The following is a 926,519-nucleotide window of genomic DNA, read 5'->3' as shown; positions in this document are numbered from 1 at the left end:
TATAGATCTCTATCGTATCACCCCTTAATCATCTCTTTTCTAAGATGAACAGCTCTAATCTTTTTAGTGTCACCTCATATGGAAAGCCCATTCCATATCCTTCTAATCATCTTTATTGTCCTTCGCTGAACCTTATCCAGTTCCACCATATCTTTTTTAAGATGGGGTGACCAGAACTGGACAAAGTGTTCAAGATGTGGGTGCACCATGGATTTATAATAGTGACTTTGATATTTTGTCTTATTTTCTATCCCTTTCTTTAGTTGTTAGCTTTTTTGACTGCTGCTGTGAATTGAGTTGAAGTGTTCAGAGAGAGAACTATTCATGATGACTCCAAGATCTCTTTCTTGAGTGATAACAGCTAATTTAGAATCCAACATTTGTGTGTGTGTGTGTGTGTGTGTGTGTGTGTGCGCGCGTACGTACGTACGTACACACTTGGGATTATTTTTTCCAGTGTACATTATTTTGCATTTATCTATGTTAAATTTCATCTGCCATTTGTTGCTCTGTCACCCAGTTTTCTGAGATCCCTTTATAACTTCACAGTCAGCATTGGACTTAACTATCTTGAATAATTTAGTATCATCTGTAAACTTCACCACTTCACTGTTCACTCACTTTTCCTGGTCATTAATGAATTTATTGAACATCAGATGTCCCAGTACGGATCTTTGGGGGACCCTGTTTTTTTCTGCTCTGCATTGTGAAAACTGACAATTTATTCCTACCTTTTGTTTTCTATATTTTAACCAGTTACTGATCCATGAGAGGATCTTTCATGTTATCCCATGACTATTTGTTTCTTTAAGAGCTTTTTGTGAGAGACCATGGCAGAGATTTTTCTGAAAATCCAAGTACACCATATTGACTGGATCATCCTTATCCACCTTCTTGTTGACACCCTCAAAGCTTTCTAACAGATTGGTGTGAGCCATGACTTCCCTTTATTACAATGGTAGGAGGAAAACTATTCTAACTGGGGCCAACAGCCAAGCATTCTCATAGGTGAACAACCCCAGTATATTTACAAACAATGGGAGGACCCTGGATGATGTTTGGCTACTGAAGAGGTAATATTTTATAGTTGATTTCATAACCTTCTTATCATGAGGGTCCTGTTTATGTGAAGTATTCAGCATTTTTCAGGATCAGTCCTTTAGATATTGTCTCCTGAGATGCCAAGGCAAAGGCTGATGTTCCAGGCTCCAAAAAAGCACAACATTTATACACAAAGAAATAACTTTCCCAAACTGCAAATTTAGTTAATCTTTTATACAGAATGTCTTCATCTGGGACCCTTCCATATGCTTGATCAAATCCTTGAAATGTAGGGCTGGGAGAGATCTCGAAAGATCATCAAGTCCAGCCTCCTGAGTTGAGGCAGAACCAAGTAAACATGGATCGTGCCTTAGAGTCATATGTCCAACTTGTCCTTAAAATCCACCCATGATGGGGATTCCAGAACCTCCCTTGGAAACCTGTTTTAGACTTTAATTATCCTTAAAGTTAGAAAGTTTTTCCTGATATCTAACCTAAATGTCCTTCACTGCAGACATGGAGAACAATTGATCATCAACTTCATAACAGCCATTAATGTATTTGAAAACTGGTATCAGGTCACCCGTCAGTCTTCAGTAGTTAAGAAATTCTTGGTTTCTTGAAATTAACTATGGTAGACTACGTTTCAGACACATTTCAGAAAGTTAATTTTAAAATACACAGCTTACTGGTTAATTTATTTGCATGATTTATTCTAAAGTTTCATTTAACATTTTGTTACCAAAAAAGTGCTGAAGAATGACATAGTATAATACAGAAGAAGTCATTTCCTGTAGTGGGGTGTGTTGTTTAATATAACGGTTAATTTTTTTCTTCTTCTTACTGCTCTGTGATTGCACTAGTGTTGCTACCTTTCCTTCAGCAATGGTGCTTAGTTGCCGCCAGTCTTATTGGAGATGTTTCCTCTGCACAATATTTCCTCTATACTAATAAATGGGTAATCAGGAGTTAGAAACCCAATAGCAAGGTCCATTTCAATCTTGTATTATTGTGGAGATTAAACAATTATTAATTTTTCTAGAACTTACATTTCTGTCCAAAATCGTGGACTAAATAAGATTAATACACGCACATTTTCTGACTCTTTTTCATTAGGATGCCAGAAAAATGAAACTTTAAATGAATTTTAATGAAACATTTTTTGTAATTTATTCTGAAAAGTGTAAAATTAAAAAAAAAAAAAAAGATACCACTTAATTGGTTTTAATTTGTATTGACCTATGTACATCCCCTGGCTTTATTTCACAAGTGATGGTAAGGACATTGTGCATGGAACAAGGGATCATTTTCATTAATAAAGGTTTGATTGAAATGATAGAAGTAATCTTGAATTCTCTATTAAAAGCTTATTTTAGCCATTGGCAATCATAGCTGGTAGAAAGGGTGAGTTAAATATATATCAACTACTTGCCAGTAGTGGGACTTGAACCAGCCATGAAGCAATTGAGTTCCTGTTCCTACTACTCCTTTCTAATCTCTGCTAACAGAACAATGTTTCTTTGCCTTCAATTGATCATCATTACTTTCTGGGGTGCTGCCTGTCCTGGCATTACAAGAATCATTCTGTTTATAAAGGACTGATCCTGTGTCCTGCAAGTACCTTCTACAGGATGTCCCATTGGCCCTACAATTAATATGAGGCTCAATGTACAACACCGTATCATGGTGGTGATTTTATGCAACAACTTCCTGGAAAAGTCATGATGTTATGAAGGCTATTTTTCTGGAAAGACCCAGAACACACAGGTTTTATAAACAGCAGCAGAGCCAACCTGACCTGTTGAAACTCTACAACGGAACTGACAGTATATCAGCAAAGGTGAGGCATCAGAGAAGCATTAAAGGGAAAGATTAGAAGTCACCATATCAGTCTTGAAGAATCACTTAAAGAAAGGAGCAAGACTGGGGATCAGGTCAAGTGACTAAAGGATGAAGTGGAGTGTTTGGGGAAGGAACTGGCTGTGGAGAAAAACAGCAAAAGTTTTGGATAAGTATGTGTTAATGGCTTTTCATACTGCACTGTAATCCATCATTAGTGGAAATGGATGTATTTGTTTAAAAAAAAAATCTCCCTCTGGGGCTATAAGAGTTCTCACTTGACTTTCCTATCTTGTTTTAACACTACTCTTTAAATAAATTCTTTTTCTTCTAAGAGCCATTCACAACCACATCATTTGTTGCCTTGACTTCCTTTTTTTCCTCTCTTTAGGTACTCTTATTCCTCTTATAGGTACTCTTACTTTTCCTGTAGCTCCTTAGGAATGTTTGCATCAGAGCTTGACCGTGACCATCTTATAAGGAAGAGCCTAGACTCCTAGAGCATGTTTGCAGTTCTCAGAAAATAAAATTCCTCACTTGATCCATGCAAGACTCTTGGCTCTTAAAAGAAACATACATCAACTTTGTATCTCCAAGCTTCTTAAGACTCTTGGAGTGGGAATAAGAAATGTCCTTGATAGTTGTGACTGTGCAGAGGCTGTCAGGAGTAAAATAAAATTGAAGAGTTTGCCTCCCTGACTAGCATTCTGGAAAGCCCGCTCCTTTACGATGTACTGTATGTATTACGTTTCTGAGAGAGGAAGGAGAGCGGACAGTAAGGTTCATCCTTTCAAAAACTTCTGAGAGTTGAAGAGGTCTTGCATGTTTTGAAAACAAGTTGCCTAAACTGGAAAATAGGTGTCTGTGACACTTAGCCAGGTTGGGCTATGTATGTATACCCTGATGTCCATCAGCCAACATCTTGGCTACTAAGCCAGCCGTGTTAAACTGCATAGGTTTCATTCTGTTGCACAGTTTCTCTTCTCATTCCCGACTCTGGGTTAATGCCCCACCAGTGGAATTTAGAGGCAGTCCAACGTTGTTGCTGGAGGCACCTCAGGGCAGCTCAGGCCACCAGATTTTCTGCCTCCCGCGGAAGAACAAGTTGGCGGTTAAGTTTTTCTCCCAGCCATTTTGTTGTAAAACATTTATTTTTGTTTTCGTGCAGTAGTGATTTACAAACTTCTTCCTTCTCCCACCCAGATCAGGTGAATAGCAGTGTGGTATCTTTAACCACCGGGATCTTCCGCTGCAGTGCCTTCCTGCCAGACTCCTCTGCCCCCACTGCAAACTGTCCTGCAAACACCGAGCTTCAATCTAAACAGTGTTCCCTATAGGAGGCAGTACTTGCAGGCTCCACAGAGGGTGAATGGTGCTCTCGCACTTCCAGGATATGGGGCTCAGAGTCCAACAGGCAGGTCAGGTCCCCACCACGCCTCGAGGAGCCATGACTCCAACACAGAAAAGCCACCCTTACTTCTGTACTGCTGCCAGAGACTGTCTGGCCTGGCCCGGCCCCAGGAGTGACCCATGCAGGGGAAGAGGAAGTCCCATCCTCTGCAGACCAGCCAGGACTAGCAGCTGGAGCCTGGTTCACAGTAGGAGCCTCCAGCCCTGCCCCTCCCCAGTGCTTGAGGGTTAAAGAGGTCTTGGGGTGTGTGTGTGTGTGTGTGTGTGTGTGTGTGTGTGAGAGAGGGGTGAACACAGCGCCCTCTGATCACAATGCCCTGGGTGGTAACCCACATCACCCACCCGTAAAGCACCCCCCCCTCATACCATGCCACCCTCACTTCTGTGCTGGCCGCCCAGCTCTGAAAGCTGCGCAAACGTAAGTGTGGTAATACCGTGATCCCCCCACAATAGTCAGATTTCACAGGGCAGATGAGATTTCACGGTCTGTGATGCGGTTTTCACATGGTAGGGCCCTATTCGTGATACTCAGGGGTAGGTCCTGCAAATCCCAGAGACTCCCAAAAAGGCTGAAGCAAGTGTGCCCTTTGCACAGCAGCGATTCGTATTGTTACTGAACACGTGGGATGAAAATCAGGGGCTAACCCACCTCTCCTTTGTCCTCTCCCCCTTCAGGAGTGTTTGGTGAGGCTTTTCGCCTGCACCACATCTCTCTCTCAGTGCTCTGTACCATGCTCACTACTCCTCCCCCACTCTGCAACGTATCTGGGCACACAGAGACGCCTGTGCCTCTTGTGCAGCCCTGCCTCAGACTGCAGCAGAATGGCAATTGTGCCTTCTGGTCGTCAGCCATAAAGTCTGCTCTGACAGGGAAAGGTGATCAGACTCCGAAAGGTGGGAAAAGGGTCTCTCTCTCCTTCTCTCCCCCACTCCACAGACTAGCTCCTTAAAGCCTTACAAGCACATCAGGCAGCCTGTGACCAGAGCTAAGGATTCTTCTTCAAGTGCTGTCCCTGTGAGTGCTCCACTCCAGATGCCATCAATTGGAGTGTTTTCACAGCAGTGCCTGCACAGGGGTCATCTCCTGGCACTGTTGGCACCTCATCTATCGTGTGCAACCCAATCCCACCCCCTCAATTCCTTCTCAACCTTCCCTGGCCTGAAACGGGGCTCCATAGTGATGTCACAATGTCTGACAGATTTAGAAAAATAGTTTTAAGTAGTTACAGATAGTACTGTAGTGGTAATAGTTTAATCAAAATAAGTTCGTTTCGTAGTAATTCAATTGCTTAGTTGTTAAAAAAAAATTGTTTACTTCTCCCTACAAGTAGCTTTTTTTCCCCCTGAGCAGGAAAATACAAAACAGTGCTTGGTTCCCCAGTTTTTAAGAGATGTGGTTCCTGTCCAGCTGCAATGCCTGTCTCAGATGGCCATTCTCTCTGTGTAAGGTGCTTCAAAGAATCACACGTTCCACAAAAGGGCACCCACTGCACAAACCTAAAGGCCAGAGCTAGGTGAGATAAAGATGATCCTGATGGAAAAATCCCTCAGACCAGCCTCTGACCTGAGACAACATACTCCAACTACAAGAGATTCCCCAGGGAAACCATTGGGTAAAGACAAGACTCATTCCACTACAAGAGTGAGGAAAACAGCCAGGACCTCACCACAGAGAGATGCACATAAACAGAAGCAGTCTCCTGCCAGGTTGCTGTCCTCGGTTCCGTAGCATTTTTGGTTGCTATTATGTCACTAAGACAAGTAGGTGAAATAGGAGCCCTCATGGCTCACCACTGTTTACCGTATTCTTTAAGGACCAGATCACATTGGGACCCCACCCTAAATTCATACCTAAAGTAACATCATCCTTTCACATAAATCAACCGATTCATCTCCGTACGTTCTACCCCAAGCCACACGGGCGTAAACAGGATGCCATCCTAGATGTCAGATGCGTACTGGCATTCTACCTGGACAGAACTGAACCTTTCTGAAAATCCCCAAGACTATTCATCTCTCTGATGGAATAGTCTAAAGGCTCCACCATATCCACACAGAGACTGTCCAAATGGATCTCCAGCTGTATCCAGCTATGCTACCAACAAAAGAAAATACAATCACCATCAGGGATCAGAACCCACTCCATGAGATCAATGGCGACTTCAGTCGCTTTCCTGAATGATGTACCATTGCCAGACACATGTAGAGCCATGACATGGGCCTCTGAACACACATTTACAAAACATTATGCAATAATGTAGAGCTTAGGCTAGGACACATTGCTAGGTTCAACAGTGTTAGCATCGGTCACGCAAACAACTCCAAAGTCCCTACTGTCCACAACGGGGATACTGCTCTACAGTCACCGGAAGTGGAGCACCCACAGGGATAGCCCTCAGAGAGTTACTCACCTTGTGCAGTAACTGAGGTTCTTTGAAATGTGTGTCCCTGGGGGTGCTCCACTACCCACCCACCTCCTTGCTACTTCAGAGTTTTCACTCTAGATACTCTGCAACAGAGATAGAATTAAGGGAGTCAGGTTCTGTCTTGGTCAAACCCTTGATGTGCTATGTGACTAGCAAGGGATTCCAACTTGATGGCTACAAGGAAGCCATGTAAGGGTAACAGAAAGGATCTGGGGAATTATAGACCAGTCAGCCTAACTTCGATACCTGAAAAGATACTAGAACAAATTAGTAAACAATTGATTTCTAAGCACCTGAAGATAACAGTGTTAAAAGGAATAGCAGAATGGATTTTGTCAACAAATAATGCCAAACCAACCTAAATTCCTGGTTTGACAGGGTTACTGGCCTAATGGATGGCGGGAAGCAGTAGATGTGATATATCTTAATTTTAGTAAGGCTTTTGAAACAGATCCACATGACATTCTCATAAACAAATAGGGAAATATGGTGTCCAGAAAAAATTATCGTCAGGTGGTGCATAACTGGTTGAATAATCGTATTCTGAGTAGTTATCAATGGTTTGCTGTCAAGTGGAGTCCTGTAGGGGTCAGTCCTGGGTTTGGTACTATTCAATCTTTTCATTAATGATATGGATAATGGAGTGAAGATATGTTTATAAAATTTGCAGATGACACCACTTGACACCACTTCCACTTTGGAAGACAGAATTAGAATTCAGAGTCACCGTGACAAATTGAAGAACTTGACTGAAATCAGTAAAGATGAAATTCAGTAAAACAAGTGCAAAGTATTCTGCTAAGCAAGGAGAAGTCAAATGCTCAACTATAAAGCAGGGAATAACTGGCTAGGTGGTAGTAATGCTGAAAAAAGATCTGGGGTATAGCGGTTTACAAACTGAATATGTCAGTATTGTGATGCAGCTGCAAAAAAGGCTAATACCATTCTAGGGTATAATAGGAGCATCATCTGTAAAAAACAAAACGTAAAACACAGAAGGTAATTGTCCTGCTGTACTCATCATTGGTGAGGCCTCAGCAGAAGTACTATGGCCAATTCTAGGTGCCACATTTCAGGAAAGATGTGGACAAATTGGAGAGACTCTAGAAAAGAGTGACAAAAGGTTTAGAGCAAAAACAATGAGAGTCCTGTAGCACTTTAAAGACTAACAAATTTAATTTCTGCAGGCATAAGCTTTCGTGGGCTGTAACCCACTTAAAATCTGACCTATGAGGAAAAGTTTAAAAAAAAATTGGGCATGGTTAGTCTTGAGAAAAGAAGTACAGGATACCTGATAACAGTCTTCAAACATGTTGGGGTGGGGGGGTTATAAAGAGGATAGTAATAAATTATTCTGCATGTCCACTGTAGTAGGACAATAAGTAATGGGCTTGATCTGAGATTTTGGTTAGATATTAGGAAAAACTTTTGAATTATAAGGGTAGATAAGCTTTGGGATAGGCTCCCAAAGGGTGTTTTTAAGAATAGGTTAGACAAACACCTCTCAGAGATGGTATAGGTTTATTTGATTCTGCCACAGTGCAAGAGGTTGGCCTTAATGACTTCTCGAGCTCCCTTTCAGCCCTACGTTTTTATGATTCCATGTTATACCCATGAGTAGCTATCACTCATCCTAAACAGATACTTTGTGTACACAAACTTGAAACTGAGGAGGAAACATTCAAGAAATTAGTAGCTAAGATTGCAGAGAAGCCTCAAACTTTACTATCAAAGCCAGCATAGCAATCTATTGGTTGCTACCAACACCAACTATTAACTGGCAGAGGAAAAAAAATCTAGAGCAGAAGCTTACCAAGGAAACCTGGATTAATTTTCTTCTCAACGAACAGAATCCTCAGCATGACAAAGACAAAAAAGAGCATTGATGTCGACAGCTTACAATTCCTGTGCAAGACTCTTCTTTCTGATCCACCCTCTGCACCCAGAGTCTTAAGTGACTGGTGGTAGACACAGCAAGGGACAGGGTACATGTTGTGCACCTATATTTTTGCATAGACAACATGATAATCAATATGGTGTCCAGACAAACAGACCCATTCATAAATGAACAGCTGCTGGAAAGGATTCATAGCCAGCAGTTCTTCAAAATTAAGGCGCTTTTGATCTCAATGCAGAAAATTGCTCACCAGGGGTCAAGACGGACATTGATCTCGTTCTAATTTTACAATAATGATAAAGACTTGTAAAGATCCAAAACTTCATTGCATCAAACATTTCCTGAGGGATCATCATAATTTTTAATAGCATTTTTGCTACTTTGTCAGCCACCTCATTTCCTGCTGTCCAAACATGCACTGGGAGCCATGCTATTTCAAAGTTTAGTCCTATCTGTGCCAGTAGTTAGCAACAATATTAAATCATTTCTGCTATTGCTGCTGCTAGCCAGTAGGCCTGATAGTGACTCCAGCAAGATGACAACAGAGGTAGGTCACTTATCCAGTATAACACCAACATTATTCCTGCTAGTTGGGCCATCGTAATGGCTACAAAAACTGATAGTTTTATGGATTTCTTTATTCCAAGTGTTGGGATGCAGAATGCTTTCCATCCCCTCCCATTTTTTTCATCTTTAGACCCATATTTGGCAATGTTTGGCCCATTTATCACACACGTAGCAATTTGCTAAATATAATACACTTAGCTTTCCTTTTCCTCTTTTAATTTCATTATATAGTTCCTCATTTACATCAGGGGGTGTGATTTTTCCACCCATAATGCAATTTTCCATGCCTATATATGCTAATTTCTTTTAGGTCTTTCTTTTCTCTTAGTTCCTTTGTTCACAGTTTAATCCTATTGATATGAGGCATTTGGGGTTTCTTTCCTCACCAATTGTCCACTGAATTCCCAGAATTCTTCATATATTCACCAACACCTATATCTATCAGAACCTTAATCTCTTGTTTTACGCAGAGGTTCTATATGTTATATAATTTCAGCGATTCATATTTATTCTGCATTGGAATCTAGATAGTTTTATACTCTATATTCAGTATTACGTTTCTTTGCCTCAACTTCAAGATAATTTAGGGTTTCTTAATGAATGTACAAACTTCTCCTCCCCTTTTTACTTCTCTGTCTTGCCTATAGATGCCATCCTGGGATTCTGAAATCTAGTTTTCCTATTAACCATGTTTTTTGTATGCAAACGGTAACAGGTTTTGTATCCTTATCAAGGATATTTTCTTTAGTTCCTGTTCATGTGCTATTAGGTTATGTACATTCCAAGAGTAAATAATTAGTACTATTCTATTTATCTTTCAGTATTTTATTCATTTAAAAAAAGCATGGAGTCTCTCTACTAATAAATTGCTAATACTTGGGTACTTCTCTGTTGCTTTAAGTATAATTTTCATTCTCTCTTTTTTTTGATTTGCTGTTTTATTACTTCAATTATAAATGAACCTCTCTTTGTCTATACATGGTATGTCTTTTCCTGTTTTCCCTATATCACTCAGTATGTCCTTTGATTTATTCTGTTGTGTATTTATCTCTTTCTTCTTGCTGAGTTTCCTTTTCCTTTAGTCTTAGATGTCTCCTTGTGGCTTCTGCATATGATATTCTAATTGTAATTTTTGTTTTTAGTGTCGTTCCTGCTTACTTTGCTGCTACACAACCTCCAAATGCTACACTGTGCTTTCCTCAACAATTGCTAGACTTTAATTCCGTCCCTTCCACACAGTTGTCACAGGAGTGCTCCCCTCCCCAATTACAGCATCTAATTATATCTTTATATGTATGTGCCACACAGACAAACCTTTGGCATCTGTAGCACCTCACTGGAGGTGAGACATATGGTTTCATCCAGAAAAAAACCCTATTATCCTATTGTTACCCTATCTGTAACGTGTTCTCCTTTAAATGCAACTAACACAGCTGTTGATGGCTTTTTCCCCTTCTCTTTTGCTAAGTAGCCACTTAGCATATAGTACGTTATCATCATGTGTCTTGTCTTTACTTCATTTTCAATCATTTTGTTCAGCATATACCCCATATACAACTCCTCTTGTCCCCATAGACTACTTAAGAAGTTGGTAGCTTACTTTCAGTTTTCCTAACAATATGATCTTTAAGATTTCTCCCTTATTCTTAGCTTTTATGTTCTATTAATAATCTCCTCCATGTAGCTTTCTAGTTCTGTCTCCAGCACTTTTTTAATCCACTTTGCCACTTTCAGAGGGTTTATATCCCCTATCTTCACATCCTTAACAAGTGCTTTTATTATTATTACAGTTAGATTTTTCTTTTTTCCCCCCTGTTTTTCTACCTATTGTGTCTTCATCTCCCTAGGGCATGCCCATCATTTTCTTTTTTCTAACCTATGACAGTCTTCTCCTCTGCTATCTCTTTCATCATTTTCTAGACTGGTTTCAGTATTCTTCACTATATCTTCCATCTGAGCCAAGCCCAGCACACTGCTGCTGCTGTTGGTTTTAAGAGCAGGTCTGCTGATCCCCTCAACCAATCAGGTGGGTTGGCCAAATCCGATGGCTCAACTGGGGCCCAACTGCACTCATTAGCTTGCCTGACGGGTAAGCTAGCAAGTAAGCACACTAATTGCAGGTCCTTACTCCGAACCTTGAGTGGGATTCTCAAAATGTATCTGCTAAATGTCCTGAAGACCTAGAACTATCCTCTTGATGCAATACAAAATTAGGTGTCATTCTCAGATCACATGTAAATGCTTTTCTGTGGGCAAGTAAGTACAAATAACATGCTGAAAGCAAACCCAGCTTCCACTCTATACCCTTGCATACTCTCTATAGAAGCAAGCATACTTGGAAAACGAATTTCCAAAATCACACAATACACACCCTTTTATTTCATATCAACACACCTCTCTCAGCATGTGTCTTAAGAAAAACAAAACCCTGCAAACAAGGTCATAGGGTCAGACCAACTGTGTAGCTAGTTCGTGTCTGACAGTGACCACTACCAGTTGCACCAGTAGAAGATGCAAGACACCAAGTAGTGGGCAATTATGCTGCTTGCAGAGGAAGTCTCCTTCTGCCTCCCATTAGGGGTTAGTTTATGACTGAGGAATGAGTGTGTGTGTTCCTTCCAAAACCTGGGAGTAACCAGAGGTCAAAGCTTTTCCATGGCACTGGATATAATATTCTGGGTAGAGAAGAATCTGCTGCATTTCAAGACAGTTTATATAAAGGATATAGAAAAGACAAAAAGGAAGAGTTGTAGTCCTCCTCCTAGTCCTCCACTGGATCCAGCCAAGGATCCCAGGTTATACCTGAAGAAAACACCAAACCTCTTGAAGCACAGACTCCTTCATCCAGACTGGGAAGACTTACAGATGACAGCCTGGGCATTGGAAGAGAAGTTTAGTTCAGCATGGATTCTCCATTAGCCTCTCATACAGTTCAGTATTCAGACAGAACTCAAACAGGAGTTCATTCATTGATCTGGTAAAATTTATTTCAGGTGTGAGGGGAAACAAAAAATTATTTGAAGTCAGGACTACCTCTTTGTTTGTCTAGTGCCCAGCAAAATGGGGCCATGATCACTAGATGCTATTGTGATATAAATATAATAATCCTAATGTTCTGCTGATTTCACCTATGCTAGAGTTTCTCCAGGAGGTTTGGTTGGGGGTCCTATGACTAAGCAGGGATGCTGGAACAATTTTTATAGTTGGGGGGCTCAGAGCCATTGAACCAAACTGTAAACCCTGTATATAATGGACACCACTTCAAGACAGAGGGTGCAGCACCACCTGCCGCACCCCTAGTTCCAGCACCTATGTAATGAAGCACCTTAGAATGGGTGTCAGCCATAACCACATTTTGTAGACAGGCACATCAGATCCCCCATTTGAGCATTAGCTGCCAAGTTTAATCACAATGACAAATTAGACAATATCGTGACTGGCCTTTCTAGTAGTTGCCATTACTTCCAAAAGGCAAATTTTGGAATTAGTTCCCATATTCATATAAGAACCTCTCCGCCTTTGTCATGCAAAAAAGTTATTCTTATAGCTCCAGAAACCTTTCTGTTCAAAATAAGGTCCTCTTTCCACAATCCCTGGGAAACAGTTCTCCAGTCATTTTGTTCTTTGGAATGTTGTGGCATAAATGGGCATGTTTAGAACTCTAAAGATATATCTCAAGCATATGGAGTACATATGCCAAAACTATCCTGTTCAACTCATTCTATCCAAAATGCCAAGGCCTTATGACTTGAAGATTGCTGCCAGCAAGATGTGAAAATCATGCACCAGTTGACATACTAGGCATTTGGGAAATTATTCGCAGAAGTCCCTAGAGGCACTGGGGCAAAAAATATATGAGCTTCATTGGACAAAGTTTTGTAAAGTAAGTTCTCATTCCTCTGCAAATACATCTTTTGGAAGGAAGGTGCTGCCAGGTTGGTTTCCCACATAACTCCTTAGTTTACAAAGCTCTTGTTTTATATGGGCAGGGGTGCGGGGATACTTCCATTCCAGCCTATTATTCTACTAATTATTCTATTCTAATTAAATTGATTGTCCTTGCCCTCCCTACTTCTGGGATTCACTGCTTGTTTCTTCCCATATATAATGAATGAGGAGTGAAACTGTGCAACAGAATGAGAAATATCTTACCTGATAATTTTCTTTCTGTTAGCACTTCTCTCTGGTTTCAACCCACCCTGGTAAAAGACCAGAATATTAAATTTTTCTTGAAAGGGAGAATTAGATCAAGGTTTCTTAATGCTAATGACTGATTGCTAGAGTGTTTCTTCAGCTATGACAGAGCTCTTCTGGCAGCCTGAGCTGAAGGGAGGAGCTTAGTATGCTCCTACATCCTCCAGCAACAGCAATGGACTGCCTCCAAATTCACCGCTGGAAAGATTAGCCCACAAATAACGAATCTGGGAAAAAGCTGCTAACAAACAAAACTATCAGGTAAGAAATTCCTCACTCCAGTTTAATAAAACACAGATGGGAAAAAGCCAGAAGCCAGCCAAATAGAGAGTTAACAGCTATATTCACTCCTCTCATGAGATTAACTCAGGGTTGGAGGGTACGTTCCTGCTGCTTCTGTTCTGGCCAGTGTCCATGGGGTGAGGGCCAGCAAAAGAACATGTCCTGAGGAAACATATTTGGTCAGTGCTGAAAGCCATTTGTCAGTCTGAGAAAAACCAGCCATCCCTCGAACGGCACCCCGACCTTTGGCTTTCCAGAATTCTCACAAAATCGCTCTAGGTCTGCAGAGTGATACCCACGCTGCAGGAATTCTGCTCACCCTTGGGAACAGGCTTCAAAATTGCTTCCCAGGCCCACGGCTTCATTTCAGCATATTGATCTTTTTAATGTTTTCTGCCCTCTTAAGTTTTGCAATGTCTCTACATTTCATTTTGCCTCAGAAGTAAACGAGCCAGTGAGAGGGCTGTACTGAGCCTCTTTGTTTAGTCTCATTAGCTACCTTACACTATATACAGGAGGTCCAGTAAAAGCAATAGAGACTTTTCTTCATGCTCTCTTTCCAGGATGCACTACCATTTGTAAAGGGAACAGAGGACTGGGGTGGAGGGGCTACAGAAGGAGTGCTTAGCTGAACTGATCCGGAGTTCCAGCTATGCACAGCAGCAGATAACATGTATAACAGACTAGAATTCTTTTTCTTGTTATATCTAGGAAAATATTATACTAACTCTTCCCCAAGAGTTTTATTTGTGTATATCACTGCATAGTCATATATTTTAAAAAGCAAAACACAAAATGTAAAGTCCTACAGCTCACCAAGATGCTGCCTCTTACTCTTTTCCTCACTGTTCATGAGTCAGTCTCTCCCTCAGAGTCCTTACAAAGTCCACTACTCTCTTCCTGAATTTTATTAAGAAGGCAAAGTACTGATCTGGCTTCCCCAAAAGATATTTTCTGCTATGCAACACATGTAGTTTAGCTGTGAAGAAATAAGGAGACTTCTTGAACTACATTTCAAAATTGCATTTTTTGCAGAGGTCTGTGGTCTCAGATCAGGGAAAATTGTTTTCTTTGTCCCCAAAAATTAGGTCCCTAGTTTTGTTTTTAGCCTCGTTTAAGATTTTTTCCATCTCTCATAAGTCAGGTAAAGATATAATTAATGTGCTGTGATTGCTTACTCTCTCATTAGGGTTCCTTGAACGGATCTGGTAGCATTTTCCAGCACAATTTTCCTCTGTGTCTTAGTTTTCACATGCTGTCCTGCAATCTGTTTTTCTTCCTAATGACTTATTTGTCCACTGTGGTAAATTTCCAGGGCAGATTTCATCCTTCTGAAGTGGGAGAGGATGTCTCTTCCTCCTTCTCCCCCTCATCCCGCCAGCTATACTTAAAATCTCTCATAACATATCCTTAGAGGTACGTTTTCTTTCAAAGTAGTCTGAGGCCTGTTCATCTGAGCTTCTGTTATTCAAAACTTGGACTTGGAGGAGAAGCGTTATTTAATCACATTTCTGTGTCTCTACCATGGACAGACCAATAAGACAGGTACCAGGAGACCATTATTTTTTTTTTGATATTGTGAGTGGCCCATGGGGACTTTCAAAGTGGCCTGCTGGTCCCCTCCCACTGGTCACAGAAGGGAGCCACTGCCTAAAGACCCGGAGAGCGTTACCGTAGGGATACAAGACTGGTGCAGCTCCTTGCTGTAGCCAAAGGGATGGGAGATCAGCACCCTCATCCCGCTGGTTGTAGCAGGGAGCATGGCAAAACGCTCTGCCTGGGTCCCTAGGTGCTGGGGTCCCTGCTGGAGCCAGACAGAGGGGAGAACTGATCTCCCATTCCCCTGGCTGCAGAAGGGAGCCGCTGCCTAGGGACCCCGGTGGAGTTCACTGGGCTACAGGACGCATGTGGTTTCCCTGCTACAGCCAGAGGGACAGGAGATCAGCAAGGAGGCAGTCTTCTCGCTGAACTTCTTCTGTCTGGCTGCAGTGGGGTGGGGGGAGGCTGCTGGCAGAGACTGGTGGCCCTTCAGGGTTGAAAAATGATAAAGGTTGGGAACCACTGACCTATGTTGTATCCAATATCTTTGAATGAATGACTTTCCCCTCCCCCCTGAGTGTATCTATTTTGGGAACAGTTGTTTTCATACCTGAGTATTTTCATAGCAAATACAAGAATGTGTTTATATAGTCACAACAATTGGATAAAACTAAACAAAGAACTCAGGTAAACCTATCATGGAAGCTGCTCCTGAAGTGCCATAGAAATTCAGATATCACGAATACTGGCAATGTTGGCTTGTCTCTTTCTCTGCTGAATGAACGATCAAATGACCAGTGCTCATCACCATGATATGCACATGAAACAAAGGTATTCCTGTGGAGAAGTGTTTTTGTGATGTTTATGTTCCTAAACAAAAATTGCAAGCATTACATTTGTATCAGCTACAAGTTGATTTTTTTTCCTAAGGAAAAGATACCTGGCTTGACCAGCAATTAAGATCATTGGACAGAATATAGGATGCAAGATCAGATAAAGTATATATCTGAAGGAACTGTCAGAGACATCTCAAGTTGCCACAAAGGATGAGACAGTTATAGAAGGCAAAGACAGTATACAGAAGTGTGGCAATGAGAAGAGGAGAAACATCTCTGGAGTCTTCTTTCAACCAAAAGCCAACAACAGGTGTTTTGTCTTTGACAAAGAGGCAGACAGAGAGGAGGAAGAGTACTGACGGTTGCTAAACCAATTAACAAGATCAGAGTAGTAAAATGAAGCCTTCAACAAGGAAGAGAAGGAAATTTAACTCTGATCAGTGCATTTGTAGTGGAGAGCCTGGATGCAGGCACTAGAAAAATAAACAGAATGGTATCCTGTCTCCCAAATGGTAGACCTTACGATATACGTAAGGGGTCTGGATATTCTAAGGCATGACAGAGATTTCCATTTATTATAATCTATATGAAAGCAAAGGACATCAGAGTTGATGAGGTCAGGAATCATCTTTGTAACCTAGAAGAGAATTTAAGAAGAGGGCAACCCCAATAATCTTCTCAGGAATCCTTCCAGTGCCAAGGGCAGAAGAAGAAAACTGATACTAGAGATAACCCAGTGAAACCATAGCTTTTGTAGAGAGGAGGGTTTTGGTCTCACTTCTGTGATGAGACCCTGTTCACACTAGATAGGCTCTACTTCAGTAAAAATAATACTGAAATTTTAGATTCAAAATTGAGTGGCCTTGCTAATCAATTTTAAAATAACAAAATTTTAATTTTAATAAAAATTTTAATAAAAACAGACGTAATGAAAGCTGAAGCTTTACTTTGTAGTGAATACACACTATATTTTAAATGAAAGTTTCCATTCTTTGTGTTTCTTATTGTAAAGCTGCACAGCAAAGCCACTCAGTTTTGAATTGGAATGATCAATACACGTTCAACTTAATTGGAATCCATGTAGTACTAGGCAAAGGTGAATAGGGAGAATGTTAAATTAATAAAATGTCTGTACACCAATGCAAGGAACAGGGAAAACAAAAAGAACTGGTAAATTATGATGATGATAATGATAGTGTAGTGGGAATAACTGAAACTTAGTGAAAGGATTCTTATAACTGGAATGCCAACCCAGCATGGTACAATCTTTAAGGAGAATAAAAGGTAGAGGGTTAGCATGGTATCTCAAGTGTGTTTATGGTTTTAGGATAGCTGCTGTACAAGCTGACAATACAGCAAAAGAAATTCTTTACATATGGGAACAAGGAATAAAAGCCAAAAAGAACAACAAATTATGGGTACCCACTACACATTAACAGAAGTGAATGAAAATGAGAATGGGGGAAAGAGGTTCACACTCTACAGAAAGAGGTACACACTCTACAGATTCTTCCAAGCTCCAGCATACTGTCCTCCCAAGGGAATTAACCACCAGGATAGCTGCTGGGCAACAAACGCAGGCAAAGAATTCCAAGTTATGCAGAAGGCAATTTTGTTATGTTTCAGAAAGTAGTGATACATGAGGAGAAGCCATCTTAGTTCAACTTTATATTGATTGATTAAGAATACGGAAAAAATAGGAACACTTGGTAATTAATAGGCTCATTAAATACGGAGTAACAAGGGTATTAGAGTCTAGGGTGCAAATATTAAGGAAGTAAGACGTCTAGGGTCAGATTCACTAGCATACTCAAGCTGCTTTGCACTACTCCAGTGATGCAAAGCAGCTGTGAATGCAACTTAACTTGCCGGAAGCCACAAAAGTCTCTGTGTGCTAGAAATTGAGTTAAAGATTACAATGCATGCAATTGTATGCTAAAGCCTGATGCTGCTCCCCCTGACAAGGGACCCTCAACTGACGATCTTTTTGTTGCTCCACTTTCAGAGAACTAAAGAGTTGGAACATCTTGTACCCCAGACTTGGGGCTACCTAGGATCCCAGGAAAGCAAAAAAGAAAACATGCTTCAACATTTTGTTGGTCCTCTCCAAAGAAGTGACAAGGCTTTTTGGTGTTTCCCTGTGGAATAGGGGCCAAACCAAACTAATAAATAGTAGAGCTACTTTGAGGGGGTGAGGGGAAAGCAGACTCCACTACAGTGAAGTTGCTTATAGTGAGGTCATCTTTTGAAAAATAAATTGAAAAAAAAATGACTTCATTGTGATTCAGTAATAAATAGTAACAGAAAACAGATTGTCCTTGTAACATCATAACTCTCTCTCTAATATATACGTATCAGGGTGGAATATAAGTATTTATTTTTCTGGAAGTGAACTTTTATGCTTTTCGATTTCCCTGAGTAGCTCTGAACAATAGCAAGTAAGATCACAGATTCAAGATAGCCAGGAGTTAGGAGGTTTAACCTAATCCATCCTGACTGTACAACATTTCTGTGTAGAACACACTCTAGATATTGCTGGGTTACAACATAGCTATTTTAGTTATACACACTGAAATGGCTGTGTGCAAATGAAAACCACTAAGTTTAGCCACTTTAATATATCAAAACTGTGTAAAACTTTCTGTAATGAAACCTGAAGACTTGTGTAATGAAACTTGAAACTAGTCTAAATTCTTTCCTGTTTTTGAGGCTTTGCTATAAACTTGCTATAAAGTTTGTCTAGAGTTGCAAACCATTTGATGAACCTGGGATGATTTATGTTTTCAGGTGGAAAACAAAAACAAAACAAATGTTTTTGTGTGGTTTAGACTCAAAAGCAGGCATAACAGAATTTCCATTTAGTTTCGCTTTGGATTTTTAAGCTCCTTGAAACAAAAAACTCTAAGCAAACCTCAGCATATGTGAATTAAAACAAAAACATGTCTAGCACTAGTAACTGTACAATGTAAAATAGTCTCACAGACGTCCACCTCGTCTTACATTTTCTGGAGAAATTTGAACTTAAATTACAGAAATCTGAGGAGTTTGGAGACAGAGAGGAGAAATGAAGAACAAACATAGTAAAAATCTTAAACATAGAGTCAAATATAGTAAAAATGTTAAATTACTAAAACTGTACTATAGAATCTATATGCATAGAAGTTCTGTGCTTGAATAATGAGTATATAGATGTAGGAATATACTACCAAACACCAGGTGACAGTGAGTGTGAACTGATCAGGGAGATTAGATAGGCTACAAAACCAGTAATGGGGTATTTCAACTACCCCATAATGACTAGGTACATGTCACCTCAGGACAGGATGCAGAGATACAATTTCTAGACATCATTAATGATTACTTCTTGGAGCAGTTAGTCCTGGAACCCACAAAGAAGAGGAAATTGTTGATTTAGTCCTAAGTGAAGCACAGGAGCTGGTCCAAGAGGTGACAATAGTTGAACCACTCAGTAATAGCTACCATAATGTAATTAAATTTAACAACCTTGTAGGGGAAGAAATACAAAAGAAACCCACCACAATAGCATTTAACTTCAAAAAGGAAAACTACACAAAAATGAGGAACCTAGTTAACCAGAAATTAAAAGAAACAGTCACAAGAGTGAAATGCCTGCAAGGTGCATGGACACCTTTTAAAAACACCATAATGGAGGCTCAAACTGAATGCGTATACAGATTAAAAAACAAAATAAAACAGTAAGCGGATCAAAAAAAAGTCACCAGCAAAGTAAAAGAAAAATTTTCCTACTAAGTAAAATAGAAAGGAGCATAAACTCTGGCAAGTGTAAAAGTATAATTAGGCAGGCCAAAAAAGAATTTGAAGAACAACTAGCAAAAGACACAAAAACTAACATCAGAAGCAGGAAGCCTGCCAAACAATCAGTGAAGCCAGTGCACAATCAAGATACTATAGGAGCACTCTACGAACATAAGGTCATTGCAGAGAAACTAAATGAATTATTTGCATCCATCTTTACCGCAGAGTTTGTGAGGGAGGCAACAGGTTTTAAAAAAAAAACAAGGAAGTACTTTGTTACACAATGCACAGTCAACCTGTGGAACTCGTTGCCTGTGGGAATGCCAAAAGTATAACTGGGTTAAAAAAAGAATTAGATAAGTTCATGAAGGATAGATCCCTCAATGGCTATTAGCCAAGATGGTCAGAGACACAATCCCATGGGCTGGGCGTCAATAAACTGACTGCCAGAACTGGGACTGGACGACGGGATGGATCACTCAATAAATTATGTTCATGCCCTCTTCTGTTCATGCCCTCTGAAGCCTCTGGCACTGGCCACAATTGAAAGACAGGGTTCTTGGCCGGATGGACCATTTGTCTGACCCAGTATGGCCATTCTTATGTTCTTATTCTCCCCGACGTTCTGAAAAATAAGAACATTATTCTTTGTTAAGAAGATAAAGAAATAAAATCTATTAAGTAGCATTTTATTCATGTTATTCACAAACCTGTTCATTCTCATTTAACTGTTCTTAAAATGGAAATGACAAGCATCCGAAGAGAGCCAAAGGATGAGTAATATTCAGAGAAATCAATACAGAGTTGTAATTGAAGATAAGAGAGTGGCTGAAAATACTGCGTGGAAATGTCAGCTGTTGATTAGAGTAGCAAGGTTTCCTACATTCCCTTTTTCCAGCCACATTTTGGTGTCAGTTTTTAAAACTGGAGATCATGGACACTGGGTGTCATTTCCCACAGAATAATAGTGACTGCAAAGAGTTCTCTACACCATGATTCTGTACACTTGGCTGTTTCAAGGAATGCCTTTTCATTAGTTATAAGGAAACTTAGAGCCTTGTTTTCACCCACCACGCTCCTTCAGAGACCTCCTTATAGTTCTAGGAACTAAAGACCATATCCTAATGCAGATGCACAAGGGAGCAGAAATATCATTTCATCAGCGACCTTAATTTTGCACCTCAGCATGCAGTAAGATGGGGATGTAGGACAGGAGAGAGGATAGGGCTGATGAAGCTGTAGTTACACTGGGTCATTCACAATTCCCAATTCCACAAGAAATACTAGAGTAGTGGCTGTTGAGCAGGTCCGTATGGGATGAGGGTTCCACCACAGAGACCTCCGGTGAGCAGCTTGGACAGTCAAGCTGTGCACTGATTTGAGGATCTGTCCATAAAGAATGATGTAAACCAAATTAGTTTTAATGTAAGGTTTTGTTTTTACTCTCCAATATATGAGAATATACACTGAGACTGCAGTAATTTTTCTGTAGATGAAAGTCTTCCGTATACACAAGTGTGATGTTGGCCTAAAAGCCTGAAAACAATAACTCACACTGATTACTTTTATCAAATTTTAATTAATGGACTAATGGGACTATCTGTACCCCAGTACATGAGTAGTCAAACACTGTAACTGTTTTTTGTGTAGGGAGCATCTTAAACAAGAGATGGGAGCTCATATGCACCAGGAAATGTTTTCTATTTTTGTCAACTGTATATATTGTCAATTTTTAAATAGACGCTGCTCAGGCTAAGCTAGCTAGTCGTGAACACCAACCACAGCCAATAGCAGCTATATCATGCACAAATCAGCTTGAGCTATCTATTTGAATACTCATCAAGCTTCTCATTTCAATCTAGATCAAAATGCTGTTCTCTTCTATCCCTGGGACAAAAGTGTATCTAAGAGGTTCTGAAAAGTGCCTCATAATTATCCTGGTTGGATGTAGAGTTTCTTACTATCTTTGATCTATAATGTAGTAACATGTCAGCCAGACCAAAGTACTTTTATGTGTAGTAAATAAGACAAGCTGAGTAGCTTCATGGTTAATTGATTAAAAGGTTCTAAAGAAGGTGCGAGATCAAAGAGCAACTTAATGGTTTTATGTTACTCCAGAGAACTGTCAGTCCACTTGTCTAACAAGGGTGACCTTGGGCAATGAGGTAACAGGCAATTTAAAAAAAAAAAAACCCAAAACCTCAAATTCTGTTTATTTAGCTTTGGCACCCTTATTCCCTATAGAGGGATTTCAGTGTTTTGTTTTACTGCCCCAATGCTGCGTGACAGGTTGCATTTTATTATCTTCTTAGGCGACGAGATATAAAAATACAATGCACAAAACTGGCTACTTTTCATATGCTCTCCCTGATTAACAGATTCACAAGCTGCCACATCGTTAGCGGAAAACAGTTAAAAAATCCCTAAAAAACTCCCCTTCCCCAACCGAGGGGCAATTCATCACACTGGGCCTGATCCTGTGACTTGCTGAGCTCCCTCAGCTAACGCCACTGATGGCACTGGGAATTGATGTCACTCAGGAGCTTACAGCATCAGGCCCATAATGAAGAGTAATTGGGAAGAAGGTGCCCAAGGGTCATTTGCATGCTGAGCATAAAAATTCAACATGCTTTGATGTCATCATTCTTTGGCTTACACATCTGAATAGTTTAAGGAGGAAATTTTTAAAATAGCTCTTCTCCCCCCCCCCGCCCCCCTCCCCCCCAAAAAATAAGTGTGAGAATAAAATCATCCACAAATGTATCTACCTATGTACTTATATGGCTCCCATCACTATAGACTGAGTACCTCACACCCATTATTGGATTTTGTCCTCACAACACTGTGTGGTAGGGAAGTACTATCCCCGTTACACATACGGGAAACTGAGGCATGGGATAGCTTAAGTGACTTGCTCTTAGTCACAAAGGAAGTCTGGGCTGAGCTGGGAATTTAGCATATGGGCCCAGGCCAGTACCCATTCATTTGACCATCCTATCCTCAGTCAGTTCATACTTTCCCATCATCATAAAGGTAAGTAGATGTATAGTTAAGGCAAAAGGTGGTTTAGATACCAAAACTGGGTTGTACCTAATTTAGTACAGGACCGCACCACTGCTTAGTGTTTCCCATGCTTGGGTTTCTCAGAAACTGCACTTCCATGCTTTCAAGTCAAACGCACATACCCTTCTTTGCCTCTGTGTTATTAAAATATCACAGTCCCAGTATCAACTTAAATAAGAAAATGTCTTTTTCTGACTCTACAGTTTCTCTAGCCACTTGTTGTGGTCAACCTTTCCGTTCCAAAAATCCAGGTGCTGCTGCCGGGCATTTACCCACGTCTTTTTCTCTTAAGGTTCCTGCCTTCACTGCAGGTATCTCCAGCCAGGCCTTCCTGGGCTCTTATCAGGAGATGCTGGTCATCTGACCCAACCACCCACCCACCCAAGCCTAAATCCATCATTTAGACTGGAAAATGAGGCACAAGTGGGACTGACCCCAATTCCCTTAAAGAGCTAATCCACCTTGATACAGGCACCCAGTAAACCTCTCCAGCACTCAGATCCATAGTAATCAGGGATATCTCCCCCTGAGAATAACATGCCACAGCACACTGGGAAGACTGCTCAATTCTCCCCATCAGACATTGCTGATAATAGTGTTACTGTCTCCGTAACATACTTTGACTTGACTCTCTTCTATTTATGTGAAGATAGCTGTCTCAGTTCAACAACTAGACATATCGTCCTGTCACTCTACGTTAAAAAAGGCTAACATCCCACTTCATTGCTGCTCCTCCCACTGAGACTACATGCGGTAGCATGACTAGGGGCACAATGCTTTCTGAGGTGAGAGAAAAACACCTTATTTGAGCTGACCTATTGGCAGCTTTGCTATGTAACTGATCATCTCTCTTTCCTTGTGTCACTATGTACTGGGAACCTTTGAGCAAGGGGAACTGCTATGTTCTGGGATTATCCCTTCTGAGACACTTCCAGGTAGGCCTTTATTTAGAGAGGAAGAGTTTTATTCATAGTCTCAAGTTAAATAAAAACTCTTGGAAAGTCAAATCTGAAAAAAATTACTTTCCTTTGATTTTGTCAAGTCACTTGGGATTTGTCTTACTAGGAACGTTACTGTACAAGGACGGAGAAGTTGATTCTTGCAGAGGCAATCAAATGTGATTTGCACTACATACAGCAAAATGGAGCTAAAACCTTTGCTACTCAAATAAGGACTTTCCTCTGTCAGAAAATCTTTTTACTTCATACAAATCATAAATATATCTGTTGGAAGTGACAAGTCCTTATTTTGCTCTGTAGTTAGACTTTGGGACATCATATTAGTGATTTTATGGTTTTGTAAATACAAAGAGCAAAGAATTGGTGTGATTAAAGGGTATAATAATTTTCAATGCACAAACTCATTTTTATTCAAGTACAAATGGTGCCTAGATGGTCCATAAAATCACTGAATTAGGTCCCACAGAATCTGTCATATTGCATTCTACCTTGCAGACACAATAACTTGCTTTAGTATAAAATTGTCATATTCCATTCTTCAAGGTAATCAAGTGTAGTTTTGTGGACTGCAAGTTAGTTTGTTGCTGAGAATTGTATCCAAATCTCTGTGTTTATCACCTTCCACTTTTTCTTTAATCATTTGGCTCATGTGCAGTTTTCATATTCTAAAGTATTTCTAAAATAATCCACTGGAAATTGTATTTAATTTATCTTTTCAAGTTGGAGTGGTTCCTAATGTATGTCCCATATTCATCTATCAGAATGCACATACTGATTATTTGATTTCCATCTATATTATTTGGCATGAGTCCTTCTACATTTTGTAATGAATCTGTGGCTCTATATTTATCACCCCAGCTGCATGTATTGCATATGACACTGGCAATAGAATGGAGGTCTCTATTACTTTAGTTACAGGAGATTCTGTGAATCCCTTTCAGTTGAGTTGGTGAAGGTGGTGTCTCTATACATCACTTTACAAATTATGCCTATCACCTTAGCCACAAGGTGCCTCATTTAAAGAAACAAAAAATAGAGGTCTAAAAAAGTCTATATAACAATGTTCCCTTCAATGGTGAACAAGAATTTTCTTGACCATGTATGCTTTATGTTGAGTCCTGAAACTCTCTAAACTAGGGCTCTGATGGACAGCCCGAGGTAGCAGATTCAAAGAGCAAAGAGTTAAAAGATATACAAGCAAACATCAAGAAATTCCTATGTATATCACAAAGAAAAAATAAAATAAACACAGGAAGCTTGCAAAATAATTGGTGGTCTGTTCAATACCAGGAACTAAAAGGAGAAGATAAGGACATTGGTGGGAAGACCAAATTATTTCTTTGCATCACTTTCACCATATAATATGCTGGGGAGATACCTGCTCTTTTCTAGTAATAAAAATGAGGTATTATCAGAAACTGAGAGGTTACAAGAAGAGTTGCTGGAGCAAACTGATAAATTAAAAAACAGTAAGTCACCAAACTTAGATAAAATTACAATGAAGAGTCTGAGTATGGACTAGCTGAACTGCTAGCTAAAATAAGCAATCTCATTAAAAACAGCTACTATACTGGTGGACTGATGAGTAACCCAAGTTTCACCTGTGTTTTAAAAATGCTCCAGGGAATTAAAGACTTATAAATCTTACATTAAATTTTACATGTAACTGGCTGAAACAATAATAGAAATAGAATAATAAAATATCTGGAAGATCATAATATGTTAGGGTTTAACCAGCAGCTCCTGCAAAAGAAAATTGTGCCTCACTAATCTATTAGAACTATTTGAATGTGTTATGGAAGTGGACAATGGAGACTCAGTTGTCATTTATTTAAAAACTTTCAAAACTTTGACAAGATCCCTCACAACAGGCTGCTAAAGAAACAGAGTAGTCATGGGTGAAAGACAAGGTATTGTTATGGATCAAAAACTGGCTAAGAGATAGAAAACAACAAATAAGAATAAATGGCCATTTCCTTTTCAACTTAGAAATCTATGTAATAATTGTTTTCCTATCTGGTAATGTGGTGTCATCTCTAACTGCTACAAGCCATCATAAAATTAGTTATGTACAAACTTTCATTCTGTTGGACAGTGATGCTGTGAAGTTATTTTCCTATTCATTTAAATAATAAAAAAGACTCCTATACAAGCCGCTAGACACTCTAATACATAATCAGTAGTAAACAAAATCACAGCAGTCTTAAAATAATCATTCAAACAGGAATTCAGCCATCCATCTACAAAATAATACTTTCTATTCCTTTACCATTTTGGGAGGCATACTCTTACCCCTATTGAACAGCTACTTTTTGCAGAGTGCCTGGAAAATCACCTACGTGTTATACATTTCATATTTAATTTACTACTCAGTTGAATCTTCCTTCACCAGTTGCTTCACTTCACATATTTTAATTATTAATAATTATTTGCTGAATTCCAACTATTTAGCATACAGGACTGTGTACTATTTGCAAGAATGATTTTATCTGGTGACTTACATGATCAGTTCAGAATTCTATCCATTATTTTAAAATTGGTCCAAAATACTAAAAGTTATGTTCCTGTGTTTTAGCTCCTAAGACCTACTTCAATGTAGTTAATGATAAACTGATAAGACATGAATGGAAAAGTACCCAAAGGGTAAGTCCTTACTGCCTTCGAAACAATGTGCTGTTAGTAGTACACATTGCTTAACTAACTGCACTTGTAATTACTATACTATTCTTATTTATGAGGATGTAAATTTACAAATAAAACTGTTGATGTGAGAATATTTGGCAGAAATCCTTGGAAGACACCATTAGGGAGGAAGATCTTCGGAGACATCTTCTGAGTTAGCTAAAATTATTAGTTGCACCAAGAAAAGCCTCCTCGTATAGTACATAGCACTCAAAATCCAGTATATACTAGTCAGGATTGTGTTGCATTAGCCATTTAGGAAAGAAACCACCATAAACAGAATTAAATTGTCAGCAAGATTTATCTAAGTTAATATAAATCAAATTGTGGCAGTAAAGTATGGAAATTTAGGAACAGAAATTCAATGTAAATAGACAAGATATTCCAGTGCAGTCAAGGTCAGAAATGGGATTTTGGAAAAGGCCAACAAGATGTGTCCTCATTGGCCCCCTCACCTGAAAATTAAATTGATTTCTAGTCACTGTGAAGGTAATGCCATTTCAAGAAGATTCTCTGTGCAAATCCTGGGGCTATGGCCCCATAAGGAAAGAGTGCTCCAATCTCATGAATCCTGAGGCTTCCATTCCACCTGGAGGGCTTGCCCCTCAGTTTCACTTCCTGTCCCGTTGGGTGCCCCCACCTCATCCTTGCTATACTCCCTCATTAATGTTCCTAGCAGCATTTACTTTGGCTAGTTCCTAATGTAAAAACACTCCTTGTTAGGCACAGGAGCATGCTATGAAGAGCAACAACTTCCCTGCCCCTAACAGGTTCTCTTCAGACCAAAGAGCCCTCATGGATTGCTCCTGACACTGAGGAGGGGGATGGGCTTTCATGGTGTCCCATGAATGGGAAGAGCATTTATTTCCCTGTTCATTACTTCCATGCAGGGGCCATAAAATTCAGTGAATCTGCCCTTAATCAGTGTTTTATATGTCAGATATGCTGTTTCCTGGTCTGGGATAAAATTAGAAAAAGTTTTCTTAGTAAATCAAACAGTTTCTCTGGCAATTGAGCTATGAAATGCTTCTCCTTCCTATTCAGCAAACTCTTCTATTTTGGCACCTTTAATATGTGAATTAATAGAAGATTTTATTTTTCCTTGTTCAATTCCCCAATCTGACAACAGCCGCAACGGAACAATGAGCAATGGGTAACATTAAACAGAGCTACCACAGGCAAAGTAATGAACAAGTGATAGTAAGTGATCGCCACCAAGTGGACAAAATACAAAACTGAAAAACAAGTACCTCTGTGGACTACTACTTTTTCTGGTGATCTGTTAGACAAAATGTGTCTGACTGTACTCCCGCTATCAGCCTAATTATCAACGGTAAAGAGATTTCAGTTTGCCTAACTAGCATGTAAACTACATTAGCTCTAAATCTAGATTATCCTGTTTAGTTGAATATAAGGGTGAAAATTACAATTAAAACAACCAGTCTGCAGTAATTTGTTAGTTAGAGCTGAACAGATGGATCTTCAAATAACCATAGGAATGTAATTTTGCCCAAATAATAAGTATATAAACTGAATACCTGCCTCTAAAGGATATAGCCACCATCAAAAGCTGTTTGTGCTGCGAGTATGAAATAGTGTACCACAGAAATCTGTGGGAGTAGGATCAAAGGTAAAGTAAGCAGGTTTCTTCCCATGGCATACTAAATTTATAAAGTAATGAACTTCAAATATGAACTAGCAATCAAGCATTTCTGAATGATCCAATAAGAGAAAGGTGTGAGAGAAAATCTAAGCATCTCTGAATGTGCTGACAATATCTCAGATAGTTTGATTAAAATAGCGAATTTGGAGTTGAGAACACTGGATTCCTGTTCTTAACTCTGTCAGTAATTTGTATGACTTTGGGTGTCACATAACCTTTCTTACTGTGATCACAGGCTTAATCTAACACTTGGTGCCTCTGTTTACAAGGATTCTAATAATATTTGTGAACCTGCACAGCTTTGATATAAGGCTGAATTAATGAATGTTTGTAAAGTACTTTGAGGTGTCTGGCTAAAAGGCATAATTACAGTTAAAAATATCTTTGTTATGATTATTATTATCGTATTACTATGTCTTTTTAGCTTGTTTGTCATCAGGTAGCTACTATGTTACATAGGATCATAGTAATACTTAAAATTATAGGGTATTAGGAACATTTGATGATTGCATAACTAAAGCTCACAGAGCTAAAGTATGACAAATGAAATGAATACCCCTCCAAACCTAGCCCGGATGCCTACAATACAGTTTTATAGCCCTGCAGCCCAAGCCTGAATCCACTGCAGTACAAACATACCCTAAGGGATAATTGTCATATCCTGACAAGTTTGCTGTTGTGAGGCTGAGGCAATTATTATAAGTGCATTCAGTTGCTCTTAGAACTGATAGAATAGCACCATGCCATATGAAAATCAGGAGGGACATGCTATTGCTTGTAAAAGCAGACAGGACAGCTCTTGTGCCGCCTGAGCTTCCTGTTTTGGCTGCTAAGCAGGTATCATGCTCCATCTATATCCTCCCTGAAAGGAACACTACTAGTCCCTTTTTTAAGGCTTTGAGCACCTTGTGTAGTCATGTACACCTGGGAAAAGTGAGTGGAAAACACTACTGTTCTGATTTGCCAGTATTGTACACCCTTTTGGAAAAGGTATAAATGGCTACACCAGGTACAAGGCTGTGGAGAATGAAGCCCCCATGAGTCCAATTAATTGTTGCCATGCAATTTGTACAATCTTCTACACCAGTGTAACGTTAGTGTAAAATGCGACCAACCCAAAATGGAAGTGCTTTGATCTGATGTAATGATTGTACAAGCTGGGAAATGATGAATTGGGCCCTCTGAGTCTAGCTATGCTCAACGGCACCTGATTCACTCAGATGCTGATGGGATGTCTGGTTTGCCCTAGTTATTTCAGTTCAGGGAAGCATTCCCAGATGGAAGTAAGAAAGCCTGGTCTGCAGCCCTGAGGGGATTTAACCCTCCACATCCCTTTCTCCAAATGTCCAAGCCACAATCAGGCTTTGCAGGGTCTTCCCATCTTAGGTTAAGAATAATAAACATTATGTCTGCAGAGTACCCCCAATTTGAGGCCAATTGTGGTAGGTGCTGTCCAATCAGTCTCTTCTCCCCTGACAAAAAAATAAAAATAAAAATTAAAAATAAAAAAGTTAACATAATTAAATGCATATACAATTTTTGTAAGCATATATTTAATGGGTGAGAAAATTACAAACCATTTTTCCATTTGCCTTCAGTCTTGACTGTAAAGGGCAAATGGTCAGATAAATTTACTTAACAAATTTGCAATACTATATATTGTGTTACTTTACCCATTGGGAGTAGGTGTGTGTGTGTGTGTGTGTGTGTGTTTATAAACACAATATAATTGTATATAGAGAGGTTTGCAGAATATGTAACTTCAATAATTTTTGGAGGAAAAGTTGTTTAAGGATCTTAAAAGAATGTGTCAAAAATATATTTTTAAAAGAGTATTACAAAATATTATATTGTAAGGCTTGATTCTTGCTGGTGAAATGCAGGCTGTGGTGTCTCCTTCCTCACCAAAATAGTGGTGCTCAAAGAGTGGTGAAATGGCCAAGCTTCCTGTACTCTCTCCTCTGATGAGTGAACTGAAACTGGGCCAGCCTGAAAAGGGACATGGCCAGGGCACCTGAAGGATGCACTGATTCTGTACATCTTCCAGGCAATCTCCATTAGTGGGATTTTTATGGGTCCCTGGCTATAAATGTATGATGTTTTCTCTTTGCAGAAGGTAATTGTGGTTGTGCTTTCCCCTGGAAGAAGGCAATGGAGTGAATTTCCACTCCAGGGCAGTTGCCCTCAGTGGTATACAGGTTGAATGAAGAACAGATTTTATATTTGCAAGTTGTGTCCTTATTGACACAGTTTATTTCTACTGAAGTGAACAATTGTCTACAATTGTACGGTATAGGCTGTTATGTGTAATGTTACCCAATTTTAGCAGCTTTGGGTACCCCTCTGCACTATAAACCCTGGTTGACCTTAAATTTTAGATTGGCATTCCCTTATGCAGGCCTTCATATTGGTAAAGTAGGCCAAGGCAAAGGACATTTGAAACTTAAAAGAGCTGTATGCACAATCCTTAAATGCCACGTGCATAAGTACAGTGCCGGGTGCAGAAATTGTAGTATCGTGCGCACAATATCGTGATACCATGTGCATAGCCAACGTAACGAGTTGAATTTGAATGACTTTTTGTGTTTGAGTGTGCATACGTATGCACAAACATACACATTTTTCCCCAGGAGGAGACTACTTGCAATTATTCACATTCCCATCTTTTTTCTTCTTTTTCTCATTCTCCTTGACTTTGCAGAGATATCTACTAACCTCAGTTAAACATAGTATTACCCACAGTGCATTCACTTAGTCAAATGGGAGCTTATTTAATTTGTATACTTTTCAACCAGAGAGCCAAATTGCAGTTCTTGTATCAGTATCAGTGGTCATATTTTGTAAGTTCTCCAAGGCAAAGATATAGTCCGTTCTGCCCCACCCTTCACACCTCCACTGTTTAAGCGATAGCTTGCAATTTCAACACAGTCCTCAATATACCACAGTAAAGATCATATGTGAAGAAACAAAAGGGTCTGACGGCATGTGTGTCCTCCAGACATTTTTCTGGTTCATGAAAAATCACATAGGTTAGAAAAATATCCATAAAAATATAATGGTTTTGAAATGCAATCATTAAAAAAAAAGAAGGTAAATTTATAAATGATTGTAACCAATTCTAAAATGACTGCAACAAGAATTCCCCCATGACCAGAAAATCGGCATAGCACAATAGTTATCTCATCTCTAGTGTTATGGATGACGAGAGCTGTGTTGTATTTTAGGCAGAGCCTCAGTCATGCTTTGGTTTTCATAAACACAGGATTTTTAATTGAAGTTTGCTTTGCCTTGTAATAAGTAACTTGCCCTTTGCAAGGGAGACTGAATATCTATAGGTGGTGGTGCCATCTCCAGGGCCGCCACATGGGGGCGTTGGGAAGGGTACACTTTACCAGGGCCCAGAGGCCATGGGGGGCTGGGCCTGGGCAGCAACCCCCATTACCATGAGGAAAAAAATTGAGGCTAAATTGTAGATCATGCCTGAGGATATTTATAGAAACTTATTTCCCTGTATCTATGTATTCATTGTCCAGATCTTGTGAGATTTGCTGGAGCCAATCAGAAGCAGTGTTAGAGCAGTCTCAAGCAACATTCTGAACAGTGAATTGCTGGGCCTACTGACATAGCCCAGGCCCTGCTCTAGAATAGAGAGTGTGTGCTTGTGCAGTTAAACTAGGATTTGTAGTTTGAGATTGAGAGACAGGGAGATTTGTGCTCCTCCCTGTGACATGGTCTATCATATCAAGATGAAGAACTACCAGTCCCAGAGTTCCTTGTACATAGGCAAGTTGGAGGGACAGATGGTGGGAGGGGCAAAGCAAAGCGCCATATGACAGTGGGAGCCAGTGCTGCTGCTTCTTCAGGTAGGATTTGCAGGCCCAAAATATATGTAAGTGTCTAATTCACTCACAGTCACAGACACATCCCATACTGCCATGTCTGGTGGTGGCTATAAATACAAATCAGGCAGCCAAAAACATAAGGAGGTAAAAGAAAGGAAACTAAAAGAAGCTAAAGAACACCAATCTATCCTCCAGTTTTTCAAATCAGACAAAGGCTTTCTGCAGTCAGGCAATATGCTTACTAGGGAAGCAGATGAACAAAATCAAGATGAAAATGATTTCAATATAGAGATTGTGTCTGTGGCACTGGCAATTGATGACAAAGAAAAGCTGCTAGAACATGCATCATGTGATTCCAATCTAATGCTTGAAGATAGTCAGGTAGTATCACCATTAGCACCACCACATTCAGAAGGTTTACAAGAAGCAGGAGAGAGTAGTGCTACACTAGCTGATTCTTGTCTTTTCAAATTGGTCTGATTATAAAATGCTTGCAGTCACATTGGTCCATTAGAATAAAAAAATCAAGACATTGATAGATATAATACCTTTATAATGACCAAAAAGTTACAAAATAGTTGCAAACGTGTAGGACTCTCAGGCTGGGTGTTATGTTAAACAAAAATAGCAAAAGGAAGGGAATTCAGAAATGTAGAATATGTAACAGTAATTTCAGAATTCAAACTTTTTTTATGGTTTATGAGATTATATGTATGGGATGAGGGATTGTGGTATGTGTGTGGGAGGGGGCCTGTGTTACAAGTTTGTACTGAGCCCGAAAAAATTATGCTTGGGCCTGGCCATCCCGAACAGCTGTTCGGTACAAAAATACATCACTAACACCAAGCAAAAAAAGAGCAACGGTTCAAGAAAGCAGCACTGGTTACTGCGTACATATTCTAGTAGTGATTCTAGGTGTTCAAGTGGCAGCACTTTAAAGGAGCCTAGTTTTCAAAGGGCAGTTGCTTACTATTTTTGAAAATGTAGGCCTTAACTTAAAATTTCCCTAAATAACGTGGAGCCTATGAAGCAGTTATCTGAAGTTACTGGAATTTCTGATTGGTTCCAGCTAAACATTTAGGCATTGGAAACTTTGAGATGGACCACTTTCTTTTTATTTAGAATTTTTACCATCTTCCTCTTCTGTATCACTAAAAAAAACCTCGCCTCAGCCAGTGTATTTCAAAGGAGTTAAAAGATGTGTCCCAATCTTTTTCTCTCCAGATGTCCTTATTTTACAACAGTCATTGGCAGATATAAATCATTTGCGTTGGCTAAAGCTTATTTTGAAATGCTAGTGCTGACCAAAATCTAGGGCTTGTGTTAGCTGTCAGACAGACAGACCATAACTATGTTTCAGCACTGCCATTGTTTATTCCCATCTATTACTGCAGAAAACTAACTGAATAGGTTGTCTAATGCAATTTCTTTTTAAGTCACAGTCCTTCATTGTGTATTACTGATATTGAAAGGAATGAACACACACCTTGCACAATTTAAGCAACAACAACAAAAAAGTCTCCTATTTGGGGAATTCACTGGCATGCATTCAAAAGAACAAATGTATCTTCTAAAGAGCAGTGAAGATGCCATATGTAATAGGGTCTGCTGGGGAAGAAAAATTGTAATCTTTACTGAAAAGGTTACTCACTACACAGGCCTCTTGGCTTATCAGCAAATATTGTATGAGACTTATAACTGTCAAGTGTTGATACATTATGACACCTGTTATCTGGAAGATGAAACTGGTGGCTCAGCTTATATCTTTATTGGAGTGTTTTTATCCAAAAGAAGTACCTGCAAATGGAATGTGTATCCCAGTCTGCAAACTGCTACTCCGTAACTAAAAAATAAAATTAAACTAAAAATATGTCCCAAATCACTGGTGTTATCTTGTCTTCCTACTGGAGAAAAATGAGAGCTTTGCTTCACCAATCTAATCCAAGTCACAAATGTATAGCATAAGATGAAAGTCTTCCTTTGCCTTTAATATTTCTTCCTATATGTGTGCATTTACAAGCTAGAAGCCACATATTTAGGTTTTGATTTGTTCAAGATGCTTCCTCTGTTCTTTGACACTTAATTTTGCTTTCCAAACAGCGAAGGTAGCTTGACAGAATACAATTAAAGCTGCTCATGCGGCAGGATGACTTCTAAGGAGGCATTGAGCTTTGGACAAGGAACCAAGGCACACAGCAACGGCTAGTTGGTTCAACTTACACCGTATTTCATCCCATTTAAAATTGCTCTTTGGTCTGGTGGAACAAATTGGTGGGAAGAAAAAGAGAAGCCTGGGCCCTGCTTTCCTACATTTTGACTTCACAGTGGGTCTTGTTAGCACAGGAAGGTCCTGGCACTGGCTTTGCATGGGCACAGGGATTCACTCGGTTAGGACCTATGGGGGAATATCCTACAGCCAGTGATTAAGCCTCAGAGCCCAAAGGGAGCCTGCAAGGCTGGCGAGACCAGGCCTGACTCCAAGGAGGTACCATTAGCTGCCCAGGGCAACAATGCTTTAGAGGGGATAATTATGACAGTTGTAACAATCACAGCTGAGGCAGGACCAAACACGGGGGCCCTAAGCCCAGAGCCCGCAACCAGTGCCAGGCTTTGCTAAGCTGGTGAAGACGCTGCCCAGGTAGACACAGAGCAGCGCGTGACCCCACTCCCGCATGCCCCGTCTGTGCGTGGCCGAGGCTCACGCAGCCTGCAGCTGGCCGCTCCCAGCAAGGAGGGGAGGGGCGCCGGGACTCCCCCGCACCGGCCCAGAGTACACGGAAGAGTGAGCGGAGGGGGGGAGGGGCTTATGAACACCGGACACCCCCTTCTCTCCCCCAGCCCCGCGAACGGGCGAGGCTGTCCACCTCTGCGCATGCTCCCCTGGCCCGCTCGCCGCCCGCTGCAGCGTCTTTGCCGGAAATTGGGCCTTCCCGCGGCCAGTAGATGTAGCAGCGGAGCTAGCTTCCTTAGCAACCGGCGGGCCAGGTGGCGTCGCTGTGGGCTGGTGAGTAGCTGTGCTTCCCCGGCGCTTGGCGGACCCGGTAAGGATGGCGGCCTGTAGCCGGGCGAGGATTTAGCCGGGCGGAGCGCGACTCTGTCGGGCTGAGCTGGGGGCTGCGGCCGACGTGTCACTGCTCCTCCTCCTCCAGCAGCCGGGAACGCTCAGAGCTCCCCCACGGTCCTGGACCGAGCCCCGCCTCCCCCTCTCCAGAGCTCCCTCACCCACCTGCGCCCCCCGCAAACGCCCCGTACAGCAGAGCCCCAGCAAACCCCCCCCCCCAGACCCGGAGCTCCGCCAACACCCCAGAGCCAACACTCCCCAGGACCGTGAAATCTTCATCCACCCAGAGCCCTGCAAACACCCGCAAAGCTCCGAGTCCTGCAGAGTCTGTAAACATCCCAATAGCCCCAAATCTCGCATCCCTCCTGAGCCCTGCATACACCCCCATTGACCTGTACCCCAGAGAACCCTGCAAATGCCTCCTAAAGCTCTGTAACCCTGTATATTCCTCTAGAGCCCCACATATACCCCATGGACCCATGCCACACGTGCTCCTCTGTACTCTGCATAGCTCCCCAGAGCCCTGAATATGTTCCCATACGCATGTATCCTGCGTACCCCACCCCTGAGCTGCCTACATACCTCTCCTATGCAGCCCTGTACATAGAGCTATTATTTCCATAAAACCATGCAAACATCTCATAGACCTATTTATCATATATGCCCCCAAAGCCTGCTTACATTCCCCTAGATGGCCTTGTTGTGTTCCTCATATGACACTGTATGTACCTTACTTAGACATAACTATAACACTCAAATACAGCCCTGTGTACTCATTAAGTGTTGCCCTGCATGCACCCTCCATAGACTTTAACCATAGTCCCATAGTACTCTGCTTCTACCCCCATATATGTATAGTCCCTTCTCTGTGCCTCCACGGAACTATAATTCTCAACATGCCCTTATAGTTTGACTTCTCCTCAAGCTTGCTTGTTTTATTACTGTTTAAGGATTTTTAACTAAGGCCTGTTATCTACTATTGGGATTTTTTAATTTCTAGTTTTAATCTTGGACATCACTTCTATGCATCTCACTGTACCTCTCCTAAATGTATGTCATTTATACATTTCTATTGTGCAGCTGATTCCTGGCTGCACAATAACTTCAGACTAAGTAGTCGAAAGACTGAAGTCTTCTTGGGTAAAGTACTTCCCCGCCTCCTCCCCCCCTTTCTCCTTTTAACTCAACTTGATTTGTCCTCAGGTGCTGAAATTTTTGTTATCCATAGCCACATATTTTATTTTGATTCTTGTTCTTTGCTGGTAAGGTCACTACATCTGGAATATTAGAATTTGTTGTTGCCTGCTTTCTTTTCTGATGAAATCTTTATCATGTGGCTTAATTACTTCTCAGAAGAAAAACTGATTTAGAGTGTCTTACTGTGGATGACCATGCTATTTATCAAATTATAGTATTTTTTCTTTTAAAATGTGCTCTTGCAACAATCTGTAAACACATGTTCAAATGTTAAGCTAATTAACAATATTAAACTCAATGATCCTGTGCACTACAGATACTGTGCACTACTGCAGATGCTTTTTTTTTCACCATGCTTGCCACCTGGTGGAATATGCTTCTAATTATGTGAACTTTCTGAATGCTTTGAGGAAAATATGTACAATGTTTCTGTTTTATTGCTAATATTACTTTTTAGCAAGCATCATTATGTCAATGTAGATTTTGAAGTTTGGCACTAACAACAGTACTGAATTGTTTGCCTGATATAGTATAATGATGATTTTACTGGTTTTTTTTGTTTTACTATTTGTAGCTTTTATAACATGGAAAACATTCAGAGACCAATTATTCTGGCACTTGGAGGAATATCTTAAGTGTGATGTAGTAATAAGAAGTTTGGTGATGATAAATTGGCAGTAGTAAGTTATGTACAAAATCACAGAATTTTGTTACATAGGAACGTCATCACTTTTATCTTTAGAATCATTGCCAGCTTTAATATAGTAGATGCATTCATATTTTTAGACATTAATAAATTCCATCAATAATTTAATATTAACTTCATGTAAGATTTTCCTGTGTATCAACAGGACTTTTAGCAGTAGTATATTGAGTCCTCTTTTTAAACTAGACCAGCCGTATAGTCAGGGAAGGCCAATATTCTGAGAAAAAGAGAAAATACATATAGGCAAATCCAAGATGTAAGTCAAGAATAAAATTGTTTTTACAAATATAAAAAAGGCCCTGTGGGTCAAACCAATGGTCCATCTAGCCCAGTATCCTGTCTTCCAACAGTGGCCAATGTCAGGTGCTTCGGAGGGAATGAATAGAACAGGTAATCATCAAGTGATCCACCTCGTCAGCCATTCCTAGCCTCTGGCAAACAGCAATCCCTGCCTGTCCTGGCTAATAGCCATTGATGGACTTATCCTCCATGAACTCACTTAGTTCATTTTTTAATCCCATTATAGTCTTGGCCTTCACAACATCCTCTGGCAAGGAGTTCACAGGTTGACTGTGCATTGTATCACGAAATAATTCCTTTTGTTTGTTTTAAACCTCCGCCTATTAATTTCATTTGGTAAACCCTAGTTTTTGTGTTATGAGAAGGAATAAATAACACTTCCTTATTTACTTTTTCTTCACCAGCATTAGCAGAGTACTAAAGGACAGCAATGCAGGAAACAAAGAGATGTGGAGGCGTGTGTTTGAAAAATGGAGTAATTGGTATGTACCTTGCACTGTTTTGGGTGTTCAGCAATACGTGATTTATATACATTGGTTCATATTTCCAGGATTCCCTGCACACTCAAGAACGTGAGATTTAGGCACAAAAAAAAAAAAAAAAAAAAGAAATCAGGATTAAACCTTTTAATTTGCTATAAAGTGGGAATGAGAAGTCTATTTTTTAGGTTTGTTTCCTTTTTTCATTCTAGGAAGTTATGATAAAAGAATGTCAACAGATTTCCGAATAAAACCAAAGACTGCAATACAGAAAAGCAAGACATCTTCATCTCCTTCATCTAGTTCTCCAGATCTTGCAGTTAAGCCACGACCAAGGCCTAGTGATAAACTTAACCCCAAAACTATTGATCCGGTATGTAGAGATGTTATTACTAAACAAATTCATTTTTCTTGGAAACTGCCAACATTCTGTACCAACATAAATGAGTAGGGCCAAACAGAAAGTGAGAGGCATAAAGCTGATGGCATTAAGCTGGGACAGCAGAAATCTTTGAGCACAGAAGATCTAAGGTTTTCTAGGATTCAGATGTTATTTTATATTTATATATATTTATTTTATATTTTCCTATATATACCAGAATGTAAACTTTTTCACAGTCAAGTTTGAAGGGCATATTGAGTGGCGTCCTGCAGGGATCAGTTCTGGGTTCAGGTCTTTCAATATCTTCATCTGTGATTTAGATAGTAGCGGAGAGAGTACATTTATAAAGTTTGCAAATGATACCAAGATGAGGGGTTGCAAGTGCTTTGGAGGATCAGATTGAAATTCAAAATGATCTGGACAAAATGGTGAAATGATGAAATTCAATAAGGACAAATGCAAAGTACTCCACTTAGAAAGGAACAATCAGTTGCAAACATATAAAATGGGAAATGACTCCCTAGGCAAGAGTACTGCAGAAGGGAATCTGGGGGTCATAGTGGATCACAGGCTAAACATGAGTCATCAGTGTAATACTGCTGCAAAAAAAAAAGCAAACACAATTCTGGGATGTACTAGCAGGAATGTTGTAAGCAAGACACAAGAAGTAATTCTTCCACTCTACTCCATGTTGATAAGGCCTCAGCAGGAGTATTATGTCTATTTCTGGGTGCCACATTTCAGGAAAGACATGGACAAATTGGAGAAGGTCCAGAGAGCAACAAAAATTATTAAAGATCTAGAAAACATGACCTCTGAGGGAAGATTGAAAAAATCGGGTTTATTTAGTCTGGAGAAGAAAAGACTGAGGGGGGACATAACAGTTTTCAAGTACATAAAAGTTTGTTATAATGAGGAGAGAGAAAAATTGTTCTCCTTAACTCCTGAGGATAGGACAAGAAGAAAGGGCTTAAATTGCAGCAAGAGCGGTTTAGGCTGGACATTAAGAAATTTTTCCTAACTGTCAGGGTAGTTAAACACTGGAATAAATTGTCTAGGGAGGGTGTGGAATCTCCATCAATGGACATCTTTAAGAGTAGATTAGACAAACATCCATCACAGATGGTCTAGATAATGTGTGGTCCTGCAACAAGTGCAGGGGACTAGACTAGATGACCTTTCGAGGTCTCTTCCAGTCCTACGATTCCATGAAAAAGAAGCTGCGAGCCTTTCCAACTGCAGAGACAATAGTGGATCTTTTAATGGTATGAAGTTTACTTTGTCTTGTTCAGCCACCCTAAAAAACTGAAACAATAGCACCAAGAGATGTTAGAAATTCCACTATTTTGCATTTTAAGACAGCTAAATATAAATGTATATCTAGGAACAAAGAATGTAGGTCATAGTTACAGGATGGGGGACTCTATCCTGGGAATCAGTAACTCTGAAAAAGATTTGGGTGTTGTGAGGATAATCAGCTGACCATGAACTCCCAGAGCTGTGGCCAAAGGATTAATTCAGTCCTTCTGAAGAAGGTTGATAAATTGGAGCGGATTCAGGAAGAACCATGAGAATGATGAAAGACTAAGAAAACATGTCTGACATTGATAGACTCAAGGAGCTCAATCTGTTCAGTTTAACAAAGAGAAGGTTAAGAGGTGACTTGGAGGTATCTACATGGAAGTTGAAGCTAGACAAATATAGACTAGAAATAAATGGACATTAACAGTGAGAGTAATTAGCCATTGGACAGTTTGCCAAGGTTCATGGTGAATTCTCCATCACTGGCAATTTTTAAATCAAGACTGGATTTTTTTCTGAAGGAAGTGCTCTAGGAATTATTTTGGAAGTTCTATGATCTGTGTTATTCAGGAGGTCAGATTAGATGATCACAACGGTCCCTTCTGGCCTTGGAATGTATGAATCTAAGAGTGCTATCAATTTCTGCTGGTGTCACTGCTGGTAGAGATGGTGAAGTTGGAGGGGAAGGGTTAATATTTCTCAACTGCCTATCCCTAGGGTGTGGTAAGTGGAAGATTCTAGTTGTCCAGAACAGGAAATAGAATCATTACAAATTCTTCCTGATGGTAGCAGAGAATGGCACAGCTGTGGTACAAACATTTATGATTATTTTTCTTACAGTTTTTAATGAAGAAGTCACTACAACAAACAACCCTAATGTTAAATTTACATTTTGAAGGCTATCTTCACACAGAAAAGGGCTAGGGGTTAGATTTTGTTTTCAAAAAGCGTGCTTAGGTCCTACTGGACTCCTAAGGAAATATTCAAATTTGCCAAAATCCCATAACAAGTAACTCCTAAATTTAGTGCCTTGCCTTATTAAAAGAAAAAAAAAAACTTTATGCCTTAGAGCTTATCAGAGGTTATTGAATAAAAATAAACTGAGTTTGTCAAACAAGTCACTTTTTGAGACAGAACTGAACAAAATATTTGTAAAATTTTATTTTAATTTTAAATATGCACTTTAAAGTTACATATCTCAGAAATACCTTCCATGACTGATTTAAACATCCTGTTATCCCTTTCCAAAAATAAAAAAATCTTCTGCAACACACATGTGAAACTTCAGATGACAAAGACATTTTTAGCATATATTTGAGGAGTGAAAATGGATCTTAAAATGGAAACCTCAACTATGGAGACATTAGTGTGACTTCTGATACTATACTTTTTTTCCTCTGTTTATTCCCTCAACATAGCTCTGACATTATTGAGTTTTGTTTTTGTTTTCTTAAAGGTTGAGCTCTGTCTTTATCTTAAGTACTGAAAAAATAACTTTAGTCAGTTTCCTTGAAGTTAGATTAGAGCAGTGGTTCTTAACCTTTCCAAACTACTGTACCCCTGAAGCCTGAGTCCCACCCCCACGGGGCTGAGGCATGTAACTTAGTTTCATGGCGCCCCTGTGGCTACAGCAATTGCCTTTCTTGCCACCCCCAATACCAGCTCTGCACTTGCGACCCCTCTAAAACCCTAGGTTAAGAAACACTGGATTAGAGGTTATTTTTTTTTGTTTGTTTTAAGGCAAAAAACAGTAGTGCCAATACATGTAAAATTCTCGTCTTCACTGATATGTCAGCATCAGACTGACAGAATAAGTGCATAACAGAAGCAATCACAGGTATCTTAAAATCTTCAGCCCTGACTGTTCTGAGGTGGCATGAGCTAGAAAGAGCAGGCAAAGATATTGCGAGCATCAGCATCATTTTCAAGAATATCTCCTTCCTTACTGGATGAATGCTATAGAAAGCACTTTTTTCCCCAATAGGAAATATGTTTTCTGTGCATGGAGACACTTCATCTGATCCATCTGATTTGTGAGTTTAGATTCCTAACTTTTGTAGGTAATCATTGAGTCTCCAAGGTCTGCCAGCCCTAATGCCTGAGGTAAGCAGTATCTAATTCCTTATCCTTTTCGCAAGGGTATTTGACTGCAACCTTTCCATTCTAGAATTGGTTTTGCTATATAGGAATACTTCCGTTTTCTCTTATGTTTTTTCCTTCTAAAAATAATAAACACACACACATACTAAAGGATAAAGGGTTTTCAGTACAAGATAGGTATCGCTCCCTTTAAAAGGATTTTGGCCTATCCCCACCTGTGACTGATCAGCTGCCTTGCCTCCCAGCTGATTCAGGGATCAGGTGATAGCTGGAAGATCATCTAGTCCTCATAAAATCCAGCAAATAGGTCAGTTGCAGGTGACAGCTGTCAGGAATAGGAAGGAGCAGGAGTCCCTGGCTCAAGGGAGAGAACCCAGTTCATGTGAAACTACCAGGTAGAAGTCCTGTAGAGTGTAATACTGCAAGGAGCAGCCTATGAAGGAGAAGATAGTAGAGAGGCTTGCTATGACTTGGTCATAAAGTAGATAGGCCCCTGCAGAAGACCCTTGGTTAGTGAGGAGGGAAGTATTCATAAGAATGATCTGACCCAGTATGGCCAATGGTCCATCTACCTCAGTATCCCATCTTCTGACAGTGATCAATGCCAAGTGCGTCAGAGGGAATGAATAGAACAGGTAATCATCTAGTGATCCATCCTGTCGGCCATTCCCAGCCTCTGGCAAACGGCAATCCCTTCCTCTCCTGGCTAATAGCATTGATGGACATATCTGCCATGAATTTCTCATTTTTTTTTAACCCTGTTATAGTCTTGGCCTTCACAACATCATTTGACAAGGAGTTACACAGGTTGACTGTGCATTGTGTGAAGAAATACTTCCTTTTGTTTGTTTTAAACCTGCTGCCTATCAATTTCATGTCTCCTCCCTGGCTCCTCATCCAGTCTAGTCTTCTCACCCCCCACTGGCTCCCAGTCTCCTTGTCCCAGTATCCTCCCCTGCCCCACCCTGTCCAGCTCATATCCCCTCTTCATTCAAGTCACACTGCATGCTGTCTGTGTACCAGCGGGAGGAGCATGGAGAGCTCAGGAGCCATGCTCCCTACCCAGTTATGTGATGAGAACTCCTCTGCCCATGGGGCCATCATTGATTTAAGTGGGACTACTTGCATGAGAAAGTAGAAAAATGGGATGGGTTCATCCAGGATGAGCATATTTACTCATTTTCAAAATTTCTTAACAAAAGAGTAATAACATACTGCTGTGAGGTTATACTTACTTATTTAATTAAATGTTAGAATTCTTTTTCTATCCAGTCTCTGTGGTGCCCTTTACAATTGTTTTCCGATTATAAGATTGTTTCACATTTCTCTCTAAACTGCAATACTAAAATATGTTTCTAATGGTTATAACTGAAATATTATGATAGTGAGTAAGTCATGTATTTTACTTTTTTGTCCACCAGTTTGGGGATCATTCAAGAGCTCCTTCTGCATTTTCTGCCATTTACTCTAAAGGTGGTATACCTTGCAGGTAATGAATTTTTAAAAATTACTGAACTGAATCTATTCAGACAGTAGTCTTACGTACTGTTAAGTAGGTTAAGACTTATTTCTTCATTACTGATTAGGGTAGGATGAAAACTATACATTGACTTTTATGTTCTCTGGCTGCATGATTTCACTGATCTCTGAAGGTGCTTCTGATATTTAATTCTTATCAAAAGGAAACAATCACTCACACATTTGTTTATATCATAGTAAATAATTAGAGATGTAAATGCTGCACCACTCCAAAAATAGTGAAGTATTTAATTTATTGAGTCTACTTGGCGAAAGCAGTTGATTTCATCATATAGTGATGTTTTCTTCCTCATAGTGGCAGAATAGAATTATATTTGGTGTCATTTTAGTGGGCAGGTGATCACCAGCCTTCTTGTCTGCAGTAAAAGTGCAGGGAATGGAAAATTTCTTTACATGATAATTTCTTTTCCGCAAACAGCATCTTCCACAACTCCGTTTCCACTCTGCAATTTCCAGAGGTGGTTTAGGTTGCAGCGCTGCTCATGATGGCCATGCTCCCTTTTCTTGCTTGCCACCAGATGAGTCATTCCACATCTTGTAAAAAGAGACTAGTAACAATAATGTTCATGTCAACCCGATAACTATGTACTTCAGTGCTCTTCTGACATCTAAGATGTGCAACAGCTTCTCAGTGGGATGCTGTGGCCTGGCACAGAATGAGGGAAGAATAATCTCCTGTGAAGCATCGAAAGGAGAGTTTGCTTTGGGGAGAAATGATTCTGGAGTTCTCCACACCACCTTTGTCATTGTGGAACTTGCAGTAAGGTTCCTGCATAGATAATGCTGCCAGCTCTTAAACTTATCTAGCAGGTGTAATGGTCACCAGAAAACAGGTTTTGAAGGAGTGCTAGAATGTTGAATATTGAAGTCAGAGGTTCAATTGTTGTGAATTGTTATGGCTTTTATCACCAGAGGTAGTCCCATTATGCGAAGATTAGTCTGACTGCTCTGAGAAATCTGGATACCATGGGGGTTATCGGTCATAGATCCTGAGGATCCTGTGAATAGAAGGCTGATGGCAGTGGCTGATACTTGGCATGTTATGATGCTGGGTCAAAGACCGCTATCCATTCCCTGTTGGACAAAGTCCAAAATAGCTAGAAATCCTGGATCTTTTGGGTCTACATTGCTTCAGGCCCTAGATGCTGAATTTGGTCCAGATGGAGAAGTAGGCCTTTAATATAGACACTCTCCTAGATGAGAACCCCATCTTAATGATTTTGAGGACAGACCGAGGGTTGCTAATGCTTCCATTGAAATAGGCAGACTGTTAGTTGAAGCCAGTCTGAGTCTCAATGGAGAAAAGGACCTTGAAAAGGATATCTGGTGGTCTCGGTAGCTGCAGTGATGATTCCAATTGGAAAACAATGGTCTCCTTGGCCAGTAGGGAGTTGGTACTATTACCATTGTTTGTTTTCTCTTTTTCTTTTGGATCACTTTCCTGAGGAGTGGGAAAGGTGGGAATGTGTAGAGCAGGCCTTGCAGCCACCTGTGTACCATGGCATCTGTTTCCAAGGAGTTGGGGTGTGTTTCACTGCTGAAATAATTCAGTCATTTTTCATTCTTGAAGTTTGTGACCCAATCAGCTGAACAGAGATCAAATGTCTGTGAGATCAGGTTGAAGACTTCCTGGTTAAGGCAGCATTCCAAAGAGTTGACTTTGTGTCTGCTAGCCATTCTTCCTTCTGGTTCAGCTCTCCTTTTATGTAAATTACTTTTAGAGAAAGGAAAGACTGGTCTGCCCATCTCATTATTTATATTGCTTCTGCGTGTAGCACTGGGCTTTTTGTCCCTCCTTGGTGGTTTATGTATATGACCGTGGTCCTCTTGACTTGACTGAACCATGACATAATTCCACCCTAGGTGACTTCATGGGGTAGTTTGACCACTCCACATTGGGAGTAATGCCCAAATTCTGCAGCCAGGATGCCCTTCTCATGGTCACTAACAAGGCCATCACTTGGGCTGAAGTGTCCGCAATGTCCAGCGCAGACTGCTACAATATCTGGCCACCAAGCAGCCTTCAGTGATGAATGCTCAAAATTCCTCCCTGTAGGCTGGTCTGCAAACTTAAACATTGCCGTCCAATTCACAAAGTCATATTTGGCCAATACCTGCTGCATCGCAGTCCACATTTACAGTGAAGACGTGGTGTAGATCTTTCTACCCATTAAGTCCATCCTTTTAGAATCCTTGTCCTTACGAGTGAACTTAAATCTGCTCAGCTGGGCTGTGTTGTTCACTGCAGTTATGAGCAGGGAATTTGAAGCCAGAAGGAAGTAAAAGGCCTCAACTCCGAGCACTGGGACAAAATGTTTCTCCAAGCACTTTGTCGTAGGCAAGGGGAAGGCTCACTGGGGCCTGAACCTGCAGTGGATTGACTGACTTGTCTGGTAATCTCACCTAAAGCGAGATAAGGAGTGTGACCTCAACGACCAAGCAGCATCCCACCAATTAATGGAGGCCACTGGGGATAAAGATAGGGCATTGGTGGCCAGTAGGCGCAGGGCCAGGGACTTCTGTTCCAACCACGAAACAAGTGCCCAGTCTTGGTACCCTTGGTGCTCCATGAAGAACCCCCCGATGTAGGCCAGGTGATGGTGAGTGAAAGGAAGAAGATCCCGAGCTTGATGCTGAGGAGTCTCGGTTTTCTGGGGATAAAGGTGGATGCAGCCCTGAGGGGACGAGCAACCAGTCCAACTCATCCATTGCCCAAAACGAGGGAGGGACTGGTGCAGAGGGTGAAAACTACTGCTCTCATCGAGTACGCCTCTGTTCCTGATGCCAGGAGTGATGTTGATTCCGAATTCAGTGTCAGTGCCGAAGTAGCTGATGATGCCAAAGTGGAAGGTGTTGAGAGCCACCATGGTAACATTGGTGATGCAGGATGCAACAGTGCCAAGGAGGTCCCTGGCACTGAACCCAGCACTGGCCCCACTTCCACAGACTGTGTAAGGAAAACATTGGGGTGTGGTGCTGCCAGAAAGGTTCAGCAGCCTGCCCAGCCAATGGAGCTATAAACAATGTAGCCCTGGTAAAGTCTTGGACCAAGAGAGGTCAGGATGGAAAGGCAGAGTAGTTCCTTTGCTGTCTGATACGCTGTCACTGTGGAAACAGCCAGTGTGGCACTCATCGGTACCAGACTCAACAGACACCCTGAGGCCAGAACTGGTGTTGACAGTTCAGGGTCTCTAATCTCCCTGCGCAGTACCAGGGAGCAGTTAGAGGCACCTGTGGCGTCCCGCATGCCCAATTTAACACCGTGCTAGTCCATGCTCTTTCTGGAGGAGGCAGAAGAATCTCCACAAAACCTGAAGTGGTCTCAGTTGGTCTTATGTGACCTTTTCCTCTGTGCACTCAACGGGGAAGGTTCCTCTGTCTCTTCAAAGAGGCCCTGACTCCAGAATACAAAACAGCAGCACTCTGAGAACCTGAGGGCAACCTCTGATCCAAAGTAGGCCTCAGTGCTGAAGCAGGCCACATGGCTTGTTCGAGCAGATGCTGCTTTGTGTAAAGGTCTCTGGCCACCTAAGTCCATTTTGTGAACGATTTACAAATTGGACATCGCTCCTTGATATGGGCCTTGCTCAAGCACAGCAAGCACCGGGTGTGCGGATCATTGTTGGGGATTGCGCCCACATGCAATGGACAATGTTTAAAAACCATGGGGAGGCCATCACCAGGGAAATAATTAATTAAATGAACTAACACTAAATTTAACTAACATTAAGGGTAGTAACTAACTATATACAACCAGATAAAAGTCACTAAGAGAGAGAGAGTGTGAGGTTAAGAATCACACAGAGCTCCCACTCTAGCCACAGAAAGTAAGAAGGAACTGAGATGGGTCGAGATGGTGCTGCCTCATACAGCCAGGGGAGGGGCTATGAACAAGAGCACTTCCTGCAGGTATTGTTAGGCAAAATTCTTCAGCTCCAGTGCCTTGGGTGCACACACATCTAAGTGGAATACATAGCTGCATCTACTCAAAGAAGAACCAATTAGATCTAGCATAAATACAGATATATTTTACTGATTCCTTAGTGTAAAAAAATAAAAAAGTTGATGTTTGATCTTGTAAATATCCATATAAACAGAAAATCTTTGTTTTGATAAATATCACTACATTGTTTGCAGGAAAAACAGTTGGTGTTGAGATATATATAGGAAATAAGATGTAATTATTATTTACAACTATTTTATTTTCAGCCTATATAGGTTGTTGAAGGAAGAATTTAGATGTTGCCTTTTTCAGGAGTTGTCGTAATGATGTTGTGTCAAAACAGCTACAGCGTTCTGCCCAAATAGGGCTGCACATTTCACTAGGGAAGACAGTTCATATTAGATGAATATATGTACCTTTACAGTGATTTTTGCAAAACATTTTGGGATCTTTTGATATGAACAGCATTTTAAAGAAATTTACTGTTATATGTTGTTTAGTTCTCTGTACCATTTATTAACTTTTGTTTCACATGATAGGTTGGTTCATGGCTCAGTAAAACACAAATTACAGTGGGAATGTCTTCCTGGAACTCTTCCATTTGATCCTCTTCTTATTACTTTAGCTGAGGTAAACATGCTTTTCTTGAATAATTATAGAATAATACAATATTTTTTTTGCTATGCAAAGATCAAAAATTGACATGGGCATGCTTTATTCAAAGAGGTAGGTTTTCTGAAGACCCAAGTCAAGTCTTAAACAGATTAAAAGAATAAATAAGATTAAGATGTTGAGCATTTAGAGGCAAATCCAGTTTCCAGTGCCCAGACCAACTATTTCAGCTGAATAATGGGAATCTTCCAGGGAAGGAAGTTGGGGAGGAATAGTCGATCTTCATAGAAGTAGATACTTTGTGCCCCTCCAAACCTCCAAGGAACTTGAACACTTATTTTACCCCTTATTTTACCCATTGTACCTTATCCTTACCTCAGTGTGGATCCAAAAAATAATGTTCCTTAGAGATTGTAGGATACTTCTAGATTACTAGATGAGCTGCCCCTGTTGGGCACTAACTAGTCTCCTTTATCTGGTCCAACCACTAGATCCCCTGAGCTCTTAGGCTGGCTCAGATTGGAGAGAGTCTGGGTGTTGTCTTTGGACTTCTATGCACACACTCAAGGTACATCTTCTCTGGTGTCCCCTCCTGAGAGAGGTTTCTACAGTCTTATTGCCTAGAGCCTGAATCTAGTGCCAGCTCTTCCAAGCCTTCCCCATAGCTGCTAGAGTTATACTGAAGCTGTGGATCCTCTGGATTACTGTTTTCCTCTTCAGGGAACAGAGAACAGTGAAAGCAAGAGACACACAAACTTTGCAACATAATTGCTAAATCGGTTGTACTTTACTCACAAACAAAGCACATGATCGAGATCTGTATAGAAAATATGCAAAACTCTCCTTCCAATGTCTTCACCACTCCAAGAGTCCTTTGCTTTTTGGTAAGTCCTTTCAGGGTCCCAAGACACTCCTTACCATCACCATTATTGTATTCTCCTCTTCCTCTTTCTCCCTCCCTGCACGCACGCACGCACGCACGCACGCACACAAAGTCAGTGAGAGTCTTTTTATAAGGTTGCAGTCCCCCCTTTCAAGTGACTTTCTTCAGTTGCTTTGAGTTCCTCATCAGGTAATACGATGGTTGGTTATGAACTCACCTAGGAGAATTAGTTCCACTGGGTAGCAGCTATCTTATTATTTTAGGGTGTTTCCATTTGAATGGTAGACCATCTAGATTAATGATTCTTGATTTCTCTGCGGTGTTAGCCCTTTGCTAACACTTTTTGGAACCTTACTGCAAGATGGAAGTAAAAGACAACAGTGAAGACATAGTTGTTTACGCTCAAAATGGCATTTATAAAACAAAATGGAGTTTGTAGTTTTGATATAGACATGTATAGACATACATTAATCGTTCAGACCTTCCACAACAAAAGACTGAGGGATAGGTTTTAGTGGCATCAACAGAAGCCCTTTTCTCTCCATCCTTGGGCTTTGGATCAACTTGTTCTGCTTTTCACTTTCCTCCCCGCCGTCCTTTCTTGCACTCTCTCTGATACACTAACTAGGAAAAGCAGAGAGAAAGGAGGATGAGGCACCTAATGGTTGCTGATTAGCAAGTGCAACCACAGACTCTAATGGCTAGAGGGAAAACTGCAAATAAAACCTCCTTCCCAATCCAAGATGAAAGGAGAAGGGAAGAGGAAAAGCTGTTCATTTTTTTTTTCTTCTCTTTTATCTCCTGCAAATATCATAGGAGTAGGACTCAGTCAGAAGGTGAATCAGGAACAGAAAGGACAGTTACAGTACAGCACTTTTTATGCATATATAGAGTGTTGTAGCTTTCCTTCCCATCAATGTAAGAACAAAGAATAAGCATGTTAACTACTGTTCTTTTTCACATAAACATTTAGCTAATAATAGTGGTGTTCAGTTATCATTATGCTTCAGAGGTAACTTCCCGTTGAATCCATTTGTCTTTGTTCTGTCTGTATACAAACTTGGGAAGACATGGATGATTTTCTTCACAATTATAATGGCTAGAGAGTTTAAATGGCATACAATCTTCATCTGTCATGGGCGCTAGAATAATACATGAAATAGGCCAGATGTTGCCTATGTGCTGGGAGTTTAAGTATGATGTAGAGATTAGATTCTGTATTTTATATAATACATCATGCATCACACTGACAATAATGCTGTTCTGTAATCCATTTAAAAACTCCTTTTGACCTTATATAGGCCCAGTAAATACTTGTCCTAATAATGCTTCCTAAGGAACTGGAAAATGTCAGTATAGCTCTTTATGGAGCTCGTGACAATTTATTGTTCTGTTTGAACAGTTTTGTGTCTTGATATTTTAAATTGTTCTTGAAGACATTTTTCCCAGGGAATGAGAACTCTGTGATAAATTTCCAGCAATATTTTAAAAGAATAAATATTTTGAAAGCGAGCAAGATTTTAATAAACCCATAGAGATACTGTAAAATGTCATTGCCAAAAGATATTGCACCCCTAGTGTGATATAGACTTTCAATTGAGGGGAAAAGGTTCAGCCAAAAGAATTGTTTTTCCGTTATTTTATTATGATTAGTCACTGTCAGTTTCTATAGATACTCGTTAGCAGCACTATATTTGTTTTCGAGCCTTTATTAAGACGTTTATCAGCAATTGGGGCAGGGACTTCCAAAAAGCTAATCTAACAAAGTTACATCCCACAGTGATAAACATAGTCTAAAAAAAGGCATTATTTGAAGATGGTCAATCAGTTTGAGCAGTTGAATGTTTTTTAAAATAATTTTTTCCTGTAATTTGGGTTATGGGAGACAGTAATGGAAAGTTGTAGAACAAACAAGAACTAAAAAGATCTGTGGGTTTTGCTGTAGTTCATAATAATACTTATTTTATTGGGAGTGATCACAATAATTAAAGTTGAATAAGCATTTCCAGTCACATTCTGTTTTCAATCCCTTTACAACCTTGCAACACTTTCACTCTAAAGGCCTAACATATTTCAAACTAGTGCTCTGGCCAATGGTAGATTTTTCTAAAATACTGAGCAGAAACACTTCTGCCTTTTTGAAATACAAGGAGAGAGAGGGCAATACTTTCGTCATCTCAAAAAATTCTTGCAATCTTGCTTTATCCAACCCTAGTGTTGAAATAGTTGGAGCTAGAAAGTTGATCATTACCATTGACAAGTGCCCTTTGAGAGTTCTGGTGAAACTTGCTTTTAGTTTGACTTTGAAATATCACACCTGGCCTTTGCACAATACAATGAGTACAGATTTGTTTGCAATTTTTATTAGTGTTTGAGCAAAATTAGGTTGCCCTGTGGCTCACCTCAGTGTGTAGTAAAATTAGTAAACAACTGCAGTGACTGAGGCTCTTGCATCAGTGATTTTGTATCTTGGAAGGTGAGCAGCAAGGGGAATTCCTGTTGTGACACTTTAATTAAGTATGCCATTCTGGTGTGAAGAAGATCTTTGGCATATTGGCCAAAATAGCTCACCCAGAGCTGAGTCTGGGTCTCAGAGCTCCAGTTCCTGTAGGGAATCCTTCATCCTTTTGTGGTTTGACAGGAGAATCTCTGAATCACCTGTTTCCAGGGTATAAATAAATTCAGGTCCCTACTATGCAAAGACAACCTTCTCTTCAGTGAGTTAATCTTATTTACTGGAAGTGAGGCCTTGTAAACCAAAATGAATCACGATCAGTAACCAGTCAGAAAACCTAGTAGAAAACATGCTCAGTTTTATCCTTACTGTCTCCTTTTTTATACTGGTCACTATAAATTACCTAACGTCCAGTCTTATTGTTTCCCCAACATTTGCCAGGGGTTCACCTTCAAAGACATTACGGGAATCTCAATAAAATTAAATTTAGGGCTTATCTACATTTGCAATTCTACAGCAGCACAGCTGCAGCACTTCAGTGTAGACATACCTACACCAGCAGGAGGGGTTCTCCCATCAGCATAGTTAATCCACCTCCCAAGAAGCAGTAGCTAGGTTGATGGATGAATTAGGTCAGTTTAACTACACTGCTCAGGGGTGTGGATTTTTCACACCCTTGAGTGACAAAGCTGAGTGGCCCTAACGTTTTCATGTGGACCAGGCCTTAGAATCCTGTATCAGACATGCAATGTTGAACCTGAGCTGTATTTACATGCTTTTGAAAGAAAAAAAAATCTCTGAATATTTGAAGTGGCTGAAGGACTTTCTCTCTCAAAACAAATGAAAAAATTCAGCCATATAGCTTGTGAGCCGCTGTAAGTCCTGTGATTCAGGATATCATGAGCCTGCAAATTTCTACTGCTTTAAGGTGTTGGCCTTGTACCACATTCTGTTTTCCTTAAGGGTAGGGAAATCTCTTAGAAATATCATCTCTTTTCTCTTCTTGGAGCTATGGAGAAATGACTTTGGGAAGATGGAATGAAGATAAGGAAGTACAACTGTTGATGAAAATGACCATATTAAGAGAGAGTAAGAGCATTCTTTCATATATCAAGGAAAAAACCTGAGTGAGCAGAGGTGTACTCAATGAATCCACATGGTGGAGTAAGCGTGTTTTATGTTTTTGAATGGCTGCAGTAAAACATAAGCAATATATTGCTTTTAGAGGGAACCTTTTGATGTTTTAATGTAGTGTTGTGTTAAAAGATACATATTAAGAAAACATATTTTCCAAATTTATATAACAGGGGCTAAGAGAGACAAAACATCCATATACATTTGTATCAAAGGAAGGCTTTAAGGAATTACTCTTGGTTGAAGGTGCTACTGAAAAAGCAATTCCCTTGTTGCCTCGTCTAGTTCCAGTGTTAAAGGCTGCTCTGGTATGTTTCTCTTATTTTTAATTTACTATAGTAAATTTTTTATATAGTAAATAGTGGATTTTTTTTCTTATAAAGATGAAGTCTAAAGAAAAAAAGTCACAGTTTGAAATAAGTGTTGCAGATAGGAAATAATCTGAGTTCTTGGGTGACAGTAGCAACCCATGCGAAGTGGGGTAGCTCTTGAATGACTCTTAAGGCTCTGAGGGTATGTCTACACTACAGTGAAGTCCCATGCTTGAGCCTGGGCTCAAGGCTAATGGCCCTTGCATCTGCATTGCTACTGCACTAGCGCAGGGGTAGGACCTAGGGTCCCAGGACCTGCAGGGCTTGAGGGTCCAAGCTCGAGTCAAGGTGGGATCCAGGTGCCGAGCCCTATTGCTTTGCAGCGTAGCCACAACCCCACTTGACTCAGGTCCTGGGAGTCCTCCAGAAGTATCCCACAATTCCATGGGACAACTTCCTTAGTCCTCTCCATCCCAACAGTCTGCACTCTACTGAAAATGGAAGCCCTCCCCTCCCCACCTCCTTGGCAAAAGGCAGCAGCTCAGGTCAATATTAACCCATTCTGTTCTGAGCACTGATCTGCAAGCACAATATCGGAGAGCCTCCTGGGTATGCAATGGAGAGCGAACCAAAAAAGCCTTTTGCAAAGCGGGTTGCTTCCTGGTAATGTGAAGGCTGGACAGTACAGTTTTCCCACAGTGCATCACTTTCCTAAGGCTAGAGTGGCCACATTTCAGGTGTTGGGGGGTGCACTATAATTACTTTGACTTGTTTTTGTGCACTGTGTTGTGGATGCCAGAGCAGTAGGTGTGAGCATGGAGTAGAAAATTATTAACCTAGGATTAAAATACAAATACAGTGCTCAAGCCTAAGGTTCCCTAACATGACTGAGCTGCCTTCAGTCCCACTAACCTTAGGCTTACATTGCAGTGTAGATGTACTAAGAATGTGGGAAACTGGCAACAATAGAACTTCAGCATCATTGTTCTTTATGGATAATATGCATATACATACATATACAAAGGTAAAGGGGCACAGGAGGTAAAATGCACAGATTCCAGATCAGATAGATAAGATAGTTTTATGCAAGGCTTGAAAAAAAATTGAGTTCAAAGGATGAAATGGAAATGAGGGATAACATTAGAAAATGGGATTAAGCATGCTTTTTTAAAATGTGTTTTACAGTAATGCATTTGAAGGAATTGAAAGATTAGGGTAAGACAAAAGTCTTAAATTAGAAGGGACCTGTATTGGGACTCTTGGAACCATGACCCAGATCCACAAAGATATGTAGGTGCCTGAACCCCAGATTTAGGCTCCTCTGCAATCCCCAAAATACCTCGCTTGGTTGCTGACCAACCCTCTAGGAACCTAAACTCACTCAGTGCCAGATTTCCATTAAAAGTTCCCTAGGCATGAAAGAATCTGCCTCTGAACATGCACACTGCTGCCTCAACCTCTGGATTCCTCACTCCCACTTAAGCCTTATTGTGATCCATGATCCAGGGGAAGATAGGTGGAGGAGCGCCTGCTTTGTCTGTGGGGCCTGATCTTGTTGGCATGCTCAGAGGCTGAGCATTGCAATGCCTAAGTCACTTTGTGGATCTGAGCCTAGATCTCTTTTCAGGATTCTGTTCCTGGTTTTCCCACTGACTGTGTGAACTGAGACAAGTCATTTAATTTCTCTGTGTCTCAGTTTGTCCAACTATGTAAAAGAATAATAATTGTTATTTACTAAGTGGGTTTTATGAGGATGGATTAATGTTTGAAAATTCTTTGTGATCCTCACATTACGGACACTACAGATGAGTTAAGTAATATTTTTAATCTTTATCAGTTCCCTTGGCCTATTCTGGCAGTTCTAGTTATCCAAACTTTTAAAATGTTTTATTTTTCTCTGAACTTTTTTTTAGTTGTATTTTTTGCTATGTAGTGCTAAAACAAAATGCATTCCCTGTGGCCTAAGAAGTACTTCATATACAGTCAATCCTTCCATTACTACTATAATCCAGTATAACACCCAGTGGATCATTATACAGACCAGTCATTGGAGTGTTCTGTAATACATTTGTTAAAGATCCACAATAGATCCTTGCAGGCACCTCATTCAATATCTTCTCCCAACCTGACACGACCATTAATAGTTACTCTGGGTTTACTGATTTAGTAGCTAAAATATTACTTACTATACTGTAATTTCAGCTAATCCACATTTCTTGAATGCCTTTTAAAATGTTATGGTAATGTATAAAACATCTGACTAAAGCTGAGATTCTGTAGATTAACTTGTCACAGTTTTGAGATAACTGCACCTGTATTCCATTCTTCATGGTTCACTTCAGAAGTACCCAGTCACGTCTCAGGTCTACAGCTATCACCAGTCACTGGATAGGGACCCTAGTCCTACTCCTGTCTGACCAGGAGTTTTAAGGCTACACATATCCCTGACTTACACTGGGATATCCCCTTTAAGCCAGTCTGCCTAATGGCCAGCACTTGTAATATTGATTTCTCTCTCCGAGAGCTATGAACAGTGTATTGCCAGCAGTTACAAGTTACCGCACAGCTCTTTTTTTAAGTAATCACATTTATTCTTAAGGTGAAAGCATTACAGAGAAGACATAATAAAAACAATAAACTGATTTAAACACACACTAGACATACCAGAGTCATGCATCAGTCTAATGGGGATCTAGTAGACCAAAGTATTTTGCATGGGTTGGGGCCCCCTTGTATGGAAGGTCCTGTCCGTTTGCTAGATCAGAAAGAAAGCCCTGAGTCAGTTCACACATAGCCTTTTTAAACCAATAACACTTTATTTTCCTGGTCCAGGGAACTCAATTTGACACTCCACAAGGGGTCTCTGGCGGTTATCAGTGAGTGATTCACCTCCATCACCCCCACTGTTCTAGTTCCAGAAGGAGCCTGGTAACGCTCCCCCATGGAGTAGAACATAATCACAGTCCCTAACCAACAGTGTTACATAAACTTAATAAAATATGTTCCCCCAAAGATATAGCATGCTGTTGCAATATTAATCATGTTACTATATTTCCTTTACGTATCTAGTTTGCTCCTCCAGCAAAGAAATTAATGATTAGTTGTCACAGTACAGAATAAATGGAAGAGTCAGTTTCCTTAAGACTAACTTCTGAACCTTGACAGCAGCAGCAAATATTGGATGCTGTGCTGTGTTGTGATTGTATCCTTATTTTTTTCCTGAAAATACTTTAGCATTTAAATGTTACATGCTTGATATTAACACATGCTGTAATGATGTACTTGTGTTTCTAAATCTCTATATAATCTAAATATTAGTTTGTTTCAGTGCTTTGAAAAGGTAAAGCACTGTGTAAGTGCTAATTATTATATTCAAAAGAGATTGCTGTTTTAGCGAGCTTGCACATTTGATTGAGGATTACTATCTGATAGCAGATTATTAATTTTCCCTCCTTCTAAGGCCCATTCAAATGGTGAAGTATTTGAAAGAGGATTGAATGCTTTGATACAGCTGAGTGCCGTTGTAGGCCCTGCTCTTAATGATCATCTGAAACATCTACTCACAAGTGTAAGTACAAAAATCGACACAGTAACTGCATCTGCATTTCTTATGATACTTTTGTTTAGAGACTTTCTGTTATTTCACACAAAGATGATGGAACTTTCAACTGTTCCATGTAAGGCATTTCTTGATGAGTTTTAGTATAGATCCTTAGTTTTATACCATGTGGTGAATTATATAGATCTAACATTCAGTATGCTGCTACTAGTACAAAAGGACAATTTGTACCACAAAATCCCCTAAAGACTGAGAAAAACTAGTTACTGTGGTTTGAAGACACAGTCTATTTATTATAAAATTACCTTTGAATTTTAAATACTAATATAATCTATGACATTTGCTAAGAAATTAACTAAAACAAACTGGCGCACTTTAAATACACACCAAAAAGCAGTGTGTAAACTCCTCATCCAGATACTATTCCCAACAACTATTTCATGTTCCACTTGCTATCTTTGTTTTTGAATCAAACAAATGTAATGGATTTTATACTGCCAGCTGTCATTGCAATAACTGAGGAATTTCTATAGAGCTGTGTTTTTCATTATGAAAAACTTTGTTTTTCCCCTTTTGGTTTTGACCATGTCTCTTACTTTGGCATCAGTTAACATGAATAAAGTAACGCTTCTTTTTGCTTTCATTTTCCTGAACTAAGATGAAGCAGGATTCTAAAGCAAAAATAAATGTCTGTTTTCATACATTGTATTTAAATCTTTTTTTTTTTTTCCAAGTTATATTTATTTTTCATTTTTCCAATAGCTTTCAAAGAGGTTAATGGACAAGAAATTCAAAGATCAAATCACTGTTGCTTTACAAAAGCTAGAACAGTATGGTGGAAAGGTGAGTTGAACAGATTATTCTCTGCATTTTACATTTTGTTAAAAAAAAAAAAATGTTTGAATGTAAATCATGTCAGGAAAACTTTGATTTCAAGTCTCTGAATTCTTCAGATTAGGGCTTTGATCCTGAAGAGACTTGTACATGTGCTTAACTCTATGTAATGTGACTACTAATGTGTGTAAAGTTAAGCATGTATGTAGGATTTGCAAGTTTAGAGCCTAGTAGTGATATATACTGATTCATAATGAAAAACAACTTTATTTTCCTGTGTGAGATGGTGACGTAGAAAAGAAATAAAATCTACTTCATATAATACATACTACAGTCAGTTATAGCCTTTTATGTTGTTTTTCTGTAGAGAGTACTTTTTTTAAAAAGGTAAATTATTGTCCTAGATCCCCATGCTAATTTTTGTGTTCCTTCATAAGAAGTGTAGCCGCACACCTTAACATGACATTCCAAGGCTCTACACCTACATAGGGATCCACACGGAAGGGCTCTTACTCCCACACTAAGGGTATGTCTACACTGCAGACTAAATCGACTTTCACCCGCCGAATTTTAGAAGTCACAGGAGCGTGATCACACCATGCTCCTTGTGCCGGGCTCTTGCGTCCCCACTCACCACGCTTGGGTCGACCATTCAAAGCAGTGCACTGTGGATAGCTATCCCACAGTGCAACTAGCTGCACAGGCTTTTGGGAAACTTGTCAACCTCCCATGATGCAACGTGCTCCCTCACTCTCCTTTCTTGTCCCAAACAATCTGCAAACACTTTTTCGCACCGTTTTTCCATACCGCACGCACACTTTTTGTGGTGGGACATGGAGCCCGCTCAGCTCTGTACTCTCATTGTGAGCATCACAAATACCTCATGGCTTATCCAGCAGTATTTTCAAAGGTGAGAGAGGAGATGCAGCATGGAAAATAGTGATGTTACTGAGGACACCCTGCTACAAGCCATAGAGCGGAACAATTCCTGTTTGCTGCAGGCTGTCACGCATCATCTTCAGTCTGTGGAGCGCCGTCTGGTCCTGGGAAACAAGCACAGATTCATGGGATCGCATCATTTTGAAGGTGTGGGATGATGAGCAGTGGCTGCAGAACTTTTGTATGTAAGAGGCCAATTTTTTTTAACTTTGCACGGAGCTGTCCCCAGCCCTGAAGCACATGAATACTCGCTGGAGACCAGCTTTGACAGTGGAAAAGCGAGTGGCCGTCGCTCTGTGAAAGCTGGCAACCCCAGACTGCTACCGGTCAGTTGGGATTCAATTCAGAGTCAGTAAATCCACTGTTGGAGCTGCTGTGATGCAAGTGTGCAGGGCCATCAATAGGTTTCTGCTAAGAAGGGTAGTGACTTTGGGAAACGTGCAGGACATAGTGGATGGGTTTGCTGCAATAGGGTTCCCAATTTTTGGGGGGGGGGCAATAGATTGCACACATATCCCTATCCTAGCACCTGACCACCTTGCCACAGAGTACATAAACCAGAAGGGATACTTTTCAATGGTATTGTAGGCCCTTGTGGATCACAGGTGACGTTTCGCCGACATCAGTGTGGGGTGGTCTGGAAAGGTGCACGATGCGTGCATCTTTAGGAACTCAGGTCTGTTAAAGACGATGCAGGAGGGCACTTTCTTCCCTGACCAAAAAATAAACATTGGGGATGTGGAAATGCCAATAGTGATCCTGGGGGATCTTGCCTACCCCTTGCTCCCTTGGCTAATGAAGCCTTACACTGGGCACCTGGACAGCAAGAAGGAGCATTTCAATAACAGGCTCAGCAAGTGCAGAATGGTGGTGAAATGTGCATTTGGCTGTTTAAAAGCCAGATGGAGATGTCCGCTTACTAGGCTTGACATCAGTGAAACAAACATGCCATCAGTTATATCTGCATGCTGTGTGCTCCATACTTGGTGTGAAACAAAGGGGGAAAATTTCCCCCAGGGTTGGGCGGTGGAGGCTGATAGGCTGGCTGCAAATTTTGAGCAGCCAGATTCAAGCGCTATGCTCAGAGCCAACCACGGAGTGCTTCGGCTTCGGGAAGCACTGAAAAACTGGTTTTGCAATGAATTGCAGTAATGTGTGTCTGTGCTGTGCCTTTATTTCCCATCCCCCACCCTCAGCAGCACCTTCCCCTTCTTTCCCCATGCAAACTATGAATGAATAAAGAGAGATTTTTTTTAATCCTTTGAAGTTTTATTTGTGACCTGTTTTAATGGGGGAAAAGGAGGATAACAACATTGTGTCACTGTACAAGCAACTGTGGTTGTGTGCGGTTCTTAAAGGGGCTGTTGTGTCCTTCTGCTCACCTCCACCCGTGTGGAGTGAAGCATGTACTGCACCCTGCTCAGTCTCCTCCTAGACCACTTGGGGGTGGGGGCTGATAAAGCAGTAGGCGGTGGAGTGTTTCGAAGGCGCTGCAGTGGGAGTCTGACCTGCTGCTGTTCTTCCTGAAGCTCTACCAGATGCCTCAGCATGTCGGACTGATCCCTCATAATATGCAACATCTCTTGTTGCATATCGCGCTCCTGCGCAGATCTTCTGTGTTCCATGTCCGTGTCTAGTTTTTCAGACAAGGACATCCTCCAGGCTCTGAGCTCTGTGTCAGTAGCCGGAGAGGCATTCATTAGTTTGCTGAACATGCCATCCCGTGTTTTTGGGGTTTTTTTTTCCCCCCTCTTCCTAAACTGGGAAAGTCTTTCAGCTAGAGTTCAGCAAGGGGGGCTGAAGGCCAAGGTGGCTACTGTAAGATAAGCAAAGCACAAAGTTGCCATTGTTAACTGATGTTACAATGGAAAAGGCACTCCCCTTCATGTTCACAAGGCTCAGCCAGACCCGCATTCTATTCTGTACATCTTGTAAGGGTTGGACTGGCGTTACAGACATGATAAGCAAGGGGCCCTTGGAGAGAGGCTTCATTAGCACTAAAATCCACAATCCATACTTGTGCACGGAGAGGGATCACCAGGCTCCCCTGTAACATGCCAAAGACCAGTTTGAGAGGAGGTAGACAGAACAGATTAGAGGACACAGCGGATGAATTGTAGCGGCAGAAAACATGGGGCAACCAGTGTCATGACCCATAATGCCCATTGCAACAGTATTAGAACTAGGAATAGTCTTGGGGAGGCACCCAGGGACCCCATCCATGGCAGAGGAATAAAACAGAGTGACTGTATTGGTTGGATACTTTAAACTTCCCTAGGCAACCATGTGTGATGAGGGTAATGCAGGTGGAAAGGAAAGATTTGCTGCAAGCATTGAGGTACAGCCCTGGCCCTTGTTCTGCGATGATGCCTGCTCATTTAATAACAGAGTGGCGGAGAAAAGTATCCTACCATGGCAGAAAAAATAAGGCTGACCTCCCCAGAAACCTTCTGCAAAGGTTAACAGATTACCTACATGAAAGTTTCCTTGTGCTATCCATAGAGGATTCTCGGTGCATACCTGAGCACATAAATAGTCTGTTCTGGGAGTAATCCTCCATGGACGTTTGCCATCACCCAGTAAGACCCTCCCCTCAAACTCCTTTTAAGAAGCTGGACTGGGGACATAACCGCAAAAAAAGATTTGCCACACAAACTCACCAAATGTGCCTTCCCCTGCATCTCGATCAGTCCCACTGTCTTGTGTGTGGCTGGACTGCTCTGGGGTAACAAACAGGTCCTGGCTCGTTGGCTGCCCCGCTCTTCTGCACCCTGTTTGCCTCATCCTCATCCACAGAGTCCTCCTTATTCGTCCTGGACTAGGATTCTTTGGAGGTACCACTGCTGCGTGGGGGCACATTGGTGGGGTCCCTGCTGAGAATTGCATGCAGCGCCTCATAAAAGCAGCATGTTTTGGGTAAGGAGCCAGAACGGATGTTGGCTTCCCTAGTTTTCTGATAAGCCTGCCTCATCTCTTTGATCGTAACAGGGCACTTCTGCGCATCTCTCTCTTGTGCCCCCTCTCCAACATGCCACGATATAGCTTCTCATTTAAATTTCTTTTGCTGGCTTGGAGAAGAGCCAAAACAGACTCTTTGCCCCATGAGCTCCAAGACCTCTGGTTGACTCCAAGCTAGAGCACATTTGGGCCATGCAAGCGCCATGAGCAGTTCTGCTACAATGCTGTCTAAACCTGAAATTGAAATTCAAAATTTCCCACGACTTGAGGGGAGGAGCTATTTCCTGTTTACGTGGCCACAGAGCGTGAATGTCCAGAGCAGTCACAATGGGGCATTATGAGATGCCTCCTGGAGGCCAATGGCGTTGATTTACATTGCACTCTGCCTACATTAACGCGAATTCAACCCATGGACTTCGGATTAAGCACTATGCCACTTGCAGAGGTGTTTTATTAGGTTGACGTTTACTGCGGTTTAAATGGACGGAACTTACGATGCATACTTTGGGGGGGTTGACATAAGCGGCGTTACGTCGACCTCCAGCGCCAATGTAGACTAGCCCTGAGTCTCATTCAGAGGACTCCATTGAGACGTAAGTGCCTTTCCGCATGGATACTTTTGCAAGATAACTGTCTAAAACATTAAATTGTTTCTGCTAGGAGGTATGTGCATACTTACTTTTTGGTGAGATGGAACATTCACTGGTCTTTTCCTCCCTAGGCACCTGTATAACACTATAGTTTTATTTCCAGGGCTTGAAATTTTTAAGGAAAAAAGTTTACCTACTGCAGTGACATTTACTGTTTTTTAAATACTGGCTCTGTTAATCTAAAGTATTTTAATGGTCAACAGTAAGCAGCAGTTAGCCCCAAGTTCCAGCTGTATTAAGAAGTTCCGTCTGTATTAACTTTTTTCTAACGCAATAAGAAAATAATTACTAAGAAATAGATTTTTATAAACAAAATTTTAGTCAGAGAGATTTTATATAGTTGATACATTTTTTTTAATATATTCTATGTTCTGCTTTCCACGTTTTCCTTTTCATTCCTTTGTCCTGTTTTCTATCCTCACTTCCTGTCCCCTTTCTTTATGAGAAATTCTCTTTTTCTCAACCAGTAATTCACCTTTCTTTAAGTTCTCTCTCACCCCCTTTGTTTTTCAATTAGCTCCTATCAAGGATTAATTCTGCCTATGTCAAATACACAGCTTCCATTGGTTTGTAAAAAAGGCGTTTGAGTTGGGCACTTGATTTTCTTTTATCCCCCCCTTTCTGTCCCCATCCCCACCCAATACACTTCCCTTCTTGGGTACTCACTTCAAATATTGAAGAGGAAAATAATGCTGCCCTGTAAAGGGTATTGTTTGGAAACAATTTTTCCAGTGGGACACTTGTATGTTTCTTGTGTGTCTGCAAGCCCTCTTTATAAAAAAAAAAAAAAAAAAAAAAAAGATTTGTTAGCGCTAGAGCACCAAAACTTTGGCGGTAGTTAAAAGATAACCTACAAGACAGTGGTGCATAGAGCCTACCCTCCTATAGGTCTCACATCTATTTTATTCGTTCTTTGCATGTTTTTAGGTTATTTGTCGCTGCTGTTTTTCCTGTGAGAGGGATTTGCTCTCTCTCAAAATATTTAATGCTTTTGTCTTCAGTCCTCGTCTTTTGATCGTTTACTTCAGTTTGTTTAGATATGTAGAATTTTCAGGTAATGTTGTAACTCAGCTACTGCTGCAGTTGCCTTCAGAACTAAGTGCTTCATACTGTGTTAAATTTCATTTTTATCATTTTTATCAACAGGAGAGCATAGCTATCATCAAATCTAAAATTCCAACTTATTGTTCCATCTCCTCTTGAACGAGAGAATCATAGTCATTTACACTGTATGCTGGGGTTGTGAGAGTCAGAAGCTGCTTGTGGATGCAGTTGAAATTTCCTTACGGTACAATTTATTCTAGTAAAACTAACCACAAACATTCTGTACTCTGGCTTTGGAGAAAAAAAGATGTGAAATTAAGTGTGTGCGCCCTTAACATCTTGTGAAAAGGTGTAATTATGGCAAACAGTTGTATCATTTTTTGTTATTATATGTCTATTTGTGTAGCCAGTCTTATGTTTACACAGTTACAGTCAATAACTGGTTATCTATCATTCATTGTTTCGGCTGTAAACAAAGTAAATGTAGATTCATTTTTGCTGTATATTCTTATTTCCTCTAGTAATTCTGCCAAACTTACTGTGTTTATCAAATGTTATATAAAAGATAGAATTTGATTGTAATTATTACTTAAGCAGTAACTAACTCACTGATAAAGTGCATATACATATTTATTTTTATATTGGTAAAATTTGCAATGGTTTTTTTCCTATGATAGTGTTTGAGTTTTCTGTTACAGAAAAAATGATTTAAAACTAGTTGGACAGTGTGTCTCTAGTAGTGCAAATCGTATAAACAAAAATCAGGTGTTGATGTTGGAATACTGTTTTTCATATTCCATCCCAGTAACTATTTTGAAAATTGTCATATGTGGAACTTAAATCTTAGCACAGTACTGAATTAACAGTTTAATTCAGGATATATGTATTTAAATAGTAAATCCATTTTGTTAAAGAAGTGCCTGTAGTTTAGTGTTTTTCCAAAAAACAAAACATTCTGGTTGTTTTTCTTTCTTACATTTTATTTTTATAGATATAACTTTTATTTATTTTTTTTTTTTTTACAAAATGTGCACATTTAGTATACGCAAACACACTACAGCAAATTTCAGGTGTACATGTATTGTACTACTCTTACTCCTACACTGGTGCTAACAGAGCAGCCTTCAACATTCCATCTCTACACCAGAATAGATACCTGATTTATTTTTGCAAAATAATGTTTGCAGCATTCTTTCTACACCAGTAGCCCCTTCACATCTTTTGTGCAGAAAAGATTGGCATAGCTGCAGTAGCATTTCACTCATTTTAAAGTATTGGCCTGGAATCATTGAAAACAATACTAATAATGTAATTTTTGTTTCTTAATTGTGATGGGGGAAAGACAATGCATTTTTCTGTGGTGCACTTATGGTCTGTGGACTTACGTTTCTCTAGGTCCAGAATTAAAGTAGTTCTTACTTCAATAAAATTAATGTTTCTCAAAAATGTAATAGTATTACTGCTTATAAATGAGATTGGTGTAAGCTAAAGTGTCTGCTTCTTTTCCACTCTCTCTTCATAGTAAACAGACCACTGAAACAGATATTAGACTGTCTAGATATTACTGCATTCTGAGCATTGAAGTGAGATGGAAGTGTCAAAAGACCATTATCTCCTTTTCCTCATTTAAAACCAGTAACACACGTATTTCTGGAAATAATGGTAGAATCCAGTCTGATTTTCTTTACAAAGAACTTTGAACTCAAAACCTCTTCAGGTCCTTAATTTTGAGTAGAAAACTTTACTGATAGTCCAACCAGAATTATACATATGATATATAGGAGTTTAGGTACTCGTTTCATGAAAAATTCATAAATGCATATTTAAGGATGATAAGTTTAATACCTACCATTGGTACATGTCCATATGAGTCATTACATTTTTTATTTATAAAAAATGTCTTCCTCTTATATAAATTAGCTGGGCTTCAATAAAAGAGGAAAGAAAGCCAAATAAATGTGGATGTTGTTGCAGGAAGACATGTATTGCTCATTAACTGTAGCAATTTTTACTTGAAATATTGTGCAAAAAGGAGGATTACACCATACAAATGTGAAAGAGAAATATAGGGTGATGTCTCTGTATAAATTAAACAGAGGCTAAGACACATTTTAAGGATTTTTAAGACACTTAAAATGCTGGGGCTGAATCCAATACAAACGAGTATTAAAAACCACTATTTTTGATCTTCTCGTGTTAAAGCCTCTTTTATCTAGAGGTTGGAATGGTAATATAGCTGTATGAAGGCAGATGCTATGCTATTTTGGGGAGTTGTGGTGTTAAACCTGATATGTTTAGAATATCCCATTTACTACATAAAGGACAAATTATTATATCCTAACCAATGGGAAATCATTTTTGGGCAGAAGGCTTTATAATAATTTTTTTTTATTTGCATAATACATGTCTCAGTGTAAAGCTGAGCAATCCTACTTATGGTAAATGTGGCAAATCCAGCTTTAAGTAATGTTGCAGAATAGTTCACATTTGTCCATTAATTGCAGAGTAAACCACATTGTTAAATCACATTTTCAAAGAGCTGCATGGAACGCATTATGTTTTCATCCTGTAAGAAGAAAAAAATATATGTCAGATTATTTTAAATGTCGAGCACAGAAGTTTATAGGGGAAAAAGTTGGATGGAAGTCCCATTTTTTGTTTGGTATCTTTTTCTAAATTCAGTGCCAGTTTCAGTATAAAAATGTACTGCACATCTCTCCACTAAATAAAGAGTAGAAAGACTCTCATAAGAAAAGCTATCTCCTAGATAAGGGTAGCTCCTGTTCTGAAATATGAAATGAACAAGTGAATCTGTTCTTAGTCTTCCTATTCCATCAACAATGAGATGCTTTGTACTTGAACCATACCGGTCAACAGTGGCTGTTTGAGCGAATAACAATCAAGTATCTTATTAGACAATTGATATTGCTACCATTAGTGATTAAAGCTAGTATAGGTTTTTAGGCTAATGCTATTAAATCTACTCATGCTCTTGGGCTCCGTTTACCCTCTGTGTAAGACTGCAGACTCTGATATGCTGGAATTGTAATCAATCAATGCTATTGACTTTGGAAGCCACATGGTGGGGTTTTTTTTAAGCTCTAGTGTGATAATTACATTTGTTTCTTCTGTATACAATTATCCAACTAATAACTAGCTCTCTAACTACTTAAAAATCTAACATATGATTTTTAAAATCACAACAGAGTATTACCATTTTTAAGTATAGCAAATACAATTACGGTGCCAACTCCTAAATTACAGAAAAGTATCAGAAAAACTGCATTTCACACTGTATGCATATAATTAACGTGAATCTTGGTAGTATGGGCCAATCTATACACACACTCTCTCACACACAAAAAAACCATTTATAAATAAAACAAGGACCTAAAATTGGCATTGACAGTTGAGGGCTGATTTTTGATTCTGCTATTCGGAAATAATTGCATTTCACGAATCCTCTATGGGAAATGAAGTTACAGAGAATAATTTTGCAGACGAGAATTTCTCTCACTTTTGGTTCATTTATGTATTGTTTTCTCTCTAAAACTGATGAATAAAAGAAATAATAGAAACCTATTGCAAGAAATGGAGTGAGCACCGGGAAGTTCCATTGTATTGGTAATAAAGGTAGATTCTATTAAATTAAGTCTGGCTACAGTACAGAAGCTAGACGTTGTTATATATGGTTGAAAATAAAAAAGGATTTTTTGCCAATAGTGATTAGATGCTTGATGTGTCATCTTCCATGTTGCCACTTGTAATTTTTATTGTTGGCCTAAACAAAGTGTCCATATCTAACCCAACTATCCATCTAATTAAGCTCTCTTAAATGATCTAAAGCTCATCAAATATGGGTTCTTAAGAAAGTCAGGGGAAGAAAAAAACACTGAGAATATCTGCTGATAGTTTTGAAAAGCCGAGTTCCAAGCATTGATGCCTGACACACCCTAACAGGCACAGTAATATGTAGGAGATGAGTCCCAAATTATTGGGTCCCAAAGCATGTAGGTATTTAAAGATTGTCACTCATGCTATGAATTGGACATGGACTATAACTATCCATTGCCAACATATCTGATTACTCAGAAACAGTAAAGGCTATAACAGCCTTCTGAAGCTATGAATCATTCTGGAAAAAGACCACATTGTATCCCTTACTGCACAGTCTTCCTCCATTCCTATAGATGAATTACCCTACCCATTAGCAGTATTGCCATCTTGTCCAGACTCAGTCTGTAATTTTACACCAAACCTTATCCAAACCTCAGTTAGGCCCTGAGGAAGTAGCTGAATTGGGGTTTGATGAAATGAAGACAGATGAATGCCATCTGCATACTGGTGATCTGTCTGCTTAAGTCACCTCCCAGACATTGAAGAAGGAGTGACAAGATAAAATCCTATAGCACCGTACATCAGATCTCTCCAGGAAAGAAAACATACTCAGCACCAGTGCAATCTTAGAAAGAAAGAAGTGGATCTACTTCAGAGAGTACCATTGATTTCTTGGTCAATTCTATCCAAATTTGTCAGCCACCGTGAGAAGTGCTATTGAGAATGGTACATCATTGGCAAGGCCTCTCATTATCTCCTTTCCTTTGATCCAACAGGATTTCCCCATGGAATACTTGCAGATGCAAGTAAAAAACTGACAGTCCATACCATCTTTTATATTTCCTGTGAAGCTTTCTGGATACATACTATTGTTCATGAATAAACATACTTTTCCTAGTCTTGCTTACCTATATCTGTATGCTCAACTCTTGTGTGTTGGCGCCCTTTTCTCATGTTGTTGGTGATCCCTCGGTGGTCGAGGATGATCTCTTTCATGGGTTTTCTTTTACATGAGTCCTTTGGTGACTGAGGAGTCTGATCTTTGAGCCACAGATTCGATAGCAGACGTTGCAGGTGGTGTTGAAATACAGGGTTGGGCCATGATTGCTGCATGACAGTTGTCCTTTCTTTTCTGGCATCGATGTTTTCTTTTACAACATAGACATTGCCTCTCTCAGCGAGACAAGGCATGTTTGTGCCACGATTGCTGCATGACAGTTGTTTGTCCTTTCTTTTCTGGCATCAATGTTTTCTTTTACAACAGTGACATCACCTCTCTCAGTGAGACAAGATGTGCAGATGAAGGCCACTTGAGGGAAGAGGGTGGCGCCTTCACTTTCTTATGGAAAGGGAAACCAGCAAGCGACAGGTGAATACACGGTGTTGACTTTGCAATCAAGGACCTTCTAGTCAACCATGTGACTGAGCTCCCCATCGGCATCAATGAGTGCTTTGACCTTCTGCATCCAATTGGTCAATAAGTCATTTGCCACCATCATCAGATGCCGAAAAATAGAATGAATCCTTCTACAGTGACCTTGACAGAATTCTGTCATCCATTCCAAAAAAAGACAAGATAATCGCCTTAGGGGACTTTAACACAAGAGTTGTTTGAGACTCTAACATATGGAGTGGCATCGTTGGGAACGAAGGAGTGAGCAAGACCAATTCCAATGGCATCCTTCTACTCAGCAAAGGCACAGAGCATGGCCATGTGATCACAAACACGATCTTCAGACAAAGCAACCTTCTTTCATACACCAAAAGGACAATACTCATGGCTGATTATCCTAATCTCCTTTCCCCTATCCAAGGCAATCCAAATGGAGCTGGTATGTCAACTGAAAGCTACTATATTTTTACTTTACTTACTTGACAGTTCTTTTATGAAAAAAATCAATCTGCAAGATCTAGTCAATTGTTGCTAGCCTTTTTCCCAGTTTGGATGTCAACACTTGATCTAACGTAGTTATGACACCCTCTGTATGTACTATGCTCCTCTACTATCTTGTAACCCTGAACAATGTACAAATAATAAGTAGCTTTAATTTTTATTAAATTTTTCATAATAATTGCAGAGCTTATTTTTATAAGGCTATCTTGGCTAACTGTAGACACGTTGTTAAATAATATCACATTCAATTATCCTTCAGTGAATAAATGTGAATTCTGACAGATTGTGGCTATGAATAGATAATTAGCCGTCAGAAGACAGAAATAAATATTCACTATTAAAAAAAAACAATTTATTATCTACCCACTCAGTGTAGTTTTGCATAGGAAGAAAGGATATAAATACTAGTAAATTCACCTAGTAGAATAGGTGAATATTAGTTTTTGAAGAACTATCACCTCTATGAACACAAATATTGTATATGTTTGCATATGTACCTTAGTGTTTTGTGAAACAGTTTGCCAGATGCTTTTTTTATAATGGTGCCTTGGGAAATGTTGTTCCAGGTGTAGTGTAAGCTACATTTTCACACCCAAAGCCCCTGTGACAACCATTTAGCCAGCTGATAGGAGTAACTAAATATCTCACATTTATCACTTACTTTTTGGCAGCTTTCAATGAATTCATCTATGGTAACTACCCCATCTTTATTCTTGTCCATTTTCTGTCCAGAAAGAATAAGAACATTTGCTTAATTATATTAAAATCCTGCTTAAAAAGCAGTCCTTTTTTGTTTATTATGTATTTCAGAGTTTTATTGCGGGTTGGTGGTCAGCTAGGTCAGGCTATCATTTTGCTAGTCACTGTATGTAAATTATGCTCCCTGACTCAGAGAGCTTATGGTCAAAGTGTAAACATCACAGATCAGACAAACAACCAGGGTGGGATGGGGCCATACTGAAGACAGGGTAACAAAAATAATAGGATATGCAAAATTGTTTGCCAATTAGAACATGGGATTTTTCTTGTAGACTATCCTTTTTTGTTGTTTTTGTCCTACCTGGAAAAATGTTTCCACATGTTGTCTAGGGGCGTCCTCTTTGAGAACAGGATAAGTGCATTTTCCCATCATATCATATATAGCTTTCATAATATCGAGCATTTCCTGAAGAGAAAAACAAGTTATGTAAATGTTACTTAAGAACATGCTCAAAAGGTTCTGAGCATTTACTGTTCAGAAGAAATATTTAAGACTGTGCTACAATCAAATTATGATTGAACAACTTCAGGAGTGTAGTGCACATGGATCACTTTGAAATTTAAATTAGCCACTGCAGCTTCCATATGTTCTACAATAGAGAGAAATAGATAAAACATTTTACAAGTAACTGAAAACCCTTAACTAGATGCAGACTTATGCTTCTGAATTTAAATGCTTTGCTGTATCTAAAAGTCCAATGATATTGTGGAAAGGAAGCTCCTATGGCCCAGTAAATAGAAACAAACAGGAAAAAAAATTGTAGCAGAAGGTGATGTGGCAAATCGCCTCCTAGTGCATGAGTTTCCCCAGCTTTTGTAAGATGCTTTGAGATATGTGAATGAAATGTGCTCTATAAGTATGATTACAAATATGTAATTCATCTGCCAGTATGCCGAATAAGACACTTTGTTTTAAAAAAATCCCTTTGTAATCTTCTTGATATGTCTTGCTGAAACTGTTAGTACCAGTAACATTTACAGTATACACATTTAGGAGTCTGATCTTGCAAAAACTTCTGTACATGCTCACTTCACGTGAGTTGTCCCATTGACTTTGATGAGTGACGTTCAGCATGTGCCTAGTCGTTGCAGAATAAGGTCCTTTACGCAATAATTGTATTTTAATATGTTCTGTTTTAACAACAGAGTCTCAGGGACAGGTTTTTTTAAAGTGTTGAGGTCCACTTGCATTTCTGGGTACCCATTTTTACCCTACCTAGTTCTTGCAATCCTATTTGCAGATGTAGGTACTTAAAGGCATGCCCTCTGTGCCCCTGCCTTAAGAAATTTGGCTAGCTATGTCTGCTAATGACTAATAATAAAATATCTAAATTTGTGGCCAGTTCTTAACTATCCTTTAAAAAAAGGTTCTATAAAATGCATTCATTTTTACCATTTTAAAGTTGTTGGGAAGAAAATATGTGTCTAGTTATTCACTTCCAAACTCAGAATTTCGACAACAGTTTCTCTAAAGCCATCTTCCTTTGAAATGACACATACATGCTGTGGTTTCAGTTATTGTGCCTACAAAAGGAATTCTTACCTCTTTAGTTATGTATCCATCCTTATTTATATCATACAAATTAAAAGCCCAGTTGAGTTTTTCTTGTACTGTCCCTCGGAGTAAAATTGAGAGACCCATAATGAAATCCTAGAAAGAAAACAAAAGTCTAAGTTGTTTGAAGCTGAGCTATTTCTGTTTCAAAGACGCAACTTTCAAAGTTTGGACTCCAAAGTGATAAATTCAACACCAGAAGGGAAAGAAGCGTTGTTGTTTCTTCTTGGTTTGGTAATTAGTAGTAAAGACTGGTTTAAAAAGAAAAAAAAATTCTTCCAGACTTACTGCTAATTCATGGTGGATTGCTCTACTACTATAATACAAGTAACAATCAGTTTTGTAGCCTCCTTCTGTTAATGGGTTGAATGTACTGTAGTGTATGGCTTAACCTTATAAAATGCAGCATGTAATCAACTCCTTTTGAAATCAATGTGGGGAAAAAACATATTATTGCTGTGCAGAGGTCCAGAAGAAAGTATGTGGACTTCTTAAACCCTCAACTTAGGACTTAACTGGGACTCATATGATGACTTATTGTAGACTGCTACACGGGAGTGAATTTCCCCCACATGAGAACAATAACAAAGGTAATATTGTCCACTTTTCCATGTCTGCAGTGGTTTTCTTCAGAGGCTGGCTGCTCTATAAATTGGAGAGCAAACAAAAAAAGGCAATGCTGAGAAAATTGTTCTTTAGAAAACTTAACTTATTTCCACCTCTTCTATATGAAATACAGAGTTGATTGTAAATGGAAATATTGTAGAGATTCTACAGAAGTAAAACAAAACAAAAAAAAAGCTGAATTCATGTCTTTTATATTTCATGGTAGATAACTGACAGATCAACATGTAGTCAGCTTTTAAAGAATAAAATTAGTCAGGCTACATTACGTCCCTGTAGGCCAAGAAGTCTAATGATTAATACGCTTGTGTTACAAGAGTGCTAGAACTAGATTTGTGTTTCATAATTAATACTGTTTTATAGCAGCATGAACCTCATTCACATTTTAAAGGAGACTTGGAGAAAAAGTCAAACAAACTTACTTATTGTATCTTTTCCATATTTTTTATTATTTAATTGTCAAAGATATTGGTTAAAACAGGGGCATTATCTTTCCCAGTCCCTTGTCTCCTAGTTGCTCCTGACCTAATTTTGTGACATCACAGTCATTTCCATAGGGATCATAACCAAACAATGTTGTAAAGGCTCAAATTGAAATGGGAATATTTCCAACAGCAACCAAGTCCTACGGTAGCACCAACTCCATGGGCTGCAAAGGCTAAATAGTTCAGTACTGATATTGGCTAGGTTTACATGTTTAGTCAAGAAAGCAGAGTTGAAAAATGGAAAAAAGTCCAACATCTGAGGGAAAACTACCAATGAGCTTTCATCGAGGACAAAGAGGAGGCTGATGCATCATGGTTTTTGTTTTGTTTTGTTTTCTTCTGTAGGTCCGGCACAGTTACCCTTACAAGTATATAGTGAGGTCTGGATCATCTAAAGAGGCACAGCACCATTGAAATCCTGGCCTGTTTGACAATTTGGTTTAGTGTGTCCTATAGCTTTCTGACTTCCTTATAATTTCTGGTATTAATGCATCAGTACACTCACTCCATGATGCATCTTAAAGTTATGAATACGTGAATCCTTAAAAGCATTTTGCAGAACTTACTTATAGCTCCATGTTTTGAGAGTCACAGGGCCAAATTGCTACACGACTCTTTGAAAGCATACTGCCAAATATTAAAACATTATGATTCAGGGAATTCAGAACAGATTTCAGCGTATAATTTTAACAATGAATCTGTCTTGTCATTACCATTTCTCTTTTTTTAAAATCTTGATGTATCTTTTCCTGAACTCTTTTTAAAAGTTCTCTCTTAAGGCTATGTCTACACTGACAGTGGCAAATTTGCTGTCATCAGATCGATTTTTCCGGTTTGATTGAGTGGCAGTGAAGACACGCCCAATTGATCTGGAAGTCGATTCAATAAAATCACCTCCCAAAAAAGCATACCACTGCGTCTCTGAGTACACATTGGCACAATGTAGTGGAAACGGCGCGCAAAAGAGGATTTAGTAAGTCAATGTGAGTTATGCACATTTACGATACGCTTCCTCAGTGGCCAAGCAGAAGCAGGAATGATTACAGAACTAATTAGCCGTTTTGGGAGAGGTACAGAAATGTTCCTCTTGCTTTATCTTCCCATCTTAAAAAGTTAAGCATTCAAGGCTTCACTGCACATTTTGGAGCAACTCCTGCATGCAGTTGAGTGCACACTAAGCCTCACAGATGTTAAGAAGCCTCAGCTCTTAGGATGTGCTCCACATCTTGCAGGATCAGCACCTGACTTGGCCTCATATTTTCAGCTCTAATACCAGTGGGAATAGTAGACATTACTGTGAAAGGAAATTGCTTTTTGTTTGAATGTTCTCCTTTCCCTAAGGTGTAAGTCCATCACTGAAGAGCTAATAAGGACTAACTCTAATAAGTGACATGTTGAATAAGAATCCCCATGCTGAGTTTTTTGCTATGTATATGCTTTAATTTCAGACAGACTTATTAACAACACAGCAATCAAATTCTATGGGGATGGAAAAGCTGATTCAAAGATTGTCTTTTCCATTAAAAAAAGTTACATTTAATACTGTACATTTCTAGCTTGATCGTGCTGACCTTCACTGTGTATATTATTTATTAATGTAGTTTTCTGTCTAAAAACTTACAAATGTAAGGATACCTATTCAAAACTCTGGGTGCCCTGGAGGTACATTTGAAAACATATTATATGAGTTGCAAAATATGTCATCCAAAACAGCAGCATTTCTTCTTCCTGACCTTCCACCCATCATTTGTTCAATCCAGTTTAAAATTACTTCCTATCATTTGTATTTATTTTTAAATTCTCCATGTGTGTCATTGAAGGGGCCAAGTTATGAGCATTGGCTCCTGAAATTCATTATTTGGCCACATACAAGTGAAATACAGGCACCATTGTAGCTCATCTGTGCCCTGGAGAAACTATTTTGGTAAGAAGAAAATCTCTCTCTCTTTCTCCCTACCTCCTTGGGTTTTTCATTAGTGCCCATTGCCATATTATCTAAGACTGGCACCATACTAAGATTATCAGCAAAGGTGCCAACTGTGACTGGTCTTTGTGAGGTGGACCACTGTGCACTGTGAAATGGATGAAAGCAAACTCAATGATTTCATATAGGACACCAAACTAATCCCTTTTGTGTAATGGTTCTCAACCTGTGGCCCGCAGGTGGTGTGCGGCCCAATCAGCCCATGTAACATCCTACATATAGTATTGGATCCGGCCCACACAGCACACATATGCGGCCCACAATGGTAAATAGATTAAGAACCACTTTGTGTATAATCCACAGACAGACCCTTGGAGCCAGTTCTGCAGCTGTTCATGCACGTTACTGTTTTGTAGAGAATGGTTTTTTTTATTAGTATTAAAATGTGCCAATGTTGCATTTGGCCCAGCACAAGACACAAAGGAAGACATGATTAGGCATTTTACTTCTGAGTTCTCCTAATCTTGAGTTTTGTGTTGATAGTCTATTAAGGTTGTTACTTAATGTATTAGTTCTCCACAGGGAATAACTGAGAACTAAAGCAATCAGAGATAATTAATCATCCTTGGAAAAACAAATAAAAGTTATTACCTATAGATCACAACCAAAGGCTTTAAATAGATTTTTATCAGAAGTTAGATGTAAGCAGGTAGGGCTAGATCCACAAAGGAATTTAGGCGTTGCAACACCTAGACCATATAGCGGCAAAGCTGTATTGCTGCAGCTGCTGTAAGGTGTCCCATGTAGCCATTCTATACCAGCAGGAGAGCACTCTCCCACTGGCATAATTGAACCATCCCCAAAGAGCAGTGGTAACTATGTCTGAAGAAGAGCATCTCCCGCCAACATACGGCTGTCCATACCAGCACTTTTGTCCCCAACTCCGGTGCGCAGCCCGACACGCAGACGACACCGGTCGAGATCCCCGGCATGCAGTCCATGCCACCTTCAGGCACCGGCTGCTTCAGCACCAGCTGCCCCACCACCGACTCCTACGCAGCCAATCTTGGCACCAACTGCCGCGGCACCGACTGCTTCGGCACCGCGGAGCCGATCACTTTCGCGGTCGGCATCACGGTGACATCGGCGGCCAGCCCAATGCCTCCACCTCTGAGTCAGCCGGACCAGGGCCGCCCCTCTGATGAGGATTCGGACCCCAAGGAGGGTCCCTCTATGGGGTCCCTCCCGCAGTCCTCCTCCTCATCCCCGGACAATGCGGCTGCCAGGGACCACAGGGCTCCTCTCTATGATTTCTGGGGTCACCAGGACCTTCTTAAAAGGGTGGCGAGCAACCTCAATCTGGAGCTCACAGAGATGTCCAAGGAGGAGGACAAGAGTCGCCCTGACAGTGCATGAGTCATGAAATTAGCCAAGGCCCTCTGGCAGGCCCCCATCCTCGGTGGCCGCCACCTCCAAGGGCGCTGAGCGCAAATACTATGTCCCCAAAGAGGGGGTTGACTTTTTATATACCCACCATTGACTTTGGTGGTCAATGTCGCTAACCAGCGGGATCGGCAGGGCGGCCAGGGCAACACCCCTAAACACAAGGACAGCAAAAGATTAGGTCTCTTTGGCCGCAAAGTTTATTCTACTGCAGCCCTGCAGCTGAGGATCGCAAACCACCAGGAACCTCAGCTTGTGGTTCTCGCTGCAGAGGTTTGCTCCGGTGTTGCCCCCAGACCAGGGTGCAGACTTCGCCACTGTCACCCAGGAGGGCGTTGCAGTGGCGGCAGCGGCCTTGCAGACTGCCGTAATGTGGCATACTCCGCCAGCAGGGCCATGGCTTCGGCCAGCATCATGCGCCGCTGCTTCTGCCTTCAGGCATCGGGGCTGTCCCAAGAGGTCCAGCAAGCCATTCAAGACCTACCATTCGATGGCGCTGGCCTCTTCTCCGACAAGACAGATGAAAAGCTCCATGCCCTGAAGGACTCCCAGGCTACACTGAGGTCCCTAGGGCTCTATACCCTTCAGGCTTCGAGATGCCAGTCTCGGCCTCAGGCCCAGAGGCAGCCTCAACACTCACCCAGCCCAGGAGAGGTCAAGCCCGGTACCGGGCACCCAATCGCCACGACCGCCCGGGGTCCTCGGCGGGGTCCAAGCAAGGCCCAGGCAAGGGCCAGAGTAATAATAAACGTCAGTTTTGATGGTGCACACGAGGGTGGCACTACTCCTTTCCCCCTGGATCTTTCCCGGCCCTTCGCACACAGGCTTCGGCCGTATTTAGTCCTCCGGGGCTATACCCTGCAACTTACGGCCTTCCCCCCGGACTCTCCGCCTACCCCGTCCCTCTTCAGGGACTCCTCTCACGAGCAATTCCTCATACAGGAGGTCAACCCCCCTCCTCCTGCTCAGGGCTGTGGAAGAGGTTCCTCCACAGGAAAGGGAAGGGGATTTTCTATCTTCGAGTGATTGCTCATATGCATTCCAATTAGGGGTGTGCGCACCCCGTGCACAGATTCCCGGAACCTTTTTCCTTAGCACACCCGCAGGGCCGGGTACGGCGCCCCCTGGAGTGCCGCGCTCATGTCGCGGTATATAGGGCACTGCCGGCCCCGTGGGTCCCCAGTTCCTTCTTTCCGCCTCTGACGGTTGCTGGAACTTCTGCCCCTTGCTATTGCAAGCAGCAGTCCTTAGCTTATCGTTCTTGGTCAACAACCATTACTGTTAATTTAGTTTTCTTTTTGTTATTCAAAAAAGTCAATTGGTGACTGTGTTAACTTGTTAAGTGCCCTTAAGGGCTCCTGCAGAGTCATGCCTGGCTCCACAGGCTTGAAGAGTTGTACTCTTTGCTCTAAGCAATTTCCAGTGAGTGACCCTCACGATCGCTGCCTTCGTTGCCTCGCGGAGCAGCACCGAAAAGACAAGTGCCGAATCTGTAAGTCATTTAAGCCTCGCACCCAAAAAGAACGGGATGCGAGACTGAAGGCTTTACTTATGGAGTCCGCGCTGCACCCGGCCTCCGAGCCGGCGAGATCCCCGGCACCGAGCGTCTCTTCGGTGCAGAGTGCGTCTCCGGCACCGGCAGCGGCACCGAAATCCTCGGTGCCGACTAAGAAGAAGAAGCGGTCGGAGATCCCTTCGACGGACTCCTCCCTGCGACCACCTAAGCAGGGAGCTGTCCAGTAGATACCCCAGCCACGTGCCGTGGAGGCTCCTCCGGCACCGGTGTCTTCTCGTAGGGAGCCTCCCCCGACTCATGCGAGTGGGGGAGTGCCTCTACAAGGGCCGTCGACGCCGGAGGCATTCGCCGCGGCAAGGGCCCTCATGGCCTTGCCTACGCCTCCGTCCCCCCCTCGGCCGAGGGACCTGCGTCTCGGGGCAAACCCGCGCTGGGTGGCCCCGTTGGGTGGAGGAAACACCGTTCCCGATCCTCGCCCAGACGGTCAAGGAGGGTGGAGAGCTGCTCCCCTCCGAGCTCTGCCTCTCAGTCATCGAGCGCCTCAGCACCGCGGCACCGGGGGCGGTCAAGAGGCCGCAAGAGCCGACGCAGAAGCTCCAGCGCTGGCTCTGGCACCGATCGCAGCTCGGGCTCGAGCACCCCGGCGCGGGAAACATCTCGGCACCACACCGGCTCGCCTACTGCCAGCCCCGGTCACCATCACAGACTGACGGCACCGGGCAATGAGGTTCTGCTGAGCACCCTTGCTACGGCACAGGACACTGCATTGTCAGCATCAGCACCACCTCCACCTGTTACGGCACCGGCAGCCTCCCTAACGGGAAGAGCACCAATGCCTCTGGTGCCCCTAAGCGCTCCGGCACCGCCATACCCGGTACCGCCATACCCCACGTCGTCGGTACCGATGTTACCGGCACCGACGCACTCTGTGATGACAACCTCGGTACCGTCACAACAGGCACCGATGACTTTGGTACCGACGCACTCAGCACCGGTGGGACCGGCACCGACGCTGATGACACCGGCACCGACCCTCTCGGCACCGATGAGACTGGCACCGATTCCCTCGGCTCCAACGATACTGGCGTACTCTACGCTCAATCCTGGCACAGTACCGACCGGCACGGCGACAGCGGGAAAGCCGCGTTCCTGCTCAGAGTCCCCGGCACATAGCTGCAGACATCGCCGTTCGCACTCCAGAGGTGGCAAGCGGCGTTACAAGAGGTCGTGCCATAGACATAGGAGATCCAGCTCCTCTAGCTGGTCTTCTTCTAGACGGCGCCACAGGCGTAGACACGTCTCGACCTCTTCTTCCTCACGAAGCTGCTCCCCGCCTAAAGGCCGTAAGAGGCGGTCCGCGGGCTCTGGCCACCGTGACAGACATGGGGAGGCCTTTCAGTACCCAATTCTGGGCTGGGCCCAAGGCCCTTGGCAAGGGCCATACTGGGGTCCATGGGGCTCCCATCCATGGGGCCCCACCAGGGGGTGGAGTCGCTCCATTCGGGGGTGATTCAGCCTCCACCACCCCCAATTCAACCAGCTCCGCACGTGCCCTCAGAAGCGGAATCTGACCCCGAGGAGGGCCCCTCTACAGGGCCTACTCCCTTATCCTCCTCGTCGTCTCCTGACGAAGGGACCTCGAGGGATCATAAGTCGCCCCTTTTTGATTTTCGGGCGCATCAAGACCTCCTTAAGAGGGTAGCCAATAATCTGGGTCTAACCCTTAAGGAAATGTCCGAGGAGGACGACCCCCTCTTTGGGCCTTCAGGGTCATCTGGGCCTTCTCGAGTGGCCCTTCCAGTTCATGACAGAGTCATGAAAATAGTTAGGGCGGTTTGGCAGACGCCCTCTTCTGTTCCCCCTACATCTAAGGGAATGGAGAGGAAATACTATGTCCCCAAGGAAAACTTTGAGTTCCTTTATAACCACCCTGCCCTGGGAACTCTAGTAGTGGATGCGGCCAACCAAAGGGACCGCCAGGGGGGTCAGGGAAGTACTCCCAAAGACAAGGAGGGAAAAAAATTAGACCTCTTTGGCCGCAGGGTTTACTCCACTGCCGCCTTACAATTGAGGGTAGCCAAACACCAGGCGCTTCTGGGTAAATACAACCAGAACTTGTGGGCCTCCCTGCACCGCTTAGTTGCAGCGCTTTCCCCGGATCAAGCTGCAGACCACGCCACTGTGGCTCAGGAGGGAGAAGTTGTGGCCGAAGCAGCCTTACAGTCGGCTAGTGATGCCGCAGACACTGCAGGCAGGGCGATGGCTTCGGCCATCGTCATGCGCCGCTGCTCATGGTTGCAGGCTTCTGGGCTGTCTACTGAGGTCCAGCAAGCGATTCAGGACCTGCCATTTGAGGGGTCAGGCCTCTTTTCTGAGAGGACCGATGACAGGTTGCATGCCCTAAAGGATTCTAGGGCCACCCTTAGGTCCCTGGGACTCTACACCCCCCAGACATCGGGACGTCAGTCTCAACCTCAACGCCGCCCGCCCCCCCCGCCCAGGCCACCTCCTAGGGCCCCCCAACCCAGGCGGGGTCGGGAGCGGTTTAGAGGGCCCAATCGCCGGGACCGGCAGGGCTCTTCGGCACAGGCGCAGCAGGATGGCAAGCCTGGATCCGGAAACGGTAATAAACGCTTTTGACAGCAGTTTTGAGGTTGGCACTCTTCCTTTTACCCTGGAAGTTAGCCGACCCTTTGAAAACAGGCTTCGGCCATACTATCACGCCTGGGAGACAATTACTATGGACCGCTGGGTTCTGGGGGTGGTCCTTAACGGATATGCCCTTCAGCTCACAGCCTTTCCCCCGAATTCTCCTCCTGCCACATCCCCCTTAAGGGTCCCAGCTCACAAACACCTGCTTGTGCAAGAGGTTCACTCCCTTTTGCGACTAGGCGCTATAAAGGAAGTTCCGCAAGGAGAAAGGGGAAGGGGTTTTTACTCCAGGTATTTCCTGGTCCCCAAGGCCAAGGGAGGTCTGAGACCTATACTGCACCTCCGTCGCCTGAATAGGTTTATTAGACTAATTAAATTTCGTATGATCTCCTTGGCTTCTATAATCCCTGCCTTAGATCCCGGGGATTGGTATGCTGCCCTGGATTTGAAGGATGCGTACTTTCACATCTCCATTTTGCAAGGACACAGGACAGGAGATTCAGGATCAGGGGAGATCATTATCAATTTACGGCTCTCCCATTTGGCCTGTCTTCGGCTCCTAGGGTTTTTACCAAATGTATGGCGGTGGTGGCGGCTCACCTCCGCCGCAATGGGGTACAGATTTTTCCCCTACCTGGATGACTGGCTCATCAAGGGCAGATCCAGAACCCATGTCCAGAACAGCCTTGAGCTGACTTGCGCCACATGCACCAGACTGGGGTTGCTCATTAATGAGCAGAAGTCCACTCTTACCCCGGTGCAGCGCATAGATTTCATAGGAGCCACCCTAGACGCTAAATGCGCAAGAGCTTTCCTTCCACAGCCCCGATTTCAGGCGATGGGTTCCATTATTGTGGACCTTTGCAGGTCCCCCACGACAACAGCCAGGCATTGCCTACAGCTGTTGGGGCATATGGCAGCTTCCACGTACGTGGTTAAGCTGGCACATCTCAAGTTAAGACCTCTACAGGCTTGGTTGGCTTCGGTCTATGCCCCTTCTAGACATTTACTGACCAAGGTGGTCACGATTCCCCCACAGGTGCTGTCCTCCCTCGAATGGTGGAGGACTCCGAGGGAGGTGCTCAAGGGAGTCCCGTTCACAGACCTGACTCCGTCAGTGGTTCTTATCACGGACGCCTCGGATGTGGGATGGGGAGCCCACATCAGCAGAGACCTATGTACCCAAGGGTTGTGGTCTCCGGCGGAGAGAGCCCTGCATATCAACGTTCAAGAGCTCAGAGCGGTCCGGCTGGCCTGCAAGACCTTCCTCAGATTCCTGAGGGGCAAGGTGGTGCAGGTCCTCACAGACAACACCGCAGCCATGTTCTACATGAACAGGCAGGGGGGGGCGCGTTCCTCGGCCCTGTGCCAGGAAGCTACACGTCTATGGGACTTTGCAGTGAGACACGACTTTCATTTAGTTGCCTCTCACCTCCCTGGGAGCAGGAACGACGAGGCAGATCGCCTCAGCAGATAGTTCTCACCCCGACACGAATGGTCATTGCATCCGGAGGTAGCGGCTTCAATCTTCCGAGAGTGGGGCACTCCCCAACTGGACCTGTTCGCGTCATCTTTGAACAGGAAGTGCCCGAGATACTGCTCGCTTCGAGGTCGCGAGCCGGGCTCCTTCTCCGACACTTTCCTAATACAGTGGGTGGGGGGTCTGATGTACGCATTTCCCCCCATTCCGCTCCCCCCTCAAGTCCTGCTCAAAATCAAGAGGGACAGAGCCAATATCATTCTGGTTGCCCCAGCGTGGCCGAGGCAGTACTGGTACAGTACCCTGATCGACCGCTCCATCGCTACTCCGATCACGCTTCCCAGGCGATACGACCTGCTTTCCCAGGACCAGGGGCGCTTGTTGCACCCGGACCTGGACCCCTCCACCTGATGGCCTGGAGACTCTCTGGCTGACGGAGGGAGAAAGGGCCTGCTCCTTGCAGGTCCAACACATTCTGCTGGGTAGCAGGAAACCCTCCACACAGTTTACATACCGGGCAAAGTGGAGGCACTTTATTAGTTGGGAAGAGGACAAGGGTATCTCCCCAGACAGCTCGCCCATACAGGTGGTCCTGGAATACCTTCTACACCTTAAAACTCAGGGCCTAGCCCTGGCCTCCCTAAAGGTACACCTGATGGCCATCTCGGCCTTCCATCGGCAGATGGAGGGGCGTTCCTTTTTTTCCCACCCCATGTCTGTCAGATTCCTTAAAGGGGTTGAAAGGGTGTTTCCACAGGTTCGAGACCCCATCCCTCCCTGGGATTTAAACCTGGTCCTTTCCATGTTAACAGGATCCCCCTTCGAGCCCATGGCCACATGCTCCCTACTGGTCCTTTCTTGGAAGGTATCCTTCCTGGTGGCCATCACTTCGGCCAGAAGGGTCTCCGAAATAAGGGCATTGACATCGGAGCCCCCATACACTGTCTTCTATAAAGATAAGGTCAGGCTGCGACCCCACCCGGCCTTCCTGCCCAAGGTAGTGTCCCAATTCCACTATAATCAGGACATCTTCCTCCCTGTGTTTTCCCCTAAACCGCATGGGTCAGCAAATGAGCGCAGGTGGCACTCTCTGGATGTCAGACGGGTCCTGGCACACTACTTGGAGAGAACCAGGCCCTTCCGAAAATCCACGCAATTATTTGTAGCGGTAGCAGACCGTATGAAGGGCTCTCCCGTCTCCACCCAGCGAATCTCATCATGGATTGTAGCCTGTATTAAGACATGTTACAAACGGGCAGGAGTGCCCCTGCCCGGCCCTGTGAAGGGGCATTCGACCAGAGCCCAAGCCTCTTCAGCAGCCTTCCTAGAGAGCATGCCTCTGCAAGACATCTGCAGAGCAGCGACCTGGTCATCGGTACATACCTTTACGACCCACTACGCCATTGTTGAACAGGCAAGGGAGGATGCAGCAGTCGGCAGAGCCGTGCTGACTAGAGCTGCTCGCCAGTGACTCCTACCCGCCGCCGAGAGTATGACTACTTAATCACCCAACTGGAATGCATATGAGCAATCACTCGAAGATAGAAAACAGGGTTACTTACCAGTAACTGTTGTTCTTCGAGATGTGTTGCTCATATCCATTCCAAACCCACCCTCCGTCCCCGCTGCCGGAGTTGGCAGAAAGAAGGGACTGGGGACCCACGGGGCCGGCAGTGCCCTATATACCGCGACATGAGCGCGGCACTCCAGGGGGCGCCGCACCCGGCCCTGCGGGTGTGCTAAGGAAAAAGGTTCTGGGAATCTGTGCACGGGGCGCACACACACCTAATTGGAATGGATATGAGCAACACATCTCGAAGAACAACAGTTACTGGTAAGTAACCCTGTTTTATTCACGGTACTTCCTAATCCCCAAGGCCAAGGGGGGCCTGAGGCCAATACTAGACCTCCGCCATCTGAACAAGTTTATCAGACGCCTCAGGTTCCGTATGGTTTCCCTAGCCTCCATCATTCCCGCTCTAGATCCAGGGGACTGGTATGCAGCCCTCGACCTCAAGGATGCTTATTTTCACATTTCTATCCTCCCCAGTCACAGAAGGTTCCTCAGATTTATGGTAGCTGGCTGCCACTACCAGTTCTCGGCCCTCGCCTTTGGCCTCTCGTCTGCCCCCAGGGTCTTTACAAAATGCATGGCGGTCGTGGCGGCCCACCTGCACCACAGAAGGGTCCAGATCTTCCCGTACTGGACGACTGACTGATCCGGGGCAGGTCCAGGCGCATGTGAGGAACAGCCTAGCACTCACCTGCGCGACATGCACCAGACTGGGGCTGCTCATCAACGAGCAGAAGTCCACGCTCACCCCGGTGCAGCCTTCCTCCCACAGCCTCGCTTCGAGGTGGTGGCTGCCAATCTCCACAGGTCCCCCACGACGACAGCCAGGCACTGCCTCCAGCTGTTGGGACACATGGCAGCCTGTACGTATGTGGTGAGGCTGGCTCGCCTCAAACTCAGGCCTCTCCAGGCACGGCTGACCTCGGTGTATGTGCCAGCCAGGCACTCCTTAAACAGAGTAGTCACAGTTCCCACGCAGATACTGACTTCTCTGGTCTGGGGGACGAACCCGGGGGAAGTTCTGAGGGGTGTCCCCTTCAGAGACCTGGCTCCATCAGTAACCCTAATTACGAATGCCTCCTACGTGGGATGGGGGACCCACATCAGCAGCGATCTGAGCACCCAAGGGCTCTGGTCAACAGACAAGAGGTGTCTTCATATCCATGTCAGGGAGCTCAGAGCAGTCCGCTTAGCCTGCAAGGTCTTCCTCAGATTCCTGAGGGTCAGAATGGCGGACAACACGGCGGCCATGTTCTATATGAACAGGCAGGGGGGAGCGCGCTCCTCGGCTCTTTGCCAAGAGGCCATTCATCTTTGGGACTTTGCGGTGAGGCATGACTTCCACATATCTGCCTCTCACCTCCTGGTGTCAGGAACGACGAGGCGGATCGCATCAGCAGGTCGTTCTTACTCCGCCACGACTGGTCACTGCACCCGGAGGTGGTGACTTCCATTTTTCACAAGTGGGGCATTCCCCAACTGGACCTGTTCGCATTGTCCTGGAACAGGAAGTGCCCGAGGGTCTGCTCACTCCGAGGTCGCGAGCTGGGCTCCCTCTCCAACGCGTTCCTTCTAGTCTGGATGGGGACCCTCATGTATGCATTTCCCCCCATTTTGCTGCTGCCCAAAGTCCTCTTGAAAATCAAGATGGACAGGGTGGACATCATACTGATCGCCCCAGCTTGGCCGAGACAGCACTGGTACAGCATGCTGCTCGACCTGTCCATCGCCATGCCGCTCCCACTCCCGAGGCGCTACGACCTGCTCTCACAGGACCAGGGTCGCCTGCTGCACCCAGACCTGGACTCCCTCCACCTGACGGCATGGAGACTCTTTGGCTAACGGAAGGAGAGAGAGCCTGCTCCATACAGGTCCAGCAGGTTCTGCTGGGCAGCAGGAAACCTTCCACTCAGGTGGTGTACCAGGCCAAGTGGAAGCATTTTACCATACAGGCGATTTTGGACTATCTCCTCCATTTGAAGCTCCAAGGTCTAGCACTGGCCTCCCTGAAGGTGCACTGGTGGCCATCTCGGCCTTCCACCAGCCGATGGAAGGGCGGTCTCTATTCTCCCACCCCCATGTCAGTCAGGTTCCTTAAAGGGGTGGAGAAGCTATACCCGCAGGTCCACGATCCAGTGCCTCCCTGGGATCTGAACCTGGTCCTCGCCATGTTGACAGGACCCCCCTTTGAGCCCATGGCTACATGCCCGCTGCTTGTCCTCTCCTGGAAGGTAGCCTTCCTGGTGGCCATTACGTTGGCTAGGAGGGTGTCCGAGATAAGAGCATTGACCTCGGAGCCCCCCCTACACAGTTTTCTATAAAGATAAGGTCCGACTGAGACCCCACCCAGCGTTCCTGCCTAAGGTGGTGTCCCAGTTTCACTATAACCAGGATATCTTTGTCCCCGTGTTCTTTCCTAAACCACACGGTTCGGAGAAGGAGAGGAGATGGCACTCACTGGACGTCAGACGAGCCTTGGCCTTCAACATCGAGAGGACCAGGCCGTTCCGGAAGTCATTGCAACTGTTCGTGGCAGTGGCGGACCGAGTGAAAGGCTCACCCATCTCCACCCAGCACATCTCCACCTGGATCACCGCCTGCATCAGGACCTGCTACGAGCGGGCGAAGGTGCCGCTCCCAGGAGCTGTAACAGCGCACTCAACCAGAGCCCAGGCCTCATCCACGGCCTTCCTGGAACGAGTGCCCCTGCAGGACATCTGCAGAGCAGCGACCTGGTCGTCGGTCCACACCTTCATGTCCCACTACGCCATCATGCAGCAGGTGAGAGAGGACGTGGGCTTCGGCAGGGCCGTGCTGGCGAGAGCGGCTCAACGCTGATTCCTACCCACCTCCAAGGTATGGCTATTTAATCACCTATATGAGCAATCACTCGAAGAGAGAAAACAGGGTTACTTACCAGTAACTGTTGTTCTTTGAGATGTGTTGCTCATATCCATTCCAAACCCACCCTCCGTCCCCGCTGTCGGAGTCGGCAGAAAGAAGGGACTGAGGGCCTGCAGGGTCGGTGGCGCGCTATGTACCGTGGCATGAGCACGGTACTCCAGGGGGCACCTGAGCCGACCCTACGGGGCTTGCTAAGGGGAAAAAAGTTCCAGGAATCTGTGCACAGGGTGCGCACACACCTATATTGGAATGGATATGAGCAACACATCTCGAAGAACAGTTACTGGTAAGTAACCCTGTTTTTTTGTTGATGGGCATGTGCAAAGCTTCTTAAATCCTGCTGGTGCCCTACAGCTATTAAGAGGGTTGGAGTCCCAGTCCAAGCCAGAGACCTGGAGGGCCCGAACTGGGATTCTCAAACTGTGTATCCCCACTTATCTCATCAGTGGGGCCTGATCACAGAGGCATTCTCAAAGCTCACCTAGAAGCACAGATATGGTGTGTGACTGTGTACACCCAGAATACTTAATAGCCAAGTAGTTAGTGCAATAGGCTTGGAAGACTTAGGTTTAAATCCCCATTCTTTCTGATCTGGAGCAGGAACTTGAACTCAGGTCTTTCACCTCCCAGTGAATGCCCTAACCACCAGGCTATTCTGGGATGGGTGTCTCTCAATCTCTCCTGTTGGGGCTGTTCCAATTTGTATTAATAATTAAATACTCTCTGTGCGAGTGAGATTAGCATATTATCCTGTGACACCCAGGTTCCAGTCTCTGCTCCAATAAATATTTTTTTATTTATATAAATTGGAACAGCTTCAACAAGAGATATTAAAAGCTATTTGCTGGGGTGGGTATGTAGGAGGTAGTATATCTCGATTCAAGTCTCTGTTCTACATTAGGCAGCATAGGGATTTGAACCTGGATGAGTGTTGTAACCACTGTGGGATACTGGGGCAGGAGGAGCACCTCCTCCAGTTGTGTTTTCTGCAGGGCCCCATCTGGGAGGCAACCTCTGAGCACTCCAAGCAAATTGGGCTCCACAGGTTAGATAGTTGGGGGGAACGCAGTTAGTGAGTCCCACCTGGGCTTAGGCGTGAGGTGCTGAGATGCTCTTTGGTGGTTGTGCACATATCCTGCAGCAGAAATTCAGATACCCAGGGGACTTTACCATTGGAAACTTAGGTGCCTAGGGTGAATGATGGCAAAGCCTAAATGTTGGACTCAGGCACCTAATTCCCCCTTGTGAATCTAGGCCAAACAGACTAATCTCAATGAAGCAGACAGGGTAGCAACCAATGTTTCTTGCACCTTTTATGAGCCCTACACTCATTTAAAGCTTTGGGTTTTTCAAGGTTTTTTTCCCCCAAATAACTCTACTTCCTCCTTCTGGGCAGAGCTGCAGAAATCCAAACAGAAAGAATTTTAAATGTTTACCACATGCACACTTTTGCTGGACACTTCATACTAGTTTATTTACAGATGCATTGTTCAGGAGATGAAGGCAGGCACACGCTGCTGTTGCTAGACTCGATTTGAGACTTCAGGAAAGGGAGTATATAGCTTGATGCCTCTCCTTTAGGAGCTAAGCTATGGCTGTGAGGCAAACCCACAGCCAGACCAAGGCTGCTCATTCAGCTATGACTCAGACATTTAGGGTCCTAATGCAGCATAAAATTATGCTTGTGCTTAATTTCAAGCATGCAAGTAATCCCACTGAGTTCAAAGTGACAATCCACAGGTTTAAAATTAAACATCTGCATAAATGTTTGTGGACTGGAGCTCAAATGGGGTATAATACATAGTTATGCCATCTCCTCACTGCTACTGCTGGTTGAAAAATGAAGTGAAAATGCCTAGACAAAGTTGGAGCATATGACTGCTTCCTCCCATCCCCGCAATTCCAGCAAATCCATGATCTTTATTATGCTCCTACAATTTAGGTAGGTACAGGGGAACATAGCAGACAGGAAATGTTATTCTTACTTGTAAATTGCACTTCTGGCTTTTCATATACCTGTACAGACAGCCTAATTACATAAAAGAGCTACAGTGTTTTGTCCTTGATATGATGAGGTTATAGATAGTAGCTATAGTAAACTATATTTACTTCTAAAATGCTCTCTGACTAAGGAAACAGCTGGTGACAAACCAGTATTTATGCCCCAACTTTCGAGAGCTTTTCCTGTTTTCCTTTACTGGCTGGAGGACTACCATACCTACAATATGGATCAGTATAGAAAAAAAACTTGGCAGAGTTGCAATTTATAAGTAAGAAAAATTATTCTTTCTAGAATCATTTTTTCCACACTGCCTAATGAACCTACATGCTGCGTATGGTTAACTATGGGGTAATACATTATGTTTAGACATTTTTTTTACACTACTTTAAAGAGAATTACTTTTAGTTATTAATATTCTGCAGTTAGTTTGTAGCTATTATTAAAAATACGTTAGGCCAGTTTCCATTAACTTCAATAAAATTACCCTGGATTTACCATCAGTATAAATGAGATCTGTATCCTTCAACCTACAAAATTAGTATTGTATAAAATTTAACCTGAAAATCCCTCTACTAGAAATGAACAAAACAGAACCTCAGTTTTGGTTTTCTATTTCCTTTTTTTTCAACATCGTTAGTGTACATAGCGCTTCACTTAGATGTCTTCAAATCCCCTAGAAACTATAATAGAATAAAGCCAGACATGCCCTGTCTTTTTTAGGGCTTATTTCACACATGAAGAAAAAAACAACAAAATGGCATGGGAGAGATGAAGGACTTCTTTTTGTGGTGACTTTAACTGACAATAACAGCAGAAATGCAGTTAGAAAATTGGCACAAACAATTCTTTGCCAGGGTTGCCTCTGTTGAATAATATGTGATGGCTAGCATATCATATCATATTAATAATATGTATTATCCACACCATATATATATTAATATACATTAAGCACAAATATTGTAGCAGTTATATTGCCTAAATTGGCCTATGATTTTTTTTTATATAACCCTGCTTACTTATGCTAAGTGTCGCATAACCCAATGCACAGTCAACCTGTGGAGCTCATTGCCAGCGAACGTTGTGAAGGCCAAAAATATAACTGGTTTCAAAAACTAATTCAATAAGTTAATGGAGGATAGATCCATCAATGGCTATTAGCCAAGATGATTCAGGGATGCAACCTTCTGCTCTGGATGCCCCTAAATCTCTGACTGTCAGAAACTGGGAATGGAAAGCTGTCAAGATCAGTACAGATGAGTGCTTTACCATAGCAACAGAAAGGGTGTTATTCTCACAAATCTATACAGGAATATCTCAAAGGAAGAGAACAAGACATCTGATTGTTCTACCCTAGTACAAACCTAGGAGGTGCCTTCATGTCCTTCAGTACCTGAAATACATGTGTTCAGACCAAAGAGATAAGTGGTACACCATGGTACCAGAAAACAAGATAGAAAGCTGATTGGTTAGATCTAGTTTCATGTGATGTACATAGTACTTTACTTGTAAACAGGTAGGGTATAACAAAATGGCTTTAGGGGTGTAACTTGGGGAGCTCATCTTCCGTGTAAGGTAAATGTAACAACACTGCATGAGACAGCTTCCCAGTGATTGGTATATAGAACCTGTTTCTTGTAATATATCATTATTTGCTTATAGCAATAAGCCTGAGTGATGTTGGTTATTTGATCTCGAGTATATTTAATAACGAACCAAAGTGTGGTCAAGCAACTGACTATGCAATTTATCAAAAACTCTTCTGTTGTCAGTGTGAGGAGAAAGGAGGAGCCATCCATCAGTCCATGTATCAGAGATATGGATTAAGGCCCTCATTCTGCTATTGGCACTGCACAGAGCCCCACTGACTTCAACTGACAGACATCCACTCTCATGGAGCCAGCTGCAGAATAAGGACCCATGTGTTTTCTAATAAACCTAAAGCCTAAACAAAATCTTGTTGCTGTTTTCTTTTTAAATATAGCAAAATCCCAATGAATTTGGTCTTTACACACTGTAGTCACAGAACACCTGCTTGGCAAAGGCACCTGCTTCTGTGTTGTTAAGATTATAAGTGTACATCAGTAATAAAAGGGTGAAAATACTTGTAAAATTGTCCTATGTAATCACACATCATTCCCAAATGCTCAAAGAAATTATTCTTGTACAAAGTAGTACATATTAAACATTTCAGACAAATAAAATTGGGCTTATTTTAGCTAGTCACGATCTTAACGGTAAAGAGAATAGCAGTTCTCCATGACAGACGTGACATAAAATAAACATTATTTTAGACGTGAATTGAAAGGTTTTTAAATTTCATTGCCTAAGGTCATGGTTCTTATTCAATATTTGATTACACACATCACTACTGCCTAAAACACACCAGGGAGTTGTACTCTTTACCATGCTGTTGGTGATGTCATCAGCTGTGGCAGGCAAAGTGCAGAACCTTGAAATCATGTCTCGGCTTGTAAGTGGAGGAAGTTTATTTTAAACTCTTAGTTTTAAAGTACATTTCCCTTGAAGCCACACTGTCTAAATGTAAAGTCTGATCCTGGAAAATACTTATGCATGTGAGTAATCCTTATTTATTTGACTAGTCCCATTAACTTCAATTGGATTTGAGAGCACTTGTCATCTCACAGGAGGCACTCAGCAAGATAATATGTTCTTATATGTAACTTGCATATAATTTAGGTTGCCTTTTAAATTAACATTACATCAGCAGTACAGTTTGAGTTACAATGATGAGAGATACAGTTCTAAAATAATAGCGACTATTGCCAATGCACTGGAAAAACTTGGACCACAGCTAAAACAGTTAGCTTGGTGAACAACACAGGCACATATATTCAGTCCTAGAGTAAAAAAGTGTTAAAAGCACTTACCTCAAAACTCACAGATCCATTGTGATCAGTGTCAAATGCATTAAACAGAAAGTGTGCATAAGTTGTAGAATCTAAAATTTAAAAACAGCAAGAGTGTTCCTTAATAAGTGCATTTTAAAACATTACCTATGTATCCTAACGCATATTTTCTTTAATTTTCTTCAATGAAAATTTTTAGACATCAACAGGGCTAAATTTTAACCCCAACCTTAATCAGGTTTCCCTTTTTGCAAGACCAAAATTGAAAGGACAGATAATTACACTATCAAAAATAGAGGCTAGGTTCTAAAAATCTTGCCCAGAATATCCTTATTTACTCTCATCATCATTACTACATGGAAGGCATCAGCCATGATAATATGATTTTACTGTGGCTATTGTAATATGCTCAGTATTATGAAACTGTCTGTATGTGCTGAGGACTTTGGTCATTAGATAAGGGACCATAAATGGAATTCTGTATCCTGAGCTGAAGAAGAAAAACATGTTCATTTGTTCACTTTTAAGGAGGAAATGAAGCACTACCCTCAATGCATTTGGTGGATTATTTTTATATTTAAGGGAAGCATGTTATCCAGTTTTTAACTGAACTTTCCAGCAGGATTCTACACGAATGAGCACTGGAGATGGACACTGATTGCCTGGTGTTATCAGTAAGTTAAAACTTGACAGAACATTCAAACAAGTGATCCAGTCATTAAACTATTTTATTCTCCCCGAATACAGTGGAGACTGGTATATTGACTCACTTTGAAAAATAAATGTAGAACACAATAAAAATGTGCCAAACCTCTAAACATTTACACATGTCTGTCTCCCATTAGGGACTGCATAAGCTAAAAAGTGGAGCATATTTTCTCTGGAGGAGTTTCAGTGGTATTTATCATCATAGTACTGAACCCAAACACTAAGGAATTTGCCCTGACAACACTCTTGTAACATAGGGTAATATCTTCCTCTTTTTATTGATGCAGAACTGAGGAACAAAGAGTTAAGTGGCCTCATTTTCAGAGTGAGAGCTCTGTGGTTCCCATAAGTTGCAATACCTACAAAAAATCAGGTCACAAGGGACCAAGCTTACCTGAGTCCTAGTCTACTGCCTTAACCACAATACCAGCCTTCCTCTCTATGAACTCCCAAGAGTTCTCTGGATTTCTGTTCCTACAAAACCTGTGGTAGGTCACCATTCAAGTTAATACCACTGAGCTATTCTTTTCTTCCCTCTCCACACTTTATATATGGAATCCTTCCCTGCTTTATGTATTTACATTGGCTTTTCTATAGTGCTCATTACCTGAATAACTAAGAAACCGCAACCATAAATTAATTTTAGTCTCAGAAAATCCTTGTGAGGCAAGGAAGTTTTATTATTTTATAGATGAGAAACTGAGGCAAAGAGAGATTCAAGCTAATTGCCCAAGGTCATACAGGGAAAACCAAAGATGAACACATCCTGGGTGTTGCTCAGGGAGAAGGGATGATTCTGCCTTAAGGTTATAAATTTCTGCTGCCTCATTGTGGCAGGTGCAGCTCATTAACTCCAGCCTGGGATAAAGTGAGTGGGGATCTTGTGGGAGAGAAAAAACTAGGGAGTGGAATTTAGGTCCTGGAGGTAACCCTAGGGATACCCACCTCAGGGTGGAAGTTTTATGTTGTTATTGCTCAGGACACATCAACAAGTGAGGATAAACCCAGGGATCAATTTTAAATATCAGCCCACAACTTTATTAAACACAGGGAGGAGCACTCCACCCCCGTCACCCAGACTCTCACACAGCAGGCTTTTTAAGTGGTTCTAGGGTGGGAATTACAGGGCTCCTACCATATAACCCATAACTCGAGAGACTTTCCTCAGCCTACCCCTAGAATTAGCTTTCTCTACTGAAACCTTTAGCCTCCTCCATCACATGAGACAAACAGAGGGAACTAAAAGAGAGGCAGAAAGACCATGGCCTGCCAAAACTATAAGGTCTCTCCTCCCATGAACACAAGGCCCATCAGCCAAATCTCATATCTTTTACTCTGGGGAACTGACCTTTTTTTTAACCACACTAGAAACTGATCCTGATCCTCCTTTGACACTGTTGACCATACTCTTCATGAAATCTTCTCCTCTCTTGACTTCTGTCTCCTCCTATGTCTGTTCTCCTCCTATGTCTCTAATCACTCTTTCAGTGTGTCTTTTGGAGGAACCACCTCATCCATCCCACAGGTTTCTGTGCGGGTTCCACAGGGCTCTGTCCTTGGTCCCTTTCTTTTCTCCCTGTACACCTTATCTCTAGATAATCTCATCCATAAGCACAAATTCAACCATCATCCATATGGTGATGACTCACAGAGCTACCTCTCTACTCCAGACCTGTCTCCTGTGCAAACTAAAATCTTGCTCTCTCTCTCTCTGACATGTCCTTGTAGACATTTAGCTGTCAGCTCAAGCTCAACATGGCTGAAACAGAGCTCTTAATCTTACCCCATCAAGCCATCCCTGCTGCCTGCTTTCTCAATCACTGTGGAATATAGCACCATCTTGTCTGTCACTCAGGCTTGTGACCTTGGTGTCATCTTCAACTCAGACCTCTCCCAGGTCCTCCCATCCAAGCTATGTCTAAATCTTACCAATTCTTTTTGTATAACATCCCTAAAAATGGCCTTTCCTGTCCAGTCACACAACTGACAGTCTCACTATCTTGTGTCTCGATTTCTGCAACATCCTTCACTCTAGCCTTTGCAGATGTACTCTTGATCTGCTCATATCCACTAAGTGTAGGTCTAGACTGCAGCTGGGACCATAGCTCCCAGCCCGGGTAGATAGACTCATACTAGCTCTAATTAAGCTTGTGCACTAAAAATAGCAGTGAGGATGTGTGGCACAGGTGGCATCTCGACCTACCTGCCCAAGTCTAAGACCACACAAAACCCTGGGTCCAAGTTTGGGTGGCTAGTCCAAGTCACCACCCATGCTGTAACATCCACACTAATGTACTAGCTCAAGTGAAGCTAGTGTGAATCTGTCTATCCAAGCCAGGAGAAACGCTCTCAGCTACAGTGTAGACATATGCTGCTGCTAAGATAATTTTTTCAGCCTGTCACTTTAGATGCATGAACCCAGAGACGACACATAACTATTGATACCAGGGGTGGGGGTGGGGTTAGGCACAATTTAAAGGTTCTGGTGGCATGCAGCAGGGTTTAGGGCAAGGCGTATAAAACCTGGCAGAAACTGGAAAGGGGGGGGGGGGGCATTTGATCCCGGGTGCACCCCACACACACATCACCTCTGCATGAACCTTTTCTTTGCATCCCTCCATTGGCTCCCTCTTCAAACATAAGCTACTTGTCTTCACTTTCAAGGCCCTTTATGAGCTATTGCAGCCTATCTACCATGTCTCATTCACTATTGAGAGGTTGACTCCTGCCTCCATCACCAATTTGTTAAATTTCAAACAAACCCCTGTGTGCCTTGTCTTGTGCTGCCCCGATGCTTAGGAGGTGCTCCTCATAAATATCCAAAAAGCTACCTCATTATCCTACTTTAAATCCATCCTTATAACTCTCCTTTGCCACGATGCCTGCGAAGAAGCTGATGATGGTAGGCTGCTGGTGTGCTGAGACCACTGCCTATCATGCTACCCAATACTGTCTCATTGTTTCCTTATACTCCCCCGGGGGTATGCCCACATCCATCTGCTGCTTCTTTTCTTATATTTGGATTGTGGGGCAAGGTTCCTCTTTTCGCTCTGTATTTGTACTAGGGATGTAAAAGCTTAACCATTTAAACCAGTGGCTCCCAACGTGTAGCCCGTGGGCCAAAAGTGGCTCGTCACTCCCCTCCTGCTGGCTGCAGAAGGGAGCCACTGCCTAAGGATCCAGGCAGAGCATGTTGCCGTGGGAGTAAAAGACCGGTGCAGACTCCTTGCTACAGCCAAGGGGATGGAAGATCAGCGCTCCCCTTCTCCTGGTTGTAGCACGGAGCACGGCAAAGTGCTATGCCTTGGTCTCTAGGCACTGGGGTCCCTGCTGGAGCCAGAGGGAGGGGAGTACTGATCTCCCATCCTCCTGGCTGCAAAAGGGAGCCACTGGCTATAGACCCAGGTGGAGCACACAGGGCTACAGGAACATGCGGTTTCCCTGCTGCATCTATTTGCAAACCGGCGCCTGCCCACTGCTAAAGGCCCCTCCCCCAGCCTTAGGGGAGGAGCCATTGAGCCTGGAACGCAACTGATTACTTGGGACAACTAATGAATAAAACAGGAAGGGACGTGAGGGTCACAGGTTTAAACGAAGGGAGCCAGAAGGGGACACCGAGCAGAGAACCCCGGACAGCGCCCACTGCTCCCGGAAGGTGTCAAGGGAGCCAGTGGACGCTGCCCAGAGGAACTCTTCCCGGATGCGTAAATACACAGCCAGGGGGACAGAAGAGCCTCCTCGCTGAACTACTTCTGTCTGGCTGCACGGGGTGGGGTAGGAGGGGGATTGCTGGCGGAAACTGGTGGCCCTTCAGGGTAGTAAAAATTATATAAAAATTAAACGGTAATCAGCTGTTTAAACTGAACCGGGAGGGGAGTGGCAGCTGGTCTTGGCTCCCCGTGAGTGAGAGCAGCTGGGCAGCTCTAGATGGAGAGGATGCGCGGAGCTCAGCGCAGTGGCGGGCAGGGGGGAGATGGCACAGCTGGGCTTGGATGGGCAGCTCTTGCTGGTGGGGAAGCGCAGAGCCCAGTGCAGGGAGTGTGGGGGTGGTAGTTGCAGCTGGGCTTGGCTCAGCTTCCCATGAGTGCGAGCTGACAGCTCTGGCTCTGCATGCACAGAGGGGAGGGGGGGGCGCAGCTAGGCAGCTCTCACTTGGCACTTATTTTTACATCCCTAGTTTCTAGAGCAACGAGCACAACAAGATCAAGATCTATGACTAGGGTTATGGCAATACAAATATTAAACAACAACAAGAACATTTTGGAGTCTGTGTAGTCTTCCAAGGACAGGAGCTCAGCTTTGGCACTGCCTCCCTCCAGGACTTGTTTTTGTTAAGAAGGAATTGTTAAGGACTGGAGTTGTGTACGTAAGCAGATTATAAAACTAAGTGATGGGTAAAGTTGTATCTGGCCAAGTACTGAAAAGTTTGGGTGCTTGTTAGAAGCTTATCCAGCCTCATGCCCAAAGGGACTTGCAAAGATTATCCAATCCTGTGAAATCAGGACCTTCTCTACCTAGTTTGGGTCCAGCCAGTCCAGAAATATGATGAGGAAAGCATTCCTTGCAGTATTTTGGTACTTCTGATCCTGGCTGTATAGTGAGTGCAGAGGCATGCACTTTTTAGCAAAGCTAACCACAGTTTTCCAGCTCCCAAATGGTATCAATTTGGAGGGAATGTTCGTCTGTTCTAGTTTGGTCATTCCTAATTAAAACCATAATAGTGACCCTCTATGCTAGTCTGTTACCCTCTTGTTCCATCACCTTCCACACATATCACATCAGACCTTGTGTTGCATGTCATGCCTTCTGGTGTTAGTGGCAGCACCTCAGTGGCATACTTACAGAACAACACAAGGTCTCATCAGCAATCTTGTCACTGCCTGAAAAGCCATTTTCTGTCTAGTAGGATCTTTCAGGGACTAAACCATTGGCTCCTGTGTACAGTGTTTGTATTTCTGTTTTATCAAAAACATATTAATCTTGAAAAACTGGTCATACTGTGCAAGGCCAAAACAATCTTCTTGTATTAGAACTATCAATATGCTGTATCATGTACTCCTAAAGCAGGCAAAATTCACATTCTGAACTTAAAAAAAAAAAAAACAAAAAAAAACTTACCACTTTTATCTAAGAAAGGACTGCAGATTCAGGTCAGATATTAAGATCACTTGAATAAGTCAAGTCTGAGCCCTTACTATAATATGCTAATTTGGTATTATATACATTAATTGTTCTAAGAACAAACCCTGCACTATTTGAAAATTGTCTGCTAATGCATTTTCACTTAATTCAAAAAAGAAAATACTACTGAGACATAAAAAATCACAATACTGGATGGTTGTCAACCACTAGCCAAATTCCCATTTTTATTTATTATTTTCTGATTATTTCTGGCACTGGACATTTGCAGACTCCAACATACATCAGAAAATTTAATACAGAGAATTTCTGCAATCTACTGAGAGAAGATATGTTGTGCTGTGGAAGGTGCTATGGGAACTGTCTGCAGTAATTTATGTGTATTACAGAATAATAATTAAATGCACACATCATTTAATAACTGTCTCACTATCATGGTAAAGTGTCCCTGTTTATTTACTGTCTGTTTAGAGTGAATATAAATGTGTTAAAGAAATTATTTTTTTATTGTTTGCTGCCATGTTCAGACTACACATTACTGAAGGGATACGATTCCATTTTTAATTGTCATTTATATCATGGTATATGAATAAAAAATAATCCATATTTGCAGAACCTTTTCTTTATAGTTGCCTGTTTGTACATTTAAAAATATCCTTTAGGTCTCTTTACCTGCAGTCCTTGTGCAGGTAAAACACCCACTGACGATGACTGGAATTTTGCCTGAAAAAAGACTGCAGAGTGAGGTATTTTAATGTTTTAAGTAGAGCTACTTAATATGATCTCTTTCCCACTAAATCTTGAATAGTATTCACTGCAGACAGAGCTTGACTTTTAAATGAAATATAGTTTCTCTTCAATGCCCAGAAAACATAACGAGTAGGATACATTAACATTTTGACAGGTTTCAGCTGGGACAGATATAAAGGCATAATTTGTTTGAGATTAAAGCATCTTAAATATATGTTTTATGGAAGACAAACAAAAGTGGTAGCTACTATGCACCCATCAGGATCCATTTGAACTTCAAGGGTAAACAATGGCAATAACTGAGGGGGGCAATTTAATAAAGGCCCAGTGAGTTCACTCTTATCTGTGACCTGAAAGGTTAGGGATCAAGTCCTAAGTTATATCTTTGGTAGTATGTAAACGCATCAGTTGAATTGAACATTGAATGCTGGGAGGCAATGTGCCCCCTTTCTTCACAGATACTACAACAATTTAATGTGTGAGAGAATTTAATGCAGCTAATTAATTGAATTGGGTGCTTTTATAATGTGAAAATCTTTTCTGAAACTTATTTTTGCCTTATAAAACATTCATTTCACTCTAGTTCTTCATCATCCATATGGTATTCAGAACCCAAATCGCTCTCTTTCTCCTTCTCCTTCCCTCTTTTGCTGAACTTTAATGAAATAACTTGCCTGGTAACTTGCCTGTGAAGCTAACATCCTGATGGAATGGAATGGCTGGTGGAAGTTGCTTGATTGCCCTATAGAGGAAATATTACACCACAGTTGGCCTCCTCAAATGGAATGGGAAGATCCAACAAGAAGTTGTCTCATCTTTTGTATTGTTTACACTGTATAGCAGCTGACATACATACCTACATGAGTGATGATTCTAGGTGTATACTACAGCTGTAATTAGCTAATCTATTTATTCTTTTGAATATTCTGCTATGTATAAAAACAATCCAACAAAAGATGTAACTGCAAACTGAAGGTCTCAAATGTGATTGGGGGAGTGAGGTGGGGGAGTAGGGCTTGGGAGCCCTAGGGGAATCCCTTCTGCTTTATGCCTTATGTTCACTAAAATTTCATGCTTCAGGGTTTAGTTGGTCATCTGCAGGAGTCAGGAAAGACCCTTTTCCCCCCAGTGTATTCTCAGATTTGTTTTGTCTTCTTCCTGTGAAGCATCAGAGAGGGCCACAGCTAGAGATGGGACATTGGACAGGAAGGGTTGGTTCTCTGAGATGGCACCCAGCTTTCTTACTCTCAAGTGCTTGTCTGGCTGGTTCTTGCTCACATATAACTGACTGCCATATGTGAGGTGGGAAGGAATTTTCCCCAAGGTCAGATTGACAGTGACTCGGAAGGGTGGGGGGAGGGCAGTTGGCTTCCTCTGCAGCATGGAATGCAGGTCGCTAACTGGGATCATCTGGGAATAGCTCACTTAATCATTTCCCTGCCATTGCAGAGACCTCTGGCATTGATGCACCTCAGTCCCTTCTATTCTCTGCCTGGGACACATAACAGGTTAGTCTCCTGTTGGTCTAATTTTGGTTGCTGGGTTTAGTGTGCTGGTGCTGCATGGTGTTGGTGGCTTGTGATATGCAGGAGGTCAGACAAAATAATCTGCTGTTCCCGTCTTGCATAAACCTCTATGACTCTAAATACATATACTGTTTTGGCAAGACTTTCAAAAGAGCTCAGCACCCAATCTGGCCCTTTGTTTAGGAGCCTACATCTGATAATCTGGACCTATTTAAATAGATGGATGGTGTCTGTAAATTGTTGCTCTCACCAGGTATCTTGAATACCTGAGGGGCAAAGAACTGACTTTAGTCTTAGTCCCACACAGAGAATTGCACAGGTTGGCCCCGTGCATCTGCACTGAGAACAATGATGCTCCATGCAGTGGTCTGCCATTGTGGCTGTCTGTGCAGATTTAGAGGCTTTATTCTAAACTACTGGAAATTCCTAACACCAAGCTGGATGCTGTAATCCTTACCCAAACTAATCTCTCTGGGATTTCTGCCTGAGTAAGGATTACACTATCAAATCCACTATTTTTTTTCTGTATGTTGATCTAATTTACACAGACTGAAAATGTTCTTTCACAACAAAAATGGAAAGTGGGGCATGGATTTGTATTGTACTTTATTTTCCAACAGTGCATTCATATTTTATCTCTGACTAGAAGAATAAAGTTTCAGTAGATAGTCACACACGAATAATTCACTTTTTTAATACCAAACTACTTTTTAAAATAATAATTAGGACATCAAGTCTTCTGAATATGCAAAATGTGAGTATACAGAGAAGCAAAAATGACCTTCTCTAATATGTACCTCTTGCAATGAAAATTATACATCTATAGTACACAAAAATTGAAAAGTTGTAGGCTGTTGCCTGGTACACTTACGTGGAACTCACTGACAATAAAAGTGTTTTTGTAAGTGTTCAAGGAAGCCCAGGATTACATGTTGCTCTCAAATTTGGCTACCCCACAGGCCTCAATTTTGTAAATGGGTGAAGTACTTACGGGATTTTTAAAAGCAACTCTTGTTGGGGTAATGCTAGGCACCTTTCAAAAAAAACATTATACAGCTTACTTGAATCTCACACATGTTAACAATATGGTAGCTGTCATAAAGGATACAATCAAGTGTATTATAACCTGGGATAGTGAATTTAAGGAAATTGTGTATGTGGATATGAATTGTTTATAGCAGAGCTACTATTAACAATGTCCTCAAAGCAGTTTGTGATCTGTGGATTCTCTCATTCATACATTTGCACCTCTGTTCAATGTGAACTGTTCTAAGAAAACAGAAACATCCCAGGACAGATTCTGAGTTTATTGACACTGGTGCAAATCATAACAAATTCCATAGATATCAATAGAGTTACACTGATGTAAAAATGGTCTAACCAAGAGAAGAAACAGGTCTTATATTCTATCTTTATACTGATTGGTATAAAAAAACTAGCCAGATGGATAATCATCAGGCAGTTCTACTCTCCTTAAATGTTACGTTGTTCTTCTTGGATGTTCCTGCTTGCTATGGGTTTCAACAGTGATAACCCACAACGGTTACTACTCTTTTACCTTCTAGTTTTTTATCTAAAATAAAACTAATTGGGAGCTTTTGTTGCTACTAAGTAAGGTTTTAAATACAAGCGAAAAGCAACAGTCATTGCCAGTTAGCTACATGGAAACCTGCCAATACCCACTGCTGTAAGAGGAGATGAAGACGGACAACTGAATAGAAAAAAAGTGGGGAGGGAACAGTAGAAGGAGAAAAGAGGGAGAAAACAATACAGAAAAATCTGAAATTCAAGGGAAAAAAATAGTCATAAGTGATTGTGGTACTTTCATTATACTGAAGGATGGGGAAGATCCAGAAATTACTGAACATCACTGAAAACTACTTCACTGAATAAAGAGAATCAAAAAAGACTTGGTGTAGGCAAAGAAACCCTACCAGGGTCAATGGGATTTCACCCACTTACACGAGATTTGAATTTGGCCCACACATTTAAACTACCTTTTACACAAATTCCTATTGTGTAAAATCTTGTTGGGGGGGCAACAGAGTAGGAAAGACATAGCTGTATGAAAGCTTACAAGGAAATAAGCTGCTGAGAGAATTCTGATTGTCAAAGATACTCAGATTGTGTATCCACAACTAGACATGATACCTGAAATATCTCCTCCTCTTTTCGAATATGGCCATGCATGTCTGTGAATACTTCTATCCATTAAGATACTTACAATTCTCTACAGAACTTTATACAACAAGTTTATTAATATGAACAATAGGGTGATTAATCTGAATTAGAAATTCACAAGCAGAGTTCTCTGTAAATGCTAGCAATGCTAATTACCTCTGCAGAGTACTCACCTCCCTGTGGAAAGAACTGAGAGTAAATCTCTTTGAAGGTCTCTTCATTAACAATCCCACTGGGACACTCCTAAAGAAAGTCGCAGACAAGAAATATGAGTAACCTGTCCATTTACCTGAGTTCAAACATATCAGGTGTTCATGAGATCATACAACCTAGTGATACAGCTGATATAGGTAAATCTGGGATATTAAAATACTGAAAAAACCAATCTGATTCTTGCATTTTAAAGCAAATATTAATAATGTATCACTTTAAAACCGTTTTTTAATGAACTTCCCATGGAATGAATGTTCCTTCTATGCAACACCTAAACTTCAGTATCTTTACAGAGCTGGGTGACTGACACAAGCATCACTAAGCTCCACTGCAGTCCTCCTCTGTGGATCTGTCAAGGTAGCCTTTAGCCATAGGCTACCTCACAGCTAGAGACGGCATTCATGCTGAATGGAAACCAGCTACACAGCACTGAGGCAATATTCCCTTCAGACTCTACCTCAAGGGTGAAGGATGTGGCCATTGAACTCAAAGAAACCCAGCACAGAAGATGAAAATCAATCCCTGAAAATCCTCCTGTCCCATTACTCCTTGTGTGTGGACTAAGTGAAATAGAGAGGAGAAAGTAGGATAAAGGGCAGGCAGATTAGGAGGAAAGAAAACTGGGCAAGGTGAAAAAGATGTCAAGGGAGGAAAAGAAAAATAGAATGTTGATTTTATAAAAATGATCTTTGGAGACGGAATAAATAGAAGGGACATGGTGTTATCTATTATCTAGTGTAGGAAACTGGAGACAAGAGACCTGTGTTCAATTCCTGACTTTGCCACTGATTCAGTTGCTGACCTTGGCAACTCATTTAACTGTTTAATGCCTTAGTTTCCCCATCTATAAAATGGGGATAAGATAACTGACCCACATTGCCACAATCATTAAGATCCTTGAATGGAAAGCATGATACAAATGCAAAGTATTTTTATTAAACAAAAAGGAAAGGAAAGAAAAAAAAATCTTAGTACATTAATTCTTATTTATTTCTAATTTTTATTTATTGCCTACAATTTGGAGTGATGGGAAATTCATAGACATAGACTCAGGAAAGGGGACATGTGAGATATTGGAGGATGATGAAGGGCGTGAACAACGTTATGTTTCCTGTAGGCTCTTAAAAATTAAAAAGGGAAACACTGAATGTGTTCATAGTCTAACAACCTATCCTAGGTAGCAAACAGGAATTCCGGGGTACTGATTATTTCCAGTCTAGTTTGGTTAAGTGTCAAGTGGATCTACTGTCTGTCAAACTGCATCTCAGTTTTATAGACTAGGATTGTTATTATTTGTAATACATTAGCACCTAGAATCTCTAACCAAGGTCAGAACTCCATTGCTTTAGGCTATGTGCAAACATATAGTAAGAGACAGTTCCTGCCCCATAGACTTTACAGTGCGCATAGAGAAGACAGACCAAGGATTGGAGAGTTGAAATGACTTGCTCCTGGTCACACAGCCAATCAGTGGTAGAGGCAGGAATGGAAGCCAGGTCTCCTGACTCCCAGTCCAGTGTCCTATCCATTGGATGGCACTAGCTATCAAGACCATCCTGCCTCGTGGGAGAATGAAGAGAACTCCGAAGAGGGCCTAAGTTCATTTCTCTTCATTCCCTCATCCAACATTTTGATTGGAGAATTTTCCCATTCAAGTGAGTTGCAAATGCAATCCAGCAGTTGGAGGAAGGATCTCCTCTCCAGTAACTTAACATATTTGGGCACAAGGGGATTAGAAAGGTTGACTGAACACAGGTCCTGTCTATCTACTTCCCCAAACCACACATATGGACTTCCATCCTATTCAAGCCTCAAGGCTGTAAGTGCCTCTGAGCTCCATAACAGGTGTTGCTGTGTTGTATGTACTTTTACAAATATTTTGTATATAAACCGGCTTTTTTTTAATTATAACAATGCTTTTCAAAAGAAATCTAAAACCAAGGATCATTATTTTAATATGTAATGACAAGTACACTGCAGTGAAGCATTTAATCAGACTAAGTGAGGAAATGTTAACTATTCTGTAGTTTCAAGAACTTCTCTTTCCATCCTGTTGTGGTATACTTTACAATATTACTATACCTGCTCCAAGCAGAAAAATACTTATATGTTCCCTAATATGAATGAGAAAAAATGAAATGTCAACAGGGTTAGTATTTACTAGATAAGCAAAAGCATCTATGCTACTTGTAATTTTCAAGCAAGAAACAGAGCATTTTGGGTACTGAGAATAGTAACTATATATCTGTACTTAAATGGTTGTCAGATTTTCCATTGTTTGAGGTTAGTAGTATAACACAAAATGGGCGACAATGAGTATATGTAGGTTCATCTAGTTTTAGGGCTCATTGATATGTAAGCTGATTTATCTTCTTTTTCTTTAGCTCATACAGAAAGACATCCAGAGCATGCACATTCAATAAAAAGTGTTATCTCCTCTCTTTTTCATAAGTCACAAGAGGCATAGGAAAATATTAACAACTCCAGTTACATCAGTCCTTAGGTTAGGTTGGACAGTAGTATCAGAAATAAAACTGCCATTTCCTGACAGTATACAACTGAACATGTTAACTGTTACCAATAATGCTGTCACAGAGGAGATGATTCAAATGTACCCTGGAAAAACTTGTCTGAATTATATTTTATGTTAGCCCAATTATAAGTTAGCAACTGCCATGCAATTTGGTTTTTGTGATATGAGTCAATTACAATAGATAACATGAATGCTTTCTCTAAAACTGTGATACTTTGCTCTGACATGTAATGAACTAATGTATTTACACACTGGTTGAAAGAAATACTATTTGAAAAGCAATCCACTCTCATGGCATTGTATAGCAATAGAGCCAGAAATCACCACTTGGGTCACCCACTCTGACCCTCTGAATTTTGCTGGGCTCCTCACTACATCATTTCCATTAATGTCTTATCGCTTCTGTCCTTGAATATCTGCAGTAATGGCACAGAAATACTACTGGCCAATTGCTCTTGTTGAAAACATTCCCTCTAAGGTCAAGCCTAAATATTCCTTTCCTTAGCTCAAGTCCACTTCTCCTTGTTCTAACATTCCCTGAGATTGTGGACAATTCTGTTCTTTCTTTAAGACTTTTATCTTGAAAATATTTATAGACAAAGATTATGTGTCCCTTAGTCCTCTTTTTTTCTAGACTTTTAAATTTAACTCTCTTGTGTTAAGAGGGTGTCTCTGGCCCACCAAGGGATAAAATATTTAGAAGACCCTTGCTTACTGTTACAACATTGACTGTGTCAAGTTATCGCTGGCTTATACCCATTGTAACAACCACGATTAATTATTTTAACCTTTTATTAAATACAGAAAAGGAAGGAAAACAGTTAAAGCATTTAAAACTTAAAAAATTAAATAAGACTTTCATTTGAACAATTTCCTATATTCTATTTCTATTTAGCAGTATGGAGTCTTTTATAGGAGAAAACCTCTGACAGCCTTTTCAAACTGAAATAACGATGCTATTAACTTTCCCTTTTGAGGAAAAAAGACAGAAAGTTCATTTAAATGGTCTTGTACTGTGGTCGTTGAAGTCAAATCCTGTTTCCTTTAAAAGAAAACATGAAACTCACAAAAAGGGAGACAAAAGAACAGTAAAGAAAGAAAATGCAGCTTATGTCGCTGACAATCACTCTCACTTGCAACCTTGGAAAATTACAGGTACAGTTCATGGTCTTATCAGGCACTCCTAAACTTGGCAAACTTTTACCAGTGTCAGCCTTTCTAAGGCATTACTTTCAGCTGGCCTTTCTGGGCACCAGCTCATAGCAGTGTTGCAAAAGGGGAAGTTGTCTTGTCCAGCTAAGCCAAACTCTTTTTAGCCAGGAGGCAAAAAGAGACAGAAACGAGGAGAAATAAGGAGAGGAATGACACATGAGCAAGGGCATAACAGTAGGAACCTCAGGTTCACATTTTAGATGTTCAGGAGCTAGTTAGAGCTGGTGGAGATCCTGATGCCATTAAGCTTCCCTCTCTATGGCTCTATCTGGTTAGGGCCTCTCTCAGGATCAGGATAATAAAGGCCTAGTGATGTCGTCATGGATCCTGGGGCCCCTAGAAGTGGTGAGGACAATAGAAGCCTTAATGATGAATTTATTCCATCCAGTCCACCCATCCCACTGGCTCTTTCAGTGTCCCTCAGATAAATAATGTCAAGAAGGGTTGGCAACCTCAACCCAATAAAATTAACAAATCTAAAATCATTTCAGTGCTTTCTACAATAGACATTACTTCCCATTTCTACAACTTGTTGCTAACCTAAAAACTCTAGTTAGTACCAGTCTATTTATCTCCAACTTTTATAAATAATTTTATATGATTGTCTGAATTGGACTTTGTACCTTGGATAACTTAAAACATAGGGTTCAGAACGACAGCTCTCTCCATCTCTCCTCACGTGCTTTATCTGAGAATCCTTTTATAGTTTTGTTTGCCCTGTTTTGTTGCCGGTACATGCTCATGTCCATTTGCTTGAAAGCTTTGAGTGTTTGGTTTGTTTCATCTTACCCCTCTGTGTATTTTTTCATTTGCACTGAAAACTTCAATTTAGTATATACTATAATCCCAAAATATAATGGAGAAACACCTGTATATGCTTTAATTCTGATTCTTCAAATTAACAAACAAAAAAAAAACTGGTTTCTTAGTGCCCAATCCAATTTCTAATAAACACAATGCATGTTTTCCTAATAACTGTAATGGCAGCTAGATAAAATCTTTAATCTGATCCTTATGGGATGAGAGTTTAACAATGAACTTTCTTCTTATATCACAGTTCAGGCCAAAACTGGATATATAATTCCAGATAAAGGGTTAATAGTCAGCTTTCCAGCACAATTAGCCCAGAAATACTCACTGAAACTCAATCTGTGACCTTATAGACCACACATGGCTCTTAGAGACTTGTAGAGACCACAGACCTGAATGAAGCTCCTCTCAGATGGAACACTGAACACATGCTCTATGTTGCACTGATATAGATGGGGAGTGCTGATAAAATGCACCAGAGATGCTAGGTTCCCTCCCATCTACCTAAGCAGCCAGGGAAAAATGTGCAGTTGGAAGTAGTGAATTGAGAAGAAAAAATCCCTCGTTCTCAAAAGGCAGAAGTAAGGAACAGGAGGGGAGAGAAGAAGAACAGTCCTTCAATACCATCAACCAGGTAGCAGCGGGAAGAAAGGAAGAGTGGGAGAGATAATGGGTAATAGTGTTGAATGGATTATATGAGAGTCACAGATAGGCATATTCTGACATTGGTTTGTGTGATTTGTGAGCAAGCATTATCATGTACGAATGCACGTCAATTATTTTCCAGTTCTCTTTGAATCTATTAGGCTTTACAAATGCTAAAGACCACATGTTGCTGCTCTAACCAGTGGGGGATCAAGAAGAAGCTAATCATTAAACATCTTTCTGTAGAAGATTCTGTGGGTGTTGGTATAAGTAATGAGGAGGAAAAGAAATGAGAATAAAATCTAGGGGGAAAAAAACTAGTGCAAAGCTGATGATGAAACTGCTTTTTGGCCAAATGAAAAAAATTGATTTATATAATTAATTCAGAACTATGTGGAAGAGCGCTATAAGAACTAGTCTCCATAAAGTGCTGAAAGAGCCAAACGAAACTTAAATTAAAAGGGCAAACTATGTTTAACAAAAGTTGATATTGCTCTGTGAATTATGCTCCATGGATCTTCAGTTGGATTATCCTTGTAAGAAAGTCTATTCAGCACATTATCTGACACTTTACAGCAATGAGGGAGAAATGGAACATCATATGCAAAAGCTCTCCCTTTCACATTGGCTTTTTTAGGCATCTTGTTCTGTGTGGGATATAAACACAGTTTATATCAAACGGTTGAAAGAAAAGAAAAGAAAAGAAACTATGAAAGGCTGTGCCAAAAGAAAAATAATTATTCTAATATTTTATTACTTTATCAGAATATTTTATGTCTATTAGAAAATGTCTCACTGAATATTCAGCTAAGTCTCCAGGGTGAGAAGAAAGGACACGTTTTTATAAAGGACATGAGAGGCTATAAAAAAGAACCAAAATACAGAAATAAAACCTGTACCTTTAGAGAGAGATTTTTTTCACAATTCAAGAGTGAATTGCTCTAGAATAGTGAACAGCTCTAGAATATAGTATTTAGGGCTTGATCCTGATCCCATTGAAATGAATAACAGCATTACTACTTACTTCAATGTAAGCAGGACTGGACTCTAAGCAGGTTACCAAAGAATGCTTCACTCTTGTGACCTGTAACCTTCAGAGCAAAAAGCCTAGCATGCCGGTCTCTATTTATTTATTTATTGGTCTATCTCCTCTCACACCTGCTTCAATCCATCCATGAACTGCAATGACTCCCTTCTTTTGTATCAACTTAGAAGTTTGCTCCAATCTCCCCATACCTTGTCTGCATTGCCTTTTGGCCACTGCTACCTCATAGCTCCCTCCAGCTCTCCAAAAACCACTAATGTAGTATTTGCTCATTACTTCCTTTCCATTCTAGCTTTCATCTGCAGGCTGAAGAAAATTAAAGAAACACTTTGTACTTGTAAAGAGCTTTCCATTTGAGGATCTTAATGTGCTTCACAAATGAAGCCCCACAACACCTGTGCACCATATATTATTATTGCAACATGGTTTACCAATGAAGCAACTGAGGTTAGCATCTCACCCCTAGGTGACACAGGAAGTGTGAGATTGAGCTGGGAACAGAACATCTATTACCTGTCTCTAGTGTTGTGCCTTAACCAAAAACTACCCTTCCAGCTGCACAAGTTGAAATAAACTGAAAATAAATGGGTATTGTCACAGAGTAGTAAGGGTGAGTATAGAAGAAAAGGGAAAATCTTTATGATGCTAGAACCTTTCCCTTTAACTATATAATTGGTTCATCTACAGGTAGGACTGGCACCCTAATTAACCGATTTCAGTTAATTGGCTTCAGTGGGAATACTCACATGCATATGACTTTATAATATCTGGTACTTACTTTGTTCAACATTTTGAAACAGTTTGTATGAATGATACTATATGTAATAAAATAAGATTAGATATAATTATATTCAAGATAAAATATAATCTCAAATAGCAATTCAGGCTGATGCTGCACACCTGGCATTCAACTCCCATTGCAGTCACTTATTAGGATCAGGCACTTAGAGTTTTCTACAAAGATTCGATACCCTCTCATTGTATGGGTACAACCAGATTAAAGCATGTAAGCATGCCATAATTAGTGACATAGTTAGATGAATATTTTTTGTATACTCAAACTTCATTTGTAGACAGATCTGTTCATGATGTAACACCTTTTGTCTGTCTTGTCTATTGAGATTGGAAGCTGTTTGGGGCAAGGGCCTATACAGCACTTAGCCCTGATATTGGTTGGGCTAAGTGCTGGCTGTTACTCTAACAACATTACTCAGCCTCTTTCATTTAAGAGTGAGGGATATTTTTTGTTTGCTTGTTTGAAGCACTAACCTCCTCTTGAATGCAATTTCACAAAACTAACAGTTTTTTAACATCTTTAGTAGTAATGTTAATTTCATATAATCTTTCCGAATTAAATTTTATTAGTTTATATTTCTGTGTGATGTATATTGTTATTACCTGCGGAGCCCACAGTTAGCTGAAATTGATATTGAAAATATATCACTATCGAGGTTAAAGGCACAATGGTTTACATGACAAGATAATTAAAGTCAACTTGATTATTATACTGTACACTGTTCATGGTGGTGAAAAGTGCTAGGTTTGCAATATCCCCAGACTGTATTTTTGCTGTGCCCTTACTGGCTTTATCATACACACATCCTTCTAGAAGCTGGCATTAACATAAATTACATTGGAAATATCATAATGGAGTACAAAATGCTGCTTGAATACAAACTTCATACTTGCGAATAGTGAGCTGGAGTTTTAAGTGAAGTTACAGTCACACAGGCTGAAGTGACCAAGATGACTACAGGAATAGCATTATAATTTATTACTGTGACAGGCTAGATTCACACACCTTGATCGATTAATTGTATTTAGAATATCATTTTATCTCAGCTTGGCCAGGAAATCTCTTTCTCACATCCATTTAACTAAAGAGACAGGGTAACACCTTTTAAATGTGCTGTCTATGAAATATTGATGAAGACGAATCAGAAACGGTATTGCTAAAGGTTGCCTCTTGCTAGGATGCTCGTTTTCTATAACAGTGACACATGACAATCAAAAATGTGCAAGTGACAATACTCAAATAGTCAATGGGACTATGCAATCCATCCACCATATAAAGGCCAGTTTCTGCCTTTGTGTGTGCAGGCATAAGCTAACTGGAACCCTCTGGGAGCATATTCAAGGGCAGAATTTGGCCTTCTTTTGTTGTACACTCTGATATCCAATTTACTTTTCCTTATTCTTAGATAGATCCAATACAAATCTAATTCTTCAACTCTCCTAAAACTTGGTTCACATGGATAGAATCTGTTTTAGAAACTTCTACTGGATAAGCAATATAGATTTACTGGAGATAAGTACAAATAATGGTGGGGCAGGTCCAATCTCTGTTTTTTCCTGAGTGTAATCTTTAAATAATAATGCTGAGACTTAAGACAGCAGTAATATGTTTAGTAATGGACTTTTTTTGCAAGAGTGTCTGGTTCTAATTTCCATTATTGTAACAATTTATTACTGCCGCATATACTCTGTAAGGTAATCATGATCTAGTTTCTCTACCTTAGGAAAAGTAGTTTTCCAATATGAACTTTTGTACACTAACTATTTGTGATAAGATAGTATCTCCCCTAAATAGCTATTATATATTCCCTCCTTGATCCCTTGGCAGTGTAACTTTAAAACTCACAATTCTAAATGTTAATGAAAAGCTACAGTAGGGACTGATCCTGCAAGGTGCTGGGTGCCATCTCTAATATGCTGAACACCTTTACCTCCTTGTAGGAGGTATTTATCACACCACAGAATCACAGAAATGTAGGGCTGGAAGGGATCTCGAGAAGTCATCTTGTCCAGTCCCCTGCTATGAGGCATCACCACATACACCTCCTAGACCATCCTTGACAGGCATTTATCTAACCCACTGGTTCCCAATCTTTTTGGCTCAAGGGCCACAAATATAATTTTTACAATGCTGAAGGGCCACCAGTCTCCACCAGCAGCCTCCCACCCCCCTCCACTGCAGCCATAGGGAAGGAGTTCAGAGAGGAGGATCTCCTGTCCCCCTGGCTGCAGCAGGGAAACCATGCAATCCACTTGGGTCCTTAGGCAGTGGCTCCCTTCTGCAGCCAGGGGGATGGAAGATCAGTGTTCCCCTCCCTCTGGCTCCAGCAGGGACCCCAGTGCCTAGGGACCTACATGGAGCATTTTGCTGTGCTTCTTGCTACAGCCATGGGAGGAGAGTGCTGATCTCCCGTTCCCTTGGCTGCAGCAAGGAGCCTGCACCAGTAACACGCTCTGCCTGGGTATTTATGCAGCGGCTCCCTTTTGCAGCCAGCAGGAGGGGATCTGCGGGCCACTCTGAAAGACTTTGCTGGCCACTTTTGGCCTGTGGGCCACAGGTTGGGAACCATTGATCTAACCTGTTCCTTAAAACCTCAAAAGATGGGGATTCTACGTTCTCTGGCAGACTGTTACATTGCTCAACTACTCTTATAGTTTCCTAATGTATATATATAGTTATATTTTTCCTAATATCTAACTAAAATATGCTGCAGAGTAAGCCAATTACTTCTTGTCCTACCTTCAGTGGACATGGAGAACAATCAATCACTGTCCTCTTTATAACAGCTCCTAACACATTTGAAGACTATCATCCACCCCCCCCCCCCCAAGTCTTCTTTTCTTAAGACATGCCATTTTAAAAAGTCTTTTAACATCTCATGATAAGGCTCTTAGGGCCAGCCTTTTAAAGGTATTTAGGCACCTAACTCCTATTGAAATCAATGGGAGTTAGGTGCCTAAAATATCCTTAAAAATGTGGCCCTTTGTGTTCAGTAAGGAATGAGAGATGCATCAACACCACAGGTACACAAGTGCTCAGATATTATTTTTTTCCCCAACAAATAGCTAGGAACAGTAGCATGGTCTCCACTGACGTCTGCAGGCTACATTCTACAAGTTGAACTCTGGACATTCTCTTGTCTTTGATGATTGACCCTTTACTCTGGCCTCATCCCACCCCTCTCTCTCATGACCCTCTACTGCCAGCCTCACTCTCCCCGCCCTTCATGATCCTCTACATCTTTCTTCCTTCCCTCCATCCTATTCCCCCTTTTCCTCCTGTCCTTTTTCCTCCTTCACACTTAATTTCTTCCCTCCCATTTCCTCACTTTCTTTCCTACCCCCATGCTGTTCTCACCAGATTACACAACACATCACATTAGTGCTACCTTTGCTTTCCCTTTCTCCCTCCCTCCTATATGTGTCGCACTTATTGCGTCATTTCTTTAATTAGATTGCAAGCTCTTTGGGATAGGGACCATGAATTTCTATGTGTTTGAATAATGCCTACCACCAGAAGACCTCAATCTTGATTGTGGCCTTTGGTTTCAACTGAAATATAAATAATAATAGATTTAAAGCTAAACCATACCTAGCTTTAATGCTGATATACTATACCAATGGCTAATTTAAAGTTAATACAGGGAGCCAATTTTCAATGACCGTAGGAACGTAAGTATTGCTATACCAGAATGGATCAATGATCTGCCAAGTCCATTATTTCAATTCATCTGGATAATATGGCAAATTGCACAGGAAATTATAATTATAACCTTCATAATTATAACAGTCATTTAAATGGCTCAGCAATAGTTTGTCAACCAAAAAATTTTCCTGCTGAAAAATAAGCTAAATTTTTTGTGGGAAAATATTTTTGGCAACATTTTTCAATGAGAAATTTCTGAATGAAAAACATTTTTTATTTTGAGTTATAATTTTCATTTTGTTTGTTTTTGAAAAAAAAACTTTTTTGAAACATGGTTATTTCAAAAGTTTGGATTTTATTTTTTTCCAACTTTTCCTCACTGACAATGGAAAAAATGACATCTATGGAACTGGGTTTTTTTTTTTTTTTTTTTTTACTTTTTCTCTCTTTATTTTTCCTTTTCCTTTCTCTATTCTGTAACTTTTCAAGACTTTTCCAGTCTAACTTTCGAGTTATAGAGTGGCAAAAGGAAAAATGAAAAACTCTGTAACTTTGCCACTTTTAACTTTTTCAGAAATTGAGGAAATTAAGAAAAGTTTTACCAGCTCTAATTATATTATTAAACCTACAGTGAAGTTTTTGTCTTCACTTCTCCCAGGGGCTGGTTTATCTCCTGATGCATGAGCATTGATAATCCATGTAATATTGTTTTATTTAGTTCATTCTCATATATTCTCACAACAGAAAAGGAAAGCCATACATCCTTTTGATGTTCTTTAAGCTAGATAGTTTGTTGGTTATTAGGAATGACTCCATGACAGGGTATTCTGGAGAAGAACCCTAAGTCAACAGCATCCCCCCACAACCTGGTCTCTACTATCTCTACCTACACAGGGGTTTATTCAGAAGCAGCAGGGCTTGTACTCTATCCTGGTTCTTATGTTGTCCTCATCATCATAGTATCAGAACACTTTCCAATAATGTATTCAGTGACATAACTACCATTTATCATTTGAGGTCAGCCTCTCCCAGAGAGAGAATTATGTGTGCAGTGTAGGATTTTGTTTTAAATAAGGGTTATTTTTTTAAATGTACTACTGTCTAAGGCTACGTCTACACTACACTGGTGTGATTACCAGAACGCGTACACAGTATAAATAGTAATGTAGCCATGGTAGCCTGGGAAGGGGAAGTGGCAGCATAGTTTAGCTCTGTTGAGTACAAACTGGCCTAAACCCCACAGATGAGCTAAGCTATGCCACTGCTGCTGCTGCTTGTGCTACCACACCTACGCTACTAGTTATACTTGTGCTAACTCTCATCGAGCTAGCGTAAGTATGTGTGCATGAGCGGGAAATCACACCCCTAGCTTGTAGTGTAGATGTAGCCTGTGTGTTTATATTGGAGAAGGCAAGGTCAGTAGCAGAGAAGAATGCAGCACGTAAGGGAGCTTTAGTGATATAGACTCACTCTAGTGATGCTCTACAGTCCCACCATGGGCAGCAGGTCAGTCTGTCCAGTCAGCATCTACTGCCTTTGCTAGCCAGAAAGGAGCTGTATAGACTAACTGAGCAGCGTCTCAGACCACTCTACTGAATCCTACACCAGGATCTCTCAAGCAGAGGACGCACTGCCTAGCACTCTTATTCCTTCCTGTGCCAGGGCAGGATTTCACTCTTTATAGATTTCACTCTATACACCCTTCAGTTATGGACACAGCTGGTTTACAGATAACAAGGCATGAAATTATCAATTCACATGAGTAAGTCATTCAACCAGTTTCCAAGCCTCAGGCAGGATAAAATAACTAAATGCAAACTAGTCAGTTAGTAGATTATTGCTAAATTATAGATTTATAGTAGATTATAGCTAGATTATCAGCTAAAGATTATTGCACTTCAGGACAACAGCATTCCTCAATACTGTTGAGGACTTTCCTTGACACTGTAATAATCTAATAGTGAATGCCAGACAGATTCTAAATACTTGATGTATTTCTTAATCCATTACTCTGTTAGTTATACATTATAGCCTTGGCCTCAGTAGTTTTGTCTGGGAACAGATACGTTGCCTGCTCCCCTTTAGGACAGCGATACTGTGTGGGACTAAGGTACTGGGGGAGGGAGAAACAGGGGGGAAATGTTTGAGAAACTTTTAACCTCTGGTTTGCTGAGGATAGTACCACTACACAGCTGCTGATCTGTGGCCATGGAAGCTGAACATAAATTAATCATGATGCAAATGTGCACCCATTAAACTCAGAACAATGTATTTCTAATGGAGTAAAACTAGAGTTGGCTGCTTAATCAGAAAATAAAAAATAATATTGTATCCAAAGTTAATTGTGCCACACTCTTGGGGTAAGGGCTTAGGTCTTGACATGGATATTATCAATAGAAGATTTGAATACAGATCAGAAGATATCTTTATGTATAGGGGAGGAACGATCACATCTGCAGCACTGAGCACAATTTTGAGCAAGATATTAAAGAAAGAAAATCAAAAGATAGGAAAAGAAACACCATAAGGTACAAGACTGATAGCATCTTGGAAATAGTAATTTTGAAAAGATGTTAGCAAAATCATGGTTTATGATTATTAGAGAAGAAGAGATTTTGAAGTGAAGGAAGTATTGAGGAAAAGAACATTCAGTCTGGATACAAGGAAAATTACCTAGAAGGGAGATTCTATATCTCACCTCTGCAATAACCTCTCAAGGGAAGTAATAGAAACCCTATCTCTTGAAATATTTAGTCGAACAAAACACTAAAACATGTCTTCTTCTTCTTCACCTTTGCTTTGTCCCATTAGTCAGGTAAGCAGCTCTTGTGCTTCATCTCCAACCATTCCTGTTGAGTGAGTCGTCCATAAAGCCATCAACCTTCTCCATGTCCTCCTTCAGTGGTTTGAACCTCCTTTTTCAGGTCTTCTTTGTGATCTTTGTCCTGTGACTATTAGATCCTGTATTTTCTGACAAATATATTCTGCATCTCGTTGTCTCACATGATTCAACCATCTCAGCTGATACTCCATCTGTTTTTCCATGAGGGAGGCTACCTGCATCATGGCTCATACCATCTCAATGTGCATCCTATCAGCTCTCAACTTAGCCAGCATCCACCTCAGCATTTTCATTTAATCAGTGTGAAGTTGTGTTCTCTCTTTCTCACTGGTCAGCATTCCAACCCCTATATCATGGCTGGCCTAATCCTCTTTAGTTTCCTAGGCATGTTCTGACCATGGAGGATTGTCTATTTCAAAGCACCATTTCCATAACCATAAAGGTAATACCTTTGACATCTTGACCAGCAGGCCAGTGTGCCAGATGGTATCATATACTGCTGTCAAATCAAGAAGCACAGCCCCTGTCTATTTCCTTCTATTGGAAACCATTTTCTATATATAAGTGATAATGCAAGAACTTGATCACAAGTTCACCTAATAGGTGTCATCACTCAAAACCTGCTCTACTGTGGGGATGATTCTTTGCATGATTAGTCGCTCCAGAAGTTTGTAAGCATAGTTCAGAAGTCATATCAGAGAGTAGCTAGCTGGAAGAGACTGGTCTTTTCTTGGTTTTGTTATAGCTATTATCCTACCTTTCTGCCAGATCTTAGGCATCTGGTTCTCTTGGATGACAGAGAACATTGACAGCCATTTTGTGCTCTTCTTACAAAGGTGTAGTAGCATTTCTGGTGAAATCTTGTCAAGGCAGCCTGCTTTTTCCTGATTTTTCTGTGATTCAGTGCTCTCTCTACTTCCTCAGTGGAGAAAGGCTGGAAACTGTCTTCCTCATGCCAAGGTGGGGCCAGTCTGTATTTGCCATTTCCTCTTTACTGATTCCTCAAAGGGTTTGTCCCTGTTAGCTTCTGCCATGTTAGTTAGGTGTATGGCAGTGCTAATTTGGGGAAATTTTACACTGACATATATGAGGTAGTCTCTGTGCTGTCCCAATCTTCCTTATGAGTGAACACGCTTTCATGCTAGACTTTGTCATATCCATATTGGATCTAACTTCTTTCCAATGTTCCCTGCAATGGGCATTGAGGCTGTCAATGAGATGGTTTGTTGTGCTGTATCTGAGTCACCAGATACTTCATACTGCTTCAAAAGTCTGCACATTCCTCATCTAAGCAGAGTAAAGCCTTTTGATAGCCATGTGGGATGGATTTAGTGGCTGCTTTGAAGATTGCTATGGAGAAGCAAGTATAAGTGTTTTCTACAGAGGTATTATGTGGTATTTACACTATATACTTATCAGTCAACTCTATGTGTTTTTCCAGTCTGCTCTTCTATAATTCCACCGCAATCTAGGGACAATGGTTATTAGATGATCATCACTCCGATCCAAGTAAGTATGGGATAGTGCTGGCTGTGTGGAAAGTTTCCAAGAACTCCACAGGAGACTAGCAGTGGTAGGCTCTCTGCTGAGGTGAGCAGCCCTACTTTCACCATGTGGAGAAAAAAGATGGCTTGCTGCTGAGGGTCATGCAAGATATACTGGCTTTGAGTTATATGCCCATCATTCTCCATCCAAGAAAGTGCTTGTGTGGTTAAGACAGAAGCATGATATATACTGTCTTTAATGCACTAGTCTTATGTTTCCACTTCTTGCAATAGCCACTAATGGATCCCATGTGTTGGTTCAGGATGTCCTCAATCTGTTTGAAGTCTCTGTCTCTTGAAGATGCCCCGTCTATCATATCCAGGCCATTTCTGCCAGATTATCTGTAGCCCCATGAGGTATAGGGATTACTAAAGTTCCCAAAACAGATGGATGGATGTTCATAAAGGTGGAGTATTCCAGGCTTCATCAGGTTTATAAACCGTTGCAACTTCAAGCTGACTATCTATTACAGTGTCACAGTGAGGCGAAGTAGTTGATAAGTTCTCCACATCATCAATAATATATTTCATATAAACAGTTCTGCTATATTTTCCATGAAGTTTGTAGAGATCTGTTCTTCCTCCAACTTTTTTCAACATATTTAGAAATGATGTGTCCCCAACAATTTCAAGGTCATTCAAGTATGTGGATAACATCTGCTTAGCTTCAAGAGACAGAGTCTTCAAACATATTCCTTTTACAATTTGGGCCAGTCTGGCATCCGATCCCCCCACTTATTGTGTTCAGTTCAGATGATGGTGACCAGCACAATCAGGATAGACTGAGCACAGTTCTGCTGCCCTATGCTCATACAATAAAGATAACAACATTTCATTACCCCTGCATTCAAGTGAAATGAATTTGTAAAGTGATTTGTAACCCAAGACCGGTCAAAGTCAATCACTTTGACAACACAGCTCTGTCTGTTGGATAACTATGCAGTGTGGGTGTGCTCATGTAAATATAGTTTGGTCCTGAAGGGTTTACCCCAGTTTGCTCAGCAGAAGGGAGCTCATTCAGACCCGGCTTACATAAGCAAATTTAGCTAGTGGTCCAGTTATTTTGACAATGGTTCAGGAAGTAGCACAGGTATTGTTCAAGCACCTGGTTGATCTGTTCTGATTGGCTGTACGTCTAGGAGTGATATGTGGTGGATGCATGGGGCCAGTCGTCTCAAAGATGGAACACCTTGTTCCAGAACCTGGATATAAACTGTGAGTAAGTTTTCATGTGCAGATGGATTTATCTTTCACTGTGGGCCCACAGTTTGGGATATTACTGCCACAACGGCTAGGTCAGAAGCATTAGCCTCAAGGATAAAGGGTGGTTCAAGATTAGGGTGGATCAGCACTGGGGAAGATGTAAAAGCTATCTTCAGATGTTCCAATGCTTGTCAAGCCTCCGGGACCAATGAAACTATACAGGTGTATGGTGGATGGTTGATAGGGCTTGTAACCTTTGAAAACTTTGGAATAAACCTCCTGTAGAAGTTGGAAAATCCCATGCTCTTTGGATGTTTTGTATACTCCCAAATATGCCCACTCCCAAACTGCCAATACTTTTTGAGAGCCCATCCATAGTCCACCTGCAGACAGAATGAACCCGAAACATTTGACAGATGATTGGTCAAATATGCACTGTTCCAGTTTTGTATATAACCCATGCTGGTGTAGTTGTGTGAAAACTTTACAGACATGGTGGTTGTGACTGATTTGATCACTGGAGCAGATTACAATATCATCTAGGTTCACCACCACAAACTGGTCGTGGCTATCTCAAAATATGTCTTTTGATCAGGTGCTGGAAGGTGAGTCCAAAGGGCATTACCAAGTATTCAAAGTGTCCATACCAAATTTTTAGAGCCCTGAGCAGATACAAAAATGTGGATCCGCATCTGATGGAATTAATTAACATCCAACCCACCATCCACAGTCTTCTAGGTCTTCTGCCCTTCAGGCAGCTGTTTGGAGGCCAGCCCCACTGCAACTGCCATTACCAAACAGCTGTTCAAGGGCCAGCCCCTCCAGGCAGCTGCCAAATAGCTGATCAGTGGCCAGCAGGGGGAGCCCCCACCCCTGGATCTCAAAGATGGGGAAGCAGCATCAAAGGCTATGAACTGCAGAGAGCTGCTTCCCCACCTTTGAGATCTGCATCTGATCCACCACCCACAAAAAAAAGGGTCTGCAGATATAAAATGGATATCTGTGGATTTTCAGGGCTCTACAAATTTTAAAGGCTGACTTCCAATCCTTCTACACCCTGATTCAAACTAGATTATGTACTCCCCTAAGGTCCAGTTTTGTGAATATCTGAGCTGACCATATTCAGTCCAAGAGCTCTGGCATTAACGGTAAGCACTATAAATTGCATAGGGTTATTTGATTCAGTGCCTATAGACTATGCACAGTCTCAGAGAAGGTAAAGCGGCAGGTACAACTTTTATCTAGGTTTTCCTGAAGGTATTCTCTTAATGCTGATAGCTCTGGTTCAGACATAGAATATATATGCTTGAACAGAACTATGACTCTTGCTTGATGGCCAATGGAGCAATCATACACAGCGTTAGCGAGTCTCCATTCTGTTTTTCAATGACACCCTCGTAGTTTTGATACTTCCCAGGAAGACATGGTTCCTTGTGTGGAATTGGCATTTCTGGTTTCAATAGGATGGCCGTCAGCTGGGGGAGCATCTGGTCTAATGGAATGGGATCCTCCGGCATGGTATCTAGGGCTCCAAGTTCTTTAACAAGAAGGCAATTTTCCGTACAGAAGCTCAACAGGAAGGCAATAACATGGGACCACAGAATATAGGGGTCATGACAGACTAACCAGGGTGTCCCTAGAATCCGGGTGAAATGCAGGGAGGAAATAAGGTTAAACCATAAACTTTCCAGAGCTCTCCAATCACCACTTCCAGTGGTGCGGTCTCCTGTGTAACTGGGCCTGATGCCGGAGGTGGCCCATCTACTGTTCTGATTTGGTAGAATTTGCCCTGGAAGACCAAGGATGCAAGCCATGATGGAAAAATCCATAAAATTGTCCCCTGCTCTCAAATTGATCAAGGCACATTCTGTGGGGAAGGCATGTTCAATCTGCTGGATCTGCAGGTGCAAGGGAATCTGTAGGAGATGGATGAGGAACCGCTGATTTAACACAGTCTTGGGGTTTCTTCCTGGGGGTTCCCAGGCTCAGGACCCTGACTGGGTATGGAGGTTGTCTTTTCCCTGTCATTGGGTTAACAGGAGTTTTGAGAGGTTACATGGATATCTCATGCCCTGCTTCTCCACAATAGAAACAGAAACTCTCCTGTTTTCTATACTCATGCTTGCCTGGGAAAAGGTGTGGCCATACTATGTCATTCTGTCTGTGCTCAACTGAGATTGATCTTGCTTGGGTCTGAGGGCTGAGCCTTAGGTAAATACAAGAAATAGTTGAGGGCCTCATGTTCCTATTGTCATTCATGCAGGCTAGAATCAATCCAGATATGCAGGTCCATAAAGACTTCTAAACTGGTGGGAGAGGAGTCCACCCATACCAGCTCATCTTTTAGTTCTTTGCAAAGACATTGTTGAAACCGATGGAGAAGTGTAGCCTCATTCATCTGCCGTCCGGACCGGGAAACTAGAGAAGTGTGCTGCTTGCCTGGAGCTAGGATTCGGGATGTGACGGAGAGACTGCCAAAACTTATCAAGTCCTCAGACCGCTACCCCTTCCTGCTTCTCCACGTGGGCACCAATGACACTGCCAAGAATGATCTTGAGCGGATCACTGCAGACTATGTGGCTCTGGGAAAAGAGATAAAGGAGTTTGAAGCGCAAGTGGTGTTCTCATCCATCCTCCCTGTTCAGGGAAAAGGCCCAGGTAGGGACCGTCGCATTGTGGAAGTAAATGCGTGGTTACGCAGGTGGTGTCGAAGAGAGGGCTTTGGATTCTTCGATCATGGGATGTTGTTTCAGGAAGAAGGACTACTAGGAAGAGACGGGATTCATCTAACGAAGACAGGGAAGAGTATCTTCGCAGACAGGCTGGCTAACCTAGTGAGGAGGGCTTTAAACTAGTTTTGACGGGGGACGGGGACCTAAGCCCGAAGGTTAGTGGGGAAGAGGGACACCGCAAGGAAGCAGAAGGAGGAGGGGGCAGCAGGGGAGGCCCCCCGATTCATACTGTGAAAGTAGGCCAGTCGGCTACTTATCTCAAGTGCCTGTACACAAATGCAAGAAGCCTGGGAAACAAGCAAGAGGAACTGGAAGTCCTGGCACAGTCAAGAAACTACGACATGATTGGAATAACTGAGACTTGGTGGAATAACTCTCACGATTGGAGCGCGGTCATGGATGGGTATAAACTGTTCAGGAAGGACAGGCAGGGGCGAAAGGGGGGAGGAGTTGCACTGTATGTAAGAGAGCACTATGACTGCTCTGAGCTCCAGTATGAAACTGGAGATAAGTCAGTTGAGTGTCTCTGGGTTAAGCTTAGAAGCAAGAACAATAAGCGTGATGTCGTGGTGGGTGTCTGTTACAGACCACCAGACCAGGAGGATGAGGTAGATGAGGCTTTCTTTACTCAACTGGGGAAAGTTTCCAGTTCACAGGGCCTGATTCTCATGGGAGACTTCAATCACCCTGACATCTGCTGGAAGAGCAATACAGCAGAGCACAAACAATCCAGGAAGTTTTTGGAGAGTGTCGCTGACAATTTCCTGGTGCAAGTGCTGGAGCAACCAACTAGGGGCCGTGCTTCTCTTGACCTGCTGCTCACAAACAGGGAAGATTTGGTAGGGGAAGTAGAAGTGGGTGACAACCTAGGCAGCAGTGACCATGAGATGGTCGAGTTCAGGATCCTGATGAAAGGAAGAAAGGGGAACAGCAGGATACGGACCATGGACTTCAGAAAAGCGGACTTTGATTCCCTCAGGGAACTGATGGGCAGGATTCCCTGGGAGGCTAATATGAGGGGGAAAGGAACCCAAGAGAGCTGGCTGTATTTTAAGGAGACCTTATTGAGGGCACAAGAGCAAACCATCCCGATGTGCAGAAAGAATAGCAAATATGGTAGGCGTCCAGCTTGGCTTAACAAAGATGTCCTTGGCGAACTTAAACGCAAAAAAGAAGCTTACAAGAAGTGGAAGCTTGGTCAGATGACTAGGGAGGAGTATATAAACACTGCTCGAACGTGCAGGAATGAAATGAGGAAGGCCAAAGCGCAATTGGAGTTGCAGCTAGCAAGGGACGTGAAGGGGAACAAAAAGGGTTTCTACAGGCATGTTGCCAACAAGAGGAAGATTCGGGAAAGTGTAGGCCCCTTAAAGAAAGAGGGAGGCGACCTAGTGACGGAGGATGTGGAGAAGGCTGAGGTACTCAATGCCTTTTTTGCCTCTGTCTTCACAGACAAGATCAGCTCCCAGACTGCTGTACTGGGTGGCACAGAATGGGAAGGAGGCAAACATCCCGCAGTGCTGAAGGAACAGGTTCAAGGCTATTTAGAAGGATTGGACATTCACAAGTCCATGGGGCCGGATGCAATGCACCCGAGGGTGCTGAGGGAGTTGGCTGAGGTGATTTCAGAGCCATTGGCTATTATCTTTGAAAGCTCGTGGCAACAGGGGGAGGTCCCTGAGGACTGGAAAAAAGCAAATATAGTGCCCATCTTCAAAAAAGGGAGGAAAGAGGATCCGGGGAACTACAGACCGGTCAGCCTCACCTCAATCCCTGGAAAGATCATGGAGCAGGTCCTTAAGGAATCCATTTTAAGGCACTTGGAAGAGAGGAAGGTGATCAGGAACAGTCAACACGGATTCACCAAGGGAAAGTCATGCCTGACCAACCTGATTGCTTTCTATGATGAGGTGACTGGCTCTGTGGATGTGGGGAAGGCGGTGGATGTGATATACCTTGACTTTAGCAAAGCTTTTGATACGGTTTCTCACAGTATTCTTATCAGCAAGTTAAAGAAGTATGGGTTGGATGAATGGACTATAAAATGGATAGTGAACTGGCTAGAGCATAGGGCTCAACGAGTAGTGATCAATGGCTCCATGTCTAGCTGGCAGCCGGTCACAAGCGGAGTTCCCCAGGGGTCGGTCCTGGGGCCGGTTTTGTTCAACATCTTTATTAATGATCTGGAGGATGGGGTAGATTGCACCCTCAGCAAGTTTGCGGACGACACTAAGCTGGGGGGAGTGGTAGATACCCTGCAAGGTAGGGATAGGATACAGAGTGACCTAAACAAACTGGAGGATTGGGCCAAAAGAAATCTAATGAGGTTCAACAAAGAAAAGTGCAGAGTCCTCCACTTAGGAAGAAAGAATCCCATGCACAGCTATAGACTGGGGACCGACGAGCTGGGCAGCAGCTCTGCAGAAAAGGACCTGGGGGTAACGGTGGATAAAAAGCTGGATATGAGTCAGCAGTGTGCCCTGGTTGTCAAGAAGGCCAATGGCATATTGGGCTGCATTAGGAGGGGCATTGCTAGCAGGTCACGGGAAGTGATTATTCCCCTCTATTCGGCATTGGTGAGGCCGCATTTAGAATATTGTGTCCAGTTTTGGGCCCCCCAATACAAAAAGGATGTGGACAAGTTGGAGAGAGTCCAGCGGAGGGCAACAAAATGATTAGGGGGCTGGAGCACAGGACTTATGAGGAGAGGCTGAGGGAACTGGGCTTGTTTAGTCTGCAAAAGAGAAGAGTGAGGGGGATTTGATAGCGGCCTTTAACTACCTGAAAGGGGGTTCTAGGGAGGATGGGGCTAGGCTGTTCTCGGTGGTGGCAGATGACAGAACAAGGAGCAACGGTCTCAAGTTGCAGGGAGGGAGGTCTAGGTTGGACATTAGGAAAAAGTTTTTTACTAGGAGGGTGGTGAAGCACTGGAATGGGTTACCTAGGGAGGTTGTGGAATCTCCATCCTTAGAGGTTTTTAAGCTGCGGCTTGACAAAGCCCTGGTTGGGATGATATAGCAGAGGTTAGTCCTGCTTTGAGCAGGGGGTTGGACTAGATGACCTCCTGAGGTCCCTTCCAACTCTAATATTCTATGATTCTATGATTCTATGATTCAAGGCAGCACCTATGGCCAAGAACCTGAACTGGAAGACATAAAAAGGGGTTAGCCCCAGGGTTTGCCACTGCTTTCATAAGGCAGTCTCTGCCATGCAGGCTTTGTGAGAATAATTGAAAATAGTAGCAAACACTGGTAAGAATGAGTCCCAATTAATGAACACAGGGTGATCCTACTCTAGAAGACGAGAGGTCTTCACCTGAGAGTGCCCAGTAAACAAGCTCAGGACCAGACCCACCTTAGCTTGATCTGTGACATATGCCTGGGGCTGAAGCATAAGCAGGAGTCTGTATTGAGTAAGGAACCCGTGAAACTTACTGTGAGCACCATCATAGCTTTCTAGTAAAGGGAGTCTAGGGCTGGGCAACTCCGTGGTCCTGGGTTCAAGACCCATGGCTCCCGATTTGATTCCACATTGTGGTGAGCAGCATGTGAACGAGCTGCTCCCTCTGCAAAATCACCTTCCTTAGTACTCAGTTTGATGAGATCCTTCCTGGCTTTGAGTTGCAATGCTATCTCTGGTGTAAGATCAACTGCTACTGATGCAGGTGGCGAGGTGTGCAGCAAATGACCACACCTGAGGATTCATAACAGTCCTCTGTGGAGCTGTGATGTAGTTAAGGATGCTCCTGAATGGCTGCTCATCCCATGCTGGTCTAGTAAGAGGACTTTCCAAACTCCACACTGCTGACCTTGAAGGCTACTGAATAGCTAAAATGTGTGATGCCTACCTAAGACCTACTGACATTTTTTTCTTCTTTTTTTATTTATACATCTCTGTTTTACCTCCCTACTTCATATTTTGAACTTTTTCCCATCCTTATTGTACCATTTGTGCCTTCACTAATAATCATAATCACATCGCATAGGATTCCCATCAATTACCTCCTTTTGCACCAACCACTCTTCATGCGAAACCTAACATCCATATCCATATTCCCATCACAGCTCAACACTGAACCAAGATATTTAAACTGTCATATAGACTTTAACTCTGTGTCATCAAGTTTTACTGGCGTCTCTTTGTCCCTCTCAAAGAAACATCACATGCATTCCACCTTTTATCGGCTTATTCATAAACCTATTTTCTTCTAATGCATTTCTTTTTAAAGCACTAACACATATAATTTGTGAAAATTAATTCTCCATTGGCAAGGGGATGAACTAAATGATCCAGTAGATCTTTTCCTCTTCTAATTTATACTACACAAAACCACAAATCCAAACACACACACCCTGATTTACTGAGTGTGTGATGGAAAGGGAGGTAGGTCACATTTGGAGCATGCTGAACTCTGGTTGTATTCTAATGGACCTTCCTAGACACACTGAGGTGTTACAAGAAACTCATACTTTTCTTAGACTCCCATTTTTTGGCCAAGCTCCAAGCCCTAAAGAGGGGAATAGACCTTGAGGGTCAGATCCTGAGTTACTGTAAATCAGCATTGCTTCGTTGACTTGATGGGGCTATGGCAATTTAAACTAGCTGAGGATATAGCACAAACACTTCTTTATCCTCCAGAGAAATAAGATAGGTAAAATATGTAATGTCATATGGTCTTTCCTGAATCTGAAAACAGACAGAAGGTTTGCAGTATAAATATGTATATTAGTCATTCCTTCAGGATTGCTCAGCAATGGTTATGTACAGAAAATACATGTTGTAGGAACAATGATTAATATTATACATAAAAAGATTTAATGTGCAATCATACTAAGATTTCCCTTTCCATTCCCTGCTCTGACTAATTCTAGAAAATGTAGTAAGAGAAAAAGACTTGGGGCCTAGTTTTAATACATGTATAACTCCACTGAAATCAATGGAGTTGCATCTGCGTAAGTGTTAGCAAACTTTTGTCCATCATATCTAGAAGTTAATAAAACTTAAAGAAGTTATTTTTCAGCAGAATCAGAAGTATCTACCCTTTTTCTTCCCTCCAGACAGAATTGTCTCTGAACTGTTTCTTTGAATACAACTTTCCATGTAGCTGAACTGCCAACATTTGATTGCTGATTTTAACATATCTCTTTTTGACGTTAAATGCACAACAGAAATGTTTAATTTCCTTTTTCTTGTAGATCTTTCAACACTTCCATATCAAACGGGAGTTTTGAAGATGATCTGGGAAAATTGGTACATGTGCGAGGTGATTGTAATGACTGTAAAAAAGATTTCTGCTTTGGCTTTTCTTATAAGCCAATTATATTATTTCCCCAGCCCTCTGTTTTTCCTGAACTTTTCTAATTGCAAACTCTATGGGCCTGATCCCTGCTTGTTCCCAAACTTCACTCAGTGTGTGAGTAATATCTAATATCTTTATGACATCTTTACATCTCCCTAACACAGCCTCAGATCTTCCCTAATGGGCATCTATCTGCCTATGGCTCTAAAGAGCCATTGAAGGAACTCATTTTGTTACTCAGGTTACTCCCCTTCTTTCAGTCATGCCCATATACCAGGGACTGGGGACAGCTGAGACATGGAATGATTATGCTAGAAGAATTCTCTAGTAGCTATTTCTGCTTGATTTATGGTCCTCTTGCCCTGGAAAATACAGTATACAGAAGCAGAAATGTTATGGTGAATCAGACCATGTATTCTTTCTCCTGCATCTGTGAAAATAAACTGCCTATAGGAAACTAAATAATTAAACTTTTTTAACATAAACACCAATAGGCGATACTAATATTTTATGCAAACCCTACAAATCCCAAATGCCTGTTCATTCAACCCTAACAACAACTATTAGAGTTCATTAATGATTCCAGGCCTGCTAGAGATTTTGGGCACCGTGTATCTTTTCAATGTAATTTTGATAAAAATGTTTAATATTTGTTTAAAATAAGGGAAAATATATAACTATTGCTAGACCAAACACCAGTGTATATAACAGAGCAAGAATAAGTCACACGACCAGCTAAGAAGTTGCACATCATCTTATATTTATTTGTTACCCTATCTCCCCATCTTATCCCTGTTTGTTCCATCCACTTGTTACACATTTTGCCTCCCAGACTGTGAGATATTTGGGGCAGGGACTATTTCTTAATATATGGCTATACAGTTTCTAGCACAATGGGGTTCAACCTGTTTGTGGCTTTTAGGTGTTACCATCATACAAGTTTAATGATGATGATAACTTCTCCAGTAGAGCTTTCATTTATATAGCCTGGGCAGCATTTGGGAATAAGAGCCTTTAGTAAGTGTCCTAACTTGCAATTTCTATAGAGCCAGAGGCAAGAGGCAGAACTAGAAACAGGACTATCCAGAGCACACATGTTGCCCTGCAGCCCCCAAGTCTCTGGTAGTCCCAGAGTACTAGAGGTTCCAGAAATTTGTTGCCTGGGTAGGGGAAGATGAGGAACAGCCTGCAATAGAAGAAAGAGGAGTTGTTTTATTCCTCAGTATGGTAGTTGAACGTACAATTTCCTTTGGGAAGCCCCTGCACCTCCTGATTGACATTTCACTTATTCAGGGGACCCTGAGGTGAAGGAAGTCCTCATGGCTGTTGAAAAGTGACATCTTCCAGCATGTAGGATAAATGCAAAATTAAAGAATTAGTTAGTTTGAGTTTGGTTAAGAAAATATATATTTGTTGTAAAGAAAGGCCCTGACTAGCAAGTGGAAGGAAGGCCTTGAAGATAAAGAATTATAAAGAAGAAATGAAGCAGGGGGTGGTCTAGTTCAAAGAATAATTAATGAGATAAGGGGAAGTTTCTAAAATGAAGGTCTTTGACTGATAGATGTGACTGCAAATGGTTTTAAATAAAACAAAGAGAATCTGTCTTAAAATGAGCCAACGTGGTCCTTCCCAACCAACATGCCAGGGTTAAAGCCTATGTGAATGTAGGTGCAATGGGAAAACTGTCGGACAGCAAGAAGGACGGGAGAAAAGACCTTGGGAAGAGAGAGGAGGTTGTAAATCTTATCTGGAGTAAAACTGGAAATAAGGGAAAACTGTGTCAAACTGGCTTTTAGCTAGACAGTAACTGGCAGTGACATCACTTGTTTGTTGAAGGGTATAAAAAATAAACTCTTAAAGAGTTCATTACTAATACCTGCCTGACCATGCAGGAGCTGACTAATATGGGTCTAAACAACTGTGGGTTTAGCCCATTTGTAAATATCTTGATCAAATGCTTATAAATGTTTTGTTACTGTATTGGGCATAGTGACTACTTATTTTTAGGCTGTAAGACACATTTAGAGCAATTGTAGAAATACCATTTAGCCTTTGGATTTAATAAAGAAATTTATGGTTAAATTAATGATGTGGCAATATCCTGCATAAATGTTAATAATTTTAATACAGCAGGACTCCTTAGAGCCTATCCAGATCCTCTCCTTCCTCTCCTCCCACTCCTTCCTCACATTTCTGTTCAATTCAGATCTGCTCTCAACCTTGTGTGCCACTAGAACTGCCCTTCCCCACCCAATGAGCTAATCATGAGGCTTCATGCAGAGGTAGCTGATAACTATATTGCTGAGGATGTGAGTGCCATGGGGCACTTAATATTTATTATTGAAGACTGTGCACTTTGAAGTTGTGCTGTGGTCCAATATATGAATTAATAAATCATCCCAAAGTATGCCGCTGCCCGGGGACCTCATTTTCCAAGCATTCCACATAACACATAGCCCTATATAACAGCCAGATCTCACATCTGCAGTCCTGTTTAACTCTGGAGCCAGCTTGCCTTAACTTCCCTTCTCAGCTCTCCATTTGGAAAATTATATCTTGCATCCACTTTTGATTTCCCATGAGAGTCACCAGAGGTCACAGAGCTTCAAATAGATTTGATGTGGTGATGCTGAAGAGGTGCCAGAAATAGAATTAGAATCAGAATCAGAGGCACACAGGAGGTGGTGTTGGTATAGAAGAGAGGTGGAGAAACACTCAGTCAAAGGTGGGGAGAGAGCTAGATGGACCCCTCACAAGATGCATCACTAACAACTGCCAGACCTCCTCGCACTTGATGGGTTCACGTACATCTAAAGTGATCCTAACTCACTGTTGTCAAGCTCCCTCACAAATGCCCCATGGCCAAATACTTTCTCCAGTAGTGCTAGTCCCAACACTTGGCTGTTGAACTCACTCACAACCCACCTGCTTTCACATTTCACTGGTGATGCTGAAAAACTCAGTTCTATTGTCTGCATGGTTTACAAACTTATGCTGAATTTCAACTTAATACAAACCAACTCAATTACTTGCCTCTCTCCTCCAACCCACCCAGAATCTCTCTCATGCTCCCTCCTCTTCCCAGTTGGAACTGTGAAAGGTCTCAAGTATCATTAAGTCCCATTATTGGAAAAGGTAGTCTTTATGATGACTGGCACTGATGTATTTGGAATGGCTGACCTATAGTGTTTTCATATTTTATGCTGGAGTACAATGGCCCACCTCCTGAGAGCAGATAAGAAATGAAACACTAAGAGCTTTTGAATGCTTTGTGTATATTCATAGATCAATGTAAAGTTCTTTGGCACAGGTGTCTAATTATGTCTAATACAATTTTCTAATTATGATTTATTTGAAAAATCCACTGTTCAATGGCCCTCCAACACATAATTCCACCTCGTGCGATAGATTTATTGGATGAATTATGAAGTTTTTCAACAAGTAGACGTCTCACTGTGAATGTGTTATAGTAAAATGCTCTTTCACAGAAGTGAGAATAGATCAAAATAGGAGAGGGAGTTTTTGTGTCGGTTATCACAGTCTTGACATTACAAGTTATGCAACGTTGAAGAAAAGTATGGATATGGGATTCAGCAAAAGGGAAAAAATGGGGCTAAAAGAAAAAAAGTCAAGCACACCAGGTAAAATTAAATGCACATGCAGAAAAATCTCTGGTTATTTCCTCCCCAAACCCAATTTCTACTAGGACTGAGAATTTGATGAGGGTAAGGAATCTGTATTGTTGCAAAAACAAATAAAATTGTGAGGTCTCAATGGTTGTTTTTCTCCCCTTCCAAAAGTTCTGAAATACCCCATAAAATGTCATGCATATTACAATATTTTAAGCCAATATCAAAGAAAGATTTAATAATTTAGTTTCTCACCATAACATCTCCAAGAGAGAAATGGGATGCTCAGAGAAAGGGGTTGCTATTTTCCCCCTCTCCTCCTCATGGGGATGGATTTTAGTGTTAAAGGAAAATCTGATCCCCATCCTCTAAAGAGATGGTGAATAGGTTACTACTACCAGGGACACTTCTTCTCCCATGAGGTGCAGCTGTGTTCCGTCTACTAGAAGGAACTACTGGGAATCCCAGAAACAACTCGTCTGTTTTTGCTGCTCCGATTTATGATTCCCTTCTTATTGAGTACTTATTGCACCAGCTATGGATAAGTGGAACTTCTGGGGAAATTAGTTCCTCCAAGCCAAAAGAGAGAAGGAAGGCAGCACACTCTTTGCTTTTAGCAGAGGAAAAGGAGTTGTGCTGCCCCATGCTCTCCATTATTTTAGCTTTTGCTCTTTTGAAAGTAGGGCCAGATTAACCCTAACTGATACATCCCTAGGGAAGACCAGGTGATGTTTCTGTTACACCTCTCCCTCAGAGTTTCCATGCCAGGAGAACAGTTTTAGTTTCTCTCCACACCCAGCACTACCAATTTTTGAAGCAGCTTTGAACTCTTCTAAAATTTATAATTATAAAACAAGGATTAATATTCTTTTCATCAGTGTGATATTATCCCGGCTTTGTACAAGTATATGCATTATATATGAGCGTGTGTTTATAATGACCTAGCTCTATGTAGATGGATTTTCCCCTAATTTTCTCTATTGAATAATCTGTGTTTGATTCGATTATGTTGCAAACCACTAGTGTTTTTAATTTCAATGATCAATTCTACTCAGAATGTTATCAGGAGCAATAGAGCTATTAATTTAATCTCCTGTTTAAACTGAATTATTTCTAGTTTTCTTCTTTCATGTTGTCTTTTCCAAGACTGGGATCTAAGGAAAGCTTTAACAACATCTTTCCTTTGCCAAACAGTCCTTGTTTTTAATTCTTTTTTAATAAACTCTGTGCAATCATTTGGAAAGATGTTTTATTACTAACATACAAAGCAATGATGAGCGCATGAAATCACAGAAACATGTTTGGTTGTTCAGAGATATACATAAAGTTTGAACCAACACCACTGAAGAGTAAGAACTAAATGCTAGCCCCACCAAAGGTAATGTCCAAATGCCACTTGACTTTAATAGGCCAGGATTTCATCCTATGAGAGCTTTGCCATTGTCCTCATAGGAGCAAACCTGTAATTCAGAGTGCTTTTTAAATATTTTCCAATCATCTAGGTTCCATTTTAAAGTATTATGTGCTCGTGCGTTTTCCCAGAGATGCCCCATATTTATTCAGAACCCCAGTCCTCTGCTATCCCCCAATGCCTAAATGACCATTTTTATCTGATACCAATGCTTATTTCCCACACTATTGTTGCTTGAATACACAGAAACAGACAATTTGCAAGTGAGCTGGCTTGAAACAGCCTAAAATTAATGAAAGTCTATGCCTTCTTATAACCTCACCATCTGCTTATGCTCAGAGGAAGTAATCTGTTCCACTTTTTAAGCACATTGCCATCAAAGAGGGCCTCCAGCATATCATCACTGAGTGCCACAATCAAGGCAGGCCCTTCCTGCCATAGGGCAGTATTAACAGATCTCTTTCAAGCCATCCTTTAAAAGTCTCCTTGCAGAGCTGTGAAGAGCCAGATCAATCTGTGATGGGACCTGCTCTATTCACTTGAACTCACTTTCAATTCGTCACCTAATTGGACTAATTAGCATCCTCTGTCCCACCTTCACACCTCCCCTGGTGTTCCCATTCTCCTTATTGCACTTCTCCCTCCACTTTCCATGTCTGTGCCCACTCAGCCATTTTTCACCCTCATCCCAGCTCTCCAACTCCATCCTCAACCCCTCTGCTCTGGTTCTCATAATCCTCCTTCCCCTACACAAGTCCCACTCAAAGAACCCCACTATTCTATTTACCTAGAAAATACATACCAACAATATATGTCTATACTAAACCTAAGCACAGACATTTCACTGTTTTCCCCTTAGTCCTCTCTTCCTCCACCTCCTTGGTTATGACTTTCTCCCCTCATGTTATACACGATGTCTGAACTGATGCATGAACCCTGACATTGGATCAGCTAAAGCAGTCCTTCAGCTGGGCTCTGCAGAGGCATAAAAGTCACTGGGGCAGATCCTCAGCCATGACAATTTACAGCAGCTGTGATTTGCTCCAGTGTGTCTGCATGGATATACTAGTGGATCCACATGCAGGATTGGGGCCTTAGACTATAAACTCTTCAGGGCAGGGAATTAAATATTTATCTTTGGTCACTAAATTAATAATAAGCAATAACGAGAGATGCCAGCCATGTATTTAAAGAGATGGTAGGATGCTTTGACTTCTGTTTTATCCTCTCTCTCACTTCAGAGAATTGGTAGTATTCTTTTGTGAGGGCTCTTATGTTACTGTAATTGAACCTTCTGCAACAGGCTGTCAGACTCTTCTTAGGAGTTTATTTCTGTTGATTTATCAAAACAAGAATGTACACAGACACAGATGAGAATGACCAACAAAAGAAATATAAAACTGAAGGGAAAGTAGTAAAATGTCTGTTTAATCCAGGGATTAGTTGAAGGGGGTCAGGGTCTGATCACCATTGCCCTACACCTTTTATATCTTTATTTGCATTGGTGGAAAATGAGTACCAAGCATTACAAAATTGAAATAGTACAATTTTATAGACACTTTGTACTACTGTAAGTGAGCTTTCAAGGTGCAGGTCAGTAGGGAAGCAGGGCTGTTAAATTCTCAGCTCTATCATTTACAATTTATGGGATTTTGAGCTCACACAATTATACTATTCAGATAACACTATAAATCAGCAGTAACTTAACTGAAGTCAATGGAGTTACACCGGTAGTCAACCATCCTTCTTCTCTGATCATCATCTGGCTGCAAAGTATTTTTAAGAATTTTGTTCAGGTCCTTTGTCTCCCTGGCTAAGCCTCAAAACTTCTCCGTGCCTCATTTTATCCCTCTGAGTTACAGATATAACAATACGTCCTGGGATATGGTAAAGATGCACTTAATATTATTAAAGGGCTTGAGCCTTCCTATGAAAAACACTATTATACGTACAAACCAGCTCCCACCCACTACTACTGACTACAACAGCCTTCTACAGTCTCAAACCAAAATAAATAGTAACAAAGGAACTGGTTCACATCCATCCTGTATGAACTGATGAACTAAATAACAATTCATAAATTGGCTACTTGCACTGGTGCCCACAATGTTTTAAATCTGTGTGGCTTTTTCTGTAGCAGTGCCAAGCAACTAATGTAATTTTAGTTATCGATTATTAGTGTTGGCACTGAAACAACTGTAACCAATTTGGGCTTACAATTTGAGCTTAAATCAAAAAACCCAAGCCAGCCAAACGTTTTGGGCAAATGTATGGGCTCCAAAAGGTACCTGAAGTTTCTGTGCTTGCTCAGCAATGCAGGAGCGGATTCTATGACACTGACTTTAAGAATAGAAAGATAGGCAGGTGCTATTATTAAGTTTAATGTAGCAAAAGAAAGGCTCCCAATGGATTATGTGAGTGCTACTTCTGTAAACACTTTGGTAGTCACAGGCCACTTTAGCCTCAGGGGGGAATTTGTACTTGATGCTACCAGTGTTTCTGTGGCATTCTGTTCAAACATAGCCCATTGCCCAAATGACTCCTGTTGCTCTTTTATTGGAAAAGTGAGTTGTAGGTTGGGAGCTTAGTTGGTGTTTGTATTGTCATTTGACTAGCTCTATCTCTTGCATCATTTAAAATGAGAGAGGATTACTCACTGGAGAAAAGACTAGGAAACAACACAATGGACAGAGAAATTGTGGAGAGAGGGGCTTCATTCTCTTGAGCTGTCAAATGGGCACTTTCCATTATGAGCACTAAAAATTTATATCCACACTTTAAAAAGACCTTCCCAATTCAGCACAATATATTTGCAAGAATGCCAACTATGATCCACTTATCAATCAGAATGGTGTTTTTTTATAATACAGACAATTGTATATTGGTAATTAGACAGATGCAGTTTTTTTTTTTTTAAGGATTTAAAACAGAAATAAACTGAAAGTGGTGTATATTGCCTAAAATTGTGTTTAGGCTTTTTGTATCTGGCTGACAAACTTATGCTAGTAGTGGAGTAGCAATTCAAATAGTATCATTTCAATCCTGAAATATAACACAATGAATTGGCAATTCAGGTTTAATGGACACATCTATATTTACAAAATATTTGTTTTGAAATTCTGCCTGTGACTGACTCCGGCTGTTATCCTCATGTTATTTCAGAACTACTCAAAGAGTAGTCATTCTCTGTTTCTTCTCTGAATTCAAAGAAATTCATTGGTATAGGAGGAAAAATAAATATTTAGTTAATACTAAACATGAATAAATACAATTAGGAAGTCCAGCTGTTAGAGAATATTGTCAATTTACAGAAATGAAAAGAATAAAAACCAATACCGTTGGGAAGAAATGGGAAACAAACTGAATTAAAACTATGCCATAGGGTTTACAATACTGTACAAATTATTTATGACTGGTAACTATTTATATTTGGGACATTTATCTTTGTATAAAACACTCCTCTTCCTCCTCCACTGAGCTACTAGCAACACTTTCTTTAAAGAGCAAGGGCCTGATCCTGCAAACCCATATAAATGTGCATGAGTTTAAACATGTAAGTAAAGCTACGCACATGCATGAATAGTTCCAGAATTGGGTCTGGAGTTAGCAATTATGGATGTAAACTAGAAGTAACAGAAAAGTATTGAAGTCAGTGGAGTTACACTCATGTAAAATTAATATGAGATGAATCAGGCCCACAGAAGCAAAACCCTTTTCTCTGTGTAATGTGTAAGAGAAAAAAAATTTGCCCCTAGATTGCTTGGCACCCCTTAGACTCCTCTCTATGTGGAGTTTGTGAATTGGCTACTCGATCCACATATTCACGGATCCATTGGCCATGCCCACACAGATCACATCCAAGCTTCCTCTGTTCTATCACCTAGAGAATAATTTTGTGGCATGCAAGTGGTATGTAACTCTGCAACCTGGTTTCACACGCACAATAGAACTATACTGGTTCTGCTGCCATTGGAACCCTATGCTATGCGCTCATAGAAGGGCCACAGTGGATGTTAAGAGCTACTGTGTTAGGTCATAAAGTTCAGCTCCTTTGTGAAGGAGGAATGAATGACCTTAGAAAATTACAGAAGATCTGCTGATACATCCACTCACCTATAAGTGTCAGACATTGTTTCTAGGATTAAATGAAAGACATTAATAAAACATCAGAATGTATTTTTAAGTTATGTCAGAGAAAATATATAGCTACCCTTTTAAACATTTTTATAATCTAAATAAATAAATAAATATATTGCATAAACCAATCTCCCATATCACTGTTTGAAGCCTCCTCTATCCTATACATAGATACTTGGTGTATTAACTTGCCAGTGCTTTTATGCTTTTTAATGATAAGAAGTTACTCTGGAATATCACATCAGTAATAGTTATTGGAACTGAATAATGAAACAGAACTAAATACCTGGTGATACTGACTTTGATATATTTAAGGAAACATGAATAGTGAAAGAGAAAAAAAAATCAGACGGAAGTCTTATTGTGACTAAAACGAATCACAAAGAGTACCAAAAAAATCATGACAAGAGGGAAATCTCACACATCTGAGGAAGAATCACACCATACCAGGTGGCACTGCAGCAAGCAGACTATTTCATTTCCCAGAAATGTGCCAGCCCTCAGGAGGTTCCTTGAAAGATTACATTGTTCAATCACCAGTAAATGCCTAATGAGATCAAAACTTAGTGAAAACTACAAAGCTTCTGTTCCTCAAGGCTTTCCTTTGACCCACAAATAACTGCAGCCTATGACAGATGAACAAAGGGAAAAGATTGACATTTGCTTAGACTTTTAAGGTACAATATTATCATTTATCACTTTGCTAAGCAGGTGGTGGTATTTGGGGCATGGGGTTTTCTTTTTCTTTTTGGAGGAAGAGGGGTTGAGTCTACTAACTAGAGATAAAATGGACTATTTCAGACCAAATTTGGGTATGATTTCTTTGATAGTGTCTCATTGGTGAGGCTGATAAGTCTAGAGAATCTTGCCATTTTGGAGTAAGAAATGGAGGAAAAAAATTAGTAGCTTAGCAAAATCTCCAAGCACACTATGGGAGTGACCTTGAGTAGAGTGGAAGTGCATGCTTGAGGCTTGTAAGTAAATTGCCTAACAAATACAGAAAAAAAATGTTTTGTTTACATTTAGGACACAGGATTGGAAGAGATATCTTGGGTCATCAAGCCCAAACCCCTGCTTTCACAAGCAATATGTTCTTACCATTTTCAAGCTCTACCTTGACTCTAATTAGTTTGATTACCCCCCCTCCCCCCCCATTCCTATTTGGATGGCTACTGCAGCAGAACCTCTCTCCTTTTATGGTTAGAAACTTTGTGCTAATTTTCAGCTTAATTTATTTATAGCAAGTTTATATCTCTTGGTTTTTTTGACAACATTGTCCTTTAGTGTCCTTTAGCTTAAATAGCTCTTCACCCTCACTAGTGTTTGTCATGTACAGCTTGCTACTAGCAGATCAGGCTTCTGTACCAGATATAAACTGACTTCAGAGATTTCCTTCTCAGAGAGATACTTCAGATGTGTTCACTATAAGATACATTAATGCTCTCCCAGCTATGGCTGAAGTCAGCTTAAATAAATTATATTCATAGAGCATCACCTAGTGTTTGAATGGTATAATACAGTTTAGCATTCCATTACATCTCCCCCTTTAAGATCTGTATTCTGAACATTTACAAAATTTACACTTTCACACTATTTTGAAGCTCAATATGGATCAGTCTGTTAAATGTCTCTGAATTTTACTGGTTTTCTAATTACACAAACATCTTGGTCATCTGGCTGTCCATTAGTTGCAACAAATGGCTGTGGTCAGTTGGGAATCCCTGAATTGTCATCACCTTGTTCTACATCCACCCTTCGTAGAGTTTCCTCTGTTGATTGTTTTTCTGAGAAACAAAATTGATGTTGAACTCTCTACTGTTGGCCGTGATTACGTGATTACGTATGATCTAGGTGATGAATTCTTTTTCTTTCTGACAGCTGGAGTTGTTCATCCTTGTTCTCCATCCAATTTGACACATACACAGTTATCTAAACCCAGCAGTTCTCTTAATGTCATCTGTGTAGAAGTGTTCAGAAGTTCTTTTTGTCTTTTCATCTGATTTGGCTACACTCTCTTCATCTGGCCACTTTGGAAATAGAATTACAATTCCAACGTTGGAAAAGAATCTGAGTTGCTTTCTCATCAGGAGTTGTGTCGGACTACAACCAGTAGCTGTTATTAGTGAGATAAGCAAGGAATGGATCTTCCTGCTGCAGGATTTTCTTTGCTTTCCGAACAGCTCTCTCAGCCTCTCCATTTGCCTGCAGATACTGTGGGCTGCTAGTAATATGATCAAAATCATCTTTTGTTCGGCATGACTTAAATTCTATTGCAGTGAATTGTGGTCTGTTGTCCATCACTAGTTGCTCTGGAATACCGAGGTGAGCAAAAGCATACTTCAGTTCCTCGATAACACTGCAACATTTTATGTCTTACAGGTATTATTTCTATATACCTGGGAAAATTGTCCACTATGACCAAGTAATGATGTCCTCTAAATTCACGTGAACCTGCAGCTAGTCTCTTCCAAGGTCTGTCTGATAGAGGTGTTCGTATACTGTATGGTTCAACACTATCTCAAGTTTATTTGTACTGGATCTCCTTTCACAAATCCAATATCATCAAATACTCCAGCAAGTTCTTCTATCTTTCTCACTGGGCCCATTATGGCTGCCATGGTGTAGCTGAGAAAATCATTGGTGTCTCACCCTTTGATCCCATGCATTATGAATGCATAGCTTTTGTCTTTGTAAGCTGTATTTTTACCCATGTTCCGGCCTATGCAGTTCAGAATACCTCCTGGGGTAGCCAGAGCCATGTCAGTTGACTTCACGTGTGGGAAGGATTGAAGGTTATTGTAAGTCCCTTCTGAGATGACTGTGATGTCTCCTGAGTCAACTTTTAAATCTTTCTCTGTGCCATCATGTGACAGATCCCAGAAACAACGGCTCTTGATTGTCTGTAATATCTGTCAACTACTTGACTGCTTTGATGTGGCTGACAGCTGCGAAATGTCCATATTTTGTGCATTTATTACATGTTTCACGTTTGGCAAAACATACATCTGTTGGGCTGTGAATTTTTTCACATCTTGTGAATTTAAGCTGTAAGGCTTTGGTGTTTGACTGGAATTTGTCCCTTTTAGCCTAGGAATTCTGTCTCCATGCCTCAGGGATCTTATGGTAATGACTTCTAGCACTCATGCTGCATCTCTTAGCATCTTGTAAGCCAGGTTCTTGTTTTTAAAGTTTGGCATGTTGCTCTTGGTTTTGCTGTCTCACCATCTCAGACTATTTGAATAGCTGTGTTAGGTTAAATCTGTTTTTAATTGCCATGCCAGTAGGGAGCAGCCATCTCAGAGAAGCTGTATTACCCCTCCCCCACAACTAGAGGGTGGAAGAATACTAAAGGGTTAAGCAGTGCCCTGACCTGCCGCTAGAAGGAAGCGCTGGACCCACCAAGGTAGAGGAAGAGCTTTGTCACACCCAATAAACAGCTCGTCTGATATTTTCATGTTTTGCACTTCTAGAAATCAGTTTTCAGCTGAAGCATGCAGAGCTCTTATAAAACTTTCAACATTTTCCCTCAGTTTTTGAATTTTCTGGTGAAAACGTGCTCTTTCTTATACCACATTTCTTTGAGGTATAAAGTACACATCAAACATAGCCAGAACTCTTTTGTAGTAATTTTTGTGACTGTCTAGAGTAAAATTAAAGGATTTAAAGATATGCTCTGCCTGCTTCCCTATGACATAAATTAAAGAGCATAACTGGATATCTTCAGATCCTTATGGATTTCTGTAGCAATTCAAAATATTGCAAAATACTGTTTCCACACTGTCCATTCTGAAGGTTCGTCAAAGCTAAAGTTCTCTGGGGCATTGAAGAGTGGCATATTGATAAGATCCTACAATGTTTGTTGCTTTTCTTCTGTCTCCAATCTTCGTTGCTTTACAGCAATCATAACCCCTCTCGACCTTCATTTTGCTAGGTTAAACAAGCCATGCTCTTTTCATCTTCTCTCCTAAAATAGGCTCCCCATTCCCAGACTGTCTAGTGTCCTTCTCTGCACCTATACCAATTTTTATTCATTTCACCATCAGCCTGAATGATTACCTATGATCTCTGAGTAAAACAGAGGGAAAAACTTTTTTTAAAATCATAAGCATATTGTAGCAGTTTTGCAGTTTCTCTGCAGTTTATAATTTCAGTTGACTTTAATTCTCAATCATTTTGCAAATTTTAAAGTTTTGTTTGTTTTGAACTATTCCATTTTTGAAATGTGAGCAGGAACTTCTTTTTAGTGGGTGGTCTAGTGATTAGATGTAAATGTAATAATATATAGGTTCTTTACATTTAGGACCCAAGTTCAGTTGTCCTAGTGTCTGGGAGTGCTACAGAAAGCCCAGCAATCTCAAATGGACTGAGGGAGTATCTCTTTGCTTTCTAATGTCACTTGGCTGAATTGTTAAGAAAGGACTGCCAATATGTTAGAGCTATCTAGTATACAACAGTTAGGGATGTATAGTCCTTTCTGTCACAGAGAATTGTTCTAATAAAGCAAAGCAAAACAAAAATAAAAACAAAAAACCTCTTCTATTTAGGGTTCTGGAATCCTCAAGAGTCATCTTTCAGATCAACACAACATTGTGAAAAAAATATTTTCATGATTGTTAGAGTGAAATCCTGGCCCCATTGAAGTCAATTGGTGTTTTGCCAGTGATTTCAATGGAGCCAGGATTTCACTCTTAAAGAATATCACTATGCTTTCATTGACATATTGTTATAGTTTTCCAAACCGGCTGAGTGTACCTGAATATTTGCTGTTTGATGGTGGATAGAATTCTTGACACCCTAAGACCTTATCTGAAATATATTCCCCATCTGCTCTCCACCATCCACTTCTACCCGACAGATTAAATTAAAGTGCTCCGTTATAGAACCCAGATCTTCAGATTCCCAGTCCAACCCTCCCATGCACTAAAGACCACACTTCTTCGTTAACTAAAGCCCATGCTTTCTCCCTTGGCTGCAGCACTCTTCTCCATTGACATCGAACTGTCTAATTGTAGGGATATCTAATACACCCATCACCTTGGTATCTACATGCAATTAATAACAAATAAAATGACAAATGAAAACAATGCTATAGTCAGTTGTTGATTAAAATTATTCTTGATCACTTGCAGAAATGTTTGCCAACACCTATATGTATAATTTGCATAATACCACAAAAGGAGATACGATTACAAAGACGGATAACATTTTCTCCTATTTGATATATGTGGAAACTGAGGTAGAGAAAGGTTAAATAACTTACTTAAGGCCACACAGTCTGTTCATGCTGGTACTTGTGGTCTCATCATTATGGAATCTCCAAAATAGTTAAAGACAGAAATAATAATAATGAACCCTTTCTTTTTTTTTCCGCAGCCTATATGAAAGTAACTGGATTAGTTTATTGTTTTATATATATATATTGTAGTGTGCATGTGTGTGAGAGACAAATTTACTGAGGGAAAGCAAAGGCAAAGACCAGATCTTTCATTTAGTTCTGAGCAATGAAGTTATTGTTCATTCTTTTCTCTTATATGGGTGAACTTCCTGGTGTATGTCCAGCTCCAGATACAGTTCTGTTTACCACGCTCACAAGTTTCTCTCTGTTGCTCAGCAGTGGAATATAACCATTATGGGAGGTTGTATCTCTCAGTTAGCTCAGGCCAGTCTTAAGGAGAACTTTGAATATCAGGACAGAAACATTAAATTGGACTCTGTTGTCAATGGAGAGTCAGTGCAGAAAGTGGAGAACCAGAGTAATGTGCTCATGGCAACTTGTGTTGCTAGACAGATGGGAGGCCTTGTTTATACCACTTGGAGCTTTTAAGGTGTGTGGCAGGCCATAAGTCAGTAGCAGAGCTAATAATACATCCACATCTTCTGACTCCTAGTCCCATATCCTATTTATTTGACCATACCATCTCCAGAGTTCAATATTTGTTACATTATCACCATCATGTTCAGATATCTATAGATTTATTTTATAATGTGATTGTGTAGATTTGGATAAATACATTTTAACTTTAAAATTAGTCACATGCAAAGCAACGGAAAAATACGAGAACTTGAATGTAACAGAAGTTGAGCAAAGGAATAATGAACAGTGGGTCTGTGTCTAACAGAGCTGTGGGGTTTTAGATTTGAACTTGAGTGAATCCAGGTTGGCTCAATACTCTTGAGTGACACAAGTGTAGATCCCTGGCTTTGGAACTTATGACTTGCTTGTTTATTTCACTATTTGTGTTTGTCTGCGTTTATTTTTAACAAAAATGCAGAACAAACAGAAAGATCCTACCTGACACTACTACTGTGGAATTGAAGAAAAGATTTTGTGAGGAGGGCTTACCTGCTTTATGAAAAAGCTTCGGCTTTGATTAAATGAGATCACGCACAAAACTTCTTGGACGAAGACCCCAAAGTTTCTTAGAATTTCCTGTAATACAGAGGCACTGATCCTTAGGTCTAGTGGAGCTGTACTTAGCCCATAACTTCAGGAGGGGGAGAAGGTGATGCTAAGCCACTTTTGCATTCCTCATTTGTCAGGGACAACTTAGGCCACATGCTCTAAGTTATACCAGCCAGGGATCACCACAGCTCTGGCAGTGTCTTAGTGACGAGCAGACTGGTGTCAAGATAACCCTTTATTATGAACAGAAACTATGTACAAAATGAGGTTTAAAAAAAAAACTTTCTGCAACTCTTTGTAGCTGTAGCCTGTGACTGCCCTGTCCTAGGCTTTCTTATTCTGCCCCAGCAAACCAAAGACCTGTATACAGAATACAGGAAGTGTGTTATCTCTGCATTTCCTGGAGGACTTACGTTATAGCACACACAGTACACTCCTACCTAACATTGCCAACTGTCCCATATTACAAGAGACATCCCTTATTTAAATAGAAAATTGCCTGTCCTGTACTAAATTAGTATGGGACACCTTTTATCCCGTATTTCAACATATTAAAATATCATTATGCAAAACCAGTTTTATTATCACCTTCCCTTCCAATGATATAAAGTTTGTAAAATTAGACAATGTAGTAATGCAGAATTGGTCCTATGATGTACTAAACCTATATATATATATATAGCGCAGAAGTCCCCAAAGAAGCAAAGAAGTCCCTGGGGGCGGACACAATAAGGTTATTGTGGGTGCACAAAAACTTGATGGGGCCAGGTTGAAAGGCTGGAGTCATGAGGGGGCTCTGTCTGGCAACTGGTCTCAACTTCTAGGACCAGGGTCCCTGCCCGCCTTGCTCTCCCTCTGCTGCAGCTGCAGCAGCCACCAAGAGAAGGTTATTCACCCTGTGCAGTAACTGAGGGTCTTTGAGATGTGTCCCTCTACCAGTAGAGTCTACTGGTGTGTCAATGCCTGAGCTCTGCATGATTGCATAATGTTTTATAAATGTGTGTTCAGAGGCCCAGGTCATGTCTCTACAAATGTCCAGCAGTGGTACATTATTCAGGAAAGTGACTGAATTCGCCATTGACCTGATGGAATGGATTCTGATCCCCAATGGCGGTTTTATTTTATTTTGCTTGTAGCATAGGTGTATGCAGCTAGAGATCCATTTGGAAAGTCTCTGTGTGGATGTAGTGGAGCCTTTGGACCATTCCTTCATAGAAATGAATAGTCTTGCAGATTTATGGAAAGTTCTATCGAGGTAGAATGCTATTGCTCTTCTGTCAGCTAGTGTCTGCAATATGGCCTTCTGTTTGCTCCCATGTGATTTGGGGTAGAACTTAGGAAGATGGATCAGTTTATTTATGTGAAAAGGACGACGTTACTTTTAGTACAAATTTAGGGTGAGGTCTCAATATGATTTTATCCCTAAAGATGGTATATGGAGGATGAGCCATGAGGGCTCTTATTTCACCTACCCATCTTGCTGAGGTGACAGCAACCAAGAATGCTCTTTTCATTGATAGGTGTATAAATGACCATGTGGCTAATGGTTCGAATGGGGGTTCCATGAGAGTTTTTGGTACCAAGTTTATCTCCCATATTGGTGTGGGATCAAGGACTTATGGGTATATATATTCTATAAACTGGTGAGGAAATGTTTAGTAATGGAATGTGTGCATATTGACATCCCTTCGATCTCGTGGCAGAATGCGTTGATGGCTGCAAGATGTACCCTGATGGAACTCATGGAGAATCCTGAAATATTTAGTTCCAGTATGTAGTTCAGAACTAGCAGGAGCGGTGCTGAAAGTGCATTAATGTGTTTAAATTGGCACTACAGGTAGAATCTCTTCCATTTTTGAAGGTAAATTTTACATGTGGTTGGTTTCCTGCTGTTGAGTAATACCTGCTTAACTTGTTCTGAACAGTTTAATTCATCATGATGCAACCATGCAGGAACCAGGCTTTCAGGTGAAGTCTGTCCAGAGTGGAGTGGAGAGTCCGACCCTCATTTTGTGATAGGAGGTTTCCAAAGAGAAAGTTGTCATGGGGCACAGACCGTCATTATCATCCGGTAAGTATATCTGGGCCATGTTGGGGTTATCAGTATCACTTTGGCCCTGTCATGGCATATCTTGTGTATCACTCTTGACAACAAGGGGATTGGTAGGAACTTATAGTAATATTGTTTCCCATTTGAGGAAGGTGTCCCCTAGCAAATGGGGTCCCAGCCCGGCTCTCGAACAAAAGTGTGGGCATTTCTGATTTTTTGCTGTTGTGAATAGGTCTCTGGATAGGAATCCCCATTGCTGGAATATTGACTGTAGGACTGTGTCACCCATTTCCCATTTGTGGCCATGAAAGAATTGCCTGCTCTGTTTGTCCGCTGTCACGTTCTGACAGCCAGGGAGATATGAGGCTGAGATGCTTATGTTGTGACAGGAATCAGTTCCAGTCTCATGGCTTCCATACACAGGGAATGGGATCGGGTTCCACCCTTGAGATTTATATAGAACATACAGGTAGTGTTGTTGGTCATGGCACACATGGTCTTGTTCATTATCAGTGGAAGAAAGTCTAGGCATGCATTGCGAACTGCCCATAGTTCAAGTAGATTGATGTGTAATTGTGTTTCCGTGGGAGACCACTGTCCCTGAATGGTGTGTTGTTGCATGTGGGCACCCCATCCAATTAGTCATGATCATTACTGATATTGCTCTTGTTGAAAAAGTATTCCTGAACATACGTTTCCTGGTTTCGTCCACCAATGTAGCAACTCCTTGCCTTTGTTGGGTATTGTCAGGCATCTCTTGAGGCTGTGTTTGTTTGGTGTGTGGACTAGCGTAGCCATCCTTGTAGCCAGTGCATGTGCAGTCATACGTGTTTTACCACGAAAGTAGGGGCCACCATATGTCCTAATAACTGTAGGCAGATACGTGATATGATATATGGGCTGTACATTGCTATTAAAATGAGATTTGTCAGTGCGTGAAATCTCTGTGGTGGTAGTGATCCTTTGGCCTCTATGGAAAACAAGGTGTGCTCCTATAATTTCCAGTTGTTTGACTGGAGTTAGGGTTGACTTCTGTTCATTTATCTGTAACCGTAGGTTTTGGAAGAGATTGATGGTCTTCTTAGTATTGTCTGTAGCCTCTAATTGAGTGTAATTTATCAGTAGGCAGTCATTGAGATATGGGATTATTATTATGTGTTGCTGCATAAGTGTGCCGCTACTTCTGCAAGTGTTTTGGAGAAGACACGTGGCACTGTGGAAAGGCTGAACAGTAGTACTCTATATTGGTAATGCTCTTTTCCAACTGTGAAGTGAACGAATCTGTGATCTGGATGTATTGTGATGTGAAAGCATTCATCTTGTGTTTTGACCAACCAAAATCAACATTTTATATTCTGGTGATGGCCACAATGGAAACATACAGTATAGTATAACAATTATAATTAATAATTTCAACCCACCAGACAAAGAGACAAAGTGAGAGGAAGGAGAGTCAGATGGTTCCATTCATTTCATTTTTAAATGATAACATTCCTTTTACTGGTATATTCTCTGAAATTTCTCTTTGAAATTACCGCCTATACAAAAACAAATGGAAAATGCAAACAGGGCATCACTTTACATAACTCATGCACTGAGTACAAGATACATTTGAAGTTACACAAGATACAGTTGAAAAATAATTGCAGTCAGCTGCAACTGAAGGAGATTTTTTGCTGATCTCACTGTAAAACAAACTGTAGACATGGGATAATAGACACTCTTCTGGTATAAGGATTTAATTGATGGTATTTACCGGGGGAAAAATGTTAACTTGAAGTGCCTGATTTCACACATCATCCCATGTTTTATTGGAAATACACTAGAGTATTGTACCATGTAGAAGTGTGTTGCCAGTATCAATTATGGGAGATTGATGGGACACTGTAATGCAATATTATAGCTATATAAACTCATATTTTATATATACACATATATATATATATACACACACATATACATACACACACACACATTTTACACACCAAAAGGGTCTTGATTTTTAGAAGAGCTGATCACTCGTGACTAACGTTGACTTCAAGAGCTTGTGTGCATGTTTAGCACATCAGAAAATCAAGCCATTTTTATATGGGTGCCTCAATATGGACATAGATTAAACGTTTCAAACTTAGATGCCTAAGTACAACAGTCACCACTACAAGGGCAACATTTGTCAACACTGGCATCTCCAACTGCCCAGACTATACTTTCTTCACCTGCATAGATCTCAGAACTCTGCATGATACTGAGTAAGGTGATGGTATCACAAAAGGAGCTGAACTCGTGCATGAATCTGGGAGGACTGACACAAGTCAAGGTGTGTTTGCTCTGTTTTAGTGTATATAGTTCATCATCCCCTTCTGCTTCTATAGATATAGCCAATAGATGTAGACCAGTGGTCAACCAGTATCAACCCATGGTTCGTGAACCTCTGGGGATCCACAGACTATGTCTAAGGTTTCCAAAGGGGTTTGCACTTCCATTCAAAAATTTTTAGGAGTCTGCAAATGGAAAAAGATTGAAACCACTGATATCAACTAAAGAACATACTTATGTTGTATGGCGCTGGCAGGAGAGCTCCTTCCTTCTCCTTTCTCCCCTACCCCCCTTTTTTCCCCTTCTCTGGCACTACTTTGTCCAGCCGTATGGCTACCCCACCAAGGTTCTCATGGACCAAGTCACACCCTTTGAGTCACAGATTTTCAAAGAACTGTGCTCTCTATATGGCAGCCACTAGCTAACTATGACAGCCTAAAACCGAGAAGGCAATGGCCTCTGTGAACAAGCCAACCAGATGCTGCTGGCAGGACTGTCAGATATGTGGCAGAGAGATTAGCCTTCCTACCTACTGGTAGGACAACAATGAACAACAATACAAACAACAAAGTGCACATCTCCACAAAGTACATCTCCTCCTTTCTGATGTTCCTCAGGCATGGCCAGCTGCCAATAGACATGTCCCTGAGCACCTGACAGGGGATTCCAAGGAACCAAAACCCAGCACCCCAGAATGGGTCCATGAGCATCACCAATGTCTCCTTGAGGCAGGCCAGATTATAGTTTCTGCCATGGGCCAAACCTAAGACAGATGGAAATGGAGTTATGACAAACATGCTGGTGCTGGGCCATTGGTGCTGAGGGATCGGGTCCTACTCAAGCAATGGAGGTAATCCAAACTGGATGCAGCCAGGGGGCCTGAGCTGTACATCGTCTGTGGGCTCCTGTACTCCAAATGGCTGGTATACAAGATCCAAGCAAAGACTGCAGCTAGACCAGAGCAGGTGGTCCTCTGGAACATACTCAGGCCTTGCCACTTGGAGCCTGAGCCACAAAACAGTGAGCAGGGGAAGGGGGGAGATCCTAGTCCTACTAGCCAGGAGGCAGAGCTGGAAGGAGTTACTAGGCTCCCACTAGTGGGATGGATCACACTGCGGGGGGATCCCCACCAGAAGCCCCCTACCTGGGTCTTGGGTCTGAGGCAGGGATAAAAACAGAGTAGGGGGAATCAGGGGCACACAGAGGAGGCACCCAAGTCTGGCCCGGGGAGGGAGGAGCAGCAGAGCATGGAGGAGGCATGTGGAGAGGGAGCACACAGCAAAGAGGCAGGGGCACCCCAATGTTTTCAATGGCTGAATGTAAGGCGTTCCCTACCAGACTGATACAGCAATGCTAAGGGTGGCCAAGCCCCGGGGCATTCCCACTACCTGGGGTCAGGTGTGTTTACACGATTGCGGGTGTAGAACGGGTGAGAACTCCTTCTCCTTCCCTCTTCTCCCCCTCCCCACTGCTTTGCACAAACCAGCTTGGCTGAGTGGGACTGCCAATTAAACATGTAGAATTAACTCTGACCTTTGGACAGGTATGAAAGAATGAGCAGATGGGGGTTGGAGGAGGGATGGAGAACCAGGCCAGGAAATTTGGAAAGAAACCAAAACTAGAAGAAAGCCCTGAGCAAGGAGGGAGAGGGAGGGAGAGAGAGAGAAGATGCTTGCAAAAAGGGGCTCTTGTAAACGCTCAACGTGGAGGTGACAGGACAGCTGAGACCACAGAACTGACACACCGTTTTGAGCTCACCGCACACCAGCACCAGACCAGATCACATGGACAGGTTGGCCTGACCTAAAGGATGCAAGGGACTGCATTGGTGTGGGACAGAGACTCTGTGTGTGCTTGGCCAGGCACAGGGTGAGGAAAAGCTGTTTTGGTGTATGCTATCTCAGGAGTGAGGGAGTTTGTTTAACCCCTGCTAGAGATCCTACTGGGGCTCAGCTCCTGGCTTTGACTGGGTTAGATACAAGTGTTGTTCTATTATTAAGCATGGTGCTTGTTTCACAGGTTAACTCTGACCTCCAGTAGGAGGCAGAGTTGGTGTTTGTGCTGAGGCATGTGGCTGGGATTTGAGACTCCTTCCCCAACCATGGGAAACCCCACCAAAAAGTTGTCTTTTCATCTCACTTTGAGGAAGGTTTGTTTGTTGCTGTTTGTATAACAATTGTGTAATGAATACAAATTTAAGAAGGCAAGATAGCAGACGCATCCTCAAAACCTATGCTAGAACATCACAGAAGAATTCAACCCTTCTAGCATCATTCATTTTTATTTTCCCTCGTTACGATCAGCTTTTAGCATTTGACAAATATATTGCAAAGGGACTTGTTCTCTATTTGTACTGCAGTATATAAACTCTACTCAAGAAATTGATGGTTTTGGAGATCACACTTGAAATGGAGAATGAAAATTATTGCCTATTAATCACTGGTCAGAGTGGTTGTACAAACTGAAACTTGCTTTAAGGGTGAAAGTCACCCCTTTGCAGAGGAGCAGAATAAAGCCTATGTACCAGTGAAATCTCACTTATGTCATCAAAATGGCACTCTGCCGTGGGGTGAATTTCACTCTAATGATGTAAAAGAAGAATTGATTGTTCCTAAAATGTAATGGACACAGATCAAATTTACTTATTACCTAAATATATATATATATTAGAGATAAGTCAAACCAATGTGAAAATTAAAAACCTTGCAACTTTTGTAGGGAGGCTGAGGTATCTTTCTGTCTGCAAAAAATATACTGTATACACTGCCACCCGGAAATCAAAATGTTCACACCAGATTCCAAATATTAGGCACAGACCTCCACCCCCAATACAATTTAAAAAAAAAAAAAAAAAAAAAAAAGAGTGGGCGGTGGGACAGAAGAAAGACTTTATACCTGTTAAAAAGGGTATTTTCACCCCTAAAAAACCCATCTTCTTATCTCTATATTGCTACTTTAAGTCCTTCTGTTCATTTTTCCATTTTATTTTCTTTAAAGGAGAAAAGATATTACCTTTTAAAAATATTTTGAAAACTTCCGATGTAAAACAATGGCCCAACTTCAGGTGCAACATCAAAAAATACCAGTTGTTAAGAAAACATGGAGGCCTAAGCTCTGTTCTTGGCAGAATTTCAGGAAGAATTGATTTTCAAATGTTTTGTTTTAAACTGTAATTGTATTCGTAATTTTTGTATCTATGCATATATATTCTGCTAATGGTTAGGCATATTAATTTTTCTTTAAAATTACAAAAGCTTTGCTGGTTACATTTAAGAGGTTATCTTTCAAATTCTGGTACATATTTCATCTCCAGATCACCTCTTCATAAATCAAAAAGGAAACATACTGTGAATCCAGGTATCTAGGTTCTTATAATGCTGCCCATAACTGTGTGTGAACACCATTCATGAGCTATAACCAAAATCACAATAAAGCAATAATCTACGGATAAGGCACAAAAAGACTTGGAAGGGGACATAATAGGGAATAACAAGAGGTTTTAGAAATATCTTAGAAGCAAGAGAAAGACAAAGGAATGTGTAAATCCACTACTTAGCAGGGAAGGAAAGCTAGCAACATATGACATCAAGAAGGCTGAGGTGTTTAATGTCTATTTTGCTTGAATCTTTACTAGAAAGATTAATGGTGACCAGTTTGTAAACAGGTAGAGGATAATAGGATTATAAGGAATAGCCAGCATGGATTTGTCAAGAAAAAAATCATGCCAAACCAACCTAATTTCCTTTTTTGAGAGAAGTTACTGGTTTAGTGGATGGGGGGGAAGGAGTAGACATGATACATCTTGATTTTAGTAAGGCTTTTGACACAGTCCCACCTGACAAATGACACCAAACTGGGAGGGGTTGCAAGCACTTTGGAGGATAGGATTAGAATTCAAAATGACCTTGACAAATTGGAGTATTGGCCTGAAATTAACAAAATGAAATTCAATAAAAACAAGTGCAAAGTAGTTAGGAAGGAACAATTAAACGAGCAACTACAAAATGATGGATAACTAACTATGTGAAAATACTGCTGAAAAGGACCTGGGGGCCATAATATATCACAAATTGAAGATGAGTCAACAACATTCTGAGGTGTATTAACAACAGTGTTGTATGTTAGACACAGAAGGTAATTGTCCCTCTCTACTCAGCACCAGCAAGGCCTCAACTGGAGCACTGAGTCCAATTCTGGGTGCAACCCTTTAGGACAGATGTGGACAAACTGGAGAGATTCCAGATGAGAACAATAAAACTGATAAAAGGTTTAGAAAGTTTAAGGAAATTTAACCTATGATGAAAGGTTAAAAAAACTGGACATGTTTAGTCTTAAGAAAAGATGACTGAGGAAGAACCTGAAAATGGTCTTCAAATATATTAAGGCCTGTTATAAAGAGGACTGTGATCAATTATTCTTCAAGTCCACTGAAGGTAGGACAAGGAGTAATGGGCTTAATCTGCAGCAAGGGAATTTTAGATTAAATATGAGGAAATCTTTCAAATTATAAGTGTTAGTTAAGTTCTGGAATAGGCTTTCAAGGGAGGTTGTGGAATCTCCATCACTGCAGGTTTTTAAGAACAGGTTGGAAAAACACCGGTTTAAGCACTGGAATGGGTTACCTAGGGAGGTGGTGGAATCTCCATCTTTAGAGGCTTTTAAGCTGAGGCTTGAAAAAGCCCTGGCTGGGATGATATAGCTGAGGTTAGTCCTGCTTTGAGCAGGGGGTTGGACTAGATGACCTCCAACTCTAATATTCTATGATTCTAGGTATGGTCTAGGTTTATCTCGTCCTACCTCAACTCAGGGGCTAGATGTGATGACTTTTAAAGGTTCCTTCCAGCACCACATTTATATGATTCTATGTCAAACCGGAAGTCTGAAAGTAGCAACAAAGATGTAGTTGAAGAATTCTTCATTGTCATCTAAGGTTTGAAGTGTCTCTTCCTTTGTTGAGATTGAGAAGAGGAATGTTGCTGCTGCTGGTATTGCTATGTTTTTTGGGTGTGGTAGTGAGAGAGAGGCAAGTACATAGTACTTCCTATGGAATCTAAACATAGGGCCAGGTGACTTCCTTCTGAAAGGTAGTAACAGATCCTCTAGCAGATCTACCAGAGCTGGAATTTGGAGAAGGAATAACAGCAACAAATTGGAGAACCTCTGTTCCTCTGATACATGCCACCTTGGATGCTAGATGATCCTATACCAAATGGGAAAGTATTCTCTAACTGTCGGTTCTGAGTGTTTAGGAACCAATCATCTGTTCATCTGATCTTGGATCATCTTAGATCTGTAGATTTAGATTTTCCTGTGATGTGGAACCAGAGTCTGCTTTTTAAAAGTGGTAAGGATAACTGGGAGTTGGCCAGTACAGCTAAGACGTCCAAGGTGGCATGTATCAATCCTGCCACTTACTCCATTCTGGCATCATAAACTTGATGAACAGATATCTCTAAGTGTCCTTGCTGCAGAGGAAGAAGAAGAAATTCTGAAATCATATCCGAATGTGATTCCGCTCCAGAATGCAGAACCCAGATCTGACAATGAAACAATAGGTGAAATACCAGAGCTGGAATTTGGAGAAGGAATAACAGCAAAAAATTGGAGAAGCAGGTGCAATCTTAGCTAATGGGAATAGTGTATCTCTGGAGACCTATCTTGCACAGTGTCCCATCTCAGTCTTTTGTCAGGAGAACAAGAATGAGAGGGGTGTACCTTCATTTGTCTTTTCATCATTCTAGTTGGGAAAGTAGTTGAATCCAAAACTTGTTGCATACCCATGTGAACCTGCACCATAACTGTACTGGTAAGAACTGCACAAGCTGAAATACTCAGTTCTGTTGACTTCTTTGGATCTGTCACCTTAAAACAATCCAGAGCTTTTATATCCTTAGGTCTCAATGCCACAGAATGATCTCTTAATCATCCAAAATATTTTAATTTAGCCTTTCTTCTCCTTAGAACCAGAATACTTTGTTCTAGCAGGTCACCGTGTGCTTTAGGTTCTTGAGTTGGAACGGTCCTAGACAGAGGCTGTAAATGTCTCAGTGCTGGACTGAGGAGTTAGCTGCTGAAGGCTCAGTTGGCTTGGAGCTGGAACTCAGTGCTGAGGCTGAACCCTTCAACATGGGAGTCTTGGTGGAGCTGATGCGGGTGTCCTATCGTTTCCCCTGGATCCCCTCAAAACTTCTCATCCCAGGGGTTTAGCAGACAGAACCTCCTATAATAGGAGGGCCTGAAGTCTACTTTGTCTCTGTTTATGAGCCCGAGGAGTCAAAGTGCTACAAATAGCACAACGTGAAGGGTAATGTCCTTCCCCATAACACTGAAGGCACCTGGCATGTGCATCCAGTGCCAGAAAGACCTCTGGGCATGATGTACATCTTTTACAGCTATGCTGCTTTGTCTTCCGATCCACCATCAATGCCAGTACCTAGTCTTTGTAAGTATTTTAAAGCTTTTTTAAAACCTAACACACACTAAAATAAAGCACTAACAACTATATAACTAATCTAACAAATAATGTTTGTGTAAGTAAAGCACTTTATTCAAAGCTATGGATCCAAGTGATCCAGAGAGGTCCATGTCTGTCTGACTGCTATGGCTGGAAGGAACTGACGTGGTACCATGACCCATTTTATAGCTATGCCTTCAGCACATGCTCAAATGCCGGGAAGGAGAAGGTGGGGCACAGGAGTACTCTAATGGGCACTGCTATCAGCAAGATTACACTACCAAGCTGCTCCGGGGCAGAGGGTGCGTGCACATGCTTTTTAATCTTTTTTTTTTTTTGGGTGTGTACAAGTTAAATATATTATAGTAGAATTTACACTATGTTGAATTTCAACATATGGTCTGTGTGAGCCTGATTTATATACTTATTAACAGCAATATGAGCATTTTGGATGAAAGATGTCTTAGAAATTTTGTTTTCTCAGAAAATATGAATACATAAGACGACCATTTAAATCTCCCTCATTCATAAAAAGTCCCTATTCACTTCTAAGGAAATGTTTAGTGAGGGATAGTTTCAGATATTAAGGAATAAATTCACACTTTTCATGGTATGAGGCTGGTTGGGTATGTGCCCCTAACCTGCTTATGTTTCAGTCCATCTAAAATCTATCCACATTTCCCTGAATGTCTGGTAGTTTTCTGTTACATTTATTAGTACAACAGAATTTGTGATAAGAACAGTAAATCAAATTAAAGAGTCATTAACGTTTAAGCACAGGAACATCCTTTGTGTAGTGAAGGTGTCATCTAAGGCTATGCCTACACTTACACTGCTACAGCAGCACAGCTGCACCATTATAGCACTTCAGGGCAGACACTCACTACAGCAATAGGAGGTTTCTCCTGTTGCTGTCGGTAATCTACTTCCTAAAGAGGCAGTAGCTAGGTTGATGGAAGAATTCTTCCATTGATGTAGCGCTGTCTACACTGAGGTTTTGGTCAGCGTAGACATCTCTCTCAGGGTTGTGGATTTTTTGCACCCCTGAGAGAAGTAGCTATGCAGATGTAAGTTTCCAGTGTATACCAGCTCTCAGTATTTTTAAAATAAAAATGTGCAGTGACTTAAAGCTGTGAGAGACTTATTAATAGACAAAAGAAAAAGAAAGTCCACATGCTGAGTGCATACTTGATAGTCTGGGCAATTGACTGTGAAGTGCCACTTGTACTAGGCATGCCACAGAGCCATTGGTTTGAAAGGTTAATGATTGCAGCAATCACATTTTCAATTTACAACCAATGGGATGACAGGAAGCCAAATAGAAAATGGAGGAGTCCCACTGTGATGGTAGCTGAGCAACAATTCATCAAGAACACTCAAGGAAGATTGTGACACCAGAATGCTAGGGAAAAATCTTTGGAGCCTGGAGAGGCCTGAGACTTCCATTAAGTCCACTTTTCAATGATAGTGTAAAAGCTTTAAAATGTCTAAATTACTGAACAGAGGCCTAAGTCCTCCCATAATGCATATCCTTCTAACAGCTGTTATCCCATCTGAGGGATCATCTCCCATCCCCTCACATTTCCTTTCATCTCTCTCCTCTCGTTCTTTAAATGTTGCTTTAGTGGTCGTGGCCACTATCCAAACAATCCTTCCCCAGAAAGCTAAATGAGTGTTTCTTGCCCCTTTTCTACAATCATCCTCTACTTCCCTCTTCCCTAACATTACAGAAGAGGTGATGTTCTACTAGAGTAACCCTCTCTAAAGCAGTCCAAGCAGCCATATAAACTCAGAATCATTCCTTGACTTTCTGCTTTCACATGAACTAGTCCATTATGATGGGTGCTGTTATGTGAGAATGTCAACTTGGATGATCTTGTATCGATGAATGTAATTTGCTTGCATAAGGAAATCCAATTGATTGAAATGTCTTTGAAAGCTTACTTAGTTTTTAATTAAACAACAACATAATTGCCCAAACATCTAAAATGTCATGTTACAGAAACACTTGATTTAGATAACATCTCTCTCATCTACACTCAAACAGAACCATGGAAGTAGCTTGCAGGCATACACTGGGCACAATTATACAGGATATCACTTTTTATTTCTATCATGATTGGGACTCAATGACTTATTCCCTCCTGCATCATTTAGATAAACAAACATACACTTTAACATTCTTCATGTTAAAGGAAAATAAGAAATCTCTAGTCTTGCTAGCTGTTAGTCTTGCTAGGGTACATTGTAACGGCTGTGCTATAACAGTTTCTCTTTGGAGTGTCATTCATAAAAAAGAATTTGAAATTATTAATTGTGTGTGTACATAACTGTCTTATGGTAAAGGCTGGTCCTGGATTCCTAAGAAGAGAAAAAGTGAATCCTATTACAATTTCCACTTTTAGTATTTAGGGGGTTCCTACAGAAAAATCAAGCTGTAGTATTGCAAAGATAGGAATTCATGGTCTCTGCAAATACTCAGGTAGAGGAATTTTGTAGCACAGAATTGGTAAGTAAATTGACTTACCTCTCCTCTATGTAAATACTACAAGCAACATAATTAAGTTAAATTGAAAAAGGCACTGTCTTATACCAGAATAAGAGTTTCCACATTTGGGGGTAGGGTTATATTGGTATAATTATGTTTATTTAAATTCGCAGTTTAGCTTATTTATTCCAATATAATTTTCCCATTCAGGCAAATGCTGAGTATACATGACAGACAAAGGATGGGGGAAATGGAAAGAAGCAGAGTGATGGTTTGCAAATGTCATGTCAGTACCACATTTATTTGTGTAAATGTGTCTCTGTGGTTTTGTTAGGAGGGGATTTGCTATACAGAAAGAAAAAGGAAGGCAATGGGAACACTGAAGGGAGTTATGTAAGGGGGGAAGGGGCAGAGGAAAAGAGGGAATCAAGGAAGGAGGGGAGCATGGAGAGCAGGTGGTGTGAGACAAAGACTGTGTGGGGATGTGGTTGGAGAAAACAGCCAATCAGCACAGGGGCAAGAACACCCAGAGTCAAATCTGTAGAAAGCATTCTGATGAAATTAGCAGTGTCCAGTGCTAGCCGAACTCCATTTGATAAAAATTTGCAAAGATGATAGAAAAGGTAGACTAATATTTGTGGATCAGTACATGCTCGAGATCTGTGTAGTAGAGATGCGCTTGACCCACACATGCTCTGAGGAAATTGGGGATCTTTGGCCCCAGCACCAAACTTTGAAGCTAGTATTTATTACTGCAATGGATAAAAATGAAACCTCAGATTCAGCTGTGAACTTTGGAAAGAATCCAGTTCTGAATTCTGTGGCTTGGGCTAGCAGCTGTTGCCTCAGCAGATGTTACTTCCCGAATAGTCTCTAAGCCTGAGACATCCATTGCTGCAGTTTTGGAGACAACTGATAACTTTACCATTATAAACTGAATAAAGAGAAAGTGCAGATCATGCTCATTAACTCCAGATATTCAAAACTTGCATATCTTGGATTATCATGGATGATAAGGGAATGAAACATATGAGGAAAGATGTATTACCATGATAAAACATCTTTGATGCATCTTGGAATGTAAAAGGGGGGATAAAAAGGGTATAAAGAGATGGAATTCCCTGTTTAGGTTATATTGGTAATCCTCATAATACTTCCTTGTAACCCACACTTTCTACATACATAGTTCTACACTGAGGAAAATATTCAGATCCAAAAAGACTCAAAAAGCTAGAAATGTTTCTTTTGGAAACATACAGGAAACCACCATTTGCCCAGCTTACAGTGGTAGCGCTTAAAACTTTTCTAGTTTTGTCTTAGAAAATTAGAAAACATTACCTCAGGATTTGCTGAGGTAATGTGAAAAATACTATGAGAACAAGGGAACAGGAGGTAACGTGAAGTAATACTGTGAAGTCTAAGGGAATGTTCTCTAGTTATCTAAAGAAATTGGAAAGCTTTTAAGAGCAATCACTGTTAATCAATATCATGCCAATGTCAGATACCCACTGGTGTCAGGAATAATATTCTGTCAGGATGGCCTAAGGGTCTGACTGTATTTTATTTGCATTTGGGTTTTTTAGTGAAAACTTAAAATTTCAGCTAGACTTCTTTCATCACACATTATAAGAAAGCTAAGAAATCTGTAAAGTTAATTATTTCTTCCAAGTGCCTGCCATTAAAAACAAAATTTTATACTACATTTTATCATTGTGTTATCAGTATGCTATTAGTGGTACTACACCTAACTTCTTGTATGATTTCATTTTTATACCAAATGCCAAGTGAAGGTCAAAAGAAAAACTGAATCAAAAAGGTCATAAAAAGAAGGTTGTATATATAATTTGCATTCAGCTGAGCACAGGACTCAGATCAGTGACTGGAAATTGCTCACTGATGATTGGTGAGCAACTCCAATTTACATTATTCAAGCCCATTCAAAATTAAGCATTTTGACTCAATGTTAATTGCATATAATGCCATATGAAAGCGTTAACTGAGATGGTGGAATCGAATGGAAATATAAAACAAAAAATAAAATAAAAAAAGCCATCTCTTGATACTTTCAGATGACACTCAAGGGTTTAGATGTCAACCAGACTCAAAAATAGCTTCATTCCACTTTATGGGATAATACCTGCTTTCAGATGCATATGTAACTCCCTCTGATTCAGTTTGTGCAAAATACTACCATTTTGTTTTGATGTTGCTTTATAATCACTTTGCACAAGTTTAAACGATAAAGTGCCAGAAGATAATGGAGAAACAAGCCTCATGTGTTTGATTAAAAATTACTCTAACTTGTGCATGTTAAAATAGCTAGTAGAACAGTTTATGTAATCCAGCAAATGTAAATGAAAACTATTTGAAATTCACAAAGAAAAACAAACAAACAAAAACTGTTCATTAGGGCAATGGCCACTACCTAAGCTTTATGTGCAAGTGCAATTTCCTGAAAAAATCCCATTTACTGCAATTTATTATTTAGGAACAATAATAAAAGTTTGCACTTACATAGTGGCTCATGTAAGATTCTCAAACCGATTCACATAAATTAATTAAGCAAGCCTCACATTGCTGCTGTGAGTATCATGCTGATGAATACACCAAGGCAAAGAGGTTAAATAACTTGCCAAAAATCACACTGCAAATCAACAGCAAAATTGGGAGAACAAGAATATGAGTTCTATGGTCTAACCACACTTAGTTCCTTTTCTCCATTTTTGTCTCTAAAATAGTACATTTATTAAATTTTGAGATGAACCCAAGCTGCACAGTTTAGATCCAAACCCATTTTCAAACTTTCACACATTTGGAAGATGTTCAGATTTAGGTTTGTGATTTAGTGTATTATAGCGATAAGCACCATGATTTGGTGTCTGAGCCAAATTCTGATGTTTTTGATCCAGGGTTTGGGCTTATATCTCATTAAGCAAACTTTTGCATGTGATGTCAGAACACATTTATCAGTACTTAACCACAAACAGTAAAAACCTCCTATAAATTGAATGGTCAATCTTATGCATACCTTGATCATCTTTTCTTGTTTAGGGCACACACAGTATTTTTTGCTTTTGCTAAGTTGACCAGATACACAGAAACTTGTCACTTAAAATCCATGAACAAGTTCATTTTCATTCTGTTCATATACCATTTCTGATTTTGTTGTGAGTTGCATGTTACCTAAGATGAAGATAAAGTCGGAAAGAAAGTGCTTACATTCTTGAATCCTCTATATAGGATCTGAAGTTCCTTCTTTGTGAATTTGCTCTGTGCTTCCAGCAGTTCAAGAGCCTCAGGCCGATGCCGCACGGTGGCCATTTCCATTTCATCTTCTACGCTGTCTACAGGACAAAACAGAAAGAAAGCTCAACAAGAATATACATGACACAGAAATACGTGCTCATTGCATACATAGAAAAATTAAATTAGACTCTTTAGGAAACAGGAGTTTACAACATTCAAGAAAGATCACATTGTGCGCTCACTGGGGCAGGGAATATGTCTACTTCTCTGGTTGGACAGCACCTCATACAATGAGGACCCAATCCCGATTAGCATGTTTGAACACTACCATAATATAAATATTAAATAATAATAATGCACAGCAAGGAAGAATCCTGCAAGGTTATGCATAACCTCCCTAACAGGTCTTTTTCTTTCTTTAATTCTTATGATTTTATGATAGCAAAAATAACTCAAATTTCACAGAATAGCATTGTCTCCAGGATCTAGCTACAGGAATCTTCTGTCTGACCCACTGATTAGTTAATAAATGGCGGTTAGCAATATTGGGCTGGAGCATGTATGGCATATTATTCTAAAGACCAAGATGATATTTGGGATAAGTGGGATTTGCCAACTTGATCACATGTAGGCCTTCAAGGTTTACAGCAGAGCATGAAATTACAAGGAGGAGTGAGAGCTGGCAGATAACTGTTTGATTAACTTGTTTGAAGTTTTACAGATAATAGTTTAATAAGGTTGAGGGCAAAGGCCTTTACACCACAAATACTGTTTTGAGAGTTATATTATTGCATCATGCAGGTGATCCCAGAAATACAGTATACACCTGTTTTAAAAAAAATAATGTTTCACAATATTTTGAAATAGCCACAGCACAGAGTGCAATTTCTGTCGTACTCTAGGGACAAATTTATTAAGTTCACTACCTTGTTCTAGTGTAATAGCTGATCCCTCTATAGATATGTAATCTGAGCCAAAAAACAAACATACATAAAACTTCTTAACTCACACGAAGTACAAAATGCAGAGACAGCATCATTGTTTCAGAAGGCCCAACGCCCACACAATCTTATTGGGAAATTTTATTAAATCTATCTTTCCATGATCAAACATTTTAAAATATATTATTTAAATAGTGTTACACTTTGGGAAGCTCTCACATCCAGGCCAGTTTTTGTTCTGACATTTGCTATGATAGTGACTTCCAGCTGCCAGAGCAAAATCTGGCTTCAGGAGATTGATTTCAACCAAACAATAAAAATGAAACTCCAGTTTAAAAAATAGCCCTCTCCTTCCCCCCATAATATATAGACACATACAAGACTACTGTAAACTCAGCTGTACCTCTTAATGAAATTGCACTGTTTTGCCCTATCTTCTGGCAAAAAGATTTTGCTGCTGGCACTGGAACTGATGATATAAGTTTTGAAGAAGAATTTGAGAGGAGGAAAGGAAGAAAATATACTTTAAAAATGTGAATAGCTTTGGAAGTGTTCAGCAACCACTAGAGGAACTAGAGGAAGGATGGTCCAATGGGTAAAGCATAAGCCTAGCTCTTGGAAAATGAGGATTCAAATCTCTGCTTTACTACAGACCTTCCTATCTGATCTCAGGCAAGTTACTTAGTCCTTCTGCGCCTTAGAAACCCCTCTGCAAAATGTGCCTACTTCACAGAAATATTAAGGGTAAATACATTGAAGATTATGAGCTGCTCAGATGCTATGGCAGCCTTAGAAAGAGCTTGCAGAACATTAATACTGTAACAGAGTGCACAAACATTAGTTCACATTTCAAACAGCTGATCATTTCAAGCTGTGCTCATGCCCACTTTTCTCCACTACTCTGGAACATTTACATGGAAAAACTTGTATTATTACTATAATTAGGGGAATGGTGATTCTTCATATAAGCACCAGTGTTATCATGAAAATAAAAGGCATTTGTGTGCAAAGAAGAATATTCATTCTTCAAATCTGTTCTTCCTCAGCTTGAAAAGTTTCAGCCATCCAGTCATGAAGTAAAAACAATATCATGTGGGTTAGGAGACAATGTCTGAAGTCTTTAGCAAACTACCTACAGGTAAAGCATGAATTCACAGAAATTATAATCCTTTCAAGAACGATAATCCTTTCAAGAATGTTTCATTATATAATGTATATATAATGTATTTGTAAGCAATTGTTTATCCAGCTCTAATGCCCAAGATGTCTCTTTTTTGCATCTGGTTTGTGCTGCCTGGCTTTTGGTGGTGTTTTCAAAATCGCTGTCTCAAAGAGATACTAAAAAAAAGTTTGTAACATCAGACAAATTCATTTGATGATGCCTGGGAGGTCAGACTTATGGCAAGGGTAGCTGAAAGGCAGGTTCCAAGCCCAAATTCAGCCAAAAGATACCGTGGACTATGTGGTCACCAGCATCTGAAATATTGAAGTGAGACACACAGACTAAGGCTTCAGAGATGTAATGAAGATGAACTTTTGTATGCCAGAATCTGTAGCATCTCTGCAAACCACATCTCCATATCAAAGATCAGAACGATTACCATTTGCTGCTCTATTTTAAGCAAATGACTTGTTGTGCTCAGATTCTTTGCAAATTATTGGGTATAGTTTGGATGCCAAAGCAAACTCTGCAGTTTCTGAGGGCTACCTGCTATTGGATCTAGGATTTGGCTCATTGGGTCTGTTCCCTTATAATCATTGGTCTTGCACAGAACTAAATGAAGGATGATTTGGGCCTTTTACATTGTGTGATGCTAGGAGTACACAGATGTGTGCGATATCTAAGGTGCTAATACACCAAGAATAAAAAGTTACTGTCTTGGTAGTTTTTTTTAGGAAGGGACGTGTATTCCAAAATATAACTCCAGTATTGGAGGATCCATTATGATCATGATGGTGACAAAGGCTTTTTCTAGAAATTGTGATTTAATTCAAATAGGATGTCAGTGATGCAGTACAGTGCTATTTGGTTTAGTGAGGACAATGAAAAGTTATCTTATTTTATTCAAAGAATTAAATAATTGCTGCTGTGCTTTCATGCCCTCACAGCACCTCTTTTTGAGGAACAGAGTCATTGCTGGGAGGTAATTTGTACAGTATGTTCCTTCTGACTCCTTTTACTCTTGGTTTCTTGTAAGAAACATATACCATCCCCATATGCCCCCTTGTGCCTAGATGTGGCACTGTAGCTGTGCCCTAGCTCGGTTTCCTAGTTGGGTCACCAGTCAGTTGAGGAAGGCTATCATGTATTGAACAGTACACCTTCTTTATGAATGTTAAGTTCAGCAGAAACACAAGATGACCTTCACCGAGGCTTGCTAGCAAGGAGGCAAATTTCATCTGAGTTTAGCAGCCCTAGCTGCATCTAGCTATTTTGTGTCTAGGCCCTTTACCCGCAAGGCACTCTGGACCTTGATTCCTTCCCTGGAGCCAGGGCCTTCCTGCCAACTGCCATTCTTCGCCTAGCTGCAGGAGGCCCAGTCTGAAAGGAGCACTGTGCTGCTATTTGTGGGGTTCCTCCCTAAGTTCCTTTCCCTATGCTCTCTCTCCTTAGGCACTTCCGATCTCTAGGAATTAAGCTCCAGCTCAGCTGTGGTAGCCTTTTATCAGGTCCAGGTGCTCATTAGCCCGTTAGCTGCCTACCAGCCATGCAGGCAGTTAATTACTTACAAGTTGGCTGATATAGGCTCATTCCCTTTAAATAAGTCTGTCATAGGTAGATTGGACCCTGACCCTGACCCCTCCTTCCCCCTTATAGGGGCCAGATCATGATCTACACCATTACTATGTATGTGCCTCATTTTCTGCTGTTTATGAATCTTCCCAAATTACTTCTCAGGATGTGGGGCATGCACCTCAAGAGCATGAGGTGTGGAACATTTCAGACCCTGTGACTGGTAAATGAATACAGATTTTTTTTTTTTTTAATTAATAGTAATTATTTTTATAGTTGCAGTTATGAGTGAGAGCTAAATGAAATTGGATGGGATGTCAAATATTGATGCTCATAAACAGTTTATATCTTCACTGTAGCTTGCTTCTTTGTGCTTGGTGTTCTCCTGTCTGTATTCTCTACATACACTGACTTTACATATTGAAGATGCCCCTGTCAAAACTTTTCAGCTCTCATTGTATGCAGAAAGACTTATCATGCTAAGAAGCAAAGATCTACTTAGATCATGCTATTTATCATGCTAAGAAGCAAAGATTCTACTTAGATCACATATTTACAGATGCCATTATATCCAATTAATACATTAACATGCTATGCTGGTTTATGACAATGATTATGCATGCACAATGAAGATTAGAATTTTCTGAATTAAAAATTAAAGGCTTTTTCTCCCTGATACAATTCAAATCTTTTAATTTGCTTTTGAAAATTAAATCTCTTCAGTCTGAGGAACTGTCCCAGGTCAGGTGTCATCAGAGGTGGTTTTGGAACAAACTGATAAATTAAACACTAATAACTCACCAGGACCAGATGGAATCCACCCAAGACTTCTGAAGGAACTAAAATGTGAAATTGCAGAAATACTAACTGTAACTTGTAACCTATCATTTAAATCAGCTTCTGAACCAGATGACTGGAGGACAGTAACGTGACACCAATTTTTAAAAAAAGGCTTCAGAGGCGATCCAGGAAATTACAGGCCAGTAAGCCTAACTTCAGTACCAGGCAAACTGCTTGAAACTATAGTAAATAACAGAATTATCAAACACATAGAAGAATACAATTTGTTGGGGAAGAGTCAACATGACTTTTGTAAAAGAATATCATGCCTCACCAATCCACTAGAATTCTTTGAGAGGGTCAACATGCATGTGGACCAGGGTGATCCAGTGAATATAGTGTACTTAGATTTTCATAAAGCCTTTGACATGGCCCCTCAACCAAGGCTCTCAAGCAAAGTAAGCAGTCATGGGATAAGAGGGAAGGACCTCTCTCAGATCAGTAACTGGTTAAAAGATAGGAAACAAAGGATAGGAATAAATGGTGGGTTTCAGAATAGAGAGAGGTACATAGTGGTGTCCCCCAAAGGTCTGTACTGCAACCAGCACTGTTCTACATATTCATAAAAGATCTAGAAAAGGGTGGCAAAATTTGCAGATGACACAAAATTACTCAAGATAGTTAAGTCCAAAGCAGACAGCGAAGAATTACAAAGGGATCTCACAAAACTGGATGACTGGGCAACAAAATGACAGATGAAATTCAATGTTGATAAATGCAAAATAATGCACATGGGAAAACATAATCCCAACTATACATATACAATGATGGTGTCTAAAATAGCTTTTACCACTCAAGAAAAAGATCTTGGAATCATTGTGGATAGTTCTCTGAAAACATTCACTCAATGTGAAGCGGCAGTTAAAAAAAGCTAACAGAATGTTGTGAATCATTAGGAAAGAGATAGATAATAAGACAGAAAATATCATATTGCCTCTTTATAAATCCATGGTATCCCCACATCTTGCATACTGTGCACAGATCTGGTTGTCCCATTTAAAAAAAGATATATTGGAATTGGACAAGGTACAGAAAAGGGCAACTAAAATGATTAGGGGTATGGAAAAGCTTCCATATGTGGAGAGATTAATAAAACTGAAGTTTTTCAGCTTGGAAAAGAGACAACTAAGGGGGATATGATAGAGGTCTGTAAAATCATGACTGGTGTGGAGAAAGTAAATAGGGAAGGTTATTTGCTCCTTCTCATAACACAAACACTAGGGGTCACCAAATGAAATTAGTAGGCAGCACGTTTAAAACAAAACAAAAAGTAGTATTTCTTCACACAACACACAGTCAACCTGTGTAACTCCTTGCCAGAGGATGTTGTGAAAGCCAAGACTATAACAGGGTTCAAAGAAGTACTAGATAAATTAATGGACGATAGGTTCATCAATGGCTATTAGCCAGGATAGGCAGGGATTGCTGTTTGCCAGAGGCTAGGAATAGCCTACAGGATGGATCACTGGATCATTACCTGTTCCATGAATTCCCTCTGAAGCACCCAGAATTGGCCACTCTCAGAAGACAAGATACTGGGCTAGATGGACCATTTGTCTGACCCAGCATGGCAGTTCTTATGATCTTACAATAGAAAAACCAGTTAGCTCCACCATTCAGTATTCAGGAGTTTGTAGACACTTCCATTTCAAACCCCAATTTCCAAATCTTGATAAATGGCCTGTGAAAATTTTCTGGAACTTTTCATGCAAGGTCTCAGCCTCGGTGATACATTTAAAAAAAAAAAATCAAATTTATATTACAATGGTTTGAAGCATAAAGATTGTGCACAGGAATTAATTCAGCAGAGGGACTTCTAAGGCCTCATCCTGCTTGCATGGAAATCAATGTCACTTTGATCATTAAGGATCTGATTGTCAAAGGTGCTGAGCAACCACTGACTTCAATGGAAGTTAAGGGTGCTCAATATGACTCAGGATCACATGATACATTCCACAGAAGCAGGACTTTTGTATTCTTCCAGTGGCTTAATGAAACATGACTATGGAACATAGACTGGATCTGCTATTTGATAGAGGCTCCCACATTTTATAACTGGTCCCTGAGAAGCATGTGTTTGGGTTTCAGGAATCTGTATTTTTGGTTCCTACAAGCCGTTACTTATCGGTGTCAGCATCACTACTATAAGGGTTAATGCAGTCATTCAAACCTAAAAAAGGAATTTTGTTACTCAACAGATAAAAACATCACCCTGTTTAGAATTTAACAAAGATACTCAAGCAAACACCCCTACTACCAAGGAATCTTCAGTGAACACAAGTGAGCAGGGTATGCCTCGATTTTACTTTTCACCTGGAAGATAGAATTTTCAACATGATTCCCCATAGTTCCATTCTGGGGCATTTTACTCACAGGGAAGCTAAAATAATACTTCTTGAAGCAACCCTATGTTTTCCTTAGAGGTTAGTGATGCTACTTATTACTCTTACTGTTTATAAAGTTCTATAAGAAATTCCACTTTACAGCCTATTCTCAGTGTAGCTAACTCATAATTTTATCACAAGTCTGGTGATATGTGGTAATTTTCTTAAAGCCTCAGTACTTGAAGTCATGGGATTGGGTGAGAACTTCAGCTTCTTTTTTCAAAAGAAGTAAATTTTTAGTCCTCATGGTAGCACAGAAAAGCTTGAAAACATGAACCCTAATAGATAGAGCTAGCACACAACCAGCCTAGGAATGGCGAAAGTAAAGGCTACATTTATGCCTCCCCATCCCCAAGCTGCAAGGACTGGGCCATAATATTGAACAAGTATTATAATTTTATGTTGAATTTTACAGAATTTTATAAAACCATACAGAATTTTATGATGAAAATAAATCTTTCCCTTACATGTAAAAATTAGTCTATTCTGTATATGAATGGTATATTCATTAATTATTGCAATGGAACCAGGCCTTAAAGGTCACCTTCATTCAAACTATTGAAATCTTCCACTAACTATATGTCAGATTTAGTGTTTAGATTAAATTGACTAAGGAATCAACCCAAGAACAAGCAACTGTTGAAAATTACCAGTACTTTATATCCTGATGACTATTTGCATGTTTAAATGGGTCAGACCGTAGGAAGTTACAGATTTCCTCTGGAAATACACACTCTAGGCAGCCATTTGTGAACTGTTTGACAGCCTGAAAAGACTCTAGTGGCTTTAATACAAGATAAATAAACCGATACAGTAAATGGTAAGGCAAGAGACAACACAGACACTGAAATGTTGAACATTGTCTGGGTTTATCTTTAACACTAAACGTTTCTTTTGCATTTTAATGGTTCATCAAATTATGTTAGACAACAGTGTGGTGATATCGGCTGTATATTAGTAAGAAATTTAGTCTAATACACTTGTCACATTCTGTGATTCTACATTCTTTTATACTAATAACTTCTCAGTAAACAAGACCATATAAAGAACCAGTTACACTGATTGAAACACTATTGCATTTCAGAAGTATTATTTATCTGGTGTTACTCTTAGTATACAGTATCTTTTTTGCATATATTGGCTACAGAATCACACAAATTGGAGTCTGAAGGCAGTCTACACTCAAAATACTGCAGTGACGCAGCTGCACTAGTGTACCTGAGCCACAGCAGCATTTCAGTGGATAGGCTACTTAATTCACCTCCATGAAAGGCAATGGCTATGTCGACAGGAGAAACCCTCCCTGTGTTAAGTCGGTATAACTGCATCACTCAGAGGTGTGGATTTTTTGCACCTTGAGCAACATAGGTATATTGATGTAAGTTTATAGGGTAGACCTGGCCTGAGGCAGAAAACCTGCTTTCTTAAGTATGCAATGAAACTGTCTGAAAATACATGTATTTATATACAAAGGTATCATAATTTTAGTGGCACTAATGAAAAGTTAAAACCACCTATATCAATTCTCTAGATTCTAGGATGTAAGGTCCTAGAGTAAGGTCTTAAAGTATTTAATTGGTTTTTGTTCAGAAAAGGTCAGAATCATATTATATGACCTAAGAAAGAGAAACTGGCACACTTTACCCCTTAAAGTTTTATGTGAAGACTTCTTACGATTGTAATGCTCTTCTGTTTTAAGTAGTTTTTTTAACACTGATTTCAGAAAGTATTTGCCAGATGAGCTATGTTTTGAAAATTTTTCAGTTCACCAAATGAGGAAAAAGGTTAACAGCAATATAAAAACACAAACGTACTCTTTAAGTAGTGGCATTTAGAGAAACATTTCCAAAAGCTGGACACTAAGTTGTGCCTTTCAAATTACATATGCACACATTTGCATACATAAAATCACAATGTGTATACTGCTATCAAGAAATTGCATGCACAAAAACTATTTACTTTCTGTGTATCATTACTCAATTTGGCCCCAGTTCAGAAAAGCATTCAAGCATGGGCATTCAAGCACTGGCATTCAAACAAAAAAGAATTCAAACACTGGCAGACCAGATGCCAGCTCATGCCAAGACCCTGGGCCTACTGAACACTGACAAATGCATAGCTGGAAACAGGTCTGGCTCATCTCTGTGTTAGTATAATTAAAATAGATATTAGTTTCATAAGAATGTGTTTAGACTTTATGGAATGCTTGTAGGATGCTGCATGTATTAATCCTACTTATAATATCTGTATCCCATGTTATAAAGTAATGTTTAAATGTTTATTTTGTACCTATGAAATGTTTTCTAAGACAGCAAGTTTCCCACAGTAAAGGGAGAAACGTTACCTAGTATGAAATAGAAGTTCACCTCAAGAGGTGTTATCTCTGAGGTCTACAGACATCAGAGAAGCCATTGTGAACAAAAGACTTTATTGATTGCTTCCTCCACAGCCCTGAAGAGGATACGAGCCATAGCCCTTGTCCCATCACAGACTTGAACACTGGGGGAAGGGAATAAAAATGTCTGGTAAGGAGAATTTATCATCCCTATGCTGCTTAAAATTTTAAGGGTGAGGATTCCTAAGCATAAACCAGGAGTTCCCAACTGTGTAGCTTGGGTCACCTAAAAAAACATATAAAATGTGGTTGTTATAGAAGGTCTCTTATCATTTGGAATTTACGATTGTAACTCATTTGTGTGTATATGTTAGCTGCTTTAACCTTGCAAATAACTCATTTATTTTTCCTAATTCATCTGTTACAGGATTGGCTACAAGCATGGTCTTTCATGTGTGATCAAAAATACAAATTGACCTGGGGTAAGTGACTGGTCGCTTGGGACTAGGAGTAATGTGAATAGTTTGTGCTCTCTATGTTACACCAGAGTCAAGCTTGCCTGGGTGGCAAGATACACCGGAATGCCCAGGGGGACTATCTATGACTCCATGTTAGAGGCTGTATAGTGCCTGAGGAGTTTATCCTTGTTACTTGGTAGGTGAAATCTAAGTACAGAACTCACAACCAGTTTGGGGTTTGTTTCCCTGCTTCTCGGCAGTCTGCCTTAAACTGGTATTCTTGCTTGTAAGCTACTCCAGACAGCGTGACATCAGGCACAAAAATTATACATTTTCTGTACGTCATCACTCAATTTGGCCCCAATTCAGCAAAGCATTTAAGCACATACTTAGTATTGCTAACCTCAAGAGGTCAAAAATCATGAGTTAGACCCCAAAAAGTCTTTATTAAAAAGTCTTATGAATATTTTGTACTTATATGGGGGGAGGGATGCCTGTCTTTTGATTTTGAATTCCCCTACCTATCCCCAGTGTGTGACAATTCATGTTGCCCTCTCCCCCAAACATATTGAGTCAGGTGATTTTAGTCCCTGCTACAGAAGCAATCACTCCAACATCTGCCCAGCCCCTACTCAGTCTTCACCTGATCACTTTAGCCCACCCATATTAGTTCTATCCCCTGCACCAATTCAGCTCCCCCAGCCACACTTCTGCTCCTCTCCCATGTCTGAGGATGCTGTAGTGGGATCTCTTCTCCCTCTTCCAGACTGTGGGGGCAGCTCCTCAAGCTCTTCACCCTACTCTGCCCTTTCCCAGGCCAGGTGCTGCTGGGAGGGGGAAGAAGGTGGGAGGGGGCAGAGTGGAAGCGCCTGTTGCTCACAGGAGGAGAAGAGGGAGGAAGGGGAGCACCCTGAGCTGGCTTTTTCTGCTCCCTCCTTCCTGCCCTGCTTCTGGGAGAATGGCTTTGGGTTGCTATAGGGAGGGAGAGAGTTCTGCTTACAGCAGTTATGACTGATTGTTCTGCCCCAAGAGACCAACAAGTGGGTCAGACAGTCCATCAGAGGACTGCAGCTTCTTGGGTCATTGCAAGAATAGTTCCAGCTCTATCCGAAAGCATGTCACTAGTATAAAAATTGTGAGAGTTGGCAAGGATGCTTACTCACCTGTAAGCCTAGGTTCAAGTTGCATTAAAGGCAGTGAGAATTAAGAACATGGCTAAAATTAAGAACACGTTTAAATCTTTTGCTGAACAGGGATGGACTGCTGAATTAGGACCTTTGTGTATACAAGTATCTATCCATTTTCCATGCGATGTTACCCGAGTTGAGCAAAGAAATTAAGATGCATAATTGTGTGCATAACTATTTTTATGGTCATCAAGTACTTGTTTTGAAAATATATCCCTTACAGTCACTTAAGAGTTCACAATGTACAAAACGAATTATGTTTTGGTGATGCTCACTTTCTTTCTAGTAGAGTACTCTGGCTGTCTGGCCAAACCAAAACAGTTGTTAAGTCAAAAGGGTGATGATAAATAGTGATGATGAATGTCGTCCGTTGAATTGAAACTAAAATTAGTGCTGTATTAGGGACTAGAACACAAAAAAATATATTGACTATATGTTCCATTTTTAATATGTGGTTCCCCAAAAACAGTGAATTTTATGTAAGTTTACTTCCACTTGCTTCACTGGATGTACTACATCACTTCTTAGCATGCAAGTGCAAGTCTCATGTTAAAGACTTGTTTTTAATAGTTGTTATTGTTTGTGCAGCAATCTATTTTATTGGGGGAAGGCAGATTACTCTTACTTGTCTATAATTTTAGGTTTTAACTGATAAACATTAAAAAACACCCGGATACACAACCCCCCATCAAAGTTGGTGTTTATCCAATAAACACTAGAAATCGTTACTTGTATTTAAGTGCTTGTCTCCATGGAGCAGTAAATGTGAACTAGGGGTGTGTGATTTCGAAAACATGCTAATATTTTGTTCATTAATTGATTCATGCAGACCCCGCTGGTGTACACTAAAGATTCTCTAGTGAACTTTAACATACTGCTGTTTGAAACAGTACTATGCTAAAATGCACTAGGGAACATTACAAAGAAATTACTCATTACAATATATACAAAGAGAAAGCCCCCTGAATCCCTGATTTTTGGACATCTACATAAAACTCAAAAATTGCTAAAATTAAACCCTGAAAAACAGAAGTTTTATTTATATAGCAGCAAAAGTGTGCGAGGCTCTTTACAGGCACACAGAAAGAAAGGTCCCTGTCCAAAGAGATTAAAATGTAGAGATCAATCCTGCAAACCCTTTGTCATGGCTAATGCTAATGCTTAGTGCTTTTTAGCTTTAGATCACAAAGCATTTTGTAAAGGTGGGCCAGTACCACAGACTCTTTTATAAAGACGAAGAAGGTGACTGAGGCACAGAGGGTAAAAGTCTACCCCTGCCATTGGAGGTGTAATTGCAGCATGTGTAGACATACCTGAGCCAGGTTTGATATAGCTAGCTCAAATGCCAATAGCAGTGAAGCAGCAGCACCATGGCTGAGCCATCTGAGTACGTACCCAGGCTCCCTGGTGGGTTGTAGTCATGCAGCTAGTCCCTGCTCTAGATCAAAACTTGCTCGGCTAGGTCTACACATGCTACAGTCTACACCTTGGATTGCCATGTAGATGCACCCAGAGAGACAGAAGTGAATTGTCCAAGATCACACAGCAAGACTACAGCAGAGCCAAGAATAAAATCCAAGTCTCCTGATATTCAGCTTAGGGCCCCATCCATTGGACCACATCTCCTCCGTTTGACTTAAATGGGATGACTCAAGCGAGTAATGATCTTTAGGATTAGCCTGCATTGAGGCAATTTACAAAGGAACATAATGTAAGAGTCTTTTCATCACACTATGTTCAACTCCACACCTAATTCCCACTTTAAATTGTTCTTAACCGCCACCTATTCTTCATTCTCTTTGTATTAAACCTCCAACTATTTTCTCCTCTTTTTGTTCTGCTTTTTAAATTTATTTATTTATTTATTTACTACCTCTTTGTATTTATTTATTTATATTTTCATCCCTATTCTTTTTTTTTTTTTTTCCCCCTTCTTCTCCTTCTCTTTCTTGGCATTTTTTTACCCATACCGGTCATCTTTTTTTTATGGTTTTTAATCCTTGCTTATTTTCACTAGATTTTATTTTTCCTCTTTCCAGTTGTCTCTTTTCTGTTTCCTCTAATTTGTTTATAATCTTTCTACTCTCGCCAATTATACTATTTAAACTCCAGTTGAGTATCACCCCCTCTGTAATGTTGGTCTTAACCTTTCCTTTCCATGCTGACCCTTAGATTTCTTACCCAAACCCCATACAACAGTCATAGCCTCTAATTTTGTGCTGCATTCCAGAAATGTTGCACCATTTCTATGGCATGAAGGGACAAGAAACCATCTAGCATCCTCCAGATGGGAATTCCACTCACCACAAATGGCTCTGCTAAGTGGGACAGGACTTGCGTAATGGCCTTCCAGCAACACCCCTCAAGCTGCGTGTGGAAGGAAGCATAGAGGGACTGCCCTGTGCTCCAGCTATTCTGAGCTCTGGCTGTGGAAATCCATTACAAATTGAAATATCCCCTGAGGCTGCTTAAAGTTACACTAGGGCCTGTGTAGGTTCTCTGCAGCTCTCCAATTCTGGGCTTGGTTAAAGTGATTCCCAGGTCTACATTTCCTGACCAGCTCAGAATTGGGGCCAAAGAGTTAGTTGCTCTTAAACCATTTATTATGTTGACCAATTTATAGAGGAAGACCACTGTGTTGCTGAAGTGGCTTTACCCCTATTCATTTTAGCCCATGTACTATAACAGGATGAGATATTTCTGCCCAATCTAGACTTTCACCTCAGAGTATTGAAAGGATGTATGTATGTACATCTTTCCTTTTTCACTCTCTTCCTTTTTCTCTTTCTCTCACACTTCACTGTTAAGTAGTTACAAACCGCAGAACAATTGCTTTCTTCCAGCACCAATTATACTGGTATTGTTCTATGGACTGGCTATAAATGGCAGTTTAAAAACCGTAACACCTTTGTTCCACACACACCAAGTATTTCACTTATCCAGTGAACTAATTCTTAATTGAAAACAATGTTGGTGTAGCTGCATTGATCCCAGGATATTAGAGAGACAAGGTGGATAAGGTAATATCTTCTCTTGGAGCAACTTCTGTTGGTGAAAGAGCCAAGCTTTTGATCTTATGAGTTTGAAAGCTTCTCTCTTTCACCAACAGAAGTTGGTCATATAAAAGTTACTACCTCATTCACCTTGTCTCTCTAATTGTTCATTAGCTTGCAGAGGAAAAATCCCAAACCAGCATCTCACACAGCAGTCACCCATGGCAATGAAACTTTGACATCAAGGTGAGCAAGGACAAAAATGCCAGGAATTGACACGCCTCTCTCGAGTTTCTCTCTTAAACATCAGTATATCATGTGAGTAGCTGGATATCTTGTCTCTCAAATGAGCAGTTAATAAAGTCATTTTAAAAGTATAGCTTGTGACACATGCAAACCTAAAAACAAAATCAAATGAAAAATAAAACTTGCTTTGAATATCAGGAGATGTCGTTTTGGCAGCCGAGCAGGGCAAGAGCTTCATAAGTCGCTCTTTAATGCTGCGTTTGGTACTGTTCTGAGCGTAGAGGAAACCTAGAAGATACATTATCAGGACTGTTAACATGGCCTTAAGTACAGATTCTGTGCATGCTGCAAAACTCATCATCATATCAGAATTCTGACGGGTAAAAGGATAGGCAGCAGTGAGACATCCCAGGTTGCAAAAAACAATCAGAAATATTGAGCTGGACAACAAAATTGCTTTGTCTTTGCATATTTTTTATCAGCGGCATTTTCCTGTGTGTGACTCTTTATAATAATGCTATGTCTAGCATAATAAGGGACAAACTGGAGACACTAACTCATGTTTTTAAAAGAAAACAAGAAGCATGGGTGTTTTTAAAGATTTAAATTACAAAATATTTATAAATACTTTACTTATTGTAATTATTTTAATTGCCACGTGATTCAAATATGAAAAAAAAAACAAAAAAAAACGATTTTGTTGTCCATTGTGAAGATTCTCCAGCTCTACAAATGAGTTTGCATTAAATGTTTTGCTTATATCATTCATTTAGCAACTGGGCTCACCAGCTGGCACGTTTGCCTTTCCTGAAAATTACAATGCTACTCAACACACAGCCATTCCTCTGTTCTCTGTCATTTGACATATAAATAATTATAAGAACCCATTACATATTGTTCATATATAAATGGTAAAAAAAAAAATGAGGCTATGGCTATTTAGTCAAAGTAAGTGTTAAGAAATGAGGAAGATTATTACTGGCACGAATGTTAGCCTGCCTTAGTGAAAAAGGAGTGGCCATAGTAGATGCCTGTGACTTCAAACCCTTGTTACACAAAATGTGTGAAACAAACAGGTAATCTCCTGAACTGATGTTTAAAGTAAGAGGCAGAGTTAATCACAGTAAAGCAAATAACTGAAAGATTTATCTTCCTGCGCAATCTGGGTATTATGCAATTCCCAGGCTTCTCATCTCTGTCACATACAGCACTACACAGGGCAGCACTTTTCTCTGAGGGTTCCTGCTCTGGTAGCAGGGGTGAATAATGAGTGGGGGAGGAAGGAGGAGTGGTGGAGCCCATTGATGGCTCTGGCAGGACACCTACTACATCGTAGTGACCTGGATAATTTTGGGTTGTTCCAGGAGGAATCCTGTGCTTGTGCTGAATGCTGGAGTGGAAAACGTTATGAAGAAAAGCCATACAACTTCTTCTCATCTCCTCACACTGAGTTACTAGAACCCAGATCATCCCTCTTACCACCTCTGGCAAGTGGAAATAGTCCATGAAGCCTGCAGTGCTACCTGGGAAAATTAAAGTATTTTTAAATGTTGATTTTTTAAAGATTTTAATTATTGAAAACAAAGTAAAAAGTTGGGAAAATGTTTTTAAAAAGTTGAAAGAAGTGAGGAAAACAGGGAAGGTTCTTTTTGGGAGGAGGGGCATGGCAGAAGATGCAAGTCACGGTCCTGAAGGGGAATAGCTAGGGGAGAAAATTTGAGGCAATGTCAGCCTTTGTGAATGGCTGGAGGGCTCAGTTTCAGCACAGGACAAGGAAATCTGAATTAACTCTGGGGAAATCTGGTTTGGAAACTGCTTAGCAACAACCACCACCACCACCACCACCAAATGCATTATGATGTATATTACTGTAGAACTTACTGGACCCAGACAGGATTGGGACACCGCTGTGCTAGGAACTGCACAAACCCATCGTAAGAGACAGTTCCTGCCTGAGGGAGTGGCTTAAGCTTCAAAGATGATTTTGAATATAAAATTGACGCATGAAACTCAGTTTGTCTTTTGGCAGAGTGGGTAGGTTGTCTACCATCTCCATTGTGAGCTAGATATAGGTCTATATTGCTAAAGAGTCTTGTTTTATCTTTGTGATTTTATTGTGTGTTAGTAATTCTTGAAATAATGTGTTCCAGTGAGACTTAATCCTAATTCAATCCATTTTAATAATATTTAATACCTATATAGCTCTGGAGACATGCACAGTATTTTATAAAACCAATAAAAGATGTATTCCTTCCCCTAAAGAGCTTACAATCCAAGCCTCTGGATTTGCTATCCTTGTACCCATAGAATTTAATGGAGTCCATGTGGCCTTAAAGATAGCGCATCGACTTGCATCATGGAGGCCAAAGATAAGTTGAGAAAAACTGGAAGAGGTGATAACATAAGGAGGGGTAAATGAGAGGTAGGACAATACAATTTTGTTCTCACTTTGAAGACTATTGCAAGTGTCTCGAGGGTTACCAAGAACATTTTTGGTTTAAAGATTTTACACTAAAAATGGATGTCAGGTAAAGGGGTTGGCCTACCTTCTCATAGCACAGTGAATCAGCAGGCAAGCTTATACCTTCTGGTGCTACAATGAATTCATCTTGGGAGCATACAGGCATCTGTCATGCTACAGTCACTCAGTACAACTCACTACATCCAAGGAGTCTCAGCTCACATTCTGTGAATGCTTAATCTGATGGATGGCTTCTCTGGAACATTGAGATGACATACTGGGCAGTTTTCATGAAGTGCAAGTTCCTACCCTCAGAGTGGGGGCAGGGGGAATGGAGTCTGTACATACTGGAAAATGTTGGTGTCCAGCTCCATAACTAGAGGTCTGTGAGAATGATGAATAAAAACGGGGATAAAGTGAGAAGTTATTTGTGACTGTAAAAGCTGTATATGTGTGAGGACTCACCTGCATATAATGATTGTAGGGTATATTATATCATCCTATCTCAGCGCTTGCATTAGTATAGCTAAAGGCTGCATAAGCACATTATAAACTTTTATTTTCAATCAAAATATTCAGCCATATTAAGTGTAAATGATTATTAAAAAACAAACTGCATTTTTACACTCAAATTCTGAAATTACATGAATTTTATGTTGAAGTTCAGTAAGTAATTATAATGGACAACAAGGTAACCATTTTTAGTATTCTAGAGGAAAATGTAAAGTGTCTAAATTAGTGCTGATGAAAGTTGACAGTGGCCATTCTTTAGCCACAGAACAAATACAACACAGATAGCTATAGTACAAATTCCTCACACTGCCTAGCCAACGTGTCTCAACCTGTTCCATAACCTGTTGGAATCTCGACAGGGCCAGTGTAGGGTTGTTCGCTGCCCTATCACGTGGCCCAACTCTGATTTGAAAAGCGCAATAGAATCACTATGGGTCGTATTATCAATCTTACTCATTCACCTTACTTCATGAGTAGCTCTGCTGATTTCAATGGGTCTGTTCATATAATACAGTACTATTCAACACAAGAAAGAAGATCTGGCCATACGCTTGCTCAATTTTTGGTCTCTGCTGAGATAGTTTAAAAAAAAAAAAAAAAAACCCAATTAATGTCAAATGTTGTAGTACTTTCCTGTGAAATACTGTGAAATCTGATCACTATGTAAGAGGCTGGGAAAACTGAAGTGCTATGAGAGAACTACATTTGGTCATTACTAACCTGAGACAGATTAAAACTGGTAACCTACAGGTGAAAGTCTCCATAACTCATTACAAGGCCTCACAGCCAATTCTCAAACTATGGTTTGTAGAATGCTGGTAGTCCAGGAAGCACTATTAAGCAGATAAAAAAGCTTCTTCTGTCACAGTGATACAGCATCATTATAGTAATACTTAGCATATCTATAATGATTTATAGGCCTGATTTTCTCAACTCCTCTTGGTTTGGTTTATTTAAGGGCTTATCTATATTGAAACTTAACTTGGGCTCTTATTCAGATGTTGCCCCGACCTGGCTCCCATGTACACACAAAATCCTGTGGCCTGATCTGCACCCAGCCTAGCTAGCCTTTCCTAGGGTTAGGCTAAAGCTCAAGTGCTGCTTACACTTGGGCTGGTGACGCACCCACTTTGCAGTGAGGATGCAAACTAGCCCACTTGAGTGCTGATAGTTCTCCATTGCCTTCCCACAATTTCTCCTGTGTGCCCAGAAGAACAGACAATTTCTTCCACAATTCACTGGGAAAGAATCATAGAGCAGTTCAGCTTACTGCAACACTAGAGAACCACAGGATATGACCCCAGAAATCCTGATGCCTCACAGCGGTAAGTACAATACCAGTGTGGACTCTAACTTGAATGGCTTTGCTGGGTGGCTGCTCAGACCCGAGCAAGGCTAATCGAGGTGCTGATCACCCAGGTTAACTTTTCTGTAAAGACATATCCTAAGATTAGCTTTTGTTATTTACTATAAATCATATTCTGTTACAATGACATAACTCCACTGAGGTCAATAGAGTTACTCTAGATTTACATTGTGTAAAGAACTCAACCCATTGGTATCAACAATATTTTCTACATTCTTATTTTCTTAACTTTCTTCACCCTTTCCACTCTTTCTGTAGGCTTCATTTACCATCTGAACATTGGCAAAGAGTGCCGTTAAAATCCCAATTACAATCCTGTTCCATTTTTCACTTGGTAGTAGCTGCTGTCACCAGCTGGTGAAGGCAATGTTCGCCACTGTGACCAAATCCATTATATTGGCAGTATAGCTAAGATGCCCTCTATTTCTGTCCTCTTCACAGGTTTTAAGTCACCTAATTGGCAAACAAGTTACCATTACCAATGTATTACCAGCCTAGCTTAAAATACTAATTACTGGTTAAGTAAATAAAGGAAAACAAATACAAAAGCAAATAATGAGAAAACAGTCTCACAAAATAAGATTAAAGTCAACAACTATTGGAAAGTCAGAAAGAAAACACATTGTTTCAAAGCATCAAGAATATATTTCCTCTTTTAAAACCTTGAAATCAACCCTGAAACCTGAATATAAAATCATAGATTCATACATCTGAGCTGCTCCATTTTAGACCCTCCAGAAGAGAATAGTGTTACAAGCATGTGGTCATTTTTCTCTTGTGACACACTCTCTTTCTCATATACCAAGGATGCTATTACACTAACATCAGATTGCAGCAGCAGAAGATGTGACATGAATTATGGATGAAGTGAATATTGATGGTAATTAGGGTTTTTGAACAAGAAAAATATTATATAAATTATAATTATGGATCTTTTCTGCCTTTATTTCTCTCCATTTCAGGGTGGAAAAGCTGAATATAAAGTAATCTTTCTTAGTAGTTTTCCTGGGCAGAGAAGTCAAACAAACAGAGTACTGTTTCATAATTTACAGCCCTGTTGAGTTCACAAGTCACGCTTTTGAACTATAGTTTCTGTTTTTTCTTCCTGGTATGTAAGTCTACAGATGGCAATTGAGTAAAATAGCAAATAATATTTTTCCTTAGACATTATGTCTCCTCTGCATCAATAAATATCACAAAGTCATCAGGGGCAATGAGGCAGTGGAGACAATGAGACTCAGGGAACATCCCCTTTTGTACCAATGACTGGGTAATTTATCTTTGTAAGAAGGGGAAACATATCCATGCTCTACTAGTCCCAAATGTGAATTTTTTAGATGATGGTTAGTACAAGTCCCATAAAACCAAGCAGCTAATGGACCACACCTTGCTGCACAGGTCACGTTCCTAAATCTAATATTTTTTGGTCGATGACACTCTCATACAATAATTAGATGAGTGGTGTCTCATGGAGGCACATTATGGTGTGCCCAGTTTCAATTGTATAACTCATTTTCTCCCAAAGGCAAAACAGCTGGCAGCCCCAATATGGTGTTCAGGGTCAGCTCAGACGGAGACAAAAGGAAGTTTAGGTTCATTTTCACGGTTCATAACTTGTAATGTTATCCTCACAGGGACTATGGATGTAACCAAAATGCAGAGGCAATATAATTGTTTATAACATAATTATTAGGCCCCAGGCAAGTGTCTATGGTAGAGCCAAAAAAGAGCTCCTGGAGCTGTCAGCCAGCAGCTCTTTATGACCATAGGCAGCCTAAGCATTTTGTGCCAGACCTGCATGTTACCACCAGTTATATAGCCCCTGAATTTAAAAAAAAACAACAACTATTTCCTGTCCTCTCCTCCCCTGCCAAAAGAAAACATAACTCCTGTTCATGATGATCACACACCAGTATGTCCCCATCAGCTTCACAGAATGCAGAGTTGTGTAAACCCCAGCAAATCTGTCACCTGAAGGAGCCACTGAGCAGCTGAAATGATTAAACTATGCACATGCATTTTAGGGACCATCGCAGAGATTGGTCATACAACAATGTTGTTGCTCTCCCATCCATGAAACCTTCTGTGTACTCACTTCAAATCAGACCTCTAAAAGAGTCACATTCACGTGGTGTCTAAGACTCTGGGCACTGCTAAAAAAGGCAAGCCTACAAGCAGCACAGCTGTACAATGCTGCTGTTGAACTAGACAAGGGACAAGCACCGACTTTTCTGCTCATCTCCACTGAACTACAGGTGAGAATGAGATGGTGAGAGGGGAGAGCTGGGAAACAAAGATTATATGTGGGTGAGAAAAAGGACTGAGAATTACTAAAAGAGGGGAAGTGGAAGATCTGAGGGTGGGAATTAGGGAGGCAAGAGGAAAAGGGAGCTGGTGGAAGGAGAGAGGATGAAAGAAGACAGGATAAAGTTGAAGAAATGGAAAAAAAACAAAGCATAAAATGTATAATAGGGAGAAATGGCCTTCCTTTCTCCTGTGTCAAACTCCCAGTCCCCCCTAAAACTATATCATAAAGTCACTCCTACCATGGACAAATGTCCAGTTTTTAAACATGAAAATCTAGTCCCCCTATAAACAAACTTTTAATTTTTTTAACATAAACCCCATCTCAAACTATCATAGATGTTTCCAGTCACTTGAACTTAGGGAGCTGAAAGTTTGAGGGATCACTAAGCACATAGCTGAGAAACGTATCAAGGCCCTGATAATATGGGATTCATTTTATCACACACCCAGAACATGTGCATAAAATTAGCTGGCCTATTATGGCAGTGGCAACATTTATTCAAGTCCACCAGCTGAACCTTGAAAGTCTAGTTTGAATTAAATGTAAAGTGGGTGAGCAGGTGGTGAGATTCACACTGGACCAGACTGCATCAAATTAATCTTTTGGACATTGTAGTATCATCTAGTTCCATCATCCTCTCCTCCTGCTATGTATTGGATGAATATAAAGCAAGCTACTTAACCAACTGTAACAGACACAAATCATGACAGACTTGTAAAACATCAAGAAAGTTCTCTCGGGGAGAGAGGGGGAGAAATAGATTTAGGAAGAAGAGAAAGTTGCCAAATTAGAGGAGAAATTGCAATACAAGACAAAAGTAATTCTTGGAGAGCAAAGGATAGCATGCAATTTTAAGAACCGTAAAAGATAGTAACTTATGCCCATATAGCAAAAACAACGAGAGTCCCGTAGCACTTTAAAGACTAACACATTTAATTTCTGCAGGCATAAGCTTTCATGTGCTGCAACCCACTTCGTCAAATGCTGTCAGTTTTTGCTCTATACAGACCAACATGGCTACCTCTCTGGAACTTTATGCCCATATAATAATTTCAGGGCAGCATTAGGAGAATGTGAAGCAAATAATATGAAAGACTAAATAATAATCTTGCTTTTGGTCTTGCTTTAATCCCAAATAGACTAGGAGGCAAACAAGAAAGAATGTGAGTACTCTCTGACTCATTAAAGATAACTAGAATGTTGTAGTTCAATATATAACATCTTTAATAGTGTTTTCACTGATAATCTCTAGTTAGAGAGTTCTTAAGCAATGAGTGGAGGTTATACAGTCAAACATCAGTCCTCCTTTTTCAGAATGGGTAAGGATTACTTATGACCTCTTAGTTTTTAAACTTGCCATGGATTTTGTCCATTTTACTTCACAGAAAATTCTATTTTATTCTCCACTCCATTTACTCACCCCTCCATCCCTCCACACAATCTCATCTTCAATGGTTTGATAGCATTATTACATAGGAGAAGGGTATCTATAACAGCCTTTCTATATTTTTCATCAGCTTTCCCTCTCATTTCCAATATTATTTGAAAATCGCTTTTCTTCTTTGCTTTTGATTGTGCTGATGTGCTAACAGATAAAGTCAAACTAATTACAGAACTAAGAATTAATGGTAGCTTTGGTACACATGATCATAACATGATCACATTTACAAAGCACAAGCAGAATAAAGTCTACAACAGTAATTTATATTGGTGCTTCAATAGCGCCAATTTCACAAAACTGAAAACTTTGATGAGTCAAATCAACTGGGAGGTAGAATTTAAGGAAAAAAAATCTGAATAATAATTGGGAATCATTTAAGAACACCTTAATAAGATGCCCAAAAGCCACAATCTCACAAATTGAGGAAGAAGGCTAGGCTGGTTAAAAAACTAACTTAGTTTAGTGGGCAAGAGAAAAAAATAAATATATAACAAATGGAAGAAAGGGCAAGTCGATAGTAATGAGTATAAATTAAGTTAGGAATTCTGGAAAATTGATAAAGGAAGCCAAGGAACACAAACAGAAATCTATGGCTGGCAGAGTTAAGGAAAATAAGTAAGAGTTTTCAAAATATAGTAGGAATAAAAAAAATCATATTGGTCCATTACTAGATGGAAATGGTAGAATTATAAATAGTAATGTAAAAAATGCAGAGGTGTTCAAAAATATTTCTGTTCTATATCTCGGGAAAAGTGATATAGTGTCATCATATGGTGATAACACTCTTTTCATCCCACTAGTATCCCTGAAAGGTGTTAAACAGAAGCTACTAATGTTAGATATTTTTAAATCAGGAGATCCAGAAAACTGGCATTTAAGAGTTTTTAAAGAGTTGGCCAAGGAGCTCGCTGGACCATTAATGTTGATTTTCAGTAAGTCTGGGAGCACTGGAAAAGTTCCAGAAGACTGTAAAAACCTAATGTTGTGCCAATTTTTTAAGTAGAGTAAACAAGATAACCTGGGTAATCTTAAACTTGTCAATTTGACATCAATCCTGGGAAAGAATGGAACAGCTTATACGGAGAATCGCTTAAGGAAGAACTGAAGAAGGATAATGTAATTAATACAAATCAACATGGGTTTATGGAAAATAGATCATGTGAGACTAATTTGATATATATTTTGATGAGATTACAAGTTTGGTTGATAAAGGTAATGTCATAACATCCTTAGAATTCTGTAAAAGCATTTGACTTGGTACTGCACAATATTTTTATTAAAAAACTAGAATGATATAAAAGTAACATGGCACACATTAAATCGATTAAAAACTGGCTGAGTGATAGGTCTCAAAATTTAAGTGTAAAGAGGGAATCATCAAGTACATCTGTTTCCAGTGGGGTCCCGCAAGGATCAGTTCTTGGCCCTATGTTACTTAACATTTTTATTAAAGACCCTGAAGAAATCATAAAATCATCACTGATAAAGTTTGGAAATGACCAAAAATCATGGGAGAAATAATAAGGAGGAGAACAGGTCACTGATTCAGAGCAATCTGGAGAGCTTGGTAAACTGGACACAAACAAACAATATGTGTTTTAATACAGCTAAATATAAATGTATACATCTGGGAACAAAGAACGTAGGCCATACATATACGGCTGAGAAGGAGATGGCCAAGGACGCTCATGACGGCTCGTTTCCCAGCGTGGGAAGAGGGTGAAAGAAGAGTGGGAGATGGTGTAAGAGGCATCCACCACTACAAATCAGAGTTTAAGGAAAACTTACAAGAATAAGGGAACGGTTAGATGTTAACTGATTTGATTTGGGGTCAAAAGAAGTGACTTGAGCTTATTTGGATTGGAGGTACTAAACTGATATTTTTGATAGGGATGAACTGATTAATGTCTTGATTAGAAGGAAGGGCCGATACCGATTAGAAGAGTGAGTTTGTGATGGAGAAAGTGCATTAGGGGATAGGAAAAGAGGAGAAAAGAAAGCATGGTTGGAGAAAGACAAAAAAGAGTGGCTGTTAAAGTGGCATCAGAATGAGTGGTGATGAGGACACCAATAAGTCTGAATATGGAGAGTGAATGAAAGAGATGGAATTAAGAGAGAGGAGTCAGACTAAATGGAGTGAGAGTGAATGAGGAGAGTGGGATAAAGAAAGAAAGTGAATGACAAAAAAAGAAGTTGGAGAGAGGCAATGTGAGGATTGGGAGGACCACCAAAATAGTGTGAAAGAATGAATGTGGAGAATGGGAGCAAGCGTGAAGGTGTGACAGGATGTGTTTCCTCCAGAGATAGCTTCTCTTTTATTTAATCGTTTGGGTAGGGGCTGGGAGCATGTCTGTTTCTGGACATGAAGATATCCATTACTGGTTTTGGACTTTGGCAAGGAAGTAGTGTCTCCTCAAGAATTTACTACATTTCCTCTGAAAATTGATAGCAATGTTCTTAATCTTACTGTCAGGTACCCACAATTTTACTTGTGGGTACCGATTAATTAATCATATGCAAATGTTGTCAGGTGGAGGAGAGTTCATCCCAATGACCTTCCTTTGATGATCAATACAGCTGCTGCTTTCTGAACAGACTTGCTGATCTCTCAGCTGCATGACCATGAGTCAGCCAATCATGGAGTTAGGAGACTGGACATTCCTAGGCTTTGACAGTCATGCGTAGAGCCCCACGTGGATGCAAAATTGTGGAGCTGCATCCATAAGAATCAATTTATACCGAACCTGCCATCTTTTCCTTCTACATCCACACCTGCATGGCACCCACAGCCATGGGGCCTCCAATCAGTTGTTTGGAGTCCAGTCAGCTCCCCCACTGCTGATCAGCCCTGCCAGGAAGCTGCTGCACAGCTGAGTGGCAGCCCCTTGCCACCCAGCTGATCGGCAGCCCACCGGGGGGATGGGGAGGTTGGCGCTGAATAGCTGATCGCAGGCCACCAAACAGCTGATCGGCAGGCACTCTCTCCACCCCGAATCTCAAAGGTAGGGAAGCAGCATCCAATCCACTATCCACCAAAAATTGTCCACGGATATAAAGTGGATATCTGCAGATTTGCAGGGCTCTAGTCATGTGAGACACAGAAGGCTATGTATCATTTCTGCTGACCCAACCTAATGCTGAGTATTCTTGAGATGTACAGTTAATCAGCTATTTGACTACGAGGCTATCTACAGTAATGTTTTTAATTTAAAAACATAATATACATTTAAGATAATCTAGCACGTTAACTCCCATCATTATTGTACTTTAAAAAAATATATTTTCCATGTTCATTAGAAAATTTAGATAAAACCACAAAGATACAGTTCATGAATAACTTGTGAGGTTTTTCTCACTAGCTTTCAAACTATTACTCAATTATTGTAGATGGAAATAATTAACCTGCAGAGCTCTAGGCTAGGTTAAATGTATTTTTAAATGTTTTGTGCGAATTTAGCTCTCATGAAAGAGCCTTAATTGAGAGCCCTGAAGACTTTCACAGAAGAGGTGCAGTGAAGGCAACATCAGTGCACCCTTCTTCCCAGTGGCCAACTAATACCCCAAGTGACTCAGCCCTGCCTAAGAGTATTCATCAGATGGTAGCTCAGTCTAAATGTTTACTTAGCGCCTTATCTTGCTCTCAATGAAGTCAAAAGCAAAATTCCCTCTGACTTCAGTGGTGCAGGTTTGGAATCATAGAATCACATGGTTAGAAAAGACCGCAAGGGTCATCTAGTCTAACCCCCCGACAAGATCCAGGATTTGTTGTGTCTAAGCCATCCAAGCCACCCAAGATCCAACCTCTTCAGCGCCTCTGGTGGGGCTGCCAACAAGGTTGTTTTTTCTGTGAATCTTGGTGGTGGTGTGTGTAACGCTGATACTGGACCATGTGGAATTTTATCAATGCTAATGACTAATTTTACACAGGTCACCAAAATGGTTTAGAGGAATAATGTTTAAAAAAAAAAAAGAAACTTTTTCCTGTTGTTCACCTAACTCAGAAAACAAGTACAGTGTTGGTAGTGCTTAATTTTCCAGTACATCATTATGGAGAAAAATAGACCGTGTGCCATTCATAATATCATAAAAGCATGGAAAGTGTGCTTCTTTATTCCAATACAATAATATTCTGGTTACATGAAGGAAAATATGATTCTACAAATATACATATAGATTTTTGAAAATCTTACAGTGAATATGTAATGGATTGCAATTTGAACTTTTAACTGTTATACACTACAGTCTTAACAGATATTCTGTTAATAAAAAATGAACTGGAGTTTTAAAGAATACATTTTTGGAGGCTAACTAATGACAGTTTTTCAATTATATCTTGTAAGTACGTCAAACACAGTACGGCATATCCCTCCCTCTGAAAGAACTACAAATGTAATTAAGTAGTCTGATGACGACCCTATGTTATATGTGAAGCTTCCACTTAAGATGTTCTCATCCATCTGGGTTAGCATTGCTGTCTGAGATGAATAAGTAACTACAAACATTTTTAATGAGGTAATACTGTGCCTCATTGTTACTGAGGAAAGTAGATAAGAACAAGAGGGAAATATTGCAGTTTATTTATGGTGTAAATTTGTTGACTTTTCAGCTTTCTATCCGCAAGCCAGCATTAGGGAAGTAATTTTGAAACAAGAAATTCTAAATTCAAGTACACCAATTGGAGATTTCACTCTAAAAGAATGACCTTGAAGAGGCAAGACAATGGGCAGGATGATTCATTGGTATTCAAAAGGTGTTTATCAAGAGAACCAAATCGTTTACAGTTTATAAAGTGATAGATTAAATTAGGATCACTTCTGAACCAGATTTAAAAACTACATTTCTAATCCTTCCTTTTAGGCAAAGAAAAGTGGAAAACTCATCTCTTGCATTTCTCATAAACAAATCCTAAGGTTTCAGGGTTCCTCTTCCACTCTGAAAGTATTTTATTTTTCTAACATTGTAAAAAAATTAATAAAATGATTTCCTGGTAATATAAAGCCAAGGAAAGTAATTAATTTATTCAAACCATTTCCTTAGATTCAGAAATTGCATTAAAAATTGGCATTGTTCACAAAATGTTTTGAAAAGCATGTACTTTATTTCATCTGGTTGGTTATGAATGTATTAAAGAAGCATGAAAATATTCATTAACAGGAATATAAAAAGTATTAAATTATAAACTATAATAAAGGCGAGATTTGATTCACCCAACGTATTCATGAGCGAGGGAAGAAATTCCAATAATTTATTGGTTGCTAATTTCCCTATGCAGTAAAATAATCATAGGCATAGTTAATCCATGGAGCATACTCCTATGCTTCAACTATATACTACTTAAACCTATACTCTTAAAGCAGACAAAACTCCTTTTAAAGTTAATGGAATTATTGCTTGCACAAGGAATGAGATCTGCCTTTAATAGATCTTCAAAACTGAACCAAACAAAGCACCGAAATATTATATATAGGGAACATGCCTGCAATGCCAAAGAAAGATGGGCTAAAATAGAGGATCTCAAGCTCTTGTAGTGCACCGTTTATTAAAATAGGGTTCTTTTATGAACTACCACTCATCTCAGTCCTGATTCCAAGTCTTCCCTGAGCAACTTGGATTGAATGATGACAGTAACAAGGAGATACAACACAAACAAAAAAGCTCAATACAACAGGTAGTACTGCTTGTTTATATCCTCCTGATTTTATAACTAAGCTGTTTGTGTTTTTTCCATGGGTGTAAGACTTTACAGTTTTTAGTACTCAACCTCCCTTCATTGTCTGCAGCTCCATCTTTCATGTCCCATTATTCTTTGATTCTGACTTTGTGAATTTACTGCTCACCAATTTTAGTATAATCCTCATATTTCACCCTTTTCAAATCCATTCAGAATGCTGCTGCTATGATCATCTTCTTGCCTCTTCATTTTGACTAGGTCATCGCCACTCTAAATCCTTCCACTGTCTCCCCATCTTCAAAACACAAACAACTTCTCCTTATTTATGGAGCCCACCACAATTTAGCTCCACACTACTTTCATCAGAAGATCAGCTTCCACCTTCATTCCACCAATGATACCAGCCTTGATCACCTGTTTCTTTGACAAGCACTTTTGAGCTTTTTCCCATTCTGCTGCTCCTCAGGAATGGGAAGAGCTCCCAGTCAAAATCCATTAAGTCACCACCTTGTCCTCCTTACACCTCACCTCCTCAGTAGTTCACACAGTAAAGTACAGCCTGATTATGGCTAGTAAGGTGGAGAGCTGTGATCATGACTACTAACCACTTAAGATTTGTGCACCTGTTATTACATTTATTTGTTACTTTATCTCTGCCACCGTACCAAGCCCATTTGTTTGTCTCATCCCTGGTTACATCTTGTTATTAGACTGAATCTTTTGGGAAGAACTGTCACTTAATATATGTTTGTACAGCACCTAGCACAGTAGGACCCAACCTGGTTATGGCCTTTAGGCACTAATTCCATATAAATATTTAATAATCATTTGATCATAGTCAAACTTACACCAGAAAACTCCCAAAACAACTGCCTGACAAGAAAAACCTGAAGCAGCCCTTGAGCAGGGACAGAGACACTTTTGATATTCCATTTGATCAAAAGAACTCTGGAAAATTTAAAAGAGTGTCCTGGATTGAGCTACATGGACAATCTTCACTGCCTAGAATATAACAGAACTTCACCACTGTGACTGAAAGGGCTCACAGACCTAAAACTTGGGAATCACTGACCCAACAGATCTTTCCAGCACTAATTTCTGCAGGGCAAATCCTGAAGTTTTGAGACCATCTTTACTCAGACTAAACTCCTGATGATGGCAACAAGCCTATTTCTCCTCCCATTTATGCCATTGTAAATCAGGGAATAATTTACTTGAAATTAATGAAGTTACATAGGTATAAAATAGGTATATGAATAGTGAACTGGTCCACAGGGCATAAATATTGATTTTTCATTGTTTTTTACATTCATTACTGAATAATTAATATTTTTTTCCCCTCGCACTTAAGGCCAAAACCCACAAACAAAAACCAAGCATCACCAACAAACATCTCCCCCTTCAACAACATTGCTCTCTCTACAAGATGTATAGGTCAAGTATTTTCTTTTTAAACCATACCTTTTTAAACCAAAAAGAGACACTAGGGGCTAAGTCAATTTTAAAAGGATGTGTGGAGTGGGTTGAGGGAGTGAGGCGCATTGGATACTACGATCCTAAAATGTTAGCAAACATGAAGCAGCAAGAAATGAGTTTACAAGTAGAGAACAACCAACAACAACAAAAAAAAGCCTAAAATGAATAAATACTTTACTTATAAAATAAAACCCTTACAGCCAAGTTCTATGCTGATTTATGTCCTGTGAAAATCTACTGACTTCAATGAAGTTCCACAAGGAGCACATCAGAACAGAACTTGGCCTTTTCACAGCCGGGTATTGTCTCTTAGTGGTTATATTGTTATACCAGAACACCAAATACCATACGAATCTGTTAGTTCCTTTATTTTCCAGAAGACTCATGTAGCTATCTCCTTCCCCCCAAAAAAATAACAGACTATCATCTAGAATTTTATCAAATGTACTTTTAAACATTCCCTATGCTGCTTGAGTAATCCTCTGATAGCCCAGTGACACTAATAATTTTGAGCACTGAGCACATGTGGATAGAAGTTCATCTTTTTTAGTTATATCCATGACTCTTTTGAATCCTTTCTCTCTATATCAAATACAAAGAGACCATGTGGCAAAGAAAGAAGCAATTTCACTTTGTTCTTTTAGAGTCCCATGTAGCAGCCTTCACCATTCTTACACCAGACACACAGTTAACTCCCCTAATGTGTGAAATATCCAGACTTGGCAATAACTCCAAGACAAGGGAAAGGAGACAGACATAATAAAAGTGAACACATAACTACTCATTACTGGTCCCTGGGTCTTACATAAAAACCACAGAGCAGCCCTTACTATTCTTCAGATAGGGGACCTTACTATAAGTGCTATATACAAAGCTAAGTATCTTATGATTTAAAGTTGAGCAATCAGGTGAGCAGACAGACATATACATAGCAAAAACAGTCCTAAAAATATCTAGCTCATAATAAGGAATCTGGATAAGACTTCATTTTTTTGTATATTTTCAAAAGTTTACATCAATTTATGATACTAACCAATAAACATAAAAAGTATACAAAACTATAGATTTTTTTTTTTGATTTTTTTTTTTTTTTTACAGTTATAGCCATCAGCAAATAATAATCCCTAACTATTGATGCCACTAAACTTCTCAATCTTTTCTGGTCTTTCATAAATTCAGACAAAGAAAAAAGTCTCTGCTTGTTATTACACCATGCAGTTGTCATTGCACTTTAGGGAGGACGGGGGAGAAATCTATTTAATGGAAGGCTACTTCCATTACATGCCAAATGCCTATGGACAGAAATGTTTCTTTCCAGTCAGCCTAAAGTCACAGGAATAAGATACTGGTAGTCGTGGAGTTTCCCCATTTCCTACATATAGCTACTGACATTAAAAATGACCCATATATAATTAATAGTTCTCTGTAAATCTTGATTTTACACATTATAATGTTAATTCAACTCAGTGAAGCAGCTATTTAATTTTATGAAATAAAATAATCCACATTCTCGGTGATTTCTCATTTATACATAACTACAGGACATTTTGCTTTGTTGTGCTGTACTGATACATCAATAATCATCATTCATCATCTACCCATTAATACTATTTCAGAGCACACAATATATTAAAACCAATCCCTGCCTGAAGGATCTTACACTCTAAGACCTGGCTCCTGCAACTGGATCCACATGGGGAAATTCTCACGTCCGTGCAACTGAAGTTTCTTTGTAAAAGTGAAGATGTAGAACCTAGTCTAATTAAACTGCTGATGTGCATTATACAGCTCACCAACTAATTCAGACATCCTCAAGCTTTTCCATGTTGTGGACCAAGGGAGAAAGTGAAGACATAAGATAGAACATATTAGCTCGTCGGGTGTGGGCACTATGGAAAAAGTGAGTTTTCAGAAGTTATGGAGGAGGGAGAAGGAAATGGCTTGGCAAACCAGAGTAGGAAGACTTCTTTCATGTAACAAGACATGGAGATGCTTGTAGAAGAAACTGACACAAGGTGCACCAAGGCCTATGTCATTGACAGAGCAGAATAGTGGTGATAATGTAATGAAACCCCCCTTTCCTCCCTGGCTTACTCGGGAGCAGGCAACATTCATCTGTGTGCCTGATGTTATTGACAGTACAGGAAATCTAGAGTATCCCAGTGGTGATTTTAGACAGATGGGAATATCCATCCCTCTGCTACAATCCTTTTACTTATAAAGTAAATTAAAATTGGTGGTGCCTCCACCTGGCTGGGCCCTGTACACACTCAAAGGCATGTCTTGGGAGCCTCCAGGAATAAATCTGAGCATATCAATGTAATGGGTCAAACTCAGAAGTACCAATTATAAACAACACACACCCAATGTACTTTTAGATTAGCGTTAACACACCTTTACTTAACAATTTAGGAAAAAACATGATATAACAGACAGATTAAATGTCATCACTAATTTAAATCAACAAATCAATAAATCAATTAACAAATACAGTTTACAGTACTAAATGGAATTTATCTAATTTGCATTTACACTGCCACCATTTACCCCACCCTTGAGTGTGCACTCCTCTGGATTTCAGAGTTCTAAACACTTGGTTGAGTGGGTGTGCCTGAAGATCTAGAAGCTGGTGACCACAGCTTCAACAGCTTGAAACTGGGGACCAACACTGTTGGTCCAGTGAATCAGTCCAGCCAAGGCAACAAGGGGCAGAACAGGTCTACTTTTGAATCGTTCCAAGATGCACAACACCTCTGAAGATTGGAGATATTTTAACCAGATGTCAGCAACACTGGGTTCTGGTAAGTTGTCAAGAGCACTCCACTTCGTCTCAGATCAACACAGCCCCTTAAACTCTCTTTGCTGGGGGGTTACTCACACTACCTTCGCTGCAAACCCACCTCAGTCAACTCTGGGCACAGCAACAGGCCCTGCCCTGTCTCTACTGAAGCCACCAACACCCTCTCAGGCTCTCTGTTTGGTCAAAATCCCAGCAGACTCTCAGCAGTAGCTTCTGGCTTCCTAGCAGCAGCTCCTGGTTTGGACAGAGCGTCATCCAGCAACCACAGCTCCTCTCCTAAAAATGGAGGCCACCACACTGCACCGCATGCTCTCCCTGCATTCTCTAGAAAAGGAAGTCTCCTTTTCTTCTTCCCAACCTTTTCTCTGCTGCAGCACACCTTGAGCTGCAGAGTCTCTTCTCCCCAACCCCAGCCAGCGGCTGCAGGACGGGAGCGGAGGGGCAGAAGAGCCAAGCCATTGTTCACATAGGAGGGGAGAAGAGATGGAGATTGAACTCTGATTGGTTGCTCCACTCCTGGAGGAGAAGTGGCAGTGAGGCAGATGGCCAATCAGAAGGCGGCTACCCTCCCCTTGTTCTCACATGTACTTTTTCAAAAAATTCCACGGCACACCTGTTTCAGCCTGACAGCACACCAGTGTGCCATGCTACACTGGTTGGGAAACGCTGCCCCAGGCATCATGGGAGTTGTAGTCTCCAATGCTGGATTCAGGCATTCAGGCTCTCCCCCACTGGAACACTCTCAATTAATCTCAGGGGCCCCCTCTAGTAAAGGGTGCCTACAGTAACAAGAGACCATATTGGCAAATTCCTTGCAGGTCAAAGAGCCTCTTATTTACAGTCTGGCACATGACTTGGCCCAATTACATCTCACTACCAAGACATTTAGAAATGTCAATAATGCTTCCTTTATCTATTGTAGGGTGACCAGGTAGCAAGTGTGAAAAATCAGGAAGGGACGAGGAGTAATAGGTACCTATGTAAGAAAAAGCCTTGAATATTGGGACTGTCCCTATAAAATCAGGACATCTGGTCAACCTAATCTACTGGGAAGTGTCAAGGCAAAAGGGATATCATTCTCCTGGAATCAGAGGCCAGCAGCTGGCTGGCTAGCTGATTAGCCCCACTCAATGCACCTGAAAGAGAACTGGAACTTAGTTAGCTGACCTTTATAAAAGATGACAGCAGGCAACAGAGGAGGGAATTGTAACATCCCCCAGAAAGCTGAAAGGCCAGGGGCAGTGTTATCAATGGACTGCTACTGAAGCTACTGCAGAGAGGCATTGCTCCAGAAAACAAAACGGACAGAAGGGAGATTGTGTGGATTCATTATGCTGAGGGTCTGAGGTAAGAGCCAGGAAATTTTGGTTACTGGCATTAAGGATAGACTTGGGGAAGCGACAACTCAGCCTGCACATACTTCTGAGGTGAAAGTCTGCAAGATTTTGTTTGTTAAGAAGGCTTAAATAAAACAACTAACCCCGCTGAAAACGGCTCCCCTGGATTCCTTGAGAAAGGTCAGACAATATTAATCCAGGGAGTGAGCAGACTCAGCAAGATCAAAGCCAGATCTGATAGGAGGAGGATGCTATAAGATAGGGCCTTATCCTTTTACAGGAAGTAAAAAAGAATAGGTGCAAAGCATGTACACAGAGAGCTTGCAGCCAGGCCGGGGTCTCATTTCAAATCCATCTCTTATCTACAGATCATCAAGTATTATTCACAGACAATACAAACTTGAAAGAAAAATACAGAGTTAATTATAATTTATCATCAGTAATATGGAGGAAGGTTCTTGACCTAGTACTTCAATAATTTGCTTCATATCCATGCCATTTATTGTAGCAGTGACAGCTACAGGTATTTTTAGCAGGTTACAAGAAAATGGCCTTCAATTTCAGGTGACTATTGTGACAGATTTATAGTTTTACATTCTCTGGCTTATCAATTTTAATGAAAAGAACACTACTAGGAGGCTTTTTTTAAATAAAAATCTCTTATTTAAAGCAGACATAAAAGACTTCTGATTTTTCTACAGAATATTTAATTCAGGAGGTTTCAAAGGTCTATTAAGAAATTCTTAATGAATAAATCAATGGTACATTAAAGGGACACCATTGTAATGATCATAGAAATTTTGGAACAGGAACCAAAGTTACCCACAGAATTGTAAGGAGGGCATCGTTAGGTAATGAGTCTTATCAGCAGAAGCACATTGATAGCACTTGGGGTGCTAGGCAGACAAGTCAGCAGACACCTGTCAGTACAATTCTCCGCAACAAGTGTTTACAGTTATTTTTAAAAAAGTCTCCAGTATTTTTTCTTATGATGTAATAGTTAGTTGGCAACAGCTATTACGTGGTGTCATAACAAACTAAAAGTAAGAAAAGATTAGAACAAAGCAGGATGAAAAAATGGACCAACTAAACTTTCCAGGAAAATTATTGTTTGAAGGAAATGCTGCAGAAAACTGGAGAAAGTGAAAGCAAGGATTTGAGCTATACAGCAGAAGTGGCACAAAAAAAAATGGCTGAAAACAGCATTATTTCTTCATGTGGCAGGTGAAGAAACAAGAGTATTTAATACTTTTATGTTTGAGGCAAATTTTCACTATGAAGAAATGTCATGTATGAGAGGCACAAATTTTTCACCAGAAGTCAGACAGATGGGGTGGGTATAGACCAATATGTAACCAATTTAAAACTGGCAGCACAATGTTATGAATATGAAGAACTGTGTAAATCCCTCATAGAAGACCTATCGTATGCAGTACTGTGTCCGACTCAGTGTAAGCTAAGTTGTTGAGGAAGACTAACCTTTGAACATATGTCAGGCATATGAGATGACTGCAAGACAATCGAAAGCATTGGATGAACCAGAAAACGATATGCATACATTGCAGCGTAATGCCCTCTTTAGTAAGCACCTAGACATGCAGTCATAGATTATAGGGTGACCTGCTGATAATAAAAACCAGTGATTAAAAGAAGTGAAAAAGAGCAATCTGAGTCAACTAAGGGTTGTTATAAATGTGGCCACAGCCATGCCATAAAGAACTGTCCCAAGTATGGGCAAAAATGCCAAAGTTGCGTGAAACAATCATTTTGCCAAAATGTGCAACTCTCTAAAGGAAAAGTCCCAGGGCAAACAGATATTTACCCTCACAGGAGGAAATGAGCACTCACAAGATCTGTTCCTCAGTATACTGAGCACTAAGCCTCCCAAGGACTAGTGTTATGTAGATTTGCTCTTGAACCATGAGTTTTCAAACTGATAATGGAGCACAGGCCAATGTGATCTCTGTAAAATTATACACTTTAAGGGCCAAGCCACTTCGCAGCTCAAAGATCCAGCTGATAATTTATTCAGTGGAAAGTCTGCAAGTATGCGGTGAATGCAACTTGGACTGAGAGTATCAGGATAACAAACCATTCCTGGGATTTTAGGTGGTAGACTCGCAAACCATAATGGGCTTACAGGCTGTGATAAGCTTACCCTTACTGCAAAGTGTCAATATGGTAAAAGGAAGAAACAAAGTGACTGGGTTATATTTAAAGAATACAATAATGCATATGAAGGTTTAGGGTGCTTGCCATGTAAATACACCATAAAATACACATAAAGATAACTCACAATTATCACCTGTAATTCAAGCACCTCAAAGTTCCTGTGGTATTAAGGGACAAAGTTGAAAAATAATTGTACTGAATGGAACAGTTGCAAATATTAACAAAAGTGCTAGAACCTACAAAATGGGTCAATTCTATAGTAGCTGTAGACAAACCAGGTTGAAATGAAATATGAATATAGTTTCCAGAGATATTAAGCAAGTGATACAAAGGGAAGATTTTCAATTGCCTACATTAGAAAAAAATCACCAGCACGTTAGTGACATTTGTAGCCTTGCTGTCTTAGATGCCAGTATGGATTTTGGCAAAGCTGGATGACAAAAGTTCTAAACACAGTATGTATGTTACATACTATTTGGGAGATACAGGTTCACCAGACTTCCTTTTGGCATCGGTTCACCTCTGGAAGTGTACCAGAAAGAGTAATCCAACAGACATTTGGAGGTCTGAAAGGTGTTGAATGTTAAATAGACGACATACTGATATGGGGAAATACCACATGAGAACATGATGAAAGGCTCAAGAGAGAGTTCTAGATGTGTGTCATGAAAGGAAAAAGAGAAAATGCAAATTGCTTGTGACAGAGAAAATATTTGGGGCCTCACTTCAAGTCTAAAACCTGCCAACTCAAACATTGCTGCAATAACTGAAATGGCCACACAAACCTGTAAGGCAGAATTGCAAAGATTTCTTGGAATAGCTACTTAGCATGAAAAATTTATTCTACATATGTCAAGAGTAGCAACTCTATTAAGACAACTGTTGGGAAAAGATGTCATGTTCTCCTGGATACCAATACATGAGGGAGCATAAGAACACTTGAAAGAATCGCTTACCAGGTGTTAGCTTTGTGTTCTTGGGGAACCAGGGTGCAAAACCCCTACTCTCTCTGGTTCACCTGAATCCCCCCTCCAGCCCCTGCTTGAACCAGAAACCAAAAGCATCTCAATATGAAAAGGCAGTGGAAGAAGATTAGGACAATGCCCCTAGCTTCATCTACATCAAAAGGAGGCATCTCAGTTACAGAAGCCTCATCTACATAGAAGATGGAACAAGAATTAGCATAGCGTATGGAAACCCAACCTCCAAAGCAGGGACCTCACTGAACTCTGGGACTGGCAAAGTGGCGACGCACTGCATGATGGGAAATCTCTGCTCTTGATGTAAATGAACTCACACCTGTCCACATCCAGTTCTGCAGTTATCAGACCATTCTAGTTATTGATATGCAAAACACTGAATGCCTGGTTGCATTGTGAGCTCCCTCAAGGAACACTGCCCATAGCCAGGAGTGATCAGCTCCTATGGTCCAGCATAAAGAAAACCACTCTGGGTTACTCCCTTGAGACATTGTTTACCCATAAACAAACCTGGGGTCTACAAAAACCCCTACCCAAGTCCAAAACTCTGTTCTGATGCCTGGGTCCAAATTCTGCATCAGTTCCACTGGAACTTCCTCTCTTCCTGACTGATCATGTTGAGGGCTCTGCCTGTCTCAAGTGCTCCAGACCCTAAGCTGAACAGTCTGTCTCCTGGGAACCTTTGAGCTACACGGAGTGGTGAGACCACCCCGCCCCTCCTTCTTCCCCAACACTCTCTCTCTCCCTTAATCCAGGTATAACTTTCTACTTTTGTAATCAAACCTGGGTTAGCTGTCTCCAATACCCCAACTGTAATTGTGTAATATTGTAAGTGCTTGATTGTTTTTCTCTCCTTGTATGGTATAACCATTAGTATCATAGTTTTATATACCTAGCAATAAACTAACTATTATAATCAAGCTGGTTGCAAATCTCTCTCTCTCAACTTCCTATCTCGCTCTGCAGCAACGTTTCTTTTACCTAAGCCAAAGATCCCTGGAGTGCCCAAAAATCCTATGGGGTTTGCTCATCAAGGGGGTTACTACTAGAACAATTGTAGAGTGACGGGGTAGGCAGCTGAGAAGTGCTGCTCTGCCTAGCCTATGGAGTCCAGGGGCATATAAGGGTGCAGCTGAAAGTGCTGTTTGAACCAGCCTGCTCAAGAAGTGTGCTCTATTCTGGTGCAAAGGGACATATAAGGGTGGCCGCTGAAAGTGCTGTGTCACCCAGCCTGCTGAGTTCAGGGACATATAAGGGATAAGCTGAGAGTGTTGATAGCCCGGTCCGCTCAGACGCACTTGGTTAATCTGGAATGTGTGTGTGTGTATCTGTGGGAAGTTTATTTGAATCTGGGGCTGGAGGAACCCAGCCCTGAAAACCTTAGGTTCTGCAGGATAGCTCTACTGGGAGGGGACTTGTAGCCATATGAACACACAAGTAACACAAGCAATACATTAATAGAATCACACCCCTAGAATCACACACCCCTTCCAGGAAGGTAATCCTAATAAATGAATATACCTTAAAGTGACGGACAAATCTGGTAACACAGGATACCATGCTGGAGTACTCTAGTGTCAACTAACCAGTTACTGTGTCAATGGATGCAAGTTCCACTGGATTAGGGGCTGTATTGCTGCAAAACGGGGTGCTTGCTGTTTATGACTCTAAAGCTCCGACAACTACACAACAGAACTAAGCCCAAAGAGAAGTAGTAATATTGGGAACAGCATTTGGCTGTATTTGATTCCATCACAGTCTACAGAAAAAGAGCAGTTGTGAAACAGACCACAAGCCCTGAGGTCATTTTCAGAAAACCTGTGTATAGTGCTCCACCAAAGAATCAAAGATGGTTGCTAACGCTCCCCAACTTGAATTTGGATACAGATCCAGGAAAGAGTTAGCAATTGGTGATGCTTTATCCAGAGCATGCATGTTACATGGTGAAGGAGTAGGCTCAGAAGAAGCTGATGTTGCAATACATCTCCTAATGTCATTTGCCTGTTTCAGAACAGATGTTTTTGGAGGAATTTAAAGCAACTTCTACAAATGACATTGTACTGCAAAATCTTAAGACAAACTATTTGGCAAGCAGGGCTGGACAAGAGACCTGTAGTACAAAAGGATAACAGTGTTTACTGGTCAGAGAGAGAGGAACTAAGTGTACTAGAGGGACTTGTCTTTAAAACTGATGGAATCATAGCACCAGAAAGTCTCAGAAAAGAGATCTGGTCTATTATTCTTGAGAGTCATCTGGGAGCAGATGTATGCAAAAGAAGACTTCAAGATGCTGTCTATTGACCAGGCATGTATATTCAATTTGAGGATATTGTATAGTCTTGTATCACGTCAAATCCTCAGAAACAAAAGTCAAAAGGAACCAATGGTACCACATGGAGGTCCCAAATAGACATTGGCAGAAAGTAGACACGGACCTGTCTGAGTTTCAAGGTCCAGATTATCTTATTCTTGTTGATTATTAGTTGAAATACTTAGTCTGCTTACTTCAGGACACCAGAAAGGTGTTTGTCATCAGACACTATAAGGCTATACTTGTAAGGTGTGATATAGTTGCAGAACTCATTCATGACAATTTTACTCCAGAAACTTTAAATTTTTGCAAAACAATGAGACTTTATTCACAAAACATCAATTTTGTTGTTCCCACAATTGAATGCAATGGCTGAGAGAGCAGTTCAAACTGTAAAAAGGATTCTAAAAAGAATCTAGCTTGGATAATGCAGATCGCTATCTTAGCCTGTTGGACTAATACACCGAGGGAGTAAGAGAGATTTAGGATCACCTGCTCAGTTCCTCATGAGGAACATCTAAAGGACCAAACTACCGAATTCATCAAAGTTGCTGCAAACCAAGTTGATAAAAGGAGACGTACGTAAATTATCTTAAAATTGAGATGAGGAAAGCATAAATATTTATTTGACAAAGATGCAAAGCTTTTATCACCACTGAAAAAATGGAGGGACTGTTTGCACTCATCAAAAAAGGAGCATGGGAACCAGCACAGGCGATGGAGCAGTGTGTTGATCAAAGGTCCTATTCTGTTGAGACAGAGGAAAGAGATGTCTATAGAAGAAACAGAAAATATTTGATTGCTAAAATAATTGTGCAAGAGGGGAATTAAAATATAGAACACACACAAACTGGCAACAACTATTACAACCATCAACTAGAAATTAAGTCAATTTAAAAAGGAATATAATGTAGTTTTAGGTATCACTTCTGCCCCCAAGGTCCCCTGCCAATTTGTGTGTCTTACAGCCCACATTTTCCTATTTTATAGTTTTTTTCTCTCTCCTCTGTTGCTGTGTGATATACCCTCTCAAACATCAAGGAAAACCAGTGAAACTGACAATATACAAAAGGTTGTACTTTTAACCACAGTAAGCAGTAATTTTTCAGACATAAGTGTGATCTTTAAATTGATAATGTTGCTTTAACATTAGTGTATCATGCTGGCAGTGTTTGCCTGAAAATCTCATCCTGTTACTTGATAAGGAACCTTCTGGAAAATGCAGCTGATTTGTATTACAGATAGCTGATTACCCAACCCAGATACAAAGGAAATTGTCTGTCTGACTTTCTCTCCAGGGGGCTTACAGCTCAACCTAAAATATCCTTGAGAACCATCCCTCCAAGCTGTCATGTCTGTGGAGCTGTCATATCATCCGTGTGAGCTGTCATGTCTTGGACTAGATTTTTGTATTTCATGTTGAGCTCCTTTTGTGAATAAAACCAAACCCAGTTTTGAGCTGCTACAGACCACAAAGAAATTTTGGACTTAAGCCTCCATCATGTTGTTGGCAACTAGCCTCAAAGGCACATTTTTGGCCCAAATCCAGAAAGGGACTTAGATGCCTAAGCCACACAGATCATGCAATGTATTGCACTTTAATATCAATGGTTTTTATTTGGAAAAATCTTACCTGAACAAGATGCCACAGTGTGGCAGTTAATGTGGCAACAATTTCACCATGCAAGACATACAAATTATAATTAGAAACATTTACATACATTTATTATATGTGCATAGCTCTTGCACAGTGGATCATCGATCCTGATTGAAGTATTTGGGGCACTACCACAACATATATAAATAGCAGTACAATATATATAATTTATCAGGCCATTCCTAGTGAAAAAGGGTTTCTCACTTGTTAAGCTTTCAGACCTTTGGGCTGAGAAAAATGGATGCAAGTATCCTTTAAAATGTGATCTTTGTGGTCCATACATACTATTCAAGGGGCCACTATTGTCTGCTGATGGAAATTTCAAGGTTACATGTAAAAGATTCATACTGATTGTCACAGTTAAAGTTACTTTAAAAAAAAGTGATCTTTTTAACATCACTGATCAGTTATATACAGGAGATTACTTTCTCATAAAGATAATCCATTTTTAGCTCTTAAATTCAGAATCTAATGCTAATGGCAGCCATCTTGTTAAAAAGATTTGTGCTTATAATGCTGGCAGCATGGATGGTCCATGATTAAAGCTATATAAAGGTGGTGGAGTTGTATGACCAAATTATATACTAAGTTTTTGCTTTCATACTTTCTTCAGGAAATATTATGAGCCTGAAATCTCACATTTCTATTGAAGTCCTTCAAAATGGTTCTCCTCACAACAGAAACATGCAAATATGAATTTTCACATCATCCTGTCTGAATCATGGCAGACTTTGACCCATCATTATTCAACCATCTGTGTGTCTTTCAGGCACTACCCAGTTCTGCTTTGCCAACACATGTGACTTGGTCTCTTATGCCCATATCTCTGCTCCTCCAATGATGCTACTCAATAGGAAGAAAGAGCTTCCTTCTCTTAGTCCCATTTACATGCCTTTTTTTATTCTGCTCCATGCAGGGAATGACCTTCCAAATCATGTTTTCAAAGCTACCCTCCTCATTATTCAAAACCCTCCTAAAACTTCATTTATTCCACAGTGCCCCCAAATTTTGAGACCATAACAACCCATAAGTTATTCTCTCCTGAAGATAGTCTAGGGTCTGGTCTTTTTGACTGTAAACTCTTGGGGCCAGTGACTTTCTTTATCTTTGTCTTGTAGGGTGTGGAGCACACGGTCACTAAGGAAATAAAATACTAACAATGATTTTGAGTTAAAAGCACCTTTGCTGGAAATTGTGTGCAAAGCTATAAAAGGACTAACTTATCAGTGGACATGTTTCATTGGAAAACTCTCCCAAATGAGCATAATAGATCTTTCAGAGTCAAAGTATTAAACAGTTCATTTCCCAGACAGTAATAAAAATGAGAGCATTCTAGCCTAGGGGATTGTTCATAGGCCACTGCCAGGAGCACATACTAGTCTTGTGTGAAGTTACAAAAGAATTTAGATCTTTCTTGATATCCTCTCACAAATCTATAAGAATCTGATGCTTTTAGAAATCACAAATACTATAGGGTTTGCAAGGCAGTTCCTAGGAATAACGGCTGAGAGATTTCCTGAAGATAGAACAACAGACATAGGCAAGTGTAAATCTCTACCAGCACACAAACAGATAGTGAGTCTCTGATTTTCTTTCAGAGAACCCTTGTAAAATAAAACAAGAGTAATATAAAAATAACAACAACAAGCTAACACTTCCTACTAATTGAGGTGATCAGAAAAATGTAAAGAGTGCTAAGGTTACTGCCTTGAAGAGTGCAAGACACTGACATGGAGGAGTTAAGGGTTTTTTTCTGGACTTTTCTTTACAAGTAAAATCTTGGACAGCCCATCCAAATAGTCTGAACATTTGGGGCCTGATATACCTCTCACTTATACAACAGTAAATCAGGAGTAATTCCACTAAGTCAGAAGACAGACTGTAAAACGCTGTAAAATCAGAATGAGGCCCCTATATTTAATTTGGACCAAAAATATGCCAAAGAAAGAACTTTTCTAATGAAGCCCTTCATGGAAACAGCTTGAGGTGATTTTGAAGTGCTTTTCAGTTTTAAGTTGAAAATTTCACACAATGCTACCCGCAATGTAAATCGTTTCATAGAGTGGGGTGATTTATACAAGCAAATCTGCTGCAGAATGCATGAAATTAACAAACGAGAGATTTAAAATAGATGGAGATAATGAAGCTGTGTAGGTCAAGAGCAAGGAGGTATTATTAGGCTGATATTTCACACAAAGCTTGTAAAAAAGATTTAGAGGATGAGGGAAATATATGATCATACTTTCTCCCTCGGGTAAATAAACAAGCCGCTGCATTTTGTAAATTCAAGATTACACACAGCAGAAAAAGAATCTAGAATTGTACAGTCCTGCAAAGTATAGCTAAAAGATTGGAAAAGTCAGATTTAAAATGTGGCCAAATTGATAGCTCCATGGTCACTTAACAGTTTATGTGCTCAGTGACGAGTCAGATTTCTTTTGATGAAAGGCATAATATATATTTGTTTGGAACATACACATAGGTCACAATCCATAACTGCTAACAGAAAAAAAATAGCACAAGAGGCCCATCCACTGTATGGGTTTCCTCTCAAACACCTTAGCGGCAGCCACTAATAATACTCTGCTATTTTTCTCTATCAAGTAATACAGGGTATATTGTATAATGTTCTTCATTATCTGCTCAGAAATGTTTGATTTATCTGTGCAACAGTTGTGATAACAGTTTGGTTCCACCTCATCTCTGTCCTTGTCTAGCACCCATCATAAATATGCAGAGTTCTTTGTTAAAATGTCTGATATTTATTTTATTCTTTTCCTTCTTCACATAATGGGCTGCTGCCATAACTGCCTGTTTCTGGCTGCAAGTGTAAGCAAGGGGACATGTTCAAACCAGATAACTGCAATGCAACTTTTAGAGCTGTAAACACTGTAGTTCCCCCTTGGTGACATGCTCATCCCTCCATTGGCCGATTGCCTAAGAACTTGCTAATCTACCTTACACTTTGTTTCCAGTAGGTAGCAGCACTAATACCTTGGAGAAAGAAAGAATCACCTTTGCATTGTTATAGCCTTCACCGCAGACTGGGGTCCACAGACTATATCTAAGCTTTTCAAAGTGGTCCACACTTCCATTCAAAATGTTTTAGGGGTTCGCAAATGAAAAAAGGTTGAAAAATCAGTGGTCTAAAATGTCAGAGGCACATCATGCATGTAAAAGATGATTTAATCATAACAGAGCATATAGTCCCTTGGGACTCTATTTGCCAAATGCTGAGCACTCTGGCCTCAATCCACTAAAGCATGTGCTTAACTGAAGTCAATAGGGCTAGTCATCTGCTGAAGTGTTTGCAAGATCACATCCTTGAGCACAAATATTGTGGAACATACAGGTTGCAGAATCAGGCCTTTACACTTTTCTCCATTTTTAATATCTGTCCCCATCTGTAAAATGTGGATTATAATAATTCTCTCCATCACGGGGGTGCAAGGAAGCTTAAGTGTAAGTGCTTTAAGACAATAGAGGAAAAATGCTATCTATGTGCATAGTGGCAATATTACTAGAAATATATTCTGGGAAACAATCCAGAGTTGGCAAATCAATTGACTTTCCATTTCTAGTTCCTGTTATTCGTGTTTAGATAAACCACCATACCAACTACATTTTTAACTTTCATCTCCCACAAACTGAACAGGGTTCTGGAATAATTTTGAGATATGGGGAGCATTTATGCATAATATGCTTTGTACCATGTATAAAACTTTCCCAGTTCACATCATTCACTGGGTATTTTTCACAATTACTTCATCCCTTTTTGTACTTGGTACTTTAATAAGAATAACAGAATAACGTCTGGAATGAAAATGTGCCATTAGGAAAATTTGATTAAAATGTTCTAATATTGGGAGAAACAACTCATGAGTACTCGTAAATTTACAATATTGATAACAGCTGAAACCATCTTCATCATTGTCCGCCTAGTGAAATCACGACCCAGATTAGGTGAATTTTTATAAGTATATCAAACACTAAATCATATGGAAAAACTATTGGGACGGACATAGGGAACTGAGCTTTGAATCTTGATGATCTGATTAAAAAAGATGATTTTTACTTTGCCAAATTTTAAAAAATTATTTATGTTCTTATGGTGGAAGATGCTGGTGCATTTGTACTGGTGTATATCAGAAGTTATGCCCATTTTGTAGCTACACTGTCACTAAAACTGCTCATGATGTATACCTGTGTACGACAGATCAGGATCACAAACAATGGAATTGTGATGTAGTAACATTTATGTTTACATAAAAGTGAAGGGTGAGATCCTCAGCTGATGTAAACCAATGTAGTGCCACTGAGATCAAACCATTCTGTTTTGCACCAGTTTAGGATCTGGCTCAAATTGTATTTTCCAAAGTTCAATGCTTTGAAAAGGTAGTAGAGAGGTAAACGTCACATTATGAGAGGATTTAACAATGTTATCTTTGCACCCACTTCCCTTTAGCAGTGGCAAGTTTTATATTCACTAAACAAACTATTTTATAACCATTAATGTTACCTACAAAATGATGTAATTTTTTAAAATATAAGTAAATAATGATACAAAGCGTGTAGACCCTGCTGACACACACCAAAAGGTTCCTAGTGTGCATTAACATTGTACAATTTGAAATGGGACTACATTAGTACAAAAGATACCATTTAGAGTCCATTCACTAGATATACAGATGTTGAATAGTTTCTTCTGACACCTGGCTACAGAGTGGTTAAATTGGGATCCTTTAGAGTATAGAGTATTCCAATAAGTCAGACACTATGACACATTCACTGATAGAGTGTTTTCTCAAGTTCAAGCATGAATACCAAGTGATAGTCCTGAAGTTCTAAACAAGAATTCTGTCTCACACACACCCCAGTCCTTGACCATGACAATTTAGGCCCTGAACCTGCAACTGACTCATGTTTGCTCAGGGGTCTGCCCCTCAGCAGAACCAGCTGCAGAATGAGGGTCTCCATTGTCCTCTATGAGAGGGATTCCTATGTAGCTTGACCTTCTCCACAGATGCATGTTTGACAGTAACAAGTATCCACAAGAGGATACAGTTGGGCAGATTTGCAAAAAAACAAAAAACAACCCCTCCCCGCCCACACACACATTAGCCAACACCACAATTCCCCTTAATATGAATTACTGATCATAGAGAAAAATAGCAAAAGCAAAGCTTAGAATTCCAAGCCACCTTCCAGACCAATTAAATCATAGCACATATACTTATGTAAGACTGAGTATATGATGTCAGTTATTAAAATTACATTCCTTTGTGACTTAGGAAAAAATAAATGTTGCTTCCTTCGGAGTAAAGGATGGAAAAGCAGTTATTTACTATCGTGTCTGAGTTTAATGTTTCTCTTTAGCACTCTGAAAATCTAATTTCCTCTAAACAGGATCCGTGTTATCATCCATCACATCCCTTTTGTGCTGGCTCCTTCGTGATATTGCTCATAACAGTTTGGCTTGATAGGACAATTGTGGTGTGATGCTACAGTATCTAAAAACAGATGCTTGCACCCTAATCAGATACACACTAATCAAATAGTATGTGTTAATATATACCAGTAACATACAGCTGTTTTTTTCTGAATCCTCCTCTTCTTACTTTCATGAAAGTACTTTCTTTATCTAATACTAAAAAAATCTTGGAATGTAGCTCCAGCACTGCCACTGTATTACTATCAGCTGGTTAACAGCACCCTGCAAATGGCATGAAGTTTTATAACCACCTCAGAAGCTATAAAATCTTACTTATTCAGCTATTTGGCCTTATGGGGCCAAATGGTTAAAGGGACAGCAACCAGAAGTGCACCATTAGTTCTTTCTGCAGATTCAGTGGAAGGCACAAATATTAGCATTTCAACATCTCCTTACTCTATGAGTTGCAAGACCAAGTCAGGTGGTTAGACATTGAAATTCAAATATTTATGCCATCAAATTATTCTAATTTTACAAGCAAAATTTAGAAATTTGAAAGTTGCAAAAGCACATAATGCATGTGACCCAAACCAATTCAAGTGATCCAAACCAGTTCAAGTTAGCATCAAACAGGCTTGCAAATTCCACAGCAAACTAAATATATAAAAAGGACTTTCAAAAGAAGAAATTTATAATATCACTAAAAATGTATGACACAAACTTGTGGTATAATACGTTGTACCAATTTGCTTCCAGCTAGCAATACATAATATTGAAGGTTAAGATGCTGTCATGGGTATTTTTAGTAAAAGTCAGGGACAAGTCACAGGAAGTAAAAAAAAATTCATGGAAGACCATGACCTGTCCCTGACTTTTACTAAAAATACCATGGGGAAGGGGGGCAAACAGAGCTGCCGGGGCTTGCAGCTGCTCCAGCCCCAGGGGGGCTGACCCAATGCTGGCTGCTGCTCTGGCAGTCCTGAGGCTGACAGCTGCTCCAGCCCTGCCCCAATAGACATCACGGAGGTCCTGGAAAGTCACAGGATCGTATCCATAATAATATATAATGCTTTCTCGTTCTTGTAGTAACCTTCTCCAGGAAACTGCAAAAGTAATAAAAAAAAATGTTGTAGGGCTGACTTGCTGCAAACTCAAACTGGTATTTTTAAAAACTGAACTTTGGGGTCAATGTTAGTGCAGTGACTTGTTCGGAACCTAGGAGCATACTGTAGTTTTTGCAGTTTTTAACAGGACTACGTGAAAAATGTCACTCTGCTGCTGAATCCAGAGAAAAATGTGTATTTTTAGAGAAACATGAATTTTAGTAGCTAAATAAAACTTGAGGAAACCAAAAGGTAGCCCTGGTAGCTGTTGGGAGTTGTAGCCAGCTTTGCCCTAAGTCAGCTACCAGTCAGATGAATGCTACAGGATTCCCCAGTGGATCACCAGGGAGCTGAGGGTCACTGTGGATGGCACCCAGCTCTAGATCTTCCCTGCCTGACAATTTCCCAGAAATTCCATCTGTGCAACCCTAATAGTCTGCACAAATATTCAAAATATGAACATCAACAAAAAGTGTTCAAAGAATAGCACTGTCAAGTTTTAGGGGCACATACTCAAAGTAGTGGAAGGAAAGCTATGCGGACAAATCCCTGTAAAGGAATGTGCTTTTGTACTAAATATTGTATAGAAATATGTTCGATTAAAAGAAGCATTAAAATTGAAAAGTATTTAAATATGAATTAAAAATACTGAGACAGGGCCAGACCTGATGGCTATAGGAGAGTAGTGGAGGGTATATATATTAACCCCAGGATCAACAAATCCTTGTTCAGCTGGGGTTACTCCAGGTCAATTAGGCCATCTGAGGCCAATTAAGGAGCTTGCCCCAGCAGTTAAAAGCCTCCCCGTCAGGCAGATAGGGGCAGCTGAAAGGGAGTTGAGTGGAGGAGTGGAGCAGCCTAGAGCGATTGCTGTTGCTACCCCGACCCCAAAGGTATAGGAGTTAAGGAGAAGCCTGTCTGGGCAGGGCCAAGGGTTATAGGCACAGAGGCCTGAAGGAGGACCCGGCTGCTCAGACAACTGAGCAAAGAAGTTGAGGTGGGGTGACCTCACCTAAACAGGGGAGGATCACAGGGACAGAGACCCATGGTGAGGAAGGGGGAGGAACCTTCGTCCCGGTTCCAGGAAGCAAACTGTGAGCAGTGGGGCCAACGACAGGCGACCCAGAGAAGGTAGTAGCCCTCATGGATTAAGTGGTTTGAGGCTACTCCTTACGGGGTTCCTGGGTTGGGGCCCAGGGTAGAGGGTGGGACTGGGGCCCCCACCTGCTCCCACGCAGCCATACCATCAGCGTAGCTGAAAAGAGTGCAGGACCCGCGGAGGGGCAGAACAGGCCTCCCTGGCCACAATACCTAAGAAATGTTCAAGATTGACTCTGTCTGAGTAAACCACTTTGACCACAAAACATAGAAGCTTCCCTTCTTTACTGGCAGAGAAACTGGTGTTTCTCTCAATCTTTTTTGAGTACTTGGACTCTTCTAGCCAAGACCAAACTGCGCAGCATGTAACCATTTCATAGCTTCTTCTTTCCCATCATTAAACTTCATCCTTAAAGCTTGCATCCTGGCTACCCACCAGCCTGACCCCACCTGTGGCATTCAGCTATCATAATTACAGACACCAGTTAAGAGCAAACAAGCATCTTGCAAAAGCCTACATGGATCTCAGCAAATCTCCAAACCTTCTTCATAGCTCCTCTAATGCCTCCTCGAACCAAGCATCTAAGCTTTCCTTCATAGTGTCTTCAGGTTTCACTTTCTGCAGCTATTTCTGGCAAATATCTAGGTCAGCTACCAGAGCAGTCTTGGATCCCTCTCTCCACTCCCACAAGCTTCCTTTTCTCTTCTTCTCTAAGGTGCCAGATCGCTCTGGCTTTCTGGTGGGGACAAAGAGATGTTTACTGGTGACACTTTAAGGGAAAGCATAGCGTGTTACATGCTGGGAGCATGGGAATGTGATTAGTCGAGGTGGTAAGAAAGAAGAGAGAAAAGCATTTCCTACTGCAGAAAATGGCAGCTTTAACTCTTTGTGTTAACCAGTATTATTGTGAAGATGAAATCCATTGTTTTCATACTGGCAGAGATGAAAAACGTAAAAGCAGAATCTTTCTTTGATTTCAAAGTAACACAAAATGTCCAATTTAAAGCCAACAGAAAGATTAATTTTATCTCTGACAGATGGGAAAGAGAAAAATAGTTTTCTTCCCATACTGTATTTTTAGCTCAAATGGATGCAACTAAAAAGTCACCATGAAAACGTGCCTCAGTTTAATACTACTGTAGCTTAGTCTTATTTTTTACTCCATTAGAAAAAACACAATTCCTCCTTGTTTGAAATTTTTATAGTCACTGCCAGAGTAAAACATGATGTAAAATATCACCCTAGATGAATGAATGATCTAGCATACAGTTGACATTAGAGAATACTCTAGGTATCTTTTTGTTACCGCTCAGTCCCCAACCCTGCACACTGATTCATGTGAGCATCTTAGAATCTTATACTCATCCACAATCCCATTGAAGCCAGTGAGACTCTGGGTAGGTATAAACTTCATCTCCTGGATCACTTTGCAGGATTATGTCCTTAATTAGCTGTTTTCTAAATGTCTTCTCTCCTTATAGCATATTTTAAAGAATCAATGTCCAATGAAATCTGCTAACCATCTGAACAAAGGGAATTATAGCCACAGGAAATGTAGATTAGGAGATGCAAAGTTCAGAATGTATTAAATTTGAATCAGTAAAAATAATTAGTCTATATTCCACCAGGGAATCAAATAATGATCTGAGAACACTTTCAAAACCTTTAATTTATCACACCCAAAGGGCAAATAATTGCTTGTTGATACAATAGATGGAAATTGTCAATTTCAAAACAAAATAAACACATTTAAAGAATACTAGTCTATTATTTTATTAAGAGAACTCTTTAATAAACAGTCAAAATCCATAACAATTGTCTCACAAACAATTTGGGGGAGGACTGTGTGCCTAGCTCACACCCCCACTAGATTTAACTAACACCAATCATTGAGATATCCTGGCTTCTGTAAAAAAAGGGCCTTAAATATAGGGGGTGATTTTCAAAAGCACCTCAGGGATTTAGGAGCATAAATCATTACAAGTCAATGGCATTTCTGCTCCTAAAGTACTTCTGAAAATCTTTCCCCTAACCCTCACCACCTAGAAATTTGACAGATTCAGCTAGGGCTTCCTGTACTTTTCCAGAGGGTTCAAAGTGCAGTTAGCTAAAGATACTTTTTCATTCCCTAATTAAATCCAAAATGTGAGCTAAATAACTCCTCCTTTAAGGAGGAATGGTGAGGGCAACTTAGGGAACCAAATTCTATAACATAGCCTAGAAATTAGAAATAAAAGCTATATCAAAACAACATTAAGGTTGCAAAGTCAAGCGCTCAAAAGTTAGGAAATGTCAGAATTAATTCTGCCCCTTGTGCGTACACATTATGATACAGAGTACATCTTCACTGATGGTGGCAAATTCATTGCCATCAGGTCAATCTTTCTGGATCGATTGAGCAGTCAGTAAAGACCCGCTCAATCGATGAGAAAGTCGACGCAGTAAAACCACCCCCTCAAATGGTGTAGTGCTGCGTCAATGGGAACACATTTCCCGTTGGCATAGCATAGTGAAGATGCCGCACACAACGGAAGTTAAGAAGTTGATGGAAGTTACACAAGCTACTCTGTGTAGCTTGCGTAACTCCCATCGACTGCCGCTGAATTCTGAGGTAAGTGTAGACCAAGCCACAATCTTTAATTACATTATCAAGTACTAATTTTCACAGCAACCTGCCTCATTCAGTGCTCAGGCTGGACCTGTTTTGGCAGCAAAGATGTTGAACAATGACCATAAAAGATTGCATTTCCAATTTACTTCCCTGGGAGTTGCATTTGTTCAACAACTCTGCAAATCATTTTCATAACGTCTCTCAAATTGCTCACCCAAAAATAAGAGGCACTCAACATTAAAGGACACTGAAAATGTTGGCTGTGTCCTCCAAGCCTTATTTACCTATATGTAAAGCAAGAGAATTATATTTGCCAGATTAAATCTGAAAAAACATAGGATTTAAGATCTCGGCAGGCAGCAGTACTTAAAGTATTATTATCCCTCCTATTTTACAAATTTATAAACCGAGGCTCAGAAACCATTAATCTAACTTTAAAACAGGCAAAATTTAACTGAAAAGAGAATGCAACAAATGTTTCACCTAGCTTTTGTGCTCTCAAAGACTGAAATAACTAATAAGCACATTGTTTGGGCATAACAGGCAGAGTGATATTCGGTCATGGGCAGCAGCCAATTTATTTGCCTAAAATATCTAAACATGAACTATCCATGTTTTCCCTCGGAAGTTGGAAAATAGAAATTATTTAAATATAAATGAAACAGCTACAGGAGCCTGGGCTTTGTCAGCCTGCAGCCCTGGGAAAGTTCTGTAGCAAGGATACTCGCTGTAACATCACTAGTGATTATTACTATGGAAACAAGAAAAAGGAAAGAGAAAGGGAAACAAAACTTGGGGATAAAAAGATGAAAACAGATAATGAAAACAGCACATTAACACAGCTATCCCCTTGGTAGTTTGCAGTCAAAATCTACAAGTAAAACAGCAGAACATCAGAGGCCTGACAGATCTTCCGGTGAGCTGTGCATAGAAGGGACCCTCTTCACCCAGTCCGGTCCTTCCCATGCTAAAAGTTTGGATTTTGGGGCAGCTGCCTTTCCAGCACTATCCACCCTTCCCAGGTTCCCATAAAAAGCCCTCCAGGGGAGACCAAATCTGCATGTGGAGTAGAGGAGTGTTGGATAATATACATTCCTCAAAGCTCCATACCATTGGAGTTGGGGGAACCTAATGCTAGCATAGAGATATAAGGTCTCTCCACAGATGACCCAGGGACTTGCCAGGTGTGAGGGTAAAACCACTACCTGCTCCATAAGGTGCAAACCTTGCCATCCTGAGGCAATGATTTGGATGACCTACTGCAAAGGAAACCTCAGACTCTCCCCCCACAAGGGCTCACCCCTGGGTTATTTTTATGGGCTGTGAAATGAGAGTTGTATTAAGATGGTTTATCCATCTCCTGACCATAGATTTTCCCCCACAGTATATTTATGAATACTTTGTCCAACGTAGCTTTAATGTATTCAAGTGACAGGGCTTCCACAACTTTCTCACAAGGTTACTACACAGTTTAATAGTCTATCCTGTTTACTAGCAACATTTATTGATGTTCAGAAGTTGTCTATTCATTAAAATTAATCCAAAACAGGGTTGGGTGTGAATTTAAAGTGGATTAACTATTCTTGATTAACTCCATGTGTGGATGCTCTTATTCCAAAATAAGAGTCTGTTAGATCTCCTTTTCTTATTTCCATACTACTCTGAGCTATAAAAATCCTCTTCTCCACACCCTTGTAGCCCCCAAAATAATCCCATTTATGGCCATTTATCCCCTTCATATACTTTTGCATGATTATGCAGCTGTCATTTAGCCAAACTGTATATTTTTAGTTCTCATATTCTTTCCTCATATGTCACTACCCCTTTTCATCTCTGAATTCCATCCAATTTGTCAGCAAAATACCTTTTCTTTTCCATTTCTTCTCTCCCAGATGTTATCATGAACACTATTAAAATTCTGTCAATTTACAGAATAAAATTGTTTCTGAAAGTGGAAGGAAGCAATGCCATGGGAAAATGGATTGACATCATGATGTTCTATCATCTGGAAGACAGGATTGTGGAGTGATAGAGATGTAGTCTCCACCTCTGCAGTTGAATATGCAAGATGGGGTGCCCAGACTTTATCAGACAAAGATTTAGGAATTATCTTCTATTCTTAAAGTCTTGCCTCCAGGATGGAAGTAAAAATTTTTACTACTTTATCATCACATTGGGTCTTAGTGCAACTTATTAAGGCTACCCTGATTGAAGGATAAAAGCCTCTGGCTGGCACCTAATCTTATAGTCATTGCTGTGAATTTGGGAAAAGCGGCTTGAAGGCACTTGTTTTCTATGTTTTCTGAAGCAATCTTCCCAGGAGACTGCTCTGTGAAGGGTTAGTTTCTTTGGAGACTATTAATGTAAACATAATCCAAAACATAACTTGATTTCATATTTCATTTTGATGCTGTTTGTATTTGATCATTATTGCAACTTAGAAAAAATAAAGTTAATTCAGTTGTGAATGCTGATGAACATTTCTACATTGTATTCAAAAGGGGAATTGGAGCAAATTCTCACCATATGCTTTGAGTATATCTAACACTGGGTCTTCTGTTGAAAAGAAAGGCCCAGAAAGACATCACAGATGGTTTCAAAAACATAAAACTTTTAAAAGGGCATTCTTTATGAGGGGACGTTACCTTTGCAATACTCCTTTCTTGGTCCACTAGTTTAATAACTAACCAGGCACTGCAACTCCATAATTTCATGATTAATGATTCATAAGAGGAGAGGTTAGAGTTTGAAAGAGGGTTTATGATACAGCTGAGTAAAATGCTTTTAGTTTTTGTAAGAGGACTTACTAATTGAAAAAAAAAATTAACTGGGAACTTGATGGATAAAAGTACTGTACTGGAATATTTAAATTTGCTAACTATGTTTTAAATTTGATGAGATACCTGGAGCTCTGGAAAGATACCACAGAAATCAAAACAACATGCAAACAAACTCAGAACTAGACAAGTTTTGTGACTTGTATGTGTGTAGCTTACAGTGTGAAAATACATATTGCATATAAATGTATAGATAGCTTAAAGAAAGCTAGCTATATCATATATATATATAAGCTTTCCTCAAGCCATCTAAATCTTGTTAGGAATAAACTGAAGTGAGCCACATTCATCCCTGGTATAACTGCATTGATTTCACTGACTGATCCTGACAGTAAACTCATGTGCACACCATGGCTACTTCATGTTCAGACTGTGCATGCACCATCTGCAGAATCTTGATTCTTATTCACTTGTACCTGGATTTGTGCTTTATGCTGAAAAACAAAGGAATTACCTGGCTATTTTGTAGAAGAAAACTGTTTTGGAGCTTGAGGATACTAGCTATTATAGATCCAATCTCTGTTTTTCAGTGTCCAGTGAAAGTGCCAAATATCTATCACTTGCTGTTCTTGATAACTCAGACTGGCACCTATAATAATAAATCTGTTGCAAACAGCATTAAGGAAGGATTCTAACCATTTCACACTATATTTAATGGTGTCACTTTTCTTTTTCCAGCTGTATTCAGTGCTGAAAAAATGACTGTGCTTTAAAAAGCATATCAGATAAATGAGTTTTCATTTGGCCAATCAGAATGAGAATACTTTTGATTTACTCTAAACCATATTGTTTCACTTTTTGATAGGTGAACCTCTTAAGAGAATGAGGTCCTCATGAATTATTTTGAGTTTGCAGAGTTCACAAATATAATTCAAGTCCACAAACCTTTTTACCTGCAACTCAAATTCATATTTTGCAGGAATTATACAAATAAAATGAAACAAACCAAAGGTTCTATGTAGGATACAAGAACTCCTTCAAGCTACCCATCCTCATAAAGCTATGCTGGGTGCAGTTGAAGGTCTATACAGTACATGCTCTGTCTTGCACTCAAAGCACATTGTATACGTAGCAAGCTACATCTACATGCGTTAGGGAGTCCATAATTACACATTAGTGACCCAAGAAATATGCAACCCTGGTCCCCAAATGCACTACCTCTCATTGTTCCCTCCCAGTCCAATCAGAATAGTACTCCCTACATTCTTCATTGCGATACTAAACTCAGTGTGTTCTATGCTACCTCCAGTTTTAAAATTGTCCGTGTGCTGCAAGTTTTTGAAGTAAAAGCTCTTTTACACCCAATCCATGTAATTAGGGCAACATTCTGGGGGTAGCCCATGGTCTGTTCCCAGGAGGCAGATTTCCATGGCACACAATCATCCACATTAATATGTTCTGCGCATGGCTATGCTAAGAGGGGTGGAGGAGAGAAGTGTTATCTGTGAAGTGGATAGGAGGAAACTCTTCTAGCTGTGGGCACAAAGATAGGAATAATAATCAGGTATGCCACCTGCGAGCACTCTACCCAGTGCTCGCTGGCTCAGTGGAAACCAGTTAGGCGTAGTCTACTTGATGTGCTCTAGAACTAGCATCCCAAGCCTTGAAAGATATGGCTAAGGTATTCATTTTCTGGCACTGTCAAAGACTTCCTACGTGACCTTGGCAAGTCACTTAATCTCTGTGTCAGTTCCCTATCTGTAAAATGGGAACAACAATACTTGCGTTCACCTAGGCTTTGTCTGTCTTTTCTAGTTAGACTGTAAGCTTTTTGTGTCAAAGACAGCCTCTTTGGCATTTGTACAGTGATTTGTTGCACCGATCCCAGCAGGTGCCTCTAGGTGCTACTGTAATATAAATATTAATCAAACAAGTGAGGATCAATAAAAAGAGAGAGATGAGAAAAGCAGAGGAAAGGAAGGACAGTTCAACTGCAGTTTACTGAGTCAAGCACTTACCTTGGAGATTCTGTTATTAAGCCCAGAATGAGTTAAGTATAGCACATACATAAAAGCAGTAATAAATTAGACTCTATTGCACATCACAGTTATATAAAAGTATTTCCTCTTGCTTCATTTTCAATTTTTTTGTAATATATTTATTAGAGATGGACCCAAACCAAAGGCACGGACCTGAACACCCCAAGCTTTGGGTAAATTTGGATTACTCCAATTTCTCTTTTCCCATTGCAAACTTTGGGAAAACTATGCCCCCGAACTGGATCTGAATAAATACATCTCAGCTACTAAACAATAGGTCTCTGTTTTTAAAGACTAATGTTACTCAAAAGTGTCCAATATTCTAAAACTATGACCACATGTAAGGTGTGATTATATACAAATTCTAAGGTAAAGGAGAGTTTTTTCTTAAACAAAATTAGTTCTAAATTGGAATTGTCCAATATATCAGGCAGGTACTAAACGGAATGATTCCCAGAATTGTTTTTAACTGCCTTTATTATAACATTACAGTATATAGGCATCCATCTGAGAGTTCTAGTATTACAAAGATAATTAGCACATAAGATTTGTGATCAGAGAAGCTTTTGCTTTAGTTTATACCAAATAACAATCAAAAGTGTAAGGCTAACAATAGGAATAATATGACTTAGTCCACATTATTATGTTACATTAATTATATTATGTTATAATTATGTTACAATATAATATATATAATAATGTTATAATATAAATATATTGTTACATTAATTATGAATAATGAATATAATATATTATGAATAATAATGTTTATTTATTCATAATAATGTTATGTTGGAGCAAGCTTGTATTTGATCTATAGGCAATTATATGACTTTGCTGAAAATGATGGACATGCTAGCTACCTTTCATTCAGGCTAAATGAAAGAAGCAAATTAAGCTCCTTTATGGAATAAAACAGCTGAAACAATAGAAGCCAACACCCAAGGACTAGACTCTATCAAAAAGCCTAAGCAAGAACTAATTCAGGGAGAATAAGAGGAATTTCCTTGGACTGATTGCAAATGCAGAGACTGGGGCATTGATGGATAAAGAGAAGAGTGTGTGTTTCAGAAAGTCAATAGAAAGCCAGAGAAGCACTGCTGAATGTGGCTTTGAAGGAACAGAGAGCAAGCACTGTTTTTGGGAAGAGGACTGTCTGGAAAGCAGGCTTGTATTTAGGAGACAGCCTCCCAGGGAAACAGAACATTGTGTGCATTCTTTATAACTCGTATAATCAATTTCTCCTCCTGACAAAAAACAACCCAAAAACATCCCAACACTCAAGTCAAGGGTCAAGAAAAGGTTATTCACTCTGTAGTAACAGGAATTTTTTCAGATGTTTTGTTCCTATGTGTACTGCTCTTTAGGCTCTGCATGTGCCTGGGACTGAATAACTCTTCCTAGCAGCATCTGTTCCATTCATGCATGTACCCTTGCTCTCTTCATGCTCTGTACTGAGGATATAAGGGGGCCATCAAGACTGTCATTTCAGTTCCTTCTCCACTGCAGGTCCCCAGGATGGAAACAGACCTTGTGGAAGACTGTGTAGGGAGAGGGTCATGAGCTCTCCAACCCTCCTGATTGCTGTGATTACCACCAGAAACCCCACCTGCCTGGGCAGATGCAGCAGAAAGCACAATGCTAACAGTTCAAACAGTGCTTCCCTCAGAGATAAGATCAAGTTCAAGTCCCATTCCACAACTGGCCTCGCCATTAGCAGGAATATCCTTACTACACCCTTCAGAAACCGCACCATAATCAGGTGCAAGAATACAGTGTAGCCATCCTCCAGAGGATTAAATGTGCAGATGGCTTTTCCTTCTGCCTCATCTTCCCCAGGACTCTTGGTTACAGAGATTTTGGAAAGAATGCAGGTACACATGAGGAAAGCATGCCTCAGTGATACCAGACTCTGGCCTACCCCTGGAGCAGAACTTGCTGCACTTCTTGTTTTGGCCTGAACCAGACAAGTCTGGAGACTGGGGTTGCCTGGCAACAAATATCTCTCTCAGAGTCAGGCCATGGAGCTCCCAACTGTGGTCTGTAGAGAACTATCTGCTGAGGGAATTGGACAGAACATTCTGAACTCCCAGTAGACAGAACACAGTCAGGGCCAGCTACTGCAATGTACACCAATTCCAGACAGCCATTCCACAAATAGCTGCAAAGACCTTGCTAACTTCCCCCCTCTCTCCAGCATGTTGATGTAGTATACCAATATTATATTGTCCAACAGCACGTGGACTGAGTTGCCTTCAATGCGCTGAAGGAAGCATTCTCAGGCCTGTCGGAATGCTTTCGATTCCAGCATATTGATATGGAGCACTGACTCCTAAAGGGTCCATGTGCCCTGTGCCATCTGGCCTTCCATGTGGGCCTCCCACCCTCCCAGGGAAGCACCCTTGTCAGCAATTAGGGGGTCATACAAGTTGCTTGAACATATCTTCCCCATGTCCTTCCATCAGTCAAGGGAACCTATGACCCTTCAAAGGACAGAGACTAGTGTACTGAGGCTGTGCCTGCCCAGGCTGTACAACTTTCTCACCCATGTCTGCAGACAATAGATGTGGAGCCTTGCAAACAGAGTCACACATGTACCTGCTGCCATGTGCCCTGTCAGGGCTAAACAGGATCTTACTGGCATACTGGGGCACACGCTGACCTGCTGTTTGATCCCAGAGATTGCATGAGAACAGTTGTCTGGTAAGTATGCTCTCACCAACACCGAGTCCAGATGTGCTCCAATAAACTATAACCTCTCTACAGGGGAATTATCCAGGTTCACTCCAAGCCCATCTCGCTGATGGGAGTCAGGGTGACTATTCTTCCTCCTGTGACTCTAGGGAGGACTACCCCTTGAGGTGCCAGTTGTCCAAGTATGGGTACACCTCTGCCCCCTCCATGCACTAGCACTACCAAGCACAGCTTGGTAAAGACCATTTGTGCCACTGATAGGCTGAAAGAGCACCCAATAGTGGCAGTGCTGCTGGCCTATGATGAACCTCAGGAATCTCCGGTGTGAGGGGTGAATGTCAGATTCAGAACTGTGATCTAGTCAGAACTGGATGAACTAGGTGGGGCTCCTGGGCCGAGTGATGGCTATACTGGCACAAAGGGACTAGTAAAACATGCACAAATCCACCCCCTCTTTCCAACCGTCTGTGTCCAGGCACAAGAGGACCACGTATGGGGGAATAGAGCTTGTCCTATGATCTAACCTCCTACCCTGCCAGGCCAGGGTAGCACTTAATACCGGGTGTTCCCCAGCTGCCACAAGGCTACCCCATTCATTTGTGGTGACTCCTCTTATACTTGACTGCCTATAATATAAAGAAATCTGCTTAAAGCGAACAAGGTGTGATCCTGTCTCAGTAGCACAGCAGGGCTTCAGTACTAGTGAAGTTTAACAACAAGCAATTCCCATTTATGTATCCAGGGGAATGGATCCAAATACTGGCAGTTGTTATGGCTCTGCCCACTTATTTTTGATAAAAATGGTTTAAGTAAATTAGGTTTTGCTCTTAAACACCTGGCAAGTTGTAAACATTTGGGTGACCCTGAATGAGGGTAACTCATTTCTCTTTTGATGGATGAGTGTTCCCTGACTCACTGACAACTACAACTAATAGAATTTTATATACATATATATATAGAGAGAGAGAGAGAGAGAGAGAGAGAGAGAGAGAGAGAGAGATGTGTACTTCGCAGTCAAGATAGTTCTACTTCTGCAGCCCTAGCTAGGGTAATCTCCAATCATGAAAAACGTAGTCATGAACTGCTGTAGAGAAAGATTTAATATGCCTTGCCCTCTACGCACTTTGGTGAAGTTTTAGCAGCATTCTGAAAAAACAAAGCAGAATAGACTCCATCGTAGAGTTGATTTCTTGCTGACTCAACCAGACATTTGAACAGCCAGTTTTCTATGGACTTCCTGTTTACGAAGCTATGAAATATTTTGAAGACAGTAGAGCATTACTTTGGAACAAGCTGCCCTGTGTGTTCAAATTATAAGCGGTTGCTCATCAGTTTGTAACTCTTAGGTAATTAATTCAAAGTTTCACATTCTCTTCTGGAAATTATTACAGTTGCATCACATATTATAACCGCATTAATTATTTTACAACCTTATTAGATCACATAGGCACCTATATAATTTTCTTTCTGCAATGAACATTTGTAAATAAATTATACCTTCTTAGAAAGCAATCTGAAGAATTTAAAGATTCCTGCATAGTTCCTCTTGTCAAATTTTATATTCATGTTGGTTTTTCTGCTCTTTTGGCCATAGCATAAGTAGACAGTTGCTGCTGTAACAGAAATTGGCTACTTATACTATGGACATCAATTTTCCATATTCATTTTTCGAAAGAGCAGAAAAACCAACATGAATATAAAATAGAATATTTAGCAATTTAGCAAAAAAAAAAAAAAAAAAAGTAAAATCTTATAAATTAAAAAGGTTTCAGTTTAATAAACATCTACAGCTGGACACAGTATCTCCCTAAATAATAAATGATCCAGTATATTCTTGAAAAGCATATTCATGGAGTTCTCCTACATAATCCATGTACTTAGCAGTCTTTGTGAGACATGAAGCACCACTCTCATATGTAACAGCTATTGCTCCTCCACTTACTTTGGAATTCACTGTAATCAATTCCGGGAGTCTCGAGCTGGCATTAGAGCAAGCATTTTTAAATTCTCCATACATTATATAATATCTGTGTCACCATGTCAGATAAGAGGGAAAAAATGGAAAGTGCACTTTCTTCTGTCATTGTCCTTGGTCCATTACTTTAACTGCTGTGTTATATGTATATATAAAAAATAGAACCTTTTGTAACATTTTCTTCATTTTAGGTGGGTGTGATAGTGTATTATAGATGCTGCCAGACACTTCCCAGTATAAGACCCTGTTTTCGGTTGCTTATAGCTTTTTGCCAAAGTTTAACCCTTTGATCTTTATTTTTGCATGCTGGGTGTTTGCCTTTTTTGGAAAATTTCAGCCAAAATAATTCAATGTTTTGGAAAACAAGTGTAGGGGAAAAACACATTTTGCACATATTAAAAAAATCTGTGGATAGTTAAAACCAAAATCAATTTGTTTAGGCACAGATGGTTGCAAGGACTTTACCAGCAACTAATATAATTCACCAGTTTGAGAGGAATTCTCAGACTTAATTATATCTCTGAGAAATCTAACATCAAAGTCATTCAATTTCCTGAATAATTTGTCATGAATGGCTGGGGTTCATTGTAGTTTTTTTTACAACCATATTGTTCCAAAGGGGTAATTAAGGCATCCTCACCCATCAGAAATGCCTGAAGAACTCCTAAACAACTGCCTCCTGGAAAATATTTTGGATAGGCTTTGATGATGTAGCAAGTATTTCCCTAAACATTTGTGTGGCTGTGATAAAGATTAGCGTTCAATTCTGTGAAATGGCATATACCATAGTGTCTTGCAGTGCTGCATTCAGTAGTACGTGTCTTTCACAACCACTTAAGTTCCATCTTTAATCTTGATTTTTAAGAGCATTAAGTCAATGGTGAAAATGTTAATGCAAATTCAGCTGTATTTTCATAAAATGAGAAACAGAGTGCTGTTAAAACACAAATCTTGTTCGTTTTATTCAGGATGACTAGCAGGTGATCAGAAAATGAGTATAAGACATTAACTGGTCAATGGAGAGTAAAATCCATTGAACAGTTTAAATGTGTAACAAAATCTGATGGAAAAATGAGTTATGTCTTCCACAAAGAAGCAGAGATTGAAATTAGATTACTTATTATTCCTTGTTAGATTAACCTTTTGCTTTCAGGGAATGCATGAGGAGGCAAATCTGGTCTCCTTCCATCTATTGGCCAGGATGTAGAAGAACTATAGTTCCAGTTCAATTCCACTGTGGAAAGGAGAAACACAGGAGAGTCAGGGAGTCAGTGTAAGTGCACAACCCTTGAATGACCCAACCTTGCAGAGGATCCTAATGTACTGAAGCAAAGGGGGTGGAGTGGGTCTGGGAAAGAAACTATGTTGATCTGCTGGCATTGCCCTTCACAAACTTTGTGCTGTCAGGACCATATGCCAAGCTGTGCTTTAGACCCCTTTTAGCCACTCGAGTGTCATCTTCAGGTGACAGATTTGCTTCCTTGACCTCTCTCAAAGGCTGGACTCCCAAGGCTAAATCAGTTTTGGACTGGCTTTCTGGGTGGTAGTCCCACCAGTTTCTCAACAATGTGAATATGACTGGCCTGACTCCATCTGGCACTTCTAAGCCCTTTTGCTCAGGAGCCCATGACCACTGAGCTGCTTCAAGTGACTCAAAACCAGCTTCTTTAAAAAAAAAAAAAAAAAGCATAGGACTTGTTTTTTACCCAATATATACAACAATTAGAGACAAGGGCCTATATGATTATTTCCCCTTACCTAAACCTTAATCTAAGCCCTCAAAAGAAAGAAAAAAGTTTCATTCATCCCAGTTACCTGCATCTCTCGGCTGGAAGAAGCAAACTGCACCGCTGCTGCATGTGTCATTCTGTCAGAGAATCACCTCTAGTTGTTGCTGCTAACTGCTCAACCCCCCGTTTCTGCCTCAGCTAGGGTCTTGCAGGTTTTGTTATCACCTTTAATCCCACATTTGGTCTGGGATGAATAAATCTTGCCAGCATGGCTGAAGCCAGGATAATTGGATAGCTTCCCCATTGTTTCCCTAAGGCTCCTCAGTATTCTCTAAGATATACCTTTTCTTTTCCATTTGTCCATTTCCTGTTGGTTGCTCCCTTACAGCCTTTTTTGATTTATGCGGTCAGGAAGGATAATGTCAAACTGGTAAACTGAGGTGCATATGATAGTTATAAAAAAATAATACTGATCTTTCTCTAATTCTCCACTGATGCACAAGAACCATAGGTACGACTGAAGCCTTTGTCTAAAGAGAAGGAGAAATGCCAATCCATAGCTTAAAGGGTATGTTTCTTCCCCAACCACCACTTGACTTCTTTCCCCGCCCCCCCAAACTGGTCAGGCACAGCAGTTTACGTGGAGAAAGATTTCCTCAAAATAAAGATGATTTCATATTATTAGGTCTACTGGGAAAACAAGCCATTAATAATTACCATGATAAAAAGACTCATTTCCAAAACTTAATTTTGGCAACTGGGAATTTTTCATGTCACTGGACACAATAAGAAGAGTAAAATTGCTACTGACATTTCAGTGTCTCTTCCCCCTCCTTCCTCCTAAGTTTCCTTATCGGAGATTAACCTTAAAAACATAAAAATGGCCATACTGGGTCAGACCAACAGTCCATCTAGCCCAGTATCCTATCTTGTGACAGTAGCCAATGTCAGGTGCTTCAGAGGGAATGAACAGAACAGGTGATCATCAAGTGATCAGTCCCCTGTTGCCCATTCCAAGCGTCTGGCAAACAGAGGCTAGGGACACTTCAGAATATGGTTTCTTGGAGCATTAAATTACTTCTTAGCAGTAAGAGAGCAATTTTACCCTGAAAAAAACCCAGGCAGATAAAAGTAGATCTTTGCAAATGAGTAAAACTGCAATTTGTTCATATATATGAAGAATTCATTATTTCACACACACACACACACACACACACACACACACACACACACACACACACACACACACACACACACACACACACACACACACAAACAACAGAAAAAGCATCTGATTCTTCATTTCTTGCACACCCAAAACTCCCACTAACTTTAAAAATGAAAGTTATTGTCAATGGTACTTCATAGGTAGCTTTGTATAGGAGAGGAATACAGGATGGGCCCCAAATAGCCCTACATAATGAATGCATATCACAACTATCTCAATTATTTTTCCAGTTAAAAATAGCTTTCAAATGAAATAGCTATTCAGTAATAATGGCATAAGGTTCACTGTACTCATTTAAATATGACAGGTAAAATGCCTCAGTGTGTATTAACCTAATTTCAAATAATATTGAGATACAAATTGTATGAGGGAGATTTTTTTTATCTTAGTGTTCACTTCAGTTATAACGTAAATCATATTCTTGTCGTCTGAAATGTTTATGGGTGAAGTTTTCCCCAGTGCAGAGGCTGATGCCCGGCCCTGTACATCATGAAAGCTCTGCATCGAGACTGAACAAGGTGGGATGTCCCATCTCCTGAGTAGTGCACCCTGTGCATGCCATGATCACTATGCCAAAGCCACACAGGCCATTGCAGCAGGTCACACTAGTGGCAGGCCAGGGGAGGAAGCCACCTGTACATGTTTACATATATTCAGTGGCCCCATCATGATATGCAACCTATGAGAAGAGACTGTGACCCCTACTCAAGTCCGCCGGCTGAAAGAGTAAGCCTAGACAGCCTTGCATCCTAGCCCTGGGCTAGATGGTGGTGGATTTCAACTCCCCAGAAACCTTTTCCTCCGGGAAAGCCCAAATACTGATACCAAGATAGTTGGAATGAATTTCACCATAAGGAAACTAAGATATGCAAAAGAAAGGAAAAAGAAAAACGAGAGAGACTAGACCAGACCTAAAACCTCTGGTTATATGGATAGCTTCTGCATGATAATGTACTGTATACTTGGTTCCTAAATGGGTGCAATGGCACTTTGTAGATAAACTAGTGAGAAAGTGTAAGAAGTCAGTGCAACACTGCAATATACGAAGCCTAAAGAACACAGACAAGTGTAATTCAATAAATATTGACAGAAGTTGTTTTTCAATCAGCTTTGACAATGACCTTTATCCTTCAATTAAGTGAGTTTAGTCTTAAAGATAAATAATTAGTCATAGGTTTTGGCATCTTTGTTACATGATGCTTCTTAATTAAGTCTCCAGTGGTGTTGTAAGAATTTGTAGGCAAGTACTGTGCTTGTGATGTATCTTCCTTCAGGCGAACATTTTAATTATTTATAGCATACGTGTTCAGGGTGGCTTTTCCAATTTTTTCTCCTTGTGTTATATTGTACAACAATCAGCATAGCTCACCTGGAAATCTAGTTGGAATAATCCTCTGACCATCCTGAATGAACCTACTCTCGATATACGCTTAACTAGTGATACAGTAGAACCTCAGAGTTACAAACACCTTAGGAATGGAGGTTGTTCATAACTCTGAAATGTAACTCTGAACAAAGTGTTATGATTGTTCTTTCAAAAGTTTACAACTGAACATTGACTTTAATATAGCTTTGAAACTTTTCTATGCAGAAGAAAAATGCTTTTAACTATCTTAATTTAAAAGAAACAAGCACAGAAACCTTCCCTGTCAATTTTATTTTGAACTTTCCCTTTTTTTAAGTAGTTTATGTTTAACACAGTATTGTACTGTATTTGGTTTTTTTGTCTCTGCTGCTGACTGACTGCATGCTTCTGGTACCAAATGAGGCATGTGGTTGACCAGTAAGTTCATAACTGAGCTTCTACTGTACTAATATACCTCTAAAATCATAGGTAATATCTAGATTTTTCCCTTGCTAATACGTTATGCTGCAGTCAGTGTTATGTAGTTGCACAGTGACTTTGATAGATATGCATTTGCTGAGTTTTTACTTCCTATCTTAGGAAGTACCTACTTTTAAGGTTGCTCTCTTTCAAAGTGATTTAAATGTATTCACTGCCATCGGTTCAGAGACGTGGAAGGGCCCATCCTTCATTTAGAAGGGGAAGTGTTTCCACCACTTTGCTTTCTTCCTGGGATTTCACTGAGGAAGTGCAGCTTTAAACTCCTGTATAACCATCACAGTGTCCTTGCTGGCAGAGGTTGAAGTGGAACTGAGCTCAATCAGAGCGTTGCCTGCGTTGTCCCTTTTTCAAAAATCAAAATGAAATCCTACGAAAAGTGGAAGCATGGGTAAATTGCTAAGGGTGAGAACAAAAGAACAGCACAAGCATATAGGGACAAAATCAGAAAGGCTAACACACAAAACGAGTTACACCTAGCAAGGGAAATAAAACGCAGTAAGAAGAGATTCAATAAATACATTAGAAGCAAGAGAAAGACAGAAGAAAGCATAGGTCCATTACTTAGTGGGGAAGGAGCAATAATAAGAGAGATATCAAGAAGGCTCAGATATTAAATGCCTATTTTGCATCAGTCTTCACTAAAAAGATTAATGGTGATCAGATACTCAATACAATTAATATTAACAACAAAGGGGGAGGAATGGAAGTCAAAATAAAGAAAGACCAGATTAAAGAATATTTAATTTAATTATTTACTTATCATAAATTAGTTGTAGTCAAGTCAGCTGGGCCTGATGAAATTCTTCCTAGGATACATAAGGAACTAGCTGAAGCAATCTCAGAACCATTAATGATTATCTTTGAGAACTCATGGAAGATAAGTGAAATCACAGAGGCTGGAGAAGAGCAGACATAGTACCTATCTTTAAAAAGGGAACAAAGAACCGGGCAGCATGTAATTTGCAGTGAAAGAGGTGCCAGGGCTCAAGCAATTTTTTTGCATTCAAAACTGATGCAGGAAGCCTAGAGGTACCAGGGCTCAGCCTGGTAAGCCCTGGAACAAATTAAGCAGTGGAACCAGGGAATTATATACCAGTCAGCCTACTTCAATATCTGGAAAGATACTGGAGCAAATTATTAAATCAATCCGTAAGCACCTAGAGGATAATAAGGAATAGTCAGCGTGGCTTTATCAAGAAGAAATCATGCCAAACCAGCCTAATGTCCTTCTTTGGCAGGTTACTGGCCTAGTGGATGGATGGGGAGGGAGTTTTAGACTGGATATATTTTGATTTTAGTAAGGCTTTTGACACAGTCCCACATGACAACCTCATAGGCAAACTAGGAAAATATGGTTTAGATGAAATTACTGTAAAGGTGTGTGCATAACTGCTTGAAAGCCCGTACTCAAAGAGTAGTTATCAATGGTTCACTGTCAAACTGAAGGCTGTATTTTGTGGTATCCCACAGGGGTTTGTCCTGGGTCTGGAACTAGTCAATATTTTCATTAATGACTGGGAAAATGGCGTGGAAAGTACACTTATAAAACTCTCAAGATGGGAGAGATTGCAAGCACTTTGGAGGACAGGATTAAAATTAAAAATGACCATGACAAATTGAAGAATTGGTCTAAAATCGAGAAGATGAAATTCAATAAAGAAATGCAAAGTATGTCTGATAGGAAGGAAAAATCAAATGCACAAATACAAAATGTGGAATAACTGGCTATGCAACAGTACTGCTGAAAAGGTTCTGGGACATTATAGTGGATCACAAATTGAACAAGAGGAAACAATGTGATACAGTTGCAAAAAAGGGTAATATCGGTCAGGATGTATTAACAAGAGTGCTTGTGTAAGACATAGGAGGTAATTGTCTTACTCTGCTTAGCCCTGGTGAGGCCTCAGCTGCAGTACTGTGTCCAGTTCTGGGTACCATACTTCGGGAAATATGTGGATAAATTGGAGAGAATTCAGAGGAAAGCAACAAAAATGATAAAAGTTTTAGAAAACATGACGTATGAGGAAAGGTTAAAAAGCTGTATGTTTAGTCTTGAGAAAAGAAAACTTGAGGGGGGACCTGATAACAGTCTTCAAATATATTAAGGGCTGTCATAGAACAGGCAGTGATCAATTGTTTTCCATGTCCACTGAAGACAAGACAAGTAGTAATCTTTCACATTTTTTCCATTTTTCACATCTTTCACATTTCACATCTTTCACATTTTTACCATATAATTATAATTATAAAATAAAATCAATCAAGTTTCAGTGTACTGAGCAGCATAAACAATTCATTGTCAGTATAAAATTTTAGTTTAGTTTAGTAATGACTTTGCCTTGCTTTGCAACAAGCACAAGCAAATATCTAGGTGAATTGATGTATCCCTGGAAGACCTCTGCGTACCACTGGTTAAGAACCACTGATCTAGGTGTACGTGATCTTGCCTGAGTGCAGTGGACTTGACTAGATGACATTTCAAGGTCCCTTCCAGGCCTACATTTTATGATTCTACACCTCCTTCCCTACCAATACCACTTACATTTGGTTGGGGTTGGTCCTGCTTTGAGCAGAGGGTTGGACTACGTGACCTGTTAAGGTCCCTTCCAACCCTAATATTCTATGATTGCTTGTAGGTCTTTGGTGGAGGGATGTTTGTGGGTAAGTTATATCCCCAAAATCCCCATGTGAGATGACTTTCTACAGTTGAGGTTCCTCAACTAGGGTGTTGATTGGCTTCCTCTGGCAGACTGTCTAGTGAATATTTCCCTTTAAAATGAACCAGTCATGGGGTGTATATAGCCCATGCTAGCCCAGTGACCAAAGGATTAATACAGTCACTGCTGATTGGAAGCCTCACAGCAGCTGGGAGGACAAAAGGGCTGGGAAGCAGAGAGGTGGGGCAGTTAACAGAGGAGTGAGCAGGCTTGGAGAAAGGAGCTCCTGCCAGCAAGTTACTAAACAGCTGATCAGAGATAACAGCCCAGGAGGGGACGAGCTGATCGATAGGCTGGAGAGCCTGCGGAGTTCAAGGGGAAGGTAGGAAGCAACTCAGGGCACTGCCAGAGTCAAAGAATGCTCATCCTGCCTATCTAGCTCAATGCCTTGAGCTGGAACCCATTGGAGTGGGCAGGCCTGAGTTCCCCAACTAACACCCCCACCCCTGATGGACTTGGAGTGATGAAAGGGTTTTCAGACTCCTGGGCACCAGGAATAGACGGACAGCCCTGCTAGGCTATGTGAGCCCAGGAGCTGCACCACACTTGGCCAGAGGGGGCACTATTGCACTCTGTTGGCCTCACAGTACTGATGGAGAATGTAAACATTGCAAAAGCTGTAGATGAATTCAGTGCTTTATTCTGTAATATCCTAATAATTTAGGAATGGAAGGAAACTGATCTCAGAACATATGTACATCAAAACAGCTATGTTTGTTTGTTAACTAAACATAAATCCTACCTGCTGTCATGCCACCAAAAACTGGAACACACAGAAAAAAAACTTTTTAACAACAGCTTGGCCTTCAGCTTAATATGCTAATTTACACAGTAGAGAACACTAATAAAAGCTAGTGTGATGGTATTCCCCTCCCTCCACCCCATCTCTTGTGATTTTCAGATACTGATTTTCTAAGAATTGTAGAAGAGTGGTTTTCAACCTCTGGGGGTCCACAGACTATGTTTAAGATTTCTTAAGAGGTCTGCACCACCATTTGAAATTTTTTAGGAATCTGCAAATGGAAAAAAATTGAAAACCACTACTGTAGAACATTTGTGATTTTAAATCAAGAAGGATTTTGAGCTTTGCCTCAGACTCTTTAATCATCAATTCAGTTATGTACTTTCTCTGCATGAATCTTGCTGTTAAACAATACACAGCTGATCAACACCAAACACATGCAGAATTGACAGACTTTAGATGGAATACAGTTATTGGGCATTTAGAAGGTATTTCCTCCCACAAGGTAATTCATAACACTTCACTACTAGCTAAAATGGTTATCAAATCTTTGAACCTTTTGAAGTTAAAGAAATTTTACAACTAGAACATTAAAATTGCCAGCACAAATAAATGTTATTTGTTAGATAACAAAGATAGACAACATAGATCCAAAGAGCATAATCACAGAATCAAAAATTCTTCACCATGGTATAAATATGTCCTCTTTATTCTGTTAAAAATGTAAAGTTGCATTGTTCATATTATATACCTGATGGGGATTAATATCTAGAGACTTGCTAATAAGAGGAAGGTTAATGATTTCCCAAAACTGTACCCACCAGGAACTGTTTTAATTGTCTTGAAACTACTTTACATGCAGCTATACAAACGATCAAAGTCGCCCCGTCTGCTGTTATCACACAATGTTGTTTCAGGAGCAGAAGAACTTTCTAATAAGGACAGAAACAACTTTACAATTGAAGGAGTTGTAGATATACCCTGCATTATGCAAGATCTAACTGGGTGAAATTCAGCTCTGCAGAGAAAGCCAGCACGACACCTATGTACCATGTAAACCTTCTTATGAGGTCATAAATGGGATTTACATTGTGCATAGTTCTTTTGCGGACCTTCCCTAGAGGGCTGAATTTTACCCATTGTAAATTTAGAGGTCAGGTTTTCAGAAGACTCACCACCCAGAAGCTTCCATTTAGGCAGCTAAATTAGTGGAGATACATTCAAAGGAGGTCAGCTCCCATCTAAAGTTTCTCCACTGGGAGCTGCCAGGTGGTAAGTTCTTTTAAAAAACTAGTCCCACTTTGGAGTGCTGAACACTTGAAAATCAAGTGAGACATGATAGGAGGTTTATATGGATATAATCCAACTACCTTTCACAATCTATTTAAGGCAAATGCTAATTATTTATGTGGGCTAACAGCATTCACCTAAGTTGTAACAGAGAGGTACTTGGGGAACTGAATTTAAATTCCTTCAGCTGCCCCATTTGTAAATGGAAATACTATTTCTTAGCCATCTTTCAACAGGCTTTGAAATTCTCAGATGGAAAACACTATATACATGCAAAATATTTATTAATTAACAATTTTAAGCTACAGGAAGCTTGTCCATATTTCCTAGACTCATCATTTTTCTTCTACAGATTGCTGAGTTCCATTATTCTTAAATATTTTCCTCCTACCACTTTGGAGTTTTAAATGCAGTCCCTAAGGCAAAGCCTCATTTTATTTTTTTTTAATATATATATTATGTATCTAACCCAGAATGATTTCAGGCAAAAACAATACACATTATGTGAAGCACAAAAGTGCAATATAACCTATTTCACCCCATTGTAAAACAGCTATGACGTGAGAAAGAGCAGCAGTAAATATTATTGCTATTATTTTTGTTTAACAATACACAAATTCTAAAAGGCAGAGACAGCACTTCATTTTCTCCATTTACTTGTAGAATTAGACTCTTAATCACTTTGAAATCATTTTTAAGCAGAGAGTGATGCCCTATTTTATTAATTTAATTATAATGGGAAGAAAGTAATAAAGCCATTATTAGTTCATTTTTCCTCAAAAATGTACAACTGTGTAATCTAGTAGTAGTACAGTATGAATCATTTTGTGTCAAATACAGCCTCTAAGTACCTGCGGGGTAAAGTTTTGGTTTTATTGGAATAAGAGTGAGAAATTATTCAAGAGGCAAGACTATAAAAATTATTTTCTCTATTTGAAGTGACTTAAACAGGGTCCTGAATATCTGAATCTACTTTTCTGCCTCTGAATATCATGGTAGTTGAAATTATCTGAGAAGCCAGATACAACAGCTTCCTATGTTTTAACTGGAGGGACTAGTGGCTAGCTATTCTCAGTGATGGGTCTCTGGCTGTGGAGTTTACTTCCACCACTGGTTTGCCAAAGTTAGGATCAGAAGACTTTCAGAGCATGCTGAAAAGACTCACCTGCTATTCCTGGCTCTTTTTTTTTTTTTTTTTTTTGAATGAATGAATGAATTGTAGAAGCTCAGGGTTGGAAGGGATGTCAGGAGGTCATCTAGTCCAACCCCCGAATGGATATCAAGGAAGAGAGATAGATTTATAACCTTTTCAGGGACTGGGTTAAGTTTAAGGACGTATCTCTCTCTTTTTAAAAAAAAGAAGTTATGTATTTTTAACTCCTGCATTATGCCTAAAAAACATGACCAGCATAACTGGAATAAAATCTAAATAAACATTTAACAAACAGAAAAAGTTTTAATAAAAACATTTTTAAATGAATCAGAAGAGTGATGAAGTTTGTTTCTTGGACAACAGTACAAAGGATAATGAATTTTGACAATTGGGAATACTGCTTGGTAGATATATAAATTCAATAACTAAAGAGAAGCCAACAATATTTACCCCACTTGAACTGGAAGTTTTGAAATGGTAACAAAGAAAAGAAACAAAGGGTATGTCTACGTTGGCGGCAGCAAATTTGCCGCCGTCAGATTGATCTATCCGGATTAATTGAGCGGAAGTGAATACCTGCTCAATCAGTCCGGATAGAAATCGATCTACTAAAACCACCTCCAGAAAAAAGCATAGTACTGCGTCAATGGGTACATTTTTTCTGTTGGCACAGCGTACTGAAGATGATATGCAAAATGGAAGTCACAAAGTCAATGGGAGTTTCGCAAGCTACTCTACATAATTTGCGTATCTCCCGTCAACTGCCACTGAATTCTTGGGTAAGTATAGACCAGGCCTAAGTTCTATTGAGAACAGATATTGCACTCAGAACCATCACTGTATGCATCACATTTTCAAACCTGGATACCTAACTTGGACATCTAAATCAATATTTAGTTACCTAAATCAAAGTGGCCTGGTTTTCAAAACTGCTTTCTGTGTTATAATTGCTCAGCACCTCTGAAAATCAGGTTACTTACTGTGTTCCTGCCACCAGTGATGCCAACCTCAACTACCCATTTGATCATTTTTTTCCCAAAAGCACTGCTGGTGCAGCTTCTTACACATGGAACACCCACCGCCCCCAATTAATCCATTCTCTCAGTCAAATCACTATTCAAGACACTTCTGTTGTGACACCTCTAAGAAATCACCCAACTAATGATGGCTAGATAGAGGATACATTGAACACCCAATACTTATTTAATCTTTTATGCTATATAAAGGGGAAATAGATATAAAGAGAGAGAGTACTCCTTTTTATAAGGATCACATCTGTCCCGGATAATTTGATTCTTATAAGTGGTTGATTCTTACAAGCGGAATGGCAAAGAATGGATTAAATCAACAGTTAATAAAAAAACCAGTTGTTTAAAACATAAGTGCAATAATAAAGTCTCATTTACCGTAACTAAATTCTTTAGACTTAACATATTCAACATGGAAGAAAACCATATCAACATTCTAACTGAGCAACATGCTACTATTATTATTGCCCAATCTTTTAGCAGGTGCTTTTATTCAAGGCAATTATTAGTACTGTACAGCATGTTACACAAACACTAAGGTAAAATTCCAAATCTTAAAAGTCTCTCAAATAAACTGCAATGATAACATTACACTGACTTTTATAGCATAAATATAAATGTAAAACAACAAAATGGACCATTTAACAGTATTGACTCAATAATATTTATTTTGGAGTTATTTCACCGTCACTGGAATGGCATGTCTCACACTGTGAATGTGCAATGCAATAGCGCAGTCACTGTTTGATTACAAACTTGTCCAGTGTTCCCACGATCCACAACACTGTCAAATTTCTTTTACAAGGTGATGTAGGAGGTTAAAATCATTGAAGCCCCTGTACAGTAGGACATTTGTGAAAGTTTTCATCACATCCTTCATTTGGGTCAAGGATGGGATGACTACCTCTTAATCCTCAGAGTCCACCTCTGCAACCTTTTCGGGTTTCACTTCAGATTGATCTGTGTCACGACGACAGACAGATTGCATAAAACAAGCACTGTCATCAATCTCTACTCTACATTTTCAAATTCATGTGCACTGGAGTACTTTTTATGGCTCAACAACAGTTTTTTCCTTCATAGGTGCTATGACCAGGATTGTTGAAGTATTGACATCAGACCAGGTGTTTGCAAGCATTAGAATGGCATCTAGAAGACTGATCTTCCTGGCAATTTCCACAGCAATAGCTTTGTTGTTTTCATCATCATCAATGTGGTGCAACACCAGGTAAGCCATCTGCTTGTGAAAGTACACCTTGACAGTTCTGATAATTCCTTGATCACATGGCTGAAAGATAGATGTGTTCTTTCTTCACATGCAGTTGTCTACGAGTAGCAAAATCTCTCCTTTTCTGGCCCAACTTTTGATCCCAGTCTTTCAGCCACTTACCAAATAGATACCCTGTCATCCAGGCAGATGACACTGGCAGTGTAGTGGACTGAAAGATGTCTCACATTTTTAAAACATCAAAGGATTTGACTTGTCCCAATGATGAAAAGGTCCTTTTTCTTACCAGTCATGAAGCAGATGAACAGAGAAGTAATTCTCTCTTTAGACTTCTTTCCTCCTATTTTGTTGTCTGATTTAAAGCTGAGTGTGCCATCAGGCAGAGCTGAAAAGTAAATTCCACTTTCATCTGCAATCCAAATGTCTTCTTCACTGAAATCAGGTCTCATTTCAATCCACTTGTTTTCTAACTATTCTTCATGTGACCTAACATCTACATCTTCAGCGTCTCCATGCATTTTCTTAAAAACAATCCTCTCATTTTTTAAAGAGAGCTCAAACCAACCAGTGCTGGCTTTGAAGTCAATAACAACCAGGTCCACCACCAGTTCTGCTACTTATTGCATCACTAACAGTCCTCTTAGGGGCATTTCTCTCACTGGCATTCCTGATCCATTTTATGAGTGCTGTGTCGACCTTAGGTCATTGCCTGACCACACTCTTTTTCGGTCCCTGGTCAGGAGGGAGTGAGATGCAGGTCTCAGCCCAAGAGAGATGATGGCTGGGAGTCCTCTCAGCATGGACAACAGCAATTGCACGAAGCCCATAAAAGCAAGGATTTTGGACTGTGGATTTGACTTAGAAATGTTTGGAAAATCATGATCATTTAAACATTTTTCCATGAGATACAAGATTAACTTGATGGAAAAAAATCTGAACAAAAGCTTTAGAATAGTAATCTTAGTAGTTTCATCCTCCTTCAAACTTTAAACAGGATATATATAAATGCCAAAAAGCTAGTAGCCTAATAGTACAAATGGATAATAATGTAAGAGTACATGTAGGAATATCCATTGATTGTTAGTATTCTGGGGTGCTGCTTCTTTGCTAGAAATAAATCTATACTTGTGTATGGTTGATTACTTCACTATGAATACTGTCATCTTGTATACAATATCCTGCTAAGGGATTAAACTGGTCAACATGTATAACCTCTGAAGAAATTAGCTTTGCTTTTGTACAATGTAACTCATTGATCTTATTCATCTGAGAAGTTGAAATTCTATCATTGTACAATATGTGGAAATCAGGGTGGAACCCAAATCCCAAAATGATTACTGTGAATTAATTGACTGTGCTCCATTTAATGGTCTTTAGTCAGGAGGACGAAAGGGAGGAAAAGCTGGGAACAAAAAACTTGTGCTGCAACTTAAGTCAGATGACTATTATTCAAAGGGTGTGAGCACGCATGCATGCACACACAGTGTTCCACGAGAATTAACATACTGTATAAATTTTTTTTTTCCTGAAAATATTTAAAAAATTAAAGACAAAGTACTGATATTTTCCAAAATTAAGAATCATAATTGTCTAAAATATGCATATTTTGCAAATTTATACAAAAGTCTTCCATTGTACTATAATTTGAACGTTTGTTTTTAGTCAGTGTATATGTAAATTAGGTTTTTGTTAGCAAAAATACCCAAACAACAACAAAATAAGAACACACATGATAGCCCTAGAACAGGCTAAGGTATACCAAATGACGAAACAAACAAACAAAGTTAGCTTTGATATCAAAGCCCCAATTCTACAGTTCCAACCAATTAAAGAGTATAAAGAGTTGTTGGATTGCACCCTTTGTATTTTACTCTGCAGTTATTTGTATTTAAATGGGGAACCAATATTTCATAATGGGATCTTCACTCTAGCTGAGAAAGGTATAAATACCACCAAATGGCTGGAAGTAGAAGCTACACGAATTCAGATGGGAAATAAGGTGTACATTTTTAACTATGAAGGTAATTAGCCATTAGAACATATTACCAAGGGTTGTGGTGGATTCTACATCATTGACAACTTTTAAATCAAAACTGGATGTTTTTCTAAAAGATGTGCTCTAGGAATTACTTGGGGGAAACGTTCTATGGCTTAGCTCTATGGGGAAAGGCCAGACTAGATGATCACAAGGGTCCCTTTTTGCCTTGGAGTCTATGAATTCAATAAAAAGATTTTTTTTACAGTAGTTATTATAGTCAGCATTTGGCAATAGTTACCAATATCTGGGATATCACTAGCTTTCCCTATTCTTAAGGGAGGAGATATTTATGGTAATTGTGGAAAGATGGCAAATATTTACTTTTTAGTGACTTCTTCAGTACACTTAAATACTGAGCAAGCCATACAAAACTGAAAGAAGAGTGTGGCAGTGGTGAACTTGTCCATATAACATATGGTCAAATTAAAGGCAGTCTCTGAACATGTGTGCAATAGCAAAAAAAGAGTTCCTTCTCTCAGTTGCATCTGCAGTAGGGCAAACAGTGATTAACAAGTCAGGTTACAGGAATGTTTAAAAGTGTCATGTTTTTCAGGGAAATTAAGGCTCAGATTCTACAAACATGCATATGAATAACTTTATGTGCATGACAGACCTACTGAAATCAACACTACTACTCACATGCGTAAGGGTTTACAGGATTAGGGCCTATGCTATGAGGTATTTTAAAAGGGAATACAGATTGCCTCTGAATTGGCATTTTATTTGCCAACGGTGTGGCTCTGCAACATCTGTCTATCTGCAGAGCACATTGTTCAGAAATAAAAGAACATTCTGTTCCACTAATGACATTTTGTTTTGTTTTGTTTTTTTAAAAAACCTCAAAATAATTAGAAATAGGCAGATTGGTCATAGCAACTATGCAATGAAGAAAACAGGGCATAGATCAAAGTCTAATGAAGGCTTAATACAATGGTTAAATAGAGGGCATCTATGACCAGAAGAAGTACAATGGAAGATGAAGGTCAGGTTACAAAGACAACAAAATTATTAGTATATGATCTACTTGACAGTAGCTTTTTGTTAAAACCTAAGGAAAGCTCTCCACACATACACTTTCTCTACAACAGGAGAAATTCTGCTGGTAAAAATTAAAAACCCTCAGAGGGTGACAATAGTAGTAGATATAATCCATGATGCACCAGCCATAAAAGATATGCAGAATCATAACTTTTACACTGTAAATTACAGTAGTATCAGCTTTTCTTTTTCCTTTTTGCACTACATACACAGCACAAGTGACAATACTCTGGTATTATAACATGTTCATTATATGGATGTTTGAAGCACTGTTAGAAGAACAGCTGACAATATATTATCCCCAATGCCAATTTATTTCTGGGTGCAATTTAATGTGTCTGTGTCTGTGAAGCTCAAAGCAGGTCCTGGATACAGGAGATACATCTCTCTCTCCCTGTTGAGATCTGATGAAATGCTTGAGCTAGTAATCTTCTGGTTTCCATGAAATTTTAAATGGAACTCCATTTAACTTAGGTACTTATATGACCCCATTACCTGATCTCACAATCTTTAATGTGTTTATCCTCACAACAGCTCTCTGAAGTACAGAAGCATTATCATTCCCATTGCACATATGAATGACTGAGACAAAAAGACACTTGCACAAGGTCAGACAGGAAGGGAATCAAACCCAGGTCTTCCAAGTCCCAGGCTACCACCCCAAATACTGGGCCATTTTCGTCATTCTTCCTCCTGCTAAGTGGAGTTATTCCTAATGTATACTTGTGAAACTGAGAGGAGAATAAGGGCCATCATATACAATTAAAACTACAGAGGGAATTTAGGGAAGCTGAATGTAACTATACACAAAAGAACTTGCTACGGATACTAGGGTTACCACTATTTTTATAAGTGCCACAGGACTTTAAGTGGTCATAAGTCATCTGTAGCAGTGTTCTACATCTCATTCTAAAGGTAACATCTCCAACAAAACAGTAGCTTCTAACACCATGCCAACCCTCTTTTCACTACAGATTCAGCGGGAAGATTCCTGACTATTGATTCACAAACACGCTTCCTAGACCCCCATCTAAGTACTGGCCAAGCCCTGCTCAACCTTGCTTAGCTCATGAAACCTCGTGAGATCATAGCCCACGGTGATATGGCTTCAGGATAACCATTTAAAAACCGCAGGACTTCAGTGAAACAGGAATCAACCAACAGAAATACACAAATGTATAATATATGTTTAAGTTAAAAATATATTAGCAGGATTTTTCAAGTTTGTCAATTCTTGTTAGGCCATTGAAAGGCCCATAATCAGCTTTAATGAACCTGCTGTCCCTTGCAGTGTTCTGAATGGCACAGCAGTGTTAACTGTTCCCAGTTAGCTGTAAGGGGTCTCTTTATTGACCATGGAATGCCAAGTTCTTCAGCTACCCCATTCCCAGGAGTGTGTGATCTCATTTAGTCCTAGACAACCAAGCTCATCAGAATTACATAAATAATACTGAGTTTCTGTCATGAGTCCCCTGACTGTCAGGATGGGGTTCCTCCATGGCTTACACTGATGGTTATCCTAGTAACACATTAAAAAAAAAACATTATCATGGCATAAACTAGACATTGTTTACTTCCTGATCCCCAAGCAAGATAATCATATCTAAAATGGTCATGTCACCTCCAGTAGCTCCACTATATATTAACTGAACTGTCAGATTTTTCAGCTAGGCTTGAATTATTCCTATAATGTTCTTTACTGCCAACATTTTAAAGCCATTTTGTATGTACCATTATTTATTTTAGAAGATATCACTTATTCTTTCTTCAAGTGAATAATGCAAGGCTGAAAATAAAATATACATATACAAAATGGGCAGCTATATGCTGTAAATATGCATGATAGATTTATTTATATACTTATTCATAAACAGACAAATATACATATGCAAGAAACCCTTTTAAAACCAAATAAAAATTCAAATATCTATTGAATGGATTGCTGTTATTAAGAAGATATCAGATTCTTATTCAGCAGTTATGTATTTCTGAAACCACCACCAATGGAGTAATAATAATTAAATATTTTATATACTGTAAGTGACTTAGTTAGTACTACAATAATTAAAAATACATCATGGTTTCCATTATACATTCCATTTGCTTGGTTCTTTTATCTCAAACATACATACAGATTCAAACTTGGAACACAAGCTTTAGAAAACACACACACACACACACACACACACGTTATGGTGGGTTCACTGGTTCTCTCTGGCTGCTTTATACCTCTCTGGGGACACAAAGCAGTTGTATACCCACCTTTAACTGCACAGTTAAACCAGCTTTATAGCAGCTTTGCAATGCTTTTTAATCTAATTTTGGAATACATTTAAACATGTACTAAAGGAGCATGTTGGATAATGGAATGATAGAATGAATTTTTTAAATCTGTTATGGTTCTCGTATGGAACGGATTCAATTGTTTTGCAAACCTTGAAATTCTTTATAGATCTGTCTATGACCAATCCAGGTATACATACCCCTACGTAATACCCCACATGCTGAGCAGTGCCCATGTCCTCTTTAATATAATATATCCCAAAGATTCCTATGGACAACTGTGTCAATCACATACTAGATAAAATTAAGACATCACAGACTACAGGTGACTAATAATAAGGAAAAAACTTTTATGATCAGCATCATCATTGTGCAGATTTAATGATCCATAACTCCATTTTAGATAGCGACTAAATATGCTTTTACATAAATGCTGTATGTTACAGCCTTAAGGGTCAAGACCTTCTAGAGGTCCTTGGTGGCCATGATCGGTCCAAAACACAAGACCAAAAATACTTTTTTCACCATCTCCACTTGGCCAGATTGCAACCATTGTTCACATGCACACCTTGCTACTGTGAGCCATGTCACCTCAAGGATAAATTACTTAACATGGGGCTGCAAACTCAGAGCATCCTAAAACTGCAACTGGTGTAGAAAGCAGAAGCCCACTTGGTATGTGCCATATTTCACCAGCAGCCCCTGACACCAATACTGTGTACTGATCTATACTGGCTGGACATGGGTTTTCAGGTGTGATTTAAGATGCTGGTTGTGATTTATGAAGTTCTCAATGGCTTGAGACCTGCCTGCTTGAAAGACTACTCTTTCCTTATGCCAAGATTCCACAACTGTGGCCACTGGTGGCTCTTGAGCTGAATCCACGCCTCTCAACTTCCCAACCAGCCAATGTGTGACACAAGCCATCACCCTGGGTGACAAATGATTGAAGTATATGACACCTGTTTCCTTCCCCCTCCCAGTGTGTCAATCTAACAGATTTTAAAGAACCCGTGTAAGAGCTTTTTTAAATTTATTTTTTGCTGCAATGGCAAACGGAGGGAAAGGGGGTGGAGAAGAACAGCTCCTAATTGGTTGCAAGCAAAACTGGTTGACACAGTGAGAAAATATTCCAAAAACATGCTTTACGCCTAAAAACATTATACTCTGTCAATCAGAAAGCAACGCAAAACAGGAGACACCTATTTTGGCTTTGTAGGTCCCAAAGCCCACCTACCTAGTAACCTTGTAATAAATCCCTCCCCCCCCCCCCACACACACAGAGCTGACAACAGAATAATACAGCTCACAACTCACATACAATGCCACATAGTTTACTCACACACAAACACAGTTAATGCTGCTTTCTCTTTCTACCCCAGCTACAGCTGTCTGGGTCATCCCTGTGTTGTTGGTGCTGTTGCCACTTACAGGGGAGAGTAGAAGAACAGGAGACCCAGAGCAGGCTGGCACCCCGTAGGACTATAGCATATCACCGTAGGATATGGTGCTGCAGCCTAGGCAGGCTGACAAAGTAGGATAGAATACACATTGCAGTACAGCTGAGAGGGCTGGCTGGATCCTCTTCATTTTAACAGAGAGGGGGCAACAGGGAATAGAGCTTTTATCCACAAAGAGCTCTCAGCTATGAAACAGAATCATAGAAGATTAGGGTTGTGAGGGACCTCAAGAGATCATCTAGTCCAATCCCCTGCTCAAAGCAGGACCAACCCCAACTAAATCATCCCAGCCAGGGCTTTGTCCAGCCACACCTTAAAAACTTCTAAGGATGGTGATTCCACCACCTCCATAGGTAACCCATTCCAGTGCTTCACCACCTTCCTAGTGAAAACATTTTTCCTAATATCTAACCTAGACCTCCCGCACTGCAGCATGAGACCACTGCTCCTTGCTCTGTCATCTACTACCACTGAGAACAGCCTAGCTCCATCCTTCATGGTAGTTAAAGGCTGCTATCAAATCCCCCCCTCATTCTTTTCTTCTGCACACTAAACAAGCCTAGTTCCTTCAGCCTCTCCTCATAAATCATGTGCTCCAGGCCCCTAATAATTTTTGTTGCCATCCTCTGGACTCTTTCCAATTTGTTCACATCCTTTCTGTAGTGGGTGGCCCAAAACTGGACACAGTTCTCCAAATGTGGCCTCACCAGTGCCAAATAGATGGGAATAATCACTTCCCTCGATCTACTGGCAATGCTCCTACTAATGCAGCCCAATATGCCATTAGCCTTAGGCAATAAGGGCACACAGTTGACTCATATCCAGCTTCTTGTCCACTGTAACCTCCAGGTACCTTTCTGCAGAATTGCTGCCCAGCCAGTCGGTCCCCAATTTGTAGCAGATCATGCTTTCACGGAGGGGTACTGCCCTTCCGGGCACTCTGAAAAGCTCATCTGCTTTTTGTCTGGGTGGCTGAAAAAGTTGTGGCCTTACGGCAGTGACTGAATGAGGAATAGAGTTTTAATGTGGAAAATGCTGCCTACTCGGTTATGACTGCGAAGAGATACAAAGGGATCTCACATAACTGGGTGACTGGGCAACAATATTGCAGATGAAATTCAGTGTTGATAAATGCAAAGTAATACACATTTGAAAACATAATCCCAAGCAGACATACAAAATGAGGAGGTCTAAATTAGCTGTTACCACTCAACAAAGATCTTGAAGTCGTCATGGATAGTTCTCTGAAAACACTGTGCAGCAGCAGTCAAAAAAGCTAACAGAATGTTAGGAACCATTAGGAAAGAGACGGATACTAAAACAAAAATATCAGTAGCTCAGTGGTTTGAGCGCATGCTTTGCATGTATGAGGCTGTGGGTTCATGAGGTCCCTTCCAACTCTAATATTCTATGATTCAATGCCTCTATATAAATCCATGGTATGCCCACATCTTGAATACTGCATGCAGCATATATATCCCAATACACACACAGGGTATTAGAGTCAAAATGCTAATATAGCAGAAAAGATATATTAGAATTGGATTTCAAGGACAACAAAAAAATGACTGGAGGTATGGAACAGATTCCATATGAGGAGAGATTAAAAGACTGACTTTTCATCTTAGAAAAGAGACAACTAAGGGGGGGGGGTAATGGACGTCTATAAAATCATGAATGGTATGGACAAACTTAACACAAGAACCAGGGGTCACTAAATGAAATTAATACGCAGCAGGTGTAAAAACAAAAACATAAAGAAGTACTTCTTCACACAACTCACAGTCAACCTGTGGAACTCATTGCAGGGGATACTGTGAAGGCCAAAAATATAACTGGGTTCAAAAAAGGATTATATACGTTCTTGGAAGATAGTTCCATCAATGGCTATTAGCAAAGATGACCAGTGATGTAACCCCACATTCTGGTGTCCCTAAGCCAATGACTGCCGAAAGCTGGACCTGGACAACACAGGATGGATCACTCAATAATTGCCCTGTTCTGTTGATTCCCTCTGAAGCATCTGACATGGCCACTACTGGAAGACAGGATACGGTCTAGATAGATGATTGGTCTGACCCAATATGTCCATTCCCATGTTTGTTCTTGGTGGAGTATTATTAGGGGTTTCTTGCAGCTTTGTTTTTGTTGTAAAGTTAGTTTAAATAAGTTGTGCCATAAGTTATGAATGTCCTGCAAAACACTCCTTGTTCATTTTTTACTTGGGCAAAATTCCTATCAACTTTAGTGGGAGTTTTGCTAGAGGAAGAGATAAGTGGAGACCATGGAGCAGGCCTCAATGGAGTAAGAAATCCCGCAAACTACTGCTGCTATTTTAGTCAAACTAGTAATGTTACAATGTTTTTACTGTGTTTTGTAATGTTTTTATTTTTCTTCTGTACAGATCTCTCAGATCCATGTTGCTGGGTGATTTTAAATAAAACTTTTATTTTATATAAGGAAATATCACGGCACTATTGTTTGGAATTAATTACATAATTCTAATCCCTAACTCTGAATAGTTATGCTTTCCATTATATATTACACTGCACTTTTTATTTTACAGGGTTGGTTTGTTACTAGCAGATTTTTAGGAGCATGATTTACTGCATTTGCTGTAGCATACGGAATATTTTCTCAGATAATCACAGTATGATTTTGTGAGGAATTAAAAAAAAGGGGGACACAATTGCTAAACAGACGAATGCCATATTTTATCCTTTTTCTATAAATACTTTATTACCATCAATTATAAAGTTGGAGTTGTCATGCAATTAAGCAAGATGAAAGTTTGAAAACACTGAATGTTTATGTTCAAAAGAAAAAAAAAAGTATTATGTGGTTTAGAACTCTGAAAAAGAATTTCACACTTCCATAAAAGAGTATTTAGTAGCAAGCTTTGCAGCTGCCAGATGTTATAATTTCTCACGTGTGGTTTTAAGGATGATTTATTTAAATAGCTCAGTAACTATAAGAGTGCTAGGTTAATTATTTCACCAGTACGTTAACAATTTTATGAGGTGACTTTGCAAATCTCCATCAGTCAAAGGTCTTTTCTCACTATGAAGAAAAAAATTATGCTTCAGAAAAACTAGTAAGAAAGTAGTCACACTGCCAAAGTTACAATGAATATTTCGTATTTACACAATAACTAAATCAAGCTTTAATCAGAGTAAGGGCTGTTGTCAGTGAATGGTTTTGTTTACTACAGCATTCAGACAGAAATTAGAGTAGATGACAGTATAATTTGATTTTTAGAACTAAATTTAATTAGCAAATGTGAAGTTAACATATTCAGTATCATGCAACAACGCTTAGTGTCTGTGCCATAGTCTGCACTGTGCCACTGAGTTTTAAACAGAACCTGCTATTGAAATTAATGGGAAGTTCTGCTTATTAATAGATGTAATGGTATGATCCTATATACATAGGGACCGGATAGTCTAATCAAATAAGTATGTCATATACACACACACACAAATTATTTTTAGAACATATATCATAAAGCAGAAGAGCACCCAGTTTTATAAAACAAACTAAGATAAATATCTATATATTAAGTTTTTTACTAGTAAGCAGCTTTCAAAAGGTTACTGTGACTGATAGATGCATGCGTACATTGTTTTCAACCTTTCCAACATATTTCAATGCAGACACTGTAAAATGTAATGCACTGTATATAATAAACCCTACGTTAGATTCTACTTTTTTAAATATCAAATAAAGGCAACAGAAACAAAAACAAGATTTCACAGTCCACAGGTTATTCTCACTTTTTCAAGCATTTTCACATTACAGGTTTTATATCAGAGACTATCAGTCTATTTTACGTAGACAGCCTCTTAGCAGACTAGATACTACAAACAGCACAAACCACGATTGACCACTTTACCTTCTGAAAAATCAATCAGTCCCAGCAAATGAAGCAGCTTCAGAGATGCAAATATAATCACAACAATACCCACTGTTTGCAGTCCCTCTGACTCCCACTCTAACGTCAACATTCTTCAAACAAACAAATCATTCCAGTCTTCAAGCCAGTTCGTAATCAGATGGAAATTTAGAGGATTTTACCAATATTTTGTTTTGAAAAAAGTTGCAATGGTGAAAAACAACGTTGTGCTATACTGTGGAAATTAACTGACCACCCTAGTTGAGGCAAAATACTAACTAAAGCCCTGCATCTCATGCTTCTCTAAGCATTTGATTTCATTAGCAGTGAGTCCTCTTAGAACACTGAGGTGGACCACTAACCACTTGATATGACATTGTATCCAACAAGTAATGTTACTTCAGAGCTGCTGGAAGAACATCTGTTTTAGAACTCGACTTTGCTGTGTCAGTTCAAAAAAGAAACACTCCCAGGAAACTTGCACTAGAGAGCACACTGCTACCAGCACTGAGCATTCTAATACTCCTAGACTCATGTTTTCTGATTCTACCCAAGCCTATTTTAACACAGGGTTTTTTGTTTTGTTAAGCTTGACAAATGCTAGTTTACTGAAGACATCTGTTTTCACATGTCAAATGCTGCATGTCAGAAAAATACTGCCCTTTGCATCTCAGTGCATTGTATTTACAGATGCAGTGTCCCTTCTTCTTAAACACCACCAGAGCCTAGTTAAAGTCTCTAATGAAAATTACAATGAAATTAAAGGATAATATTTTGACATGATGATCTAGCTTCCCTGATTAACAAAATGTAATGTTGTAAAATGGACACCCCCCCTCCAGACTCTCAATTTTTGCAACATATGTACAGTATGTCTTTTAGAAACCAGAAGTGCTTCTTTTTTGACTAAGGGCTTGAGTCTGCACTTTCACCGATCTTAATGGAGTTAAAGGATACTCAACTACCAGGAGGAACTCAGCAACTCCCAGGATCAAGCCAGAACTACACATCAAGAAAAAGGCTCTTCTGTGACCTTGGTTGATTTATCTATAGGCTTTATAAAATTAATCTATCCTGTGTTTCAAATGGATAGAAATAAGGTATATAATGTACAGTACATGCTGTAAGAATTGTTTATGCAGAACCAGCCTTTGCATTTTAAGGCTGGGCCTGTGAAACAATTACTCCCACTTCCACTCTGCAAATTTAACTAAGTCTTGTCCACTGGGATACCAGGGAACAGAATAAAGATTAACAGAAGGCCCAGTAAGATGAATCTTGGGCCATACTCAATAATAACTGTCTAATTATATAATAAAGTTATTAGGGTCTGGTAGGGTCTGACCCTCTATATTTAGGTTGTTCAATGATGTTCACTAGAAAAGATTCTTGCTAACTTTGAGAAGTTCTGACACCTCCATTGTTTGCAGGAAGCCTCTGAAAATTTAACAAAAACTATTACCTAACAACTTGAATAGAAGGACAGGGGCAGTTAATCTTCAGGCTACCACCAGCCTCCTTTGCTGCAGGAGAAAGAAGTCCATCAGCTCAGACTTAAATCTATACAGAGTTGCAATTTAAAAAACAAAACAAAATGTTTATTTCTCCATATAAACCAGAAGTTTAGGAGATAAAGAGTTCATTCATTAAAGAATTGTGTGTGTACTCAAGTTAATTTAAAATGATCTTCTCTTGTTTTGTTGGGGATTTTTCCCTCCAACCATTTAATTATAGAATCCAAAGTATTCAACTGTATTCATATAAATACTCGAAACAGCTAACCCTTTCATTCTCCTCCTAACTTAGATATCGGATATCTGCAGAGGAACCACAATAAAATAGCGGATCATAAATAAACTATATTCACTAACATATATGGTGTGTGCATCTCCTTGCTTATTTTAATCTTCCAGATATTTATCCCCTTTATTTCTTATTGTCCGTAGATGACCCATTTTATCCATCTCTGTAATTAATTTTCTATTCTCTCTCATTTCTGTGAGCTGTTTTTATTCTCTACTACTTCTTTCTTTGAAAAGTAGCATCTCATTCCTCCCCACACCTCTCATTTTCCTATTCAACCCCTTTGCTTGCCACCCATTAGCTTTCTCCCATTTTACATGGCTTTCCCTTCTTTTGTCTTGGTCACCGTTGCTCTCCTCATTTTCATATCTCTGGCTCCTTTGCTCTCTCCTGTCTCCCACTGTCTCTTTGGGCTCATCCCCCCTCTTCCTCCCTCTTTCAGATTTTTAAAACTGCTCAGCACCCAACATAGTAAGAGTCCCAAAGAAAGCTGTGCTTGTTTGAAAATATCACCCATAGTGCTTTAAAGACATTAACAAACTAATCCTAACTTTCTGCAGCCCAAGAGAGAAGCATTATTATATCCACTATCTAGTGTCAGACACAAGATTAGAATGAAGGATAATCGCACTCTAAATTCTGGCTTAATTTGCTAGCCCAGGCTACCTCATGTTATTAAGTTCTCCCTCCATGAGACCAGAAGCCCCACTAGTTGCTCAGCAGATGTGCCAGAAGAGAGGGAGTGCAGTTTCCAACAGCTCAGGCAGTACCTTACTCTGTGGTTCCCATGTCACCAAACTGATCTGGAGTCCCTCTAAAAATTTGAGGAACCAAAAACCATGTATTTCATGGGTCCTACTGACCAGCCCTGGCAGCTGTGAGAGAGTGAAAAGTGAACTTTTAAGAAAACAATCAATCACAAAATGGTAAAATATAATTATGAAATGATAGGGTTCATGATTCTAAGGAATGGTAGGAGGGAAAACAGCACAATAAAGACAATGGAGTTCAAGAAGGCAGAATTTAGCAAACTCAGGGAACTGGTAGGTTAGATACCATGGGAAGCAAGTCTAAGAGGAAAAGCAGTTTGAGAGAGGTGGCAATTTTTCAAAGTGATATTAAGGCACAAAACCAAACTAGCCCACTGCGTGGGGAAGATAGAAAGTATGGCAAGAGACCATCCTGGTCTACCCAGGAGATCTTCAATGATCTGACTGACTGACTGACTGACTGGCACCCGAGTCCTACAAAAAATGAAAACTAGGTCAAATTACAAAGGATGATTATAAACAAACACCACAAGCATGTAGGGACAAAATTAGAAAGGCTTAGGCACAAAATGAAATTATACTACTAGATATATAAAAAGTAACAAGAAAACATTCTACAAATACATTCGAAAAAAGAGGAAGACCATGTACAGGGTAGGCCCATTACTCAGTGAGGGGAGTAAGAAATCAACAGAAAATGTGGAAACAGTATAAGTGCTAAATGTTTTTTTTGGTTGTTTCCGTTTTCACTCAAAAGGTTTGTCATAATCAGACATCTAATATAGTGAACGCCAGTGAAAATGAGGTAGGATCTGAGGCTAAAATAGGGAAAGAACAACTTAAAAATTACTTCACTAACTCAGATGCCTTCAAGTCAACAGGACCTGATGAAATACATCCTTAAAAACAAAAGGAGCTGATGGAGATCTGAGCCATTAGTGTTTACCTTCGAAAACTCATGAAAGATAGGAGAGATTACAGAGGACTGGCTGAGGGCAAATATAAGGCGAATCTATAAAGACATAAAGACATCATAATGACAATTCGGGCAATTACAGACCAATCATCTTAACTTCAGTACCCGGAAAGATAATGGAGCAAATAATCAAGCAATCAGTTTTCAAACATCTAGAAGATAAGGTGATAAGTAACTGTCAACATGGATTTGTCATGAACAAATCACTTCAAACCAACAGATTTCTTTGATAGGGTAATAAGCCTTGTGGATGCGGGGCGGGGGCCGAGGGAGGGGAAGAAAATATACCACATCTATCTAGACTTTAGTAAGGCTTTTGATACTGTCTCGCATGACCTCTTCATAAACAAACCAAAGAAATATAGCCTAGATGGAGCTACTATAAGGTGGGTGTATAACTAATTGGAAAACCATTGCCAGAGAGTAGCTATCAGTAGTTCACAGTCAAGCTGGAAGGGCATATCGAGTGGGGTCCTGCACGGATTTGTCCTGGGTATGGTTCTGTTCAATATCTTCATCAGTGATTCAGGTAATGGCATAGAGAATACACTTATAAAGTTTGTAAATGATACCAAGCTGGGAGAGATTGCAAGTGCTTTGAAGGATAGGATTAAAATTCAAAATGATCTGGAGAAATTGTCTGAAGTAAATGGGATGAAATTCAATAAGGACAAATGCTAAGTACTCCATATAGAAAAGGAACAATCAACTGCACACATACAAAATGGGAAATGACTATGTAGGATGGTATACTGCAGAAAGGGATCTGGGGGTCAAAGCGGATCACAAGCTAAATATGAGTCAACAGTGTAACACTGTTGCAAAAAAACCAAACCAAAACAAAAAAACCCAAACACCATAGTGGGATATATTAGCAGGAGTCTTGTAAGCAAGATGAAGTAATTCTTCTCCTCTACTCCGCGCTGATAAGGTCTCAGCTGGAGTGTTGTGTCCAGTTCTGGGCACCATATTTCAGGAAATATGTGAACAAATTGGAGAAAGTCCAGAGGAGAGCAACAAAAATGATTAGTGGTCTAGAAAACATGACCTATGAGGAAAGATTGAAATAAATTAGGTTTGTTTACTCTAGAGAAGAGAAGACTGAGAAGTCTTCTCCTCAAAAAGAGATGACATGATAGCAGTATTCAAGTACATAAAAGTTTGTTACAAGGAGGATGAAATAAAATTGTTCTTTAACTTCTTTGGATAGAACAAGAAGCAATGGGCTTAAATCACATGAAGGGCAGTTTATATTGGACATTAGGAAAAACTTCCTATCTATCAAGGTAGTTAAGCACTGGAACAAATTGCCTAAGGAGGTTGTGGAATCTCCATCACTGGAGGTTTTTAAGAACAGATTAAGCAAACATCTGTCAGGAACAGCCAAGTTATTATGTAGTCCTGCCTTGAGTGCAGGGGACTGGACTAGATCACCTATTGAGGTCCCTTCCAGTCTTACACTTACCATTCCCAAACTGAATCTTCCTTATAGTTTATGAACTCAGCTGCAATAATTCTGTGAGTTTATCTTCAGAAATCACAATGAAAAACCACTAAGAATGTCCTGTTTTAGTGAACAAGTGAATTGTGAAGGTTGGGAAAGACTCACACCTGGATTTGTTTAAAATATGTCAATATAGCTATTCATAGATTCGATCCTAGTAAGACTTAGAAGGTCACTAGTCTGACCTTCAGCCTAACACATGCATAGAACTTCCTCAAAGTAATTCCTGTTTCAAATAGAGCACATCATTCAGAAAAACATCCCATTGTGATTTAAAAATTGGCGGTGATGGGGAATTCACCACAACATTTGGTAAGTTGTTCCAGTACTTAATTACTCTAACTGTTAACACTTTACACCTTATTTCCAATCTGAATAGGACTAGCTTCAACTTCTGTCTATTTTGGATTGTGTTATACCTTTCTCTGCTAGATTGAAACTCATCAAGTCATTCCTTAATCTTCTCTTTGTTAAAATATATAGATTAAGCTCCATGAGTAAAGGCCTATTTTCTAATCCTTTAATCATTCTCCTGGCTCTTTCATTGAACCCTCTGATTTATCAGCATCCTTCTTGAACTGTGGGCATCAGAACTGGGCATAGTATTCCACCAGTGGTTGCACTAGTGCCAAATATAGAGGTAAAATAACCTCTTTACTCTGACTTTAGAGTGCTCTGCTTATAATGCCAAGTGTTTTAAGCAATTAAAATTACTATTAAGCACTGCAAATGCAGGTACGTAATACCAGCCTGATCTGGGTTTCACAAACTGGCATGGGAGGCTTTAAAAGTCCACTCTGCCTGGGAAAACTCCTATTGTCCTTCCAGATTACTCTTAACATAGTTCATGTATACTAAAAGCAGCACAGGGCTAAACGGTTCTTTCCCTTCACAGTTGTGCAAGGGGGGAGAGTAGACAGGCTGCAGGCAGGTGCCAAGCACCAGGGCTGTGTGAAGCTAGTGTTACCAGCAGAGCCAGACATCCCAAAAAGGGTCTTGAGGCGATTGAGTCAATGCCCTGCCCCACCCTCTTTCACTGTAGGCAAGAAGGGTTAGTTGGTCATCAAGGAAACACAAGCTTTTCCCTCTTAATAGGTAGCATGGAGGCACCTATGTGCCAAGGAACTGGAGGTAGCAGCTTCTCTCCTGAGGCACAGTGCCTCCTGGACTTCCCACAAGACTGTTGTGGCTCTGTACCTTCCCCAAGAGAGGCAGTGTCTGTTGGACACAGCCCACACAAACCCATACGTGCAATTTTTTCCACAGGAAAAAAAAAGTTCTTGTTCTGTTTCAATATACTACTTATTCCTCTACATATTAGGAGTATAATCATTTGTGTTATGTGTAAAAAGTGTGTATTAAATATTAAACTGGACTAGGAGCATGCAAACACTTAAGTCTTTGTTGTGTGTGCGCATGTACAGTACTTAGTGCAATGGAGCCTGTACAGTTACCTGGTCTTCTCGGGTATGTTTACAAGCAAAAGATCCCTGGCAGCAAGTCTCAGAGCCCAGGTCAACTGACTCGAGCTTCTGCTATGGGGTTAAAACCACCTTGCTGGTTTCAGAGCCCAGGCAGGACCGTCTAAACTGCTGCTTTTAGCTCCATAGCACGAGGCCAAATCAGTTTACCCAGGCTCCAAGACTCACTGCCGTGGGTTTGGTTTGCTTTTGTAGGTGTGTCCTTAGATGCTACTGCAATACAAACAACAAATGTTAACATGTTAATTAGGCTAGTTTGCGCCTCAAGTGTATTGTCTGTACAGTTTGGAAGTAGAAAATCAATACTGAAAATGGTTTCAATAATTTCATACAAGTGAAATGGAGCAAGAACACAGGAATCACCATGTTGGATCACAGCAGTACTCAAGCTAGTCTGATATCCTATCTGTAACAATGACCAGTGCCAAATGCTCCAAAGGAACCCTGGAAGAGACAATTATGGAATGAACAGCTGATAGGGAAAGTTATTTTCTGACCTCCATCAGTCAGTGGCTGATTTATAGCACCACACCATTTCTTTTTTAAATTGTATCTGATGTAACTGTGGACATTCTTATTATCCATATAAACATCTAAGTCTGTTTTTTAATCCTACTAAGCTCTTGTCTTCAATTTCAGCTTATAGCAGTGTGTTACACATATTACTTATGCATCGTCCAAACATTTTATTCACATTCGTTATTATTACTATTATCACCATCATCGCACCTGAGCCGTAGGTAGACCCGGACCCCATTGTGCTAGACAACACCGGACAAAAAAGGATTGTGTCCCACTAAAGTGTTTATAATCCAAGTTATAAAATTTTCTGCTTTTTAGTTTTCCCTTGTATCTGTGTTATGAGAAAGGATAAATAGGAATGCTCAATTATTCTCCTCTATATCATTACATATTTTATATTTAATATACATTATATATTTTAATCTCTATCATGTCTGTTCAGTGTAGAAAGACAACGAATAAAAGCAGACAGAGTCTTTTCAATCTTTCTGAAATAGAAGCTTTTTCGTGCCTGTGATCATTTTCATTGCTCTTCTCAGGACAACTATTTTTGCTATATCTTTTTTGAGAGGGAGTGACCAAAACTGAACACATTTTTCAAAGTGAGGGCATACTATCACTTTATATAAATGCATTATAACATTTTCCTAAGTGATGCAATCTGCTTAGTGTTATTACTAATTTAAGAAAGAGACTTAATTGACTAGTAAGGAACAATACTTCATTAGAAACTGGCTATTTGATTTTTTTCCCCAAACGTAGTTAAAAAAGGAAATTGCTGATGAGTTAGAAAGAAACAAAATTTGGAGGGATTTAATTAGCTGCCCTTCTTTCTGCACTCCACTTTTCCATAGGGAAATGTCAGTCAGCCAGAAAGGAAAGACATTTTTAAGTAAACAGAAAAAAACCCTTCAGTATAATGTATACTGAACTGCTTCTTGTATTTGTTTTCAGTGCCAGATCAAAATTTATTATAGAAGTTCTGGAGTTGGTAATGAGCTTAGCCTTCCTGTTAGATATCTGGTGAGGATTCCATTCATCAGTAATAATCCACAGTTTTGTGCACATGGGAAACTGACTGGGGATCTTAGACCTGCAGCAGAAAACCTGCTCAGTAGAAAATATGGCTGGAACCTGGGGAAGAGATTCTTAATTTATGCAGGTCCAGATGAGAAATATCCACAGAGGAAATGAATTCATGTTGAATACTATTCATGATGAATACTACATCCCCTGTGTACTCAGCTACTGATAATCATATAATATCATGCATTCATCTCCAAGTCTTACAAAAAACAATAGTCTGATATATAGGATCCTTTTGTTCACCTCAGCAAACACGGCAATGATTTAAACAGCAGAATACTGCATTAGCAGAATAATTTATTCAATCAAAATTGCAGAGTCTTTAGCTAGGTAGAATGCAATTACCTGAGCTGGAAACAAGAAAACATGGTTTGCCCGTTTTCAAACTGTGGTCTTGTTCTTTTAAGTAAATGACATTAAAATATTGTTGTAGCTGTGATTGTCTAGAGGTATTTCTCTGCATTCTGCTTGTTCTGTTTTGAACTCTAGTACCAGAGTTTTTTATTTTTTTCTCTTGTTTCTGATGTGTCTGATTCTTACTTGGTCTTAAATGTTTACTTTTGACCTTCTTTGAACATACATTAAAATCCTACAGCCACCACCAGTCTGACATCATGCGTTAGAACTGCAATAATAGAAGTAATCTACTTCAAATTCAAATAAAAATTCTAATGCCTAAAATAATATAAAGGATAATTATCCATTTGGTTTGCAATATAGATCTGATCATTCACAGTGGCAATAGACTAGTCTTTCACTAGAACTACTGTTGTTGAATGCTCATTCTGACTGTGTCCCTGAATACGTTTTACCTGATCTTCCTTCAGGTCACTCAACGATAGTTTCACAGGGGAAGAAAGCATCTGCTCTGGAGCCATCCATTTGTATTTGCATCCAGTGGGTGTGAGGCATCAATTCTAAGTGTCCCTCTCATTTAAAGGAGGACTACATTCATAAGAAAGCTCCTCAGGATTTCTGCAAATTACAGAAACATTTTTCTGACATAAAGCCTATGGATATTTACCTTTCCATTAATTTTGGAGAGTGTGTATGTCCAAATTTCTCATATTCCTCAGTATATATACTAAGTGCTTTAACTTTCACTTGGCCTGAATCCTGCTGTATTAGTCTATTGATTAAGGCCGATTCAGGGTTTGTTTAATTTTAACCTCCCTGCAAAAAAAAGCCTACCCGAATCGGGTAGTTTAAGGTATTGAAGCCAACTTTTTATTTAATTTTTTAAAGTAATTTGTATTTGTTTTTAATACAATTATGTTTAAAATAGTGCATAAGACACAAAGAGGCCTGCAAATTAAACTGCCTCACTCTGGAAGCAGCAGAGAAGTTTGCACTTTACAAGGCTGTAATGAAGTATTAGAAAAAGGCCACCTCCTTCCTAACATCATATTAAATTATGTTTTGCAGCAAGAGCAGCTAATAATCAAATTGTAGTTTATTTTACTACAAAACCCACTTGGTTGGCAAACTAAACTGTCACTTCTGGAAAAATAAATATTATGTTTGAACTATAGGACAGTGGTTACAGCACACGAAACTTATTCTCCCTCTTGAAATCAAATCAAACCGAGTCTTGCTGTAGCAAAAGCTGCTGTTGCTAAATTTGCAAGAATAAAAAATTTGCCACACAGCCTATTCTAGATTGACTGGAAAACAAAACTGTTCTTTGCCTTTCTAGCAAAGGTATTGCTTTTGAACTACCTGAATGCAGATCAAAAACCCAGGCTCAATTTCCATTCTGTAGATGTCTATTTAGAGCACTAAAGAGAAACATAATACTCCACCTCTGATTCTCTTGCCCCTGTCTCCCACTGCAAGAGCCATTTTGCCAGTTTGTTTTGCAACCCCCAGCCGCTTCCTCCACTTCTCTTCTTGTGTGGAGGAGAGACTCTGGCAGAAATCCTGTGACCAGGCTAACTTCCTCCACTACAAATTATTCTCTCCTCCTTCAGTTCTTCCTTGCTTAAACAACTCTACTTCTCCAACTCATTTGAATCCTAAACCCAACCATCTCAGCCACCTTTTTGCCACATTTGACTCACTCAAACCTTCTAATTCTCCTACCTCCATTTCTTTCTCTGACCTGGATCTCACTGAATTCTTCCTACAGAAAACTGACAAATTACTACATAACCTTCCCTCTCTCCTCAGTTGCCTTCCTTTCTCCCTTACCTTATTTCCTTTAGCAAAGCTTTTGATATGGTCTCCCACAGTATTCTTATCAGCAAATTAATGAATTATGGGTTGGATGAATGGACTATAAGACGGATAGAAAGCTGGCTAGATCAGCAGGCTCAATGGTTGGAGATCAATGGCTCAATGTCTAGTTGGCAGCCGGAAACAAGCAAAGTGCCCCAGGGGTCGGTGCTGGGACCAGTTTTTTTCAACATCTTCATTAATAATCTGGAGGATGGGGTTGATAGCACCCTCAGAATGTACACAGATGACACTGGCTGGAGGGAGCGGTAGATACACTGGAAGGTAGGGATAGGATACAGAGTGACCTAGACAAACTGGAGGATTGGACCAAAAGAAATCTGATGAGGTTCAACAAGGACAAGTACAGAGTCCTGCACTTAGGACGGAAGAAGCCCATACACAGCTACAGACTGGGGACCGACGAGCTAGGCAGCAGTTCTACAGAAAAGGACCTGGGGGTAACAGTGGATAAGAAGCTGGATATGAGTCAGCAGTTTTCCCTGGTTGCGAAGAAGGCTAATAGCATACTGGGCTGCATTAATAGGAGCACTGCCAGCAAATCAAGGGAAGTGATTATTCCCTTCTATTTGGCATTGGTGAGGCCACATTTGGAGTATTGTGTACAGTTTTGGGCCCCCCACTACAAAAAAGATGTGAACAAGTTGGAGAGAGTCCAGCAGAGGGCAATAAAAATGATTAGGGGGCTGGAGCACAAGACTTATGAGGAAAGGCTGAGGGAACTAGGTTTGTTTAGTCTGCAAACGAGAAGAATGAGCGGGGATTCGATAGCAGCCTTTAAGTACCTGAAAGGGGGTTCCAGGGAGGATGGAGCTAGGCTGTTTTCAATGGTATTAGATGACAGAGTAAGCAGCAGTGGTCTCAAGATGCAGTGGGGGAGGTCTAGGTTGGATATTAGGAAAACGTTTTTCACTAGGAGGGTGGTGAAGCACTGGAATGGGTTACCTAGGGAGGTGGTGGGATCTCCATCTTTAGAGGTTTTTAAGCTGCGGTTTGACAAAGCCCTGGCTGGGATGATTTAGCTGAGGTTAGTCCTGCTTTGAGGAGGGGGTTGGACTAGATGACCTCCTGAGTTCCCTTCTTACCCTAATCTTCTATGATTCTATATCACCCACAACTCTTGCCTTCTACCTGTCAGACACAGAAGTTTGTCTGCTCTCCTCCTTTAAGCCCTTCAATTTCTCCCATGACCCCCACCCCACCTCCTGATCTCCCTTGCACTTGTGCTCATATCCTTCTTTACTCTTCTCTTCACCCTCTCCCCCCAGCTTTTTCTCCACAAAATACAAACAATTCCATCCTAGACCCATTCCTATCAAGGTTCCACTTCTTGCACACTGTATCAACAGATTTTTGATAGCCGAGAGTCCAGTAACATTCTTAAACAGTTACCAGCAGCAGGAATACCAATTGTTATGCTTATTGGTGAAAGCAGCTAAAAAGAGGCCTTTCTGAAACCTTAGCATAACTAACAGATCTAGGAAGGATGAAGTGAGTGAGTATGAGGAGTAAACATGACTCTGTGCCTTCCTGACTTAACCTTTTTTGTTGAAGGACACAGTTGTGCAAAATGGAAAGTCTGGCAATAGATAACTATTGCTATATAGCTAGTTAACTGATGGAAAACTACACACTGCAGTCTGGAAAACCCCACATTTAGCTTGTTCCTTAAAAAAAAAAATTGCTGCTGAGCAGAAGCTATGTACTACTAACCAACTGGTTATAAAAAAAGGAAGACATACAAGTTCGTTGGACACTTGAACACCTCTCAAGTTCCCCTGCAGACAGAAAGTTGACTGCTGAACATCTATAGTTATTACTTGAGACCTCCACAAGACCCTGGGTAAATATGAATCTGGGGTGCTCTACTAACCTATTGCAGTCATGCGTAAGCACTGGAGATTAAATAAAGTAGAAGCTTTGAGTGAATGCACTTCTGTTTGCCTGCTTGCATCACCTATCTATTGGTCGGATGGCCATATTCTCATTATCTATTTCCTGCCACTGCCTCGCTAAGTGTAAAGTTACCAAGAACTTTGGGTTCAGCAAAAATTCAGGTAACAACTCAATTGAAACTGCTCTTGCTTAAGTCTTGAATGACCTCTTCCTAGCTAAAGTGCGTATATTCAGTACTCCATTCTCAATCTTCCTTGACCTGTCAAGCTGCCTTTGCCACCATCAATCATGCTCTTCTACCTTGATCTCCCTTGGATTCTTTCCCCACAATCCCTCCCTGTTGCCTCCTTTCTTCATCACTGTGCAAGCTACCACCATCCTCCTGGTCAGTAAAGCCGTAACCACCGATGCAGACTATGTCTAAATCTTGCCAATTCTTTCTGCATAAAGTCTCAGAGATATAGGCTCTCTTATCTATCCACACAGCTAAAACTCATATAGCATCTCGATTGTCAAGGCTAAAGGGAAGGATGTTGTGGTAAATTTAGATTTGTCCTATACAGGATGCTGTCACAAACATAATTCTCATAGCCCATCACTTTGTCCATGTCACCTCTCTCTTTTAATCCCTCCATTGACTCCTCCATCACCTCAAACATAAAGCTGTTTATTTATTTTCAAGGCCCTTCTTGCTCAGTCCCCACTCTACTTATCTCTCATTTGCTCTTGAACTGATGACACTTACCTTCAATCAGACCATGATGTCAATTTCCTTTGCCCACTGGTTAAATATTCAAACTGGCACCTCCATTCTTTCTCTCATGCTGCCCCTCATGCTTTGGAGGCACACACCATAAACATCTGCAAAGCTACCTCATTATCATCCTCCAAATCCTTCATCAAACACTGTCTTTTGCCTAAATCCCAATTAAAAAAACACTTTGGCAATAGTTAGGCTGCTGGTGTGCTGAAACCACTACCCATCATGCTAATTAATATGGTCTTATTGTGTCCTTGTACTCTCCCATTGGTCTATAACCATATGCTGTTTCTGTCTAATAATTAAATTGTAAGCTCTTTGGAACAGGAGCCATCTTTTTGTTCTGTGTTTGTACAGCATTTAGTCAGTAGGGTCCTCGTCCCTGACTAGGGTTCCTAGGCACTATGATAATATAAATAATAAATAAAATACCAAAATTCCAACAGAAGCTCACCTCAGTCTTGTTTAATCCGTACATTTCTATTCCTATCCCTTCTCTCAAGATGATAATTGTATAGCCAGCTAGGCCTATCTTATTAGCGATTCAGCTCTATTGAATGTCTGAGCTGCTCTTCCCACTGGTAGCACAATACTATCTATCTTTCCACTGTCCCTCTCCACCTTTAGGCATTTTGGAATGACCAGGGTACACAACACTGCCTGAGCTCCCAATGCTACTTTGGGTGCTTTTTTTCTAAATATCCTTTTGCGTTTGCTGACATTTATTATCAATTATATTTCTTACATATGCAGGAATTCAAAGGACATCTAAAAAACCAAGTTGGTAGAAGAGGTAAAACACAGAAGCAGAATATTTAACTCCATGTTCAATTGATAGCTGAATAGGAATACGTTCATGGATTCTCTACCACTTATCTTCAGAGCTACCTTTTTATGGACTGTACAGACGCTGAGAACCCCAAATGAGTTCCCAAAGAAAAAATACATGTTGCTTGACATGATGAATTGCAGAACAAATATACTAGCTATTAGCAATAAACAGTAATGCTCTAATAAGCAACTGCAACTTTCCCCATCTTCACTTGCACAGATATCTACCATTTTAAATTTAAACTTTAAATTACCATATATAACCCATCTTTATTTCAAACCCAGTGATGCTGCCTGCCTTCAGGGTTATGTCTAGCAACTAAACTGAGGAGTAATTTGTTATTAAATGTGATACTGAGAGCAACTAATAAGGCACTGCACCAGAATCCCAAACTTATTCAGTGTCTCACATTTAAGATTCCACATATATGTTCTACATTCTCTATTAGCTTTTAGATAAATATAGCATGATTTTGTCTACAGTGAAAGTACTTGTAAACAGAAACCGCTGATGCAGATTATGATCTCAAACATCGATATATTTGTAAAATAGAAATATGTAGATTTTATAAAAATGGGTATAAATGAATTCCCAATATATAGTTGCAAAATGTTCAAGAAACATGGCTACAAAAACTGTGCACCTGAACCCAAATTCTCTTGCTTAGAATAATTAATTACTTTGAATATATTTAACCACCATTTTGATTTGACATCAGAATTGCATTATGAAATAATAATCCATAAGAATGCAATATTCAGAACTGCTCTGTAGCATCTCCTGTATGGTCTAATACTTATTTGATTTATTAACAGCTGCTATAGCATACATCACTGTCTATTTCTTACCCTACAGTGACCAAACATCATTTATATCCTTTTCAGTCGAACAGCATTTTCAAGCCTTTTTTCCCCGCGTATGACATTTTAAGGAAATCTAACTTACATATTGTATAATCAGAAAGCATGCTGCAGAAATGTTAATCTCTTTAGGATAGTTTTGGGGTTAAATCTGATTTCAGCCCTCCTGCATGTAAAATTTGTAGGGCCACATCGTGATCTCAGCCTGCAGAGAAGACACTCTGTATGAAGAGCTTTCTGTTGATCCATGGATTCATGAGTGGAGTGGGCACAAAGAAATTGTTGTAGGACCAGATGGAGGCCAGGAAAGTAGCCAGAGAGATGTACATCTTCCATTTCACTCACAATAGCAAAGAGAACAGAGGCTGTATTAATTTTCATGCAGAGGTTCTTGTACGCTAGTAATCTCAGGGATTTCTTAAAGGGGATCTCAGTGGCAGTCACTGCCTGAAAACTCCCTGGCAATGTTTGGGCAGTGGACAGAGGGCCCAGAGCTAATGCAGAGCACAGGAACTCCATATGGATGTCAAGAGATTCACAGGTTTGTGGGCTGGCCCCTTGGTCCTAATGCAAGGGAGAAAACACCCTTCTTCCATGGAGAGAGTCAAAGAAAACTGAGGATAACCTAATAGAATTTCTTGATCCTTAAAGTATTTCTCCTAGGGTTATGATCAGGCCCTTACTTTCGAATTAAACCTGATTTTTCCTTGAATAATTTATCCTCAACAGATGACATAACACAAAAAGGATAAATGGAATGACACAGGTAATTATAGGCCTGTCAATCTGGCAGCAATTATGGAGCAGCTGATACAGGAGCCAATTAATAAAGAATTAAACAAGGTAATATAATTTAGTGCCAACAAAATGGGTTTATGGAAAATAAATCCTGTCAAACTAACTACATTTTTTTAAATAAGATTAAAAGTTTGGTTATTATAGGTAATGGTGTCAATGTAATGTACTTAGAGAATTACTCTAATAGACTTCTATAAGATATTTGGCTTAGTATCTGTGATGCCGTATAATTGAAATAGGATCATGGATATCACTGATATTGCCACTGTTAGACAATTGCAACAAAACAGGTCCAGGAAAGACAGTTAAGTCTCAGACCCCTGCTCATGGAGTTGACACTTCAGTCCCCAGAGTCCTGGTGAGAACTCTTATTGCAACCTTCTACTTTGAAGGCAGGTGATCCCAAAGAGACAAGCCACTCACTTAAGACCACTAAGAAAAGGTCTGTGAGTCCCTGCAGCAAGCCCCGATGGAGCTGGAATGATTGACACTATCTGTATTTCAAATGGGTTTGCTCCTGGATTAACAACCACAAGATAGTTTATATCCAGTCTAACAAGCCATTGTGAATGGACTCTTCAAGTTTGATGGCCCATGAAAGGCACTTAACTCACAATGGGCCATTTAAAAGAAAAGGAAAACAAAAAACCCCAAAACCTCAATCTGATGAGTCTTCCTGTGGACACTACAGCCATATTATGAGTAATGGCTGCCTCTGTGGGTCAGCAAGCCATGTAAGGGCATGTGACTTGTTCATGTGACACCAGACTCCATCTTGTGCCTGTAGCTTTCTGCAAACTGAGGCTGAGAGCTTTGCTATGTGCCTGAAGATTTTTTTTTCCAAACATAGGATATAAAAGACCCTTGATTCATCTCCATAGTGCCTCTTTCCTTCTTTGATCCTCTAGTCTATACAACTAAAAGGAGCATTCCTATCTATGGACTGAGGACCTTCCAATCTTTTGGGAATTAGCAGAGACTTTTACAAGCCAGCAGTTTATTTCATCACTGCTACAAACCTGGTAAGAACTTTGCAATGATTGTATGGATATGATCTATTAACCATTTGATCTCTCTTCCTCTTATTAATAAACCTTTAGATTTTAGTTGCTAAAGAATTGGCACCCGGAGGGTTACTGGGTAAGATATGAGTTATATATTGACCTCACTATGTGTCTGATCTCTTGAGATCAGAAGAACCCTTTGTTTGAAAAGTTCATCAATAAGCACCCATCATAAAGTCCAGTGTCTGGGTGGTGAAGCAAAGGCTGGAATGCCTAAGCAGACTGCATTTTTTATTTCTTGTTAACCAGTGTGGGGAGACATGTTTACTTTTGTTACTGGCTTGGTATAATCGAAGGATAGAATAACCACCAGTTTGGTTGAGTCTGCCTGTTTCTCAGCAGTTTGTCCTGAATGTGGCATTCTTAGCAGTGACCCACTAAGGCACGGTGACAGCATCGCACAACAACTGGATTAAAAAAAAGAATATAAAATTAACATGGAACGCATTAAATGGATTAAAAGATGGCTGACTGATAGGTCTCTAATTGAAATTATAAATGTGTAATTATCATCGAGCAGGTGTGTATCTAGAGAGGTCTGCCAGGAATCAGTTGTTGGGCCTATACTATTTAAAACATTTATCGGAAAAACATAAAAGCATCAGTGATAAAGTGTGCCAATGACATTAAGGTTGGGGGAGTGGTACATAAGGAAGGGAGCAGGTCACTAACTAAGAGTGATCTGTGCATGGTAAACTGGGCACAAGCAACCAATATGTATTTTAATATGGCTAAGTGTAAACATCTAGGAACATAGACCATACTTACAGCAAGGGGGACAATCCTGGGCAGCAGTGACTCTGATAAGCTTTGAGGGTCACGGTGGATAATCAGCTCAATATGAACTTCCAGTGTGATACTATGGCCAAAAGAGCTAATGCAATTCTTAGATGCATAAACAGGGGACTTTCAAGTACAAGTAGAGAGGTTATTTTGCCTCTGTATTTGGCACTGGTATGACCACTGCTGGAGTCCTGTGTCCAGTTCTGGTGTCCACAGTCCAAGAACGATATTGATAGATTGGAAAGGGTTCAGAGATGAGCTGTGAGAATGATTAAAGGAGTAGAAAACATACCTTATAGTGACCGACTCAAGGAGCTCAATCTATTTATCTTAACAAAGAGAAGGTTAAGGACTTAATTACAGCCTATAAATAGCTACATGGATGTGACAGTTATAGCCCATAGGGCTAGCTTTCCTTTCCTATATTCACTGTTTTCCATTATATTCAGCAGTATTGCAAGGAACCTACAGGCCTGTAAGACATTAGCTTCAGCAAGTTAGCATAAGGCTTGCAGCCTATGAACTTTGAACAGATAAATGGCCCAATGGAAAACCCCATGTATTGGGAAGCTGAAAATAGAATGTTTAAAGAGAATATCTGACCACAGGAACATGACCCAACTACAAGGATGCCATGGCAACAAACTGATGTACGTAACAGGTACATGAGCTACATCCGCAGATACCTAACCATGAGGCGCCATGAGGTGGCCATGGTAACGAACTGACAAATGATAAGAAGTTGAGATCATTGATATACTAACCTATAGGTGGACATTCCAACATTAGTAAGGTGAGGAAACACAAATGAGAAAAATCCCCTACTGAATATGCAATCAAACATAGTGGCATCAGCGTATCATATTATGGGAGTTACATCCCATCTTTGGGGCAGTAGGAGAAGAAGATGTAGTCCTTGGGAGGTGCCAGAATGATGGCCACTGGTGATTAGGGAGAAGGTGATGGTGAGGAGGAAGATGATGACTAACATTTCAGGTTGTTCTACAAGGGATGGTGTGAGTATATGGATGTGCAGATGTACATGCTGTAGTCTCTCCATCTACCTTACTGAGTTGAGGTGCTTGTGACTGTGCTAAATGTATTAATAAACTATTTGTAAATATAGAAGTTACTATAGCGTGAGTGGTACAATTGTGCACCTCAGGGTTCCAAATTATATAATAATTTGAATAATACCGGGCCTGATTTTGGGACAAGAACCTGCCAACCTGCAAAGTGATTACTTAAGAATCCCTAGTTATCAACCGATTTGGCCACACAGTGAGTAGCCTTAGGCTGACTCACCACTATGGGCATTTGCAAAGTGTCCTCACATGGGGCAAATTAGGGAGATCATTGGTCAGTTATCAAAGTGGCTCAGCTCATCAACTGAGGAGAGCTGAGAGGGAGAGGAAGACGACAACAGGCTGGAAGAAATAAAAGAAGGAAGGGCCAGAGAAGCTTAGGATCTTACAGACATGAGATCTCTTCCTCCACTCTCACCCTATGCCTAGGGAAAGTGTAAAAATCTTGAAATGTGGGGAATTTGTTCTGTTACATTCACACTGTAAAATAAAGCAATTGGTGCTGAACTTGCCACCAGTTGTGCATGAGGACTGTTTGCTGTAAGGAATCCAGGATGAAAGAAATCCCATCCTCCAACTATGAGGAACAAATATTTAATAATAAGCTCTTCAAACTAGCAGTGAAAGACGTAACAAGCCAATGACGAAGTTAAACTAGACAAACTCAAACTGGAAATAAGGTGTACATTTTTTAACAGTGAGAATATTTAACAGTGGAACAATTTACAAAAGGTTGTAGTGGATTCTCTGAAAATTTTTAAATCAAGATTGGATGTTTTCCTGAAAGATATTCTAGGTTTTTTGTGTGGGAAATTCTATGACCTGTGTTATATAGGAGGTCAGACTACATGATCATAATGGTTCCTTTTGGCCTTGGAATCAATGAATCTATAAAAAGATGATGTTTATCCTTTTTGACCCAGAGATCCTGCCACTCTGACAATCAGTGAAGATGTGGAATGAGACGTGTATTTCAGGTCACATCCAGACCCCTGAATTATCTAGCTGAACTAACAGGAATGAATAGTACAGGATTGTTCCTGACTGTGCTTTGCCAAGTCTAGTTAAGTAAGCTGAATGACACTTCCCTTGGGAAATTATTTGAGAGTCTAACAGACCAAATCAGCAGTATGCTCTCTTACATGCAGCCTGGGCTCAAGTTGCTTCATGGCTATGGGGGATGTAGATAGAACAGGGAAGTAAAAATCTCTTCCCAACAAATCTCCAAAAAAGTACCAGATTTGTTTGGAGTGGATACTATTTCAATAACCAGCTCTTCTTCCTCTCTCTCACCATAGCACTGCAGAAATTATCATAGCACTAAGGCTACAGTTTCTGTGGATACAGTGCAGGATGCAGTGGGCTGCTTATGTGGAGGTGAGCAGCTCATTTTGATGTGCTCCTTTATATGGAACAGACTCATTGAGAAGACCAGCTTTAGGGGCAGGGTTCTGAGCTTGGGATGCTGTTTTTATGGTTAGCGACAAAAGGGAAAATAGAACGTTTAAAGTAAAATGTTTCAGGTATTCCATATGTGGATTCATTTTTCCACTAACCTCGTAGAATTTTCTGGACCTTTGTAGAATCTCGTGGAACCTTCCAGACTTTGAGAACTACGTTTTCCTTGAACATCCTAGAAAGTTATCAGGTATCAGTTGGTGCAAAGTTCAATTTCTTGATAGTACATTTCAATTATTCTTAAAATTAAAAAGTTTCTATAAGCTTAGAGGAAACAGATTTTTTTTGCTCATATATATATATGGCCTGGATAAAAACACATCACTTTTAAAAGTGGGAGGACTATGCCTTTCAACTTTTTCTTGTTTAAGGGCAAGCAATGGAGGGGAAGGGACAGGGAGGAGCGAGCGGTGGGTGGGGTCTCAGGGGAAGGGGCAGGGTGGGAAGAGGCAGAGTGAGGGAAGGGCCTCAGAGGGAAGAGGCTGAGTACAGGCAAGGTCTTGGGGCATGGTCACAGTCTGTGTGCTAGTGCCCCCCCCCTGCTTCTAGGGGTCTTCAGGCGCTCCTGATCCCAGGGCAGAAAGGCAGCGGGCCAGCAGCACGCCTTCAAATGGAGATGGCTGGCCTCCAGCATGGTCAGCCTTTTTTATTTTAGGGAGGCTTAGCCTCCCCAACCTCTTATACGCACCGCCCATGACTGGAAACACTATACAGTATGCTGAATGTGCACTGAATTTGTGCATTATTTGATTGACTGCACTACTCATGGTGACAGGTACTCAGAGGGCTGCAATCCAGCCCAATTAAGGGGTAGCACATAGCTGTGCTGCTTCAGAATCAGAAAAGGATTATACTATGATTGAGAAGTCAGTCTGATCCTTTCTCTCTCCCATGCTCAGTATGGTATAAGCCTTGCCTACCCCTACTGAAATGTGTCAGTTGGGTTGGCTGGCATATTGACAGGTCAGAGGAAAGGCTTTACTTACTCCCTATCCCCTGCCTACTCATTATCCACATGTGGGAGGGGAGTAGCAGCCCAATGGCAGCTGCTCTCCCTCCCCACACACAGGGGCTCAATATATGCAGCCCATGGAGTAGGAGTAAGTGAGCACCTTATGCCCCATTGTTCCCCTGTGCTGGTAGCAGCAAGGCTTATAACTGAGCCCAAAGAATGTGACTCGTACAGTCAGGATTTTTTTTTAAATGGTTGTGGTAATTGATTTTTATAGAAATCAAGTATTCTAGCATTAGAGAGGTGTCTCTGAATGTACATAGATCATACTCAAGTGAAACATCATCATCAAAAAACATTGCAAATGGTTACTGGGGCACACTTGTGCCTGTATCATGTCCCGTTGAGCTGACTGAGCTCTAACCCAACCTGACAGTTGTATTTATAATCTATTGTGTTATACTAAAAAGCTTAATAAAGCAAAAAAGATGGAGATGACACCTATTCAGAGTCTCAAGCTGGAGGGCTGGGCGAGGAGAAAACTATTTGGTGCTGGATAATGTTTTTCTCTGCAGGAAGAAGGAGACTCAATCATAATTTGTGAATACTGTTGAGCAGTCTTCTTCAGCCGTTTTGAGATTTCCCACATACAGCTAAATGGGAGGCTTGATGCAACTGACAGGAATAAATAAAGATGGCAAGATAGCTTGGTTTATATTGTACTCTACTCTGGGAGTCTCAGAAGCCTTGAAGGTCTACTAACCCTGCACACATACAAAACCCACACCTAAAGATCAAGTCTGGAGGATCTAGCCTAAAGCAAATTTTGACCCAAATTGAATATGCATACAACAGAGCTTTTTTTAAAAAAATGCAGGTTATTAGGGAAAGAGCACGTAAAGTTAGTTTTCTGAAAAAATGAAAATGAGGCAGATGCATTATATTGTTTAAACTGGACTGAATTTGAGGATAATCCCGTGTAATCCTGGGGAAAAAAGTAGGAGGAGGCATGGTGTCTGCCATTAAAAAGCCAGCATTTGTTGCAGAGTTGCAAGAATTTCCACCAGCTCACTTAAGTAGAATGGAAATCCATGTTGTCACGTACCATTGTGTAACAATTGTTGGCAAATGCTGATTTTTTAATGGAGGCCACTATAATCAATAGACCTCCACTGCTAAGAACAATATAGCAGAATTGAAAAGGAAAAAGGTAAGAGTTAGCAAACCAACTAACTATATTAACTTGCCTTCTTTATTGTACTGATACAGACATTGGGTAACATCCTTCTGCTACCAGCTAACAGTCATGAAGCTCACATGGTAGCAGTCTGTACGACAGTGCTGAAGGTTCAGGTTTCAAAACACTGCTGATGAAGCATTCTGGGAGAATTGCTACAGTTTTATAGATTATAATGTGATTTTAGCTTTACACACACACACACACACACACACACACACACACACACACACACACACACAAAGAACAATTTTTAGGTTGCAAAGTAAAACACTCAAGTTAAGAAATGATAAAAATGTCTTTGCAATATTAATTCTGCACCACTGTGTGTATGCGTTATGATACAAATTTTTACTACATTTGCAAAGTTGGCAAACCAGGTGTCTAACAGAAAAGACCCATCCACAGAAGAATAAATATTGTGGAACATCAGAGGACAAACGACTTTGATTGCTCTCTTTTGTCCTCTTCCCCCATGAAGAGGAGATATGCAAGTGAATTCTTCCCATCATCTGAGTTGGCAGCTCAGAGAAGGGAGGAAACAAATAAAAAGCCCAAACAAGGAAATGTATCTCTATGCTGCCTGGACTCTTAAAGGCAAAGTTTTCTAGGCATAAGCAAAAGATCCCCATTGTTTAGCCTAGGTTAGCCCTATGGGACATGTAGAGCTTGTTTATTACAGAAGCTTCTATTACCTTATAAAACTTAAGACTTTAATTCGTGTGTATGTATATCTGGTTTAATCTTGTAAATTAGACTAATTTCCTTTTCCTAGAAATAAATCTTTAGATATCCAATCCTATAATAAACTATAAACGTTGTCTTTGATGGGAGATGTAAGATGCAACTGACCTGGGGCAAGTAACTGGTCATTTGGGACACAGTAACTTGAATATTATTGTGATTTTTGGTATAAGAGACTATCACAAAGGCAAGCTTACTTGGATGGCAAGATAGATCAAAGTAATCAAGAGGACTGTCTGAGACTCCATGTTAAGGCTGCTATAAAGGTTGAGGAGTTTACACCTGATAATTGGTTAGTGAAATCTAAGTACAGAACTCACAGCCGATTTGGGGGTTTGTGCCCTACTTCATGTCAATCTGCCCTGAGGTTGGTACTCACACCCTTGAACTACTTCAGGACAGCTTGACACCACCACCACATACTCCCTCTTCTCCCCCGCCCTCCCAAAGCACTGCTGTCTCATTCAGGATAGAAGCACAAGAGGACAGAATTCAGATGACACAGGGAACCTTAAAATTGGCATTTCTTAACTTTCAAGTGCTTGGTTTTGTAATCTAATTTTTTAAAATGCAATACTACATAAGCCAAGAAAAATTAACTTAGATATTTATAATCAAGAGCTTATTTAATTTAAATTACACTAAGGTTCAGTGAGAGCATATAGTTAAACTGTCTTTATCTAAAGTACTTTCAATTTATCCTGTGAAGATGTGACAAAAATCTTGTGGAGAAGGTCATTCAGACTGCTGCAATCCTGGTAATAAATAAATAATGCTCAAATATTTGTATCCCTATAGTATGTATTACAATGTGGGCAATGTTAATCATGAATTAGAAATAACAAAAAACATGAACTGACAATACTCCAGAGAAATTACATGGAACACAGAAAATATACACAAGGTACTACACAGTGGAATCATTACTTCAGTGGGGACTCCATGTGCTCTGCAGCTCTGAAAAACTCAGGACACAGGGGTCTCAAAAATTGGACACTTAAAAACTCAACGTGCACAAAATTAGTGAAATGTGAAAATAGGCATTACCTATGATTCATGGCTGTACAGTTGACATGCAATAACTTCATTATTTATATAGGAACTATCATGTGATCTCATGACTAGTGTTACAGCAGAATATTTAATAGTTGAGATATTAAATCAAGATTACTAAATCTTTAAGAATACTAAAGATTGCACGTAGAGTGCTGTTAAACATAGCTGAGCAAACAAAAGAAAAGTTTTCTATGATCATCCTTACTGATGCAAGAAAAATTAACACCTACATTTACTGACAAACACTAGCGATCCAATTTACAATGATAGAAAAAAAAATCCATATTAACTCAGGACTTTTTATATGAGATGTAATCAAAGCATCTGTTTAACATCATTGAAGATCCATTTGCATAGGTTACTACGAACCAAACTGTTTTCTAATTCCTGGAATATTGCCCAGTTGAAGAACAAAAAGCCAACCAAGATTTATATTTTAATTGCACTGAAAACATTAGGAATTTAGCTACGTAAGTAATTAATTATAACACTTTCATCATTCATCTTTTATCTGTGGTTTACATTTTCCTTTAGAAATAATAGCAACCTCAATCATCCCAGCTGTAGTAGCTTTTACTGTGCCTGCAGCTGCACGGTACAAGTGTAATTTTTTAAGTTTGCTATGTCTCTATTATGCCTTTTTGCCAATTTGCAAATCCACTTATGAGTGCATTTTGAATCGTAGCTTCTAAAAATTAAAAGAAGTAAAACCTGCATTATATTGACTGGTCAGCAATTTTTCCTTCTATATTTTTGTCTGTTAACTTAATCATCAATCCAATTAAACCTTTCCAGCTAACTGATAAGAGGACCCTTGTTTTCGATTCTGCACAGTTGCAGTATCACCATACTTGTCAGCTGCCACTGCTGATGCAGTCAATAGTTCCGTTTGTTCCTCACCAAGTTTAAAGCAATCATTTGCTTATGCAACATAATAAAGACAAGCTGGTCATGCTTCTTCATAAAACTGATTAATCATGAAAGGGGGAAAAAATAAAAAATAAAACCATATCCAGACAGTTCAGTTATACAAGATCTCAAAGATTAATCCAAACCTGCAGGATAGGACAAATGTGTCACATAATTTATCATAGAATATTAGAGTTGGAAGGAACCTCAGGAGGTCATCTAGTTCAACCCCCTCCTCAAAGCAGGACTAACCTCAGCTAAATCATCCCAGCCAGGGCTTTGTCAAACCGCAGCTTAAAAACCTCTAAAGATGGAGATCCCACCACCTCCCTAGGTAACCCATTCCAGTGCTTCACCACCCTCCTAGTGAAAAACGTTTTCCTAATATCCAACCTAGACCTCCCCCACTGCATCTTGAGATCACTGCTGCTTACTGTGTCATCTACTACCATTGAGAACAGCCTAGCTCCATCCTCCCTGGAACCCCCTTTCAGGTACTTAAAGGCTGCTATCGAATCCCCACTCATTCTTCTCTTTTGCAGACTAAACAAACCTAGTTCCCTCAGCCTCTCCTCATAAGTCTTGTGCTCCAGTCCCCTAATCATTTCTGTTGCCCTCCGCTGGACTCTCTCCAACTAGTGCACATCCTTTTTGTAGTGTGGGGCCCAAAATTGGACACAATACTCTAAATGCGGCCTCACCAATGCCGAATAGAGGGAAATAATCACTTCCCGCGATCTGCTGGCAATGCTCCTACTAACACAGCCCAATGTGCTATTAGCCTTCTTGGCAACCACGGCACACTGCTAACTCATATCCAGCTTTTTATCCACTGTAACCCCCCAGGTCCTTTTTCTGCAGAACTGCTGCCTAGCTCATCAGTCCCCAGTCAGTAGCTGTGCATGGGATTCTTCTGTCCTAAGTGCAGGACTCTGCACTTGTCCTTGTTGAACCTCATCAGATTTCTTTTGGCCCAATCCTCCAGTTTGTCTAGGTCACTCTGTATCCTATCCCTACCTTCCAGGGTATCTATCACTCCCTCAGCTTAGTGTTATCTGCAAACTTGCTGAGGATGCAATCTACCCCATCCTTCAGATTCTTAATGAAGATGGTGAACAAAACTGGTCCCAGGACCAAACCCTGCGACCGGCTGCCAGCTAGACATGGAGACATTGATCACTCATTGAGCCTCATAATCTAGCCAGTTCTCTATCCATTTTATAGTCCATTCATCCAACCCATACTTCTTTAACTTGCTGATAACAATACTATGGGACACATATTGTGGAAGAAACAAAGCTTCACTCTGTGTTTTAGCTGAGGCTCATCAGAGATCTGAGACTCTTATTATTATAAAAGCACAAGCATATGCAAGGAGAGAGCCACTGACAGTCAGTAAGGGTCTCTGCCTAAAAGCAGACATTCACATATATTTATAACCATATTAGAATCACAGAAGTAGATTCACAGGGTCACAGAAAAAACTTCTTATCATTGGTCAAGGTTACAGACATAAGACATAAGCAGACTGCACTTTTAACTACAATAATTGCTGTTTTCTCAGTTTCTCAGTACTGTTTACATTCTTTCTTCTGCACTGTTCTCACTCTCTGTTTCACCCCTCCTTCTACCCGTAAGACATATGTTCTGTAGTGTACCAAAGGTTAAGGCCTATGCAATTTATTTCAACAGTATCAAAAGCTTTGCTAAAGTCAAGGTATATCACGTCCACCGTTTTCCCCACATCCACAGAGCCAGTCACCTCTTCATAAAACGCAATCGGGTTGGTCAGGCATGACTTGCCCTTGGAGAATCCATGTTGGTCATGGATTTTTATTATATATATATATATATATATATATATATAAAAAAATCACTTACCAGTGAATAAGATTTCAATGGTGTTTATCACCTCTATATCGTAGCACCTTACAAGTACTAGTGAATTAAACTTCACAAGAGTTTTAAAGTAGTCAGTTATTACAAATCACTATTTTTGCAGATGAGAAAACTGTGCTACAGAGAGTTTAAGTGAGACTGACCCAAGCTCTCAGAGTCTCTGGTAGATCTGAGAATAAAACCCAAATCTCATGACTCTGAAGCCTGTGCCCTTAATCAATATATCCTGGGGTTAAGGAATGAGTGTCAAATGACAAGTGAATGTGCTACCAACATTCAGATTCACAGGGGGAAGGAGGAGGAGGACACCTAGAAGTGCTTTTTAAAAACATTTATATTGTTATGGCAAAGTGCTAATGGCTTGCTCATGAAGGATCTCTGATGTATAAGCTCTTTAGTGAAAGAGTTAAAGTTTTCATTCAGCAGCTGCCCAGAGAGAGTGATAAAGGTACCATGTGGGTTAGAGAACTTGCCTTTGGATCAGTAGACCTTTCTGAGTTTGCGTGGCAAAGGGGAGTTAGTGTCCAAGCCTCCTTTTCCAGACCATATTATTCATGGGGAGCTTAGGACTAGATGTTTCCCATGAGTAAAACACAGAGGCTGAAGGAGGAAAAGGAGCACAAAGTAGGTTTAAGTGGCTGGATGTTTGTTCAGAAGTGAAAGGGGGACCCAAGGCAGCTAGCTGGGGTTTAAGGGAGATGTCCTGTTTCCTTGAAGAAATGGCACACAGGCGTGTGTGCATTCTGTAAATAAATTACCAACAAAATACCTGACTCCACAACACTGAAGTCTGCTTCAGGACAGGAGAGACTGACTTGCCAGGCCAGAAAATCTGCTACTGCTCAAAAGAGAGGCAATATTAGCTACTTGGGCAGGTGCTGCTCCTAGCTTCACACATGAAATTAAGATTTCATAGTTGTGAATGAGGGCAGAATTTGCATTTTTATGTTTTCATTTATGTGTGTGCACACCTATAAAAGAGATTTAAACAGTGCTGGGAAATGGCTTGCCTTCCTCTTAGTTTTCCAAGAGCAGGCTCACTTACGACCCTCACCCCAACTCTTATATAGTCATCACAACCCATGAATATTGATCTTCCAAATAATTTATTCATAATAGTCAATTCTGAAAGGATATTTCAGTATCAGGCTAACAGTCTTAACAACATTCCCTCCCCCCCCCCCAAATGCCTTAAGTCCCATAAGCCTTTCTGGGAATATTCCCTTAGCCTCATGCAATCAGGCTGTGATCAGAAGGAGGCTTGGAGAGCAGATTGGGCTGATCAATCAAGACTTAAAAATAAGCACCACGTGCCAGATCCCATGCAGAAGGTTCCTGGGTTTGACCTCCCACGGTCATCTTGGTCAACTCTTGACCTAATCCAAACCAACCATGGCAGATGTGAACACAATGCATACATGGAAAAATCAAGTATTCCCCGGCATGTGAGTGTGGCTTCCCATGACAGATCAACAAACATATCACCACTTATTGCCCAATTTACAAATATGAAGCGGCATCACTGCAATAAATTCTGCCACTCCTCGTGTAGCCATCTGGCTCGATCAACTTCATGGTTCTACACCAGCCATATGAAAGTAGTAAAACATTTAATACTGTAAGCTAAGATTTAGACATATCTTCCAATAATTTTGTGTGCGTAAATCCCTTAGAATGCTTTGAAAATTGTAATCATAATATCTAGCCTCAAAAAGGGTCAAAGCTAAGCAAATTTAAGTGCAGCTCCTAATGCACAACAGTGAAAACCACTAAATGGTTGCAAGCCCATGATTATGCTTTACTCATATGACTTTTTTCTTTTCTAATTAAAATACATGCCCTAAAAGTGAGAAGTCCTAAAGAAAGTAATTATTTCAAATTAAAGACAAGTGAAAACATGCAAGTGGCATGGAAGAAAGGCTGTGTCTATATGAACACTTAGTCTGTGGCAAGCTGGGGTATAAATCTACCTGTCACTAGCCTGCTGAATGCTAAGAGCATACCTGTACTGCAATTAAACATCCAAGGCTGGCCCACATCAGCTGACGGACTCACAGGGCTGCTGACATGGACCAGCCACAGGTATTTAACTGTAGTGTACACATATCCTTAATGTCACACCTATAACTGGCAAAGTTATGCCATTAAAACATTAAGTGTAGACCAGCTACAGTTAAGGAAAGTTACTTTTCAATATAACAAACATTAGTACTGAATACTATGCCAAGATGTTTCTGCTCTAAAATAATTAATTTCAGTCAACCAGTTGGGAGAAACTTCATCCTCTTGCATCTCCCTCCCCTCCCCTATCTATCCAAAAATCGCAGGTGAAGCAATATTATTTGCACAATTAAATCACACAAATTATAAAATACAAAGTTACGGCTTACTATTGTGTCAGTAATTTTCAGTAGTAAAAGAGATGAGCACGTGGTAGGAGGGAAGCCAGAGAGAAAGTTGTAAGAGTAAGAGAGGAAGAATAGCAGTGCAGAGAGGAAGAAGCTGGAGTTGTGACGGAGGCATGAATCGAAGAAGAGAAACAGTGGAGACAATGGGAAGGAAGAGAGGACCAGGAGAGGCAGATAGAAGCTTCCATGCTATTATTGGACTACTGTAACCCTTTGCACATTATATATACTCCATTTATCCTCCTTCATGACAATGGAACTGTGTTCACTCTAAGTGGTACTTCTAGAACACAGGGTAATGGCATTCAATATGAATGAACTGAAGACAGTATACAATTATGATTTGTCCACTGTTAGCCTCAACATCCAGTTAAGTATCTGTAGAACATGCAAACAGTGGCAAAAGGCTATGCTTGTTGTGTGGGTGGAATGAAAAGGACACCATTTAATGGACTGCTGGGATCAAAGTCACTCAGATTTATTAAAAAACAAAACAAACCACCACAACTAACCATCGCCCCACATGCCATTTTCTTGTCTATAGATGTACAAAGGAAACTGACATCATCACCTCTGCCCTTCAAAGACCTGGAGCATCATAGGCTGAAAATATGTCTCTGGCAGCCTTATGAAGAATAATCTCCCAATACACTGATTTACAGCAACATAGTTGTGCATTTGCCTATCTGGGTGCAGCCCTCTTCTTTTAGCTGGCAGCAACATGGATTGATTTAAATCAAAGTGACTAAAATCACCCATTTTAAATCAGAATTTAAATCAGTAAGCAGGAAATCTTGCTTTAAATCAATTTTAATCATGCTTTGCAGTTGTACTTTGGTTCTCATTGTTTGGTTGATTCTTATTAAAACATGTTGATTTTCAATTAACTGGAGTCTGCACTAAAATTTAGTATGTTTTACTAACACGTTATAGTGTATCTATACATATTTATTTTAGCAGTTATGTAGCTTACCTTACATTTATTCAGAATCTTAATTTTTACCTTTCTATTAGGTTAGAAAATAGTGATTGAAGATGTAGATTACATGTAGATTACTATGATGATTATGTCGATTTTTTATTTGGGATTTGTGTCAAGCTCTATTCAGTTGGAAAATTGAATTCAATTAATGCACAAAACATTTAAAACATGTATTAGTTAATTAAGACTACCTTAAATGTGTTGGATATCTGCATAGCTGCATCTAGAGTAGGGATTAGGTTGCCAGAGTTAGGTCGGTCAGGGGTTGTGTTTTTTCACACCCCTGACCAACATAGCTATGTCAGTCTAACATTTACATTTAGACCAAGCCTTTGAATGTTTAGTCTCTGAATTAAACTAGTTGAATGTATTTAAAAAGAAGAGAGAGCATTTTCTGTACCTCCAGAAGGAGCTTCTTTGTCAAAAGCTGTTTTAGCCCTTCAGGATCTTAACCAAGGATTTCCACTAGTTCAACTTTCTTTAAAACAAACAAGCAATCAGCAAACAAGTGCAGTATAATTTTTTTAATTTAAATTTGAAATGATTTTAATAGCTTATACAGAGTTTAGGCCTTAACACAGGTTGTCAAAATTTAATTTAAAATACAGGTTTTTTAAAATATAGGTTTATTTAAAAAAAATCCAATTCAAATTTAAAAATAAATAATAAAAACGGATTTTTAATTATAGATTTTTAATCCACCTTTGCTGGCAGCCATAGCAACAGCAGCCATTAACAGTATCTCCTATTCTTATAAGCAGTTCTGGTATTATTCACAAATAAAAGTATGAACAAACAAATAATTCTAGCATGTGATTCACAAAATAAATGAGATGGAAGTATAGTGATGTGGTTGTTAGTACACAAGGAAACAATACAACTATGGCCATTTGTCTTGTGGAGAGATCTAAGGAACATTCCTGGTATTATTGTGAGCATTAATAAAAACAAACTATGTGTTACTGTTGGCCTTTTAGGTAAACTGGAATGACTATTTTCTCATAGGCAGTTCAACATATGCTCCCAGAAGTGATTTAGTGAAAATAATGTAAAACAGGAGAAGACTGAATATATGACAAGCCATTCAAAAAGAATCTTCTTCCAGGGGTAAATTATTCCTTAACGAGTAGCTGCTCAGGACCCAAGAAGTACAAAACTAATATATTTATATAAATGTTAAAAAGAGCACTTACCCATAAACTCTCACTTCCCTTGACAGAATTTAAAAGTACAATTCAAATAATATAAGAGCAGCATTATAGTTTTATATAAACTATCACTGTTACCAGGTAATCAAAATACTGAAATACTCCCTCCCTTTACAACAAGTCCCTTAATTCAAGATGATTGATTGTAAAAGATAATACTCACTTACTCCAGTAAGTAGACATACAGTAAAACAAAAACAAAAAAGCAGTAAACAAAAATGATGTACAATTGCTGGATGAGATGTTAGCTTGTATTTTTCACATACATTATAAACTATTGTTTTGGTTGTTGAATTCAGTGAGCAACATTAGGCATTTGTCCTCATTTTCAGACATCATTTGACAAAATAACTAAACTAACACAATGGTTGCAACACTACATAATATTTATGGTACAGAGATGTCATTTTGGTCTTCATAGCACACTAGTGAGGTCAGTTACCACATACCATGTATGTAGTCTTTGTCCTTAGAGTACATATATAAATACTACATCTGTATTTTCAGGGTACCAGATTTTATAATTTTTATTCAACAGGGATCATGTGAACAGCTCTGATTCAGGATGGTATTTCTATCAAACAAAGTACACGCTCAATACCCACTGAAGTCCATGAGACTTGAACACATGCTTAGAGTTAAGCAGGCACTTAACTGTTGGCCTGAATAGGTCAAAAGGGAATTAATGTTTTGTGCTCATTATTTATTCTTTGCTTCTGTTTGCAAGCTGTAGGTGGCACTGGAGTTATAGAAGTGGAATTAATGGTATGAGTAGGTCTACTTATGTATTGCAGTGTGTTAAATTCAGTTCAACTTCTCTGGAACTAGATTTTTCATGGCAGTTCAAAAGCAGAAATAATATCTAGCCTGTCCATGTTACAAATGACCTTTCAGAGTATTTTTAATCAAACTGTGGCTTTTAGAGTAAATCAAAAGTGGAAGAGTTCCATTCCTATTAGCAATAACAATTGTAAAACAAACACCTAGTTCTCATATTGCACTTTTCATCTATAGATCTCAAAGTCCTATACAAAAGGAAGTCAGTGTTCTTATCCCAGTTTTACAGAAAGGAAACAGGGGTACTGATCAACAAAATGACTTGCCCAAAGTCAGATAGCTAGCCAGTGGCAGATCCAGGAATAGAACCTATGTACTGAGTCCTAATCCAGTGCTCTATCCAACAGGCTAGCCTGCTCACTGAAAGAGAAAGATTCTGCACACAGGGAGAATTTCTCTGGCTGTATTTTGAATGTGCAACATCCATGTTAAAATACAGGACTTGTAAACAATACGCATTAGGAATATCATACTATTTGTACATTTGCATAAAAGTTAAGTGTACAAATGTGCAAGTATTTAAAAAGGCAGACCCTCAATACAATTTAAATAAATACTTTATGGAGTGTATCATTTATTTCTATTTCTTCAGCTGTACAGGATGAGAAGCAAGGAGGATTGTTATGGTATTCCCAGGTCTACCAAAGACTTCCTGACCTTGGGGAAGTTGCCTATTTCTACTTTCCTCAGAGCAAGAAATGGAGGAAAATATTCACTTATTTGACAGAAGAATTGTAAGGCTTAATTCATTAATATTTGTGAAGTGATTTCAAATCCTTTGATAGAAGCTGCTGAAATGTAAACTATTGCTATCTTTTCATCTATATCATCACTTACTAATGTTTATAATTCCAATTCCAATGTCTGAACAACTTTTATTTCTAGTCAACATTTATGATGAGTTATAGTTGGACTCTTTGGTTTTTTAATCTCATCCAGAATTTTCTCTCTATTAAGTCTAATTTTTATGCCTACCCTCAGCAAATTAACCAAAAGAGTCATGCTGATTTTAATACAAATTGTTTGGTTCTATAGGTTTTCTAATACTTAACACATGATCTAATTCACAACAGACTGAATTAAGTGGAAGGCAACTGTATATTATAGTGATTTTGTTCTTGAGTGTTTATTCAGAGCATATATTTTAGCTCATTCTGTTAATTTTATAACTGATCATGTTCTGGTCTACAAAAGAAATTTATATTTTTCATTTGTATATTCATATTACAATTGGTGAATGAAATTAATGTTTCACAAACCATTAAAATGATATTGAACTTTTTTAACAATTAAAATGCGTTCCAAATTTAAATAACTACACGAAATTAAGTCCTTTATCAGAATCCTGAATTTATTGCAACACATTTATCATATTCATTAAATCAACTTTATTCTAATGGATTCGTTAAATTAGTAGCAAAAAAGTATACACCAGCTAGCACAAGGCACAAAATTAACATTCCCTTATTGGATTAATTAATTTTTCCCCACACCGGTTTCATGAATCAAATAGGAGGCTGGTGATTTAATTATAAGTGTTTGATACACAGTATTCATGACTCCATATGATTTTCAGTTTCACATAGGCAAGTAAACCTGAGTACTCTTGAAACAGTTTTTAAAAGATCAATAGAAATTCACTTCTGTAAAAAAGCATTCATTTTTGCCAATTCTAGAAAGAGCAGTTTGAAAAAAAAATCAGTTTAATGAAATAATTCAATCAATCAAATCAATGGAACATTTTAGTATATATACACACACTAAAATCCTGGTCCCATTCAAGTCAATGGCAAACTCCCATCGTCTACAACAGAGTCACTATTTCACCCCTAATGTGGTATAGCCCTGTAGGTATATTGTAGCAAAAATTGTAATAAATTCAGGTGTTGATACACACAATGTATCATAACAGTAGTATTCCTTTAGCTGTGAAAAACATTATGCTTTACAGCAGTAAAAATTGTTAATAAAGAACTGGTGGTTAAAAATTGAAGGAGCAAGACATTACTTGTATGTTTGTGGAAAATCTCAGCCTTATCAGCTGGCACTCACTGAATGTCAAGTTGCCAAATACTGCACTTGGTACCATGATTGCACTTATTGTGTGCAGTTCTATATTTAGACCAAGAGCCATTTACTGTTGTCTTATTTTCAAAATCCATTATATACAATTGTTTCTAATCTTATTTAGAAAGTTGGGAAACTACTGAACTATTGAAATCTGTGAGTAGCCTTTTCATTTGCCACTGATTCAATTACTTATTGTTTAGAATAATAGTTTAAGTTTCCTTCACAGTAGGATGCAACATCAGTGCACTCTGTAGAGAAGACAAAGCATACAGTAGTATCTGCAGTTATTTTCTCTGACTTTTGTTTTATGTAAATTTATGAGGAGTGTTTTCCAGCATGAAGAAATTACTCACTTTGTGCAGTAACAATGGTACTTTGAGATGTGTGTCCAAAGGGGGGCTCCACTGTAGGTGTGCTTGTGTCCCTGCACTGCTGATCAAAGAACTTCAGTAGCAGCATCCGTTATGCCCACACATGCACGGTCTCTCCTAATGCTATGCCACAAGGTTAGCCAGCACGCACAGGCTAACTTTCCTCAGTTCCTTCTCTACCACAGAGTCATTGACAAGAACTCCGAAGTAGAGGAGAGGAGAGTGGATTGTGGAGCACCCATGGGGACACACATCTCAAAGAACCAGCATTACTACACAAGGTGAGTAACAATTTTTTTTTTCAAGTTGTGTCCCTATGAGTCCATTGTAAGTGACTCCCGAGCAGTATCCCTTCCAGAGGGCCAGGACTTTGGAGTTGGGTCAGTTACAGATGACAGCACTGTGGAGCCGAAGATGGCATTGGAAGCAAAGTCCCCAGTGACTGCATAGTATTCTGTGAAAGTATGGACTGACACCCATGTCAGTGCTCTACAGATCTCTGAGATAAGGACATTCTTGAAGGTGACAGATGAGGAGATTGACCTTGTGGAGTGTATTCATATAGAGTCTGGAGGGGTCATATTGCAAACTTAGTAACACTGTCTGATGCAATTTGAGACCAACTTGGACAGCCTTTGTGTTGATATTGCAGAGCCCTTGGATCTTTCTATAATGGAGAGGAAAAGCCTAAGGGACTTTTTGAAGACCTTAGTCCTGTTCAGGTAGAAAGCGAGGCCAGGGCTCCCCTGACAGCTAAGGTATGTAATATAGCCTCCCTGTTGTGTTGGTGAAGCTTGGAGTAAAAGATAGGAAGGTGAATCAACTGATTCATGTGAAATGGTGAGGTTACCCGAGGGATGAATTTTGGATGCGGCTTCAGTATAACCTTGTCTTGAAAGAATACCATGGCGGGGGAGGTGAGGTCGGGGGGAAATGCGCCATCAGAACTGCTCTCTCTCTCTCTCTATTCTTTTGGCCAAGGCAATTGCTGCCAGAAAGGTCATTTTCATTGTTACGTATATCAGTGAACAGGTGGCCATGGGTTTGAAGGGAGTCTTTTCAGTACCAGGTTTAGGTCCGCCTTGGGAGTAGGAAGTCAAGGTTGAGGGAAGATGTTTACTATACTCTTGAGGAACCTTTTAGTAGTTGGGTAAGACAACATTGAGTATCCCTCAACAGATTGGTAGAAAGTTGTTATAGTCACTCAGTGGACCCTGAGAGAGCTTAAAAATTGACCCTGAAGAAATCAGGACTATACATAGTCTAGGACATGTGGAAGAGTCACAGATGCTGGGGAGAACACCTCACTCCGGTGCTGGAACAGGCGTTGGTGATGGTACCAATGTAGACTTGCATACCGGGAGTGCCTTTTTAAGGTAGTGCTTACTCTTGTCCCTTGGTGCTGCTGACTTGGTGCCCATGTCCATCAGGTCCATAGGCACATTAGCACTACCAGCTGCTGTCTCTTTCCATGAGCCATCGGCACCGAGACCATCACAGTTCAGTACCCAAGATACCAAGCAAGATGGGGACCCCTTATGGCTATCTCAGAGAGCACTATGGGGACTTCCTGCTCTCTTAGATGACTTGTGAGGGGTCAGCGGTCTGTTTCTTTGACCCACACCCGTTAGATATAGAGGGGAGTAGGGAAGACTCATCTGCCAGGTGACTCATGGTGCAAGTACTGTGAGGGCCTGAGAACTGCTTCCATGAAGATAAACTTCTGCTGGAGTTCTTGATCCTTACGAGATTGTGGCTCGCTGTGGATTTTGCTGGATGTGTCCTTTCCTGAGGCAGCGAGTGTAGCGGGAGTTGTTGTTTGCAATCAGGATTGCCTTATTGCAAGTGAGGAACTTCTTGAAGCCTGGTGAACCAGGCATACCTGTTTTCTTGGGGGGGTAGGGAGAAGGGTCCCCAATAAGGAAGAAAAGGCAGGAAAAATAAAAGGGTTTTTTTTGCGGGGGGGGGGGGGGGGGGGGATTTGAAAGAATAAAGGGATAAATAAACAAATACTATATTAAAGGCTAACTATATAAAAGTGAACAGGGCAACGATCCTAACGGACTGTGAGTACCTCTGTCTCTAGTCAGGGGAGGTTGAGAAGAAACGGAGGATGGTTAGCTCACATGCGTTGGCTCGCCTCATGGTGCAGCATGAGGACAGAGTGTGCATATGCGGGCCTAATGGACACTGCTACTGAAGTTCTCTGATCAGCACTGCAAGGACGCAAGCACACCTACAGTGGAGCACCCATAAGGACACTACTCAAAGAACCAGCAATTTTCTCTACATATACACCTTTTCCCTAAACAGCTTGTGTTCCAACAATCTTCTCTAGCTGTGGAGGGTTAGACACCAGTCAGACACACACAGACAGTCTTTACAGCCGAGTACAAACCAAAGATTGTCCATAGAAATGATGTTAGGTGTTGCTCTCCTAATTGGGGTCTGGATGTGTTGCTTTCACAATGTTACCACCCCACACAGGCTCTGGAATCAAGATCACCCCCACCCCAGATCTTCTGCAGAGTGTTTTGTGCTGTCAGTAGGTCACCAAACTAGCCTCACTTCTTTGTAATCTTTAAAGTTATTTTCCGTCTATTCAAGCTTTTAAATCATACGTAAATCATAAACCATATGGATACAAAAAAAATAATAAATAGTTAAACCTTCCCACTCTGGTCTCTTCATTTACTGATAAGCTTCTTTAAAAAGTAAGAACAAACACTACAACAGAGATGATATAGCTACTGCATCTGAACACAAGGCTGGCATATTAACATTCTTCTGACTTAAAATTTGGGCCATAAAATAGATGAAAAACCCTAATATTTATTACAACCTGAATCAACTACTGATAGAAGAACACAGTGCAATGTGCTGCTTTATCACTTTGAGACTATTCGGATCTTTTATTGATCGGAGAGAAAAATTTTGCACAAATACAATGAAACAGCATGCAAGTCATTCTGCCTAAAGATCAGTGTATTTCCTGTGGGGAAGGTCAAGTCACAATCTTTTCATAGAATTGAACCAACCTGGATGCAGTGAAGTGGAACATAAGCATTCAGAATAATTGCAGCAGGCTCTCAAGTTCTCTTCCCAATGCCACTTTGATTTTCTCCCCCTTATGAATAGGGTTAAGAGTGGAAGCAACAGAATATTTTTCTAAAGTCAGTCTAGTAATCCTACTAACAACATTTCCACTGGATTTTATCTTATTTGTAATTGTATTTCATCGATATGTACACAGCAGCAAAATGAAGACAAACACATGCATGGAATTAAGCAGCAGGCCACAACTTTTATTTAAAAACTTAACATGGGGTAGGCTCTCCTCAGCTTACCCGCCTCCCCCCACCCCCAGGACTCAGCACTCTCGAGTCCTAGCATCTTTCCCCGCAAGAGGGACAGAGGGTGAAGCAAGGTTGGGACCTCAGTCCGTGACAGCTACATGTCTGACCTCAGCCCACAAAGGCTGACCCTGTCACATGAGCCCAAGTCCCATTACCAAAATCCCAGGTTTTTTACCTCTGGAAACCATTCATTTTATTCTATTAACCTCATTGGAAACCAGCTGCGAGTTGTGATGGGTAAGCAATGCCACCCCAGTATCTTGGTTTGGTACCATGCAAATTCCTACTTAACTTCCTGTGCCTTATAGGTGAGAAAAACAAATTAAAAAGAAAAGATATATATATATGTATATCTTCCTGGTCCTCTGCCAACTGGCCAACGAGAGAAAAAATTCCTTCATGACTCCCCTAAACAGGCGATCAGCTATACTCCACATCATGTCAGGGTGAGTTCCATTCCTAGTTTGGGTGGGGAGGGTAAGCTGCTGGAACAGAACTGAAAGAGCTCCACATGGCCCCTGTGCTGGGCTAAATCCTGGAACCCAATCAGCACTTCTCTCCCTAGCTGGCCAATGGTTGCCAGAGACTCCCATTGGAGGAACCACCTATTGTCCCTTGGCAAGTGCTTCCTTCCCTTGCTGCTAGGGCTTTCACTGCTGGCCTCCCATCACCCCCCCCCCCCCCCCCCACATGTTGATATGGTTGGGTGGCATCTCTTTTTTGTCTATTATTGTACATTCTTTAAAAAAAAAAAAAAAAAAGTTTATTCTCAGTGCTTTTATTTTAGAGTGAAAAAAATCAATCCTAATATGATCCATAAAGAAAGGATATCTTTCCCACACAGTATATTAAATACAGAAATGCATTTAGTATTCTGGCTAAACCACTGTAGTGCCAGTGAACAAAGGAGAAAAAGTGAAGAAAAGACTACGCCTGATTAAGAAATGTTTCCCTTCAGTGTACGTGTACATTGGAGTCTGACCTTGGCATTTTAGGATATGAAACGATTCCTCATCACTGCAAACTTAACCAAATGTCCACCATTACTAAGCCATTAAGAAGAAAAGCAGTGTTAGAATTTTGAAATACTCAACCAATGAAATGATTCTGTGTGCTGTACCCCCAAACCTAATCTATAATAATGGAGAAATCTGTTCATGCACCATCCTCTGCTCCTGAATCACAGGAATCTTGTGGAAGTCTGGGCATAGTTACTGGCATTTACAAACAAATCACCTAGAAACAATTCTGAAATAAACTGGGATTTGGGGTCCATGCACTAGCTATTCCTCCACCCCCATCCAATATAGGATTTTGTGTACATCCAGGGGCATTTTATTAAGATATCATTTTTCTCTTTTCCAGTTATTCAACATAGAATCCAGAGTGATCAATACAACAGAGCAGATTATTTAAAACAATTTCTTGAAGGAGTTTGGTTGGTTTTTTCCCCTCCCCTTTGTAAATAATCAGCAAACCGATTTAGGATGCATCACAGTATCCCTTATGCTACAAGAGCGCATTATGTGAATAAATGCTGTAGTTAGGCATCTGGGACAGAAATCACATCCAACACTTTACAGTGTAGTGAACAGACTTCTAACCGTGCAGTTTCAAGTATCTTTTTCCACTTTTCTGTATCCATGTTGCTATTTTACCTGAGATCATATTAGTATATTAATGATTAATGTACATTAGAGTACATTAATCTCCAATAGCTAATATAACATCTAATTAGATGAGTCCAAATGCAGATTCTCTGCTGCTGCAAAATGTTTAGGATTCTAGTCAATAATACACTTTTTCCGAGTTTTCACTATTTCACTCTCAGAATCTATACACATTTGTTGAAATACATTTGTCCTATACATTCACACTGTATCTTATGTATCAAAGCCCATGTTTGCTAATAAATTGAACATGACTGAAAATATTACATATTGTTTTTTGTTAATAAGAGTGAACTAACAAATTACTTTTCTTAGCCCTTCTGCAGCCCTTTGGCTATAGTGTATTACTAAATTCAGCAGAGCATAGAGAGTTGATTTGTATCTCACATGCACTGACATGTACACATTCATAAAAAATAAATAATTTCCAGCCCTATCTCACACACATCATATCTCTGTGGTTCATGCTTGACAAGAGAAGTCCCATGCTGGGCTGTGGAGTTGGAGAAGAGGAATCACTGTTGGCAGGGCTGTTTTGAAAGCAAGTAAAAGAAATAAATATTGCATGTCTGATGCACTGTTCTAAAGAACAATCACAGCTTTCAGACATGGCTTTTTGCTAAAGGGCTATTGGCATTTTTATTATAGATCCCCAATTTAGAGCTTTATGACTCATCCATTTAGCTTCCTCTAGACTGAAGAATGGCATACAGTTTATAATCAGGGAGCAAAAACTTTCAGTGGAGAAAATTAGGTAGCAAAAGTTAAAGGCTATTTCAACTTCTAGGAGTACAAAATAAAACTGAAGCCATTTGGCTCTGGAAATTTCTGTACCTAAAAGGAAGCAAAAAAAGAAAAAAATGTCTGATTTACAGAACAATAAAGAAATAAAATTTGGTAAGTTAGTCTGATAAGATCTGTTCATCTGAGGTATTCTGTAAAAAATAATTTAAAGAAAATCTCTGGAGATATTGGGTGAAATTCTGGACTCATTGAAATAAATGGCAGTTTTGCCATTGACTTGAATGGGATCAGGATTTCATCCATTGTAGTTTTGGGTCTGACATAAACACAACTTACAAATCTAAAGGTCCTTAATATTGCACCTATACTCCCTATAATATTTATTTTCTCACTGTACTCCCTCTCCCCTCACTACATTTCTTGGTAGTCTTGTCACAGAATGTAGAATTTTAGAGTCCAATCCTGGAAACATTTACCTTACTATAGACAGTAGCCCCATTTTCTCCAGTGGGTGTACACACATGGGTAAAAAAAATTTATGATTAAGCCTTTAGATAGTGAATTCTGAGGTAGAAAATGAAACTTTTCAAATATTTCTCTGAAGCGCTAGCATACTTTGAGGTGCTGTGAAAGAAAATGCTCAGGCTAGGATTTTCAGATGTGTCTACATGAGTAGGTGTCTAATTCCCATTATCTTTCAATAGGAGTTGGGCTCTTGAATCACTTAAATGGTATTCATTTGTTTCTTCAACCCCTAAACCTAATGCATTTTGTGAAGTTTTAAATCCAGGTTTGGACAGTACTAGAATAAATGCTGGTTTTTCTTTTCTTGGTTATTGTATGGCTATATTGCCCACGACTGAAGACTAGATTTTAGTATATTCTGCTATATTTCTGATGCACAGCTGTATTGCTGTTTTATATCTTTCGAATAATCTTTTAATTATTGCAATGATAATCACTTGTTAATGGTTAACTGTTAAAAATGTACCAACTATAATTTGTCAAAAAGTCATCTGCAATATATATACAGTACTGTTTCCTAATTAAAATATTTTCCATAAAGGTATTTGCTGTGCAAACTGTAGCATGCATCCTAAATATGTAATTATATGATTGAACAGAATTGATTCCTTCTGGTCTGTTGAATAATAGATATACTTTTTGAAAACATTTGTAAATAGAAATTTAACTGATTGACCAGAGAGGTTCTGAAGCAGATGGTATGATATACTAGCTATAGAAAATACAAGATTTAGAAAACACAAATAGAATAGAATAGGATGAGACTGTACTGGCAGCTATGTAAAGAAGTGGAAGAAATATGTTGCTGCCTCAAGGAAAAGAGGAAAATTCTAAACATCACATCTTTTTTAGGCCTTTGCTCCTGTCCAGCAGTGATGCATTACATTTAAATTATATTAGCAGATTGTATCTTCAGTAAATATTTTTACATAGATGCAGTGAGGATTGTAAAGTGCACTGCTTTATTCACACAGAAATTTTGCCAAAGTGTGGAATAAACCCCTTAAATATAAGGGATATATATATATATTTTTATATAAACCTCAAGATCATGCAACCTGTTATCTGGATTAGAATAAAGTTAAGACTGAGAGAATACTAAATCACTCCCCATAGAATCCTTATTCCAGTTAACTATTGGGAACACAAAGTATCACACCATGTGTGTTTGATGACAATAGGATAGTCATCTGTAGGTCATCAGACCATAATTGTGTAGTCTCTGCTAATGGCATGGATTTAAATACAGGTTGAAAAGGAAAGCTAACAGAAACTCGCAGACAGCTGTCCAGAAAATGCTTGGGGCAGTGGAGCAACATGTTGTTGTGGATGTCTAAGAGGAAAAAATGGACTCTATCCCTCCCATTTTAGATGGGTCAACAAAATGTTGTTAGTGGTACTGGAAGCTGCTGATGAAACTAAAAGGATCAGCATGGACATGCAAATCTATAATGAGAAGGATAAACCAAACTGACATGTGTAAACACCATAACAAACCCAGGCCTAGAGGTGGAGTAAAAAAGGTTCAAAAAAGAAAACTACGAACTATACCATTGTTGCTTTGCTACAACCATCTCAATAGTTATAAAAAAAAAATGAAACAGTAGAGACACATCATCAGTAGATGACTTCTTGAGCAAGGGCCTATAATTTCTAATCTGAAAGAAGTTGACAACCTCCCCTTCCACAGGAATGCATTAATGCATTAACATTTGCACTAGGCGATGGACCAATGTCTCTCCACTTGATTTTACTACCCTAGAGAGGCATAAATCCAAAGTCAAAGATCCCTGCCAGTGTCCAGGTTTGAACTATGGGAAAAGACAATGCTTCTCACAAACATCTCTCATCTAAATCGACCTAGTTTGTGAAGTAACTGGAAAATTCCACATAATGACAGAGGTCTGAATCTGAGTGGATTAAAAAATGGGAATAAACAAAGCAACGACCCTCCAGAAGAATTTCCATGCACTGGACTTCAAGTGTACAATGATGGAATAGTCGGACAGAAACCATGCCAATGCACTTGAGTATACCAAGGGCATGAACCTGGCTAGAGTAAAGGCTTTAGGCTTGGGATATTTGACCCAAAAGAGAGAGCGGTATTTTTGAGAGGAATGTTACCGTGAATTTTTAAACAAGGAAACAAGTAGTAATTGGGGACAGCTACTGTATTTAAATACATTTCACTTCATCAGCTATTTGATGAAAAAATACAAGAGTAAACAACTTCTTTATTGAAGTACAACTAATGAGAGAGAATGCTGGGTTTGGAAGTATAGTAGTAGTGTGTGGACATAAATACTCCCTAGCAGATTCACATGGAGCTAAGGTGAAGCAGTTTTTGCCAGCCCAGGATGCTTTGTTCTCATCTTTTGCCATGGAAACACTGGGGCCAACAACAAACAAAGGAAGAAGCATGGCCTAGTAGATGGAGCATTCAACTGATACTCAGGAGACCTGGATTCTATTCCCAGCTCTACCACCGGCCTGCTTAGTGAATTTGGGCAAGTCGTTGCACCCTTCTCCCCAGGCATCAATTTCCCCAGCTGTAAAATAAGGATAATGATCATGATCTGTTTCTTAAAGTGCTTCAGGATCTATGGTGAAAAGCAAAAGGTAGGTATTATATTCCTGGTTCTGCTGCTGATCTGCTCTATGGTCTTGCACAAATCACTTTACCTCTGTTTCACCTTCCAATCCCATGGTGTGTCTGGTACAATGGCGTATGGAGGGTCTCTGGCGCACCGGGGGCCAAGCCTTCATTTGTGGCCACTCATGATGTGCGGGGGGAAGGGGTGCAGAAGCAGGAGCAGCTGCCCCTCAGCCTCCTGCTCCCCCCACCAGTTGTGATGGGCCGGCCCGCCCCCCCCCCAGGCCAGGGGATTAGGCTGCCCCATCTGAGCTGGCGCTGTGGCTGGAGTGGTGGGTAAGTGTGCTCCAGGCTAGCCCTTCACGATGGGCAGAGGTCACAGGAGGCTCTGAAGGGCCAGCTGGTGACCAGGGTCTTGGCCCCTCAGTATGCCATCAGTCTGGTATATTGAAGTCAATGAGAAAACTGCCTTCATTCTAAGGTCTGAGTTAAGCATGTATTTGTACAGGGCCTAGCACAATGGGGTTTTAACCTCGGTGCTTCTAGATGCTATTGGGACACAAATAAAAATACTATCAGCAACAGCAAAATAGCAGAGTTTCAACTCCCCCGCATGTCATCTAAAACACAGCATCCCCAAAGGTTTTGTGTGAAAAATGTTTCAGACATCTCTGGCAGGAACTTGAATGATGGCAATAAATAAGTGGAAACATTCTTGGAATGAAAATATCTAGTAAGGGAAGAAAATTACTAAAGATTTTGTTTTTCCATGTTGGCGCAACAATTTCTCAGGTATGATGGGTAAGATCTACAGCAGCCACAAGTAAAACTAATCTTGAAAAGTGCTACATGGGCTGTTTCATGCTAGCTTTTTAAATAAAACATTTGAACAGTAAGATGCAGAGTTCACTGTGATATAGTGTTAGATACAGACCTTTGGAAAAAGTCAATCAATAGAATTTTGCTTTTACTGGATGTCATAGAAGTTAAAAGCTGGATTGGAAGTGATAAAAGTATAGTACAGTACATATACTACTAAGCCTTTCTGAAAGTGTTCATTAACGCAAGTTAATGAACAACAAAACTAGTAGTTGGTGCAGTGTTTGAGATTTCATTTGTCTCACTCTCAGTGATTAAGGAAGTTTGCTATGCTTTTGTCACATTTTCCTTGAGAAAAGCCCAAAGAAAAACACCAATACTTTCAATAACAATAAAATATTCCTTCTGTGTTGGAATGTCTTTAAAATAGAGGTCTGATTCAGCAAACCCTTATTTGTCCAAGTAGTTGATATACACATGAACATTTTGGTCCCTATTCTTCCTTCACAGGAAATGAGTGGCTTCCATTGAAGCCAAGAGTTACTTGACTTTGCAGTGGGAGAAAGACTAATTTATTGGCATTTCTATGGAACTCATTTCCATAGAATCCAAGCATCACAGAGGCATCATGAGCCAAGATTGTGTAACCTTTACTCATGCTGAATATCAGACAGTCACATGTGTATTTCCAATGAAGGCAAAAGGTATTACTCAACAGGTGTGTGCTAGTCAGTGTATGGGTTGCAGAATCTAGTCCTAATTAAAGGCTATTATAAAAATCCACTGAAGCTAATGGAACTGCACCCGCTAAAAGAAGAGAATTTGCCCCCAAGTTGCAAAGTCACTGTGAGGCAGAGAAAAAACATGAAAACAACATAGAAGATGCTAAGTAACAGGTCACATAATGAGTCTACAGACCTCCGACAATGAGACTTCAGCAGGTAAGTCCTTCTGCTGCTCCCCCTTCCTTCAGCCCTCTCCAGTGCTCTAACTCAGTGGTTCTTGACCTTTCCAGACTACTGTACTCCCTTCAGAAGTCTGGTTTGTCTTGCATATCCCCAGGTTTTTCCACCTCACGTAAAAACTACTTGCTTACAAAATCAGACAAAAATACAAAAAAAAAAAAAAAAGTGTCACAGCACACTGTTACTGAAAAATTGCTTACTTTTTATTTTTACCACATGATTATAAAATAAATCAAGTAGAATATAAATGTACTCATTTAATGTGCCAGCCACTACATTACAGCCACACTCAAAAACTCCCATTGTCTTCAGTGGGTGTTCCATGTGCAATATAATTGCAGGACTTACATAGAAATGTAGTAACCATAAAACTAGTGAAAAAATGTTTCCATTTGTGCTAATATTAACTGTAACCCCAACTACAAAACTTGCATTCTGACAGAGAAAAAGAAGCCATTTATTTTGTGGGAAACAATGCTTTTAATAACATTAAATTATGAGTATTTTATCCTTATTTGTATGAACAATATGGAGGAAATTTGGATGTATTAATGTAGGATTGATCTCTTATGGGCACCAAAAACAGAGGTTTTGCACACTAGAGTCTGACTCATTTGCTGTAGCCCAATAAACCTCTAATTTTTTTTCAGATCTCTAAAATCACAGAGATGTGACCCAACTAATTAACAGTAACAATTATTGACAGCTTCTGAAGGCTTTACACTCAACCTGTCAGTCTGTAATGCAGTAACTTTTGAATGCCACATCCAATCAATTCTAAAAGTTTGGGAAACTTTCTAGACATCAATGGCCTGAATCAAGTTGATTTGGGGGGAGGGGAAAATCAGAAAAGAGAGAGAGAGAAAATGAAGGACATATGGAGCCACTCCAATTCTTTAGTACAGCTAGCCTCAAGCACCTCTGCAATTGTCTATAGATAAAACAATTGGTTGTTGGCATTTATTAAAAAAATACATACATACGTACAAACTACCACTTAGCTATTATATGGCTGTTTTCATGCATAGATCTAAAAGCACAGATCAGCTGTTTTACAGAGGGGGGAAACTGAGGCAGAGAAGTAAAATGACTTGCCCAATGTCACCCAGCAAGCCTGTATCAGAGCCAAAAAGAGAACCCTGTTTTACAGTTCAGTACTATAGCCACAAAACCACCTTTATGCCTTTCAGCATAACATAACTCCTTTTTCAGCTCTGCCTATCCTCCCAATGGAGTTTAACATTATGGCACCCTGAATGCATAATCTCCCAGAGAGAAAGAATAATGAGGGGGAAAGGAAGTGTATACAAAGCCCCTGGCATGGAGTGATGGGGAGAAAATGGGAGACAATAGGATGGGGACAAGAGGGAACAGAGTAAAAAGATGGGGAACATAGGCACACAGAGCCCCTGCCAGGGAGAGGGAAATGAGGGACCCTGGAATGGAGGTAGAGGGGCACACAGAGCTCTTGGCAATGAGGGGGATCAAAGGAGACTGGGGTATATAGAATCCCTGCCATGGCGGTGAGGAAGATGTTCCCAGGAATGAAATCACGTAAAGCCCTTCCTGGGACAGAAGGAAGGAAACTGGGGCAACCTGCTGTGAGGAAAGGGGCTCTGAGCCCCTGCCATGGAGGCACAGTGGATTGATTTAAATCAAAGTGATTTAACTCACTGATTTTAATCATGAGTTAAATTGGCAAGCAAGAAATTCTGATTTAAATTGCCAATCTTATTCTGCATTTGTACTTTTTAGGTGTTTGCCTAAAGAAAGAGTTGATCCCCATTGGCTGGTCACCATTAAATTAGCTGAATTGCAACTAAATATAGCCTTTACATTAAATTTAGCTTCTTTCTGCCAACCAGGAGGATACACACTATCTATGCATATTTATCTAAGCAATTATATATCCTAACTTACATTTATTCAAATTGTTAATTTGTTTAATGTTAGAAAATGGTGAATGATGCATTGCTTATTTACTAGTTGATGATTAATGTTAATTGTTATTTGTGTAAAGTTCTAGTTGGATGGATATTCAAATTCAATTTAAATGCACAAAATCAGCATTTTAAAATGTGCTGATGTATAAGCAAAAAAGTTTATCGAACACATTTTGCATTTAAAACGAATTGATTTATTAAACTAAGTAAGTATTATCAGTAGTTAGTGAACTAAACTGATTTATTTCTAGTTAATGTGTCCTTCAAGATTTTAGAACTAGGACATCTCATCTTCTAACAACGAATTTTTTTTCATAGATTGGAAGAGGAAAACATGCTTTCCTGCTTTTTCAAATCCGAATGAATTAGTAATTTAACTAAACTATCTGAATACACTGAAATGAAGACAATATTCTCTCTATACCCTCTACTGCTGTCAAAAGCTGGTTTAGAACATCTCCCATCTCTGGATCTAGGTGTTTAGCCAGTGACTTCTACCAGTTCAGTGGTTTGGCTTTCTTTAGAACTTGTCAAAAATATACTACTTAATATTATTTCTAATTTAAATAATTAATAGATTGTAAGATGTTTGGGCCTTCACACAGGGTATCAACATATCAAAATTAATTTTCAACTTTATTGGTACAATTTCAGACAGAATTATTGTCACAGAGTGTATGGATATATATATATTTATGCCTGACAGATAATAACAGTCAAGACAAAATTGGTAAATGGGTCCAAGTTATGATTCTAGGGCACCAGAAAGTTTTTCCACCTTCCATGAGAGTTGTCATCTTCTTTGATCCCTTGGTCTGTTCCTTCAGGCCCATTCTTCAGTTTCTGGTCTGGTATTTTTCCAGTTTGGGCCTGTGATGGGAGGGACTAGGTCCTGAGGCCCCCTGAAGGCCTCCTGGCTCTGCCACAAAGGGTCCCAGAAAAGGACAATAGAGAAGTCCTCCAAGCTGCCTAGAGTGGCTGTGTTAGGAAAGAGACTGCAGGGAATAACCAATCAGGGCCCAGCAGGCTCATATAAAAGGAGCTGCAGGGCCGACATGAGCTCCATCTGCTGGCAAGGACTGGGGGAGCAAGAGGTGATCCTGCTTGGCTGCAGGACCTGAAAGTAGACTGACCTAGCTAGAGAGCAAGGCCCAGAGGACTAACAGACAGGTGGAGAGTCTCCAAGGAGGAAGCCGAGGCGATGCTGCTACATCCCAAAACAGGAACCTTCACATGTAAACTGGCCAGCTAGGCTACTGAGATACGCCCTGTTGGTCAGACTGAGGATGGAGTTGGGGGAGGGCTACAGAGACATTGCCAACAGAAAGGTATTGTGATGGGCCCAGTTGGACTGTCAAAGAACTGAGCCTGGGGAAAGCTGCAGGACATTACGGAGGGCATTGGGCTAGACCTCATTGAATTGTATACCTCGGAAGGGATTTGTTTGTTTTGCATACAGATTGTGTTTAACTCAACCAGAGGGTTGAATCATTGAAGGCTCCATTGCAAGGCAGACAGAAAACTGCAGACATGCACACACTCAACCAGGGGATGCTCGCAAGAAGTGGAGGCCACGCTATTATAGGGCCCATGTTAACTTAGGTCTTATACATTTCTATATTACATTTTACTTAATCTTTATACAATTGGCTTTTAGCACATCAACCCCTTTGGATTTTAGGTAACCTGTGTATTATGCCTGCACAAGCTTCAATTACCCAACTTCAGTATTTTTCTTTCTGGTAATGGTGTTTTGTGTAACCCTGCCCAAGGTCTTTCCAGAAAAAGGATTATTTTTTTAATCTATCATAACATGTTTGCATATCTCTTCCTTACATCTTCCAACATGACATGTTAACTTTGTTCTGTCAGCAATAACATTTTAAGCAAATAAGCAAGTCTATGTAAAAGAGGAATTGGCAAAAACACACTTATGTCAACAAAGTCTTCATGTTAAGAGTTACCTCATCTGTACTCATTCATTACACATAATTATAAATCATTAAAATATAGCTATCAACACTCTTAATCTGATCATTAACAATTCTTCATTTTATACTTCAATGTTCTAAATCAGTGTATGTTATTCTGTGCTACTCTAAACTATTAGAAAAGAAGGGGGAGGGGTTATAAAAATATGATGATTCTTTAATGTCCACATTTCTTATCTTCTTTAAACATGGGTTTTTCATTCAAAGTTCAGTTTTGTTTGTGAATCATTACAAAGAATCTTAATTAGAAATGTTCTTGTGAATGCACTTCGAGAAGTGTCTATTTTAAGGCCATGAAATTTAGTAGCTTTTAATGGTACCCCAACAGAATATTTAAACATGTAAACACCTTACTGGTGGTTACTCATTTAACAGTGTTTCTATATATTAACAAAGAGCACATTACATAGTGATCACCATTTAAAGAATCAACTTTTGCCAATACAAACTTCAGATATGCAACTAAGATACTACTGTAGGTCCCGGGACCCATGTGGGGGCATATGTAGGTAAGTTGGCAGACTAGTGGGAAAGTATTGTCCCTTCACTGGCCTGAGGAAATACCATTCTCCTCCCTGTCCATCCCCCAAAAGCTAATTCTGCCCTAAATTGAATAATTTTTTCTTGTTCCCTGCCACTGTGTGTGGAAACCTTCCTTAAAGGGAGCCCTGAAGTCAGCCACTGGATGTTGTACTCATGGTGCTAGTGAATAATAGGGATGCAGCATTTTCATGGAGCCTTTGTTAGAATTGGGTATAATCTCTAGACTACTTAGGTTTGTATACTATGACCATAACCATGGTATCTCACCCTTATCCATTTCGTGAGCAGTTGGGAGACAATCAATTCCTATTGTTAACGCTTATTGGTTGATGAATGTTGACTTTTCCATTGCTCTTCCTATATGTAGACAAACTTCTTTAAAATCCATTATTTTATTTTCCTGACATGGAATTAACAACAACATATATTATTATGAGTATGATATTTAACAAATTCTTAATTCGGTATTGGTAAAGCCTCATTGCTGTTTCTTTTGTCAGTCTGTAAGTAACTCCTGACAAGCTAGCTGAAACTGGAAGCAGCCCCTCATTGCTTTTCAGTCTAAGTTATTCTTTTTCTAGTTAAGCACTGTGTGCTTTCTAGACTGACACAATGCCAATATGGATACAAGAGTTTCATCCAAAACATTCTCCACAGAGTTACTGTTTCCTGTGCTACCCACTGAAAAGATTCTAAGAATGTTAATTCACCCCTGAGTGAGCATCCCAATATTCCAGGGAGTCACTGGATGGAATGCATGACTCTCACTGAAAAAATCCATGGAAAGTTTTAAACTATTCCTGATTTTAAATTACTTTTTAATTTTTTAAAATGTATTAAGTAGTACTGGTCAAAAAACTCAGAATTAGTTATCCAAAGCTCATTCATCAAATCAAAAAGAACTCCAGAGAATTCTGAAGAAGCATTACACTACTAGAAAGCTATTATTTTAGCAACCTGAGCCATATTACAAAAAGATAAAACAATATAAGTGAGAAAATCCCATCTATTAGGAATGCCCATGACTAAAATAAAATGGATTGATACTCTAAACTAAACTTACATGCAGATATTTTTGGAATCACAATTGCATCTACTTTCACTAAAACTGGAGTAAGAAGTATTTGTAACACACATTTGTCATCTATTGGATAATGAGAGGTATGCAGTTCAGAAACCTGTAATGTACTTTGTTACATGAAAAGCAGGTAAGAATGGACAGACTAATGAGAGAGAGAGATTTCCTACCTTTCTCCAAAACCCCTCAAAGTCTGAAAGAGCACATCAGTGCGTGAAAGTGGATTTGAGAACCAACCAGAACTTTTCCCATCTCTTCTCCAGCTCAGGCATCTATATTGTATTATGGACCAGTAACCAAGGTCCAAAGATCAAAGTTGTGAACCAGAATTGCTGAAGTTTTGTTTGTGTTTTATAAGGCACTTTTAACGTAAAGGACTTCACAAATGTTTATTAAGACTTAGTACCCCCTGTAAAATAAAGTAGTAAAGAGGGGCAGACAAAGGTACAGAGATGTTAAGTGACTTGTCCAAGGTTGCATAAGAAATCACTGGCTGAGTAAAATATAGAAACCAGGCATCCTGGCTCCTAGTTCCATATTCTAACCAATTGAAAACACCCCGTTAACTAAGATGATGGCAGTATTCTTACTACTTTCACAGCAAATACTCGTAAGTTATATTTTTTAGGAAGTGACACTTGAATAACTGATTTCAGACACTCTCAAATTAGGTCAATTTATTATGAAGTTGATTACTATATTTAATCTATACTTGGCCTCATTATCATATAGTTTCAAATACAAGTATCAAACCTGTCAGTTAATTATTTCCTCATGGGAGAGGTTTATTTTTAAGTAACATAACTAGAAGGGCATATTTATCAAAGATGACTTGTAAATGATCTTGTAAGGAATGCCCAGTAATATTTCAGTCAATACTTCTTACAGTAATAAAGAATTACTGAGCACAGAATTTTCAGAAAATGCTTTTGAGTAAACGTGGCAAACAACTAGTGTTTTGACTGCAGCAAGCAGTTTTGAGAATATAGTTTCAAAGAGATTAGAATGTAAACCTCTCTATCACAGCCTATGACCACTGACCAATTATTTAACATCACAATGTATACAAAAATAGACTATTTTGAAAACTTTCATGGATAAAAGTAAATTATTTTCACAAAGTTCAATAAAATGTTTATAGATAATGGAATAATTGGATTTTCCAAATTTCATGTCTCCCTAACATATACATAAAACAGACTAAGTGAAAAAATAGTTATAAATATTGTACATCTGTTCTCTCAGAACCCATTCAACAGTAGAGGAATATTCCTAAAAGATGAAATACAAGGGTCCTGAGCAGGCAAGTGACCATGCAGGTTCTGTGTGCCTACAGTTAACCAAAAGTTAATAATTGCAGCCAAATACAGAGAAGTAAGTCAGGGTGCCCAGATCATATTTATTGTACAACAAAATGCAAACCTCCTGCATCATATGATACTGAAGCCATCCTCTTGAAAAGCTCTAAGGAAGTAAACAGATCACACTCTATAAATATTACTCACATGACTACTGTTTATCTTAACAAAGCACATTGCTAATTCAGCAACCAATAGCTCCTCTGACATCACTTTACCAAGAGTGCAAAAAAAAAAAATTGAATATGAAGAGTCCTTGAGCATCCACCACAGTTTTTGAAATCATAGGACCGTTAACGATACTGTACCCACATAAAAGCTTTGAAGGGAAATATTTTTTATGGATTACCACTGCAGTAAAAATGCTGCCAGTAGCTTTTTGCATAGAGATGGGATTATTTTTCATTTAAATTTCAATATTAAACTCACCTACTGCTACCAGACAATTATATCACTTTAACATCTGTCACGTATTTAAAGTAGATTATTTGGAGACTATTCAGTTTGTTTTAGCATTTTGATAACGTTTTGGGAGAACCCAGTTTTATAATTCATTTATCCTATTCAGTGCTGGGTCTGGGATTGTGGTTTATCAGAAAATACAGGTAATTTATATTGCCCATTGTTATAATGTAATGAGAAAAAGGATCCTCACCAAACTCTTTTCGATACTCACAGTTTGCTCAGATTTGCCATCTCAGAGATTCCCTTGAATAACTTTCCACGTGAGGGAAGCAGAAAATCTCCCAAAATATATTCCATGGCATTTTATTTGCTAATTTTTTAGAGGATGTTTTGTGCCATTAGTCTGAAATTCAAGGGATTGTCTCCTCCAAAGCAAGAGAGACCAAAAAGCAAGTCTAAATAAAATAAGCAAAATACAGCTCATGGAAACTGTGATGAGGTGTTCACTCCACACCTAATGGAGGCCTCAGGGGCCTGCCCACCCCAGAAAGGGAGATGAGTCCTTCTAGCAGCCTAGGAAGGTGTCACAGAAAGCTGCCAGTTGGAGGGAAGCTGCATGGTGCAGCCAATCAGAGCCCAGTGGGCTAGTACAAAAGGAATTGCAAGATAGCACAGGGTCAGTGGCTGTGAGGACTACTGCAGCAGGGTAGCACCTTAGACAGAGTAGTTGCTGGCAGGGACCAGGAGAGGAAGATGGAGCTGCTCCTGGCTGGCTGCTGGGACTTGCTTGCTGAAAGCCTTGAGAAGAGGGTGAAGAAGGTGCTGGAGCCATGGGGAAGTGGCCCAGAGAACTGAAGCAGCACTGAAGGAAGTTAATGAGATGCAGCTAGAGACTGCTATGTACAGGGTCTCTGGGTCGGGACCTAGAGTGGTGGGCAGTCCTGGTCCTCCCTGCCATTCACCACTGGGGAAGTGGCTTGACTGGTGGATAGTGATACCTAAGAGTGGAAAGGGGAACGCAGTTGGTGACATGTCATGAAAATGATGCCGTGGTACTTGGACTGAGGTGCGTATTCAGGCAGACAAGATGATAGGAGAGGCACCACTTAGAGAGGTGCATTGGCTGGCAGAGCTAATCTGCGTGAAGGCAAGCAGGAGGCAGTGCTGTGATGAGTGGACTGTTACAACCAGGCAGCATGGCATCATCCAGTGATGAGGATGAAGGTCTCAGCTGAGTTACAACTGGCTCTTGCTCTTCCCAGGAAGGAAGGGAGGACTCTGGCAGCTCTGCAGGAAGGAAAACAGCCGATTCCGAGGCTTGCAGCTGATCGAAAGCCACCACTGTTGACCTGGTGAGTGACTTTGGCTTCAAATGGGATGAAGAAAAGGAACTCTGCAAATGAGGAGTGTTGTACTGAGTCCAAGGAGGCCACTGATACAGCTAGTGCATTGGTGGCCAGTAGGTGCCAGGCTAGGGTCCGTCCTGGCCACGGGGCACGTGCCAACCCTGAGAGTCATATTGATCCATTGGCGGTCCCCAGAGTTCATTGGGTGGTCACAGTATTGGCATCTCACTCATTGGTACCAGACTCAGACATGCTGAAGCTGGAACCAAAGTCAATGGTACAGGGTTTCTGTCCTTCTTACTCAATATCAGGGAAGAGGTACCCACATGATCCCGTGACCCAGAACTGGTCCTGGGTCAGCCTGCACTTTTCCTGGGGGAGGCAAGGGCCTCATTCCGTGACCTAGAGTGATCTCAGTTGGTCTTATGAGACTTCTTCCTCCATGCTGAAGACAGAACAGCTTCTCTGCCTCTTTGGAGAGGTGTCTGCCCCAGAACAAAGGGTGGCAGCACTCTCTGAGCCTGATCTTCAGCCCAAGGAGGGTCTTGGTACCAGATCAGGCTGCTTGGCTTGTTCAAGCAGGTGCTTCTTGAGGTGAAGTGCCCACGCCACCTGGATCTACTTCTTGAATGATCTTCAGATTGAACAATGCTCATTAAGATGGGCCTCGCTGAGACAAAGCAAGCACAGCATGTGGGGATCACTGTTTGGGATCACCTCTCCATACAAAGGACCATGTTTAAACGCTGGAGGGCATCACTGGGGACACTAACACAAACAACACTATCTACTGAGTACTAATTAACACTAAATATATACAATAAACTAGGCTAAGACTAAATGTGAGGTTATGAGACTGTAACCACACAGAGTTCTGACTCCAACCAGGAGCCATGAGAAGGAACGGAGCTGGGGTCTGGGCAACGCCACCTCACATAGGCAGGGGAAGGTCCACAGTTGAGAGGCACGAGCGCTGCCCCTCTACAGGTACTGCTAAGTGAAAGGCTCCAGCTCTGGCCCTCTGGGCACGCACACACTGAAGTGGAATCCACATCTGCATCTATTTGAAGAAGAACTCAGTCTTGGTTTAATGATCTCTAGTTGGATAAAGATGGAGCACTGCATATAGGAACTGTGGTTTCCATGGGCTGCACAATTTTTTATTAAGGTGAAGGCTGTTTCATTCCTATCTGTTCTATACAAATTAAAGGCATCTCATAAGCTTCTAGTAAACAGCTAATGAGACTTTTAGCTGGGCATAGTTTGTATCCCTCTCTGGTGTGAAGGTCATTGGTGGGGTTTGTGCCATTATTTTCAGTAGCTATTTCTACTCTTACTAAGCAATGAAAGCCAATGGAGTAACTCTAGAGTTATACCAGCGTGCAAGTGAAATCAGAATGTAGCTGACAACATATAGCAGGAGATACAGAAGTAGCAGCAGAATGGCTGAAAAAAGAAAGACCCATCCAGTCCCATGTGCAGTATTTGGGAAAAACAGGTTGCTTAAATCTGCATAAGAGAAAAGGAGAGATGAGTTCAGGAAACATTAAGTCCTTGGAGGCAGAAGCCAGAGGAGGTGTTGTTTCTCCATCTGATGTGCACCTAGCTGTGAGAAACAATTTTTACTAAGCCTGCCCCCCACGGCACAAATCTCTGAAGCAGCGGAAAAAACGATTCAGTGAAAACATCCGACCTGACCAAGAGGGAACCTCTGGGAGAAGAGAACAGCAGAAGAACTGATCCAACTTATTCTTCTTCATTTGTAAATTCTGTCTTATCTGTGCTTCAAGAACCAAGATACAGACAGTGAAGAAAAGTGGTTAAGAAAAAAACAACTCTGCATACTCAGAAAAATTAGCGGTAAATATCCACCAACATCTAGGAGAATAGTATATCTGAAGTGTCAAAAGATTCAGATAGACATGCATATGGGTGTAAAACACATAATAAATATTATCACTTTGCCATTCTGTACAATGTCTTTCATCCGGGAATCTCAGTGCAACTGTGAATTAATTGAGGTTGACAACATCCCTGTGAGATAGATTATTATCCTCATTTTACAGATGAGGAAACTGAGGTGCAGAGAATAAAGGTGAAATTCAGACAAAGGCCAGCACAAGGGCCCCTGAGCTGATTAACCCTGCACTGAGGCAGAGTGCGGGAGCTGTGAGAGGAGCAGTTCCACATCTGTGCACTGTGGAAGGGAGATCTCTACAGCAGTTTTCTGGAGATCAGCAGTGAAAGCAATGTGGTTATGGGTGAGCCAGTGTAGAGTCCACAGAATCTCTATTTTCATGGATTCACTGGTCCTGATACATAAAGCAAGTGGTTAAGAGGTGCAGTAGCTGCTACTCCCACCTATGCTAATGTAGTAGCTGTGAAAGAACTAGGCTGCTGACCTGGGCCCTGGTGCAGGGTGATTTCATCTCTGCACTTTAAATTCCCACCTTTAGGGCTTATATATTAGTTGCACTACTTAGAGCTCATTAAACCCTGTGCAATGTGCTCATGTAGATGTAAAACAAAGCTTGGTATAGCTTAATTCACTGAACTAAGAACACTTCTGAATGAAAGTGCCCACACAGGGGTTTAATGCACTTTAACTAATGCATTAAGTTCACACCTTTAGTTAATTTGGCTTAGCTTTCCTGAGTATCTCTGTCTAGACAAGCCTTAAGTGCTATAGCGCAGCAACTACTTTTACTATATGTCTGCACACTGCCCAGCACAATGGAGCCCAATACTACTCTAATATTAAAAGTAAATATTAATAACAAGTTAGGACAATAAAATGCTGAGCTTTTGCTTCTGTGAAGTTATTGTGTATTACTATTCAGCATTCCTCCTTGGCAAGATCCTGAAGACATACCCCCTGTGCAGGCCAATGTTATGGTATTCTGGGGCTACATCCCAATAGCAATTTCCCATAGTTCATTTTATTTAATTATGCCCATGGCAGTAAACCAATTGAACAAGAATTCAAACTCTATAACAAGTTATGTGGGGCACCAGACCATGCTGCCCCAATGTGCCCACCCTAACCCACCGCAACAAGAGAGAAAAAATCCCCAGTCACTTAGAAAGTGTTTGTGTGTCTAATGGCAGACATCTGGTGAGCTCTTGGGATCAAGGAAGACCAATAGGGCCTCAACTATCCCAAAATGGGTAGCAGCTCCCTGAAGTATAAATGTAAGTACCTGATGGGTTCAAAAAGGAATCCAGGTTTTCCTAAATAAAACCAGAAATAATGCCATTACTTATTCAAGCTTCACAGGCTGCAATGGAACAGATGAGGATAATGATGAATGGATCAGGTTTTTCCTATCAGTTACACTGGTGTAAACCCAGAATAATTTCACTGAAGTTACACTGGTGCAATGAGATGAAAATCTAATGCAAATAAGTGGGAAGAAAAATGGAAAGAAAACTTCAGAAGGAAGTTAAATACAGAGTACTCTTTTCTAACCATAGTAAATACCTATTTGATCCTTTTGAAAAACACCAAACCAAACCATTGATAATGGAACTCACTAATGCAGAAGTCCAACCAAATTTAAAAGCAAAATTGGACAGCACTATTTTTCTACAAAACAGAAGCAGACCTACACTCTGAATGTAAAGCAGTGAAGTAAGGCAAAATTATTACTTTCATAATGATCCTTGCTATAATAGTTAAGGTTGTCAAAGGAATATATGAGTCCAGATTCCAGAATACTTTGTTCTGCCATGGCAAATTTATTTTGTCTGTGACTGTTAATAAGATGGGGATTTCACTGTTTTGCAACTGATTCACTTGGTGGAACGTAAAAGTCTATGCTAGCCACAGAACTCTGACAGTGATCAAGCTTGTCTACAAAACACATTCTGACTCTGTTCTCTCTTTTGAATAAGATGTTAGAAAATAGACTGTCAGCCTGATTAACTTAAAGAAACTAATGATAGTAAAATTGAAGAGGTGTAGCTCATTTGCTTGTTACATCTCATCCTTTGTTACACTTCACTCTACCTTAAAGATGGCTAGAGAAGACAAATGAAACAGTACTCTTTTCAGAGTACAGTATAAAAGGCAGGAAGGAATACACCACATGCAGCTGACGCTTTGCCAGCATCTCAAAATAATATTTGTCTATGGAAAACAAACATCAGTTCATGGGCTGCTTCCCTCTCCCCTCCCTTATAATTTAAACCCAAGTATGGTTCAGTTAAAAGCTACTGGGAAACTGAATGATTCAGCAGCTAGGGTGACGTGGATGCAGTGGTGGAAATGCTGCCACTATTCAGACTATTCGGGCTGTGCTAAGTAGAAGCAGAGCACCAACAGCTCAGCTGCTGACTTCTGTTGCTATCCTTTCTCCTTCCACTTCTGCCTCCTGCAAGACCAAGGCTTGCTCTCTCTGTGCCCTCAGAAAGCCATTGTCCAGGCATTTATCCAGCTGCTCTCTTTTACCTTCCCGCACCTATGAGTGTAGCTGGGATCCCACAGTGTAGACTGGCTCTGGAGCAGCAGCATCCGTCACTTTCTTGCTTGGCTTCCTATGCACACAGGAGTGCATGAATTCATGTGCCTCTTCAGGGTAAGAGTATGTGCACACAAATGCATGTGGAAGCACATGAAAAATCATGGATGGAAAAAGAAGCAGAAGCAGATGCAGCCTGAGCTGAGAAGAGGAGCAGAGGAAGCCGCCAAGAAGTCCTGGGGAGCAGTATGTGTGTGGGCAGTAGTATGGGGGGGCAGGAATTGCATAATGTGCAGAGAAATATTTTTTTGGTTGGTGCTAATTAATTATTTTTTTCTTTTGCATTTATAACAATACCCCCTAGAGTTAGTCAGTAAGCAAGGTCATGGGAGAGGTAATAAGCTTTTCTACCCCAGACTCATGTCATATGACTTGGACCAAGAAATAGCTGATTAATCCCTTATTAGCACTCTTGTATCACATCCTTATTATAGGGAGTGAGATAGTAGGTTGTTGGAGGTCACAACAGAATTTTATTCAAATTTTACTCTCTTTACTCTCTTCCCCTCCTCCCCCACCCCATTCTGCCCTATTTAAATTCTAGCATAACTTTCAAACCCATGTTGCACATGTTTGGGGAAAAAGACGGATTGCTCTGGTGAAGAATTGTAGACACTATTTCTAACAAATTATGGGCCAAATCCTGAAGTCCAGTACACAATACACACTGAATCCTGCTGAAATCAAAGGATGTTGCACACATGTATCCAGATGCATTTGATCCATATACTCATATTAGTTACGGTACCTCAGAGCAAGAGTACAAATTCTCAGAGATTTTTAATAATAGGAAAGAAAATGGTGGTAGGTGTACAGTTATTGGCCTGGTCCTGCAACTGTCTTTGTGTGGCCAGATCATTAGCTACTACCTAAACCTCAGCAGGGCTCCATATGGGTGCAAAAGTCTGAGTGCATGAGGTGACTCAGTTGCAAGATTAGGAGCATAGTTTAATAACTCAATAGTACTCCTCAAAACACAGTGTGGGCTGGGTAAAGTGTGGAACCTTTGCTTCAACTTGCTTTAGCCAAGTTTTTGTTGCACATGTCTTGCTATCAGTTTGGATAATGAGTTTTGATCTGCATTTTTTTGTTTCATAGTTCATAAGCATCACTGTGCTTTAAAATAGGGTCATCTTTTACTTCCCAGTGGAAGTTTCAAAGGCACAGAGTCCTTATGCTATTTGTTACTTCTATTACAATTCTGGCTCTTTTTTTTCTTACACATATGCAGTCATCTGCAGTTACCCACAGTGCATTTCTAAATTATGGTAGAGTCACAGAAGGGTTGCAGGATCAGATCTATGATCATATTACAGATACTTGTGTGACATCAGAGGAAAAAATCATAATAAAATATAGGAGGCCTGATTTTCAGTTGATATAAATGAGTGTAGCTCCCTTGTAATCAATGGTGTTCTGAAAATTATGCTTAGTATCTAGCCCACTGTTTTTAACTCAATTTAATCATAATTTGAATGCAACTCATTTAGAATGACATATGTTATACATGTACAGTTTTATACTGTAATGTTTTAAGATTTGTTTAATAAAATCTTAAATACCAATGTACTTAGAGACAAATAGTTTGTCCTTCAGTCTTCCTCTTTACATTACACTTTTATTAACACTTTTAATACTATGTTCATATTCAAATGACACAGTATTTAACAGAACATGTTTAATCCATCAAAAATATTTTTAAAAATATATAAAATGAAACTATAAAAATGATTAATTTGAAAAAATATCAGCATATATATGAAAAATAAGCAGAAGACAGAATTATCGAGCAGACTTTTTCCTTTTTACAGTGGCACCTTGAAACAGATGGGCACATGCATGGTTTTTATTCCAGTAAATGGCAAGTAATTTATTAAGTAGCAAATTACATCAGTGGCTGCTCAAGTATATGACAGAAAAAAATGGAGAGTTCCTTCTTCTCAAAGGCTCCAAAAATCAGCATAGATATCCCATGGGGATTTATAAATGTAAATCAAAGAGGGGTACTGACCAGGAACAGATTGCAATCCAAAGCAGATATCATGAAGCAAGACAGTTGTATATTTTCAGTCAAGCTTTGAAGGGTACCAACTAGTCACGTTCTAAAAAAAGTGGCTTAAAAATGAAACACAGAAGGATGGGAGTTACTTTTCATTGTATCTGGAGCTACTAGTTCAAACAATTCCTCCAGCAAGAGAATGTCAAGATTTGATAAAAATGAATCACACCTATGAGAGAACAAACATTAGAAAACAGATCTTTTCATTTGGTTGGTAAGTTCAGAGAAGCGCTATCAAGCAAATTTGACTTATTCAAAATACTGCCAGGGTACCATTAACTGGATATGGAACTTGTTTCCTGTTGCTCTCTTTTTCTAAATGTTACTTTCCTATTCATATATGCTGATCTTCTCTGAGGTATTTACACTAAATACTGCAAGCTTATGTATTATTTCACACTAACTATAAATGGACAACAACAAAAAATCTGGTGAAACAAATCTAACTGAAATCAATAGCATTAAACTAGGAATGAATCTGGGCCAAAGAGAAGTAAACCTTATGGAAAAGTCATATAGAACTTAAAGAATAACCTTTCTGAAGAATTTTAAACCAACCTTTACCAGGGTTAGAATTTGCTGAAAAAACCTTCAAAACTCATTAACTTGTACAGTGTTTTATTGTGATTTAAATGTTCTGGCTTCCATTAAATTAATATTTCTATACAATTTTTTCATAAGGGAAAAAAAGTTGATCTGACTGATTCATTTCAGTCACCTTGTCTGACCAAACTTAGTTACTCCTCTCCCAGGACCTGTTAAACCCTTTCATTGGTTTTAGTGATTTCCACTCACACATTTGGATTATTTTCTTGTCCCTTGTACAGGTTACTACTATAATATGGTTGTAGGCTAATTTGGGATAGTCTATGCACTCACATTATATATTATGTCTGTATACTTTTGTCAAATTATAATATATTATTTGATTAAAAGATACAGATATAACATACGCTCAATGCAGAGCCACTTAGAGCATTTCGACTGCACAAAAAACACAGCTCATTGTTGACCCTGCCAAGAAACCACCAGGAAAGACTGGTGAAGATTGAATCACATCAGGACATCTCATGGGAGATGTGGACAAACCTTCTTTAAATGAAAAATGAGGCAAACACCTGTATGTGTCTGTGGTCACCAGTCACAAATGATGGAGCATATTATATCTGCATGTCACCTTTGTTCTTTTTGCCGGGAGGCTGAAGGATATTCACCAGTTCACTGTGGCAGCAATGTGCTGGCTACCAAACCTAGATATAAATTTATAATCATTACTACCTACCCAAGCCATATGAAAGAAGATGATCAAATAATTATTGTATATTAAAATTTTGTATTAGCAGGACATGGCCAATCACCTCCCATCCATCTTGCTTGTTTGTTGCTCCTACGCTTTATCTGTGTTTTGTTTGTTATTTTAACAGTATAAACTGTGAGGGGCAGGGAATGTGCTTCCTTTGTTTTTGAACATATTGGTGCTATCAGAAAGCAATAAAATAATATGATAACCACACAATCATAGTAATGTAGGCTGGAAGGGACCTTGAGAGGTCATCTTGTCCAATCTCCTGCCTTGAGTGTTTGTCTAACCTGTTCTTACAATCTTATCCTTACTCATTATTTGAGATTATGTCACGGAAGTCACAGAATCAGTGACTTCCTGCATCCTCAGTGACATTTTCTGCTTCAGCTGGGGAGAGCGGGGCAAGAGCTGTCAGCCAGCAGGGAGCCAAATGGTTCCCTTGTCGGGGAGAAAAGGGGATCAGGAGCTTCAAGCCACAGCGAGCAGCAGGGGGTCCCTGGAGCTCCCTGCTGTTGCCTGCAGCCCATGCAGCTCCCAGGTGCCCTGGATGGTGAGGGCGCCAACAGACCCAGAGATCCTAGCGCTGACGCCCAGCTCCCTGCAGGCATCAGGAGGCGGGGACCCTGCTCCACTGCTCTGATTCCACCCCACATCACAGTCAGCCCCATTTTGTCATATATAGTTATTTTTAGTAAAAGTCAAGGAGAGGTCACAGTTTTCGTGAATTTTTGTTTATTGCCCATGACCTCTCCCTGACTTTTGCTAAAATTAACCATGACAAAATCTTAACCTTAATGATGAGGATTCCACAACCTCCCTTGGAAGCCTATTCCAGTGCTTAATTATCCATATAGCTAGAAAGATTTTTCTAATATCTAGCTTAAATCTGAAGATTAAGCCAATTACTTCTTGTCCTGTCTTCAGTGTACCTGACAAATTGATCACCATCTTCTTTATACTAGCTCTTAATATACAAAGACTTATCAGGACCTCCTTTAGTCTTCTTTTCTTAAGACTAAACGGTCAATTTTTTTAATCCTTTCCTCATAGGTCAGGTTTTCTAAAGCTTTTATCATTTCTGTCACGCTCCTCTGGACTCTCTTCAATAAGTTCACAGTATGAACTTACATCATGTTGGTGCCTCAAATTCAATTTGTGGTCCACTCTAACCCCTTTTCAGCAGTACTACCACTTAGACAGTACTCAGCATTTTGTAGTTGCGCATTTGATTTTTCTTTCCTAAGTGTGATACTTTGTACTTGTCTTTACTGAATTTCATCTGGTTGATTTCATACCAATTCTCCAATTTGAATTCTAAATCCCATCCTCCATGATGCAAGCAATCCCATCCTGCTTGGTGTCATCTGCAGATTGTACACTCTCCACTCCATTAACCAAGTAATGAATGAGTATTGACTAGTACCAGACCCAGGACAAAGCCCTGTAGGTTTCCATTAGTTATCTCCCCCCAGTTTGACAGTGAACTACTGATAACTACTTTCTGACTACACTCTTTCAACCAGTTATGCACCCACTTTATAGTAATTTAATATAAGGTCATATTTCCCTAGATTGCTTATGAGAACATCATCTGGGACTGTACCAAAAGTCTTACTAAAATCAAGATATGTGTCTACATCTTTCCTCCTATCCACTGGGCCACTAACTTGTCAAAGGAGGAAATTAGGTTGTCATAATTTGTTCTTGACAAATCTATGTTGGCAATTACTTATTACCATATTATTCTCTAGGTGCTTACAAATTGATTGTTTAATAATTTATTGTGGTATCTCTCCAGGTATTGAAGTTAGACTGACTAGACTGAAGTTAACTGAAGTTAGACTGACTAGTTTATAATTCCACAGGTCCTCTTTATTCCCCTTTTTAACGATAGGGACTATATTTGCACTTCTCCAGCCCTCTGGGAACTCACCAACCTTCATTGAGTTCCCAAAGATAATTTCTAATGGTTCCGAGATTGCATCAGCTAGTTCTTTAAGTACCCTCAACTGAATTTCATCAGGCCCTGCTGACCTGAATATATCTAAACTATCTAAATATTCTTTAACCTCTTTTTTCCCGATTTTGGTTTGTGTTCCTTCCCCCTTGTTGTCAATATTAATTGTATGAAGTATTTGGTTATAATTTTCCATGTTCGTGAAGAAAGTGCTGTCAGCAGCTGCACTGCCCCCATCACTACCCTATGTACCAAGAGAGGTGTGACAACTCAAATTGCTCATGGAATATTTTTCCTCCAACATCTAAATAGAATCCTGCTCAATGTGAAAAACATTATCTCCAGTGTTTGTTTATGGAATGTGCATCATTTTATATCGCAAAACCCAAAGCTAAAGAAAAGGAAAGGATTGTGACAGAATGTCTCTAGGTACAAAGAAAGATAGAATTTTCATTTTACTCTCATAGCTTGTTATAAGAACTATTTCTAAAGCAGTAGCTTTTGCTTATGGCTAAGCGTCAACATTGTCAGAGCTCTGCTACCAGCATCTCATTCGATGGGGCTTATAATTACATTACCACTTCTCAGCCTTTGTATACACACTTGCTGGCTGAAGGTAGAAGTCATGGACGGCATGAAATTCAGTTTCTAACACAAACGTTATTTATGTTTTATATTAAAGCAACAACGTACTTATTGTAATGTTGGCTTTGTTACAATCTTTAGAGCTCTTTATTCTAACCTCTATAAAGATCATTACTGTAAGAATTCTTTAGAAAACCACATTTCAGTTTCCCAGTTTGCGGGATGTACAAGATGACCGGCTTTACTATTTTAAGACTTCAAATTGAAATTCTTCTCTACCGTCTTAAGGCCCAAGCCTACATTAACTTGTTCATACATAATTTTCATTGCATTCACTGATATGCATCACTGCAGGTTTGGATTTGTGATTGCAGCTTTGTTTAATATCTTTTATGCAGGCTGCAAAAAGCTTTCCATAGGGTGACAATTTAAGGAACTCTTATTCACTATTTACTGATCTTTAATATACATTTAAAAGTACATCTGTGTTATTGAAACATCATTTGAACATCTTTCCCCATCAATGTTATTTTTTATTTCCCCCATTACAGGTTAGTTATAGAATATGGTAATAGTTTAAGCTACAGCAATACATATCAGCAACTAGAGTAGGTTCTATGGCCAAAATTCAACATGGTTCTTAAGTACATGCCATACTTTAACCACGTGATTAGTTATATTTACTTCACAAAGTACATATAAGTTTCAAGTTAAAAGGATCTTAAGTACATTTCCAAGTCAGGGCCTATATTACTAGTATCATTCCACTTAATTCATGGGTGGATCAGTTTTCACACCCAGGTGAAAGGCTTAAGTATGGTTTATATCGTGCATAGAGTTGCGAGTGGACCCTCTTTCCTGGGGAGGAATTTCATATTGGATTAAAATAATTAGTATTAGAGTTCAGTTGGCGTCATTTCCACTCCCATGTTTAATCCCATTCCACTTCCATGTTTAATATTAAAATAAATTGTAAAGTAAAAAAGTTCAAAACGCCTTATTTGGATGATTCTTTTTTAATCTTTTGGGTCTAATTCAATAGTCCTTGAAGTAAAACTAATTGAAATAAATGGAATTCTGTGATTCGGGGCAGATCCTAAATTGTATAAATAATTAAAGATAAACGGGTCTCTGTTTACAGAATGCTTTACTAATATTAGGCTCTCTAGATTTCCAGGACTTTGCCAACATAGTAACAAGTGACATTCCAAATCAACAGAGGACGCAAATCAAATTTGAAAGCTAACCTGTTTGCAACTAATATTTACTTGGATTTTATTACAAATATATACAAATGTTCTATTCCAAAAGTTCAAACGCACTTCTGGAACCCACTTAAGATTCAAGACTATCTTAAAAAAAACAACAAAAAAACGAAATGCAACAATTCTTTCAAACAGAGAGAAAAAGCCCCCACTCCAACCACTAACCCCAGCCACACAAAACACCCTCAAAATACACCTCTTCCCTGCTCTCCCCTGTGAGAAGAGAAATATACCCTGAAGATAAACCTATTCAAGCTATTTCAAACAAAAGGGTGAATTCACAAATCTGTATTCTTTAGGTCTCAGTGTAATCCCTATTGGGCTGTAGTACAACGCAGTACAAGTGAAAAGAAGTTTTCACTGAGATTAGAAAATTCTGATGTGACATGAATTAGCTAAATTCATATAGCCTATAACCAAGGTGAAATAAAAATGGACACCATTTTTAAACTGAAACCAAATATACTGGGCCAAATTCCTTGCTGGTATAGCTTCAGTGATTTAAAAAGTTACCCAAAGAGGATTTTAACCCAAAATATGTTATCTATATAATATGTATATAAATGTACTTAATAAATAGCAGAAACATACACACTGAGTACATAGACAAAGAAATTGCAAGTGGAGATTTGCTGTGTCCAGAGGCTTGAAGGATCATGTATGTTCTTTCCAACCTGAAGCCAAAACTCAATTCCTCTCTTACAAGAGATACATGGATCAAATCAATAGGCCCAATATGCCATTTACATGTGAGCATCGCTCATATGGAGAAACACTGTGACCTTAGGCATTATTTAATATTATTTAAACATTATGACCTCAGACTTATTTTCTGTCTGCAAGATATGATAAATCTTACTGATCTGAAAGATTATGTAGACTGTCCTCAAGAAATATAGTAATAATAATCTCCGTACACATACAATAATTCTGTTTGTAACAATGATTGAGCCAAATTTTGATACAAAAATAAAAAAACCCTTTTAGAATGACTACAATACTGACATCATTCAAAACGTTACCTGTATAAAACATGTAAATGGAAACAAAGTTGTTTGCAGTGACTGAAAAGTTAAAAATAATAAAATTTGAGGTTTTTAAACTTTTTTTCTAAGATTTGTTTTAGTCTAGATTTCATTTTAGTTGCTTTAGTTCTCATTTTTTAAAGGTTTTCAAAAGAATCTATTTTTCATTGACATTCTGCATAAGAAAGACAGAAGACTAGTAATGATTAGAAATCAGTGTTTTAGAACATATTGCTGTATATTTTATTGTGATCCACAGGGATTTATCTATAGCATCTCTATTAGAGATTTGTAAAATGACAAGTTCCCAATCACTGTGCTATCAAAGTGTGAAATTCACCCTAATGCAAGGGGCATACACCACTTATGTTTCACATATTAGCCAAAATAGAACTTAAGGGATGAACAGGCTTTGTCCCTGGTCCCTCTGCACATGGCTGTATTTCTCTCTAAGTGCTGAATTCACTTTGCATCTGCTACTAAATATTTAATAATAAGAGAGGTACACTATCCCATTATGTTCATAAAAAGTTGGTCCCAATTTGGCCTGTAAGATGCTAAACTCTCTCGCCATGATCCAGGAAAAGCTCTTATGCATATACTTGACTTTACTTATGTGGGTAGTTCCGAAGTCTATGAGCCTACTAATGTTATTAAAGTTAAGATCAAGCTTAAGTGCTGTGCTGGATTGGGAACAGAATGCTCAGGATCTTGCAGGATAAGGCCCTTAAACACCGAAACTGGCATTTCTGAGCCCAAGTATGTGCTTAAACTGGGTTCTTTAAGTGCCCTCATGTAGAACTGGTTATCCTTAATTAAACACTCACGCATTTGAAAGTTGGTTTTTTTTAATGGATTTTAAGCAAATACATCCAAGTAAGTTCCACATAAAACATTTTTATTCATTTGGCTCTTGAGTCTTTTGGTCAAATGAGTAATGAGAGTTGTTAAATGTGTTAAATTGCTTGTCATTTATTTTGTGTTTTTGTTTGTGTCAGATTACACGAATATGAAGTGAGGATAGTATCACGCACACATTCTGACTATTACTGCCATATGATGGCAGAGTTCAACCACTAAGGTCATATTGTGAAAGTCACAGTAATGCTGTTTCTTTGTGTGAACTTTCGGTGAATTAAATACAATGCTTATTACACTAGAGATGCTTATATGAAAGACCTCAACTGTAATTTTAATCATGTCACATTAGGTCCTTTTTTTTTTTTTTTTTTTTTTTTTAAATTGTTAGTACAATTAATTGTCACATAAATATACTTCAAATGTCAGGTCAGGCTATTCCTGTTACCATAATGAGAATAGACAGAGCTACCTGTGGCTCATCAAACCTATTGCCTAGTGGGTAACCCAGGAGGCCAAAAGGCTAAGGGAACAATCCCTCACAGAAAAACCCCCCTGCCTTGTGGGTGAATTCAGGTGAATATAAAGCTATAAGAGTAAACTCAGACAGAAAATTCAGAGTGGAGCCTCTAAGGCAGTCAGGTACTATCATCTTAGTATCTTTCTGGCAACTCCGGCAGCGGATCAGATGTATTGGTTCTTCCTCTCCTCTGGACTTTACCAGTGATGCCAAGAGGGGGGCCCTGATTTATGGGCAACTCAGGACCTCCATATTATCCGCCAAGGCTTGCGCCCTGGAGAGGTACTCCAGCTTCACCATGTGCATGGACACAAAACAGGAGGCAGCAGTCACCGGTTTTAAGCCCCTACTCAATTGGTGTAGAGTTGAGCACCAGGGGCTGTCTCTGATGGTGGAAGAGTTCCTTGTATCTCACTGGACAACTACCACCTGCCATAAAACTGGGCAGCCTCCAGAAAATAGGGTGTCGTTCCACTAGTCTGCCTGCTTCAATAAGTGCTTGGAGCTTAGAATTTTATAACTTGACAAGTGGACTGTAATCAACGCACCAGGAAAATTAAGTAAGAGAAAGAAAACATCCTTAAAGACAGGGTGCTGGAATGTTTGCACAATGACAGCTGGATTATCTGCGGACCTTCAACAAATCAATGATGCACGTAAAACTGCCATGATCAATGACGAGTTGAAATGACTCAATGTAGATATTGCATCCCTCCAAGAAACACAGCTAGCATCAAGCAGATCTCTTAGGGAAAAAGACTACAAATTTTTCTGGCAGGGGAAAAGCATTGAAGAAACGCAAGAGCACGAATGGGATTTGCCATCAAGAACTCACTTCTGGGGATGATTGAGCCGCCTACAAATGAATCAGAGAATTTTTGCACTGCACTTGTTTACAGCTGAGCACCCAGTCAACCTCATGAGTGTGTATGCCACAACACTCTGATTGTCTTCTAATATTAAGGACCAGTTTTACAACCAGGTGAATACCACCATCAACAGGATTTCGAAACATAAATATGTTTTCCTGCTAGGGGATTTCAATGCAAGGGTGGGAGCTGATCATGATGCATGGATCAATTGTCTTTGTCAATATGGAACTGGTAAGATGAAGATGAATGGAAATGGTCAGGGACTACTAGAATTTTGTTCCTACCACAACCTCTGTGTAACAAACTCAAACTCATTCTTCCAGACAAAGCCACAACACAAAGTATCTTGGAAACATCCTAGATCTGGCCACTGGCACTGCCTGTATCTTATCATCACAAGGCTTATCAACCTTAATAGTGTCCTTATTACCTGAAGTTATCAAATGCTGATTGTGACACAGACCATACTTTGGTATGCAGCAAGGTCAGACTTAAACTAAAGAAAATACACAGATCTAAAGCTAAAGGACATCTTTGTATTAACATCAGTACCACAGTGGACCAAGAAAAGTCACAGGAATACAAGAACATATTACAACAAGCCCTTGACTCCAGTGATGGTGCCAAAAGTGCCCAGCTGAAGTGGGAGCAACTGAAGAACACAATATATGATGCAGCTCTGTCAGTCTTTGGGAAGAAAGAAAACAAGACTAACGCCTGGTTTGATCCATATTTCAGTGAGATGACACCAATCATCGAGGCCAAACGTACAACCAAATCAATTATGAGAAATCCAAATGAAAAAACCTCATAAGCATTGAAAGCAGCAAAAGCCAAGTACAACAAACTGCTCGACGTTGCGCCAATGACTATTGGCTGCACCTATGTGAAAGCATTCAAGTAGCAGCTGACACAGGCAACACCAGAAACATGTATGATGGGATCAAGAAAGCCTTGGGTCCAACTTCAAATAAAACAGCCCCACTGAAATCAACAATAAGGGAACAATGAACCACTGCACCAAGCAGGAGGACCATTAGGTAGAACACTCTTCTGAGCTTTGAAAATATTGTTATGGACACAACCATCAACAGCCTGCTTGCTATCAACCAACTTGACAATGAACCAAATGTCGAGGAGCTTAGCCTTGCTGTAGATGGCCTCCCCAATTGAAAGGCCCCCGAAAAAACTGTACATCGTCAGAGATCATAAAATGGGGGAAACTCATCCTACTGAAACACTTTACAAGTTGTTCTATCTGTACTGGAAAGAAGGCGAAGTGTCACAAGAATTGAGAGATGCCATCATCATCACTCTCTATAAAAACAAGGGCATCAGGAGGGACTGTAACAACTATCGTGGCACTTCCCTTATTAGCATTATGGGAAAAGCCTTTGCCCAAGTCATCTTGAATAGACTTCAAATCCTGGCAGACAGAATTTATCCTGAATCACAGTGCAGCTTCAGAGCTGAAAGGTCTACTATTGACATGATCTTTTTGCTGAGACAACTACAGGAGAATTGCAGAAAACGAAAAAGTCCCTTTACACAAACTTTATCGATCTCACAAAGGCTTTTGACCTTGTCAGTAGAAAATATTTCCACTTCTAAAACAGATTGGATGTCCCCCCAAGCTCTTAAGCATGATTCAGTCCTTCCACAAAAACATGTAAGGCACAGTCCAATAAGATGGCTCAGTCACCAAGGCTTTCAAGATTCGTAGCAGGGTTAAGTAAGGCTGTGTACTTGCCCCAGCTCTGTTTGTGATCTTCTTTTCCTTGCTACTGAAACAAGCTTTTGGTTTCTTAATTGAGGGAATATACTTGCATACAAGATCTGATGGAAAGCTGTTCAGTCTTGCAAGACTAAGATCTCGGGAGGTCCTTATTCAACACCGCCTCATCACTGATGACACAGCAGTGACAACCCACACAGAAGCCCATTTCCAAAATATCATGGGACAGTTTTTCCAAAGCCTGCCAAAACTTCAGGCTTACAGTAAGCTTAAAAACGACTAAAATTTTGTGCCAAGGAGTTGAAGAAGTACCCTCTCTGAACATCAGTAATTATGAACTTGAAGTGGTGAATGAGTTCACATACCTGGGGGTCCACTATCACAGTCAACCTTTCACTTGAAATGGAACTCAACATCTACATTGTAAAAGCTGCCACAAAAGTATCTAGACTGAGCAAAAGAGTATGGCACATAATAATTGGTCACATAATCAGCCTGTATGATTTGGCAAACAAATCAGTACTGTCAATTAACTGTTGAAGAACAGAAAATTTCCTTAAATTCAAGTGTCAATAGCTTGTTTTGGAGATGAAATGACAGTTATTTCAGACATAACTATGCAAGTCAAAGCTTTTACCTCTCTATTCTTAATATACCTTGATTTTTTTATTAGATCATTTGTCTTACAGTATTTCAAGAAGTAGCTGGAAGGAAAGGCAGACTTAAAGTCTCTTGTGAGAGGAAGACAAGGAAAAAAAAAGTACCTATCTTAGAGCAACTAGTTGAGGCAACTCTTAAGAAATGCCTAAGGTTACATTTCCAAATGGAGAATAAGTTCCTGCTCACCTAAGAAGAAGAGAGGGTTTAGCATCAGTCATAGCTGTGCTTACTTGCATGGCCTTAATAACAATATTTCGCACTTGTGACACTGGCAGACCAGGTGCCTGTTCTTGCCAAAGTTGTAGCCATAAGCTGAGCACTGACAAATTCATAGCTGGAAACCAGACCAGCTCTCCTGTATGTTAGTATTGCTCAAGACAGGTGTTAGACTTACAAAAATGTGTTTAGACTCTGGATTGCTTGTAAGTGCTGCATGCTTTAATTTCACTTGTAATGTGTGTATATCCCATGCTATAAGGTGATGTATAAGTTTTGCTTTATAACTGTAAAAATGCTTGCTCTGAACCTGTGAACCCAGTCATGAGGAATGGTTCCCCTGACCATCAAGAAGGATCATCAAAACTAAATGGGCCACTGTGGAACATCATGATACGAAGACTGGGCTAATGTCCCTCTCACACCCATCAAGGTGCTACATGAAAGAAAGCTTGTCCCACCAGCTGGAATTCTGGAAGAAGGCAATAAAGATAGCTGACATGAAAACTTTTCATCTGTTTTGCTCTGTGGACTCTCACAGGGCTGGAGCTAGGAAACAGAAGCAGAGATCCCCAGAGTCAACCAGGGTTAGCCCTAAAAGACATTCAATGCTGATTGATTACTAGATTACTAGAACTCTGCCACCTTTTGTAACCATAGATTGTGACTCATTTGTGTATATATGTTGCATGTTTTAACATGTAAATAACTCATTTCTTTTTCCCAGTTAATAAATTCTGAGTTAGTTTACTACAGAATTGACTACAAGAGTCTTTGTTTGTGAGATTTGAAGTACAAATTGTCTTGGGGTAAGTAACTGATTTCTTGGGACTGGAAGGAACCTGAATCCTTTGTGATCTTTGCTGTATGGCAACTAACACTTGCTAACTCCAGTTTGCCTGGGTGGCATGATAGACTGGAGTGTTCAAGGGGACTGTCTGTGACTCCATGGTTAGACTATTATGGTGCTTCAGGAGTTCACATTTGTTACTGGGTTGGTGAAATCTAATTATAGAACACTCAACCAGTTGGGGTGTCTGCCTTGCTTTTTGACAGTCTGCCCTGAGGTTGGCACTCATGATCATGAACCACTGGAGACAGCATGACAGCACCTACATAGCATCTTTCATCCTAGGAGCTAAAGATACTTTGAAATCAGTATTTAAATAAGGCTATTCATCCCTAACTTATAGATAATGGAACTGAGGCACAAATTAACAGATTTCTTCATTGTTAAATAGCATGAAAATGGCAGAGTTGGGAATAGAACCCACAACTACTAACTCCCAGTCCTCTACTCTAAACAAAAGACAATGTTGGCTCCGATAGAAATACAAACTGTAATTAGATATTACCTAGTCTTTGTTCTTTAATACAAAAATTGCTTTTAAAGGTTACAAACAAACTAAGGAATCCATTCCTCTACATAGCAACAGCTATGTCCTAAGTTTAAAAATGATAAAGCTAGCATGAAAGTCAAAACCCCAATCAAGATTTAGTTACTAGTACCAAATCACTGTGCTATTTTTGGTAATATTAAAACATTAGGGTGCAAGAGTGCCTTCAAGCATCATTGCCTTATTATATTAGCTTTTTGAGAGGAACTAGCTTTCAGTATGCAACCTAGGTGGTTTTGCATGTCTTTGGGCTCCAGAGAAGATATTCATACACAATAGGATAAGAGATGTTAATATCATTATCATTATCAGCAGCATGCTCCTTGAACTCCCTCCAACAGTTAGTTGTGGCCTCAAGGAAGTAGCGTGTGGCATCATTATAGTTATGGATACTAACTTGTCCTGTAGTGTTGTACTTGCCTTTCATCATCTTTGCTAGAAGAATCTTCTTTGCAGACTTATCAGCTATGAAGTCAAGTGTGAAAACAGTATGACACTTACAAAGAAATAACAAAATTGGTTATTAGTTGATTGTGTATGAGGATTTTTTTCCCCTTTAATTAAACACTTTTTGTACATGCAAAGTTGTAATATTTTAAAGAGTGATGATGTCTAAAGATGTCTAAGTAATATATAAAGTGCTAGGTTATCATCATCAGGTGTCCTCTGAAGCATGAAAGAGCAAAGACAAGGGGATGGCAAATATCCCTCCCTGTGTACTAGCTCTTCTCCCTTCCAGAGCTTAGTGGGTAGCTTGGAGAATTTCAGGTTATTTGGCAGAAGAATTTTGTCCAGGGATAGAGGTAGAGATAAAAAGAAAATGAAATAAATGAACAGGAGAAATGGAGTCTTGGATCCTCCATGGGAAGGAATAGCTCAGTGATATAAACATGAAATTTAAAATTTAGTCTTCCCAGAGGAACAGACAAAAAGCTATGTACAGATTGGTTCTGCCTTTCAATCTCTAGGCTGAAAAACTGAGTCCCATGCCATTTACTGGGAAGATTTTTCAGAGGTCACCTCTGTAACTGAGTCATGATATGTTTTGCAGGAGTAAGAGACTGAGCACAGGACCAGAAGCCAGGACTGCTAACTCATAGAACTTACGGCCAAAAAGGGCCATTATGATTATTTAGTCTGACTGCTTGCATAAACTAGCCTTCAGAATTTCACTAAGTGAATCCTGCGTTGACTCCAGTAACTTGTGGTTGAATTATAATACGTGTTTTAGAAAGGCAACTGATCTTGATTTAAAGACTTCAAGTAATGGAGAATCTGCTACATCTCTTGATAAACAGTTCCAATGGTTAATTATCCTCACTTGTTAAAAAATTGCCCCTTGTTTTCATTTTGAATTTTTATCATGTATTGTTCTTCCATATTTTCGATAGGTTTAAGAATTGTCTTGTGCCATATCTCCTGTTTATAAAACTGTCAGTTCTTAAGTTTTCTTTAGTCAGCTAAGTAGACTAAGCTTTGTTATTTTCTTATTATTCTAAGGTGTGTTTTCCAGTACTTGAATTATTCTTGTGCCTCTGTTATAAACCTCCAATTTTTCAACACCCCTTTTCAAGTGTGGATGCCAAAAGTTGATACAGTGTTCCAGTAGTGGTGTCAGTATTACAGAAGTAAAACCCCCTCTCTTGATTCCTAAATTCTAAGGTCCAAAGGGATCAGTGTGATCATCTAGGCTTACCTCCTGAATAGCACAGAGCATAGAACTTTCCTAAAATAATTCCTAGAACGTATCTTTTTAAAAAACTTCGAATTTTCATTTAAAAATCGTCACTGATGGACAATCCACCATAACCCTTAGTAAATTGTAACAATGTTAATTACTCTCCTTTAGGAGTGTACACCTTATTTCCAGTCTGAATTGGTCTAGCTTCAACTTCCACCCATGGGATCATGTTATACCTTTCTCTGCTAGATTGAAGAGCTCATTATTAAATATTTGTTCCTCATGTAAATACTGTAATCAACTCACCCCTTAACCTTCTCTTTGTTAAACTAAATAGATTGAGCTCCTTGAGCATACCACTCTAAGGCATGTTTTCTAATCCTTTAATGGCTCTGAACCCTCTCCAATACACACCTACATCCTTCTTGAACAGTAGGCACCAGAACTGGACACAGTATTCCAGCAACAGTCTCATCAGTGCCAAATACAGAGGAAAAATAATCTGTCAATTCCTATTCAAAATTCCTCTATTTATGCATCCCAGGATAGCATAAACTCTTTTAGCCACAGCGTCACACCGGGAGCTCATGTTCAGCTGATTATCCATCACTACTCCCAAATCTTTTTCAGAGTCATTGCTTCCCAGGATAGAGAGTCCCCCAGCATTGTGTAAATGTGGATTACATTCTTTGTTATTAAATATACATATATTTACATTTAGCTGTATTAAAAGGCCTATTTGCATGCACCAAGCTTACTAAGTGATGCAGATCGCTCTATATCTATCATTGACCTGTTCTCTTCATGACCTGTCCACTCCCACAATTTTTGTCATCTGCAAACTTTATTAGTGATTTTATGTTTCTTCCAATTCATTGATTAAAAAGTGTTCAAAAGTGTAGGTCCAAGAACCAATCCCTGAGTAATCGTCAGCCAGTTCTTTTAAACTCTTCCATGCAAGTTATCTAGACCTGCTGATTTAAAAATGACTAAATTTAGTAGCTTCTGCTTAACAGTTTCCAGAGATACTAGTGGAATGGAGTATTATCATTCCCTATTCATTAATCCCATGCTCATACATCCAGGGATGTTTGCCCTCTGAGCTTTGGAGCTCATCTTTAGTTGGTTATTTAGCATGACTCAAAGTTCTTTCAGAGTCACTGCTGCCAGGATATAGTCCCACATCCTATAAGTATGGCCTATATTTTGTGTTTATAGATGTACAATTTTGCATTTGGCTGTTACCATTTTGTGTGATTATGCTCAGCTTGCCAAGCAATACATATCACGCTGTGTAAGTGTCTGTCCTCTTCGTTATTCACCATTTGACCAATCTAGAAACTATGAGCAATGATTTTAAATTTTCTTCCAAATCAGTAATAAAAATATTGAATGTTATTGGGCTCAGAACTAACTTTTGGAGCATTTCTCTAGAAATATATCCACTCTTGGATGATTGCCCATTACGAATTAACCTTGTGATCTATTAGTTAGCCAGTTTTTAATTTATTTATTAAGTGCATTTTGATTTTGTATAATTCTAATATTTTTATGAGAATGCCACAAGGTCAAATGACTTACAGAAGTCTAAGTCTATTATGTCAGAGTTATATTTACTAACCTAACTTGTGATTTCAAAAGAAGGTATTTCTTCTAAAGCAAATTCTGTCACAGACTGTCTATGTGGCCTTGGGGAATTAGAGGTGACTAGATAATAAAATTTCTATTTTACAACAACTGTCAAGGTTTTTTGTTCCATATTGGAAAGAAAACTGTTTTTATGGTTTTCACAAATTGGAATTGTGTTTAAAAGACCACAATTTTGGTTCAGCTTCTTCTCTCTCTTTCTCTTTCATATCCACCCCGGACCTCAGAAACCCTCCCATCAAAAACTTCATTGATATGGATATATCTGTGTGAAATGTTTTGGCTTGGACAAAACAAACGGTTTTGTTGCAAATGTTCCTAGCAGCTCTAGAAGTCACTTCATTTTTGCATCTCAGTGTGCCAATCTGTAAAATGAAGATAATATATATAATTGTCTACTTCACAGGGGCATTGTGAGGATGAATAAATGTTTGTACGCTCTTTGACTGAGTAAAGTACAAAACCCTGTGACAGATGGACAATTTCCTGAATGAACTTTAAATTCTGTTCAAACTAATTCGAAGTATAACTTTAGAGTTCATTGGAAGAAAAATGCTGTTGTATATGTGTTGTTCTATGCATTTCCCACCTAGTAGCGTCAGTCCCACTCAGTAGCGTCAGCATGTTACACAAGAACATGAAACTTGGCAAATATAGGATGGGAAAGGAAATATCCATAACTAGAACAAAGCTTTTGCCTTTATCAATCCAATCTTCCTATACTTTTAAATGTGATTATAATAAATGTATGCAGTGTTATAATACATGGGATAAGTTTGCAGACTCGCATCTGCAGCATTTCCTATCTACAGTGAGAACAGATGGAGCCTCTCAGGAGTACAAGAACCAGAAATGGACAACATTTCAGCAACAGAAAAAAAACCCCCTCAGTTATTGACAAAAACAACAGGAAAAGCTATGACAAGATTTGGTCCTTCTGTGATAAGTTAATTGGCACTAGAAGAGCCAGTTCACTATTTATTTTTAATGTCCCTTTTGGACTTGCAAACCACTGATGTCTAAAACTAAAAACAGCTGTTTTTAGAACTGTTATATATAAAAAATAGTTATGGGTTTGCATTTATAATCATTGTATTTTTACTTATATGCACTCGTGTCTTTATGTAAATATTTTAATTGTTTTTTGTTATTTGAATTTATCACTATGTTGTATTATTTAAAAGTACATTACCATTTTAACACCTGGTTGATGGAGATGGTAAAAGTCCTCTTTGCTTAGAGCTTGCATCTTTATTTTTGAACAGTACAGGTAATGTTACTCACTGGTAACAGGAGGGCTTGACTTTTTATACCTAAATCTCTTGCAAGGGACAACACATAGCTGCACCAGCTCAGAAACAGCTATGGGAAGGAAGTGTGATGCATAATCAAGTCCTTCCCTGGCTCCCCTCTTGCACTTGGGGAAAATTGCTCTAATGTATGCTTTACAGCAGCGGTTCTCAACTGGTGGTACGCCGAAGAAGGCTGGGTGGTACGCGAGCCGTATCGCGCTGCCGAATCCGCTGCTGGAAGTGCCCTCCCAACCACCCTCGCGAAACCATGCCGCCGAAATGGGGCAAACGGAGGAAGGGTTTCGGTGGAGGGCATTGTTCCCCCCACATAACCCGCCACCGCAAGTCCCCCGCCGCCACGAAACCCCGCCACCGCCACAAGTGCCCCCCCCGCTGCCGCTGCGAAAACCCGCCGCTGCCAAAAGTCTTCCCCGCCCCCCCCCTTTTTTTCCCCCGAGTGGTACTCGGGAAAAAAAGGTTGAGAACCGCTGCTTTACAGGGCTCTTCTAGCAGTGTATTGTGGTAGCCAAACCACCCACTACTCACTCACTCACATAAGAAGTTTGCCGATGGAGGTCCCGCCCTCTACCCCAGGCCCCGACCCAGGAACCCTGTGAGGAGTAGCCTCAAACTGCTTAGTCCATGAGAGCTACCACCTTCCCTGGGTCAACTGTCCTTGGCCCCACTGCGTGCAGCCTGCTTTCTGGAATCGGGGCTAGGGTTTTTCCCCCTTCCTGGCCATGGGTCTCTCTGTTCCTGTGATCCTCCCCTGTTTGCGTGAAGTCACCCCACCTCACCTCCTTTGCTCAGTTGACTGAGCAGCTGGGTCCTCCTTCAGGCCTCTGTACCTATGACCCTCAGCCCTGCCCGGACAGGCTTCTCCTTAACGCCTGTACCTTTGGGGTTGTGGTAGCAACAGAAATTGTTCTAGACTTTGTAGCACAACAGGTCCACTCAACTTCCTTCCACCTGCTTGACAGGGAGGTTTTTAACTGCTGGGGCAAGTTCCTTAATTGGCCTCAGCTGGCCTAATTGACCTGGAGTAACCCCAGCTGAATCACCCAGGAAACAAGGATTTGTTGATCTTGGGGCTAATATATATACCCCCACTACTCTCCTATAGCCATCAGGTCTGGCCCTGACACAGAAGGAAGCAGCACAGAATGGCAATCTAGGCAGCACAAAAAAGGAGGGGGTAGATGCTTCTGCCCCCAAGTCCTCTGTGTGACAATGTTAGGTTATCAGTTATGATCTGACCCAGTAAAAGTAGTATGATTTCCCAAGCAATAGAACCCCACTGTCTGCAGTATGGTATGTAAACACAGAGCTTTACTAAATACATTAGCTTTCTAACAGGACATTATATCAAAACATTATGCTGGACTTATTGACCATGTCTGATTACACATTCCTAAGTGCCTTGTTACAGTCAATAAAATGCATGTGAAGTGAGATGACATTAGGAAAGCAACACTTATTTCCAGAGAAAGGAAGATATAAACTGCAGTCAATGAAATTTCAACCTAACACTTAAGCTTTTCTTTGAGTAATCGAGGATCTAATTTTCCTATATATTCATAACTCTTACCTCTTTTTTGTATATTTAAACAAACTCTGCTCATTTTACTTAGTTTTACATAATTAAAGATTTTAAAAGGTAAGAGAAACCATTCTCAATTTGACATTTTTTTAATTTTAATTTGCATTTCTGGACCTTCTTCTGAAGACATCATCATTTTAGTGTAAGCAACAGATTTAGCCTACTTATGGCAAAGAGGTTATTGAAGTGGCTACTGCCTTATGAACTATGCACTACAGCCTTGACCTGGAGAAGACATGTCACTCTTAGGCAGAGTAACATCAGAGATGAACTTTGTTTTGCATACTGGACTGATTGGTATGTTCCAAGACTGTCAGAGTCTGTGTTCTTTTGAGTTCAGAATTGGAAGGGTAAAAAAGGACTTTCACATTGGCCTGCTACTTTTCCTTGAACTGAAAGAATTTAAGATGCAGGGACATTGAAGGAAGTTGTGTTGTTGGTTTTGTTTTCTTTTCATTGTCTTTCCTTTTCTTTATTTCCACTCCAAGTTTAATGGTTTAAAGTCTATTAGCCTATGAACATGGTGTTTCTTGAATCTAACAAAATATTATACATGGTCCTTGTCTATTCACCTAACACTTGTAAAGAGAAATACTATGTAACCCCCTTCTATTTCTGGGTTACTTGGGAGCCGGCAACACTCATCTATGTGCAAGGGCATCTAAGGTTGTGAACAGCAAAGAAGATCCTGAGTATCCCAGTGATGATGTAGGATAGGTGGGAATCCTCTATCCACCCCTCTGCTGCAGTTCCTTTACTTCTAAAGGAATTTAAAATTGGCGGTGCCTCTACCTGGCTGGCCCCTGCACACGCTCAATAGCGGGCCTTGGGAGTTTCCAGGACTAAACCTAGTCTAATAATTATAATAATCTGAGACATAGGTCTAACTCAACAATTGCAATTATGCAAACTAAACATCCAATATACTTAAATTAGAGTTAACACACCTTTACTTAACAAATTAAAGAAATATGGCATAACAGACTGAAATTAAACATCACTATTATTTTAAATCCACAGGGCAGTTGAATAAATCAATTAATAAAAATATATACAGTAATAAATGAAACTTGTCTAACTGGCATTTACACTGCCACTATTTACCCCACCTCTGGAGTGTGCACTCCCCTAGAGTTCAGAGCCCTAACCCCTTGCTTGCGTGGGCGTGCTTAAAGATCTGAAGAAGGAGACAGCACGCTGTTGGTTCAGTGTACCAGTTCAGCCCAGTTATCAAGCTGGAGATTTGGAGTTGGCCAAACCAAATGTCTGCAGTCCTGGCCCTGCTTGAAGGGACTCTCTCTCTGCCTCTTCTCAGGCCCAGTCAAAGTCTCTCTGCAGTGCCCCTTCCTCTACAAGCCCTGCCCCAAACAACATGCTTTTTTATGACTCCCTGGAAGGGGAAGAGTCTCTCTCCTTTTTCCCCCAAGGCATCATGGGAGTTGTAATCTCCCAGGATCTTTCCAACTGTAAAACTCCCAATTAAGTTCCAAGGCCCCTAAAGTACAGGGTGCCTACAACTACATATCATCTGAGAAGAGATGCACTACCTTGTGCAGTAACTGAAGTTCTTCGAGATGTGTGTCCCTGTGGGTATTCCACTTCAGGTGATTGTGTGCCCCTGCACCTCTACTCAGAGAATTTTGACAGTAATAATTGGTTGGGCCACACATCCGCTCTCCCTGTCTTGCACCTGTAGTGGTGGTTAATTAGCACTGTGCGGCCAACCCCCCCCAGTTCCTTCTCTACTGCAGAGAATCTTGTGAGAAGTCTGAAGCAGAGGGGAGGAGGGTGAATAGTGGAGCACCCATAGGGACACACATCTTAAAGAACCTCAGTTACTGTACAAAGTGAGTAACTCTCTTTTCTTCTTCGAGAGATGTCCCTATGGGTGCTCCACTTCAGGTGACTTTAGAGTAGTGCTCCTCATTGGAAAGGAGGGGCTTCAGAGTTGGATCTGTGATTGATGATAGGACTGTGAGTCCTAATAAAGTGTTGGATGTCGAGTCTTGCTTAATTGCATAATGCTGAATGAATGTGTGGTCTGATGCCCTAATAGCTGCTTTACATATGTCCATAATAGCACATTATTAAGGAAGGCTACCAATATGGAGAGTGACCTTTTAGAATGTGTTCTAACATGCAGTGGGGGTTGCAGTTCATGTTGGCGATAGGAGAGATGAATGTATTCAGAAACCCATTTGGAGAGTCTTTGCATAGATATAGCTTCTCCTTTATATCTCTCAATGGTTGAGAGAAACAGTTTTGGTGCTGTCCTGAATTGTTTAGTCTGTTCAAGATAAAAGGCTAGTGCTCTTCTGATGTCTAGAGTATGGAGTGCTGCTTCTTGCCTGTTCTTATGTGGTTTGGAGAAGAATGTGGGAAGATGGATGGGTTGGTTGAGATGGAACAAAGAGGATACCTTACATAGAAATTTAGGATGTGATTTTAGAGTGTATTGGGGGTATGCCATGAGGGCCTCAAGTTCTCCTACACGTCTTGTGGATGCAATGGTGACAAGGAAGGCCACTTTCACTGATAGATGTAATAGTGAACATGTAGCCAAGGGTTCAAAAGGAGATCTGGTAAGAGAATGAAGTACTAAATTAAGATCTCAATGAGGTGTTGGGTCTCTTAGTTTAGGATAGAGGTTCCAGACACCTTGTAGAAATAGTTTTGTAATTGGATGGGCGAAGACTGAAACCCCATCCACTTTATAGTGGAAGGCTGTGATGGCTGAAAGGTGTACTCTGAGTTAACTCAGTGAAAGATCTGATTTTTTTTTTGTTGGAGTACATACTCCAGTAATAGTGCTAGAGCAGAGGTGGTGGCTCTGATTTGTTTTTTCTGGCACTCTTCCATTTGTGCAGATAGGCCGAGTGTGTAGTTAACTGCCTACTGTTCAGCAAGATATCCTTCACCTCTTCTGAGCAGGTCATCTCCTTGCCCTGGAACCATGGAGGAGCCATCTCTCAGCTGGAGTCTCTCCAGGTTCAGGTGCAAGATCTGGCCTGCATCTTGTGAAAGAAGATGTGGAAGAAGTGGGAGAACATGTGATGAATATGCCAACATCTGCTGCAGGTACAGAAACCAAGTTTCTCTGGTCCATGTGGGTACTATCAGTATGACCCTGCATTGGTTGGTCTTCATCATTTGTATGACATTGGATAATAATGGGATAGAAGGAAAAGTGTAACGGAGAGGTGCAGTCCCATCTGTGGAAGAAGGAATCGCCATGGATCTTGGCCTCAACCCTGCTCTAGAGCAAAATGTTGAGCATTTGCTGTTCTGACTTGTTGCAAATAGATCGATGGTGGGGAATCCCCATTGTCAGAATATGACACTGCGATATTTATTTCCCATTCATGGTCGTGAGAGAACTTTCATCTTAACATGTCCACTGTGGTGTTCTGATATCCCAGTAGATAGGAGGCGGATACGGTGACGTTGTGATGGATACACCAGCTCCACTGTCCTAACACCTTGGTGCAGAGGGAGTGTGACCTCGCTCCTCCATGTTTGTTTATATAGAACATAAAAATGACATTGTACATCAGGATCTATATGGGTTTGTTTCTGATCATTGGCAGAAAGTGTGCACATGTGTTGCGAACTGCTTACTTTCCAGTATGTTCATATGCAGTGCTGATTCCAGAGGAGATGGCCTGCCCTGTATTATGAGGTTGTTTAAATGGGCTCCCCAGCCCATTAAGGAGACATCCATTGTGATTATCATTGTGGGAGAAATTTGTAGAAAGGGGACCCCTGCACACACATTGTGCGAATGGTCCACCACTGTAGCAAGTCCTTGCCCTTTCGAGGTATGTTAAGAAGCTTTCTTAGACTGTGTTTGTGTGGGATGTCCTGAGCCACCCTTGTCAGCAGTGCATGTGTAGTCTGGCATGTTGCATGATGTAGGTCGTTGCCACCACGTGTCCTAATAATTGGACGCAAGTCCTGGCAGATGTTTGTGGACTGTTCACCATAGTATTGATCAGATTCACTAAGGGGGCAAATCTGTGTAGTGGTAGTGAAGCTTTTGCCTCCAATGACTTTAGGTGAGTGCCAGTGAATTCTAGTTCTTGTACTGGTGTCATTGTTGACTTTTGGATGTTTATATGGAGACTGAATGTTGTAAAGAGTGATATTGTCTTTTGTGTGGCTTTGATGGCTTCTTCCCAAGTGGGGGCCTTGAATAGACAGTCGTCTAAATATGGATATATCTTCACCTCTTACTTGGAGAGGTGAGCCACCACCACTGGTGGAATTTTGGAAAAGACTCATGGGGCCATGAAAAGGCCAATGACAGTACTTTGTACTGATAGTGATCTTGTCCTAAAACAAAACAGAGGAACTGCCTGTGTGATGGATGTATAGTGACATGAAAGTATGCGTCTTGCAGATCGAGGGCCAAAAACCAGCCCCCTTATTCCAGTACTGGGATTATAGTTGCTAGAGTAACCATCCTGAACCATTGTGATTTGACAAATTTGTTTAGGTTTCTCAAATAAAGAATGGGCCTCCAACCCCGGATCTTTTTCTGGGTTAAGAATTAATGGGAATAAAAGCCCTTCCCTCTGTGTTGTACTGGTATTGGTTCAACTGCACCAAATTGCAGGAGCTGGTCTACTTCCTGTCCCAGAAGGTGCTCCTGAGAGGGTCTCTGAAGAGGAAAAGGGAGGGAGAAAGGTGGGTGGAAAGAATGGAGGTGAACTGAATGGAATAATCAATAGTGATAATTTCCAGCAGCCATTTGTCAGAAGTAATAGTTCACCATGCTGGGTAGAATAGTGTCTAATGGTCTGGAAAGGGATGGTTGGTAGAAAGTGGTTTCAGCAACTGGAATTGGGGGAGGCATCTCGGGCCCTCGAACAAGCCTTCAAATTTGAGGTTTCAATCCAGGTTGTTGTGATGTAAGAGGTTGAGATGGGAATGACCTATGTCTTATGGGTCTTTGCATCTGCCTCTGAGTATCATACTGCTTCAGTGGCTGTGGGTAAGATGCTGGTCTTGAGCATTGTGATGGATAATGTTGTCTTGTTTTTGTGCAGGTGTGTAGATGCCTAAAGACTGGAGAGTCACTCAAGTCTTTCAGTGTGTGGAGGAACTCATTGGTCTTACCTGCAAATAATTGTGGCCCTTCTAAGGGGAGACCCTTTGTGGAGGATTGCACCTCCTTTGGGAATCCAGACAAATGGAGCCAAGAGGACTGTCGCATCACTGTGGCAGTTGTGATGGATCTTACTGTTGTGTCTAAGGATGCCTGCAGAGCTGTTCTTGCCAGGAGATGGCCTTCAGAGGTGAGTGATCTAAATTGCTCTCTTTTATCTTCAGGGATGAAGTCAATAAATTCAGACAGTTTGGAGTAATTTGTGTGATTGTATTTCTCCATCAAGGATTCGTAGTTGGCTATCCTAAACTGCAATATCACTGACAAATAGAACTTGTGACCGAAAAGATCTAATCTTTTCCACTCTTTATCATATAGGGTGGTCTTTGAATGGTGTTACCTGCCTTGCTTATTGATTGCCTCTACCATCAATGAATTTGGCTGGGAGTGTGAAAATAAAAATTCTATGTCCTGAGATGGGACATAATACTTCTTATCTGCCCATTTACAAGAAGGGGGGATTGTTGCAAGTATCTGCTAGATGGTCTTGACAAGATCCATGAGTGACTCATTTAAGGAAGGGCAATTTTGGAGGACGCTGACGTGTGTAATATGTCCAACAAGCTGTGGTCAGATTTAGTAACCTCTTCCAGGGAGACTTGGAGTGTGTCTTCAATTCTTTTAAACAGCTCCTGAAATTGTTTAAATTCAACTCCTGTTGTAGGTGGCAGAGGCATAATGGTCTTGCCTGAAGAGGAGGAAGTGTTAGTTGCAGAAGTGGCCTCCTAATATAGAGCCTCGTTTCCTCAAAAGCTCCTCAGGGGGTTCATGGGGTCCTGCCTCTGATGTGGAACATCTCATCTCGTCTGTCTTTCCCTGGAGGTACTGGGAGGCTGGGAATAATGTTGCTTATATACCACCCATGGGTCCCAATATGGCCACTGTGGCAGTATCTCTGGATGTCCATACCAGCACTGGTTGCGAGCTTTGGAACAGTGTCCAAGTTGGTCCTTTAGATCTGGTCTGATGGTTCCCTGGATGGATGAAGAGTGGTATGAAGAATAAACACCTCCCTACTCATTGTCCTCCTCCTTGCCATAAAAAGGAGGGGCAGATCTGTTTCTTGGCACGTGTAACGGCGCTGAATGTACCAATACTATATCAGTACTGAGAAGAGGTGATTCTGGTGCTGCAGCAACTACTAAGTCCTTATGTTGGAGAAACTGCTGTGTTCCAAGTGATCTCGGTACTGAAGATGGCATCTGCTATAATTGTTGCAGTACCGGAAATTGCTGTGGTACCGGGAGGATCAGTGCCAAGGGTGTCTGTAGTGAAGGAGGTAAATTAGACTTTGGTACTGCTGTCTCTGTGCTATGTGCCAGGCAGCCAGAAGATGGCACCGTAAGCTGAGGCACTACAGAGGTACTTGGTACTGAGTATTTTGCTTTTGCAGTCAGTGCCAAGGTAGAAGGTATAGTCTTGTCTCTGCCATCCTTCTGAGAGCTAGTCTTTGACTTTAGCGGTACCAGTGGTACCGGAAGATCCTGCCAAGTCATAGGAACTTGGCGCAGTCAGTACCGATGATGTGAAGAGATTTGGAGAATGCTGCTTTTTCGCAGCTCTCTTTATGGGAAAAGTGGCAGATCTCTTCTTTGTCCTTTTCTTGGGAGACAGTTCCCTCCCACGCAGTGTCGTTGAGGGAGGTCTATCAGAAGCCGAGATAGGTGATTGGTGACTGGGAGGAGTTTGTGGTCCTGGATCAGGGGTCAGATGGAAAGATTTCTCCTTGAGAATGAGTTTAAGTTTAATGAGTTTAACCTTAAGGGCCGCTTTCATGGTGCAGCCCGTAAGGTTGTGACAATGGGAGCACTTCTGAGGTAAGTGTGTTTTCCCCAAGCAGTGGACACACTGGGAATGTTATTCTGAAACTGCTTCTCAGCAAGAAAGGCAACACTTAAAGCCCAGAGATCCAGACATTTTTGGGTGAAAACGTCCTTGAGAGGGGTGAACGAAAACATAAAAATAATTTTTTTTTAAATGGGGGGAAAAAAAAGGAAAATGGCTAGGAACAAATTCTAACTAACTATTCCATACACTACACTATACTGCTCATCCTATATTTAAAGGTAAATCATGCAGAGGCACAGGGGCACACAATCATCTAAAGCGGAGCACTCACAGGGACATCATTTGAAGAAAAATTGGGCCTTCTCTCATCATTCAGGCATCTAAAATTCAGGAGGATCAAAAAAGAGATGTACTGCCTACTCAAGAAAGGAGTTCTGTCTCTTTTCATCTTGAGGAAATAACAATAACCACCACTCATCAACTATTTGACCATAAACAAGCATTATTTTCTTCTAATATCCCCTTGCACTTTCCTTATCTGCTCCTTTGTTTAACTGTGTTTGTTTGGTTTTTGGGAAACTGATTTGACAAAAACAGCAATTTGTAAGTGTAGTATTTTTAGGTGATAACCCAATTAATACTTTCCATCTCTTAACAAAAGGGTTAAAACAGATTTTGAAATTTGCAATTTTTCCTGCCTGTTTAAATAAATATATAGAGAAGTTTTTAGCACTAGCCGTGGGGTGCACTAAATAACATCTCATTAACCCATAAACCACGACAGTTCCCTGAAGACTTTGAACATTAACACAGTTTTTCTTCTGGGTGTTAAAGCAGTATCAAAGTAGGATGGAAATGAACTTACAGAAGAGATGCCTGAGCTTTAAAATTTGGTTTTGAGTTCAGATCTAGATCCAAACTTCTCTGAAGTTCAGATGTTATTTGGTTTCATTTTCCAATTTAACCCATTTTAGAGAGAGTGTGGGGAACAAAGTTTGATCTGGATCTAAACTATGTCAAAGTTGGAGAGGGTTCAGACCTAGTGTTCAGAGTCACAGCTATTTCAGTTTCTGGTCTGTAACACTGGGCTCTCCAAAGTAACACAAATGCTTTTTAGCACTGCAGTAAAAGGCACAGAAATATCAGTTGTAATTAAAAACCTTATTTTAAAATATATTTAAACACATACTTTCTCTTACTTCATGGATTTTCAGATAGCTGGGCTGATCCAATAGAGTTAACCTTTATCAGCAATTTTTATCACAATAGATCACTAAAACAATACAAAAATTCCCCAAATTAATGTTTCCATAGCAAGAACATTTTGAACTCTTAATCCAGTCTTTTATGCTGATAAAACCACACGGCATTTTATTTTGCAGAGTACAAGCTTGTTTGGTTACAGTAAGGTACTTGATATGTAATTTTGTTTTAACTTCAGTATAAGCCTAAAATAACTTGCCAATGTCATAATGCTATGATTGCAAATTTTAATATTCTATGGTAGTTAGCCCAGCTCAAGTAGCGATAAAAATTATTACTGTCTGATGGCTGTTCAATGATCTATGTGAAGTTAATTGGTGATCTCAGTCCAGTTTCTAATAGACAGGTGTCTACACTATAAGAAACACTTCTATTGACTATTCTTACCAGCAATCACAGAGGTCAGAGGGAATGAACATGAGCACCAAACTACTTTCTCATTCTGAACCTGATCCAAAACCTAAGAATATATTTTTAATGACCTCAATGGACTTTGGATCAGGCATTCTGAGTTGTTCCTTCAAATCAGAGCTGTTCCTTCAAAATAAGAGCTGAAGAACATTGGTGGGTTAGGGAAGGGAAGGTTAAAATGTCCCTCTCTTTAACTGTTCAGAAGATAGAGGTCTTCAGCTTCAAGGGTGCCATTCTGGAGTTTTAAATATAACATTCATTTTCTTTAAAAAAAAATTTTAAAAAATTTATATTGCAAACTTTGTGGCACCTCAGGGTATAAATTCAGTAAATCTGTTTAGACTATATTTATTACATATATATTTCCCCAGTAGCTTCAAATCATTAAAGTACTCTTCATTTCTTGCCCTCTATCTACTGCTGTGTAAATGTTGCTGTGCACTGTTACACAGCTATCAATTTTCACTTTTGGATAAAAGATGCTACATAAATGTAAAATCATCACCATCTTTGTATTCAAACATTGTTTAAATGTGTAAATCTAACTTTTATATTGAAGTCTTCTTGAGGAAAACGGGAGTTGTGGAAATCAAATGCCTCTAAAACATGAAGCATTTAACATCCTATAAGAAAAGTAAACCCTTTTTCTGCAGACCTCTCCTACACCTCTCATACTTCCTTCATCTATTAATATTCATTCAAAAATCAATGGATATTAAGATTCATAAGTGCAAATGGTGCTTTCTACCTTGATGCACTGGGAATATCCAGCATTCAGGTGGTTAATGGGAGAAAGTTTACTGGGGTTCCAATTTAAAAAAATAATAAAACATTAAAGCGTGTCATTCCCTCCCATACCCAGCAGCATAGATCTGGACATAATTATAATTATAAACACACTTAGGCCAATACAAAACTGAACTTGAATTCCTAAGACTAAATTTGTATAAGAGACTACTGATACTGATGCCCTCAAAAGTTCCAATCATCAGATAATACTGATACCCATCTCTGACAGTTAGGGTCCCTTTAAAACGTGTCTCAAGTTGAGCAGCCAAAAGCTGATGCACCAAAAATCACTAGTCATTTTAAAAACTTTAGACCATAAATCCTGATTTTTCAAATGCAAAGAATACCCAGAAACTCTCAATGAAATTAAAAATAATTAGACTGCTAGGTGTTAAGCACTTCTGAAAACCATGCCAGTTATTCAGATGACTAAATATAGGTTTAGGGCTGAGATTTTTCCAATCCACTAGGATGTTCAGACATACAATTCTCATTAATTTCAGTGGGAGCCATTTGACCTATCCACCTTCAAATCCCTCCTTAAAGATCTCCCTTGCCATGACACCTAACAAAAAAAATTGACAGCAGTTTGGCTGTTGGTGTGCAAAGACCACACCTATCATGCCAACCAGCATTCTCTCACTGTTTCCTTGTACTCCCCTATATCCATCTGTTGTCTGTGGTTTTATCCATAAATTGTAAACTTCTTGGGCAGGGACTATCTTTTCGTTCTGTTTTTGTATAACTCCTAGTACAATGGGTCCCTGGTCCATGACTAGGGCTGCTAAATGCTATGGTAATACAAGTAATTAATAATAAAAATGGCTGTACCTTCCAATCTCCTTTGGAAATCTTACCCTCACTGAGTTATTTTTGGTAATCATTTTTTAATCCTAGCCTCAGCTAATTAGATCTTATTGATATTTTTGGATGAAGCATATAATCAAAAAATGGTGTTGACTCAAATTTTTTTTTTTTTTTATAATAAAAATATCCTATTTGACAAATGTTTTCATTTTTCAAAAAGTTTCAAAATTAAAATTTTCAAGAAAAAACATCACGTCACTAAAAAAATTATTTGAAATAGGGGGAAGTGCATGCCTTTGCTCAGTGTATTCCCCTCCTACCTTTAGGAAAGCAGGAAATGGTTATTTAAAAATGCTAAAATCTAAGTAACACTTCAGTTTTAAAAAGTAACACTTGTTCTCACATATTAAACTCGATTTAAATAGGAGAAAGTAACATAGAGTTATTTTCCAGTTGAAAAGTGTGAGAAAGTGGGCATGGAAAGCACTTTTCAATTGTCAAAGTTTGGAAAACAGTAAGAAAGTAGAAAACTAGATATTTTTCTACACTTCCCTTGTGCTGGAAAATATATTATTTCTTGACAGAAAAATTTTGACCTGGCATTTTTTCCTGTGAAAGTTCCTGCATTTGCTGGCCAGCTCTAGTGCTATTACAATAGCCAGCAATTTATGAATGAAATGAACAATAACCAGCAATATGCAGTTTCAAACACAAAAAAAGGCTTTTGGCAACCCTTCTATGTAAACAGTGAATAGGACTTTAAATTGACTCATTTAGTGTTCCCCAAGCAAATTAACGTCAGATCAACTTTTTAATAAATTGCAATTAATATCCCCCTTGGAATGAACATCCTAATCTAAAATTTATTTGTAACATCAGACATCTGTGATTGTTCTAAGTGTATATTATCTCCTTACTACTATGGAATGAATAAAAATTAATCTTCATTGTTATAGTCAAATGCCATTAACCTAGGCTAGGAGGCTGTGAAAATAGTGTTCAAAAGCAGTCATGAGTTTCAGAAGAATTTTTGGGGGGATAAAAACAACTTTTTAGCAGCAGAGCACAGGTTAATTGCTGAGAGAGTTAAAGATTTCATTTTTTCCAGATTCGTTAACCTTTTAATTTATTGGCTTTAAACAAGGGTGTCATTTAATCCAGTTACTCAACTTTTGCCAGCACTTCCACATTTTAGCATAACATTTGCAATTAATTAAATGCTAATATGAAGCATCACTCATATCACCTGCAGACCAGAATGGGGGCAGCTCATTTACTTCACAATTTACAGCTCACTGGAGTTGTGAAGGGCAAATGGAAACTTTTCTACATTTCTAAATAGCAATTAACACAGAATTAATATCACAGGAAAGTACTGAGCATTCTCTTTTACTCTGAAAATGGTGCATTTCATTAACTAAAGCAACAAAATGGATACCCCATTCTATTTGATGGTAAAAATTAAAACTGACTACTGATTAGGGCTTATCTTTTTTAAACTGTCTATTGCAGCAATTTACTTCACTTAAGAAATGCACTTTAAGGAAAGTACAATGGTTTTTTGTCATACTGCTCCTCTTCTCTGTTCTGATTTTTCATATTTTCATATTTTGAGACACATTTCTTAGAGGATATGTTAGAACAAGGAACTACAATTATATTTTTTCTGGTGCTGATTGTTAAGTATCTATGTTAAACAAACAAACAAAAAGCAAATGCGATAGCTCAAACCATTGAATATGTACACATCCCTCTCGTTGTTTTCAGCTGAATTATGAGTAGGCATAAACAAAGTACTTCTAGTTTTATCATGAGAGCGTCTTTATGGTACTAATGCCAAGGAAGAACGTAGGAAAGAAAAGGCCCCAAGAGAAGTTTTACGTTTCTTTATTTCACCTTTCTTACCCCATTTTCAGACAATCTTTCATACACATAGTGAGATTACCTCTCAGAGTTACACAATTATTAAAAGGCTTCCAGCCCAGTTTCTAATGAATTATGAGCTACAGTGGTGACAGCCACCACCAAAGATTTGATGAAGCAACAATGCTGTACGACTAGTTATTTGTATTGTGGTAGCGCTATGATGTTTAAACTTGAAGACCATATCCCAACTGTCATGGTGGTAAATACAGAGAAAGAGTCTCTCAAATAGCAGGACCCAAGCCAAATAGGGCTTGATGCCACTGCCAAACCTATCCCTCTCCACTGTTTTTGATCTAAGCTCCATTTTGCTAATTAACATACAAAGCATTGTCAGAGCAGACTAGGATAAAAGGCAACACAACAGAATAGGGCTGGCGCTATCTGTGCTCTCAACATTCCTGTTAATAATAGCAGGAGACAGGACAGCTCACTGACAACTGCAAAGCATCCCTATACATATTTTATTAAAAAATACAAGAAGCTTTTTCTTGTGCGTAGTCAGGGATCCCTCTAACATAGGTCACCCCTGGCAATTTTTTGCCATACATTCCCCTGTAGTCCTGCATTTTACCATAAGTCATTCTTTTTGTTGTACAACCATAACCATTACCACTGATGACTAGCAGCTGGATGAGAGAATGTCCTGCTAAAGCAGAATTTCTGATTCAATCCATAAGGCTGCTACCCTCTTCTATTAAAAATCCCTGCTCAAGATCCATTTCTTCTGTGGTACCTGAGGTGGTATTTGTAAGAGAAGAGGGTAGTGGCCTTATGGATGAAATTGGCCAACAAATAATGGGTATGTTGGGGGTTATCAGAGATGCATAACTCCAGAGGGGAGTCAAGTTATCATTATAGAGCTCAATCAACATGAAGTAGTGCATACTCATGCAACGTGGCAGCGAAGCTGAAGCAAACATCACACTGGCATTTCAGTTGGTTTCTGAGGCAATGGAGCTGCAGGTGGCAGCGATGTCTGAACCAGCTCTGACTTGGAATCCCCAAGGCATAAAAATGAAATGGTACAAGACACAGAACAGTACTAAGGTATATATATCCGAGCTCCTAAGTGGGAAACCTTTTAAACAATGGAGACAAAAGCAAATTTACCTAGAAAATAACTGCTTCTTAGAGATATTTGTTAGAATCCTTATTAGCAATAATTCACTTTTACCTCCTACCAAATCTAATAATCAAATAATTAGATAAACCAGAAACAAAGATTCACAGATGGAAAATTTTAAAATATTTTTCTAGAAAACCACAGTTTTACGATCAAAACCAAAAGGTATGTAGTCTACAGCGTTTTAAAAGGAGGCACTGTCACCAAGAAGTTGTATACTATAAATATTCAGCCCAATGGCAGCATAATAGAGCATATTTTAAAAGATGATGCAGGAGGCAGAAGTCAAAAAGATTTCTCAGAAAAAACAAAACACTTCAATGAAGTGTGAATACACAGCTCAGTGAAAAAGGCAAAGCAAATGTAAAAAGTTATAATAAATGCACAAGAAAACTGAAAGACAGAGGAAACAATTAGAATATAGATGTTTTAGGTAGGATCACAGACAACAATATGTGCATTTCACAAAGCAAAATGCAACATATTTTAGAAAATAAAAATATACATTTACAAAGAGCCAGGGTATGTAATAAAGGCTGAACAGAGCAAAAAAGAGGATGTTGGTACTATGGAGCAAATTAAAAGTAATGAGAGATATGGGAACCTGGAGACAAGAAAAAATATAACAAGGTGGCTGCCTCCTGGGTGCTACTTTGTGGTCTGGGGAGGCACTACGGCTCCCTGCCTCAGTTTCTCTTCTTGGATGCCTCAATAATTCACAAAAAGGCTTCTCTCTGTTCAATACTACTCTTCCTCATGGTCTGGCAAAAAATCCAAAACAAACACAAAAAGTCTTCCCTCCAGCCTTAAGCTCCTCCCTGGTGTAATGTCTTAAAACTCCCTTGGTGTCTTGGGGTCTTTCCTGCAGGAGTCTCTCTCACTGTCTACCACAGCTTCCTCTTCCTGTTTTCCCCTGGCTCTTTATAGAGAGACCAGCTGCCTTCTGTGGGTGTTCTCTATGCCTTCTGCCTCAATAAGAGCCTCTCAAGGGGCCTGATAGGGTACATCTACACTGCAAAGCAAACAACAACAACAAAACAAAAGAAACCCATAGCAGTAAGTTTCTCAGGTCACTGACATGGGCTTACACTATAGGGATAAAAGTTCATAGATTCTAAGGCCAGAAGTGACTGTTGTGAAAATACAGTCTGACCTCCTTAACGGCACAGGCAATAGAACTTCCCCAAAATAATTCCTAGAGCAAATCCTTAAGAAAAAACTCCAATCTTAATTTAAATATTGTCAGTGATGGAGAATCTACCATGTCTTGTGAGAAATTATTCCAATGATTAATTAATCCCACCATTAAAAATGTATATCTCATTTCCAGTCTGAATTTGTCTAGCCTCAACTTCCACCCATTGGATCATGTTATTCCTTTCTTTGGTAGACTGAAGAGCCCATTATTAAATATTAGTTTCCCATATAGGTATTTATAAACTGATCAAGTCACCTCTTAATCTTCTCTTTGTTAAACTAAATAGATTGAGCTCCTTGAGTCTATCACACTAAGGCAGTGGTTCTAAAACTATGAAGCACACCTTCCAAAGGAGGCGTGGTAACATAAAAAGGGAGACGCAAGCTATGTGCCTCCGCCTCCCCCCCCTCCCGTTTTTTTTTTTTTTTTTTTTTTTTAAAGAGCTCTGGCTGTCAGCCCCAGGCCGCTGGGGCTCATGCAGAAGCATTGTGCACACATGGGGGAATACACATCAGACAGCCATTGTGTGTTTTTTTCCTGCCAAGAACTTCAAAACATTATCATCAGCACACTTAGAGTGAGAAACAACTTACATGACAAATGGATCACTTTGTGACAAAGGAGAAAAGCATACAACACAAGCTGAAGTGAGGGCAGCAGTGGATGTTCCAGCAAAATGCAGGAGCTGAAAATATGACAAAGCTTATTTGAAACTGGGCTTTACATAGAGTAGGTCCAGTGATGCACCGAGGCCTCAGTGTGTTATTTGCGGCCATGCAAGCTACACCAGCATCTCGAAACGAGACACCCTCTCTTAGTATCTAAACGCATAGAGTTTTTTTTAGAGAGAGTTCAATACGTTAACAGGACAAAAAAAAGTTGTTGAAGTGTACAACGTTATTAACATGAAGGCTACTGAGGCTTCTTACCATGTGGCTTTGCTCATTGCCAAATCTGGCAAGCTGAGCAACATAGGTGAGAAACTACTACTTCCAGCTGCAAAAGTTATGTACACAATGATGAGCAAAAACAGCATCACAGCTAGAGGTGATCCCACTTTCTAATGAGAAAGTTTCACACCGTATTGCGGAGATGGCTGCTGATGTAAAAAAGCAGCTCCTAGAAAGTGTTTGTCAGAGCCCATATTATTCAATTCAGATAGATGACTCTACCGATATATCAAATGCTCCACAGCTACTGGTGTATATTTGTTTTGCTACAGCAACAGAATTGAAAGAAGAATTTCTGTTTTGCCATACACTTCCAACATGAGCAGTTGATGAAGAGCTTTCAGAATGTCTGCTTTCCAAGATAAAGTCCCCCATTCTGTAAATATGGCCTACATTCTTTGTTCCAGATGTATACATTTACATTTAGCTGTATTAAAAAGCATATTGGTTCTTTGCACCCAGTTTTCAGAGCAATCCAGATTGCTCTGAATCAGTTACCTGTCCTCTTCATTACTTACCACTCCCCCAATTTTTGTATTAGCTGCAAACTTTATCAGTGACTATTTTGTTTTCTTCCAAGTCATTGATAAAAATGTTAAACAGTGTAGGACCAAGAACTAATTCTTCCAGGATCCCACTGGAAACAGACCTGCTTGATGAGGATTCCCCATTTTGAGACCTGTCAGTTATCCAGTTTTTAATCCATTTACTCATAGACTTATAGACTTTAAGTCAGAAGGAACCATTATGATTATCTAATCTGACCTCCTGCACACTGCAGGCCACAGAACCTCATCCATCCAGTCCTGTAATAGACCCCAACCTATGACTAAGTTATCAAAGTCCTCAAATCATGGTTTAAACACTTCAAGATACAGAGAATCCCCAGCAATGACCCATACCCCATGCTACAGAGGAAGGCAACCCCCTTCCCCTCAGGGCCTCTGCCAATCTGCCCTCGGGGAAAATTCCTTCCTGATCTCAAATATGGCAATCAGCTTAACCCTGAGCATGTGGGCAAGACTCACCAGCCAGACACCCAGAAAGAATTCTCTGTAGTAACTTAGAACCCACCGCATCTAACATCCCAGCACAGGCCATTGGGCATATTTACCGCTAGTAGTCAAAGATCAGTTAATTGCCAAATTAGGCTGTCCAATCATACCATCACCTCCATAACTTATCAAGCTCAGTCTTGAAGCCAGCTAGGTTTTTTGCCCCCACTGCTCCCCTTGGAAGGTGTTTCAGAACTCCTCTGATGGTTAGAAATCTGCATCTAATTTCAAGTCTAAATTTCCTGATGGCCAGTTTATATCCATTTGTTCTTGTGTCCACATTGGTGCTGAACTTAAATAACTCATCTCCCTCCCTGGTATTTATCCTTCTGATGTATTTATAGAAAGCAATCATATCTCCTCTCAGCCTTCTTTTAGTTAGGTTAAACAAGCCAAGCTCTTTGTGTCTCTCTCATAAGGCAGGTTTTCCATTCTGTGGTTCATCCTAGTAGGCCTTCTCTGCACCTGTTCCAATTTGAATTCATCTTTCTTAAACATGGGAGACCAGAACTACAGACAGTATTCCAGATGAGGTCTCACCAGTGCCTTGTATAATGGTACTAACACCTCCCTATCTCTAATGGAAATATCTCGCCTGATGCATCCTAGGATCACATTGGCTTTTATTTCGGCCACATCACATTGGCGGCTCATAGTCATCCTGTGATCAATCAATACTCCCGGGTCCTTCTCTTCTGTCGCTTCCAAATGATGCATCCCCAGCTTATAGCAAAAATTGTTATTAGTCACTAAATACATGACCTTCTACTTTCCACTATTAAATTTCATCCTATTTCTATTACTCTAATTTACAAAGTCATCCAGATCTTGTATGATATCCCGATCCTTCTCTATATTAGCAATACCTCCCAACTTTGGGTCATCCGCAAATTTTATTAGCACACTCCCACTTTTTGTGCCAAGGTCAGTAAAAAAAAAGTTAAATAAGATCAGTCCCAAGACCGATCCCTGAGGAGCTCCACTAGTAACCTCCCTCCAGCCTGACAGTTCACCTTTCAGTATGAACCGTTGTAGTCTCCCCTTTAATCAGGTCCTTATCAACCTTTCAATTTTCATATTAATCCCAGTCTTTCCCAATTTAACTAATAATTCCCCATGTGGAACCATATCAAATACCTTACTGAAATCTAGGTAAATTAGATCCACTGCATTCCCTTTGTCTAAAAAATCTGTTATCTTCTCAAAAAAGGAGATCAGATTGGTCTGTCACAATCTACCTTTTGTAAAGCCATGTTGTATTTTGTCCCTCCATGTCCTTAACTACTTTCTCTTTCAAATTTTTTTCCAAGATCTTGCATAGTACTGAAGTCAAACTAACAGGCCTGTAGTTACCCGGATCACTTTTTTTCCCTTTCTTAAAAACAGCAACTATGTTAGCAATTTTCCAGTCATATGGTACAGCCTCTGTGTGTCATGCTAATTTTATATCATTCCAGATTTTTTTAATCAAAATATCATGTGGTACAAGAAGTCTGAGTATATTTTGTCAGCACAATTACCCTGATCAACCAAATTTATAATCTCTCTCAAAAAAAAAAAAAATCAAATGAACAAAATGAACATTTAAAACAAAAAAAAGGAAGTATTTCTTCATACAACACACAGTCAATCTGTGAAAATTTTTGCCAGAGAATGTTGTAAGACCAAGACTAGAACAGGGTTCAAAACAAAATTAGATAAGTTCATGGAGAATAGGTCCATTCATGGCTATTAGCCAGGATGGGCACAGATGCAAAAACATGCTCTGAAGTGTCCCTATCCTCTGTTTGCCAGACACTGGGAGTGGGCAACAGGGGATGGATCACTTGATGATTACCTGTTCTATTCATTCCTTCTGAAGCACCTGGCATTGGCCACTGTCAGAAAACTGCATACTGGGCTAGTTGGACCACTGGTCTGAACCAGTTTGGCTGGTCTTATGTTTTTATCAAGTTTATGGAAAATGGATTTTGTCAAACTAACCCCTGTTGATTTTTATTAATTAAATTACCATCTCCTTTAGTTCATTATTAGCCAAGACCTGTATCACCTAATCCACTATCTTGCCTAGGATCCGTCTCAGACTGACAGGCCTCTAATTACCTGGTTCATCCCATTTACCCTTTTAAAAAATTGGCACATTGGCTTTCTTCCAGTCCTCTGGAACTTCCTTAGTGCACCAAGACTTACATCAACATTAATAGTCCAGTAAGCTGCTCAGCCAGCTCTTTTAAAGCTCTTGGATGCAAGTCATCTAGACCTGCTGATTTTAAAATGTCTAACTGTAGTAGCTTCTGTTTAACAGTTTCCAGAAATACTAGTGTCGTATGAGAGTGCATCATCTGTTTTCTCCAAAAAAAAAAAAAGATAAATATTTATTGAACACCTCTGCTTATCTGCATTATTATTGATAATCCTACCATTTCCATTTAGTAATAGCCCAATACCACTGTCAGGATTCTTTTTCTTTTCCTAATATAGTTTTTAAAAAATCCTAATTGTCCTTAGCTCTGCTGGGCATAGATGTCTTCTAGTATACACTGGCTTACCTTATCAATTTTCCACAATTCCTAACTTCTGATTTATATTCATTATCGTCAGCTTTCCCTTTTGAAAACTGAATTGAAAACTCTTCAATTTTATATTTTTTACATCTGCCTTCATTCCCCTCTAAACCAAGTTAGTTTTTTAACCAGCACAGCCTTCTTCCTCAATTGTGGGATCATGGATTTTTGGGCATCCACTAAGTTCATAAATTTCACATCCTCATTCACATTTTTCTGATGAAATTCTCCCTCCCAGCTGATTTGGCTCAGAAAGGTTTTCAGCTTTGTGAAACTGGCCCTATTAAAGCACAAAGTATTTATATTACTAGTGTGGCCTTTAATCATTTTGCACATTATACATGTGATCAAGTCATGATCACTTGTACTTAAGCTACCATTAATTTTTAGTTCTGTGATCAGTATGTGTTAATCTGTTAGCACAAAGTCTAATATAGAATACCCCCATGTTGGATGTAACACATTTTGAGTTAGGAAATTGTCACCTAGAATGTTTAGAAATTCCAAGGATGGTTAGTACTGGCAGCATGAGACCTCCAAAACATGTCACATACATTGTGTGATTTGGTGGCCTATATCAGACAGTAACTACTACCTCATCATGTGCTTTATCTATCAGGACATTGATCCATCTTGATTTTGTGCTCAGTGCTAATATCTTCCTTCTTTTTACCCTCACTTTTGCTATTAGTTTAACCCCCTCCTGACTATTTTAGCCAGCCTGTCACCAAGAAGATTGGTTCCCTTTCTACTAAGTTGGAAACCATCCAAACTATACAGCCCCTCTGCCCATAAAAGTTGGACAAGTGATCCACAAAACCAAAGGCCTCCACCCTACACTACACACCTAGCCAGCGATTTACTTCCAAAATCTTCTTCTGTCTGTCTTACTTTGCTCATGGAACTGTAAGGATCTCATGTAAGATTGTTTAGATATTCTTCTTCACCACATTTTCGAGTTTCCTGAAGTCATCTATCATCTGTGAGATATTCTGTGATGCATATATACCATCACCAATGGATTCTTGCCCATAGACTTCAGAAGCCTATCCAATCTTAGAGAGATGTCTCATGTCTTGGATTTGGGAAGGCAGCACACAGTACTGTTGTCCACCTGTCACTTGCAGAATGTTCTTTTGATTCTTCTGAGTACTGAATCTCCAACAAGATCAGACCTCCTCCTCACTGGGTTTCAGAGCTCAAGCGGGAATGTCTACACTATTATTTTTAGTCCCACAGTGCAAGCCCAAATCAGTTGACCGCAGCTCTAAGGCTCAGTGCCGTAGGTTTCTGGGTTTTTTTCAATGTAGACATATTCTATGAGGCCCACTGAGAGGCTGTTCATGAGGCACAGGGGACTAGGACCAGTTCCATCTTCAAGGACCCAGTCCACTCTGTGACGGGGAGAAATCAAGGGTAAGGAGAGAACACAATGGGGCAATTTTACAGGTATAGAGAAGAAGAACCGAATCTATATAAATGTCTGCATTTGCTCTATGAGAAGCCCATCGTGCTGACTCCGCTCTGTGAGATGCCTACCAAAAATGTCTGCTCTTCACTTGCTTAGCCATTTTCTTCCTTGTTCACATGTGCACACGCACACACAGACACACACAATTCTCTCTTCCACATTCAATCTATCCTCCTTCCTGTGATCTTTTCCAATTCTAAATGAATCCTTCAGCGTCTTCTCAGTCTTCTTCCATGCTCCTTTTTCTTTCTCACACTCTCCCATCTCACTTCTCATTTCGACCAATCAACAGCGCTTGTGTTAGCAGAGTAATCAGATTAACAGCTGATGAGTTGTTGCAATTTGTAGTGCTGCATCAACACTGATGTTTCAGCATCAGCAGAACTTCCGTCTCAACCCAACCCTCCAACAAGCTAGTGAGTTTGAGTTTAAAGTACTACTTAACTGGAGCTAGAGATTCATGGGTGTGCATGCGATTTGGATAAAAGGCAAAACTCGAGTAACAGTTTGAGCTAACAATGCAGTGAAGACAAGCCCTTCCATATTGCCTGCTGTAACTCAGACTCCTGTATATTGGTTTCACTAGAGTCAAGTGTCCACATTTTAAAGGATTTCAGTTTGGCTCAAAGAGCCTCTTGAACTTTGCCATTTAGCTTTAATGGTTTAGTACTTGCCTTTCTGGTTCCTTTTTTAGGTATATCTACACGGCAGCTGGGAGGTATAATTCTCAGTATGAATTGATGTACATGAACTAGCTCTGATTGAGCTAGAACACTAAAAATAGCAGCATGGCCACGAAGGGTCAAAAAGAATTTTGAGGAGCAAATAGCTGAAGCTGGAAAAACAAACAAGAAATTCTTTAAATACACCAGAAGCAGGATGCCTGAAAAAGACTCAGGGGTTAAAAGGGAGCAATTAAGGAAGACAAGGACTCTACTGAGATGCTAAATGATTTCTTAGTATCAGTCTTCACCGCAGAGAATGTGGAGATTATATCTACACTGGACCTGTTCTTTTCTGGTCCAGATGAAATACAATTAGAGATTGAAGTATCCGAAGAAGTGGTTTGCTAGAACAAACTGATCATTTAAAAAGCAATGGTCCCTCTCCCCTGATGAGATATATGCAAGAGTTCTGTAGGCACTGAAGTGGCTGAGCTCCTTACAAAAATATGCAATCTCATTTTAAAAAGCCATTGTTCCAGAGGATTGGAGGGAGCAATGCTGTACCTGTGTTTATAGCAGGCTCTAGGGATGATGTGGTGAATTACAGAGCAGTAAGCCTTACATCTGTACATGGGGAATTAATTATTGTTTCAGTCAAAAATAGAACAACAAAATATGAGATGATCATGATATGATAGGGACTGGCCAGCACAGTTTCTGCAAATAAAAGTCATGCCTCTCTAATTTATTGGAATTCCTTGAACATATCAATAAAGTAGTAGATAAAGGTGAACTAGCTGACATAACATTTATTTAGACTTCCAAAAAGCCTTTGTCAAAGTCCTTCACAACTGGCTATCAAAGAAGCTAAATAATCATGGGATGACAGACAAAATGTTGTCATGAATCAAAAAAATGTCTAAAAGACAGAAAATGAATAGGATTAAAGGGTCAATTTTTATGGCATAAAGTAAAAAGCAGGGTGCCTCAAGGTCCTGTACTATGTTCTGTGTTGTTTAATATAGTTATTAATTACCTGAAAGATGGTGGATATTGGCAGGGAGCCATGAGGAAGCAAGTTCAGACTGGAGATCATTGTGAAGAACTCAAGGGAGACCTAAGCAAGCTAAGTGAATGGGCAACATGATGGGAAATAAGTTCAGTGTCAACAAATGCAAAGTAATACACATTGAAGGAGAAAATTTAAGCTTCTTACATCTTACATGGTTCTAAATTAATTGTACCAGCTCAGGAAGGGACCTGGGAATCATTTTAGACATTTCAGCAAAGACCTATGCTCAATGTGCAGCTGTGGTCAAATAATGCAAACAACAAAATGTTCAGATGTATAGAGAAGGGATGGAGTATAGTAAGGTGCTGTTATATAAATCATGGTGCAACATCTTCTGGAATACTGTGTCCAGTTGTAGTTACCCCATTTTAAAAAACATATTGCAGAACTAGAAGGGGCTCAGAGAAGGGTAATGAGAATGAACAAGACAGGCAAAAAACTCATAAGAATTGGGATTGTTTATATTAGAAAGGAGATGAATAAAAGGAATGTGGAAAAGTCTGTAAAGTAGTGAATGGTATAAAAAAGTTAGATCAGGAGCTTCTGTTCTCTCTATCTCATGAAACAAGAACAAAGTGACATTAAATTAAATTAAAACTGGCAATAGGAAATATATTTTAGACAATGCATAATTAGACCGTGGAACTCACTGCCACAGGAAGTCACTGAGGTCAATAACCCATCAATATTCAGAAAAGTACTGGACTATCATATGGATAATAAGATGTTGAGTTATTACTGATGACAAAAAATTTGGAAAGTACATTAAATCTCATGCATCGGCGTTTAAGTCAATTTCTTACTACTAGAGATCAGGGTGAGACGTTGTGAAGAGCAGATTATCCCACATCTGCCTTCTGCAGGATTCTTGCACCTTCCTTTGAAGTACCTGGGACTAACCATTGTCTGATATAAGAGGCTGGACAAGGCAGACCTGAGGTCTTATCCTGCATGGCAATTCCTAACACTATTTAAACTAAAATTCTCTCTCTAGAAATACAGCTGGGCAAATAATTTGTACAAAATATACATGCAACAAATACAATCTCTCTGTTCATTAAGCACCTGTGAATAAATTATGATTTTCTAACATTTATTCTTATTTTTAATAATTCACCATTTTCTATAAATGATTATTTGTTCATGAGCATTTAGTTGTATATTATATTCAAAATATTAGCTGTGTTGATTGGATACAAAATATCTTTCTATTCCCTGATAGGATGAATATAACTGTTACAATAAGGTTTCCATAAGAATACACATGGTTAAAAATCTATAACATTTTTTACAACAACTCTGCAATATACTTAAAGCTCATTATTCCATAAGTGTTCATAACAGTAAACTTATTTGCTATATTCGTAGAAAGTTACAAGCCATAAAAATACCCATGAAAAATACAATAAAATCAGCTTTGGAAACAACTTTGCAAACATATTTGTGGAAAGTTATTTGCAATCTTTGTCCAAGCTCTGTAACTAGTATATGAACCTGTTTGTACTCTACACTAGAAGATAAGCATTGATCAACCAACAAAAGCTTTTAGATCCAGGTATTACAAATACTGTGCCATGCATACTCCAAAATAGAACTTTGATACTGAAAGATTCTGTATGAAAAAACTTTATGCCAGCTGTGACTGATTTCTAAATCCTGGGTTAATGTAAAAAACTGCAATTGTTCTTTCACCACTGCAACCATTTTACCAGTTTTATTCAAATTCTAAATCTTTCCTCTGGTAGCAGGCCCCAGGGCACCTCTCCACCAATTTCTGAATTTTGGCCTCTGTAAAATGTACTAAACTTTGTCAACTCAGCCTTGAACATTAAGCCTCAATCCATAATACAATGTGCCAAGTATTGATTCTGATGCCAGTGATATCAATTCTATTATTTCACTCTTCTCTCAGACAAGTAGCAGTCATTCTATATCTGACCTCTCAGTCCTCATCCTCAAAGGAAACTTGCAGAACACCTTCAAAAGAAAATCCTGGGAGCTTAAATTTGTATCTTTTCTGGATACTAAAAATCATGGACTGAGCAGAGACACTGGATTTATGGCTTATTCTAACAATCTATAACACACTTAACACCCCCCCCTCCCCCGCTCAGCTTCTGTCCCCAGCTATCCCTCCACTCAGAGGACTGGAGATATGTGAACAGGCCACTTCACCTTGATTGATTCCTTGAAATATATGTGAACTACTGATGCTAAACAATTTGTTCCAACTTTTATTTAGCTGTGACACTCTGAGTACATTCCCCAGACCTGAAGAAGAGCTCTGTGTAATCTCAAAAGTTTGTCTCACTCACCAATAGAAGCTGGTCCAATAAAAGATATTACCTCACTCATCTTGTCTTTCTAATATCCTGGGACCAACATGGCTACAACAACAATCCATACATGTTGTTTTATCTCATCTCACTGTGCTTACAGCTGAGATAATACTTTTTAACATTTATAAAACACTTTTTATCCCAAAGGATCCCCTTAGCTCTTCATAAACTACAGCATAGTTCTAGCGCTAAGGCAAAGCGGCCAGTCCAATAAATTACTGGACACAAGCAAAGCACAACTGAAATAAGCTAAGGATGGACTATCAACTTGAATTTCAACCTATACTGGGAATTCTCTTCTCTCATTGACTTTAAAACTAATCTCTTGATATTTGGTTGTAATTTTGGGGGTTTCATTTCTTTTATCTTTACAACAAGGTTTAAAAATATCAATGTATATTAAAATAAATCATAATTTCTGTAGCCAACAGTAATTTGTATTACAGTAATCCCTACAGGTGGGGAGCAATGGAAATCAGAGACCCATTATGCTAGATCAGTAAACACATATAGTAAGAGAGTCTGTCATCAAGAGCTTATAGGCTAAATAGACAAGACAGACAAACAATCGAGGGAATGGGATACAATGGAAGAGCAGAAATAGGATCAAACTGCTCTGAATAATATCATATAGACTGTACATTTCTCAGGATAGGAATGTTGTGTCTGGCACAGAAAAGAGCATGTCCATGGCTTCTAATGAATAATCATCAGTAAATGTACCTGGCTATAGGGGAATTATGTATTTTGGCAGGATTTTCTTCATCTTCATCATCAAAATTCCCCTTTGTAATGTAATAACGCCCAGGGATTCCAATGTGTCAAGCACTGTATTTACACAAAATGAAACATGATGGATGGCCCAAATACTTACAAAGTGAGGCCTGGTCTATACTTACTGCAAAATTCGGCAGCAGTCTACAGGAGATACACAAGCTACTCTACGTAGAGTAGAGTATGTATCTCCCATTGACTTCCTAAATTCTAATGAGTGTGGCATCCCCACTAGGCTGTGCTGATGGGAAATGCTCTCCTGTCAACGCAGCATTACTCTTTTTCTGGGGGTGGGTTTATTAAGTTGATTTCCAGATCAATTGACCGGGTCTCCACTTCCGCTCAATCAATCTTGAAGAATCAATCTGACAGCAGCAAATTTGCCACTGTCAGTGAAGACATAATCTAAGAAGAGTAAGACAAGAGACAACAGATGGATACAACAATCGATGAGAAGCGCAAAGTAAACATGAGATGATTATGATTAGTACACTACGTCACACCACCACTACTGCCCAGCCACTACCTACTGTTTTTTGGAATCTCAGCAGGGTGAGTTTAAAGGAGAGATCTAAAGGAAAATAACAGAGGAGTTTGGGGGATTTTTTTGTGGCACTCCTGTCACGAATGAAAGGCAGTATGCAAGAAAGTGTCAAAGTACTCAGAGTGAAGAAAATGAGGGGAAAGATGGGAAATAGAAAAATATAAGCATTTCATTCCCATGACAAATGTATTTCTTTTAAAAATGAACACTGATTAAAATAATAAAAAGTATAAATTAAGTAATTACAAATTAATCTGCTACTGTACAGTATGCCTGTGCTTTTTACAATACTTAGTAGGTTGACTGCATTTGTTAGCAAACAGAAAAGCCTAAAGTGTGAATCTCTTTTTGGAGAACACAAAATAAGTACTTTGGACTGAGATTCAGTTTGAAGTATTAACACCAGAAATCTGAGCCTAAGAATTACAGTCATCCAACCATTAAGCAGAAACAATACCATGTAACCTCCATATTCAATCAAAACTAACAAACATTTAAATTCTGAACACTGAATGCTCACAATTAACTGAGAAAACCACAGACCTTCAATTATTTTATTGAAACCATTGGACAAACATGTTTGAGAAAATCATAAACTACCCACAGACAATTCCCCCAAAAAAGAGTACATTTGTCAAGTTACTTGCTACAAGTTATTTTCTCAGCTCTACACAGTTATTACTTGTGACAATTACTTCTTGTAATGAGATAACCATTCCAAGTCCCTATTCAGGCCCAGTCTGATTGTATCAAGTTTGCATATATGAGTTCCAACTCTGCAGTTTCTCGCTGAAGTCTGTTTTTGAAGTTTTTTTGTTGAAATATGGCAACTTTCAAGTCAGCTACAGAGAGTCCTGGGAGATTGAAGTGCTCTCCTACTGGCTTATGGATGTTACTATTTTTTATGTCTGATTTGTGTCTATTTATTCTTTTGCATAGTGACAGTCTGGTTTGGCCAATTTACATGGCAGAGGGGCATTGCTGGCACATGATGGCATATATTACATTAGTAGATGTGCAGGTGAATGAGCTCCTGATGGTATGGCTGATGTGGTTAGGACCTGTGATGGTGTCACTAGAGTAGATGTGCAGGCAGTGTTGGCAACTGGGTTTGTTGCAGGGATAGGTACCTGGGTTAGTGTTCTTGTTGTATGTTGTACGATTGCTGGTGAGTACTTGCTTCAGGTTGGGGGGCTGTCTGTAAGCAAGGATAGGCCTTGCCTCCCACGGCTTGAGCGAGTGAGGGATCATATTCTAGGATAGGTTGTAGATCCTTAAGGATGTGTTGGAGAGATTTTAGCTGGGGGCTGAAGGTGATGGCCAGTGGTTTTCTGTTGTTTTCTTTCTTGGGTCTGTCCTGTAGTAGGTGACTTCTGGATACCCATCTGGCTCTGTCCATTTGTTTCTTCACCTCCCCAGGTGGGTACTGTCTTTTTAAGAATGTTTTATGGAGATCCTGTAGGTGTTTGTCTCATTCTGAGGGATCGGAGCAAATCCGGTTTTATCTTAGGGCTTGGCTGTAGACAATGGATCGTGTAATGTATCCAGGGTGGAAGCTGGAGGCATGAAGGTATATATTGTGGTCAGTTGGTTTTCAGTATAGGGTGGTATTAATGTGACCATCCCTTATTTGTATTGCAGTGCCCAGAAAGTGGATTTCTTGTGTGGACTGGTCCAGGCTGAGGTTGATGGTGGGTGGAAATTATTGAAAACCTGGTGGAATTCTTCGAGGTACTCTTTCCTGTAGGTCCAGATGATGAAAATATCATCAATATAACATAGGTAAAGAAGAGGTGCCTAAGGATGAGTTTTGAGGAAGACATGTTCTAGGTCAGCCATAAAAATGTTGGCATACTGTGGGTCCATGAGGGTGCCCATAGCTGTGCCACTGACTTGAAGGTATAGATTGTCTCCAAATCTGAAGTAGTTGTGGGTCAGAACAAAGTCACAAAATTCAGCTACCAGGTGTGCCATATCATCATCAGGGAAAATGTTCCTGATGGCTTGTAGTTCATCTTTGTGTAAAATGTTGTTGTAAAGAGCTTCTACATCCATAGAGGCTAGGATGGTGTTTTCTGGGAGATCAACGATGGATTTTAGTTTTCTCAGGAAGTCAGTGGTATCAAGAAGATAGCTAGGAGTGCTGGTGGCATAGGGCCTGAGGAGAAAGTCCACATAGCCTGACAATCCTGCTGTGAGAATGCCAATGCCTGAGATGAAGGGGCGTCCAGGATTCCCGTGTTTGTGGATCTTGGGTAGCAGATAGAATAACCCTGGTCGGAGATCAGGGGGTGTGTCTGTGTAGATTTGTTCCTGTGTTTCTTTAGGGAGTTTCTTAAGTAGATGTTATAGTTTCTTTTGGAATTCCTCAGTGGGATCGGATGGTAGTGGCTTGTAGAATGTGGTGTTGGAGAGTTGTCTGGCAGCCTCCTGTTCATAACCAACCTATTCATGATGACTACAGCACCTCCTTTGTCAGCCTCTTTGATTATAATTTCAGAATTGTTATTGAGGCTATGGATGGTGTTGCATTCTGCACAGCTGAGGTTATGGGGCAAGCGATGTTGCTTGTCTACAATCTCAGCTTGTGCACGTCGGCGGAAACACTCTTTCTAAAAGTCTAGTTTATTGTTTCGACCATCAGGAGGAGTCCATGCAGAATTCCTCTTCTTGTAGCATTGGTAGGAAGGTATCTGTGGGTTAGTGTGTTGTTCAGTGGTGTGGTGGAAATATTCCTTGAGTCGGAGATGGCGAAAGTAGGATTCCAGGTCACCGCAGAACTATATCTTATCCTTGGATGTATATACATACCTCCTATCTGTGAGTTCCATTTCATGCATCTGATGAAGTGGGTTGCAGCCCATGAAAGCTTATGCCCGCAGAAATTTGTTAGTCTTTAAGGTACTACAGGACTCTTGTTGTTTTTGCTGTATATAGACTAACAGGGCTACCCCTCTGGAACTTTTCACAAATCTAAGACTTTTTTATAAAACTAAGAGAATTTATCTCTAACACTCAGCATCAGTCAAAAGAGAACATCTCAAATCTACAATATGAACTGAATTTATAAAATGTCAGAATTGTGAGATTTTGCGGACTGTTTCATTGCTTGAATTCATACAGGAGGGCTTATGAAGATACATGGCTCTTAGAGAAGAGTTTTGGAGCATACAGTGAAAAACAAAATTCAGTACAGAAAATGAAACAGAAACCAAGTTCTCTGCCTACTTTCCATATCAGAATCAAAAGCAAATGAGAATGGAACTTACCTATTTATCTTCCTAACCTAATACTCCTGTTGCTGCTGTTTATGGAGAAATGACAGTGACCCCTGAATAAGTCATGGCAGAGCTAAGAGATTCAAGATATATAATTATTTAATTATGGGGCAATTTCTAATCTGTTCACTGGTCCGATTTTTATGGTCTTATTCTTATTTTGTTAGTTGACCCCCTAAATCCACAACACAATGAAACATTTTTGCAAAAGATCTCTAAACACAATTAACTCTTTGGATGTGAAGCATCAGAGCAATCTTACCAAAGAAGGACAGGGTATGGAGTATAACAGTTCTGTATAGAAACGTCCAGAGATACTGTACATTTTTATTTATAATGATAACGGGCATTAGTATGTGTGACAAAAGAAGAATTTTCAGCTATGGATTCAGAGCATAGGACAAAAAACAACTGCAATAATGAATAGAAATAACACTCCTGTGCTTGTGACCAGCTGCCAACCAGACATCGAGCCGTTGATCACTACCTGTTGAGCCCAATGATCTAGCCAGCTTTCTATCCACATTATAGTCCATTCATCCAACTCATACATCTTTAACTTGCTGATAAGAATACTGTGGGAGACTGTATCAAAAGCTTTGCTAAAGTCAAGGTATATCACGTCCACTGCTTTTCCCACATCCACAGAGTCAGTCATCTCATCATAGAAGGGAATCAGGTTGGTCAGACATGACTTTTGAGGTAAAAGATTCATGGAAATGTTGATCGAGATCTCTGCAACCATTACAATTATTCATCCCTTCAACTATTTTCCAGTTGTTTAAAGTATTGTATTGCTGATTTAGACATTAGTTTTTAATGAACAAAGGATGTATATGTATAACCAGAATTTATATCCAAAGAGCAAGATTGTACACAGTCCATCGTAGATGTCCAAGAAGAATAAGTGGACACAAGAAGCCATCTTGCTCCTATGCCTAGACCCTTGTTCAAGGGCCAGGCAGTTGCAGTCCTTTCACTTCCTGGAGCATGGGAAAGAGAAGGATCAGGAGGACTTGTAATGTAGCCCTTCTCCACTCTGCAAGGTGGCCCTGCTTATAGGGAGTGCAACACTGCATGTTCCATCCTGTCAAATTGTGGCACAGTGTCTTTGTTCCCAAAAGCATTATATTCTTATGACTGTTGTTTGAAACACAACATCCAACAGAAGCTCCCACCGGGGTTCTGCCTTAAAAGCACACTTTAGCCCCAAACCTAACAAAAATAAATTGCAATATTATAGCACATTATTTTCCTCAGTGCCCATCTTTGAGAACTCTACATGGAGTTCTGCCTTCCATGAAGGACACAAATAAATAATGACTTCAGGAAGAGAACATGAGGAATGGGAGCACACCTGGGGTACTTTTTTTAAAGGACTGACTGGTAATTTAGCTGCACAATGTCCCTAATGGCAATGGGAGTTCTGCATTTAAATCTCCACATATTTCTGAAAATTCACCAGCTGAAGTTTAAATAGTTGGATATTTTTCTAAGTGAATCTGAAATCCTAGCAACTGGTTTCTTTATACTGACATGTAAGGACAACAACAAAACAAAAGCAGCTATCAGTGTGAAAACAGAGTGACAAATTACATTGTATCCTGTGTTATCTCAAGTTGATTTTTACAGTACTTGTCACACTCTCAAGGCCAGGGCACAACTGATTGGGTTGATACATTACTGCCTTTTCCGTGTATTTGGAATGACAAAGCATTCTTTAAAAAGGAAATAAGTAATTTCAACATGATTTTCAATTAAAGGAAGAAAGCATATTTTAGGCTTTTATTATATGAAATAAAAGTCAATGAAATTCACTCATGATAGACAATGAAGTGGAACAAATTAATACCATGCACTAACAGTCCTTTGATATACTATCCATTAAAAGTAGATATCATCCTTATCTGGTTAGACTGTGAAGACAAATTAAACAAGTTTCATAAAGCTTTCAATAATTTCTATGCAACCATGAGATTCAAAATGGAAAATGTAAGACAAAAGATCAGTTTTCTCAATTCTACAAACACTGTGAACTTGGGGAAAAAATAGCTCATCTACAGACAGCTAATGGATTGTTACAACTATTTGCACTGCATAGGTTACACTAAAACGGGTTGCTACCTTCAGACAAAATCACAGATGTTAGCATGTCTGTTCAGAAATAGAAGGCAAATATATCTATATAACTATTCTATGACAAAGTACATTACCCATCCAATTTGAGAATCTGTTTCTAGCTAGGTAGCTAGATTTGCAATTCCTTCACTTCCAAACAGCTTTTTCCATCTTACCAAGTTATCCGCTTAAGCATCTTGCATCTCATATATCTGCTCTAGATTAGCTAGCTATACATTTTAATAAAAATATATGGTTAAACTGCATTTGCCTTTTCTTTACATCATAATTTCTTTATCTTTTTCATAGATTTTAAGACCATTCTGATCAACTAGTCTGATCTCCTGCATAAAATAGGCCATATAATTTCACCCAATAATTCTTAAATCCAGAATTACTGGTTGAACTAGAAACATCTTTTAAACCTTGCTAAATTGTCCCAATAATTAATTACCCTCAATGTTAAAAAAACTGCATCACTTTTGGACTTTTATTATGGAAAGGAGCAAGAAGTCCTTTTCTATCTGTCCTCACACTGAAAGCTGAATACTGCCAATAATTTCATTTAACCTTCTCTGAAGTTTTTCCATTTCTACTATGAACTCATGGTTTTACTATTTTTACCAGGTATAATCTCGTAACATTCCAGCAAAGCCATATGAAAACTATGCTTCTACTCAAGGGGACAAGTAACTTTAGATTCTCATTATCCTCCCTCAACCAATATTTACCAGAAGAATAAGAAATATCCCAAAATGAAATTCTGTTCCCATTCAGTATCAATCACACTTTATTTGAAGAACCAAAAGTTTACTAAAAATAGCATAGATTTGCCTCTGCTTAAATTTGACCTTCAAGTGCAAGGTTTAATAGGCTGGGGATTAAAGTTTATTACTGTGGCTTGTTCAATCATCCAGGTTAGAAAAAGCTACGAGGAAGAACTAAAATAATATAAAATAAAGCCAGAAGGCAAAAGTAGTTTGTAAGAGAGATAAAGAGCATTATGAAAGAGAAAAGGTTAGAAACTAGGTAAAAGGAAAATGTACCAAAAGATTTTAAGATCTCACTGCTTTTTCTGTTTTGGGTATCAGATGATGCATACAAACTGTTGTCTAAGGGAATTAGGATATATTTGCATACAATGCAAGCAAATGCCACCTCCAAAACTATACAAATTGCAAACTCTTTGCTGATATTAAGCAACTTGTTTCAATAAGAAGATCCAGCCTTACAGATGGAGTAGTATGTTTTGTATCACAGTATATATTAGAGTGCCCCTCAGCCCATAACACACTGACAGAGCTATGATCAGTGGTATTGCTGATGCCAGATTGCCCTTGGTATAATAGAGAGGTGGCAGCTTGCAAAGGCATTCTCTCTAAGGGCCCAGAACTCTAGAGTGCCCTCCCAGCCCTGGTCTGAAATAGCCCAGATTTGCTGACTTTCAGGGCATGCTGAAGAGTCCATTTGTTTCAGTTGGTCTTTGAAGAGAAGTAATGGCAGGTAGGTAGAGGCTGATCCATGGGGCTGTTAGCATTATGTTACATACTACTGCTTGTAGAAGGGCTGATCTGATTCAACTGGATTTAGGTTTTGTAATTTTAAATAATCTGCAATGCTCTCAGATCCTGCAAATGAGCACTTTTTATATCTTCTAAAGCAAAGGAAAAAAACCCTAAACAACGCTGTTGTCTGCTAAATTTACATGAGGACATGGACACAGTCACATTTCCAAAAAAAAAAAGGACACTGACATACATAGTTTCCTTTTCAAATTTGGTCGGGTCAGGTATTTTGTTCAAAAAGTTACTCTTACCATAAACACACTTTGATCGATAACAAGTTTTAAAATTATAGCAGGAATCTCTGAATTGTAATGCCAACAATCTAGCTGTAAAGTGACAATTTTTATAGGAAGTGGATCTGGCATTGCTCACATTGAAATCAATGGCAAAACACAAGATATAGTAGAAATTGAATCAGGTCTTAGGCTGGAAACCTTTTGTAGAAGGCTTTAACTACCTCAGTTTGTGCTCTCATATGATAATTATCTTGACTATGCAGCTATTGCTGCCAGTATATCATCTCTGATTGTCTGCTGCTGGCTTTTATTAATTCCTTGCCATACAATCTGTGTGAGTATTGGCAACCTAGAGATACAAGGTGTGTGAGACTTAATCTTTTATTGGACCAACTTCTATTGGTGAAAGAGACAAGCTTGAAGAACTCTGTGTAGCTGTGTGTCTCATTCACCAGCAGAAATTCATCCAATAAAAGATGTGTTACCTCCCCACCTTGTCTCTGGGATCAATATCCTGGGATCAAAACAGCTACAAGAACATTGCAGTCATCCCACCCATTTCTTTATGGGGGAGATGAGACAGATACTGCAACCACATGCAGCTTTTTGGGGCACCAAATTGTATTTTATGTTTAAACCACAAAAACCTCAAAAAGCCATTATATTGAGATGGGCCAGACAGCATGCTCTGTAAAATATTCAAAGCTTTTATCTATACAGGTAATGTATATTTGTATGTTTCTATCTCACTAGGGGGGTGTTTCCTGCAGAATCTGGAATCACTAGAGCGTGATTAATGCAAGTTCCCAAAGCCAGCTTTGAAGCTTGCCCTCTTGGACAACAGGAGGAGGGACTGGTTTTACAGTACATTTAGTAAGCATGTAGGGCCCTTTATTTAGGTTTTTTTATGTTTTATATGTGATGCTTTTACCCTAAAAAAGCCTCTTCTGAGAAAGAGCTATGTGACAACTGGTAAAAAGACAGTCATTGTCCTCAGAGAGAAAGCACAGCATAGGTGCTGGCTGTAGACAGACTGGCTTGCTGGGGATATCACAAATGTACAGCAGGAGCTGTGGAGCCTTATAACCCACAGTCAGAAGGGAATGGGATATGGGTCCCTGCCCAGAGACAGGTGACAGCTGGAGGCCTGAGACCTGACTAGGCACTCCTGGAGTAGACCATGCAGATGACATACTGGTGCAGTTTATCCTGAAACCATGACACTAGTTTTTTGTTAATTCCTTCCCATAAGATTTGTGAGAGTATATTATGCATGCATGCACACACACACATACCACTGCACAAATATTTTATTGGTCCAAAACAAGATATTACCTCACCTACCTTGTTTCTTTTATATCCAGGGACTGACAGGGCTACAACAAACATAAATGTTAAATTAGCAGGAGCTTAAGATGGCTGTGTTACTATTTGTGTTTGAGTATACATGTAAATATAGAAGATGTTAAAAAAAAAAAGCCAACAGCAATAACTGCAACCCTAACAAGAATCTGCAATACCACCTTCAACTCCCAAAAGAGAGATACGCTATTTTGAAAAATTAAGCACAAATATATTATGCAAAACTGTAGGACTCCAAAAAGTTAAAACTTTCTTGTAGTTTCACTAAGTAACTCATCAACCAAAATCATCCAAAACTGCCTACAAAGGCAACTGTCAAACTATTATTTTTATTAATATTGTCAGTCATCTTAGATAAATGCAGATAGCTATCCTGCCAATTCTTATATGGTAATGTTTGAGAATGGTCACAAATATTTCATAAAGTTTGTTATGAAGTATATTTATGTACGCTTATGATTCTATAATGATATTTGTTTTCCATAGAGTTTCATCTTGCTCATTTCAAGGTCAATAGTATATCACAAACTAATGAAAAGCATGAGCATCTACTGAATACCTTATAGTTTCAATATTTAGTATGATTGTTCTGTAATGAGAAACATGGTGTTTGTTTTGACTGGTTTTGGCAACAGATTACTTGGGGTTGTTTTTAATCTGATAATCATATTAAAAAAACATGTTATTTTCAGGTCAAAGACAAACTAAACTTGTGCTGTAAAATTGGAATAACATGATGGATGAGTGAGGCCAGTCCAGTTCAAACACTATTATTAGACATTCTGTTGGGGGGTTTGCTATATTACAGCATACTAAAAGACCAAAACAAAAATCCAACACAACGGCATTTTATATACATTCTTTGCCATTATCCAGCAAAGAGCATATGGCAGATGTACCATTGATTCTGTATCTTAGATTAGCTGAAGCTTTTCTTATTGTATAGTTTCCAAGGGTTTTTATAATTTAGTTGAGCTCTGTTTTCTTGCTTACTAAGGTTTGCCTCATATTGTACCTTCATTGTGTTAAAGCAGCGTCATTAGGGAAAAAATACAAGTTGGCACCTTGGCTGAATAAAAAGGAAACCAGAAACATTAGTTTTATATATTTTATATATATATTTTATATGGTTTCACTTAACACTTAGTGATGCCATATCAAATGTAATGATCAATATCAAATGGCCAAAACTCAGCTTAGCAGACCTGGAAAAGTGGTGGGTATTGACAGACTAGAATGCCATAATGGATTTTGAAGTAAATTTATATCTAGTTCTGAAACTCTGTAATTAGGAATTAATATAATAATTGATAATCGTTCCTCTTCTAAAGAGGTTACAAAACTAGTGAGCAGTGATGGGTAAACCACTGAAGGTTAGAGTTGGGATTTGGCTCCAATGTGGAAGATAGCAATAATCTTACTCAGTCTAAATCCTCAGATGCTTATCCAGAATACAAGGACCTCTTGGGTCAGCAAAAATGGTATGGAAATCTCATGAGAGATATGAGATTTTTCAGTCTTTTCATAGTATTTCCAGACCAGCAGCAAGCAAAAAAAAAAAAAAAAAAAAAAAAATCCTGTTTGACATTTCCATTTCTGACTAGACCTCAAAAGTGCACAGCTGTGTGAAAAACAAAAACAAACAAACAAACAAGAAGTAAACCAAAATGGGAAAAAGTTAATTTGGTTCAGTTCAGCATGATTTTATCCAAACTGCTTAACCCATGTCTTGCCCTAGATGTGTAGGAATCCTCTGTGAAGTAATGTGACAGAGCCACATTCAGTACCTGCTTGAGCCCCATTAAGTAATTCCTGTCTATGGTCTCTTCACAGTTTGGGCTCTGACACTCCATAACTAAATTAATTAAATTTAAAATGGACCCATTTACTCAACCTAACACATAGGAAGGATCTCCACAGATGCACATAGTGAGTTGCAGGGGTCCATAGAAGAGTGTCTTTTTATCAAGCTGTGATTACATGGTGATGGTGAGGTCTCCATAAAATGCAAGACCTTTTAAAGCATGGACTGTCAACCCTGTTGTTCCTCCTGAGGTCAGTCTGGATGCAGCCATTGTACTAATGAATTTCTAAAGTGTCAGCAATTACTCAGCCTCAGAAGCCTTTAAACAAAGTCAGAACCTAAAGTACAGCAGGCTACAGTATGCAGTAATCATACTGATGTTTAGATCTGCACTGCAGCATATACAATATATACAACCATGCACTGTACACAGTCAGCTGCAAAATGTGGACACGTTACCCTGATTAAAGTATTATCTATCAGCTAACATTTTTATACTCCACTCTAAAATTATTGATGCGATTTTATATCAACATAAGCCACCAGGTCAAGAAATAAAGAAACCCCTGGAAACAGACACAGAAACTCAAACCAATAGAAGATGCAGAGGAACAAGCCAAGAGTGACATTTGGACATGTTGTCTTACTGATTTCTACAGCTTTTACTCTCCCCTGCACTGATTGTCTGCTTGCCTCCTCCCTGCAGTCCCAAAAATGTATCTTTGCATTACTTTACTTGTCCCTCCATGCTTATCTCTTCCATTCTTTTACTTCCCTTACATATTCTACCCTGCCCCCTTCCTTTCCTTTGTCTATGTTTTGCTAAGCTCCTCTGAACAAAACCCCACTTTAACATAAATTTTAAAAAGCCCCTAAATATCCTGGAACCAATATGACATTTTCAGACTACCACACTCTTCTGCCTGCTTGCAAGTTATATCTCCTCTTCCAAACCTTTGGTTTATGTTGCCTATTTAGAATGTAATCTTTTCAGGCCAGGGACTGTTTCCTACCTTATGATTTTTCAGTGCCTACCACAGTAAGGTCCTGATATTGATTGGAGTCCTTAGATGTCACCCTAATACAAATCAGTGAATAATAATTACATAGTTCTGTACCTACTGTTGATACTGGACACTTTGTGATCAGTGTGGACACCAGTGAGACACGGTATGCCTGATTTGCAGATCAATAAGGTTTAATATGCAAGGTTTTCTATAAACATACTAGTTAAATACAATATACTAAAGTTAACTACAATATATCATACTCACTAAGCCTAGAGAGCTAAGCAGTCACTCAGAAGGCTGTATACAGGAACGGCTTTCTTCAGGGGCCCTGCCAGGGAGTCAGTGGCCTCTGGTCCAACCGGCAGCACCTCCCACAGAGTCATGTGTTGATGAAGTCCCCCCTTTGTCTAAGTGGTGACTTCTTATACCCTTCCATAAACAACCTTCACCTAATTATCTCTCTCTCGTTATCATATATGCTAATTACCTACATGGGATTTTCACCCTTAACTACATTCCATTCTCACCATGATAATTGGGGTCGTCAAAACAACATCTGGTGATAACAGGGGTGGAGTAAAAGAATGCCCCTTGGCAATGAAACAGTGTACCCCCAAACATTCAAGGATAACTTGTTGTTCCCATCACTATTATCTATGTGCAGCTGCAAGCATACAGTATCTGTATTTTGTCTTATTATGTGCCGTGGCATACAGAAACTCAGACATCTATAAGGTTACTCAGTAGTCCTATTCATCTCTGCCAACTGGAAGATGTCATTCTACAGGGGTCAAAATAGCCAAGCAAGCAACTGAAGCTATGCTAGGCCTGTAGGACAGTGGTCAAGCAACTCAAATTGTACTGAGCCTCCAACAACTACATTACACATAGAATAACTATGTTTATAAAAACCCATCAAAGTTGCAATATCAAGCACTCAAAAGTTAGGAAATGCCAAACAGTTCTGGCTGAAATTTTTCAAAAAAAATATTCGGCCTGAGGCATCACTCACGGCATGGAAAATTTCAGCCCAGATTGTGAGATCTGGCAGAATTAAGTGACTGAAAACAGAGTCTTATAAAGGGAAATGTTTTTAACCTTAATAATTAACAGTACTAGTAGTCTCACCTATAATTCTGATTTCATCAAAGGTGAAATCCTGGCCCTACTGAAGTCAACTGGGACAAGATTTTATCCTAAAAGCATCTCAAGTATTGATGCTGCCAAACAAAAAGCAGGAAGCCACCACAGGGAATTCTTTTGTTTAGAGTGAATACTACCATCCATCAGAAATGAGGCTGACATAAGAAACACTTTAAATTAAATAGCTAGCTCATCTTCAGCACTTTCACATAGTCAAAGATACTAACAGACAAACAAAATTTTAAAATGAAACAGCAGTACAAATGACTATTTATCAGGACCCAGATTTTGCCAGCCAGTTATTAAATTATAATATAAAGTGTTTTCAGTAAATACATATTCACGGTAATCATACAAGATATTTACACCTGGTTTAGGGACAGATTGCTGAAAAGTTTTGCAAGGGCAGGCTCAGCCTTAAGTCATTATAAAGTATATCATTACTGCTCTCTGCTGGTCAAAAGGATTATTCCTTTCATTTAAGCTTAGTAGAGGATATTCAGATCAGTTGGGGGGGGGGGGGGGGAAGGAGTACAGCATCTCTCACCTATGAATAGGAACAGGAAATATTTTGGCAGTTTTACCCCAGTCTCAGTCATACAATGATTTATCAATCTGATTTTTTACAGTATATTGGTGTCGTTAGACCAACAAAATCAATAATAAATGCAATCAGTGACCTGTGGATACATACAGTCAATATCTAGCTTACTGCCTGTCACATCTGCAAAATTTATCATCAAATAGTAAGTGACGTCAACTCAGGTTCCAAATCTACCTGTCCCAAAATTCAAATTCACACAGGCAAGCTGCATTAGGTCTCTCAAATCAGGTCATTAGCTGTATGATTCCTTGATTTTTGCACATAATTCCAAGTTTTGGAGGGTGCAAAAATGCGGTGTCCAAAATTAGATAAATTTGGTTGCACAAATTTAGACGTGATTACTTGAAGGTAGAGTGGAATATTGGAGCAGAGGTTCAATCTGGAGAACAGAGGACAAAATTTTTCCTATTTTAGGTTGTTAATATTCATTGAAATTAACAGTGTTTTAATAAAATAACTAGTCCCTGATTTGCACACTGTATACTACCATAGAAAATATAGGCTCTGACCTACAAAACCAGATTAACTAGTACAGACTCTTGCAGCACCTGTGTGGTATTGCACCAGAGTCAAATAAATTTGGTTTTGCTTCGTTATAATGTATTTTATTGTTTTTAATATATATATATATATATATATTAGCAAAACCAAATTAATATATATATATTAAAAACAATAAAATATATTATATATATATATGCGATCAGGGCTGAATTTAAAGGCAGGCAACCCAGGCAGCTGGGGTGCCAGGTTTGGGTGGGGAGGCATCAGGCTCGGGATGCTTTGAGCAGGGGGTTGGACTAGATGACCTCCTGAGGTCTCTTTCAACCCTAATCTTCTATGATTCTATGCTGTTTTTGTTAGCAACAAAAGGTAAAATAGAATGTTTGAAGTAAAATGTTTCAGGTATTCTGTATGTGGATTCATTTTTCACTAATACCCTAGAATGTTCTGGACCTTTGTAGAATCTCATGGAACATTTCAGACTTTCTGAGTATTACATTTTCTTTGAACCTCCTAGGATTTTGGCAGCCTGCCCTTGTGGATACATAAGAGGTGCGGCATCACCGGTCAGTCAATGAGATATCAGAATGAATTGAAGTGAAGTGAGAGCCCAGCTGTGATACTGTGAACCTTGTTTTATTGTGTAATTGTGAAGGTGTAATAAGACTTGAAGAGTGTAAGTAGAGATTAATAAAGGACATATTTAATGAGACGCTATCTATGCAACAATATAAAAGAAATACTGTTACTTCTTTTGCTATGCTTAACACATAATATTTGATGATTTTCTAAGGCTGTGGAATACAGACTTTTGCTCTTCCTAATACTTTGTTTTCCCATATAGAAAATAAAAGATGCCCCCAAAGAAGCCTTCAGGCGCTCAAGTATAGGAAGCAAAAATCTTAAGTGCCGATGCAGAGTGATCGGAATGTGTTGGTGTTGTACAACTTATCGGCGCCGAGCTGTGAGTCGGTGCCGCTGTGTGGCCCATTTCCTTAGATGGTACCGTGCCGCTTCTTGGTGCCGAGGTCCGAGTCAGTGCCACTGTCGAGGCAGTTACAGCTGTTGTGTGGACCATTGCTTTAGACGGTGCTGTCTCAGCACAGGGCTGTTTGTTTTTCTCTCTCAGATCCTTAGAGGAGCAATGAGAGTGTCTCCTTGTCGATGAGGTCATAGTATCGGAGGAACCTACTGCCTCTTTGGTACTGAAATCTTTGTCCTTTTCAGGTGACCTCCTTTTCTTGGCTTGCTCCGTTGTGGGTGGAGTAGAATGCCTTTTTCTGATGTTTTCTTGTGGGGAGACATTACTCTGCCTAGAGTCTGAGGCAGATCTTAGTGACCACGCCATGAGAATTAGTTTCAGGAGGAGGTCCCTGTCATGCCTAGCTCTGGGTTTTATGTTTGTGCAGTGGATGCATTTCTGGGCAATGTGTCCTTCACCCAGGCATCTGATGCATCGGAGTGTCCATCTGGAGCAGGCATAGCATCCTTGCATGAGGTGCAGTGTTTGAAGCTGGGGCAACCCAGCATAATGCTATGTATAACTCAAGGGTAAGTCTGAGGGAAATTTTTTCCCCCAATGGGGAAGGATTAAGGTAAGCTACACTAAACTATGGATAAATTAATGGACTTTACAAAACTAGAAAAGAAAAGAATTATCGAAGATTTCTAGCGGGCTATCATGAACTGCTGGGAGCTCTGCCTTGGACCGCGGATGGTTGATAAAGAACTGGGGGGTCCGCGTCGCGCATGCCAATGGTTCCACGAGACAGGGATGGCGCATGCATAACCTGGATGGGCACTGCTGGTGAAATCTCCAATCGAGGACGCGCCAACACCTGGAGTGGAGCACACACAGGGACACTACTCAGAGAAGTCTTATTACTAATGAATTAGAAGATTTACCTGAAGATAAGGAATGAAAATGTGAGGAAAGTGATGGAGAATCATCCAGTTTTCCTGATGGCATAAAGGAGAGTGATGAAGATAAAGAATGTGGCTCACATGAAAAGGAGAGTAATGACAAAGAAGAATCAGCCTTGTATAAGGACAGAAACAGCAGTGAGAAAAATTGCACACCACAAATCAATACATCAGATCTTGCCATATGGACAGCAGTCCTAAACTCTGCCGGTATTGATTGTACAATTTTGAATGGGCTGGGCAAAATCAAGGATATGACATTGTGACATACTGTACCCCATGTACACCATTATGGTGTGGTTTGTGTATCATTCATGTTCATCCTTATAGTGTACCTGTGTATTGTTTAATGCAAAGTGTGTCATGTAAGATGTTTTTAGAATGCTCATAACATACTGAGCATTATTGTTATGATAGTATGCTTCTTGCAATGTCACATACGTAGCTATGAAACTCTATTATGAAATATTCCCAAATGTGTGTCTCACATGGCTCGAATAGATCCAGGCAAATATAAAGCAGAGTGAGGGTTCACACCTTGCAGAGGCATGCATACAGGAACAATGGACTGGCCTGAGCACCTGATAAGGCGACACTCATTTGACTCAAGTGAAGGAAATCATGCCCACTGCCAGACCTGGCCAATCACCTGACCCCAGAGGGTGATGAGGAAACACGTTAAAGGCAGAGGCATTTTTGTCTCTGGAGCTCTCCCTTGGAATCCATCTATGAAGGAACCACAAGCAAACTGACAGGCTGCCCACGGGAGTGGGGGGCGGGGGGCTGGTTGAAAAGGAGTTAGCCAGCCTGTGGTGAGCATTATCTGGGACTATAAGGCTACTAAAGTATTGAGTTTAGTTTAGAATGTGCTTTGTCTTAATTAATTTTGATTAAACTTTGATTCATATTTTTCTGGCTTATAATCAATTTTTCTGGCTTAAAATCCAGCTGTAATCAATAAACATATTTGTTTGTTTTATCTAAAGCAGTACATGTGGGTTGAGTGTGTGTAGAGACCTCACTTAGAATGACAGACCAGGAGAATATTAATTTCTTTGATAAACTGACAGAAAAATGTAAATGAGCTTGTAGGGTGCGGCAAAGAGCACCGAACCCTGCAAGACGGCCATTCCCGGGGTTGCAGCTGGGACTGGGAGTGTTTGCTGGGGGGTCAATCCCATGAATGGCTGGCCAGAAGCGCTCCTTCACCAGGCCAGGGACTGATTACTCACAGAAGACTGTGTGGGTCGACCCAGGAGTGGGTGGTTCACACAGCAAAGCAGAGTAAATCAGGCCCAGGAGTGAGAGATTGGAGTGACACAGCTACACACCATTCCAGATTGCGGAGGAGAACAGACATTTCCAGTAAATAAACAGAAGCGACACTTTTCAAAGTCACACTGTGAAAGAATGCTCAAGAATGGTGAGAAATTGGTGTTAGCTAATTTACTCAAAATCAACTGACAAAGTGTTGTGTTTTGTTGCAAAATATTTGACAAGAATGCCAAATCATTGCTTGTGCTTTTGGGGTACAATTACTGGCAAAATTTAGCTAATGCTCTGAAGCAACATGAAAAGGCACCCAGCCTACACCAAATGGATTGGGGCTGAGTCCAGGCTCAAGCTGAATAAAGCATAGACACAGAACACCAGCTCATTATTAATGTAGAAACCCACCATTGGAGGAATATACTTGAGCATCTGATCTCAATTACCCTCTTCCTTGCAAAGAATAATTTAGCTTTTGGGGATTTGTTGGATAAGTTGTTCACTGAAAATAACGGTAATTTCCTCAGTTTGATAGAGCTCCTTGGGAAATACAATCATATCATGTGTGAGCACCTACATCAAGTAGTTTGTAAAGAAGCTATGGACCATTACTGCAGCAAAACAATTCAAAACAAATTGATTGACCTTATGGCAAGGAAGGTGATTGATAATATATTGACGTGGTTCAGTGAAGCAAAACACTATGCCGTAATAATGGACTGCATGCCTGACATTAGTCTCAGTGAAAAGATGTCATTTACAGTAAGATTTGTTGATGACAAGGATAGCTGTATCCAAGTAAAGGAACACTATCTGTTCCTGGTCTGTGGATGAACCTACTGGAAAAGACCTAACTGAGCGGTTTATGTATGTTTTGAATGAGAATAAAATAAAGCTTTAGGACTGCCGCAGCCAATACTATGACAACAGTGCAAACATGAACAAAAGAAACAGTGGCATCCAGGCAAGGATCCTTGCACCGAATTCAAGAGCTTTCTTTGTGCCTTGTAGATGCCATTGCCTTCACAGGGTTGTGTCAGATGCACCACCATCTTCTTTAGATTCAGTATCTCTCTTCAGAGTAAAGGCTATACATCCTATTTTCAGCATCAACAATCAGGTGGAAGATCCTCATGGACAATGTTACAAATCTGACCATGAAGCCGCTAAATGACACTTGCAGGGAGAGCCACATTAAGGCCAGTGAGGTACCAAGTGATTGAGGTTTACAACTCCCTGATGGAACTGGCACAGTTAAGTAAAGCCGAGGCCGGAATCCGACACAAGGCACAAAACCTGTCAAACCAGATCACAGACTTCAAATTTCTGGTCTGAATTGTGGTTTGGCACAATATCCTGTTCTAAGTAAACATTGTAAGATTACAAACTCAGTCAATGGACATTGCAACTACTACTACTTTGATGAGAAGCTGCCTTGACTTTGCTGTGGCCTACAGAGACAATGGATTTGAAGATGCCATCACTGCTGCCTAAGAAAAGGCAAAAAACTTAGGGATTGAGCCTGTCTTCGAGGAAAATCATATTCACTGGAAGAACAGAGAGTTTGGTTATGAGGGCAAAGATGAGGTGAGGGGAAGCTCGGAAATAAAATTCAAGAGGGAGTTTTTTTGCTTGAGTGTCCATTGAAGAAAAGTTCAGATAAATGAAGCACCAAGAAAAGACCTGTTTTTGAATAACCTTAGTAAGCTGCCAATGAACAGGAAAACACTTCTGAACAATTGTATGAACCCTCACCAGACAGCGGACACTGACACATGGGGAATATTCAGATGTCAATGATAAATGTCAAATTGAACCACAACAACATCAGTCACATTTTGCTACATAGGAAGCACGCTCCACTCCAAGTTCACCAATTCACTCATGATGCAGAGCTGAAGGACACTTTTCCTTATGTGTGGATTGCTTTGAGGATTCTGCTCATGCTGCTGTTCAGTCGTGAGTGGTGAGCACAGCTTTTCAAAGCTTAGGCTCATTAAAACATATCTTCGATCGACGATGACCAATGAGATACTTGACATCGCTTTCTATATTATTGTTTTAAAATGCCATTGGCCATTCTTAAGGCTGTCACCTACTGTAATGTTATTTAATACTCATCCACCCAGTGTTGGTGCACAGTTCAATTTCTTGAGGTTAGTTGTCAGTTATTCTTAAAATAAAAAGTTTCTATAAGCTTAGCGGAAATGAATTTTTTTTGTTTGCTTATATACGACATGAATTAATACTGATTTACAGATCCTAGCATGCAAATTTATCATCTTATATGACAGGGATAAATCATGCACACAAATCATGCAGTCATCAAATGGGCTACAAATGCAATAAAAATAACGTATTCAAAAGTTTAACAAATGTTCAGAAGCCAAATCAAAGTAACCAGCTAAGTATTCCGAACTTGAATAAACACCATCTAATGTATCCAGAGTTTGAGACTGAAAAGCATTGCACACCTACACAATTCAGAAACTGAAGGGGCCCAAGCCTGCTGCCACTGAAGCAAGAGTGGGTTCATTAACTTTAGGACTGCAAAGAGCAGGACATGGAGAATTAAAAGATTTAAGACACATTTATGACAGACTGTAAAGTGAATGGAAGAAACTTTTAAGGAGCTTGGATTTGAAAGAACTTGTGCTGTCTCTCGAGTTGACATCAGGGAATTAAAAGTTGATCATTTTCTAAGCCTCAAAGATTGGTATTGTTGGAAACATGGGAGACAATTATAGATTTACCAGACCTGGCATATGAAAAGGTAAAATATCTTGGCTTGAAAGTTTGTAATTTTAACATTCTTTTTACTTGCAACTCTTTCTCCGTTATTAAAATTCAAGATGCAGCATTCCTAGTGGACATTTACTTCTATTAATAAAAGATGCAGGCAAGTAACCAGAAAATCCTAAATCTAGAGAAAGTAGGTTCCAGGTTTAAGGAAGTCAAATCTTAAAATAGGCTTAAAATTTTGTAAACTGTTCAAACACCAAGACTGTATGTTTGGACAGTGCTTACCATATTGTGGTACTACCAGAAATAGATTATTAGTAACAGCTAGTTATCCATAGCACCAACAGTATGATAGGCACTGTACAAACACAAAACAAGGCACAGTTCCTGCCCCAAAGAGCTTATAAACTTAAAGACAAAATAGACAGACTAAGAGTAGAGGATGGAGGTGCAAAATGCAAATAAAGTGGTCAAGCTGGTCATTGTATATGTTTTGAAGATGTATGATAAAAACAACTTTTGTGTATGTTAAGATGTATAGGATATTTCCAATTATGCCTCAACCTTATCTTTATTAATCCATAGTTTTTTGTTGTTATTTCTGTGGCGGAAGAGCAGCCAGTGGAGGGATTTAAATGATTGGGGGTGGGTTTAACATAGTTGGAGTGACAGACTATACAGAGAAGGAGGGATTTTTTTAAGAAACTAGGACTTGAAACAACATGGCCTGTGTTGTGTCCTGATTTGACTTCAGGGAATTAAGAGTTGATCTTTTCCTAAGGCTCAAAGATTGGTATTATTAAAAATATGGAAGATTATCGTAGTAGCAACATTTTGTATAGGATGAAGCAGGCAAGCTAGGTATAAAGGAGGGTGGAAAGGAACCAGCATAACAAGATTTCTGAGCCCTTAACTCTGTCTCTTGATCACTTCTTTAGGATCAGCCAAAACACAGCCCTATTTATATTGCTGTACCCTAAAAAGCACTCTGGTGTCAAACATGGTACATTTTAAATAATTTTATTCTTAATATATTTTGTTAATATCTGGTCATTCAAAAGCATGAATGAGACCAAAAACCTATTTAATCCTAATTTTGGCCAAATTACTCTTTGTGATAGAAGAGTAAATCTGACTCTTTTGGGAAGTAATGCCCATTTCACCACAGTTCCCATTCCTTTTGGCGATTGAACATCCTGCCCACTTCACATCCATTATGAACTTAATATATATATATCTCCCAGAATCTGTACCACGACTTTCATCACTCTAAAAACCAGAAAGCATCCCATCAGCTAACACGGTCAGAAAACTTTGTACACATACAGAATCTTGATCATTTCCAAATTCAAGCATCTTTAAAACCCAGGTGTATTGTTTGCCTTTTATATAAATCTCCTCTATATAAAAGGCTCAGTTATGAAGCCCTAAATTAGGCAGTCCTTAATCGAATAGTCCTAATAAACAAGTATTACGCAGCATGAGTTAAAGTTGCAAAATCAGGCCGAAAATGAGGCAACGAAATTACCACATTGTGAAAATTATGTCTCTTTCACCAAAGCATGTATCTGCAAAGTGGGGCAATTTTACATTCTGATATCAGCCTCCTCCCCACCAAACAATCAGTATTAAAAAAAAAAATTAAACATGGAGCTCCTTTGATAAGTCGCATCAAATACAAGATCTGTACTTAGCAGGAAACTTAGTTCAATTTTTTAATTAATAAAATCAGTTTATTTAGCAAAGTACAGAAATATAAAAAATTTATTTGTTTTGATCCAAACCTCACATTTTCCTCAATGGCAAATCTCAGCACTTGTAAAGTGACACATCTAGATACAGTCTGGGAGATATAAATTGAACTAGCTTTTCGCATATAGCATTAAAAGAATTGTCAGCTAAAGAATAAATTCCCAAATGGTTTAAGGAGCTTTACTTGAGGTCACAGCAATCCACTTTACGACAATCAAAATAGGTTGCAAAAAAACATTTTGTGATTTCTGTGCCTCTATTTTCTTAAACTCCATGTGAGATTAAGAAGATTATAAAGAGATACTGGAACATCTCAGCTAGTGGCTGATGTATTGTTGCAATGGAAAATGTCCATATTTTATATTATATTATAAAGCAACCTCAGGTTAGCTTGGCTGTACAGATTAATGATTATTAAAAACATACTTGGCTACAGTGAATAAAATATTAACATTTTCTTCTTGCATTCAAGTATTTTGGTGTAGCCTCAAGACATGGAAGCCTGGATTTCAAAACTTGTTTCCTGAAAGCTATCAGTTATTTTTAAATTTAACATTAGCATCAAAACCCAGATCCAGACATTCCTGAACTCTGAGGTATGAAGGATTCAAAGTCTAAACAGGATCAGGGTCCAAATTTTGTGCCCAGCTTCTCAACGTGAAGAACTAAAACTTTGGATCTGAACGCCACAGAAGTTTGAAGCCTTCATAGTCTGGATCAAAAAGTTGCAGCTCAGGCCAGTCTCTTTTAATTAACTGAAGTACCTAAGGTGACTTCCAGTTTCCCCATAAAGGAGCTCTGTTTAGATTTTATACATCTAAACACCTTTGCCATATCTTAACTTAATTTTAATATAACTGTATCATAACTTAAACAAGTTAATTTTAAACCAAGTCAGCAAACAAGTTCATCACTGTCTCCCTGGTCTTTCCATCACCTCTTTTTGCCCTCACACCTAAAATTAAAATTGGAAGCTCTTTGGGCCATGGGCCATACATAGAAACATCTAGCACATTTTAGGGTGCTGAAAAATTAAAAAAAATAAGAACAAATACTTGAAGTTCTACAATATCTTTCACTGAAATATCTGAAAGCACTTTGCTGCTCGACATCTTTGTAAGAAAGGAAAGTATCATTATATCCATTGGAACAACAATGAAATGGAAACAGAAAGAGGTGAAACTCAATTTTCAAAAAATGCATTGATTTTGAATGCCTAAGTTGAGACAACTTGGCCTTGATTTTCAGTGACAATGAACACTCACCACTTTTGCCATCCTCGTTGACTTCAATTGGGAGTTGCGGGTGCTCAAAGCTGAAAATCAGGACCAAGATATATTGCTGGGCATCTAAAAACCTGAAATAACCCAAAATCAATGACCCCTTCTGAAAATTTCATCCAAAGTGATTTACCCATTGCTAGAGAGAGAGCATCGGTGTCAAAGCTAGAATGGAAATGCAATGTTATGAAACTGAATCATTTTCACATGGGCTGTCTGAGGAAACTGATGAACATAAAATGGCAGGATTAGGTTCCAGATACTGAGGTTCTCATACGGGCAGGTATTCGAAGTATCCATATTGTGTTGATGAAATCACAGATGAGATGGGCAGGCCATGTCACCAGAATGTCAGATGAGCAACTGCCAAAGAAGATCTTTCAGAGTGAGCTAAAGGAGGGAACGCCTTTCAGGGAGGCCAAAAGAAACATTTCAAATACTCCCTCAAGTTATCCTTAAGGCTTTTCAATATTGACCCAGAATCTCTATGGGTCAGATCTCTCTCAGGATCTTTCTTCCTGGTGAATTCTCATCCATACTGAAGCCACAGTCTAGGAGCAGAGAACTACTGAGGCAGAGCAGAGGCACCAGCAGTGCAAATTTCATGACAGCAGCATGTTCACTGTTAATTAAGTAAATCCATCCTGGCATCTCTTGTTCAGTGTGCCACAGACAATTTAAAGCTCAAATTGGCATGATCAGCCACTCATGGATTCACAAAAACCAAAACAATCCGTGATGTCATGGTCATCTTCAAACTCGAAGGACAAACAACAACCTGGACCCAGATGCAGCCAAGAACTCAACCAGACTCCTAGGTTGAGAGCACTTGTGTGCTGGGGCAGCAGTGTAAGGCAGAATGACTCTGAGACAGTGCAGAGCTTTATGCTGGAGAGGATGCCAGATGGCTTTAAACAAACTTTCCCCCATCTCAACTTCCGAGTCTTGCACTGTGCACAGTTCAGCCAAATCAAAGAATCCTGCTGGTTATCTGACTTTTGAGTTCTTTTTGTTTTTCCGGTTCTGCTCTCATCAATGCTAGGTTTACATGCATCCTTTAAACTCCACTAATTTGAGCGGAGTTACTCCTGATTTATACCAATGTGAGCAAGATCTGAATCAGGCCCCCTGTGTTCTGCAAAGGGATTATCTCTAGAGCTATGACAAATACTCAAATAGCATTCAAATCTCCATCACACTGCTCATGATTGCCCTTAAACTGTAAAGGGCAGTGTGAAAGGTGCATCTTACATAATCAAACAACAGATTTTAGAAATAAGCATCCAAACATATTATACAGTATATCACTAACTTTTTTCCAAGCTCCATATGTTTGGCTTTAGGCGCTATGAACATTTTCTTATGTTTCAGTTGCCTTTCTGCAATATGGCAAACAGTAACTCATTTGTTTAGTTGAAGCTCCAAGGGACAGATATGACTAAGCTAATTAAACTCATACTTGCAGTTTGTGTGGGGTTTTTTTTTCTATGCTGTCTATACATTTCACTCATATACATAGCATTCGTAGTGCCATATATTAGTGACTTTGCCTTAAACACACACTACTGTACCTGGCCTGCCTTTACACAAGTGGAATGGCAAATCATAGAAAAATTTAAGAAAATCCTGAAAATACACACTGAATGCATAGTTGCGTAGTGGAAAGCAGAAAACTGAGACAATATTGGCTAAAATAATCTCTATCCCCCACAAAAATCACTGAAATAAAATGATAGATTTGCTGTGGAAACAAAGTCAGTAACTGAAGTGGTTGGAGTCAATATCAAGGATACCAAAATAAAGACCAGGGAGCCAAACATATTTCTGCTGTAACTCCATAGGAATCTGTTGACTTATCTTTGAAAAACACCTTACATCTCTCCTTTAATATATTGTGTTACAAGTTCAACATTAAGTGCAAAAAATATGATTTGTTTCAAAAGTGTTTTCATCTCCATTGTGGTCATGAGGCTTTGTGAAAATAGCTAGCGAGTTGATGTCATTCAGTGCTTTCAGAAAGTTCAAATCAGAATAATCCAGCAAGAAAATGTGCGATTAAAAACTCTACAAAGTCAGCATTGGGACTGAAGACAGTATGAGAGCATAAAGGTCTAGTGATTCACATGCAGATTCTTAATCACCAAGGACCAAACCCAGCTGTCCAAATCCATTGAAATCAAGAGAAGTTTTGCCTGAATATTAACTGCAGAATTTAATTTCTGTATTGAGAACAATTGATGTCCTGTTGCACTTTTTTAAAAAGTGAAATGTATGATTTATCATTCTCTCCATGTACTTGCTTTGAGTACTTCTGCAAAAATGATAGCCTAATTCAAATTAGTGATATGAATATTTAACATTTATTATTCTAGTGTTTAGCGGTAGAGCTCAATGTCAGGAAGATAGTCCCCAGAAATAATGGATGCAATCTGGAAGTGCACATTTCATTCTAATACAAAAAAGAAAAGTGTTACCTTTAGAAAAGAGAGACCAGGAATTAATTTGGCTATCTTCAGTCAAATTAAGGATGAATTTGGCCAACTGTATTTCTTTTAAGAAAACAAGTACTATTTCCGGCATTCATTGGTCTTTTCCCAGTATTGTGTTTTGGTTCCATATGTGAAGTTAGCACTATGGAAGCTAAAAAATGTAACATAAGACCAAGATTTTTTTATGTGTAAATCATGTTAATACTATTAAGAAACTGAAAACCCAATGGACTTTAATACAGGAGGCATTTGTTTATATTTTCTTCCACCCGCTCTCTGCTTTGTTTGAAATGTTTTATATAGGATCTATGAATGAAAAAATTATTTGGAAAGCAGTGTTGGGTGTTGTCGGTAGTAATCCTTCCCTAGCCAGAAAACTAGTTCTGTTTTGGATATAAAAGAATCGTGGTTAAAAAGGATGAATGCATTTGCAATAATTCAGTCTTCAAGGTTTTTTGTTTGTTGTTGTTGTTTTTTTTTGTTTCTTTTTAAGTAAGTCATCCCCAGGTTCATTCTATTTCTGTGTTGTTTATTACACTCAGAAACAAAACTCCTCAATAAGGAATCTTCCACAGCAAGGAAAAAAGATATAACATATACAGGGAGAATGTGATATGGTGTGCAAATATTGAAGAGCAACCGCTGATAAGTTACTTATTTTGCAATTTAACTTCAGGGCTTTCCATATCAGTGTCTACAAGAACTCATGTGTCATTAATTTGCAAAGTGAAAAGACAATTATTTTCTTAAATTATAGTTCATTTTACACACACTGAATTCCTGACTATTTTATTCAGTCTTCACTCAAGCACAACTTCCCTTGACTTTGAAGAAAGAAAAGCTTTAGGGCTGGGACCTACGAGTACAGAACATTAACTCTGCAGACAGAAGGGATCAGGATTAATGATTTAAAAAGTAAAATTGGGAAAACTATGCATGTCTGTGTAAACATATTCTGCCAACATAGTGCCTTGTCATCTACTTAAATGGACTCAGAGGGGTTATTTCTCGTTAGCAATCTTATCAGATGTCAATCAAAGGATGGCAGCTCATCGATTAAGAACTTGGCATTTGATTTAGACTATATAGATGGATAAGTGTCAGAACAACAGTTCAGTGTTCCATTATTCGATTTAACTGTCACGCACCTGTGATACTGGAATCAAGTTGCATAAAAAACTTAGATTCAAAAAGGAAGATTGGAGACACATAGTAGCAATGTGCATCTGGCCCTTAGGAACATGTAGAAATGTAATAAAGAATCTAACAATATGCAAAGAACATTGTTTCTGGCCTGTACATGAGCAGATGGTATGTTCACAAATAGAGTTTAATTTCCATTATGTTCATGCTCACTAAGAGCCCAATCAAGAAAGGTATTGAGTACAAGTGAGCAAACATTTTTGGTCAAAATAGTTTTTTCACTGAAATACAAAAACCCAGGTTAACAGAAATAATTTGTGAATTCACGTCAATTTGGGCAACTTGTTTCAGTCAAAGAAAAGGAAATTAGAAGTGACAAAACGGTTCATTTTGACATTTCTGGAACAAAATGTTTTGATTTTTTGGTCTGGATTCCCAAGGAGACTTAGATGCCATTCAGAAAATGGTGATGATACCTCCCCTATATCCACAGCCCACTGGTTTTGTGCACGGGGATGTGGGACACCCATTTCAGAGCAGGGACTTGATCACAGGTCTCCACTATCCCCGGTGAGTGCCCTGACCCCGTTAGGTATTCTGTGATGGGGTTCTCAGTCTCTCCTGTTGAAACTGTTTCACTTTGCATAAGAAATTGAAGATTAATTGGGCCAGAGAAACTCTCTAGAGTGGTGGGTAGGGCATTCCCCTGGGAAGTGGGTGATGTGGGTTCAATTCCCTGCCCCAGAGTGGGGATTCAAACCTGATTCTCCTATGTATCTGGTTAATGTCCTTAACATTAATTGAGCTATATAGATGGCAGCACCACTTCTATTTTGTGAATGATGCCCATTTCCTTTGTTTTTAATTAATAAAACAAAGAAAGATGGCCAAAACTGAAATAAATGTTTCATACAAACCAAACAAAATGTTTTCCAACTTTTTGATTTGCTGAAAATTTAAAAAAAAATAAAAAAAAAATATTGGTTTCAGGTTGAATTTTTTTTTTTCAATTTTTCAAAACTGCCATGAACATAAATATCCATGATTCACTTGACCCTATTAACGAGCATGTCCTTTGAAGTGCAAAGCACCTTCACCTCTTAATGAAATGTATTGACTGTCCCTCGAGTAGCGATCAGTAGTTACCACTTTACTCTTCTTTTAGAACACAAATACAATGGTTCCAGAGAAGACAATCAGTTTAATACATCACTGACTCAAACTCTTCACTCAGATTTCATCTCCTTATCTAACATACTCACTTACTTTAAGACTTTATATTTATGACTACTTTATATATGCTAAAATTTTAACATGTACTTTCATTGCTGTAGCTCACTAGACACAAACTCAAGATTAAATTGTTCCTTTATAGACTGAATTACCATAAGCCTAGGTACTGTATGTTCTTAAAGGATGAAGTAAAGAGAGGGATACTTAAAAACAAACATTTAAGTTAACTTCTCCCCAAACTTTTGCCTCCTCCATTTACCTCTCATTCATCCATCCATTAGTTAACTGCTAGAGTTATAGGGGAAGTTTCACCACACCCTTATGTTAGTGTAACTCCATTAATTCAGAATAAAGCCTGGAGAGACATGAAAACAAAGAAAATCAACATTTTGAAAAGAGTAATACACAAAGTGTGTTGGAAAAAATAATTTTAGTTTCCAGCCTCACTTTTAAAATTCTTCACTGTTTAGACAACTTGTGCTACAACTTACAGAACTTTCACAGTTCTAACTAGGGGCTTCTCTACACTCACGCTTATGCTGGCAAAACTTTTGTCGCTCAGGGGTGTGAAAAAAACACCTGTACAAGGGCATTTTAGCAACTAGACAGGTGTCCAAGCCACTGCCAATTATTGGGATGGACTATCAATGATTCTGCTTGCTGCTCTTTGCCATATTCAGGCCTTTGCAGGAACTGAGCATAACTAGGCAAACAGGGAGGGGGGTAGTGAACAGTGCACATGTGAAGTGAGTCTGGCTCTGTGCATTCTCTCTCTGAATATGTCTGTGAAAAACAGGAAGTTTGCTTTAGGGATGTAACAATTAGTTTAATTAAAAATCCATTTAAACATTCTAAAAATAGACTGGTTAAACGCCTGTGGGGGTTGGGGGAGCTATGCTGGGCTCGGCTCCTCACTGACAACTGAGAACTGTCTAGCTGTGGCTCTCCCCCGCCGCGCATGCAGAGCCACAGCTGGGCAGCTCTCTCCCACAGGGAGCCAAGCCCAGCTGCGGCTACCTCCCCACCAGCCTCTGCGCCTCCCCGCAAGCAAGAGCTGCCCAGCTGCTTTCGCTCACGGGGAGCTGAGCCCAGTTGCCACTCCTCTCCTCCCTCCCACCCGTTTAAATGGCAATCAGCTGTTTAAAACATTTAAAAAGCTGATTACCGTTTAAATGATTAAGCTTTTACATCCTAGTTTGTATATATTTTAGAACTGCAGCTATGGGAAAATTATTGCTAGACTTATAGCTTAAAACTGCTTGCTTAACAATTTTTTTTAGTGACATGTCTCTAACTCCAGCTTCTGCCCAGTGATTGATTTGTTTGGTCAGCTATGTAACATTTTCTTGATTGACATATCTGTAACTTTTGGGGTAAAAGAGGGAAATAGCAAGTCCGAGTCCGGCAGATCGCTTCATAGACACATTTGGAAGGATCTCCTGGCATATACGGAAGGACTGGCCATCTGGAAATCTGTGACTGATTCACCCAAAGACTGCCCGAAGACTGTCTCAGACTTGCGGGGGGTAATTATTAAGTTTTGGGGTACTCTAGTGACCTATGTATTTGATTGTGCTTAAGACTAATAAGTAGAGACTTAGGTAAAAGCTTACAATGGAAATTGCTGGAGACCATTAAGTAAAGCTTTTAAAGTTAAAGCACGTGGTTTGGATTTGTCTTTGTCAGATATATAGCAGGCAGATATGCTGCATTTCCTTTGGTTTATTTCCTGATCCCAACGCATAGACACTAAAGTGAGAGAGAGAGGGGACGATGATACAAGAAACAAAACAGGACTGGGGAGGAAGAGCAGAGGGCAGAGTCACAAAAGCCACGCGAGGAGGAGTTCTAGATCAACAGTGTCAAAATCAGCTAGCGGTCAAGTATAAGAATGCAGTGAAAGCCTTCAGAATATGAGATGAAGGCATTATTAGAGATGCTGGCAGGAGCAGTTTCAGCAGAGTCAAGGGTACTGTAGCCAAATTGTAAAGGGTCTAGAAACAATGTAAACAAGGAAAAAGGCAAGGGTTGCAAACTGAATGTTCAATAAGTTGAAAAGAACAGGGGAGATAGGGTTATAGCTGAAAATCAGATGAGGTCATGGGTAGGTTTCTTTTGAGTGGGGAGGAAATAGTGTACTTCTATTGTGAAGAGAAGGAATCACAGCAAAGTGAGGATGAGGCTGGAAAACCAGGTCCCAGCTCTTGCCAATATTACAGGCATTAGCTAAAAACTAACAAATTCCTAGCTGGAGATCAGACCAGTTCAGTTTTATGTTAATTTTGCTCAAAATAGGTATTAGTCTTAAGAATATATTTAGTATTTAGACTCTCTGGAATGCTTGTAAGTTGCTGCATGCATTAATCTCACTTATAATGTTAGTATTCCATGCTACAAGAAAATATGTAAGTTTTGCTTTATAACTTTGAAAATGGTTGCTTTGAACTTGTGAACCCAGGCACAGGAATCATCCCTCCACCCATCCATAGGTTTCCTAGGAAATATTTGGTCAGGGTAATGCAAATGACCCACTTTCAAATTCATTCTTTTGAAGCTACACCTTGAACAGTTGATTAACTATTCATGGTCTCTTCAAAAGGACCAAACTAGTGACTCTCAAACTCATGAGGATTCTTGTTTTGAGAAAAGAGTGTTATGAACTAGAAACAATATAAAAATCACTGTGTGGAGGTTTGAAGGACTTGCCACAATCCATATTTGAGTTGTGGTGATCTCTGGTAAGCTTATTTGCATATGTGCATGTTCTTTTACTATTTTTATTCTGTTTCTCTCTGTAATGCTTTTGATCTTAAAAATAAATGTAATTCCTTAGAAAGAATGGTGCAGTAACTTGTAACGGTGGAAATTACACTGTTAATCTTCTCTAAATAGAAGGCAAAAGAAGCTTGCTTAGGGAGCTTATCTTTTGCTAGGGATGTCACAGGGTACTCAGGGGACTATGCAGCCTGGAAATACCCCAGTCAGAAGGAAGAGAGAGACACGTGTGTCTCCACCCAAGAGAGGCAATTGCTGGGGAACTCAAACCCTATAATGGGTGCCCTTGCTTGACCACAGAAGGAAAAGAGAAGTGCAGTTGCCCTAAACAGGCTGTATCTGCATTTTTATATCATGCCCATCACAATATTAACCAAACACCTTGGTCCTGACCTCAAATCTGTTAAAATGAACAGGAGTTTTTCTATTAACTTCAATAGGATTTGGATCAGGCCCATACCACTAGATATTTGCAATTATTAACTAAATTTGCTAATCTCATCATTGCAAGGACACCAATGTATGTGCCAATCTGCTGTACTCTAATATTATGTCTGACAATGCTGCATTGTCAATGCTCTGAGAACTGTCTCGAGTTTCAGCATAGCTAGGAGTAGGTATTGCAAATGCAGAGTAGCGGTGGCATAGTTAGCAAAGTACCCTTCCTGCTCAGTAACAAAAGTATCCTTTTTGTTTTTTTATTGTGCCCAGGATCTCTACTTTCCCAACTTCATCTCTATTCAAAACACCTTAGTGTTCTATGAACGGGTTCTAGTTAATTAAATTCTTGTGAATTAACCCTCTTCCAAATCCACCTAGCAAATCACAGTTTGTTTTATGCACTGAATTAGCTATGCTGCCATGTACTGAATTTTGGAGGTCAAACCACTGCATGATTTCCTTCAATTAATGTAACATGGGATCATCACGGAGTGTGCATATTTCTAGTGGAGTATTGCAAAGATCAGGTCTTGGCCCTGTACTATTTAACATTTTTAATCAATGACTTGGAAGGAAACATAATATCAGCAATAATAAAGTTTGCAGATAACAGATTGAGGGAATGGTAAATAATGAAATAACAGGTCACTGATACAGAGTGATCTTGATCACTTGGTAAGCTAGGCATAAGCAAACAATATGCACTTTAATATGGCTAAATGTAAATGTATATTATCTGGAAACAAAGAACGTAGGCCATACTTACAGGATGGGGGGGACCCTATCCTGGGAAGCAGTGACTCTGAAAAAGTTTTGGGAGTCATGCTAGATAATCAGTTGAACATGATCTCCCAGTGTGATGCTGTAGCTAAAAGGGCTAATGCGATCCTTGGATGTGCAAACTAGGGAATCTTGAATGGAGTAGAAAGGTTATTTTACCTCTGTGTTTGGCACTGATGTGACTGCTACTGGAATACTGTGTCCAGTTCTGGTGCCCAAAATTCGAGAAGGAGGTTGATAAATTGGACAGGGTTCAGAGAAGAGCCACAAGAATGATTAAAGGATTAGAAAACATGCCTTGCAGTGATTGAGCTCCTTGAGTCTAGCTATACAGCTAAACAAAAAGAAGGTTAAGGGGTGACTTGATTACATTTAATGAATACCTACCTGAGGAACAAATATTTAATGGGCTTGTCAACCTAGCAGAGAAAGGGATAATATGATCCAATGGCTGGCACTTGAAGCTAGACCAATTCGGACTGGAAATAAGGTGTAAAATTAACAGAGAGTAAAGAACGGTTACTTACCTTGTAACCATTGTTCTTCGAGATGTGTTGCTCACGTCCATTCCCAATGTAGGTGTGTGTGCATGCCACATGCACCGGTGCTGAAAAACTTTTTCCTCTAGTGGTACCCATACAATCCGGCTCTAGCTCTCCCTGCAGTGGCGCGAACATGTGCCCACATATAGGTGCCACCAGCTCCCCCTCCCTCTCAGTTTCTTCTTGCCATAAGTGACAGTGCTGGAATGTCTCTTGCCTTTGCAAGTTTTCTTCATTAAACCTAGTGGTTTATTCATTGTTTTAGTGTATATAGTTACTTGTTCGGTTACAGTTAGTTCTAGTTGTTAGCTGTTGGAATCCCAGGGTTGGGGCATGCCCCGTTCCCCAGGGTTTAGGAGGTTCATGTAAGAAGCCTATGCCGATCAGCGACCCTCATCAAAGTTGTCTAAAGTGTCAGGGGGGGAAAAAGTTTTCCAGCTCCGGTGCATGTGGCGTGCACACACACACCTAAATTGGGAATGGACCTGAGCAAGCATTCACAGAAGAATTAACCATCGGAACGGCTTCCTGAGGATTATTGTGACTTCTCCATCATTGACAGATTTTAAATCAAGATTGGATGTTTTTCTACAAAGATATGCTCTAGGAATTCTTTTGGTAAAGTCATATGGCCTGTGCTATACAAGAAGTCTGAATGGATGATTACAATGGTCCCTTCTGGCTTTGGAGTAACTGCCGCTATAACTAGTCATGACTCAGGATGCTGGAGTGAGAGTTTATCTACTCACTCAGTCATCTACTTAAAAGCAGTGCAAGAGGAGTGATACTGTATAGCAGAAGCAACATGCAGGTAGAACTGAATAGCTGTCAGATAGCAGTGATGAGAAATAAAAACACCAAAGCTTTGGGTAGAAGTTGAAAAGTTCATTCATAAGTAGCAGTGGTATATATGGCAGTTTCCTGCAATATACTGAGCAAACTTTATTAAGTTAACCCTTTCTGAATGTGACTTCTCTAGATGTGAGTAATGAAACCTTGGGAAGTGTTATGAGCTTCAGAGGACTCTCTGAAACAATCTGCTAGACAGACAAAGTTAAATAGGATTCCTAGGAAATACTTGGGAGGAGGGGAAAGCAACTTCACACCTCTTGACCCATTGTTTTGAATTTGTGCTTTTGAGGAGAAACACACTGTCTGCTGATTGCCTATTACATGAGGACCAGACCAGAGGCCCAAACTAGATAAAATAGTGACTCTCAGAATCATGGGTGTGCTGGTTCTGAGCCAATAGCTATTACAAATTTGTGGCCACAGAAAAAAACTCTTAGTGAGATCTGAAGGACTGTTCACTTGCCAAAGTCCTTTCCTGAGTCAGTAGTTGATCTCTGGTAAGCTTATTAGAATGCATGTAGGTTCTTTTATTGTTTTCAGTACATTTTCTCTCTAATGCTTTTATCTTAAGAATGATGGTGCTTGCTTAGAGGGGGCTGTGTGGTAAACTAATTACACCGTTTATAGCCTCTGAGGACCGGCATGCAGAAGCAGTCTGTGTCCGGGGATCCACAGTGTAGTCAGGGAACTATGCAGCCTGGAAAAAATCCATTAAGCAGAGAGTGAGAGGTGAGGGCTGGGGAGTCATAAGTCTGAGAGTGGGTGCCCTTGCTGGACCACAGAGAGGGAACACTGGTGCAGTTGCCCTAAACTGGGACAGTAGCCACTGGAGGCAGCATGTGTGAACTGTGAGGTTGTAAGTAATTAATGGATCTTGGGACAGTGAGTAGCACTGGAGCAGAATGTGGGCAGAGACAAACCTTGGCTGTGAAGAAGCCTGGAAGCTGATCTGGCAGCAGAGCAGACAAGGACAGGAGTTCTGTAGAAGTACCTTACCTACCCAGCTGCAAAGAAGAACTAGGCACCGTAGAGCCAAGCAACAGAACTAGTTTTTACAGATTACACGGTAGATGATTCCCCTAGATGTTTAGGAACACTTTTTGTTGTTTTGTGTAACAGCTAAAAGATTTTGGAAGAGAAGTGGGAACTGATGATGCACTTATTTTTAATCAAAGATGCAAAAGAAATTAAAGAATTTTTTTAACTTTTAAAAAGTCACTTAAATAAGCTTGAGTTTCTTTTTCATGTTTTTGGTTAGTTTTTTCCATTTTTACAGTAGGTGCCTGTTGAATGAACTTTTTGGAACCCTATCAACTGATGACCAACCCCTGTCACTTTGTCTTGCTATGCCTTTGGGAAGATGCAAATATTGAAAGCGCCAAGTCTTAGCAACTGTGTCCCTGAGGCCCACAGTTGACACATATTAAAAAACACTCTAGCAACAGAAAGACAATAGGTGCCAGACAATAGCAGAATAGGAAACAAATGTTAGAGGATTAAAATGTTATTACATGCAGGAAGACTATTCAGGCTCTCTCAAAGACAACTGTACCTGCTGTAGCTTTGGAATTTACATGAATTATACAATTTCAGGGCAGGATGAAACGACAGACAAGATTAGCTCAAGCACTTGCTTCCATTGCTACAATATGTCCTTCTATTTTGAACATTTTAAGCATTGAACATTTTAAGCATTTTCAGTGTTTCAGAGGCCAGGTCGTCAGCCAGTGTAAATCAGTGTAGCTCCACTGACCTCAGTGAAGCTATGACAATTTATGCCTGCTGAGGATCTGACACCAGGACTCGAGTAAAGTGTTTTCAGGACTGCAAGCATGTCAAAAAGTTGTATTACTAGATCTGGTGTGCAGACTAGGTCCTAAAAGAGGAAAAAAATGCCTGGACATGCTGCTTACAGGTCTGAGCGAGAAAGCACGGTACTGATGGTGTGTGATACATAATAGAGCTGCAACCACAGCAGAATAAGATGGATCAGACCCTTTGAGCTTTTCTTTCCATATTCCTGTTACATTTAGTTCCTGTAGGCCAAAATTTTCAATTCAAGTTGAGCAACTGATACTAGGGCAAAATTTCCTTTTGCAGTACATAGATGGAACTCATATTTTGCATTCATTCTATATATGGAACTCCCACAGACACCAATAAATTCCACACACCCCCCCTTTGTTTTTTCTTTCCTGATGCATTACCCTCTGTGTTCACCACATAGTATCTTTCCACTTCACTTCATCAAAGCTACTCTATTGCTAAAGGCTGTGACACAAACACAAGAGGGTAATTTTATTATACATGAACTTCAACTATCAGGTTTCATAGAAATGGAGTTAGTACTGATTCCACTAAACTTAGTGTGAGTTTATCTAATCAGGAAGAAGACTGGATGTAAAATGAGAAGGCTGGCTCCTTAAATACATCCATGGATCATAAATGATCAAAGTTTATAAAGTAAATAGAGATCAGTTTCGGCCATTAGATAAATGCAAAGTATTACTAATATCATGCACCTTTGAAGATGCCTATCCTATTCTGGGAAGAGGGGAAGGAAGGGGGAAACATATGGGACCTAATCCACCCTCACTAACATTGACTTCTGACCAGGTAACCCAGAGCATGGAGCCAGTGATGGTGGAAAGTTCACCTGAAGGGGTGTTGCAGCAGCAACTGCTTCTGTCACCACTGCCCTTAGGGGCCCACAGCTAGCCAGTGCCATTTCAATCAGTGAGTGTTACTGGCCATAGCGAGGGTCATAACCAGACCGCCAGGGAGATCTGATGATTCAATGGATCCTCCAGGCAAAAGAAGCTTCTGACAGAACTACTGGAGAATTCCAGCCACAATTTAAAGCTGCCTTCCTGGTGAAACACTTCCCAACCATCACCACGATCTCCATGTTGCATCTGCTTCTTTAGCACAGGGGTTAACAGTTTGTGAAAATGGAGATGAATAAAATCCTAAATCTGTCAACAATAGCTAGAAAATGCAAACAAGGCAAAACACTTCAGATTTTTGAAAACTCTTCACTTTTTCAATGCTGAACATCAGGGTCTGCACAATATTTTGCCTTGCAAAGGCCTAGGTAGTAGGAAGGAAGGTCCAGGCTCCAATCGACATTAGGTGGGAGTTGAATGGAAACAACTTTCTGCAAATATCAGACCCACCTCAGCTCTGGAACAAATTCAGAGTTACCATAAAAGTTGGGATAGCCCCAAGATGTGTGGAAAGACAGGAAAGCCACAACAGCTATGTCTCCACAAGAGACACCCAAATTTCCTCATTCCTACTTGCTATGCCCCTCCTCTAGTTCCACAGAAGGCAGCAGTTGTGAATTCCCCCACATCATTACAGGGCAGGGACTATCAACATGACCTGCCTCTCCTCATTCCTATTTGCTCTCTTACTTCTCCCTTCCTGACCTTCACAAGAGCAGAGAACCTAAATTAAAATGCTGCTGTGGATGATTGCATGGCAGAGGGTACAAAATATCAGCCCGACTACAACCCCAGTTCTTCAAGATCAAAAGGTATTATTTTTCCATTATATACTAACCTATTTGAAGGGCACATATGACTTCTAGTGACATATATGTCAGAACTGCATAACATTTCCAGCTAGTGAAGCTCTTAACTCATCTGGGGAAAAGCCTCTGTTCTGAAACTGAAGGTCAAGAATTCTGTTCTCGAAACATCACGTGTTGGGGACCCCAATTTCAAAGGTTAGTTTTGGAATTCACACTGCCTTCTTCCAGAAAGTTTTTGTATAAATAAATAAATAAATAAATAAATAAATAAATAAATAGAGTCAGCTGACAGCTGGTAGGTGTAAGGAAAGGATCTGATGAAAACAAGGAATAGTCAATAAAAAAGAAATTTGAAAAGAGGGAAAAAGCTGTTTCAATGGTCTCATTTACAATAGACAAAGAAAAGGAAAAGAACATCTGGTGACTGGAGAACAATCAGGTACAGCCTTGGATAGTTCAGATTGGCAACTGAAATGGGCCCTGAATTCCAGGTACCCACACATTCAGCATCTATCTTAAATTTGAATGTAAATGAAGGGAGTATGTGATGTACTGGCTAGAGGGTTTGGATATTGCTTTTGTGTAGCTGGTATTAGATTCACTCACTCATTTGTTTACTAGACAGGTCATGCTAGCTTAGCATGCATCTATGTTTTAGCAGTTTTATTTCCTAAAACCTGTGTTAATTCAGACATTGCTCCTGACATTACACAATACTATTTCCATAAGAGATAAAGCATAAATAGATGGATGCAGCCCAGGGTCATACTGTAAAGGTACCAGCAAGAGAGGAAATACCACATTTGGCTCATTTAAAGGCTACATCTCTCCATGTGGAGGATTTCCTCATCCTGGTCACATATGAAGACTCAGGCTTTTCTTAGCCTGGTCCAAGAAGGGAGCAAAGTGTCTATAAAAGGTTAACTCGATTCAACCAGGGGAAAAAGGAAAAGAGAAATATATAGCCCTTAACTTAGAGGCTCTGGTGAGCAACAGCATTGCTCTTCTGGGTAAATAAGGCAGTCACTTTCCCAACATCTGCTTGGTCTGGAAGCTTCCTGGGTGGCTTCTTGCCTGGACCAAGAGGAAAGAGTAAGCCCTTCCTCATGGACCCCTCTGTGGTCTGTAGGGCAGAGATGCAAAGAAGAGGGTGTTAAAAGACGCAGGTGGAAGATTCTTGATTTGCAGGCAACAGGATGTGGCAGGCCTCTGCATGGTTTCCTTTTAGACAATTAACCCTTCCTTGCCGACCTTAGTATTTGGTATGTGCACCACATCACAGAAAGGTCCTATATAACCATCCCCAGCCTCCCCCACATACTCATAAGAATGCCAAGATCAGTGTCACACTGCATTTCAGTCAATGTTACATGGATAGGCTTGATCAAAATAAGAAGGCAGCATTGTAAAAACGAGTTTAAGAAAGGAAAAAAAATATTACAGATGGAGGTGGACTGATTTATGCTGCAATAACATCTCTCTAAAGAACATGAAAACTAGTAGTTATCTAAGCTAAAAGCCCAAGAGCCAATAAACTGCAACTGAATGATTGGCAAGTGTGTGATGACAAACCTAAATGAATCCAGGATAGGGTTTAGAGAAAATTTAAGTCTAATCTTTCAACACAATTAATTGCACCAGCTATGAAGATAATACAGGAGGGCACATTAAGTACTATTTAAGAGTCTCTGACTCAGTTTCCCTGTGGGCAAAGTCTGCAGTATCTAGAACTAATTTCAGTTCGAACATTTTAACTACACTCTTCAGAGTATGATGTTGTACTGACATAGGCTAATAAGATACAAAATGAATATAGTGATGACACTACTGCTATTCATTTCTTTAGTGCCTTTCATCTGAGGACTTTCCTCTTCTAAAAACAAATATTTCCATAAGAATCATACTGACAATCTACTCCTAAACCACTACTAACCAACCAAAAATTAGAGGAAATTAATAATAAAATATCCAAACAAAAATGTTAGAGCTTGACAGATACTTGATTTTTTATTGGTAGTTCTAGGGAAAAAAATAAATCAGTTCAAGTTTAATCAAATCTGAAAATTCCAGCAAATTAAAAAAAAGTCAGTTTTGGGTAAATGTTTCACTCCACCTAAAACATTTTTTTTTGGGATGTTTTTCACATAAAGGTCAGAGTAAGAAGGTAATACTAGAGGCAGCACCAACTCCCTTATAAGCTTTAACCAAGTTGTTAAGACACTCAGCTGCAATGCAGGAGACAGATTCAATTCCACCCTCTCCCTAATGTGGAGAAGGGATTTGAAATGGGTTTCCCACATTGCAAGGGAAAGCCCCAACTAATAGATTAAACTTTATAAAGGGACCCATCACTACCTCCTTCTATCCTGTTTTGTGAATCTAGCCCCTTGAAAACACACGGAAACATGGCAACAAAATATGTAGTTTTACCTGAAATGGACTATTTTGATTTGCCATAATTTTTTGGAATTTGTAAACATTAGGCTATGGATAGTCCAATGTTGGTTCTCTCAATCTCACCTGTTGAAGCTGTTCCACTGTATACAAATAAATAATTATTGGAGCCTAGGTGTATACTTGGGCCTCCCAACCCACGTGAATACCCTAACCACTGGGTTATAGAGTCATTCTGTCTTTGGCCAAATGACTATTTAAATATTTATATAAAGGAAAAAAGCTTCAACATGAAAGACTTAGCAATACCCACCCCACCTATAACCTAGATGCACTGTGCTTTAACATGGAATGTCTAAGTTCATGTGTGTTCTCCACATCAAAGGGAAGAACCGAACCCAGGTCTCTCCCCCACAGGTGAGTGCCCCAACCATTGGGCTAAGGATCCTCCTCCACTAGCCCTTTTGTAAATGGTGCCTCAGTAGAAAAAATTGTTTTAGGCCATATCTATTCAGCAAATTGATGTCAAAATCACAAATGTTTGTTTGCTGAAAAATGCATTTTAGGTTAATTTTCTATTCACCAAAAATATTTTCCCTGCTCTAATTTGGTCCCCAAAAAGAGAAAGTGCCAAGACTCCATGAAGTCCATTAAGGACTTTGCTATTGGTTTTATGTGCATGAGGTTGATACTGTAGTGATAGGCAAGGGTGTGTGAGAGGTCTCAAAGCATTCAAATATTATTAATACTATTGCTTTCAGACCTATCTGCTTAATCAAAGGTCTCCTTTTCCCTATTTCACAGAAACACGTACACATCTGGTACCTCTCATGGGATGAATGGGGACATTTTGTTTAAACTCCACAGGAAACAAATATTTACTTTATCACAAAGAAGAGCAAATGAATGTTAACGTTTAATTAAAGCCCACAAAAAAAAATCAGACAAAGCACAGATCAATGTCAGAACAAATGGAGTAGTATCCTTGACTTGACAGTCATGCAGAGACTCATTATTGAAGAGAGCCACTGTGACAAAAAATTTTAATTAACAAGCCTTCACAGGTCAGCCACCTATCTAGTTAATTTTTTAATCAAAAAGTTAATGTAGTTGTAATATCAAAAACGCTTTGAGAAAAAGTTCATCTATTGCAACAGCACTGATCTGGTCAGATGAAAACCCGAATTATACAGAAACTGCTGGGTAAACAGGGAATAAATGGTCATATGGCACTATGATTGTACAAGGCACTGTGCATCTGCTGAACTATGCTGAATCTAAAACAGTTTCTATCACTAAAAAGCAGATAGACATTCAAGAGGTACAGGTGAGTACAAAACAATACAGTCAGAGTAAAGAACAAAGGACCTGGTGACATATGGTCATTATATTGGAATAAGTCATGGTTCGGGTGAGTTTTTTCTTTTGGAATAAAGTAGGGTGGAAGATGATTGGCATTTATGAATTGGAAGAGTAATCCAAGCATAAGGAATGATTTGAAAGAAGAAAGAAAGCAAAGAGGAGAGAGAATGGGAGGTATATACAGAGCAGAATGAGCATACAAGATGTTGAGAGAGCTACAGGTAGGGACAGGGCTAGGGCATGAAATCCTGGTTCCACTGAAGTCAATGGGATTTTGGCCATTGACTTTTGCAGAATCTGGATTTCACCCTTGGAGTGGCTTTGAAAGTGAGGAAGTGAAGCTTGAATTTGATGTGGAGGGGAGAGAAGACAGTGCAAAGATTCAAGAATTGGAGGGGCAACCTGCATAGAGCAGCAAGAAACCAAGATAATTTTGGCACTGGCTGTCCAGTGGAAGAGGAGAGTAGTGGATGATGGAGAGAAGGCTGGTGCCGTAGTCTTCCCCTTCAGCTCTAAGCATCATTGTAGAGTACTAAGATTTATTTTTTTTATTTTTTAAAGTTTGGGGTAAAGTGGGAAAACATGACCATCCACGATGTCTTTACAACCACCTTAAATCCATGGGAAGGTAGGAGTCAAGATAGCACATGGAGATGCTGATTCTCTGCTTTCTTAGTTGTTTCAAGATATGTACAGATTAAGGGGTAGAACCCATCCTGTTCCTGAGAAAGAGGAACAAACCCAACCTCTCCAGTGGAACAACTCAGAAGAAATTGTGTGGAAACTCAGTGCCTACCTGTGCTATCCACATACAAAGATTTGAAACTAGTATTAAAATAAAGAGGGATTGATTCTCCATTGCTTTACATTTTGTATAGCTATTCATATATCAGCAAAAACTAGAACATTTTGAAAATTTTCCCATGTAACATTTTTCCCCATCAGAAAATGCCATTTTCTAGAAATCAAAGCTTTCTGTGAGAACTTTTTTGACTTTTTTTTTTTTTTTTTAAATTTGAAAACAGTATTTTGATAAGGTCCAAATGTTCCATTTTGACATTACTGAAATGGAATGCTTTGATTTTTGTACTGAAGTTTATATTTTAATATATAAAGTTTTAAAAAGTCAAAATTGGAACAAAATGTTTCAGTTGAGTTTAAATGAAATTTTCAAAAATTTCGTTTTGCAGGAAATTTAGAACATTTTGTTGTTGTTTCAATTCAGAATAAAAACAGATTTCAAAATACTGGAATTTCCCAAAGAACAAAAATTTCAAATTTTGCCCACCCCTAGCAAAATACTATCAGATCAGAATGGTTGCATTTTCCATTCACCATGCGCATGTGAAAAACAAACAACTCAACTGTAAAGTTGAATAGGCTAGATGGGACATATATATTTGTTTCTATCCTGATTATCCAAATATCTGAGGGAACTTCCTAGGCCCCATCTCCTGCTTTTGTAAATACTTTTCTTTGGTGCCAACTGTGAGGGACCTAGTGAATGTTACTTCTCTGGTTTCTGAGGAGCACAAAGTAGGACTCAACAATTCTGCTGTTTCTATTCCCACATACGAGCAAGACATACCTGACTAAATTTTGGTGTGAATGGTAATATTGTCAAAGAAGCCCCCTAAAGTGAACCTGCAAATTATTCACATAAGTCAATTAACATGTATAAACAGGTCACTGTGTGTGCAAACAGAGTAGCTGCCCCTGTAAGTGTCCATTTGGGAGCATAAATAGGTATTTGCATGCACAAACATAGGGGTTGCTAGCTCACAAATGATGCAAGCAAAGTTTATCTGGCTCTGGAGTATTTGTAGGACATATTAGAGGTTTTAATACACAATTCTACTGACTCTAAGGTCATATTAGTGTGTATGGATATATTTTTAAAGAGGTAAATTCTTGTTAAAACTTTGCTTAATTAGCCACAGTCAAATATTCAATGGATCTGTGACACAGTTCTAAATACTTCCTGTGTCAGAAACATATGGTTTCAGCAATTCAGTCATTAGTTACTGACCTAATGTGCAACGTTTTTAATAACAGATGTAAAGATTATCCATGAAGCAAATATAACAACAGGTTTTGAGAATTCTTTAGACAGATGGTTAATAGTGAACTGCTAATCGCCACTTGCAATGGCTTGACAGCTGACAGACTGCTTGCGTCTTGCCAATTTGGCAACATCACCTGGACTAGTGCAGAAAGCTTTTACAGCTTTCAAGTTTATTTTTATGTTCCTCAAATGGAAGCTAATTGAAAATCTTTATGCAGATTAAAACGCAACAGCGCAAACGTGAATAGAGACAGTAAAAACCCCAATGCAGAACCACTACATTGTCGACAGCACTGAGCACCTTACAGTGAACTCAATAATCCCTGGATTGTTTTACAGAAAATCAAAGTTATGGGGGAAAAACCCGGGGGAGGGGGGCGGGGGGGGGTGTAGTGTGATGTAGCTTGTAGAGTCTGGCCGGAGTCAAGAATATTTAGCCTTTTTTAAATCAACATAATCTTGTTATTTCTCTCCCCCTTTCTCACCACATTGTTACTACTACTATTTAACCCAGTCATCAATGACACCATAGCAGCAGGAGACATGTACCAATATAACCCTTTAATGAGTATGTTTTCTTGTACAGGATTCAATTTTCTTTTTAACATGGACAAATCTAGTGAGCATTTTAGGTGTGCTGTACAAGAGACGGCTTTTCAGGTAATGTGTGATTCGGGTTTTATTAATAAAAAGCACCAGCACAATGTGATGACAATTATTGTAAAAATCAGGTAAAGTTATTTCAGTCTATCAGCTTCAAAGGAAATTGGGACAGATCCAGATTCAGCTTACAAGAAAGCAAAAGGAAGTCTTATTCATCCATCTAATTTGCAGCTGCTTTATAAACACAATCTCTATACACTTCATTATAAACATATTTAGTTTAATTTTGTCAGATACTGTATCTCAGAGTAAATACTATCATAAATTCTAACACCAGTGAATGTTAGAGGAAGGAAGAATACAAAGGCTGCTGTTTGTTACTAGGAATTGATTCTATTTATAATATTCAGCAAAAAAAATAATCCCACAGAGAGGAAAATATTTTCCAGTTCAGTTTTCTAGCTGCTGAGCTACAGCATTTTAATTCCACCTCAACGTTGACTGACTCAGTCTAAAAATAGTCTTTTTGATGCGTCACAAGACGCTCAAGTTCTGGTTTATTTGAACTGATTAACATACAATCAACCTTTGGCACAAAAGATTGATTAAAACTCACATTCAAAGTTGGATGTGCAGAGCTGGATGCTCACTTTTAAGTTGTTAAAATCCTGGAAACAAACACTACATATTATAAATAAAGAACACATTTTCTCCCTGTTGTTTTTGTAAAATTATCTCACTTGAGTCCCGCTGGTCTGAATGTTGAGTAGCTTTGACTGAAAATTAAACACATCTCAAAAGCAAACAACTTTAACTATTTCAGCTTCACTACTTCTGATGAAATGGAATGAAATAAAAAGATTTTAGAACACACTTATGTCTTCTGTTAGGATCAAATTTAAAATTACTTCCAATTTCTCTTTAAGCCTATTACATCATTTGATTATTTATCAATTCTCTCTCACACACATCTCCATGCAACCACCCCACAAGGGAAAAAAAAAAGGAAAAAAAGGCCAACTATTGATTTTAAAACAGTTTTAACTTCACAACTGTTTCTGAACAACTGTCTACTTTTTAATGCCCTTACTGGTTTTCAAATTATTGAATGGGTCACTTAGTTTGATTTTCAGCAAGTTATGGCTCTAAGTTCGTGCACAAAAATAAATTGTGTATGTTTCTCTTTATATAATGTACTGAACTGGGTTGTGTTACATCATTTGTTACTATATTATATTCAATCAAATCAATACAGCAATAAAGTACTGTACAGAAGCAGATCATTCCATACCATGAAAAAAACCCTGGTCACGAGGCAGTGAGACAAGTCTCCACCCAGGAAAGGTGACACCTGGGAGCCAGAAACCTTTAAGTGGGAACTCTGGAAGGACTACAGAGGAAGTGCAGTTGCCCTGAAAGTGTGACAAAGACAGACCAATTTTAATCAACCAGGCCTTTTATGATATAAAATTAACCATTTAGAGTTAATATTTTTTAGTGCTTTGCTAAAGAAGTTTCTGCTCTGAATGTATTTTCAAAATGGTAGTTTGCATTCTGTGAGAAGTTTTCTTCTGTGAGAAGAAACAATTTCAAGTTGTACAGAAACTATGAATATGTTTTATTACTCTTTTAAACAGAATATATTTCAGATAAGAAACTCAAGATTAAATGCATTATTTCCCCTATATTACTATACTCTATTGCTGTGTATGAATCATATCTTTATATGTGCTTGTTGTTCTAACTCAAATTGTCAGCAATGTTTAATGTAAGTGTTAAATGTCTATAAATCTTTCAGACATTCTGTTTTCTTAATGTAAACAGTAGTAAAGTTTATAAACAAGTTTTCCTTTGCAGAAGATACACAAGATGTCAAATATAATCTGTACTAGTTTTTACTTCTAAAAAGACACGCTATTCCCTAATTCTATATAAAAATCCAATGGACAAGAATTTAATTTAGTCTATGATGATGAAAGAATGTGATCCACATACCCAAGATAAGAAAACAAACTAAAATAGTCTCACTTTTGTCTTCATGCATCCATCCCTTTTCCATTGTGTCTGTTATACCAAAGCCAGTATTGAGGCGGAGAGGAGAGCAAACATCAGCAAAGGTCATATCGCAAAGATGGGCACTTCCTTCATTGACAGCAACAAGCTGTTGTCAGCCATCCATGAAAGAGACAGAGGGGCAGCTGCCTGAAAATATATGGAGCTGGCACCAAAGTAGTGAAGCTTCTAAGGAAATATGAGTCCATCCTACAGCCCAGCCACCCTGACTACACCATCAGATATTCTCAGTATTTAGGGCAATCATTGGCTGGGCTAAACCTGTCTGTCACAGTTGAGATAGCTGCAGTAACTTCAGGTTCGGTCATGCTCCCCGTTATTACTTCCCCATTGTTTGTAATATACAGAGGTTCAATAAAAAAATCATGTCTTTCTGCTATTGTTTTCCTTTTTCTGTTTGACACATCTTGTTCCTGTTTATCTATTTTAATGGCTCAGAAATTATCAGCTCTTTCTGATGACATCATTGTTTGGGCACTACAGCAAAACAAGGATGACACAAGGTCTAGAAGTACGGCTTAACTAAAAAAAGATGGTTAATGTAACTTGAGTATCAAGTATTTGTGCTTTAAAACTGTACTAGCCAAAAATAATTTAAAGGCAATAATGGAAAATAATTTGATCTTAAATAATACTGTTTTTTGAAAGTTACCATTCAAACCTGATCAATGAGACTTTTATTTTAGTTTCACTTTAACATTAACTCAAGCATTGATAGATTTCCTAGATTAAATTTAAGATAAGTTACAGTAGCAGAGTCACATGGGTGCACACTTATCAGAGTCTTGCTTTGTCAGCTCCTGATTGATAATGTATGGATTCAAGTCTTACCCAGTGACAATGATATGCTAATGTACCAATGATGATTGTCTTGGATGACATATTCTATCTATGGTTGCTCCTTGTTTTAGGAGACCTCAGGTATATGAGTGTGCAGATTCTAGTCTATTGTTCATTAGAAATTGTTAGTTTGCCATTTTAATATTTTACATTTCAGGACCCAATTACATATAGTAGTCACCCATCGTTTTCAATACGTGCTAATATTCTTGTAGCTCATGCTTACATATGTCCCTACTTGTAATTTCCTGGGGATCTTCTACATGGTTTGCTGTACTCTTCCTTGTGTTCTTCTCTTCTAACAGAGTACTAGCACTTATGCTAACTAAGTTAGTGCTTTGCTTAGCATGCATTTTGTCATGAATATATGTGATCCCTTGATTTGAAAATACATGACAGTACTTTCACCTTTTACATTCAAAGTGTGAATAGGTGGGCGAATATTGGGGGTATCAGTTTTAATTCAGGACTCTGATGATTTTAATAGGGAACACATTGAAATCAAGATGGTGTATTGCTTAAAAGTGTGGTCATAGCTCCTAATATTAGAATATACATTTATTCACAGCAAATTTAAGGTAATGCGACATATACTGTACTTCACCCCTCATCACCTCTAAATATGCAGAGTAAATGAGGAGGGGAGGAGCAAAAACTGGATCTATTTCCAAAACTCAGGACGCTGCTTCCACTTCTGTTGAGAACATATTGAGTTCTTCCACCACAGCTGAGGCCTTAGTCAGATCACCATTTAATTATATATCATGCATATTACATTCAAAATGCATAGTTTACCTGAATGCTCTAATGCACGTTATTTATTCTCAACACGAGGCCATCTTCTGTCAATAGCTTTTAGAAGGGATCACACAGACATAATACATTTGAGTGGAAAAACTAAACAGAAGGCCAGAGATGACATTCTTATAATTACACTAAGCATGCAAACAGAGGACAAATTAGAACCCGGCTCTACTGTGTAAACTTGGGGAATCTTCATAGAACAGTATACAGGGAGAAACAATTATCTGTTGACTATAGCACTAAATTGCTACAAAATTACATGTGCCCAAGATGGGAAATAAAAAGTCTCCACGAAAGAGAGGATGCTGAAAACAAGAGCTATAAAATACCATATACTTTAATAGTGCTAAAGGAAGGACAGAAAATAAAATGAACAATTAAAAACCAAGTATAGTTGTTTAGTAGGACTAAAACAGTACAGAAAGTGTTTTGTGCTTTTTTATGATTATTTATTTATTCAGAGGGATAGCTGTGTTAGTCTGTTATTAGCAAAACAGTGAGTGTCCTGTGGCACCTTAAAGACTAACAAATGTATTTGAGCATAAGCTTTCATGGGCAGGAAATCCACTTCATCAGATGCATGATGTCTTCAGGACTCTCACTGTTTTATTTATTCAGCTTCTCTAGGAAGACACTGCATTATGAAGTAATTCCTTTAACATGCATCACATGTATTACATACTGGAAAAAAACAAACTTTTTCACATTGATATCACCACCATACTGAGTGGTCATCAAAATACTGTCACAGAGGCATTAATGCAAATAAACTGCTGACTTAGAACATTCCCACCGTTACATATAAGAAATTAAAGTTACCAGGGAATATTGTATTAGCTTTAAATGACTAAGTGGGAAATGGCTAGATTTTAATGGGAACCATTTTATTAAGGAGACAAAAATGCTCTCCTATGGCGATGCTTAGTTACAGCTTTAACATGTTAAGGCTCGCATCTTGTACATCAAGACATATCCTTTATTCCTGAGATTTGTTATATACAGTCACCTGCCAGAGGATCTTTTTTGTTTGTCATTAGGGTGACAAGATAGCAAGTGTAAAAAAATCAGGATGGGGCTTGGGTATAATAGGTGATTGTATAAGAAAAAGCCCAGAATATTGGGACTGTTCATATAAAATCGGGACATCTGGTCACCCTATTTGTCAGACAAGCCATTTTGAACAACCATATGAGATGTTGGAGTGGGTTGCTTTTTTGTATGTTTTTATTTCTTTGTGAAAAGAAAGTTTTTACAACTTTTGGAAAGTTATTTCCTTGGAACACTGCATCTCACAAACATTAAGAGCATGTCGCCGCCGTCAGAGCGACTTATCTGGATCGACTGAGAGGTCAGTGAAGACCCGCTCAGTCGATCCAGAAGTCAACGCAGTAAAACCACCCTGTCACATGGCGGTTCCTGACAGCACAGTGCAGTGAAGACGCCACGCAGAAAGGAAGCACAGCAGTCGATGTCCCGTTGACTGCCGCCAAATTGCCTGGTAAGTGTAGACCAAGGCTAAGTCTAGTAACTCCAATTCTGTTGTATCCATTTATCCTTACCATGAAGTTGTATTTTGGAGTACTCCTGAAAAAGATGGGTGTTTAATTGAAGATTTAAATAAGACAGAGACCAGAAAGACGGTAGAAATGCTACTACTGCTGACAGCTGAGGGGGACTATGCTTTAGCTCAATTAACTTACATACTGCATCTACTGCTTTTGGATCGTTCAAATTGTTTCTGGGACAATTACACTAGCATAGAGAAAATGAAAAGAACCCTTTGGGGAGGGAGTAAGTACTGTCTCCATAATGTTTCCACCCCAGATTATCATGATATAAAAAAACCAGGCTTCTTACATGGCATTGGGAAGCCACTGGACAAACATCCCTCCCTCCGAACTCCTGGATTTTGTTCTGGGGAATAGTTTCCCCATCTGTTAAAAGAGCTTTTGTGTGATTCCAATCAATCTAGACTTCCCTTCTAGTTAATCTCTACAACAAAAATCTGTGTTACTTTACCATGAAGTTGAGCAAGACTACCTAAACCATAGCTTGCTGATTAATGTTACTCACCAAACCTGCTGAAGTACTTTCTAAAATAGTGTGTATTCATGACAGTCTACACTGCTTCTGTGTTTAGCAATATTCATTTAGTGCTTACCCATGACCTTTATAGAATGTAAAGTTCCAGAAGTCTACCATTTGAATTTCTCTACAAAAACTGCCTTTGTCAGAGTTATGAATGGTGGTGATAGAATCTTCTAACCTCAGAGAAAGTTACCACAGTACATAGCACTTGAGAAGGGAAAGTAAAGATAGAAGTAGAGGGAAGTGTGCCCTCCAATTGAATATAAAAAAATAATTTGTTCGTCTATGTTCAAAACTCCCATAAGAGAAGTAATTCTGGAGAAGATTCTCTGAAAGGTAGTTTGAGAATCCAGTCACAAATGGGAGAGTATTTTAAAGCAGCTCTTCTAATTTAATGCTTTATTTTACCTTTCATGGTCTGATATTTAACAGGTTAATTTAAAATCCTTTAAAACAGACAAAAAGCAGAGAAGGTTGAACACCTGTACTAATCATATCAGACATCACTGCAGAAGAAGGTCACACACCTAACACGGTTATGTCAATGGACAAAATTCAATTACCAAAGATTTCCTAATGGGCTTTGCTGAAGAAACAGTAGAATTTGGACTTGTCTACAGCTCTACATAAAAACAGTACATGTATACAAATTTTATATGAACGCACAAAGAAGGCTGACAGTCTTTGGATGCATTAACACAGAACTGAGTAGTAGCAGGGTATTAATATTACCTCTGCATATTGGCACCGATGAAACTAGTGTTAGAACACCATGTGCAGTTTTGGTGTTAACTCTTTACACAACATATTGAAAAACTGAAGAGGATTCAGAAGAGAGCTACAAGAGTGATGAGGTGTTGAAAATGTGCCTTAAAATGAGAGACTACTAGCTCAAATTATTTAGCTTACTGAATAGAAGGTTAAAAGGTGATCATGATCTAAAACAATCTTACATAGGAAAGATAACTGACAGTACAGAGCACTTCAATTTAGCAAAGACATAGTAAAATCCCACGGCTAGAAAACTAAACTAAAAGAATTTAAACTGAAATATAGCTCAGGATGAGCCAAGATATTTTTACAGTCGTGTGTCAGAGCTGAATCATCTCTTTAGCCAGATCCTGCTCCCATTTAAGTCAATGGCAAAACCCGTATTGACTTCCATGGTGCAGGATCAGGCCCTTTGGATGTAAAATATCTAATACTTTAATTTAATCAAAGAACTAGGGATGATGCTGTTGTAGTTCCTTTTGAAATAAATTCTGTATTATAATATAAAAAACAATTTCCGCTCTCTCCTCCCACAGGTCATGAAATGGAGCAAAACAGGCCTTTGACACACCTATTATCCTTGAGGTCTTCGCTAGATTTGCGGTGACAAATATTTTAGAGCACACGTCACACATCTTTCAAAAATAAATCAAGTTTCAGACTTCAAAGGAAGGAATCAACACAAGTGGCAGCCTCAAATTTTTTTAAACATTTAGAAAGTATGCCCTAAGGCTGAGTTATATTCGATACAGCTGTGAAAGGCTATTTAAGATGAAAAATGTCTGTGGACATTAATCATATGAAGGATGGATGGACTGGTCCGATTTAGTCTACTAGAAAACACAAGGAATTAGGAGGAAAAGAGGTTATTTCTGAGCCTAAAAAAGCAGGTTGGCAAGTTGGGAGGCAATGCGACCTTGTGGATACAGCATTGGACAGAGTCAAGAGACCTAGGTTCTACTCCTACCTCTGCCATTGATCTGCCAGGTGACCTTAGGCAAGTCAGTTCACATCTCCCTGCCTCCTTAGGCTTAGACAAATTCAGACTGGAAATAGGGCACTATTATTATTATTATTTTAAAGAATGAGGGTAATTAACCATTGGAACAACTTACCACAGCTCATGGCAAATTTTCCATCACTGGTATTTAAGTCAACATATGATGTTTTTCTAAAAAGATCCACTGTAGTGTAAATAGGAATTAGTTCTTCTGGGAAGTCCAATGTTACACAGAAGGTCAGATTAGACAATCAGAATGGTCCCTTCTGGCCTTAAAAATTATGAAGTTGGTGGGTGAACTTCTGAGCTTAGATGAACAGGAGCAACAGTGAAGTTTAGGAAGCAGTTGGAAAGGGAGTATAGTTCCTTATGTTTTAAGTATGGCTCTGCACTAGGTGGCAGATATGGACAAAGAGTCACAACATCTCTGACTTGTTTTAGATGTGCTATGTTTTCCTTTTTGCCAGAAGGCAGAAGAAATTTCTGGTACATGAAATGCAAGCTGGGGGCCATATTGGAGGAGAAGCTACGTGGCTGCAAAGCACAATTTTCAATATTGCACACCATCAAGAAGAAAAAAAAGTTATTGGACAACCACATTCAGAAAACTTCACCTGAAAAAACATAAGAGGAAGGATTAGTGATAAGAGAATTAGAGAGAGTAGAAATCACACTGGTGATTTGGAACAGAGGCGGAGGTTCAACCTGGCTAGAAGAACTGGATCATTATCAGGTACCCAACGAGTCAGCTACTGAGAAGACCGTCTACAAAAGAATGAAGCAGAAAGTTCTTGGGGACATATCTGATGGATGGTCCTTGCTGTATGATGCAAGCAGCCATTGAAATTCTTTTCAACCATCTTAAGAAGGAAACCAAAGATCGTTGGTGACTCCACATTAAAGAGCATGGACAGAGAATTCAGCAAGGGCCACAAAACCAAGATGGTGCTGTGCTGCATCCCCAGAGCAAAAATGAGATGTAAGCCACAAGTTTAGACAGATTTATGAAGTTGTATGGTAAGTCTCCACTGACGATGACATACATTGGAACCAATGACTTGGCATCACATAGAAATACAAAGATTATAGAAGACTTCAGGAAACTTTTAAGACAACTGAAGAAGAGAGAAGTCCAAGTGCTAGTCTTAGAGATCTTTTTGGACCCATGAGCAAATGAAGGGAGAAGGCAGAAAACACTGGAGGTGAACCGTTGGCTATATGACTGTTGTGAAGCTGAAGGTATTTATTTTGTGTGTCTGGGGCCACATTCCATAAACAGGATAGGCTGCCTCTCAGGTAGGAATGCTGAACCTCTCAGCTGGAGACTAGCTGGAGCAGCCTGAAATTTATTACATAAACAATGGAACAGGAGGGCACTAAAGAAGGCAAATATAGTACAAACTCAAACTCAGCGTGTCGTGAGCAAATTGAAACAGTGTGACAAAGAATGTGAAAAGAGATTTTTCAGTTGCTTTTATACAGCAAAGCTAGGAGTCTGTAACACGCAAGAGTGATCGGAGATTTTTATTAAAAAGAAGAAATTTGATATAATTGTAATAACTGAAACCCGGTGGGATGGTTCAGATGATTGGAATGTGAAAATCCTCAGCTATAACCTGGTCAGGAAGCCCAGAGTGAGTAAAGCAGAAGTGTTCAGGTGGCACTCTGCATTAAAGATACCATGACCAGTTTTAGTTATAGATCTATAAGCATGGGAGGAGACACTGATGAGGGTCTGATACAGATTCCGTGTATAACAGACTCCCACTGGTATGTTCTCTTGGGCTTTGTTAATTAATACATTGATCCATATGCATTAAAAAATTACAGATAATTTTCTAAAACAAGGAGTTACTGAACCCAACATGAGATAGCTATTTTGGACTTCATTTATGATACAGATGAATTAATCTCTGGACTGGAAGATGGTGATTACCTAGAGAACAGTGATCATATCTGATTACATTCTCTATGAGCAAAGAGAGGACAGTCCGAACCAGTAATAGATACACTTGGTGGTCCAAATGGGCTAATTTAACAAACATGAGCAAAATTAAGAGCAAAATTGATTAAGAGGAAAAAAGTAGACAAAGTGAATGAAAATTGGAAGTTCTTTAAGAAGAGTTTGTTAGATAACCAAAAATCTACAATAAAAAAGAGCAAATTTGGCTAAAGACCCATTCTGATTCAGAGGTAAAGTGAAGGCTGCAATTAGAAACAACAAATGTAAAAAGGGGAAATAGATAGAAATCAATATAAATTAGAAGTTATGACGTGCAGAAAATTGATAAGGGAACCTAAAAGAAGAGAAAAATCGATAACTGGCAGGACTAAGGACAATAAGCATTTAAACATACCAGGAACCAAACAAATTATAGCTATAGTCTAGGTTCAGTACTACACTGAAATGGTGACGTTATTAATTATGCAGAAAAGGCAGAAATGTTCAATAAATATCTCCAAATTTAGAACAAAAATAAGTAGGATGATGTACTCATATAATGTGAGAATGATGAAGTACTTTCCCATCCATTAGTAACTAAGGCGGATGTTAGTCAACATATAAAGGTTGATTTTTAAAATCAGCAGGGTTGGATAACTTGCACCTGAGTCTTTATAAAAAAAAAAAGTTGTCTGAAGAGATATTTGGCCCACTGACATTCATTTGCTGTAAGTCTTGGAATACCAAGGAAATTCAAAAGACTGGAGTGCTAATGCTGTATCCTTTTTGAATATTAGTAAGTGGGATGACCTTACTAACAGACATATCAGGCAAAATAATGGAAAAGTGGGCAGGGAATTCAATCAGTCAAGAATTAAAAGGATAGGAATATAATTAATGCCAATCAACATGCTTTTATGGAAAATAGGTCTCGTAAAATACATGTGATTTCATTCTTTGAGATTATCAAAGATTTATCAAAGTAATTGATGTAGTATAATTTAGAGTTTTGTACTGTATTTGTCTTGGTATTGCATGACATTCTGATTTTGAAATTGGCACTACATAGTATCAATAGAGAATATGTTAATAGATAAAAACTGGTTGACATCTCAAAAAGTAGTTGTCAATGGGGACTCATCATCAAATAATGTCAAACTATACGTCATGTGTCATGTAGAGTGTCACTGGAAAACTAACACTAATAATTAATATTTTTGCATGGAATATGTACAGTAAACATCCAAAGGATTATACAAATACGAAGGAAATGTGTAACTAAAATAACACATCAAGTAGCCATTCATTTGCATCACAGAGAGCAGGAACAGATGAATTTGCATTTTACCATCACCACACTGGGGGAAGAAACCAGAATGAGACTTCCTTCACCAGACTCCATGTCTCCCTTTCCCATAGCTTGACTGAACTTTATTTTGGGGGCATAACCATGAGAAGAACCCATTTCAAAGGTTCTAGAAAAAGAGAGGTAAAGAACGCAAGTTATCTTTTACCTTGGAAGACAAGAGGAACCAAATACCCTGCACTTCAGTGGAAAGTCCTGACAGAGAGTCAGTCATGCTGGACATAGTGGCTGGGGAGAGAATCACCTTAATTAGAGATGCTACATTAAGATTTAGACTTGTAAATGCATGTTCTTCACATGTTGCTTGTAACCATCTCTACTGTTATTTCTGTTAGTTGGCATCACATAAGCTGTGTCCAGACCGGTCAGCCTCACCTCAATCCCTGGAAAAATCATGGAGCAGGTCCTTAAGGAATCCATTTTAAGGCACTTGGAAGAGAGGAAGGTGATCAGGAACAGTCAACATGGATTCACCAAGGGAAAGTCATGCCTGACTAACCTGATTGCTTTCTATGATGAGGTGACTGGCTCCATGGATGTGGGGAAAGCAGTGGACGTGATATACCTTGACTTTAGCAAAGCTTTTGATACGGTCTCTCACAGTATTCTTATCAGCAAGTTAAAGTATGGGTGGAATGAATGGACTATAAAATGGATAGAGAACTGGCTAAAGCATAGGGCTCAACGAGTAGTGATCAATGGCTCCATGTCTAGCTGGCAGCTGGTCACAAGCGGAGTGCCCCAGGGGTTGGTGCTGGGGCCGATTTTGTTCAACATCTTCATTAATGATCTAGAGGATGGGGTAGATTGCACCCTCAGCAAGTTTGCAGATGACACTAAGCTAGGGGGAGTGGTAGATATTCTGGAAGGTAGGGATAGGATACAGAAGGACCTAAACAAACTGGAGGATTGGGTCAAAATAAATCTGATGAGGTTCAACAAGGACAAGTGCAGAGTCCTGCACTTTGGACGGAAGAATCCCATACACAGCTAGACTGGGGACCGATGAGCTAGGCAGCAGTTCTGCAGAAAAGGACCTGGGGGTAACAGTGGATAAGAAGCTGGATGAATCAGCAGTGTGCCCTGGTTGCCAAGAAGGCTAATAGCATATTGGGCTGCATTAGCAGGAGCATTGCCAGCAGATCGCGGGAAGTGATTATTCCCCTCTATTCGGCATTGGTGAGGCTGCATTTGGAGTATTGTGTCCGGTTTTGGGCCCCCCACTACAAAAAGGGATGTGGACAAGCTGGAGAGAATCCAGCGTAGGGCAACAAAAATGATTAGGGGACTGGAGCACAAGACTTATGAGGAGAGGCTGAGGGAACTAGGCTTGTTTAGTCTGCAGAAGAGAAAAATGAGGGGAGATTTGATAGCAGCCTTTAACTACCTGAAAGGGGGTTCCAGGGAGGATGGAGCTAAGCTGTTCTCAGTGGTGGCAGATGACAGAACAAGGAGCAACAGTCTCAAATTGCATTCGGGGAGATCTAGGTTGGACATTAGGAAAAAGTTTTTCACTAGGAGGGTAGTGAAGCACTGGAATGGGTTACCTAGAGAGGTGGTGGAATCTCCATCTTTAGAGGTTTTTAAGCTGCGGCTTGACAAAACCCTCGCTGGGATTATTTAGCTGAGGCTAGTCCTGCTTTGAGCAGGGAGTTGGACTAGATGACCTCCTGAGGTCCCTTCCAACTCTATGATTCTATGTCCTGTTAAACTTGTTTTGCTTTAATCTAGTACTGTATTTAACTGGAGTTAACAATCATTTCAAATCAATGTGGCAAGCTGCTGGGTATTGACTCTTTAGAGAAGCAAGTGAACTTATTATTCCTCTGAATGGTCCAGAATGTTGAAGAGCACATGGTTTTTGAAAAATTGAGGACTGGGAGTGTGTCAAAGTCCCTTGACTAGCAGTAAGCAATCCTGGTGAATATCAGAGTGTAGCTGGGGTGTAACAAGCAGGCTGCTGCAACCGAAGTGCTGAGCCAGAGCTGCTTAACACACAGACACTCAGTGCATGCTTGTCTGTTGGCTGTAGGTGTACAGATTGTAAGCCATGGCAGCAGAGCACGTAAGGCATCCAAGGTTACAGGGCAGGTAGTTACAATCTCTCATGGTCCTGAATTGTACCCCAAAACATGTCAGCAATGCATACAGTTCTGACGTCAGTATATTAGAACAAGTGCTGAAAAGTTAGACGGTGCAGAACAGAGCCACAAAAATAATTCGAGGGCTGGAGAAATTGCTTTACAGTGAGAGACTTAAATAGCTCAGTTTATTTAGTTTATTCAAGAAGAGTCACAGGTGGCTTGATTATAGTGTATCAGTACCTTCATAGGGAGAAAATACTGGGTTCTAAAAAAAGCTCTAATCTAGCAGAGAAAGGCATAACTTGACTGGAAGGTGAAGTCAGACAAATTCAAGTGGGAAATTAGGCAGAAGTTTTTAACAATAATTGATTATTCATTGACTCAAACTACCAGGGGAAGTGGTGGATTCTCCATTTCTTGAAGTCTCCAAATCAAGACTCAATGCATTTCTTGAAGATATGGGCTCAATACAGGGACAACTGGTGAGCGTTAGTTGTCTGTGATATACACACAGCAACATCTGACTAGATGTTTCTTTTGTTCTTTAAGTCTATGAATGAATCAATGAAAGTTATTTAGGCTCATTGAAATGCAGGCCTGGAAGGGACCTTGAGATACCAACTACTCAAGCAGGACTAAATATACCTAGACCATCTCCGACTATTGTTTATCCAACCTGTTCTTTCCAACAAGGGGGTTTCCACAACCTCCTGAGAAGCCCATTTGAGAGCTTAACTGCCCTTATAGTTGTTGCAGCAAAATTCCCAGCATGCCCACCCCTCACACACCACCCCCACCCGCTTGGTGCCTACAGTAAAACCGTGACCTGACCTTATTAGGCTGCATCTGTTGTTTACAGCATTTAGTTGTTATGCTGCTATAAGAAAACCGCCTACGCACCCCAGTGCCTATGTTGTTCACAGATATCTTTGTTGCCCACCGATAACAGGCTAATTATCCCGCACCATAACAGCTCTACCCAAGGCCACAGGCCTCGTCATAGTCTGGCACGTACTAATGTATATCCCTCCCCCAATCCAGAGCTACCAAACTTGTGATGCATTCTCTAGTATAAAAAGGGGTACGCCCCACGCCCAAATTCAGAAAGCATCTGCCAGCCTGATCACCTGGACCGCCCCGCCTCTCCCGCTCCTGTACTCTGAGCGCGAAACGTGTAAGCCGGCCTGTACCGAATGACATGCAACTCCTTCTGTGCCTAGTGGTGAGATACAGAAAGTAACTGCTTTGCCTGTTTCTTTGCTTGCTTTATATGATAATCATTTAAGCTACGTATTAAGTATTAAAGCGTGTACTCCATATTCCTTAATAACATTTTGTTGTATCACCCAACTGACTGATTATTAACTCTGGGGGATCCATAACCTGTCGAGACAATAGTTAAGAGGTTTTTCCTAATATCTAACGTAAATCCCCTTGTTGCAGATTAAGCCCATTACTTCTTGCCCTACCTTCAGTGGACAGAGAAAAATCCATCACCATCCTCTTAATAATAGCCCTTAACGTATTTTAAGACTTATCAGATTCCCCTTAAGAAAAAACATGTCCAGTTTTTTCCCTCATGTCAAGTTGTCTAAACCTTTTATCATTTGTCATTCTCCTCTAGACTCCCTCCAATTTGTCCACATTTTTCCTCAAGAGTGCCACCAAGACTCCTGCTAAGGCCTCACCATTGCTGAGTAAAGTGGGACAGCTAACTCCTTTGTCTTACATTCAAACACTCCTGTTAATGCATCCCAGAATATTAGCCTTTTTTCACAACTGCATCACATTTTTGGCTCATATTTGATTTGTGATTCCTTATCATTCCCTGATCCTTTTCAGCAATACTATTGCCTAGCCAATTATTCAGACAGGGCTTACTGGCTCAGCAGATAGGAAGAAAGCTGTAGATATGATACAGCATTTTGTAGTTGTGCATTTGATTTTTCCTTCATAAGTGCAAAGTACTCCACTTGCCTTTACTTAATTTCATCTTGTTGATTTTGTCCAATTCATCAAAGTAATTTTGAATTGTAAAACTGTCCTCCAAAGTGCTCGCAACCCCTCCCTGTTGTCATCCGCAAGTTTTAGAAGAATATTCTCCACTGCATTAGCCCAAGTTATTAATAAAAATATTGGCAGGTACCAGACACAGGTCAGATCCCTGCAGAACCCCATTAGATATGCCCTCCCATTTTGACACAAAACCATTGACAACTATTATTTGACTATGATCATTCAACCAGTTGTGTACACACAGTAATTTAATCTAGACCACATTTCCCTGGTTTGCTTATAAGAATGTCATGTGTGATTGTGTCAAAAAGCCTTACTGAAAGACCAAGATATATCATATCTACTGTTTCCTCCCCCACACTGACTAGGCCAGTGACATGGTCAAGGAAAGACATCATATTGGTTTGGCATGATTTGTTCTTGACATATCCATGCTGACTATACCTTATATCCCTATTATCTCCTAGGTGCTTACTGATTGTTTAATAATTTGTTCCATAATCTTTCCAAGTATCAAGGTTAGGCTGAATGGTTTAATTCCCTGGGTCCTCTTTGTCCTCCTAATTAAAAAGCGGTACTATGTTTACCCTTCTCCAGTCCTCTGGAACATGTTCTCTATGAGGTAATCAGTAAAAGCTCTGAGATTACCTCAGCTAGTTCCTGAAGTACCCTAGGATTAATTTTATCAGGCCCTGCCAACTGCATGTAGTTTATCTAAGAGTTTTTAACCTGTTCTTTCTTGATATTGACCTGCATTCCTTTCCCCTTGATAATATTGTCTGTCACCATTAACCTTTTTATGGAAGACTGAAGCAAAATAGTCATTAAATAACTGAAAACACTGAGGACCCTAAGATATAACTGCTCCTGCTCCATTAAGTAGAGGACATAAACTTGCCTTCATCTTTCTCTTGTTCCTACTGTATATAAAGAACCTCTTATTGCTTTCTATCTCTTGCTAGATGTAACTCATTTTGTGATAGCCTTTCTGATTTTGTCCTTACGTGCTTATGCTTTTTTTTTTTTTAAATATTCTGTGCTTCAGTTTCCTCAACTGTAAAATGGGGATAATGATGTTTACTTCCCTTTGTTAAGCACTGAGATTTGTGGATGAAAAACACAGTACAAACTAGTAGTAGTAACAGATACTCAACACTATTTAGAAATATGACTGGATTTTACTACTTAAATTAATTTTACTCTTTTACTGCAAGGAGAGTTATAGGATTACTTCTCTTCCACCACAACTGTACTCTTACAATATGAAAAAGTTACTGAGCCACTTAACCCACTATACAGTAAACTAAAGAATGACTTCAAGAAAACTTGATTAAAAGTCCTCAACAACTTATTACGCTTTTATTACATCTATAACTAACAAGATACATATTTATATTGTGCCCGTACTACTGGAATTAAAGATCAAAAAGCCCTCCTAAAAACTCGTACAAATCCAACGCATCTTAACCTGTGCCATCCATACTCATTGACAAGATAAGCACCCATTGGCTATAGGCCAAAACTAACGGTATGTCTACACTGCAGAGTGAAGTCGATTTATTTTAAATTGACTTTTACCCGCTGAATTTTAGAAGTCACAGGAGTGTGATCACACCACGCTCCTTGCGTGGGGCTCTTGCATCCCAAATCGCCGTGCTTCGGTTGATGTTCAAAGCAGTGCACCATGCATAGCTATCCCACAGTGCAACTAGCTGCAGAGGCTTTTGGGAAGCTTGTCGTCCTCTCATGATGCAACGTGCTCCCTCCCCCTCCCTTCTTGTCCCAAACTGCAAACACTTTTTCGCGCTTTTTTTCTATGCTGTGTGCATGCTGTTGACGGAGAGGCATGGAGCTCGCTCAGCTCTGCACTATCATTGTGAGCATCACAGATACCTCACAGCTTATCCTGCAGTATTTTCAAAGGTGAGAAAGGAGCCGCAGTACAGAAAATAGCGATGTTACTGTGGCCTCCCTGCTACAAGCCATAAAGTGGAACAATTCCTGTCTGCCGCAGCCTGTCACGCATAATCTTCAGTCCATGGAGCGCCAGTTCTGGTCCCGGGAAACAAGCACAGTTTGGCGGGATCGCATCATTATGAAGGTGTGGGATCATGAGCAGTGGCTGCAGAACTTTCATATGCAAAAGGCCAATTTTTTTTAACTTTGTGTGGAGCTGACCCCTGAAGTGCATGAATACTCGCTTGAGATCAGCTCTGACAGTGGAGAAGCGAGCGGACATGTGGAAGCTGGCAACCCCAGACTGCTACCGGTCACTTGGGAATCAATTCGGAGTCAGTAAATCCACTGTTGGAGCTGCTGTGATGCAAGTGTGCAAGGCCATCAACAGTCTTCTGCTAAGAAGGGTAGTGACTTTGGGAAACATGCAGGACATAGTGGATGGGTTTGCCACAATGGGGTTCCCAAACTGGGGGGAGGGGAGAGGCAATAGACTGCACTCATATCCATATCCTAGTACCTGACCACCTTGCCACAGTACAGAACTGTACAGAAACTGGAAGTGATACTTCTCAATGGTATTGTGGCCCTTGTGGATCACAAGGGACGTTTCACCGACATCAGTGTGGGATGGTCTGGAAAGATACATGATGCGCACATCTTTAGGAACACAGAGAGTGTTCACAGTGCCTCTCGGCAGCGAAAAAGATGGTTACTTACCTTGTAATGATTGTTCTTCGAGATGTGTTGCTCATGTCCATTCCATTGTAGGTGTGTGTGCGCATGCGCGCCTTTGTGCATGGTTACCGGAACTTTTTTCCCTTTAGCAGTACCCATAGGGCCAGCTTCGGCATCCCCTGGAGCCCCGTGCACATGCCGCAGTATATGAGGTGCTACCGGCCTTACGCCCTTCTGTTTCTTCTTGCTGCCAACTCTGGGAGCGAGGACAGGGCATGGGTCATGGAATGGACATGAGCAACACATCTTGAAGAACAACAGTTACAAGGTAAGTAACCATCTTTTCTTCTTCGAATGCTTGCTCATGTCCATTCCATTGTAGGTGACTCACAAGCAATACCTTGGAGGTGGGTCGGAGTTATGGATGAGCTGCCTGCAGCACTGCTCTGCCAAATCCCGCATCATCCCATGTCTGCTGGACGATGGCATAGTAGAACATGAAGGTGTGAACAGATGACCAGGTGGCAGCCCTGCAGACGTCTTGCACAGGGACACTCGCTAGGAAGGCTGTAGATGAAACTTGAGCTCTGGTTGAGTGGGCTGTAATTATTCCTGGAAGCAGCACATTCACCTGCTCAGAGCAGAACTTGATGCAGGAAGTTAACCATGATGAGATGTGCTGAGCGGAAACAGGTAAGCCTTTCATCCTATCAGCACCACAACGAAGAGTTGTGTAGATCTCTGGAACGGCCTCGTGCACTCAATACAGAATGCTAACACCCCTCTAACATTTAGTGTGTGCCATCTCCTCTCCTCCATTTGAACCATGCGATTTGGGGAAAAACACGGGGAGAAAAATGTCTTGGTTATAATGAAATTGGGAAACCACCTTGGGCACACTCCTCAACACTGCCCGAAGGCTCCATCACCAGTCTAGTGTGGCCAAGATCTGGGGAGGAACTGTGACCAGCTGGTCCAGGGAATGTATGCTCGGGGCATAAACCGAGGCCAGCCATGACTGAAGTGGTCTGAGTCTTAGGCGAGCCAGCCTCTCCACATAAGTGCAGACCAACATGTGGCCTAACAACTGCAGACAGTGCCTGGCTGTTGTCATTGGGCAGAGGTGCAGGCAAGCAATGATGGCAGATATCGTCTCAAATCGTGACTGGGGTAGGAAATCTCTGGCTTGGGATGCATACAGGACTGCCCCGATGAACTCTATCCACTGCACCGGGGTTAATGTGGACTTCTGCTCGTTTATTAGCAGGCCCAGCTGGCAGCAGATGGGTGCATGTCACATCTACACTGCTCTGGACCTGGGTCCTGGACCTGTCCCTGATCAACCAGTCTTCCAGACAGGGGAAAATTTGGACCCCTTTGCGCCTCAGGTGTGCCGCCACCACCGCCATATATTTTGTAAACACCCTCAGCGCCGAGGAAAGGCCAAAGGCTAATGCTGCAAATTGGTAGTGGGAGCCAGCTACCACAAAACGGAGGAAAACACCTGTGGCTGGGGAAGATAGAAATGTGGAAGTAAGCGTCCTTTAGGTAGAGGGAAGCATACCAGTCTCCTGGATCTAAATAGGGGATGATGGAGGCAAGGGAGACTATGTGAAATTTCAGCCTCTTGAGAGATTTGTTGAGATGACACAGGTCTAATATAGGTCTTAGACCCCCTTTCACTTTGGGGATGAGGAAGTACCTCAAATAAAACCCCTTTCCCCTCATGTATGGTGGAACCCCTTCTACAGCTTCAGGGCTGAGATGGGTCTCTATCTCTTGCATGAGGAGTTGCTCGTGAGAGGGGTCCCTGAAGAGGGACGGAGAGGAAGTGTTGTTGGGAGGGGTAGAACAAACTGGAGGGCATAGCCTGCTGAAACTATGCCAAGGACCCAGTGATTCAAAGTGACCTTGGGCCATTCAGACAGGAAGGAAGCTAGGCAGTTCAAGAAGGGAGGGGAGAGATCCAGGGAACAGGCTGGAACACCACCCTCGGGCACACCTTCAAAATGACCTCCTTTGATTACTGGATCGCCTAGACGACCCTTGCTAGGGGGCTGAGGAGGACCCTGGCATTGGTTGACGTCTCCTAGACCCCCTATTTCTGTCCCTCTGTCTGTAGGGCATGAACCACTGTAGCTAGTACTTCTGCTGTTGCTGGCTCTGAGGACGGAACTGGTGTCTGGAGGTCTGGACTGTATAAAGACCCAAGGAGCAGAAGATGGCCCTCAAGTCTTTCAGACTTTGCATCCATCTGGTCCGAAAACAAGGCCGACCCAATTGAAGGGGAGGCCCTGGATGGACTGTTGGACCTCCTGGGACAGCCCTGCGCATGCAGACGGTGAAGGCCATGGCTCTGCCCGCCGAGTCTGCTGCGTCCAAAGACGCCTGCAGGGCTGCTCTGGCCACCATGAAATCCTCCTCCAGGATGGTACTGAAGTCCAGTGCCTGATCCTTCGGCAAAGCATCCGCAAAGCGCTTTAATGAGTCCCAGAGATTGAAGTTGTACCTGCCCAGGAGAGCCTGCTGATTGGCAACTCAAAACTGCAGGCTTGCCATCGAATAAACCTTTCCCCGAATAGGTCCAATTTCTTGTTATCTTTGTTTTTTGGCGTGGAACTGGGCTGTCCCTGCCTATCCCACTGGTTGGCTGCATCTACCAGTGCAGGTAGGGTACCAGGACAGGGGTGGGTGAGAAGGTACTCTAATCCTTTGGCGGGGACATAATATTTTTTCTCAGCCCCCATAGAAGTTGGGGCCACTGATGAAGGGCTTTGCCACAGGGTCTTCACTATCTTCAACACCCCCTCACGCATGGGAAAGGGAACCTGGGCTGGGATTGCAGTTGCTAGGACATTAAAGAGACTGTCTGACGCCTCCTTCAGCTCCTCTGTCTCCAATTCCAAGTTGGAAGCCACCCTCTTGAGAAGCTCTTGATGTGCCTAGAAATTATCCAGGGGTGCCAAGTGTCCCTGGGTGACCGCCTCGTCTGAGGAAGAAGAGAAGGAGTGGAGGGCTGTGGTGGTTGGTGGCATCCCTTCCTGCTGACAAGGGGCCCCAACAAAGGTCCCTTCATGGGGGTCCAAATCATCGTCGGAGGCCAAACGATGGCCCTTCTCTGGCACCCGTGGTGCGGATTGCATCCCAGATGACCTGAACGACTTCAGACCTGGCCCGACCGGAAAGCCCCAGGGTCCCCAATACAGCCATTGGGGTTGCCACTGCCCTTGAGAGGCCATCATGGGGCTACCTGAGCTGAAAGGTGCTCCGGCATCTTTTGCTGGTGGTAACGACTTGCCCAGTGGCCATCCTCTCGAGAGGACAGCAACTCACTGTCAGATGACCATGATTGGGCTGCCTCAGAGGCTCCCGCTGTATGGTGCCGAGTGGTGGGGGAGCAATGACCCAATCTGTGGATGCTCCGGCACGCTGGAGAACGTCCTCTTGGTGGTGTCAGTCGTGATATTGATGAGACCCGGTGCCAGTGCTACAACTGGTGCCAATGCGAGGAACCATGCTCTGACTGCGAATTGGAGTGCCTGGAGCAGTGCTTGGGCACTGACAATTTACGGTGCTGCTTCCCTTTCGGTGCCAAGTCAGCCTCTGGCAACTGGGTTCTGCGTCGCATCGGTGCAGGCGAACTTCTCGATGCCAGGGAGTGGGAGCGATGCCAACTTCTCTCTGGGCAGAGGCCTCCTGCAGACAACTCAAATAGGCTCCACCTCCTGGAATGAGCTTTGCCCAGTGCCGGGGATCATGACTGATGCTGAAAGAGTGACCTCACTCCATGCCCCACCAATGTTCTGGTGACCATGACCTGGAGCGACTTCTGGGGGAGCAATGCCATGTCAACCCCTCCACCCAAGGAGATGGGGTTGTTGGAGATCTTCCTCCCCGCTCTGGAGATCGCCTGGGCCAACCCGGGGGTCCCAACGTGGGCTTCACTTGCGACACCAGCCCCTCCTCCCAGAGAGAGGAGGCTGTGGCAGGAGTGGCGTGGGCAAAGCCAACAAGGTCCATGCTGCCTGAAACGCGTCCGGTGTCGATGGCGCCAGCACGTGCAGAGACGCCCTCCCACTCCCAGGAGTCGGGGTGGCTCTTTGGTTGAAGACCTAGGCTCCAGCAAAGTCTCCACTGTCTGGCTTCAGTGTGGTCCTGTGCTCGACCTCGCTTTCTTGGATAGTGCAGGGGAACGTCCCCGCTCTGTGCACTGCTTTCGCTGCTTCTTCCTTGACAGAGAGGAAGAAGTCCGGTGCCGAGGTGGGGCTGGTGCTGACAGCACGCTCTGCACTGATGCCATGCTCGGTACCAAAGTAGAATACGTTGGTTCAGAGGCTGGTCTAAGGCTTTCAAGCGGATCTCTGTCTTTTTGGGTACGAGGTCTGAAAGCTTTACAAATTTTGCATTTGTCCTTACGATGAGCTTTCCCCAGGCACTTCAGGGAACTATTATGGGGGTCGCTCAGTGAAAAGGCTTTCCCACAGGAGGCACACAGTTTGAAACCCAGTGACCGGGGCAAACCCTGCTTCCGGCAAAGTCCCAGCTGGGACTATTCTAAGTGACTAACTACCACTATTAACAACACTTAAAGTGTAATCTACCTAGCTAAGACAAACAACAAACGACTAAGGGACTGAGCACTTGTGATGTAAGCCGAAGCCGTTCCAGCAACCATCACAGGTGGAAAGAAGGAACTGAGGGGGTGTAGGGCCGGTAGCACCTCATATACCGCAGCACGTGCGCGAGACTCCAAGGGGCGCCAAAGCCAGCCCTATTGGTACTGCTAAAGGGAAAAAAGTTTTAGTAATTATGCACAAAGGCGCGCACACACCTATAATGGAATGGACATGAGCAAGCACTCGAAGATCATCATCTAGGATTGTTATTAATGGTTTTCTCTTTTAGATTACAAAATATGTGTGCTATAGTAAGTAGCACAATAGGAAACTGATGGACAAGGGCATAAGCAGCAGCAATGTCTTTGCTGTGACAGTACAAATTCTGCAGAAAGTTGTGCACCTTTTCCCACAACCAAGATAGTCTAATACTTACTCTAAAAGAGATGAGCAATAGGATCCCAGCATAATTCTAGTATGAATAGAAGAGGCTTCTCTCCAGCCTATGAGATCCAGGCTATCCAGAGCTTTACAGAAGAGAACTAATCCCTTCAATTGCACCAGGATGCAGATTGCAACTCAGGTGTTATATGTTCACAGACTTCCTTTGCTTCAGAGGTGGATAGCCACATTCTTCACTTGCTGAAGCTGCCCACTGTATCCCAAAGTAGATCACCTTTCAATATATCAGCTGTAATGTGGTCTGTTTTGGGACATCCTGAAGACCACTTGGAATTGTGGCAATGTCCATATCAGAGGAAAGGTGGCAGTTTGCAGACCAATTAGATATGTTAGAAGGCACTTTGCATATCAGCAGCATGCAGGTGGTCCTACATCCCAAAATGTCTCACTCTTCCCAAGCACACTCCTGTCCAGTGGGACAGGATAGAACCCTGAAGACTCCCTCTCCCCCCACAGGAGATGGAAATCAGAGAAACAGTCATGAGTCAGAACTAACCAGAGGCTTGGGGAGTGGCAGCTGGGAGACGAACAGAAGAGCCATAAGCTTCTACACGGGTCTCTCAATATGATTGGTAAAGCTCTGCTTCCTTCAATTACACCTGCTTGTTACACAACATACTGTTAATCAAACATGGAGAATGGCAATTGTCATTCACAACTCTGAATCCTCCCTGAAAAGAGCCACTAACCCTATTTTAGAAGATACTAAGCAGTAATTTTGACCCTCTCCAACAGGTTTGAGTCTCATATCTAATTTTTAGTAATTTATTATAAACTATATAAAGCTGTGCTCTGTCCCATATATTGTAGGTCAACCTCACAAAATTCCACTTAAGGCAAATGCATTTTTGAAGAACGAATGAAAAAATATCAATTTTAAAATCCTCACAATAGTAAGAGATAGACAGGTGTTAAACTGATTTAGTGTGTGTTTTTGGTAAAGATGGATGAATACAGTTTTCAAGTTGCGAGTACCTCTAAAAACAGAGCTATTTGGAAGCTTTTCAGTAGATCTGGTATTATGGACACCTAGCCATTCTCTGGACAATTGGCCACTTTAAGTGTGCTACTTCTCCAAATGATGGCACACACTGGATACAAAGCAATCTGGATGGCTTGGTAAGCTGGGTGCAAGAAAACAATATGCGTTTCAAATGTAAAGGCAAACATCTAGGAAAAAGAGCATTTGCCATACTTACAGGATGGAGGCCTCTAACCTGGGAAGAGGTGACCCAAAGACTTTGGGGTCACAGTGGATAATCACCTGGACATGAGCTCCCACTGTGACTGAAAGGGCCAATACAATGCTTAGATGTATAATAGGGGATCAGGAGAAGGAATATGGAGGTTATATTTCCTCTGCTTGGCACCAGTGCCATTGCTACTGGAATACAGTTCATAATTCAAGAAGGATGTTGAAAAACTGGAGAGGGTTCAGAGGAAAAAGAGAGCCATGAAAGTCAATAAAGGATTGGAAACCATGTGATAGTGAAAAACGCAGGGACTTCAATCTAGTTAACTTAACAAAGAGAAGATTAAGAGGTGACTTGACAGTTTATAAGTACCTGTATGGAAAGAAAAATTTGACAATGAGCTGTTCAATCTAGCAGACAAAGGTATAACAAGATTCAATGACTGCAAGTTGAAGCTAGATACATTCAAACTGGAAATTAGGCACATATTTTAAAAAATGAGTGTAATTAACCACTGGAATAGTTTACCAGCATTCATGCTAGATTTTCCATCAAAGGGAAGCTAGGTTGGGTTTTAAGAAATGCTATAGTTCAAACAGGAATTAATTCAGGAAAGCCCAATGATCTGTGTTATTCAGGAGGTCTGACTAGAGGATCACAATGGTCCCTTTTGGCCTGAGAATTTATGAATAGTTTGGGTAATGCCAATTGCTTGGCACAATTGTGTCATTTCAAAAGTACTTTTAGAAAAATTCTAATAAGTGATCAAAAAACAACAACAACAAAATTATTTCAGTATCCACATGACTATGTGAAAGGTAAGCAGTTAGTGACAGACTGCATGTCTGCTTGTGTTCAAGTCTGTTTTCTAACGCCTTCCCATTATTTTGGGGGTATTACATTTTGAACATTGAGCATTATGCTGACAGCACTGGAGCTTACCATTCTTTACCTGCCATCAATTATAGGGCAATGGTCGTGTACGTATTCTGATGTTATTCTATCAGTGTACATCATTTCTGACTGGCCAGCCCATTCAATTATGGGTGACCAGGTAGTGCAGTCTCCATATCTATTACATCCTTGGAGTACTTGCTGAACCCATTAACTACAATATTTACCCACATTTGAGATCTATGGATGTAGAGCACTAAATAAACGCAAAGTATCTTCAAAAGTAGCAATTAGTCCCAGGAGTGAAGTTCTTCACTGGGCATTGAACTGAGGCCACTAACACATTTCACAAAGGCAATTGAACAGCTGTCAGAAGGTAATGACTCTCAGACATTATGTTAATCAAAACACTGATCTAGAGGTTAAAGGTATGCATTGTTAATTTCCTGAATTAGGTCACCCCTTTTCTTACACTTGCCTATTTCTAGTTTTCAGGCATCGTACCCAGAACCTTATACTTGTAATGTGATAAATAATATCTGAAATGTACTGATGACCTATCCTTAGTATACGGAAGCAAAGATATTCAATCAAGAAAAATTGTACTATATTTATCTCCATCCACTGCTTGCACTCCATCTACGGAGTATTGTTAAGGGGTTTGCTTTAACAGCTGCTATTTAATTTCTCTTGAAAAATCTGAAGATATAACAAAGCAACTATTTCTAAGCAAATGACCAAAAAGCCCATTTTAAATGACCAAGATTTCCCCCCACCTCTCTTTTCTGACACATTCAGCTAAGTCTATTCACATTTTAATTTAGGACCATATTTAAAACATCCATGCATGCAATACCCTCTGACGTCAAGGAGGAGGAATGTACAGTATCATTCCTAAGAAAGGCAGAATGCCACGCAACAATACAAGTTTGTTACGGGCTAGTGTTCGACATTATGACTTCTTTGATGGGATTATTCCCCCCACCCCACACTTCCTTTCACTGACATCACAATGAAGTGTGATTACTCTGAAGTTCCCAGCAGACTGCAGTTTGGGTCACAAAACAGGTTCAATAGCTGCTGTTTTCAGAGCAGAATGAAAAGAGCAGCCACAAGTAACTAAAGAGAGTGTCATTATCTGTCATACATAGTGCTTGTTAAAAAGAAAGCACCAGGACATCACTCAGCAACTGCCTATATATCCACAGTCATGCACTGTTTTGCACCTGAAAGCAATTAATCAAAATACCCAGCATTAAGATTGGGTTAGAAACTTTGGCATTTTACAACAATCCAATGATCCAGCGGATTTATCTCCATTATAATGATTTCAGCTGTAAAATTCTGTGCAAACTACTGCTGCCCCTCTCAGGGCTCATGAGGAAGTTTTTCAAACTATTATTGATATTATCATGAAATTAACATTTTATAGCCAGGAAAATTATAAGAAACAAACCATGTTTTAGTGCACATTAACTACTCTTTATGACAGCTTTTATTTCCTAGTTGGTTTTATTAGTGGTAACTTACTGCTTTGAACTCTTATCTGTTGCCAGAGTCGCTTCCTAGAATCAAGATGTTTAATTCTGTACCATTATTTATGTGTTCTCATTCCTCATCAACACTCATAGTGTATGTTCTAATACTTACCTGACTGAACAACAGGTCATTTTACCACCTTTTATTATACATTTAGTTTTAGAAATTAGATTCAAATTCTTACAACATGATATTAAGAGAAAACCATTTTAAAAGCTAGATTAGTTTTAATCCTAGTTTTAATAATTCACCCAAAATGACTTAGATGCAGAGGGAAAAATATATTTTAAAATCTTTCTGTATCTGTATCAGGTTAATTTGATGAATTCGTATACAGGTTACCAACTTTCATAAGAAAACTACAAACATTATGAAATATAAACTGATATCCTGACTATTATTATACTTTAAGATTCTAGCATATTTTAGTTTACTTCCTCTGTCTAACAAGTTCCCCTCCCCAAGAGTCATGTACAATTTATCAGGAAGAAACATCTCAAACATCAATTTGTACTGTAGATAAACATTAAAACTTTTTCATTATCAGTGTATCAATGCAGTAATACTCACCTTTTTTAAAAGGTCCATAAGATACACTAAAGCAGGATCGTAGGCATATGTTCAATTCACAAGCAATTAAAGATTTATTACAAGTCCTGTGATCTGTATAATTATACTGTTATTTCTCCCTTTTATATCTGTCATACATTTTTAAAGAACATCTTTCTTTTTGGTTTGGAAATACTCATACTATAATCACAGCAGAATGTTTCAGCAACTTATGATGATTAGAAAGACCAATATATCAAATATCCAGGCAAGTGCAGCAAATTGGAAAACAAACAAAAAAATTCTGTTTCTGTCAGTCAATGTAATACTTCATTTCTGCATACAAAAGATGTCATTATGCATTAAGTGTAACTCAGTATAGAAAGGTATGTATTCAAATTTTGCATAGTAAATACACACCACAATATTGAGAAAGATACTGAATAATGTGCCTATTTATATAGTTATTGAGAGCTAAATCAGGATCCCAATCCAGCAAATAGAATTTTGCTATTGATTTAAATAGGACCAGTATTTTATCCTTCTAATTAATCCTCCTATCTGATTGATTCACAAAATTCAGATCCAAATCTGAGCTTCCCCAAATTTGAGGATGTGTTTAGATCGAAGGGTTTGTTTTGTACCATGTGGAGGGATAACTCTGAAGTTCAGAGCCATATTTGAACTTCAGAGTTAGTGTGTTTGATTTGGTGCCCTAGTTTGGATTTTTAATGATTTATTGAATTTAAAGGTAACTTCCAGACAGATCTACAAACAAACAAACATATATCTGAGGATACAGAACAACTCTCAGTGTTGTGAAAAGAAAACCAACAAATGTCAATCAAAGCAAGCTATTAGCTTTCCATGTAACGTGCAAGGAGATTTTACTAGGAAAGTTGAATCCAGGAGCACAAAAAAGGGAAAGGGATGTCACCTAATGAAAGCTGAATCAACACAATATCACAAAGAATATTTTAAGGAAACTATCAACATTTTTATAAAACCCTATAGAAAACCCTGTTTTCGAAAACAATATAAGCATCAGGAATGGACTTGTAACTGTGTGTGGTTTAATTTTTTTTTTTTTAAAAGGATGTTCTACCTAAGAACTTTTCAACACTTACGCAATATATGTATGTGTGAAAGTGCAGATAAATAGATTTGATCTAAAACTCAGACAATTGTTTAAAATCCCCTCAGTAAAGCTGCCTTAAAAAAACCCAACAACTAATTTTGCTCTTGCTTAAATTCAAAAACTTAATTTTCTGTTTCTGAGAAACATGAAGGCTGCAGTTCAAGAATAAACCCAAGAAAAAGACATCCATTCATCCTTGTATTGTAAGTCCTATTTTTGTGTATTTAATTATATTTATAAATTTAATGTGATTTCAACACAATATATGTTTATTCCATACATATTGTTGACTATAATACTTTTAGTATCATGAAGCAATAGGTTTTACTCCTCCTCCTATGGTTTTATTCAGGTAACATTGTGGAAAGCTGTGTTATAAGGGGTAACAAACAAACTAAGATTGTGTGCACGTGAAAATGGACAGTTCTCCTTGAACATCATAATTTTTTAAACAAATTAAGTAGTCAGCTGTTCTACAAATCTTTCTATCTCTTACAGAATTTTATATACAATGGGAAGTAAGTCTACTACCCCCATGGTCTGTCTCCCAACCACCACCATCCCAATATACACAAAAATATTTAAAAAAAAATTTTTTTTTTTTTAAATATCAAGTAGTAGATTTTACCATAGAACCTCACTGGAGCATGACAGTCAGACCTAAACAGGACATATAGAAATATGCCAACTAAGTAAGAATGTATTTTGTAAGTGACTATCATTGTAGGTAACTTTTTATCATTACACTGAAGTACATTAATATTTTCAGTTTTGTAATTAACAGAAATTTAAGACAGAAAATCAGGTTCTACTAATATATTCAAAAGCATAAGGTCTCAGTTATTCATACCAATAATAATGCATGCACTCTAATGGACCCATAATTCATCCTAAACAATCGTCTTTAACAAGAATGCATCTGATAACATATTTGCAGGAGACACCATCATTTTCAGGAGCTGTAATTAAGTCTACACATTTCTAAATATATATATAGCATGAGAGAAAAAAAAGACAGTTATTCGTGAAGTTTCTCATTTAAAAGAAAAGAATGCATTTATCTAAAGGGTTACACACAGATTACTTTCAGCCTTGTCATAGTGGCAAATTTATATTTTGTTGAGGTTTTTATTTGTTAGCCACAATCTGCTCATAGATAGAGTTCCCAAATGTATGTGTACAAGTACATGCATATTGTCTGAAATGCAGGCTTTAAAGGAATATTTAAGAAATGGATTATTTCAGCCTGGTGCCTTGTAAAACTTTGGGAAACAGTATCTGTATGTTGTCTACTACACTGCAGCCAGCTTCCTGGGTAGACTAACTAGTTACATGAAAAGAATAACAACGCTGTCAGAATAAGATTACAATAATCAAACGTTTTACTAAGTCTCACTCAGAAAAGCTATACTTTAGAAATACAAGCCCCTGATTTTCTATATTAATGTTTTATATATAACCTTCATTGTTAATAATGGTAGGAGACAATTGTCTAAGATAAATAGCAACAAGCAATAAAAATTTGCAAACTCACTTAGCTGCCCCAAGTGAATGTTAGAGTTGTTCAATTGAATCTAAGGATTCCAGTTATTTTCCCCAAACACATTGTTTTACTTTTATAATAAAGGTTACTGGAGACAGATTTGCAAATCTGTCTAAAATATGTATAGCTGGTTACAACACTCCCAGCACAGATGATGTTCTTATAGATACAGATCATATTATAAATCTATTTGGGATTTGGGATCTATTAATATTACTACAGCTACAGAACATAAACATGAATAAGGAGTTAAAATTCTTAACATCTTTGCTAAACATCTTATTTTCCATTTATACAGTAGTTGAAAGGATTTTACGACATTTTTGTTGTAAAAAGAAAAAACAGCACTACAACTTGTAATGTTTAAGCCACAAAGCTCCTGTCATGCTTGTCGGCCTGAGGGTAACTCAGGTAGTATCTTACATCTCGTTTACAGGTGCCCCTTGCATTGTTGCAAGAGATCAATCATAACAGAAAAATTTTAGAAGTCACTAAAATAAACACTCCCTTACCTTCTAAACCAGCTTCAATCAGCCCAAATTGTTCCAACACTTTAACAAAAAGCACAATCACGATCAAAACTGCTATCATTTCAAGCCCTTCCAAGTTCATGGTGAGTTAGGTCATGGTCCGACCACAGCCACTGAGAAGAGTGCTCTTCTGCCTGGCTTTCTTTGTAAAGCCATTAAACTACACTAAGAAGGCTACTGCAAGGGAAAGGGGAGAGAGAGAATGAGAGAGAGAGAGAGAGGGAGAGGGAGAGAATACATCCTGTCTACACTAACAGAGGCCAGAAGTGGCAGACGGATAAACTCAGGCCTGTCAGGATTATCCGTTTGCTCGTTATCACTCTTACACAGAAAGACAGCCATGCATGAAGTAAAGTGCCGATCACCCAAGGACCCAGGAGGTCACCCAGTAAATGTGCCCTGTAAAAATGACGTGCCTGGAGTGATAGCTAGACATCTGGGAATATGCTGCTTCTTGTGCCAGTGCTGCTGGTACTGTATCAATGTTGTGGATATTCAGTTGCCAAGGTAACAGAAGCTAACTAATATGTGGACTCACATTGGACACTGAGGGACAAAAAGGCCTCATATCAAAATAAGAATGGGAACATGAAAATAATCAGGAGGAGGATTTTATTATTACATCTGAGTGGCTTGAAATGTGTGTTTCTAGAAAAATAGTAGCATATAGTCTCCCCTAAACTAATCAAGTTGTAGAAAGAAAAGAGGTTGTAGTTTAGAGTGGTCCAGGGTATGACTTTTCAGCTAGTTTTTCTTGTCAAAAAGAGAGCCTGAGGATTATGAATTCACTGCTGTACCTACCAAGTATATTTATATTTTTTCCCAATAGTGTGGAGAGAATCATTTTTGTACTTTAAAAACAAAGTATGAGCCTGTTCCATTTTGCCCTTTTATCTTTAGGACCTACTTTGTGGGATTAAAGAAATTAAAAAGGAGAAAGAAAAGGGGAGTGTGAAAAAAAGCCTGAGTTCACTAGCAAAGCTTTTATTAAAAAAAAAAAAAAAAAAAGTCTTTCTGCATATTACCTATACAAAGTATTTTCCACATGATCAGCAGCAGTGTAATACCAGTGTGTTAACCATGGGATAGAGTTATCATGCTTCCACAGCAAGAGATATAGTGGTCCATTTTTATTACACCTTACCATACCAGCATTGTCACATACAGCCTACAACTCATGGTCTAGGAGTTACTATAAAGCCCTTGATAGTTAGCTTAAGCATGCATGTATATTAGGAAAAAATTAGGGCTATATTACAGGATCAATAAGCAACAATGCAGCTGCAACAAATCTAAGCCTGCAGGGTAAAATCCTAGCACCTATTGAAGTCAACGGCAAAACACCCACTGACTTCAGTGAGACCAGGATTTCATCCCTAGTTTAGACAGGATCAAAGATTTTTCTTTTTTTAATTTTTTAACATTTTGTTGTGAAAATGGTAATGACTGCTAAGCTCCTGTTAGCAATAGTATAAGTACTAGTATATCACCAGTGCAACTGCATTAGTAGTGGCAAATTATGTGATCTGGGTACTAATTTTCCCTAGTGTAGAAAAAGCCTAATTGTTTGATGAGCACCTCACCCTATGTTTCTGCCTGACCATTACTATCTGCTGGGCAAGGTCTCCGCTCCATCCCCAGAATGGTTAGGAACAAAACAACAACAAATCTGTGGAGAATCCCTAGGTACAGAGCTCCCTCTCAAAAGGGATACAACCAGTGAGATGCCCAGGTGTCTTTCAAAAATGCTGTAAGACTTAATGATTTCACATACCATACTTGACTTTCTTCACGCCACCTTTCCTTGGATTGTTTGAACATCCTTTCCCCATCCCTGAGCCACCCTTTTTCTCATGGCAGGAGTTTTTCTAAAGATGTTCCATTTATGCTTAACTTTTTTTCTTCCAGGGCACTTTAGTAATGGACAAAAGGATCACAGACCTAACACTTGCTGAGTGTGGGACTGCAACTTGCCAATCCACCACCTACAGTAACACAATATTTGCTGCTGTGTGTGTCCTGCATCAAAAAGACAGGTACAAAGTTATTTTGGATGCATATTAAAGAGACCAGGTGTGTGAGGTAATATGATATTCCCATGAGTTATTCTATCTATTTCCATGAATTATGTAATTAAAATGTGGCTGCTTAAAATGTTAAAGATGTATTGAAAAGTGAGAAAATTTTAAATTATTATTTTTTTTATGGATACACCTGAAAGCCCCAACCAAGATTGAGTTCCTATTGTGCTCTCTGTTGTACACACATATTAACAGTGTATTTGGCCTGAAGAGCTTGTCTATTTGGACAGGACAGACAAAAAAGATGGAAGAGAGAAAGGAAGAATTATTATCCCCATTTTACAGATGGGGGATCTGAAGCACAAAGACAGTAAGTGACTTGCCCAAGGTCATCCAGGAAGTTTCCAGGACTGTTGGAAACTGAGCTCAGATCTCCCAAGATCAAATCCAGTGAATTAACAGCAACATCCCCCTTCTTTATTTGTCCTTCACTCTTTTGATGCATTAGTATAACCTATAACAAAATATATTCTGATAGGTTTAAAAAAAAATAAAATAAAAAACTAACTCAGGTCCTCACTTTACTGTCTTATAATAATAGATATTTCTAATGTTAAAAAAGCGAAGGAGACAGAATTCTCTCTCTTCCTTCTATAAGAGATAATCTTTACACATCATAAGGAATGGTGAAGGGGCAAACACACTTCTGGTTAGGCTGTTCACTTTTATGAGACTCTTGCTAATGGAACTACATCTGTTACTTAAATTTACCTATTTGTATAAAAACAGAGCACACACAATACACAGGGTGTAGATTTTCTTTTTTAAAAAGTATAAAACTAATCTGAAATCCAGTAGTTCTTCTACCTTAAAAAAAGTTAAAATCATTACACAGATACAGACGTTTTATCTTTAATCCTTTGTATTTATTTTTCTAAGTAAATAGTTTAAGAATTGCAAAGAAAACATTAAATCCTCTGATGCATTTAATCATCTTGAGATTTAAGATTTACTAAGGGCCAAATCTTGCTGTTTTTACTCCTAGGCACCCACTGCCAGCACACAAAGGCCATTTATGTAGCTGCTATAATGGTGCTACATCACCCAGGGATTTCCTCATCTTCCACTAGCCGTTTCCGCCAGATTTAAAAAGTGACTTTGCATTGCATTTGCATTGCACCTGTTGAGAGAACAGCTTGATCAACTGCCAAACCACAGGCTCAATCCAGTCATATATTGCTTTTTAATGGTTTAACAACTGTCTTTGAAAAATCCTGTGCACCTGTAGTGATGAAGAGCTTATACAGTATGCTATCATTTGAAAATGACACAATTCTGGGTGTACAGAAAGTGGACTGTGCCAGGAGATGGTGTTAAAACAATTGTGTGTGGGGAATTTGTTTTACAACCTGCTTTGGTTTTGTCCAAGTGATATGTAACTTCAAATTGTGCATTGTCAGCACTTTGCATAGTTGGATGTGCTCCAAGCCAGTTGGTTAACCATGTCCATTTGGGCCAATTAGTACACAGTGACCCCTGTTAACTGGAGCCTCTTCCTCATGAAGAAGAGAGCAACCTACACTGCTAGTGCATGGGTGCACTAGGGAAAGCAGCTGAATTTGCCCTATAGCTACACAAAAAAACCAAAAATATGTGAGTTACGATTTGAAGGCCAATTTTCAAAGTGACTGGGAACAAAAGATCTAGTTTTGACTGAATTAAATAAGGTATTTTTAAGAGTTCTGTAGTTGCCTTCACTGCATCTTGATGCTGTATTAAAACATTTGTAAATAATATATCTGCTATTCTTAATCTTGAATAATGCCATAGTCCACACAAGGAGAGCTTTAATAGCCTTTTTAATAATTACACAAGAAACAATAACCATACATTCACAGACTGCTGAGAAGTCATTTACACTTACCATTACAAAGATACAAATGAATAGATCCATACAAATATGATGAAGTTACACATCTAAAAATATTTAGAAATAAGCAGAATGCTTCTGTGAAATATTTCTTTGACACAGAAAACCATCTAAAGCAGTAGGAAACCAAGCTATTATCTATGATTACTAAACAAGATGCCTTAATTTTAAAGCAGCAAAACAGCTATCATATTATGCACTTATCTGACAAGCTTGGGGTTTGATCATGCAAAGGTTTAAGCATGGGGGTAATTTTAGTCACATGATTAGGCCCATTGAACTCAACCCTTTCTAGTCCTCCCTGTCACCCACCCCTGTAATCTGGGTATCATTTTGATTTGGCCCTTTCTAGACCCACACATCTAACTCATGGCTGAATTTTGATGGCACAACACCTAAGATTCATCCTTTTCTCTCAATCCACACAGCTAAAACTTTAGTTGAGACCCTCATTTTCTCCCAACTGTAACCTCTTTCTTTCTATCCTTGGCAAATGCCATCTTGCTCCCCTCTTATAGTCATTCAAAATGGTGCTGTGAAAGTCATCATTCTGGTTTGTCACTCCAGCCATGTCAACCCTCCCTTTACATTCCTCTATATCAAGCATCAAACACTGGTCTTCACTGTCAAGGCTGGTCATGACTTCGACCTGATGCCAGCCTTGTTTGTCCATTAATCCAGCCTTGCCCACAAGAATCTTTGCTTTCTCATGAAGCTCCTTATGCGTGGATAAGAAAAAAAAAAATCTGCAAAACCGCCACTATTGTCTTCCTTCAAATCTCTCCTCTAAAATCTCCTCTGTTGTTGTGCCTATAAATTTCATGTCAATGTGCTGGCAGTTGGGCACTACAACCATTGCTCGTTACACTAATCGTAATTGCAGCACATCTGTTCTCTCATTTTTTACTTAGATTGTAAACTCATTGGAGCAGGTTCCATCTTTTCATTATACATGTGTACAGTGCCAAGAACAATGGGGCACTGATCCATGATGGGGTGAGTGGCTTTAGATGCTACTGGAGAATAAATAGGATTGACCACTAGAATTTTTCTATATTTTAGCTTTACAGTTTATGAAAAACTGATGTTAGGTTATACGAAGTTCAATTCAGTCATTTATATCCCAAAGTGAAAAGTATTTTCACTTTTTATCGCCACCAAATTTATTCCAACCTTAGGGTACTATTATACAATTAGTCATGCACTATGAGACAAAGTGCTGAACATAACAGAAATACATACTATGGTGTTCACAGTTATATCAAATACTAATAAGGCATAATCAGACTAAGGATGAGCATCTCTGAACATTCTTGGTCATGTAGAACAAGGCTGGAATTTTTAAAAGTACTGGAGGGAGTTAGGAGTCCAAGTCCTTGTGTTCCTGACTCCTAACTCCCTCAGGTGCTTTTGAAAATCCTGCTCATGGATAGTAAGTCTATCAAACACCTTTTATTGGATTCACTGTAGGATTTCCCATGCTGCTATAGCAACACAGAGCCATTCTGGAGATTCTATGGTGTGAAGTCTCTCAAAAAGTTGTTTGACTTCTGAATGGAGAGCACAGTACAGGATGTGTCTAAAATGCTGAAGGGTACCCTGGGTCACCTTAAAAAGTATGAAACCTGTAAATCAAGGGCACGTGGCATGAACTCATCTTTACCCCTCTCCCCTTCCCAAAAAAGGTTGCTTTTTTCTGGTTAGTTGTGACTTATTTGACCATCTCTCTCAAACATTCCTAGAATAAGTTCCTGAAGCTTTCACTGATACATGCACTCACTTTAAACATCACTGAAAAGTATCATACTAACACCATCTGGTGTATATTTTCACATAAACTAAGTCTGTGGCAATGCAAAGCTCAATGTCTTGTGGTGGTAAATAAAATAAAGCAAAGTAATCCTCCCCCTCCCCCCAAGATTTTAGGTTTATTTTAGGTTATATTAATGGGATAGATAATAAAAGTGAAAATATAATGCAATTCTTTAGATCATTAAGTATCATCCTCACCTTGAATTTCTGGCCAACCCATTTTTAAAAGAAGGCATGAGGGTCAAGGGAAGGGCAATGAAAATGATTAGAGGTACTAAATTCAGATATTAAAAGGGTTAGGTCTTTTTAGTCCTGGCAGGAGAGGATTACCTGGGAACAGGACAGAAGAATATCAAATAATGAACAGAGTAGAGAAGGTTAATTATGTGCTTCTACATACCCATTTTCCATAATACTAGAAAGATACCAAATGGAATTAAGTGTCAACTAATTTGAAATAAAATGAAATATTCTATTTTGCGCACACAATGCTGAGTCTTTGGAACTCACCTTTCACAAGATGTTGTCAGGGCCAAAATTTAGACAGGATTAACTAAATTAGACATTTATTGAGTAAAAATATCTAGTTACTTTAACGAGAATAAAAATATATAAGCAACAGAAATCCCTGTGCCTCAGATTGTTAGCAAACCCCTAATTGAAAGGCATTAGGATGTCTTATTGGGCATGTTATTACACAATTATGCCGTTTTAGATTTGTTGCTCCTTCCTCTGAAGCATCTGGCTCTAGCTTCTAGGCTAGCTAGATCACTGATCTGACTCAGCATGGCACACTCTATCTCCCACTCTGCTGGCAAACCTGTTGCAGGACAGTGCTGACCTTGTGGCACTTGCAAACATGGCCAAGACAGGAATTAATACCTGGGAAGACTGAGTGAAATCTAACAGACAAAGATCCTGTGGAATCCTGATTACAAGTGAAGACTTGCACTTCCACAGCAGGACCCCCAGGAATGGTGATGGAGCAAGTTGCGTGGGCTAGAATTTACATGGCCATCCCTCTTCCTAGTGCTTAAACACAACTCCTATAGAAAAGCACATGGAGATCCAGAATTCAGTCATTGGGGATTTTCAGCAAGGATTGCAGTGTCAACCTCCCCACAAGTCAAGTCGAAAAAGAACAAAGAGGAATTAATTTAAGTAGAAACTCTATATAATCTTATCACAAACAATAATAGTAATAGCATAATTTCTACTATATAACCAGGCTACTTCATAATCTATACACAATATCTTCACAGTTCTATATAAATATGAAACAAATTCAAATCTAAACAGGTTAGTCCTCACAAACACACAATGAAAAGTAATGCAGAGCTTAAAAAGCTTAGTTGAAGTTCACCTGAGTTTCAGTTAGAGTATTTGTCCACTGATTGTATACAGTCCGCCAAGTCAAAAGCACTGCAAAATAATAATCTTTCTTCCTCTTGCTTGCACTGCAGAAATCTCTATCTGAAACCAAGGCAGACTCTTTTTACTCCTCTGCTAGACTGTGGAATCAGCTAACAAACCAACCAATCATTACTAAGTATATAAAAGAAAAAAAAAAAAGCTGAAAATAGCACAATAAATTACTCTTTGCCCATCATCACATTTAAATAAGAAAAGAGCTGGTGAACCATACAGGTTAAAACCACTTAACCAAAACAGCTTGGCCAAAAACATTTGAGGTATACAATTAACATGAAAAGTTAGAAAAAAGAAATGGGGAGAGAGAACTATAACTAACACAACCTGTGCTTACCTTTGTGGGAAAATTAATAGCACTAACCTGCTGCAAAATGCTTCAGAGGTAGGAGAAAGCCACCTGGTTTCTGTTCCTGTGGCTAAGCTTCTCCCAACCCTTGCAAGTCACATGTCCTTTTGTAAAGCAGCTGCCCTGACTACTGGCCCTCAATGAAGCTATGAGCGCAGCAACAGGGAACCTATTGAGCATGCTCAGAACTACTACACACAATTCCAGAAACTTCTAGGCATGAAATGTTAATTGTGCATCTGCCTAGCTGCCATGACCCAGGAAACTGCCTTCTCCCTAGAGCTCTTGAAAAGATGTCTCTTCATTAGGCATGTGGGTTACATTTGCAGCCCCCATCCCAAGAGGGGTGACTAATCCTCATAGAATTTACTAGAAGTTCAATAAGTATTTTGTGCTCAGCTATAAAGCAATTGAAAGACAGTGATATTTATAATTGAATACTAAAGACTTGCATTGATTAACATTACACACAGTGCCATTTAGGCAGTAAGTAAAGTTAAAGTGAAAGTAAATAACACTTTCATTTTTAAAAGTGAAGCACTGAAAGTATTCAGTGCTTTTTGCACCCCCAAAATTCCCCTGACTCCTTAAGACAACCAGATTTGATCAGCTTTGCTTCTTTACCCTTTATCACGTCTCTTTGTGTGTGTTGCAGGGCTCTTTTTTCTCCAGGAACATCTGTAACATTAGCCCTACAACAGTAATCTTAACAAAAAGAAGAGTAACCAAAACCAGAGAGAAAATGGTCAGAAAAGAAAAATGGCTCTTAACTAGGGATGTAAAAATTCCTTTAATTAATAATGTGTTTAAACATAACAATAGAACATTTAAATGGTGAAATGTGCAGGGGAGGATGGAACTGGGCTTGGCTCCTCCCTGCCAAACCAGGCATAGCTGCCCCCAGGCACCTGCTTACTGTACAGCAGCTGGGCAGCTCTCATGGGGGCCTCGGTTCCACCAGTCCTCCCCACCAAGCGAGGGCTGCCCAGCTGTGGCTCTGAACGCGTGCGGGAAGGGGGAAAGCCACGCTGCCAACTCTCGCTCAGCAGGGAGCCACGCTGGGCTTCGCACCTCCCCCTTTTCCCTAGGGCAACTTTTAAACTAATTAGGACAGCTGCTTACTGTTTAAACATTCGGCGCTTACATCCCTATTCTCAACATACCTAGATTCTAGAAAATAGAGTTTTCAGCTTAATCATAGAGAAAAAGAAAAGTGAATAGCATACATCTTGCACAATTCTCTCCTCTTACACTCTTTTGTCAACCTGCCAGCAACACCTGCTGTCCTGATACCAACTCCTTGCTGTATCCAGTCATCTGCCTTGATCTAGGCCTGCCTCCCTCAGTCTCAAAATCAGTTTTCTCCAGTTTCCTAGATACTCACAATATAATTTTGGGCTCACTGACTTTTCTAAGACATGGCTCATTGAAGATACAAAGATCCTCAATGATGATAAATAGCCAACTTTCAAAGGGTTAGCATCTAGGCTGAGAGACCACATTTTGCAGACCCATTCTGAAAGGGCAATGGATGGGGCAGAGACACACAAATAGGTAGATTGATACTGGGGAAAATGCCAATCCCAACATGCTCATTTTCCAAGTTATGAACTATGAATCAGAGACAAAGGTCCAGACCATTTGTCACAATAAAATTGGCATTTGACTGTGGTGAACATTTATCTTCAGTTTATACTCCACTCCGGTTTTCAAAAGGAAGAAGATACCTCAAAGACAGGAAAATATTTATCTTTTTGTTGTATTTTTATCCCTATATACTGAAAGATTGTAAAAAAAAAAAAGATTGTGGGTTTTATTTGTTGATATCAATTGTAAATTTAGCAACAACAACAAAAAAATCTACATACAAGTAAGACTGATAGAACAGTTCCTTTAGTTCAGCTGATACAGCATGTGAATGATAGCTAGGCATTTTCCCTCTAATCCCTTGTTAGCTCATTTTAATAGCTCACCAAAGATAACATGGGACTTTAATGCCAATCAACAGTAAGAATCCCAAAAAATTCTAGCTCATACTTCCATGGGAACCAGCAAAGGAGAGTGAAACCAGGCAGCATTCCCTAAAGCCCCGCTTAAAAACAACAAGGAAGTCAGGAGTGCAGTATCAGTAGAACAACCTAATAGTTAGATTCAGCTTGTGGTCAGGCAGAGATGACCCATGTCTGCCAATAGAGGGAGAGCAGAGTGAGGGCATCTGCCTTCAGCAGTGTTACTGTGCATGCTCAGTCCATGTGAGCATACTCAGTACAAGACAAGGAGCAAATCGGGGGCAGGGGCACGTGACCCCGCATGGCCCCCCTCACATGCATCACCTCTCTCAGGCTCCAGTTCCAGTTCCCCAGAACACAAGGAAAAGGCATGCTTAAAGGAAATAACTTCTTTTCTCAGAGGGGCTTTAATTATTAGGATCACAACAGAACCAAATATAAAATAAATAACCTAGATTGTAGGACTTGATTCCCATGTTCGCCACTACAGATTCCCTAAGCCTGCCAGAGAAATATGAGGCCCTTCCATTAGTAAGGCTTCACAGCTGTCTTTGTTCTAGTAGGTCAGACTCCCAAAAGACATTCAGTTTCCCTCTCTGATTCCTGAGTCATGCAAAGAAATCATGTAGGTCTCAACCCTGCAATACTTCTGTGCAGGCAGACCTCTTGCCTATTAGGCCCTCATTGCAGTGACAAAACCCTGAGTTCTAGTCTTCCTAGATTTCTCATCTCAATATCTAGGCTGATGCTGCTTCACTATTATGGAAACTGAAACATGGGTGCAACAGAGCCCTCCGCATCCTCAAAGGGACTGTGCCAACCTTCTCATAGTGCAAGGCCATATTATAATTATAATCAACTCCATACATAGTATCTGATAAGTTTTACTATCTGATGACTGTTGGATCCATGCAAAATGATTTGGTAGCTTCAAGATCAGACGGCCACTTTGCATGCACCTCCCTCACATACAGACACCTTTGTTAGCAGCCTCAGCAGAGAGGCCAAAAGATAGGCAGGAAGACTACACCAGCTTCTGAGCTCTAGAAGTAGTCTTTTCCAATTAGCAGCGAGGCACATTGGTGGGGCAGTATGGAAAAGCCTGAGTTGCTGGCATTCGTTATGTGACTGAAGAGAAAAATTCATTCTACAGAACAGTGAGTCCTTCACCTTCCAACAGCACTAAATTCACCAAAGCAAAATTTAAATTAATAGTGAAATTTCTCTGTATATACTTGTTTCTACTCTCTTTCTGTGTGACACAAGTTTCTATTTTATCTACTGATTCTTACACTATTACGCTTGTTGGGATTCTGTCAAAATTAATTCATTCCTTTTATAAACCAGTTCATTTACATTCCAAAAATGAATAATCTGATTAAGATTTACATTCTAATTGGTTCTTTAGTTCTGATCATTCTAAGCCTTTTGAAAGCAGCCTTTATTTAAAATTTAGATTTGTTACACTTGAAAGATTTAGGCTTGATTTATCTCTCCAGTTGGTTCTGGAATGCATGGAACAGAATAAGTACATGTCAGGGTGAGCCTGAAATCTCCCACAAGATCATTTGTAAGTCTCAGATGTTGTTAAGAGAAATACAATAGTGCTGCCTTAGAGTTTTATTTACCTGTAAATCTTAAAATGGTCTCAAAAGTGATTACATGCTTCAGAGAACGGTTTATAACCTGCATGCGGTCTGTGGGCATATGGCAAGGATACCAGCATCCCCATTTGGAGCCATTTCTTTGGCATTATATAAAAGCACCAGTGATGTTTCTTAAAAAAAAAAAAAAATCTATTTTCCAATACGGAACTTTACTGACAATGATACAGCATGTAGGTCAGAAAGGGTCAATCGGACTTACTTTGCTGAAAGACCACAAGCCCAGTGGATTGCCCTATATAGCTTAGGTATTTTATACATACACAAATTGGATGGGAAATTCATACATATAGTGCACTGAAACTAACATCCACATCTTGCCTTCAGTTCAAATCCGAAGGAAATTTTTGTAGTTTTGGTTTAGACATTTTCTAAATCTAGCAAGAAGACTTATCTGGCTGTCCAGAGTGGGCAATAATTGAAATAGCCTAGAAAAAAATCTATTAAGGAACTGGATGTAAGAAAATGAAAATATACAAATAACTTTTAATACAAAATACTAAAGTGGCTCTGCCCCTCTTGAGGATTTCCCTATGCAGGGAGGATTTCTCTATGCCTTTACTACCTGGATTAGTCAGTTTTAGGGTCACTTAGCCATCCTGCAGAAGCTTTACCTGGCAGAGAATCTAGTCCCAAATTTAGTGATCCTTTAACATTGTGAGATAATGAATTTCATTGGCTACTTATTCACCTTGACTCCTGTAACTTTGTTGCTTTCCTCAATGGCCTGTTAACAGATGTGGTCATCAACAGCATATACTGGTCCCATTTCTCAGTTGCATTATGGACCTGATATACTGAAAAAGCCAGTTTGCCACCCCTCCTCCCCCTCTGTTTAGTTACCATTGCCCTTATCAAAATAATCAAGCTAGAAATAAACATTTTCATTTTTTTCTTTCATTTCCATGTTTATTCTAGCTTGAAGGTGAACATCACCTTAGTTTTTGCACTCTTCCATCTATATTAATTGACAGTAAAACTATTCTACTTGCAAACCAAAGCAAGATCCTTCCTGCGAATGTTTACTCTTTTCACTCAAGGTAACAGCTTCACTTATATTCAAAAGCAGATAAACGATTAAGATGAAACACTGCTTCTTTCTCTGACAGGATAACAGATCCATTGATTCAGAGTAAAAGCTCTCATTGCCATCAAAGGGAATTCTATGCATGGAAAATGGCAATATTGGACCCCTGATTTCAGGGGCATACACTGGGGTTACCCTTTAGCTTTTTGTTAATTTGTTCTTATATTGCAGTATATTTTATCTGCACTTTACTAATCTGGGACCAAATTCACTGCTGGCAAAAGTGAGCACAATTCCACTAAAGACAGAGGATTTTAAAATGTATTGTTCCTGCCATCTTGCATCCTCTTTCTGTAACTTGGTTCTCTGTCCAGGTCATAATTTAAATCCATCCCTTCCAGGGTAACAATGTCCCACAAATGGAAGTCCAGTGTCCTTATATGAGGTCTCTAGCCCACATTCTGGGTCCCAGGGTCCTTGCACCCTCTTTGTCCCAGTCCTCCTGCTGTCCTATTCTCTTATATGTTGGGGGAGAGGGGCAGGGAACTTCATGTCAGCTTCCCTGGCAATTGGCTAGTGAACTCGTGTTCTCCCACTATACTGGGTTCCAACCAAGGGACCTTATAACCAACAGCCAAAGTGTACTCCTCACAACTCCCTGCTGCAGCTTCCCTGGGTTTCTTTTTAGGCAGCCTTTCTCAGGTGTTCTCTCCCTGCAGCTTCTCTAGCTTAACCCTTCCCCTCAGAACCCTTCCTGGAATCTCCTAGAGAAATCCCAAACTAAGATTTTAATCTTAATCAATGTACTGCCTCCTTAGACTTACCCTTTTAGGCCTCTTAAAGTCACCTTACTCTATTCCTCAACTGACACCTCCCAGAGCTGTCACTCTGAAAGTCTGGATCCTGCCCTTTTATCAGGATTTACCAGTGGCGCCTGCTCCACTCCCCATAACTGGTTCATCTCTGACCAAGCCATCTGCCAGATTTTTCTATTTCAGAGAGGATCTCAGGACTTATTCTCACCCTAGATTTCCGCTTCAATGCTCCTGGTTTCCCTGTTACCTAATTTCAGAGAGTAGCTGCAGCCTATTTTCTGTTCTGAAAACGCCTTACCTTATAATCATTACCCAGCTGGTCTTCATCCTTAATTAAGACCGGCTTTCCCTGCAGCTGCAGCCTGGTACGTTAATTGGCCTCTCAAACCCACATTAACCTTTTTGCAGCCTATATGGGGTGCATACCCCATCACACTCCCATGCTGAAGTCCCCGTAAACACGATCATATTTCCTTCCACACATTTCAGACAAATGGTTAAGGACTTATAATACAATTTGAGATCCTCTGATAGGCAGGGATTTAGTATTATTAATATAAGAACTTTGCCTGTTATAAAAAAAATAAACTGAAAATTTGTCCTTTCCTTTCACCTTTAATAGATCTGTCAGATGTTCTCCTGTGATTTGGGTAATATAGAGTGTGAAAAATGTTTGTTTTTACATTGCAAAAAATCTACATGATGCCTTCATTTTAATGACAAATACAAAGGTTTTAATGAAAGCAAGAACACATTTGCTGTTATCTTCACTGACTATATGTAACAAATAGGGCTCAGAATTTTTCAGAGACATTAGAAAAACTTATAATAAGAAATGTAACATGCAAAGCACCTCAATTGGCAACATGCATGAAAACAAACATGATCTCTGTAAGACCTTACTAACATTAGTTATTTTCCTTACCTAGTGTTTCCTACTGTTTCCCCTAAGTTCCTCATCTTTTTGACTGATGAAACAGTTACATTCAAGCTGATCTACAATCAAAACGTCACCAGGATCTGTACAATTCTTTGAATTTTAGTTTGGAGAATTTGCACTCATAAGCAGCTACAATTCTATATTTTGTGCAATTTATATAAGAAGAAGGGAGACACTGATCTGGGTAGGATGAGTGTTAGAATGTGGCAAACTGCTCAGGAATGAAAAAGGAGAAATTGGGGAAAAACATAACTGGAATTAAGAATACTTATCAAAGAATAAGGAGGAAGTGCAATCAGAGCAGCACTGATTGGAAGCAAAATGGTCATGTCAGGGCTGCAGCTACCTGTCTCTGCCAAATGTAAGGGCCCGGTCCCCATTAAGACATACTGAGAAAAGGGTTCCTTGAATGGGGCAATTCAACAGTGGGAAGAATCAGTAGTGACCAGGCAATGACAAAGGGGAGTGCTCCAAAGGGAGGAACTGCTTTTGTGTATCACCTCTATATCATGAGTCTTCCTGCTTTTACCCAGTTGAATTTTTAGTAGTGAATATTTACATCTAGCATTAGCTTATCTAGAGTGGAGGAATAAAGGTTATAAAGGAATAAATGATCTGAGAATACACTTTGTTACTAAAAAGATACTTTACAGTAGCTTTGTCTTAAAATTTCATTTACTTAAAAATACCTGGACTTTTGGAGGAATTTTACTTTCTCCTATTTCTATTGTCTAAATATTTTACTGTAAAATTGTAACTCCTCTGGGTAACCCCTCATTCTATATGCGTTACCCTAGCACTATTTTTGCCCTGCAACTAGAAGGCTAGGTTGCCATGAAGCAAAGGGAGTACAATTGACAAACCCTGTTCCACAGAAATGCTACTTACATTGTCATCAGTGTGGCTGATACCAGGGAACAACACAGCCTGAACACATTGGCTTGTGTTGCTTTAGAAACAGAAAAAGGATCATGCTTCTCAAGTGCATGGGTAGAGAAATGGGTTCGTTTCCATATGTTCAGACTATATTAAACACTTCGCAGAGTAGAACAGAAAAAATGCCTGACTATGTTTCTTCACAAGGAAGGTTCCTCTACTTGAGGACCATAAAGTACACTTATGGGGGACATAACAGGGTCCTCCACTTGGGGTCATAAAATATACTTATAGTAGGTTCCATCTGTGCCTTCTGTGAGAAAGGCACTAAATCTAATTCTCAAGATGAGAAGCTTGCATTAAGAGAAAGGTCCTTTCAAATTGATCTCTCTAATTCAGCCCATTTCACATCAGGTCTAAGGTATCACACTGCTGAGGGAACTGTAGGTGAGGGGAGGAAAGTTTTGAGGTGGTGGCTCTAAGCCACTCTTCCCTTCCCCAATCAGGAACCTAGCGGGTGCTGAAATGGTCCCCAGAATAATTTAAAACAGCTTAAGGGCTACTGTAAATTAGTCTCATAGGGATTGCTTCACCAGTGAGTGATCTGCACCCGATATACATCCTGTACTCATAGTGGGAAGCAGTTGGCTGCCTAGAGCTAGCTCTGCTGGTGTTATGGCATTCAAGGATGCTCAGGGAATCCCTGGATGCCCCCCATGGCAGCATCTCTCATTAAAACAAAGCAGCTGGACAGGGGTGATGATCTGGCTCCTGAAAAATATTTAAGAAACAATTAACATAGGAAAAGATAAGAGAGAAAAGAAAGGGCAGGTTTATGTAATTAAGATTAATATATAAAATTCTTGGGGAATTTTGAGTGTCATTTCTGCCTAATAGCCAAAGCTTACAGGGTACTACATTACATTAAAAAGTAAATACAGCAAACTCAATGAAAATTAAGCAACTCAAAAAGAGCCTGCTATGAACTAGTCACCCACTATGATCCATTTCCACAAAGTTGTTAGTTTCATTTTGCTTTTTATACTTTGGCCCTAACAGCTTTGGTTTAAGTTATTGAAGTAAAATATTTCTGCTGCATGTATATTGTTTCTAGTTCTTCCAGGAAAACTCTTTAGCTTGACACCTCCTCTTTCCTCCCCAAATAAAAAGGGCTAAAAAGACAATCTCACATGTAATCATTCTCAATTTCTACTGTAAGGGACATTAATACGTAAAAAAGGTACTGGAGTGATAGCACTGGAAAGTGCCCAAAGTGACAAAAGCGGACTTAGGGTATGTATACACTGACGGCGGCAAAGTCACCGCCGTCAGATCAACCTATCTGAATCGATTGAGCAGTCAGTGAAGACCAGCTCCATTGATCCAGAAGTCGACACAGATAAACCACCCCGTCACCCATTGGTGTTACGCTGCATCAACGGGAATGCGGTTCCCGTCGGCGCAGTGCAGTGAAGACACCGTGCAAAAGGGAAGCACAGCAGTCGACGGGAGTTACGCAAACTACTCTGTGTAGCTTGCGTAACTCCCGTCAACTGCCACCAAATCGCCAGGTCAGTGTAGACTAGGGCCCAGGCATCTGACGAAGTGGGTTGCAGCCCATGAAAAGCTTATGCCTGCAGAAATTAAATTTGTTAGTCTTTAAAGTGCTACAGGACTCTTGTTGTTTAGACTTTGCATAGGTGGCAGCAGTGCTGCATCTGCCCCACACTGTCCCACTACTGTGCTTCAACTTCAGACCTCTGAGGCACTGTCAAGGACTGAGAAAGTGTGAGCACGGATGTAAATTATGAGGTGGTTCTCCGGTCATGTGGCTACCTCTTCATAGAGCACTCCTCTGAAGTCACTAACATTTCACACATAACTAAGCAGCCAGCTGGTAACTACCTATGGCTTCTTATTATATGGGAGAATTTGAGAAATTCATAGACTTTTAGATATTAAGCCCAGATGGAGCCATTGTGATCATTTTATCTGGCAATCTGCATAATCCAGACCATAGAACTTCATTCTTTATCACCTGCAGTGACACCCAGTGGTGGAGAATCCACCACAATCTTAGGTAAATTGTTCTAATGGTTAATTAACCTCACTGTTAAAAATTTGTGCCTTATTTCTGGTCTGAATTTGTTTATGTTTAGTTTCCAGCTATACAATTCAGAGTGATATCAGATCTGTGAGAGAATGCAAAGAAGACAAGTAAAAAATACACTGATTTAAACAATATTTTATTAATCTGTGGTCTGACAGCTGGTAAAAATCAAATATGAGTGTGCAAAATTGAATCAGAGATGCAAAGAGATGGGTTTGAGAGCAGACATATTCACAGCAGCTCTATATCATTTAGCAGAAAATTATGTAGATTGGGAAGTATGTGATGAAATAGATAGGGACAAAATAGTCATGGGACTAAAGGCTCCAAATGGAGCTTAACCTCTAAGAAATGCTAAACACCTGCTGCTCCTAGAGATTAGCCAGGGGAGAGTAGGGTGCTCCAGACCTTTTAGGATTAGGCCAACAATGAGGGCGAAAGATAAGAACTTTGCTTGCTGAACAGAAGAAGTTGCAAAACAGTAAGTGATTAGCAATATAGGCTTGGAAGGCAGAGGCAATGGAAAAACACAAAACAGCCATAGAAGATAAAGAAAGATAATATTGAAATGAAAAGTGCAAGAGGCAAAGATATGAAAAGGGCTCCAAAATAAATAAATACAAATAAAATCACAGAAGGCCGGGCATGTGTGTAACCAGTCATGGAGTTTAAGGCCAGAAGGGACCACTAGATCATCTAGTCTAACCTCCTGTATATCACATCACCACCCAACATCTGCAACTAACCCCATCAACCAAAATTAGACCAAAGTATTACAGCCCCCAGGAGACTAAACCATTATGTGCTATAGGCAGAGTATAGGAGGGACTGAGGAGCATAAATGCCCAAAGCCCACACAATGGCAGGGAAATGATTCAGATATATTCAGATAATCCTGGCAGTAGACCTGCACTCACTCACATGCTACAGAGGAAGGCAAAAAACATTAATCTGAGCCAGGGGAAAATTCCTTCCTGATCCCACATATGATTATCAGTTAGACCCTGAGCATGTGAGCAAGAACTAGCCAGACAAGCATCTGAGAGAGAGAATGATCAGTGTCATCCCAGAGTCTTGGCCCTCCCCAGACTATGTTCCATCTCTAACTGTGGCCATCCCTGATGCTTCAGAGAAAGGAGATGTTTAAAAAAAAAAAAAAAAAAAAAACCAAACAAACCATGCTTGGGGGGAAATCCTTCCTGACCTCTGACAATAGTCAGCTGAAATCCTTCTGCATGAACTTTTCAGAACATAAGAATCAAACTGGAGGTGAGTCCCAGGGCAGCTGATCCGTGCTTCTGCTGCCCCCCTCCTTCCCGCAGCAATCCCATCATACAACTAAACTCATAAATTTGTTCATCGCTCTCTTACAACTAATTAAGTTACTTGTCCCACAACTCCTACTGAGAGGCTGTTCCAGAACCTCACTCCTCTGATGGTTAGAAATCTTCTTCTAATTTTCAGCCTGAATTTATTCATGGTCATTTTATATACATTTGTTCTTCTGCAAACATTGTCCTTTAGCTTAAATAGCTATTCACCCTCTCTAATGTATTTACAAGGAGCAAGTATATCTCCTCTCAGCCTTCTTTTTGCTAGTTAGGCTAAACAAACCAACCTCTTTCACTCTCCTCTCATAAGATAGCCCCTTCATTCCTCTGCTCATCAGAGTAGCTTTTTTCAGCACCTGTTCCAGTTTAAAGACTTATGTTTTTTAACATGGGTGATTAGAATTGTGCACAGTACTCCAAATGGGGTCTTACCAGTGCCTTGTACAATGGCATTAATACTTCTCTAGCTCTACTGAAAATGCCTTGCCTGATACATACTAGGATACTACATATTGGTCTTTTTCACAAATGCATCACATTGGTAGCTCATAGTCATCCTGTGATCTACTCATATACCTGGATCTCTCTCCTCTTCTGTTGCTTTCAACAGATGAGCCTCCAGTTTGTAACAGAAATTCTTATTAGACCTTAAGTGCATGACATTGCACTTCATACTATTGAATTTCATCCTATATCTGTCACTCCAGTCTTCAAGGTAATCCAGATCTTCTTGTACAATGTTCTAATATTCCTCTGTATTGATGATGCCTCTCAACTTTGTATCATCAGCAAATGATCCTTGGAACTGCCCTAGTATTCTCCTTCCTGTCCGAAAATTCACCTTTCAGTACAACCTGTTGCCTTTTCCCCTTTAGTTAGTTTCTTATCCACCTTACAATTCTTGTACTGATCCCCATCTTTCCTAATTTAACTAATATCATCCCATGAGGAACCATGGAATGCTTTACTGATCTACTGCACTTCCCTTACCTTAAAAAAATCAGTTATTTTCTGAAAGAAGGAAATCAGCTTAGGCTAGCATGATCTATGTTCGGTAAACCTATGTTGCATTACATCCCATTTACCTACATGAATTTAATTATTTCCTTCACAATTTGTTCTAAATTGTCTTGCCTTGTCTTGCCTACTACTGAGGTCAAACTAACAGGTATGTAATTTTTCCTTTTCCTAAATATAGATGCTATTTTAGCTATTCTCTAGTCATGTGGTACAATTCCAGAAAGATAGATATATTAAAAATCTTTGCTACCAGGCTAACAATCTTGTGTACCAATTCTTTCAGTATTCTGGGATGGAAATTATCCATTCCCCCTGATTTGAATGCATTAAGCTCATGAAGTTTTTCTTCCACCTCAGATGTGGTAATTTCCATGTCTAAAATACTCATTTCCATCTGCTGTACTACTTTCATGCACAGGTTCCATATTATCATCCTTATTGAAAACTGAGGGAAAGTATTCATTTCAATTTTGGTACATACATAGATTATCTTTAACAGGCAGATTGCAAAAGTACATGCATAAACAAACCACTTTATTGTGCTTTGTAGGACTGCTAAAAGTGTGAACAAAAGGGCAGATCCTGCCCAGGCTTCTGTAGCTGCAGAGATGGCATTGGTAGTAAAACTAGCATCGTTCTGCTATGCAAGAGGAAGGGAGGCTGGTCATGCATGGTCCTGTCTGTGGGCCTGGATCCCTTCTCTGGATCCATGCAAGTTACCATTTCTGACTGATTTTATGTACAGTATTCTGACAGTTGTCTTCTACCTTAAATTCTTAGCTACAGGGTTGTTCTAGTCTTTTGTTTCTTTGTCCTTGTTTTTCATTTTCTTATCTAATATCCAGATATTCCATCACTGTCCTATGTCAGACAGCCGTAGTAATGATCGTTGGAACATTTGTCTAAAATACCTTCTGAATACAAATGACCTCACCGCACATTAAGTGATGGGAGCTGTTGTCTGGATTGTTGGAAAAGGTGAGCCAGGGAGTGACATTCTGCTGCAGCTGCAGACCAGGTCAGCCTGGGGATGCTGATCCATCCCCACCCCAGGTGACCTGAAGAGAGAAGGGACTAAATCGATTCATGCCAGTGCCGGAAAAGTCCTCTTTTACCTAGCCCAGGTGGAGCAGCACCCATCTTCCACCTATGGGAGTGGTGAAATAATAGGTTTTGTCAGTATCCACTATGGGCATAGCACTAGTCATTCCTTTCTCGGGGGGGGGGGGGGGGGCTGGGAAGGCATTTTTCCCTCACTGCCACAGATTGACGAAGGAGAGTTATTTTCACTTTGCCCACAGGGGGTTCAGCGGGGCTTATCTGGGGCAAACATGAAATGGGAGTTTGGCTATAAAGTTGCTACTCAGCATGTAAATTTGGAGAGGATGTCCAGTGCAGGTACACCTTAGGGAAGGTGATCAGATATAATGAATTGATAAAGGATTTAAAGGAGATATTCTTCAAAGGAGTGGAAACAAGGGGGTTTGGAACTCCTATGACTGGTACAGCTGGGAGCTAGTTCCCCTCTTTTTTATAGCCCTTCCTTAACCCTCATTCAAGGGCTGGGAATGGTGAGGTCCTGTCAGTGGGGGACCAAGATGGGTAAGGGGGAGGGATGATGGAAGCTCCCCAGGTATATATTAAAATGATTATGGAATTACCTGCACTGTACACTTTTATCTGTTGGGTACTCCCAGATACTTAAGAATAAAGTTGTGGTTTAATTAAACCACATCCAGTGTCTGCTGTCCTTCTTCCAGCATAGCTAGAAAAAAAGTCAGATGAGCAGTGGAGCAACTGAAAATGTTCTGAATTTCCTATTTTCTTATTTGAACTCGTAGGGGCTTCTGTACACTGAACTCCTAGGGATTTGTGTAGCTCCTAGGGGCTCTGTTGGTGCTGCAGCAATCAATGCAGTGGCAATCAACTGAGTGGGTCTGGTGAAGACCCACTAAGTCTATTGCCAAGCACTCTCCTGTCGATTCTGGTACTCCAGAATGAAAAGAGTAAGCTATATTGACAGAAGAGGCTTCTTCCATGGACATAGCTCAGGCATGACACAGACAGCATGGCTACTCGATACAAGGTACGTCGATGTCAGTTATGTTACTTGCTTACATAACGTAACTTGCGTACCTTGCATCGACGGAGCTGCAGTGTAGACAAGCTCTAGGTGCTTGCACACCATTTCCAGTAGATAATTTTATGCTGGGAAATTGTAGCTGCTAGTGTGGAAAGGTTAACTTCCACTTGGAAGAGAAAAACGCACTAATTTCTTCTGGCTAACATCCATGACATATTCCACATTAAGTTGATAGTTGTTCAAATGTAATCATCTGACCAAATTTCTGCAGAAAAATAGGTTGACTAGTCTCTCAGAAATACATCTATATACCATACAAGTGAGTAGAAGCGAGCAATTGGTATTTGATCCCCCACTTTGTTCTAAAGGCATTTGCTGTTATTTCTGATAAAAGAGGTAGCCTACAACGTAGTTAAATCTAGGACTGGATGAACAGGCTGACCGGAAATCCTAATCTGCTTGCATTGATGGTCTCCATGCTTTTGGGGTGGATTTGCAATAGAGATTTTCAGGCTTCTCCCCTCACCCCTACCTACAACAAAACATAACTGATCCTTGTCTGCAGTGATCACACCACTATATGACTCATTTTATATTTCAACTAAAAAATTTTTTTTTAAATAGCTACAGTGGAATAAGGGCAAAGTCCAGCCACAGAAACCAACAAGGAAAAGACCAGTGAAATGCATCCATCTTATTTACCATGCCTTTATATCCACACACTGTATTTTCATTGACAGACAGCATAACTTCACAAGGATTTTTCTTCCAACTCCAACTGACATATACACACTACACAGAACATGTTATTTTCCCCTCACACTGCAACTTTGACTGTAGTCTCATATTTATATCAAACACATCAGACACTTACGATGTGTCTTTGCAAGGAAAAAACAAGGGTATTCACTTTTTACCTCATGTAAACTAACATGGCATCACTGACATGAGATAAAATCCTAATAAAGACAAGGCAGTTTGTAGTTAGAATTCAAACTAGGATATACTGGTAGTTGAATAGGTTTGACTTATTCTACTTGGGGAACTCCGCACTTTCAGAAAACGAAACACAACACAACACCTGGTCGGAGGGACCACTCGTGACTGTAGAATGACCTGCTGAGTCAGTCTGCCAGACTGTTCTGGGCCCCTGGCAGGTAAGACACTTCCAGGTGTATCATATGGGCTATGCAGAATTCCCACAGCTTGAGGGCTTTGCAGCACAGGGGAGAGGAACACACCCCCTTTATGTTTAAGTAAAACATTGCCGAGGCGTTGTCTGTCATCACCGATATACATTTTCCCTTTCTGCAGTAGCAGAACGTATGACAGGCCAGATGGATTGCCCTGAGCTCCCTGATATTGATGTGGAGGGAGAGCTCTGATTGGGACCAGAGCTCTTGAGTCCTGAGGGTGCCTAGGTGGGCTCCCCAACCCAGTGCTGAGGCATCTGTGACCAGCGTCATCGAAGGTTGTGGTCTGTAAAAGGATACTCCTGCGCAGACTGTAATTGGATCGAGCCACCAGTGGTGAGACTCAATAACCCCCAGCAGGAGTGTGACTATTTTGTCCAGACTGTCTCTGTTTGGGCAATACAATGACGCCAATCAAGCTTGGAGAGGTCTGAGTCAAAGCCTAGCATGTTGCACCACATAGGTGCAGGCGGCCATGTGCCCAAGCAACTTTAGGCAGTTTCATGCTGTCGTGATAGGGAAGTGTTTGAGGTTGTCTATGATGGAGTGCATGTTGTAAAAAACGAGACTCTGATAGGAACGCTCTGGATCCTATAAACTCTATCCTCTGAGTAGGAGATAGGGTTTACTTGGGGACATTCAGCAGAAGCCTCAATTCTCTAAACATTGCCTGAACTAGAAATACACATGGCTCCACCTGGGCCTTGGAGTGTTCCCTGAGCAACCAGGTATCCTGATATAGGAACACCTGAACCCGTTGTCATCTGAGGAACACAGTGACCACCACCATGGATTTTGTGAATACACTGGGAGCTACAGACAACTCAAAGGGAAGAACTGGAAGTTGATAATGAATGTGGTTCATTACAAACCCCAGGAATTCCTGTAGTGAGATATGTGAAAGTATGCATCCTGTAAGTAGAGAGCGGCATAGCAGTTCACCAGATCCAGAGAGGGAATAATTGTGATCAAAGAGACAATGTGGAATTTCAACTTTCTTATGAATTTGTTGAGAGTTTACAGGTCGAGAACAAGTCTGAGACCCCCTTTGGTCTTTGGGATTAGGAAATAGCGGGAGTTGAACCCCTTTCCCCAAAACCTCCAAAGAACTGCCTCCACTGTGCCCTTGCCCTTAGGAGTGCCTGCACCTCTTGTATAAGAAGTTGCTCATGAGAGGGGTCCCTGAAGAGGGATGGGGGTGGAGGGCAGAAGGGGGGGGAGGAAGAGCAGAATTAGAGAGAATCTCCCAGTTCTAGTGTGCGCCGCACCCATCTGTCTGAGGTTATTTGGGCCCATGCATGATAGAACTGGGACAGATGATTTAAAAAATGGGAGTAAGGATCCAGGAACTGGTCTGGTAAATTGTCCTCGGGCGCACCCTAAAAATGATTGTTTAGGGCCAGAGGGCTGTGTTGTTGAACTCCAGCCTTGGTTGGAGGGATGGTAGGGTTTTCTGTTGTTTCTGCCCTTCCTCTTAGAGTTATCCTGCCTGGACTGTGAAGGGTAAAAATGTGACGGCAATTGGGCCTTAAAGTGTTTCCACTGTGGGACGGGTGTAGGACGGCCCAATGATTTTAACGTTGCCCTAGAGTCTTTGAGGCTGTGGAGTTTGGAGTCCATTTGCTCAAAGAATAGTCTAGAGCCCTCAAAGGACAAGTCCTAGACTGTCTATTGAACTCCAGTGGGAGGCCTGACACCTGCAGCCATGAGCTTCTCCTCATGCCAATTGCTGAGGACATTGTCCTTGCAGCTGAGTCAGCCACAACCAGAGCAGTTTGCAGTGTGGTTCTTACCACTGTTTTGTCCTCCTTTATGACATCCTCAAGGATCAAGACCTTAAACTTCATCATGGAGTCCCAAGGGTTGAAGTTGTAATGACTGAGAATCGCATGTTGGTTAGCTATTCGAAGCTGGAGCCCTCCAGTAGAGTAGATCTTTCTACCGAAGAGGACCAGCTTCTTCGAGTCTCTAGATTTTGGAGATGGGCCTTGTTTTCCCTGTCTATTCTTCTCATTAACACCCGACATTATCAGTGAACCCAGCTGTGGGTGTGTGAACAGGTATTCATAGCCTCAAGACAGAGCAAAGTATTTCCTCTCTATCTCCTTGGCTGTAGGTGGGATAGAGGATGGAGTCTGCAACAAAGTTTTTGTGGTGGACTGGATAGTGTTGATGAGAGGGAGCGCCACTCTTGAGGGGCCTTTGGGCATTAGGATGTTGACTATGGGCTCCATCAACTTTATGACCCCTTCCACCTGGAGCCCCATGTTTTGCGCCACCTTTCGCAGCAGCTCTTGATGGGCCCTATTGTCCATATGTGGTGGACCCATTGATGTTCCTGCAACTGCTTTGTTCGCTGGTGAGGATGAATATGTTCCTGGCAGGGCCTGATCTTCCTGCCTGTCAGGTTTGTTTGGCTCACCTTGGGTGATGGTGTTGCAGCCAGTGCCCATGATTGACACAGTGCTGGTCCGCACCTCCCTCTTGGTGCTGGTCTTGGTGCTGGGGGTAATGCCATGCTCAGTGCTGTTCTCAGAGCTGTGAGGTGACCTGCAGTTCCCCGGGTAGCACCTCTCTGAGATGGAGGGTTGAGGTTCCCTGGTAAAGGATCCTTGGGCCTGGTGGGAAGCCTAAAGGTGTCCAGAAGGGCCACTGTAGTAGTAGCTGCCAGTGCCCCCATGAGAGAAACTTGTCAAGGTCCTGATTGCATTGGCTGCTCTTCAAGTGGTATCTTCAACCTCCCTGCAGTGGGAGGTATACAACTTGGCTTCCGAGTCAGAGGAACTTGAATCAGATCATGGGGACCACGGTGGTGCCGACCTGGATAGTGCTCGGGAGCAGCTCCTTGGTGATCAGGAATGTTGCCGCATCATGGCTGGTTTGCCTCTAGATGGCATCATGCTCCTTTACGGTGCTGGAGGCCTTACAATCTCTGCTCTCTCCAATCTGGCAGGAGACTGGTAAGTCATCATGGCAATCAGTTCTCTAGCTGCCTCGAAAGGTGTCCAGTGTGGACAGGAGATTTCAGGTCCCCCATCTGGCTCTCCCTCGTTAGGGAGTCCACAGGCCTGGAGCTGATGGTGCCGCTTCCTATGGGATCAGGGCTTTGGATCCCTGTCCAGTGTGTGCTCAATTAGCGTCTTTCAACCTCACCATGGGGAAGCGCCCTCTGTCTGTTTTCTTGTGCCTCTTGTGAGGCACCAGTGAGTGGGAGCAGTGCTGGGATGACTCCAGTGTCTGAGGGGAGTGGTGCCCAGGCTCCTTGGGTGCTGCAGATTTCTTTGATGCTGTCAGCTCCCTTACTGAGGGTGGTGTGCTCCACACTGAGGAGCTGGGATCTGGCTGGTCTGCTGGCTGCTCTCCATGAGACGGTGCTTTAGCCTCACCCTCCCTTCCTTCTTTGTCCTGGATTTAAAGTCCCTGCAAATTCTGCACCTGTCAGTCAGGTGTGACTCTCCAAGGCCCTTTAAACAGCAGTCATGTGGGTCGCCCTTGGGTATAGATTTATGGCAGGACCCACACGGCTTAAATCCCTGGGATAGGGGCATGCCCTGGTTCCCCAAAGAGGGGTAGGGAAAAAGGGGGGAACCCCCAAAATGAAACGTAGCAACTAACTAATCTAACTGTTTTAACTAATCTGTTTTAACTATTTACAGATGACTGGAATAGAAACACTAGAGGAACGCTTGCCAAAACAAGAGAGAGAAGCTCCAACAACTGTCATGGATGGTAAGAAGGAACTGAAGAGGCAGTGGGTCGACAGGGCCCTAGATATGGCACCATGACTCCAGGGAGTGCCTGGTCTGACCCAATAGTTACTGCTAGGGGAAAAGCCTGCCGATGACTGTGCACACGGCACACGTATGCCTACTTAGAACTGACATAAACAAGCACTCAAAGAAACCTCAGAAATGTGAATCAGGTATAACCTATGCAGAGACGTCTACATGGGTCTGAAGAGATGCAGGCTGCCCATTCTTCTCAGTGAGGTGTCATCATTACTGAGCATCTGAGTTATTTTAAGTGTCAGTGTCAGTTATTTCATTCTTCTTTGTAAAAGGAGTATAACAGAGATGCACAATTTACTGTGAGTGATGTTTCATTTTGATGCCACAAATGGGTGGCATTTGGGAAATACCTCTGCTCCCTCTCTCAAATCAAGAAGATATCATGGCCAAGGAGACTGGCAGAGCCAGTGGGATTATTGCAGCCCCACCAAGAGAGTACCATGCTCAAGGATCCCAGTGGAGCTCAGACAGCAAGATTATTCAGCTATTCAAAATGTGATCAGTGTACTGCAAGCAGTTTCTCATTCTGACGATTCACATGTGCAGAACTTATTTTGTGGGTGAAGCTTGGAAAAATGCCGTCTTTTTTTGCTCCTCCAATCTGACCACTTTAAATATTTTGTGTAGCTATTTTATAATGTGGCAAATGGTAAAGACATTAAGCTAATTATTTAGTTGAAATAATTATCTGAGATGGTAACCTGCAGAAGATGTTAATGATACATGTAGCTCAGATCCTGTTGGAATAGTTATGAGAGAAGCATCATAGAGAACATACTTTCCAAAGAACTCCGTACTAAAGAGGCTAAAGTCAGAAGTTATGGTGGAACTTAGACTGTAAATTCAGAATCCTTTACACTAGGGCTTGATCTACACTTACAAGCGAGGTCAACATAGCTACGTCAGTCTGTGATGTGAGAAAACAACGCCTCTGACCAACATAGGTTATGTTGGCCTAACCCCTAGTGTAGGTGTAGCTATGTCAATAAAAGAATGCTTCTATCAGCATAGCCATCATCATTCAGGGAGGTGGTATTCCTACACCAAAGGAAAAAAAACCCCTCTTGTTGGTATAGGCTTTATCTAGACTATAGGGTTATGCCATCATATCTATGCTGATATAGCTATGCTAGTGTAGTCTCCATAGTGTAGACATACCCTAAGTTAAATTCCTCCCTTAGACTTACTTATACCCATTTACCAATGTATAAGGAACTATAATTCGATCAAATTTAATGTAAATTACATGCCAAAGAACTGAAAAGAAATTGTACATTAAGGTACACAAGGCCATACTGGGTCAGACCAATGGTTCATATAGCACAATATCCTGTCTGACAGTAGCCAGTGCCAAATGCTTCAGAGGGAATGAACAGAATAGGACAATTTTGAGTGATCCATCCCATCATTCAATCCTAGGTTGGAGGTTTAGAGATGTGTCCCTGAGCATCTTAGCTAATAGTCCTTGATCGACCTATCCTCCATGAACTTATCTAATTCTTTTTTGAACCTAGTCATACTTCTCTCCTTCACAACGTCGCCTTGCAAAGAGTTACACAGGCTGACTGCGAATTGTGTGGAGAAGTACTTCTTTTTATTTGTTTTAAACCCGCTGCCTATTTATTTCATCAGGTGGTGACCCCTAGTTCCTGTGTTATGTGAAGGGGTAAATAACACTTCCCTTTTCACTTTCTCCACACCATTCATTATTTTATAGACTTCTATTATATTCCCCCTTAGTTGCCTCTTTTCTAAGATGAATAGTCCCAGTCTTTTTAATCTCTTCTCGTATGGAAGTTGTTCCATACCCTTAATCATTTTTGTTACCCTTCTCTGTACTTTTTCCAATTCTAATATTTCTTTTTTGAGATGGGGTGATCAGAACTGTGCACAGTATTAAAGGTGTGGGCACACCATGGATGTATATAGTGGCATGATGATAGTTTTCTTATTATCTATCCTTTTCCTAATGGTTCCTAGCATTCTGTTAGCTGTTTTTACTGCCACTGTACATCGAGCAGATGATTTCAGAGGAATATCCACAATGACTCAAAGATCTCTTTCTTGAATGGAACAGCTAATTTAGACCCCATCATTGTATATACCTACCTGGGATTGTGTTTTCCAGTGTGCATTACTTTGCACTTCTCAGTTCTGAATTTCATCTGCTATTTTCTTGCCCAGTCACCCAGTTTTGTGAGATCCCTTTGTAACTCTTCTCAGTCAGCTTTGGATTTAACTATCTTGGGTAATATTGTAGCATCTGCAGATTTTGCCACTTCACTGTTCACCCCTTTTTCCAGATAATTTGTAAATATGTTGAACAGTGCAAGTTCCAATATAGTTCCTTGGGGGAACCTTGCTATTTACCTATCTCCATTCTGAAAACTGACCATTTATTCTTATCCTTTGTTTCCTATCTTTTAACCAATTACTGATCCATGAGAGGACCTTCCCTCTTGTTCCATGACTACTTATTTTGCTTAAGAGTCTTGGGTGAAGGGCCTTGTCAAAAGATTTTCTGAAAACCTATGTAGACTATACTGCCTGAACCACCTTTGTCAATGTGCTTGTTGACACACTCAAAGAATTCTAATAGATTGATGAGGCATAATATCCCTTTACAAAAGCCCTGTTGACTCTTCCCTAACATATCATATTTACTTATATGTCTGACAATTCTGTTCTTTACTATAATTTTAACCAATTTGCCTGCTACTGAAGCTAGGCTTACCAGACTGTAATTGCCAGGATCTCCTCTGGAGCCTTTTTACATTACATTAACTACCCTCTGCTCACCTGGTACAGAGGCTGATTTAAGCGATAACCATGGTTAGTAGTTCTGCAATTTCATATTTGAGTTCCTTCAGAACTCTTCATCCATCTGGTTCTGGTGACTTATTACTAGTCAAGTTACTAATTTGTTCTAAAACCTCTTCTATTGACACCTCAATCTGGGACAGTTCCCCAGATTTGCCACCTAACAAGAATGGCTTGGGTGTGGTGACCTCCCCCACATCCTCTGCCGTGAAGACTGATGCAAAGAATTCATTTAGTTTTTCCACAATGGCCTTGTACACCTTGACTGATCCTTTAGCACCTCGATTGTCCAGTGGCCCCACTGACTGTTTGGCAGGCTTCCTGCTTCTGATGTACTTTAAAAAAAATTGCTGTTAGTTTGTGCATCGTTAGCCAGTTGTGATTCAAATTCTTTCTTGGTCTGCCTTATACTTTTACATTGACTTGCCAGAGTTTATGCTCTTTCCTATTTGCCTCACTAGGATCTGACTTCCAATTTTTAAAATATGCCTCTTTGCCTCTTATAGCTTCTTTTACTTTGCTTTTAGTCATGGTAGCATTGTTTTAGTCCAGAATGATTTTTTTCATTGGGGTCTACATTTAAGTAGAACACGTCTTTTTATAAATCAGCACATTCTTATACACTTTTATTAGTTGTTTTTTCTTGCTAGACTCTTTTCTTCTGGTTCATAGACTCTCTTACATTCATTTGCACTCAGTGGCTCAAATTCTAAGGCAATATTTAAAGTGTATATGTGTGTACAATTTACACTGACAAACTGAGGAATTCAGAAGAAAAGTAACTTTGGCTCATCTCTGAATACAGCCCCTGACCATTTTGCATTAATTCAGGTAATAGGTCAAGAGGACCATGAGAGTTCCATTTGTCAAGTGGAAGATGTCAGAACACACCCAACCTGTAGTTCTTTCTGATTTAGGCAAAACAGAGTCAGGATTTCAGGATCAGGCCCAGAGAAAATTAACTTCTGACATTTCACAGTTACAACAGAATCTGTTTAAAACTGCATTACAGTGTAACAATTAGGGCTTGCTGAAAACTTTTCATTGGAAAGCTGGATTTTTAAATTAAACCTAAATTTTCCATGGAAACTCTCTGCTGTCCTTGAAAATTTTTGATATTTCATCAGAAAACTGATCACAAAACTGTTCAGGTTTTTTGTTTTCCAGAAATGTTTGTTTATTTATCCACAAAGTCTAAATTTTCCATAGGGAATAAAAATCAATGTCAAACCTGTTCTGGTAACAATACAAGACTAGTGTCCTTCAGAATATATTTAAAACCAAAAATCCCACAGTTTGGGGAGAAGATAACATTTGGCAATCATCACTTTGACCACTGCTCTTGTATGTTATACTTCATTCCCCCATCCTTTGTCTTTTACATTGAAAAGTCCTCTGGGTAGTGACTACTCTTCTTATGCATTTGGGAAATCATCTAGGTGCTAACACAGTCTAAATAATATGGTTTAATAAAATGGTGAAAGGCATATCTTCCAGGCCATCTTTTCAGCTATGGCATGCCTAGCTTACACCACCTTTAGTCACCTGGGATGTTGAAGAACCAGTTTTAATTCCCCTCTCTGCCTGATATAGAGAAGATATTTGAAGTTGGGTCACCCACTTCCCAGGAGATATTCCAAGCTGTGGGGTGTGTCAGTCTCTCCAGTTAAAGCTTTTCCACTGTGTATAAATAATTAAATACTCATTGGTCCAGACAAAGTTCGAATTACTCCATAGCCCAGTGATTAGGATGCCCAGAGATGGTGCTCGCACACTGGGGGCCATAAATAGGATTATTTTGGGGTCACCCTTACTGCTCACCCACCCCCTAAAAATATGAATTGCATTATGTCCACAAATCAAAAAATATGCTAACACAACATATAATACACTTGTTAAAAGGTCCACATTAAATATGATGAACATTATGTTAGGGTCTTACTAAATCAGGCCCAAGCAATTGCTTAGTCTGCTTATGCCCAATGCCAACACTGAGGGAAACCAAGTTCAAATCCCTGACCCATATCAGGTAGAAGGGGGAACTGAATCTGGGTCTCCCATCTTCCTGAGTAAGTGCTCGAACCACTAACCGAAGGTCATGGGGGGGGAAGGCGAGGGCACCTTGATTTTTCTTAACAAAGGACTGATCTCGATTAGGCACCTAATCACAGGAGAGGATTCAGGGCTATGAATCCTGAGTGGAGATAGGCACCCTCCCTCTGACCCAGAGCTAAGTGCCTAAATCCCTTTGGAGGCAATGATTATGCCACACCCCTCTCTTCAGCATTTCCTTTTGTGAATCCCTTTTTTAGATGCCTAAACTCTCCACACATATAGTATGGGGAGCCTGGGTGCCTAACTCATGGTTGCAAATTCCACTAGGTGCATGGTGCCTTAAAGTTAGATACTGCAAAGCTGAGGATTGCAGAGCCTAAGTCTCCCTTGTGAATCCCACCCACAGCTCCACACTCACTATGGCTCTGAGGGTCCACACGTGCATTATTTTTTCAAACAAAAGTCAGGATTTAGTCACATTAAAGACATTTGTTTTTAACATGCTAGCTTTAGGTGAACAGACATGAATTCATGGTTTAGAACATTCTACTTCTGGTTAAATCAGGTCCCATTTTAGGGAATTTTGAGCACAGGAACATTAAATACAGGTACGTGACCTAACATGTTTTTTTCTGGAGTATGACAGTATCCCAGCTGAGCAAATACTGCCAAATACTCAACACAAATTATTCCACTCTTGGATGTGCAGATCTGAGTGCACACCTGACCCCTACATGAGTATCCCATTGCACGCTGGTAGCTGATGTGGAAGAATTTCAGAGTCATGTAATTTACTGTCCACTGGAGAGATATTACACATTTCAATATAAATTACATGAAAACCAAGCATAATGACTATAAGACATTCATGAACAGAGACTTCAAAAAGATACAATTGAGCAGTGAAATATCTGTTATAGCATCTTAAGGGAGAGATGGGTTCCAGTTCCTATATTATCAGAGAATGAAACCACTTGGTAGGGTTGGGTCTAGCCCTGGTAATGAGGAGAATAAGATGCAGGGAAAGGGGGCCACAACTCTTTCTGGGGCCAGCCACAATGTCATTAATGCATGCTGAGAGTCCAAACGACTGGCAAAGTCTAGCCTGAAACTTGGTACTGGATTCAATAGAGGGGACAGTGGACGCTCTCCTGAGCCAATTTGTGGAGCTCAGCCAGCGTAGTGAATAACACATGCTGCAAAAAGGCTGTAAATAGCAAAAGGCTGGTCAGGCCTGTGCTTCTAGAGGCACTGGGCTTAATTGGCCATCGCCCTGCTTGTATAGCCATTTACACCAGTGTAAAGTGCGAGTAATATGCTACCAAATCAGAATGGTCATATTTTACACCCACTTTGCCCTGGTGTAAATGGCTACACAAAGAGCAGGACAACAATGAATTGCACCTATTGGAACTGCCTCACAAACAGCCACGAGTATGTGACCCCTGTCCTCCCAACATGGACAGTATCTTTTAGCCACCACCTTGTGATTTATGTTACAATTAAATCAGCTGTTAAGGAAAGTGAAAAGATGACGGCAGATACTTAACACAGTGAAAATCTGAGAAATTCAGTTATGAGAATGAAAGCAGCTCCCTCTCTGGGCCCATTGTGGCTGTGATGTGCACACACGTGGCTGCAGAGAGAAAAAGGTCATATGGAACTTCTTTTTCTGGAGCATGTCTAGGTTCCTGGAGCGTAAAGGTTGGGGACTGACCAGTGTTGTCACATCTACTATACACTCCACAAGGTGTGTGGATGGGATTTCTTCTAAATCACCTGGGCAGGGGGAAACCACAATTCTAGACCTTGCAATCTCTAACACGGACAGCAGTAGTCGATCACAGTGCCAGTAGCAGGAGCAGACATCTCAAAATGAGTTTGGTTGGATGCAAGATGGGCAACTTCCCCTGCCTCATTTCTCACCACAGAAGTGTAAATAAAACTCTTCAGGATGCTCCCCCATTAGCAAAGGGGGCATTGTCTCTGCCTGTGTAAGCTACAGACAGGATACGATACCCCTGTTGGTGCTGGGAACCTCTGTTCCCACCTCTATCATGCCTGTGGCCCATGGAACCACAGAAGCGTCCCTTGGGCCAGATTCTCCACTGCTATGCACCCTATGTAGTCCTTTACACTTGTGCAAAGTAGACGTAAAACTCTGCTAACCAGAATGCTCCATTCATACGGGCAATAACTTTCCACCCATTTTGCCCAAGGATAAATGACTAGGGTGCAAGGAAGAGAAAATCAGCTCCTTAATGTTTAGTGACACTGAAACCATGTGCCTTATATTTTGCATGACTATATTCTAAGGATGTATGCATACATGCAGCCAGTTACATACAATACTTCATGTTTTGAGAAGGGCTAGAAGTCTGATCCAATTCTTCAGAGAGCTTGTGCCTGACAGCCAGTGCTACAGCTGGACTGGAATATTTTAATGGGACAGATAATATTAACATAATTAGGAATTCACAACAAGAATTCAACTTTATATTTCTTTACTTCAAAGTGAGCTGATGGAATGCCTCAGAGGGATCTTTAAATTTTCAAAAATAGAAGCAAATGAATGGATACTTACCTCAGATTTCATGAGAAATGAGTCATGTTTCTTTTCATCTCGCTCTCTTTTTTATTAAAAAAAAAAACTAAATCACCCCTGTTTGTACTGGTTCCTGCATCCCTATCAAAGTGGAACAGAGTTAATTTTCCTTCAGCTGAATTGCATACCTACAGTAAAAATAGGTCTGTGGAAAGTAATGGGCCACTTTGTGAAATGGGGTTCATTAGTACCGATGGGAAGGTATGGTATTTTTCATTGAGAAGGATATTCACAACTATCACTTACCTGGGTAAATGCTCTTTTCTGTGAACTAGATATTATTTAAAGAAAAATGCAATTTTGGAAGTAAATTTAACTTCACCAGCATATGCCTAATGTGGTTGTGAAATTGCTGTTTCAATCTGCAGATAGAGTATTTTTATAACAATAATGCCCTTAATACTTTTAGCCACAAATATGACGTGCTCTGAAAAACAGAGAGGTACTTTTGTTCCCATTTTCAGATGGCCTCACTGTGCCTCACTTTTCCTGTGTGAGTTGACCAAGATCACACAATGGTAGAGACAAGAATATAGAACCATAGGGCTGGAAGGAACCTCGAGAGATCAACTAGTCCGGTCCCCTGCACTCATGGCAGGACTAAGTAATATCTAGACCATTCCTGACAGGTGTTTGTTTAACCCGCTCTTAAAAATCTCCAATGATGGAGATTCCACAACCTCCTTAGGCCAGGTCTTCACCCGTCCAGCCCCATATTCAATTCACTAGATCAAAGCTAAGAGGTAGATATAGAGAGACGACTCCAAAGTTGTTTCTTTATAATTTGGAGAATTCTACTGTGTGTTTTACAGTGCATAGTGAAGGATGATGTACAGTACTATTCACCACAAACTAGGGTGACCAGATAGCAAGTGTGAAAAATTGGGATGGGGGTAATAGGTACCTATATAAGAGAAAGCCCCGAATATCAGGACTGTCCCTATAAAACTGGGATATCTGGTCATCCTACCACAAACATGTTGGAAGAAAAAAAGACAGAAGAAATATTGTGAAGTAGGGTCTCCTATCTTTTCATCTCAGCATAAAATAGTCTTATAAATGTAGAGAAGCTGTAAGAAAAGCATGAAGGTTTCCAAGGAATATAAAGGATGAAGCACTAATTCATGAGGAATTTCCATCAGATATTATCCATAAAATGATGAGGCCCACAAGCTCCTTAAAGACAAGGCAATGTTAATGAGCAGTTTGACAGAAGGGGTATTAATTTCCACCTTGCTTAACCTCTAGGATAATATTTCTTATTCAATTAGTCTAATAGCATTTTTTTTCTATAAAAAGACCATACAATTCTGATAAAGGGATTTCTCCACCAGACATTATAGCATAAGATCACAGCGATACTTTGTCTCACCGGGTCTTTGATGCTACTCATGCTCAAACTGGGGTAAGATCTTCACCCCTGCTCTACCCCTTTATGCCAAGAAATAGGCAAGAGCAGTGTGAAGTGGGGTAAGGGGCTTTAAAAGCCCCAGTTTTAACTGGGGGAGGATTTCCCATCTATAGGAACTAAAGAAGACATCCATGAGGCCCCTGGCATAGGTGACGGGGATGAGGACTCAGCATACAGCACTACCGATATTCCAGGCAGTTCTGCCACCAACGGGGCACTTAGGACTGTGTAAATTACACTGGGAACCTCTACAGCCCCCACAGAAGCCCAGGATCTGGAGGCCAGAAAGGCTCGTTAGCCCCCACCGTTAGATCCCACCCTAAAAGATGCAGCACAGAATCTCTCCCAGGCCCCTCCATGACTATCATGAGGCATATAAACCACCTCTCTCATGTCACATCATAGGAGCTGAGATTAGCTGAAACACTAGAAAGGCTCTAGATTTATACATCTGGGGAATGGCAAACAGGAATTCAAGGGCCCAGCGTGCTCCACTGAAAATGTTTATCTCCTCTTGGTACCTCAGAACCCATATTTGTTGACCTTCAGGGCACATAAATGGCTGTCTAGCTCCACAGACTTTTCAGTGAGGAAAGGTAGAATAGGGAGAATCTTAGAGTTTGTAGGCTGAAGAGTTATTAAGTTGATGTTATGACATTGTGTGAGATCTATTTAGAGGATATATTTTTATTTTAAATAGAACGTGTTTATAGGACATTTGTTGACAGAGACATTATGAAATAAAACAACAACAACAACAACAATAATAATACATAAATAATAAAAAGCATGGATTCCCTGAAACTGAACATGCTGAATCAATGAATTATGCTTTAAACTAAAGATGGTCCAAGATTTGTGAAATCCTATTCACAGTGCCAAAGGCAAGGACGATTTTCCAGGTGAAAGGAGAAGTACATATGGCAACAACATACTCATCCCATAGTAGAATGGGGTATGTAAAGGTAGATTTGGTAGTGACACCTATAGTTAAGATTGCCTAACACTTTCCACGATGGGCCCCCGTTTTCAGTGTCTTATAAACTTTACCCATTCAGGCTGAATTTTTCCATGTTTTCTCTCTGCCTCTTGTTGAAGATTCTTTTTTCAAGTGTAAGTGAAAATGGTGCAGTTGTTTCTGAGACTGAAGCTGCTCTTTCCCTGTTCCCCCACTTCCTAGGAAACAGCAGCCAATCAATACTACTACATATACAGGACAGCCCAGTCCCTCAGTATGGGTAGCAGGCAGAGCTACTGGTTCCAGCCATGCCTCCCCAGTGTAAAGAAAAGTCTCAGTGTGCTGCTGAAGTGTGCAACACTGAGCTGAGGTGAAGGGGGGAGCGGTCAGGGAGATGGAGGATCCCGGGTAGCCCAGTACTGGAGGAAAGGGAGTCAGGGAAAGGGAAGGCATAGGGTAGCAAGGTGGGTATTCCAGGGGCCTTGTAAGGTGGTATCAGGCTCTCAACAGAGGGGCAAATCCAACATCTTTGCTCCCTCCCTTGCCTGAGGGTGAGGGGGTGGGAGGCAAGAAGCCCCATAAAGGGGTGGGAAACTTGAAGAGCTGATGATCATGCCAGCTCTGCAGCTTGTACTCTGGTTTTCCCACCACTGTGAGCAGAGCAGAGGAAGTAGACTGCCATCACTTCTCAGTGTCCAGGTTTCTAAACCTGAGGGAAGGATTTAAATGAAATGCTTTGAGGGGAACTGAAAACAAAAAGTGTTGTGTGTGTGTGGAAGGGGGGTGTTAAAATGAATCAATGGGCAAGGAAGAGAGTTCAAAATGCAATATCCAGGGGTGGGAGTATGTGAAGGTTAGTTTATGTAAGATATTGTGCGGTGGTGCCTGGGGGTGAGGTTTGTGTATGTGGGGCAGAGTTAAAATAAAAGTCTTGGGAGTAGTTGAGGGAAATGGTGTATTTGTGTGTGTGGGTGGGGGGGAGCTAAACTGAAATGTCAGAAGAGGAAAAGGGTGTAAATATAATGACATGTTGTGCAGGAGTGTTAAAATAAAATTCTGGGGTGGGGGAGAGGAGAAATGAGATGCTGATGGTAGACAGGGAAGGAAGTGGAAGAGAATTAAATGCTAGGGTCTCACTGTTTGCCATTTTCTCTCTCTCTTCTTTAATTTCCCTCCGTTTTTCTCTCTCTCTGTGCATCTCTTTCTCATGTTCTAGGCAAAATCTACGTACATACATTCAAATTTACACAAAGGATGAAAATTTATTTAAATATGGCATATCTTCTACTTTTTGCTTTGAAAAAATCAGCACTGTATATTTGCATTCTCATTAGATGTTATGAATATACATAGCAATTTAAATCATGTCTGACACCTTCACTTAACACAGGCAGGTAGGTTTCACAGTAGAAAATACACTTCATCCATAACAATTGAAGTGTACTGAGCAAATTAAGTAGACAAGAGAGGAAAAGGTGTTATGAAGTGTTAAAGCTTCCATGGTAACCCGGGCAGTGATGATGCAATTGGCTCATATGGACCCTTCTGTCACGTCTTGATTCCATGCCAACAAACCATGAACTGTCCATCATTTCACACATCTATTTATAGATCATCCTCAGCTGCTACAAAAAAAATGGTAAATGACACACAATCCTGGAGGGCTTTTACCAGTGATCAAAAAAGGGGCTGTTTCTATCTGAAATGTAATCTGCATCTTACAGTGAAACAACATTACTAAGCAGCAGACCTGATAAGTGGTGTGACATACATGGTGTGTTGTCAAAGCACTTTTATTAACAACAGTTTGACTCACAGGTAAGAAGCCTATACCAAACTGGACCAAGAGTAATGTAGCCATTGGTGGAACAGCTGTACTGTTCCACAAGGGTTGGTGCCACTGCTGAGTCCTATCCATGGATTGCATAGCCATGTAGCAGGTATGTTGGCCTCTGCCTACAAGAACCCCACCTCCTATGCGTTATAAATAGTAAAGGCTGCTAAATATGTTTAAGATCCCATCAGCATGCATGCACTGCAAGGAAGGAACACGTGATACAGCTGCCTCCATGGATCATGCATTATTGACGCAGAGTGCCCAGTGAGTACACACAAACAAGTAAAATCAAATCAGGTAAGCCACACCACAAATACATTGCTCAAACCTCAACATCCGCCAATGAAGGCAAAAACACATCCTTAGAGCTTCAGGTGTGGATGGAAAAAGTTAGGAGGAGATTCCTTCCTGCGGCAGTGAGATCTAAATCCAGAAATAATAGGGGAAGCCATATCGACTAGTCATGGAGACGGTGCAACAAGGCACAAAGCCCTCACCAATGTGCCAATAGTGCCACCAGTGAACACACCATACAAAGAGATAGGAGACATCATCTCATTCCCCAGGCCATTCATAGCCTAGCTCTTCTTTACTTATTTGATCTTTTATCACATCATCCCCTCACTCTCAACTCCCATCACCCCCCTCCTGTCCTCATCTCCCAAACTGTTATAAAACATCTCTGCACCTTCCAGACTGCCTTTTATACATGAAACATGTGGCCTAGACTGACCCATAAGGCCACTATCCTCTTCTCCTTCAAATCTCCTCAGAAAACCCACCTCGACCATCGATCCTATAAGAAATCAGCCAGTTAATTAAATTCTTATGGAAAGATATTATACTGATTATTTTTCTTGAACAAGCACTATCTGACTACAAATTTTGTCAAGATTTTTTTTTTCAGATTTTACATTAGATTGTAAACTTTTTGGAACAGAGACTGTATCTTCCTCTGTTCATTCAGTGCCTAGCACAATGAGGCCTGATTCAGACCAGGGCCTTGGCAGTACCACAATAAATAATTAATTTAATTAATTATCAATAATTTTATTTCTGGAGTTAAAATGTTTTTAAAGACATACATACTCATTAAAGTCTTAATACACTATGCATAGTAAATTATAGCCTTTGGTGTGATTGTCCTGATAGGCAATTTGCTCTGAAAATAAACCCAACAACATTATTTAGTTGCTCAATTTTACTTGTTGAGCTGCCTGTAACATGTCACAACACAGTACTCTTTAACAAAATGAGGTGAATTCTTCCACAGTTTAATGCTCGATGCTGGCAACTCTAGGGAAAACAAAGCTGTTTATCAAGGAGTTGTCATTTTTAACGTGTCTGTGCATATAAATTATTTGTTTGATACTAAAAGTGAACATTTGGTGAGAAATGTATAGGTATTATTTTTCAAAGATTTAGGAATTTTAAAAAAAGTAGCTGGAAGTTTACAGGACTGCGTATTTCCCATCTATTAGAGAGAAGCTTAAAATGTCCCTTCAGTCAATTACCCATGCTCCCATACAATGCATTTTAGCATTTAAGAACAGGTTTCTTCTCAAATCCATGCTGCAAGCAAGCGATGTGGCTACAAAATTGACCAGGATAATGCAAGGAAGCAGTTAAATTGCAGCTACCCTAAGAGGATTGTGATGAAGCAGAACAACTGCCAGCCAGCAGAGTAGGGGTTATATTTGCAGCCAATGCCAGGCCTGGAGGGACGAGAAAAGGAGAGAGCCAGGCTCAGTTGGGGGCTGACTGGGGAAGGGGTAGGAGCTATCTGCCTCCCTAATTGAGGGGAAGGAACACTAACCTGCCTGCTAAAGCAGCCACCTAGGAGGAAGCATTGTCTCCCCTCAATCACAGGAGACTTCGGAGGAGACCTAGGAGCCTCCAGCTTTGGAGGCTACTGAGTGGGCGAAGCCCAGAGACATTGTGGGACCATGCCCCAAACCGAATAGACACTGGTAGGAAATAGCCAAAGATAGTGAATTTAGACTCTCTGCCAGGAAGGCTGCCCCTGTTCAGGGGTTGACAAACACAGGGTCCTGGGCTGGGATCCAGTGGAGAGGAAAGTCCTGGTTCCCTGGACTTCCTCCCTGGACTTAAAGACTGGGGTCCTGCAACCAAGCCCGGGGACTGGAGGCCACCTGTTCTAACCATTAGGCCATCCAGCCCCCAAGGCCGCCCATTACAAGGATCTGGCATACACTTGGTCAGTTAAGTAATCCTTCGTTGGGTGATTAAGAGTTTGCAAAATCAAAAACAATTTCATGAAAGGAATGATGAAAGCATCTTTAAATAAATTAACTAATACTTTATAGGACCAGCTTTGTTTCAAAGCTAACTGTAATTATGCTTATTCTGTGTTATACAAGGGGGCAGACTAGATGATCACAATGGTCTCTTCTAAGTTTAAAATCTATGAATTCCACTCCATCCGTATAAATGCTCCATCCTAGTGTAAGGCTTAAACTTGTTTTCAGCTAACAAGTTGTGGGTTGAAACTCATGTAAATGGCTAACGAGCATACCTGACCCTCAAGGACAATGGCTAGAGTAAATACTTGATAACTCAGAAGGCCAGATGCCCAATTACTGATTCTGCCTCACAATGAGAACAGCACATTCCTTACACACACACCCCATGTACTCTCTTATCTGTATGGAGTCTCCTCCTCCACCCATTTCCCCCCCAGCCCAAGTGTAGTCAAAGATCCTTTGATGTAATTTAATTAGAGTGTCTCTGCAGGTATGTTCTGTATCTATCTTTTTATCACTCTTGTTCTTTCTGGGTGGAACAATGTCTGTATTTGTAAGTGAATAGATAAAGAATTTAAAACATACTAGGAAATTGATAAGAAAGGGTATATAAATTGACCACTGTAACACCATGAAGTTGAAGCTGATTTATCAGACTTCCTGGTATCGTGAATAAACCCCTGCAGTATTGTCTGTGCTGCCTGATTCTTGGAGAAAGAATCCTTCGTGCTTTACACTAGCAACTGTACATTAACTTATAAAAGAGTACAATTACTATGTCAAATTACTTTTCTACCACCCCCATTCACATTAATATTGGTATGGTACAACCATGTTATGATTCTTATGGTATAAAAAATACCCCTAACCTTGGGTCCAGCCAAGCCACATTACGCACAAGGCCCTAAGGGGGGCGAAGGTAGGACCTCTGCCATAAAAGTCTGTTGCCTCTGCCTTGCACATACCTCCACAAATACTTAGGATACATTCAGGACATAACAGGTCACACTAGATTCAATTCTGCTGCCAGAAGCCTAATGCACTAACTTACCCCTTGCTGCAATGGCCTTCAAGGGGCGGTTACACCACCTGGGATCACCAGAAAACACAGGCACATCCCTGAGTCACATTACACCCATTTCACATGACCTAGGGAAGGGAATCCCTTGAACTGAGGAATTCTCAGGAACCGAGCTTTATTGCCCATGTGTAGCAAAAGCAGCACAAGGAGGCCCTTGTCAGGGGGTCTGATCTGGCCCATTAAACAGAAAACGTCTGCAGAACTGTATCCAGCCCTTGCTGTATCTGAGATGTGCATGTGTGTACTCTGAATGCACAACTGGTATGTTTCTTGAAATTTCAGTCGTTATTCTCTCCTCTTGAGGCATCCTGGCAAACCTGATAAAATTACAAAGTATAAAAAAGTGAAAGAACTAATCCAACCAAGCCACTTGCCTATTCATTTTCTCTCTTTTTAATTCATTTCTTCCCCTACTCTCCCAAACTTGGACCTCAAGCTGGCCCTCAACAGCTTTCCTTCTGTGAGCAGCCCTCACTCAGCAGATCACTGCTGAGGTCACTGACCCTGTCAGTATAATAGGGATCATATGTGCACAGAAATAAATTTGTTTGGAAGAATTTCTTCAACGTATTAGGCATGAACATGCCTTGCATAGATATCAAACATCCATGCCATCTCTTTCCTTTTATGTTTTCACTTACTTGAGTGTCTTTTGCTTCAGTGGAGTAGGATCAGCCTTAAATATGCAGGATAGATAACTCTAGAGACCAAAGCCCCTCTATTAATCCACAGTACATCTTCAGCAAGGAGAAAGACCTTGCTGGCTTCACTACATTGTCCCACTTAAATTCTAACTCTAGGGAACTCAGTTGCAATTTGGTCTCTGCTTTTCCCTTGCTCATGGAGGAAATAAGCTACTTTAGCTCATTATTTGGTGCAGCTGATTTCCCCATTTGTGTCTGCACAATATTACTGGGAGTTGGCATTTCTTGCCCAGATGGGGGAACAGGGGCCATGCAGCAGCTGCTCTCCTTTCTTCACACAACCACTATCTGCAACATAGATAGCAAGCACAGGGGAATGAGGGGGGTTCCTTATACCTCAGTACTCAGTGCAAGCATGCAGTGAGGATCATAATCTGGTACAGACTTCTCAGCTGGAAAATGTAGATGGCATGCAACTCTCTGAGTTGGTAACTTATTTTAATTAAACATACAAATGTGGCATGGGAGAAGTGGCTGATAGTGAAATAGAACTGGAAGTGCAGAGAATACATATTTAAAAAGTGGGGATGGGAATCCAGAGTAAGTATTATTTCCTTTTTAATGGAATACTGTGTTTCAGGTTGGGATGAATGAAACGGGAGACAAATAAAGTGCAGTGTGGTACTCTCTCTCAAAATGGTAGGGACTTTTTAATTGTGACCAGCGCGGTTAGAATGATTACCCCCTGTTGAAGAGCCCAAGGCCTGAGACATCTGAATCCTATATGAGACATCAAAAGTCCTTGCGCTAATCCCTAAACACATTATCAAATACACATACTAGATAAGTGAAAGACAGGAGTAAAAGACACCAGTCCCTCTGCTTTAACAACTTGTTTTCTAGAACATAAGCTCTGTTGCAGTCTCATAGCTAAGTACGGTCTTAACTTTCTGCACATAGCCTGATTCTCCTGAGGAGGAAACTGGCATAATTACCAAAATATAACCTAATGCTGTTCTTCCCCAACTAGTCGAGTCATATATATTTGATGGAAGGCTATAAGTAATTCTATTAGGCAAGAGGTTCACAGAGAGAGAGAGAGGCCTTCTTTCTTATATTTACAATGCAGTAGAGAGAGGGGGTGGAGGAGGAAGTTAAAATAAGTCTTCAAAATAGGGTTGCACCTGCCCAGGTTTCCCCAGAATCATCCCTTTTTTCAGGTAGCTGTCCCAGGAAATGGCTACAGTTCCTCAGTACACAGTGCCAGATGTCTAGTTTTATGGGCTCAGAATTATTCTGGATATCCCCTTTTTTTGTACCTTCTTTACAACCTGCTTCAAAATGCTTTAATTGATTCTCTTAGCAAAATATTTTCAAGATAGCATTATCTTTACATACCAACTAATTTCAAATTCTTACACCTATCTACAGAACAGTTGAGAAATTTGTAGATTGAAATAAACTCTGGCCAAGATTTTAAGAACAGTAATCTAAAGTTAGGCTCATAAATCCATAGTTGGGCTTCTAATTAAGTGGCCAGATTTTTAAAAGTGCTGAGAAGCCAGGAGCTCTCAAATGATGTCTTTGCAGGCTGTTGGGGGCTCAGACATTTTAAAAATCAGATTACTTATATGCCCAAATATGGATATATGGGCTCATTATTAATTAAGACTGCACAGCTCACTTAAGGCTCCTGTTTTTGAAAATCTAGGCCATTAATATATCATTGTATGCACAGTTTTACATGGTTTTATCATGGCAACTATCAAAATACAAGAACACACTGTACATAAATTTTAAAAAATGGCAATATTTATCAAGTAATTTTTCAGTTCTATAATTGTTACTTAAAGCATGTAAAGGTGATCTGTGCTCTTAACTTTTGAATGCCATGTTGAATATCATATCTATTAAGTCAGACGTGTATAATGCATATGTCTCACTGAACAGTAGTTATCAGGTAATTGTTTTAGTTCTGCAGCCTTAGAATTCCACCTGTAAATCTTGAATATTATTACTGTCAAGATTTAAATCTGATCATTCTTGTAAGTGGACCCACTAAGTCTATATTGTTTGGAAAGAAATGGGTTTTCTTTCCTGCTCTTTGTGTGATTTTCAACTCTGTTATTCAAACTTTGGCCATTTTCTGGAGGACAATGACATTTAGAATCATAGAATTGGAAGGGACCTCAGGAGGTTATCTAGTCCAACACCCTGTTCAAAGCAGGACTAACCTCAGATAAATAATCCCAGCGAGGGTTGTCAAGTCGCAGTTTAGTCTGCAATTTTTAGAGAATTATAAATAAAATATTGTAAAAATAATAATCCACAGTTCTCACAGTAACTCAGTATTTTTCAGTGAAGAAAATTCCCTGTCAAACTAAGAAACTTTTATGGCTCCAGAACTAGAGATACACATTTTTCTACATTTTGGGATATCTTTATAATCAATGACAATAACTTTAAACACACTGTAATATTACTACACTGTAATTAATATAAACTCATAGGGTCAGATTATGATTTAATTCCATCTTAAATTAGAAGTAACTCCACTGAAGATAATGGGTTCAATCTCAAATTACAGGGGTGTGAAAGCAGAATTTGGCCAATCCTGATTTAGGGCTAGATTGTAACTCCTTCCTACATGGTTGTGCAAGGGAGTGTGAAAACATACGGCTCTCTCACTTCCTTATATAGCTTCAGAGAACTTATGCAGCTTTTGAGTCTGGGCATGGGCAGGAAGAGTAGGGTTTTCATGGCCTCCGTTTCCCTCCCACAATGAGCAAGTTGGTGAGGCCAATATAAATCAGGCTGGGGAGTAGGTGGATCCATTCCAGAGCTGGCTGGACACAAATGAGGAAATATGCTGCATCTGGTGATGGGCCAATACAATGTACTACGCCCTTCCCTCACCTTAGAAAAACAGCATCTACAGAGGAAATGTGACTCAGGGTATGTCTTCACTGCAGAGTTAGTCTGGGTGATCAAGACCTGGGGTTAGCCTAGCCTGGGTCTAAGTGGCTACACTGCAAAGCCATATTTAAGATACTGTGTCTGCTGGTGCAACACTCCCCTGTGCATGTCTTCTGGGGGCATGTCTATCCTGTGGTTCTGTGTGTTGCAGTAAACTGAGATTCTTTATGATTTTTTCCCAGAGAACCGTGGGAGAATTTGTCTGTCTTTCTGGGCAGACGAAGAATTGTTTGAAGGCATTAGAAGCCTATCATTACTCAAGTGATTTAGCCTGCATCCTCACTGGAAAATGGGCAGGTTACCTGTCTGAGCGAAAGCAGAACACCGGCTCTAAACCATATCCCCCAACTGTGCTGCCTGCACAATTTGAAAGCACACGTCATAATTCAGGGCAATTGCAAATGTGTTTTCCCTTCGTACTCCAACAAGGGAACCCATTATAGACTCCTGGCTCCTTAGCCATCACTTCTCTTGGGCAGAGACTTGCATGTTTCTCCCTCCTGACTTGAGTTTTTCCAAGCAGCATAGTTCCCTGCCTAAACACTGTGAATTCCCCAGAAAGTCAGACTGCTCAGCAGGCCTGTTTTGCCTTCTCCTCAGAAACTAAAAATAGCATAATTGCCCACAGTTAGAAGTTACCATACAGCCCTCTCTAAGCAAGCACATTTATTCTTAAAGTGAAAGCATTACAGATAAAATATATTGAAAATTTTTTTAAAAACCTATATGCATGCTAATATGCTTACCAGAGACCAACCCCCAACTCCAACAAGGGCTCTGACCAGCGTTCAATCCTCCAAACCCTACAAGGGGTTTTCTATCATTATAAGTACATAACAGCTGACAACAAGCACACCCATGAGTCTGTGAATCCCCCTGAGAGCCCCCTGGGTCTTTGATCATCAGAGAATAGGGAATCAACCAGAGAACAGTTCTCTCCTCAGGGTGTAGCTTCAAAAGGTTAGGTCTGGTGGTGAGAATCTGCATTCTCCTCTCCCCAGTATTATCTAGGAGACCCACATAACTTTGTTCTTCCCGAAAGTGCCCTCTTGTCTGGCATATTGTTTAAAATAGTCCTTTGAAGCTAACATAACACTTCCCAGTGTTTACACTGTCCACATAGGTCCCCTCCCACCACAGAAATTACATACAATTCCACAATAATATATAAACTTTGCATTTATAATACAGTGAACTCCAAAGCTATTTAAACTTAATGCAATAAGATCTCCCAACATACTGCAGGAAACTGCCATCTGTCATAACATTAAACTTGGGTGAGAAGCTTTTGTGCGTGGGTGGGAAGGAGATTAGAGGCAACACTGAGGTAAGAACCTGGGCTAAATCTCCAGGAAAGATATGCCTTTAGAGGAGTGTCTCAGAGTCCTTTCTGGAAATCCCTGTAGACCAACACAACTATAAGCCACTCCTTACACAGAGCTAATAGAAGACTCTCAATCAATCCCTTAGCAAATAGATTTGTTAAATATTTATTGTGTGTTTATATTTCCTTTGGCATTAACTCTGGAATCCCTTTTTATACATCATTAAGAATATAATATTTATAATAGAAGAAAAATTTTATTTATCTCTGGCTATTTAGTTGCAGATTTACTATTTTGTTTTCTGCATTCTGTGTCATTGCAAAATGATCATTGAGTATTCTGAAGAATTGTGTGGCTGGAGAGTTAATTTACATACTTTTAATATAACACATATTATTTAAATTCCCTGTGAGCACAATTCTGTCCTGCTTACTCAAACAGAGCTTTGAAACCAGTGGAGTTATTCACAAAGTAAGGTGCTGCTTCATGTGAGTAAAGATGACAGAATCAGGCCTTAGAAAACATTTCTTGATAACAGCTGATAAATGCGACTCTTTTGAAACTATAGTTAATAACCTGCGATATTTGCATTAATGTGTACTAAGATGGATGATTTTAAACAACTGTCACTAATTAAGAGATTGAAAGAAACAAAAGACTAATAACACTTTATAAACCAAGATAGGCATATTAGCATATTCTACCCCATATCATTGTGCAATGTCACAAAGACAAATATTCCTGATTACACCTGAAGCAATACTATAACTAATGCAATCAATCATAGCAAGGGACTTTAGGTCATGGTGGTAGTTTTTATATACACACTGATTTTTATATTAGCACTGATGCTGAAACAGAAATATGAAATTGAATAAAATTTGTTGTAATATTATGTTGCTTGAAGAATTTCCTTCAACTGAATTGTTAGCTATCATTTCCTAAAAGTAGCTAATCAAAATGCAGACATTCAACCTAAGCCATATTCATTAGAGAAGAATGTATTTTTAAGAAGCCCAACTTGAATAACTGTTTATCTTTTGTGTGGCACTAGCATACAACAAAATCTTCTTTGCCTGCCTGAAGATTTGAGAGATTTTTTTTTTCAATTAACCTAAGATTGAAAAGTCACTCACAAAGAGGGGATAAAAAGTCATTTAATTCCAGTTAACGTAGCTAGCTCACTATTAATTACGACCACACAGCTCATTTTGAGTTACATGCTTAGGGTATACAGAGAACTAAAGGCCAGAGATGTAAAGGTATTTAGGGGCCTAACTAATTTGTACAGGCGTAAATACCTGCCCTTTCCTGGTTACTATGCGGCCAGTCCGCCGTCCAATCTAGTATTCAGTAGCTAAGATAATCTAAAATCAAGATCTAAACTATAAGTAATATTTATTATTCAATTAATTTTAAAATTAAATTAAATTACATGAAAGGACAGTTAAATATAGTCAACAGGTCAATAGTATGAAAACTAAAGCCCATTGATAAAATTTAAAATATGGAGAATAAATATATCTATATCTAAAATATATCTAAAATCCACAGGATACACGAAATGAATGTTCGGGTTCACTGTTTATCGCTAAAAAGAGCCAACATATCCGTCGTAGCATACATAGCAAGTCTGCACACACTTTCTTTAAAACTTTTAAATTTATCAATACCTAAAATTTTAAAAATTTCATCATTTCTTTCACTCCATTTACCTCCCGCCCCAACCACAAATCCAAAGAAGTGGATGATCTTCCCACCAGTGAGCTGCAGCACCTCCTCCTCCAACTCAGAGTAGTATGCCTCCTTCTCAATGTGGGCTGCCTCCACACTGTCAGCGTTGTCTTCCCATCTAACTGTGACATCCACAACGGCTACCACTCCTTCCTTTTCAATAATGAGGTCGGGTTTTCTCAACTTCCCTTCTTTATTATGAAGGTAAGGTTCAATCCAAATTTTACATCCTTTATTTCCTACTTTATCAATTAGTGCTTTAACTATTCTATTATGTCTTTTAATTCTTGCTTCTTTCATTTTTATGCAATGACAAGAGATATGAGGAATTGTCTCTTTGACCTTACCACACCATCTACATAACCCTTCCTCCATCTTCCGTCCTCTTGCTAGAGCTTCCCTGGTGGGAAAAACATTCGCTCTCGTTTGCAATGCCGCAATCAGAGAGGAGGACCTGGCCAAGCAAGGCTATTTTAAAAACGAATTACTAATACAATCATTTTTAAAATATTTAATACCAATTCCCTGACATCTTAAATTACTCCATTTTAAAAACTCTTCATCTCTCCACGTTTTAGAATTAGCCGTTTTAGCACTATATATTAAAATTTTCTCCACTAAATTTTCCCCAGCATATAAAAACGAGAAATCTATCCAATCATCTTTGGAGACAATATGTCTCCTCCATTTACGAATTAACATGTTTAGAATTTGGGTACTAAATTTTGTAACTGCTAAACCCCCATCTCTAGTTCTAGCATAGAATAGTCCGTCAGTTGTACACTGGGGAAGATGTAAAATCTTTTTAAGAGTGTTCCTAACTAAAACATCTAATTCATTTAACATATAAAGTGGCAGCTCGATTAAAAGTAATTCATAAAAAACTCTCATTAAAATGTAAACTTTTAAAATTATCAATTTCTGCGCAGGTTTTAACGGAGCCTTACATAAACTTTCACACCAATCAATTAATTTTTCCTTAGGGGAATTATTAGCCTCTCCCACCCATGGATCTATTCTTGCACCTAGATATCTTTCAGACTCACCAGGTTGAATATAATCAATTAATTCATCACCTAATCCCCATTTATCTTTTGGGTTGATAACATATGTTCCCATGCTTGGGAAAATATGAAAGCCCTTTGTCTTTTTAACATTTACTTTTAAACTTGAATTTTTACAAAACTGATTAAGAATTTTTAAATTCTTAACCATCCCCTTATAGGACCTACTTAATATAGCGATATCGTCGGCAAAGGCCAATGAAGTTATCTTTCTACCCTGCACTATAAAACCATCTTCTTCATCTTCCAATTTATATAAAAGAGGGTCCATGGCTATATTAAATAAAATAGGGGAGAGCGGGTCACCTTGCTTAACTCCACTCTTAATTAAAATAGGTTCTGTCTTATCCTCACCAACACTAATTTCAGTGTAGCAATCTGTATACAAATCCTTTACAATATCAATAAAACTCTCTGATATCCCAAATCTCTTTAACCCCTTTAAAATGTGACCATGGCCAACCGAATCAAATGCCTTAGCAAGATCAATAAAAACAACAGCTATTTCGTCTTTATTTTTCTTGGCCCCTTTAATTAACTTTTCTAAAATCGATATATTTTCCTCACAGCCAGAGGCTGCAATAAAACCTTTTTGTCTGGGGCATAATTTAACAGCACTTGATAATCTTTTAGCTAAAATTTTTGTATACAACCTAATCCAAATCGAACCAATAGTCAATGGCCTCCAAGATGATATTTTCTTCAACTCTTGTGGATCCTTGACTTTAGGAATTAGGATTGTACAATTGCCTTTAAAACACTCTGGAATCTGTCTATTTAAAAACCAAATATTAAAAATCCTTACTAAAATCCTACTGTCTAAATTATAAATATCCCATAAATCCTTAACCTTAATTCCATCTGGTCCAGGAGCACTACTATTATCAATCTCTCTTAAGGCTTCTCTAATTTCATCAATTGATAAAGGCCAATTTAAAATTTCGTTATCTACCACTTCTTTTACTTTTGACCATCCTCTGGTATTCCCATGTCCTTCTCTACCCAAAATTTCTTTATAATAGGTTTCAATCTCCTTAACTGCTATCTTACATGTCGCTTTATCAGGTTCTCCCATAATGATCCTAGACAATCTTTTCTTATCTTTTTCAAAGAGGGTTTGATAGAATCTAAATTTAGCTTTTCTCCCAGCATATTTTCTATTTCTATTATATTTATCAGGAGGCTTACCCACTTTTCTTCCTTGTTTCCCATTATCATTCTGTATATTATTTTCTTTATTATTTTCCAAATTCTCTACATCTTCATGAGGAGAGTTCATCAACAATTTACATAATTCCTCAAATAATCCCCAACCTTCTGCTACAGTGGCAGAAGCATTTAATTGCTGTTCAATAAAATCCAATTTCTCTAAAATACGAGCCCCATTACACCTAACTCCTGTTAAAAACCTATCAATTAAAATTTTATCTTTTAAAGGTTTAATTTTCTCACGTGGAGGAATATCTTCTAAAATATCTCCCATCCCGCCCTCTTCCCATAAAACCATAGAATCTTCATCCTTTTTAACCTTATTCTTGCCCAGGTCCCTCCTCTTATCTGATATTTGCTTATTTGTTTTTTTTTTTAATTCACTTTCTATACACTTATTAATATTTCTAATCCCTGCATATTTTATTTCAAGCTGAATCAATAATTCAATTTCCTCTTCTACCCGAGAGCGACTTGTTTTCCCAACCACTCTAGCTTCCTTTCTTTCCTCATTCCTCACCGCAGGATGCCTATGTCTGATGTGTTGACTCCGCCCCGAGCGAGTGTAGAAGGCAGACCCACAGACCGTGCAGGCATACTTCTTCTCTGAGTTATCCACCTCCTTGGGCCTGCACTTGGGGTAGTGGCAAGCTATGTTATGGAACTGCGAATATTTACCACATTTTTTGCAAATAACTCTTATTGAAGTGCTTTTATGTACATTATTTATATGCTTCGCCCATTTACCGAAACTAGCTAAAATTTGTGAACATATAGGGCAATTAAAACAATCTACGGGATATTCTAAATAAAATATTCCCTCTTTAAATGAACTACTCTCTTTAAAACTAGCTGTATTCATAAAATTTGTATTAAAATTATCTCCTAAAATATTTCTTCTATTTTCCATAGAATCATGTTGTAAATTATTAAAATTGGTATTATTATTATTAAGATTATTAAATTCTATTAAATATGGATCATCAAAAGAATCTAAATATTTGTCATAAAAGCTAGATTTAGAATCGATTATCTTAAGGTCTCTATATAAAACATTCGTAAAAGCCATCGGTAAAAGATTAAAATCTAAAACTTGGCTCTCACTAAAATCCTCTTGTTCCTCCCGAACAACACTCTTCTCTCCAACTCGGAGATTAAAATCATCCATAAAACCAGCTCTTCCATCTTTTACTCTATCTATAGCATAAGGAGATAGCAACAGTCCGGCTATGAATAATACCCCTAATCAATTTAACACTACTAGCCGGGGCGTCGAAACTAGTAGCGGGGGCGTTTTTAACCCGGTCCAGCGCCAATCCGGTATGAAATAAAATTTCTGTTTTCTCCATAGATTTAAAAGATACTACCCTTCACAGGGGGAGGCTTACCCTTACCAGGGGGAGGCTACCCTTTCCAGGGGGAAACTAACCCGTGCCTGGGGGAAGCTAACCCTTACCTTAAATACCTTACCTTAAATATCAGGCCTTAGTCGTAAAGACCTATAGGGCTGCACGATAATATAATCAGTCCAAGTAATGTTTAGGTATTGTAGTCAAATTCATTTTTTTGCTTATTTCTTTTCAAATGAGATCCAAAAAACTATAAGCCTGATCCACTGGTCAAGTACTTCCCATAACTGAGGCTCTGTATCTGCATTTGGCAGAGAAGCTTGTCCCATAAGCAAACTTTGAACTTACAAAGCTATCTCTAGAGTTATTCAGGGGAATAAGAGTTATCAGAGGCTTGGATGAGGTGAGTGTTCCCTTCCCCACCAACTAACCCTGACCCTGAACTTAGTTGACAGCACCATTTTCTATCTCCTCATTCCAGGTACTTAAAATGGAGGATACGTGCTAGTATTATTCCCATTCTACAGACTGAGAAGCCGAGGAACAAATTACTGATGGCCAACATTTTCTGAAGTGGTTACTCGTTCTGGGTTCCTCAGGTTTTTGGTGTCCAACTCAAGACAACATGGAAACACTTTGGGATTTAGGTTTCGGGGGGCGTTGTTTTGTTTTTTGTCTTTTTGTCAGTTTCAGCTCCCTCCTCTCATACAAGCAGAAAGGAGTATGCAGTCCTGGGAATTGGGCTAAGTGTAGTAATTACTGTGGCTTAGGTCCTAGGCTGCATCTGAAAAGCATTAGACAACTTGGAGGGGGAAGATACAGAAGTGGTTTTAATGCCACTTTGCGACCCTTGATCCCAAGGGTGACAAATGCTTGGCCAGTCCCAAGCAGAATTTAGAACAGCCAAATGCACCATTTACCACTGGCCCTGAGTAGTGGCAGCTGTGGACTGGCACCCATAGCATCCTTACATCCTAGGTCCCCTTTTCCATAGAATCGGGGATATGACTAGTGGCCAGGGGAATAGGTCATTAAGGCAGCTTTACATCATGCTATGATTCACCTCACATAAATGTGGAATTCTCAAGTAACTGAATGTGACAGGTTTACTTTGCAGAGGAAAATGGAGTTTACTTTGAGTTTACTTTGCAGGTAGAATGGACTAGCAGCCTTAATGCACTGGAGAATCAATGCCCCCAGTTTTAACTACAAACAAAGTTGATTCTCTAGCAGAACAAATGTAAACTTTCTGTTTTCTGTTTGCTTTCTTATAAACAGATATGCAATCCTGTTTGTGCCATTCTCCTACATCCCACTAGGTAGCTGACTACTGCAGTTGTCCACAACTGCTTTCTATGCTTTGTTAATTGTCCTCTTGTTGGCTTTTCTTGGTCCTATGGCACTGCTATCTGACCTACCTACAAAATGAATGATAAAGTTTCCTAACTGTAACAAATACTCTGCTGCGCTGTGGTAAGTTTCTCAGTATCTGAATTTAAGAAAACAGTAAAAATTCCTGTTGAGAGCTTTCACCAATTTCATGACCTTAGTCACGCCCATTCATGAAAACGAGTTTTTGTATAAATGTTTAAGGACTGGCTGCTGTTTATGAAAGATCCGTAAGGGTTCAGAAGAGATCTGCAAGAATTGTTCTAGATCTGGAAAACATGCCTTACAGCAGAGACTAAAGAAGCTCAATTTATTTAGTGACTCCAGAGAATGGTTAAGGGGTAACTTGATCACAGTCTATAAATACTTGCATGGCAGAAGTTATGGACTCAATGCAGAAATTACTGGATGAGATTCGCTGGCGAAAATTTTGCAAGAGTTTGGGATAAATCACGATGGTTCCTTTCCAGCCTTAAAAATCTATGAATTTTTGTTCATTTGTGAGCAAGGGCATTTGTATGCAAAATCCAATTCGTTATTCTCCTTAGAAAGTTCCAGACATGGAGCAGAAACACTATGATGTGGCTTAGCTGACCAATCAAACAATTGACATGAACAGATCATAAATAGCCAATAGTTTGAAATTTGTTTGCATAAACGGTTTGTGGGACAATTTGGAAAAATTAAAATCTGTTGGTGAATAATTCACAAACAGGAAAAAAAAGCAGAATTCATCATATCAATTATTTATCATGAATGATTTAATCAGCTGTACTGTCAAGGGTGGGAGGCTTGAAGATAGGAGCTGGGGTATGGGCTTTGTCTTAGATCATGGGGCAAGTGTACAGAATATCACTGAATAATTCTGATCTATTGTTCTGAAAGCACAGAGTATTAGCTAAGCAGTACAAAATGTTCTCTCTCTGACAATTTAAGAAATTGTCACAGTTGTTATCCTTAAAAACTGCAAGAAAGCTTTGATTTTTGAACATTTGTCCATGCCTATCTCCATTTCTGCAGGGCTCTAAAACATAAAAAATCCAAGAAGGGGAAAAAAAAGTCTTACAGCAATTACAGTGCATATGTTAGAATTTAATTGGCAAAGCATATGTGTGTGAAGATTGTTATCAGGATTATGGTATTTTGTGTGCCCTATGCTCCTTTCAGGGAAACTATTGATAGTGTATATAATCACTGATAATCACACAGGATTTGGTTTTTGAATGCCCTACAGAAGGGATATTTGGCAAATTTTCCACACCACTGCATAGCCATCAAAAGCTCCACTGCATCAAAAACTCATTAACACAGCAGAGGGGCCAGCAGGGTATGGCACATTAGAGAGGAGTCCAGCAAAAGCTGGCATGTTTCCTTCTCAAAGCATGACTACAAAAAACATCCACATATGTGTTCTATGCACCCTGTCAGAGGGGTCACAGGTATGCATGAGTTGGGGGATGCCAAAAGGAGTATGGCATGGGAGACAGGGATCCCTCTTGTCACTGAGGATATGGCTATGTCCTGCAGAAACAGCAGAAGCTTCCAACCTATGGTATTCAACCTATGGTATTCAAAGGGTATCCCCTGCATGACCGTCTGGGGTCCAGTCACCAGTCTAGGAAGGAGAGGACTTGTAGGGGCACTGTGATCACTCTGTCTAGGGAGTGCCTCCTAGGGGCATACACCAAGGCTAGCCAGGAGTGGAGCGATCTGAGCCACAGGCATGCTTGGCATACCACATACGTGCAGGCCGCGATGACCCATCAGCTGCAAGCAGGTCTGGGCCGTTGTAAGGGGGTAGGCATGGAGGTGGCTGATAAGGCTTGACATTGCTTTGAACTGAGGCTGCAGCAGCAAAGCCCTGGCCTGTGTAGAGTCGAGAATGGCCCCAATGAACTCTATTCACTGCACAAGTGTGGACATTTGCTGCTTCATCACTAGCCCTAGGCACTGACAGGTGGCCCTTGCTAGGCTGAGGCTGGCCTTGACCTGGGATCGGGACCTGCCTTTAATTAGCCAGTCGTCCAGACATGGGTAGATTTGCACAACCTGTCATCTGAGATGCACGGCTACAACCACCATGCTCTTCATGAATACCCCGGGGGGGGGGGGGCGGGAAGATAGGCCAAATGGGAAGGCCATAAACTGGAAATGGGAACGGCCCACAACAAATTGTAGAAACCTTCTGTGGCCAGGAAACAGTGTAATATGAAAATATGCTTCCTTCAGGTCGAGGGTGGCATACCAGTCTCCAGGATTCAGGGAGGGAATGATGGAGGCTAGGGAGACCATGCAGAACTTGAGCCTTCTGAGAAACTTGTTCAACCCTCGCAGGTCTAAAATGGGTCTGAGGAAGTACCGGGAGTAAAACCCATTTCCTCTTCTGTGTGGTGGAACTTCTTCCACTGCCCCCTTTGAGGAGGCTCTCCATCTCTTGCCCGAGAAGTTGCTCATGAGAGGGGTCCCTGAAGAGGGACAGGGATGGGGGCTAAAGAGGAGGGGCTAAAACTGCAGAGTATAGCCCCTTTCAACAATACCAGGGACCCACCGGTCCGATGTAATACAAGCCCACTCAGGAAGGAAGGGGGCAAGTCAATTCATGAACTGCAAGGAGGAAGTTGGTTGGTCATCCTTGGTCGCACCATCAAAATGGCTGGAGCTGCCCACCAGAGCGTTGCGAGGGGCACTGCTGCTGGCCTGACGAGGATGTTGGTCAGCACCTCCTGAAACTTTTGTCTCTGTCCCTCCTCCTATAGGCACCAAAATGAGGGGCCTGATAGCTGGGTTGCTCTGCTGCTGAGGGTGGAACTGCCTCTTGAGGCCTGAGGCATGTAGATACCAAGCGAACAGAGGGTGGCCCTGGAGTCCTTCAGATTGTGCAGCTTCGTGTCCATCTAGTCCAAAAAAAGTGCACTCCCATGGAAAGGCAGGTCCTGGATTGATTACTGCACTTCTTGGGACAGACCAGATGACTGCAGCCGTGAACATTGCCTTATGGCTACTGCTGAAGCCATAGCTTTTGCCGCCAAATCAGCTGCATCTGAGGCTTCCTGCAGGGCCGCCCTGGCCACTGTCCTACCTTCCTCCAGGAGCATTGTTAAGATCCATTGCCTGCTCCTGGGGCAATGCCTCACCAAAGCACTTAAGGGAATCCCAGAGATTGTAATTATATCTCCCTAACAGCACTTGCTGGTTAGCAATTCTAAATTGTAGGCTAGCCATGGAATACATTTTTTTACTGAATAAGTCTACCTTTTTGTAGTCCTTATTCTTTGGCGTGGAGCTGGACACTGGCCCTGATTGTCCCACTAATTTGTGGCTGCCACTACTAAGGAGCCCGGTGATGGGTGCGTGAAGAGATACTCAAACTCTTTTGCAGGGACGTAGTATTTCTTCTCTGCCCTTTTGGAGGTTGGTGGCAGTGATGACGGGGCTTGCCACAGGCCCTTAGCCAGTTTGAGAACCCCTTCATGAACTGGCAGGGCGACCCAGGCTGGCGCCACGTCTGCCAGGACCTCAAAGAGGTTATCTGAGGTCTCTTTGACCTCCTCCACCTTTAGCCCCAGATTAGAGGCCACCCTCTTCAGGATCTCCTGGTAATTAATAACTACAATAGAATATGGGAACTGAAATACTTACGATCGCAAGCGAAGCAAGGTTCCAGAAACCATCAGTGATGGAAAGAAGGAACTAAGGGGGAATAGGGCCGGTGGCACCTCATATACTGTGGCACGTGCGCAAGGCTCCAGAGGGCCCCAGAGCCGGCCCTACGGGTACTGCTAAGGGGAAAAAAATTCCAGTAACCATGCACGGAGGCTCGCACACAACTAGAATGGAATCGACATGAGCAAGCACTCAAAGAACCACCACATTGTTACTTTCAGTATTGAAACCTGACTGTTGCTCTGCTCCTCTGGTAGCACAAGAATACTCTGTTTGTCACTTAGGCCAGACTGCAGGATTACAATCCAACCCTTGATGAGCAAGGGGGAGAGACATAGGAGAAAGATAGAAGGAAGAGCCAGAGTAGGATACTTTCAGAAGACAACTGAAATATTGGCTTAAGTTTGGTCACTCAGTAAAACCTACATATACCTCCCCCTGCCATTGGCATTACCCTCCTCCTCCACCACCACCCAGATTACTCTCTCTCCCTTAGTGGATAGCTTGTTAGACAAAGGGCAACTATGTATTTTAAGTCTACCTCTGATTTCCACATGCCGAGAAATATCATTGCTTGAGCATGATGCAGCAATATCACCACTGCACACAGCCCCTGAACAATTCCATGTAATTTCATGGTGTACTGGTTTAATAAGCGTTGACTGAGATGCTTTCATCCAGAGCAATTTTACTATAGAAAGATGGACCATTATTTTTGGAAAAAGGTCCATTTTTAAAAGCCTGCTTTACCGCCTCAATTTGGGCTACTTGCGATCTTAGACTGAGGTCATTATGTTTCTCTCAACTATGCTGATGTCTGTAATGTATGCACAAACAGCAAAAAGGAAATGACAGCTCTAATAATCAAAGTACTACTGCATCATAGCCTTCCTTTCTTCTGCTGCTATGTGTCTTTCACTAGCCCTCATCCATAAAATATCTAACTAGCCAGCAGGGGTCCTCTTTCTTTATGGCTATCTTGGAATTTCAAGCATTGATTTACATTTCTTTGATGTACATTGGTCTCTGAATCATTAGCTGTTTTACTCTCCCATCACAAGAACAGCACATTTTTTTCAAGACAGGAAATTCAGAACAACGTTAAAAGGAAAAGAGTAAGCTGTACAGCAAAGACTGATGGGAAATGAGAAAGGATGAAATGATGACAAGGCATAAAACTTGAGGCTTTTCTTGTTTTAGCTATACAGCCAGGGACAAAAAATGTACACTATTCTCCCCTTTCAAAAGAAATGCTAAAATGTACAATTTGGTTGTCAAAAATGTAAACTTCTTGCTAATCTTGCTATGGCTATTACATATGTTCAACTGGGCATTAGAAAGATGAAAGCAACATGTGTTTTTTTGGTGATTTATCCTTTTCTGTATCTGTGAGTCTAGGGCTTTATCCCACTTTCACTGAAGTCAATGGAAGACTTCCACTGACTTCACCTGGAGTTAGAACAGGTCCTAAAATGTCTCTAGGAGATGCTTTTGCTGGAATCTGAAAAATATGTTCAACTAATGCTTGGGGTAGTAGAGATACTGTACTGTTCTTCCAGATGTGCTCAAATTCATCAGTGTCACAAGCTATGCTTAGAACTTAATGGGGGAAATGGGGGGCAGGGCAGCATAAAATCTGGCACCAAGATTGTCTGAGAGCACTTAGCAGCTCTTCTAGATGTCTTTACTGAAAGCCAGCAAGATTGTAACGGTCTTTCTATTACTTGAACCAGTAAGTAAGTTGTGCTATGTAAAAGATGTGACTTCTTAGTCATCTTAGTTTTAAGGTAAGCATACCTAAAAAAATATTTTTCTAGAGAAATCTTCTTAACCTACATGATAAGGAACATACAAGGGTTCTACAAATGTAAGAAGAGCAATCAGTATTTTCTCTCACTGAATTATTCAGAAACAATATTTAACACTAGGATCTTAGTATATGGAATGTGTTACAAGATTCAAATGATGCAGGATTCCTGTCATGATGCAGAATGTTTAATTCCTCTATGAGGTAGCCTTTGTACATTCCCACTTGTGGCATCAATGTCTGATCCTCCTTTCACATATTCCTATGGGCAAAGTTGTCTTGAGCCTATACTGCAATCAATACCAAAAGGTGGTGTCCAAATTCTACCTGAATTGGACCATTTGTCTCTCAGTTCACTTCCTAAAACTTCATTCTTGATTGGAGGAAACTAAGCAGCATACGTTACATGTCAAAAGGCTCTGTATGTTTATTTGGATTAGGGCACTTAGGAAGCCAACTAGACATTTTTTAGGTTTTGAGAATCATAGTGAAGGGATAGCCATTTCCATTTTCACCTTTCTAAATGGATTAGGCTATGGACTGAGACATATAAATTAGCTATAGTACCTTAGGGTTTTAAACCCACACTACAAAGGCTAAGGTGGCATCAGTACCATGCCTCTAATATTTCCATCATAAAAATCTGCAGAGTTGCTTATTAGAGTTCTGTAAACACCATCACAGATCACTTCTCTCTCAAATCAGATCTTTAGATCTGATGCTTGCTTTGGGAAGGGAGTTTCAATCCTTGTTAACTGGAACTCCTCAGCCCACATTCCTTGAGATTGTACTACTCAGTAAACTTCCAAAAAACTCTGAAAACTTCCGCTGAAGTAGAAAAACAACTCTTTCTTATCATAGTAACCAGGCTTGATGTATTTCCTGTTCATATTAATTTAGCCACTTTCATCTCTTCATTGGAATTCTACTTTCATAGACTCTTGGTTTTGTCTGAAGAGACTGAGGTGTTTGGGACTATCCACCCTTTTCACAACCTTGGTTTTGAATGTTCAGTATCATAAAAGGGCACTTAGGAGTACTGCTTTCCACCAGAAATGTTCCCGGAGCCTAGCAGGATTGAGGAAGGAGGGTGGTACACAGGCCACAAATTTGAATCTACAGAGGCAACATTCCTAAAGAATCAGTTACTATAGTAAGTCACTTTTTTTTTTTCATTGCTAGGTCTGAGTAATAGCATTACAGTCTTTCTTGCTGGCTTGCGGCCTTTGATTGATAGCTATTAAATTAGGTTTTACCTCCTCGGTTCTGTCCAGATTAAATACATTTATAGCACAGCATGACACAATGAGAAAAAGGAACAAGTGGCAATTTCTCCATCTATTTTAGTCTCCTGCATAGTTAACAATCATTTAAACACTGAAGGAGGGGGGAAAAAACACCTGTGCGAGTTTGAAGAAAAGAAAACAATATGAATTGGATCAGGCATTAATCTGGTTTAATCTACAACCGTTTGCAAATAACACTAGTCAGAAAATGCGGTTTGTAAAATCCTCAGAATGACTTTTAAATAAAGAACCAAAGAAAGAGGCATTAAATATGCAAGACTTTGTCAGCTTAAACATGCTGAAGTCAACAGAGTTACAAAGATGATGAAATGGCCTATTGTATGTGACTTTTTAAATAATTAATATTTTAGTTTTTGTTTTGGGTTTTTTTTTTTTTTTAACATTGGAATGAAGAGGGTGATTTCTCATGGCATCAGAATAGGAAATACACTATATGATTAGTTCCAGAGGGGTAGCCGTGTAAGTCTGTATACAGCAAAAACAACGAGAGTTCTCAGAACTCTCATTGTTTTTGCTATATGATTAGTGCTTCAGATAATTTTTCACGTCATATACTCACCAAGCACAAGAACCATGGCTCTCCTGCCTGTGAATAATTGCATCTCATGCTGGCACTTGTATATATGGCCATATATACATGGTCATGTGACATTTATAGCAGTAGTTCCCTAAGGCAGATAACCTTGGATAAGACAGGCACCTCCCTTTCAGGGGATGCTGACAGGGAAGAGACACATACATTTCAATTCATGCAGTTGGTACGTATATGAAGTAATGTATGGTGGAGTGTATAAATGGAAGAATATACAGTAGTTTCTCCCCCAGACTTCTGGTCAGAATCCTAATACTCAAGCCAGGCAAGGATATATTGCAAACTTTGTAAACAGGACTGTAGACATGCACACACATGCAATTCTTTGGTGTTAGTGTGACAAGAAATATGTGAATGTAAAATCAGCTGGAAAGCCAATAAATCTGGTTTCTGTCTCAATCAGGGAGAGACCCAGCTATTTTCTTTGGGTTAATATATAAAGCCAATTCACCAGATACTTTCAGTGTCCATTCACTACCTCTTCTCCAATGATTCAAAGCCCATTTGTTTGGGCATGCCTCCTGGTCAAATAGCTAACGACAGCAGTTCTTAATAGAAGTGGATGAATTTTTTTCCAGTGAATTGTTTTTTTTGACATGGAACTTCAGCTTTTGAATCTGGCCAATTTTACCACCCCTCCCACATGCCAGGGTGAAAAACACCTGAAATGGCCAAACTGAATAAAAACACACAAAAAATGTTTTGGTTGACTCTAAACCAGTTGAAAAAACACCAAAAAGCAAAACAAAACAAAACAAAAATCAGTTTCACAGCTATTCAAAACATTTCAATCGACCTTAAATGATTTTTTTTTCAAGTTTTCTGATTCAACAAAAAAAATTGAAAACCTTTGTTTTGGTTCAAATTGCATTGAATTCTTTTTCTTATTTTTCAGTGCAGCCCATGTACAAAAAATCCATTATTCACTCAGCTGTAGCTCTTAATACTTTCATCCATAAGCACTTATTGGTGACTTGCCTGTGTAACCGCCCGTGACACCACAACCACACTACTATTTTTATTGCGCTATCTGAAGCAGAGCTAGCATGTGTCTGACTACCTGCTCTGGGAAACGTACTCCCAGCTGCAGTATACATATAACTAAATAGGTCCCAGAGCATATTTCTCGGATCTAAATTCAACAAATTCTGGGTTAGTTGTCTGGAATACACATAGCACTTCAGGTTTGCCTCTGATTTTCTAAAGTCAGCAGAGGTATTCTATTATTGAGCATCTTTCTGTAGCCTGATCATTCTTGGGTGTTAGATTACGGATTAATGATTAATAGGAAATGACTTTAGTAATATGAAAAAGTTGGCTGATAATACGGAGGTTTTATTTTTTGGGTAAAAGGATGGACATTCTTAGTAAAGGACCCATAGTTAGGGAATAGTTTCTGCAGGAGATCAAGCTTAACCCAAATCCCACCATCTTTAGGAGTGCAACAAGATAGCCTTGTTTAAACAAACTATTCCCCAAGCAACCAAGTAATGACACCACTCAGTGTGGAAGGAATTAATCATCAGACAGCTATTCCTGAAAGAAACCAGATGAAAAAGAGTCAGGAAGAGAGCTCTTCCCACTGGAGATAATGTGATGCATCTTTAATGTCACAAAGGACTCAAATTCTACATGGATGAGCACCATGGAAATATCTATAAATAAATAAAGTGTACTGAGAAGTGTGATCCTCTTATCACTTTTCAAGGAAGCATTAATTTTCCTGTGCAATTGCCAGACACAACAAGCCAGGTGATGGCCAAGTTCACAGTCTGACTGGTATGTGCACCAAGAATTTTGGAGTCCACTTAAAAATGAAAAAAGGACTTACTTCAGCCTGGTCTGAAAAACAAAAACTGTGACAGATCTGCAAAGCAGGGGACTACAGCTCCCAAGTCTCCTCCCCACTGTACATCCCAGCAGGGAGATGGAGAGAAGTCCCAGGAACAATGGATGGAGCCACGTGTGGAAGACTGTGACCTGCTGGACATCACAACTGAGTACAAGTCTGTGTGGAACTCCTGGGGGAGTAGCAGCGACTGGGCAGGGAGCCAGTGCAGAGGGGCCCCAATGAAAGTCACTAACTGAACCTGGCTTGGAAATGCGATAATGCTTATTTGCCTAAATGGAGGCTGGATTGGGCAGACACCTCAGGCACTAGGCCTGAAGAGCCCTGACTTTCGACTCTTTGGATTGTCCACGGACCCAAACAAGAACCACTAATGCTCACTTTCATTTCATGTCTTTGATGTGCTGTTGGCAGGAATGCACTCCACTGCATGGATGGCACTTACTAGTTAGCCATTTCACGTAAGTCATCAAGGGAGCTCTCCTATTGGTCCTTTCCAGTATCACACCAAAACATTGGTGGTTTAAATATTTTCATTGACAAGGTTGAATTATCAATATTTTCGATGCAGAGAATATTGCTTCTTTTAAATAACAATTAAAAGGCAAATTTTGAACTGAAACATGTTGTGGATGGCCCTTGGAAAGTATTGAAGCTTGTTATTCTATAATTTATAAACCAAGAAAGAAAGTGTTCGTCATTCTAGCACTTGCATCTAAACAATCACTGTTATCTGTAGGTGATGGCTGTCACAAATTATTGTTAATTACTAATGTAAGCAGCTGCATAGTGGGGATCTGATAGGAAGTGTATAATGAATCACATAACAATTACAACAGGGCATTCAGAAAGACAAACTGGGTTGTTGGCAGGCAGGTGGAAGGGGAAATCATCCCCTCAAAGTTTAAACGAGACTATTATTTTAAGAGACACTCTGATAAAAATATGTAGTCCCTACATTACTGAGCATGTGCGCTTAATTAATCAAAGGAATAACAGAAATGTGTATTTAGTTGTGAATTTTGGCACTGTTATTCATTCTAGCCCAATCCTGGCCCCACTGCACATCCCAAGTACTGAAACTATGCTCTAGGGAATTTTGCCAAGGGGAAATAAGGAATAAATCTTCTACTCTTCCCCAGACCACAGAGTGGACTGGAGTCATTCTGGGCTAGATCCTTTCCTTATGTCTTTTTCTCACTGATGATCAGGGAACCCTACGGAGTTGGGCTCTGTGGCATACCGGTAATGTACGTCCTCTGCATGAGTTCTTCAAATCCTGCTTCTCTCATGCCCCAGGTGCCTGCAGCCCCTGCTCCTTTGTCACTGAAAAAGGAGCCTGTGTGTCTATGGACGAAGGCGCAGGATTTACCCCCCAAAATTGAAAACCAATTTTTAAGGTGTTAATTCCCAAACTTCTCTATTACAGAAAGCTGTCAAATATGTTTTGGTAACAACTGTCCCACCGTGACCACTTCTAATCCTGAATGAGTACATCTTTTGTATTCCAGTCTTAGGTTTTGCAAGGAGCCTTTGGTGTTGAGCACAGATTATCAGTCATGCCAAAATGCATAATGCTTCTATGATGTGTACAAATATAGATGCCAGGACAAGAGCATCAAGTCTGTTTAGACTGCCTTGAATTTGAACTCTGACTATTAGAAACAAAAGGCTAGACATTTATCATACCATCAGTTTCTATATACCCCTAAAGCATCACTTTCAGTAACAGTATTTCTGGTACTTACATGCAGGGAAAATTACATCAGTACCCGCAAGTAGGTTGGATATTTGTGGGATATCGACAAGCAGTCCAGTAGTAAACAAAAAGGACAAGATCTATTGCATACACTGCTTACAAGGTATTCTGATTTAATACTTTATGCTCTAGCCCTTTTTTTCCAGGTAATCTTCACAACAGATATCTGAACACCTAATGCTAAAGCCATGTCAGTATATCAAAAATTGTTAATTGATAGTTAATTCCAATCTTATTTTTCATGTGAAAGTGCTATATACTACTCATGTTTTAAATAACCGTAATCATTTTCTTTGTGCCAGTCTCATGAGGAATTTTAAACAAACCCCACAGTAACTGCTTAGTTATTTCAGGTCTGCCTAGTAGTTTTCCATTGTATGAAAAGGTATCCATTGCTGACAGTGATGGAAAAAATGTATAAATCTGCCTGATGGAGCTTTTACTTATTTTCAGTCAACATAATTACCCTTTATTAGCACAGCTGCTATCTAAATAATAGCCTTCTTTTTGTTTATTTAATTAATAATTTGACAGACTCGTAATTGCCTGACTAATGTCTGTACCATTACAATTGCAGTGAACAAACAAGATGGATTACGTGGGGAAGAACATGATCTGGTGATGATTTTTTTTTTTTTGCAAAATATTTAATCCCAGTCACACACAAAGCAGTATTAACTGTATGGTGTTCCACAAAAGAATAAACATCACATCTGAATTTTAAGTAACGTGTGTAAGTTTAAACCACAACTGATAGGGTGGATTCATAAAGTGGTTTTAGGTGTTGTAACACCTAACTCCTAGCCGCCTTGCACATTATAAGGGGAGAGTTAGGTGCCTTGGAAAAGGAGTCACAGAAGCCACCTAAGCCAGCCAGCAATGAAATGAGGAGGAGAAAGGTGGGGCTTAGAGCTCAGATCCACAAAAGTACTTAGGTGCCTGACTCACAGGCCAGAAAGAGGCACCTACCTCCACTTGGGATTCACAGCCCTGAACCCTCTCTTACGGTTAGGCGACAGTCAACCCTTTTTTGTGAAAGAGCAGAGCTACCTCACCCCAATATTCCAGTGGTCAGAGCACTTAATTGGAATGTAGGAGATCCAAGTTAGAATTGATCCTCTGTCTCACTGGTGCAAAGCCGGTTGAAAATACTCCATTTTGTATGAATAATTAAATATCCATTTGGGTCACTGACTGCATCAGAGTAACTCTATAGTCCAGTGGTTAGATCACACCCCTGCAATGCGGGAGCATTACCTGCTTGTCCCTGCTCCAATTAATATTTAGCTATACAAAGTAGAACAGCTTCAACAGGAGAGACTCACCCCAGAATACCCAGTAGCCTGGCAGTCAAGGCATGCTCCTGGAAGGTGAGAGACTTGCATTCAAATCCCTGTTCTAAATCTGCTACTTGGTAGTGTCTAACAGAAGTTGCCTTCTGTCAATCTAGGTTTGCATGTGTCTTTACTCAAATTTGTCTCCTGCTGATGTAAGCACCCCATTATGGGAATACAATAAACACCAGCTCCATAAGCAGTGATGAGCCATGGTCGAAGTACTGTGGTCAATGCAGTGTGAGTGTGGACACCACATGAGTCATCTAAAAAGCTGTCCCACAGTGGTCACAACTGTGAACTCCACAGCCATGGGGTATTTTTGAAATGGGTTTTCCTGATTGCCCATCTTGGTGAGCACACCTACCAGCTCTCTCGTGTACAATTGCCCAACCAACCATGCCATGCCATGATCTTCACAAACTGGAGAAATGGTCTGAAATAAATAGGATGAAATTCAATAATGCAAAATACTACTCTTAGGAAGGAATAACCAATTGTACAAATATTAAAAAGGAAATGACTGCCTAGGAAGGAGCACTAAAAAAAAGAATCTGGGGGTTATAGTGGATCACAAACTAAATATGAGTCAACAATACAATGCCGTTGCAAAAAAAAAGCAAACCTCATTCTGAGATGTATTAGCATGTGAGTTGTAAGAAAGACAAGAAGTAATTCTTCCACTCTACTCAGCACTGATAAGATCTCAACTGAAGTACTGTGTCCAGTTCTGGGAACCACACATCGGGAAAGATGTGGACAAGCTGGAGAAAGTCCAAAGGAGAGCAACAAAAATGATTAAAGGTCTAGAAAACATGACCTACGAGGAAAGATTGAAAATGTTGGGTCTGTCTAGTCTGGAGAAGACAGAGTGGCCATGATAAGTCTTCAAATAAGTGAAAGCTTGTTATAAAGAGGGGGGTGATAAATTGTTTTCCTTAATCGCTAAAGACAGGACAAGAAGTAACGGGCTTAAGCTGCAACAAGGGAGATCTAAGTTAGATATCAGGAAATACTTCCTAGCTGTGAGGGTAGTTAAGTACTGGAACAAATTGGCTATGATATTGTGAAACCTCCATCTTTGGAGGTCTTTAAGAACAGGTTAGACAAACACCTATCAAGGATGGTCTAGACCAGTAGCTCTCATCTTTTGGGGATCAGGACCAATTCATAAATGTTTATGGGCTGTCATGATCCAGTCAATATTCGGGGGTGGAAGCCTTGCTGTACTTTCAGTCAGATCCTGCCCCCCAGGGGCTTGGGTCCTGCCAAGACTCACCTCACAGTGGCAGCTCCTATGCTGTGAGGCTGGCTGGGCTTGGTTCTTCACTCTGGGCATTGTAATATCTGTGGTTGCAGCACCGCTCAGGTTTGGCACCACTCCCATCTGGACCAAACTGGTGGGAGTGGAGTTGTAACCCGGCTCAAAGGGTTGCAGTGCCACTCACTCAAATTTGGCCCATCTGGATTCCTGTCATTATGACAGCTGGTTGCAGTGCCTGAAGCAGCCAATCTCATGGGACAGGAGCCACAAAAGCTGCCACATGACCCTTTGAAACATTCTGGCGACCACGGATTGAGAAACCCTGGTCTAGATAATACTTAGTCCTACCTCAGAACAGGGGACTGGACTTGATGATCTATTAAGGTCCCTTCCAGTCCTACATTTTTAGGTATCTATGCCGGATACATGCTCTGGATACACTCTTGCCTGTAGGAGAGAGGAAACATTGAATCTCTTGGGCCAGTAAGGAGAAGAGGCTGTGCAGGCACAGCTACAGATCAGTCATAGAAATCTGGACATCTACTAGCAGAATGAATGGGGAGAATGCAGGTAAAGGGGTACAACAGGGATCAGCAGCAGTGCTGTGTGAAAGTGAAGGAACTGGGGCAGCATATCAGAAGGCCAGGGAGACCAACAGTCCTTCTGGTGCCGAGCCGCAGAGTTGCTGCTTTTACAACATGCTGCATGCCATACTTGGAGGACACCCCACTATCACCCTGCACACCACCAAGGATACTCTGAGGAGTCTGACACAAACCTTTGCTATGAGCAGTGAGGAGGAGGAGGATGGGGGGACATTAGGCCAGGGGCCCTAGCTGTGCTGCAAGCCAGGATCTGTTTGAAACTCCGCTGCAGTCTAGTCAGTCCCGGCAGTTGAACATGGGGAAACCAGATGCAGGGGCAGGAACCTCAGATAAGTGTGTGAATGCATTTCCCATTACAATGTTTAAATGTACGGATGATGCCTGACCCCAGCACAACAGGACACAGCTATCAACTTTCCATTAACTTACTCATACTAAAAGAGACAGTGACACAACAAACAGAGTTGTCATCTGCTTTTCATTCCCCTGTAGAGTTGGGGTGGGGAAAGGTCATGCAGAGCAGTCTGTGTTATGTACATTGGGATGTTCCTTGAATCCTCCTGAGAGATCTCAATGACACTCACATAGGGATGGCAGCCTTATTTCTTCTCCAGGATGGGACACTTTCCCACTCCACTCCAGGATGACTTCATCAGGCACCATTGCTAGGGTGGCCAACTTTCTAATTTGTAAAAACCGGACACTGAGTGCCGGAACCTCCTCCACCCATTCTCTGCCCCTTGCCCCAGGACCCCGCCCCTGCTCCGCCTCTTCCTTCTAAGGCCTCACCCCCTGCTCCTCCTCCTCCCTCAAGGCCCTGCCCTCCCCACTCTTCTTCTCCCCCCTCATTGCTCTCTCCACCTCCCTCCCACTCATCAGCTGAGCAGGGCCCTAAGGATGGAGGGGTGATTCAGGCAGGATGTTTGAGGGAGAGTCAAGCTCCATGGGTGAATGACTTGGGAAGGATGGGGGAGGGAAAACAGTGCTGTGGAGGTGGAGGATGGAGACTGGGGCAGGATAAGGGAGAGAGCCACGCTCCTGGGGTGGGAGTGACTGGGGCAGGATGGGGGGCAGCATCTCAGGAGCGGGGCACAAAGGAGACTGAGGACGGGGCCCAGGCGGTGATCCCAGCAACTGACCCCACTCCTTAAACACTCAAAGACATTAAGATCACTCATGTCATGAGAGGAGCGAACTGCTGGTCTGATCATAGACTGGTCAGAAGCCAGATGTTGCTCCATATCTAGCTGTAAAAGCAGTGGTGCAGACATAAACCTCCAAAGAAATTAAACACTGCCAAACTCAAAGATCCATGTTTCCAGGAAGAACGTCAACAGAAATTAGATGCCAAACTCTCAAGCTCCACGTTTATGGACACAAACTGTGAAAAGGCCTGGATTGAATTCAGTGATGGCACATACTCTGTAAGGTCCTTAGTTTCATCAAAAGGAAACATCAAGACTGGTTTGATGAAAATGATACAGAGATAGGTCAAGTTTTGGACAAGATGCACGTTTCGCAGTACATTCATTGCTGATAAGTGATCTGCAGGTCTGAAGGCCCTCTACCTCCAGGCCAAACACCAAGTTCAAACCCAATTACAGCAGATGAAAAACCAATGGTGGGAAGAGAAAGCCAATAAATTACAAGAAGCAGCTGACAAACATAACATAAAACTGTTTTATCAGGGTCTTAGAGCTATATATGGCCCTGTACCAAACGGAAGTACACCTATCTGCTCTGCAGATGGTGGCAAACTCCTGACAGAGAAGAGTGAAATCCTAAACTGCTGGGCAGAACACTTCAACTCTCTTCTAAATCTTCCCTCAAACATGTCTGCAGAGGCTTTGGATGACATCCCGCAGCGAGAAATATTAGTAGCGCTTGATCTACCACTTTCACTGCATGAGGTCATCAAAGCCATCAGACAGGTGACATCAGGGAAACCCCCAGGATCAGATGGCATACCAACTGAGATCTTTAAACAAGGGGCCAATTTCATGCTCAGAAAACTTACACAACTCTTCCAATATATTTGGAAACAGGGCTCAGTCCTTCAGGATTTCAATGATGCATCAATTGTCCACCTGTATAAAAGGAAGAGTGACAGAGCCAGTTGTGACAATTACCATGGGATTTCCCTCCTATCTGTTGCTGGGAAGACAGTGGCAAGAGTAATGCTCAACAGAATGATCAAGCAACTCAGACAATGCATTCCCAGAATCACAGTATGGATTCAGAGCTGGCTGAGGAACTACAGACATGATAGTCACAGCCAGATAGATTCAGGAAAAGTGCCTGGAGCAAAACCAAGATCTCTCTACAGTTTTTATAGACCTGATGAAGGCCTTCGACACAATTAATTGTGATAGTCTGTGGAGACCATGAACTTGGCTGCCCAGAGAAGTTTGTTTCTCTCATCAGATCCGTGAAGGATGATGGACAGAGTGCAGGAATGTGGGAATCCTCTGACCCAGTCCCAGTCTCAAATGGCACAAAACAAGGCTGTGTATTAGCATAAACACTCTTTTTTATTGTTTTCTCTGTGATGCTCCTGAATGCCTTCCATGATATGGACCGTGGCATTTATAGTCAGTCTTGTACAGATGGAGGGCTGTTCAATCTGAGACATCTGCAGGCCCACTAGGTGGTGGAACTTATATAAGGACCTATTGTTCACAGACGATTGCGCACTGGTAGCTCACTCACTAGAGGACATGCAATTTATTACGGATTAGTTTGCACAGGCAGCTAGGTACTTTGGACTCATTATCAGCTTGAAAAAAACAGAGGTCGGGTACCAGCCATCTCCAATCAAGAACCATGCTGAACCTGCTGTTGCTATTGAAGGCACTCAACTTAGAGCAGTCAACCAATTCTGTTATCTTAGAAGTCTACTCTCCAACACTGCCAGTGTTCAAGCGGAGGTCATTCATCGCATTGCCAAGGCAAGCTCCTCCTTCAGGAAACTTTGTCATTGTCTATGGAATGAGAGAGAGGTCAGACTTCTCACAGAATAATCAATACAAAGGTCATTGAAAGGTGCCAAATTTCAAGTATAGAAGGTATGGTGCTGAGAGCCCAGTTTCGGTGGGTTGGACATGTTAGGAGGATGGAGAATCTCTAAAGCTGTGCTTTATAGCCAATTGAAAAATGGACAAAGATTACAGCGAAGGCCACATCTGAGATATAAAGGCACCCTGAAACAACCTTAAGGCCTGTAACATTGATACTACCCTTTGGAAGGATTTGGCCCTGAAAAGGGCCAGCTGGAGGCAGTGCTGTCATTTAGTTATTAATAACTTTGAAATCAAACAAGCAAGTATAAGGGAGGAAAAGAGAGAAAGGAGAAAGGCCATCTCAGTAATTACATCAACTGCAGGTTTTACCTGCAGCATCTGTGGCCTCATCTACAGATCAAGAATTGGCCCTATTTCACACAAATGCACAAATAAATAAACTTAGTCACAAAGGGTTGCTGATACAACTCATTCGTCAACATTGATGGGAGACACCAATCAAAACCAATTACACCAAGCACCACACAATTCTTAATAGCCCCCAAAACTACAGGTCCAGGTAGACCACAGTCCACCACACAACATTACAGTGACTGACTGTTAAAGTGCTCTTTCAAGGCCTCCCTCCGCCTCAGAGCTGCATGTTGAGCTCTACTAATAGCCCTTGTATCCGGTGGCTCAAACTCAGTAAACAGCCTCTCCAGCTCCACAATCTTTGTCTCACAGATATTGCGCAGGATAAAACAGGCAGCTAACGCCGTTGTGATATTTTTCTCACTGAGATCCAAGAATGCATGTGCACAAGTGACATACTAACTGTGGCAGCCGTGTGCTGACTTAACTTACGCTGACCAAAGTTTGTAGTGTAGCCAATGCCTTAGGCAGCTTTGCGTATGCTTACCAGTGGAAACTTGGGCACCTAGGGGACTTCACCAGCAGAAACGTGAGAGTTAGGTGGCAGCTGAGCAGTGGTTTTGTGAATGTCAGTGACACCTAAAAAGACAGTTAGTCACTTAAGTCTCTCTGTGAATCTAGCCCCTTGTGGTTAGAAAAAGGAATATTTTTCATTGCTTAAGTGTTGTAGTTTGTACTCTTGTGACTGAGTTAAGTACACTTTATTACTAATAACATGTCCTATACAGATATTTGAATACTGTTATATTAAACAGCAGGATATAATCTACCCAAAGTTCATCTACATCAGTAAATATTATGCAGTACAATTAATTCCCTATGTCAAACTCTTCCTACATTACTAAGTCCAATAATACAAGGAAAGCTAATGGCACTTCACTACTAATACCATGAGTAAACTTCATCTGGTGTTTTAATTATTCTAATGCTGGGCCCCAGAAGTTCAAATAGCAACCCTGGTACCACCTGCGGCGGGAGGTCAGATTAAAATTAAGGTGGACTCTTCTACTTCTGGCAGCTAAATTCCATCCTTAGCATTATAAAAAATAAAGTATTGTGGTTTGCTCTGAAGCTTGATACATGGGACTTTCGTCACGCAATTCATATTACCATTTACATCAGCTGCATGGCTTTAAAAGCTACTGTATATGTTTACACAATGTGGATATTTCCCAAAAGAATTACATTCCTGATGTTTTGGGGGCTTTTAGCAAAGTTTTTTAGTTTTTTCTTTTTCACACATTTGTGTCTTATTGCACCTCTGCTTCATCTCTGCTTTCATGAACTGTGCTGCAAAGCCTTGTTTACAAAGTGCTCAGTTGAGGCTCTTGTCCATGTTGGGGGCAATGTGCAGTAAAAACCTGCCATAACCTTAAAAAGTGGAGCAGTTGTGCCCCCTGCTGCTGACCAGCTCTGCTATTTGGTGCAAGGAGTTGGAGGTGGGTTTGTGACTGTTTCCTTCTAGCGCTTTTAGACAGCACTAGCCTCACACTGATCTTGAGCTCAGGTTAGTGTAAGGACTTCATCTGTGGTAGATCAACTTCCATGGTTATAAGCTCCACATTCTCCCTCTGCCTTTATGCATTCATACAGCAGCTGGCCACACTCTGGTTCGAAGTTAAGGAACAACCCCCTTTATCTTCCTCTGTCAGCAAATTTGCAATCGCCAAAGCAACACAGGGATAAAAACCCCATTTAATCATCCTTCAGTATTTTATAGAACATTATACCTCCACTTCCGAGACATATTACTTATACAGTAATATTGCAATGTATATTTTCAAATGACAAACTGTACTATCAAAGTATGAACACAGAAACTGGATTCAAATTAATGTCATGATATTCCCATTGCTCGGTAATTTAACTGAACAAGACTACTGATATCCTAACTTTAATGCTTCTTATACTAAAATATTTATCATTTTCTTCATGAATTTCAGATTATAGGGGAATGATATTTAGAACTGACTGTTTTCATCTAACAACATTTTCGGTGGGCTACATTATTAGATATGGGTAAATCTTGTGGAATTTAAGGTTTCATTAACCGCAGCTATTGTTTTGGAGTGGGCGCAAAACAAATTTGAATTCAAATATATCCTTTATATCCCCTCATCATTTATTTATTGATTGATTTGGTCCCAGAATGTGACTTCCGATTTTAGAAGTGCCTTGTATTTCTACTATAAAAATACAGGGAAGTGTGAACTAAGTGTTAGGGATTAAAAAAAATAAATCTCAAGATTATTTTTCATCAGAATGTTCTTCTCTGCTGTTCATCTTTTTTCCTTAGTTTCTCTTTAATACTAACACTGACGAGTTTAAAATCCAACTAGATAAGTGGCATATAAAGTGTGGGTGAATAGGATTACAAATATATTAAAGCATTATCTACATATTAGTATTTTCAACTTTAATAAAAAAATAAAGTGGCAAATATCCACATCTGTCCCTCAGTCTAGCCATCACTAACTGATTGATTTCTTACAGACCTTACAGCAGAGGTTGGTCTTGAGAGTTTTGAAGGAGGAAAAGCTACAGGTTTAGGAATGAGTTCAGGGAGGTGTATCTATACTTTACAAATTTTCATTATTCCTGGGTCACTTTCCAAATTGAATCCTTCTACTGAAAGATGATTTTAGTTTAATTTTCCACGGTAACAAATGCATTTTTCCTCCTGACAGCTTCTTTGCTGCCCTCTAAAGCCTTTTATTAGAACAGCAAAGCTGAATGCAAAATTGAGTTACAAAGGTTATAAAATTCAGCAACAAGGTGACTGGAAAAAGAAAATCTATGTTCTGATAGTAACCATTGTTGATAAAGAAAAATAACTTGTTCTATTATGCAAAATGCAGTCCTGTTTGATAGTTTCAGCAGACCGGTACTACTGTTTGCACAGTACATCTTCTAAACTATTCTATAACCAGATCTGTGGACAAGCCCTTAGAAAAAGAAAGGATTAAATAAAAGAAAATAGGCTGAAGAAGTTCCATGCAAATACTGGTATTTTGTAGTATTCTATTAGAGGGATTATGTGAATGTATATTGTTTTTATTCTTTTTCTTCTGTTCTTGCTCCCTGGAACATATCCCTGCAATAAATCAAATTCCTATCACATTTCTTTGTGTGTCCTTTTAAATTAAAGAAAGAAAGAGTTGACACAAAAAGAATATGTAGCTAGATCATTCATCTGTTGGTTAATTGAAAAATAGTTATTTTGTTATCCTTTGATTACCTGTCCCATGAATATGTATTCATTGTTATGCTATGAGTATTTTACTTAATTTTTTTTAAGTGTGAAATTTTTCCCCTTCCCTCCCCAGTTTGAAAATTTTTCCCAATGGCTTGGTATTTTCTGATTTCTCTCTCAATTAGATATTATCATCAACTTATTAAATACTAAAGTTTTAGAAAGGTAATGTTTCAGGCAAGAGTAGATCTGTCTATTTCAATCTCCTGTTCGTCATCTGCTTCCCCACAGCATTTTAGACAAATACCCCATCTGAGAGAGCAGACTAAAGTTGGAATCTATGAAGAAGCAGGAAAGAAAGAAGAAAGGAAGAATTGTGCTTTACTTTTCACATGTCCCTATCACCTTTGGTAAAGCCTTTGGCAACTGTAGACTCTGCCAACAGGAGTACACTGAAAGGTGGATTTGGTTCTGTTCCAGGGTGAGATCTCTGGAATTCAGGCCACCAACTGTGCTCTTCAGTGTGGACTCAAATGCTCCCCCAACATCAGACAGAGATACGTGTTTTAAAGACTTAACAGGTCTACAGGACTTAACAGATTTGGGATAAACACTGTTTCCTGATGATCCACATATTGCTTTAGACCAGGGCAGCAACTAACTCATTGCAATCTGATTGTCCAGAGTGCTTGACGCTAACTCTCTTCCACATCCTGACTGTTACTCATTACAGGAGGTAGTCACAGTTTAATGAGGATATCCTGAAATTAAAACTTTTGGGATATAATGGCTTAAATAGCTCTTTCAATCTATAGATTTCAAAGCATTTGATAAAGTATACATTATTACCCCATTTTGCAAATAGGGAAACCGAGGCACAGAGCAGTGAACTTATGTGTGCAAGACCACACAACAGAGTGTGAATTCAGAAGAGCCATAAATAGATTCCCAGTTTCTACTATAGGGCTGTGCTCTATTCCCTGGAACATGCTATCAGAGAGGAGAGACTGTTATCTTTCCCCAATCCAATCCAGTTTTATGATCATACACTGGTCAAGTATGTATAATCATATCTCCTTCTAATGGCTGGTCCCAGAAAATTATAAAGCCTACTATCCTATAGCTAAAGGACCTCTCCTTCAGATCCAGTGATAGAAGCCCATGTTTTTTGGTATTGAAGTCATGGATTTGTTCTCTGTTGAAGGCCATTGTGTCTCTGTGCAGGCGGCTATGATTTAACATACTTAGTTACAGGAATGCTACTCTGAAGGTTGAGGAAAGGATGGATCCTTTCAGGTGGTGATGATACTAGATAAAACTTAACTGGTAGGGCTATGAAAAAAATGTCACAATTCTTCCTTCCTCTCTCTTCCTCCTCCTCCTCAGATTGCACTTTTAAGTTGCCATCTCAGATGGGATATTTATCTAAAATGTTGTGCAGGAAGGTGAGGAACAGCCAATTGAAATAGGCATTGAAAGGCACTGAAAATGGATGTCATGAAGAACTGATGTTTCTGTCTGTGAAAGATCTCAAAATACTGGAATATCTTCATTAGCATTTTGCTTAGTGGATTTTTCAACACCTGTTCTTCAGACATCAAATATATCTTGGGCTGGCTCATTAGTTGATGCTCTGCACAAACTTGAGCTGTCTATGGCATCCAGCATCAGATCACCGTCCATTTAACATCCAGGACATTTGAGAATTGGATCCTTGTCCTTTATGTGATGTGGCCCATTGTTAATGGCGAATGCTCTCAATCTTCCACAAGAAAATGCCCTTGCTGCCAGTAGCCGCACTAATTACATACTGATCTCCTTTTGAGGATGGTGACTGACAAGGTGGGCTGGGCATCTCATGGTCTGCAGCATTATGGACCACTTCAAATCGGACTTCAGGTCAACTCACAGTATGCAGATTACAATGCCTTGGGGAGAGGGGGGTGGAGGGATGGTCAATGTTTCTCTTATAACATGGAAGGAACATGCTCCAATACCCATTGCACTTAGTCAGTACATTCCCTCTGTACAGACATTGTACCATGATGTGAGAGGTTTTAGCAAAGATGTCTCATCTTTTAGGAGGAGGCTGTTCCTGGCAAATGAATGGTTCAATTGCATCAGAGACGGGGCAGGATTTGGACTCCAGGGAAGGCCTTCATACATCTGTATCCGATGGAGTTCTGTTCTTCAGCAGCTCCATGAACCTGACAGGCTATGAGTGGACAGGAAGTGGAGCAAGGGTGGGGCTAGTGGATCTAAAACAGTATGACTCCACCAGTCATTCTTTCACTTACAGGACACTCAAATGCTGGAGACACTATTTCAGCAATGAGGCTGCCAAAGAACCCAAAATTAAGGCACCATGGCTGGCCAGGAGCGGGAAAATTCTGTCCCTACCTCCCTTTGTTGGAAACTTTCTCCCCCAAAAAACTATCTATTCAGGCATGGTACAGGGGAGTGTGTACCTCCTGGGATTTTAAAAGATATGCAGACCTCAACCTCTCATAATTCTATGACAGCTCATCCCCAACCATATACAGGACATCACAAATGGAAAAGTTAACTGCTAAGCATGAATAAGAGCTGACATGTGACTCATAAGTCTAAAAGTAGTTCCATTTTCTTTAGGAACATCTGAGCTGCAGATTACAGTATGCAGTAGAGAACATAATGTTAATAAAAGTCTACAACAAGTAGTTTAGTTGCCCTCTGTCACTTACACCCTGGACCAGCTGAAAGCAATGAAGAGACAATGCTCTCAGCCTTATTTAGGAGTACATGCTGCACTAACCATTGGACTCTTCCAGCCTGGCTATGAATATGCCCCACCCTGCTCCCTGGGCTCATCCCTAGCTCCAGGGTCAGGCTGCTCCTCAGAAGCTTGTCCTCAGAAGAATAGCAACTTGTCCTCTCATCTAAGCCTTGTGGCTCCTCTCTCCAGCACTGTGTGCCAACTGATTGGCCCAGAATCAATCAGGTAGCCTGCAGTCGCCTGTCCCCACTTGGGCAGGGCTGATCTCCTGCTCTGGAGTGATTTCTCTTTCATCCAATAGGAGGCGGGTAAGGGCAGTTGAAAGTCTGCAGTAAGATTCCTCTAGACCCTTTTCTCTTTCTTCCTGCACCCAATCAACCAGGGTATATGAGGGTAAAGCTGGGCATTTCACACTGCAGTCTGTACATGGGAAGTAGGTGCTCCCTCACCATTTTACTCTTCCATACTGCCATCTTGACCCTTTAGTAAAATATTTGAAAGCCTAAGGGATATAAGAGCCTATGTCCCATTTTCAAAAGTGACGTAGGCACTTAGAAGCCTAATTTCCATTGCCTTTCCAGGAGACTACTTAGGAGCCTAAGTGTCTAAGCCAAGGTTTTTCAACATTTTCGCTCCCCCCTCACATTCCCCCAAGAGATTTTAAGGCCAGGACAGACTACTGTGATCATCTATACTGACCTCCTGCATAACACACACCATAGCACTTCCCTGAATTAATTTCTTCTTCAAATCTGATACCTGTGGTTAAGCTAAGTCTTTTAGAAAAAGATCCAATCCAAAAATGACCAGTGATGGAGAATCCACCAAATGAATTGGTAAGTTGTTCAAATGGTAAACTACCCTAAACGCTGACAATTTGTACCTTATGTCCTTTCTGAATTTGTCTAGCTTCAACCTCCAGCCACTGGATCTTTGTCTACTAGATTGAAGAATCCTCAATTATCAAATTTTTGTTCATCATGTAGGTACTTATAGACAATGTAGTGAGAGACTCAAGGGGTTCAGTGTAAGGCACGTTTTCCATTCCTTTAATAATTCTTGTGGCTTTTCTCAAAACCATCTCCAATTTTCAACATCCTTCTTGAATTTTGGACACCAGAACTGAACAGAGTATTGTAGCAGTGGTCACATCAGTGCCAAAACAGAGGTAATATACCCTTGCTACTTGAGATTCCTGTTTATACAACCAATGATTGCTTTTGCCCTTTTTGCCACAGTGTCACACTGGGAGTTACCTTCAGCTGATAATCCACCATGACCTCAAGTAAACATGGGAGATCAGACTTGCACACAGTATTCCAGATGAGGTCTCACTAGTGCCTTGTATACTGGTACTAACACTTCCCTTTCTTTACAGGAAATACCTTGCCTGATGTATCCAGGATTGCATTAGCTTTTTTCACAGACGCATTACATTGGTGCTCAGAGTTATCCTCTGATCAACCAATACACCCAGGTCTTTCTCCTCCTCTGTCACTTCCAACTGACAAATCCCTAGTATATAGCAAAAATTTTTGTTGTTAATCCCCAAGTGTATGACCTTACACTTTGCATCATTAAATTTCATCCCATTTCTATACTCCAGTTTTCAAGGTCATCCAGGTCTTCTTGTTTGATATTCTGGTCCTCCTCCATATTGGCAAATACCTCCCAACTCCATGTCATCTGCATATTTTATTAGCGCACACTCACTTTTTGTGACAACATCAGTAATAAAAAGGTTAAATAAGATTGGTCCCAAGACCGATCCCTGAAGAACTCCACTAGTAACCTCCCTCCAGCCTGACAATTCACCTTCCAGTATGAAATACTTTGCGTTTGTCCTTATTGAATTTCATCCAATTTACTTCAGACCATTTCTCCAATTTGTCCAGATCATTTTGAATTTTAAGCCTATCCTCCAAAGTACCTGCAACTCCTCCTAGCTTGATATCAACTGCAAACTTTATAAGTGTACTCTCTATGCTATTATCTAAATCACTGATGAAGCTATTGAACAGAACTGGACCCAGAACTGATCCCTGCGGGACCCCATTTGATATACCCTTCCAGTTTGACTGTGAACGATTGATAATTATACTCTCTGGGAATGGTTTTCCAACCAGTTTTGCACTCATCTAAATTGTGTTTCCCTAGTTTGTTTATGAGAAGGCCATGCAAGAGAGTCTCAAAAGCCTCACTAAAATCAAGATATAAAATCTGGCATTGAGCATCAGGTCTATGCCTATTCTTCGGGGAACTGGGACAGTCTGCATTGAGCTGCCCTGCGAAGGCCCAGTCTGTGTCCCTGTCAGGAAATGCCATGCCCCTAGCACTGATAGAGGGGTCCAGGCTGGGTTGATTTCCCACTGCCCTCACTCCAGTACTGCACTGACATTTGTTTGCTGGTACAATGGCAGAGGCTAATCAGCCCTCAACCACCTCCAACTCCTGCTTCAGCAATAGCACCCTGCACTGTTGGAGGATAACCTGGAAAGCACTGGTAGACTGGCACCTCAAGTAATTTCATGGACTTGGGACTTTGCTCAAGCACATAATAGAGTCCATTTATGGGCCACTCCTGTCTTTGTGCCTGATCACTCACGAGATTACCTCCTCCAAAGTCATTGCGAAATCGTTCAGTCTGGCACCACATTCTCTAGTAAACTTCAGTATTCCCTGACTCATTGCCCATAACCCATTTATCTGGTATGGTGCATTTTAGGTCTTCATACTGCTGGCAATGTTGTCTCCCAAATTCCAACCACAGACCAGAAGTCTTCTGCAGCTCTGCCTACCTCCCAGGAAATTCCAAGACAGAAGGGGTTAGTGCAAAAAGAAACTCAATAACCATTGTGGTCTCCCCAGCATCCTTGGTGGTGCCCACCAAATATTGAAACTTCACCAGCGTATTCAACAAAAATAAAGCTGACATCTTGCCACCCCATCCTACCTATGACTGCCCTATTGACCTCCAACCTGGAACAGAGGTCCTTTTCAGACTTATCTATTCTCTCTTGAAACCTGAGTTACAGGCTCTCTGGAGCTATCTCCAGGAAAATCTGCAAAAGGGTGTTCATCCATTTTTCAACATGCCTAGGGCTCTGATTTTATTTGCAAGTAAGAAGGATGGCTCCTTGGGGCCATGTCTGGGTTATCAGGCGTTAACAAGCGTTACTATCTGGAACCTGTGCTTTTTACCCCTTATCAATGAGCTCTTTGAAAAGCTCGGGTCTGCCAAGGTATTCATTAAGTTGAACCTATTGTGGAGCTTACAGCTTGGTTCAGATCTGAGAAGGAGACAAGTAGAAAACCGCCTTCCACAGCTGACATGGACACTTTAAGTACTTGGTTATGCTGTTTGGCCTGTGCAGCATTCCTGCAACTTTCCAACATTTCATTAATGATATCTTTAGGGACATACTGGACCAATTAGTGGTTATTTACCTCATTTTGTTCAGGTACTTCATGATGAACATGTACACCGTGTCTTAGAGACTCCACGAAAGCCACGTATATTTGAAGCTCGAGAAGTGTAAATTGACCTAGACATAGTTGAATTCTTTGGGTATAGTGTCTCCTACAAGGGACTAACTATGGACCTGCACAAGTTTGTGGCCATAGTCAACTGGGGCCAAAGGACACATGAAGGGTATAGAGATTCATCCTGATGATGGTGTTTCTGTGAAAAGGAACCCGGTTCATTTGGTCCTCTGAAGCCCAATCTGCCTTCAATCAACTAAAAAGAGCATTCACCACAGCATCCATTCTTGTTCATTCAGATCCCACTAAACCATTTATGGTGGAAGTTGACTTTGCCACAGCAGTAGTGTTATCCCAACAAGTGGGTCCCTGGAACCAATTTCACCCCTGTACTTTTTATTCCCATAACCTACCCCACACAGAAAGAAATTGATAGCTAACAACTCCTTGTTCCAGATATCAGGGTGGTCTTTGAGAAATAGTGTCATCTCCTGGAGGGAGCCTGATTTCCAATCCAGACCCTTACAGTCCACAAGAACCTGGGGTAATTTCAGACAGCCAGATATCTCAACCAATCAGATCAGATTTGCTGGTCACAATTTGACTTTTTGATAATGTATTGTCCACAAGAAAAGGAAAGGCGGACACTCTGTCTCACAAGGACAAGTACGTCAAATCTGGTGGATAACCTTCTTTCACAGTTCTTAAGGCATCCAATTTTCAATCTGTCTGTAGTCAGGAGCCTGATGTTCTCCATTTTTTCTATACTGCCCATGATCCATTCACAACCCAGATCCGCCAGACTCTAAGGTGATGCAGGTGTCCCGCCTGACTCAGAGTTTAGGCTGCAGGATGGTGTCCTCTTTCACAGGGATCATATTTGTGCTTCGGAGGGGCAGCCTAGACTTTGGGTCTTGAAATTATGGCATGGCTTGTCACTTGCTGGTCACTTCAGCCAATCCAAGACTAGAAGCTTGGTTTCATAGCGTTTCAAGTGGCCAGGTCCACACACTTTCATCAAAGAACACAAAAAGTCCTGTCTTGAACCAAGAACCTGTGCTTGAAGCACTTAGCTTTCTCCAGCCCTTGAACATCTCACCCTTGATCTACTGTATCTATAGACTTCAACATGGAGTTGCCTTGCTCACATTGTGATCATAGTTGGGTTGATCTCCTAACTAAGATGACACACTGTGTTCCTTTCTGGACCATTCCTACTTCCCTGGAAACAGCACTTCTCTTCCTAGAGAACATCTTCCATTACCACAGACTACCAACTGTTAGCATATTGGACTGGAGTTCTAGTTCATCTCCTGTTTTTGGCAGGAGTTTCTAAGACTTCTTGACATAGATTCCCTTGCACCATTTGCCTATCACCTGCAAGCCAATGGCCAAACAGAGTGAGTCAACCAGATTTTGGAACAGATTAGTTGCTTTTTTAATTACCACCAGGATGACAGGTTTTCCCTTCTTCACCATGTGGAATTTGCCTACAATAATGCAACCCACACCTCCACCCATCAAAGCCCGTTCTTTGCTAACTACAGTGTTCATCCTCATTTTCCTCCAGATATATTCACAAGTTTTCTGGTACTTGCTCCTACAGAATTGACTACCCACCTGCGCCATCTACATCAAAAACTCAAGGAATAATTGAGAACCCCTGCAGACTAGCTAGGGTTACTAGAGGGCAACTAGGAGCTTCTGAGGCCAATTAAGGCCCAGCCAGGTGCCTGATAACAACCCCCCCCCCCCCCCGATCCAGATAGATGGGGCACAAGCTGGAGGCGAAGCAGGAGGAGTGCAGTGTCGCGCGGAGGAGCAGAGAGGAGTTTGGGGGAAGGTACCGGGCCCAGGAGGGGGAAAGCTTGCTCAAGTAGGATTGAGTTACTCCCAGGCTCAAGGGCCTGAGTAAAGAAGCCCTACCCAGGCAGAAATGGGGCAGGGTACGAGGAGTTGAAGTGACAGAGGGGGGAATTTAGGCCAGGGGAAAATATTGCAGCCTTGAATATGGCCAGCAGCACATAGCTGTTATTCATAAGGCCCTGGGCCGGGACCTGGAGGAGCCCGGGTCCCTACCCCTCTCCCCTTCCCACGGGACCATGCTAGAGGAATCCCCCTCCCACCAGGGAGGCGGGATAACTGGTGACGCTTTGGCCCACTATGAGAGGCAAAAGCGGGAGATCCACTAGGGCGGAGCTGGCAGTTTGCTACAAAGCATACAAACACCATACTGACAAGGGCTGACAGGCCTCTCCTGACCCTGTCCTAGGAACAATGTTTGATTATCCTCCTTATATCTTAAATCACTCTCCCATCAGCCAAGTTAAATCACCAGTACATGAGCTTTCAACATCTAGGAACAGGTCAACCCAGTAATATTCAAGTTGCAGCTACCTGAGTCCCTAAAGATCCATTCCATATTTCTCTTGTAAAGCCTTACACAAGAATCTTTTCCTGAACCATTGCAAGCCACTGCCAAAGCCCATAACCATTTCTATAGACCCAAGATTCAGATAGATCAGTCAATTTGAGACAGTCCTTTGAAAATCCTCACAAAAGAATTTTTAACTCAGTGCAGTAATAAATTTAGCCAAACCTCTTAATCTATTTCCAGATCTTGGAAATTTTGCTTTAGATTTTTTTTATATTCAGTATTACTGAAGTACTGTGGCTTTTAAACTGGAATCAAGTATACCTTGGCCAACTATGAAACAATGAACACACATTTTACCTGTTAGGGCTGTTCTTGCAGAATGAAGCCCTCATTCAACACCCACTGAAATCAGGGGGAATTGGTGGCACTTAGCACTAGAGCTTGCTGAAACTCACAGATTTTGGTTCACCAAAACTTTTGGTATTTTTAAATTTGTTTTCACTCTGATTCAGAAATAAATCAAGTTTACTGAAATTGCACTTTTCATAAATCAGAAAATCAGAGAAGTGCAGGGCTGGAAGTCCTCAAGTCAAAGTCATCAAGTCCAGCCCCGTACTGTGGCAGGACCAAGTTAACCTAGACAATCCCTGTCAGGCGTTCGTCCAATCTGTTTTTTGAAACCTCCAGTGATGCGGATTCCACAACCTCCATTGTAAGCCTATTCCAGAGCTTAACTACCCATGTAGTCAGAAAGTTTGTCCTAATATTTAACCTAAACCTCCCTTACTGCAGATTAAACACATTACCTTCAGTGGACATGGAGACAATTGATCACAGTCCTCTATGACAGCCCTTAACATATATGAAGATGTTTTTCAGGTCCCTCCTCAGTTGTCTAGTCTCAGCACTAAGCATGCCCATTTTTTTTTAACCTTTCCTCTTAGGTCAGCTTTTCTAAATCTTTTATCATTTCTGTTCCTCTCTCCAATTTCCCAAAGTGTGGTGTCCACAACTGGACATAGTATTCCAACTGAGGCTTCACCAGTGCTGCGTAGAGTAGGACAATTACCTTCTATGTCTTACATATGACACTATTGTTAATATACCCCAGAATGATATTAGCCTTGTTCACAGCTGTATCACACTGTTGACTCATATTCAATTTGTCATCCACTCTAACCCTCAGATCCTTGTCAGCAGTACTACCACCTACGCAGTTATTCCCCATTTTGTAGTAGTGCATTTGATTTTTTCATTCCTAAGTGAAGTATTCTGCATTTATCTTTATTGAATTTCATCTTGTTGAATTCAGATCAATTCTCCAATTCTTCAAGCTTTTAATTCTCATCCTGTTCTTCAAAGTGCTTACAACCCTCCCATCTTGATGTTATCTACAAATTTTATAAGCATACTCTCCACTCCATTATCCAAGTAATTAATGAATGACTTTGTACAATAACTTACATCTGTATAAAATGAGGGCAGAAATGGGTTTAAAATTGTAAGAGAATTTTGCACTGACTTGGCACAGATGTAAGTGACTACCCAAGGTACAAGGCAACAGAGAAACAGGCCTTCCATAACCATCCAGTTCTCTTGCAACCCAGTTGCACTCTAGGAAGAGAAATTTCATGGCTCACAGATAGTATGATATTTTGAGGAATTTAAAGGGCCAAATTCTGATCACAGTTACATTGATGAAAAACTGGAGTAACTCCATCAACTTCATTGCAGTCACTTATGATTGACTGAGATCAGATTTCGGCACAAAATATTTATTGTATTAATCAGAGAAAAATTCCGTTACAGAAAAGCAAACTTGCAACACTTTTAGCATTATGATAATAAAACAAATGTTCTCAGATTATTATTTCATTCTGAACTGTTTAGTTATGTGTACAGAGCTTTCTAATGGAGCTTTAATGGGTGAAATCCTGGTCCCATTGACTTCAGTGGGGCCATATTTTCACCCAGTATTTGTATTTTCCAATTTAAGCATAAAAGTCTTCAAGCAAATGTAGTAAACATTGATCGACAGTCTTGTATTCCCCAAGTTATGTAATCTGATTCTACCATAAATGAGATCAATTTACTTTACTGTAAGTATTCATGTAAAAACAGGAATTGGCTCTAACAGCACATAACTAAGAGGTAGTAAAACAATGTTCGGTTAGAATGTAAATAAATAGGCATTACATCAACACAAAGATAGTTGTAGTTCCTGGCAGAAAATTAAAAAAATATAAACTATTTGCTTTACAAGAATAGTACAATGTAACTCTTTCTCTCTTGGGTTTCCCAGGAATCCCTTTATCAGTTCTTTAGTTGAAGAAGGATGCCTTGTTGGAGGAAACATTTCTTGTGGTTAAGGCACTGGACTAGGATTCAGGAGATCTGGGTTCAATCCTCAGCTCTCCCACTGATTTCCTGTGAGGTCTGGGACACATCATTTCTCTCTCTGTGCCTCATGCTCCCATGTGTAATACAGAGATATTAAATACCTCCCTACCCCAGAAGAGTGTTGAGAGGATAAATCCATAATTACTTGGAAGTTGCCCAGAAACTACAATGATACGGGTCATGTAAATACTTAGCTAGACAGAGATACATGTTCTTCTTGTTCTTCCTCATTTGCCCAACACAGAAATCATGCACTTTCAGTGATATTGTTTAGGGGGTCAATCTTGTTCCTACTGAAATCAATGGGAGACTGTCGCTGACATCAATGATGGAGGATAAGGCCTCTGGTCATCTGTTTTGTTTACTTGCTTGCTTGTTATACTGCTCTAACTGAAGGAAAGAGCAGAATATTGATTTAATGATAGCTTTTCTATACCTGTAAGGGATTTTCAGTGTCACTGTGTCTTGGATCACATAGCAGGGAGGCAAGCTAGCCTCCTAAATTGAGTTACTAACATGTGCCTGCAAAATTGAAAAATATCCTGGCTACTCACTTGACTATGGACAAGAGGAACCTTTGTCAATATAAGTGACGGTTGACTATCTCAATGGCTGGGTGCATCAAGGATGGATTCAGACTGAACGACAGTTGACAGCAAGTTGGAAAACTTTGGGCTAAGTGACTTGCCCAGGATCCCACACTAAGTTGGTGGCAGAGGTGGGGACTGAAGTCATTCCCATGCTCATATCACCAGACCACTTTGCCAGTTAAAAGGGACTCAACTTTTCCATTCTTGATGTAGCATTTTTCATTACAGTGAAATGTAAAAATTATTTGGATTGGTGAATTGCTGGCATAAAACAATCTAATGAGACAGTAGGAAATACATTTTAACTATTAACTGCTCTGAAATGTTTTCCGTCCCTTTTATTAAATCTGAACCTTAAACCATGCTAACATTTTCCCTTACAAGCATGCTGGGAGTTTTCAGGACCAACTTTAGCCATGGGATGGAAGGCAAGAGGATTTACTGATTCTCCAAATGGATTGTAAGTCCTTCAGATCCCTGTTCCCTAAATCCGACAACACATCCTAATGTTCTTAGGTCTGGGAGTTTTACATGCTTTTCTATCTGGATTATCAATTCTCTTTTTTATTACTCTGAAGCAGTGCTCATTATCTGAGAATGTCACATGATTCCTGTGCCTTACATCCAGCTCTCTTAGATTTACCTCCTGGGGCTGCCTGCCAAGGAATCACCAAGGAAACCCAAGAATTGGTTACCATGGAGACAACTACACTGCACAGGTCAGCTGATTACAGACTGGAACTCTTATTCATTGAACAATTCAAACTCATTGCTTCTCCAAATGCTGCACTCCAGCAATGTCTAGCTCCTGCCTCACTAACGAGGCATGTTCTTTTTAACTTGAAAATTTAAGTAATTCATGTATCTGGGTGTGATGTCTGAGTAGCTGTCAGGAGGTCTTGTGTGATGCTGTAGTAGCAGCTGCTAATACACTACCCTATGTTCTCATTATCTTGAATTTACTTTCTCTTTGGGATTCGCGTTTTCATAAAACTAGTACTAAATTTTGACTGGTCCCTACACAGAGAAAGGGATTCAGACGGACCCTTCTCCACATCCCCCACAACTGTTGCCCAGACATTGGCCTCAGTCCTTGTTGTTTCCTTATACTCCAGTTCTCCAAAAGGGATCCGGGTCTGCCAGTTGCAGAGCAGGGAACACAGGGACACCTGGGGACAGAGCAGCAACTCAACTAGACTTCATGCTGAAGACTCCAGTTCAACATGGATGCTTCAGATCCCTCCAGCATGCCTGTTAGTGCAAGGACAGAATCTACCCCTTAATGTTATCTTCATTTCTCTGAACTGGGAGCTCCCAATTGCATGTCTGGGTCCTTGATGCTCAAATCATCTCATTTTTCCCCTTTATCTTCCCTGTAGGCTTATTGGGGATGAACTTCTCTAATAAATCTAATTTATTTTGTGGACATTGGGTCCTCAGTGCATGTCTCATGTTTTCTCTATCCCATCACTTCTCTTCCCATCTTCCGTTGCCTGTACATCACTTTGGGGTAGATGTTGTGAACTGTCTGGCAGCATGACTTTTCATGTAATATGATCCCCACTACTTATTTCACCCCTTTTCTCCTCTCTTCCTTTCTTCATTTTTCACTCCCTGTGGTTTGTGCATATGTCTGAAGTGGACATCAGGACGACTATTGCACATTGGGCTCTCAATGGTAGAGTTGCACTTTGTCTTAATTCTTTCCCTTTCCCTGATTACTGCAATAATAATAGAGATAGTCCAAGGCTATAAATTCCAGATCCTCATCCAAAGTTTGCTATAGTCCATGAGTATCCTGACCTGGAGTGAGGTATTTGCTTACTTTGGGGATTGTTCCAAGGATCTGTGTGGAGAGATGAACTGCTGTATGTAAATTTCCACCTACCAGTGTATGTGTGCGCATAAACTGTGTTTCTTCTGCCAGGACATTGCAGAGCACTCTCCATGAGAGTGGGAATCAGAATAAGTGTAGAAGGCAGGATGGGAAGGAATAGTAATATATCTGAGAGGGTTAGACAGTAGCTCCCTAGAAACCAATCATAAATCTCTGCCACCTAATGTCATTGAACTTGGATTAATGTCTGCAGGGACCCCCTATGCCATCGTCAACCCTTCTTTAAAAGGTACTGGGGGCTTGCTGGCAAAGGCAGCCCTGATGTAAGTAGGGGCTGAATGAGTTCTCCTTGACATACAGTGATATGTAGAGTGAAAAGACTTCAAGAACAGACCATTCGCATATAGACATGCCTACTCTGCCTAGGTGGGCAGCACGATGGAGCTGCTTTCTCAAAATGGTCATTTGTGGCTGGTTTTTGGTTACAAATCACTCAAGTATTTGAATGCAGGGGCAATGAAATTTTGTTATCCTTATTGTACAAATAAAGGGCAGCACAACTGTGTGTAGTATGCCCTCATTGAACGGGTCACTCTAAACTTAGTCTCACTTGCTAAGTGGGATGTCTGGATGCCAAATCCCAGTGAAGATAAAAGTGATCCCTGATAAGCAAGTCTAGGGACTATGCCTTAGACCTGGTGTAGGGACAGTGGTGAAATTAAAGACAATGCAGAGGCTGTACTGGCTGAAATCACTAAAGAACTGGGTTAAGCAGTGGAACCTCAGAACATGACATTGTAGAAAGGGCAATGAGCATCCAACAGCAGCAGCAGTGAACAGCAGGGGCAGCAGCAAACAGCCACTTGCAGAGGCACACAGCAACCACAGACACATTACTCAACACCCCTTCCTCTCTGGAATCAGAGATGAACCTTTGTGAACACACCTCTGAACTCTGGGTCTTCACTAATCAAGGACAGCCAACTGTAAGTGGGGTGCAGTGGAGAGAGAGGGGAGTGATATGTCAAAGGGACATTCATTGATTGGACTCTCCAGCTGCAAGGCTGGAACTGACACTACCCAACGCACTGTGGTCAGGGTTTTGCTTAGGGTCACATGCTACTGAATGTGATTGTAGTATCTTCCCAAACTAATGCTTGGTTCTCTCTCTCTTTTATTAAAAGCTCCATTTTGGTATACACAGACTCAGTGGTTGCAAGAGAGGAAGCATTGCCCCTTAGAGGAGCCCAAGGCTGGTGTTCAGTTTTCCCAGATTACTGGTTGGGGGCTCAAGCCAGTTCTGTTCTGATTGTTAAGGGACCCCCTAGAAATTGGACCCAGGCCTTGTTGCTGCCAACTCCACCTGGCTGAAGGATTACACTAGTATCATGTGTCCAATGGATTGTGGTACCTTGGAACTAAATGGGATGGGAGTGGGGTTATTTTCCCCCCTCCCCTGCAACAGTAAGAGGGTATGGTGGCAGCCGTGCCTATTGGTATGAGCGTAGGAGCACCTGGGCCCTTCTACTCCATTGGGTTCCAATCCCTATTGGGTAGCATAAGGCAGGAGTCAGCTACCTGCAGTCTGGCTAACACTCTCCTCTGGGTCTCTTCTATTGCTCTGCTCCCATTCAGGGTTTGTCGTGACTGACAGGTATCCCTGGTAATCTGGTCCACAGGTCTCAGAAGGCTAGGGCGTTCTGGGAAGGCTTGCCAGGTGTAGTCCCTCTGCAGCAGTGAGTGCACATCTGCTTCTCTGGCTGGCCCCTTGCTGTGCTGAAGGGACTCCCTCTTGTGTCCCTCCTCCAATGGGAGCATGCCCAGCAGGCTTCTTGGGACAGGGCTTCCCAGTCCAGAGTTGTTCCTTCACTCTTATCTCTCCAGGTATGGGGTTCATCCACCCCATCACAGTGGGGAACAGGGTGCTGGAGTGGAAGCAGAGATCAAGGGTCTGTACACATTTGGTTCTCTGCCTCTACTCAATCCCAGGGAATCTCCCAAACTGCTGTCTGTTGCATAATATAATGACCTTCCTGCCTAAAAGAACAATCTTGGGGAAACTCCAGGATGGAAATCTCATGGAGTTCTCACCCATGCCTTTTTCTACCATATGGGGACATTTCCTTCTGTTAGCGATTACATGCCAGTATGGCATCCTTGCCAGATATCTGTTCACTCCTATTTATATAAACCAATCCTAAAAGGAAATGGGTGGCTTATGTATTTGCTTTTTTTTTTTGTCCAAATTAACTTGATAAATAAGAAGTGACTCGTTTGCTCTCATACACTGAGTCATAGATCCTGAGGGTAGATTTTTTCTTTCTAAAGGCAACATAACCATTAGCAGTATTCTGTTATCCACTTCAGTACATACAAAGCTGATCCCACTCGATTTTTTAAGCAACAGTTCATCACCTGCTGCCCTCTTTTTACTGAATATAGAATCCTCAGAGGAAATTTTAGTTATCTTGCACACTGACAAAACTTAAAACTTTTATTAAATCTGATCTCATTCATATGACTCTAAAGTTAATTTCATTTGCAGATTCCAAAATTCAAATCCAATTCTGGACATTGGAAAACAGCAGGAGCAGTGACTCCTAGACATTGCTGAAGGAATATGAGGCAAAAAAAGACTCAGGTCCATAATCTTACATATCATCATTTGGATAATTTGAGACATTGATTGGGTCAAAATGAGATGAGGTTTAGTGTAAAGCAGAACAGGATTATAGACCAGAGAAAAAATATATGCATAGTATAGGTAAAATATTAGATGAAGATTATCTAGAAAGCAAACCTTAACAGACAGACTTTGTATAATATCAGAAAAATGGAAAATGATTTTAGAATGTGATGCCATTGTGAGAAAGGCTAGTTCAGTTCTGGGATGTACAGTATATGCAGAAAGAACTCTTACAAGATGTAGACATTATGTACTATGGCCGTTCTTATGTTCTTATATGAAAGTGCCTTCTAATCCGAAAGTGGCTATGTAAAATGATCATCTTTTTAATCAACAGAGGTGCTTCTTGTGTAAATGCATAGCAGTATTTGCTTACCTAGGGACAGAAAAACACTACTACCTGTTACTCCTGTTACCACTTAAAGTCAACAAAACTAAGAGAATGTGAGCTGGATTCTATTTTCGCTCAAATATCATCAACAAAACTGTTAACTAAGTCCCATTCTCAGGACAAGATTTTCCCCCTTAGGTACTACTGGCTCAACCCCAGAATTTTGCCTACAAGTGAATCTATTACTGCTCATGAATGATCCACAAGCAAGAAAATCCATAGCTTGAATTTCTGAATCTACACTGAGTTTGAAGGGTGAGAATGAACAAGTCAGAGAAAACTTAGATGGAAAGTTTTCTGCCAGAAAATGCAGTCCTGTCAAAATTGAAACACTTTGTGAAAGTGTGTCAGTTTTGCTGAAATTTTGTTTTGTAGGGGGAAAAAAAGAGGAAATTGTCAAAATATCCTGTTTTCAACTTTTTTGGAACAAAACATTTCAGTTTTCATTTCAAAACCACATTTTGTTTATAATTATTTAAAATTTTATATCAAACATTTTTAAAAGTTGGAATTTAAACAAAACATTTTGATTTTTGAAGAAAGACACATTGATCAAACTGTTGGTTTTTTAAAAAGAATTTTATTTTGGAGAATTTCAAAATCTTAGGATTTAATTTCAAATTGGAACAAAAACAAACTTAAAAATATCTTGAAATCCTCCACAAAACAGAATTTCTGTTCTCTACACAGTTTTAGGTGGGAGTAATGGTTTTTACCATCTCCAGAGGTCTAGTAAACTCCATCCCATCCTGGCAGACTATGACACGCTATCTGTTACTCATGACTTCGTCCTCCGTTAGCTGAACTATAACAATGCAATATTCCTGGCTATGAAGTCTTTAGCACTTAGGAAACTCCAATTACTACAGAACCCGGCAGCAACCCAGGCTACTGTGAGCATGTCTCATCTGTCCTCTGCTCCCTGCACTAGCTTCCCATAAAATATCATATCAAGTTCAATGTTTTAGCCCTTATCTTCAAAGCACGCAGGATAAAAGAATCTAAAGCTATGCACTGAAGACAGTGGTTGACAACTCCACCCGTCTGGCACAATGGAACTTTATATAATAAGATCAACACTTATCTGGGCAGCAGACAGAGATTTCTTGGGGACTGATCTGGGACTATGGAATGAATACCCACACGAACTAAGGACCATCACATACTTTACCACCTTCTTCTTCAAGTGTAAATTGCACTTTTTCAACCTTGTATTCTCTAATATAAAAACATAGCAACTTCTACATAAGGAAAAAAACCTACTAAAATAAAACACTCCAGTAGTCACACAATTCTCCCCCTAGAGAGAGGATAACTGTCAGAATAAACCACACATGATGGGATGTCAGACACATTGCTTAGTTCGCTATTGCTCAGTTCGCTACAGACACATTGCTTAGTTGGCTACAAGGTGCACAAATATTACAGTGAGTGCAGTATAGGAACCTGTAGCACAGGTCCCCAAACTGTGGGGCATGTGGAGAAATGTGGGGGTGGGGGGGAGCACGGTAGGGCCCGAGCCAGTCCCCATGGGGGGGAAGGAAGGGAGCCTCGCTCTGCCCCGAACTCTGTTCCTGTCCCATCCCCCAGCTGTGGCCTCAGCACTCAGCTCTTGGCACATGGGCACAGCCTTGGCTCCCGGTCTCAGTGCCCAGACATGGTCTTGGCACCCGAACCGCACGCACACTGAGCCCGGCCCTGTTCTCAGCGCCCAGCCTCTGGCCACCGCAGCCCCGCTCCCAGCTGTGACCTCCCCCAGCCCTGACCATGGCCCTGCTCCCAACCACAGTTGGGGGGAGGCAGGAGGCCATGGACAAGGGTAAGGAGGTGTGGGGTAAAAAGTTTGGGGACCACTGACCTATAGGGAAGAGAAGTCATTTTACTTGTAAACAGAGAAAATTGGATCTGGAATTATTAAGACACAGTCAATGCCTCCTCTCCCCCCATGCCATTTTAGATTCACTTTTCAGAACATAACCACTATTGAATACTTTACACAGATAAAGGCACCTGGAATATTGTGCACAATTCTGGTCCCTTGAATTTGGCTTATAGGCCAAACTTATATAAATATATAGAGCAACATTTTTATATAGAGTCATAGAATCATAGAGTTGGAAGGGACCTCAGGAGGTCATCTAGTCCAACCCCCTGCTCAAAGCAGGACTAACCTCAGCTAAATCATCCCAGTGAGGGTTTTGTCAAGCCGCAGCTTAAAAGCCTCTAAAGATGGAGATTCCACCACCTCCCTAGGTAATCCATTCCAGTGCTTCACCACCCTCCTAGTGAAAAACTTTTTCCTAATGTCCAACCTAGATCTCCCCCACTGCAATTTCAGACCATTGCTCCTTGTTCTGTCATCTGCCACCACCGAGAACAGCCTAGCTCCATCCTCCCTGGAACCCCCTTTCAGGTAATTAAAGGCTGCTATCAAATCTCCCCTCATTCTTCTCTTTTGCAGACTAAACAAGCCTAGTTCCCTCAGCCTCTCCTCATAAGTCTTGTGCTCCAGCCCCTAATCATTTTTGTTGCCCTCCGCTGGACTCTCTCCAACTTGTCTACATCCTTTTTGTAGTGGGGGGCCCATAACTGGACACAATACTCCAAATGCAGCCTCACCAATGCCGAATAGAGGGGAATAATCACTTCCCGTGATCTGCTGGCAATGCTCCTACTAATGCAGCCCAATATGCTATTAGCCTTCTTGGCAATCAGGGCACACTACTGACTCATATCCAGCTTCTTATCCACTGTAACCCCCAGGTCCTTTTCTGCAGAACTGCTGCCTAGCTCATCAGTCCTCAGTCTGTAGCTGTGTATGGGATTCTTCTGTCCAAAGTGCAGGACTCCGCACTTGCCCATGTTGAACCCCATCAGATTTCTTTTGGCCCAATCCTCCTTATGGCGAGCTACATTTACTTTTCTAAATATATATATATATATATTGGTCATCTAAGTAAAAGTGGTCTGATTTTCAAAGGTGCAGAGCACTAGCATTCTCACATTGACTTCACTGGGTTTCGGTGGATTCTCAATATTTCTGAAAATTAGGCCACAGTTAATTTAGGAATCTAAGTGTAGGCCTCCACGTTTGAAAACGTTGGCCTTAACACACAGTCACATAAGAAATTTTTTTTCCAGCACTTACATTTAATAGAACTGATTCATGTCAATAAAGGTTCAAAACCAGGTCCAGAAGGAAGAAGTAAAAATTAGTTTTGATAGATATAAGGGAAGGAGACAAAGAGTCAGCATGGAGTTCTTCTTGCTTGACACAAAAGTTTGGACTATGTGACTCGGATTGTCTCATCCAACCATTTAATAGTTACTTAAGACACAGGGGTTTTGGAAGGATTATTTAATGTCTGTAAAGTATATGGATGATATAAAGTGTTAAAAACGTAAGTGCTGAGAAATAGTATTATTCTTAATTTGTGTCTTCAGTTGTTTTAGCCAATAATTAGAAAAATCAGCGATTCTCGTATCTTGCAGCTAGATTTGAGTTATCTTGGCTAAAAGCAAAGATCTAATTTCTACACTCACATGATAACATCTATAACAATTTTGCAATTAAATTTTCATGCAAAGTATAGTATTTTTAACCTAAAACTTGAGTTCACTCAGTCTCCTCCCTTATTTACATGATACAAACTAAAAAGTCAAAGTTAGTTTGAAATTCATTTCTTCTGTGGTCATTCCATTGTTAATGAAAACTGGGTTTCCTGTACATTTTGCTTACTGAAACTAAAAACTGTCTGTGTGTGATATATTACTTAGACAGTTAATTTGATACCCCATTCATTTTACTTTGATTTTATGTCATTGTGATGGTTTTCTAAAATAAGCTAACAATACTGCAGGGTTTACTTTGGAAATGCATTGGCCTAAATTGCAGCAATGCTGTTCGCACAGTTGAAGTGAAGGCTGTGTCAGTTTTTCTTCTATTAACCTATATTTTCATGTGTGTAACATTTTGACCAGCACTGAAATTTATCACAAGCTCATTTCCAGCCTGCCTAACCTAACGAGTAGTCACTGGGACTTCTTCCATGAGTAAAAAAAAAGTAGGATTTGGCCCATATAAAAAGCTGCATATTTTCCCTCAACTTTGAAAAGAATTTATTTGCAAGAACCTTATTTGTGCTGTTTCTTACTAAAATAATATAATCCTGTAAAGTAGTGAGGGCTTCTGGCAGATGCTGAATGCTACTGAAATCAATAGGTACTGCTCAGCATCTCCCACAAACACTCAGTATCTTGTAGGATAAGACACTAATAGAGCAAACAAAGTTGGTTTGTGGATTTAGACATTTTTTGCAGGTCCCCATCAAAAAAACACTTAAAACCTAAAATCTTTACAGATTATTCATTCCTATATTTTTTGCTATTTGAGAGAATAAAAAGTTAAAACAAAGAGGATTTTTTTTCAAATATTTTTCTCTGTATACAATGATTCTCTCTTCCGGTTGTGGGTCAATTACTGAACTACTGTGGAGCAGGATGATAGCCAGTATCCTACATTCTCCCTTACATTCTATGTACAGTATGGTTTTCCTTCTATCCTTGCTATAAGAAGATTCCAAAAATTCCTGCTCCTGGCTAGCAATATATATATATTTTTAAAGCTCAGTGGGATACATATGCTATACTTTATGCTATAAGAGTCCAAATTTTTGTTTCTCCTGAAGTGAGCACCGCATGCCAGACTTCATTTCAAATGGGTTAGAAAGATTTGTTTATTTTTGTTTGTTAAATCCCCTCACCTTCCATATTTCTTGGTAGGTTTTTCCTTGCATGATATGACAGTAGTGCTGATTGTGAATTATATAATGCATGGTCCAACCTTAAGCATTTGTTATCAAGCAGTGAACACTCACGAGACCGGGATACATGATTACCTGTAGGTATTTGGGTCATACCTCTGTCTAAATTGACCGGTTATTTACCCTTCCCAGTCCAGCTACTTACAAAGAACTAAACTGTGAAAGTGACTGTCCCAGGCAGATTTGGACTCAGTTACAACAGGCTTCTGATGGAATATAGGCTTTCGAACCTCATGAAGGGCCAAACGTTGAAATCCCTACTAAGACCCAGATCATACACTGCTATGGTAAACCTCCAAGAGGAGGTCTAGAGGTAGGGTTACCAGATAGCAAGTGTAAAAAATTGGGACAAGAGGTGGGGGGTAATAGGCGCCTACATAAGACAAAGCCCCAAATATCGGGACTGTCTCTATAAAATCAGGAAATCTGGTCACCTTACCTAGAGGAAGGCCTTTCCCAAGGAAAAGGGCACAGGGACCACACCCAGCCCTTGCACACTGTGAGAGACAAAGGCCACCCATGTGGAGGCCAGTGTCTCCCGTCTGGCATGTCCCCAACTTACTGGCAGCACAGCTCCATTGGAACTGCATTACAAGGGACTCTCTTTGCCCAAGGCTGCCCACACTGGCATGGACTACTCTTCCTGCTTGATAGGGCTGGAGTTGTTGATGGGAAAAGCAAAGACCATTGACCCGTGGATGGTGCATCCCTTCCATGCTGAAGGTGGGAGATTTGTGGGTAGAGAGTGCCCTGCATGCTCAGATCTTGGGATGGTGGTGGGGTGATTTAGGCCTGTGGGCCAATTCAAGAAGACCTCATATTGATATAAATGGTATGTTTCCAGGACTAAGAACTGAGTCAAATTCAAATAAGTATTTTGAGATTTGCCCCAGATGTTTATCCAATACCTGGCAGTCTGCAAATTTAAGTCTTTCACTCTGCAAAGGAAGGAAGGAAGGAAGAATCCCATGCACAACTATAGACTGGGGACCAACGAGCTAGGCAGCAGTTCTGCAGAAAAGGACCTGGGGGTAACAGTGGATAAAAAGTTGGATATGAGTCAGCAGTGTGCCCTGGTTGTCAAGAAGGCTAATAGCATATTGGGCTGCATTAGGAGGAGCATTGCCAGCAGATCGCGGGAAGTGATTATTCCCCTCTATTCGGCATTGGTAAGGCCGCATTTAGAGTATTGTGTCCAGTTATGGGCCCCTCACTACAAAAAGGATGTAGACAAGTTGGAGAGGGTCCAGCAGAGGGCAACAAAAATGATTAGGGGGCTGGAGCACAGGACTTATGAGGAGAGGCTAAGGAAACTGGGCTTGTTTAGTCTGCAAAAGAGAAGAATGAGGGGGGATTTGATAGCAGCCTTTAATTACCTGAAAGGGGGTTCCAGGGAGGATGGGGCTAGGCGGTTCTCAGTGGTGGCAGATGACAGAACAAGGAGCAACGGTCTCAAGTTGCAGGGCGGGAGGTCTAGGTTGGACATTAGGAAAAAGTTTTTCACTAGGAGGGTGGTGAAGCACTGGAATGGGTTACCTAGGGAGGTGGTGGAATCTCCATCTTTAGAGGTTTTTAAGCTGCGGCTTGACAAAGCCCTGGCTGGGATGATATAGCTGAGGTTAGTCCTGCTTTGAGCAGGGAGTTGGACTAGATGACCTCTGAGGTCCCTTCCAACTCTAATATTCTATGATTCTAAGTTTGTGAGTGGGATTTCAAAGCATCTCCAGAGAGAAATTTGTTTGTCACTATCTGTGTAACAGATTTTACAGAAATGGTATCACATCTTCATAAAAAGTGGTAGCTTCAGCCTTGAAGGATCTACTCTTGATGATCTGTTCTCAATTTTCCTTAATTCTGTAAGAACACACTATTACTGATACATCCAAACAACATAATAAAGCCAAAATATCAGTTAACATGCTTGCCATGTGCCATACAGACATAAATAAAAGTTTCTTTGTTTACATGAATTGGTCCTTAAATAAGCAGGATGTTTATTTCTAGAGTGTTAAGGGCTTCATTTGTGGTACTTAACTCTATAAATACAGCCCAGGGTATAAATAGTTGTTACCATTGTTTTTCCCAGCATACTGTAAAGTCTCGATTTAAAACAATGGAGTGGAACATTGTGAGCTTTATACATTTTGGTACATATTAAACAAGGAAAATATAGAAAGATTTAGGAAATATAGTTACAGTTTTCTCTCAAAAGTAATTATTATATGAAATTTATCTAATAGGGTAAGAAAGCTTTTTAAAAGAAAACCTTGAAAGAAGCAAAAACACTTGGTACGTATTTTACAAACAAGAACTTAATTAATATAGTTATGTTAAAAGCCAGGAGACTGTACAAAAATGGCATCATATATATAGTATTTCCCAGAAGACACTTTTCTCCTCAAAAGTGTCTGTTGTGTCCTATTTGAATTTACACAGTGTGGCTGGCGAATAGTCACATAATACATTGCAAATAAATTCTTTAAAATATTTTTTCACATGTACTACATCTATGTATTCTCATTAGACAACTACAATAGTTATTACTTCATATATCTAATTGTATAGGTGTCATTTTTAACATTTTCCTCACCTTAATTTAAAAACTACACTTAAGAATAGATGAAAGCACACATTTCTTTTTTTCCATACACTTTAGAAGTATGTTATGTAGATCAATTTGGGAGACAACATGATTGCCTACAATTCCACTACAATATTAATAAATCAAGTAAAAATGTTAGAAACTTTAAATGACATGACATTAAAAGACTAAAATTACTCAGTTGTCCTCTACATTAAGAGAACATTAGAAAAATGGATAGTATTTCATTCCATTCTTAACATAGTTTTAGACATCAGCTAAAATAATTAGAAGAAAGTTCAACTTATATTTCAACCCTGATATCTTTTTAGAAGTGTTTATTACTGTGAACTCAAAGGTTCAACACAAAAGACAAACCTTTTCTCAAATAATAAGAGGAGAGGAAAACTAGCAGTTGGAAAGCTGTTCTAATTTTAAACTGACAGATAAATTGCTGTTCAGATTTCCTCATATAATTTAATTTGAAGGAGGGATACCTTGAAGTGAGTTATTCAGGCTTGAAGTTTTAGTTGAATGCCCTCCAGCTGAATTTGTATTAATCTGTGAGATCCAGATGAATGTATGGTACTTGTCATTAAAGCGTCATTATAGTATTACTAGACAAATTTCATATTACCTAATATTATGTTACTTCTGATCTCTAAGTTCATGACAGTTCACTCTGATAGATTCACATTTTTTCCTCAGTCTTGCCATATTTTGCCTGTGACATTATAAATAGTTAATTCAATTATGAAGGTAGCTTTATTACCCAAAATACTTTTCTTGAAATATTTCACACAGGAAACTAATACTACAGGCCAAATGTTTCTAAATTTCTAACACACTATTAAAAAAAAAAACAATCAAACCCATGGGCCAGAACCTCAGCAGGCATAAACTGTCATAGCTCTATTGGCTTAAATGGACTGATGACAATTTAAACCTGTTGAGGATCTAGCCCCATAAGTCTAAATGTTTGCAGTTTAAAAAAGTCGCCAGTGGTCTGTTTGGTACTAGTTCAATTTAGATGCTCAAATAAATTATTTTCTATCCTAAAAAGTCAAGGTATTCTAGCTACTCAAAAGCAATGACCTCATTTGGAAGAGAACAGTTTTCAGTGAATGGCAGTATGTATTCCACAATATTTTAAAGCCTAAATCAATTTAAAAAATCATATATTTATATATTAGCAACCATTTTTTAATGCAAACATTCTATCAGTCTTGCAGAAGTAGCATATAAGGTAAGTTACTGTAACGTTCGGTATTATATCTCGGTGGCGGGATGGAGCAAACGGACAAAATGACTTTCAAAATTAGCTTTTTTATTATGTAAGATAGTGAAGGAAAAAAGTTACTGGAAACCTTCTGCAGTAGTACAACAGAAGTTCCAGCACAAGACCCAATACAAGAAGTAAAATACAGGCACAATCAACCATAAGAGTAAATAGTAGATTATGACACATAGGAGTGGGCATTTTTATCCCTGGGCAGCCTCATCAACATCGCAGCAGTGCCACAAAATCTTTAGCACTATTGCCCATACCAGAAACAGTATGAAGAGGCTACTATCCACATAAAAGGTAAGGAGTAACAATTTACAGGTGGATATATGCATTTTATACCAGGGGAAAGTGCCCACACTCGTTATTATTGTTGTTATTACCGTTGGCTGGGCAGCAGCAGCAACACTTAGTAAACAGTGAGGTGAACCATAAAGCGAAGAAGAAACCCACCAAGAGGATACCCATGGCAATATACTCCTGGGGGCCCATTAGTCTAGAAGAGGTAGACTTATTTAAGCAGGAAGGAGGGCGCTTACCAATACAAGAACGAGGAGACCCATGTTTTGTTCTGGTAAGCGAGTGGCGACCAGGGAACCATCCTGCCCGAGGCATCCGCTAGCGTGTCCACGGATTCACGGAGAGTCTCAGGAGGAGGGGGCTCCTAGGCCTTCTTATACCCTTTTTGCTATCACTGGGGTAGGTGACGTTCATCTCAATCCCTACAGGGATTGGGCCTTATTTTATGTTCCATTAGTCTATTAGTGGTTAATTAGGGACTTCTTGGAATAAGGTGACGTTAGTTGTTTACTTCAGAAGAATTTAATCATAGTGCTGATACTGCTTAATTTATTGCTAAAACGGTGATTATTCTGCTGACCGGGCATCAGCAGGTTTATATTTTCACCTCGGGATTTTCCAGGCCCCATGGCACTTCCTCTTTTGGGCTAAGGCTTGTCAGAAGACAATGTCTGGGTCCTGCTCTCGAGAGGCCTAACTCTTGTTATACTTGCTATAAAAGCTTAGCATTGCCTTCAGGGCCTCACTCTTGTCAAGCTGAGCTGATTTCGCGTTACAAAGTCTTGTGCACCCTAACAGTTACATGTATTTGGAAGTGGATAAAGAGTAACACAACAGAGGGGAAACAGTGGAAGTAGGGGGTGTAAGCATGGAAAAGGTCACCATCATAACCCCCATCTTAAAACTTCTGTTCCAAACCTTCTGTTTTCTTTTGCCAGCCTGATGTATTCACACAGTGCATAGAAAATAAACTGTGACAAAGTAAACATAGAAGGTTGCTCCACCTATTAGTCTTCAGTCCTCTTTAAGTACTTGCATCACATCTGTTTGCAATATACGTTTTTAAGGGCTATGCCCTCCAGATTTCAGCTTGTGATAAACATGCTTTAGAGTTCAGAGATGTACTTCAGTGGGAGAGCCAGAATACAATACAGTGTAGCCCTATTGTCTCTGAGCATCTAGATTAGTTAAGATTTCTGCTGCTCTATGCACTGCTACAGTATTTACAGTGCAATTCTCATACTTCTAAATATTAGATTCAGATTTTCTTTATCTATAAATAGAATGAGCTGCTGATATTGTAATAGTTGGAGTGCAAAATTAAGCAAGCAGAATTAGGTAGTGATGAAATATATAATTAATCCCTTCCTACTATATGTTTATAAAAATATAGCATCTCTAAGCATTAAGCCAAGTAGGAATTATTCTAAAATGCTTGGTACAATTCTTAATGAATAGAGGAGACATATGAAATAAAACCATCAGTAATGTCACTGTACTGGAGACAAGTGCTGTTTGAGACAACAATAATTAGCTGAATAATTACCACTGACCAACAGTGTTTTCAGTCAAAACACAATCTCTCATTCATTTCTATTTTCTCTTGTTGAATTTGAAGCTGTCAGCATAGGAATTAAGAACAACCAAATTACAGTAAATTCTATATTACTCTCATGCACCCTTATTAAATATCGTAAACACAGGATGGCTAATTTCTAAGCATTTTGATTATTATATAATCAACATTTAGCACTCTTTAAATATAATCTATGTGATAAGAATAGAAGGGTTACGATTTTTTTGCACAAAAATATTCCCCCCCTTCGAAATTATAAATATTTCAAGTGAAATATTTAGTGAATGTTAATTGTTTTAGAATAGACAGTCAGAGAACTGCAGCACAAAAGCTCTGTTCAATTAAAAATTAATCAATCAATTCCACAACTTTCATGCTTCATCTTTACTTTGGATGATTTCAATGTTCCTAGTTCAAAAGCAATATGTATGCATTGGGTGTTTGCTCTACAGAGTTTAGATGGGCATACAGGACTATACTTTGCATAAATCCTATTTCCATTAATGGAACTTTGTGTGTGACTCTCCATGCATTGCAGTGATATGAAATGCAAACTGGACCATAAAAAGAACCTGGTTTCCCAATAGCAGCAAATCCTACAAGGAAATTTATGTTGAAGGAGGAAATGGAAGTAGCAGCAGCCATATACATACATCGATAATTATTGCAAAGCAAAATAATATTTTCATGCAACACAAATAAAGGCCACACCAGAACTGACACAAGAGAAAAAAAAAGGATAATGACTAAGACCAAGTGCTGTGAAAAACTATCCTTCTACTTTGCTAGAAAGATCACTTACATTTGGCCCAAGAACTGTGAATGTGACTCCCACCCTTCTTGATTGTCAAAAGAGAAGCCAAGCAACTAGTTAACCAAAACAGTTTCTCTTAATGAAAACAGCCAATGCCTCATTTAGTGAAGGTATCGTCCTTCCTCCTTCAAAGATGCAATAGTCTGAGCAATAATGAAGAATCCTTCTCTCATTGTCCCCCCGCTTTGCCCCCCGACACATCAGATTTTGTTAAAATCTCATATCTGATGCAATCTGGATTCAGGCCAGTATGTGGGATGGAAACAGTATAAGTGACTCTGTTGCATGATCTCCTTCTGTCAGTGGATGGAGGCCACACATCCATTCCCATCCTCCTGTACCTCATTCAACTCAGCTGATCATGAGATGCTATTAAAGGAAAGTGCAGGGAATGCACTAAAACAATGTGAATCTTTTCTGAAGAGAGGCTCTGTGGAGACCTGCTCAATTGATCCCAGAAATGTTCTCTGGTCAATGCGATTAAACCACCACCCCAAAAGGAGTAAGGCCGCATCAACCAGAAGGCGTCTCCGGTCAACGCAGAGCAGTCAAGATGCCGCGATACGGCAACGTAAGTAAGTCGATGGGAGATATGCAAGCTACTTTATGACCACTGGCAGCAGTGTAGACCAGGTCTATGTGCAGCCACTAGGAGAGCTGGTAAGATAGTGCAGACTCAAGTGCCAGAAATATAGAGATGACACACCTCTATCTATCTGTCCTTCACATATTATATCACTACTGTCACCAAACAGACCAAGTACCTGGCTAAGTTTAGTTCATGGTTGAAGTACAGCAGCTGGCTGAAGCTGGACCAAGCAAGATGGAGGTTATAATGGCAGGCAGAGGGAAATACTTTGAAGAGTTTGCAGCCGCAATGCAGTCTCCTTTGATTGAAGGTACACAATCACAAAAGGCTAAGTCAGTCTCCAGTTAGAATTGCATCACAAATTCTCACTTAGGCCTGGTCTACACTGGTGGCTTAATTCGAATTAAAGTCCCTTAATTCGAATTAATTACTCCTGCGTCTACGCTTGCGCATTGTTAATTCGAATTAAGGAGCCTTTAAAATCGAATTAATAAAACGACTTCTGCAAGTGGATTAGCGCCTGAAGCGCATCTGTTAATTCACATTAGTGTGAGTGTGGATGCAATGGGACTTAATTCGAATTAATTGGCCTCCAGACTGTATCCCATGATGCCCCATTTCAGTACCCTCCCCCAAAGCAGCCCCGGGAAGATTTAAATCTTCATTTCCTGAGGTGAATGGGTTTAAAATCCAAGCTGCGATCACCCCCACACACACATATACACAACAAGTCCTTTGCAGTTTGTCCCTTTAAGGGTTTGAAAATGTCACCCCTTTCTCCCCGCGTGGTGAATGCGTTTTAACTGCCCAGCAAGCCCTTTGCAGTTTGTCCCTTTAAGATTTGTCCCTTTGAAAGTTTAGTCCTTTAAAATTTGTCCCTTTGAAAGATTTCACACACCCCCCCCACGTGGTGAATGCATTTTAAATGCCAACAGTGAGAGGAAATTCTTTGCTACATTGGTTCATTGGCCCATCATGGAAATTGATACTTTCTTAAGAGTTTATTCACAGTGCTACATGTGGATACATTATATCATGCTTTCCATCAGTGAAATGGAAACATTTGTATCACTGTATTAATATACTAACTGACTCCCTTGTGATTTATCTTACATTCTACAGACACCTGTAGAATCAAAATCAAAGGCAAGCAATATACAGGCGGTGGTAGGGGGAGCATAAAAGGCAAACAGCATACAGTTCTAAAGTAATCCAGGATAAGCTGTGATGTATTTGTCACAGTCAAAGTGAGAGCATAGTTCAGCTGGCTCCATGTGCCTGCAGCAATGGCGATTGGGGGAGTAAAAAAAACAGCATGAAAATCCTTTTCCTGTTTGTTTGGGGGTGGGGGAAGAGGGTGGGGGAAGCAGTGCTGCATCCTGGAATGATGACACTCATCACAACAGCCTCTATGGTTAGTTGCACTGTGGGATAGCTTCCCACATTGCACTGCTTTCTAATTCAAATTAAGGCTGGCCAGTGTGGACGCAAGAAACCAGCACAAACACTGTAGCGTGGACAGTCTGCAGCACTTTCTATAAATCGCTTTCTGTAATTCGAATTAAGCTAATTCAAATTAGTGCTGCAGTGTAGACATAGCCTTAGTGAATGAATAGCATGTTCTACTATTTCCACTTTGCTAGGAAACTGCACTGCATCCTGGTGGACAATGACCTGGCATCAGTAATTCATGCCAACTGGACTACAGCAATGCCTTCAGAGTTTATGAAACTCCAACCAAAAGAGAATGCAGCAGCATTTTTCCCTCAAGAGCACAGGCTTCTGTGGGTAGATCAGAACTGTCCTCCACTCTCTATGATGGCTTCCCATAGAATATTGAATCATGTTCAAGATCTCTGTCCTTATCTTCCAGATGCTCAATGGACTGGGCCAGGACACTCAAAAGATCACCAAAAACTTCAGAATGAGGACAATGGCCAATGGCTACATTTCTCAGGCACAATGCAGCCATTTACCACAAGAGTAAAGCTTGTCTATGCAGGAGACAGAGCTTTCCTGTGTACCAATCCAAGGCAATGGAACAAACTCACACAGGACCTAAGAACCACTTCAGACCTCACCACTTTCCAATCCAAGTGCAAGACACGCTTTTCTTAAACTTTGATATCTGCCTAGTGTGGAAAATATCAAATGATACATAATTTTTGCCTTGCAGAGAAAACATAGATCTGTTAGAGGTTATGTAACAGGATTATCAGCAATGAGTACACTTCAGAAATTTTGGAGAGGCACTTTGGGATGCAGCCAAAGGTCTGGATGCTTGTCTAACGCGTACTGATTCAGTTCTTTTTCTAAAGTTGGCAGTGCTTGCTCAGCCCCCCAACCACAGCTTCATCAGCACAATGAAGGACCCTAAGGCCATCATGAAATCTAGTCAGTTGACACTCATTGACAACATGCGTCATTGACTAATAGAGGCCACACTGACAAAGTCGTTCATTGCAGAGACTCCATGTGTAGAGGTGGGCTGTGCGTATTCCTTGCCCAGTTTGGAACCTGTTTGACATGGTAGGTCAAATCCAGGTGGTCAAATGGTTGGATCAGCAACAAGGAAACCATTCCCAACATATTTAGTCAACCATTCATCGTGCCATAGGGTTGCCGCAGACAGATTTCGATCTGGCAATTGAGATCATAATGGATGCCTTGACATAAGTCATGCTTTGGGGTGACTGAAAATGTCCATATACAGCGGTAGTCCTGGATTAGCATATAGCTTTTCCACCAATCTGGCTGTAGACTCTCTGCAATGAATGTGTGGAGGACTATGTTGCTCAGAACTGGTAGCCATAGTATAGGGGGCACAGGATGCCTGTGATGAGATACATGGTCGAGTTCAATTCGATGTCAACCTACTTAGTAAGAGGCAAATGACACCACACGGGCACAGCATTCTGCTGAGGAACAGCACAGCACAGTGCCAGAACTGATCTACAACATGTCTGTGCACCTGCGACCCATGTCAAACTGGCTAATTTGTTGATTAGATTATACCTGGTCCTGATTTTGGCAGCAGTCTTTTTTAAATGGTCATGGAAAGTCAAAGATCAATCCAGTGTGACACCAGGTAGACCAGTTTTGCCTTGTGTTTCAATCATTTTCTGTTGGGGAAGATGTCTAATTCACATTTAGTGGTTGCCATGTGGAGGTGGAAGACACTCAAAGCTATCTTAGTCACACTTGGTTGGAGGAGACAACTGCTATAGTAGGCTGCCATCTTGGCCAGATCAGCATTCAAGATATTCTCCAATTCAGTGAAAGAGCATGACTGGGTAACCCTAGCAGATGTCATCTGTGTAGATAAACTTGCATGACTGAGTCCGTGGCAGGTCATTTGTGTACAGATTGAACAGTGTGGGTGCAAGCATGAAACCTTGGGTTAAACCATTGGATTGTCTTCTCCATACACTTATTCTGTCCTCCCTATGTACCTGAAAGTGCCTGTCACGAAGTAGAAGTTCAACAATGTCCACCGCCTATGCTGGGAGAGCTCTTGATAGTTTTACCAGAAGACCAGTGTGCAATACTGTATCATAGGCCACTGTCAGGTCCAAGAAAATAGGTCCTGTCTTCAAGTTCTGTTGAAACCCATTTTCTAGATGTGTAGCAAGGGCTAGGACTTGATCGCATATCCTTTTACCCTTCCAGAAGCCAGCTTGGTCAATGCTGAGAATGGTCTCCACCTCTGGAGTTAGACAATGCAGGATAAGCCACTTCGGGACTTTGAAGAGAACAGATAGAGAGATTAGCTGGTAGCTTGACACATTGTGTGGGTCCTTTCAGGTTTCAGAAGAGTGATCACTTTTGACATCCTCTAGATCCTTGGCAGATTATTCTCATTTTCAACCTGTCAGGAATCTGAATAGCCATTGCAGGGTGTTGGTTCCAGGTGTTTCAGGAAGTCTGGTGAAATACTGTCATAGCCTACCACCGTTCCAGGATTGATGTTGCTCAGTACAGTCTCTAATTCAGTAACTGGACTGGATATCTCAGAACATTGTTTTGTATGATTTCCTGTAGTTCCTCATTCTGGTTTGGTTGAAAACAACTCCAAAAATAATTTATCTGACAGTATTTTTGGTACTTTTATACCTGGCCCAGGAGGAAGCTAGGAAAAACAATTAACAGATTATTGGGAAGGCCCACTGCTAGCTGCTCCAGTCACATCAAGGTTTTCATGTCAGAAAATAAGTGCTCTGCCCCATCATTTCTCACTGTAAGTAGCCACTTGACCTACCACAAAATATATCGCTCCTTAGTTGCATCCACCATTGGGTTCATTGGGATACAAAAGCCCATAAGAATTAATCAAGCTCCTAAATTATTGCTGGTGTAATGTTTTACATAGGAACCTTTTGATGTGCTCCTTCTTTTTGTGTTCTACTTTACATTGCAACTACTGTGAACTTTATAGAACTTAACTAGGGATTCAGCTAACTTTTACCTTCTCCTACATGAATTTTTTTCATAACCCTATGTTTCCTCTGTTTTCTTTTCCTACATTTTAAAATTACTTTGTATCATAAAATTCAGAAATGGAAATTAAATATGAAACCAAAGTAGTTTGCATCTCAAGAAATGTTTGGAAGGAATTTTAGGGTTAGATTAAGGTCAGTATTTATTTTATCCAGACAGAACTGTCCATCCCTAATTATTACTTGTGGAATATGGAAGAGAGTAGTTTGAAATAAAAAGGACAAAAGAAGAATCTATACTGCTGATAGCTATTGCCTAAACTCCATATGCTGCAAATTTTACTTAGAATGTGTGATGATGGTATCAGAACGATACCTATTATCATTATGCAGTTTTACACTCTACTATTTTTACAAAGGCTTTTTACTCCGATCAGTGTTTGTTCTTACTGATAGTAACATTCCTCAGGATTAACTATCTGCCTTTTTCATCATGGATTTCTTAGAGGACAATGCATACATATGATTATGGGATTAAAGTCAGTTGTAATAAGAAGTGAAGATGAAATTCACTGATTTAGGGCCCAGTTCCATGAGTTGCCAGGAACTCCTTTTACCATTAGGAGTTTTTGTGTTTTAATTTCCCTAGGTCAGAGGCAGAAAAGGATACCTGATGAATTCCTGGCCAGGGGCTCAGAATGGGATCAACTGCTTCTCTGGCACCGTGCTCTACTCCCTCCTCAAAGAATTCTCTGAGGGTTTGGGGATCTGTGCACTGGGAGGGGATAAGAAGGGAAGAGAACTGGGAGGAATGCTTGTCTACATGGAGCCTCCCTCCTTCCAAGAAACCTACAGGAAATGTGTAGAAGAGTTAACAATTCTCTATTAACTTAAAAACAGAGTTATTCCACATTGTGGAACCATCTCAAGCACTACAATGTTAACTAACCACTGGATGGTGTAACATGGGAGCAGTCTCCTTGTGACCTCTTTCCTCCTTGTAAATCCATACAGGGGCCAGAGACAACCAGGTCCCCAGTGCCAGAATCAGTATCACAGTTTACTGTGCTTGTATGGAACCAGACTTTTAAAATGTTTTTAACTCAATTGATTTTTATTCTTTATTTCCTCCAGAGACTCTAGCCCTCAGTGAACCCTTCTCAGCATGAACATTCAGCCATGTTTGATTACTGATTGTGTGAGCCAAAATGTTTCTTAAATCCCTCCCCCCCCCCCCAAAAAAAAAAAAACCAACCAAAACCTTGTATGACTAACATGACTTTTGCCACCATCACACTGATCACTCTGCTTGTGTGTTATGTATCACTTTCCCCCAACTTGCAATTATCTTGTCTATTTAGTTTGTAAGTACTACAAAAGGCATGGACCATCTACTACTCTGAACAATGCCTAGCATGATGCAACCTTGATTTTGGTTGATCCCTAGGCACCACTGTAATAAACATGATATTAACGGTAACAGCTACAGCATCAGCTGTTCTGCAAATGATAATAAATGCACTACAGGCTTCAGGATCAAGTGGGATCTTCAAGTCAATGATACTTTTCATCATACTGCCTCTGTTTCTTCCCAGGCTCTGCAGATTTTACTTGCACACTACTTGACATGAATGGTTCTGAATTTGCAATCCTGACTCAGACCAAACGCCTTCCAATCAGAGGGAGTTTTGCCTGCACCAGAAGAGCAGGATTAGATCCCTGGAGTGGGTGAGAAGTGAATCCTTACACAAAAACACAAGCTTTAGTTTTTTAAAAGATTGCAAAACTTTTCTCAGATGTGAATAAATATCTGTTCCCGAGATTCTACCTTCCTGTACAGGCAGACTACAGCCACAACAATGTCAGACAGAGAACAGAGCGTGCTCAGCTCTGCTTGAAATGTATAGTATACTATAAGTTGCTTGAGGGTTTTGATACCTATGAGGTCCTTTGCTCTGTAATGTCTATGTATCCATTTCAGACTGAACAAAAGTACTAGGGAACATGTTTAAACCTCAGGGACTACTTTTGCAAATGTGTTAATATATTTCTTCATGTCATTTAATAAGAGGGAAAGTCAAATTCCAAGCAAGATGATAACAAAGATTAACCATCTGTTGGCGGAAGTTATTCAGCCACTGGCTTCATAGATAGCCATGAACTCACACTATGTCAATGTATCTTTATTGCCAAACACCCTGTTTTATTAAATCAACTTTTATAATTATATTCTATTTAGAACATGTGAAAAGTGCATCTTATTACTTAGTTGTGCTGATACTAAATACCTTTAAAAAGCAAAGAACTTGCCTCTCTCACCAACAGAAACTGGTCCAATAAAAGATATTCTCTCACCCACCTTGTGTTGCTCATACCCTGGGACTGAAACAGCTACAACTATGTTGCATTTAAAAAGTAGACTTGAGTGATTTTTTTCCTAGCATCCTAATTTAGATTCATAGAAGTGCAGGACTGCAAGGGACCTCAAGAGGTCTTCTAATCCAGTCCCCTGAACTAAAGGCAGGAGTAAGTATTATCTAAACCATCGCTGACAGGTGTTTGTCCATCCTTCTCTTTAAAAATATCCTATGACGGAGATTCCACAATCTCCCTAGGTAATTTATTCCAGTGCTTAACTAACCTGACAGTTAGGAAGTTTTTCTTAATGTCCAACCTAAACCACCCTTGCTACAATTTAAATCCATTGTTTCTTGTCCTATCCTGAGAGGTTAAAGGGAACAATGTTTCTCCCTCCTCCTTGTAACAACCTTTTATGTATTTGAAAACTGTTATGTCCCTCCTCAGTCTTTTCTTCTCCAGACTAAAGAAACCCAATTTTTTCAATCTTCCCTCATAGTTCATGTTTTCTAGACCTTTAATCATTTTTGTTTCTCTTCTCTGGACTTTCTCCAATTTCTCCACATCTTTCCTAAAACATGGCACCCTGAACTGGACACAATACTTCAGTTGAGGCCTAATCAGTGTGGAGTAGAGCGAAGATTTACTTCTCATGTCTTGCTCACAACATTCCTGCTAATACAACACAGAATGTTTGCTTTTTTTGGAATAGTGTTACACTGTTGATTCATATATAGCTTGTGATCCACTATGAGCCCAAGATCCCTTTCTGCAGTACTCCTTCCTAGACAGTTATTTCCCAGTTTGTGTGTGAAACTGATTGTTCTTTCCTAAGTGGAGTTCTTTGCATTTGTCCTTATTGAATTTCATCCTATTTACTTCAGACCATTTCTCCAGTTCGTCCAGATCATTTTGAATTTTAAGCCTATCCTCCAAAGCATTTGCAACCCCTCCCAGCTTGGTATCATCTGCAAACTTTATAAGTGCACTCTTTATGCCATTATCTAAATCACTGATGAAGATATTGAACAGAAACAGACCCAGAACTGATCCCTGAGGGACCCCTCTCGATATACCCTTCTTGCTTGACTGTGAACCACTGATAACTGTCTGGGAATGGTTTTCCAACCAACTATATACCTGTCTTATAGTAGCTCACTCTAGGTTGTAGTTCCATAGTCTGTTTATGAGAAGGTCATGCGAGACAGTATCAAAAGCCTTATTAAAGTCAAAATATACCACATCTGCTGCTTCTCCCCTATTCACAAAGCTTGTTACCCTGTCAAAGAAAGCTATTAGTTTGGCATGACATGATTTGTTCTTGACAAATCCATGCTGACTGTTACTTATCACTTTATTATCTTCTAGGTGTTTGCAAATTGATTGCTTAATTATTTGCTCCATTATCTTTCGGGGTACTGAAGTTAAGATGACCAGTCTGTAATTCCCCAGGTAGTCCTTATTTCCCTTTTTATAGATTGATACTATATTTGTCCTTTGCAGTCCTCTGGAAACCCTCCCATCATCCAAGACTTTTTGAAGAGAATCAATAATGGCTCAGATATCTCCAGTCAGCTCCTTGAATGTTCTAGCTTTCTGTATGAGTGATTTCTAGTATTATATATGTGGGTCCCAATATGGCAGAGTAACCTTTTGCTGATTGGTAAAATAGGATTCCCTATATTTACACACGCACACATGCACGTTCATTTCCTCAGTACAATTTTATGAAACAAGTTTATTCCTCAGTGTTCAAAATGTTCAAGAAATAATCATCAAAAGAATATACCATCTGCACCAAACTGCAACAGTGAGATACTTAGCGCCTAATTCTCCTCTCACCAACTTTACATCAGTGTTATACAATTTACTGTAGAGGAATTACTCTGGACTTACAGCAGTAAAAGGAGAGGAGGATCATGCCCTAGAGCAGGGTTAACAAATTCCATTTGTCTTTTTTAAAAAGAAAAATCCTTATTGCCTTGACATGAATGATAAATTGTGACAATAAGTTAACTACGCTGTATAACTGAACATGAATGCACTTTGATCACAGCTGCTGATTAATACCTCCCTCACCAGCCATCAAAATCACTCCAATATTCCCTCAAACCATTCCCTTCCCATTGACAAGGCATCTAGTCATATATCAGATGTCTTACTCCTCCTACTGCGACCACTCAAACACTCCAATTGAACAGTTTCCTCCTCAACCCTGGCTTCCACCCTTACCTACACTCTTTCCACACAGCATCCCAGCTGACACGAATACTCTCTAATATTCCAGACTTACCCTTCTATTCTCCTACCTCACAACAGCCCATTTGTGTGTTGTAATAACTGGACCTATAAATTTACCTTAACTGTGAGCTCCAGTTTGAAAGGTGAGAGAAAGTTCATAAAATGTCACGATAACCTATAACAATAAATGTTGTGGGAAAAAGGCAAAAAAGGGAGACAGACTAAATTAGTCCAGAGAAAAAGGCCGACTGACATAACTCAAGGACTGTTAAGATCATGCCTGGTAAACAAGAGAAGGGTGGAACCGAAAATCAATTAATCAAAATTGGTGTGTCAAAAATTGGGCCTAAGTGGCAGACAAAATAATGAAAGGACAGGCTATTCCACCCATCGCTCCTTTGTGAGGTCCTCAAGAGAGACTTTGGATGGACAGATGCGAATGTTGGTTCACTGAAAGACAAGAGAAGAGGAAGGAGGCAGCTTCACCATCATACCTGCCACCCCCCAAACTCCTAGGAGCCCAGAGTTTCTTTGTCCTAATCCTGTGAGATGTCCTGACCAGATGGGGCCAGAGAGAGGCACCCAGATGACTTAGAACCAGTAAAGGTGGAGGTGGCTATCTAAATCCCAGCCACCATCTAGGATGTGAAATTGAGTCATCCCTCTTCCCTTCATGTGTTCTTTGTCTTCCCTATCCCTCCTTTTGCCTTCTGTCTAATAAGGCTTAGCTGGCCAAGACTACATATTTTGCAACAGTGCTGTAAGCCTGTGACCAGAAAGGCAGACCAGACAGGCAATGCCAAAAGCAGCCCAATGCTGGTATAAGTCTGCCATATCTCAGATCGGCTGATCAGATCATGAGCTGTCCCGTGTTTTTCCAGCAGCAAGGTTGCAAGTGAGAGTCAACACCAGAGACAGAAGCTGCAATTTCTAAATTTGCTGTTCTTTTCTTTCCCCTTTTGTGTGTGTTTGTCTTGTTTTGTCTTCTAAGAAACAAAATGGGACTCAACAACAGCTCCAGCCCATCTCCTCTAAACTTTTCTCCTTCCCCTCAAAAGGCTGTTATCACCAACTTTAATACCACCTAAGAAACCGGCAAAGAAAGAATTTTCTTCAAAAACTCTACACAGCTAAAGGGAAAGGGAACAAGTGAGATGGTTAAAGTGAAAGCCTTACTTAATACTTTTCTGTTCAAGTGCTTTAACCTCCTCCACACCCTTTTCTGTATCTTTAATCAAAGGCTTAAAAGATTTTAACAGTGGGTTTGCCATGGTACTAAGCAGGCTAAGGTCTCTAAACCAAAACCTTGTTTAAAACTGTTTAATATTGGACAGTGAGAGGGTTGTATTGACACCTTTGACTCTTTCAGACCATATATTTTATCTAAATCAATACAACAGTGATCCACTCATCAGCTGAGGAAACGGCAGCTGAAGGGAATGTCAAATGGGACCACATGAATGGAGAGTTGGCCAGTGACAGTTTTCAGCAACAGGAAGGCAGATGAAGGTTGAGGCTCTCTTCAGGAAAAAGCCCTGATTTATCCTGCATCCGAACTGCCAGATACCATCCCCTGACCTTCACATTAGAAATCTAGTTTGTTCCAGGCAGAATTTGAGTCAAAACACAACTGACAAAAAATCCATCTTCTGCAATGCCTCCTATGCAGAAAAATTGCTAAATCAGACCAAGAAATCTGAGATTAATATAGAATCAGTCAAAGAGCTATAACAAGAATGTAGTTTGAACTGCCAACCCTGCAAAATTGTTCTAGTGTGTTGACTGCCTTAAATATTGTGATTTATTTGACAAGTCACTTCCAGTGTTGATGAATTAAGGAAGGAAAGATTGCAAACCTGTTATTAAAATAATGTTAACACTAAGTCTTCATAAAAGAAGTAACATGTTAGGACTGCAGGGGACAGCTTTTATTTTACTTTTTAAATATTCTTATTCATCAGATATTAATTACAGAGCCTCGGGGAGTCATGAACCTGCATATTAAACTACTAACCACGGAGTAAGTTGGATTACTCACAAGGCTGAATGTTGAGTAATCTTCTAACCACTCTATCCCTAATTGGACAATCATTAAAACTGTTGACTTTAGGTAGTTGTGCAGGAATAAAAGTTAAGAAAAAAAATGGTCTATGCTTATGGTTATCAAATAACAAACTAATGGCAAAAAAGGAGATCTATAGCTTGGGGCAGGGAGGATTGCTTCTGAGATAGTATGTGATCTTAAATGGAAAAACAACAAAATTAAAAGCACAAAAAGGATGTGAATACACAATCCACTTACAGAAATAAAAAAAAAAAAAAAAAAAAGTGTTTAAATCTAAAAGAGGACCTGAAGTTCTGGAGCACATATTCCAATAGGTTGCTGGGGTGTCTGAAGGCCTGGAAGGGCATTTTAAGGAGACCTTTTCTCCTTCTCTTTTGTTTTCCCTAAAAGTGCAAGGACCCTGCACCAGACACAGGGTTGAGAGCAAAAGCAGGACCACGAGGCCCAGATCGAAGCCTATTGAGAAGCTACACTTGGTAATAATGAAGGGCCTGTGTTCATTTATCAGAGCAAATTCTGCATGAGGCTAGGAATCAGACAGAAGTTATATGTGCTAATCATCAGATCTTTTTCTATCTGCCCATAACTATGGAAATAATGCCCAAAAGATAATTAATCAAAGTTAATGCATGCAATTAACTTGAAACAAATACATGCTTTTTTTTAAAATAAGCATTAGTCGCATAGTTGGGCATTGAGCTCAGGGGGTGCTACAGCATGGCTCCAAGGCAAGGGTGCCCCTCTTCCCACCACCCTGATCCACTGCTGTTCCCCCTGCCTCCTTTCCCTCCCCCCACATGGAGCTGCCTCTGGCCAAACTGCTTTAGACTGTGAGCCTGCCTCCAGTCTGCTGTGCAGGGCAGGGACAGGAAGGGCTGTTGTCAGGGTATCCCCTCCCCCTACTAAGCTGGAGTCGCGGAGCAGGAGGAGCCTGTCTGCTGCTGCTGCTGGCGGCTCAGGAGTAGTGCCAGCCTTAGGAGTGGGCTGGCTGGGGCACCGTTCACAGTGCTGTGCTCAAGGTGCCTCTGGAGCAGGAGTGCCCTTCCGCCCCCCACTACTCTACTGCTGTCATCAGCACTTGTCACTGCTCCTACTCTCCCCCACCTTGGAGCCACATCTGGCCATGCTGCTCGGGAATAGGAATCTCCTGTCCGCTGTACAAGGAGGGGCCCTGATGTCCAAGTGTCCCTATCCCCTCACCTGTGTACCCAATCTCCCTGTCTGGGGGGACAGAGAGCCTATCTGTGCTGCTACCTCTGGGTCAGGAACAGGAGCTGCCAGTGGCTGCTGCTATCTGAACAAGGGTTCAGACTGGTGAGTGCTCTGCGCAGAGAGGGTGCTGTTACTCACACTGTCTCACACACTCCCAACACACACCATCTCTCTGTTGCTCTCACACACACACACTTCCCCCCCAACAACCAACAATATTTAAATAATTGGTATTCTATTATTGTTTAATTCTGCGATTAAAACTGTGATTAATTTGAACTTTTTTTTAAAATCTCACAATTAATTTTTTTTTAATCGTTTGTCAGCTCTAGGCAGAATATCTCTGAGAGGAACTGAATAAATACAGGCTCCAGCAAACAACAGACTACCCTTAGATAGCAAGATGGACATTCTCTTTTGGTAGAAAGTGCAGTTTCTTCATTGAATCCATGAAGTACATAGGTTTTGGCACCACTATTCATGGAGCTCTGGAAACATGTTTGCTTCCTATATGCCTAGATCTCACCAGAAAGTTATCAGCTAAGGACACATCCAGTCCCCACTTAAAGACTTTTTACCTGCAGTGTCCCTCCACAGAAATCCCCTTCTCTGCAATTTCTTCCTCCCTCTACTATTAGTCAAACCTCCCAAGTGCAAGGACAAAGGTCATGTTGTACATTGACTAACCTCATGGCATTTCCAACTTTTAACTACTTAACAGGCAATCATACCATATAGATTTTTGCATTTAACTGAGCATAGCTCAGCATGCAGGCTCATTGCTGTTAATGCTCTTTTTTGTATTTTTATGTTCTTTGAATATTTTTCCATAAAAAGGTTTTGAAATAAAGCAATGATAGCAGTCTCATGTATCTGAATATAGTGCACACTGCTGATTGCCTGAATTTTTTTAAGGGCTTGGGAGCTATCCTCTACCCCCTTTATCTATCCTCACACTGAATATCTAGATCCTTAATACATTTTTATTACTTCTGGAAAATGGATCGCATTCAAGTTATTTGAGGATTTTTAAAAGTTACTCAGTTAACAGGTCCAATCAATTGTTAGACGCATTTTTGTAGCACTAACATTTCAATTCTACCAAGAGTAGGTTTGGTGCATGTACAAATTCCAATATATATGCTGTCTTGTAGTAGTCTAAAACTAGGGCGATGACTGACTGGGAAACAAGCAGTTTAAGAAGTTTTCCTTTACTTGGTATTAATAAAAAGCCCTCAGTCTCTCGGGTTTTGTAGCAGGAGGATGATTCTTTCCCATGAAATTCCACAAGGTTTCTAGATAAGTATGTTCTTTTTCCCAATAGAACTGACCTGATGGGTCAGCTTTTCTAAAACTAGTATTACCCATACTTCTTGGAATCAGTCAATTGATTTAAGGAATTCACTTCTTTTCCAGCACCTTGAGACTGGGATACTTGCTGCAGCCTTTAAATGGATAATTTGTTCTTTGTATATCCAATACCTTGCAGAATTTTGGAGAAAACAACAAAAACTCCAATGGGTTATCTGATAGTTGCCAATCGATCATTTTCTTAATGGAGTCCCAGTCTCCTTCCAAAATATATTAATTTTTGGACAGTCGATCACATGTAAAGAAATCCATCCATTTTGTTATACTCTCTCCAGCATTTGCCCATTCGTGTACCATAGATATGTTTAACTCCAAGAATGGCAGGGGAGGGGGAAAGGTACCACTGGTAGAGGATTTTAACATGGTTTTCTTTTATGATCATGCACATTGAAGTACTGGGACTGTTGTTGAAAATACTTAACTTTCCCAATCATAAGAACATTAAAATGGCCATACTGGGTCAGACCAATGGTCCATCTAGCCCAGGATCCAGTCTTCTGACTGTGTCTGGTTCCAGATGCTTCAGAGGGAATGAGCAAAACAGGGCAATTTATCGAGTGATCCATCCCATTGTCCAGTCCAGCTTCTAGCAGTCAGAGGTTTAGGGACTTTGTCGTGCACTGGCAGTCATCCCTACCCCATAGACTACTAGGGAGGCCACTCTGACTCACTACAGCACAGCAGTCAAAAGTCAATTACAAGGGTAAAACCAGTCGATAGCCCTGGCCCTTTGGGCTGGGCCTAGCAACAATCTGTCTTTAGCCTAGCCCCCTGCTTAGGACAAACAGCACCCACAGTTTGGTGTTCTGGCCCCCTGGGCGGGGCAGAGAAAAGACCAACAATAGTATTCAGACCAAAGCCGGCGGCTAGGGCAGACAGTAAATGCAGTCCAGCTCAGCCCTCTGGGTGGGGCAGAGCAGAAGCTGTCTATGGCCCAGTCCTCTGGCTGGGGCAGACAGCGAACACACATAGTCAGACTTAGTCCTGTGGGTGGGGCAGAGAAGCAACTGTCTATATCCTAGATCTCTGGCTGGGCAGACAGCAGACAACAAACAGGGCATTCGGCCTAATGTGGGTAGGCTGCCATTGCAGGATGCGGTTGGCAGCAGGGGGTACGAGGACCCTGGCCCACCCTACTACACTGGGTCCCAGCTCAGGATCCCATCAGTAATGGAGGGGTCTGCCACTGCATCAGAGTGGATCCCACCGAAACACTCTGATTTGCACTCTGGCAGCAAAACTGGACTAAAGTCTGGTTTCCCTGGGTGACTTCCTACCACAGACTAGGGATCAGGCTCCATAGTTCAAGGGTCCTCCATTTCCTCAGGATACTCCGTAGCCCGCAGATCCGGCAGCTCCTCAAGGTATTGGTCAGATGGCAGTCCCGGCAGAACCTCGGGTCAGGAGCAGGGGTTGGTCCAGGGGTTGGTCCAGGGGCCAGTGGCAAGGCAGAGATGTCCAACTCCTTCCTTAGCTTTCCCCCAACTGAGCTGGATGCCCCGCCTCTTATACTTCTAGTTTCACCTCTCTGCTTCCTGCATGAAAGGCAGGCCTGGCCTGACTCTACCCCACCCCCAAGGGACAGAAAGTGGTCCCTCCTCCTAAGGCTCAGAGAGGACACTCTGCCTCTCTACAGATACCAAGAGCATGGGATTGTATCCCTGATCATCTTGACTTAGAGTCATTGATGGACCTATCCTCCATGAACTCACCTAATTTTTTTTGAACCCAGTTATACTTCAACATCCCCAGGCAATGAGTTCCACAGGTTGACTGTGCATTATGTGAAGAAGTACTTCTTTATGATTGTTTTAAACCTTCTGCCTATTAAGGGGTAAATAACACTTCCTTATTCACTTTCTCCTAACGATTCATGATTTCACAGACCTCTGTCATATCCCCATCTCAGTCATCTCTTTTCCAAACTTAACAGTCCCACTTTTTAAAATCTTTCCTCATATGGAAGCTGTTCCATGCCCCTAATAATTTTTGTTGCCCTTTTTTATCCTTTTTCCAATTCTAACATATATTTTTTGAGATGGGACAACCAGAACTGCATGCAGTATTCAAGGTGTGGGCATACCATGGATTTATATAGTGGCATTATGATATTTACTGTCTGATTATCTATGCCTTTCCTCATGGTTCCTAATATTCTGTTAGCTTTTTTGACTGTTGCTGCACACTCAGCAGATGTTTTCAGAGAACTAGCCACGAGGACTCCAACATCTCTTTCTTGAGAAGTAACTGCCCTCTCAGTTTAGACCCTCTCAGATTTATCATAGTTTGGGGGATTTATTTTTATTTATTGAAAATCTCCCACTCATGTCTGTTAATGTATTTTGCTCTTCTGAATTCTCATGAACATAACATGGGAGTTCTTGTAAACCCTAAGAAGAACGCAACTGACAATATCCACAGGATTGCAATTAGCCATAGTACCTATTGCTTCACCCTGTGTTTCCTTTTCAGGTGCTCACTAGAGGAGAGCATGCTGGTGGCCAGAGCCTACCCTTGCAATAAGTTTTAGAGCTACTGTTGTAGCTCAAATGTGAGTTCAATTTCCTGCTCCAGAGCTGAGATTCACACCTGAGTTTCCCATATGCCAATCAAGGGCCTTAGCAAGTACGCATAGAGTGAGGAAAACCATTTTTCCCCACCAAAACTAATCAGATCAAATATGCCAATAGTTTTGAGTTGGCCAACAAATTATTTAGTCTGAAAGATTTCACCAGCTCTAAATGTATATCCCTACCATTTATAGATCAATTTTATATGTGACTGGACATTTATTGGCATTGCTTTATCTCTTCGTATGTATGCAGGACACTGCCCCAATCTGTCCTGTATAGTTTACAATTTGTGTTTTCCTCCTATATGCTACCCCTTCCAGTTTTAGAAATCTTATCTGTGGTTTAATTTACACCTTCCTCTAGATACGTAATGAAATATTATACAATATGATACCTATATTGGCTTTTATCTTATTTCTTGCAAACACTTCCCCCTTCCAACTTACCAATCTTCCCTACTGTATAATTATGTAAACCTTGTAAATGAAAGTTTTCCAAACTACAATATTTACCCCCCACTCCATCCCCCCCAAAAAGTAATAGGCTACATCAAATCAGAAATATTATATATAGAATTTATATTTTTTTCCACAGTGTGGCAGCAGAGTCCTTAAAAAAGAAAAGCTTCAAGAAACCATTGCTAGAGTAGATAAGAAACTCTCCTACCCAGTTTAGGGCTGTGTACATTGTAACATAATACATGTTTTCATGAAGTTTTCTTTAATGACATGAGCTTTACATTTGAATCACTCTCTAGTCTGTCATGTTTGGAGTCAGAGGGTGAAATTCATCCTTTTGCAAGGGGCCAATACCAATCTCATGTTCCCTAAGGAAGAGAACTGTTAGAGCAACGTGCTGTAAACCAGTCATGTTGACCCACTAAACAATTTCATGCAGAATTGGCAGATGGAAATTAAGAGTTTCAGTAACAACTGTGTCCTTCCTAGTGTGATTAAATAAGACAAGTTATGACATGAGAGAATTGTAATGTGTTTCAAAATGTTAATTTAGTGTCTACATCAGAGTTAGAAAATAGCCTCAGTAACAAAGTGTGAATGCAGAGCGAAACATCTGGGTTTTGGTTCACTTTATTATATATATGAATTTACTCAAAGTTCATAGTATTTGGAACTTGGTTTTGGCTCAGGCCTATTTTTTATTATAATCAACATGATGTCTTTTTTTTTTTTTTCCTATTATTTAAATACCTTAGTATACCAGTTGTGGTTAATCCTCCCAAGAGGAAATATTTCCATTTCTGCTAAGAAAATCATGTTTTTACTGAATGAATATCTCAAGGTAATCTACTAATTTACTTTAATGTATTTCAAAATAACGCACACAGGAAAAGGTTTGATATATTGATAAAAGTCAACAATAACTCATTTATACCAACACAGACTAAGGAAACCACTCAAAACTTGGTTTATGTTCCCCAAGATAAAATGGAAATACAAATCCTAGGAATTAGTATCTAATATGAACACGATTTATAAACTATTGGCTTCCCTTTTAAAAATCAATAAAAGCTGTGTTTATATTCATATCGGCATGAGTGACATATACTGTATCTGAGTGGTCTGAACATGGACCATAATCTGAAACTGTGACTCAGTAGTAGAGGGATTTTCATGACAGTTTGTGTGCGGCATTAAAGGCAAAGTCATAAAAGTATAGATTACTGGAACATATACAATCCATGTTCTCATTATGTATATTATAATCTTCGATTTATATTTATTTATACCAACTAGAATGGATATCATAGAAGTCATAGAAATCTAGGAATGGAAGGGACCTTGATAGGATTTCTAATCCGGTCCCCTGCACTGAGACAGGACTAAGAATTATGTAGGCCATCCTCGACTAGTTTTAATCTAACCTGTTTTTAAACATCTCCAATGATGGATATTCCACAACCTCCATAGGTATTATTTTCCAGTGTTTAAGTACCCTGACAGTTAGGATGTTTTTCCTAATGTCTAACCTCAATCTCCCTTGCTGCAATTTAAGCCCATTACTTCTTGTACTGTTCTCAGTGGTGAAGGAGAACAATTTGTCACCTTCCCAGTATTTATAACAACGCTTTACATATTTGAAGACTTACCATGTCCCCCCCTCAGTCTTCTCTTCTAGAGACTAAACAGACCCAATTTTTTTTCCCAGTCTTTCCTCATACATCGTGTTTACTAGACCTTTAATCATTTTTGTTATTCTCCTCTGGACTTTCTCCAGTTTGTCCACATCTTTGCTGAAGCATGGTGCCCAGAACTGATCAATACTCCATTGGAGGCCTTATCAGTGCTGAGTAAAATGGAACTTCTCATGTCTGTCTTACAACACTCCTGTTAATACATCCCAGAATGATGTTCGCTTTTTTTTTCTTTTTTGGGGGGGGCAAGAGCTTTTACATTGTTGACTTATTAAGCTTGGGATCCACTATAACTCCTAGTTCATTTTCTGCATTACTCCTTACTAGGCAGTTATTTCCCATTTTGCACATGTGCGATTGTTCCTTCCTAAGTGGAGTACTTTGCATTTGTCCTTAGTAAATGTCATCCTGTTTATTTCAGACTATTTCTCCAGTTTGTCACAATTATTTTGAATTCCAATCCTGTCCTCCAAAGTGCTTGCAACCCCTCTGAGCTTGGTATCATCCAGAAACTTTATACGTGTACTCTCTATGCCATTATCCAAATCATTTACAAAAATATTGAATAGAACTGGATCCATGACAGACTCTTGCAAAACCCCACTTGATATGCCCTTCCAGACTGATTGTGAACCAATGATAACTACTCTCTGAGTATGGTTTTCCAACCAGTTGTGCACTCACTTAATAGTAGGTTTACCTAGGCTATATTTCCCTAGCTGGTTTATGAGTAGATCATGTGAGACAGTATCAAAAGCCTTAATAAAGTAGAGAGATATCACATCTACTGCTTGCCCTCATCCACAAGACTTGTGTGACATTAAATCACAAAGCAGATTCAGTCTTCATCTGGGACTCTGAGTCATGATTTTAAGGTACAATAATGAGAAACTGCTGCTGGGAAACCTTTATAAAGGGTTTAGTTATGTATTTTGGAGACAAGAGAACTTACTCAAAAATAACTCTTAAAACTACAAAAGGATAATAATCATTTGGCAACATTGCATCCAGCCTAGCAAAAGGGGAGAGAGGGGAAAGAGGCCCTTCTATTCAAATTTACCCCTTTCACAGGGGCTGGATACAGTCCTGTTGGAGAACACAGGCACTACTTGCAGCAGGCATGGCAACAGAGAGCAGTAGGATCATTGAAGGCTGCTGGGCCAGTTAAAAGATGAATATATACTTTTAAAGGGTATCAGTTGTTGGTACAGCATGCTTTTACCTGGAGGAATTCTGGCTGACAATGTTTATATCTTCACCCCCTCTTCCCCCAGTTTTGTTTTTGTTGCTTTATATGGTGAAAATATTGCAACAAGCTCTTTGCTCACAGTCAGAGTCTGAGCCCTAATCTTTGTCAAGTACAGCAACAACCTCAGAAGAAAGTATTGTTTTTAACTATTATTAACATAAATACACTACTACACAGATAGGCTTTGTTTCTGTGATCAGGTCTTCCAACATGGAACTCTGGCTATATTTGCAAGGGTCTGTGGTGATGGACTGGGTTGCAGGATCGGGGCCTAACTTCCTAAATATCATCTAATCATGATTTATATCTACCAATGAACAGGACTCTCAACCAAGAGTTTAAAAAAAAGTACAATCAACTAAGAAAATCTCACTTTTATTAGAAAATATTTACCCATGATGGCTACTAGTAACCTCTAACACAACAATAAGTAAAAGAGTAAAGAGAAAAAAATCTCTATTTTTTCCAGCTTACGTTCTTTGACAGTACTTTGTGTAAAGTCATTTTCACTATTTCCTTCTTATACATAGTTAGGTCGTGATCCTGCAAAACCTTTAAATGCATGCTGTACATTAAGCACGCATATAGTACCATTGACTTCAATAGAACTATTCAGATGAATCAAATTAAGCACATGCATCATGTCTGCAGGTTCAGGGCCCTAGCTGGGGGACTTTCCCTTATTGTTTGTGTAGGTGTTTCACACAGCAGCAGGAGACAAAATTTAAATAGAACAATACAATTCTAACATCAGTAGGAGTTGGCAGGGAACTCATTGGCAGCAACTGAAACTACTGGTAACTCAATAAAAAAATTAACTAGATTTCATGTTGACTTCATCCTTTTATTGGAAGTGACTTATAGGACTTTTAAAATTTGGAAAATATGAAGCTACCACATACTACTCATCACTGACTCACAAGTTAGTTCACAACTAAGAATCATGGTATACACATTAAATATAATGAACTGAAAGCTTTTACTTATTTTACCTATTATGAAATAAGCTAGGCAACAATTCAACAATGATTCAATGACTAGGGCCTCAGTCTTGCAAGGCATTCTATGCGGATGCACCGTGGCAACCATGAGGGCCTCCCATGCAGGCACAGCGATTCGACTTTATGGAGCTCCCCCCAGATTAAGGGCTTAATTCCCTATCCACCAATACCAACTCCTTTTCTTTGCCTGGTGGATTACTGGGTATCAGCAAATCATTACCAAACGGAAGAACAGGCAAACACCTCCTTCTGCGGATTACTTCAGTACAATACCATACTAATAATTGAACTAATAATGGAATACCATACAATTGATGGATTTGTATCTCCTGAAACCCAGAGTCTTCAAGCAAAATTCTGTATTCCAAGTCTTTGTGACTGAGGGCTGGATTACTGACCATTCCACAAGCCAATTTATATTGAGTAGCTCGCAACACTAACATCTCACATTTATGATGAACAATAACCATTCTTTTTTAGTATTACTTTTGTAATTTTATGATAAAATAATACTGATTTCTTATCTCATTACCCTTCTTTATCTTCAGTAATGTGATCCAGGCCATTTTTCTAATCTAAATCAGATTTATTCATATTTTTTTGTCCAAACTCTGCTGTGAACCCTACCTTAGGTAGAGTCCATTTGGTATAAAACTACTACCACAAGGTCATACCTAATCAGCACTTGTGTTTAATATATTATTATAAAGTGATACAATTAATTTCATAAATGTTTAATGAAAGTATTTAAATGAATTGAAAATGTCTGCTGCCTCAAGCTATTATATGTCACTGTTCCGACTGACTGTAGATGTTATGTTAAAAGGCTCATTGTTACATTCCCATAGTTCAAATACACTTTCTATACTCCGAGATCGCTATTTGTTATCCAAATATTTTTCTGTTTAGTGAAGGTCAAATGCTGCCTATTGTATACTGCATTAGAGTTTTGGACTTTTCTTATGAAAGTATAAGAAGGAATAATTTACATCCAGTTGCATATAACAAGGAAGTAATACAACTGGAAGATTCCCTTTATACCATAAACAGAGTTTCAATCATTCACATGTCTCACTAGAGCCTCCATATGGAATTAGACTTACAGGTGCATAATAAATGCTTTTTGGTATATGTTGTATGTTAAAAAAAAATATTGGATAGCTACATTTATTTTACAAAAGAATAATCTGACAAATTTCAGCTACTACCTTTACCTTTAGTAACAAATGCCACTTAAAATCTTGTCAGTTCTGATTTCTGTAAAAAATACACTGACAATATATGCTGTGTCTGGAGTTATAGTAGACCTGAATCAAACTTGCCATTAAAGTACATGATGGTGTACTAAATCCCATGGTTTATGTTCTGAAACATAATATACTGTAACTTCAGATATTTCATTATTCATAGAAATGTCTACTTAGTTTGAGATTACTCATCTCTTTGTCTCAATAATACCTTTGACACATTAATTATATGTTATGAGGGGGAGCATATGAAATGGTTACTTACTTCTCTGAGATCCAATGCAGATGTGTATTCCACATAGGTGTGTGCACGCCCAGTGCACCAGAGCCAGAGCCTTTTGCCTAGCAGAAACCGTAGAGGGTCGCACTTGCACCTTGTGGGTATGGCCCCTCCCGAGGCTACATAAGGTGGCACTGCTCGAATCCCCTCCAGTTCCTTCACATCAAAAGCCTGTAAGAGGAGATTTTGATGCAGAGGAGATGGAGGGTGGGTTATGAAATACAAGTCTGCATCACATCTTGAAGAACCACAGTTACAGTAAGTAACCATTTCTTCTAGTAGATGCAGATGTACATTCCACATAGGTGACTTGCAATCAGCACCCCAATCTGGAGGCTGGGGTCGGAGTCTACTGAAATAAGGATTGTATGACTGCTCTTTCAAGGCCTATGTCTGCTTCAGAAGATGAGGTATTAGGTTAGTGGTCCATAAACGTATGTATGGACGACCAGATGGCCCCCCTGCAAATGTCCAGTATGGAAAAGTCACTGAGGAATGCTATTGATGTCACTTGTGCTCTTGTGGAGTGAGCCAGCCTGTCTCCAAAGCAAAGGAGGCGGCAGTGGAATGAATGGACCAGTGCACTGGACTAAACGGGGGGCTGGCCTACACCAAGATAGGGTGCGAGGACTGTCCAAAGCCTGAGCCTGACTGCTTCCTCTTGAGGGATCTATCCCACTTTCTAGGGTAGTCTTGTAGTTCCAGGGGGAAAGGTTGCGTAAAGGAATGCTGCTGGCAATACTGTTGTTGCTGCTGTGCCCCATAGTGGCAAATTTGCATGGATGGCATTTACACTCCCAAGAACCTCAAGGTAGCCCTGGAATCCTTGAAGGAGTGCAAACATGTCATCCATCTTGTCTGAGAACAAGACTCAGCTATCAAAGAACAAGTCCTTGATGGCTTGCTGGATGTCTAGAGTGATCCTAGAGTTTTGCAACCAAGAAGCCCTCCTTCTAATAACCACCAAGCCATAACCCTGATGGCAATGTCTGCAACATCCAGGGTGAACTGCAGGTAGGTTTTGGCCTTCACGCACCCTTCCACAACAAATGACTGGAACTCATCATACAAGGCCTCATGCAAATGCGCCTCGAATTTTGTCATGGCTGACCAATTGAGGAAATCATATTTGGCCAGCAAAGCTTGTTGATTAGTGATCCTGCTCAGGGAGATCTTCCTACCCAGAAGATCCAACCGCTTGGAGTCTCTTTCCTTAGGGGTAGACTTAAAACTACCCTGCTGGGCCCTGAAACCTCTTCCTCAGCATTAACAACAAAAAATGGCTTCTCTGTCTCTTTGGTGAGGTGCATAGCCTGGAATGAGAGGCAGCAGTGCTCTCCTAGCCAGAGGGCTATCTTTGCCCTGAAGAGTGCCTTGGTACTAGATCAGGCCTCATGGCCTGTTCAAACAGGTGCTGCTTGAGGTGAAGTTCCCATGCCAACTGAGTCTGCTTCTTGAACAATTTACAACTGAAACAGAACACTTTAAGGTGGGCCTCGCCAAGACAAAGCAAAACTGCATGTGGGGGTCACTGTTGGGGATCACCCTTCCACATGAAGGACAGTGTTTAAACCCCAGTGAAGGCATCATGAGGGAACACTTAATAATCAACTAACACTGTCTAATTACTAACACTAAGTAACTATACACAATAAACTAGGCTAAGATGAAATGTGAGGTTGTGAGACTACTTATTAAAGTCTCTCTCTCTCTAATGTAGAAAGCCAGAAACTACTCCAGCCATGGGCGGTGAGAAGGAAATGAGCAGTGTTGGGGCAGCACCACCTCATATAACCAGGGGAGGGGCCACATTCGCACTGCCCTTCTACTGGTACTGCTAGCTGAAAGTCACTGGCTGACTTAAGTGGAAAATACGTCTGCATCTACTTGAAGAAGAATTACTTTTATCAGTTTAAATCTTGTTTCTTTGTTCTTGTATTATGAAAAGGGATAAACTGGAGAGCCTGATCAGCTTTCTACATTAGAGAGGGAGAGACTTTAATAAGACTACTCACATGCTTAAAGTTAGGCATGTGTGATGTATCTTGCTGAACCAAGGCCTTATAGAGAGACAATCCCAGTGCTCTAGTCGGCTTCACTCCAGTCAGTCACATGGATGATCTCAGCCAGTGCCAGTGAACTAGGACCTGATTCAAAGCCCACTGAAATCACCAGAAACCACTGAATCAGGCCCACACTGTAATGTGGTTTAACATCTGCTCTTTTGGCACCTCAGTCTCTGATATGGCCCATCTTTATGAACTCTAAAGTACTTACTTCTCCATAGTTCACTGAACTGCACAGATGCTAATTAGCTTATTTATATCTACCTACATGATCTGATGTGTCCTCCATGTTACACTGTTGGAACAGAACCACATTGCTCTGTCCAGCCAGTAAAGAGCGTAACGTCACCTCCACGATCTCTGCTACAACATAACAGAAGGAATCTACCATGCTAAATACGTAGGGGAACAAGGCAGCAGACAAATATATGACATTAATTGCCTTTTTCTTCATCGATTTAAAGTACAGCTCAGTGTTTCTGTAAATCAAGTTGTTCATGCAGAAAATGAACACATGATTAATAGCAACTTGCCAAAATGCTGATTTAAGTGACTTACTCAAAGTCACGCAGGAGCACTGAGAGGCAGTGTTAGAACAGAGTTGTATGCAATATCTTAGTTGACGAGAAAAGACAGCTGTACTTTTACTGGGTATGAGGTACAGCTGAGGAGGGTGTCTACCTCAACCAGCAATATGTTAAAACTACAACTTGCCCTGTCCATGATAGGATTTTAAACATGTGTTAGTGAACAAGTGTTAAAAATACACCTTTAAAATGTACTGGGAACTGACAGACCCTCCAAGAGTTTGGGGGGGGAGAGGAGGGGGGGGGGCAGGTCAGGTGAGACCAGACTCTCCCCAGCTCTTCCTTCCGCCAGACCAAGCTAACACTTCTTACAATACCATTATCCTAGTGAAGACAAGATGGGGAGAAAAGGCTTTGGCCTTAGCACATTCACCCTGCTGAATTTCAAAGGCTTGCTGCAAACAATGGTGGTTTAAAAGCTACTCAAATAAAATAAGTCACAAATTTTATACTGGAAAGTGTTAGGACCTAATTACAGAGGTCACTACAAGTTCCCCCATAATTATCACTAGGAATCAGCCCTCTCAGTAGTGATACAGGTGAAGACATTATTGACAAAAATATGTAAAACAAGCATACATTTTTCTGTTTTATTAAATTTTGTTCCTTCTAGCATGCCTTCTTCAAACTTTATGTACTATCTAATCTATCTGGACAGTTTTTTAAACGTAATGAGACAAAAGCAAATCAACAATATTAACTCACTGCAAGAACTGATATAATCATTTTGCCTTTAGTGTCAAGGCCACGTGCAGCAAGAAATGTTACAGCGCAATGGTTTTTGTTGACTAAACATTTTTTAAACTATATAAATGTACAAAAAACTATAGATGCCTGGATGTTTGTGGGCATGTAATTTGTTATAAATGATGATATATTTAATCAAGATTTTAGATCAACTTTCTTGTATTCTAAAAAGAAGTAACTCAAAACTCACTGGTCAAGAGGAGACTCTCCATTCACTTCAGTGGGGTTATATCAGGTCCTAAATTTTAGCTCAATAACGTTAGCTAGTATCTGACAGTAGAAGACTTTGAAAGACTGAAATATCTACTGTCTCCTTCAGAACATCCATAAGACTATGACTATTGTGGCGGGGTACGCCTGCTCCTCTCTGTGGATCCTGCGCTTCACCGGCTACGCCAGTGGTGTGGCTGGGAGAGGAGTGCAGGGGGGGGGGGGGACCCGGTCCCGCCCTCTGCCCCGGGCCCCCGACCCAGGGACACTGTGAGGAGTGGTCTCACCCTGCTCAGTCCCTAAGACCGACTACCTTCCCTGGGTCGCCTGTCCGGCCTGTAGCCTGCTCCCTGGTACCGGCGTGAGGGGTTGTTCCGCCTTCCCCGACTGGAGCCTTCTCCGCCTCAGTGTGGTAGCCGCAGCGGATGATAGCCCCAAGCCCTGCGGCTGTCGCTGCAGCAGGGCAGGGCAGGGCAGCTCTTCTCCGCTCTGCTTTACTTCGCTTCACTTTGCTCTGTGCCTCCTCTCCTCTGGCTGTTAACTGTTAACTCTGGCAGCCTTCCTGGCCTGCCTGAAGTGGAGGCTTTTATCTGCTGGGGCAGCTTCTTTGATAGGCCCCAGGTGGCCTAATTGGCCCAACTGTCTGAAATTAGCCCCAGCTGGGTTACCCAGGGAAGAGGGCTTTATGGAGCCTGGAGCTAATATACATGCCCTCCAGCACTCTTTCATAGCCGTGCGGTCTGGCCCTGTCACACTATGTACACACTGATGGCAGCAAATTCGCCACCATCAGATTGATCTATCCGATCGATTGAGCAGAAGTGAAGACCCACTCAATCGATCCGGAAGTCAATTCAATTAAACCACCTTCTCAAAAGGCATAGTGCTGTGTCGACAGGAATGCATTTCCCAGTGACGAAGCACAGTGGAGATGATGCGCTAAAGGGAGGTTACAAAGTCAACGGGAGTTATGCAAGCTACTCTGCGTAGCTTGCGTAACTCCCTTCAACTGCTGCCGAATTTCCAGGTAAATGTAGACGAGGCCTATCAGCCATTCTAAATCTTGCTTTCACAACATCAATTCAACAATCCAGCTGTATACAAAATCAAAATGAGTCCAAGCAATAATTCAGATTCCCTGGGTCCTGCCTTCCACTCCCCCTTTTCCCTCACCTTCTCTCTTTTATTTTGGAACACCAATCAATTAAATATTAATAAATACTAGCACGTTTAGCACTTTTCATTGGAGGAACTTGAATTTTATATTTATTAATTCAACCTCATAATATACTGGTCAGCAAGGAGATTATCATATTCCTTTTAAAGATGGTTAAACAAAGGCACGATACTAAATCTAAATTTTCAGAGCTGACTGTTTTGGGCTTAAAAGCAAAAAAAATCAGACTCCCAATCTGGGATACTCAGGGCTTAATTATCAGAGGAGCTGTGTGTGCCAATGGATGTGGAATCTGTCAATTTATATTTAATGGCAAAGAAAAATTGAAAAGAGGAATTTAAATAGTGGCAAATCCATGCTACCTTTGTACCAGCTAAAATAGGAGCTGCATGTATCCAGCATGCAGGCGTGATCCAAACCCCATAGCCAAGAACAACAGGCACACAAATCAAAAGAAATATTACCAACTGCAAAAGTTCAACATCATGAATAAAGAGATTGACCCAAAAATCGTACGATTTTTTTTTAAAAAAAGGTTATATTGCATTTTTTGGTCTGCCGTGATATTTGAACTCCTCCTGCTCTTTCATGTGCGAGCGTGAGAGAATTAGTGTTGCCAACCCTCCCAAATGTATTGGGTGTAGCGATGTTGGTCCCTGCTGCAGGAGCTCTCACTGGCTACCCAGTTTTTCCCTAAGCTCCCACTTCCCAGTTTGGACAAGCCCCAAGCCCAGAAATGTATTACACGCCTCCCCAGCCCCCACATCAGTTCTGCTACACAGTCCCAGATATGTGTATGTATCCACTCCCCAATTCACCTCTGTTCCTTCTGCAGCTCAAAGGGTTGTTCACATGCACACTCTTCCCAGGGTTGGTGTTGCAAGCAGAGAGATGGGAGGAACAAGGAGCAAACTGACCCAATGTTCATGGGGGGAAGGGAGTTACAGCAAGGCCTCCCTGAATTGCTGAGCTCTTTCTGCTCCTTCTTGTCTCAGCCAACCTGGCTGCTTCCTCTTCCCTCCTCCCCACTCAAAAAGTCCTATTGGCACCTGAGGGAAGCTGAGAAAGCACTGCCTGCCTCCTGAAGAGTCCTGATGGGCTGCTCTTCCCCAGATGCTATACAAGTGTGGCTGGCAGGCAATCAAACGGGGGGCGGGGGCGGGGTGTTCTCCTAAGCTGAAATTTACCTATTGGCTGGCATGTGTCTTACAGCAAGACCAGCTCCAGTCCCAGCTAAACTTCTAAACTCAGGAAGAAATCATGAGAGATGGCAACACGGCAAAAAAGTCAGTTACCTTGACTGCTGAGTAGTGCCTACAGAAGTGGAAATCAAAGGGCCTTAAAATGCTAGACTTTGAGGCTGAACAGGGAGAGACCTCCCTTTGTGGAAGAGGGGATAATGACTTTACCTTTCCTTTTTGTGGAAAAGTGTATGCAACTTTACCCTGACATGATACAAGATAAGCAGGCCAGGTGAGAGATAAGCAAGGATTTATCTTGACATAGCTGAGAGAAACGATGTCAGCATTGATCAGAGAGAAAATCTATTGAAGAGATGTAAGATTTTCTTTCCATTTCTCTGTAATTAATTAGGCTAAATGCTTTTTACTAGCATTTTCACTCTATTTTTAATAAATGTTGTTTTTCTAGGATGACCACATTGGTTTTGGGTTATATCACACTGACTATACCAAAAGAGATGAGAAACCCTCAAACTCTAAACCCTCAAAGTGGTGGAGGCCCAGTGCAATTTCAGTTGCCTGACCACTGTCCCATAGGCTTAGCATAGCTTTAGTTGCTTGCTTGGCTATTTTGACCCCCGTAGCATGACATCTTCTGGTTGGCAGAGATGAATAGGACTACTGAGTAACCTTGGAGATGTCTCCGTTTCTGCATACCATGGCACATAAGACGAAATACACAACATGTATGCTTGCACCTGCACATAGATAACGGTGATGGGAACAAGAATTTATTCTTGAACATCTGGGGGTACACTTTTTCACTGCCAAAAGGCATATTTTTACACCACCCTTCCTATCACCAGACCCCAATTACTAGGGTGAGAATGGAATGTAGACAAGGGTGAAAACCCAATGTAGGTAATTAGCATATATGATAATGAGTAGAGAGGTAATTAGGTGAAAGCTGTTTATGGAAGGGTATAAGAAGTTATCACTTAGACAAAGGGGCACGCTCCATCAACACTTGACTCCGCAGGAAGTGCTGTCAGTCAGACCAGAGGATCCACTGACTTCCTGGTGGGGCCCCTGAAGAAAGCCGTTCCTGTATACAGCCTTCTGAGTAACTGCTTAGCTACCAGGCTTAGTGAGTATGATATATTGTAGTCAATTTTAGGCTTTGTATTCAACTAATATATCTATAGAAAACCTTGCACATTAAACTTTATTGATCTGCAAACCGGGTGTACCGTGTCTCACTGGTATTCACACTGATCACTAAGTGTCTAGTAACAACACAAGGGACCCAGGGAGACATCTAAAGACCAAAAAGAGTATGTGAATTGGCAGGTGCCTAGGTTACATTGAGCACCCTTAACTCCAGTTGAATGGGAAAAATCAGACCTAAAGTATCCTAAGCTGGGCACTAGAACAAGAAAAATAAACCAAAAAATTGCAATATTTTTGCAAAAAATATTTTCCATTTTAATTGAAATGTCAAATTTTTCCAAACAGGTCACCAAAAGAGGGAGTCTTCCATAATTAGTGTAGACTTTTGAACATTTAAGCCTAAGTGACTTGCCCAAGGCTATACCGCAAGAGTTCAGTGCCTCTCTTCCACTCCCCTGTTCTAACCAAAACTTGTCTCGTAGTCCTTTCTTTGCTTATAACAAAACGTAAACCTCGATTTTTGAAAGACACATGCACATATTTGATTTTTAATCAATTGAGTTCATGGGTTGTACTTTTGTGGTAAAAGTTAAGAATGTGCAGAAGTGTTTACAGAATTAAGACTTTAGGGGGGAAAACTACCAATGGCACATAGCAAGAAAAACCCCTTGAATTCCAAACACCGGGGCCAGTAAGAACAGAGACTGAACAAAATATAGGAAAAAAATGACCATGCCTATGACTGCTACATCACAGACTTTTAATGGACTATTCATTTTGATAGTATTTATTTCTATTGCTGTAGCACCTAGGGATAGGTCTACACTGCAGCTGGAAACAGCTTCCCAATGCAGGAGAGAGATTCATGCGAGCTCAAGATGAGCTAGTGCTCTGAAAATATCAGTGTGGACATTGTAGCTTCAACGCAACCTTGGGCTAGTTACTTGAGCTTAGACCCAGCTGCTGCCTGAGCAGCTTGAGAGCCTGAGCTGTTGGCTGAGCACCATCTACACTGCGTTAGTCTGTCTAACCTGTGGTGGGAGTTTTGCTCCTAGCTGCAGTGTAGACACACTCTAGGAGCCTAGTCATGACCATAATCCATTGTGCTAGACTGAGCTGTACAAACAGAACAAAAAGACTGCCTCTCAGTGGCATAGTGTGGGTCTCCAGCGCCCGGGGCCCAATGCTTCCATTTGCACACCCTCCTCTTTCTTGCATGGGAGAGGCCTGTGCTGCTGAGGAGGAGGGCATGGCCCAGGGGCCCACACTGCTAGGGGGGAGACACACAGCTGGAGGGACGACATGGCTGGGGGGGCATGCTGCTTGATGGGGGAAATGGATGAGGGGCACACTGCTTGAGGGGAGGCATACACGGATAGGGCGTGCTACTTGGAGCTGGGACAGATGGCCAGGTGGGCACATTGCTGGGGGGGAACAGAACACAGCTGGGGGCGTGGGGGGGATTTGCTGCTTGCAGGAGGTGCGGCCGAGGAGCAGACAGCAGGGGCATTGTCAGTAGGAACATCTGAAGTATTTCTAAGATTGTGTGCATGTGTAGGAATTCATAGTGGAAATATTTGCAAAGGGATGAGGAAAAAAGAGCTACATTTGGCTTCTTATTTTTTGTTATATTTTAAACCTGGCCCAGCTCTATTACAAATGATTCTGATTCTACTATAAACAAATTTTTTGCTTTCCTGTGAAAATTTCACAACTGTGAGATAGTGATTTTTCCCCACTATCACACACTTTCCTACTGTTTCCCAGATTTACCAGTTGGGAAATCGTTCCAAAATTTGGGATAGTGGGGGAAAGCACTTTTCATGTTTAAAACTAACACTTTCAAGGGTTAACATTTAAAAGTGAACTTTCAGAAAGAAAGTGACACCTTAAACACTTGAACCATTTTCCAATTGGCAAAAGTTGGAAAACAGTAAGAAAGGAGGGAAATCCATCCTTTCAAAGCAAAAAGTTTCAAAAGTGCTCCAAAATTTCAGGTTTTCACCAAAAATATTTTGTTTAAAAACAAGTTTAGAAAAAAAATTCCCATAAAAGCTGTGTTTTCTATTAAACCCTATTTTTTTATTTAAAAGCTTTTTTTGGGGAAAATTTTTTATTAACTCTACTTGTGAAAACTCACCATCTCAAATAGCAGCCTCTGTAGACAGGCCAAAGTTTGAACTAATCTGTAGACAAAATTTACCCATTTTTGAGATGTTGTAGAGAAGCTTGCATTGCCACTGTCTGTGGCATTTCTTTGGAAAACTCATGTCCTCTATATACAGTGCTCTCATTGAGACTTTTCACACATACACAAAAGAAAAAGTTTTGACAAATGTTCAATGAAGTGTGGGATTAGCTGCATTGCCACCCTTCCTAGGCTCAGCACAGAGCACTGTAATGTTTTATAGCATTGTTACATAGTACTATTCATTGTAGCACTGTCAAAGTGCTTTATTTATAGCACACTGCTGAATCTCTGAGGCTGACTGAAATCATTTGTATCTTGCAAATTATGCACAGTAAATATGGCTGGTTTTATTATGAGAAAATATGCCTATATAATTGATCGCTGAATATAGAAAGGCCCTATTTTTTTTCTTGTCAAAAAGCAGCAAAGAGGAAAGTACGCTACTTCATTTGTTAGGAAAATAATCAGACATAAAAATTGTCAAAAAATTTGAATCAATTTTCCTTTTCCAATAACCTACAATATATACTGGGCTTTCCACTAAAGGTTCAGAAATTAGTTTTATAATCTGTATTATATTAAGATGCAGGTTAGTTAAAGGATTTATTCAGTATAAAACATTTATTCAATAAAGAAATGCTTGGAAATATGATTCTATACAACAAACACTATAAGATTAAAACGCTTCTAAACCAAAACATTTACTGCAAGTGTCAAATGCACCTTTAAATATTGCTGTTTTCAAACACTTAGAATTTTTCACATATGGAATTTTTTCTCTGTACTAGAATATATCTAGTCACTTATCTTTTTCCTGCTAATACTAGGAAACATCCTTTCTGAATTATTAAACACTTTTTGGATTTGGCTACAGTTCACAGAAATAGGACAGTCTGATGAATCTCAGCACTATGATGACTTACCAAAAAACTAAATGTGTTTGACAGCCTGATAAAAAATGAATTGCTCTTCCTATCATGCAGCAGGATAAAATCTAGCCAAAAATAAAATCTGTTAAAGTATAGCATTTGAAGGTTAGTAGACTTCTTTCTTTTTACAAAAGACATTTTACCAGTAGGCAACTATTAGCAGCCTTTTAAAAAAAAAAAACATACAGCAGAAAATGTTTAGGCTATTTACGAGTTGATTTTTTATTAAAAATCACCTATCTGAATTCTAGGCAATTATACATTCACAGAACTGCTCTGTATCAGAATTCACCCCAACCTATCACTCTTTTCACCTGGACTCCATAGAGAAGCATATAGTGCCTGGAACCCTCAACAATGGGTCTGCCTAGCCATACCTTCCTCCGTAGAACCCTGCAGCAGAACTACCACAGTGGGAACATGTATTTGAGATAAATTAGAAAATACCACCAGAGTTCTATACAATGGACAATGTGTTTGTATATCATCGTGGCAGGAGGTATTCTGGGAGGATGGGAGAACTAGCAAACTCCCTGTAGATGAATGTAAATGCAAAGTAAGTGTTCTGTATACCACAAACCATACATATTACCTACCAAAAATCCAAGGGTACAGTACAACTCTCACTTCCAGTCTAACAGAATTTTCAGTGAGCCTTGGGTTAAATTGGTCTGAAATAGCTGATCACTTGCTACAGGGAGCAAAAGTAACCCAGTTACTGCAAAAAACAAAGCAAGATGCTGGAAAGAGGACGATTCAAATTTCACATTCTAATAAGAAAATGATTAGAATTGCTAAGGCGAAAAAAAAAACTTACTGCATATCATTGGTATGATGTTTTTACTGGATGGTCCCCCACCTCTACAGGGATAATGTCTATTATACTACACCCATTGTTCATTGTTTTAGTGTTAAGTTGTATTTGTTTAATTAGAATGTGTGCCATGCGTTGTTGGATAAAAAGAATGTTGGCCCAATCCTCATGAAATATTTAGTATTTCATGAAATACTAAAAGAACAGAACCACAGACACACCCTCTTCCTAGCAAGAGGCACTTCAGCCTGATACACTGTACCTTTAAAAAAAAAAAAAAAAGAGGACTGGTTACGACAAGGGTGCCAATTGCACCCAGACACCTTGTGGCGCTCCCCGGATGGCCGCCTGGTAGCGCCCAAGGCCCTTTCACCCTACCTTGCCTGTGTGACCCACTCTGTGGCTCATACGAGCAAAGGGGGGATGATCACTGCAGTATAGCACGATTGGTTTGCCCCACATTTTTCTTCTATAGCACAGCAGTACTGCAGCACCTGTCCTATTTGCCGAGCCCATAACATACGCCAGAAGGAAAAGACCAAACTTTCAGCACACCCCACTCCGTGGGGTCCCTTTGTGAACTTGCAAATGGATTTCATTCAAATGCCTAAATGTTGTAATTTTGAAAATGTGTTAGTCATTATTGATATGTTTTCAGGATGGGTAGAAGCATATCCTTGTAAGCAAGCGGATGCAGTAACTGTTGCCAAGAAACTGTTGAGAGAATTTATACCTAGGTTTGGGTTGCCCCTCATTCTGGACAGCAATAGAGGGACCCACTTCACAGGACAGGTCATTCAAAAGGTATGTAAAGCCTTAGGAATTCAACACCACCTGCACTGTGCATATCACCCCAGTCTAGCGGCGCTGTAGAAAGAAAGAATTTGGACTTGAAAACTAGACTAGCCAAAATATGTGCAGAAACCAGCTTGAAGTGGTCAGATGCCTTGTCTATAGCTCTCATGTACATTAGAAATACCGTCAATGGAAAACATGGACTATCTCCATATGAGATCCTTATGGCACCTGCAACGGAACCATGCCACTCCCTCCAACCTGGAGATTGGGTCTGTGTAAAAATCCACCAACGACAGAATGCATTGCAGCCTCGGTGGAAAGGACCCTATTTAGTGTTGCTAACTACTAATATCACTGTGCGATGTCAAGGATACCCTAACTGGGTTCACGCCTCACAATGCAAAAGGACTCCACCGCCATTAGACCCAAGAGCAATAAAATTTTGATCCCCGTTGGTAAACCCCAACTCAACGAACCCTGAGACTTTGAAAGATCGCAGAGAGAACCCCTCCCCCGACCATCTGTTCTCGACCAATATCGACGAAACTCCAAAGCATCAATACAATCTAAGACCACGAAAACCATAAGAAACTCTGGTGACAGTAAAATGAAAACCTTAGCTGTTATCTTATCCCTAATCTTTTCATTTGTCTTGTCTATCTGGAACTCTAAGCTACTCGTGAATCTGTCCCAATCTATTACCGACCAGAATAATCACAGTAATTGCTAGATCTGCACTCATGGACCAGCACACCCAAAGCAAGGTATCCCATTACTGGCTATACTCGCATCACTACACAAATGGGCCTTAGATGACAACAGCACCCAGATTATATTACAGCCCCTTTCTCCTTCACTAGGGGTAACCGAGTTGGAAAAGGCAGTAGACAACCTTTCTACCACCATAGAAGCAATGGGGAATGCTACTATGAATGCTATTCAAACCTTGCAAGAAGAAGTTTCCCAACTGTCTCAAGTCACTACCCAAAATCATATGGCCCTAGATTTTCTTTTAGCCTCCCAGGGCGTAGTACGTGCCTTAATAAATTCAAGTTGCTGTATGTATGTGAACCAGAATAAAAGAATTGAGACAGATATTCACAAAATTCAATCTGAGCTCAGGATATTGCACCAGGTAGCCTCAGAAAACACTAATTGGGGCTATGAAGAACTGTGGTCCTGGTTGACCTCCTGGCTGCCTGCCATAGGAACTTTAGGAAAGAAAATTATGTATGGTATCTTTTCAATCTTAATAATCATGATTGTTATATATGTTGTTGTAGTACTCTTGCGATATTGTTTAAAGTTATGTTTGAAACAGTTTACCCGAACCCCTAAAACGAGATTAAACTCCAAGACCAGAAAAGGAATGTACCTGCTGTATTCTGAACTGCTCCAAAGGGAAGAGGAGAACAACAAAGAAATCCAGCAATTAATGGACATTTCCATTTCGCTGTGAAAGTCCAAACCCTTCAAGAAACCCGCACATTCCAGCCAGCCCCTAATTGCCTGTTAAATCACACTTGGCTTAATGTAACCTGTGTATTTTAATAAGTTTTTGACGTTCTTTTATTTTGTCTTTTAGAAATGTTTAACCGTATATCACTCCAGTCCCTCCTCGAAGACTGTGCCTGTAGTTTTAGGTATAATTGTCCAAGCAGTGAACCGCCTCCCTTGCCTCCCTGTAGTGTACCCAGTGGATAAGACATTGGACCAATCTGGAGCCAGGGCCTCCTGGACCTGTGCCCCTCTGGCCAGTGTGCAGGAAGGATAGGTGCCTGGACCTCTCTTTGGATGAGAGTGAGGGAGTATGGGAAAGTATAATGTATAGCAGGACAACTATTTGAACCTAGACTACAGGAAATTGATTCATGGTACAGGCAAACCAAGACTGTATTTAGTAGAATTTTTAACTAGAAATTTTAATACTGCTGTGATTCCCTCTTGTAAGAAGTAACAGATAACTATGCCCTGTCTGGCCAAAATCTTTGTGAGAATGTAACTCCCGAAGTTGTACTAAAAGTACAAAAGGGGGGAATGTGGAATCACAAAAATTCAGACAGGATGCCTTAGACTGGAACAGTGATAGAAATGCTAAATTCAGGCAGGATGTCTTAGAACAACAATAGAAATGCAAAATCGTTGGTCTATATTGTAAGACATTAACTACCTTTGTAATAGCACCCAGCCATACCCTGTCAGATAGATAACAAGTGACTATATGTGACTCGGGACTCTCTGGCACCAAAAGAATCACCGGGACACGCTGGCACCGTGAGACTCCCATCGTGTGTTGTAAGTACCCTATGTGTGGTAAATGACCTGTTAAGTATCAGAAACTCCACTGTACGATCTATATGTAAAAAGGAATCTTAAAAACCTATATAAACCATCTGTATTTTGTACCAAGTCGAAGTTCCAGAGATCAGCACAGGGACGTGCTGTCGGGGCTTCCCTATAGTTATAGCTTCCTGTGTGTATGTCACAATTAAAGTTCTGCTCGATCCAAACCTAAAAGAGAAGCTGCGTGATCTTTTCCACGACAATACATATATAAATGAGCCAGTTCATCACAATTAGAGCTGGTCAGGAAATTTCTGTTGAAATACTTTTTCAAAGGAAAAATGCAGATTATGAAAAATCAATTTTTCTGCAAGAAATTTTCCATCAGAAAAATAAAAAAAATATATAATGTTGGATCAAGTTGTCCTGAATCAAAATATTTCGATTTATTGTACTGAATCTAAAATCTCATTTTCAGTCAGTTCAACATTAATATGGGTTTGCCTGAGCTGCTATGGTCCTCACATCACGTTCCCATTCTCCTCAATGGGTGGGGCTCCCTGGTACCATGGTATGTCCATTGGTTGAATCATTGTGGGAGATCTACTCTGGCTCACAGCCCATCATGGGATCCTGGCTCGTAGAGGGAAATGGGGGCATGAGACATCTGAACATGAGGCATTGCAGCAGTTCAGAGGTTTTTAGATTTGTTGAACTCATACGAAATTAAACATTTTGACATTTCCGAAATACATCAGAACTTCCCATTCTGTGAAAAGATGTGATATTTTGACTTTTCGTCCTGATTTGTAACAGCTCATTTTAACCCCTTTGTATTTGCCAAGGATCCCATAGAGGTGACTGTGACCAGCTACAATGTTTTAAAGGTGTTAAAGCTATCTAGTGTTAAACATGTTATAAACACAACCTATTTTCCTACTCTAGGCTGGGCCTTAGTGAGAGCATGGAGGCAGTGCCAAGTCAGATTCTAATTCGGTTATTCTCCATTTCAGATAAATAAACTGTTTAAAAAGAAAGAACCCATCTCATTTACTGACTCAAGTTACTCTCACACAAAATGGTGCGGAAAGTATCTAGGAAATTCATAGGTAAGTGGGAGGAAATCAAGCAGTAAACACATCAGTTATACCTGGAAAGTACCTTCTTGTATTATGCCTGCCAAGAGAGTGTGTGAATAACTCCTCAGTTGCAAGGAGGACTAAAATCAATGACAACCTTCAGGGATAAATGGCTGAGGTATTAAAGCTCACTATGTATAGTTAAAGTGAAATCTAAAAATAGCGATTGGTTGAATCCCTGTCCCATGAACTATCCCTTGGTCTATATTTTTAATCTTTTATTTTTCCCTGAAATGCTTTATTTGGTAAGCAAACAACACAGGCTGGAGGTCTGAAAACCCTTGTGAACACTAGCAGCATGTGTATGTTCATGCTGCATGGCCGATACAAGTAGTAGCGTACCAGGCATGCATCACTGCCATCCTTCAAGACTTCCACAGGAGGACAACAAGACCAATCCTGGAGAAGCCCAGGGAATAAGGAATCTTCAGGTCTGAATCACCTCACCTAGGGCCCCCAAGGAAAGAGGAGCTGGTCTAGGAGCTCCTTTCACTTTGGGGTGTTAGTAAGTTGGGGGACACCTAAAAACAAAAACCTGTGCATGCTGCGGAGGCTCCCAATTCCACCCCAATGCCATTTAATGGATGTAGGGAAATAATCTAATACTTCACTTTCACTCACTAATATACAGATTGGAGGAGTCTCTCACACACACACATCCCTCTCACTCCCACCCAAGAACGAATGGGGAAGAAAGCACATTACTTCAAGACAACAAAGAACCACCATCTGGTGGAGGCATGAACAGCAAGCACAGGATGCCTCAACAAACCTTCTCAATTAGCATAAATTACAAAGCTGAATTGAGAAATCCACCTTGAATATGTTTCACTGAGTTTTCTAAGGTTTTGTTATAAGGAAATAATTAATAAAAGTGATTTTAATTTGGTGGTGTTTCTCTTAGCACTTAATACCAAAACCCTACAGATTTTTGAACAAGCCTGGGACTTGATCCATGCAAAATTCAAGTGCAGCAATTGCTGACCCATAGAAGCTCTACTGGTCCCTTGGGCTCCACAGACCAAAGGCTCCCCTGCAGCTGCTGAACTGGGTTTCCTCAGTTATCCCCTTTCACAGGAACAGCCTTCAGCTATATCTAGCCTGTGTGCTTGTTGACAATGGCATCTGAGGACCCTAAGGAGATGAGCTGTTTTCCAGTTCATTGATAATCCGCTAAGAAAGAGGCTGACAGTTTTAATCCAGGAGTCAGCCACAGATAGCAAGAAACAATCCATTACTCAAGAGGGAGACGTTAATGCATATGGTTAAAATGGTGTACAAGGAGGCTCTTGGAACACACCGAACGACAGTCAGAAAGAGGCTCATTTTGCACTTTCTGATAAGCAAATGATGAACCTCTTCCAGTGCTGACTCCCAGGTAATTAAAAATAATAGTTGAGAGGACATGACACCTTTCATATTTTCCACCAGCAGTTGCAGTTTAGAGCTGAATTAAGTAAAGTTAGATTCAGTGAATGGTGAGTTCAAAATAAGGTTTGTGCTAGATTTTGTGGAACCCCCTACTGCTTTACTGACACACGACCAGGTTTTTTAACTTACGCACACTCATCACACATACCTGTAGGTTGCCAAGCAAACACAAAGACTTTGGAAGACTGTTGAAACCAGTCAGCACACAAGGAACACAAAAAGGAAAGTGAGGATAGGAACTAGTAGCCTACATTTAGAAAGGCTTTTGCAATGGAAAATTGTCTAAATAAGCTAAGGTTTGGGCATTATTGTGAGTTTTGGGACTTACACAGCACTTCACAAAAATTATCCTCATTTACTAACCTAATTAAAAGTGGCCTGATTTTCAGAGACAGTTGGAGCCAATGGGCATGGAGAACTTACATCACCTCTGGATTTAGAACCTGATCCTGCAAACACTCATGTCCTTACCTTTAATAAGTCAAAATTACGCTATTTTGAAATTAAAGTTAATTTATAGCAGTGGTTTTCAACTTCTTTTTCATTTGTGGGCCCCCAAAAAATTTCATATGGAGGGATGGCAGATCCCTTTGGAAATCTTAGCCAGTCTGTGGAACCCCAGAGATTCACAGGTTGAGAACCACTGATTTATAGTAAAAAGTAAATAAGAAAAATCAAAGCACAACCTGAACCAATTTTTGTGGGTGGGGCTGGAGGTGGGATTTTCAGTATGTGAAAATTTGAGATTTCAACTTTGCATCTCATTTTGGAGGGGAAGCTTTTTGAAATCTTGATGTTCTCGCAGGAAATTGTTTACCACCCAGCTCTAGCTCTAACCACTGCACCAGCCTTCCTCAGTCTTCTTTCAAACTCTGTCCTTTGTTTTTGGTTATGACATTACAATAAAGTAATAGGGGGTAGTGACATAGGTGTGAGGCGGGGTAACATAATTTCAGCTTTTTTATTGTTTAAAGAAGGATTTTTTTTTAATAACTATAGTGTCAGTGCAAGTACATAGATTATTGCATACTGGGCTTTGAGCTGCATTTGCAGTGCAGACGAAGGCGGGTTAAGTTTCACCACATTGCAAGGCATCTTTGAATCACTATGACCAGACTGAAGGGCATGGTTGAAATGTTTTCCACTGAGATGTTATATACAGAGATAATGATGTGACAGATGAATGCAGCTATTAAAGCCTATCATGTCTGCGCATACTTGGGGAGTCCTTACTCCACAGCTCGTTGACACAATGAATTGTAACGCTTTAATAAGCTTTGTAAATCTTGGAGTCATATATCTGAAGTGACTTTGGATAATTTTTAGGAAGAGTACTCAATTTACATGCATTATATCCACTTTGAAAGAGAAAACTGCTCATCCACATTTTTTAAATTACACATATACTCTGCCTTAATACACATTATAAAACCAGAAGTCTGCAATATTTCACGTGAACAATTAAGCCCATTTTAAAGTAACATGAGCATCAATGTTGTCTGAAGCCAGAAGACCATTCTCCTCTAACTTTGACCCTAGGCCAGATAAAATGGAGCTATGCAGATTTACACTAGCCAATTATCTAGCCCACTGATTTTTTCCCCCATCAAGCAGTGAAAAAATTGAATGTCCCTCAAGTTGAAACATTATGACAAGTGTCAGTATGCAGCATTTTACCAGGGTCAAGTTAGAAGCACAGGATTCTCCCCTGCCTCCAGCTGCTGGTTCTGCTCATGTCAAAGGACAACAGAGTTCCCTTCGTTTCAGATTGTAGTTACTTCTGTCAGCCGATGACTCTTCTCCCCTTCAGGCCTGCCACATCTTACACAGTTTAGGTTCTCCCTTGGCAGTGACCCCTCTATCTCATCCCTGATGCCTCATTTCCTAAAGTTCCATCTGGCATTGTCTATGGCTCCTTCACCAGCCCTGCCTCAACTCTATTAACCTCATGATCCATCTTCTTGATCCTTCCCAGTCCCTCACACTTCTTCTCCACTAGGCCCTTTCTCTGCCTCCCAACAGTGACTACATCTCACTCTCTCCCTTATTCTTGCCATCATTCTACCTGATTAACTTTAGCCCAACTTCCAGGCTATTGCCAATTGACTCCAACAAGCACTCCCCACATAATCTTAGTCAGCACCAAGAACAAAGGGCAGCTGACATTCCACCCTGGACAAATTACCAGGGGATTGATAATACTGACACCATTTTAGCTCATTAAAAATGAAGAGATTTTGATAAGATTTTTAAACTCTCTCTAATTTCACATAGACATCAGATACCTGTAATAGTGATTTTAAGGCAGCCAGCCACACACTGAATAAATCATTACAGTTTAATTTATGGAGGATAATACATTTTCAATGGTTGATATTAAAGAGCCATTATAGAATCATAGAGTTGGAAGGGACCTCAGGAGGTCATCTAGTCCAACCCCCTGCTCAAAGCAGGACTAACCTCAGCTATATCATCCCAGAGAGGGTTTTGTCAAGCCGCAGCTTAAAAACCTCTAAAGATGGAGATTCCACCACCTCTCTAGGTAACCCATTCCAGTGCTTCACCACCCTCCTAGTGAAAAACTTTTTCCTAATGTCCAACCTAGACCTCCCCCTCTGCAACTTGAGACTGTTGCTCCTTGTTCTGTCATCTGCCACCACCGAGAACAGCCTAGCTCCATCCTCCCTGGAACCCCCTTTCAGGTAGCTAAAGGCTGCTATCAAATCCCCCCTCATTCTTCTCTTCTGTAGACTGAACAAGCCTAGTTCCTTCAGCCTCTCCTCATAAGTCTTGTGCTCCAGCCCCCCTAATCATTTTTGTTGCCCTCCATTGGACTCTCTCTAACTTCTCCACATCCTTGTTGTAGTGGGGGGCCCAAAACTGAATAATACTCCAAATGCAGCCTCACCAATGCCGAATAGAGGGGAATGATCACTTCCCATGATCTGCTGGCAATGCTCCTACTAATGTAGCCCAATATGCTATTAGCCTTCTTGACAACCAGGGCACACTGCTGACTCATATCCAGCTTCTTATCCACTGTTAGCCCCAGGTCCTTTTCTGCAGAACTGCTGCCTAGCTCGTCGGTCCCCAATCTGTAGCTGTGCATGGGATTCTTCCGTCCTAAGTACAGGACTCTGCACTTGTCCTTGTTGAACCTCATCAGATTTCTTTTGGCCCAATCCTCCAGTTTGTTTAGGTCCTTCTGTATCCTATCCCTACCTTCCAGGGTATCTACCACTCCCCCTAGCTTAGTGTCATCTGCAAACTTGCTGAGGGTGCAATCTACCCCATCCTCCAGATCATTGATGAAGATGTTGAACAGAACCGGCCCCAGGACCAACCCCTGGGGCACTCCGCTTGTGTATATGTATATGTATAATGCAAATGTATGCTTCTGTATAGTCCATCAAAACATCTCTGAATTTGGCTTAAGTAATAGTTTTACATAAAATGGGCTAAACTTGCATGACAAAAATCAATCAAATCGTTTGAATACTCAGACAGGGTTAAATATTCAGTATTTCATAACACTGAAGATTCAATTACACTTTGTAAAACATTGATCAAGTTACAAAATGGGATTTATTCTGCTCACATGATAATGAATGAGCAGAGCTGAAAAGCAGTCATAGCTTTATGAAGATATTTGCTCTGCAACCAAACTTTTCCATGCCCCATGTTTAACTAAATCTATAACAGACACAAAAAAATAAAAAGTGTTCATTTAAAAAGTGTTAATTTCATAATGTAGCAAAACCAGTCTTACATCAGTAGCTGCACTTTCAGTTGATAGCATGTGAAATGTGAAAATGTGCTACACTTCAAGAAAAAATTGTTCCAAGTTCGAGATATCGCTGGGAATAAAAATAAAAGCAAATGTATATTCCAATTCTCTGCACTTGCTCAGATATACAGTATCCAAAATATCTTTGGCAGTTATCTTAATTATTTTTATCTTTGATTTATTTTACAAGGATAATGAATCTGAAATTGTAATTTCTCATTAATGTCAACTAGACTTTGACAAAATTTAAAATGTTCCCTCTATACTGATTTGCAACATAATATTTTATAGGTGTTTGAGTCCCTTAACATTTAAAATTAATAATGACATATCATTTATATTTATGCATTTTTTACTGAAGGGAGTAGCTAGTTATAATTCTAGAGTTCAAAAAGGTCAATAAAAATTACAATACTTAATCTTTTAAAAAGATTTTTTCAAATTGTTCTGTTGAGAAGGTAAGATGTACAGCATTCTGAATATTAATAAACTCATGTTTTCTCTCATTCTGACAAGCTCACCTCAGGCACTTTAAGGATTTCTAAACTCTCTTTCTGGATTGTAGCTGCAAGGTGTTAATCAACAGGGCCAGATTAAAGGTAGAGGCACAATATGTAGGGTTCCAGCTCTTGGATCATATAAGAATCTCAGCTTTTATTTTAAGGGACGGAGAAATTTTCTTGCCCTCATGGTTGGGAAGAAAAGCTTCAAAACACTAAAAGCGTGTAATCAAAACACTGATATTTGTCTCAGTCTGCAGATAGCCTGAAACAATAGCTCTGACAGCTGTAAATTGCCTCATTCATCTCAATGAGGTGCTAACTCTAAGACACCTTGCTCTGAGGGGTCATCATCAACATCACTACAGCAGGACTGTGCAAGTGCAAAGGGCTGACCCATCATCCACCCAAACAACTATATCCTGGTTGCTGGGGTAAGTACTGGGAGGCCTACTGATGCCACTCATGCCTTTCAGAACGGAAGAGAAAAAGGGAGGGAGGATTTGCTGCTCCCAAGGGAAGGCAGGATCCTGCTGCCTCTCCTGGAGAAAGAGCCTTCATTTTGCTGCTCCTGCATGGTGCAGGTGTAGGGCCATGGGGGTGGAACCCTGGGTCACGGTGTTCCTATGACACTATACTGTCTTAATCCAGCCCATTTTATTGATATCTGAAAGCCAGCTCTAAGCAATTTGTTACACTTTGGCAGAGTACTCTATATGGGCACCAGCCTGAAAGCCTATGAACAACAGGAGGCCTTAAAAAGATACAAAAATGCAATTATCCACTTTAATATTGGCTCCTTCCAAAACTCCTTGGGAAGATACTGCACAGGTTCTGATGGTCTGCAGCTGCAGCAGGGCATTCCAGATTTGAGTCCTCACACTGCCCACCTGATTGGCACAGGCACCTACATAGGAATAATCCACAGTGTACACTTACATATTGGGCCAGAGCTGTATTCTGTACTTTGGCCACACTGAAAATAATATGATGTGAAAAAAATGTCCATCTAACAGCTCTGAGGTCAGTAAATTACATTTAATTTACTAAAACTTTTCTAGGTCTTTCATAGTAAACTCCTAAATAAATTACTGTCTGTTAAATAAAAAATGGTTCAAACAAACTGAGGTTTTCCTGCTCAGCTGTTAAATTTGGTTTGGGATTAGACAGATCATCAAAGTAATTTTTTTTGTATGTTGCAGTACATGAGGACAAGTAAGTGTAGCACATTGTGGATGAAATTAATAAAATATTCAAACCAATTTAAATTAAAAATTTACCTAAGACCTGATTAGCCCTGGAAAGAAACAAGCAGCCATTAGAGTTCACTCCACTCAAAAGGAGCTACTGTGGCTGCTAATCCAAGACTCAACAACGACCCGTTCTCTGAAAATGTAACAGTGCCTCTCCCCTCAACAATTAACTGAACTGCCAGTTGGAAAATAGAGTAGTTAATATGCCTAACAAGATGCTTTTAGCACAATCAGAATCATTCACATCTTGATAAAGTGAACAAAAGGCTGCACAGAGTTTGGTCTATTTAATCTGCAGTCTTGGACTAAGGGTTTGTCTACGCAGAAAACCAGTAGCATCTAGAGGCCTAAACCAGGTTGAGACCCTATTTTGCTAAGTATCGTGCAGACACAGCAAGAGACAGTCCCTTTCCCAAAGAGATTACAGTCTAAAAAGATATTATTACATACAATATATTGCTATACAACCATCGGAATCCAAGTAGACAAAAAACTAGAACCACTACATCATCATTATCAGTTCTTATCAAAACATATTGCTCACCAAACTCCACTGAAAGTAATTTTTAAAATAATTATTTTATTTGTATAATTAACCTTTAATTCCAGTCTTGGCTTCAGAGGCAAAGACATATCAGATACTATCTAGTTTCTTTTATGGCCCCCATCACAATACATGAGCAACTCACAAACATTAACATATCCTCATGACAGTGCTGAGAGACAGCAAGACACAATCATTAATCATCATCATCATACCTCTTTCATAGTTGGGAATCTGAATTACAGAAAGATGGAACAGCTTGCATAAGGACACAGAGGAAGCCTGTTGAACAGCTGGAATTTAAAGTCAGGTCTTTAGAGTCCTACTCCAATTTCTTAGCCACCAGGCCAATCCTCTCACATGAATGTGGTCTATCCAAAACAATTTAAGAAAATAAGACACCTTATCTGTTTTTAAGGGTTATGTTTTAGTATTTTATTATTAAATATTAATGTATTATTTTATCTTCAGTGCCATGTCATGATGTTGCTTATCTTGTTACCAAATACGAGCTAAATAGAGAAGTCCTATTTTTAACCTGGCCCACATGGGTAAGTGGGCCATAAAAGGTACAAACTTGAGATATCAATAGCCTGATTTACAGAGGTGCTCAACATGAACAACTCCAGCTGAAGTCAATGGAAGCAGCAGGTGTTGAATATGATTGAAAACTCAGGTCCAACATATAACAAGTCAGGACACCCAAAAACTGAGGCATGAGTCAAGTCAATCATAGAGTTAATATTCTAGTGTATCTAATTATTTCAAAATTGTTTGAAACATCTCTTCTTTTAATTAACTGATTCCTAGTAGTTTTAGAGGTTATTTTCCACATTATTTCCATTTTACAGAAAAAGAAACTGAAATACAATGTGAGATTTGCCAAAGTTCACACAGGGAATCAATGGCAAAAGTGGAGTGCAAATCGGTAGCTCTGACACTGTGCCCTGTGCTTCATCCCACAGAGAGCAATGCCTCTGCTTCTTATTAACATCTCTGACAAATGGTCTACACTTCCAAACGAGTAAGCCATAAAATATTAAGTGACATGATCAGCTGTCCTCAGTTTCTTGGTTTAGTAGGTTAATGCTCTTTTAAAATCATCCTGAATCAAGACATACCATTTCACAAAGAAATGAGTTGTTTGGATTAAAGTAGTATTGTGTTAATTTTAGAAACAAGGTCGATGCATTACCATTTAATGACTTTCATTTTACAACTAACACTTTAAAAAAAAAAACAGAACTGTTTCCCCATCTTCACTGATGCAGTACCTACTGACTTAGAGCTGTACATCTAACTAACTGTTGTGGAACCAAAATGGCATACACAGGATTCTGCTCAGATAGAGAAATCATCATATTAATGACTTTCTAGATAATCTTGTCATAAAGCAGTAGAATATAAAAACTAAACTAGAAATACTGTATTGTCCAAGTGTTAAAGCCCTAAAGTGACCGACTTTATTTGGGGTTTTTTAAGTTAAAGAAGCATATTTTTAAAATAAGCAATGAAAACTGACAGGTCTAATAGTCCATAAGGATAAAGGAAAAGTATTACTGTATTCAAATATATTTTTCATGAAATAGAACCTACGAAATGAAAATGTATTGCATTTAAAAGTAAATATAGGTTGTTTATGTACATAATAATTATATGATTATAATATCTTATACATACTTGATCATCAAAGTGGTAGTAGGAAGAATCCTGCAGCCCACTAGAAGGAGGCATTCTTTTGTCCATTTCTGAGCTTTGGATCATAGATTTTTGGGCAAGGAAAGGATAATTTTAAGTCATTTTTATGTGTGTGTTTATATTGCCTATTGTTTTCAACCATAAAGCCCTGTTTGTGCTTTTAACTTCATAAGATGCTGACTGCAAATCCAAAACGTGCCATGTATTATTAAAACTTCAGTAATAATGAAATGCATTCATATGGCACTTTTCATATTTTTATTCTTTATATTCATTAACTAATCCATTATCACAATACCTAGTATATTTCCTATAATCATGGGATAATTATCATAAAATCAGAGTTGGATGGCACCTCAGGAGGTCATCTAGTCTAACCCCCAGCTCAGAGCAGGACTAACCTCAGCTAAATAATCCCAGTGAGGGTTTTGTCAAGCCGCAGCTTAAAAACCTCTAAAGATGGAGATTCCACCACCTTCCTAGGTAACCCATTCCAGTGCTTCACCACCCTCCTAGTGAAAAACTTTTTCCTAATGTCCAACTTAGACCTCCCCCCTTGCAACTTGAGACCGTTGCTCCTTGTTCTGTCATCTGCCACCACTGAGAACAGCCTAGCTCCATCCTCCCTGGAACCCCCTTTCAGGTAGTTAAAGGCTGCTATCAAATTAATCACTCTCTCTGTTATATTTTCCAGGCTATTGCTTAAGAAACTAAATATATCAAGGAAAACAAGTTGTCCCTCCCCCCCTCCATTCCCATTCTGAGGTGATGAGTTCCAAATGTCAAAGAACCGGCGTGTGTAAACAGTCTTTGAGAAAAAATGTTTCCTTCAGTTTATAAGGATATTAAGAATGCAGGCGCTTGATTTTACATGGGCATGTGTTCCTATGCCTGCCCAGAATGCACCTGTATACATATGTAGATAATGTGTATCACTGAATAAAATAGGAAACTAGAAGGCAAGGACTCCCTCTCCCCGTGACTTCCAGCCGCCTGATATGCCGAAATAGCAAGATACAAAAGGTTATTTAAACCAAATAGGTGTCTTTTTAAAAAAAATGAAATCCAGCTGGGATAAAGCCAATAAAAAGGACCAAGTTATGGCAGGAAATACATAAGTTAACAAGACTAATAGGGATTTAGAAAAGCAGTTATCCAAAGAGACAAAAATAAACATTAAAAAAATTCTATTGCTCACTTTACTCCCTATTGCTTCCACAGACCCATTGTCTCTCTCTTAGGCTTCCTGCTTCCAATACATTTAAAGAGGATAAGCTACCTTGCTGTCTCAAAAATCACCTTATTGTCCTCTTTCAAATTTCTCCTTGAATTTCTCCGCTACCATGATGCCAATAGGAAAAAAAAAAACAACTTTGGTTAGGCTGTTGGCATGCTGGGATATCCGTGTTTATTAATAATTTTAATGTTAAAATAATTTCCTGAATTATATACATTTTGTATGACTGTGTAATTACTAACACTCCTCTGTGAATCCAGACCGGAGATTCTAAAGAGCATTAGTCAGTGACATGAATGCTAGACTTACCTGAATGCAGATTGGATGAGAAGTCTAGTCCCACTCATTCAGAAATGCCTTTACTCTAAACTCTGAATGAAAGGGTAGAACCACAAAAAGATCCTTGTCAAAGACTACAGGAAAGGGTCTGAATACATTTTTCAAAGTGCCTATGATCCTAAAGGACTTAATTCACATTGATTTTCAGTGAGTCTTAGGGTATGTCTACACTACAAGCACGACTGAAGCACAGCTATGCCACTGTAGTGTCAGACACTACAGTGATGGAAGAGTTTTTCCATATTGTAATAAACCCACGCCCTCAAGAAGCAGTAGCTAGATTGACAGCAGAAACATTTTGCTGACCTACCTGTGTCTACAATGGAGGTTATGCCAACCTAACTATGTCCCACAGGGCATGGAATTTGTCACAGCCTTGAGTGATGTAGCTAGGTTGATCTAAGGTGTAGACCAGACCTGAGGCTCCTAAAAGTGACGTTATGTTTGAAAAAACGGGAGTTAGGTACTACTGAAAAATTACCCTCTGCTTATTTGCTCTCTAGAAAGAATGTACTTGTGATTTTGCAAAAAAAATCTTCCTTATAGAGAGAGATTGAGCCTAACCAGAGTGAGGTAAATGCATAGTAGCATTTAGCAAATCAAACAAAGACCACTAAGACCTGAGTCAAAGACCTGTCAAACACATTGGAGCGCCTAAAGCCTCAAACCTGCAAAGATTTCTGCATATGACTAACTTGATACTTGTGAGTACTTCTGTTAAACTCAATAGGTCAATTTGTGTATGTGTTTGCAGGAATTAATTAAGGAATCCATTTTAAGGCACTTGGAAGAGAGGAAGGTGATCAGGAACAGTCAACACGGATTCACCAAGGGAAAGTCATGCCTGACCAACCTGATTGCTTTCTATGATGAGGTGACTGGCTCTGTGGATGTAGGGAAGGCGGTGGATGTGATATACCTTGACTTTAGCAAAGCTTTTGATACGGTTTCTCACAGTATTCTTATCAGCAAGTTAAAGAAGTATGGGTTGGATGAAAGGACTATAAAATGGATAGTGAACTGGCTAGAGCATAGGGCTCAACGAGTAGTGATCAATGGCTCCATGTCTAGCTGGCAACCGGTCACAAGCGGAGTTCCCCAGGGGTCGGTCCTGGGGCCGGTTTTGTTCAACATCTTTATTAATGATCTGGAGGATGGGGTAGATTGCACCCTCAGCAAGTTTGCGGACGACACTAAGCTGGGGGGAGTGGTAGATACCCTGCAAGGTAGGGATAGGATACAGAGTGACCTAAACAAACTGGAGGATTGGGCCAAAAGAAATCTAATGAGGTTCAACAAAGAAAAGTGCAGAGTCCTCCACTTAGGAAGAAAGAATCCCATGCACAGCTATAGACTGGGGACCGACGAGCTGGGCAGCAGCTCTGCAGAAAAGGACCTGGGGGTAACGGTGGATAAAAAGCTGGATATGAGTCAGCAGTGTGCCCTGGTTGGCAAGAAGGCCAATGGCATATTGGGCTGCATTAGGAGGGGCATTGCTAGCAGGTCACGGGAAGTGATTATTCCCCTCTATTCGGCATTGGTGAGGCCGCATTTAGAATATTGTGTCCAGTTTTGGGCCCCCCAATACAAAAAGGATGTGGACAAGTTGGAGAGAGTGCAGCGGAGGGCAACAAAAATGATTAGGGGCTGGAGCACAGGACTTATGAGGAGAGGCTGAGGGAACTGGGCTTGTTTAGTCTGCAAAAGAGAAGAGTGAGGGGGGATTTGATAGCGGCCTTTAACTACCTGAAAGGGGGTTCTAGGGAGGATGGGGCTAGGCTGTTCTCGGTGGTGGCAGATGACAGAACAAGGAGCAACGGTCTCAAGTTGCAGGGAGGGAGGTCTAGGTTGGACATTAGGAAAAAGTTTTTTACTAGGAGGGTGGTGAAGCACTGGAATGGGTTACCTAGGGAGGTGGCGGAATCTCCATCCTTAGAGGTTTTTAAGCTGCGGCTTGACAAAGCCCTGGTTGGGATGATATAGCAGAGGTTAGTCCTGCTTTGAGCAGGGGGTTGGACTAGATGACCTCCTGAGGTCCCTTCCAACTCTAATATTCTATGATTCTATGATTCTATGATCAGGGTGTATATATTTACATAGCCTCTACAGATTTCTCAGTATTTCAATGTCAAAGTGACTTTAAGCACTTCCATCAATACATTTTCACTGCATTTGACTAATTCTTTTGGCTATTGAGACATCCTCAGTGCCATAATAAGTAAAAAAAAAAAAAAAAAAGTGAACTGTCACAGAACAGTGTTTCAATGTTTGTATTTTATGAAAACTAAAAAGGTAGAACAAATTCACTTGTTTCTTTAAAAATGTGCCAGTCATCTCAGAGAATGACCCAGTTCAGTAAACAAGGTTATAGTTCAACAGCTAAAGCTGACATTCTCTTGAGTTATTTATGGACTGTGACTGTAATACACTTTCAATTTATTTTTTATCTAGTATATTACACGCTGTCATCATGCTTACTGACATTATTATAAAACCTATGGAGATAATCAGGTTTTATAAACACCTTTTTCTGAATTGAATATTTAAGTGACATTCAAAACCTTTAAAATGAAAAACTGTATTTTTACATAAACGTCACAACTTTATATACACCAGCTTAAATCCCTGAGGTTCTCAACATGTTATGATTATACTGAAAACGCCTAATCAGTTGCAAGGATTGACTGATGCTCCAGTAATGCAAGATCTGGTCTAGTTTAGAAGATCAACTGCCTGCCAGGACTCTAAAAAATGCAGGCAACCATGGATATTGGCCTCATCATCCTGGTGTGAGCAAGATATAGGTATAATAGTTGCCCTTAAAATCTTGCTAACTAGATAACACTACCTCCATATTGACAGTATTTCTTTCACTTTCTTAAGGGAACGACATAATCTGTGAGGTACAGTTACCTATGGCAAATGGCAAGTTATTAAGAAGATCACTTTAGGCTTGAAAGGGGACACATTTATTTTTTTAAAAGTATACCAAGGGCATTGAAGAGTTGCTCAGAGAAGCAGAGTTCATGCAAAATCATCTCTCCACCACCTGGACTTTGCAATTATCTTTCCAGAACTTCCAATTCCTCCAACTGGGGCCACTCATACAATGGGCTTTACCCAAGCCTCCCCTAATCGCTTATGTGCAGACCCAAGATGGGGAGAGGGCCAGGTTTCAGAAGTCATATACCATAAAACTGCCTGATTTGGGTGCATCTCTATTACCCTCTGATTGCTGATGTAGAAGTGAGGTGCACTGACCACGAGTGGTGTGGAAGAGACTCAATTAGGTGCTCAGATACCATGAGGAGAAACATGACAGACATTTAGATAGACAAAACTCTACTCTATTGCTTCATCAAAGTGTTCAAGGGGAAAAGTGCTCTGTAAGTCTTCAACTGCTGCTTGGTTGTGGAGGGAGAGAGATAGGGGTGTGTGCATGTTTGTTTTCATTCAATCTGAGGGCCCTCTCCTCTCCTTGTAAGAGCTCCAGAACACTGCTGTCAGCCAATGAGTTGGCTTTTGACCTCTAGCTGTCCTTCAATATCTTGGGGAAAAACCCACACATCAGCCAGAGGAGAGCCCACTCCTCATATCTAGGCATCAGTTGTGCACTGAACATTCTCATTTTGGACATCCATGAGTGTCTAAATTGGCACTACAAATCCATTACCAAAGAGGATATCCCTGCAGAAAAAAGGGAGCAGCTGCATAGCCAGGTAGTCCCATAAACTTCTGTGGTCCAGCACTTGCCTTCTGCTGGATAGGTCCAATGGAAACAGAGCACTGCAGCAACTTCAGTATGCCAGCATGTAATTTTACTACCAGAAGTAATAGGCTGTCCTTGAATCATCTGCCCGAATGACTTGTGACTGAGCAAGTAGTACAATACAGTATTTGAAGGAATTTATACCTTGATTTTCAGACTCCAAATTCTGCAGACTTCAACAAATCTGAACTTTGAACCCCCTACCCAATAGTAACTTTTCTTTCATATTTACAGCAGGAGCAGATTGTTCTATTTGTTAAAGTGCAATTTGTCTGAAGATGTGGATCAATAAATTCAATTCATAAACAAAGCCCCTTCAGCTTCATTCTTGCACATAAAATACTCATCTACTATATAGTCTTGAGACAAATCATTAAATTCAACTGCAGAATCCTGATGACAGCAAACTATAACCACATCATTTAAACATTAAATGCAAAGAAAGAACATCAATAAATCATAATGCTGGCATTTTGCAGGATGGCATAGACTTATTTGTTAAAAATAAAATAGCATGATATTCAATGCTTTGCAAAGAACAAAGGGTTCAAAATATTAACAAATAAAAATGATAAAATATGAGTGGGTAAAGTAAAATAGTTTGGATTCTGACAGAATCTTGCACAGCTTCAATAATGGCATTATGAATATGAATATTCCAACACCCCAATATATACAAGATTTTGTAGTGTTTCAGTAGAACTATTCACAGATGCTTTGCTTCCTCCTGCCCTCCCCCCCCCCCCTTTTTTTTTTTTTTTTTGTGGAGCTGATATAAAAAGTGTGTTTGTTCAAAAGTGTGACAACACTTTTCAGGTGTTGCCATATAAAATAATTTCATGGATAAATCACCAGCTGCTGCTATTGACAACATTAAATGCTCTTCCCACCCTCATTGTTTACCTGTGACAGAAGCAGAAAAATGGAAGAAGACTCGAACTTTAATGGTAAAAGCAAGTAGATATTTAGATTCAGACATAATGATTTTTTAGTACTATACACTGTCATGGCCATGAGATCCTCCTGCTTTACTGCCATAGTAGTTGCTAAATCTGAACCCACTGAGCTTTTCCAAACAGTGGACCATTTGTAAGCCCTTAAAACCCTGCATTCCACTCCATACCCATCACCTCTTGCTGTAAAGAATAACCATTGTACTTCACAGAGGGTTTACCCACATCTGGGATGCCCCTTTAGGGCATCAAGAACTAAAAGCTCCTCACAGGCCTTGAGGTTCACATTTTCCCCTATGCTAAGTGGTCAGGTTTCACGTTTTCTGTGAAAATAACAGTCGTAGTCATGAACAATAAATGAGATCGTTCTCAGTTAAAGGAAGTAGTGTCTAGCAGCTCCAGTGAATGTAATGGATTTACAGCAAGGATAAAATAGTCCATTGGCTTATAAATCTTATCAAGGAGAAAAGTCATTTAGTTGCTGTGAAGAATTTGATTTAGGAGTGTTTATACAGCGAGTACTAATTACGTACAAAGTTGACAACTAAAGTAAAACAGCAGACAGCTATTTACATGGCTGACAAATATTAAAGTGAGGTAAAATATTAAAGGAAAGCTTGATTATACTAGTTTTCAATTCTGTATGACAAGAAAAAACGCCCTAAGAGCCCAGCTAAGTATAGCTTAAGCTGGCTCATTTAACCACCCCATAAATAGCAAGAGCTCCATAATTAGCAATGATGGTCTATTTACACAATGATTTGATGGAAATCTTTCATTATAATTTTAAATGAAACTTTCAATTTGAATTTTAAATACATATTTTAGGTGGCTGACGACTAGGGCACAATAAGATATTCACACATTTTCTGATGTATAATGCTTCATTTATTACTGAATTAGGTTATTTAAATGGTGCCTCTCTACCCCTTATCATTTATATCATGCTTTACGTTTTCCAAGTGCTATATAAACATTAATGAAATCAACACTACCCCACTACAATGATGCCCCATTTAGAGAGCGGAAACAGACAGAGAAAGGTTAAATGAGTTGCTGAAGATCACATACAGTGAAAGAAATGAAGAGTTCCTTGTCCCATGCTAATGCTATTACAAGTGCAGCTTCTTTCTCCTTAATAATGTGAAAAAACTGTGCACTCTGCACTGAGGGAGATCATGCCTTCCAGGCACAGAAATCCATCATCCATACAGACAAAGGGCTCAACTGACTGTGAGCTGGCCTACACGTAGGATACTGCTACACTTCACATCCCCCCAGCACTGTTATAAATAGCAGTGTAGATGGGGAGGCACCTCTTATGTGAATAAAGAGACACTCCTGAACTTTGCTGGAGCCTTTCCCCACTTCAGTGAAACACTGGCAATGGAGAAAGTTTCTGGCAGTGGGGATGCAGTGGGGAATGGCTCTGGCAGTTCTTCACTGTGAAGCCTTTCCCCGGTTGCTTCCCATGCCAGAGCCTTTCACTAAGATGCAGCCTTCTTTTCACTGCAGTGTGTAGTTACACATAAGCTTCATGCCACCTCAAGAGGCATGCAGTGTAGACATAGCCTTAGAAGTTTTGCCAGCACAGCTATGTTGATTAGCGGTATGACTTTTTGCTGATACAGTATGTTGACAAAAGCCCTAACTAATGTAGATGCAAAAAAGGTTCTTTAGCTGGCATAGCTTATTTTGCTTGGAAAACTGGTATAACTTTTAAGGTGTAGATAAGGCTCATGGCACTGTTTTTCTACCCCTTCTTCCCCAACAGAAGTCTCTTTCCAGGTCTCAGGATCCATGCAGGGAAGAGGTCAGGGTAGAAAGGGAGTAGGTAGGCCAGTGCTGAGGGACAGACATCCTCCCCACTGTGCTCAGACAAGCTTACAAAAGAAAAATATAACATGGCCTGGGGATGTATTATTTTTCCAGTGCAGCCTCCTCCAAGGGCAGGGATACGCAGGGTGGGGTCAGGGGAGAGGGATTCCCCAGACAGCCACGGCAGGGAGAGGGGCCAGAATCATTGGGGGACAAAGTATGAAGGCACAAGCCCCTGTGAATTGACTCAGCCTCTCACTCATCTCCGGAGATTCATAGGTTTGGGGATAAATCCTGTAGCATCCTGTTTCCTGGGCTTGAGAGAACCCCATACCCTCCCACCAAATGATCAGGGGGCAACTCCATAAAAGAATACAAGCAGATTTTTCCTCTCCCTGTGGGAAGAGGTGATCCAAGGAATAAAGATGAAAAGCTAAACTGAGATGGGGCACAAGCAGGTGTAATTCCATTGATGTCACCTGTTTTGAACTTGGCTTAAGAGCCTTTAGAAGGTTTGGAACAGCTACTTACTGCAGAAGCCACAGTAGTAACTAAAAGAGTAAATCTTTAGCTTCATAGATTTATTTGCTTTTTTTTTTTTTTTTTTTCCAGGTGGGGGGACAATTTAGAGGGATGCTGGTATTGTTACTGCAACCTCTATCGTAATTTGCAACCCCATGTCCCAACAAGAAGTAGATGCAATCTGAAGGAACTCATTTCCATTGAAAGAAGGGCAGTGTTGCTACACCCCCAACCCTCCTTGGGGTACCACACAGGGAAGAAAGCTTTGAACTGTGATAATTCTTACATAGCTGCTCCGACAGCAGATACTGCCCAGGGAAAATTCAATCACCACATCTCCTGAATGCATTAGCCATGTCTCCTAGCTAGAATCACCCATTTTTCGGACAATGCTAGCTACTTCCCTCATATATTAAGAGTGTGGGCAACCTGCCTTTTTAGGACCTGTTTTCCCCCAGAGCACTCTTTGCTGCTGGGGTCCTCTGTTTCTGCCACTGCACACCTAGAGTGAAGAATGGAAGTTTTGCTTGCAATAAGGACTGCAGGATTAGGTTCTCTCACACACACGTGCTTTAAAACAAATTAAAGGCAAGAATTTAGTCACATAGCAACTTTTACTCTAATGCATGGAGCATATACATTACAATAAGTGCTGTTATTTCATGATCACAAAAAAGGATGACTACACTAAAGCCTTTAATTTTTTCCTTCCTCTGATAACTAAACTTGATACGTACTAGTTAATAATATCCTTGTATTTGCAATATTCTTTAGGTAACATTATCTAGCTGTCTAAGGCATTTGGACAGCTTTTATGGAGCTATATTTTATTTTGCAAATATGGATAAATGCTGAGGTTTTTATTTAATACTTGGCAAAATTTTATACAAAAAATTGGTCAGTTAATCGTTCAAAGCTGTAAAATATGCACAGTTTAAAAGAACCATATGTCTCAAAATATGGCTATTTGAATTGGGAATATGTTTCTTGAAGTTTTAAGGGATATGTAGCTGACTAAAATATCACTCATGAATATTCACAACTCACAAGGAGATACAGTTATGGACAAATTTTCATCATGGAATAAGTTCTACTCAAACATGGTTTTATAAACTGTAAAGACACTGAAAAAGTAAAAATGATTACATTACCACAGATGTTTTACCTGACATGCACCATTTTCAGCCATAATTTTAATAAAGATCCACTACAATTTTATGAGGTTTTATATAGGTTTATTAGGTTTATACAGGTTTTTTAGTGACCTAAGAAAAATGAAATAATCAAGAAAACAAACTGCATTTTGTATGGAAATAATTCAGTATGTTATCTCCATAATTGCTCTGTGTAGTGGCATATTATCTCACCATATTCACATAAATAAAACACTGAATTCCAATAGTGGGAGCTGCATCAATAAGAATGTAAGTGATGATCATATTTGCTTCTTTTGTTTGCTTTTTTTTTTTTAAACACATCAACAAATGTGATGAGCAGTCAATGGATTTGGAAGAAGATTTATTTTCAGATTGGGTGCCTCATCATAGGAGTCAGATGGGAAGATTTGAAGTCTGTCTGTATGCTTCCTATGAAGGTCCCGAAGTGTAATTGTATTGTGTTGGGGAAGATTCTAGACAATCCAGAGAACAGTTAGAAGAATGCCTAACTTTCATTAAGGGCAATAAAGGACTGAGGCTTCCAGGTACTACTGCAATACAAATAAACACAACAATTATAGGCGGGGTTCCTGTTAAGGTTGCCTGACATTTCTCAGTATGAGGTCCTGTTTTAATAGCTCACAACTTTGCTAGACTTCAACCGTTCAGACTGAAATTTCTCATGGGGGCGTCTGCCTCAGGCTGAATTTTTTCAGCTAAAATGGTTCAGCTGTTTCTGAGAACATGGCCGGGGAAAGCTTACTTTAAAAAAAAAAAAACACTGGCAAAACAAAGTTATTGTGACCTTTTCTTGGAAAGCTCTAATACACCCATGGCTTTGGAGTAGAACTTGAAATTTGGCAGGGGGTGGTCTTTGTGTCAGGGAGGTGCCATACACTTGAAATTCTGCCCAAATTTGGCCAAATTATAAGCCTTTAATAAAACCGCAGTTCGCACATTAGACACCCACTAGAGTTTAACAGCTCCCAGTGCTGATCGGACTGTGCATGTACCATTACCACAGAGTGACTGAGCATGGTCCAGCCCAAGGCTAGGGAAGCAAAACTGGATTTCCATGTAAAGGTTGCTTCTGGCTGCTCTAAACTGGGCAGACACCGGGAGCCAGTGGGTTGCAGGAAGAACTGAGAATGGATGAGGAGCTGGACAGGGAGACTGGGACTGGCAGGACAAGGAGAATGGATCTGGGAATCAGCAGGGCAGAAAGAACATGGTAACCATAATTTGAGCATTTCCTAGTTCTTGAGTGCTTAATTTTGCAACCTAATATCCTTTTAAATGTTTTTTTCCTATATAGTCTTCATTGAAATTACATGGGCAAATTAGAGACCAAGCGCTCCATTTCTGTAGGATTCTAAAGATACTCACCCTACAAGAACACCCCAAGGGGGTTATCAAGTTACACAAATTACATCAGAACAAACTAATTGGCTGATTGTAGGATATCTTTGCTGCTTGCTTTGGTAACGGTAAGCGAATAGGTCAGACATCTGACAGAGGAGTATGATATATGAAAAGGCAGTGGAATTACACCTGATTAAACTAGGTCTGAATTTGGCCCACTGTCACTACATCAGAGTTCACTATGGGTCCAAACCTGTGAGCCCTTCCTATGTGGAACAGCCATTGAAAATCAGTGAAGATTCTGTGCACTGAACCACTCAGATTGAAACTTGTAAGTAGAATCTACAGTATAAACATCAATTGATAATGTACCCTATTTGATTAACATGTAACATTATATAATCTCACACTGACCTTTCATCTGTGTATGAATTAGAGGACTTCATCCTGCCTTAAATCAAAGGGAGAGTTTTCCCTTTGCCTTCAGTGGGATCAAAATCAGTCAGACAAAACAATTTAAAAAGTGTGAAAGGCATGTGTGCGCTGAGGGGAGGGCGCATTGATTTAGTAATACATGCACATAATTAAAACTCTGCATCAGTAACTTTAAGCTAAGGACAAGACAAGACACTGGAAATTTGACAGCCCTGACAATACTGACAGCAGTGACAATGCCATTTTAGATTTACTTCAATTTTATCCTTCAATCCATTCCAGAAACCATTACAATCCCACCAGAAAATGATCAGCTATACATTTCCCAGTGTTCTACAGGATGCTTTTATCATGTGAGAAATTGGCTGTCTTGTGATAAAGAGCAGAAAAGCAATGGGCAGCATATGACAACGAAGCCCATTTGTAAGTTGTCTATATATTAATGTGTTCCATCACTCCATTCTGCTAGGAGCAGTATCTGTTTGCTTTCAATCTTTAATATACCAATTTTAGCACCTCAAGGAAGGAAGTGATTTATGCGATGTTGCTGTGCACTTAACATATTATAGAAAGTTTGCCATGCTGCAATGAAAAAATCTAAGAGCTCCATTGCTATTATTTTATTTTTACACTGCTTCACGGAAATAAGCTTTCCATTGTTCTGGGATGTATAAGGTCTTCCCTCTCCATAAGTTTTAAAGTATGTATTTCTTGATATTTTAATACTGAAAATATCAAAGTGAGAAATAAGAAAAATATGGTCTGAGAATACAGTATATTGTAGGGCTCCAGATTTTTTTTTAAATTTTATTTTGATATGCTTTAGAGGACATGGGTGGTGCAGTTGGTCCTCATCTGCTTTTCTCATTATAATTCTAATATTGATGCTAATAACATTTCCAGTTCTCAGGATTGAAGTTGCTTCCAAGGAGAGAGCACAAACAGCAATCTTTCTTACAAATGAATTAATTCACATCTACCTCTGGTACTTCATTGTTCCAATGTCCCAAAGAGATATTTAATTTCACATTCATACTCCCCTTTCAACAAAAGTAAATTTAGGGATTTCAGAAAAGCTAACACATACAATTTAGCATATCAGATACTTGCTAAATTTCTAGTCTATTTTTCTAGTTTTGCTGGCTTATACGGTGTAAAAGCTGCTTTAACAGCTACCAATTATTTCTCTTCAGATAAAAGGCCAACAACAATTGAGTTGTTTACATTAATTGAATCCCAAATAAATGTATTCAAAAGTAAACAGCATGTGGTATAACAGGTATTTTAAATGGTTTAGTTCATATTAACATGCCATCTAGGAATCAAATATTTTCCTTAAAAATATACATATACAACCCCTTTTCTACCAAAAGGAAATAAAACACAATTACAGCTCACACAGAACAGAAATTAGATACCAATGATGAGTCTCATTTCCACACAAGTTTTCCATAGAGCAAAATGCACTGTAAATGAAATTAACAATTTTTTTCTATTAAACTGGGACACTGTCCCCTTAAGGGAACAGCTCCCTGTTAAGGAATTTCTGTACATTTTAGGAGACCACCTATGCTAAGTCTACACTGACGGCAGCAAATTCGCCACCATCAGATCGATTTATCCAGTTCAATTGAGCAGTGTTGAAGACACGCTCAATTGATGCGGAAGTCAATCTAATAAAACCACCTCCCCAAAAAGCATACTGCATTGATGGGTACGCATTTCCCGTTGGCACAGCACAGTGGAGACAACGCATTAAACAGAAGTTACGAAGTTGACGGGAGTTACGCATGCTACTCTGTGTAGCTTGCTTAATTCCCATCAACCGCCGCCAAATTTCACCGGCAGTGTAGACCGGGCCCTAGAAACCTAAAAAAATACATCAGTCCAGCCTAATCGCCCATAAGATGAAAACCAAAGAGAAAGGAGAAAGATTTGAAGAAATCAGAATGAATCACCTTATTCAATTTAACTAAATCTTTAAATTAAATCTAAACTAAATTAAACTAAATCTTTAATTAAAACTTTAACTAAATCTGCCCTATCGGAATACTGTTCATTGCTTGTATTATATCTTGCTAGATGTAATTTCTAGGGATGGAAGCATCTTTAAACTAGTGATGGACAACTGCACAGCCAATAATGGTTGTGGTCTGTAGCTTACCACACAGCAGCAATCATCGTTTCCCTGCCATTGGTTTTCAACCAACAGTAGGTATTTGTAATATTTACACTTAAGAATATTAATAGAAATCAGTCACTACAAAATGGCTAGAAAAATAGTGGCAGACACACTGAAGAAGCAATTTCTTAAGGAAAATATAGATACCTAATTAAAACAGTCTAAAAATGTAAAAATAACACACAACTTCTAAGTTTTAGAATGTTTGGATTCCAAATGACCCTGTCCATTTGACAAGTGGTTTACATAATACAGTGAATTCCATTTATAAGAATCACTGATATAATAATCAACTACATATCATGATCAAAACCACTGAGACAAAATCAGTCCTATACTATGCTCTGCTTGTAAGACAGATGTGATTCTTATAAATGGAGTGCACGTATTTAAGACTATATAATTGTTGTTATTGCCTCACCTATTTAGCATTGCTTAAGTATTTCTATCTCATGCGACTATGTTGAGTAGCTTATAATTTTGCTGAGCTGAATTTTTCAAGACATGTCCTTTATCTATTCCAAATGGTGGTGGGTTTTATTTTTTTTTTTTAATTTAAAGATTTGAGCAAAAATCCTTCAGCTAACGCTTTCCCTATGATATAATAATAAAGAATAGTGCCTTTTTTGAACAAGTTCAGCTGAAGTAATTAGGAGCAGAATATTGAAATATGGGAGGGAAATAGCCCAAAATGGTAAGAAGTGCCTTTGAGTGATCAGGAGAAAGTTGTTTTTCATTTGACTGGGTCAGGATATTCAACATGTGCACAACTAACTTAGCTGCATACCGAATATGTAACTTTTCAGGTCCTCTGAGAAATCAAATGCTAAGGGAGCTCAGCAGAAACTTTGAGGAAAAGCAGCTACAGAGTCTTCCCAACCCTGTTTTCTATAGTATTCATGGTATACTCCACAAAAGGGTGGGATCTCTATCACTGTTCTCTTGAAGTCTGCAGGAAAGAGGAACGACAAGAGGAAGCTGCTGAACTGGGGAAATTGGAAGAGAAAGCAGGAATCTCAAAAGGCTATTCAAAATTCAATATATTGATTCTAAAGATGTGCATTGAATAAAAACTTGCCACATTCACTGCAGAAGAAAACACACTCATGGGGCTCTATAAGCACATTTACATGTACAATGTAAGTAGAGAATTCGCAAAACTGAAAAAAAGGTGCTGAAAAGCTATTATAAAATGTATTCTTTGGCTGAGTCAATGCTGAGCACAGAACTGTACGGTTGTGTGTAAGTACAGCCTCCCTATAGTCAGAGCTCCAAGTGCAATACATATAGTGCAACAAACGATGTGTGATTACTATGTAAGCATTCATGGCAAGAGTATAACATGAGTTTTAAATGACAGAATGCAATAGAGCTGCTTTTGCTACTTTATGGTTTAAAGGATCATTTTTAAATGATAGCACTGTAAAGGAAAATCTGGAAAGGAGAACATAACTGATGAAAGTCAGAGTAAAGTTCACTGACACGTTGCAGTGAATGTTTGATCTTGCACAAACATCTCAATATAGCAGGTTCATACAACCATTTCTCTCACACTATGTTAGTGGTGGAGTAGCAGTGACCGGTACCATGCACAGAGAAATAGCGTATAGGAACCAAATTTCTTTTACTTAGGATGATGTAAGTCAGAATATAGAGGCAAAAACTGATGCTATTTTGACTAAGTCAACCAGAAGTGCTGAGCATCTGAAATTCATTAACTACAGGCCCAATAAAAGGAATAGTGTAGTGACGTTAGTGGTATTTCACTTGTGATCATGTTCTAAAGAACTAATACAGCCTCGGTGAATGGTCATAAGACTGACTTTTGAAGTAACCCAAGCATAACACCTTTCTATACTGGTGAGTTTTTGTAAACGAACATGGTCTAATAATCTATTTTTAACAGCGTCCTTATGCCCTACTGCAGGTTTCTTTATTTTAGCCATTAATCTCAAAGTAGGACTTTGTCAGATGCTTTTTGAAAATCGAAGTACATTATATCCACTACATTTCCCTCCCTATGATGACCATACTATCTGCAAAGAATTGCAGCAGGTTTTTAAGCATGACCTACCCTGATTGAATCCATATAGGTTATCCTTAATCAACCTCTGCTTTTCCTGGTGTACTAGGTGACTCAGAGCTGAAAGTACAATACAATATGCAATACAATACATATTTCCAGCATGGGTTACTCGCTCAAATCCAGTTCAATTCAGTAGTAATTGATAATTGTAACAATTTTTCAGTTCTTTGGTGGCCTATCTGAATTTTGTTTCGTGGTTTCAGTCTAGTTCCTAAAGAACAAGTATCCAGAGCACAAAATCCAGCACTGTAGTTGGCACCCTGCATCAGCAAAAATATGAAAGATTGAATAGACACTGAGTGACACTAAATTCACTAATGTATGTTAACCCTTTTAAAGTAATTCCATTGTAGCAACCACTTTTTGTTCCAGAATTTCAATTCAATGTGTAAAGGTGTAGCAGATCATTCTGGATCTGTATTAGCATTTTGTCCAATAACAGTAGGGTTTTTTCCATTTCATAGGATTTAATATATTGTTTTTATATGTATATATTAGTTGTTTTGGGGTTTCACTTATTCCAAATTGGGATCTTTAATGTAATGACCGCACTGCACATTTAAGCAGTGGGGAATTTGTCTGGCTGGCCGAATGATGGGAACAGTGCTTTATTGTGGGGGTGGAGGAGGAGAAGAAAGGTCAAACTGCTGCAAAATGGGACAAGGGGCCAGCATAGCAACACTGACTCATCCCCTGGGAACTGGCAGAGAGGTTTGAAAGGGGCAGCCCTGTGTACGAAGCCCCCTTTACACAGAGCAGGCTGAGGCAGCACCCACCCTCTCTTCCCTTTAGGTAGTGAAATACCAGGTTTGGTCAAGACCTGCTGTGAACATTGTGCTAGCCACCCCTTTTTTCAGGGGGGCTGAGAAGGAATTTTCCCTTTACCACCAGATTGGCCTAGGTGTAGTTGAGGTTTTTTCACCTTCCCCACAGGGAGCCCAGGAAGGGTTTTTTCCGGCCTGGCATGAAGGAAGGTAGGCTATCTGTCGCAACTCATTATATAAGTGTGGGGTGAATGTCCAGTGCAGGTACTCCATAGGGAAAGTATACAGTGACTGGATAAAAGGCTTGGAAAAGGACTTAACCCCTCTTTCTTACAGCCCACCTTAACACTCCTACGAGGAGGGGATGAATGGTAAAGTCCCAGCAATGAACTGACTGGGGGGACCTGGATGAAAAAAGAGAGGGAGCTGGCAAAAGCCCCCAGGGTAATTATTATTAAATGAACATGGGATTACCTGCACTGTACACTTTTATCTATCGGGTAGTCCCAGATATCTAATAATAAAGTTGTGGCCTGATTAAAACCATATCATACGTCTCCTGTCCTCCTTTTGGTATAGCTGGACAATGAGTTCCAAGTCAATTTTACTGGTAACTCCCATTTCAAATGTGGCCTGAATATGAATTCTGGATGGAACTTTAGTGAAGCTTTATGTATACAGATGGATTGATTCTGGTTCTTTACATTATTTCCCTCTAGAACCTAATATTCTGTTCTGGCCAGTTTTGGTTAGTAGGATTAAATAGCTAACACCATTTGGTACCTATTTTAATTTATTGGGCCAAATTCATTTGATTTTAATTCTACCAATTTCAGTGGAGTTACATCAAATACTCCTTTGCCGGTGAGAATAAAGACCTATCATACTATAAATGCCTCCTTGTCAGGTGATCATGTTATAACATGGTCAGACTCCAGCAGTTACTATCAGTTTCTTTTATGCATTATAGACAAAACCAAACCATGCTTTTAAAACTGGGATAAACCTTGCAATCTGATTTGTTTAACACCACATCTTATTCACTTCAGTATAGAATCAATGAACACATCCAAAACAATGATGTAATTTCTAAAACAGATTCTACTTAATCTGACAATAGAACCGTGCTTTGCCAATGGGGTCGCAGGGTCTGACAGTTCAATGTGTAGCATAGAGGGGATCTAGGAGTTCTACACAGTGTAATAGAGTAACCAGAGGAAATCTTGTTTCAAAAAGACTATTGGAAGATTGATTTAAACTTTTTAGCATCATCCTGGGAACTTTAACAGCACTAACTTCTCCTGAATGTGGTGTATGTGATGTTATTGAAGCCATCTTGGTCCCAGGATTTTAGACAATATGGGTGAGGTAGTATCTTTTACTGGACCAACTTCAACAAAAAGATATTAACTCACCCACCTTGTCTCCCTGAATTTGGTGGCCTTCTTTAAAATGTCAGTTTCACCAGTTTCTTTAAAAATTCTCTATGGATATTTCTTAAACAGGCACAAACTCCTACATGCACCTAAGCATTTTATTTGAGATGCACAAAACTGGGCTTGTTTATAACTTATGGACCTGAGTCTAGCTGAGAAGGGGAAGTGGTGTATTGACTGGGTAATGGAGTCTGGAGTTTGAGATTCACACTCTAATTCCCAGAATGGTGTGGGGGGAGCATGGGGTGCTGCCCTAGGACACATGCTCTGCAGGTATATTTAGGGATTCACATAGTGCAACTGTCCTAGCACTCACTGTAGGAGAGTGGAGGTGCATGCATCCCACTGAACTCCCCAGTACTGGAAGTCAGATTATGCCTGGCTCCTGCATGAAAATATTGGAGGCAGCCACCTTCCCTATTTAGCATATCAATATTCTCCTTTTAGCATAGCCAGATGGTGATAGAGCTTAAATTAGCTTGTAAACTTTGGAGTTTTGAAAATATTTAAGCATGGAAAAACAAATATTTTCTAATTGTTTCTAACTATTTTCTAAGAGAAAGATTGCCAAACAATGCTAGAGAGAAATATTATACTTTGGGTTCAAAATGATAAAATCTTCAGGGAACCAGACTACATACTATATTAAAATTTCTGCCAGGCTCAGAATAGGAGGAAAACATTTTGCTATTTTTTCCTGTTTTGAAATTATGAAAGATTAGTGTTTTTTCCCATCCTAAAACATTTCTATGCTAAAACAGATCTATTCCTCACAGGAGAGAAGAGGAGAGTCCGTTAAACTGACAAAGTTGCATTGGGAAGCTGGCTCAGCATCTGCCATACCCTGTGTAGCTATTGCCAGTTTAATTAGCCTTTCACTTCCATAAACACAACAAAATGGATTTGCAGCATATAAGAGTTAATGAGGTGTGAGCTCTGTTTCATACTGGAATATTAACTATAGAAACTGTGCTTCAAAGAAGGTAATTTCACAAAGTAGCAATTTCACAAACTACCAATGCCACCAGCAGCAGATGCAAGACTGCTTACCACACCTACAAACATATGAACATCCCGAGGATCAGAGATATTTGAAGGTCATCACATCAGTTTGACTCATCTCTACTTAGCATTTTCACTGGTGTGTGTCTCTGTCTGTAGGAACGAAAGCATCGAGACCCATTAGCACACATGTCTTGTACATTTTCATTGACTGTACAGAGTCTCTAACCTAATAAGACACAGCTGACATCTGTCTTATTGATGGTTCCTAAACTTAGACAAATAAAAATTGATGTTCTTGAAGGAGAATAATTTAACAATTTCTTTATTGCATCAGAATCACACCTTAAAAGGACTAAATATATATATAGTGGGACTAATGTTTGTATCCCCTCTTACTGTAAAGCCGCATGCTTTAGCTACCATCAGCCCAACTGAACAGAAATCTTGAGAGGGAGAAAGCTTGAACTGAAATCTTCCTGTCCAATATATCTGGGTTGTAACGGGTCCCGTCTCCCTGGTTCTTCAAACAGACCCAGGGTGGATCCTCCCTAATCTAACCCAGGGGAGGGAGGAGCAGGGGAGCTCCCTGCGGTAACGTCTGCCCTCATCCCCATTTCTCTATTGGGCAGCAGTAGCTATGAAACAAACTGCTGCTCCTAGGGTTGGTGCCTGGTGTGTGAGCAATGTGAGCACAAGATGCCCGTGAAAAATTTGCCTGATTTACCAATAGGTTTCCATGATTTTTTCCCCTTTAGCAATTTCCCTGGAATAATATGCAATAGCTTCTGGAGCCTCTTGTGCCACAGTTCACTCTGCAGACACAAGCAGCAGGACCAGGCAGTTTTCTCACTGAGAGAAACAGACAAATTCCAGCTCCCTAGAATACCCTCTTCAGAACAGGAGGGCAGTTGCTTCTCGAAAACGAAAGAAGAAGAGAGTCTGATGGTAATGGTAGGGTAAAGCTATTTTGATGTAAGCATCTATCTATCTATCTATATCTATATATTTTTTTTTGCAGTGAAAGACAGGCTAAATCTTTGAGTTCACCCCCATTTAGTAGAGCACAAAGTTCTTGTGATAAGGAAACCACCTCTTGCTCATACATCCTCTCATAAAACACATCCTGTATGTACTCCATGAAAACAATGGAAAGGGCAATTGTTAAAACCATGCACTGTCACACAGACTGAAGAAGAACAGTTTGATCTCATGTGTATCTAAGCACCATCCACTTCCTACGGACACAGTGGAACTTGAAAGTGCAAAGCACCTTGCAAGAGAAGCCCACAGACCCTTGCAGGCTTGGGCCCCTAATAATTATATATCAGAAAAAGACGGTGCTCTACTAAATAAATCTTTTTAAAAAACAAACAAACAAAGGAATGAAGACTAAAAAATGTATGCAACGTTATCGGACAATAAGTGAACTACAATATTTACAGCCCTTTGTGATTGTCCAGTAAATGTTACACATACCTGTATAATAGAGACCTGTGTTCTATTTAAAAACTCTGAGAGCACTGTTCTGCTGTTAAAATATAAACCAATATAAATAGCATATAAATCTCCATAAGGTGTACATGACACAGCTGTCAGGGGAACGCCTCCAGTGTATATATAAGAGAACCTGAGGAAAGCACCGATGACCTATTAATGGAGACCTGGAATGTTTTATTTCTACTTATCCTTCCTCAGTAAAAGTACTGGAAAGATTTTAGTAGAAAAATAATTGAAAATGTCAGGGAAAGGATTATAAACTGTGCCTATATATGGTGACTAGTGATCTATTAATACTTGCTGTAAGATATCTAGGGACAGCGCTCAGCCCACGGCTCTGAATGTTACTTTTTTTCCCAAACTTTTCCTCTTTGAAGTTCCACTCACTTTCTACAGATGAGTTCCAAACTCAGGGCCTAATCCAAAGTCCAGTGAAACTGATGAAGCTACTCTCAAGTACTTTGGTTTTTACAATAGAAGACAAGCTAAAAGGAGCTGATTATCCACAAACTGCTTCTGAAAGGACAGGCCGGCACTTTGTGGAGACCAAGCAATTTAAAATGGCAACTTTAAACTTCATCTCCAGTGAAGGGATGTTTTTTGTGCCCTATGAAGAGATGCTTTCCTTTTACTATCACCTGTGTTTTGTTTTCCAATGATGCCGAAGTCCAGGCTATGCACTATTCAGAGTTGGCGCATGGGTGCAACGTCAACAAGGCCCAATCAGAATATGGTTTCAACAATTAGGCCTCAGAGGAGGATCCTTGTGCCAACATGATGGTGCATAACAGCCTCCATGCTAATTCAACTGTCTGCCAGCGTTTCCATGTGTGACTCGTGTACGCGGCTGGCATACAGCTTGTCTAATGGCTCTTTTAGCCCACCCTCCCCAGCCCCTTGGTACATGGAGTCTACCAAGTGCTATTTGTTTGGATTGATTTTGGTACAAGGGGCATTGCTGGGAGAAGAGTGTCCGAGTGCTCTGGTGATATCCAAGCCCATAGGTACATACTTGGGGCAATCCCACCACTCGTGCCACCAGAACTACTCTCTATTTTAAATACATGGGCTCAATCAGAGCTAGCACAAGTATGTCTCATAGAGCTGGGAATCACCCCCAGCTCCAAATGTAGACATACCCTAAGACAAATAGATGCACGCATAGCTTCAGGAGACTAACATAAAACAGTGTTTATAAAGAAGCAGATCTAAGCTTCTTTTTCACAAATATTTTCCTGCTGCATTAAACACAAATGTGTTCATTATTCATTAAAAATAAGCTATGCTGAGTGATTGCTTTCTATTTCTCTCAGATTCTGTAGCTGCGCATTTCTTTTCTATTCTCTCGTCCTTACAAGTGCTATTGTGCTATCAATTTCTGAATCTCACTTTGATTTCCTCCTCTCTTCAGCAGTTTCTTTTTATGGTAGGGAGTCATCCTGCAACTCTATACAAGAAGAAACAGATAAACTGGTTGCTATGATTGACCTTCACTAAGAACATTGCAGAAAAAGGAACAAAATGCTTCACTGTATATACTCCACATCAGTCCTAGTCAAATACAATAAAAAAATAACTGTACTGATCCCAATGAGTCCCTAAGTACTGCTCACTGAGTTAGGCTCCAAGGCTCATCAAAGTAGGGTCAGCATACCTGGGCATTCCATAGCTTGAGTGCCCATGTGCTATTCAGACCTGGCAACTTCCTCTAAAGAGGAGTGGAGTATATCAGTAATCCTAGCCAATATACCTTTCCCAACAGCGCTTATTCTACAAAACCCCACTCATACACTATGGAGCATATAAAATACAATATTCTTTAATGGCTCTCTCTTAACTCGCCACAGAGCAGACTCAAGAGAACCTGAGAGGCGTTCTTTCACACCTATTTTTTCCGATCAAAACCCAATTTTTCTGGACACAGAAATGTCAATTTTATAACAGTGTCAGTGGCAACACTGAAGGCTCTGAGATGACTTAGTGGACTGAATGTGAGTCTGGGAGTTTCCATGGACCTCTGACTCACTGTGTAAATTAGGGCACATGATCTCTCTGTGCTACACCACTGCTGTTTACAAAATCTGAAGGCAACAAATTTTCCTGCAAGGTGTCTAGAGGTATTTTTGCCCAAGGAAAACTTTAACTTTGAAAAAAGGAACATTTGAGACTATATTTATGTGCCTGTAGCAATAAAAGTCAGCCTGAGGCCCACCTGAAAAAATCCAATAGCTAGATCCCCTTGTTTTTATTCTTCCCTTACTTCACTTTTCTTTAACTTGCAAGGGATGTGAATTAATTAAGCTGCAACTTCATTAATTAATCTGGGAACTATCTGGCAGTAAGTCATACAGTGCAGATCATGATTGATTCTTTAATGGTTTCCACCTGATGAAGAGCTGCCATCAGCCCCCACTCCCTCACATCCCTCCAGAGCTGGTGACCTTGTTAAGTAAACAGCTGCTGCATAGAACAAAGGTGATATTTTGACCATAGGATGTGCTTAAATTTCAAGACAATGGATACATAAAATGTGCTGCCAAAAGCCAATTAGAGAAAAAACAAGTCCCTATATATTGGGTAAAGGGTAAAAGTGACCTGGTCAGCATGCATCAGTGCTTGATCAATGGTAATAAACCAATTAGAAAAGAGAAGTAATAATAGGACAGCAAAAGTCATGCCAATTGATGCTTACTCATGAATGAGTTGTGCAAGACAATACTTACTGGTTATAGGAATAGAACTAATAAATATGTAATCCGGATGCATATACTGTATGGGAGATTCCCTTTGTAGGCAAGATACGGTGATGGTGGGAAATCAATGGGTCCTGAGGACTAGCCTGGCATTTGAAACAGAGGGGTGCCCTCATATAGAGAAAATGGAAACACTGATTTATGCACCATTGAATCTAGCCCAGGCAGAACATGCAAGTTGAGGAGAGCCAGCCCTGAAACCCATACTAAAGAGCAGCTCAGCAATGGCCTAATGGCAGCTTCTTGCAGGATGCATACATATCAAAGAACAATCAGTTCCTTTACACATCATGTGCCTATTTCACCCCAGTGTAACTCCATTAAGGTCAGTGCGGTTACAGCAAGGAGTTAGGCCCAAGGACCATAATTCTGAGGGAATTATAATGGTTGTAATCAGAAAACAAATGCTGTTTGGCCTACTTGTGGAAAACAGCTCATGAACATTTTTAAATTGCGTGGAGGCACTGTAGGTGACATCCTGGCCCCAATGAAGTCAATGGGAGTTCTAAGGACATGGGGTAAATGGTAAAAGTAGCCTTAACTATTATACAATGGCATACATACCAAAGTCTATGGAATGTTGAATGCTCTATGAAAGGATTTAAATCCACAGAGAAAAAGCATCTGTAATCATTAGTGCTGTTTTTCGGGTCTTATTTAGGCTGTGGGATATTCATCACCGACACTTGTATCTTCCATAAACAAAAGTCCGTCCTCATTTGAAAAGAAGTTCTTTTATGCAAGACTAATCAGTATTTCTCAATCAAAATTGGCTCAAGGGGATATTGTAGTTATTGTCTCCTTCTGCAAGCATTTGTCTGTAGCTGTCATAATTTTAACTCCCATAAAGTGATTCTTATTCTAACTTGGACATTGTTACATTGTTTCCATCCCTCTTAACAGATTCTCTCAGACATATGAGGAAGAGAAATATTTGACAGGTGGTTTGATAAAGATGCTGTTTTATATGGGAAAATATTTTAAAAAATCATTTCACAGAATATTTATAAAACCAGAGAAGACTTCATGCACCACCAGCTGACTTTACATATTTATTTATTTGCAGAATGGCTCAAAGGAGTCAGAAATAACAGTGTGAGTGGATAAATAAGAAGGAAGATTTTTAATTAATTCAGCCAAGGACGATATACTATCAGAAACTGTTGGCATTGATTGCAGAGTCTGCTTAAGAGAGCTGGTCTACAATTTATCAGAGGATTTGCAACAATTGCACTGAGAGATGCCTCTGTGAGAAAACTGACTGGGATAGTCTTGTCAAAGAGGACTCAAATTAATTTTGATTTTTTTAAGACTTAAAAGTCAAGGAATTTTGTAGTTTCTCCTATTGTAGCAAAATCCTAAATTACATAACTTCTGCTCCTGAAACTACACCAGTTCTTCCTCAGTGTTATCTGCTTCCCTGGATTTCTAAAGGGGGCTCTGATGCATATTGCAGATCTCTTCTGCTAGCCTACTGTACACAGTTAGTACTTATATGTTGACTCAGTTTTTGTTAGCTGGCCTTTGAGATTCTTTATGTTAGCTCCAGCAGGGATGGCCCAGACCTAGGACAGCATTTGTCAGGAAGTGGCTGATCGGGGGAAGGGGAGGGGGATGTCGTCTTCCTCTGTGAAGCAGTTAAAAGAAGCATTTAAACGGGAGGGAAAGCAAAGGTATAGTTTCCTCTCTGATCCTTGGGAAGGGCTGGAAAGACAGATGCTGCAGTGAGTTAAAGGCTTAGTATAATACACATTCTATTGGTATCACAAGTATACGCTAAAAAGGTTCCCTGCACAAGAAAGATTATTAAGTGGGAACACTCCAGGGTCTTGGGTGAAGGAGAAATAGAGAGAACAGAATTCCCAGCCTCCTCCTTCAGGAGCTTCAGTCAGAGATTGATAAAAATCAGGGTGACAGACACATTTTTTGCCATGCATATTTAGTGTAGTATAGTATCCTTTCACCTAAACAGCTGAGAGCACAGTAGGTTTCCACTGAACTGATGACTGAGACACTAACAGGAATAGTTAGCCAATCTAAAAATTTCAATTGAGTACTGAAGCATTAACTATATGTTTATACTTAAACTTATTTTAGGTTAAAAATTACCATAAATGACACTATTTGAAGTTTTGCTTGATATTTGTAACTATGAAAAATCTTTCCTGAATAGCCAGAATAAGGAGAAATTAAAAGATTTTTAACTCCCTGGTCTCCCAGATTGAAGCTTTACAGGAAACATAAATATTGCTGTTACCAAGACAGCCACCTACTATGGATAAAAAAAGTTCCCAGAGAGCTCCACTTGACATTCTGGGTCAACAGCAAAATTCAACATTCAACCCACATAACTCCTGTGTTCACAGCTGCATGACGAATGAGATCTAGGGCATGCTAAAACTTTAAGTGGTCCCTGCTGTATCTACTCCAATCAGATTAATCCAGGAAAACTAAGTTAACAAGATTCCTGGTTCAGTAGCAATTATTTGTCTGAATGCAGCATTATAGAAAGATACCCCATTCATCTGATGGGCTCAGAGCAGTTTGCACTCAGAAGAAAACCCCTCCCTCTAAAGGAAGATGTCAAACGTCTTCAGAGGAAATGGCTGAATTCTATATTTATGGTCCAACGCCCAAGGGTATAAATTCAGGACTATATAAGAATATAAGAATGACCATATAGGGTCAGACCAATGGTTCATCTAGCCCAGTATGTCTTCGGACAACAGCCAGTACCAGATGCTTCAGAAGGAATGAACAGAACGGGGCAATTTATCGAGTGATCCATGCCCTGTCATCCAGTTCCAATTTCTGGAAGTTGGAAGTTTAGGGACACCTGGAGACTGAAGCTGTGTCCCTGACTATCTTGGCTAATAGCCATTGATGGACCTATCCTCCATGAATTTATCTAATTCTTTTTTTAAACAAAGTCATGCTTTTGGCCTTCACACTGTCCCACGGTAATAAGTCGAGTGTGAGTTGTGTGAAATATTTCCTTTTGTTTGTTTTAAGCCTGCTATCCAATCATTTCATCTGGTGACCCCTAGTTTTTGTGTATGTCCCTATCTTTTTAATCTCTCCTCATATGAAAGATGTTCCATACCTCTAATCATTTTTGTTGACCTTCTCAGCACTTTTTCCAATTCTAGTGTGTCTTTTTTGAGAGGAGGCGACCAGATCCACACACGGTATTCAAGATGTGGGTGTACCATGGATTTATAAAGAGGCAATATGATATTTTCTGTCCTATTATCTATCCCTTTCCTAATGGTTCCTAACATTCTGTTAGCTTTTTTGACTGCCGCTGCACCTTGAGCAGATGTTTCCAAAGAACTATCCATAATGACACCAAAATCTTTGGTAAGGTAAGAGGAGAGTTAACAGATAATTTAACAAGGGAGCTCTCTGATTACACACACACACACACACACACACACACACACACACACACACCCACCCACCTTTATGGAATCGTAACTTGCCTCAAACAGTCTTTAATGTAATCATGGCCTTGGTGTCTAATACTCCATCACTTATACTGCTGAAGTGAGTGCAAAGCAGGTGTAAAGCACCTCCATTCTGATTTAGTAGTTGTGTTTTATGTCCATTTTACACAAGGGTAAATAACTTCACAAGGTCCAAGGCAATGGAGAATCAGGCTCCTACTCCCTGGCGTTAATCCATTTTACTGGATGGCAATGAGAATAGAGCTCTTAAAATGAAACTATTCAACGATCATTACAGATTGTTCAATGAATAGTCGCAGCATATATTCTGTAGCTATCCAAAGGTAGTCCCCCCAAGCATGGATTAACTAGGTCTGACTGAATCGTAGCAATTTCTGTGAAGCCTTTTTACAGAGTTTTGCATATCTATTCCTTTAATAGTAGGGTTCCCGCCCTCCCACCGCCCCCAATAGATATCTTTCAGTTGCCTGAACAGACTAATCTACATAATGTACATGATCATGCTGCCCTATTTTGCACAGCAAAAAAAGAGTAGAGAAGAAGTAAACTAGTTTAAGTTCTATTAACCTGCATTAACACACTACTTTTTATATACATTTTAAAGAGATTCTGCAGAGAACCAGAATACAGGTGAAATAAGAAGTAAACAATTTCCCATTAAAGTTCAGTTAGGAGATAAAGAGAAAACTCACATGAGGTTTAAGTTAAAGAACTATTGGTACTTGGACTGGAAACTCTTGTCTGTTCCATAGAGGGTGGGGGAAAAAACTCAGCCTGCACTTCCCTGGGGAAATTCAGCAGGGCAAACCTTGCCAAGTTTCCTTCCCCTACCCACTTCCTTCAGATTTCTCCATCAGAGAGACCAGTCTAGCTTGTAGACTTTCTTACTTCAGCTACAAAACAGTTATTTATTCTAAAAGTACAGATCTCAGAGTCTCCATTAGAGACCAGACCAATCCCAGCTGAGGCCTTCACATCAGCTCCTATCTATATGCTCTACATAGTACCTCACCCATCCAGAACAGTAGCAGATTAGCTCCTTCGGACCTGTGTGGCAGTTACCAGCCTACCTACCTCTGCCCCTGGATCTCCTCTAATAAGAGTTAATACAACCTCAAACATAACACACTTGTCCCCCCCATAGAGCTGCCCCCTTGCCAAGAGAAGTCACTAGCCTGTGGTGAGCCCTTTACAGGGTCAGGGATAGTGTAGGCAGGGAGAAATCTGGATTCATGGGGTCTCTGACATGGAGATTCAGGATGGACAACTGGGACCTTATAAAACAGGTACAATAGTTTTGTGCTAATGTACAGAACAGAACTATTCCAGGAAATCTGGGTTCTCTTCTTAGCTCTCCTTCACACTCTGTGAATGCCATCTGGTGCCTCGGTTTTCCATTCTGTAAATTGGGGGGCAATAATACTTACCTGCCTTACATGGGGTTTTATGAAGCTTAGTTCATTAGGAGAGGTTAGAGTAATGCATTACTTTAGAAGCATGATGTTTTCTATTTGAAGAATTCAGGGAGAGGACCTTTAGTCCTGAAGGATTATAAAAATGTAACATAAGCCTTAGTTTGATGGAACTAAAAAAGTATTTTACTGGCTAATAATATAATACAGCAAATATACTGAGCAGCCAGCTGACTGGACAACAATCAAGGGCCACTGCACTGGAAATATTAGAAGTTTTAGACAAGAAGCAATTCCAGAAAGGGGGCTGTTTCTTGAAGGATTAAAGGGGGGACAGAGATTAAGTATATGGTGAAGTCTGGAGACCCTCCTCCCATGCTAGATTCCTAAAAATATGTCCATATAGTTTCAGAGATATACTTAACAGAGGGTGACCGAAAGAGAACATATTGCACTGTTATTCAAAAATAAATGAGGCACTGTTACTAACAATAATCTGAGCCAAGACTGAGCCACAACCAGTGCCTCCCCACTTGACCGTGCTTTTCCCCACTGGACCATGCTGCCTCTGAACTAGAATTTAATCATCATCTACCAGCTATACAGCTACTAACAGTGCCTCCAGTGGTGCTAGAACAATTCTTATAGTGGGGGTGCTGAGAGCCACTGAACGAAACTGTAAACCCTGTATATGATGGAAACCACTTCAAGACAGGGGTGTCATAGAACCCCCAGTTCCAGCAACTATGAATGCCTCCAGTATATATTAGTGTTAAATTCCTGGATCCCAGTCTATTGCATAAATCTTGGCCATCTACTTTCTGAATTCAGTCTTGGGATGACACTTTTCTGCAGATCATATCCAACCTCTTAAATTGCTTTGGGATACAACTACAATTTTCTGCCATCAATTCCATCTTCTCCCGTAAATTCCTCCTATCCAATCCATCCGAAATGTACTGGCAGGTCCCCAGTCATACTTGGAACAGAAATCCATCTTGTATATGCTCTGATTTCCTATTTATTTCAGAATCCATTGTGAAATGTCCGTACTACTCTTCGAGATCTTACTCTAGATTATCCCAATTTATCGGACTTCATGTTCTCTTTATTTGATCCTATTATAATTCTTGTTCCCTATATATCTTGATCTTTAGATTTCTATCTGTGTTCCCTTTGTTCCTCCAAAGTAAGCAATAGATCTTTCTATCTCACTTTCACTAGCAACCCTAACATTTTTCAGTCTTCTCTGAAGTGCTATCTGTTCTCCTTAGCATATTATTCCCAATTTTCCTGTTAAAAATAATTATATTAGATCCTACAGCCTGTGCCTCCAAATCTCCCCAATATTAAGTTTTCTCCATAAACTTAGTTTTTATAAATTTCTATTCATTCCCCTTCCTTGCCAGATCTACAGATTTTACCTTATAACATGTTATAATTTAGATGCATTACTTGTATTTGCTTGCCATGACTGTAATAAGCTGGGAAGTGTTTTATGACAGGTGGACTCATACTGGAAATGGTGTGACCAAACAATTCAAAAGTCTATTTGTCAAACCAAACCCATGTTATCTTAAATCACACAGAAAATCCCCTTTTCTGCATATTACTTCATGTTTCCTGACTTCCTCTGCAACCTTGGATTTCTCCCTCATTGGAATTCAAGTGAGGAAGCATCAGCAGGTAAACTACTAAAAAAACAAACTACAGGATGTGACAATAGACTTTACTATAAAAAACAAGTAAGTGCTCGTGCAACATTTATTTACTATGGTAGAGAAGGATTATCCAGGGAGACCAAGGAAGCCAGTAGCATAAAGGCCTTAAGGAAACAAGGGAAACAGATTATCTCAGCACTAAAATATAAACTCTGATAATGTGGGAAGACTATTCTTTTTCCTTATATTGACTACAGGACAGAACTATAAGATTAGTTGCAGCTTCATATTATTTGAATTCAATCTCCATTTTCTCTGATCATTTTCTTCTTTCTACTGAATTGTGATTTGATGGACAGCCTAACACAGTGAATTCTGTGATGCCCTGTGCAATTCTCTCAAGTGCTTTGTGGCAGTACGAGGCATAGATTTTATGACAGAGACAGTCATACGTTTGGCTGGTTCCTAAATTGCACTGTACAAACAGAGTGACTGGTGAGTTATTTGCCATCACTGTCAGATATAATCAGAGAATCATAGAATATGAGGGTTGGAAGGGACCTCAAGAGGTCATCTAATCCAACCCCCTACTCAAAGCAGGACCAACCCCAACTAAATCATCCCAGCCAGAGCTTTATGAAGCTGGGCCTTAAAGACCTCTAAGGATGGAGATTCCACAACCTCCATAGGTAACCCAGACCGTGCTTCACCCAGTGGCGTACCGAGGGGGCGGGCAGGGGGGCGCTGGGTCAGCCCTTCACCACGTGCAGGAGGGGGACCCAGGAGACTCTGAGGGGTGCACCTCAGTGCCTCCCCTCCCCAGTCCATCATGGAGGGCCGGCCCAGCCCCCCATCCCAGGTCGGGGAGTGAGGCTGCCCCCATCTGAGCCAGTGCTGGGCTGTGGGGCTGGAGTGGGAGAGGTGGGCGCCGCGCAGTGGGTAAGTGCAGGGGGGGCCAGCAGAGCCAAGCCTGTATTTTCGCCCCTCCCCCACAACCTCATGTCCCTGCCACACAGTTACAGACCCCCCTCTCTGGAGAAGCAGTGGGACAGCGCTGGGACCCCTCCTTGCCCTGTGCAGGGGGGGCACATGAGGCCTCTGGGCACCAGAGGCCTTTGGTACGACACTAGCTTCACCACCCTCCTAGTGAAAAAGTTTTTCCTAATATCTAACCTAGACCTCACCCACTGCAACTTGAGATCATTGCTCCTTGTTCTGTCATCTGCCATCACTGAGAAAAGCCTAGCTCCATCCTCCCTGGCACCCCTCTTCAGGTAACTGAAGGCCGCTATCAAATCCCCCCTCACTCTTCTCTTCTGCAGACCAAACAAGCCTAGTTCTCTCAGCCTCTCCTCATAAGTCATGTGCTCCAGTCCCCTAATCGTTTTTGTTGCCCTCCGCTGGACTGTCTAATTTGTCCACATCCTTTCTCTAGTGGGGGACCCAAAACTGGACACAATACTCCAAATACGGCTGCACCAGTGCTGAATAGAGGGGAATAATCACTTCTCTCAATCTGCTGGCAATGCTCCTGCTAATACAGCCCAATATGCTGTTAGCCTTGTTGGCAACAAGGGCACACTGATGACTCATATCCAGCTTCTTGACCACTGTAACCCCTAGGTCCTTTTCTGCAGAACTGCTGCCTGGCAATTGGTCCCCAATCTGTAGCAGTGATTGGGAGTAATGAAGTGCCCTTGTAGGAGGCCTGATTCATGTACAGGGAAGTTATCTGGGAAGATTAAGTAGGCTAGTAGCACAGGCCCATAAGGAAGCAATGCTAATTTTTTTAGCTTTAAGCCAAAATGCTAAGACAGTAATAGCAATCCCAGTGTGTGATCAATGTACTAGGTTAAGTTATGTTTTGGCTGTGGCAGATTGCTAGCACTTTTGGAATGGGCATGCCACAGACTGTAGAGAAATAATTGTAACCACAGAATTGTGTGTGGACGTCATGGAGAAAACAAGAAAAATACATTCTGACACAGAAACAAGGTGTTCATTTTCTAAGGACAGACATTTAGGTGAAAGCAAGGGTTCTCTGGTAGCTGAAGATAAAAATAATCAAAAGTTCAACTACTTTTCTCAGTATCAAGCTTTCCTTTATGTTTGTTTATTTGGATGTTGCTATAATTAAAAAATTCCATGCAAAGTGACAAGCACCCTAACAATAATAATTAAACTTACAAACAGCATCAGCAGCATTAAATATGTGTATATAAATAGACTAATGCTGCTAGCCAGTAGCAATAATGAAATGAAAACCTCCAGAAAACCTGCTCATCCCCATCTTATAAAACTGTTAAACCCTGGATCTTTCCATGTAAGACTGTGCAGGGTAAAAAACACATTGAAACAGATGCTGATATGATTAGAAAATACTATCTCATAAATCTTTAGTCATGTCAAAAAACGTTATGTCAAAAAACCTGTAATTACATTTTTATGAAACATACGGAGTGGTGACAAAAATCATTTTATATTTATTTATCACAAGAATTTTATCAAGATCTCAAAATGTATTATGGATTCTCACAGATACCACCACAGTCTTTTATTTTATTGCATAGAGTTACTAAGAAATACGACGACAATAGTTATGAATTCCTATATTTTTCAGAAAACAATGTAATCACCTTGGTATCACAATTTCTATGTCCCATTTTCAAAATGAATCTCAGATTTTTGTCTTGATACATATGTGAGTTAATAAGTTGTGCAAGAAAGCTACTTTGTCCAATTAAACCATTAAACTGATGAGGTCCCAGCAGCAAGGTTAACAACAATCCTGGGCTCAGGATTTGTATCTATTCAACTAGAGATTACAATCTCCTGTCATATAAAGGAGAAGAAATAGTTGGTTGCATTTTATCATATAGCGAACACAATCTGACACCTTTCCCTAAAATGTGGATTAATTTAATAGTACTTCTTCATAACAAGGAGCTGTGAAATCATCCAGCCGATACAAGCTATTATAATAAATGTACTACTTTTTCAGAACAGAACAATGCTCTGGAAGCTAATTGCTTACTTATGTGTGTCAGACAACTCCTGAACAAAAAAAAAAACAAAAAAAAAAAAAAAAAAGGGAAGAGAGTCACTGATTTTGGTGGGGACAAAAATGAGGAACCACCGTATTAAGCTCTTCTTACTATTAGTATATAGTTTCCACAGTTGTCAGTGTTCCTGTATTTACTTTTAAAAACAATATTACCTGTTCATATAGACTTTCGCCTGCAGATCTCAGTTCTTTGGCAGTCACCATCCTGCAAGATTATTGACCTTTCTGCTTTAAAAGCTGCTAGAAGTACCAGTGCAGTCTCTCTTTACAGCCAGAGATCTCCCTTCCCATCAACAAGGAGGAACAAATTTCTCGATTTAAATCTTCAAGGATTAATTGCCTGCAGTGAAGGTGTAGAGAAAAGCCCAAGCCCATTGACACTCAGGGCATGCTGCAAGGCCTGTGTATTTGCTCAGGCTTTGGAGAAAGGGGTTAATTGAGGAGGGCAGGTGGGTGAAAGGGGAGAGGTAATGAAGTTATTCATCCTTTGGATTGGGTGGGAGAAGGAGTCTGCTATTGAAAATTTGATAACTTTGGGCGAGATTGCAGCCTAGCCTAATGTGGCCCTGTGGGAAGGAAGGGCGCCTCCTCCACAGCCACATTGGCACTTCCCACCTCTCAACTGGATCATGAGGAAACAGAGCAAGAGCTGTGCTTCTACTACATCACTCCCCAAGTCAGTGAGTGGGTAGAAGGCAGGAAGGGCAAGTTCGTGGATGACACTAAGTTGGAGGAGAGTGGTAGATACGCTGGAGGGCAGGGATAGGATACAGAGTAACCTAGACAAATTGGAAGATTGGGATAAAAAAAAAATCTGATGAGATTCAACAAAGACAAGTGCAGAGTCCTGTATTTAAGACAGAAGAATCCCATGCACTGCTATAGACTGAGGACCGATGGGCTAGGCAGCAGTTCTGCTGAAAAGGACTTCGAGATTATAGTGGTCAAGAAGCTGGATATGAGTCAACAGTGTGCCCTTATTGCCAACAAAGCTAATGGCATACTGGGCTGCATTAGTAGGAGCATTGCCAGCAGATCGAGGGAAGTCATTATTCCCCTCTATTTGGCATTGGTGAGGCCACATTTGGAGTATTTTGTCCAGTTTTGGGCTCCCCACTATAGAAGGATGTGGACATATTGGACAGATCAAGTGGACCTTAACCAAAATTAGGGGGCAGGAGCACACGACTTATGAGGGAACAAGACTTTTTTAGTCTGCAGAAGAGAAGAATAAGGGGGGATTTGATAGCGGCCTTCAATTACCTGAAGAGGGATTCCAGGGAGGATGGAGCTAGGCTGTTCTCAGGAGTAGTAGATGACAGAACAAGGAGCAATGGTCTCAAGTTGCAGTGGGGGAGATCTAGGTTAGATATTAGGAAAAACTTTCACTAGGAGGGTAGTGAAGCACTGGAAAGGGTTACCTAGGGAGGTGGAGGAATCTTCATCCTTAGAGGTCTTTAAGGCCCAGGTTGATAAAGTCCTGGCTGGGATGATTTAGTTGGGGTTGGTCCTGCTTTGAGCAGGGAGTTGGACTAGATGACCTCCTGAGATCCCTTCCAACACTAATATTCTATGATTCTAAGAGGCAAGGAATAGTTAGTGCAAAGGCCCTGCACTTCCTCTCCCCATATGCTGCCCAGTGAAGCTCTGGCACAAAGAGGACAATAAACTGCAGTCTGTAAGGGATCAGTAAGTTCCTGGAATAAGGGGGAGCAGGGAAGTAATTGTGACTGAGTGGTAGATCCTTCTTAGAGCAGCACTGCTCTCTGCCACCCTTTACACCAGATCATTCAGCAAAAGCTTGATCTAACCCTTTGTAAATGCTGTATGCGTAAGCACATTTTAAAAAACAAACTACATGAAAGACGGTGCTAAGGATTATTTCTTAGCAGAAGGAGAGGATGACAGCACACAAGACATTGACAGGGCTTTCACAGCAATGCAGTAAGTGTATCTCAGAAGATATTTGCTGTAATTTCTCCATGTGTTTTTCTTGTTTGAACTCTGTTCAGACTCCCTGGATTTGCCCAATATTTGGTCCAATGAGTATCAGGGGAGAAAACTCTGCAAGAGGAGTTGAACTCAATAAGTTAGTAAAAGACTCTAAGGACCAATGTCTCTGCCATTAAACTCTCTTTTCTATTACAGAATTGAGACATGCTTCCAGGAACATATCCTTGTGGCATTACAGGAGCCATCACATAGGGAAATGATCACAAGTTCTGACAGCTTACATACCTTTTGCACCAGTAATTGACATCCATTTTGGGGTCTGTTCTTTGGTTTTTGAAAACATTTTTCTGACTTGCTGCACGTTAATTAAGCATTTGATAGCAAAAGAAACCTGTCATCTTAATGTCACTGCATGGCTTCACATGGAAAAAGCTAGGACAATAACTAGAGCCAGGAACATCTGTTTCTGAGAAGGCAAGAAAACAAAAGACAAATATATGGTTTGTGGTGGAGGGGAGAATTCCCCTGGAACTGTTTTTTTACTGCAGTATTTATATTAGTGCATCAGTAGAAAGGAAAATGTCAGGATGCTGGTTTTAAGTGAGATTCCACATATGCCAGACTTTCCTTCACCAGCCAAAAGCATCTTTTTCCTTTTCCTAGTCTCAATCTGCATTACAACAGCTATTGGAACATGAAGGACATTTGTGGCAGAATAAAAATCAAAGGAGCATTCATCAGATATTAATGCAAGGTAAAAGAAGCAATAGATACTCAACATTTTTCAGCATTACCCAAAAAAAAAAAAAAAAAAAAAATCAGCAACACATTATAAAACACATTTTACTAAGTTTACCACCAGTTTCCTACTTAGTCAGCTAAATTCATATGGTAGGAGCAGAAGTTCATGTAATTATTTATTTTCCAACTCTAGAATAAATCAGGATACTATATGAAATACATTATTGAATTAAAAAAAGACAATTGAAAGACTTCTAAAAGCAAATGTCTTGTGTGTGGGTTTAAAATATTTTTTTATATATATTTATAAACCATTTATAACCAACCATTTTCTATTAGACACATTCTACAGAACTGTTTCATCTCATTAAAATCTCCTCTTCCTACACTGAAGACTTAGTTCTTCTACAGAGAAATAAAGGTAACAAACATCCCTATGACAATTCACGTTGTACAATCACATTAGCACAATAGATAGTTTTAAAAAGTTAGCACTCTTACTTCAGGAGTTGGTACAGTGTCTGTGACTGGCCAATTTGTCATACTTAGCCATGTAGTTAACTGCTTTTTAATAGTCTGGATGGTTATCAACAATGGAGGAAAGAAAAATAAAAGGCTGCAACAAACTATGTGCAATGACTCTTAAGCAGGCTCAATAGTGTTATAGAACTTTTTTAAATGTTTTGTATAGCTAGGAGGCAGAGTATTATGCAATAGGTTTAATTTTGCAAGATAATAAAAGATTATTAATAAATGAAACCCATCCATTTTGAAATATTTATGCAAAAAAATTGTATGTGAAAAAGGTCAACAATCTGAGGCTAGCCCTATATTAGTTTACTTTCTGTATATGGATATGCAATAGATATAAGTATATAAGTTTACTTCAAACAAATATCCATTCTTAATATTTTAGGCATAGGCCCCTCCCCCTTTACTGTAGGATCCAAGTGCTTCACAATCCCCAACGTATTTATCCTCACAACATGCCTGTAAAGTAAGGAAGTATTTTTAACCCTGTTTTACATACGGGGAACTGAGGCACAGAAAAGGTAGAGGCCAGATTTTGAGAGATATTTAAAGCACCTAACTTCCACTGAAATCAAAGGGAGTTAGTTGTCCACATACCTTTCAAAATCTGGTCTAAATGACTTGCCAAAAGTCACACAGGAAGTTTGTGGTGTAGCAGGGAACTGAAACTGAGTCTCCCAAACCACAGATTAGCATAAACGAGAGTCCTGTAGCACCTTAAAGATTAACAAATTTCTGCAGGCATAAGCTTATGTCCGCAGAAATTTGTTAGTCTTTAAGGTGCTACAGGACTCTCGTTTTTGCTGTATACAGACTAACACGGCTACCCCTCTAGAACTTGTCACAGATTAGCATGTCCTTATTTCCTCTTAATAGAGAACTAAAACTTCTTAATTCCTTGCGATATGAATGGAATGTGAGGGTACTGTTCCGACTGGCCTTTGAATTACTTGGGTGACCATTTTCAGATTGCAAAGCATGTTATGTACCCACAGGCCATCAAAGCAATTAAGAATGTTTTCAGTTTAGCTTCCCCCTTCCCATAGCTCATAATTTAGCATTTCTAGCTTCATTTTCCCCTAGTGAAAACAACATCATCATCTGTTATGGCAGGATATTCTTAAACTGTTGGGCCATTTGTGGGATTCATTTTTTATTCTTTCTGTGCTAAAGAAATTAATTTTGCTTGTCTAAAGCACCCTGCATTTGTACTATATGCCACTATTTTGCTCATTTTCATAATATGCTGTTTAAACAAAAATAAAAATGCATGTAAAAGAGCAAAACAACCTGCAGAAAACAAAATCCTGTCAGTACAATTTTATTAACTATTTGTTCACAGGGGTCAAAAGCAGACAGTTTCTTATTTCACATAACTCTTTCCATAAGCATTTTACACAGATTAGAGCCTCTAGATTTTGCCCCTCTTCTATTATTTAGTGTAGTCCTGTATTACCTTCCTTGTCAATATACCGCAGTATTGGTTTCTCTCTACTCAATAAAATGATACTTTTAATGATGAAACACATTAAGAAGTGATTGTTTATTGTATTTGATATGCTCTAGAATTTCACTGCTGTATTTCAAAAGGCTTAGTATTTTTATCCTCTGAGAGAAGACCTTGAAAATGCATGAAGGAGGAAAATAGTCCTGGACGAGGTACTTTATGTGTTTAAACTATGGAAATCTGCCTTCCACTATGTGAAGTGTTCATTATAATGAATAAGAAAAGTAAAAAATTTAAAACCTTCATTGCTGTCAAGACTGTGACGCTATGTTTATTGGGGGAGTGAAGCGGGGGGAGGGGGGTTAAAATCAGTCACTGTAAATAAAGTCAAATCCAATTGCAATGATTTTGGGGGCTCTGCTCATCTGTAATGGATATATTCTATTTGGACTCTGGATTTTTACACCTTTATGATTATCCTTATTGTATTTGTGCCTCAGAGTCCTTGTGTGAAAGAGGAGGAGCACCTAAGTTTCTGTCTCTGAACAGGATGGTCATTAAGGACCATCACCTGAATAGATCTTACCTAAACAAAACAATAGGATGGCTGCATCCTAGGAGAAACCAGTTTTCTCAGCTTATTTAGAGAGAGTGTGCTAACGTTTTAAGGAGTCGAAAATCCCCAGAAGGGAACAAAGATGGTATGTCTACACTGCAATAAACGACTCACGTCATGACCACAGCTGGACTGGAATAGTGACTGGGGCTCGGGTTGCAGGGCTATAAAATTGCAGTGTAGGCATTTGGCTCAGGCTGGAGGTTACTAGCAGAGTTCCTCAAGGATCAATCTTGGGACTAATCTTATTTAACATTTTCATTAATGATCTTGGCACAAAAAGTGTGAGTCAGCTAATAAAATGTGCAGGTGACAAAGTAGGGAGGTATTGTCATTATGGAAGAGGACTGGAATATCATAGGAACATTTGAATGACCTTGAAACTGGAATAATAGAAATGGGATGAAATTTAGTAGCACAAAGTGCAAAATCATGCAGTTGGGGACTAATAAGAATTTTTGCTATAAACTGGGGACAGACATATCATTTGGAAACAAACAGGAGGAGAATAACCAATTCACCCAGATCTATCACAGGATAACTATGACCCATAAATGTGATGTGGCCTTGAAAAAGACTAATGCAGTCATAGGATGTATCAGGAGAGTTATTTCCAGTAGAGACAGGGAAGTGTTAGCACCATTATACAAGGCACTGGTGAGACCTCATCTGGAATCTTGTGTGCAGTTATGGTCCCCATGTTTAAGAAAAATGAAGTAAAACTGGAACAAATGCAGAGAAAGGCTGCTAGGATGTTAAGATGAATTGAGAACCTACTTTACAAGAGAAAACTTAAGGAGCTTGACTTCTTTAACCTAAAAAAATAAGGAAGGTACAATTGCTCTCCATAAATACATCAGAAATAACTCTCCCTCCCTGGTGTTTATCCTTAAGTGCTGGCACAAGAACAAAGGATATAAACTGGCCATCAACAAGTTTAGGCTTGAAATTAGATGAAGGTTTCTAACATCAGAGTGAAGTTCTGGAACAGCCTTCCAAAGGGAGTAGTGGTAGCAAAGAAACCTAACTTGTTTTCAGACTGAGCTTGATAAGTTTACTGAGGGGATGATATAATGAGATTGCCTACAATGGCATATGGTTAGAGACAAATATCTCCAATGGCCAGAGATGGGATACTAGATGGAGAGGGTTATAAGTTACTACATAGCATTCTTTCCCAAGTGTTTGGCTGGCAGGTCTTGCCCATATGCTTAGGGTCTAACCGACTGCCATATTTGGGGGTGGAAAGGAATTTTCCCCTAGGTCAGATTGGCAGAGATCCTGTGTGTGTGGTTTTTTTTTTTTTTTTTTTTTTGGGGGGGGGGGGTTGCCTTCTTCTGCAGCAAGGAGCGCAGGTCACTTGTTGCTTTGAACCAGAGTAAATGGAGACTATGTAACTGGAAGATTTTTAAATCAAGATTTGAGGACTTCATTAACTCAGCTAGACATTATGGGCCTATCATAGGAGTGGGTGGGTGAGGTTCTGTGGCCTGTGATGTGCTGGAGGTCAGACTAGATGATCATGATGGGCCTTCAAGCCTTGAAGTCTGAGTTTAAGTGCAATCAGCAATGTGACTAGTATTTGTCATGTAGGCGTTTCTCTTACTCTGAGTTTGCTTTCTCCATAAATCATTACTGTTCCCAAACTGCTAATCAGAAATTGCACATGACAATACTCTCTCTCAGAATGGCCTAATGATTTAGATTGTTATTGGAACTAAGGTTTCCTAAACTCCTACTGTACACTACAGTTAGACATTATGGAAACAAAATCAAAATGTTTTTCTATAAAACAGACACTAAGGGGACAAAGAAGTTAAATGACTTGCTCCAGGTCCCGGTGCTCAGAATAGGACCCAGATCTTCTGAGTCTCAGGCTGTGATCTGGTCATTGGACCCATGTTGCAAAGATCTGCATGTTCTACTGAGAGTGGTATCTCATTTTGGTGTCAAAGAACAGGCAGAATTTAAGAGAATGCCATTGCTTTTTTTACCATTTTCCTCTTTATCAAAGATATCTTTTTCAAGACTGACTAGAATGAAAAAGCAACAGCCAAACGGCCAGAAAAGTACTACAACTCTCTCATACCAAAACACTCCAAAATGGCAACAATTCAATAGCTGCAACAATAAACCAGTGTACACACAATAGGCAAGTAATTTAATAGACCTGTCCAGAACTTCCTGTAAGCAACTACATACAATTCAGTTAGTTGCCCACAATAGCCTACACTGATTATTTGATGAGCTTCAAACACTTTATCCAATAACCCTTTCCCGAAACGGGAATGCTCGGTTGTTTCCATTCAAATCTGCCACTCAATATTCAAAGAAACCCTCAGAACTCAATGAATGTGGACACTGAAATCACTTTATTGTGAACAAAGACAGGATGATGATGATGATGATGATAATGAAACCACCAACAAAGTAGTTAGGGCACACTTTATTATCACAAGCTTGTCAGTTAAACTGGGGAATCCAATTATTAGCATCCCACATAATTTCAATTTCCCTCAGCATAAATATTAGCAATCAGAATATAAAAACAAATATGAAATTCCATTTAATTAACAATTGCTGATGAAGTTTAAGAATTAAAAAAAAATCAATGTTAAGATGCAACTTAACTACCATCTAGTATGTAACATACTAGTAGTGTTTCCAAAGTATTTTCTTTAACATTGCTTTAAAAGATAGAGTGCATACATCTAAAGATGCCTCATTGCACATAAATCCCTTATCCATATCCCAATTAAAAAGATTCTGTAGCCACTTTGTAAAGGGATAAATATTTGTAAAAAAACATCTTTGAAAAAATTAACAAATCCAGGATTTTTCTTACTTACTATATTTTTGGAGTTATAAAATTAGTAAAAGGTCATACCATGCTATGTATCAATATTTACTTTATGGACCAAGCTCTTTGCTGGTGTATTTCCATTGTTTCAACATGTTTACCCCCATGATGACTATGGTTCTAGATATATGTACTTTCATGTAATTGTGTAACTTTTTACCTGCCCTTCTTTTTCCTAATAGCAAAACAAAAAATATATTTTAAAAACAATAGGCAATGATCATTTCCAACCTTTTATTTTTGTTCCTTCTCCACAGAGCTTACAATCTAAATATAAGATAAGAGACCACAGATGGGTAGGGGAGTACAAAGAATGAGTGGAGCGCCACAAAAGTGCATTGTAATTTGCAGGATCAGGGCCTTACTTTTCTAATTCATTTGCTTCAAATGGTTCCAATAGAAATTAACGGAATAGAGAGCAGATTGAAATTATCAGAGTCATACAGATTCCTGCCATAAAGAAAAAGAGATCCAGTCAGGTAGAATGCCTAGAAACTAGTAGTCCTAGCCCTTGTTTGTATAAAATGAAAGGCCTGCTGGCACACTGCAAAATTTTCAGTATTAAACAGTATTAAACATTAATGGAAGAGACACTGATAAACTGACAATTTGAATAACTAAAGAGAACTGATGAACTGGAGAAGCTTTTCAGAAATATGTTGGATTTCTGTTGCTGCCTTGCTTCAGGGATCATTAAGTCCTGAAAACTTTGTTTCTATATCTTAGCATCCTGCAATCACATCTTTTTACTTGAAGTTTCAAAAAGTAGAACTGTCTTACCAGAAGATCTTCATGCAATGTCATAACCAAACATAGGCATCAAACATTTGTGTCAAATATTTTCAAAAATCCAATGGACATATAATAAAAAAACCTTACATGGTCTTGATTTCCATGTGTGGAAAAATGTGAGCATTTACATGATTTTTAGTCTATTGTTCAACTACCTATTCAAAAGAACAGAAATTTCATTTTATCTCCTATCATGCTATATCTGAACATCAACATTCTTTTTAAAAGAAGGAGCAGACAAAAGAAGCAATGGACACATTAGCAGATTTGCAACTTTCTAATAAGCTGATCATTTTCCATTCCTGAGGGAAATAGAGAAAGAACAAAAGATCTGTTTACTTTGGTCTGTCTTTGACCTTTAAAGTTATTTCCATATAGTTATTTGGTTTAACAGAAGTGAATAATCCCCTTTCCCTATTAAGGAATTTAGTACAGATTGGCATTGTGAGAAATTTTCATAATGGAACACAAAACCAGGTAAAATCTGCCTCGTTTTGGATTTGGCTGCAAATCTGAAACATGCTGAAAGTTCACAGAAAGGTGGTTCAGGGTTTCAGACTTCTTCAAACTCATCATCCTTTCCCACAGCTATTCTTATCCACTCCAGTGGTCCTAGGTCCCCATCTTACTTACTTACCATAAGTTTTCTGGGGGTCAGAGCCATGGTCCAGAATTTCCCCACCCCCATCCTTTCGGCCTCAGATGTCAGTAATACATCCAACATTCTCCTAGTGTTTTGGGGGTGACATCCATCCACAATCTTCAGTGTTTGGAAGAGTAACCCAGGAGGGGTGAAAGGCTGTTCTAAAGAGATGTGGTCTGTTTGCCCTTCATCCTGTAAAGGCAGGAAAGGAAGGCCTCATACTTCCAGTTTCGCAGAGACTTCCATTGGAGCTTTGAGTGTTTGTGAACACAAAACTCAAAGAAGATATGAAGGGATAGAAAGAGTGTGAAGCACTGGAATGGGTTACTTAGAGAAGTGATGGAATCTCCATCCTTAGAGATTTATAAGGCCTGGTTTGACAAAGCCCTGTCTAGGATTATTTAGTTGGGGTTGGTCCTGCTTGGAGCAGGGGGTTGGACTAGATGACCTCCTGAGGACTCTTCGAACCCTAATATTCTATGATAAGCCCAGTATATATCCTACAGATTTAGTTTCACTGTGTGAACCAAAATTGGTACATTTTTGCACAGGTCTGGTATATACAGTATATTGCATTAAGTCATTCAGTTTGCTTTTTCACTTGGAGGTGTAAGCATAAAGATCAGCATAAGATCCACCTTTGATTCCTGTTTTGCTGTACTTTTTATTTCCCATTAAGTGGATTTAGCGCCTATGAGATAAAAAATTTCAGGCATACACAGCAGCAGAAAAGAACCCTCCTATAATGCAGTTTCCATCAAGAAACAGCCAGCAACATGAAATTTGTCAGCACACTTAATGGTCACTACAATTATACCCATCTAGTGAAGTTCCAAGCCAGTAGATGATGGTGGAAGTGAGTGAGACCAACCCTACACTATGCAAACTGTTTATTTCTTTCTCCCATGTAGGTTGAAAGTGCAAAAGTAGAACAAAGTGATGTACGAACTTAAATCATATTGTTCCCCATCACATATGCAAGCGATAAAGGCCATGCACCTGAAAGTTGCTTGGGCAGCCTCTAGGGTAGATGTCTGCTCATATACCGCCACTTGAAGGATCAGGGCCAAGCTTTGTTATTTATTGTGTTAGATGTAAAATAATTGAAATAGTTAATCAGATAACACCTGGCAGAACCCATTCTATAAAGCTATATGCATTTAAAAATGTATCTTGTTTTTGTGTCTTTTAATATCTAATGGTCATTTATTAGTCTCAGTGCTATTATTTTCCTCAGACTAATTTTTTTTATTATACTACATAATTTCTAGAGTCAGGATTCCAACAGATTCTTATAATTATGTATTCAAAGTTTTCTTTCTAGAAATATTCTGCAATATTTCATTAGGGTTTGGTTCCATGAACATTTCTGCTAGTAAATTCAGTTGCTAGATCATTTGCATACAACACAAAAGAGCCATGAACACAAATTTGTGAGTCGATACGGTATTTCTTACAAATGGAACATTTGAAACTCTCTTATTGACATCATCTGTAGAGCTAGTCGATCTAATTCTTCCATGATGTTGTAAAACAAAATAATTCTTAACTTACTTTATATATTACTGACATCATCATAATTTAGCAGAGTTATTGATCAATAGCTCACATTACACTGTCCTCACATTACAGTAAGTGTAGTCTTACATGGACACTTTTTAAAAGTGTCTAGCTCTAAACAAGTGATTCTTGTATAGACAGGACATTTGGTTTACTATGCATTTTCAAAATTGATACATAAATATTTATTATAAATATAAAACTGGAGATCTTAGCTTTACCATAATCAGTAAGATGTATACCATCAGAAATAACTGTACATTCATGATATCTGACTACAAAATAAATACAATTGGCTAGATACTCCATGAAGATTCAGCCCCTTGTACTGCTCAGGCTAGAAAGCGTTGCAGAATGGAGATCGATTTTGGCTAGAATGTACTGACACAGGGTCCTTTAGAGACCCTGAATCATTAGTGTAAGAGAGTAATTCTTAGAGGGACCGGAACTAACATAGATCCCCACCCTCATGTGACACCCTTAGGAACTGGGCCATAAGAGAAAATCTGGCCTGGAATTTCCAAGGAATTCTTGTTTAAACAAAGTAAGTGAAATACAAGGTTTAGACTTAAAAATATACGAGCAAAATTTTGAAAAGCATCTTGTAACTTAAGTGCCGAATTTCTATTTTCAAAGGTGACTTGGTCACATAGGTGTCTAAGTTCCACTAGCTTTTTAAAATGTTGCCCCCAAATCAAATGGATATGATTCACTGTCACTTATTTTACTGACAAACTACGGTTTATTCTGATAATGTGCCAATTTGACTGCATACCATAACTGTTAAATGGTACTTGATTTTATTAACATGCCCCCAAAAATGATTTAGAGTACTACAAATCTGCCAGTAAAAAGCTGGGTAATGGGCACATAGAATTTAATTCCTCACGCTGGCTTTATTCATTTCCTAAGTCATTGGAGTAGAGTTATTGATGAAGACAAATAAACACTCTCTTTCACAGCCACATTTTAAGTCATATTTAAATGCATTTACACCACTAAGATGGGAATTTACACAAAGAGGATCCAATCTCAAGGAGACAAACTACGTTGTAAAAAGCTGTAGTTCTCCCGGGCTCTCTTCCAAGTACACTGTGCATGCTTATTGTTGGATGCTGCTAAATTTTGAAAATATAGAGTGATGACACAGCTACATTCATAAGATAATGTTGTCACTGCTATGATAGTGCAGTTATCACACAGCAATATCAGACAGATCACTTTGAAACAGAACAGAGAAGTAATGCAGTATTGCAATAAACACTGTATAATAGTCACAGGTAGACAGTGGCTTCCTAATATTAATATTATTGCTAATATAATTGCTAATAACAATCACCAGAACTTTAAAAGATATTTTGATTTTGCAACGTTTAATTAAATATATGTATTTTGGTTGGTGGAATAATCTATTTAAAAAGGTCAAAATCTGCATCTCTTACAACCTCATTGACTTCAGTAAAGCTGCCAGAAACCTAAATTGGCACATTCAGGATGAAAATGGATGCCTAAAGTTAGGCTCCTTAATCCATGTTTGGACAGTCAAGTAAGTGGCCTCATTATCAGAAGAGCCGAACGTCCAGTGGCTCCCATCAACATATATATAATTTTAGGCACTTTTTAAAAAAAATACTGGCCAGTATTTTTTAAAAGTTATATATAAATGAGGGAAATACATTAAAATACATATCAAACATAACCAACTGGAGTCCTTACAGATTTTCAATGAGAAGTTTTTGAGAGTGAGGAATGAAAGAGAGGGTTCTGTTTAATACAATCCAGTATGTCCTTATACACAGTCAAATCTCAGTTTCCAAAAAATACTATATATAATAGTCTATGGGTAGAATCCCAAATAAATTCTTTTATAGATTCACAGATTCTAAGGCCAAAAGGGACCATTATGATCATGTATTCTGAACCGCTGTATAACATAGGCCATAAAACTTCCCCAAAATAATTCCTAGAGCATAACTTTCAGAAAAACATTCAATTTTGATTTAAAATTTGTCAATGATGGAGATTCCACCATGACCCTTGGAAAATTGCTTAGAGGATTTGTCAGTCACATCATTAAAAATTTATAGAAGTATCTGATTGCAGCTCCCTTCCCTCCCCCCCGCTCCCGAGACACACACACAGTACCTGAAAAATCAGTATTTTATCAATATTTATATTCCAGCCACTGTAATGGGATTCTCTCAACACAAGAGTGCCTCCTCCTGACCAGACATGAAATAGTGGCTTTCTTCCCATATGGCACCCCCTATCAATGGTCATTCCGTCACGGTGGTGGACTCTCGTCCCATAATTCACTGTGCTGCCTCTTTGCGACTCAGCCCTCTGGAACACCATATGGTCCCCACTTTGGGGGTATCAAAATTTTGCCAGGCAGCTATCCGGATGATGCCTCCAACTCTCCTGCACCATTTCCCAGTGGTTGGTGGCAGAGCCCTAGCTCACCGTCTACACTGGGTTCCAACCCAGGGAACCTATAATCAGCAGCGAAGATCTACAGTCTACGTCCTTGCTGCTGTTTCCCTGCGCTTCTTCCTACATTGCCTTCTCAGGCTTGCTTTCTTCAAAATTCCTCTGGGGTTGACCCTTCTTTCAGGACTAGCATCCCAGGTCTTATTCTTCCCCCAGTTTCCTCCTTTGCCATCTCACTGCTCCCAGAAAGTCCCTGCAGACTCTCCCTGCAGCATCCTGCTTCTACAAACTTCCCGTCTTTATAATCCTTTCCCAGCTTCTCCCTCAGCTGGACTTCAATTCCAGTCAGTTTTTATAATTCCCTGAGCCACCCTTCAGGTGCAACTGTGCAGCTTAATAGGCTTCTTTTAGGCCACCTTAAAGAGCTGGTGTGCAGTGAACACCCCATTACAAATACAGTTAGTGCTGAGGCATGTAACAGTAATGTGTGGTGAATGATATTATTGTGCTATTGCAAATAAAGAGCCAATTATCAATTGTAAATGACAACAAGCTGGATCTCTCCATGCACATAAAGCACTGTTTAGTTTTATCAGTTCTATCATTTTTGCTTGACTGCATCTTAGTCAATATTATTGAATAACCAGTTATAGTTTGAAGGGCCATTAACACACAGTTCATTGGCCGCATATTTTCAAGGCAACATGTTATTGTTTTTTTTCCAGAGTGTCTCTGTATTTTATATACATAGATATGGTATTATATTGACCACCATACAACAGTAGCACCTTTACAGCCTGCAATTCTAGAACAGACTGGGAAAAATTATTTCTGGTCACAAATGCATGGCAGCTAGCCCTTCAAATTTGGTTGTTCAACAAGAAAACATTGTTTTCCCAGTTTGGGAGCTATCGGTTCATTCTCTCAAGTAAATTAAATAAAATGTTGTGATTTTCTAAAAAGTTTTTCTCTGAACGCTTATCTCTTGGATTACCATGGCAGAATAACAGTTGCAGAGAGACAAGGCAGGTGAAGTAATATCTTTTATTGAACGAACTTCTGATAGTGAAAGAGACAAGCTTTCGAGCTTACACAGAGAAACACGTTCTCATTTTTATTCATATTGTGTGTGTCTTTCACTTACTCTGTCTCCAAACAGTCTCAGTTCTGTTCTCAGTCTATTTAACACATTATTTCAAAATTCAAGTAAAAATGCCAATACATAAGTATTAAGGATATTGCCCCTCCTACTGATAGGTGTAGTCTTCCATTAGTGCTCCCTTCTCTTGCACTTCATGAATACAGTCAAAGTGAGCATTGAATATGTTTTGTTCCTGGTCTCTTTTCAAGCTTGATGGGGCTAGAAAGCATCTACACTTGGGCCAGTATCTTGAACTTGCATCAAGTCTTGGAATGTGCTTCGTTAAGCATATGTACACAGGCTTGTTTTGATAAAGTTGATTGTAGAAAACCCACATGCTATCACTAGAGTGCTGCAGGACAATGAGAACAGTATTTCCACCAAGAGGAAAATATCCTGAAAGCTTGTTGGTTGCTAATTCTGCAGCATAAGCGTAATTTCAGAGGTAATCAATGACACAGGACACACTCCTTTTCTCCTAACTCAATACCTGAATAAAGAGATCTAGATGATTATCATTTCGTACATTGCCAAATGGGCTGGGTTTATTTTTTCACTAGACAGAGTGTGGACTCAAAGCACTGACACAACATGCATGATGGTTGCCATAATCTGGTGAATCGAGGGGCCAGATATTCACACAGGATGTGGTAGGAGACTCAGGTCTCCCTCATTCCCAGGACAAGTCCTAACCACTGGGCTATTAGCTTTTATAGGTTGGGAGTTTCTTTTTTTCTCCTCCCCCACAACATATATTTTGACCATCAATTACATTCTGGACCGGAGAAACGTTCCTGACAAAATTTTAATAGAAATTGACACAGTTCCATGAAAAGTTTCAGTTCTGACTAATCAACGTTTTCGGACGTAAAAATGTTCAGCTGAAAAATTCCTGACCAGCTCTAATTTTTATCAGTCAACTGGAAGTAAATATAGCATCACCGCTGATTAATTCTGCAGATGGACAAAGACTGGTGAATTGATAAATAATGAGGACAGGGCAATTCTACCCTTAATTTTAGCATTTCCTAATTTTTGAGTGCTTGAGACTTTGCACTTAATGTTCTTTTAACTTAGCAGTGTATATCACATAAAAAACTATGTCCTATGTATGGATGCAGTTTTAATGCCCTTATAAAACTTTCCAGTAATAGAATTTTTACAAAAGTGCTGTAGATCACAGAATAAGCATGCTTGCAGAGAAAGGTCATGCAGATAGGTATTGAGAGCTTTTCGCTACATCTTTTGTAAGAGAAGCTGAATTGTATTTCAATTGTATTTTCAATAAAAAGTGTTATTCAGGACCATAACTTTATTTGTGGCTATTTCTTGTGCTAAATTAAGTTAAAAAAAGAAGTCTTTAGATAGGGACTAAGGCTTTTGTGGGGGATCTTGTAGGCTTTCCAAGCCAGATAAAATTAGAGAGTTTTTCAAACTACGGAAAGTTTGGGCCAATTTTTTTAAGGGAATCAGGCCTAAAGAGTAGAGGAGCCTAAGAGCAGCCTTCATTTTCAAGATTTCAGTTTTATCTACAAATGGTTATATGCTGTTTTCTCCATTGCTTCAAGAATATTTCATGTTAATCCTCTATGTTAGAGGTAGTTTTGTTTTTATTTTGGTCTGGGATGAGAGAGATGTGTGTGAAGGTTTTTCTGTTTATTATGGTCAAAGTGTTTGCTGAGGTGTGTGTAGATGGATCTATCCATTTTTTAAGGACATTTGTTTATTTTCACCCTCAAGTTACTTCAGATCCAGAGCTGCTGAATTGGGCAGCAACTTCCAGCAAACTGGGAATTACAGTACCCTTAAGGTTAGTGAGTGAGAGAGTGTGGTATATAATCTTCATACAAGAGGAATTTACATTTAGCAGAGGAAATTGTGATGTTTGCCACTCATGAATGATATCTGTTCTTTGTTGCGAGGGGGACAGGCAGCCTTATCTGATGCCCCTTTCTCAAGAAAAGGCAGATGAGTTCATGCCAGGAGCAGTTATAATAGACATTAGTTTATTATACATTCTCTAATTATATCTGGCTTGAAATTGAGGACACAAAATACTGAAAGGATCATGGGAGAATGGCCTATAGGATCTGCAGCTGTATTACTTAGCCTCCATCTGAGGGATATGGCCACATGGTTTCCTGATTCACAAGTCACACAAAACCAAAACTCTGGCTTGCAACTGACATAACTTAATCTACCTAAAATATTCAAGCTAAAACTTTCCAAAACCCCACAAAAAGTGATCCAACATTTCTCACAAGACATGTTAGTAGGCTAAATTTAGCCTAAGTTTATCATGCTTATCTTCTTCCCCAACATTTCTTTAGCAGAACAATCCACTCCTGATGAATGGAAAACAAGGTTACTTACTAGTAACTGATGTTCTTCGAGATGTGTTGCTCATATCCATTCCACTATAGGCGAGTGTACGCCACCGTGCACGGTTTCTGGAACTTTTTTCCCCTTAGCAGATCCCATAGGGCTGGCTCTGGTGCCCCCTGGAGCCCCGCACGCATGCCGCGGTATATGAGGCACTGCCAGCCCTACGGCCCCTAATCCCTTCTTTCTTCCAACTCCGACAGCAGGGACGAAGGGTGGGTTGTGGAATGGACATGAGCAACACATCTTGAAGAACATCAGTTACTGGTAATTAATCTTGTTTTCTTCTTCGAGTGCTTGCTTATGTCCATTCCACCATAGGTGATTAACAAGCCATACCTTTCGTGGTGGGCCAGAATTACCAGTGAGCTGCCCTCAATACGGCTCTGCCAAATCCAGCATCCTCTCTTGCCTGCTGGACGAGTGGGCCGAGAAGGTATGCACCGATGACCAGGTGGCAGCTTTGCAGATGTCCTGCAGGGGCACTCTCTCCAGGAAGACTGTAGACGAGGCTTGAGCTCTGGTAGAGTGCGCTGTGATGGTTCCCAGAAGCAGCACCCTCTCCTGCTCGTAGCAGAACTTGATGCATGATGTAATCCACGAGGAGATGCGCTGGGTGGAGACAGGTGAGCCTTTTATCCGGTCCGACACTGCGACGAAGAGCTGTACTGATTTCCGGAACGGCTTTGTCCACTCGATGTAGTAGGCCAGGGCTCATATCATGTCCAGTGAATGCTGTTTCCTCTCCTCCTCCAAACCGTGCGGTTTGGGAAAGAACACAGGGAGAAAAATATCTTGGTTACAGTGAAATTGGGAAACCACCTTGGGCAGAAAGGCTGGATGCAGCCTCAACTGCACCTTATCTTTATAAAATACTGTATACGGGAGCGCCAAGGTCAAGAGATAGGCTTGGCAGAACACCCTGGGACTCCGCCGAACAGGTAAATCGCCTCCACTTAGCCCGACACATGACCTGTGTTGAAGGTTTCCTGCTGCCTAGCAGGACTTGTCGGACCTGCGCCGAGCAGGCTCTCTCTCCCTCAGCCACAGAGCCTCCAGGCTATGAGGTGCAGGGAGTCCAGGTCCGGGTGCAACAGGCGACCATGGTCCTGGGAGAGAAGGTCGTGCCGCCTCAGGAGCTCCATGGGTGGGGCGATCGAAAGATCCAGCAGCATGCTGGACCTATGTTGTCTTGTCCAAGCCGGGCCGATGAGTATCACATCCGCCCTGTCCTTCTATTTTCAAGAGAACTTTGGGCAGGAGCGGAATGGGTGGAAACGCGTACATAAGGGTTCCCGTCCAGTCGATGAGGAACGCGTCTCATATCAATCCAGCCTCGTGATCCTGGAACGAGTAGAACCTCGGACACTTCACGTTGCAGGCTGACGCGAATAGGTCCAGTTGGAGAATTCTGGAAGATCAAAGCCATGACCTCTGGGTCCAATGACCAGTCATGGTGGGGTAGAAAAGACCTGCTGAGGAGATCCACCTCATCATTCCTCACTCCTGGTAGGTGAGAGGCAGTCAAGTGGAAGTCGTGCCTCACAGCAAAGTCCCACAGGTGGATGGCCTCCTGGCAGAGAGCTGAGGAGCGCGTTCCCCCCTGCCTGTTTATATAAAACATGGCTGCGGTGTTGTCCGTCAGCACCTGAACCGCCCTGCCCCTCAGGAAGTGGAGGAACACCTTGCACCTGGCAAATGGCCCTGAGCTCCTTCACATTGATGTGCAGGCTCCTCTCCTCCCCCACCCAGAGCCCGAGTGCCTAGATAGGTAATGATGTGGGCTCCCCATCCCACATCCGAGGCATCGGAGATTAGGGTGATGAACAGGACCAGTTTCCTAAATGGAACGCCCTTCATCACTGCCCTGGGAGTCCGCCACCAGTTTAAGGAGGCTAGGACTGGTGGGGGAACTGTAGAAGGGGTGTCTGCTCGGCACATATACCAAGGCCAACCTCGCCTGAAGCGGCCTGAGCCTCAAGCGAGCTAACCTCACTATATACGTGCAAGCCGCCATGTGGCCTACCAGCTGTAGGTAGTGCCTGGCTGTTGTTGTGGGGCACCAGTGCAGCTGGGAGATGATAGAGGCCATCGCCTCGAACCGTGGTTGAGGGAGGAAGGCTCTGACCTGGGAAGCGTCCAGGGTGGCCCCAATGAATTCTATGTGCTGCACTGGGGTTAGTGTGGACTTCTGCTCGTTTATGAGCAGTCCCAGCCTGCTGCACGTGGAGCAAGTGAGGGTCACGCTGTCCTGTACATGGGACTTGGACCTGCCCCTTATCAACCAGTCGTCCAGATAAGGGAAGATGTGCACACCTCTTTGTCTCAGATGGGCAGCCACTACTGCCATGCATTTGGTGAACACCCTGGGGGCCGATGAGAGGCCAAAGGGTAGGGCTGTATATTGGTAATGGGAACCAGCCACCGTGAAACGGAGGAAATGCCTGTGGCTGGGGAGGATAGACACATGGAAGTATGCATACTTGAGATCGAGGGCGGCACACCAGTCTCCTGGATCCAGGGAAGGGATAATGGAGGCTAGGGAGACTCTGCAAAACCTGAGTCGTTTGATGTATTTGCTTAGATAATGCAGGTCTAATATGGGTCTCGGACCCCCCTTCGCCTCGGGGATGAGGAAGTACCTGGAATAGAACCCCTTCCCCTTTCTGTCTTGGGGGACCATTTCCACTGCCCCTTTGTTGAGGAGTGTGTTGACCTCCTGCAAGAGGAGTTGCTTGTGAAAGGGGTCCCTGAAGAGGGATGGGGAGGAGGATTGTTGGGGGGGGGGGGGGTAAGATGTAAATTGTAGGGCGTAGCCCCAAAGGACTCTACTGAGGACCTAACGGTCCGACGTGATGTTTGCCCATTCAGCGTAGAAGGGCCTTAATCTGTCTAGGAAGAGGCGGGGCGGATCCAGGGGAGTGGTAGGGGTGCCAGCCTCGGGTGCACCATCAAATTGCCTTTTCCGATTGCCCGACCCCTTGGGGAGGCCCCTGCTGGGGGGTCTGAGGATGAGCTAGGGGGCTGATTTTGCCTTCTAAAACCCCCATTTATACCTCTGCTCCTGTAGGGCTGGAAGGGCCTAGGCAGAGGCCTTGGTCACTGCTGCGCCTTGGGCCATGACTGCTACCTGGAAGCCTGGGGTGTGTACAGGGAGTGAAGCGTGGCCATGGAGTCCTTCAGATAATGCAGCTTCGCATCGGTCTGCTCCGAAAAGGGGCCCAACCCATCAAAGGGGAGGTCCTGAATGGACTGCTATACCTCTTGTGACAGCCCCGAGGATTGCAGCCACAAGCACCGTCTCATGGCGATGGCAGAGACCATGGCCCTACCTGCTGAGTCTGCAGCGCCGCCTTAGCCACTGTGACTCTCTCATCCAGGACAGTGGCGAAGTCTGCACCTGGTACTGCGGTAGGGCCTCAGCAAACATCTTAGGGAGTCCCACAAATTAAAATTGTACCTGCCTAGTAAGGCCTGGTGGTTGGCAATCCTGAACTGCAGGGCTGCCGTCGCATAAACCTTCCTCCCAAACAAGTCTAGTTTTTTGTTGTCCTTGTTTTTGGGAGTGGACTCTGGTTGACCTTGCCTGTCCCGCTGGCTGGCCACATCAACTACCAGGGTTCCTGGGGCCGGGTAGGTGAATAGATACTCAAACCCCTTGGCCGGGACATAATACTTTTTCTCGGCCACCCTTGATGTAGGGGCGACCGAGGAGGTGGTCTGCCACAGGGCCTTGACAATTCTAAGGATCCTGTCATGGACTGGGAGAACCACCCTTGCTGGGGTAGCTGCCACCAGCACGTTGAGGAGGGTATCCTTGTCCTCTTCTAACTCTTTAACCTCCAGCCTTAAGTTAGAGGTCACCCTCTTAAGCAGCTCCTGGTTCACCCTGAAATCTTCCAGTGGTGCCATGTGGTCCCTGAAGACTGCCTCATCCGGGGAGGAGGAGGAGGACTGCCAAGGAGCGACCTGTGGCTGTTCCCCCCTTTGGCGGGTCCCTCCATGAGGTCTGATTCCTCATCTGAGGAATGGTGTCTGCAGGCTTTGTCTAGTGTGGAGGCGCAGACTGAACCCCAGATGATAGGGCGGACTGTGGCCCCGGTCCCATCTGGATGCCCCATGGGGCCCAATAAGGGCATTGCTGCAGTCATTGACCCTGTGGCCAACCAGGAGTTAGCTGCGCCACAGGCTGTGGCAGCTCGTGGGGAAGTCAGCTGTCCTTATGGCTGTCCCGACAACTGCCCCCCTTACAGAACCCCCAAGCCACTGGAGCGGCGGTGCCGAGCCCTCCCTCGGTCCTTGGTGCCACTCTGTGCCGGGGACTGCCCTCTTGACGCCTCCAACCTGGAGGACGACGAGGACTGCCTCCGTCTCCACGATCAGTGCCGGGGAATGGAGGTGCGCTCCGAGGAGCTCGACGTACTTGAGCGCCATCTCGGCACCAAAGACTTACAGTGCCATTTACCCTTCAGTGATCGGGATCGGTGCCGCTCGGAGCTTCGCAGTGCCGAACCAGATTCCTATGACTGGGTTCCATGCGGCCTCGGTGCAGGTGAACTCCTTGGTGCCAGGGATTGGTAAATGGAGCTTTCCAGGTGCAGCCTGGCAGACCACAACCAGTGCCATCTTCTGGCCTGCACTGCCTCCGGTGTCGAGGACCAACTTCGGTGGAGAGAGGGGGACTCGTCTTGAGTCAACGCAGACCGGCTCGACGACACTGACCTGGCGTGACTGCTAGGGGAGCATCCTCACTCTACCCCCAGTGGCAATCCAGTGGGAGACCTTTCCACCTTCACCAGGGGTCTCCACCGCCCTCCAGGGGGACCCAGCACGGGTTTGCCCCGGGACACCGGCTCCTTCTCACTCGGCAGAAGGGGGGCAGAGGTGACATAGGCAAGGCCAGCAAGGCTCTTCCTGCCTGAAAAGCCTCTGGTGTCGACGGCGCTGGCAGGGGCACTCTCCTGCTCCCAGGAGTCCGGGGAACCTCCCTGCCCGGAGATGCTGGTGTGACCCGTCCTGTGCCCAGGGTAGCCAACTGATAATGCCAAGGTCAGGGCAGGCTGCAAACAGAGAGCAGATTCTCCCAGCACTGGTGGGTGGCACTGAAGGCAGACTTCCCAAACAGCCACAAACTGCACTTTTGAATCCCCACAGAAGCCAGTATACAAATACACACAGCCCCCTTTACTGCATTTCAGCTTATGGCTCCCAAATAAGCACTAGGTCCAGTAAAGAAACCAGTTATTTAAATTCTATGCTCTTTACTAAAAAGGTTCCCTCTGACCCCAAGGGGTCAGCCACAGTACCAGTTCAATATAAGTTTGGATCTTACCTAAAATACCGCACTGCCAGCCAATCCTTTAGTAACTAAAACTAAAAGTTTATTGTAAAAGGAAAGAAACAAACCATGAGAGAAATGTTAAACGATTAGAGCAATCAGATACATACAAATGATTAAAAGTCCATACACATCAGGTTTCTAGAAGAACTGTGGAGTTGCAGGCTTGTACAGTTTCTCTGGTATACATCCAGTATCTGGATGGGTCTTAGTCCTTTGGTTCAGTTTCAAAATGAATTGATCCAGAGGCAGGTATATGTCTGTATCTTAATAGGAACAAAGACAAAATAGTTTCTGTTGCTTGGCCTTTTATACCCTCTGGCCCTGGCCATGCGGTCTTGTGGAATATTACAAGAACTAAAATGACTCGCCCCCCACCAACCCGAATTTCATAAGTTTTCATGTCACCCATAAGTGCATTGCATGGCAGTCAAATCCTTATCCCTAACCACACACTGAAACCACCTACAATTGATCAGCCCCATCACCACCTCCCACAAGCACATTCTTAAAAGTACTATTCCCACTCTTCCATTGAGCCATGCAAATCCATACTCTTGAAGCACAAAGCATCCCTGACTTCTGTTGCCTGGATGAATCCAGTTCCAGCTGTGGTAGGTGCCTTTTCTGGCTAAGCTCATTGATTCAGTGGCCCCTTGCTGTCATAGGTCCATTCAGGGGGAAATGGCTCACCTTCGGCTTCACAAAGATTGTGAAAAGCAGAGCAAGCCACAGTAATGCAGACAGCACTGATAACACTGGCATCCAAATGAGTCTTTAGACATTTCCAATGGGATTTCAATCTGCCAAAAGCACATTCAACAACAATTCCACACCTCCTGAGGGTGTAATTAAACTGCCTTTTGCCAGGGTGTCTGAAATCAGGGTTCAGTTTCATAAGCCAAGGCAAATGCAGACATGCAGGATCCCCCAGAATAACAGTGGGGATAATAGCTACATTTATGTCATTTGGTGTGAATAGTGTTCCAAAAATGTCCAGCCTGTCTATGAATAGACTCATGATCGGCAAAAAACCCTGCAACTCACTCTGACATTTATAAATCACCCTCTGTGGTCCACAAGGGCCAGCATAACAATGGATTATGTACTCAGGTGCTCCCTGAGGAGAGTCCAATCAATGGCCCCAGCACAGTTTGGAAACCCCATTCTCTCAAAGCCAGCAATTTCTTCAGGAATATCTTTTATGCTGCTACCTTGGGGTAATCCCACATCGTATTGTCTCAGGAACCTCCATCACCACTTTATCTACAGTAAATTTTCCAACACCAAATTGGCTGGCAATGGACCCACAACAGTCTGGGATACTCACCTTCCAAACTGTCATAGCAACCCGCTTCTGGACTGGCAAGGGTGCCCTCACGCATGTCTTGTTATGCTGGTGGGTTGGGGCAAGCTGCTCACAAAGCCCCAGAAATGTAGCTTTCTTCATGCAAAAGTGCTGGACTCACTGCTGGCCATCTTAGGTCTGCATGACTATGTGATGCCACCAATCTGTGCTTGTGGTCCTGCCACAGAAGCACTGGTCTACGTGGAAGACATCAGTGGCTATATCAAGCGTCATAAGCAGCATCAGCCAGTTCAAGTCTGCCATGCCTGGATACTCTCTCCTCCTCTGCTTCCTCCATCTCAAGCTCTGTCAAGTGCCTTTGGCGGATTAGAAAATGTTATCAAAACGTCCAGAAGTGTCTCACAGAAGCTCTGCCCGTTTCCTGACACAGGAGTGAAAATGCAAGCAAGAGAAGTTCTTCAAAAGATGCTTCCTCCATGTTGCCAACTCTGGTAGCTGGGAGCACAGCACACAGACCGTAATGACGGTTTGACAGGATGTGCTGGTGGGTTGTTCAAACTTCTTGTAATGTGCAGGGTGGACAGTCAAGTTTTCCAACAGTGCACCATGGTCAAAGGGCTAGAGTGGCCACATTTCATGAGGGCAGTGGGGAGACTGAGATATGGCTGGTCTGACTTGGGTCTGCATGCTGCAGTTGGAACTTCAGACCTTCAGGTTCAAAGCCCGGGTTAGAAAATTCTTAACGTAGGGTTGACAATCAGTGTAGTCGCTCAAAGCCTGGGTTCTCTAACCCAGGGTCAGTTGACTCAAATCCCACTCGCCCAAGGTGTACAACATTGCAGTATCGACATACTCTTACTGGATCTTTGGGAAGACGCACATCCTCCTCCAATCTTGGCATGTAGATCATATTTTTACATCTACCTTTATAATGGAAAAATATTACCTTCTAGGACAGGCAATGTGGACAAATTCTCCCAGTTCTGCAGAATATTTTTAGGCTGTAAAAGCCCTTTAATGATCATATATTATGATGTCCACTTCTCTTACTTCATCTTCTCTCCTGCATTCTTTTCCACCCCTCATTCTTCCTGTTTTTTATATTTCATTTTATAGAGCTTCAATTAGGCATTGACTGTTAGCTTGCACTCCACTCCAACATAATTCATTTCTCCCCTTTGTTAAACGTTTTATCCCCGCTCCCAGTAACAAATAAACTGGGGAGCAAAGTCCTTTTATTAGGCTTTTGCTCTATGTCCAGGATTTCATCCCAGAGCAGTAAAGTAAAAAAATAAAGAAGATGGTGGTGATGTAAGAGCTTGCAAAGAATGTTTTAAACTTTGATGAGGGCTAACAGTGGTCTCTGGGAATTGGTTTCATCAGAGTTTAATGTTCATTGTCTGTTTTATTTTACATTGTAAAGCAAATAGACAAATAATGAATGTTTTGTGCTATCTAGAGGAAACAATACTGCACATTTTCCTTCTATCTGGAGACCTCACTGTTTATGGTTTAATTATTTTTTTTGACTGTACCTGTCTGCTACAAGAAAAATAACATCCTTGAACAATAAGCTTTCATTATATTGCCTGTATTAAATCATCTGCTGATTCCTCCACGTTTGGGGTTCTTTTCATAGTGTGATGACCAGTTAATTTTTGTGAAGCACCTCAGAGCTTAAAAGAGCTATGTAAGTGCTAAGTATTATTATATTGTAACATATGTTCTACTATGGCTCACTTAGCAGATACAGGAGAGAATCAGCACTGCTGGAAGGCACCTATCTTCTTAAACAGGACAAACCAAAACCAGGGCCATTTTTTCCTCTGCCAAATGACAGTTTACAATGCTTTTTTTTTTTTTAAAGCAAGAGATTGTATATCTGTCTTCCTGTAGAATACTCCTCTTTCAAAAAAATATAGATATATTTGCAGCAGCAGTATGGTTACCTGATTGCTACCATTACACTACAAATTATTCTTCTGTGTAGTACTATAAACTCTTAGCAAGATGTCAGTCTGATGCAGCAAATAGCATTTGACTGTTCAGACTGGGCAAGCACTCCAAGAATGCAATTAAAATTCCTTATTAGGTCCTGATTCATATTGGTGGAATTCACCCCATTCACTCCAGTGCTCAGAGAACCTTGCACTGGGACAGCATTAAAGCCTCATGATGGGTTGAAAATGGATGGACTGCAGAGAGGTTCTTGCACACCTTCTGTGCACAGAAAGGGAGCTGTATGCCAGATTCAAATAAACCAGTATAGAAGGAAGTTTGGAGTGGGCTGAGAAAGGGGATATGCCTATATGCCCACAAAGAGATGTGGAGAAGCAGCAACTACTGTTCCAGTCCATTGGCAGTAATATCAGTCACACATCTGGGGACGGACTTACCCTTATATGGTGTCTCTACTGTGTATTAGACCAGGGTAGATATAATGCCAAAAGATTCAGTTTCACTTTCTAAAGTTTTGCAGTGTTTTAGGAGCCATTTTTTCATTCCATATGTTAATGCCAACAGCTACCGATTACACTTCATATACAGAACAATCCTGTCAATAGCCTTCTCATATTCATTAATGGAATGGTTTCTTTAATCCATTTTGCAAATGGATCTCTGACAGAGTTGAGAGGCACAGTTTATGAATGTGGCCTTTGTGGCTATTGTCTGAGTAGCTTTTATAGGTGCTTGTGGTTTTTGTGGACTGCCACTGCCAGCACCTCCCCCCCCCCCCCCCCCCCCGCCCAAAAAAAAGAATATTGGCTAATAAGGAGCACAGAATCTTGTACTAAAAAGGATTAAAACACCAACATTCCTTTTTGCATCATTATTTCTAGGTTAAGAGATCATACAATCCACACCTCTAGATCACATTTAAAGCACTTTACCAACAACCAACATTTTATTGGTCTTGATTCAGCAAAGTACCAAACCATGTGATTGGGTGCTTATCTGAGTCAGGGTCACAGTGCTCAATTTATGTCCTTTAACTGAATCCTTTTGCTCATGTAAAATAAAGAAACTGTGACTGAAACCCAGTTATCTACTATGTAGTACTACGCATGATGCAGTGACTGAGTTTTTCAAATCTGTTGTTTTAGAAAGGCCAGTTACAGTTATTTGTGTTGTTCCATGCTTCTCACTGAATCTCTATAATCCTTGACATTAGCTCATTTCAAGCCTCTTCCTCAGAAAATGCTTGAGTAGAACATGCATGTCTCTTGCAGATGGCTTCAGTCTGGGGTTACTGCCTCAATCCAGGGGGGTGATTCTCCTCTCACTTATCCCTGTGTAAACCGAGTTACTGATGTATGTGAATAGAGAAACAGGTCAATGTCATTCTCTATAAACACACTCACCATCAACAGAACACCAAATCAAGCACTGAAGCATAGTTTTAATTCAAATAATGTATAAATTAAACAAAAACAAATATCTTATTTCCTGTCAAAGCTGTAACTTGGAGCTAAATACATTTTCCAAATGCTGTTCAGGATTTAAATTCTCTATTTACTTTGGTTTGCTTTTAATTTAAGACTCAGTCACTTACTATGTAACTGTGGAAGATTCCTGAACTCAAAATTCTATAGAGGAGAAACATTTTGTTCCAACACTTCTTCTACAGGAATTGCAATAGAACAGTTTTTTGAGTCATCTTTATGCCCATTGTCCATTATAACAACTTTAGGAAATAGATTTTCACTCCTAACCTTTCCCCTCCTAGAAAAACTGTCCTTAATAAAAAGAAAAAAACATCAAAACAACACATTCAACTTCTGCTTACGGTTTCCCACTCCTCAGTCCCTAAGAAAGACAGACAGCCCGTTCCCCAAACTCTGAGGCAGCATGTGCACTGGAAACCTGACACTTGGACCCTTTTTTACACTACTTTGCTAACATCAACCAATGCAACCTGCACTAGTGTTTGCAACATTATGAGCCCTAGTGCAGCTAATGCTTCAATAGCTACAGCCATCTTTAACACTTTCTCACTTAGACTTGCTCTGAGCCGATTTAATTGGTCCAACATTAAAATTGGCTGCAGCTGTGGAGCCTGTCTGTACTACAGCTTGCAACGTTGCTACATAAGCATTGGCAATGCTTGAAACATCTAAAAAAATTCCTTTATTGTAGGCAAGGGGTAAGTAGAACACTCTACCCAGTTAGGAAATAACAACACACCATGTGACCAATCAAGCAGGAAGAAAGCTCTGAATATTCACAGTGAACTGCCCATCAACAAGCTGCAAATCCTGACTCAGCCACAGAAATTATTCAGTGAATGATTTCAGAACATCCAACCACATTTGGGGAAAAAAATCACTATTTAAAAAAGCAAAATGAATTGGAGAGTAAGGTGAATAATTAATCAAAATCCTCCTCTTGGCATTGGTCTCAAATTTTCAGGCCAGAAGGGACAATTAGATCATCTAGACAGAATAATAATCTAAGTCTACTTAGAACCTTAAGTTTATCAGTTCACCTCTGAAATACTGCATCACTCATTTATAATTTTAATAAGGAAAATACCTGCCTACTCAAAGTTATGTTCAGACTAATTTAACAAGCATTATATTTATTTGACCAGAAGCCTCTCAGATTTTGCATAAACAAGCAGGCAAAATATTTATTTGTATCAAGTATCCCTTAAATAAGAGGGATCTAGCCATTTGCAGGAGTTATTTCATTAGTTATATTTAAATCTGTCATTCAGTAATTAACTGCAAAACGGTCTCCAAGTTTTGTTCGTTAAATTCTGTGTTAAAATACAAGAGGGAAAAAGACTGTATAATTAAATGTAAAAATTAGAGTTAATTAGTCCCAGCATTCTTCTTTTACATAACCTCTGTGCTGTTAAAGAAGTTATTCTGGAATATTTAACTACTGTCACTAACGAGATTGTTACACCCATATTATGATTATGTAAAAGGTTTTATTTTAATTAATCTTTAGTTTTCTATGTAATCATTGTAGCCACTTTTTGGAGCCGTATTTTTAAAAAAACTTGATAATAAAGGACAACACAGAAGCATGCCGGCGAGGCCATGGGTTGTACATGTAAAACCCCAGATTATTCCACCCCCGTGTCAGAGCTGGTGGCTGGGGTCACTGCAGGAGTGAAAACCTCATCAGGTATCCCTCAGAGTTTCCCCCGAATCCCTCTACACACACACGAAGCAGAGGGTTTACCTGAAGCATTTTTTGTTAATATCATGAGAGATCCACTGTAGGTCTAAGGACATGGTTCAGAAGCCCTTTAACGCTACACTGATAACCTGGATCCCCACTGTTCTCTCCAGCCTGAACTGGCTCCTGAGCTCCCTTCCAACGGGGGCTTCACAGAATGGAGGGGAATCCCCAGGGGCCTTTACCGTCCCCGTGGGGTGGGGATGGCACATGCCCCCATCTCCACTTAGGTTCCCCTTGCCCCATGCCTGAATCCTAGGCCTCAGAAAATATTCCAGGGATGTCTGAGGAAAGGCAATGCCAGAGGTGCAGCGCCTTCCCCACTTCTGCAAGGATGGGGGAGATCCATCAGAAGATGATCTTCTCCTTACTGCCTTGCGTAAGAAGGTTGGAATGCATTTTGATATACAAGTTGGCTGACTGTGACCTTTTGGCTATAATTCAGTTTACAATGGAAATATACATACCTTCATAGAGCATAGCTATCAAATTGTTCTCTTACTAAACACCATCAAGAAACACACACCAGATCAACGTTATTCTCATCAGGAAACATTTTAAAATCTGCAAACACTTTCTTTGGCATTGACACAGATAGCCCTGGAGCCAGACAAAAGTCAAAGGACTGAAAGCATCCATCTCTAGATTAAAAAAAAATAAATATATATATACACTCAAACACTATTTTGAAATCATTCACAATTAGGAAAAAGTGAGTTTTAAGATTGCCTGTACAATCTTAATTCAGTCCCCTTGTACATATGCATTATGATATATTATATGATCACATACTATTTTTCCATTCCTCTTCTTTTTTAAAAAACTCTGCCTCATTCAGTGCACAGGATACATGAAGCTATTCAATTTTTTGTTTTATTTTCATTATTCACTGTGTGACTTATCTACTGTGCACTGTTCAAAACCTTCATCACTATTGTATACTACATAAACATTAATTTATCTTCACAAACACCCCTGTGAATTGAGGGGATGGTATTAACCCCATTTTGCAGATAGGGAGATGAGGCAGAGAGACGAAGGTAAAAAAGTAACCATTAATTTTGGGTGCCCAACTTGAGATGCATAGGACCTGATTTTTCAGAGTAATATGTGCTCTGTATATTTAAACATAACTCCCATTGACTTCAGTTGCAGCTATGCATGCTCAGCACTTCAGTGAATCAGATCTCAGCATCTCAAATCAGGCATCCAGAAAAGAAGAACACACAGTTAATGATCATCTGTGAAAAGTTTGGTTTGAGTGACTTGCCCAGTATCACATATGAACTCTTAAGCAGAGCAGAAATAAAATCCAGTTCTCTAGAGAAGCATTCACCTATCTTAAGCATAAGAATCCTCCTGTCTTTTCCTGAAATCCCCTGCCTCATTCACAACACATCTTCCAACTTCTGCTACAAATGAGGCAGGATACTACAGATGTCTTCCTTCACTATACAAACCTGATTCTTTCCCAGAACAGGTCTGCCCTAGGTCCTGAATGAGGTAGGAGTCCTGTGAGGGGAACACAGTATGGTGTTCATACAAGTAAACACTATCATAATGCATATACACAAGGTGGCCAACCCAGGCAACCTTATTTTTGGCATTTGCTAACTTTGGAGTGCTTGACTTTACAACCTCTCTCATGTTCCTTTCCATTATATGGCATCACCTAGGTCACATCAGCAGGGCGGGAACCTTTGGGTCCTCTGCCACTTGAGCTAATGGAGTAAATGGTAGCAGTAATAGACTTACCTATGTGGACCAGCACTAGCTGGGGATGACACTTAACCAGTGGGGGTCATAGATATTTGCTGACAGCAGAGGAATGGTGTGATTCAAGGATCTTTAATTCCATTCCAGGCTTTACAGGGAAACGTACTTCAATGGGCACATACCCTTGTCCCAAGGTTGACCCCTTCTGCCCCATCCCTTCCACCCTGTCTCTCCTCCAGTCCTGTCTCTTCCCCACCTTAAGAGTAGAACAAAAAGCCCTTCTCCTTGTCTACCTAGTCCCAGTAACTACTTCTCAGGCTTCTGATCTCAGCTTTAGTCTCCTTGCCCAGACACTCTTATCTCCAGACTTCCACCCAGCTCCCGGTCAAGCCCCCTCCTCACACCCAGTCTGCTTGCCCAACCTGTTGAGCCAGAATATTCTCAGTCCCCTTTCCTAAACAGTCCCAGTCTTTCTCCTCCAATTCCATGTCTCAGCAGACCCTTGTCCCAATCTACATTTTCCACTTCCTGGTCCAGCTTTTGTTCACAGTATATTCAAATCAAATGGCTTTCTTCTCCACGCTGCCCAGGAGCATAGCAGTGGAAGTTGTTTGAGCTGAATGCAGTGGAGACAAAAGCCAAACCCAGAGGAGGAAAAAGTAGACTGGGACAAGGAGTCACAGAGCACAGGAGAGAGGGGTTCTCTGCTCTCAATTTTTGTCTGTGGCCCTCAGCCAGGTGCAGCCATTGCAGGGTAATTACAGCTTCGCCCCTGTAGCCTTGAACTGGAGTGAACATGCTCAGTCACTGTGAGGCTGGACCACACACAGCCCTGTCATATGTAAGAACTATGAGGGGATGGAGCATGCTCAGTCGTTCTGTGTGGAAGGAACATGCACATAGTTTGGTCACATGTAGGAACTGTGAGAGGCCTGAACATGCTCAGTAGGGACAGGATCTTTGGAGATTTTAGCTGCTAAAATCTATGAAGTCTCTGTTGAGCATATGCCAACTGTGATTTTTCAAAGGGTTCTAACTTGGCCAAATTTAGGTGGATTTTCACAGGAGTGGCAAAAAGCACATCACTCACACAAAGACAACCTCCTCCCCCCTTCTCCCCCTGCTAAATTTCAATTCCCTGCTCCAAAGAATGTGGGTGGAGGGGAGTGGTAACTTTGTAACTGGTGTTATTTATCTAGGTGTTTGTACTGTGCCGATTCCTGTTGCATCTGAATACCAAAGTGCGTTTTCCTCAGATGCACCACAAAATCATTTACGTTAGTTCCGGTGCTCCAGAAGAATAGCTGATGCTTCAGCCATGATGCTTCAAAGAAGGTGCACTAGGAATCGATGCAATGACTTATGAGGTGTTCTTGGCATTTAAAAAGGGCTATCTACAAGTAATTGAAAGTCTGCTAGGCAGAAGATGAGATACATGGAACTGGATCAAGCGTCTGTAGTAGCACTGGGTTGAAAAGATAATTTTTTTTATAAGTTTAAAAGGAACATTTATGAAAAAAGTTAAGACAGCTCTTTTGCATAAAGACTTCCTTCCATAATCTGTATGCGGATGACCCAGCATAGTTAGAAACAAACAAATGGGAATAAAGATCCTTTTTGCTGGGGGGGGGAAACGTTGGAGAAATTTTGATTTATTCGTACAGTGGTCACCTTTAAAGCTCCGATTCAGTAAAGATTTATGTGAGTGTTTAACTTTAAGCGTGTGAGTACTCCCACCGATGGGAGTAGGACTATTCTTTTGATCAAAGTTAAGCATTAGTCAACTTTTATGCCATCAACACATGTGAATCATTATAATTATTTTAATTTTCTAAATATTGGGACACATGATGGAATCTTAAACATTAATGTGTGTTGGTAAATGCTGACTGTGAAACTGTACCTAATGTGGGTGGTAACTGGCAGTGACATAAATATTCCTAAAGGAACACATTGGGCCTTATTTCTGTCTTTGTTATTACACTATTGTAACTGTACTACCTTCAGCAGACTTTATACCAATTAACGCTGGTGTAGGAGAGAATGGATGTGTGTGTTTACCACACTTGGTTACATATATATTATATAATAATCTAAACATTACAGGATACACGAGAGAAAACTTTACAAATTCAGAGGCTATTCAATGGCACTAGCTCTTGGGCCAATTAGCAGACATTTAAAGATTGAAAACAGTTAATCACATGAATAAAGTAACAAGAACAAAACACCTGGGTTGTAAGCACAAAGGTTTGTCTTCCAAAAGGTATGAGAACTATTTTGTTTCTGATAATCAGTCCTGTATTTTCTGATTGTTTTGGGATAGAAATAGCACATTTCTTAAGCATCCGCAAAAGGTATAATTTTCAATTTCTTTCCATTAAGCTTCCCATGTCTTCATTAGTTACCAACTAAGGGATTTAAGAGTAGCCTAATGAATTATAGATTAGACGCTGAAATGTGAACAGTGGCTATTATTGCAACAGTTGTAGTAAGTGTATAGACTAGCTTTTATCAGAACTTAAAGGAGCTCTATAAATCTTAAGAAATATTTCACGCTGAACTGTACACTTCATATCTATTTTGTCACACTTTTGAATACCCCAAGAATTATTATTGCAATAATATCTGTAGTAAATATGATCAGTGAACTTTTCAAATATTCACTTTTCTCAGTTTTGAAAAGGCCTGTTAAAATTCGTCAAAACCAATTTTCCCAGAACTAAGAACAAAGTGACTTTTAAAAAAAATATCAAGTAGACACCTTTCATATTACACTCTCTCACGTTTCCAGCAATTGATCATTGTAAACTAAGTGAGCTTCTTCTAGGGTACTAATTTTAACTGAAAGAACTCCAGTATATAATATAATGTGAGATTCAGTATCACAATAACCAACCCATAATAACTTATTACACTTTTATTTAGAAAATGGTTTCAAAATTGTGAGTTTAAGAAACTTGTAGGCAGAGACAACAAAGAGAAAAAAGAGTAAAATAATGGTATCTTTCATCTGGCATAGAGCAGAGGAATAAGTTAGACTATTTTATGAAAATAGGAGAATGCTGGCCTTCATTTCCAAAAACGCTTTCTTCTTACATAGTATATTACTTAATTTCCATAGCAACCCACAGGAGCATGAAACCAGCATTTCAGAAAAATATGAGAATTGATACAACACACAAAGGGCGAACCATGCTAGACTAAGAAAGTCCTGGAAAAGGAAATGGTGTTTATTCTAAATACAAAGACAGAGAGACTTTAGACATAATTATCTATATAATTATTCTAAGTATAGCTGGAATAATTATATATTTACTCACTATGAATGAACTTGGTACAGAATTCAAAGATACCAAAAGGCCACAACAGAGTTAGAAAGCTAAAACTCCCCTATTTAAGCACTGGTTGCCAATGTTTGTACTATAACGGCTACTAACTACACATTGATTTTTGCCACTCATTGGATTTAACAATATTAAAATTATTTATGAAATGTAATCTTTGTAATTATATTCAACTCTCCTAGTACCATTGGCTTTTCAGTAAACATATTAAAGATCAACATCAATAACTTTTGAAAATGGATTCAGAAACTTATTACTTATGCTGATTTGAATGGCATTAAATTTTCAATAATAGTTTTTAGTACATTTAATTACTACATCTTAATAATGTACTCACAGTTAAAATTTATGTTTTGATCAAGGAAATTAAATTAAGTTATATTTAGCATCCCAAAAAAGCAGTTATATTTTAGTGTTCCAAAATGGCATTCTATTATACAAGCCAGCCTATACATTTGTCATCTGGCACAGCTATGAAGAATGCCTATTACAATGGAAAACATATATTTTCCAAAGTGTTATTTAAGAGTACAACTGCATTGTTTGCTGAGCCCTGCTTTTTAAAAGTAAAAATCAACTACTTGTCCAAACTTAGCATTTGGTCCAAATTAAAAAAGCAACAATATAAGCTTATGAATTTTTATTTCAGTTCCTGTAATGTCAGAACAAACATATCATAGGTATTTAACAGATTTCAAATGCTCTCAAGATCTATGTTTTGTACAGATATTTTGTAATGAGATTTTAAATGTCATATTAACACTTAGCTGATTTACAGTTCCAGATCAGCATAAGCCCTAGTAACGTGTAAGAGAAAGTTAATATCAGTTTTCTATACTGTAATATGATTTCCCAGGTAAAACAATGTAAGCAAGAGGAGAGGAAAAAACCTAACAATTCCTTGTACACAGTGTGTTGGTATTTTGCATTACGTAAGTGGCTATACACTACGTACTGTAGCAAAAACAGAACTGTATATAATAATTTATTATACTTAGCCATAAAATCTTCCATAAATTCATTATACTGTATTTTTTATTTACAAGATGAACAGTATCACAGCACAAAGCAATATACTGACTATTTTAAACTTAGTTACAATGTTACCACACTGCACATCTTGACTATAAAGAAAAATAATCATTACCTGTATGAAGAGAACCTGTGATTAGCCTGAGAAGGTACTGGGCAAATTTCAATATTTCACGTTTACAGCGCTTTCTACAGCCACTCATCTTAAGCAATAAGGTATTCCTCTGAGAAGAGACAATAAAGAGAATAGTTTCTGACAGAAAACTTCTGTCCCAGTTTATATCACAGCCTGCCTTACAACTTGCCTTGTTAAAGCCAAACAAGCTCCTTTGGATTTACCTCTGGTGTCTGAAAAGGAGATTCCTTAAATAGCTAGTGGAGTTGAATACAGATGAAACTATAATAATGAACTGACAATAGGATGCTGATCAGTATGGTCACTTAGTTCCTTGTCTGACAGTATAAACAGGCTATCTGAAGATGAACACTTGTAGTAAACTGGATATAGTATAGCAGAGATTCACTTACACAGCAATCTCCTCAGTAGATACTGCAACCACACAGACCATTCAGTCAGAGGCGGGGCCTGCATGCCCGCTCTACACACAGATTTGTCCTCATCAGTGAATCAGCATGTAAGCAGGTGGGGAGCGATAGATGACAGGATACTGTTTGATTTCCCTTTTGCTAGAAGAAATGACCCTGCTGAGCAGCAACAGAGTTGTTACAAAATACCCAAGTGCTGGATATTGTGAACAGGGAAAATATTAAAAGCATGTTGTTCAAGGTCAAATACTTAGTAAGTCACAGCAGAATTATATACAATGTTCTTTCTATAATACCTCACCTGCAGGAATGAAAACAAAATTTTAAGATGCGAGTTATTTATCACTGTGTTAATTTCTTGCATGGGCAGCACAGTTGATCTAAATGTTAATGGACCAATCGTTCAGCCCAACTAAGGGCAGTGGAAATCTCAGAACTGGTGAGTTGCACTGTACAGAGGGGATATAGTATGGAATCCACACATAGGGCTGAGCTGTGTTCTCCAGGGGTGCATCTGCCCTGCAATCTCCATACACAAAGGAGGGGCTTGAAGGTGGACTATGGCATGGTTAATTGATCTGTGGATGTGTTGCTCTAACAGCTAAAACCCCCATGGGGAAGGCATCTATGGCATCCACAAAAGTTTCCAAACGTAAGGCTGCAGTAGCATCTGCGAAATGATGGTTGCCATTCCACAACCTAGAAGATGCCATCCTCCAACTGCTGTAGAACCTACCCTTTACCACCAGGTACAAATTCTTTATTCTTTAGCTTGCTTAAGGGAGAAGACTTCTCTTTTTAGGAAGTTTAATTTTCAGAGTAATTGCTGAGCAATTTATACATGAAAAAGAAAACACCATATAAACTGCTTTTTTCTGGTGTATCAAACGTTTTATTTACAGAGCTAATTCCCAATACTATGTAAACAAACAGAAAACTAAAGTCTCTGGATATTGCATTGCACAGTAGTGTAATACAGTAGAACCTCAGTGTTACGAACACCAGAGTTATGAACCACACACCTCATTTGGGACTGGAAGTATGCAATCAGGCAGCAGACAGCCCGCCCCCCCACAAAAAAAGCAACTACAGTATAGTATTGTGTTAAACATAAACTACTAAAAAAGGGAAAGTGTAAAAAAATGTGACACAGTAAGGAAATTGTTTCTGTGCTTGTTTAATTTAAATTGAGATTGTTAAAAGCAGCATTTTTCTTGTGCATAGTAAAGTTTCAAAGCTGCATTAAGTCAATGTTCAGTTGCAAACTTTTGAAAGAACAACTGTAATGTTTTGTTCAGAGTTACAAACATTTCAGAGTTATGAACAACCTCCATTCCCCAGGTATTCATATATCTGAGGTTCTATTGTGTGTAATGGTTAATAAAGTTAAAAGACAAGGAACTCATTAGAAAAAAGCATAACAGAGGAAAAAAAAATCACAGCCTAATCTAATTTTAATGATGACACTGGCTAAGTGAAACATTTTTATGCATCTCTCTTAAAAATCATAACATCTGTATCAGCACATCTGTAAGCTTTTTTTTTTTTTTTAAGCATTAAACTCTGAATAGGGATAGAGTTTCATGTCATGTTCCATAGATTTCATACAGTTTAAGGTCAGAAGGGACCATTAGATCAACAAGCTATCTCAGAAAATTAAATTTTACAGTTATCCTTGTGTTGAGCCCAATAACTTAGGTTAGACTAAAGGATTTTAGCCCTCAGGGATCTAAACTGTTATGTCACAGGCAAAGAATAGGAGAAACTGAAATGTCCGACCCGTGCCCAAGCTGCTGCAATGGTAGGAAATTGATTAGGTGGGATATGCCCAGGTTATCGTAGCAGGTGATCTGTGCTTAATGCTGCAGAGGGAAGGGAAAAAACCCCAAAGGTCCCTACCAATCTGAACGGGGGGGAAAATGTCTCCCCAATCCCAGACTTGGTGATCAGTTGGACCATGAGTGTGTGAGGAAGACACCAAACAAGCATAGAAAAGAGATTCCCTGTACCACCTCAAAGCATTGGTCTGCCCTGTCTAGTGTCCCATCTCCAACTGTGGTCATCGATGATGCTTCAGGAGAAGGCAAAAAAAACCCCCAACCCAGAATACTTCTGACCAGCTGGCCGTGGAGTGGGGGGAATCCTTCCTGACCCTTGCCCTTGCAGGCAACTGGATGAAGCCCTGAAGTATGAGGCTTGATTACAGACATTAACTTAATGCTGAGCTGCAAGTGTTATGAGCATGAAGAGGGCAATGCATAGCTTCCTATTCTCTCCATGGCCCATGAAGGAATGGAATGAACAGAGGAATTCATATATTCATAGACTAAATCCAGAAGACATCACCACGACCATCCAACCTCATTCCCCACCCCACCCCACTCGGCTGTAGAATTATTCCCAGAAGATGGGTTAAAGCATATCTTTTAGGAAAATATCTAATCTAATTTTAAAGATTCTGACTGATGGTGAGTCCACTATTCAAATATTTTAAACAAAGTAGAACAGCTTCAACAAGAGAGATTGAGAAAGAATTGCCCCCAGGCTATTCCATAGCTCAATGGCCAGGGCAGTCACGTGAGAGGTGGGGCACCCACATTCAAATCCTGCTTCACATAAGGCAGAGGGTGGAACTGAACCCAGGTTCCCCACATCCTGGATGCATGTCCTATCCACTGGGCTAAAAGATATAAGGAGCCCACCTCCTCCTCCAGCCAACTGCGAATGGCAACAAAGTCTGAAAACAAACTTTTTGGTCAAAACTATTTGGTGAACTCACGTCAAATTTGCTAATAGTTTCAGGCCAACCAAAACTGCATTTTCTGGTGCATAAACCATTAGACTGAAAAGTTTTCCCTAGGTCTATTCAGCATCTCTTGAGAATAGCTCAGCACCTGGCAAAAATCAGGTCTTTACACCATACTGCAATACTACCCCTATTTAATAAACTGTGCAGAACACTCTTTGGAACCACTTTCATCACTAACTAGTAACACCAAAGAGGTGAATTAATTAATATTTCAGTAGCATTACTACTTCCTATCCCAGTATATATTATGGGGCAGGGGGAGGACTTTGTGCTATCACTTGTTCCATGTTCCAGTAACACTGGTGAAATAAATTAAAATGGTTCCTTTTAATTATATGTGAAGATGCAGTACTACAAAATAAAAGGTGAGATCCTGGCCACAGTGAAGTCAATGTAAGTTTTACCTTTGTTATCAGTGGGACAAGGATTTTACCTAATGCTTGCATTACATACGTTTATTCTAAGGATTCTCTGCTATTCTTCACTGTAACACTTCATTTGTGCCTATCACAATGGGGATGGGGCCTCTAGGTGCTACCATACTACAAATAGTAATTATGGTAGTCCCATTTGATATCAACAGAACTACAATACTTGTGTTTAAATTTAGCTATGTGCATAAGAGTTTTATAAAACTTGACACAGAGGCAGCATGTTAAATATGAATTGGCAATGATATATGGCAGCAAATACAAGAATGTGAGTTTAGGCTACATATGCAGAACTAATGCATGAGAAAGTGATAGCCTCTGATGAGACAAGACTATTTACCCTGTCCACTCTCTCATAAGTTATATAAAAATATAAAAATACAAAAGGTAATAAAATAAAAAAATTAAACTTCCTCCACACTTTTTAAAGGAGAATTCCCCTTCTGAACCATTCTTTGCTCCTGCATACAGAGATTGATTGAAGCTTCTAGAAAACACAACGTTGTCTTAATCAGAGGCCTGGTTGGCCATACCAAAACAGGGTGGCTCCATGAAGCCAACTGGAGGAATTAAAAATCTGTACAATCTGCAATGGAAATGTATTTAATTCCTCTGATTGGCTTCCTGCACATTTCGGTATCCCTGAAAAAAAAGCTTTAGTTCTGTAGAATGTATAAAAATAGTTTCTAAACCTTCTGATGTCAAAGATCATAGTGATTTCAATAGTTACTATCTGATAATATTGCAAGAGATAATAGGTGGATACAACAAACAGATGAGGCAACACAAGGTAACCATAAGATAATTAGCATAATAGGCAGTTGTCACACCTTTCACATACAGTTGACCCCTTATCCTTTTTGTTGTTACTTAGTCAGGTTCAGTGGCATGCCATCTACATATGCAAGGCATTCATTGCATGTCCGATAGCCTGTGTGTTGTCCAATTGGTGGCCCACTGGCCAGATCCAACCCATGGAATGGATCCAACCCAAGGGAGGATTTCATCTGGCCTCCATGGAGGCCATTTTATAGACCAAAATGGCATCCTCTGCACAGCTGACTTCACATGCACAGTATTTGCATAGTCACACCCCATGAAGGATGCCATTTTGGACTGCCTAAGGTAGTGTTTTTCAGTGAATGGTCTGCAGACTGGTGCCAGTCCCTGAGATCTCCACGGTACAATATAGGAAGGTAGCAAGCCAGTCCCTGGTATCAAAATGTCTGAGAAACATTGACCTAAAGCATACAAATGAGTTGTTGCATTCCTTATTTAAACTGCCATGGCATGCCATTCATCAGGTTACACATATTTGACTCTCATTCTATCCTTCTAAATCAATCCCTTCAATTTTTGAGTCTCTTCTCTTAACTCCCTCATACTTGGTAATATCTTTCTGGTACTGAGATGCCTAGAGCTGCCTGCAATATTCCAAGGTGGCTGCAACGGGAGCCAATGCCTTTTCCTTCAAAGTTGTAGTATTAGCTTCAAATGGGCCTACCATCTCCCCATCTCATAATACGATGCCTCTAAGGAAGTAACCCAAAATAGTAACAGATCTTTTGGAAGACGTAGCCCATTGAGAAATAATATTTAGTTTGCTGTCTACTCCTTATGCCTACGGTTTTTTTGATATTCCACAGAATATCTGTGTTTAGAATAATATGTCCACATACCAAACAGCTCTACTGAAAACACAGTTAGAAAAACTTGTCATCACCTGCTCTTTGCATAATACCAACAAATTATATATATGTTCCATTCCAATAGCTAGTATCTGCATTCAAGAAACAAATTTCACCACTGCTACATTTTCGGCATGTACAGTTTCGAAATTGTATATAACATTACATTTACATAATATCATTCATAATTATAGCAACTAGCCTGCTAGAAGCATAAACCTTGACTAATTAAAAAATTAATAATTCTGAAAACATCAGACTTTGTGATTTCTAGTTTCTCTGCAACTAACTGAATAACCAGAATGCTTGTTTTGATCTATTTACTCCAAGGATTTCACACAGCAAATTATACTGCAGACAGTCAACTAGAAACTCCTGCCTTCACCTCCCACACCATCCTCACTAGCCTAATTAAATGTTCAGATCCCCAGAATGATATGACGTCAACACAAGTAACTTCGTGGTCTGACCTTCCATAGGAAGCAAGTAGAGAAAGATGTTGGGAAACAAACAAGACTTTTGTATATCTATTGTAACACAGAATCGTGCAATGCAGTTTTCATATCACACACTTAAATACTGTGCATTCACTGTTAAATTCTCACTACAGACCCTAGAGTACTCAGAGCCTTTTAGTGTGTGATATAAATTGAACCTCTGCATACCAACCTAACAATAAAAGCTAACTGCATAGAAAGTTATATCAATATCCCTTGTGCAGAATGCTAAAATGTTTACTGCAGTATTTGAAGAATCATGGTTTTGTGTACTCTGTCAAATGAATTCAGTTTTAAAATTATCAAAACTCCGAATCTTTTAAAAACAAACAGAGGCTCCAGAAGAACAAAACATTACTCTTTAGTATGGTCAGCAAATGGATTTTTGAAGCTTTGGACATCCATACTAAAATTTCCCAGGCCCCATTAATAGAAATTTATGTAGCTTGCCCCCACTACACAAATATTACATGTCATGAATTCAAGCTCACCATTTCTGACTAAAAGGGTGTCTGGAGTTATGACTCACCTACATCATACTAGACTAACTGTACATCTATTAAATGGAATTGTTGACTATAAGGGAGAAAGTAGAGCACCCAGTGAAAAATCAAAAAGGAATCAGTTTCCCTATCACTGATTCCCATATACTCAGTGCTGTTTGGAGCCTGAGGTATATCAGTATTAGGAATAGACACAGTATGGATGAATTTACTAACAGCATCAAGGAGAGATTTAAATTCAGCCCTGACCAACATCATAAATCAACTTAAAGGAAGACAGCAATACAGCAACCCACTGTGCAAACAAACCAGACTACGTAAAAAGTCAGACTACCTGAATTCCAACTACTGAGTTGACACATGCCCCCACTGTGCCTGCAAAGGCTCAGTATACTAAATCAGTTACTGTGCTTGCAACCAGCACTGAGATATGGTTCTGTAAGTGCAACAGATTATATGTACATTTTGGGCCAAACAGTGCAAAGCTTTGGTAGGAAGTATACCTTAGCAATTGTTATGAAGTATGTGGTTGAAGGTCAAGGAATGTCACTCACCTTGGAAGTGCAATAATCCCTCTGTAGGCTGGTGGCATGGTCCAGTCAGGGTGTCATGAGCCTTCCTCGGGCCCAGGCTCCGAGGAAGGGTACAGTGCCTTTGTCTAAGGGAATAAACTCCCGGCTCATGAATCTTTTAGCACGGGCTTTCCTTGCAGTCGGTAGCCCCCTGGCCCTCACATAGGGCAGGAGTCCTACGGCACACAACCCCTGGCCTTCCAACAGGCGGGGCAGGCGAGCAGTCTATTGCCCCCAGCCTTCAGGCAGGGCGGGGCAGGCAGTCTATTGCCCCCAGCCTTCAGGCAGGGCGGGGCACGCAAAGTAGTCTTTAGCCCCCGGTTCTCAAGAGGAGCTGGCAAGCACACACAGTCTACAGTCCTCGGCCCTCAAACCAGGCAGGGCTGGTGAGGCAATCAATAGCCCCCGACCCTCAAGTGGGAGGGACAGGTACAGTGGTCTATAACCCTCGGCCTTACAGTCAGGCAAGGCTGGCAAAGCTCGATGTCCTCTGGCCAGCAGTTCAGAGGAAGCCAAGCACTCCCGGGGTGGTTAGGGAAGGGGGGAGGAGGACTCAGGCCCACCTGACTCCACTGCGTCCCAGCCCAGGGCCCTATCAGTGGTGAAGTGCTTTGCCACTGAGTCAGTGGGGATCCAGCCGCAACACACTGACTGGTCCAACCCCAAACTCAGCCACTCAAGAGTCGGCTGTCCCTACGCTACTTCCTCCCACCCTACCCCCAGGTACCTGTGGCCAGTCGTCTCCCTCTGGGTCCCACAAGTCTCTCACCGTCGACTGGCAGCAGGTCCGGAAACTTCTCAGGGTCATCAGCAGAGGGCAGCTCCGCCAGGTCCCAGGGGGTCCTCCGCTACACCAGCCTCAATCTGCTCCAGTAGGTCCGTAATGTCAGGCAGTTCCTCCAGGTCAGGGCCAGCCTCAGGGGGTCTCTCCCACTCAGCAGTCTCGGGTAGGTTTTCCCAGTTACTGGGGCTCAGTGGCCCTAACCAGACACTCTGGCCCGGCAGTCCAGGCAGGTTTTGGAGGCTCCAATCGGTGAGGCAGTTGCTCCGCAGGGCCTGGGTCAGGCCTAGACTGTAGCCTCTGGGAACACACATCTGCCTCCAACGACAGCTTCCCCCCAACTGAGCTGCTGGGCCGGCCTTTTATACTTTCCTTCCCTGTTCTGGCTCCACCCCTCTGCTTCTGGGTGGTTTGGCCTGCAGGGCCTGGTTCTGTCCAGTAGGGGCATCATGAGCCTTCTTTGGGCTCAGGCTCCACAGTGCCTTGCTACACCTTCTAACTCTGTTTAGGGGTTTATGCTGCTGCCTGTCACTGTAGCATCTGAGAATCTTCCATGTAAAATCATTTGCACGAGTCAAGTCCATAGGGGATTTCATGGAGTCTCTCACACATCTCCCTTTTCAAGAGAAAAATTCCACGTGCAATAGGCTTTTTGAATCTAATTTTATACACTTTATTAATTCCCTTTTTTTTTGGTTGGTTGGTAGGTAGAGATTAATTGGATGAAAAAGGTGTCAGTACTGCAAGTGCCAGTCCTGGGGAGGAAAGGCTTCTTTGAAGAGGAAGGTTTTGCAATGTTTTGTACAAGTGGTAAGACTCTAGATTCCACTGATGATCTCTGAAAGATTGTTCAATAGCCAGATCCACTCAGCTGAAAATGCTTTATCCCAGCTCTCATGCACTGTCCTGGGACTTGTGATCACATTGCGCAAAAGTAGCACAGCTGTTGCAATGGTTCATAGATCAATATGTGGTCTTTGATATATTTGTTGTTTCACCTTTGAACTGGCACAGAAGCTGACTGGGCATCGGTGGAGGGATGAGCACAGGCCTGATGTGCTCATGGCAACCTAAGCCATGGAGAACATGGACAACTACATTCTGTACCAGCTGGAGCCTATGCATCGTCTTCACATTCAGCCTGATTACCATAAGTCACTGCATATCCAGCCTGGAGTTTATGAAATCATGGATTACTGTGGCCAGGTCCTTCACTGGGAGGAAGGAACTAAGTTTCTTAGCAAGCTGGAAGTGGAAGATGGCATTTTTAGACACTGATTCTACCTGGGTATCCAAGTGTAGTGATGAGTCAAACAGGACCCAGATGTTTCACATCACTTTCATGAATGGGAGCTATATGACTTCAACATGTCGGACAATTCTTCAGACCATTTCTCCTTTCCAGCCAGCATGATCTGAGTCTTGCCTTGCTTCAGCTTGAGCCATCTGCTCTTCATCCAGAGCTGATTTCTTGTAGACATTTGAGAAGTTTACAAGGGACAGTGGTTGCATCATTTGAGAATGAGAGATATAGTTGAGTGTCATCTGCACACTGTTGACTGCTCCCTCCACAACATATCACCATTTTCCCCAACGATCTCATGTACATATTGAGGGGATAGCATAGATCCTTGTGAGACCTTACAGGTGAGGTCTTTTGGAGAGGAGGAGCAGTTACCCCTTACCATTCTGAGGCCTGGTCTACACTGGTGGCTTAATTCGAATTAAAGTCCCTTAATTCGAATTAATTACTCCCGTGTCTACACTTGTGCATTGTTAATTCGAATTAAGGAGCCTTTAAAATCGAATTCATAAAACCACCTCTGCAAGTGGATTAGTGCCTGAAGCGCATCAGTTAAGTCGCATTAGTGTGAGTGTGGACGCAATGGGACTTAATTCAAATTAATTGGCCTCCAGACTGTATCCCATGATGCCCCATTTCAGTACCCTCCCCCAAAGCAGCCCCGGGAAGATTTAAATCTTCATTTCCTGTCATGAATGGGTTTAAAATCCAAGCTGCGATCACCCCCCCCTCCCACATACACACACAACAAGCCCTTTGCAGTTTCTCTCTTTAAGGGTTTGAAAGATTTCACCCCCCACCCCCCTCCCCGCATGGTGAATGCATTTTAACTGCCCAGCAAGCCCTTTGCAGTTTGTCCCTTTAAGATTTGTACCTTTGAAAGTTTAGCTCTTTAAAAGTTTGTCCCTTTGAAAGATTTCACCACCCACCACTCTCCCCGTGTGGTGAATGCGTTTTAAATGTGAACAGTGAGAGGAAATTCTTTGCTACATTATTTCAGTGGCCAATCATGGAAATTGATACTTTCTTAAGAGTTTATTCACAGTGCTACATGTGGATACATTATATCATGCTTTCCATCAGTGAAATGGAAACATTTGTATCACTGTATTAATATACTAACTGACTCCCTTGTTATTTATCTTACATTCTACAGACACCTGTAGAATCAAAATCAAAGACAAGCAATATACAAGGGGTGGTGGGGGGAGCATAAAAGGCAAACAGCATACAGTTCTAAAGTAATCCAGGATAAGCTGCAATGTATTTGTCACGGTCAAAATGAGAGCATAGTTCAGCTGGCTCCATGTGCCTGCAGCAATGGCGATCTGGGGAGTAAAAAACAGCATGAAAATCCTTTTCCTGTTTGTTTGGGGATGGGGGAAGAGGGTGGGTGAAGCAGCACTGCATCCTGGGATGACACTCGTTACAACAGCCTCTATGGTTAGTTGCACTGTGGGATAGCTTCCCACATTGCACTGCTTTCTAATACGAATTAAGGCTGGCCAGTGTGGACGCAAGAAACCAACACAAACACTGTAGTGTGGACAGTCTGCAGTGCTTTCTATAAATCACTTTCTGTAATTCGAATTAAGCTAATTCGAATTAGTGCTGCAGTGTAGACATAGCCCGAGTTCCGCTGAAGAGGAACAATACTGCTGGGCCATCTACTCCTGCTAGTGTGTTATCAGTACCTTAAATATATTTCAACACTGGTCAGGCCACATCTGGAGAATTGTGTCCAGTTTTGGGCCCCTCACTACAAGAAGAATGTGGATAAATTAGAGAGAGTCCAGCAGAGGGCAACAAAAATGATAAGGGGGCCTGGAGCACAGAACTAATGAAGAGAGGCTGAGGGAACTGGGCTTGTTTAGTCTGCAGAAGAGAAAAGTGAGGGGGGATTTGATAGCAGTCTTCAACTACCTAAATGGGGTTCCAGGGAGGATAGAACTGGGCTGTTCTCAATGTAGATAACAGAACAAGGAGCAATGGTCTCAAGTTGCAGTGGGGGAGGTCTAGGTTGGATATTAGAAAAAGTTTTTCACAAGGAGGGTGGTGAAGCACTGGAATGGGTTTCCTAGAGAGGGGGTGGAATCTCCATCCTTAGAGGTTTTTAAGACCCAGCTTGACAAAGCCCTGGCTGCAATGATTTAGTTGGGGTTGGTCCTGCTTTGAGCAGGGGGTTGGACTAGATGACCTTCTGAGGTCCCTTCCATCCCTAATCTTCTATGACTTCTTGGAAGGGGCCCCCTCCCCTTCCTACTATGAAAGGCAATTTATGCGTACGTATAAGGGAACTGAATTTGGTAGTTACAGGACTTGATAAACATAGGTTGGACACCATCGACAACTAATAAGAAAGTTTTACATGTGTCTAGAAATCTGAGGGGCTTTATGTATTTATCTCCATATTAAGTTTTACCTCTTTCTTTTGGCTTCTCCCTGATTTTGAGTTTTGGTCTATTTAAACATGGCAGTGGAGATAGCTGTTTATTACCTACTTACAGCCTGATCCAATGCCCATTGATGTCAGTGAAAAGGCTCCCATTGACTTCAGTGATCATAACAACATTGTGTGTTCTTGATGTATATAACTGGGAACATAGGAAGAAAGGATATTATAGGTGCCTATTAATACAGAGTGAAAGGACTTATTGAGATGAAACATTTAATTTATAAGGATGTCCTTTAAGAGATAGAAGCAGTGATGCACATTGTCTCAATTACAGTGCATGAAAACATAGTAATAGGTGATGGTTTTAAACCCCATAAAACCAACCATTTTTCTTGAAAATAGGTTAAGAATTTTATGAAAATACAGCTAAGTAAGTAAAGACAAAGAGCCAAACCAAAGCAGATAATTAAAGCCTTTTTTCTCCAAGTGTGCTTTTATTTCACAGCATTCCGCCCCCTCTTCCTTCTTCAAATGACTATTGGATTCAGCTGGAGGAGTCATTCCTATCAACTCAGAATCAGTCTGTGGTTCACAGTCTATGCTATGGGGACTCTCACAGGAGTTGCAAATCCACTATATGGAACTGAACATAGGACTTTTGTGACCTTAGAACACATTACACATCACTGGGTTCTATTTAATTCCGCTGGAACACAGTAAACAAGACCCCTGAATGTGCATCATGTGTAGATACTTAAGAGGTTCCTAGAAACAGAAACATATCCATATGGATAGGGATAGCTGTAGGTCCTGTGGGCCCTGTGTAACATCTGTAGGGCACAAAACCATGTCACTTTCCTATTTGTAACCATGTCCTTCTCCCACCACATATAACTTCCAGACATGTCCCACCTGCCTGCCACTTCCCTCGGCTTCAGGTAAACTGCATCTGCTTGTGAGACACTACAACCACTGATAACCCTTCTACATAGCCCCCAAAAAGGCAGAAAATGCAACTTAGATAGAAAAGGAGCGAGTGATGGGAGATTCAGGGAATTCAATTTCAGACGTGGCCGACACAGAGACAGACATCAACTGGACTGGGAAGAACACTGTGGCCAGAGGGTTGAGTAAATCTTCAGACATGCCCTGAAACACCGGCAATAGCAAGAGTGCAGCGGGTAATTCTTAAAGCAGAAAAAACAAGGTTCATCAGATAAATTATCTGCTATCAGTAGGTCACCCAGCTTGAAGAAGGATGAAGAGAATTACTGCAGTTTCTTAAAGAGAGAACGTTAGAATATGATCTGGTGAAATAATTCATAAACTCAAACATAGCTTCACAACCATTTCTAACGTTATAGATATAAGGTAGGCAACATGTTTTCATTACACACACAGTTCTTACCATGTTAGAATCATGAATGGTTTGAAAGAAGGCAGTTTGAATAGGCAAATTTGGGTATATGCCCAAAGACAACTGGTCAGCCAAAATCCAGCTATTATTTAACAGGTGGTTTATGTATCTATCCTCATTGCAGAGGAAAATATAATTTGGTGGCTCCAACCCACAAGACTAGAAGGAGAAAGTTACCATACTGACTGGAAACTACAATTTTCTTCTCCTATCTCTTATAGGTCATTACACTGAGCAGTTTTAAGAGATGATGGCAGTTCCTGTGCACCTGTGCTAGTACAGGATTTGGTGACTACTTGCTCTCCTCCACATGGGGGGCAAGGAAGCCTAATAAGCTCCCATATACTGGAATAGGAGCGACAGTGCATTATGGGGCCACTCCATAGCCTGGGGTTGAGGATTCCTTCCCATCCAACCCTGCAGAGAATCCCCAGTGCACGTCCACCTGCTCAGGCTGTATGTTCAGGAACCATTTTGGGACAGGATTTGGAACTTAATGAAGTTTTTGTTGGATGAATTTACTCCCTTAAATGTCACAGAAATTATGTCCTCAAACACTTCCCATCAAAATAGGAAAGCTATATCTACTATAGAAACTATATTGAAAATGGCAGAGCTAAGATGCTTCAGTCGAAAAAGAATATATTAGAACAAGTTCTTATCCCCAAAGTATATGCCTGAAAAAACACCCTACAATTTCTACTCTGTAGCTTCTTGTTTGTCAGCTTTAAACACCTTAACTAAAAAGACCCCTGAACAAAATGTGGTTATTCAATATTCTATGGTATTTCTCACCACAATTAGCTCTTGTGTCCTGGTCAAACTGGGTAATTCCACCCTATTTAATTAAAAGGTACCTTTAATTTTGTTTCAGTATTGAGTTGTAGTCCCAAACTGAAATGGATCCGCCAAGCGCCCACCAGCGACGACATCGCCACCTACCTGAGTGGCTCCCTGGAAGGTGAGTTCGCGCGGGATGGAGGCGACATCTCGTCCCTCTGGACCCACGCCCGCAATGCCACGCGGTGCCTGGGTAAGCGCATCGGCTGCCGCTGGACGTGGTGCTAGGAGCGCCGGGAGCTGTCGGTCCTGGTGCCCAGGATCAGAGCTGACGGCCACACCATCGTCATCCCCCACGCCCGGGGCTTGCTGGAGAGGTGCCTGAAGGCGTCTGTCCATGCGCTGTACCTTGAGAGCCTGAAGAAGAAGCCCAACCAGGGAAAGGCCTTCGAGGTGACCAGCAAGTGGGACGCCAGCAACCACTTCCTGGCGGGCGGCGGCTACACCCGGTTTGCGGACTGGCGGTTCATCCACCGGGCCCGTCTCAACTGCCTCCCGCTGAACGGGGCCGTCCGCCACGGGAACCGGGACAAGTGCTGCAGGAGGTGCGGGTACGTCAATGAGACCCTGCCCCACGTCCTCTGTGGCTGCAAGCCCCATTCCCGAGCCTGGCAGCTGAGGCACAACGCGGTCCAGGACCATCTGGTGAAGGCCATCCCGGCCCACTGAGGCACGGTGGCCATCAACTCCTCCATCCCTGGGACCGACAGTCAGCTGAGACCCGACATCGTCATCACCGACGAGGAGCACAAGAAGATCGTCATGGTGGACATCATGGTCCCCTTCGAGAACTGCAGCCCGGCCTTCCACGCCGCCCGAGCCCGCAAGGAGGAGAAATACGCCCCCTTGGCCGACACCCTGAGGGAGCAGGGCTACGACGTCCAGATACATGCCTTGATCGTCAGGGCCCTGGGTGCCTGGGACCCCCACAATGAGCCAGTCTCGTCAGTCTCCTCATGGTCTCGGACTCCATCCGGTGGTCTCGGGACATCTACATAGAGCACATCACCAGCCACCGGCAGTACCATGAGGAGAGGGACGGAGCGCCACCACAGGACCCTCCTTGCAGACCGACGGACCCAACCCACCACCACCACGACGGACGCGGCAGGGGACACACCAGCGGACGCGGCGGGGGACACACCACCAGGCACGGCGACTGCTGAAGCATTGGACCTAATGAGGGACGCATCACTTTGTATGGACTTATTTGCTCTCTTTGTTAAACACCCCCAAAAGTAACCCACAGACATACTTAGTAACGTTCCCCCATTCCCATATATTCCCTTGTATCTTTTAGCGCCCACACCATCACCCCCCATCCAGGACCCCGCAGCTTATCCCTTGTTATTCTCCCCAGACTTTCAACCACTCCCCATGCCTCCCGATAACCTGCATATTGTCCCCTGGATGTCGTATAACTTTGCCCCTTTAAACTCTATGGGTTATCTGTTTGTTATTTTTTGAAACATTTACTCAATAAAAAACTTTAAATTTATTATACACCAGACTTCCCCATAATGTAGACTTCCCCAACATAGAAAGCTGGCTGGTCACATAGTTTTGGCTCTCCCCCTTGTTCTTGGTGAGAGAACTTGTCATCAGCTATCCCTTGAAGCGAGGATGATGTCTGTCAGGGGAAAGTCATTGATGAGACTTAAGATGGCTGAGGAGTCCAACTCAAGCTCCAGTTTTTTCCACATGTGAGACAGGTGGTTACTTGGAGAAAGTACAACTGCTGGCCAGGATGCTGTACACTTTCCTTCCTTCTCTGCCATTTCTCAGCAAGACCAAGGCAATTCCCTTAAAAACGGGCTGAGTCTTGATGTATGATGTGACTCCATTACAACAGTATATTGCCAACCAGCTCTTTCCAATTCATGGGGTCAGTGCCTCCCTTCTTAAGATATACTTTCAGGGTGTTCTTGTAGCATTTGCTCTGTCCCCAACAGGTTCTTTTACCATGACTAAGATGAGAAAAGAGGGCTTGCTTTGGAAGATAAGTATCAGTTATCCACACACAATGACAAGCCCAGGGAAGCTGATGTTTCATAATCTTCGCCTCAATACTGGTGATGTTAGCTGCAGAGAGAATGCTGGTATTGGTGCAACAGTCTTCCCATCTGATATGAAGAATATTCCTAAGGCAGCATTGAGGGTAACACTCCAGATGCGAACGATGCCATACATGTCACTCATGTCTCACACCCATAAAGAAGAGTGGGAACTAAATTGCAGACCAGGATCTTAGTTTCTGTTAATAAAGACAGGATGAAGCAACTTTCTGAAGGAAACACTGGCACAATAGATCCTATATTCAATCTCCACATCACGATTGGCTGTCTGGGAGAAGTGGCTACCAAGATTCACCATTGATGACAATTTGTGGGAGTAGATGGCCAACTTGTGCTGGGGAAAGCTGGTGGAGCATCTTAGTCTTCCCAATGTTGTGGGAGAGTCCTAGTCTATGATAGATGCCTGACAAGAAATCTAGGGTGGATTGCAAGTCAACCTCACTGTGTGCGAGGACAGCACAGTTGTCAGCATACTGAAGGTCATAACAATCCTGGTGACCTTATTTTTTAGAATGAAGACACCACAGATTGAAAAGCAGCTGTCCACGCAATACTTAATCCCAATTTCAGAGAAAAGGTGGTCATGAATAAGAATCAAGATTACCGCAAGATATATGGAGAAAGGGTTGTGGCAATAACACTGCCATGATTAACAGCAGTATGACTGGTGAATGGGTCCATTTCAAAGCTTTTACAAAGGGCAGTGGCACTCATTCCATCATGAAGTAGCCTGAGAACACAAATGAACTTCAGTGGACAACCAAACCTAGACAGCACTTTCCATAACTCTTCACAATTGATAGAATCAAAGGCCTTAGTTACGTCAACAAATGCTATAAACAATGGATGGTGTTTTTCTCTTGGATCTGTCGTGCAACAAAAATCATATCGATAGTGCTCTGAGGTGGTCTGAAACCACACTGGGATTCCAGAAGGATGTCTTCAGCAAGAGGAGGAGACAATTTAAAAGAATGCAAGCAAGGATCTTCCCAGCAATGGAGGAGAGGGCAATACCTCAGAAATTCCTGCACATTGATTTGTCCCCTTTCTTAAAAATGGCCACAATATTGGCATTCTTTAAGTGAGGTGGAATTTCCTTATTAACCCAAACAAGAAGCTGATGAAGTTTTGGCATGAGTGCTATTCCACCAGCTTTGAAGCCCTCCACAGGGATGCCACCTGGGCTGATACCTTGTTTTCCTAGGCTGAGTGATGGCATGCCAAACTTCCTCAGAAGATGGTGGGGGGGTCAGCAAGAGGTTCTATTACTGGATGCTGAGGAATGGACTCGATGGCAGCTGTGACTTCAGATTTGTGGTTCAATGGAGTCTCAAAAGGCTCTTTCAACATTGTTTGAAGGCTACATTGTCTTTAGGAAGGGTGGAGCCATCCTGGTATCACAAAGGGGTTATACCGTTTAAACTGGGCACGTAGATGGCTTTTGTTGACTTGAAAAATGCTTCTCATGTCAGGTTGATCAGCGAAACTCTATCTCCATGGACTTTGCTTGACACGACTGATTCTTGATGTCACATAGCCTTCTTTGAACTACAGCTTTAAGCTCATAAGTCTCTCGTTTTTGCTGGTTAGAGGGTTCATTTTGCCAAGTGCAAAATGATCTTCTCTTCTGATTAAGAAGTGCAAGGATTTCCTTGTTGTTCTCATCAAACCAGTCTTGATGGCTGTGAGTGGAATATCTCATTGATTTAGCACATGCCTTGTAAATAATGGTCTTGAACTCCTCTCAATGTATTTGGATGTCATTGATGTTGTCAGGTAGGTCAGAGAGCCTCTCAATGGTGTGTTGTTGAAGAATCTCATGATTAGTGTGATTTTGAAGTGCATTGATGTTTCTGCACATCGGGATGGTTTGTTATCTTACTCATAGAAAAGTTTAATCCTTTTTCTTAATTCTGCTAAACTCTTGATCACTGCTAAACTCAGATGATTTCTTGTGGCAATGATTTCCACATGTTAATTGCATATTGAGTAAAAATTGATTTCCTTTTATTGATATTCATCATTGTCCTTTTAATCTTGTTGCCATCAGTTTCACTGAATGTCCCCTGGTTTTTGTATTATGAGAGTATAAATAGGTTCTCTCTTTCATTAATGTGCACACCTCTAACAGGTCCTCTAATTCATCTCCTCTCTAAACTAAGCAATTTCAATTTTTTTATCAGTGTCTCTTGATCAAGTGTCTAATAATTTCTAATTGCCTGTCTCTGAACACCTGCTATTTCTGCCACAGCATAAGTGTTGCTCTCTAGAGATCAATTTCTTCTCAGTTTAAAAAAAAACAAAAAAAAAAAACCCAAAGAACAAATAGCCCCCATCACCTTAAATCTTCCCTCCTCTCCCTGTGTATTTTTAATATGGCCACTGTAAGCCCCAATATTCCCTCCCTTTATTCTTGTCTCTGAACCCAGATCTCTCCCACACCTCAAATCAACTAGGCTTTATATTTTTTAAAAAACCCAAAAACTCACACTTTAATACAAAACATATGTTTCTAATTGAATTTTGATATGCACATTTAGGCCGCAATACTGAGTGTTGATTTGAGCAAGCTTATCTTCCGTACACTGGTGCAGAATCCCATTGAAAGCAACAAGATACCACACATGCACTGGTAGGAGCTATATATTCACACAACCATTTGCAAAATAACTTTATTGGTCCCAGAAACCTAAGAATGAGCAATGTTGTACGTATGTAACAGTAGATGGCACTTTATAGTAAGTGACTTTAAATACACAATTATATCTTGCATATATATATATATATATATATATATATACATACATACAATTCCTAGCAGGCACAGAGGTCCCTCCAATTGGGTCTAATTCAAACACCTGAGAATTAAAGTAGTTTCACAGGTATCCATCTGCTGGATACCAATACTTTTAACCAAATATGTAATGAGAATGCAAACCCCATTAATAAGGAGAAAAAAGAACTGAGGCTTTGCAGGTACCTGTACATTGCATATTGTCTTTAACTGATAAAAGTCAGCACACGTGTCAATACAATTCCCCACTCGGCCTAACCATGAACAATGTATCCCATGATTTGATAAATCATTGATTAATTGAAAACTTGGTCTCTGTGACAGAGAAACTAAGGCCTATCAATAATTTATGTTTATAAGAGAAATTAATAAGCACAAAAAGTGACACATCCAAACGGACTCTGGGCTCAGCGGAGATGGGGATGGTGTATATAGTTCCTATAGAAAGGAACAATGGTACAGAACAAAAAATTGACTACCATACATAATCTAAAGAAACTGAAATTACCAGGGGCTTTTGCTCTACCAGCCTTCAGGACAGGAAGGCTAGGGGAGATGACCGGAAGTGATAAGAAGACAGTGCATCTGACATGGAAATTAACTAACACCTGAGAGATCAATGGACCCCCAGGAAAGCTGTATTTGCACTTATTAGTATCTCAGATGTAGGGACTTAAAAATCAGGTCCTGGGGACAGCAAAATGGAATAGCAGCTTCCTTTGCTGTCCAGATATCAGTCTGACCAGAGGAGTCAGAGAGAGAGGATTGCTTTAAAGTGATATAAGCAATTCACTTTTCTTTTTTTCCTCTGTAACTGAACTGAGAATGCGTTATCTAGTTTAGCCTATGAGAAATGTGAATCTGAATATGTTATACAGTTTCTTTTGTTTTAATTCCATTTTCTCTACTGTAATAAATCTTGTTTCATCTAAGCTTACGGTTGCTAGAGGTTACATGCCCATCAGTCTTGAACAATGGAAGGGTCAAAGGCTTCCTCTTCCAGTGAACTGTGTTGCTGCAGTGGGTGAACACAAGTAGAGAAGCCAAAGGACTAAGCAGGAGATGAGACAGGAGAATTGGTCACAATTTAACACCACAATCTAACAATCGCACATCACAATCTAACATTGCTAAGAGAAGTTGGAGCAAAGAGAAGATGAAAGGGATCAATATTTATGCCGCTAAATGTTTAATAGAACAAGTCCAGAAGAGTATTTTTAAATTTTTTTAATTTAATTTAGAAACCATTAATTATATTTAAGGCCCAGATGATTCCATTGAAATCACATTTTCATTTCTGTTTCCTTCTAAAGGAATCTGCCATTGTTCACAATTCCTGTTAGGCATCAGATCATGTTATTATCCTTGTATCCTAATCCTTCAAACAGACAAATGACAGATGTCTCCAATGCTCAACTTCCCCACCCCTCCCCGCTCCCCTTCAATTTGTGTAACTAATACTGCAAATATCCCATGCTCCTTAGATTAAAGTGAGACGTAGACCTGGCCAGAAAATAGAAATTCATTCCATAGGAAACTCAAATGTTCAAGATTTTGTTTCATTCCATATCAGAACGAAGTGTCGCACCTTGGAATTTCAATTAGGAAATATATCATTGCCACTGCCACCTCTCCCAAGTCTCCCTGTCCTCCCATGCTGCTACTTTCTCCTTGATATAAGATAGCAGAAATGGGATGGCCGCCCTGGGCTAATGATGAGAGGGAACACTCACCATCAATCTTTTCATCAAAACATTTGTCAAAAATCACCATGTTTCAACAAAACCTTTTCCTTTAGATCAATCTCTGTATTTTATGGCTGAAAACTATTCTGTCAGAAGTTTTTCTACCAGCTCTAGTAATAAGCACTCAGCTGCATATTCATTCTCCATCAAACTCTGGGCACCTATGACCTCACTGAGTTTTGAACACTTCCTAACTGATCACAGTAATGCAACATTGGAGAACAAACTAATTATGTTACACATTTATAATCTTTGATCCATCCAGCATCCCCATCTACCACTCTCAGATATGCATCAGCAATTCCAGATTATCTCTAACATCTACCCAGCACTCCCAGCCACCTTCAGCACCCACCTACCTCCAGACATACTAGAATTGTTCAGAACCAAACTTTCTTCTCCTCTTGGACACTCCCTAGCACTCACTCATCCACCCACCTTAACAGCCCTCCAGACTTCCTTCCACCTACTGCTACAACAGCCGTTAAATGTTCTGCCATTCTCTGTCCTAACTCTGACAGTATTGGGGACAGGATGTGTAGACTTTAAACTGAAATTTATGCGCATCTGCAAGTGATTTGGAAATATGTAAGTTAACTCATTATATAATGTGAATACGTCATACATGGAGCTGCAAAGAAATTGACAGCTGTTAAAATGCCTTAATTCCAACCATATGGCTATTGCATAACATCATTACAACGGGACAGTGTTGAGACTGTCTGGGTGCCTGAACTGTGTATTTCTTTTAATTCAGTTGGTGGGGGAAGGAGAGGGACAGGTCTCTGAAAATATAAGCCCCTATTTTGCATTGAGCTACACATGGGCCAATCCCTGTGATCCCGTACAACTCAGTGCAATTTCAGATCCACAGAGCACAAATGGGGAAAAAAATCATGGAAAATTAGAGTTTAACTTCTCTTTCCTCCAAGCATAATAATGAATGAATTCTGAAAATCAAGAGATCATAATTCAAACTGAGTAACTGATGTTACCAAAATATATTAAAAAACCTGTGTAGCCTATAACCTTTCATGTACTAAGAACATCCAGCTGATACTAAAGATTAGTGTATCTTGCTACAGCACTGTTAATCTTTGCATTCCCAGTACTTCTGCCAGGCTTTCTACTCTCAGGGGAATCTGAAGTGGAAATAAGTGAGGCTGGGAGAATTTTCACTTTCTCCCTTTGAACTCTCCTACAACTCTTTAGGAACGTGTAAGAGTAACCAATAGTACTTCAAAACAAAAATACAATTGACTTTTCACCTGTTCAAGAATATTTATGACTATTAATTAGAAGAAACACTTCATTAGAAGGCAAGACTAAAATGAAGAGGGTAATTTTGCCCTTGTAATTAAGTGTTGATTAGTTGTGATGAAGGCAAAAAAAGCAGCAACAGAAACGTAAAAAACATTCTACAGTAATGAAAAGTATTTAAAAAAATCAGCAATTATAAGTTATTGTACCAATTAAACCTTCAAAATCTAGATAGTATAGTACTCTTTAAATCTATAAATACAATTTACTATTCCAATTCAAAGGAGAAAAACACTGTTTAAAATCAATTATCCTTAAAATAGAAAAAATAATAAAAAGGTTTTCTGTGTTTTACTACTAGTCTTCTTCCTATGAGGCTTGATACCCCAGGATTATCCACATTAGACTAGCATATTCTTAGCAGTCTCATTTTTATAGAGGTTTAAGCAGTGGATGTTAGGTGGATTGTGAATGACACCATGTAGTATGCATCCCAAGCCACCTGCTTTCAAAAAAAGTCTGTCCTTTAAACAGCTGGATTCAAGAAAGCTTTCACACCTTGGAAGTCATCATAGCAACTAAAATATTAATTTAGTGGGTATTGCACAGATGTGCGCAGCCTTTTGAGGCCCAGAAGACAGATGGAGTGTTTGCTACTCAGGTTCAAAATTCTACTTCATTCATTTTGATGCTTGTTACCAAAGTGTTAGCACATTGACACCTGTGTGTGCTGGTATCAATATACTAATGGCCTTGAAGTGTTTGCTTCAGCTGTCAGTTTCTATGTCAATGGGCACTGAGCTCTAAAGCAGTAACTTTATGTTTTTGGGAAAGAATGAAGAGCCAGCAACCTTTATGTAAACAATTATGCCTCCTTAGTTGTACTGAGCAGTACATTACTCTGCAATTATTCCTGATGTAAGTGGGACTACTTGCATAGTAAGATGCGACTTGATGTAAATAAGACTGGCAGAAACAGGCACTTAACTCAAACTGTGTGCATGTGTGCACATGTTCTGAGGTCAATGAGAGCTGCCCAGCTTTTTAAAAGTCAGGTGGGTGTGTATCTGTGTGTGTATTTTATATATGGATCTAGGAGCCTAAATTTAGGCACCTATTCTTGAAAATCTTGGCCCAGACTGTCACCTAGACCAAACAAAATTAAGAAAATAATGTCTTTGATGAAGTTTTTAAAAAATTAACCAGCCAGTAGAGATGGAGTGAACATGTATGGAAATTATAAGCTTCTGAAGATGGAAATGATTGTATCATGAAATTCACAAAGTTTCTAAATAGTACATGCACTATTTTATAATGCCATTCATGGCATATTGCCTTCAAAAGTGGTATTGCTAGATAAATTTCAACAGCCTCAAACACTGATTGGAAGGCATAAAATTATTCTTCAAGGATCACCTTTAAAAGAAGTTTGGAATGACTTGCTAAAATGGGGAAATCAATACAACAATTTTTTTTAAACCAAAGGGCAAATATACTATTATAGTAAATGCTTTATTTGAAATACTGGTATAAACACTACTTAGAAGTGGCATCATAAGAATGCAACGAACAGAATGACTTTCAGATCATCTATAACTTAAATATTCAATATGTCATTATCATAACACTTCATAGAATCATAGAATATTAGAGTTGGAAGGGACCTCAGAGGTCATCTAGTCCAACCCCCTGTAGTGGGGGGCCCAAAACTGGACACATTACTCTAAATGCGGCCTTACCAATGCCGAATAGAGGGGAATAATCACTTCCCGCGATCTGCTGGCAATGCTCCTCCTAATGCAGCCCAATATGCTATTAGCCTTCTTAACAACCAGGGCACACTGCTGACTCATATCCAGGTTTTTATTCACTGTTACCCCCAAGTCCTTTTCTGCAAAACTGCTGCCGAGTTCATCGATCCTCAGTCTATAGCTGTGCATGGGATTCTTCCTTCCTAAGTGGAGGACTCTGCACTTTTCTTTGTTGAACCTCATTAGATTTCTTTTGGCACTTCATAACCAGTGCCCTTTGCACTGTAATAGTATCAAAATTGTACGGTCTCCAGGAGAAAGGACACCAATTCAGAAAGTTATTTATTGTTCTAGTCCATTGACGACATTTGAATTGGAGAGATTATTAGAATATTGCTCCGTTTTATAATATATTGAATGTCTTCCTTTTTGATAACCTTGATGAAAATGCCTGTTTATGTGATAAATTTGTAAATGTCCTTAATGCTTTCATGCAATAAGGAGGTTTTGATTTCTTATATTCTAGTCGAATTGTTTTCTTTACAGCAATCACTAATCTACTATGTACTTTGAAAGTATAACCGTTTTTTCTAAATCCTGTCCCCACAAAAAAAAGCAGCGATAGAGAAAATGCATTAAAAGACTATATTACAGATACTGTACTGTTATTTTAGGACATTCATTATTCAAAAAAGCAGACTTATCAAGCACATACAGAGGAACTGAAATGATGTACCAAAAGAAGTCAAAGTAGTACTAGTCATGACGGTGGTTCGTGTATATGTACTAGGAATTAAACTAAACACCACCCTGTTTTCCAACATGCCTCTAAGCAATCATAAGAATTTAACAAACTTTTGATAGTTTTATCCTTGAGGAAACATCTGCAATCACTATTGTTAATTATTGGTTTCTAGAGGTTTCACAATGTGCTAGGTGCTTTCCAAACAAAAGAAGACCTAAATAGAGAGGATAGGGGTAAGAGAAAAAACAAGACAAAAGTATATTAACCAAGTGAGTGTACAAAGTTTAAGTGACCAAATGACATATATGCATGCATATGCACACAAGTATAAACAATCTCAAATTACAACCATGTTATTGTCGGCATCAGATATTTGTAATTGGCACCATCTTTAATATTGCAAACAGTCTTCTGGTGAATGTTATATATCACATACAAAACCAGATAAGAGTGATTTTCAGATTAGAAAATGTGACACACTGTACTCCCATGTATACCCTTATGGTGTGATTGTGTATCATTCATGTTCACCCTTATAGTGTAAGTGTGTATTATTTAATGCAAAGTATGTCATGTAAGATATTTTTGGAATGCTCATGATGTACTGAACATTACTGTTACAGTAATATGTATGTTACAATGACATATGTATGGGTTTGAGGCTTCGCTATGCAATGTTCCCAAATGTGTTTCATAGCTTGAAGTAAATTCAGGCAAAACCCTCCAAGAGCAGACAGGCAGTTTGTGCCTCACTAAGGCATGCATAAAACAAACCAGCTTTTCCAGGGATAAAGAACAGGCCTAGATATCAAAGGATCAAAGGTATTCTCAAGTGAGCCACTCCCCTTATACTTGCCCATCTTGGATCCACGATATAGTAATGCTCACTAGCTCAGGCTACGGATGAATCCATACAAGGACATTATTTGTCACCTGACCCTGAAGGGGGGGGAGGTGAGGCCCCAGAGGACAGGCAAAAGAACATGTTAAAAAGGGGGGATATTTTGCTATGCTCTCTCTCTTCCACCTCTATCTACAAACACCACCAGGCAACTGAAATGCTGACCCAGGGGAGAGCCTGGCTGGAGGCAGACCAACTAGCCTGTGGTGAAAATCATCTAAAACTGTACAGTCGCTGAAAGTGTTAAGCTTAGTTTAGAATGTGGTTTGCCTTTTATTTACTTTTGATCAAATCTGACCTGCTTTCCTCTGACTTATAGCCACTTAAAACCTTTCTGAACTTAATAAATGTGTGTTTGTTTTATCTAAAGCAGTGCATGTGATTTAAGAGTTATTGAGACTCCATTTGAAGTGGCGAGGCTGGTGCATATCAATTGATTTGATAAATTGACAAACCAATGAGCTTGCAGTGGGTAGCACTGAACATTGTAAGATGGCAGTTCCTAGGGTTGCATCTGGGATTGGTGGTGTTTACTGGCGTCATACCAGTGCATGATCCCAAGAGTGGCTGGCCAGAAGCACTCACTCACTTAGTTGAGAGCACCTTGCTTGCTGTGGGCTTTGTGTGGGTTCACACAGCGGGACTGGGTAAGACGGGCTCCAGGAGGGATTGTGGTGACACAGCAATACAGCAGTCCAGATTCAGAAGGGAACATCACAGAGAAGCATTAACAAAGCTATGAAAACACTCTTCACTTCGTAGAACAAAGAACAGTGGACAGGAATAAAACTGATGGACATAAATGAAAGATTGATAAGGAAATAAGAGTAGATGCCAGTCTGGTAACATGCCATCATTTCTGAGTTAACTTACAGAATCAAAAACATGAGTTGAATTCGAGCAAATGTCTCTCATAAACTTTCAAGAGAAATAGAGTTGAAATGGTAAATCAGATACTTAGGAGCTCTACAGACTAGCTTTCATAGCAACAAAGGATGGCCAACAACAAAAAGTTAGACTATACAATGTGGCCAACATTTCTTCTGAACACACCCAACTTAGAAATGCAAGTACCCCAAACTGCACATTTATGGATTTTTTGCCCCTAAATTCATGCCTGTATTGGTATTAAATATTGACAACCGTTGGCTATCTACAAGACAAGTATGACGCAAGCTCTAATTTTAAGGGCTATATTATAAACTTCTCACACTGTTGTGTCTGCCACTAATCATGGGAGTAACTGCTCACCAACAAGAGTAAGGGTTTCACAATTTAGTCTTAAAATTACTACTCACTACAGAATTGTATAACTTTGTATTATGGGCCAAATCCTCAAGTTCTTAGGCCTGCAAGACTCCCAGTGTTTTCAGTTGCAGTTTTGACCAAAAAAGGATCAGGCTATTTAAAAATAGGCAGCTTACACACATCTATGGTGGATTTGATTCTGCACCATTAAGTATTTCACCAGTATAAAATTGGGTGAGATTAACACATAAAACTCTGTTTGTAAAATGACCTTCTCAAGGCATACTTATAATTTATAAGAAAAAGGTAATGGTACAGCATGAAGTTTCCACAAGATAATATTTCAGTAGTAAAGGAGGGGGGCAGGGGAGAAGCCATTTCAAATTTCAGTTTATTTAACAATTCCCTTAAAACCGATTGTATCTCTCTGGATAGAACTTTGGTAAAGCCAAAGTTTTAGAGAAATATGACTTGAGTAGTAAGTGTAAGACACTATCAGAGCCAGAGACAGTGATAAGCGCCAGCAAAGGGCACAGCTGAAGGCTTTTATTACTTTTTATGTATCATTGCCTAAATGTTGTTAAGGAAATGCAATTACCAATTGAAAGCTCATCCATCCAAATTATTCAGTGCTACAAAGGAAACCTGACATGTAAACAATTTAGATAAGGATCCTAATCATCTAGTAGCACAAAGCATCTGCGATTTTTCACTCAGAGTGTTAACACTGTTAAAAGTAAGACTATCGTCCTTGAAAAACTGGTTCAGCTAACTGCACCCTAACAGCCACATAGGTCACACTTAAAACTTTCAAACCAGCAGAAACATTTTGAGACAAGGAATCTCTCTCAAACTGGTAAATACTTTCATAAAAAGATAAAAACATTTCAAGGGTTGATTGTTTAACTTTGCAGTAGTATTGCAGGTTGAATTTTTACTGCTAGTATTGATAGTCAATGTTGTGTAATTGAGAAACAAATTGCAAGTTACAAGATAAAAATCATGTTGCCAGAGCCTAGGGTGTGGATGAACTGCACAGGGCAAAGGTCATATGCATCATGTATGTATTGAAGTGGCTTAAACCTCACCTTTGCATTCCTGGTCCCCTGAAACCAGGTTAACAAACATGCAGGGTTACCTTAATTTAAACCATCTACAAATGGCCCTGAACTGAAACTGGAACTGAAAACACAGCTGAAGATCAGCATATCTTAGAGGCACCACGGCCACTCTCCCTTTTCTTCACACCACATCCACTTTTCTATGCAGGAAAAATGACAGACATAAAAGCCCATACACAGAGGTTGTGTGCCACCTTGGGATCCCCCTGGCACTGAGCTAGTTAAGCCAGTTGGTAGCTGTCTCAGTGCCACAACATCTGGCCCATGGTCTCTTACTATTATGTTTTCTTTTTCTCAGAAAGACACCACTTATCTGTTCCATTTATATTTAACAGAGAAGAAAAAAAATGAGTATTTGTTACTTGTACCATGCCCAAATATATGCCAAATACCTCATAGAAAAGAGCTTACCATCTTCACAGTGTATATGTAACATGTTCGGGTAGTTCATTATCAGACATGAGTTGAATTTCTAGAAGTATTCAAGCTCAGTTTCCAAGAAGATTTAAAACAATTTTATTTAGAATATTATAGTTCTTAAATACTCTTCTGGTGAACGAATCAATATAGTAACAGCATTAAATAAAAGATAAATTTAAAATGCAATGGTTTAACTCATGTAAATAAATCAACCTGGATTCAAACTATAAGTAGGTCTGCAATCTTCATCCAAGAGCAATTGGAGAGAAAGGTATGAAGTAAAAATAAAATTTTAAAGTAATCACCACAGGAAGTTCTTTTCAAGGGCAATTTTAGCCTCAGATTGCCAGGTTGATATATCTAGAATACTACAAAGTCAAAAAATGGTTTTCCAACACCAGAAATTGGCAGATATAAATAAGCAAGACAAATGGGACTATAACAACAAACCTTTTTATTTATACAATGCTCTTTGTCCAAGAGTTGTATTTTACAAGCATTAATAAATTTAAGCTTCACAACATCCCTTTGAGATACTGGTAATACTTATCCTTATTTTATAGTTAGGGAAACAGACAAAGTAATTATGGGGCAGAGCAGAGACTAGAATTCAGGTCTCAACTCCCAATCTTTCATTAAAATATCACAAAAGCATCCTCTATAAACTTGACAACTACTGGCCTATGCTAAGAGCCATTGAAGCCAGTGAAAAGATGGTAACTGAAGTTAAATCAGGCCCTATAAGAGGTAAATATTTAGTAAGCAATATCTTTGTTTGCCACACTGAAAATTGCCCCTTAGGTTGTTAAAAACAAAATTCGATTTGAATAAAGGGGTGAGGTATATCACCTATTATGTTTGGTCAAAAAACCAATTAGTACAATTTATGATGGTAATTCTGTTTCTTAGTCAATGGCACTCAATTTCACAGCTGTAATGAAAGCACACAGACTCTAAAGTATTACATCCTGAAAAATTTCATCAAGTAAAAATTAGCTAAATTTTAGCATAAAGAAGAAAAGTTAACTATAAAGAAGGCTTTTAAAATCTTGCATCAGGTACCATTCACTTCACTGGTGAATAATCCCACTAAAGTAATGAGAGAAAAATGTGACATGTTACTTTTGGGAATGGCCCAGCGGCCACAGCTCCATGTTGATATACAAGAAACCCAGGGCCACAAGCCAAAAATAGCTAGGAATGCTCCATTCACTATGAAGAACAAGAAAAAAATAAGAGTGCAGAGGAGTACACACACCACTGGACTCCCTTCACAGGTGGTGGTGATGTAGCGGGCTCTCTCCTTTCTAGTGTCCTCTGCTGACAGTAATTCCAGGTCTGTGGTAGTCTGCGTCTTTTTATGACTCAGCTCTCCAGGCCAGGTCACGTTTTATCCCACCCTGTCCACAATACCAAAATCCAACAGAAACAAGTGTGTCTGATCCCTCTGACCAGTTTGCCACCCTCAGTTCTGGGCCACGTGGTCTGTACATCCTTTTCTGAAGGCTCTCAAAAGTCCTTCTCCTCTTATGTCAGGGGCTTCACACCACCACCCCCACTTGCTGGTAAGGGAACCCAGGCACCACCTCTCCATCGAGCTCCGTTCAGGAACTGTAGGACAGGCAGTCAAGGTTCACTTCACCAGACTCATTGCTGCCATCTCCCTGGACTTCTTCCCACCTAACCTTTCTCCTCATCCTTCAAGAGCTTTCTTATTCCCTACAGATCTCTTCACTCCCTACTAGCAGAAGAGTCACTGCAGAGTTCCTCCATACAGCCCCCTTCTGCTCTCAACTTCCTTTGTTAACAGCACTATCCACCATCATTAATAAGGCCCCCATCATACTATTTTTCCAGTTGTGAAAATGCATTTGCCCGTAACAAAAAAAATGCAGATTATACGGCAATTATATCAAGGAAAAATGAAAATAAATCCTGGTATGAAATAAGAATCACCACATTAATCTGAACAATAGAACTCTATTATGATTGCAAGTAGAGAGCAATTAAATGGGTATTTAAAAACAATCCAGTTCAAGAAGACTTAGAAGAACTTAGTTGTGACTCTTGAGACTGAGGTTATGCGGGGAATTTTATTTGGTCACTTCAGCTATGCCCACACTGTAGCTGGGACCAAGCCTCGCAGCTCAGGTGCACAGACTCATGCTAGCTTGGCTAAAAATAGCATGCTGTGGTTCAGACTGGAGCTGGGTGTCTCAAGCCTGCCTGACCCCTGGGCTTCAGAGCCAAAATGCCAGCCTACGCTGGAATATTCAGAATGATATTTTTAGCGTGCTAGCTCGAGCCCCGCTAGCATGAGTCTCTCTACCTGGGCTAGGAAGCTCTCTCCCAGCTGCAGTGTAGACATACCTTTCTTGATCACAAAATAGAAACAACATTAGCAGCCTTCTGACCAAGGAGATGTCGGAGTGGAAGGAATTCATAATCATTTCTAAAATAAAGAACTATCCTATCATAAATTCAAGGTAATCAGTCTATGTCTTAGCAGGAATCTGCATTTGTTTACATATGGGAAATAACATTACTTCTAAGAAGGAAAGTCAGCTGATTTAACAGTTTTTGTGTCAGGGAAAATATATCAGCAATGTGTGAAAAGCCAGGGAGATACAAAAAGAACATTAGACACAGATGGCTAGAAAAGGCTGAAAGTGAAATCTATACTTGCTTTCAGAAGAACTAATTTAATCTAGAATCTAAAATGTGCAATGCTAAAGGTTCTAAGAGTCATATATATTCCAAGCACATTTTTATTTAAAGAAGAATTTTATCTCATGGCAAGTTTCTAAAACACCTCCTCAGGAGAGTTTTCGGTGAGAAGGGATCTTGGAGGGTCTTACTTTCTTACATGAGTTCTAAAGTTAATACTCAGCTTTTATAAAGATTTATATGTGCACAAAGGAATGGATAACCACATTTTAATAAAGTGAAATAGATTTGACTTTTCAAATATCAAATCAAAATAAGAAATTTAAACAACTCCTGCCTCTGACAGAGGGCCATGTCCTGCACACCTTCACACTGCACACTCTGAAGAAATTTTTGGGGAGTTTTGCCTGAGTGAAGACAGTAGAATTTGACTCATATTAAGGGTTTATCCATTTTACTTGCACCAAAGTCAATGTGGGGTTGTGCAAGATACCAGATTTGCATGCTGTGCATTTTTGTAGTCTAAACTGAGATTTTAATCAACTATGGGGAAAAAGTTATTAACAATACCATTTAAAAAAGCATGCAGTTTCAAGCATGCCCAGCTATGCAATAAATAAGCTATCCATTGTGCATAAACTTACTGATGCTAATTGTGAGAGAACAGGAATTTCTGAAACCCACGATGCACTCAAGATATAAGACTCCAGACTATATCTTCATCCCTTAAACAGCCAGAGCAGCAAGAGTCTCCAGAAACACTTCTAAATCCTAATGCCCCAGAATGAATGAAGAAAAAGAGCAGCCAATTGGATCCCAGTTGGAGTGGCAGAGACGGGAGGGGAGTGGACCAAGCAACCCATGCCCAAAGGAAACTCTAGTGAGGAATACGCCTGCCTGGTATCCCTGTTCTCAGGGGGTGGCCGTATCCCACCAAGCTGTAGCCCTTGAAGGCACTTTTTGCCTGTGTTAGCCCTTGTATCCTGACCAGATTCAAAATTACATTCTGCTTACCTAGAATTCCCTAGACAGGTCCAAAAGAACACAGCATTCTTCTCTTCCTGCCCCAATTGTCATGTAGTAATGTTAATTATTATTAAAACAGCTGACACACTGAAGCCCAGAATCCTACTGCAAGGGTTTCTGAAGTCATTCTGAGTGTATATATGGACTTCGGTGCAGGGGATATTCATAACCACAATTTGTGAAGGGGGCTCAGCTCTTTTAGAATGAAAGAGATAGAGATCATATATTTAAGCCATTACCAAGAAGAAAATTGGTTAGAATTCGTGTTACTTGTGTGTTAAAGCACTTGTTTGTACTCCAGCAGCTCAAAACTGCTTCACTTATTTAAAAAAATGAAGTTTTCCAGACACTTCTTAATTTAAACCAGTGCCTTTTTGTTTAATAGTGTAAAGCACCCAAGAGGTTCAAAATTAAAAAGGCAGCTATTAAAGATGCTGCATAAAGGCCAAATCCTGCAAGCTGCTGAGCAACCTCAACTTCCACTGAATTCAGAACCGTGCAGGATGTGACCCTAACTTTTTTCTGTTCAGTATCATGACTGGTGTTTTTACCCAGCCTATGTTCTTGTGCAGTATCATTGGTATTCCAAAGCATACACATACGCTATAATGGCTTTGGTAAAACTACCACAATCTACTGTGACAAACAGTCCACAGTTAGAAATGTCTAAATATAGATAACTACACAGAAGACTAAAGCCTCCATCTAATCCATTATGAGCAATTGAGAAAATTATAAGTTTTTCAAAATAGTCCAAATTTGTGTTTATGATGGACCCTAATGCTTTACTCAAAGCTGTTCTTTCATGTCAGCTTTTGTACATGTCCGTTGCTATTTTTTTCAGTTTTTCATTACACTACAGTTACATTTAAAGAGGAAAGACAAACAAATAATGCTAAAATAGCTTACAGTCTGCTGTTGTAACAAATCTGTGACAACCTAGGTCACTTCACAGCTGCCACTTCACAAGCTGGACACCCTGGTACTCCAAACCTAACGGTGGCAACAGACATAGAACTCCTATCTTTACACTCCAAAGTCACTGGGTTCTAATATTTGAGCTAAAAGAGAATCCCCTATGCCTATTAGCTGTACAGTATCCATTACACACTGCTGAACAGTTCTGATTCCAGACAATGTGCACCCGTTGCCTTCTAATAGTCTTTTAGATTGTAAACTCTCCCAAGTATGGGGTTGTATTTTACTCTGTAAAATATCATATGTACTTACAATACTATGGCCAGATTGTGATATCCTGACCTTATACTAAGGCCTTACTCCACAAATAGTTCCATTTACTTCCATGGGACTCTCAGGGTGCAAGGTAACTTTCAGCATGAATACCACAATTCAAGCCCATAGTAATAATTAGGGTTAATTTGCTTAAGGGAAGGAGTATAAACATGCACAGTGGAACAAATTAATGGAAAAACTGGAGCCAAATAGTTCACATATTCTTTCCAGACCTTCATCTGACCCAGGCTTCAGGAACTGGGCAGATATTTAGCAGGTGGATAGATAGCTAAATGAGATACTGATCTGCTCCACAAAGCTACTTTCACCCTTTGCAGTGTGCACAGTGGATTTGCTCTCCTCTGCTGTCCACAGTAGGAAAAATTTAAATCACCCTTGAGCCTCTATTTATCTACCTGTACAATGGATATAAAGTCTTGTTTCACAGGGGTGTTGCAAGGCTTAGTGTACTAATATTTCTACAGTGTCTTGAGATCCTTGCACAAGAAACACTGATATAATGATTTCAACTTATATTAACACTGAATAATTGCATATATTAGCAACACAAATGTCATAATTAGAGCGGGTTGCAAATATTTCAACAGAATATTTTTCTGTCTGAAAATGCCCATTTATTGAAATCAAAACTTTTCATGGAAACTTACTGGTTTGGACTGACTTCTGTTCAGAAGGTTTCTCGGGTCCAGAATGTCTGGTCAAAATAAAACAGACAACCGCACCAAAAGAGCCAACAGCATGATGGCTAGGGCACTAAACTGTTGGCTATTCTGAGGTGGGTGGGTCTCTCTCTCTCTCTCTCTGCAAAAATTTTGCAAGGTCTGAGTTTCATTCAGATGTGGGATTCAGAAGTGTTGAAAGACTGACATTTTTCATGAACCAGAATTTTTTTCTGGACAGCCTTACTTGGTATCACTATTCAAAGCCCACTTAAGCCTTTTTATATACAAAGCTAAAAAGTTACATTTAAAAAAAAAGGGGGGGGGGGGATAATCTTCCTATGTTTAATTACATGACAAGTTAGTCTTTCATTGTCACCTAATACATTTGAAATAATTCTTTTCAGTGTATCAGCTTCAAAGTCAGAAAGAATCAGGCTAATATAAATCACAGTAAGTACATGCTCATAGCTATTTCCCATTCATGCTTTTGACAATATAATGCATTCTGAATTTGCTCAGTCTCCAGACATCTATACTAATTAAACTTACAATATGTTATTCTAGTGATGATAAAAACTAGGAAAGCATACATATCTTTTTTTCATTTTATTTGCTTTTCCAAATAGACTGCGTCACCAGCTGTTTATTCAAACTTTCCAAGGACAACATAACCTTTTCTTCAGTGTAAGTCACTTAGTTTTCACCTCAATTTATTCTCAAGTTAATATTCTCACAGTAACCTCATCATCCTTTCCTTCTACTGCTTCCCTCTACTCTCTAGTTGCATCTCATTTCAAATTGAACCCCGATCCTGCATTTGACTCTGGGCAGACCCAATTGACTTCAATGCAGATGCAGCAGTAAAATGACACACTTTCAACAGCAAGATGCGAGCTTTAGTTTGTAAGCTCTTCTGGGTAAAGACCATTTTCCTGTGTGTGTTTCCAGCATCTAGTATAATGAGGCCACGACCCTGATTTCGGTTTATGGGTAGTACCATAATACAAATAATTAACAAAATTAATAAATAATAGCTATAGGCTTATGTGCATAATTATGTACAAAGATTAGGCTTAGTTTTTCCTATAATTTTAGCCAAAATTAAATGCATGAGCACCTGTATTCCTATTAATTATTAATAATAGTATTGTAGTAGAACCTAGGGACCCCCATTTTCAGAGGAACTGAAAACTTGAACATGAGAGCTTGAGAGCCAGGCTCCTAAGGCATCCAGGCATTTGACTCCCAATCAGCTTGCCTGTGGGCTGACAAAGAACTGGGAAACTCGAAGCCCTGGGAGCACCACCGTACAAGCTCACAGTTCCTCAGCTGTCTGGGCTTTCAGGGCTGTGAATCCAGAGCAGCAAAGCCAGGTGGACAGCCAGGGTGTTGGGGACCCCAGAGCTTTCTGTTCATGGAGAATTTCTAAATATTGGATTTTCATTTCAAAAGAAAACAAAACCAGATTTTGAAATACCAAATTCCTAAACAAAACAGAATTACCTTGCTCCACACAGCGTTAACTCTAAGTTCCTTGAGGCAGGGGCTGTCTTTTTGTGATGGGTTTTTACGGCACCTAGCCCAATGACGGGGGTCCATAGGTACTGCCAGAATATTACAACCAGCTCATCAGGCAGACTGGAAAGGACCTGGGCAAGTCAGCTGGCAGGCAACCAGAGAGGTAAATCTTCTCCACAGAATGTTTTGATTCAACAAATCAGCAATCTCCAATACAGAAATGCTTAATCAGAGAACTTCCAACCAGCTCTACTTAAAAAATAAGCATAAGACAAGAAGCAATAAATAAATATATACAGGCAGATGGGGAAGCACAAGGAAACAATGAGATAAAACTGGTCAGCATGAAAAAGCAGTGAATTCGGCGCACACAAATCCTTATACAAGTCACATATACATATAGTGGGCATGTAACTACCTTTCTGCTGCAAACAATAGCATATAGAGAGAGTAGAGGTCATAAGATATCTTTAAGGGATGCCCTTAGTAGGGATATAGCATCATTTTGAGAGCGTGAAGGATTCCAGAACTCCAAACTGAGATTTTCCTGTCAATTTCACAGGCAATAAGTGTTATATGGTCTGTGCTGGATTTACACAGTGAGAATTTTCTCAATCTGGTATTTTATTTGGGAAAATGAGGTTAAAAATAGTAAGTGGTATTTTTCTACCCCTCACCCTTCAAACAGACTTTTGTTACTTTCCATTAATTAATGGAATTAAAGTTTTAATTGCCTTCTCTTCTGACAAAAATAATTTATAAAGGTGTTCTGGGAGGCATGCACTGCCCTGTAAAATAAGTTAAAATGAAATCTGGCTGTGTTTTATGGCAACATGATGGTTAGGGTCTGCTAGCTAAACCTCACCAGTTTATAAAGATCATCATCATTTTGTACTGTACATATTTCTTAACCCTATCTGTGGCATGAGTAATTTACTAAAATTCCTTACACCAGGTAATCTCTTGAATTGGCATATTGTGCCTTCAATTTACTTGCTTACTTGTTTCATAATATGTTGAACGCAATTGCCAGAAGAGATTTGATAGAGGTACACCTGCATCAATTTATGCTACAAATTTAGGTTTCAATCTTGAAATACCTGAATACCAGCTACTAGGTAGAATGCTTACAATTGGAAATAAGTAACTAGTATGCCTCGTAGTAAATGTTTGCAGGATTGGCAGTTAAGAATGACTGAATATTAAAGATGTAATCACGTGAGTAGATCATTTACCAGTAGTGAAGTTTATAGTGATCAAATTCTGAGACACAGCACAAGTAATCAAATTCTGCAACTCAAAAACACCAAGTAATTCATACTTTCCGTATGGACTTGACTGTAGTAACCTACAATATATTCAAGCAACAGATGATTTTAGACTAGTTTTTAAAAGACTGTATAAATCGTAAAGCACCTATACTGTTGCATCTATTCTCTCTCAGCCTAAGAATTACTCTAATTACAGTAAAAACAAGGAGAGTCCTGTAGCACCTTAAAGACTAACACATTTCTGCGGGCATAAGCTTTCGTGGGCTGCATCTGACGAAGTGGGTTGCAGCCCACGAAAGCTTATGCCTGCAGAAATGTGTTAGTCTTTAAGGTGCTACAGGACTCTCCTTGTTTTTGCTGTATACAGACTAACACAGCTACCCCTCTGGATCTAATTACAATTATGCTTAAAGTTTGAAATAACTTTACATGACACTAACCATCATCTGATCTAAATTATCACTGCAGACAGCAAGATTCTAGCAAAAGTACTAACGAATAGGTTAGACCTGGAATTGTCAAGTTGTGTGCATCCTAGCCAGGTTTAATTTATTAAAGTTAGCCAATCATGTTGTTAAGACCTTCCCAGTGTTACTAGTTTGCACGAGCAAGGCTTCAAGAGTGACAAGGAGATATAATGCAATCAATAAAGAGAAGCTTTTCACTTTTTAGGAGCTCAGTTTGTAATTGCACTAGTTAGAAGTTAACTTCTGATTAAATGGCACAAGGAGTTTGAAAGAAAAGAATGTCAGAGAGAAAATTCAAACAGGCCAGAGAGGAAAAAAGTAAAGGGAAAGCATAAAGGAAATAAAAAGTGATGGTTCTAATTTACACACATCCCCCCAAAACAATATGGACAACTGGCAAACATTCAAACATATTTACTGTACTTAAAGCCATTACAGCAAATGACAAGCTTAGTGAGCAAAATTATACCTGAAAAACTGTAGCAGTGGTTTGATATAATTCTGAAGCTTTCATACCACAAAATGGGATAATTTCTCCTTCATTTATCTAGGTAAGAGGCATGTCTCAGGAGTAACTCCCATTTCTCTTTTGCTTTTGGGCCTCACTTTGGAACCTCTAGTAATTACAGTAGGTAGGATTAATGAAATTGTTGGATTAAAATACAGGGTTATGGGGCTGGATTCTCTGTTGGAAAATGGTGCTTTGCACCACTTTCGATCTCAGCACTTCAGGATTCCCCTTGTGTAAGGGAGCTCACTAGGGGGCATAAAACCACCATAACTCATCTCCGTATAAATGCAAAATTGTCCCCCACAATGCATTTCAAGTGTTTAGTCAAGTCTAGTTTTAAGCCTCAAAAGTCATATGGCTTCTACCATTTCCCTGGGAGACCTATTCCACAGCCTAATTCAATTAATTGACCAACCAGCAGGACAAGGAATTATAGGGCACAAAACTAGTATTACAATCACAATCAAAATAAGGGCCTCACTCTGAGTTACACAGGAATGACCAAACCAGGGGAGAGGAGACTATGTGAGTTACAACAAAAGGAACTTTCTAATAATTTTTTCAGCAGCAGAAATGAGCGCTGGCCCCAGTCCCACCCATGGAAGGAGCTAGGGTTTTCACCAGCTTAACCCACTAATTATCCAGGATTCAGAGGAGATAAAGGATATTGTCATGTAGGTGTGCCTAGCCTCTACTATAATGCTTAGTGCTTGGCTGCAACACAATGTCACTTTCTGCAGGAGCTGTACTATCAGGTCTCTGTCTATTGCAGCTTTCCTGAAACTTATCCTTACCCATCCCTTAAAGAGTTGTTCCACAGTAAGTAGGAAAAAACAGAATTATAGCTGCATGAACTTGCACTTCTACCAGAGATTCTGTGTGCGGGCAAGAATCCTGAGGAGTCCAGCTACCTCCCCAGTCCCATCCAACTAGTCAGAATCCCATGAAGCCCTGAAATAGGAAAAGACACAAGCTTCCTTCTCTCCGCATGGACACATCTTGAGTATGGGGCCATAAAACAGGTCACACAATTGTACTTTCAGTTTGCATAATGAAGTATGTATTTTTGGCACAGCTATAGTAACTAATTATGTTACTGCAGATGTACACTACACAAGTAGGAATACAGACACATTCACAAACAATAGATAGAAATTAAATATATTTACAGTACTATATATCAGTTTCTCAACCTGTGGTACGCGTACCTCTGGGGGTACGCGAGACACAGGAAGGGGGTACGTGGTGAAAAAGCAAAGAGAGATGGGCAGCAGCCGCTGACTTCTGGGGAAGCCAGGCAGCAGCCAGCTGCTTCCTGCCCGGTCCCAGCTCCCGGCTGGGAGGCAGACAGCAGGCGCTGGCTTCCCGCCCAGTCCCACCTCCTAGCTGGGAGGTGGACGGCAGCCGCCCCAGTTCTGGGAAGTTGGGCGGCAGCTGCCAGCTTTTTGGGATGCTGGGCAGCAGCCACTGGCTTTTTGGGAAGCCAAGCGGTAGCCGCCTGCATCCTACCCAGTCCCAGCTCCCAGGTGGGAGCTCGGCAGCAGCCTTCTGCACCCTGCGAGCTGGGCTCACAGCTGGGTGGCTGCCACCCGCACCCCAGGTCTAAGCTGAGAGACAGCCTCCTATGCCCTGGCTTGAAGATGGGCAGCAGCTGCCTGCCCACATCCCCGGGTCCCAGCCTGCGTGGAAGCCTCCTCTGCCCCAGCTTGGAGCACGTGGCAGTCACCCATCTCCCGGGCTGGCAGCTAGGTGGGCAGCCGCCTGCAACTTGCCCAGGTGGCAGCTCCCCTCCCCGACTCAAAGCCCAGTGCCCAAAAAGCCAGGCGGACAGCCCAGCGGCTTGCCAGATCCTGAAGCCAGGCTCCACCCACAGGCTTACTTGTCAATTTCACTGTTCTAGCTGAGCAGTGAAATTGACAACTATGACAGCCCTAGATTTTACCAGTATAAAAATGTTAAGAGGGGCCCACACAGTGTGATTTGCCCCAAGCCCGCACCCCCCCGAGGAATGGCCATGCGGAGCCCTGCTATCCATTCTGGTGGGCTGCTACTGTCTGCTCCTACCTCACAAGTTCCTGCCTGTATGAGGAGAACACCACATGACCCCATCATCAGGCCATAGTGATTGGCTGGCATTGACCTTTGCTCCTATATGGAGGAAGGAGGGGAGAAATCGCAGAGGGGTTTGTGATCTGCCACAGCCACACAGCATTGCAGAACTCAGAACAATCCTGCTTTACAAGAAATACAGTTGTCCAGCAGTAAAGGGGGAAAAGATTGTATTTCTCAGAGTGGAAAATTGTGTGTTGGGGTACTTATTAAAAATTTCAGAAGTTAGGGGGTACTTGCTACTTAAAAGGTTGAGAAACACTGCTATAGTTGGTGTGGAATTCTGATATCACGTTGGGCAGGAATGCTGGGTGAGGCTTCAGCTGGACCTTATCCTTATAAAAAATCATATAGGGAGGCTCTGAAGTGAGTGCCCTGATTTGACACCCTCCTGACTGATGTGATAGCTACTAAGAAAGCCACCTTCCATGACAGTAGCACAAGTGGGCAAGTTGCCATGGGTTCGAATGGCACCCTCGTGAGCCTAGAGAGGACCAAATTTAGGTCCCAGAGCGGTACGGGATCCCTGACCTGCAGGTAGAGCTTTCCTATGCCCTTCAGAAATCCCACCACCATGGCATGAGAAAAAACTGATTTCCTATGAATTGGGGGATGGAAGGCTGAAATGGCAGCCAGATGCACCTTTAGTGAGGCAGTAGCTAGACCCTGAAGCTTGAGGCGCAACAAGTAGCCTAGGACCACCTGGATCGGTGCCTGGTGGGGCGTAACCTGCTGCGCTGTGGCCCAGCAAGTGAACCTCTTCCACTTAGCTAAATACTTGTGGAGGACTTCCTGCTACTCATCAGCACAATCTGCACCTCAGACGAGCAAGCTTGTTCCTCCAAGCTCAGCCATTCAGCCTCCATGCTGTCAGGTGGAGGGACTCCAGGTGCAGAAGGCACCCCTGGTCCTGGGAAAGTAGATCATGAGGTAGCTCCAGGGGAGGGGCGGCCGACAGCTTCAGGAGCGTCATGAACTAGTGCTGGTAGTGCTGGGCCATGTGGGTGCAATAAGGATGACCCTCACCTTGTCTTTCTTCATCTTTAATAGGACCTTGTGTATTAATAGAAAAGAAGGGAAGGTTTACAGCAGCCCGCCCGACCAGGGAATGAGGAAAGTGTCTGTCATGGCTCCCTTGTCCCGCCCCTGAAAGGAGCGGAACAGGCTGCACTTCTTGTTGACCTTGGAGGCGAAGAGATCCACTTGGGGAATGTTGGCGACGGGTGGAAAGACAACTCATGAGAATGCACAAAGGATTGGCCACTGTGGCATTCTTGATACTAGGGAGGTGAGAGGCCACCAGGTGAAAATAGTGGCCTATCGCCAGATTCCAGAGACCCACCACCTCCAGACAGAGGGCTGAGGAATGAGCCCCACCCTGTCCGTTAATATAACACATTGCAGTCGTGTTGTCTGTTAGGACCTGAATTACCTTGCCCTTCAAGAAAGGAAGGGACACCACGCATGCTAGGTGGATCACTCGGAGCTCCCTGATGTTTATGCCAAGCCCCTGGTCCTCGTCCAACCTGGTCCTCTGGGTACTGTGACTGGAGTCACATCCCAGGTCCAAAGCATCTGATACTAGAGCCATTGTAGGGCTCCTGTCTGCAAAGGGCATTCCCTTCATCACCATTCGGGGATCCAATCACCACTCTAGGTAGGCCAGGACCAGTGGGGGCACTGTGACAACCCTGTCCATGGGGTGTCTGCTCAGGGCATAAGCCGAGGCCAGCCACATCTGAAGCGGTCTTAGCTTCAGGCAGGCATGGCAGAGCACATGAGTATACGCTGTCATATGGCCAGTAGCTGCAAGTAGACACATTCCGTTGCAAGGGAACAGGCATGGAGGTTCCTTCTGATGTACCTGTGTGTTGAGTCGATAAACCCCGCAGGTCCAGAATGGGCCTGAGACCCCCTTTGGCCTTCGGGATGAGGAAATATTGGAAGTAGAAACCTCTTCCTCTCATATTGAGCGGGACCTCTTCTACGGCTCCCAGTATGAGAAGACTGAACACCTCTTCTACGAGGAGTCCCTGAAGAGGGACTGGGACAGGAATGTGCAGGGAGGAGGAGAGGAAAATTGGAGGGTATAGCCCATTCCAATGGTGCCCAGGACCCAGCGGTCTGATGTTATATGGGTCCAGGCCAGGAGGAAAGAAGTGAGACTATTTAGGAAAGGCTGGAATGCTGTTCTCTTGCGCACCATCAAAATGAGTGCTGCTGACCACCTGAGCGCTGGGAGGTAGGCCCTGCCTATACCACCTAACATTCCTCTCTCTCTCCCCTCCTGTAGGTCCCGAAGCTCTGCACCGGAAACTTGGGTTGCTGCTGCTGCTGGGGCCAAAGCTCCCTCCTGGAAGCTTGCAGCGGGTACAGACCCAACAAGCGCAGATTTGCCTGAGAGTCCTTAAGCTCATGGAGCGTCGCACCCATTTGTTCCGAGAAGAATGCAGCCCCGTTGAATGGTAGATCCTGTATGGACTACTGCACCTCCTGGGAGAGGCTGAGTGACTGGAGCCATGAGCAACAGTGCATGGAGATCCCCGAGGCCATTGCCCTTGCCGCCGAGTCTGCCGCGTCGGAGGTGGCCTGCAAAGCTGCTCTCGCCACTGTCCTACCCTCCTCTAAGACCATGGAGAAGTTCTGGGCCTAATTCAGAGGTATGGCCTCCCCAAAATGCTTGAGAGAGTCCCACAAGTTATAATTATATCTCCCTAACAACTCCTGTTGGTTGGTGATGCAGAACTGGAGGCTGGCAGTAGAAAATTTTTTCTCCCAAACAAGTCTAGTTTCTTGCTGTCCTTGTTTTTGGGAGTTGAGCCAGGCTGACCTTGCCTGTCTCTCTCATTTGCTGCCTCCACCATTAGGGAGCTTGGTGCAGGGTGAGTGAACAAGTATTCACACCCTTTCGTGGAAACATAATACTTTTTCTCCACCCTCTTTGAGTTCAGTTGCAAGGAGGATGGAGTTTGCCAGACATCGTTGGCCAGCTTTAGGGTTCCTTCATGCACCGGCAGGGCGACCTCGGATAGTGCTGCTGCTGCCACTACATTAAACAGGTCCTCCGTCTGTTCCTGCAGCTCTTCCGCCTCCAGCCCAAGGTTGGAGGCCACCCTTTTTAGGAGCTCCTGGTTGCGCTCGGAAGTCGTCCAAAGGAGCCAATGGGCCTGTCACCAGTGCCTCATCTGGGGAAAAAGAGGATGACTGACCCAGTACCAGAGGGGCTGACACTTCTGCTAAGTGCATGGGGGGCCCTGCAGATGTACCCTCCCTAGGGTCCGACTCCTCCCCTGACTCAGAGTCATGGGCCTCCACCGGCAATGCTGAGGGCCCTGATTGCTTCCCTGACAAGACCAGAGAGTAGGGTCCCCAGGGGTTCCAGTATTGCCATTGGGGTGACCATTGGCCCTGAGGCCACCCTGGAGGGGGAAGGTAGGGACCTTGCCCTTGTCCTTCAGGTCAGGAAGGCTGGGTGGGGAAGCCACTTGGTTCTTTCCATTCTGGAATCGCTGGACCCTCCTGCTGGAGTCCAGCATGACCCAGAACTCGACCATCTCCCCGTACCACTGTACCGAGGGAAGGGTGATGGTATCTGCACCTCTGATCTCGGCGCTCCCTTGACCGATGTCTCGGACAGGGAATACAAGTCCGGTGACCAGCGGCATCGCTGCCTGAACCGACTCGGTGAGGAGGACCGCCCGCGGTAAAAGGAGAAGTGGGAACAGCGTCTGGGCAACCAGTAGCCTCTTGGTACCAAAGCCCGCTGTCGGCGGGAGTCTTTTCTAGGTGAGTGCCGCAATGCTAGTGACCGGGTTCTGCGCCAACCACGTGCGGGTGAACTCATCGGTGCCAGTGACCTAGAACAGTGCATTGCCCCAGATGGGGAGTGTCTGCTCAATACTGAGCAGGACTTGCACCAATTCATCGATGCCACTACCCTCAGTGCTGGCGATTGTGAGTGACACTTTGGCATGTCTGTGCTCCTGCCATACCGGTGATCCACCCCCAGAGACCTCCTCGGTGCTGCGGAATGCACCCCAGGGGATCGGCTTCTTGACGGGATCGATCTCCTCTGCTGAGACCCGTTTCGCAGAGAGGTACCTAGGGGGTCCAGTGAGGTGTGCAGCCACTGGGTTTTCCCCTCGATGCGGGTGCTCTACCCCTCACCCTTTCCGTCCGGGCTGACAAGGTGCGTGGGACGGGCAGGGCCAACATGTCAGCCGCCACACGAAGTGCCTCCGACGTCAACGGCACCGCAGGGTGTAGTGATCCCCTTCCACACACTGGAGATGGGGGATGCTCTGCAGAAGGGTTCACAGTCCCAGCCGAAACCTGCCCCTGCAGGAGTTGCTCAGTGCACTGGCTCTGAGCTGCCCCGGAGCTCAACCCCTCGCCCTTATATCTCCTCCGCACAGGGGAGCGGCCATCTGTCGGACCTTGTTTTCTGGACTTCTTCCTTCTTGAAGAGGAAGTCCGGTGCCACAATGAAGTTGGTGCCGACATAGCACTCTGCACCAACCCAGTGCTCAGTGCCAAAAAGGAGTGGGACGGTTCCAGTGCTGGTCTCAGTGCTGCCTCCATTAACGAGGCCTTCAGACAGATATCTTGGTCCTTTTGAGTCCTCAGTCTGAATGCCTTGCAAATGCGGCACTTGTCCTTTCAATGAGACTCCCCAAGGCACTTTAAGCAGTTTTCGTGGGGGTCACTAATCAGGAGGGCCTTCGCACAGGATTTACGACACTGGGTGAAGGTCTCTAATGGGACTACCTCATCAACTACAACAACATTAACTCAGAACTATCTAAACAACTACTTAACAAGTACTTATAAAACAAAAGGCTACAGCTAAGAGGCACTTGCCGAAACAAGCAAAAAACGCAGTTGCAAGAACCATCAGTGGCGGAAAGGAGGACATGAGAGAGTGTAGGGCATGCACCTACAATGGAATGGACATGAGCAAGCACTAAAAGAAGAACAGTATTTAGCTTCAAAGGACCATCTATTGCCTTTGTGACCCTTTTGTTTTTGTAATTTATTTTATATGTTTTCTACAATGTATTGATATTTGTCCTTAATAAACAAAGTATAATGTATCAAATGTGGCTTGCTTTTGATGGCTCAAATAGGTCCATAAAATTCCCTTTTATAAACTACTGGTAATTGTTTTAACTTAAAAATTGTCGGTCTCTTTCCCAATAACACTTTTTTGTTAACTAGGTCATACTTTTTTCAGAATATTAAATGCCTTTCCTCACAATTTTTCACTGTTTTCATAACAAACACCTGTATTAAAAATTGCCCCCTCTACTTCATTAATTAATTATGTGCAATTTGTTTAGAATCAAGAAGCAAGTGTGTTTTATACTGACCAATATGCAAGTGTGAAGATGCCCATATGAAATGAAATGACCTACTACTTTTTTTTTTTTTTTTACTGGTTATGCTCTAATGGACATTTCAAATTCCAGTCTTTATTGGTTATATACCAAGTAGTTTGAAAAGCACTGTGTTAATCTGCTACCTTGGCCACTTTAAAAATTCAGTAAACTGGATGAGTATCTCTGAATGTTTTCTGGGATAGAAGCCAATATCTTTTAATCTTTTATCTTTTTTTGAAAAAGACAGCCAATTTCAAATTCCTGAATCTGGTCAACAATGACCAGCAATATATTTTAAACTACAAATTAAGTAAATATATTTCAATTAACTGTACTTTGTTGGAAAATGTTTGATGGGTGATATCACTTATTCTTCAGTTATAAAATGTGAAGCTAATAGAAATGCTCCTGAAAGTCAACTCTGTGTGTATTAACTACCCTTTAGGACAACTGAGCTCTGGCGTGACTAAAACATTCCATGCCACAGGCAGGTTACAGGCTTAGTAAGCTGCACAAGTGACGCATACAGTCTCTAGAGAAGAGGTGAGATTTCTCCAGATTATTACTTCTGCTATACTCACACACTTTAACTGGTCTGTGGAAAGGTTTTACTAGAGGTACTTCACTTTCCTCAACACCCACTTTTATCTAACTATTTAATCCTAGATATAAAGAGTAGTTTTTGTACCCCTGACAGATTTCACAGCATAAAGCAACAGCTGTTTACATTTCAGGAGCAGGCAGAGCAAGAAGGACAATGTGATGTGAAAATTTTGGTAACTGAGTAAACGGTACCATAGGTGTTCTAAACCCTACTGATATTAAGGCACCAAATCAGAAATATCCAAAACACAGGCACTGGTAGTAATGGGGACTTTTAACTACCCCAAACGTCTGTTGGAAAAGTAATACAGCAAAATTCAAAATTTCCAGTAAGTTCTTGCAATGAACTTTTTGTTTCAGAAGGTGCAGAAAGTAACAAGGGAGACAATCATTTTAGACTTGATTCTGACCAACAGGGAGGACTTGGTAGCAAATCTGAAGGTGGAAGGCAATTTGGGTGAAAGTGATCATAAAATGATAGATTTTTTGATTCTAAGGAAAGGAACAAGTGAGTGCATGAGGATAAGGACAATGTACTTCAAAAAAGCAGACTAACAAACCCAGAAAACTGGTAAGTAAGGACTCTGGGAAGAAAATTCAAGGGAAACAGGAGATCAGGAGAGCTGGCAGTTTCCCAAGGAGACAATATTAAAGGCACAACTGCAAATATCCCAATGGAAAGGAAAGATAGCATCTTGCTATTCTTCCTAATAGGACTCCATCAGGACCTCTTCAATTAACTGAAAATTAACAAGGAATCCTACAAAAAGTGGGAACAACAACAAATTGCTAAGGAGGAGTAGAAAAGAATAACCCAAGCACATAGGAACAAAATCAAATGGTACAAAATGAGTTACACCTAGCGAGAGATATAAAAGGCAGTAAGAAGAGGTTCTTTAAAGACATTAGGAGTAAGAGAAAGATGACGGAAAGAGAAGTTTCTCTACTTAGTGGGGAAAGAGAGATAATAAGAAACAGTAACATACTGTAACTGTTGTTACACACTTAGGTGTGTGTGCGCCCAGCACACTGGAGCTAGAGAAATTTGCCTAGCAGTACCCGTAAGGGAGGAGATGGGGTGCTCGTGCCTATAGCCACTCCTCTGGCTACATGAGGCAACGCTGCCTTGACCCTCCCTTAGTTCCTTCACACTGAATGCCCAGACACAAGACTCTGATGCAGAGGGGACGGAGGGTGGGTCGTGGAATACACGTCTGGATTACATCTTGAGGAATTACAGTCACAGTAAGTAACTGTTTCTTCTTTGAATAGATGCAGCCATATATTTCACTTAGGCAACTCACAAACAGTTCCTCCCTCCAGGAGGTGGGGCTCGGAGTCTATCTAAACAGGGACTGCAGGATCACTCTACCAATGCTTGCATCCACAGTGAAAGATGCAGTTATGGCAGAATGGTTCGTGAATGTATGCATCAATGACCACATCAGCCCTGCAAATGTGCAATATGAAAATATCTTTGAGGAACACTATTGATATTGCTTGCATCCTTGTAGAATGAGTTCACACCCACTGAGGGGGCATGGCCGAGGCTATTTCATATGCTGCATTGATGTAGAATGTTATTCTTTTTGAGATTTTCTGCAAAGAGACCACTTGACAATTCATGACACAAACAAACAAGGCAAAGCACAAAATGGTTTAGTCCTGTCCATATGAAGGCTACACATCGCCTCACATCTAAGGTATGGAGACCCTGCTCCTCCAGAGATTAATGCGACTTAGGGAAAAACACAGGTAAATATACCGCCTGGGTCAAATGAAACTGAGACACAAACATTTGGGGTATGGTCATAAAGTCATCATATCTTTGAGAATTGTGTATAGGTGGGCTATGTCATCAGAGCCTGCAACTCATACACTCTACTTGAGGATGTTACTGCTACCAGGAAAGCAGTTTTCTGACAGAGGAGCAGAAAGGAGGAGTCACAATCCTCAGAAGGGAGGCTGAGTGTCACTGCACTATAAATAATCACAAATCAAAGAGAGGCAGTAACAGGAGGGTTTCTGATCATGTCCTGTTTTACGATGAATTGGATTCAATAGGTTAATCCAAATTAAATTTTAAAAGGTGAGCTGCAGCAAATTTTTTTTAACAAAGAATAAAACACACTTAGATGGAATGTACAGTGCTGTGAAAGAGGTCTGGGAACAAACAGTGGCACCTCCCAACACCCACTGCCTTTGAAAACAAATAACTCTGTCTCAATACATCTGCTGCTACAGTATCCTTTCTAAAGCCAGTACAGTACAATACGTTCACCTCTAACAAGAAAAAGAGTATTTGTAGTAAGTCAGACAAATTCATAAAGAGTAGCTGATGCCATGCAAAACCTGTCCTTGACTGAAACTGTCATACCTCACCTGGTTCTGAATGTGTCCACCTAAGAAAATCATTATGGCCAAAGACATCTCTTATTTTGCTAAAACAGCTGATGCAAATGCTGAAGCAAATTGATTAACAATAATAATCTGTTATGGCAAATGAAGGAAAGAAAAACAGGAAAACTGTTGTTTTAAAAATAATGCTAGTAAACAAAAGTGGGATCTGACAAGTGAAGTCTAAACACAGGCCTCAATGCCAAAATGACTTTGGAAGAAGTGGAACCAGTTCTCCACTGACTTGAATCTTGCGTAGTCAATTAAACTTGAGCAAAGTGAAGTAAAAAACTACCACAATCTGAGTCCAAGTGTAGTGACCGCACACTTATTGCAAACTTCTTGTGAAAGTGGAGTTATATGGGCTCTGAGAAAACTGAGAGGAAGGAATGTCTATTTGCTTAGTGTCTTAGGGTATAGCTGCACAGCCTGAGCCTGGAAGTCGACAAGCAATGAAGCAGTCTGAGCCCTGTAAGCCCAAGTTGGCTGGTACAGGCCAGTCGCAGATTTTTCTTTGCAGTGTAGACGTACCTTTAGTGCCGGCTTCACCATTTTATGCAAATGCACCCATCACATTCCCCACTTCCCAATATGATTATCTTCCTATTTGATTTTGTCACAATCCTAGATTATGTGTCATCTGGGGACATAGACAGTCTTTTACATGTATCTAGATGGTACTTAGCACAAGATGACCCTAACTGAGACCTCTAGGCACTACTGCATCATCAAACACCATGTATACGTGTGGGTGTGGGTATGTATAAATTACACAGCTCCAATTCTCAGCACCAGCATTTCAATAGATTGCCAGAAGCAGCTGGTTTAAGCTATTGCAGTCCTCGTTTTAAAAGTTTTTAAAACTTAAGATGATTTAACAGCCTTGCAATCCTTCAATAAAAAGATATATACATTATATTATAAGAAACTTTTACAAAATACCTGAGAATCATACCTGCTTTATATTATATATATTTAAGTAAGAAATGGGTCCCTCTGATAATATGAAACATTTTTACTGTTGAAAATATACTTTCCATATTATGTAAAATTATTTATTGAACCTATTTCTTCTGCATAGGCTAAGGCGTCAGTTTCTTGAATGTTTAACACCCTCTACTAGTGAACGCAGGGAATATCAAGTTTATTCTTCCCCATTAAGTGATTAGTGTGTTTTTCAAGAATTGCTGAAATAGTAGCTAGGTCTGTGACTCTGCAGGCCCTGTGTAGCGCAGCAGAAATTGACAGGTAAGGGAACATACAGTGAGAGTAGCTTCCACTGTGTACCCTGTAAAAGGGCAGGAGACCACACTATGTTTTGGTCTCTAGTCTATTTTAGTTATACCCCCAATGTAGTCTGGAGCGTAAGAATGCTGGAGATTCAGAGGAATGCTCCAGACTAAATTTACAATTGTTTTATTCACTAAGTGCAGATACAGTACCCATTTACATTCAAGTCCAAACTCTGCAGGTGTAAATTGTCATTGACTTCAATTGAGTCAATTGACAATTGAGATTAACTGAGGATCTGCCCCAGGGCCAGTATCTCACACAGAAGAGCCAAAAGCTTTGGAAAATTCTGTATCTTAAATTACTCCAGGGGGAATTCTGCATGACTGCACAAGCACAGACTTAATGAGCCCCACATATTCCCCCCTCCACCCCCCCCCCCCCCAAACAGAATAATTGATTCTGACAGGGAGGCAAAAGGAAGCTGAAGATAAGTCACGCTGCAATTATACCTTCATCCACCAGGGGCTGATGTGGCACCAGAAGAGAGGGCAGCTGGCTCAGGCTGAAGCATCCAGGGGTGGACATGGAAGGGGCAGAGGCTGCCTTCCTCACAGCACCCTACCCATGAGACCTGGGAGTGAGGAGGCCTGGGATATGGGGGTGATGGAGAGCAGGGCACACGGGGTTACTGGGGGGTTACACAGGCTGGGACTCAGAAGGGCTAGAGGGGGGAACAGACAGGCATAGGAACTAATGGAATGACAACATTGAGCTGGGGCTGAATGGGAGTGGGAATGCAGGGACACATCAGGACAGCAGGAAGGGGGAGTGCAGGGACACATGGGGACAGGAACAGAAATGCCTGGCTGAATCGGGAGTGGGGGTGCAGAGACACATGGGGACTGTGGCAGAAGGGACTGACTAAATGAGAGGCTACAGGTCAGCCAGAATCTTCATGAGGGAGGCTCCCCACCTCCCTAACAATCCCCCCCTTGCAAAAAAACCAAAAAACTGTTCCATACACATCCAATAATCCTCCAGGTTCACTCCCAGGCTCCTTCCCAGCAATTACTTCCCTCTCCCTGAGCTCCTCCATTACCTAAGTCCCTGAAGCCTTTGCACTGCTTCTGAGGCATGCAGGAAATACGTTTTTATATTGTAGTTTAAATGAATTATTACTCAAAGGTCTGTATTAATATGCTCAGTAAGGAATTTATTTGTAAAAAACATTTCCTGAGTCTTTTTTGTTGTCTTTATTGTTACAGATATACTTGCTGACAGGTATTTTGAAATACATTACCAAAATAACTGAAACTGTCATGATTATATAATGTTGTTTTGACAAATAAAATATGCAGAATTTTAAAATATTGTGCACAGAATTTTTAATTTTTTGGCACAGAATTCCCCCTGGAGTATAAAATGCATGCTTTTTAACAGCATGGCTGTGCTCTCTCTAGTCTTGAAAGCCCATGGAACAATACCAGTGTTAACTCACAGGTCATAACATTAGGCATTTTCATGCACCAAAAATGAAACATGTTTTAATCAGTTTTTGGAACTTAAAAACAATAAAACACATAAAGGTCCCAGAAGTAATTAAGACTTTAGATTTCATACTACAGGATAGGATTACATGTATATTGTTATGTTTTCCTGGAATATCAAGCACAGTATAGAAATATTGAAACACATTATTGTGACAAACATGAATAGTATTTCACGTCCTGAATCACTTGCAAACCAATATGAAAAAGATGGGCTAATAGCTGTATTTTATTCCCTGCTTTCTACTGTCATTCTATAGCTTTCAGATGCAGAGAAAGTAATACTTTTATGATTAAGAGCTTTCCACATCTTTTAAACAATAGAACTCTTTATAGTAAGGAAAGGAGCTAAATATTGGTCTGAATAATGATATTACCCAACACTACCCAACACTTGTACACTAAACCTAACCACCAAAATTAGACCAAAAAGTTACAGCTCATAAGAGACTAAATTATCATGTGCCACAGGCAGAGAATAGGAGGGACCGAGGTGCACTTGCAATGGCAGGGAATTAATTAAGTAAGTTATATGATCTCTGTCAGTGATCCATACCACATGCTGCAGAGGAGGCAAAAAAAACAAACCCCAACATCACTGCCAATCTGACCAGGGGAAAATTCCTGCCCAACTCCACATATGGCAATCAATTAGATCCTAAGCATCTGAGCAAGAACCAAACAGCCAAGCACTTGAGAGAGAATGATAAGTGTCTCCTCAGAGCACTGGCCCAACCTGCCCAACATTCCATCTCCAGCCATGGCCATCTCTGATGTTTCAGGAAAAGGAGAGAGAGAAAAAAAAAGAAAGAATAATAGGCAGGTGGGGTAGAGGGATCTCCTCCTGACTATTGCAGATGATTGGCTGAAAGTCTGAAGTGTGAGATTTTAGAAATACTGTACATGAATCAAAAGGGAGCCCAGAGCTCAGGGAATGAAACTCAAAACTTCATAATAAATTTATAGAGAAGCCAACCTGTATTATTTCTCTTTGTGCTTAAATTATGTTTGTTGATAATGCCATCTGCTGGCCATCTGCTAGCAACATATCTAGGTTTTGATTTTTCTTTTTTAAAATGTAATTACAATAATTCAGTTTGATGTCTTTATTATCATAGTATTTAGACATGTATGACCTTACAGTCCTTTTGATTTCCATTTATTTTACTAATATGTAAAATTGTCCATAATTAATACTTTTCATATCAATTAAACTTGAAGTGGCATATCTGACCATTCATTCTCTGAAATGAAATGAATTCTTCTGAAATTCAGACACTTCTGAAGGAAATGGAAATCAAACCTGAGAAACATCAAGGGAGCACAGAAGGCCAAACATCTGAGGGGGTACAAGGCAATTATTACATCTTCCAGCCAGTAAACCATAAAAATACAGTATTAATTCAAACTAGTGTCAGCATGAAAATCCTGAGGTACAATTTTAGGCCCTAATCCTGAAAGCTGCTCTGCATGGTATAGGCGGGGGCTAAACAGGGGGCAGGTGTCCACCTGCATGGAGCAACTTAAAGGATCACATTAACCTTTAAAATAGTCACCGTGTGCTTGCTCCCATTTCCCACACATGCCATGTAGGCAAAGCTTCCACTGAAGTACATGATCATGCTAATAGTAGAGTGTATTTAGGTATTCTAGTGTATGGTATAATTATCTCTCATTCCTGGGTTTATAGACCTCCACAGGGCCTGTGTTTACACAATAAGGACAAGTTAAGGGCACGCTGTTGGACTTTAAATCGCACACTGGTTTTTTAAAAATTCATTACCTCTGTCACAAACAATACTGAAAGAATTTTGACGTTTAATGTTCTAGTAATATAATTTACTTTTCTGTTTAAGACATTAATCTTTTTACTTTTCATTTAGTTTGGAAAAGAAAACTAGACCAGTAATTTTCACACATTGGTTTCTAGTTAGCTTCACTTTGTTTACTCTGTAATAAAACACTGCAATGTTTGGTTGTGTTACAAACCCTCTAGCAAAATGTAAAACAAAATAAAAATACCCACCCAACCAAAGTTTTCATTTTTTGCAATTTTATGAAAACATTTAAATTTGGTTTGGTTTTTTTAAACCTAAAAACTGCCTGTTTTCCTTGCCCATACATTTAATTTTAATATATCTGGTTTCATTTCATTTCTTTTCTTTTCTTTTTTTATTTTACAGCTGAATTTTATTTTATATTTTTAAAAAGGTATGCCCCCAGCTGATACGGAAGAGGTGTTCTATATCAGTTTTTTTTCCTACTGAAGATTATGATACCTGTCAGTGACTACTTATGGAGTCCATAATACATGGATCAGTAACACACTAATGAACCATTAACCATTATTAATTATCATTAATCAATCATTAACCATTTAACATATACATTTCTACTAGTTGAGTCTGTTATGGATATTAACAAGATAGTCTACACTGCTATGTCTACAGTGGTGTCATGTAGCCAGACACTTTAATTTGCAGATTCTTGACTAAATGAATAGATGGATAACTTAAGACACACAAAGCAACAGCTCTATACAAATATATTTTAACTATAGCACCTTAGAGCTCTAGTCCAATTCCACTTAAAATTCTCTCTCCTCCAGTGATTATTTTCACTTTCTTTTTAACTCATTTCTGTTACCTAAGTTTGCAAAGCTTTGTTAATGATGGTTAAAGTTGAGTGTCTCTCATTGGAGTCCTACTAACACCCAATGTACAACATTACACTTTGTTTATAAAAATGTTGCAAGTTTTAACCAACTCCAAAATTAAAATGTCTGGAAATGAATAGTTAAGGGACCCAACCTATTCTCCACTACCAGATAATACTTCATTATTCACTATCACCCCACTCATTTTCCACAAAAAAAGAGAAAGTAGCTTTTAGGAATACCGCTTACTGCTTAGTCTTGTTCCACATCAAAAGAAAGTGACTCTTTCTGTGATTATTTCCCTTTGTCACATATTAACTCAGACTCCCTCTGCCCCTCCTCCCCCAATTCCCTTGATCTCTCTCATCCCACTCCCAAACCCTCCATTGGCACCCATCGTGGACAGAGGTCTTTACAGTCCCCAGGTAACATCATTTTAAAAGGTTCCTTCCTTGCCTAAACTACAGGGACAGGAAGCAGCAGTGTTAGTGATGGTCAGTGGAGGGAAGTTGCACGTGAGGGAGAGAGAGCAGCTGAAGCAAGAGTGACCCTGAGGAAGCAGGCCACTGTGCAACTCAGCACACAAGGAATCCAGGAAGCAACACGGTATCCACAACAAACCATCCCAGACTGCATCACAATACCGGCAAACTACATAGTGAGTGTCCCTCTCTCAGCCATTCCTGGTGATGTAAGAATCACTGTGGAGGTAGTTTCAGCTGTGTAAGTATTAGTGGGATGTAAATCCGCTGCTCACTCAAGACCCCTGAATCCTTCCACAGCCCCATTCAACTCAGCCCACTACTTCCTCCTTAATCCCCTCTACCTCATTCTTCCTTCAGCCCACCCTTTATCCCTATGCTTTTCCTCCCTCCCTATTCCCTCTGCTAACAGTACCTTATATCCTGAATTCTTAATAAACTGAACATTAAACCACTGTTTTATCTGAGTTTTTCCATTTAGAAATAAACAAGGGGACAAACAAAAACATCTATCATGGAGACAGAAGACAAATAATACTTTTCTAGAGGTTAGTGGTCAATGGAATTTAACAAATTGGAAAGAATGAAAAGACTTATGCAATGGCCTCAAATAACTTACTATAATGAATCCAGTTTGTATAGAAAATATTTCTGTTATTCCTTCTAGTAAAAGATGTAAGCTGTTAGGGAAACTATTCCATAAAGATTAGATATACAGAGATTTTCAATTTTCTTAAGAACATGTCTTGGGCAATGTTTAAGGCAATATATAGCCACCTAGCAGCAAATGAGGTTGGAGGTAAATTATGACCCATGAAGCCAAAAATACAAGTTTTATAGCCAAAAGAAGAATATTAAGAGCTAGAGATTTTTGAAAATGTCATTCCAGTATTTCTTCAGCTTTGGGCAAAGAACAGAGTGTTGTATTGTAGCCTTCTTTTGGGAATGATGTCTCAAAAATGTAGTGTATAGAAAGGTCAGCTTTAGACAAGTTTTCATAGCCCCAATAACATTAGTCAAACATTGTGATGAAGGAATCTTGAGTAAAGATTTACATATGATTTTTTTAACCACAAAACCAATTTTGTTTTCATTCAAACTCAGAGAAAATTATTTGTAGGTCATTCTGCAGTTTGGATTTAATTTTGATAAAGAATGGTTACTTACCTCGTAATCGTTGTTCTTCGAGACGTGTTGCTCATGTCCATTCTGAATTAGGTGTGTGCGCACCGCATGCACTAGTGCCGTAAATTTTTCCCCTAGTGGTATCCATAGGGCCGGCTCTAGCGCCCTCTGCAGTGGCGCGCATATAAGCTCCTATATAGGGTGCTGCTGGCCCCCTCCCTTCCAGTTCCTTCCTGCCGGAACTCTGACAGAGGGGAAGGAGAGTGGGTTATGGAATGGACATGAGCAACTTCTCGAAGAACAACAGTTATGAGTTAAGTAACTAACTGTTCTCTCTTCTTCGAATGCTTGCTCATGTCCATTCTAAATTAGGTACTTACCAGCAGTATCTCTGGAGGCAGGTAGGAGTTCATGACCGTGATGATCACAACACCACTCTTCTGAACCTCACATCGTCCCAAGCTTGCTGCATGATGGCGTAGTGGGATGCGAATGTATGGACCGAAAACCATGTTGCAGCTCTGCAAATATCCTCAATGGGCACATGAGCCAGAAAAGCCGTCGAAGATGCTTGCACTCTCGTAGAGTGGGCTGACAGCAATGCTGGGGGCACTGCTCTTGCCTGTTTATAGCAGACTTGGATGCAAGCCATGATCCACAACGAGATACGCTGCAAGGAAACTGGACAACCTTTCATATTCTCGGCAACCGCGAGAAAGAGCTGCGTCGAGCGATGGAAGGGCTTGGTCCTGTCAATGTAGAACTCTAGAGCCCTTCTTACATCGAGAGGGTGGAGGCGCCTCTCCTCACTGGAGTTGTGTGGCTTTGGATAGAAAACTGGAAGAAAAATGTCCCGGTTGACATGGAAGCAGGAGACTACTTTTGGCAGGAATGCTGGGTGTGGATGTAACTGAACCTTATTTTTGTAAAAAAACATGTAGGCAGGTTCTGAGATTAGGGCCCTAATCTATGATACTCTCCTTGCTGAGGTGCTGGCCACCAGAAACGCTACCTTCCATGATAGGTACATGAGCGAACTAAAAGCCAGGGGCTCAAAGGGGGGGCCAGTGAGCCAGGAGAGGACAAGGTTCAGATCCCATTGAGTAATCGGGTCTTGGATCGAGGGAAAGAGTCTCTCAAGTCCCCATAGGAACCTAGCTGTCATTTCGTGTGAGAAAATGGTCCTACCTTGAACAGTGGGTGGAAGGCTGAAATTGCCTCCAGGTGCACCTTAATTGACGAAAAGGCTAGGCCTTCCCATTTTAGATGAAGCAAATAATCCAGGATTATTTGGACACGTGCTTTCATTGGCAAGATGTGTTGATTCATGGCCCAGCAGGTAAAACGCTTCTATTTAGCATGATAGGACACCCATGTGGATGGCTTCCTACTTTCCAACATAATCTTTTGAACCTGAGACGACCATAGTTGTTCCTCTGTACTTAACCATGCAGTTTCCATACTGACAGATGGAGGGAAGCCAGGTCCAGGTGCAACAGTCAACCCCAGTCCTGGAAAAGGAGGTCCGGCCGTAGCGGGAACCTCCAAGGGCAGGCCACTGATAATTCCAGCAGCATGCCAAACCAATATTGGCAAGGCCATCCCGGGGCTACCAGGATGACCTGTCCCTCTTGATCTTTATGAGGACCTTGTGTAACAACAGGATAGGGGGAAAGGCGTACATGAGGCTGCCCAACCATGAGAGGAGAAATATATCAGTCAGGGAAGGTTTGTCAAGTCCATGGAAGGAGCAAAAGAGATCACACTTCCTGTTCACGACAATCACGAAGAGGTCCACCAGGGGAGTGCCCCATTTTCAGAAGATGGAGTCTGTCACCTCTGGATGTAGTGACCACTCATGGTGAGAGCGGAAGGACCTGCTTAGGCAATCCGTTAAAGCATTTCTGGCCCTGGAAAGTTGCACTGCCTCCAGTTGAATACCATTGTTCACACAGAGGTCCCAAAAGCACAAGGCCTCTTGGCAGAGGGTTGAGGATCTGGCTCCCTTTTGACTGTTGATATAGTACATCGCCTTGCACGGTCTTGTTGGAGAGGTGAGGTAGGAACACCTCGTATGCCAGATGCACCGCTCTGAATTCTTTTACATTGATGTGTAGAGCTGTCTCGTCCTTGGACCAGAGACCTTGAGTTTGAAGCGGTCTGAGGTGAGTTTTCCACCCTAGATCTGATGCATCTGAAACCAATGATATTGTTGGCCTTGGGGCCGCAAATGGAATCCCTGTCATCATGTGTTGAGGATTCATCCACCAGGACAGAGAGATGAGTATCCAGGAGGAATAGTGAGCATCCTGTCCACCTGATGACTGGACAGGGAGCATACTGATGCCAGCCATATTTGCAATGGTCTGAGATGTAGTCGGTCATTCTGGATCACATAAGTTCAAACTGCCATGTGTCTCAGGAGGCTGAGGCACACTCTCGCCCCAGTAAGTGGGTGGGTTGAGAGACTGGCTATGAGATCTGAAATGGCCCAAAATCTAGCCTCTGGTAGGAGGTCCTTGGCTTGGGTAGCATCTAGGACTGCCCCAATGAACGCTATCCTCTGAACTGATATGAGCGTTGACTTCTGCTCATTTATCAGTAGGCCAAGAGCTCGACAGGTGTCTTGCACTACCTCTATGCCATGCTGGACTTGCAACCTAGAACAACCCCAGATAAGCCAGTCCAGGTGAGGGAAGACCTGAGGTGAGCTGCCACCACAGCCATACATTTGGTGAATATGTGTGGTGCCGTGGATAAGCTGAATGGGAGCATCGTAAACTGGAAGTGCTGATTGCCCACTGTGAAGTGCAGGAATCTTCTGTGTCCCAGGAAAATGGAAATATGGAAGTAGGTGTCTTGAAAGTCGAGGGCATCTGGATCAAGAGAGGGAATAGAAGCAGCCAGGGAGACCACATGGAACTTCAATTTTCTGAGATATTTGTTGAGGTTTCGCAGTCTAAAATAGGCCTGAGCCCGCCTTTTTCCTTTGGGATTAAAAAAATAACAGGAATAGAAACCTCTCCCTTTTAACTCTTGAGGAACCTTTTCCACCACACCCACCCACAAGAGGATCTGAACCTCTTGAGTGAGTAGCTGTTCGTGAGAGGGGACCCTGAAGAGGGACGGGGACGGTGGGTGGTGGGGTGGGAGGGAGGGAGGGAGATAAACTGTAGGGTGTATCCAGTAGCCACTGTGCTCAACACCCATCAGTCCGATGTTATGGCCGACATGGCTGGAAAGGACGGGGCGAGGTGGGAGGAAAAACATTCTGGAGTCTGGATCTGCAGTGATGTCTGGTAGGTTGCCCTCAGACACACCTTGAAAAGTTTCATTTACCCCCGATGGGTGACTCCTCGAACCTGACTGGTTCTTATAGGGGTCTCCTTGATGATGCCCTCCAAACCACTGAGGTTGGTATGGCTTAAAATGCCTTCTGGAGGAAAAAGGGATGTACAGACCCACAGAGCACAATGTGGCCCGTGAGTCCTTCAGCCCGTGCAGCCTCGAGTCCATTTGGTCAGCAAACAGAGCTGTTCCATCAAAGGGGAGGTTGGATGGACTGCTGGACCTCTGTTGAGAGACTTGACGACTGAAGCCAGAATACTCTCCTCATAGAGACTGCAGAGACCATAGCTCTAGCCGCTGAGTCTGCAGCATCTGATGCCGCTTGCAAAGAAGCCCTGGCCACTGCTCTCCCCTCCTCCAGGATTGCCTCGAACTTGTGCCTAGAGGTCTGAACTTTTCGAGGGACTGCCAGATATTAAAATGGTACCGTCCCAACAATGTCTGCTGGTTGGACACCCTCAGCTGTAGACTTGCTGTTGAATAAACCTTACGGCAAAACAGATCCAGTTTCCTAGCCTCTTTATTTTTTAGGCATAGAACTCATTTGGCCTTGTCTGTCATGCTCATTAGCAGCTGCGACCACCAGTGATCCTGACGGGAGGTGAGTGTATAAGTACTCAAAGCCCTTGGGCATCACATAATATTTCTTTTCTGCCCGTTTAGACATGGGGGGCAGCGAGGTTGGGGTCGGTCACAGTGCCTTAGCTAGTTTTAACACCCCACCGTGGACCAGGAGGGCTATCCTAGATGGGGCTGCAGATGCCAGAGCGCCAAAAAGCTCATCAACTGGTTCCTTGAGCTCCTCTATCTTGAGCCCTAAGTTGCTCGCCACTCACTTTAACAATTCCTGGTGGTCCCTTAAGTCATCCAGAGGGGCCAATATGGAGGGCCCTGCTACCACTTCATCCAGAGAGGAAGAAGAGGAAGTTTGTACCTGAGAGGGTACCGGGTCCATTTCTCTGAGCAGGGTAGCTTCTGATTCACTGGCTGAAGGTGCCCCTTCCCGCTCCAAGTCCACATCTAAGTCTGGTGCCGCTCCCTGGGCTATCAAAGAATGCAGTATCAAGGTCCCTGTTGCTGAATAAGCCTGCAGAACCACAGACTGTGGGAACCCCTATGGGTTCCAAAACTGCCAGGGACCAGACCACTGCCCCTATGGCCAAGAACCCATCTGAGCAGCATGGGAAAACCGGCCTGCTGGCAGACAGGCTGTCCCTTTGGAGGAACTACTACTTCTCCCTCCGAGTCTGAGGAAGTGTCCCTGGGTGACCATGGAGGAGCTAGTGCTGTTTGCCTCTCCACACTGCCTCTTGAATGCTGGGACTCCAGCGTCCGGGAGCGATGCCGGGAGCCCTCACATTGGGAGTCCCACGACCGCATTTTGTCCTTAGGTTTCCTGTAAGAACTTGGCGAGAGGTGCTGGGGCTCCAGGGACTTGTCTCGGGAGTCAGATCGGTGGCACGGTCTCGGAGAATGGCAGCGCTCTGGTGACCTGTGCTGTCGTTCCAGGGATCAATGCTGATGCTCTGGAGATCAGTGCCAGCACTCCGAGGCACGGTCTGGAGACCGGCAGCGGGATCCTGACCCCTCGTGACGTGGCTCAAGGGACTGGTACCATTGGCCCGTTGACCACTGATGGTCCAGCAATCAGCACCTCACTAGGGGGGGACAGTTCCAGTGCTGGATTTTCCCTTGATGAATTCCCCAAAGGGGTAGTCAGCTCACGGTGCACAGGCCTCCCTTCTTTAGGTGTAGGCAGCACCAGAGCCGCTAGGAGATCCTTCATCACCTGGAAGTCTTCAGGTGTGGTGGGAACCACCAAGTGATGAGGCCCTCTGCTGCTTCCTGGGGTTGGTGGTGGTACGGGCGCCGGGCTCAATGGCCATACAGGCAGAAATCCTCCTGGTGCCGATGGGAACAAGTGGCCCGATGCAAGCCTCACAGACGTCCCTGCTCTTTTAACTGGTTTCAGTATCGGCGAGCGTCCCCTCTCAGCACGGCCCTTCTTTGAACGCTTCTTCAGCACCAGACACGTCAATTGGTGCCGAGCAGTCGCCAGTTCCTGGGGAGCGCTTCTTGTTGACGCCGTAGTGCTTGGTGCCAAGTCTGACCTCAGTTCCGATGCTGGTCTTAGTGCCGATTCCATCAAAATGGCCCAGAATATAATGTCTCTCTTTTCTTGTTTGAGGATGAAAACTTGTGCAAATTTTGCACTTTTCCCACTCATGTGCTTCTCCTAAACACTTCAAACAACTTTGGTGCGGGTCACTGAGAGGCATCAGCTTCTTGCAAGAAGCGCAGGGTTTAAACCCCGGGGATCAGGGCGTACACCAACCCTGGGATAAAGTCCACTAAACTAACTATTACTAAGAGAACAAGAATTACGTACATTAGATTAACAAATGAACGAACAAACCACTAGGACCATGAATACTTGCAAGAGCAAGAGAGTGTTCCAGCACTGTCATGGGCGGTAAGAAGGAACTACTAAGAAGGGGAGCCAGTAGCACCCTATATATGAGCACGTACACGCACCACTGCAGATGGCACTAGTGCCGGCCCTACAGATACCACTAGGGCACCGGTGCATGCGGCACTGGTGCAGGTAGCGCGCACACACACCTAATTCAGAATGGACATGAGCAAGCACTCGAAGAACTGAAGGATATACTAGAATGTTTAGTCATCTATACATTTCCCTTTTAGATACAATTTTGATGGCACATAATCCAAGAAATCCAGGTCAAAATTGCTTTTTAGTACTGTCTGTAACCAATCACATAATATAGAGTTGAGAAGAAATTTGAAAAGCCAGACTTTTTTTTTTCCTTTAAACATGGGCTCCGTAAACTTATTTTTGATTGGCCATTACTGAGATCTCAAACAAAGAACATTCCATCTTTGCTTTTCTAATTTGTGTTAAATTTCCTTTCAAAAGGATGTTTTAAACAATAATGTTACCTTATACATTATTTCAGATGTCATTATTTAGGAATCTCCAGAGCTTGGACCCTGAAATAGCTAGAACTTCTTGTTCCCAAAACACAGCAAGCTATGTTAAATATTGGATTCCTCTATAATATAGACAATAATTACTTTGACTATAGTAAGATTTTCAAATGAATCAGAGGGGAATGCTGCATCACTTATTATTATAAGTCCAGGGTGACATATTCCTCCAACAACAATAAGAATCTTTTCATCAATGGGTAGGAAAAAGAATAGATATACATCTGTCAGATTCAGGCAACCTAGATACCAGTTTGTATTCATTACCTTTTGTGAGGGACATGCTTTCCATTCCATATGAAGTTCATAGATAACTTTATCACCTTAAAAGCTCTAGTCATAATCCTTAACTGCAGCATGCTAAAATGATAATTTATCCTGAGGCTGTTCATCTCTAACTTAAAAAAAAAAAAAAAATAAGCAGAATATTTGCTAACGCCTTGTAATATTTTTCAAAATGGGTTATACTTGATTTTAATATATAACTACAAAAAAGCCCATCCCCAAATGATTTAACAGGAACAGTAAATGAGAAGTGATGCTGATCAGCAAATAAACTGAAAATTTACCATCTAAAATTGGCAGATTAACTTACTTTAATTTGCATCCTCTCTGCCCCCACAAAAAAATAAAAACTTGCAATTAAATCCAGAAGAAAAACGACTTTAGTGGGTTAAAGTAAAAGATGATGTAGTCTGCCTACATAATGTTCTTGTGAACAGACTCTTTTACATGAATTCACCCAATATGTGAATTCATCCCAATAATCATAACTAAAATGTGAAAAAACGCTCTAATAGGATCAAGGCATCATGAGCTAATGGGAAGTTTAACTATGCAGATATCCAAATAGCGGTCGATGATTTTAAAAATGCAATTGTAAACTCTTCAGGTCAGGCACTGTGTATTTCTATGTGTTTCTACAGTGCCCTGCCCAATGGGTCTTGATCCTGACTGTGTTAGGGGGCTAGCACACAGCAAATAAAAATAGCAAATGTGAGTGAATCTTTTTTTTTTTCTAATTAACATCGGTCTGGAGCAAAAGCTCTAAGTTTCTAACAAAAGGCCTTTCAGAGTGAGATTTAAAGTAATTAAGGCTGATACTGAAGTTAAGCTTATAGATCTGTAATGGCCAGGATCGCTTCTGAAGCCTTTTTAAAAAATTGGTCTCACATTAGCTCACCTCCAGTTAGGGTGACCAGATATCCCGATTTTATAAGGACAGTCCCAATACTTGGGGCTTTTTCTGATATCGGCGCCTATTACCCCTCACCCCCATCCCAATTTTTCACACTTGCTATCTGGTCACCCTACCTCTAGTCATCTAGTACAGAGGCTGATTTAAATGATAGGTTATATAGCAGTGTTAGTAGGTCTGCATTTCATATTTGAGTTGCTTCAGAACACTTCGGTGAATGCCATTTAATCCTGGCAATTTATTACTGTTTAAATTAGGGACTTAAGGAGGGTGAGGTAATATCCTTTATTGGACCAACTTCTGTTGGTGAAAAAGACAAGCTTTCAAGTCACACAGAGCTCTTCTTCAAGTCTTGGAAACGTACTCAGAGTGTCACAGGTAAATACAAGATCAAATAGATTGTTTAGCATAAATAGATAACACATATTTCAAAGGATCATTCAAGGTGAAGTGGTCCCTTAACACCCCTCCAGTCATGGGGTGGAAGGGGGTTGTTAGTGGGTTATAGTTTGTTGTAAAATAAGCCATAAATCCAGTGTCTCTATTCAGTCCATGATTTTACTGTCTAGCAAAGTTATGAATTTAAGCTCCCAGATTCATCTTTTGCAGGTATTGTGCAGATTTCCTTTGAGAGCGAGGACTGAGAGGTCAGATACAGAGTGCTCACCCACAGGTGATCTGGTGCTTTGTCTTTTATCATTTTCCTGTGAGTTCATTCCAGAACGTAGGTACTTCATTCAGTGCACTAAATGTCCCAGTAACAACTACTGGGGTGAAACCAGGCACTCTCTTCACCCTTGAATGAACCCACACAGTAAAACGATAAAAGATAAAAGCACTATCACTGTGGGTGAACACTTTCCACAAAACAAGCACTCTACATCTGACCTCTCAATCCTCATTCTCAAAGAGAATATGTCAAGGGACAATTCAAGGTGAAGTAGTCCCTTAACATATAACCTGCACAACACTTTCAAAAGATGAGCCTGGAAGCTTAAATTCATAACTTTTCTAACACTAAAAATCATGGACTGAATAGAGACACTGGAAGTATGGCTTATTACAACAATCTGTAACCCACTAACAGCCCTCCCAAGCTCCAAGCTGCTTTTTTCCCCCTCCTTTCATCCCGCCGCTCCCCATGACTGGAGGGGTGTTAATGGGTCACTTCACTTTGAATTCTCCCTTGAATTATGATAACTACTTATGCTAAATAATCTGTTCCACTTTGTATTTAGGGGTGACACACTGAGTACATTTTCCAGACCTGAAAAAGAGCTCTGTGTAAGCCTGATAGCTTGTCGTTCTCACCAATAGAAGTTGATCCAATAAAATTACCTCACTCTCTTCTCTCTCTAATATCCTAAGATCAACACAGCTATAATACTGCATACTCAATTTGTTCCAAAACCTCCTCCATTGACACTTCAGTCTGGGAGAGTTCCTCAGATTTGTCACTTAAAAAGACTGGCTCGGCGTGGCGATCTCCCCCATATCCTCTGCAGTGAAGACCAATCAAAGAATTCTTTAGCTTCTCCACAATGGCCTTGTCCTCGAGTGATCCTTTAGCACCTCAATCGTCTAGTTGCCCCACTGACTGTTTGGCAGGCTTCCTACTTCTGATGCACTTAAAACAAATTAGCTTGTTGTTCAAATTCTTTCTTGGCCTGCCTAATTATACTTTTATACTTGCTAGAGTTTATGCTCCTTTTTATTCTCCTCACTAGGATTTGATGTCCAATTTTTATAGGATGCCTTTTTGCCTCCAAGTATCTCTTTTTTTACTTCTCCTTTTTTCTTTTTTTTAATTTGGGATATACATTTAGTCTGAGTCTCTTTTTATGGTGCTCTTTACACTTGTCTTTATTGAGCTCGTGGTCATTTCAGGCTGGCAGTCCATCCTACCCTCCCTGTCGTGCAATATCTTGTTATATGTGGCAACGGTCAGTCCACAATGCTTAGAGTGACAAGATGGCAAGTGTGAAAAATCAGAACAGGTGTGGGGGGTAATAGGCACCTATATAAGTAAAAGCCCGAAATATTGGGACTGTCCCTATAAAATTTGGACATCTGGTCTCCCTACCAATGCTCAGAGCAGCATTGTTGTTTAAAGTTGAGTCTCTCTTTGCCATATGTTCCACAGGGACGCTCCAGCCTCCTCCACCCATCAAGCTTGCCCCACCTGCAGGGCCCAGTGTAGAAAAAACATCACTCCTGTAAATGGCTTTGGGTGGGTAAACCTCTGTGCTCGCAAAGAGCCCCATTATAATCAATGAGTCTCTGCACAGGCCTACATTTTTTAATCCACGTCTTTTTTTAAAAAAAACACACCACCTTTGCTACTTAGAGTGCCAAGACAACTGAGTTGTTTTTTCATAAAAACTCAGTGACACTAAAAACCAAGGACACTTGAGCAGATCAAGCCCTTTTAGCCATGCTGCGGGTAGCTTTGCCCTACCTATCTTGATAAATATTCTAGCAGCTCAGCTGTCAATATATCACGCAATAGCACTATTGTGTAGACAGACCTTCCAGAAACTGCATAGGTCAACGTATCTGGGAAAACTCACATAATAACTAGAAGTAATAAATGTCAGAAATAGAAGCTGTAGGCCAGACAATTATCCCTACTTGAGACATCAGATGAAATTATAACAGCTTCAAATAGAAATATATGATTTACCAGATGGTACACAGTGCTACTGGCAGCCACCTGAAGGGCTTTCATTTGTCATATGCTGACCTACATTTGTGCTCTGTTTCCAGAGCTAAATGCAGCTACGGGTCACATCTGCTTCCAGAAAGTGTTTGGCTACTAATAAATTTAAAGTTCCAAAATTACAATTTAAAATAATTAAAATAACGAATATGTTAATTAAAGAATCAGGATGTTATTTTAGTTACACAGTATTAGAAGAGTGTCCTATAAACTAAAGTCCTTTCAAGGAGTACTTAGGGGCTCCCCAAGAAGTGTATAATTGGCACAATAGATGGTAGACTCCGTGTTGGGACCTATAATCTCTGCAGGCCAGACCTCCCTGGCTATGATAAGAGTGGCTGTGATGTGCTCCATTTTGTGCAAAATAGGTGCAATTTCCAAGCTCTTGGAAAACTGCCAGTGCAACCCCTTTGTTGGATTAGGCATCTGTACATTATAGCTTGATTAATGCCTTGCAGCTTGCCTGTAGTTGAGCACAAGTCACATTGCTACGCTGGGATGGCATGCTGCCCTACTCACCATGTCCCCCAGATAGGAACCCTATTGTAGCTGGTGTCTCCTTGACAATTCCATCTGTTTCTGGTGAAGTTAGAACACCAGAATAGCCTTGGCAATAACCCAGTCGCGGAACTTCCTCTTTCTGCCAATACTATACACAGAAAACCTTTTAATATCTGCACCTTATGTAACAGGTCATCTATGAACATATATGAATAATCCCTGCCCAAAAGATCTTACTACACCCAACAAATAGATGAATGGTGTGAGAATAGGATATAAAATACAAATCAATGATCAAGGAGATGATTGGCAGGTTTTGGTTAGCTATGTTCTTTGGGTATTGTTTATTTAAATTGGCAGAGTTAGAGAGAAGTTAATAAGCTTAAGACAATAGAAAGGAAAAATGAATAAAATGAATGAATGACGTATAGAAGGTAAAGACAGTGAAGCTAGCAGGATGGAGCAAAAGCCAAGGGAGAGGGCAGGAAGAGGTTGGAAAAGACAACCAGCCAGCAGTGACTAAAAGTCCACATTTTAGGTGTTGACACCACTGGCGTGCAGGAGTAAGGGCAACAAGAGAAGAAAGTCCTTTGCTCCAAGGGTCATACACTGTTCTTGCACTACTTCCTCTTAGCTCACATAGCTAAAAGAAAGAGTCACTTGCAGCCTGGTGTCTCCAGGGAGGTACCTACATATGCTGCCATTTCAGGTCTGGGTCTCACCTGCTGCCACGGCCCTAAGTTCTTCCCTCTACGATATAGATCTTTCTATGTTTATCCAGCCTGAGTATGATGGATGTATTAATAACAGCAATTAACTTTATTTGAAGACCACTATGTAGTTTCTAATAATATAAAATGTGAAAGCTCACTTGTGCAGTGATGTAGGATGTGCTGAGCACAATATGCTAACATTTTGTGTGTTGCACTATTATTTATATCATGACAGCAGCCTGAAACTCGAAAGAGGTGCAGAGCCTCAGCAGGCTAGGTGCTAGACTGATACATAGACATGATTCCACTCCTCAAAAGCTTAGATTCCAACTTAGGACAAGACACAAGCAGTGAGTGTAACCGACAGCAGGCAGGTGACAGGGAGGATAAAGATAGCAGAGGGAGAAAGAGAGAGATCACAGTTACATGTTTGCTTTATGTACAACTTGATGATTTTAAAGTAATTAGTTGAAAATATTTTGACAAACATGCAACAGAAAATAGTTTCCAATGCTTCCTATTGGCCAAAGTTCACTATATTTTTTTGTAAAGATAGAAACCAAAATTTTAAAAAAATACCCAAACTGAAAACTTTTGGATTTTGGTTTCACTCCTTCCTCTTCTCTTCCCACAGTCCCATCAAAAAGGAAAATCTTTTAAAGGGAATTTTTATTTTAAAAAGGGAAATTTAAACCCACCCAATTGCTTTTTTGCCCTGCTCTAATTTTGAGAAATTTAAAATATGTATGAACAGATAAGTAATCAGCAACCCTACATTTGCAGTCTTTTCTTCTGGATACAATTAATTCTATTGGCTTTAAGGTATAAATCCCTATGTTGTCAGAATACTGGCTATTTACGGTTGATGGTAGAGACCAGCTTAGGCTCCTATTGACAGTCCCTAGCTCTGAATAAGTTTTTTATTTATACAGTGCCATACGTGTACATAGAGACTTACAGTAAAATACAGTGACAGATCCTTACCCAGAGGAAGTTACACTCTAAATTAGTTTTAAAACAGCATTGGACAACAACAAAGAGAAGGGGAGGAAATATGAGCGGATTAGGTGAAATAGTTCTAGGCATTCAGATATATAGTATTCATCCTGGTAATTTCTCTTCGGAATTTTTGTAATCACTGTAATATATTAAGGTGGTGTTTGAGGTGCTGTCTATTATGAGGGTTAGTGGAGGTCTGTGAGGGAAGGCTGACTGAAAGAAACAAATGTGGGTGATTGATTTGGTGGAAGAAGATTTACTTTCTAAAATCTGGTTGATTTTTCCCACCAACAATATATAGTATTTCTCTTGAACTTGGTTCCTACTTGGCCAGTCTGGTATTTTTTAATTTAATAAGTCACGTGTCCTCTGAAGGATGCCAAGTAATTGGTTTTGGAACGTTTTTTCCTGAGTGCTTATCTATACAGTGCCACCAAAGTGCACTACAGGTATTTGATCTGTAAAGGGCTGTAATGTACTGTGCTCTAACTGCCCCACATACTTTTAGAGCATGTCAGCAAGGGCTATCTAGTTCCTTTTAACGACTATGTTAACATGAATTCGGTACCTTTTAGTGCATGCCAGCAGAGTCTAGGTGGGGCAGTTAGAGCACAACCCATTACACCTCTTTACACAAACTCCTCTAGTGCACTTTGCCAGCAGCGTGTAGACAAGACTTTGTTTCTTTTTGTGATTCCTTGGTAAAGCAGCTCTGGCACTACCCTCTTTGTATAGCAGGCTGCCCTTCTAAATATGAACTCTTTCCCTCCACTGCTTGCTTTGGGTCCATTCTGACAACAGCAACATGTTTTCTGTACTGCTTATTCTTTAAAATGTAATGTTATCGCAGATATACTATTAATTTTACCATATTTGAAAAATTACAGCTAAGAAATGTTCACTTTTTTCCCCCAGAAACCATTTTTTTCACTATATGCAGCATCTTTTTCTTAAACAGAACCAATAATCTTATTTTATTTTCAAGGGGAAAAGTTTCATTAACTCTGTAAACCATAATAGTGGGATAGCCTTATTCAATACCACAGTTAACAGCAATAACAAGCTCTTTGAAGACTAACATTGATTGAATTGATCTGCCTATGCCATTCAAATAAAGCGAACAGTACCAGTCCAGAAAAAACATTTTTTTTTCTTCAGACTGTCACTGAACACTTTTCCCAGACCTGAAGATGAGTTCTGTGGCACTCAAAAGCTTGTCTCTTCCACCAACAGAAGTTGATCCTATAAAAGATAACAACTCATTCACCTTGTCTCTCATAAAATAATTGAAAGAAATATAGTGGATTCTTTGTCATAATAATTTCCTAGAAGTTACACCACTAGGTGGTGACAGCTCAACACAGATTAGCTCTTGACTTCCAAAGTAAATGTGAACCGTAAAATTGGCAATATAGCTTAAAATAATCATACGCTCTAAGTGTATTAAAAAAACACTTTGCTCTTTTGGCTAGATAACTGCCTGCCTCAGTTTGTCTCCTTCCCTCTCAAGCTACCACCACGGGTTCTTTTACATTAACTCTCCCCTTCCTAAATCCAGTTTATTAACATAATAAACCAGTTTCTCAAAGCAAATATTACCCCTGCATCAGCTGGATCATCCCCTGGGTGCAGGATACTTTGCAGCCCTGCTTTAAGTGTTGCATTTGAAAGTCTATTACAGTCCTATCTTTGGGCTTAAAACATCCTTTTACCATTGGGGCAGGGTTTCCGCACAACCCTCCTTCTAGGGCTATAACTAACACTCTAGTACAGCCCTTTTATCCCCAGCAGATTCTTGCCTCCTAACAGATTTCTCCCTGAGATTTCCCTCCCCCAACAGACTCCTGCAGGTCTCTCTTCCTAGGTCTTTTTACATTAGGGTTCTGGAGAGTCATTTCCACTCCACTTTCCTTCTCAGACTGCCCTAACTTCTATATCTCATTCCCAGCTTTCCCCTTATACCTTGTAATCTGACCACACAATCACCATCTGGACTTTGAGTCCTATCACCTGAGAGCTAGTTAAATGAGGCACAGGTGAAGCTGAAAACAATTCCCTTAAAGGTCCTGCCCTGGAACAGGTGCAATGGAACATGCCCGGTGGTGGCCAGTTCCACTCACCAATGCATTCTGTTAAGAGTATCCACTGTATTTCCAAACCTTAATAAGAGAGTGTGGAAAAGCACATTCTAAGATGGAGAGCCATAACGCATGGCTCATGAAAAATCCCCTTTATATGTAGTACACTATACAAATATTTTATGTTGTATGAAATTGTCCCACAAAAACCTCATATGGCTTGATCCTGTGAAGTGCTGAGAACCCTCACCTTTACAGATATGTCCAAGATTGTTTTAACAAACTGACTGAAACTGATCAGTCCCTCCAATTGGAAATCCCAGAGCAGAATAAAAGCACATCCAGCTATTTCAGAACCTATGGTGGGGATAGCATTCAGAGTTTTTGAACCACATGGTTCCGAAAAGAGAATGTCTGCCTGAGTTTGCAAACAACCAGAAAAAATAATTCTAAGACATATGAACTACAACATTCAGGTTAGAGGGAGGTTTATTCTAAAACATATTGTGCTGGGTGGGAGAGAAGGGCTACCGACACCACTCTAGCAAGAGTAGTACTTTGCTGTCACCACCCCATCATGGCTGTGTTGGGCTGTTGTCAGCTGGGCAATCCAAGGTATGTCCACACAGCAAATAAAACCCGTGGGTGACTCGTGCCAGCTGACTTGGGCTCACTGGACTGTTTCATTGCTGTGTAGATTTCTGGGCTCAGGCTGGAGCCCAGACTGTAGGACTCTGTGGAGTGGAAGGATCCCAGAGCCCGAGCCTGTAAGTCTACACAGCAGTGAAACAGCCCCACAGCCCGAGCCCTGTGAGCCTGAGTCAGCTGGCACAGGCCAGATGCAGGTTTTTCTTTGCTGTGTAGACATACGCCAAGAGTCCTTTGCTTGAGGCCTAAGTCTCTCCTGCTCCAGAATGCACATCACAGCTTCTGAATAGGGGAGGCATACGATATCACCCTTCGCTCCTTGGTGTAGCGCAATAGTGAATTTGGGCCATAATGTTTTCTAAATTGCTCATTTTTATGCAAACTTGATAAAACATACTGCAAATGAACTCTAAAACCAAGAGAACTCAGCTCATATAATAGTAAACAAAAACAATGAGAGTTAAGGTTGAGTCAGGACACATCCTATAGACCCCATATTTAAAAAGCATGTACACAACAAATTAAGGAGAAAGATTCGTAGGCAATATGAAGGTGGAAAGAAATACACAGCCACGTCCACAAACCTCTCCACAAGATTTTGCAAACTATGCTGATTGACATAAAATTGGCCTGAAGTAGACTGATTAAATGTTTCCGAAAACAGTTGATACCAGAAGGTATTCAAATGCAAATATGAGCCAAGTAAAAGCCAAATGAGAATAAATAGAAAAACAGTTTCTTTATATTTTCAGAATGAGCACAGTTCAGTGTACCAAGAAATATACTTTTAAGTATTTTGCATTATGAAACAGCATTTTGAAGGTTATTCAGTGTCATGTCATACAGGAAATTCTGGACAGGGGTTGCGTGACTGGGATGAGGAGAAAATGTAGGTTGTACAGAAACCATAAAGTCAGACACACAAACTTCAGAGAGAAAACAGAGATAACAAAAAAGGCACAGGGCCCAGTTCAATCTAGGGTTACACCACTCTTTTCCGGGCATCCCTGTGTGTATGTTATGTTAAATTGTCCTATTTTCTGTTTGACTCTCAAATTCACACCCATTTGCTGGCATGTATTTTACACTTTGTTTGGTCTAAAATGGTGTAATATACCTGATAAATGCCTCTCTTCCATTCCTACAGCATGTACATCAATTAACAGGATGGGTTAAGTAGGTGTGTATCAAAGCAGGGCACCACCTACTCGGAGCCTGAGTAATCCCAGCACAAGAAGTCACACACGATCAGAGATAAAGCAGTAAAATGCCCGTAAACTGAAGGCCTCTCTCACCAACCTGGGAAAAAGCCAGTGCCATGCCTGAGTCTGCTTCAGGCCCTTGCTTCTGGGCACAATTACTACAAATAGTTATGAAGTTACACAAAACAAAGCGATTCCCCATACCAAAGCAAACTGCAGTCCCGAGGCTTTTTCCTCTTGCCTCTCTCATGCCCCTCTTTTAAATGCTCTGCTGAGTCATAAGACAGGAGGCCCTTAACCCTCTCCTGTCTTTTACCCTGTCTCTCACATACATATAGATACCTCTCTGCCCCAGTGCAGTCCATAACATACTCTTTGTCTAACAAGACTCCCCCTTCCCAAGAGAAGAAATCTGCATTCACATGAGTTGCACTGAATCTGTGGCATAGAACTGCAAAGACAGATAGAGTATCAGTCTGGGGTTGGTCTCCTTCATAGATTGTAGGCATTTCAGAGAGTTATGGTCAGTAGCCAGAGTAAAAGGCGTCCCCAGCAGGTAATAGCTCAACTATCCATTTCATTGCTAAGTTCTTCTTCTCATTTACCTACTAGCTGCTCTTTGGGAAGGAGTTTTCTACTGAGGTCTAACACTTGGTGTTCCCCATCATCTAGCTCCTATGACAGAATGGCCCCAAACCTCTGCTCAGAGGCAGCCATCCACAAGATGACCTCCTTGAAGAAGTCCAGACTATGCAGCACTGATTCACTGCAAAGGATCCATTTGATCTCCACAAAAGCATTTGCACAAGCTGGACTAAAACACCTTCCGGGGCATGTTTTTGTGCAGGAAGTCAGTTAAGGGAACAGTTAAGAAAAAGTGGGGCACAAAGTGCTGATAATACCTACTAACCCCTGGAGGTATTTTACTGCCTGTTTCAAAGTGGGGTTCCAGTAGGGCCTTCATATTAATTGCCAGTGACTTGACCTGCCCATTCCCCAGGATGTTCCTCAAATATTTAGTTTCTGCATAGCCAACCCAGCCAAGTGTCAGACTGACTGTTAGTCCTGCTACCCTAAAGGAATGTAGTATAGCTGCAGCCCTCTCTAGATATTCCAACCAAGTGGTTGAATAGATCACCACTGCTCCAGGATACACTAGGGAAGCAAAAGCACCTTACCATCAACTGTTGAAATGTGGCTGGGGCCCCACAGAGCCCAAGCGGAAGGTACAGTCTAAATAGAGTAGCAAATGCCAATCTGTCCCTGAACTCTGGAGCTAGAGGTAACTACCAACACCAATTGGTGAGGTCAAGGGTGGTTATTTATATAGCCTTCCCTAGTCTATCCAACATCTCATCCACCACAGGCATAAGACAGTCATCAAACTTCGACACTAAATTCACTTACCAAACATCAGTACCGAACCAGATACTCTTTTCCAGCTTTGGGATCCAGCATAATTGGGTTTATAGATTCCAAGGCCAGAAGGGAACATTATCTAGTCTGACCTCCTGTATAACAAGGCCATAAAACCACCCCCAAAATAATTCCTAGAGCTTATCTTTTTTAGAAAAACTCTCAATCTTGATTTAAAAATTCTCAGTGATAGAGAATCCACTACAATTCTTGGTAAATTGTTCCAATGGTTAATTACTTCCACTGTTAAAAATTTACACCTTATTCCCAGTCTGAATTTGTCTAGCTTCATCTTTCAGCCCTACCCTTCTTTGTTAGATTGATGATCCCACTATGAAATATTTGTTCCTCATGTAGGTACTTATAAACTATAATCAAGTCTCCTCTTAGCCATCTCTTTGTTAAAATAAATAGATTGAGCTCCTTGTATATATAAAATACAGTGGTTCCCAACCTGTGGCTCGGGGGCCAAAAGTGGCCCGCGGGGACTTTCAAAATGGCCCACTGCTCCCCTCCCCTCCCACTGGCTGTGGAAGGGAGTCACTGCCTAAGGACCCAGACGGAGCACGTTGCCGCAGGTCTACAAGACCAGTGCAGGCTCCTTGCTACAGCCAAGGGGATGGGAGATCGGTGCTTGGCAAAGAGCTCCGCCTGGGTCCCTAAGCACTATGGTCCCTGCTAGAGCCAAAGGGAGGGGAGTACTGAGCTCCCATCCCTCTGGCTGCAGAAAGGAGCCACTTCCTATGGACCCAAGTAGAGCGCATGGGGCTACAGGATGCATGCAGTTTCCCTCGTGTAGCCAGGGAAACGGGAGATCAGCGAGAAGGCAGCCTTACGTCTGGCTGCAGTGGAGGGGGTGGGGGACTTGCTGGCAGATACTGATGGTCCTTCAGGGTTGTAAAAATGGTATCTATGGCCCTCGAGCCAAAAAGTTGGGAACCACTGAGATATGTTTTCTAATCCTTTAATCATGGCCTCATGGCTCTTCTCTGAACCCTACCAAATGTTTCAAGATCCTTCTTGAATTACGGACACTGGAACTAGACACAGTATTCCAGCAGCGCTCGCACCGCTGGCACATGCAAAGAGGTAAAATAACCTCTTTACACATATTGGAGATTCCTCTCTTTATGTTTCCAAGGATTGCATTAGCCCTTTTGACCACAGCATCACACTAGACATTCACGTTCAGCTGATTATCCACCACAACCCCCAAATCTTTTTCAGAATCACTGCTTCTCAGGATAGGGTCCCCCATCATTTAAATATGGCCTACATCCTTTGTTCCCGGATGTATACATTTACACTTAGCCACATTAAAACGCATATTGTTTTCTTGCACCCAGCTTACCAAGTGATACAGGCCACTCTGTATCCGTGATCTGTCCTTTTCATTATTTATCACTCCCTCAACTTTTGGGTCATTTTTAAACTTTATCATTGAGGATTTTATGTTTCCTTCTAGCTCATTAATAAAAACGTTAACTAGCGTAGGGCCAAGAACCAATCACTGTGGGACCCCACTAGAAGAACATCTGTTCGATGATGATTCTGCACTTAGTTACATTTTGAGACCTACCTTTTAGTCACCTTTTAATCAATATAGTGTGTGCCATGTTCATTTTGTATCTTACTAGTTTTTTAATCAAAATGCAATCATGCAATACCAAGCCAAATGCCTTACAGAAGTCTAAGTCTATTACCTTTGTCAACCAAATTCGTAAATTTATCAAAAAGATATCGAGTTACTTTGATAGGATCTATTTTCCATAAACCCATGTTGATTAGCATTAATTATATTACCTTTCTTTAATACTTGATTAATCAAGTCCTGTATCAGCTACTCCATTATCTTGTCTGTGATAAATTCAGATTGACAGGCTTATAACTGCCCAGATCATCTCATTTAACCTTTTAAAATATTGGTCCATTAGCTTTCTTCCAGTCTTTTTGAACATCCCCCACGCTCCAATATTTCTGAAAGAGTTGCACCACTCACTTTGTAGGTCTGGTAGCTGAGTGGCTAAGGCACCAGCTATACTCCTGAAGATTGTGGGTCTCAACTCAATCTCACAGTGAAAGGCTACCTCCAGTTCACCCACGTGCAAAATGGGTATCTGATCAATTGGGTTGGGGCATCCAAAGGCAATCAGATGTGATCCTGGCCGCATTACTCCCTTGGGTGCTTTTGGCTATGAAATGGATGTGTCTTAATTTTGTAGTCCTCTATCATGTCCCCTCTTTTAGTCTCTTTTTTAAACCAACTAGTCCTAATCATTCCAATAACACTTCATGTGCAAAACATTCCATACATCACTCATTTTATTGCCTGTGTTTCTGCTGTATCTTTTACAGGGCTCTGTGCCCCTGTGGTGTTTTTCAAGGTGTGTGTGTGTGATGCTTTTGCTGTCACCACACCATCATGTCTCCAAGGAAGCATTGTTATCCACCCCATCCACGCACCCATGGAGATGTGGGGAGCATGAGTCCCATACCTCCTTTAGACAAGAGGATCCCGTTACCTGACATTCACCCAATCCTTCATGACTAGCCTTACTGTGCCTACATCAGAGGGACCTTATTTCACTCAGTTCAATTCAATTTAAAATCTGAGTTTGAGTGAAAATCTAAACACCAAACATCATTTGATGGAATTAATAAGAAAACAAATGTTAGCCTTACGTTATGTGCAAAAAATAAAATCAAAATTTTTTGCTTAAAAAAAAAAAAAAAAAAAAAAAGAAATGGAAGGGAGAATAGTATCCTCAGGAGCAGTCCCCAACAAACCACCAAGTATAAATTGCTCTGTTGAGGACACAGCAAAAGTTGTTATATCATGCAGCTGAGCCAAAAATAAAGACTCTAGGGAATTGTTTTAAATCATCTTCTTCTAATTCTTATAAATCGCAGTACTTTAATTTTTTCCTTTAACCGTTCAGTAGCCAGAAAAATAAAATGAATAAAAACAAGACGGTGGTTTGAGGGCTACAGAAATTGAGAAAAATATCTTTTTCTATAAACTGATCTTGAATTCAGCAGCATTTTAATCCGTTGAACTTCTCTTGACCAAGCCAATTGTAGTAGTCTAAAAAACATTTTTATAAATAGTACATAATCTCTATCAGAAGTAGAAGAGCTTTCTCAAATAATTGCATGTTATGCTTTTCCTTTCTTCCACACTATCTCAATTAAAAAACAAATGTCAATGCTTTGCTATGAACAAGCTCACATTTTAATACTGTCACAAAAATTGTATATATTTTAAAGATTAATTCCTATATTGCATTGAATTTTTCTGTAAACAAAGTTCAAACCACTACAGACATTTCCAACTTAAAAGAAAAAGGTGACGCAAACCCACTGAAAATCATAATTATAATCCCATCCACAATTATAGCTTTGCTGCCTGATCCAAATTGATGGGATTGCAAACTTGGCAGAAATTGGCTAAATTCTGTAAAATGGCATCACTGCGACAAGTCTTCTTTCTACTTCCTTAAATTGAAGAATAAAGTTTATACTCATTTACCTGTAGTCTGAGCACTCACTCATGTATGCAGTTATGGAGTTATTTTGAATTTTTGGAGGTTCCTCCAGGAGCAAGAAGTTCCTCTTTTCCTTCCCAGAATAGGACTAGGGTTACAGGGTTTGTTTGGCTTAACTTTTTGCTTGGTAACAAGCATGCCAAACTATTTACTTTGTAGTAATTCAGTGTCTCTCTCCAGTCAGCCATTTTATTTCTTTATCTTTCATTTTCTGTGAACTGGATCGGGAAATACTCCTCTTAACGTGAGGCCAAGATGGTCAAGTTTTGCATAGTAAAACAGCCAACACCAAGCTCTTTATTAAGGAAGCAAGGTCTGATGGGACATTTGATTCAGATTTCAAAGCATCTTTATGCACCATTTCAAATGGAATGGAGCTGCTAATCAACAAGGCTAGTTTAAATAAAACTGGCCCCCTACAAAGTCATTCAGTGAGGGCTCTCTCCAGAGGGTGCACAGTTCAGAGAGTGGCTTTACCTTCCCCTTCCCTTTCCCCTATCTCAAATCAGGGAAAGGGAGGAGGGAAGGGAATGTGTGTATTTTTCACTAAGACACTCAAGTTATCTGCACAGAGCTGTCAGTCAGAACAAAGCAGACTGCATTCCCCAGCAGATGACAATGGAGACAATAATAAAACATCTTACTAACATCACTGTGAGCTGGGGGCCATCTGAGCTGGAGGCCCTCTGTGACTGCAGGTTTAGCAGCATCACCTAGACAGGCCCTGACAATTATGCAGGCAAAAACATACCAACAGCTTTGCTGATGCCAAATAAAAGTGCATTTTTGTGGGATATTTATTGGGATTGTTTTTTTGTCTCCATGAATACAAGTCTCAGTTTTTTTGTTAACTGCACAACTGAGTCACAGACTTTTGTTCTTTCCAGACAATTAAGTAAGTTAAAAATAAGTGCTTGAGCTAACAGGAGCATCTTATTTTTGACAGCAAGAAAAGTTGAGATCCAGTGGCGCTAATACTGGAGCCACTTACCCCAACACTGAGTTACACCTGGAGCATATAAACATTAATGATGAAAGGATTTTTTTTTTAAATGTATTGGAGGCATAGCATATTTGGAACAGTAATAGTGCAATTGAGGAAGACTGATTTTTAGAATCTGCAAATTTGTACTGGCTAAGAGAATAGTGGATGAAATCCCAGTCCCATTCACTCTGGACTTCAAATGGAAGCACAATGTCAACCCAAAAGTTTCGCCTAACAGACTTACTGCGAGTCTGAGTAAGCAAATCTATACTGTACTTTCTTGCTAGTTAGCATATGTGTTAGTTCAAAGCAGCTTTCTGTAAGAACTGTATATATTATTAATTATTGATTTTGTAGCACTTAATATATGTGTGGTATGTACTATACATAAGGTACACAAAGCTAAGTTATTAATAATGGGCCATGTAGTAAGAAGTGAGAGCTTAAGGCCAGTAAAACAAGCTAAGGCCTAAATGGAAAAAGCCGAGTGAACAGGAGTATAAGGGGTCACTCAAGTTAACTGAAATTGGCACAGGAAAGTGCTGATACTGCAAGATTGCCAAAATATTACTAAAATATGTAGCAGATATAGAAGGTACCAAGATACTAGCTCCCTAAAATGACACTTTGATGGATAGAAATGACAAAAGGTGATACATGGAGTTGTTTTGCCCAAATCAACCAATTAACGGAAAAGGGTGGCAACTACCTACGTCAAGAGGGTGGCAACTACCTACATCAAAGGGGGCAGAACGAAAGTGTATGTAACAATGCATAAAAGAGGGTGTCAAAGGGAATACCAGTGTCCGGTCTAGGGGATAACAGAAAGTCCCGCTGTTGGGCCGAGGCCATTGTAACGCCGCCTATACGAAACTGACCCAGAGATACTCTGTAAGTCATTTCTCATTGGGTCGCATGCAATAAACCTGGCCTGGGTGCCTTCGTTGCTCAACTAATCCGTGGTCGTGTCGATTCATTCAATTGTGAGAGCAGTCTCGGTTTCCTGGCCAGAGATGGGATAGCATCTACATGGGGACACATGCATGCAGCCTACACTGATAAACATCGGTGACCAACACACCAATTACCACAGGCCTGTTTCCATTTATTTCTTTCCAAAGCTTTCTGACCACTCACAAGTCATGAAAAACCTTTCCTGGAAGTGATAAATGAAGAGGAGTTATGGAAAAAAAAGATGTGGAGAAAGCAAAGTATATATTACCCATTAAGGGTCAAAGACTGAGGCATGGTACAAGGAGTTTATTAGAGAAGACTTAATCTTCCCCAGGGCTACATAGCAGCTGCTGTTGCAGACTCAGGGCTGTACTAGTGTCCACAACTTTTGCACCACCTCCATATGGAGTAAGGGCCAGGAGACCCATGAAGTTGAGTATCCAATGGCATCACTTCCAAGATCTGCCTCTTTGAAGCTGAGGAACTCAGTGGTACAGAGGGATTCTAGACCCTGTATGCAGGTCCCCTCCATCCAGTCACAGAGGGAAGGAAGGATTTTTCTATAGAGAATGCTATAATACATAAAATCATTTCAAGGAATGTCAGAGTAGGAAGTTGACCTGCTCTGAACATCAACAGATGACCACCTCCCCATTAATGATCATCGAGCTTAAGTGTTAAACCACCTTTGCTTAAAGTCAATTTGCACCCCCGTATTCACACTCTACATGCTATCATAATAATCTTTGTACAAAATATGCCTCAAGAAGTACTGTTTGAAAAGTAATAACTCACTGATCATTAATACTCTTGCATGATGTATGTATGTGATGAATATTAAGAGTTATGGATATATGCTAGAGTTATAACTAGAGTGTGTTTAAACCAGGGCATGCCTTGGGGAGTTAGTAAACAAGTCTGAATTAGACAAAGGAATGGTTCCCCCCGGGAATTATTTCCAAAGTACTCTGAAAGACAATGAGAATATATTTACATATCACATAAAACAGACCCATCAGCCTAACAAGGAGTTGATGCAAACCTCACATTAACAAGTGGGGGAGAAGACAGCATGGTATCTACACCCAGCAAAAGAGATGCTTGGTCTGAGTTTTACATTTCAAAGAATACACTGCATAGGTTTTCTCATCTATAAAGACAGGGGACCTGAACCACAAGTGATACCAATTGAATCAACTGATTGTATACTACATTACTGTATTATAAAAATGTATAGAGTTAGGTCTTTTCTGAAAGCTAATGACATGGGTGATTAGGATCATTTGGAATTGTATGCATTAACATACATTAGGAAATATGAATACTTAATTATACGTTTCAAAGTCTGTGGCCAAACGGAGAAATAGGTTCCCTCCCAGCCAGGAGAGAAGGCAGCTATTTTCCTATCTATGTAAATTAAACACGGTGGAATCAAAACACTGGAAGACCCACAGACATACAGAGGGATGGGAAGCCCACAGGAAGGGAAAAACAGCATGTGGTCATCCTGCCTCTTGAAGCAAGGTAATTGAATTCCAGAATACATAAGCAAGGACAGAAGCCATCTTTGCCATCCATCACTACACAAACACAAGAGGCCAGAGCTTTTGCAAGCTGGGAAAGATGGGTCCTTCAACCAAGGGTGGGGAGGGGGCTGTTGAAATCTCTAGAAAATGAATATAGGTGAGAAATTTGCTTACGTAAAGATTGTATCTTGCTAGATTAAGCTTTAGACTTTTAAAGGCATCTTTTCACTTGTGTTTTACTTGTAACCCATTCTTATTTTATTCCATTTACTTGGCATCACTTAAGAATAAAACAATAAGATATAAGTTATTATAAACAAACTCAGTGCTGTTTAAATGAAAGGGCCTATTTACCACAGTTAAGTTAATAAGTTGTGGGATGTGGATGTGTGTTTGTTTAGAGAAAACAAGCCAACCATTTTATTTCTCTGAATTGTCCAGGTCTGGACATTGAAGAGTGCACAATTTTGAGGAAATTCAGAACTGGGAGTGTGGTAGGGGTCACACTGGTGGCTGTAGCCAAGGCTAGTGTAAGCCACAGTGGGGCTGTAGACAGGCTGCTGGGGTCAGAGCTGCTGAACCAGGGCTGTGCAGCAGACACACACTCAGGGTGTGACCTGAATGTTGGTAGGCTGGTTATGAGTGTCCCAGGTTGGGAGCTACAGCAGCAGAGCTTTGTGGAGCACCCAGAGTTGCAGGGCAAGTGGTAACAACCTCTCACTGGTTTGGATTGCACCCTGAATGCTGTCACATGACATCAGTATTCTGGACTGTTCCAAGGGCATAAATGGTTCCTGGCATGAGTAGCTGGCGGTGGGGGAGGGATTCAGCAGCCTCCCAACCATTGCCTGTAGACTGCTCTGCAATCTGGAGCAGCTCAGAATTTCCATAACAGCATGGGCTATGGAAACTCCACCAAGATGCCGCTTCCTATGTCTTGCATGTCCCCTATACCAAGACTTGCCCCGACTCCCAATTCAGCTGCTATACCTTGTCTTAGAGGTATACAGGGGCCAGGAAGAGGCAAGAGTATGTGTCCCTATGTTGAGATGTCTTAAACAAATTCACACATCAGAATTAAACAGAGAATTATTTAAATATATAAATGTATATTACTCAAGTGGTATCACTCCAGTTGCTTGAATTACCAGTTTACGCTATATTTTCATTGTCTAAAGACAAACTCTTTACAAATCTGCCCCCTGCACACTACAGTAATCTTAGTATTATAGAGCGGAACAATTTGAAACTGAACCATTGAAACCTCACTAAATACAGTAATCTACAATCCTTAAATTAGATAATTCAAATTTGACAATCTATTTTATTACATGCTATCAGCTACTCATTTACGAAAGTGGTAAATGGTGATGATCCTAAAATATAATCTTCAGAAATGCGTAATTATTTTATAATAGGACTTATTTTCCCCCCAGCAATGGCTACTGTATAAAGGAGTAATTACGAAGATAAGAACTCATGAATCCACAGAATATTTGCATTAGTCTTTTTACTTTGAAAAGCTAAGGATCTCAAAACAATGGCATTTGTTAAATCAATAAATAAAGTTAGCTGACTTCTCAGCTGGAACTTATGAAAGAACATGATGGACTGAAGATGACTAACATTTATATACTGCTTTTAATCAAGTAGAAGTTCATACGGCCTTACTAAGTGCTTAGAAATGTTGACATTAGATTTTTATGAAATGCAGAGGATGTTTCTCTAACGCAGTCATTTGCAACTGTAATTGTAAAGTGGGGTATAAAATGCTATCCTGTTATAGGCTATCCTGGCTTTGCAAAAGTGTAATGACTACACAAGGTGCAAGTCAATGAAGAATTAGCCCCAAATATTGTCTCTGTCCCTAGTGTAGGAGCATGACAGACAAGAAGGTGGTGCTGCACACCCCACTTACCATATAAATGCTAGTAGGGACACTTGCAGTACCTTCACTTGAGGGGAAAGCAAGAACTGCTGCCCTAAATCTTCCCAAGGACACGATCTACTGAAAAAGGGACAGGCATGAGTGAGGAAGAGCCAGGACTCTATCTTCCTTCAGCACAATCCCTCTCTGTGTTCCATCTCAGGCAGGGAGCTGTGGCTAGTAGATGCCAAATGTAAAGCTATGCTAATAATGGAGTATTCAGTTTGCTGGCTCTACCAATTTATTTTTTAATTCATTTTGGGTCAACTCAAAACAATGTTTAAATTTTTCAGCAAACTAAAAAAGTAAAATAAAATGATTGTTTCCATTCAAACAAAAACATGGCTTCTTTTTTCTTCCTTGAAGTTTTTCCCAAAAAATGTAAGTGAAGGAAATTCTGAAACAAAATCATTCTGAATAAAGGAAGTGAAACCATTTCATTTAGAAAGTGTTAGACATTTTGATTTTTCATGGAAAGGGAGTTGACAAACAATTCAGTGAATTCAGCATGAACTGACAAAATGTTTCAATCAACCAAATCTACATTTTTTTATGAAAAAAATTTGGACAAAAAATTTCACCCAGCTCTAGCGGTACTCTGGCCAATATACGAATGTTGAATCACTCCACCTGCTATTGAAATGCAGGCCATGTCTACACAACAAACTTTGGTCAATACAAGGTATGCTGGGATACAGCTGCCGCAGTTAACATATTGCTTGTGTGCGTGCATGCTTGTTTCTTGAGTCAGTGCTGGGCAGTGCTGGCCAGAAATGTTTGTTCTGATGCACCATGCAGTGCACCATGTGTAGGTAATCCCACTGTGCAACTTGCCACTGTCCATATCCCATATCTTTATGCTTTTTAAAAAAAAAATCTCACCACTGAGAGGGACTTATCACAGTTCACCATCTCTAAGAGAAGTATGGAGCCTGCACAACCTTGGACTATCGTCATGATCATTGCAGACACAGGACACATGATCCTCTTGTATTTACAGAGTCGCAAAAACAGAGCTGCACTGACAATGGAGAAGTGAGTGGTCATCACACTGTAGAAGCTTGCACTGCCAGATTGCTGCCAGTGAGTGGGAAATAATTTTGGAGTTGGAAAACAAGTGTGCAAGGTCATTAGTAGTCCTCTGATACTCGAACTGGAACTCTTGGTAATGTGTAGCACAGAGTGGGTGGATTTGTAGCAATGGGGTTCCCGAACTGCAGTGGGGTGCACAAGCCCTATTTTGTCAATAGCCCCCCTTGCCCTTTCTGTTGATGTACTCTGTGGCTATTTTTCTATGGTCATGCAAGCTCTAGGGGATCACCGGGGATGTTTCACTGACATCAGTGTTGGCTGGTCAGGGAATAGGCAGGATGCTCACATATTTCAGGACACAAGACTGCTCAGACAGCTGCAAGCAGGGACATTTTCCCAACCGTCTGATTACCATTGGCGATGTTGAAAAGCCAGTAGTGACCCTGGGGTAGCCAGACCACCTCTTGCTTCCCGGGCTCATGAAGCCATACATCAGCCACCACAACAGTACCAAGGAAAGATTCAGCCACTGGCTCAGCAGGTGCAGAATGACTGTTGTAAGTAAACAACGCCCATGTCCCTTCAGTCTACCAAAAGCACGTTCAAGACTGGATCTCAGTGAGAAAAATATGCCAACGGTTAGGCATTACACAACAGGCAGCTGTAATAGCAGTGAGGCAATGGGGGGGAAGTTGCTGCCAGGGTGGAGGTGGAGCAGCTGTCTGCTGAGGCTGAACAGTCAGACACAGGGGCTATTAGTAGAGCTGAATGAGCAGTTAAGCAGCAGAGGGAGGCCTTGAAAGAGCACTCTGTCAGCCACAGAAATGCAGCGTGGTGGGCCGTGCTCCACTTGGACCTGAAGTTTTGGGGGCTGTTAGGAATTGTGTGGCTTGGTGTACATTTATGATAACCCTGTTAATGCACCTATTAATTCTGCACTACTTGCTGGACCTTTATAGTTATCAAACTGTTTGTGTCATTGTGTTTGTCCCAGGAATTCTGTTGCCCTGTACAGTAACAAGCAGTGGGCACTTTCAGTAGCATTCTGCAGCATATGTTGTGAAGTAATAAAGATGAATTATTTCCCAACGAATAGTTTTATTGCATACAAAAACAAGTGCACAGAAACTATGTGCAATTAAAAAACAAATTCGACACAAACTTCTGAAATACATTAAAAGGAACAGAACTTAACAAGGGGAAAGAATATTCATGTCCCTTTTGGCTACACATACAGCAACCATGGCTCTCACAGATCAGTGCATGTGAAGCTTCAGTTGTCCTTACTATCCCAGTGTGGAGTGGTAAGGGTTGGGATGTGGCCTCTGGTGCTATGTGGGCTGTTGGGTGGAAAGCGTAGGAAGGTGCTAAAATAGAGGTCTCCACTGACAGCAAAGGCAGGTGAGTCTGGGCTTGTTGAACCTGTAGGTACACAGGAGTCTGCAACAGCTGTGTGTGCACAGAGAAGCTGTATTATGTTCTGGTGCATCTCCCTCTTCCTTTTCTGCTGGGACTTTCCCCATACAGTCTGAAATAGTCACCCTCCATCCAGGTCCTCTGTTCACCATCTGATGCAGCACTGGTTCGTACTGCAAGTACGTCACACCAAGTCCTCCTCTCTCCTCCTGATCTGGGTCAGGAATTCTGCGCGTGTGAAGAATGGAATGGCAGCAGTTACAGATGAAACACAGAGGTATCTGTGGCACAGTCATAATGGAAAGCAAAAGTTAAGTTTCAGAACGCTCTTCACTTTCTCTCCTACTGTTTTAAAAAAGACATGCTTATTGACACTTGCACATTGGTGCTCCAAAGCTCAACATGGTTCTCCAGTCCCAGCCTGTGAGTATGGTTTAGTGGGGGGAAGAGAGAGAAATGTTGGGTTTGGTGGCATGAAACAATGAGTACAGGGCAATGGCACTGAATACAAGCATGGTTATCGTAGGTAGTGGTGATTTTAGTTGATCTCTCAGTCCTGAGGGTGACAGAGGCACCGAAAGCACAGCTGTTGTCATCCTGTAGCCACCCAGGCCTGGATGCTGTTAACTGCAGGCCTGTTAACTGCAATGGTGCCTGCCAAAGTTGTTGTGGAGTGGCATAGGAAAGTGTCCTACCACAAGGAAAAAATAAGGCTTCCATCCCTAGAAACCTTTGAGAGGACTGCAGGGTACCTCCACAAGAATCTTATTGAGCATTTTCAGGAGGATTCAAGGGACATCCCTGTGCACATAAACGAAATTCTCTACATCGCACTCCAACTAACACTACAAGGGAATGCAAAGCAGAGGACAACTCTATATCCAATTGTTGTACTGCGTTACCTCTGTCCTATGCACTGGGGTTGGGCGCCATCAGTATATTTAAACATGCATTCACACACCTATCCCAGCAAGAAATGCATTCACACACCTATCCCAGCAAGGGGCTTGCCTGTGTTCTGGGACTGACTGGACCGTGGAGAAGTCTGAAACAGGTGCTGGCTCGTGGCTTAGCTGGACTTCCTGGTCGCATGTTCCCCATCTATGTCCGCCCTCCTTGCTGTTCGTGCAAGGGGCCTGTGAATCAGGCTCCTCAAGAGGTATCAATGGTGGTCTGTGGGGTGGTGATGTGGTCTCTGCTAAGCATCTCACTGTAAATACCGCAGTCTGCAACTCCACCCCAAATTGACTGTTATCCAGCCTGGCCTTCTGATAGCCTGCCGCACAGTTCCTTCACTTTCACAGGGCACTGTTGCTCATCCCTGTGCTGCCCTTTCTTCTTCATCCCCCAGGCAATGTGCTCGCAGATGTCCAAATTTCTACAACTGCTTCTTATCTGTGCCTGCACAGCCTCTTCTCCCCACAGATTCAGGAGATGCAGGCAGGTATGAGCAACTGTTGAACATGTAGCAGGCATAGTCGGTTGGGCAGTGAATCCAACAGAGGAGAGCTATTAGGAGTTCTCACCAACCTGAGCAATCAGGAAAAGGCATTTAAAAAATTCAGAGTTTTTAAAGGAGGTAGGGGTGTGGCTTCCAGCCTCTGTGACCCCTGGGCAGTGGAGTTCACAACTGTGAACAGAACACCAGCTCCAACAAACCCTCTGTCCTGCTCTTACACAAAGTGACATAGGAATTCAGATGACACAAGTGATTAGAGTCTCAATTTTAGGTCTCATGCAAAAAATTATTCCTCCTACAATGCGGTGCCCAACCCACACCACGCTTGTGCGTGGACTAATGGCTTAAAGGAAAGAGTGTCACCTACTTAATCACCAACATCACTTTTCTGCAGCTCTTAAGTTTTTCTTCTAGACTCCCTATCCCAGTACTAACCAGGCCTTACCTTGTGTGGTTTGAGCTTTGAGGAGCTCACAGCTGGAGGTGGTATGGCTGCAGGCCATTATGCAGCTATTACAGCCATAGCTGATAAGGTGAGAAGCAGCAAGTCTTTTACATTCATTTGAAAAAGCCTCACTGCTATTTGAGAATCAACCTTTCAATGTATTTCAGCACCTCTGACAAGTCTGGAATGGACTTACGTGTTCAACTCACTTGTATTACCAGCCTTCCAAAGAAGAGGAAGTTAACAGCTATTTGTTCTCACCTATTTAAATGAACTAAAAAATGGACTGTTCTTGTATAGATGCTTGAAATGTAGAACTGACGCTTCAAAGCTAGAAGAACCACAGTGTGAAAAGTAGATCAAGGGGATTTTAGAATTGTAAAGAGAGAAGAAGGTTTATAAGAGGAGACTACAACCTTTAGTTAACTAAGTAGGGATAGAGAATATACTAGAGGAAGTGGGAAACGAAGAGAAAAGGAAATGCAAGGGCTCAGACTAATCTCACATTTCCCATGGACAAAAATGCAGACATCCTACTGGGTTTTACTCTGCAGAATCCTATTATTAACATGAATAAAAGATAAGAGGAGGAAAAGCGAAGACAGAATAAAAGCATGTTTGCCTATTGTTCAACATTACTCAAGAATGTCCTAGAGACTGTTCTTTTCTCCCCATTTTTGCAGACAATACTGTTGTGACTTGCTTCCTCATGCATTAAATAGAACTCATTGTTTTTTTACAGCAGACAGTGGTAACTGGAAATTCATTCTGACCAGTGATACTTATATTGAATTACCTAAAAACCGCATAAGCCATTTGTCCCGTGTTTTTACATTTAGTAAATTTGTCCTGTGTCATTTACATTTAGTAAATGGAGAATTCTCTACCACTCCGAGTCTTCATTAAACTTGTTCAAGGCTTAACTGGAATAGAAATTGTGGACCAGAGGCCAGATTTACAAAGGTCAAACTACTGCTGCATCTATCTCATGAGGTGCTGCCTCAGACTGAGAAATTAAATGCTGTGTTCCCATTGACAGGAGTGCAGGTGGTATGTAGCATGTTTTAAGATTGGCCATGATGATCACTGATCCTGTGAGTCAAAGAGAGGAATCACTGCCTCCATTATCACATATCGAACATGGAAGAAAGCAAGAGAAGTAGTAGCCAGGCTTTCATTCCTTTTCCCCGCCCTCTCTTTTCATGTCAGGAAGATAAAGTGAAAACTAGCAAGGGAAATCCTTCAGGCAGCAATTTTATCTTCAGTTTATGATTATTAGCTTGAGATTGAATAGTGTTTGACACAAAAGGTCCTAAGAGACCATTATTTTTTCTAGTAAGTGTTTAGGGCTGCAAAGATGGAATAGATATGATTACTTCAAGTGGTGAGATTTTGTTTATAAATGGAAAAGCACCAGTGTAAATCTGAGGCCTGAAAATCAGAAGAGGAAATTGAAGTCAAAGGTGAAGTAAATGCATTACTTGCTTTGAAACTACAACCCAACCCCAAAATGTCCATATTAGCTATTTGATGCCAATGACTTCAGCTTTATCATTTCTCAACTAACAACTCCAAATAAATAAGTAACCCAGATTGTAAAATGTTGATATAATACATTATGGGATCAACTTGTAGAAAAGATGCTTTGTGGGATTGTATAATACAGGACAATGGGCAGTTTTGGGTATAAATTATATAAAGGAAAGGTGAAAAGACATTGTAATAGGAATATATCACATTAGACTATCAGACCATTAATTAAGATAACATTTCCCATAAACTTATACCAGGTTAACAAGGCACATTGTAATGAATAAACAGAGGCTTCATCTTATGCAATATGTGGCAGTCTGTCTCCTAAATCAGACAACTGCTGAGGGCACCACTAATGTTCTACAATCTACACTGGCTCTGGTTTGGTTTCCCTTTTCAGGTTCAGATTTTCAAAGGAACTCAGAACTCAACAGTTCCTATTTAGTTCCTAAATTAATGTCCAGATATTTCAGAAGAGCTCAGCTCTTGTTTAGGCACCTAAATAAAGGTCAATTTCCAAAGTACTCCAACACACACAGCAGTTTGCATTGTGACATTTCTGACTAGATTTTCCAAAGAGCTCAGTGTCACAGTTCAGGGCAACTGCACCTGTATTTCCTCTCAGAGGTCTAGCAAGGGCACCCACTTTCAGGCTTCCAGCTCCACAGCTTGATTGGATGGAGACCTGCACCCCTCCCTCTGGTGACTGGGATATGTTCAATCTGCACAATTCCCTGCCTTCATGGCGTTATTTCCAGCAAAGACAGATTGCCGAAGGACACCAGCTTGCTTGCTTGCTCCTCAGAGGTGGTTAACAGCTGCAATTGCTACAGTTATAAGATAGCACACAGCACTTCTTATGCAACTTACTTTATTCTTAAGGTAAATAGCATTACAGAGAAAATATATAAATAATAAAAGAATCTACATGCATGCTATATTATAAACTCACCCGAATCTGGATTCTGACAGGAGCAGCCACCCGCCCTCCCCACCACCTGAGGGGAATTCCTTGTGGTTAACAAGCTCATCACAAGAACCGAGTCTTATGGGACCTCAGTAGGTCCACTCCTTCCAAACCTACCCTAAGGATCGGGACCCTCCAAGGACCAGGAAGAAGGCCCTGAGCTGGTTTAAAACCAGTCTATTAATCCAAAAACCTTTTCTTTGTATGTTGGTGCCTGGAGAATCCAGTTTGAACTCATCTACGTGAATCCCAACAGGCATGGTTTCAAAGGCTGATGTAGGAACTACATTAGCATCCACCTCCCTACTACGGACGGTACAAACAATGCCACATCACAAACAAATAAAAGCATTTTTAATACAATGTACCCAAAAGGTATTAACTCTAATTCAATAGGTTTAACCTAATTCAATAAAGTTTATCTTAATTCTATAATGTTTGTTCAGGATGTTGTTAGTCTATCATACTCAGCTCTCACTTAGATACCTAGTGAGAGCAGTGGGAATGGAATACTTTATAAAAATCTGGTTCCTCCACTCAGGAGTGCTTTATCTCCTTGTGCACTGCACACTTTCTCAGCCTCCCTGGTCAGCCCACGCCTAGGACAATGTTCTTTAATTATCCTGCCCCCTCAAAACAGCCCTGACCACTGGAAAGCTATCACATCATTCTATGTTTTTGCTAATGTTCTGGTAGTTATGGAAACAATCATAGTCAATGTAATATTTAGGCTTGAAAGTGGGTTACTTGTATGTGAGCCATCCTGTACACTGATTGTACCTCCAGAGAACTTAATCACCAAGGTGTAAGGATATTTGCATAGGAGCTGAATGTTGTACTGTGGAGATGCTTACAAAGTGCTTTGATACTGCAGTGAAGAATCTGCTGGTACTTGCATTATATGTGGATGCTACAGAGGGATGGTGCTGAGACTTACATACTGCATGCACTGTGAGGCTCCATTCCTAAAAACTGAGCACTTTAATATTGTGAGCTTGTCATGGCATTCTTTTAGCTCGCTGTTAAAGTCACCTTTTTCACCACCTACTGATGGGCTTTTGTCACTTGACCCCTTTGAAGCTAATTTAAAGGCCTCCTCACTAGCTTTGCAAGTCAATATCCAAATACGCTCTCCCTCTTCTTAGTCAGGTGAACCCCATTTCTTCCAAGAACCCTCATTCCCAGAACAGCATCCTATAGTCAAAGAAGCCAAAGCCCTCCCATCAATATAATCTGCGCAATGCAACCAGGCGCGTCAGGCACAGGAGCAGAGTGTGCACATCTGGGCCCTTTCCCTCAGAAAAGTTTCAAGACTGCAGTCTTGGTGCACCCCTAGGCATCTTAAAGAATGGTGCAATCTGTGCAACAGGCTGCTTGGGCAAGCACTGTGCCTCTCGAAAGTACCATTTTCCCTTGAAAGTTCTTCACGGAGGAAAATTCTCTTTGGGTCAGTGGCTAAATGCCACTATTAGTCCCCAACTACACAGCCACAGAAGATCTGCTTGTTTTGTTTCATTTAAATTCATCAGGGCTTATGGCATCCATAGGATGTACAGAAGAATTTTTGTTATTTGCTTAAACAAACAAACAAACAAAAGAACCCATCACCACCCACCTCAGAGTTGGGAAGTATCATATGTCGCATGTTTTTAAATTGGTCAATTAAGAGTATAAGTTGCATTTTACCAAGCCAAATATCTGTACTACAGGCACATACGAGTTACAAATATTACACAAAAAGAAATAAGATAGTCAACTAACTCAGTAAGAGACGATAACCATCCATACCATCACCACTCAGTGTCCTCCAAACCCAGACACTTCTTTATACCTGTAAAAGGGTTGCTGTTTACTGAGTACCCCTTCATGGCCAGGAGTCACTTTGCAGGCAAACTGCCTCTATTAGCTTCCTCTTACAGGCTCCTTACACACTCTGCACAGTCGCTCTTGTGGCTAGCAACATCCCTACTCAGGCTTTAACAATAGGAATGGTTCAAACAATCCTCAGAATAAAGTCCATTCCCATAACAGAGAATTTCATATTTGGCTCTGGTTCTTCTGCCACACACAAAACTCTTCCTCTGTCCCAGCCTGCTCCACCCAAAACTTTTCTGGTTGGAGCTCTGCTCCCTGACTATGGCTTTTTTCTCCTGTCAGCCACACCCTTCCAAACCCTTCCTGACATTTCCTGAGCTGCCCTCTTCACTGCAGCTTCCATTCACTCATTGGGAATTACCTGATCCAACCCAGGTGGGTCTCTTTAGTAATCAGAGGCCTTAAGGAACAAGCCACCCTGTAACAGTACCTCTTACTCTTCTCAAAAGGCTGGAAAACAGATATGAGCTTTGCATCACACTCTGACAGTCAGACTCAGGCTCTGGATCATGGTGGGAAGTGAATTCCAGAATCAAGAGACATTCACTGAAAATGTCCCAAAAGTACATCTCCATCCCCCCCCCCACTGTGTTTAAATCAGCTCATGTATCTCAGGTGATCTTACCTCTGATGGTATCATGGGTGGGGAGAGATGGACTCTCAAAATGAAAATGCTAGAGCTCACACCATTCAGCATGTTGTAAGTCAAAACTAGCATCCTGAATGGCATTTGGGAGTGATTTGGAAGACAGCACATATTTTGTAGTATGTATCCCTCCATGGTCTTTGGGTACAGTACCATATAAAGTGTGCTACAGTTATCCAACAGTTGTAACAAAAGCATGGATAACTATAGTGAAGACTTCATCCAGATTAAAAGGCTGCAACCTTCTAACCAGACTCTGATGGAATGAAGCAGTCTTGGGTGCCCAAGAAGATGGGCATCCAGAAGCCACTGCCTAAGTACCCGGGGTCATCTAGAGATTCAGCAAGAACTCCAGGTGGGAAATACTGTAAGAGACAGGCATGGCCCAACCAAGAAAGCAGAAATAATCTCTTCTGGCAATGTCTTGCTCCCCTGACTGCAAGCACCACCTCCAGTCTTTTCCGGAATGAGGTTTCGCTAACTAGCTCTCATTCAAAGTGTAGTCTCTTTCAGGCACTTGATAAACCACATTGTCTGGTCAGAAGACATGGAGATATAAAGCTGAGTGACACTGTATACTGATGAGTTCAGTCTGTATCTCATCACTATATGCATCGACTAGGAGAGGGTGACAATTTGTCTGTATGTAACACAACAGAGAATTCCCAGGGCTGATCATTAGCTGCCCAACACTACCCGCTGGGCTCTCTCTGGAAAATGACAAAAGAAAAAGTAACAAAGGAGGAAAAGCAACGAACACAAGAATTAAGGTCTGCAGAAAGATCAATAACAGTGAATAGTCAAATGGTATCAAGCCAGCTGATAGAGCTAAAGACAAACTAACAGATACCTGATCATCCATCACCAGAAGAGGTTCAATGACCAATAAAACCAGCCAACAGTCTCTCTGCCATACCCAAGCATAAATCAGGATCAGAGGTCTGATTTCTCTGGCTGTCACAACTTTCTTGATCTTCTCTATAAATGATGGACATAGTATTTAATTTAATACTAACCTCATCCTGCAACTCTTCCTCTTAAATTACAGAACCTTAAAATAGATTGTTTTGTGGTTATAGTACATATTAATTTATGGGCAATCCCACACGTTAGCACATGACCTTTTTCCAGAGTGAACTACTGCTACATTATTATTTTTTCATGATGCCTGATTACACAATATTACTGTTAATATTTATCTAGATATGTGGTTCACAAATGTGTTGATTATATATCAATTATTGCAAAACTGATTAGCTAGTTTGAAATGGAAAAAGAAGTTCACATGTTCATACACTCAAATCTCTTTGTGCCAACACATTATCTTTATCCCATTAGAGTGTCTTATGCCATCTGTACCATCTGTGCTGCCAGCTGGTATGATCCTCTAAAAATCTCTCTTCAATTATAGTATACTGATGAGTTTTTAGTACAAAATCAATTGTAGCTTAACTGAATAATAAAAAATAAAAATCTGTTTTTCTATTTGTTTTTTGAGAGTTGATTTTGATAATGAAAACACAAAATTTCTTGTTTTTCACATTATTTAGAGGCTTCATGCTTTGCTTTGTATAAAAGCAACGGGACCTCCACTTACTTCACAAGTGGCCCCATTGAACGCATTGGGAGTGCTTCCAGATTAAGGTGCTACTTGGTGTTAGCAAACATTGGCAGATCCCAAACAGCAGAAGCAGAACATACTTATGTTTCCATTCAAATCTGAAGCTTCATTAGAGAAAGTAAAACTTAACAGGACAGTGATCTTTTATTTACAATATAACTTCTAAGGTTTGCTTTTTCCCCTCTATAATACTTTTAAAAAGTAAATTACGGGTGAAACCCGGCCCCACTAAAATTAACGGCAAAAAAGCCCATGCTAATGAGTTTTCACTGCTATTTTTAGCCATGGTAGCTAGATTAAAGCTAGCACGCGTATGTCTAACTAAACTGCAATTACGCCTCTGACTATAGTAAAGACATAACCTATGAGACTAATGAGTCAAATGACTGATGTTCCATACCAAAGATCTGGATGGTGTACAAAGGTGTAGGCTATTGTACGTAGCAGGAAGCCCATTTTAACCTACACATTCTTCCATCCTACTATTAGTTGCTTTTGTTGATCCATTTGGTCCCATGGGGTGTGTTGCCAGCTAGCATAGGTTAGCAACCAGGCTACCCTACCCTGCACCCAGGCGATGGCTAGCACAGAGCCAGGCAGAGAATCAGGAAGCTATAACCAGGTCATTGAAAGCACCCTCACTCTCCTGCCCCAAGTGAATCTGTATGGAGAGAACCTTGATCTATGGCTACAAGCTTTTGCTATGTACTTGAGATCCCAGCTTTCCCATGGGATGCACAGAACTTGTTTCTAGCCCTGTTAGTTTCCAAGATCAGACCTTAAATATCATAATATGGTTATGCATGAAAAGGCCATTTTGGGTAATCATTAGAGGTCTCTCATATGCATTAGATTAAATTTTTCTCTGCATAGCCTGTGCATTTGGACCTGGAGTAAGAAGAATATCTTGGCTTCGTGGGTGGAGGGATATGCAAAACAGTATTGAAAACTATTGAAAGCACCAAAATATTTCTACTGTTATTTGCTGTGACATAGGTGGCACATACAAGATACCTGCTGGTTGCAGTGGAATTAAGATTTTAATTGGCATTTGGCAGGGTTCAGCTGCATAATTAAATTGAAGCTTTGCTATTAATGAGCAAGACTGCCATCCTGAATTCACACGCACAACACCTTTATACCATACAATAAAGGGGTCCATCTTCACATAGATTTCCCCCCCCCCCACACACACACACACACAGGACAAGTGAGGGAAATCAGAGAACAATTGGGAACACACAGAACATATTTTCTTGCCAAGAAGAAGATACTGCTCACGGGAACAGCAGAGAGGTCCGAGCAAAACAACATTGCCAAACAAAGAGCACTGAGTCCTCACAGCTTCCCAGTTTCTGACTGAATAGCTTTGCAAGAGAATTCTACCCAGAGATGGCTTGCCTGCTTCAAGATCCATTAGGCCTAGATGCAGACAGATGGAAGAGACTATTCAAAGAAGGCAAGAAAGAAAAGCAAATTAAGTTAGGAAGAAGGAGACCTAACCCAAAGAAAGCAAAACAGACAGCAATTCATTATTTCAATAGTACTGGTTTCTCTGGTTCTTATCCCCTTGTTTCTAAGTCAAGTTGCTTTAAAAAAAAAAAGTTTACCACTCACTCTGTTCTGCCTCTCCTTGTAGCAAATAAAATTTGACTAGCCTTTGCCTTCCTTATGTCTGCTGTTTCTGCCAGGTTCTCTTGATCAGATATAGAACTGGTCTTTCTATCCCTCATCAATTTCTCTGGCACAAAGCATTTGCAAATACAGTGTATTATAATGCACTACTAGTTTGTGTTCTAAATACTTCAGTAAACAAAATGCTGGTATCCATTAACAACATCATCTCATCAGTTCTTTATGTGCTGTACCATTTACAAAAAGACATTCAGAGACAGCATTTAATTTTAAATATTCTCAATATATTTAGCAGTTTAAATGGCTGGAGTAATGCCCAGACAGAAAGTGGCAAGATGTGTAAAGATTGATTCAGTTCGCTAAGTGTCCCATGAATAAAAGGCTCCCTCCACTTAATACAATACATTAAGAAAGCTTATTACTTTTTGACTGATATCTTTAAAAAAAAAAAGCAGCAGCAGCAGCACTTGGAGATAGAAGTGAAAGATATCTATTCTGGTTTCACCTCCTCCCCAGTTTCCTAAAAGGAGTGATCCTCTGTACCCTTCACAAATATCTGATCCTCACAAAGATACTCGAGAGTTTTCAGTAACAGACTTTCGAGAAGTCAACTGTAGAAATCAAATTCAGTAACCACTTACCCTTGCAGAAACCACTGAGCAACAGAAAACAGAGAGAACCAACACCAGGTGTCAGATTAATAGGAGGCCAGACATCTCTGTCTATGTTTGTGTCTTTGTGATTTGTTTCGATGCTCAGGGTGTATATTTTTAACCTTATCCCCAAAAGATTAAGTTTTTTGAGTGTCTACACTACACTGAAGTTGCCAACAACTTTACACCCAATATTCATCATGCAGATGGAGACAATTTTTTTTTTTTTTTCTAAATCAGCAACTTTTCTTTTTATGTCTGCATTTTGGACCCAGTCTGCAAGTTACCAAGTTCTTTTAACTCCTGTATAAATGGCTGGAAGTGGAAGGTTCTCAGTGTTCACAAGAGGGACTCAGAACATCACAGGAGCAAGATAGATTGGCATCACTATAGAATGGGAGCGGCCAAGAGACTTCCATACCTCCATTGTCTAAGTCAATCATTACACACCCTGCTGACCTTCCAGATTATGTCAAAGGAAAAATAAACACATTTGCTATGGAAAAGAAAGGCTGTCAGAAGTCAAATGGTTGGTGAAGGTCTCTATGTAGCTCTTGATTAGAGTCAGCTGAATAATGCCCTCTGACTCCCAGGAAACTCATGGAAGCTACTTCATGCTAACATTGCTGAATGGGGAAAGGGAAAAGTCAGGCCAGGAAATAAAGCTGGGAAGCAGCTGCACTACACAGAATAGTCTCCTCCAAACTGGACAGATTTCCAGGAGGCAACTAGGGTGACCAGATAGCAAGTGTGAAAAATCGGGATGGGGGAGGGGAGTAATTAGACTCCTGTATAAGACAAAGCCAGAATATCAGGACTGTCCCTATAAAATCGGGACATCTGGTCACCCTAGCAGCAACCTGCATGAGAGTTAATGCTGCATCTTCCAACATCCAAACTTCCTTCCGAGAGGTGCAGGAATGTCAAGGAAGACAATGGCAGAAGGCTGCTCCGAAGTCCATAAGCATTCAAGATTCAGAGAAATGCAATGAGGCAGGAGTTCTGCGTGAGGCCCTCTTAAACAAGGAAGAACAAAGCAGCAACTCTGAGTTTCTGCACACAGGTCTTTTTTAGCCATCTTTCCCAGAAACTGTCTGTTGGGAGCATTTAACCCTTTAGACAATTTATCACCCTGGAGAGCCTAATTCCATTAATTATCTTTCCTATTCCCTGCACTTTAAATCAAAGGTGATCGGCACTCCCAGGTTGAACTTCCCCAGTTGTTGCCCTTGTAGTATGCATATTTTAAAGTACACAATTATTTGTGATATATATATCAATAATACTTCTTTATTAAAGCGCTTTTTTAATTAAAGTGCTTTGAAGACTCATGTGACAGTTGTCCCTAAGCTTTAAAAGCAATGGTTATATCAAGTCACCTTTTGGCTAGCGCTTTACATTTAGGCTTTATTCATAGTCTTCATGTTTGTTTGTGATGGACCTAGCACAATGGGGCCTTTTATCCTGATCATGGCCTCTGGTTATTATATTATTGCTTGTATATTACAAGTATAAAATATTAGTGAGGAAAAAGTATCAAGGATGTTTTAATACTTGCACAGACTTATACGGGGGTGGGGGGGGGGATGATCTCCCAAATTAGTTCCAGCCAGAGAATGATGCTACATTAATTTCATAAGTGCTTGCAGCTGCTCAGACTCTCGGGCAGCTACATACACTGCTCACTTTTCCCAGTCTGTTTTACATGTTAAAAGCCCCTTTTAAAACATAAATCAGTCTGGAACAATTCTAAATGATGGCAATGCATGTTTTTCCGATTGCACTCTTAATAACTTGGTAGACACAGTTGTACAGAATACTCTTTCTTGTTAAGTTGTGTCATTAGCTGTTCACTACTATCCTGAAGAGAGAGCATTAGTGTCTCAATGAGATGATAGCGCTTACAAGTGAAAAAGCAACATCTTATTAAATGCTTCCTATCTAACTCTGAAGAGCGTTCTCCATAGCAGTGCTCAGCTGGGGAATTTACTTCCCTGTTTGTCCACCAGAGCCCAGTTTTGGTGGGCTCATTGCAAGACTCATCTGTTTTTCCAGTCATTTACTGGGAGAGCAGTTGACTAGGGTTATAGAATCGTAGAATCATAGAATCATAGAATATTAGAGTTGGAAGGGACCTCAGGAGGTCATCTAGTCCAACCCCCTGCTCAAAGCAGGACTAACCTCAGCTATATCATCCCAACCAGGGCTTTGTCAAGCCTCAGCTTAAAAACCTCTAAGGATGGAGATTCCACCACCTCCCTAGGTAACCCATTCCAATGCTTCACCATCCTCCTAGTAAAAAACTTTTTCCTAATGTCCAACCTAGACCTCCCGCCCTGCAACTTGAGACCGTTGCTCCTTGTTCTGTCATCTGCCACCACCGAGAACAGCCTAGCCCCATCCTCCCTGGAACCCCCTTTCAGGTAGTTAAAGGCCGCTATCAAATCCCCCCTCACTCTTCTCTTTTGCAGACTAAACAAGCCCAGTTCCCTCAGCCTCTCCTCATAAGTCCTGTGCTCCAGCCACCTAATCATTTTTGTTGCCCTCTGCTGCACTCTCTCCAACTTGTCCACATCCTTTTTGTAGTGGGGGGCCCAAAACTGGATACAATATTCTAAATGCGGCCTCACCAATGCCGAATAGAGGGGAATAATCACTTCCCATGACCTGCTGGCAATGCCCCTCCTAATGCAGCCCAATATGCCATTAGCCTTCTTGACAACCAGGGCACACTGCTGACTCATATCCAGCTTTTTATCCACCGTTACCCCAGGTCCTTTTCTGCAGAGCTGCTGCCCAGTTCGTTGGTCCCCGGTCTGTAGCTGTGCATGGGATTCTTCCTTCCTAAGTGGAGGCCTCTGCACTTATCTTTGTTGAACCTCATTAGATTTCTTTTGGCCCAATCCTCCAGTTTGTTTAGGTCACTCTGTATCCTATCCCTACCTTGCAGGGTATCTACCACTCCCCCCAGCTTAGTGTCGTCCGCAAACTTGCTGAGGGTGCAATCTACCCCATCCTCCAGATCATTAATAAAGATTATGGGGTGGATGAAGGACTACATTTTATTCTGAAACTAGGATTAAGGTTTTGTCTGCAGGTGACAGTATGTTTGGAATAAAGTGTGAATTTAAAGTGAAGTAAATCAGGAATAGTTAATCCAAGTGTAGACATTCTTGTAAGAGTGCCTCATTCTATGTTATTTTAGTGTGGATTAAGCAAATACAGAGGAAGGCTGTCAGCAGAGCAGGTCGTAGGCAGTCAGGCCTAGTGGTCAGGAGCCTGAGTCAAGGTTTGGAACCAGATTATCAGGAGTCAGGGAAGGCAGGAGCAAGGCTGGAACAGGATGGGAACAAGGCTGGGTGCAGGGCAAGATCTGGACTGGAGCAGTGAAGGAGCAAAGCAGGAGCAGACAAGCACAAGGAGGCAGAGAGTCCGTGGGCATGGGTATTGAGCAGCCAGTGAGCTACTGCTGCTACTAGGTTTAAGAACCGGCCTACTGGCTTCCTCAAACAATCTGGCAGGCTGGTCCATCAAGCAGTTTAGCTGGCTCATTAGGGCATCAGAAGTACTGAGCAAGCACAACTGAGGGCCATACTCCTGACAAAGACACTCATATGTAATAAGAGCATCCATATGCAGAATTAATCAGGAACAGCTAATCTGGAATAACTCCCCATGTAAACAAACCTTCTCTCTTTTCAGAGAGCATTTTTTTATTGTCTTTTTATCACGTTTGATTACTGTTTGTGTTTTTAAATGGTGTATTTGATAGGCACAATTAACAAATTCACGTAAATAAATCAATTTAATACTGAAGAAGTATTGGCCAAGAATAGAGTCCTACACTTACTTTGGAAATAAAATCTAAAATAAAACAAAGCAGACATTTAATAGCATCATCCTTATGAATAAATCCACTTCATCAGAATTTTCACCTGATACACAACCTCAGCCAGTTAAAATATGGTCTGTCCAATAAAATACATATTTTCTTAGTTTTAATCATCCATAAATAATGGAACATTTTCATAGTGTTTTGATACTATCCAGCTTCTTGCTTTATTAGCTAGAGCTTGATAAATAAAACAGCTGAAGTTTACAAAACATATTCACACAATATTCTCATAAATCCATCAAATGACGCCAGAGAAGAAATCTCAAGCAAGAACTTACTTTTCTCCAAGGTTTTATTAAAATCATATTCAAGCAAACAAGCTTGTAGAGCCTCAAGAGCCAAGGACCCAGAGTAATGTTCATTTTCTCCTGAGAGCGCTATTAAGAGATATAGTGCAGTTGCTAAGAGTGTAAAAATCTATGGTTGCACTTAATATAACTGTTACTTTCCAAATGCTTAGTGTTTTATGGTGGCTTAAAGCTAACATGTACCCAAAACACATCAGTAAAAAACCCAACATAAATCACATTAATAAATATCTTAACTTAGACCCAAAGAATGAAATCTTGCCCCCTTTGAATTAAATAGGGATTTTGCCATTGACTTCACTGGGGCCAGGATTTCACCCAAAGAGTAGAACAATAAAAATCTGACTTGTGACTGCCTCCTTTCCTTACTCTGGAGTTCATGCATTCTTTCATGATACCTGTGTTTCACTAAAACATCCCCGAAGGTAAGCTTCTTCTCCTTCAAAAAATTGATAAAGGCTCACCTATTGCCTGGAGCCATAACATACCCACCACATTCTCTGTTTGTTTAGAATTGCACCCATTGTCCTGTTACAGTATAACCATAGGCGCAGTTTGACTGATATTTCTTTCTTTTTTTTTTTTTTTTTTTGGGGGGGGGGGAGGGGAATCAAGCATTTGCACATGCACTCACACACAGGCACACTGAAGCCAGTTCCCTTGGTTCACCTGCTCTCTTGACCCTCACCTGAAGTGATACCTGGGCTGCTGGTGCTGGGGGGAGGGGACGGCTTTCTGCGGGAGCCCCAGCTGGTGCTGCTGCTGTTGCTGCCACCACTGCCATCAAGGGCACACCACATGCCCGGCTCCTGTTCCTCCAGCCCCTTCTTGTATCTCCTGCTCTTCCCCCTTCCCCTCCCGTCTCCTTTCCCATCACATCGCCCATCCCCTTCTCTTCCTCCTGCCCCATCCCCACTGTCTCTTCTTCCCCCACCCTTGCCCTACCCCCAGGCACTCACCATTGTACAGGAAAGGGGCGGGCCCTAGACCCAGGAGGCAGCATCCAGTTGCTGAGGCAGGGACCTGCAGCTCAGGGAAAAAGCTGCTCTCTCCCACACTTTGAGAGCCCAAATGTGCAGGGGAGAGGTGCAGCATGGGAGGGACATAGCCCTCCTCCTGGGCAGACTGAGCAGAGCAAGTCCTGCAGGGCAGCTCGGCACTCGCAGAAATGGAGGGTGGAGAAAAATGACATTGTGCCCCTATGTGATAACCTCCATGTCTTGCCCCTGTTTGGTGGGGGGGGGACAATGCCCCCCCACACCTACCCAAATTACACCAATGATTAGAACCTCTTTGGGGAAGGAATCTATTACATAGTTGGTGCACTAATCCAATTCCATAGCACTGCTACGTTCGTAGCTCAAGAACTATAAGACTCAAACCTCCAACCACTAGAGGGGTGCAAAGAGTCACACAAAGTAAGTGGACTACACCAAGATCAGTGGGTCGGCAGCTCAGTGAAAAATCTCCAGTTTGCTGGTGCCCCATTAACTAATCATTTTAATGGTTTATTACAAGTTGTGCATTTTCACTGATTTGAAATTTTATGTATCTTTCCCTATAAAGTATTTATGCATAAGGAAGAAGTGTGATTAGTAATCCTGGAATAAATATATGAAGAGTAATTCAGAACCAGTTTATAGATTTGTATCATAGAACTTGGATTTAAAGAAGCCATAGACAGATCTCCATAGAGTTGCACCTGATTTACACCAGACCAAAATCAGTCCCAAGGTGTTGTAGGATTAAACAAAAAAGAATATCAATAAATACAAATACTTGACATAAAATAGACAAGGGGACCAGAGGTTATACCTTAAGTGTTTAATTTTATGGGCCACGTGCCTTCTGAGCTATTGATCAGCACTATATAACTCAATTTGTATGTAAATTCTCAGCGCTGTTAAACTGCTATTGTTTCAGTTAAGGTATGGAACCACATTTCTGTCATTGTGAAGGTATACAAGTATTGTGTTGGGCACGGAATAAACAAATACTAGTGTAGGGGTGCACAAATTAATATTTAGTAAATTATCTGTGGGCTACCAAAATCCATTGGACCAATCCTGATTTCAACCTGGGGTTTTATCATCTTTTCTGTGATCCTGAATACTGCCAAAGAAGAAAGCATCACTGGAGAATGACACTGCAGTCAACAGAGATTAATTTGTGTCCAAGACCACAGATAAATGCACACTATGAAGTGGTGATCTCCCATTCAAGTAAAAACGATCAAGATTAACCCCTGAAAATGGGTGCATTCAGCCTGGTATGGTCACAGGCCCCAAACAATGTCTGCTGGAAAGACGTTCGGGGCAAATAAGAGCTCAATGTCAATCCTACCCTGAAGACTTCTCCAGCCCAAATGGATTGCTACCTGGGAGACTAGCAGCTGGAATTTCTAACTGTTTATCTCATAGGTCATGAGCATCTACTACTGAAAGATGCTATCCCTGGACTGCACAAGAGCCAAGGCATGGGGTGCATGATCAAGAGGTTATCCTAGTATCCTGGTGCCAGTGGCCTATGAAAACAATGAACCTCTTAGCAAAGACACAAATACACAGAGGCATATGGATTGGCATAGAAGAGCCCAAAGGCAATGATGAAGATTTGGCAATGAAGATTGGCCTGCGTGAAGTGGAGGTAGTAGGAACAGGCTAAGTGAAGGTAGAAATTCAGGCCTACCAGTAGATGGCTTGCAGAGTGGACCTGGGAGTTTCCATAGTTTCATAGGAACAGAATCCGCATTTCTTACTGGTTGGGGAGAGGAAGAACAGGATGTAAATGACTGACTTGTGAAGGTCTTCCATTTCCTATCTCAGGCAACAAGGTCCTAGGAGGGATCAACGGGTGTATCATAATATGGTATCGCCCATTCTGCAGGCATCTGAAGAGGTGGCTGCCTGAGCCATCTCGAAGAACCAAAGATGGATCCAACTGTAACCTGACTGAGGGGCCCTGGACCAACAACCCTACAACAGGAGAATGAATCCTGCCCACATGGCATTTACCTTGGTAACAGCAGCCCCCACAAGACAACGGCATGGAAAGTAAGGGAACAGAGAACTGGTGAAATCCTTCCTGTGAGATCTGCAGAAAGACAAGTAGGAGTCATCCATGGAAGACAGTGAGATCTGCCAGGACGTCTGAAGTTGTCTAACTGCTCCCCAAAGAGGTTCAGTCCTTTGAAGGGGAGGATGGCAAAGTTAGTCTTAGCTCCAATCTTAGCATTCATGTTCATCTACATGTGCTGGGGGCCCACCACAGAGACATCAAGGGGTCTGACAGCTATTGTGGCAGGTGGAAGTCTCTCTTCAAAACCTTCTGTATAGGCTGCAACCTTGAGGTAGCCAGGGCTGTGCAGATGAGGTTCTAGTTCCGTAAAGGCAGAGGACAAACCTTCCTTCATAGGAAAACCTAGTCAGTGCCCATGTGAACTCCATCAAGTTGGAGAGGGTCTAATCGCTCTCCCGGGTGCAAATCTGAAATTACTTCCTACCCCTCTAAGACACAGGAAGCTGTGGCCGGGAGTAAAAGGGGCACTCCGTTTCTGTTTGGAGAAGGAAGAGCTGGAAACCAGAATGAGAGTAGAGACTACAGAGACTTCTCCAGTGGGGCCTGGGAGCCATAAAGGTCTGTCAGGAGAAGAATAAGCCAATGCCTGAAATAGAGCAGAGATTTGTATTTAGACCTCCTGACTGCCGCGCTATTGGCTATTTTGAGGTAGGCCTTTTTCAACCTCTCATTGATGGAGTTGTTCCACTTTGCATAAATAATTAAATATTCATTGGTCCAGACAGAGAGAGTCTCCATAGTCCAGTGGTGAGGGCCACTCACCTGCAATGGGGAGACGTAACCCCTGGACTACTGGCTATTCTGGGGTCAGTCTCATCTCTTTTGTTTTCCATGTAAAATTTCAAAAGGCCTCAGTTTCAACCAGGGGTCGAACATGGAAAGTTTTTGAAATTTCAAAAATCTATATGCCAATTACCATATAGTATACTCAGTGGGATCATATTCAAAGCTGGTGTCAGTAGATTCAACACCAAGAACTTTGGACCATATAATTCCAAGGCATAAATATTGTAGCAGATTTGCAACTCTTTCAATGTCTCTGTCACTTGCAGCTTGTTAAGTATGCAACAGAAGGTTTGAGCAACCAGGATAGCACTACAACTATTCTGTATAATTTAAAGTTGTTGCCAATTAAGCAGACTAATTTAACACAGTTCAATTTTAGAAGTTTAAGGCCCCCAATGCTGAAAAGAACTCTATAGAGGTGCACTCCTTCAGATAACTCATTGCAGGACAGGGGTCTTAATGCCGTACACACTGGCGTTATTCAGAATCTGCTCCTCAAATCATAGTTTTATAATTTGGTGTCTGAAGCCCCTGCCTTTTAGGGATTCCAGTACTGCACTTAGGTTGGCAAGTGACTGCGCCTTGGCTAAGAAGGGTGCTCTGGTATGGAGCTTGCTTCCCCTTGACAACATTCCATTTTCTACTACTCTTTACCACCACAAGCCATATTTTATTTCCAAGCTCTTTCTTAACCATTGTCTGCCCCATGCTACTTAGCATACTCTAAAGAAAAGGTCTAGGAATGTAACAGTCAATATTCAGGCTGTCAAACTCTTTTCGAATTCCAGTGCTGGAAAAGTTTAACAGAATGAATTCAATCCGAGGGTCAGCACATGATAAGGTTTTATCAGAAAGGTTAAAGATTACATATTCTGAGCCGGTAGTTAAATCATCTAAACACTATAGCAAATCAGAGAATTCTTTCCCAGGTGTCTGGCTGGTGGAGCTTGCTGACATGCTCAGGGTTCAACTTATTCTTGACACCAAATATGGCCAGGAATTTTCCTCCAGGTCCGACTGGCAAAGAACCTGAAGGGTTTTCACTTTCCTCTGCAGAACAAATAGTGGATTCTCTGTAATTTGAAGTCTTTAAATCATGATCTGAGGATTTCAATAACTCAGCCAGAGGTTATGGGATTATAACAGAAGGTGGGGGGGGGTGAGGTTGTGTAGCCTGCGATGTGCAGGAGGTCAAACTAGATGATCATGATGGTCCCTTCAGGCCTTAAAATCTATAAGCTGCCCATATTTATTTGCCTACTCAATATTAAGTATAATAATTGGTCCAACAAAATTAAAATTTGGTGACAAATGCAGTTTAAGGCTCACACATATAAAAGAAAATAAAACTAAAATGCGAGAGCTGAAGTGCTCTCTAATTCTTTCTTTAAGAAAACCCAAATATGCATTACACTATACAGTAAATGCAGTTATTTATTGCTAAATTAACAAGAAAATAACTTAACATCTCTCTCAGCTTTCCCAACCTCAACTAATTTTTCAACTAGTAATATTGAAACAAAAGGTCATTTGGTTTGTTTTAATTTTTAGATGCTCACCTGAGCAGCAGCCACTCTTACTGATCAAGTTGGCAAGAGCAAACAGGACAAATGCCCACTTTTGCCAAAAAAAGTCAGGACAGCTGGGACAGGGCTTAAAAAAGGGACTGTCCTGGCCAAAACAGGATATATGGTCACCCTACTAATAGAGCTAGAGGGAAAAATCCTCAGGAAGACAATAAGTCACTCTTATGACCTATGATAAGTATGGGTACTTACGGCATGTAGGTTCTTGTAAATATATCCATGTCAGAATGTGTTTGAGACCATTCAGTATTAGATTGCGCAACATTATAATAATATTGTGCCAGATTCTGATTTCAGTTACACTGGAATAAATCCAAAGTGACTTCACAGAGCCAAATTATTCAGTGCTTTGCACTTTGTGTGGTCATCTACACCAGCGGTTCTTAAACTGGGGGGCACATGCCCCCTTAGGATTGTGGGGGGTACCATGGGCAGAGTTTGGGGGGCTATGGGGGATTCAATGCCTCCCCAAACTTATGATGGAGCCGTCTCCCCCTGCTGAGTGAGGGGAGCTGGGCTGAGAGCAGGGCCGGGAGGCGGTGGGGACCCCGGCACCTCACACGGGCAGCCCTGGGCAGGTGTTGGGGGTGAGGGACCCCTTAGGAGGGAAGAAGAGGCAGGGAGAGGCTGCTGAGGGCAGCGGGACCGGCACTGCTGGCGAACTGGGGGACAGAGCCAGTCCAGCTCCACGCTTTGCGCAGCTGCTTCTGCTGGACTGCTTCAGTCGGAGCGCTACTTCCTGCAGCCAGTGCCAGCCTCCCACAGCTGCAGCCTCCTGTCGCTGCCAGGCGTGCGCCACACACCCCGCACTGCTACCTGCAGGCTCCCGAACATAAATTTAAAAATGCTAAAATATCTTATTTTTTTTACTGTGGTAGTGTTCAGATTCTGATCAGGGTCCCATTGTGCTAGGAGCTGTTCAAATACAAAAGACGACAAAGTTCTTGCTCTGAAGAGCTCAAAACAGTTCTCTAAATTTTGGTCTGCAGATTGTTCATGAGGAGTTTGTTTGCACATACTTTCATTGCAAGTCATACTACATCAGTTATTTGCATCATTCACATGGTTCTCTGACTGGATTACTTTCATGGCTAACCAACACAGCCTGACTTGTGATATTTACAGTTGAATATACAATTTGTAATCCATTTGGGTAAATATTCAAGTATATAAATCAGTTTTTGCTGTGCTAAATGAAAGCTTTCATTTTAGGAAAGCTTCAGTATAGTCTTCATCTTTGCATAGTCTGCAGGCTCCCAGATGTTGTTGCATCATTCAAGTCCAGACACCTATTATGTGGAGTCATATCTACATGTAAGCATCGACCACACTCGCACATTTGTGTTAAGTTTGCTACTGTGATTTGATAAAATGGATCGTTAGCTCATTTGAGCAAAAGAGAACAAAAAACGCCTGAAGAGACAAACAGGGATGGCAATGAAAGTGCTTCAACTTCTGATGAAGTCCCAGTAGGTGATAGTAAAATGCAGGCCACTACAGAGAAGCGGAAATGTACAGCCTTGATGCAGAAAGTTAAACAGAGACAATATCAAAATGAATATATTCAGCATGGCTTCACCTACTAGCTTACTGAAGGTGAGCAGTACCCACAGTGTGTCTTATGTTCAGAGGTACTAGGGCAAGACAGCATGAAACCCGTAAAGCTAAAGAGGCATTTGCGCTCTAAACATGTCACACATGCTGACGAGCCAGTTGAGTTTTTTCAGCAAAAAGAACAAGAACTGAAAGGTCAATGGGCTGTAATGCGCAGTCAAACAATACCTACAAAAGCACTTTGGGCATCCTACAGTTTCATACCTAATAGCTAAATCTAAAAAGCCACACACAAGTAGAGAGACACTAGTTCTTCCTGCTGCGGTAGCAATATATCGTATTATCCATGGAAATAAATTTGCAACTCCGCTTTAAGCTATTCCTTTGTCCAATGACACTGTTGCAAGACGCATTGAAGATATTTCTATAAAGGTTCAGCTTATCAAACGTGTTAAACAGAGCCCCAAATTCACCTCGCAAATGAATGAATCTACAGACATATCTGATTCAGCCCAGCTACTCATGTTTGTAAGATATTGCTATGAATGGAAACTACACAAGGATTTATTATTTTGCATCTCACTGCCAGGAAAGACAACAGGACAAGAAATATATTGCAATATTGACAACTTAATGCACAAAGAAGGCTTGAAGTGGGAATGTTGTGTTGTTGTATGCACAGATGGAGCTGGAGCTATGACGGGGAAAAAGACTGGATTAAAAGCAAAAGTTCAGGAAGTGGCGTCACGTGTTCTTTTCACGCATTGTGTCATAAACAGGGAAGCTCTGGCTTCTAAGAAACGAACCAGAATTTAATTATGTTCTGCAAACAGCAGTAAAAATTGTAAACTTTGTTAAGTCTCGACCCAAAAATTCAAGATTGTAAACAATGTCATGCAAGGAAATGGGTTCCAAACATGAATCGCTGTTCTTACAGAAGTGCAGTGGCTGTCACGAGGGACATTCCTAATGCATTTGTTTGAGCTGAGAGATGAGCTGCATTTGTTTCTTCTTGGTGCTGGGTCATCACACACAGAACACTTAACTGATTCTAAGTGGCTGTGTATCCGGAGGGGTGGTCCACCTCTGAGAAGGACCCAGAGGGGGAGCCAAACCCACCCCGGCTGATAGAGCCCCAAAGGAGAAATCCTGACCGGAAGCAGGTGGACGGGTCCAGGCCTTTAAAAGCCCCAGGGACACCACCTGACCGGAAGCAGGTGGGCGGGTCCAGGCCTTTAAAAGCCAGGCCTGCGAGCCCAGTCAAGAGAGGATGGCTGAGAGAGAAGGATGCCTCTCCTTCTGAGCTCCCAGCTAAGGCCAGGCCAGAGACCCACGCTGAAAGGGCCGACCAGAGTTCCCCGCGGCCTGGGAGCCGGAGGAGGGCCCACCGGAGTTCCCCGTGGCCTGGGAGCCAGAGGAGGGCCCACTGGAGCAGTACAGAGCCTGGGACCCAGAGACCTTACCGGCCCTGCCCACAGCCTGGGGGCTGGAGGACCTGGAAGAGCTGCCCTCCAAAGACGAACCCATGGAGCTACCAGAGATGCCACCTGTGGATGAGGAGGGCCTTGTAGGATTACCACGCCCCAGTGACCCAAAGGAGGCAGGTACCGGGGGTTTTGGGGAGGAAGAAGCCCAGGGGTAGCCACAAGTTCGTGGCTGAGGCTGGGGCAACCTGGGTGGCGTGTTGTGGCAGGAGCCCCGCCAACCCCATGGCAAACGCCTTTTGCCACTGCAAGGGCCCTGGGCTGGGATGCAGTGGAGACGGGTGGGCCTGTGTCCCCCTCCCCCGTTCCCTAACAACACTGAAAGAGCCTCACCCTCCATACTGCTCCAGAGAACAGCCTGCTTACCTGGCCAGCCCTGCCGGAGGGCCTGGTGCTAGACTGCTTACCTGGCCAGCCCTGCCGGAGGGCCTGCCAAAATAGTGCTAGCCCGTAAAAAGGGCTCAAGACTGCTCCCGGCGGGAGGTAGCTTGGAGGGGTGGTCCCCCTCTGAGAAGGACCCAGAGGGAGAAGCCCGGACGCTGCTTCCAGGGGCATGTCCACAGGCTATCAAAACTTAGAATACTTGGCGGATATTTTTGAAAAATGAAATGTGCTGAATGTCTCACTTCAGAGTCTTAACACCAACATTCCCTGTCATTAAGTGACAAGATCGATGGCTTTTTAAAGAAACTTTACCGTTGGAAGGAACGACTGAAAACTGGCAACACTGATATGTTTCCATTGTTGGACGAATTTTTAAAGGAAAACTAACTTGAATTTGAACGTGTGAAAACAATAATCAGCGGTCATCTCAAACATCAGCATCCACTTTAAGAAATACTTTGAAGATTTAACTCTTGATAAGTATAATTGGATTTGTCAACCCTTTGCAACTACCGCAACCAGCAATCTGTCACCTGAGGCTGATGAAGCCCTTCTGGACTTGTCAAGTGACCAATTACTGAAGACAGTATTTGCTTCAATCCCATTAAGTGAGTTCTGACTGTCAGTTGCTGCAGAGTATCCTGCATTATCAGAAGCTGCAATGAACGTCTTAATACCTTTTGCGTCAACCAACTTGTGCGAAACAGCCTTTTCTGCTCAAGTTTCCATTAAGAACAAATGCCGATCTACTCTTCAAGTAGTAGGGGATCTTCAGATTGCCGTCTCAGGAATAGAGCCAAGAATGGAGACTCTCTGCTGCAAAAAAATAAGCAAACCTCTCGCACTAATCAGGTAAGCACCATGGTACTTTAACTTATTATTTTGTTAGAATGCTTGTTTTCAATTGTGTGAGATGTCAGCCGTTCTTGATACATATGTAGGCCCTGGCTTTTTCCTGAAAGTGGGGGTAGGGGGTCAGGGAGAGGGGGGCGCAACTGTTAGACAAAAATCCTTGAGGGGCTCCATTTAAAAAGTTTGAGAACTGCTGATTTACATCAGTACAAAGTGAATACAAACTTTTACCATTTTGAATCAGTGGCATTTTATACCCATTTTGCACTGATGCAAGTGACTAGACAAGTTGAAACACAGTGAAGAATCAATCCCATTAACTGCAGTGGAATTGCTCTAGACCTGGGATGACAATTGGTGGTCTGGGGGCCATATCCAGCCTGACCATTTTATTTGCCCTGTCACAGCCCAGTCCAAGGCAGGTAATCTGGCGGGGCCAGGACCAGGATGGGGGCAGGGAGAGGCATCTTAAGGGATGCTCATGGGTGCATGTGGCACGATGCTGTGACAAGAGCCAATGGGCCGGAGCGGGGAGTGAGGCCCAGCCCTGCAGGATAGGAACTGCCACTATGATGTGAGTGAGGGGCAGGCTTGCTCTCCAAACCACAACTGTCCCACTTTCGGGCAGGACCAGACCCTCCCTTCCATCTCACATCCCATGGCCCACCAAAGGGTTTTAGTGGATTTTGTGGCCCTCCAGTATCTTAAAGTTGCCATCGCTGCTCTAAATTTACATTCTGATTTAGTAAGTCTGTACAGAATGTTGTCAATTAGGCATATTCTTGCCATGAATGGAGGAACAAAAAAATCTAAAATTCCTTTCAACAAAGAAAACAGTGTGGGTTGAAAGCGCTACAGCAAATTTGGTTTTTGCTTCATTAACTCTAGTAATAAGCAGGAAAACAAATGGAAGTGCATACTTCATAATCTAGAGTGAGCGCTAAGTTCAAATTGATAGTGTAATCACAAATCAAACATTTTATCTTTAGTAAAGCATTTTGTGGTCATTAAAGGAGCCATTGATGGGAGATATTCCCGTGAAGCATTAAAAATGAGTTGGTCAAGGAAAATTAAACAATTCAGCTTAGCTTAAAAAGCATATTTGGTTATCAATGTTTAGACAAATGGACAGTACAATGAAGAGGACAGTTTACACAGAGGTAGATGGTATCTGTCTCATTTTTCAGAATTCTGAAGCCAAGCCATTAGATCATTTTTCTCTATAATTCATATATAAACAACAAACAAGTTCATTCCTGGCATGGTAGTATTGTTTTTTATAAGAAGCAAAACAAACATGCTGCTTTTAAAGATCACTATCCACTTAGATACACATTCAATATACTTAGAACCATATGTTTCACAGCCTTACATCTTGGATAATAATTTACATCTGTGAAATGTGAAAGTAAAAAGCTGCCTAATCAGAATGATAGTACTTCACATCACATTGTATAGGTGAATATGACTACACAAAGTGCAGAATCAGGGCCCTTATGTTGTATAGCTCAGTGAAAATGTCCCTTGGGTAAATAATGTGAAGCAGATAATTCTGTTTGTTGAATTCAATGAGAATTTTGCCACTGACTTTGCAGAAGTAAGATAAAGCTATTATTTAATTTATTAGTCATTAAAGTAACCTGTATATTTTAAAGGTGTTTCAAGAGGTTTAACTGTCCAGTTCCAGTTAGACAAAAGAATTATTGCAAAGTTTGCTGTTAAATATAGTACAAAGTGCCACTTTTATATATTAAGGGACATTTGCTACAGGTGCCTTTTTTCCTGTTTCAATAAAAAGGGCCAGATCCTGTAATCATTCAGGAAAAATCTAACTGTGGTCAATGGCAGTTTTGCCTCAGGGTACATTGCAGGACTGAGGCCCAAGGTCTTGAAATATCAATGCTCAATTTGTGTATTTATTATACAACATCAGAGCAAAAAACATGAAAGAATCAGAATGTTTTATAGTAATTTTGCACAAAGGTATAAGGCAGTGGAGAATCAGGCCTGTATATATAAGTTGATTGGTGCTTTAAAAAAAAGTATTACCATCGTCTCAAAAACTATACTTTTCAGGAAATACTCCAGTTTCTTCAACATCAAGAATTTTAGTAGGAAACGTACCTTTGCCTAGACAAGCTCAAGATGTAATTAGTTGCTTTGTCAAAGCAGCACTTTAAGCAGTTTCTTATGATATTGTATACTGCTTAACACTGAAGTTAGGTTATGCTATTTTTTTATGATATTGTTGCAAATCTTCCATTCTTTTGCAATTTCTCTTCTTGGGAGTTATTAGTTCCATCCTAAGCAACAACTTAACCTTTAGTATAGATTCAGATTTTACTGAAACATATACACGTAGCCAGAATCAATAGGGTTTTTTTTTTTTATTTTTAAGGTAAGCTTGAAGGTCTCACCAACCATTAGGCTCAGCTGACATAACCTTTCATATTAAATAACTTAAATGGAATTATTTTATTCACACCCTTTTAATTGACATTATGTACCTGGTATATTAATAAAATTTGTAACATGCATAGAAATCAATACATACTGAATAACTCCCCAGGTTTTTACTGTTATTGTAATCAGCTTGGTCTATTTTGCTTAAAATGACATGAATAATTCTACAACCTCTTTGATTATAAATAAACCTCTCACCTTGATTTATTGTTTAGGTAAAAGAAAATGTTTTTCATCCTCTATGGATGTATCTCTTACCCTTCCTATCTTAGCTGTTCTTTAGATTAGTGTCATAAGGAGAGTTACCCCTTTTAGCTGTTATTGAAGGACAGCTGCTCTACTCAGAAAAGATGAATAGTTGGTTGGGTTTGTGTGCTGCCTTAATAGCACTGTCACTCAATGCTGAAAAGTTAGTTGTATGCTGGGTAACCATTCCCACACACTGCCTTCTGGTTCACTTAGGCAGACCAATAAACTTTTATATCATTTTTCTTGACTGATGGCCACTTTGGAGGGATGGGCAATGCATTAGCAACAATTACTACAACTAAGACATAACTTCAATGTTAAGAGGATACAAAACTAAGGAAAAGATTCTGACCACTGCACTAGCCCTTAGACATTGCTCCAGTGGCATATAGGAGCCGTAAACAGCATGACCCATCAGCAAGCCCCAGTGAAAAGGCTGTGCCAAGGAAGGAGTCAAGACCATAAATAATGCATGCTGCTATGGTCATTCTGGATTATGCCACAAGCTTTAAGCAAGCACCAGGAAGGCTGTTGTAATTTAGAGCACTTTTGTTCCCTCCCTCTCCTCACAGAATCTGACTCTAGGTGAATAATCACAAATGACTTTAAAAAACATTGAGGATCAAAGTCATTTTTTGGGGGAGGGGAGGCTATTTTAAGCTTAATTACCCTCCATGTCCAGAAGGCATCAAATATTTGTTTTAAGAATCCTAGAATCATAGAATATTAGAGTTGGAAGGGACCTTTCTCTAAGGATGGAGATTCCACCACCTCCCTAGGTAACCCATTCCAGTGCTCACCACCCTCTAGTAAAAAAACTCTTGTCCAACCTAGACCTCCCTCCCTGCAACTTGAGACCGTTGCTCCTTGTTCTGTCATCTGCCAACAAGAACAGCCTAGGCGAAGACAAACTTTGGAATGTATGTTTTTCATTGTGAATGCCTGGTTTTTTGGGGGGGAGGGGAGGCGGAGGGGGACGGTAGTATTTTAAGTGTAAGCTTAATTACCCTCCACAAAAAGAAATGTCAGACAGAAGGCATAAAAGGTGAGGAGTGCAAATATTTGTTTTAAGAATGGTCAATCTGGGAATATTTTCACATCTTTCTGCATAAAAAATTTGTGTAATTCATTGTGCACAGTTTCTAAATGCTCAACTTCATGTTTTGCTGGCCCAAGAATTAGATATTTTAATCAGATCAACTTGCAGAATTTAACCCAGCTGAAAATTACATAAAATTATGCAAAATCATGTATTTAAAATTTCATGCAAATCATGGCAACTATCTTGCAATTTTGGCTTGTGGAGAAAAATCACACATACGCAGTCATGTACACATACCATACATATGGTTAACATGCGCCATGTTAGGATGAGGTGAAAGTTTCCACGTTAAACCTCCAGAAACAAAAGTAGTGGGCTCCACACCCACCAGCAAAGAGGTGTGTGAATTTTTGGTAGCCAAAGCAAAGGAAACACTCATTCAAGTTCACATCTACGGTTGTATTTCAGGCTCACCTCCATTTAAAGCTGAACAAAACTTGAACATAATGTATTTCAACAGCACTTTCTAGAAGCAGCTGCTTAGTGTTCTGCTACATGAGACACTGTAATCCAGCAATGAGTCATTATAAAAGTGGGCTTAATTTTAAACTGATGACTCTTACAGCTTCCACAATTTTAACATATGCACTGGAAAAATTTCTCCAACTAAAGAAAATTACAAAATTTTTATGCAACACCAACATCTTTGAAAGGAACAGTTAAAAGAACCACCATTAATTTTAAAGACCGTTACCTGTTGTAACTTGTTCTTCAAAATGTGTTGCTCATGTCCATTCCATTCTAGGTGTGTGCATGTCCACATGCATGGTTACCATTTTTTCCCTTAGCAGTATCTGTAGGGATGGCTCTGGCGCCCTGCACTCATGCCACAATATAGGAGGCACCGCCAGCCCTGCTACCCTCCAGTTCCTTCTTGTCGTCGTCTCTGATGGCGGAGACAGAGGGTGGATCATGGAATGGACATGAGCAACCCATCTCAAAGAATAGTTACAAAAGATAAGTGACCATCTTTTCTTCAAGTGCTTGCTCATGTTGATTCCGTTTTTCGTGACTCACCAGCAGTATCATTGGAGGAAGGCTCAGAGTTCACGGATGTGCCCTCTGCAGCACTGGTCTCCCGAAGCTGGCATCATCCCAAGCTTGCTTGGCGAAGGCATAGTGGGATGTGAAGATATGGACTGAGGACCAGGTAGCAGCTTTACAAATGTCTTCTATTGGTACCTGAGTTAGGAAGGCTGCTGCTGAGGCTTGCCCTCTGGTGGAATGGGCCATGACAATCTCCATCGAAGGGAAGTTCACCTGCTCATAGCAGAGTCTAATGCAGGAGGATATCCATGAGAGATCATTTGAGAGAAAACGGGGAGACCTTTCATCCTTTCCGTCACCACCACCAAGCTGCGTGGTTCTACGAAAGAATCTAGTCCTTTCAATGTAGAAGGCTAATGCCCACCTAACATCAAGGGTGTGCCATTTATGCTCCTCACTAGAACTATACAGCTTAGGATAGAACACCAGCAGGAATATGTCCTGGTTCTTGTGAAACTGGGATACTACCTTAGGCAGGAAGGCCAGATGTGGCTGCAGCTGGACCTTATCCTTATAGAAAACTGTGTAAGGTGGTTCTGAGGTGAGCGCTTGTATTTCAGAAACTCTGCGTACCAAAGTGATAGCTACCAAGTAGGCCACTTTCCAGGAGAGGAGCAATAAGCAGCAAATTACTAGAGGCTCGAAGGGTGGGCCCGTAAGCCTTGACATTACTACGTTCAGATCCCAGGGAGGTAGTGGGTCATGAACCTGGGAGTAAAATCTCTCTAGGCCTTTAAGGAATTTGACCGTGATGTGATGGGAAAACACTGACCTCCTCTGGATTGGAGGGTGAAAGGCCGAAATGGCTTCCAGGTGAACCTTTAATTTATGAAATGGCTAGGTCTTGCCGTTTAAGATGCAATAAGTAGTACAGTATTGACTGTATTGAGGCCTGGAGAGGCGGAATCTTCTGGCTTGATTTTCCAGCAGGAAAATCTTTTCCATTTGGCCATGTAAGACACTATGGTCGAGGGTTTCCTGCTGCCCATCAGGACCAGCTGGACCTGAGCTGAACATGCCTGTTTGTTTGTATTCAATCACTTAGCCTCCATGCCATCAGGTGCAAGGATACTACGTCCGGGTGTAGGAGTTCACTTTCATTCTGTGAGAGCAGGTCCGGCCAATGTGGTAGCTCCAGTGTGGGGAGTTGAGTTCCAACAATGTGCTGAACCAATGCCATCACGGCCACGCCAGAGTTACTAGGATCACATCCACCTTGTCCCTGTTGATCATCAACAGGACACTGTGGATCAGAGGTGTTGACGGGAAGGCATACATAAGTGCCCCTGCCCATGGGAGGAGGAAGGCATCCAACAGTGACCCCTCATTGAGCCCATGGATCAAGCAAAACTGGATGCATTTCTTGTTCAGACTGGAAGCGAAGAGGTCCACTTGGGGAACTCCCCACCTCTAGAAGATCATACTGGCCACCTGCAGCATGGAGTGAATGCTCGTGGTGAGGTAAGAAGGACCTGCTGAGCTGATCCGCTATGGTGTTCCTGGCCCCTGGCACATGTCACACCATGATGTGGAAGTTTGTTCTGAATGGCGAGGTCCCACAAACGCATGGCCTCCCAACAGAGGTCTGATAAGCGAGCTCCTCCCTGCCTTTTGGTGTAAAACATTGCAGAGATATTGTCCATTAGAACCTGAACTATTCTGTCCTCTACGTAGGGGAAGAATACTTGGCAGGCCAGGCATATTGCCTTAAGCTCGTTGATATTTATATGGAGGTTGCGGTCCGCTTGAGACTAAGTCTCCTGAGTGCTGAGATTGCTATTGATGGGAGGTCCACATCCTAGGTCTGATCAGACACCAGGGTAACCGAGGCAGTTAGGCCTTCAAAGGGCATACCCTGCATCAACTGTGGGTCAGACCACCAGTTCAGAGATGACAACATGTGTAGGGGTTCCATAACCACTCAGTCTAACTTGTGCCTGCTCAGGGAATATAGAGGTTAGCCACGACTGTAGCGGTCTGAGCTTTAGGAGCATGTGCCGCATCATGTATGTGCAAGCCACCATATGACCCAGTAGCTGAAGGCAAGTATGGGCCATTGATGGGGGAGAAGCATGAATATCTGAGTCCCAAGATGGTTTGGAATTGGGAATCTGGGAGGAAGGCTCTTGCTCATGTGGAGTCAAGAACTGCTCCGATGAACTCTATACGCTGGACCAGTAACACCACAACTTTTGTGTCAGACCTGAGACTGGGACTGGCCTTTGATTAGCCAGTCATCCAGGTAAAGGTAAATCTGTATTCTCTAATGCCTCAGGTATGTGGCCACCACCGCCATGCATTTTGTAAATACTCTTGGAGTGAATGATAGCCAAAGGGAGTGCTGTAAACTGATAGTGGGCATGGCCCATCACAAACCTGAGAAATCATCTGTGGTCAGGGAAGATCAAGATGTGAAAACCCTCATCCTTTAGATTGAGGGTGGCATACCAGCCTCCCGGATCCAGTAAGGGGATGATGGAAGCTAAGGAAACCATGTGGAATTTCAATCTCTTGAGATACTTGTTAAGATGCTGCAGGTCTAGGATGGGTCTGAGACTCCCTTTTGCTTTGGGGATAAGAAACTAGCAGGAATAAAACCCTTTCCCTTGCAGGTCTGGAGGAACTTCCTCCACAGTTCCCGCCATCAGAAGGGTTTCCACCTCCTGAAAGTTGCTCATGAGAGGGATCCCTGAAGAGGGATGGGGAAGGGTCATGGTGGGGTGGAGGTGAAAAAACTCCAACTGCAGGGCATAGCTCACCAAGATGATACTGAAGACTCAATGATGTGACATAATATGGGCCCATGCTGGGAAGGTGGTGGTTCAGGAAAGGATGGGAAAGTGGATCCTGGATGGAAACTGTAGTGCTGTCATCAGGCACACCCTCAAAACAGCTGCTGCTGGCCATTGGGGTGTCATGAGGGTCCCAGTTGGGAAGAGGAGGAAGCTAAACTTGGGCAATGGTGTTTAAACTGTCTCTTCTTCTGTAGGGAGTCAAGTGAGGTGGCCCTTGGAGCCCAGGCTGCTGCTGCACAGAGTGAAACTGCTTTCTCGAGGCCTGTGGTGCATAAAGGCCCAATGAGTTCAGGATGGCTCTGGAATCCTTTAATCCATGGAACCTGGCATCCATCTGGTCCGAGAAAAGTGCACTGTTGTCAAAAGAGATTTTGTATAGACTGCTGCACTTCCTGGGACAATCCAGACGACTGCATCTACGAACACCTGTGCATGGACTCAGCAGAGGCCATAGATATTGCTGCTGAATCTGCTGCATCCAACGTTACTTGTAGGACCGCTCTGGCCACTGTCTTGCCCTCCTCTAAAATGGTGGCAAAGTCCTGGGAGTGCTCCTGAGGTAGTATTTCAGTGAATCTTGTCAGAGAATTCCAGCTATTATAGTTATACCTACCCAATGGTGCCTGCCAGTTGGCAATTCTAAACTAAAGGCTGGCTATAGAATAAACTTTGCGACCAAACAAGTCCAGCTTCTTCTAGTCTATTTTTTTGAGTGTAAAGATGCACTCAAATCCCTTATCTGGGATAGAGTACTTCTTTTTGGCCCTTTTCAATGTTGGTGACAATGAGGATGGTGTTTGCTACAGGGCCCTAACTATCTTGAGTACTCCTTTGTGTATGGGTAGCTCAACCCAGGCTGGTGCCACAGCTGACAGTACATCAAAGAGCATGTCTGAGGTGTCCTTAAGTACCTCTGTCCCTAGGGCCAGATTGGAGGCCAGTCTTATAGACTAGTGAAGATTTATCAGATGGTCACAACTGACCACCACTACATCATACATCTTTGCTCATTACCCATGCCATCAAGCCCCCACTTACAAATATTATTATAATATTACACTTATACAAATATTTCTCTGCCTGACAGCACTGGGAGACAGATGTCTTCTATTCAGCGTGACCAGATGTCCCAATTTTATAGGGACAGTCCTGAAACTCAGGGCTTTTTCTTATTTAGGTGCCAATTACCTCTCACCCCTTTTCCTGATGTTTCAAACTCGCTATCTGATCACTCTACTTCTATTTAGCGACGGAAGAAGGAACATGTAGGCAGCACAAACTGTGTACAAGCGTGTCATTTACCTTGCACTGGAATGACCACTTTTGGTGGCAATGTTTTCATTCTCGTTTAGTCTTTGGCCCAACTGCAGAGACCAGCAAGGTAGTTAGTTTGTGCCAGCTGTGATGGTTGCTCTGATGATGGGAAAATCTGTCCTCAAAGACTTCACAAAGTAGGCCACTAAACAACTAATAAATATTTGATACAGGGGTCACCATTAAAGAGTCAGCATCTCCCACTGATTATCACACAACTCTAAACATAAATATGTACTGTAACTTTAAAGTTACAACAGATAGCCACTGTTTAGTGTAAGACATACACAGGTATATCTACTGATCCACAGTATCTCAAGGCCAATCCATGGGGCAGCTGACAGCATCTTCCCCCAAATAAGCTCAGTGTGTTAAAGCAGGAGTATTTATAGAACGTTACATTCCAATACAAGTCTCAATGTTGCACAGAAGGGAAATGAGACATTTACTTGAGATAGTGTGTAGGAAATGTTCAGTATAGTGTCACTAGAAAAAACAGTTGCCCAATGTGTTAGTTGTTAAAGTGATTTTAGAAGAATACTGCACTCTCTCTAAAAATTAAAGCCTAAGACACATAGCTTTGTTGGTTATTAACACTTGAAGATCAAAACATATTACATATATTCAGGTAATGTTAAATGCTTGTCTAGATGGTAAGGTGACAGGTTATTTGAGGAGTTAGTCTCTGTGAAATTCTAAGGTTTAGTTTTTTTGTGGTACAGGAATAGTACAGGACCTGCTACACTGAAAGTCTATGAAAAAATATCAAACAATATATCTTATTTTCAACTTTGCAAAACCTAAGACAATTTGCAAACCTCACAAATTCATTGCTGGTTTCCACAAAATGCTGTTTCACTGCAAGGATATCAATATTTCTTGCAGAATTTTGAAGTTTCATCAAATGGATCAATTCTGTGGTCATATGAATGTGAAGTTCTTGGGACAGAAAGCAATGAGACCACAGGGATTTGCATTACTATACTGTCACTGAGTAATAGTGGTTCAGTAATTAAACTAAACAGCCCCTCAAGCATTTAGAATTCAAGGATATATTTATTGACCCCTCTACTTGTGGGTTGGTCACTTGCCCTCAGAATCAACCAAGACAAGCCAATTCAGTATAAATATTGTAAATATCACATCACTTCCAGATGCAGAGTTTATATCATGTTCTGTTCCTATCTGTGCACAAGCCATTTTTAAGTATGTGCTAACTACATAATCTAATGCTGCCCTTTCAGTTTTCCTGTCGTATATACAGAAGTAACTAGTAGTCACCATTAAAAAGTCAATATTTGTCTCCATTCCTGGCCAGCTCCACAAGCTGGTGTGGAAGGCGGTCAGAGCCATAGCCTGGTCTCCTTCCTGACCTATTTGAGGTGTTTTACACTCAAGACACTGATGGGAAATAGTACCTCTTGGAGAAAGAAAAAGCCTGAGACATAAGGCCTGGTATGAGGCCAAAGCCTGACCTAAAATCAGGCTCTCCTGAGATAAAGCAAAGCTAGCAAGCATCAGGCTGTGAGCAGAAGTCAGGCCCTGTTACAAAACATGTCTGCATGTTCACAGAACCCAGCAAGAACAGGGGTATTGCAAAAACAAACATTCCTAAGAAGTACTAGGAACAGGACACTCATGGAAACACATTCCATGGGTGGTACCCTCCCCTTCACCCTGATACCAAGTATGGCATAAATACACTCCCCAAAAATAACAAGGACACATTAACTCCTCCTAAAGATGAGATCAGGATGACAGGGTGATGTTTTGATCGAGAGATGTTTTGATCGAACCAACATGTATAAAGTAAAGGGCAGTAACTAACCCTGTCAGGAGGCAATATGTAATTTTGTTTGTATCAATGTAAAAGAGGGGTCTCAGAGAAGGTTTCTTTCTCCTGCCAAAGGGGGAATGGAAAGTCCCACCCTTCACTGAGCCGAGTCCATTGTCAGGGGCATACATGTGCTGTAATTGTAGACGTTGATCCGAGGAGCTAGGACTGTGCTTCGTTGACAATAAACCTGGCCAAGTGCTTTGCTAAGGTTACCAAGTCCTTGGTACTCTTGGGCAGTTCAATCAGAGACTGCCGTAGAGGCTAACCAGCCAGAGCCAGTGCAGCACACAGAGAGAACACCCACACACAGCCAACAATTGACAATACCTGTACTGCAGGGAGGGCAAGGACTGCAATTGTGCCTGGCTGATCCACAGGTAGCTTTTATAATGGAAAATTAAAGTTGAAAGTCCCCAATGGGCCATAAAATGTACCTGGGCTCTGGCAGGAATGAGAGGAGTAGCATAAACCTCTTTCACTCTGACCCATCAGTATGCAAGTGTCAATTTGCAAGCAGTTACTTATCTAATTAAAAAGGCTGAACTGAGAGGCATAAAGCACTATCACAATTCAGCAGATTTCATGGAGGAAAAAACAGGTTGTTTCTCAGGTGCTTATGAGCAGGAGTCGGACGTTCAAGTTTTCTGCTTCCAGCCAGACAAGCAATACAGGTTGCGCTGAGCGGACAGACCTGCAGCTTGGGGCAGGGAGAAGGGAGAGAAAGTGTTATATGCTCTGAATACCCTCTTAGCTAGAGCAGTTAAAAAACAAACAATCTTCTCACTCAATAAACATAATTGTTGATTTCAATGGAGCTCCAGACGCCTACTCCGGGGATGTGTTTGACTCAATGAGGATAAAGTTTTTAATTTTTGTCTGCTAAGAAGGTTCCAACTGTGAATTGTTAGGAAGTGAGGCACAGTTGTGATTTTAAAGTAGCCCAAACTAGCCAATCAGAACATGAATTTGGACAAGCCCTACTCTAAGATTATTTATACTTAATTATTTTCTGCAGTGAAGTGAAACTGAAGTTAGACTGTAATAATATGGGATAGGGGAAGCAAGAAGTACGTAGTTTTTATATCCTGCTGATAGATGTGGCACAGCTCCACACAATTTATCCTCGACACTGTATAAGGATAAAGATCAGATATGAAAACTGGAAATTTTGCCAGCTGAATAGGGAACAATTAGAACATTTGACATCTGAAGAGGCAGTTTGAATTGTATGTTCCATCTGACCACTGGTTACTTGTGGCCACCATCACTGTAGTATCACAGCATCTAAAATAGGCACATTAGCTAGATATTTTTGCTAGAATCATAATCTAAAATGTCAGTGTTGCTAACTAATTATGTGTTCATTATTATGATTCAGAGTTAACATAGCATATAGATAAGTGGAACAGTTCACACCTTATAGAGAAATAGTTGTGAACTGTTTGCAGTCTCAAGGGGGCAACAACACTACATTGTTTGTTTTTCTCTCCATTTGTGTTTTCAGCATTATTTTCACAGCCATGAAGGCTAGAAACAGTTTTTAAAAATGAATTCTGGAGTACAATTCAGCAGCAAGAGCTGGTGTGGATTCCACAGCAAATTACAGAATACATGTGGTTCTAACTACACTTGCAGTATAAAATTTCACAACTTTTAAAAGCTAATTGTAAAGAAATTCATTTGTAGGTCTTGGTTACTTGTTTGCATTTCTACAATATCCTTCAGCAAATGACACGGAGTCAAGATTGACACAATACCACATTTTAATCTTATCAAAAGATCATCATCCATCACTGTATTAAATGCTCAATATTATATAAATGCCTGAATAATTGAAGTGATTCTTAATGGAATAATCAATGACAAAACTGTTCTGTTAGCATATGCCTATTTTTCATGGCTTTGGGCAATATAGAGTTTAAATTAACAAACTGTCTCATATATCAGAAGGTATTCAAGCAACCGCAGTTCAATTCTTGAAGCTAGTGGTTAGAAAGGTAATCATAAACTCTGCAGAAATGAGTTTTTGGACCTTCTAGTGTCATGCAGATTGATGAGTGGCTGACACAGGCAGAGTTTACTGCTAAACTCATAAAGCAGTCAGCTTTGTCATCTCAATCTTGTAATTATGTATGGGGAGTGTAAAGGAGATTGAAGAAGAAAAGTAAAGCCAGGGAAAACAGAGGAAGAAACATTTGGTATTTTTTCAGAAATAAATATTTTTCTCCAATTCTTGAAAAACTGCAATGATTGTGATTTCTCTGTTCAATGTTTTATATTAAACTGTGCATAACGCACACTGAAAAATATCAGGATGTGTAGCGAAATAGCTGTATTTTCACTGAGGTTATTCTCTAATGTCCTATATGGAGCAGAGTCCTGGAAAAATAGTAAGTCCAGCCAATGCAAATTGAACAGCTTTCAATGTAAGTGTCTACACAGACTATTCAAAGTAAAACAGACTGATAGAATAAATAATGAAGAATGGGTATAACTACCTGCAATAATACAAGGAGTTTGAAAGAAGCAACAGACATACTGCAATATCTTTTAAGAATGCCTGATAGGCTACCTAAACAAGCATGTATTTGGTGACCTTAGGGCAAGAATTGGACAGGCTGACAGTCACTCACACTCCATAGCACAATAATGGCCTTAGCAGTATGACTACATCAGAATATAAAAGACCTGGAAACAGAGCCCAGGATAGGAATGATTGGCACTAGCTTCTGCCTTATGCGCTTGATAGTGCAGGAAGAATGATGATAATGTTTCTAATATATGGCATTTTAGATTTAAGACATAAAATTCCATTTTAAAATATTCATTCATACCATTTACTTGGAATTTTCTCATGCTTTGCTCATAAGAAATATTTTCTTTTTGATTGTCTGCCTGAAGAAAGGGTAGTTCCTAATTCTCAGCAATTGAAGAAAGAATGTCTGAGTCCACTGATTGAAGAGAAATGCTCTCTGTGTGGTGGTCATCTCCTGCTACAGAATATATGTTCTATGAAGCAATGCAATCACAAATCCCAATTGTTCCTTTTGTAATACTCAGCACATTTTAACAATAGATTTCAAAGCACTTTACAAAGGTGTATAAGTACTATTAACCCTATTTTACAGATGGAGAAATGGAAATATAAAGTCAAGTGACCTGACTGAAGTCATACTATGCCAATGGCAGACCTGGAAAAAGAAACATCTCTTGACTCTCAGTCCAGTGACCATTTGACCACACGCCATCCTCATTAATAGGCACCTGTGCAAGAATATGATGTACGGTGAAATTATACCTTCCACAGATTGAGAACATTCATGTCAAGAGACATTCATACCTTAACTGCAGTACATGGATAACCAGAAATTACTTGCACATGATATGGATATACAAGGATGTCATAAGAAATCAATTTTGTGGGTATAGGCAGATGTGCCATATCCCTACTTCTCTCTGCTAACGAAAAAAAAATAGGGAGAAATGTTGAGGAAAAAAGTAAAGAAATTGATACGATCCCTTTCCCAGTCCAATCTAAGCAAATGAATGGGTCCCACCAAAAGTCTGAAACCAAGATCTTCTCGTAAGTCTTTGATATAATAGATTCATAGATTTTTAAGGCCAGAAGGGACCATTGTGATCATCTAAGCTGACCTCTTGCTTAACAGACCACAGGATTACCCTGAATTAATTCCTGATTGAAGTCCAATAACTGTGATTAAACTACAGCATCTCTCTTTGAAAAACATCCAGTCTTGATTTTAAAAGACCCATTGATGGAGAATCCACCACAACCCTTGTTAAGTTAGTCAAATAGTTAACTACCCTCATTGCTAAAAATGTGGGTCTTATCTCTAGTCTGAATTTATCTAGCTTAAATTTCCAGCCATTGGATCTTGTTATACCTTTGTCTCATGGATTGATGAGCACTCTACCACCAAATTCCTGTTCCCCATGAAGATGCTTATAAAAACCATGATCAAGTCACCCCTTAACTTTCTCTTTGATAAACCAAATAGACTGAAAGATTGAGCTCCTTGAATCTAAGACATGTTTTCCAATCTTTTAACCATTGTGGCTTGTCTCTGAATCCTCTAGAAGTTTGACAACTGGAAGACTAAATTTGTTTTCCAACTGAGTCATGATTTTCAAATTTGGGCTCTGTGTGAATTTGAACATCGACTGAGACAACAGCTGAGGATAATTGGAAGTATAGTCAACAATTTTGAACTTCACTGTTAAATATCTTTATTGGTATTAAAATGTTTTTATTGTATGAAGGGACTATGGAGATTTCTATTAATATGGTCCAGTTGTTTGTTTCTGAAGAGAGGACTCATGTTACTGGCATACAGTGATCCAAAGAGATTGGTCTTACTTTTGCTGACTCACCATGGGCTGAGCTTGTGGTGTCTGGTTCTGGCAAACTGTCATTTGATTTATGGTGTTTTTATTTGGTTTTAAGTTGGTCTTATTTTCACAGTTCCTGTGACAGATCATTCCCTGTCTTAACTCTGACAGTAACAAAAGGCTGGAATCTTTCAGTTAATTCCAAGTTTAGCTATAGTTCCACGAAGAAAGCTGCACTCTTCCCCATTTAAAAAAAATTGTAATATGAATGAGGATGATACCTAAAAGAAAGCATATTCAGGACATGTGGTATTAGCAATCTGCCATTTATTTTACATGTTATATACTGTGAAAGAGAAAGCACTTAAATCTATGGTCCCTTTCAATAAGCCAGTTGTCCTATAGCCATACCAGTCTGTGCTGTTATCCTGCCAGACCCATAAGTAGTTATGCCAGTCAGTCCTTGAATGAGAGACCTTTGAAAAAACACATACGGGTTGCAGGAAGTGGAGTGGGTGATTCATTAGGTGGACACCTCTAAGATAGTACTGAGTCAATCCTCCTCTGAAATGTCAGTGGGCACTATGCAGATGAAGGTGCATTGTGATATTTTGATCATTTATGGTAGTTAAAATAGCCTTAGCATTTTTCATATAAGTTGAGGTATTAAGTCTAGAATCCTGGACAAATTCCAACTGAGGTATCTACATTTTACCTACATTAATTCTCTTTGCACTTCAAGAGTTGGCTATGTTAAGTGGTGGATGAATTTATCTTTCTATACCCACAATATATCACATAGGGGCATGGGAATCTTAAGTACTGAAGATCTATACAGTGTATTGAGATGAAAGGTGCTATGGAAGCACATTTTTTATTATAAGAAAAATAAGGTAACTTAAGCCTGTATCTGATTTGTATTATTTTTGGTCCCAATTCATCTTTCACTTCCTTTTAAGAAGTGCCAGTGACTTTTCTGGAAAATAAAATATTCACTTGAATTGAGATGAGTGTATTTCTTAAACAGAGCTAGCTAGAGTACCACTGACTGAACTCCTCTCTCACTAAGGTCTTGCCAAATTGTTATAAGATCTCCTTTCCATTTTAAGTGGTGCAGTAGAGTCTTCGTATGTATGGATCTTAGCAGCTTGACAAATCATTCCTTCCACATATTATTTCTGATTAAAAATATTTAATGTTATCAATATCATTTTAGGAACCATTTCAGAAGGAGCTTCAATGAGAAATCAATGAGACATGAAACACCATAATGTTTATAACGCAAGTCCTATTCTCTGACTCATCTCCATCTGTTCAAAGGTAGTTCTGCCTTTCAACAGGATAGTGATTGTTGAGGGCACTCTCTATGATCAGTGTGAAGTTACCAGTGAGACGCAGTACACCCGATTTGCAGATCAGTAAGGTTTGATGTGCAAGGATTTCTTAGATAGTCAGTTCAATGCAAAGCCAAAAGTTAACTTCAACATAACATATATTCACTAAAACGAAAGAGTGATGTGTTCACTCAAGAGGCTGTATACAGGAACGGATGTCTTCAGGAGTCCTGCCAGGTGATCAGGCTGACAGCATCTTCTGTGGAATCAGGTGGCGATGAAGCACGCCCCCTTGTCTGGTTGGTGGCCTTTAATACTCTTTGTACACAGCAACCTTTCATTCGCTTGTCTTGGGTAACGTTCCCATGTCCTTAAATTTCTATATACTTTGTTATCTATAACTATTACGTATGTCAGGGCTTGACAAATTTGCATCTTAGCTAAGGAGCCAGATAACTTGGGCCCAGTGACAGGGCACCCTGGGCGGAGCACTGCAAATGCTCTCTCCTCTAGGCCCCACCCCATGGATGCAGTGGTGCACTGGCCGGAGCACGGCAGCCACTCTCCCCTCCCGGCCACGCCCCTCTCACCCCCCCGCTCCTCTCCCACAACATGGGCCCAGCGGCAGGGCGCAGCACTCCTTCCTCCCAGCCCCGCCACCACATGGATACAGTGGCACCCTGGCCAGAGCGTGGTGGGCGCTCCCCCCGGGACCCAGTCTTTCACTGAGAAAAATACTAGGCGCCAGAATTAAATTCCTAGGCACCATGGCGACCGGGCGACTGGAGTTTGTCGAGCCCTGACATATGTACATTCTCACCATGATAAACTGGAGCAAAACAACATCTGGTATTGGAAGAGGCAGCGTGAAAAAAAAATCACCCCTTCATGTAAAATGTATAAACTCTTGTTCATCTTTATATAGGTGTAGTTGCAAACAAATTATTTGCTGTATTGTGCCAACCCACACATTATTTGCTGTGGCGTGCAGAAACAGATACCACAAGATTACTCAACACACTGTTGGTCTCTGCCAATTGTAAAAAGCCATCAAGTTGCTGAGGCTAGGCTTCAGATAGTGGCCAAGCAACTCAGTCAAGCAACTCAAACCAAGCTAGGCCTCCACAGTGATTAGAGTTTTGTGAGATGTTTCTCCATCAATTAGGTCAAAGATCTAGCACATGAATTTCTGAGTTGCTCATTTCAATTTCTATCAAGTATTAAAGTGCTACGAGAGCCTCAGAAGGAAGCCGGGGAAGGAAGATTGAGAGGTGTCACAAAAGCACAAGATATTCTTATCACCAGTGCAGTAGAAGCCATTAAAAAGACACCCTCTATCAACAGTGGCTATGGAGGAACCACAGGTAACTTCCCACTGTAAGTATGGAGTGACAGGGAGGCAGGGGGTGGCTAACTGGTCATCTCAGGCTATGTCTGCACTTGGAGCTGGGGGTTGTGATTCCTAGCTCAAGCAGACATACTTGTGCTAGCTCTCATCAAGCTAGCATGCCAAAAAAGTAGTGTAGCCGCTGTAGCACAGGAAGCAGTGAGCATGGGCTATCTGCCTCGAGTACAAGCTCACCCACACCCTGTGGGTACATACTTGGGCAGCGGTGAGCAGCCAGAGGGGCTGGCTGCAGCATGCTACAGCCACTACACTGCTATTTTTAGCAGACTAGAGCTATGAGAGCTAGCGCAAGTAGGACTGCTTGAGCTGGAAATCACACCCCTAGCTCCAAGTGTAGACAGAGCTTGAGATACCTCAGTGTGGTAGTTGTTGGCAAAGTTAATTTTTCATGAGAGCCTGAATATAGTAGCCCAATAAGTTTATATTTGACTTGACATTCGCTAAAGTCATGTGCATCTGGTTAGTTGATTTCAAATGGATTTCACAGGATACACAAAGTAAGAAATGCTTCTTCTTCTGGATTATTTATTTGTATTGCGGTCACACCTGAAGAGCCCAAATCAAGACTGGGGCCTCATTTGGCTAGACACTATACTAAAAATAAAACCACACAGAAAGAAGCAGTCTGTGGCCCAAAGAACTTAAAATTTAAATAGGCAAGACAAAGGGTTGGGAGAAAGGAAACATTAATAACTCCATTTTACAGATGAGGGACTATGGCATAGAGAGATTAAATGACTTGCCTAAAACAGTCTCTCAGAGCTAGGAATTTGGCCCAGATAACTTTAGTCCCAATCCAGTGCCTTAAACACACAAGCTTCTGGCCTCTCCTGCTGCCTTGTGTGCTTTTACAGTGCTGTGCTATGCAAAATAGGTGCCTCTTTCTTTTACAAATTGTATCAGTTTCCATAGCTTTCCTACAGGGTTTAATAGGGTAATATTCCTTATAAAAGACCATTTAAGAAATAGCCATATTATAAATGTTAGGGAATATTGATTTTAGCTTCTCCCCATAGCTAATAGCTTATTTAAACCATCTCCAATAAATCATATTTGATTTCAGTCTTTGGGAGGAATTCCTTTGAGCGCATGTTGAACTATATTTCAGTTAAACCACTTATGTAATTTTTCAAGCATTAAAGACTTGGAGAATAAACATGTAGTGTGAATAATGTTTTTGACATCAGCTCAAAATATGGGCATCTGTGCAGTTCTACAAATAGACTAGAGAGTTTAAGTGATTTTGTGTCACAATACTGTGGGTGATGAGAAGCTGTGTATCATACAGTGTTCTGAAGTGTTACAGAAACTAAAACAATGGTAAATATGAACAAAACAAAAATACAATTGCAGATAAAATGGCTGCAGAGTTGACTGTCCCAATAACAAAGGGTTTTTAAATTGCTCCTCTGGAACAAAAGATGCAAATAACCAGTAATGGAAAAATTGTAAGAGATTTAGAGTTCTAGGTAAGAATCCATAACGTCTGAATTCTTATTTATTTTTTAATTTATGCAACGAACCCAAACGCACATCTCACGGTGTATATTCATTTTTAAGAAGCCAACATGCCAGATCCTCAGCTGATGTAAATTAGCATAATAGATTTATACAAGTAAAAAAAGTCCCCAAAACACCAATTCACTCATCATATCTTCACACAAAATTCTGACAATCCCTACAACTATCTGTGCTTTCTTCCCCAAGATGCTTTATGGAAGGAATGTCCTCCATGAATTAGTCTGCAAAGTCACAATTCTCCTCCAAATCCCTCCTCAAGACCCATTCTATCATAATGCCTACAAGAAACTGCCAGCTAGCAGTTGGTAAGCAGAAGGACAGTGGGGATTGGACATGTTCATTTTAAAAAAGTTTGTTTTCTCCTGTTGCCCATCCTATTCATGTAACTTGTCTGGGGATTTCAGAGCCACTCTGTGGATGGGTCTATACAGAGAAATAAACCCTCAAAACCCAGGGGAGTAAGTCTGAAAGCCTGGGTCAAGTGACTCGGCTTGTGAGGCTCACACTACAGTGCTAAAAACAACAGTGTAGACATTCCCCCTAGGGCTGGAGCCCAAGCTCTGAAACCCAGAGCCAGGGGAGGGTCTCAGAAGCTGGGTTCTAGCCCAACCCCAAACAGCTATACTCTTGCTTTTAATCCCGTGCCCAAGCACCATGAGCCTGAATCACTTGACCCAGGCTCCCAGACTTGCTGCTTCTGGTTTTTTATTGCAGTGTAAACATTCCCTGAGGTTCTACTACTATTCAGTCTGCAGAGTAGCCCCATAATTGGAAAGTAGTAACAGTGAGGCAAATGAGGCAGCCAAGAAGGAGAAGTTATGAAATCCACTAGGTTCAAAGCTATCTTCAAAAGCAAGTCATAGAAATGACACCCTATTTACTGCATGTTCATTGTCTGCACTGCTCAGGCCTAAAGAAAGGCAACTCACTATCACTGCAACAGCATCAAGCTTTTTTTCAAAAAGTACAAGGGCTGGCTCTGCATAGAGACTGCATATTACAGGCAAATTTATGCTGAAAAGAAGAAATGTTAGGGAAACATCCTGAATATGAAAACCCAAAAGTAAGAGGGAAAAAACCCCACAGAAATAACCTTCAGATACCTTCTATTTATAAAACAGACAGAAAGCCCTTGTAGCAAAAGTATCAATTTCAAATTTCTATTGTTGTTACTCTAGCACCCTTCAAGACAACTAAAAAATAATTCCCAGGACCATGCAATAGTGCAGGGGAAGTGGGTGAAGACCAGATCGGGGTGGAGCTGGGTCACCAATTTGCTGCAAATAATATGCATTGCCACTTTTGGGGAACAATTTCAGGGAACAATTATTCATAAATAAATTTTCCCACTAGTTAGCTAGCTCTATAGATGGGCTTACAATTTTAACTAAAGATGATTCAAAAATGTTTTTCTTCCAATCAGTGAACAATTTTTCTGTCTCTAATCACCATAGAATCTTATGAATCTTAACATGCACACACTTCCCTGTGCAACAAAGGTGGCTGGGCTCATTCTATCTTTCACTATAATGCCAAATTAGGTATGCTTGCAGGTGATTATCGTTAAGAATCTAGGGTTCCATTTTGTAATGTGCAGAGCACCCAGTCCAGCAAAGCACCTGAGCAAATGCTTAACTTAAACAGAGTAGCATCACTGAAGGCAATGGGACCTTGCATGATCAAGACTCTACTGCACATATGCAAAGTATAATTTTCAGGGGCCCATAATTCAATCGAACTAAAACCAATGTTCACCATAACATTCAAATGCACTTAATGTCAGTGAGAATTATTTCCCAGACTGTAACAAGATTATGAGGGCAGTACCCTCTGGTGGCCTTTCAGGGACAATTTACGACACTGCAGGTCTCCATTGGTTTGTTCCTTTCTCTCAGGGTATGTCTACACAGCAATTAGACAGCCAGGACTTCCAGAAGGTTGATCCAACCACCAATCAAGATCCGTCTCAGAGCTCCAACCAGATTCTCTCTCATCAGGAAGAGCAGAACCCAGTCCTTTTTCCTGGTCACTGGTCAGCACTCCAGTGGGCTAGGCCCTCTTTTTGTCTGCCCTTCCCATGTCAGACACTGGCTGCAGGGTCAACTGATACAGGCTTTCCCTAACCCTTTCATTGCCAGGGAGGAGCTTGTCAGCCTCCTTACTCCCCTCATTGCTGGTATGGGGCTTCTCTGACTCATCACACAGACAAATTTCAATTTTCTCCCCAACCCATTTTGGTACAAGACCTAGTCAAAACAACACTACAAGAATCTTTGCTATTGTGAGAATGTTAATGGCTGTTTATTTTTTCCCTCATACTTTCCATAAGGAACCACCACTGTGCAGCAACCAAACCTATAAAGTTTCATCCAGGAAGTTATGAGTAGAACGGAAGATTTCCATTTCAATTTATCAGTCTCAGCAACTTCAGCAGAGATGCATCTGATTACTGGAAGTTGAAAATAGAAGAGTCATGGCAAGCTTTTAGATTAGAGTAATTACACTGGAGTAAATTATATGGGTCTGAGTTTCATTATACTAAATGGTAGTTTTAATGTCTGAGCCATTTAAGAATTGACACACTGACACTCAAGTTAAAAATCTCTTATATAATATGAAAAGTATATTGAACTAATATGCTGAAATTATCTGTGAGCAAGCAATGCCTGTCTACAGTCTGAGAAGCAACTGTATAGGACATGAGAAAAAAAAATGAAAGATTTATTCTCTCAGACTCTGTAGACACACATGGACACTTAGAATGACCAATGTTAGGCAGTAAATAAAACTTCCACAAGGGTATCATATCTTCTGCTCCATTTTAAATTGCAACAGTAATACTTTTTCATGGTGACTCAATCAATACTTTAAAGGGTTCCAGACTTTTCTAATTGGATGAGCTCTGACAACATCTCAAATTTATTATGAATATAAGATTTTTTAGATACTTTCTGAAGTTTTGCTCTTTAAAACTTTTGATTTTTCAGTTTTATTCACATAGGCCCCAACTCTGCAAAGCATTTATGCACACACTCCGTTTAATGCTTAAGTTCCATTCACTTTAAGTGTCACAGAGCTTAGAGAGGTTCCACATTAGCCAAGCTACACATGCAAGCCTGGGCAACCTTCCAGAGCTTGCACTTTACAGTCTTAGGCCCTGATTCAGAAAAGCATTCCTATTCACTTAAGCACATTTTTAATTTTAAGCATGTGCTTAAATCCCATACAAGCCAATGCGACCTAAACATGTGTGCTTTCCTGAATCAGGCCCTCAGTGAAGAAAATGTGTCTGCTCAACACAATTTTCCAGAAGCTAAATACAGCGACGCTCAGTTTCCTTGGTTCTCAAATGAGAGCTCTTTCCATGGAAATGGTATGTTTCAGCTATAAGCCTGTTGAAAGAGTTATGTAAATGAAGTCAATTCAAACATCTCAAACTATGAATAAAATTATTTTTAAACAAAGCAATTAATATTAACATAAGTTCATGAAAAAAGAGGCCTCATTGTACATGCATTGAAAGTACTGCACCACACATTTTGGACTCTTTCCACCTTTTGCCTCACATTCACCCTAAGCCAAGTTAGGATACTATGATTTGTGTGTCACAAAGTAAAGATTACTATTAAGAATTAGAGCATTAGGCACCTATTAAAGAGTCCATCCCTGTTCTGCACGGCAAAGCACCTAAAAGTATGTGCTTAACAAAAAGTTACATAAAATAAGTGGAGCGTAAGCATGTTTCTAAAGTTAAGCAGGTTCTTAAACGCTTTGATGAATTAGGACCTTAATACAAGTTAGTGCCTAAAAATTCTACAAGGATGGAAAATAAGTAGGAGCAGCTTTTTCACTTTTTGGCAATATGCATACTGGATCTGAGCACAGAGTCGGTTCTTTATTGTTTAGCATTCATTTAACTTTGTGCCAACTGCCTGATTCTGAGACAAAGGTTTTCTTTTAAGTGACTTACAAAGGGACAGAGATGCTGCAGTACATTTCGGATAATCATAAAAAAGTGGAGTTCAAAGAAAAATCATCTTGTACTAGCTCACATAACGTACATTATTAAGACCTATTCACAATGTGTCCATTAGATGGCTATTGAATGCCTTTTGTTAACTGGCACTCAGATACTACTGTGATGAGCGCCAACCTAAGAACCCAGACAGACAATAGATGGACAGAACTACTAAACAGTCTAGTGCATCAATACAACCATGTAAAAATCAGAAGGCTAATATTAACCAATTGCAATTGTCCATTCACTGGTATGCCGGAAAGAGATCTTGGGAGCTCAGGAGCTCCTTGTGAAAAAAGGGTTGGGGAAAATTTAACTGCCTCAGGGGAAGTTCACTCCACTTTAGAAAGACCTACATTCATTATTTTCAGAGCTGATTTATAAACAATTCTCCTTGCCTTTTGAATAACCAGGATCCCCAAAACAGTTATTTTGAAAACATTCCCAGAAGAGAGCCTATTGCTCTTTTACAAAGTCTTCATCCCAACACCACTCTTCACATTAAACAAGATGAATACTGCCATGTTGCATGAATATTACTCTGAATGTATTGCAGAAACAAAGTATAAACATGTCACTGCATGTGAACTCCATATAGTTCTGTTAAGATGTTTTGTGTATAAAAAAGGCTCCCCCACAACAAAAATCACTGATACAAATATCTGTCTACTGAACAGTACCTTTTAAATAGGATTTTAAGGTTTACTATGGTTAGATTTATATATATCCTGTTACATCGCTGAGGATAAAACTTGCATAGAAATGCCCACATTTTTTCAGCTTCTTTGTTTAAAAGCAACTTTGCTGCTCTCTTTTGATTTACACTTTTTCAGAATGAAGGGATATTAACAAAATTTATGAACTAACTATATTTTACTTCAGTGATTTTATTCGTCATTAAAAAATTCTTAAATGATTGTTTCAAGATAGTGAAAAATTCTCAAAATACCTTCTAGTTTAAGTGAAAAATATATCACTAACAATTTATTTTTCTTTATAATCAAATTTGCAGTAAACATTAGCAGACCTAACTTACAATGTAGACCCAAAACACATTAGCTCTATCTTTTTCACATCTGGAAAAGCTGGTATTCAAAAAATATCATTTCTCCAAATTCATTACAAGTTCTTGTTATCTTCTGATAATTGTGTCAACATGCCATACTATATAGAAGTGTGAATACAGATTCAAGGACCTGATCCAAACCTCACTGAAGTCAATAGAAACACTCACTGACATCAATGGGCTTTTGATGAAGACACAAGAGAACAGACTTTCATACTAACCGGAAGAGAGGAAAGTCAATCCTTTCTAGTGCATTTCATCAATCAATCAACAGGATCCACTGTCATTAAAGATATTTTCAGGGTTATTGTATCTTAATTAGTAACAGATGTGTCTTAAAAGTCTGGATACCTTCCCAAGTACTTGAGTATGAAAAACATGGCTGAATATTTGAAAGATTCAGAGCTTGTCTTCATGTACATTGCAGCTGCAGTGCTTTAGTGAAGACACTATACCACCAACAGGAGAGCTGCTCCCATTGGTGTAGTTAATCCACCTCTCCGAGAAGCATTCCTGTCGACATAGCACTGTCTACACGGGGGGTTTAGCCATTAGAATTGCATCACTGAGAGGTATAGATTTTTCACACCCCACGATGACATACTTCTGCTGACATAAGTCTGTAGTGTAGATCTGGCCTCTGCATGTTCTTGCAAGACTTCTGGTACTTTGTTGGGCTGGAAATACTGTAAGAATAGTTCCACTCACAGCACTTCCTGTACTATTGAGCCTTTACAGCCTGTAGAGCCATGCACAAGCATAAAGAGAATTTAATTTTTTAAATATCTAAGATGAGACCATCACTGCCACTCCATTCCCCTTGCACTGTGTAAACAGGTGAAAACAACTTAAAGAGGACCTAAAAGACCTGTATCCAGCTGCGGGAGGATCTGCCAGTGCAGGCACTCTCGAAGTATGCACATGGTTGCACACTGAGAACCCCTTCGCATACCCTAACACTGGGGCCATGCTGGACATAGGAGGGTTGTGTCAGGAGCAGGCTGCAGCATACAGCACTGTGGAAAGTCCAAGCAGCCCCATCACCTAGGGACGCTGCCATAACTTACGTCTGGTCTACACCTAAAACTTAGATTGACCTAAAATGTAGATTGACCTACCTTGCTTAGGATCATGAAAAATTCACATCCCTGAAAGATGTAGTTAAGCCAACCTAAACTTCAGTATGAACACCGCCGGGTCGACGGAAGAATTCTTCCGTCAACCTAGCCACCACCTCTCGAGGGGGTGGATTTACCTACAGCAACAGAAAAATCCTCTTCCATCACTGTGGCAAATGTCGACACTGCAGCACTTGTACTGTAGACACACTCTTGCACAGGCCCACAAAGCTGTCTAAGTTATGCCACGGGCCTCTTCAGAGATCCAGGACTGGGAGGGCAAGAAGGTGGCTTGACCACCTTGACCGTTCTGCTCCCTGGCCTGTTTTACACTTCTTAGGGTTTGTTTCTAATGCAATCACAGGGTATGATTGCACCTTGAGTCAACATACCTGAGCCAGATTTAATTTAGCTAGCTCAGGTCCTGGTGCAGTGACACTGTGCTTCACCATAGACTAGCACAAGGATTCCAAGCTCTCTTGTACAGCCTGCACTGAAAGTTTCATTGTTCCAGGATACAAACTACAGAGATTTAACATCAACTCAGGAATGTCTCTCAAACTGCAACCACACCCAGAGATTACAGTCTAGACATACCTTTAGGATACAAATATAGCCTGGATACAACCTTGCCAAAGACTCTGCGTATGTAGTCAAGCAGCTAGTCCATTCCACTGCCCTGTCATGACTGGGATGTGGGAGATCTGACCTAGTGGTCAGAGCAGGAGTCAGAAGCCCAGCATGGGTATGCTATCTACATGAGCTGCCATCACACCTCCTGATAATGGTGTACATATACCTTAAATAGCACAACACAAACTCTCAGTCCTCAACTTGGATGAACTGCAAAAGGTCCATTCCAGTGGAACGCAGCACAGGTTGTTTTTTATTTTACTCAACTCAGATCTCTTTTTCCCCCACTTCTAAGTAACATACTAGCCATCTTTGGTGTTTCAAAAACTCCAAAATGTTCAGGGTTCAGTTCATAAACTGGTTTGTTGCCTTCTCAAATTGCAGTATTTCCCACTGGGGAAATGGGCAAAATGGAAACAGCACATTTTTCACTCCTTATGTCCATGAGAGATCTGAAACATCAGAACAGCCATTTTGTGATGTGCTTTTGTTTGAATATTTAAAACAAAATGGCAGACTAGGGGTTAACAACAAGACCAATGTTCATTTGTTCTTCATTTGATTTCGTATATTTTCAAGAGTGGCAGTGTCTCTTTAGATTTTAATATAATTTTAAGGTTCTTCTCCTGATACTTCAAAAGGGGCAGGTTATACAGCAAAAGTAGTACAGTCAGGAGACCAACAAATGCTGCTGGTGATTTTCCAGTTCCAAGCAAGCAGAGACGCACCACCAAGAGAACAAAGGTTACCATGGGTATAGAATGTGTGTTGTGCCTAGTCAGGACACAACTTATTTGCTGTGAACTGACTGACTTTCAGATGGCTATACAAGCTCTTTGAGAAAATGGGAATTCTGGTGAACGGAACACATGATACAGATTTTTCACACACTTAATGGTCCCTCTTCGGATATACTTCAATGACCTTCACCACAGTGACAACAACGCCATGCTCTGCCCAGTTGAAATTAAGATTCTTTTCATATCTGAATCATATTAAGTCCTTGGTCAATCGAACAAATATTTTACATTCATGGCAAAGTACACAGATATGTTCTAATTTACCTCAAGTTGCAAAAACTGAGGCACCAGTCACAGATATTGCTGAAGTTCCTTAATAAGCAGAGGGTACAAATCCCTTGGCTGCTCTTGCCAGCAGCTTCCTTGGTTTTAAAAAGTTCCATTTGTAAAAAAATATTGAAAAATGCCAAAACATACTTTTCAATTTTTTAAAATATGGAAAGCTCACTAGAGACTTTAGGATGCTTTTGGATCCTAGAGTTTATAAGTACTTTTAAGAAAAGCAGTATTTCAGTTTCAGGCACTCTGCTACTCTCTGCAGAACCTTTGACATATTCCAGCTCTGCTGCCAGCTGAAAAAGTCATTATGTTTGCAGAGTTCTGTAGGGAGAAACAAAGGACTTAAAATGTCATGTTCCTTAGTAGTATCTATAGATTTTTGAATCCAATAGGTTTCTAATAATGGTATTATGCTAACATTAAACAAAAACAAAGACTAGGAAGGATGATTCATTTGATTTTTAGAGAAGCCTTCAAGAGCAGTTAGGCACTCACAGAGTTATCCTTACACATCTAAGTAGGATTGAAAAGCTGTAGGATTGTGTCCTAACTAATTAAGCGCCCAATATTGTAAGACCTCGTGAGCAGAACTCCTGTTAGCACCAACAAGAGTTCTGTGAATGGAGAATTTGCAAGATAAGGACCTCATATTAATAAAGATTATTTCTGAACCCATGTGAATAATACAGTTGAATTATATCATGATTTAATTATATCAAGATTTAAAGACTTCAAGTTACAGAAAATCCACCATTTATTCTAATTTAAACCAAGCAAGTGACCTGTGCCCCATGCTGCTGAGAAAAGTGAAAGACCTCCACAGTCTATGCCAATCTGAAGGAAAATTCCTACCTGACCCCAAATATGCAGTCATTTGGATCCTGAGCAGGTCTGCAAGACTCACCAGCCAGACACCTGGGAAAGAATTCTCTGCAGTAACTCAGAGTCGTCCTTATCTAGTGGCACATCTATGGCTATTGGAGATATTTGCTACTAACAGTACAGATGAATCACATGCCATTGCAGGCAGTCTCATCATCCATAAATTTATCAAGCTCAGTCTTGAATCCAGTTAGGTTTTTGACCCCACTGTTCCTCTTGAAGGCTGTTCCAGAACCTCACTCCTCTGATAGTTAGAAGCCTTTGTCTAATTTCAAACCTAAACTTATTGGTGGCCACTTTATATCCATTTGTTCTTGTGTCAACATTGGCACTTAGCAGGGAGGGAGAGGAGTTTAAGTTATTTATCCCTCCGATGTATTTACAGATATGAATGCTATCTTCCCTCAGCCTTCATTTGGTTAGGCTAAACAAACCAAGCTCTTTGGGTCTCCTTTCATAAGGTAGGTTTTCCATTTCTCTGATCACCCTAGTAGCCCTTCTCTGCGCCTGTTTCAGTTTGAATTCATCTTTCTTAAACATAGGACACTAGAACCGCACACAGTGTTCCAGAGCAGGTCTCATTAGTGCTTTGTATAACTGTACTAACGCTTCAGTTTCTCTACTGGAAATACCTCGCCTGATGCATCCTAGGACTGTATTGGCCTTTTTCACGGTCACATCACCCAGATCTTTTTCCTCCTCTGTCACTTCTAACCGTTAAGTCCCCTGAGCTTATAGAAAAAGATTCTTGTTGTTAGTCTCTGAGTAACTTTGCACTATTAAATTTCATCCCATTTCTCTTGCTCCAGTTTTAAAGGTCATCCAGGACTTCTTATATGATATTCTGGTCCTCCTCCCAACTTTGTGTGATTTGCAAATTTCATTAGCACACTCCCACTTTTTAAGACAAGGTCATGAATGAAAATGGTAAAGATTGGTCCCAAGACCGATCCCTGAGGAACTCCACTAGTAACCTCCCTCCAGCCTGACAGTTCACCTTTCAGTATGACCTGTTGTAGTCTCCCCTTTAACCAGGTCCTTATCCACCTTTCAATTCTCATATTAATCCCTATCTTCTCCAATTTAACTAATAATTTCCCCTGTGGAACTGTATCAAATGCCTTACTGAAATCCAGATAGATCAGATCTTCTGCATTTCCTTTGTCTTGACTTTTTTTTTTTTTTTTTTTTTTTAAACTTCTCGAAGAAAGATCAGGTTGATATGGGACAATTTACCTTTTGTAAAACCACATTGTTTTTTTATCCCTATTACCATTTACCTGTAGGTCTATTTTCTTTCAAAATTTGTTCCAAGTCCTTTCATACAAAGGAGGTCAAACTAAAAGGCCTGTAGTTTCCCCTTAGGTCACTTCCTCCCCCCACCCCTTCTCAAAAACAGGTACTATGTTAGCAATTCTCCAGTCGTAGGATATGACCCCTGAGTTTATGGATTCATTAAAAATCCTTGCTATTTTGCTTGCAATTTCATGTGCCAGTTCCTTTAATATTCTGTGGTTTATCCCTGCCCATGACCACAATACACCTTGGAGCAGAGTAGCCAATGTCTACCTCCAAAGGAAGCTATGTTGCTAAATTTTAGAATGTAAGCTCTTTGGGGCAGGGAGCATCATTTATTGTATGTTTATACAGTGCAAAGCACAGTGAAACCCTGATTGCGTTCTCTAGATAGTACCATAGTATACATTGTAAATAATAATAAAGATGGCCGTTGGGACACCATGAAGCAGTGAAAACAAGAAAGCCATCCTCTGGGACAATGCAGTAGCTATGGACTTTTGTAGATGACATTCCCCTCCATCTGCACAACATGCCCATGAGGGCACCCCAGCTCCACAAGCTAAACCTCAGAGTTTTGAAACAGTTTTTCTGTTTTCACAGAAAGGACCATGGGAAGGGAGCATCAGGCTCCAAAGGGGTTTGACTGCAGGCCAGGTTTGATATATTGCAGGTTAATTGAACATTTAAAACTGCTCAGGAATGAACTCTTTTGTGAAGTTTAGAATCTGTTTTCTATGAGAAATAGAATTTACTGAAGATTTCCTTTCTAATATGGAAAGATGTGTGGAATAAATACACACAAACACATCTCATGTTCTCCCAAAGCTTTCATATCAAGAGAGAAAATTCTATTGAAAAATACTGAAACATTGTGAAAGCAGCAGAAATCTGCTGAAACATGGGTAATTCTGACAGTTAACTCAGTTTATTACTCTTTACAGCAGGAAATGCAATATTCCCATTAGCACAATTCTTCCTGTAATATACAAAACCAGAAAAAAGACCATAGTAGAGAAAAACACTAAGATATTCAAAATGTATTACTTTTATATTCCTTGCATCCCCATCTTAGTGTTACCAACTCTAGTGATTTTAACACTAGTGTCATGATGTTTGGTGTTTTACTTAAAGTCTCAGCTGCTGGAACCATGTGATTATGTGACAATCTTTGCTTTCATTTAAAATTAAAAGTATGTTTCTATCTCATGTTTACAGAGGGAAGTTTGAAAACATGAACCCTAAAGGCTCAAAAATAAGACAAATAAAAATCATTCAGTTTTCTAGATGAGATCCTCACACCTGCTCCCATCCTTTTATGCTGGAAAATAAAAAAGAGTTGGCCTGGTGTAAAGTGGTTCTAAAAACCCTGGATCAGGCCCAAGGAGGATTTCCTTAGCGCACAAGCTAAGGAAGGCAGACAGGAGCCACCTTCCAAGGATTCCCTGTAAGCCTTGGCATAAGAATGCCAGGAGAGTGGCTGAGGGCAGGAGTGGTGTGGGGGGCAGGGTCACAGCACTTGGTGCTACGGAGATTTTGGACAATGCTGCATCCCATAAGCAGCCGGGAGACAGGCTGTCCTAACTTAAGCCACTCTCTAGGTTGTTAGGCTGGAGTCTGTTCTGTCCCTGGAAGAGATCCAGAATTTGGAGGATGCAAAGGTAGCTTTAAAGCCACCAAAGTCTCCGCTTCTCCTAGGCTGTGAGTTCTAGGAGGTGCAGCACAGCATCCTATTCAGTACTTTTAAAATCTCATGATTTTGTGGGGCCTGACTAATGGTTTTTGAATGCCTGAGGATTGCAAAACTCCCCATTAAAGGTAAGTCTAAAACTTGGTGTCAACCCTGTGGGTGGGTTTTTAATAACTGACAATGCATTAATGTGTGGAAACAATGTGCCAGTTACTCAATTGTCTTAGAACAGAACATCATTTCTGAAGGTACGTTACTGTGAAGTGTCCTTTCTGCATATAAAAAGATGTTTTAATGAACAGCCTTTAAAAAGGCTTAAGGTACTGTTACTTAGGTGGATAAGAGTGTGAAACATGATTTGAGCATGTTTTTTGGAGTTTCAAAGTCTACTTAAGTAAAGAGTTGATTTAATATCTTCAATAGACCAGAAATACATACTAGAGCAACTTTAGTTTCTAAATTACTAATAAAAAATGGAACACTCACCCCCAGCTGATAAGTGTGGATGCATGTCTGTGCAATGAAATAGCACTTAAGGCTAGAGTGTACTTTAAAAACAAAACAAAAAAAAAATGTTAAAAGGAAATTAGCCACAGCAGTTTTCACCTTTTTCAAATATTGAGTAAATTACAGTTACTTTAACTATTATTAGCAGAGATAATGGCCAATAATGAAACATGCAACGTATTTGTAAAATTAGCAACCATCTATTAAGTCATAAATGGCATAGCTATTAGGAAATTATGTAAACGTTTAAGCAATATAAATTCCATACTGCACTATCTTCTATGCACCACCAGTTTTATTCATTACCATAAATTTAAGAATCTTCATTCTTTCATGTTCTGTTTCACACAAAACCACTTTGCAGTACTTTCTATTTTAACAGTTAAACATTCTTGTAGGGACAAAGTTATTACCACAACTTATGACAGACGGTCATCAACTATCCCCCAAAATAACTCATAACAGTTGGCTCCAAAACTGCAGACCTCTACCAAGTAAGCTATGAGGTAACTTCACTATATTAGATGGGACAGATATTTTTGAGCAACTTTAACATACCAGTCAATAGAAATACCTACAGGCCAACACATTAAACAGTGACCTATATGTGAAAAGTTCTGTTCTCCTTGAATGTGTGTTATGGATGCTATAATCATGGTCCCTGTTGGGTAGAAAAACTCAATATTGATGCAAAATGTCTATTAATAAAATTATTATAAAAGTAGGTTATTACAGTCTTGCCTTACACTTTATATTTATATTTGTATTTTAGGAGAGACTTATTTTCAAACACGATACATGAATATTATGATTTTTCACATCCCTGAATTGACGTTGAGAGATAATGATTAAGATTTGACCTACCATTTCATGCTTCTCTAACTTATACATTTTAGTAATTTTGGGGATAAAATTATTTGTCACTCAGCACCCCTCTCTCATCCATAGCTTTCTTGTGCTATGTAACAGATTTAAATACACGAGGTACATACCGTGTTCAAGTCTCTGCATTGCTCTCATTAGTGTCCTAACCACAAGACTATAGAGTCAGTCTCTCTCTCTCCCGCCAATAAATATGTAATTATTTATACAAAGTGGATCAAGCTTCAACAGAAAAACTGAGAAAGCATCATCCTAGGACAGCCAATAGCCTCACCTGGAAGGCTGGAAATCCAGGTTCAGCTTCCTGCTCTTCCTCAGTCAGAGGCTGAGAGACCCCAGAATAGCCTCATTCAGAGCAGCAATTTGAACCTTCGTCTTCCACATCTCAGGTGAGTGCCCCAACCATTGGGTTACTGGTTATTCTGGCAATTGTCTTGATCAAACATTTCATCCTGGACCCGAGAAACCTTTCCTGATGGAAGTTGTGTCTAAACCAATATATTCCTGTGAAAAGGTTGGTTTTGACAAATCAGTGTTTTCTGAAAGACACCTTTAATCAGAAAATTGCTGCCCAGCTCCCATCCTAATATCTAATTCCACTATAAGCAGTAACAATGAAGTACACTAGTTGGATGCTTCCACTAAACCAGTCAGTGGTGACAAGGTTGTCCACTTTGACATTTAAAAAGTCTTCATTAGGCCTAATAGTTAAGACAAGATTGAGAGACTAGGTGGAGGAGTTTCAGCGCTATTGTTTCAAGCTGTTTATAGACTCCTGCACCTATACTGCATCAATTTGCATTTTGGAGGTTGCTTTGCAGTCATAATGGACAGTCTTAGCTTTCTTTTAAAAATAAAGTTAACATTCTGGAACAAAATTGTGTGTAAGATTTTAAAAAGGAGTGAACATATGCACAATTTATATAGCCATAAAAGTCACATTATACATAGGAGCCTGGCTATAACTAAAATAAATATGGCACTTTTAAAGAAAAACTTTGTTTAGTCATTTCTAACGATCTCTGAAATTACATTTTGTGACTGAAGTTCTCCATGATTGGCTTCCATTTGGGAGTAAATTTTTTCCTTGCAAAGTTCTGTAAAAATCTTCGCGGTGAGTTATAAAGTTCTCAGCATGGCAGAAAAGAGGCTTGCACCTGTTAACAGGTTTAAATACTTTTTTTTGCTAGGATGATAGCATATAGTTTTAAAAGTTAAAAGTTGGCACTTCCATGAGCCCTAAAGAGGAACAAGTAATTTTGTCATGTCTGAAAGAACTTGGTTTTGAAATAAAGTTTGGGTGTTAAAAACAGCATATTTAGCATGAACATTGCATTTGCTTCCTTAACTTCAGAAAGGCACGTATTTGGAACATCTGCAAGTAAGAATATTATGAAGATCACGCTTGTGTGCATTTGATTGTGTGATCATTCTTACAACTACAAAGGTTTCTATCAGGCTTTACAATCAGACTGTGGAGACCCCACCCCCATTGCAGCATCTATACACTAAGTTTATATGCTAGCATCCTCAAAATAGCAGAGATCTAATCAGGTGGCCCATACATTACCAGCATGATGGTTTGCATAATTTTAATACAACTGGCATAACAAACTCAAGTAATTGTATAAAAGGGCCAATATCTGCATTGATTTTACACTTTGTAATGACATCAATTTACTTCTCTGGATTTTTAGTGAAACTTCAATGGCTGTAAGTTAATACATAATTTCACCCTGATGCATAAGGGGAAAACATTAGTTTTTCATGTTCTGTTCTAAAATGTGTTTAAAGTAATGGCTTCTTTATTTTTAGAAGCAAGAGCAATCACTAAAAATACCCCACACTACATACTGGATGTTCTAGAACAAAGAAATATTAAAACACAAAAGCCAATAAACAAGATCACTGGTATGATATTCATCATGAGAGATGATCCTTAATTTTTTCTGATATCTAAAATGATATCTAACTTTATAAAGGGAAAACCCATATGCTCGGAAAATAGCCATGAGCCCCTTAAGGATGTAACCATCTCTTGTGTTTTCCAGTTGTCTGAAATCTCTACTCATTGCACCAAAAGATTTGCAAGGTCTGCACATTTGCAAGAAATGTTGTAAAGTTGGAATCTTTCTCACCATGCACCATGAGTACACCCACTGAGACCCTCTAGGGCTATCTCATAGCTTAATGTGAGTAGTGCTCAATGTGTGTAAACACAAATCTAGTTCTAACATAGCCTAGTATCCAGGAGAAAAAGCAAGAACTTTAAGTGCCCACATTATCTGAGTTGAGAATTGTGATTTTTGTATTATCTTGATCTGGGGAAAAAGATTAAATGCAATTTGTGCTCACAAAACATTTTGGGCTGGAATGTGCATCAGTGATCTGCCCTGAGTAGGTAGCTGTGAGTAAGCAGCTCTGTGAGTCACAGTCTCCCCTACTGCTAAGGGGAGGGAGTAAACTGCACCGGGTCGGTGTCTGCCAATTTTATCGTGAGGCTCCCAATGCTCGGTGTTCTTCTTAAAGCTGCTGCTCCTAGAATGATGTGATGAAAAGAGAATCTAGCTCTCAGGGCTGCAAAGGAAAGCTTAAAGAGGGTGAGCCTAAAGGGTTCAAGAATCAGAAGGCAAATGAGTCACCCACATTAAAAAAAAAATTAAAGTCTCCCGATTTTGGCATGGCTGGGGTTGGCACTACTGTCCAGTAGGTTGGATGTAGGTGGAGCTTTGACTCCACTCCCTCTCGCCCTTTCCCATCCACCCTACAGGGAGGGACGCAGCAGATGTGAGGCACCTATTTCTTCTGCACTGAGAGTAGCAGCAGTACAGGTAGTACTAATAATAATACCTAGTTCTTATGTAGCACTTTTCATCAAGAGATCAAGGCACTTCACAATCTTTAATGTGGTAAGGGGCTTCCAGCCAAAAACTGATCCTCTGCTATAAGAAAATATGCATCTTGTTACAAGAGAGGCAAACTTCCTGTTCTACTGCCATTTGTCCCATTTATGTCAGTGATTTCAAAATCTGCAGTGCTAGGGTTAGCCTGCAAACACTTCGTATATTGCTGAAGGATAATGCAACTATTCATAGTAGAAGGTGTTGCAAGATCTGGCCTTTAATTTGCATTTAAACAGGAAATGTGGATCAAGAATATTAATAGTAATTGCATAAACTTTGTAATCAATACATGTTCCCTCACACCAAAGTATTGTCTTGGTGTTACACCAAGAGAAGTCGATATTAGTTCAGCTAATTAACTGTAAACTTAATGTACAAATTTGTTCTAATACTGTATTTCTAAAATGAATTATATAATGAGCACTTTAAACTGAAATTGGCCAGATACCAACCTGATAATACCATCTTCATTTAGGTGAAGAATTAGGCTGTTTAAATTGACAATTGCTATTGCACATGTTCTTCATGATCAGGTGTTCCTGCAAGCATTACTGTCTCCAGAGTTAGTGAGTAAAGAATTGGAAGTAACTACTTAAATTTCTTCAATTTGTGGGAAAAAGAACCATGCAATTGTCAGTCTAGTGACAAGTGCATTTGAATGATAACGGATATTAAATATTTTACTGAGAAAGATACTGACCCATCTACAACCTGCTTTCCTACTGTATGAGAAAGAGACTACAGCACTCTGTTTTAATAGCTGTCGCTGGTTTCTGCACTCACTATGTGTTCAGTAACAACATTTCTCTTCTTAAAAGACTACATGAACTCTGAGTACACGTTTCAGTTACAGGTAGGAAGGCAAATGCTGCAAGCTAACAGTATTGTAGGGAAACCATTTATATTTATCTTTCCCTATTGACGGCATTGGAACATGTAATACTGTAAAAGGTATTCCATCTCAGAACACAGCAAAGTAATATCAGTAAGCCCACAAATCAACAGGAATTGTCAAAACAAAAAAAAGGAAAACACAAAGACGAATTGTTATACACATAGGATATTACTCGGTCACTTTGAGCAGCACATATTTATTCAGTCCTTACTACAGCAAAATTTCACCAATGTCAATTAAAGTTTAGACTAAATCAAAAAATGATTAAGGGCATCAGGAGTTGGCCCATTTCATTTTAAAGTCAGCTAAACAGTCAAAGCCCAAGAGTTGTACTGATCTTAGGAAACAATCATGTTGTTGCCAGCATTCAATAAAAGGAAACACTACAGTTGCAGATGGGCTTTTTTATGTTGCCATTGATGGTGTTTGTCCTTGATTAAAATGAACTAAACCATCTCAATACACTCAGTCTCCGCTGGAAGAATATTGCTTTTCAAAAGCATGAGCAATGATGTTTATGTCTGATTATTATACAAATTATTATATTATACAAATATCTGCAATGGTTCATAGTAATACCACAGGCAATAGCCCATGCAGAAAAAGTGAGTATTAAAACAGTACCAGTCCTGCTATGTTAAAGATGTAATCATATATATTGCTAATTTCTGTACTTCATGGACATGACACCATAGATACAGGAAAAATCCAGTTCTTAACATTCCTTTGAAATGTTGATTTTATTTGATAAATATTATGGACATCCTGAGAACTATCTTACATTTTTATTTCTCAATTTACAGAAGAAAAATGAACATTTATATATTAGATTACAATCATTGTCAGATAAAGTGTGTGTTTAAGTCCCTCTTGTGCATTTTCTTCTTGATTCTCTGACTCATTTTGAAACTTACGTCACTATCTAAAGTTGATTGCAAACTCAGTACAAATCCATTAACCATATTACATTTTTGCACTGTCTTATGATGTGTTTTTCATTAAACATTTTCCATGATATTTTAAATTTCAGTGATACTTTGATATTTAAATATTTAATCTGAAAAATCAAAAATATTTAAACTTTGTGTAGCTTTAATCTTCCATTGGTCTTTTTGTATATTAAAAACCCAAACTGAAATGCTATTTGGCAATTATGAAATTGAGAGTTTGTATGTGTGCAAGCAATAAAAAGTCATTTGTTTTAGAAAAAATACACCTTGGAATCTAAACTCCACCTAAGGAGGGTGCAGTCTAGTGATAAGAGCAAAGGAACAGAAAATTTTGTTACACAGGTACACTTTTAAGTTATTACTTTTAAAGCTTCTTTTTTTTTTTTTTTTTTTTTTTTGGGCAGAAGCCAAAAGCAATTTCATCACCTTCTGCATATACCCAGGATTGTCGGTCATATATTCTGTCCATGTTCACAGTGACAACACCATTGGTTCAATCTCACCCTTTCATTTCTGTTTTACAAAATTGTTTAAAGACTCTAGAGCCTTTGAATCTCAGACCCATTTTGCCACCTGAGCAGTACAAAAGGTGTAGAAACCTCTAGTAAGTTCCTTGCTGGGGATATGCCCCTGAGTGAAGAAGTTCCCAGAAGGAAGGGAGTCAACAGAACTGGCTCCTATGCATTCCTCATTATTGTCACTGGGACAGAGATGTGTCAAAGCCTAGAGCAGGAAGGGGGAGTGGCCTGAATGTGATGTACTACAGCAATACCCAGACAGCATGTAGTCCCTCGAGCCCAGATTCACAAAGATTTAGGCACCTATTTCCCAGTTTTGGGCTCCACAATACCCCACTTGGTTGCTGCCTAAATCTGCAAGCTCCTAAACTCACTCAGCATCTAAATTATGAGGGCAAAATTCTCTAGGTGTCTATGTTTGTGCCTCTGGGCATGGCACTGCAGCATCCCTCTAAGTGTCCGCACTCCTATCGCCCACCTAAGCCGAAGCACAACCCACAAATCTGGGGGAGAGAGAAAGAGAGAGGGGAGAGCCTATCTTGTCTGCAGATCCCTGTCTGCTAGGTGTGCTCAGAGGCCACCTACCGCATCAGGTCCAATTCAAAATCTGGCTGGAAGATGTGGTGATGCCCACCTTATAACTTTTACAGAGATTACAGCGCTCACCTGGGATGTGGAAGAATCAGTATCGATTCCCTCCCCCGCCCCTCCCTTTTAATGGGGAAGAAAAGATTTGAACAAGGGACTGCCACCCTTCAGGGGAATGGGCTCTAATCACTAAGCTATGGGAGAGTCTGATGGGTTTGAGCATGTGTGTGCCTATCTTGTTGAAGCTGTTCCCCTCTGGATAAATACTTAAGGAGTCATTGGACCAGACAGAAGTAAGAATAACTATAGCGTAGTGGTTAGGCCACCCACTTGTGTGGTGGGAGACCAGGCTTCAGTCCACCTATTCTGGGGACTCAATTACTGAAAGTGGAACAGCTTCAATGGGAGAGTGAGGGAGTACCATATCGGTGTATTCAATAGCTCATCAGTGGACAGAGCACACACACCCTCCCCCCCCTTCCTCCCGAGAGGTTGGAGACCCCCTATTCAAAATTCTCTCTCTCCACAACATGGAGGGGGGAGAATTGCAACCCAGCATCCCACATCCCAGGCAAGTGCTCTAACCACTGGGTTAAAAATTATAAAGTGAGCACCAGCATGACCTCTTACTCCTGACTGTTTTGTGTAGAATGAGGCAGATGCCTACTCATTCCCACAAGAACCGATTTAGGTATCTAAGCCGCCTGACTTCAAGAGAGGGGTTCCCAGCCACGGATTGCAGGCAGAGATTGGCAGCAAACTCTGGGAAAGGGGTGGGACTTAGTATATGCCCCTCTTGTTGGCATCTCCCATTGGCTTGCTAGATAGCTTCCTGCCTAGCATGCTGGCTTTTGTGATCCTTCCCATTCAGAGGTGCCTATGTCTCCCCATTCCTTGTATGGGAAACCCAGGCGCTTAACTTGGGTTTTGTTGAGCTCATTGTTGTTCCAGTGATTTCTTAGGCATCTAAAAGTTAGGGGTTGCAACACTCAGCATTTACGTACCCTTTAGATCCAGGCCTATAAAACAATACCCAGCTGGTACAGATTAGAGGAACGTTCTGATTACTATATCCTATGCCTCGTGCTAGTGTGGAAGATAAATGACCAGAGAGATAACTAGCACCATGACCGTCTTCCCCATCTACTGCACTGAGCATAAGATGGAGGCATGCAACAAAGTATCTGGGCCTGTGTGTCAATGTAGAGTACAAGAAAGCAGGACAATATATGAAAGCTGCAGTTATTAATAGATGCACAAGCTTATAATATACACTGTTTAGCCTTACACTTATCGCATATCAATCCTAATGTTGGTGTGGTTCTATTTTTTTTTTTCTTAAACATTAGGACCAAATCCTACAAACTTTATTCACTCATCCTAATCTCATTGATGCTAGTGGGACTATACTTGACAGTAAAGATTATTCAAGTAAGTGTTGCAGGTTTGGTCCCTTAGGTTAGATAAGGAAATAAACCTTGAAAATTTCATGATTTCACAGCTTCCCATAATGAAGAACCATTCTGCCTGACAGCATTTTACACCCAGTTTGCCCTCATTTTACACAGGAGTAAATGGTCACACAAGGTGTATAGCAGCGGTTAATCAGACCCATGGAGCTTTCGTACTCCCTGCCGCATTTTCAAAGAAGCCCTCAATACCATTGTCCAGATCAGAAACAAAAGTAAACTTGCATTTAGAAATTAAGGATTTGATTTGTCAGTAAAAATTCATGACTCTGGTAATATCAGACACACTTACCTCGGCTTGAGAGCTTATGGTGAAGAGACTGAAGAACAAGGAAATATTTAACAAAATAAGAGATTTGGGTTTCTTTTTCTATCACTAATTTCGTATTTGCACCGACACCCTCGATTACATGGTTATCGTGTGAAACACGTAAGGTAGCCATCTGGTTGTCTTGTGCCCCACAAAGCATTTCAGGTGCTGATATTTTATTATTGCACCTTATCATGTCATATTGTTTAAATCATTTTATTTTGGCATATTATTGCCATGTCTTTTACAAGGCCAGCCCCTCCATTGGCCTTAATGGAGCTAATATAACCAGCTGAGAATCTGGCCTATGGTTTGTTTTAGTTCCCTATAAAATGAGAATAGTGAAAATACTAAATTTTAAACAAGAAATAGTATTTCTTGAAAGGGCAAATCTTAACCTTAGCTGCCATGTTATAAAAGGAAAGGTCATTTCCTAGAACAGTAACTGGTTAAAAGATAGGAAACAAAGCATAGGAATAAATGGTCAGTTTTCAGAATGGAGAGAGGTAAATAGTGATATCCCCCAGGGGTCTGTATTGGGACCAGCACTGTTCAACATATTCATAAAATGATCTGGAAAAAGGGGTAAACAATGAAGTGGCAAAATTTGCAGATGATACAAACCTCCCCAAGATAGTTGAGTCCAAAGCAGACTGCGAAGAGTTACAAAGGGATCTCACAAAACTGGGTAACAAGTAGCAGTTAATTCAATGTTGATAAATGTAAAGTAATGCACACTGGAAAACATTATTCCAATTATACATATAAAATGATGGGGTCTAAATTAGCTGTTGCCACTCGAGAAGTCTTGGAGTCACTGTGGCTAGATCTCTCAAAACATCCACTCCATGTGCAGCAGCAGTCAAAAAAGCTAACAGAATGTTCAGAATCATTATGAAAGGGATAGATATTAAGACAGAAAATATATTGCCGCTTTATAAATCCATGACATACTCACTTCTTGAATACTGCATGCAGATCTGGTTGCCCCATCTCAAAAAAGATATACTGGAACTAGAAAAGGGCAACAGAAATCATTAGGGGCGTGGAACAGCTGCCACATGAGGAGAGATTGAAAAGTCCCAGTCCTATTAGTATGGAAAGGAGACGACTAAGGGGAATATGATAGAGGTCTATAAAATCATGATGGTGGGGAGAAAGTAAATAATGAAGTGTTTACTCCTCAAAACACAAGAACAGGCATCACCAAATGAAATTAATAGGCAGCAGGTTTAAAACAAACAAAAGGAAGCATTTCTTCACACAATGCACAGTCAGTCTGTGGAACTCCTTGCCAGAGGATGTTGTGAAGGCCAAGACTATAACAGGGTTAAAAAAAGAACTAGATAAGTTCATGGAGGATAGGTCCATCAATGGCAATTACCCGGGATGGCCAGGGAAGCAAAATCACGTTCTGAAGTGTCCCTAGCCTCTGTTTGCCAGGAGCTGGGAATGGGCGATGGAATGGATCATTTGATGATTAGTCTGACCCAATATGGCAGTTCTTATATTATGCACGACAACTTCTTGCATCTAACTGTTCATTTTTTTGACAGCTCATTCTTTTGAATGGACATACAGCCATTTATTTCATATTGATGCTATGCAACCGTACCATGTAACTGTAGGCATATATAAGGGGGTCATGACTGTGGTATGCATCTCTAAAGAAACTCTGGATTACAAGTGAAATATGAATGCAAAACAGCAAAAGAAATTCACTTCAGAACTCCATGAGATAGTAGTGTTGGTGATTATATCCCTTGAACATGCACAAAACACACAGGGAAAATATAAAAACCCATACAAATCTATGGGAAAATATTCAAGGAGGCCTAAAAATACAAAATAGTGATTACTGTAGGAATATATGCTGTCTACATTTACATTCTTTTGATTTAATGGACACTTTTTACTTTCCCTGTCTACTAATGGTTTGAGTGGACTTTGCCAGGCTTAATTGAAAAAAATAAAGTGATACAGTGTTAATTAAAAATAATTGCAATGCAGCACATTTGAAATTAATACCCACAACAATTACTCATAGCAGTTCATTTAAACTAGCCGGTATAGAAGCCAAGAAAAAAAATGACATTGAAAAAAGATTTTAAAAGTATTTGTCGAAAACTAACTTTCAACTGATCCAAACTGAACTCTTAACTACCACTTTTTCAAGTCTAAGACCCCAACCTTATGCTTTTATTTCAGTCCCTCAGTTCTCCCACTTTATTAATTCTAGCCTCTTTTAAACCTTGGTTTTCTTGACTTTACCTTGGGGCTATGTATTATAAACATAGGTCCTATGAACAAATGTTATTAAAAACCCACATGCTGGACTATAATTCCAAAATCTGAGCAACAGGCAACCAAGCTTCCAAAAGTTTAGGGCTGGTCTATGCTAGAGTTAGGTCGACATGAGGTATCTTATATCGACTTAACTCTGTCAGTAACAATGCTACAATGGTGATCACACCGAAGTAAGTCATCCACTACATGGACTTAACTCCACCTCCGCAAGAGGTATAGTGCTTAGGTCAATGTAGTTAGGGTGATGCAGAGTCCATATAGACACCATGTTACTTACATCTCCTGTTAGCTGTCAGCCCCACGGGGTGGGGTGGGGAGCTCCTGTTGTGAGCACTGTACCTGAGAGATTGCTTGGGCTGTCAGCACCAGGGCAGGATAGAGGGGTCTCCAGGACCATGCCCCCTGAAAGCAAAAACCTTCTCTCCTCTGTTCTCAAGAACACTCAGCACCATCAGTGCTCAACCAATAAAATAAAAAATATACATTAATTATATAGAATTTGTGGGCAAAGAAATATTTCTCTTCAGAAGATCAAATTATATTGCTTCTAACTGAATAGTTCATAAGTGCCTTAAATTGCTTGAGATTTAAGAATATTTTTCCTAACATCCAGAACAATCTGCCAACCCTCTATTTATAGTTAGTGACCACAAGCTGGGGTTCTCCCTCTGGGGGAATCCAGCTATCAAAGCTGTTATTAAAAACTTCCATTTTGCTGTTTTATAAGTTATGACTGCTGTCCCTTTCTCTGGGTTCTCACATCTGACTCTTGAGAAGCGGAGACATGGCTGCTCTGAAAACATTAAGCTCTCTTCCTGGATGCCATAAAGCATGATGGATGTGCTAATAGAGAGTTTTTATTCTGTATGGTCTGCATTTTGGTTTATTCCTCTTGATAAAAGCACTATATCATTGTGATCTGCCCACATATTTTAATTGGTTCAAGTCATTCAGCTTCATACAGATGTTTTAAATTCTTATCAGCTAGTCTTGGGCCAAATCATGCCTTCTGCCTCCACAGATGATGGGATCCACTGTGCTTCTGTCCCTTGCATGAGGGCATAAGGTATAGGGAGTGGCATACCTGAGTCATCATTTTCCTTTTCTGATGACCCCACAAGTTTGAGGATGAGATACAGGAGGAATTATATAATAGGATTACAAAGTAATGATTAATAGAAGAGAACAGTAAAAAACAATTACAGTAGAAACAGTAGAACAAATCACCATAGCTCTCTCTGGACAAGAGTTTGTTACAATCTCCAACTTTTCTTGAAGGTTTCTCTCATATGTGTTATGACTACTCAACTCTAAGGACTATGGGCCAAATTCAGCCCTAGCCAGCACAGGGATGGGAAACAAACAGAGATCCTGACCGTTAGGATAGGATTCTTCAGGGATGACTAGAATAAAAACAAAACACATGCAGACCATCAGCTCTTTTGCTCGATAGCACCATACAAAGTAGCCAGCTAAACCACAGGTCAAAGTCTGTGAAGACTTGGTGCCCATGCTGGCTTATAACTAGGCCTATCTCCTACTGCACTGCTATGAGACAGAGACAAATCCTGCCCAGCAGAAAAGGATGATACATCTCACGTATGTTCTCCTTACCTCCTCAGAATGAGGCCCATGTCAGAGTGCATACCAATAAATAAGAGTGCTGTTTGGTCCAGAACGTATTGACTTGTAGCCATTAAAAAATAGTCTGCATTTAACCCACTTCACAATCTAGTGCCATTTCCATCCATCTCAACTAATACCTATGGCTTCTGCTAACAGAAAATATTAAGTGAACAGTGCTGGTTATGAAAACTATTCTTAAAACTTCAGACAATTAGACATACTTATGCACCAACCACTTTGTAGATTTGCTCTTGAGGGAAAACATTTAGCCATTTTGGAAGGAGCAGAGAAATCATTCTGCAAGGAAACCCACCAATAATAAATCCAAGGAACAGAGTTTTACTGTAGTAATGTAAAAACATACAGTGGGTTTCCATTAAAAATATTTACTATGGTTACTCCAGAGTTCATTAGTATGTGGTACTAACTCCAAATCCAGGTCTCAGCATCCATGTAATCTACCTGCCAGCCAACATCAATTTACTATTTGTGGAGATCCACGCTGCCAAAGGTAAGCATTTGGGGGCCAAAAAAAGAAGTTAGGGCTTCCCCTGTCGGTGCTATTGCTGGAGACTGGTTAGGAAGGTATAGCAATAAGTGGTTCCTCCCACTTGAAAGGGACCCAGGACGAGCCTGAGAGTTGCACAGCTTGCATTTGATTCAGATCCCAAAGCAGACACATGCTTTGCTTGTGCCTACAGCTGTCCCTACAGCCTGCTCCGTTCTGTATGAAGTTAGAAATCAGATGGTGGAATAGATGAAGACTTCACTTTGAATGATTTGGAGAGCAAGATTTTTATACAATATATTTCAATACACTGTGGGCTGACAAGAAAGAGGAAACAAGCAGGGGGGGGGGGGGGGGTACAGCATGACAAGAATGTGCACATCCATGAAACAGAAACAGAACTACCAGCCTTCATGTTATTTTTAGTGGCTCTCTTTGTCAAACACCAAACACCCAGCACAAATCAGAATGGCTGAGACTGGATAAAATACAAATAAATATTGCTCATATTAAATATTCAGTTTTAACCAGAAGACAGTCTTAAGTCCACATCTGATTCAAATGTAAAAAGCTTTTTGTGACATGTGTGATTTTGTCTTTTTATAGCTGCATTAATGGATATAAAATATATTGAGGCAGATACAATGTAACAGTTGAATAAACTCTGGGAACGGAGTTACTACATCAAACCCAATATATCTGGAAAAACTCCAAGAGTATTTGTTTATTCATCAGTACCCTTAAATTGTGTAGTAGCTGCTCAACAACGTACAATAGACAGGAAAATTGGATAAGGAACAAACCTTGTAAAATTGCTCTTCACAAGGTAGCCAAGGCATTTTAACTGTATAATGTGAAGTGAGGGTCTCTACCAGAATTTTGCATAAAATTTATTAATCCAAAAATACTGACTTAACTAAACTAGAGTTGAGATTATGACCCATGCCAACAAAGGGATATTCAGACTAAATATCTTTCTTCAATTTATTGTTGTGGAATATCTAGTTATTGAGGTGTTCTTGTAGCTGATTTTTGGGTCCAAAAGGAATGCAAAATCTCCATGAAGTCAACAGGAGTCTGGGATGTTAACTGAATACAGGATTGTGTACAATATCTCATTATTGAAATATCGACTATACAGAGGCAGAAGGAGACAAGTCCAGTATTATATTCATTTACACTGTTTGCAATTCTCCCTTAAATTTTTTGTCATTTTCCCTTGAAGATTGCGTACTTTTCCATTTAAACTACTTATTTTCCTCCCTCGTGTTTCAAGTCGGCAGGAACATGCACAGCTTGGAAATAGCATATAAATTAATGCAGTGCCTATAAAAAGAGTATAAAAGCACTACACAAAAGGCTAGATTTTCTCCAGGCTCAGGTCAGCATGGCAGAAGACCACAAAGGTGAGAAGTCCACTGGAACAAGACTGCAACACCACAAAATTGCCAGAACCTCACCCTGGAAGGAGGCCAGTGCAGCCAAAAAAGTAGGAGTATTTAAGAAAGACTGAACAAGGTAGCCTGGGAGAGACTGGTTCAGTTCCTCCACGCAACACAATTCATAGAGCCCAGAACAAATTAAAACTGCTATCCTGTTGGGAAGATACTGACAGCATCACCACCTACCCTCCACAGGGATGAATCCAGTCTGGGATAAAAGGGGAATGGACTGGCATCTGTAGGTGTAATTTGCATCTTCCTGCTCCAGCACTACCAAACTAGGTTCCAGTCTTTCAATAGATCTTGTGTCTATAGTATTACATGAAGTACTTTGTGAAGGCCCCCTTTACCTTCTATTATTCACCTTTCTCTACCCACCCCCCCTTCTCTGTAACTGTCTTTCCTGGGTATTTTTCATCAATCCCTTATTTTCTCTTTCCTTCTCCTTTCCTACCAAGTTTCTCTTTCCATCTTTCTTCCCATGTAGCTTCTTTCCCCTTTCTCTGCTTGTCTCTCTCATTTCTTCTGTTTCTTCCAGAGATACCTCCAGCTGCTGAAATCAGGCCTTGATGGAAAAGTGTTTAATATTATTCACTTAGCAATACTGCACAAGAATCTCCCACAAGTGTGAAGGGGAGCAAAGGAACTGACAAGATATCTATGATCCCCTAACCAAATTTTAAAGTCTTGTAAATACATCTTCATAATACTTCTTGTGGAATCCACTACATATTTAAGATTCATAATAGCTGCTTTCTTGAATTGTAGAATACATTTTGGGGGGTGGGGAGACAACTGCAAAACATAAACCATAGTCCTCTCTCCATTTAGCTTTTTTAATGGAATCGTTTATATAAAAGGGACACGTGTATTTTGTAAAGGTTTTGTTTCTCATGAAAGCAGCAGAATCCAACACTACAACTGGTGTAACCTATTTATCAACAGAACACATGTAACACAGGCATGGACACTGCCTTACTAACACGGCTCAACTTTAATCTGCATCAGTCACCAGGAGTGAGGGCATTTCCTTCCTGTATCAGCGCTCAGTGTTGTTCCCATTGTAGGCAATTTGTTGTAAAATGCAGCTGTTAGGACTCAATATGGCAACTTTCAGCCCAACAGAATGTGAAAAGGCACAGTTGGGTTGAAAAACAAAAAAAGATGCCCTTACCTCTGTTGTTAATATCATTAAAACATATTAAAAACTAATGGACTTCTCATTAATGCTGGTTGTTTACTTTTCACACTATATTTCGCTAAGAAAGTGATGCAGAAAAACGGACAGGAGCACTTTTGTTGACAGTTTCTGATTCTAATGCACTAGTAACAAAATGCTGAAATGTTCTTGGTACAGACACTGCAATACAAATACACTTACATTTGAAAGGCTGTTTTCATTGGGACTTTAGAAGAGAAAATGCGGAAACAACTCTCTTGAACACAGATTTTGTAAAACTTTGCGTTCTCCATAAAGGACCTAAATTGATTGGACATTGCCCCTTAAAATGTTCAGGTTGCAAGACCCTTAGAAATGCTAAATGACATTTATCCAAAATAGTCTTACAGGATTCCACTCATCATCACAGCCTAATATTATAAGTGCAAATATCACATTATTCTTTATCCCTGGTAACAAAAGATATTTTGAGTTTTAAAAGGTGAAGACCAAAATCCTGCAAAGACTGATATGCATGCACTACTTTACTCATGTAAATAGTCCCAATGAAGTCCAGCTGAGTAAAGTAATGCATGTGTATAAGTATTTGCATAATCAGGGGCCAACAAAAAAAACAGGCTAATTATTATGAGTGGTGAGCTACAGTTCCATAGTCTTACATAAGGAACCATTTATTATGATAAAATATAGTTGGTCAACGTTTTCCCTCTTTATGTCAAGATTTATTTTCTGGCAAAATAATGTACATAGTGCTTCATATTTTTGTAGCAATTCACACTGTTTTTTAATTAAGTAGTGAAAATGTACTTTACTAATTCTATCGATATCAACCATGTATTTTAAAGAGGTTCCCATTACAAATTCTATGAGCAAGCAGGATGCACATCAAGAGAACCAAAAGAGTAATTCTGCTAAACATACATTTTAAAAATATTTTAAAGTGCAGGTTCAACTAAAAAAGTATTTGTCAAAACAGCATCTAATCATTTCAGGTTTATGATGTCCCAGTGATTCAGATCTTATTTTCTCAGTTTACATACAAACATTTTCCCCTTACTTATAACTCTACAAACTCTACCTATGAAGTGAAAAGTCATGCAGCATTCTCCCCTTGTTATACAATCACACTTCTTCTAGTAACTAATAGGCCAAATTATGCCTCAGTAACATCTGTGCAACCCACTATCTCCCAATTATGACCTTAGTTACACCTGTTTAACCCTAAAAGCCTTGAATGGGGATTTCACAGGTGTAATTGAAGGCATAATTTGGCATATAGAATATTTACTACTGGAGATATATGAGAAAGAAAGAAACCAACTTGACTTCTAGATTCCAAGTATAGTCTAATGCTGACAGGAAAAAGTCTTTTTACTTGTGTCTGAGGTTTTCAGGGCAAATTTCTACAGCTTACAAAAACTATGGAGTATCACAGCATCACTTCTACAAGGTTACTTCTCAGAGTAGAAAGACCCTTTGTTTTTAAAATACAGCTTATTTTTCACCATGATACAGATATACAGTTTAACAATATAGCCTAAAAAACATGCTTACACACACAATTATCAAGGTTTCTTTATAAAGTTCAAGTGAGCAAGGGGTTGGACTAGCTGACATCCTGAGATCCCTGCCAACCCTAAGCTTCTATGATTCTATGAAGTGCCACAATATCTTGACTGTAAAATTGCAAGCCCTAATTTTTTAAACACAAGAAAATCCGATGATAGCAGAACATTGCCTGGAGACATAAGGCCAGGCAGTGAGTGGATGATGTGTTCAAACCTATGGAGTGCATATGGCTCAGATACTTTTGTCTTGAAGACTACTTTGAAGCAGCACAAAGCAGGCAGTGGCAAGGACTCTGCTGCCTCTCTTTATGCAACTTTGCTTCAAGGCCAATCAATGCTATTCTGTGCTTGGCACCAAAGTAGTTTGCAAGCAGGAGCTTAAGAACATAGCAGGAAATATTAACATGTTTACATCTTTCTTGGCAAATAACATTCCCTGATCTTTTTGACATGCTGTTTTGCACGAGTTCTGCATTAATTCTCACTTCTCTCCATACCCAGCAGACAGATTGTTAAGAATTGGGGACCACCTATAATACCAGCAATTTAAATAAAAATGCATTCAGTCCTTGCAAACAGTTTCATATGTAAATAAATCAGTTTCCTGTGCATGTTGGGTATAAATTGCAACACCCTACTGATAATCAAAAGTAACCCATGCTCCCTGGTTTCCTTTCTAAAATGCAAGTTACTCGATGCAATTTCTTTGAAATATGCTGAACTGCAAAAGGCAATAAAAACAAGATAGAAATGTTATCCGGCCGACTTCTGTTATAAAGAGTGTGACTGTTTTCAACTAGATAGTTTTTTGCTGTTTGGGGGTGGGGGGGTTGTTTGTTTTTTAAAAAACTTAAGACATAACACACACCGGGAAGTATAAATGTGATCAAAGCAGAAAAGTACAAGCGTGACTATCAAAATAACCTCACGTGAGTTAGCAATCGGAAAGAACACGTGCACGTTTCATATACAGGCTCCGTTAATTTCAGGAAAGGCAAAAAGTACCAGCGAGGTTCACCGCGGACACCTTAGGGCAGACTTTCCGAAGCATTTAACATTTCTCTGACCTGGCTCTCATGCATTAACCGCTTCTCTCTCTCTCTCTCAAGCCAACCCAGGTTTGTTTCTCTCGTGCCAGAGGGTCCCTGGGACAGGTGGCAAGGTTTCTGCTTAACAAGAATCAAAGCCCAAGCACGCACGCCCAGTCCTACCGCCTGTAGAGCTGGCCTCCTCCAGCTGCGCGGAGATGCTCTCCACTCGCCTCACAGCCATGCTGAGCTGGGCTGGGATCTCCTAAGTCTTGTCGGGCTAGGGGGGTAAAGAGGCGACACGATCTTCCCCCACCGAGTGCAGCGAGCGGCCGCGCTGAGCAGCAGGTCCTCGGCGAGCCGGAGCCTCGCAGCAGCGGCTCGTCTCGGAGCGCCGGAGCCAGCGAGCTCACCTTAGAGGGAGGCGCAAGGGCGGACGCGCCAGCCAGCCACCGTCGAGCGGGACCGTGGCTGTCCCAGCCTAGCTTGCGCGGGGACCTCCCCTCTGCAACCCGCCGCTAAATGCAAGGCGGGGGGTTGCTGGGGAGGACAAGCGCCCGCTCCCGCTGGGTTGAAGGCAGAGCGGCTCAACCAGAGCCCATCGCACTCTGGGGCCGGAGGTTTCTGCTGGACGGCTCCGGGAACCCCGGGCTGGGCTGCCTGCAGCTCTCCAGGGGCCCCCTTTATGGCTGCCCTGCGCCGCCTTCGTGCCAAGGCGGCTGCACCAAGCGCTGGCAAAGCGCCAAAACCTCTCCGCGCCCGGCCCAGGGCAGAGAGCCCTGGCTGCCCCCCAGCGCAGGGACCAGCTAGGGGCGAGCACAGGCAGGGGGTGTGTCGGGCTGCTCCGCCCACCCACCTCACCCTTGCTCCGGGCCGGCACCTCCAGGAAGGACGAGGCTAGTTTAGTTTCCACGTCCAGCTGCTCCCTGCCTTCTCCGCGGCTGCCAACACGGGCACCCTTACAGTTACTGACCCGGGTCAGCAAGGCAGGTGTAGACACCTGGCTCCTAGGCACGGGGCTGCGACCAGCTCCTCATTTCCCCCAGGCCAGTCAGTCACCTGCACATAACTGAATTGTGAGCATGGCCCACCCAACATACAGGTGCTAAAAGGAAACATCCCTTTGCCAGACTTACCTCAAGTCAGTGTGGTCCAGTAGACTGGACCCTCCCCTGAGGGCCATGCTGTATTCCCTGCTCCATCACTGACCTGCTGCGTAACCTTCAGCAAGTTGTTTCCCTCCCACACTTTGCCTTGTCTATTTAGGCAGCAAGCTGTTTGGGACACAGGCTGGCTTAGTGTGTGATTGTACATGGGACCTCCGTAGGGCAGGGTCTCTATGGGTATGTCAGCAGGAGGATAAAGCCACAGGCATGACTGTGGCTGGCCTGGGTCAGCTGACTCAAGCTGCTGGGTTTAACAAACAACAAATCATCATCATCACTGTGTAAACATTCAGGCTCAGGCGGGAGCCCTGGGATTCTCCATTCTTGCAGAGTCCAAGAGCTACACAGGGTCCAAACTGCTACACAGCAGTTAAGCCTGAATCAGCTGACTAGGGCCAGCTGTGGGTTGTTTCCCCCACTCCCCCCAATCCCTGTGTAGACACATATTCAGGAAATAAAAAAACTGGTAGCTGCCCCCCCTCACCCCCCCATCAGCTGACACAGGCTTTGGGGTTATGAAATTGTAGTTTAGATAACTGGGTTCTAACTGGAGTCCAGGCTCTGGGACCCTGTGAACAGTGAGTCCCAGAACCCAGGCTCCACTCCCAGCCCAGGCATCTATACTAATTTTGTAACCCCACAGTCGAAGCCAGCTGTGACAGGCCAGACTGGGGTGTTTTACTGCAGTGGAGACATACCCTAAATCCTACTGCAAAACAAATCTCATGTAGCTTGGAGATCAGACTGTGCACAGAACTCTCTACCACCCAAAAGAACAAATGTAGCTTGCAAAGATAAGGCCCTAACCCAGTTCTTGACTTGGAAGGTTGAACCCATCCCATAAGAATCCCATGCTGTTTCAAAATCCCTGTTTGATCAAAATATGGCAAGTTCCACAATAGAATATGATGTCCTTGGGAATGGCATGTCACCTTAGGACAGCAACTATATGCCACCACACAAGAAATCTGACACTTTGATTAACATGTCCTGACTGGTCATGTTGACAGAGCCATAACCAGGAGTGAGCTGATGGAATTCTACTGATCCTTAATGAAGTTGCTCCCAGCTACACTGAGGTTGGATTGGTCCTTTACATTTAAATACAAAAAAGGAAAGCAGCAACTTAAGGTAGCTTCTAATTTAAAGAACACCCTGCAGTGACATCACTGGAAGATCTTTCCAGTATAGCAAATTTGCCAGTAGGATTTTCTGCTGATTATTTTTTACCCTGCTCTAGAATTTCTTTTTATTCTTTAAATGAATGATTTGTTTTAAAGTCCACAGGGCCTTTTTCTCTATATGCGTTGTCTTGCTCTCCTTATTCCAATCATTTTTATTCTTTTTTTCTTAAGATGCAGAAAGAACCCAGGCATAGACTCCGTCACCTAAAACATTAAATATTTATAATTGTTTTGATAGGATTTCCTAATTAGAACTTTTAAACAGCTCTTTCCCCCTCCTAGTGGAGGAGAGATAAAGGGCCAGGTACTTCCTCACTTGTTGCCAAGAAGTCCTTTAAGGAAAATCCTTTCTTCTAGTACATGGAGATAGAGATAAAAATGGATATAAGCCTAAGACGATGAAATGGCTGACGGCTTTCCCCAAACATGCAAGGTCAAGACAGGAGAGATTCTACAATATAGTAAAGCACCAGCAGCCAGAGACAGATGGTCTGCAGAGGTACTCCTGCCAAGTGACCATTTCCCTGGAAACACTCTCTGTACTTAAGACAGGGAAACTGATATGCTGACTCTATGCCAGCTAGAAATTCACCTATGTAATGAGAATCTTCAGGTAGATGGAAGCTGGCTTTCTAGGTGCTTTACACCACCAGACTAGTGCGAACAGTCCGGGCAGGTGCCATTCTGGCCCTATAATCAGGATTTGAATGTAGATACTACATAGCATTGCCAGGAAGCTTGCCCAACTGTTGACTCATATACCAACATTATTCAATAAAATTTAGTCATCTTACATAAACCAAAAGCAAGGAAATACTGATCTACAGCTGCCACTTTACTTGGCTCACATTACAGTACTTCAGTTTTGACTCAACTGTATGAGTTATGAAAACACACTGTTTATGCTGCAACAGCTAGTCATAAAGTAAGCTAAGGAAAGAACAGCACTCAAACCAAAATGCCTTCGCAATTGTCCATTTAAGCCAGAGACTGTTCTAATTTTTAAGAAAAATTAGAAATATGTAGCATAGTACAGAGTACAACTTTTAGCAAATGAATAAATCTGTACAGATAAGAATCTGAGCAAAAAGCAAAATCATCATCACTTGGATATGAGGCAATCAAAAACACAAAAGACCCAGATAAGCCAAATTGTTTCTAAATCTAACTTCTTGCCTCATCTCTTCTACCACTTGCTGTCTCCTTTCACCCACCTATTTCCCCTTTGTCTGCTGTTCTTGGTGGAACTTGAAATCACTTGATCAATTCTCTCTGCAAAAGTCTTCTTTTGATCTACATCTTGCAGATAAGTTATAAATCAAGATGGAAAGAGTTTGAGACTGTCCTCGGTCACTGTTATGACTATCTATTTAAAAGCTTATTGCCTCCAACTATTGTCACCTAATTCCTTATGTTCATGGCCTCTACATAATCAAATTCATTCCTTCCTTGAATCTGTAATATGATCTCCAATCTGTGACCACTTTGTCAAACACTAATCCTCAAAATTGTGACTGGTCACAGTGCTCAATATGTAAACAAATGCCATCTCTATCTGCTTCATATTGCTGTGTTTTCCTAATCTATACCTATAGTTTGTGTGTGTGTGTAAGTAAAAATGGGAGCCAAGCACTTTGCAATATTATATTGTAGCAGCAGTTACCTGTACTCCAGGAGCTATAAGGTATGAGGACTCACTGTAAACCCACAAGAGACCCCATCTCTATTTATGGAGGTCTTTGGGACTGCAACCCCTTCCAAGCTTCTTTGGACTTTATATATCCCTAGACCACTAAAACCCTACTTATTTTCTCTTCCAATTTGAAGGTAGAGATTTTCTTGTCTCACCATCATTAGCAATGAGATCCAAAATACTGTTTACTTAAAAATATAGTGTATATATATATAGTGTAAAGTGTATATAGCATTTAAACAATGTGCCAAACCTTCAGCTAATGTAAATGGATGTAGATACATTGATTTCGTTTGAGATACACAGATAGTAGAGCTCTGCAAATTTACACCTGTTGAACATTTGATCAACTCTTATCTAGCCCGAGACTATAGAAAGCCTTGACACAAATATGGGATACAAGATTGTTACAATGATTAAAAGTTAATAATTTTTACAATAATAATCTATATATCAAAAGTTTATACCTCAAAGCTTCATGTTGACACAGCTGCTCATACAGGCTAAATTTTCTGCTGTTTCCCAAATAGTGTCCATTTTTCTCCAGTGTCCACTGGCTTTCTATTAGCTTTCCAAGTCTACATATCCCTACTCTAGGTTGTGTTTAGGGAAACTACCCACACAAGATATTTGGTTGTTCTTGGAAGAATCTGGTGATAAGAATTCTCTCTAGTATTAAGAAACAGGACTTCATCTTTTCTATAGAACTACATTTTTACCAATACAAAATTCCATTGTATTTTCCTGTTTCTAAAATGTCTAACTGAGGTTCATTTCTCTTCCAATTTCTTTATGCCTACTTTATTATTTTAAATAGTTCCTTTTTAGACCTGTGTACTACCAACACTTCACTATCATTTAAAAAGGTACATGTACCCTCAGGGTTTCCTGCCTTTTTTTTTTTTTTTTTTTTTTTAAACTCCAGGTAGTCATGCTGGTTCCTGGCTGATTTCTTCTGCTGAATTAACTTTTTCACCTAGCCTCAAGCTTAAACCAACTACCATGATTTGATGTGATTATCATTCTGACATGTCTATTTAAAAGGCTATGCAAAATAAATTGTATCATGAAGCTACACTTATGACTGAAAAGACATTTTTATTCTAAGAACAAATTCAGGACCAAATCATTCTTTCCATGAGTTAAAAAAAATGAAAAAATATGAGTTACAACTTGATGAGTTTCAGTGGTGTCATTCTATCAAAAGAGGTCATGGTTTGTATGGCATCAGATGGGGTTTAGCCTTTCAAAAACTCAGAGATCCATAGGGATGTACAAAGCTCCAGAGGAAAATCCCTGTTGAGCTTGGGATATCTTCAAAGTGCTGAGGTACGAGGGCAGAGATCCAAACAATGTCTATATTAGAGAACTAAATAATTTGTAATTAAACAAGTCACACAGAACCAGTTTAAACACAAATGGATCAATGTGTTTACACCAGTCATCATGAGCCAGTTTAAGAATCATTGCATTTTTGCCTCACTTCTACAAGGCCTTGTTCTAAGACATTTCAGGTACTCCTAGGGCATTCTGACTATCCCACAGCTCCTGGCGCAGCTCCCAAAGACTGTGTATTCTGGGAAATAATGGTTTAGAATGAAATGTTTCTTAGAACTGCTGAAAGGAAATCTGTTTGAAATGGATCTTGGGTGTGTTTGTAAACTGGTTCGATTATGTTAGTTTGCCCACTGGTTTCACAAGTGTTCTAGAGGCTAGAACAGTTCTGAGAATAGCATATTTCTCTAGTTTAAGCAAGGCCTCGGGGACTCCTCAGGAGCTATTCCTCCAATGTTTCTGTACTAGATTTTCCCCTCAGAGAGGGAATTAATATCAGAAAAATTATAATTAAGCTCCTATTTGCAATCACCTCTAGCTTTTTAGGAAAAAAATTAGAGTTTATCACTTATTTTCAAGGCAAAGAATTTTTCCCCTTAAACATTCAGTAAAATTCTATTTTACCATTTTTTAAGTGATTCAGACATGATCAAAAAACTGTTCATGCTATAAAACTTTAGATTTTTTGGGGGGTGGGGGGAAGGGGAGGATGCTCTCAAAGTCAAAAGTGATTTTATTTTAAGTAGCCAAATTGTGCAGGTATATAGCCCCATCTAGCTTAGATATTTATATGGCCCTCATTCCATAGTATCTGAGCACCTCATTGTCAATGTATTTATCCTCAACATGCCTGAGAGTTAGGGAATTGCTATTATCTCCATTTTACAGCTGAGCACAGAGAGACTAAGTGACATGCTCTAGGTCACACAGGAAATATATGGCAGAACAGAAATTGAACCTGGATCTTCCAAGTCCCAGGGGACAGCCCTACCTATGCTCAGTGAGGAATTTGTTTAACTCTTGCTTTGCTACATTAGAAAACAATTGGATGTTGTCTATTAAAATAATTTTAATAGCATGGAAATATACTGATTTAGTGTGCACAGAGGGCCCAATCCACTGCCCTTACTCTGGCAAAAATCTTACTGACTCCTACAGAATAAGAACAGAATCAGGCCCAGAGTGCTGTTTTTTATATATATATATATAGGAACACATCTAGAGAGCTGAATATTGAAATTAACATGATGCTGCACCTACACCAATTAAAGTGATTCCACAGTCCCATAAAGAAATTGGAAGATGAATCTTATTACAATAAATGCACCGCATTCATGTTTAACGATAATGGTTTATACACACTAGAATTGGAAAGTTTAACCATGATTTGGTCTAATTCACATATATTAAGGCCTCAATGCTGCAATCTGATCCAAACAGGTGGATTCCTGAACCCATGTGGAGCCCCATTGACTTTAATGAGATTTAATGTGGGTATGAGTGGAATGATCCTGATCAGTTTGCAGGACTGAGGCTAAAACAGAACAGAACCATGCATGGCTCTAATTCAAGGAAGTTTCCCTACTCAGGACAGCACATATTAGAATGTTTTAAGAGTTTTAGTGGTTTTAGGAAGAATAACTTTGAATAATCTGTTGTCTGTGCCTATTAAATCTCAGCCATAACATTACATTAATGTAATATTGTGCATGTAATTGCGCATCAGTACTCTTGTACAGAAAGCCCATATCATCAAATGTATCTCCTGAGCTGGGGAAAGTCAGTAGAGGATCTGGCCCTATATCAGTGTTTCTCAATTGGTGTTCCGCGGGAACACGGTTAGGGTTCCGCGAGAAAGTGAAATTGCACCGCGGAGAGCAGCTGCTCTCTGCGCTGCCGAAAAAGGGAAGATGTCCCGGATTTTTTGGCGGAGGGTATCGAGTATGAGTGTAATTTCCCCGCGGAGCCTAAAGGGTTCCGCGGGGAAATTTAATTGAGAAACGCTGACCTAGTTTGTATATAATTTGCTTATTTCGACATTTTTTTTGGCCCCATATGTAAAAATACTGTTAAGAGTTTGGGGGGTTCCACAATTATTTATCGAGTTCAAAAGGGTTCCGTGGCCAAATTTAATTGAGAAACACTGCCCTATATTGTTGAATAGCATTTATACTTTGTTAAATATGGGGGCAGGGGGAGGGGGGATGGTGGAAGGAGGGATTTTAGTGTAAGTCTATTTGTGTGTGATTCAATGCATGTCTAAAACTAACAACTTAGATAAGTTCTCTAGGGGGCAGGAGAGTTCCCATTTAACTTAAGTGGGTATGTAAGTCAGACTTTAAAGGTGATGACCAGCAAACTATTTAAAAAAAAAAATCTTCAGCTCTACATTTATGTACCCCATGCTCCAAATAACACAGCTAAGAGAGGCATTTACCTCTTATTCTTTAGAGCTGGGATTTTCAAATGAACCTAGGCAGTTCGGCACTTAACCCTCATTGAGTTTGTGAAATTTGAGTGCTTAATTCCCTTAGGTTCTCAACACCCAGCCTCAGTTCTCCCCTCTCCCCCCCATCCTTGTTAGTTGACTTCTCTTTGGTGAATTCTCCTGCTGAACTGAACTGACATCTACAGCTTAATGGTTTTGTTCATGGTAGTGATGTGTGTTTCAGTTTATGCAGGATTTTTAATTTATCAGTGTTGTAAACTTTGGATATTAAAGTTCAGATATTTGGTTTTTTAAAAAAAAGTCATTTCAAAACCATGCAATATTACATTTAAAGTACATGCATATGATCCAGCACCAGTCTGCAATGCTGCTTGATGGTATGATGGGGTAATATGTATCACTTAATATAAACTGTTATTTAATAATTTGCGGTCATTAAGCGGTCCCTGAAGTTATTTCATGAGTAAATCTGATTCAATGTAAAGTATTGTATTTATAAATATGAAACAGTCATTTCACATCAAGTATTTATTAGACATCTGGACGGATCACAAAACACTTTAAAAATAAATAAATACAGGCAACAACTTCACCTGCTACTGAAATGCAGCAAACTTCGGAGAACAGACAATTGGATCAGAGCACATTGTGCAGTAGTGGGTGGAAGGAAAATTTCAACTAGTCATCCTGTGGCAGACCCCCGGTGTTGAGAAAAGATCAATTAGGATTTTAATGTTACTCCAGAGCAGACAGGAACTTGGGTTGTAAGGACTCATCTGAAACACCCGTACACATTTGCCTGCATGGAGCTCAGTTTATAAAATTCTGAAGGAAAAAGTGCTGAGCTGACCTTTCTGGCATTTGGACAGCGCTCAAACTGAGACACTCTCTGGCAGTGTGGCATCTCAGCACTTCTTATGGTGGCTTGCCATTCAGCCATATGTTGGCTCTCCTCTGCTTTCTGCTCTGTCTCTCTCATGAGGAAGGGGCAGTTTAGCACTGTAGTCCAGTACACCCTCAGCCTGACATGTCCACCCATTTCCCTGTCCTATCTGCCTGCACCCATTAGTACTTTGGAACAGGGGTGAGGGTAAGGACTGGCAGAAAGTGGAGCTTATCAGAAAAAAGGAGCCATTTGCACCCAGTCTGCTATGGAGACAACTATTACAGTATTGCTTTCCAGTTATTACGCAGTATCTGTTTTCATTTCTAGCACTGTATCTGAAGAGCTGGGAGACTAGAGCTAGAGATTGAAAAGCAAAAATCCAGGGAGAATTTGAAACCCAGTTCTTAGGCTCCTTAGCAAAATCTAGCTGTATGTATTGTATGTGACATACATATAGGACTGTAACAGGGTACCGACTCATCATTAGTGCACCTTCTTGTGTTTAGCTCTGGAGAAGTAGCTCTGACAGCACTGGATTATCCTCCCCCCTTCTGCTCTCTCTGTGATAAGTCTCTTTTGGTAACTTGGGCCTTTGACCAAGTCCCCATTTGTCCTTCCGGGGTTAAAGTCCAACAGAGTGACTGTCCAAATGCCTTCTCCAGCCAGTATTCAGCCTCAAGGCTTTGTGCCACTATACCAGTGGCTGGCTGGGGGACCCTGGTTCAACTGCTGCTACACAAGGTTCTGGCTTAAGGACCCTAAAACTAGCAATCCACGTCTGCTCAGTCTCCATACCTGTTACTGTTTCCCTGTCACATCTTTCCTACCTCTCTTCCATTGCCTGTTCCTGGGCTTATCATGGGAGCATACTGTACTCCCCAGGGCTACTTCACCCTCTTGCTAGACTCCTTACTCCAGGACATGATCTCAGGGCATTCTCTCCCCCTGGACTTCCTCCTGGTCCCTGATCATCACCCTTATCCCAGGGATCAAGTGCAGCTTCTTTCCCCTGCAGCCCCCCTCTGCTTTCAGCCTCCTGGCTTTATAGTACAGTCTAGCCCTTCCCAGCTGGGGTTCATTCTTAATTAGCCTGGCATCCCTCTCACAGGTGATGCCAGGTAAGCTTAATCAGCTGTTCAGGCCCTTGTTAACCATATCAAGGATCATGTGGGGGCACACTTCATCACAAGGACATATAGCTGTGTATGTGGCTATATAAACAAATATATGCAGATTAATTTAATAGCATCCTATTTCAGAATGTTTGCAAAGCATTTTAAGATCCTGCAGATAAAGATACTGTACTCATGCCAAGTATTATACTTATGATACAGCTATGGAAATCTTAGGAACAGGAGTCAAATGTTTGTTAATGCATCTAGATACAAAGACAGGGAGGCCAAAAGTCTCCTCAGGTGACAACAGTGCAATCTCTTTGAAATGAGTAGAATGGCACTGGTATGTGAGAGGTAGAATTTTTCCCTATTCCTCTTGCAAAAAAAACAAAAAACAAAAAACAAACCACCAATGCTTTCAGATTGGCTGGATTTATTCTGTAAATCCTAGGCATATTTCCTGATATTTAAGATGCTTCCCCCCCCTTTCAATTTGAATAATTAAGTACCCTGTTGTCATGGAAATATTCTCTTCCATAAAATCCTTGAAGACCAGCTCTGACTTCATCTGTGTATCCAAATACCGCATCTACTAATTTCACTTCTCATACATTTGCCCAGCACATTTAAGTGCGATAGTCCTCAATTGTGCCAGATGCCTATGCTATTTGATCCTTAGAGGATAAACACTACAGAAAAACCCAGACACCAGTTTTCAGGAGAAATCCCTTCTCCTGAAAATTGAACCTCCTATGGATTGTCTACAACTATCAATGTTGATAGGAATATAGCAGTAGGATAATATGTAGGACAAGAAGAATTTAGCAGTAGGACTACACTACTGACCACCTGTCCAGGATGATGGTGGTGACTGTGAAATGCTCAGGGAAATTAGAGAGGCTACAAAAACAGAGAACTCAATTGAGATTTCTACTATCCCCATACATGTCACTTCAGGATGGGAAGCAGTGATAAAATTTCTAGACACTACTAAGGACTGCTTCTTGAATCCAGCTAGTCCTGGAACCCACAAGGGGAGAGGCAATTTTTGATTTAGTCCTAAGTAGCACACATGATTTGGTCCAAGAGCTGAATATAGCTGAACCGTTCCCTAACAACCATAACGTAATGAAATTTAACATCCTTGGGGGAAGAGGGAGGGAGTGGGGGGTGAGAGAACAAACCTAACAATTAACTTCAAAAAGGGGAATTAACTAGCACCCTGGTTTTTGTGTAAGTGGAAGCTTTTAAAAAAAAAGAAAAACAAACAAACCCCAAGAACAGTCACAGGAGTGAAATGCCTCCAAGCTGCATGGAAACTTGTTTTTAAAAACACAATAGAGGCTAAAACTAAATGTATATTCCAAATAAACAAAAATAGAAAAGAACTAATAAACCACCAGGGTTAAACAGTAAGAGAGGCAGTCAGATAAAAAGACCTCCTTTAAAAATGGAAGTCAAATCCTACTGAGGAAAATAGAAAGGAACAAACTCTGGCAAGTAAAGCGTAAACATATAATTAGGCAGCCCAAAAAGGAATTTGAAGAGCAACTAGGAAAAGAGAAAAATTAAACAGTGAAAATGTAAGCACCTCAGAAGCCTGTCAAACAATCAGTGGTGCCACTGGATGATTGAGGTGCTAGAGGAGCACTCAAGGAAGACAAGGCTGTTGCAGAGAAGCTACATTAATTCTTTTCATTGGTCTTCACTGCAGAGGATGTGAGGGAGATTCCCACACTTGAGCCATTTTTTTTAGGTGACAAATCTGAAGAACTGTCCCAGACTGGGGTGTAAGTAGGTGGTGGTTTTGAAATTAACTGATAAATTAAACAGTAATAAGTCTCCATTGGTATTCACTCAAGAGTTCTGAAGGAACTCAAATATGAAATTGCAGAACTACTAACTGTGGCATGTAACCTATTGCTTAAATCAGCTTCTGTACCAGATGACTGGAAGATAGCTAATGTTACACTGATTTTTAAAAAGGCTCCAGAGGTGATCCTGGTAATTAAAGGCTATTATGTCTAACTTCAGTACTAGACAAATTGGTTGAATGCATAGTAAAGAAAAAAATTATCAGGTACAGATGAACACAATATTTTGGAGAAGAGTCAACAAGGGTTTTGTAAATGGAGAACACCCCCCCTCCCCACACACACACACACACACACCTCCACCAATTAAATTTCTTCCAGGGGTGGGGGGGTGTCAACAAATATGGACAAGGGTGATCCAGTGAATATAGTGTAGCTGAACTTTCAGAAAGCCTTTGACAAAGTTCCTCATCAAAGGCTCTTGTGCAAACTAAGTAGTCATGGGATGAGAGAAGATCCTCTCATGGGTCAGTAACTGGTTAAAAGATAGGAAACAAAGGGTAGGAATAAATGGTCAGTTTTCACACTGGAGAGAGATAAATAGTGGGGCCCTCCAAATATCTGTATGTGGACCAGTGCTGTTGAACATATTCATAAATGATCTGGAAAAAGGGGCAGATAGTGAGGTGGCAAAAGTTTTCAGATGAACCAAAATTACTTAGTTAAATCCAAAACTGAATGTAAAGAGTTACAAAGGGGCCTCACAAAACTGAGTGAGTGAGATGGCAGCGGAAATTCATTGTTAATAAATGCAAAGTAATGCACATTGGAAAAAGAATCCCAACTATCCATACAAAATGGGGTCTAAATTAGCTGTTACCACTGAAGAAAGATCTTAGAGTCATTGTGGATAGTTCTCTGAAAATATCCATTCAGTGTGTAGTGGCAGTCAAAAAAGCTAACAGAACGTTAGGAACCATGAGAGAAGGTCAAAAGTATAACTGGATTAAAAAATGAATTTGATAAATTTATGGAGGATAATCCATCAATGGCTATTAGCCAAGTTGGTCAGGGATGCAACCCCACTACTCTGACTGCTGGAAGCTGGGACTGGACAACAGGGGATGGATCACTCAGTAAATTGTCCTGCTCTGTTCACGCTCTCTAGAGCATCTGGCACCAGCCACTGTCCGCAGACAACAGGATACACAGCTAGACGGATCATTGGTCTGACCTAGTATGGCGGATCTTATTGACCTAACACAGACCTTCTATATGTATAATTTATCTCCTTCTAGGGTATATAAAGATTGCCTAATTGGCAAAGGAGTGAACAGAATATTTAAGTCTGGTCTATATTGACAACTTAGATGGACATTTATGGCACTCAGGTTATGAGAAGTTTACACCTAATGCTGACCTAATTCCTGGTGTACACACAGCTAGGTTGACAGAAGAATGCTTCTGCCAACTTACCTACTATCACTTGGTGAGGTGGAGTTCCTACAGCAATCAGGGGGAAAAAAAATCTGTCGCTGTAGTCTGCATCTGAACTATGGGGTTACAGCAGCATAGCTATAGTATCATAACTATAGCTATAGCAATTGTAGCATAGACATGGCCTGCAAGAGAGAATGAAGGGACATTGTCTGTGGACAGGAAGCCCTGTGTCTCTTGAGCTGTTAATATTTTGAACTCCTGTGCCAGACTCATTTTTTGAAAGCTCTTGCTGAAGGACCTTTCAGTAACACCCAACAATATTTAATATTTATATTGCAGCAGCACTTAAATCAGAGTGGGGCCCCATTGCACTAGGCATTGTACAAACAGAAAATGACAGTCCCTGCCCCAAACAGCTTACAGTGCAAGAGATAAGACCTACCAAGTGAATGAGGCAAACAAGTGGTCCAGTGTAGTGGGTAGAAAAGAGTAATAAAACCGGGTTGTAAATTCTTAGCCAAACAGGAGCAGTAACCTTAACTCAACACCTGTTTAGCCAGGGTCGGATTTAGGAGCAGGTGATCCAGGCAAGAGCCTGGGTTGCTGGGCTTGGTGAGCACTGGGCTCAGGATGCTGTTTTTGTTGTTAGCAGAAAAAAGGGAAAATAGAATGTTTCAAGTAAAATGTTTGAGTATCCATCATAAAAAAAAGATTTGGACAAACGAAGCACCATGAAGAGACCTGGGAGTTTTTGTATGGCCTTAAGCTGCTGGTGGCTCTTGGTGGTGTCTTGGTCTCTCTCTCACTCTCTGACTCAGACTCCGGACCCTGAAACTATTGCTGACAACTGGCCTTTTCTGCTACATTGTAGTTCTCTCTCTCTCTCTCAATATGCCTTTCTATTCTTAGAAAGAATTACCTCACTCTCACATGCTCAGTCTTAACCATTACCTCAGAATTCTGATTGACAGCTCTGACCTTTAAAACAAGTTGGGACTGGTACGAGCTGGTTCTGACCAGTTAGGGGCTCAGTTAACCGACCTCAGTCACCCAACTGCACGTGCTCAGTGGCCACCAATTTTGCACATGCTCACTGTTGTCATTTACCTCAGTTGTGATTCTGACTGTCCACACACACTTGCCAGGGCATCATTTAAAAAAATCTCAAGTTTTAACTGAGCATGCTTGGGATCTGCAGCATTCATCTCGGGGTGGAGTGATTTTTGCATATTCAGAATAAAGATTTAGGAAAGCAAACTGAAGAATTTCTCTGGTAATACTGGGATCAGACCCCCAGAATATGCACCGAGTTAACAAAAGGCAGGCACACATCCTCAGTCAAAGGGCGGAAATTATTCTTGCCTTCTTTCAGTTGTTCCATCCAGCATGCCAACGTCACCCATCTAAGCCGACTATGTCAGCTTGCCTTTATTCAGGCCCTTGCACTCTCCAGGACAGCAAGTAAAGCAATTGACCTGTTTCATCACATCAGCAGAGATGGAGATACAAAGCTGTATGCCATCTGAAGACTGCCAGCCAATATCAATTTGCTACTGCTCTCAACAGCCTCATGTAAACATATCCATCTTGATTAAATAGCTAGGGTATAATGAAAGTATAATAAATAAGTGAATCTGACACCATTTTCATTTTTATATATGAGGAAGCACTCAGATGCTACCATGATTTTATTCTCTGCCCCCTGCATTTGATCACCTAAGCTATATTCCAGAATTATATCCCATAATTAATTAATTAGTTCCCTTACTTGATTTGCAGCAATTAGAATTATACTGTAAGGTTCAGTGGTACACAATTATATAATTTCTATTATAAAAGTAAGAGTATATCAACGTAATGACTTTTTACTTAAGACTGATGACTATTTTGTGACAGAATTAAGGTAACTGACGTGACAGGGTAATGATGATGATTAACCAACCACTCTGCCTTATTTCTGTAGCTCTTTTCCTTTCTCCTTCAAGTCTAAACATCTCACTGCTGCATGGTATACAATACACATTACAGGCTCTCATCAGTTTGTTTAACTAATTGCAAGAGGTCAGACTAGATGATTAAGTGGTCTGTTCCAGCCTTTAAATCTGAGTCTATGAATCTTATTTATTACAAAAATATGCTAGGTGCTTCACAATAGATACAAAGACATCATTCTGGGCCCAATGAGCTTACAAGCAAACCTCAAACATGAAATGACTAGTAGCCAGTATTGTCAAACCTAAGTGTTCGAAGGAAAACCTTTGCAGCTCCCACCCAACTTATGCCAAGTATTCCTTGGCTGGACACGCGTAGTCACTCAATAAGGGCTTCTGCACAGCATGGTGGAGTAAGAATTTTTAAGGTAATAAGCTAAATAAATCTCCTGGGTTATATATAAGTTATCCCATTTTCTAGTGAGCCTGAAGGCATATGGTTAGTCATCACATTGCCCTGTCACATCAGTCACCTCATAAGGTGACACAAAAGTAACAACTAGTCTGAAGCAAAAGGCAATTATTTCTCCATGAAAGCTGACTCTGGGGCACCTTCTGAGTACAAACTGACAAGATTTGTTTTCATTGTATGAGTGACAGGTGTGAAGTGAAGGAGATTGCCACCCGTTGGGACTGAATTGACTTAAAACTACCTAGTGAGTTTGATTTTATAGCATGAGGATGCACTTAAACTATTGCTTCAGAGATAAAATTACCATTGATTTTGTATTTTTTTTTAAATTCATTATTGATGAGAATCTCTCCTATCTTGTTTTAATAATAGAAATAAAAGTTTACTACAACATGGTTTTTAAAAATGGTATAGGAACATGATTAACATATAAACAAATAGGGAAGGTAGAAGAGGAAGTAGAGAGAGCAAGCTTTGGTTAACTATATTACACATCACCTTTTGCAGTTCAAAAGAATGCTGTGCAAATGTACGACTACCGAAGCCAGCCATTGGGATGATTTACTCTCCTATCTGTTATTGGCAATCTGAGAGGTCCCACAGTTTCCCATAGGGCTCTCTTTTAAACTGTTGTCGGGGATACAGCAGCATGGTATTCTAGACCTAACTAATGAGACAGGGTGAGAGCAAGGTTCCTAGGGAGTGAATGTGATCTTGTGTGATCTCAATTTATCAGAACATTGGGATTTTTTAATGGGCTTTTGCCTATGAAAACATAGCACAAAATTCCCAAAAGTAGAACTGTATTAAAAAAGCAAAAGGCTAGATACATTACCCCAGAAATTGACTGCTGTTGCCATTACAGTTCATGGAGAGCAAATTAGCAGCAATGCGGTAGGGACCCTTTAAAGTAGCATGTCAAGAATGGCATATGAACAACGAGGCACATGGTGTTAACACCAATGCAGCTCCACCAATGACAGCAATGATGGGAGCCCTAGTGCAGATCAAATGTTGGTTGCAGCTTGTTTTTGTTTGTTTGTTTGTTTGTTTTTTTTAAAAACCACCATGTTAATGTAGATGTACTTTCAGCAAGTTTAAAAAACACTGGAGGCAATTTGGAGCCTTGTCTGCACTAGCACTCCCACCGTTGCTGGGGCTGTACTAGTATTAACAACAGTACGGAAAATAAGTCTAGGGTAGACTGTGCCAGTAATGCAGGAAAAAAAAAGCAGTCTTGGCTATTGCTGCTACCTGACATCCAAGAACAGCAAAGGACTGAATACATCCCACAAAGCGTAAACATGAATAGCTAGCAACAGGTGCAATCTCATTCAGGAAATCCCTGCTATTCCTTTCAGCCGCTTCATCCCAGCCTCTCAACATTATCTCAGAATATATTGAGCTGAGCCTAATCAGTTAGCTTTGCTCCAAGCTGCAATGGCACGAGCACTAGAGTAAATTGCTCAACTGTACTAGATGGGTCAGATGATACAGATATTTTGCTAGATTTCATTAACATACTAAAGTCTATATCTCTTCACTATCCCATCTAGTGGCATCATACATGTTGAACAGCAGGGGTGACAAATTAGAAAACGGTGATACCTCACATAAGAACCTTCTGAACAGATGAGTAATTCATTTTGTAGACCTCTTTAAAAAAAAATTAGTCACTCAAAGGAACTCCATATCCCTGTGCAAGGGATCACAGACGTTTCAGTGCCTCCTGATCAATGGTATCAAAGGCAGCTGACAGACCTAAAGAAATAACATGGGCATCTGATAATCTGCCATCCCCAGAAAGATTGTCTAATGGAACTAGCACTGATCGTGGGCTTAAGGAAATCTAAGGACTCCAGATTTTGCTAGAATCTTCTCAATTATTCCAAATTTCCTTTTTTGAGAGACTGATACTTCGCAACATTGTCAAACATAACAGTAGACGCTTCAAAATGTTTCCTTGCGAACAAATGGCACACTGAAGGGAGGAGCTGATAAATGTATCAACAGCACGACTAGTGATTCCCCAGTGCCCTTCAACAGTCAAAGAGGCCATTGGCAACCTTTAGGTCCACTAACACAACAGTGAGTGACCCTGGCTGAAACTCATGCAAAGACGACTTAGCATTTGTCCTCTCAAGACATTTCTCTCCCACCACAGAAGCAGATAGAACTGCGAAGACTAAGCTATCTGCAAACATGAAAATTCCACCCAGTGAGAAAAACTCCACTTTAACTAAGTGCAGACATCCTAGATTAAGCAGGTTCTATCATCCAGAAGAGGGTTGCTGTTTGGAACTCTGAAAACATTTCTTCCTCTCCTTCACAGCCTTGGGGAAGGACTTCAGCAAATCTTTCTAAAGAATTTGGTCAGACTTGATAGAAGAATTCTGCTGTTGACTCAAACAGACTCTTGTGTTCCTCCTCCTCCTCACTCCATCTATTGGAAGGCATCTGTAAACCATGGTGACCAGTGTGCTTGAAGCTGGGAAAGAGGGTGTTTAGGGGCCACTTTCTCAATAAAGGCTATTGATAGAGTGCTTTGTCAGCCAAAGAACATCCACCTGTAGAGCCATCTCAAAATATACTGATCCCATGAGTTCTGGTACACATCCACATAAATGAAGGAAGAAATTGTTGGGTGTAATCTCTATCCCACCAACCAAATCCAGCCAAAACTCCAGATCCAGACAATGGATAGCGGTATAAAGTAACCAAAAAAATAAACAAAAAACCACCACACCCACACAACAAGAGACCTGTAGCACCTTAAAGACTAACAAATTTCTGCAGGCATAAAATAACATAAAAGATCAAACTTTTCTAACGTTTTCTATTTAGGAAAAAAATGGGTCAACCAAAGATGGCAAAATACAAGTTCTAACTCTGAACATTTCTCTCCAAGTACTTATATGACCCTCGTTACCGTGGAATAAAAATTACAAAATAAATTCTTTCCTCCCCTGCCTGTAGGAATAAAACTGGAGTAGGTAGCAGAATTTTCTCCAATTCTCTATAGGTCACCTAAATGCCCTGGAAATAGATTCTGTGTCAATTAATACAATATACAAAGGAATATCTAAAAAGAAGAACTTAGAGTGAAAGTATGCTGCATTTCTAGCTGCCATTTATGCTTTTTAAGTTTACAGACTAGGCCCAATGACTAAGGGGCTAAATATATCTGCTCTTGTGTGTTTTCTTATTTGTTTTGTTTGGGAGAATGTTTTTTAAATCTATCGATGACAGACTTTTACAAAAGTACTTGTAGTGCCAGCTTATGTATTTTCATCTACATCTGTTTATTTGAGAAAGGAGTTAAAAAAACAGTTTCAGTGTACATAATGGTCCTCAGGAATTCTACGCAGTAAATGGAAAGAAGCATTGATAGGAGTTCAGTGCCCATGACAGGCAATGTGATGCAGTAACTACCTGCAACATGTTGATTCAAATAGAGAACGTCATAATAATTGTTAATTTTCTTGTATTTATTGAAGTGGGATGAATTCTGGAATAGGTGTAGAAGTTTAACAAGCTAAGGAGGCAGCATGTACAGCATTACATAACAAAGGATGCAGTAAAAATCTCCATTTATATAAGATGAATCAGTTATAACTGCAGTAGTGACAAATAATTTTCAGGTTTAAATGCATTAGAAATTATATCTTTGAAACTGTAGTATCCAAATTGCCTTATTTTTTCTTTCAACATTACATTTCACTTGAATCTATTCTCCCATCCCTTAGAGAAGTCTTTTGCAGTAAATATAACTTTACTAAAATCAATGAAGCTATACTGGTGTAAGTAGGAGCAGAATCAGAACTCAATAATTCTTACCATGACTACCCAATTGGGTGTTATAAACTTTGAACATGTCAAGTATTATATATAAGAACAAGGGATTAAGTTTTTAAAATGTAGTACAGTGGATACCACAAGACGTACAGCTACAAAAAACCTGACATAGTATAAAATTAAGAGCTTTTAAACACACTCCATTTAGTTAATCAAATCCTGCAGTCCCTACCTGATCCTTATGAAAGGAAAACTTTCATTGACTGTAGTGGGTATTTTGTCCATGTGACAACTGCAAGATTTGGCTCCGTGTCTTAAAAAGTTAAATTTAATAAAATCACTTTTAATACATTAACTCAGTCCAAGCAAAGAAAATGGATGAAGGCATCTTGTCAGACTGAAATCACATCTCCACTAGAAATCGTGATCCTACTCCAGTGCAGAAAGATTCAGGACATATTTTAGGAACCTGGATGTTTTTGTGGGTGAGCAGTAGACCATATATGAAACCCAATATCTTTATGTTTGGAGACGGTATTGCCATATCCCCAATCAGACATTAGGGTGGAAATTCTTACCCACAGGGCCTTAGGACACATCTATACATGCATTGGTTTGAAGCAAGCTGGTGTACGCCTACAGTGCTCTAGTATGCCATGCATTAAGTCAGAGGTGTCAAACTCGCTGATGGTGACGGGCCAAATTCTCATAAACTGCACTTCACAGGGGCCTTGCAGTACCCTCCGCCGAAAAATTCAGGCCATCTTCCCCTTTTCGGCAGCACAGCATCAGCCCTTTTCGGCAGCGGGATTTCACGGGGGACCATGTTGCCGGAGTGAGTGCATTGCCACTTTACAGGATTTCTCTGCGTCCGGTATCGATGCTTTAAGACTCTTAAACCGGCAATGCCGTAGGCAGAGAAATCTCTTTAAGTGCCAATGCATTGCCGGTTTAAGAGTATTAAAGCGTCGATGCCAGATGCAGAGAAATCCCTTAAAGCGGCAATGCCCTCACTTTGGGCGGCAGCATGTCTCAAAAAAACTGGCCAGATGTGGGCCGGATCAAAAAGGTTTGCGGGCCGGATGTTTGACACCCCTGCATTAAGTGACCATGTGGATCCTGCTACCATGCAATAAAACTCCATAGTGCACTTTGACCTACTGCTTAATCTACATTATTAAAACACTCATGAACATGCACACTTTGCTTGAGTCCTGTAAACCTTTAGACATGTGCATAAACTTTACTCATTCATAGTCCCACTATCTAATATATGCAGTAATACAGGCAATTGCTAAAGAAAGAAGGGAGGCATAGGAGAAGACTTCAGTGGGGCTGCTCACATGAGTAAATTATGCATGTGCCTATATTTCTGCATGATCATGGTCTTTCAGGTTGTTCAGCATAGAAGTAGCATTCATTTGACAAAGAGATGGAACCAGTGCAACAATAGAAGTAATCTTGCATTTAGAGTTCCTGATTTGCAGCCGAGTGAACGTGCAATTACTAGAAATGAGTAATGTATCAAGAAAACTAACAGTTTTTAAGAAAAAATTCTGCTCTTTGTGAACATACTTCTGTATTTTACAACCAAGTGGTCAGGCTAGTAAAATGGGTAGTTATTTCCTATTCTTCACTTTTACCTATCATTTCTATCCAACCATCTCTTTAAAAAAATTGCTTGTTTTACCCATTATAAATAGATATTGCTATCTTGCTTTCTGCTGCAGTCCCTTGTGCTTTACAACACTTTGGCAAGTACCTGGATTACTGCAGATGGAAAGGTTATCTAATTGTAAATACTTATTTAGTTTTCTAAGGCAAAAGCAATTTTTAAAGCTTATTGCACAGCACAATTGTGGTCAGCTCTGGAATTAAACCCAGGATTTCAGAGTGAACCTGGTATTCTATTTAACAAAATGCTCCTTTTTTTGATAGAGGAATATTTTAATATACAATATTATCCTTGTGGGTATTTTTATGCTACTTTATAATTTATGTGCTGCTAATCCTGCAGTCCTAAATCAAATACAGCTATTGACTTCAATGGGTGTTTTGCCTGAATCAGGACTGCAGGACCAGGCTATGTAATTGCTGTACAATTTTTTCCAGGAGTATTTTCATATAAACTTTTCAGTGCTTTATAATGTTTAAAGATAATTTTCTATCCCTGCAGCTGCTATTTTGATGATCACAGCACACCACTCAAAATAGAATCATTTAATTAGAGAGATCCATAAAGCAGAATAACACCTCTTTCAGCCAGGTATCACATAAGAATAGAATACATTTTTACTGAAAACATATGGCCTGCTGCAGTGGTCTCCTTAGAGCTTAGACACTTGTCAGTTTGGCCATAAATAAATAAAGATATCTTGGGATTTGAGGTAATTTACTTAATTATATAAAGCAATTGTCAAGCTCTTAAGGATGACCACTGAAGTTGTGCATTGAATAGCTATATAGAATTATCACCTATTGGATCTTTTCTAACCTGCCAATACAGAGATAAAGAAGAAACAATTTCCTTGAATGGGGTATTTTCAACAGCATTTTGCTTTTCACAACAGCATTTCACTGTGTTTCTGTATGAAACCCGACATATGGTAGCGTCAACAAGTTTTTTGCAGGAGTTAGAAGTGACAGCAACAGTATCTCAGGAGTGTCAGACAAATGCAGTCATAAGTCAAGCTCTCCATTTCAGCATATTTGCCTCCCACCGCACTTTCCCTTTCATACAGTCTGACATCACTGGGATTTCCACAGTGAATTGATGGCATCGTATGGCTTCAGAATTCAAAGCACTTTCCTCCACTATTACCAGCATCAAGGAAGAATGAATGTTAGGACTGTTGCACATAAGAATGTAGCGGAGTGTAATTTTTAAAGAAATAGTAGTTAATGTTGTACTGCTATACTACAATTAGCACTTCAGTTTTTCTTTAATTTTTAGATACATTTAGTAGTATATTATGTTTATTGTTTCCAGAGGCTACGTTTATTGAAATGTTATAGACATACTGAGCCAAATTCTGCCTTGAGCTCCTTAATAATTCCTCCAAAAACCTGTGCCTAGCAGAAAGAGCATTGGGCAGATTGGACATCACTATTCAGTCTCTCCCCAAATCCAGGGAGAGTCTTCTTTACAGACTTTTCATGACAAGAGCTGAAAAGGGTGCTGTGGGTGGTACTTAGCAGAAAGAAGGTATTAGTTGCCTATTTATATCATTATACCCCTGTTTTGGCAACAGTCCATCTTGCCCAGATCTCTGCACAGACTATAGGCGCTCCTGGCAGGAATTTGGCCCACCCACTGGAAGTTATATCTCTCCCGTGATGAATTTATTATTAATTTGATCTGCAGAAGCTCTATGAAGTTATGTATTAGTTTAAAGTTGACAGTTGGTTCTCAATTGTCAAACAATGTGTAGACGGTTATAAATCTTAAACATCTACATATGTAGAGTGTACTATGTGTTGCCACCAAAGCTCAAGAATGCCATTAGATTCAAGTTCTGCAAGCGGGGAGGGGAGGATCTGAAAGAACAGTGCTTTCCTCAATACAGCCTAAGCTCTTGTTAAAGTAAAATAAGAGAAACTATCTGAAGTCAATATAAAAGGAATTTAGAGTTGTGCTATCCACCATTGAACCCTAGCTCAAATGGCTCTGTTCAACAAGATAGTTTCATCTCTCCGACAAATGTATAAGGAAAGAGATTTTAAAAATTGGAATAGTGAACTTGAAATTATTGAATACTTTAAAGTTAACTACCAGTCAAAGGAAAGTTGAGAACCACACACTGCAACGGGGTGCTCCACTCACCATGAGGATGGCATCTGCTCCTGGTGTCTCTGGGGAATAGCTCAACAGGTTAACACCGCCTCCTGCTGTTGCATGCCATCACTCTCTGCCAGTCTGCCTCCCCTTTCTTGCACCATAAGCTGCTGCCGCTGCCATCACCACCCCTTTGTGAGTTGGCCCTTCAGCCAGGTCACCAAATGATTTCTACTTCTGGGGTTGGAAAGTCTTTTCTCACAAACAGGCTCAGGAAATCTTCCTATTCCCTGCCTCAGAGTGCCACTCCCTCAGTAGCTGACTAGGTCCACCTTCAACTCCAGGTGGCAGCTTAGAGATCCTCTAGTCAGCAGTCAATGTCTGTTTCCTTTTAGATCTTACTACCCTTCCTTGAGTTGAGCCGAGCCGAGCCGAGCCGAGCCGAGCCGAGCCGAGCCGAGCCCTGCCCTGCCCTGCCCTGCCCTTAGCCTACGCCTACGCCTACGCCTACGCCTACGCCAGGGGATTGCCAGCCCAAACACACCTCCCTTCTCTCAAGAAATAACTGCAGACTTTCCTAGCAGCCCCATCTGCTTCCAATTTCCTGTCTTTGTAGTTCCAACCCAGATCTTTCCTCCTCAGCTGGGCTTCCTCACTCAGTCAGGGGATTACTTGGCCACCTGATTCCCCTCAGATGTGGTCCATTGGGTTAATTAGCCCCCTGCTCACTCTGCATTAAACCTTTCTGGGCAAGTATGGGGTAAACACCCCATCACATGGCCTTAAAGAAAATCTGGAATGACAGGATGTCTCTCCTATTGCTTTGATATTTCAGCTATTGCTGTTATATTGGACTGTCCTTGTTGGTTCAGCTGACATTACTTAAAATGTATTGGAAGAAGATGTTCAATAGTTTGGTGATAGATACAATAAGAACCTAAATCAACAGAAATTTTGATATGTTCTTATTCTACTTTGGACTAGAAAAGGCTCCATTATTCACTGGACTGGATTTAATCAAAAGTGAAAGTTTTATAAAAAGTAAAATCCATCTTATAACTAAGGTATATATTTTACTAGTTAGAAGGTTAAGAGTTTTTGCATTTTCATATATCTTCTACAAATTTATTGTTTCTTGTTTCCTCTATAAATCCCAGTTTAGCAATTAAAAATGGATAGTTTCCAAATATGGAAATACAATGCAGCTTCCTGAATTCCACATGTCATTTCACTGTACATAGCTTGGATTTGGGAACAGGCAATAAGTTTGTGTATAAAATATGTCACTTAACATTCACTGGGAGAAAACATTGATTACCACCCTCTAAAATCAATACTTATTCAATAGAGACTCATTCCACCAAGAAAAGTTTGATTACTATAATACAACTTGGGCATAATTGGTGCAGGAACAAGCACAAAGACCATTGTCTGGACTGTTTTGACATAAATTAGGTTTATTTGTAATTAATCAAGAAACTTGCCTCCCTTCATAAGAAGTTTTACTTATTTAGGCAGCACAGAGAAGAACATCTCAATGAGGGATCTTTTTAAATGGATGCAGGAAGGGTCATGAAATTACACAATTGCATAAAAGTGAAGCATCCTACAAATCTGAATGTGTGAATCAATACAGTACCAAGACTGTATAGGCATATTTTTCTCAGCCATTTCATATGCAGCCATACCAGCTCAAGCTGTGATTTCATTAAATCTCATAGGCTAAACAAGGTCAGGACCAAGTTGATATTTAGATGAAAGTTGGATAGGGAACACTCTTGGCTGCTGGAAATAGGCCTGCTCACTCAGTGGGTGTCACACACTTTTCTCTGAGGCTGTTTCTACGCTACAGAGCCTATGCCATCACCCCAACGGTGTTAGGTATATTAATAGAAGCACTCTTTTGTCTACATAGTTGTGTCTACACTGGGGATTTTGTTGGCATAGCTATGTCAGATACAGAGCATGATTCATACTTCCAGCCAACATAGCTATGCCAGCATAACTTTTTAGTGTAGATGAGGCCTGAGTTAGTACTGAGAATGGCAAAACTACTGATGTATTTCAAGAAGTCATCTGGTTCTTCAGAGCAACTGCCCAGTTAGCATTTCCTGTGAAAGCTGTTATGGGAGATGGCTCAGATTTTTGAATGGCCCTACCAATGTCCTAGTCTGGTATTAGTCTGCGCTGATTCAAGTGCCTTTTTTGAATGAGATGTAAAACTGAGGACTTGTTTGCTTGTAATTTGAGACCAAGTTTTCATAACATGTGCAGTCATTGTTTATTTTGTTTTACATGTGTGCAATTGATGGGGCTTGCACAAGTAAACTCTATCAACATGTAGAAGGACACATGCAAAGTTGTGCATATGTAAATGAAGAACAGGATGAGGCCTCTTTGAAATTTGACAATAACATTGTCAAGGCATTATTTGCAAGAATAGAGAGAATTTGCCCCAGTTTAATGGTCCAGATTCTAACTTGAGTAATTGCCTTCTGCTCACAGGAACTAAATTCAATGGCAATATCAGCTCAATCTAATAGTCTTCTCTTCCTAGTCTTAGTTGTTTTATAAAGTTGCTGTGCACCATTCAAGAATTATTATACATTATTTATATAGCATCAAAAATAATGTTTACAGACATGTAGGAAGACAGGTTCCCACTCAGAATAGCTGACAAACTAGATATCTGATGCTTTCCGAATACATGCAATATGCCAGTTTGTTATGGTTTTTAAATATTTTTTCTCATGCTTACAGTGGCTTAGAGCAAACAGACAAATTTTACACAACTCAAACTCTTTTTGACAATTTCTAAAAGTCAGTCTGTTTTTCTGAAATTCTCTAGTAAACAGTGAAAATTAAGGTTTGCAAAACAATGGGAAAATGAACAATAGGAAATGTAGGCAAAGAGCAACTAGGAAATGTGTGACTAGGTAGTTAACTTCAGCAGGGTCTATTTGGGGCTATTATATACTGAAAAGTGTTAGTAACGGCCATCAAGTGAGTCTTGGTTCCAAAGAAAAAGAGGAGCTCTGTGTAAACTCAAAAGCTTGTGGATTGGCCTACACTGAAAACTTTCATTGGCATAGCTACGTCTCTTGAGGTGTGAAAAATCCATACCTCTGAGAGATGTAGCTACACCGACCTAACCCACCATGTAGACCATGTTAGCTCGATGGAAAACTAGGCACCTAGTGGGATTTTCAAAAACACCTATCTACTTCTTCAGGTACCTAAATACCTTTTAAAAATCCGCCCCTTAGGCAACTTTGAAACTTTTACCCTATTGCCATTGAAGCTGGTGATCATTGCCAATGATTTAAATGGGAGCATGAGCAGGCCCCTAACTCTCTTATGCTCCTTTAAAAATCCCAACCAGAACCTATTGTAGGATCAGAGTCTTATACTTAAAGCAATCCTTTTAAAAATAAGTCCAGTTTTCTTCTCTACAAATACTTTCTTCTGATTTCCTTTTTTTAAAAATTAAGAATGCATCAGTCCCATTTACTTCACTGACATTTAGTGATCCAGGCTTGCAAGGGATCCATTAAGAGAGAAAGGTAGTAATTTGAAACAAAAATTAGGATTAATTTATAAAACAACTGTTTATTTGAAAATTATGCAGCATTTACAGTGTTTTTACTTGACTCATTCAGTATGTAACTAGCTCTGCTAAGAAGGCATTGTATATTGAAACCAGAGTAAGCAACACAGTAAAGAGATTGTCCAAGTATTACCCAGTTTTCGCCATTATACCGTATTATGTGAGTAAATATTTCAAGCTGCAAACTTTTTATTGGCTGGGAATAATCTACTTGCTATGAAAATAATGTTTCCTCTTTTCTCAGTCTTTAGGTATTTTTAGGTTATATACCCAATATATATTGGTATATACAAGATATACCAAGGAAACTAGCTTTCATGTGTAGAATATCTTAACAACAGAAAAATGTTTCTATAAACCCTATTCCTCTCATTCCACCCCTTGTTGTGGAATAACAGTTTTGAAGATAGAGCCACACTAGCTAGTGTAGCAGAAATAACAACAATTTACAATGGGGGTGTAACGGTGAAACTGTTTGACAGATGAAAGTTGTAATCTTCTTGTCAGTTCTTTACCAGCTTGCCTTCTTTTACATGGTTTAAAGCAAGAACACAGAAAAGAAAGAACTTTTGCTACATACTTTTGATAGAAGAACCACACTGAGATGGAGAGTATTTACCCCATCTTTGGTTGAGCCATGAAAAGGTAAAACCTCATCACTAGGCAATTTCCACCCAAAATGAGAGGAGAGGCTGGTGCTTGGGAAAGGAAGAAGGTCTATCCCCCATTTTCCTTCCTCCATACACAAGAGGAGATGGGGGCTGTGTAGCCACCAAAACAGCAGGATAAATACATAAAAAAAAATCAAAAATAATCTTTATTATTTGTAGTTAGGTCACCATGACCAAAAGGAAATATAGGCCTGGAGTAGGCCCTATCGGAAAAGCAAGAGGGAAACTGTCTGAGAAGTGGGCTTGTTTTAAAGTTTCCCTTCCATCCTTGCTTACAGGTTTGGTGATCCCACCCCAAGAAAAGGGTCAGTGACTCTATTACAAATACTTTTTTTCAGATTATAAAGTTACTTTATTTAAATGGCAAGGATTGTATGGATACAAAGAGCTGTGGCCTACTGTAAACATTATGATTGTTACACATTTTCTTGTATTGATAATAAATAGTAGCAGTAATATCATAATGAAGATTACAAAATTAAACACAATGGTCTTTTTTCAGTCTCCACTATCTTTCTTTATAATTAAATGCAGAAACTTCGGAGAAGTTTTTAAGTTGGCATCAACCACCCCCAGCCCTGCAGAAATCAGGGCAGAAGAGTACAAAGCCTGGGGCTATGTTACTTTTCCACAGTTCCTATTCCATCATGGGGATTCTCCTTTAAAAAGGGGGCACTAGAGGCAGCCAGGGCCTGGAGAATCCATTAAAGCCAAGCTTCCAAGGAATGGAGCCAATCTACAGGGAACCAAAGCACATGTGGAAGCACAGAGTTGAAGAAGACCTCCAATTGGTCTGCAAGATCCAAGAGAATCAGTGGACCTTTACCCCAGACTGTTCCTTGGGGAAGAGAAAATGTTTTCCTCCTCAAAAATGGAACAATTGTGGCAAGATCTCTGTGTGGAGAGAATGCAGTAGAATTCCTCCCCTTTATTGCAGATTTTCTCCCAGAAAGAAGCAGTCTGGACCTAAGTGTCTTTAACCCCATTAGAGTATTCAGAAGCGGTCTTGTAAAATTTTACTTGCCCAGGATGAGATATTTCAGCTAGTCAAGTAAAATATCATTAGTTTTATTTCATTACTGTGATTATTGATGATTAAGGACAGGAGAGCAGATTTTGTACCTGGTCTGATTACATTTCTTGATAATCTTGCAAGATTGGTAGAATTCTGCTCAAAATTAAATATAAATAAATAAACAAACATTTGACAACAGACAATTTCAGCCCAAAGATTAATTTTTCAGAAAGTTAAGAACCTGTAAAAACAGGAGGTTATTAATGAAATTTCTTTGCAACCTTAGCTACAGTTCTCTATTGCTGTAGTTCTCTGTAGCTGTAACAATTCATTGCTAAACTATAATTCTTAGATTTTCAGCAAAGAAGTGTTGTTGGCAGAAGTTAAAGGTTTCTATGACCTCAGGATAGGTACTTCTTACCAATCTCCATAGGAGATTATGATGTTCTAGATCAAAAGTCCAAAACATGAAGGCACAACAGATATTGTAGTGTCCTTTAATTTATCATAGCCCTCCATGGGTAATATTTTTGGGGCTGGTGTCAAAGTCAGATTTTTTACTCTACTAATGCCTAGATTAACTATTATGAGATCTGCTTCTTTAACCATAATAATAATATTTATTATTTTTGTAAATAGATTTCAAGTTGCCTGGATTGATAAGGTGTTTGCATAATATGTATTGTGCAGTGATTCGGATAAATCAGAATTATATGATGGCATTATTTTGCAACAGAAAGAATGTTTGGAACAAACTTTGAAAGAGAACGTAGTTAAGGACATAGAGGTAAATGGTAACTGGGATAAAATACAACATGGTTTTACAAAAGTTAGATCATGCCAGACCAACCTGATCATACAACTGATTTTTCACCTTCCTCTGCAGCATGGGGCATGGGTCATTTGCTGTTTTAAAGTCAAGTAAGTGGTAGATTTTCTGTAACTTGAAGTCTTTAAATCATGATCTGAGTACTTCAGTAACTCGGCCATGGGTTTATGAATCTATAATCAGAGGGAGTGGGTAAGGTTCTGTGGCCTGCAATGTGCAGGTCAGACTAGATGATCTCAGTGGTCTCTTCTAGCCTTAAAGTTTATGAATATATGAGTTTGCAATGTTGTTCTGCTTTGTGAATTTTTTGTTTGGTTGGTTGCTTGGTTGAAGAGTTAAAGTTGCTGGATGACTTTTTTACAAATATGTCTAAGTTCTATAAACTTTTGTCCCACTGTAGTTACTCACTGTGAAAATAGCTGAAGCAGTTAATCTCAGACAAGCCCTGTTCTTTTCTAATTATTACAAAAAGAGAGGGGAAGATATTGAAAAGCAACTATAAAATATTAACTTTACCAAGAAATAGCTTCAAGAAAACAGTTTTTATTAAAGGAAAAACCCATGTACTGCCTACATCTTTCATTATTCTAGCCTAAAGACCTACTACCAAACAGTTTCTTTAGCATACTTACTGAGGGCTTGTCACAACTGAAATCCTCCAGCTGCTCAGCTGCAGCTGCATTGCTGTAGCACTTCAGCAAAGGCACTAAGTTTGCCGACGGGAGGAGTGGTAAGTAGCTGAATGGAAGTATTCGTCTGTCGACTTAGCGCTGTCTACACAGGGATTTAGGTCAGCTTTACGACATCGCTCAGAAGTCTGAATTCTTCACACCCCTGAGTGACATAGCTGGGTAGATCTAATTTTCTAGTGTAAACCAGCTGTGAGGGTTGAGAACCAACAAGCAAGGCAATATGATATACAGTGCTTGAATTAAAAGTGCTCAGAAAGATTAAACTTGTAATAAAATCAATGTAATGTAAATTTAATTGCAAGCCCTATATTTTTTGATCATTTCAAAGTTGGAATGTTCCCTAAATACATGTGTAAGAGTGTATTGAATGATCTCTGGGGACACTAGCAATGGTGGGAGGTCTACAGTTAGAATTACTGACTATATTAAATGGAATGGGGAGGGGGTTGAAAAGTGACTGATGAGACTACGTGGGGAGGAGGGAAGAACTACCTTGAAATTGATGGGATGGGGAAAAGAGAGAGAGAATACAACACAAAAGGAGGGGAAGAAGTGGGGATGAGGGAAAGAGAGAAAAGTACAGTTCAATTAATTAAATACTTTCATTACTTAGCAAACAGGTTAATGCCAATCCTGTTTTGCTAAACGATACACTAGAGTATAGAATGAGATGGGGATCACATGCTGAAGTTTGTCTAGGGCAGCAAAATGTTCAGGGCTAGTCCAGTGTAGCCAATTATTTTAGTTTATTACACCATCGATGGTTCAGCTCTGGTGGCTACAGCAGACTCCACTTGTGTGAGGAAATTACACACTTACTGGGGTCTCATCATGGTTATTCTCATACTGTGAATAAATGACACTGCACAGAGAAGTGAAAGATATGAAAATGATAATCTTTATACAAAGATTGAGACAATCTGATCTGGAACAAAAAGAACCATTTGACATAAGCCACATACATCACTGACACAGAGTGTTCTTAAGAAGTCAGACCAAATCCAAGTGTTTCAGACATAGAAAACCCTGAAAGAGAATAGTGAACTATCATTAAGGCAATTATCAGACAATTAGGAATCACTTAGTAATATAAGCGTGGAGAGAGAACATTATCACCTGATATTAATAATGATACATACAATAATGAAGACAATAGCAATAATGATAATAGTCAAGAATCTAATGTGAAGAAGTAGGAAACTAATGAAGAACATCCAAATAACTATGTAAATACATTAACTTGATGTACCATTAGGAGACAGGATTCTGCGTAATGGTGCTACTGCACACAGAAAATAACTGATTGTTTGAATTCAAGTTCATTAACTAACATCATTTTGCAATCAGCAATAAAATTGCAATGGATATACAAACACTTTAACACACTTAACTAACCAATGGGCTTATGCTGATTTAGTAGAATAGTTAACAGAATATCATAGATATCAAGGCAAGAAAAGGCCACTTGGCTCATCTAGACTAGAGCTGGCCTAAACTTGGAATTTCCAGTTTGTGAGAAATTTCAACATTTTGAAATTTCCCATGATCTAGAAATTCCAAGAAATATTTGTTCATGGTATTTCTGAAACAAAAAATGCTCCTTGAGTCCTCAGCAGCTGTAGTGAAACTGATATGATACTTGCCAGTTTCACTGCTGCTGAAGAGCAGCGGTGGGCAGAAATAAAACAGACAAGAATCATATAGCTGCCTGGGCACTTAGGGTTTGTGGGTCTGGGGCAGCCCTGCCATGCTGGCTGACCGGGTTGGGGATCTTGGGCCTTCCAGACTCCTAGGCCAGTCAACTCTCTGCCCTGCCCAACTCTCAGGACAGTGGGCTCACCAGGCTGAGGGAGTTGGGCAATGTGGAGAACCAGCTGGTCCAGAATGCTGGAAGCCCAGGGGTCCCCAGTCTGGGGCAGTCTGCACTGGAGGGTTGCACCAGAGCTGCAGACCCTGTAAGCCCAACCCAAGACTTCCCGCTTCCACAGCAGGGAACCTGGAAGCCCGGAGACCTGCCCCTGTTGAGGAGCTGGGGAGCCTGAAAACCCTATGGGCTTTCAAAGCTTCCTGGATTCTACTGGGGCTGAGCTCTGGGCTCAGTGTCGGGGGGCCTGGAAGTTTTGAAAGCCTGAGATACCCCAGGGCTTCCAGGCTCCTGGCTGCAGAGTTGGGAGCTGATCCCCAATCAGCCAGGACTTACAGGCTTCCTCGCTCCCAGCTCTGTGACAAGGAGCCAGGGAGCTCAGAGTCTCTGGCCTTGGGGACCATCCATATGGTGGAGTTGCCCCAGTTCTATGGACCCCAAAAGGTGGGGGTCCCCAGCAACCCACTAGAAACCAAATCCCAGTTGCTCCATGAAACATTTCAGGTTCAATGAATCATCATTAGCCAACAAAACTGTTTTGTTGGGAAATTTCCAGCCAGTTCTAATTTAGCTCTGTAGAGTATTCTGCATAGGTCATCTGTTTGCTAGGGCTTCTGAGCACAATCTCTTCTAACTTGTAGCTAATTACTTTATTTTATCATTCATGTGTTGTGTGATGTTATGATTAATGAACAGGTCATGTCATATATAATCACTGTATGCTAAGTAGACATAAATTGTACGATTATAGAAGTGTAAGACTGATAAGTAAGTATGTATTAGGAATCTCAGAAGTGGGGCTGAAACGCAAGGCCTATAGGCTGAGACCTGTAAGATGTCAGCTTTGCTATATTAGGCCACAGGCTTAAGAAATGCTTGACATAAGTAAGGGACCAAAGAATGACCCGATGCCACAAGATTACAGGAAAAGATGTGCCAATGGGTGGAATTGCGAAAAATTAACAGTAAGAGTGATTTTTTGCTTACAAGATACCCGGTAGTCACATTTTTTCTAACACATGTCCTAACCTCAGGGTACACTATGTGCGTAAATGCTAATGAGGTATAGTCAGAATCACATTATAAAAATAAGTGCCTAGATTGGGAAAATTGAGTTCCCTATGGGAAAACTCCAGCAGAAACCATCCCTCTACTGATGATCAATAGACAAGGCAGCCATCAGACCTTAAGAATACCAGTAAGGATGTGACTATGACTATATTTGTAACGTGTGCACAGTTCTTTATAGAATTTCTATACACTTGGGTAATCATAACTTTAATAAAACTTGTACTTGTGAGTGAATGTATGTATGGTCACTCTCCTTGGTCTGTGTGTGTTCCTGGAGACTCTAAATCTGAAGCAAGTAACAGAGGTGACTTTCACTCTATTGAGCTTGAGGCTGTAGCCACCAGAGTTGCACCCATGTTAATACCACATGACAAGATTCACTTTAAATAAAATAAAAGGCTACAAACTGTTCCCAGAGTGTTTTGAAAACACTGAGAAGAGAATGATATTGGGGGTATTTCTTATAAAATACAGTCTAGTGTCTGACCAGGGTTTTTTTTAATTCATGTTAAGAATAAAACAAACAAAAAGAGTTTGTCCCCAGCTGTAGATGCCCTAGTAATTATTTAACATATCAATCCATATAAAGAATGGCCATCCAGCAGTAGAAGCAGCCCCCAAGCCACAAAATTGAGAGGGAAAAAATCAGCCAGTAATTTAAACTGTCATAGAATTAATTCAACTCCCTTAAACCACAGCATAGCAGTGGAACCCCTCTGTGGCTGCAGCTCCAGTCTGAGAGTATAGTAGACCCTGCTGCGTCTGTTCAGCTTGCTCTACAGGAAGCAATGACTGTGGAGCCACCAACCCTGTCAGCGCAGTCATACTCTGTGCTTAAATCCCGCTGCTCAGCTAAGCTCTGTAGAGCACAAGAGTGAGTAAACTCCACTGGCAACTTGACAAAGCCTGAGGCTCCTACATAACAGAGACACACTAGTTCAGCTGCACGCCGAGCCCTCCACACTCACAGAGGAGGCAGCAGGACTTTTCCTTTTAAAAAGAAAAGAAAGTCGGGCATTGTACCTGTGTCAGACTCCTTGCGAGCCATGGAAAATGGTTATATATCAGCAATAAAGAAAGCAATCAGCTAGCAGCAAGGGTAAAACTGCAACAGGAAATATCACATGGGAGCTCACCAGGAGGGGACACTTTGATCAACATTGTTTCACCCCCCAGGAGACTAAATCCCTTAGGGGACCTTTCTGGCTCTTGACACCAGAACAGTGAAATTTGGGGAATATGTAGAACTGGAAAAGGACTTTGGATTATCCTTCATCTGAGAAGACAAAGAAACCAGGCACTTTGGGCTCTGTGTTGGACCCTGGTCAGCCCCACATTGGTCTAGCTCTCTTCCTTTTCAGTTCTTCTTGTCACACCCTGACATTACAAGACATCTTTTAAATAAATATTTACAACAGTGTGTGGAGTGCACTGAGCAAGACAAGCCAGTGGAGACCCAGTGATACTTGCAGTTAGGACATGTGTTAGAAAAAATGTGACTACCGGGTATCTTGTAAGCAAGGTAGGAAGACCCACTGATACTTAGAATCACAGAAGATTAGGGTTGAAAGGAACCTCAGGAGATCATCTAATCCTTTCATCTAGCTCAAAGCAGGACCAACCCCAACTAAATCATGCCAGCCAGGGCTTTGTCAAGCTGGGCCTTAAAGACCTGTAAGGATGGAGGTTCCACCCCCTCCCTAGGTAACCCATTCCAGTGCTTCACCACACTTCTAGTGAAAAAGTTTTTCCTAATATCCAACCTAGACCTCCCCAACTGCAACTTGCGACCATTGCTCCTTGTTCTGTTATCTGCCACCACTGAGAACAGCTTCACTCCATCCTCTTTGGACCCCCCCTTCAGATAGTTGAAGACCGCTATCAAATCACCCCTTCACTTTTCTCTTCTTCAGACTAAACAAGCCTAGTTCCCTCAGCTTCTCTTCATCAGTCATGTGCGCCACTCCCCTAATCATTTTCATTACCCTCCACTGGACTCTCTCCAATTTTTCCACATCCTTTCTGTAGTGGGGGGCCCAAAACTGGACACAGTACTCCAAATGAGGCCTCACCAGTGCCAGATAGAGGAGAATAATCACTTCCCTCGATCTGTTGGCAATGCTCCTACTAATGTAGCCCAATATGTCATTAGCCTTCTTGGCAATAAGAGCACATTGTTGACTCATATTCAGGTTCTTGTCCATTGTAACCTCCAGGTCCTTTTCTGCAGAACTGCTGCCTAAACAGTTGATCCCCGGTCTGTAGCAGTGCATGGAATTCTTTCATCCTAGGTACAGGACTCTACACATGTCCTTGTTGAACCTCATCAGATTTCTTTTGGCCCAATCCTCTTATCTGTCTAGGTCACACTGTATCCTATCCCTACCCTTCATTGTGTCTACCACTTCCACAGCATACTGTCATCTGCAAACTTGCTGAGGGTGCAATTCACCCCATCCTCCAGATCATTAAAGAAGATGTTGAACAAAACAGACCCCAGGACCAACCCCTGAAGCATTCCGCTTGTTACCGGCTGCCAACTAGACATCGAGCCATTGAGCACTACATGTTGAGCCCAACAACAATCTAGCCAGCTCTCTATCCACCTTATAGTCCATACCTCATTAACTTGCTGGCAAGAATACTGTGGGAGACTGTATCAAACAGTTTGCTAAAGTCAAGATATATCACATCCACCACTTTCCCCACATCCACAGAGCCAGTCATCTCATCATAGAAGGCAATCAGGTTGATCAAGAATGACCTGCTCTTGGTGAATCCATGTTGACTATTCCTTATCACCTTCCTCTCTTGCAAGTGCCTCAAAATAGATTCCTTGAGGATCTGCTTCATGATTTTTCCAGAGACTGAGGTGAGGCTGACAGGTTTGTAGTTCCCCAGCTTCTCCTCCTTCCCTTTTTTGAAGATGGGCACTATCTTTGCCTTTTTCTATTTGTCCAGGTTCTCCCCCAATCGCCATGAGTTTTCAAAGATAATGGCCAATGGCTCTGCAATCATATCAGCCAGCAACCTCAGATGCATTGCATCCGGCTCCATGGACTTGTGTATGTCCAGCTTTTCTAAATAGTCCTGAACCCATTCTTTCACTACTGAGGGTTGCCCACCTTCTCCCCTTTCTGTGCTGCCCAGTGCAGTAATCTGGGAACTAACTTTGTCTGTGAAGACAGAGCTGAAGTACTCAATGCTTTTTTTGCCTTTTTCCACATCATCTGTCACCAGGTTGCCTCCCCCATTCAATAAGGAGCCCACACTTTCCCTGACCTTCTTCTTGTTACTAACATACCTGTAGAAACCCTTCTTGTTACCCTTCATGTTCCCTGCTAGCTACAACTTCAATTGTGCTTTGGCCTTTCTGATTTCACTCCTACATACTCGAGCAGTGTTTTTATACTCCTTCCTAGTCATCTGTCCAAGCTTCCACTTCTTATAAGCTTCCTTTTTGAGTTTAAGCTCACTGAAGATTTCTTTGTTAAGCCAAACTGGTCGCCTGCCATTTTTGCTATTCTTTCTGCACATCAGGATGGTTTGTTCCTGAGCCCTCAATAAGGTTCCTTTAAAATACAGCCAGCTCTCTTGGACTTCTTTCTCTCTCCTATTAGCCTCCCAGGGGATCCTGCCCATCATCTCCCGGAGGGAGTCACAGTCTGAAGCCCAGAGTCTGTATTCTGTTGTTCTCCTTTCTTCCTTTTGTCAGGATCCTGAACTCTACCATCTCATGGTCACTGCTGCCTAGGTTGCCACCCACTTCTACTTCCCCTACCAATTCTTCCTTGTTTGTGAGAAATAGGTCAAGAAGAGCATGGTCCCTAGTTAGTTCTTCCAGCACTTGCACCAGGAAGTTGTGCCCAACACTTTCCAAATCTTCCTGGATTGTCTGTGGCACTGCTGTATTGCTCTCCCAGCAGATGTCAGGGTGATTGAAGTCCTCCATGAGAACCAGGTCCTATGATCAGGAAACTTTCATTAGTTGTTTGAAGAAAGCCTTGTCTACCTCATCCTCCTGGTCTGATGGTCTATAACAGATGCCTACCATGACATCACTCTTGTTGCTTTCGCCTCTAAACTTAACCCAGAGACTCTCAACAGGCTTTTCTCCAGTTTCATACTGCTCTCTTACATACAGTGCAACTCCTCCACATTTTCTCCCCTGCCTGTCCTTCCTCAACAGTTTATACCCATCCATGGCAGTGTTCCAGTTGTGTGAGTTACCCCACCAAGTCTCGGTTATTCCAATCACATCATAGTTTCTTGACTGTGCTAGGACTTTCAATTCCTTCTGCTTGTTTCCCAGGCTTCTTGCATTCATGTGCAGGCATCTAAGATAACTAGCTGATTGCCCTACTTTCTCAGTATGAATCAGGAGGCCTCCGCTGTTGCACTCTCCTCTTTGTGCATACCAGGGAGCCCCTTTCCCTCTGACATTGGGGTGCTCCTAGGCTTACACTCTGCATTCTGTGATTATTTCCTTAGGCTCTCTAGAAGTTGTGTGTGATAGCATGCCTCCTCTGTTCCTTCAAGTCAGTTGTTGCTCTGGCACAGTTACCTCGTATGACCTTGGTGCAGGTGCAATGCTCACGACTCCTTTGGTCTTCTACTTCTGGTATGCCTTTAATGGATGGATCTTCTGGCATGTCTCCAGGGTTGGTAGATTCTTGGCTGACCTGTCATACACTAGTGCCTGCTTTCTCTGATTGTTGGCCATCTCTTCTCAGCAGTATCTCCATCTTTCTGACTGCAATAGGTCTTCCTTCATTGGTAGCAGAGTTTTGATCCTTCATCCCATCAGTGCCTGCTCAGGATTGTTTTGATGCCCCTGAGATGGGGTATTCCTATGTGCCAAAAATGCTAACTAAATCACAAGAATCAGCCTTGTGTACGAGTGTATTAGCTGTTTTCACAGCTGATTCCACTTTACCATTACTCTGTGAATATGATGAAGAGGAAGTGTGGTAGGCAAACTCACATTTGCATGGAAATTCCTTGAATTCTTCTGAGGCAAACTGAGGTCTGTTATCAGAGAATGCAGTGTTCAGCATTGCATATCTCACAAAGTGGTTCTCCAGTTTGCCAGTCACTGGCTTGCTTCTTGTATTAGGAGAGAATTGACTACCCAAAACTATGAGTAGTAGTCCTCTGTAATCAGTACTGCTTTTCCTTAAAGGTAAATAAGTCCACTCCTATTTTTTCTCATGGTCAGGTAGACAGCTCATATGGAAACAGTTTTTCTACTAATAGTTCTCACACAAGCAGCAGATGTTGTATCCTTTTATCAAGGAGAGGAAATGATTATTCATTCCCAGCTAGTAAACACATGCTCAAGCTCATCTAAGACAGCTGTCAATACCCAGGTGTGAGGCATGTAATTTTTGTACGACATCCCTATGTAACAAGGTAGGGACAACAGCTCTCTTGTCCTTAAAATATGATTCCTTTCTTCATACTCAGCTTATCCTTAATTTGAAAATATCATTCTGCTCCTACCACTATTTGGCTTATGTCTTCTAACTACTGTGCTAGTATCACTTTCTTCACTGCCTGTAGTTGGATGTCCTTTCCCATAGCTTCTTTGATTTCCCCCAACTTTGCTACTGAAACTGGGAGATAGCACAGCATATTAATGGATTCAGTGTCCTGATCTCCTTCTCCCAATTCACTGATGCTGCGTTATATGCCCTGCTCAGGGCATCAGCTAACACAGTAATTGTCCTGGAAAGTATCTGATCTCTACCTGGTAGTGATATGTCAGCGGGAACAGCTCTCCCACTGACATAGCTGCCACCACTTGTTGGGGGTTGTTTAATTAAGTTGATGGGAGAGCTCTCTCTAGCTGGCTTACAGGGGCTACACTAGACAGTTTACAGTGGCACAGCTGCATCGGTGCAGCTGTGCCGCTGCAAACTTTCTAGTGTAACCATGGCCAGAGTGTAGAATTAGATTAGATTGAATTAGTCTCTATCCTTCTCTTGCTCATGAGTGATCCTTACCCACAGAATAGTCATAGTGAAGTCAATAGGCATAACCATGTGCAAAATGATTTGCAGGGTTGGGACCTTAGATCTGAAAGGTTCTAGATCTACAGCTCTAGAACATGATCCACTTGAAATTAGTGGGAGTTATGTCACTGATTTTATGGAAATAGAATCAGGCCAGTCTTTATTTATTAAGCTGGTCCTTTTTAGACAAGTATTATTGTTATATTAATACAATATTTTTCTTTCCAAATCCATAGAGAGGAATCCAGTAATATTGTGATTCTTAGTTGACACCAAAAATAGAAAAATATGAAGATAAGACAAGTGTGTATTTTCTGCTATCGGCAATACAATAAAACATTAAACTGACAGCTCCGTGAGCAATATGAAGGTGATTTTGTCAATATAACTTGAGTTTTGTTGCTTTAGCACAAATCTATCACATATTGCATTTGCTAGAGTGAAGGCTGGAGGTTGGTATGTGTGCTTTCAAAATATACATATGTTAGCACTGGTGTGGATATTCATAATCTCATTCAGTCAAATAAATAATATGATTTATTTCCCTAATATTAAAAAAGGGGGAAAGGGTATGGGTAAGTGCATCTACTCTGAAAATGCCATTTGAGAAAATTGTGAGGAGAAAGCTCACAAATGTAGAGGATCTTCCTCACAGATGCTAACTGTGTTAAAACAGTGAAAGAAATGAATGAGTTCAAGTGAGCTTGCAGATATTTTACTGAACAGAAATGCTGCTAATTTAAACTCAAGAGAGAAAGTGGTAATAATAGGTGCCTTCCATACACTTTCCTTTGGTATGATTTATAGCTGATGACAATGACTGGAAAAATCTAATTAGAGTTTGGATTGTCATCATTTTGATGCTTGTTTTTTCTTTTACACTAACATAACCCCTAAAATTGAGATGATTTCTAAGATCAAACACTGGTGTTTGTGATGTGGTATGCTCCCCACACCTGTCTGAGAGAGCTGAATTAGGCCAGGTGGGCCCAATAAGACAATTAAGCTTCAAACAGGGGAGATGTAGGCTGAGTAGAGGATTATATAATTAGATGGAAGCTCACCTGTGGGGGAACAGGCAGGGCTTCTACAAAGCCAGGAGACAGGCAATACAGCAGGGAGGTGGTAGGGAGTATACCTGCAGAGTGAGAGAGAGTCTCTCTCTCACACATACTTTCTCAGGGGTGGAGAGAGAGTGTCTACTGGGCGTAAGAGAGGGGGTCTGACTAGGAAAGCTGGAGAAGGAAAAGCTTGGGGAAGCATGGTAGGAAGTAGTCTGGGGGAGAGCAGTAAGGTTGGTGTAGCTGGAGACCTTAAATGCTTGCTATATGGCCCTGGACTGGAACCTGGAGTAGAGGGTGGGCCTGAGTCAATGCAGGAGTGACAGTCAAGGAAGCAGGTGTAAGGACTACTTGATGCTGCTGGTGCAGAGAGACTTTAAAAGACTACTCCAGAAAGGAAAAACAGAGATTGACCTAGCCAAATGGCAGAGTCATGATGTGGCTGTATAGTGACTCTGAGCTGGAGGAGCAATGGTGGCAGAAAAGAAAGGGATTCCTGAAGTGGGTGGAGCTAATTGCCAGAAGGAGGTGCCACCCAGTGGTGAGTAGAGCACCCAGTGTCCGTGTTACACACTGTTCTGATGTAGATTTTTGCGGATTGTAACTATGCATTGCTTTGTTCAGGAGATCGCTCTTTTGCAAGATGATGCTTTTGTCACTAACCCAGAATATCACTCACCTGGGCACCAGCTGGGAAAATTAAAATTTGAGAAGTTACAAAAGCTATTAAAATCAATATTTTGTGTTGAATAAATCTTTATACACAGCACCAGTTTCCACCTAAGGCTGGGCTTCATCACTTACCCTTGGAAAGACTGTTTTTCTGTTTTTATTCTTCTGCTCTTCAGAATTTTGCTTTTCTGATCTGTGCCCTGGTTTGTTTTGAACTAAACTATAAATATAGCTGAAAAAAGAAAATGTAAGGTGGGAGACAAAGCAAAAATGGTCTGATGAAGAAGTGGAATTGAAATGACAGAATACCCCTTCCCCTCTCTTGTGGAAAAAACAAAACACATGTAGTATAAGATGTTTCTGTATGGACTTCCCACTCTGCTGTTTGTATGGGAAGAAAGTAGAAATCTAATGCTGGGGACAAATCTGTGCAGGTCACAATGCTTGTCACTTCCTGGGGAGTGAACAAGAACTTTCGGAGTTAAGAGCTCTACAGCTTGAGCTAAAAGTGGAAATTCCCCAAGCTGTTGCCGATATTCTCTGGATCAGCCCCAGAGGGAATGCATAATACACTCTGAAAAGTGAGATACATACTGACAACATCCAAGCATTCACTGAGCCTTAGCCAGCAGATATCTACTGTTTCATAATGGGTTATAGGTACGTTGGAATCATTGAGTTTAAGGCCAGAAGGATCATCAGATCATCTAGTCTGAACTCCTGTATATTACAGGGCGCTAACACCAACCAGCTACCTGCAAACTAACTTACAATTAAAATAGAATTCATTTGAATGACTCAAATGCATCTTCTTGAGTACATCATTAGTCTACAACCATGTGTTCCTTTCACTACTGTCCTCATCCTCCTTCCCCCATTTCCTCCATTTCTGTGTTACTCCCATTTGTCTCAAATCAGGCCCTGATCCTGCAATTAGATCTGCACTGTCAGCCCCTTGTTCTGAACCCTGTTAAAAATTACAATGAGACCCCATCCAGGTACAAAGGTCTGCTTGATGGATTAGGGTTTTAAATTAGACTCTTTAAGGTAGGGACTATTCCTTTTCTGTATTTGTGGAGTACCTAGCAGGATGAGGTCCTGCTACAGCAATACAAGTAATAATAAAACTATAACACTGTAGCAAAACACAAGATAAAATCTGATCAATGTGAAAATTGAAATACTTGATAAAAATTTTCAGCTGATGGTTCTTGCCCCTGTTTCCTGTTGACCCATCCAACTTTAGATTAATAGCTTTTAGGAAGCGTATCTGGATGACTTATGTGTAACTGGAGATTTTATACCCCGCCACTGTTGTGTGTTTATTTATATGTTGGAAAGACAGCACAATCAAAATAGAAACAACTAGAAATAAGGGGGTCCATTTTTCCTACATAAAAAGGTTGCTATTAAAAAAACATGACTGGCCACCAGATACCACACAGCTACTACTTGTTCCTAGACCTGGTTCACCACTCTACTATGTCACATTTACAATGTGTGATTCCACTGAAACAAATGGAGCCAGGCTGCATGTCTAACAGTGGAAAGGTCCTGTTGCTTTAGATACATAGAATACTGGCTTCTTATATTGCAGTGTGAAAAACCTTGTCAAATGCTGTTTGGCAGAGCTGACCCTGTATGGTGGGGGTGGGTTGGTAACACTGAATAGCTATGTGTTGAGTTATGTCTGTGCTCTTATATATGCAGAATCCACTGTGTTTCTTCTGCATTTTCAGGCAGAACTCAACATTTAGTGTGACGCTCTCATTAAGGGAATGGAAATTACCGTTTTGTCTTCCATTAAATGGTTGTGCATTCCATAGTTGCCAGTGGAGATGTCTCTGGAAAGAGCGGCAGGCACCGATGCAATATATGTGAACAGTGTGATCCATTGAAGAGACAAAGTAGATGAGGTAATGTCTTTTATTGGACCTATTGCTGTTGGTGAGAGAGACCAGCTGTTGAGGTACATAGCTCTTCAGGCCTGGGAAAGGTACTAGAGTGTCACAGCTAAATACAAGATCAAACAGATAGCTTTGCCTAACTACAGATCCACTGAAGTCAATGTAGGTAGCTACTCCAGTTTACACCTGTTAAGGAGCTGACCCTATGTGTCTTATTCTGTGATACTAACACCACCTTTGATTATCAAAACTGAAAGATTTTTTAAACCAATATATTTTGCAGGATTTGTGATATTTATTTTTTGAACTTCATTTAGCTTAACCTGATCAGTTCCTTGTCCGTTTCACTTCTTTCCCTTGCATCAGTACAAGGCTGCAGTGTTTTGGGTTGCAAGCACTGAAAGGCCAACAGTTAAATAAAGATGTTGTGATTAAACCACTATACCGGAGATTAGATTCTGTAACAATTTCCCTTCACCAGTTATTCATTTACAGAATCTACACTGAGGGTTTAAATTACTTCATTGTCCCTCAGTATATAATCAAGCAGTATGAATACATTATACATCCCCCATTAACATTTTCTAAGCAAAATTTCCATAAGGATTTTCTGTCCTTTTTTACCCTTTTATTTTGCAACAAAAGAAAGAACAGTAAATCAAAAAGTCATCTTTTTTTCAAGTTTTATGTGATCAGAAACCCCCCATGCTCTCTTTGCCACGCCCATTTCATCACTCCCTTTCACAAATACATACCCAGAGTTACATTGTGGATGTAAAGCTACAGTTATACGATAGGAGGATGTGGAGGTTCTACATTCTAGCTGGAGTTCCCAAAGTGACTGGCCCCTGTGTAAAGGTGCATGTGTGTGAGCAAGTGCTTCTTGTACCCCTAACTTTCACATAGCACCATCAGAATATAGCCCACATGCTGTCAGAACGTATTCTCCTCTGATTCTGCTCTGTCATGTTCCAAATTAATTTTACCAGTAAAATCAACATTTACATATTTTGATCCCATATAGCCTCTAAATTTATGATTCGGTTTGACTTGATTTGGCTCCTGTTCTTAAAGGGATCATAAATTTGCTGTTAATCTTTGATTGTATTCCATCTGCTCTCAAGGTGACTTCACTACTCGCTATGGTATTACTTGCCAAACAATCTTCTTGCTGTAAGACTGCATTTCCCTATTAAAAATTCCAGAGCATTCAGTCCTTATTCAGTAAACTGATTATGAACTACACCAGTCCTATTCTCACTTTATTTATAATTGTAGTTATTCTGTTTTTTTAGATCACCTAAGACTGTTTATCTCAAATTGATTTAGCCCAATACTACAAGTTGCTGTCACTGAAGCTCACAGAATTATTCCCCTGCTTAAATTTAGGCACATGCTTATATATATCTTGCTGAATTAGGGCCATAATCATTCTGTACATCAATGATGTGGCATGTTTTTATCTTAGTAAAAGTCATTTTATGCAGCTCTATATGGAAGAAATCTTGGAGTGGCTCCTGTGAATATTATCTTCTCTCCTAGTGCAGAAATCCATGGTGCTGCAATGAACTGTGAATTTTTTTTTCAAATCAAAGTTCAATATAGAGAATAAAATTGCTCCATCTGTGTTATAATAAGGAAGAACAATGTGAATTCTGTTTATTTAGCATCTTTCATCCATACATCTCAAAGGGCTATACATTAATTCCTTAAGCCTTGTAACACCTCTTGTACTCTCATTTTTCAGAGGGGAAACTGAGGCTCAGAGCAGCTAAGGCACACATTTTCAAAATCATCCACTAAATCTGGATGTTGCACTCACATCTAATGCTTGACCCTCAGAGCTGCTGGGCATCTGTAGCTCCATTTGAAGTAAACTAGAGGTGCAGGCTGTCTGTACCATTGAAAATTAGGCCCTAGGTGAAAAGTTGCACACCCTGAAATGGAGACACCCAAAGTTAGTGGACAGTTTGGAAAATGTGGGTGTAAGCACCTTGATCAAGATCATCAGGAGTGGGTCAGACAGGTTAACAATAGGTTCTAGGAGTTCTACCTTTGGTATTTTTAAGGTGCCTAATCACATGGTAACTATGTACTATTCGGTTTGCAGTCCCCAGATCTAACCAGTATAACAGTCACTTCAGTTTATTTGATGGAGATGATGAGAACTGAGTTCATGAGTGTAAACCTGCACTTACACTTTTAAAAAAGTCAGGTGAGAGACAGAGATCCCTAATGCACAAAGCTTGACTCCCTTTCCGTATATATGGGGGCCTTACCTGTGCAACCAGAAACCATGAAGAAGGGAAGTTACTGGTTTCCCTCTGGTGGGCCCAGCTGCTGTGCTACAGAAGCAGTTTGGCAGCTTTGAAGATTAAAGTTAGTTTAGGAACCTGAAGTCCCAGATCAGTTTCCAAGAGAAGGGGAAAAGGAAGGGAAGCAGCTGACAAAAGAGGCAGCCTGTGGGAGGGATGCTTCAGCCTGGGAACTTTAAATAGGAAGGGAGATAGGGAGGAGTATAGTAAAGTATTTTTTTCTACCCATTTAACGTAATGAGCAGCAGGCTTCCCCTCTCCTTTTTCATGATGAGGTCCCAGCTGTGTACTTCTACACAGTGGTTCACAGCTATGACATCAACCAACCAATCACAACAAGCTATCTACATTTATTAGAGACACCAAAGTTATTAACCAGTGAACTGTGGCTGAGGCATGCAGCTTTAGGAGCTCTTTTGATGTTACTACTTCTCCTGTGACATCTTCCAAACCCTCTGATTCAGGCTATTCATAGATCTCCTTCTGTAAAGCTGTAAAGGCATCTTTGTCTAAAATGATCTTCAAAAGGCTATGAGTGAAACAGAACTTGAGCCCCTAAGACCAGATATAAGAGGATTAAAATGTTCCCTGATCAGGACAAAGATTGCCGGTTTGCTTCACTGCGGAGAGCCTGACTTGGCAGTTATAGATTCAGTGCTTCTAAAGATGGCTGAAGGAGGGCTGCCTCAGCTAAGCAAGGTGTCATTCCAAACAGGCTAATATCTCATCTTTAAAACTAATGAAAATACAATATTTCTAAAGCTAGGCACACACCATTGCTAGTCTGACCATTGGGTTTTCTGAGCACTGGAGAAGCTTTGTGCTTAATCCCCGTAAGGGGGAAGGCGCCTCCCACTTTAGATAGGGCGTGAGGCTGTTTAGACTCTTCCTTGGCTGCAAAGATGGTGCCTTTGCCTTAAGGGGGCAAGTGGACAAAATATCTGGATGGCAAAAACAACGGCTAGGAATCTCAGGAGTTGGGCGGGCCCGTGAGAAAACAAAACAAAGGATACTTTGGGGATATTCAACATGCAGCTTTGAAAAATCATCCCTTTGGCTAGAGTGAGACCCCACCCACTACCCCAAAAATATAGAAAGGAATTGCATGCTCTGTGTGGTTCTAAGTTATACTGTCACTTTTTCGTTGCTGTTTAAGTATGCAGCTTGTACCTAGGATTGGATCCTTTGTTACGATTCACTCTAAAAAGCCAACAAAATTCTTACTCTTACTCAATGAATTAAATACAAACTGCTGCCGTAAATCTCTCTCAGTGGGTTTCATTTTATTATGTCTGGCTACTGATCTTTGCTCACTCATGAGAGCAAATGAAACAGCAACCATTTAACTGCATTGTCTTTGTATAGCCTTTTATAAAAACTTCTGTATCATTGAAGTCAAATAAGATCTATAAGCAAATATTGACAGAATTAGCCATGTTTGGACTGGAGAAAAGAAGGTTCAGAGGAAGCATAACTGTTTACAGCTATGTAAAGGGGTGATATAAATAAGATAAGAATCAATTATTCTCATTAATCAATGAGGGCAAACGATGGCTCAAGGGTAAAAAAAATCTACAGGAGGCCTTTTTTAGCTGTTAGTTTTTGAGGGTCTGAGTTACATTGCTCTGTATGAAAGAGCTATGTAAGACTATATTGATCTGTAAATCTATGTATTAACTGGATGCTACTAGAATGATTTGGACAAGCTACAAACTGGAAGGGTCAGAGTGGAATCAGACATCTCTAAAGTAAGAATAATAGGAGTATATCTTAGCTAGCTCATTAGCTTGGCTCATAAGCACTAGGGGCTTGATCCCGGGTTCACTGAAACCAATGGCAAAACATCCATTGACTTCAGCGAAGCAGGATCAGCTTCTAATAATGAAGTTCAACTGTACCCCTGGCATTTTTGTGTCTTAGTGCTATAGAATCTTACACAGCTGAATGGCATTCAGAAGTCTTAGTTTCACTGGATTTTACCTGTGTGGTTAAGGAAAAACTCTTACTCCTTTGACACAGAATGCTCAGTGAAAATACTACCCAAAATAATGAGAATAGAAGCTCTTCCAGGGCTAGACTAATAGGCGTATATCAAGTCAATCAATCAATGGTTTATTATAGCGACTTGGCCTTGGGCAATGCACAAAAAATGAAAATCATTACAATAAAACTTAAAATTAATCCAAAGTTAAAATAGTTATAAATAAGACTCAAAGGACCTATACCTTATTTGATCACTGTGCCACTTGCCTTTTTCTTATTTTAGCACATGACCATGCAAACAGGACAATGGTTCAGATCATAGCTACATTGTCAAAACAACAAATATTTTATTTTTCTGAGAGGTAATAAGAAAAGGCATCTGGAACAAAATCAGACAGCCATGTTGACCTCATGTGGCAATACCCTATATTTATTACATTGATATTTGTATGTCTTCCAGCTGCCCCAAGCTGCATGGACAGAGGTGGATGCATTTGTCTGTCAATAAAAAGGCTTTTAGGTAAACTGACTGCCTGGATTGAAAACAGAGAGCTGTAAAGGCCCTCCTTAGCATGTTGTTACAAAACCTATTTATCTAGCATACCCATGGGCCTCCTTAACAATAGGGAACCAATGTACCATATTTGAAATAGAAACAACTGCTGTACATCAAGTCATGACTTGCGTGTACAGTACACCGTGTACTGGCAGATTTTTGTATAGTTCTGGCCTGCCCACATTTTGTCATGCAGTCAGTACCCTCAGCTCCACAGGCAGGCTTCTTAAAAGAAAAGATTTTCTTTTGTTTCTGCAGGAAAAAGAGAATGAGCATGGGGGAGCGGGGAAAGCAGAGGGAGCAACAGAAAAGGAGTTTAAATCCACAAGAACCAAACAAAGGGAAAACATGAATTGGCTGAGACATGAAAAAGTTGCATAAAAATGTGAAGAACTTACTCAAAGACTGGATGTGAATGAAGGCGAGTTACACAGTAGCAGCAACAGCTTGTTCTTGTGTATCCTTTTTGCCAGAGGGACACCACCAAGGGCTAGGTTCAAATGGTGAGGGGCTTCTTCTCAAAACTAACAAATCCCACAGGCTCAAGCCTCCACTCAGAACTCGTGGGATCACAAAATATCTCCCCTAGGTCTGCTTAACAGGTCATACTTCCCCACCCACAATCACTGAGTCTGGTTATGGAAACAAGGAAGTGAGATGGGCATGAGAGAGATATCTGTAGCATATAAATTACATATGAGGGAGTTCACATTGCATACCGTATACAAGAGCTTGCCTAGGGGTTGGACATAAGTAAATACAGTCATTGTGGTTGAAGGTATGCAGATACCAGATTTTTAAGGCTAGAAGGAATCATTAGATCATCTAGTCTGATCTCCTATATAACACAAGCCACAGAATTTCACCTAGTTATCACTGTATTGAGCCAATAATGTGTTTGACTAAAGCATATCTTCTAGAAAGGCCTTGAATCATTTTTGTGGCTCTTTTCCCACTGTCTCCAGTTCTTCGTCATCCTTTTAAAACATCACAATAGGTAAGAGTATTCGAGTATTGATCTGACCAACGCCATATGCAGAGATAAAATCACCTTCCTACTCCTACTTGCAAATCCTGGTGTTCATACATCCAAAGATCACCTTTACCCTTTTTGCCACAGCATCACACTTGAAGCTAATGTGAGCGCTTATCTAGGACCACCAAAATGACCAAATAACTTGAGTTTAAAACAAGCCACACTATCAGAGAGGTTCCTTTTCGTGCAATTAGAAAAACAGCTGCCTTTGGACCACAAGAGTTCTGGTTTAAGTGCAAGTTGCACACAGTTAGGTGAGCAACCAGAAAGCGGACTGTACTATTAGTTATATCCACTCTGATACTTGGCCATCAAACCAGAAATCAGGTTACAAACACCACTTTAACCCTAATTTTAGAATTGCAAACTGTTTAATTATGATCAAAATGATCTTACACCGAGTAAGCATCTCTCATCCAAATGGATACAGCCAAGCCTTTTTCAAATTTTTACTAATTGATTGCACAGAATATCTATACTCATTCACTTTGCTCACCATATAAATGCAGCTGCCTCTAGGATGAATTGCAGCAGCTGTTCAAGGGACTGATCCAAAGTTCATTTTAGTCAGTGGAAAGGCTCCCATGTCTTCAGTGGACTTTGGATCAGGGCCTCACAGCACAGAGCCATGCTACACAACAGTTTAAAACAAGAAGTGAAGAAAATCATTAGAAGAATTTTAGGTAGACAGACCGTAATTAATCAAGACTGAAATTTGTCCAGGACCCCAGGATTAATCTTATGAAGAGTGCCAAGGAATCAGGTATTAAGGACCTTGGTTTTCTCTCTCCTGCAAAAGATGATACCTCTAACAATACAGTGCTCTGTGATACTTAACTGGACAATTGGTTCAACAAAGAGAAAAGTGCCAACTATTAGATCACCAATACCACTTTTAGCAGCCCCCAGGCATCCCACCCAAGCACTGAACCAGCCTGATCCTGCTTAACTTATGAAAAACGAGAGCACAGGTTGAGTCACACTCTCAAATGCAAGAAAATAGTAGCTACCCATATAACCTCCTGAAAAGTACTGATGACAAGAATGTATGTTGAGTTAAAAAATTAATGAAAGTAATACAGAATAGGGATATTTTCTTACTGAGATTTATCAGTTTCCTTCTTTTCAAGTGACAAAATGATCATCAAACATTTGTCTTTTGTTTTCTTTTTATAGATCACGTCAACACTATAGCCACAGAAATAATGCAACAGGGTTCCTTCACAACCACCAGACTGCTCAGGAAAACATAAATCAATATTCCTAAGTAACAGTAACTTAGGAAACCATTTAATTCCAGAACATTAGGTTCTCAGACCCAAAATCATTAACAACTATTTCCAAGCAAATTAGAACATAGATTATTACTCTGTAGTGTTTATATAAATTGTATTAGGGTAGAAAATGAAATGGCAAAATATTTGCATACAACTGTTAAATTGTTTACCACAAGCCTCTGTCTGTCCACTGAAGCATAATAAATGTTGGTCAGTTTTCTAAACAGCACTAAAACCTATTAATTTCCAATCAAATCATTTGTGTAACAGCATTTAATAGGGTGGCTTGGGTTACCCTAGAAATGTCAAGGACTCAGAGAACAGGACAGTCTATCATGCCAGCATTTCCCACCGGGCTCCATCATTTTCTGCAGATTTTTTTTAGTAAGTTTTCTAGCCCTCTTGAAGATAAAACATCCAAATGTGTCCGAATGTGCACTAATGGAATGATGTCATCCTGAATCTGCACACAGACAGTGTGAAACAATTCTAGGAGAACCATGAATTTCCCTCAGTCCACCCGAGAAGCCTGCTGTCTCTGAAGCCTATGGATGATCATATAAATAGCAACCCTGTTAATTACTGAATTACGGATGAGTGTAGCAGAAACATACAGGTAATCCATTTATCCAGTCCCAATGTATGTAATGGAAATTAGAGGGATTCCGTCTATTCACTCTGGCCACTGCAGGATTGTTTACTACTGTATATTCTTCCACAATTTGTTTAGTCTAGTTTAAATATCCCAGAGTTGGGAGCTACCACCACTCTACTCAGGAGACTATCCTCACCATTAGGAAAGATTTTGCTGATTTTTCTATCCTAATTCCCTCCACCCTCTTCACCCAATTTCTTATGTTGTACTCTCCTGACTGGTCTGACAGACTTTTCTCTTCCCCTTTCACTGAATTCTTCTGCTCATTTCATCCAGACATGGCCACTTCAATTTGCAGAAACAATACCGGCTATTCCTTATAATCCTACTATCCTCTAGGTGCTTACAAATAGATTTTTTAATAATTTCTTCCAGTATCTTTCCAGATATAGATTGTATAGATTGACTGGTTTATAATTCCCAAGGTCTTCTTTGTTCCCCTTTTTAAAGACAGGTACTCCTGCCCTGCCCCCCAAAGCCCCTCATGGGGGCTGGCGGGTGTTGTCAGTCTTGAAGCAGCTTCCACCAGATTTATGCCAGTGGAGTTCTTCTGCACAAGCATTTTTCAATGGCCTTCTCTGGCTGCTTTAGGGCTACTCTGCACCACTGATGGCAAGCCAGCCTCAACATTGCACACCCACATTTTCAAGGAAAGGAGTAGAACCTGGACATATGTTGTCTTTCTGTACGAGTTCTGTTGCTGGAAAATTTCCATTCATACCCTCATTAGCAGCAGATGCTGCAGCTATGAAATGCTGGAAGCAGCAATGATTCAGAAAGATACCACTTTTGCAAGTGTAGCTTTGAACAGATTTTTTTTCAGTGTAAATCCCGAAGAGCTTACACAACAGGGTAGGGATTTTTAACAACAACAAAAAATGGCAAATTCTTTCAGTTAACAGAAGTTTTTTCTGTCAGTCACAAAAGTACACATTGGAAAAATGTAATTTAAGTTAATATAATAACTCATGATTTTTAGTCTCTTGTTACAAAAAGAAGATACCAGAAAGAAGACAGAACTAGGTCATTCTTCACAATAGTACTACAAAAAGTGACAATGTGGTATGAGCTCACCAGTTCAGAAATAGGCAAAAAAAAAAAAAAAATTAGCAGTTATTTTTACTGCACCCGGTCACATATTTGTCTCCTTTATGTATAGCACAAAAATAATACTGGTGACATTTCTGGCATTTAATAAGGGTTTATAGCATTTTGTAATTTTTTTCTGTGAAACAACAAACTAAATAATTATTCCAAATCACAAGCAACATATTTCAGCAGATTTATACACAACCAGACTTATACCAGAGAACTAATACAGCAACTGTAATTAACATTCCTTTGTTTAAAGCTGAATAAATGTACTTAATCAGTGGAAACCAGGCTAGGTGACAGACCACGCCTCCGCAGTGTGCTGGAATTATAATAATACTAAGAAATTATATATGAGAGGGCCAAATTCATCCTTTGTATATCCCCAATGGAATAAGGTTAAGATTTTGTCATGGTTATTTTTAGTAAAAGTCACGGACAGGTCACGGGCACTAAACAAAAATTCACAGAACCGTGACCTGATTTTTACTAAAAATAACGATGACAAAATGGGGCTGAGAGCCCAAGCCCTTCTGCGGAAGAGGAGTAGATGGGGGTGGATTCCAGCACCCCTGCTCTGGAGGCTCAGAGCTCCACAGCCTGGGTCATCTGGCCCCTGCAACAGCTCAGAGCTCCAGGTTCCCTCCACTGCTTGTGGGTCTCCCTGCTCCCTGCTCCCTGCAGCAGCTTGGAGCTATGAATGCCTGGCTCCAAGCTGCTGGGTCCCCCTACTGCCTGCAGTGGCTCAGAGCTTCGGGGGACCCTGCAGGAGCTGCGGAGGCCCCTGCAGTGGCTCAGAGCTCTGGGGCTGGCAGCTGCAAGGCCCCCTCTGCCTGCAGTAGCTTGGAACTCCAGGGTCCCCTCCTGGCCTGGTGCCGCTTGGGGCTCCAGTCCCCACACCACTCACAGAGGCTGAGAGCTGCCAGGCCTGCTGAGCAGTGGAGCCTGCTGCTGGGAGCTCCAGCCCCACTCCCAGGTGACGGGAAAATGTCACGGGAGTCTCTGAAAGTCATGGAATACTTGGTGACTTCCATGACCTCTGTGACATAATCTTATCCTTACTCATAAGTTTGGGTAAAATGAACATTAAACCAAACTTCTGTCCATCCTTTAAGCTGAAATTAAATCAATGAAGTTTTAAAATGTTTTAGAATCTCCCTCCCTCCCCCTGAGTAGAGCTAGTCAAAAAATGGAGGGTTTTCTCCACTGAAAATGTCCATGAAAAAATCATTTTCACTGAAATTTTCTGCAGAAAATTCAAACTTTTCAATGACTACACGAAGCTTTCTGTTTTTGGTTTCTAGTTTTTTGAAATCTTGAAATTTTCCATGGAAGGCAGATACTTTTTGCAAAAAATATTATTTAGTCAAAAAACCAATTTTCCATTGAAAATGTTTTGACAGAAAATTTTTGACTCTCATTGGGAAAAGGGGGAGAGGGATGGAGTAAATTGTGTTGTAGGGTGTTGGCGGTGTCACTCCTCCCCTCTATCCCTAGTAAACCCTACAAGGTTCTTCTCCTAGCTGCAATACCTGATAACCTGGTTTTTGTGCTAAGTAGCTCTGAAAGTTTCTCTACTGGGCTGCAACATTAATATTTTTCATGCTTTGGGAAACTCCTTGCACTCTGAAGGGTACAGAACAAACCCATTTTTTCCAGTTATAGTGAGGTCCAGCAAGTTAATGTCTCAAGCAGAACCAAATAATATATGACAAATGAGAACCACAAATGCATGTCTTGAGGGAAATGCAAAGGATGAAATAAGGTGGGATAGAATGCATTGGAACAAACAAGAGAGTTTGTTTGATAGTTACTCCTGCTGAAAAGAAAATAGTTGTGAGGAGGTGTTTAGCAGCTATATGAATGACATGCACACACACTGCCAAAACTGTACTCAGACATGCAAAAAGGAACAGGGGAGTCACTGTTCATGGGGTTAACTGTTCAGAAGAAATAGCATGGAGGAACAGGGAAAAAATAATCAAATACTGCCGATTAACCAAAATGTGGGATATTTAAACTTAAGAGATCTTAACTGAAAAAATATGTTTAGTGGGCATTGAGAGGACAACCCACAAAACAAAAAACACAAATATATTTAATGATCATTGATACAAAAGTCAATTTTCAAACTTATGAAAAGTGATGGGACAATGAAAAGCCTATGAAAGGACTAATGCATCCAGACCATCTGAACAAATCCAGACTGTTATTTATGTGCCAAAGTAGTTAGTATACGCTTTCCTGTTTCAGTTTTAGAAGAAATATAATACAAGAGAAAAGTCCATGAAACAATCTAAACTTTATTTAGTTTGAAGGAAGAGGAAGTACACAAGAAGGAAGAAACGATTCATTTGGTAAAATAGTTAGTACTTTACACTTTAAATGCACTGTACAAATGTTATAATTAACCCGAGACTTGCCTGTGATGTAGGTATTACAATAATTTATTTATATAGGACCCAAGTAACTAGTGTGCTTTGAAGACAAGTGAAAAAGAAAGGTCCCTGCCCAGTGAATCATGCACAGATCCTAATCCTATAAATGCATGAATGCAGATAGACTTTAGAGCTCACACAGACCACCACTCCCTGCCCCCATTGACTTCAGTGGGTTCTGTAGCGACACAAAAGTTCACCCAGGCATATGCAAATTGCAGTACTGGGGCTTGATTCAGACATGATATAGCAAAGCATAACAGTAAACCAGGGGAGGGGAATGATAGGGTGGAAAAGTGAAAGATCAGGAGATGTTTATGTTGCATACACATCTTATTAGTTCATTTTATTAATAAAGTATGAGCAAATTTACTGTCAGTAATATCAATTAATATATCAAAGTAATAAGTAACATCCATATTCATAAAATCCTCAATCCCCTCACCAGACAGGGAAACAGAGACACACCAATATTAAGTGACTTGCCCAAATCAAGTTCACAGCAGAACCAATACTAGAATACAAGGGGTCCTGTCTCCCAGTCAAGAGCCTTTACTCAAGCCAGACTGCCTTAGCTTTATAAATTAGTAGAATGGCATGATTACTGTGAAAGACAGAGCTGGTATCAGATATACTCCACAATGCACTGTTACTTCAGTTACAATAATTCAAGAAATCGCTCGGACACTGTAGCGATAGACAGCAGCTCTCCCTCTAACATTGACAACATTCAACAGCTGAAACACGTTGTACCAACATTCCTGCTAACACTGGCCATCACTTTATTTTGTTTATAGAACAGTAATGTTTCATTCTATTTTTTAAAACTTTTAATTTTTTCCCCCTTTTGAATAGTCAGACTGGTGGCTCTAGACTATGAAGCCCTCAAGCCCTAAGACAAGTACAGCTCATATAATGGCAGCGCAAGCATTTCTACATTCCCTTTCCAAATGTGTCTCAGTCCTGATGAAGAGGGACCACCTTTAGGGGTGCAAGGGTAGTCTAGCCATTAATTTCTTCACCTCTGTGCTGAAAGTGTTGACTATGGTGCTAGTTGTGATGCAGGTAGAGGTCCATACATAGCAGGAGCAACACCACAACCTTTTCCCACCTAGACCACTCAACTGCCATCAGAAAAATTTCGGTACCATTATTATTAATAATTTGTAGTCTGAAAGTACTCACAATCTCTACACACACAGAGGAAGACAAAGTCTGTGCCCCAAAAGCTTACACTGCGAGGCCCTAATGCTGCAATAAGATTCCCATGAGCCAACCCTGTGGCCATGTGGAACCCCACTGACATCAATGTGCAATTGGGTTTGTGGAGTCACACTATGTATGAACTCAATGGCCACAGTCCCAGCATGCCTACCTCCTTCCCTCTACTGCACTGTGCCATATTAAGAGTTACTAGGGCTTTTTTCCCATAGCAAACAATGAAGTGTAGAGTGTGAACAAGCTCTCTGCTACGTGACCCACGACTACTGTGGAAATACAGTGTTTGTCATACATTTGGACAGTTTCAAATTTCAAGGCCTCTCCAGGATAATGACCTGCAATTTTAAGGCCTCTCTGGGATAATGCCTCACTTCTATTGCTGGCATTCTATAGTTTGTAATCACCTCTAGAACTATTCATTCACTCGGTAAAGAATGAATGGGTAAAGGAAAGACATATTGAACATTCAGTATATGGAAGATCCATTTCCTATTATTAATCATTTTTATTATGGTAATACCTAGGGTTCCATTGTGCTAGGCAGAGTATCCCTTTGCTAATCTGGGGAATATTTTCCTACAGTACTTTTCATGCTACGTGCAGCCTTGCTGTGGTGATGCCCCTTTATGTACTCAAGGAGCAGTGAGCATCACTGTTTTGTTTTCTCTTCCAAAAGAATTCTTCGGACATTATAAATGTTTTATCACACGTATTACACATAACCTATGACACACGTGGTTAACATTTATTAATAAATATCAATAGTTTGATCCTGCACCATTAAAGTCAATGAGACTTTTGCCATTGTCTTCAACAGAAGCAGGAGCAGAGCCCAAAGGCATAGCTTACTGTAGGTGAGCTGTATGCATTTTAATATTGGTTCTTCCCTGCATTTTAAAACAAGTGCTGCTCCGAGACATCAAAATAGAATGGGGCTAGGGAGCTGCCAGGAGGTTGGGCCTCTAATAATACTCATCTCACTCTTGTCCAGACTCTGATGCTCAGTACTGACTAAGTTGGACAGTGCTTCCTATTCTCAACTGGACCCAATACCTTCTCTCCTCACAGAGTTCTTCCCATATAGTCTGTGATGCTTTTCATCACAACGGTCTTTTTAGATGGATGGAACATGACCTATATAATTACTCGAGATGGACATGAACAAGCTATGATATCTGTGTCAAAATATCTCCTGTAAGGTGTAATTAATCTTCTAAAACACAATTTTTCCACCCTACTCCACAGCAACATGGTGTAAAACTATTCTATCATCAAATGTAAAATGTAAGATGCTGTCTTTTATTTCCAGACATTCCAGACATGTAAGATGAGATGCAATTAATTAATAGGAAGTAAAACACTATGGACCAATTCCACAGCTGGATACTTCCTTTAAAAGTTGTTTTGTAGATCAGAATACGTACAATGACTTGGGATGCCAGTGCCGAAGATTTTTAAACTATGGGCTAGACTGCGACTTGGATTACATACCTGCCCAGGAGATAAGGGGAAGTCAGAACTCCCCTTACAGCACTATGCTGTCTACCCAGACCTGCACTAACATGGTCTCGGAGCAGGGAGTGGGCAGAGAAGAGTGGGGAGTGGGTGAAGACTTGACTCCATCTCTCCTGTTCGCTGGCCAGCACAGGAGCTGTTGCATAGATCAGCAGCAAACTCCTACTCTCTAGAGCAAGGAAGAAGCTGTCGTGGGTGGCTGAGTCACAGCTTCCTTGGGCTGTTTAAGGAGAGGTTAAGCTTATACATTGCTCAAAGCTGTGCCTAAAGTAAACATTTAGCCCCGTGATATTGACAAAAGTTTAGATGTAAGGCTCATATGGATGCCTTTCTGGAAGATGTAATTTAATCAAACACAAGTCAATAGGCTTAGTACAAAGGTAACTGGGTGAAATTCTATGGCCCATGATATGTGGAGGTCAGACTAGATGATCTAATGGTCTCTTCTGGCTGTAAAAATTTATTATTCATATTATCAAAAGGTAGACAGCCTACTCAACAGCTTATTCTACATAGTTAAATAACTACTTAGTAGGAATTATTCTAACCTTCTTTCTATGAAGATGTTTTACTGTCCTCTTTGCAGTGTCCTTTACAGACTGTTCTGTTGAAAAAATCATCCAAGCTGTCCCTTCTGCAGTAACCTTACCAAACCTATTTTTAATTCTATTAAAACACTTGGCTACAATGGCAGCATAAAATATCAATATTATTGATTCAGCTTTTTCCTTTCTTCAGTGTATGGCTTTAATTCAAGACAATTTGTATAATGAAAACAGGAGAAACTGCCAGATACAAAAAGATAAAAGAGAAAGCAATTTTTCAAAGGATCAAATGAAATGCCTAATCAGCATCATATACAGTCTATATCCCTATACCGGTGAAGGAAGTTATATCGCCCCATAGCACATCACAGGAGAATCGATGCCTGCTTTGACTTAGCAGATCTGATTTTTCACTTCAGTTTTATGCTGATGTAATTTCATTGATTTCAGTGGGGTTACACAAACATAAAACTGGTGCAGTCTAATCAACAACAAATCGTTTCCATCCCCTATCCCTTTGTATATTATAAAGCATTCAATTTTGGTTCATCACCATAAAGCAATCCTAAATATAGATAGACTTGTGCTTCCAGTCAGGATAATCAAATATACAAGCAAATCTGTATGTTTTAGGTGCTCTAGTGGTCTCAGTTCATTGTGGTAGCTGATTCCCTCTCAGGATAAAATCCTGATCCTGCAGAAGTCAATGGGAGTTTTGCCATGAACTTCAAGGGGCCAGGATTTCACCTTGTGAAGTATACACCTAAAAATATATTTCTCTCTCTCTGATCTCTCAAGTCTGTGCAGGCTGGACTTTATTTATTCATTGGCAGTGGTGTGTTTGTGAGAGGGCTAGCTTGGAAAAAGGGGGGTATTGTAGCTTATGATCAAGAGGCTGAAGTTTAGGGCCCGATACTCAAAAATGCTGCATGTTCGCAGTTCCAACTAAAGTCAATGGGAGCTGCCGCACTTCTGAAAACTAGGCCTTTGTTGTTATCTTCTGAGAAAGAATTCAAAATCATGGGCCAGTTGCTAAGAAAGCTGTATCTTCTGCACATACAAGTTTCACTGCTGGGTTGTCAGTTCCACTATCCCAGCAGCATGTAGTTTGACCTCATAATCATGCAAATTGCAGCAGTCTTTCAAGTAACTTGGGTCAATCCTGAGGTCCACTTTAATGCTGAAGGCCAAAACCTTTAGTTTGGTTTCCAAATATTTACTAAGGAGCCAAGGAAGAGAAGGGAACATTGGGGTTGCGTGCTTTGTCTTCAGCCGTTTTCAACAAGAAAAGGGAAAACATTTTATGTCAATTTAAGTCAGTCTATTAGGTGTGGACTATAGTACAATGTTGAGCTAGGAATGAGACAGCATATGGTGAATAGCAATTCTCAATATAATTGAAATATGCTAACTTCTCTCCCAAATCCTTATGTAATGTTGCAATGTGATGTTAAACTGTCACCATGTTTTACACCAGTGGTGATTAAAATTCATTGGGGTATAAATTGATTCCTACATAGAGGTGATAAATCAACTAGGAAAGTGCTTTTTGATGCTTCTGGATGAGAAGTGCTAAATAAATGTAAGATCATCATCATTAACATATTTAAGAGTAATATGCCACTTCATTTTATTAGCAAGTGAAGCCTTTTCAGACTTACAAGCCCAGTGAATCAAGCAAATTTTATTTTCTTTCAGAAGGTGATTGTTCAAAAGTTCTCTCAGCTCTACAACTGATCTTATAAATGATCACACAAAATGTCTGCTGTTCCTTTTCATGTTAAGGTTTCAAAATTTAAGCCTGCCAGTGCATCTAATTCTAAGTGGAGCACTTTAGGACATGACATTATATGCATTTAGAGAGATAAGCAGAGAATTATATTATTTAAGTACAGTGGGCCAAATGCCATGGTGGTATAAATTGGCACAGCTTTAGTTGAAGCCAAGGGATCTGCATTAATTTACTTCATTAGAAAATTTGTCTCAGTATCTATTGCTTGGTCATTTTTATGGTTAAGGGCCACATTTTCTAAGGTATTTAGATGCTTGAATATGCAGGCAGTCACCTAGGCCCAAATTCTCAAAGGCATTTATGTGCCTAACTCTCGCTGATTTCAATGGGAGTTAAATGCCTGAATGCTTTTGAGGATCTGAGCCTTAACGAGATTTTCAAAGGCACCTAAACAGCTTAGGCACCTAACACTTTTGAAAATTCCACCAGGTGCCTACCTACATCTTTAGGTGCTTAAATACCTTTGAAAATCTGGCTCTTGGTGTCTATTTGCATAGGATGTAAATCTAATGGACCATCAGCTGATGCACTGAAAGCGTGCTTGACTTTTGTGCATAATCAGGCTTCATCCATTTCCCTAGTTGATACAGAAAAACTGGCAAGGGCCAGCTGCAAAGGCCTTGGTGGCATTGCTGAGTACAGGCACTCTGACCAGGGCTGTTGACCTACTACCCAAATATGGAGTTTACATGTTTGTTTTTGGAATGGGTGTAACTCATTCAAATTGACCTAACTAAATATATTTTAAAAGGGCTAAGGTTTGGGTTTCTTCATTTTAAATTATTAATGAGTTTGTCCATTCCTAATCCTGGGTGACATGTTTTGAAATAGGATATGGACAGTAATAAATTAGATTTAGGGGTCTTAAAAATGGGAGCAAAAAGATGGCCTGAAAGGAAAAAAAAAGAGCAAAATTACATTACTTTTTATAAAAGGAATACTATCCTGATTCTTTGACTGTGGATGTTTGTTACCTACCTTTCTGTTGGGCCTATATAATCAGATAATAGAATTCTAGTTAATATCTGTATTTAAGATATTTGAACTAATAATTCAGGATTGAGAGATCTATTTTGATCAGTCTGCATCTCTAAAGTCTGACAGTCAATTAGAAAGTCAGTGTGTCTATACCTGCCTATTGTCATATCTGTGCACAGAATCATTTAGGTAATAATTTAATGCATCTGTTCTGATATGTCTTTGACAGGACAGTTCGAATGAGTTCACTGTGCTGTTTTTTGGGTCAAGCCATGACAATCCTTATAAATCCCTATTTGGATTTTCTTCACGCTTCACATTCTATGAGCAGAACATCCAATGCTAGAGAACAATATACTTACCATATTATACAGCATGTAGTGTGTGCCACATCTTAAAAAACAAGTCCTAGACTCACAGATGTTATGGAAAGAAAGTGCTTGGTTCTGTCTAATCTTGCTTTCAATGCCTTCAGTGATAGCAGTGCTACAGCCAGCACCCCCATTGTACTGAGTTAAGCGGATGGGATTCACAAGAACGGTTTAGGTGCCTATGTCCAACATTCAGGCATCACTGGCCTTCACACACTGTCCCCCCCGCTCCCACACACACATAGAGCTGCCATTTAACCCTGTAAGCACTGTGACGCTGGCTGGATTTGCATTTATTATATTATTTAACATCAATGTCAAAATCATAATAATTCATATGAGATATGCCAGCTGTGTGCCAGATATGTGTCAGGTACTGTTAGAAAGGCTATAATGTGCTAAGTAAGATGATAATGTTTATGTTCATGTGTTATATGTGTAATGGATATGTTTGATATATCTGTATTTCAAATTGTGCTGTGTCTGGGCGACACCCCAGACAGAATGGCTACAGCAATAGCCTGCTTAATGGCCCATTAAGAAATTCACAGGTACAGGGGACCTAGGGGGAGAAGCCAGGGATATACCTGATGAATCACCAGGACTTACTCATGTGACTCTGGACTCCATCTTATTCCTGTAAATTTCCACAAGCAGCACGGCAAAGGCCAAAGGACATAAAAGGCAGCTGCACCACATCCATTTTGTCTTCCATCACCAGTCTTCAAGTCTTCTGCTACCTCTGGATCAACTCATCTACAATTGAACTGAAGGTGTGAAACAAAGGACGGAGACCCATCCAGGTACTGGATGTACACCAGAGGGACTATACAACCCTGCAAACTCCACATTTCTACTGGAAATCTGATGTAAATGGACTTTCCAATCACTTGTATCTTTGTGATGGCTTTGATCATTTAACATTTCTCTTATAGTTTGTTTCTTTCCTTTTATAATAAACCTTTAGTTTTAGTTACTAAAGGATTGGCTGGCAGCATGGTATTTTGGGTAAGATCCAAACCTATATTGCTCTGGTACTGTGGCTGACCCTTTGGGGTCAGGAGAAACCTTTTGGTAAAGAGCATAGAGTTTTAAATAACTGATCTCTTTACTGGACCTAGTGGCCGATTGGGAACCAGAGACTGAATGCGGTAAAGGAGGCTGTGTATATTTTTATTTTGGCTTCTTGATAACCAGTGTGGGGAATTAGAAGCACTGTTTGTGACTGGTTGGGAAGTCTGATTTCAGTTTCACCCACCAGTGTTGGGAGAATCTGCTCCCCTTTGTTAGCCTGCCCTCACCTTGGCATTTTCAGGTGGCTACCCTAGGCACAGATGGGATCTCGAGTCCTTTGGCACCTCAGATTGTAGTGTAAAACTCCATGAGGTGTCTAAATTTCCACAGGTGTATCTGTGCATACCTGCCTCAGTCAGGGCCAGCATTAGGGGGTAACAAGCAGGGCAATTGCCCAGGGCCCTATGCCTCAGGGGGCCCCTCAAAGCTAAATTGTGCATGGCAGGGCTCAGGTTTGCATCACAAGGTCGTCCGAGTGGTCTGGTTGAGACTTCAATGTGTCACAAGTTGGACTTCTCTAAAACAATTGAAGACTTTGCCTCCTCAAAAGCAAGGAAGGTCCAATTCTGAGTGATTTGGATGAGTCTGTCGTGTTTCATACTCTTTAAGAAATGCATTCTGATTATTTTATCCCTTGAATAAGTCTTTTTTTGTGCTGTATGTGATGATTATGAGGTGTGGCATTGGTAGCAGTAATCATAGCAGTAATGTGACCATTATGATATCGATAAAACCGAAATGTTGCAGAAATCCAATGTGTGAGCAGGTAAAGGAGGAGGGGTGGGGACCCACTCCTTAGTTTCTGCCCTGGGTCCCAGTGAGTCTAACGTCAGCCCTGGCCTCAGTCCTGATGCTTCCCAGCAGCTTGGTGCCTAATTCATGTCTACGCTTCAGCGGGAGTCACAAACTAGATTTTTCCCCACCTCTTTTGCCATTGGGCCCAATCTGGAGGACAGGCTCTGAGCATGCCTAAATCCACAAAGGAGAAGATGTTGATGCTACCCTTCTCATCCCTTTAACTCAGTGGTTGGAGCACTCACCCTTAATGTGGGAGACCTACGTCCAAATCCCTCCTCTACCTCCTGACTTGAGCTTGGACCTCCCACCTGCCAGGAGAGTACCCTAACCACTGGGGTGGGTCTTTCAAACTCTCTTTTTGGAACTGTTCCACTGTGTATAAATAATTAAATAATCATTGAAGCTGGGGGACCAGAACCTGTGTCTCCTATCTTCCAGGTGGGTGCCTTAACCACCGGGCAATAGAGTTATTCTCGTTCTTTCTTTCTGACCCAATAAATATTTAATTTTTTATACCAAGTGGAACAACCCCAAAAGGAGAGTGTGAGGGAGATCCAAGTTCAAGACCCTATCCCCTGTCAGACAGAGGGGGATTTAAACTCTAGGTTTCTGACATCCTGGACATTCTAACCACTGGACTAAACATTGGGAAGGACAGTCTCAGCATCATGACCTCTGCTGTTTTTGAAAATGAACTTCAGAAGAGGGTTCATGGCTTTGATCACACCTCTCTCCTCATTATTCCCCAGTGCCTGCCCTAGAGAATCAGCTTTTTTGGATCCCTTTTTCAGGTGACTAACTCTGTCCAGGCATTGTATGGGGAGCCTAGGCACCTAACCCAGGACTGCAATTTCTACTAGGCAGCAGGGCACTTAGAAGTTAGGCACTGCAATGCTGAGTGTTGCAGTGCCTAAATCCCCTTTGTGAATCCCACTCCTTGTGTTCTGCTATGAGGACTTCAAGCAGATGGCCAGACGGGCTAACAATTGCCTCAACCTTCAAAGAGCATACAATGACGAAACAATATAACGGCCTAATGCAAATATCACAGGTTCTTCATGGAAGTGCTTGAGATACAGGAGTTGCTAGGCAGCAAAGCATTTTGAACATGTGAGTAGTTCCATTTCCTTCAAAATAGGAACAATCATTTAGTCCCCAAGCCATATGAAAGTGAAGTAAGTGCTTTGCTGGCTTGGGGCCTGATCTTCCTCAAGATATCTGAGAAATGACAGTTTCATGATTGATAAAAAGGAATTATTTGATGCTAGCAGTCTTACTTTACTTCATTTGATGATTTGGAACTATTCCATGAACTGATCATTTCATCACTGTATATTAAAATCAATGTAGCTGGAGCACAATTGAAAAGATAAGGTTTTAAAATCAGAATTTTCACTTGTAACCTTACTAAAAATATTCTTAAAAATCAGAGTTTATTGTTAGATTATGGGGAGGAAGTAGCAATATTTTTCACTGCCAAATTCTGAATTATTATTGCTTGAAAGAAGCATGTTGCCATAGATTAGATGAATGTTAGGGCTCTGTCACCCAGGGACCAAGATGATGTGTTGTGGAAATAGTAGCTTTGACCAAAAAAGTATTTCCCTGACTTTAGTTAATCTTCACTGAAGCTTTGACAACAGTTGGATTATAGCATATGATTTATTTGATGATCTATTATATATATATAAAACATGTAATTTTATATTGACTATTTCTTGTCATAAGCTCAATAAAATTAGTTGCATGCATAGTTATAGAAGGGTCTGATCCAATACTCAATGAAGTCCATGGGAGTCTTTCAGTGGGCTTTGGATCAGGCCCCAAATGTCAAATGTTTCAGGATCGGGGCTTTAGATTGCGAACTCTTCATGGCAGGGACTGTGCTTTCCTACGTTTGTGAGAACTATCATACTACAAATCATCAGTAATAATAATACATAGGCAATGTTTCATAATTAGTAATAGCTCTACTATATCAAATGCCTGACAACTGTCTGTAGGTGTCTAACAGAATGCCTGCTGGCTCACATCCTCACCTGGAGTAAATTCGCTTAGCTTTGATTTTATGCTTCGCTCACTAATTTCTCATTTATATAATTCATACAGTAGAGTGAAACCAGCATTTACTAGTGCCCTTGGTGAATATGTGTAACTGTATCATATGGTATTTGTAGACATTTGCATATGGACATCAAAAGAGCACAAATCCTGGCTATTTTCTTGTGTATTAGAGTACCTTGGCATCACTAATTTATTCAGGAGAAAAATATATATGATGCAATATTTACAATGTTATTTTAAGAAAGTGATGAGGCAGTTATTAGGGATGAAATCATGGCCCTACTGAAGGCAATGGCAAAATTCCCTAGTGAAGTCAATGACAAAACTGATCCACTAGGGCCAGATTTCACCCTAGGCTTTTTGAAATATTTTGTTATCTAAAAAGCTCTACTTCTCGCATATGTGCAGAATTTCACTCATGTTTGATCAACAGGGCAGTTTTATAAAACAATCCTAATTAGTTGATTAGCAACAGCCACACAAAAATTCCTAATCTTGCATTCATTTTATAATTTTTCCATTTATTGTTAAGTTTGCTTCACTGGTTTTATGGTGCAGCAATTTCAACTTTCAAATCTGGTGCTGTTTTTTGTTTGTTTTTGTTTTTTTCCAATTTAATGTACAGTGCAGAGGAAAATACTGTGCTTTGCAAATCTTTTAAACAAACAAACAAACAAACAAATGTGCTCATAGTAAAGAAATATTAATATCCTTCATTATGAGCTTATTGTATTTATAAGGTGCTTCCTTTCCTTGGTAAAAAAAATATGCTCACCTGTGCTCAGGTGAACTATTCATTGGGAAAGACTATGAAGTCAGAGCCTATAGGCAGCCCCCCACACACACGGCTCAAAAAAACAACCAACAAATATTCTGTCCTTATCAAAATAAATCAGATTTCCATGGCTTCCAAAAGATTCATTATTTTTCTAAAACAAAAATATATAGCTTCAATGTCAGTTAGACAAGCAATATTTGCCTGCTAAGGTTTTTGGCAATTGCTAAACATACTGGAGTCAGATCCTCAGTTGATGCAAATGAACCAAACGTCATTGAATTCAATGGAACTAATCTTGATTCACACCAGCTGAGGATATTGCCCACTGACTGGGATTATCTCACTGCCAAATTTCTTTGCTATGTAGGAGTATTTCCGCATGCATTGTAAGCGGCCCAATACACAATGCTAATGCAAATCTGTTACTGGGGGAGGGAAGGCTTTTTACAAGCTACTAAAAGAGCTGTCAGATTATTTTACTTTCCCTGTCTCAGGTCAGACATAAAATAACAGTAAAATATGGATTAGTCACTATCAGAGGAGCCTGAGCAGATCACCCCAAAGAAGTGGAATTATGTTTTTACCATAATGATGATTGACTAGAAACATCAAAGTATTGAGACTAATATCCCAGATGGACAGGGCCTCTATCTGCCAGAAAATTAAGGCCCAAATCTTTGTTGATACATAGCAATGCACAGGTCAGTGAGGTGGCTGGCAGAACACATTGTAAACAGTTCATTCTGGCTGCTGTGTGGCAGATTCCCAGTGTGTGTTGATGGTGCTGAAAGGCGGGGCAGGAAAATGCCCTTCTTGCCCATCTCCACTCTGCTGAGAGCAGCAGGGAGCTTTAGGAGGATTCCATCCCAGCATGAACATCCCAACCATCCCAGCCCATGCTGCCTTTTTGTCTCTGGCTTAATTAAAATGATGACCAACAGGTGTCTGAGCTATATAAGACCTGCAGTTTGTTGGCATGCAAAGTACACTGGTCTAGGTAGTAGCATATGTGGAAGTGTGGCTGTGGGAGGAATATATCCACTTCATACCCAACTGTCACCTGTTTTCTCCTTGCTCCTCTGAAACCAAGTAGACTTGTTATTTCAGAGACGAGCTGGGTAGCTTTTCGACTGAAGGCTTTTTTCAGAAAAAATGCTGAATCAGATTGAATGTTTTGCGAATTTGTGTCACATTCACTGAATTGTTTCGGTTGAAAAAAAAATATTCAGAAAATACCAGTATTTCATTTCAACATTTTTTAAACAAAACATTTCCATTTTTTTATTCAAAGTGACTTTGTTTCGAAATTTCTTCAATTTTACAGACAATTTTTTAAAAGCCCCCAAATCAAAACAAACCATTTCATCTCACCCAAAACAATTCCCACCTCTTCCCCGAATTTTCAATTTGCCAAAATGTTTTCAAAAGCTTTTTGTTTCAGGTCGACCAGAGTTTTTTTCCCCTACACTGCCAGAGAACTGAAAAATCCGGTATTCATTTGTCCAGCTCTGCTCCAGAGATATTCCTGTCTCCCAAGACTCATCCAGAGGAGCACAAGAATACATTATCAGATACATACCATTCTTTAGGATACAGTGGTCACCACAAAATAAAATAAAAAGGCAGCATTTACAAAGTATAAAAGGTTGCTCAAAGTACCACCATTTCTTCCTATACTTGGGCGATACATATGCTACCACTTGGCAATAACTGTCTTTCTAATGGCTACTACTATAAATTAGGCACATCTTCAATTAATTAAAATGCACAGCATTTGCCCAAAATATAATTAAAATAACCTGCATCTAAAAAGTAAAGTAGATATGATTGGAAAAAGTCATTTTTTTTATGATGGATCCATAGGGCCAGGTTTTGGCTCCCACCACATCACTTATGCACTGCTCTAGAGGAGTATAGGGTAGTAATGGTGATGCAACACACCAGGGTGTAAGCGCTGAGTGCTGGAGCAACAGCCAGCATAGACGACATGCAGGAGGCGAGGCTGGGAGGGCTCCTTTAATAAAATAACAAAAAATATGGAAAAAATGCTTAATGTGGTACATACAGCAGGATTAGTCCTGGTGTCCTACTATTCAAGTTCTGCATTTTAAAAAATCTGACATAAGCATAAATGACTGTGCTATTTTTATTTGTTTACCTGTCTGGTGCTAATGAAGCTCTGAATATATTTATAAATGTTCATATTTGCTGTATTAAGAATATCAAGTTCAATACAAAAACCACCTGAGCCCTCTAAATTTTGTCAGTTGTTTATGTCATTTCATTACCCATCCTTTTGGACTATTTCACCTCATTCTCGATTTCTTCATTGGAAAATACAGTCTCTCGCCTGCTGATTTGATTTAATGTCTAATTGGATTTCATATATTTCTTTGTGTATGAGAGAGATTCCAGTCCTGTCACTTCTCCTTTCAATTCTTTTGAACATATTACTAAAGAAAAATTCCATTGTTGATATTTACCCACTAGAAAAATTTAATCTTTATAGATGGGCCTGAATGGGAACATGGGGCCACAACCGCACTGTATTTTAAAAACGTTGGGATCCAAATCTGGATCACAACTTCCTGGCTTAATCTGATCTCTATAGTATAAAGTGTTCTCTCTTCACTCCTGCTCCTGTACTCACTAAAGTGTCTCAAGAGGAAATATAAATGGTAACCACACACCAGAGATCAAAATCATGTAAGCCTCAGGAAGGTTATGATCAGTTACATCCCTGCTGAATAGCAATACAGTGGCATTAATCACAGGAGCTAAACTCACAATTTAAGCTCTATTTCAAGGGCTTAACTGGGATTTACATGATGTATAGTATTTGTGCTGGCTTCCTGCACAAGGGTGAATTTTACCAAAGAACAGTAACAGTCGTGCCTGTGAATTTGTTGTACCTAGGGATAATTGTGAGTCTCTGGAAGAAGGACCCAAAACGCTTAGCAACTGACTATTAACATTGTCTTTTGTACTGTACGAGAGCTGCAGTACTCCAGACCTCTAAGGGGACTCTGTAGCCAAGTGTACCGCAAATCAGTGGCAAGTGCTGAAGGTGCTTCAGCTGCAAACCCAACAGCACTAGCCTTGAAGGGTCCCCTCAGACACATAGCTAAAGTGACAGGGTATTTTACTAAGGCAGGCAGAAAAGGGAACAGTTGTGAATACCTTAGGTACAGCGGCTTATCTAGTAACTATTCAGGGTAAAAACCTCTCCCTGGGGGCAATCCAATAGAGAATTCAGGCTCCTAGTGGCTGGGGTGCTCTCTGAAATCCAGTTCTCCATTAAAAGCAAATAGGAAAGCTGCAGGACTCCAGGCCAGGATCAGTCCATGCTTTGTCTCACTGGCGGGCCCCTCCGCATGGTCTCCCTGCTGCTGTGGCAGCACTGCTCACCGGAGTGGCTGTTCCAGCTGCAGTGGCAGCTGTGCTATGAGGACTCCACAGTCAGCTGCTGCAGTGTATATAATTGTTCCTTACAAGGACACAGCCCCCACCTCTTGGGTCCCACACCAGTCAGAGCACGCTGCCACTTCCCAGACTAACTCCCAGTGTCTACGGTATTTTGTCTGCAATAGCCTTCTTCAGGCTCCTGTTCCTTTAAGAGTTTGAATTAGTTGCTGACTCTATGGCCCAGAGAGTTCCCAACATAGCCTTCTTTGCTCTGGCTCCGCTGCCTTCAACAAGTTCTTCACAGACCAATGTCCAGCTGCAAGGTTGGCCAACCACAGCCTGCTCCAGGAGGGAGACTCCTCAGCTTCTGCTGCCTTACTCAGCCTCCTGTTGTGCATGCAACTTTTCTCTGCGATCTGTTTCCGATCTCTGCTCCCAGCATGTCATACAGCCAAGCCTATGCTGCTCCCAACTTGCATGCAGCTTCTCTAGCTTCCCTGTTCTACTCTCCTTTTAACTCTCCATGTAGCTTCTCCAGTTTCCCTGATCTGCTGTCAGCTTGCCATGAGCCCTCCCAAGGCCATCCTGCCCTGGCCACTGCCTTTCCAGTACAAGAGATCCCTTCCTATGTGAGGCTCCCAAAGAATTCTGCCCCCTACCTCTACTGGCCAGAGGAAGGGAATATCCTGTGTGTCCCGTAGGTCAGCAAGGAAAAGATGGATGGGAATAGTCGTTTCCTGATCAGCAGATTCATGCCAGCATCGGTAGTTTCCTCATTTATTGATTGATGGATTTTTATTACTGAATTTTTAATAAAGGTAGAGTGAAGATGAAAAGTCCATATCCTGTTTCGGATTCAAAACCACACTTCTCCATGGTTTGGTAGCACCTGTTTCAGCGTCCAGTTTATAAAACAGACAAGTCATAATTTGAGCTCCAGAGATAGACCCCCATGGTCCTGGGGGTTTTGATGCAATACTTTGATACAGGACCATCGCTGACCTTTAGATTTGGAATAAAGTTAGTTTCAGGCTAATAATTTAGGAAGATAAGATTTAATTCTTGAGTTGCAAGCTGCTGAGCACCCTCAACTCATGCTGATTGCTATGGGACTCAATCAGCACCTAGCAGGAGCACTGAAAATCTTGCAGGACTAAGGCATTATTGTGATGTACAACAGAAAAAGAGTATCAAGAATTGAAATTACAAGCTTTATAATTAATATACGGTAGTGTAGTAAAATTAAACCCTTGAGTCATGCATGTGCCTAGATCATGAGTCATACCAACAAGCTCTTCCCATCATGCAGAAGTGTCTATCAAAAAATCCATCATCATCAAGTCTTCTTTATGTACCCAGCTTGCCAGCTATTCTGAACAAATCAAAAATCTGTTATCTTGAGTTTAGAGTAAGGTTATAAGGTTCTGTAACTCTTTGAATTACTCACATTTAGGCTTGTCAAGTATTTTATTTTCTTTCACAGACATCAGATATGATAATAAGCCAGCAACTAAAAAAACAAACTGCCAATAGCCTAAGCTGGCAGTTTTCAGTCCGGTTGTTAGATTCATAAAACTTTTCCTGCCCTTCCTGATTCCTAGAAAACCCATGCTGCATTTCTTTGCAGACAAAAAATTTCAAAGAACTTTTATAAGTGAATCCATTTTTCTTCTGAATACTTAACTATTTAGGGTGGGATTTTCAAAAGTGCTCAGCTTTGACCTAACTCTGCTGCCATCATAGCATTAGATCCCACCTTAACTTCTAATAGTAGTGTCAGAGAGCAAATAAATGGTTGATTTGATTGTCTGTGAATAAAGTTAAATTAGACACACAAGGGTGTATATGGTAAGAGGAGTTAGAATTCATTGCCAAAGGTGGATAACATGGACAAAATATATTAGAAACCCAACTAAATTGTCAAGATGTATTTATGAAAAATGGAAGATTTTTCAAACAGTGTTTCTGTATTTTTCACAAAGATTGGATGTGACAGAGAAAGCAACTGGCACAGAATGAAATTGCTGCTAATTGTGGATGGCTGGAAAGTTCAACAAATTAATAGTTCTGTGTTCATTGAACAGGAAAGAAATACAGAATCTTTCATAAGTGGAGAGTAAAGTCTGATTGCACACCACAAAATGTAAAATATGAAGCACAATCCAAAAAACTAGAATATGGGGAAAAACTCAAGTAAATGTTACCAGAACATTATCTGAGTAAGTAGTTAATAGAATAGATGTCTGAGCTCTTGACAAAGCCCTGGCTGGGATGATTTAGCTGAGGTTAGTCCTGCTTTGAGCAGGGGGTTGGACTGGATGACCTCCTGAGATCCCTTCCAACTCTAATATTCTATGATTCTATGACTCTTGTACCACAGACATTTTAAAAAATGCTTTTATTTCATATTTACTGATTAGTTTCTAAACAGCTTCTACACTAGAGCTAAAGTAACACCCCACCACTATCTAAGTATGGATCTGATCGAGCCAAATCTTTGGTCCAAGTAAACCAGGCTGGCACAGGGAGATTCCATAGGGAAAAAATCTTCACTCCAACTCAATAGCACCGTCAGTGTTATAGCTGTACTAACATCCACTTCTCCCGCAGCTTCCTCAGCCGGGGTTTGACCAGGAACTCCACGTATGCCTGGATCCACCAGCCCTAACCCCACTCAGTCCCCAAATGCCTCAACATATGCATGCAGGGAGCCTCTAGGAGGATGGGTGCCATGGCAAACAGGAGATGCAGACCTCCGGCATGGGATCCCTACATCCTGCACATTCTCTACATAGGAGAACTGTATGGATTCCATGGCAGCCAGGACTCTCTGTGCCCATGGAGGACAGAGCTAGGGTTTGCCCTCTAGTGACTATAAGCCTCTGCAGTATAGCATCTATGTTCTATCTCGAATTGAACTCATTTGTGCCTTTATTATTTAGACTTTAAACTCTGCAAGGCAGGAACTTGTTAGTTCACCTAATGTTCCAAATCGTGTGTATTTATGGCACTGGGGAAGTAATGCCATCTCTTAGGATTTGGCTCCAAGATAATAAAGGAATTTATACAGACTCCTGGAAATATTTTCCCACTGGGCCAAGCAATGCAAATACTTTCTCTCTCATGCTTCAGCCATAAGCCAACCTATAACTTATAGGGGTCAAGACAAAACTTTGCTTGTGGGCAGCTTATTCCATAATTGCCTACTGCAAAGTTTCTTACACAGTTGTCTGAAACAGCTGGTTGGTTCTGGCCTCTTTTGGAGACAGGATATTAGACCAAATGGATCACTGGCCCTAAGTGGATTTATCTCAGTTATTCCTTATTCTAGTCATGCCCCTGACTATAATGACTAGACTGTCTCAGAAGCAAAATGACAATGGAACCAGGTAGGTGAATTAATATTTTTGTGGGAAATTTACATAAAACTAATAACAAGGATGCATGCATCCCAAGGAAGTGGAGCCAAAACTGCAGAAATGGGGCTTCTGGTGAGATCACCAAGAGAGAAAGCAGCAAAACTTCAGATCTCCTAACAGCCCCCATGGTGGAATCACAAGATTTAAATCAGATGAATGACACAATCTACTATTAAAGCTCAGCTAGAGTCTCTTGCCCCATCTAGAGGGTTTCTTCCACATATGCTGACTCCGTGTATATGGGGGCCCCAAAGCCAGCAAATCTTGGCCCTAGAGAATACTCATGCTGAAGGATCAGAAGTATTGCCACCTTTGGAGTTAGATGTGGATCCAAATCTAATATCTGTAAATAGAGAGAGAGCCCACAGAGTGTAGACACAAAAACTTCAGGACTCAAAAAATCTCCCCAGGATCTCTTGTAGTTCAGTGCTTTGGACTTTGAAGTTAGGCAGGAAATGTTATCAGAAGCATGGCTTGAAAAGATGAATATGCTTTGATCATGACTACTGAAGCACAGAGAATAAGACAAAATTTCAATGAAGTAAATAAAAATAAATAAAAGCAAAATCTTACCTGCCTCCTTACCTTCTCATTGGCACAGCTGTGATTGATACTAATAAGTATTCCTGCTCACCCGGATAGAAAGTCCTTCAGCCAGTTCAGTTGCTGAGATTTGCAGATAATTTTCCTGTGAGTGAAACAAAGGCCTTGCTTTAAAAAAATGGTGGTTTAGGGAATGGTTGTGAGTAAACAGCAACCTGCAAGATGAATGTCATTTACAGGAAACAAGGAGCTGCCCTAAATCCTGTGGATCTGGAACTATAGTTCCAAATAATAACTATTGAGACTGTGACTTCAGAACATCTGACCATGGTAGTTGAATGTCTGTGAAAATATAGTATCATAGAGATCTATATTCCTGTCCTTATTCCCTGTTGTCTTGCTCTCATACTATGTTGATAGTCTTACCTCGTTAGCTTAAGCTCTGATCTTGCAAACACTTCTTACAGGGCATAGTGCTTACTATTAATGGGGCTACCCCTGACAGGATGTGTTTGCTTGATCACTCCATTACAGTGTAAATTCTACAGGGAAGAAAACATGTTTTTCTCTAGGCCTGTAAAAGACTCTGTAATTTATAGCACTATATAAAGTATTTGTATTAACAATACATTATAATATGGATTGAATGTCATGAAATTAACTTCTCACCTAATCTTTTCTTGGACTCTATTTTAAGGAGGTTTTATTTTGTTTTGGGCAACATGCACATATATTGCATTTTACAGTCAAATCTAAAAGCATTTTACAAATCTTGGTCTCAGTCCCACCTCTGGCTACTTTGTTCTGCTTTCAAAGCAACAGGAAAGCTACCCTAAAAGGACATCTGAGGATTTTTAGCTGCAATTGCCTGTTTCCCCTTCACATATGTGGAGGATCAGGGATTCAGAAGGCAGGAAGGGGTGGGACAGAGCATATGCCATTCCTCCTGATTCTCAGTCAGCACAGCTGTCCCTATAGGAAAGCTGAAGCTGATGTAACCCAGACTCTGCCCCATTCTCCTCAGCTATGCTGAGTGCTTAGCTCCCTTGAGCAGCTGACCATTAATTGTGCTTTACAATAGCTCTGCGAGGGACAACAGGTATTATTACACCTGTTTTACAAATTGGAAAATGGAGAGACCTAGATTAAGGCCTAGCTCCACAAGGTACTTAGGCACCCAAACCTGGGTTTCTAAGTCCTACTTTTAGGCTCCATTATGATACACAAAACTTCTGCTTAGCTACTGCCTAATCCTGGAGGTACCTAAGGTAAATTTTCAGGATACAAGTTCTCTAGGCATATCAGTTTCTGCCTCTGGGCTCATGCGGCATTGTTGCCTCCCTCTAGGCATCTGGACCCCATCTCCCCCATAAGCCCAAGTGCAAGTCCATGAACTGGGAGAAAATAAACATTCACCCACCACTCTTTTGTGCAAGGCACATCTTATAAAATGTAAGCCAGTGGTTAGAGCAGTCATCCAGGACAGGGGAGATCCAAGTTCCTTACCTCTTTTTGCCTGAGGGGGAGACAGGATTTGAACAGGGCTCTCCTATGCCTCTCAGGAGAGTGATGTAACCACTTGGATATTCTGATGTCGGTCTCTCTCGGTGAAACCATTCTACTTTGGTAAATAATTAAATAGTCGTTTGGAGAAGGAGATTGGGTCTCATCTCCCAGGTGGATGCCTTAATTACTGGGCTATAGAATCATTCTCACTCTCTCTGTCCCAATGACTCTTTGGAATGGAACAGCTTCAACAGGATGGATTGAGGGAGCCCCACCTCAGAACATCCAGTATCTCAGGGGTTAGCACATTCCCCTAGAGTGTTAGACCCCCAGTTCAAATCTGTTCTTCCCTATGAGGCAGAAAGGGGATTTGAACCTATGTATCTTATATCCTGGGGAGTGCTTTAACCACTGACCTATAAGTTATACAGGGGGTGTCACCATATTCTTCTCCTCCCCTCCTTTTGTGTGGAGCAAGGCAGGCGCCTAACTTATTCTCACAAGAAATGAAGCACTTCCTTGCAGGTTGGATTTAGGCATCTTCCTCTGTGAGAGGAGCAGGACTTAGGACACTCCTCTATGGTCTGCAGCTCTCCACCTAGCATGCTGGCTTTTGTGGATCCCATTCTGAGGCATCTGTCTCTCCCCATTCATCATATAGGAAGCCTACAAATCTAACTTAGACTTTGTGGATCCCATTGCTGTTCCAGTGATTTCCAAGGCACCTAAAAGTTAATCATTACAGTGCTACTTGTTGTGATGCCTAAGTGACTTTTCCTAAGTTACCTAGTAAGTCAAGAAATCCAGTAGGCTCATTTTCTTGCTACTAGGCAGCAATGTGTCTCTGGCCAAATGCTACATTAGGTTTGGTTTTGTATGTCTATAAAAGAATGTAGTAGCAGTGATCTCTAGCATTATTGTATTTGAATTATGAGGCAGATTCTTAGTACTCTGAAAGACTGGACATGAAGTAGTACGATAAAGTTGAATTTAAGGGAAAGTCTAAAAACCATTAAGTTATCACCATTTTTCTTCATCATTTATTGATTGGAAAAAACAAATGCATGATGAATGCTGCTGAATCAACAACTTCCAAGCATCATCACTGATGTTAGGATGACAAATATTGGCTGGATAATAGTAGAAGTCTTAAATTAAACTTAAGAGGTATTGCAGTGCCTATAGCAGGCATGATGTGCATTTTTATAGGCTGTGGTTCAACATATGTATCCTATTTTTCTGCCATCAGCAGAATCTAGCAACAACAAATATCTACAAAATAATCAAGTTCAGAAGTGTTCAATAATCACCATATAGTAATCACACATTCTAATTCCACATAATTAACTATTATGAAATCTGCACCTGATTTTGATGCAGGATTTTATTAACTAAATTTCACTGAATTGAAAGAATTACATCTTATTAAATGCAAAGAGGTTGAGGAAGCAAAACTAACCATTTTCACCTTGTGAGTATTCAAGTTTTAAAGCATTATAAAATCCTCAAGCTTATGCAAATGCATGTAGCTCAGCTGCTTAAGTGGCTGTACAGTGAATTATACCAGCTGAGAATCTGGCCCTGTAGCTACTATACTTTTTTTTTTTATCCTTTCTCATAAAAGAATAAAGGGACATTCAAAGAAAACTGAACGACAGCATATTTGAAATTGATCAGTGGAACTACCTTTTAACATAAGGTATGATATGTGAAACTCCTTGCCACAAAATAGCATTAAGGCTCAGATCTTAGCAGGATTCAAAAAAGGATTATGCAAACAAACAAGAACATCCATAATCACAATTTCATGGACATTTTAATTGATAAATTAGAAAAGATATAAACCATTATGCTTAAACCAACCTCTAATTGAGGTTTAGGAGGAAATTTTCCCTGTGGGGAAAATGTTATTTCATAATTGTCCACCCCTCTGAATCTTTCAAAGATTCAAACATTCTTGGGGTTGGCGATTCCCTACTCAAAACTGTAATGTAATGTAAACAATAGCAATTAGCTGTGATAAGAAGATACATGCCACAGACTCCAACTTCAGCACAGAGCAGGGAGCTTACTTGGAAAATGTTAAAATTCTTTGGGATATCTTAGCTGTGAATTTCCATTCTTTGTCATTTTTAACTTGTAACAATAACTGTAATCCATAACTGGATTTCTACTATTTGGGTTTTTTCAAACTATAAAATAAAATGATAGTTTTATTTCCCTTTAATTTATTGATTCCTTCTCAATCTTAATTCAAGGTTATTTTTAATTTAATTTAATTCTAATGTTGTAAACACTTTGACTTTGATAGATCTTTCATTTATTCATTGCACCTGTGCACTGTCTTAAACAAGAACAAGTGTAAGCGTCTGAAACTCTAGTGCATCAAACACAAAATAAGATTATGCTTCTAGAGGTAAAATATTTACTTACCATGACGGAGTTTGTCAGTGAATTATGTTTATGATGCAGGTTCCAGATCATTGGCAGACTGCATTTTGCTTTATGATTCTTTATCACAGAACTGTGGAACTTACTTGAACATTGAAAGTGAAGAGAGAATATCAGTAAAGAAGCAACAGTGACTCAGATCTCATCTGACTGTCCAAAGTTCTTGCTTATGTTCACATGAACAATACTATGAGATATATTTTCAAGAACACGCAAGTAACTCTAACTTTCAGCCAATCAGGAAACATTTCAAAGAGAAAACAGAGTAGTATTTAGATCAGAGTTAGGAAGATATTCTATCATGTTCAGGGATTCTCAAACTGGGGGTCGGGACCTCTCAAGGGGTTGTGAGATTATTGGGGCGGGGGGGAGAGGGGCGGGTCGTGAGCTGTCAGCCCCCACGCATGCTGTGGCTGCGGCTGTCAGTCCCGTGCATAGCTGACAGCCAGAGCTCCTCAGATATGGGTGGCCAGAGAGCAGCGGCTGTGGGCCAGGTGCTCTGAAGGCAGTGCCACCTCCAGCAGCAGTGCAGAAGTAAGCCTGAAATATTTTCAAAGGGGGTCCCAGAAAAAAAAGTTGGAGTACCCCATATTAATTCCTTAATTCCGGTGGTAAGAAAAGAAGAATTGCACTTGCCAAAATAAAATTATTTGATATTATTTACTATGGTGTAAGAATAGGAGTAAAATATTAGAGTCAAGCAGTTTCTTTTTTATCTGACATATAAAACTATAACTAGAATTGAGACTTTGCCTTTTTAATCACAAAAGGGATACACTAGTTCAATATTAATTAGCAAAACTTAGCAGACATGAAGTTTTAGGAAATATAAGAAAGTTACACTTATAAATTGAATTGTACTGATGGTTGAAAATATTAATGTTTATAATTTGCATGTTCCTGATAAAATACTGATAGGAAAGAACTGTACTACAATTTTTACACTGGGGAAAAAGGCAGCTTTCATATTAGGTTAAGAAAAGTTGGGGCAAGGAAGTAATAGTTCTAAGTAGTATATTGCAACCATATATTGAACAGAAACCAGAAACCATTACACAGTATAACGGTAAAAGTTTTAAGTTAAGGGTACTGTAGCTATGGGTGAGTCATACTGCAAAGTCAGATGACAGTTCTGTGGGCTAGATTGTTCTCTCCCCTAGAAATATCTCCTGGTCAGAGATGGAGAAAAATCTGTGAGGTCCTTTGTTTTGAGGCATTCGACACATCCTGAAAGAGTAATTGTCTAGCTGCAATATGTTCATGCCACTTTCCAGATATTAAAAAAGATGTGGTCCCTAGCCCCAAAAATTTTAACAATCCATGGATCATGTCCCCCTAAATATATATGCAAAGAACGGACTCTGTAGGTGGCTCTGTCCCTTTGTACATGGAGGGAGGGGGATCAAATCACTTCCATGTCATTCTTGCATCCTATCTTCCCTGTATAATTACCAGGGTGTTCTGCTGCCCCAAACCCTGTATAGGCTTAGAAATATTTGCAGACCTTGGAGACTAGAGACAGCCTTGTGCCTCACAAATAGCTCCATGGCCCCATATCCCTTTCTAGCTCCCTGAACAAACACACTTAATTGATAAATTGCTCCAATAATTAATTTCCCTCACTGCTAAAAATTTATACCTTATTTCCAGTCTGAATTTGTCTGTCTTCAACCTCCAGCCATTTGGTTCTTGTTATATCTTTGTCTGTTAGATTAAAGAGCCCTTTACTAAATACTTGTTCCCCAGGTGGGATCTACTGGTCAGATAAAAATTATATTATTTTGAAGTTAAAAGTGGAATTAAAGTAGCTAAGAAGTGGAGCTGTAGGGGTATGCAGCTACTTACTAATAATGCAGTGACTATCTTAATCAGATACAATAGGTGTGTAGGCCCAGCTATGCTGCTGACTGTTAAGCCTCTGCATGCCCAGTGTAAATGAGATGTTTTCAGAAGGCTGAGCATTCCCTGTCTGAACTGATTGCTCATGCAGGTAATAAAAGTGCTGTGCCTTCTCTCCAGTGGTTAGGCCTCTTGTGCACTTACTAAATGTTACATCTGTGACGTTTTGCTGGTAATTTCCCTTACCCAACTGACGTCACTATCCATCCCACACTATTACATATCAGCCTGACTATACCTACTGGTGCTTCAATGTTTGTGAGTGACAATGGAAAGCTTGCTTGCAGGAGATATCTCCTGCTTTCCAACTCTCATGGTTACATACTCACAAGAGATCTATAAGATTTGGTGAATATCATTCCTACCAGTGGCACAGGCTATATGTAGGTATTCAGGAACCCATACTGGAATGTATTCAGAGTTAAAAGAGATCTGTCATCCTGTAGCTACATTGTTATCTAGTGCCCGACAGATACAAAGAGCAAGGTGATAACCCGATTGTTTGTGTCTCTCTCTTACTCACGATGATAACATGGCTCTCTTTAAGCAATCTATTCCTGCACAATTATTCCCTCTAAATCGGAGACTGGAATCTTTCCCAATACTAAGGTTAGACTAACAAGTCCTTTCCTCCTTTGTTCTTTGATTCCTTCTTCATTATGGGAGTAACATTATCTACATCTCTGGTTGCCAGTGAGGAATTAAAGTGGTCTCATCCTTTTAATTTATCTCCAATCACTTTTAGAATTTTAAATGGTAGAACTTATAGTCCTGGAACTGTTTTCAGTTGCTTCAATTATGAAAATGATGAAAAAGGTGCATGATTTACTAAAATGTGTGTATTTTTTAAAACAAGGTGAAGAAGAATCTAAACCAAAACTTTAATTTCATTAAGCAATGACATTATTGACTTGTTCTTATACTAAATTCTGAATGAGTTTCTTTACTTCTTAGTGAAACATAATGTATAGAGGATTTCAACAAAAGAAAAAACAGAGTATTTGTTTCTAATTCTAACAAGCTCCTCTGATCAACCTGTATTGGCATTTCCATGTGAATTTGTTTTCTTTTACATTTGTTAATTCATAAAGTGCTATACCTCTCCTAACAGACATGATAACAGTCAGCTAGTAGCTGTGCAGGGTATTTTGGAACAAATGCAACTGACAGACTGTAGGTGGGTAGCTTGAAAATGTTACTTTTCTGTCCACATTTGAAAGATAATGAAGGACAACGTGTAAGATAATTGTCCTATAATTATTTTTTCTAAAAAAATCAAACTAAATACACTGAGTACAAGTAGAGAAGAAAATATTTAGGGCCACTTCCTCAGCTGATATAAATCAACATAGCTCCATTAGTCAATAATGGGGCTACTTTGAGTATGCCAGCTGTGGATCTGTCCCTTACAGTATATGAGTGTGTCTAGGACACATGGAAAGATTTAAAGAAAAATATTGGGATTGTAAAATATTTACTGTTTCTCTGCCTTCTCTATTTAGAATGTAAGCTTTCTGGGACATGGACTATCTTGTTTTGTGTTTGTACAGTGCCTAGCACAGTGGGGACCCAATCCTCTCGGTTCTACGTAATAAAAATAATAAATAATAATTTGGTCTTCATTATGTACAATTTGCCCCTCATCTAAGGAGGAGATTCCAACCCCCCCACTCCACAAGCAGTGACATTGAACTTATTGGAGTAAGGCGCTTTTCAATGTGAAGAAGAGCAGTAACAAAATATTTGCCTGTACAGAAATTGTAGAAAATTTGATTAAATATATTAGTAAATATAATCAATAATAAAATATAATTGTATTAAATATAATAAAGTTGTAAAAAATTTGATTAAATATAATATCCTTCAGACATTTATAGTGGGAAGTCACATCTCATCTAGAGTGATCACAAATCACAGAACAGAACTTAGATTAGACCTTTAGGCCTCAACCCAATCTAACAGACAAATTTATAACAAGGACCAAAGGCTGGCTATTGAAGGTAGACAAATTCAGATTGAAAATAAGGTATACATTTTTAGCAGTGAGGGTAATTAATTATTGGAACAATTTACCAAGGGTCATGGTGGATTTTCCATCACTGACAATTTTAAATCAAGATTTGATGTTTTTCTAAAAGATCTGCTCTATGGTTTAAGAAAAGTTTATGTAGATGGTAAAAATAAAAAGAAGCCTGAGGACTCATACAATATGCAGTTATGCATAAGTTTAAAGAGATGGTCTCCAAATAGCTGTGCAGATAATTCTGATTGTCAAACAGAACTCTGCAAACGTATATTAAAATCTCTGCAAGTACAAAGAAAATCATTATCTCATCTGCAGCCACTATAGAACAGGTATTTAAATCGCTACTTGAAGAGCACTGGAAATCTTCAGCAAGAGCACATAATCTGTGCATTGTGCTCCATAAAGGCTCCCAGCTGCATTTTCACATGTAGGTCATTGTTTTTAAATCCCTTGAATGACCTGGAATTTGGCTATCCTGAAGACTGCTTCTCCCCCTGTAATATAATATTTCTATTCTCTGTACACAGGGGGTATCCTAAAGACAAACTATAGAGCACTTTCAAGAATGGGCATCCCTCCACTTTTGAGTTATCTCCCTCTTGCAGTATCTCAAAGTATGAATTTGGCACCCGTAGGAGGCAGGATGAGGCATATCTATAGGCATAGCTAATCAATTTAGCAAGACCTTATTGGCATGACAATCTATACAAGTGTTGCCAAGATGTAAGAAAAAGACCGACACCGGCGATGGGCATAGTCCATCCAGGATAGGGTTATGCACTGTTTATGGGGTTTAATCCTGTGTCCAGTTGTCAATACTCCTCATTCCTGATGTCCTAATAGGTTGCTACATAGCACTACGCCTTCTCTGCTGTCTCTCTCCTTTCTCCCAAGTCCAAATACATTTTCCCTCGTTTTCTCTAACAGATGAATTTTATAATTCCTAATAGTTTGCAGAAATACATTTTTTGTGCTTTCTTGTAATTTAGACAAAGTCTAAAGTATCTGTCTGTCTCAGTCTCTCCTTCCTCACACTGGCTGCATGGTCTCTCCTCAAGAAGCTTAGACTACATTTTGCACCTGCCCGGTTCTGCTTCTAATGTGTGGTTATTAATTCTGCATGCAGTGAAAATCTGCCTTAGTGCTGCTTATTTCTCCGTAGTAAAGTAGCTGTTGGCATGATGTTTAATGCAGGGATCTGGAGTGGTCCAGCTGTTGCTGGTTTTGATTTGTTCTTCCTGATGACTTGGCTGTTGGTGTTTCATGTGTTGGTCTCAAATCAATATGGCTTTTTGCTATTAGGATGAGCAGTTGGGACTGTAATTGCAGGAATGGGCTTCTTGTTTAAATGTGGTGAATTGTGTTGTCTGCATACTTGAAAATGTACAGACAGGCTATCTATAAATAAATGAAATAATGGTGACAACCTAAGCCTTCATGGACATAATACATTAAAGCCTTCCCAAAGACATAAAAACAGGACATAGAAAAAGGACTTTAAGCATATCAGAAGGTAAGCAACTCATTTACAAATGATTTCATGGTAATTCTTAGCATTTATAGTGTGGTCTTGGAACAGCATAAGGCTATTCAGTGGAAACACCCCAAATCGAATGACTGGATCAAAATGAAGCATTTCAAGCCACAACCTTCACCGCTGTGTTAAAGGCAGCCGTAACCTGCTCCATTCTATGCATATTATAGATTCACAGATTCCAAGGCCAGAAGGGACCATTGTGATCATCTAGACTAACCTCCTGTTTAACACAGGCTATAGAACTTCCCCAAAATAATTCCCAGAGCATTTATTTTAGAAAAAAACATTCAATTTTTATTTAAAAATGGTTAGTGATGGAGAATCTGCTCTGACCCTTGGTAAATTGTTCCAATGGCTAATTACTCTCACTGTTAAAAAATTACACTGTACTTCCAGTCTGAATGTGTCTATTTTCAACTTCCAGCCATTGGATTGTGTCAGACCTTTCTCTTCTGGATTGAAGAGCCAATTTTATTAAATATTTGTGCACCATATAGGCACTTATGTATTGTAATCAAGTCATCCTTTTCTCTCTGTTAAACTACACAGCTTGAGCTCCTTGAGTCTATCACTATAACTCCTGTTTCTAATCCTTTAATCGTTCTTGTGGCTCTTCTCTGAACCTTCTCCAATTTATCAATATCCTGCTTGAATTGTGGACACCAGAATTGGACCCAGTATTTCAGCAGTGGTCACACCAGTAAAAAATACAATGGTGAAATAACCTTTCTAATCCTGCTAGTGATTCCCTGTTTATGCATCCAAAGACTGTATTAGTCCCTTTGGCCACAGCATCACACTGGGAGCTCATGTTCAATTGACTGTCCAGCACAACCCTTCAAATCTATTTTTAGAGTTTCTGCTTCCTAGGATGGTTTTCCCTATCATGTAAACATGGCCTACTTGGTTCATTTACATTTAGCTGTACTAAAACACCTTTTGTTTACTTACAACCAGCTTACCAAACTATCCAGATCGCTTTATGTAAGTGACCTGTCCTCTTCATTATTTACCACTCCCCCAATTTTTGTGTCCTCTGCAAACTTTATCAGTAATTATTTTATATTTCTTTCCAGATCATTAATAAAAATGTGAAATAGTGTAGGGCCAAGAACCACTCCCTGAGGGACTCTACAAGAAACACGCCCATTCAATAATGATGATTCCCCATTTACAGTTATATTTTAAGACCCATCAATCCATATAATATGTGCCATGTTAATTTTGTGTCTATTTTTATAAATAAAAAAAAAATCATGTGGTACAAGGTAAAAGGCCTTACAGAGGTCTACATATATTACATCAACACTATTACCTTTATCAACATAACTTGTAACCTCAAAAAAAAAAAAAATCATGTGAGTTTCACCGAATCTATTTTCCATAAACCTACACTGAATGTCATTAATTATATTACCCGCCTTTAATTCTTTATTAACTGAGTCCAATTTTAGCCATTCCATTATTTTGTGTGGGATCAATGTCAGACTGAGAGGGCTATAATTACCCAGGTCATCCTGTTTATCCTTTTGAAATATTTGCATAACATTAGTTTTCTTCCCGTTTTCTGGAACTTCCCTGGTTACTGAAAATCAACATTAATAGGCCAGTAAGTAAATACAAAACAGATTATTTGTTGAACATTTTCTGCATTATTTAAGCCTTTTCTGCATTATTATTTATAATTTTACCATTTCTATCTAGTAATGGACCAATACCAGTGTTAGGATTCTTACTGTTCCTAATATACTTTAAAAACTCCTTCTTATTGTCCTTAACTTTGCTGGCTATCGATTCCTCCTTGGGTCCCTGTGCGTTCCCTATCACTTTTCTACAATTGCTAGCATCTGATTTATATTCATCACTATCAAGTTTCCCTTTCTTCCGTTTGTTACATAATTTTTTTTTCATTTTGCTGCCTTTACTTTTCCTCTAAACCAGGTCAGTTTTCTAAACAATATGACTTCCTTCTTTGTTTGTGGTTTTTTTGGCATGTAGTAAAGTGTTCTTAAATAATTCCCTATTATCATTCTAATTTTTCTGATTAAATTCTTCCTCCCAGCTTTCTTAGTTGTGGTCCTCTGGCTCTTGAGCTGGATAAAATATGGCCTGCCCTGGGAAAAGCATAGCTCAAATGTCTGTAATGGTAATACTGCTCCAAATATCCATGATACTTGCCCTATAACAGAAGTCATTTTCTTGGGACTGTTCTATAGAGGCTTTGTAAGGTCAAATATAAATCTTGTAAGATCTTAAAAAATTTGGTTCCAGGATGCTGACATTTCATCTTACTGAGGAAATTGCTTTTTTAAAAGAATTCCTATTCCTACTACTCCAGCTTTCAGATTTTTAGCATGAATTGCACTTGCCTGTGTTCCATTTTGCCAAAACAGGTCACCCAGGAAATACTGACAACATAGATTCCTGAAGTACTTAGAGGCAGAAGGTGGGGTTGCATCCAGCATTCATCAAAATAACTAGGAGGAGGAGGTGGCCAAGAATATTGCTTTCTGTCCACCAGTATGGGAAACAAACCACTTTAAAAGGTTGAGGATGTAGCACAGGAAGCTTCAAGAACAGTTTGAACTTGACAGCTAGGACCAGAAACAGACTCAAGCGAATGTGGAGTTGCAATAGCAACTTCAAAACTAGGATGGTTGTAGGAGTTTTGTTGCAAAACTTCATTTTACCCATCCCTTTCAAGCACAGTTTGAAGTTCAGGGCCAATTTGGTTAACAATCTTCCTTACCATTTTGAGCTAGGAATTAAGCTGCTGCCACTCTTCCACCATTCAGGGACTTCACTAGTAGCTTACCTGAGAAATCCCATATTTTGTGGGATGTCTTGAGGTATGTCTACACTGCAATTGAAAAACCACAACTGGCCTGTGTCAGCTGATGCAGATTCCTGGAGCTCAGGCTAAGAGTCTGTTTAATTGGGGTATAGACTTTTGGGCTCCAAATAAATCAGTTTATAAGAAAATTTAATTTAATTGGTGCAATTTTCTTGTGTAGACAAGGGCTATGTCTTGAATGCTCTGTGGGTTCACATGCAAATCAGTGGAGACAGGCTCCTATCACTGGAAGGAAGACCAGAGATTGTCCCCTAGTGAGTTTTCCTTTCCTAAACATATATAGGTGGTTGGGGTGAGGGGCACAAAGTGCTACTTAGCCTTCCCCAAATAGTATTGATCCAAACGATAAAGTAGAAGCCTCACGACACAGGTAGCCATGTGTTTAATATTTGTGAACTCTCCTCCCGTCTCAACATTGATGAAACTTTCCTTAAATATAGTGGAGCTCAAGTCCAAGTGTTAACATATTGAAACAAAAGCTTTAATCTCTACTGGTGGATCCGTATGAGCCATGCTACTGAGGGATGTCCTCAATCCTAGCTGTCCTTGCTGTACCCCTTGCTCCAACCATTGCTGTCTACCTGTGGTGCTCTGCTGGCCCTCTCCTCTTCATCAATCTCACCTTTGTAACAAATTACTAGAGTACTTCTTACGATGGACATATTGTATAGGCCTGGAATTTCCTGATGGCCAAGTTAATAGTGAGAAATATGATGACAGAAGGATAAATTATGGTGTACTGACGTATAAGTAGGCTTCTGAAGATTACACAGCTCAGTAATAAAACTTATAGCCCAGAATAATCTTGTAATGGACTGTAGTTCTGCTTGGTTGCATTTTCTCTTTGTTGCACAATGTATATATAAAGGTTTGGAATTCTTTCCGTGTGTGTGTTTTTAGAACGTACAGCACAAGTTGTACTGCACATGGGGCTCTGAAGTTTGGATTTGGCCCAGATAAGCATGCACAATCAGCATGATAATTCAACATATTTATGTGTACACAATTGTGCTGTACATTTTGCAAGAACAGGTTATCTGGTCAGCAACAGAAGTGAAAATACTTATCCAAACATCTCAGAAGGGTTGGTTTGATTTTGGTAGGGAATTAAAGGGAGTTCTGTTTTAGCCAAACCAGTTTGCCTTGTTACAAGCATCAGATGCTTCCATCCCTAGAAGTTTCCATCCCTGAAAACATGTTTCTCTTTCAGAGGGACCTGCTATGGGGCTGGCTAACTGGGCACAAAATATATATTACCAATCTAGAGGCTACTGCCAGTGCACACAGGTGTCTAGAACTTCACCAGCCATACAAAAATATTCTTAAAGATATGACTGCAGAATCTAATAAACTGAATTTAGAATGCACAAGTGCATGGTCTATTTTTAACTCTTGTACAGTACGTTGCACAATGGCACATGCAATCAGTATTGGCAGGACTATTCGCCATAGCAAAGATTAATGTTAACATTTTATCATTCTCGTTCAATAATTCATTTCAGCTAAAACTGTTATGAATGAGCCACTTATGCTATGGCACGCATCTCCCAAGGCTATCACATAATTGGTATAGCTCATCAGGTTCATTGCTTGCATCAAATAAATTGGCACAATTCTCCCACTTCTTCCTGTCAATTACAAAATGTGTCCAAGAAATATATGACTGAGTATAATTATATTAATGGCAAAATAGGCACTAAAATTATTTTTGAAGCCTTGCTGGTTTTGAAGGAATAGAGCATCAGCAAAACTCTACTCCTGTTTAAGTTTTTAATGATGAAAGCATTCATCAATAATTTTTGGCTATGATAATTTTTATTTTTTATTTTTATCACCTATACTTTGACTGTCCTTGGTCAACTCCAAGGAATGCTGGATTTGAGGGATCCCTCTTGATCCTGTAGAAGGATCTGCACATGCCAAGATTAAATTCACACCAGATCTTTGCCCTTAACTTGGGTCTACTGAATAAAGACCTAGGGCAAGGAGAATGATTTATGGTAAAGACATATTTCACTCCAAAAAGAGGTGCTGATGGAAAGAGGAAATTCTGTGAAGAACAGCATATGGGAAGAGATTATATTAACTAATGGTGCTTCTATAGGAAACAGCACAGCTAAAATGGGGAGAGAGCATCAGAAGGGATGTCAGGTCTTTGCCGACCCAAATTTAAGTACTGTACCAATAGTGATGGAAAACTGCAATCAAAGGGAGTGGCTTATGAGCCTGAGGAGAAGAGATGGGAGCTGAAAGCAAAGGGAAGAGGCTGAGAGATATAAGGCTCTCAGATACTCTGATTATGGGAGCCATTTAGGTACCTAGATAGAGAAGAGAAAGTGTAGTTCTACTAGACTGATGTAACACACACTGAGCAGTGATTTACAATGTCATGCCTATGATGTTTAGTTTTGGCTTGCCATGTGCAATGTTTTTTTTTTTTCTTCTTCTATAAAGGAGGCAAAAATGTAATAAAATTCAGATACTTTTAACAGCTTAAAGGAACATTCCAATTATAACTTGCATATTTATTTTAATATTGTGGCTTTATTGTTTCCACGTCCCAGCAAGACCTTCATTGCTGGGAAAGAACTATCTGAATTCTTCAGGAACCTCAGTAGATAGCCTTTCCTTTCTCCGGTGAATGTGGTGAGGGACTAGCAAGTGCATTGGAAAATGTGAAAAGAAGGTGAGCTGGTTTTGTGTTTAAAAAAAGAACGGGTCAGAATTTGCATCTAAAATACCTGGCTCATCAAAAGTGACTCTCTAACATGGAACCAGCTGCAATGTCATGTGCTAGACAGCGTAAGGTAAAGGGATTAAAGTACAAAGGAAGCACACTGGCGGGCGGGGAGGGAGGGGGAACAATCATTGTCAGGAGCCCTGTTTGAAAGAGAGAGAAACTAGAGACCAGCCCCAAATCACTGTAACGTACTAAATTAAAACCCTTCATTCTCTGAATGTATAACCCCCCTCCACTTTTTGTGAGGGAAGTTATGGAGGGCATGTTCAATATCCAGATCTGAATGTTGCAGCTCAGGTCCATCTCTGCAGTGAATGAATAAACCCAGCATTTAAAGGATGGTTTTATTTTGAACACGGATTCTGAAAAATGGCATCCTCAGAGTTCCATAGTCATTGTGTCTCAGTGAATTCCAGCTCTAGTAAACATCAACAAACATGGGTTTTGTAACTGCTACCCCTGAAGACTTCACCTAGGGCCTAAGAGTCAAGCCATAACCTTTTCTTCTCACTCACCAGCAGGAATAAAGATTCTGCCGGCCAAATGCTGTCCAGTTAGTGATACCAGTGCCTTTAGTTGGCTCGTGCAGTTGTAGGTGAAACTTAGAAAATAATTGTGTTGATAATGCATAAGAAAACTCCAGTTCTCTTTCTCTTAGGTGTGTTGGTACTTCAGGGCTAACTGGATTTTAAAAAAAGCAGTAAAAATGTATTGCCTCTGCATACAGAAAGGATGTTTTCAAGGGTGCTCAGTTGACACAGAATGACCGAAAAAAGGTGAAATAATGCTTACATATTTATTTTACATGTAATTTGTTAGATATTTGCTTTCCATTGTAAAAGTAGCGGCTATACAGTTGGGTAAAGATACCAGCTAATCACAGGCTAGGGATTACTAAATGGATGTGTTATTTTGTGTGGGAAAGTAGGTATGTTCATCGGAGTTTAGTTGTAGTTAATAGCTACTAGTGGTTATCTAAGCAAACATGCTCTGCCAATTTATGGGAATTGGGAATCCACTCCAATAAAAATACTAGAAAGGTGAAATGTAGGAAGGGAGAAGATGAATTCTACAGAAAGAAACACACACTGGAGCCATGAAGTCTGAGTAATTTAATGTTTTTTTCTTCTTTATTTTTAATTTAAGGTTAGCTAAATACCATTATAATTAGTTTTGCAATCCCTGTCTAGCTAGGTACTTGATTGATTGATTAATTATTATTATTATTACAGTAGTGCCTAGAGATTCCAGTCAGATATTGGGGCCCCATTGTGCTAGGCACTACACACACACACACGCACACACAACTGTGATGATTTGTGTTCCAAAGTCCTTATGACCCAATAGGTGGACACAGATGGATGGGGAGCAAAGGTAACAGGGAGATGATTATGATCAGTGTAAAAAGCAGTGGTCACAGCCCACCAGCTGCCTAGTCATTGGCATGCAGTGACAGCTTCTTGTTACACTAATCATAATCTTATTTGTACGGCCCCATCACTGTGATATCTGAGCATCTCCAAACATTAATAAATCTATATTCACAATAGCCTTGGGGAAGCATTGTCTCCATTTTACAGATTAGGCAAAGATTAGGGTCAACAGAACTGGGGAGGAGATGGAGGGGTGGGCTAATGCCCCCACAATATATATATTGTGGGGGCTGACCTATGTTTCAGCCTTTGTGCATTGTTCTTAAGTGAGTTGTTTGGCTCAGTCAGGCCGGGTTGGGCTCTGCATGTTCTGGGGTGAAGCTGGAGGTGACAGCAAGACTCAGAGGGGCAGGAGCAACCTCTGCAGCAAGGGATCAGCTAGGAGGAGAGGTGATCAGGCCAGGGCTGGCAGTAGCTAATCCCAGCAAGAGAGACATGAACAGTCACGACCCCCATTCCCCACCCCCTGCTGAGTCTTAGTTGCTTCCCTTTATTCTCCATTCAGACCACCATCCCTGCTCCCCTTCTTATCCCTGACACTCCAACTCTGCCCTACTCCCCAGGCCTTGCTTCCCTCAACACCCTAACTTCCTCCTGCTCCCCGTGCTTTGTATGACGCTTCGTAATTTAGCTTCCAGTATGTATCTCTGCCTGCCATTCAAAGCGAGCTTACGCCACCCCACGACAGACAGAGTAAGGCCTTGATGTCAGGGGAAAGGCTTTATTAACTTCAGTGGGCCTTGGATGAGGCCCCAAATGTCTTGCCTAAGGATAAAATTGGAAATCTGTGGCATTCCAACGAATTGAAACCAGATCTCATGAGTCCTACTCTACTGTCTTAAACTAAAAGACCTCCTTCCACTGTGGGTAAAATAAACCCATTGCCACCAGAGATTTAATGGTCTTTCTGCGCTTGGACATTTGACCACTTTATAAAAAAATTTTTACTTAATCAAAATCTACTTGTCACTTGAGTCCTTGTTAATAAAGGTCAAAACATTTCCAAGTCCCCCTCCATCACTTTTAAATGCCCTAATAGTGAATGAATTATTGAATGGCTGTAGCTTGGTACACATATTTCATGCTGTATACATGATATTTGACTTTTTAATTTTGGGGAATATATTTGAACTAAGAGGTGAACTCTAAATCGACAACTGGAGGAGTACAAAGGAACTCTGCAAGCTGCATAGACCTAAAAATAAGAAAAGCCCAAAGTGGAGACAAATGACCTGAAAATTTGACTCCAACTCCCTCATTAAAATGTTTGCATATAATTACTGAGTTGGGTAATTCACTAGAAGTCATGTCATTGTAGATACATTTTAAAATTCACCAGTCAAAGTGGGTAGTAGGTACTTAAAATTTCTTCACATCCTAAATTTTAGGCCACTGCATTCCCTCTCGATTTGCTTGAGTATGAGTTAAGAATGATTTGTTTTCTATGAGGTCTAAATTACAGCCTCCACTTACTGATGGCCTATCATAAAACACTGTGCTAGTTTATAAATTGCTATGTGGAATGACTCAGTTCAATAACAGTTCTGTCTAGGCTTCCTAGTCACTTTCTGCCTATTTTCCTTATTTATTTTAATCTGTTACCATTAGAAGTAGCTGTTGCTATTTTGTATATGCATTTTAAGATAAACCAGAAGTTGCTGCACATTAACAGATGATATGATAGAGATGGGCTATAAACTAGGGGGTTGTACACTTTGTTGCTTCTTCCAAGCTTGCTGTGAATACTAAGGGCACATATGTGCAGTGCAGCATTTAGTGGTATAAATAAGGGAAGAACAGCTCTGTGTTCTTGAAGAACCAGGGCGCAAAACCCCAATTGCTCACCTGAATACTCCCCCACCACCACCACCACCCTGCAGGCTGCTTGAACCAGAAATCAAAGACATTCTCAATATGAAAAGGCAGGAGACACAACTGAAACCCTCCCATCAAGGGTGAGACAACTCCCCATGTCTCATAAGCATCTCAGTTAGCACATGAATGGAGAACAGGAGCTTCATCTACATCGAAGATGGAACACGCATGGAATTCTGGGATTGGTACAGCAGGGAACGCACTGAACTCTGGGATTGCTGAAGCAGGGAAGCACTGCATGTTGGGAAATCCCTGCTCTTGATGTAAATGAACTAACACCTGTACATATCCAGCTTCGCAGTTATCAGACCATTCTAGGTATTGATATGCAAAACACTATATCCTGGTTGCATTGTGAGCTCTATCTGAAGGAAGGATGCCCTTCCAAGAATGATCAGCTCCTTTTGTATCCATAAACAAACCTGGGATCTTTAAAATCCCCCTATCAGAAATCAAACTTTTGTTCTGATGCTTGGATCCAAACTCTGCATCAGTTCCACTGTAACCTGTCTTCTCTTTCTGACTGATCGTGTTGAGGGCTCTGCCAGACTAAAAAGCACTCCAGACCTTAAGATGACAAGCCTGTTCCTGGAAACCTCTGAACTGCATGGAGTGGTGAGATCAACCCCCGCCCCCTTCTTCCCCCAACACAACTGGTCTCTCTCCTCCCCTCCCCCCCCCCCTTAGTCCAGGTATTACTTTCTACTTTTGTAATCAAACCTGGGATAGCTTTCTCCAATACCCCAACTGTAACTGTGTAGTATTGTAAGCATTTGATTGTGTTTCTCTCCTTGTATGCTTTTACTATTAGTATCATAAGTTCTATATATCTAGCAATAAAATAACTGTTATAATCAAGCTGGTTGCCACTTTCTTTCTCCCTCTCTCTCTCTCTCTAAATTGCATGTGCTCTTTTGTGTTGTTGGTCCCTATCTTGCTCTGTAGCAATGCTTCTTTTATTTAAGCCAAAGATCCCTGGAGTGCCCAAAAATCCTATGGGGTTTGCTCATCAAGGGGGTTACTGCTAGAACAATTGTGGTATAAAGGGGGCACATGAAGGGGACAGCCAGGAAGTGCTACTCTGCCTAGCCTATGGAGTCCAGGGGCAAATGAGGGTGCAGCTCAAGTGCTGTTTGACCCAGCCTGATTGATTCCAAGGGGCAATTAAGGGAAGTAGCCAAAAAGGTGCTGTTTGGATCTAGCCTGCTCTATTCTGGTGCGTTGCAAGGGGGCATATAAGGGTAGCCACTGAAAGTGTGGTGTCACCCAGCCTGCTGAGTTCAGGGACACATAAGGGGTCAGCTGAGAGTGCTGATAGCCCGGTCTGCTCAGATGCACTAAGTTGAGCTGAACTGTGTATGTGTGTGTGTGTGTATCTGTGGGGGGTTTATTTGAATCTGGTGCTGGAGGAACCCAGCCCTGAAAACCTTAGGTCCTGCAGGATACCTCCATTGGGAGGGGGCTTGTAGCCCTATGAACACACAAGTAACACAAGCAGTACATTAGTAGAATCACACCCCCCTTCCAGGGAGGTAACCCTAATAAATGAGCATACCCCAAGGTGAAGGGCAAATCTGGTAACACAGTGGTGAGCTTACAGAAGAGTTACTTGTTCATTGTTTGTGCCCTGTCAAGTTGTTTGGAGTAGCTCACGAGCATGTGGGCCAATCTCAGGGCAGGCTGTCAAGAAGCAGGCCCCAAACCCTAAATTGGCTATGAGTTCTATACTTGGATGTCACCAACCAAGTATCAAATATGAATTCCTCAAGCACTATAACATCCTTAACTTGGAGTCACAGACAGTCCTCACAGGCACTCTGGTCTATCTTGCCATCCAGACAAGCCTCTCTTTGGGACAGATGATCCCTTCCACCAAAAATCACAACAACATTCAGGTTCCTTCCAGTCCCAAAGGACAAACTGCTTCCTTCACATGGTCCTTTGATTCAACAATTTCTACAGCCTCCAAAATGATGGAAGGTTTTTTGCCACAGATGGCTACCTTCACCTCATCTGTAACTACCCATAACAATTGTTCCTGGTCCAACAGATCGAACAGTTTTTCATAATCATCTTCAGTCCCTGCCCACATTATCCATTTTCTTATAAAATTACACATTTTATGAACATATTCGACATGAATGATATTGTAAAACATTTTTTACTTCAATTGTTAAGTCTCGGGGGGGTAATCTTAACGCTTTCCAGTAGTTTTTTTTTAAATTTCATAAACACCTTAGCATCACCCTCCTCCATATCATTAAAAACTTGTCTGCCTTTTCCAGTTAATCTGTGAAGGTGGATAGGCATCTTCTTATCCTCTTGGATCCCACACAGTGTCTCATAGGTGAACGGGTGCTCTTTTATACAGTCAGCTTCTAAAAAATTAGACACACTTTCTCCCACTCCCTTGTGTTTTGTGTGAGGGGGTGTACTCACTGACTGGGGAAACTCATTTTGCTGCACCAGTACTCTAAGCTGCAATGCATAGGATTCCATCTGATTCTATTGTGCCCTCCCCTGGCTTTTAGTTGTTCCATGAGTCCCCAGTGGGCTTTCTGCTTGACCTGTTCACCGACCATGTGTTGTTGGAGGGCTCTCTCCTCAGACTCCTCATTGACTTTGACTGATGCTTGTGTTGCCTCAGTCTCCCTGATCCGCAGTTCCATTATCAATCTCTTGTACTTGCATTCTTCCTGGGCTGCCAAATACTGCTATTGGGTTAGTTCCATTGCACTGGTCTCTGTGGTTTGAAGGTACCTGGGTGCCTGGTCAAAACTAATGAGCAAAACTCTCAGTTCCTGATCTGGGGTTTTCCTTTTAAAGGATATTTCTCTCTTCTTGCAAAACTGTTCAAGGCTTTTTGTGTCAAGATCATCAGATGTCTGTGGTTCACTCACTGTGACTAATCTTTAACCTTTAAAAGCTCTAAGTAATAAATTTAAACTTTTAATAGCACTGGGTTACGATCTATAAATCCAATTGACCTGTTGCATGTGGATCCTGCCAAGATTAAACCAATATCAAGCTCTCTGGAGTGGCTCACTAGCATGAATGCAAACCACAGGGCAGACGGTCAAGAAGCAAGCCACAAATCCCAAATTCGCTGTGAGTTCTATACTTAGATGTCACCAACCAAATATCAGATGTGAACTCCTCAAGCATTTTAACAGCTTTAACATGGAGTCACAGACAGTCCTCTTGGGCACTCTGGTCTATCTTGCCACCCAGGCAAGCCTCTGTTTGTGATAGATGGTCCCTTCTACCAAAAATCACAACAATATTCAGGTTACTTCCAGTCCCAAAGGACCACTCACTTACTCCATGTTAGCTTTACCTTATCTATCACTAAAAAGAACACTTGTAGCCAATCCTATAATAAACTAACTAAAGTTTTATTAACTAGGAAAAAGAAACAAAAGAATTATTGATAAAATTAAAGTAGGTAAACATACACACAAATGCGTTACAGTCTTTGGTTTCAAAAAGTAATAGAAGCTGATGTCATGTGCATGTTTTACATGTCCTTTAGGGCTAACCCAAGCTAAGCAGCTTGGGGATCCCTTGCTTACGCTTAGAAATATTGCCCTCTCCAAATTCCAAGCAGCATAGTGATACAGATCCTTCTAGTCAGGGATTTTGATTCCCTTCCCTCAGAGTTCAAACTGTGATGGGATGAGGGTTAGTGCACGATCCCTCTTCATGGGTGTGGGGGGAGCAATCAACAAAATCTTTTCTCCACTGACATTCCACAATGGTTTGTCTGGTGTCTATAGGCTTTCTTTTGTTGGGCAGAAGATGACACCTCTTGTGGTAAACTAGTAGCTCACACTTGGTAATGCTTCTCTCCTGACTGTGGGGGTTTATGGTGTTAAACATTTTTATAGTTACAGAGCAAATACTTCACTATTACCATGGGATACAGATATATAAGTAAGATTAATACATGCAGTATCCTATAACCATTTTTAAAATCTAAACACAACACATTCTTATAAATCTAATATCTATTTTAACAATATTAACACACAGGTGAGCCAGACTGATTTCCATCTATGCATTTGTCAGTGTTCATTGAGCCCAAAGGACCTTGGCATGAGCTGGCACCTGCTTTGCCAGCAACATATGTGGCCACTAATATACCAGCGCCAAGTAGGATTTTACAGATGAAGCCAGAAATATCCAGACTCCAGAATGTGGCAATTACTGAGCATGCGCAGTAGCTATTTTGAAGCTATACAGGCAAATTACATTGTGAGCAAGCCACCTCATGATCTGAAGGTTGAGCCAACTGGAACTCAGTGAGGTGAAAGCCATAAATAGGGGAAGGTGGAAACAGCCTGGGTGAACTCAGCAACTGAACCGTGCAGGGACAGGAGATGTTCATTGGGAGCTCTATGTTAAATGTTGTGTCACTCCCTTATCCTAGTGGCTCTCAACCTTTCCAGACTACTGTACCACTTTCAGGAATCTGATTTGTCTTGTGTACCCTAAGCTTCACCTCACTTAAAAACTACTTGCTTACAAAATCAGACATAAAGATTAAGGATAAGATTTTTGTCCTGGAGGTCATGGATTCCATGACTTTCAGAGATCTCTATGAAAGGGCAGCGGAGCAGAAGCTGTCATTTTCTGGGGCCTATGGGGACCGGTGCTCTCAGCTGCCACAGGCGGGAAGGGTCCAGGAGCTCGGGGATGGGGGGAAGAAGGAGGCAGCAGCTACTGTGCTGTGGCAGGGATCCCCCTAGCTCTCAGCTATAAGAGTTGCAGGGGCCCCGCTGTTGTCTGCCAGAGCAAACAGCAGGCAGGAGGGATCCCTGCTACTGTCCATCAGGATGGACAGCAATGAGCTGCGGGCAGTGGGGGAACCTCAGAACTCTGGGATCCCCCCGCCATCCATGGCAGCTGATGGCAGCGGACCCCGCCGTGGCAGGTGGCAGGGGGACCCCAGTCCCCGCAGCTCCCAGCTGTGGTGGATGGTTGAGGAACCCCATTGCCCCCATCCATGAGGGGTGGCGAGGGGACCCCACAGCCCTGAGCCACCATGGAGGGACCATGGAGCCCAAAGCTGGTGTGGATGGCAGGACCCACAGCTCCAAACTGAGCTACGGAGTCCCTCCGCCGCCCATGCAGCAGCTCTGAACTCCAGGGTCCCCACCACCCACAGCAGCTGATGGTGGGGGACCCCATTGCCCCCAGCCACTGCAGCCTGCACGGGACCCCACTACCCTCCATGGCCATCTGAGCTACGGACAGCTGGAGGCCATCAGAGCCCCAGGGTCCCTCTGCCACCCGTGGCATGTCTGAGCTTGCTGCAGGGGCTCCCAGCCACAGCTCCCATCTGTAGCAGGCAGCTGGAGGACCCCATAGCCCCCAAGCTCCCGGCTGCTATGCTTCCCCCAGCTCCCAGCTGCTGCACACTCTCCTTCTCCCTGGGCAGCTCTGAGCTGCCGTCCTGTTATTTTTAGTAAAAGTCAGACAGATCATGGGCTTCTGTGCCTTTTTGTGTATTGCCCGTGACCTGTCCATGACTTTTACTAAAAACAACCGTGATAAAAATCTTATCCTTAACAAAGATACAAAAGGGTCACAGCACACTATTACCGAAAAATTGCTTACTTTCTTACCATATAATTATAAAATTAATCGATTGGAATGTAAATATTGTACTTACATTTCAGTGTGATACTTGAGCCTTTTTTTCACTTGTGAGCCCCCGGCAGCAGAGCTGAATCATGTAACTTGGCTTTTTGGAGCCTCCTGTGGCATGCGGTGCTGGGCAATTCCCCTGCCTGCCACCCCCTAATGCCGACCCTACATTTGTGATCTCCCCAAACCTGTCCCATGACCCTCCTGGGGGTTGCAAACCCCAGTTTGAGCAACACTGATCTAGATGAGTTGAATACCCCCTGAAAGACCATTGTGTACCCCTGCTTCTTAGCATACTGGGAGCCAGAGAAGGAGACTGGAAATTACTACTGATTATGAGAGTTTAAGATGTGTTGTTGAAGTGATGCAGAGAAGGTGGGAGGAGACTGTAGAACTGCTGGCCCACTCTAGCTGTAACACACACACACACACTGAGGACTCACCCAATGAGAAAGTTGGAGAGAAGTTTACATATGTACAAGTTTTACATGTCCTCAGTATTTTGTAATAGCAATAAGTGTGGGAGTTTAAGTGAGAAACACCAGAGAGCTGTCACATAATAGTTGTTTTAGAAATATTCACAACCCATTCAAAAATTGCTTGTAGATTGTTTGTGCTTATTAAATGTTGGTTTTTAAGAAATTATGTGTCACTCTCTGTATAATGTTACATCTGTGTCCTGGAAACACTGAGCTCTGGACTGCGCTTTAGCAGAAGAGTAGGCTGAAGTGAAGGAAAGGAGGGAAGCAATTAGCCCCCTTTCCTGTTACACTTGCATCCTTTCAGCCTTCCCTACAAGCTCCCTGTGCACCATCCTCCTATCCCTCTCTATTTCAGGGACATAATGGAAGCCCTTCTTACCTTCTCTCTAATGCCAGAGGCTTTGTTGCCCCCTTCATTTCCCTCTCACCCCATATCATGGTCCCCCATTCTCTCACCTGACAGAGGGGTGTGTCTGTGACCCCCATCACCTCCCATACTAGGGGGATCTTTGTGAATCTCCAGTCCTCCCATTTTCCTTATTCTTTCTTTTTCTTTCAGGGTGTCACCATTCACAGCTCAGCTGGACACGGGTAGAGATGAGATGGGCTGCATGATGCTGGAATGTGTTAATTTCTGCCGCCAAGCTGTTTTTTGATCTACCATTTCTGTAGCTCTGTTAATCAGAGGGCAGGGAAGCTAGACTTCCCCCACTTTTGGTTTTTGCAATTTTCACCAAAATCAATTAATATCTAGAATGTTCCCTGATATTTTGGAAAGTTATAGTCTTACATCGAAACAGCACAATGCCATCAAATTGACTAAGAGCCTGAAAAGCCCAGCCAGCTATGTCTCAGCTAGGTTATACAATTTTTCATTTTTCCTTGTGTTCCAGCTTAATAGCAGAGCATATTATTTACAAGTCAGTAGGTCACAGTAGGTCACATTCACTGATGCAGATTTTGAAATAGATTTAAATACAATAATTGGTCAGCTGGATGCTCAAGAACAAACTACAGAATGTGTCATGCAAGTGATTAATGGGACCCAGTGTTTAGGTATGACTGTAGAAGCACCTTAGATATAGCTAGACAGTAAGTGTGGCACTTATCATTTCATAAGGACGTGGAAACAATGAGCCATATGTGCCCTAGTGTGAGTAAATGCAGAGGCCACAACTTTATCAAAAACCCTTATCAATGGGAAACCACTCTCCAAACTACACAGCGGGGCTGTTCCAGAGCAGATTTTAACTTGGCACCACTGGCCCAGGTTCTACAAGCTCAGGGCTTGTCTACACTTAATATGTCGATTTCTGGCTCGACTGAGCGGGTCTTCACTGATTGCTCAGTCGATCCAGAGAAATTGATCGGATGGCGGCGACTTTGCCGCTGTCAGTGTAGCCGTAGCCTCAGGGTGAGTATGAGGGCATGCCCTCTCTGCCTTCAGGGGACCCTGGTTGTTTGTCACTCCACTGTGTTATCCCTGTGCCTCAGCAGGAGAGAGCTTTGCTGGAGCTTAAATTGTGAGAGTCAGTTCCCTGCCACACCAGGTTGTCCGCCTCACTAGCCAACTCCTCGAGACGCTGCCACTCTTAATCTTTCCTTGCAGGAACCAGTCAGTGAATCCCAGTTCCCCAGAGACTGCCTCCACAATGTATTTTAAGAACGTATTTCCAGCACACATACATAACTCTTTATACATACACATACATAACTTTATACATGACCTCTCTCTGCATAGAGCTATGCTCTCCATGACCCCAGCAGCCCCTCTTTAACACACTCGTTGCACTGGAATCCACCAAAGTTGTGACAGTGTAATGTAAACGCCCCCACCAGGGTCGGGGAATGGAAATTGAAACCAAAAAACTCGCTCAACAGTTTCCCAGTTTCACCGAAGAAAAAATAAAATAAAATCCCTTCCACACCCACGAAGTTTGGCACCAGCCCAGCATGGTAAGAGCGCTAGCTCCCTAGATAAGGGTGGGTGGGCCAGGTCTGGACCAGAGCCAACCTGGCAATTCACCAAGCGTAATAGCAAAACAGAGCCCAAATTGGCAACACACCAACAGCAAGCGCAAGCAGACACTGCTGCCCTGATCCCTGCCCTGTGGCAGGGGACAGCCAGTCAGTCCGCCCCTCATGATCCCGCTGTCCAACGACAGCAGGAGTGAGCGGGCGAAACTCCGTTACATGGCTGCCATGTCAGAGAGCCCACACTGCCATTAAAGGGAGAAGGAATGAGACAGAAAGAACACCCTCCCCATACACACATGCCGCAGGGAGGGGGAGCCAAGGGGTGCATGTATAATACTGCCCCAGGCACTCTTCCTTGGCATCCCCTGATTCTACCCAGGAGGGGGGTGCCAGCAGTGCCTCTGACTCAGCAAAGACACCCTGTGCTAGTGAAGTAAGCAGTTGCGCTTGCCTAGGAAACTAATATGAGTGTCACCTTGAGGCAGGCCTGTTGCTCGGAAGAGGCATTAAAGGGTGCCCGCAGATAGGTCCGACAGCTTCCCCCATGCCTAGCTGACAGCTCTGAGGATTTAAAACTGAATCCTGCCTGCTCTTCCGGCTTCCAGGCTACAGGGGCTGCTATGGCTCTACTCACAGCGGCAGATAGCAACCCCGCCACCTAGCCTCTGCCTGTGACAGCTGTCCGCTGCCCCTGCCTCACTGTAGAGCAGAGAAGTGACACAAGAGGATCACCCCCTCAGTTATGGAAGGGTCCTCCTAGCGACAAGAGGGGGAAAGACCCAGATGAGGTAGAGGATTCTGGCGGCAGCTGAGATTGCAGATGATTTGAGGGACTCTCAGTATGTTAGGTGTGTGCTGAGGGGAAGCTGAGTTGTTGTGGGGTGGATGGAGAAAGGTGCAGAAAGGTGAGGTAGCCTAGGTAGCTTAAAATGGATGGGAGGAGGAGGAGGAGGAGCCAGACCAAAGGAGACAATAGAGTTTTTTTTTCTTTTATTGTTTTACAGAATCTAGGTTCTAAAACATTACAAAAATAGGCCATCTGGGGTAGCTGGTTGATTTACTATCTCAGGAGATGAGATTCTGTCAGACATGGATAGGAGGTTGCTAATGGGAACCCAGCATCCCTTTTTGTAGGGGGAGGAGGCAGCATGCTGCTTTGCTTTTATGTTGTTCAACAACATTGATTTTGGGGTTTTGGCTATTTTTATGTTCTGTGTTTCCAGAGTCATCTGATGGGAGATACATGAAGGTGCATCTGGGCATTTTGTATTTTTGCTCCAGCAGAACATCCTGGCAAATTCTCTGACTGCAGATGCACACAAGCTGGGCACTTATATTTTTTGGCAGAAAACTTTTTGTTTTGAAATGATTTAAAATTTTCAACAATGCAGTTATTGCAACAATTTCCTGAGAAAACTGAAGGGCCACCCCAAAATTTCTCACAGCCTCGCCTTATTAGCTTGGCTTGGTATGAGCCTGGTTCAAGATACCTACATTAGCCTAACCTAACCTATTCAGTGAATAACTCATTGGGAGGCTACTAAAGGAACATGTAAATTAAGCTTCCTACCACTTCAACAGCACTTCCATAAATTGCATATTACCACAGTTGCTGCTGTGACTTTTCTATGGCACGTTGGATCAAGCAAATACCATGCACATACCATATTTGGCAGCTGCTTAGCTTGGATCCCCCTCTGATTGCTCAAGATTCAAATAAGCATAAAAGAGTAATCTGGGATTAGTAAAATGGGGAACATTACAGAGAAGATGGGCAGATTCCATTCACTGCTCTCTACTTGTTCATCCTTTAAATGATTTAAGTGGTCAGTGCAACCAGATTTAGCAATAACATAAGCCAAGTACAGTACTGCATGCAGCTTTAAGACTCAGGCTGAGGACAAATGAGGGATAAAATGAAATCCATGAGGAAACAGGTTGACAGCACAAAGGCTCTTAACTGTCCACTTTGACAACTGTGGTACTCAAATAGGTAACTATTGGACAGTTTTGTCATGGGGGGTAAGGGGTATTTCCATTGAGCTAGTCTAAAATAAGGTAAGGAATCGAGGACTCAAATGGTTGGATTTTCCTCTGTAAATAAATGAAAATAACCCCATAAATTATGGAATAAAGGCAGAATGTTTCCTTTGTATCAAAAAAGCAAAAGAGCTAAAAAATAAAGAATTCTCTTTATTTTTGAAGCCTGGAGGTATTCAACTAATGTTCCCCTCATTTCTTTTGCCATCCACTTTGATCTCAATTCCAGTTTTTGCCCGCTCTCTCCTCGACTTCTCCCTTTCGTTTTATTACAGTGGAAGCCTTTTTGACTTGTATTTGCATATCTATTTTGAGGTTTCCTTTTGCAGATCTAATGGCCTTTTTAACCTGTTTTAGCAAATCCATTCATGCCACTTTCTCCTTTTGAAAATCAATAGGGGCAATTTATTTCATGTCTAGTTCTTTTAAATGGATCTGATCAGTTTATTTACGCCTTTTTTGTACATACAGTATTAAGCACAGCTTTTGAATATGTCACAGTTATTTTATAAAAGGATTTTTCATTTGCACTGTAATCTCTTGTTTCCATCATTTCCTTTGTTGCAGAAACAGACTGATCTGAAAATAACAAATTACACCTTTGATAAACCATCAGTTGTGCTTTTATGAGTAAATCAATTTTAATTAAAACTAATACACGTGGGCCTTGTACCTCTCTTATTTTCTAATCTAACCCCAGAAATTTTGTCAATAGTGAAGACTAGATCTTTCAATGCAGCTCTTGTGTTAAGGAGTGTGATTATTATTTATGAACTATATTGCAGTAGTGTCCAATTGCCCAAGTCAGAAGCTGGGCCCTATTGTGCTGGGTGATATCTGAACATACAGAAAGACAAGATCCCAGTCTCAAAAAGTTTGTAATCTAAAAAAAGGCAAGACAAACAAGAATGGACAGATAACACCTAAGCCAGCAGGCAAAGTCTTTAGGGGTTTTTTTAAGTAACTATATTGCAAGGAATTCCCATTAGATGTGGTGTATATATCACTTCTACTTGTTCTTTTTTGCTCTGTAGCTTTATTCACATTTTTTGCGGTTACATGGAGGGTATGTTTTTCTAACACAGAACATAGGAATTGCCATACTGGATCAGATTAGTGGCCCATCTAATCCAGTATCTTCTGTGATCAGATGCTTCAAAGAAAAGTACAAAACACCCCTTTGTGGATAATTATGGAATAACCTGCCTTTAAAATAAGTTCTTTCTTACTCCCTTAAGCATATAAGTATGTTACAGTTTTTGTTTAACCAGTCTAATGTAACTAGCTGTTTTCATTATCCATGTCTAATCCTTTTTTGACTCTAATGAACCCTAGGTAACTAGCAGCAATGAGTTTCTCAGGCTAATTATGCATTGCATAAAAAAATTCTCTCTTTTATCAGTTTTAAATTTCTTGTATGTCTCCTTGTTATTATTGCAGCACCCAATTTGTCTTCTACATATCATACATTAGGTTGTATTCCTCTATCATATCCTCTTTTTTTAAGCTCTGTCTGTATAACTTTTCTTGTTGGGTCAATTTATAAAAACTACTTTTATCTTTTCCAAAATAATTCTGACTCTTATACCTTATTTATTATTTGTAAGAGAGAAAAGTAGGATTACTATTAAATAGACAGGGACTAAGCCAAATAAATATTAGATCAAATACAGTACAGAATGGGGGCTCAGTCCTGGAATATATGATCCATGGGCAAACCACTGCATGGAACCCCATTGATTTCAGCTCATGCATTGTAAATTGCAGAAGCATTAATAAAGGCCCAATATAGTGATTTATTCAAATTGGTCCCCGATTGCCTGATCCTGTTCACATTGTCCTCACTGGGATTTTGCCATTGACTCAATGGGAGCCGGATTAAGATCTATTTTATCTCACTATATATAAACTATTTCTGACAGAGTCCCCCTCTTTCTCTCCAATGTATCTGTTCCCTAGCATTAAATAGCCAATCATATCTCAGCTAAGAGATGCATTTTTCTTCTTCTCTCTGTATTTTTCAGTGTTGTGCAGGCATTTGTTAAATAAATTATGACATTATTTACCTCAGTCCAGAGCTTTGAGTCTTGTCCATGCTTTCTTCTCTATCTAAGAACTTCATAGATAAATTATTGTTCCAAAAAAGATGAACAGATGAGTGAAGCTATAGTGGTTTGTCACCACTAGTTCCTTCCGAGATGTCAATTGCTTCCCTTTCATCTTTTAATACATGGATGTTACTTCAGTCAAATAATAATAAAACTTCCCTATTGTGTTTTTTCTTTTCTTTGAGCTCTGATGCCTGCTGCTGTACTTCTGTCTCCTCATCACTTGCTTGTCCACTTGAAGCTTATCAGTCTTATGTTTGAGTATAGCTCTCTTCAGTGGAACCTACCACCACTGGGATGGATGGATGGCCACAACTTTGTCTACACTGACTTTTTCCTTCATAATTTCCCATCTTGCTACCACTGGTTCAGCTCCACCACTGATGGCAGACAAGGTGCCAAAACAGATCAGATGCAAGTGGCTGGCAGCATTTTAACCTTCATGTTGTCCAGACCTGGTCTGAGCAGGGTTATGACTTAGTAATTAAACACTGGCTGCACATCTACACTGGTTCATTCCACTGATGGTAGCGAGGTAGGAAATTTTAGGGGGGAAAGGCCCAGTGTTAGACATCTTTTATGAGCCATAGGACTGTCTGTAGCTGTGCCCTTTTGATTAGTTCCTATAACCGAAGCTGCTCCTTTCAAAGGTTTACTGCTCCTCCAAGATGATTCCTTCTTATTTCATTTATAGTTCTCCCTTCACATGTAGCTCACCTCATTCTTTTCTGATTTTAAAATGATTTCTTTGGGATTCTTACTCACTCGCAGCTGCTCTGCTTCCTCCTTCTTCATCCTTGACTCCGACTTCTTGTTTGGCTTTGAGATTTGCTTGAGCCATTTTGACAACATGACCTTGGCATTCTGGAAGTCTCACAGTAACTACCCAAAAAGTCAGCAGAGCAGAAAGTTGCATTCTGAGAGTTCGTTCAGTAGAAACAGACATAAAGAGAGTCAAATAAACCAATAGCTTCCTCAGCCAGACATGCAAATCAAGCAACATACAGTCCTGATCATGGTATCTGACCTCCAATAAGTAACAGCTAAAAAGAGTCACAATGCTAACTGCCTGTGGATCATATGTTGCAGGATAGAGCCCCCTTATACTGTAATATATTTGATCTAAATATGTATTTGACTTAGTCCCTGTTTATTTAATAGTAATCCTACTTTTCTCTCTTACAAGTAATAAATAACGTGTAAGTGTCAGAATTATTTTGGAAAAGATAAAAGTAGTTTTTATATGTCCTCTATACCAAAGTGTTTAAAATATGACCTTCTGCTGCCCTTCCTCATTTGAGTACTTCCAAGGAAGTCAAAAATATACAAAAAGAAGAGCCAACAAGATGTGTGCATGACAAAGCATCTCACATGGTCTTTGATTCATGTGACCTTTCCCATCCCTTGTCTAAGCTATGTCCATGCTATATTTAACCTACCATCTACCCCAACAATTTCCAGGGGAACAGGAATGGGACCTTAATGTTTTCTAGTTGTCTGTAGACAACCTTATGATCCTATAGATATAAATAGTGAAATAAATAATAAAGCCTGCTCCAGTTTCTTTCCCTTCTTCTCCCGCCACAGCAGTAGTTCATCTCCTTCCCTTCTCCCTAACCTGCCTAGCTAGTGAAACCATCCCTCTTTGCTGACTGCTGGAAGAGGACCTCCATCCCTTGCAGTGGGTCTTGCCTTTTCTCTAGCACCAACCTATCCTTTAGCCTAATGGTTCCTAACCTTTTTGAATGAAAGCTCCACTAGTTAACACTAGATAAAACACGTGCCTCCTCACCCCCCCGTACCACCTCCTCAGCAGCCATAAACAAACACATACAATGATAATAATAATAATAACAACACTAAATTACATAAATAAAATAATCATAATAATAAATTACTCTTACCTGAGTAAGAAGCTAAGCCTTCACTGGAGCAGCCGCCACTGCATGCCCTGTGGCCCCGCCTCTTCCTGGAGGTGGCAGGCACTAGCAAGCTGGCTGGGGCTGCTCCAGACTCCCACTGGTGTAGGACTGCTCTGATCCAGCTGGGCACCCAGCTGGGTTGGGGCTGCGGAGGGCTGCTCCTTTGTTCTGGCTGGTGCAGAGCTCAGGGTTGCTGCACCCGGTTGGCATGGGGGCTTGGTGGGCTAAATGACCTCAATATTACTGAAGCCTCATGGGTCCCCTGTAATCTTTGGTGCCCCCGCACACCCCAGGCTGGGAACTGTTTCTTTAGCCTATTGCTTCTCTAAACTGTAAGCCAGATTCTCTTGGGCTGTGCTGTCCACATGCATACAGCCCTCCTCTGTGTTGGTTCTTGGCCTGAGAGAAGGGACAGGAGCAGACTGGTACTTGCTCCTCCCAAAAGCTCTTACCTCCCTCTGTCCCCACAGCAGTCAAAGGTTACTGTTTTTCTGGAGTGTGTTGGTGGCTGCCAGCAAGTGCCTTTGATCTATGGGCAATCAGAGACATCATGGAAGCTGATGGGCATGCTAGCCACCTTTCCCTCAGGCTAAATGGAAGAGACAATTAAGCACTTATGAAATAAAATAGCAGAAACAATTGAAGGTACCACCTGAGGCACTGGACCAAATAGGAAGGTCTGAGCAAGAATGAACTCAAGGAGAATAAGGGGTTTCCCTGGGACTGATTGGGGCTGGAGCACTGGTTGGTGGAGTTGCATGTGCCAGAGGCAGAAAGCCAAGAGAAAGGGAGAGAATCAACTGGTAGCATGGTCCTGAGAAAGAGTTCCTTGAGGCACAGGACTGGCTGGAATGCAGGCTTGGATTTCTGAACAAGTATACTACCTCTTGTTTTAAACTACTGAACAAGTAAACTACCTATTGTGTTCAGAGAAGTAGGGCTGTGTGCTCATTCTATGTAAATAAACAGGTTTGCACCAAAGAAATACTTTATTCCATCATCAATTCCTCCTCCTAAAAGGAAAACCCAGCAAGACCCCAAATATTGGCTAACTGCTCCGACCAAGGGGTAATATTATTCTCTCTTCCCCTGTACAATAGTTACTTGCTAAGGAAAGTGACCAGGTTGTGAAGTATAAAATACCTTATGATTAACCAGGATTAAAGTTAATCAACCTGCTGATGTAATTGATTCGGGCTGAGTTAACATCATAAACTGAATAGCATTTATACAAAGTTTCACTGGCAGAGATCATGTAATCTTGGAAAGTGCTGAGCACCCTCACCTCCCACTGTTGTCATTAGGAATTGAGGCCAGTCAGCCCATCAGGAGATGCTCAGCAGCTCGCAGGATTGGGTCCAAGCTCTGCAAGGAGAGCACTCACCTGAAAACCTAGACATGCTGGTTGTACTGGTGACGTTGCTCTCTCTCTCTATTCAGTCATTTCGTAAGTGACTTATTTAGAATAGATTCATAGATTATAAAGCCAGAAAGAACCACTGTTTTCATCTATTCTGACTTTCTATGCAACAAAGGCCATAGACCTTTCCCAAAATAATTCCTGTTTGAACTAAAGTATCTGTTTTAGAATAATAATTAATTAATAATAAATAAATAAATAATAATTAATAACCCTCACTATTAAAAAATTGTCTTATTTCCATTCTGAATTTGTCTAGTTTCAATTTCCAGCCCTTCAATTTAATTATATCTTTGCCCACTAAAATGAAGAGCCTAGTATTAAATATTTGTTCTCCATGTAGCTACTCATAGACCATGATCAAGTCACCCCTTGAACTTCCCTTTGTTAAGCTAAATAGATTGAGCTTCTTATGTCTCTCACTATAAAGTATGTTTTCCAATCCTCTAATTATTCTTGTGGTTCTTTTTCTGAACTCTCTCCAATTTATCAACATCCTGCTTAAATTGTGGACACCAGAACTGGACATAGTATCCCAGGAGTGGTAGAGATGTAAAATAACCTATCTACTCTAACCCAATATCTCCTGTTTATGCATCTAAGGATTGCCGCCCTGGGACATCATGTTCAGTTGATTGAAAAACTTGGGGATCATGATGGATAGGGTCACTGCTTCCCAGGATAAAGTCCTATACCTGTTAAATATGGCTTACATTCTTTGTTCCTAGATGTCTACATTTACATCTGGCCATATTAAAATGTATCTCTTCCAGCTATAGCATAGAATCATAGAATCATAGAATATTAGAGTTGGAAGGGACCTCAGGAGGTCATCTAGTCCAACCCCCTGCTCAAAGCAGGACTAACCTCAGCTATATCATCCCAACCAGGGCTTTGTCAAGCCTCAGCTTAAAAACCTCTAAGGATAGAGATTCCACCACCTCCCTAGGTAACCCATTCCAGTGCTTCACCACCCTCCTAGTAAAAAACTTTTTCCTAATGTCCAACCTAGACCTCCCTCCCTGCAACTTGAGACCGTTGCTCCTTGTTCTGTCATCTGCCACCACCGAGAACAGCCTAGCCCCATCCTCCCTGGAACCCCCTTTCAGGTAGTTAAAGGCCGCTATCAAATCCCCCCTCACTCTTCTCTTTTGCAGACTAAACAAGCCCAGTTCCCTCAGCCTCTCCTCATAAGTCCTGTGCTCCAGCCCCCTAATCATTTTGGTTGCCCTCCGCTGCACTCTCTCTAACTTGTCCACATCCTTTTTGTAGTGGGGGGCCCAAAACTGGACACAATATTCTAAATGCGGCCTCACCAATGCCGAATAGAGGGGAATAATCACTTCCCGTGACCTGCTGGCAATGCCCCTCCTAATGCAGCCCAATATGCCATTAGCCTTCTTGACAACCAGGGCACACTGCTGACTCATATCCAGCTTTTTATCCACCATTACCCCCAGGTCCTTTTCTGCAGAGCTGCTGCCCAGCTCGTCGGTCCCCAGTCTATAGCTGTGCATGGGATTCTTCCTTCCTAAGTGGAGGACTCTGCACTTGTCCTTGTTGAACCTCATTAGATTTCTTTTGGCATATACTCATTAGATTGCTTTTAGCATATACTAGTGGTTCTTCCACTATAAAGTGCAAATATAGGAACAACCTAACTTTTATGCTTCCTTTAATAAGTAACAAATGTTAAAGTTATAAGATACTATTCAATCATTTTCTCATTCAAAATTATGTTCCTGTCCACAATCCCAATTATTATTTAGAATCCAAAAAGACAATTTATATATAAACACTTAATCAGCTTCCAGTAGATCTGGCACAGGGCTCTGAGAGAGACCAGAATGGAGGAAGAAGTACAGTTAGCCATGTAACTGTGACAGAAATTAAATACCTTATTTATTTTTCTATCCACACAAAAGTATTATCAAGAGTCAATACAGAGTAAAAATGAAGTCTACATCTTTAGAGATGGATTGTCTTTTACAAAGGAAGATCATTGCCTAACTAATCATTAGAGATTTATTGTCTGTGTTCTAATACACGTGGTCTGATTGTGTAGAGTGTCATCCATGGAATCCCTAAATATAAAAACATGAAACGGTATAAAGATATAAAACTGAATGACTTTCATACTAAGTTTCCAAAGCTTATGAGCTCATGTTTCACAATTCCTCACACCCATTACATCCAGTTTAATTGGGTCCACAGAGTTGAATCCATGTAATAAACAACACATGGTGGGTGTGGTATTTTCCTTCAAAAATATGACAGAGCCAACTCAATGCAGTCTGTGTCCAAACCAAGGGCCCAAGTCTATGAGGTATCCAGTGCCTCATGGGAGTTATTGAGCACCACCAACTCTCACAAAAGTCTGAGGATCAGAGTGCTCATTAGAATCTATCTTCACTCCTACTTACAAGTCTTTATGTTTCATTTCATTTGACTTCATTCAAGCAGCCATTTCTATATTCTGGACATTTCTCACAAGGACTGATTGTATGCTATACACACTCTGCTTTCAGTGATGGATGACCATTCTCCAACATGTGCCTTCAGGAAGCTGATAGTCAGAGTTGCTGCTCCCTGTGATTCTGTCTGGTCTTTGGGGCTGGCGATACCTCTATATAAAGAACTCCAATAGTCTTCTAGAGTAGTCACCCAAAGTGGAGCCATGGGGTTATTCTTAGATGTAATGTTTTTGACCATTGTTACAGAACGCTGCAATACTTTCTTACATGGGGAATTAGCATTTTTTCTAGAATAGAGTCATTCACAATAGCTGCTACAACCGGAACAGAAATTGGTCACATAGTTAAAATTCCCAAGTGGTGAAGAGTCTGCCAATCGTTTTATTTGTTTGGCATAGCCTGAGCTAGGAATTTTCTCTTTCTGCAACCCTTTCTCATGGTGAGTAGCACTTATGCTAATAGCCCCATGTACTTTCATGGAAGTGCTGACATGAGTTACTACTACTCATTGTGACCATGAGCTGAAGAATCTGGTGCTAAAAAGACTTCTGATTTGGTCTAGATGAAATGAGGTAAAACAGAAATCCCCTGAGTCAGTAGGTATTGAACCCTGCTACAGGAAAGGCTCATTGGTTTTTGGAACTGTAATGGGGAGGCACTCACCTCTCGCGAGTGCCCCTTGGCCGAGTGTGTGCGCGTGCACTTTCTCTTTGTCTTGCAGTATGTCTTCAGTGATCAGCCCTCTGGCCAAGTCACACACAGTCTGTATGTAAAACAACAAATAGATAAATCCCTTCTGAACTACAAGTCCAACAGGGGGCCTAACCCAGTACCCCTCTGTTGGGGAGTGTCTTCCCTCCCTGGGTTCTATCTTTAAATGGTCCTGCAGCCCCTTCTGGGTTACCTTCAAATAGTCCCTCAATCTTCAAACAGTCCCAGCCATTTATACCCCCAGGACTCCGTTCTGGAGACTCTTTGACCATCTGGGTCTTTTAGGCCCCAGCTATACAGCTGTGCCACTAAACAGTTCAGTTCCCCTTCTGGGGGTGTATCACAGTTCAATATTCAGGCTACTTCCTCAATGACTAACGGGGGGGAACTGGGCCCTCCCACTATTCCGGCGCCTAGCCTAGGGATCTTATATATAGCTGCTGTCCACCACATCCCTATAATTAAACTGCGTTGCTGCTACGATTCCCTAGGTCACTTCCCCACAGCCCCAGTGCATTCTTCACCTTTATCTCAGGGCCTTGTCCTGGTTGAGTCCCAGCAGCCAGGGCCTCCTTCTTGCTCTCCTGGTCCCTGCCAGCAACTACTCTGTCTGAGGTTCTACAGGTCCTTCAACCAGCCAGGAGCACCAGCTTCACTTCTCTGGCTCCAGGGAGCAACTGATCTCTGCTCTGCACTACAGGTCCTTTTACATGGATCTGCTAGGCCTGGCTTGGCTGATCCCTGAAGCTCTTCTCAGATTGGCTATGTCCCACACAGTCTCTCTAAGCTGCTTGGAAGACTCACTTCCACTGCTCCTTTCTGGGCAAGGTGTGGTAGGACCCTGAGGCTTCCATCAGGGAGCCTCAAAGGGCTTGGTACATCCTGTCACAGGATCCCTGATACAGGTCATATGAATGGGGTCAGGAAATAAAGTTTTTGTTTCTTGTTAGCCCTTGTATGATTCATACCCTTATTAGATGGAGCAAGCTTCTGTGGTAAGATCCTGGACATTAACTTCCACTCTTTCTGTCACACAGTTACTGAAATGGGAGACAGCTCTGAAAGGCTATTGATTGACATATGCTAAAGATGACTTTTTCACACAAAGAATTTCATTGTGTAGGAGTCTTGTGAAAAACTAATGAACAGAACAAGCATTCATTCCAGATCTTTTTCAATATTTTTGGCATCAGAATTTTCTGCATTCTCCCTGAAATTATCAAACACTTGGAAACTGCTGATTTAGCCACTACTCAGCGGTTCATCATAATGACAGGTTTTTGAGATCAGCTAAATTCACTTCAGGAGAGGTGCACAATAGCAAGAGACTTAGAAAGACTCCAGATGTACAGGCTTCTAAATTATAAGAGAGGTGCTCAGAGTCAAGGACATGAGGAAGTGACATCGGAAGACATCCAAAAGAATTTCCTCAATTTCACGTCAGTGGGTATTGGGAAAGAGGTGGGGAGATGCTCTCACGTATTTAGCCTCACAACACTCCAGTGAACTAAGGAAGGGTTATTAACCCCATTTTACAAAACGGGAGGAAGTGGGGGGATGGGGAAGCTGCCACACAGAGAGATTAAAAGACTCGCCCTCATAAGTTTGGGCTAGGACAGGGTCTCTCAAGTTCCAGGCTAGCGCCCTAACCACTGGACCATTCTTCTCTAGCATTTCAGCTATATTAGAATTAGGCAAAACTGCATGGATGTGGTTTGTGCAGACATTCTTCTAGTTTTCATTAGCATGTCTCACCCCCAGGGGTTTTACTGAAAGCAGAACTCACTGGAAATTTCAGTTTCATTTGGTCTTGTGTCAGGACCTTGAAAAAACAAATTGGTCAGACCCCCAGCAGGATCAAATAGCATATGGCCAATGACTTTCATGAGCATGCAAAAACTGTTGAAATCAATGGAGATGTGCCAATTTATACCAGCTGAAGCTTAAACCCAACATGTTTTGCAAGATTTCAACAAAAAGTCATAAATCAACCCAGGTTTGTTCCAAATTGATGCCAGGCTTACTTGAAAAGGGATGCAGACCTGTTCAACAAACCTGGACTGAGTTTTAACTAAATAATGAAATAAAAACTCAAGCATTTCTGGTGGGTTTGAATTTCAATCTGAACATTTTGCATAGCTCTAATGTATCTCCCTTGATAACGTATGAGATTATTCTGAACTATGCTTTTAAGTGTGCTCTGTAATGATTAGGGAACAAATATCATAAGTCTATGCTTGCTAAACTGCAACTTATTGCTCTTAAAAAAATAAAGGTAAAAACACTTTTCTGTGGACTTTTAAAGTGATTTAGCAGATTTAGTGAAATGAACATCAACCATTATGTCCCATCTCTCATCTCCCTGAGTTTTGTCTTGAGTTTTTTTCCAGTTTGTCCATTGAAAAAAACTGATGACAATGTGCGATGCCAACAGAACGCTCTCAAGCACATGCCTTGCTGAAGACCAGCACTGAGTTCTTATTAGCTCTTAAATCCCTGAGGTCTGAATGATTACTGCAGAATCCCAGCACTCACAGCAGGCAGTGGAGAAGTAGATTGCCAACATACATGGACAATGCCATGTTTAGTGGTAAAATAAAAGAAAGCCAATTAGTCCATTTAGCCTAGAAACCTTTAGGCCAGATGGGTAGAACTGTATGTGCACTAACTAACTAATTGTACATCAGTTCATAGAGAAGACAAAGAAACCACAGCCCACAGAAGAATGTATTTTCTTCCATCCCTTTCCCTATGATAGGATTAGCCACTATGTATCCGACTACAGATGTACAAAGGACAGAATCTTGCCTAAACATAGCAGAGGAAGGTAAACTTTGCTGGAATTGTAGAATGTGGTATATTGTTGGTTAGGGGATATCCCTTTTGAACACTATGGCAACCAGCTTAATTCCTAAAGTTCCTACTTGATGGCCTCTATTTATACATGTGTAAGTATGAATGTTAAATATCTGGCCATGCAATTATCCGGTCCTTTTCAAAATCCATCTACAGGATCTCACAGTAACCTGATGTGGTAATGAATTCCACAAGCTTACAAAAGGCAATGTGAAGTAGCCTATGTTTTGTTTGTTTTAAATTTACGTGCCATTAATTTAATTGAGTGAGTGAGGAACTGCTCAATTTGCATGAAGAATAATGGTTCAGTCTGCTAAGGAGAGGTGATAAGTGCAACCGCAGGCAAACATTTTCAGGTAAGAGGTTTGTTTACTGAACACTCAAGCCACACATATTTGAGTATTAGGCAGGCCTGCATACCAGTTACTTGCAGGTATTTGTTTTTATCAGGACCAGAATATACCTAGTGTAAAATTCTGGGGTGCAATCCAGGCCAGTGAGGAGTTGTCTCACCACCTGCCCTGTAACCTTGGGTGCCTCAGAATGCTTTGCGGTTGTAGCTCCCAACTGATCTGCTAACAACCATGCAGGTCACACCCTGAGTGTCTGTGTATAGCTACAGTTCAGCTCCAGCAGCTCTGACCCCAGCAGATTGTCAGCAACACACCAGTCACACTCTGACTTCCACCAGCCTTGGTTACTACATGCAGGGTGTCCCCAACACACTCCCGGTACCAAATTTTCTCAAACATGTTCTGCACGGTCCGGCCCTCACCTGGGCAGTTCAGATATTAAAGGTCTGTTGCCCCTGTAAAGGGTCAATATTCAACAGTTTGCTACTTTACCTGGAGTTACCAAACCATTCTGTTTAAATACAGCACTGGATTCGTTTAGATTAAAACAAAATATAAATTTATTAACAAAAGAAGATAGGATTTTAAGTGAATTCAAGTATCAGGTATCAAAGTCAGAAATGGTTACAAGAAAAATTATAAAACGCTGTCTAGTAGCTAAACCTTAACAAGCTAGACTTGGTTCAAGGTAAAATCCTTACCACATGTTCCCAGCAACATGACTGACCACATTCTCAGGTCAGGATCTCCCCCCAGAGTCAAAGGATTGGTTCTTTTGTCATTTTAGGTGAAAGAGAGAGAAAGCCAGCCTTTGGGGTTTTCAGTCCCATTTTTTTTTATAGTCCAGTTAACCTTTGAACTAGATTTTTTTTAGGGTTACCCCTCAAAGCAAAGTTTATTCAAACAGTAAAGAAGATTTCATGTAGTCTGGTGGTGAAGGCGGCTACGTATTTTTTTCTTTTCCCCTGTGTCTGCTGAAATGCAAATTTGCTTTGTCTCCTGCCATCTCCTCTCCCTGCTGTCTCAAGCACTCTGTTTACTATGAATATGTAATCTGAGGTAAATACACACTTCTTCATTCAGGATACTTCTGCCTGGGCAGGGCTGTGTGGTTTTGAACATGTACTAAAAGTATCATATAAGGGGATTTCATAACTTTACATGTTATGTGGCTACATACACTTCACCATGATATTATTGACCAGCAAATTCTGAGTTTTCAAATGATACCTCACAAGGCATATTTTCTATAAAGATTATTACAATAGTGAGTAGGCAGTGAATACAAAGTGCTTTTGGTCACATGCAGATAATCTCAAATAGCCTCAATTTCCACAGGCTGGTTATTTTAGTCTTGTTTGCAAAACTCAGGAGTTTGAAAGGCTCTGTGAAGTGCTAAGTCTGATACATATGCCAAAGTATAAGTGGCCTACATGGGGCAATGAATGTACAAGAAACACCTTGTAAAACTCCTCAGTTGGAAACCACTTGGAATATCTAGACACCATTTGCCTGTGATACGAAGTAATTACAGATTTGTAAACTGACTGTCTATTATTTCCCGCCTCTGAAGGTGGATTTTTTAAAAAATTGGCATGCACTCTGCTTTCTTCTAACTGCAGACCTAGAACTTAATACAAAGCACATTAGAGATTCTCCTACAGGTTTAACAATAGCCATATTGGAAAAATCAGGGAGCTAATTATCCCTTTTCTTGTGTGCACAACTTACAAAGGAGTTCTGTGCATAGGCGATGGAACAGTCAGTCTTCAGGACCTAACAATGATTTTCGCAGGTGACGAACACCTCTGAAAAATCAAGTTATTCTTTCATCCTTATAGTTTTATTGTAGGAGAACATTCTGAAACCTTGAGTATATTTTTCAAAAGTGAATAAGTCTCAATTTCAAAAGTAACCTGGGTACTTTTGAAAACTTTTCCCCTCATCTCCACTTCCTTAAAGGGACACCAATGGTACTGCTTTGCTTACAGGGTCTTTGCAGGATCCAAGCCTAAGAATGTTTGTATGCTTCACTCAGTTTGGACAATGAAAAAAACAAGTTAAAGTTAATTTTTATTCTCTTTCAGATTCTCATGTAATAGACACTCAAGAGTGGGCTGTACTAATACAACTCTCTCTTTAGCTTGAACTGTAGCAGGGTATGCTTTTAGCTCTCGAGATCCCTGGCTCAATCCATAATGTGTTGACCAAAGAGCAGTCATGAAGTTAACACATGTTCATTACCGCACTGCCCGTCCCATCTTGCTAAATGGGTTCCCAGCTACATTACAGGTATATTCCAGTAGGTTCTGCTGTGCAACAGGTTGAGAATCACTGGACTAACACAGTGCTGCAATATTTGGATGGCAAACTTTGGGGGAAGGGTTTTTTTTTTTTGTTTTTTTTTGTTTTTTTTTAAACTTAAGAAGAAATTTTCCATTGAAATTTAAACAAATTTTTACCATTTATGCAAGTTTTTTAAAAACTTAAAACCACACAGAACCTAAATGTTTAATCAAATTTTATCTGGCAGTATCTTTTAAAAATATTTATTGGTAAGCTTGCAATCTGTTCCTCTTTCACATCTCGTCATTTACAGTTTTGCTACTAACATAAAGTTATATTTTCAGTTTGTAGCCTTGAGGTGAAAAAAGTCTATAAAAATATTCAATCTTGCCAGTAATAAAGCATGCTTACTTCTATTAGAGTGGTGCAAATCCAAATCTTCTCATTTTGCTTCCATTGAGCTCTTCCCCTTTGAGTGATTAAATTAACAGGCTTCATTTCCAGAAGATTTTACATTTTTCTTTACATGATATCACTAGGTCAAATCACATTCAGGTAAGAGGCCCAAATCAAAATATTCTATGGAAAATGGCCACAAATACATGTTCTATGCACTACTCAAGGTCAACCTGACACTATAAATTTTGACTTAAAGAATACCTTATGTTAAGAATCTTCATGAATTTCACTGTTGCTTGAAAACAACTGCTTCCAGCAAGGCAAACCAGATGTCAGGTACATTGATCAGAAATAAAAGACAAGCACCTTGAGTTGTTAATCATTATGCATTGTTATTATTTCAATTATAAACATCATGCAGTTTAGTATTTCAGGTGTTTCAAACTGGAGCTAAAGCTTTATATTTCGATTGCTGACCCTAAATATCGAGTAAAGATAAAAAATAAAAAATAAAATAGAAGAGGATCGTGATCTGAGACACTGGTCTACTGGTGGTGCTTTACAGTGCTGTTAGAAGACCCAAATTCAACTTCCACTCCTTGCACTGGTAGAAACTAAGCAAAGGATCAAAGGAATTGTGAGCATCATTTCACTGTATTGTCCATCTGCATGCCTCCATCATCATAGTACCTGAGCACCTCACAACTTTTACACATTTATCCTTATACCCTCCTGTGAGGTAGGAAAGTTCTATTATCTCCATTTTACAAATGGGGAACCAAAGAACTGAGAGGCTAAATAATTGTCCAAGGTCACACATGAAGCATGTGGGAGACCAAGGAATTGAACATATTGCTCCCAAGTCTGAGGGTAACATCCTAACCAAAGGGCCATCTTTCCTATCTGCCATTAAGAACTGGGATTTAAATGGATGAAATCTTGTCTTCCTTTGGTAAAAATACAATGGGGGCAGGGCTCCTCATAGCTCTGGGACGATTGCAGTGGAAACTCCAGACAAGAAAAAATGATGACTGTCTCATTTTGGGGCAACAAAATATTTCAAGATAGTAATTATTCTGTTAACATGTTACATGGACATTTTAAAACTCAGATTAATGATGTAGTTGGACCATGTGCCTTTCTCAATGTAATCGCAAAGTCCCCTTCCTGGAAGCCAGATATATTAAAAAAAAATCATTAGCAATACTGTGAAGTTCAACTCAAACCTTCTCAACAGGCTTGGAGGCGATGCCTTCTAAAGTTACTGCCACTGGATTGCTCAACTCAGGCCACACATACATCCTCTTGCTCTTGAGACATTCCTACCTATTTTATATCCAAGTGGGCCATAAGGCCTGCCACGCTTCTGCACAGTGTTCACAGAACCTGCTTAACCTTTTCCCATCAGGATCAGACATCCATTAATAGGATGGGGGGTTTCAGACATATACTGCCAGTCTTTTACACCTCCAACACTACATTTCTCAATATCCTTATCCAAGAAGCAGAGGTTAGTGATCTATCTAAACATTTATACTGGACTCAACATCTCATCACTGAGCAAGGTATAATTAGTTAGTGTATCTTGAACATGGGCTGGATCACAGAGAGTTTAAAGTTTGCCAGCAGTTTAATCTTTCTAGTAGAACAGACTACAACTCCAGCAACAATGAACTGAAGGCACCCCCCAATGGCTTTCTCCAATCTGGAAGGGAATTATTTATTTTCTTTTGTGACAGGAATAAGTGTAATTGTGAAATTCAACAAGGGAAGGCAGTGGATTTTGTTTCAAACTGTTCTGAATCTGTTTCCAGGGCACCGAAGAAACTTAATCTGATCGTCCTTGTCTGACGGTCTTTGCAGTGAAAAACATTCAGCTGAAAACCAGGTGACAGATGTTGAGTTTATACCTAGAATAGTTCCATTAGCTGAGAACTTGTACTGTAGAAGAGAAAAAGAGAGGATAGCTCCTCCAGTGTAGGATTACAAGAAATGCCCATGTCATAAGTGACTGAATTTAATGCCAGTCCTCCTCCAAAGCTCAATGAACCCAGGGTAACTGATGACAACAGTATGGAGACAGAAGCACAGCTGGAGTAAATGTATTGTTGGCAGCAGATAGTTGTAATATCCTAACCACTCATGAATGCACTGGTCTGATGGATGCACAGCATTCTCTTCCATAAACTTCCAGCATCCAGTAGCATTGCTGAGTCTGAGAGTAGACAATAACAGCAGTCTGCTACTCTAGCAAGGCAACCCTGAATTCAGTTTGGAGAAAGATAAAGCAATACTCATGATTTCCCATGCTAAAAGTGAGATCCAAAGCTTGTTTAGATTGTGAATGAGGCATTGAAAAAACGTCACATTGTCATAAAGGCTTTAAGATTCAGATCCAAGATTTTTTACTCATTTTCTGCTTAGACACTGCAGTCCATAAAGATCCTAGGGCTGGATAATTCCAGCACCAGGTTCAATAGTTGCTCATTTAGCTTTGGTACTGGTAAGAAATTTGTTGGGCAGCAGAGTAGCCTGCACACTAACAGAATGTCTACAGTACCTTTATCATGAAACTCTACTAGATTATAAAACTTCTTTGACTAATTTCTTTGGGACAGGGACCATCTTTTTTATCTGTGTTTGTACAGCACCTAGCACAATGCCCTGGTCCATGAGTGGGGATTTGAGGTGCGACCACAATTCAAATAAATAACTCTAATACTAAGTGGGCACATTCAAATGAATCCATCCGAAGAGTAGGGGCAAATCATGCATTTGAGGTTATAAGGGGAAAATGGTCATTCCTTTAGGCTCATTCTGCACCCTTACACAGCCAGTATGAATCATCCAGACAGGTCTCAATGATGCAAGTAAAGTTAGGGAACACCATCCAAGACTATCATGGATGAGCACTGTAGGAAGGCGCAGTGGCCTTCCTCTGAGCCTGGGCCCGCGGAAGGGCCGCAAGCACCCAATCAGGCCCTAGCAAGGCCGACCGCCCAGTCTGCCTGGCAACCGGACAGCTGGGCTCCGATAGGTCCAGCCAGGCGTCCAACCCGGCAGAAGGGGGGGAGGAGCCTCTGGGAGGACGGCAGCCATAAAAAGCCGGCCCCACAGCTCAGAAGGAGCAAGGCGGCTGACGGAGGCAGACGCACTGCCCCGCCCCGCCCCGCCCCGCCCCGCCCCGCCCCGCCGGCTACAGGGAAGGGCCGAGCCACACCCGGCCTCCGCCTCAGGTAAGCTTCCCCCGGCCTTGAAGCCCCAGGAGCGACGCCGGCAAGCCACCTTGAAGGCCTGGGTCGGGCCCCCGAGCCCTCTGGACTGGCCGAGGCCTGCAGGCCCGAAACGCTGGGCCCAGCCTAGGGACCGCAGCGAGTGGGATGAACCCCACGGACCGGAGAGCTGGGAGTTCTGCCCCGAAGCCGGCTCAGACTTAGAGGAGCTGCCGGACACCCAACCCTTGGAGGCGGGGTCGGACCTGGAGGAATTGCCGGAGGCTGAACCCTACCCCCAGCCCTGCAATCTGGAGGAGCTACCCCTCGCCGAGGAGCTCCCCAATCTACCCCCCGTGGATGCCGAGGGACTGACCGGCCTACCCTGGGCGGTGTACCCCGACAACCCGGAGGAACCGACAGACACAGGTACCGGGGAACCCGGGGAGGAAGGAGCCCAGGGACAGCCAGAGGCGTGGCTGTGCTAGGGGCAAAGCCCCCTCGGCGTGTTGCGGCAGGAGCCCCGCCAAATGAGTGGCAACACCCGTGCCACTGTTAGGGCCCTGGGCTGGGACGCAGTGGAGTTGGGTGGGCCTGCGTCCCCCTCCCCTCCCCCCTGACCCTTGCCAACCCCCAAAGGGGTGAATAGCTTCTACCGCCTACTGAACTCGAACACACTGCCCATTGCTCGCCCGCCCTGCCTGAGGGCCGGGGCGAAAGACTCATTGCTCGCCCGCTCTGCCTGAGGGCCGGGGCGAAAGACTGTAAACTACCATTCCCCTGTGGACATAGGAAGGCGCAGTGGCCTTCCTCTGAGCCTGGGCCCGCGGAAGGGCCGTCAGGACTGGACCGGGCAAGAGCCCGTCTTACAAGCACCAAGATCACATTGAACATCATGATCCAGAGTCACTATGTGTCCAAGACCCGACCTTTAGAGTAAAGACTCCTGCATGGTCTCTCCAGTGTTCCAATCACAACATATATTGGGTAAAATAACAGAAACCCTGATCCCAGAATTGGTTCTCTGCTGGACACCCAAATCCCCAAGTGGCAGTGATGCTCCATCCCCTTTATCATCAAGTTGACAAGCAACTGGGGAAAAGCATGCTGCCTAAGTCCATGGAAAGAGTTCAGAACCACAAATTGGTTATAATGCAAGGTCCACTGTAATAAGTTTCAGAAGGACCCACTGAAACAAATAGAGTGGAGGTCTCATTCATTTCAGTTGTCTGATAAATCTACATAAGATTTACATTAGAATAAGAAGTGTCAAGTAAATGACAAGGAGACACAAACTCATATTCCTAGGACTAAATACTACCACACACCTTGCAACAAGCTCCATCACTGCCTGCTTTCTATTAGAATGGGAAAGCTGCAGCAGTGGTTTTAATGAGAGTATCCATCATAAAATGTCTTAAAAAATTCTTATGACAATAAATCCTAGAATTGCCATTAAAAAGGAAATTAAATTTAAAATCCAAATATTAATAAACTAATAAGTCTGAGACAAACTATTGAGAGTATTGAGTTATTGCTGACATTGGCCTTTAATTCATCACTGTCTCCTGGTGCTGTGGAGGTTCAACTTGATCAGCGTTTAGCATTTCTCAGCGATGGAGGTTGGGAAATCACAGAAACAGATAATATTTTTCTCCTCTTGTCCTTGTGCGTAGTTTGGAGGTGAGCAAAATCCAGTCCTGTCAAAGAAAACTCATTCACTTGAACACCTCTGAAAATCTCACCAGAATAATTCCATTTTCCTTTACACACTGCAGAGAAGCGATTGAGAAAAGTGACTATCCACAGATGTAAAGTTAATGCATAAAAATAACTTGGTTTTACTTACAACAAATGCAAATAGCAACAAAACCCCAACGTGTCTAGGATGATCACAAAAGCAGAAATGTGCCTAGGTATTTGGAATCAAATCTGCTTTCAGCTGATATATACAAAAAACAGAAATTTGAAACCCATTTAGGCTAGTCACCATTGATGAAAAATGTGAGTATTTGTTTGTAGCTATGATACAGTAGCATCTGTATGATGGGCACAGATATGTATTGTTCTTTGCACATCAGCTGAAGTACCAGAACTGTGTGTGCAGTCAATGTTTGAACTCATTTTTTCTCATGCATGAGGCAAATCAGGTTTCACTTTGTCATACATTTTCACTGCAGTGATATCACTCATTAAAGATATGTACATTGCAATAATTGCCTATTATGAGGCCAGCATGACTGATAGCCTTACTCAATAAATAATTCCATCAACGTCAATGGGATTACTAGACAGAATAAAAATACCAAAATCTGGTCTATTGTGAATGGAGCATATGGATGTAGATGGGAGTCTGACATATACAGGATCAGGAAGCCGTTAGAACCCAACTTGCTGTTCCTGCTCAATGGGACCAGTAAATTTAATTTCTGTGCAGTTCACAAAAGAAATCATGCTCCATTTTTACATGGGTGACTAGAGGAAGAAGTTTGTCAAGGAGTGCATAGTGGCAGCTCTGTTATTCAGGCATCTATATTTTCCAGCATTTGGAGTTTTTGCAAGAATATCTGTAAAGTTGAGAGTAAATATTTAAGTGATATATTTCCTTTTCAATATCCTGGATTCTGTGGTTGCACTGAGATGAGCGCGCACACACGTCCCTCACTTTGAAAACATAGTTTCAGAACAATTAATATTGCATTATTAATAAAACGTTACTTACCTTGTACAGTAATTGGAGTAATTGGAGTATTGGAGTAATTGGAGTGTAGCCACAGGGGCAGGACCTTGTTAGGACATGCCTCAAGGTAACACATTCAGACCCATCCAATAGTGTAACTATTAGGGGAAAAACAGTACAGCTTAAACAGCCATACCAGGGAGTAGGTCAAAACTTATTTTGGGAGGAAAAGGGATGCTGCTCTTCTCAGGGCAGTCTGTTGTAAACTGGTAAGAAAGAACAAAGCAAAAGGTGCACATCTGGGCTCTGACATAAGAGATTACCATGGTCTAGTTTTAACCTTCATAACATATGGGTCATTAATAATCATTATGTAACAGTAGAATCGCAACCGAGATTGAGGTTCCATTGTACTAAGCACTGTACAAACAGTAAGAGACAGTCCCTGCCCCAAAGAACTTATAACTTATGTAGAAAGAACAGGCAAAGAGTGGGAAAGGAAACAGCTACACAGAGGTGAAGTGACCCTTGGAATTGCAGGGGCATCTGCACCAGAGTAAAAGTAAATGGGTCCTTCTATTTCTGTTTATCTCCTCTATTTCCTAAATAATCCTGATGCTGTTTAACAATAACTTTTTTCATTTGAGTGTTAAATACTAAGGGAACAAGAATGGGAGGCGAGAAAAGTTATACTTTTGGTGCAGGAAGAGCAAACAGATGAAGCCTGTAAATAGCAGCAAAGGAGATTTAGATTAGACACTAGGAACACTTCCCAACTTTAAGAGTAGTTAAACAATGGAAAAAATTACCTAGGGAGGCTGTGGAATCTCCATCATTGGAGGTTTTTAAAAACAGATTAGACAAAAAGCTGTCAGGGATAGTGTAAATAATACTTACTCCTGCCTCAGTGCAGGGGACTGAACTAGATGATCTATCAAACTCCTTTTTCCAGTCCTACATTTCTATGATTCTAAGTCCACTGATCCACTAGTTCAAAGGTCACACAAAGGAGCGCAAGAGAGGTGGACAGATGACCATGCTGGCATGGAGGAAGCCCTCTGATATTAAGGGACAACTGGAATATGTTAACCCACTCTTGCAATTTGTCTTAATTATTGTTACCAAAAAAAGCCCTGAAATAAATGGAGAGTTCTGCTTAAACACCAGTGACATAATATGGCCCATGGAAAGCCAGATTCTATTACTCTTACTATTATCTTTCTCCAGTAACTTACTTTATTCTTCCAAGGTACTGATTAGCCTTTTAAAACTAGACTGGACAGAGCATGAGAGTATATATTCAGATGGTAAATCCTTTGCGGGCAGGCCTGTCCACTATTCTGTTTGTACAGTGTCTAGCAGAGTGGGGCCCTGGCTGGCCCTTAGGCACTACCATAATAAACACAATGAACAATTTTTTTTTTCAAATATTGCTCTTTGAACAACAAAGAGCAATTCTGCACTTAGATTTATAGATTCCATGGCCAGAAGTGGGATCATTGTGATCATGTAATCTAACCTCTTATATAACACCAGCTATAGAGCCTTCTTAATTCCTAGAGCATATATTTTAGAAAAAACATCGGATCATGAGTTAAAAATGGTCAGTGATGGAGAATCCATTATGACCCTTCCATAAATTGTTCCAATGGTTAATTATTCTGTCAGAAGTTCATGCCTTATTTCCTGTCTGATTCGTCTAGCTTATTTGTCTAGCTTCCACTTCCAGCCATTGGATTATGTTATACCTGTCTCCGCTGGATTGAGGAGTGTTGGAAAAATATTCCAAATGAGGTTCATTTACCCTGCACCAGGAAAAGAGATCCACGCAGGTAGTCGGGCAGTCTCCAAGTTTTTATTTCTGCAGAGGTCGGACACTTCCCAACAAGTGGTCAGTGTGAGACCCTGAAGGCATGCTCTCTTGCATATTTATACAAACACAAACAAAGAAATTATATATGCATAAATTCTTAATGCTTATTGGTACACTCAGATTATTATTGTTATTACTGTTAACGTTACACTTTATACTTCTTCTAACTATAAACATATGCATAACAAAAATAAGGGCAAAAGGTTTCAACTTATCTATCAACATTGTCTAGACTATGTCTCAAGACTGCAAAAAACAAAAACTAAATTATAACTGACTCCTCGTTTCTTCTGTTAATCTTTCTCTCTGACCTTGGCAGGGATAAGCACCATAAACATATTGAAGAGGAGCGGGAGGGTGATTTCAACCGAAAGCAGAACACTAAAAACAACAAAATGGAGTAACTGTGGTCAAGCAAACAATTATTTTCTTTCAGGAGCCCATTATTAAATATTTTCCCCATGTAGATTCTTATACAATGTAAGCAATGTAATCACCTTTAAGTCGATTATAAGGCATGTTTTGTAATCCTTTAATCATTCCCCTAGCTCTTCTTTGAACCCTCTCTAATTTATCAATATCCTTCTAGAATTGTGGGCACCAGAAGTGGACCAAGGATTCCAGCAGTAGGCATACCAGTCCCGCATATAGAAGTGAAACGACCTCTCTACGACACCTACTCAAGATTTCTGTTTATGCATCCCACGATTGCATTAGCTCTTTTGGCCACAGCATCCTAACGGGGGCTCATGTTCAGCCAATTATCCACCATGACCCCCAAATCTTTTTCAGAGCCACTGCTTCCCCACATGGAGTCCCCCATTCTATAAGTATGGCCTACCTTTTTGGTTCCTAGATATATACATTTATAGTTGGCCATATTTTGCCATATATTCTTTGCTTGTGCCCAGTTTACCAAATGATCCAGATTGCTCTGCATCAGTGACCTGTCCCCTTCATTATTTATCACTCCCCCAATTTTTGGGGCATCTGCAAACTTTATCAGTGATTTTGTTTTCTTCTAAGTTATTACAAACAATGTTAAATAGTGTAGGGCTAAGAACCAATCTCTGCCAGAACCCATGGGAAATACACTCTCAATGACAATCTCCCCCTTTACAATTACATATTTAGACTTACCAGTTAGGCTGCTTTTAACCCATCTGTGCCATGTTAATTTTATATCATTCTAGTCTTTTTAATCAAAATGTCATGCGGTACCAGATCAAATGCTTTACAGGAGTATAAATATATTACATCAACACTATTACCTTTATCTACCAAACTTGCAATCTCATAAAAAAAGAAAAAAGATGCCAAGCTATCTTGACAGGATCTATTTTCCATTAACCCATGTTGATTTGCATTAATTACATTATCTTCCATTAGTTCTTCATTAATCAAATCTTACATCAGCTGCTCCATTATTGTGCCTGGGATCCATGTAAGGGTGACTGGCCTATACCTGGGTCATTTCGTTAACCCTTTCTAAAAAATGACACATTAGCTGTTTTCTAGTCTTCTGGAATGTCCCCAGTGCTCCACGTCTTATTGAAAATCAGCATTAACAGTCCAGCAAGCTCCTCAGACAGCTTTTCTAAAACTCTTGGCTGCAAATCTAGACCTGCTGATTTTAAAATATCTAATTTTAGGAGCTTCTGTTTAACATTCTCCAGAGATATTACTAGGATGAAAAGAAATGTAATCACATTATATGATAACACATCTGTTTTTTCCCAAATACAGAATAGTAATATTTATTGAACATTCTGCTTTATTATTGATAACTCTACCATTTCCATCTAGTTATGGATCAGTATCATTGTCAGGATTCTTTTTATTCCTAAAACATTTTTAAAAACCCTTATTGTCCTTAGCCATATATATCTCCTTGTATTCCTTTGCTTCCCTTATCAATTTTCTCCAGTTCTTAACTTCTGATTTATACTCATTACTATCAACTTCCCATTTCTTCCCTTTTGTTAAATATTTTTTTAAATTTTTAATAGCTGCCTTTACTTCCCCTCTAAACCAGGCTTTTTTAAAAACCAGCATGACTTTCTTACTCAGTTATGGAACTCTGGTTTTTTGGGTATCTAGTAAGGTGTTCTTAAACAATTCTCAAATATCATTCACATTTTTCTGCTTAAATTCTTCCTCCCAGCTGATTTGATGCATAATTGTTTTCAGCTTTGTGAAATTGGCCCTATCAGAACACCACATATATATTACTGGTCTGGACTTTATTCTGCTTGCATATTATAAATGTGATCAAGTCATGATCAGTTATACCTAAACTGCCATTAATTTTTAGTTCTTGAGGATGGACAAAATGATCTAATAGGATTTTTTCAAATTTTTCTTAGTATCTGTCAATGAAGTTACCCTACCATTATACCAGAGGAGAGGAAGCAAGCTGACAGCTGTGGGAAAGAAATGAAAAATAGCTGGAAATACATGGGAGGTTTATGGAAGCCTCTTAGACAACCCTTCAAATTTCTGATAAAACTGCTCACCACTGTTTAGTAGGATTCCATTATCCTCATTCTAGGGAACAGGTGTGTCTATATCCATGCAATCTTGGCCTTTCAGCACAGTTTAAAACTGAGATGGTTACATTCAGTTTGGTAATGTCTACGAAAGTTATTTTATTACTTTGTTTGGCTTAATGCATGCATCTGAAGGAACAGATTCATATCTTAGAAAAGCCTGGAAAGCAGCATCTTGGGAAGCAAGCCACTTGGATTTATGCTGTTAAGACAAGAAAGATATTTGGCAAATGTATTGACAAACTGGGCTACAAACTTGCTGAGTTAACAGCTGCTCTCTGTAAACTTTATGGGGAAACAAAACAGATGCCTCTTCAAGTTGAGGATAAGCCTGTATGATGACAGGGAGAAAACACCACCACAAGCTTTAGGATCGTGTTAATTATACTGTTCTAAGATTAGATTTTTGAGAACATTGATATCCCTTTGGATAGCTTCAATCTTTAATTGCTCTGATATTTTCAATGTGCATCTTTCTTCTTATTTCTCAGTGAAAGTGCTGAGACTGCTGTCTGAGCTTCCAGACAAGAACTTCAAAACCATGCCACTGATGATCCACAAGTCTGAATGTACTGAGTGCACCAGAGGTCAAAGCAGCTGTATCTTTGTTATGTGAGCATCTTTCCTATCACTGACGGGCATTAGAATTTTTCCCTCTCCAGAATACATCTAGGTTGTCCAAGGAACGATCCCATCAGATTTTCCCCTATATTTTTGGTTGGGTTCAAAATCCTGCTGTGTTTGATGGAAAGACAAGGTTACTTACCAGTAACTGATGTTATTCGAGATGTGTTGCTCAAGTCCATTCCAATATAGGTGAGTGCACGCCACCATGCACGGTTCCTGGAACTTTTTTCCCCTTAGCAGACCCCGTAGGGTCGGCTCTGGTGCCCCCTGGAGTCCCGGGCACATGCCGTGGTACATGAGGCACTACCGACCCTACGGCCCCTCAGTCCCTTCTTTCTGCCAACTCCAACAGCAGGGACGGAGGGTGGGTTGTGGAATGGACATGAGCAACACATCTCGAAGAACATCAGTTACTGGTAATTAACTTTGTTTTCTTCTTCGAGTGATTGCTCATGCCCATTCCAATATAGGTGATTAAAAAGCAATACCTTGGAGGTGGGTAGGAGTTATCGGTGAGCTGCCCTCAGCACGGCTCTGCCAAATCCCACATCTTCTCTCGCCTGCTGAATGATGGCGTAGTGGGATGTGAAGGTATGCACTGATGACCAGGTGGCAGCCTTGCAGACGTCCTGCAGGGGCACTCTCTCCAGGAAGGCCACAGAGGCCTGAGCCCTGGTTGAGTGCGTTGTGATGACACCCAGAAGTGGCACATTCGCCTGCTCATAGCAGCACTTGATGCAGGATGTGATCCATGCGGAGATGCGCTGGGCGGAGACAGGTGATCCTTTCATCCGGTCCGCCACTGCGATGAAGAGCAGTGTTGATTTCTGGAACGGCTTTGTCCTCTCAATGTAGTAGGCCAGGGCTCATCTCATGTCCAGCGAATGCCATCTCCGCTCCTCTTCCGAACCGTGTGGTTTGGGGAAAAAACATGGGGAGAAAAATGTCTTGGTTATAATGAAATTGGGAAACCACCTTGGGCAGGAAGGCTGGATGCAGCCTCAACTGCACCTTATCCTTACAGAATACAGTATAAGGGGTTCCGAGGTTAAGGCCCTAATCTCGGAGACCGTCCTAGCTGAGGTAATGGCCACCAGGAAGGCTACCTTCCATGAAAGGATAAGCAGAGGGCATGAAGCCATGGGTTCAAAGGGGGGTCCCGTGAGTTAGAGAGGACCAGGCTGAGATCCCAGGGAGGCACTGGGTCACGGACCTGCAGATAAAGCCTCTCCACCCCCTTGAGGAACCTGACCGACATGGGATGGGAGAACAGGGATCTCCCCTCTAGTGATTGATGAAAGGCCAAAATGGCCACCAGGTGAACCCTCAGGGAGGCCAACGCCAGATACTGAAGCTTTAGCTGGAGCAGATACTCCAGGATTGCCTGAATAGGAGAGAGGCTTGGCGGAATACCCAGGACTCCGCCCAGCAGGTAAATCGCTTCCCCTTAGTCCGATACATGACCTGTATTGAAGGTTTTCTGCTGCCCAGCAGGATTTGTTGGACCTGCGCCCAGCAGGCTCTTTCTCCCTCCATCAGCCACAGAGCCTCCAGGCCGTGAGGTGCAGAGAGTCCAGGTCCGGGTGGAGCAGGCGATCGCAGTCCTGGGAGAGAAGGTTGTGTCGTCTCGGGAGCTCCACGGGTGGGGCAATCAACAGGTCCATCTGCATGCTGAACCAGTGCTGTCTCAGCCAGACCAGAGCGATGAGTATAATATTTGCCCTGTCCCTCTTGATTTTCAAGAGAACTTTGGGTAGGAGCAGAATGGGTGGAAACGCATACATGAGGGTCCCCGTCCATTCAATGAGGAACGCGTCGAATATTGATCCCGGCTTGCGACCCTGGAGCAAGCAGAACCTGGGGCACTTCTTGTTCCAGGACAACACGAACAAGTCCAGTTGGGGAACACCCCACTTGTGGAAGATCCAAGTCACAACCACCGTGTGCAACGACCAGTCGTGGCGGGGTAGAAATGACCTGCTGAGGTGACCCGCCTCATCGTTCCTTGCCCCTGGGAGGTCAGAGGCAGACAAGTGGAAGTTGTGCCTCACTGCGAAGTCCCACAGGCGGATGGCCTCCTGGCAGAGGGCCGAGAAGCACAGTCCCCCCCTGCCTGTTTATGTAAAACATGGCTGCGGTGTTATCCGTAAGCACCTGCACCACCCTGCCTGTCAGGAATCGGAGGAACACCTTGCACGCTAGTCAAATGGCCCTGAGCTCTTTTACATTGATGTGCAGGTGCCTTTCCTTCCCCATCCAGAGCCCCTGAGTGCCCAGATTGGCGCTGATATGGGCTCTCCATCCCACATCCAAGGCATCGGAGATCAGGGTGACCGACAGGACCAGGTCTCTGAAGGGGACACCCCTCATCACTGCCCTGGGAGTCCGCCACCAGTCCAGAGAGGCTAAGACTGGTGGGGGAACCATGACCACCCGATCCAAAGGGTGTCTGCTTGGCATGTATGCTGGGGCCAACCATGCCTGAAGTGGCCTAATAGGCCCCAAAAGACTATCCCAAGGACCCAACGGTCCGACGTAATGCTTGCCTATTCTGCATAGAAAGGTCTTAGTCTGTGCAGGAAGGGGCAGGGTGGATCCAGGGAGAAGGTAGGCATATCACCCTCGGGTGCACCATCAAAATTGCCGTTTTCGATTGCCCGACCCCTTGGGAGACCCCTGCTGGGAGTCTGAGGATGAGCTAGGGGGCTGATTCTACCTTCTTAAACCCCCTATTTCTGTCCCTGCCCCTGTTGGGCTGGGAGGATCTAGGCGGGGGCCGTGGTTGCTGCTGCGCCTGGGGCCGACTCTGCCTCCTGGAAGCCTGGGGTGTATACAGGCCCAGTGAGCGGAGCGTGGCCCTGGAATTCTTAAGGCCGTGCAGCTTAGCATCAGTTTGGTCTGAAAACAGGCCCAACCCATCAAAGGGGAGGTCCTGAATTGACCTCTGCGCCTCCTGCAACAGCCTTGAGGACTGCAGCCACAAGCAGCATCTCATGGCGATGGCGGAGGCCATTGCCCTACTTGCCAAGTCCGCTGCATTGCTGGACATTTGCAGTGCTGCCCTAGCCACTGTGATTCCCTCGTCCAGGACTGTGGTGAAATCTAGCCTGGTCTTGGGGTAAAGCCTCAGCGAATCACCTGAGGGAATCCCACAAGTTAAAATTGTACCTGTCCAGCAGGGCCTGGTGGTTGGCAAGCCTAAACTGCAGGGATGCCGTTGAATAAACTTTCCTCCCAAACAAGTCTAGTTTCTTGTTGCCCTTGTTTTTGGGAGTGGACCCCTGATGACCTTGTCTGTCCTGTTGGTTGGCCGAATCAACCACCAGTGTTCTCAGGGCTGGGTGGGTGAACAGGAACTTGAGCCCCTCGGCTGGGACATAGTACTTTTTCTCGGCCCCCTTAGATGTAGAGGCGACCGAGGCAGGTGTTTTTGCCACAGGGTGTTGGCAATTTTAAGGATCCTGTCATGGACGGGCAGAGCCACCCTTGCTGGGCCCTCTGCCCCCAGCACATTGAAAAGGCTATCCTCTTCCTCCACTAGTTCTTTGACCTCCAGCCTTAAGTTAGGGGCCACCCTCTTAAGCAGCTCCTGGTGCGCCCTGAAGTCCCTCAGTGACTGTTCTCCCCCTACCCCCCCCGAGGTGCACCCATGGAGGGTCCCTCCCTTGGATCCGATTCCTCGTCCGAGGAATGGACTCTATGGGTTTGTCCAGTGCAGGAGGCACAGACTGAACCCCCAATGATGGGACGGACTGTGGCCCCGGTCCCATTTGGATGCCCCATGGACCCCAATAAGGCCATTGTTGCTGCCAGAGACCCTGTGGCCAACCAGGGGCTGGCTGCGGCACCGGCTGGGGTGTCTCATGGGGGCGTCGGGAATAATGTTCATTTTCACATCTCTCCTTTTCCTGTATCTGTCTGACCAGTACCATAATATAAAATTTTACAGATATTCATCTATTATCTGCAAATTTCTCAGTAAACTGTCCTTACTTTAATGTCTTCATGAAATACTTGAGACAAGACTTACCAGTTCACTTTGTAAAGATGTTTACAACCTTATCAGGAAAAGTGAGTCTTCAGCTATGTAACTGTTCTGAATGAATGCTGCACTCAGATGAGCAATTCTCTGTCTTGCTCTTGCTGTTGTTGGGCCACCATCCCTGTGTGCTTCTTTGTGGAAGGACATGGTGCTCCAGCCACTCTGCCTTGGTTTCCCCAATGGGGTTCCAGCCTGCTCTGGTAGCTCATGACTCAACCTTCTGGCTAAGTCACAATAGAAGTTCAACCCCTCACCTTCTGCGGAAGCACAGTGCAAAGTCACAGTCCAAAGGCAAACACAAAATAAAGGTGTTTTTAATCTCTGGGGTTAGTTCTCAGCCCCTCTCAGGTTATTCACCCACTCACCCTCTGGTCTCAGCCCTCAATGATTTGCCTCAGGTAGGATACCCCCGTCATGGCCTGGCTCAACAACCATCAGTAGGTCCCTAATAAACACAATAGTCTGGTGTCAGGCCTATCTTCCCTCTAGGGAGGCTCTGACGGGGCACAGTTCTAGATACCAGCCAGACTTGTATCCCCAAGACAGAGCAATTATTTTCCTCTACTTTGTAGCTTGATACAACTGAGAGAGTTTTCAGGCATGACACACCTAAGGGATGGGGCTGATTGAGTTTACAACAGTTCATTAACCCTTTCCAACCTATGTGGGGTTTGTAAACCCCTATCACATGTATTTAGTTTATCCTCTACATCCAGAATTAGAGTCCCCTGTATTCTGTGATTCTTTAATGAAATCCACCCTTGTCACAGAATTCTGCTCTAAAACATATGCTTTCATTTAATTAAAAAATCAAGCTCTCCTGGTTCTTAAAATCTTAAAAACATACCAGCATACTAGAGTCTGAAGAAAGCCGGAAATAGCACTTCAGAGATGAGAACTGCCCCATTGGGTGATTGCCTCTGAAAACCAAAGCTGAGAGTTTAAATGTCAACCCTACTAATTATTTTGCTGATCATTTTAGCAGAACCATTCAGCTAATATGCTTATTTCACAGTAACAAAATATTCCCTTTGTCCCCCAAATGCACACTTCTCAGCTGCCAAAACCTTCCGATTCTCCCAGGGACAACTTCTATGATTTGGTTAGCTATTGTCAATACACAAACCTGTGATGTAGTCAAAAACTGAAAATGTCAGAACACTTGAGATACATTGAATTTAATATAAAGATAAATGATACAGGACTTACTGTACAATTTCCTATTCAGTAGTATGCACACACATACCTCCCCCTCCATTTTAAAATGTAAATAAATAATGTAAATGTAAATAAAATATAAATTTCACAGAATTTCCAGTCAGTTGCACCAAAATGCAATGGAATTTGTTTTCAGTTTGTTGCAACGTACGTTCAGCATTGTTTATAATAACCTGGGTACCTCTTGGCTTGTGGAAATTAGGATGTTAGTTTTGATTTATCAAGTCCTAAATGGGCTGGGATCTTGCTATGTAATACACCACCCTTTTGTGACATACTTCTAGTCAGTAGAGGTGCCTGATTTGAAGCTCCATCAGCATAAGAGGGAGGGGACAGTTGGTAGGGTCCTCTCCAGCAAACCCTATTTAATTATTTAGCATCTTTAAAAAATATTATTAAAGGTGCCCAGAGTACTGGACGGACACTCTTACTATAGTTTTTAAAAATCCAAACAAATAATATTCCTTTGTCTAATTTGTCCCCAGTTGCTAACAAACAATTCCTATTGCATTGATCACACCTTCTGGAGTAGAAAAATAAACATGGAGTACTTTT

At 40.6% G+C, this 926,519-nt stretch overlaps 2 protein-coding genes across 4 annotated transcripts; one reads left to right on the top strand and one right to left on the bottom strand.

The window, feature by feature from the left end:
* Positions 1–35,006: 35,006 nt before the first annotated feature.
* PACRGL (parkin coregulated like) lies at positions 35,007–64,617 on the top strand. Of its 2 annotated transcripts, XM_067530294.1 has the most exons (10): positions 36,900–36,955; positions 37,332–37,371; positions 37,686–37,763; positions 37,973–38,133; positions 42,966–43,033; positions 47,566–47,656; positions 52,284–52,418; positions 55,882–55,989; positions 56,743–56,823; positions 62,508–64,617. In XM_067530294.1, exons 3-10 carry the CDS (start codon positions 37,712–37,714, stop codon positions 62,562–62,564), a joined length of 753 nt encoding a protein of 250 aa, XP_067386395.1. In that variant the 5' UTR covers positions 36,900–36,955; positions 37,332–37,371; positions 37,686–37,711; the 3' UTR covers positions 62,565–64,617. The 2 variants fall into 2 exon arrangements, with proteins under 2 accessions (XP_067386396.1, XP_067386395.1); XM_067530295.1 differs by lacking the exons at positions 36,900–36,955; positions 37,332–37,371 and adding an exon at positions 35,007–35,021.
* Positions 64,618–64,833: 216 nt separating this feature from the next.
* On the bottom strand, positions 64,834–794,861 carry KCNIP4 (potassium voltage-gated channel interacting protein 4). Of its 2 annotated transcripts, none has more exons than XM_067530297.1 (8): positions 794,636–794,861; positions 156,851–156,975; positions 100,398–100,467; positions 89,942–90,012; positions 70,439–70,546; positions 69,197–69,301; positions 68,798–68,860; positions 64,834–64,971 (listed from the first exon to the last, which is right to left on the bottom strand). In XM_067530297.1, the coding sequence occupies exons 1-8, from the start codon at positions 794,694–794,696 to the stop codon at positions 64,924–64,926; spliced, it is 651 nt and encodes a 216-aa protein (XP_067386398.1). In that variant the 5' UTR covers positions 794,697–794,861; the 3' UTR covers positions 64,834–64,923. The 2 variants fall into 2 exon arrangements, with proteins under 2 accessions (XP_067386398.1, XP_067386397.1); XM_067530296.1 differs by lacking the exon at positions 794,636–794,861 and adding an exon at positions 240,891–241,052.
* Between the last annotated feature and the right edge of the window lie 131,658 nt (positions 794,862–926,519).

Source organism: Emydura macquarii, unplaced genomic scaffold (assembly GCF_026122565.2).
Source record: "Emydura macquarii macquarii isolate MOO-44397 ecotype Brisbane River unplaced genomic scaffold, CSIRO-AGI_Emac_v2 contig_3062, whole genome shotgun sequence".
Lineage (NCBI taxonomy): Eukaryota > Metazoa > Chordata > Testudines > Chelidae > Emydura > Emydura macquarii.
This window is presented reverse-complemented; position numbering and strand designations above follow the sequence as displayed.

What these genes read in the sequence shown, in the direction of transcription:
- PACRGL (XM_067530295.1), top strand. Translation starts at nt 37,712, where the DNA reads ATGCAGGAAACAAAGAGATGTGGAGGCGTGTGTTTGAAAAATGGAGTA. An exon ending in TTTGAAAAATGGAGTAATTG is followed by an intron (nt 37,764 to 37,972) that starts GTATGTACCTTG and finishes TTTTCATTCTAG; the next exon opens with GAAGTTATGATAAAAGAATG. An exon ending in TAGAACAGTATGGTGGAAAG is followed by an intron (nt 56,824 to 62,507) that starts GTGAGTTGAACA and finishes TTTTATCAACAG; the next exon opens with GAGAGCATAGCTATCATCAA.
- KCNIP4 (XM_067530296.1), bottom strand. Translation starts at nt 241,002, where the DNA reads ATGTTGACGTTAGAGTGGGAGTCAGAGGGACTGCAAACAGTGGGTATT. An exon ending in ACTGATTGATTTTTCAGAAG is followed by an intron (nt 156,976 to 240,890) that starts GTAAAGTGGTCA and finishes TTTGTCCTGTAG; the next exon opens with ACAGCGTAGAAGATGAAATG. An exon ending in TCATTGAAAGCTGCCAAAAA is followed by an intron (nt 64,972 to 68,797) that starts GTAAGTGATAAA and finishes TTCTTCTTACAG; the next exon opens with GATGAAAACATAATGCGTTC.